Source organism: Mustela putorius, unplaced genomic scaffold, assembly GCF_011764305.1.
Source record: "Mustela putorius furo isolate JIRA1106 unplaced genomic scaffold, ASM1176430v1.1 tig00000929_pilon_pilon_pilon, whole genome shotgun sequence".
NCBI classification, from domain to species: Eukaryota; Metazoa; Chordata; class Mammalia; order Carnivora; family Mustelidae; genus Mustela; species Mustela putorius.
In genome coordinates this window covers 521,502-1,622,026 of record NW_025421520.1, presented here as the reverse complement: position 1 = coordinate 1,622,026, position 1,100,525 = coordinate 521,502, and the positions used below count along the sequence as shown (strand labels likewise).

The 1,100,525-nt window shown below is 56.5% G+C and overlaps 6 protein-coding genes across 14 annotated transcripts; 3 read left to right on the top strand and 3 right to left on the bottom strand.

Moving 5' to 3' along the window:
- The first annotated feature begins 65,949 nt into the window (after window positions 1–65,949).
- Window positions 65,950–176,492, top strand: UBE3C (ubiquitin protein ligase E3C). 6 transcript variants are annotated; one of them, XM_045086276.1, is made up of 25 exons: window positions 65,950–66,339; window positions 77,607–77,657; window positions 78,045–78,151; window positions 89,647–89,700; window positions 92,792–92,866; window positions 93,382–93,528; window positions 93,984–94,099; window positions 94,204–94,361; window positions 98,349–98,502; window positions 99,144–99,364; window positions 99,939–100,093; window positions 103,219–103,406; window positions 109,407–109,493; window positions 114,251–114,408; window positions 114,569–114,801; window positions 123,893–123,997; window positions 124,650–124,737; window positions 125,738–125,835; window positions 126,774–126,906; window positions 132,683–132,930; window positions 151,769–151,981; window positions 159,486–159,674; window positions 159,774–159,840; window positions 167,550–167,680; window positions 174,726–176,228. In XM_045086276.1, the coding sequence occupies exons 3-25, from the start codon at window positions 78,122–78,124 to the stop codon at window positions 174,894–174,896; spliced, it is 3,219 nt and encodes a 1,072-aa protein (XP_044942211.1). In that variant the 5' UTR covers window positions 65,950–66,339; window positions 77,607–77,657; window positions 78,045–78,121; the 3' UTR covers window positions 174,897–176,228. The 6 variants fall into 6 exon arrangements, with proteins under 6 accessions (XP_044942211.1, XP_044942213.1, XP_044942214.1 ...); XM_045086278.1 differs by lacking the exons at window positions 77,607–77,657; window positions 78,045–78,151; window positions 174,726–176,228 and adding an exon at window positions 176,294–176,492; XM_045086279.1 differs by lacking the exons at window positions 77,607–77,657; window positions 78,045–78,151; window positions 174,726–176,228 and adding an exon at window positions 168,088–168,647.
- Window positions 176,493–223,626: 47,134 nt separating this feature from the next.
- On the top strand, window positions 223,627–286,401 carry DNAJB6 (DnaJ heat shock protein family (Hsp40) member B6). Of its 4 annotated transcripts, none has more exons than XM_045086299.1 (10): window positions 223,628–223,770; window positions 246,688–246,779; window positions 248,590–248,699; window positions 251,752–251,808; window positions 252,353–252,463; window positions 262,478–262,606; window positions 264,270–264,411; window positions 264,901–264,971; window positions 278,975–279,302; window positions 285,049–286,401. In XM_045086299.1, exons 2-9 carry the CDS (start codon window positions 246,715–246,717, stop codon window positions 279,295–279,297), a joined length of 1,008 nt encoding a protein of 335 aa, XP_044942234.1. In that variant the 5' UTR covers window positions 223,628–223,770; window positions 246,688–246,714; the 3' UTR covers window positions 279,298–279,302; window positions 285,049–286,401. The 4 variants fall into 4 exon arrangements, with proteins under 4 accessions (XP_044942236.1, XP_044942234.1, XP_044942235.1 ...); XM_045086300.1 differs by having other exon boundaries at window positions 262,475–262,606; window positions 278,975–279,190; XM_045086298.1 differs by having other exon boundaries at window positions 262,475–262,606.
- Window positions 286,402–335,092: 48,691 nt separating this feature from the next.
- PTPRN2 (protein tyrosine phosphatase receptor type N2) lies at window positions 335,093–947,108 on the bottom strand. The gene is made up of 21 exons (XM_045086284.1): window positions 947,058–947,108; window positions 840,089–840,202; window positions 782,902–783,004; window positions 768,424–768,586; window positions 752,729–753,089; window positions 734,441–734,653; window positions 731,978–732,018; window positions 728,776–729,155; window positions 695,495–695,574; window positions 566,731–566,795; window positions 433,825–434,037; window positions 412,672–412,866; window positions 390,039–390,186; window positions 377,156–377,229; window positions 371,257–371,334; window positions 361,443–361,562; window positions 360,356–360,522; window positions 355,085–355,138; window positions 353,335–353,399; window positions 342,571–342,644; window positions 335,093–336,617 (listed from the first exon to the last, which is right to left on the bottom strand). Exons 2-21 carry the CDS (start codon window positions 840,165–840,167, stop codon window positions 336,546–336,548), a joined length of 2,745 nt encoding a protein of 914 aa, XP_044942219.1. The 5' UTR covers window positions 840,168–840,202; window positions 947,058–947,108; the 3' UTR covers window positions 335,093–336,545.
- Window positions 437,745–441,521, bottom strand: LOC123393643 (translation initiation factor IF-2-like). Its single transcript, XM_045086296.1, has 3 exons — window positions 439,377–441,521; window positions 439,138–439,278; window positions 437,745–438,443 (listed from the first exon to the last, which is right to left on the bottom strand). Exon 1 carries the CDS (start codon window positions 441,011–441,013, stop codon window positions 439,736–439,738), a length of 1,278 nt encoding a protein of 425 aa, XP_044942231.1. The 5' UTR covers window positions 441,014–441,521; the 3' UTR covers window positions 437,745–438,443; window positions 439,138–439,278; window positions 439,377–439,735.
- A 1,174-nt stretch (window positions 947,109–948,282) lies between the features above and the next one.
- LOC123393641 (collagen alpha-1(I) chain-like) lies at window positions 948,283–950,227 on the top strand. The gene is made up of 2 exons (XM_045086259.1): window positions 948,283–948,472; window positions 948,612–950,227. The coding sequence occupies exons 1-2, from the start codon at window positions 948,283–948,285 to the stop codon at window positions 950,225–950,227; spliced, it is 1,806 nt and encodes a 601-aa protein (XP_044942194.1).
- Window positions 950,228–1,037,581: 87,354 nt separating this feature from the next.
- Window positions 1,037,582–1,098,060, bottom strand: NCAPG2 (non-SMC condensin II complex subunit G2). The gene is made up of 29 exons (XM_045086312.1): window positions 1,097,962–1,098,060; window positions 1,096,706–1,096,883; window positions 1,096,411–1,096,530; window positions 1,092,758–1,092,946; window positions 1,092,070–1,092,184; window positions 1,090,419–1,090,573; window positions 1,088,295–1,088,429; window positions 1,085,633–1,085,727; window positions 1,084,328–1,084,397; window positions 1,081,478–1,081,564; window positions 1,080,850–1,080,945; window positions 1,079,729–1,079,854; window positions 1,073,195–1,073,374; window positions 1,071,611–1,071,763; window positions 1,067,040–1,067,262; window positions 1,066,716–1,066,813; window positions 1,062,022–1,062,195; window positions 1,059,805–1,059,875; window positions 1,058,655–1,058,808; window positions 1,058,150–1,058,323; window positions 1,056,438–1,056,554; window positions 1,056,212–1,056,352; window positions 1,055,680–1,055,779; window positions 1,050,588–1,050,775; window positions 1,048,998–1,049,138; window positions 1,045,877–1,045,980; window positions 1,044,947–1,045,047; window positions 1,043,763–1,043,862; window positions 1,037,582–1,037,967 (listed from the first exon to the last, which is right to left on the bottom strand). The coding sequence occupies exons 3-29, from the start codon at window positions 1,096,486–1,096,488 to the stop codon at window positions 1,037,916–1,037,918; spliced, it is 3,417 nt and encodes a 1,138-aa protein (XP_044942247.1). The 5' UTR covers window positions 1,096,489–1,096,530; window positions 1,096,706–1,096,883; window positions 1,097,962–1,098,060; the 3' UTR covers window positions 1,037,582–1,037,915.
- Window positions 1,098,061–1,100,525: the final 2,465 nt, after the last annotated feature.

The following is a 1,100,525-nucleotide window of genomic DNA, read 5'->3' as shown; positions in this document are numbered from 1 at the left end:
CCTTCCTGCAAGTGCCGAGCGGGACTGCGGGCGCCGGCACCTCTGCGTACCAGTGTGGGCCCCGCCGTCTGAGCCCAGCTCCGGAGACACGCGGCCCGGCTCTGGCCTCGGCGGCCCCTGGGGCCCGCGGCGTGCGCTCTTCCCGCGTCCCTTCGCCGGCACCTGAGTTCCTGCGCTTCTGCGCCGGGGATCGCGCGTGGCTTGCAGATCCAGCTGCCTGGCTGCATTTCGGCAGCAGCACGAAGACCACACCGGTCGCCAGGCCCTGCTCCTGGGTCTCCAGGGTGCCTGGGAGCAGATTGTGTCCCTGTCGTCACCCCTCTGCAGGTTGAACCTTCTCATCTCTGGGAAGTCCCGTGCTTTTCAGGTGTCGCGTGTATGTGTGTGAGCGAGTTTGCCTTCCACTAGTCCTTGCCTTGAGCCCCTGCCCGGTCCAGGCAGAGAGGGCAGGGTCTGTGAGCCCCGCGGCCTGCAGGACCCAGGTCGCCCATCTGCCAGTGACAGGATCCTTGGTGACAGAGCGCTTATTCTCTGCGGAAGGACACCCATGGGCATGCAAGAGACAGCACCCACCTTGGTTCTGGAGAGCCTGCGAGAGCCGGGAGTCCTCCCGAGGCCGGTCATCCTGACCCTGGTTAGTCCCCAGGCAGGAAAATGCAGCCTCTCTTCTCTCCCTACTTGCAGCTTGGGAACTCGGGCGACAGGGCTTCCCCTGGCTGAGCAAGGTAGTGGAGTGAGAATCAGACTTCACGCCCACCCCTGCCGTCCCCATACACACACTTCAAATATTTACAGTAAAAGCACTTCCAAGGGCTTTTCTGAAGCGGGAAAAATCAACATGCAGGTCGGGGAGTCAGGCAGCCCCCAGTACCAGGCTTTGTCAATAGCTCAGCTAGAACAGCTCTCTGGCTCCCGCAGGGGAAAGAATGCAGGAGGGGGTGTGGGTCCTTGAAGCCAGCTCCCTAAGCAGGTGAGAGGTGAGTAAAGGGTAGGGGCGTGGGAGGGGCAGAGGAGGAAGGAAAAATCTGGGCAGGTAAACTTCAAAATTAACAGATCAGGTTGCTACAGGAGGGATTTTTTTTTTTTTTTTGAAGGTAAGTGTGGGGATCATTTAGTTTCCCTTCAAAAGGCTTTTTGCCTTGGCAAGAGTCGACTGCGGTGATTCTATTGGCAAGAGCTGACATTTTTTCTTTCTTCATTAAAACAGGGTAATTTGGAGACACACAATACTAGCTGGAAATAGAGGGACAGCGATGGGAATAGATATTATATGGCTTTGCAAAAACAGTCGTAATTCGTAAAATAGGAATTACAGCATTTACATGGTATCTGGTCTTTAGATGCGGTCTCTGGGGTGGTGGAAATGAAATCCAGCCTTTAAGCAGAGAGGGGAGAGCCCTTAACTTCCCCGAACACAGCCCCATGCCATGTGCTTTCTAGAATTCTCTTTAATCTTCACTGTGACACTAGGAGAAGGATTTTATCCTCTCCATTTCAGAGAGTAGAGGTGCCAAGAGGTTGAGACTCTTGTCCCCAGCAAGAGTTAAGCCTCCTAGTTGGAAGTGGGACCAAGTCTGACGCTGAGGCCACACAGCTGTCACCTGCTGCCCTCGGTGCTCGGGGGTCCCTGACCCTGTTTCTTTGTGCCACCCATTCGCTCTAGGGAAGGAGGGTTTATGAAGGAGACCTGAGATTCTTGGCCACTTGTTCTGGGCAGGAAGCCCTTCGCCCTTCGAGGCCAGTACCGACATGCTGACTGTCATTCTGCTTCCCCAGGAGAGTCTTGGCCCCCACCTCGGGTAGGGGCTGGCTCTAAGGCTGAAGGCCTTTCTCTACCTCCCCTCCATGTGCTGGCTGGGACTCCTGGGATGGAGGGCAGTGATTTAGGAGGCTGGGAGGAGTGAATGAAACTCCCCAAGACTGATCTTGGAGAGACTGCTGCCCTCTTCTCTGCAAAATATGTGCAGCCAGGGATATTTTAGTTGGGGACAGGGTACAGTATAAACTTTATGTTTACACACGATAAATGCCTCCATTTCTTCAACCAGATCATTGTGTTTTAGAGAATGTGTTTAAATCAGAGTGACTGATTTCACCCCCCTCTTTGTCCCACAGTACCTATTTCTCCTAAACCCCTTAAAATCCGCCAGAGAGGGGAAGGGGCATGCACGTCCCTCCCCTTAAGACCAGCAGAGAGCACTTCCTGGAAGCTGGACTGGACAGGTATGTGGGGATCGCGCAGGGGAAAGTTCACCTGGTTTTACCCCCAAGGCCATACCACCTGTGGGAGCACCCAGGAAGGCATCCAAGAAGCATTAAGCCCTCTGGGGAGGGGGGGTCCAGGTCGCGCCACCCCCAACTGCCATGAGACTGGATGCCAGTACTCTTTTATTTGTATGGATTTCTGTTTCTTTGTTTAGAGAAGTAGGGGTTAGGCCAGATGCAGTCTATGGGGCCAAAGTCTTTAAAATTTTCATAAATTCTGTTGATGTTAAGAAAAAGTTAATACAGATTGAAGGTTTTCAGGGAAGTTGTATGGAAAGAGAGGGGGACAGGGAAAGAGGGAGAGGTCTTGGAAATTTGGGGTCTTTGTGTGGTTTATGAGGTGTGAAGCTGAGCGCTAGGGCTCTTCCTGTCTCCGGCATCTGTATTGATCAAGCCCAGCTGGCTTTGAAGGTTTGGGGCAGACGGGAGCGAGGCTTGCGTCTGCTGGAGGGCCCTCACCCTCCCTCGCGGGAGATCAAAGGTCTGGTCCCAGCAATACTCCCTACCCCAGTCTCCAGGTGACTCCCCTCTCCAGCAGCCCTGGGAGGACTGGGGGAACCCTCGATTTCCTGAGCAAGCATGTTTCCTCAGCTCCCCCCATCTTAGCCCCTTGCCTGCCTGGCATGGCACCTCTTCTCTCTCTTCACAGTCTCCCTTCACGATACTGAGTACGCCTGCAGTCACCCTGCTCTCATGACGTAGAAAGGCGACTCGGTGGTTTATAACGACTGCAAAAGAAAAAGCTGTTTGTAACCCATGTCTATGCCTAACCGGAGTTAGGAACCTAGGAGGTTGGGAATAAAGCCCATATATTCATCCGGAGCCTGGGAGGCGGGCATTGTTCCTTATCAAGCACAGGTCGCTTTCTCCCAGTGCGAGCAGGTAAACCGAACAGCACCTGGCAGGGCACTGGGCACTGGGCGGCGGGAGTTCCTCCGTGGCCCCTGCACTCTCCCCACTTCCCCCAAGTCCAGGGAAATGATCTGAGCCCAGAGCCTCCTGGGGTACCTGGCCAGCTAGGCCTGGGGTCAAACAGGTGTGGGGGGGGGGTTGGTGGGGCTATGGTGGGAGGGAGGGCTAGGGTCACCGGAAGGCAAGCCCGGGGGTCAGGGTAGGGAGGAGGAGGAGGAGGGGCGGATCCGTGCAGGTGGCCCCTCCCCCCACCAGCAGACGAGGTATCAGGTTGTTAGCACTGCCCTTTGATCTGCTGACCTCCTTCCTGACCCGGGGGCGCTCAGCCTGTAAAGGGGTCTGGAAATGGTGGGACCCCGCTGACCGAAGGCTCCAACTAGAGGTGGGCCCTGCCGGAGGCACTGGGTGCCTTTTCTCAAGGCCCTTCCTTGCTGGCCTCGCCCTTTACACCTGAATTTCGCGTCACACCTTTAGAAACGCAGCCACAGACCCCTGGGGCCGACCCTAAGGGAGCTCCCCTCTCAAGTCCCCAAGCTGCGGGTCTGTCCCTGTGAACCAGGCCCAACTCCAGGTGCAAGCGACCAGCCTAAATGGGCCTCAGTGCTGGGGTTGTGCTAAGAGGTCAGGAGGATCCTGCAGGATTTCGGTGCCTAAAAATCCAGCAACCCTAAAAGTCTTCTATTTTTGGATATTTTCTCCGGATACAAAAATATCTGCTTTATGCTCAGACCTTGGGCAGCCTCCCAGCTTCCGTGGACACCGAAGAGAAGGGACAGGTCTTGGTGTGTGTGTGGACAGCGGGGGAGGGGGTGATGCTCAGCCCCTGCCCTCCCTGTGGCACCACATTTTCCTTCTAATCCGGAAATCTGAAAGGGTTTCCAGCTTCTCTGTTGCACAAATTCGAAGGTCCAGGTGACAAAGAGAAACAAACTCCGCCCAAGACCTCGGGGAGAACGGAGCTCGGCCAAGGTCCTGGGAGCCCCTCTAGTCGAGCTGGGGCACTACAGTCTTCAACAGAGATGGAGAACTTTCCCCAAGTAGCTTCTGTTTTTGATAGAGGATTTTAAATTCATTTCAGGTTCACTCTTTCACGGTTGTCAGGAGCGAGGCAGCCAGCGCAAGCCCTGCCGCGCACGGAGTCAGCCTTTCCAGCTCGCTGCAACCTTGGTGACCGCAGGCCCGCTAACGCCTGAGCCGCCCCTCGCGGGCAGTGAGCGCTGGCCTGGGGCCTTCTGGCTTCATTCCCCGCACCTGTCCCGGCAGGCAGAGGTGTGTAGCTCGGAAGACTCGCTTCCTAGAGACTCCCACCGGCCCGGGGACCCTCTCCCCACTGCAAGCGAAGGAGAGGGTCTCCGAGCTCTGCGGGCAGCTCTGCCCCCGTGAGACCAGACCCACACGTTTGGGGGGGTCGTGGGGGGCTGGGCGGTGCCCCCCCAGCCTGGCCCGTCGCCGCCGGCCTGCAGGTAGGGAGGCTGTGGGGGAGAAGCGCAGCTAACAAGACGCTGCTTGCGGTGTTTTAATGCTTTGGTGCGTGAACTTTTTAGTGCCTCCTGACTCCAAATTGCGGCTGGAGAGTCGCGCGGTAATGTCCGAATCCCGGCGGGTAATGGCAGGAAGTCCCTGCTAATTGGTCTCTTTAGCAGTGCTGAGGTGGCAGAAGCTGAGGCTGCAGAGAGAGAGAGAGAGAGAGAGAGAGAGAGGACGGGGATGAATCCCTTCTCGTGCTGTTTCCCAGAGCTGGGGGGGTGTCCCCGGAGTCGGGCAAACGGGGCCTGTGGTCGAGCTCTCCGCGCACCGGCCTGCCCCGACTCTTCCGCAGGTGCACCCTCCAGGCCCGAGGGACGGAACTCAGGCTTGGAGGCTCGGAGGGGACTTGTGGCGGGGTGGGGGTGCAGGGGCGGGGGTGGTTCTGTTTGCAGGAAGCACTTGACTGGCTTGTCCAGGACATGATTCCCGGGCTCCTTCCGTGGGCAGCTCCCCCCACCCGGCCCCAAATCACAGCCCAGGCTGTGGGAGGGAGAGCTCGGGTGGGAGCGCCGTGCGCTGGGCAGAAGGAAGCTGCTGTATCAGGAGCCACTGCCGGCCCTTCCGTTTGAACACGGAACGTTTTACCCAAGAGGAGTCCGAAGCCGAGGTCATCCCCGTAGTAAGTGTGGGTTGGGAAGGCAGCTGTGAAAGGCTAAGGGCTCCTGCTCTGCCGGGATGCCTGCCTGGTCTCACCCAACAGGGATTAGAGCTGCAAACGCGCCCTGACCCCAGTCTCGCAGACGAGCAAACTGAGTCTCTGAGAGCCCGAGGCGCTTTGCTCCAGGGGTCCCCCCACCCCCCGCAAAGGGGCCAGCGGTGACTTCCAGTCCTGCGGTGGGGCGGGAGCTGGAGCCCACTCAGTCACCTTGCGGGTTGTGGTACAATCTCCTCGTGGCGGGATTCGAATCAGGTTTTCCCACTTGGCCTTTGAGCCTGCGGGCTCCGGCCTGTCCAACGCCAGAGCGGCGTGGAGATGGAAGGTCGCGGCGGACGCCTGGATCTGGGGTCCCTTGTTCCTGACACCGCCGGGATGGGGCCGTCTCCGCTCCGTACAGACCCAGGGGTGGGGGCGCAGAAGGACCCGCCGCCTCCTGCCCCTGCCCCGGGCTCGCGCGCTCCCGGCTGCCCGCAAGATAATTTGGCTAATGAACTCGTTAAAGGGCCCCTGGTGACCCGCCCCGGCCTCCCCTCGGCCCATCTGGGAAATTCCGCTGAAAGGCAGAGAGCCTCCTGCGCGGGCCGCCGTCTGTCGCCGCAGGAGGCGCGAACCCGCGGACGCTGGGCCCTTACATTAAGATGATTAGCCGGCGGAACAGGTGGCCGGTCCGGACGCGCGGGCGCATCTGGGCCCGGAGCCGCCGCCGCGCGGGGAGGGGAACGGCCCGCCCCGGGGTGGGAAGGTCAGGCCGCCGCGCCGGCAGCCGGGAGGGCGGGGGGTGGGGAGGGCCCGGGGGTCGGCGGCGGCAGCCGGGAGGGCGAGGGGGGGGCCGGGGGTCGGCGGCGGCAGCGGGCCTCGCGAGTCCGGGGCGCGGTGGGGGGGTCCTGGGCAGAACCGCGGACGCGCACGCGGCCGGCTCGGAGGCTGGGGCGAGTTCGCACATCGGGCCGCGCGCGAGAAGGACTGGGGCCTGGCCGGCGGCGGGCGCACGTGTGCACGCGTGTGAGAGCGCGTGGACGGCTGTTTGGACGCGCGCGTTTTGAGTGTGCGCACGTGCGTGTGGTGGCGGAGGGCAGCGGGACTCCCAGCTCGCGCGGCCCGCGGGGGAAGCGTCCCGGGCTCCCCGCCCTCAGCGCCCTCGTCTCCAGGCGGGGCGGAGGGTGCAGGGGTGCGGGGCGAGGGGCCCGCTGTGCTGCTTCAGAAGAGCGGCGCGATCCCGGCGCGGGGCCAAGCCTATTGCCAAAAACACATATTACACTGCGACATTCTGTAAATGAGATAATGATACATAAACCCGGATGATAGATGTGACATGCCTGGGATGTCTTCTCTAAATTAGCTGCTCGCATCGACTGCTAATAATGGTGAGTTTATGAAAGCAATTTCAGTGCAAAATGCGAGCCGGTCTTCTTACTCTAATCAGCCTGCCTCGGTTAATGCATGAGGGGGTCAGGCTGAGAATTATTGACACGCCCCTGCCCTTAACCTGTTTCCCAATAAAGCTGATTAGTTTTTGTCAATTCATCAGCTAACCACTCCTGCTGGAACTGCATCAAAGCCTTATTTGCTCAGGGGAAATCAACAAGTCACAGATCAGCTCCATTAAGGGGCTGCTGGGCCAGGACTGGCCTGGGGTCCAGGGGTGCCCCACTGACCTCCTGCCCCCTGAGTGGATGACAAGGTGGCCCCCTAAACTCCAGGCTCAGCAGCGCAGATGAATATGGCAAACTGCCGTCCGAAGACTTACTCTTCCTGAGAGGGGAGGCTTGGGCAGCCCAGGGCTTGGGGGCAGTTGTCCAGCACCCTGGCAGTCCTGGTTGGGGCCTGGTCGCCTTCGCAGGCAGCTGGGCTCAGTGGGATATTGCAGGGAGCTGAAACTGTAAGTGGGTGAGGCTGGGGGTCCTCAGAGAGTCTGTCCCAAAGCTGGTGGTCATCGTTCCCCTGGGTCCCCACCAGGCGATGGAAGGGAAGGGGGTGTGGACTTCGGACCGTGCAGGGACAGCATGGGCCTAAATGCTCACAGTGAGCAGGAAGGTGTTATTTGGGCGGGGTCACACCTATACCCAAAGATGACCCTGCCTGGCCTTGCTTAGTGACCTCCACAGGCATGTGGGAGAGGGCACTGGGCTGCCTGAGAGTGCAGCTGGGGAGGGAATCCAGCACGCAGCTTCGTCCTCCTGGCCGCAGATGAGCTGGCTGCTCCAGGGGCCACCGGACCTTTCCCCCAGCTGGACTGGCAGATCTGCCGAAGGTGGGAAGTGACCTCCAGGCGGTGGCCTGTGGGCGGATGGGGGGGGGGGAGAAGAAAACCTGCGCTGTCCCTTTAAGCCCTGGGCCACTGTTGCCTACCGACCCCATCCCCCCCTCAATTTAATTTCATTAAAACAGAGCATGAATATTTCTATTAAACCTAAAATGAAATATGAAGCCATTTAGACTCTGCCTGCACCGATCACCCAGATTTATGACTTTTATTCATCACATCAAGAGCTTGGAAAAATGAATTTTCTTCACCCAGGAAGGAAATAAAACCTCAGGCTTGGTCATTTCCAGAAAGCTGTTAATTTGACCGTGTGGTAATTACTTTCACAATTAACTAAAATACAAATCAACTTGACAAATTGGGCTAGTTTATATATTAATTAGCCTGCTTAAATTTATTCATTATGAAAAGACAATTTAAGGGGACCTGTGGTGTCTGTTTTATTGCAATAAATTATTGTTAGGAAATGGGTCTAATAAAATATCTTAATATTTAAGGATATTGTATACGCGAGGGGGGTGCTTTATTGACAATTTCATTTTCCAATTAGTAATTTTGTTGTAATATATCCGTGAGCCCAGGACTCGCAAGCGGGAAGGCAGGAGTCGCCTGGCCAGGGACAACAGCGAGTGTCTGGGCCTAGCCGTGGGCAGAGGACAGTCGGTGGGCAGAGGAGAGGCAGTTCTGCAGGAAGAGCGCGTGTCGGATCCGGCGCAGGCGCAGGCCCTGGGGCTGCGGCACCCACCTGGGCTCTGAACCGAGGCACCGAACCGGGCGGAGAGGCTGCGCTCGCCCGGGCCGCCTCCTACTGCCAGGGGCCGCGGGGGCTGATTTAATAGAATGTCGATAGAATCATTCGATGCCTTTTAGCTTGTGATCTTTATAAATGTCCCTCTATTAAATTAGAAAATGATTCTCTTCTCGTTTAATTGTATTCTTTCGTTTCTTATTTCCAATTAATTAGTCCTATCGACGTTGCAATATTTTAAGTGACTCGAGTCCGTTTCCAGTTAGAATATATGGGTCAGCACATGCAATTTTATACCCGACAGAACTATATAATGTGGGTTTTAACTACTCGCTTCTCATCTGTCTTAGCTAGGTGGCCCGAATGCGCCCCCTGGCCGCCGTCAGCTCCCTCCGGGGTAGGTGGGGACCCTCCACCACCCCGAGCCCTTCTTTGCAATTCTGTTTTACATCTAGTCGCGGCCGGCAGGGAAGCTGAGGGGCGCGTGGAGCCGCCAGGCCGTCCGCGGGGCGCGCGAGCCCGCGTCCCCCAAGGGTGCCGCTCGCTTGGTGCCGTCGCCCCACGCGCCCCCGAGGGCCCGGCCCCGTGCTGGCCGAGCGAGAGCCGAAGGCCGCTGCACCCGCCTCCCCGGCACCTTCTGGTCCATTCCTGCCCCCGACTTGTTGCCCTACGAGACTTTAAATCAGTTTTCAACAACATGGCCCTCGCCCGCCCAGGCTTCGGCCTCCAGGCCCCCGTGACCTCTGCGAGGGAGCGCTCTGCCCCCCTCCCCGCGGGCCGCCCCTGTGCTTCGGGACCGCGCGGTGGACCTTTCCTCGACGACGTTCGCTCCCCCACAAGCACCCAACGGCCGGCCCGAGAGAGCTCGGCTGCAACGGGGCGGGATCCACCATCCTTCATTCATGGGCAAATTACTAATTCCTCCCAGGGAGATCTACGGGGCTGCTGCTGGGCCGGCGCCCTCCCGCCGTGCCGGGGCGGCCGGCTGCTGGAGGCCCCAGGCCCCCTCCTCGCCCCCTGCCCCTTCCCCGCCCAGTCCCACCACCACGCCAGCCCCCAAACGCCCCCCCCGCCCGACCCCCGCGCAGAGTCACAGGTGGGGCCGCCCACCCGCCCCGCGGAGGACAGAGGGGGGGCGGGGCAGATTCCCGGGCGCGCTCCGGGTCCCCGCGGCCCCTCCTCGGCTGCCTCCCGCTGGGCGTGGGCGCTCGTTTGCCCTGAGGGTCAGTGGCCTGGTGTGCAGGGCGCGTCCTGCGAGGTGGGAGACGGAGGGTGCCAAAAGCCAGGTCTGTAGGACTCCCCGGTGCCGACGCCAGGCGGCGGACAGTGGCACCCCTGCGCGCACCCTGGCCCGCATCTGAGCCCCCTCTCCCGGGGCTCCCCGCCTGGCTCCCGCTCGCCCGCAGGGCGGGTTCCAGAAGCGACCGCCGGGGCCGGGGCCAGACAGTTGCACCCCGGAGCCGGTGTCCAGGAGCCCCTAGTCCCTCTTTCCTCTTCCTTGCAGGGGGACTGAGGGCGGGAACCGATTCTGTGTGTTTCTAACCAGTCGGTCTCTCAGATAGGTCCCCAGCCCTCAGGCTTCGGCGGAGCGGAGACCCCGGAACCCCTTCAAGGCCTGTGTCCTTGAGAAGTGGGAACAGGAGTTGCACCGAGGCGCCCGAAGGTGTGGCGGCCGCTCCCCTCAGCCTGGGCGGAGCTTGGCCTTCCCCGGAGACCACCGACCTGGGCTGGCCTTGGGAGGAGGGGGACACTTAACATTTCCAATCTGGACCTTGGGGACTTGGGCCTGTTCCCTGACTCCCCGCTGGGGCGCCCTCTGTGCCCGCCCGTCCTCAGCGCACCCCCGGCTCTCGGGGCAAGATGGTAGCGGGGAGGGTGCGGGCTCAGGCAGGGGTGCGGTCCAAGCGGAGAGCAGGGTTTTCGAGCAGGTGAAGCCGGCGGGAGGGCCCTGCCCGCGGACGGCTTCCCCAGGCTCCAGAGCGGCTCCAATCCCAGCCTTCCCGGCAGATAACGCTTCTCTCTGGGGGTGCAAAGGGCAGGACACCTCGTTTGATTCACCCCGGAGTCACTGCGGGCTAAAATAAAAATGGGCTCACCCCGCTTTCTGGTTGTGAGGGAGGGTTGTGTACTGATGGGTCAAGGGGGGAGGAGCCCTCCGCAACCTGAGCGCCCCGGAAAATCTGCAGAAATGGGAGGAGGCTCGTGCACGGTGGGGTCGGGGCTGGGCTCGCAGCAACACGACCAGGTTTTCATGTCCGCTGTTCAGTCTGCAGGTGGTCGGAGCAACTGCCTGGATAGGCCAGCCCAGGGCCCCAGGAGGCCTCTCTTTCTGCCCGCCCCCAGCAAACAACCCCCCACCCACCCTGCTGTTAGTGTGGGAGCGGGTGGCGGTGGCTGGGGACACCTGCGGGGACACTTTCCCATCTGTCTCCCTGAGACCGGAAAATGGCTGTTCAGGAGGATCCAAAGCCGCTCAGTGAGCCCCTTGGTGTGGCCAGCTTGACACTGAAGGATAAGACAGTAGCTTGAAATACCCTTTCTGTGCTCAGGGACCTGTTCCTTCTTGGAAGAGAACCTATGAAACAATGAGAAACCCCCATCACATCATGTATAACGTGTGTAAAAAAGAAGACAGGCCCCTGGGGGGCTCAGTCTGTTGAGAGTCTGACTTGATTTCCGCTCAGATCTAATCTCGGGATTGTGAGATGGGCCCTGTGCTGGGCGTGGAGCCTGCCTGGGATTCCCTCTCGCCTTCTCCCTCTGTCTCTCCCCTCCAAACCCCCCTCACAGCCCCTCTCTCTTTAAAAATGAATAAATAATAAATGAAATCACAAACTTCAAAAAAATTTTCTTTTCTTTTTTTCTTTTTAGGATTTTATTTATTTGGCAGAGATCACAAGCAGACAGAGAGGCGGGCAGAGAGAGGGGGAAGCAGGCTCCCCGCTGAGCAGAGAGCCAGATGCAGGGCTGGATCCCAGGACCCTGGGATCATGACCTGAGCCGAAGGCAGAGGCTTAACCCACTGAGCCACCCAGGTGCCCCCCCAAAATTTTATTTTCAATCATAAAGAATTTAAAAAAATTTTTTAAAATATGGTAGAAGCTTAGTGAAAAGGGGACCATTTAAATTGTTGAAAAATCTAGGGGCGCCTGGGTGGCTCAGTGGGTTAAGCCTTTGTCTTTGGCTCAGGTCATGATCTCAGGGTCCTGGGATCGAGCCCCACATCGGGTTTTCTGCTCGGCACAGAGCCTGCTTTCCCCTCTCTCTCTTCCTGCCTCTCTGCCTACTTGTGATCTCTCTTTCTCTCTCTGTCAAATAAATAAATAAAATCTTTTTTTAAAAAAAAAAATAAAAAATAAAAAGCCAAAACAAAACTGTGGAGTTAGGACCAGAAAAAAAAAAACCATAACAAATGGAGGAGGGGTGAAAAGTTTTTAAGATCTTTGGAGTCGTCTCCTCTGACTGGGTCTCAGGATGGACCCGGTGCAGGGCAGAGTGGTTGCGGGCTCTGGACTTTCTGTTCCCCAGTCCGGGCATCTCCCCGGCAGACAGGGCTCTCCAGGCTGCAGGGAGGTTGTCCCGGGATGAGAGGATCCGGCACCCAGGAAGGGACGCAGGCAGGAGCTGGGGAGTCTGGGCTGGAAGGGGGTTGGGTATCCAGCAGCTGGGAAGGGAAAGGGCTGGCATTCCGGCCAAGGTGATCGTGGAACGCTGCCAGGTGTGTGACGAGGAGCCGTAGCACTGGTCTGGTGGGCATTAAAGTACCATGAATCATTGACAAGAAACCAAACAGTGCTGATCTATATAACAATTCGAAACCATATTGCTCCAAGTAAAATCAAATTAGAGCCTTTCCCCAATTAGGTTACGCAAACGCTTACAGAAAGCACAAAGAGTGATGTTCGCGGGGCGCACGCTGGCGGCCCCCACCTTGCAGCTCCCGCAACACAGAAACTCTCAAGCACGCGGCCCAACACCCGGGCTCTGTCAACATTCTACTCTAGATAATAAATATGAGACACAGCACACACTGCTTTTAATTGCATCGATAAACTGGGATTAACCCCCAAGTCAGCCTTCACTATTGCAATTAAATGTCCTCAAATAAATTGTTTCCTCAATAAACAAATGGAAGGGCCGTGTTTGCCCTGAATAATAACAGGTGTAATATTTTACTGCCTAAAGTTAAGTATTAAGTGGAATCGCTTGCTGGCCCTGATTTATTCCCTGAGATCGGAAAGTCATTTTTCATACGTCATGTGCCGCTTCGGTACTGTATAAACAGCTAATAATGCACTAAATCAACCTAGCTCGACCTTGCATTTCACCTGAAGCCATCAGGCCTCAAAAACCTGGTGCTGGGGGTTCTAGAGAGAGTCAGGAGCTAGAAACTCTTCTGGAAAGGCAGCTGAGTCTCTAGCTTCAAGGGCTCAAACGTTAAGAATTCTATGAAAACCTACTGGGTCCTTAAACCGTCCGGGGACACTTTCCAGACATGTGTTGTGTTTGGGTTTTCTGGTTGCAGTAGAAGGAGCTGGAAGGCTTATCCCCGAGAGGAGGCTGATGATGGGGTCTACCTCCTTTATTCCTTTTCCCGGCGAAATTGCACCAGAAATTCTTAAAGCAATTGTTTCTCATTCTTCATGAGTGCTTACCTCAGTTTTGGTGTTGGTGGATGTGAGTAGACCTCCAAAGCCATCGTCTCCATGGGCAACTTTCGGTCTTTCTGCGTCACCCTTGATTGTTAAGGCATAAGGGCAGGGGAAACACAATGCTGTGTTCTGGGAGGTTGGGGGCGGAGAGTGTATTAGTTCTCGAATCACCAGAACCGATTCCATCCTTCTAGAATAAAGGAGAAAAGAATCATATTCTTATTCTGTGACAGTCTGGAGGGTGCAGGCCAGCACTTTCTCGATGGTGAGTCGTGATTTGTTGGAACAGGGACCTATTACAATGTACTCACTACCGCTGACTGTCAGTTTTATTTAGCTGTTTTGAAAGTGCATATTCTTTTCCTCTGGTTTCCAGACAAATAGCTAGTCAGGAGAATTTTTAAGTGAACATTTTGGTGTTCCTTATAAATGTAGACTGATCTGTTTACAGTCTTCCTATAATTTATTTCGTCGGTTGCTTCTTAAACTTTGCAACATGAAAGCTCCCTCCCATTTTACCCTATAAGCCTTACACTTGCATTCTTAACTGTATTAAAAATAACGCATTGCTTTTTTTTTTTTAGTCAAATGCATAACCTCTGGCCCACATGGGAGTGCAGCCCTGAGCTGACTCCAACCGAACCAGGTGTGCTGCAGGCTTCGGTCGAGGCAGTCTCAAGGGGAGAAAATGCAAGATTTCCATCAAGCTTTCCATATTTTGAAATAACCTGAAAGACACCGTCTTCTTCCCCTTCCCCCACGACTACCTTCCTCAGTGCCTGGAGACCTGGAGATTCTCGGCTGGGATTTATTGATTTAGTTAAAGAGCAATTTAGGGCACATTTTATTAATATCGTCTCCATCAGCACTGCTACCCCTCACCCTTCCATTCTCACCACATCATTCTACGTGCCCAGCGAGCCGCACTTGTCTTCAGTTAGTGAATCTTCCACACTCCGGTTATCACCGCGAGGGGCTGGCTTGGGCTCCCACACAGACAAAAAAAATACGCGTGGGAATTATCGGCCCGCCTTAAATATATCAAAATAACCTTCCTTCTCACCGATGCCCTGTAACCAGAGACAAAGCGAGTTTGGTTTTCCAAAACTACCATAAAATATCTTTCGATGATAAAGGGTACCAGGTGAAGATGATAAAATACTCAGCATGCGGGACCTCATTCAGAGCATGAGTAGATCCACAGATAATTGTGAGTTCCTAGGAATACTTGATGGGAAATATATTGATAATACAATTTTCCTTTTGAAAGGGGTTGTAATGACTGCAAATCCGGTTAAATAATTAAATGAATAAGAACCATCTGATTCAAACACAGGCCTCTTAATGATATACAGAGCTAACAATATCCGTCTTGCCAGCTAAAGGGATTTTAAAAGACTGCATGGGGCCATTGACCGTGGGAGCCCCTCGCTGCCTTCTATTAAGGCAACATTCACCTTTATATTAAAATGCATTGAAACGTAGCTTGAAAATATTAGTGAAAAAAACATAAAATAGTTCACAACAATATCCTTATTTTCCTGCTGCGAATGGAAACGTGTTATTTGGTTGTCCACAGAATATAGCTTTTCAGATTTTAAGGAGCCCCATGGCCGATCGGAGGCCAGGACAGTAAGAACACCTAAGCCGTGTCTGTGCGTTTCAGAACAGGCTCTCCCAGGTCGGCGAGGAGCTCAGACCACTTCCATCTGGAATGTCCGGAGCGTGAGTCCGTAGTGACGGGCGTGCGGGATCGCGGCGAAGGAGCCTGGCTCCTCCGGGACGCGGCCCCTCCCTGCGTGTACGTCGTGATGTGACTCTGGAGGGTTACTTGGTCCTTCTCGGCCGTGTTTCCTTACCTTACCTGTCGACTGAGGAGGGTAACGTCCGTGGGTCCTGACGAGAATGGAAGCAGGAGCCTCTGGCCCGCAGTGGGTGCGCAGACACGCGGGGCCTCTCGGTCTCTCTGAGGAAAACTTTTGGGGTATTGGCTGTCAATCATCATGACAGATGCTGGTGGCGGGAATATGTGTCAATATTGGTGCCTGTTATGGACTGAATATTCGTGTCCCCCCAGAATCCATATTTGAAGCCCTAACCCCCGGTGGTGGGATGGGCCTTTAGAGGGGATTAGGGTTCGGTGAGGTCATGGGGGTCCGGTCCTCCTGGTGGCCTGAGCGCTTTCTCTCTGTCACGTGAGAGCGCAGGAAGAAGGCAGAAAGCTCCCCCGGGACGCACTGGGCTGGAACCTGGATCTTGGACTTCCAACCTCCCAAACTGTGAGAAAAACATTTCCAGGACTTAAGCCCCGTGACTTTGTTAGGGCAGCCCACGCTAAGAAGGTGCCCAAAAGCTGAGGCTGCGAACCAAAGGCGGAACTCACCGTGCTTGCGCTGGGGGAGGCTGCGGCGCCTCCGTTCGCTGCTTTAACCCTCACGTTCTCTGGGGTGGACCGTGCTGTCCCATTCTACAGACCGGCAGCCCGCGGCTCAGAGAGATCCAGGAACCTGCCTAAATCCTCCAGCTGGTAAACCGAGTCGCACGCAGAGTCTGACACCCTTCCCTAGGGTCTGGCTAGGTTTGCCGGTCTCCCGCAGTGTCTGTGGCTGGTTGGCAAAGGGAGTGTCAGGCTGCGTTTTGGAGACGCAGATGACCTCAGAGCCCGGGGGCGTCTGGCTCTCGGAGGCTGAGCCTCACCTTCCTTGGCTCTGGCTGCTGTAGGTCCGTGGCTCTAGCCTATCCGGCGGGCCCGGGAGGTAATGCCTAGTCCCCCTCCCGATCTGTCCCTCCTGGGTCCTTCCGAGTGAGGGAGGACTAGTGCCAGCGACGCCTCAGATCCCGGGGGCGGCGCACGGGCGGGAAGCTGCTTTCCAGCCTCTCCAAGCTCAGGCATCTTCTAGGCACAGAAGGTCGCAGAAGCAGTGATGTGGCTCGGAGACAGAGCCGGGGACGTCAGAGCCAGGACGAGACCAGCCCGATGTGGGATTCCGAGCTGACACCCGTGTGGGCAACCCAGTCCTCTGTCTCCTGAGCAGCAGGGGGTCCCGCGGACAAGGTGGGGAGGCAAGAGGGAGAGCAAGGTGCCTGCACCCCAACCCAGCTGCTGGTTGGCGTCTGGGGCTCGGGGTCCGCCCGGCACCGTTCGCCATGCTTGACAACATCGCACCCCACTCGATGCTCACAACAGGAAGTCTGTGTTTCAGAACTGAAAACTGAGGAAAGGAACTTGGCCAAAGGAACAGAGTTTGCAGTGGTGATGCTGGGGTTCAAACCCAGGGCCCTTCCTGCTACCTTCCGAGGAGGGTATTTCGATCTGATCCCAGGTTGGGGACAGGACCGCAGTTGGTATCGAGGGCAGAAACGCCATCGTCCTGGCTGGGTACCAGGGATGTGGGTTACAGGCGAAGCTGCGGCCCATGGGGCCCAAAGGTGTCCCACTGGGTGCTGGGCTTGGGGCAACAGGACCAGTTCCAGGTCCCACAGGCCAAGAGCAGTTTCGAGTGTCCTCTCAATGGGGTCACTCTGGGCACAGGTCTGGCTGGGGCCAAATCGGCCATCTAATGGGCTCACGCCAGGGCTTCGGACCTCCTCTCCACTGGGCTGCTAGGGTTCCCGCCACCCCCCTTCCCTGCCCAGAGAGACGCCCGGTAAGGATGGCTGGTTTCCTCCCTGTTGTCAGCACCCGTGTGCACCCGCGTGATGAGGTTCTGCCAGGGCTGCGGCTGCGGTGAACAGGGCAGGGGGAGGGGCTGGTGAGGTTAGTGGAAGGGCCCGAGGCAAATGGGGTTGTGCCAAGAGCCAGAGCAGACTCAGGTCGGAGCTGGGAGCTCAGGCCAGAGGAGAGGTGGTCCCAGGACCGTGGACCTGAGTATCAGGGTCTCGGTGTCTTCATCTTTAGAGGACCTTCCAAACACGAAGTGCAATTTATTAAAAAATGTTTTGTAAAAAATTAATTTCCCAAGAGGTTCCTGTATATTACTCTAATTGCCTTTCCTTGACTGCCTAATTTTTTAAATAGCAGTTTTATGAAAAAAAAATCCAAATATTTCTAGATGAGAAATGTCTCCGTGGGAATTTAGCTTTCCGTGGGGTTTGTAATCTTTATATCTAGGTTTATATATTACCCTTCTATTGACACTACTTTTTGATTAATATTGTGTATAACATTCCTTAATGCATCAGCAGAATTAATTATGCAGAAACATTCAGGTGCACAGACGCTGTATTGATGAAATGACATTTTATTGACAAAATGACAGTTTAATACTGAGCTTTCCTGAAGCTGTGGATCCGATCGATGGTCTCCCGTCTGCGAGCAGGTCTGTGGGAGGCGCAGGGAGGTAAGTCTGTCCCGCCTCCCCCCACCCGCTCAGCAGCTCAGCAGGGGGTGTGGGGCCTCCAAGGCGGGCGCGGCCGTCGCAGCACACACTGAGGTTGGCGGGTCTTTGCGGGTCCACAGGCTTATTCACCCCAGGGTGCTGATGTGCCTGTCTTTTACCAACGTCCACAGCTCGCGCCCTCCACGGACTCGGGCTCACTCCCCCTGTTCTGTGGGTAGAATTGGGTCCCCACAAGGCACATTTGCGGGAGTCCGAACCTCTGGTGCTGGGCTGTGACGTGTTTGGAGAGACGGACCTTCCAGCGGGCGCAGGGAGACGAGGTCTCTGCGGGGTGGGGTCCTCATGAGAAGGATCCAGACACGGCCGTGAGCACAGGGCCCATGCGGTGAGCAGGTGGGCGTTTGGCCGCCGGGAGTCCAGGCACCGGCCGCAGCCGAGAGGGACACCGGCTGGGACTCCTGGCCCCGTGGCGGGAGCTCGGCCTTCGTCTCAGCCCGCCGGCCTCCAGGACTGTGGGGAGAGACGCGCGCGCTGTGGAGGCCGCTCCGGTGCCGCTGCTTTGCTCTGACCGCCCGTCGAGCCCGGCGTCCCGTTTCCAAACCGTGGTCCTCTCCTCTGTCCTCTCCTCTGTCCAGCTGTTCTCCCGGGGACCGGGGACCCCTGCTCCCGCCGGCCTAGATGGTGGTTAACACGGGCGGTGGGGGGGCTGGGCCCCGCAGCCTGGAAACCCATGCCCACCGAGACCCAGAGCCAAGGTGTGGTGGCCTGTGACCTCGTGAAATCTGAGGCAGATGGCCAGGCTGCGGGGACCAGAGGCCTGCTCATGGGGCCCCCGGCTGCAACCCTAACAAAGCAGCCTCGCGCTGGCAGAGTCCCACTCTGGGTGCTTGGGGCTCCACGGTGCCACTCTTGACTTAATTTAGTTAATCCTCCCCCCATGGCCCCTGGGAGGTGGGCTGGGCCAATTGTCTGACAGGTGCTGGGGCAGAGACAGGCCTTCTGCGGGGGTGGGAGGTGGGGGGGACCGATGGGGGAGGGGAGAAGGGGGAGGGGGGAGGGGGAGGGGTGGGGAAGGGGGAGGAGGGAAGGGGAGGAGGAAGTAACTAGGGCCCCGCCCAAGCCCATCTCGAGCACAGATCAGGTCTTTCCCGGGGACAGCCTTCCCCGGGGTCAGGAGCAGGTCAGCTGCTCGGCCCCAGCCCCTGGACAGCCACCCGGCACCTGGTGTGACAAGCTGGTCTTGAGCCGTCCTCCAGCGGGGGGACTCCGTGTCCTCTCAAGGCACTAACGTAATTGGCAATTTCAGCAGAGAGGTCGAAGAGCGACGGAGGCTCAGCGTCTGGTGGGGCACCATCAGCTCTCCGGTGCCGCGAGCACTGATCAGGCCACATCTGACCGAGGAAGTGGAGATGCAACATGTGGGGGTTGGGGGGTCGGAAAAGAAAAAATGAAAGAAGGTGGGATCGGGAGGGAGACAGACCATAAAAGACTCAATCTCCAAAAACAGACTGAGTGTTGCTGGGGGGAGGGGGGTCGGGAGAGGGGGGTGGGGTTATGGACATCGGGGAGGGTGTGTGCTATGGTGAGTGCTGTGAAGTGTGTAAGCCTGCCGATTCACAGACCTGTACCCCTGGGGATAAAGATACATTATATGTTTATTAAAAATTTTTTAAATCATAAAAAAAAAAAAAGGCCACATCTGCACTCACCACTATCAGTGAGGCCGAGACAGGGCTGTCACTGTGTTCTCTGGCCCGCGGCTGCCTTAGCGGATCACCCCTGCGGCTTCCATGTCTCCGGCTCTTCCCACCAGCCCCTCCCGGGCAGCCGCCCTGGCCAGGCACCTTGAACTGGGTCCCCTGCCCAACCGCTGCGGCCACCCCTGCTGCACCATGTGGGCCTGGTCTCCTGCTGCGGGGCGGCTTCCAAAGGATCGTGGGGCTGCGCGGGGCCCTTCGATCGGGGCTGTTCCCACTGGGGGAGAAATGGCCTCTTGGAGACCATCTTCCTTGTAAGGGACAGTCCCACCATCCAGCTTGTTCCCGCTGCCCTGGCAGATGGCCACAGAGCCTCCTGGAGCCGGCGGCTGCAGGCGACCTCTGGTCTCCTTGAGACGGCCTTGCCGGAGCAGAGGGTTCCGAGTTAGGCCTGCTTGTGTGGTGCCTGCTGGGTTCCGATCAGATGTCTTTGCTCGGAAGCTGCGACTCCCGACCCTGTGCTCTCATGGTCCAGGGAGCAGAGCCTCCGCCTCTCTCTGGGACGCAGCATGAGTCAGCCGGCCCTGCCCCTGCACAAGGGGCCATGGACAGCTACGGAGGACAGCAGCCCAGCGTGGTCACGGCCGAGTCTCAGGTCACGACACCTGGTACCCTGGGCCTCATGGACGCGCAGTCATTTCTGGCCGGTCCTGGGTCTGCTTCAGCACGTGGGCCAGTGTCTGGAGCCCTTGGGAAGGGCCCGTCAGCATCCCGCAGGTGCGCCGTGCAGGATGTCCAGCGGCTCCCAGCAGGCCTCCGGGAGCACACCTGCTTTCCAGAAGCCACGTCAGACCCAGACAGAGCTTGTCACAAGGTCCTTGCCAGCACAGCAGGTAAAAAGGAGCGTCTCAGTGTTCTCTTTCTTTCGTTACCACAGATACTCAACTTTTAAAAACACGTGCGCTATTGGGCTTTTGTATTTTCTCTTGGATCGTGTCCTTTCCCTTCTGCTCAGCAAAGCTTTATCGAGGCACAGCGTAGACACACAGGACCACACATCTTTAAAATACACAACTGGAGGGGTGCCTGGCTAGCTCAGTCCGTGCAGCATTTGGCACTTGACCTCAGGGTCATGAGCTCAAGCCCCGCATCGGACGTAGAGTTTACTTTAAAAACTAATGAAGGCAAAATGTAGCATTTGTTAAATTTTGACTGGGTACACATATGCGGTGGGACACGACTACAGGCTAGGTCACGGACACATCCGTCACCGGCCGAAGTCCCTCCCTCCTCCAGAAGCCCAGTCTTCCGCGGCCTACCGTCCCCACGCAATCACCTGTTCTCTCCCTGTCACCACACATGATGGACTATACGTAGATTAGAGATTACACACACACTGCACGGTATGGGCTCTCTTTTGTCCAGCATAGCTCTTCTGAGAGTGTATCCTGTATCACTAGCTTTCTTTAAAAAAAAAAAAAAAAAAGGTGTAAAACGACATTTTTAGTCATCTCTTTGGCCATCTTTTGCCCCATGAGATGCTCAGCTTTTTCTTATTGATTTATAAAAGCTCTTTCTATACAGAAGACCTTACCACTTAATTATCACATATGCTGCAAATATTTCCCCCAGGTTTTTAATATAAAATTTAATTTTCGTTATTTAGAAGTATGTGTCAGTATTTTAAGAATCATCTCATTTGTCTGTTCACCAGGGACTCCTAACAGTCAAAGAGAAACAGAGCCATGTTCTGGGTCATCTAAGATGGTCTTAGACCTGCTGGGCACCTTCTCAGTGGGCATTTCGTCTAGGGGAGAACACACAGGTGTCTCCGTCTCTGTGATTCGGTGAAGCAGGAAAGCCAACGAGGAGAGAGTGAAGGTTGCAGAGTCACCGAACTCTAACTGGACAGAGAAACTGGAGGAAACGATCTTCCAGTTATTTCTGTTGCAATCTTGTTTCGTCCCAGAATTCCCAGGTTTGCACGTGAAGGACCTGCTCACTTACGTAGTCTGTGAAATGTCTTAGGGTGTCTCCAGCACCTCCCTCACCTGTCCTCTGGCTGTCATTACACTCACCCCTGTCCCCTGGTGCCCGCACCGCTGCATTACCGGGGCTACGTCTGGTCCCTGCCCACGTCCCCCTCCCAGCCCCTGCAACCACCGAGCTGCTTCCTGTCTCTGCGGGCATTTGTGTGTTCTAGAATTTCCCATCAAGGGAATCAGAGAACACGTGATCTCTTGGGACTGACTTCCTACACTTCGTGTTGTGTTTTCAAAGATGATTCGTGTTACAGCAGGCCTTAGTCCTTCATTTCCTTTTATTGCCAAGTAATACTCCGTCGCGTGGAGAGACCACATTTTATTTACTTATTCATCAGTTGATGAACATTGGGTTGTTTCCATCTTTTGGCTCTTAAGAGAAGTGTCGCTTTCAACATTCATGCACACGTTTTTGTGCGGACGTGCCTCTTAATTTCTCTTGGGTGTCTCCATTTCTGGGTTGTCCGGTGAGGCTGCGCCTAGGGTGCCTGACGGTTAAGTTTACCAGTCAGCCGGCCGGGCCCTGGCTCCAGACATGTGGCCAGACATCACTCAGTGAGTCCGTGAGGGTGATTCAGGCTGAGATTAACATTTGAACATGTAGAAGGGGGTCAAGCAGATGGCCCTCCCCGATGTGGGTGGGCTGCGTCTGGGCATTTGGAAGCCGGAACGGAACAAAAAGGCTGAGAAAGAGGGGATTCTCTTGCCCGACTGATGTGGGGGAAACTGGTCTTTTCCCGCCCATGGACCCGGACTGAAGGTCTTCTTGAGTCTCAAGTCTGCGGCTGTCAGACTGGAGCTCACCCCCTCTGATCTCCTGGTTCCGAGGCCTTCAGCTTGGACTAGAACCACTCGGGTTCCCTCCTGGGTCTCCAGCTCGCTCATGGCGCACCTTGGGACACGTTCGTCTCGATGATCCTATGAGCCAGTGCCTTACCATAAACCTCTACGCTGGCCCACACACACCTCCTGCGGCTTCTGCTTCTCTGGAGAATCCTCGTACAGACCCTCGCAATGGGAACTGTGCCCTTGCAGAGAGAAACCAGAGGCCTTGAGAAGGTGGTTGTCCACAAGCCAGGAACAGAGGCCTCGTCGGGACTAAATCTGCTTGGACTGAATCTAGCCTTTCCATTCCCAAGAACTGTGAGAAGCAGCTTTTGTTGTTTAAAGCAGTTGTCGCTGGTGTGGCGGGACGGCGACCACACTGGTGAACGCGACTGGACAAGCCGTCAATGGCTTCGCCGCTCTGCCCACGTCAACATGAGGGGCCTCCCAGCCCCTACAGCATGACAACTACCTATTTATTTATTTATTTATTTTAAGATTTTTATTTATTTGAGGAGTGCCTGGGTGGCTCAGTGGGTTGAGCCTCTGCCTTCGGCTCGGGTCATGATCTCAGGGTCCTGGGATCAGGCCCCACATCAGGCTCCCTGCTCGGCAGGAGCCTGCTTCCCTCTCTCTCTCTGCCTGCCTCTCTGCCTACTTGTGACCTCTGTCTGTCAAATAAATAAATGAAATTAAAAAAAAAGATTTTTATTTATTTGAGAGAGAGAGAAAGAAGCCCAAGCAGGGGGAGCAGGAGAGGGAGAAGTAGGCTCTCCCCTGAGCAGAGAGCCCAATGTGGGGCTCGATCCCAGGACCCCGAGATCATGACCCGAGACGAAGGCAGAGGCTTAACCCACTGAGCCACCCAGGCACCCCCCACCTTTGCTCATGTTTAATGGGCAGTCCGTCTTTTTCTTGTCAAATCATAGGTGTTCTTTACATATTCTACATGAGTTCCTCTCTGGGATCTGATTTGCAGATATGTTCTCCTACTCCGTGGGTTTATTGTCACTCTCGAGGGTGTCCTTGGAGGCACAAAAGTGTTTTGTTCTGATGACCCCAAATCCCAAATTTATGCTTCTTTTGTCACGTGGGCTTTCAGTCTCATGTCTTAGGAGAATTTACCTGACGCAGTTCGTGGCGACTTGCTACTGTGTTTTAGTCTAAGAACTTTTTTAGTTTCCGCTCTTGAACTTGGGTCCATGATGGGTCAATTTTGTGTGTGTTGTGCAAGGGACGCGCCACCCCGTCACCGTTGTGCAGGCGGCTCTCCAGTTACCCCAGGAGCACTTGTTGGAGAGCAAGGAGGAAGGAAGACCGTCGCGTCAGGGTAGGGTACACGTAGTCAGGGAGGTTTGTCAGCCATTTGGGGTCGCAGTGAGCTGTGCAGGTGCAGAAGCGGGGAACAGTGACGCCGGCACCGGCTGTGTGGGTCTCCTGGGGCTGCCGGATCGCCGGGCGGCTGGGAGCAGACGCTCCCACCCACCCCCCAGTCTGGAGCCTAAAGTGCCAAGTCACAGCGTCGTTACTGTACCCCCAGAAGGCTCCAGGGGACGACCCTTGCTCACCCGGACTTCAGGGGTTGGCCCCGGGCCTGGCGACCTGTCGGGGCAGCCACACCCCCCCCCCCCGTCCTGCTGTCCCAGCTCACATTCCCCCTGTTCCTGGAAGGACAGCAGCCCCACTGGATCGGGCCACCCTGTGTCCGCACGATGTCACCTTAGTGAATTTTAGCCACAGCAAGCCTATTTCTCATATAAGGTCACCGTCTGAAGTCCTGGGGGTTAGGACTGGAACCCCCTTTTGTGGGGCACCTTTCAAGTCAGAACACCCTCCATAAGGACTTCTGATCTGCACAAAGCCCAGAACCACACAAGAGAGCACGGAACAGACGCCGGGTCCTCCTGCGGCTCTGTGTGGGACGAGTGGGAAGAGGAGGGACCAGAGGATGAGGAAGAAGGGGCAGAAGCGAGATTCTTCCATGCGGGACAAGTCTGGGAACAGTGGCCAGGAAGCAGAAAGCACGAGGCCCCTCGTGGGGCCTGCAGCAGACGTGACAGGGGCTGCTGATCCTGTCCCCTGGCCTGGGCACGCACGTGCTGCTGTGGGGCGCTGAGCGGGGGGCCAGAGCCCAGACCCTTGCCCCAGACAGCCAGACTGAGGTGTGGCCCCGGGATCACGCCGTGGCTCACCTTTCCCGACAAGACATCCCGAGCCCCCCCTCCCCTTCCGGCCCCTGCCCCCAGTTCTTCTGGGAGAGCCACAGGTCCCCGACAGCCTGAGTGCACGACCCATCCTGAGCTTTGCTGTGAGCTCGGGAAGGCGGCCCACCCGGCTGGCAGGGGATGGGAAGACAGGCGACAGGCAGGCTGTTTCATCTGCCAGGGGGCGGCCGTCCGTGGGCCGATGGGGGACGCCAAGCAGCTCTCACATGTCGATTTCCATGGACAGAATTGAGTCCAGCCGTCGGATGAACGGGTCTGTTTGCCCCCTGCCCCAAGAAAAAGGCAAAGAGCAAGTTCCTGGGTGTTGCTGGACAACTTCCTCCATACCAGGCATCTACAGGAGCATCTCTGACCACCGTTAGGAGCACAGCTGGACGAGCAGACGGAAAGCAGCAGGACTTCTGCTCCCACGTGACAGGCGGAGACGCGCGAACCACCAGAAGGTCACAGGGGCATCATGTCCTGTAGCCCAGCCTCCGGCCTTGGGGTGGGGTCCACAGACGGGTGAAGACCAGGGGCCCGTGGGGGCCGCTTCCATGTCCACACCGCAGGGTCCTTTAGGGGACTGGCCCGCGCGTGCAGTGAGCAGCACGACAATGATGGAGGACATGTGACGTTTGTGTGCGGGCGGCGAAGCCGCCGTGTGGAAGGAAGCGTGTCCGCACTGGCGGAGAGGTGGCGGGTGAACGCCGCGGTGGTGACAGTGTCGGGGCCGTGGGGGGCTCGTCGAACAGACGCGGCTGGAACCTGCCGCGGGAATCCCAAGGCATTAGTCCCGCGCATCGTTGGTGCCAAACGCTCGTAAGTAACAGATCGTTTCAGTGGATATGGGACCACCGGTGCTTACTGCGTTCCCCGTCGGGCTTGCCTGCTGAGGACTGAATCAGTAAGGGCTTCATTATTTCATTTCTTCTCCCCGACGGCGTGTCTGAGGCACCAGCCCGACACTGTTATGGATGGGACGGTCCGGGGGGAGGCCAGGGAGGAGCACGTCGGAGCACTCCCGATTCACAGACAACAGTGCTCGGGTCGGATGCTTCCTGCTTGTGGCTGCGGTTCTCACCACTCAGGGCCTCCAGGCTCCCCAGGCACCGCCCCCCCCGGAGCTGGTGACAGGTGGCTCATTGTCGCCCTCGCAGAGCCCTGTGCCGGAGCCCCTGCCAGCCCCTGGGAGATGGGCCCTGCGGGGGACTTGGGCGCTTTTCAAAATATCCGTGAGAGTCGAAATGGGGTTAAATGATTGGACTGGAGGAAAGGCTCCAAGGGCAGGCCGGCCAGAGTCCTGACCCCTGCCCCGCCTCTGCCCTGTCCCCACACCCCCAACCTCAACCCCACCCGGATCAGGACCTCAGGGGGCCTGAGCCCCGCAGCCTCCCTGTCCACCGCTTCTGGAGGTGCAGGCGGAGGGGAAGGGGAGGGGGAGGGGGCGGGTCGTCCCTTGCTCCGCGGGAGGTCTGGGGGGCTCAGGGCTCCCCGGTCTCTGCCGCTCCGGCCCCTGGGCTCTCTCGGGTGCCTCTAGCGGTCGCCCGCGGGGGTCTCTGCTCCTCCGCCCTGGACGCCTCCCTTGGCTTCAATCCTCTCAAGCGGTTCTGCGCTGTTGGAACCGACCCCCACCCGCCCTGGGCCTCGTGGGCTCCGGCTCCGTGGCGCAGCCCGTGGACTGCGTCTGTCAGCGCACAATGAAAAACATGTGAGCCTAGAAAGGAGAAGGTCACACGGAAAAATACTTACCGAGACCGTTGAACAAGTGCCCGTGAGCACAACAGACGCACCTTTAATTAGCGCGTCCCACGCGGGTGTCACGGAGGCTCCGCGCTCGGACCGGGAGGAGGGAGGGCGTCCTGGCTCCTGAGAGGCTCCAGAAACGGCTGCGCCCCGCGATGTCTGCAGGCGGGGGTAGTGGCGGGGTCTGTGCTTTGATACCTGAGGCTAATGTAACACTGTATGTTACTGTCCTTCAATTTTTAAACAAGAGTCTCTATGCTTTGGGGGCATGTGGGTGGTGCAGTCGGTTAAGCCTCTGACTCTTGATCTCAGTTCAAGTCTCAATCTCAGGGTCTTGAGCTCAAGCCCCACACTGGGCTCCATGCGGGCCGTGGAGCCTCCTTAAAACAAGGATCCGTGCTTTGTACTGTGATAGTGGAAGCTAATTTAACTGCAGTCCCTCGCCATGTGCACACGCGGGGCCCTCTCTGAGGCTGGGTATTCTCAGCGGGCACCCCTGCCCTGGTGCCGGGGCACCCCTGCCCAGGGTGCCGCAGAGCCCCACCCCCTCCACCACCGTCTTTAGGATCCGAAAGCCTCTCTTGAACTTGCAAAGCCCTTCAGGCACAACCTCTTCAGGGGGTGTGGGTAAGTGCAGGTTGGACTCTTGAAGCAGAACTCCACTTTTAATATTTTAGGGAAATTATAGAATAATATATTTCTACGCAGGAGACAGTTTCCTGGCCTCAAACAAACCATTAGTCAGTTGTGGCGCAAAGCAGACTCTCTTCCTAATGGAGTCCTGTGCGCGTGTCTTTGGCCCTGGCAGAGTTCTGAACTGGGTCAGAGACAGACGTTTCCTCAGGGTTGCTCTGGTGCTCAGTCCTTGGGCGGGGGCCGCGGGGCACGGGGGGCCAGGCCTCGACCCCTGAGCTTCGTGGAGAGACCCCCCACGCTCTTGCGCTGGGACCGTGGGTTGGGAATGCTGCTCCACAAGTCAGCTCGGGCAAACTGCTGATGAGACCCCCCCCCCAGAATCAGGGACACCAGCGGTTCGACGAAACTGTCTTTTCTACCCCTTTTAATGAAATTGGTAAAAAGTGAGCGACACGAGCTGTGTACGTGGCCCGCGTGGCGACCGTGTTTCTCACAGACGCGCGTGCTCGCGTCGTCCTCAGGGGCATAGCCCCGGAGCGTGTTCCCTCCCATTCTGAGGGCTCCCGGTTCTGGGGGCTGGGGTCTGCGTTCCAGTCCCCGCGGGGCAGGGCTGCTTCCTCCCGGGGCGGGGAGGAAGGCAGGGCTCTGGGCCTCTCTCCAGCTGCCGCAGACTTGCTGCCGTCGCTGGCCCTCCTGGCCGTGAGATGTCACCCCACCTCCGCCCCCTTCCACAGAGTTCTGTGGGCATCGGTCCCAACGTGCACGACTCCGCTTCTCGTGAGGACACAGCCCCACGGGAGCAGGGCCCACCCTAACACCCCACCTGCTTGATCACATCTGCCAAGGCCTGATTTTTAAAGAAAGTCACATCCTAAGGCCCAGGGCTTAGGGCTCCAACGTGTGACTCTGGAGGACATAATTCAACACAGAACACAGAGTATCTTTTCATAAATTAGAAGCTTCTCAACGCAGCAAGTATGTCTCCAGCTTTCTTTTATCTCAGATCCATGGTAGAATTCAGTAAATACCAGCAGAGCCAAACCCACACAGACCCACGTCCTGCCTCAAAGCCGTGCCCAGGAAGACCAGCCGAGGTCTGGAACAGCAGGAGCCGGCAAAAAAGACTCACCCGCAGAGATTCTTTCCGTCTATGGGTTCAGATCTGGGTGTTTTTCTCTGGCTTAGAAATTCCTCCGACCATGGCGTGGGCTGTGAGCTAGAAACCAGCAGTGGTGAACATGAAGGCGTGCGGGGCAGGGCTGTGACCCGCCGTGCTTGGCCGAGTGACACCTGTCCGCTGCTGTCCAGACCGATTGCCTCGTTCCCGGCATAGCTTCTGGTCCCACACGGAGCATGGCAACACGGGACCAGGAATGTCCTTCCCTGCAGGGCAAACCTGGGGGCAGCCCTTTGTGCGGCACAGAGGGGAAGCTGATCCGAGCGCGGGCCCTGCATCCGGCCCATTACCCATCGCCGTCAGCTCCGGCGCCACGTCCTGTGTGGGCTGCTGGGTGACGAGGAGGCAGAAGGAACTCGCAGAACCTAGAGAACACAGCCTGGGTGCCAAAGGGTGTGTCATGGAGCCCCTGGGCCTCAGTCTCCCCATCTGCTCAAGAAGGGCCTGAGCTCAGAGAACCCACTAGGCCCTTCTGGTCTTCGGGGCTCTTCTGTGACATTCCACGTGCCCATGGCACCACTGTGACCTGACCCACAGCAGCTGCCCTCAGGATGTCAGCCCAGCCTGGGCCTCCTGATGCGTTTGTCTTACCAAGAGGCGGTCTGGTTGCAGGGACTAGACAGCCCTCCCCCTAGCTCGGGGGAGTGGGAGTTCCCGGGCCATCTCACGGACGCCCCAGGCAGAAGCTAACAGAGCCGGGCCGTAGGTCTCCCAGAACTGGACTGTCCGAGACAAGGCTACTCCCTGCTTCGTGGGGACACATGGCCTGCACGTGAACACACACACACAGACACACACTCCTTCGGCGTGCCTCCGCGCTGACTGGTCTGGCTCTACCTGACCTTCTGTCTAAGAACCTGCGGTCCACGGCCGACTTCTAGTCTCTTAATTCAAATTCTCCAGGGAGAGAGGAGAAATGGATCGGCTCAGGCTGCTGTGGGTTGGTTCTCCCTGGGTTAGGTGCTCATCCTTGGTCTCGTCAGGTGTGAAAGGAATTTAGGGGTAAAATTACAAAAGCAGGGGCAAAGTCGGGGCTGGGGCAAACTCTCTAGGAAGGGGCGTGGGAGGGTGACTGAGGCAGGCACTGATGTTCGTGTCTCGAGAAACAGTTATTGACCAGCCCAACAATGGAATCCCCAGGAACGACACAGAGCCCTGCAGTCAGAGCCAGCAGCCCCGTCCTGAGCGCAGGGGCGAGGAAGGGGCCCCCTCCTGCTGGGGGAGCCACAGGAAACCCCGCCCACCTTCCTCCGTGCCCCTGGGCCCAGGCTGGCCCAATAAATGTTCCCGCACATGTTGAGCTTTGAGCTGGCGGAACAGTGATGAAGGGACTGGCCAGCATTCCCAGCTGGCACCCTGGGGGGCCACCGGCAGACCCAGCCAGCCTGTTCCTGCCCCTGACCTCGGCTGGAGCCCTGCGACCGTCCCTCGGCATCTCGCCGTTCTCTGAGCCTCTTCTCAAGCGTTTGATCCATCCCATGAACCGTCAGTGTATTTCCAATAAACTCCTTCTTTTTGGCTCAAATTTACCAAAACTCCTATTTCTTGTAGCCAAGAACCCTGACTAATCCACATTTAGTAGGTGGCTGTTGCATATATGAGCAAATTAATGGTGGCCACGGATTGCAGGAGGACACTGGCTATGGGTTTCAGCCCATTCTTCCTGACTATCTTGGTACCACTGGGGAGGCCAGCTGGGTGTCCTGGGAACCCTGAGATCGGCTTCTCATGCTATTAGAGAATGACCAAGCTCACTCGGGCATTGTCTTTAGTGCCCTACACGGAGCTCTCACCCTCTCCCCACCTCTGGCACAGTCCATGATTAGGCTACGTAGCTTAAATATTTATTGAGTGCCTATCTTATGCCAAGAAGAAACCAGCAGCCCTTGACCCAAGCTGCCACTGAAAACAGGGCTATGAGGTATATCCCCGTAAGGATATTTTTGTATCTGTTTACAAGGACGTTCATAGGAATTCTCGGGCCGGAGGATATGTTCATTTCCGACTGTGAGAGGTGACACCAAACTGTCCCCCGATGAGATCCAATCAGTTTCCCCGACAGAGCGAGCGCGACCGGCCGTGTTTCTCGCCCCCAGACTCTGTCTTTGCCAGTCAACTAAGGGAGAAATTTCCCTTTACCCTGGATCTGGATGTGTTTTTAGCATCGGTGAGGAAGGGGGTCTTTTCCAGCGTGTGCTGGAAGACACTTGTGCTTCTACAGGTTATACAACTTCTTCTGCTTTTCCATCAGCAAAATCAGTGGCGGATGAGCAGCACCTGCTGGGGGGGGGTGAGGTTCTATCGGATGCGGGCAGAACGGGGACTCCAACACTGGTCGTCTGGTCCGGACGAGGGGTGCACAAAACAGAAAAAAAGCAAGAAGTGGGGCGCCTGGGTGGCTCTGCTGGTTGAGCGTCTGACTCTTGGTCTCAGCTCAGGTCATGATCTTGGGATCGTGAGATCAAGCCCTGCGTCGGGGGCTCCGTGCTCAGCTGCGAGTCTGCTTGTCTCTCTCTCTCGGCTCCCCACCTGCTGCCAACCCTGTCTTTCAGATAAATAGATAAAACCTTAAAAAAAAAAAAAAAAAAGAGCTGACTTTACTCTGAAAGAAAAAAGAAAAAAAAGATTTGGGTGTTGTCAAATATTCTCTGTCCCGGTGTGGCGAGCAAGGCTAGGAGGAGCAGGTCCGGTCGCGCGGACGTCCAGGCAACTGAGAACCAGTGGACCCTTTACGAAGAGCCCCCGGTGGTTGGAAGGAAGGCCCTTCTGCCTCACCAGACACTTGCCCCGGGGAATCTGAGCCCCCTGCTTCCCTCGAGGGTTCTCATCTGGGCACAGTGAGAACAATCTCTCCCAGGCATCATCACCAGCCCTTCCAGGCAGTGCCCTCAGAATGCTCCCCGCCTCTGCGGAGCCCCCACGCTCTTCCCACTCCTTTCTGGAGCCTTCTCTCCCTGTTGGAGCTCTGGCTTACCCAGCTGAAGCTTCCGTCGGGGTCCCTGGTGATTCCCTGCGAAACAAAGGATCCCCCCCCCCGCCACGGCTTCTGCTTCCCACCCTAACGTCCAATTCACAGGCAGGTGCTTGGTTTGGGTTGAAATTATGGACAATGTGTCAATGCTATTCATAAGATAATTAAGTTAAATGTATTAAAAACCAAACCACAAAGGTTGCCTGTGAATGACCGAATCCAGATTGGTCCTCTCCAGTGGCGGCACAGGCCAGGGGTCAGTCCTGTCTCCTGTCTCTGCAGACCTGCTTGGGGAAAGAGCAGGAAGGGGTCCTGAATGATCAGGAAAGCCAGCAGAGGGCCGTCCCCTGTGCTGCTGGTCTGTCCCCGGCTCACAGAGGAGCTCTACTTCTGCCCAGGACTGAGAGTCATTTCCCTGTCACCGGGGGCTGCCCGGGGTTTTGGAAGGATTATCCTACCTCCTAGCGGTACCCCCCCTTTATAAGGCGTTTCCCATTTCCATCGATGGTGTTTGTGGGTAACCTGAAGCCTTTGATCCAAGGTTGTTTACCTGCCCGGGACACCAATAACTCTCCTGAACAATGGCAGAGCTCCAGGGACTTATCTGAGACCCAGAGCTAGTTCCAGAACAATCAACTCTAAGTTGTTTAAGAAGGCTGTGTACATTAAAACAGCCATAAATCCCGGTAATGAATCCAGCAGCATGGGGAGAAATTCATTACACATCTGATACATGGGGCTATTACTTCAGCCCTCGGTGCACACACTTCTGAGGGTGGTAAACGTGGGACGGAAGTGCAATGTTAGCACACCGCCCCGTAAACGGAAAACGCTGCGCGCTTCACGGGGCGGAGGGGTAAGAACCCAACCACCCGCCCGACACCTAAGTGCTTTATTATTATAAGATTCCTTGGGGCAACAGTTCAGCGAGGAGAATTTATAAACATATCGCAACCCTTGGAAGGATTTCAGCATAATTTGCTTGGGCTCCTTCAGCGAGATGGAAAGCATCTGTGGTCTCTGCGGAGCAATAAAAGGAGAGAAGTGGCTGTTTGTATGAGCCGATGACTTCACGGCATCTGAAATTCTTCATGCTTTCCAAACGAGCTGGGTCTGCCTTCAAGACTAGGAGCCGTGGCCCGGCCCAAGAACGTCTGGAGAAGGCACAGGGCGCTCCGAGCACGGGCATGCGCCTGCCAGGCAAGGCAAGGTCAGCTGTCTTTCTGAAACCTGTTCATTTGGAAGGGAAAACGCTGATGCACTAGGTCCTCATTTGATTTCCATTTGCAAATGAACAGGAATGATTTCTTCCACTTACCCTTGGTGATTAACCGTTGGCAATCAACACAGCACAAACAAATGAGCCTGCCCCAGTTCTCAACTTCCTAAGTTAGACACTTGAGAAATGGCCCATCTTGGGTTTCTGGGTCAGGAATGAACCAGCATGGGTAACTGTGAGGAGTTAACCTTGGCTTTGGAGGCTGGCCTGACTCTTGCCGGGCGTCTTGCCGAATATCGGTCCTTTGGGGGTTCTTTCAAGTGGGTGACAGCTAGGGGAAGGGACCTCCTACAGAACACGGCCGGCCGGCTGGCTGGCCTTGCTTACCTGGGGGCAAAGGAACAGTGGAGGGGATGTGACCGTCTGCTTCAGGATCAGGACGCCTCTCAGAAGGGTCCTTGCAAAGAGCCCGGTCTCTCCAGCGCTGGGGGAGTTCTGCTTCCCCTCCTCACCCAGAAGCTGCCAGGACAGGTTCCCTCGGGGGTGGACCCAGGGCAGCCCCTCCTCCTGGACGCACCCTCTGAGCTGCCCTTGCTTCTGTCCGATGCAGAAGTTACTCAGGCGGCAGCAGAGAGGTCAGGGATGTGTGTCTGGGAAGGAGAAAGGGTGTCTTCCTCCAGGCCCAGACACCCCATAATGAAGCGGGTTTGACCTTGGGACGCCCACGAGCGGTCTGCAGTCTGGGACAAGCGTCTCATCATCACCAGGCCATCGGGGGCACCGGAGATGCCTGGGGAGGACGTGTTGTCGGTGGGAGAGGCGTAGAGGGAGGGAAGTCACCGCTGATCTTGGGTGAAGAGAGTCGAGGCTCTAGCTGTCCTAAAGGACAGTCTCATCACTGACTTCCCCTCCCTGGCTTTGCTCCTTCCCCTTCAACTGCTCCTGCTCAGACTTGGCCCAAAGCCGTCCCCCCAGCCCACCCTCTGTCCACGGGTCCAATCCGTCACCACGGTCCCCGGAGCCTCCAAATGAGTAGCTCTGCCTCGATTTCTCTCCAGCCACACCCCCTTGTCTCCAGCGTGCCCCCCCCAACTTCTGTGCTCACTTGCGGGGTCTCCTGCATTTATCAGATGCTGCGTTTTCTCGAGGGCCCAGGCCTATGCTCTGCTCTCACTTTAACTGTCTTCCTGTGCAGCTGACCCCATTTCGCGGTTCTAACTCTCGACTCAGTATCTCTACCCTCCACCTCTACGGGCTCCAGACTGAAACACGTGGCTGTCTGTGCACGGCTCCATTTGGGTGGCTGACAGGCCACTCCCACCCGACGTCTCCACGACGGGACTCTCCTCCTCCTTCCCTTAAAGCCCCACCCCTTCTAGTACCCTCCCGGTCACAGTGCCACCGCTTACCAGGGGGGTAAGCCAGGCGCACGGGAGCACTGCGGGGCTCCCTCCACCTCACCAGGACGCCTGGAGGCTTCCACCCAAATCACTCCTGAGTCTGCCTCTCTCCATCCCGCCGCCTCGTCCAAGCCTTCATCGGAGCCCACCTGGGCTGTGGCAACAGCTTGCTACTCTCCGCACTTTCACCTTGGCTTTCTCTAATCCTCTCTCCACGTCGGAGCCAAAAGGACATTTTGAGATATTTGAACCAAGTTCTTCAATAGCTCCTGCTGCGCAGAGAGTCACATCGGAAACCTACACCGCGGCTGGAGAGGTCGTGCGTGACGTGGCCCCTGCTACTTCTGCCTCGCATAGCCACCTTCTTCCTCAAGTTCTTTCTGGAACCAGAGTCAAGGTCCCACACTGCAGAGTGCTGTTCCTTCTTGTAGATCTTCCTACAGTTCACTAGGCTGACCTGAACGCAGGGGTGGCAAGGACAGACAGCGTCCCCTGGGGACAAGAACGACGCAGTGGGAATTCTCCAGAAGGGCTGATGGCCAGGCGGCTGGAGCACCCTGGGAAACTGACCGTGTCACCCAGAGCAGAACGCACCTACAGCGAGGGCCCTCCCGCGGCTTGCCCTGCGTGCCCATGAGACACGAGCTGGCATGTCCACGTGGGCGCAACAACCCCAAACGTGGAATCTGAAACCCACCGACAGTGGGATGGACACTTAGGGGCGGAGGAGTCCTTCGGGGAGGCCCCAGCCGGCGAGGATGACCACAGCGCTCTGCGGACCACAGTGCCCCAATGGACTTCCGTTCAACTTCCTGCCAGAACCAGGGATGCGCGACGTGTCCGCCGAGCCCTTCCTGTCCTCTAGCTGTGGGGAGGCACTGGACTTTGTCCGCTGCACTTTCCTCTTTCCTGGTTTACCTCTTCCCTTTTTCTGGGACTCCTGTTTGTCTGACGTCTGATTTCCAGGTTTACTCTTATTTCCTTCTCCTACTCAACCTCTCGGTCTCTCTGCCCACTTCTCCTGGCGGGTTCTTCTCCACACTGAACTGTTTTGCTGAGCATCCTGTCCCTCCAGGATCAGCGGCCACTTGGTCACTTGGGGGCTGTTCCTGGATTACACTAACGTTCCGGGGGGAGCGTGGGCGGCTCAGCTGGCCAGGCCTCGACTCTTCATTTTGGCTCAGGTCCCGGTCTCAGCGTCGTGGGATCGAGCTCGGCGCCCAGCTGAGCGCTCAGCGCGGAGTCTGCTTGAGATTCTCTCTCTCTCCCCACCCCTCCCACTTGTGTGCTTTAGGTATTTGAGAGAGAAAGAGAAAAGATCCCCCACTGAGCGGGGAGCCCAACACAGGACTCATTCCCAGGACTCTGGGATCTTGACCTGACCTGAAGGCAGACGCATACCTGACGGAGCCACCCAGGCGCCCTAAATAAATCTTTTTTTAAAAAAATAAACATTCTCTTCTATTGTTTCACGAATCCAGGGTCACGCCTTACTTCTCCGGAGGTATTCATGACAGTAATTTGGTTTTCAGTGTCCTCCTGCTCCTTACTATACGTTTACTCTGACAACTTCTCTTCTATTTTTCCTTAGTTTTACCTTTGCCTTTATATTGGGAGCTTTCTTCAAAAGTCCTGTAATATTGGGCTACCGGTTCCCATCTGGGAAGGAGGCAGTCAGGAGCTGTTCCGAGCTCTGTGTATGTCGTGGATTGAGGATGGCCACAGATTCTCTCTTCTCCTCCCATTGAATTATATCCGGAAACTGCCAGCACCAGCTCACAAGCAGCCTTGTGGCTTCTGCCCCGGCTTCTTGAGTCGTTGCACACGGAGGCCGGCCGCCACGCTGCAAGGAAGCTCAAGCAGCCGCGTGGGGAGCCCGAGGTAGGGAAGAACTGAGGCAGGTGGGCTGGACCGCGCTAGCTGACAGCCGTGGGAGTGAGCCGTTCCGGAAGTCACTCCGTTGTGTGAGGGAGAGTGTCTCAGTGGCGTTCTGCCTAAATTGGAGATTTGCAAGGGAAAGCAATGATGCTCTTTTAAGCCACTGTGTTTCAGGGTGGCGCACCACGTGGCGTAAAGAACCGCTGGTGTCCCTCAGGAGGCATTCCACCTGTTGTCATTCCCTTTAGGGAGTCAGGTGGCAAATGGCCTTCGTCAGGGAGCTCCTGGATGGCAATGCACGTAGAAGAGATGCTGTCCACCACCACCTTGCAGCTGTGTGCGTCACCACCTCTACCCTCCATCTCCATAGCTCTCTTCATCCAGGAAAATGGAAACTCTACTCTCCTACTTTGTTTTTTTAACCAGCTCCAGTGGGTTTTTGTTACTTGCAAGCAAGAGTTCTACTAGGACACATGGAACAAGACAGGCTGTGGGCGGGTCTTGGAGAGTTTGGGGGTGCCTATGTGAGCTGCTGTAAGAGGAAGCCCCGCTCGGACGGGGTCACTGCGGGCTCTGCACTGGGCCGTGCTAAAACCGCACTTCTCTTATGATGGGAAGGTTCTCTGTCTTCTGAGCAGCAGGCAACTAGTATAAAACTACGCGTTGAGAAGTCTGACTCGACAGTGGAGAGTAGCACGGATGGAGGAGGAATACTAAAGCAACAAGATGAGTTCATTAATCCAGTAAGTGTCTCTCAGGCTCCGTGTACACCAGTCCCTGTTCATGGCCCTGGAAATGCAGCGAGGGACAGAAGAGTCAAGGTCTCTGCCAGCATGAAATGTATATTCTACTTGGAACAGATACATACCGCGAGAGTCAATGCGGCACAAGACAATTTCAGACAGCAAAAATCGTTATTAAAGGACCCGAATAAGGGGCACCTGGCTGTTCCAGTTGGTGGGGTGTGTGACTCTTGATCTTGGGGCATGAATTCAAGCCCCATGTCGAGGGTAGATTTTACTTAGGAAAAAAAAAAAAAGGAAGCAAATGAGATGACAAGATAAATGGTGCCTGGGGCGGGCGGGGCTCCACTTTAGATGGGCAACCAGCCAAGATCTGCCTTAGGCTGGGGAGAGGGAAGCATTAGGACAGAGTTAATGGGGGGACTCAGATCCGTCCAGCTGAATTCCACAATCTGTCAGGGACACACACTTGCACCTCTGGTGTATACTCCAGGCTTCTGGAGCCTGAACGGAGTCAGGGAACCAAATGGAGGCCAGAGGCTGGGGCCATACGCAAGGCTGGGGCATGAGAAAGTTATACCAGCGTCACTAAAGACATCGGAGTGTCTGAGTTGAGTTAGTTTGCGGTAAAGCTGATTCTTTCCATTTTAAGGGTTTGGTGGGTTTGGAGGTATAAATGGGACAGCTGCGTGGAAATGTCCAGCGGACCCAGAGGACAAGCCTGAACAAGTCAGCTCTAGAAACACCCTCAGCTGCCCTCTCTCCCTGCAGGGCCTCGTCCACGGGCCGCCCAGTGCTGACCAGCCAACCTCCGTCCTCTCGGCGTGAGACCTGCAGAGATGCGCACACACATTTGCTGAATGAGATGAGCCTGAATCTGAGATGTGCGAGCAACAGTGGAGCATTAAGTTGCTGAAATTAGGCGTTGGCAGGATTTTTATCCGTTCTTCCAGACTGGCAGGAAGTGGAGGCCGGGGTGTTACCAGACGCCAGTGTGGCAAGAACTCTTGGCCCCACGACCATGCCAGTACCTGGGGCGTCTGCTGTCCAGGGAAAGGAGCTAGAGCACAGTCCAGATGAAGGGCGGCTGGGGGCCTTAGAGAGGGCACACCGGCCGGGCACTGCTGCCGGAGAGCAGCAGCGCTGAGCAGGTGGCATCCACGCTGGGGGCCGCGCTCCGGCCTCGGGTTATACCGCAGCCCCCTCCGCGCTCCCCAGTGGTTAGCAGCGACCCTGACACGTGGTGCCGGGCAAAGTCTCTGCTGAGTGAGGCGGGCAGGAGGGGCCGGAGGTTGGTCACTTCTCGAGGGTCGCACAGCGGGTCGGCGGAGGCAAAAGGTGGAGAGCACCCCCACCCCACCGCCTTTTAAAAATCGCGTCTTTGTGCTTCAAAACGCGAGGCAGCCCGTTCGGAGCAGCGGGGGACTTGCCGCGCTAGGCTGTCCCCCAGCGAACCCCCTTCGTCCCTCCAACGGACCCCGCCGACGAGATTTCCTGAAGTCGGGCGAACCTTGGTTCAACCCGCTCGCGGGTTCCAAGGGGTCGTTTACATTTACCTAAAAGCCCTTTCCACGGAGCCGGGCCGCAGGCGCGCTGCCAGCGACTCATGACGGCGGCGAAACCATAAAAGGAGCCGCGCGAGCCGAGCTGTCCTCGCGGGCCGGGCGGCCTCTCCGCCAAGGCCTCCTCGGGGGCGCGGCCGCCGGGGGCTCCTTCCTGCTGGCCGGGACCGCGCGGGTCTCCAGGCGTCCACGGGCCCCTGAAGCGCCGGCGCTCCGCTCCCCGGGCCCTGCGCTCTGCGGCGCTGCGGGCCTGCGCGGGCCTGGCCCCGGCCCGGCGTCCCGAGCCCCTGCCGACCCCCGGCCCCGGCGTCCCGAGCCCCTGCCGACCGACCCCCGCCCCCAGCCCCAGCTGCCGCCCCGGAGTCTCTGCGGACGCCCGAGGCTCAGGCTCGAAGGCCACGGGCCGAGCGAAGCGCGCGCACAGCCGCAGCGGGTCCGGGTCCCGCGAACCGCGTTCTCCGCACCTCGGCCCGCGGGCTGAGCTCGTCTTGTTTTCCCAGGTTTTATTCGCTTGTTCGACGGAGGGAGAGCGCGCGCAAGCGGGGGACGGGCAGAGGGAGCCGCGGACCCCGCGGAGCAGGGAGCCCGCGGCCGGGCTGGACCCCAGGACCCGGGATCACGACCTGAGCCGAAGGCAGACGCTGAACCACGGAGCCCCCCAGGCGCCCCGGGAGCTCATCGGAGCTAATCGGTGCAACGGAGACGCCTCGGGGAGCCGCGGCGCTGTGGGGAGAAGGTGGTCTGTCGGCCGTGCCCGGCTCCGTGAGGTCTGGGCGGTGCGGTCGGGAGGGGCAAGCCCGCTGTTCCCCGCAGCGCACACCTCACTGGGCTCTTGCAATTTTACTTTCCGGCTGTTTTTATCGAGAACCTAGTTTTTCCCTGCAGTGGACTTAGGGGTCCCTTTGCCTAATTCTGCTTCGATTCTTGGACGCTGAATGTCTTCCCCGTTGTGGCTCCAGTGTCCCAGCGCGCCGGGGCAGGGCCTGACCCTTCCCACCCCTTTCCTTCTGTTCCTGGGGACGTCCCCAGAGGGAAGCGGCTCTCCTCTGAGGGCCCCAGCCTCTGTCCCATCGCTTTTCTCGTCAGTGTTCTGGACCTCTCATCGCTCCGAAGAAGAGCGGTCGCAGGACAGACAGGATTGATGGTGTCAATCAGTCACAGCCCCTGAGGGGACGTTTCCCGAGCGCACGTCAAGGTCAGGAGCCCAAGAGGTCAGAGTCTTTGACAAGCTTAGGAACAGGGTGACCAGGACAGGAGGGGAGCCTGGTGGCCAAAGAAGGAAGCAAAGATCTTTCCCAAACTTCGAGTGTTTCCGTCCTCACTCCTTTCCCACAGCACCTTCCTCGGACGTGCTCTGCTGCTCTGCCGAGCCTCGAGGTGCCTGTTGGCTCCTTGAGTTCATAGGGAACCTCTTGGCCCTGACCCCTTGCTGTGACTTAGCTGAGGTGCCCAGCCGGCCACAAGGCCTGTTGCACGTACCCCACCCCTCAGAGGGACTGTGATCTCTAACTGACCTTGGATCTGGCCCCGACTCCGGGGACACCACGAGTTTCTCATGGAGGAGCTCTCAATGGACACTGTGAGCCCCTAAGAAAATCCCTTGTTTGTACCCATCGTGGAGGGCTGAACGCTGTGGAGAGCTTCCCTTCCGGGCTCACGGCAACGAGCTGTGGTGAATCCATGCGTACCCGTTACCAGAACGACTTTGTCTCCAGAACGAAGCAGGGAAGCACGAGTCACCAATAAAAAGAGGTCGTTGTTTCCGCCCGCGTCGGTGCAGCCGGTCCGCGGCTCGGCTCGCTGGTGAGACCGCGACATGTTTACGAACTCGAGCTTTGTGAGTGCTTCGTCCTGTCCCGCCACCGCCGGTCCTGTTCACGTGGATGTCGCAGGAAGCGCCATAACCTTTCCATTTAGACATCTTCTGTTATTCACTGTGGAAACCAAAGAGCTTTGCCAGGTTGGAACTGAAACGTCAATTAATTGTCAATTCACCACGTTGAGTAATTGATTAATTGGCACAATGTTCATCTCTAAATCAGCGGTAATAAATTACCTCGTTTTTAATCTTGACCTTCAGAGCGCTAGAACTCTTCAAATTGCCACTGTTCTGCGGGGAAGTGACTGATGGAGCTATGTTCCTCCCATCATTTCTGTTGCTCCTAAAATTTCTACCTAATTGAGAGTCACAGGAGTGCCTGGAAGCCAGCTGAGGCGAGCACGGCCCTCCTCGCGCGGACGCCAGTGTGGACGGGATGAAAAGCGGGTCAGGGCGCTGGCGGCACCGAGGTCCATGGCTCAGGGGAAGGTTTGTTTCGGTTGGGTTTTTGTCTTTCTTTTTGTTTCCTTTCAAACCCGATCACTTGACTATCACTTAGAATTAATTTAATAGGCGGAAGGTCCTGGGGCAGAGTCTTTTTCTCTTTCTTTCACAGACAGGCCGACCCCGGAGCCTGTGGTAACTCTGTTCTCTGCTGTGCTCCTGTCTGGCTCCCTAGTGTTTTGGTTCCACAAACCCCGTTTTCTCCTTGACCGAAGGAATCAATCAGTGCGTTTGGCCTGACCTCAAATGGCTCATGAAGGTTAACATTTTTGTAATGTGGGGAGCTTCTTGAATTTTCTTTCTAAGCCAGGACTCAGATTTTTGTCCAAAGCTGGACGGCTTCTGGGTGAGACCGTGAGGTGGGTGAGCCCGCTCTGGGGCTGCTCTGCTCCGCCGTCCGCCTCCGTTCTCCCTCTCGCCATGCCCTTCTCGGTTCGCTGCCGAGGCCAACAGACACCGCAAGTGTGGACTTGCCCCCTCTCAGGGCTGCTCGAGAATCACCAAATCCTTCGGAAGGAGCCCCAGAGCAGCTCTCTGGGTGCCTGGGAGCCCCACGGGTGGTCCTGGGCCCTCTCCGTGCTCCCGACCGGCAGCCTGCCCCTCACGATGTGCTTGGGGCATCTGTCCATGGGCTGACTTGGGACTGGGACGTGGGCTTCTCCGAGTGACCATCGGCACTGTCAGACCGAGGGGCAGTTGCATCATTGTGAGAATCCTGCCTGGTGTCTACACGGCCGGCTCTCCCTGCCTTGGGCTGGCTGCTGTTCTCCTGTCTTTGGAAAGTCGCCTTAGCCTCCTGATGGCATTCCCATCAGTAAAATGAGGCTAATATTGTTTACTTCATAAGACAGTTTGGAAAATGGGGTAGTATGTGCAGAAAGGGTTAGGAACTCTAGCTTTGATTATATGATTAAGGTGATGGTCTTATGTGTTGGGTGTTTCTGGGAGTTCTGGTGAGATTCGTGGCTTTTCTGGGAAACCCCCAACCATGGGGCCATCAGACCTGGGGGCCTCCTAATGCTGGTCTCTCAGGTCCATCAGGCCCCCTGGTGTGGACTGGACTTGGCCAGGCCCCACACGGAAGGAGATTAACCACCAGGCTGGGCCAGCATGGCTCAAGGGCAGCCTTCCTAGACCCTGGTGAGGAGCAAAAGTGCACCCGTCATGAGGAGGCCAGGCAGGTTAACCAAAGGGGATGGGCCTGGGGTAAAGCCTTGGGGTGGACACTGTGGCCAACGGCAGCATGTATGCCCTGTGCCAACGCATTTTGCCAAAAAAAACCTCTCGGGCGTAATCATCACCTGTGTCAGGGTTTCCCCGAGATGCTCACCCGCGTGAAGTTCGGAGGAAGCAAGGAACACACGACAGAGAGCTGTCACCTGGTGGAGTCGGGGAGACCTGCTTTGACCTCAGCCAACAGTTCCGTGTTGTGGAAAATAACCCCCAAGGGCGGTGTTTCTCACATAAAGGAGATTAGCAGAGCAACGCTCAATGTCACAGATGGACCCTGTGGGGACGAAGACTCTACACAAAAAATTCAGCTTTAAATGACATTTAGGGGACGGTCTGCTGTTTTCGGAGTGACGCTGACACTGGTTCCCACGGTTCTGCGGGAGATGCAGCCGACACGTTCAGAGGTGAGAGGCGTGCTGTGTGCGGTGGACTTGCAAATGGCTTAGTGAAGAAATGTGGGCGCAACCCCCACGTGCACAGTACGCCCGCACCTACGTGTGTACACACACGTGCACAGAGACACACCCCCCCGCACTGCACAGAGGGAGGGAAGTCCATGCGACAGAATGTTAACATCTGGTGAGCCTAGAGGGAGATGTTTCGTACCATGTGTTTAGTTTTCTATCGATCCTAACTTTTTAAAAATAAAATGGGACCTGTTTGGGGAACAGAAGGCAGTAGCCACAGAGAAGGAAAGTGTTCTGGATTTTCATAATTTGTATCAGAGACCTAGAGCTTAGCTCAAATGTCCCTCGGGCCAAGGTTGAGAACTCTTGCTATCCTGCATGACTCTGCAACCCCATTTCCAAGTATTGTGTATTTTAAAAAATATTTGATTTATTTATTTGAGAGAGTGGGATTTGCAGGAAAAGCAGCCCCCCTGCTGAGCAGGGAGCCCGATGCGGGGCTCGATCCCAGGACCCTGAGATCATGACCTGAGCTGGAGGCAGAGGCTTAACCCACTGAGCTACCCAAGAGCCACAAGTATTGTGTATTTTAAGTAAGAACTTAGAGAGACGACCCCCTTAATTCCAGGGCTGTCCCTCGAATCCAGGGTCGCAGGCCTTCAGGAGGGTGTGTTGATGGGGACACGGAGAGGAGAGGGCGGCGAGAGACCACGGGGATCCTGCTGGCCCCTTGGCTCTGCCGCTGTGGCCAGCCGTGAGGATTCAGACTCAAACTTTCTTCCCTGAGCCACAGTATTTTCTGCCTAAATGATACAAATTATTCCTTTAATTCCTTTCCTTTTTTTCTACATAGACAATCAGGGGAAAATCTGTTTTCTTGGAAAGTATTTTCCCCTTGTTCGGGGTATGTATACATACTAATGCCAGGAAATTATGTTGACTAAATTTGCCCTTTTAAGCAGGTGGCTCTGCAGTTTCTAAGAGAATGAATATGTACAAAGGTTCGCCAAGACTTGGTCCTGACTCGGCTCCCTCCCCCACCCTAAATCAACTTCTGCTGATGGTGGAAAATGCCCAGGTCTTGAAGGGCCCGCTGTCGGTGTTGGATGTCTTGTGTCGCAAGTCCTCCTTCCAAACAACAGTACGGAGGGTGCAGGGAGTGTATTGCGGGGGGAGGAGATTGGCCCCCATGAAAGGCAACATCTGCCTACGACAGCCTCGTCCTCCTGGGGAGCCCCCAGCCTGGAGGTCGTGTCTCCCCACCAGAGCCAGCGGGCTGGTTTGGGGGGAAAACTAGGAGACGTCAGTACAGAGCCACAGCCTGCAAACTCGGTCTCCCAGGATGGGGCACCTGGAGGGGGTGACGGGCTCTTACCATCAGGGCACCCTGGCAATATTTACACCCTCATTTGCCAGACTCGCCCTGGGAGCGGAGGACAGATGGTTTGCCCACCTTCGGTGGGTGGAGGTGACCCCACACATAGCTTTGTGCTTTCCCTGCCCCCTCGGCAGGCTGCTTAGCACCCAGACGCATTTCCTGAGAGGGAGGGGGACATGTCAGCTGGAAAGGCTGTGTTCCTTTTTGGCACAGACAGGGCTCTAAGGTCCTGGTGCTATGGTTGGATCACGCCCTCGGAGCCCCCTTCTGCACTGACACCATTGTCCTTGGGTTTGGTTGGGGGTTTCCATAGGGCCCATGAAAAGGACCACAGGAGAAGACAAATCACCCGATTGTTTGAAAGGGAAAGGGCTACAGATCAACCCTGGGTGATCCAGGGGGAGAGGGAGCGAGGGTCAGGTAGCAATGGGGGGGGGCTGGGCACAGGACAGGACAGGAAGCTCCCAACTGGACCCCACGCTCACACCTAAAAATATAAAGCTGTCACTTTTCATTAAGGATGAAGCAAATGAAATCTAGAGGGTGCCAAATAATTAATGACTTTTAATAACCCTAATAAATTTGGATTTCATCAAAAGCGTGTTGCCTACCACTGACGATGACTACAAGACCGGGGAGCTCTGGGGGGGGCCGACACCTGCGTAAAGCAGATGCCGCTGACATCTTTCCCAGGTACATCAATTATAATTAAAGAGTAATGAGAATGCCAGAATGGACTTCTTTAGCACTTTGATATAGAGGCCCTTGCATTTAAAATTAAATCCATTAATTGTAACTACTGTACTTTTGTGATCCCGCAGCTAGTGCACAAACCAACTCACGGCTTTGGCAACCACATGGTCTTTGTTAATTAAGGGCCTTGATTTATTTCACATTGGGAGGGTGCGAGAGGGTGCCCAAAATCACACTGATAAAGGGTCACTAGATCATTTGTCCCAGACAGCTTAGAAACCGATCATGAAATATGTCTCTAGAACCTGGACCAGAAACGATCGGAGGAAGACGCATGGGCGGGCGTTGGGCGGCTCCGAGCTCACGTGGAAAGAAGCGTGGCTTCCTCTCGCCTGCATGGCGACAATTTATTTTAAAATAAAAGATTTTTAATGGCGCTTGGCATTTTTTTCTGAGTCTTCCAGGTGGCAGCCGTTTGGATGCGTCCGTTTTGACTCTGGCCCAGGGAAGGCTGCAGGGAGAGCCCGAGGAACCGCTTCCAACCCGCCAGGGTGGGTTCGTTGGGGGGTGGCGGTGCGGGCAGGGGGACAGAGGGCGCCCAGGGGGGCTGGGTCTGCACCCGGGGTCCTTCCCCGCGACCAGGGGCAGGCCCTCACCGGGCCGAGAGCCAGGGGTCACCTCTGCGCTCGGGGATAGGCCGGCATTTGCCACAAAGGCCGCAGGCCGGGTGGAGCAGGGCAGGGCTGCAGCGGGCCAGGGGCGGGGGGGGGGGGCAGAGGGGAAGGCGCGGAAGAGCCTAGCAGAGCTCCTGGCTGGGGCGCTGTGAGGGTGCTGTCAGGAAAGTTCTGGAAAAGGGAGGGGCTCGTTGGAAGCCGAAATGCACGGAGCGAGTTTGGACACGTGTGGGACAGCCGTGGGCAGAGGCAGCGTGTGGGGACCCCTGACCCTGCTGAGCAGGTGGGGCTCCTGCTGTAGAGACGGAGCGGAGGAGGGACGCCGCCATCCCGCAGCGGGTGGATGACGAGACCCTGAGGGCCACGTCGCCCCTTTGGGCCCCCGCTGCCCCCTCGTTCCCAGCGCCCCCAGTGTAGACCGGACCTTGCTGGGAGACCGGCTGCACCGGGTGGAGGAGGAAGCGTTTCTTGCTTCTTCGCCAGGTCACCAGCTTCGGCCCTGGAAATCCTGAATTCTCTCCCTGGATCCCCTCAAAAACCTTTCTCCTTTTTCAATACGAAGGTCTCCCACGTGTTTTAAATAAAAAATACCCTTCTAGTGGACAGGGGTACCCCCCAGAGAGGGCCACGGCTGAGTCCCGGAACCTGTGAACATCCCACCCTACCAGGCCAAGCGGACCTGAGCGACTGTGCTCGTGTTGAGGATGTTGACGTGGGGAGAGTCCCTGAAATGTCTGGGTGGCGCCAGCGAAGGGTCCTTCCAAGAGGGATGCAGGAGGTCAGGGTCAGAGGAGGAGACATGAGGACAAGCAGAAGTGGTCTGCTGGCCAGGAGGCCACGGGCCGGGGAACGTGGCAACCTCTAGAGGCCGGGGAGGCAGAAGCAGCGAGGTTTTCCCCTAAGCCTCTGGAAGGAGCCAGCCTGCTGATGGCTTCTTTTAGCCCAGGGGGGAGCATGGGCTTCAGAGCCATAGCCAGACCCTTCTGTGTGGTTTTAAGCAGCTAGATTAGTGGTCATTTGTGACAGCCGCCCAGGGAAACTGACCCAACACTTGCGTTTCCATCTCCTGCAACTGGAAACTCAAGTCTCCTTGCTCCGTAAGAGCAAAGCTTAACAGATTCCGGAAGATTTGGCCAGCATCCCTGGAGGGGTGACCTCGCTGCTCAGCTGGGCCCATGCACCTGCAGTCACCACTCCTGTTTGAGGGGTGAGAACTTGGAAGTCGACCCCCCAACCTGTCACCTCTGGCCTGGGTCTCTTCCCCTACCTGGTCACACCCCAGAGCTCCCAGGAAGTCCCTAACCGGCGCTGGTGTATTCAGTTGTTACCCTAAAACTCTGAAATGACAAAAAGCTAGTCTGAGGTTGCCAAATAGGTAATAACCTGATCACTTACTCAAAATAACTGATACATTTTGGCAACATGGATGGGACATGCTTTGCTTTTGGATTTTGACATTCTGTAATTTCAGACCACGACACGTGCTGTTCCTAGGAGCTTTTAAATCAAAAAGAGTTAAAAATTATCTCAATCTTGAGCCTTTTTTCAGCTTATTGCTCTAAGACTCTTAATTCCTCGGGAAGGTAGGTCCTGGGATTTCACAAACTGGGGTGGAGAGCCGTGTCAGGCCGAACGGATGGATGGCGGGTGCCCAGGGGGGCCGTCTGCCCGTGCCCGCGTGACTGGCCGCAAGCCCGGCTCGCTGCGGACAGAACCGCGCCTGTCCCGGACCAGGCTGCGCTGTGCTCGACCGAGAGAACCCGAAGAAATCTCACATATGTGCCCCTTCGTCACAAAACACTGTTCAAACTGTTGTAAGGCGGGTCTGAGCAGTGCCGGCAGCGCGCGAATGGGAACGGAGATGAAAGTTGCTTTCGCAGTGAGAAGAAACGTCCCAGGGAGCCGGGACGTGTTGATGTGTGTCGCGGACGGCAATGCTTAGAGCAAAAAAACTAGGTTTTTATTTGTGAGGTTGTTATTTTGGTTTACGAATCGCTGGTCTGGAATCAGAGAATCCCAACAGGGGCCTTCGGTCCAGCCCCGGGAAAGACCTTGTACCTGGAGATTAGGTTTGTCTCAATTTCACTTCATGTCACAGGCGGAGTATATTTTATAGGTTTTCGTGAAAGGTATGATTTATGCGTTGAGGCTCCTGGAAAAGCTCATGGCCCTTTTTTTTTTTTTTTTTAAAGATTATTTATTTATTTATTTATTTGACAGAGATCACAAGTAGTCAGAGAGACAGGCGGGGGGGGTGGGAAGCAGGCTCCCCACTGAGCAGAGAGCCCGATTCGGGGCTTGATTCCACGACCCTGGGATCACAACCTGAGCCGAAGACAGAGGCTTAACCCACTGAGCCACCCAGGTCCCCTCCCCCGCCTCTTTTTTTTTTTTTTTAAAGATTTTTTATTTAAAGCTCATGGCTTTTAAAAATAATTTCTGAAAACGAATTTCTTTTTAGGGTCACTGACTTCACCCTGTGGCTCAAGAAGACTCAGGCCTTTCCAACAACAGAGCATTAGAAGTTCCGGAACGCTCTTCCTTCAAACCTCATTTCTTTTGAAATCTTAGAAGGAGATACTAACCCCGTAAATGCCCCTTCTGTTCTGCAGCGTCTCTGTGCTCCTGTCCCCAAGCACTTCTCCCAGCATCTCGTGCGCAGTAGGCGAGCCATCCGCGTTGGCTGGTTGAATCTCAGGGAGCCCACAGACGTTTCACGAGGTGGAAAGTGCCAGTCTGTGTGTCCCAGGGCTGTCGCAGGGGTTTTGATCTATGTCTCCGTTGTGGAAAAGAGCCCGTACTCAAGTCAATTACAGATTCACCACCTCTTGTAGTTACCATGTATGTCTAGGGAGGTAGAAGCTTTAATTTTTTTTTACGGTCTTATTTATTTATTTGAGAGACATAGAGAGAGAGGGAGGGAGGGGGAAGCAGACTCCCCACTGAGCAGGAAGACCGATGCGGGGCTCGATTCCAGGACCCTGAGATCATGACCCGAGCCGAAGGCAATCGCTTAACCCGCTGAGCCACGAGGCGCCCCGATAGGAGTTTTAAGGTAAGAGCCACTGGCTTTGCAGCTTTCAGGCATAGGATGGAGTGCTGTTGGCTGAAGGCATTGTGCTGCGTGGCAAGCCTGGGCTGCGCCCATCCCGCAGAGCCGCACACCTCCCCATCCCGCCCGCAGCCCGGCCCCGGCAGACCCGCTCCAGCCCCGCGCCGGGCTGTCCCTCCGTTAAGCTCCACCCACAAGTGAGGTCGCGTGGTACCTGTCCCAAACGGCAGGGTTTCCCCCTTTTGAAGGCTAGATGACCTCCTGTTGGGGGCATCGGGCCCATCCTTCCTCCCCATCCGTCCCTGGAGGGACACTTGGCCTGTCCCCCATTTCGGCGGCTCAGACTAACGAGTGAATGTGGGGAGCAGGTCACTCTTCGAAGTTCTGACTTCAAATCCTCTGGACATGGTCTATCCCCTGATGGGGAATGCCTGCGGCCTGGGGCTTCCACGGCGGCTGTGCCCACTTCCACGCTCGCCACCAGCGCTCCAGGCCCCCTTCTCCACCCGCTCGCCTGCAGTCCCCGTCCCCCTTGTCATTTTGGGGACCGCTGTCTTACCAGGGGCGAGGCAACGTCCTTTGTGGCTTCGGTTTGCTTCTCCCTGCAGACGAGTGACCCTCAGCGCCGCCCGAGTGCCGGTCCCCAGACACCCTCCGTCAGTGTCCACTCAGGTCCCTGGTCTGCTCTGTGACGGGGTCGTCGGTGTCTTGCTCCCGACTGGTGTGTGCTCCGGATGTATTTGGGACACTGACCCTTACCAGATACTCGATTTGCAAATATTTCCTCCGGTCCCATCGGCGGCCTTTTCATTCTGTTGCTGCGTGGATGCGCCTGACGTGGCCCCGCTTGGCTGTTTTTGCCGCGGGTTTGTGGCTCGGCCCCGCCCCGCACCAGGCACCCGCTGGTCAGGATTTCCAAGGACCTCTTGCAAGCGGCTGGCCTGAGGCTTCCTTGTGTCCCCTCTCTCTGTGACATGCTCCTTCCCTCCCTGACAGTAGTCTAAAAAGTTTAAGGACAGGGACACCTGGATGGCTCGGTCAGTTGGGCGTTGGCCTTTGACTCAAGTCATGATCCCGGGGTCCTGGGATCAGCCGCACATCGGGCTCTCAGATCAGCGGGGAGCCTGCTTCTCCCGCCCTCAGCTCCTCCCCCCGCTTGTGCTCTCTCTTTCTCTCTGTCATATAAGGAAATAAAATCTTTAAAAAAAATAAAAAGGTTAAGGACGGACAAGCTCTTCAGCTCAGAATGCGTCAGCCTTGCCCTTGGCCAACCCTGGGCTAGAGCAGGTGACGGGAGGGGAGAAAGATGACGGAGAAGAAGGAGTAACGGGGCGTCCCCCCCGCGTTCCCCCCAGGGAGAGTCAGTGGTGGCAACCTGGCAGTTTGCCCCTCACGGATCCTGAGGGAGAATTCGGAGCCAGGCCTAGGACAGGAGGGGTGCGAAGGGGCGTGTTTGCCGACCGCTGGAAGCAGACAAACTCTGGAGAAGGGACCTCGCCGCGCTTCTCTGGGAGCCCCTCTGCTGTATTACTCTCCAAACGCCCTCCAAATTCCTTGGCTACTTACTTACTTTCTTAAGGAGGTTCCATGCCCAGCACGGTCTTGAACTCACAGCCCTCAGATCAAGACCTGAGCCGAAACCAAGAGTCAGGTACTCAACTGACCGAGCCACCCCGGCGCCCCAGGATTTCCTTCCTTCTTAAGGCTGAATGATATTCCAAAATTCCTTGCCTTTTTCAACCCATAATTTAAAAACTTGCTCGGAGGAGCCTGCTGGCTCAGTCAGTACCGTGTGCAACTCTTGGGCTGGCTGGTCAGTGGGTGCCATGTACACACTCTTGGGCTCTGGGTTGTGAATTTGAGCTACACGTGGGGTGTAGAGATTACTTAAAAATAAAAGCTTTAAAAACAAAAAAACCTTCCTCTCACCTGGAGAGGATAGAGGTATGTTCACCAGTTGTAAACCAAAACTTGTCCCTATGTTACTTCACATCCTCCTGTTGGGGTCAGAGGGGGTCCCCTGGGGCCCTCTTTTTGAAGGCACGACCCTCTAGGGCTGCCCCTGCCATCTTCCAGAACATTCTCCCCAGGCTGGGCTCTGGCCCCACCACGCTCCTTTCGGTCACAACAGGCCACACATGGTTCCTGGGTCGCAGACCCTCTTCTTCCAAACCCCTCCTGGCTCATTCCTGCTGACAGTCAGGTGTCACTCACGCCCCTCCTCAGAAAGGTTTTCCTGACCTTTTGTAAGGCGTTGCCACCACCACCCTCCCCCGCCGTCCCCCCGTTAGCGTCACGGTGTCTGCTCTTGTTTTCCTCTGAGCCTTGGTCAGGCTGTCCCCAGCCTGGGGAGCTCCCGAGAGCCAGCACCTGGTTGGGGTTTTTCCTGTCATTCTAGGCCCTGCGTGGAGACCAGGGCTGGGCGCAGGGGAAGCTCGGAGACGCTTAATCAAACGGGAACACGAGGAGACACAAGAAGTTGGTTCTACCCCAGAAATATTGAATGTCAAAAGACCCCCACGGTATAAAGTTTCAGAATATTAGGGATGAAGATCCTGAACATTCTTGGAGTTGGGGGAGGAACAAAATCGTACAAAGGATTGTTGTACGAAGTGTACAAAGGATTGGAAGTCGGAGCCTCATCGAATCCTCAGAATCATCGAGGGAAATGAGACAATGAGTCGAGTGCTCGACACCCAACCAAATGGTTATTTACGTGTGAGGACAGAAAGACATTCAGAGACACTGAGGGTCCCGCACAATCGTCCTCTCTTGTACTCTGCCCTTCCAAGCTACTGGCTCACTTATCCACCCGAAGGATAAACCAGGCCTGGGGAGATCGCATTTCCAGAGAAACAGCTGTGTCGTCCCAGAGACGGGTGACTGACAGGTGTGGCTCACTGGTGTGACGGATAGGTGTGAGCCACAGAGTGTCTGGTGGGGGTGACCGACAGGTGTGAGTGACGAGGTGGCTGACAGGTGTGGCCAACAGGTATGGCTAACAGATGTGGCTGATAGGTCTGACTGTCAGGTGACCGACAGGTGTGACCGACAGGTGTGAGTGACGGGGGCGGCCGGCAGGTGTGATTGTACACGAAGAGCACTGGAAACATTGGGAGACATTTTATAGGGCTCCTGGAGGTGAACAACTGGAAATTTCAAAGAAAAAGAAGTACATTACAAATTAGTTATGGTGTGCCTGGGTGGCTCATCAGTTAAGCATCTGACTCCTGGTTTCAGCTCAGGTCACGATCTCAGGGTCAAGGGATCGAGCCCTGCCTGGGGCTCTGAGCTCTGTGCAGAGTCTGCTTAAGATTCTCTCTCCTTCTCCCTCTGTCCCTCACACTACTCACAGACACTCTCTCTCTCTCTAATAAAATAAATAAATAAAATCTTTCAAAAAATCCCACGGTTATTGTTTTTTAAAGTCAGCTCTACATCCAACGTGGGGCTTCAACTCATGACTCTGAGATCGAGAGTCAAATGTTCTACCAACTAAGCCAGCCGGGTGCCCCGGAAATTAGACAGATCTTAACTTCCGGGAAAAGATCACTTGAGAAAAGAAGTGCCCTCAGAGTATAGATGTATTGCGCTGTCCAGTACGATAGCCATGAGACACATGTGACTATTTAAATTTTAATTAATTAGATGAAGTACCGTTCAGTCCCACGGCTGCGCCGGCCACGAAAGCTCATAGCCACATACATCTCGTGCCTTCTGCATCAGACGGTTCAGACAAGGAACATTTCCCTCATCGCAGGAAGTTCTTCCGGACAGTGCCGGCCTAGAACATGGGTCAGCAGAGGGAAGGACTTACACAGTCATGGTGACGAAAGCGCTAAGTGCAGACGCACTGTAAAATGGGACATACTGGGGGCGGGCACCTGGGGGGCTCCGTCGGGTAAGCGTCTGCCTTTGGCTCGGGTCATGATCCCAGGCTCCTGGGATGGAGCCCCGGGCCAGCTTCCCAGCTCCATGGGGAGTCTGTTTCTCCCTCCCCTTAGCTCCTCATGCGCGCGCGCTCTCTCTCTCTCTCTCAAACAAATAAATAAGATATTTTTAAAAATTGTGATGAATCCGTCCTGGGAGACGGTGGAAGGCCAGGGGCTACAGTCCTCGTCTCTGACACCGCGTCCGCTAAAGAAACCAACTGTCGAAGCCCGGCAGGTCGAGGGTTGGCTGTTAATGCGTATTACACAGAAGTAGGGAGGGAATAACCAGGATAAGCAGCTGAGAGAACTGGAAGTTGCCACCCCTGAGAATTGACAGCAGGGTAAGTAGAGACCGCATTAAAACTTTTTATGCATACAAAAAGCTGTGCATGTTTGATGCATGTAACTTGATGAGTCTGGAGATGAGCATACACCCAGAAACCATCACCACAATCTATGCCATAAAACTATCCATCATTTCAAAAGCTTTCTCTCACCCCTTATAATAATAATGATCATCTTTTTTTTTTTTTTTTTTTGTGATAAGGACTTAAAAGATCGACTCTGTTCGCGAATTTTTGAGTGTGGAACAGAGAATTGTTTGCTGTAGGCACCGCACTGTGTGCTAGCTCTGTAAGAGCTCCACATCATGGGACTGGAACTTCGCATCAGTTACTCCCCAAGTCCCCCTCCTCCAGACCTTGGCAACCACCATTCCACTCTCTCCTTCTATGAGATGTTTTGTCTCTTTGGTTGGTTTTGTTCGGTGTAAACAGACTTTACTGAAGTCAGTGCTTCTGTAAAGAGACCGAAGACATTGTCGACGTAAGCACGAGGTATAACATTTCACAGCTTCTCAAAGAAATGTCAACAATGACAGCAAACACGTCCGCTGCAGCCGATAATCACGTTTCAGAAGCATTTTCAACCATGTTTAAAGGAACGGTTGTAACATGGTTCTGTCCTTCTGTGGGTCTGGCTGGTTGGGATTCCTCGTAGAAGGGGCATCGGGCGGCGTTTGACCTTCGGGGTCTTATTTCTCTGAGGACCACGTCCTTCTGGTTCATCCATGTCGTCACAAAAGGCAGGATTCCCTTCTTTTGTTTTTTAAGATCAAATAGAGGGGCGTCTGGGGGGCTCAGTGGGTAAAGCGCCTGACTTCAGTTCAGGCCATGAGCTCCGGGTCCTGGAATCGAGTCCTGCTTCAGGCTCCCTGCTGGGCGGGCCCCCCCGTCTCCCTCGCCCTCCTCCCCACTTGTGCTCCCTCTCTGTGTCTCGCTCAAGTAATTAAATAAAATCTTAAAAGAAAGAAAGAAAGCCAGCTAGCTGTCACAGATCACAGGAGCCGAGCCGACGGATGCGGGATCTGGGCAGTCTGAGTGTCTAGAAGAACAGTGATTACAATGGGTTAAGCACATCAACTCTGCCTTCACTGATACTTTGAAAAACCTTTACTGTTACCCAGGTGGTCAAACTTGAGGTGAAGGGCACCGCCCTCCCCAAGACTGCTTTGGGTTCAGACATCAGTTGGAAGTTTGGGGTCCCTGGGGCTACCCTCACTTCTGACCAGCTGGCTTCAAAATCTGGACTACCCTCAGGTTCGATAGTTTAGACTAAATTAGAAAGTCTAGAAAGACTCACAGAACTCCGGAAAGAGCTGTACTTATGATTATAGTTTTATGATTAAAGGATACAAATCAGAACCAGCTAAAGGACAAGACACAGGGCGAGGTCGGGGCATGTCCCAAAGGCTGTTTCCTTGTTCTTAGAGATGCGTGACCCTCCCAGTACCCAAGTGTGACCATACTCAGAGACATGGCCAATTCTTTAATCCCCAGCTCCCCCACACCTGAGGAAGTGGTGGGTCTTCCCTGGGACCTCCCCTCCCCCAAACCACATTAGTATAAACGGTCAGGTGTGGTCCACATGAACTTGCCCGTCACATGGAACCTCGAGGGTTTAGAGCACAGCTCCAAGGGACAGGGACCAAGGCCCTCTGAATTCTCTAGAACACAGGTGGTCCTTTGGAGAATGCTCAGGAGATAATGCGTTATTATCAAGGCCCGTAGGTAAAGGTGAAGAGCCGGTCAAGCATTTATCCCTCTTTTTCCTTTTGTATTGTGTCAGTTTACGAAATATCAATGGGAGGGAATTTTTTTCTTTTTTATTTTTTTTAAAGATTTTATTTTTATTTATTTTTATTTATTTGACAGAGAGAGATGACAAGTAGGCAGAGAGGCAGGCAGAGAGAGAAGGGGAAGCAGGCTTCCTGCTGAGCAGAGAGCCCGATGCGGGGCTCCATCCCAGGACCCTGGGATCATGACCTGAGCCAAAGGCAGACACTTAACCCATTGAGCCACCCAAACCCCCCGGGAGGAAATTTTTCTTAATAAGAGTTTGTCACTAGTGAAGAAAGAGGGAATGGATTGGAATCCAGGAGTTGGCGTCTCTCTGTCTGGCACATCTCGTGGAGCCGGGGACCGGGCATGGACGGTTGGTGATGGCTAACGAGACAACAGGGCAACCAGTGTGACTGGCCTCCTGCCACACAGGACCCTCCCCCAGCACAGGACCTCCCTCCCCCGGAAGCAGTCCTCCAACAATGGCACCAGAAGCTGGCCAGGCCCCCGCATCTCACTGGCTTCCTCCCCACCATGGGGTGCATCTTGTCTAACAGGCACCAAGGACTTGGTGTCTTTGGGGATGAGTTGTTGAAAAAGAAAGAAATAGAGGGGGAATCTAGAGATTAAAATAAATTTTGGAGACATAGGGACGCCTGGGTGGCTCAGTGGGTTAAAGCCTCTGCCTTCGGCTCAGGTCATGATCCCAGGGTCCTGGGATTGAGCCCCATGTCGGGCTCTGCTCAGCGGGGAGCCTGCTTCCTCCTCTCTCTCTGCCTGCCTCTCTGCCTGCTTGTGATCTCTCTCTCTGTCAAATAAAAAAAATCTTTAAAAAAAATTTAAAATTTTGGAGACATAGCAATGAATTGTGACCTATGAACACCATTTGAATCCTGACTCGAAAAAAGTAAAAAATGATGAGACACTCAGGGAATCCAAACACTACCCAGATATCTCCTGCATTAAGTAATTATTTTTCATTTCTTTGGCTTAGAAAAAGAGCAGTCCTTGTCTTTCAACCATGCATCCTGAAATGTATACGGAAGAAACAATGCGATTTTGGGGATTATCCTCAAAATGATTGGGGCTGTGCAGAGGACCCGTGTCCACTGAGGAAGCCCAACCAGTTATGAGCTGAAAACTGTTGAAACTGACTGATCGTTCGTGAGGGTTTAGGATCTTTGGCTCTCTACTCTCGCGTATGTTTAGAATTTTCTCTGGTAAAAAGCTTTAAAAATTTCCATGGTGTTCCCCGGGCAGATGAAGAAATCCACTGCTTCTCATTTCCAGATCAGCTGCTAAGGCCAGGGCTGCAGGGGACCTGAGTACCGGACAGGGGTTCTGCCTGAAGGGAAGGGGTCTCCGGGCCACGGCGGGGGGTCCTGTAAAGAGGACAAAGACTCCAGAGGGCGACAGGTGACGTTGGCCCAGTTCTGGATGTGCTCCACGAAATGTTCTCCCAGTCCTGAAATGTAAGGGAAAAGACTCTCTTTGAAACATGATTGAGATAATTTTAGGATAATAAACAAGGTGTCGTGATATTAATGTAAAGAATGAGAATTGGAAATTACATCCACTTGGGTAATTTTCTTGACTTCTCTGAGTTCAAATTTTTTAATCTGTAAAATGAGAGGGTTGGACAGGGTCCATGGCTATCAATCTTTGTGCAAGTTAATATTGATCTATTTAATATCTGTGTGTCAATCTTTGCACCTCAAAAATACATTAAATATTTTAAAGTAATCACATTTCCTCAGGAAAAATATAATCATAAAGCTACTTACCAAATTTAATCAGGAAGGCGAGCTACAGGTGGGTCACGAAGGCTTGCTTTCCAGCGCGACACGGCGCGCGTGGACGTACCTTCACGGCTCTGCACTCGTTTATGCTTATGCCCTGTTTTTGCGTAGGAATGACTTGTAAAACCCAGATTCCAGGATACAATCGGGCTGTTACTAGAGATTTTTTAATTAAGCTTTGTATCGCACACCAATTGTATAGTTTTTTCAATGACGAAGTCCCAGGGCGTTTGCTCTTAAATAGACGGTGAATCCAGGCACCATTTCCAATTTCAGGAGGGAAACGGCCGAGCTTGTGAAGCCAGTTGCTCCCTCCCCTGGGCCGGCCGTCGTGCATGGTTCTCTGAGAAGCTGTCACGGGGGCAAAGCAGCGAAATCAGCCTTTGTCCTCGGGCGCGCTAGATTTCAGGTTTCCTCGCTGTGGCTGTGATTTTGGCACCGCAAAAAGGAGAGTTTGCCTTGGAAGTTCCGTTTTTATCCGCTCCTGGGTATGTGCCCAATGGAACTGAAAGTAGAGACTCAAACACACTGGGTACCAGTGGTCATCCCCGCGTTATTCACGGTGGCCAGAAGGTAGAACAGTCGCAAGAGCTACAACGGGACGCGGTCCAGCGTCCGCCCGTGGAAGATGGATACACCCCGGCGGACATGCCCGTGCACTGGGAAATGACCAGCCTTGGAAAGAAGGACATTTTGACAGTGCCGCGGCGAGGGTGAAGCTCCACGGGGTGGGCAGAGTGAGGTAGAACAGTCACAAAGGACAAACACGGCACTGTCCCACTCCTGTGAGGTCCTAAGAGCCCTAAGACAGCGAGTGGGGGCGCAGCTGGGGTGGGAGTTAGTGCTTCCCAGGGACGCAGTTTTCGTCTGGGAAGGTGGGAGGTTCTGGCAATGCGTAGCGGTGATGGGTGCGCAACAGTGCCGATGTGCTTAATGAAGCAGAACTGTGCCTTGAAAATGGTTAAAGTGGGGGAGTCTGGCGGGCTCCATCAGACAGGTGGGCAGCTCTGGATCTCTGGGTGGTAAGTTCAAGCCCCACGCTGGGTGTAGAGGTCCTTAAACAGATAAATAATTTTGAAAAACATTTATTTCTTTATTCATTTGACAGACAGAGATCACTAGTAGGCAGAGCAGCCCGCAGAGAGAGATGAGGAAGCAGGCTCCCCACTGAGCAGAGAGCCCGATGCAGGGCTCGATCCCAGGACCCTGAGATCATGACCTGAGCCAAAGGCAGAGGCTTTAACCCACTGAACCACCCAGGTGCCCCAAATAAATATTTTAAATAAAAAAATCAATCAAGCAAGCAAGCAAGCGGTAAGTTTTATGTTGTGGGTAGTTTTACCACTATTAAAAGATTCATGAGTACACAGACAGGTGTCTGTCGTTTGACAGGAGGGGGTGAGGCAAAGTCCTCAAGGAGGGACTGGGAGGATTTCTATGGCCTTTTTCAGACAGCAGTGTGCCACGTTTGCATCAACCTGTTCATAACACAAAGATACAAAGGTTCCCTCAAATTTTGCAGATATTGTGCTGTGACATTCAATAGTTTGTTACTAAGGATTTTCTTGCTTTTAAATTAGATTGGGGCGGCAGGGAGCATGTCTGATAGAGTCCCTCCTTTTGAAGGAGACTCTGGTCAGTCTGTTGCCTGCCCTTTGGAGTGGGTTTGCTCCATGGGGTAAGACCCTGAGATTGAGAATCTTCAGGGGGTGCAGCACGTGGCGGGGCTCCGGACACCTGAAAGGAGACGGCCGAGGAGAGGGAGCGAGAACCCACCGTCCTGGGGCTCGGTGGCCGGCAGCACCCTGCGCCGTGGGACAGGCTTCAAACCGGCTGGAGGAGCCAACGGAGAAGGACAACAGATGCGCGGGGCAACCTGCCGGAGGCCCCACAGGGTCCGAGGGAGCAGGTGGGACCCCACGGCTGGTCCGTTTCTGGGCAAGGTCCCCAGAACCGGGAGATGCCAGGTTTGAAGGCTTCCCAGACATTTTCTCCCCCAGGGTTCTGTGGTTCTCTGGCCTGCGTGAGGCCGGGAGCAGAGAAGCCGGGGGAGGGCTTGCTCACACCACCCTGAGCTCCCTTCCCCACTGCGAGGGGCGCCGAGGAGGGCACAGGTCACACAGTCATTAAGGCACAGTTTTTAATTCTAGACCTAGACAGGGTTTTTGGTTTTTTTTAAGATTTTATTAATTTATTTGACAGAGAGAGAGATCACAAGTAGGTAGAGAGGGGGAAGCAGGCTCCCTGCCAAGCAGAGAGCCTGACGTGAGGCTTGATCCCAGGACCATGAGATCATGACCTGAGCCGAAGGCAGAGGCTTAACCCACTCAGCTGCCCACACGGCCCCAGACCTAGACAGGGTTTTAAGGGGGAAAACTGCCAAAACATGGCCATGGCTCAGTTCATGAGCAAGCAGGACACCAAGGGGATGGAAGTCAGGCGACCAGCCCGAGGTGATTCTGGAAGGCCCTGTCCACTATGGGCTGCTCTCTGATGCCTCTTGTCAAAATAGTCCTTTCCCATCAAATCTCGTTAAAGACTCGGCACAGCTCAATGTGACATCTGCTCCTCAACAGGATCCTGAACCAGGAAGAAAAGGCCAGCTTTCTCTGGAATGTTCCAGCAGGGAACTCAGGTGCACGCCCAGAGCACGAGCAGGCAAAGGCGAGCGGTTGGGGCGTCTGGGGCACACGGTTCTGCTGCCTGGGACTGGGCCTCTCCCGATCATTTCAGATTTTTCACATGATTTTGAAAAGTTAAAATGAATCCAACCCATTCGGGCACTGTGCAGATGTGGAGATCTCCGGGGGGCTTTGTGGGTGGGACAGCCTCGCTCCTTCACCGGCCCGCGGGGACTGGCTGGGAGGGACGGAGCGGAGCGGTCATTTAGAGGCAGTTACGGAGATGACTGTCATACCAGAAAAGTCACGGGTCCTTGTGCGTCCGGCCTGGCTGCGGGCCGAAGCCGGGCACAGCGCAGGCCTCCCGCTCGGCCCCTGGTGGGGAGGGTCCCGTGGGCACCACAGCCCCTTCCCAGTCCCTGGCTTGTCAAACCCAGTGGCAGACACACACAGTACTCCAGCCCACCAACACCTCCATCTGGGAATGTCTGGAACTGACATTCGGTTCTGGAGTTTTCTCAGCAGAACCTGTGCATCAGGGTCTGAGTACAGGAACGGCAGGGCCGGGATCCAGTCTGACTGCTTCTCCTGGTGGCAGACCCACAGTCCTGGCCAGTGAACTCTCACAGATCCAGATTTGTATCAGAGCTGTATTGCTGCCTAACAGATTACCCCAATAGCCAATGGCTTAAAACAATAAACACCTCGTGTCTCAGTTTCCGTGGGTCAGAAATTTGGGAATGGCTTTGCCTGGGGGGGGTCTGCCTCAGGGTCTCTTGGGAGCTTGCAGATAAGATGGTCCTGGGGCTACGGCTTCATCCGAAGGCTCAGCTGGAGCTGGAGGGGCTGCTTCGGAGGCATCGGCCTCTCCTGGGTGCGGGCTGGAGACCTCCCTTCTCTGCCTTCACCATACCTTTTCTCTTCTGCGTCCTGGTGCTTTATGTCTGGGGCCTCCCTGACCCTAGGAGCCCTGCCCACCCAGGGCTCGCCCCTCCTTAGAGACAGTCAACACTGTCTACCTAGGAAAGCATCTTACAAATGCAAAGTAAGCCCTGTGGAGTCCGTGAGCCTGTCATCTGCTCTAGCAGGCCCTCACACTCTGGGCCACTGTCCGTGGGCCCTAACCACCCCAGAGCAAGGCCCGGACAGTTGGGAGCAGCTCCTCTGCCCCAGAGCCCACCTAAGTCACTCAAACCAACCAATCCTAAGCCTACTTACCCTACCTCACCCACTCCTTCTTGCAGAAACCAAAGTAAAAGCTCTTGTCCATCTCGCCACCACACCTCTTGACTTGCCTTCTCTCTTCCCATGGAGCCTGCATGGTGTGACCAGCCCCTTCTCTTGGGATCTAGCATATGGCCTTTCGCTGGGCAATTTTCTCGCCGTCTGTTGGCCTCACCACGCCTGACTGATAAAGCCTATAGACCAGACGCCCAGCTTGGTTCTCCCCATCCCTTGCAAATGCTCCCTGCGTGCTGCTACAGACACTGTGGAAGTCATAGCTGGAGGGTCACCCGCTTAGGTCTTGTTCGAATGACAACTGACTGCTGTGTGGCTGGCCTGGAGAGCTCTAGGCAAGACCTGGATTTTTCTGGATCTTCCTTTAGGCTCACTGCTGCTTAGAGCCTTGGCTCTTAAATGAACACCTTGTATCAGAAGAGATTTACTACTCTAACTATATCTGTATCTCAATTTAATGAAAATGTTAAGGATACTTTGATGGTCTCGCGCCAGTGTAATTTTAAATAAAATGTCTTCATTCTTTGGCAGCGTACGCTGCCCTGACATTTAACTATTGGAAAGTGCTTAAGCGAAGTGCTCTTTACAATATTGTCTTTATAACATCGGCTTGTTTTACAGCATTTTTCCCCCAGAGTAAACATATAATGTTTAGGGAAATATTTGAGGCAAACTTCGTCTATGTCACTAGACATTAAACGCTGGCTGACTGTAGATTATAAAGCAATGTATTTTGGGGGTAAAACACGGGGCTTTGGAGTGACACAGTAACTCTGGACGTGAACCCCAGCCACGCGCAAACCAGGTCTCAGACTTGTCATTAGAGAATCCAAGCCACGGTTTCTGTATTTGTGAGACGTGGGTAATGGTATTTACCTGGTAAGGTTGCGGTGAGAAGCAGATACGGAAAAGAATCCATATGGCATATACTGTAATTCCTGTCAGAAAATGAATGCCCGAAACATAGTAGCTTTCATTTCTCCCTGCTGTGCTGATATGCTGTAGCGTTTAGTTATCTGCAGGCGACTTTGAACAGAAGCGTAAGTGTTTCTCGTTTGGAAGGTGACTACTTTGGCCAGGCCAGGGAGGAGGGGCTCTGCTGGCTGTCCCAGCGGCTCACCGCGGCCAAGGCCAAGTGGAGCCCTTGCCGTCTGGCCTCCTGCTTGTTGACACTCTTAATGGTCTAACCTTTTTAAGTAATTAAAATGACGGTGATGATAATGCATAAAAAGGGGATCAGTAAGACGTTCACAGTGTTTTACTGATGCTTGGTCTTTTGCTTTCGCTTATTGTTAAACTCAAAGTACCCCTGGCCAAGTGCCCTCGGAATGTCCATGTTCAGTACTAACAATGGTCCGCAGAGATGAAGTTTGTTCAGTATGTCCCTGTCAGCAAGACCTCCATCTCAGGAGCCGTCTGCGCCAAGGCCGGCACCTCAGCCAGGGTTGGTGGGGGAGACTTTTGCCCACTTGGCAGGTAAAGTTGAGGAAGTTATCTGACTCATCCAAAGTCACACAGCCAGGAGGGCGTGGCTGGGACCCCCGAGTGCGCGTGGCTAGACCCCTATGTGGGCGGGGCTTGGACCCAAGGCTGCTTCTGAACAATGCTTTGCCTCAAGAAAACATGTTATCCTAGAACCCAGCAATTGCATTACTAGACATTCACCCCAAAGATACACATGCAGTGATCTGAGGGGGCACCTGCACCCCAATATTTATAGCATTAATGTCCACAATAGCCAAACTATGGAAAGAGCCCAGATGTCCATCAGCAGACGAATGGATCAAGAAGATGTGGTTCATATGCACAATGGAATACTATGCAGCCATCAAAAAAGAAATATTGCCATCGGCAGCAACAAGGTTGGAAGGAGAGGGTATTATGCTGAGTGAAATAAGTCAATCTGAGATAGACAATTATTACACGATCTCACTCATGTGTGGAATTTAAGAAACAAAGGATAAGAGGGGAAGAGAGGAAAAAATGAAACAAGGAAAAAATCAAAGAGGAATACAAACCACAAGAGACTCTTAATCATAGGAAAACAGGGTTACTGGAGGGGAGGGGGCTGGGGGTATGGGGTATCTGGGGGATGGGCCTTAAGGAAGGCATGGGACAGAATGAGCCCTGTGTGTTATGTGCAACTGATGAGTCACTGACCTCTGCCTCCGAAACTAATAATACGCTGTGTGTTAGTTAAGTGAATTTAAATTAAAAAAATAAAATTAAAATGTGCCCTGCATAGCAAAAAAAATAAAAGCTAAGCGATTTTCCTTTGAAAGTGGAAAGCGTGCATAGATAATTGCACACATCGTTTAACCTGTCAGTGATAACAGGAAGAAGGTTTTGCTGAAGAACAGCGCGGCCGTCTATACAAGGCGCCTTGAAAGGATGAGGTCTTAAGCCATTCTGCACTGGACGCAGTTCCGTTTTTAGCAGAAATAAATAAATGATTCATAGTCCGTAATCTTAAAGAGCTTTCTGATAAAAAGAAAAAAAGGCAAATGCTGATCAGTGTGAAGCCTAGTTATGAGATCGAGAGCTTTCCATTACGCCCCTCTGGACAGTTATGGGACCTCGCGTCCCACATCCCGGCTTCCTGTACACTGACGTCCCTGCGTTGAAGGTCAGAGTCACGTCCGATGACCAGGACCATGAGCCAGGCCGCTGGGGGAGCAACGTGATGCCCAAAGCACATGGCCCTGGCCCGCAGGCCTCGGAGCCCAGTGCTGACCCCAGGACCCCGAAGCGTGGCACCCCCGAGGGCGGGCGCAGCTGAAGGCGTGCGAGAAAGCAGCTCCCACAGCTCTGCGCCCCCCTCGAGTGAGGCAGCAGAGCTAAAGGATGTTTTGTTTTGACCTTATTGGGTGACTGCAGGTGCCCTGTGGGCTCCGACTGTCCCGGTCGCACAGCAGGTGAGAACATCAGGGAAGGTGTGGACTGTGGGTCTCAGCCAAGGCGAAACCTGGAGGGCTGGGGTGGGGGGCGGGGGGCCAGCCGCCAGAGCCAGGCCTCCACCCCAGCACAGGCACAGAACATGCCTGTAGGGGAGAGACTGTGCTTGTAGGCGTGCAGGGAAGGGTCCTGGGGATCCCACGGCGACCCGCATGGCACCTGCAGCTCCGAATCAGCTGGGTCCAATGGGGTAAGAGTGAGCTTCCCTAATCAACGGGCCACAGGCCTAAGCAATTCTGCTGCAAAGCACAGGGCGGGGGGCCGCGGGGGTGTAAAGCCGCTGTGACAGAGCTCACCCTCGGAGGGCATCAGAGCCACGGACACGGCTCGGAGGGAAGAGAAAGGCGCTTCAGAAATGCTGGTGAGGAGAGAAAGGTGACTCAAGTCAGGCCTGCTGCCGGGGCCTGCCCCGCCGAGAATTGTAATGTGTGCAAGACGCCGGGCCCTGGTGTCTCAAGGACCGGTTTCTGAAGCGGGAGAGCCGGCTCGGGTGAGACCCCAGATTCCCCTGCACGGGGCAGACACAGCGCACAGTCCCTCAGCAGGAACCAAGAACACTTGGCATGATTTCCAGGCACTGGCCCAGAGGAGTCCCGTGTTCGTGAACCTAGACTCTCATCTACCTGGGTCTGGAATGCCCTTGACCCCACTGTGGTCTTGGCATGCTCCCTGGACTTCTGTTCCCCTCAACAGGCTTTCTGCTTCCACCTTCGATCTCTTCCCTGAGCCACGGGCCACTTAGAACGTGTTGTTCAAGCTCCGCCTTTGTTACCTCCCTAAATTTTCCGTCAAGGATCGGTCAAGGACTTCTAATTTCATTCCGCTGCAGGCAGAGAACATATTTGGAATGATTTCCATGGAGGGTTGTCAATGGTGAGCGTGAGCCCACTCTGGAGAATGTCCCACGCGGTCAGCTCTGGGTGGCGGGCACTCCTGGTCAGTTGTGGCCCTTGGATTCCATCTTACAAAGTCACTTAATTTTCGTTCTTTATGTCCCCTGGAACAGCGTGTGTCCAAGGTTAAGGCATCTTATTGCTGCCATTTCATTAATGTTATGGACTGTCCCCACCCCCCAGATTCGTACGTTGCTATCCCCACCCCCTGTGTGACGTGGTCAAGAGGAGGGGCCTTCCGGATGTGATTACATCACAAGAGCGGAGCCTTCATGAGTAGGATTAGTGCCCTGATCCTGGGGCCCCTGAGCCTTCTGCTGCGTGAGGACAGAGGGGGCGCCATCGGTGAACCAGGAAGCCCTTATCACCAGACATCACATTTGCTGGTCTTGATCTTGGACTTCCAGCCCCAGAACCATGAGGAACCTTTCTGTCACTTGTAAGCTACATAGTCTGGGGTGTTCTGTTACAGCAGCCCAAACTCAGATCGTGAAGTGTTTCTGAAAGAAATTTACCCTTAAAATTATAGTACACACAGAAAGTATGTGTAATATATCTCCATTTAAAAGAATAAGCCAGGGACGCCTGGGTGGCTCAATTGGTTGAGCGGCTGCCTTCGGCTCGGGTCATGATCCCAGCGTCCTGGGATCAAGTCCCACATCGGGCTCCTTGCTCAGCAGGGAGCCTGCTTCTCCCTCTGCCTCTGCCTGCCACTCTGTCTGCCTGCTCTCTCTCTCTCTCTGACAAATAAATAAAAAATCTTAAAAAATAAAATTAAATTAAAAAAATAATTAAAAGAATAAACCAGGGGTTCTTGGGTGGCTGGGTTGATGAAGCGTCTGCCTTTGGCTCAGGTTGTGGTCTCGGGGTCCTGGGATCGAGCCCCACATTGGGCTCCCTGCTCAGCGGGGAGTCTGCTTCTCCCTCCCTCTCCCACTCCCCCTGCTTGTGCTCTCTCTGTCAAATAAATAAAAACCTTCAAAAAAAAAAAAGAATTCTATTTTGAGATATAGATTCACAGGAAGTTGTGAAAACGGTGCAGAGATGTCGTGTATGCCCTTTATGTAATTCCCTTCATGTCGTATCTTATGTGATTCTAGTACAACACCCAAACCAAGTTGCGGACATGACGGGGGGCGTGTTCATGGTTCTGTCTCATTTTATCACACGTAAGCACCACTGACCAAGCCCCAGAACCCTTCCACCACCACGAAGACCTCCCTCCTATGGCTCCCAGATGGTCCTACCTGCCCCACCTTCCCCTCCTTAGTCCCTCACAACGACTAACCCAGTCTCTCTATCTAGGCGTTTGTCATTTTGCGATAGAAATGGCATTATCCAGTCTGTCTGCGACCTGTTGGGAGAGACTTTTGCAGTTGGCAGCATCCTGAGGGTACGCGGGGCACTGCTGATTCCCACCTGTGGGGAGGATACACCACAGTGGGGTTGACCACTGACCTTCAAAGGACATTTTGGTTGTTTCCAGATTTGGCCGATAGAACAAAACTGACATGAACAGTTGTGTGTTAATGTTATGTGCACATACATTTTTATTTGCCTGGCGTAATGTCCAGGAATGCAAGTTCTGGGCCATTGGTAAGTGTTCGGTCTCCTGTAGAAAAAGGAATGCCCAAACTCGTTTCCAGAATGGCTGTAACATTCCACATAGGGAAGGCTGAGTTTCTCCACCTCCTGGTTAGCATTTGGTGCTGTCTCTATGTTGCATGTTAGCGGTTCTAATGGCTTTTATGTGATTTTAACCTACCTTTTCCCACTGCCTTTTAGAAATCATCGATTTCACGCGCAAATATTTGCGGGCCCACTGGACAGTACAGCAGGCCCCTAGGCGACCTGCAGCCTGGAGGAGGAAGCGGGACCGGACCCAGAAGCGTCACACTCCACCCGCATTCGGCCCTGGGATCGGCGGCGCCCACGCCGGCGAATCTTTTATCCCCCACTTATCCTTGCAATCCACTGCTGGGTTTCGTAGGGCCACAATGAAAACATCGTGTCTTCCGAAACAAAGAGGTACAGACTGACATTCGGAGATGATGTCTAGGGTTCGCTTCCCAATCCCGGCAGCGTGGTTAAGGGCCGGGCGTGAACGGCACAGAGGCGGGCGCGAGCGGTCACCTCCGAGGTTGGTCACGGGCGGCGGGAGCCCGTTGTACCGCTTCATACCCGGCATTACCGGGCCTCAGAAGTACCCGGAAAGCATCTTTGAAAACCCTTCAGAAGCACCCGGTTTGGGTTTTCTCCCCTAGCCTGGGGGCAGAGCGCGAAGTCCTCGGTGCGCGCCGCGGGCCCCAACCCGGCACAGCGCGGGCGCGGGTGGAGGCTGAGGCCGGAGAACGGGGCGGCCACGCGGGGACGAGTGGAGAACAGAGCCGCGTACCCCGCGCGGCCCCGGCCCGGCGCGCCCGAAGCTGGGCCCCGAGGACGCGCTCGCGGACGCACGCGCCGGCGCCGCCCGACCGACGGGCCCCGAGACGCACGACGCCCCGATTCCGGACGACCCCCGCGGACCGCCGGCCGCAGAGCGGAGCGCAGGGCCCGGCCCGGGGGTCTCCGGCGCACGCGCGGCCGGCCGGGGGCGCAGTGCCGGGCCGGGGCGCTCCGCGGACCTGGGGCGCGGCCGGTCGGTCAGGGCAGAGTCCGCGCGCTGCGGCGAGCGCGGCCCGCGGGCTCCGGCTCGGCCGCGAGTGCGGGACACCGTCCGAGGGCGGGGGCCGCGCGCTCGGGGTCCCACGACGTCCGCGCGGGTCGCGCACGGGGGCCCGGGACCCGACACGGCCGGCCGCCCCCCGCACCGACCGCGGCCAGCCCGCGCCCCGGGCCTGCGCACGCGCGCGTCCAGCTCCGGCGCGCAGGTGCCGGCGCCCCCGCCCCGCCCTGCCGCAGAGCCGGGTCACCGCGGGGCCTTCCCACGCTCCGGCGCGTCGGCGACGGGCGCGCGCACGCTGGAGGGCTCGGGGAGCGCCGCGGCGTCGGCGACGGGCGCGCGCACGCTGGAGGGCTCGGGGAGCGCCGCGGCGTCGATGGCGGGCGCGCGCACGCCGGCCGGGCTCCGGGGAGCGCCGCGGCGTCGATGGCGGGCGCGCGCAGGCTGCGGCCCGCGGGCTGCAGGGCCGGGGCGTCGGCGTCGGCGTCGGGCGCGCGCGCGCAGGCGGGGCCGCGCACGCAGTCCCGGCCGGCGGCCATCTTTCCTCCCGGCGGCTGCTCCCGGTGCAAGTGCGGGGTCCGCGGCCCTGCCGGCGCCCTCGGCCTCGGCCGGAGCAGTGGGGAGGCGTGGATGAGGGGGGAGGTGCGGAGGAGCCGCCCCCGCTGTGTGCCGCCTCCCCCCCCTCCCACTCAGGGCGGGCTGGGGCTCGGGGTCGCCCCCCGGCGCGGCCCGTCCCGCCCGCGGAGACCCCTCCCCCGGGAGCCCGCCCCGCCCGCCCCGCTGCTGTCAGGGTCGGGGGCTCCTCCCAGATGGGATAGGCGGTCACGATGTTCAGCTTCGAAGGGGACTTCAAGACGAGGCCCAAGGTGTCCCTCGGAGGCGCCAGCAGGAAGGTGAGGGCGGCCTGTGCGCGGGCCCGCGGCTCCGGGGGCGGCCGGGCGGGGGCTGCCCTGCGGGCGGGGCCGCTACCCTTCCTGCGGCCGCGGGGGTGCGCGCCGCGCCGGGGGCCGGGGCCGCGGTGGTCCCCGCAAGCGTTTGCGGACGGCGGGGCCGCGGCCGCTCCCCGGGCCGGGGCCGCGCGGCGGGCGGTGTCCGCGGCCGCGCCGCGGGGCCGGACGCGCGTGGGAACCCGGCGCCTCCAGGCCACGCGCCCGGCGCTCCGGACACCGCGGGGTCCCCGGCCGCCGTCCTCCGGGGCTCGATGCTCCGTCCCTCGCGCCGCCGCGGTGCCCCGTGCGCTCGCCCCGACGGCGGCCTGGCTCGCGGCTGCTTCTCCGTCCGCCTGGGATTCGAGGCCGAAAGTAGAGGCGCCCCGCGGGTTCGGAAACGTGCGGCGGGCCTGGTCCGTGGGCGCTTACGGGTCTCCGGCGCGGGGCGCTCCTCTTCGCTCGCTGACCCGCGCGGGTCGTGGGGTGCACGACCGGGTGGGCGCGGAGTCCTCGGCCGATGCTCGGTCCCCGGAGCGGCGTCCTGTTGGCTTCGTGCTGGGCGCTGCGGTGCGCTCCTCGGCCCCGGCGGCGACCCCGGCACGGAGCGGGCAGACCCCCCACCCCGCCCCGGTTGTCGTCGGGCCTTGGGGTGCGCGCGAGCGGTTGGCTGCAGGCGGCCGGCCGGAGAGTGCGACGGAGGTCGGTCGGGCCGCCCGAACCCTGCAGGTGCCCTCGGCGCTCCCCGCAGGTGCAGCGGACAGGTGAGGGCTCACGAGGGCTGCCCATGCGCGCTGCGGGCTGCGGGCCGCTCCTCGCCGCTTCGCCCCGAAACCGGAGCGCTCCGCATGCGCGGCTCGCGTGCTGTCGCCCCGACGGGCGACACCGCTCCGCGCAGCAGCTCTTACCTGTTGATCGGCACCGCGGGGAGATGGCGCGGCTTGGCGTTCAGCCGTGCACAACAGTTTCCTTTCCTTTTCTTTTTTTTGGTTGAAGTTTAGACTAAACAGCTGTATGTGTCTTAGGTCATGTCTCTAGAAGAGCTTGAGGAGGTGACCTTGGTGCACATGACACTGGCGGGGGGAAGGGGGCAGGGAAAAAGGGGTCTTCTTGCTTGGAGTCTAGCTGCGGCTCAGTCCCACCAAGAACCCGGGACCACGGCTGGCATCACAGAACCGTCCCTTCTTGAGCTAAGGGGGCTAGAATTTTGTAACACACCCCCCCCCCCGTATCAGTTGGTCTATGGCTGCAGGCCACCCCTGGGGTGACAGTGGGACTCTGGCACTGCTGGCCCTTGGCTGAGGGCAGTTATCCTGGGAAGGTAGCACTCAAGAGCCAACAGTACTTAACACACAGTGGCTAAGGATGGGTGCACTGGCCTGGAATTGGGGTGAGGAATCAACTGCGGGTTCAGCCGGGAGGATTTTTAGGAATGACTGCACCGTGGTGACCACCGCCCTCCCCCCCAATCAAGTAACACTCCCAGCATTCCATAGGCTCCCTTCTGCTCCCTTCTATTCAATATTCCTTCTCCCCGAGATAGTTGCTGTGTGATCTCTGTTACCGTAACTTAGTTCTGCCTGTTGAACTTCATGTGATGGTCACATACAGTTTGTTTCTGCGTTGGGGGTCCGCATTCTGTCCCAGAGGTGGAGTCCATTCTCCTCGTTATGTCGCATTGTGTGATCTGTTTTTGTGGTGTCTTCTTGAGGGTACACACCCGCCCCTGTGCTGGGTCATACACACACTTCGCTCTAGTGTACGCACCTGCGGTGTCTGAGGGTATCGGTGGCCGCACTTCCTTTCAACATTTCTTATTGTTGGTCCTTAATTTAGGCAATTCTGGTGGGGATGTAGTTTCATCGTGTTACAGATTTAATTTTGTTTCTGGGCAGAAGTGTTGGGCACCTACAAATGCATATTTTTTAAATTTTCTTAAGCTACAATGTGATTCTTTCTCCTTATTTAAAAGGTAAAAGGTTATAACGGTTTTCTTTCACGTATTGAATTGTTTGTAAGATTCCCTTCTTTCTTGAGCTTGGTGGAACACTGAATAGTGCCACCTTTTGAATACATATTTTCTTTTTCCAAATTAAATGACTGTTTTTCGTGTTTATTTGTAAAGGTTCTGTGCAGCATCTGAAACATAATAAGGAAAATTCCATGCCCTCATTATGGTCTTGTTGGACAGTTAAGATTTAAACAATTAGAAGTCAAATAACAGTAGAGAGTAGTTACTATGTTCTGGATTTCTGCTGGGGCTGGTCCAGGAAAGGGTAGAGTTGGTTGGGGCTTAGTCTTAAAAGATGCAGAGTTAGGGTTGGTGGGAAACAAGAAGGCATTCTAGGTGGTGGGAGGGTGTACCTGGAGTCAAGTACATACTGGGTTCCGCTGATTCCAAGTCACACAGTTTCCTTCTGTTAGTATTTCTGTTACCAGGGTACATCTTGGCGGCATGGCATAGTTCGTGGACGGTATTTTCATTTCCTTTCTTGTAGTGCAGAGAAGAATATCTTAGCTGCCATTCGATTACAAGCATAGAAATCCACTGAAAATTGCTTAGTAGGGGAAAGTGTATGGGAAGAATTTGATGGTGTCTCAAAGAATGTGTGGACAGAAACACACCCAGATACCAAGTCGTCAGCACCAAGGTGGTTACTCTTGGTTTTTCTCCTTGGGCTACACTGCCTCCTTCATTCTTGGCTTTCTCCCTTGACCTTACACATGACCTCGGCAGTGTATGATTTCCTAGTTGAGGTGTCCAGCCGAGATTGTCGGATCACAATTCCCTTTCTCAGGAGAGGAAATCCGATCGGTCTGGGTCAGCTTCCCACCCGATGAGCTGAGTCTGGGATGGGGGTTGGAACCTTTGGTACTAAATGAGCAGTCTAGTTGTGTGATTAGTAGGGAGTGGATTCTCCAAGAGGGGCAAGTGGTTGTTGAATGGAATGTCTAGGTTTCTGTGGACATGGGCAGAGATGTGTAGCAGGCTGTTGATTGTACGTGTGTGAACTGAGGGACATCTGAGCTAGGTGTGCAGATGTGGTAGCTACTGTCAGATACGTGATTCAGGATAGAAGTCCGAGGGGAAGGCCTGGAGCCTGGGATGGGGTATGGCTTGTGGGGCATTATAACATCTAATAAGTGAGAAGAATACTTAGGAAAGAATCATACATGGTGTGGAGCTGGGGTGGGGAGGGGGAGGAGACCACAGTGCTAGGTGCTGCAGGAGTGCAGTGAGGAAACACTAACAAGTATGAAGCCCACATGACTTTAGGGGGATAATAGTCCAGGGTCATAGGACTTGTAAGTCAGTTTGCAGTACATCAGGGAGTGAATGGGAAGTCAGAAAGTAGGTAGATCTTTTTTGAAAAGGACTTGAAGAAGGTTACATTCAGGGGCTAATGAAGGTTTTCATTTTGAGGGGAGGGAGGGATAAAGTTGAGCAAGTTACAGGCTGGGGCAGGAGCAGGCAGAGGAGGGAGGAGTTGTGGAGCTCAGAGTGCTGGGGAAGGCCAATGGGAAGAATTAGGTGTGAGCAGAAGACAGAAAGTTTTTGAGATTTACAGGGAAGAAATGCATGTGCTTATAAAAAGTTAATCTTTTTTAGGATTTTATTAATTTATTTGGCAGAGAGAGAGCGCGCGGCGCGAGTGCATGGACACGAGCAGGGGGAGCAGCAGCCAGAGGGAGAAGCAGACACCCCACTGAGCAGAGAGCCCAATGGGGACCTCCACCCCAGGACCCTGGGATCATGACCTGAGCTGAAGGAAGATGCTTAACTGAGAGCCACCCAGGCGTCCCTGGAAAAGCTCATAGATAGGAGAAAGAAAATTAAAATTTCTTGCCCAACTTTGCGTAGACAGTAGAGGAAGAGTGGCAGTAGAAATAATATTTCTTTAAATTTTGTCCAAATAATATTTCTTTAATTTTTTAGAGCTTTATAGAAGAAAGTCAGGCAGACGGTACAGAGTTCCCTTCGTGCCCTCTCCTCCACCTCGCGTTTCCCCAGTTATGAGCATCTTGGTTTAGTGTGGGCCATTTGTCATAATTGATAAACCAGTATTGATACATTAACGTTCACTCTTTGTGGTTGTATTTTCTGTGGTTTTTGGCAAATGTATAATGACATATTATCCACCCTCAGAGTATCATACAGAATAGCTAATTGCCCTAAAAATCCACCCTCCTTTACTTACTCATGCTCCCCCACACTCCCTGCATCCTGTGGTAGGAGTGTTTGGTTGTATAAGGAGATTAGAACTAGGGCGCCTGGTGGCTTGGTTGGTTCCGTGTCCAGCTCTTGGTTTCTGCTCAGGTCGAGATCTCAGCATCCCGTGGGGGAGCCTTCGCTCAGTGCGGAGTCTGCTTCTCTCCCGACCTCTCTCTCTGCCCCTCTGCCCATGTATGTGCCCTCTCTCTCCCAAGTAAATAAATCTTTAAAAACAAAACAAAACCGCAGAACTGCCTTCCAGAGTGGCTGTCCTGTTTTCACCGCCGCCAGCAACGAATGAGAGTTCCTGTTGCTCCACAGCCCCTCCAGCATTTGGTGTCGTCAGTGCTCTGGATTTTGGTCCTTCGAATAGGTGTGTAGGAGGAGCTCGTTTTAATTTGCATTTTCTTGATGACACATGATGTAGAGTGTCTTTTCATAGGCTTATTTGTCATCTGTATGTGTCACCTTTTGCCCATTTTTAACTGGGTTATTTGGGGGTTTTTTAATTATTTTATAATTTTTTAAAATTAATTTTTTTTTAATTACTTATTTATTCATTCATTTGACAGCGATCACAAGCAGGCAGAGAAGCAGGCAGAGAGAGGGAAGCAGAGAGCCGGATGTGGGGCTCGATCCCAGGACCCTGAGATCATGACCCGAGCCAAAGGCAGAGGCTTAACCCACTGAGCCACCCAGGCGCCCCTTAAATTAGTTTTTTTAAAGTGGCCTCCATGCCCAGTGTGGAACCTAATGCAGGGCTTGAACTCACAACCCTGAGATCAAGACCTGAGCTCAGATCAAGTTGGATATTTAACCAACTGAGCCATAAGGCAGCTTTCCTTGTTTTTTATTTTTAAGTTGGCACTTGGTATATGTGTTGTCACGCTACTCTGTGTATATTGCAGTGGAAAATAAAACTCTTGTGGCTCTGTCATTAAGTAAAGTAAACATTTTTCTGAGATCAGATTTATGTTAATTTATTGTCAGGACTGGTATTATTACATCACTGTTTCATTGAGCAGTACCACTTCCGTTCTCTTGAACATAACTGTTGGTAGCCTTCATATATGGGGCCAAAAAACTGTAGTTCCCCATAGCAGGTAAGGTTAGGAATTCTTGATCTGGTTCTTAGGGAGATCAGGCGGAAGAGAAGGGCTGAGACTTTTGTCTAGTTCCCCTTGTACTTGTAATCAGGGCCTGGGGTGAAGCAGGCGAGGCAGCTAGGACCCAGAATTTCTAGGAGGGACTCGCTCAGGTTGGACAACTGCAGGGCTCCGGGCAGCCTCACTTTCGAGGCTGGCCCCGCGGCAGCACTGCAGGCAGCTGCTTACATCTTGTCCCCTAGGTACCTGGCTTGCCTCACCAGTCCCTGCCTGGCTGGGCACACTTCAGCTGCTTTTAAAGCCTAGGGACCTCCTTGCCCACTGAGTCTCTTAGCTAAGGGAGCACATAGGAGGTGTCACAAGAGCACACGGGAGCCACAGAAGAATTTCTTGCAGAAGCAGGAGTAAGTTCTCTCTGGGGACTTTACTTTTATTCTTGTAACTTAGCGAATGCAGACGGAGTTTGGAAGTTGGACATCTTATTCTTTGGCAGTGACCTTTTTTTATGCTACCGTAAGAGTAGCTGCTTCTACTCGTTCCTGCTCTCCTGCCTCAGTCTCTTCACGCTTTCCTTTACTTACACTGTCAACAGGAAGGCAGGAGCGGGAGCTTATTCTGTTGGCTTGTCTCCCTATAGCCCTTGCGTTCCGTGGTAAGCAGGTTAAAGACAGGCCTTATGGGGTAGATCCGCACGACCTACTTGCTGGGGGGTGGGTGGTACCGTTTAGCTTCAGAAATCTCAACAAGGTACATCCCCTCTAATCCAGTAATTCTAATGAATTTAGAAATTCATCCTAAGGATCTAATTTGACAGGTGCATAGGAAAGATGTTGGGAAAAAATGATGACTGTGGTGATATTCACCATATTAAAAACTTAAAACAATGTAAATATCTAACAATAGGAAATTCGTTAAGCAAATGGTCACGTAACAACGTAATGGAACACTGTACAACCATTAACATGGTCGTGATGTTTGCTTATTAATATCTGTACTTTAATGTCCTATTTATTAAAATGATTCATTGTTTATGGAAATAGCAGATTACAAAACAGTGCTGCAGTGAGCATTTAAATGACAGTAACCTAAACAGTCGTGACATTGGGGTGTCTGGCTGGCTCGCTGAGGAGAGCATGTGACTTTGTGTTTGTTTGTTTAATGATTTCTGTTCTTCTGAGAGAGCGTGAGTGGGGTAGAGGCAGACTCCCCACTGAGCAAGGAGCCCGACGTGGGGCTCGATCCCAGGACCCCAGGATCATGACCTGAGCTGAAGGCAGACGCTTCACAGACTGAGCCCCCCAGGCGCCCAGTCACCACGTTGGGTGTAGAGATTACTAAAAATCTTTAAAAACAAAACAAGATAGTCATGATATCTACTTACCACTTTCTGAGTCTCCAGGAAACGAAGGACGTGTTCTCTATTCCAGGGTGACAGTGTCTTGAAGCATTCCCTTCTCGTCACTCAGCTTTGTGGGGCAGGTGTCCGAGAGCAGCCGGGGCGGTGCTGGCCGCTCAGGATCTCGCAGAGGCTCAGGAGCCTAAAGCTGCGGGACTCACAGCGGGACTCACAGCGGGCTCCCTTGTCCACGTACCTGGAAGTCAGTGCTGGGGCGTGGGGGGCCAGTCAGCTTCCCGCCGCCTGCACTCTCCTGAGGGCTGCTCGTGTCCTCATGACATGGCTTGTGAGGTGAGAGGGCGCAGAGAAGGCGGCGCGCCTGTACGGGGCAGTCCTGAAGGTCACGTTCACGTTGGTCCTGTTCTCTTTGCCCATCCAGTCCACACTCAAGGCGAGTGTGGGTCAAGCTGCACGTCTTAACGGGAAGCAGCATCAAAGAATTTGTGGGAATATTCTTTTTAAAAAAATGTATTTTATTTATTGTGAGAGAGAGAGAGTGCGTGCGTGTGCACAGCAGGGGGAGGCGCAGAGGGGGAGGGAGAATCCCAAGCAGACTCCCATTGAGTGCAGAGGCTGACACAGGACTGGATCTCACAACCCTGTGGTCATGACCTCAGCTGAAATCAAGAGTTGGAGCCTCAACTGCCTGAGCCCCCCACGTGCTCCCAAATTTGTGAAAATATTCTAAAGCCACCACAGGAGGGGTATCAGTTTTAGCCAAGTTGTAAATGCTAATCCTAACATGACTTTTGTATGTTATTTTTCTGTCTTAACCTATTAAGATTTCAATATTATGGCTTTCCTTTTCTCCTACTGCATGGAGTCAGTAGTTATTAGCTGTGTAACTGTTACGGAAATAATGAAACAGTTGCAGAGCAAAAGGTGCCGACCAAATAACTTCTCGGTAGACATTTTGATGAAACTTAGTTGACTTGGAGACAACTTTGTAGCTCTGTGCCTTGGAAACTTACACAGATGTCATTTATTTGCAGCCATTTGAATTTACTTAGGTCAATCCGACCACCCTTGGGGAGAAGACGGGATATATAGCAGGGCCAGGGGGAGTGGGTAATTTGGGGATGAGTGTCTTTGGGTTGGCACCGTGACAGCTGTAGGGCAGGCGGCAGACGTGTGGATGTGGAAGAGGTGCGTGAAGAAGGAGACTGTCATGGTGTGGTTTTGGTCGGGGGGAGCATTTGGACTGTCCACTACGGCCATGAGAGGAGGACGCTTGTTTTCCTTTCCTTCTAGTCCTGTCTGTGTCCTGTTTCCAGAACCCCAGGCAAGTGGTATAAGGCTAGTGCCATAGGCTTCTGTGTGCCGGGCTGGCTTTCTTGCTACTGTTGATGTGGGAGTATCGTTGCCGTCGGTGAGACGGACCTGCGCGGAGAGGGGAGTCCGGCCGTGGGGGGCGGGCATCCCCTGCGCCCCGTTCTGCGCGGCTGGATCAGGGTAGGAGAAGAGAAGGCTGGGAGAGGCCTTCGGGGGCAGGTCATAAAGGGTTCCGGGGGCCACACTCAGCACATCCAGGCACTTTGGGGAGCCAGTGAAGGACTCTAAGCAGGGAAGTGAGGTTTTGGGAGACGTGAGTGTGGGGCAGCGCAGGTGGTTGGAAACCAAGGGAGAGGCAGCCAGAGTTTGCAGCAGAGTAGTGAGGGCCCAGAGCAAAGCGGTGGGCTCCGGGTGGAGGGGAGTTCAAGGGCCGTTGAGGAGGCAGAATTGAGGAGCTGTGCCGTGGGAGGGTCACCTTGGGTGTTTCTCTGGGATTACCAGAGTGGGTGGTGACTCCAGGAACCAAGACGATGTTCTTTTCCGGGGGCCCGTGCAACGTGAGGCTGTGCACGCACTGGTCGGGACCTCTGGGTAGAGCCCGGGGACCATCCGTACGTGACTGAAGCCGTGAGACGCACCGGGATCCTCGGGCTGGTGTCCCTCTGAGGAGACTTGTAGTCTCGGAACAGAACTCTGAGAGGGATGCCGGCATTTACAGAAAGAGCAGAAAAGGGGCATGCAGTCAGAAAGCCTGCACGGGGAGCACCTGGGTGGCTCAGTGGGTTAGGCTGCTGCCTTCAGCTCAGGTCATGATCTCAGGGTCCTGGGATCGAGCCCCACATCGGGCTCTCTGCTCAGCGGGGAGCCTACTTCCCCCCTCTCTTTGTCTGCCTCTCTGCCTACTTGTGATCTCTCTGTCAAATAAATTTAAAAAAGAAAGAAAGAAAGAAAGAAAGCCTGCACGGATGTCCCGGTGTGGGTGGCCACGCATCGGACGGCACTCATCCCCGAGGGAATGAGCAGAGGCGGTGTGTGAGTTGGGCTCATGGGAGGACCCCATGCCTTTGTATGGGGCTTGATTCTGAGGCGTGTTTTTGTTTTTGTTTTTTTTTGCTCTAGCCATTCCTCTCTATCTTGTATCTGACTCTGTGTTATCCCAAAGCTGAGTCAAGTCATTCAGTCTGTTTTCTAAAATTAAAATTCTGGGGGCACCTGGGTGGCTCAGATGATTAAAACCTCTGCCTTCGGTTCAGGTCATGGTCCCAGGGTCCTGGGATTGAGCCCTGCTCTCTGCTCTGCGGGGAGTCTGCTTCCCTTCCTCTCTCTGTCAGTCTCTCTGCCTACTTGTGATCTCTGTCTGTCAAATAAATAAATAAATAATATTTTTAAAAAATTAAAAAATAAAATTAAAATTCTGTTCAGTTTTTAAAAATTACTATACATGCTCATTGCATGAACTTTGTATAAAGTATATGTTTATGCTTTTTTTGGATTTTAGGGTTTCTTTATTGTAACATTTTTAGAATCAACAATTGATCATTATTTTTTAGGACAAATTGAAGAAGTTGCATTGCTTGGTCACAGTATGCACTTTGTAAAGGTTTTAGATGCACTTTGTTTTCTAGAAGAAATTGTACTGATGTCTCTTCCGGGGCGGGGTGGTAAGTGCTGCCTGCACATCCTCGCCTTGCTGTCAGGCCCTGAGGACGGGTTTGTCTCCAGGGAGTCCCTTTTCTCCCTTTCCTGGCCGCAGTGACCTCCGCGGTGTCCTCTGTCTTTGTCCTCCCGCGGGGCGTTTGGCTTGTCCTGCCCTCTCATTTCTTCGTGGCTCCTGGAGGCATGTGCACTTCCTGCCACATCTTTCTGAGGGAGAGATCAGAGCCCAGCGGCCCTGGTCTGTCTTCTGCGTTGCTCGGCGGTGTCCTGTGGCCTCCGTGTCTTGCGTCTGCCTCCCGCTTTGCCCACAACCTCCTTCAACTGCAGGGGAAGTTGCGGAACGCGGCCTGCAGTCCCTGAGAAGGGGAGCCCTGAGAAAATCCTACTTCTTTTTGAACTAATTTTCCTTAGGATGAAGCTTTAATGCTCTAATGTTTTGAAGGAACTTGAGTAAACTCCAGTGCGCTGGCAAGCAGCACGATTCATATCACATCTTCACTACAAAATGTGAAATTGCTGAAAGTGCAGAGGAAACCGGAAGAAAGGTTTGTCTCCATAACCAGCTGCGATAGAGTTGCTCATCCTCTCTGGGCTCCTCTGTTTCACATCTTGTAATACGAAAGTCGTAATTCTTGGTAATGAGAAAGTCAGACTGAATTATTACTCCTCTTCCTCACTTTAATAATGTTTCCATTTCCAGTCTCCAGGCTGGGGCCTTTGAAACAATATTCAGTTTTTTTTTAAAAATTGTGAAAAGTGAAATCCATCTAAAGGGCTTACAATGACACCTTCCTCTCACAGAGATTCCGGATTTCCCCACGAGGACCAGTGTCTTCAGTGTCTGCTCAAAACTAGTCTAAACAAATAAACATGCCCCCTCACTTCTTCAGTAAAAGCTAGCGACACACTGTTCTTCTCCTTGGCGTTGTGTCTTAGTGATGGCTCTTTTGGTCATTGTAGTCCTGTTTCCACAGGTGCACGACATTCCCCTACGCGGTCTGTGTCGTGGAACCTCTTTCCCGTTTATGTGAGTGTCTGTCTACGTGTCTGCATGTGTATGTGTAGTTTATTTCCAGGGTTTTGCTATTGAAATGGTGCCATATTTACCATCCAGCTCTTATGTAAGAAAAGAACATCTTTCAGAATTTATTGTAATGGGATTAAGCAATTTCATTTTGCGTTGGATACTTTATTTTAAAGTGAGTTCTTTTCTGATTATAATGTTTATTGTAGAACATTTAAAATATACTGAAATGAAGAAAAACTACCTCTTTGGAACCCACCCTCCGTTTAAAAATAAAACACTGCTACTACATGGGTAAATTTTTTTCTAGTCTTTTTCTATGTATGTTTCGAATTAGGAATCGTATTGCGCATTCGGTTTCATGGACATGATAGTCATCAGTTACTGTGGTTGATGCACCTTTAAATATTCGTTGCATGAAGTGCTCTTATATTTTCATGGAGGTTCTTAGGAAAAACCCACATCATAGATGGTGTATTATTCACAAATAATACTTTTGGTAACATTTAACATTTTAATTAACTCAAAAGGAAGTGTCTTACTTGATGAGTCTTTGTATTGTTTCAGACTGCTCCTGTTTTGTCAGCGCACCAGTGGGAAAATACTGACTCAACACAGGTGTGAGGCTGATTATTCTGTTTACACTGTTAAATGGGGTAAATTGCTAAAGGGAGATAACCCAATAGCAAAACGAAGGAAACTTTGTTGTTTTTAGAAGTTAAGATATTAACAAGCATGCTAATGTTCTTTTTATAAATGGTTAGCCCATCTGAGCATTTGGAGTATGGAAGTCATATCTTATAAACGCACTCTGACTTCAGTGGCTGTAATTTTTTTTTATTCTGATAATTAATGAAATCTGATTTAAACTATTTATGACTTGCACTTTTAAAAGCCTCATTTTGTTACTACAAAATGTGTCTGCATTTGAGAAAAGCATTTTTTCCCATTTAAAAACATCTTTGTTAACGGTATTTTTGAAGTTTGGCCATATTTAATTTTCAGAGAAGATAAGATAAAGTGCCTCAAGCTCAAAGGCCAGATAGAGACGCCTGGTGTCATTTGCTCCTGTTTACATATCGATGAGAAGATGCGGCGTCCCGGCTGTGGAGGTGAGATTAGCCCTGAAAGTAACACGTACGTCTGCAGAGAACAGGCTTGGTTATTCTAAAAGCATCTGATGAGAGTGTTTATGAAACTGGCACATAACTGCCCTCAGAATTCCTAACATATCCAGGCCTGTGGAGTGTAGAACGTGAAATGTTTTCCGTTGTACGTGTAATAAACTGGAACCAAAAACTCGTTAAGAATCAAAATCCGAATGTTCTTTGGCGGGTACTTCGTTGTTCTTCCCCCCAGCACCTCATCTAGAACTCACTCTTGGCCACATTTAGCTCCTTTAAAAACCTTCTCCCATAGCTTCATTTGCTTGTTATTCCAGAAGAGCGAAGCATTCCGCGGGCAGGGGCTGTAACTGGGGCAATCGAAAGTAACGATGCCAAATGATCGCGTCTCCCCCCTTTCACCCCAGCCCTCCCTCTCTGTCCCTGATCCACACAGCCATACTGTGTCCCAGGTTCTGCCCTGTCCTCTCGGCTAGTCTGTGCCCGCGGAGTCGTCAGGGGCCCCTTCTGTCGCACGAGCACCCGGGGGAGCCCATTAGACGGCACTTACCCCCGAGAACGCTTCTGGAGATGGTTGCGGTTCGGTGCAGGTGGAGGCACCGCATTCATTGAAAACGCTGGTGGTCGTCGGCATGATGAACATTTTGTAACCTAGCAGTCGTGTATTTTAATGGCCATTTGCTGTCCGTGTTTTGCAGTACAAATCCTTGCATATGTGCCTTTAATATGTATAGGTTAAATTTCTAGAAGTGCTAGGTCAAAGGCTATGCACATTTTGAATTGTAATAGATTCTAGATTGCTAAGGCAGCTTTCTCAGCGAATGGGAGTAGCTACTGTCCTCTGTAACTCGCAGCATGCTGAGTTTGCCAAACGGGTTAAAAAGCCTATTTCATTACACAAGCTGCATGCTTTCCTCAGATGAGTAAAAATGAAGTTCTTAGGTTTAAAAGATTGTTCTTTTCCTCTGCACTGGGTATAGCTTCTGCTAATTTTTCTATTTGATTGTAGATCTCTTTAAATTATTTTGGAGAGCTTTTACAAACAGCTGGTGTTGCAGTGTTACAAACAGTTGGTATTGCAGTGTTACAAATATTTATTCCCATTTTGTCATCTTATTAGCCTGTGTTATATTGTTCTGTGTAGAAAGTTCTAACTTTGATGTACTCAAATTTATTTATTTATTTTTTTAAGATTTTATTTATTTATTTGACAGAGATCACAAGTAGGCAGAGAGGCGGGGGGAGGGTAGGGGAAGCAGGCTCCCCGCTGAGCAGAGAGCCCGATGCAGGGCTCGATCCCAGGACCCTGAGACCATGACCTGAGCCAGAGGCAGAGGCTTTAACCCACTGAGCCACCCAGGTGCCCCTCAAATTTATTTTTAAATAACTGATGGCAAATAGTAACAAGACTTAAAGAGTGATATTTCTTTCTTAGGGAAAGTCATAGTCCACGTGGGAGTGTTTAATTCTCCTATTGTCTTCACATATTTTTATGGTGCTTTGTACACACGTGCACGCACACACGGATCTTATGTCAGTCAGGGATCTCTTGGTGTGAAGACTAGAGCTACATTGTCATTTACTTAGGTCACACAGCTTTTCCTCTCATATTTGTTGAAGAGTACACTTCCTGTTTACATTTGAAATGCCTCCTTTGTCACGCGCTGCATCTGTGTCCGTGTGAGTCTTCCCCGGGGCCATCAGGCGTTGACTTGTCTGTTCGTGCTTCAGCCCGTTAGTATGGGCCACTGTTCGTCCTAAAGTGTGTGATGATTTAGGTGGCGTGTGAAGGAGCATTTTAGAACTTAGCGGTGTTTGTTTCAGTGTCCAATAGAAACAGATGACTGGGGAGCCGAGCCTGTGATTTCTCTGAAATGCCAGCTCATGGCGAGGTTGGAGTTCAGAAGCTTCGTGGTAAACCCGGCTTGCCGGTGACACGTCCGCGTTCGGTGGCTGCAGTTTGGGAACGCGCGTTCGCGGCGGGGCTGTGTGTGCCGTCGGTGTTGTCAGCGCGCGTTTCTGTGTGCGGACTCTCCTTGGGCTCTGTCGCAGTTTGTTTCTTTTTCTAGCAGCATAATGAAATTTCACTTTTGGAAGTTGATGATTATGGACGACTAGTGTGAGCTACATGTAGGTACGGGTGTAGCAAATCAGGATCACGCCTGTGCCTTATCTTTTCCTGCCTGACTGCTGTGCCTGACGTGCATGCGTTAGAATGTCTTACAACAATTGAAGACGAGTCATTTTTAAAGCCTGAAGGTAAAGATTGTCTTAGAAACTAAGGCACTAAAGATAGTTATGATCTTCATCATGTCTTCATTTATAATAAGGGCCACATTAATAACCTGCTGGAACTAGCTATTTAGTCTTATAAACTTACAGCCTGCATAAGAAACACAAACAAATACGATAAAGATTTTTGAGGGACGCCCAGGTTGCTCATTCAGTTAAGTGTCTGCCTTCGGCGCAGGTCCTGGGATCGAGCCCCATGTTGGGCTCCCTGTTCAGTGGGAGCCTGCTTCCCCTTCCACTGCCCCTGCTTGTGCTCACGCGGGCTTTCTGTCAAATAAGTAAGTAAGATCTTAGGAAAGATTTTTGAACCATGGTTTTTCAGGAACTGGCTGAGAGAGACCCTTTGCCCCATTATGAGCCAGACCTCGCCTGGAACCACCGTGCTCAGGCTTCATTGTGAAACCATAAGGCACCACCCCCAACCCGTTCAACTTTCGGGAATAAACAGGAACAATTTCTAAATAGCCCAGAAGTCAGTACAGAATGTGATGCTGAGTTAAAATGAAAAGTTGAGAACACTTCGTCTGGGATACTGTGCCTCATTGCAAAGGCTAGAGCTGCTAATTGGCAAAATACACAAAAAGTTATGAGTCAGAGTGGTGATCAGTAAGTAACAAAACAAAGAACATAGTTGACGAGATTCCTTTGTCCAGTGAGTTAGCTATGTGTCGGCTCGGGAGCGAGCCAGGCGGGTTGCTGGCCTGCCAGGGAGGACCGGGCAGATGCCGCCTGCCGCTCTGCCGGACGCTCACTGACGTTCTGAAACCAGCACGGCCTTCGCGGTTTGCCAGCCACAAGTGAATAAACACGTCCACGAAGACTTTCTTGTCTAATTCCCAGACGAGAGGAAACCTTTTAAATTCTGTTGATGACTTCATGACACACTAACGCAGACTTCAGGTGTGATGTTGTGAGAAGAGCGGAGTTGGTACGGAACGCCACGTTGGTTGAGTAGGAGGTTTGATCCAGCGTGTTCCAGCCCTGGAAACTGGACCCTTTCCTATCCAGACGGCAGTCTTGTTCGGCTCCGGTGCTGAAGAGCAGTCCCCAGTCCCCAGTAGAATGGCGGTCCATTGGCCTGTGCCGTGTGACTCCTCTGCTTTGGGACAATCTGAGCAGTGACTCTAAGCACCTGCTTCCTCCCGAATTGAGAGCAGAAAGGTCTCAAGTCCCTGTCATCACGTCAAGAGGAATTCGGGTCTTTGTGGCGTAAACCTTTTTTTTACTGGAAGCCATGGGAAGTACACTTTGACTGTGGTGGAAAGAATTGAGAAGAGCTCGAAAAAGTCTTCTGTGGGGCACCTGGGTGGCTCAGTCTTCGGCTCAGGTGGTGGTCCCGGGGTCCTGGAATTGAGTCCCGCGTCGGGCTCTCTGCTCAGCGGGGAGCCTGCTTCCCTCTCTCTCTCTCTCTCCTGCCTCTCTGCCTGCTTGTGATCTCTGTCTGTCAAATAAGTAAATAAAATTTAAAGAAAAAAGAAAAAGTCTTCTGAATGCCATATGTACAAAGTTCAGAGTGATGGCCTCCAGGAGCCTGGCAAGTGGGTAGATGCGAGCCAGACCCCCTTTTAAAGAACCATCAGGAGAATAATACTAAATAAAAGCGCATGTTCAGAAGATTGGGCCCTGGAGGCTTTCTTGAAAGTAAAGTTTGTTGAACCAGAGTCACACTTGGTGTTCTGGTTAGGAATTCTGTCAAATAGCCTTTGCCTGATGAATAATAAACATGTTAGTATTCTCTGTGTTGTCCAATGTCAAAATTAAAAAATAAAATTATAGACCTAGCCTCCTCTTACACTTCACGTGGCACTGGTCTCCTCTGTCGTGATGACAAACCGTTCTTTTGCTTTGAGGGGCCTCGTTTCCGATAGGGCTTTTCATAAATAAATTTGTTAGGTTTTTCTTGTAACTTAGTGTTTATTTTTTAATTTAATTTAAAATGTAACAATGCAGTTTTGTTTTCATTGTGTTTCTTTTCAGGAGTACCTCGTACTTAGGAGAATAACGCTGTAGGGGTGTGTAACGTCCTTGTGCCTGATTGCTGGTCCCCGGCCTGGTGTGTGCAGGGCTCCCCGCTGCCCCCACTGTCTTTCCCTGAGTAGCTGGTAAAGCTCTTGAGGTGGCACGTGGAGGTCGGGTGAATCCTGTTTATTCTCGAGCTCTGCCCACTGGTCTCAGCGCGTGTCCGCACCGTGGCCGCTGCGAGGTGTTCGGCAACTGCTCCCCTCTTTCTGTCTGCATTTACTAACAATTCTGTGAGAAGAGATTTTTCTCCTCTCTCGTGTATACATTTGGTCATTTGTGTAAGTATGGAGACCCAGGTGCGCACTTTACCATATCCATTAACGTCCACTACTGTCGTGGCGTAACCTCACTCCGGTCGTAGGAGAATATCGGAAAAACCCACATCAAGGAGCAGAGTCCAGGATATAGAGGACAAAGGTGGAGGAACTGTTACAGATTGGTGCAGAGTAGGAAGAACTAGTGATGAAATGCAGTGTTCCCACAGGGATCCTGGATGGGACCCTAGAGCAGGCGAAGATTGTTCTATAGAACTTGGCGCACTTGCAGTACAGTCTGTCGTTCGTCGCGACGCCACGCCCTTCTTGATCTCTTGCTCTTGCCGGTTGCGTTCTGGTTGTGGAGGGGGCACTGGGGTCCGAGAGAGAGGCGATGAGGAAACGCACTGTATCCTTTCTCCAACTTTGTCTGAAATTCATTCAAAGTAAAAAGTTTTAAAACTCAGTTTAAAGAGCGATATGAAGCGAAGAACAGCCCAGGGGGTGTGGCTGTGGTGAACCCTGTGAAGGTGGCAGGGCTGCCTCTGAGACGCGGGTGTTGGCCGGGCAGGGGAGGGAGGACTCCAAGCCTGGGAGTCACCCTGCTTGCTCCTCCCTCTGTCCAGGTGCATCAAGATAGTGGTCCTCCGTCGTTCCCACCTTGACCTGCGGTCCTCGGTGCCTTGTTACTGCAGGACACGGACAGGGTGGGGTTGCTTTCCCCGCTTTGCAGTCACATTCAAAGATGTTCTAAGTGCTTTACAGATCTCATCGTGACCCTTCAGTATGTTGCTGAGCCCAATTCCCAGTTCCTCCCGGGAAGAGTGGCTGCGGAGACGGACAGGCCAGCCCCCAACCGCCAGGCTGCTCTTCTTGACACGCTAAACCCACCCCTGGAAAGAAGTCTGAGAAAGATCCTCGAGGCAAAATTCTGCCTGAGCCCGCAGAATAATCCGGAACGTAAGCCGAGCAGACACCAGTGGGGAGCTGGCCTGTCCCATCTCAGCAGCCACTCTTCCCGGGAGAACTGGGAATTGGGCTCAGCAACATATTGAAGGGTCACGATGAGATTTGTAAGAGCACTTAGAACATTTTTGAATTATCTGTCGACTTCCTGAGGGAGTTTAGAACATTGGAATTATTGATTGGATTTAGATTTGTCTGGCCGGTATTCTGATTTTGGTGGCACTAACTGTCCGTGGGAAGATGTAGGTCTTTCTAATGTCTGCCTCAGTAGATAAGTGATTTTACATTCTTGCCTCTTACCGTGACTTTTTTTTTTCAACTTTAAAATCTTTCAAGCTTCAGATTTCCTGGTTGTACCTTTATCCTTTCTAAATTATATCCTTCAATCATACCATGATGCACAATGCTAAGTGTCAGGATTATAAAGACAGACATAGGCCGTGATTCTGAAGGAATTTATAGTTCATTAAAGGAGAAAAAACACAGTTCACTTACCTTTACTCTTTCCTCTCTGCCGGTGCACTGAGGTCAAACGTGTTTTTCTCTTTCAGCAGACACTGGGTTCTGTCTGTAAGCGATGGAGCCTTCGTTAGCACCTAAATGCACCTAAATGCAGACCTGCGGTTTGAACTTGGCTTGTGGGAGGAGCAGGGGGAGGGGGGCACGGGGTGACTTCCTGTGGGGGGTGCGCCCTGCAGGGCTGCTCCTGCCGCCGCCGCCGCCGCCTCCTCCCTGCAAGGAGGCCTCTCCCGCGCACCCCCGCACCCCCGCACCCCCGCACCCCCCGCACCCCGCGCACCCCCGCACCCCGCGCACCCCCGCTCCCCCGCACCCCCCGCTCCCGCGCACCCCCGCACCCCCCGCACCCCCCGCTCCCGCGCACCCCCGCACCCCCCGCACCCCGCGCACCCCCGCACCCCCCGCACCCCCCCGCACCCCCGCACCCCGCCCCCCCGCCCCGCGCACCCCCGCACCCCCCCGCTCCCCGCGCACCCCCGCACCCCCCCCACCCCCCCCCCCCCACCCCACCCCCCCCTCCCGCGCACCCCCGCACCCCCGCACCCCCCGCTCCCGCGCACCCCCGCACCCCCGCACCCCCCCCCCCCCCCCCCCCAGCACCCCCCACCCCCCGCTCCCGCGCACCCCCCCACCCCCGCGCACCCCCGCACCCCCCGCTCCCGCGCACCCCCGCACCCCCCGCACCCCCGCACCCCCCGCACCCCCGCACCCCCGCCACTCACTCGCCGCGTTAACGCACAGAGCTCCAGTTTCGTGTCGTGTCGGTATTCTCGGGGCTGAGGCGGCATCGGGACACGGTGCGGGACAGGCCGGGGGAGCAGACGGCCGTGTTCTGAGCCAGCGTCCCGCGCAGCCTGTCCCGCGCGTTGGTGGTTCTCCCGTCCGCCAGGCTGCCGTGGAGCAGGAAACAGGGCAGTGTGATGGGTTTTGTATTAACGGGGCTGCTGGAAAGAACTGAGCCCTGAGAAGAGACGGTTCTTGGAGCGGATGCTCAGTGCTCTTCAGGAGCCCGTCCGGCGTCTGTCTGTCCCAAAGGCGGCCCTCCGGGAGAGGGCGTGCAGGGAGGCGCCCCCACCCCGTTCTTTTTATTACCTGTTAACTCCTTGGCCCCTTGGACGCTCAGCGGCCCCCACTTGTGAGGTGATTACCATCTCCCTGCTCGCGCGCTCTCTCCTCCCTCTGCTGGGAGATTCTCTCCCTCTGCTGGGAGATTCCCCACCTTGCCCTCCCGCGGAACGGGTCCTTCCAAGTTGCCTTTCACATGCCTTTTCTTCTGGGCCTTCTCCTGGCCGCTGAGGCAGAGTCTGTCTGCTCTCCCCACGCTTGCGCCTGGCGCGGCCTCTGTGCACGGGGCAGAGACCGCGTCTGTCTCCACGCTGGCGGCCAGGGCTGTGTCTGGTGCAAGGTGTGTCCCCAGCAAACAGGCTGCTGCTTTCTCCCACCAGACTGTGAACTCCCTGGGCGGAAATGCCTCACTTACTTTCAAAGTCTCTGGTGCAGGGGCTCCTGGGGGGCTCAGTCGTTCAGCGTCTGCCCTCGGCTCAGGTCATGATCCCAGGGTCTTGGGGTCCAGCTCCCCGTTGGGCTCCTGCTCAGTGGGGAGCCTGCTGCTTTCTCCCACTCCTCCCTCTCTCTCTCTGTCAAAGAAATAAATAAAATCTTACAAAATAAAATCTCTAGTGCCTGGCATGTTACGTGATTCACAGACACCTGTTGACTGGGTACGTGCCCTTCCTGGGTCTCATTTGAATGTCTTTTGAATGGATCGTTCTAGACGGGGAACACAGAGGAGGCTCTGGTTCTGCCCTGGGACTCGGTTGCATGTTTAGGGGCTGCATACTGACCGTTGCCATGGTGTGTGGATGGCGATCCTGTGCACTGCGACGCTTGTCTTTCTGTGCGGGGCTGGCTTTTCCTGGCAGCCTTGTGTCCTGATCTCTCTGATTGCTTAGTTTGCTTTCTGGTTCTCAACACCACCTGCTCCTCGTGCTTTCTTGTCAGATTTTGAAGATCAAAATTTTTTTCTGTGGCCTCCCTCTCCCCTCCTTTGTGGTAATCTTCCAAATTACTCGTGTATAATGAAGGCAAGGACTTTTTTAACTTCTCAAAATGTGAAATAATGTTCTTTCTCAAAGTAGCTAGCATACTGCTTAGTGGGTTAAGCTCTAGGCCCTCTGAGTTCAGATCCTGGATCTGCTACCACTTTCAGACCTCACTTTCCGCATCTGTAAACGGGGAAGATCATCGTGCTTAACCTCATAGGTTCATTTCGAGGAATATGAGAATTACCCGAAGCCAAGGGCGTGGAATATTGCTTAGTGTGTGGACAGAAGCCTTCAGTCCCTGTTAGTGTTCTGTGTGTGGCACACACTCCTCTCCTGTCCTTCTGTGCAAGGACACAGCGGACAGCTCAGTGGCGCTGCTACCTGGTGCTGCTGCTCCTAGAGTCGCCTGTGCGGTGTGCCTGAATTCACGTGGGAGATTGCTTGACCTCTCCCTGACCCTCGTCTTTTGTCGGCAGACTATTAAAGGGGCAGGGGTACTCTTTGAAAGCTCTTATCAGCATTTTCAAAAATACGGTTTTATTACTGAAATCACGTATCGGGGTTGTGTGTGCACGTCCGTTATTTTGGATCGGCTTGCTCTGCTTGTTTTTTTGAAATGAGTTTGTCTTTGAAGTAGGAAGTGTTAGAGCACTTGAGCACAGGTCAGAGAAGTGACCTTTGCCTTCGTATGATGTCCTGTCCGGGGATTCCGACCTGCGGGTGATCAGAAGTTAATAGTCACCCCCACACCCAGCAGTGCCTCTTGTGCTGTCGTGGCTTCTCCCACACCGTGAGCTTCAAACGTAAGAGAGAATTTCTGAGCAGTTCCAGTGTTTGACTATACAGTCCCATCGTGCTCTTCGATAGGGAGTACGTGTTTGGATTTTAAAAGACCACAGCCCGGGTGCTATGCTGCAGGTGCCGAGCGGTGCTTCTCAGCTCTTAGGGCTCCTCCTCCTCCTAGAGGCTTACGACCGCAGCGTCCGACTTCAGGGAGGCGTTCGGTCGTTCCAGACGCGTGTCGACACCTGCGCGTGCCCGATGGGGAAGCGGGTGAAAGCAGCAGTGTGGTCGGGGAAGAGTGGGGCCCTTGAGCCTGTGCGGCCTGTCGTCCAGCGAGGACTAGGAGCTTCTCCGTGTGGGGAGGTCAGCGGAGTGGCTTTTGCCAGCATGGGCCATGTTTTTAAGGTAAAATGTTGGTTTGTTGAATTTTAGACTTTTCCCTTTAAATTCACTTGGCCAACATCTCGAGCATCATTCGTTCAGACGTAGAGGTCATGACTCATCGGTCACCCGTGCCCCTCACAGCGCGTGCCCTCCCTCACGCTGTCACCCCTTACCCATCCCCTCGCTCTGATTTCAGGCTTGCCTGTGTTTTTCCGTAGTTGTGACAGTGCACACTATTTTAAGGAATCTTAGCCTTTTAGCTAGAACCAAATAATGAACATGTATCATATCCGGACAAATGGAGATAGAAGGAAAACCATAGACACAAACGTATCAGTTCTATTCATAAGTCAGGATACTGGCTAGAAATTTTTATCTAGAAGCTTTCTCTTATTCTATCATAACTTCGCACTTTTTACTTTAAATTTTCCATTTGCCCTCCTCCTTTTAATTAAAATTTAAAACAAAATATTTTTCTGAATTTGGTCATAGTAGATAAAATCTTTTTATTTGAAATTCAAAAAGTGGTGGAATTTTCTATAGTGGAAAATACCTGGAGGATTTTTCTTCCTTTCTCTTCTCTTCTCTCTTTTCTTTTCTTTCTTTTTTAAAGTAAGCTCTGTGCCCAACTTGGGACTCAAACTCATGACCCCAAGATCAAGAGTCACATGCTGCATTGACTGAGCCAACTGGGTGCCCCGGATTTACTTCTTTGGCTTTAAATTTTGTCAGTGAGAAACTTTTCATTCTGCGCACTGTTGATTCACATATCAATGTATAATTTTGAATTGGCTTGATTACTTGCCTTCTGACACTATTTTGATACTTTTATTTGTTTTTGTTATGAGATCTGTTTATTGATTTTTCTAAAAAGATTTTATTTATTTAATAACAGACAGAGATCACAAGTAGGCAGAGAGGCAGGCAGAGAGAGAGGAGGAAGAAGGCTCCCTGCTGAGCAGAGAGCCCGATGTGGGGCTGGATCCCAGGACCCTGAGATCATGACCTGGGCTGAAGGCAGAGTCTTTAACCCACTGAGCCACCCAGGTGCCCCTGTTTATTCATTTTTATAATGATTCATATATAATGTCTTGGAGTTTTAATTTTATTTTGGATTACAGTTATAAAAATAAAATGCCCAGGGGAACCTGGGGGGCTCAGTTGTTAAGCGTCTGCCTTCAGCTCAGATCATGATCCCAGGGTCCTGGGGTCGAGCCCCTGCATCAGGCTCCTTGCTTATCAAGAAGCTACTTCTCCCTCTCCCACTTCCCCTGCTGGTGTTCCTCTCTCACTGTGTCTTTCTCTGTCAAATAAATAAAATCTTAAAAAAATATAAAATAAAATAAAATGCCCATACACTATAGACTGGAGCAGTTCTGGGGGAAGGAGGGTTATCTTTAAGTATTTTTATTTTATTTGAAATGTGTGTAAGTTTCCTGTTTATTACTTCGGTTCCTTCTAGGTACCAAGTAATTTTGTTCAAAATTTAGTTTTATGATGAAAACAATTTTTTTTTAAATAACTAGGTTTAGCTTTTGTTTATTTTTTAAAAGATTTTATTTATTTATATGACAGAGAACACAAGCAGGCAGAGTAGTAAGCAGAGGCAGAGGGAGAAGCAGGCTCCCCGCTGAGCAAGGAGCCTGTATGCAGAACTCGACCCCAGGACCCTGGGATCATTACCTGAGTCGAAGGCAGTCGCTTAACCCACTGAGCCACCCAGGCTCCCTGAAAAGAGAATTTTTTAAAATTCAGTAACAATACTGAATTTTTTCATCAGATATTTTATTAAGATAATTGTAGGTCATGTGCAGCTGTTAGAAATAATACAGAATGATCCTGTGTTCACAGTGCCTGATTTCACCCCCTGGGGGGGTTCTGTTTTATAAAACTGTGCTATGATAATCACAACCAGGATATTGGCATGGATATAATACACTGATATTATTCAGATATTCCCAGTTTTACTTGAACTTGTTTGTGTAAAGAAATCAGATTTTGTTCTTAGAAGACTACTGAAATACTAACTTTAATTAGGTCTGTGATCTAGTCGGGGGATGGCATTTAACTTCTTGTGCCTCAGACTTCTCATTAGGTCAGAATGTTTGTATGCTCTTTAGGATCCTTTTTCAGTGAAGACATTCTTTAATCTTTGTTTGAGAGTATATTAGAATTTGAAACTAAAGCCTTTTTTTATCTTTTCCCTTTTTGTGTGTAGGAAGAAAAGGCTTCTCTTTTACATCGTACTCAGGAAGAAAGAAGAAAGAGAGAGGTAAAAACAGTTTTGTAATAGTCTATTTAAATAAGCATTTTCCATAGCATTTAAATAAATCTGTCATAATGGGTATAGATAGATGTATGTTATATGTGACTTAACATGCATATTTTTGTGTATATTAAACTTTGGAAGCATTTCTGGATTGTTTGGATTTATGATAAGTAATTTATTCTGGAACCAGTGTGGAAAGGACAGACTAAGTGGGCAGTTTCCAGAATAGAGGGGAAAGCAGGCTGTTATAAAGTTCTCTTGCCTATTGTAGTGGTTTCTAGAAGATCTAAAAAGACTTAGTATATCATGTTCATGTTTTGCCAGGTAAAAGAAGAAAACTCACTGTTAAGGCCAATATCTTAATTATTTGTGTAGAAGATAAATGGAGCTAGTGACATTTGTTGTTTTTTGTTTGTTTATTACATTCTTTATTTTACATTTCATCTCTCTGGTGACAGTTTCTTAACATTGCTTGTTTTGTTCATTTTAATCGGCAGTTATGGTATATTTTATGGCCTGCTTTTCCAGATTTCTGTTTTGTTTTCTGATCATTCATTTGTTCCTTTAGCAAATATTAATTGAGAGCTTATACATTCCAGGTGCTGTTCTGCTTGCTGGCTGTATGGATAGTGAATGAGATGGATAATGGTCTTGCTGGGTTCTGGAGCATGGATGCAAGTGCTGTGAGGGCAGTGGGACATGGTGATGGTGACCGGGAAGGGTGTTCAGGGAAGGAGACTCTGAGCTGGTTAGAGTTGAGCTGATAACTGAAGGATGAAAAAGAAGCTGGAGGAAGAGCATTCTTGGTGAAGGGAACAGCAAATACGAAGAGTTTTAGATGGGCTCTCTCAGCCTCAGCACTGCCTACTTTTTGGAACAGATTATTCTTTGCTGTGGGGGCTTACCCTGTACATTGAAGGGTGTTCAGCAGCATCTGTGGCCTCTGGTCCAGCCACTGGAGGCCACGGCGCTCCTGCTGTTCTCTCCAGTTGAGATAACCAAAATTACCTTCAGATGTTCCCTGGGTGGTGTAACTGCTGTCAGTTGAAAGTGACTGCTCAACAAGAAATGTTGGCTGATGTCTTTCATCTTTTCTAGGAAATTCTCAGCTGTCATCTCTTGAGTAGTGTTTCTGTTCCATTCTTCCTCTCCTCTTCTTCTTGGACTCAAATTATGTACATATTTGACCTTTGCGTTGTGTCATATATCTCTCCTATGCTCTTCCATATATTTATTGTTTTGATTATTTCTCCTTCAGTTTGGATATTTCCTTCTGACCTAACTTCTAATTTACACATTATCTCTTTACCAGTGTCTAATTGTTACATATATTCTTTGAATTCTGAACTTCAGATTTTTTTTTTTTTTTTACTTCTAGAATTGTCTTTGTTTTATTTCCCAGTTCTCTAGTCTTTTGATTCCATGAACATAATTATAGATTATTAAAGATAATGTTTAAACTCCAGTTTTGGATCACCTCTGGGTTTGTTTCTGTTGTTTGTCCTTCTGATTTTTAGTTCTTGTCTTTTGCCTGGTTATTTTGGTTGAATACTGTGAGTTTATATGGCAAAACAAAAAGCAAAAGAGCTCTCTTTTTGGAAAGTTTTACATTTTCTTTTGGCAGGCAACAGGAAGAAGGACAAATCACCTTTAATTAATACAGGGTTTAGCTGGTTTGCAGCCCTTCTTCAGTCCTTGTCAGGGTCAGTCTGTTTCCAGTACATTTACAATGGAGCCTTTAGGTCCCTGTTCCAACCAGAAGGCTGGGATGCTACCAAGACTTTCTCCTCAGTGAACAACTGAATGAATAAAAATAAATGTTTTGAAAACTCATGGGACCATATAGGTTTTTAATGAAATGCTCTTAGAATCATCGTAATGCAAAGGTTTCCAAACTAGGTTTAGGCTCAGGGGTTCGTTTGCTGTGATCACTTGAAACTTGTGAGCCCTGATCGGTGTTCTGCCATCCTAGGATTGTGTGTGTGCACGTGTGCATTTCAAGCCTGGCAGGTGACACGCCTGGAAGACAGGAAATGGTGTCATGGGGCAGGATGAGTGCTGGCCTTAGTGTTGCACTTGGCTTTGAGTTCTGACTCTCGTACGTGTTCCGGCATCACTTTATTTTTGTGGAGATTTCAGCTTCTGCATTGTAAAACTGGCAGGAGTCGTCATCGAGGATGATTGTGTGGTGTCTCTCTTCGGGCCTGCGCACAGTAGGCTTTCAAACAGTGGGAGCTGCTTTGGTTACAACAATGTGAAGAATAAATTATTTCTGCTAGGTCACTGAACATTTTAAGAGAGTTTTAACCAAAACTGGAGTTTTCTGCTTTTAGATAAGAAAAGTGGCTTTTAAAATTGATGTTTGGGTTGTCGGTATTCTTTTTCTATTTCAAACTATAGCTGTCATTATAAGGCTTAGTGTGCTGGTGGGATTGTGAAATGGTGTAGCCACTTGGAAAACAGTCTGGCTGTTCCTCCCGTGTTATTCTGCTCCTGCACATATGCCCAAGAGAAATGAAAACTTGTGTCCACACAAAACTTTTACGTGAATGCCCACAACAGCATTGTTCGTAGTAGCCCCGAGTGGAAACAGCCCAAATGTCATCAGGCAGCAAATGGATAAGCGAACTGTGAGCCACCCTGTGGCGAAATATCAATTGGCCGTGAAAAGTCGTGCAGTATTGATAAGTGATACAACATGTGTGAACCTTGAAAATACTGTGCCAGGTGAAAAAAGTCAGACACAAAAGGCCACATATTACAGGATTCCATTATGTCCAGAATAGGCATTCCCATACAGACAGAAATTTGATTGGTGGTTGCCGGGGGTTGGGGAGCTAGGGCAGGGGTTGAGGACTGAGTGCTAATCGGTCCAGGGTTTGGAGTGTGTGCTGAAAAGTATTCTAGAATCAGATTGTGGTGACACTTGAATTTTGAATATTTTAAAAATCGGTGAATGGTACGCTTGAAAGACTGAATTTTGTGGTGTGTAAATTCTATAGCTGTTTGGTTGGTTTTTTGTTTTTTTAAGTCTTTGCTAGCTAAATACCATTTCACTAAGACCCCATTATTCCTTCCTCCCTCTGGTACGCAGGAGGAAAGGCGAAGACTGAAGAACGCGGTGATCATACAGTCATTTATACGAGGCTGCAGAGACCGGAGGCAGCAAGTAAGTTTGCTTTTAAGCTGAGGAAGAATTAGGCACACCAGAGCTCATTTTAGATAAGGCCTTGAGCCTTGGAAATGGACTCCACTCTGTGGGTATTTTAGTACACGTGTGTAATGAAAATCAATGTGGATAATAGTGTTTTCCCCAATAATTAATTTTAGTAGTTTATATTTACGTAAAGATTTATAGAGTGGGGAGTTCTGAGGTGATTTTTGTTAAGTAACAATATAGAAACAGGGTGTGGCTAAAGATGGGAGTGTTGAAGGGCCTCTGGGGGCTGAAAGGTCCTCATTCCAGTCCCAGTTTTCTGGGTTTCAGGTCACCTTTTTGCAAGAACTGCACGGCAGTACACCCAGACGAGACCCCCCCGCCCATCCCTCCCTGTCCCTCTCCCCTTCCCCCACCCCTCTCCGCACTGCAGCCCCCACCCCCGGGCACACTTGGGCCGCTGCCCTAACCCTAACCGCTGCGGCTGCACACCTGGCCCACGAGCCCATGCTTTGCCTTGCCCCCAGCACGCCCTCCGGAGAAGCGCCTTCGATCGCTGCGCCAGTGCCTCACAGCCGGGGGGCACTTTCTCCGTCGCCAGTGGGCCCAACCTTACCCTCCTGGTGAGGCAGCTGCTGTTTTTCTACAAGCAGAGCGAAGACTCAAAACGTCTGGTGAGTGCCGGCTCCACGTCACGCAGCCTCGGTCGCGGGCTTCCCAGCATTCTGTTTCTAATGGGGTCGGACGGGCTCCGGTGTGTGTTTGCGAGGCTAGATCACCAGAGATAACCTTGTGCACCTTATGATTAATTATGGTATTTCTCGCGTATTTTTACTACGAATTGCTGATTTTTGCAAACGAGCTGTTTTATTTCAGATTTAGATGAGTTTTAAGTGTACTTTGTTTTAGTAATACATTTAGTGACTTAGCTTTATACTGATGTGTTGTGTTAACGCAGAAAATCTGGGTCGTGTGGTCTACACTACAAAATAAATCCTGATCGAGAAGATTCACGTTTTATCATGTCTCGATTCAGTGTCTGTTCAGCACTTGCAGAAGTTTGGAGTGTTACTGTGCTGTAACGATGGGCTTCGCGCGGACTGAGGTGACTGTGTGTGTTGTGTTTCAGATATGGATGTATCAGAACTTGATCAAACACAGCTCTCTGTTTGTCCAGCAGTTGGACGGGTCCGAGAGACTCACGTGTCTGTTTCAGATAAAGAGGCTGATGAGCCTCGGCTGCAGGTAAACCCCGTCAAGGCATGCGGTGAGCGAGAGTTGCCCGTAGGGCTTTAGGACGACCTCTGCCATCCGGTGCGTGAACATCTCTGTTCTGTTCTGTTTTACAGGTTACTGCAAAGCTGTAGCGATGACAGTTTGAATGTCGCACTTCCGATGAGGATGCTTGAGGTGTTTTCGTCTGAGAATACGTACTTGCCTGTTTTGCAAGACGCTAGCTATGTGGCGTCCGTCATTGAACAGATCTTGCACTACATGATTCAGAATGGTAGGTGGCGGCAGGGCCAGGGCAGGGCCGGCGGGGTGCCCTGTAGAGCTTGCGTGCCTGCTCCGAGCACCAGGAGTGACGGCGACAGGGCCCCACTGACGAGGGGAGCGCCGACACTCGTCCTCCACCCTAAACCTCTGGACGCGCGCTCCGCTCTCTAACACCTCCTGTGACTGAAAGTGAAGCAAGTGGATGCTGGCGTCCAGAAACCTGTGGGGCCGCGCTGACGTGCGCCTGCGGCAGCCGATCCCCCTACAGCGGGGCCAGCATCCGCGTCCCCAGCTGGCAGGGGCAGTGGTGCCGCAGGACCGAGGGACAGGTCAGTCTCAGGAGGAAATTCCGGTCTTCATCTCAGTCCGGCAGAGGAGATGAAGACACCGGGTCTGAGATCTCTTTCTGACTGGGTCACGCTGTGACGCGTTGACGCTCTCCCGGTCATGGCTGCGTTGTATTAAGCCATAATAACCGAGATCCGAAATTCCTCCGAGGACACGGTGGTAACTGAAACAGAGAGGGCTTCTGACACTTTCATGATGAATTAAGCAGTGTGAGACCAACACTTAAAAATCTGACTCCCAGTGGTCTCACAGCTAGGAAGACAAACACTTCAGGGCTTGGACTTGAGAAGGACTAGCATTAAAAAATAGGTACGTTATCGGTCAGAAGACGTGCTGTAGGTGGTTCTGGAAGGTAGGAGTTACTGGTAAAACCGTAAATCAATGTCTTTTTGTTCCCCAGAGCTGATGGACTAATCTAGGCTAAACCTAGCTAATTCAGTCCTCAGTACTGAAACTGTAAAAATCAGATTCGCATACATCTCAATCTTGGCGTTCGGCTTCGGTTTAAAAAAAAAAAAAAGATCAAGTGGTGCCGGGGTGGCTCAGTTGTTAAGCATCTGCCTTCGGCTCAGGTCATGATGCCAGGGTCCTGGGTTCAAGTCCTGCATCGGGCTCCCTGCTCAGTGGGGAGTCTGCTTCTCTGCCCTTCTGGCTGACATGTACATGTGTGTGCGTGTGCTCTCTTTCTCTCTCTCTCCCTCAAATAAATAAAATCTTAAAAGAAAAAGAAAGAAACCTCCTTAGTTTGTTGAAAAATTAGGGAGCCAACTGAAAGTAAATTGAAATTTGTGGGCTTTGATCTTTTAAAAAAAGTGATGGGGGATGCCTGGGTGGCTCAGTTGGTTAAGCAGCTGCCTTCGGCTCAGATCATGATCCTAGCGTCCTGGGATCGAGTCCCACATAGGGCTCCTTGCTTGGCGGGGAGCCTGCTTCCCCTCTGCCTCTGCCTGCCTCTCTGTCTGCCTGTGCTTGCTCTTGCTTCTCGCTCTATGACAAATAAATAAATAAAATCTTTTAGAAAAATAAAAAATAAAAATTTAAAAAGTGATGGTGATTGAAATCATCCCTTGTGTTGGCTGATGCCTGACTGCGTGTATTGATTCAGGCTGAGCAGTCCGTGAGAGTTTTTACTTTTATTGTTTTCTAAAAGTTTAAAGAATATAACTAAGAAATGCATTATTTTGCAGTGCATCTAGAAGTAGAAAGTGTGTCACAATCTTGCGGTGAAACTGCCGCTTCTGGCACCTTCCGTGGGGACATGTGATGCCATTGGGTGATTCCATAGCTCTGTGCAGTACTCAGGGCCCCTCGGGGCAAGTGTGGTCACTGTCCGTCGCATGCTCTGTTACTGTCGATGGTGCTCCCTGTGCTGTGCTTTCCGTCCCTGTGACTTAGTGACGTCACTGGGAGTTTGTTGCTCTGAATTCTGCTCACCGGTTTCTCCCGGCAGTAGGAGTCTGTGACATTTGGCACTGTTTCCTATTCACAGTGTGTGTTGTCCTACGGATGTGCATGCCTTAGGGAGTGCGGCTGGCCTTCAGACTCTAGTCATCCTGTCAAGGGATCTGTTTAGTACATAGATTGGTGTTGGCGTGTTAATGGTATAATATTTTAAAAAATCCTCGATGTACTCCCTATGCTGTCCTTTTTTTGCTTGTTTTGTTTTCTTGTTTTAATCTCCACGACTTAACTTATTTTACGGCTGGAAGTTTGTGCCTCTTGATCCCGCTCGTCTGTCCCGCCCTCTTCCGTCTTCTCGGGCTCCCGGCCAAAGAGCTTTCAAGCTTCCCTGCTGGGTTTCGCTGGAGATGAGAATGCACGAGGTCAGGGTTGGAGTTACAGAGCGGGTGTGAGGACAGAGCACTGAGGAGTCCGTGTTTCGTGGTCAGGACTCCAGGGGAGATCGTGGTGTCTGTCTGCTTGGCTGGGGCCCCCAGCTGTGGGGCAGCCATCAGGTGGATTGGGGTAGAAGCCGGCCTTGTGGTGGTGGCAGGGTTCACCTGAAGCAGGACAAAGGGGACGGAAGTGTATTGTGTCCACTGCAGGGAACAGAGGCTGGGCTGTCTGCCTCCAGGCTGTGCGTGGGGCAGTGTGCAAAGGAGCAAAGTGAGGTGGTCTGGGACATACAGAATTTTCTCCCTTCTTGGTAACTGGGCCTGACTGTAAGCAGCCCACTGGTCCATTAAGGCCTGCAGATACCTCGAGGTGGGTCTCCTGATGGGCCTGACCATGTTCACCCAGGGCTTTGTGCCCTGATCAACTTCCCCTTGCTCAAGCCTGTTGCCTAAAAGTGGCCTCTGCATAAATTTCTGTAGGACTGTTTTCACAAAGTGAAGCAAGTGAATTGTGTATTTCATGTGCGCTACCAGATGTGACAGTAGTGAGAAATGTACCAACGACACCTGGAGATTCCTCTTACCCTTTGTAAAAGGAGGCGGATGTATTTAAAAGACTAGGATTTGGGTCACCGGCGAGGCCAGAGTTGATGCTTACTGCACACCTGCAAGCCCGTCAGACGCTTAGTGAGGTCAGGAAGGGTGTTGCTTCAGCTTGAACTCCCGGTGCCCATACTGTGGTCTCCAAAGCCATCATCTCCTCTAAAAGGCACTGAGGAACTCGCCAGAGCAGGGCTGGCGGTGGCGGGTCCTGGCTTCTGGTCCGCAGATGAGGACAGGCGTTCTGGCGGTGCTCTCCATGAGTGGGAGAGCTCAGGGCCTGCCTGCCAAGCCCACCCTGTTGCCCAAAGACAGGATGGTGTGAGAGTCCATGAAGATTACCGCTATGGCAGATGCTTCCGTGTGCCCATATCCAGGAGCTCAGCGTGCTCAGGAAAACCACAGAGCCGGTTAAATTCTTCCATCACAATACCTGGGCCTTACTGGGATCCTGATTCAAGCAAACCAGTTAAATGAAATTTATTGCAAGCAGAGTTGGAGACTTAAACACTGACTAGATGCAAGGAATTATTAATTTATTTTAGCTGTCATATGGCATTTTTATGAAAAATAAAGTCCTTTGATGACACACTGAAATAATTTTATTTTAGATTTGCTTCCCAGTGAATGGAGGAGTGGGTGATGGGCAGATGGAGCTTATATACCTTTTCAGACCACATACGTATTTAACTTTTTATTAATAAAAATGTTGAAGGGAGAGGTGTTTGGGTGGCTCAGTGGGTTAAGCCTCTGCCTTCGGCTCAGGTCATGATCTCAGGGTCCTGGGATCGAGCCCCACATCGGGCTCTCTGCTCGGCGGGGAGCCTGCTTCCTCCTCTCTCTCTGCCTGCCTCTCTGCCTGCTTGTGATCTGTCTGTCAAATAAATAAATAAAATCTTAAAAAAAAAAACAACAAAAAAAAAGTGGAAGGGAGTCCCGGCTGGCCCAGTGGGTGGAGCGTACAACTCTCCATCTCGGCGTCATGAGTCCGAGTCCCACACTGAGTGCAGAGATTACTTTAAAAAATTAATAAACTTTAAAAATAGGGGCCATTGTCTGTTTAACTAGTAACATTTAATGAAAAAGGAAAGTTGAAGAAGAATTAAATTTGGACCCATGCAGATTTATAAAAAGCATTTTAAAATTGACCCATTTTTTTTTCTCATTATGATTAAGGTGCCAAATTTTAAGTATGTGTTTTTCCTTTCTTTTAGGGTATTATAGATCTCTCTATTTGTTAATTAACAACAAGCTTCCATCAAGTATTGAATATTCTGATTTATCTCGAGTTCCTATAGCAAACATTTTGCTAGAGAATGTTCTGAAACCATTGCACTTTACTTACAACTCCTGTCCAGAAGGTGCAAGGTAAGAATGGGGTAATTGATTTTGTAAGTTCACAGGTTCTGTATCTAACAGTAACTTTTACACAGATGCTATTTTACATAAAGACTTCAAAGTCAGATTTTTACTGTATTAGTGTGACTCGGTTTAAAGAAAAAGTTGACTATTTCTGTTTGGCCTGTACGCTAATATAAATTTATGATTCTGATCATCTGGTTATTTTCTTGTCTTCTAGTAGCTGTTGAAAGATAGGAAAACGGGCGCCTGGGTGGCTCAGTGGGTTAAGCCGCTGCCTTCAGCTCAGGTCATGATCTCAGGCTCCTGGGATCGAGTCCCGCATCGGGCTCTCTGCTCGGCAGGGAGCCTGCTTCCCTCTCTCTCTCTCTGTCTGCCTCTCCGTCTACTTGTGATTTCTCTCTGTCAAATAAATAAATAAAATCTTTTAAATAAATAAATAAATAAATAAATAAATAAATAAGATAGGAAAACATGGCAAAACTTTCCTCAATAGGAAAGGCACAAAATCAGTTAATTTCAAAGCAATTTAGTTGATATTGTATGCTTAGCTTCCATTAATTTTGAAAAGAATATTTTTTGCATGTTAATTGTAATCAGTGATTTTGTAAACAATATGCTTCGATAAAAGCTTCCACTCTTCTTTTCAGACAGCAAGTGTTCAGCGCCTTCACTGAGGAGCTTTTGGCAGCACCTTTCACAGATCAGATTTTCCATTTCATCATTCCAGCCTTAGCGGACACGCACGCTGCTTTCCCGTACGAGCTCTTCCTGAATGCACTGTTGTTACTGGAGAGCAGGTGCTCCAAGACAAGCAGTGGGGCACCGTGGCTCTTCTTCTTTGTCTTAACGGTTGGCGAGCATTACCTGGGTATGAGATACAAGATGTGTTTTGCCTGAACACGCACGTGTGGTACTAGCAGGTGCAAGTCCGGAGACGGGACGCCAGGGGCTGGTGTGCCGTGTCAGGGTGGCCTCTGCAGGGGGAGCGTATTTGCTGAAGGTCTGTGTCCTAGCCGGTGTCCCTGGGGAGAGTTTCTAGGCACGTAGTCCCAATTCAGGGGTGCCTGGCTGGCTCCTATCAGTGGAGCATGTGATTCTTGATCTCAGGTTGTGAGTTTGAGCCCCACCTTGGGTAGACATTACTTTAAGTAAGAAAAAAGGGGGCCTGATTCAGATATGTTACAAGGCCACACAGATTAGAACATTTTTAAAGTTGAATGGGCGAACTGTGAGTGCAGGGTTGTTGTCCCCATTCATGCCAAACTTCCGATGTGTGCGCATTCTAGAATTACAGCATCTTTCTCTGATGTGTTGACACATACATGTGTGCGTGGATTACGGTAATTTTGATAAGAAGTTGTGGTCAGAAATGTCTCTCTGAATATAAGAAAAGTGATACCCAAGTTTTCTAATCCGATATTACGACCGACTGTCTTACAAAGGGACCCTCTCCGAGGAAGGACTGCTGGTGTATTTGAGGGTGCTCCAGACCTTTCTGTCTCAGCTCCCAGTTTCACCTGCCAGCGCGAGCTGTCCGGACTCGGCCAGCGACTCGGAAGATGAGGTTGAAGAGGCAGACAAGCAGCCAAGCGCCCCGGTGAGCTCCTGAGGGCCGGGGCCAGCGAACGGATTACACTTCACCCCACTCCTCATCTGGGGGTCGGACGTTGTGTCCGTCCTTAGTTTCAACTATACAAGTAGCGCCTCAAAGGGTTCTTGTTATAAAGCATTCAGACCGCAGACGAGGTTGCTCCGTGGCCGCTCTGCTCTTCCCGCACGTGCCCCTCTTCGCGACCTGGGGTTGGGCCTCTCTTCCACACCTTCTCCTACCCAAGTGTATGTGGGTCACGTGGTTATGTGGGTTTTCATGCACGGCAGGCCACGCTGTATAGTAATTTAACTGTTACTTGGGAAATTTTCCTCCAAGTGAAATTGTTGGGTTTAAAGGCTAATAACAAGTTCCTAGTTCTCAGGAAGGGCACTTACTGAATAACAAGCATTGTTCTATTTTTAAGAATTTTTTTTATAGCAGCTTTATGGCGATACACTTTACCATAAAATTCGCCCTTGTAAAGTGGTGTCCAGCTGAGTGATCTCTCAGCATACTTCCCTCCCTGCAGCCTCCCCCATGCGGGGAGAGCGTTGTCTGCACAGAGACCCTCGGCAGTCAGCAGCCACACACACCCGCCCCTTCTCCCGGCCTCAAAGGGAGAAAAAGCTAAGTTCTTCCTTACCCGATCTTGTGGACACCAAGTAATGTCTCCTGTTACTTTTCAGCAGTTTTGTAGATGACAGGTGTTATGATGTATTTGAAAACGAATTTTGAGTTTATTGTTGTGTATAATCTCTGCACCCGTTGTCCCATTTCTTACCCAGCATGGTTTGCTATTTTCAAGGGATAAAAAGCTTTGCATTATACACACATAATTTCCGTGATATTATCTGCTGCTTTTTCTCTTAATTACACAATTGAAATGTCTTGAGGTTCAGATATCATGGGTTTAAAAATTTTTTTGTTAGGAAATTTCCCATTGATTAATACTAAGTCCAGTCCCAGGAGGACTACACTCTAGAGGGCTCAGGTTTTCCAGGGGAAGTAAATCTTTAGGATCTTGCAAAGTGAAAGGATGTGTTAGTACTACGCCCTCCAGTACAGATAGCTTTATTAGCAGAGATGGAAAAGGAACGATAAGAAAAACCAGATGAGGCCTTGCCCCTTACAGCCAGAGGGAGGGCTGATCACAAAAGGGCAAAACTGAGGGTTTTTGGTGGAAGCTGGAAGTCTTGCATCTTTCAGAGTTCAGAACTGCACCCAAAAATGGGACTCTTTTGTATCGTTAAAAAACAAGACAAAGTGGGATTCTGTAGATGGAATGTAGATTAAAGTGTTTTTAGCAGACACTTCTGAAATACGGAATAGCTCTCTGGAGAAGCTGTGACATGAAAATGGTTGTACACAGTATGGTTGGTGTCCACGTGGAGATGAGGCGGCCCCCACTGGAGAGATGTTCGGGAGTCCCAGACAGGAGCCGAGTAGGAGACACGGGAACAGAGGGAACACTCGGGCTCGCGGGCTTGTGGCTACACTTCTCTAACATAGGGAAGGGACACCTTATCTCTGTTTATCTTATCTTTCTCTTTCCCTTCCCCCGTGTTCACCTGTTTTGTTTCTTAAATCCCACATAGGAGTGAAGTCACATGCCATAAGACACTCAACTCTAGGAAACGAAACTGAGGGTTGCCGGAGGGGCGGGGGGGGGGGCTGGGGTGACGGGGGAGGAGCATGGAGGGGGGCCCGGGATAGCGTGAGCGATGGCTGTGCTGTAGGACGAGGAGTCACAGACCTGTGCCCCCGAAACCAGTAACACCCTGTGTGTTAACTAAATTCAATTTAAATTAAAAATTTTTCTAAAGCCCGTAAGACTATGGATGCATATGACATAAAACTTCTCTTTCGAAGTTTCTAAGTGTAAGGCTTTGGTGTGTGAGCCGTCTCCTGGGCTGGGCATCCCACAAAGCCGTTGAAGTTTTTTTGACAAACTGCAAAACAAAAGAAGTGCAACTTAATTTTGTTACTTATAGTTGTAGGAAATTTTACTCCACTTTATTTTTCTCCCTTAATATACAAGGGATTTAAGGTCTGTGTTACTACAGGTATGTGACTTGATGCCTTTGCTTCTCTTTTTTTCTCTTCATTATTTCCCCGCAATGTTTGTTACGTCTCTTTTCCTGTCCACATTTGGGTTCAGAACCAGTGACCCAGCTGTAGGCCAGGTACTCAACAGATTTGACTTGAAATCTTTATTTTTTGGTCAGATCTTTTTGTCCATTGCTTATATATTGCCTTTTCTTTCCTATGATCATTATGTAGAATCTAATTTGATTGAATGAGATTTTTCCAGAGTCAGATTTCACTGTTTTTAAACACTTAGGTCTCTGTGTAATTTAAGTATGACACTACAAAAGTAGTACCCGTGCATGTTACTTATGGATTCAAGTTTGGCAGGTAGAATTTATTACTTTCATCTAAAGCAGTGTTTTATTTTGTACATGATTGTCGATGACATAACTCCTATCCATGCAAGTTTCCAGGCAGGGTCGTCAGTAGCACCCAGTGTTGTGCGTGTATTTTCATACTCACGAACACTTGAGTATGCGTGCACATATATGAGAAAAGCATGTGTCTTTGGTGAATTCCCCATATAGATGAATACACAGCAGCTTAGTTCAGGTTTTGCTCAGTGAATCAGATCCTTAGAGAAAGTAAGATATAAAATGTATCTTACTTGATTTTTTAAAAAATATTTAATATTCTATTTTTGCTTAACTGTCGTCTCCCAGATAGCTTCCAATGGAAATTCTGCTAGACGGTAATATATTCTCACACATGTATGCTTAGTACAGTGGTATCTAAAATATGAAATTAATTTTTCCTGAAATGTCAGTACTGAAATATTGTCCTATCAGGAGGCAAACACTGAGTATGTACAGGTCCTGTGTTGTTACGCTGGGTATAATTGGTGCCTAATACAGACGACGACTGTGGGTGGAACTTAGAAAGTTTCCTAGTGCCTTAATGGCTGTGCTCGCTGTGATGTGGGCCACTTTTAGATCAGGCCTGTTTTGTGTTCTCGGGGGAGTGGAGTCCGACCCCTGCGCAGCGTAGCGGGTCCTTGCCGCCCAACCGTCGTGAACTCAGAGCAGCTTGCCCGCTGTGTTTAGGAGGACGGCCGGCTGTCGGTGCCCTACATCACCGAGGAGTGTCTCAAGAAGCTGGACACGAAGCAGCAGACCAGCACCCTGTTGGCCCTGGTGTGGAGGGACTCCGCCAGCGAGGAGGCCTTCACCTTGATGGCGTCCATTGGCCACACGCTCATGGTGCAGCACCGGATGGCGGTGCCCAGAGTCAGGCAAGTGGTGCGGGGCCGCAAGAGCAGCGGTGTGCGCCGCGGCGGCGGCCTGGGCTGCTGCTTCCCCCCGGGGCGCGATGGAGGAGGTTCCCGCGGTGCCGCCGTGCATGGAGAACGACCGCTGGTCTTTCTTTTCTAAACCAGCCGGTCCTGTTCGCCTCCACTTCCCTGGCCTGTCGTGTAGTAAATGAAACGAGCGCGTTTCCCTAGCGGGCCGAGAGCGGGCTGCGGTTGAGGCCTGGCCCCTCTCCGAGTGCGGGACCCAGCCTGCCTCCCGGAGCCCGCGTGTCCCCGGATGTGGCGCTCCCGCGGCGTGCCCGGCGTCGGGCCGCCCTGGGCAGCTGTGCAGCGGGCCCGTGAGGGGACAGGCCCGGGTCAGGATGAGGCCCGTGTGCTGACGTAAGTAAGTGGGACCGCAGCGTTGAACGGTTTTGCTGTCATTGGAGCGCTGGCTCCGTGGTGTCCAGAGAACGTGGCAGGTACCTCACAGCGCACGCTGCAGGGGTCATGGGCTTTGAGGGGGAGCAGGGACGGACGGTCGCAGGCGACCTGCTGAAAGCCTCCGTCTCCCCACACTGGGGCCCGCTCTGCATCCGACCGTTGAGGTCACCCGAAGAGCTCTCTGCTGTTTCTATAAAGTGCCTTCCTGTGGCGTGGAAAGAGCTGGTGTCTTGATTAGGAAAGCAGCCTGCCTGGACGGGCCACACGCTGAGGACACACCACCGGCCGAGCCTGCCTTGGACGCCGCACGCAGCCCGGCGGCCCGCGCTGTCCCTGCGCCCTGGTGTTTGCTGCCCCTGGAGGACGTGAGGCGGCAGGGGACGCGCTCCCTCCGCGGGGACCTGGCTCTCTGTGGGCTGATTGCGGCAGGGCGAGACGTTAGATCTCGGGAGCAGAGCAGCTCGGCCAGGACCGGGCTTTGATGGCGGTGCGGAGTCGGCGCCGCAGGCTGTAACCCCTGCAGCTCAGCGCGTCGCTGCCTGGTCTGGGCTTCACCAGTGAGCGGCTTCCGAAGGGTGTTTAGTGGGGAAAGGAGCTTTATGTGGAGCCTTGGTTTTACGACTACTGCACCTGTTTCCTCTAAGAAACTACTCCAGGAATTTCATTTATGGTTTAAATACATCAGCTTTTAAGTACCTGAATGTTTCCCAGAACTCGTGAAAGCAGGTAGACTTCCTTAACTACGCTCGATTTTCACTGCTTTCAGGTTTTTGGTGTTTTTTTTAAGGTATTTAAAAGATGATTAATAAATTCAGGGCCGATGATGCCCTGTCAGCACCTCTGAGCCCATGCGAGTCCCTCTTTCGTGGTTGGGATCTGCAGTTTTGATTTCTTCTTTCTGTTCTTCTGCTTCTGCTGCTGCTGCTTCTGCGGCTCTTCAGATTTGTGCATTTGCTCTAGCGGTGGGAGGGGCAGAGGGAGAGAATCTTACATGGGCTTTACACCGAGCGCAGGGACCGACTCGACTGGGGACTCAGTCGCAGGACCCTGGGACCATGACCTGAGCCAAAATCTAGAGTCAGACGCTCAACGGACCGAGCCCCCCAGGTGCCCTGCAGTTTTCATTCCTGTCTAACATTCATTGTCAGGATGTATAAAGGAACAGGAAGACCCTTTGTACACTGATGTGGGAAGATTTCCAAGGTACATGTTTACCTGTAAAAAGGAAACTACGGTACAAAGTGGATAATAACTTACTTTTGTGTCAGAATGGTGAGAAAAGTGGGAATGTATGTTTGTATTTGCATAAAACATATTGGACACATACGCAGGAAAGTCATAGAGCTGGTTATTTACATGTCTGTGCTGGGCAAGTCAAGAGTGGAGGAGAATGTGGACTTCTCACTGTACTTTTTTTTAACGATTTTTATTTATTTATTAGAGCGAGAGCACACGTGCGCACATGAGTGAGGGTGCGGGCAGAGGGAGAATTTCACTCCCCGCGGAGCAGGGAGCCTGATGTGGGGCTCAGTCCTAGGACCCCAGGATCATGACCTGAGCTGAAGGCAGACGCTCAACTGACTGGCTACCCAGGCGCCCTTTAGTGTGTGGTCTTTGATAGGTTTTGAGTTTCAGATTATGGGAATTACTTAAATATCAGAAAAGTAATAAATGAATTGCCAGCTCCTTTTATGGGAGAAAATTCATAAATCTTGCCATTGGACTTGGGACTCTGAATAAATATTTAGATATAAAATTTATTTTTTCCTTAAGAAAATATATTCACTATCTTTACTATGAATACTGTGGTTGCATTGTGAGAGGGAACACAAGAAGGCAGTATCCCAGTGTCCAGAGAACTAAACCCAGAGAGATGGGCACTTATGTGGACACGCGGGCAGCCCGCGTGCGGTGCTGAGCATTGACCCTGGCTGACTTGGACTCTGCGCTGGCAGGCGAGGCGTTAGTGTGTCATCAGGCGGCTTTGTGCTGCTGGGAAGTGTTCCGCGTAGAGCTGAGGACTGTGCCCTTCTGTGTGCCCTCCCTTTGGCCACGCCTCATCCTGCCCTGCCTGGGGGGTGGGGGGTGTGGCACCCCCAGGGCATCCCACAAGCCCAGCCCTCTGTGGCCTTCTGCACAGCTGCCCTTCCTCACACCCCCTCCCCTGCTACCTTTGCAGACACTGTTCTCACGGCTTTCCCTTTGCTGTTGCTCTCTTCTCGGTCTGTGTCAGTGCTTCCTCAGCTTTGACTTCCTTTCCCTTTAGTTTCTTCATTTTTTTCCTACTCAGTCGGTTTTCTGGACGACAGGCTCCAGCCACTTTCTGGAGCTCCAGACTCCTGTTAGCAGTTTAATGGGCTGTACCGAGACCCCTACCCGCTCCGTGAGATTGAGTTCAGCACATTCCGACAAAACCTGGGGTTACACTAGGGGAGCCACTAGCAAAACGTGGCTACTTCACTTGAAGTTAATTAAAGTGAAAGTGTAAACCCAGTTCCTTGGCCACGTAGCTCGGCACCTTTCAAGTGCGTGGTGGCCACGTATGGCTGGCCAGTGCCCTGTTAGCTAGCACAGCACAGACCACTCCCAGCGCCACAGAAAGTCTGCTGGACGCACTGGCTGGGGAGCGCGGGCTTGCGGTCACTCCTTCCGTGGTGATGGTGCAGACACAGTCCGTCGCCGGGACGCGTGCGTGTACGTGCTTGCGCTCTGCTTTCCGGGCTGAACGGTCAGAAACGTGACCCGGCTGCTGTCCTCCTCACATACCTGCGAGTGCGTCCCCTTAGCTTTCAGGAGAAGACTCGGGTTCCTCAGTCACTGCCAGGCTGTGTCCCCCTCACTGATCAAGTGTCCGGTCACCTCTGCCCCCGCCACGCTCGCGCTGGCTCTCTGCCTCCCCTGTGCTCCAGGCCGGGCCCCTTGGCCTCTGCTAGACTCTGTCCAAAATGCTTCTTTCCTGGCTCAGTCGTCTGTGAGATTCACACTGAGGTTATCCTGTCAGAGGCCTTCCTGAGTCACACACTGAGATGTCGCCTGTAATTCCACTTCCCGTGGCGTTTTCATTTTATGGCAGGCGCTTCCTGGGAGGGCTGGCTCAGGAGTGGGGCTCACAGCCCCGCGGCCGCTCGGACGTGTTCCTGGTCCTCAGCTCTGCTGTTGCACACTCTTCTAGAACCTCTGAAATGGAATTTTTGAAAGTAATGTTTTGGGCATCACAAAGGTTCCTATTATCTTCATGTGGTTTTCTTGAAAGTACATCCACTCACAAGGCCTCACAGGTCAGCTTTATTGCAACATGTGCTGCATTTCTCTACCAAAAACCGATAGAATGAGCCAGCTTAATTGTTTTATGTTATGAATCACGATTTAGACAGCTGTTTGTCTGGAAGCGCATGGCTGTTGTCCTGTCTTCTGAGCGCGGCCGCGTGCTTTCTTCAGCCCTGGCTCACGGTCCTGTCCGGGATAGCCTGAGGTAGCATGAGTGTGCCCGTGACATTAGTGGGGAAGCACAGATCTGTGTCTTGTTGTATATTGCAGATTATACCACTCCTGTTTTTGTAAACAAGTTTTTATAGTTTCTTCTGAAAGTATTGAAGCTGGATCCCTACAGAGAGAAATTTACTTTTTGCCTATGATTTTATGCTAGCTTTTTTCATCAGTGTTACTTTCAGTCCAATCAATACATTTAATTTGCTTTTGACTCATGTTAGAATTTTCTATAATAGAGACTAAATAAGATCTGTGAGCTTTTAAACATTTCAGTACATCATGATTTTATTATTAAATCTATTTTGAAGTCACATAGATTCTAAACTAATTGATAATCATTATTGTTAGACACATCAAATTAGTAAGTGGTCTTGATTTGGTCAGACTTTGCAGTAGGTGAGTTTTGAAACTTCTGAGAATTTTGTAAACGTTTATGAGTGACAGCTGCTGCGCAGGAGGCACAGGTAGACTTGGAAGCAGCACACGTGTACCTGTACTCATCTGCTTAGGTGTCCTTTTTAACAGTAGCCTTCAGGACTGGCGAGGAAAGCGTCCACATAATGAACGCTGCTTTCCCCGTTCCAGGGACACTGTAGTACGAGGGAAAGTTCAGTTTTCAAGTCTGTTCATTTTTAATTTTATTTTTTTTAAAGATTTAATTTATTGGAGAGAGAGAGCGTGCATGAGAGGGGAGAGGTCAGAGGGAGGAGCAGGCTCCGCGCTGCGCAGGGAGCCCGACGCCGGACTCCGTCCCAGGACCCCGGGATCATGACCAGAGGTGCAGGCAGACGCTGAACCCACTGAGCCCCCTGGTGCCCTAACTCTGCTCATTTTTAGATCAAAGATGTCAAGACAAAGGGCACTGTCTCTGGAACCTGGTTGTGGCTTTGACACCAGAACGCTGAGTGAACAGAGCTGTTTCTGGAGCTTCTCTGGGTTCTCAGTGGGTCTGTGAAGAGATATTGTTTGGCAAGTTGCTGCAAACTGAACTATGTCTTAAATTTTTTTAATAATAAAGGATATTTATATCACAACCCAAGCCAAAAGTTGGGAGCTCAGCCGACTGTGCCACCCAGGCACCCCTAAACATCTACCCTTCATCCACAGAGATTTTTAGTCTTTTTAATCGAATTCATACTATACAGGAGGGTTTTTAAAAACCTTTAGAATCTACTTTTAGGGCGCCTGGGTGGCTCAGTGGGTTAAGCCTCTGCCTTCGGCTCAGGTCATGATCTCAGGGTCCTGGGATCGAGTCCCGCATCGGGCTCTTTGCTCAGCAGGGAGCCTGCTTCCTTCTCTCTCTCTGCCTGCCTCTCAGTGTACTTGTAATTTCTCTCTGTCAAATAAATAAATAAATTCTTAAAAAAAAAAAAAAGAATCTACTTTTAGATCTGAATTCTGTTTGAGATACTAGTTAAGCCTTAAAAAACATGTCTTTCGGACACATGGGTGGCTCAGTGGGTTAAGCTTCTGTCTTCTGCTCAGGTCATGATCCCAGGATCCTGGGATCGAGCCCTGCATCGGGCTCTCTGCTTGGCGGGGAGCCTGCTTCCCCCTCTCCCACTCCCCCTGCTTTTGTTCCCTCTCTCACTGTGTTTCTGTCAAATAAATAAATCTTTAAACACACACACACACACACGTTCTTATGTGTTTGTTTCAAGAATGGTTACTTAAAATTCCTATTTAAAAAGTTTTAAATGTAGAAAAATAATACTATTAGTACCATAAAATGTTGCAACACATTAGTGTAATCTGTACCCAGAGGATGAGCACACTCAGCCTGCGCTTTTCCGCAGCCTATCTCTTCCTCGTGGGGTGGAGCTCACGGCCACGGCTCAGGACTGCCGAGCTCTGGATCAGCGCCTGCGGCCTGCTCGTCTCGTGGGGCCAGAACGTTTCCCATGTGCCCCAGTGGGCAGCCTGGAGCCAGAAGTATGCTCTTTGTGGGCTTAATACAGACATTTTCTGAATCATACACGCTCTTCAGTTTATAGCTTGCTTGAATTTGGAAGAAATATATTGAATGAATATCTACTTATTCTCACTTATTTTTCTCCATTCCCTTTCCAGGCTTCTCTACAGTTTAGCCTTTAATGCCAGGTTTCTGAGACACCTGTGGTTTCTCATCTCTTCCATGACAACACGGATGATCACAGGGTACGTGTCACACGGACTTACAAACTGAGCTTATGTACATGGAAAGTGGCGACCTAAGTAAAAAATATTTTAAGATGGTGTTTTAAAGTACTACTTATTGTATGTAAGAAAAATTCTAGATGGTCTCAATTTCATAAAAAGAAATTAAAGCCCATTTTTATACATGTTTATCCATATACATTAAAAATATGGCTTTATGTGACAGTAAATTTGTTTTTAATGCTGTATTCTTTTTAAAAACATGTGACTTTCAAATGTTTTGATAGTGAAAACACAGAGTTGAAGCAAATTTAACCCATTACAGACATTAAAACATATTAAATGTTTTAGAAGTTGGTTTTTAAAACTTTTTATTTATGTAATTTGACTTTTTTTTTTTAAAGATTTTATTTATTTGACAGAGAGATCACAAGCAGGCAGAGAGGCAGGCAGAGAGAGGGGGGGGGGGAAGCAGGCTCCCCGCTGAGCAGAGAGCCCGATGCGGGACTCGATCCCAGGACCCTGGGATCATGACCCGAGCCGAAGGCAGCAGCTTAACCCACTGAGTCCACCAGGTGCCCTTGTAATTTGACTTTTCTTATATGAATCATTATGTAACTTGAAGTCTGGAATCTTTAATATACATATTTTAATTGAATGTGTACTAAACAGAATTTAATATTCAGACTTGCTTTGTGGTGAGCTGACCTAGCCTAGTGCCTCGCTGACTCTGTCCTCTGTCAGGAGTCCAAGGGAACTCCTCTCTGCTGTAACAGGAAAAGACGAGCGTGACGCTCAGGTCACCAGAGACGGAACTGGCAAAGTGCCGCTGGCTGTGCCAGTAACTGCGGTGGCCTGCTGCCTGTCCCTGAAGGAAGGCACCTGGCAGTGTTGGGGCAAGAGTTGGGAAGGGAGTGTCCTTCAGTGTCTCTCTGCCGCCCCCTCCCCTCTGCCTCTCCGCACTCCGTCCCTCCCTCCCTGTCTTTCCTGACAGGCCGTGGAAGACTTTCTGGGGTAGGAGGGTGGGCTGTCCCACCTGTGAGCTCAGCCGGCTGGGTCTGCGGCATGTGGTGTCAGACCGGGACGTCAGGAAGGACGCCTGCGCCGGACGCTTTGTCTCAGGCTCGCTGCTGTGCGGTGGGAGCCGGGCTTCAGGTCACTGACCTACACAGGCTCGTAATAAAAGGGACTGTCGGTTTATGAATAGCATCGCTTTGAGAGACGTGCCTGGTTTTCTTCATTTAATGTCCTTGCCTCCAAAGTGAGTGATGACGCCACAGCAGCTGCGGGCGCTTGTGAAGGGGAAACAAGAGGCAGAGGCGGCAGGGATTGGAAAGAGGCCTGCAGCGCCTTCATGTCCGGAATGTTCTTTTACAGCCTTCGTTCTCAAGTTACAATGTAAAGGTTTTGTGTATGTTCTGTTAGTTTTTCTGGTGGTTTTCTGACACTTATGACCATGCCAGTCTTGGCCGGTGACAGGTTTGTTTAGTGGAAAAGATCAGGGATCACTGGACAGGAAATGATCGCTGGCCTCGGAGTGCTTCCACGCCGCGGTGCAGCCCCGCCGCGGCTCGGCCTGCTGACGGCCTGTGGATGGCGTCGGTCTCTTGGTGAGGAGCTGGGGCCGCGGAGGGTGAAGGACAAATGAGGTGTTATTGTTACAGTAAACCGTCAGAACCGCTCTATACGCTTGTAAAGTCATGCAGAATCTTTAAAACTCATCATATCTTAAAAACCAATTTGAGAATTTGGGTTTCAGCTTACTGGTTTGATTAAAGTCCCTCAAGAAACTTACAATGGGATATATATTAGGATTGTGTTACTACCATGGGAGTTTCTTGAGTTTACTCTTGGAATATGATTTAAAAATTGAAATGGGGACGCCTGGGTGGCTCAGTTGGTTAAGCTGCTGCCTTCAGAGGGTCCTGATTCCAGGGTCCTGAGATCGAGCCCCACATCAGGCTCCCTGCTCAGCAGATAGCCTGCTTCTCTCTCTCCCCCTCTCCCTGATGCTCGCTTACTTGTGCTGGCTCTCTAGCTCTAATAAACAAAAAAAAATATTAAAAAAAAAGAAACAGGGACACCTGGGTGGCTCAGTGGGTTAAGCCGCTGCCTTCGGCTCAGGTCATGATCTCAGGGTCCTGGGATCGAGCCCCGCATCGGGCTCTCTGCTCAGCAGGGAGCCTGCTTCCCTTCCTCTCTGCCTGCCTCTCTGCCTACTTGTAATCTCTGTCTGTCAAATAAAATAAGTAAAATCTTTAAAAAAAAAAAAAAAAGAAAGAAACAAAAATTGAAATACCTGATTTTTCTGAAATTGGCATTGAGTTAATTTGGAAATCGTTTCCTAACAAGAGTCCCAGTGGGATGTGTAAGTTCCAGCGAGCATAGTGGTCATCACAGGAGCAGGAGAAGATGGGGTTTCCTTGCTAACCTGGCGACGTGCTGGTGGCCTGAGCTGGAAGCCCGGCATCCTGACGACGGGCAGGAGCATGTGGGCTCCTGGCTCGTCTTTGCCATTGGACCTCCCGCCACCAAAGCCCCGCCCGAGCCGGCTTGGGGCCTGCTTGGCTTGGGCTCTGTGCAGACTGTTCTGACTGTGAATTGCCCGTTTCTTGCCCCACCGACACGAGCAGTAAGTTGTGGTTACAGTGGTCACAGTAGACAGACTTCATTCTCGGTAAGAGCATGAGACAGCGACTCGTGTAGAAGAGACTCCCGTGGGAAGGGCTGCGGTGGCCTTCGGGCGGGGGCGCTGTGTCTGGAGGCAGGGGGTTACCTGCGGTCTCAGGGCTGCTCCCATGCCAGCCAACTCTCCAGGCTCTCAATCCGTGGCTTTTCCATTATGGTAAATTATAGACTTTTTATTTGCTCAGAAGTCTTTGAGATTGACCTGTGTTCAGAGGAGTATTTGGGTCAGTATTTACGGCAGAAAGTGTGACCCGCAGGGAATCGAGAAACATGTGCTTCCCTCGTGTCCCTGCTGGAGGAGACCACAGGCACGCGTCCGGCCCTCCTTGCCGGTCACGTGTTCTGTCGTCTAAGAGAAAACGATTCCTTCCTTTTGTTTACCTCATGGGATAAGCTCATGCTGAATAATTGTCCTCGTCGTAGGGACCCGAGTGCGAGAGCGCTGCACACGCCGACGCGTCTGGGCCCAGCTACTGGGTGTGCTCGAGTGCCGGGGTGACCACTGGGGGCTGGCATGTCACTCTTCTGTAACTTGACCTGCACCGTGTCCCCCCGAATAGCATTCGCTTGTCACGGTCCTCTGTTGTCTGTGTGGTTCTGTGAGGGAACCGAGAGGTGCCAACCATTTCTACTAGTATCAGGGGAACGTGACATTAAACTGGTTTTCCTCTGTCCGTCGGCAGTTCATCGTGTGAGGGCCCAGTTCGAGTTGGTGGGGAGTCACTCAGGAGGGGCAGGAGGGCTCCTGCCCGCTCCGGTCTGGTTGGTTCGATGGGAGCCCCCACACCTCTTTTATCCTAACATAAAGACCCTTTTTCTGTCAGCCTGGCTTGGCCATGAGGTAGGACGGTTGTACCTTGTCCCTTTTTATGTGTCTTCCCTGCGTTTTTATTTTGGACAGATTGCTTCCGTCAGCCAGTGCCCAGGGCCGGGCTGCACGTTCAGGGTCAGGACACACAGGAAGTCGGTCAGATGACGGTTCTTCTCTGTGACAGCAGAGTTCAGGCTGCATGTCAGAGCCCCTGTCCTCATGGACCTGTTGGTGGCAGTGCTCTTCTTTGAAGGGCCCCGTGGAGCCCTAAAGCTCCGGGTGGCTCAGGCTAGTGCACCAAAGCCCCACAAGAGTGAAAGGACATTTGCCTGGCCTCACTTCTGCCTTGCTCTCTCACGTAACTCTTGGCAGTCGTGGGCAACCTCTTGGTAATTTGTGGATCCTTACTCCGTCGTATCGCATCTAATACAGGTCCGTGGTTGTGTAGAACTAGATCTCCGCAGTATGAAGATCAAACAGCGATCTTGCCCACGTTTGCTGGCGCGGGACTGATAGGACCTGCTGTAGGGGACCCTGGGGCTTTATAGATTGGAAAGAGCCGGTGAACCTCTGTCACTGAGTGTTCAACAGGACAAGGAACCACATTTCCCCAAGGGGGAGGGGGAACAGGTTCTGCGTGGAGAAGTAAGTTTAATAGCTCAGAGCTCCTGACACATGAGAGAGACGACAGGGCTCTCTGAAGATCGCCTTACTTTCGAGCTGCCCTAGGATGTGCCAGGACTCCTGGGAAACGCGGGAGCGGTAACGAGCTGGTAGGTAAGTGTGGCTAACCGGAACAAAGCCAGTGCGCCGAGGGGGTCTCTGTTCCTGAAGCATTTATCAGGGGCCACACTCAGCAGTTTTCAACGGTCCTAAACGTTAGCCACTGGGTAGGTGTTTCGTGAGAGCAGCACGAGAGCAGATACCTTGTTGGATACGTGAAGCAGGGACGAGGAGGGGTAGTTTGAACCCAGAAAGTAGTGGCGTTACTTGCTGTAACCGTCTGTCTGGGGGCCACTGGCACTCTCAGTAATGGCTTTTGTCTGGTGATCACAGTAGTGGGGGCAGGAGTTGAGAGTGCTGGCTTGGGGTCCTGCTCTCTAGTTTGAGCAGTTTATGAACCAACATTGTTAGAAGGACTTTACCTTCCCTTTAAGTAGTTCAGTTGCTGATAGGAATGTTATTTTCCCTGCTGATTTTTGCCTGGTGTCGTGTCTTAATTCATTCGCAAATTGGAACTAACCTTAAAATCTTTTTTTGTTCTTGCTGCCTTCTCAAGGTCTATGGTGCCGCTGCTGCAGGTGATCTCCAGGGGCGCCCCCATGTCTTTGGACGACTCCAGTCGGATCATACCTCTCTTCTACCTGTTTAGCTCTCTGTTCAGTCACTCGCTAATTTCCATACATGACAACGAATTCTTTGGAGATCCCATAGAAGGTGAGAGTTCAGAAGAATCCGTTTTTTGCTGGCTTCATGGCCTGTCCGTTTTCATAGGTGATAGAAAAGTTTTAAGTCTCTTAAGTCTTTCATTGTATTAAGAAATGAGAAAGAAAGAAAAAAAGTCAAGTATGATAGAACATTGGATTATGTTTTCCAGTTGTAGGTCAAAGACAATCATCAATGATGCCTTTTACTCTGGAAGAGCTGATAATGTTGTCTCGCTGCCTTCGAGATGCCTGCCTAGGGATCATCAAGTTGGCTTATCCAGAAACAAAGCCGGAAGTTCGAGAAGAATATATTACCGCATTTCAGAGTATCGGAGTTACAACCAGTTCTGAAATGCAGCAGTGCATACAGATGGAGCAGAAACGATGGGTTCAGTTATTTAAGGTAAGCTGTACGTGGGGTTTGTGTTTGTGTGTGTGCTTACCGAGGTCAAGTAATGTACAAATGTGTTCTGACGACTCATTTCATAAGAAGTACAGGTTTGTTTTCAGCATAATTTTTAATTTGCAAAACTTTTTAAAATGAAAAGTCATTTTCATTTCACTTTTGCCTTCTTTGAAACCCTTGTTTTTACATTATCACGTGAGTCTTTAAAGTTGCTTTAAGTGTGAGTAACGATGAATCATAAATAAAATTTTTTTTTTAAGATTTTGTTTTTTTTAAATTTATTTGACAGAGAGAGACACAGTGAGAGAGGGAACACAAGCTGGGGGAGTGGGAGAGGGAGAAGCAGGCCTCCTGCGGAGTAGGGAGCCCAACGCGGAGCTCCATCCCAGGACCCAGGGATCGTGACCTGAGCTGAAGGCAGACGCTTAACGACTGAGCCACCCAGGCGCCCCATAAATAAAATTTTTAAATATTTTCATTTTTCACTAAACGATCTCTTACAGATTGTATTTCTTTAATCTTTTCAGAAATTGATTAACAAAGGTAGGGGATAAGGTCATTAATGTAATGCAAGTGGCATATAAATTATTTAAAAATATCTTCATTTTTAACCATGCAGAAAGAGGAGTTATGAGTGGCTGTGGCTGGTGCACTGGCGGGAAGTCCCCACCGCTGAGAATGTAACGGTGCGGTAGAAAAAAGGAAAAGAAAAAGGTGCTTGACTGGCCATGAAATTTCTGCAGCAAACACATCTAGTCAGCTAAAATCGCTCATTAAAGGAGTGGGAGCAGAAGAAGTGCATTTTCCAAATTGAATGCTGGATTTACAGTCCGTTTAATACCCGCGACCCCTAGCACACTAATGTGCAGCTCGAGTCATCAGCTGTCCCTTCAGGTCCTTTATCACTGCTTTTGTCAAGCTATCTATTTAATTGAAAGAAGTTAATTGAATGAAAATGATCAACTAAGCTTGTATTAATATTGCTAATGGAACTTTCTTCTTGGCCATGTTTGGAGAAAGATGTCAAGCTAGACTTTAGGAAAGGCCCATTAATGCTTGCACTTAACCTGATGGGCTAATTAAGGACTGCTTATTCATCCGACGAGTGCACGGTAGTCTCTGTCCGGCCCGTTCTGCCTGATTTTACAACACATTTCACTTAGGAGCGTGAGCATTAGTAGCAGCGAGAGTAACTGATAATGTTTTGATTGCACTGAACACAGTCCTAATGCATCATTGAATTTATAATTTGTGCGGATTGATGTAATATATGTTTGCACAATTTATTTTAATTACCTAGCCCTATATTCCCAAGAAAACTTTAAAGGGCATGTGTTGAACCCTTAATATATCCATTCTTAAAGGTTGACAACTTTGCGACTTTTCTAAGTTAAAAATAAGCTACCTAACCTATTTCAAACTTAGAATTCTTAGGTACACTTGGCTGGATATGTGTATTATGGTAGCATATGTGTTTTTCTTCAAGTATTAAACTCTGGGATCTTTGTTAATAAGGCTTTCCATTATGTAGGATATCAGGTTTTGTGCACAGTGTCAGATAATCTCGTTATTTTATAGCGCCTATCGAGAATTTCATGATTTTCATATGACGGGCTTCTCTTTAGGACCGAGAAACCTCAGGATTGAATAATGCTACAGAATGGGGGCACCCGGGGGGCTCCGTGGGGTAGGCCTCTGCCTTCGGCTCGGGTCATGATCTCAGGGTCCTGGGATCGAGCCCCGCGTCGGGCTCTCTGCTCAGCGGGGAGCCTGCTTCCCGCTCTCTCTCTGCCTGCCTCTCTGCCTACTTGTGATCTCTGTCTGTCAAATAAATAAAATAAAATAAAAATAATACTATAGAAGATACTTTCCCTGGGCCCTGCTTTGTTTTGCTTCAACATTAAAGCAAAAATATTATAGTGAATTTTTTCTTATGCCTCAAAATGACTCATTACCACTTGATTAAGGATTAAAGGTTTTAGGAATTAAGGAAAAGTTCTACTTTTTTGGTAAGGAATTGATTTAGGTTTGAAATTGAGTTGTTACAAAGACTTTCTGAGTTCAGGACAGAGTTGTTTGAAGACAATTTTTTGAACAGAATTTCTGTTCTTTGAGGGGTAAAAAACAAAGTGACACTACCTGCTGGTAAGCTGAGCCCTAAAAATAATGAAAACTCAAGGCATACTCTTTGCGTTGCAGAGAAGGGCTTAGCTGCTACTGGTTTTTCTTTTGAGAAAAAGTTATCTTTAATGGGAGATGAAAAGAATCCCCTCCGTGGCTCCTGTGTCCCCAGACACTATCGTCAGAGCATTACGTAGGCTGAGTCAGTGAACACAGTCACTCCAGGGCTGGGGCAGTTAAGGCTTCCCTTGAACTCCGCTGCTCTGCACCCCGTTCCGAAAAGTACTAGAATAGAATGTTAGATTTTTTTGTGTGTTTTCGTGCCAAATTTGAATTGAAGAATTCAAGGTAGAATCAACCAGAGAAGGTAACAGCATTTTGCCAACGGTTTCCTGCCTTTTGCTGGTTTTGACAGAATTGCAGATGATGAGGCCTGACTCCTTCGACCACCAACATTTTCATTTCTTAGTCTTACGTTGGTCCTTTCAGACTAATTTCTGTGAGAGGCTCTGTTGGCTGGTCACAGAACACAGAATTTTAAGTGGTTAGAGTCATCTTTCTTTGTCGCTGTGAGAATTGAGGTCAGCTGCTGAGCCCTGCAGTGACACTGCTAAAACAGTTTACGCGTTTATCAAATTTATAAACTCCTCTTGACGTGCAGTTTATAGCTGCGGTTCCTTTAGCCCTGTGCGGAGGTGGGAAGTCCTGGTTGCCATGCCTTTGTGTGCAGCTCTGCGCCCGCGGCTCACCCGCGAGGAGGAAGGTGTGTCGGGCAGCCCGGACGAGGTGCCTCACGCCTTCCTCATCCGCGCGCTTCTGTACGGAGGGAGAGGAGTGTGTGTTGTGATTGGTGTTCGCTTTCTCAGGGGCTGATTTCATGTTTCGGTTCCAGAAAGAATTTTTTTTTAAGTGAGAATTAAAACGACAGCCACGCCGTCACATAACCCTCGCCCGCCTCCGATAGTTTTCCCTGTTTGGTGAAACCAGGCTCCGGTGTTCTCAGAGCGCCCTTTCCCACCTTTGGGGGTTTTGTTTTGTTTCTGACTACCAAGTAGGATGGGTACTTTAGGAAATAATTTTGTAGTGCTTTAAACATCCTGGAGAACCCTGTTGTCTTTACAAATACAGCAGTGTTCAGGAGGAGTAACGGAGGGCTTCACAGAACTTGGTTCGCCTTCGCCCTGGGTCATCTCAAGGGAGGCGTCGTGGCCTCTGTGGAAGGGACGCGGCTCTCACCAGTTCCGCGAACTCGCAGGCTTTACCCGCGAACGCGGACCCCGCCCCCCGGGAATCGTGAGTGGCGGTTGGCCTGGCGCTTGCTCTCTCAGCATTTCTACGTGGTGACAAAACCAAGTGTTCGGCTAATCACGCTGAGATAAACGAGATCAGTCCCGTGAGAGGACGGAGAAACGATGCGGGGGTCACTCTAAGCGTTTACTCTAGGAGAGCAGCCGTTCTGGCCTGCGAGACGGTGCTCCCGGAACTGGTCCTCACTGCTCTTTCTTGTACTTTGTCTCTACATAGTCTGTTATGATCTCAGGTTAGTGGAAAATTCTTACAAGACACACGTTTACCGCATTGTACTTCACCACACTCGAGTACCCGCAGATCGTGTGCTGTCTGTATCCTGCACTTTGTATTGAACTTCTTGAAGAATTACCCAAAGGGCACTTGGGTGGCTCAGGTCTCTATCTCAGGGTCCTGGGATCGAGCCCCACATCGGACTCTCTGATCAGCGGGGAGCCTGCTTCCCCCCTCTCTGCCTGCCTCTCTACTTGTAATCTCTCTCTCTCTCTGTCCAATAAGTAAATAAATCCTAAAAAAAAAAAAATTACCCAAGATGTTTGATTTTACTTATCAGATTTTACATAGAAGATTTCAGATAAAAAGAGATTGTTCCTTTATATTAAATATAATTTAGTCTTGCAGTTGGCTTTCGCAATTTGGACTATATGTACTTTTTTTGGGTTACAGTAATTTAACTGAATGTCAAGAATCTCCATTCAGAAATGTCAGACTTTACCCTCCGTGGCCTTCAGCCAGCTAATGTACATACAGTGCTCAGTATGTGTGTGAGGTAGCGTGTAGTCACCAGGATTTCGTGTGACGGTCGCAGCTGGTGCACCCTGAAACATACGTGGTCCTGTGAGACAGGGCCTGTTAATCTGCTGTCTTGCCCTGGGACAGCTGTCGAGGGTGACTTTTAGGAGCATCTCTATGTTTCTAAGCAGTTACCGACTTGATCTTTTTAACATTGGGTTCAGGGAACCTGTTCACGTGTATCACCTATTCTTAATTCAAGTGTAGACAATAGAGTGTGTATAGCAATTTTGTGTGTTTCTGAATGTTTACTTAAATAATTTTTTGAGTTACTGAGCATGTGTATAATCCTTAAGGTTTGATCTGGCACGGGAAAACATGATGTGGGGGACAAGAGTTAAACCCCAAACAAATGTAACGTGCCCTCCTTACAGCTGTTGGGGTCTGCCGAAACTCGATTGAGCCGCACACCGAGTTAGCCCAGCGTTTGCTTATTGATGGCTCTATCTTGCCTCACGTCTGAACCCGCTGGTTCTCGAGTCCGACTGCTCACGTAGCGGGGGCTCCAGGGAGCAGTTACGAACGGTGGACTGGCTTCCCCTCAGATGAACTGAACTGGCTCTTGGGGCCTTTGCTCGGGCCTTCACCAGCAGGAGAGCTCAGTGTGTGGCGCTAAAGAACCACGGGCCTCAGGGCGCCAGGGGTCAGTTTGGGCCGATATGTATAACCTTGGGCCTCAGTTTGCGAAGTTGGGCTTACCCAGGACTTAGGTCCTGTTTAAATCTAAAATTTCTTCAGTTTTGGGCGCCTGGGTGGCTCAGTGGGTTAAGCCGCTGCCTTTCGGCTCAGGTCATGATCTCAGGGTCCTGGGATCGAGTCCCACATCGGGCTCTCTGCTCCGCAGGGAGCCTGCTTCCTCCTCTCTCTCCCTCTCTGCCTCTCTGCCTACTTGTGATCTCTGTCCATCAAATAAATAAACAAAATCTTTAAAAAAAAAAATTTCTTCAGTTTTGGGACAGTCTTCTGTCGTGGGCATATCTGTGCCAGAAAACTGAATAAAATTGACTGGAGACAGATGCGTCAGATCTCAGCACTGGCTGTCTGTTGTCCCAGTTCAAATTCGTGACCCCAGTCTTCCTGACCTTCTACGCTCGCCAGTCTGTTTCCATCATTTTAGTGCTTACCTCCGTACACTTTCCCCCTCGGTACTAAGTGTTTGGGTGGCAGTTGACTGTGTGATCCTGAAAGTGGGTGCGGGGAAAGGGGACATGGTCAAAGGTGTTTTGGCATCACAAATAGAGTCAAATTTTCATGGTTTCTTAAAATTTGTATTTTTCTTATGACTTAGAAGATAATTGGTTTATTTTTTTAGTTTTTAAAGATTTTATTTATTCAACAGAGAGGGAGCGCGCACGCGAGTGTACAAGCAGGGGGAGCAGCAGGCAGAGAGAGGGAGAAGCAGCCTCCCGCGGAGCAGGGACCCGGGGCGGGGCTCGATCCCAGGACCCTGCCATCTCGACCTGAGTGAGCCGAAGGCGGTCACTCAATGACTGAGCCCCCCGGGTGCCCGGAAGAGAACTAGTCTAAATGAAGGAGGAAAGTGCTTCTAGTTGAGTTTAAGACGTGGGATTCGACATTTCTGAAAAGTTTGTTGGGAATTGATCCAGGGTTAGCAAGTTACCATGTGTCCTCCACTCAAGTTTTAATCTCCTATAAATAGCAAGGACTTTTTTTGTTAAAAATATATCCTATGCGGTGTTTTGGATCTATTTACATTTTTTGAAAAAGCGGTATTTGGAGTATGTATATACTGAAAAATTATTTTGTATTTATTGAAAGTTAAAATTTAGTGAGGTATCCTTTATTTCCTCGGGTGACCCTGTCTGGGACTCATTTTCAAGGTTGGTTTGCTGTCAGGTGTAACTTGAGACTTGCTTTGTCGCAGTGACTCTGCGGACGGCGTCCTCGGCGTCCTCGACACACTTCCTGAGGCCCATCACTCTGTGCCTCACACTTCTCCCTGTCCCTCTCTCTCTCTCCTTTTTAAAGAGGGTCACTGATACCAGGGCATTAGTAAGTAACACATGATCCTTCCTTTTTTATGCTTAGAATGTGAGAGTAAGAAGGGAGGTGCCCTATACTGAAACTTTTTAGTGTTAAATTTCACAGTAACTTAAAAGCAGAAAGTAAGTTACAGCATTCATTCCTTCATCGGTAGTTTAATATTTGTGACCTGTGGAGAGTAAATGACCTCAGAACCAGAGGTTGAGAGATGATACCAAGAGACAGATGGAGTTAGGCAGCCCTGGCTCTGCCCCTTGGCAAGCCTTGGAGCAAGTCTCTTACCTTCGGCAAAGCTGAGTGTCCTCTGCTGTGTGGTGGGGAAGGTCATCCATGAGGGTGTCAACATCCAGGGGACAGTGTGCACAAGCTGTAAGTGAACAGGGGCTGCCAAGTCAATTCGCTTGTATATTGGTCAGAAAACATGTCTTTTGCTAACAGTTGTGTATTATGTGTAAATTTCAGCCCAGTATCTGTTCAGTCTGAACATCTTTAAAGATGCTAATATAGGGGCACCTGGGTGGCTCAGTGGGTTAAAGCCTCTGCCTTCGGCTCAGGTCATGATCCCAAGGTCCTGGGATCGAGTCCCACATCAGGCTCTCTGCTCAGCAGGGAGCCTGCTTCCTCCTCTCTCTGCCTGCCTCTCTGCCTACTTGGGATCTCTGTCTGTGAAATGAACAAATAAAATCTTTTAAAAAAAAAAAAAAAGATGCCAATATAGGTGGTTACGAAAATGGAAAGATGGCTGAGATGTTCTTCACACAAGATGGTGGTGCTTCCGTCTCTGCTGTTGGAAGAGCGTGTGCTTACACGGTGTGCTCCGTGGGCTCCGACCTGGCCCCGTCCCAGACAGGACCGCACGTGCAGCGGAACTCACTGACACCCGCTCTGTTCTTTAGGGGAGCGAAACCAAGAGACTTTGGAGATTGAAGTGCATTAGGTCAGTGAGCACACTCTGTCATGACTGTGGCGTTGACCAGACAGAGCCCCATGCTCGGCTGGTACTCTGCCGCAGCTGCAGTTGGAGGCAGTTGTCGTGAGCCCGGAAGCCCCTGGCGAGCACAGCAGTCCGGAGTCTCGGGTGACCACCTGCAGTTCACTAACCTGAGCTCGCTTCTGCCGATTCAGAAAGGATATTACTGTAGTATCGGGACAGGCTTCCAGGTGCCACAGGGTAGATGTCATCACTAACTTGATGAGAAACAGCCCTCCATCCAGAAGTGGTACCCAGACCTTGAGACGTTCATACTGATGTCGTTCCGTCTGCATTGGGCGTTACTGTTTCCTCTGTCCCCAGGCCTCTCGCCCAAGTGCGGGGTCCACATTCTAGTGGTCTGAGGTGTCAGCCAAGGACCCTTTCTCACCCATTGTGTTGGACACGGAATTTTTGGTGTCCTGAATACCAGAGTTCGCGTGTTGTAAAAGAAACATCTGTGTTTCTATCGTATAGGGATGCCGAATTGTGGAATTTTAATGGGAAATCTCTATTAACAATTGAAATTATGCAATCTTGTTTGTCTTGGAAATTTATCGTGTTATCCTTGTTTTAGTCCTTACCCAAGTTCTATTTTATCCTAATTCCGCACCCGGGTTATATTTCACTTGGCTAGAGGCGGTGTGCATAGAGGCCTGGCTGACTTTTTCAGAAAATATTCTCATGGTCTTACTTCAGCTACATAGTAGTAGTTGTGTGATCAAATCCTGTTTGTAAAGGTTTAAGGCTTTGGATTTACAGTTTTACATTGGTTTATCTTGGTTTATTACAACGAACATTTGTATTTAATATGAAATATCAGGTCTTTTTTTATTGTTTGTTTTTAAAGATTTTAATTATTGGGGCGCCTGGGTGGCTCAGTGGGTTAAAGCCGTTGCCTTCCGCTCGGGCCATGATCCTGGGGTCCTGGGATTGAGTCCCACATCGGGCTCTCTGCTCAGCAGGGAGCCTGCTTCCCTCTCTCTCTGCTGCCTCTCTGCCTACTTGTGATCTCTGCCTGTTAAATAAATAAATAAATAAAATCTTTAGATTAAAAAAAAAGATTTTAATTATTTTAAGAGACCAAGCAGGTGCCTGCATGGGGGGAGGGGCAAGGAGAGAGGGAATTTCCAGCAGAGCCCACTGCGGGCTCGATCCCAGGACCCTGAGACTGTGACCTGAGCTGGAATCCAGAGTTGGAGACCCCATCATTGGGTCTTTTTTAAATACGCAGGGCCGTCAGTTCATCACCATTTCTAAATTGGCAATTGGTTTCTGATGCCAGGTCAATGCTCGAATGCCTCCTGGCCCTCCAGGAAGGTATCTGGGACTGTCTCCCTCGGGGGCCTCCTGCGGACCCGGGGAGGGGCCGGTGCTCACTGCAGGGGCATAACGAGCGCCTGAGCCGTGGGGGTGCGGGGATGCTCCATGACAGGGTAGACTGGGTCTGTGTGCAATACCCCGGCCCCAGACACTGACATGAGGGAGGTCCTGGAATTGTTTTCCGTGTTTTGACAGGTGTCAGAGATCCTTCCAGGACACTTCTTCCCCTCAGTGTTCTTGTAGTGTCCTTTCAGGAAAATACGAAATGATCTTGCTGTAGGGCAGACTTCCACGAAATTGCTGCATACTTGGAGATTTCTTGCCTATTTATAGCTCAAACTAGCTAATACAAGTCCAAATTTGTGTTTGAAAACTCCATTACGACCTCCTTTGTAGTCTGCCTTTGACATATTCCCGGTAATTTTCCTCCCTTCGTTAGCACTCACTCCCTGCTTTGTATCCAAAATTCATTCCTGCAGTCGCCAGACGGGGTACGTCTCTACGGCCTGACTGTCCTGCGCTGTCGGCCTGAGCTTGTTCATGTGACTTTGCCGTCTGCTTCCTCTGCAGGTGATCACCAATCTAGTGAAAATGCTGAAGTCCAGAGACACGAGGAGAAATTTCTGCCCTCCAAATCACTGGCTGTCGGAACAAGAAGACATTAAAGCAGATAAGGTTTACTGAAAGATCCTTCTAATATTTTTCTGAAAAAGCTTTTGTCTTTCTGGGGACAAGGATAGATTCTTTTAAATTGTTTCATTTATTACTTACTATGTGACTAAATAGTAACAGTAAACTTTTTTATTATTAATTCTTAGGTCATAGAATCTGTAGCAGTGTCATTGACTTAAAGATTTGTCCTGAGTTCACTGTTAGACCTAATTTTCTCCTTTAACCACAAATTATATTGGAGCCTAGTGGTTCTTTGTTGGGATTGCAAGGGGTTTTGCTTTTATTGGTGTTTTAATTGTCAATGTGTATTTAATAGCCTTTAGAGGAGAAGGGGCATGTCCTTGACTTTCTAAAGGAACAGAAACAAATTTGAATATTACTTAGATCTAGACCTAAAGTAGATTCAGCAGTATAAATATTTTTAGAAATCTAACAAAGGTCATGAACTATTTGAATTTTCATTCTTACTTGTCAGAAAAGGGCATGGTTCTGTTCATTTCAGGGTCTTGGGGACGAGGGCAGGGAGTAGAGGGTCTAGAACAAAGAAGACCGTGAAAGCATTTAAGGAAAGAAAGCAGTGGTTTTACTCCAGTTTCATGCTGGGTGTGCACAAGTCTTTAGCGATGTGGCTAAAGCCAGGTTGCGGGCCCCACAGGTCACCCAGCTCTACGTCCCGGCTTCCCGACACGTGTGGAGGTTCCGGCGGATGGGGAGAATCGGCCCCCTGCAGTCGAGCCTGGACGGTGAGTTCTCTGAGGTCTGGCAGGTTTCTCCTTAGCCCGGGGTCGTGGGCTCTCCTTTACATACTGGGAGATCCTCTCCTTTTGGTGTACTGTTCTGAGATTTCTTTTGAACTGTTTTTAGTGGGGGGAGGGGCAGAGGGGGAGAGAGAGAATCTTAAGCAGGCTCCATGCGGAGCACAGAGCCCGACACGGGGCTCCCACAATCCTGTGTCATGACCTGAACCGAAACCAAGAGTCGGAGATGCCCCTGGTGTTCTATGATTTGGGGTAAATGTCTCCTTGATCCACCATCTGGAAAAGCCTGACTGCTCCGGAAATTATCTCCTGCACCTTTGGAGGTGACCCCTTTGCCCAACCAGAGCGTCTGGCAACCACTGACTTGCTTTTGTCCTGATAGCTTTGCCTTTTCCAGCATGGCTTTAAATGGAACCGTCTGGTGGGTAGCCTTGTGAGTCTGGAAAGGAAAAGTCCAGGCATCCCTCTGAGACAGGCCGGCCTGACTCCAGACCACTGCAATAAAGTGAACGAATCAGACGAAGTTTTTGGTTTTCTAGAGCATGTAAAAGTCAAGTATGCAGGGGCGCCTCGGTGGCTCAGTCCGTTAAGCCTCTGACTCTTGAGCTCAGCTTGGGTCTTGATCTCAGGTCGTGGGTTCAGGCCCTACATTGGGCTCTGTGCCGGGTGTGGAGCCTACTTTAAAAAAGAATGTTAAGTACGTAATAGCACTACGTCTAAAAAAACGCCGTACATACCTTCATTCAGAACACTTTCAGCCAGGAGATGGTGGCTGTCATCTGAGTAGTCAGTGACCGGTAATTACTGATCACAGATCCCATAACAAATAGAAGTATGAAAAAGTGTGAAATACCGCGAGAGTTACCTGAGTGGGACACAGAGACCCGAAGTAAGCAAGTGCTGTCAGCGCGGGCCTTCCGGCAGAGTGCGGCGAAGTGAGGTCACGTGTGTGAGAGCTTGACAGAGGTGTCCCTGTGTGTTGCAGTGGGTTTGGAGTCCCTGCCTCTCTCTGTGTCGGAGGAGCGACAGCTGGCCATCCTGACTGAGCTGCCCTTCGTGGTTCCGTTCGAGGAGCGGGTCAAGGTGCGCACCGCGGTTCCTCCGTCGCTTCAGTGCAAACCAACACCAGCGAGGAAGGCTCGGTGTGGCCTAGTGGCTCGCTGGTCATGTCATCGCTGTTTTTCTCACGAGATTGCAGTCGCTGGTGGTGACGTATAAGAGCGTGGTCTGACCAGATGCCTCTGCGTAGACTTGACAGCTGTAACTAGTTTAAAGGCCTGTCACAGCGTTGTCTTCTTATAATGGGGGGAGAAGGTCCTTTTGTCTAGTAAATTTTGCATTGTTTTTGAAAATGCACTTTTTTTAATAAGATATGCTGTGTACTGTCTGCTGGGTCGTTTTTCACCAGCACAGCCTCACAGAAGAGAGGGGAGCAGGAGTCTGGCGATTTCTGACCAGTGCACCTGTTTTGAGATTTAACATGTTTTGTTTGTTGTATTCATCAACTCTGCAAATTTCTAAAAACTAGTAGAGTACTCTTAAGTATTGGCTTCGGGAGGGTGATTTTAGTCCCGCCCGCTCCGTTTATAGGATGAGCAGGAGTTTCTTTGAAGGCTGCTGGAGCGGCCGGTGGCAGCCCGGCACTGCGTGGCTCCTGCGCCCCCTCTGCTGGCGGTTAGGGACACGGCCGGACCCACAGTAGTCCACAGTTTGTCTCTCCTCTCCCCGCTGGGTTTTTCTGAAGGGTTTGCAGAAGAGAATAGTGAGTATATACTACAGCAGGGGAGTCTTAAATTTTGTTCTAAAAGGGAGGAAAAGAGCCATGTTACAAATACGTAAATACTGCACCTTTCCTGAGAAGGCATAAAGTCTGTATTTGACATCTTGGCTTTTAAAATTTGCTTCAGAATTTATAGAGATAGAAAAGTTAAGATTTATTTAACAGATTTTCCTCTTGTTGCTTATGTTTATAACAAAAAGTCTGTTGCTTACATAACCTGACAGCTTCCCCTGTTTCTCAGATCTTTCAAAGGTTGATTTATGCAGATAAGCAAGAAGTTCAAGGCGATGGTCCATTTCTGGATGGAATTAATGTCACAATAAGAAGAAATTATATTTATGAAGATGCTTATGACAAACTTTCCCCAGAAAATGGTACATATAATTCTGTCTGTGTATCTGTGTGTGGCAGGGGAGGCGAGGGATCATTTTAGAAAAATGATGGCTCAGTCATTAAGCATTTGCCTTGGGCTCAGGTCATGACCCCAGGGTCCTGGGATCGAGCCCATATCACGCTTCCTGCTCAGCGGGGAACCTGCTGCTCCTCTGGCTTGTTCTCTCTCTCTTGCTCTCTCTCTCTCTCTCTGGCAAATAAATGAGTAAAATCTTTTTTAGAAAGAAGAAAAGTGGGGCGCCTGGGTGGCTTAGTTGGTTGGACGACTGCCTTCGGCTCAGGTCGTGATCCCAGAGTCCCGGGATCGAGTCCCGCATTGGGCTCCCAGCTGCATGGGGCGTCTGCTTCTCTCTCTGACCTCCTCGCTCATGCTCTCTCTCACTGTCTCTCTCTCAAGTAAATAAATAAAATCTTTAAAAAAAAAAAATAGAAGAAAAGAGAAAGGTAATCATTAAAGCATTAGTGTCTGTCATCTTGTTCTGTAATGACTTTTTCAGTGAAACGTGCTATGTCGGATTCCGTAGGTGTGTGTTATCCAATAACACTGGCAGTTATCACAACAGGAGCCTTTCAAATACTGATTTTTTTTTTTTTTTAAGCAAGAAACTTCACCCATGAATGTCTGTGTCTAAAATTCAGTTGACAACTTAAAACCGGTGATGGGCAGCCGTCGACATTCTGTACTCCATAGGTAGCCTACTTCTGTGTTGTAATCTCTGAGCCACACTTAACGGAGCAGAAGAAACCGCGCCGCAGACAGACCCCGCTGCGACGGGCGCGTGCGTCGGTGGCAGGAGGCCGTCGCTCAGAGAGGGTGATGCGGGTCGCGTTTAGAGCTCAGCGACATGTTTGACCTCACATGAATATTGGACACCCAGTGTGAAACTTGTAGCATTATCATTTATATATGGATGCTTTTAGCTTCAGAATATGGTGTCCTTGATACTGGGTGAAGTTGGGGCTCCGTCAGTGCAGGGAAGGAACGGTGGATGCGTAGCGGCGTCTGGCGCAGCTGTAGGAGATGATGGGACAGTGTCAGAAGTGAAGGGACAGTTGCTTGTTCTAGGGGAGCAGAACCTCATGTCCTTTTTTCCTTCAAGAGCAAATTGGGTTATGCTGCGGGAATAACAGGGCGAGCCGCAGTCGCTGGCCCCGTCTGTTCCGGGCTAGTGTGCGAGGACTTGACGCTCATGTGCTGTGGGTATGTCGTGCAACCTGTGTGGCAGCCCCAAAGCTGGACCCCACCAGCCCAGTCCTGGTCCCCACTGCAGGGTCCCCACTGCACCAGCGCGCTCTTGCCCAGCAGAGTACGTTTCTGAGTTTTCTGCGTGAACGAGGGGGGAATCTGGCGCTTTGACTTCAAGCCCAGCACACTTTTGAAAACAGACGGGGCCTCCGTCTGTGGGGATCCAGTTCCCGCAGATCAGCTATTGTCGCTGTGCGTTGTGTCTGCCGCTGGCCAGGCTCTGCACGCTGCGGGACCGCGTCCTCGTCCCTTTTCCTCTCAGCCAGCTGCTGCGCAGTCGGTGCCGGCTTTGCGGTGGAACCTGGGGGGACTCCGTCCACAGACAAGACGGTAAACGTGCCATTGGCTCCAGACTGTTGAGGGTGGAACAGGCGTGGTTGATGCCGGAGGGGTTCATAAAGCCGTGGGGCTTCCGAGAGGGGAGGCGGCCCTGCAGGCGAGGGGCAGTGCTGGCTGCGCTGTTCCCGCACGCCGATCCTGCGCACGCTCGGAGCAGGCCACCCCCCAACGCACTGGAGCTGGGGTGAGCCCCCCGGCCAACAGGGGCAGGTGTGTGTTTCAGCGGCTTTAAATTAACTTGAACCCCATTTCACATAGATGATGTTTAAAGACATTACTGTCTGATTATCTATAATAAGCCCCACATTTCCCAATAAATCCTGAAGCGTAAAGTGATTCAGAATTTGGTCACCCCCTAACTGCCCAGATGCACGCTCATAGCTGCACCGAGTTTAAGGCATTTGGAGAAATCTCCTAATCGTACGTTATGATGCTTTCCGTCTCAGCCCGTGTTCTCTAAGTCAGGCCTTAGGAACGTGACTTATTTAAATTATGTGTTAAAATTGGCATTTTGCTAGCTCTGGAGAGTAGGAAAGGTGAACATCGTCTCGGAATTACTTCTGGGAAACCGGGGTGAGCTGCCGAGCCCTGATCGTTTGCACAGAGGCAGTCGCTACGACGGCCCTGCCTACCGTCTTGCCCTCGCAGCACGTCCAGCCTTTATGGGCTCTGACCGTCTCGTGTGCGTGTCTTCTCGGCACGGTCTTCTTCCGCTCTCTCTCTTAAGATTTTATTTTTGTAGTCTCCACACCCAGTGTAGGGCTTGAACTCGCTCCCCCAAGACCGAGCCAGCCGGCTGCCCCTCAGGCCTGTTTTCTGCAGTGTGGGTGTCGGCCCCGAGCACGATGGAGCCGGCTGCGGGAGCTCAGAGACGCGGAGCCATTTCTCTTCTTAGTGGGGAGCCTAGCAGGTGCCGGTGCGCAGCTCCCGGCCCCAGACTGCCGCGCTCCCATCGCCCCCAGTGCCAGCCACGGAGAATGGTCATGGCGGCCCTCCGGACTACGTAGCTCTTGGAATCGTCGCCCATGAGCTTGGACGAGACTCTGCCAGAGCCGGCCCTGAGCCGTTCTCTGGTCGCTTCCCGACAGCCTTGCCTGTATGGGCTCTTGAGTGGGAGCTGGTTTCACTTTGTTACATCGTTTTCCTGAAGAAGAAACTATGATGGTGTCAAATCAAATAACATTTTACTTAGGGGGTTTTCCCTCCCCTTGAAACCTTCATGTATAAGTAGATACTAAATTGTGTTTGGAAACAAGTAGTGGCAAGATATCTCAGGCGAGGTTTGCTTCTGAAAATATCACTGAGCCGTTACATGGCACTCTTCTCAGAAATGCGCTCCAGGGGACACAGAATCTCAGTTCCCGCCAAATCACGGGGGGGACTTCTGTGATTGGCTGCTGCGTCTGCAAAGACGACACACTCCCAGCCCCTTACTGGTGCCACAGGGGGGATGAGTGTGGAGAGCCTGGGCCATAGCTGAGTGTCACCCTGACAACATTTGTACACTTACAGTTTTGACAAGATCTGCCGCTGCCTGCTGGCGGCTTGAGAAACATGACACATGACAACAAAGGCTTCTGTTCCTCCATGAAACTGGGTATTAAGAAGAACATGTGCAGCTGAGAAGTCCCCGACTGCTTTCTGAGTTGCACCTCCAGTCATCCACTTAGCTTTCTTTGGGCATCTTACCTGGGCCATGAGCTTGAACGTATGTTGTCATCCTCCTCATCGGAATTCGTGCGGATAACGTGCTCAGGGAGTCTGGCCGGTCAAAAGCATGTTCTTCATGTAGCCATAGTTAAATTTTAAACATAGAGGAGAATATGGTATAGCATAAAAGCCTGTGCTTTGTAGGCAGTAAACCTGTCTTTAAATTATAGCCCTTTACAGCGTTAGCTGTGTCTTTACATACATAACTCGACCTTCCTTGTACTTGGTTTTCTCACTGCAGAATGAGGATAATTCTTTTTTTTTTTTTCCCTCAAGTTATTGTTTAAATTCTCGTTTGTTAGCGAACAGTGCAGTGCTGGTGTCTGCAGTGGGCTTCAGGGCTTCGTCGCTTCTGGGCGACACCCAGTGCTCCTCCCAACAGAAGCCCTCCGTAATGCCTGCACCCTTTTAGCCCATCCGGGATGGGGATAATTCTTAACCCAGCAGGTTGTTGAAGGACTTGAAGTAATGTGTGTGAAATTCTAACGTCAGTTCTAGCTCGGGTGAGTAGTGGGTGGTCGTTATTCCTTACAAAGGACAAAAGCAGGCCGTCGGCAGATGGCTCCGGTCGGCCTGCCTCCCCTACTCCCGAGCGAGGTGCCGGCGTGAGCGCCGAACTCGCCGGGCACGGCTTCTGCCAGCTCCTTGGAGCATGAAGTCTGTGCTGCCAGGCATGGTGGGGAGATATCCGTCCGGTAAATCGGCGTGGCCCGGTCTGAGCCACGTTCTAGAATAGTCACAGCTGGCTTCCGGGACTTCAGGAGTACTAACACTCGCCCACTGCCGTGTTCAGGCAGACCCGGGGCCAGCTGGTCTGCACCCCTGCCCCTCTGGCCCGCGGCCCGCGCCTCTGCCCCTCCCCGCCTCCTGAGATGCAGAGCGCCCACGGGACGGGAGGTGGGGGGACAGAGATGAGGACGCGAGGGTCACTTTCTGAAACCTGCAGCTTGACTGAGCCTGTCCAGTGCAGACCACCTGCTTGGGACTCTGGCAGAACACCTTCCCTTCCGTTGGCTTGTGGTTGGGGTCTGCGTCCTGAGGCTCTTGTGGCACATTGTAGGCGAGTCCAGCAGTCCTGTCCTCTGGAGGACCTGGCTGGACGTTCTCTTAGACACCAGCCATGATTAAGCAGCTTCACAAATTTGTCTTGTTTTTCTTTGTGACACACTGTAACTGAACAGACTTACACGCTTCTCAGCCCAATGACACTATTCGGTGAAAATGTGGACTCTGGGCTCTGACTCCTGCTCCGCGCACCTCCTTCAGAGACTCTGTACTGTTACCCTTTATTCGTTTGTCTTTTGACTTCCTCGGTAATAATTTCTGTTCCCCTAGTATTTTTCTTTTTCTTTTATTAACATAGGATGTATTATTTGGTTTAGGGGTACAGGTCTATGGTTCATCAGCCTTACACAACAGCCAGCACTCCCCACAACACACACCCTCCCCGGTGTCCATCACCCAGCCCCCCACCTCCCACCCCCTTCACTCCAGCAATGCTCAGTTTGTTTCCTGAGACTAAGAGTCTCCTCTGGTTTGTCTCCTTCTCTGGTTTCGTCTTGTTTCATTTTTCCCTCCCTTCCTATGATCCTCTGTCTTTTTTCTCAAATTCCTCTTATCAGAGAGATCATATAATTGTTTTTCTCTGATTGACTTACTTCGCTTAGCATGATAACCTCCAGTTCCATCCACATCATCGCAAATGGCAAGGTTTCGGGGGGGGGGGGGGGGGGTTGATGACTGCGTAGTATTCCATTGTGTATATATACCGCGTTGTCTTTATGTGTTCGTCTGTCGATGGGCATCTCGGCTCTTCCCGCAGTTTGGCCATAGTGGATGTTGCTGCTGTGAACACGGGGGTGCACGTGCCCCTTCGGATCCCTGCATCTGTGTCTCTGTCCCTCATACTCTTATGTGCTTAATCCCCTCTGCCCTCTCCGCATATTGTAGACTATTTTAGATCGTGTCATAGCCTTTAGACTGTGAGGGATAACTTAATCCCGTCCTGGGCACTCGGTTTCTCCTCATCTGCATGCGTAATACATGAACGTCTTCTCTCTCTCCCATTGTCGGCTTTGGGGGACATACAGGTCCAGCGGGCCCATCATCTGTGTGTGTGTGTTTTAAGATTTTATTTATTTATTTGACAGACAGAGATCACTAGCAGGCAGAGAGGCAGGCAGAGAGAGGGGGGAAGCAGGCTCCCTGCTGAGCAGAGAGCCTGATGTGGGACTTGATCCCAGGACCCTGAGATCATGACCTGAGCCGAAGGCAGAGGCTTTAACCCACTGAGCCACCCAGGTGCCCCTTCATCTGTTTTATTTTGTGTTTGGAGTCCTGCACTAATACATCTTTAACATTGTTGCTCCTTTTCCCAAAACCCCCCATAGTACCGGCTTATTTTATTGCCTTCTTTTAAAATCCTTTCCCCCCCCACCCCCGTTATCCGCTCGTTTTTACAGAGCCTGATTTGAAAAAGCGGATCCGTGTGCACTTACTGAACGCCCATGGCCTGGACGAAGCCGGCATTGACGGTGGCGGTATTTTCAGAGAGTTTCTGAATGAACTGCTCAAGTCAGGCTTTAACCCCAACCAGGGCTTCTTCAAGACCACTAATGAAGGGCTCCTGTACCCCAGCCCGGCCGCTCGGATGCTCGTGGGAGACTCGTTTGCGAGACACTACTACTTCCTGGGCCGGATGCTTGGAAAGGTAAGGGAGCTTTGTGTGCAAACGGACCTTGGACCGCCGGATGCAGAAGCTTTTCCTTTCTGTGTGGTTGCTGCCTGCTTCGTTGAAGGTTTTTGCTCAGGATTACCGACCTTATCCTGGTGAACCCTGAGCAGTGTTCTTTCACATAATAACTCAACGTTTCCTCGTTACACGTTGCACACACAGGAGTCACACGCATAAATCGCTTGTATGGCACAGAAAACCTGGGGAACGTGTAACGTAAAATCCTGTCTGTCGAAGTCTCTGGATATCTGTCTCTTGCCATCAGTGTGCCCCCTGGAAGTACTGTGAGTCTCCCCATCGCTCTTGTGGATAGCGTTCAAGGGGTCCTCTGAAGGCCCTGTGAGCTTGCGGAGTGCTGCACGCGAGGTAGAAGCGCACCGGTGCCGCACGCGGGCCGAGCGTTGTGTGTGCTGTTCGCAGACTCCGGGAGAATGGCCATTAAGGATGAGATGACAGAAGTGCCCTGATAACCAGAATGCTGCACCCCTGCCGACCCACACACACAGTTCTCCCTCTCCTGTAAATGAGGGGAAACGATTTGTGAGCGGTGTAGCCTCGTGGAAGCGAGCCGTTTCCCGGTGAGACAGTGATAAACCCGGGCAGCCTGCTACAGGCCTTCGGGGGGACATACCACCACCACAGACCGGGCAGCTTAGGGGACACAGACATCTGCTTCTCCCAGTTCTGGAGGCTGGAAGGCCATGGTCAGGATGCCCTGCGTCCCATTTGCTGGGGGCCCTTGTCCTGGTTCATCTCCAGGACAGCCTTCTCTCAGGGGTCGCTTTGATGAGGACACCAGTCACGTTCCCGAGGGCTGCACCCTCCTGACCTAATCACCTCCCAAAGGTCCCACCTCCTAATGCTGCCCTGGGGTTAGGACAGTAGCTTGTGAACGTTGTGGGATGCAAACATTCCCCCCCCCGCCCCCCCGTAGCATTGCCTGTGGGTGTGCCTGGTAGGAGCTGCAGGCCTGGATACCCCATCTAAATCAGGCCCAGCCGACTGCTTCCCTGGGCGTCACATGCAATCCAAAGACGGAATTTGGTTTTTTTATTTTCTTTTTCATTGATTACTGACCTTTCTAAGTGGGGTAGTGTTTATATGCAAGGTTGTATTTCCGGGATACTTTGTTTCGTTTTGTTGCAGTCTTTGTACTTACATAGATGCCAGGTGCACGGCTGCTGACCCCAGCAGCACGCGGCTGACAGACATCCCGGTAAAATCAGTAATTGAGACTTGGGTCTGGACTGCTCTAAATGAGGTGGGAAATCATCTAGGCTCTTTCCCTGGGAAATGGAAAGTCGGTTCTCGATTTTTTTTTGAACGAATGATTCATGGCACTCACCGTAACTCTGGTGACAGGGAAAATGTGATGTGTCTGGGGCAGTGGGCAAGGACCCCCGGGGTCAGACGATTGCGCACGAGCAGCCACTCTGGTGGCAGTGACACAGGTTTGCCCCAAACCCACTGTCTGACCCAGAAGCCCACTGTATATCCCGAGAACTGAGGCGAAGGCTGGGGAGAGCGCAGTGCTTGGGCCCCAGGGGGGGCCCGCTGCTGGCCCACCTCACTGGAAGGACGCAGCCCCTTTCTGTCCTCCCCACCAGCCATGCTGGCTCCTTACGGGGCTTCGGCCAGCCGCCAGCTTGAGTTCAGAAGATGCCTTCCTTGTTTGTTTGCATTACGGGGGTCTGTCTCACAGCGTAGAGACAGGGTCACAACATATAATGGGTCTGTAAAGGGTCACAACATATAATAAGATCATTATTACATAAAACGTACATTACCCAAGAATCATTGGTGTGTTGTTACAGATAGATACATGTTTTCCATGGTATTTGGGGGAAGTTCGTTAGCATCTTTGGATAGTCTGGGAATGCATTTTGGTTCCCCTCTTGAAGAGTGGGATAGTGCTGCGCACTCAGTATTTACTGTCCGCAATGTCCGCGTTTTGAGGGACAGATTGGATTATGACACTAGAATTGACATCAGTGGGGCTTCTGCAGGTTGACAGGTATGACTAGAGGTGATGCGCTGGGACGGAGGGCAGCCAGCTGCAGCCTCTGGCCAACTCCACCCACCTCCCACCTCGTTTTAGTAGTTAGAAGGAGATTATTAGAATTCCAGTAGGCGTCATTTACAGCGCACGCTTGCTCTCCCTGCTATGGCAGCTGAACAAGCCCAAAGAAAGCATGTGCTCTTGGGCCATTTCCAGGACGGTTTGCTGACCCTGCTGGAGGGCCAAGCCAACAGACAAATGACAAAGAGCCATGGTGAAATCTTTGGTCTCCATCGGGGGGGTCATGGAAAATCATTGTTTGAGCAAATGACTGAGACTTACTACATTTGTAAGGGGACAGCATGGGGCACATGGGTTTCAGAGGGGGAGACTCAGACTTAAGGGTCTGGGACTGTGCCTGGGTCCTCAGCAGTGCTGGCCTTGCTCATAGCAACGTGATGCTTCGAGGTCAGGGAGGGCTGAAAAGTGACCACGGGACCGGTCCGCAGGGCTTTATGTCCCTGGTGCTTTTTCTTAGCACCACTGTATTGAGATACGATCCACACTCCTGCAGTCGGCCTGCCGGGAGCGCGGGGTTCAGCGGCTGGCTCGGTCCATGGAGCGTGCAGCCCTTGATCTTGGGGCTGTGAGTTCGAGCCCACCGTGGGTGTAGCGATCACTTGAGTGGATGGCGAATGAATGATTTTCAGGTGTGCGATTCAGGAGTCTCCGTGTGTTCAGAGTGGTGCAGCCATCACCGCTGTCAGACTCGGAGCGTTCCTCTCCTGTGTCTGCCAACACTCGTCCTTTCCCTCCCCAGACCGTAGGCCGACGATAACGACCCTTAGTCTCCGCCGTGTCCCGTTCTGGGCGTTACGTGAAATGGCACCTCACATACGTGGCCCATAGGGACTGGCTTCCTTCACCTGGAGTCGTGTTTCTGAGGATCGTCAGAGGCGTAGCCCGTGCGAACGCTTCGCTCCTGGTAGTGCCAAGTCTCGGTCCCTCCTGTGACAGCCACGTCCGATGTCCGCTCGTCAGCTCGTGGGCAGGGGTTGTCCTTGGCGATGTTCGTGGCCACATGGTCTGATGAAATGAGCTTGCTGTGCGGTGAGGAAGAGGGAAATAGTCAAGGGTGTCGGTGGCCTTTTCCGAAGGCTTCACTCTGGAGGGAAGGGGAGCCGGCACAGTGAGGACACGGTCCAGGAACGTGTGGGTGGGTTGGTTTTCAAAGCTGGGGCGGCTCGGTGCAGGTGAGCTGTCGGGGGGAGGAGAGGGGCGAGGAGCGGCCTAGCGGCCAGCCGGACACTGCGCGGGGCCGCGCTCCAGGAGAGCTGTCCGCGGGGCGCGGTGGGACCGGCCGGCACTGGCTCGGGGAAACCCGTTCACTGCGCAGTTCTCCTCGGTTTGGACTGGAGCGGCCGCCTGGGGCTTGAGCAGCTCTGGAGCCGGGAGGGAGGGGTTGGCATCAGCGGTCCCGAGCAGGGAAGGTGGGCCCGGGGGCGGCGGTGCGTGTGGACCGCGTGAGGAGGGACGGTCAGAAGGTGAGCTCTGGCTGCCCCGGAGCCGGCGGAGGTCGCGGCCCTCGGCGCTTGGGCACCCACGGGACCGCGGGCAGTGGCCGTGTGGGGAGGAAGGTCAGAGAAGATGGTGTGTCAGAAGGGAAGAGGTGAACAGTGACCCCCTGCTAGGAGGTCGGGGGGGGGGGGGGCCGGAAGGACACAGTGGCGCCCCCTGCAGGGACGTCCCGCCAGGGGGTAAACGGAGGCCGTGCCGTGCGCAGACTCAGTACCTATGGATGGCGGTTAGGGAGTCTCTTGTTCTTCAGGAAATAAGAAATCAACGTTGCTACATTGTTTCCTATGAGAATTAATCAGAACTGCCCTCATTTTCAGCTGTCGAGTAAGTTCCTCGCAGATATGCAGCTGCATTCCGTTCCCTGACCCTGGGAAACGGACCTGCCACTCTGCACCCTGGAGTCAGCCCATGTGAGAAGGGACTTAAAAACCAGTGCCTGGGGGCGCCTGGGTGGCTCAGTGGGTTGGAGACTCTGTCTTCAGCTCAGGTCATGATCCCAGGGTTCTGGGGTCGAGTCCTGCATCGGGCTCTCTGCTCAGTGGGGAGCCTGCTTCCTCCTCTCTCTCTGCCTGCCTCTCTGCCTACTTGTGATCTCTCTCTCTCTGTCAAATAAATAAATAAAATCTTTAAAAAAAAAAAAAAACAGTGCCTGGGGGCGCCTGGGTGGCTCAGTGGGTTAAAGCCTCTGCCTTCGGCTCAGGTCATGATCTCAGGGTCCTGGGATCGAGCCCCGCATCGGGCTCTCTGCTCAGCAGGGAGCCTGCTTCCTCCTCTCTCTCTGGCTGTCTCTCTGCCTACTTGTGATCTCTGTCTGTCAAGTAAATAGATAAAATCTTAAAAAACAAAAAACAAAAAACAGTGCCTGCAAAGCAGATTATGCTCTTGTGACTTTTTTAAAAAAATAAATGAATATACTGATAGATGCATCACAGCTTTTTTGAAATGATTCACATTCCATAAAATTCAGCCCTTTTTTTATTTTTTATTTTTTTAAAGATTTATTATTTATTTATTTGTCAGAGAGAGAGCGAGCACAGGCAGACAGAGAGGCAGGCAGAGGCAGAGGGAGAAGCGGGGTCCCCAACGATCAAGGAGCCCGATGTGGGACTCGATCCCAGGACGCCAGGATCATGACCCGAGCCGAAGGCAGCCACTTAACCGACTGAGCCACCCAGGCGTCCATCAGCCCTTTTTTAAATGTTATGTTCGTCAGCAGACGGTACATCATTAGATTTCGATGTAGAACTTGAGCCTTTTAGAGTGGGCCGTTCCGTGGTTTCTGACAGGTTCAGGGAGGTGTGCTGCCGTCACCGCCGTGTACTTGGAGAACAGTGGCTGTGTTGTGAACAGGCGTGCTCTTGTTGTGAACAGGTGAGCTCTCGTGCACAAGCAGCCCCCTCCAGGCTGCCCCCACCGGCCCTGGGCTCCCACTCATGTGCTGTCTATGCATCTGTCTGCTCTGGACATTTCACAGAAGTGGGCTCCTGCAACACACGGCCGCTGGTGACTGGTTTCTTCACAGAATGTTTCCAAGGTTCCCGATGCCGTAGCCTGTGTCAGGACTTCTTCCTTCGAGCTGGCTGGTGCTCCGCTGTGTGGGTGGAAGACGTGTGGTTTACGCGCCCATCCGACAGGGGACATGCGAGTGCTCCCGCTTCGGCTGTTGGGAATCGTGCTGCTGTGAGCATTTGTGTCCCGGTCCTCCCTGACTTAGGACGGGGTGACATCCCAATAAAAACCCATCGTAAATTGAGGATATCAGATGTTGAGAATGCATTTCCCATACTTCCCCTCGCCAAGGTCACCACAGAGCGCGGCCCACCTGAAGTGCGCCCAGAGCGCTCCCACGAGCCCACAGGTACGCAGTCAGGAAACACGAAGCCTGTGTGACAGTAGGGTGTCGAGTCGCTCCTGGACTGCACGAACGCTGTCCTGAAAGTGACAGACAGATGGGCGGGCGGTGGGGGCGCACCCAGTTCCCACCCTGCCGACCGTTGACCCTGGTGGTCGCTCGGCTGCTGGGAGCTGCGGCCACCGGCCGGCATCATCAGGGAGGGTCCAACCTCGAAGCGCTAGCCCAGCAAGAGGTCCACGTCCTGAACTCACAGTGTCGCTTTCACATCATTTAAGGTTGAAAAGTCCCGAGAGAAACCATCATGAGCCGGGACCGTCTGTGGAGTGTTTGTGTGCACAGATGTGTGCGTCTCTCTCAGGCGAGAGAACTCTGCGCCACGGACTGGGAGTGCTGAATCGGTGGTTCTGCCAGTCCGCAGCCCACTCTGGGCGTCAGCAGTGTGTGCAGGCTCCGGCTCCTCCACACCATGGCGACACTTAACACTGTCTGCTTAATCTCTTTATTTTACTTACTTGACTTGTTTATTTTTGTGTTTTTATGAGAACCATCCTCGTGGGTGTGAAATCATATCTCATTGTGCTTTTGAGCTCCTGGAGGACTCGCGGTGTCGGGCATCTTTCTGTGGAGAAAGGTCCCCTTGAGTCAGTCCTCCGTGTCTTCAGCGGTGTGTCTTCTGTTAAGTCCTTTACATGTCCTCGTTTCGGGTCCCTTCTCATCCTCATGATGATTTGCAAGTATTTTCTCCCATTCTGTGGGGTGTCTCTTGCTTTCTTGACAGCAGCCTTTCAGCTCCAGAGTGTTTAATTTTAAGGACGTCTTAATGCATTTATTTTTCTTCTGTTGCCTGAGCTTCTGCAGGCTTATCTAAGAAACCTTGGTTGCACGGTTCAACCCAGGGTCCTAAAATTACACCTGTGTGTATCATTCTGAGCCTGGTACTTTTATTTCTTATATTTAGGTCTTTAATCCATTTTGACTTAGTTTTTTTATGGTATGATTTAGGATTTTATTTTTCAGTTTTAGGGGCCAGATAAGCTCCTCTCTTTCCAGTTACGTATCATTTTTCGTTAATTTTTGTAGATGGTGTGAGGTAGGGGTCCCACTTGGTGCTGCGTGTGTGGCTGTCCAGTCGTCACAGCACCATTGGTTGGGGAAGACCAACCCAGTTCCCTTGTCAGGAGTCCGTTGACAATGAATGTAAGGGTTTTTTCTGAACTTTCAGTTCTGTTTCAGTGATCTGTCCAGCCATGTGCCGGCGTGGCACTGTGGTAATTACTGTACCTGTGTCGTCAGTGCTGTGCCTGTGTTCATTAATGACAGATGGTAATGGAGCTCGGGATGGTGGAGGGGACCCAGGAGGTCCTCAGTAGAAAAATCATACCCTTTCTTTTTATCTCTGAGGTCAGCGGTTAACAGCCCAGTCACTGTTCATTTGTTCTGATTCCAAATGTTGCTACTTTAATAATATAGGTTCTCGGTGTTGTCAAGTTTAGAAATGGGCTCTGACTTAACCTCACCATTATGAACATATGTTTCTTTAGTCTCTCCTTATCATCAGAGACAAATTTCAGACATTGACCTGCTGTTAAATTCTTTAACATAACTGTCAAACAGACTATTTTCTACTTTAATTCATTCGAAGGTATAACCTGCCTCTCCCACCTGAAGCCGTGTGCTGGCTTTGGTGTCCGTCTCTGTGAGATACCGTCTCTCTCTGGCAGTGGTCCCCAGGACCCAGCTTCAGCTCCCTCCGGACGATAATATTTTATAACCCATTTAATGAAAATCTTTGAAATGATATACTAGTTCTTTCTATTAAGGTGAGCCTGAGAATCTCCTAAATTAATAGTAATGAAATTAAATTTTAAAATAATAATGGTGAGCCTTTATTTTGCTAGACTAAACTGAGATACTCCCTAAATCTTTTAAGTATTTATTATTTATTTATTTATTTATTTAATCTCTGCCTCCCCCCATGGGGCTGGAACTCATGACCCCGAGATGAGTAGTGGCATGCTGCACTGACTGAGCTGGCCGGCTGCCCCCCAAGTACCCCCTGAATTTAGTGGTTCTCACAGTGTGGTTACGGACAATAGGGGAAGTGATTTTATTTGCATGAGTTAAATCTTACTAAAATTTGCTATTATTTTTTTTTCCAAATGTACAAATTGTCCAATCTTGATTAACACAGAGACGAGATAATTAGATGGTCCTGGTTTGCTGAAGTTTTCTGCCTATTAGTTCTGTAAGTCTGGCGAGGATAAACTTTTTTTCCTGTTTATGGGCACGATGTTCCCAGGTGCAGACGCTGTGAGGAAGCGGTGTCCTTGCGGGGCCTGGAGGTCCAGAGCCGACAGCAGAGCACTCTTACTCCTCTCCTCTGCGTTATGTACCAGGCTCTAGGGAGAATTAGGGACCTACACCTTCCTCCCAGAAGTAAAGTTAGTGTAAATTGTATCTCAGTGATGCTCTTTAAAATAGTGAAGGTTAGGGGCGCCTGGGTGGCTCAGTGGGTTAGGCATCTGCCTTCGGCTTGGGTCGTCTTCTCCGGGTCTTGGGATCGAGTCCGGCATCGGGCTTTCTGCTCAGCAGGGAGCCTGCTTCCACCTCTCTCTCTGCCTGCCTCTCTGCCTACTTGTGATCTCTGTCAGTCAAATAAATAAATAAAATATTTTTTAAAAAATTAATTAATTAATAAAATAGTGGCGGTTAGACAGAACCAGTAACAAAACTCTAGTTCTATGAGGATGGTAGACAATTTAGTTTTACGTATTTAAGATTTTACTTAGATAGTTTACTGTAAATTCCTAAGGGAATACTAGTTCCTAAAACATCTGATTATTATCTGATTACAAATGGTTAAACTTTGTACCAGCATGTTAAAAATTGTCCCTATCTAAGTGAGCCTAACGGTCTTTCCCTAATAGTGTGGTGTCTGCACGTTAAATCCTAGGGGAAGAAAATTGTGTATTGATTGATTATGATATTTATTGGGTCATAATGTATTTAAATTTTCTTTAATGCATATGTTAGTGATTGTTTACTGTGATGAAGTGCACAGAGGTCTGGAAGAGCAATCCTACATGGAAAGAATTACCTCATGTCACTGGTCACTTCTCAATTAGAAGTTCCATTAGCAGATGATTCCTGCTTCTGGTGTGGGTCGTGATTGCGTTTTATCGCCTGTAAATCAGGCTTCAGACAGGGAATAAATAAACAGCTCAAGGATGTGGTAATGTCATCTTGAACTTTTTTTTTTACAGATAGAAGCACCTAGGTCCATTTAAGCCAATTAAGTTCAGGAATTTATTGAAGGAGCTCTTTTATCATATTTGAATTCTATTTGAAAATGGCTTTTCCCCCCCTTGCTTCAGAATATTGATTTAATTGGAGCAGGATGCCTATAAATCAGATTATTTGATAATATCTTGGTCATGTATTTCCAATTTTTAATTAGAAGACCCTGAAACTTCCATGTGGTTTATAATTTCGTGTTTCAGTAGCATACAGTGCACAAGTAAAGTAGCAGAGAGTGTAACAGTGAACAGTTTATCCTGGCATTTTTGAGACATGGGAAAATTTATTCTTGAATATCATTGGAGTCCTTTTGTAAAACGCTCATTGAATTTGCTGAGCCTTTAAAAGTGTAGATTGAAGTGAGTACTGGTGATTTAAGTTCCGCTGGTCTTAAATGGCAAAGCTTCTCTTTTATAATATCTTGTTTTGAACTCTCCGACTCATTAAGGGTCAGTGTAATTGAGCTTCTTCCTCTGATTGTCATCGGACTAAGTGCTCTTGTCTCTAAAGTTAATATATCTTTTCCCCTAGATTTTTTTAAACATAATATTCAGCAAATAGTTGATCATTCTGTGCTTAGCCCAAGCCTTCCAATCAATGTTGAGACTTTTTTACTTTGATGTCAGCAAATTTCACAAACGCGTCTGGAGCTTTCTCTGCATCTCCCCGTTCCCCACAGTGGATGGTTCATTATGAGTTTGCTCTCCTTGACCTTCAGCTTGTTTTGGAAGCAGAAAAACCAAAGACCATCATAACTTAAAAGTGGTCCCTTTGTTGGACTCCTGCCCCTTCTGAGGACCGGGCTGGCCCTCACGGCTGCTGACACCCACGGTTTCCAGTCTGCCCCTTCAGCAGCAAAGGGCTCCCCTCTCTGCACTCTCCCTCCCGTCCGCCAGGGCCATGGCGTTCTGTCTACGTTCATTTTATTTCTTCAAAACTGAATGGGAAGTAAAAACAAGTAAGTTAGATTGTGTGGTAAAAATCACACATATGTTCCAGAATTCAGTTGATTCCACAACCTAAAAGTATTGCTGTAGCTTTAGCCCCCTGAGATACTTAGCAAAATTCTTTCTTCTCCTGAGTCAAGTATAGAGCCCGCTCACTGTTAAGCTGTCCCTTCTCATAAGTTTGTTGCTGATTAAGTGCAGATCAGTATCATTATACTGAGGCCATTTTCCTTTCTCTAAGCCATGCTGAGTCGTCACCGTGAAAATTAGAAACACAGGGCCGCCTGGGGGGCTCAGTTGTTGGGCGTCTGCCTTCAGCTCGGGTCATGATCTCAGGGTCCTGGGATCGAGCCCCGCATCGGGCTCTCTGCTCGGCGGGGAGCCTGCTTCCTCCTCTCTCTCTGCCTGCCTCTCTGCCTACTTGTGATCTCTGTCTGTCAAATAAATAATAAAATCTTAAAAAAAAAAAAAACAAAATTAGAAACCTGGGCCCGCTTTAAAGTCTGCTGCTCATCTCTGGTCTTCATTTGTGCAGCAAGAACAGTAAAAAAACAAAAATAACGTAAAGCCCACGTCAGTCCGGCAGCGGCATCATTGTGGGGGGCACTGACGCAGGAGTGGCGGTAGGTTGAACCCGGGGTGGGCGGTGTTTGCCGGTGAGCTGGGTACAGGGGAGTCGAGGGCACAAGATGTGATCATGGCCGTGAACCTTTAAATCTGGGCCGTGGAGAGGAGGCTGGTCATGAGGACCTGAGGGCAGAAACAAGACGAGGTGTGGTGTTGTGGTTAGCGGTGGGGGCCGCGTACACTGGGCAGGAAGGAGTCCGGGTGTGGGGTGTTTGAAACCAGATCGGGGAGGGACACTCAGGACAGGCCTGAAGACTGGGTGCCTGGGTGGGACAGAGGACGGCAGGGGGCAGAGAGACAGAAAGTCACAGGAGAGCGGACCGGAGGCGGCTACTGGGTCAAAGTCAGGTCGGAGTGTGCAGGAGGCGGCCCTGAGTCAGGATCAAGGGCCGGGGCTGGCGGCCGTGGGAGGGACGCAGGAGCCCAGCCGCTGAGAGTCAAAGCCAGGGACAGGGCGGCGGGCGTCGAGTCCACTTTTCTCCCTCAGCCTCTCCCCGGCGCACCTGCTCTCCCTCTCTCTGGTAAGTAAACAGATATTTATTTATTTTTTAAGATTTTATTTATTTATTTGACACAGAGAGAGTATAGGTGGGGGGAGCAGCAGCAGAGGGAGAAGGAGAAGCAGGCTTCCCGCTGCTTCAATGTGGGGTTCAAGTCAGTCCCAGGACCCTGGGATCATGACCTGAGCCAAGGCAGACGCCTAAACTACAAAGCCACCCGGGTGCCCAACAAATCTTTAAAAAAAAAAAAAAAAGAAGCCTAGCACAGCCCACCCTGCAAACGGTGCTAACCATTGCAGTATTATCGGGAATAATCCTTTTTCTTAGAAACGAAACCAGAAACACAAAAAGAAAAAAATGGGTTGGACTTCATCAGAAACTTTTTGCTCTAAAGAACACCATCCAGAAACTGAAAGTCTTCGCATCCGTGTCTGGTACGAGACTTGGACTGGGGTAGAGAAGGGACTCCAGGATCCAGACAGTCTAAGTTTAGAGTGGGCCAAGAACCCGGATGGACATTTCTCCAGGGAAGGTAAGCGAGTGAGCAGCAAACACGTGAAAACGTGCTCGCCTTCATTAGTCATCAGGAAAACGCACACCTAAACCGCAGCGCAAGACCACCTCGTGCCCACGAGGTCGGAAGGAGGCACCCGGTGCTGGCCAGGACGCGGGGAAGCCGCGCGCACGTCATGCGACCCCACGGGACACGGGCGGGTCGGGCCAGGTCACACCGACCTGCCTTCCGGGCCAGCCTGTGTTCAGGCACAACGTGCTCATGGCGGCTTTCTCTGTGAAAGCCACGCAGAGAAATGGGTCAAATGTCCGTCATCTGCCCGAACGGACTCGGTGCGTCCACACCACTGGCAACAGCGTGGCCGCGGGAAGGAGGGAGTCCTGACGGCCGCGGGGACACCGGAGCAGAATGGGCTCCGGGACGAGCGCGAATCCCAGAGACCGCCGCCGGGCATCCGTCCGTCTGAAATGTCCAGAGAGGGAATCTGTGCGGTGAGAAAGTGGATCGTGATCGTCGCAGGCTGGGAAGGTGCGACAAAGGAGGCCCACGGCGACGGAAGTGTTTCTTCTGCGGGCGATGAAAGTGTGCGGAAGTTGATTGTGCTGATGGTTGTGTAAGAGTGAGAGCCGTTGGGTTTTCACTCTAAAGGAGTGGGTTGTGCAGCGTGTGAGTCCTGTCTCAGGAGAGCTGCTACCAAAAACACAGTGCGATGCCGCGATTTTGCCCGAGCCGGAACGTGTCGGAGGGGTAGCGTGGGCTGGGCTTCTGCGGGTGGTTTCGGCCGGGGGAGCTGTAGCCCCGCTGTGTGTCCCCAGCCTGTAGAAGTTCTCAGCACCCGGCCACTGCGACGTTACTTATCCTGGAGGGACGTCCGTATCCTCGAATTTCAGTCTGTATTTTACTATCCTGTGCGGTAAAAAAATCTTCAAACCTGAGAAAAGTTTCCTTTTCGCTAGTGAAGATGTTCTGCCACGTGGGGTCCTTTAACGGAGCCTCCGTGGTTTCCTCAACTCCTGTTAACTCTTTCAGAGGCAGGGACGGGACGACTGTCCTACATCTCCCAGGTAGTCCCCTCTCGTGGTGGGTTACGTTGGCGAACCTTTTGGTTCCTGGTCTTCCAGAAATGCCTCTGTGGGCAGAGCGGGCGGAGCCAGGAAAGCGGGGAGACACACGCGGCAGGGAAGCCTCGGCGCTCGGCTCCGCCCGCTCACCCCGCGGCGGGGCTCCGTCTCGGGCTGTCCGGCGAGGAAGACAGGATCTGAGAACTGGACCTTCACGCCCCACCCGCCAGGGTCCCCGGTGGGTTTCTGAAAGAGGACGGTTTCGTAAACTAAGGCTGCCGAAGCATCAAGTGCACACCAGCAGTTGGCCTGAGCAAGGGAAGACCTGTCCTCGGGGAAGGCTTTTCTTCCGGCCTGAGTGGCTGGTGTGGCCCGAGGAGCCCCCGCTCAGCGCCCTGTGCTGCTGGTGTGACGGGAGGCACCGGAGGGCCGCTCTCAGAGAAGGGCTCTCGGGCCATGGGCAGGGCCCAGGCGCTCCGCTCAAGGCCACTTGGGAGCCTCTGCAGGGAAGCGGAGGGCCGTGCCAGCACCCTGCCTTGAACCTCAGGGTTTCCGTGATGCCTTTTCTCTGAACACCAGAGCCACTGGCCCCTACTCCAACATTTGCTGAATCGTGAATGGGCAGAGTCACTGTTTCGGGGTTTTTTGTTCTTGGTTGGTTTTGTTTTGTTTCTGTTTCTTTCTTTTTTTTTTTTTTGTAAGATTTTATTTATTTACTTGACAGAGACCACAAGTAGGCAGAGAGGCAGGCAGAGAGAGAGGAGGGAACAGGTTCCCTCTGGAACAGATGAGCCCAATGCAGGGCTCGATCCCAGGATCCTGGGATCATGACCTGAGCTAAAGGTAGAGGCTTAACCCACTGAGCCACCCAGGCGCCCCATGTTTTGTTTCTGTTTTTTAAGATTTCATTTATTTATCTATCTATTAGGGAGAGAGAGGGCAAGACAAGCCCAGGGAGGGGCGCCTGGATGGCTCAGTAGGTTAAGCCTCTGCCTTCGGCTCAAGTCATGATCTCAAGGTCCTGGATCGAGCCCCGAGTTGGGCTTTCTGCTCGGTGGGGAGTCTGCTTCCCCCCTCTCTCTGCCTGCTGCTCTACTTGTGATCTTTCTCTCTGAGTGAAATAAATAAATAAAATCTTTAAAAAAAAAAAAAAAACAATAAGCCCGGGGAGCAGCAGGTGGAGGGAGAAGCAGCTTCCCCACTGAGCAAGGAGCCGATACAGGGCTCCATCGCAGGACCCTGGGATCGCGACCTGAGCCGAAGGCAGATGAATGCTTCAATGACCCACCCAGGTGTCCCAGAGTCCCTATTTCTAGAAGTACTGTAGGATGTCCAAGAGTGTAAGGGAGTGTGGAGCTGGAGGGGCTGCCTTGCCGTCTTAGGTGGTGACAGCGTGCAGGAGAGACATGGGGATAACCGGACCCGGCCCCATAGCGCAGAACTGAGCATTGGGCAGTGCCGCCACTGTGCTGACGAGAGCTGTGAGCAGTGTGGGAAGACCTCTGGGGTAGGATTGTGAAGACCCAGGGGTTTGAATGGAGCGTGACACACATCGTTCTGCACAACCTGAAGTGTCTCGGAAGAGAAGAAATGGGTTTCTGCAAACAAATTCACGGTTGTGGAATCCAAAGGTGGAAAGTAGTCCCTAGCCCATAGTTGTCACTTAATAGATGTCTCTCGAGTGACTGGGTTGCCGCATGTTGTATGTAGACTCGGGCCTTAGGGATGAGGGGTGTTTTCTGCCCTGTGGGGGTTTATGGTCCTGAAAACCACAGCAGTCCCACACGGAGACCGCGTTTCCTGCTCGGTTGTTCTTGTGGAAGAACAGCTGTTACGTAGCGCATCACTACCAGCCTACAACCTTCTTTTATTTGTTTAAACTCCAAGGTTAGCATGATCTGAAGTAATTAAAATTATCATCTTTTGCTCAGTTAGGGTGGCTTTAACACAAGACAACTCATATAGTTTTTAGATTAAGTTATAAATGTTCGCTTTAGAACTACCTGAAGATTGATAGAGACGCATTTGAAAAGCATTATTTTTTTATTGATTCTTAATGTAGTAAATTACTGAAGTTCTTTGGCAGCAAACAGAAGTGGCCTCCCGCGCGGCTCCCACTCACTCTCCAGGCAGTGCCACGGCTTGCATTAACCGCATTGCGACTGCACTCACTTATATTAAAAGGCTTCTACTGTAATTAATCCTTTTTATTTCAAATCATTTTGGCACAATTTCTAGCTATAAACACTCATAAAAGACAGACAGTTGAAAAATACGTTACAGGTTTTTTCCATATACCTATTGCGATTCTTTCCGTGACAAGTCGTGATTGATGAGCTTCTGGAACAGCTGTGGTTCAGCCGGCTGAGAACCAAGGCCAGGGTGAAAAATGCTAAGTGGATTATTTTGCATAAAAAATAGGCAGTTTTGAAATTGTATAATTAACCTGTGTTTAGAAAATACCTTGATTTATGCTTACATTTGTATCTAAGTTGCATACATTATGGAAATTTAATTTATAATCCATTTAGCTGATGCAATCAGAGTTCTTAGTGCTATCATTTATTAGTGCTTGTATATTAAATGCTCTAAAGGTCTAAACCTGCCTTACGTAAAAAATTGCACCTAAGCATTTACATTTTATGAGTCACAGTGGGATTTCTGTTTAAAATTCAGGTAGCTCGGATCTATTTAACGGATTTCCCTGGTTTATTGTTACTGATGCGCAAGTGGCAAACAATGACCGTACGTATCGAGCGTCCCGTGATTTACGCTCCCAGTTTACTTTAACGTCCGCTGCCCGGATGACGCTTCTCTTCAGCACCTGGAATCAATCATGACGGCTGGGACAGAACCTTCTTGGCTTTGAGGCCATCGCTCATTTGGAAATAACGGGATTCCTAAGTGCTGCCGGTTATAGCGGTAGCTGTTCTTAACTCTGAGCAAACTGCGGTTTCTCAAAACAACTCCTTCTTGGCGTTACCAGTGGACAAGTTAAGTGCTGGCCGCCGCCGTGTTGCCCATTCTCTCACTCACAAGTCCTGTTCTGCCGAATTTTCAGAACTAACTGGGTACCCATCCGTCTTCAGATCAGAAATAGAAGCCCAGGGACGTAACAGTTCGGTTTCCCTGGCAGACAGAGAACATCTGAGTCCGAAGGGCCGGGGGGCACCATGAAGTACGTAGTTAACAGTGAACCCGGCATCCTTGGGGCGTTCACCTCGGGGAGAAGGGCTCATCCGCACTGGGTGCCAGTGGAGTTCCGTGGCGAGAGCCAGTGCAGGACCATGTTTAAGGGCTCTTTTCTGGTTCCCTCCCGTCCTGAGACTGGGAGGGACTTGAAAGTGTGGGTCTCACTCAAGGTGAACCTGAGCATTCCCGGGGGCATAGGAGGGTCCGGGAAGCCCCTGCGTGAGGGTCCATTTCTCGGCGTGTTAAGGCTCGGGGGTGTACAGCCTGGTGCCCCCACCGCCTGTTGCCCGTGCGGAAAGGGCACACAGGGACGTGACCTAGCTGAGTCCCCGTCGCCAGGGCAAGGCTCCCAGGCCCAACTCCAAGGGTGGCGCAGGGCTGGTGGCTCGGAGGGCTGGAGCCCCTGCCCCCAGGAGCTGCCAGTCTCCTGTAAGTTCACTGGCACAGCTGCGTCTCCAGAGCCTCATGGCTCAGCTCTCGTGTGTGCGGACAGGGTCAGGCGAACCGCTGAATGACCACCCCAGGGATGACAGTTTGGCTTTGTGGCAGCGTGCTGGGGGCCGCGTTCCTGGCCTGGTGATACTTGGGTCTTTCAGCGGTGACTTAGAGAAGATCTTCGCATACGTCTGCGGCACAGCTCCCTGAGTACTTCCTACAGCGGGGCCCCCGCTGTTCCCCAGATGAGAATGTGTGCCTCAGGCTCTGCCCCCAGCACCCCAGCTACCGCACAGGGGCGGCGAGTCCGCGCACCCTGCCATTCTCCCGTCTCTGCAGAGCACACTTATTCCAGCAGAAAGGGCCGTGGGCTTGGAAATCCAGATTTCCCCTCGACTTCTGTAGAAGAGGGACTCTTGCTTTCTGCTTAGGAGACCTTCCAGATAGGCCAGATGGAGGGGAGACAGCTGGTGTGTGCTGAGCGCGGCACCTGGCCTGGAGCTGGCTTCGGCACGTGGTAGCTTGGGTACATCAGAACTTATTTGACGAGACTCGTCAGGGCTTCCAAGTCCATCCTATGTAGAAGAAAATGATCAGAATGTTTCTGAAAACTTTACAACCCACTTCTGATCCCTTGCTGCATTTTTACAGCTTTAGGCCATAGGCGTATTTACCATGCAAGATGAATCTGCCATCCTGTTGGAAAACCTGCATCCCTTGACCCCCAGCCCGTGGACAGAGAATCTGGAGATGAATGGAGTAATAATCACTGAATTTATCTAGCACCACTGGTCATCCGGGAAATGCAGATTAAAACCATAGTGAGACACCCCCTCATACAAACCAGGATAACTCAACGATATTTTTTTTTTTTAAGATTTTTTCTTTATTGATCTGACAGAGATCACAAGCAGGCAGAGATGCAGGCAGAGAGAGAGGAGGAAGCAGGCTCCCCGCAGAGCAGAGAGCCCAATGCAGGGCTCGATCCCAGGACCCTGGGATCATGACCCGAGCGGAAGGCAGAGGCTTAACCCACTGAGCCCCCCAGGTGCCCCATAACTCAACTTTAAAAAGGCTGACAACACTGATCATCAGCAAGGGTCTGGACCAGCTGGAAGCTTCCTGCATTGCTGGTCATGGTGGGACATGGTTGTGCTTGGAAAACAGCGTGTCCTTTCCAGATGCAGCTGAACACACCGCATGCCTGGCACTCCCCTGGGGTTAGCAGGTCTTCAGTCTCTCCTGAGAGAAGCAGAGCGCAGACCCACAGGAAGCCTTGCACTGATGGTCCAGCAGCTTTCTTTACCCTAGCCCCAGATGGGACGCAACCCCCACGTCCATCAGCAGGCCCAGGGCTGGAGATGCCGCATGGCCTCATGTGAAAGAGTGAACAGCCTTACGTAGTGAGGAGGCAGACAAGGGCTGTCTGATGCCCTTGGAGGGGGTTCTGGGGGTGGGAGTGGCCACAGAAGGGGGTTGACGTGAGGGACAGGAGGGAGCTCTCATGGGGAGTTGGGGGAGGGGAGGTGCTCTGTATCTTCACCCAAGTGGCCGCTGCACGGGCACTACCAGGTAGTTCGTCAGGCTGTACTCTTAGAGGTTGTACATTTTATTTACTCTATGGTATATATGTATGTATGCTTTAACATACACAAATAAAAAGACAGTTATGCACGTGGCCCTTCAGCAGAACAGTGGGCAGTAACTCCGAGTGGAGAAGTCCTCCGTCAGGGCGTCTGGGTTTGACGCCAGTTCCGCCACACGCTCACCCACCGTGGCCGCACAAGGGCCACGGGAGCCCTGTGAGCCCCAGGGCCTGGTCCCTTCGTCTTCGGGCGGGGCGGGGCAGACTGCCACCGTGGGCCGCGTCCGGCCTGCCCCGGTTGTGTGGTCAGGGTGCTGAGAATGATTTTCCTCCTGGGAGCTGAAAAAGTCTGAAGAATAGTATTTCTTGACATTGAGAATTAGGCACGGTCCAGCCCTGGCACAGCTGCCCTCACTCGTGCACACGCTGTCTTCCTTCGTTGCTACAAAGGCTGAGTGGAGGAGCAGCCACCGAGCCGGTCCAGCCTGTGGTCGTGGGTTGAATTGTGACGCCCAAAAAGATGGGGTTCCATCCTAATCCCCCATACCTGTGACCTTGATGTTATTTGCCAGTGAACCTTTCCTGTGAGTCACACCGGGTTAAGAGGGGCTCCCCAGAGCCAGCGACTGGTCTCTGTGAGAGAAGCGGGGAGATGCAGACACGCACCCAGGGAAGACAGCCTCTCGGAAAGGCCGAGTTTCGAGTGACTCAGCTAAAAGCCAGGGGCCATGGGGTACCGTCAGCAGCATCAGACAAGGAGGCCTGCCAAGGGGATGTGCCTGCTGCCGCCCGGAGTTAGACTTCCGGCCCGCGGAGCTCCAAGGTGCTGAGCTGTCGTTCCCAGCCCCCGGCAAGGGGCTTCGCTGAGCAGCCCTCAGAGCCCCCGATGCCTGCGAAGCGTCTGCAGGAACACATGCCCCTCTGTGGCCGCATGGGCGATGTGGCTCTGGAGTGTCCACGGGCGTGCACGCTCTGCGAGGCACCCCGAAGTGCGCTCGGCGTCCACGTTAGCACGTGCGATGCCCTCACATACGCACCAGGTGGCCAGCCTGGCCTCGCGTGCGGAGGGTCTCCGCCAGTGTCTACGCCCGCCATCGCGGGCATGGTGAGGGGCGTGTCTGCGGTCCATCCGGGTTCCGCGCAATCTCGGGGTGGGTGGCTTCTCGGGCAGGCTGAGAGAGGAGCTCCTCCGACGCTGACCGCGCTCCACGCTCTCGTTTGCAGGCGCTGTATGAAAACATGCTGGTGGAACTGCCCTTTGCCGGCTTCTTCCTGTCCAAACTGCTTGGCACCAGCGCGGATGTGGACATCCATCATCTGGCCTCGCTCGACCCCGAAGTGTACAAGAATCTGCTTTTCCTCAAGAGCTACGAAGGCGACGTAGAGGAGCTGGGGCTGAACTTCACCGTGGTCAACAACGACCTGGGGGAGGCGCAGGTGAGGGGCCTGTTGTGATGCGCTGCTGTTCCCGCCGGGCGGCGGGTGTCCTCCCGTGTGGAAGTGCTCCGGAGCCGTCCAGTGCCCGGAGGGCTCGACATGGGGCGTGGGGGGCTGGAGACGCACGGGCCACGGCCCCAGTCCTCTGGGATTCCCTTCCTGGGGCTGCTGCTCGTCTGGCTCTTGGCCCTGGGGACTGGGGGTAGCCGCTTCTCGACAGGAGCCGCAAGGGTCCCTGTGCACCTCTGTTCCTTGCCCATTCTCAGTGGACCTCGGGTGCTCTGACGCCGACCGCTGGCCTGCGTGATCAATCTGGTTGGTCTTACTGTCTTAATCTTTTTTTTTTTTTTTTTTTTTTAAAGATTTTGTCTACCTGTTTGACAGGGAGAGCCACAGCGAGAGAAGGAACACAAGCAGGGGGAGCGGGAGAGGGAGAAGCAGGCTCCCTGCTGAGCAGGGAGCCCAATGCGGGGCTCAGTCCCAGGACCCTGGAATCATGACCTGAGCCAAAGGCAGACACCCAACAACTGAACCACCCATGTGCCCCCTTTTTAAAAAATATTTTATTTATTCATTTGAGAGGAAGAGACAACATGAGCACAGGGAGCAGCAGAGGGAGAGGGAGAAGCACACTCCCGGCCGAGCAGGGAGCCCGACATGGGGCTCGATCCCAGAGCCCTGAGATCGTGACCCGAGCCCAAGGCAGACACTTAACTATTGGAGCCACCCAGGTGCCCATGTCTTTATTCTTCTTAAAAAAACAAAAAACAAACAAAAAAAACCCTACATGTTAGAGATTGAAACTGATTTTTCTAGATGACAGCACTGTCGGGGCCTGATTTGCATTTCACCAAATCTCGCTTCTGAGGACGGCGGGTCGGCTAGCTCTGGGTGCACCGCCCTCCTGAGCTCTCCAGCCAGGATGGTCTCCTCTCCGCAGAGAAGCCGGTGCGCGCGAGCAGGCCCGTCCCACCCCGCGGCGGTGAGCACGACCTGCCGGCTCTGCACACACTCGGCTACCCCAGGTGCGGTGCGGACAGGAACCCTGCGGCCAGGGCCCTTGGTGGCTGCTGTGTTCCCTTGCCCCGGGAGCCCATGCTCGTCCCTCTGGCGGCTGAGCGGCGCTCCGTAGTGCGGGGATCCGGTCTCTCCGTTGACGGACATTTGAGTCATTCCCACGTTTTAGCTGTTAGGCAGAGTGCGCTAGGGACGTTCTCATGCCACGCGCTCACCGTGGAGGGATCACTGACACCCGGGGTCTCCTCACAGCGTGGGGAGATCGGGGCCGTGGGGGGAGGTAGAGATGGGCTAGACTGGCCACCAGGTGGGACTTGCTAAAATGAGCGGTCGGCGGGGGGGCATTCGGCGTACATTTTGTGTACATTAGCGTACGTTCAGATGGTCCCATAATTTGCAAAACCTTTTTTTTTAATTTTTTTATTTTCAGCGTAACAGTATTCATTATTTTTTCACCACACCCAGTGCTCCATGCAATCTGTGCCCTCTTTAATACCCACCACCTGGTTCCCCGACCACCCACCACCCCCCCCCCACGCCACTTCAGACCTCTCAGATTGTTTCTCAGAGTCCATAGTCTCTCATGGTTCACCTCCCCTTCCAGTTTCCCCCAACTCCCTTCTCTCTAACTCCCCGTGTCCTCCATGTTATTCCTTATGCTCCACAAATAAGTGAAACCATGTGATAATTGACTCTCTCTGCTTGACTTATTTCACTCAGCAGAATCTCCTCCAGTCCCGTCCATGTTGCTACAAAAGTTGTTTCTGATGGAGGCATCATACTCCATAGTGTATATGGAGCACATCTTCCTTATCCATTCGTCCGTTGAAGGGCATCTTGGTTCTTTCCACGGTTTGGTGACCGTGGCCATTGCTGCTATGAACATTGGGGTACAGATGGCCCTTCTTTTCACGACATCTGTATCTTTGGGGTAAATACCCAGGAGTGCAATGGCAGGGTCATAGGGAAGATCTATTTTTAATTTCTTAAGGAATCTCCACACTGTTCTCCAAAGAGGCTGCACCAACCTGCATTCCCACCAACAGTGTAAGAGGGTTCCCCTTTCTCCACATCCTCTCCAACACACGCTGTTTCCTGTCTTGTTAATTTGGGCCATTCTAACTGGTGTAAGGTGGTACCTCAATGTGGTTTTAATTTGAATCTCCCTGAGGGCTAATGATGATGAACATTTTTTCATGTGCCTGATAGCCGTTTGTATGTCTTCATTGGAGAAGTGTCTGTTCATATCTTCTGCCCATTGTTTGATATGATTGTCTGTTTTGTGTGTGCTGAGTCTGAGGTGTTCATTATAGATCCTGGATATCAACCTTTTGTCTATACTGTCATTTGCAAATATCTTCTCCCAAAACCTTTTTTTTTTTTTTTTTTAAGATTTTTATTTACTTATTTGACAGAGAGAGATCACAAGCAGGCAGAGAGGCAGGCAGGGAAAGAAGGGGAAGCAGGCTCAGCAGAGAGCCCGATGCGGGACTCGATCCCAGGACCCTGAGGTCATGACCTGAGCCGAAGGCAGCAGCTTAACCCACTGAGGCACCCAGGCGCCCTCCCAAAACCTTTTTTAACGTGTGCAACAAACTGGATTGTTGGAGGACCTTTGAAGTCGTACTTGTTATGTCTCGTTTTACCAGATTTTAAAGTGGCCAATGTACTTCTCTAATTTTTGGTTTTTAGACAAATAGATCTGTTTTGTAGGGAGAAGCAGCTTTTCTGCCATTCTTATGTAGATGAGTAATCTCTGAATCGAGTAGTTCTGTTTTAACTACAGAACACTTGTTACCATTGATCTTTATAAATTTCTTTTGCTGGTTTTTAATTCAGGCTTTCAAAGGTCATCAGCTTTGCAACCTTAAAAGTAACTTCATATCAAAACTGTACTCAAGGGGCGCCTGGGTTAGCTCATGGGTTAAAGCCTCTGCCTTTAGCTTAGGTCGTGATCTCAGGGTCCTGGGATCGAGTCCCGCATCAGGCTCTGTGCTCGGTGGGGAGCCTGCTTCCTCCTCTCTCTCTGCCTGCTTCTCTGCCTGCTTGTGTTCTCTGTCTGTCAAATAAATAAAATCTTCTTAAAAAAAAAAAAAAGGAAAAAGAAGCAGCAGCTAAGCTTAGGGGCATACAAGAGAAGGTGGACGGACGCCAGCAAGTCGCGTTCTCCTGCCGTCGTGGAGAACAGTGGTTAGAGGCCTTGGGCTTTAGAAAGAGCAGGGACATACACGGAAGGAGAACCAGTGTTTGATTCCAAATCCTGGTTTGCAGGATTTCCGTTCCTCAGGGTACAGCAGTCTAAGCACGTGCATTTCAGAGCCGGCGGGAAATGAGGAACAAGGGAACACCCGAGGGCCGCCCACCTGGATGGGTCAGAGGAATGTGTGACTCTTGATCTGGGGGTTGTGGGCTCGAGCCCCAGGTTGGATGTAGAGATTACTTAAAAAAAATAAAATCCTTTAAAAAGAAAAGAAAAAAGAAAACCCCTGAGCCTCCCTTCCCAGGAAGCTGAGATTCGATCCTGGGACTGCCAAACCGTCGCTTGGCCCCGCAGCAGGGACGTCTTCGGGAGCTGGGACAGAAGCATGGTCAGGTTTACGCGTCCTTGTGCTGAACTCTGGGTGTTCTGGGTGTTCTGCCTGCCTTCGTGGCACTTGAGTTTTAGTCTGTTTCTTGGCCTTTAAACAGCTACTTATTTAGTGGGGTCCGGGGAGGCTCAGTCGGTGAAGCGTCCTACTGATTTCGGCTCAGGTCATGATCTCGGGGTCGTGAGATCGAGCCCCACGTCAGGGCTCTGTGCTCGGCAGGGGGCCTGCTTGGGGCTCTCCCTCTTCTCCCTCTGCCCTCCACCCCCCGCACCGTGCATGAGCTCACGCTGTCTCTCAAATAAGTAAAACCTTCAAAAACAACAACAAAAAGCCACCTATTTAAGAAATAGGTGTGGATTAGATCCTAAGTGGAAATAAGGGAAATGACACCACCTTGGCCTCCTGCTCCCGTCTTACTCGGACACCTCTGGGCATCCTGGAGAGCGGACCTTGGCGCCGGGAGAGGAGATGAGAACGGGGAGGACAGAGCCCCGTCCTGGTTACGGCTGCGTCTGTTCCCACCCCTGCCATCCGAGACAGCTGAAGTTCCGCTCTGTGCAGTCAGACTTGTGTGTCGCGGCGTGAGGACACCATGAACACGCCGGGAGCGAGGCCGCCGGTCCCCGTCTCGGTCCGCCCGCTGGCGTGGTTCACCAATGAAGCAAAAGCGCCAGACGGTTCTATAGTGCCATGTCCACGGCCTCTGCTGGCGGGAGTGTTTCCCATTTTCCTTTGAGGATAGACGGTGACAGTGAGACGTCGCCCACATAAGCGTCCGTTAGAGCAGCTCGGGTAGCACTGGAACCGGTTAGAAGCAGAAGTGCGAAGTGACGATGTTTCAGTTGTTCGCAGAAGCTCCTGCTGAAGAAAGAGATTGTGGGTGGCTGCGCAGGGGGTTAATTGCACTGAAGGGTCCAGCAGGGAAACTGAGAAAGTCTCTGGAAAGCAGCTGATCTATGGGGGACACCTTCCATATTTCTGCAACGGCAGATACAGAAACAGTCCTCTGTACGGGTTTAAGTGCATGAAATACCGTGACTTAGAGAGTTCTAACATGCAAATACCCCGTTATGTTGGTAGGTCACGTTAATTTTCCTTTCAGAAATACTAGGGTTTCTCCCCAACTTGCTTTCTTTGGGGAAATCAGTACGGCTGTTAGCCTGCCTAAAAACACATGTGAAATTTTAGACCACGAGTTTGTGCACGTGTCTCTGCTAAGGAAAGGGCTCAGGGTTTAAGGTGGTCCCTCAGTGTCGCTGCGCCCAGAGCATGAACTTGAGGCACGAGACCTCGTTCAGGCCCTGGTTCTGCTGCCGTGCCGCGTGAGCCTGGGCTGGTCACAGCAGCTCGTCTGCCCTTCCAGAGGGCGTGGACGGGGCCCCGAGGATGAAGTGGGCGCACTTGGGTGGGGAGCCCGTGGGGAGCCCGTGTGCCCCCCAGTGCTATCCAGCCGCACTCAGGAGGGGCGGGGAGCGCAGCGCAGGAGAGCTGCTGGTTCATACTGAGAGATGTAAGTACACCTTCACCCTGGAACCCCAGGACCGATCCAACACAGTGTGAGACTTGAGTTGCTGTTCCAGCGTCGCCGAGACAGGAGCGGAGATGACGACACGCTGTCCCCTTGCAGTCCCTGGAAACAGCCTTGCCATCTGATAAGGCAGGGGGTCTGGGGCTTTGGGGGTCCTTTACCTGACAGCTGTCTTTGAATCACTCACTACCCACTCATTTGGTACCCGTTGTTGGTGCACTTGGAGTAAGGGCTGGTAGTTGCAGGAAAGCAGCACTGCAGGCTCGTGGGGCCCAGGTAGTGCACGGACAGCAAGCATGGGATGCATCACGGTCTCCCCGGAGTGGGGAAGTGAGAGGAGGTGTGGATACAGAGCCTTCACTGGGCCTCTGGTTCCAGCCCAGACCACAAGCACCAGCGAGCAGGGGGAGCACCGGGGGAAGAAGCCCACGTGTTGAAGCCTTGTCGTGTCCGTGGCGCAAGGTAGCCAGGCAGCCGTGGGCGAAGATGATTTCAGGAAAGCTCCTCTGCGACGGGGCCTCCATGGGAAGTGGTGCAGAAACTGGCCAAGATGCCGTTGCCCGGGGCAGGCCGTTGCCCGGGGCAGGCCGTTGCCCGGAGCCGGAGGTGCTGTCCTCGTTCAGGCTGAACCGCGAGGAGGACGTGCTCGCGGCTTCCGTGACCCACAGTCTGGGCAGCCCTCTGTGTTCACCCCGAGCTTTGCCACCCACCGGAACGTCGTCTTCACTTGCTGTCTCTGTTCTTAGCACAGGCGGCCTCCTCCAGGTGCGTCTGAGAAGCAGCAAACGTGAAAATGGTGCATTCTTGGGAGTTAGGCTGACACCTCTGCAATGGCTTTTCCGTCCCCTTTGGTTCACACGAGCTCACAAACCACAGACACCGGGTAGACCAAGCAGAAATACCACCGTTTTATTAATGATGAAAGCCATTCCCGGGATGGGTGGGGGTTGCAGGTGTCCCTGTCACAGTGGACGGGGACAGCCAGCGTCTGGGTCCGGCCCTGGCTTCTGCCGTGGGCTTCCTGCTGACACCCCGGCAGTGCCACCCCTGGCACCCGGATCTGTGCCCCCGACACACTGCGTGAGCAAGGCCCAGTGAGGACGGACGGCCGTCCCGGGGGTGGGCCATCTGAGTGACAGCCCGTCATCGCTAAAAGACTGCTGTCCTCTTGAGTCCTGTCTGCTGTACCTGAGGGGCCCTGGCCCCTCAGTCAGTGGAGCCTGCGACACTTCATCTTGGGTTGTCGGGTCGAGTCCCACGTTGGTGTAGAGATAAGTTAAACATAAAATCTTTAAAAATAGTAAAAATAATGAGGGGCCCCAGGGTGGCTCAGTCGTCAAGTGTCTGCCTTTGGCTCAGGTCATGATCTTGGGGTGCTGGGATCGAGCCCCGTATCAGGCTCCCTGCTTGGTGGGGAGTCTGCTTCTCCCTCCACCTGCCTGTATCTGTCTCTTTCTCTGTAAATAAATAAATAAGAATCTTTTATAAAAAGAATGAAAGAATGAAGTACTTCATAGTGATAACTGTATGACAGAGACACAAAGAGAAGAATGTTCTGTTTGTACCACTATGACTTACGATTCCCCTACAACCTTCATTCCTTAGGTTGTATTTTCTCCAGAATGAATCCCTTTTGACATGAGTTCATTTTTCGGTTCGTATCTTTGCCCTTTGTGATTCATAATTTAACTTTTTTTTTTTTTTTAAGATTTTACTTATTTATTTGACGGAGACACAGTGAGAGAGGGAACACAAGCAGGGGGAGCGGGAGAGGGGGAAGCAGGCTCCCTGCAGAGCAGAGAGCCTGATGCGGGGCTCCATCCCAGGACCTGGGACCATGACCTGAGCTGAAGGCAGGTGCTCGACGATGGGGTCAGTCAGGCGCCCTATTTTAATTTTCAGTTATTCATTTTAGAGAAGGAGAACGTGCACCTGTATGTTGGGGGTGGGGGCAGAGGGAGAGGGAGAGTCTCAGGCAGACCCCCACCCCCGCTGAGCACAGAGCCTGATGTGGGGCTCAGGCTCAAGACTCTGAGATCATGACCTGAGCCGAAATCAGGAGTTGGACACCCAACTGACTGAGCCACCCAGGCACCCGATTGCTAATGTTTACGACAGAGGTGCCATCATCACCTGTTGCATTGGTGGCTGACGCTCCGAAAGGCAGACTAAGACGCCCGGCTGTGGAGGGTCCCATCAGCGGGGCGTCCTTGCGCCGACACAGGCTGGCCTGTCACCAGCCGCACGGCCTTTTACTCCGCTGCCCGTGTACAAAGCCGTGCTAGCGGGTTTCTCTGAAGGAAGTGTTTCTTGGTTTCGTTTTGCTCTAGTCGTACTTAGAATTTCCAGACCCTTGTTTTACTCTTTCTAGGTGGTTGAACTGAAATTTGGCGGCAAAGACATCCCTGTGACGAGTGCCAACAGGATTGCGTACATCCACCTCGTGGCCGACTACAGGCTGAACAGGCAGATCCGCCAGCACTGCCTGGCCTTCAGACAGGGCCTGGCCAACGTGGTGAACCTGGAGTGGCTGCGGATGTTCGACCAGCAGGAGATCCAGGTAGGCCGGTCGTGCCCCCCGGGACCTCCGCTGCCACGAAACTCGGAGGAGCCGCCTGGCAGGCTGCCTCACATTTTACGAATCGAACTTGTTTTTCAGGTACTGATTTCTGGTGCACAAGTCCCCATAAGTCTGGACGACCTCAAATCGTTTACAAACTATTCAGGTAAGTTGCCACTGCTGCTTGCTTATTCCTGAAAACGTCACAGATGGTATTTCCAAATGGACTTACCATTTGCTTTCTGTTCGGTGATTCAGTCACACAGTCTGGAGCCCAGCACGAGGGCCCCGTGAAATCCCCAGCTGGCCTGTTCTGCCTCCGCCTGCCCCCCAACAAGTAGCTGCTCTTTGGTTCTGTATATCTTTACACACAACTACAGGATCTCTTCTTACTGTCCTCATTTTTACATATGATTCTGCGTCTTGTGGTTTTCTCTTCCCACCATGTTTTCTTAAGTCTCCACGAATGCGTTGGATCGCTTCTAGTCTTCCGCTTTTTTTTTTTTTTTTTTTTAGATTTTATTTATTTATTTGATAGAGATCACAGCTAGGCGCAGAGGCAGGCAGAGAGAGACAGAGAAGCAGGCTCCCTGCTGAGCAGAGAGCCTGATGCAGGGCTCGATCCCAGGACCCTGAGATCATGACCTGAGCCGAAGGCAGAGGCTTTAACCCACTGAGCCACCCAGGCACCCCACCCCTGAAGCATTTTAAGTAGCAGCACTCCTGGCTGGTTCCGTTGGAAGAACATGTGACTCCTGATCTCGGGTATGGGTTCAAGTCTTCCGCTTTTAAAACAGTGCTTGCTAACGCCCTGCCCAAAACCCAAAACAGAACAAAAAACACTAACAATTAAAAAGAATAACCAAAAAAATTGGACCTCCTTTTTATTAAGTTAAACTTAAAAGTTTCTGCCCTTCAGGAAAATGAAACACCAGAAAGAAGATACATAAATGGCCAGTTAACACATAGAAAGATGCTTAATGACATTAGTCATCAGAGAGAGAGATTGTTCAGAGCCGGACCTGGCGTATCTTTTGGGCATTTGTAAGTTTTTTAAATTAACCACATATACACTTAGGAACGTGAAGAGAGGAAAAAAAAGTCCTTAAAACAATCACTGTAACTTTAGTGGAATTTCAGTCTATTCTAGTTTGTGGCAATACATAATTTATAGTATACATTGTCTTTGTAGCATCAAAAATAAAAATAAGCTCTTTCCAGCAGACAGCCTCTCCTCTGCTGTCCTGTCCGCCCTTAAGGGGTGTTCAGTAAACTTCTGTCTCCTTAAAAATTAATAAATAAAAATATGTGTACATATATACACACACACACACATATATGTATCTCTAAGCTGTTACTCTTCTTACAACTAGTTATTGAGATTAAATAGGTATATATGATTTATTTAACCTTCCACTGTAATAAATAGTTTTTTGTTTATTTATACGTGTACTTTTTTTTTTCTTTTTTTTAAATGAGAGAAGCCCAGAAGTTAAATTGCTTATTAAGGATGTGAAGACTTCAGGGGTAGGATCAGGACGGGTAGGGCTCGCGGAGAGTGCGGCAAGCAGGGTGAGCACCGAGGGGATAGCGAGCCTTCTGGAGCTTGGCTGAGGGTACCTCCAGCCCTTCATTCTTTTTTCTCATCTGTAGGAAACTCCAGATCTTAAACACATATGAAAATCTGTAGTTGTGAGCCGTGGATTCTTTTCTCTTAATTCAACTTTAATTGTAAGTTCCAAGATCCGTTGTTCATGCCCACAGCCCGTGCTCCGTGCGGTACGTGCTCTCCTTGGTACCTCGCACCCCGTGAGCCACTGATTCTTCATGTTATTGTGCACACAGACATTTTAAAGTCTTTTATTTTTTTATTATTTTCTCCCGAATATTTTATTTATTTATTTATTTGTTTGTTTGTTTGTTTACCTGCAAGAGAGTGTGAGAGCACAAGTATGGAAGGAGCAGACAGAGGGGCCAAGCAGACTCTATGCTGAGTACAGAGCCGGATGTGGGGCTTGACGCAGGGCTCGATCCTAGGCCTCCGTGATCATGACCCAGGCTGAAGCCAAGAGTCCGTCACTGAACTGACTGAGCCACCAGGCACCCCTGAAGCATTTTATCTTTTTTTTTTTTTTTTAAGATTTTATTTATTTATTTGACAGAGATCACAAGTAGGCAGGCAGAGCAGAGAGAGGAGGAAGCTGGCTCCCTGCCAAGCAGAGAGCCCAACGTGGGGCTCAATCCTCGGACCCTTGGGATCATGACCCGAGCGGAAGGCAGAGGCTTTAACCCACTGAGCCCCCCAGGCGCCCCACCCCTGAAGCATTTTATGTAGCAGCACTCCTGGCTGGTTCCGTTGGAGGAACATGTGACTCCTGATCTCGGGTATGGGTTCAAGCCCCACCTTGGGAATAGAGATTACTTTTAAAAGACAAAATATAGGGGCACGTGGGTGGCTCAGTGGGTTAAGCCTCTGCCTTCGGCTCAGGTCATGATCCCAGGGTCCTGGGATCGAGCCCCGAATTGGGCTCTCTGCTCTGTGGGGAGCCTGCTTCCTCTCTCTGCCTGCCTCTCTGCCTACTTGTGATCTCTGTCTGTCAAATAAAATGAGTAAAATCTTTAATAAATAAATAAATAACAAAATATAATATTAAAAATGTTTTAGATATCTTAGAAAATGTAGACATATTCTTAAGTAAACGTGACGATACAGTGAGTGCGTGTGAAACCACGTCTCCGTGGCTGGGGTCTGGTAGGACCAAGCAGGAGTTGCACGGTCGCGGGCGTGAGGCCCTTCGCTGCTACGCAGTGTCCACTCCCTGTGCTTACCATCTGGGACACGCTGCATAATTCGATTTTCAAGGCCAGGAGAACTACAGTCATTCCAGTGCTGGGGCACCTGGCGGTGTCCCTCAGCGGAGCATGATGCTCCTGATTTCTCAGGGTCATGAGTTGAGCACCACACTGGCGTGGAGCCTGCTTTAAAACAACTAATAATGAAGGGGCGCCTGGGTGGCTCAGAGGGGTAAGCCACTGCCTTCGGCTCAGGTCATGGTCTCAGAGTCCTAGGATTGAGCCCCACTTCGGGCTCTCTGCTCGGCGGGGAGCCTGCTTCCCCCTCTCTCTGCCTGCCTCTCTGCCTACTTGCGATCTGTCAAATAAATAAATAAAATCTTTTTTAAAAAATTAAAAATCAGAAAAAAATATTAAAGTCACTTCATTTTCATAAAATCATAATAATCATTTATAATTAACAAAATTACAAGTGACTTTTCTTCATTGTTCTTCTCTGTTTTCTAAATATTATGAAATGAGTATTTTTCCCAGAATAGTATTTAAGCCTTAAAAACATACCCTGTGTAGGAGTTCCAGCTGCAGCTGAGTGAGGAGAAGATTTCTCTCCTCAAAGGTCACTATTAGCCTGATACAAAAATAACACAAGAAACTCATAAATTAATATCCCTCAGGAACAAAGATCAAAAATCCTCAGTATATTAGCAGCCTGAATCCGGCAGCTAGGCAGCACCTACCCCACGAATGCACAGTTCATCTAACATCTGAAAACGTGTGCACGTAACGTGCAGTGCTGACAGTGTAGAGAACAGGACCCGCACAGTCGTCTCCGTCGAGGCAGAAGAGAAAGGAAAAAGCGAGTGCAGCTCTGGCACATCCAAGCGTCTCCTACCCATTTGGGGTGAAAACCCTCAGGAAACTAGAACAGGAGGGAACTTTCTCGCCCTGAGAGCGGACACGCACAGCACGTCAGAGCTGCCGGCCCTCTGGGGAAGGTTAAATGCTGCCTGCCTGTGTCAGAGGCACGTGACCGTGGTTTCTAGCTAGTGCAGTGAGGCAGGAGGCAGGAAAGGAAAGAAAAACGTCCAGGTTGGAAAAGAAAAGTGAAAGAAGTAAAACTGGGTGCCGGGGAGGCTCAATTGGCCAGGTATCTCCGACTCCTGGTTCCGGCTCAGGTCATGGCCTCAGGGTCGTAAGTGCAAGCCCCACGGTGGGCTCCGTGCCGGGTGTAGAGCCCACTTAGATTCTCTCTCCCGGGGCGCCTGGGGGGCTCAGTGGGTTAAAGCCTCTGCCTTCGGCTCGGGTCATGGTCCCTGGGTCCTGGGATCAAGCCCCTTATCAGGCTCTCTGCTCCGCTGGGAGCCTGCTTCCCCCTCGCTCTGCCTGCCTCTCTGCCCGCTTGTGATCTCTGTCTGTCAAATAAATAAAATTTAAAAAAAAAAAAAAAGACTCTCTCTCCCCCTCCTCTCCCCGTGCCCCTCCACCCCCAAAAAGGAAGTAAAACCGGCTTTCTTCATAGATAGCTTGACAGAAAAACAAAATGAGAACTAAAAAACCATTTCAGGGCACCTGGGTGGCTCAGTGGGTTAAGCCGCTGCCTTCGGCTCAGGTCATGATCTCAGGGTCCTGAGATCGAGTCCCGCATCGGGATCTCTGCTCAGCAGGGAGCCTGCTTCCTCCTCTCTCTCTGCCTGCCTCTCTGTCTACTGTGAACTCTCTCTGTCAAATAAATAAATAAAATCTTTTAATAAATAAATAAATAAATAAATAATAAAAAACCATTTCAGCACAAATCAGTACCACAAACCAATGTTGGTCTCACACACAATCTGAGAACAGAATTAAGCAGTTTCATTCAGGGTAACGGCAAAAAGAGTACAGTGTAGACACAGCAAAGTGAGTGTATGTGTAGGACCCGTTCGCTGTGGCGCACACACCACCGCGGAGAGGAAGAGGGGACAGCCGGCGTCACGGGTCGGACATTCCGTATCGCCCGATGTTCATCAACAGATTCCGTGCAGCCCTACCAAAATCCCAGCAGGCCTGTCGGTGGAAACACACGGGCTGATTTTTAAGTTCATTTCGAAGCAGAAAGGACCCAAAATAGCTGAGACAGTTTTGCAGAAGAGCAAGTTCCGGGAGTTACGCTGGATTTAAAACTTCTTTGGCCGCAGTGGTCAGGACATTGTGGACTTGGCACCAGGACTGGCACAGTGATCGATGCGCCGTGATCGGCTTCAGAAGCGAATCCGCATGTTCACAGTCCGCTGACCGTTCCCTTGACGGTACGGCAGTCCTGGGACAACAATAACATGGAAAACCGAGAGCTTCAGTTACCTCACGCCACGTGCAGAAATGAGCTCAGCGGGCTGGGAGCCCCATAGGTAACAGCCAAAACTATAAAACCTCTAAAAGAACATAAAGGAGAAAATCTGCATGGCCTTTGGATTGGACGGAGTTTTTGGTTGTACACCAAAAGCAAGAGCCAGAAAAAAGAAATTGAAAGAAAGTTGGACTTCCTCAAAATTAAAGCTTTTGTGCTTCAAAACATACTGTTAAGAAAATGAAAAGGCAAGCCACAGATTGGAAGAAACCATGTTCAGGTGATACGTATAATATATATAAAGAACATTTACAACTTCGTAGGACAAGCAGTTGAATTTAAAACATGGTCCAAAAAAAGTTTCACCTAAGAACATACATGTAAATGGCCAGTAAGCAAATTAGCACAGCAACAGCTGTTCAGCACGAAGTCAGATCGTGATGAGAGAATACTGTGTACCCACTGGAAAGACTGGAATCAGAAAGGTAGGCGAGCGCCAGGTGTTAGTACGTGGAGAAAGTGGAACCCTCCTGACTGCATGTAAGATGATGGCAGCTCTTTGCAAAAGTTGACCATGAGTTAAAAAGTGGCTGTACTCCTACCTCACACCATATACAAAAGTGAACTCCAGATGGGTCAGCAGCCTTAATGTAGGGCCTAGAAGCATAAAGCTCTTAGGAGAAAAGGGGTAAGTCTTTATGATCTTGGATTTGACTTTGGATTCCTAGGTATGATGCAAAAGCATAAGCGAAAAAAGAAATGGAACTTCATCAAAATTACAAACTTTGTACATCAAAAGACATGATCAAGAAAGTAAAAAGGCCAACCTATAAAAGGGGAGAATATTTGGAAATCATATATATGTGTTCAGGATATATAAAGAACTCTTACAACTCAACAAGAAGACAAGCCAAGTCATAAATGGGACAAGGAGGTGAATAGACATTTCTCCAAAGAAGATACCCAAATGTGACCAGTCGTGAGGGAGATGCACATGAGACAGCAGTGGAACAGGTCACCCGTCCATGAAGACGACTCACACAGGCACCACGTAGAGAGTAACAAGTGTGGTCAAGGATGTGGAGAAACTGAAACCCTTGCTGGCTGCTGGCCTGTAAAGTAGCCACTATGGAAAATGGGCTGGTGGCTCCCCAGGAAGCCAAACACAGACTTACCATCGGGCCCAGCAATTCTGCTCTCACGTGTGTACCCGAGGGCATTGGAAGCAGGGACTGAACACGTACTTGGCGCACGGGTGTTCACACAGCATCATTCATAGGGGCCCAGAGAGGACCTCCCGAACGGCCTCCTGCCGATGGACAGAGGAGTGGGTGTGGTCTGTGCGCGGCAGTGGGTGTCACTGAGTCTTCGAAAGAGCGAACTTCTGATATGTCTGGAAACGTCATGCCCAGAGACGTAAGCCAGGCACAAAACAGGACCTATGTGGTGTGACTCAACTTACATGAAAACCTCCCGCTCTTCACTCTTCCTCTGTCTCAAAACCTTTTAAAAAAGAAACTTTAAATGGTGAAATGTATGATTTGAAGAAAGAACCCCATGCAGACTTCTCAGTCCTGTTTTCCCAGCTTTCCCGCAAGGTCACTCTGGCGGGGTCTGGACCTGGTGCCGGTGAAGGCGCCCCATCGCGGCCCTGTTCCCCGACGTGCACCAGCCTCCCTGAGAGCGCATGTGTGGAGGCCCACAGGCCTCGGTGGTCTGCCGGGAACATGGGATTCGTTTGAGAAAGGGGGGGTGTTCCAAGGGGGGTGCGGCTGTGGTTGCCGACGTCTGAGTCTGCTGACGCTGACATAAATAGACAAATATGCGTGCATTTATCGGTACATAAGCGTGTGCACGTATGTCCCCTTCTGTCATTACTTTTTACTGCTGTAACTTTGAACTCGAATGTTTATGTAAAGGCAGAGAATACCTAAGGTCACTCTGTCCCCACTCTCAAGTCATCAGTTTACAGAAAGGGAATCAGTCCAGCCTTTCCTTTGCCAAGAAGCTGTCTTGGGCTGTTTGCACCACCCGCCCGCACTGGAAGCTCAGACCTTTAATGATCTCTGCTTTTCCAGTAAATAGGCTTTAAAATATTATCATATTCATTTTGGTGCCAATTAATGCACTTAAGATATTTTATCGATGTTATTTCTGTAGCCTATTAACAATGGGGGAACAATATATAGCAATTATTTCAGTTTTAGGAAGCACTTAACCAGATGAAGAGTAGTAAGCGGCCGCCGCGCCGAGAGCAGGTGTCCTGCGCGCGGGCTCACTGCTGGCTGGGCGGGGGGCGGTCAAGTGCGGCGAGACGCTTAGATCACACGGGCAGAGTAACCGGGTGTGTCAGAAACAAGTTTTCGGACCCGTGGCTCTCGCGAACGTCCCTGGTTAGAGTCTGCCCCTCAGAGACTGGTTGTTAACACTCGGACCCCTGTGCGGCGTCGCCTGTGCCCGGGCTCACCGTCGCTCTGGCCTTAGGTTTGGGTCCTCAGAGCTGCGCCGTCCCTCCCCTGCTCGTGCATCGTCTCCCCGGAGCAGGAGGAGCAGAGCGGCCAGGCCACCCGGCTGGCCCGGTCACGCGGCCGGGGGGGCGTGTTCAAGCCTGCTTAGAAGCAAGCTGGCTGGGGAGTGGGTGTCGCCTCCGGCCCCGGCAGGTGGGGTGACGCCGCGCCACAGGTGGCCGCTCTGCGTTTCCGGGGGAGCCCCACGCGACAGCCATGTTCGCGCTGACGCGTCTGTTCTCGTCCCCACAGGAGGCTACTCAGCCGACCACCCAGTCATCAGAGTCTTCTGGAGGGTTGTGGAAGGCTTCACGGACGAGGAGAAGCGCAAGCTGCTCAAGTTCGTCACGAGCTGCTCCCGCCCGCCTCTCCTGGGCTTCAAGGTAAGAGGCCCCCGCACCGCTCGGAGCAGGAAGGGCCGCGCGGGTGACCTGACGCGTCCGCCGCCTCGTCTTGGCGGCCCGCGGCGTGCGGCCCAGGCGGTGCCAGGTCTTTCTGTCCCTGGTGGTGCTAAGTGTCCGCGGGATCCTGATGCGCAGGTCACCACGCCTCTTCCTGGCGCGGGTCCCGGGCTGTGGTCACGATGGCCTGGGACTGGGCCGGGGCCCCGGGGCCGGGCTCGCGGGACGTAAAGGACCGTCTCCTCTGTGTTCCTCCTCGCCGAGGAGAGCACAAGCTAAGAGCAGCGAGGTGGGGTGTTCGGGGAGAGGAGAGGGGAGCGGAAGAGCTGGGGAACCTCTGCACCCCCACCGCGCAGAGAAGATCCACAGGTGCCTCTTGACGCTTCCAGAACTTAACTGCGAACAGCTCTTGACGGGGCAGCCGGTGAGCCTGTGCCTCGCCGCGGTATCCCCAGAGGAAGGCAGCCAGACGACAGGGAGCGGCCCTCGTAGCGGGAAGGTGCCCTTGTGGTACAGATGTGCGCTTATCGAAACATCTGTGTGCTCGTGGACTCGTGGGGTTCAGACCGCCGTTGTGCAAGGGGTCAGGGGTGGATTTTTCCCTGGTTGTTCCCTGTTACTTATTTTGTGTTACTTATCAGTTCCAATAATTGATGATTACCTCCTTGGTTCAACTTAATATCTTTAGCAATTAAATTTAGTCAGGGGACAGTTAGTGGTTCCCTTATTCATTGTCAATTAAAATAAAGCAACGTTAATAGTTTAAAATACACAGCGGTGCGTATATATATGATAGGGAAGAGTATCCGTGCAGATAAGCATGGAGTTCTGCTCTGCTGGTTTAACTAACCGAGAGGCATGTACTCCGGAACCTTCGATCAATGAGTTATATGGTAGGAGTTATTCTTTAAATTGTTACTTTGAGGGGCGCCAGGGTGACTCAGTGGGTTAAGCCTCTGCCTTAGGCTCAAGTCATGATCCTCAAGTCCTGGGATCGAGCCCCGCATCGGGCTCTCTGCTCAGTGAGGAGTCAGCTTCTCCCTCTCTCTCTCTGCCTGCCTCTCTGCCTACATGTGATCTCTGTCAAATGAATGAATAAAATCTTTAAAAAAAAATTTTTTTTTAGAAGTCTTAAAAAAAAAAAGAAGTTGACTGTCAGTCGCTCCGTGCGGCACCCAGTGGGACCGCCCGAGCCGGAGCCGTGGAGGGGAGAAACGGGAGGGGCATGCGTGCGGGCAGGGCTTGTGCGACTGACACTGCTGTAGTTTGGAAGCGGTGAGTCATTTTCAGCAAAACCAGAACTAAAGATCATTCCTCTGTCTTGCAAAGTACCAAGGTTGGAAGTAAGCGTGCCCAGCAAGGCTCACGGAAGCCACTTCGTCAATCAGACACAGAAAACGCTTAGAATCCTGCAGTAGATACGGGACATTAATGAGAGAGCCGAACCATTGCAAGGGACGTAGAATAAACTCACCTGTTAAGGGGAGAACCTCCAGACTGGGTTAAAAACCCTGCTGCATACCAGCGGTACACGTCAGCAGGGACTCAGAACGTGAGCGGTGTTTCAGGCTCGCTGTGGAACCGGCCCTAGCTGGGCCAGCTGCGTGGTGCCGAGCACTGGCCCACGGGCCCACACTGGAAAACGGGCCTCTGTGACTCTGAGGAAAACCAGGCAGCAGCCTGGAACACACACGGCTCTGCCGTTCGGTTCCTCATGGCGTGTCATGCGGTCTGGGGATGTGGCCCTGGTGGGGCCTTGAGAGCAGGAAGAGCAGGGGGCGGTGCACCAACCCGTACCAAGGAAAGGGCCCTCTGGGGGCCAGATTTTATCATCTGGTCCTGTAAACAGCCATGAGACAGGCTAAGATTGCAGTAACGGTCGGGTAGTTTTATCAGCAACCTTTTATTATGAGCAACCAGGCTTCTAGAATCTTCCTGCTTCAAAAGGACACCAAACCTAGACCTAAGGAAAGTAAGGACCTCGTTCTGTGAAAGGGGTTTGGAAGGCTCACTCCCATCAGCACTGAGAGGAGGACCCAGAGATTTCTGCCGGCTCCTGACTGATTTCGTCGAGGGCTGGTAAGAATTAGGGGTGTTGCTGGAAGGGGAAGGTTCCAGAGATTTGGGAACTGGAGGAGAATGTATTAAAAGGCCTGAGAGAGTGTTGCAAGTTTAAAGGAAAGGAGAAGTGAGGGGCTTTACATTCGGTTTTTAAATCCCACGTAGAGAGGCAGCTGGGGGGCTCAGTCATTCAGTGTCTGCCTTCGACTCAGGTCATGGTCCCAGGGTCCTGGGATCAAGAGTCCCACATCGGGCTCCTTGCTCTGCAGGAAGCCCGCTTCTCCCTCTGCCTCTGCCTGCCGCTTCCCCTGCTTGCACGCTCTCTCTTTCTCTCTGACAAAGAAATAAATAAAACTTTATAAAAAGAGAAGTCCTGCGTGGAGTCCTAGTGAGCTCTGGTCCCTCTTAGTGACCCCGCACGGTCACGACTGAGCTTCATCGGACCATGAAAAATTCTTTGCGGAGCTATGAGACCGTCTTCCTAGTTTAGATTTTTCCCAAGGATCTAAAATATATTAAATGTAAAATTTAGTTTAGAGTTTTCAGATATCTTTGCATGTGTCCTAAGTCAGACTCCGGAGTGGAAGAAATCACCTTAATATTTGTGCTTTCCAGTTGGCTAGGCAGGCCGGGCACGAGTGTCCTTCAGTCCAAGTGCCATAAGGAGCAAAGGCAAACCTGCATAATTTAAAGTTACAAACTCAGTGCTGCATTATTGGAGAAGAATAGCGTCTGCTAAAGCTAATTAAAGTTTAATATGTTCAGTGAATGTGATTGTTACAGACAAAAAAATCATTAAAGTGCTGTAGAAAATTGTTAAGTTGCCATCGGGCCACGTAACAAATTGATGATTTTTCTCACTCTGAATTAATGCAAATTCCCGTTGTGCTCTCTTCAGTTCTGCACGACACAGTGCCCTTGACTCAGATTTCAATGAAGAACTTCATTTTTTTTTACTTTTAAGACTCCAAGGAGGAAATTCAATTAGCATTATGAAAGAAACGCTGAAATGGGGCATTTAATTCAAAATGTGTCTCGGGCTCCCCCATGTAGCCGGTCACTCCCCTTCCCTTGCCCGCTGACTCTGCCTTCAGAGGTCCTTTTGTATTTCAAAACTGTGATGTTTTCATCTTAGATTATTCAAGCATGTGAGAAAATCAACTGCACCCCCATGTAGTCAGAATGTGAAATAATAAATGTAATTAATGTGCTTTCTGTTTCTCTTTTGGTTCCTGTTCTGACACTTTTATGAGACACTTAAAGTGGCATATAGACTATAATTTTTTAAAAGACAGTGGTTTTAACACAGGCTATGTGCCACATACACTGTTTAAATGAAGCTTTCAGTTTAGCTGAAACGTACCCGGGCTGGTGAGCCGCGTGGAAGTCTGCAGTCAGCGTCGTGTGGGCCGCGCCGTTCCCAGCCGTGCCCGCGCTGTGAGGTCCGTGCTAAATTCAGCCTGCGAACCAAGCAAAACCCGCCCGAAGCCGCCTGGGCTGGCTGGGGCCGGGGTGCAGGTGCCTCCCAGGGCCCGCATCTTTTAAGATTTTATTTATTTGACACAGAGAGAGGTCCCAAGTAGGCAGAGAGGCAGGCAGAGAGAGGGGGAAGCAGATACTTGAAATATTTTTAATAAATTTCGTACTGTCCTCTCCTGCAAAGTTACCACAGTGGACTTCCTGTTTCTTATTAGTTGATTACAACTCTTCTTCCGTACGAGGCTAGGAACCTCGTTGTGCGTGAGTCATGATCTGTGTCTCGGATCTCTGCTGAGGACGCCGTCCTGGGAGGGAGGTCAGGGCTGTGCGTCCAGGCTTCCCGTGCCCGCGCCAGGGTGGCGGATTGCACGAGAAGGTGCCCGCCGCCGTCTGAGTGAGCTTTCGCTCTGGTGTTGGAAGCACGGGTGTCTGGTCACAGCTCTGAGGAGGAAGCCTGTGACAGGTGCACAGGGCACTGACCCCGAGGAGAAACCATCTATTCCAGGTACCAGCCAGGCGCCTATGGGGGGCCGTTTTGCTTTCCTGGGCGCTGTTTCCTGGTGCAGTGAGGTGTGCAGGCTCCGGCAGTGTGTCTGAAATCCCTCAGCACCGGGGCTAAAAGCACACTTGCTCGAACGTTGGCAGAGTCAGGCTTTCGGGACGAAGGCCGTCGCCACGTCATCGGGCTCCTGTTGCAGGCGAGCCCGCGGACTGCACCGAGGCCGGGTGCAGCTAGTGTGCGCGGGAGAGGGTGCGGTTACTGTGGCCGCCGCAGAGCTCCGCGCACGGCCTGCCCAGTCGAGTTACCCACGGGCACACGCGCCTGCACGGGGGTGAGGGGATGTAGCCTGTCCCCTCACCCCTTTTAATTTGTAAAATTAGGAAGTAACCTGACCGTCCGTGGGCCAGTGGGGCCGCGTCACATCTAGTAGGACGCCGCACAGCCGCAGAAAAGCAGGAGGGAAGAGCGCGTGGACAGCGACCGAGGTCCGCGACAGTGTCCGGAGCACGCTGACGTCCTCAGACTTAGAGTGGGGCGGGGGGGGGCCGTTCTCTCCCGGTGCATAGATCTCCGTGGGCCTGTGCGGAAGACCCCAGCGCGGCGCTCAGGGGCCGGTGGCCAGGCTGCGGAGACTTTGTCCGCCAGCGCCCCAGGACAAGCGAGCCACCTGTCTGCCGCCCCCTTCTCTTGCCCCTGGTCCCTGAGTTCACGGAGGGGCTGGGTCGCTCCTCTGTCTGTCCTGTGAACCTGGTCGCTAGAGGGTCTGCAGCCTCCAGACCTGAATTTCTCTCCTGGTGGTAACGTCGCGCGGGTAACATTGTCTGCGCTCCAGCATCGCGGCGGCGGGGGCCGGGCCGGGGCAGGAGTGGGGTGGGCCCGCAGGTGGCAGACGCCACTTGCCGCCGCCCCCACATCCCTTCTGTCCTGCGCCGGTAAAGCAGCCGTTTGCCAACTGCGGCGTCTCCTCACGTCCCAGCTGGCGTCGCCTGTGAAGAAAAGTTTATTTTTTTCTCACTAGTTCGTGGGTCACACCGAGGGCTCCATGCAGAGATGGTCGAATAAGCCGTGATCTTTGTTCACTCGCCGGTTCCCAGGACCGGGGGTGAGCCAGCGCCCGGGGCAGCCCTCCGCTCGGCTCCTGGCCGCCAGCATGCACCCGTGGCTTCAGCATGTCGCGTGCCTCGGCCACTGCAGGTGCCCCCTTCCCTCGGAGCACCCACGTTCGGGGACTGCGGGGTGGCTTTGTGGGCTGGCACGTGGCCACGCTCGTCAGGTGGTTCTCCTGGCTCCGTGGGGAGCCCCGGGTCCTTCCCGTGAGAAGTGGGTCCGCAGAAGCCGAAACCCGCGCATCCGGCTGTTTGTCGTCGCGCGTGGTCGTGATTTCCGGGCTTGGACGCCACGGACAGCACTCGCAAACGGGTGGGTTTTTCCCCCAAGAGAACATCACATCACAAGTTCAGACTGACATTTCCAATTCAGATTTAGACTTCCAAGGTTTTTATTTTCTATTTTACTTTTGGATTTTGTCTTACCAGTGGTAGTTGTGGTTTTCATCTGCCTTTGCTTCATCTCCTAGTGAGTTCTCGGGTCCCATGGTCTGGGGCATCTGCGTAGACGGGCACCAGTTCTACGGAACACCACGTGGCTTCAGAACACCATCACGGGGGTGGGCGGGGGCGCCTGGTGGGCTCCCTGCTCACGCTCGAGCCCTCTCACAAATAAATCAATAAAATCTTTTTTATATAACTTTATTTTTTTTTTTAGATTTTATTGATTTGACAGAGAGAGACCACAAGTAGGCAGAGAGTTGGGGGGAAGCAGGCTCCCTGCCGAGCAGAGAGCCCATCACAGGGCTCAATCCCAGGACCCTGAGATCATGACCTGAGCCAAAGGCAGAGGCTTCAACGCACTGAGCCGCCCAGGCACCCCAATAAAATCTTTTTTTAAAGATGTTTTTATTTATTTGATAGAGAGAGGGAGCACAGAGGGAGAAGCAGGCTCTCCACTGAGCAGGGAGCCCTCCGTGGGGCTCGACGCCAGGACTCTGGGATCATGACCTGAGCTGAAGGCAGACACTGAACGGCTGAGCCCCCCAGGTGCCCCCACTTTCTGGTTTTCTGATAGTAGCCATCCCAGCGGAGGTGAGGTTGTAAACAATACGGACTTTTCAGCCTCCGGTTTCTCTTCTCAGTTCTTCATATCAGAGTTGTTTTTTGGTTTTTTTTTCTTTAATAGATATTATTTATTTATTTGACAGAGACACAGCGAGAGAGGGAACACAAGCAGGGGAGCGGGAGAGGGAGAAGCAGGCTTCCCACTGAGCAGGGAGCCTCGTGCAGGGCTCGGTCCCAGGACCCTGGGATCATGACCTGCGCCAAAGGCAGACACTTAACTGACTGAGCCACCCAGGTGCCCATAAATAAAATCTTTAAAAAAAAAAAAAAGAAACAGAAAACCACTCAGAACAACGCCTCACTGTGAGATTAAGCCACCAGCGTGTAGTTTCCTGGGTTTCATGTTGCTTCAGTGCTTTCCTCCCCATTTGAATGAATTTGTTTTTTTGGTTTGGTTTTTGGTTTTTGTTTTTTCTGTTGGGACATCCATGTGGCTGTGAGTTTGGAGAAGACGTGCTCTGCCACGGCCCCTCCCCGCTGCTCCTTCCCCCAGCGGCTTCTGTCTGCTCTGACACAGGCCAGCAGCCACCGGCGTTCAGGCCTTCTGGAGCGACCGCGGAGGCCCTGCTCGGTGGAGAGGTTCTGTTTCCCACAGGTGCCCTTCTAGCTCTTTCTCCTGCGCGAAGCGCGGTGCCCAGGGCCTGCCGGCCGCAGAGCACAGTCTCGAGCACCGCCAGAAACCAGATGTCTCTCGCGAAAATGCAACCACAGCGTTTTCCTGTTGGGAGCAGGCGGGTTTTGTGTGCTTTTAAAAAGTCCATCCAGGGGCCGCCCATTAAGGCTGCGTCCTGCACGCCTGCTGTCTTTTCAGGAGCTGTACCCCGCGTTCTGCATTCACAACGGAGGCTCCGACCTGGAGCGGCTGCCCACGGCCAGCACCTGCATGAACCTGCTCAAGCTGCCGGAGTTCCACGACGAGTCGCTGCTGCGCAGTAAGCTGCTGTACGCCATCGAGTGCGCTGCTGGCTTCGAGCTGAGCTGAGCGGACGCGGCGCCACCCCCTGAGGAGCGACCAGGGCCCGCACCGCGGGCAGCACCCCCGGCCGCGAGGGCGCTGGGGCCGGACTCCTGCAGCTCTCCTGCCCCCCCGTCCCTCCCTCCCCTCCCCCTCGTTCCAGATGGTCCGTGAAGTCATGGTCACTCACTCAGATGGACACTGCTTTTCCGACAACGTAGACTCACAAGCGTTACGTGCCATGTGGCTACTGCGGTGGCTGTGCCGAAAGGGGCGCCGTGTTAAGACTAGTGGCAACTCAGTGAAATTAACCAAAGAAGAAGCTTTGGCTTTGCTAGTGGACTTGAGCCCTTCCTGAGCTGGGGGCCCGGGGGGCGGCAGCGCGGGTGCTCGTCGGCAGAGATGCCCGGTCTGAGAGCTGGAGGCGCATCCTCTCGGGGCTCCTGCTTCTCGTGTGGCGGAATTGTTTACAGTCCTGATTGTTCAAACTGAAGGCATTTTCTCTCCTGCTGCCTTTTCCCAAAGTGGTTAGGTTTGGAAAATACACAGCAATGATAATATTTTATTTGTGCTTTTTAAGCCATTCCCCTGAACAGGACGAGCATGCTTGTTTCGGTTTACGCTGACCGCATCGTGCCGGTCTGGCTGTTCCTGTGTGGGGGTGTGTGCGGGCGGACGTCGTGCTCCCGCGTCCAGCTCCAAGCGCGGCTGCGGGCTTCCGGGAGAGGGGAGGGGCTCGCCTGTCCCGCAGTGCGTGTGGCCCGGGATCGGCGGCGGCTGGGGGAGAGCAGACACTGGCATCGATCTGAGTCACTTGAACCAAAGTGGCGGGCTGCGGCTTTGCACTGGGCACGGCCTGCTGTGGCGGGACCTCGAGGCCGCCCGCCCTCCGCACCCTGGGGCCGCGCCCGCCCCTCTCCCCGGTCCCTGGGCAGCGCGCCAGGCTTTTGCACCCTCTGCTTCTCGACGGTGCTGCTCCGGAGGAAGACCGGACAGCCCCCGTCGCGTATCCGGGGGGAGGGGTGCTGGTGACTCTCTTCAAAAGGCACTTTATCAGGACCTACCTTGTTGCTGGGTGATGTCGGCCTCTGAGAGCGGGGAGCGCGTCTGAGCACCCACTGGGAGAGCCAGACTGACCCTCGCTGACGCCGGGGGCTTGAGGGCTCTCGCTCTGACCTCCCTCTGCCTCACCTAGCGTTGCCTGTCACTGGGGCTGTGGGCTGTCCTATGGAATTGACCAGAATTAGCAATATGCTTTTAAATGCGGGGAAACTGAATGACACTTTTAAGACAATGACCATATCAAAACAAAATGTATAATTTCATAATTTGAATAATAAATTAAGTGTTTAAATGCTATTTGTAGTCTTGATATACAGAAATAAAATAATGAGGGTTTGTCCTTGGTTTTATCTTTATTTTAGGTTGGTTTACATTGGACGTTCTGGACCTTCTCTGCATAGTGGTTTGTGCATTTTGTTATCCGTATTCTGGAAGCGGACTATCTGGGACCGAAGGGAGCGGCGGTTACACTTACTTGGGTTTTCTCAGCTCTCCTGAGCCTATTTATTTATTTGTATGTTTCAGTGGTTGAATATTTGCATTAAATGTTTTTTTCCCCAAGATTGTGTTGGAGTCCCCCGAGATCATTGTGGTTCGCTACTGGAACGATTGTTTCCCCCGGGCGTGTATGTGACGTCAGGTAACGAGGTGGAAAGACACCCTGTAGCAGCTTCCTGCTGCTCCGGAGGAAGACCGGACAGCCCCCGTCGCGTGTCCGGGGGGGAGGGGTGCTGGTGACTCTCTTCAAAAGGCACTTTATCAGGACCTACCTTGTTGCTGGGTGATGTCGGCCTCTGAGAGCGGGGAGCGCGTCTGAGCACCCACTGGGAGAGCCAGACTGACCCTCGCTGACGCCGGGGGCTTGAGGGCTCTCAGCTCTATGCTGAGACCCCGCCAGGCTGGACAGGAAGCCCGCCACCCCTGCACAGACACGCTGTCCCCCGCTGACCTGGGTGCCCTCCTGGCGCTCACTGGGCTGCCCTTCTTGGGGCCGCTGCTGGCCGGAGGCCCGCCCGGGAGGGACGCCGCCTCCCCACGTGCAGGAAGACTCTTCTGTGCTTTGTTTGCCTCGCCGTGTAGCGTCCTACTCTGTGCTTGCTGCTGGCGGTTTCGTGTGCAAACCAGGGTGCTGAGGTAAAGCGGGGATTAGTCCTGGTGCTTCTCACACCCGCCTACAGGTAGATCCTGGCTGGCCGTCCTCGGTGCCGGTGACAGTTCCATCGGCGACTTGCGGGAACACCTCCGCACAGCCCGGCCGAGCTCCACGGAGCCCGCGGCAGCCACGCGTGCGGTCGCAGGCACACGGTCGGCAGCGATGGGGAACGGAGCCAGGGCCTCGCAGACCCGCCGACGCTCACGGGATTTGGAGCACAGGAAGGGCTCTGGAAGCTTCCCCAACAGGAGTGGGGAGCTTGACAATTTCGTACTGAAGCTGCCTCACACTTTAAAGAGAGAGAAACGGCCAAAGGCATACGGTGATGCAAGTAAAACAGAAAGAACCTAAAGAAGCCGACCGAAGCTGCTCCTTCGCTGATCTCTTGCAGCCGAGACAGAAACTCAGAAACTGAGAACAGTCTGCGCTTTGAAATTCGTCTGTTCTGGCCCAGGAGGCATTCCGAGTGAGTAGCGACCGGTCTGAACTGACAGCCACGTGTTACCTCGCGGGACGCGGCTTCCCCGACACCTCCGTCCCCAGGCGTCCCCAGGCGTCCCCAGGCGTCCCCAGGCGAAGGTGTGTGCCGGCGAGGTCTCTCTTCGTCGTCCAGAGGTGTCTCCTGGCGCTGTGCTGGCCACCGCAGTCGGCAGCCTCAGCGCGTCCTGCGGGAGGCTTTGGAGAGCTGAGAGGACCTGTGGGCTGCAGGGCTGTGGGCCATGCAAAGCTCCCTGCTTCCAGAAGATTCTGAGGGGAGTTCGTAGAGCCTGAGTACTTGGTGCACCCGCTGGTGTGTGAGATGGGGATGGTTAGGTACTTGGGCTTCCCAGCCACGTTGCGCAGGGACGTGCAGTAGAATCTCACCTTAGCCTGGTCTCACGTGGTTTGATGCCACGTCTACCAACAGCAGGTGTGGACGACGGCGTCCGAGCCAGGCCTTGGGAAGCGGGACGCTGCCCTGTCCGGCGCCGTCGCGGTGTCCTCTGCAGAGGCGGGCCGAGGACAGTCACCCATCTGATTCCCTCCCCTCCGCTCCTGCTGAGGGGGACGGCTGCCCGTTTGCCTCTGAGTGCCTCTCGGAAAGGAGCATCCCTCGCTTGTGTTTGGGACGACTCAGCGCGCTGCGTGAGTCAGGGTGTGGCTCCTCCGCGGTCAGCACTTAGTGAGCCGAAGCTCCGTTCACCTTACCTGGGAGCTCCCACCACTGGCCGCCTCGCTGGGCTCTGGGGTCAGCACAGGGGAGCAGACGCACCTGCAGAGGCTCGGGGCCACGTGTGTTTTCTCTCCCTCCAGAGTCAAAGCAGAGGGCAGCTTTCTGGTGACCTTGAGCTTACCATGGAGGTGGGACCATGTGTGCGGTCGAGTGGGGACACGGGGTCTGAGCACATCTTGGGGCTCTGGCGGGCCAACCGCTAGAGCTGCGGGCAAGAGCACACATTCTGATTCTGGGTGAGCCTGCGGCCTGCTGAGCTTTCCAGAAGCTTCTCCTTGGACACGGCGCTCTCTGGAGCAGCTGGGGTGAGGCGGTAAGTGGCTGCCGGACAGACTAGACCCGAGAGCGGAGAGCCAGCCGGAGGGTCCCGCTGCATGGATTGCCCCGTGTTCGTCACGAACATTCATCTCCTGTCTGATGAGCTTCCTCTGGCTGCCGTCACATGCCCCCGTCGGGTGGCGGGAACGGCAGCCTCTGTCCTCTGTGCGGGAGGCCTAGAGACGTTTGATGCCAACCCGGCTCTCACTGGGGAGGATCCTGTTCTCTGCCTCTTCCCCTCCTGGTGGCTGCTGGCATGTCTGTGCCGTGGCCGTTCTCCTGCCCACGTCAAACCTCTGCCTGCACTGCTCAGGTGCCCGACGAGGAGCCGGAGTGACCCACCTCAAGATGCGTGATCCCACCTGCAAAGTCCTCTTTCCCACGTAAGGCTGCCTTCCCAGGCTCTAGGGGTAAGGACGCGGACCTCTGCTGGGGGCCCACCGTGCAGCCCAGCACCTCTGTACTTACCCTCCCAGCAGCAGAGCAGCGCGCTCGACGAGCCCTGTGACTGCGCAGTCGGGAACCGCGGAGCGCCGAGCAGGCCCGTCCTTCACGGTCAGGGAAATGCAGGCTCACCCCAGATCAGGGTCCCCGGCTTGAACGGGGTGGGCCGGGGGGGCTGACCAGTCTGCATTTTTTCAAGTGTCCCAGACAGTCCTTGGGTAGCTGTCAGGAAACAATGACATCACTTTGGAGAGTCTTGAGTTGATAAGTGCTTCAGGGCAGGGCTGCAGAGTGTCCCCACGCCTCCGAGCTGTGTAGATCCGTTTCCTCCGTTCTGGGCAGTACTGAGCCCTCTGCTGCGGAGCAAGGCTGGTTCCCTCCAGCGCAAGTGCTCCACACAGGGTTGCTGGGAGACGGGCCGGGCCGGGCTGGGAGCCCTTGTGGCCCCTTGTGGCTCCCTCCCCCCCACACACGAGCAGGTATATCTGGGGGTCCCAGTCCGGACGCAGACAACAGTTCACACACTGCGTTTGTGTCCAGAGGACTCCCCTGTGCCTCCACTCCCCCCTCGACCCAGACTCCGTGAGCCCAAGACACCTGCCGAACCCCACCTGGGCCCCAGGTCACCTGCCAGCCCTGCTCCTGCCACGGCCGGGCCGACCACTCCTCACCACGTTCTGCCGCCTCCCGTCCTGAGTCCTAGTCTTGGGTTTGCCTGGCTCTGCAGGTGCCTCTCCAAGGTTCCCCCGCTCCTGTCCTCGGTCACCTCCAGTCTGTTTTTACCTCAGTAGCCCAAGGAGACCAGCTCCTCCATCAGAGTCCGAGGCGAAGCCCTGGTGACCGTACCTGGAGCTAGTGACCTGTCTCTTGCTCACTGGGCTCCACTGGCTGCTTTGGCTTCTGCCGCCGGCCTCAGGGCCTTCGCACTCGCTCCCTGTGCCACAGACACTCAGGCGCCCTCACTTTCTTCAGGCACTTCTTTGCTCAGTGTCGTCTTTCCTTACCTCTTACTAAAAACTGCCGCCGCTCCCTGTGCCCCTCGTGGCCCGTCCTCACTTCCTCACAGCGTCCTCGGCCGCGCTAGTTCCGTCTGATGTGGGATGGCCTCCACGCCGTCCTCCGCCCCTCCCCACGAGCGTAAGTGTCACGGGGTAGGAGTTTGTGTCGGCGGCGCTGTTCCGACTCCCGGCATAACGCCGAGCGCACCGCCGGTGGCTCTGTAATCCTTGTGGAATGAAGTCGCTTTGTGAATCAAGAAAAGCTTTGCCAACCCAAGCAGGTTTCAAGTGAACGCGCCTCCGTGAACGTGCAGATGTGGACCCTCGGGCCCCAATGGGAGACCCTTTGCCAACAGCAGTGAGGGGTCGGTTCTCTTTATAGGCTGCCCTGCCCTTTTGGCCCCAGGACAGACCCTAGGCTGCCCTGCCCTTTTGGCCCCAGGACAGACCCTTCTGGGGTGCTGTGCCTTCCGTGGGGCCTCCCCTGCCGAGTGCCCCGCAGGCCGCACGCGCACCCTCTGCTGGTGGCGGGTGCGGCTGTGCGCCCGGGGCCCCTTGGAGTCTGTCCGGGTTTCTCTCCGAGACAGCACCCGCCCGGCCACCATCAGGAGCTAGTGACCTGTCAAGAAGCTTGAACCTCGGGCGCCTGGGTGGCTCAGTGGGTTAAGCCGCTGCCTTCGGCTCAGGTCATGATCTCAGGGTCCTGAGATCGAGGCCCGCATCAGGCTCTCTGCTCAGCGGGGAGCCTGTTTCCTCCTCTCTCTCTGCCTGCCTCTCTGCCTGCTTGTGATCTCTCTCTCTGTCAAATAAATAAATAAAATCTTTAAAAAAAAAAAAAAAAAAAAAAAAAAAAAAAAAGAAGCTTGAACCTCGTCGCAGAACCAGTGGGGCTGTCCTGCTGTGTCTTCTTCACGTGCTGGCCCTAGGACGACAGGACGGAAAGCAAGGCTTTTGCGGAACGTCTTAGATCAAGTTTAAAGTCCCTTCACCTCCGCTGCTCAGAGCACCACCCAATTAGCAGAGGAGCCGCAGTCCCGGGCCTGGGTTTATGCCAAGACGGGGGCACAGTTGAGGAGCCTGGTGTGTGGGTGTTGAGAGATGGAGAAAGCCTAAGTGTCCACCCGCTGATGGGTGAGAAAATCAGCTGGTTTTGACACGACCCCAAAAGCACAGGCGACAGAAGCTCGTCGGTGCATCTTTGTTTCCTTTCGAGTAGACTTTTAGGGCAGTTTAGGTTCTCAGCCAAACTGCCCAGTGCACAGGAAGCGTTAACGGTGTTAAGGGAAGCCGGTCCGGCCGCGACTGACTCCACGTGGGCTCTCGCCCCGACTCCCCTGCCTCCGTGTCTCTGCCCTCGCCAAGCTGCCCGGCCGCCTCGCCTCCGCCTGTCCTGCAGGAGACCAAGTGGCTCCACGCACTGCCCTGCCCCACCGCGCTCAGGACCGGCACATGCGGCGGGGCCTGGGGGAGGCAACTGCGCAGCCAGGACGGAGTCATCCCAGCAGGCGGAGGGTCCCGCAGCCAGCACCGGGGCTGGAGAACCCGCTCCACTCAGGCACGCTGAACTGACCGCCGCCAGGGCCACACTCTCGCCACACTGACCCTCCCTGTCCCCGCACGGGAAGGGCCACTGCCCCGCAGGCCGTGCCCGCTGGGTCTCTCACGGAGCCGAGATCCTCCCCGGCCGGGTCTGCCCCTCGCCTGCGCGCCCGCGCGCGGCTTTCTTGCGTGGCTTGTTAACTTCTTATCCTCGTCCTGTGTCTGTTCTGTCGCTCTGTCTTGTGTGACAGATGAGAAACCCAGTGAACTCTCAGGAAATGTCATTGAGTTTTGCTTTTTTTTTTTTTTTTTAAGATTTTATTTATTTATTTGACAGAGATCACAAGTAGGCAGAGAGAGAGGAGGAAGCAGACTCCCCGCTGAGCAGAGAGCCCGATGCGGGACTCGATCCCAGGAGCCTGAGATCATGACCTGAGCCGAAGGCAGAGGCTTTAACCCACTGAGCCACCCAGGCGCCTTATTTATGTATTTGACAGACAGAAACACAGTGAGAGAGGGAACATGGCAGGGGGAGTCGGAGAGGGTGAGGCAGGCTTCCTGCCAAGCAGAGAGCCTGATGAGGGGGCTTGATCTCAGGACCCTGGGATCAGGACCTGAGCTGAAGGCAGCCACTTGACAACTGAGCCCCCGCCCCCAGCGCCCCTGTCTTTGAGTTCAGAGTCGTGAACCTGCTGTGATGTTGCTGTTCTGCTAAATAAAGCCGGCTGTGGAGACGCGACTCCCCGTGTGCTCGTGGCAGGCCCCAGACAGGCTGAACCACGTCAGAGGAGGACGCCAGAGCCGCCCTGCGCCCCGCCTGGTGACCACCCCGCGACGGGACGTCAGCGGTCAGAGGCTCACCCGACACCCAGTCCACCGTGCCCTCAGTCCTGGGCTTCCGGGGCCAGAGCTGTGAGAAGTTACCGTGCGCGGTGTCCCCACGAGCCCGCGGTGTCTGCCGGGGCACGCAGCACACTGGCGCCGCAGGCTCATCCGGTCTCCGCCACCTTCCCTGCCTGCAGGAAGCCTCTTGCTGGCACCCTGACCTCTGACCTCTGGCCACCAACTGGACTGCCCCTGCCCTTACTCTGGTGCCCGGGACACCCTGGCTCAGGCAGGTCATGGAGCCCTCTGTCCTCCAGCTGTGTCCCCTGGCCACATGGCTGGGCTCCCCAGGAGGGCCGGCCCTAGCCCGCCTCTGTTCTGTGCCGGCGGCCACCACGTCCTGTCCACAGCCCGGTGTCTCACACATGGGTCTTCGGTCCGGACCTCCCTTTGCGCCCCACCTTGCCTTGTGCATACTTGGTGGCCCACTTGGCTATTTCAGGGCTCTTCAAAGTCTGTCTTCCCCAACCCAAATGCAGACAGCCCACCACACTCTCCCTGCCCTCCCTGGGCCCCCCAGGCCAGGCCCCTGCCCCACAGTGAGCACAGCTGGAACCCCACGTGCATGTCTGAGAAGGAAGGAAAACAGATGGGGTAGGATGGACACAAGAAAAAACTGGAGTAAACAGGATGAGGGGGCGCCTGGGGGCTCCGCGGGTTAAAGCCTCTGCCTTCGGCTCAGGTCATGATCCCAGGGTCCTGGGATCGAGCCCTGCATCGGGCTCTCTGTTCAGCGGGGAGCCTGCTTCCTCCTCTCTCTCTGCCTGCCTCTCTGCCTACTTGTGATCTCTGTCTGTCAAATAAATAAATAAAATCTTGAAAAAAAAAAAAAAAAACAGGATGAGAAATTCATCTTTTACATTTTTATGGATCAAAGACCTAAGCATCCTGTTTCATAACAAGAGGTCACCCCGGAGACAAGGCCTCAGGCCTTCGGGTCACTAATCTGTTACTTCCTGGAACACACTGACTGTCTCCTAACCTGTGAGCATCTCGGCTTCCAGGATGCGGCGTTCAGGCTGGGCTCTCCTGGGCTCCTCCCTCCCCTTGAAGTCATGGCCACAACCTCTCCCACCTGGCCAGGGTCCCTGAGACGCCCCCAGGCTCCGGGAGTCACAGGATGGACTCACAGCTCCTGGAGCCAGGCTGGCTACACCGGGAGGGCGCAGGTTAGACCAGTGGAGGGAAGGCACCTGGGTTGGACCTGGGCAGAGAAGCACCAGCCTCCAGGTGCCCCTGGGCTGAACCCCTGTGGCGGGGACGCTCACTGGTGTCCGGGTGTCCAGGGTTTTTACAGGCTCGGTCGCGAAGGCACATGGCACCCCCCTCGCTGAGCTCACGTGCTCACTCCGCAGCCCCCTGGGGACTGGTCCAGCGCAGCCCCGACCCCCAGGCACAAGAGACGGGCACCACTGTACCCAACCGTATTAGCACACGTCATCTGGCCCGACCCAAGTTCCAGGCACAGGACATTCCGGCAGCTGCCAGATTCCTCCAGTCCCCAAGACCTTTGGAACATGTAGGCTGGGACCAGATGGGCCTCACGGGCACCCATGGGCACCCGTACCATCTATGTGGAGTGTGAGCCCTTTAGCTGCGTGGGCGGGACCCGGAGCCTCAGCCAGGGCAGTTGGGGCCTGGGCCGTGGTCTCCACAGCGTCTGCCCGTGTCCGTGCTGGCGTGGGCACTACCGGCCTGACCACGTCCAGGAGGCCCCCGTGACCTCCTGCAGCACCCGACCCCCGTGAAGGAGACGCTCCGCAGCCTGGGCCTGTGGCCACTGTGCTCCCCGCCATCTTCCCACAGCCAGAACCAGCAGGGCTGCGGCAACTATTTGCCACCGACCGCACGCACAGTGACGGCGGCTAAGGGGGGCTCTGTGTGCGCGGGGGGTGTGGAAGGGCAGGGGCTGTGCCGGCCGGAGGACACCTGAGTCTCAACGAGCGGGGGTGGGAGGCACGCACCAGGCGGGCGGGAGCCACTGGCAGGTGGCGCAGAGGCACAGACCAGGCGCCCCGGGGAAGGACAGGGGGGCAGCTGGGCAGGAACAGCGACTCCACAGGAAGTTGGGGAGATGGCTTCTGTGTCCCTTAGAGCGGATCCTGAACGTCGGGGCCAGCAGCTTGCGACGCGCGAGGCAGTCATGAGTCATGCAGGCGTGTGAGGCCGGACTGCAGGCTGCCTTCCAGACGTGAGCTCGTCCCCATCGACGAGGGACCCGCCGTTTGTTAACTCTCTAGCAGAGCAGGGACTTGGGCTCACCCCCATCCGACCGTTGGGGACATGTGGGGGGATGTTTGAGTGGGGACGGGGCACGTCCAAAGGCCCGTGTCGGGAGCCAGGAGAGACCGACATGCTCCATGTCCTTGGTCTGGGGCTGCTCAGGGAGGACCTGGGCCAGGGTCAGGTGACACTGTGGCCGCAGAGTCGGGTCACGTCCACGGGTACCCCTGAGCCCACAGCACAGGGTCATGCCGGTGGCCAGCGAGGCCGACAGCCACAGCCACCTGCGAAAGGGAAGGGGGCCGGGCCCTGCCAGGGACGGAGACACTCAGGGGCCTGGTCGAGCGCGGGCGGGTGGAGGGCCCACCCCAGGTGCTGGGACCCGGCCTGCACCCACTGCGGACCAGAGGGGAGACGCCAGGTGACTTCACGCTCAGAAGGGGCAGAAGCCATCCCTGAGCCCAAGGAGGCATCTGTGTGAAGCCTGTGCTCCTGGGGCCCTGCAAGGGGACTCGGTTCTCGGCCCCCCAGGGACGTCTGGCCGTTCCCAGAGGGTGGCGGTTCTGTGCCGGAGCCGGGCTGGGAGGGACCCACGCCTGGGGCTCAGGTCCAGAGGGACGCGGGCCGTGCGGGGGAAGGAGACCGCGAAGGTGCGTCCGGGGTCCTGAAGGCGGGTCTAGCTGGCCCCGGACACGCAGCAGCGTTGTTCACGCGGGAGCTGGTGGGGAAGGGGCCTCAGGCCGCGTCCTATTCGGGGCTCCCGACCCACCCAGCCGGAGACCCCGGCTTGGGCGGTTGTGCGTCGTTCCAGATGTGGCCGGCAGGGGGCGCTGGGGCCACACGCAAACACGCACACGGGCCGTGGACACCGCATTCACAGACACGTGTGCGTCTGCACACGGCGCACACACGCGCACCCAGAACTCCACCTGGTCCTGGCCAGAACCGGCCCGGGCTCAAAGAGAGGGAGGCCCCTCCCCCGGGAGGTAGCGCAGGACGTCGCGTCAGAACTTCCGGGGCCAGGCTTTCCCGGGAACAGCACACCCTGGGCCCAGCAGAGCCGACCCCCGGGGAGCACACAGGTTTTGCTTCCTTTGAAATCGTCTTCAGAGAGATGGGCTGGGTGTCCTCCCTGTCCCCCCGCATCCTGAGTGCGGCCTCACTGCCCTCCACCTGCCCTCCTGCTCCTGGGCCCAGGTGTCCCAGGGGGCCCTGCAGAGGCTGGGGGCCGATGCCCGTCCTGGTGTGTCCAGCTCAGTCCATGTGTGAGCGCAGGACACATGGGAGAGGGGGTCCTTGGCCCCTGGGCTGGACGATTCCTCTTCTGGTCCAGCCAGAAACTTCGACTTGTGACCCCGGCTGAGTGCAGCCTACGGGACAGGGTGGGGCTGGGCGACAAGCTCACGGCAGGACCCCGCTCCAGTGGGGGTGCCAAGTGAGCGACGCGACGACGGGCCCAGGAGTCCCCTTGCCGTTGTCCCCGATGCTCCTTCCCAGGCCTCTCTGGGGTCCTGGGCTTGGGGGGGGCGGCAGCCAGGGTGAGGCCGTCCATCAGCCACACCTTTGGCCCCACCTGGAGGCAGCCCTGCCCTCTCAGAGGAGGGGGACACGCCTCATGAACAGGGACCCACATTCAGAAGAGAAATACCCCAGTTCATCGTGAGGGTTTGGTGACATGGCCCCATGAAACAGGTCCCGTAGAAGGAAGGCTGTTCCCCCAACGGGCCCAGGAGGAGATCAGTCCCCACAGGGACCTCCAGCCCCTCCCCAGCACAGCGGGGGACACCACGGGTTGGGGGAGTGGCGGCCGACCAGGCAGGGGCACCCTCCCGCTGGGGACCCCCAGAGCCAGGAGAGGTTACAGACCGTCCCCCTCTGTCAGCCCCAGGGAGGGCCATCTGCGCCGGGCTCTGCAGGAGACAGAAAGTGAGAAACTGTCCCGTGCGTGCAGGGTCTCAGCGGAGACTCTCATGTCTCCGGTTTTCTCTCCTATTCGTGGTCATTCGTGGAGACTGTCGTCACGCTGGTCAGAGCCGCTGTCTCCGCCTCCACGGGCCCGCACCTGCTTTCTCTGGGAAGGGCACTGTGACAGCATCGGGCCTGCCGGGTGGTCTAGGATGACATCCCCGTCCCAACACCCTAACCGCATCGCCTCTGCAGACCTGGCTCTGACGCCGTGGGGGCTGCTGTTCGGCTCCACACCCCAGAGGAGTCCCTACAGCGTCTCGATGGTGGTTTTGATTTTTTACTATTTTTTCAGGCTGTCACATGCTCTGGGCCTCAGTTTCCCTGATTATAAAATGACCACATACACCAACTCGCAGGGCCAGGGCCCCTCCCGAGGCAACAGGTGAGGGGCTGGTGGTCCAGGCTCAGGAGCCACCCCGGCAGGGCCCCCACCTCGCTGTTTGGTTCGGCTGCTGTTTTGTGAAATCAGAGCCGTGGTGCGTACTGTATAGAAGGACAAAGGCCGCCCGCGCCCCAATCCCAGCGCCGTCCGCGCGCAGCCGTCGCAAGCTCCCGGGGTCATGCAGACCCCCAGTTAGAAGGTCTTCGGGCTGGCACGTGGGGGCTGCGTGTGCCAGGCTCTTCCGCTGAAACGCGGTGGTCCCTTCTCTGGGCTCCCGCCCGCCCAGCGTCCTGGTGCGACTTGGAAGCCTCGCTTCAAGCCATCTGTTGTCCAGGTGAAGCATCTGGCCCCGGGGACAGTGAACACCTCAGCTTGTGATGTCCTCTCGGACTGTCAAGGACGCAGCAGAAGCTGGGTCCCGTGTCCAGGAGGGCAGGGTGGCCGTGGGAACCCCCGAGCGCTGTGTTCCCCCAGGGTGGGACCCTCAGCTCTAGGATCTTTCAGGGCCAAAGACCACGGCCACGAGGACACAGAACCACGTGCCCTATGTGTCCCCTGTGACCCGCGCGTGCACCCGGAGGGCGGCTCCCGATGCTCTGCTGCGCCTTCCGCCCCGGCCCAGCCCTGAGCTTCCTCCAGGAGCCGCCAGACGCTGCCTGCGGATCTGGGTGGCGAGCAGAGAAAGGGCGGGCTGGTCCCCGTCCAGGGTCAGGGAGCTTTCCAAAGCGAAGGGCGAGCTGATATCTGAAACCTGAGGGCGCCCGCTGTGCCCAGGGGCTGGCGTGCCGGAGAGCTGGAAGGGCAAGGAAGAGCTGCCTCAACACGGGGCTCAGGACTTGGCCCTGAGAGCACTGGGGAGCCTCCAGAGGATTCCGAGGGCGGGCGGGGGTGGGGACCGGGTCTGCACTGCCGGCCCTGGGTCTGCTCAGCGCCGCGGGGGCGGGGGGGGGGGTGGTGGGGAGCCCCGAAACCCATGGACAGCGAGGGGCATGGCCGGGGGGTGCGGCTCAGCCCCGTGGGGGCCGTGTGGATGCGGGGCTCTGGGCCCCGTGGGGGGTGGCGGGTCCGCAGCTCTTGGCCACACTGGGAAACAGGCAGCACGCGCCAGCTGACGGAAGAGCAAGGCCCAGGTCACCCTGGAACTGGGTAGTGACCACACTCGGCAGAGCCACCAAGGTCAGCACAGGGGACAGATCCGCTCCAGCCCGCGGGCAGCTGGCCTAGTCCCCCCCATGCCGGCCAGGACGGCCACCAGGTGGTGCCTCCGCCGCGTGGGTCAGGAAACTGGGAACCAAAACAGCTATTTGCGGCTTGCTGTGCCTGGGCTGGGGGCTGGAGGCAGGCGTCCCAGGCTCACCCCTGGCCAAGAACAGTGTGGCCCAGCCGGTTCTGGGGGGGCGGTCTACTTCAGGCACAGACCCGACAGGCCTTCCAGAACCCACAGGTCCCACAGAGCCTCCCCTGCACCAGGCACTGGGCCCACGGTGCTGTGACCTGCTGCATGCCGCCGCCTCTCTCACTGCCCGGAGGGTCACACGGGGTCCGACCATGTCCCTGGGCACTGCCGGGGGCCCTTCTGAGTGCCACAGCCAGGGAGGGCAAGTGCTCCTGGCGTCCAAGGGATGAAAACCGGGGGTGCTGCGGGCTGACCATGAAGCTGGGACCCCCACCACAGAAGAGCCAGCCCCCAGTGCCCTGGGCAGGAGGACACATGAATGGACGGAGGGGGTCTCACAGCAGCCCAGCTCTCCGCCTCCCTGCCCGACCGCAGCCCGGCCGGAGCTGGCCAGCCCGCCAGCCGGCAGGCTTCAGGTGTCGGCACCCAGCAGTGCGGTGAGCCCTCTGGGGAACGAAGATTAACCGTTGGGCACAGTAAGCCATCTGCTGTCTGTGCCGACTGTTGTGGGACGTGGAGAGGGGACCTGGCGGCAGGGAAGGCCCTTCGCGGTGCAGGTCGAGTGGGGAAGCGCACCCCCACTTTCCGGAAGTCTCTGTTGGGGAGTCAGGGCCTGGGGACCAGCCCCAATGGGAGCTCGCGTCTCCCCCCCACCCTGAGGAGCGGGACGCCCAGTTAGGTGGGACCTTCAGGCCGACGGTAAACTATGGCCATTACCCCAGGCACGCCCAGGCTGTCCACCCGAGTGTCCATGCACAGGCAGCCGAAGCAGGGGGATGCAGCAGAGACAGGGCCTCTGTCCATAGCAGATAAACAGGGCGGGCAGGGCCAGCAGGCAGGACAGCCGACCCCTCCTGGCCCCACAGGGTCATGTGGTGACCTCCAGCTTGTCCCGGGGTCGTGCGGGAGGCCGGGAGACTGGCCCCGTGAGCAGCACCCGCTTCCGTCCGGCCCGGCCAGGCAGCGGGTGGCAGACATCAGCTGAGTCTTGCGAAGACAGCCCGAGCCTGGGGGTCAGAGGTGGAAGGCTGGCACAGGGTCAGCTCTGTCTGCCCCAGGTGGCCCGGGGCCGCTCGTCTGGCGGGGCCCCGGGGGTAAGCCTGGAGCCTTCGCAGGCTCGAGATAAGAAGAAGGTGAGCAGAGCCGTGGAAGGACTCGGGCGCTTGAAGGGAGCACAGGCCTGAGTCACCCACAAACAATACGGGGGGCGCCTGCTGGGCAGGGTGGTGTCTCCTCCCCTGCGTCCACAGCCCCCGAGGAGGGAGGGGTGATCGTGAGGCCAGGCCCCAGCACAGACTCCACCGCCCCTGGGGTCCTCTCAAGCCCAGCACAGCCCCCAGGGCCTCCCCACCTGGGCGGGGCCCCCCTTCAGCAGGTGTAAGCGGGGCGCCGGGGCGGGGGGGCTCGTGCCCCCATACCCAGGTTAGTGTGCGCGCCTTCCTGCCCCCGCTGTGCGCCTGGTACGTCCCCGGGGTCAGGAGCACAGCTTCCGCAGGCCCTTCCAGCCTCCCCGGTGGCCCATTCCCCGCGCCGTGGGGGGCTCAGCGTTGAGCCTCTGCCTTTGGCTCAGGTCACGATCCCAGGGTCCTGGGCTCTCTGCTCGGCGGGGAGCCTGCTTCCCCCTCTCCCACTCCCCCTGCTGTGTTTCCTCTCTCGCTGTGTCTTTCTCTGTCAAATAAATAAATAAAATCTCAAAAAAAGGCAAGAAGCGAGAGAGACCTCTCCTCCCCTGGCGGTCTTTCAACTCACCACGCGGGGTTTGATGTCTTTCAAGCCACTTTTTTTTTCTTTTAAGATTTTTCTTTTTTTTTTTTAAGATTTTATTTATTCATCAGAGACAGAGACGGAGGGAGAGCCCGATGGCAGAGCAGAGAGCCCGATGCGGGACTCGATCCCAGGACTCTGAGATCATGACCTGAGCTGAAGGCAGAGGCTTCACCCCCTGACCATCCAGGCGCCCTAAGATTTTATCTCTAAGTCATCTCTAGTCCACATGGGGCTCGGAGACCGAGAGCCGTGCGCCGTACTGATGGGGCCAGCGACCCCTCCAGCTGCCTTTCTTCGATGGCTCCATCTTCCCAGGCCCCTCCTTATGGAAGAATGGGCTCCTGGGACCCGCAGGTCCCCAGGCGATCGGGCAGAGGCTGCTGGGGGCAGTGGGCAGGGGTGGGCAGGGGTCCCCCGGGGCGGGCCTTTCATCAAGGTGCACAGCCCAAGGGCACAGAGGGGGGCTGCGAGGGGGGGCTGCGAGGGGGGGCTCGCTGTTGTGTGTCAGGGAGAGCCCGCCAGGCCTGGAACCGCCGACTGAGAGCCCAGTCCAGTACCACCCCGGGGGGTGGGGGGGCGTGCTGAGCCACTTCGCTCCCAGGCCCAGAGCCCGAGCCCAGGGCGCCCACGCTTCCCTGCAGGCCTGGACCCCCAGGTGCGGGAAGGCAGGGAGTCGAGTGGAGCGGGGGGTTCCCCGGGCTCAGCTCCGTGAGGCCGGCCCTCCTGGGGCTCGGGCTGCCGAACCAGCCCCCTGACACGCGGAAGCACACAGCCCCCTGTGCGTCGCACACAGTCACAGTGGGAGCTGGGCGGGCACAGTGGCCACGAACACCGCGCGTCCACGCGGACCTCGGGCAGCTGGGTGAGAGTCCCCCTTGGCCGGCCACCTCCGAGGGACGGCGCGGACATGAAGTCGGGGCCTTCACAGACAGGCCAGGCGCAGGCCGCAGGGCTGACCCCGGGCATGCGGCCGCCTGCCGGTGCTCCCAGCCCCTCTGCTGAGCCTCTGGGGGCTGGCCTTGCCGGGATGGGGGCAACACGGGGGGCAGGGGCCGCCCGTGGGGGGACAGCCGGGGGAGCCCCGGGGAAGTGGCCCGGCAAGAGAAGGGTCCACAGCGGTTTACTGTGGTTCCCGCTCAGACCCCCTGAGCCGCCCAGCACGATCTAAAGGAGCGCGTGCTCTGCGGGAGGGCGGGCTCGACCGCCGAGACCACAGAGGCCAGGACAGAAAAGCCCCCCTGAGGGTTACCTTCTAGAACGTCTGTGCCTGGACTGCCATCAGAGGCCCCTGTCCAGGGTGCAGCCCTCATTCTGGGGGACCTACGCTAGCGGGAAGGGACTGGCCGTCCGGGGCTGGGCGGCAGCCTGAGGGTGGGGGTAGGGAGGGGCGGTGGGAGGGGCAGCTTGGGGCGCGAGATTCAAGCTCGTCAGCTCTGGTCCCGGCGGTAGGTCCCTGTGCCTGTTTCCCGTCGGTCAATCTGTAAAAGGGCCCCGAGAGGATCCGGCGGCAGGCCTGTGTGAGAACTCACCGAGGGGTCCCTGCGCACCGGCGCACGGCTGCGGCTCCCAGGCCGTGGCCCCGTTACGGGGATGGACCCAAGGTCCCCTGGCTCCCCGACCCTGCGGGGCTGGTGCCAGGTGGCCTGCGCAGTGGTCCAGAATTCATGTCCCCCCGGGGCCTGGTAGACTGCCGCCTCCTCAGCGGGCCACCTGTCCACCCCACTGTACCTGCTGCCCCCACCGCCCCCCCGTGTCCCCCCCACGTGTCCTCCTGCAGGGCAGGGCAACGTCCACCCAAGCCGCGTGCCAGCGCCTCACGCACGCCAGGCACAGCTGGGGTCCAGAGCAGCGAAGCCGGCAGAGGGGGCAGGAGCACCAGGCCCGGAGGACGCCGGTGGGCCCTCAAGCCCCCGACACGGCCTGGCTTCAGGATCCGGGAAGGAGAAGCCAGAATTCCAGCCGCTGCTCGGGGTCCTGAAATCACACGAGTCTGCCCTTTTCCGTCCCACCGTATTTCTCGTCTTCAGCTGACACTGACGGCCCGTGATGATGAGAGCGAGTCGTTTTTCTGTGACTCGGTCACATGGAAACACCTGGGGCTAGGAAAGGCAAGGTTCATGGGATTTCGGTCGGCTGGGGGGGGGGGTTCTTTATCTTTCTTAAGATCCCGCCGCCGTGTCTCAGACGCGTGATTCATGATCTTGGAAATCCATCAAGTTCCGTTTCATGACGCCGCTGCGTTGCCGTGCCCGGGGGCAGGCGCTCCAGCCCGGCAGGCAGCTTTCAGACCACGGGCTGCTCCGTCCACACCCCGCAGAGACTCCCCCGCAGGGCCCGGGGGTGCGTTGTCCGGGGAGGGGGGACGGGAGGGGGCCTCCAGGGTCTGAGTGGTGTCCTCCCCGGGGTGGGGGAAGCGGCGCGGGCGTCCCGTGCAGGCATCACTCACGGGGCAGCCGACGGCCCTGGCACACATTCCCCTCGTGACGGCCGCTCCCAGGGCGGCTGCCCCATGCCTCTGTCTGTCTAGTTCCCAGAACCGTCCACACCACCCTGTACCGTCCACTTGACAGCAGGACTTCCCAGCCCGCCGAGACCGTGGTGACCAAGTTCTGATTCTTGCAAGAGAATTGTAGTCCTTCTTCCTGTTCTGCCAGTTTCTCCGGCGACTTTTCTCGGGATTCAGAGAAACATCTGTATTTCCCGAAAAACGCTGGGCGGGACCTGCAGGCTCCACCCCCCCCTGGCCGGGCCCAGACGCTCGGCACTGCAGGCCCCGAGAATGGCCGCGTCTGTGTCAGGTGCCGCCCAGACGGACACCAGACGAGCGGTCGCCCGGGGCTCTCCTTCCCAGGACCTTAAATGTCCTGTCCTTGGGACTGACCTTTCTGGGCTTTTTGTTGCCACCTTAGCTCTTAGTTTGGGGACAGGGCTTTGGGTTCGGTTTTTTTTTTTTTTTTTTTTTTTTTAAAGATTTTATTTATTTATTTGACAGAGAGAGATTACAGGTAGGTAGAGAGGCTGGCAGAGAGAGAGAGAGAGAGAGAGAGAAGCAGGCTCCCCGCCGAGCAGAGAGCCCGATGTGGGACTCGATCCCAGGACCCCGAGATCATGACCTGAGCCGAAGGCAGCGGCTTAAACCACTGAGCCACCCAGGCGCCCCTGGGTTCGGTTTTGAATCGCTAGCAGGGAATGCTGCTCCGTCCCCGAGCTCTGAGAGCCTCGCGGTGGTGTAGACGTCACACACACATCATGGGGTGTCTGCAAGCACTTTAATCCACCGGGGCATCCGGTCCAGGCGGCTGGGGGACCGCTGGCCTCGCCAGGAGCGGCCACGGTGCACCTGGGGTCCAGGAGGTACAGGCCGTCCCCAGCACAAGCAGCCAGCAACGGAAGTGCCACTCGGAGGGGACTCGGGTCTGAAGAAGCTGCCAGTTCACCAGGGGACGCCCCCGCCTGCCCTAGGGCCTCAGCTGTCTGGAGGCTGGTTCTGGTCAGGACAGGCAGGGCATCCCTGGCTGGGGGCCACGCTGGGCCTGGCCAAGGCAGGTGTTTCTTGGGGAAATCTGGGACCAACGTGCCAGGCCCCAACCAGACCTGCTCCCTGGGAAGTACCAGCTCCTCCCCTGCCGCGGGGACAGGAAAGCTGTTCTCGGGAGACCTGGCTTCCCACAGACAGTGGGTGTTGCTCTCACCGAGACACGCTCAGACGCTCTGCTCGGTGAACTGCTTTAGGAACCGCCGGCCTCTGCACAGGCCAGGCCCACCCCAGGCAGCCTGTCCTCTGTTCTGCTCCCTCTGGAGCCCTCGGGGCCCACATGGTCTTTCTGGGTTCTGTTGAGGGCCAGTGGTCTGGGTCCACCAGCCATGGCAAAGTGTGAAGCACAGATTTGCCTGCTCTGTACCCTGGAGTCTACATCTTGTTCTAGAGCTTTCTTTAGGCCAGCCCCCACGCCCGTGCTCCTGTTGCCGCCCCTCCCTGCGCATATCTGCACCCCAGGGACACAGAAGGACAAGGCTTCACCCGCAGGGACAAGCCCGACGTGGGCTCCCCAGGTAGTGTCCTGGTTCCTGACGCCAGCGAAGACGGGCTCAGAGACGGGACCCCACTTCCTCCCAGCAGCGGCGGGGGCACGGCGCCCGGAGCGGTCTGCAGCCTCAGCCCCGCCTCCCCCAAGGACAGCACCTGCTCGGCGGGCCACAGCCCTGCAGGAGGACTCCGAGGCTGAGGGCCCAGAGCCATCACGGCTGGCGGTCGCTGCAGTGAGTGAGCCTCGGTCCCCGAGAAGAGGCCGTCGGGAACAGAGGCAGCATCTCTGCTCGCAGGACCTGCAGCGGTTTCAGAGCCGGACGGGATCGCTGCCGACAGGAGGCCCCAGGGGCCGTGGATTCCTGTTAGGCAAACAGCTGAAGGGGGCATTCCGGAGCAAGGTCTGGGGGTCGTTGGTGCTGGTCCGAGTCAGGACAGACCCCTCCCCTGGCGGGCACGGCCCCAAAGAGAAGCAGAGGATGCTGTCCGCGGTCACGGGCCAGAAAGGGATGGACACAGGTCGCGAGGCTCATGGTGGACCGGCCCCTGGGAAGAGCAGTCCCCAGGCCGGAGACCACAGGACAGAGCAGAGGCCTGTCCATCCCCCTCCTCCCCACCCCACCCAAGGCCTCATCACCTCCAGGTGTTTCTTGGGGAAATCTGGGACCGACGTGCCAGGCCCCAACCAGACCTGCTCCCTGGGAAGTACCAGCTCCTCCCCTGCCGCGGGCAAGCCTCCTCCGTGAATGGGTCCCTCTGTCCCAGCTGGAGCGCACAGCCTGCTTATCCATGCTAACCTGGGAATGACTAACAGCCCAGCAGCGGGCAGGGCAGAGGGAGGCCCTCCCGGGATGAGGGTTTTCTTCTGGGGCACTGGGCTGAGACTTCTCAGGAGATGGTACTGGGTGGGGGAGGCAGCTTCCCCTCTGTCCTGGCCAGGACTGGAGTTGCAGAGGTGCTGCCTGTGAGGAGGGGGCTGGGAGCGCTTCCTCTGTGGGGGTGGGGAGGCCGGAGACTGGACTGAGTGAGTCAGGGCAGGAGGGCAAACAGGTTTGCCTGGCCGGCAGCAGGTAGGCACGGGCGGGGTGGGCGTGCTGCACAGCAGAGCCGCCCTTTGAAGCCCAGGGCCTCCCGGAAGGGCTCCTGCCGCCAGCTGCCGCCCTGCTGCGGGCTCCGTGCCTGACCCGGCGCCGTCTGCCATCTGCCGTGCTTGCCAAGGCTCCAGAAGGCCCTAGTGGACGGGCACGTGTGCTCTGGGAAGGGCCCCGCTGGGCTGGGCTCAGCTGGTTCCCCTGGAAAGCCGGCAGCCTGGATGCTGGGTATGGGGGAGGGGTCAGGCATTGGGGGGGGCAGGTCCGGTGTGGCAGCTGGGGGGTGACCCTCTGCCTGGGTGGGGCTCAGGCAAAGGTGCAGGTGGCAGGTTAGAGCCTCTCCCTTGGATCACCTGGGGGAGGGGCCGAGCTCTGACCTGGAGGAGCCTGCGGTTTCAGGGGGACAAAGGTGCAGGGGGAGCCGTGTCTCTGCCTGCGAGCACCCTGCCCCCCGCCAGCAGCAAAGCAATGGACAGAGTCACTGGCTGTCCTATGATTACTCTGAGCCGTGTGCCTACGAGCCCAGGATGGGGCATGTGGGAGGAAGGGCTCTGACCCCGTGCCGAGGGGGGGCGGGGGGCGCTGAAGGAGCGGAGCTGTCCCGGCGGCGCGTGTCCTCCAGGCCGAGCAGAGAGAAGGACCAGGAGTGAGAGCAGGTGCGCAGGACAAGGACGGGACTCTGACGCCCGCTCCAGGACGGACGGGTGAAGCTGGAGGACTCGTCGCTGAGGGACGCCAGCCAGTCCCAAGGGGACAAATGTTGTGTGATCTCCACGAGGGCCCCTCCAGTAGAGGGGTCAGGACTAGTGTTTATGGGGACAGAGTTTCCGTTTGGAACAGGGAAATGTTCTGTGGACAGTGGTACGATACTGTGAGTGTCCTCGGCCCCCGAAATGTCACAGAGGTAGATTTCACATGTTGGGGTTTTTTTAAAGATTTTATGTATTTATTTGACAGACAGAGATCACAAGCAGGCAGAGAGGCAGGCAGAGAGAGAGGAGGAAGCAGGCTCCCCGCTGAGCAGAGAGCCCGATGTGGGGCTCGATCCCAGGACTCTGGGATTGTGACCTGAGCCGAAGGCAGAGGCTTAACCCACTGAGCCACCAGGCGCCCCTAAATTTCACATGTTTACTACAATCCAAACGAACAGAAAAAGAAAAAAATTCCAGAATAAAGCTACAAGCGTCAGTGGGAGGAAGGCCCGTGTCCCAGATCGGGGTTTTCGGAGAGCTCCCTGGAAGTTGGCGCCCGGCTCCACTGTCCACTCTCCGCTACTCCGGGCCTCTTGTCCCGCACGCATGCCCGGGCGTCTGCTCCCGGAGGACAGTGGGCCTCGCTGTGCAGCAGGAGGCCCTCCCACGGGGGCAGGAGAGCTGGCCACCCCTGCCAGGAGGACTTCCAGGAGGCGGTGTGGCCCTCCCGGGCGGCAGCAGTGACTACACACTTGGCACGCCACCCCCCGTGTGGCAGGAAAAATCACAGGGCCGTTCGCACTCTTGTGTCATGTGGGAGACGTTTCCGAACAGACAGCGACTGCCTTCAGGGTGCAGGACCCTCATCATGTTTGGGTGTTGACATGGGGCTGGTGTGACGGTCAGGACTGGCAGCGTCGTTTGTACAAGGTGCGAAAGGCAGTCGTAGCGCGCGTTGAAGTTAATGTGTCTGTGCTGTCACCGTGCGGACCCGCTGGGACAGCTGGACCAGCGTTCACTCTGCGAGCTGAGTGCGCCTGTAGCGTGCGTGTGTGTACGTGTAGGCATGTGCGCACGTGTTTGAATGTCATGATCATGTGCGTAAACAGGTGTGTATGCACGTGTGCGGGCGCTGCCAGTGTGTGCGTGGTGTTCCGCGTGTCTGTGTGCTTGTGTGAGCGTGCGTGTGTGCGTGTGTGGGGGGGTGTGCCGCTATGTGCATGCGTGAGTGTTCTACGGTGCTGCTCATGTTCATTATTTGTGAATGTGTGTTTACGTGTGTGCGCCAGTGTGTGCATGTGTGTGCCAGTGTGTGTGTGAGCAAGTGTGCGTGTGTGCGTGTATATGTGTGTCCGTGTGTGTGCTTGTGTGAGTGTGCGTGCGGGCATGTGTGTCTGTGTGCTTGTGTGAGCGTGCGTGTGTGCGTGTGTGGGGGGTGTGTGCCGCTGTGTGCATGCGTGAGTGTTGTACGGTGCTGCTCATGTTCATTATTTGTGAATGTGTGTTTACGTGTGTGCGCCAGTGTGTGCATGTGTGTGCCAGTGTGTGTGTGAGCAAGTGTGCGTGTGTGCGTGTATATGTGTGTCCGTGTGTGTGCTTGTGCATGCATGTAAGCGTGTTGCTATTGGTACGTGTGCATGTAACCAGTCCCCAGACACGCTGGCCTGGAGGACAGCAGCCCACGGGAGTCACACTGGGGGTGGGACAGAGGCTCAGGGACTTGGAAGCCGTCCCCCTGAGCACTGGGGCCCAGTGCCCTGACTTCCCGCTGTCCCCGCAGAGGGGACGGACCACAGCCCCCAGGCGCTGAGCCCGCAGCAGGGCTGGGTGGGCTGCCTGGGTCCAGGAGACAGAGCCCCGACCTCAGAACCCAGCAGTGGGCCTGCCTGCTCAGCCCCTGGATCGGGAAGACGGCTGTGGCGGTCCACGGGCCGTTCCAGACCAAGTCCCAGGAAGCCCTGAGCTTATATGGGACTCTGGTCCCAGGGTGCCGGTGCCAGGAAGGTGAGTCCGTCCTCCAGGGAGCCCCATGCTTTCCAGCAGCGGGGAGGGAAGGAAGGAGACCTGGCCCGGGGACTTGGCCTGCGGCCCGCCTGCCGCTGTGCTGGCCTCAGGGGCGCCCAGGCCACTGTGGGTGCCCGTCCCCCGCTGGAACCCATGGTTCTGAGTCAGCACCAGCTTGAGCCTTGGTGGGCGCGCTCTCACCGGGGCTGTGAGGGAAGGTGCGCTTCTGCAGCGGGACGGGCGCTGGACGGGTGCCTGCCCCGGCAGGGGTGGTCCTGAGGGTGTGAGTCCCGCTCCAGGAAGTATTGGGGGGCCTTCTGTTAGGGCTCACGTCTGTCGAGCTCCAGGTGCAGACACGGAGAGGGCGCGGAGATGAGTCTCAGACGGCAGCGGTAGGGTCCTTCCGGCCGGCAGCCTGGGCCAGACTCTCCCCCGATTGTGGCTGGTCCGCCCGCTCTCCCTCATCGTCCGCGCACCGCGTGCCCTTCGGCTGCAGTTGGCGGGGTGTCCGCGGTGCCGCTGTGCCAAGCGCCCCGCAGGCAGCACGCCAGGACAGACAGACGCCGAGCACACAGTTCCACAGGCGGCGCTTACTGGCGGCGTGGAAGGCGCCTGGCACATGGTGGGTGGTGTGTGCCGGGTGTGGCCCAGCCGCGGAGCTGATGGGAATTTGGGCTGAACTCTGGGCGGTGGGAAGAGCGTGGAAGGGAGTGGGGGTTGGGGAGGCGGGACACGGGGAGGGCCAAGCGTGTGCAGGGCTGGAAGACGGACCTGCGGACAGCACATGCGTCCCCGGGGCCTGGGGGTGGGGGGCTGCCCTGGTGGGCGAGCAGGGACACCTGCGGTCCTTGGGAACCCCCTGCCAACGGGCAGCCGGGGCATCAGGAGCTGAGGAGCAGATGCCGAGCTGGGGGAGCCCCGCTTCTCCGAGCCAGCCGCCTCGGCACCATCGGGGTGACACCCGGGAGCGGGTGCCCGGCGTCAGCCCCACGGAGCCTTCGGAGGACAGCTGAGCCGGCTCACGCCGCGGAAGAGGCCGCAGAAGCACGAGCTGCGAGCGGCTGGAGCACGCGGAAGGACCCTCACTCCCCTGACCCTCGAAGGCTCCCTCTGCTCCCTGTGGCGTCCCCCGCACCCCACACGGCCCTGCCCGCACTGGGCCCCCAATGGCAGCAGCTGCCCGCCAGGAGTGGTCTTCTCCCTACAGAAGGGGCCCCGGTGAAGCGGGCGGGGACGGCTGGACCCCGGGTCGTGACCCACTCTGCGCCACCCCACGCTGTCCCTCGGGCCCTCGCCTGGCGTCTCCTTCCTGGCCCGGAGCATCTGCGGTTCGCTCATGTCACCCACCGAGGACGTGGCTGACTCCCGGGGAGCCACGGCTAACCTGGCTGAGGGCCGGGTGTCCCCGTCTTCCGTTGGCCAGCTCAGAGCTCCGCACGGATACCAGGCGCTGGGGAAGCCGGGACGCGACGCCCTGTGCTAGCCCGAGTCCCCACGGGCTGCGACTGGCGAGTCCCCGCCCGGGGAAGGGGCACCTCTCCCTGCCGGGGCGTCCCATTAGGTAAGAGGCTCACTGATGGGGGCTACCGGTCGGGAGTCCCCCACTGCGAGTGGCGTGGGTCGTCGGTCGCAGTCGTGCCTTCTGGCCCTGTCCCCGAACGCCCATCTCTGGCAGCCAGGCCGGGACGTAACTACCTGCGAGTCGGGGTGCAGTGAGCGGGCCCCCGTACTCTGACCGCGACGGGTGGTGGCAAACCAGGGCTGACACGCGCGGAGACCATGCGGGAGCCCGGAGGCCTCGGGTCCTGTCCGGCCCCAGCCTAAGGGACCGAGTTAGCCTGCGGGCAGGCAGCACAGGCAGTATCAGCGACGTGACTGTCCCGTAGGTTCCGCAGAATGTGCGAGAGCGACCGCGGATGAAGCCGACAGTGGGGGACGGTCGTGAGCGGCTGGGGAACGGGCTGGGGGCCTGGTGGCCCGTGGGGAGCTAAGGAGGCCGGAGGGTGACCGTGAGGAACGCTGACCAGGAAGGTCAGACCACCGAGCTGCGACCATGACAGGGTAGAGCCCTGGGGTCGTGTGAATTCAGTAGGTTCCGCGGGGAATGTGAGAGGCTGTCACCTGTGTTTGCTGATAGGGCGCGTCTCAGCTCTCCGGGGCCACCCAGACAAAGCCCCTGCGGGGCACTGACAGGGGACAGCTGTCCTCACGGTCCGGAGCCCCAGGGCCCCCGCTCAAGGTGTCCCTCCGGAGGCTGCTGGGGAGACCCGGTCTGAGCCTGTCACCGGCCTGTGGATGCCGCGTCCAGCCGTGGGGAGACCCGGTCTGAGCCTGTCACCGGCCTGTGGATACCGCGTCCAGCCGGGGGCCTCCCATTGCCTCCCTCAGCCCGTGTCTCCCCCTCCAGATGCCCCCATTTACAAGGAAGCCCGGCATGTGGGATGAGACCCAGCCTGACCAGATGACCCTAGTGACTCCCCATCACCTGACCCCCTCTGTGGTCCCTGCTCTGACCCCCAAGGCCAAGACCACAACAGGGGACACAGTTCAGTCCCTACCGCAGGGTCTCAGTGGAAAAGCTGGAGCTTTTGTCCTAGAAGAAATGTGGGGTGACCATCAAGTCCCGGAAAGGGGAAGGGGAAGGAAGTGAGCTTCCCAGCCCGGACCTGACCTCCTCTGGGGAAGGGGTGGGGTCCGGTCCGTCTGGGGCGGGTCTCCCTCAGGGGCCCCTCCACGCCCAGAGAAGAGAGCCGCTTGGCTCTGGAAACCAAACAGACTCCGCGGCAACCCTCGCACGCATGTTTGTCGGGGCTGGGCTCACCCGGCAACGGCGGTCGCCAGACGCACGCGGGGCTGCTCTGACCGCAGGACGGCGCCCGGGCCAGACGGCGGCCCCGCGACCGCTGGAGTCTGACACAAGTTGTTGTGCTCAGGATTTCCTTGAGGCCTTACGCACCTTGTCCTAGTGCGTTCTAGAACAGATTCATGGTCCTTGAGCCATTCTGTACAAGGATGAAAGGTTTCCTGTCTTGGTTTGGTTTTTCCTTTATTTTAAAGAGGGAGTTGGGGAGGGGAGAGGGAGAGAAAGAGAGAACCTTTTTTTTTTTTTAAAGATCTTATTTATCTGAGAGAGAGAAAGAGATCGCAAAATAGAGCACAAGGTGGGGGGCAGGGAGAGGGAGAAGCAGGCTCTTCGATGAGCAGGGGACCAGACACGGACCCGATCCCAGGACCCCGGGATCCTGACCTGAGCCGAAGGCAGAGGCTTTAACCCATTGAGACACCCAGGCGCCTCAGGATACACTTTTTAAAAAGAGCCTCAGAAGTGCACAGAATTCTGGGGTACCTGGTTGGCTCAGTGGGTTAAGCCTCTGCCTTCGGCTCAGGTCATGGTCCTAGGGTTCTGGGATCGAGTCCCGCATCGGGCTCTCTGCTCAGTGGGGAGCCTGCTTCCCCCTCCCCCTCTGCCTGCCCCTCTGCCTCCTTGTGATCTCTGTCTGTCAAATAAATAAATAAAATCGTAAAAAAAAAAAAAAAAAGATGTGCACAGAATTCTGACACTTTATAAAAATGCAAACCCCTTCAATTATGAAGCTTCTAGAAAATATTTGTTGGTCATATGGAATTTGGAGTGGCAAGCAAAGAATTTGGGAGGCAGAGGGTTGGGTCAGTAGGGAACTGATGCCAGTAAGGAGTGGTGTCTCCGTTCTCCCCTTGGTCCCTGAGAACTTGCTGGAAGAGTCCCTGGTAACTACTCGGATGGGGTGGGTGAGGGCCGGGCCGGGGGTGAGGGGCAAGGCTGCCTTCACGCACACTAGTGGGAACGGCCGGCGGAGCACAGCTCTTCTTTTATTTGGTCGTCAGTTCCGGACGCCAGACAGGAGGAAGAGGAATTCAGCCGCCCGGGGCCCCACCTCTCTGCGCCCAGGCCCTGCAGGGAGGCAAGAGCCCTCAGTTCCCTGGCCCTGCCCCTTCTCGTCCTTGAGGCTTCTGCCTGCCTTCTTCCAAATCCACTGGGGAGGGGACCGAAGACTGGGGGGCTGCTGCCTGGCGGGCAGGTGGCCCCTGGGTGGCCCTGACGTCAGAGGGCGGCTAGGTGGAGCCTTCAGAGGACCAGGGCAAGCACTCAGCCCCCAGGATCCCATGCCTCTGGGCCCGGACTGACAGGCGCGCCGGCTGCGGCAAGACCAAAGCCACTTCAGAGAGATCCGCGCGTGTGTCCCCAGGTTCTGCAGAATCTGGAAGCGCCTGGACCTCCTAGTATGACCATCAGTTCAAGGTTCTAAAGAGGCTGAGAATATGGACACTGGGAGGGAACCCCCTCACAGCCGTGGCTGGTCTGGGTCTCATTACCAGCTCTCTCTGAAGATGTCGCCAGTCGCTGCCCTGAGCCACTCTCCATCAGGAACCGCGTGGCTCCTTAACTAAGTTGCTGGATGTAAGTTCTGTTAGGGAAGGAATCGTGATTTTAGAGGCTAGCACCCTCCTCCACCTTTTCGGGATATGGTTTCAGACTGGTATTCGTGCCTCTCAAAATCTGACCCTGGCCCATGAGTTCAAGTTGATCTGGCAGGGGAGGAAGGAGACTTTTCCCTCCACCCTCTTAGGTTCAGTCCTGGGGGTGGGGACTGCAAATTAAACTGACAAAAGAGATTCACAGGTAGGAAGAAAACGATTTTATTTCCGTGTGCGAGGAACACACAAGCCCAGCGGAGTGGGGAGTCACGGCGTGGCGGCGAGCACGTGCGGCTTGTGTGCCGCGTCCCTGGGCGAAGCGAAAGGGACGAGGGCGCCCAGGGGAGAGCAGCCGCCCGGTCTTCAGGAGGGTCACCACGGGACAGCGGCTGCGGTCATGTTTGTCTGGTGGGCACGAGTCAACGCTTCCCTCTCCCTGCAGGGCCATAGAGCTCTGCTGGCAAAGGGTTTGGGATCGCTTTCATTCTCTACTCAGGGAGATCTGCCCGAGGAGGAACTTCTTGTGACCTTATTCCTGAGAGGTCACCACTTGGAGTCAGATAAGGAAAGCTCCAAGGAGGCCCTTTTCTCTACGTCGGTTGAATCTCAGATGTCTTCAGCTTCATCTCTGTTTCTACTAAAGCGGCAGATCGGATCGCTTCAACCTCCATCCCGGTAGCAAACAAACTCCAGGCCTGCGCTGCCTCCTGACTCACTTCCTGAGGGGCTGCCTTGGACCCCAGTCACCCACCCTCCCCCTTCAGAACGCTGAGAGCTCTGGTTCTCAAAGTGAGGTTCCCTGGACCAGCCTCCTTTGGGAAACTTGCCAGAAGTGTAGCCTCAGGCTCCACCCGGACCCACTCTCTCGGAAACTCTGGGCTTTGGGGAGCTGGAAAGGCCTGTTTTTAGGACTCTCCAAGTGATTCTAATCCCCACTGAAGTTTGAGAACCACCAACAAAGTGGGACGCATGCCTGGCACTGGGCAGCGAAGAAAATACTCTCCATTTTCAGAAAGTCCCATCATCCCAAGGAGACAGACAGACAGAAGCTTCACCTGCCAGACTGCAGCGAGCGGGAGGGCGTGGGACGGAGCGGGCTGGCCCGAGCACTGTCTGGTGGGAGTGCGAAGTGCGGGGCGTGTGCGACCACGATGCGACAACGTGTGTTAGGAGGCAAAATGTGTCTGGTTTTCCCCCAACAACTCTATTTCATTTTACTTATTATTTTTTAAAAGATTTTATTTATTTATTTGACAGGCAGAGATCACAAGTAGGCAGAGAGGCAGGCAGAGAGAGAGAGGGGGAAGCAGGCTCCCCGCTGAGCAGAGAGCCCGATGTGGGGCTCGATCCCAGGACCCTGAGATCGTGACCTGAGCCGAAGGCAGAGGCTTTAACCCCCTGAGCCCCCCCAGACGCCCCAACAATTCTATTTGAGAAGTGCGCCCTTAGGAGACAGTAAAACATAATTTTTAAGAGGATATAATCGTAAATAAGATACAACATGAATATGTGTCAAGATTTTCCTTCACACGGGGTGCCTGGGTCGCTCAGTGGGTTAAAGCCTCTGCCTTCAGCTCAGGTCATGATCTCAGGGTCCTGGGATCGAGTCCCACATCGGGCTCTCTGCTCAGCGGGGAGCCTGCTTCCTCCTCTCTCTCTGCCTGCCTCTCTGCCTACTTGTGATCTCTGCCTGTCAAATAAATAAATAAAAAATCTTAAAAAAAAAAAAAGATTTTCCTTCACTCGCTAGTTAAGCTGCCACGGCTGCTTCAGAAGCGTCTGGCGCGGCGCACGCGGGAAGAAGGAATTCTGGAGTGACTTTGCTGGTGAAGGTTTAGCCACAGGACGACAGGCAGCAGAGTCCCACTGGCCACGACTAATCTGCATTTCTGTGGACCGTCCACTGCCTCATCCGCTTTCCACAATTCCAGAGTCCCCGAGGGGCTCCAAGACAACAGGAGGCCTGACGCCTACGATCCGGTGCTCAGCTCAGGACCTTCCTCGGTTCCAGCTGGGAGCTGTGACATCACTGACCTCAAAAGACAGGTGCGGGGCGCCGGGGGCTCCGGCATCAAGCCTCTGCCTTCAGCACAGGTCAGGAGGCCTGGGTCCTGGGATTGAGCCCGGCATCCGGCTCCCTGCTCAGTGGGGCGCCTGCTTCCCTCTCTCTCTCTGCCTGCTTCTCTTCCAGCTTGTGATCTCTCTCTGTCAAATAAATAAATAAATCTTAAAAAAAAAAAAGATTTTATGTACGTATTTACCTGACCGCGAGCGAGTGGGAGTAGTCAGACAGCAGGCACTGGGGACAGGCCCGGGGGCTCTGAGGGTGACCGATTACACACTGCGGAGTTGGTGAGGTAAGGACACGGGGAGGTTTTCAAGATCTTTCCTCTGCTGGAGACGACCTCCAAGATGCCAGAGGCCTGGCTGTGGTCCGGCTGAGGTGCTTTCTGCTTCTAGCACCGCCTCAGCCTTAAGAGAGTTGGGAGCTTCCTTCCGGAAGGCGGGTTATTGATAAGAACGCGATTTTTCAGGCGCTGGGGTGGCTCAGTGGGTTAGGCCTCTGCCTTCAGCCCAAGTGATCCCAGCGTCCTGGGATGGAGCCCCGCATCGGGCTCCCTGCTCATCGGGGAGCCTGCTACTCCCTCTCCCGCTCCCCCTGCTTGTGCTCCCTCTCTCATACTCTGTCAGTTTTTTTTAAAAAAAGAAAAAAAAAAAGAATGCTGTTCTTGTAAGTCACTTAGACATTTGTGAACGGACGACGACTGCTGTCGCGATCTCTGTGTCTACCCCCCGGACGACGACTGCTGTCGCGATCTGTGTCTACCCCCCCGGACGACGACTGCTGTCGCGATCTGTGTCTACCCCCCCGGACGACGACTGCTGTCGCGATCTGTGTCTACCCCCCGGACGACGACTGCTGTCGCGATCTGTGTCTACCCCCCCGGACGACGACTGCTGTCGCGATCTGTGTCTACCCCCCCGGACGACGACTGCTGTCGCGATCTGTGTCTACCCCCCGGACGACGACTGCTGTCGCGATCTGTGTCTACCCCTTGCTTTTCCCTCCCTTGGGTTCCGGGCAGCAGGGGGGCTCCGAGGAATGGCCCACGGATCCCACCTGGGGCGGGAGGGGGGTGCGGGGTGAGGGGGTGCGGGTGCCGCTCCTGCTTTGGCCTCAGCCTGCCTTCTGCCCCGTCATCAACGTCACAACAGCACCGAGTCCGGGGCTCAGGTCGGCCTCAGGGCCACGGCGGCCGTGGCTGGCTCAGCTGTCGTTGCTACTTCGGACTGAGAAACCCCCTTCCGCAGGAACTATCAGGAACCGGGGAAAATCACGGATTTCTACTTACACAGCCTGCAAAGGACACAGCCCACCGGGGCCCACACAGCCGTCTCGCAGGTAGAGGGGAGACAGCGCGGGCTGGGGGTTCTGCTCACTCGGACTGGTTGGTGAGAATATTGGGGTTCAGAGGTGGATGATCAAGAAAGAATTCTTGAACTGTCTTCTGTGCTAACAGGGTGGTGTGAGGGGAAGGAGAGGAGCCTCCCAGGTGCTGGGAAGCAAGGTTTCGAGGACCTTAGGAGAGGGTCCCTTACCGCCCAGTAAAACCCCAGTAAAACCCCAGTCGGGAGCCCCTTCAGATGTGGCCAGCGGCCACGTGCCTGAGGATGCCTGCTAATGTGTATCTTGGGGGCTAGAGAGAAAGTTTCCAAAGAGATATTACATGTTAAAGTGGACTTACAGGGCCCTAGGGCTTGGGCTGAGATTGTCGCCTGCCCTTGGGAAAGTGTCGAAATCCACGCCCCTGGGTTTCTCTGCAGGTCACTCCACCGGTCCGTGGACTTGCCCAAGGGCCGCCTGCAGGAAGGAAATCCAAATTTTCCCTTTTGCTTTTGATGAACTTTTGGAATGTTGGTGAGGTCCGCAGCGGGAGGCCGAGAAAGACGTCTCTAGACGTCTTTGGTCCAAAAAGGTCGTTTTATCAAAGTCTGGGAAGGGGCCTCGGGGGCAGAAAGAGCTGCGCTGGGGGTGTGAGGAGGGGCCGGTCCTGTACTCAGGGTTTGAGGGCGGTGAGGACACAGGAAGGTGTCCCGAAAGGACTTTCATCTGCTAAAGAAGACCCTCAGGGTGCTGCGGTGCGGCCCCTGTCCGGCTGCGGCCGCTCCCAGCCCCCGGGCGCTCCGGGTCCGACAGCCGGGCGCTTCCGGGGGATCTTACGCCCCAAGTGCTCGTCAATGGGCTGCAGGTCAAATGCACATTTGATTCGATCTGCATTTCCTTCTGCCTTTGTCCCGGGGCAGCCCGGGAGGGCGTGAGGAATGTCACACAGATCCCACCTGCGGGGGCAGGGCGGGGGTGGGGGTGGGCGGGGGCGGGTGTCGGCCGTGCCTGGTGCCTCTGGCCTTCCGCTCCCTCGTCCCCTTCGTCCCCACCTCGTGGGTGAGGTTAAAACAAAATTCTGCAGGGGCAACCTGGCTCTTTCTTTAGTTGTGGGGCCGGAAAAAATCCAGACGCCTCAGGAACCAGAGCTTGACTCAGGCACCCGCCGCGCAAAAAGAAGAGCCAGGCGGGCGGGCGGGCTCTGGCGGTAGAGCGGGCGACCCTCGGACCCAGACTGGTGAGGTCACCTTGGGCAAGGGGCCGACTTAAAAAGAAAGGAAGAAAAACAAAGCCCCCAGGCGGGGCTTCCCCTCAAAGGCCACCTCGGCTCCTTGGCCATCTCCTCTGGCCCTCAGCATCCTTGCGAACTCGGGTCGTGGTCCTGTGGTCCTGGGATCCAGCCCGCCGTCCGGCACCCTTCTCGGTGGGAAGCCTGCTTCACCGTCTCCCCCTCCCCCTCGTGTCCCATCTGTCGCTGTCTTTCTTCTCTGTCAAATGAATACATAAAATCTTAAAAAAAAAAAAAAAAAAGAGTGACGCCTGGGTGGCTCTTGGGTTAAGCCTCTACCTTCAGCTCAGGTCATGATCTCAGGGTCCTGGAATCGAGCCCCGCATCGCGCTCTCTGCTCGGCGGGAGCCTGCTTCTCCCTCTCCCTCTGCCTGCCGCTGTGCTCACTTGTGCTCTATCTGTCAGATAAATAAAATCTTTTTAAAAATACTTAAATACTAGTGTAAGGACCTATTTTAGAAACTGTCCCTGCTCCCCTTCCCCCAGGGGATTTACAGGTAACAAAGCCCAGATACAAAGGTGGGTCGGGCCAGGTGGAGACTTGGGTCAGTCAGGGGATGCATACTGTCTCCCTGGTTACCAAGGAGTATGGGCCCCGCCCTTTGGGAGCCTTTTTGGCGCCAATCCCAATCAAGGTGTAACAGGCTGGTTTAAATGTCTACTAGGGTAAATTGTAACTCAACTGGTCACCTAGCATCACTGGAGTTTCCTGTGTGTGTTATAATCTCATTGGCCACCTATGCGTGGCCAGGCCCGACCGCATGGCCTTTGCCCTTAAAAGCTAGTCTGTGAAACAGAGAAGGGTCGCCCTCTCTTGTAGGAGGTGTGGCCCCGAGCGTTCGGTTAGATTCTTGATGCTTGGCGCGAAATAAAGCTTTGCTTGACCTTCGCTTTGTATCAGTCTCGCTCCTTTAATCACGGACCCATTATTGGGGCATAACAATTAGTGTATGAGGTTGAATCCAGTGAAATTTGATGGGTTTTGATGTGTAAAATGGCAAATATATTTGACCAATTCTTACCAACGTTTGACAGTTTTCACCTAATAAAATCACAATTTCGTCCAGTTTATTTTATTTTTTTTAAAGATTTTATTTATTTGTTAGAGATTCTGCCGAGAGAGGGAACACAAGCAGGGGGTGTGGTAGAGGGGAAGCAGGCTTCCCTCTGAGCAGGGAGCCCAAGCTGGGGATGGATCCTAGAGATGAGGGAGCAGGAGACAAAGCAAGACGAAGCAAAAGCTGGCACCTTGCACCCCCTCTTCATCCGCTCCCCTCGGTAATATGTGTGGCATTCCTCAGGCACCTCCGACCCCATAAGAAACAAATAGTTAACTTGCTGAGATCACAATCCTGCAAGACCGGAATCTCCCAACTATCGTGATGTTAATGGCTTGCTAAAAGACAGCGTGGGTCCTCCGGCACCTCCTAGGCCCTCTTTAGCATATGAAAGCTCCGTTGAAGCCTGCTTCCCCACACCTTCCCCCAACCGCGGGGTACTTAACCCGCCATCCCTCACAGCCCTGGGCAGCCGCTCTTCCTGCCCACGGGTCCTGTCCCCGTGCTTTAATAAACCACCATTGTGCACCAAAGATGTCTCAAGAATTCTTTCGTGGTCATCGGCTCCGGACCTCAGCCCACCGAACCTCATCTAGGTTCTAGAACTTCATCACTAGGACCCCTAGGATCATGACCTGAGCAGAAGGCAGATGCTTGACCACTGAGCCCCCCAGTCGTCCCAATTTTGTTCAGTTTAAAAGTCCCTCCTGCGTGAGCATCTTTCTCTGTATCAGACGGTGGGGCTGTGCTCTGTGGCCGTTCATGTCCTGGAGGAGGTCAGGCCAGGGTCCGAGTCTCTGCAGGCCGTCAGGGAGGGAAGTCCCCCTGAGCGAACAACAAACAGATTTCAGAGCAAAAACCAAGTTGTTTTTGTTTTGGATTTTTTTTTTTTTTAAAGATTTTATTTATTATTTGACAGGGAAAGACACAGCGAGAGGGAACACAGCAGGGGGAGTGGGAGAGGGGGAAGCAGGCTTCTGCTGAGCAGGGAGCCCAATGCGGGACTCTGGGATCATGACCCGAGCTGAGGGCAGAGGCTTAACCACCGAGCCCCCCAGGCGCCCCAAAAACCAAATTTTTGGGTGAGTTGCTTCTGCCTCTGCCATTGATACCCACAGGAAACTCTCAGAACCCGCGAGGGCCAGCGCGCCGCCTGTGGGGACTGCGTGGGAGGCTCCGGGCCCACGGTACATCAGTCCTCCCTGAAAAGACTGCAAGCGTCCGGACAAGGTCCCAGGGCTGCCGCCGCAGAACCCACTCCCCGGGCGGCTGGAGCGTCAGGAACAGGACCTCCCGGGCTTCTGGGGCTGGGAGTGCGGGTCCCGGCGACGGCAGGACTGTCCTCCCTCCGAGCCTCCGAGCAGAACCCTCCCTGCGCTCTCCGGACTCCGGTGCGGGCCGGAGATCCCGGGCCTTCCAGGACTGGGGGCTGCGTGCTCCTGCCTCTGCCAACTGTCACCTGGCCGTCACCGGGCCATCTTCCTGAGTCTCTCTTCTTCAAGGACCCCTGCCGTGGGCCTGCGCTCACCGACTCCGGCCCGATGGCATCGTCATCGTAACCCGTTGCGTCTGCAGGGGCTTGTTCTCAAGGTGCTGCGCCGCTGAGGTTCCCCCCACCGCCCCCCGGGACCGTGCAGGAGCTCTTGGTGGCTGTGTCCCTGCTGCCGTCACCTCCCCTGAATCTGTACCAGGAAGCTGCTCTCCTGCTCCATGTGGCGCGGGTCACAGGCTACATGGGCAACCTTGGCCAGGCGAGGCTGGCTCTCCTTGTGACCATGAACGTCACTGATGGTCCTGGGAACCACAGACAGCCCTGCTGTCCCTTTCTCCAACTGCCCCCTTCCTGTCCCCCGTCTCCCCTGCCCCACTGCGTCCCCCATGCCCCCATCCACGGCTGCCCCTGGTCCCAGGGCACCTCCGTGCCACCTAACCACAAGACAGTCTCCTGACCATGCACAGACTTGGCTGAGCTGAATCGGACAGAACAATTCCAAGTCGGACCCAACGCGTCTCTGGGGGCATCTACTGATGCATACATGGCCCTTCAGACCTGCCCTTCCATAAAGTGCTCCCCATATTTTAAAGATTTATTTTAAAGATTTTTAAAATTTATTTGACAGAGAGATCACAAGCAGGCAGAGAGGCAGGCAGAGAGAGAGGGAGAAGCAGGCTCCCCGCTGAGCAGAGAACCCGATGTGGGGCTCGATCCCAGGACCCTGGGATCATGACCCGAGCCGAAGGCAGAGGCTTTAACCCACTGAGCCACCCAGGTGCCCTTAAAGATTTTTTTTTTTTAAGATTTTATTTATTTATTTGAGAGAGAGAGAATGAGAGAAAGAGCACACGAGCAGGGGGAGGGTCAGAGGGAGAAGCAGACTCCGCGCCAAGCAGGGACCCTGATGCGGGACTCAATCCCGGGACTCAAAAAAACAACAAAAAAACCCCAAAGACGTTTTATTTGTCTATTTCTAGGTGATCTCTAGGCCCAACAGGGAGCTCAAACACAGCCGCGAGTCGCAGGCCACGGACTGAGCGGCCCGGCTCCCTCTCCTTTCAACCATCCGCTTCCGCGGGTTCAGCTCCGCAGACGGGGAAGGACTAAGCTGCGGCGCCCCAGAGCCCAGTTGCGGTGGCTGAAGAGAGCTGGCGTGGAGGGCGACGCCCCGACACCCCGTCAGAGACAGTCGGACATCGACAGTGAGACCTGCAGGGTCTCCACTCACTGGGCCACATGCAAAGAGCCTGATGGAAGGCGGGTTTGTGACCTTGGCGCCCTTGTGGAGTTCGGGGTGAGGACAGACTGTGGTGCCATGAACCTGCCCTCTCTGGGCCACGTGCCTGTCCTGGGCACCCGGCGAGGGCTCCTTTGCGGTCGTCTTGGCACCCCCTCCCCACTCTGGGCTCCCTCCAGCCTGGGAGCTACTGCCGCCCCGGGCCTCTCTGCGCTCCTGCCCTTGTCTGCCTTGTAAAGACAGTCCGGACCCTCGTCCTCGTGGCCGCCGGGCTGCAGGCTTCATTATCCCTGGAACCTAGAACTGGAGGGTTTCATTCTATGACCCAAAGGGGAAGTGGTCGCTGGGGGACACGGGCAGTCCCAAACCGATCCACTCTGGAAACAGTTTTGACCCCATCCCTGGGGGCTGAGGTCTCCAGCCCAGTGCCCTGGGCTTCCTAGTGGCCCGAGAGACCCCCGGTCAGGACGCAGGAGCGGCCCACCTGCCGTGGGGTGCCCGGGGGGAGGCGGTTGGGGTTCTGCCCACTGTCGCTGTCCGGAGAGGCCAGCCCCAGCTGCCCACAAAGGCCGCGGCCCACGGCCTTCACGGCCTTGACTGCAGCCCAACTGCTGAATTATTTACACGTCATCCGACTGGCTTTTCTCCTCTAACTTTGCTGTCCTCACCCTGGAGCCCTGCTAACACCACGGACATCTGCCTAGTGGGCCGGGGGCGCTGTGGGGAGATGAGCACGGGGCAGCTGTCGGCGGCCAGAGCCTCGGGCAAACGCGGCGGAGGAGAAGCAAGGCAAGGGACCTGGGGTGTGTCTGGCGGTCGCCGTGGGTGGCTGGGCCCAGTGAGCGCCCCCACGTGGGACCGCGTCCGTCCCCTGCCTGGTCGGGCCACTCTGCGCAGCCGCCCCTGACCCGGGCGGAGCGGCCGCCGCTCAGCCCCTCCGCAAAGCGACAATGAGAATATTACGATTTCACATCTCACGAGGGAGCAGCTTAGTTGCCATGACTTCCTGGCTTTGAAACCATCTTTCCTCGGGAGGAAAATACCAGATGAAGAAAACGAGTTTTCCCTGCGAGCGCGGGTGTCCTGAATCGCAGGTCCTGATTGTTCAACGCTGTCGGCTTTCCCCACGTCCCACGTCTGGTGAACCATCCGTGACCTTCGCAGACAAAGCCTGTTTGGAGTCCGATGACGTTGTAGGTGACGGGGCGGACGGACGTGGGCCTTCCCTAGCTCCTTGCCATTTCCACAAACAGCAGGGCCCGTGCCGATGGCTCACGCTGGTGACTTTCGGCGGGTGACCGTGAGTGCTGGAAGCCTGCAGGCCGGGACGCCAGCATCGCGTGGCGCGTGCTCACGTTGGCCTTCTCGCCGGCAGGCTCTCAGGGCCCGGTGGGCGAAGCCCGGGCAGAGGAGGCCCATCTCTACACATCCTTAAACAACAGAGAGTGACTCGTCTACCTGCTCCTTCCCCGGCCGCACTGGGTCTTGAGTCTGAAAAAATCTTCCAAGAGGGAGAGGAGCGCCGCGGGGTGGGGGGGGGGGCAGGGCCACTTGCTGGGACACACTCCCCTGCGTCCAAGAGCAGGACATCGGAGGATGGAGACGCCATCTGGCCTGGGAGGACGCTACTGGGTCCTGCACGCCCCCGGGGGCTGCGCTGAGGGCCAGTGTGGCTGGGGACCCTGCCGGCCCGGGGCCTGGCCCCTACCCATCACCATGTTGCACAGGCCCATCCCCTTGGGGGCCCTCTAGGCCCCGTGCTGGCTGTCAGTGTCTCTCAGACTGTAAGGAGCCCCCTGCCCCTCTGGCACTCTCGGACCAAACGTGCTCTCAGGCTGTCCAGGACGGTGTTCATCCACATCTCTACCCGCTGAGTCTATAGACGTGCACACACCATGTGTCAGGCTGTGGCCGCCCCGGGGCTCCCAGGGGCCTGAGTGGACTGAAGGAGCGGGAGGCTGGCTGAGGCGCCTCGCACCCCCCCTCCACCCGCTCCCCTCCATAGGTGTAGCGTTCCTCAGGCAGCCCTGACTGCCATAAAACGATAAATAGTTAACTTGCAGAGATCACAGTCCTGCAAGGTAGGAGCCCCCCTTGGTTTGCAAATGTCCTTGAGATTTACAACAAAGAAGTTGCCTTATCAATAGCCCAATTTCCAAAGACACAGAACTCAGTTCCTCAAGCCCTAAACCGTCACCCTCCCCTCCATAAAAAACCGAAGGAGGCGGAGGTAGAAGGAAAAGTAAATCAAGTTAAATTTCTTCTAAACCTAAATCTCATTAACAAGGATGCTTGATAGCAGGAATGTGACATTCCACCAGGAGACTCTCAGTTGTCTTTACTTGATAGTAACCAGGCCTTCAATATCCTGGTAGTGCTTTTTTCGCATGCGTGGGCTCACCGGCCAGTTCTGCTTCTGTAAGACTGCTTTGTCTGCTTTCGCGCGGGTCCCCTGACCCAATCCACGGACGCCAAGTACGCCTGTTCAAACTGTCAATCAATCAGCTCAGCCCCACCCGAAACTCGTTTGTACCCGTCTATAAAAACCCTGCACCGACCCAGCTCCGGACCTCCCGGCGTTCTCGGCAACGAGCCGCGCAGAGGTCCAGGTTCGAACCTGCAATAAACGACCCTTGCTGCTTGGCTTTGACTCACGTCTTGGGTGGTCTTTTTTTTTTTTTTTAAGCTTTTATTTATTTATTTGACAGAGAGAAATCACAAGTAGACAGAGAGGCAGGCAGAGAGAGAGAGAGGGAAGCAGGCTCCCTGCTGAGCAGAGAGCCCGATGCGGGGCTCGATCCCAGGACCCTGGGATCATGACCTGAGCCGAAGGCAGCGGCTTAACCCACTGAGCCACCCAGGCGCCCTCGGGTGGTCTTTTAAGGTGGGGGTAATATTCACTTGGCATTTCAGGACGTGGGGTGTCTCCAGCCAGAGGAGCAGCAAGCCCTGAGCAAGGTTTGGGCGGGCGACAAGGAGGGGGAGATTCCATCAGTGTCCCAAGAGGAAAGGCTCCGGCCGGCCGCTGAGGAGAAGCCCAGGAGGGTTTACGTACGAGTGGCCGGAGGGGCAAGGCAGCTCCGGGAGCAGGCACAGGGCCCACCGCCACAGGTCTAGCCTGAGGGACAGCCCGGAGTGAACACCCTCCAGCGCGCCCCCGCCCTCCGCGGCAGGACCCGGGGGCAATACGTGTCCATTGCGGAAGATGTAGGAAACACCAAACAGCCGACCGGAGGGTCAAAGTCCCACGCCCTGTGCACCCTGCCCACAGAAGCAGGGGTGCTCAATCCTTGACCCCTCCCTAAGCCCCTCTGTTTGAATATGCAGATTGTAGATGCAAAATTGGGTGGGCTGCCTTTTTTCCTCAATAGTCCTGCTAGTGTGGGCTTGAGATGCCCCTGCTGTCCCCTGTCCCTTCCTTTCCTTTTCTTTCCTTTTCCCTGAAGGTCATCTCCACACCCAGTGCGGGGCTTGAACCCATGACCCTGAGATTGAGAGTTGTGGCTCTGTGAACGGAGGCGGCCAGGCACCCCACGTGCTGTGCTGTCATTTCAGCAGGCCCCCTCACAGATGATGGGTCACGGGCAGGGACACACTTGTGCCTTTGCAATCCGGAGTGTCTGCGGGTCACCACCTTCCCACCAAGGGGTCAGACTGGGCCCTCCGCGGCAGAAGTGCCTGATGGCGCCCAGTAGGCCCACTGCACGTCTACAAGCTGCTCTTCTAAACAGTATCACCTGAATCTCACGGCGAGGGAGTACTCAGTCCAGTGCCCTGAGTGCGGGACATCCTACAAACTTAAAACAGTCCACACGGCAAGACGGCACATGTGGGGAGGGCCGTGCTGCTCCCCTGGTCGACGTGTCCGCTGCTCACAGGGAACCGGTGTCTGTCTTCTCACGGTGATGGTGGCGAGGGGGGCTTCCCTTCCTCTTGGGGGCCACGCACAGAAGAATTCAGGGTCGAGCGTCATAGTAGCCACAACCTACTCTCGGACGGTCCCACCAACAACAAACGGGAAGCGAGGGGGAGCATTGGGAAAATGGGGGGCGGGAAGGACTTCTGTGGGTTCATTGGACTCGTTTTTCAACTTTCCTGCAAGTTTGACCACCCAGCCAGGCGTCCCGATTCTCTTCATTTTTGAGGCTGTGTCCTTGTCTGTCGCATGCGGGATCGCACTCGCTTGTCTGCCGTCTGCCCGCGGACGCTTGGGTTGCCTGCAGCCTCGGTTCCTGTGAATGGTGCTGTGTGAACCCGGGCGTGCCCAGAGCTCCGTGGGCGCCTGCTTTCCCTTCTCTGGGTCTACACCCACAAGTGGAATTGCTGGGTCATCTGGTAATTCTATTTTTAATTTTTTGAGGAGTGAGAACACTTTTCCAGCAGCTAACTCTCATTCCCCTTCCTACCCACAGGGCACGGGGTCCAATGGCCCCAGTTTTGCCAACACTCCCTTTCTGGCTTGGTTTTTGCTTTTTTGCTTTTAAGATTTTATTTATTTGACAGAGAGGGAGAGAGAGAGAGCACGCGCAGGAGCAGGCTCCCCGCCGAGCAGGGAGCCCGATGCGGGGCTCGATCCCAGGACCCTGAGATCATGACCTGAGCCGAAGGCAGAGGCCTAACGACTGAGCCACCCAGGTGCTCCTATAACAGTTGTTTGAACAAAATTTTTTAATTTTAATGAAGTCCAAAATACCGATGTTGTCTTTTATGACAAATGCTTTTAGTGTCCCGCACAATCTCTGCCGATGGAAGGCTCATGGATTTTCACTTGTATCTTCTAGTAGTTTTATGGTTTTAAATTCTCATTTGGGTCTCCGAGGTACTCGAGGCTCAGGAGCCCCAGGACGTGTCCATGGCCGTATTTGAGGCTGCTACCTGCTGAGCATGTCCCTGTGGTCACACGCCGTGCACAGGTCAGCCGCTTGGCAAGGTGAGCCAAAGAGTCATTTTATGGATATTTCCGCCACTTAAATTCCTTGAACACACGGTTTGAGGATGTGACGGCCATGGCACTTGTCAGCCACACAGAGATCAGAGAAAAGCAGTCGGAATTCACAAGAACCTGCAGGGAAGGTCAGCCCTGTGCTCTTCCTTTGTTTCTGCGGGGTCGGTGCCTGCTTTCTTTCTCCGTCCATTTTTTGTTTTTGTTTTTTTTTTTTTTAATTTTTTTTAAAGATTTAATTTATTCATTTGACAGACAGAGATCACAAGCAGGCAGAGAGGCAGGCAGAGAGAGAGGAGGAAGCAGGCTCCTCCCCGCTGAGCAGAGAGCCCGATGTGGGGCTCGATCCCAGGACCCTGAGATCATGACCTGAGCCGAAGGCAGAGGCTTTAACCCACTGAGCCACCCAGGCGCCCCTCTCCGTCCGTTTTATGGAAATGTCGAATATATGGGACTGGTTCGTGACGCCATCACTATGACCCATAGTTCGTGTTACCCTGTGTCTCATGACGAGCAGGTGTCTGAGCGGAGCAGAACGCCCTGAGGGGCCCCGTGCGGTCCGGAGCTCCGACAGTCCCAGGCGCAGGGGCGCCGCGGCTGGCCGCCGAGTTTGACCGTGGAGCCGCTCGCTGGGTTTGCCGGAGCTCGTCCTCTGCGCGTGTCACCTACAGCTTTTCAGTTCATTTGATGGGAAGAGTGTGACAGCCTCCGTGACGTGTCGTGAGCAAGTCAGAAGCTTCATAGCGCCCATCAGCTGAAGCCTGGCTGACCCCTTTCCCAGGGCAGACAGACGCGGCTCACTTCTTACCTGAAACAGGAAATGCCCACGAGCGTTGCGGGGGGGGGGGTGTCACAGGGGTTTGGACGACAGCCCTTTCCCTGGGCCTGTTGATTCTACATGTGGATACGTCCTCAGGGCAAGGGGTTCAAGCAGGAAGCACCGGGGGCCCCGTTCCCAGCTTCCCCCACATATACTCTGCCGCCCAGGCTCGAGGCTCCCACCCTGTTCTGCCCCTGTGTACCCTCCCATGACCCGTGACTCTTTTGAAAAATACTAGAGCTATGGAATAGTGAACAACTCATATTTTGCACTTGGGTGCATCGATTATTAACACTTTGCCCCATTTTCTCTCTTTACATATTCGTACATGGGCCTCCCGTCCGAGGCTTCCAGTGAGTGGGCACACGTGTGTTTTTGTAGGACGTGCATGGTCTGTGCTCTTTAAAGCAGACACTTCACAGAAGTCCCAGCACTTCCCCTCCAACACGTGGCACCCAAAGTCAAGGACGCTACCCTTCATTTCTCCAGAACTGTAGCCGGCACATCACCAGTCATGTCTAAGGAACGGCGGAGAAATGCACAGTAAAGGTACTGGGTTCTCCTTTTTAACCCTTTCAACAAAAAGACACATGGAGAACTGCAACAGGGCCCAAGTATGACCCCCCGTGGGCCGCGCCCCGGCCGCCCCACAGACTTTCCGAGCTCACTGGGGTCACACGGCACATTCTGTTCTGAGCTCGGCACTGTGTGCTGGAGCTCCAGTGGTCACATACAGATCTGTCGCGTTAATGTTTTATTTTTAAAATGGTTTTGGAAAAGTTTCAGTAGCTGATATATTCACCAGTTTAACCGTCTAGAATACCGCTCCGGAACAAGTCTCACTTTCATCCTGGGCCCTGTCCTTTCAGGGCCCCCCACCCCCGCACCAGCATTTGGGGTTTGACCTCAGAGCCCCCTAAGCCACTGCAGTTGTGTTTCTTTTCGCACGGAAGGCAGCAGGGCACACGCCCTGGCCACACTTGGGCATTCAGCGGTTGGCAATAGGTCTTGGTGTTACAATCACGTGGTTTCTAGGAACGTCTGTGTGGGAGGGTCTCAGGGGCCCCCGGAGTGTGTGGCCGACTCTGTTTCAAGTGTCTGAGCGAGGATTAAGCTGCTATTTCTTTCTGGTTTGTTTGTTTGTTTGTTTTAAGATATTATTTATTTATCTGACAGACAGAGATCACAAGCAGGCAGAGAGGCAGACAGAGAGAGAGGAGGAAGCAGGCTCCCTGCCGAGCAGAGAGCCCGATGCAGGGCTCGATCCCAGGATCCTGGGATTATGACCTGAACAGAAGGCAGAGGCTTAACCCACTGAGCCACCCAGGCGCCCCCTTCTTTCTGTTTCTTATTTTTTTTTTTTTTTTAAGATTTTATTTTATTTGAGAGAGAGACAGAGGGAGGAAGAGAGAGAGGACAAGCAGGGGAACAGGCAGAGAGAAGCAGACTCCTCACTGAGCAGGGAGCTCGATCCCAGGACCCTGAGATCACAACCTGAGCTGAAGGCAGACGCTTCACCACTGAGTCCCCCAGGTGCCTTCAAGCAGCTGTTTCCGACACAAACTGTGGACAACATGTTTTGAAGGCAGGAAATCTAAAACGTCAATCACTTGTATATGTCAGCTTCTTTGTGGGTGATGAAGTCTTGGGTGGCCTTTGAGTTTTTTTCTTTTTTTAAATATTGTATTTATTTGATGGAGAGAGAGAGACAGTGAGAGAGAGAACACAAGCAGGGGGACTGAGAGAGGGAGAAGCAGGCTTCCCGCAGAGCAGGGAAACCCATGCGGGGCTTGATCCCAGGGCCCTGGGCCGAAGGCAGACACTTCACCACCGAGCCTTGCCGGGCTGGGCCTCTGAGATTTTTGACTGACATGTGTCTCCTTGAGGCTTCCGAGGGGGTGTTTTTGTTAAATATGTATGTGAAATAGTCCCTTCTCGTAGAATACCTCATGTTTTCATGATTCCTTTTATCTGGGGATCTCCAAGAACTACTCCAACGTCCCTGGAGAGGTGTGGGAGCGGCCCCTAGGTGCTGTACAGACAGGGACACCGAGGCTCGTGGCCTGGTTAAAGTCACGGTGTCAGTGATGCTGGCGCGTTCAGGGGACGCTGGGTACAAGGTTGAATTCCGGCGTCACACCAGTGTGGCCAGTACTTAAAAGCAGCTGGTTTTCTGGCCTCTGGGTTAGTCCTCCACTCTTTCCCTGTTCCCCTAAAAACCCAGCTGTCCCAGAGATGGCAGCGCGGGAGCTTCAAGATTGAACGAGTTTCGCAAGCCATTTGTGTTTCCTTTCAGAAGATCGGGGAACTCTCCGGTGCTCAGCGCTCACGCCCCTGCACCGTGTCTTGCGACCCTCCCCAGGCCCCCCCAACCCTGCATTCCCTCCGATCACCCCGGTCTGCCTCCCGTTGCCCGCCCGCTGGCTCCTTCACGGAGTCCCACCTGTCTCCGCCTCTTCTTCCCGCGTTTTGAAGGAACAGCTGTAAATCCCTCCTTCCCAAGGGGAGATCCGTTCCTTCACGCCTGTCCCGAACCTCCCGACCTCCTCCGAGGAGGAACTCCTCTCCCGTTTGCTTTTCTCTGCTGTTCTGCTGTCCCAGCCGCTTTGATTGGAAAGGTGCTGGAGGGCCTTTGCGGCAATGGCCAGACATAAGCAAACAAAACACGACCGAGAAATCCCAACCTTCATCCTCCAGCTACTGGCTTTCTTCCTCAGTCCGTTCCAGGACCAGTGCTGCCGCCCCCGCCTAGGTCCCAGCAAAGCAGCCCTTTGCCAACCTGGGCGAGGACCAGATTCTGCGGGTACCTCGGTCCTTGGCTGCCCGCTGTCATCGGGGAAGCTCGTGAGCGTCTGCACGGAGACCCGTCTCAGAGAAGCCTCTCGCCCGGAGCCGGGTCGCAGGGGTGCGTGAGCACCTGGTTCCGGGGATCCCAAACACACCGGGTTAGCCACGCGCCGTTGACAAGTCCAAAGGTACAGAGACGTGTGGCCGTGAAAGAAGCAAGAAGTTACTGCAGTGAGGCCGGCTCTGGAGGACAGCGGGCTTGGACCTCAAGGACGCCGCAGAATGCTGGACCGACTTCTGGGTTTATTTTGTATTTTATTTTATTTTTTAAAAAAAGATTTCATTTATTTATTTGACAGACAGAGAACACAAGTAGGCAGAGAGGCAGGCAGAGTGGGGGGGCGGGAAGCAGGCTCCCTGCTGAGCATCCCAGGACCCTGAGATCCCGGCCTAGGCCGAAGGCAGAGCCTTTAACCCACTGAGCCCCCCAGGCGCCCCTGACTTCTGGGTTTATATAGGGAAAAGTGGGGCGAAGGAGGGTGGGTCCGTGAAGGCCAGCACTGAAGGTCAAATGGGTCACTGTCTTGGAGTCAGTCCCGCAGGGGAGGGTGGTCCTTACCCTCCAGGACAGAGTTTCTGCTCCCACCGCGGGATGCTTTGTCTTGGGGTCTTCTGCCTGCGCCAAGGGACCACCTGAAAAGAAAAACCCACTGTAAAGTTGGAGGTCAAAATGGAGGCAGCTGAGACCACTTTGACCTACACACACACACACACACGAATATAATTTTATAAAGATGGTTTCACATTATGTGCACCCTCTTAATGTGTCTTGGATGTGTTTGGTGTCGAGAAATAGAGCAGCCCTGGGGTGCCTGGGTGGCTGAGTCAGTTAAGCATCTGCCTTCGGCTCAGGTCATGATCCCAGGGTCCTGGGATTGAGCCCCACATCAGGCAGGGTCCCTGCTCAATGGGGAGCCTGCTTCTCACACTTCCTCTGCCTCTGTTTCTGTACTCTCTCAATCATTCTTTCTTTAAAACAAATAATCTTAAAAAGGAAAAAAGAATGTCATTATCATCTTTATGGCTGGCCTGGTATTTCCTGATAAGGAGGAGCTGGTGGTCTGCAAATCTTGTACCTTTTTTCTCCTTGTTTCCTGTGTTTATTGCCTTTGGGAAATTGCTACAAATGTTCTTGAATCAAACATAAATTTCACAGTGTGATAAAAATTGCCACTGTCATTCTGGACCTTCAGCAGGTGCTCCTGGACTCCGGGATGCACTCGGCAGGATGCGCGTGCAGGGCGTGCTGATGTCTGCCCACGCCTTCCTGTCATGGGCAAATGTTTCTGGGAAGTTTGTACCTTTCCTTGGTTTCTCAAAGAGGCCGTGACACAGAGGAGCCGCTGTTTGCTGTTACTCGCTGCCAGGCTGAGAGGAGTGCATGGGACCAACCCTTCCCACAAGCCTATTATCTCCATTTTACAGATGCGGCCACCAAGTCACAGAAGCTCCCACTTTCCCACCCATCCTGGAACCCCCAGGTGTGTCTGTGCCGGGCCTCCCTTTCCCACCAGATAAGGAGTGAAGTCCTTGCTGTCCACACAAGTAATTATTTCCCGTCCTCGGGGCTGGAAGTCTCTGTACCCGGCAAGCTGACAGGCACACAGTTCCCGAAGCCACCTTCCTTCTCCGCTGGCCCTCCGCCTCCTCATTCTGCCTGAAATGGGCTTCACTCACCCCAGTTTAAATCCTTGCTGCTCTGTTTTGAGTTGATTGTACTCTGGAGTTTCAAGGAGCATCACCATCTGGGATAAAATTAATTTGGGGATAAATCCTCAATCTTTTTTTAAAAAAATATTTATTTGACGGATATCACAAGTAGGCAGAGAGGCAGGCAGAGAGAGAGAGAGGAGAAAGCAGGCTCCCCACGGAGCAGAGAGCCCGATGTGGGGCTCGATCCCAGGACCCTGCAATCATGATCTGAGCCAAAGGCAGAGGTTTTAACGCACTGAGCCACCCAGGCGCCCCTCAATCTTATTTTGAAAGATCCTTCCTGTTGTTTACTTAAAAGAGTTTCTTTTCTTTTTGTTTTAAGAGTCAATTAAATATTGCCATGTCATTTAATGTCACTTAATGTTTATCCCAGTCCACCCAGCATACCGCGTGAATCCCAGTGGGTGGGGGTGGGGGTGTGGGGGATGGGGAGAGCCTTGTTTTGTCCTACTTGGTTTTTCTTTTCTTTTCCTACTTGGTTTTCTGATAATACAGTCTGCTGCACTGACAGGTGATTTAATTTTTTTTTTGGGGGGGGGGAGGGAGGTTGAACAAGTTATTTGTGGGTAGCCTGCCACTTACTATTTAAAATTCATGTTTCTGTCCTGTCTGCATTTCAAGATTAGCTCACACTTGCTGTAGGGACTTATTTCAATGTGAAATGTCACATGATAGGACTGTCAACACTGGAAGGGACCTGAAATTCCATCAGCCGGCTGGTATATACCGTTACAAATGACAGTGGCAAACTGTGGATATACCTGAATGAAATTCTAGTCTCTGCTGAGATTATCTTGGGTTTTATCATGAGGTATCCATACCAAAAGCAAATACTGTCTTATTCCTTCCTTTTGAGCATTTATATGATCTACTAAAAGAAAGAAGAGGGAACTGACTCAGATAAAGACATGTTTTTTTGTTTTCTTTTGCTAATAGGTCACTTACTAAAAACTATGATGTTAATACAGTGAACGTTTAAAAAACACAAGAAAAGAATATACACAATATAAACCTATCTTTTGTTTTTTTAAGTAGTGCCAGGGAGCATGAATTCCTCTTCCAGTTCCTTCTACCTGGGTTAAAGTTCAAATTAACATGAGGTAGATTAGCAGGAAAAAATCAAATATAATAGTTTACACATAGGGCATCCACAGAGGCAGGAAATTCCCGAGACAGACAAGATTTGTATACATCATCCTAAATTAAGAAAAAGGTAAGGGTCTGGGGCTTTGAAGGGAAGGAATGTAATTCACAGGGCAGTAAGAAAAAAGAGCAAATGTTCGCTAATTGGATGTTTGTCCAGCCATAGGATGGGTCACTCACATAAAATTTATCTCTGCTAGTAACCAATGTTCTTGGGAAGACTCCCAATTTAGATTCTTCCATGTAATTAAGGGAGGGGCACAAAATTCTGTTGAGCCCACAAGGTCTCCTTTGCCATCAGCTCAAAATAATCTTCATGCCAGAGTGGCCCACCTTGGGGCAGTCTGTCCCCCAGAATAGGACAAACTAGAGGCAGGGCTACTTAAGCCTTCCCAGGGCCTAGAGTGAAGCTTATTAATCAGATGTTATAAATAAAGAGCGTTGAAAGTTATCTTCTACTAAAGGCTCTCAAGGGCTTAGATCAGTTGGGGGGGGTGGGGGGAAGTTGCCCCTCTACTAATTAAACTGACCTAAAACCAAGTAAGAGGAGGCGAGCAAACAGAAGCCTAACCATGTGTGCACCGCGTGCATACCTAGGGGACATCCGGGAAAACCGACGAGCCCCCGAAACGGTGTAAGACCCCGCCTTGAACACCGTCCTGGAGCGGAAGCCAGAGGAGGCTGGGGTGGGGGGGGAGTCAGCTCCAGGAGGGGGGCTGGGGTGGGGCTGGGGTGGGGGGTCGGTTCCGGGCGGGTGCGGGAGAGGCCCAGCCGGCAGCGGGTCTCGCTCCCCGGAGACGCGGTCAGTCTCTCCCGGCCCCTGCGGGAGACACGCTCGCGCCCGACGGCCCCTCTGCACGGACGCGCCCGCGTACAAAGGGGCCGCTGCGGCTCAGGCCGACACTGGGCCTGCAGGTCCTTAAACGTGACCGCCCACGCTAGCCCGCGTCAGAGAGGCCTGTCCCGGGCGGCCGCGGCGGGCCGGACACCAGGGGGGGCCGACGGCCGCGGGCCCGGCCTCCTCGCCCGCCCTCGCCGCGCGCATCCGCGGACGCCGAGCAACACTCGCGGGAGCTCCTCCCCTGCGGCCCCACCCCCACCCCCAGTCCGGCCTCCGCGAAGCTTCGGGAAGGCGGGCGGGGCGGGGCGCATGCGCGGCGTCAGAGCCGGGCGGAAGTGCTCGTCGCCGCGCCGCCGCCGCGTGACGCACTTCCTGTTTGTTGTCGGAGAAAGGAGAGAAAGGAAAGCGCGAGGAGCCGCCGCCGCCACCGCCGCCCGCACTGCCGTGCCGGAGCCGAGGGGACCCGGGCCGCCGCCCCGCCGCGCCTCCTGCTCGCCGCCGGCTCCCTGTCCTCGGTGAGGGTCGCCCGCGGGCGGGGGTCGGGCGCCGGGCCGGTGTGGGGCCGGGGAGGAGGTTGGGCCGGGGGTCGGGACCTGCGGCCTGCTGTGGGGTCGGGGTTCGGGGCTGGGCCGTCTGGCGGGGGGGTTCGCGGGGGGCCGGAGCCGCGGGGCGGGGCCGGGGTCCCGGGGTCGGGCCGGGGTCCCGGGGTCGGGCCGGGGTCCCGGGGTCGGGCCGGGGTGGGCGTCGGGCGCGGGGCGCGGGCTGCGGCCGCGGGCGGACGTCGGGGGTCGGGGGTGGACGGCGGGCCCGGCGGTCTGGCCGGGCGCAGGGGGGCCCGGGGCGGGCTGGGGTCCGGGTCCCGCGAGTCGGGGGCGGCCTTCGCCCCTGGCCGGCCCCAGCCGGCGGTTGGGCCCGGGCTCGGCGGCGGCGGGGCCGTGCGGCGCGAGCCCCTGTTTGTGCCCGCGAGTCCCGCGTGGACGGGCCCGGAGCCCGGAGCCGGCGGGGAAGCGGCCCCGGAGCCGCGGAGCCGCGCGCCCGGAACTTCGGGGCTCCTCGGAAGTTCGCTGCGGCCGGAGGGCGCCGCGGTGCGCTGGGCTCCCGCAGCTGCTGCCCGAGTAAGGGAAGGGGCCGCGTGTGGGCCCCGCAGGTCCCCGAGCGCGTCGTGGCTGTCGCCTGCTCGCGCGAGCCCGGGGTCCGGCCGCGCGGCAAGGTCACCCCGCGAGGGCCCGGCGCCGCGCTCCTCCGCGCCCTGCCCCGGCCGGCGTCCTGGAAGACGGGGCTCGGGGCGGGGGGGCGTCGGGTCCGACGACGGGCGGGGACCGCGGTCCGGGCTTCTGGCCGTCGGCTTTCGGGCTCGTCGTCGCTTCCGCGAATTGGGCGAAGCGGTCGGTGTGTGTGCGCCCCTCCCGGGCCGCCCCGGCCGCGGTCTCTGGAAACGCCGCCGGACTTGCCGCTCCGGGCTCGGCGCGCTCCGGGGAGCCGCGGAACGTCGCGGTCCTGCCGGTCCGGTGCGGGCGCGAGTCGGCCTGGGGGCGGCCGGCACGGACTCGACCTGTTGCTGTGGGAGGCGGTCCGGTCCGCTGGGGCGTCGGAGCGTCCCTGACACGGGGTCGTCGGTGATTTGGATTTTACTTTCTTGGTTGGACACGGGTGGTTTGAGGGTGTCCCTGGCGGCGGGACCGACGGCTCTGGAGCGCGGGTGGGGACTCGCGCCGAGCGCGCCGCAGGCCGGGTCACGGGCGGGGTCACGCGGCTCGCAGCTCCGTGCGGGCCGCAGTGTCTCTGCCCAGCTTTCGTCGGTGGAAGAATTCCAGTGGCCCCGGTTTCCCTGGTGCTTCCCTGGTGTTTCCCTGGTGTGGGCGCGGCCGTAATCGCGGTTGTCCCAGGTCCCGGAGCGCGCGACCGGCACGGTCCAGAACCAGCTTCGCGGTGGCGGGGTCTGCGCACTCTTCAGTTCTAAAGCCCAGGGAGTCTCGGTAAAGGTTTTCCCGACGGAGCGCGCGCCGGAGAGGAGCAGAAGCAGACCCCTGCGCAGACCGGGCACTCCGTCCCCCGACCGCGGGTTCACGGCCTGAGCACAAGGCAGATGCTTAACCGACTGAGCCCCCCGGTGCCCTCACCCTCAGGGAGTTATTTTAAGTGCAGCGTTTCAGGGTTGCTGTGTAATGCTGACCGTCACCTCGGTGGTGCGCCTGTACCTTCCACCGGTGGGTCCGCCCATCGAAGGTCAGCCGCTCGCTCCCGGTAAGGCTGACGACAACGCCTTTTTCTGAGGTCTCTTGGTGAGGACCAAGGGAGTGGAGGCGGCCTCTCTGGGTAAGGTGATCTTTGAACGGAATAGAGAAAAACTTTTTTTTGTTGAAATCCTGGAAACGAGTCTGATTTAGGGTAGGGGTGGTCTGTGTTGGAAATCTGGGTTGCTTTTTTTTTTTTGCCCAGGACACCCCCCAGTGGTGAAATGGGCGTAATTGCAGGTTTATTGGGGAACTAGGATGGGGACAGTGGCAGAGAATTTACAAACGCTGTCCTTTCTTTTTGATAGGATTTGTGAGAACTTGAAATTCAGGAGGCGGGGAGCCGGCTTCCCCCTCTCTCTGCCTGCCTCTCTGCCTCCTTGTGATCTCTGTCCGTCACATAAACAAACACATAAAGTCTTCAAAAAAATAAATTCAGGGTGGCGCCTGGGTGGCTCAGTGGGTTAAGCCTCTGCATTCAGCTCAGGTCATGATCCCAGGGTCCTGGGATCCAGCCCCGCATCGGGCTCTCTGCTCAGCGGGGAGCCTGCTTCCCCCTCTCTCGGCCTGCCTCTCTGCCTGCTTGTGATCTCTCTCTCTGTTCAATAAATAAATAAAATCTTAAAAATAAAAAAATAAATTGAGGAGGTAGATGAGAAGAACAGCAAGGTTGAAGATAAGCATAGTGACAGGAGTAACAGAAGTGGAAGGGCACGTGGCTGTAATCTCTACCCCCAGCGCGGGCTTGAACTCCCAGCGCCAAGATATGCGTCACATATTGTACCAACTGAGTCAGCCAGGTGCCCTGGAAAGACTATCTAAAACCTAATTAAAGGAAATGAGTTAATGGGTAACTCGGCTTGGAGAACTTTGATGCTTTTCTTATATATCAACTACAGGTTTTTTTCCAAATTTTGACCTTTAATGGTAGTATGCAGAATCACTGTTCACCCTTTTTGTTTTGATATCCTGCCTAAGAAAGTAAGTTTAGAAGATACTTACTATTCTTTGTACTGTTTATTTAAATACTTCACTTTTAAGGTGGGGAAAATTAATTTCTGGCAAAAAAATACAAAGGTAGGAGCTCCTGGCTGGCTCTGTTTGCGGCGTGCGACTCTTGGTTTCGGGGTGTAAGTGGAAGCTCTGGTGGACGTAGAGAGGACTGAAAATCTTGAAATAATTATAAAGGCAGTTAAGTTCCCCAGGGTTGCATTATATGTCAAAGTGGGGAGGAGAGTATTTTATCTACACCTCTAATTCTTTATTTCAAAAGCTATTCCTTATTTGGGCATAGCTGGGTTTTCTCTGAAAACTTTGATCCTTTCTTAACATTTGTGGGGAGTTTCGACCATCCTAAGAAACATAGCTGCCGGGAGTGCTCTGAGGCAGTAGAACTGCGTGGGTTGTGAGTTGGTTGTGAGTTGGTGGGGTTTCTCTTTTTGTGTGTATTTGTTTATAAAAATACTTGAGTTATTTTAGGATTCTTCAGTTCAGTCGCAAGGATCAGTTGTATTTGGAAGGGTGATTTCTTCGGGTGGTGTGGGATTTGTGCCCTTGAAAATTCCTCTTCTCCTTTTCACCAACGCAGGATTCCAGGACCTACCTACTACTATGTGTGTTCTCTGGGAGGGCCTGGAATCCTCACTGCAGTGCTCCCTGTGTGCCTGAGGCGTCGCCCCGGACGCACCGTGCTGAGAAAACCTTGTTTGGATTGGAACCTTCCTGGTTGGTTTTTGTCCTCATGACCCTTCTGTGATTAATAATGGAATCCAGACCTTCGGAATACCCACTTTGAATTCACAAACCAGGACTGGGTACTTGCCGTATTATCTATTTTATTTTAATGAAAGGAAATTAGTCGTGCCTGTAAGTGTCTGATAGTCGATAATTACTGGTTTGGCAATCATTGGTCTCAGATCTTGAGTTCAGGGGAAGTAGCTTCCTTGTTTGTTTCTGGAATCCTTGAGGCACTTGAGGCACATTGGGTAACGACTATGTAAGTAGATGGTTTGTGGGAAGGTTGACGGTTCCCTTCTGTGTGTCTGTCCCCGGCCCCCTCATGAGAATTCTCAGGTAATGAAATGATACGTAGGTAACTTCTCCAGATCTACTTTAGTTTCTTCTTTCTCTCTCTCTCTTCCTTCCCTCCCTTTTTAAAGATTTAAAGAAAATACAAGCTGGGGAAGCAGCAGAGGGCGAGGGAGATGCAGACTCTGAGCAGGGAGCCCAATGTCGGGCTCCATTTCAGGACCCCGAAGGCAGATGCTTAACGGACTGAGCCACCCAGATGCCCCCAGATGTACTGATTTCTCGTTAAATGTCCTGGGTGCTTTCATTTCCATCAAGCAAACGGCATTCCACTAAATTAGCTGATGCTGCAGAAGAATTAAACACTTAACAAAATGGTTTCTTGGGGCACCTGGGTGGCTTAGTTGGTGGCATGTGAATTATTGTTATTATGTTTTTGGACTGTGTGACTCTTCATCTTAGGTTGGTGTAAGTTCAAACTCCATGTTGGGTGTAGAGATGAGTTAAAAATAAAATCTTAAAAATAAAGTTTTCTTTACAGTTATCCCTTTTCTGAGTTAATAGAAGTAACGAGTATATTGATTTGCTGGATTTTTAGGCTAAAGATTGGGAATGTGTTCAATGGTTATATGACCTTTCGCTGGAATTCTGTTAAGGTGACGTCCGCTCCCGGAGCGGCAGCCCGGGTGGGGAGAAGAGAAGGCATTGTGCGAGGAGGCGGCTTTTCTCCTCCCTTTCCCGACGCTCCGTCTTCACAGATTGCGCAGAACAAAGGAGGTTTCTGTGTTTTTTTTCTTTTGCAAGCAGAGCGGGGTTTGTTAGGTGTTAGGTAGAGAGGTCTATGAGAAAGGGCTTGCGGAAAGAGCGTCATTTCTGTCCACTAAGGTTTTGCTGGGTGGGTGGCCAACCTTTGGGCTGTAGAGGAGCACCTCAGAGCGCGGAGTGTCTAAGTCCTGTACCGCACCGGCCCTCGACTCCGGGACGGTCTGTGGATGTCGGAGGGTGATGTACTTGCAGCCGTCCCGCCGGGCCCATGTCGATTCCTAGGCTTCCTTCGCCTTCAGAAACCGTAAAAGCAAGGCTGCGTAGCGGAAGGGGGCCAACTCAGCTGTGCAGAGAACTCGTCCTGCAGCACCTCACGTAGCTCACATCAGGTCACACTGATGTATTTATAGTCAGAGCTGATAGAGAAGTTCCAAGGGTGAGAGCACTCAGAAGCCAAGCTGGGCCTCCTGAATCCCATAAGGTGCTCTCGGTGAAGGGACTGTTAGGAGCGGGTCCGGTCCCATGTGTTTCCTGAGACCAGCCTTCTCACCGCGCCCTCATCTTTGCCTCTCCCGGTAGAGATCATTTCTGTCCGCAGCCTGTTTCTGGGGCAGGGGTCGGGGCAGGTATTTGGTGGAGGGGTAGTAAATTTGTACTAGTTTAGCGGTGTGGATATTTTGTTACATTTAACTTAGATCTTTATTTTGGGGCAGGAGCATCTGTTCCCTTTGTGGCTGGGGCTTTTCTTTTTTTGCAGACTGCTGCTGGCAGCTGGAGAGGAGTATTTGATTCAAGGGTCTGTATTAGAGATTATCCATGTATTTAGAGAAAAATGAGGTGGTTAGGTTGGTCAGAGGAAGTTTTAAAGTGAATAAGGTGAGTTTTTGAAGGTAACCAAGAGGTTTGGGAGCCCCTAGAGTGCCTTTCTGGTACTTTTTCAGTGTTACACAGGAATAGAAATTAGTAAAGGTAGTTTGGGTGGTAAGTCTATGCACTTATTTCTCTCTCTCTCTCTCTTTTTTTTTTTTTTTTTTAAGATTTTATTTGTTTTATTTGACAGAGATCACAAGTAGGCAGAGAGAGAGAGGAGGAAGCAGGCTCCCCACCGAACAAAGAGCCCGATGCGGGGCTCGATCCCAGGACCCTGGGATCATGACCCGAGCCAAAGGCAGAGGTCTTAACCCACTGAGCCACCCAGGCGCCCCACACTTATTTGTCTTGATTGCAAAGGGAATGTCTCAGATACTTAGAAAAAAAGACCAGAGTTACTTTACCCAGAATTCTACCAACAAAAATTCTCTATTAATAAAATTTATAAATGTAAATCATAATGGCCTAATTTGCTTGTAGAGTAATTGTAGGAGATGGTAGCTGACTTTGCTTTGGGAATCCGAGCTTGGTGTTTTGGTATCCAGGTCATGGTACATGGGTTAAAGTAGCAAGCAGCGGTAGGGAAATGATGCTTGAATTACCAGCCTTCACTCTGAGGGAGTATCTTCGGTATTGTGTTTATACCCCAGGTTATTTTTTATAATTGTAACATCTATTTGGAGAAATCGAGAACCTTAAAATTTTTTTTTTTAAATTTTTAAAGATTTTATATATTTATTTGACAGAGAGATCACAAGTAGGCAGAGAGAGAGAGGGAAGCAGGCTCCCCACCGAGCAGAGAGCCTGCTGCAGGGCTCAATCCCAGGACCCTGAGATCATGACCTGAGCCAAAGGCAGAGGCTTGAAACCCCTGAGCCCCCAAGGTGTCCCGAGAAATGGAGAATCTTAATGGACAGGGTTAATCCCTTAGGAGTTAGACAGAAGAGACCCTTAATCCAAGGGTTGTCGGGGAAGGAGAAGGCATTCACACTGGGTGGGCGGCCGGTGTGTTGTAAGGACTAATCGCTTCACTCCAGCAGCCACCTCCTCGCATGAGCCAAAGCTTTAGACCACGGGATTCATCTCTGCGTTGACAGGACTGTTGAAACGCAGTCTGAATGAAGTAGGAGTTCATCTTCGTAGGGAGAAGCTAGCCATGGTGTTTTGGGCACAGTGTAGTGGGTGCAGGCAACTCCTCGAGAAGATGAGATGAGGTGCAGGACAGCGGCCTATCCTGGGTGTACAGGAGCGCTTTCATATTGCGCTAGTTGGGTTAGAATTCATTCTGATAAGTAGACTGGCAGCCTTGGGTTTGTATTCTAGAAGAGTGTGTGTTGGTCACCTGATGTGCTCGTTCACAACACAGATTCACAGGCTGACCCCATATTAGGTGAGGCGGCAACCTTTTGCTCGGGCCTAGGAGTCCTCAGAGAAGCTTTACTCCTTCCCTGAGTGCGCTGGGTGACTCTCCGCGGCCGACTGGCTTTGTGGGTTTCTCTTTGCCCGGGCTCCGCGCACTGGAGGCCCCGTGCTGCCGGTTCAAGGCCTGCCCTGTGCTTCCCCGGACCCCTGCGGTCTGAGTTGGGCTGGGTCTTCCGTGGGTAGGAGCACTCTGGATCCATCGGCCGCTTGTGTGCAGCCCTAGCAGTGGGCAGTGCCAGCTGACGAATAGTTAAAGCTCGGCTTCTAGTGCCCTTTGTGTGATTTGGTTAAAAAAAAAGTCACGAAGTCCCGCACTTAGGTGGGCAACGGACAAGGGACGCAGACCAGTGGTTCGTGGGAGCACGTCGGGCGCTCCTTCTCTTGGTGGGTGCAGAGTCCAGCGGGGACGGGGTTCATTCAGGCCAGCGCTGCTTCGGAGGCTGGGAGAACGCAGGCTGCTGAGCCCGGCTGGATGTACAGTGGTGCCGCCTCGGTGGAAGGCAGACGGGCAGCATCTTCCACGTTTTTGTCGCAGAAAGTCCTGCAAGCACCTTGTGAGATCGTATGCGACACTGGGGGCGCGGAGGGAGGCCCATGCGAGGAGGGCCTGGGTCTGATTTGGGCTCCCGGGGCACCAGCACTGTGGTGTGCCCTGCTGCACCCTGGACAGGGACCAGTTCAGGACCTCAGGTTTCAGTCCTGCCCTTCTGGTGTCTGTGCTAGTGCTTGCCACAGGGCGGACTCCTGTGTCGGCTGTGTCTGGGTGGTCACTTGTCCTAGTGCCTGCCGCCCCAGGGGACCGTCTTCGGGGAACCAGGGAAAGTGCCCTGCCCGCATCTGAGCCGCGGAGCGCTTGCCAGCATGGCTGAGTGTGCCGGCCCACCGGCTGCCGGCGCGGACGCGGACTCCGCTCTCTGACCTCTGTTTCGCATGGGTTTGTTCTCGCGTTTGTGTGTTTTCTGATTCCGGTGATTGAACCCTGAAATACTTTTACTTTTTTGAGATAGAATTGGCATATAACACTGTATGTTTGCGGTGTGCATGTTGGCTTTAGACATCTGTGTGTTGCAGTTTTATACGAGGTTCTTGTCAGTTGCATTAACGTCTGCTGTGCAGCTGACCCTTCATCAAGTCACATTGTCTTCGTGCGTTTTCATGCTTCCCATGTTTTTTTTTTTTTTTAAAGATTTTATTTATTTCACAGAGATCACAAGTAGGCAGAGAGGCAGGCAGAGAGAGGAAGCAGGCTCCCCACAGAGCAGAGAGCCCAATGCGGGGCTCGATCCCAGGACCCTGAGATCGTGACCTGAGCCGAAGGCAGAGGCTTAACCCACTGAGCCACCCAGGCACCCCATTCCCATGTATTTTTTACTTGCTGAATTAAACTTTGGCTGCTAGTATGAAAAGTTTAATTAGATGCTAATCTAAATGACTTTCACTGCCTGGGTTTAGCCTTGTAGGCAGCAGGTGCACTCAGGTCACCTGCAGCGTTGTGTGGTTGATTGGGGAAAAATAGTTTAGTGTGTTTCTGATGTTGGCAGGAGAATTGACCCTCGGGCAGGTAGGTAGTGAGGCCTCCAGAGAGTCTGAAAAAGGTTCTTGTCAGTTGCATTAACATCTGACAAATTGTTAATGTTAGTGATTTTTTTTCCTGCCTTCGTGATTTTTTGCTGCTTTTGTCTTCCACATGTTTTCTGCTTTTTGTAGTTTTTTTTTTTAAGATTTTATTTATTTATTTGACAGAGAGAGATCACAAGTAGGCAGAGGCAGGCAGAGAGAGAGGGAAGTAGGCTCCCTGCTGAGCAGAGAGCCCGATGCGGGCTCGATGCGGGGCTCGATCCCAGGACCCTGAGATCATGACCTGAGCCGAAGGCAGCGGCTTAACCCACTGAGAGCCACCCAGGCGCCCCGTAGTTTTTTTTTTTTTTTTTTTTAAGTATTTTATTTTTATTTATTTCTCAGAGAGGGAGAGTGCGCGCTCGAGAGCAGGCAGAGGCAGAGGGAGAAGCAGGCTCCCCACCGAGGAAGGAGCCCGATGTGGGACTCGATCCCAGGACGCTGGGATCATGACCCGAGCCGGAGGCAGCCGCTTAACTGACTGAGCCACACAGGCCTCCCTGCTTTTTGTAGTTTAATTGAACTTTTTATGTGATTCCATTTTCTTTCCTTTTTACCTTCTTTACTGGTTGCCCTCCAGTCCACAGGGAGTAGTCAGGTGACACATGCTGCATGGGAGTGCAGGTGCCCGAGGACAGCCCCTCCTCATTCTTCCTCCTGCCCAGTGGAGTCCTGTTCATGTCCCCTTCGCCTGAACTCAGGCCTGCACAGGAGTACATTGTTGCTGGTAGTTGGAACCGTTCTCTTTTGGATGACTTAAGAATAAGGGAGAGTTTATTTTCTATCCATTTAACCTTTCTCTGATGCTCCTTATGGTGATCTAGTTTTTGTCCTATTCTTCTGGTCTTTGAAGGACTTTTAGTATTTCTTGCAAGGCAGATCTACTGGCGACAAATTCCCTCAATTCTTAATTGGCCAGAGAAAGTCTTTAATTCACTTTTGAAGGATAATTTTGAAGGCTGCAGGTTGGAAGTTGGTTGGTACCCTCCCCTTCCCTGTAAAAATATTTCATTTCTTTCTTTCTTGCATGGTTGCAGTTCTTACTTAAGTTTCCTTAAAGGTAAGGTGTTTTTTCCCCTTGGCTCCTTTTTTTTTTGTTTTTAAAGATTTTATCTATTTATTGGACAGAGATTGCAAGCAGGCAGAGAGAGGCAGGCAGAGAAGTGGGGAGGGGGGTGGAAAGCAGGCTTCCCGTCGAGCAGAGAGCCTGATGCAGGGCTCAGTCCCAGGACCCTGATACCATGAACCGAGTCTAAGGCAGAGGCTTAACTCACCGAGCCGCCCACGCGCCCCGAAGATTTTTTTTGTCTTTGATTTTCTGAAGTTGGAGCATGATAATGCTGAGGCATAGGTTTTTCAGTGTTTATCCCACAGGGTGTTCCCTGAACCTCTTGATGTGCGGTTTCGTGCCTGATACGCGATTCTCAGTTATTCATGGCTTCAGAGCTGACTGATGCTTTTGAGCACTCTTTCTGCTCCTAACTCCTGCCTGGTCCTGCCTCCTGTCCTGCAGCTTGTTGGCGTGCCATCCGCAGTCTGCTTTTCCCCTTGTCCTGTTGGGAGCTTTCATGGTTCTTCGGGATTCCTCTGCCATGCCCAGTTCATGAATAAGCTCATCAAAGGCATTCTGCGTTTCTGCTGGGGCTTTTGGTCCCAGGCATTTCTTTCTGACTCCTAGAATTTTCACCTCCGCTTGCATTACTCACCTGTTCTAGCACGGTGTCTACGTTTTGCAGTTAAGCTCTTGGCATATTAATTCTACTTTTACCAAGTTCTTGGTTTGGTGAGTGCAGCATTTCCGCTGTTTCTGCCTTGTCCCGATGCTTGCCGAGGCTTGTCAGACTCTGTCTTGCCTTCTAGTGTGCCTTGTAATGTTTTTTTTTTTTTCAAGGTGGATGTGATGGACCAACCAAAAGCAGCTACTGCCCACAGGCCTTCAGTGATGTGGAGGCCAGGTTGGGAGAGGGGAAGGTTTCCACCCTGTGGTCCACGTCACCGGTGTGCTCCCGTTCTCCTCCCTCGGGTGGGCTGGTTGGGGCTGGAGGGGACTGGGGTTGGTTTTTCCCTGCCCCCAGGAAGATTGGGCTCTTGTAAAACAGTTTCCCCTGAGTGCAGACCTGGAGAAGAACCGAATGCTTTGGTATTTTTCTTATTTATTTAAAGACTTATTTGTTTATTTGAGAGACAGCACGAAGAGTGCCAGCGCCGGCACGCACACACAGGGGCGCCTGGGGGGCTCAGTGGGTTAAGTGTCAGTCTTCAGCTCAGACCATCATCCCAGGGTCCTGGAGTCTAGTCCCCTGTTAAGATTCACACTCTGGGGGTGTCTGCTGCTCCCCCTGGTGCACATACTGTCAGGTAAGTAAAAGCTTAAAAGAGCACAGAGGGCGAGACATGGTACTCACTTGTGTTCAGGGACGATGACTTATGTGACATGCTTTCTGAAAGTCCTGACGTGGTGGGTTACCGAGTTTATTGGAGGAGGTGTAGTTCTTTTAGTTAATGGGGATTCGGGTAGTGGGTTTATCAGACAGATGGAGTTAATTTTTTTCCCTTGGCCAAGTACATTTTGTTAGAAATTTCATGGATTAATAAACTGGTTGCCCTAAGAAGCATTTGTTTGTGTCTTTTTTTTTTTTTTAAGTGTTTATTCATTTAAGTAGTCTCTGCCCAACAAGGGGCTCGAACTCAGAACCCCGAGGTAAGTGTCACATGCTCCTTTGACTGAGCCAGGCAGATGCCCCAACAGCATTTGTTCTTAACTGAAAGAAGAGAAAGTGTTGGTTTTCTGTTGCTTCCTTAAAATACAGTTTTAGGTCCTGTTAGTGGGAAGTGAGAGAAGTTGTAGAATATCTGCTAGAAAAGATGATGTAGTGAGAGAGCTCTCGTCCCTTTAACCTTGAACTGATGGCTCTTGGGGTGTTTTAGACTCTCCCCATGCCTTGCAAGCTCTGTTCTCTGCTTTCCAGAGAGGAGGTCAGTAGCCTTTTGTGGCTGTGGGGCCAGGGGACTGAGCTTTTCCATTCTCCTTCACTGTAATGACTTCAGGGTTCATGGCCGCCTGTTGGGACCCGTTCACGCAGTGAGGCAGTGTGGGTTCACATGTGTGCCAGGCGCGGTTTCCCCCTGTCCGAGGCCTGTGGGCACCTGTGCTTTTAGTTTACGTGGTTTATGTGGTCGGCTCTCTGACATAATTCCTGCTTCCTTTTTGGCACTTGGATGCAGGGAGAGAAGCCCTGGTCTCCTGGCAGTGTCTGCGCAGAGGGGAAGGTGCCCTGGGGACACCTGAGAAGAGACAGCACATGGGGGGATGTCTCAGCTCCCCTGAGTGCTCCGATTTTTCTGGTATTGGCTGCCCCTGTAACGGCAGTTGGCCCTGGGAGACCTGATGGGGAATGTAGGACTCTGGCTTGTGTGTTGCTCCTCCTAGGTGATCACAGCCCCTCTCAGATTCCCTCGCAGGTGTCGCTGAGGAGTGAGGATGGGTGGCTGATCCGAGGAGGTGGTAGGTATTGTCCCCCCACGTGGTGTGTTTTTCTTGAGAATAAATGGATGTATTTGATGGCTTTAGGAAAATTGGATTAAAGATTCTAACTAGTTTATCTGTGCTAAGGAAAGAGTCTATATAAAACGGGCATTTTATCTGCACATCTCGTTGAGCAGCAGTTTACTTAAAGTTGTTCTGGAATTGGGTAGTGTTCTTTTTTGTTTTTTTAAAATTTTTATCTATTTGACAGAGATCACAAGTAGACAGGCAGGCAGAGACAGAGAGAGAGAGGGGAAAGCAGGCTCTCCACTGAGCAGAGAGCCCAACGCGGAGCTCGATCTGAACCTGAACCGGAGGCAGAGGCTCCAACCCACTGAGCCACCCAGGCACCCCGAATTGGTAGTTTTCCTTTTCTTCTTCTTCTTCTTTTTTTTTTTTTTTAGATTTCATTTATTCATTTGACAGACTGATAGAACACAAGTAGGCAGGGGAGGGTGAGGGAGAAACAGGATTTCCTCCGAGCAGGGGAGCCTGATGTGGGGCTGGATCCCAGGACTCTGAGACCACGACCTGAGCTGAGGGCAGATGCTTAATGACTGAGCCACCGAGGTGCCCCAGTTTCTGCTGAAAACAGGATTAAAATAAGCTTTTTCATCCACATGATACCGTGTTTGTACTAGTGGTTTAACGTTCAGTTTCGTCATGGCCTGTTCCAGAGAAGGCGCTCCCGGTCTCCTAGCGGCCGCGCGAGTTCAGATCCAGTCGCCGCCACAGCCTCCGGCCCCGAGGAGCGCCGTGGGTTCGCTTCCCGAGTCCGAGTCCGAGCGCGGAGCCGCCGAGGGACCTTCCCGTTTGACAGCTGCGGAAAGCGGGCGTCTGGGGGCGCCGTCGGTGCAGCGTCCGCCTGCAGCCCAGCTCGTGGTCCCCGAGTCCCGCGGTGGAGCCCTGCCTCGGGCTCCCTGCTCGCCGGAGGCTGCTCGCCCTCTCGCGCGGCGCTGCCCTGCCGCGGTCTCGGTCCCAGGTGGACAAAGTCCCAGGTGGTTGTCCTCGGTGCAGCTGGTCCAGCTCGCGGCGGGACGGGTCTAGAATGGCCCTTGGCTTGTGTGTCCCGCAGCCTCCCAGACAGGTTCGGTGCCGCCGTCCTGCCCCGCGAGTAGGTTCTCTTTCTGTCCCTCTCTCCGCTTTGAAGAGTCCATGGGGCACGAGCGGGCACGAGCGGGCACGAGCGGGCCGCCGCCGACGGAGGAGAGGCTCCCCGCCGAGCAGGGAGCGCTACGCGGGCCGGGACCCCGGGACGCTGGGGCCCTGAGCCCAGCCGGAGCGCACGCGGGGCTGACGGAGCCCCCAGGCGCCCCGCTCCTTGCTTCTCGCGGCCCGCGGGCGCTGGCGGTGCGGTCGGTGCGCGTCTCCCTCCCGTCGGCGCGGACCTGCGGGTGCGCATGGGGCTGCGGGTGCGGGTGCGCGCGGGGGAGCCCGCTTCCCGGGCTGCAGCCGGTGGCGGTGCTTCCGCGCCTGCCTCGGCCGTGCGCCCCACGCTCTTGGGGTCCTCGTTCGCGGCCCGTGACTGGCTGCTGGGCCCGGAGCCGGTTCCCGAGGCCGGCGTGCGGCGCGCGCGTTCGCTCGGGGTCGCGTTCGCTCGGGGTCGCGTGGCGGCGGCTGACGGCACCGTGGGGGTCGCGGCGCCCTGGCTGGCGCGGCCGGGCTGCGGGGCGCGTGCGTGGGGCGGCGAGGGAGGCGGCAGCGCCCCTGGAGCCGCGCGGCGCGGAGCTCGGCGTCCGTCGGTGACTCGAGGCGGGAGCGTGTCCCAGCGGCGGTCCGGAGCGCGGTCGCTGCGTCGCGTCGCGGGGCTGCTCCGGGCGGGGACCCCGCGGTGCTCTTGGGACGCGCCGCCTGGGAACGGACGCCGCGGCGGCCGCGCGAAGACCTGCTGGGGATGAAGCCCCGGGACACCGGGGGACGCCCGTGCGCGGGAGACCCCGGCGGGGCCGTGCCGCGGACCCCGGGCCGAGTGAGGACCCCAGCGGCCGCCCCGCCCCGTCCCGTCCCGCCCCCCTGGAGCCGGGTCGGGTCGCGTGGGGGAAGGGCGGGCGGAGCGGAGGCTCCTGCCGCGGGACCTCGGCGAGGCAGAGCGACCCGGTTACTGGGAAGGTCCTGTTCCTCCGCGGGCACCTGCTGCCGCCGCGGCCCGGTTCTTCTCGGAGCGGCCGTCGGCTTCCGGCCTCTCTCCGCGTGCGCCGCGGCTCTGGGGGCCGTCGGGGTCGGGGCCGTCGGGGCCGTCGGGCCGGGGCTGCGCTGCGTGTCGGAGCTCGCGGCCGCCCGGGCCGACCGCACTTGCTCTTCCGGCTTTTTTTGAGCTTCAGACTCCGTGGATTTCCGTCCCGGCCCAGTGCGGGCCTCTGCCGCCCGCCTCGCCCCGCTTCCCGCGGTCGTCCGTGTGGCCGCCGCGGGTCCCGCAGACCGGGGTCAGCCGCGCTGCGGCGGTGCGGACCGCGAACGGGCCCCGCGTCGGCCGAACGGGCCCGTCCCGAGCGCCGCGGGTGGCGCTCAGCTGCTGTTTGTTCTGGGTCACCCCGAGCCGTTCTGGTTCTGCTCTGGTGGGTTTTGGGCCAGGCCTGTAACTTTCCCGGAGTGCTAGGGGGCATGTCCTGAGCCCATCTCAACTGTTCCTGCCCAGGGCTGGCCTTGGTCTCACACCGTGGGATCCCCAGCGGAGCTGACCGTGTCCTTTGTTGCCCGTGGGTCCGCTGTGCGCTCCGGGTCGTGTCTGCTAGGACGGCCTTTGTAGCTGCCCCGGCCGTGACTGTGAGGGAGGAGGATGTGATGCGCTGGGAGGGGTGAGGGTCGTGGGGTTTGAGATCCCTGGCAGACACAGCCGCGGGAACGGTGGGTTCCCATGTGTGTTGGGGGTCGGTAGCAGTGTCGGTGAGGGTGGAAGTTCCCAGGGAGAAGCCTGGAAGCAGAAGCAGAATTTGCTAGAGAAAGATGGTGAGTGCGGTAGGGAGCGGCTGGTGAAATTTGGTCCTGTTCTCTTCGGGAGGGCTGTCACACGGCCAGGCAGCTGTGGCAAGCGGTCATCTGTCTGGTCACATCTGAAGTGCCCAAGAGAGACCTAGAACTGGAGCTTAAATTTGGGAGTCACTGCGGAACAGGTGGTACGGCTTGCGTAATGGGAGTGGATGAGCACACACAAGTGTGGCTTCAGAAGAGGGTTCTGAGCCCTGGCTTCCCGACCCTGTGCTCGCAGGTCTCGTTGGGAGAGCAGACCCGGGGCCGGGGCAGGGGACGGGAAAGGCCCCATGTGCTGAGCGCTTTGGGGAGTCAAACTGCACAGGGTTTTCCTCTTGACCTTTGTGAGCTTCAGGTGGTGGTACTGGTGCTGGGGGGAGTTAGACAGGGTTGGGTGCAGGAGCCCCGGAAGGCCTGTGGGAACGGAGAGCCTCGGCCTTGTGCTGACTTGTGCTGGTGGGGTGGGAGGTAATCCCAGATGACTGGGCTTTTCCAGTTCATTTGCATTTCCTTCACGTGGCAGCCTTCTAGAAAGACTGACCAGTAGCCATCATTCAGGCGGTGTTTGCTCCCCAGGCTCTGTTAATTGATGGTGCTTGTCCTCCCCCCACGCCCTCGGGGCCGTTGCAGATGGTCAGGTAACTAGACATTTACCACCTGGCGTCAAAGCCACCTTTCCACCCACTTCTGCACGACTGCCTCGAGGGTCTTGCCACACTACCATCCTCATCTGCACAAAGGTAGGCACAGCCTCACAAATAAAGAGAAAGCGCTTGGGCTGGAATGCCAGCTTGGGAAGTGGTACCAAGGACGTCTTAGTGGCCTGGGATGCACATTGCTCAGGGGATGGTTCGGCTGCTTCGCAGTGAGAGCCTAGTCCTGAGAGTTCCCTTTTGTTCCACACTGGTGATCATGGCCTGATGTGTCCGGTCACCGCCGGGCGCCCCCGAGACACCCCACAGATGCGTGCCGCAGCGGCTGGCACTCACGAGGGCCATCATCTGGCGTAGTTAATTATCAGCCCTTTGAAGTAGCGTGCCAGGATGCTGACTTTTCTGCTGTTTCTGGCTGCCCTTGCTGTGTTGTGGGTAGTGCTGAGGTTTTCCTGTTGATAAAGCTTGCTAGGCTTCTGTGTCACGAGAATTGGTGACCTCTTCGGTGGCTAGTAATTTTGAGACTGAACTTGGCTGCTGTCACTGGCTGACCAGCGAGGAAGCCTTTTAAGATTGGGTGCTCACTTCTCTATTGTTAACTGATTGCATTGCAAGCAAATACTGTAGTATTGTTAGTATCGTGTGTTGTATGTACGCAAACAGAACTGCCAAACCGGATCGTGAACAACCATTTTCTCGTGGGTGCGTCATCCTTTCCATACTGTGGGAGCTCATGGCTGCCCCAGGACGGGCCACTTCTGCATAAAGATTATAGCAGATTAGAAGCAACCAAAACCCAGCACATGGGGGAAGGGTCCTCTGTGTCCCCCTCAGCTGCCTCCGCTTAGGCTGGGAAGGAGAGCCTGCTCCAGGAAGAGCGTCGTCTGGGGCAGCCTTGTTTCCGCGACTCCCTCTGTCCTCGCTGATGGTCTTCTTCCACTTCCTGTCCTCAGACCCTCCCCTCTCCTGAGCTCCTCAAAGCTTCCCGCTGCCTTTCTGTCGTCAGGATTTTCTGTTCATGCCTATTACAGTGTGTTTTCTCCTGTCGATGTGGACGTGGCTCTGAGTCCCGCTGGAAGGACCGCGGGGCAGGGGGATGTCTTCCTCCCCACCAGCATTCCCTTTCTTACCTGTCTGTCACAGCTAATTGGATTTGGTGTTAAGTCTCAGGAATTCCAAGAAAATAGTCACCATATAGTTTTCTCTTCCTAATTTGTAATTTAAAAAAATTCCGGGGGGTCTGGGGGGCCCAGTTGGTTAAACGACTGCCTTTGGCTCAGGTCGTGATCCTTGAGTCCCGGGATTGAGTTCTGCATCAGGTTCTCTGCTGAGCAGGGAGTCTGCTTTCCCCTCTCATGACTCTCTCAAATAAATAAAATATTCTGGGAATCTCTTTGAGAAGAGTACATATTTTGATTTTTTTTGTTTAAGATTTTATTTATTTGTTTATTTAACAGAAATAGAGAGCACAAGTAGGTAGAGCAGCAGGGGGAGGGAGAAGCAGGCTCTCTGCTGAGCAGGGAGCCTGATGGGGGCTCCATCCTAGGACCCTGGCATCTCGACCTGAGCTGAGGGCAGACGTCGACTGAGCTGCCCAGAAGCCCCTATTTCTATGTCATTAAGTGGCAGGTCTTTTTTTTTTTTTTATTAAGATTTTATTTATTTATTTGATAGACACACAGCGTAAGAGGGGACATAAGCAGGCAGAGTGGGAGAGGGACAAGCAGGCTTCCGGGGGGGCAGGGAGCCTGATGCAGGGCTTGATCCCAGGGTCCTGGGATCATGACCTGAGCCAAGGCAGATGCTTAACGGCTGAGCCACCCAGGTGCCCCTTAGATGGCAAGTCTTACTGAGATCTGTTCGGAGTTTTTAACTTTCCAGCGTCTAGAACTTACATTGCTGTATTTGAGGTTATACTTTCTTTTTTAAATTTCTCCATCAGGTGATCAAATGGATGCATTTCACCTAAATATAACTTGATTTCCTTCAGGAGATCTTCCATCCGAGGGCTTTCTGAAAACGAGGTTTGTTTCCTGTCATTCGGTTCTGGTTTTGTGATACTGTTTTCTGTTTCTATTCCGTTGTTTTCGTAAGCATTCCAGAGCTTAGACGTTTGCAAGTTTTGCTTGGCCAAATTGGCATGTTTGGTAAGAACATGAGTTTTCTCTCTTTCCCTCTTCCCTTCCCTTTCTTCCCCCTTCTCCTTTGTAAGGATTTTACTTTAAAGTCCCAGTATGGGACTCAAACTCACAACCCTGACGACAAGAGTCCCCTGCTCTGCTGACTGAGCCAGCCAGGGGCCCCAGGAGCTGGGATTTTCTGATTGTTAGCTGCAGGGCCCTAGTTTATGTCCGTGACAGGAGGTTCATTTAAATGACGTGACTGTGGATGTATCTTCTATTTTTTTGATGTAAAAAAAAGATTTTATTTATTTGACATTCTGTGAGAGAGGGAACACAAGCTGGGGGGTGGGGAAAGGGAGAAGTGGGCCCCCCGCGGAGCAGGGAGCCTGGTGGGGACTCAGTGCGGGGCTCGATCCCAGGACCCCCGGATCATGACCTGAACTGAAGGCAGATGCTTTCACTGACTGAGCCCCCCAGGCACCTCTTTAGTTTTTCTTTTTTTTTTAAAGATTTTATTTATTTGTCAGAGAGAGAGCGAGCACAGGCAGACAGTGAGGCAGGCAGAGACAGAGGCAGAAGCAGGGTCCCCGCTGAGCAAGGAGCCGGATGTGGGACTCGATCCCAGGACGCTGGGATCATGACCCGAGCCGAAGGCAGCTCTTAACCAACTGAGCCACCCAGGCGTCCCTATTTGTAAGTCTTAATAATTATGTTTTGCGTGATCTGAAGTGCGTCTTGAGAAGCATTTTTCTCTGCGCGGTTCTGCAGCGTCTGCGGCGACGGCTGTCTCCCCTCCTGCCCCGGAACTCGGTACCCGGTTCCCGCTGGTGCCTGCCCCGCAGCTTCTGGCGTCCTGAAGGTGGTGTTTGGCTTGTGATGCTGTTCTCGGTTGGAGGTTCTGAGGCCGTGTCGTTGCCCTTTTCTTCTCTGAAGGAAGACCTGGTTCCCGATCGCGGTTCTGTTCTGTGGCTGTGCCTGGTTCCTGATCGCGGTTCTTGGAAACTTCCCTGGTGTTTGCCTTGAGCCTCTCTCATGTCCTTGGAGTGTTTTTCTATCGCTTGGAAACAGTGGAGTTTTAAAAGAATTGAGTGGAATTACTACGCACAGTGTGTTCCTTAAACTCGTACAGCGCTAGGTTTGGTTGTATGTCATACTGGAAAAACAAAACTGACTTTTAGCATATCTTTAGTCTTCATTTAGTTACAGTTCTTGTGTTTACTGAGGTGTTTGAGTTAAATGTGCTCTTGTCTGGGGAACACTAAGGATTGCGCCTGTTGAGACGGGGTTGACTGGAGACGTTTCTGGATTGCACTGTCCTCCCCGGGTGCCCCGCCTTCCCTTGGCCACATTGTCGTTCCTGGGGGGAGAACATGCTGTAGGTCGGCTTTTCTAGTGGCCGAAGCCTTCACCACCGTGCTGACGGCACGACCCGCCAGGACAGGAGCGTCGCAGCACGGCTGTGCCTCTGGGCAGCGCAGCCCCAGTTCTCCCGGCACCCGGTCCCGTTGCTGTGAGCTCGGGTCTTAACGTTGCAGCTACGACCCACCTTCTCTGGTGTGTGTCCCTCTCTGTGTGCCTTCCATACCCCCGCAGGTGGCCTGTCGGCGTCCCCTCCGTGCCGGCGGGACAGCTCGCGACTCTGCGCGCCCCATACATAACCACAGGACCCTGGGGAACCAAGTACTAGTTGTCCTTTAGAAGGAAGGAAACCGTGGTGGTGGTGACAGCGTGGATGAACCTGGAGGAGTGACATCAGGAAATAAGCCAGACATAAATCCTGCGGGACCTCGTGTGTGGGATCCAAGGGAGTCGAACTCCGTAGACACGGTGCGCGCGTGGAGGGCTGGCCGCAGGGCTGGGGAGGGAAGTGGGAGGGCGTCTGTTGCAGGTGGAGACGTCCAGCTCCGAGTGAGGTCTGGGGACCTGCGGTGCAGCACACTGACCGCCGCTTACACATGTGCCCGATACGTGGAATTTGCTGAGAGAGAGCATGTTCTCGCCTTCGAAAGAAACGGCACGTGTCTCCGGTGATGGAGCTTCCCCTTCGCGGTGGTCGGTTTACAGTGTGGACGTGATCACAGCCTCCTCTTGTACACCCTCAGCGGCTTTGTCGTGCTGCGGTCCAGCCGGGGACAGGAGGAGCTGACCGGGCCGTGGTTCTCTCTGTTCTGGAGCTGAGCCATGTGGCTCTGGGCCCCCATCTCCCTGCTGCTCCCGGCCTCTCCTCCGATTGGGATTGGGCCTCCTGACCCCCTGCGGCGCCTGCACGGTCCTGGACCGCTTCCTGGGTCTCACTTGAGCAGCAGCAGCAGCTCCCTCCAGCTCTGTTTCACCGGTCTTAAATGGCCAGACTGATGACAACCATGTGTGGAACGGGTGGCTGTCGTGGTTATTTTACGAATGCTGACTTAATTAACTGATTTTCTGAGGATGATTAGACAAGATACTTCAACACATTTATTTGAAAGGCAGGGAGAGAGTTGAGAGAGAGCATAAGAGGGGAGAGGGTCAGAGGAAGAAGCAGAAGCAGACCCCCCCCCCCCCCCCACCGAGTGGGGAGCCCCAGGGGACCCGATGCCAGCCTCTGGATCATGACCTGAGCAGGAGGCAGACCCTTCACGGACTGAGCCACCCAGGTGCCCCTGAATGCCTTTTTTATTTTATTTTATTTGTTTATTTTAAAAGATTTTATTTATTTGACAGAGATCACAAGCAGGCAGAGAGAGAGGGAAGCAGGCTCCCCGCTGAGCAGAGAGCCCTATGCGGGGCTTGATGCAGGGCTTGATCCCAGGACCCTGAGATCATGACCGGAGCCGAAGGCAGCGGCTTAACCCACGGAGCCACCCAGGCACCCTGAATGCCTTTTTTAAATGCAAAGTATGATCCCTTTCAAGGTTTTTGTTTCCGATTCTCAGTGGTGGTCTCACTCCCGAGGCTCCTCTTCATGGAGCTTGCCAGCTCCTCTAGAGCGGGGACTGTGTTCCCTGCAGGAACCATGTGACCTGGCTTGGAGGGCCACTCGGGGCTCAGGGACACCTGCATTTGCCTCCCGGCCCCGGCTGGCTTTGGTCGCTGTGGAGTGGGGAGCACTGCAGGACGATGAAGGAAAGGAGACTCCAGTGCAGCGGGGGGCCTCGTCCCTCTCCCCGCAGCGGGCCGGGGAGGGTCTCTCTCCTCCCCTTCCCGTAATTACAGCCCTTCGGGAGCCACAGTGGTGGGGGGCGTCATGGGGGTCTTCAGTGCGGCCAAAAGCAACTCCAGTCCTGATGACACAGGACCCCTTTCACGGCACAGCAGGGCCACCTCTGGGTCCCCTCCCTGCTGGCTCCTGGCACGGGAGCCTCTCTCTGACAGCTCCGCTTCTTCAGACGCGTGGGTTGCACTCGATGTTTCTAGGTATCTCAGGGTGGTGGGTCTGTCATAGACCATCCCCTGGTGGTTTTGGTTTTCTTGTGTTGAGCTTGTGGACTAGTAGCAAGTGGGTTTCTTTTCTTTTCTTTTTCTCTTTCTTAGGGCGCCTGGGTGGCTCAGTGGGTTGAGCAGCTGCCTTTGGCTCGGGTCGTGGTCTCAGGGTCCTGGGATCGAGTCCCGCGTCCGGCTCTCTGCTCGGCAGGGAGCCTGCTTCCCCCTCTCTCTCTGCCTGCCTCTCTGCCTGCTTGTGATCTCTCTCTCTCTGTCAAATAAATAAATAATAAAAAAAAAATCTTAAAAAAAAAAAAAGATTTTACTGATTTATTTGAGAGTAAGAGAATGAGAGAGAGCGTGAGAGGGGAGGGTCAGAAGGAGGAGCAGAGAGCCTGAAGCGGGACTCAGTCCCAGGATGCCATCCTGGGCCTCTGGGACCATTGCCTGAGCAGAAGAATGCTCACCTGACTGTGCCCCCCAGGTGCCCCGAATTCATGTGCTTCTTCTGACCCTTTATTACTACTTTTTAGATTATTTGGGAGAGCATGGATGGGGGAGAGGGGCAGAGGGAGGAGGGCCAAGCGGATTCCTGGCTGAGCAGGAAGTCGGTGTGGGGCTCAGTCCTATGACCCTGAGATCCTGACCTGAGCCAAGACCAAAGCCTGCTGCCCATCTGATCGAGCCGTTGAGGCACCCCCTTCTAAATACGGGGTTTCTGTATATAAATGCTCGGCTGTGGTACGTGTAGATGCTGAGTCATGACGTCCTACTGGATTTTGTCCCCTGTGGGTTGGTCTCCAAACGTTGGCAACAGCTGTGTTTGCGTCTTGTTTGGAGCAGTGGGAAATTGGTAATCGTGGCATTATTAACCTTAGACCTCACTGAGCCTTGGCATGGTGGCCTCGGGAAGACTGTCTCTTGGGTCTGATAGTTGAGTTTCTGGGGACTCGGCGGAAAGCCCAGCTTCAGGTGTGGGCAGATCAGGCTGCCTCGGGCCCTGCTCCCCTGCTGCAGTCCGCCTGCAACGTTGCAGGCTAGGCCTGCTCCTAGGGAGTCTCGTCAGTGGTTGGATGAGGGGAATGTGTTAGATTCTCATAGAGGGAAATGTATCCCTGGTGTGTGGGACCCAAGGCCCTCCTGTTAGAGGTGGCCGAAGCGAACGGAGTCTGACCGTCTTGCCCGTGAAGTGACACGGACCTGGGTGAGGCAGGTCGCCGGCGTGGGCTCTCGGGGCGCTCTGCAGTTGGTGTCACGGCAGGGCCATGATTGTTTCGTGGCTGGATGGGACTTTAAGCCAGAGGGTGAAGGTGCTCTCATAGGTGTCTAATCAGACCTTTCCTGCTGCTTCCCCAGGGACTTGGGGGGGGGTGTGCGTCACTTCCTCACTGTTCTTTGTGTGGTTCGCACGTTGCAGGGACGGTGTGTTCATCCTGGTGGCTGTGCAGTCCTGCCCAATGCCTGGCCCAGGAACGCACTGAGAGGAGGAGGTGGCCAGAGCTCCTTTAGCACTGCCCGTGTTGGAAAACCGGATTGGCGCGCCAGCCCGTCAGCGGGTGGTCGGGTGTCCACCCCGGTCCCCCAGTCCGTCCCCCCACCCCCGGCCTTACTTAGCTCAGGCTGCTTTTCAGAGCTCGTCCTCCCACACAGAGCGGAGTCTTAGGGCACAAGTCTTGGAATCTGTTCCAGACAAGGGCCCAGCCTGACCGGCTGGGGATTAGTGCTCTGGAGAGGTGACCCCTTCCCCACCCCCGCCGCTGTGTTCTTTTTCACAGAGAACCAGACCTTGGCCGTCCTGTCACTGACCATGGATTTCTCATTGCAGGACTCAACTCCAGCAGCCTGTTAAAACATGGTGGATTACTATGAGGTTCTAGGCGTGCAGAGACATGCCTCAGCCGAGGACATTAAAAAGGCGTAAGTAACTGTATTTATTTAATAATAAATCTTTGCTTCGTGCTGGTCCTTGGATATTGTCACCTTTTTTTTTTTTTTAAAGATTTTATTTATTATTTATTTGACAGAGAGAGAAATCACAAGTAGGCGGAGAGTCAGGCAGAGAGAGAGAGAGAGAAGCAGGCTCCCTGCTGAGCAAAGAGCCCGATGCGGGGCTCGATCCCAGGACACTGAGATCATGACCTGAGCCGAAGGCAGTGGCTTAATCCACTGAGCCGCCCAGGCGCCCCTGATATTGTCACTTTTTAATCTATTGAAATCAGGGCCATGGAACAGAACACCTTTTTTTTTTTTTTTTTTTTTTTTTTTTTTTTTTTGAAGATCTTACTTATTCATGAGAGACAGAGGGGGGAGCAGGGTGTCTGACGCGGGGCTCAGTCCCAGGACCCTGGGATCGTGACCTAAGCCAAAGGCAGATGCTTAACGACTGAGCCACTCAGGTGCCCTATTTCATTTTATTTTTTAAGATGTTTATTTGACAACGAGCGTGAGTCCAAGCAGGGAAGCAGACTCCCTGCTGAACAGGGAGCCTGACGTGGGACTCGACCATCCCGGCCGAGGGCAGACGCTTAACAGAACGAGCCACCCAGCCGTCCTAGCTTTTTATTTTTAATGAGCAAAGCGGTGTGGTGGTGCATGTTCCCGGTCCATTTTGTGGACTCTAGGCTTTGCGTGCGCAGCGATCAGGAAAACCTGAGTTGGAGGAGTGACTGTGTGGTGCTCTCCCTCCCGTGTCTTCTGAGAAACCTCCAGTCCGGTCTGGTCTGAGTCACGGCCGTGTGCTTCTTCCCCCACTCCAAGTGATGTGGCCTGCGGGTCGTGGTGCTCATTCTGGTGTGAGTCCGGCTGCGGCCTCCAGGCCCACGGGGAGGGGGGTTGCTTTACGGTCCATGCCGCATGCCTTGAGCCTGGAAGAGCTGAGCGGTCTCTCACAAAACCTGGACAGACAGCACGCACCTGCATCCTCCTGTGGAACCTTGTTGCACAGCAGCAGCTAGTGCAAACGGACACTCTGTCTTGTCCGTGCACTCTCCGTTCTTACTGTGAAGATTCGTGATGCTTTAGGGCTTGTGGTCTGCTTACGGCTTATTGGGGTCCATAGTGGTAGAAAAATAAAGTCTCTTGGTGTTGTAGAGAGTCCAGCGTTAACCAGATTTTAAGAGGGCCAGCCGGAGGTTGTTGATGAAAATGCTGTGGTTAATTTGAGCCACAGCAGCTTTGTGTCCCCTTGTCAGATGTCAGGAGGCCTGCCTTGTTCCGCGGTCTCCTCTGGATTCTGAGGGGCGTCCCTTCCCTGTTCGTGCAGTCCCCACCCCGGAGGTGGCGTTGATGTTGAGCTTAGTCGAAGGGAGCAGTGTGTATGTGTGTGTGTGCGTGCCTGTCACCGGGACTGTTCTGGAGTCTCCAGTGAGACCTGGATGCGGAGCAGGGCTCTCTCTGGATGGCGCCCGGGGCATGAGCGGGGTGGCAGGTGGGCCTGCTCCGAGCTCCTGGCCTCTCTGCTGTGCTCCTGCTGCTGCGTGGTCCACGCACCCTGTGCACATTGGCCCTCGCTTGTGTCCACGGGCCTGTGTGTCGAGCAATTGCTTTGCGCCTGTGAGGTGGATGGGAGAGCCGGTTTCTTTTGCAGTGGGCGAGGGAGGTTCCACTGCGGAAATCGGTATGCATCTCGCGAGTTCGCGCTCCGCATCCATTCCCCAGCCCCGTAAAGTTCCACGGCCGTTGGGTTTCTGCACGTGGGTGTGACCACTGTCCTTTGACTCTCTTCAAGGTACCGGAAACTGGCACTGAAGTGGCATCCAGATAAAAACCCGGAGAATAAAGAAGAGGCAGAGAGAAAATTCAAACAAGTAGCTGAGGCGTACGAGGTGTTATCAGATGGTGAGTTAATCTGCCCAGAGCTCGGACTCTCCCCAGGGCCGGTGGATGTGTCTGGCTGAGGTTTCGGGCCCTGAGAAAAGACATTCCTTCTTTTCCTTGTGAAGCTTTGAGTCCTGTTCCTGGCAGATACTCGACACCGTTACCCGTGAGTGCTGTGAGCACCCTGGCTTCTCGCACGTTCTTTTGTGATGGCTGTTTTAAACAGGATGGCAGCCTGTTCTGAGGACGGACGGGACAGATCAGGGCATAGGAATCCATGTGGGTCACCACGTGGTGGCAGTGGTCATGATCTGATGGTGGTGCGGTGCCCTCTGCCCCACTCACCTCACGTGGCGGGCCTGTTGGTGGCTTCCACTGTGCGCAAGGACTTCCTTTGTTTCTGGGAATGTCTGGCTGAGCTGTAGACTTCCAAAATTTGAGGTGTCTGTTCCCTGCCCCAGCTCCAGAGCGTCGGTGTTGGAAAGCACAGGCTTTTGAGAGTCCCCATCTGTTAGCCTGGTCTCCTTAGTCAGGCGGAAGGTGAGCTTGATGCAGGCCGCAGGTTCGTGGTGGAGAAGAGTGTGAGAGGGACCTGGGCTTGGGGGAGCGGCGTGGAGCTTTGTTAGAAACCGGGAATCTGCTGACGCCGCCTCGCCAGGAAGCTGCACGGAATGAGCTGGCGTGAGTCAGCTCCCAGGTACCCAGGATGGAGGAGTCCTCGCTGGCTGCCGGGCCTGGGCCCTGCCCCAAGTGTGTCCTCATGTGCTCAGGGTTACTAGAGAAAGGCTTTTTTTTTTTCTTTTTTTTAAATGTGCTTGAGAGAAAGATAGTGACAAAAATAGAGAATACACATGGGGAGGAGAGGGAGAATCAGCTGTCCCGCTGAGCATGGAAACGGACGTGGACCTTGATCCCAGAACCTTGGGATCAAGACTGAGCCGAGGGCAGCACTTAAGTGACTGAGCCACCCAGGCGTCCCGTGAAAGGCATTTTTGATTTTGGAGAGAACTCCATGCAACCACGCTCTCCTTACTACTAACAACACGTGAGCATCCCTGTTTTGTCTGTTAATACATCTTTTTTACTTTAAAGGAAGTCCCAGATGTTTTATTTCAGTAGTAACTGTTAGTAGAAAACACGTAAACATTGATAATTGTAATTTTTTTTTTTTTTTTTTTATTTGACAGAGAGAAATCACAAGTAGATGGAGAGGCAGGCAGGGGGGGGGGCAGGCTCTCTGCTGAGCAGAGAGCCCGATGCGGGACTCGATCCCAGGACTCTGAGATCATGACCTGAGCCGAAGGCAGCGGCTTAACCCACTGAGCCACCCAGGCGCCCGATAATTGTAAATTTTCTTTTTTTTTTTTAAAGATTTTATTTATTTATTTGTCAGAGATAGAGCGTGAGCGAAAGCGAGCACAGGCAGACAGAGTGGAAGGCAGAGTCAGAGGGAGAAGCAGGCTCCCCGTGGAGCAAGGAGCCCAATGTGGGACTCGATCCCAGGACGCTGGGATCATGACCTGAGCCGAAGGCAGCTGCTTAACCAACTGAGCCACCCAGGCGTCCCGATAATTGTAATTTTTAAAAAATATAGCATTAAGGTCTTAAAATGAGAAACTTTAGTTTTTTTTTTTTCCCCTAAATTTTATTTGAGAGAAAGCTCAAGAGCAGGGGTGGGGTGAGGGAGAAGCAGGTTCCCCGCCGAGCAGGGCGCCTGCGGCAGGACTCGAGCCCTGGACCCCGAGACTGCAACGTGAGCTGCAGGTGGGGGCTGCGAACCGCTGAGCCCCCGGCGCCCGTGCCAGCGGCTTCCTGGACCGGACCGACAGGCGGCCCCGCGGCCCTCTGCGCCGTCTCTTGCTGTCCGGTCCCTGTTTGTGCCGAACCAGCACTTGCAGGACGTGGGAGAAATCGGGGACTGATCCCAAATTATTTCTCATTTTAGTCACGTGGTTTTACAAAAGCAAAAAATGGAATTCAGACTTGATCTTTGTCAGGAAGGGAACCTTGCCCTTCTCATCAAGATGACAGTGTTGCTCTTCTCTGCCCCTTCTCGGAGGGCCAGCGATGCTCTTGTGGTCTTCTGCAGGCGGCGGCCCGGGGCTTCCCTTCCCAGCGGTGGGTCCCGTTCTTACTAGAGCTCTGGCTGCCAGAAGCTGGCTTTTGGTGGTTTGCTTGTGCGCACGGTTTCCCCGTAACTCCTGTTGTTTTACCTCACAATTTGGTAGAACCTGATGTTTTGGGGTAAACACATGGCATTAAAAGAAGGCGCCTGTCCATCCAGGGCTGCAGTGCTGCTGTTCGTTCTAGAAGGTAAATAGGACAGCAGACCCTCACCAAGGCTTGCTTGGACTGTTGCTCTTCCAAGGGGATGAAGCCTGTGGGGTTAGAGTTGGCTTCTTGTCTGGCTTTTAGTACATCGATTTCTTGCCCCATCGAGGCCCCATCCTGTTTCCACGCCCCAGATCTTATCCCCCCAATTGGACCTGGTAATAAGAAGGCACACGTCTGGAATTGGAGTAGTTTTTATAACGTGCAGTGTGATTTTAATGTATGTGTGAGCTGCACGCTCTGTGCACAGGAGGCTGAAAGAAATACTTCAGTATGTATAACCACATTTTAGATTTTTTTATAACTTTTTTTTAGATTTATTTGTCAGAGAGAGCGGGAGAGCGAGTGCGCTCACGTGTACAGGCAGGTGGGGTGGCGCAGAGCAAGAAAGAGAGAAGCAGGCTCCCCGCTGAGCAAGGAGCCCGATGTGGGGCCCGATCCCAGGACTCCGGGATCATGACCCTAGTCGAAGGCTGTGGCTTAATGACTGAGGCTCCCCCCCCCCTCCCCGCCAGGCATCCCTATAATCACATTTTAAGCTCTCTACTACTAAAAAAAATTTTTTGTTTTTAAGGAGATGTACTTGGATTTTCCTGCTTTCCCTTTTTGAAGTAAGAGAGGTCTGACTCTTGAACTGAAACCTTGAAAATTGCATTGGTTCTTTGGTTTACAATCTGGAAATGCTTTGGTGAATCGAGGGGAAAGGAACTTGGTCTTTAATGACTCTCCTTTTTAATTATAGCCAAAAAACGGGACATCTACGACAGATACGGCAAAGAAGGGTTAAATGGAGGTGGAGGTACGTAAATGTTGATTTTTCTCTTGGTTTTGTACTGAGCAAAGCACTTTGTAGATGCGGAGTCTGGGGGGGGCCCTGCTCTGCCACCCGTGCTCCCAGATCAGTACGTGATACTGGGTCGGGATACCCACAGGGCTTAGAGAACAGATGGTATGCACACCCCTGACAGCCTGTGGTGGTGGCCTCACACGGGTGCTTGTGTTTGATGAGACGACCCGTGACGGCGGGCGTTGACTGAAGGCCGCAGCCTGAGCACAGACCGGGTTGACGAGCACGAGTGAATGTTTCCGCCCTTGTACAGGATGCTTCACCACAGAAGAGAAACTGCCTCCTGGGTGTGGATGGCAGGTGCAGAGACGGTGAGACAGGCTGGTGGCCACGCTGTGCCCTTCCAGAGCGCAAAGCCCACGCTCGCGTGTCCCCACCAGCTGCAGGCCATGAGGCACCCATGGTGTATGAGCCCGATTTACAGGATGTTCTGTGGATAAGGAAGTAGCCGCAAAACCAAGGATTCACAGACTGAAAGCTCTGTTTCATCTTGCAGGAGGGATTCATTTCGACAATCCGTTTGAGTTCGGCTTCACATTCCGTAACCCAGATGACGTCTTCAGGGAATTTTTTGGTGGAAGGGACCCATTTTCATTTGACTTCTTTGGTAAGTTCATTGTTCTGTGGGCATGTCCATGATTCCTTTTCTGTTCATCACCATGGCGCCCCGTGGTTCAGCTTTGTTTACGCAGTGTAGGGGTTCTAAAACCCGTTTGTCTACTCTGGCAGAGGTTTCTGAATGCATGCCTCGTATGTGAAAACAGTAAAGGCGTGAGTGTAGTTGTTTTCTTACATGTCCGGCTCTCATTGACCTCCCTTTTGTCTCTCAGACAGTGGTGAGGATGCAGGTGCTGGGGGGGTGGAGGTGCTGCTGGCTGTTGAGCGCGGAGTTCTACGTGCATTTGCCCCGAGTTGTTCTGGGTAGACACTGGGCCTTGTAAGCAGACTTGTTCAGAGGATATTGGCTCTGTAAACCCGGTCTGTTTTTCTAACTGTGGCGCACTGTGACTGTTGAGGTCACGGTCGGTGAAAAGAAAGGATGTTTCTGGAGCAAGGCAGTGCCGGTCTCGTGGCGGGGAGAGTAGTCTTTGCTCGTTCAACTGCCGTGTCTTCCAGGACGGATTTTCCCGCCACCCTCACTTCCTAGCAGTGATGCCTGATGCCAGGTTCCCGTGTGTGTCTCTGACGCAAGTTGTGGGGGGGCACAGGTGCGCGCCGCCTGTTGAGAGCTCCCTGTAGCGGCTGCCAGAGCGGCCCCGGGGTGCCGGGGAGCTCGGAGGCCGGAGCGCGCCAGGTCCAGCCACAGCCATTTCTGTGTTGGCTCACTGGGGGTCCCCAGTCTGTGCTTCCATCCTTTGTGGCCTGGAGCCTGGCTGGAGAGCCTGAGCACCACCTGCGTCCCTCCACGAGGGAAGCCAGAAGAGAGGTTCAGCTGCACATAACGGGGGAGAAACCAGTGGACCCTTGCCCATCCTGGGCATGAAGAAGAGTAATTCGCCGCCATGTCCGGTAGGTATTGGGGCCTGTGAGATGCTGTGGCCCTGGAGTTTACTTCAGATGAGGGTTCAGAGCTATATATTTTTTTTAAACTGTGGTGTGGCCTGACTTGGGGAGAGTTGCTGACGGAGGGAGGGGGGTACTTGTGGAATAGCCGTGTAGTGGACAAGTGTGGATTAGTGTTCTCACCCACAGGTGTCACAGTGAGGCTCAGTTAGGGGTGAAGAGGAGCGTGGTCTTCGAAGCTTTATCCTGCTGCCGCAGAGCATGGACTGGGAAGGCCCCTGTTAACATGGGAGGTGCATCTGTTTGTTCTTGGTTAATTGGCTTTCATGTACCTAACAGATCTTAACGTAAGAAGACAAAGAATTCATGGTCTTTTCCTGTGCTAAAACTACTTCTGTGTCTCATTACAACCTTTCGCGAACTCGCATGTGTTGTGTTGGCGGGAGCAGCGCAGTGTTGGGGACTCTCCTGGTGGCCAGGCGAGGGTCCTCTGCCCCCAAGGGTTTGGGTTCCTGGCGCACATGGGGTGGGGGAGCAGTGAGCAGGCTCATCCCCGCGCCTCAGGCCAAGCTGACTTATTGCTTCATGGTTTGTTTTGGGAAGGAGTCCTTAGTGGTTGAATTGTAGCCAGATTTTGTTTTCCTTGGGAAAAGAGTCGGGAATGGTTTTCATTGAGCACTTACTCTAGAGAGAAGGAGGGGTAGCGATTGTAATTGGGTGTAGGAGAGGATGTGAAGAGCGTTGTACCCGCTACAAGCTGCTGGAGTCTCCGGGCTTGACATGTTCTAGGTTGTGAGGGGTGTGTGTGTACAGAAATCTTGATGTGCACGTGTAGCTCACGGGCATTGTGGACATGTGCACACTTGGGCAGAAATTTCTTCTTTTGGACTCGGGAGTCCTGTTCAGTCGATAACTAATCCTGCTGTCATTGTAGACTCCGGGCCCTTGGTTTTAGAGGCAGAGCTGCTCAGATTTTAAGACTGGGCGTTTCCTCTGTGTTCCCCATGCCAGGTGCGAGAGTGACACTTCTTCAATCCATTCTTGTAGGTGTTCTAGGGGACTTCCATTTTCAGGCTCTAAGGATTTGCACACAGGACAAGAAGCTGCTGCACGGCTACTACATGTACGAAGTAACGGTTCAGCCTGCTGGGGGTACGTGTAGTCGGGTCTGCACGCGGGGCTGGGGCTGGCCGCCCCGGCCGTGGTTTCGCAGTGGGCCACCAGCGTCGGCGCTGTTTCCCCTCAGCCCTGCTGTGAGGTCCGTTCGTAGCGGTGCAGAACTTCAGTCCTCGCTTTCACCCTTCCTCCCTCCCTCTGCTCTTCTCCTCTGAGATGAGTAGGTCAAAACGGGAGACGCTCTGAACTGTATTTCGTGAGTATCAGAATATAAAATCCCATGTCTGACTCCAATTGAAGATGGACAGAACTTGGAAGAACTCACGAGCGAGCCAGTGGCAAGGACAGAGAAGTGAGGGGCTCTGGGCGACTGTACACAGGGCCGGGCCTCAGAACGCCCCAGGGAGAACTGCTGGGGAGGTAGAGCCCTTGGGCCTGGGGCCTGGCTGATGCCGGTACCCCGATGACCACAGCCGCCCGGAGAGGCAGTTGACCTGGGTTCCCAAACCCGCACAGAGCCCTGGCCTGCAGATTGAGGGTGCGGGTCCTACCTTTGCGGGCAGCTGATCTTGTTGGAATCCGTTCCCACACACAGAATCCGTTCCCAGGCACACCAGAATGAGCTCTCGTCCAAGCGTGCAGTGGAAGGGATTGCGTTCATTTGAGTCCGGGTCACTGTTTGCTTTTACCGGACCCAGTGACTCCGAGTTCGGAGAAGGTCAGAGAACACTAACGTCTTACAGTCATTAGAAGCCCCAGCAGGACTGTCGTTTGTAAGAATGTCTTGGTATCCTGAGTATTTTTATTTACTTCTGTTCTCACGTTAGTAAGAGCCAAGCTTCAACACCTAAAGCTGTTTCCTGAGGGCCCATTCTGTTCAGCCCATTTTCCCTTCATACACGGTCTCAGTCCTGGAAGCCCTGTCTGCGCACCGGCCGTAGCCGCGAAGGGACACGCCTGTCGCGCGGGGCCAGCGGGCTTTTGGAGGGAAGTGGTGTTCCCGCCAGGAGGGCTGTAGCAGACTGTTCTGACCCAGACGTCCGTTTGACGTAGTGAGCCCGTCATTTTGCTCTCCCAGGCTTCGAGGAGGTGGCGAGTGAGGACTTGGAGCCCGGGTCGGAGGACTCGGCCGAAGACGCGGCGAGCGAGGAGGACAGCGAGGTTTTGGATGTGATCTCCAGCGAGGAGCTGGATGTCTGTAGCGAAGATGAGCCCAGCGAAGGCTGTAGCCGGGGCCGGGGCGAGCTGCTCAGTGAGGAGCTGGAGTTTGTGTCCAGCGAGGAGGAGGCGAGTGCGGGGGACGTGGAGGAGCTCAGCGAGGAGTGTGCGGAGCTGCTGAGCGAGGACAGCGGGCCGGAGCCGGAGGGGCTGCCCGCGGGCCCGTGAGCGGAATAAAACGTTTGTGCGTTACGAACCAGTGCCTGAGACCGTCCTTGCTCAGACAGCACAGCGGAGCGGTCCTGGAGGGAGCGGGGAGTGGAGAAGGGCTGGGGCCCCGGGAGGAGAGGCGGGCGCTCCCGCAGGCCCACGCGCACCTTGAGCGAGAAGCCTTGTGCTTCCAGGCCCGCTGGGTGGCCTCGGGCAGCCTCAGTCCCCCAGGCTTGGGGGCCGACAAGAGGAAATGGTGCCTCCTGGTCTTTGGAGGCCAGGAGTGTGGAACCAGGTCCTGGAAGGGAGCAGCTCTTCCAGCCCCCTCAGATGGTCCGTGCATGTCTGCACACTGGCTCCCTTGGCGAGAGTGTCCCTGTCCAGATGTCCCCCTCCTAGGGACGCGGCACTCCTGGATTCAGACCCACCCTACTGAGCTCGTCTTAACCTCATCATCAGCAAAGACCCTGTTTCCTTCTGGAAAAGGTCACACTCAAGGGCTTGGGGCTTTGGGATCCCACACCATTTTGGAGGGCCACAGTCCATCCTGTAAAGTAGCTTTCCCCGGAGAGTTGTCTGTATACTCTAGAAGCAGCCCCTTTTGGAAGGGGAGAGAGGGGGAGGCCTTCGGAGCGAGATGTGCTGGAAGAAGGTAGAGAAGGCAGAGGTGAGAGGCGCGGGTGCCTCCCCACTCCTCAGGGATGAAGTGCCACACTCGTGTGTCCACGCACATGTCCTGGGAAAGAAGGCGAAGCGTAAGACTTGACAGTCCACGTGGACACGTAACGTGTCCGGCTGGTTTCCAGCGTCGTGCTGCCTCTGGCTGCCCCTCTGGCTTCCCCGCTGCTCCTCTTGGGAGGGACTGGCTCTTTGGGTCACATTTTCCTGAAGAACGTGGCCGCACGTCCCTGTGCTGCCTTGGGAGCGCTTGCCCTTGGTGTGGAGCTGGCGTGTGGAAGCAGCTCCTTTTCGTTTGAAGTTAATGCTGGCGAGTGCGGGCGCCTCGGCTCTTCATCCTCGAGCCCGTGCTTGGGAGTGATTCCGAGATGTGCCTGTGGTGCCCTCCAGTCCCCGCCACGTGTGGTCCCCACCGCACGCCCGCGGGGAGAGGAGAGGCTGGCTGCCCGACAGGGTGGTTCTGAGAACTCTCTTCCCGGCCGGGAGAACAGCGGAGCCGACCCACGGCGGGTGTGCAAGCCCGCGGGCGGGGTCTGGCTGCCAGGCCCTCCGTGCGGTCTCACTTTCCAGGGCGGCAGCGCCTGGACGCCTGTCGCTGCTGCGGTGTTCGTGTAGTTTGTAGCCTCGCTTGGGTCCGTTTCCGGACTCTCTTGTAGGGTTGGCTCCCTGTGTCTTCCACGTGGAATTTTGGTCCGTGTAGTTGAAGGAAACACTTCCTGGGAACTTGGAGGACAGGTTCTGTGGCCGCAGCTGTGGGAGAGCGTGGGGCAGTTGAATGGGGGCCGCCGACCCTCTTTCTTCGAAATGCCCCTGCTGCGTAGGAGGTTCTGTCCTGTCCCCGCCCCCACGTTTTTCTTGTGGCCCAGGCGGGAGTTGATACTGTGAGGCCTGCGGGGGGGGGGAGCCGCTGGCACCGCGCACTGTCAGAGTCTCCTGCCCGGTGCCTGGGGTTTGCGCCTCCTGATTCACGGGAGGGCTTCTGGGCAGTGGGCTGGGAGCCGTGGCAGCCGGGGGGACTGAGTTTGGTTCCTGTGCTTGTTTGGTGTGCGTTAAGGGAGGTGATCGACCTGTTTCTCCAAACTTGTTCTGTGTTTATCTGCCAGATACTGAATCTTGGTAAACCTTAAGAACGCGTATGGCTTTGAACACTCTCAAAATGTAAACTTTTTTCCATAAGGCTGTTGGCACGTGTGCGTGCACGTGTGTATCTGTAGTGTGCACTTGTGCTAAATTATTCCACAGCGTTCAGTTAAATGTACTTTTTGTCCTAAGTGTGACCTTGTTACGTGGCTGTTGGTGAGGATCTTGCTGATAAGACTGACCCCCTTCAGGGATTTCCTGTTTTGGGGAGACTAGCAGATCTCTGAGGTACAGAAGGTGTGCTTGGTACACAGCCGGGGCTCCTGTGACCATGTTGGCTCACGGCCCAGACCTGTGCCTGTTTCGGGTCGCCTTGGTATCTCCCCGCTTAAATGTCCTTGTAAAATCAGTGATCGAGCATTCAGGTCTTACTTTCTGAAGTCTGTTACGTTTCTCCATAGAGGAGCAACAGGGCCTGTGTTTCTGTTTCTGACCGTATATCCCTCTCTGAGGAAGTTTCGCTGTAAGGAGTCGGCTCACTCGCTGTGGAGACGGACCGGTTCCGAGTCGGAGAGCTGCGCTCTGGGGTGGAGTCCAGAGGCCCTCAGGCTGGAGGAGCCAGGGTCCAGCTGAGAACCCATCTGGCTGGAGAATTCTTTCACTGGGGGGAGGGTGGCCCTTTGTTCTCTTCAGCCCTTCTGTGGATTGGACGAGGCACACCGGTCCCGGGGAGCCCAACAGGTGCCGTTCCGTCTGCCGACGGCAGCGCTGGTCTCACGCAGAGACGCACCCAGGAGACCAGCGGGCCCAGTGTCGCAGCGCGCCGGCGCCCCTTCCAGTTTCCCCGTGCGCTCCGGACCCGCACTCCTGTCCTCCGGTGACGACTTCATTTCACCATTTTCTTAACAGGACAATGGCTGTGCTGTGCGTGCCCGGAAACGCTCACCTTCCTCCCTCGTGGGGTCCTGAAACACCGTGGAAGCGGCGTGTGTCTGCGGCGCCGCGGTGTGGGGTGGGCAGCCGCTTGCTGGTGCGGCCCAGTGTGCGCTCGGGGCTCCCCGACCCAGCGGGAAGGGCCCTCGCCGAGGGCCTTGTGCAGTCACATGTGGTCGCGGCCGATGACCGGGAGTTCGGGGGCGTCGCTAACACGGGTTTGACGCGGGCTCCGTTTCTGACGGTGGCATCGTGGATGTATCTTCCCACGGTTCCGCATGTTCCGTTTTCTCTCACGCACGTCACCGAGAACGTGCAGTACGGGACACGCGGATCCCCCGGGCGCGCGGTGAGCTTGTCGGCAGCCGGCCACGCGCAGCTCAGCTTCTGATGAACCCGGGCTCTGCTGGTGGTGGGGGTGGCCCCTCGCCCCGCGTCGCTCAGGGTCCGTCCCTCCTGCGCCGGCTCTGGCGGCTGCGGTTCGTGTGCGCGCTGGGTTGGGAGGAGCACTTGGTAGCGTGGTGGGTCGCGTTGTGTTGTCTTGTTACAGCTTTATTTCTAAAACCAAACATATTTACCGTTCTTAAAGCGGATGCATGCTCAAGACTTGGGAAGTACAAATGGGGTAAGGGGGAGCTAGCAGCATTTGTCTTGCTACCAGAGAAGAGTCCGCGGTTCACAGTTGTCCTGTGCTGTGGTTGTGTGTGTTACCTAAGTGTTCTCTTCTGCCTTGTCTAAAGCCTGAACCTAACGGCCATTTAAATATGAACGTTGAAAAAGCTGTTTACCACTTCCACTTTTGGAAAGTCTGGTTATTTTCAGTTTTCAATATATAATCAATGGTTTGAATTCTCTTAGTGCAGTGAAATAGTTTCATCTTTGAGATGAATGATTTCCTTGAAATAGAACTGCTGGGTTGAAAAGTTTTTAAAAATTGATTGTTTGTAGTTTGGGGCTGAAGATTTTGCAAGGTCACGGGACATACTCCTTTACTGCCTTCTGGAAGGGCACAGACTAGTAACGGCCCGTGATAAGCTCCTCGTAAAGGTGTGTCGAGTCTCACAGTGGCGGCTTTTAACAACATAGGCATGAAATTAAAAAAGAACGTGTTTCTTCAAATCACCATGGCTGTTGTAACGAAGACTTTTCATTTTCCGGCTTAAAGTTTTATAACTTGAATATTTGAAATTATGTCAAGTTTGATGAGTAAAACAACTACCTGAATTGTCAAAAAACATTTAGACTGTGTGGTTAAAAAAAAATAATAAAAGATTTTTTTTAAAGAAAATTACCAGAAAATGAACTTAAAATCCACTGGCCTTACTCCTACTTCTTCTTTTTCTTCTTCTTTTTTTTTTTTTTTTTTAAAGATTTTATTTATTCATTTGACAGGTCACAAGCAGGCAGAGAGAGGAAGGGAAGCAGGTTCCCTGCCGAGCAGAGAGCCTGATGCGGGCAGGACTCGATCCCAGGACCCTGAGATCGTGACCTGAGCCGAAGGCAGAGGCTTAACCCACTGAGCCACCCAGGCGTCCCCGAAGTCCATTTCTTAGAGGAGAGTCAGAAATTGCACAGTGTGTTTAAATTGCATTCGTAATGTTTGTTGCTTCACGTGGGTGGTGGAGGTCAGGGTAGCTCTGGCAGAATTGGGTACTGCATTTGGCTGTGGTTTTAATTGAACAGGGTGAGTCTCTGGGGAAATTCACAAAGTGTTAACTACCTTTTTGTCACATTTGTGATGGACTTCGTTCATACTTTGTTACAGTGGGCTGTAATCCCAGCCCCGTTTATGACGAGTACGTAATAAAGGATTTTCCGGAAAACGATTTTGTGGAGGGCAGCATTTACTGTGCAGTGCGGGAGTAGAGTTGCCGCACCGGCAGTCACCCGGTGCCCGCTGTGACTCTACGTGGGTTCCTCGGGGGCCGGTGAGCCACGTCTCCACCCTGGGATTGCACAGAGGCCTTCCTCCTCCTCCGGCACCTTCTCCTTCTGATTTTCGAGGAGGGCCCCAGTAATCAGTCCCTCTGAACGTGTCCTTCAAGGTCACCTTCCTGCTCGTGGCATTAGATAAAGCAGAGCAGACGATTTTCGCTGAGAACCGCTCTGAGAGGCCAAGACTGTGCCTGTGCTCTTTCCTTGGCCCTATTTTGAGCTTCTTGAAGCTGCGCTTCAGCCTTGCCTAGCCCTCTGTTCTCACTTGGGGCGCTCTGTGCATGTCTGCGAGTCAGGGCCGAGTTCACCGCGAAGGTCACGTATATCCGTGCACTTCGGTTGCATGGTGAACTCCATTTCTGCGTGGGGCCGGTGCTCCCTGCGTGGTCACTCTGGCCCGCTCGTCCAGCGGGTCCAGAAAACAGATGCTGGTTCGGTAATTTCTGTGCGGGTGTGGAGCGTGTTCCTGGTTCTCTGGCATGCGTTTTTTTCTTAGTGTTCTTCAGGATTCCTTGTTTGATTTCATGCAGAGCCCCTCAATTTCCCTGAAAAAAAAAAAAAAAACAAAGAACACTGATTAATTCACAGAACCACAGTGCACTTTTAAAAAGTCTCTGTAATTCTTACGTTTTTAATAGGTGCCCATTGATGGATAACCAAGAAAATATCAGGGCTAATCTTATTTTTATTTTCAGGAGCATTTGGTGTGTCTAACAGGAATACTGTGCCCATCTGTGTTTGTAACTTTCTGTTAAAGCAGAGCACATCGTTCATGTCTGCCAATCAACATTTATTCAGATTGGACTTGGACTAATCTTTTATAAATTTTTTTTTGAGATGTCAAGTTTACAGAAAAGTAGATGAAATTCTTAAACCCCGTGGCCCAGAATCAGCAGCTACTAAATTTTGCCTCACTTGCTATGTTCTGTCATGTAAATTAATATTAAAATAATCCATTTTTTGGGGCGCCTGGATGGCTCGGTGGGTTGGTGGCTCTGCCTTCGGCTCGGGTCATGATCCCAGGGTCCTGGGATGGAGCCTCGCATTGGGCTCTCTGCTCAGCAAGCAGGGAGCCTGCTTCCTCCTCTCTCTCTGCCTGCCTCTCTGCCTACTTGTGATCTCTGTCGAATAAATAAAATCTTTAAAAAAAAAAAGTAACATTAAAAAATAAAATAATCCATTTTTGTTATTTTTTAATCACGTTGGGGAAGGTAACCCAGGTCCCATGGAAAACCAGTTCCCCGAGTGCGAAGTTAGTCTTTGCAGTGGCGGCAGCAGGGACAGCGCCGGGTCGGACTCCCAGGCCGCACCGAAACCGCTCCTGAGAGCCCCTGGGCAGCTGGGGTCAGTTACGGGACTGCCATGGGCTTCCATCGTGATGCTGGGCTCCTTGCTCAGCAGCGAGTGTGCTGCCGCCCCTCCCTCTGCCCCTTGCACCACAAATGCTCGCAGGCGCACTCACTCTCAAATAAGTAAAATCTTAAAAGGAAAAACAAACTCCCCTAAGAAACTCTCAACTCTGGGTCACAAACAAGTTCGGGGGATGTTCCGACTGGGACATGGACATGAAGGAGGATGCGTGATGGGCTGAGCCTGGGCGTCCTGTGCAGGTGATGAGTTCTCTGAGCCTTAGCGGTACAGGTGTATGTGCTGACTTGAATTTAAGTAAAATCTTGATGCGAGAAAAAGGAGGAAACCCCGGCTTCTTGTGTGAGTTTGGAGTGCACATGGGTGATGCCGGTTTTCACGTTGGTTCCGTGGAGTGATTATATCAACAGTCTGGTTATTTTTTCCTTAGTACGTTCTAGCTGTGGTTGAATTAAACGAGCAAGTAAAGCTGCTGGTTATTCGATGGACTTGGTGGTTCTGCGGACCAGCTTTGGTCCAGCGTCCTGACGCGTCTCTTCTGATGGAGTCATGTGCTGTGAGGCGTGGCCTGTTTCCCTCCATTGCAGCTCTGCCATGCAAAATAAGTTGAACTAAAACTACCTTTGTTTGTTTCTAGAAGACCCATTCGAGGAATTTTTTGGCAGTCGTAGAGGCCCCCGTGGAAGCAGGAACCGGAGCACAGGGTCATTTTTCTCTGCCTTCAGTGGATTTCCGTCTTTCGGAGGAGGGTTTCCGGCTTTTGATTCAGGTATGAAACCCTTCGATCTGATGTCCGGTCTGTGGCCAGCGTGTGCGCCGTTCAGTTTTGGAAGGAGCGTCTGTCCTGGTTCGCGTAGCCGTGTACGTTTGCGGTGGTTTCCTGTGTACCACATCTGTACCGAGTAACCTGCGTTTTCCTCTCTCCGCTTCCCGAGAGTGTTTTACTTGAAAATCCACTTCTCCTCTTACTACCAAAGGTCAACATTTCATGAAATTCCTGGTTAAAAGAAGTCCCTTGATTTGGGGTAAATAATTGTGAAAAATCCTACATGTAGACAATCTCCCTGAAACCTTTTTTGTCTGAGCTCCTCGGTTGCTGTAAGAACAAGAGTCTTCTGGGAGGGTCCAGGCTGAGGAGACGAGAAGGGGGCTCTGGCCCTGTGCAAGCGTCCTTGGCCACGCAGAGTGCAGCCCGAGGGGGTAACTGCGGCCTTGCCCTACAGCGGCCGGCAGCTCGGTGGCACGCCTGTGACTCTTGAGTGTGAGCCCCATGCTGCATGTGGAGATCCTCGAAAATAATAAAATCTTTTATAAAAAAAGGGCAGCTCATCAACCGGAGTACTGTGCATGTGGCCTGATGTAGTTACATATTTTACCTGAAAAATTAGGATCTTTTCTTTGAAGTTCGTATAGCTCCCCTTAACAGAGGAGCTCTTGTATCTCCGGGTGCTCAGACTTCTGTGTGAATTGCTGCGTGGTAGGCGTTGGCCATGCTTGTTGGGGGCGCCGCCCTGCAGCCTGCCGCTGGGCCTCCTTCCCGTCCCACATGCTGCCAGCACCGCGCAGGCGAACGCGGGTTCAATGGCATATGGACGTTTAGGGCTGCCGCACACCCTTGCCTGCGGGACCACGCAGTGCACTGCCGGTGAGTTTGCTGAGACTCGAGGGAGAGTCCGAGAAAACCCGTTGAATCCGTCAACCAAACGGTGCTTCACTGAAGAAATGTGTGTTTCTGCCACGTGTGGATGCAGACCCTGTAGCAGCCCTGCAGAGTCTCCTGTGCAGGGGGCTGGGGACTTGCCCTGGCGTGAACGTCTTCAAGACGGACAAGTGGAAATAAGCTCCGGAAACACGGTGGTCTGCTTCAGAGATCTGTTTGCTCTTGTGGGACTTGAGGAGGTCAGGGCTTTCTGGCCTCTGCTGTGATTGCCGTGATTGAGAACGTTGTGCACAAGTGAATTATGTGGGTCCGTACTTTCCCAGTAAGTGTTCGCAGCTAAAATTGTGCTCTTTAAACTCAGAGGTTCACCCCTTCGCGGTCACTCTGCGAGGAGAAGGTAAGCAGGTTGGCTGTGGCATCCTGCGCTGGCGAAGCCGCTCTGCTCCTGCGGCCTCCCCAGACCCCTGGCCTCCTGCTCCAGCGTGGTTGTGGTGGTGGCCGGCCGGCTGTCACCAGGGTGAGCCGCCAAAGCGCGCAGCAGAGCGCTGGTGGGGAGAGGGGAGAGGAGACCGCGTGGGAGAAGGGGGGCGCCTGTTGGGCCCCCCCGGCCTCCAGAGTTGCACATGCCTGCCCTCCTGGTCCTCGTGGTTCTGGAAACGCTCTGTGCAGGCAGCGCTCCTTGGTTTGATCCGTTCTCCTGGTTTTCCTGTTACTCACACTTGCCTTGCACCGGAGCTGGACAGGCCGGTCCTGATCTTCCGTTTTCCCGCAGGGTTTACTTCCTTCGCGTCCCCGGGTCACGGGGGCCTCACTTCATTCTCGTCTGCGGCATTTGGCGGTAGTGGGATGGGCAACTTCAAGTCCATATCGACTTCTACAAAAATGGTCAACGGCAGGAAAATCACTACAAAGAGGTAAGGTGCTTATATGTGCCTCTAAAGTGGCACCGCGTGTCTTCGGCGGGCGCTTGGAGCGTGCAGTGCGGTTAACGCTGACACCAGGGGCCTCCTGTGTCTGAGTCCGAGCTTTCCCTCTGCATGGCTGCTTAGTGTTTCTCCAGTGGAGGTGGCCTCTGTGTGGAGCCACGTTCAGAGCGTGTGGCAGCGTAGTGACCGCGCAGCTGGAGAGCACAGTTGGAGGGTGAAAGCCGCAGGCCGTCCGTACTTGCAGAGGGCACGGGCACCTGGGCCATGGGCGGCCGGGCCGTGCTGGGGACGCAGCTCTGTCTGTCGGGCGGAGTGCACTTTAGGGAAGAACCGTCGTCAGTAGGTTGCTCTCCCTGGGTTCTTAGCCTGCAGCAGGAGCGGTTTCCTGTGTGCTGGTGGGAATGCCACCGTTTTAAAATAGGTAACGTTCCATGTATGGAGTCTAAAAAGAGGTCTGCGGTGCATTTTATCTTTCAGAATTGTGGAGAACGGTGAAGAGAGAGTAGAAGTTGAAGAGAACGGCCAGTTAAAGTCCTTAACGATAAATGGTAAGGAGCAGCTGCTGCGCTTGGATAACAAGTAACCGGGCCCGCGCGTGGCCGGAGCGCGAGCGGTACCGGCGCCGCCGAGGACCGGCACGAGCGCTTTTTTGGGAAGATTTCAAACGAACTCCACTTTCAGTATAATGTACCTAGTCTAAAGTATTTATACACAGCTCGCCGGAGCCCTGTTTGTCCTAGACCTTTGAGTTTCTTGTTGGGACCACATAATAGGACCATTGTTTGGGGGTTTCTGTTTTTGGTGGTTTTTTTGTTTTTTTTTTCTGTTTTGTTTTTGGTTCTGTTTCGTTTTGTTTTTATTTTGTTTTCTTGTCTTTAAAATTGTTGTAAATCTCTGTATGCACTTTGCTTTTTTATTAAACGTAACCCAAGGCGGCCGTGACTCTTTCGTACACTAACACCAGCACGGACCTGCATCCCATTGTGTTTGAAACGTGAGCCGCTAGAGTCAGCCTGCTGTGAAGTTAACATTGCCAGGATGAATCTTCCACAAAAATAATTTCAGTTCTTCTCAGTATTTAGTAGTGAGAGATATTAATGCATTAATGGTGATACATTTCTCGTTTAACAATAAATTGAGGATGTTTTTCTAGTTGTGCATGAATGCTGGCAGCCTAGTAAGATTTGACAATTGTTTAAACATGTAACGTTAAGCTTAGGTTAAAGTAAAGCTGGTAAACTGGGTCTTTGTCATTTGCTTTAAAAAAAAAAAAAAATAAATGCAAATGTGTTTGGTGCATTCTTTCCTGAGTGGGGCCTGTAGCCTTCTTGTGTCCGTGTATGATTTTCGTGCCTGGGCCTCCGGTGTCCTTCATGCTCCGCAGTTGTGTTCCTCGCGGCGGACGCAGGTGCGCGTGACCTTTGCTCGTCTTCTCCGTGTTGTCGGGGGTGGGGATTGTCCTCTGTGTCTCCTGTAAGGACGAGCCGTTCCCTGAAGCCTCTCCTGTGGTGACGTTTTTATGGGGAAGGAAGGAACAGCACTGCAGCTTTCTCATTCTTTCCAAGTAGGTTTTAGTTCTCTAGCGTACGCTTCATGCCGACCCCGTAAAGACGTGACGTGCCTGGCAAGGTCATGGGGTGACAGAGACGTGAACGTGGACAAAACCGAAGGTCGTCTTTGTTCTTGGACGTGTCAGAGCTGCCCTGGTCAGCAGTGACGACTGGGATCCCAGCCACAGGGATGTTAACTGGACATGCTTGCGTTTGAACGCCCCCCACTCAGCTTCGTTGGGGTAAGCATAGGGTTTTGCCGGAAAGACAGGAGGACCACGGGGGTAAGTTCCTTCATGACACACAAGGTTCAGTCTGTGTAGGCCCAGTTGGAAGGCATCTGGGAATTGCCCAAATATCCTAGAGTCTTTACAGAATCAAACCTGTGTTTGTTGAAAACAGTATTGTAGAAAATCCCACAGAAAATATTAAAAAAAGGGCAAAATGTAGTGTAAATTCTTACTTTATTTTTTTTAAAGATTTTTGTTTGACAGAGATGAGTACCAGCAAGGGGAAGCAGCAGGCAGAGGGAGGGGGGAAGCAGGGTCTCCTCCCCCCGCCCCCCACTAAACAGGAAGCCCGGCGCAGGACTCGATCCCAGGACCCTGGGAGCATGACCTGAGCTGATGGCGGCTGCTTAATTGACTGAGGCACCCAGGCGTCCCTTAGTGTCAGTTCTTATAGACAGCTGAACTGAGGGAAGCCATGGGAAGTGCCGAAACGTCTGGAGAAGAGAGGCACGGAGGTGTGTCACACCGAGAGGACGCTTGTGAGTTCACAGACTGAAATTGTGACACCAGAGAGCCCATTTTGGTTGGCTGTTAGGGTGGATGGTTTCTCTGTTGGGAGATACTGTAGCCAGTACCTGGAACCGAACAGACGTGGCACTGACAGTTGTCGTTAGAGGTGGGTGGGGTGAGGGGCTCGTGGGGACATCGGGCTCCTGACGAGACGTCCTGGCTAATCTATTAGAGCTTCCTGGGGGGGCGTATCGCACTCCAGCCGTGGCTTCATGTCTGCGGACCTTTGAGGGTGGCCGAGACTGTTGGGTGCACCTCCTGCAGTCAGCTCTCCCCACCATGCATGGCACAGGCAGGAGGTCTCGGACTTGCAGGGCCTTCCTGCCGAGCTGGGCAGTGCTGTTCATCGGCAGTGGGGAGCGCAGCGTTGGTTCTGCACTGGTGGCGCGGAGAGCGAGGTTCATTTTGTGAATCCGGGAGTGGGGTGGGCAACTTCGTGTCACTGAGGACGTGAAGTCGTCTCTTCGAGCCTGGGAAGACGCCCCGCGGCCCTGCGCACGCGGCAGTGGTGCTCACGCGAGGACGTGCCAGAAGACGTGCCCGCCAAGCTTGTAGTGCGGGCTCCATCTGCTGGTCGGTCCCCACGCGCTTTGGTGTTTCTGTAGCTTCAGGGACCTTTGGGAACAGGCCATGGGGCACCTGCACTGACGTACCTGTGCCCCGAGTGCACCGTGTGCACCGCTGGTCCTGCCCGCTTGGTGCTGCGTAGCTCTGTTTCGGGCGGAAGTCTTTACAGTCACGGGCGACGGGACGGCGCAGTCCTGATGCGTGTCGTGCTGCTCTTCTCCCGGTACCTGTGGCGCTCCCTCCGTCGGTCCGATCAAGCTCCGATGGACTTGGCTTCCCCTCGCTGTCCTTCACCGCTCAGAGGATCCAGAGGCGAGTTTGGAAACTCAGTAATTATGACGAGGACAATGACGAGGCTCGTGGCTGCGTGAATGGTCATTTGTCTTTTTCCCCCTTTTGACTTTCCTTGAAGGGCAAATTGTAGAAGTCCGTGCAGTTAGCTTTAGGTTTATTGAAGTTACTAGAATCTGTGTACCTAGTCTGCTGAAGTCTGCCCACCCTCCCCTTAAAAAAAAAAATTCTATCCATGTATTGGAAAGAAAGCACACAGGCAGGAGAGAAGCACACAGAGGGAGAAGTAGGCTCTCCACGGAGCAGGAGCCCAACACAGGGCTCAGTCCCGGGCAGGTGCTGGACTGAGCCACCCGGGCACCCCGGAAGTCTGATCCTTACAGAGTGGCCAAGCTCCAGGGGAGATGAGACAGCATCTTTCCAGTCATTTGTCATTTCTGTTAAGGGTCTCCTAGAGGTTTAAACTTTCTCCTTGGTTACGTGGCTCCTGGCTGTCATGCCCGCTTCAGGGACTGCTGGCCTCCGTTTCTTTCGAAGCAGTACATAGTTACTGAAAGTATTTGTATTTTCGGAGAACCCAGCAGCCTTCAGCATGTTCGGTATGGCCTGGAGGTACTGGCTACCTTCTCTGGTGGTTTTCAGGCAAGAATTTCTTAGTAAATTGAACACTTGATGCTGTGTGGTCAGGAGGGGTTGACCTATATGACCCAGTGGCTTACATTTTATTAAAAAAAAAAATGAGATTCTGATAACCATCTCGTGTGTGTCTCTGGTCAGTAACTTGTGTGTCGGGCAGGTCAACGATGCGAGGCCTTCGGGAAACGTAGACCTTCCTTTTTCTTCACCCCCATCTCCTGTCTGTATGGGCTGTGCAGTGCTTCTGCTTTGATTTTATTTTATTTGTTTATTTGACAGAGATCACAAGCAGGCAGAGAGGCAGGCAGAGAGGAGGAAGCAGGCGCCCTGCCTAGCAGAGACCCCCATGCTGGGCTGATCCCAGGACCCTGGGATCATGACCTGAGCCGAAGGCAGAGGCTTAACCCACTGAGCCCCCCGGGCGCCCCTCTGTTTTGATTTTAGATACATTTCCCAGTGTGGTCATACGGGGACCTTTCTGTTGTTGCTTGGACAGCTGTGAGGATGCCGTGGTTCCTTGAGCTGTAGCGGGCTGCGCTAATTAGACATAGACCTCGGTTGTAAGTATGGTTCACAGTTGGGATGGGGAGAGGCCAGATGCTTTTCCTTTTGGCTAAATTAGTTCCTGCATCTTGACATCGAGAGGGTCGAGGAGGGAAGGTAGAACAGTTCTAACCGTATCAGAAACGTTGGTCATAGTGGGCCCTGATGTGCAGAGACCAGGACTAACTGGGACTTCAGAGTCTCACTCGCTGGGGCAGAGGCGGACGTGGGCACCAAGAGGTCCATGAGCTCGCGGTTTGCCCTTGGGTGGCACATACTTTTTCTTGTCTCTGTGGTCAGGCAATCTCAGACTCCCTGGGTGGATGAATCGTTCATGGGGGAGCCCCCAGGGGACCATTAGTCTATGCCCTCGTGTCTGAGCATTTAGAAAACGGAGGACTCTCTTCCGAGTGCACGCGTCTAGGACTAGAGGCCCTTTGGGTGGCACTGCTGCTGGCATTGGTGCTTGAGGAAGCAGCCCGGCATGGCGGGGGCTGTCCCTCTCTGGCCGCCGTTGTTCGTCTGGGACAGCACCGTTCTGCGCTCCTTCATGCCAAGTAATCTCGAGGTGTGGTGTGGCAGGCTTGGGGCTCCGTCTTGGTTGAACATTTCTCTGCTGTGTGGACCCCTGAGCCGTAAAGGGGCAGTTTCAGAGTCTAGGAAACGGCAGTGTATTCTGTACGGGATTGAGGTGTGTGAGGGAGCAGTGACCTGCCGTCATGCCCCTGCCCCCCCGCCCCCCTTGCTGACCGCCGGGGACAGCATCCCGATGCTGAAAGTGTTCCACACGTGGACAGGAAGACCCCGGACATAGGCCTTTGTGCGTGAGTGGCAGGGAGCCTCGCCGAGGGAGCTCGGAGCTGAGATGCCGCCAAGGTTGGGACGGCTCCTTTGTTCTGCTGCTTGGGGAAGACCATGTTACGGCGGGTGACCCTGTGCCCCACGCGGGCCCTCGCCCCAGAGCTGGTGCGGCGGGGGCAGTGGATCGTAGCGCGTTGGGTGGACACGGTCTTTGCCAGAGGCAGCCCGACGTGCTGCTGGGAAGGGCGGCCCGCGCAGGAGCGTGGCTCCCGGCACCGTCGCTCTGCCCTCCTGCAGGCACGCGGCGACACTGCGGTTGTGGAGTCTGGTGCCTGTGGGGGGCTTGTTTCTCAGGCGTTTCCCCCGTTTTGTTTCTTACGTAATAGAGTCAATGATTGTTTCGGAGTGTACGTATGCCAGCCTTCCTGGTCATAGAGAACTCTTCACGTACGTACCGAGTCATCGGTTGTGTTTCTTTCCCGAACAGTGTTTTCATTTTTAAATTCTTTATTTAAATCCCGTTAGTGAACATATATATTACTGGCTTCAGGGGTAGAGTTTAGGGACTCGAGTCCTATTTAATTAATAGCCAGTTCTCCTCACCTGCCGGGCCCTGCTTTACCACCCGGCTACCCCATCCACCACCCCCTCTGGGCCCGCAGCCCTCAGTGCGTTCCCAGGACTTCAGGTTCTCTTATGTCGGTCGTCTCTGCTTGTCGCACTTCGCCTTCCTTTCTGTGTCCGTCAAACTGGAACAGTGGACGAATTCTCACGCTGTCCCTGGCGGGGTCCGCGCTAAAGCTCTGTCTGCGCTGCGGGCGCCGGCGCCCTGAACACTTCTCTCCGTCACTTCCCAGCCTGTCCCCTAAGAGGACATTAAGCACCAGTGTTTCCCGGCACGGATGGTGTGTGTGCCGTCGTGTTGGGAACACCCGATACCCTGTGCACCACACACTCACGCGCACGGGAGCAGAGGTCCTCGCAGAGTCGGGCCGGCAGAACACGGGTGTTCCGTTGCCTTCTCCCTCAGCTGCCGCCTCGGCGAGCTCGCCCCCTTTGGCCCCGAGCTGGCGTGGGGGGTGTGCCGAGGGCCTCCCGAAGCCAGGCTGCGGGCCGCTCTGCCTGTCCCCGATGGTAGGAATGTGCTGCTGACCCGCCCGCAGCCAGAGCGGATGACCTCCTGCCTGAGCCTGCGGGGTGCCTGGTAGGGTGCCAGGACGCACACCTGCGACCCGGAGCTGGAGGAGGCGAACCTGGGCTCCATGGGTCTCGCCCACCGTCTCCCCTCGTCTTCCCCTGAGCCACGGCCTGCGGACTGTCGGAGGGTCCACACCAGGCGTCCTGTGTGCGCGTCTTCATACCTTGTCCCGAAAGGCGGCTCGGGTTTGACCTTCGGTTTGATAGCTTACATCTTCCTCAGACGAGTTTTCTCTCACACCGCTGTTTAGGTCTTTGTCTCTCTAACTTCCGTGGAGCGTTTCTGCGGACAGCCGCTTTCTCCCAGAGGCCTCCAGTTCCTCGTGTGCGTGCCCGGTAGACGCACAGCTGTTCTGGGACGCCTCTTCTTTTGGCCTTACTTTATGCCGGGTCACCTTGTGTGGGCTGCAGTGGTTGCTGGAAAGGGCACCTTGTTCCCAACCCTGTCTGGGTGCTCCTAAGGGCTTGGAAGCGAACGGCACAGTCTGCTCAGGTGCCCGCCCCTGCCCGATTTCCTTCATTGATTTTCCTTTATTGTCTCACGCGAGTGAGAACGGAAGTTGCATATCGCCGTCTTGTCCAGTGGCTTCAGTGCATTCTTGGTTCACTGTTGCTGTTTCTTTTTAGATGCAGCGGGGAGGGCAGAAGGAGGGAGAGAAGTTTTTTTTTTTTTAAGATTTTTATTAGTGAGAGAGCAGGAGCATGGAGGAGGGGCAGGGGGAGACCAGATTCCCCACCGAGCAGGGAGCCCAGTGTGGGGCTCCATCCCAGGACCCTGAGATCACGACCAGAGCCGAAGGCAGACACTTGATCTTTCCTGAACCACCTAGGCGCCCCTTGGCTTACTCTTTTTTAAATAGTATCAATCTTTTATTTTTTTCAAAGATTTTGTTTTATCCCTCCTGAGCCGGGAGCCCAACGTGGGGCTCGATCCTAGGACCCTGGGATCATGACCTGAGCCGAAGGCTGATGCTTAACGGACTGAGCCACCCAGGCACCCAAGGACAGACTTTTTTTTAAAGAAAGAGTTCCTTGGCCCTTACCTCGCTAGAGCACTCCGTCGACCAGCTGGTGCCTTCCCACTGGCCACACTGGGGTTGGACGTGGAGTCGAAGCGCTCCGCTTCCTGAGCAGCTGGTCTGGGGCTGACTCGGGCAGGGCAGAAGCACCTTCACGTGCTGTGCGCGCTGACAGAGGCTCTAATGTCCATTGTGGTTCTCTGTGTCACCGCGTTTTAACATGAAGATGTCCCCTGGCTTTGTTTATTTAAATTTCCTTTTAAAGAGAGGGTCAGGGCAGTGTTGCTGACGGGTCGTGTTCACCGCTGGCATTGAGGAGACGCAGGCCTGGGTCTCGTCGGGCCCCCTGGCGCAGCCATGGCGCACGGGAGGCACCTCCTGGCGCTGTGCGCCCTTTCCTCGGGCGGGGGTACAGTCCCCGGGTCACCCCCGGTGTGTCTTGCTGAGTAAAACAGCTGTAGCAGTTCCTGGGCACATATCTCCATCTAAAACAGATTTCTGAAAGATTTAACGGATACCAGGATTTCACAGAGGGTGGAGTAACTGAGAAGAGACTGGAGAAATCACATTATGTGAGTATGTGAACCTGCAGAAAGAGAATGTTTATTCTGCTTTATGATGAGCCTGGTCAAGGTTTGTTTCAGTCAGTGCCAGTTATATCACCTGTCCCGTCTCCGGAGGTCCTGCTTCAGAGCGGTGCTTACTGAGGACTGTAGGGCCAGCAAGCAGGCCCAGCAGCACGCTTGGGGCCCAAGGGCTCCTTTCCCAGTTCAGGGGACACCCCCGCCTGCCATGCCCACGCTGGTCCTGTCCTCCCGTGGCTCTGCTGCAGCAGGAATAGGGCTGTATGACCCTGAGACCTCCGGCAGGATCGCTGCAGGGTCCTCGGGGGTGGAGGGCGGCTCGCAGGTGGCCGCTCCTTCCTGCACCGTTCTCTTCCTGGCATGGTCCTCCGTCTTCTACCATTGGGTTGGACGCAGGGGTCGGCAGCGTCCTACGGTAAGGGCTTCAAACGTGACCCCTTGTCCCAGGATGGGCCCAGCTCTGTGGAGGGAGGCCCAGTGATTCTGGATGGATCCAGGAAGGCCAGCCACAGACGAGCGTGTGAAGCCCTAGCTCGCGATCCTCTGCTGTCTTCGGTTTCCGGCTCAGGATCGTCCTCCAGCCAGCCGGTGGCTGCCACAAGGTGCAGGATAATCCCAGCGGAGGGCTTGGTGTTCCCGGTCCTGCTGGCTTCAGTGCTGCTGTGACACATTCTGCCGGGGCTGTGGGGTAAGTGGGATCCAGCCCCGTCCCACCCCTGCCCCTGCCCCCAGCCGCTCCGCAGGGTTTGTCCCAGAAGCTGTGCGTGTGGGGTCTCCCTGGGAGGCCCTTGTGCTTTCGGGAAGCATCTGGCCGTCCCCGCATTTTTCAGGCGTCTGCCCGCTGTGCAGCCTCGAACACCACACGGTCGACGCCACACGGGAGCTTTGAGGTCTTAACAGAGGCCTGTCGAGGACCCACGCCTGCCCGCTAGCCACGGGAGAGGCGCCGTGGGCCAGGCCCGGCTGTGGGGCAGGTGGTCGTGTGGGGCGGCCACACTGAGGAGGTGCGGTGCGGTGCCTTCTGGCGCCTTCCGGCCTTGGCTTCAGCCGAAGTACTGGGGGGAGCCGGCAGCGCCGGGCCTCGGGGTGCAGCTTCCTTGCAGACTGCTCCGTCCTGGCCCCTCGTGTGGGTCACGTGCCCCGCGGCCCAGGTGGCAAACTTTGTGCTCTCCCTGGCCTTCACCCCAGATCTGGGTTCCATGTTCTGCTCCCAGCCCTACAGCCCCTCCCTGCTGGGGCCTGGGCCCTGCTGTGACTTGGTTTCCCTTCAGGTGATTGGCCATGGTGTGCTTTCCGGGTGTCTGATTACTCGGAGAACTAGTCCTTGCCCCCCTAGGGAGCAGGCGCGCTGGTCTGCCTGCCCGGTCCCGCTTGTGTGTCCCGGTGTCCCGTGTCCACCATTTGCTGGCCGGGACGGAGTCCTGGTTGAGACGCGTGCTCGGACCCCCTCGGTTGAGGAGACATCTGAGGCTCTGTGACGCGTCTGTGTCCCTGTTCCTGTCCCAGGCCGGCCCGTGGCCAGTGTGTCCTCCGTCCCAGGCCGGCCCCGGTCTGTGCCGCTCCCTGTGCTGCTTTCCCTCCCTTCTTGCCTCACTAGCTGTTGGTCCTCGGTGCTGCGTCCTGGCCGAGCCTGACGTGGGTGGCACTGACCTCGTGGTGGTGCCGTGTCCGGTCCGCGTGCGTCCCACACTGGTCTCCTGCAGCAGCACAGGCCAGGCCCTGAGGTTTGACTGAATCTTCCGACGGGCCGGGGTGCGTTTTTGGATGATGTTTGTGCCCACTCCCTCTGGGTGGGAGTGCTCCTGGTCTCAGGGAGTGTGGCCCTGCCTTGCCCGTGCCCCTGCCGTGGAAAAGCAGTCACGACCGAGGCCTTTTGGATTGTACTTATTTGGGGAACAGTGATCCTGTTATTTCTGGAGGATTGTTTTCATTTGCATGTCATCAAGCCGGACTGTGTCTGGGCTCTGTTTGGGGAGAAGAGCGAGGTGCCAGAGGGGGCCGGGGCCGGGCCCGGGGCCGGGCCACCGCGGAGCATTCCTGTCATAGCTTCCTGGTGACTTCAGTGCGCTTTGGCTCGGGAGCCTGGCAGAGCACGTCTGTTTTTAAATCTTGTAACTTGGTGCTGGGGGCAGGACCAGTTCAGGCGTCTTTAGTTTTTCAAATGAAAACGGTGTTCGGACTCTCGTCAGCAGCAGGAAGCTTATTCATGCGCACGAAAAGAGGCCGCAGAAATCACAGCGACATAGTCCATTGCGCGTGGGTCACGGAGCTCGGTGCGGCTTATGTTCTCCAGGTACTTGGTGTGTGCGTCGTCCGGTACAAACCAGTCCACGGAACTTGGCTGCCGCGTGCTGCGCGCCACAGGAGGGGAGTTCTGGTACTTCACGGAGGACAGAACATCTGGAGAAACCCATTGAAGCAAAGAAATAAAACGTGGCTTTCCGCAAGTGTGGCTTTGGGTCTGGGGATGACGCACGGAGGATGTTGTCGGGCTGGCTTTTGTTCAGAAAGTCGTCCGTGCCACCGGGGCCCCCGTGCGTTCGCAAGTTGCCCGCGGGTGGGCTTGCCCAGGCGCGTGCTGCCTGCCGCCCCCCGAGCGCCCAGCAGGGAATCAGGCCTGCTCTCCTGTGTCCCTGGGCTTCCGTCGGAACCGAGGCTGGAACAGACGCTCTGAAGGGGGGGGTGGGGGGCGGGCGTGCTCTGGCCCAGGCGTGGTGGCCCAGGCGGGTCGGTGCTTGGGACGGTGAACGGGACTGCCTCGAAGCTCAGCAGAGGTGAAGCCGGGTCTGTCGCTGCAGCACGGACCCTCAGAAGCTCCCTATGCGTTGCTACAACGCATAGGGAGCAGTGGGGGCCTGACCCGCCCCTTCGTAACCAGTCCATTCTGGGACGGGGCACGGGATGTCCTTCTAGACGCTCCTCCCTCTCCGTCCCCCGTCCCCGTGCCTCTGGGTCTGCCGCGGCGAGGGGCACTCAGCCTGGGGGACTTCCCGCCCCTCTGCAGGGACCAGGGCCCCTGCCGGTGCTGTGGGCTCTGCGGCGGGAGGCAGGCACCGGGCGGGGCTCCGAAGGGTCCGGTCCGGGGAGCACCGTCGTTCTTCAGACCAGCACTTGTGTCCCCTTCCTCAGTCTCAAGGTGTCCATGCCCCCGACCGGGAGATGGTGGCCTCCTGGTTTCACAGACCTGTCGGGCCTGTGAGCTTGGTGCGCTCGGAGTGGACCCAGTGAGTGCTTGATCGGGTCCGTGGACTGAGCCCTTGCAGGTGGTTTCGAGCGAGGAGTTGGGGCAAGACCACGATCTAATCTTTGCTTCTCATTCCCTTCCTTTATCTCTTTTCTCGAAGTCATTTTTTCTGGTGTTTGAGACACTGTCCAGTTTTGTGGGAGTTTTGTGGGGTCAGTGACATGATGGTCCTTGCTCCAGACCCGAAGACCTCAGGAGCTCTTGGTGAAGTGATGGGCCTGGGGGAGTCCTCTGTAAGGGTTGACTGGGTGGCCAGGAAGACAGTGACGTGTGGGACAGTAGGTGCTAAGCTGCACGTCTGAGCACTGTCGCTGTGGACCCGACAGCCGAGCTCTCGGCCCTGGCCGCCCACCCCGATCACGCGCTGATGGCCGCTGCAGGGCCCGCGCAGTGGGGCTCGAGGGAAGGAGCCTCGTGGGCGTGAGGCCTGAGCGCAGCGGCACTAGGATTTGCTGGGGAGCACAGGAGATAGACGCCGACCTCTGTCCGGAGCTGGTGGCTGGGCTTGGGCACTTGGGACAGGAACCTCATGCCCGGGTCGCCCCGCGGGACCCCAGCTTCCCGTGCCCTCCTGCAGTCAGTGACGTGCTTGCCTCCTGTGCATGTCCGGATCCAAGAGACGTGGGAGACATGGCTCCTTCCCCCACGTTTGTGGAGGGCCTGGAAGCCTGCAGCGTGCACGTGTTGTCTGTCTCTCCGTATTCCGAGCGTCCCAGACTCGTCCTCGAGCTTAACGTCTTAGAGACTTCGGGATTCTAACCACACAGCAAACCCAGAACGTGACGCGTGCCTGTCTGGGCCTGGGGAGCGCGGTGGGTTTAGCGCAGAGAGGCCTGTGTGCAGGCGGGACGGCCCAGGCCTGGCGCTGCTTCCTCGGACGGTGGCTTGTGCGGCCCTGTGGCGGCCTTCCACCTCGGACGACGAAAGCAAGGCCGGCGGTCTGCGCCCTGATCCGCCACCGCCGCCTCCGTGGGGGGGTCCTGGGCGGCCGTGGCTGCAGGTGCTGTGGAGGCGACAGGGAGGCACCTCTTCTCTGACAGGCGCTGGAGTGGCGGGCAGGGAGCGCCTCGGATCCGAGGACCCCTAGGTGCGGTAAGTAAGCGGGGGTGGGCGTGACGCCTCCCATGTGCCCCGGTGCCCTTGCCACGTCCGGGCCGGCTGCCTACGAGGCCAGGCACTTATGGGGAGGTCTGGACCATGTTCTGAACTTGGGCTGACGTGTTCTTCAGTCCCACGGTTGATCCCAAGGTGTGACACTGGGGGACTGGGAGGGGCGGCCCGTTTTCCTTCTGGGGCCAGCTTCCTTCCCAGGTGGAGAGCAGGCTGAGCAGGGCCCTTGGAACGCTCAGGGCGCAGAGCTGGTCCTGGTGTCTGGGCCACCCTGCCGGCCAGTGCTCTGGTGCCCCGGCCACAGGCCCCTCCCTGTGTGTGGCTGGCAGCGGGGCGCCCGTGGCCACTGAGGTCCTGGCTCCTCGCCCTCACCCCCCGCCACTGCAAATTCAGGCTTTGAAGTCATGTCCCCGGCCAGCAGGGACCCCTGTCACCCACTCCCTGGGGCCTTTGCCATGTATCTGGGAGCCATACTTCTGTTGTACCTGCCCCAAACAACACGATGCCTCGTAGCAGACCACAGACCCCTGAAGCGGTGGGCTCCCCGAGTGCTCCCCCAGCCTCGATCTTGGCTCCGTTCGAGGTCCCTGCTGACTGCCTTCCTGCTGCAGACGCAGGGTGGCCCTTGGCTGAGGCGCCCACCCCAGAGTGACGTGACTGCCAGGTCCGGGCGGCCCTGTCCTCTTAGTCCTCTGACTCAGTCACCAGCTCAGGTTTGAGTCTGAGACTCAGCGGTCAGAGGCCCTCCCCAGAGACGTCTGCCCGGGCCCCTCGCGGGCTGCCGGGCATTCCCTCCCTCCGTGAAGGTCCGCCTGCGTAAACGACCCCAGAGCTGACACATGATCTCGGCTGGCAGGTGGGGCGTGTGGGCAGATGCGGGACAGAACTGGATGGGGGCTCGTGGCCAGGCCTCACTGCGGGGCCGGGGGTCCGAAGGCCAGAACACGGGGAGCGCCTGTGTTGCGTCCAGAGCTGGGGGGATTTTCAGATTCCCGCTGGGAAACCCGCCATGCCAGCTGCGTGTTGCGGGCTGCCCCAAGACTTCCTGTTTCTCTAATAATTTCTCTTCCTGGTGTGGGTTCGCCGCCTCCAGCGCGGCCATGACTGCAGTGGCCGGTGCTCCCGTGTGAGGGCAAAGGTCATACCAGGGCTCGGGGGCCGGAGCTGGAGGCTCCGAAGCTGATCCGGGAGAAGGGCTTCTGCGGGCTCTGGAGGAACGGAGGCGGGCGCGCTCTTTGCAGTGCCGAGCTGGGGCCCTGCTGTGAATGAGCGTGTGCCACCTGGCACGGGAAACGTGCGGACGGCCCGACGCACTGTGTCTTGGGAAGTGGAGCCAGTGCTGCTCTGACAGGCCTAGCGTGCCGAGACCTGTGCGCTTGGAGTTTGCACCAGGAAGACGGTGGCCTTTCCGTGGGGCTCTGGTTCTACGCGTGGGCTGTCTGGCCATCCGGTGATGCTTGCTTCCCTCGTGGTAGATGCCCCCCTCCCTGTATGGGGCAGAGCAACTGCAAGGCTCAGGGAGCGGCCTGGCCTCCCCGGGCTTGTTCCCGGGGATGGAGGCGAGTGACGGCGTCATCTGCATACTCAAAGGACACCTTCCTTTAAGCTGCGCGTCTGGCCATTGAGAGCCTTTAGAGAACGAAATCCGAGATTTCAGTGGTCATTATAGCTTGTTTTCTGATTTTACTTATCGTGTCTAACGTGCGAAACCGCTTTGTTTCTACAAGTAGACACACACCTTTCCAAGCAGTGAGGATGGTCCCACCTCGGACGTGTCTCTGGGGTGACAGACGATCTGTGCAGTCCCGGCCTCGGCTCTCTGCGGGCAGGGAAACAGGCCGTGAGGTCCCACCTCCCGGCCAGCGGACCTCTCCTCCCCTTAGAGGGACAGGTTCTAGAATCCAGGCTGCCCGGCAACGGGACGGGAGGCTGCATCTGGAGCCTTTTCCTAGCAGGGTGCTAACCATTGGGTTGATCTTTGTGGAAAGTCTGGCCCCCGCTGGCTTTTAGTAGGCCGTGTGCTCTCCTGACAACGTGTGCAGTTGCTGGTGTGCCCTGAGCCTGCCCATCCACCCCGCCCCAGCTTAAGGTCAGGCCCGGATAGCCTAGGTGGTGGACTCAGCATCTCTCTTCTGCAGAAGCGTGGGGGCCCCAGGACAGGTGCAGAGAGGAGCCGTGAGCTGATGCCCGCCCCGTCCTGTGCTTGCAGGTGTGGCCGATGAGAACGCGCTCCTGGAGGAGTGCCGGCGCAGAGGCCAGAGCGCGCTGCCCGCCCAGCCCGCCAGCACCAGCGGCCCGTCGTCGAGGTCTCACAGGCCGGCCTCCCTGCCCAAACCCGAGTCTGAGCACGTGCGCGAAGAGGAGGACGAGCCAGGCAGTCAGCGGGCCGCCGGCAGCCCCTGGGACCCCTCCGTGCTCTCTGCAGGTGTGCAAAGGGAAACCAAAGCGGAGCTTCCCCGCGGGGACGCTGCCCCTCCCTCCCGAGACCAGAGAGGACCGAAATCGCTCCTGTGCTGTTGTGTCCTGACCTGAGCGTGGTGAGGCTGGGCGGGGGCGCGCCAGCGGCTGCTCAGAGCACAGCGGTGGGAGGAGGCCCCTTGTGCTCAGCTCCCCTCCTGTGAGACCCCCCAATTAAATCGGGGTGCCCGTCTTCCACGGTGCTGTGGAGTGTGTTGTCTTGGGCAGAGGATGACAGGTGCTGCTTTTACCTTAAATGTCCCTTTTTGTCACTCTGCGCTTAGGCTTGAGCTCGAGCTGCTCACGCATCCTGCGGGCACCCTTCGGCAAATGTCTTGCATTTGCTTCCTCACCCTGTCCTCCCCCTGCGCTTGGTTACAGAGACAGCAGAGCCCCTGGCTGGCCCTCCTGTCACCCCGCCTCCCCGGGGGAAGCTGGAGCGTCTCGGTCCCGCCCTGGACGCGCTGGGCGTTCACGACCTGTGTCCCCAGAGCCCGGCTCTGCCTTCCTCTGGCTTCTCGGCTTGTAATTTCTCATAGAGCCCTAGTGGGGCTTTGAAGTGAGCTCCCATAGAAGGTCCCGGGTTATTTCTGAGAGGACGGCTGTGCTGTGGCTTTGACCTGTGTTCTGAAGTCCTGGGTCAGGGGGTCTGAATTCTTGGTCAGTGTGACGCATTCGTGCCCATCTTTGTTGCCGCCACGGGGGCAGCACGGTGGCCGTCGTGTGCTGTGTGGTAGGGAAGACCTGCGTCCTCGGTCCCCTGTGTTAGGGTGACGTGAGGGTACGTGCGAGGCTCAGTGCGGGCCTCAGCAGAGCACACCGTCGCAGCTGTCCCCTTCCTGCCCCAGAACTTTGTCGGACAGGTGGCGCCTCGCAGCCCCTCCTGGTCCTCCTCAGGGTTTTGTGGAGGACGGAAGGAAGGCGCCACCCGCTTGACTGGGTGTCCTGGGGCTTCGAACCGCAGTGGGAGTGTACACGAACCGCAGTGGGAGTGTACACGGGACACATGTGGCTCCCAGCTCCGCCCGGGGCGGGGCTGACACAAACCGATGGCCCCTAATGGAGACATTAGCCTTTCCCTGTGTAATTGAATGACAACTGGAGGGAGTCGGAAGGGCTGTATGAATTCAGAAAGAGTTCATTCTGCCTTGAACGGGCGTGTGGACATTTTCCCGGGATCGATTGTCAGCTCCTGGGACCGGTAGTCTTTGGGCAGGGGGCAGGCTTGTCTATTCTGTTTGCCTGAACGAGTCACTGTTAAGACGGTGATTTAGGGAGCCCTGTCTGTCTGGTTGGAAGGACGCCATAAGCCTAGCCCCGTTCCCAAGAATAAGGTGTGCAGAGATGGGCCCCCTGGTAGTCTTCCCCGCCACATAGCCAGGCTTCCGCGGCAGGACGGGGGCTGTGCTGTCCCCAGCAGAGCCGGCCCAAGGGGCACCTCCTGAGTTCAGAACGAGGCCCATGCTTCCCGGCGACACTGCTTGTTTGCTCTAGAACCGAGACTTCATCTGCCGAGTGCAGAAGGAATGAGCTTCTTGGAGAGTCCTGGGATCGTAGGGTTTTTTATTCTTCTCCCTGAAATCTAATGGTTTTGTCAATTTGTACCATCAGGCCCCCTCTAAGCACTGATTTAGCCCTGGCACAAGTCTTAGACCCACGAGGCCAGGGATGGACTCCTGTCGTGTCGAGTCCCTTCTCCTGGGCTGTGGAGAGACCTGGTGGCTTGCCTTGTATTCCCAGAGTGTAACCCCTCCCTGGTGGGGTGGCGGTGGCCAGAGCACCTTCCGGGGGCGGGGTGGTTTCTGATGCTGTTGAATCACCATGAGTAATGGGGTCTTGAAAAGATTGTCGGGTTAAGTCACAAGAAATTACAGCCTCGAGCCCCATACAGATTGTACGGTGCGCTCATGCCAGATGCTTAGATTGTCTTCTCAGCTGTCCCCAAAGAAGGGTCCACAGACGGAGAAAAGGACGTGACAAAATCGCAGTCGGGCACGGAGCCGGCCAGGGCTGTGCGGAGTAGTCCGACTGCCCCTCCGCCGGGTTCCTTGCTGCCGGCAGGAGGCTTTGCTTCCCTGCACAGACCTGCAGCTCGGGGTCCCATGTTGCAGATGCGGGTGTCGGCCAGCAGTGAAGGGGTGCTGGGGCCCCTCCTGGGGGCAGACGCCCCGGAGCTCCGCACGAGCCCTGGGCTCGGGACACCTGGACGCCAGCCCCAGGTGGTACAGCCTGTGTGCTCTGGTGTGGCCTAGCGCGTCCCATGGCGGCTTTGTGCCACGTTCCCAAGCCTTGGGTGATTTCTTCTTCAGGGTGAGCACCCAGTCAGGAACTTGTTCCCGGGGCGCCTCGGTGCAGGAACAGCTCCCGGACAGAGGGGCCCGGGGAGCCCGCCGGAGGCCGTGGGGCGTGGGGGGCCTGGCCGCTCTGGGAGGGATGCTGCTGGGCTGGAGGCGCACTCTCGCCTGCCTCTGCTGGGGACGCTGCATTCGTTGCTTCTGGGAGGGGTTCCCACGGGGTGGCAGGCCGAGGGCTGCCGCGCAGCGAGCTGCCATGTCTGCGCAGGGCAGGCCGGGGTGGCGACCACGGTGCAGCGGGGTGGTGGCTGGTGGCGCGGTCTTGCCCAGCTGTCGTGGCTGTCCCTGGGCCGTTGCTCTGCACACCCAGCCTCCTGTCCTGTCCGCCAGCTTCCCTCCGGGGACAGAGGCTTGTCAGCGTTGCATGCTGCGTGTCACCTGGACACGGTCCGAGTCCCGTGTTGAGGAAGGAGTCATGCTTTTCCTGTGTGGACCCCGCTTGGAATGCATGAGCCAGGGACACGGAATTGTTCAGAAGGAAAATTAAAGTTACTCAACATGAAGAAAATTCACGAACAAAAGTCTAGAATTGAGTCCTGAACTTTGTTTTGTTTCCTGCATGGGGGTTGGAGGGAAGCGCATGAGCCAGGCCGCCGGGGGCGGGGCCTTGCCTGGGGCTTGGCTGCCGGGCCTCCCTCCCCAGAGGCTGCGTCGGCTGGGCTTTGAGGTCTGAGGTCGGCGTCTGCAGTGACACTGGTGCATCAGACACGTGGCAGTCTTTTGACATGGTTCCCCAGGTGGGACCCTGGGTGCCGGGTGGCACTCGTGCTGGGCATCCGAGTGGCCATTCTGTGGATTCTGTGGACGGACCAACTGTGCCGGGTGGCGGGAGGGCCCCTTCTCTCGGACTCATTGTCCCCAGACACAGATGCTCGAAGGAACTACCCTAGTGATTCTGCTTTACCGTGGAGCTCGGCGGTACCTGCCTCACCTGTCTGGCCTTGGCGTCGACCTCGAAGTCCCAGGGCCCTGGTGTCCAGGCTCTGCGCTGCGGTCCCATTGTCCTGCAGTTTCAGATCCTTAACATCCGAAGGGTGTCTCTATTCTATGATCACGCTGCCGCTTTGTCCTGGGGACGGGGCTGGTGAAAGCTGCTTTGTGGCTGCCCTGCAGGGTTCAGAGCAGACGGTTTGGGCTTGGCTCGGATGCCGCTTGAGGTTGGGCCACAGGTGCGGGCTTGGAGTGGGGTCGGGGGTCGGGGGTGGGGACCGGGGAGTGGGACCGTAGCTAGTCCCTGTGGAGCCTCTGCCTCGGGCCCTCTCCGAGCCCCAGGCCCTTGGCTCCCAGCACCTGCTGCAGACAGAGGCGGCTCCGGGTGCGCTGGACTGCTTGTTCTCGTCCGCTCTGCGCACTTGCGTCTAGTGACTGGGGAGCCCCGGGCTCCTTGAGGCTCTGCTGGCCACCGTCTTTGAAGGAGTGGTTGCAGGCAGTGCCTGAGCAGGGTCTTATGCCCGTGAGGCCCTGGGCCTGTCCGTAGCCTCGGGCTGGCCAGTGTCCCTCATGGGTCCCAGACGCACGGGACAGGCACCTCCCGGGTGGGACAGGTCCGTGGGGTCACAGGCCCAGAATCTTGTCATCTGTGCTGAAATTCCTTTAGTTGGTTCCACATTATTCTTCTGATAGCGCTCTACAATTAAAAATGCCTTGTGAGGGGCATGTTAATAGGGACTTGGAGCAAGGTGTCGCTGTCCCATGTGGGCCTGTCTGTGCAGTGGTAGCCAGTGCCCACTGGGGGCTGCGGCTGGAACATGGCAGCACCGAGCCCAGCCTTGCCCGGCGTGTGCCCCGGGGCTTCAGGGTCCCTTCTGGGTCAGGTGTTAGGACTTTATGACTGGTGTGGGGGTCGGGGGCCCCAGCTGCCAGCTCCACGGCCCCATCATGTTCCTCCGGGGCCGCCTCCCTCGTCCTGGGTTGTGGAAGTGACAGCCCGGTAGAGCACGCCCAGGCGGCACGGGGCGCGCGGATGGGGACGGACTCCTCGCCTCCCTCCGACGGGCGTCCCGAGCTTCCAGCCTGCGGGGACAGCGCAGCCGGCGTTTCTTCTTCTTGGGTTACTGTCCATGTGGTCGAGTCTGCTGGGGGAGAGGAGGCCTTCCTCCCCTCTGCGAAGTGATGCCTGCAGGGAGTCCGAAGCCAGGGGCCCCGTCCCCCGCTTGGTCGAGCCTCCAGTCACTCGTGAGGCCTCTGAACCCCACTCCCAGTGTGTGCCTTCGGGGCCACGGGCCGTTGGGTGCACCGCTCACGGCTGGCCTGCGAGCCCCCCGGGGGAACGATTCTGTCGGAGGTTTCTCCACAGGAGACCCACCTGGGACTGGACGGGCCACCCTGGTGTCCCCTGTTGCTCCTCCTTTGTGTAATCTCGTCCGCTAACGGACCCACAGACGTGTCCCCGGACTGGCTCTGCCTCCCTGTGTGACGCCTCACGGTGGCTGTTTGGTCCGCTCCCCGGACTCCCCTCTCCCGTGCCCTGCCGCTCTGTCTTCTCCCTCCTGTGGAAAACCCCGAGGCCACGCTCGGCGTGCAGGAGGCAGGCGTCCGGGGGGGGGGGGGCTCTTCGTGCGTTGGCTGTCGGACCCCGTCTCACGGACAGAGGACCCACGTGCCAGGGGTTGCGGTTCTGGGGAAGGACGAGTGTTGTGCCCCGTGGTGTCTGCTGACAGGCCGCGTCTGAGTCCCAGACGGGAGAGGGGGCCCCACAGTGTGGCCATGTCCTTGAAAATCCCGAGAGTGCCTTCAGGGGGTCTTCTGGCAGGTTCAGGGGCCGAGGGCGTTGAGGCCCAGGCCCACGGTGCCGGCCCATTGAAATCTAGCGTTGTTCCCCGAAACCAGCATCAGCCCGTGGGCTGGCTCGTCTGTGCTGTTCTGCCACCGTGTTGTTCAGACCCATCCGCTCGAGGTCTTGAGTCACTTCCGCAGAACCAGAGCTGGGGCTCTCCAGGGGGTGAGGAGGTGAGGGCTCGCCTGTCGCTCTTCCGCCTCCACGTACGTGGAGCCATGGCCTGCAGGAGACCGAAGGTTCTCGTCCTCAGAGGAAGCGAGGGAATGGGTGGCCCAGAGCCGGGGAAAGGAGCCCCGCCCACAGCCGGGCTGCCCCGTGGATGGGACTCCGGCCTGGCCGGGGCTACAGGGAGCCCGTCCCCCAGGCCGTGTCTGCCCGAATTGGTTGGGGCGCGGGGTTTCGCGCGGGTGCGGGGTGGGGTTGGAGGGTAGCAGAGGGGAGCGTGGGCTGCATGCCCGCCCCCTGCGTGGCTGGGACGCTCTTGGAACCGTGTCATAGGGCTCGCTGTGGGGTGGAGCGAGGCAGCCGGGGCTTCTGCTGAGGTCCAGGTGTGGCCTGGACAGAAGCAAGAGACTGGCTTTCCTGTGTGGGTTTTTTTCCCTAAACGCGGGGGAGTGTTTGGAAACATGTCGGCCTCTTAGTGGGGAGGCAGCCGTTGTTCTGCACAGTGTTTCACGAGCCGTGTTTCCTTAGGATCTAAAGAAGGTGGCAAGAGGAAGAAGCAGAAGCAGAGAGAGGAGTCCAAGAAGAAGAAGTCGACCAAAGGCCACCACTAGACGGACTCGCGGCCACACTCGCTGCCCGAGCTGGTGCCCCGGCCGGCTCTGTGTGGTCGCGGCACGCGCTAGCGCCACCTGCTTTGCCTCTGTCCCAAGACCACACCTCCTCAGCTCGGGGACGCGGAGGAGCCGGCAGTGACGGTCGTGGGTGGCGGTGGCCCAAGTGTGGAGCCTGCCCGGACTGCCCTCGCTTCTCCCAGCACTAAATCCGATCGCGTCTTCCCGGAGTGGCTCGGGACCCAGCTCCTTCTTTCCAGCCTTTCAGCCACCAGCTGCCGGGCTACTTAGAGCTCTCGAGGTGTGACAGGCAGAGAACGGAGTGTGTGTTCGTGGAATGGCTTCCTTCCTTCCTGGCCGCAGATTCCTGGGAGCTAGCGCCAGGGAAGGGCAGGGTGGCGGAGCGGTCTGGTGCATCGGGTGCCCGCCACACGGTGCTCTGTCCTTCAGACGGGGGCGGGGGGTGCTAGACCTTCCAGCAGCTCAGCAGCCGGCCTGGCCTGGCCCATATGGGGGCCTTGGGGTGACTCACTTTAGATATAAAGTCATTCCTTCCGTTTACTGTAGTTTTAGTCTCTAGCCTGAACTTAACTTCAGAGACCGTTTAAGTTTTGCTAAAAGCCTTCTTTTTTTTTTTTCTTGGACCCTTAATTCTTAGCATATGCACAGGATCCTACAGAATTTTGTTGGGTAAATGTCATCTCTGGGTCTTAGTTTAAGTGATGCTGGGGAAGGACGGACGAGGTGTTGACACACACACACACACACACACTCACTCTCTCACTCTCTCTCTCTCTCTCACGTGCCGGTACGGACAGGGAGGCTGAACAGAGTGTGTCCGCCTGTAAACATTGATTCCTTTGCAAACATTTTTCCTGGCAAGATTCTGTGCGGTTTCCTGAGCTTCTGTCTTTGCATGATCAGCTGCTGCTTAGCCCTCTGCTCCCGACCAGACCCTGCCCGGCCCTCACCTTCCCTGCAATGCGCCCTGCCCGGGCCGCCCCTCCTCAGCCCGAGGGCGTGTTCACCTCGTGCTTGCGTGGGAGCGGGAGCGAGGGGGCCGGGCACTCGCGTCTGTGGCCGCGTCATGGTTGCGAGGGCCGCCAGCGGGTGCAGCCTTTGAATTTAAGACGACTGTTACAGGCAGGTTGGCTTGCTTTGGCTTTGTGGGGCGGAGGTGTGGACTGGCGGTCACTGCTTATGGGGAAACCTGCCCATGGAGGTGTCCTGTGTTTTCAGTGGTACCTACAGAAATAAAACGTAAACGCACCGCGCTGCTGCTCCGTGACGTCCTTCCTGGTGCCTGCACGGCGCCCCGTTACCAGCCGTTAACGGTGAAGACCGTTCTGGTCTCTCAAGCCTGCAGTCGGGAGCGATCCAGTGCGGGTTGGGGCGAGTGGCCGGGTCCGGGACGACTGTAGGGGGAGGGCTTGTGTGAGGACTGCACTCCCGCTGAGCTGACCTCGGGTGAGCCCGAGGCTGGCTGGCAGGGAGGGGCAGCAGAGGACTTGGGGGACGAGTGCTGTTTTGCCCGTCCGGGCCACAGGCGCGGCGTGACGAGGGCTACGCTGTGAACCACACGATTCTGGGATAAAAAGGCCCACAAAGGACCTAGAGCCTCTCACAAGGGGATGTGTGGCCTGTGGCTGTTCGTAAGGTGCTCGCCCATGGGGATCTGCCGTTGGCACCTGGGGAGGGTGGGAGGCAAGGTTTAGAGCCTCGGTCCGTCACCGTGCTCTGAGGCCAGCCATGTCGGGACATGACATCTGTGGGACGGTGTCTTCGAGCCACACCTGGAACTGACTTCCGTCCAGCTCGGGGGCCCCTGGGCCTCACAGGCCCCGCAGGCGGGCAGCCCTCAGGCCTGGTGCTGGGCAGATGGCTCACTGAGGTCCCGTGGCTTGTACGGAAGAGCCCGTGAGCTCACACCCCTGCTCCAGGTGGGCAGAGGCCTGGGGTCCTGGGGCCAGTTCTCCGCGGACAGCTCTCGTAGGGCTCTGATGGCCTCTTGGAGGGGCTTCCCAGGCGCTCAGCCTCAGACATCGGGGCGGCAGAGAGCAGGACCCCCGCCTCCACCCGCAGTGACCTCACGCTGAGGGGCCCGCTTTTGGGAACAGCTTGTGGGACTGGTTTGGGGGGTGGTGTGCCACGAGGAACTTCCCCTTACACACCTAGGGCCAAGTGCCACACCAGCTCGACCCAGCGTTAGGAGGAGAGGGCGCAGAGCTTGCACGAACAGATGCTTCCACACATGGTTCTGAGACCCTTGTGCATTTGCAGGATATTTTATGACGGCGCCCGGGGGTCCTGCATGGTGGCACCCGGTCCCCAGAGCAGTAGGGCAGTGACGGAGCCAGGAGTGTGACACGGTACAATCTGGGGGGGGGGGCACGGCGTTAATAATCACATGCCCAGGACTCCTGACGTGGCCTCTTCCCGCCGAGCACGACGGAGGCTCAGGTGCAGAACCTTCTGTCTGCTCGCTGCTCCGAGGGTCCCCTGGCCCCCCGCAACCACTGGGCACCTGCTTCCTGTGCCCGGTTCCCGTCTTGCCGGGTGAGAGTGAGGCTGGGCTCAGACGGTCGGTCATGCAAGGAGCTGCCGATGCTGGGTGCTCCTGTAGGCACCACGATGGGCCGTCTGGGCCCTGCAGCAATGCCAGGCTCGTGGCCCCGTCCCGGGTTCCCATGGTTTGGATCTGTTATCTGTGTGTTCCTCCGGCTCCTACCGACCCTGCCCCCTGGGTCCCCCCCAAGTGCCCTCTTCTTGCCTGCATCTGGGGCGCCAGCTGGGCCCCCACCTTCTCTGCTCGTCCTTCCCCGCGTGTGCCCCACGCGATTCTCAGCTGAATGTTAGGGGGCGGCAGCCAGGAGCTGCCTCCCAGCGCTGTGCCTGCCGAAGACGCCCTGCGGGGGCGGCGTGCGGGCTGACCTCGGCGTGGCTGGACGCTAAGGCAGCTGCCCTGCTCTCCTTGTCCCGGGTCCGGGTTTCACCGCAGCTCAACTCGGCACCCTTCGCAGAGGGCCATCCGCTTGACCGTGCCCCGATCACGGCTTCTCCGAGAGAGTCTCGCACCGTCGCTGTCCACCCCACAGTCGGCTCCAGCCTCGTGTCACAAGTCAGGGCATCCTGTCCCAGACACGTTCTGTCCCAGACCCACCGGGGACCGTTCTTCTGGGGGCCCCGAGGCAGCAGTGGGTCCTCTCCCAGACGCCACCCAGACAGCGGCTGTCAGGAGGGACAGGCGGTTTTTCTGGCTCCGGCCCCGCCACCTGGCCCTTGCGTCACCTGCTGCGCCCTCACCCGGCTGTGGACAGGCTAATCGCGGCCTGTCAGCCTTAATTCTTTGCCTTTGTCTCTGGGGTTTTTATAGGTTTCGCTTGATCAACAGCATTCACTCTTAGTGAACAAATGGAGTTCAGTTTTTATGGCATGAAAACTATTGTTTCTTTGACCGACTAGCCATTACATGGTGACCCGGGGTGGCCCCAGTTGACACGGGACAATGAATCTTGCCCGTTGCTGAGAGTGAGTGTGATCGATGGGGTAGCGGTCAGCCGTCTGGGGCTGGGCTTACAGAGAGCCGGGACTTCTTCCTGTCCACGGCCTGGTTTGGGGACATTTCTCCTCAGCCTGATAGAGCCCAGGTTGGGGTGGGGGGTGTCCCTCCGGTCCCCGCCTGCCCCTGGGGGTGCCACCTCCCGTGTTCCCGTTCTTGCCCCTGATCGCAGAGCAGCAGCCTGGGCGGCCCGGAGAGGGTGGCGCTTCTCCTCCTGGGAAGCTGTGTGGTTTCTCAGGGAGGCTTATGGTTAGGGAGCCCCGAGGCTGCCCGGCTTTATCCTGTCCCTTTACAAAGGAGAGCCCAGATTCCAGGAGGTCATGTGCATTTCTCAGCATCCACAGAGCTGGGCCATGTGGGATCTGGCTGTCCTGCTCTCACCGAGTAGACCCCAGACATTGTAGGCTGCATCTCCGTTGTGCTCTCTGTCTGCTTTCTGGGCTGGGATGCTGGAAAGACGATTTTTTCCCGGGTCTGCTCTGTGTCTGCAAAGTGAACTTTGAACACAAAAGCCTGAGGAATGCAGGGGCTCCTCCAATACCCACTTTGCGCGCTCGCTCCCTCCGAGGACAGCACAGTGGTCAAATGCGATCTCTTTCCAGTCCCCTAATGAACTTAGAGATTCTAAGATCTTTCTCGTGTTCCAGCCATTGGAACCCCATCCCAGGACACTGAAACGCACAACTTTTTTTTTTTTTTTAAAGATTTTATTTATTTGACAGACACAGGAACACAAGCAGGGGGAGTGGGAGGAGCAGCAGGCTCCCGCTGCGCAGCGTGCGTGGTGCGGGGCTCCGTCCCAGGATCCTACTACAATCGTGACCTGAGCCGAAGGCAGACACTTCACAGTCTGAGCCCTCCAGGCGCCCCTGAATCTCAGCCTTATCTGTCTGGAGGAATGACAACGCTGGTGATTATGAGAAATGTGTGTATTTAATGGGCTATTCCAGGACTCAGAGTAATTCTGGGTGCTGGTCTGGGCCTGGTGTGCCTGTATGACAGAGGCTCAGCAGAAAGCTCTGGTCTGGGCATGCCCCATTGCACAGGAGGGCACGGTGGGCCCACCTGTGACAACAGAATGTGCCAGGGGAGGGAGGTCAGCTTGGTTTCAGGAATCAGATACATTAAAATCCTTTGGGGAAAACTCAGGAGCTATACAGAGGTAGTCAAAAGGCAGCACAGTCCCCATATTCTCGTTTCCCAGGGTGAGGCAGGCCCAAAGAATTGCAGGCCTGATTTCTGGATGACCAACAAAGGCTGGAAAACCGGGACACCCTTCTCTCTTCCTGGGCCAGCTGTTGCCACCAGATCTTTCCCCCACTGCCGATGATCTCATGGAGGGGGGCCACCAACAGTGTATCAGTCCACCCGTCTGTCCGCCTGTGCATCCGTCCACTCACCCACCCACCCACCTACCTATCCACCCATCCAATTGTCTGTCCATCCATCCGTCCATCCGTCTGTCCATCCTTCTCTGCATCCACCCACCCACCAATGCACCCATTCATCCGTCCACCCATCCACCTGTCTGTCCATCCAACCGTCCATCCATCCACCTACCCACCCATCCATCCATCCATTTATGCACCCGTCCGTCCACCCGTCCATCCATCTGTCCATCCATCCACCTATCCGTCCGTCCATCCATCTATCCACCCACCCATCCATCCGTCCGTCCATCTACCTATCCATCTGTCCGTCCATCCGTCCGTCCATCCATCTACCTGTCTGTCCATCCACCCATCCGTCTACCCATCTGTCCATCCATCCATCCATCCACCTGTCTGTCCATCCAACCGTCCATCCATCCGTCCATCCATCTCCATCCATCCACCTATCCGTCCATCCATCCATCCGTCCGTCCACCCATCCATGCATCCACCCACCCATTTCTCAGCTCACCTGTCCGTCCATCCATCCATACATTCGTCTGTCCATCCACCAATCCAACTGCCCATCCATACACCCACCCATTGTCCATCCATCTAATGCACACTATGTCCAACATGTGTCCAGCACAGCAGAGACATAGTTATATGAGCTGCAGCCCCACCCAGCAGAGGGGACAAGAGGTGAGGTCCACAGGCAGGATAAATCCCCCGCAGCCCTGCTCTTGTTATGCCCCCTGCCATGGGCTCAGACATACGGAGGAATTCAGAGGGGCACATGCTGGTGGGTAGGAGCTTAACAGTTAGGCCTTGGAAGGCAAGAGGGCAGCCAGGCAGGTGTCCGGGCAAGGAGAATGGGCTAAGCCAAGGCATGGGATGCAGGCCGGAGGGAGGGAGGTGAGCCCAGAGGGTGGAGCAGAAGGAGGTGCGGCTGGCGGGGGGTGGGCCAGAGGGACGCAGCCTGCAGCGACAGCTGGACCTTGGACTTGGTGCTGAACGCAGAGCACACGGCATCACCCGAGCCCAGCGTCACCAGCCTGGCCTGGACACAGACGGTTCCAAGGAGAGTACGGGGGCTGCGACCCCCCTGCCTGGCCCCTGGGCCCCGCTGAATGAGCAGTGGGGGCTGGGCCAGTGATGGGCCTGGCCTGACGACTGCGTGCATGCTGAGCAGTGGTCATCTGTCACTCAGCACATGTTCTCTTACCTGATGACTCTCACCCTTGGCTCTGGGAGTCCTGAGTCCTTTCTTCTGTCTGTCATCCCCCCCCCAGACCGTGCCTTAGGGAACAGCCAATGAGGGGCCAGGCCCGAGCCATCAGCCTGTGGCATGGGATAGCCCCTTGCTGATCACCACGGAAGGCAGTCTGTTCTCGCTGCTTTAGGCAAGCCCCGTACTGTCCACCTGGGGTCCCCCCTGAGCAGGCCTGGAATCTTGACGGAGGCAGCCTGAAGGAGGGTCTGCTCTGCAGAGGAGCGCCCCGAGGGCAGAGCGGTCTGAGGGACATTGATCGCTCCCTGGGCAGAGGACCTCGGGGAGCCGAGTACTGTCTCCCCCCCCCCCCCCGTTTGCTGCAGCGACTGAGGCCTCTGTGTCATCTGCAGGAGTTGACGGGGGCCTCAGAAACGTACATTGGGGGACGCCTGGGTGGCTCAGTTGGTTAAGCAGCTGCCTTCGGCTCAGGTCATGATCCCGGTGTCCTGGGATCGAGTCACGCATCGGGCTCCTTGCTCAGCAGGGAGCCTGCTTCTCCCTCTGCCTCTGCCTGCCGTTCTGTCTGCCTGTGCTCGCTCTCTCTCCCTCTCTCTCTCTGACAAATAAATAAAATCTTTAAAAAAAAAAAAAAAAGAAACGTACATTGGCATCCTAACCCAGGACCTGTGACCGCCCCCTGGTGCGGAGACCGGGACTTCACAGGCAGGATCCAGCCAAGGATCCCGAGAGCCTCAGGATTAAGGTGGTCCCGAAGCCATGGACGGGTGTCCTAAGAAGGAGAGGGAAACTTGAGACACAGACACAGGTGGGAGGAGACCACGCGGAGGCTGAGGCTGAGAGTGGGTGACCAGATGCCCTGGGCTCAAGGCTCCAGAAGCGTCAGGAAAGGGGGTCTCCGCGGGGATTGTGGATCTCAGTCCTCTGGGCTCCGGACCTGCTTCGGGGATGGCAGGGCGAGCTTCGGCGCTGGGAGTGCTCCGTGCGTGGCGATCTGGGGGGGCCACCCCCGACGCTGACCCGTCGACCCCTCTGGCCTGCGGAAGCTGCTCTCAGAAATTCGCCTTGGAATGTGGATTCCGTGGCTTCATACTTGAGCATCCCGACTTTCAGACCCCAAGTCGGATATTTTCTGAGACATTTCCGTATTTTGACGTAGGTTAGTGGGAATTTTTCTTTAGCGAACGTCCTCTGGTCGAGCAGCGGCCGTGTAGACGGCCTGTCAGTGTCGGGAAGTGTTTATAAGGTGCAGGATCTCCCGTGGCCACACGAGGGCGCCGCCACAACGGAAACCGGGACCAGGCAGCAGAGCCTCCACCCCGAGCCACACGCCTGCGCGTGCACGCACACATGCTCGCACACACACTCACGCTCACGCGTGCACGCCCACGGGCCCACAGGCACACACGCTCACACACCTGTGCACGCCCACATACACGCTCACGCACATGCACACGGAGACACGTGCACACGTGCATGCGTACATGCTCATACATGCACAGACACGCTCACACACGCGCGCACACATGCTCACGCACGCACATACAGGTGAACACGCAGCAGAGTACGTTATTCTTGGACTTGAATGGTCAAATTAATCAAGACTAAAATGGGTTGGAGGGGAGGGACCTCCCTGGAGTGGTTCCTGTGGACAGTGGGGGTTTTTCTCGGCGCACATTCACCATCTAGTCTCATCACCTTCTCAGTAACGCGTCAAAGGACTCACAAGAACACGATCTGAGGAGATGAAATTAGGTTGTACCAAAAGTTTGGGATTTTTTTGTTCTACACCCACATGCCAAGAATATTTCCACATTTTTCACTCCAGTGACATCTGACAAGTGGTAATTCGTGGTTTCCTGGGCTAATAGAGAAAATCTATCATCAATGTTTCTGGCGCCCACGGAACTCCGCCCCCGCCCCCACTAAGTGGCGGTAGGAGGAGATGTCGAATCTAGCGGGTGTGACCTGGGGCCCGCACTCGCCGGGAGCAGACGGACGAGGCCTCTCATCTTTGTGCTTGACGAGCCCCGTCCTGGAATTGTTTGGCGGCCGTTGGTGTTAAGTGTAGCTGGTCCGTTAGCCCAGACGTCCACCATCAGTGGTTCCCGGGGAGGAGCGGGGGTGTCCCCTCGCTGGGCGCGCAGTGTGCTCCTGTCCTGAGCTTTGTAGCGTCGGACAGGTGACTTCCCGCGTGCCCCGTCCTTCATTTCCTGCCAGATCGTTACTGCAACCAAAGCCCAAACTGCAGCTCATGGAGGAAAGAAAGAGGGACAGACAGGTCCAGAGCCAAGCCGCCCCAGTCCCAGGCCCAGTCCCAGTCACGGGAAAGCCTCCCCCACCCCCATTTCCTGCAGAGGATGCGGTGAGCGCGCTTTGAGGCTGCTGCCGCCTCTTTCACTCGAACAAAAGGTCCTGCCTTAGCTACGATGGTGACTGACCCCCAAGGAAACCCCCCGTTGTCACTGAACCCTCCAGAGGAACACATTCTTCCCATTAGGACTGGTTTCAGCTTTGTTAACTTAAGTGTTTGACCTAAAAACAGTTGGAAGAGCAGGTTGGAATGCGTGAGGCCTGGCGGGGCGCTGACGTGCTGGCCGATGTGCTGGGCGGTGAGCTGGGCGCGGGCAGACTGGCTGGTGTGCACGTGCCCGGCCTGGCCCGACGCTCCGGACGCACAGGCCGCAGTGGTCGCCCTGCACCGGGTCGTCCAGAACTGGGCACCGGAAAATCAGAGCCCGGGCTAGAAAGAAATCCACTTGCCACCCCGTCTCGTCTGTGGGCTCTTGCATCTGCTTTCCTTTCCCGGTTAGCCGTGTTGACGAGAGCCGTGGGGACCAGGTGTCCCAGGGGGATGTCCGCGCCAGTGACATCGGTTGGCCAAACGCACCCGGTGCGAGCATGAGGGCCAGCCGGGGGGCCCGTCTCTAGTCAGGAGGGGAGCAGGAGCCCCCGTGCGCAGCAGCAGGCTGACGGGAATCTCCTGGAATCCAGGCTGGTCAGCGCGACTGTGGCCTGAGGGCGGCTGGCGGTGGTCCCGGCCAGGGCAGAGAGAGTTGGACTAGCTTGGGAGCGCCTCACAGTCCACTCCTTAAGGATGCCACGGATGGTGGACGTGGGCCTTCGCAGGCCAGCGTTTCCTGGATAAGATCCTTGGTTATTACCACCGAGGTGGCAGTTCTGAAATACATACATTTGTTGCCGCTTCTGGGGACGAGATGAACTGAACGTTTGACATTCGGCGTGGATAGTGGTGGACTCCAGCCGCCGCGAGGACCCGCGGGGCAGAGGCCTGGGGCAGGACCACGGAAGCCCAGGCCCGGGGACGGTGAGCACCGGGTCAGTGCCTGTCACTTGCACTTTGAATTTTCGAAGCGGTTCACTGCGAGCTCAGCGTGATTGCGCGGAAGGGTCTGAAGCGGCAGGAATCCCGTGTGGAGTGAGGAGCCGCGTGGTGTGGCCTGGCCTGGGCCGCCGGCGCAGCAACCCCCATGGCGGCCGTCTGTGGACACTCGGGGGAGGACGGCTCCGCATGTTCCAGAAACTGCCCCAAACTGGGACTCTGGCCTCCTGTTCTGCCTTGGAGGTGGTGGTGCAGAACCGGTGTCGTCTCGATGCACTGGTGTGTGCAGTGATGGGCTGCGGTGGCGGAGTGGGGAGCATGTGTGGTCGCCCCCATGTTTGTTCTTGTTTTTTTTTTTTTTTTTTAAAGATTTTATTTATTTATTTGACAGAGAGAAATCACAAGTAGACAGAGAGGCAGGCAGAGAGAGAGAGAGGGAAGCAGGCTCTCTGCTGAGCAAGGAGCCCGATGCAGGACTCGATCCCAGGACCCTGAGATCATGACCTGAGCCGAAGGCAGCGGCTTAACCCACTGAGCCACCCAGGCACCCTGTTTGTTCTTGTTTTTGTGCAAAACCTTTTCTTTTCAGTGTGGAAGGTGGGGCGAGCAGGCCGCGTCTCGAAGGTGACCTGCTAGTTGGGACGCCTCGGGCCACCAGCACAAGCAGGTCTGCGCAGGGCGCCACCGGGCCGGCGGTCAGTCAGACGCGGTCACGTGTGTCGTCTGTGGGTGACCGGGGCCTCGTCGCGGGTGCACCGACGACACGGACATCCAGAAACCGCCCTCCCGATGGGAGAGGAGCGTGTCTGCGCCCGCCTGCCATGTCGTTGGTCCCGTGGACTCCGTGTCGTGGATGCACGCAGGCCGCACAGCGTCTTCTCGTGCTTGGGTGTTGGCCCGGAGCCCGGCAGGCCTTCGGCACAAGGCGGGCTGTTAGGACACGTGGGGCGGACCCCGGCTGTCACGGCACGGAACTCCCACAGCCCGCGGCCGCCGGACATTGCTCCCTCGTGCAGAGGGTGACGTCGTGTCCTCCCAGGACCTCCTGTCCCCGCAGAGGCGAGCGAAGGGGCGTCATGGGGCAGTGCGAGTCCCGGCACACTCGTCCGTGTGCGCTCCAAGTGCTGCACACACACACACACACACACACACACACGCCTCGAGGTGAAGGGCACGTGCTTACCCGGGGATGAGCCGAGCGCGGGTGTCGGGAGGGCCGCTCTGTGTCCCTTGTGAGAGGGCCCGCAGTGTCGCGGCTGCCAGAGACTGCCTGGGGACCCGTCTGGCAAGCAGAGCGATAGTGGCTGTGGCCGGCCCCCGGGAAGCGTGAGGACAGAAGAGTCTGCGTCTGCACAGTTGGCGGTGGTGAGGGTCTAACAGACCCTCTCCCGGGCCCCAGTCGGGGGGCGCTGACCCTCCGGGGCCTCTGCCGTCGGGAGTGGGATTGTTGGGGGCTGTGTCGCGTCCTCCAGAAAGATCGGGTGAAGTCCTAGAACCCGGAGTCTGTGAACACGAGCTGTGAAAAAGCAGGGGTGAGGAAGCCGGGCGGGGGGTCACTGGAGCCGGCCAGCCCCAAATCCCGCGGCTGGTGCGCTTATAAAAAGGCCGCACAACCGTGGAAGCAGAGGCCAGAATGACATGGCCTCAAGGTGGGCATTGGCGGCTCCGCCGGGAGCCGGGAGGTGGGAAGGGCCTCTGCTGCAGCCTCTGAGCGTCGTAGACTGCCGGCCTCCGGGCTGAGGGGGACACTCCTGCCGCTGTTTCCAGGCCCAGTCTGTGGCGCTGGGCTGCGGCGGCCCACGTGGTCTGGCGTGGGGCTGCGACACGGACTCGTGGCCTCTCTCCCTGGAGTCCTGGAGCGACAAGAAAGTGGGGTGATCCCGTGGCAGGTATGGGGCTGGGCTCAGGACGGAAGGTTCAGGGCCCGGAATGAAGGGCTCGGGGCTCAGGGCGCAGGGCCGGCCTCCAGAGGCGCCGTCTCAGCTGGTGCGTCCGTGGGCAGCGTGTCCCTCCCTTTCTTGGCTCTGCTCACTGAGCGGCTTGGGCGGTTTTGTCACAGCTTTTCCTGCACCGCTCACACCCTTGTGAGCGTTTTTCTCTCCTGCTCAGCCCACACCCTGGAGAACGTGCTAGATGGAGGGCAGAGGCAGACGGGAGTGGGGTTGTGCATTCAGACTTGAGGCCACAGCCGACAGGACCAGGGCTGGTGTGGGGCCCGGCCAGGCAGGTGATGGGCTGCCCACGGGGCCTGCGCAGTCCTCACTGGCTCCGGGGCCCCGGTGTCGTCCCGGGGGTGCGTGGCTGGGCGTGGGATGGAACACCGGCCTTCAGAGCTACTCGGACGACTCAGACTTAATTTCGGCCTGAGACGGATTTTCAGAACGACCAGGTGCAGCCGTCAAGAAATGCGAGAACGCGCTTTCTGTGCGTCGTTGAAACGGACTGTCACAGCGTTTGAGTCGAGGTGAAAAGTTGAACTGGATGATTTTCTTCTTTGGTTCTAACTTATATTTTCTTAAAGATTATCTATTTATTTATATAGAGAGAGTGCACCTGGGGTAAGGGGCAGAGGGGGAGGAAAGAGAGAAGCGGACGCCCCCCTGAGCACAGAGCCTAACCCGGGGCTCAATCCCACGCCCTTGAGATCATGACCTCGATCTGGCCGCCACCCGACTGAGCCACGCAGGCGTCCCTTAACATGTTCTTATAGGAAAAGTCATGGAACAATGGACCTTAGGTCACTAGGCAGCTACACAGTGGAAGCGAGGTGGGGAGGTTGGGGGGGCCTTCGTGGGATGGAGCTCTTGGTCCCAGAGAGAAGGTGGCAGGAACCAGGCAAACAGTGGAAGAGCTGGGGCAGGTCAGGGGTGCCCCCTCCCCCCAGCGCCTGGGGTCCTTTCTTCTTGCTGAGACTCAGCAAGACCTCAGTGCTGGCGTCCCTGGGGAGGGCTCGGGTCGGGGGCCACCGCTGGTCGGCTCCGTGACGGGCCCGGCCTATCGTAAAGGCACCGTTGTCCCATTTGGGAATAACTTGAGCTTCAGAGGTTGCGTTCAGTAGGGAGTTCGCCCGTTGAACAGTTCACTCATTCTTCCCCTTTTCTTCGGCTCCCTCTCTGTCTCATGGGGACACTGGGGACTCTGCACGTCCCTGGTGTCTGCTACTGTAGTCTTGGCAAAGGGGGCAACACTGGGCTGAGTCCCCGGGAGTGGCCGCTCCAGTGGCTGTGGCCTCCAGGAGCCATCAAGTCGGGAGAACCATGCGAGGGGCGCCACGGGCCCTGGGTGGCGGTGATCGGCAGGTGGCTGTGCACGCCAGGGCCCGAGGCAGCGGGCCTCAGAGAGGGCCCTGGCTAGAGCCTTCTAAAAACCACCTGTGGACGTATAATACCCAGCCCAGAAAGTCCCCATAGGGAAGCGTGCAGCCAGCACCCAGGCCCGGAGCAGACGTGCAGCCAGGCGCGTGCACCCCTCTGGCGACAGGTGTGTCCGCGTCCCTTCATCGTCTCCGTGGGGCATGCCCGGTGTGATGTCCGTGGTTCACCGGCTGTGAGATCTGCCCCTGCTGCCGGGCCCTGCCGACCATCTCTAGGCACTAAGCTTTCTCTGGCTTCCTGCCTCAGGGGTGCCCCGCCTCACAGGTTCTGCAGGTCCCAGGGCCGGGGGCCGAGTTCTGATCCTCTCGGGCCTGACTGGCTGGGCCGGGGGTGGGGGTGAGGGCCTGGTTCTGATTCTGTGCTTTCTCAGTGGCTTCTCCAGCAGCAGTGGCTTGGACGCCCCTACTTCTTCTTTGGCTGCATCTCTGCCCCCGTAGCCAGGAACCTCCTGTCCAGGCTTTCAAGGCTCCGGGATGTTACCCAATGGGATCAGGTTCTCCCAGACAGTGCGGGAGCGCTTCCCCATCTTGTGGGCTGGCCCCTGCTCCCAGTGGTGACCCCGCCTTTGCTCGGGGTCTAAGCAGGGCCCAGGCAGGGCGAGGGCATCTCCGGGTTGCTGTTTGCCCGCCACGGCGCTTTCCCAGGGCCGGGCTGTGGCAGACATGACCCCCCGCCCCACCCCAGCCCCGGGGTTCCAGGAGGCGGTGCTCAGTGTGGCCTCGAACCCCTCCCCGAAGCCCGATGTCCATCTGGGGGCGGCTGAGCCGGTGGGACGTGGGTGCTGCTGCTTGCAGACGGTGTCAACGTCCCCCACCGCGGCTGCAGCCGCCCGTCCTCCAGCCCTGGTTCCCCAGGACGCGTGGAACCGCCTTGCCCCCAGCGGGGTTTGGGGTGGGATCCGTGCCAACCGATGCTGGGGGGCTGGGAGCGGAGTGCACGAATGGGGCAGCGAGTGCCTGGGGCCCTTCCATGGGCGTCCTTCCTGGCGCGAATCTCTACTTCGTTTTCCCTCCATGGATCCTGGCGTTGGTCCGTCTGGCGGCTCAGGGTGCGAAGCCTTGTCCACCCGGGGTCTGGCTGTCCAACGCACCCTCCCTCCCAGCCCCAGTGGCCTTGCTCGTGGTGACACAGCCCCGCTGGGGCCACCCCCTGTGCTGGGGCCACGAGAGGAGATGGGACGTGTGAACGCGGCCAGACCCCGCTACGGGCCAAGTGGACTCAAGCCGGCCGCACCCCTCACCTGGACCGGTGCAAGTTCATGCTCGGGACTTTGGCGGGCACCTTCTCTTCCCGGGGTGATTGGGGTGACTTGGGGTCACAGCCTCAGACCCAGAGGTCAGTCGGTCTGGGAAGATAAGTAGTGTGCCGTGTGTGTGTGTGTGTGTGTGCGTGTGCATGTGCGCGTGCGTGTGCGTGTGTGTGTGTGTGTGTTAGCGAGAGCCTCGGTCCTGCCATCTGTGGCCTACATGGCAGCGTGGGCGAGCCTGGCTCGGGCCCAGACGGACGTGGCTTTGATCCCTCAGTAAACGGGTGAGGTCCCATGGGCACGTAGAGCATGTCCGTCCCTGTCCCCGCGCCCCCAGGAGCTGGGGTCTCTAAGGGAGCCCCACTGGTCCCCGCCCCGCTGGGCAAAGCGGGCGAGCTGCAGTCAGAAGCTGTTGGAGGCGCCAGAGGTGAGGGCTGGGGGCTTGGGGTTTGGGGAGCTGGCATGAGGGTCCGATTCCTGTGCGGAGAGCCTTCGGGGGAACAGGTGTCCGGGGGACGGGTGCTGCCAGCACTGGGGGGGCCGGTGTAGAGGGACAGGAGAGGCCTGAGAAGTCGGAGCTTCGTTGTCCAGATGACGGGAGGTCATGGGTTGTTCCAGGGCCTGGCGCAGCTCACTGCCGCCCCTTAGAATGCCCTGGAAGCCTCACATCTTTCCTCGCCCCTGCGTGTGGCTGCTCCAAGGAGGCCGCAGGCAGGAGGGACGTCACCGCGCTCTGCAGGCAGCCGGCGTCCAAGTCCGGCTGCAGCGGGCTGTGGGCACGTAGCTCGTCCCACACAGAGAAATCTGGGGGTGTCGTGTTCCTCGTGGCGAGGAGCATGAACAGCGTTCACAGCCCGTGTTCCTCCTTCTGGGGGCACCCTGGGGCCATTCGGAATCTCAGGGGAAGGTGATTGGGGGCTTATTGAGGCCGTCAGAGCCGCAGAGGGGGTTCTGTGGGGAGAGCTGGGGCCTGGAGAGCCGCTTGGGAAAGCGTAGGTGAAGCCGACCTCATGCCCCGGAGAGGGGGTGCCGGACGGAGCTGTGTCCCCCCAACTCCTGTGCTGACGGTGTGGGAGGTAGGCCTCTGGGGGTCACTGAGGTGACTGGGGTCACAGCGTGGGCCTTTCACCCCGGGGTCAGCCTCCTCCTGACCGTGCACAGAGGGCAGGCCACCCTCTTGGAGGCAGGGCCGTGGCCTGGGGGGGCCCTGCCCTACTGGTTGCAGCTTCCAGCCCCCAGACCCAGGCTAGGGCCCTCCGTGGGGCAGTGGGTCACGTGAGCCCCGGGTGTGCGGCTTGAGGCCGAGAGGCGTGTCTGAGCCGGTGGGGCCACGGCCCAGGCTAGGCGGTGGGCGCTGATGGGGGGCTCCTTCCGCCCGTCTCCACCTGAGCCGCGTAAGCGCCGACCCAGGGGAGGGAGGGAGAGCCTGGGGCGTTTTCAGTCATTTAAAATGTTCTTCTCACGAGCTGAGGCTGTTCAGTAATTAACCTTCTCTGGGTGTTTCCTCCGGACGTGGGGGGCAATGCAAGGGCCGAACCGAAGGCAGAACCCCTCCCGCCGCAGCCCTGCGCAGACCCCTCCCGCCGCAGCCCTGCGCAGACCCCTCCGGGAGCCTGGGGGCCCGTCACTGGGAGACTCGCTCTCCAGGGTGGGCTTCTGCCCTCACACAAAGGTCCTGGCTCTGGGGGGGCTGCCCTCACGGAGAAGCAGGGCGACCCTCTGGGGAGAGGCTGTGCCTCCTGGGGACACCTGGCTGGGTCTCCAGCTGCCAGTTCCTCCGGAGAAATCCAGCAGGCGTTCACGGCCCCGCTGAGTCCTCGGTGGCCCCATGGGCCCCGCTGCTGCCCTACGCGGCAGGGGCTGACTGTGGGGGCGCGCCTGTGCCCAGCCTGCGCTGTCCCCCGTCTGGTAAGGGAGCACAGTCTGCCGGCGGGCAGGAAGCCGTGTGTACCCTCCCTGCTGGAGGCCTGGGCCACCAGTGCTGGCTTTGGGACGCAGCTGGGTGGTGTCTAAGCTCCCGCACGTGCCAAGGGGGCTTGGCTGGTGTCCGGTCTGACAGATGAGGAAGCCCAGATCCTGCCTCTCAGAGGGCCTCTCCCTGGAGGTTGAACTCTCCCTCCCTTGCCCTACTGTATCCAGGTACTTGGTGTAATGAATATATACATTTTGTGTTTTTCTGGAAAGGTCTGAACCTTCCAGTTTAATTGGACCTCCTGCCGTGGGGTCAGTCCAGTCCTCAAGTCCCACTGAATTCACCGAGGCTCGGGGATCGGGCCAGAACTCTGCCGCGTGACCTGCTGTGTCTCAGCCCAGCGCAGGGCTTGTGAGGGACGTGGTTCGGGTAAGCGCCAACCCACGGAGGACCCAGTGAAGCCGGGGTGGCTGGGGAGGGAGTGGGGCTCCTGCGGGGCCTTGGGATCTTCTCCCGGTGTTGTGTGTCCGGGCAAGGCGGGTGACTCTTCTCACCTGTGTCCAGGGATGGCAGGGGCCGACCCTGCTCCCGGCACGCCCACCCGGGACACCACTCTTCTCCACTGCCCGGCCTCCTGATGGTGGTCTGTGGGGTCAGAGGTTCCCCTCAGCCCCCAGCTGGGACTTCTTCAGCGGCTCTCATGGGCCACGGGTGACACTGAAACCCACGGCTCCCAGAGGAGGCGGCCTCGTAGGGAGGCGCTCCCCCCCGTGGTCGAGGTCCCCTGCGGGTCCGCTGCCCTCCACCGCAGACGTGCCCCCCGCGCCGCCTGCCCTTGCGGCCGTGAGCTGTGGTCCTTGTGCTGCGAGTGTTGTCTCACCGGGTGTGTGTGGACGGCCTTTCCCCTCCGTCTGGCCACCGGTGCTGCCCTTGCTGGGGATGTGGCGCCGTGGGTGGAGTTTGCTCCTTGGGGCCAGGCCCTCTCTGCCCTGCGTGTTTCAGTGTCAGCACAGGGCAGGAGTCCCCGCGGCCTGCGGGCACACAGGCCTGTGCTGGGTTTTGTGCTGTCCCTAAAGGTGGAAGCAGTCCTGAAGGTGGCCCGGACCAGCTTCTGTGTATCATCCTGTGGCCCCCCCGCCCGTGGGCCTCCGCCTGCCCCGGGCCCACCGCTCTCCCGAAGCTGCCGGCCCTGTTCGTCCGAGTCTGTGCAGGCCGTGTCCTGTGTGTCCCGACGGATGCCCACACGTTGACTGCACAGTGGCTCGCCCCGTCCGTGGTCGCGCTCACGGCACAAGCTGCGGCGCGGCTCACGAGGCCCGGACCTGCCCCGCGGGCAGTGTCCCTCCTGCAGCCCGAGCTCACCGGAACCGTGGGGTCCAGGCAGCTTTGTGTTTGCTTCCAGGGAGGGGGATGGCGGCGGCCGCTGCCCCCGGCTTTTCTTGTCACCTGTCACCCTCCCTTGCTCCGGCGCCTCGAGCTGCCCCCGGAGGAATCGCGGCGCCGGAGAGTGCCCGAGAGCTACTCCAGCGGAGCGTCCGCCATTTGTTCTTTAATCAGAGCCCGTCCGATCTCTGGCTCAGAGTCTGGATCACATCCCTCCGGCGGGCGCCCCTGACCCGTGCCTCATCCTGATTTGTCTGACTTAATTTCTCCACTTCCCTGCCTGATTTCTGGGTCTCGCGTCGCTCCCCGGGGGCTGGGCCCTGTTGTCCGCTGCGCGCTTCCCTGGGGCCGGGGGGCTGCGAGCAAAGGGACTGAAATCCCTCTTGATGGGGCTCCCGAGGCCATTCTTCCTGACCCCTCCTGACCCCCGGGCTCCCGAGGCCCGGTGTTGTGTGTCTGGGCAAGGGGCTCCCGAGGCCATTCTTCTTGACCCCTCCTGACCCCCGGGCCCCTGCCGAGCCCGGGGTTAAGGGTCATTTTCTCAGCTGTCCCTCCTCCAGCTCTGCCCTCCTCCTCAGACAGACAGACAGCGGCATGTGGGCGGTGGGCCCCGCTGTCTGAAGCCACTTCCGGAGTCCTCGGGTCTGTCTTCCGGGCCCGGGGCTCCTGCAGGGCCTGATGGCAGCCAGGCTCCCGCGGAGGAGGGAGGGGTGCGGGGAAGAGTGAGAGTGGGAGGAGGGAGAGGAGGGGGCCGCTCTGGGACAGCACGTCGCGCCCTGGGCCTCGGGAGGAAGCCACGTCAGCGTCTGCATCAGTGGCCCCATGGTCGCACGCGGGAACGGAGCCAGTTAGTGTCGACGGTGTGTGAGGGCCCCGTGGCAGGCGGCCCTCCCGCGAGGGCGAGGCGCTGTGGTCAGACCCCTCCTCCCTCCGGCTCTGGGAGGACGTCCGACCGGCGCCCTGTGCCCAGCCGTTCTCCAGCGGGCTTCTCCGTAGAACGCACACCCCGAGACGGCAGAGCAAGGCCTGTGGGTTTGCACGGCCCGCGAGCCACCTGCCCCCGGGACCAGGCACTCTTCTGCCGCACGCCTTGTACACCGTGTGTGAGGTTCCCAGTTCCTCTGCAAACTTCCATCAGCCTCTGCCTTAGTGCTCATTCTAGAACTTTCTGAAGGAAAGCGAGCATCTTCCCCTTGTTATGGCACTTTCCTTGATAATGCAGATGCTCATTTAAGGAAAACTGGGAAACAGTCGAAAGAAGCTGTGAGCACCACTGGTGACCCCACCAGCCAGAGAGCTTCGTGGTGAACGAACCAGAACGTTCTTCCCGCCCTCCGACCGGCGGGCGTATCGTGTGCGTACAAGCTCAGCACGCACAAACGTGGAGCCCTGCACGGACTGGAGGCGGCCTCCCACTTGGAAGTGCGCACAGCAGACATCTTCCGTCCTCAGCCTCCATGGAGATCCTGCTCCTCGGAGTTCTCCCTGTGGGCTGTGAGCTGCGGGATATGTGGCCTGCGTGTCCCCCCGCAAGCCCGGAGGAAGGACACTCTCTGTGCACGGCAAAGCCAGACGACAGGGGACGGACCCTCATGTGTGCGTGTGTGTAGGAGATCGCACACAGGCATGCGGTGGAGACACGGAAGTCCTTGACGGGCTTCTCTGGCTGGGCTGCCCTGGCTGGATGGATTCCGTGCTTGGTGGGGGTCCCAGAACTGCTGACCGGCGCGGAGTCAGTCACAGGAAGCCCTTGGAAGTGGCTCCTTGGGGACCGGGCTCCGTTCGGGATTGAGGTCCCGCGTGGGCTGGGCAGCAGGTGTGTCTACACCACACCTGCTGTGGTGGGTTCTGAGGCGGGTTCTGGCTGCTCTCTCTCCCGGGTGGAAAGGGCCAGGGTACTTCGGCAGAGAAGGTTCCTGGGCCCGTGGATCACCTTTCCCGGAGGGCCACAGCCTTCCCCTGTCAGCGTGCCCGTCCACACACTTGATCGTGGACTCAGTTTGTCTAAACTCTCTTCACCAGGTGGTGTGCACGGTCGCTGCGTGGAATTGTGTTCCTGCCTGTGTTTCGGGGGTTTTGGTCTTCTTTTAAGGGAACACGTATCGTGATAACAAGAAATGCACAGTTACTTAAGAAAGCAGATATCTTGGGGGGGCGCGTGGGTGGCTCAGTGGGTTAAAGCCTCTGCCTTTGGCTCAGGTCAGGATCCCGGGGTTCCGGGGTTGAGCCCCGCGTCAGGCTCCCTGCTCAGCGGGAGCCTCCTTCTCCCTCTGCCTCTGCCTGCTGCTCCCCTGCCTGTGCTTTCTCTCTCTCTCACTCACTTGCTTTCTCAATATTTAAAATATTTAAATATTTTATTTAAAATATTTTTTAAAAGGCGGGTATCTTTGGGTTCCCACTATAACTTTTTATCAATATGAGTGGAAAAGAAACGCATGAAATGTTGTGACTGTTGTGACCCTGGAGACCAGGGGTGCGTTTGTGGCTATGTCAAGCGGGAGCCAGAGCCGGCGAGGCCCTGACCACACCCTCCCCACCAAGGCCATGTGCTGCTTTGGCCCCAAAGACCGGAGGGGTTATTTATCACAAAGTCAGATCTGCTTTGCGAAACCCTCCCCTTGTGGTGCATGGCGGGGCCCAAAGCCCCATCCTGGCCCGACGGACCCCCCGGAGCTTGTCCCAGGCCCATCGCTGGCCGGCCTGCGGGCCGTGCTGGTGTCTGCGCGTCTCTTCTCCAAGGCATGGTGAGCTTTGTGGGGTCCGTTTGGACTCTGCGGAAATCCAAGCGTGGTTTTAGATCTAAATCATCACGCAGGTGACATTTTCATGTGACTCAAGGGGAAGGCACCCATTTCAATCCAGGAAAAAAACCCCACTTTTCCCGAGATGAGATGAGTTTTCCAGTAGGATTAGAAGACCCAGCAGTCTGAGTCTGCGTGAGGGAATCATCTCTCATGAAATCTGCTTTCCGGGAGGTTCCGAAGCGGAGCCCCACCACCTCTGGGAGGGGGTTTGGGGCGGGAGGCGGACCCGTAGGATATTGCATTTTCCTTCTAGCTCTTGGCAGCTTGCCCAGGCTCTTGCTAATTTAAATTCAGTACAGTTCAAAATAGGGCAATGGATCCCAAAATACAGCTTGGTGTGTCCATGAGGCATGTGGTTATCTTGGCTCTCACGGCCCGTGAGTGAACGGGACACAGAGGGCTTCAGGTGGAGGCCGCTGCCTGCCGCTCATGGGCCCGGAGGCCCGGGGGCCCGGGGCAGACTCATGAGCTCCTCATGCCTTCAGGAGACTGAGGTGGCCGTCGGCGAGCCTGTCCCGGCACCCCGGTGCACGTCGGGGAAGCGCGAGCGTGAGTTGCCCCGTGTGTGGCGAGGAAATCTTCAGCGGGATGGCCCCGCTAAGGGCCCTGGCCACAGCAGACGGGAGGTCATCCCAGTGCTTTTGAGGGAACGCAGAAAAGGGTGCTGCCCGCGTGTTCCCCGAGTGTGATGTGAGGTGCGGGCCGGACAGCCGGACGCGGCCGTGGGCAGGGCTGCGGCGGCTGGCGGCTGGGCCTGTTGGTGGCCGTGCGCTGGCTGGAAGGCCTCCGGCTCCCTGCGGGCCGTGTGGCTTCCGGGTGCAAGTTGAGCTGCTGTGACGCCACGATGAAGCTGGAGTCGGGACGCTTGTCGTGAAGGCGTCTGTCTACAAGACCATGAACCCGGATGTCGAGAGCACGACTCCCTCCCTCTCATCCGTGGGCCGCCCGTGGTCCTGGGGGCACACGGGACTCCCGCCTGTGCGTCCTCTGCGGTGGCAGAGCTGGGGGGAAGGAGGGCATACTTCCCTTGTGTTGCTTCGCACCCCCGATAGAGCGTCCCAAGGGACGGTTCCCGGGGCGTGGGGGGTGGGCACGGGGATGGGGCGCATCTGGGAGGCTCTGGGCAGAGCCCTACAAGCGACCCGAGGCACGCAGAGCGAGGCGCTGGCTTCACTGGCAGTCCCTGGAGGCCAGGAGCTTTGGCTGCGGGGGCCTCCCGGCTGGGAAAACCGACATGCTTCTGCCTCCCGACCTGGGGGAACCCGCCCCGGACTGCGGCTCCTGCCCCACAGACACGGACAACCCCCTCGGCCCGAGCCTGTGGCTCCTGCCTCCCGTCCCGGTGCCCAGCCAGGGAACCGTTCATAACGAGCCCCCGTGCAGATGTGTGGGAGCCCCCCCAGCCGGCGGCGCGGGAGGCAGATGTGTGGGTGCACCCCCCTCCGACCGCCGGTGGAGCGGGAGGGGGCCGGCCCGGATTGGCTGCGCCCGCGTTGCCAGGACTCTGTTGCTAGGATCTGGGCTCTCTGCAGCCCCTGCGGGAACACGTCATGAATTATGGATGGCTGATTTTCTCCAAGAGGCCTGATCTGTAATGCAGATGAGCTCCAAGTTCCCCCTTTTCTTCTGCCTTCTTAAGAAGAAAAAAATCAGAGTTTTAAATCAGAAGCCGGCATTTACGGAGCCCGGGTTGCCGCTACCCGGCTGGGCCCGCTGATGTTAATTCTCATGCAAAGAGGGGCCAGAGGTCAGTGTCTGTTATTTGTTCTGGAAAAGCTTGTAGGATTTTCACTGAACTCAGTGACCCTTTGGGGGCATTCTTGTTTGTGTGGGATCAGAGACAAACCCGGAGAGGAACACTGAGCAGGCATTTTCTGAACCCTGGGCACATTTCCTCCGGCTCGCGGTGCCAGGCTTGGGGGGTGCTCCGTAGGACCCTCTCTCTGCCTCCCCGGCCCCTCCCTCCCCCACCTGCGCCCCCAGGGGCAAAGAACGGCCTGGCCTGAGAACACCGGGGCCTCTGGTCTGCACAGTCCTCTCCGCCAGTGCCCCGCAGCCGGAGGGGACTTCATGCTCCCTGTCTTGGGGTAACCCTGTCACCGGGCCCTCGGGGGCTGAGTCACCTGCTGGCCTGACCCACAGGTGGTGGCCGGGAGGGGTCTGTGCTGCCTCCCCCTTGGCACAGAGGCAGCCCGAGCTCTCCCTCTCTGGCCCTCTCCCCGCAGGAGGGTGCCGGCGGGTCCAAGGGGCCGTCCCACAGCCTCAGCGGAGGACCTGGGCCTGGGACGCGGGAGAACGCCGGCCGCCCAGCCCCCATCTTCCTCAGAGCCCAGAGCAGCGCAGTGACGCTGCCTTCCCGGAGGGCCGAGGCAGAATGGGGCAGTTCGGGATCCTGAAGGCCACTGAGCCGAGCACCGAGCCCGTGTTGTGGAGAAGCCCGAGCCCGGCTTCCCGTTGCTTCCCGCCTCGGCCACGGAGAGGGCGGGGAGAAGGAACTTTCCTTCCAAGAGGCGATGCGTTTATTCCAGAATGATGAAAAAGCAGTTGGGGTGACAGTTACATTTGTTGCCCCAATATGAATGTTTATTGAGCCGTGGCTGGTCGGACCCAGGCATCCCGAAGACTCAGAGAATCGATCAATGGGCCGATCACCCAGAGCCCTTCCAGGCCGCGCGTGGGTGCGGCGCCCTCCGTCCTCTCTTCCTCTTGCGGGAACGCATGGATGTGGTGGTTCCGGACTCTTGGGCGCTAATTTGTTTATGTATTTATTTATTTTAAAGATTTCATTCACTCATGTGAGAGAGAACTTGCACACAAGCAGGGGAGGGAGCAGCCCGCTCCCCACTGCTCGACACGGGGGAGCCCGACACGGGGCTCGGTGCGGGCACTTGTTTTAGTGAGAATGAAGGTGCCCACCTGTTCTGTTCAGGGCCCTGCCCAGAGGCGGTAATTGGTAAGAGCGACTGTCGACTGTCGTGGAATTTAAAGGCAGCCAGAGAGAAAAGCCCAGAGGGCTGGGCTTCCCTGTGTCTGTCCCTTGTGGGTGGTGTAAGACGGGGGTTCGCTGGGGGAGGCAGGCGAACCCCAGGGAGGGGGGATGATGGGGGCGACTCTGTTTCCTACGGCACCTGTCTGCCTCCCCTGCCCTGCAGACCAGGCTCCCAGCAGGCCACCACTCTGGGGCAGGGGCGGGCCTGGGAGTGGGGGCAGTGCAGGGCTGGGGGGGATTTGGGGGCAGTCCTGGGGTTCCCGGGCGACTGCTCTGGCTCAAGGGCTCACGTGTTGGATGTGCGGGGTTGTGTGGGTTCGGAGCATCTAACACAGACGGCCCGTGGGAAAATGATGTTGGAAGAAATCAGCTTCGTGCCTGTAGTTTCTGTTCGTGAGAACGAGGACACAAACGAAGGTCAGGGACAGTTCACCTGGCCTCTGAGTGCGGCTCTTCTGCACCCGGAGGGGTGACCCACCAGCTCAGGGGGTGTGTGTCAGGCAGAGGAGAGCCACGCGGCTTTAGCTCCGGGGGTCAGTTCGCATCCCAATCCCGGTGGTTTCTGTGTGGGCTTGAGCAGATGCCCAGGCCACCTGAACCCCGTCTGCAGACCCCTCGCACCTCTCCTGCTGGGCAGCTTCCTGCAGCGGGAGTCCGCGCCCTTGCTCCCCTGGTTGTGTCCCCTTTGGGAGCAGAATTCCGTTTGGGATCGGGGCCAGGCATACGAGGTGCGTTGTTGGGAGGGGGTGTGTGCGCTGGACAGCTTTCTCCTCAGTCGTCCAGGGCCGACCCACCCCGGGGGTCCCGTCCACATCTCCTAAGCGAGGAGGCAGTTCCCACCTGAGACTATCAGGACGCTGTCTTTAACCGGACTGGAACCAAAGCGACGCTGAAAGAGAAGAAGGTATTCACATGTTTACTGACCTCCCGCAGGAATTATTTTGAATAATTTAACATTTTTTATGTTTTATTCTTTAAAGTTTTTTTAAATATCCTAAACTGTTGAAATGTTTAAAACCAAAGATCCACTGAACGGCCGTACTGCCGTCTCCTCCGGTTCCTTCCTTCCGAAGAGCCCCCAGACTGTTTTCCTGCCTGTGGGGTGGGGACGTTTTGGGACGTCCAGGTAGGGGTTTGGCCTCACAGCCGGGCCCCGTGTCTCCCGTGGCCACACCGGGCGCTCCCCCACCGCGGTCCGGCCCGGCCCACTCCCGGGACCAGCTGGAAGCACCCAGGCGTGCCCAGCCTGTGCCCACCGAGGTGCCATCTCTAGCTATGGCCGCAGCGTGCCGCCCGCTTCTCAGCGGTGCCTCCCAGAGCCCGTGCCTGCCAGAGCCAAGGGAGCCGGCCGCCCTGGCTGTCCCGTGCCCAGCCCCTGGGGGATCCGCCTCCGTCCCCTGCCCCGTGAGGGTGGTGGGGCCGGCGTGTGGGCTGCAGGCAACATGGCAGAGACTTTTCTCCGTGTCGTCTGGTTTGCTAGCCCCGTCTGTCTGTCCGTCTGTCCGTGCATCCATCCATCCATCCATTCAACCATTGTTCCCCAAGCGCTGGCACCTCTGGGTGAATTCAGACAAAGCCCTCCCTCCCCGGTCAGTGGCTGGGAGCACGTGTGTGAGTGAGCCCTGGGCACGATCACAGCCCTCAGCTCGACCGGGAGGGGCTGTGGCTTCTCAGCTGCTGGGCCCAGGGCTGACCACACCTGGATGGCCATGGAGCCCTGGTGTCTGCTGAGGCCCCTCTCCCTGGTGTGTTCCCGTGGGTTCCTGCGTGGCAGTCCCTCTGTGTGTGTCCCTCGGCCCTTTACGCATCTACTGAGCGCTTGCTGTGTACAGGCCGCTGGCTGGTGGTGGGTTCTTGGGGTTCTAGCTTGTGACACAGGACAGGATTGGGAAGCAGCCGGGCAGAGGGGAGGTGGGAGAGCCCCTCTGTGTGCAGACCTCTGTGTGGGTCCGGGGGGCTTTCTGTCACCGCCTCCGAGCTCAGGGCTGTGCTGTGTGTGGGCTCGAGACGGCACCTCGGTTTCCCGACCACCGCCGTCCCCGTGCACACCGGCCATGCCCTTCACGGGGTCACATCAGTTTTGCGGGTGACGGGACACCAGGTAAAGGTGCTCTGGGGACCCATCTGGATGCTCTGAGTCGTGTCCGTTACTTTAATTTCTTAAGGTATTTAAATTTTTTTTATTAAATTAGGCAAAATTAACCTCTGCAGATGTTACCTCTTCTTGATTTGGTGAGCAAGTGTTTCTCAGAGAAAGGCGGAGGCCAGCCGGTCCCATGCAGGCCGATATGACCGTGACCTCCCAGGGCTGGCGTGCGAGTCAGCGCAGCTCTCCCCACTGTGAGCTGCGGGACGGGGGGTGGCCGGGCTCTGCCCCTGTGCCCAGCTCGGACGATGTCGGCCTCTGCCGTCCCGGTGGCCAGGCGGGGCGTCCCTAGAAGGAATGTACTAACTGGGCCGTGGACTCGTGGCCTCATCCAAATGTGGCGCCCGTGCGACCCGGCGGAGCCACGCCGTGTGGTCACAGCCCGAGAGCCCATGTCTGTCTTTCTAAGGCTCCGTGTCTGTGTGTCTCTCCCTACCTAGACACACGGTGCTTGATTTTAACAAAGCTCATTCAGCTCGTGGGCATCAACTTGCAAAGTGCCCCAGCGACCTTGGCTCCAAGTGCTTCTAGTTCTTGGGAGAAGCAGGAAGATTCCGTCTGCTTCTCTCTTGCTCTTGGGGGGGGCACTGCCACTCGGGGGATGGGGGGCAGTGGGGGGCTGTTGGGCAGGAGACCCGGGGCTCCCCGCATCCTCCAGCACATTTAGGGCTGCCGGCCGCCCCCTGGCTCACGCTGGGCCATGCTGGCCGGCGTCCGTGGGCCCCGGCCTGCTCAAGGGCAGCTGGGGCGTGGGCCAGCGCTGGGCCAGGTTGAACGTCAGAGGGTCCCCTGAAGACTCCATCTCGTGGCTTTACCCGCGTGTGTCTGTCCCGTCCTCGCTCACAGCCGTTGTGAACGCTGCGTTGTCTCGTGGGACAGCCCGCCCCCCACTGCCCCGTGTGGCCGACCTGCCGTGTCCCTCTCCCTCCGCCCCTCCTCCTCCTCCCGGATGCAGGGCTCCTTGTGCCGGGACGCGGGAGGTGGCTTTGGGTGCGGGGGTTTCCTGACACACGGAGGGAAGGTTGACGGCCTCACCAGGGGTGTCCCCGAGTCTCCCCGAGGTCTGACGCAGGAGCGGTCAGCATCAGGGAGCCATTTCTGTAGCAGGGCACGGGGACCACCGGTGGCCACAGAAGCAGCTCTGGAGGGAAGAGAACAGGAGCCTGCGGCGGAGGCTCGACGGGCGGCTGCGGAGGCTCGCGGGGGAGGCCAGGTCCTGCTGCGCACCTGGGCCTTCCAGCTGGAGAGCTGGGGGGTTCCCAGGGAGATGCGCACCCACGGCCCAGCCACGCGCCGGGCTTGTCCAGAGCCCAGACGGTCCGCGAGCGTCAGCGTGCGCCGGCCCTCCCCTCCGTCCTGGCGCCGGCAGAGTCCTCGCACGCGGGATCGGACGAACGCGTGGAGAGCCCGTCCACGGGAGTCTGCGGATCCGCGGGGATGAGTCCAAACTCGTATCCTGCACGCCTGGCGCCCTGTTGACGGACCGGAGCCCTCCGGCCTGGGGAGGGTTAGAGGCAAATATCATCGATACCTTCTTACGTATTTACTCCACAAAGTTCTGTTTTCTTCCCTTTATTTCAGCAAAATAGCTAATTACCATTTTAGATTTTTTTTTAAAATTTATTTATTTGACAGGCAGAGATCACAAGTAGGCAGAGAGGCAGGCAGAGAGAGGGGAGGAAGCAGGCTCCCCGCTGAGCAGAGAGCCCGATGTGGGGCTCGATCCCAGGACCCTGAGATCATGACCTGAGCCGAAGGCAGAGGCTTGACCCACTGCGCCCCCCAGGTGCCCTGCTAATTACCATTTTATAACAAAAATTTTCACACACCTTACTCTGTGGACAGTATTGACCAAAAGGATTAAAATATAAAACGTGATTAGAGCTCAGTGTATCAAATGTGAATTAAAAATGTACCTTAAAGTACATGTAAAAATTAAAATACAAGGGTATTTATGTCTTCGAAAAGTTTTTCCTTCTAGATTATTAAAATTATCTGTTAAAATTAAAAGGCTCAATGCACACTAGATGAATAAATACAAGAATTTAAATGAAAATTATCAAAGTATATTTAATGTTTTATTCAGTTTTGAGCACTGCATAATTAGCTGTCCTTAGGTAAAGCTGCGAAGACCCTTCCAGTGCCGCCGGCCGCTGGCTCCACGGGGGCGGGGGGCGCCGTCTCCCCATGGGCTGCACCTGCTCACGGCCACGCTTGACAGGGAGACGGGCCGCTGTCGCCGTGGTCTCGGGGCCGCGCGCGGCTGCCACGGACCCCGCGCTGAGCCGCCGGTACCTGCCGCCGCGGTCTCTGGGAGAAGCGCTGCCCTCGCCGCTGCGTTCCCTGCACTCCCAGGGCCCGTCCTGCCGGCAGGTCGAGCTGCAGCCCCATGAGTTCGTGGGCCAGGCCGTGCGGGACTTCCCCTGGGGCCTGGGGGTGCCGGTCTCGCGAGCGTGGGTTTTGGGGTCGCAGTGCCGGGCCGCCGCTGACAATGTGTGTGTGAGAGACTCAGGCCGTCCGCGTGGGGCTCGGGCAGGGCTCGGGTCCGGAGGGGCACACGGAGCGTCCGAGGCCAGCAGTCCCCTTCTCCAGAACGCAGCCCGGGGACACGTGTGTGCCCGGTGTGTGCGGCTGCTCCCGGCCCCCCGGAGCCAGACCCCACACTCCAGCCCCCCTCCTTCCCGAGCGAAAGGAAGGCCAGCGTGTCTGGAGCAGCGTGAGCGACAGCAGCTGCAACTGCCTGTGACCTCGTGCCCGCGAGGGCGGATGGCAGGAGTCCTGCAGGCCAAGTCCAGCCTCGCCTCTCCCTCCCGGGGCGCAGCCACAACGGTCCCTCCCCCACACTGCTGCCGCCGCAGACGGGAGACCCCGGGAGCCCTGGGAGCCGGTCCTCGGCTGCTGGCCCAGTCAGCGAAGATCCCATCAGTGAACAGCTTCCGGTTTCCGTCTCCTGAAGTCCCCGAAGTCCCACGTCTGGGGCAGAGACACCGCATGATGTCATCCCCGATGTTCCACGCCTCCCTTTGGGACTCGATGGCGGGGTGACCCCATTCAGGTGCTCACTGGGTCACCCGGCTCCTCGCAGGGAGGGCACATGGCGGTGGCGGCCCCAGCAGCTCCCGTGCCCAGACGATGGACGACCTCAGCCCCCCCACCCCTGCAGCCCGAGAATCTCTCCAGGTGTTGCGTGACCCGTACCACTCACTCTTGAATCGACATGACGCAGAGACCCGGTTTACGACGGGAACTCCGTGTAGGAGGCGGCGGCGCGTCTGTCTCCTCCGGTGTATGTCGCATCTGTAAGCAACAAGCGGACGTTGCTGGTTTTCCCGTGTGAGACCTTCTCTCCTGGTCGGCTTCCACCGTGACGCGTCTCTCTCTCTCCTCCTCTTCATTTCTTGCATTAAATTTTGTTTTTTCACGGAGTCACTGACTGCTCTCTCTTTTAAAAGAAACAACTTTGTTCTTTCTTTCTTTAAGATTTCATTTATTTATTTGACAGGCAGAGAGGCAGGCGGGGGCGGGGGAAGCAGGCTCCCCGCTGAGCAGAGAGCCCGATGAGCCCGTGTGGGGCTCCATCCCAGGACCCTGGGACCATGACCTGAGCCCAAAGCAGAGGCTTTAACCCACTGAGCCACCCAGGTGCCCCAGCTTTGTTCTTTTAATGTGTCTGGCTTTGTCCGGACGGCAGCTCCGCAGGAGACCCTCTCCCGATCCGTCCTGACCCGTGCTGGGGATCGGCACCCCCGCCGACCCCTGCGACGCCCCCGCCGACCCCTGCGGCGCCCTTCCCGAGCCTCCCCGGCGCCGCACACCCGCCCCTCCCGCTGATGGAGCAACATCTGACGTTTCCGAGACCGGCTGTGTGGGAGATGAGTATTTTGAGAACCTGCTTGTCTAAAAATACCTGCGTCCTCTTGTCTTTCTTGACGGGTTTTCGCCTGCGAACATGTTTCAGTCGGACGAGACTTTCCCTTCGAGTGCCAGAGGCTGTCCCTGCGTGCTCCGAGCTTCCTGGATGGCACGGGGTGGGGGGGGGGTCCAGGTCGCCTGCGTCCCTGCCCTCGTCCCAAGAGCTGCTGGAGTCTTTGCTCGTGGCGGTGCGAGATTGGCGGTGCTCCCGGGTGCCGCCCACTCGCTCTCGCTCTCCCTGGGACGCGGGTGCGGGACAGCCCTGCCCTCTGTTCTGGAGCGCCCACTTGCTGCGAGACGCCCCAGGCCGAATCCACTTTTCCTACCGTTTTGTCCTGCTGGAGTTCTTCGTCCCCCCGGGGAGATTGCTCAGCTTTTCCTTCCATGCTATTAAAAATTCTGCTTTTATTGTCGTGGGAATTCCTTCTTGTTCTTGGAATACTTTCTTGTTCTTTCTGTTCTGAATCGCATCCTCTGTCCCGCGGCTGCGGTGTTGCTCTTATCTCTCTGAACACCCTCGTTATATTTACTGTGACGCTTTCTGTACGTAAAGAGCTAAACAACTCCTTCCAGAGCTTGGGCATCTTTGGACGTACTTGGATTTTAGGGGTCAGGCTCTCCAAAGCTGGCCCAGGGCGGGGCTGGGGGGATGCCCGGTGGCGTCCGTCCCACTGCGGGGTCTCCGTGTCTGCAGCTCTTCTCCCTGGGTGTGTCGAGGAGCCCGCCAGTCTTGTCTGGTGTGTGAGCTGATGGTCCAGGGGTTCGTAACGCGGTGTGCAGGCTTTTGAGGACGGTCCCCTTTTAGCAAAGCCGTCCCCTGCCCTCGGCTGTTCCTGGCATCCCTGAGCCCAGAGACCCTGGAGCCCTCCCAAGGGCGAGCCTGTCTCCAGCTGGGCAGGAGGGTGGCGTCGTGGTCCTGTGGCCTGGGGGTCCATGGTGGTCCCCGTCTCAGGCTTGTCAGGACCGTCTCAGCGGGGAGAGCTGCCTCGGGGCCACAGCCTCGCTCCTGGGGCCGCCTGTCCTCTTGTCCCAACTGGGTCAGCTCTCCAGGTGCTTCTGGGCCCCTCACCTGTCTGCTAGGCTGGCAGGGGCTCTGGGGACCGCACCGCAGCCAGCCCCTTGCCCTTCTAGAGTTTCTGATCCTGCGGTCCCCCTGTCCTGTCTGGCCACCTCATCTCCACCTCAGAGTCGGCTCCGCGGGACCCAGCCAGGGGTCCATCCTCGTCTCAGAGTCCCAGACGGCCAGTGACGACATCCCGCACTCGCGGCACCGTTACACTACTGTACGCAGCACAGCCCACTACTCCCCATGGACCCCGTTACACGTCTGTGCACAGCACACCCTGTGCTGTACCTGTACCCCAGCACACCCATCACCCCCCACCGCAGCACGGCACCCTGCACGCGCCACTGTAACCTCCTGTGTCTGTGCTGGAACCCGCAGGACAGTCCTCGTGGAGCTCAGTGGGGTTTGGGATGGAACCGAACACCTGTGCCCGATTCACCCTGTTTCCCCAGGATCCACCCCAGGGGATCTTGAGTGCCGTGGGTTTGGAGGCTGTGGGTCCAGGCGCTGAGGGACAGGGGACCTCGGTGGCTTGCAGACCAACGCTCAGGGGAGCTGGACAGTGGCTTCATCTTGGAGACACTGCGCTAGACCAGACTTGTGTGTGAGGGCAACACAGGGGGCATCACGGTGAGGGTGGCACAGTAGGAATGTCGCAATGGGGGTGCAGGTGTCACACGAGGGGTGTCACAGTGGGGGCGTCACCACGGGGCGAGCATCACAGGGAGGACGTCACCGTGCAAGCTGGCATTTCTGCATGTGCCATGTCCCCATAAGCAAGAAGTGACACTTCCCGGGACTTGGCACCAGGTCCAGGCTCCAGAGAGCAGGCTGGAGCCGGAGAGCGGCCACAGGTGAGCCCTGTGGTGACCCACGCCTGCGGACGTGCCCTCGTGCACTGATCAGACCCAGTGCTTGAGACGCTGGGTGTGTGTCGGGGGACCCCGTCTTTCTGTCACATGTGTTCCTGGTGCCAACAGCCCAGTTCCCCCGAACTTCATCTGGTTCCGTAAGGTTAAATGCAACATCTTTTCCGTCCGGGGGCAGACTCTGAAGGCAGGTGCTCCCTCCCCTTCTCCCCGCAGAGCTCTGGCTCCTGCGACTCTGGTGACATCGACTCCGGCGCACACTGTGGAAATGCAGGGGACGAGCCAGATTTGCCCCGTTTAACCCAGGGTCACTTGAAGCCTTCGCAGGCAGGCCCTTGGCCGGACCGTCTCCAGCACAGGTGGGAGCAGGTGGTCCTGGGCAGACTCCGGCATCGCCGCCGTCAGGGGCCGCTTGCTGGGGGCTCCTCTCCGAGGACCCTCGGCCCTCACCTCCATCCACAGGCAGTGACAGTGGCCAGCGCTCCACACAGGCTTGCGGTGGCCTCAGTGAGTTGGGGCTCCAGCATGGACGCCCAGCCTGGGGCCCCCGAGGCAGCACAGAGGAGCCTCCGACCGCGGGGTCGGGGAGGGCCGCCCGGCTCCAGTGCTGCGACAGGCGGACACAGCTGTGCAAAACCACAGGAACTTTTTTTTTTTTAAAGATTATTTATTTATTTATTTGACGGAGAGAAATCACAAGTAGATGGAGAGGCAGGCAGCGAGAGGGGGAGGCAGGCTCCCCGCTGCGCCCCCCAGGCGCCCCTCACAGGAACTTGGGGGTCCCTTTTGCAGACAGTCAATGGGAAAGGGTGTTTGGGATTATGTAGATGTATATAGGTTTGTGGGGTTTTTTCTTTAAGGAGAGAGAAAGCGCACAAGCAGGGAGAAGGGAAGAGGGAAGCAGGCTCCCGTGAGCAGGGAGTCCCAAGTGGGGCTCGATCCCAGGACCCGGGCTCATGGCCTGAGCCGAAGGCAGCCGCCCAACCGGCTGATGTCCCCATTTGTCCCCGGACTCGTGTTTTAACCATGAGTGGAGACAGTTTTCCTAAAGCCCTGGGACCACTGTGCTTTGTAGCAGCAGCAGGAGCCATAGCAGTCCCAGCGGTGGGAGCAGCTGTAGTGCCGGGGCTGGGGGGCTGCGGGGCTGCGGGGCTGGGGGCCGGGGCTGGGGGGCTGCGGGCCGGGGCTGGGGGGCTGCGGGGCTGGGGGCTGGGGGGCTGCGGGGGTGCGGGGCTGAGGGGCCGCGGTCACCCTCAGAACCTCTGGTGGCGGCGTCAGACCCTCTGTGTGTGTGCGTGTGTGTGCGTGTTTGCATGCTCATGGCCGCGGTGTTGGGGAGGGGTACCCAGCGGCACAGGGACGGTCTGATTTTCGGGGCCCCTCCCACGGATGCACTATCTGGGATAGAACAGGAGGGACGCATCTCAGTAATGAACCAAATTGCTGTGCTTGTCCCTAAACCATCGTAACCAGACATAACATCACGGTTCTGCCTGGAGCAGAGCCTTGTCGTGTGTCCTGAGACCAGCTGTCCTTGGCCGAGCCCGCACACACTCTGCTCTCCTTTCTTCTTGGGTGTGATGCGTCTGTGCCCCAAGTCACCCCGAGCACCCCGGGCGGTCTTCCTTGCAGGGCAAGGCTGGTCATGACATTTGTTTATGGGGGGCACGTCCCTGTGCGATTCTTTGAGACAAGATGCTGTTTGTATTTGCAGTAATGGCCTCATTCATTTTCATACCCGCCCGGCTGTGCGTCTAAGGCAGCTGGAGGCGGTCTCTCAGGAGGGGGCACAGACAGGAGCCGGAGGAGCCTCTGGTGGGGGCTGGGAGCTGTGCGCTGACCCCCAGCCCCGGGGGGAGCGGGCTCGCGGCTGATTGCTTCAGGAACCTCCAGACAGGCTCCCAGCCCATTGAAATTCCAGGCATCTCCTCGTACAGTTCCCACCTGTGTCATTGTCAACTGGACCTTATCATCATTTATTATGCAAAATTGAATTTTTTTGAAGCGTGAAGAATGAAGTAATTTCGTATGCAAACAGTTAAAACCCTCCTGTGTATTCTGATTACGTGCATGTTGATAAATTCACTTATGATGAGTGACAGTGTGAGATGTTGGGGTCGGGCGGTCGGTCCGCGGAAGACACCGATGCAAATGATAAACCCAACGCCAGAAGTGTCCCCGGCGCGCCGTGGAGGAAACGTGCGAGATGTCAGTGTCTAGCGGCGTCTGCTAATGACTGAAAATGATTGTGCGCAATGAGCAGAGGTCTTCCTGGTGATTGAAGTGTGATCGCTCTCCGCGCTCACAGATGCCGGGGCTTGGAGGTTCCCAGTGCTCTGTGCCGACAGACACTGATGACCCTCCACCTTCTAAGTGGTGTGGGCCCCGCAGTCCTTCACCGCGCTGAGGGGGGCGGACGCTGGAACCCCTGGGTCCCTTTCCCGCCTGCCCACCGTGTCCCTGGGTGGGAGGCAGAGGCCCAGGCTGGGGGACGAGGTTTGGGTTTGGCCTTCTGGGAGCTCATGGTTCCCAGCCGCTTGCAGGGCCGGACCCCATGGCCCAGCCGCCGTGCCCCCTCACACGGTTGGTGGGGGGTGCATTCTGGATCTGCTCAGGGAGCCCACGGGTCCGAGAGCAAGTGTCGGGGCCAGCATGGATCGTTTTGAATCAAGGGCAGCCCAAGGCCCGGCACAGGCCACTCGGACACAGGGAGGGCTGAGGCTGGGTTCCGGATGAGCGCGGAGTGAGGGTCCACACATCTGGGGTGGAGGAGCCCCCTGTGAGCCGTTTGTTGGGGCATCTAGGCGGTTACTCCTGGCAGGAAATGTGAGAATGAATGGGGCAGCTTCCCTTCCTCAAGGGGAGCAGACAGGCAAGCAAATTAAGGCAATGAAACTGGTGTCTGGGGTGGGGGCTGCTCTGCGCAAAGACCCCTGGGGTAGAGGAGCTCGAGACTGTGCAGCGTTTGGGGTAGGCTGGCCCGGGGGTCCCCCACTCATTCTGACTGTGCAGGTGCAAGTGGACCTGGGAAGTGATGTCCACGGCCCAACCCCGGGTGTGGGAACCCGGTCTTCCCTCCACGATGGGGAGGGACTTACCGTTTCAATCATCCTGCCTGGGACAAGTTCCCGGTGGAAGCCGTGATGACAAAGAAAGGAAATGTCCCTTTTAGTGGTTCTAATGCTCCGTGTTTATAGACTGAAAATCTAATGCAAAAAACCCCAAACCCTAAAAAACTAAACACGAAGTAAATCAATGAAAACAAAGCCAGGAGTACCGGAAACACGCAGGGACAGAAGTCAGTAGGTCAGCGGGACCCTGGGAGGAGACACAAGCCACCAGTTCCCACCCCTGCTTCCCCAGCCAGAGAAGGTGAATTGCATGAAATGCGTCCTAAAGGCGAATTCTTGCAGCCTGTGGGGGTTGAACTTAACCTCCGTATGTGTGGATTAAATTTATTTGGGAACAGGACCTTTGCAGGTGTCCTCGGTCCTACTAGATGAGGTCCTACCGAGGTCCTGCAACTCACGTCCTTGGAAGAGGAAGGATATAGACCCACAGGGGACATTAGGTCACAATGGAGGCATAGGCTGGGGTGACATGCTTACGAGCCGAGGGACACCAGAGACTGGGGGTAAGGTGCGACCCTGCACTAAAGCCTAGGGGGCTCAGCCCTGCTGACACCCGATCTCGGACTTGGGGCTCTGGACAGTGGAGGCGTATTCCGGCACCTGGCCGTGGTACCTGTCACGGCAGCCCTGGGGAACGGGTGCATTGGCCCAGTGGGCCGGTTTGGGTGCCTTCCAACCAGTGAGAAGTTCGCCTCTAACGTTAAGAAATCGCTCTGCTAGGCTCTAACACAGACACGTGGTTCCCGCATGTCACGCGCACGGCTCGGTGGCGGCTGCGAGAGCTCGGTGCACCCTTGTCTCCTGGACGAGAAACTCGAACCCTGCAGCCTTCAGCCCCCGCCTCCTCCCGCTGCCTCGTTCCCCCACAGCCCCGCCACGGCCTGGCCTCGTGAAGGACTGTGGTCTCCTGGTGCTCAGACGTGCTAGGGCAGGCATCTGCTCCCTGATTGTGGCGCCGCCCCTCCGTCCGGACCGCGTCTCGCCCCAGTGATGCTGCCTTTCTGCGCGCGGCCTCCTGCGGGGGTCCTGTGCACCCTGGCGGGGGGGCTCACTGGGCTGGGTCCCAAGCCCATCACTTTGGGCGGTTTTCTTTAAGATGAGAAGCTTGGAAATGTGCTTGCCTTCCACGAGTGGCTTTCCTCTGTCCTCTTGTGCGCACCAGAGCGCCCGGACCCCAGCATTCCAGCGCTGGGGCGCTCCTCGGGGGCGTCCAGTTCCACCTCCTCTTTACGTGATAGGTGTGGCTCCTGGAGAAGCTGACCGCCTCTCCCGGGGTCCCAGGGCAGGGTGGCAGCCAGGGCCTCCTGGCGGGCCAGCTACAGGTTTGCGACTACCTGAGCTCCTGGCGGGCCAAGGTATAGGTTTGCGACTACCCCTGGAATGGCTCCTTTGAAGAGAGTCCTCGGGGTTAGAGGTGGGGCGGTGGGGGGACATGCATTCTCAGAGGAAGATAGTGGCCACCCCCGCCTTCCTCCTGGGACCACGGGCAAGTGCCTTTGCTCACAACCCAGCTCCGAGGTCGGCAGGCAGAGCCGGGGTCCCGAGGAGTCTTGGGTGAAGCGGGACGTGGAAGCTCGTGGCTTGCGTGGACTGAACATGGTCCCGGCAGTCAGAGCTGAATAAATATTTGCTGATTGATTGAACGAGTGAATGGATAATTTTAAGCCTCTGGCTCTCTGCTAATCCAGGACTCCTGGGAAATCAGTCTTTGTGAAGTTGCGATCAAAGTTGCCTCAGATCCTTCTGGAACAGGCAGGACAGAAACAATAGTTTTTAAGACGGTGGATGCCAGTGCCAGGCAGGAGGGACATGGCTTCCCACCCTTGGACACTGGCTGGCCGCCTGCTACGGGCAAGGCTGGGGTATCACCACCAAGACGGCCATCCCTCCACAGACAGTCACGGTGCAGCGGGGGTGGGGAGACATGTGGCTCTGGGCTGGGGGGTTTGAGGAGACGGTGCCCTGGGCGGTGCTGGCCGTCTGAGCGATGGGTACTTGGGTGACACTCTCCGTTTGCACTGGGCTTCCCGTTGTTCCCTCCTGGCTGTTTCACCTGTGGTTGGGGTACCGCACACCCGTCACCCCGTGCCCCGCGCTGGTGGCTCGCCTGCCGGACCCTCTGCTCTTCCGAGCCACAGCTGAGCTCCGTGGGCTTCCGTGCCAGAGCCGGAGAGCGAGTCCCACCACCCAGGGCCTGCTGCCCTTCCGCCGCCTGCGCTGCTGGAGCCCGCGGGGCCACCAACGGTTGGATTCCCCGGGACGCCGCACCGGGGAGCCGGCCTCAGGGGCGCAAACTGTGCGCACGCAGCTCGGGGTCGCCCGGAGAAGCGGCACGAGAGCCGGACAGACGCAGGCATTTCGGCCTTGCTGAGGGGCCGGGCGCCGTCCACCCTCTTCCTCGACGGCGCGTGTGTGACACTTGGGGGCGCGGGGTGAGCGCGGAGGGGAAGACCCGCCCCCGGCCGCGCGCGATCCCGCGGGGACACCCTGGGCCCCCAGCGTGCAGGCGCAAGGCCCAGCCCGGCTGCGGGGGTGGGGGGCGCGGTGTGCCCCCCCTCCCCCCCCCCCCCGGCCCGGCTTCGTGAAGGGGGCGGCCAGCTGGGCCCGCGGCACCTGCGCCCCGGAGCGCCTCACCGCGGGGACCAGCGGGCGCCTCGTCCCGCCCGGCGGCCGCCCCGCCCCTGCCCGCGGGGCCACGTGCGCCCGCCCCGCTGTCGGGCCGCAGGACGGAGTTAGGTGGGCGGCCACGGGGACCCCGGCCCTGATGCCGCCCCGCGCCCCCCGCCCGCGGGGCAGACCCTGAGCGAGTTGGCGACGGCCCGGGCGTGGCCTCGGCTGCAGGTGACCCGCAGAGTCCAGGGCCGCGCCGGGGTCGCAGCGTCCGCCCGGAGGGACCTGATGCGGGAGGCCGGGCGGTCTGGGGTCCGGGGTCCGGTCCGGTCCGGTCCGTCCGCGCTTCTCACGGAAGAGGAAGGTTCAGCCGCGGGCAGGGGTCCATTTCCTGGGGCCGCAGAAGCGTCAGGCCCCCGAGGCGCTGCAGTTTCGATCCCGCACGAAGAGAAGATGCGGCCGTGAGGACGAGGACGAGGACGAGCTTCCCTCCGGAGCACAACACCGCGGCGGGATGAAAACGCGTGGCCGCGCGGAGCCCACGGGGAGGGCACCGGTTCTGAAGGGCGGGGCGCCCGGACTGTGGGGCGGGAGGAGCCGTGAGCCACCCCCCCTCGGGTTGTGGGCTGGGACAGACGCGCTGGGGGAGCCACTCAGCAGCCACCAGAGACTGGCCGGGGGGCCCTGGCCGTGGGGGCCAGGCTTCCACGGGGACACAGCGGAGTCCAGTGGTGGCACCTGCCTTTTCACCTACGTGGCTCCAGGGGCCGAACCTCACTGTTCCGTTCTGTACAGTGGGAGCGAACTGGAAATGTCACCAGATGCTGACCACTCCGTCCTAGATGGACCTCCTTGTGTGTCCGGTGGATGCCACGTGCCTGCTGAGCCCAGGGGCTGTTTCTGGGCTGTTTCTGGGCTGCGAGCCGGGCGGACGGGCGTGGGGAGGCAGGGACAGCTCCGAAGGGCCCTTTGCACCGGCTGGCTGATGCGGGCAGTTTCCCCCTGAGGCGTGGGGCGGAGCTCCCTTCTGCGGGAGCTAGTCCTTGGCTGAGCAGTGGCCCACCCCTCGAGCTGCTGTTTCAGGAGCGGGGTCCAGGCCCCGTGACAAGCCATTACACGATCCATACCATGTGTGCGTCGCTCTGGTCCTCGGGCGTCCCATGATTTCTAGGTGAGACTTTTTTCCCCTTCCCGGATCTCACTAGGGAAGTCGTGTAGCCCCTCTGGGCCCTGATGTTTCCATCTGTGCACACACGTGTGTGTGCACCACGTGTACATGGGTGGACAGTCGTGTGCACGTGCACACGCGTGTGGACGTACGTCTGTGTATATGCGCACCTGGTGCCCGAGGGAGGGCTGGGCATAGATGGCCTCGGAAAGATCTCCCAGACCTAAAATTCTCTGATTTCATCCGTCTTTTTCAATGAACAACCAGTGCCTGCGCCTTCAGCTCCCGGCACTGTTCTAGGAGGGTCTCCGCCCTCTGAGCCCTGCTCGGCCCACCAGGCTTCCGCCGTATCTCACCCCCGCTTCCTCCCCCGACTCACGTCTGCCCAGGTGCCCTGCCCCGCGTACCTCCATCCAGAGCTCTGCCACGGCTGCCCAGGTGTGTCCCGCAGCAGATCGTCACGGGAGGGGTGAGAAGCCAGCGCCCCCGTGCATTTGCTCTGGGTCCGGGAAACCGGGGAAGGGAGGGACAGACAAACGTTCCCACTCGAGGGCGCCTGAGTCCCGCAGCGGAAGGAGTGCGGTGAGCCGCTTCTGCCCTCTCTTGGATCCTGTCTTCCACGCTGCGGTGTTCAGAGATCTGTCTCTGGTGAAGCCGGTGGAAACCGTTCGGTAAAGGCAGCCAGAGGCGATGGGAGGCCCCGGGGCAAGCCTACCCCTCGTGCTTCTTGTCAAGATGCTGCCACAGCCTTCGCGCTGCTCTGGAGGATGGCCGTGCAGCCTGTGCCCGTCCAGGCCGACCTGGGGTAACATCGCGCACTTGTCCTTGTTACGAGCGTCCTCCCGTTGCAACAGTGCCCTACAGCTCCTCACCGCTCCGGGGGCACCAGTCCCAGTTTCGCCAGTGTGCTTCGGGCCCGGCCGGGACTCGGGAGGGGCAGGTGCGCCGGGGGGTTGCCCGTGTGCTCCGAACCGCCGCCCGGCCCCGGTCCCCGGACGCACACTTCTCCGGAGCCTTGAAGGGACGGAGCCTTTTGCAACAATCACGTCCCCTGAGTGACGTGGTCAGGAAACTTGTTGCTTTAGTTAAATGTACATTTTGGGTCATTGCAACTTCTTACATTTATGCTTCGTGGAGTACAAGTTTCCAAAGAACTAAAATGCAGACGGCGCTTACAAGCCAATATCCTTATGAACATGGAGAAAAATCTTCGACAAAATATTCGCAGACCAGGCCCAGCAACACAGTAACGTGGTCGTTCACTGCCATCAAGCGGGCTTCACTCCAGGGATGCCGGGACGGCTCAACAGCCACACGCCATCCAGCGCGGCACCGCCTTAACCAGGGGAAGGGGGAGTCCTGCCGCCGTCTCCGCCGAAGCGGAAGAAAATCTGGTAAGACGCGACGTCCCTTTATGAAGAAAGTCTCAACGAAGCAGGCACAGAGCGAACACACCGCCACTAGCACAGGCCGCATACGACACCCGCACAGGCAGCGCCACCTTCGAGAGGACGGGGCGGAGACCAGGATGCCCAGACTGACCACCAGGGCCCCTGCCTCGCCTGGGGGTTGGCGGGACGCACAATGGCCTCTGGCTTCTAGAGAGACACAGAGCCCTGTCGGCTGCCCCTGGCCTGGCCCTCCGAGCGAGCGTCCCAGCTCCCTAGCTCTCCCTGCCCGGTGGCCCCGGCGGCGGCCGTGCCGGCGTGCTTGCCTGCCTCTGCAAAATGGGCCACTTTCTCTAGAGGCTGGTCAGGATTTTCTGGCAGTTTGGACTGTGCCGAAGCGTGGTTTCCATCATGTGTTTCCTGCTCAGGCTGTGCTGAGCTTCCTCAGACTATAAAATTCTGTCTTTCACTGAATGCGGGACTTGGGTGATTATTGTTTCTTCAGTTATTTTTGCCTTGTTCCTTCTCTCCTCTTTTTTCTGGGACTCCAGACCCACGAGGCTTCGACCGCGCGCTCTGGTCCCGCTGGGTCCCGAGGTTCTCTGTTGGTTTCCTGTTGCTGCAGACGGAATCACCCCAGATGGACCAGACTAGAAAGTAGGAGCCCAAACACCGTCTCTGCAGGGGTCTGTCGGGGGGTGTTTGCACAGGGCCTGGGAGGGGCACGTTGAAGTAGACCCCAGACCCCTCGCTGTCTGTTCCCTGCAGGTGCCTCCTCCTGCTGGGCTCGGAGGGCAGAGGTGGGTCCTCGTGTCCGCGCAGCTGGCCCCCGGCCCCAGGCCCCCAGGCTTTGGGGCTGTGTCCACACTCAGGCTCTGCTGGCCCCCACGCACAGGAGAGCCAACGACACACCGCGGGAAGTCTAATTTAATCCATGCACAAATATGACAAGAATTTTATTTTTTTTTTGCTAATAAAACAGATTACTTATCATATGGCATGGGTTGAAAATTACTCAGTCTAAAAATGTCTGATGAACAAAGGCTTAATTTTAGCAAACGATTCTAAATCAAGCACTTATGAAAGGCAACTTTTGTTCCCAAACCAAAAGGACACCCTCCCTCTTTTGGATAAAAAGAGAACTTGCTCCAGGAGTGATGACGTCGGCGCGGACCACCTCCTCACTGGAAAGTCAACGCTCCTCCCCTTGTCCCCGCCGACAGCCCCTCAGCAAGGCCCGGGCGTCCCGCACCTGCCGGGCTGTAAGGACAAAACTAGGGATGTGTGTGAGACGGAGACAGACACAGCGGGAGACCGAGACCGAGACCGAGTCAGAGAGGGGAGCATCAAATGCTGTAGCTAGACGGGCCAGGAGACGGCTGCTGGGGACGGGCACGTGAGCTTTGCCGCTGCCCCGGAGGCCTGTGCTGGCTGCGGGAGCCTCCAGGTGTCAGGGGTGCCCCTGACTTGGGCCTCCAGCACCAGGTCTGCGGAAATCACCGCGCTCGAAGGCTCAGGCCTGGGACTCCCCACAGGACCCAATGGGCAGGGGCGGCCGTGCCTCACATCCCAGGAGCCCCCACGGCAGGGGCAGAGACAGAGGCCGCGCACGGTGGGCTCAGAGCGCTGTGGAGAGGCAGCGGGGGCAGAGCTCCATTCAGGTGCGGGTTGGAGTGGGGTCGTCACTGTCCTGCCTCGTGAGAAGAGGCCTCCCGGGAGGACTTGGGGTTGGGGCTGAGTGGGGACATCGGGGAGGAGCGGAAGGCCCCGGAGGGCAGCCTGGGAAGGCAGAGCCACCTGGCCTGCGCAGGGGGGAGACAGTCCCCCGGCCGATCCCGCGCGGACGATCTGCCAGGGTTGGGGCCAGTCTGGGGGAAGCAGATGTTCCGTCCCCTCCCAACCCAGGGAGCCACGGGGTGAGCCTGGTCTCTAGTGGTGGGGTTGGGGTCGCCGTGGGTCCAACCAGCCCAGGAGCTCCGGGGGGGATTCCAGTAGGATCTGGCTCCGGGGGTCTCCGTGTGACACCCCCTGCCGCTTGTCTGCTTCCCTCCCCCGAACTCTTCCGCCCGGGGGGTGCAGGGCACCCGAAGGAACAGGGCTGCTGTGAGCTGGCCTTCCTTGCTGAGACAGGCGCGTCGGTTTACGCGGACAGCCCCCTGTGGGCCTGCCCGTGCCCATGAGCCTCCCTGGCAAAGCCGAGGCTGGCTGGGCAGTGGGGAGGAGCCTGTGGCCCCTCGCCCAGGAGGCACAGGCCTGGAGACACGGGGCTCGCGTCCGGGCCCCTGGAACTGGGAAGTGCCCTCTGCTCTGGCCAGTAGGCCGTGGCGGGAGGGACACTCAGGTCTCTGAGCCCGTGGCTTTTCTTCTTTCCTTCAGGAATTCCCTCTGTTGGGGCCAGATGTGTGGGGCACAGACCCTCGAGCTAGTGGCCGGGGGACAGTGAGAGACACAGCAGGGCGGGCCAGCCGCCCCTGACCAGCCCTGGACAGGCGCGCGAGCCCATCTTGGACCTTCCCGTGCTGCCCCGTGGGACCCCAGGGATCCCCAGAGTTGGGTCCGGTCAGGCCGGCGTCGGGAGAACCACCCACGGGGGGCGTGGACAGCGGGCGCTGCTGGGGGCGGGGGCGGGGCGGGGAGGCTCCAGCTCGGGCCTCCCGCTCTTCCCCTTGGGGCGGCCGGGCTGCCTGGGGCTAGTGGACGTGCTTCTCTGGGGCGGCGGCCGCGGTGCGCAAGCCTGCCGCGTGTCCCAGGAACTTGCGTGCGCATACGAGGAAACGAAAATCCCATGTTCGTGCAATTTATTATGAACAAACTCGTAAAAATTTATATCATCTTATTAGTTTTATTTAGGAGCAGATTTTTTCTTTTTCTGTCTGGAATGAGGACTGGTGCCGGTTTGAGAGAAATGCACAAGGGACGCCCGGCTGGCTCAGTTGGTGGAGCGGGCGGCTCTGGATCCGGGGTCGGGAGTTCGAGCCCTACGGTGGGGGTGGAGATGACTTACAAACAAAATCTTAAGAAAAAAAGCTATGTGAAATCCTGCGCGACCGGTGTCCGCTTGCTCAGAGGGAGACAGACCATCCTTGGGTCTCAGTCCCCTTGTGCCCCACGTCAGAGCCCGGGGGCTGCGGGGATGCGGGTGGCCGGGCCCCAGTCAGGCCTGGGACCTTGCTCCTTAGTACTTCCGGCCCGTGGGGAATGCGTGGGACTCGCAGGTTCACTCAGGCCCTGATACCCTTAGTTGGGCTTCCCCTCGCCTGCGGTCTCCGTCCCCACCTCCCTGGGCTCCCCACCCCGCCTTCCCCCTCTGGAAGGAAAGGGCAGGGAAGAGATGACAGTTTTATAGGACCACCCTGGCTGCCGCGTGGGGCGCAGACCCTCGGGGGCCAAGGCAGGAGCAGAGAGAGAAGTCCTCACAGTTGCCCAGGGATGTGGTGGCTTGAATTTGCGCAGGAGCTGTGGGGGGCTGGGGGCCTGGGCTTCAGGGGGGTGGCCACACTAGAGCCAGCAGCATTTTAGTTTGGGACAGAGAGGAAGACCCCACGAGGCTGCGGTGGCATCTGCAGAAGGGTAGAGGGAGGCTCCGTGGAGGCTGGTGGTGGCCTCGGGGAGTCCAAGGCCCTGGGGAGGCAGCTGGCTTCTGGGGGGCAGTTTGCTGTCCGGAGACCTAGCGGAGCCAGGGGAGGGGTCGGGGAGGGGCCGGCTGGCACGGGCTATGGTGGCTCCAGGCCACACCTGTCACCTGTCGGACATCTCCCGTCCGTTCCTCTGGTTTGGAGACTGAGAGGCGGAGCCCGGACCAGGATGTCACATTTGCACAATCGAGAGGCCCCTGGGGGTCCGATGGTCTCTGAGCCCACATTCTTCCTGGCCCGGGCTGGTGCTTCAAAGCGTTATTTCTGTCTTTAATCTTGTTGCAAGACAAGCGCTTTGAAACACTTGACAAAAATGAACAAAATGCAGGGAATCGGGGAAGAAGAATAAGCGGACAGAGTGAAGGGCGCGTGCCGGATCGGCCCCTCCTGCTTGCGCTCTCAGAACCTGTCGTGTGTTTGCCCCGAACTGCTGACCCTCGTTAAAAGCCCAGATTCCCCACTCCCGGATGGAAACCCTGACTCAGTAGGCCTTGAACCCAAACTCCGCTGTGACCTTACAGCTGGACAGGGCCCTGGTGGTCCCAGGCCTGGGCAGGTGCTGAGCGTTGTGCGATCGTCTTCCAGGCACATTCTTGTGCCCATCCAGAGCTGCTTGACTTCATCTTCAGGCCAGGGACCCTCAGTTCCTTCCACCTGAGTCCAGTTGTACATGTTGTGCACTGCACAAGGACCCCTTGCTGAGGGGATGAACTGGGACTGAAATGCAGCTCTGGCCTTGTGGGCCACACGCAGGAGGCTGCTGGGTTCTCAGCTGCTGGTAGCAGAGAGATCCTGGTGTTCTTTTTTTTTTAAGATTTTATTTATTTGACAGAGATCACAAGCAGGCAGAGAGGCAGGCAGAGGGGGAAGCAGGCCCCTTGCTGAGCAGAGAGCCCGATGTGGGGCTCGATCCCAGGACCCTGGGATCATGACCTGAGCTGAAGGCAGAGCCTTGACCCACTGAGCCACCCAGGCGCCCCAGCCCTGGTGTTTGTAGCTGCAGACCTCAGAGGACTCCTCCTGGAGCGGCTGAGGACTTTGAGCACCATGGGCGAGTCAGCCTCAAGCACAGTTAGCGGCCATGTTCTGATTGTCCCAGGCCAGTCAGAGGGAGGGTCCTCCCCCTCCACCCTCCCTGCCTGCTGGCCCCAGGGCCTTGTTCTGGGACGGTTCTGCCCCTGTTCTCCTGCTGCCCTGCTGTGTCCACCTCCCTCCTGCTTCTGCGCTGTCCTCTCCAAGCTCCCCCATCCCCCGTGACCTCAGCCTCTGCCCTGGAGTCTCTCCACTCTTCCGGCGGCCCTGCGGGATGGGCACGCAGCATTGCAGGCACCATATAGCCCTCAGCCCCGGGCATCTCAGACCGGGTCGCTGAACCCCAGGAGCCACAGAGGCTTAGGCTCCCCTTGCCTTCGACTGTGTCGTATTTGATATGAGAATCTGGGAATCATCATAAATCTTGATCTTGGAATCTTGTCTCTCACTCAGTAACCCTGAAATTTTGTTTCTCAGTGATACAGGTTTTTTTTTTTTTAAGAGATTTTAAAAAAATTTACTTATTTGACAGAGATCACAAGTAGGCGGAGAGGCAGGCAGAGAGAGTGGGGGGGGGGGAGCAGGCTCCCTGCTGAGCAGAGAGCCCAACGCTGGGCTCGATCCCAGGACCCTGAGATCATGACCTCAGCCCATGGCAGAGGCTTTAACCCCCTGCGCCCCCCAGGCGCCCCAGCGATACTGTTTTCTGACAATAACCCACATTTGAACCCAGGAGACACACTGTCAAGCAAGGTGTCTGCTGCGGTGCTGAGGGCCCGCGAGGGTGAGTGGGGCACCCGGGCCCCAGATGCCCAGGCCGTGGGAGACCAGAGTGGGGCGGCCCCGAAGCTGCTGGGCACGGGCCGGTGGGGACCAGCCTGGGGGTGATGAGGGCGCGGGCACCGCGTGCAGGGGAGGCCCTGTCCCCCAGCCAGAGCCGTCCCCCGCGCGGCCAGGACGTCCCACCCGAGGCCTCGCGCTGTGTCCTGCAGCCTGAGCGACGGACCGGGAGGTTCGCCGCCTGCAGCGCAGACGCCTCCGCTGGGAGAAGAGCCGTTGGCTCAGGTGCCTCCTTAACACGACCCCCGGGTCTGGGGACACGGTCCGGCCCCGCAGAGGTCCGGCCCCGCAGAGGTCGCAGCCCCCGCGGCCTCTCCCCACAGGCCCCAGCCTCAGCGCGTCCTCCTCTGGGCGGTCGGTCGCTGCGGGTGCCCGGCAGGGGTCCCCCGCCCTGTCCCCACCCTGTGCCCACCCATCGGGCGTCGCAGCGGGCGCCCCAGCAGGCCCCGCCCCCCGCCCCCCGCCCCCCGCCAGCCGGGAGGGCGCTGCAGCGCGGGGCGGTAACTGCGGCGCCTGCTGGGCGGTTGCTCGGGGACTGACTCTGCGGGTTCAAGGGGGACCAGGGACAGCAGCCGAGGGCGCGGGAGGCGCAGCCGCGGCAGGAGACGCGCACGCTCCGCGCAGCCCACGAGCACGCGCGTCCTCGAGAGGGAGAGACCCGGCGCCCAGGAGGACGCGGAGGGCGCGGAGGGCGCGGCGGGCGGGTGGGGTGGGCGGGGCCTGGGGCGCGATGGGCGGGGCAGGTGCGCGCAGGTGCGGGCAGGTGCGGGCAGGTGCGCGGGTGCGGAGGCGCGAGAGAGCGAGGGCAGCCCCGCAGGGCTCCGAGGTCGCGTTCCCACGCCCCGCGCCGTGGCCCGAGCGCGGGCTCCTTCCGCCGTGTCCTCCACCCCCAGATCCCGCCCTCCCGCTCGTGCGGGGTGGACTCCGGGAGCGTCCACGGGGCCGGGGTGTCCACAGATCCGGGGAGCGGCTGCGGGCGTGTCCAGCCGGCTGGGTGGCTGTTCTCCAAACCCGCAGCGGCCCCGGGCGGGGTCCCCTGGAGGGGCCGGGCCTGAGTGTGGCTGCACTTTCCAGCGTGTCCGGCCTGGGGCAGCGGGGCCCACGCCCCCCGGTCACCGCCGGCCCCGGGACGAGTGCTGGGAGCAGGGGGCGCTGCCCGGGTCCAGGAGGACAGCTACCCCCGCCGGCGCCCGCGACCCTCCCCGGCCGCGCCGTGTCCACCGAGCAGCTACGGCCGGTTCCCCCACGCCCTGAACAGAAGCCAACCGGCCGCTGTGTAGGGACAAAGGTGTAATCAGATTCTACCTTTCTACCCAGTAAACACCTTAGAATGAACGCCTGTCCCACTAATGGTGAAGGCTTCCTTAGTGTTCTCCTTGGACTCCTGAAGCTCTCAGCACGGCTCCCGAAACGCTACTGTCCTTCCCCCGAGGGCACGGAGAGCACCTGGACAGAGACAGCTGACAGCACGCGGCCGGCTCTTCCCAAGTCTGAAGGTGATTTTCCAAGACACGCGCAGCCTCCTGCACCCACGGGGCCCCAGCTGGGGGAGACCCTGGGCCCGCCCCTGGTGCAAGGTGGGCCCGGCTCGGGGAGGGGTACCGTGACCTGCCGCCCTCGTCGGACACACTGGAGAAGTGGATGATGGTCCTGCCGCCATGGAGACAGCGGTGAAGACATGGTGCGGACACCGGGCGCGAGGACGCCCACCCCCGGCGGCAGGGCGTGGCGACAAGTGGACTCCGTGTCAGCGGACAGGGCTGTGCCAGCCCCCATGACCACGGGCTTTCAGCAGAGGTTGGAAAACTGCGAGGTCCTGACCAGCCCCGGCCTCCGGTGAGAAGGTGCGGAGTGGGTCTGGCCGGGAAGGATGGGTTGCGGCTGCCGGCGGGAGGCAGGGGTGAGGGCCGTGGTGGAGCCGAGCTGCCGTGCCACAAGTGGGCCAGGCAGGGACCCCAGCCCCCTCGCGCTCCCAGGACTTGAGCGACCAGCAGGTGCGCGTATGAGCACACGCAGGCGTTTTTCCAAGGATCTGTGGTGACCCCAGTTGCAAAACCTGAACACGGACTTAGGGGCTCACTGTGAAGAGAGGCATTGTGTGATTCTCGAGTTCCTGGGGTTACGGAAGTGCAGGGCACAGCTCTTCCGTTTTCTTCCTGTAAGAGCACATCTAACAGTTTTTGTTAAAAAAAAGAACAGTCTCAAGCAACAATTTCCCGCATCCCGGGTGAAGCCCGCGTTGTTGGAAGGAGACAGTTAGAGCCACGGCAGACTGGTCTCTGGGGGCGACTGGGGAAGGGGTGGATGTCCGGCGTCGCTGCGCGTGTCCGATGAATTCAGAGCCTCCTGTAAGGTGGGTGACCGACCCCTCTCCACGTCGGGCTCGCGGCCCCCTGGTGAGGGTCTAGAGGAGCACACGTATTGTCCCCCTGAGCCTCCCAACTGTCCCCGTGTTCCATGCGATCTTGAAGCCCCTCCGGACCAGCAGCGACAGCCCCTCTGTCGGAGTAAACACTTGGTGCACACTGCATGCTGGGTATTGTCGGGGAAGAAAGCCCTCCTGTGGCTGGGAGACGCGCATCCCAGGTCAGTCCAGAAGGAAGTGCCATCCCAGTACCCAGGACCTCCAGCAGGTGTCCGCGCCCACTGGAGTGGGGGCACCTGGGGTCGGAGCGGGTCTGCAGGGCCCCAGGGTGGGGAGTGCCCTGAGCTGTGGGGCGAAGGCTCTGCAGGGGGCCTGGCCCCGGTCCTGCCTCCTCCCAAACGCCGGCTCCACGCTGTCTCAGAACGCCTGGCGCTCGCCTTCTTCCAGGCGGTCCTCAGCCCTGCAGACGGGTCGCGGCGGGTGCCTCAGCGGCTCCCAGCCTGAGGCTGGACCCGAGACCTTAAGCACAGCTTGTCCCGCGAGCGCATGTCGTCCCGGGGTCTAGATAACCGTTCCCTTTGGATTTCCCTCCCCCAAGCTGTGTCGGGGGGCTTGGGGGCCTCAGTCGGTTCCATGTTCCACTCTTGGTTTCTGCTCAGGTCCTGACGTTGGCGCGGCGTCGGGGGAGTCCGTGAGGCTTCTCTTTCTTGCCCTCTGACCCTCCCCCACCCCAATAAATAAATAAATAAATAAATCTTTAAGAAAAAGAAAAGAAGTTGCATTGGGTTCTTTTTCGAATCGGCTTCCTCCCCACCCTGTTCCGACGGAGCGCTTGGTGTGCTCCAACTCCTTGCCTTCTGCATCGTGTCACGTGCGACTCCGAGGTCCCTGCCCTGCCGCGGTCCCTCCCCCCGAGCTTTGCGGTTGTTTATGGGGAGCTAGTCCAGTCCTTTGGGGCGCGTTCCTCTGTGGACGCTGCTGGCCTGCCCGAGTGGTTTTGCCTTCACTGAGGCTCCGCGCCCCGGGGGTCCGCCGGGCTCACGTCACCTTTGAACCTGTTTGTTTGGTTCGGGTTTCCTGTGCCACGTGGGCAGGGTGGGCCGGCCCCCACCTGACGCCTTTCTTCTCCAGCGGGACCGTGGGGCCGGTTGGCCGGTCTCCAGACTCCAGACTCGGGCCGTGGTGGCCCGGTTCCGGGCGGGGATGTGTCGCGGACGGCGTGGGACGGCGTGGATTTTGTGAGCTGGTTGTCAGATACGGTCACTAATAGAACGTGCCCTGTACGAACCGAAGCTTCCTGTTAACACACAGGCGGCCACTTGCTAGTTCCTTTGAGTCCCTGTTCCCACCCAGCAGCTGCGTTCTTCCTGGTCCCGTCCTGGTCCCTCACCACCCGACCCTCCTTGAAGTCACTCCTCGTGGGGGTATTTGCATCCGGGGAATCAGCAGGGGACCGGAGGGCATTACTGATGCCGGCGAACGCGGAAGACAGGCGTGGGGAGCCCTTGGCTCCGTGGCCCGGATGACGAGGAGGATGGGCTGCGGCACGACCGTGGACTGGCCGAGTGGGCGTCCTGGGATGGGCTCAGCGCGTCAGCGTGTGCACGGTCGCGGAGAGCCGGCTCTGGCCACCCTCCAGCACAGCGCCTCCCGGGGCCCCCCGTGCGGGGTCAGAGCCGGGGCTCAGAGCCGGCCCCCAGCCTCGTGCGGCTTGGCGTCCACACTCGCCCACGCGGATGGTGGCTTCCTTCTTGTCCTTTCTGAGCTGGCATGTGCCACGTGTTTCCAGCACATCTTGTCCAGCGTTCCTGTATTCACGGTGGGAGGGCACCTTTCCTTGGGGATAACCGTGGCCCTGGGGCCGGCCGGGGGTGATTCGGACGTGGGCTTATCATGAGGGGCCTCCCTTGTGACGAGCGCAGCGTGTGCGGGACCAGCGACCGCAGTGTCAGTGACTCACGGCACCGCCGCTAAAGCCCGGGCTGGGTTGGACCAGGAGGCCGACTCTGGAGGGGGCTCTGAGAGACAGATGTGACTGGGGTCCACCCCGTGAGGCTGGGCGGGCTGATCTCCCAAGAAGTGCACACCTACGCGTGGGGGACACTGAGGCCCTCAAGCCGACGGGACCTGATTCCATGACCGCTGACGCCACACACCGCCCATGCCGCTGCGGTCCCCGAGGCGGTGTGGGACCAGCCACAGTGCCCCACCCTGTGCTGCCCGTCCTTGTCGGGTGAGACTCCGGAGTGAGCGCGTCCTCTCGGGGCGGCCACTTGGATGTGCGGGGAGGGGCCGTTGGCCAGGAGGGGCGGGACCCTGAGGTCCAGGAAGGAAGGCTCACCGGCCACTGCCCCTGAGCTCACAGCCTGCAGGGGGGCATGGGAAGGGGGTGTGGGACACTGCACGGAGCACGGCCCCGGCTGGTCGCGGAGATCCTGCGACCTGTCCCTGGGATGCTCTAGCCTTGGCCCGCGGCTGACCCTGCTCAGGCAGACCTCTCGGACAGGCTCCACCTGCTCCCCGACCTCTAGGGGCAAAGGCCGGGCGGGGAAAGGTGTTCTGTCCTCCCCAGATAAAGACCGCTCGAATGTGAAATCAAAAGTTTAATCTGACACAACTAAATATATTCATATATCTCACACTGGAGGATTGTTTGAAACATCAGAAGTTAGAAATCACAAGTAGGTATATGCTTCCTATATTCAGATAAATTTGTTTCTATTCATTATTTCGATTCCAGACAGGGAGAGACAACTCTGGCAAACAGTCATGGGTCTATGAGAGCAGATGGCATGAGTGTCGCTTCAAGACGCAGACGGTGTTCTGGCCTCTTCCTCCCCAGCACAGGCCGCGGACGCTGCTGGGCCCCGGGAGGCAGACTCTGCTCAGGGCGGGAAGAATGTGTGGGGTCGGCAGGCGAGGAAGGCTACCGAGGGTGTCCCCGCGCCGAGTCCTATCACGAAAGCTGCAGCCGTCTGTCTGCCTTCTTAGAAGCCAGCATTCCAGCGACACGAGTTCCTCTCTCTCGGGGGGGGGGGGTGGCAAATTCAAATCGCCTCAAGACACTCAGGTCACACCCGTGTCTGACCCAGCCGACCCGGGCGAGGCCCAGAAAATGCTGCGGTTTCCACTCTTCTCCGTGCTGCGGGGACCTCACACCCAGTAAAGCCCGTCCCCCTGCATCTCCTTCTGCGAGCGGGGAGCCCAGGGGCTGCTCTCGACGCCGGCAGGGCCCAGGACATCCCCCGAGAGGGGAGCACAGGTGCCTGCGGGGCCCAGGGGGCTCCCCGGGGACCCCGGAGCTCGCGACCTGCCTGGCCGGCTCCCCCAGTTCCCGTCATCCCCAAGGGAAGAGTGGATTAGCAGGAGCTGCTTTGGCAACGTGCAGATCTGGATTCAAAGTTAAAAATGCGGCTCTAGACGGGTGGGCGATGTGAGGCCTCCCCCGGGGCGGCTGGCCTGGGGCTTGTGTGCCCAGAGATCCTGCCCTTTGGGGGGCAGGGGGTGGAGATGGGCTGTCAACAGTGCGGGGGCGGTGTCGCCTGCACCGGAGCAGAGGGGAGAGGCCGGGACCGTGTTGTCCTCGCTTCCCTGAAGCGGCAGCCGGTGAGGGTAACAGGAGCCGGGCCCTCCCGGCCATCCGCCCCCTCCAGACAAACGCCAAGTGTCCCTCCTGCGCTCGGCGGTCTTCACGCACTCCGCGTGCCGCCGGCTTTCTCTGCGACCTGCCCCCGCCCAGCTGGCCCATCCCTCCAAGCTGCAGCCACGAGCCAGCTCTGTGCGGGGAGACGTGGGTCATTGCTGCGACACTGCTGCGACACTGCGGGGAAGAGTGTGGGGCGGAAGTGACAGCAGATACGGTGACTGTCCCTGGGACCGGATGACCCCACACGTCTCCCCTTAGCATGATCTGGGTGAACACGAATGCACATTGGAGCCGGGGACCGTGCGGACGAGGGAGGGACACTGGAGACGCACAGCGGAGCGGCATCGCGATTCGCAGCAACGGTCACGGGTGTGGGCCGCTCCCAGCCTCGGGGGTCACTGCGGGAGGGCCCGGAGGATGGCGTTCACCTCCTCCGCCACAGCCGTCAGCGCAAACTCAAACTGCTCCTGGAGGGACGAGAAAGGGAGGCGGAGTGAGGGGCCGCGTTCCCTCGACGGCGGCCTTCCGCTCGCTGTTCTGCAGAAAAACGGTCCACGAAAGGAAAGAAAGGCCACCTATGTCCCTCGAAAGGAAGGGACGGACGGTTTGTACGATGAGACCCCGTGTTCATGGCGACTAGGGTTTCTCGCTCATCTTTGGTCACGGAGGGGCCCCCGCCCGGTCCCTTCTGATTGCTCAGGGACGGCAGAGTGCCCAGCCCCTGAGGCCCAGGGCAGACGCAGACCCTGGCCGCTCCGAGCTCCAGACCCCACGCCGGCTGTCGCGGGGCCGGCCACATGGCCTCCCCTGGGAAAGGCAGAGGTCGTGTCCTCGCCGTCATGGCCATCGACCTAGCGTCCGGCCGGCCCCGCCTGCTGCACCTGCCGGGAAGCCCCACCTCACCGCGGCTCGTCCAGCTGCAGACGTGGGTGAGCACACGCCTGCTCCCGGTCACAGGCACACGCGGGGGGGGGCACGCCGTCTCACACGCAGACCTGCCAAGACCAGGAGGCGGCAGCGAGGGCGGTGTCAGGCTGTTCTCTGGGGGGGGCTCGGCAGCCGGAAGCAAGCACCCTTCCCCGCGGCTCACAGGCCACCCCCCCGCATGCGTCACACGACGCGCCCGCCGCCGCACGGGAGACTCGCGGTCATCCCGGAGGTCACAGGGGTAGTAAGTGGCACAGGCGAGGCCTCCGGAGAGCTTCTGGTGAAGGAAAGCCCCGGGGAGGGTCTCAGTGCGCGAGAACTCAAGGGGAGGCGGCCACAGATCCAGAAATCACGGCTAACACTGACCGAATGCCGCTAAGTGGCAGACCGGCAGAACGGTGGGTGCTCCAGCGCTCGCTCTGCGACCGGACTGTCGCCGGGTGTTCTCTTCGCACTGGCGCCGAAGGACTGACCCGTGTGGACCCGCACGGTGACCTTGCTGGTGGGCACGCAGCCTCCTGACGCACATTTGGACGCTGCCGTCACAGGGGTGCCCCGTCGAGTTTGCCGCGGAGCAGCAGTGGCGTCAGGAGGCAGGCCCTGTGCACCCGGCGTCCCTCCTCACGCTCGAAGATCCCGGGGGAGTGGCCTCTGGCCGTCACTGGGGACAGGAAGCTGTCTGCTGTCACTGTCTCTCCGGGTAACAGCCTGTTCAGGGGGACACGTCTTCGGGAGGACGCAGTTTAGGACGCACAAACAGACACCAGACCATTTCTTCCCCAATCGCCAGCTTGAAATGTGCAAAGACGAACGGAGACTCTGGAACACTCACGTCCGGGATCATGTGCCTGCAACGGCTTCGGACACCCTGAAAACCCATCCCGGGACACAGCGTTGATGGGGAAGGCGGCAAGTTCACATTGGGAAGCCTCCGCGGCCGTCAGGAGAACCCGGTCAGGGTAACACGTGCTACAGGGTCCGTGACAAAAGCAGACAGCATATGTGACCCTGTGCCTCGACTGCCCTCATCAGACAGTCCACGTTGGCAGCATTGCAGCACGCGTGACACGTCTACATTCAGATCCTTACTGGGTGGTTCGGGCGGCCCCGGGAGCGGGAGGGCCTGCGGGACATGGTGGGGGCGGCGCAGCCCTGGGTCCCACCACAGGAGTCGCTCTGGGCACACCGGGAGCAGGAGGGGGGCTTCCTGGGACCAGGACCCTTGGCAGAGGCTGTGCGCTGCGCCCGGGGCCAGTCGGCGAGGACACGGGGCTCGTCAGCCACCCTGCACCTTCCTGGAGAAGCAGCCGCGACCCTCTGGTCTCCGGCCACTGGTGTGCACGGAGGGCACACCCGCATCTCAGCGGTGTCACCTCTGCTGAGAGGCCTGCGTCGGCCCCTCCGGAGCCCGGGAGCCGACAAGCTGGGCAGACCCAGCCTGTGACGCCCTTGTGCTGTGGAGACTGCAAGGGTCGGCGGAGGCGTTCGGGGCGGCTGCATGTGCGCGTGCTCATCTGTGGTGCGCATTCATCGTCACACTCGGATTCGTGCTTGCCATCCCTGTGGCTCACACGAGGGCTTGGAGGACACACACCATGGCCCCAGGACCGTCATCATTACTGATTCTGAAGGGGGTCACGGCGGATGCCTCCCGGGGCTGCCCCCTGCATGCAGCGCCCACGGCCCCCCCGCCGGGCAGCGCTTTCCTGCGTCTCCCCCAAGGTGGGGGCGGGGCGGGACGCGCTCTGTGCCCTCGGCTCAGCCGGTCCTCACAGCCCAGCCCTGGCTGCATCCTTGCCGTCTGATGTCAGAGCAGACAAGGGACCGGGTGCGTGCGTGTCTGTGTGCGTGTGTGTGTGTCTGTGTGCGCAGGTGCGCGTGTGCGTGTACACACGAGAGTGTATGTGCTCCTGTGTGTGCCTGTGTACACACGGGTACGAACGTGTGCTCCCTGTACACTGAGTGCACGCAGGTGTGCGTCACCACTGTGCACACGTGTGTATGTGCGCACACTTGCAGGCACGCAATGCTCGAGTGTACAGGTATGCACAAGCGCACACGTGTGCATGTGCACAGCCACGTGTGCGCAGACAGCATGCGTCCACAGGCATGCCGAAGCACGCACACGTGGGCGTCTGTGCACGGTCATGTGCGTGCAAGGCGGTTCACACACACCAGTGCACACATGCGTGCTCACAGGGGTGCCCACGTGTGCGTACGGGCACGTCCACGGTCATACGTGCTCACACACAGGTTCGCACATGCATGTGTGAGGGGGACAGAGACACAGCACCTGAGGGGAACCCTCTCCAGGTTCGCGCAGAGCAGGACGCGGTGGGGAGGCAGGGCTGTCACCCCCGGCCCTGAGCAAGGTCGGGGACGGGCTTGTGGAGCAGATCACGGACTGGGCGAAACCCGAATGCAGGGGCAGGCGGAGGTGTGGGCAGCCCACGTGTACCCCGCGCCCACCCACCCGGGGCCTAGCGACGTCAGTCCTTCCTGGGGACGCCGGGTCAGTCCGCTTTTCTTTTTGAAACTGAACGTCGGAGAGACAGTGTCATCAGAGAGCATTCAGGCCTCAGTGAAGGAGGTGCCACCTTCAGAGATGAGGGCATGGGAGAGGCTCTGTCCACAGCAGGCGTAGACGGGACATCGCCCGCCCCGGGACTGTGCTGTTTCCGCTGCATCCGCGACTGCATCTCCCTTCCTAGGAATGCGGGTCCTAGTGCACTCCTGACAAACGTGCGGTGAGGGGCTCGGGTCTCACGGGCTGTGACCCCGCTGCACAGGACGTGCCCACGGCCGACGCCAGCTCCGTGGCCAGTTCCTGTCCCGGGCTGACACGCGGCCTGCCTCTGGGCCCTGCTGGACTGAGGCTTTGTTTTCGGGTAGAGAAGCGGCTGTCCGGTTTTTTGAACATGAAGATAGAGTTGTGCAGTCAGGCTGTGCGCTGGGGCCGGGTGTCCGGTCACCATCACCGCTGGGGGACACCGGGTGTCCAGCCCTGGTGGCGAGGCGCCCGCCAGCCCCTGTTCCGTGTCTTCGGCTCCCTTGGCATAGTCCGACCACACGCGTTTGCGTGAACCGCCCACAGGCAACCTTCTCTTGGCTTCAACAGAAGAGTATTCACATTACACGACACTATTTTTTCCCACAGAAATTTCCCTTTTGTTAAATTGAACTTGAGGGGAAGCTCCGTCTCACGGAGTAGGGCTGGGCAAAGCTGTCATGAGTTAAGGCGGACGGAAGTCTGGGTGTGCCTATTGTCTTCACCTGAGGTTCCGGGAATCGCACGCACGGCACACTTCGAGACAACTCTTGAACGCCGACCCGAAGGAAGAGGGTCGAGTCCTGACGGGAAGCTACGTGAGGCCGATTCTCTGCTGCCTGTTTCATCGCCCTTTCCCACAAGGCCTGGGGGCCACCTCCTGGGCCTCAGGACCTGGTGCCACGAGGTCCATTCTGGCAAACAGGGCACAGACAAGAGGGCCGATGGGTTTTGGGGTGTACTAGGCACCGTCCCCACGGTTTTGCCCGATCCACTCTGGAGTGTTTTGGGCGTCCTTGATCCGTCTGGGGTGGAGGAAGCCTGCCCGGGAGGTGCCCAGGTGCAGAGCGCAGAGGGGGCCTCGAACTGATGATTTCCTGCAGGTCATCCGTGCGGCATCGAGATTCAGGCGAGAGAGAATCCATTTCTCGTTCCCGGTTATGAAGTGGCCTTGCTCACCAGGCCCCGGTTCTCAGCACCCCCCGCCACCCCCCACCCAGCCTCCTCCATGGCTGCTGGTGGCCTGGTGGGGCCAGACCTTCCAGGGACAGTGCGCCGACCCTCCCGAGCGGGCACTATGAGGCCACCGCCAAGTGGCAAGGGCTCGTGGGACGGACCTTTCCCGGGCACAAACCTGCAGGTACTTGTCACTGCTGATGTGACAGAGCACGGCAACAGAGACCCATGAACCACGCCAAGGCTCTCCCCCAGGACACTGCGCATTACCAAGGAGAGTAGCCTGGTGGACACCCTGAGTCGAGTGGCCAAAGCTCACCTCCTTCTGAGATGGTCCTGCCTGAGGGGCCCAGCTGGAACCCGTCACAGGGCAGACAGACGGAGTCACACCTGCCAGTTCCCTTTGGAGGACCTCTCCGGGCCACCGAGCTGTCCCACTAGGGGAGATGTGGGAGGTGGGGTGATGGAGTGCAGTGAGGGGTCCTGCTCCAGGGGGAGGTCGCCGGGGACACGGAGGAGCTGGACCAGGTCTGCACCCGAGTAAAGGGCTCAGACCGGCGCTGGTCCCTGGACATGGGGTTGCATAAGGTGCTAGCAGTGGGATCCTAGTGAGGGCACAGGAGAAGGATCTGGATTGTTTCTGCAGGGGTTTTGCAGGTCTGGAATAATTTCAAAATCTCAAATTAAAGAAAAGCTCCAGGAAAACAAAGTGTGTCATGACGGATGAAATCCTTTCACTTGAATCAACTGTGACGGTCAGGTCAGGCCGCGCATGGCCCCCAGTGGGACACGGTGAAGGGCAGGGTGCTTGGGGCAGACCCACTCCACACGAGTGCTTTTAACGACTGCGGTCCTCCTGGGCGTCAGGAAGTCCTTCCGCAAGGGCGTCCTTCGGTGCCCGTGGCCTCTGTGCAGGTGCTGGCGGCATCGGGGTTGGGACCACCTCGAGAAGGGCAACATTCTGCATTTCATGACCTCGGGACCATGACGGGACTGACGTGTGGGAGCGTCCATGCCCCTCGGACCCAGATACCTCCGAATGCTAAAGGAACATCACATCGAGCCCACTTCTAGCTCCGCTTAAGCCTACGCCAACCAGGCAGCTTGCGCTCACTCCGGTAGCGAGTGTGGCCGTTTCAGTCGGCAAATCAGGTATGGTGAGGTGCCGGGCGCCTGCGTCCAGCCCGGGGCCGCTCGATGGCCACGCAGCAGCGCTGTGGTTCTGAGGGCCGGAAACGGGGGAGTCTGGCAGGATGTTTGGTGAATCTAGAACATTCCCCTGCAAGGGTGCTGGGGTTATCACTGACCTTTTAAAGATTTATTTTAGGGAATGAGAGAGAGCAGACCGTGGGGACGGGCAGAGGGAGAGGGAGAATCCGGAGCAGAGCCCCACTGAGCGTGGAGCCCGACGGAGCGCGATCCCAGGACCCTGACGTCATGACTTGAGCGGAAACTAGGGGTCAGATGCTCAACTGCCTGGGCCCCCCAGGCGTCCACATCACGGAGCTCTTAGTATAAAAATGTGGTGCTCTCCCCCGTCCCCGAATCTGGTGGGGGAGGGCTCCAAAGCCTGGAGATCCCACCGTGTCTTTACGCTGCAACGCGGGTGGCCACCGGAACCGCGGGCCAGCCTCCGGGGAGGGGCCTCTGAGTCCCACCTGGGACCTGTGTGGGCGACGCTCGGTCCCCTTCTCCTCTCTCCTTGCTCAGAAACACCTGCAGGAAGACCCCCCCCCCGCCCCCCGTCCCCGAGGACTGGCCGACAGTACCTTCGTCTGGACCATGCCTGGTCTCTGGTCCCTCAGGTGCTCTAGGGTCGCGGCGATGTCGATCTCCTTGGCGCCTGCAACGACACACACAGGTGAGCTCAGACCTGGCGCCCGCGCCCGCTGTCCTCACCCGCACAGGCTCCCTTCCGGCCGGGGCCCCGTGACACTCGCTGCTCACGGGCCAGGCGGGCAGCCGCCACGGCCACATTCGTCTGGAAAGACGCGGCGTGCTGGTTTCTGCGGGTTCACGCGGGGGCGCGGGCTGGGGCTCGGCTGCCGGACGCCTGCTTGGTCCTCACCAGAGTCATCGCTGTCAGAGACGGCCTGACGCCCCGTGTGTGTGTGCGCGGCCTTAACAGAATGTTTCAGAAATAGAAGCATATAAGTTTTAATTTCAGTTGTGTAGGTTTTTAAAAAATGTCACGGAATGAGAAATTAGACTAAGAAACCCTTTCCGTCTTACATCGAAAGGTAGAGCTCCCGGTGAGGGTCTCAGACAGTAAGATAAGGTGGAGATGCCCTTGTGTGCGTCCGCGGCAGTTTCCCTGAGAGACCCCTCCCCACAGGCAGTGTCAGGCTCAGGGCAGGGGACCCCGGCTTACAGAAATACCATTTGGGTTTGAAACTTTGACCTTGTCCTTAATTCCACGTGAGTTCTTGTTTCCGTGTGTTAGTAGACAAGGAACGGCGCGGGGTCCACGCCCACAAGCGTCTCACAGTTAAGGTGCTGGGGCGCGTCGGCCACCGTGCAGATGCAAACTATGGGACCGGGAGAGCGCGGTCGCCTCCGAGGCAGAAGGAGCCAGACAAGGCATCATGTTCCAGGTGCCACCTCCGCTCGGCACCAGAGCACAGGGCGTGGGAGCCGCCACCCCACCCCGCACGGGAGACCGAGGCTCGTCCCGGTGAAACAGCCTGTCCCTGGTCACGCGGCCCGTGGCCGTGGTCGTCGTCAGCCCGCACCGGGCAGGGTGCACCAGGTCCTGACGGGCCCCTCTCTCTCTGCACAACCTACATGAGCACGTCGCTCCTCTCGGCACAGAACCAGAACCGCCAACTTGCACGTTTCAAAGGTAGTTTTTCAAGTTCTGGGGCTTATTTGGCCGGAACCCAAGCAGCCCGTGATGTTTCCCAAGCACAGCGGGTTGAGCCGGGCAGAGCGGGGGCGAGGTGGGCGCTGTGGCTGCCGCCCCTGCACCTCGCTCTCCCCGCCGGTCCTGGAGCAGACAGGATGGGGGCACTCAGCACGCCGGGGCCTGCAGCGGAAGTGCTGGCCTTACGGGAACTAGGCTGGCAGTCCTTCCAGACACGGGGCACTGTCCTTGCAGGAACGGGACACCCTGAGTTTCCCCAGGCGTTACATCAGGGCTTTCATAGCATGGAGAAGAAATCCCCCATTGGAACAGCCAGACGGTCCCCCAGGGTGCTCGGCAGCTGGGGTCGCTGAGAAACTCATCCAAGGAAAGGACAGGGGTCGAGTTCTGGACGTGCGTCTCCTCGGGTGTGACGAGGCCACAATAAATTTGTTTTAAGGGAACCCACGACCCTCTGTCCTGTCCTGTGGATCTGTGTGTCTATTTTTGTGCCGGTACCAGGCTGGCTTGGCGATCCCAGCTTTGTAACAAGAGCTCGAAGTCCAGATTGTGATGCCGTTGGCTTTGGTTTTCTTTTTCTTTTCTTCTTTTTTGAAAAATATTTTATTTATTTATTTGACAGAGAGAGAGAGAGAGAGAGCACAAGCAGGGGGAGGGGCAGAGGGAGACGCAGGCTTCCCGTTGAGAAGGGAGCTCGACACGGGCTTGATCCCAGGACCTGAGCCCAAGGCAGACGCTTAACTGACTGAGCCCCCAGGCGCCCCTGGTTTTCTTTTTCAAGGTTGCTTTGGGTGTTTGGAGCCTGTTGTGGTTCTGTACACATTTAAGGATTTGTCTAGTTCTGTGAATGATGCTGGTGGTATTTTGCTAGGGATTACATGAAACGTGTAGACGCTTTGGGTAGTGTAGACATTTTAACGATGTTTGTAAAAAACAGATGACCGCAGCGGCAGGGGGAGGAGAGGGAGAGAGGGAGCGGGACCGCAGGAGACGCCTGAAGACAGAGACCACAGCGGGGCTGCGGCTGGGCAGCGCGGGTGCGGGCAGGAAGGGGCACTTGGGGCGGGGGGTGAGCACTGGGCGTGTGAGTGACGAACCTCTGAATTCTACTCCAGAAACCAACACTGTGTGTTCACGAATCTTCAAGTACGAAAACTAAAGCTCAATGGATCAGAAACAGTGAGTAGAAATAAAGGGAACCGCCGGGTCTGAGAATCTGAAACAAACAGGAGTTTGCCTGCTGCTAAACGGGGAGTCGGACAAGAGAGGAGCCCAGCGGCCGGAGCGGGAGGCCACGGTGTGCGGCGCCCCCCGCGGCGGCCACGGCCTGAGGATCTGCTGCCTCGTCTTCCCAGGGTAGGCCGGGCCCTCGGGGCCCCCGTGCGAGTTACGGGGATAAGCGCCCAGAAACGCTTTAAGACACCGGCCTCAGGGGGTCAAAGGCTCCTCGCACAGGGAGCGAGGGGCAGAGGGATTCGTCCCACACACGCGCGGCGCTGCTCTCCAGTGGGCGAGGGCGGCCGCAAAGGTGCCTGCGGGACTGTGCTCCCCGCGCCTGCCGCCCGGTGCCGGGAGCTCATGGCGCTGCCCTGCCCCAGTCTGAGGCTCATGCTCGGGTGTGGTCTCAGCGGGCACGGAGCGCCAAGGGTCTGACACGGGGCGACACGACGTGGCCACGATTCACAGCCCTGACAGCGCACTAGGCGCTCGCAGCTTCCAGAGAATTCACCTGCTCGGTTCTGGCCACGCTGGCGGCCAGCCGGGCCACGGCGACTTCCTCCCACGACCGCGAGGCCCAGATTCGGGAGCATCAGGTGTCGGGCAGAGCCTGGTGCAACGGAGAGGAGCCCCAGACCTTCCGGAAGGAAAGCCACGGCTTCACGTGGGGTCTGGACTTAGGGAGAACCCTTTCTTTCTAAGGCCGTTCGGGACACACACTTCGAGTCCTTGAAGCTGCTTAACACCTCTTCCAGCAGCTCTTTATTCCGAGGGGCTGCTCTGTATGCTGGGACCGTACGGAGGCCGTCCCTGCTGGAGGCCACGGCCCGGGCTGGGGACACATGTAGCACTCCCTCGTGGGCGGCTGTCCGCAGGTCGAGGGACGATGGCCGCTGTCCCAAGTCGGCAGGATCCTTGGATAAAACCCTACAAGGAACCTCTCTTGTTTTATCACTTGCTGATGTCCCTCTGGACCACTGTCTGGGGAGCAGGAGAGCAGGAGGGAGGGTGATCAGGGGGTCCCTAAACAAGGCGTTTAAGGCACCAGCAGAGCCAGCAAGAACCCCGCTTTTCCTGCAGCCAGTCGGACACGTGAGGAGGTCAAACCGACACTGAAAAACCTCCAGACCAAAATTCGGGGAACTGATGGGTTGACGAAGTGAAGTCTGTTGTGGGGTGCGGGTGGCTAATGTCCCCTTGCTTGGCAGGACTGCGGCAGTAAGTTATTTGCAGGGACACCTGGGTGGCTCAGTCAGTTAATTGTCTTCGGCTTGGGGAGCGATCCTGGGGTCCTGGGATGGAGTCCCACGTGGGGCGCCTGCTTCTCTCTCTGCACCTCCCCTCCGCCCATGCTCGCTCTCTCTCTCTCTCAAATAAAAACCTTAGAAAAGAGAAGTTACTTGCAGTGAGTGCGGAGAGAGACGTCCACGGAACTCAGTCTGTGGTCCGTCGTGTGCGCTGGGGTCACCTGGGAAGGGCGGTGGGAGAAGGCGCTGCCCGGCGCTCAGTGCCCCCGAGGGCAGGGGCCTCACGGAGCAGGACACAGAACCCGCATTTGTAAAGCAGACGTGTGTAGAGCGGGGTGGGGGTGTGTCCCTCCTTGTTCTATGAAGGGATTTATTTAAACGCCCCCGATTCCAGGAAGCTCCCTCCAGTGGAATCCCCTCTTTAAAAATCCCGTTTTGTGACGACACGTGAAACTGGAGGTGGACGGACCCGGTGCGGTGCTCAGTGGGAGAGCCGGTAAGTCGTCAAAGAAGCAGGACGTGCGGGAAGATGCCCGTGGGAAGACCCGACGGGCGTGAGAGACGGGGGAGCTGCCCGGCGTCCCCGTCTGAGAAGCGTCGCCATCCCAACAGCAGAGCGCTCAGGGGACTCGGCTGCCCCGCCCACCCCGAGGTCTTCCCCGTGGCCCCCAGGGTTGGCTCGCGCACACGGGGGCCCACCCAGGGCGGCGCTGCCAACACTCTCCGTCTCTCCTTAAATTTCAGGAACGTTGGCTTCCAAGTTTACGTACCCGCTACATACATTTTTAAGCCTGGAGAGGTTTTTAACCCCTAGATAAAAAGTATTAATCATGAAACAATGAACACCTCAAGAACAGTAGTATGATTAAAATATTAAAACTTTTTTTGGAGCCGGGGCGTCTGGTTGTTTCAGTCGGTCAAGTGTCTGCTTTCGGCTCAGGCCATGACCCAGGGTCCTGGGACGGAGCCCTGCATCAGGCTTCTTACGCAGTGGGGAGTCCGCGTCTCCTGCTCCCGCGCCCCCTGCTTGTGTCCCCTCTCTCGCTGTCTCTGTCACATATCCCCTCTCTCGCTGTCTCTGTCACATAAATAAAACCTTAAAAGAAAAAAAAAGTTCCTTTTACATTGAAAGGATGTTCTTGAAATTTAAGAAAACCAGGGTCTTGATGGGGTGGGCTTCGAGCTTTCCTGGTGTTGGTTCCCGGCCGCCGGCTCGTGCGGACAGTCCGCCCACCGTGGCCAGCAGGCCTCCTGGCAGGTGCGCACCCTCGCACGGCCTCCGTGGTGATGCCCGACACACAAACCCGTTTCGTCGGCTTCTCCCCACAAGGTGTGCACAAGCAGGGCTCCCATGCACTCTCTTCTTCAAGGTAGAAAGACAAGGTGTGTCAAGTGTGCAAGAGGGAAAGCCTTCGGTTTGCACGAGCCGGTGGTCTGGCTTCTGCCGTCAGGAGGCGCCGAGTGGGGGCTGTGCTCTGGCCGGGGAGAGCCACGCCCGCCGCACACGGCCCCAGCTCCGCCTCGGACAAGACCCGGTGGGCTTGGGCACTGTCCCGCAGGTGTGCGCACTGCACATGCGCACACACACACGCACATGCCTGGCGCAGGCTCATGCCCGCGCCCCAATGTCCAGAGCCTTCCGGGCCGCACCTGCAGCAGCCGGGGGTTTCTGCCGGCCTCGGAGATGAGCTGTAATCTTTTGTCTCTGGATCGAAGGGAACAAATTTGCATCCTCTTCCCTTGAAAATCAAGTATACCAGGACCTAAACCCAAAATACTTTCCATTTTTTAAATAAAAAACAAGTTCTGAATCACTTTTCAGGAGAAGCTACGATGCTTCCCAGTCTGTAGGTAAGCCACAAAGTCAGGCAGGAGCCGGCCTGCAGGTGGTGCTCACGGCGGACTGCAGCGTGTGGGGCTGCTGGGCGCCGGCCGCTGGCCACCGGTCCTCCAGCCAGGGTGTCTGCACACCGTGGGGCACCCACGGACGTGAGCATTTGGGCCCGGCGCCCAGGTGTGAGTGAGCTCGCTGGCCGCTGGGTGTGCAAAGGGACGGATGAGGGAGACGCCCGGCCCTCGGGGAGCACGCCACCATGCACGGGTGCGGCTGCCTCTCCCACCACCCGCGCAGCAGGTGCGGTGCGCTCAGGGCAGGAAGGAGATGCAGAGGCTGTGGGGTTGCGGAAGCCGCAGTGTGGTCAGGCCTCCTGCCTACGAGGGGCCACGTAGCCCAGGGAAGGGCCTGACTCATGAACGCGCTCAGGTGTGTCCTGGAGCGCATCCTGGCTGCGGGAAAGGGGCCTGCAGGACAGCTGCCAAGCGCCCGGGAACGCCATGGGCTCCTGGTCGGGGAGTCTGTGGCTTGAAGCAGCTTTGCCCAAATGCCCAGGCGGTGGGGACGCAGAAGCCAGCCGGGCCGGGCTGCACGGGCCGCTCCTGGTCAGAGAAAGAAGGCCTTCAGCGTGACCGGCCCTCCATCCTCTGGTCACCAAAGTGGCACCACGGGCTCCGCTGGCCCCTCCTCCCTCAGTCCTCCGCTCTGCTTCTGACGCGGAAGTCGGAGTCGAGGCCTGGCGGGGCACGGTGCGGAGCACCGCTGTGACTCCAGGCTCTGTTGGTGCCGCCCGTGAAGCACTGGGCCCTCCTCCGTGGATGCCTCCCGGCCTCATGGAAAGGAGGAGCAGATGTCCGGGGAGGCATCGGGAGGAAGCCCAGAGGCTGGGGGCACAGCACGGGACCGTTAACATGTAGCTCCGTGGGTTCTGTCCTGCGGAAGCCCGAGCGACTCCAGGGCCCTCATGAACAAGCCACTAATTCAGGGGGCAGAGACACATCCCTATACCACTGCCCCGGCCAGATGGCACCTTTCTCACTAAAACCTCAGACTCCTACTTGACACAGCCTGTGAACTGTCACTGCAAAGTGACCAAGATGGCTGCGCGTGGGGACTTCCTGTCACCAGGAATGGACGGGGGGGGGGCGGTCTCCACAGGAGCCGGGACATGCCCTCGCTGTGCGGGGAGGAAACGGGCACGAGGTAGGAACTGCGGCGGAGCAGGGCCCGGGCAGGCCTCTGGGGTCCCCATGGAGAGGGTCACGGTGGCAGACGGAGTGGCCTTGGCGGCCCGGCAGTGGGCCGAGCTCTGCTGGGGAGCGCCGCAGCAAAGCCACTGGGCGTGTGGGGCAGGGCCCAGCCATTGGGCCTGCCTGGGGAGCAGGACAGATGGTGACGCTGCTCATGGGGAAGGGGACAAGTGGATGGACAGGCTGGTGGCCCAGGAACCAGCAGAAGGAGGCCAACTCACAGGAGGGACGGCCCAAACACCAGCCAAGTCAGGCGGGTTGACCCAGGTTTCTTGGTGTCTCGGGCTGCGTGTCTGTGGGTCGCCACGGACTCGTCAGACAGGGAGGAGCGCCAGGAGGCCGTGTGAGCAGATCCGACCTGGGAGGTGTGGGAGGGAGAGCTGTTGCTCTGCGGCGGCCTCATGGGGACCCGTGTCCCCCCACTGGCTGGTCTGAGCACCCAGAGCCGTCGCCCGCCCGTGCTGCTCATCGCGGTGGCCCGCTCCACGGGGCAGGGACCGTTTAGGAGGTGAACCTGGGATCGCGGTTCACAAAATTACCCAAACACGTGGTGCTCGTGCTGCGTCCGTGGGGTAAGTGGCCCATCGTGTCCCTGTCTCCGGTAAGCAGCGCCCGCGGTGTGGCCCAGCCGGGGTCCTGGCCCACGGATACGGCTCCGGGACCCTCCCCCGAGTCCAGGCCACAGCCGGCTGTGGGCGCACACGGCTCCCAGTGCTCCCAGCACTGCTGCCCCGTCTGACCCCGTGCGCCCGGCCCTGCTGTGAACCACCGGGCAGCTCGTCGTGGGAATGCGGATCCCGTTGGGCGGGGGAAGGCGTCCACACACCCTGCCTGCTGCGCCCGAGAGGCCCCCAGTGTCCTGACACGTCACCTGGACTGCACGGAGCTGGGGAGGAGGCGTCCGGCTTGGAGGCCGTGCTGACGCCGACTCCCTGTGGAACCGCTGCGGGTGAGCCCGGGGGATGCCAAGTGAGTAAATCCCGTCACAGGAGGACACATGCCGTGTGGTCCCGGGCAAGACGCCCCCGGCTCCGTGAGATTTTGGGACGGTGATCAGGATGGAGGACATGTTCCTTCCTACAGGCGGCCGTCGCCTGAGGGGCACCGTGTGACAGAAAACAGGAAGCAGGCCAGGCCGCTGACACAGAAGGAGGGGCCGGACCCCGTGGGCACAGAGACCTGCGCACGTCCCTGCGGCGTGGTCACTTCTGCGGCCCGTCTGCGCCCCCACAGGCCTGCGGGCACGTGATGTGCACGTGCAGTGCGGTCCCCAGAACCTCCCTCGGCAGACAACAAACCCCAGGGGGCCGCGCAGTATGGCAACCTGGGCCTCCCTGCCCTTTGGAGGGGCTTTCTGGACACGAGTCGCCGTCTGGAGGCCGGGAGGCCGTGCTGCGCCCCCGGGACAGCCCAGTTGGGTACGGCGGGCCAGTGTCCACAGCGGCCCCCCGAAGTGACGTGGCCAGCCAGCAGCCGCCGCCTCGGGGTGACCCTCCACCGGTCCGCCTGGCCGAAGAGACGGCATGGACACACGCACAAGGCGCAACTTAGGGAAACACGTCGGTGGCAAGTGCGTCCCAGCCCTGAGCCCCGCACCCCGAGGAGCCCCGCGCTCCGCGCTCCGGAAAGGCGCCCCGACCAGGCTAGAGACGATGACGAGCGACCAGCACGGTCGGGGCCGCAGAGGAACGTGCGGAGGAACGTGCAGAGGCTTCAACCGCGGTGCAGAGAGCTTTGCTTTCCGGCTGCCCGGTCGTCGGCCTGCTACTGAGCCGGCGGTGGAGAAAGAGCCCCAAGGATGCCTCGTGTGTTCTCCGAGGCCCCGAGTAGGACACGGGCCCTAATCCGTGGGAGCCTGAGTCCGTGGGCGCGGGTGTGGGTGCCCCGCGTGGGCCTGGGGCGTTGGAGGCCGTGGGGGTGCGTCGCGAGGGCTTTTTTTGGTCCTCATGCGATTCATTCCTTCTAAGAAAAGGAAACGGAAAGGTTTCGTGTCCAGCCTCGGGGCCTTTGATCTTCCGCTGACCGCAAGGTCTGCGGCTCCGCCTGCAGCTTCCCAGGCCAGACAAAGGCAGCCCAGGCCGCACCGCCCCAAGAGCCGGGAGCCTAGAACAAAACCCCAGGGGGCCTCCCTGCCCTTTGATCTCTCCTGAGACCCAGTCCTGGGCCCCAGGTCAGAGGATTTCACTCCGCACACACGCACCTCACACCCCAGCAGAGGAGCAGGTGAAGAACAGAAGGGCCCGAAGGCGGCCCTCCTAGGCTGGCCCGTTCTGCGCTGCTGGGCTGCATTGTTGAAGGCTCGAGCGCTGGAGGGGATGCTGCGGGCCATGCCGCGGTGGAGGCCCCGGGGGCGGGTCCATGCCCTGCGGAGACCCTCAGACAGGCCCTCAGACAGGCCGAGCTCGGACAATGAAGTCCGCCCTGCCCCGGCCGGCTCCCGGGGCTGCGACCTTCTTCAGCCGCTGGTGAAGCCGGCCTGCGCCTCTGAAAATCTAGGCCACCTCCCTGACCCACGGCCAAGAGAGCAGGGGCGTCCGTCCACACTCTGTGGGTGAGCTGGGCTCCCATCGGATGCAAACGGGCCCCGTGTTTCCCTTGTCGCCTTGATTCACCCACACGGCGTCCCGTCAAACAGCAACAACCGTGCGCGGCCTTCGGAGGGAACCTGGTTCAGGCGCAGGGAAGTAGCACTTTTGCGACAGGCAGAGAAAGAGGGCGGGCGTAAGGGGGAAAGATCAATTCTCTGGAGAGCTCTGGGCTCCCAGGACTTGCAGATTTGCACATGAAAAGATGTCCTCGGAAGCCAGAGTGCCATGGAGGGTCAGGCAACTTTTAACTAAAGAAGTTAGGGCTGTGTTAGGACCCAAACCGGAAATACGTCATTAAAACCGGCACCAGACTGTCTGTCTGTCTGCTCCGGCTCCTGTCTTCGCATGTCGCCGACACTTCCCTCATTTGGGTGCTTAAAATAAGATCTGATGGTGCAAAGCCTGTTTCCTGCTCTCTGCGGTGGCTGGGCCGGGGGCTGCCGACACGGAGGGCGGGGGTGCCCAGCCCGGATCTGCTGCGGACCCCCCGGGCACCGGTTCTGCGCGTCCGTCACTCAGGTGTGCTGGTCCTTACATGAAGAGCAGGGCTCGCGACCGCGTTCTTGGCCTGGCGTCCGCTTTTCTCCCCCCTCTTCACCAGAAGGAAGTGGGGTAAGGGAAGTGCTTAGCTTGGGCTCGCGGGCATCTGCGGGAACGCGCCAGAAACGATCTCTGTGATCAGCACCTGCTCCTGCTCTGGACAAACATGGAGGACAGTGTCCTGGAAGGCTGGGGCCTGTCGCTGAGAACACACAGGCCTGTGCACGCGTGTGTACAGACCAAGGGGATGTTCTGTTCTCAGGTGAGGGATGGCGGGGTCCCCACCGCGGCGGGCTTCCTTCCAGGTCCCGTGGGACGCGGACGGGCATGATGGGGAGAGCAGCGTTGCCCGAGTCGCCGTGGGAACTCGCCAGGACTCTCCAAGAGCTGGGGCCCCTGTGTGTCCTTCCCCAACGGTGGCTGCGGGGTGTGCTCCCTGGGCTCTGAAGAGACGGCCCCGGCTTCGGTCTGGAGAGCACGTCCCAGCGACCAGAGCAGCTCAGCGTCCACACATCTGGGGGGCCCAGCGGGCAGGGGACCAAGCTCTGCCCTTGCAGAGCCGCTCGCGGCCAGGTGGGCCGCCTGTGCCGCCTGTGCCGGACCCGCGTCTCCTCCTCCCGGGGTCGGCTGCTGCAGCGGTGAAGTGCGCGGACCAGAGTGCCAGGGGCCGCGGGAAAGGCCACGGCAGCCTGCTCGCCCAGGTGTGGCAACGGGGGGCCGGCACAGAGGATGTGGCCGACACTGGCTGGCTCGGCCTCTGCGGGGAGGCTCCCCGGGCCCCAGGCGGCGGCTGCTGCTTACCCACACCCCGTGCGGGGCCGAGCGCCGCCCTGGCCACAGGCACTGGCCCCGAGAAACACCCTGCTCGCGCGCGTGGACGGGCCTCACGTGACTCAGGGAGGGGACCCAGGCCGGGGAGAGGGGCCCCCCAGGTTGCCATGGCAACGCGGTCCCGGCTCAGCCGCCACAAAGCAGCCGCACTGCCCGCCTCACCTTTGGCCATCTTGTTGAGAACCATGTCGATCAGGACGTAGGTGCCGCTCCTGCCCGCGCCGTCGCTGCCAACGGAAGGGGAGACGTGAGAACAGCCCCGGCCACGGGACCCCCACGCCCGCCGAAGCCAGGGCCAGCGTTTCCCTCGGCGTCGGAGTGAGGCTCACGAGGGGAGAGGGAGGCTTGACTTGGAAAGAAAGAGGAAGAAAGTCGGGTGAGGAAGAGTGACGGGATGGGGGGAGGGGGAGGGGGAGGGGGCAGAGAGGAGGAGGGGGGAGAGGGAGGGGCGGAAGGCCGGCGGGAGCTCAGCATCCGAGGCACAGGATGAGCTCGTGCCGCACAGATCTGCTCCTGTCTCCCCTTCTCCCTCTCTGGCCAAAGACGTGGTGGGTTTCGTCGGAATAAACACACGAGTCTGGCCGTGTCCGTGCCGAGGGCGTCTGCACTGGCGGTGAGCAAGGTCACCCCAGCCGTGACTGCAGCGTCCCTGGGAGAGGGCAGCAGCCCTCGGAGGGCAGGGAGGCCTTTTCTGGGGAAGGCGGCTGCTTTGTGAGGCCCGAGTGAGCCCGCCTCTCCCCTCGCCCCAGAGGCCGTGAGTCCCCACCCCCGAAGCAGCTGCTAGATGGGGACTGTCCCATGCGTCCTCTGAGCAGAGGCAGTCGTGCCCACTTCAGGATCAGGAATTACGTGACCACGTTCCCGGGAGAGCTGGCGGGGCCTCGGGGGGCCTTTGTGGGAAGGGCTCACGGGCTCTGGCTTTACCAGACCCTCAGACCCGTGGCTGGAAAAGCTGTGGGGACCCACAGGGTCTGTGCGTATGGGGAGCTCGCTCATCACCCTGTCCCCGCTGCTCCCCAGGTGACACCTAGCTGTCCTGGTTTGGACGGGCCTCCCTCCCTCCCACGGCGGCTCGGACACCCGCACACACCGGCCACTGCGGCCGCCGCGGGGCACTTCTGCCTCCAGCACACGGACACACGCGGGGACACACCACATGCGCTGGCACAGACACATGGAGGCACGCACCTGACACACACTCCCTCCACACACACACACAAACACACACTCACAGGCACACACCCGACAGACACACACACACCTGACAGGCATGCTTAGGCACATACACGTACACTTCTTGACCGCACGGACAGACTGGGTGTCTGATCCTTGGAGAGCTGCTTTCTCTCCCAGCAGAAGGGAACGTGCTGTAAGACACTTCCACAAATCGGAGCACGGTTCTCTGACCCAACGAGGTGGGTGTGAAGCCCGGACGAGAGGGCCCCGTGACACGGAGCTTCTGGTGGGACCTCTGCTTGTCTGTGCGGGTGCAACGGGCTTCAGGAGCCCCTGGATTTTACTCCGTGGCCAGACTCGCATCCTAAGCTGGGTGAGGCCAACCCTGGGCTAACTCCTGACTCTGCCCCTGCTCCTGATGGGCCCCGAGCGTGTCCCAGCCTCTCGGTTCCAAACCTCAGCTGAGTGAGCTGGCGGCTGAGACAAGGCCACGGGTGAAAAACACCATCGCGCGGTGTTTGTGTGCGGGCAGCGTGTGGGCCTGAGAACAAGCGGGCGGCGGCCCCGGCGGGACCGGCCCAGCGGGGCACACGCGGCCGCGCAGCCTGGACCTCCCGTCCGCAGCCTGGTCTCCTGCAGCAGGGCCGTTAGCGGCGCGTGTGAGGCGGCGAGAAGGTAACTGTGGCTCCTTCTCAGGTAGCGAGCCGGGGTAGCGCGCGGGAGCAGTGGTACTTGCCTGCAGTGAACAATTATTGGACAAGAACGGCCCCTGTAGCTCTTGTTTACTTTTCTGAAATAAAAAGAGACAGAAATCATGGTTATGCACTACGACTCCTGTCCGGTTTTGCAGACGAACGCCTAAGCCCCAACCAACAGACCGGGTCTGTGACATCGTTTTGCGACTGTAGCCTCTTTTGACAAAGAGCATCAAAATTACACACATATTTTCAAAGATTTATTTTTCTGTTCAATACCAAGGGATTAAACAGAGCTTTAAAACCAGTTCTGACATCGCCAGACTTACTTCCCTTTCCCAGCAGGCGCCGCAGCCTGTCACCAGCCTGTCCCACGGCCCCGTCGAAGGCCCCAGTCACCTGGGCTGCCTGGTGGTGACGGGAGAACCTAGATTCCTTGCTAAAATGTTTGAGTTCTGCCATTTATGCCCCAAGTTTCTTACACCCTAGACATCATACTGGAACGTAACACGACTACCGTCTCCAGCGTTCACAGGGCCTCTTGGCTCTGTCCGTCGGCGGGAGCGCTACACCGCCGAGAAACTGCAGTGGAGACAAGTCCTTCCTTTGTATGAATGTGTGTGTTTACAAGCAACTCTGCTGTGCAGATTTTACACCACAGTTTAGAAGAATCAACAAGCATAGGTTTTTTGGTCACCCAGCCCTAAATCAAGACGAAGCACCGATTTCAAATGCACTGTATAGCTCCAAGTTTGTCGGAAGTCAGTGAAACATGAAGCAACTCAGCGTGTTTACAGAGTGCATCGGAATGCTCAATAAAATATTTCTGCACGGAGAAAAGTCAGTGGAAAAACGTGTGTGGGGCTGTGTTCTAAAATGCTCCCTATGAGTTTCTACAGTGTATGACATGAAGCAAAATTGAAAACGAATGACAGTGCAGAAAACCAAAATTTTTTTCCTTGCACCAGACGTGGGAAAGCGTCACTGTTCTTTGCAAAGGCTTGCCTGCCCAGCACAGGGTCCGCTGGAAGCTCATGTTCTGTCAGTCGGTGGCCTTGTCCCAAACACCCAGAGCTGAGGGGTTGGGAGGTGGGGGGTGTGTGCAGAAGGAGCTGGCAGCCCGCCCAGGCACCCAGCAGGTGTTTCCAAGTCTGCCCCCAGAGCAGAGCTGGCTGCTCCTCGTTCCTGTACAGGCTGAACAGAGTGAGGTCCACACGGCCCCCGAACAACAAGGGAGGAGCCTGGGTACAACGTGCCCCAAAGACGGGCCACGCCCAAGGACACTGGGGTAGCCCTTGATCAAGGGCTGCCTCCCGTACCGTGTGGAACGTGCAGACCACCCAAAACCATCTTAAAAATGAGAAGACCCAGAAACGTGGAGGAACAAGTACTCAGGGTCCCTGTGGCCACGTCGCTACTTCTGCTGGAGCTTTTTCTCACTTTCGAGGTCATCGCAGTGTGAGGGTTTAGTGGGAAGGCGAGAAGGTATGAGTGAGCTCATTAAAATCAGCGGCGGGCCCGGATGCCCAGAAGGTTCTTGGACCTTTGAGAATCAAACGGATTGGAAAATAAATCTCTTGATTTCTTCTTCCAAAGCCTCCCACTCTTTGAGTCCCCTGGCCAGCTCGGTTGGTGGAGTGTGCGACTCTCGGGGCCAGGAGTTCAAGTCCCAGGTGGGGTGTACAGATTACTTAAAAATTAAGGAAAAAAATCTTTAAACTCCCATTCTTAACTCAGGTTGTAAAGGCAACATGAGCTTTAGGTCTGACGAAATGGACGCCAGACCCTCAGGACGAACCTCAGACGTGAACTACGAGAGGCCGGCTGGCCTCACCCAGGCTGCGCACACGCCCGTGGGCCCGGTGTGGGCCTGCATGTGCGCGCACGGTGCGTACGTGTGCCAATCAAGCAAGCCTGGCTCAGACTCAATTTGGGGAAGGTTCGTTCCTACAGGCCTTTTAGTTTCAAACACGAGGTTTTCCTAGCAATCTCTTGGTCGCTGGAGAACAGTCTGGCCATTTCCTACGTGGCGGTCCAGGCTGGGTTGGCAAGGCTCTCCCCGTTCGCCTGCTCGCACACGGCTCAGTCTCCAGGTTTGGGGCATTTTTTCTCAGGGGGCCGAGCACGGAAGTAGTACGTTAAAAAAAAAAGAAAAAGAAAAAGAAACCACCCCCAGATCCCCTTATTCAGACTGTACCGGTTTCAGAAAACCGTCACCGTAAGGGGCCAGGAGAGCAGCAGCTGGTCAGCCCCGTTTCTGGCAGAGCGCACTGAGGGTAACTGCTCTTAGAGAGGACAGAGCACCCCGGTAAGTGCCCTGCGGTCCCTGCTCTTACGTGACAGAACAGAGCAGCTTCCTCCGGCGGCGGTGACCAGCCGCCTCGACTGGGGCCAGGGAGGGCTCACTGCGGTCTAACTGTCCACGCTGGCCCTGCCCCGACTGAACCTGTTTACAGCCAGAAGCCCAGCGTGCATACGGTGGAGAGTTTTATTTACAAAGAATCAGAAGCTTGTATTGTTACAAGGAGAAACATCACAAATAGAAAAGTAACAGCATCACATAGTCAACAGAAGCGTTCACCTGGTCGACCCCAGACAGAGGCGCGGGGCGTTCGTGCAGATAAGCCATACACAGCTGTCTTGTTTGACTCGATTAGAACAAATCAGCAGTCGGCGAAAGGTTGCAAACGTTCAGAAAAATGGATATTATATGTATTTCAGCAGGAGGACTTCACTGAGAAAGAACGATTAGTAATACAAACCGACCCGTGGGTCCCTGAGTGAGGAGGAACTGTCACGCAACCAACAGCAAGCCAAGGTCAGAGGTCGCTAGAGGCTCAGAAAAGGGGCTTCCCACACTGCCTTGCAGCAGAGTCACAGCCTCCAATGATCACTTTTGTGACTATGCAACTGGGCTCATATTACTAGCTGCAACATCACAAAAATGACACTGGCCACCGCTCACGAGCTGGCAAAGTAAGGGTCTGTCCATTTCTACAGGGTCACGATGTGAGTGCCGTTGCGTACAGCAGGACCGAGGGCTCAGAGACACAGACGCAGAGAGAGAATTTTTAAAAGCAAAGCCCTCACATGTGATGCTGATTATCTCCTGTCTTGAGCAGCTCCTCTTTAAAGTGGAAATGGGCTCCCTCTGGGCTCCCGAAGTAATCACACGTCTCAGCGCCTGATGCACCCTGGCCGGAGCGGGGGAAGGCGGGGCGCGTGGTCGGGGACAGGGGTTGGCGGGGGGACCTGTGCATAAGGTGACCAGTGTCTCTGGAAGCCGATGCCCCTTTCCGATTGCTGACTTTTGGGAGGTTCTTCTACCCAGAAAACCCCAAGGCTTTTGATTTTAATAGACCGGCACATGTCACCGGAACAAAAACCTCCTGGAGCCTCAACTCCTGAGCCTCTGGGGAGAGGGAACTTGGGGCATCCGTGTTTCTCGGGGCAGGTTGTACGCACCGAGGGCTGGTCATGTATTGTTCCGTTCCACAGAGGGATATGGATTTCCACATCCGCCCATAGCATATATGTGCAAACACACTGGGTGAGCATAAAGACAAAGCTGGTCTCTCTTTGTAGCCACGTCCTTTGGCCAGTAATGAACGACTGCTTCCCAAGACGCTATCTCAGGAAATGCGCTCGCTCTAGGTCAGATTCTCAGGCAGCCTGCCTTTAGAAAGAAATGTGCTTTAAGGAGAGTTATCTGCTAGCCAGATCGCAGGGATGGACTGAGGGAACCGTGCAGTCAGGGCTTTGGGGTGCGTTCAGGCCTTTCTGTACCGTGCACGCTCGGTATCTCTGGGCAGGGTCACCAAACGTGTGCCACGGCTGGGACACCACGAGCCCATCTCTCCGGGAGCTCTTTCCCACGCTATTTGATCCAAAGAACTATTCAAATAAAGATTTTGTTTTGCTTTTCAAAGTAGACTAAAGGCAAAAGAAAGAGTATCACGATAAACTTAAGAAGTCTAACACACCAATTCAAGAAACGCAGCGGTCAGCCTGAAACCCCACTGTCTCGCGTGACGTGGCCACGGACTCAAGGATGGGAACCGCTCGGACCCGCATCCCCCTGGGGGGGAACCACGCTGGACCAAGGTGCATTTTATTTCCTAGTCCGTTGTTCTGGATGTCTGCCTGCTTTTGCGAGGAGGGGCGTTTCCCACTGGTTAGGCGTGAGAGGGCTCCGCAGAGCCGGAGCTCGGGCTCCGTGCCGTTCAGCACCTGCCTCGCCGGGCGACTGCCCGTTCTTGACCGCCACAGGCAACAGCTAGTGCCGGCCCCCGTCGCCACCGAGTCCAAGGGACAAGCCCAGCTTCCGTCCTGAAGTCCCCCTTTTTCTGCCTTGCCCATCGCTGCCTGGACGACGGAGTCCAGCATTGATCTCAACTCAGTAAACACCCTCTCGGCCAGACAGCCCCCTGGGCAGCCGGCTGGTGGGGCGTGAGCAAAGACTGGATGTTTCCAGACTGTCGGCTTCCAGACTGCACTAGAACACACAGTTGTGCGCTGATTCCATCCATGCTCTCCCCCAAGGTCTAAGGTCCCCCAGGCCAGATCCGGGCCCACGTCTGTTATGTCTCATTATCCTGTCCGACCAGAGAGTATCCAGACTAAAAACCTGCTTTTCCTCATCAATATCCTGTGAAGCAGGAACTTCGGGACTCCACCACTTGGAGAATCTTATCCGAAACAATGACCACATTTCCATAATTCTAACGTGGCTATGTCCCCCTGTTTTAACTCCTGTAAAACCAGAAAACACCTTGCAGGTTCCGTGCGCCGTCACGGAACCCCTCCCCCACCCTCTGCCTCGTATCGTACAGAAGATACCACCGACCCTGGAACAGCGTGGCTCTGAGCTGTGCCGGTCCGCTCACACCCGAATTTTTTTTTTCAATAAACACAGGACGGCACTGAAAATGTATTTTCTCTTCCTTGTGTTTTCTTTTCTCCGGCGTGCTGTACTGCAGGACCTCAGGGTCCAATACACCTAGCACACCAGGATGTGCGGACTGACTTCTTGTGTCACCGGTAAGGCTTCCAGTCAACAGAGGCTTATTAAGTTTCTGTTAAGTTTCGGGGGAGCCAAAAGTCAAACGTGTATTTTCCACCGTGTCGGGGGCTGGTGCCCCAAGCCCGTGCTGTTCAAGGGTCGACTGCACGTTTATGATCTGTAACTACAGACAGAGCGCGTCGTACAGCCAATGACCCCTTAGACGCAGGAACCCGGGTCGGACCGCGCTCCCTCCTCTCACGCCCGCACTCCAGCCGCGCTACCCTGCTTGCAGGGCTGTTTGTCCTACCTGCGGAAATCCAGGAGGGACCTCGCGGAGGAAGGCACTCCCTGGTCATACCAGCTCAGGAAGTGGAACTGGGTCACGGTGCGCGTCTCGTTGGTTTGCAGGTTCTTCAGGTAGAAGCTCCTGACGAGGAAATCCTCGCACCAGATGTGCTCGGAGACAAGGTTCACCTGGACGGGAGGAAGGGGGACATCGGGAACGTGACGCGTTGTCTGAGCACCGTGGCTACTCGGAGCAGTGACGGGCCAGCACTGTGGGGATGGCCCACAGGTCGGCAGAGGCTGGACGGCCCCTCCTACCGTCTCCGTTTTAACCGGGTTTATGCAAACGCTAACTGTGGGTTTTTAATATTGCCCAGGTGCATTAGCCAAATAGTTATAAAATTATGTTACAATCCAAAGTGATTCTAGCTTTCATCCTTTGTATTTCTAAGCCATCCAAACCTGCAAAAAATCTATGCTTTGGAACAGAAACAACAGCAGGTTCCACTGCACCTTGAATCTCACAGCAGGCGGCTGCTCCCCGAGGCGGAGAGGAGACCGGGGTTCCTGCAGCAGTGGGACTGGGTGCCTCTCGGGGTCAAGGCCATGCTCAGTGGCCTAAAAGCCAGGACTCTGAGCTAGGGCTGGTCCTCACACCCCCACCCCACGGGACCCTGCCTTCTGACTGATGTTTAATGCTGAATGGGCTCATGCGGGTTCGTGCTGAGCTGCTCAAGTTGGCACCATTTATCGTCGATGTGGGCAGAGGGTCCGGCAAGGGAAGGAGCCTCGAATCTGTGCCTCCACAGCCTTGGCTGCCGCAGGAGGCCATGGTGCAGGCAGATTCTTGCTACAACAGTCCAGGAGGGTCTGTTGCTCGGGGCCTGGCTCCAGGGGCCTCCTCGGGGCATAAATGTTTTTTGGTTCCTTCTGTCTGAATTTGGAGCCCTAAAGCTTTACAATTTATGCCAGAGCCCGGGGTGCCATCGCACGGCAGTTTGGAAGGTCTGGGGGTCCATGGACTGCGGGGGCCTGGGGACGCCTGCCTGCCCGCCTTCCTGAGGAGGGGCCCTGCTCCAGCGGGGCGGCTCCGGTCCTCTGGGGTGTACCTCGTAGACGTGGTAGAGGTTGGAGCCTTCGTCGGGCCAGTAGTGGTAGCACTGCCGGACGCCGTTCTCCGAGAGGGGCGTCAGCATGACGATGACCACACAGCCACTCTCCCACACCATCTGCAGACAGAGACAGGCCACGACCACCACATGACTGCCGGGTCCCGCGGGACGCGTGCAATCCCTGTGCTCCGTGACGCGGGCCACGGGGGCTCGCGCACGAGCACTGCCCTCTCCTTGGCCACGCCTCCTCCGTGGCTGGCTTCCCGCCGCTGAGTATGCCCTATAGCTTCCACGCTCCACAAAACATGAAACACCACCAGTGGCTCATTCCACACCGTTTAGAACCTCTTGAGACCCATGCTCAGCCATCTGGCCTCTCGGCTTTGGATCTGTGGAGGGAACCTACCACACGGTACCATCAGGCAGGGTGGCCTCTGACGCTGTCCCCGCGATGCCACGGGGGGCACGTCTGCTCCCGCAGGCGCTGCGGATGGAACCTGTTTTCCGGTCATTGTCATTGTTCTGCATGACTAGAAAAGCGTTTTGCTTTGTGAGGCTGCCGTCCTATGGGAAGCAGACTGCTTACAGAGAGCCGTGGCTGGGGTTTCTTTCACCTCCAGGGAATATGGCCACGCTAGGCCACGAACACAATTCACAGTAGCCACGTTACAAGCCACAGCGGACAGACGGACACACACCCAAATGAGGGGGACAGACACCCGGGTCCTCCGCGGGTCTTCGTCTGCAGCTCCCAGCCCAGTGGCAGTGACCCCGCGTGTGAACACTGCAGCGTCGTCCCGGAGACCGCGGGTTCCGTGGGCCACGCAGAGGCGGCGCTGCGGAGCGCGTCGGCCTGCTGAATTACAGAGCCCAGACGAGTCTGCTTTGCCCGCGGTGGGTTACGGGGACTTCACAGAAATATTCACAAGCAACTGCATTTAGACGTAAATTCAGTATCAAGAGAGCGTGTATTTCTTTTAAATACAGATAGAATGATCCCACGAGAATCCCCTCATTACATAAAAAATCCACATGGCTCAGATAGAAAACGCTTTTCCTCCCTAGTTCACGGCACTAACCCCTTTACGTTATATTTTATAAGGGACGAGTCCACGGTGTTTCCCTTTTTGAGTACTGATTTATATTTCCCCGTGACGGCAACGGTCGGCGCCTTTCCCGCACGGCCCAGCGCCTCATTAACCCTGGAGTTTCATGGAAGCTGCCGGTGTTTATGAAAAAGCCCAGAAATAAATATGAATTTCGCCCAGAGCTACATGGCTTCCTTCTCCTCGGCGCACGGCCCGCCGCGGGGGAGAATTCTGGGCGTGCGTCTCCCTCCCGGCTCTCAGGCGTCGCCGCCCCACTAAATTGGTCCCTCCCGCACAGAACCGTTTACTGTGTCTTTAGAAGGCGGAGAAGCTCATTGAAGCCATTATGAAAATGAGGAGAAACACAGATTTTATGAGTGTCATAAAAATACAATGATCTAGACCGTAAACCAGTCATCGAACATCCGGCTCCTGCCACCCAAGGGTGACGTTAGGAAGCCCCTCGTTTGAGGACGGGTCCTCCCGGCCGGGCAGCCCTGCTCACTGGCCCGCACTGGGCGTCTCCGTTCAGGAGCCCGTCGGCTCTCCGAAGACCTGGCTGGGATGAAATCCAAATGAAACCATTTGAACAAACAATCCCGGAGGCACTCTCGGGGATCATATTGCTTTCTAGGTCGCCGAGCCTGTGGGCAGAAAGAGGACTGAGTAAATCACGCCATCAGGCGGCTCCGTGTGTCCACCGGCTGGCGGCGGGAGTCCGCGCGTGGGCCGCCGGCCCTGTTCTCCCGTCGCACCAGCCGCTGACCTGCACGGCTATTATGGGCTCCGGTGGGATCCAGGACGCCGGAGGGACCAGAAACAGGGACTGGTTTCTCTGCTTCCGCTTCTGCGGCTTCCCCGGGCCTCGGGCGGTACCCGGCTGTGGGGCCCTCTCTGGGGCACCCTCCTCATTCTCTTCCGGGAAGCAGTGGTCTACCCCGAGGATCTCCGTGTGCCGAGTGAGTGAGCTAGATGTGCGGATGCCAGAAATGGTGATTTCTAGCACTTTCCGGTCCAGTATCAGCGCAACACGCCCAGTCACCGCCTAGTCTACTGGGCACCTTCACCAGACACCCAGCAGGTCAGAAGGCTGTGAGGTAACTGAAGTCACCGCCGAGAGCCGGTGAGCACAGCGCCCTGCGGTGCGCCCCAGGGCTCTGCCGTCCTGCCCGCAGCTCCCTCTGTCTGGTGACTTTTCCCAAATGGGAAGCAGCTGCTTCCGTCCTCGGATCCAGATGAGGCCACCAACGTGGATGGAACATGAGCCTTCAGGGCTGAACCCTGAGTATAAACAGGGCTGTGCTCGGAGGAACCAGGTCCCACTTGCTGGAGAGCCTCTGCTCAGATGCTTCGGGACCGCCGCTCAGACCCGGGACGCCTTCGTGGCGCGGCTTCACGCCCCGAGGCGGTGGCATTGGCGACCTCTGGTGTATCTGGTCCCGGCCGCACTCTTCTTCGGCAATGGTGCGCTGCAGGGCTGGGAGCGTTCCCGATGTCCTGTGCCACCACTGGCCGCCAGTCCCTAGGAGCCCGCCCCGGGCTGTGTCTCCGGGATGACGCAGCAGATGAGCGTGCCCGCAGCTCCAGGGGCAAAGACAAGCCTAATTAAAGCAGATGGAAAGAAACCGCAGTGTCTCTTTGTCCAAAGTTTGTCTTGAAAACTAACTATTCAGCAAACCAAACTCTTTGAAAGCCCCACGGAGACCTGGTTAAAGGAAAGCTGACCCATCCGAAATCGCAGGACGCCCAGGTCACGTTCTCCGCCAGGCGCCCGCTCCCTCAAGGCATAAAACTGCTCTCTGTACTTAGATCTCTTGTGATGTGTCTCTACCTTTGTGATCCTTGTTCTGTGCTCATGTCTTTCTCCCACCGGCCCAGCGTCTCGGAGAAGCCCAGAGGCTGGTCTGGGCGCCATTTCCACGCTCCCCAGCAGCCAGGACCATGCCTAGCTCTAGCGGATGCTTGGCTGAAAAGAACACATATGTTTAGAAGAGACCCCTTGAATATTTCTGTAAAAGGAGACAGATAAAATCCTGTCTAAGGCAGGCCTGGAAGGAGTTCTCCCAGGACCTGCTCAACGCCAGAAAGGCTTTTTTTTTCATTTTCTTAGCACGGGAACCATGTGCACGGGAGTTGAAGCCGTGGGCACGTGAGGCGGACAGCTCTTCTCGTGGGCGCTGTAGCCTCCACGGGCCTGACCGTGCAGCTCATTTCTGTGCTGGACTTACTTTTACAGGTTGAGCAGAGATATCTGAAGTCTGGCCAAGAGAAAGTGGACTCACATTTTAGGAGTCCGTTAACAAGGTTTAGTAATGCTTGCGTTTTCCTCCTCACGGGCTCACTGGCGTCCGTTGGCTCTACCATGGTCTGAAACACACCCACAAGGGAAAAACAAGTGTCTGGGACACTTTCTGCAGTCGAGACCCCCGAACGCCACGTCCCTGCACTGCGCCAGGCTTCCTGCGGTCACGGGCTCTGCATCAAGGCACTCTGGGGACAGGCGGGGAGACCTCTGTCGTGTCTTCTGCGCACAGCTCAGAACGCACCCACCCAACCCGCTGTTTGGCCCACGAGACGTCCGCGTGGGCCTCCCTCGGCGATGACGACGTCGTCCACGCTGGCGGCGTGATGTCGGGTGCCGACACCCTGCGCCCAAGCCGGTCACGTGGCCACCGTCCCACAGGCCGTCCACGGCAGTCTCAACCTCTGAAACCCCTCCCACCAGGCGTAAGAAGGCATCTCAGTCAGAAATCCCTGCCGTGTCCCTGGAACGGGGCACACGTTCTCTAGGGAAGACGGCGCGGCTCACTTAGCTGGAGGCTGCTGGGTGCGAACCCTGGTCACGCAGGGCACTCGCTTCCCGGCACGCCCGCTTCATCCAGTCCCGTGCAGTCCCTACGGGCTCTCGTCAGTGTTTGGACGTCTGGGACGCTCCCTGGACCCGAGGGCGCGCCGCCACTTGGAGTCATCCTCTGTCCTTTGGCCTTGCTCACCTCCGTGAGCGACGTCTGTCGTCCGCTTAGATGCGCGTGCCGGCTCGGGCTGCTGCTGTCTTCCTCCCGGAGGAGGAGGGAGAGAAGCAGGTGGAGGTGGGTGAGGAGGGCACGGAGGGAGGGACAGGGAACCAGGAACGCACTTAAAAACGGAACAGCCGGGATGTTTGCAGCTGTGATCTGGAATACCAGCCGAAAAAGGAACTCAGGCGGCCCTGGGGGCGCCTGGGGGGCTCCATCGGCGAAGCGTCTGCCTTCGGCTCAGGTCGTGAGCTCAGGGTCCTGGGATGGAGCCCCGTGTCCGTAGGGCTCTCTGCTCCGCGGGGAGCCGGCTGCTCACTCTCCCTCTGCGTCTTGCTCATGCTATCTTGTTCTCTCTCAAATAAATGAATCTTTTTTTAAAAAGGGGAGAAAGCGCTCAGGGTATCTGTCTCTCGCCGAGGCCCGAAGGCTGCGAGGGTCCGCTGTGCGTTCCGTGCGCAGAGTCACGAGCGCTCGGCAGATCAGGGGTTTCCAGCCCCACGTGGAGGGGACGTGGTGAGCTTGTGTGCAGGGAGTCCGGCGAGATGACCTATTAGCGGTAAAACGTCCTGGCGCGTCCCGGGCGTGGGACTGAAGGGGTTTTCCCAAGAAATTAACTCTCCTCAGTTCCTGTATTTCCTTTAATTTAGCCCAACAATGTGCTTGAAAACCAGCCAGTCCCTACGCTAATGGGGCTCTGGAGCCAATGTCCGCTTCCACAGCTCCGCGCTGCCCCAGAAGCAGGAGACCCGAGGGTGTCGGGGGGAAGACTGATGACAGCACTTCACGAGCGTCACATGGCGACGGGGCTTTGGGGACAAGCTCAGGCTCTCGGGTGGGGCCTCTCAGGACGGCCAGGAGCCCGACGCTCACCTGAGCCCTGGTGTGATGTGGTCCCTTGAGGAAGAGGGACGAGGAGGCTGTGGCGGCCCTGGAGCTGGGGGAGGCTGGGGCTGGCCCTGGGGACCAGGCTGGGGCTTCTCTGGACACTGGCTTGGCTCCTGCGGGCTTGGACGGTGATGCCTCCGACAGGGCCGTGTGCGGCCAGAGTGGACTGCCCAGGCGCCAGCCACCTCCCTCCCTCTGCTGTCCACCAGGCGCGGGCCCGGGGCCGCGAGGGCAGGGCAGGCGCACAGTCTCGGTCCCGGGCCATGTCCGGGCTCTGGGGACCTGCCGTGTGCATGCAGGCTGCTCACCCGGGCTTTGTGTGACTCTTCCTCCCCAGTCCCCTTCTCGCCTCCCCCGCCCGACCTCCCGTGGAGAGTGTTCGGGACAGGGAACGTCTGCCGTCTTGGGCTCCCACGGGACCACGGCAAGAACTGCGATCAATGACGGCCTCTATTGAAACCCAGCCCATCCCTCTTGGGAAAGAGAGCGAGCCCCCGTGAAGGCTTCGTAGCGGAGCACCTTCGGAACGTGGGGACAGGACTCGACGGGAGGGCTTTCTTCTCGGAGACACGTAGCTTACAGCGTCCGTGTCTGCGCCCGCTGCGCACCAGCGGGACCCCCGTCCACGGGGCGGGCCCTCTGCCCTGGGCTGCGGACTCTGCGCCCCATCCCTGCTTGTTGGCCGCCGGTGCCTCCTGAAAGAGCTCCTCTGTCCGGCGGGCCGGGCCGGTGTCCCCTGGGCTGCGCCGCCCTGTGGTGAATGCGGGGGACAGCCGTCCGCATCCGGTGGAGAATGTCGCAGGTCCCGGGGCCGGGGGCTGCCGCTGCCCCGCTCGACCGCTCCCACCTGCAAGTCGTCCCCTCGTATCCGAGCTCGGTGAACGGGGTGGCCTGACTTTCTGTGGCGACGCATCAGCGCGGCCACCGTGGAAAGCACTCGGTTCGGGCAGCTTCCCCTGTAATACGAGAGGAGGGAGGCAGCCGCCTGCTCCTCAGATCAGGCTTCCCTCGGGACTGGGTGGGGAGAGACAGAGTGTGTGCAGGTCCGCCGGGAGCTCCACTGTGGCCGTGGGAAGAGGGGGGCCCGTGGCAGGAATAGCCCCCGGCCAAGTCCCCGGGACGGCCCCTCCTCCCGCTGCCCAGGCTGCCCGCATCCCCGTCCCACAGCGATGTCTCCTCTGGGCGAAAGCTGTCCTCACGCTCCTCCGGAGACGGCGGGCGTGGAGCTCCGCCCACGGGCCCCAGGACGCCTCGGGGGGCCGGAGCTCACTGCCGGCAGCTCTGACCTGCTCTGGGCCTCGAGAGCCAGCGACGCGGCGCCTTTGTCGACAGCAACATGTTAACTGTGCGAACGCCCACCGTCTCCGCGGGGAGGCTGCCTGCCGTGCGCTTCTGCGAGGGGACAGGCCCGGGAGCAGCGCCTCCCCCAGCACGGCGCCGTCTTCCCTGTGAAGTGTGGGCAGCAAGAAGCCCGAGTTCTGGAGACCCGGGTCTGAGTCGTGCCCTGCCTCTCGCTGGCTGTGTGGACTCGGGGAAGTCGTTAGCCCCCGGCACCAGCCTTCTGGTAGAACAGGGACCACGATCTTCTCCCACTGCAGTCGAATAAACCTAGGACGTACCTTCTCCGCCATTCCCACAAGCAGACTTACGCAGCATTAAGAACTCCCGTGGCCACCATCCGTCCCAGAACGTCTGTCTTCCCGAACCCAAACTGTCCCCGTTAAACACCAGCTCCGTCCCGCTCCCCTGGCGCCCCCCCCTCTGCTTCCTGTCTCCCTGGATCGGACTCCCCGCGCCCTCGTACGGGGCCCCCCGGGTCTCAGCTTCCCCCTCGGTCGTCAGGGGCGCTGGCGAAGGTGGCTGCCCGCCCAGGGTCAGGCACGCGGTGAGTCTGCGGCGGGTTTCCCTCTTCCTGCTCCTTCCTTCCTCTCCCTTGGACTCCGGAGGCCCCTGTGCATACGTCTTTCTCTTGAAGGAGCCACGCAGGCCGCACCTCACGGCGGCGGACCCCCCCCCAGCTCCGGACGTGTGTTCCCGCCTCAGCGCTCGAGCCCACGGCCGGCCGGCCTCTCCTCCTTCCCCTCTGCCCGCCCGTCCCCACGTTCCCCTCCCCCCACGGCTCGTCGGCGCCCGAGCTTCCCGGGGCCTGTGGGCTGTCCCAGGCTGCGGGACTGTCCGCTCGCCCCTGCAAGTTCACTGAGCAGTCCTGGGGACTTGCGCGTTCTGGACATCCTGGGCCTGGCTTGGGCCCCCTCGCTGACAACCGCTGCCCCGCTGCCCGGCAGCCTCTCTCTGGATTCCCGCGGTGGCCACGCGTCTGTCTTAGCAGCAAAGTGTTCGGTCTCAGTCAGTGCTCTTCTCTCAGTAATGCGCGGAATAGTGTCCCCCAAAGGTCACGCACACCTGGAACCTGCGGACACGACCTTCTTTGGAAATAAGGCCTCTGCAGGTGCGTTCAAGGCGAGGCACACTGGCCAGAATGGACCCTTAGTCTAATGACCAGCGACCTTGGAAGAGGAGCAGAATTTGAGCCAGAAACACAGATACCCTGTGGGGGCTCACCCCGTGGATGGAGGCAGGGGGAGCGATGTGTCCACGGGCCAGGGCACGCCCCGCCATGCTGGCCACGAGCAGAAGCTGGAGACAGAGACATGAGGAGGTCCCCCCGCAGAGGCTCCGGGTGGAACCGGTCCTGCCCGTGCCTGGTGTCAGGGCTTCTCTGGGCTACTTTGTTCAGTCACGGCAGCCTTGGAGCCGCTGTGCCCTGCCTTCCCCGTGACGTGGTGTCTAGCCCCAGGGTGTCTGGAGTCGAACAGTTTCTTTACGACAGACTTCTCAGCGGCTCCTGCGTGCCGTCGTGTACAATAACCCTGGAGTGTGCGCCGGTCACCCACAGAGCCTTCTTGTCCTGGGACACCTGCTACGTTTGGCGTGTTCTGAGCAGCCTGAATCCGTGGTTCGGATTCTCCCGTTGCTGCATCTAAGACGGCTCCTTCTGTTCCTGAATGTCAGCCCTCCAGGCACTCTGGAGAGCGACCCACGCCCTGCAGACCCGGTGACATGACGAGGGTCGCCCCAACAACCACGTCTGTCTGGAACAAGGGGCAAGAGACACACCATGGTGCTCGCGTCCACAAGCCACACGACCTGGGCAAAGTGGAGGCCTCGTCGTTTTATGATGGCAAAGATGGTTTCCACACACACGCTACCCTCTGGGCGGGACCTGGTCCACGGTAAGTGGCTGTGGATGTGCCGGCTGTTACCGCTGGCAAGTGTCCTTGTGCCTTCCAGAAGACTCGCACGTGGGAAGCAACGGCTGTCCCCTCAGGGTTGTTAGAAGCGGATGGCGGGTCTAGGTTGAGGACTCCGTCCTCCAGCACACAACTTGGAATGTTCTCTGCCCCCCTCCTGAGCATCGGAAGCCGGGGAGGCGGCTGGAGCTGGACGGCAGTGGCGCATCGGGGATGTTCTCCGAGCAGAGCGATGGTCGTGGGCTCCCGTGAACCTCAGCTGAGCCTCTGCCGAAGGTCCCCCGGAGCAGGTGGCCCATGGGTGCCGAGCTCCCCGAGCAGGGAGGCACCCCACGCTGGCCACATGGCCTCTCTGGGTGTGACGTGGGTGAACGTCGGCGTCTCGTGGCTCGGGACCCGCTGGTCCTCCCACGGCCCTAACGCGAGTTTAGCGGCTCCTCGCCGCGGTTACAGGTTTGGACAACAGAACCCTGAGGCTCCGTTGGTTCATTTTCTTCAGCAGTGTGACGGCTGCGAGGCATAGCCCGGGCTGCACGGACACGCTCTGATCTTGGTTCTGCGTGGTGGCCGCAGTGAGCTAGGGTCCCCGGGATCAACAGGCTGAGAAGGCAGGGGGTGCGTCCCGGACCCTCCTTCAAGTTCTCCAGAGCCCCCCGCCCCGGGTCCGTGCCCTGTTGTAGGTGCGGAGGCTGCAGGGGACCGACGGCCTGTTGGGGAGCAGAACGAGAGACTCTGGGGAACAGAAGTGTGGAGCCCGTCAGCCCGGAAGGCCTTTGCTCTTAGAACTGCCACGCTGGACGCCGGCGTCACCAGCGGGGGTCCGAGGTAACCCCGTCTGAGCGCGCGGCCACGCTGCCAGGGGTGGGGCTTGCCGCCCACCCAGCGCTCCGTCTGCTCACCCCTCACCTCTGTCCTGCACGGGCTCGGCTGGGCGGTTGGTTGGATGTCCCCGCGAGGGCTGGGGACAGCGGTGTGCCTGACGCACAGGGGAGTTGGCGTGACCAGACCTCCGTGCAGAGCCCCTTCCCCCTAGCTCTGTGGCCCGGCAGAGGCCGGAGCAGGACGCGGGGAGGGAAGGAGGGGAGGCCCCTTGGCCTCTGGGGCCGGCGCTCATGCTGACTCAGCGGCTGAGCCTCCGTCTGGGCGCCCAGGACTCTGCTGGATGGAACAGACTAGCCGGGCCCTTAAAATGCAGGACACAGAGTCTATGAGGACGAGAAGCTGTAATCTGACACCGCTGTTTACCTCCAGAGGGAGAGAACCATGGACAAGGGACATATTCGGACAGAATGCAGTAATTTAAACACTTATTAATTCCATTTCCTTCTATTTCATGAAACAAAATTTTAAAGTGCTTAGAAAAGTTAGGCTCTTTAAAGCATTCACTCTCTCAAGTCTTGAAAAACAGGAAGATGGAGAACAAACCATCGAAGGACCCACATACATCAGTAGCATTGGGCGAATGCCTCTAGAAACACGCTGACATTTACCGAATCGGGTCCAAGCCATCCCTCGCGGCCCGTCTGTCAAGGTCTCATCGTCAGAGAAGTTCTGACTCCCGCAGACTCACCTGCCAGAAGTCGGCCACGGTGGCAGGCAGCGGTCCCTGGGTGGCGATGTAGGCAGGATTCCTGGGGTCGTGATCCATCTGCAGAGACGAGATTAGGGGAACAAAGATGAGCCGAAAGCCTAGGAAACAACCAGGAAAGAGAACACGCCTCAGGAGGTGAAGGCGGCATGTCCCGGGCCGGACGCCGGCCCTGGGGTCGCAGAGTGAGAAGAGCAGGCCGGGCTTCCTCGCTGTCCCTCCTGATTGCGACAGTGCTTGGACTTCGGCGGAGCCCCGTGGCCCTGGGCGAAGACAGGTGGGGCGCTCACACGGCGCCGTGTGCCGGGATGCCAGGGTTCTAGACCACCCAGCCATGGGCCAGCATGCGTGGCCTCCACCCTGGCCAGGAGCCTCGGCCCCGGCCACCTGCCGTGTGAGCTGCCCGCACGGGTACCCCAGGCCACATGCAGGGGTGTGGCCAAAAAGCACCTGTGGGAGCCGCAGGTGTGGGGCTGGGAGAGGTGAAGCCGGGGGCCAGACCCATGGGACCCCCTTCAGGGTCCCGGAAGAATGAATGGACGCGTGCATCCTGCCTCCCACGAAAAGTTAGCTCCTCTCACACGGACGCTGGTTCCCATTACCCGGAAAGGGGTGCCGGCACCTGGGTCAGACTGGAGGCCTGCGAGAGTGGGGTGCGAGCCCTCCGCCACCGACGAGCCCAGCCTTCCGGCTGCGCATTTCCCATTCCAGTCCTACAGGGCCAGGCACGGGGCTGAAGACAAACAAACAGCAGAATACGCCGTGCTGGGCGTTCTGGCGGGGTGGTCTGTCCAAGCACAGCCTGCTGGTTGCGACAGAGGGCGTCTGGCTTCAAGTACCTTCCTTAGGACATTTAATTCAAAGACGTCTAAGCAGGAGAGCGCAGGAAGAAAGGGACCCAAGGAACAAAGCCTGGAGAAGGAAACTGGGGGGAGCTGCCGTCTGAGGGTCGAACGGACAGCCCCTTCCCTCCCGGGACTTCCTGGCCCCCTGTGCACCCCGGACGGACGGCACATGGGGAGCGGACTGGGCCTCGTGCTGGAGCCTCACCTCGGCCCCCTGTGCACCCCGGACGGACGGCACATGGGGAGCGGACTGGGCCTCGCGCTGGAGCCTCACCTCGGCGCCAGGCGTCCACTCCAGGTCCGCCCCTGATTCTGTCCCATCTGGAGCTAAACTCTCCAGATACCAGGGTTTAAGGAGAGATTCACAGTCCTCTGTGCTTAAAGACCGTAAGAAGACATTTCCCAGTACAATGAAGACAGGAGGCGTTTTCAACCACATGTGGTTGTGTGGCAGCCCACGGGGGTGTCGGCTGTCCACCCCACAGCCGCGGGAAGGCCCGGCCCCACCCTGGGGTTGACACTGCCGCGGAGGCGCCGGCTCAGCATTGGGGCTTCCTCGCAGAGACAACGGCCGTCAGCACACGCGGCGCGGGGCCCAGCTCGGATTGCGCGGCCCCTGGAAGAGCGGAGGTGGGTCAGTCCCACGGAACAACCGTGGGACGCCGGCGGGGGCTGGGCGGGAAAATGCTTTTTCTGCCTCCGGTCTGTGAGTCCCGATTAAGACCGGACCTCGTTTTCAGAACGCGCATTTGTGGGGGCGACAGCCATGTACAAACCCCCTGTCTCTTTCCAGCAAACGATTCTGCGTGAGAAGTCAAACCCCGCCTCCTTTTCAAATGTGGGTTTTTGCCCAAAGCAATTTCGAGAGCACCACATTTAAAAATGGTCAGTGTGTTCAACCTGCACCCGTAGCTGCTTTCAAACTGGGAAATCTGTGATCAACAGTAACAACCCGAGCAGGGCTTCAGGAGGGTCAACAGGCGACCCACTGTGGCTGGCGTCCGTGGTCCGCCGTGGCAGGGTGGCGTGGACAAGGCCCATGGTCTCCCAGTGCCCCGGGCCACGGCCACGCGACTGCCACTTGGGAGACAGCAGACAGGGTAACGATCACAGAGTGGGAATGTGTCACCCACCGTTTAGCAGTAACTCACAGACGATTAGGATTATTTCACGCTGCGCACATTCTGTTGAAGAGAAAATAACTCTGGGCAGAAGTGCTTTGTGTGTGCAGCAAGTATCAGGCAACAGAAGGCCTTCTCACAGTTCTGTGCAATCTTTAACCCAAAAAGAGTAAAGCAGATACTTGACTAAATGAACAGGAGCGTATATTTAAGATTTCCAAGGCAGGAGGTGCTCCCCTGTTCTTGGCAGGGAGCACGTCACTCGTGTGCATGTCTGTTCACACGTATCTGGAAGTCAGCGGCTCTGTCTGGGCCCTGCGGTCAGGGCCGTGAGGCGGGGCAGGGTGGAGAGGAGGCTGCACACATGAGCCCACGGCCCGTCGGCTCTGGGAAGCCACGTGCCTCCCATGCGGACTCCCCTGTGCATGCCGTGGGTGGGTGTTGCCGGTAACCTTGAGGCTACCGGTCAAAGCCTGTGCGCTTCGCACCACGCCCTCAGGTGGCCTTCTCCCCCGTGGATTGTGGGAGACAGAACGGCCCCCCAAATCAGACACGACTTATGCCCAGTGACTGCATAGCAGGTGAGGGCCATGGGGTGCCGGGTCCCAAGTACGACTCACACCACCATGTAGCTCTCACGGACTGTGTTGAATCCACTGCCCATGTGGCTGGCACACAGAGACGTGTGTTCCCTCGAATTTCTAAATGCACAGGCCCCGCAAAGCCGTCCCAGCCAACCGCTCCAGGCTGTGCAATGCCAGTTAGTAAAGGGTGCGAGTGGCTTTCAGAAGCTCTAACCTGCGTTACAGACTCCGCAGCAGTGTCCCCCGTCGTACGAACAAAACAGACTTTTAACCTCAAGCACTGAGTGTGCCAAGACCAGGGACCCACGTCCTGAAGCCTAGAGAGCTCGGGGGAGAAGCTGGCGGGCTGCCTGCTGCTGCGTCCTGCGGGGACAGCCAGCTCCGTCCGGCACAACGCTCGTCTTGACCACAACCCGGGGAGCGGGGCCAGGCCTCTCACCCCGAGCTCTCAGAGCGCAAACGCGCACATATTCCTTATCTGTTCCTATCCGGCTGCCCCTGCATCTGTTTTCTCTAAACTTTAGAGCAGACTTCACAGGCCATTTTCTTCAAAACAAGTGAGTGTGAAGCCAGAGTTTTCAAGTCCATTTTCTAGATACCCAGTCTTTGTAGGGCAATTCGCGGAGAAACGGTCGTTCCCGTGGTTGATGTGAGAGAGGCTGATTTAGGCACTGAAGCTGTTTTCATAGTTTTTTCTTCTGAGTTGGGATTCAAGTAAATTATAAAGTAAAACACACACAGCTGCTTGTGTGTGTTTTCCGAGAACCAGAGAGTCGGCTCCCGTATTTGGCCCGTTTCTATGATACTCACGACACCGCACCGGTCACCCTTTCCGGAGGGGTCCAGGTGCGCCCGTCACGTTAGTTAAATGTGCTCTGAATTAAAACATTCAACAACTTTATCTCCCTCCGTACACAGCGGAAGGAAGAGGAAGTTTATTTTCAAGCGGGGGCAGTTTCAGACCCGTCCCTGGTCACAGCGTGTGGTGTTTCGAGCTCATGGCGCGGCAGGTGTGTTAACGACCCACCTCAGTGCGCATCCTTGGGAAAAGCCGGGCGCCCCCCGCGCCCCCCCGCGCTCCCCCACGCTGGGCGGGAGCACGTAAATCCCGTTTACTTCCAGAACCTGCTCTCAAAGCCACGCCCCCCATGGCTGGCGCGTGGATGACTTCAGTGAGGACGACGGACAAACACGACGGATGTCGTGGCACAGCCAGGGTCGTCCCCGTCCAAGCGCAGCTGGGAAGGTGGTCATCGCTTCCCCCCGGTCATTTCAGAAAGGTGCCCCGGTTCATTCTTACGACCCAAATGCGGAGAAGGAGAGTTGTGGCGTGAAATGAAGGGGAAACATGAAAGATGGCCCAAGTCCCCTCTCTCTCCTGGCCTCGCCTCCCGCCCCGAGCCCCGCCCCGTGGGGTCAGGGTTGGGGGTGTCATCCTGTGTTTCCCACAACGGAGGTGCGGGGTGTGGGAGCAGCTCGGGCCCCATGGGAGCGCCAGGCGTGTCCGAGGAGGACACGGCTTCCGCACAGACACTTCTCTTCAGCTGGAGATCACCGGCGGTGGGACAGTGGGACGTTGGAACCCGTCAAATAGGCGGGGCAGTGGGGGGAGGCTGGACGCGCCCCAACTCTGAACGCTCACCTTTTAGCTTGAAAATAACAGCTCGGCTCTCTTCCCGGCCCAGTCACATGCCTCACGGCCGGGACGAGGAGCCCAGCAGGGGGACACGGTGCTCCAGGCAGATCTGCGCTGCCGGCACTGTGGCCTGCCGCGGGGGACCACGTCCAGGCCCTCACGGCGGCCTCCCAGAAACCCCGCTCTACCCGCAGGAGAGGCTGCACACCCGTGAGGCTTTGACTTGGTTCTGAATCAGCACTGACAGAAACTACTGAGCCCAGCGGGGCATTTTTTGAGAGACTGGCTCAGGATGGGAACCTGGAAGACACGGGTGCGGCCAGTCCTTGTGGTCTCCCTGCACCGGTGGGGACAGCCACTCCTCACCAGCAACCGCGGGAGCTGAGGTCTGGGCTCAGAGGGAGGAGACCGAGCAATGGACCAGCCCTTAACCCGCTTTCTCGCGGTGAGGACGCCACGCTGTGCTCCCGCTGTGCACCGTGACGGCCAGGGGACGGTCTCTGACCCACGGCACCCTGGGCTCCTAGGAGTACGCTTACACGCCGGGCGGGCCGGAGACACACGGAACCAGCAGCTACTAGAAGGTTCTGAAATCACAGGGTGAACGTCCTCAGGGAAAGCCTGCTACTGCCAGAACGCAAGGTTTTGTCAGGATGCCGCAGGGTGTGTCCCCAACCCAGACGCGTCACCGCCTCCCTCAGCCCCCCCAGGTCACCGGCAAGGCCCCCGAGCTGGGACGCTCCTCGCAGTGCTCCCCTGAACGCAATCTGAGGCTTTCCTGAGATGTCCCGACGCCTCCCTGGTGACCAACATCGATGCCACCGTTTATGGGGGGAGGGGCAAGGAGGGACACACCCAACGTCCCCCCGAAATCCCCGCTCACTCCCAGTCCCTGCCATCAGCCGCGCTGCCCAACACTCAGCCGCGGAGGCGCGTGTCACCGGCCTCCCACTTGGATCACTCGGACTTCACCTTGAGAAGCCAGCTGCGCACCGTGCAGGCCTCTGACCCGTCCCCTCCGGCTGCTCCGACCCCCCCTCCCACCGCTCTCCCGGGGGCTCATGCCGGCGTGGGCTGCGCGGGATCCTCTGGGTGCTGTGGGTCACGGGGGTCCCCAGGGGTTCTGTTCGCAGGACGCCTGGCCTGGGAGGCACCACCCCGCGCACAGCTCGCTGCTTGTCCTGGGGGCTGCACCCGGAAACAGCCGCAGGGACCAGCCCGTGCGTCTGCCTTGGTGCCGCCAGCCTTTCCACGAGGGCGGGGCTGGGGGCTGATTGTCTCCGCTGCCCCGGAACACACAGGGAACAAGTGGGTCTGGAAGGGAGAAACGCCCCAGATTTTCCTGAAAGCCGTGGGTTCCCGTCAGAAAATCAGCGGCCGCTCTTGCTGGGCCCCTAAGCCAGGGGGCCCAGGACTGCTCTTGCCTGGGGAGGCCCCGGCCCAGGCCGGCTGGTTGAGAGGACTCACCTGGTTAGGATTAACGGCCAGGTGGAGCCTAGCTGGCTGGCAAATACTAATGACCTGGTTCACCAGTCATTGGTTGAGCCCGGTGCCTGGCTGAGACTACCTGGCTCCCTAGTCACCGGCTGAGGCAGGTCACCCGGTCAAGACAAACCACTAGCTGACTAGTCGCCCGGCTGACACCATGGGGGCTCGCGACTGAAGACGGGTGGGGCCCCCGGGGCAGGTACTCACGATGGGGCTGGCGTTGATGTAGTCCGAGTTGCTGTGGCTGTTCTCGGATTTCAGCAGGATCCTGGAGTGATCGTCTGCAAGCAAAGACAGGAAGTTAGAGGAGCGCACAGGCCGGTGTCCCCAGGGGCCACCTAAGGGGACAGCAGACACCGAATGCCCTTCGAGGGCTGCCAGCTGCCATGCTGCTGTCCCTCCCTGGGGCTCTGCGGAGGCCACGATGGGTCACACCCCCCGCCGCGCCTCCATTCACGCTCCTTCAGCTCGGGCTGGAGCAGCAGGGGTGTGGCGGGGACACTGCGGTTCGTCCGGCAGAACGCGGTCTTCCGGGTTTTTCTTAGAGTCCGACACCGCGGTCAGGGGTTCCGCTGCAGGATTTTCTCTGGGGTCTCCCTTCAGCCGGCAGACGCATGCGGCCGCACACAGCAGACGGGTTTCCACGTGAATACCCAGGAATCAGGCAACTGTCCTCTGTATACAATTTTGTGGTCTGGAAACTGTTCCGCTCTGGAGATGACAGTTTTCTTTTCTTTTCTTTAAAGATTTTATTTATTTGACAGAGAGAGATCACAAGCAGGCAGAGAGGCAGGCAGAGAGAGAGGAGGAAGCAGGCTCCCCGCTGAGCAGAGAGCCCGATGCGGGACTCGATCCCAGGACCCTGGAATCACGACCTGAGCCGAAGGCAGAGGCTTCACCCACTGAGCCACCCAGGCGCCCCCACAGTTTTCTTTTAAAGAAAGAACAGAAGAAATAGAAAATGTGGCTGAAGACGGAAGAGGGGTTGTGCAGGGAAGGCCTCAAGCGCGCGGGCACCTGACGGACGTGGCAACCAGACGCCTCCCGGGATCAGCGCCGCGGGATCGCCACCGCCTAGTGCGTCGGGCCCATGAATTAGTCTTCATCCTGATTCTGGAATAACCACCCGCCTGCGCACAGTGACATCCCTCTTTGCCTATTTCCGGGAACTTCCCGAGCTGCACCCTCAGCGGGACGCGGAGGAGGGGTGGCGGGAAGCAGGGTGGTGCCTGCTGGGACTGTAACAGGCTCAGGGGAGGGACACCCACGACACCCCCTCCTCCTCCCGCCTCCCCCGGATTGCGGCCTCCTTCTCCGTCCTCCACGAGGCGCAGCTGAGAACTGAAGGCCCCAGACCTGGCGGCTCAAGCCTGTTCTCTGGGCTCCAGTCAGTGCCTCCGGGCGCCACACACAGCCCCACCTTCTTCTTCTGAGAAACGAAAGACAAGCTGGCTGGTGCCTTGGAAGCCAGGGACTGTGAGTGTCTGACCTCAGCCCCGCACCCCGCAGAGTGTCCATTCCGGGCCCCCAACCCGGAGAGCCGCTCGGGCAGTCGGCAGGGAAGCCTGCAGACCGTGCCGCGGTTTAGACGTCTTTCATTTCTCTAGAAGGTTTTACTTAAAACATTTTTTTTGTCAACAACTCTGGGGCTTGGAAACTTGGCGAGTCCGCTGGACGGGACGTCATCCCGTCGGTTCTCCTGAGATCCTGACGTTAGCTGTTTTCCAGTAAAGATGAGATAGATGAGGAACGTCGAGAGATGAGGACGGGCGACGCGCTGCGTGACAGGCTGACGTCGGCGTAAGGTCTCTACCCAGAGGTGCTCGGAAGGCGTTTATGACGGCAGCTGCGGGGGCGGCCCCTACGGCGTGAGTAATGATACAAAAACCCCAGGTGCTCAACGCCTCGGGATCCTGCACACACTTACTCTTGAGACAGTGGAAATTGGCCGTGGCAGGAAATTGAAATAAAATTGACCAGAAAATTCGGTCAACTCTGACACCTAAATACGCCGCAAACCCTCCTGTGCAGGCTAAACGCAGGGCGCCGGCCCCGTGTTGCTCCCGCCTCTCCCGCAGCTGAGACCCGCAGCTCGGAAGCTTCCGCTCAGCCCTGCGCGCTCGCGCAGTCACTGAAGGAAGCTGGCTGACGGCTGAGACTCAGGCAAACCGCCCCGAAACCCACTCGCCCCCAAGGACATACGAAGTGTGTGCGGAAGTCGCTGTGTCCAAGGGTTATAGGACACTCACGGCCGGTGCCTCGCCGCACAGATCCAGCCACCGGGACAGAGAAGCTTCAGCGTCCCCCGCCCCGACCCCTTCTGGCCCTGGGATGCCGGCAGCCGTCAGTCACCTTCGAACTCCAGCCCCTCCCCTTCCTCTTCTGTCTCCTTATTTTATTTCGACTCAATTAGCCAACATGTAGAACATCGTTATTTCAGGGCGTAGCGTTCAGTGGTTCACCAGTGGCGCGTAACTCCCACTGCCGGTCACAACGCGTGCCGTCCTTCGCGCCCGACCCCCGCGGCCCTCCCCCACCCTCCTCCCCCCTGAAACCCTGTTTCCCAGAGTCAAGGGTCTCTCATGGCTTGTCTCCGTCTCTGACTTCTTCCCACCTGTTGTCTCTCCGCCCCCCATGATCCTCCGCACTAGTCTTTACGTTCCACGTATGAGCGAAACATGTGATCACTGACTCTCTCTGCTTGACTTACTTCACGCAGCACCATCTCCTCCAGTCCCGTCCATGTCGGTGCGAAAGTTGGGTGTCATCCTTTCTGGTGGCTGAGTAATACTCATTGTGTGTACGGACCACATCTTCGTGATCCATTCGTCCGTTGAAGGGCCTCTTGGTCCTTCCCACAGTTTGGCGACCGTGGCCATTGCTGCTATGAACATTGGGGTACAGATGGCCCTTCTTTTCACGACGTCTGTATCTTTGGGGTAAATACCCAGGAGTGCACCTGCTGGGTCATAGGGAAGCTCTATTTTTAACTTTTTGAGGAACCTCCACACGGTTTTCCAGAGTGGCCGCACTGGTTGGCATCCCCTTGTCCCAACATGAAAGAAGCCTGTGTTTGTGCGAGGCCATTTGGTTCTTTAGGATGACAGGCTGCCATCTTGGTCTGCTGGGTTTCTGGATGAAGTCGCTTTCCTTCCCTCACCACCCTGCCTCTCGGCTTACTGGCCTGTTGCGCGGCCAGCAGACTGAGCCTGGCCCCCGTTACATTACGCCCATGAAGGTTCCGCAAGCCCAGGGGACGCAGGGCGGTGCCTCATGCACACGTCAGGCTAGAGACCGTGCTGTGCTGCTCAGACACGAGCGCAGTTTCTGCAGGACACTCTGGGTCTCCCGCTGCAGCCTACACAGGATTCTGGACTTTTTAAAAAGCGGCACTTTTGGCTGCTTCTAAAGGGTTCCAGAGAGCCTTCTGGGGGCCCTGCTGTGTTGGAAACAGGTTTGTCACAGCCAACCTCTGGCGCCGTTGATCGCAGCAGTGGGATCCCTCCTGATGGTCCGAGAACCTTTTACAAAGATCAGGGCCACGGGTGAAGGGACGGGAGGGGTCTAGGCAGGAAGAACCGCAGCCCCCGATTTCTGGCCTCAGGGGGCACGCTGCGAAGGCCCCAGACATTACCCAGCCGGACAGGTGCAGGCCTGGGGGCCGCTGGGTGCCCTTCACGTCGGGCTGCACCCTCCATGCGGACGGCTGAGGAGACAGGCCGTTTGGCGCGCCCGAGCCCGGCGGAGAGGACGGGCTGCGCTCCGAGCGGCCCCGGGAAGCGCGGTTTCAGCTGTGCTTGCTTCCTCTGGGCCGCGCTTTCCGAGCCGCCTTTGAGTCTGGGACAAGGACCGCGAACGCCTCAGAGTTCCGCTGCCTCCACCACACACCTGACTTTGGCAGCAACACGCTCATTTCAAGGATAACGGTGATCTGGTTTTGTTTTTAATGTGGGGGTGCCAGGTGGCTCATAGGTCGAGCGTCTGCCTTCGGCCCAGGTCATGAGCCCGGGGTCCCGGGATCGAGTCCCATGTCGGGCTCCCAGCTCCTCCCTCCCCTCATACTCTCTTTTTCCCTCACTGACTCTCTCTCAAATAAGTTAATAATAACATCTTTAAAAGTAAGATCAGGCCATCCGAACCTCCCTCTGAAGCAGCCGGAGCTGCCCCGGAAGGGTTGGAGCCCAGCAGAGGGACGCGGCCGTTGCCGGGGGGCTTCGATGGGTTGGGCAAATCTCAACTATCTTGTGGTTTGCTTTTTCCTGCTCGTCTTTTTAAAACGGCTGACGTGGGGGTCAGTGAGCACTAGGACGTCAAGCTGCCATCGAGCGGAGTCTGGCTGCCTCCAGTCTGTGTGGCCCGGCAGGATCGCAGGGTCCCTTGAGGCCACTTGAGCACGCCGGAGGCGCGGGACAGGGCTTGTGAGCAAATGGTCCTCGCCCTTGCCTGTACTCCCCTGACTGAGCACGGCCCGTGGGAACACGCACCCCTGCCCCGGGAGTAGACATGGGGGCCGCAACCGCGGAGCGAGGTCGCTTAGCCACCTGGGGATCTGCCCTTCGACTGAGAAGGCCATGTGTTCTCCGGTTCTCACAGACCCCGCTCGGGAGCCAGGAAATGGGAACTCAGTGTCCTCCTGTCTGTATTAGGCCCGAAGATGGAGCTGTTTTCTCTCATGAGGGCCACAATAGTGAGCTTTGTCAGGGAGGGGAGGAGAAAGACACTTACCAAGAGGAAACTTGGTACCTACACGTGTAGGGCACATTCCTTTGCTCAACTCCTTGCTCAAGCGTCTTCCGCGCTCTCTGCTCAAGAGTAGTTTCTCACACACACACATGCGCACACACACATGCGCGCGCACACACACACACACACATACCCTTTCTTCTTCCGGGAATGCGGTGCCACGGATAGAAGGGGGTCTTTGTCCCCATTTTAGGTTGAACTGATTTTCGTAAATGCCAACAGAAGAAACAAGTTCTAGAAGTTCTTCTTGATTATGAGTGGGACAAAGAGCACATGAAGGCAGCCCAGGACACATCTGGAGGCCTGTGGCCGAGCCGCAAGTGGGCACGCCCCGCTCTCGCCGTCATCAGGGACGTGTCCACGTGAGCTGTTCAAGGACGGCGTGGGGAGGCTTCCTTAACCTGTCCTGCAGCACTAGGGTCCTGTTTCTTTAGGCTCCTGCTTACGTCATTCGTGCCAAGTGAGCTGATCCACGCGGTCGATCACCTTCACAGCATGAGCAGATGTGTTCCTGGACACTGACTGCCTTCAGAGGAGGCACGTGTGGGGTCCTGGTGGACACTGGCACCGCGTGAGGGAAGTCTTCGCCGAGTGCTCTGCCCATGTCCCCGTGGGGCCTCCCACTGGTTCATGACTTTCTCCCCTGCTGGCTGCTGTTCCCTGAACTTCGGCAGTGTGGCTGGCAGAAATGCGGTATGTCCGGTGACCCCCAGTGCCATGTGCTGTGGAGTCGGGGCTGAGTCTTTACAGAGACCCGTTATCCAGGGAAGCTCAGCGGCGTCCACGGCCCCCAGTTTCTCCTCAGATTTCGTGGGTCCGTGGACCGTCTGGCGCACTGGGAACACTGCCTACAGCGCTGTGCTGCTGCCAGCTCCCAGCCGCTGAAGCTGGTCTAGCGATCCCGGCCAGTTCTGCATGGCAATGTCCTTGCTGATTTGGACTTGGCATTGTTGAGCAAAGCTATAAACGTCTGCAGACTGGTTTCGAGACTGAGTAGCTACAAGCTACAAGCTACAGCGTGCTTCTTTGCAGACCCGGGAAGTGGAAGACCACAGTGAGGTCAGGAAACAGAGCTGCTCTCAAGCGTGAGTCCTCCAGAAAGGCTGGTTCAAGCATCTTCCCGTGGCCTTCCCTTCCTCAGTAAGTAAGCGGGCGCTCTGCTCTCGGTAAGCGTGCTGGAAACCCTCAGCTCAAACTCTAAAGGTCTCCAAACCTCCAGAAGAAAGCAACAGGGTTCCGCTCAGCGCCCCTCGGGTCCGCACACGATGCTGCGTCTGGGTGGTCTCTGTGGTGAGACCCCAGTCAGGGCGCCCTCCCGCATCCAGAGCTGGAGAGGGAACGCGGCCCATCCTTCCCCCCTGCCCGTCACCCAGCACAGAGCCTCGTGTCCGGATGCAGCCAGGGGAGGTCTCGGAGCCCCAGGACGGCCTGGTCGGCCTTGTGGCGGCCACATTGCCACTGGTCTCTCAGAAACCAATCCCCATATCGGACGGGCAGCTTGCTCTCCAGGGGAATGACAGTGCAGAGGACGAGGGCCGGTCCATGGCAGGACAGCCGCGCACGGGCCTCGCCCGCCACCGCACAGCCCGGGGACAAGGCACCTGTGTGCGCGGCGTGTGTGCAGAGCACGGCACAAGCAGGAACCGACCCAGGGGTTCCCGGTGTCTGGGGCCTTGCACTGACCACCTGGCCCCTGTGGGGTCAAGTGTTGACCCGACTGATCCTTGTCTGCTGGCGTCCCCACCCCAGGGCGCTCGGGCCCCACGTGGAGTGTCTGGTGTCCTTACACGGAGAGGCCATCACAGAAGGAAGACAATGTGGGAGACGCAGAGCCAAGCCTGGAGCAGGGGCTCCCTGAGAGCCTCCGACGTCGGCCCCGGGGCCGAGAACTGCCGCCTGCTGTCGCTGCTGTGGCCTGTGGTCTGGGGCGCCCCGGGCCGCACACGGGGAGCTGGGTCTCCGTCCTGCTACAGCTTCCGCACAACTGACTGGCCTTCCCCTTGCCAGGCTTGTCGCGTGTTCTCTGACGCACTTTCCCCGTCTCTCGCAGCAAGACCATCAGGAAGGGGTGCTGGCAGCGGGAGAGAATCCGGATTCTCCGAGAGCGCTCGGCAGAAGGATGTGGGGTCGCACCTGGAGCCCGGGCCGAGTGGGGAAGCGGGCGCTGGCCCTGCCGGGACGCGCAAGTGGCCCGCCGCGGCGGGTGGCAGGAGCGCTCTTCCCACGCTGGTGTCGGGGCCCTGGCTGCCGAGCACACTCGCAGGGCGCCACATCCGATGCGGAGGGCAGAGCCGAGGGAGGCAGTGCGGCCGGCATCTCGTGGGAACGGGGCCGCACGCACACCCGTGACGAGAGCGGACGCCACGCGAGCACAGCCACGCCATCCGCACGATTCTGCTGAGTCTTGCAGCCGGCGCCCACGGATGCCCCTCTGCTCGTGTGCGGAACCACGGCACACACGTGGCCAGGATGAGGGGATGCACGGCCGCAGGTGGCGGAGGGCGCGGCTCCCGCAGCCCCGGGGCTGGCAGACACACACATTCGAACAACAGAGCTGGGTTTGTGGGGAGCACAGTCCCACCTGCACCCATGCTGACCGGGGGGGGACTCGGGGGTGGACGGTGGGCCCAAGCCATTGTCTTTGAGGATGGTCCTGACATCTGAAGGGGACCCAGGTGGACAGAGTGTCCCCTGACCATTGGCGACGCCGAGACAACATTATTACCCCCAGGCCTTGCACACTCGGATGCTTCTGGAAAAGTAACAGAAGAGAGCACGGCAGGAAGCTTGCTGATTAACGTATCAGAGCTGGGGAGCAGCTCCCAGACACCCCACAGAACTAGCCCTTTCCACGGGGGGAAGGGGTGTGGCCCTGGGGACGGTGGACCACGAACGGACGTGGGAGCAGCTTCTGGCTTCCTCCGACCCTGCGACTGGGCCCGAGCGGCCAGCACCTCCCCCGGGTCAGAGGGCGCCACGCAGGCGAGGTCAGCGTTCCTGCTGAGGGAAGGCCGTCCGTCAGCGTCTCCTGGACCTTTCCCCGCGCCGATGTGAGCGCTCTCCATGGACACGGGGCCGAGGAGAGGGTGGGAAGCAGCGGGGGGGGAGGGGGGGAAGCGTGGGGCTGGGGACGGGAAGTGCCGCTTCGAATCCTGATTTCCCGAGGTCCCGGGAGCCCACGGCGGAGCGTTACTACTCACCCGCACTGACTTCTAATGAGGAAAGCATCGCTGAACTCACGGCAACCTTGAGGGGAACGTGGCCAGTTCATCCTAGAGTGTCGGTGCCAGAAAGAAAACGCTGGCTGGGGGAGAGAACTGGGTTCGAGATTCTAGAAGGGAGCCCAGCCCCCGAGACGGGATCGCTCGGCGTCCGGGCCCCGAGGGCATGGCTGCAAATATCCCGGGTAACGAAGGGACCGACGCCCAGAGCACAGGACGTGCGGGATTTCGAAGGCCACGTGCGGTCGTCCATCCAAGGAAGGGGTCACGCGAGGGCGCAGACCTCATAGGAGCAGCGCAGGGAAGGCTGACGCCCTCCGTGGGCTGATGGTGGGAAACACAGAGGACGATGACCGACCGCCGTTTCAGCTGCGTTCGCTTAGACCTAAAGAGCTCACCAGGTACAAAGCCTCTGGTGCAGAGGAAGCCATGTTAACAGGCGATCTGGAGAAAAGGTATCCATTACGGCTCTGCCTGGACCATCTCTTTCCAACCCCGGAAGGGCAGAGACGGGGTTGAGGGATGGTCGGCGGAACTGCTCACTCCAGTCCGGTGATCGGGCTCAGGCGTTCACGAGTCTTCCGGAGGCCACAGAAGCACGCCCGCAGCTCACGTTCACGGCGGCCGCTGGAGCTGCGGAGACTGGCGCGGCCATTCTCAGGCCCACGGCGCACTGGCCCTGGGGCTTGGCCGCGAGACCCGAACGGGATGGGGCCAGCGTGGGGGGCAGCAGGTGAGCGCCCCGCGGACCCGTCGGGACGGTCAGACTCCCGGCCGGGCCGTTAGCGACGCCGGAATGGGCACGTGGCCAGTGGGAGAGTGGCTTCATTAGGGACGAGTCACGTCAGAAAACAAAAGGGGCTGTTTTCAGAAGACGCACAGGAGGGAAGCTCCGCCTGATCACGTCGTGGTCACGCACCGCCATCCGCAGGTGCCCGCGGTGCTGGCGATGGACAGAACGAGAGACTCAGCTTCTAGCTGTAGCGACAGGGCTGTAGGAACGTAGGAGAATGGAACATCCTTATTTTTAGGAGGCACAGGCTGAAGTATTTATGTGAATGTCACGATGCCTAAAGCTCACTTTGAAAAAGAGTTCAGTCAAAAAATGGGTAAAGCACGAACATGACGAGGAAAATCGGCACAAGACTTGCCGGGAGCTGGGTGGTGGGTTTGCAGGCCACCGCCCAGTGGTCATTTCTACTTGACTGTTTTAAAGCTTCTCCAATAAAACTTGTGGAGGAAAGCCGTGCCGCCGGTGACGTTTCTTTGCCAGGGCTCTTGGGCATGGGAATCCCTCCTGGTCGGGTCTCCTGCTGGCAGCCTGGGGTCACTTGCTTCCCCTTCTTAACCTCTGGCTCTTCTACGGACAATGGGGGACAGAGGACCGGAGCCTCCCGGGTCCACGTCTGCGGCTTCCAGCCCCGTGTCTACATGCAAGTACTGGGTGAGCACCTTGACGTCCCCGGGAAGGCCTAGCAGGGCTGGACGTGAAGCCCTTGCTCTCCACGGGCCACCGAATGTCCCGGCGCAGACCTGGGTCCGCGTGGGGGGCCTGGGTAAGGCAGAGCCCGTACTGACCCCGTCGGATATATTGTTATAGATGGAGACACATAAATCACGTCTGTCCAACGTGCAAATGGCAGAAAGCTGATGGGAGAGGGGGGAGTGTGGAACCAGAAATTGAGCTCTTGGTGGTGGTGAGCAAGGATCCGCGGACGGAGCGGAGAGCAAAGTGTCTCAGCGGCACCTCGCTGAGGACGGCTGGGGACGGGCGGGGACGGGCAGGGACGGGGTCGGGGGCACGGGCTGGGGACGGGCAGGGACGGGCACATCCGGGTAGCAGAGGAGACGAGCCGGCCTCATGGCTCGTGGTGTGCGTATGGCAAGGTGGCTGTGGACGGGGCAGGGAGGAGCGTACCCCGTCTGGGCAAGGGAGCCGGGGCCTGTCCGGAGAGGGTGGCCTGGGCTGCTGGCAGGCAGCGTCGCGGCCCCAGACCTCACACCCCCGAGGTCAGTCTGTTCACAGCAGCGGCGGGGAGCGCAGGGAGCAGAGGCAGCCGGGCCCCACACAGCCCCTGAGCCTGCGACCTGGCTCGGAGCAAAGGAGGAAGGGAATATAAAATCCGAGCTGCGACTGGTCGAGCCGAGCCGACAGTCACTGCAGCTCCTGACCTGACCGCCCCGGTCCCGGAGGCACAGGGGGCCAAGGACAGCACTCCTAGGGCCGCCTCAGGACATGGCCTTGTTTCCTGAAACGTTGTTTTTGCCTCTACCCGGCTTCCCTTCGAAACAAAATCCAGCCCTCTGCCCCAAGCGGCACGGCTGCCCGGGACGGCGTCTGCCTCACGCGGCCGGAACGTCTGCCGGCGCGTTTTCCTCAGCTCCGGGAGGCGGAAGAGGTGCCTCAGATGGGCCCGGACGCAGAAGGAGCGAAGGCAGGTGGAAGGCTCGGGGGCTGTGCAGGCTGTCCGGGCTCCGGGGGGCCACGGGGTCCAGCCGTGGGAGTCCACAGATGCAGGCCGGCCCGTGCTGGGGCAGGCAGGCCGTCCGCTCCGGCCGCCTGGGTGGAGGAACCGCTGAAGGGCTTCCTTGCGTGGACAGGTGCGGAGGCAGGAGGACAGGAGGCCCCGACTGCGGGGGTCCTGCCCGGGGTATCCAAGGATCCGTCAAACCCAGCAACCAGGGAGCTCGGGGGAAGGGGCAGGGCGGGTCATGGCACAGGAAGTGGGTGCTGGGAAAGCCGGCCCCGGCTCCCTCCCGCCCTGTGGGTGCCAGGAGGGGTGGGTTCTGCGCTGACGGCCCCAGCCCCCGTCCATGGGCCCCGCACTGGCCGGCAGAGGCCGGAGGCACGGGGAGCCGATTCTGTGCCATGGGGAGTGTGCGTGCCGGGCCACAGGAAGCAGGGTTTCCGAAAGAGGAGGCAATTATCTCCGGTACAGTCTGGCAAGACCAAGACGGTCCACGCCCCCCACCCTCTGCTCAGGAAGGGGCGCAGGCTGAGATTCGACAGGAGGACTCCCCGACGAGCGAAGATGGCCAGAGGCATGCAGACAGGGCGGTCACTGCAAACGCGTCTGCACCAACAGTGGGCGGTCCCTGCCCCGACTTCCCAGACTGGCACAGCTGCGCCTTCAGGACCCGGACAGCGAGGAGCCCGGCCAGGCTGCAGGACACCAGCCGCGTCCCCCTGCGCCACGGGAAGAAGCAAGAGGCGCCTGTCACAGGGCAGGTGTCAGGGCCCCAAGGCCTTGGGACAGGACACTCCACTGTCACTAAGGTCCTGTGAGCACAAGGGCCCGTGGGCAGCTGCCGTGGTCTGGGTTTCCACTGTGGGAGGGGCGCTGGAGGAAGAAGAGGCTTGGAGTTTTAGTATTTACCGTTCGGGACCCGTTAGTCCCAGTAAACAAGCAGACCCCGAGGCTGTTCTGGGTAAGCCTGCTGGGCGTCCGTGTGCCCCAACCGCTGTGCGCCCGAGGCTCGGGTGGCAGCCTCCCCCCGTCCCTGGCCAGGTCCTCTTTGAGCCCAGCGGCCTAGCTAGGGCCTCACACCTCCCAGCCTATCAGCGGCCCCTGCACACAGTAGGTGCCTAATAAATATGTTAGTCAGTTGGGGGTTCTTTGTTGCTTACCTTCTAAATATAGAAGCTCCTATTTTTATGTTGCTTTTAAAAATTTTTAAAAAGATTTTATTTACTCATTTACTTGAGAGAGAGCAAGAGAGGAGGAGGGGCAGAGGGAGAGAGAACAGGGAGAGAGGGAACACAAGCAGAGAGAGGAGGAAGCAGCTTCCCACGGAGCCGGGAGCCCGATGCGGGGCTCCATCCTGCGACCCTGAGATCTTGACCTGAGCCGAAGGCAGACGCTTCCCTGGCCGAGCCTCCCAGGGGTGTGTAAAACCTCCTCTTTTTAAAGCCCATCACGGAAAACCCCTCAGACCTCATGGAAATGGAGGGCCTGGTCTGAGCCCCCAGGGAACTGTAGAAAAAATCACTCCCGGAAGGGCCTTCAGATGTCAAGGGTCTGTGGTGCCCCGGTCAGTGTCGAAGGCAGTGCAAGGGGTCAGTTTTTAATACCCTGACCTGTGAGCCCGGTGGGACTTTTGCCATTTACCATCAGCACACGTCCCTCGGCCAGTGCCAGGCCAGGTGAGGGGGACCATCCGGAGCGTGTCGGGGGGGCCGTGCAGGCGGCAGTGCTGGCTTCCGGAGCGCTGGGACACAGCGTGTGGGACGCAGAGTGTGGCTTCGCTGTGTCCTCCACAACGTCAGCTGACCAAGAACATTTTCCTATGTTTGAAGTGTGCTCGGCGGTTCTCGCCTGTGGGTCCTGGGACGGGGCCCGGGTCACTTGCGCACACGTTGGCCGCACACGCGGGCAGCCTGCCCAGAGCGTCTGTTTCTGGCAGCCACTTGGGTCCCAAGCGCACCTCGCACGCCTGTCCTCTCTGCAGAGGGTCCCTACCTTCATCAGGCTGCAAGCCTGGCCTGAAACCTGCCGGAACACGGGAGCTTGCTGCGTTTCTTGGCCAAGTGGCTAAGAAAGGGTCCTGGCAGCCAGGCAGGGGCAGACCAGGCCGGTCTGTTTCCGGCCTCTGCGTGGGCCTGTCTGTCCGTCCGAGTCACACCACGTACAACACGTAATCTAAGACCGTCTCCTACTGGACGCAAGTTGATTAAAGCGCTGGTCTCTCTCTGTGTCCGCTTCCTGGTGCCGATCTGCGCAGAGAGCGGGCTCTCCGTGACGCGGTCTCGGCACGCGGGAGGCTGGTGGGCATCTGCGGACCCTCCCCCACCCCGGGCCCACAGCACCGACTGTCCTCAGGGCTCAGAGCTTTCCAGGATGACAGGAGGATTGCAGTCAGACGAAGGGGAGGCTCCACGAGGCTAAGAAACGAGTCTCCAACCGCACAGCAGCAGGGCAGACGGCAAGTGTTCACTGGGGCCCAGACGCCCTCAAACCAGGACCGTGCCCCAGGACCACAAAAGAATCCATCGACTCTGTCTCCCGGCTGGGGACGGCTCCCCAGCCACGAGCACCCGTAGAAACCCAGGCAAGCAGGGGATGGCGCGGCGGGCCCCGCCCGGCCCGAGTTCCCCTCCCCTGCCCAGAGCAGGGCCCGGTACGTACAGGTCAGCACCGCCGGAGAGCGGTTCTTGGGCACGTTCTCCTCCCTCTGGGCCACGAGCGAGCTGTTGGGCTCGGCCTGGTAGACACAGAGCGCCTCCCACTCCTTCTCCAGCCGGTTCTTGTTCTTCAGGTGGTCCTCCATGTAGGCCTGCAACGGAAAACGGAGACTCAGGGGCGGCCGCGGACGGCCGGTCCTTGGCATGACGTAGGACACAGGGCGCAGCCCACACGTCCCTGCGCGCATGCGTGAGGAAGCGGTTCCCCCAGACCCGGGAACGCACAGGCCCACCGGACGCCCAGGGCACGGCGGGCCCTTTACCTGTTTCGCTGGTTGGTTCCCGGGTGTTCGCGGCGTGTGTGTTGCAGGGCAGAGCCCGGCATCAGGAACAGCGGGCATGGCGTGGCCCCGTCAGCTAGTACCAACCGACGGGCAAAGAGAAGGATGCGCCACAGACCCGATCTGATCAACCGACCCGAAGCGGTGTAGACAGCGTGTCCACACGGTGCCGTTTCCCTTACAGCTGACCTACTCTTCTGAATCAAGTGGGTGTGAGGCACCGAAGACACGGGCTGCTCTGACGTGTGCCCGGCGTTAACCAGCGTGGGGTGGCCACAAAAGACAAAACAAAACCAAAACCCAGAACAACGGCACCGATGTCCTGACCCTCGGCTGCTCAGATCTTAGTCTTTCCGGGCACTTGTCTCTCGGTGGCGATGGCCGGAAGTGGATGAGGAAATGCTTCCGGAACATTCCCTCCCACAAAGACAGCCCTGTCCGAGCATTCTCACCAATGTGTGTAGCTGAGAAACGACCGTGGCTTTAAGGAAAATCATTTCAAAGGACCAAACCCCAGCGGCTTTATTGTGCCCAATAAAGCCCACCCTGGGACGCCGTGTTTGTGGGTCTTTGGTGTCATGTGTGGACACAGGTTGTCAGCTATGTCCACATACAAGATGAGACACATGCACACGAGTCCGGGTCCCTGGTGTAGGCACCCCCATGCCCAGGGAGGGTTGGCCCCGACCCCCTGCCAGCCCCTGCCGTCCTCTAACCGTGGGGAAGCACGCGTGTCCCACCCCCACGCAGGCCAGGACAGGACTGCCCCACGCCTGCCCCCCAGCCAGCCGCACAGGGCTCGGGGGCACCACCTGTTGGACGAGAGCTGACTCGGATTGGTTTGTGTTATTCACTCAACAAACAGCAGCTTATCCACAGCGGTCCACAAACCACGGAAAGCGCCGTAGGAGACAAGGCACCGCCCTCAGGGCCACCTGGCCCAGCGGGAGGGCCAGCAGTGGCTGTGACCAGCATCTGGGTTGTCACTGTCACGCGGGGAATGGACCGACGGCCTTTTGTGCACATGACACCGAGCCACACGAGCCACGCGGTGACCTCCCCGCGACCCTCCGAGGCACGGCCTCCCCAGGACTGGAGCCCGGGGTGCCGTGCCTGCCCACCCCTCCCCGCCAGGGCCCTGCACCGTGACCTCCGCCCAGACAGCCCCTCCGGTTCTTGGCAAGGGCAGGCGGTGGATTTAAGTGCAGTCAAGTGGCCCAATCCAGAAGATGTCAACTGCCTGGTTCTTTCCTTTGGGGACATCTTCCTGGAATCCTGAAGACGGAGTGACCCTGGTAAGGACAGTTTTGCGTGGGATGACATTGACATTCCGTGAGATGTTTACCGGCTGCTATGCGGGGTGAGGGAGCTGGGGAGGGACAGTTCTGGCTGAAGCGGGAGCTCTGTGTTTCTGGGGTCACTGCCCTCAAGACGCCGCCTGCGAAAGGGTGCCGGACGCCCCCTGGATTCCTGCAAACACGGGTGTGTGCAGGTTCACCTCGACGGAAGCGAAACCAAGCCGCGGGCTCGCTGGGATTTCTCAATTCACAGCAAGAAACACCAGCCGGGACTGTAGGACGCACGGCCGGAGGGAGGAGGGGCGGGAAAGAGCAGATGCGGCTGTTTCCCATGGAGGACAAATCGCGTGAAGATGCACTCGATTAGATAACAACTGAGGGCACTTTTTCATTCTCTTGGCGTGTGTGGCTCCGGTAGCCTGTGTCTGTCACGCTCTGGTCCATTTGATCTGTTCTGTAATGTTTTCACGAGACATCATTTATGATACAAAATGAATGTCATTTCCCCATTCATGGTTTTGGAGAATTTCCTCTTTCATGTTTGTAGATAAGATTCTTGCTTTTCTTTTCTTTCTTTTTTGAAGATTTTATTTATTTGTCAGAGAGAGAGAGAGAGACAGAACGTAAGCAGGGGGGAGGCAGGCAGAGAGGGGGAAGCAGGTTCCCCGCTGAGCAGGGAGCCCGATGCGGGGCTCGATCCCAGGACCCTGAGACCATGACCCGAGTCAAAGGCAGAGGCTTAACTGACCAAGCCAGGTGTCCCAAGATTCTTGCTTTTCATCTGTGACACGAGAGTATATTTTCATGGTGTCTGTGGGGAAGCAAGGTCTTCGTCATAAAATAATGTGTTTTAACCAAAACCAAAACCAAACTGGCAGAATCACTTAATTCTGGGAGGTCCTGTCTCAAGGGTGTGAGGCGTGCGGATCAGAACAGGTAGTCACCCTCCTGAGACGCGGTCGCCTCTGGAACAATGGGGCGCGTCAGCACGTGGAGGAGCTCCGCTCGGGCTCTTCCCCCAGAGCGAGCTCAGTGTGTGCGCGCGCGTGCATGCGGCAGCGAGTGTGACGGCGGTGGCAATGGCGGGAGGCTGCAGGGTTTAAACCGCACACGTCTATGACACAGTAGCACGCATAATAAAGAACAAAAAATGAAGGTAAGTGGAACAAAAGCGAAAGCCCCTCATGACTCCGCCGCGCAGAGCTGACTGTCGGGCTCTCCCCGGCACGTGCACAGCCGCTCACGGCTCCCGCGTTACAGGACTTCCTTGTCCAAGACGGAAAGAAGCTGAGATGAAGCGTTCATCTTCTTTTCGGAGAAGCCAAGGCCTAGACTCCTTACACCCTTACCCCAAAGCCCCCGCAGCCACCAGCAGCACTGGAGCTTGGGTCCGCCGCCTGGGACGCGGCTGCTGTGTCTTGGCTCCGGGCTGCGACCTCCTCCCGCACCCCTCCCTTCACGCTCACGTCCCAGTCCACGCACAGAGCGACAGGATCGCCACGCCTGGCCCCGGATACCACCAGTTTCAGAAACCACCAACGCAGCCGAGGCCAGCACTAGCCTTTGTCCAAACTTCGTTTGACCAGTCTGCTCCTTTCTGTCTCCCCAAGACGACTCCCCTGTGTTTCGACCACCCCCACCCCACAGCACCATCATTCTTTACACTTTGTTCGTGCGATTCTTCGGTAGCGGATCTGTCCCGACTCTGAGGTTGGTGCAAACACGATCGTGTCCTTTGGGAGTCTGGGGTGTGTCGGGTTCTCATTTCCTACAAACCCACACTCTTCGTTGGACACTTACTATTTTAAAAGCTCCGTCTTCTGACAATCACCGCTCTCTGCGTCGTGCTCTGGCTTCGGGGCGTCCGGACATTCTGTCCCTCATGAGATCAAGATTGTTGAGAATGGGGCCAACGTCTCATTCACTTGGCACATGCTTTGGGCACACGGTCAATATTTGTTGGATGGGTGCTCACAACATGGAAGTTTCTAGAAGTAATCTGTACTGCGGATAAACAGTTTATATCAACGATGGCATCCAAAAAACTGCCTTGGGATCTTCTGAAGTTGAAAGAAATGCCCTGACAAGTAGCGCACAGACTTTGGAATGTTTCATTATCTATTTCCTCACCTCCTTCCTCCTTTGTGGGTTATGCAGCCCCTCCAACATCCACGCCGAGCGGGTTCTGCCGCTTTCTAATGGTCCCGTGGCCACCTGGATGTAATGGCAGCCTTAGGAACGTGGAGGCACCACAGCAGTTCAGAGAGCTCTTCCCCCAACCCTCCTCCGTGGCCCTCTGAGTCCAGCGGTTGTTTCCCCCAGTTCTCTGTCATTGGGTGAACCCATGTCCTTGGCCAGTGCCTCCCATTCAGGACGTGATACGTGCTGCCATGGATGCCATGAGGGATGTTTCTAGAACCTGTCGTCGCAGAGCTGTGAGCATCTGCTGGTTAGGTACCCGCCTCAGCCACATCACTTTACACAGCTCCTGTTATGGCTCTGGGGTACCTCTGAATTGAAACTCCAAGAGACAGGCCCTGGGGTACACAAAGTACTAGTTAATAGTACTAGAAGCAAAGCAGCCTGAGCTGGTGGGACCCCGCTGTGACGTGCACTCTGGAAATGTAAGAGAGGTGAGGAGTTGGGGCTGAGCCGTAGTCGGTTCCATCTGAGGGGCATCGGCAAGTCAATCTTGACAGCTACTGCTGGTCCTTGAAGAGTGGGAAGCAGGACCCCGAGCTTTGAGAGGGGCTCACTGTGCCCTTAATACTTGGGGTGACAGGGGTTTGGGATGAGTGCTGAGCGGGGAGCTGTCTAAATCGTCTTGAATTCTGATAGGTTTCCTGGGACTAAACTTAATGGGCTTGCTGAAAAGATAATCCCCAGATAAAGGGTTTGTGGGGGAAAAGCCCGCGGTTTCCAGAGCGTGGGTTTTCCGAGTCAGTAACCAGGACACACCGGCTGACACCGGTCTCGGGCTCTGTGGCATCCGTAATTAGGGCAGGTGGAAGATGAGCCAGCACTTCGGAGTCCTCTGCCCAGCGAGAACGACACCAGCTATTGTGAGCCGCACATTATGAGCTATTAACCCAATCAGAGCTTCTCCCATTTAATCTTCCTCGTACGAGTTCCAGATCCCCACCTTGTGTCTCCTTTTCTGGCTCAGACTATTAGAACACTGGTAGGAAGACTAAAGACCCTTTCTGGGTCACAAGGACTATGGGCCACCAGATGACACAGCGTCCGTGTGTCAAACAAACTGACGGGCCTCCACGTTGAATGGGATCATTTTATACAGAATCCCAACCTTTGGGATGAAAAGGTTATTGCTTGGAGACACGTCCACCATTTGTCAAGATAGCTCAAATGTTTTCTGCAGTGAGCTTTCTGATGGAATTGTCAACACCGTGACCTCAAGAGTGATTTCTAGAAACATGGAGCATTTGGGATGCTCTGGCACATGATGGGGTTTTACTAATGATCGCCAGAGCACTGTGTGTCTTTGGGAGCTGATCACAGCTTCTGTCCCCAGGCCTTCAGGAACGCCCCGGGAGCCCCCACTCAGTTGGGACACAGTGGACTGGGGCAGGCGCCGGATGGGGCTTCTTAACAGTGTAGGACACAGCAAGGGCTGGTCCCCACATAGACTCTCTGGTTATCCTCTGCTCTCACTGGCCCTTAATTCACCGCTATGTAAAATGGGGATCAGAACACGGATTTCTCAAGGCGGTTCTGAGGGATGACTGGTCACTCTGTGAAGTCGCTTCGGGAATATGAAATGTGCCCCGCGGAGATGACAGTGATCGCGGCGGGTCTCCGCTTTTCTTTGGAAACAGAGGGACTCTCTTGAGTTGGTATCTGCATTCTGTGACTTTACGGCACGTCCTGGGGACATTGTCCCTGAGATAATGACATACGACACGAGTCTCCAGAAACAGCAGCCACTGGTGCAGCCTGAACACAGAATCCCAGGGCTGCTGTGGGGACACTGCCACGGGGCACGGGCCGTCGCCGCGGGTGCAGCCGCCCCGTCGCCCTGAGTGCAGCGACACCACCGTAACTACCGCTGGAGAGGAAAGAAGCGGCGCACGCAGTCCTGGCTTCCGAGTCCTGGCCTGGTCCCCAGGGACAGCGGCCTCCTCACTCAGCCTCCACCTCCTGCGGATGGAGCCAACTCGGGCTTGGACCGCCGCGCCGGGTTCACAGCCGGCCGACCGTGCCATCGGGGATGGTTCCGGAACTCATCCCTTCCTCTCGCTCCCGTCTGTGGCTCGCTGCCCCGGGAGGGAGGTATTGGTGGCCAGGCTCGAGTCACCGGAAAACGCCAGTAGGAGAGAAGGTGTGAACTCAGCTGCTAATGAGACGTTTTCCAGTGTGGAGAGCAGGTGCTGATGCCCCGTGGCTGTTCGCACTCCGTGCCCCCGGCCCGCGTCCTGCTGGGGGACTGTTTCCCGGGCGTCGTCTTATGTGTAGTGTCAACGTCGGGACCGGTTCCCGGGTCACGAAGGAAATAACGCCACTTAGTAAAATTACTCTGTTTCCCCACACGCGACAGGCGCACGTCCACGCTTCGATGCCAGGTGGCAAGGCTCCGCCCACCTCTGAACGTCGGGTGCCGGGGCGCAGTGTTGTCGGGGGTCGTCTGGGCCCAGCGCAGGGCAGCACGGAGGGACAGCAAAGGTTATTAGTTCTGCGAAACGTGGGGCAGGTTCTGTGTCACTCCAGCATCTCCCACCACCGGCGATGAAGGGGTGCGATGCCGGCCAGTGGGCTCGTCGTCACCCTGGAGAACAGTGGGAGCGGCTCCCTCTCACGGAACGCCGGCGCTCACGGGGAAGGAGGCCCACGGACGAAGAAGTGAAACACCTCCACTCACGTGCCCTCAGCCAGCGTACGCAGAAACCATGGACGTCCGCGCCCGACTGCCCTCGCAGCGTCCGGACACCTGCGCCGTGGGTCCTCACACAGGAAACACGCAGAGAACCACCTGGTGGTGCATCATTCGACAGCAGCGCTGCCGGACACCAGCGCCTGCCCGCCGTGGCCAAGGTGTGCTGAAGCAAGCTGGGCTTCGGGAGACCCGGTTTTCATGGGGGAAGCTTTGTTTCTATTCCTTTCTTTCCTTGGTGCCTGTGAGCACGTTACTTTCCTCTGCGACAATCACACCTCTCGTCCGAGTGAAGAACGCAGCTTGTTTACATTCCCTTCCTCGTGAGAAGACCTTGTCTTGTGCTCTGAGGTCGGGAGCAGTAGACGAACGTCTGTAAAGGCAGGAGTAAGCTGCTTCTGCTGCCGTTTGGGCAAAGGGAGGACCCTTTTCCTCTTTAAAAATTAACGTTGCCACCTATCTTCGCTAATACGTGAAAGGCAAATGCTGATGTTAAATGTTTGATTTCCTGCAGCGAGAGGTCTGGGTTCCAAGCAGAAAGTATGAAAAGATGAACGGAGAAGTTCGGGGGGGTTCGTCGTCCTGACTCGGGGGGCTCACGGCGCCGGCTGCCGGCTCGGCAAGGGGAGAGGCTCTGCCACCCGCACGGAACCACTCCAGGCCCACGGCCACGTCGCTCTGGAGCACCCTGAGCGGGCACGTGAAGATCCCGGAGACTCAGGTGAGATCTGACGCAGTACATTCAAGTCCCCAGAAGTACAGATCTGGTAAAACGATCAGAGCGTAGCCTCGTTATTTCTCAGCTTAGGAAAGACTTGCTGGAAACAGGAAACGTGCGCCCAGATGGTGTTCAGATCGCCGCCCGACTCTACCACAAGGAAGCCGCGGAGTGGGGCCCTGCACGGAGGCCGTCGCCTGCCGGCCCAGCGGGTCCCGACTACGCACCCAAGCCCCGCTCCTCCTCCTACCTGCCGCGGGACTGCTGGTCTCCCTGGGTGGCTCAAACACGCATTCCTCTGGCGGACAGACACACGTTACCCTTAAAAATGGCAAAAAAGCCACAGACCCGGGAAAGGCCAACTCAAACCATGTTCCTGTGTTGTCAAAACGGACTTTACCTGGGGTAAGCAAACACAGTTTGGCCTTCAGCCTCTGGGTCGTGTGTACAAAAAGCCTAAAGATGTATGTGTGAGCAACAGGGGGAAGACGTGGGGATCTAATCCTTCTGATCACGTTTTAAAGATTGCTGCCATGGAAATTCGTTCTGGGAAGGGAACGTTTCCACACATCTTTGCAGTGAGCCTGGTTCATCCTGGTGAGGCTGACCAGCAGGAACGACCAGCGGGTCACTGGCAAGTGTGACCCCTCGTCACTTCCCCCAAACCCTCCCTCCGGGAGCTCTGGAGGCCCAGCGGAATCCCTGCGGAGGGGTGTCAGGGCTGTCTCCGCGTGACTTAGAAACGCACGCTCTCGCGTTATGTCATCGCCAAGCCGATGGCAGTGACAGAAGTGTGAAAGGGTTAAAACGGCGGGGAAGAGTTCAAAGGCTGCCAAGTGGAGAGCCTTTAAGAGAGAGTCCCCAGCTCGCAGGCAGGCGAGGCACGGAGCGGGTGAACACGGCGACACGACCAAGTACAGAGGAACACGCTGGGTTTGAGCCTGTGAACACTGAGTTCTCTGTTTTATTTAAAATCCCTTTTGTAACTGAAAAATAAAACATATGCAAGAACTAGGAAAATAAACAAAACCTCTAAAGAAAACATCATGTTTTTCAAAGAATGTCTGGGAGGCCCCCTGGGCAGGAGTCTCCGAGGCAGGCGCAGAGACGGCGTCCGCGTCCCCCGCGCTTCCGGAGGCTCGGGGAGAACACAGGGGCCTCCTCGCAAAGCGACCACAGAGGGGACTTGAAAGTCATTACATCTTGTTATGAAGAACCAAACTAATTGGGAACGTTATTATAATTTGGGGTCTTGGTACCCTGCGTCTAGAACAAGGTCCAGAATGGCTAGAGATCGTATTGACAAAAGAGAGGCCTTGAACAGCGGCGGACGAGCCTGTGGGTCATTTCCTGGAATCCGTCAATAACTACCCTGGCCACGGGGTGGTCTTCAGGGGGTGCCGCAAGCGCGCAGCAGGCCACTCTGCCGGACTGAGCACACACTCATCGAGAACGTGCGTGACTGCCATTAACCCCACAGACTGGCAGAGGAAGAAAACCACAGCTCGATGAAAACTCCCAATTAAAACCTCGATGGGAATAGGTAACAATGAACACCTTCTGTCCCCAAAAGGTTCTACTTAATATACTTCAAGAAAGCAGCAGATCTGTCCTTACCACCTACTCTTACTAAACAGGAGGAAGGGGGAAGGTCCATCCTGCAACATGACGGGGGTTCTGTGTGCGCGTGGGGGCAGCGGGAGCCACTCGGGCTCTGCAGGGAGGCGGCGGGGTGGCCGCGTGCTGGTGGCGGTCACGCTGCCCCGTGTTTCAGGCCATCACTCCTCGAGGAGCTGGATGGGCTTAAATAAACAATATAATAAGTCTTATTATCTTATACAGCATCTCAGAAATTAAGGTTCTACGAACAGGTTAAAATACAAAGATGAAAGTTAGGAGCGAAGGAAAATAATGAAGAGAATCACTCCGTACCTCCCGTCCACGCACAGGTGCTGATGTCTGAACGTCAGGCAAAGCGCTTCCTTGATGGTGTGAGTGCACGCGGAACGTCTCCTGTAATGGGGGAGCGAGCCCCGAGCTGCATTCCTGGTCTAGACTCCTGCCCGGGACGGCTGGCTTAGTGACTTATTTATTCATTATTCACGTTGTTGTGAGCACGTTGGACGAGACGGGGGTGTGTGTGTGTGCACGTGTGTGTGTATGTGGTCCGGGGACCCGCAGAGACTCAGTCCGTGTGCGGCTGGTTTCTTCAGGCAGGGGACAGGCCGCAGATGGATACACGAACACGGTTACAATGGCGACTTCACAGAGCGGTAAGAACGCGCGGCAGAGATTAGGCGAGGGGTGGGTGCGGGAGGCAGGGGCTCGGACCCCAGGAGGGGAGGCCCCTCTGATGAGCAGATTTCTGAGGGTCTCCTGCCGGGTGGGAAGGTCTCCTTGTCTCCGAAATGAGGGGTATCATAGGGAGACAGAGCAGCCAGAGTGAGAGCCCGGGGTGGGGACGGGTCTGGCGTAGTCTAGCCACAGAGAGAAGGCCAGCGCGGCAGGAGAGAAGGGAGCGAGGCGGGGTGGCCGCCTGTGTCCCGACCCCAGGGGAGCCTGCCGGCCGCCGGCCTCAGGGGAACCTGTGCCCCGACCCCAGGGGAGCCCGCCGGCCGCCGGGGAGCCTGAGGTCTGCAGTGAGAGCGGCGGGAACCCGCTGGGGTGTTTTAAACAAAGGAGGCACATAATGGGAAAGATGCTTTTAAAAGGTCACGCTCACCCCAGGTGGAGACCGAGCGCACAAGAGGGACTGTCTGCACACGAGGCGCGGGGGCTGACATCTGGGGACAACGGCGGCGGCGGAGGGCACGGAGGAAGGGGCGGAGGCGTCCTGTATTCCGGGAGCCGAGTGCTGAGGTTCACTCACGGGCAAGCAGGGGACCCGAGTCCGACAGAGACCGCGCGTCTGCTTCCCCCGCTGCTCCGTCCGCCGCTCCTCGGCTTCCGGGACCTGCACCTTGTATGATGTCCTGCAGCCAGGCCATGCCTTCACCGGATGCCCAGCCGCGGCAGGGCAAGGTCCCGCCGAGCTGGTCGGAGAAACAGGGTCACAGCCTTCATCTACCCCAAGTCAAACGTCGGGGTAAAGTCCGACACGTTCCGTCCGCATTCCTGGCATGTCCAGCACCCTGCATGCTTCCCCAGCGTGGATGAATGTGCGGATGGCCGCTGCCCTACACGGTTGTCAACGTCACCACGTGTGTCCGAAGAGCCGCAGAGAATCAACAGCTCGGCTCCTGGTTCAAACGTACAATCCTACAGCCACACAGCCCCAAGCGCCTGATGCACGCAGACGCGCGGACGGCAGTTCCCCAGGTGGACTCAGGTGTGCGAGTGTGGCCGGGCCCGGGGCCGGGGAGGGCAGGGGCCGCGCGCTGGGCAGGGGAGACGCGGTGCTGGCTCCTGCCGACCCGCGGCCCCCGCCGGGACGCCCCCGCCGCGTCCCCAGAGCTGCTTCCACGTGACACTGAACGATTCCATGAGAGGTCCGTGGATAGGAGCAGAATGAGGGATCCGTGCATTAAAGTGTATTTTTTTTAAAATCTTTTAAAGACTGAAACCAAGAAGGGAGAACATGAGACTTCTGAGGGCATGGAAAGAGAACCCCTTTGCTCCCCGGAACACCCCCTGCCTGTGCTCTTTGGGCACCACGCGGGGGGCAGCCCAGAGTTTCCGAGGAACTGCCACAGAGCCCCACGTCCCACGAGTCCGCCGTCCGTGCGTGGCTCTAGCGTGGCCTGAAGCCCAGAACACACGTGGAGTTGCCACAGGCCCTAAAAGGGAACCTGCCCTCCCACGCCACGCTTCCTGGGCTTCTAGAAACCCAAACACAGCCTTCCCCTGTTGGTGGCAACACCAGGCGCTCACCCGATGGTGCTATAAATTTAGTATTTTAGTCCACGTCCTCAACTCAGTCGGGAAAAGCAGGACAAAAAAATAAATGTGAGCCACATTTTAGGTGCTCCCAACAGGCCAATTATTTTACCCCTTCAGTCTCTCCACTACCAGCAGGAAGGCTGGCACAGCCTCGGCCGTCAACAAATATTTGCTGTAGGACTCCCCTCCCGAGACTGCGGGACGTGTCCGTGTCGCCAACCCGGGGCGCCGGTGGTCGGAAGCAGGGCCCGTGTGGGGGACACCTGCGTCCACGGCAAGAGTCTCGGCAGTGTCACCGATGAAATCTTCCTGGACAGATGGATCCCAGTGCTCCGTCTAACGGTTTTCTTTGAACAATATTTACCATTTACGATCTCAACTCACAGGAGCATTCAGAAGTGAGGAAAGGCAGATTTCTAGACTATTAAGCAGATTTCCATTGCTTTTAACATATTCTCATATGTTTTAAGTTTTTCAGCTCTGGCTCCTTCCTCTGGCTGGCTGACGGACCCTCTCACCTTTGCTGGGATATTTGGGAATATTGCATAATCTGTTCCCTGAATGCACGAGCAGCTCTGGGCCCTATAAAATATTCATTCACTTTTAAAAATATTTGCACCCCGCCGTCAATGGGGACAAATGCACCCGGGGTCGCAGAAAGCAGCTGTTTTAACGGCACGTGCTTTCTTCAAACCTTTCTTTCCACTAAAACATTTTCTTCGAAATTATTTTCATAAGAAAGATTAACAGTTTCAACATTAGCGGCTAATCCTCTTTCATTTAAAACTCTGCTGATAAAATTCTTTGCTTGTCATTCAAATAGTAAGTAATAATTACAGATTTGAGGCTTCCATCTCTGGCTGCATTAACGGTAAATTGCATGCAAGTTTGAAGCGTAAGTCCGCTTTGATACATCTCAAAATGCAATTTCCACAGCCTCCCTGGGCTATGCACAATTAATTATACAGTTAATAAGGGAACTATGTTAATGAAAGGAACATTATTCATCCAGACCACCTGCCTTTACCAAATATCTTTTGTGCGCTTCTCTTCTTTTCGTGACGTTGCTGTGCAGACAATAACGACAGCCAGCACCGGGCCCCGCAAGCCCTCCACTGACGGCGTCGCGATTTTAAACACCCATCTGCCGTTGGCAGCTCCCTCAGTCCTCACACGTCTAAAGAAAAAGTAGTTCGGCTTTATGATATTTCTGCTGATTTCTGCTTTTTAAGAGTTTAAAACGTCTGCCCACGGCATGTTGAACTCTTGAGACAACTCTTTCTTAAGCAAGAGCACTCTTGCGACGGCGTCCGGCTTCTACCGACGACGGGCCGGGAGTCAGGGGACTCCGCAGAGACGCCGGGACCCGACGGTCCCCTTCTCTCCTCCCCCATGCCAAGTCTCTGTGTGTCACATTAAGTAAATCACTCCATCTGGAAGATCGAAGTTTGACTACGGTTTTGCGCAGACACTGATGTTAACTTTTACAAAGGAAGTTCACGTTTCTCGGACTCTGATGTAGAAAGAAATCAGAACACTTTAACTGGAGAAGAAAGCCGCCCGACAAAGCCACATTTCTACTTATTTCTAAGATTACTTCAGTGATGTGAAAGAATGTGTTTGCAAAGTTTTACAACAAGTCCCTGTTGATATAAATTAATATGCTCTTTATTAAATGAGAACATGAGAATTTGATTTCAGCTGTAACCATGTCCCTTCGACATACAAAAAATACCTAAAGACGCAAGTTATGTAGAGACTCCATTCATGTACAAAATCCAGCAGGAAACCAACGCTGGGTTCCAAAGAGTTGACAGGAAACACAAAGACAGGGACACAAGAGGAAACATGTCACGAAAATGCAGTCCTAGGACAACCAAACCCTGAAAAGGCCTCTGTTAACAAATTCTCGTAGAAAAACAGGGTCTCCAAAACCAGGGGAACCCACTGCCATCTCTGGACCTGGGGGTACCTGATCGCCACTGCTGCGTCTACGCGGCAGTGCGGGCACCTGGTCGCCGCTGCTACATCTACCCGATGGCTGCTACTCAGCGAGAGGAGGTGAGATCGAGGAATCAGATCACCCATCCACTCTGTCTACACTGGCGTCCGTGACTCAGGCGGCACTGGTTCCTAGAGCTCTTCAGAAGCAGGTTTTGAAGAGCGGTGTCTCCATGCGGTGGGCCAGCAGATTCACGCACTGAATGGCTGTCCACCTACCGTCCCCAAGTGGAGCGTCAGCTACAAAATTCACGTGGCCTCAGTGGTGTGACACGAGCACGGCAACAGCGGTCTGAGGACAGAGCCCTGGAGCGAGGGGGAGGGGCTGGTTGCCCCGCCACCCCCAGGTGGCAGGTCCTCCCTGGGCAGCACTGGGCACCCCACACTGATGACGACGTCCTTGCTGTGACCTCCTGAGGGAGCGCTCAGGGAGAACAGAAAGTTGCAGTGAGGCAGTGAGGTGACGTCGGCTTGCCACACAGACACAGAACTTCCCTCCCAGGCGTGGACGGGCAATGCTGGCTCCTGCCACAGCGCGTTGTCGGGACACGCTTGCAGGAATTCTGAGAGCGCTCCTTGGGTCCAGAGCGTTTTCTGGAGCTTTGCTGTCCTAGAACCAACAGGCTACGTGCTGCGGGCAATAAACAGGAATGGGGACCAGCCCACGGCGCAGATGCCAGCAGCTCACAGAAGACCCCGCATTTGTTTTCCCCTGGAAGAGGCCCGAGTGTCCCTGACTTTCCCACAGCGTCCTGGCGGCAGCAGGACAGCTGACACACAGTGTGGAGCACGGAACAGCAGCAATCAGTCGGCCACCACAGCTGGGAGCTGATGGGCTTCAGTCTTCCGTCGATGTCTTTGAAACAAGGAGCTCAAAGTAGCAAAGAGAGGTGAGTTGATCTATCAGAAAATATCTTCACTTTTAGGCTGAGAAGTTAGAGGTAAGACTATCAAATATATTTTTAATCTTCCAGCTCAGCTGCCGATCCGACAGTGGACGGCCCGCATCCCACGCCCATGAGTTCTTGGGTTTGATGCGTGAAGTGAGAATGCGCTGTCAGACATCGCACCACCCGCTCTCCTGGCCCCGTTAGTGCAGCCATGGAGCCTGGAGCCACCCCTGCCCACAGCTGTCTTTATTGTCACCGCAACAAGGTACCATCTGGAACACCTCCAGGGCCACCATCCGTTGGCATCAAGGGTTCAAGACTCTGGGCAGTGCACACCCACGGACGGCTTAGTTTGGATGCACGGGTGTGGGAACACTTCCGGAAGCACGTAACCCCTTTGCCTGCAGATGGTGGGGGAAGCGTGGGAACCAGTCCGAATGAGGCCACCGTCAGGCTTTCTTTGACAAGAGCTTGCCATCATGTCTTCCTCATAATGCAGAACATGAAGTTGGCTCTCAGATGCTACCGTCAAGGCGGTGTGAAATCAAACGGGGCTGCGCGTTTTCCCTGTGTTCCCTACGTTTAACCTGCTTTAAGTCTCATGTTCCCAGAGGCATGAGGAGTGAGGTGTCCCAAGGAGCCTTCCCCGTGAGCACGTAGAAGTGCTGCATAAACGGCACAGTCAGCTCCCCATAAGATGAAGGGACGTCCTCGGAGATCCAGAATGAGGTGGTGAATGGACTGGTTAGCTCATGACCTGCAGGCCCTCAAGCCCTTGCGAGACGGCGGGGCGTGTAGTTTCCAGCCCCTCAGACCCAGGGTGTCTTGCTCTTGCTGTCCAAGAGGGGTCTTGGGGAAACCCTGCCAGGTGGAAGGTGAGGAGGTCAGTCACTCACAACTGACGTGGGACGGTCTGTGCTCTCTGCTCTTGGGGAAGCATCCGTCGTCCCAGGACCCTGGGAGGAACTCATTCCCAGGGAAAGGGCTTGCTCACGCCACAAGAAAGCATGTCTCTTTCCACATGGATCCAGAATGGGAAGGCTTTGGACCACAGGCCTCAACGAGACGGAGGCTCACATTAGACAGTACGTGGGCAGCCTGTAAATCTCCAGATGAGGAACTGATACAAAGATGGTCCTGGTTTAATGGGAACCTAGACTGTGCGGCAAAGTGACCCAGGACCTCTCTCGAGTTAAACACCCTCCAAGTTCTGAAAGCTGGACGTGATGGAACACAGCAGACAGCAAACTCGCCCCCTAAACAACTCAGCAAACACATCAAGATCAGGATCAGCTTCAGAAGAACCTGGATGACAGAAGCATTAGACAGAAACCATCAAATCCTGGTGACAAATCCAATGACTGAAGATACTGCAGTGGGGACTGAAGAGGCGAGAACAGTATGGCAGGCAGATTCAAGAACGAATAAAGACATCAACCACAAATGAAGAAGACGCCCCTTGGAGTTACCCGTGCGATGGGTGGTCACATATCGATTAGACGCTGCGGAAGAGAAACAGGCAAACTGGACAGCACACCCGAGGGAGTGCCCTGGAACGGGGGTGGAGGGGTGACAAGAGACCTGTGAAGACACGTGGAAGAGACGTGAGGGCCATGGGAGCACTACGACGGATGCTTCCCCAAGAGCAGAGAGCACAGACCGTCCCACGTCAGTTGTGAGTGACTGTCCTTCCTGGGGACCCATGCACAGCAGGGATTCTCCGAGGGCGGAGTACAGTAAAGCTGGGGCCAAAGGAAAAAAAAGTAGGTCTGCACCCAGAGCGGGCGCAGGAAGAATCTGGGACGACAGAGGTGCAGGGTTCAGGAAGAATGTGGGGAGACCCACAAAGGCAGCCACGGGGCTGGTCACAAACAATCTTCTCAACAGCTACAGCATCAAAGACAGCAGGACTTTTGAAGGAACGAAGGAATGTCAGTGAGACTTTGCCCGTTGGCAGATCTGTGATGCCAGCGTGAGGAGTGAGAAAGAACATTCCTGGCCCATTTGTCATGGTCGCTCTCACCTCCTAGCCAATGAACACAAGTGGAGTGAACCAGTGAATGTCACTTCTCCTGTTTTCAGGAAACCACAGCAGTCATGTCAGGACCAAGCCCAGGCCCGCATGCGGGGTTCCCTCTGGCTGGGATGTGGTCCAGGTTTACACACGGACTCCCTGTTTCGTCCGCCACAGACTCCAGCCCCGGGCCCAGACTCGGGGCTCCGAGGAGCCGTGCCGGTGCCCACTCCGTCCGCCGCCCACCCCAAACAGCGGCTCCTCCCTGGCTAACACTGCGCCTGGTACCCCTCAGGGCCGACTCCCCTCCTCAGTCTCCCCGCCACCCCACATTTCCACGACGGACGTCTTCCAGCAACAGAGCACGATCTGGCAGTTGGCCGTATTCAGTGCTTCCTAGACGTTCGCCCCTCTTCACTGCAGAGAGATTGTAAACACCAATCATGTGCTTCACGTGGGCTCAGACAATCTCCGTCCGACCCTGTGATGTCCACGAGCCGCACATAACGCTAAGGACACGAGATGAGTGAACTTAATGGACGCTTGTCTGCGCGCGGGTTATTTGTGGAACCACAGGCTTGGGGCCATGCCCCAAACTCCTTCTTAGAGAGCGTTCATCTTCCACGGTAACTTGGGCATGCACAGTCCGTCGCTCCACCGGGCGTGGACTGACGCTCTGCCGGCCCCTCCTCGCACTGCCTGCCGACCTCGGAGGTCTGGGGGCGCTGAATAGGCCAGAGGGACGCGCAGCCCTTCTTGGCTCACCCTGTCAGGTGGGTGTGAGGCCGCTGGGCCCGCAGGAAGTGCTTCCCGTTCACGTGGATGCGAGGGAACGCACTCCAGGCCCGGTTTGGGGCATCGGTTTCGATTTCTTCCCCTCATAAATGTTAACGTGTAGACCTACTAACTGCCGAGCTTAGTGTTTGATACTTGATTTAGTTCGACAGATGCACCTGGGCCCCTGACTTGACTCACTCTGCTTTCCCCAGTTTACTCACTACGAGAAGATCTAACTGGCGGGGGACACGTGCTAGTATCACCCTAGCATTCCGAACAGTAAAGCAGATTTTTAAAAATAGCACAGCAAATCACACCTCCCCACCAAAAATATAGTAAATCCGTGCCCCCCCCCCAAAGACTGAACAACAGCAGCGACACTCTTTGCCTTGTGTCAAAACCAAGCTAATGAGCGTCGCCAACTTCCCAGCTGTGTAAGGAGCCTCGGGCGGCCTGCAGAGCTGCCTTCTCCCGGAGGGGCAGCGGCGGGCCGGAGGCTCGGCTCAGAAAGGGAAACCAGAGCCGTGCCTGGAAGGAGGAGCCGTGACTGGTTTGGCAGCCTCTCCTTCTGGTCCTGGCACAGCTCTCGGGAGGCAGAGCCCGGCACGCGCACGTTCTTGATGGTTGAGCCCCTGCAGAGCACGGGGGACACGACGGTGACGGGAAAGACTGGGGCCTGTCACCTGCTTCAAGCTGCAGAAGACACAGGGTAGTTCAAGCAGCAGCACGTGTCTGGGCTCGTTGTGGCGCCCGCCTCCTCCTAGCACAGAAGCCCGTCCCCCAGGCCTTAGGGCGTGACCGTACTTGCAGAAGGTGCCTCAAGGCGGTAGTGAAGGTGAAGTGAGGTGCCCCCAGGATGGCCCAGGCCTGATGTGACGGGTGTCCTGGTAAGGGGGGGGGACATCAGGACACGGACACACAGAGAGGGACGAGCGTGGGTGGACATGGGGAGAAGACGGCCATCCACACGCCGCGACAGCGGCTCTCGGCAGAACCGGCCCTGCCCACACCTGGATCCTAGATCCCCAGCCTCCAGGAGGTCAGGAACTACATCTCTGCCCTGTCCGCCCCCAGAACGGGTCCTCCGAGGCCCAAAGACCCCACAGCAGCCAGCCACCCGTGCCTTTCAGGGGCACTCTTCTCACTGATGTCACCGGACAAGTTATTTTTGGAAACTGAAATGGCGCACCTTGCCCGGCTGACAGCACTGGGCCCGTTCCCGCGCACAGGAGACGCGCATCCTAAGGCGCAGAGCCTGCCTGCCTTCCGACTTGCTGGTGCCGACCTCGGTCCCAGGGTGACCTTGCAGAGGGCTCTTCGCTGTTGCTCTTACTGAAACTCTGACCAAGTCAGCTGCCAGCAGAGTCTCTCTCACGGGGGGTCATATTGGCCACACAGAGGAGAGACAAGAGTAACCTGGTTTCGAGGGCAGTACACTCCCGTGGGCATCCACGGCTCGCGCTATGCAAACCTGCAGACCGCGTCCTCAGTGGGCTTCGGAGGCCGGCAGCCCTGCAGGCCTTGAGGGACACTTCTGAGGCCATTCTTGCAAGGACCAATAAATAGTTCCCAAATGCAGGAAACGTTCCCCAATCTCATGCACAGTGAGAGAAATGCAGATTAAAACTGCCTTATAATAGCAGCCTTTTCTACATCCCAGAGCAAAAACGAAGGGTGGCCAGTACCCAGGGCGGCAGGGTAGGGGACACAGGCACCCTTCTCTACAGAGCTGGTGGGACTGTCCGCGAGTCACGTGTTTTGACAGGAAGTTTGCTGATGCGTCTCCAAATAAACAAGAGGCCTCTTCCATGACCTACGGTCTTCTAGGAATGCAGCCTGCAGTGCTTCTCACCGTGCTGTTTGTTTGAAGTGCAAAATTTGAAAACTGCCTGAATCACCCTCAGCAGTATAAAATAAATAAGTTATTGTACGTGGGATAACAGGAGATCATGGGTCCGCGAAGACGAGCAGAGTCGGCCGCGAGTGCCCCGTGGAGCCGTCTCTCAGATGCCGGGACATGTGCAGGACGGTGTTCGGTGCTGAGTGGCTGTTACTTATTTGTCACAAAAGGTCTCCAGCTGGCTTTGGGGAAGGGGCCTGTCCCTCACCATGAGGATGGCTTCCAGGGTGCTGTGGGCACTCGCTCTGGCCTAGAGAGCAGGGCCAGGGAAGGGGCACCGCAGAAGCACGTCCTTTTAGAAAGACTACAATGTACTGGTTTTAAGGATGAAGGTGCCCAAGGCCGGCCAGCATCCACATGGGCCCCACTCCGCCACCCAGTCCAGCACCCGAGCATCTCCAGCCGGCCTTCCTAGGTGAGCAGTGACTTGCGCCATCGACAACACGAAGGAGTGTGAAGCCGCAGAGGCCGGTCAGACAGGAATGGCCAGAGGAGCTACCACTCAAGGTGTAAATGTTGGCCATCAAGGCTCCGGAACAAATGTGGGGCACGCAGGATGGGGTTACTGGTGGCAAGGTGGGCGCGGAGGAGCTCTGCCAGCCCCTGGGCCATCCCCACGGTGGACACGATGTTCTGCGCCCCTCGTAGGCTTTCTGCAGCCCTCGGTCGCCAAACCTCCTGCGGCAGCTGGTTCTCCCGTTCTTGATGACGCGAGGCCTTTCGTCCTTCCTGATGTTGGGAGATTCACTTCCACGTAACAGCACTCGGTCCTGTGGTCTCCATCTGTGACACGGGCACGCATCACTTGCCCCTGCATGGCTTCCGGGCAGCGGCCGTTATGCAAGCGGCCTCTTGTCTCCGAGGGTAACGGGGGTGCAAGCCTCACAGTCCTTGCCTTTGATGGGGCTCAGCGCTGTTTCCTCAGCCAGCTTCCCTCTCCCTTACTCCACAACGCAGAAAGCATGAAGCCGGCTGTGCCCCGGCACCCCGGCTTCTCGTCAGGGGAGAAGGGAGGGTCCGTACTGCGGACACGGCGGACGCGCCCTCGCGGCTGTTCACGGCTCGTCCGTGTGCCGCGCTTGCACACCGGCCTCGGGGCAGGCTCCTGGCCCTCGATGACTCTCAGGGCGGGGACCGGCTCTCGGCATCTACAGACCAGCCAGGCTCCACTTCTGAGGACAGACGGGCTATGGGACAGACGTCTTAAAAACGACACGCAAAGGGGGTTCTTGATCTTGTCCCTCACGTACTCAAGGTGGGACGGTTGTAAAGGCTTCGTAAGGCCGGCTTCCCGGGGCCGGGTTCTCCGGGGCTCTGCCCTCAGCCCCGACTCAGTGCTCCACGCTCCCTTGCAGACAGTTCTTCAGAGACCTGCCAGGGGCCTCCTGCCTCACGGCCCCATTCCCAGCTGTCCCTGCCTCCTGCAAACGCACGGCGTCCCCCTCCACTGGACCCTGCGCCCCCCATGGCCCCAAGACTACGTCCAGACCAGATCCACTGCCGCCCCCTCCACTCGCCGAAGGCTGGGGTCCATGAACCTGGCCTGCCGGGACCCCATTCTCGAGCAACCTCTGGTGCCCCAGCAGGGCGGCTCCAAGGCCCCGGGCCTGCACAGGAAACCAGCTCCCGAGAGGGACCAGAGAATTCCTTCGCCATTCCCTGCCCCAGCCCCTCCTCTCCCGTCTCAACCCCGTGGAGTCTCCAGGCCTCGATCAACGCATGCTCCCTGACTCACTTCTCGGCGGGTCACCCACCCACCCCGGACCCCTTGGCCAGGGGTGTTAGTCCTTCCCGTCGGGCACATGGGGCTCAGCTTCTACGCCATGACAGCTGCCCAGGGATGAGCAGGTAGTGCCCTCAGTGCTGTCATCACGGAGTAGTGGCTGCGACCCGTCTCCCGACCCGTCAGCCCTTGACCTCCGTGCTTCCATGCAGAGCCCGCGGCCAGCAGTCTCCTCTCTGAGGGTCCTTTTGCTCGCTGGATGGAGTGTTAAACCCCAGAATTCTATTCCTGCGGCGTCCGGGCAGGAGGTCACTGCACCTTGCCCAGGCAGCCTGGATTCTACAGCAGGAAGTGACCAGACCCGAGACGCTGGGGTGTGAGGGCCCCTTCCCTAAGGGAGCCTGGCCCTAGGTCAACCCGCTTCCCCGGGAGCCCCGTCCCCAGGTCCGCTCCTCTCAGGGTCAGCCCCACCGCTGGGTCGGCGGCTGCTGACAGGGCTCTGGCCCGAGGGGTCCACATTTGGCGCTTTAACTTCCCAGGCCACTGTTTGCTCCAAACACGCTCTCCGTCCTCGGCCAGAGACGGCGTTCCCATCTCGCACGCCGGCCCCGGGGTTTAGCGACGAGTATGGTTCCCGGGAAAGTCGGCCCACTCCCTCCCAACTCCGTGGGGTGCCGCCTGCTCCCACCCTGTCGTCCAGAGGTGAACAGCCGTGGGTTCCGTCGCACCGTGAGTTGCAAGGTCACATCTGCGGGACACCCGTGGAGCAGCCGGTGCCGGGGATCGGTCGGGCCCCGGCGGAATTCACCGGACGGTCTCCGAGTCTGTGGCGTGTAGTTCCGGGAGATCACAACGTAGCTGTCGGACAAACACGAACGTTTCCTCGGGGAGGGTCGGGCGAGTGGTCACCCGGCCGTCATCTTCCCTTGGCCACGCCATGCGGGCCGACCGTGCGCGGACCGTGTCCCCCGACAGGCTGGGGCTGCTAGAGCAGAGGTGGGGGCAGGGCGAGACGGAGGCCCCTGGCGGCGGCGGCGCGGGAACGCGGGACGGGGCCGGCGGATGTGGCGAGATGGTGCGAGCTCGGAACAGGGAAGGGGCCTCAGCAGACAGCCACGCTGCGGCTCCTCGACTTCCAGGGCCGGGGAAGCCCGAGTCTGCTGTGAAGCCCCAGTTCGCAGTGGCCGCGTTCTAACTGGACCCGGCCGCCGGGGCTGTGGTCCAAGGTCGCCAGCATATGTCGTTGGTACAGAAACATATAAGGAAACTTACCACAAATAATACATGTTTAAAGACCACAAACATGATGTTCAGGGCCCGTCTGGATGCTTGGGACGCACTGGACCGCAAAGACGGTCTGCCTGGTCCGGAGTGTTGCCACCGCATCACGGGCCATGAGACGGCTGTGCTGCTGTCCCTGAATGTTTGGTCTCTGGGAGGGGTGTTACGGCCAACGGCCTGCTGCGGCAGCTCTGCAGGCACGAGACGGGGGCACGAGAGGCCTGAGGGTCCGGGAGCGTGCTGTTCTGCCTCAGGAGAGTCGGTAAAGCCAGCAGAATTGTGAATGTCTCTCTAGGTGACGGTCAGACATCAAGCCCCCTTCGCGGGCAGCATCTGCCTCTCCATGCGTGGTCCTCTGAGGGTTTGGGCAGGGACAGGACAGGGAGCCAGACGGGCAGGAGGAATATGGACAGCACGGCCCCCACACAAGGGCTCTGGCCCCCCACTGCGCCCGGCCACTGTTAAGTAGCAGCAGCAAGTGAGGGACGGTTGTCTCCCCAAACCCCGCCTGGCGAGCCACGAGGGGAGGGCTCCACGATCGTCTCTTGGTCGGAGGCTCAGCGACAGCAGTGCATACAGTAGGCGCTCACGGATGTGCATTCCTCCACTGAGAACAGCGCCCAGGGCCGAATCCCACGCATGATCTGGCCTGTGTGTGTGTGCCCACACTCACTGCACTTAAAGCGGGGGACGGAGTTGGGGGTGCCCTGACACCCTGGGCTTTTAACCAACCTCCCGGCTGCCTGACCGGCTAACCGCGGTGGCCAGCGCACTGTATGTAGGCTCGGTGTATGGCAGGAAGCAGGGGACGTGTATGTGGCAGGAGCGGCACCGTGAGCTCCCCATCCCTGCCCTGCGCCTTCTCCCCCTGCCCCAGACCACATGGTCTGAACGGCGATTCCAGACGGCGAGGGCCGCGAGCCTTACCAGGACCATGTGGCCGGTGGAGATGTCCATGTTGGACTGCACGGGCTCCTCAGACCAGGACGACGTGCTGCTCCGTGCGGACGGGCTGGGCATCGGCCCGTCGCTGAACTGCGAGGAGACGCTGTTGACGCGGGACGCATGCGGGGCCTCTGGGCGCTCTGACGTGCGCACGGCCATGCGCTGCCGACACAGCTCCTAGGAGACAGCGACGGTGGGTTAGGGGTGCCCTCATGGCCCGCGGTCTCACCCCCAGCCCTGCCCGACCCGAGAGCCCACAGGCAGACGGGGGTCTGCCCTGTGGCCATGCATGTGCGCACGGATGCACACACATACAGATATCCCACACATAGAAGGACACACGACACACAGATACACGCGCAGATATCACACAGGTGCACCCGGCCACACACAGAGATGCACACGTGTGTATACACACATACGCAATACACACAGATCTCCCACACCTATATGGATCTCGAACACACACAGACACACACCGATACCCATGTACACAGACACACACACGTACAGGCAGACAAGGGGACACTGGGCCTGCTGTGGTGATGGGGTATCTTGGAAGGACAGAGGAAGGCGGGGGATGGACATCGGGGAGGGTGAGTGCTGTGAAGTGTGTAAACCTGATGATTCACAGACCTGTGCCCCTGGGGCTAATAATATATTATATGTTAATAAAAATAATTTAAAAAAAACACATGTAAAAAGGAAAGTTTGTGGTTTAATGGAAGAGGTTTGCTTCTCTGCCCAGACCTGCAAAGACCAAGTCTCCAAATTAAAAGGAGAACCTGGGTATGACGGCTGAAGAGAGCTGCTGTCAGGTCCCCACGGGGTCCCAGGTGACCCCAGGCAGGGCGGGGTCTGAACACACAGCTGGGGACGGCTCTCAGAAGCAGGGGACTCTGGGGGGGGCGCACACACTAGCTCCTGGCTGTCACCAGGGAGCCGGCCAGGACCCCCCCCCGACATCTCACTAGCAAAATACCTGCATCTTGTCAGATGAATCCCCGCCTTTTGCCCCCGAAACGACCACGGTAACCTGAGCCACCGAACTAAAATGATATCAAGAGAAACTCTGTAAGAGAATCTGAGCCGAGAGAGGAGTTAAAAATGCACTCACGGGGCACGGTGCTGGACAGCCGCACGGCTCCGGGGTGCTTCTCCCTTCCCCGTGGTGGCGCCCGGTGGGGGGTCGCACCCTGCTGCCCCCACGAGCTCAATGTGCCCCAGGGCCTGGCTAAAGCCCCCAGAACCCCTACACTTGTTCCTTATCCCTCACACGGGCTTCATGCCCTTGCCGTTCAAGACCTTCCCGTGGCCACAGCCACCACAGCGAAGAGAGCCCCCGCCTGCCCAGCGCAGCTCCCCTGGGAGGCACGGCTTGGGCGCCCGGAGCCACATGGTGCGTGCCACCCGGCACAGGTACGCGGAGGGACCCCTCCGCCCGCCAAGCAGTGGGTCTTACGGAGCAGGGCTGTGGGCACCCCAAAGGGACGGGTGACCTTCACACCAAGGGCCGCCGTGCCCCGGAACGGAAGAGCCAGGAAGGAAAGCGCACTTCCCCTGGCCCCTCCGCCCTCAGGGTTTGCCGGCTCATGCCTGGTGTTCACACGATGAGTTTGTTTAAAAAACCAAGCCAGGTTCCCTCAGAACCTTAAAAACAAACAACACACACACAAACCAAGCAACCCAGACACAGTGGGCCACTCCAACAGGAAGGTGGTACCAGGACCACATCTTCGCCCCGGCTGCTCGCGGGATGTTACTTGATTTTGCAGAAATCATACCAATGGCGTTTCTTCGGTAAATGCTATGGTTTCACCTGTCCAGCTGCAAGATTCACCAGCTCCACCCGAAGCACAAACACGACCCAGGGTCGGCCCAGGGGTTCAGATGTGCCCTTCCGGAAGGAGTGCCCTTGGTGAGGAAGGTTCGGGAGGGCTGAGATTTGGTCACTGAGAAGCCAACGTCACACCAGGTAGGGTCACACCAGCTAGGTGACCACCCTGCAACCATGCGGGGAGACGGAGGAGGCCCAGCCCCCGATTCCTGTTCCTCCCTCACGCGAGGTCTCGGAGCCCCAGTGTTTCCACTTGAAAAATGGAGGCGCCGGCCTCGTTGCCAGAGGACGCCGTGTGGTGCCCGCTGCAGAGAAAGTCTTCGGACATCCATCAGTAGATGTTAGCCCCAAAAATCAAAACAATTCTCTAAGCTGAAACAAACGCTCAGGGGCTCGGCAAGTTCCAAGGTATTTCTGAAGAAAGTGCAGAATTTTGGAGCTCAAGAGGCAGCAGGTCGTCCCCACAGGCCTGCCGGTCTGACCGGTGACTTTGGGCACTGGGCGTCCCACACGGTCCCATGGGGCTGCGACCGCGGGCCGAGCACTCCGCAGTATTACTCAGGGCTGGCGCTCTTTGCAGGTCTTTAAAGAACAAAATTCTTAAAAGCAGAAGGAAGCTTCCGAGCAGAAACGGTCTCCAGCCTGCTTGCAATGGCAGTGCAGCCCTCCTGCCCCCACTGGACACCCTGTTTGGAGAGCGGCCCCCTAAAGTGTGGCAGTCGCCCTGGTGTGGCCCAGAGGGGAGAGCTGGAGCATTCCCGCACCGAGGAGGCCTCTTCCGTCATGTCCTTACGTGCAGGTAAAGCGGGGGTCACCTGCTCGGGCCGTCTTGCCGTCGGACGGACTGCTGTCCTGTTCCTGCATGATGAACGCAGGAGCCGCTGAGACAGGGAGTGTCGAGGTAATGACGGGCTCCTGACCAGAGGGCTGGGGTGGAAGTGGGTTCTTGGGTTTGAGGTCGCTGTGCCCTGGAGGCCTGTGAGCCCCCCGACCCCACGTGGGTGGCCGCCGGCAGCTGTGCCCCCTGGCCTTCCCAGCCGGCATGCTGTGCTGGGCTTTCCAAGGGCCGGGAGGGGCCGGACGGAGGGAGACGTGCACAGCTCTGCTGTCCCAACAGAGACTCACCCGGGGCTCAGGAGACCGATGCCGGAACAGCTCTGCCTTTGACCCTGCTCCCTGGCTTCCAGGTAGTCAGTCCCCTGACTGGGGCACCTGAGTGACAATGCCTAACTCCGATTCCGGTCCTGGCTTCAGCACCTACGGCTGTGTGACCTCGGGCAAACCCCCAGCCTGTCTGAGTCCCGGGTTCCTCCTCCGTGCAAGCAAGCCCGTGGTTCTGGGGGACTAAGTACCATCACGTGCTCACCTTCAGCACGGCCTGGCCTGTGATCAGCGACGATTAACTTACTCAGCTCCCGCTGTGCGCGCATACCTTTCCCAGGTGCCAGCCAGGTCCGCGGAGTAGGACCAGCAGGCCCTGAGCTCCCCGCACGTGTGGCCCAGCCCAGAGCGCCCATGAGGTCTGTCAGGTGTTTTAGGGAAGGGGGCTGGTGGGCGGGGGCTTCCGGGATGAGGCCCCACAGGTCCGCCAGGGTCGTCCGGAGAGGCTAAAGCTTGCAGGTGGACGGCGTTAGCGGCAGGAGCGATGGAGAAGATGGCCCTTGTCGGTGCACGTTTCAAACTGTGCGGCGCCTGGTACCATCACTCTCCGGCTGCTGTCGGCTCTCCAGGGAGCACGCGGAGAAGAGCGAGCGGGTCTGTCTGTCTGTTCGGCCGTGCGGCCAGTGGTGTGGCTTTCTGCACAGCCGAGGCCCCAAGGGAAGCTGAGGTGCACAGCCCGCCCGGTCCCACAGGCTTCCCACGTGTCTGAAGAGAATTCCACCCGCTGTTTGGGTCTCCTGGCAGCCCGGCCCTTGCCGCGGCGCGAGCTCTGGCGACAGAGGTTCCTACAGGACCAGCCGCCATCTCCGCTCCTGTGAGGCTGGGGTCTGAGCTCTGCCCGGCGAAGGAGGAGCAGCCCTCCTCTGACCATGGGCGCACCGAGTGCCTTCTGTCCTCCGAATCCGAGGCGAGGCGAGGAGCAGCGGCCCGTCCCTGGGTTCCAGGGCTGCTGCAGGGCCTCATCACCACCACCTGCGCGCGGGGAGAGCGTGCGCTGCGAGTGCCTGCCCCGCTCCGCGGACTGCTGGGGGCAAGCCCCGGCCTCTGGGGTGTCCCTCCGGGCTGACACAACAAGGCCATGCCCGTCCATCTGGGACAAAGCCAGAGGCTCCTCGCGGAAACGTCCGCCGGGAGGGGACACATGCCAGGCCCGCTGCCTCTGGGGGACCCTGGTGGTGGAGACAGCACCCGCCCCTCTGCCCGCTGCCCTCTCTGAGGGAATCACCAGAGGCCCCTTAGTTACTGCTTTTGGTTGATTACAGTTTGTAAAGGAACAGTAGAAATTCTGTATTCTGACCAGTCTCTGTACTATTACATTAAAAAATTAAAGTTTCCTGAAGATAATCGAATTTCTTTTTAAAAGACAAAATGCAGACCGGAGCCTGACTCAGTTGAGTCAGGTCAGGGTCAAGGTCAGGGTCAGAGTCAGGCACAGGCTCAGGGTCAAGAGCAGGGTCAGGGTCAGGGTCAGAGCCAGGCACAGGCGCAGGGTCAAGGGCAGGGCCAGGCTCTCGGTCAGGCTCAGGCACAGGGTCTGGTTCAGGCTCAGGATCAGGTGCTGGGCCAGGTGTAAGTCAGGGTCTGGTGCAGGGTCAGGGTCAGGCCAGGGTCAGGCACAGGCTCAGGTGCAGGGTTGAGTCTGGTGCAGGGTCAGGGTCAGGTCGGGGTCAGGCATAGGGTCCTGCACTGTGCAAATGCGATTCTCTCAGCAGAGCTGCCTGGGGAGAGGGAGAGGTTCTGCCCTCCCTTCAGACCAGAGAGTTCCACTGGCCTGTAGGCAACGCCACACTCTTCCCGTCAAAGTCTCATCGGCACCTGGAGAGGCAGCTGCAGGTCACACAGAGACACGTGGAGGGGTGACCTCTCGGACCCACAGGCTGTGATGGGGCAGCGATGGGTTGGGCATAAACATTATTTAAAATGTAATTTGAAGTTTGCAGCATTTGTTTCCGTTACCCAGAAATGCCATCGGGCCCCAGCGCTCCCCGCTCTCCCTGCCCCGCATTTACCGTCAGGCTTGCGGGGGGCCCGTGTAGGACAGAGCAGAGACTCGGTCGGCCGCGACAAGCGCCGCGTCACCAAGCGACAGTCTGACATACAGGGCCATGGCCATCCACAGGGCGGTTTCACTTGAGCAAGAGAGGACGGGCACCGCTCAACAGAGAACGCAGACAAGCTCCGGAAGAAACCTGGAGGCTGGCCCAGGGCCACCCGAGTGCCTCTGATTTGTCATCCCGGCAGCAAGCACAACGGGGATCCCCAACACCCGTGAGGCAGGTCCCTGCGCTTGGGCTATGGATGCCGTGAAAGGAGAGGCAGGCCCATCGTGGGTGTTCGCCCCCAGGGCGGGAACCGGGAAGATCACGACAGCCCTCGCCCTCCAGGCCAGCGCTCCGCGGGGACCCCGGCACGGCCTGTGCGGGGCACACCGTGTGCTGAGCACCGCAGACTTTTCCCAAATGTACTTCCCTTGGCTGGAAAAGGAAGTGCCGAGCCTCCCAGCCCCTCGTGAAACACCAACAATCTTCCCACGTTTAAAACCCAGACTAAATCCACTTCAGTTTTTAAATCATGGTCAGGGTAGCACCACGTTAATGAAAATGGCATTCGGCTTGACCGCTTCGAGTTTATAAGACAATTACCATCTTCGTGTCGTGACTCATGGGATTCAACCACCGAGAAGCAGTTAATTATGAAGGAGGAGAAAGACAGGTCTCGTCAAACGGCTCCGAGTCACAGACCCACGCGTGGGGTCAGCCAGCAAGTCACGCGACCCCCTTCAGACGGCTCCCAGTCGGCCGCCCTGGGCCCAGTCATGCTGCTGCAAGGTGCCGAGCACCCGAGAGCCACACCTACTCGGGACCGTGTCCCACGCGCACCTGCTGCGGGACAGAGAGCTCACGACGGGCTCACGACTCACCTCCCCTGGGAGCTTCACCAAATCGCTTTTCTTTGCTCATCAAATGAGGAAGAAAACGCCAGTGCGGGCGTGAATGAGAGAATGGTTTTCCAGAGAGCGAAAGGGTCAGTCACTTATTTTGGGAATGTGCTGCTCCATAGTTCCAGGCTATCCAGCTCTGGAGATGGGTTCCAGGTCTTTCTGGGGGGTCCACCCATCTGCGCATCTCTGCTCTGTCCCCTCTTGCTGTGCCCCCACCTGCCACGGTGCAAAAAAAGTTCTTGAGAAAACAGATGCAGGCGCGCCTGGGTGGCTTAGCGGGTTAAAGCCTCAGGTCATGATCTCAGGGTCCTGGGATCGAGCCCCACATCGGGCTCTCTGCTCAGCGGGGAGCCTGCTTCCCCACCCTCTGCCGGCCTCTGCCTACTTGTGATCTCTGTTTGTCAAATAAATAAAATCTTAAAAAAAAGAAAAGAAAATATTGTCCCTGCCATGTAATAAGTGGTAAGTCACTCTTATTTAAAAAGAAGAAGAAAACAGATGCAGACCATTTCACGTTCCCGAGGAGACCGTGTGTGCACAATGAGAAGGTGACGCAGTTTCGTGGGAGACCTTCCCACAGCAGCCATCCACGGTCAGATCACTAGCGTTTTAGGGAAAATCCTGCAGCGGAAAGAGAAATCCATTGGAGATGGAGAACGCAGGCAGGAGACAGCCCCCAGGCTGTGTAGAGACCCACGTGCAGACGTGACCAGGACGGAGGCAGGTGACAGCAAGGCTGCGGGCCTGGCCCGGGGAGTCGGGATCCCGCTCCGCTCCTTGCCAGCTGCATGACATGGGATGAGAGGCTCGACCCATCCCGGGTCTCCATTTCCTGACCGCGCAGAGCTGGCGAGGCAGGTTCTAGAAGCGGCTGCTGCTGAGGCCCCCAGCACCACCCTGGCCTGTCCCTGCTGCCGGGCTTCGGGCTCCCTCAGGCCCGGGCACGGGGGCGGGCAGGGCGGTTCCACGGCCGGCGGACGGAGTCAGGACACCAGGCCAGGCCCCAGCGCTGGGATGCCGGCCCTGCCGGACCACAGCAGCACCGGCCACATGGAAGCCAGGGTGGCGCTGGACCGCTGTCTTCAGAAGGGGCCTCTCCCCGCCCTTCCCGCAGCAACCAGAGAACGGGATTTCTACACAGGAAAACAACAGTGTTTTCAGGCCCCGACATTTAAGGGTTTGATCACAAAGTAGACGCAAAGTAGACCCGTGAAGCTTGGGTCACACGATCTGAGATGCCCGAGGGGGCCTTTGTTTGTCAGGAAAGGCGGAAGCACGAGTGCCTGCACCCAGGTGTCCTCAGCTCTCCAAGGAAACTCAAAGCCTCAGCCCCTGCGTGGCGCGGGGCTGTCTCCAGTGTGTCCAGAGCCCCCCACATGCGGGCCCCCCTGGCCCCCTTCCCCAGCCCCCGGGCGGGACCCTTCTGAGCAGGGTCAGTCCAGAGAGCCCCACGTTCTCAGGATGCAGGCCCGCTGCCGCCTCCCGACCCCACAGCCCCCACCGCCCGAGAGGCCGCCGGCCCTCTGCTACTGGAAGCCGAGGCCCTGGGGTGTCTCCGCAGAGCCCCGGAGGGTCCCATACTTCTTTGTAACACAATTTGCAGAAAATAAGCTGAATAGGATTCTGGGGGCAGAAATCCCTCCACACACATAATAATGCAAATGTCTCACTTCTCCAATCTTTATCTGATGGGGGAAAATTGCAGAGAGTGGGAATCGCTCTGATAGAAAAGACCTGTCATTCCCAAATTCTGCCAAAAGAAAGACCAAGACGACAAAGGCTTAAGAAAAACCGCTTTGTACCTTTCAAGGAACAATCGGAACAAAGCAGCTCGCTGCCCAAGTGTGTCCACAAAGGGCGGCTGGAGTTTTAGGGCTGTTTGGAGAGCGTGATTTGCGGTAACAGGGCAGAACTGAAGAGGAGGGCACAAAGCCGCCGGGCGGGGGGACGGCTCGTTAGGGTAGGCTGCGAGGGAGGACAGCCAATTACTTTCCAGGCCGCAGAAAGCACTGAGCGGGCTGAAAAGGAGCCGGCCCTCTCCGGGGAGGGACCCCGCTCGGCTCACGGGGCACGGCGCGATCCCACAGATAGAGCGAACAATGGAGCACAAAGCCCCCGGAGGGCGGCCCCCGGGACGGCTGGCGGGCGACGCGCCTGGCGCCCGGGCCGCAGGGAGGTCCTTCTCGCAGGGCCCCCAACGCAGAAGCAAGCCCAGGGGGACCCGGGAGGGCACCCGGAGATCCTAACGGAGACCCTCTGCCCGCGGCCGGGAAGACAGGCGGTTTATGTACTTTTTTATTTTGCTCATTTTTTTTTTTCTCTAAATCAAACCTGTGTGACTTTTGTGATAAGGAACACCAAAATGAGGGGTGTTCAGGATGGATGAAATCTCTCACTCAGTAGGATTAAGACTAAGTGAAGTGTTCAGAACACGTGTGGGGACAAGGACAGGGAACACATCCCAGGCTGTCAGCCTGGCTCCACTGTCCCGTTAAAAGAAAAGGCGCATCAAGAAAGGATGGCGTGTCTGCTCCCCTCTCCCGTCCACAGTGGGGTTCCCAGGCAGGCTCCCCGGGGACCTGAGCGGGCCTGCGAGGGACTGCTGCACGTGGCGGGCCGGGGAGGCGGGGGCGCGGAGACAGGTTTACGGGGACGCAGCTTGCGTAAAGTCTCTTACCGTAAATAGCCCATCTGAGGACGACCACTGTGGGAAGAAAACGAGCTCTGAGCTCGGTGAGTGCTAGAAGGACTCTCCCCAACATCACAGGACACGGGGGATGCCGGGGAGCACTAGAGGACCCCAGGGGGACACGGGGGGACACTGGGATGCACGGGGGACACTGAGGGCGACACCGAGGGATATGCTCAGGGGCACCAAGCAGACACATAGGGGACACGGGGGAGCCACTGAGGCACCACTGGGGGACCTTGGGGGGACACTGTGGTGACACTGGGGGACATGGGGAGACACGGGGGATATGGGGACACCAGGGAGCACTGGGAGACACTGGGGGACATGGGGCACTGGCAGGCAGAAGAGGGACCCTGTGGAGTACTGGGGTGACAGTGGGGGGCAGAGGGGGACACGGGGAGGACACTGGGGGGACACGAGCAAGACACCAGAGGACACCAGGGAAGACACAGGCAGACAGAGGGGGACACTGGGCGGCACTGGAGGACACATGGGGACACCAAGGGACACTTGGGGGACAATAGGAGGACACCAGAGGGCACTGGGTGACACTGCAGGGCATGGGCGGACACTAGGGGGACACAGGGGGACCTGGGGACATTAGGGACCACTAGGGGACACTGGGGGACACTGGAGACATGTGGGAGACACTGTGGGGACACAGGGCCATGGCCAGTCTGGGAGACAAACAGGATCCTCCCACGGGGGTCAGAGCCATAGCAGGCACCCTGGGCGGCTCATCCCTTGTCTGGGTCAGAGCCGCACCTGCTCCCTGGATGGAGGGCCCAGTTCACAGCTATGCTACGTGACCAGCCTTCTGACGTGTGGCCACCGCTGCCCATCTCGGGACACCCCCTCCCCACCTCCACCAGACTTCTCAGTGATTTGGACCGTGGGACAACACAGCACACCATGCCACACGGAAGGGACGTTTCTCCGGGGCAAATCCCAACCCAAGCTCCAGAACCCGGGCAGGATGGCTGCTTGCTTGGCCATTCCCTGGGCGCTGGCGGCGTCCCCCACCATCGCCACCCTCATAACCGCTGGGGCGGCACACCATGTCCTCTGGTCCAGGGTGCAGCTGGGTTACGTAAGTGCTGGGTTCCACAGCAGTCGTCACCTGACCAAAACAGCTCCATGATAAACACCGTTTGCCAAGAAATATTGAGTAATTTTACCCCATTTTGCACGATGTTTTCTCAAAATAAAATTCAAAAACACATTTTAACTTATAGAAGTGAAAATGCTTTTCCGGAGTCTTTGAATCTAGAAGGGTCTTCGAGTCGCCCCCGGAAAGAATGAAATGAACTGCTGGCCCTCTCCCTGCCCCGCATGCTGGCGCGACCCCACAGCGGGCGCTACGGCACGGCCATCCGGTGCCGTCCTCCCGTCATCAGGACAAGAACTACGTCTCGCCTCCCGAACTCGAGGACAGAGGCCATTTCCTTCTCCCTGGGGACTGTCTAGCCTCAGGAGGCAGCTCGAGACCGTTGTCGAGTCCGGAGGCTTCCTGCCGTCTCGGGACCCCCGCAGGTGGCACACGCCCCCCGGGGCGGCTCTGAAGGCCATGAGTGAGTACGCGCGACTCTGTCCGCACGCGTGTGATGTGCCTGAAACCCGCTCTTCTTTGCGGCTGCCTCTCCTTTAAGACCAAAGGTGCCCTCGTCTTCTGCTCCGCTCCCGACACAAATCCAACTCGTCAGAGGAGGGAAAGCACATCGTGTCAGTAAGCGTCCTTCTCCGACAGCCCGCACTCGGCGTGGGCTTCCGGAACCACGGCCCACACGGGACCCCGGAGTGGGCTGTGCTGTGGACGAGGCCCCTCGGATGGACACGCAGCCGTTGGGGCCCCAAGCCGCCGGGCCGGTCCGCATCTGCGCGGCAGGTCTGACGACAGACACCAACCCCAGGCGTGCGGGGTCCTGCAGCCGTCACCCTCCCGCCGTGGTCGCAAGCGATCCTGAGAAGTCCCCGATGCCTTCCGAGTTCGAGGCTCCAGCCCCGTGGACTCCGCCTCTGTGAGTGCAGCCGGCCTAGGGCGGCCCCCCACACACGGTTCAAACTCGGACGAGTCAAAGTCACCGAGTCCGTCAAAAATAAACTTCAGAGCAACCCGGGCCTGACACGGGCTGAGCGGGAGGGGGTGTTCTGTAGGAAACTTCTGTCCTGGTCCTAACTTCCCTCTCGCTCAAAAGGTAATGCCTTCCGATTGTTTGTCATCACGGCGCCATCACGTCGGGGCAGCACGCGAGCCGGCCGGCAGCGGGGACGGTCTGGGGCGCGGTGTACACCCTCCCCTCACCAGCGCCGCTCACGCCCGTGTCTTAGTGTCGTGCACCCATCGAGCACCAGAAGGTCCCCTGCCCCGGGGCCGCGCGTTTATCAAGCAGATCGGGCGTTTCGGGGACCCAGGGTGGGCCTCACGTTCACGGAAGGACACGGCAGGGAAGGGACCAGGCCTGTCTCAGTGCGCCGCGGCAGGGAAGGAAGCCCAGCGAGATGGCGAGTGATGGAGACCACGGACGCGCAGGGCCGCGTCAGGGCAAACCGAGCGTCCAGATGCAAGGGTGCTGGTGTGGGCGGCAGCTCAGGCCCCCCGGGCTCGGCGGGAAGGCTCGGCGAGGCTGTGGGGTCCGCGCAGGCTGACAGATGGGAATGATCTGCAAGGGTGAAGCCGAGTGGGGGCGAGCGGTCTGCACAAAGGTTCAGCGGCAGACTAGCACAGGGGACATCCCCAGCGCTGCGAGGGGCCGGGCGGGGCACAGATGCATTCAGGTCCTTCCACTCTGCGGCGGCACCTAATTAAGCCAGAGGGCAGGGCCTGGGGGTGGGGACAGGCCAGGCCCCCTCGCAGCTGCCTCTCTGCGTGGGGGCTGCACGTGGTCCACCGGATGATTCCCTCTGAAGCTGCCCCGCACGGCGACCCAGCGGCCCGAGGCCACAAGAGTGCTCCGAGGAGCCCCGGTGCAGTGGCTTTCCTCTGCCGGGAAAGGGTGAAGGGCTCTGGCCTCGAGGCCCCGTCAGAGTATCTGAGAGTCTGTCGTGTCCAGGAAGGGCACGGTGTTGACCTTCGGAGGAAGTCTGCGCTTCCAATGGCCTCAGTCCAGCCAGGGTGCCGTCCTGTGACTCGGGCCAGCGCCGTGGGAAGTGAGACGTTGGGAGGGTTCGAGGCGCGGGGGCCTGGGGTGCTGCCGGGCTCGCTGGGTTTCCCGGCCTGGAGTCGATCGGAGCCCTGCAGACTCAAGGCGTGCCCAGGAAGCCCCACGCACGCAGGGGCAGGGAGGCCGCCGTGCGGGGTCAGGAGACCGGCAGCTCCGTGCGGCCAAGGACAGTCGGAGGTTTGGTCCCGGTCTCCCCTCGTGTTTCAGTTTCAGAGTGTGGGGCCACCAGACTCAGGATTTTCATTCTCCGTGAATGTGGCAGAGGACGGGCACGCCAGGGCGGAGGACCCAGTCCCCAAACACAGAACTGCACGGAACGTCCCTTCTGAGCGAGCACTGGGTTTTACGAACAAGCCCGTACTGCGCGTCCCCCACTCCCGGTCTCCGCTCGGGGTCACGAGAGGTGCGCTTCCAGGAACACGTGTTGCCTCCCTGGTTACTCTTCTGCTCTGTTGTCTTCACAAGAAACGAAAGTGATAAAACGCTCCTTCATGGAACAAATCCAGACTTTTTTGAAGTTTCATTGGAGAATTGAAGCCTAGCCGCACGTGGGTGCTGATTTCCTTGCCATTAGCAATCCTAATGCTTATCACCCAAACTCCTCAGCTGACCTACGACGAACGCCAGAGTCCACCCCAGCTTAGAGCTGTACGTCGCGATCGCGTTCTCCAAACACCCTGTGGGATGTGGGATTAGCATCTCAAGGCATTGGGCCTTACTGGCTCACGGAAGCATCTCTGAATCTTCCCTTTCCCGTTTTCCAAATAACCATACGCAGAGACACACACAAACGTAGACCCAGACACGTAATTCTGCTGCTTGCTTTATTTTTAAACTTCGGGTTTAAGAATCCTTAAACTTTCCTTAAGGAAGGCAGCCGGCCCAGCAGCGCCTCGTCTGGGCATGTCTGGAGTCCTGGGCCTGACTGCCTGGCGTCCTCGCGCATGTGATGTGTGGAGCTGGTCTGGCGGCCCCTGAGCGCGGGCACGCGCGTGCCTGGGGCCCGGGCCCTCTTCTGCGGGAATGGGGGGGTCCTGTTCGACCAGCGCAGCTTTGGCAGGGGCACATGTGGCGCGGAAAGGGAGGAAGCAGACGCCTGCCTCGGTAGCCCCATGTGCCGGGTCGACCCTGGTGATCACCAGGGTGGCCGGTGTCGCGGCCCGAGTACCCTCACATCCTGGCTATTTATTTGAACATCCGGAGTGAATCTTTTTCACAAGTCACCTTCCTAACTGGAGACTGTGAACATCTTGTACTTGCTAATAGAGAAATGACCTACCAAGTTTCCATCCTTAATTATCAGCAATCCTCCCAAAGCAGAGAACCCCACTGGAGATGGAAATATTTTGAGGAACAGGGTTTAGGGATGACTAATTAGATGGAGAAGAGAAACCCAATCAGGTCGCTTCTCTAACCCAAGAGGAAAAGTCCTTTCTGTTCCCTGCCTAAGACGCGACTGCGACACTCAACAGACCACATCATGTCCTGAGTGCGTCTCTTGCTCACCTACTCCAGGAAGCCCTCCTGGGTCACCCCAAGCTCTCTGTGGACCACCACGGCCCTGTTTGTCTCAAGCACCGTCTCCACACTGGTGTACACTGGTCCTACGGGGAAGCTGCGAGTGAACGAACGGTCTTTGCCATCCTTATTGTTACAGAAAACGTGATTCTTTCATTAGAAGAAATCAGCTTTCTGGAAAGCTGCCCACTGGCCACTTCTGAGCTGCAGGGCGACTCTCCACGGACACGGGATCCGCACACGGCACCAGGGTGGAGGAGGGAGTGGGGACCTCGGGCCTTGGACGGGAGTGACGCTGACATGCAGTCTGTCCCCGGACAGGACAGACGGCCGAACCAGTGGGACTTGTGCCTCCGGGGCAGGGGGCCTCCTGGCCAAGTGGCTCTTCCTCTCATGACCTTGAACGCTCCCCCTTCGACACTTGGACCCTGTCACGCCCGAGTCCCTGGGGCCCGAGCGTGCACTTGCTCCTTGCGAAGCCCTCCCGGCTCGCAAACACACGTCCTCTGCGGCTCTGAGGTTCAGGCTACTGCTCCCCGCCCTGACCCCTTGTCTCCTGCCTATCTTCCTCTGTGCCGTTCAGCTCAGGCCGTGCTCCCTAAGGCCCCCCGAGGGCTCGAGTCGGACTGGAGGGTCCCCCTGGGCTCCGGCACCCCGGGCGCACCTGCCAGGCCCTGCTCAGCGCGGACATGCACGAGGCCGACCCCGAGGCAGACCCCGGGCCTTGCTGAGTGTGTCATCCCCACGTGTGGCGAGCCTGACCTCACAGGGTCCCCCCGGCCTCTCCCCCGGCACGTGCAGGCTGTGTTCCCCGACGGGGAGCGGGGGAAGCCGGTGCGGAAGCCTGTCCGAGCTGGAAGCCTGAGCTCTGGGCCTGCCGCACGTCGGTATATCGTGGTGCAATGACCCTGCACCCGGTCCCGGCCCCCGCGCCTGAGGGGACCCCCCGAGGGCCTTTCCTCCTCCTGCCATTTTGGTCTAACGCCTGCCAAGTCCATTCTGCATGTTTCCCTTCACGCCATAAGCCTCTCCCACCAGCACCCCTCATTCAGAGTAGCTCGACAGCCCCTCTGAGACTCGGGGGGCAGCCTGTCTCCGGGCACACAGCCGTGGGATGACTCCCCTGCACTAAGTCCCCAAGGCCGGTGTGTGGGGCGCGAGGTGGGCCCCAGTTTCATCCGCGTCCCCCTCCCTCCGGGGACGATGTGAGGGGCGGCTTTGTTGCTCTCTGGCAGCACCCACAGAAGCCCGGCGCTCCCTCCACACCTGCACCCACCCTAGTGGTCCTCCCGAGGAGGTGCTGAACTTTCCAGAAGTCTGGATGTCCCTGGACTTACGTGCTTCCTGTACAGGTGGTCCGTCTCGAGTTCTGGTTTACAAGACGTGCCCCTCTCTGAATCGGGGCCTGTGGGGGGGAGCAGCCGTGCCAGCGACACACCGGACTGCGGCGAGCAGGGGAGCAGCAAGAACCAAGCAGTTCTGACGACTCGAGGCCCACCAGCGCCCACGATCGCCACAAATGACGGTCGCACATGGGATTTAGAACTGAGATGCATTTACACTTCCGTGACCTTTTCTGACCTTCAGCAGCCCCGTGAAGGGCACACAGTTCCTTCCATCCCGTTGTGTGGCGGGCACAGGGAGGCACGAGGCCCAGACGGGAGGGAGGTATCACAGTCTCCTTGTCCCCCGAGTGTCAGTGTTGGGAAAGAAATGTTGAAACTGAGAAGCGCACCATGAGTGGGAAGAGCCGGAGGACAGGCGTGCCCGCGGCTCCCCCGCCGCTGCCCTCAGCACAGGGGAGCTGCCGGGGGAGGAATGACCTAGTCCCCAGCAGGAGCTCTTGGCTCGGGGGCCCTGTCTGTGCCCGGGAGTCGGCCCCTGCCTCCAGTGTGCACACGGAGGATGTCCCCGCCTGTCCTCTCCTGCTCCGCGGGCCTGTCCTCGTGGGGGCTCTCACCCCCGTGAGAGGACCCCCGGGCCTGTCCGTCGTGAGCCCGTCGAGGCGCCCTCCCTCAGCGGCCTCACGTGTGGTCTTGTGTTGCTTACTGAGGCTTCCTGTGGTTTCATGCAAACTCCTTGTGTTCAAGAAGTCAGAAACGGAGCATAGAAGTGAATCTGACCAACCCCGATGCCGCCACAGCACCTTACACCGCAAAGAGAAAGGCAGAGGGGCTCCACCAGGTCTGGGGCTCCAAGGAGGTCCCCTGTCCTGTGTGTGGGTGCTCTGGGCCCTCTGGCTTCCTCTGTGCGTCGGGAAGAGCGCACTGGAGGGGCCTAAATGCCGTTAAGTCGCCCTAACTCAGCTCTGCGCCCGCTCTGGGACTGGGACAAGTCAGGCTGACCTGATGCTCACTTTCCCCACGTGGCCGCATGGGGTAAGCTGGGGTCCAGTGTGGCTTGCAGAGTGCCCCTGGGGCCCTGGCGGGCACCGGAGGGGGGCTGGCCTGGGAGCGGAAGACGGGACCCAGAGAGCCTCCTGCGTGTGCAGGGCCCTCCCTTGGCCTCTGCCGCCTGAACACACCTGGACTGAAACAGAATCTCCCACTTGCGCGAACCACCCCCGAGGCGGGCCCTTCCGCGGCAGCCCCGCCAGGACATGCACCGTCCCCTCGGGGGTGCCTCCTCTCCTGTTGGCCCTCATGGACGACGGGACCCCCTCGGCGGCAAGTGGCCTGACACAGGAGAGGTGAAGCTGGCACCCTCTCCCTCCCGTCTTTCCTTAACAAACACTTATTCCAGTGAACTCCAGACCCACCGAATGTCCGACAGAAACCCAGCAACAGAGACACACAGACAAGACCCAGCCTCCCGGCGCCGGGACCCCTCGCACCAGCCCCTCCAAGCTTTTGTCTTCCCCGTAGCTCAGTGAGCGCTCGGCTATTTCTAATTAAGCCTAATCTGATTATTATCGTTTGATCAGGGGAGATGGCTTGCTATATTGGGACAACGACATGTCTCAGTTTTGTGTTTAGATATGTTTTTGGCAATCTTTCCAGCCTTCCGCCTCCTCTCCATTTATTTCCAAATCTTAGGAGCTATTTTGGAGGAGCTGTGTTGCACAGAAACTGGAGAGTGGGCACACAGCCACGGCAGCGGGAACCTGCAGGCTGGAAAATGTAAGATTTATGAGAAAAACACACTACAGATTCACACTTCACAGGACGGCACTCAGACCCAGGGTGGAAAGGAATCCGGAAGATTCAGCGGAGCTCGCGGCCCTAACATCGATCCCTGGAACCTGCAGGCACACGCCCACACACACAGGTTCTCGGAATGCGCGGGGCGGACGCGTTCCTCGCGGCAGGACGAAGTCTGCAAGCTCGCCTCCGGGTCTCAGGCAGCTGCGCGGAGAAGCATTGACTTAATTCACAGCGAGGCCTGGGCCTTCTTCTGGGGTCGTGGAGCTCAGGACCCCAGGACAAGGCCGCCCCTCGACCGGATGAGACATCAGCTCAGTGTCGAAAGGCTTCAGGTGCCAGCTGCGACTTCCTGAAAGGCAAAATTAGCAAAATCCCCATTCTCAGGCTTGACTGGGTTGGGAGAAAAACCCAAGTTCTTCAGGAATGCTCGAGGGAGGTTTTCCTTCTATGAAGCAGGGTAGATTTCACTTGCTGGGGCGTCACACCAAAGTTACTTTGACCTGAAACTTTAGGTGTAAAGCCAAGAAAGCCCGTTGTCTCTGACTGATACCTAGCTGTCGGAAACAGGCTATTCTAGGAGCTCGAGGTGGGGTCAGGGAAACCTCAGGAGACCCCGTTTTCCACCTAGAACGGAAAACGCTTCTCTAACGAGTGTACCAGTTACAAAAGATCAAACTGCCTTCGAGAAAGAGGGTCCCTGAACTTGAGGCCCCGGAGAACAAGCTCGCGACAGACGCCCTCCTCTGCGAGGGGCGGGGTCCCCCGTGGCCCGATGGGGAGAAGCTGGGCCATAGCTGCCGGCCGGAGTGGAGGGAGCCCCACGGAGAGCAGCCACCTGGCATCTAACGTGGGGTCCCTCGCTGATCATGGCCGTGTGTGGGATGCCCACCGCGCCCAGGGGCGTGCTCCCCTCGGGGTCTGGTTCCCTCAGGGAGTGTGCGGGCGTGGGGAAATAACCCATCGCAAGAGGCTTCTGGAAATTCTGTGGAGTCTGTGCCCTCGTGTAGGTTCGGGGGAGTGGCACAGCGAGCACCGGACTCCTGCTCCACGGTGACCAATGCCGCAGGGAAAGGACACACGCAGAGACTCGCAGAGAGAGGTCGGGATTGTTCCGACCACCTAATCACGGCCCTCCGCAGAGCCCTCTGCAGGGCTCCCGAGCCAGGAGACGCCTGTCCTGCGCTGGGCCCGGCAGCTCCCTCCTTGTACACCAACCGCACACGCCAGCGGCAAGCAGACCGACGTGGGCGCACGCACGCATGTGACATAGATGCTGTGCGCTGACGTGCCAATTTCGGGGGAGAAAAGAGAGTAAAAGTAAAGAAACTATCTTTTTAGGTGACGAAGTACCAATTTAACCCAAATACGTTATGTTTTATAGATTAAGAAGAAAAAAAAATGACGTTCAGTAACACCGGGGACGAGTTTGGAGGCCATTAAAAAAAATGGCCTTTCCAGATGGATTTCAATTATTCTCCTAGTTAACATCCCCTGTTCTTCCAAGTTTGAAGAAATTAACCTTGATGGATTATCTCGTAAGACTGATCTCTTGGTTAAGTGCGAACGTGTAAGAGTCTATCGGGAAATATTTGATTTTCCAACAGGTAAAGCAAACCAAAATATCTCACACACACACACACACACAAACTAAGCTTTAAGACGCCGACTCTGTCTACGAAATAGTTCTGTCCCGAGGAAGAAGAGAAAAGGTTTCAACGTGTTTGTGTTGGGACCGAATACTGCAGACTACTCACTGTTTTGAAACAATTGTAAGACAAGCCCACAGATGATTCTAGAACACTCCACAAACGCACTGTAGCTTCCCCAAAGCTGCAGACCGTGAATTATGAGCACACGGGGGCTCTGCACTGGCCGCCAGGGCCTGGGAGGGCAGATACTGGAAGGGGTGTGTTGTCGGGGCCGACGCGGGCCAGGGCTCACACATGGCTGCTGCTGCGGGGGTCTGCCCTGCGCAACGAGGCCACTGCCCTGCAGTTTACCTGCACACAGACGGACCGTCTCTTTTGGCTCTCTGGGAAGAAGAGCTCCCACTCCAGAGGCCCCCGTCTCTCCTGTGCAGCACCAGCCCTGAGCTCCCCGTCCTTCCTGTGGACCCAAAGCCTCCGTCTGAGAACAGTTAGTTCCTCCATAAAGGGCAAGATCACATTCTGACGTCAGTAAAACTTATTACCTTGCCGCCCACCACTCCTCATCCCAGGCAGCTACTTCTAACCTCCGTGCACAACAACCTTCGTCTCTTTTGGAGAGTTTATACAAATGATGGTGTATGAACTGAGGGACGGTGTAAAATCGCTCTGTTTTCCTCGTCACCCGGTGCTGGGAATTGGAGCAGGTTCAGCCAAACGTCACTTGTATCAGAGGATCAGCGAATTGCAGAAGTTCAACGGTTTAAAAAAAGTATAGCATCCAGGCAACTTTTCCTGAAACGGTTTTTATGTTTGCAAAACTCGGAACAACTTCTCAGACAGACTTGAAGCTGGAAGGGGGGTCTCAGGTGTCGCTCCGGAAAAGCCAAGTTCAGTGTGGTTGCGGCTGGAAATTCACACCTGCTTCGTTTACAAACGTAAACATCCGCTATCTGTAGCGCAGGGACAAGAGCCCTTCATGCATGACTCAGCGGAACCCAGAGGTGACAGTGCCAAAATCCCAACCCCGCTGGCTGGCATCTTCCGGCCAGGAGACTGCCCGCTGTGGGTCAGATGTCTGCATTTAATCAGAGCAGCTCCCTGAAAGGTATTTCATGGTGATTTCAGAACTAAGCCCATCAGAAATAATAATTTCATTTCATTTCCAAGTTTTCCTAGATCATATTTTCTAAAGAGAAGTTTTTTCCTGTGCCTTTCCTCCCCTTCTTATTAATCTGGATTGAAGGAAAGCACACATTTCATTTATTGTCTGGATTACAGATTCTTATTAAACAAACCAGAGCTCATTATAAAATCAATATCAACTTAACCACCATGCCCCCAGGAGGAACAGCAAAAAGGTCACTCCAAGAAATTCAAACAATTTTCCTGCTGGAAGGGCATGATTTTAATTACAGATACTATTAATTAGAGCTGTCACTGGGAAGGTTTTTTTCTGTTAATTATCACAAACTCAGTTCTAAGTGTGCAATTTCCACCTGCATTTTTGCCAAACTGAGTCATTTGTGCAAGTCCAACCTTCCCATTCTATCAATATTTTATATTTGAATTTCAAAGTGTATCAAAGGATGCCATGCTTTCTAAAAACCCAGCCCTGTGTGATCTCCGTCTCCGGCACACAGAACAGAACTGGTGTGATAATTTATTTATGTCCTGGCACAGATGTGGCCCAGCAGCCCACACCGATGGTCTCGCTCAATAGAATTTCTGGATAAATTCTTACTAGTTTATGTGACATTTTTTTTCAGGGCTTCTTCTTCAAACGTGATTTTTCTCTTGCTTTGAAGCACAGCCGTGCGCTGGGGCTGAAGCACCACCACCCACACGTTTGAAGGTGCCATTTCTTTATAAGAGAAGATCACACTGACCAGCCTGTGGCCTCCTCCAAAATCCAGTGCTTTTCTCTCTTGGGCGACAATACCAAGAATTTTCTAATTGCGGGAGAAAGCGATCTCTTGGTCCCTCTTAAACACGGTGATTTTATAAATTCATCCCAGCTCCTCCTGTGGGCCAGTGTCAGGGTGGCCCACAGAGCAAACGCAGCGAGCTCCGCGTGCTCCTGGGAGGCACCTTGCAGGGCAGTGTGGAGGGAGGGGCAGTTCCAGAAAAAGCTTGAGACCTCCTCCCCATGTAACTGTGATGGCGGACTCTTCAACTTACGTATTATTGTAAAATACGATGCATTGTTTACAAGACAGACCTATCACCATCATCATCATGTGAGTAGAGGAAGCGAGGAATCTCCTCCAAGGGGAGAAAATGTTTCAGAAATACATATTGATTGGATTTCTAAAGCAATGATGAAGTATTCTACCTTCCCAAAGGGGAGGACACTGAGAGTTGTGCCCTGACCTGCCTCCGTGGTGGGCTGGCGTTGCTGTCAGACCCGGGGCTCAGTGTCACCCCAGGACGTCACTAAGGCGGAAGCAGGTGCTACAGAGCGTCCAGAAACCTTTTCCTGTCCTGCCTTCCTCCCATGCTCAGTGGCTGCGGACTGCGTCCAGGTGTGCTCCGGCACCCGGCAGCCACCGCTGCTCTCACCGAGACGCCCTGGGCTCACTTTGCACTTATCAGCGTTAGATTACACTTTATCCAGGGACTGGCAGGGGGTAGCGATAGATCGGGGCAAAGGATCTTTTCATAGGAGACCCGGAGGAAGTCGATGATTTAAGAGACATCTTCAAACGTCTATGCAACCCATTTATCTTGCAACTTTGGCATTTTTCATGAACAGTGGCCAAACTAAGAAAGATAACAGATAATACATAATTCATGTTTCATATTTTTTCCACATTTCTAATGAGCAACCTGCTATCACTCTAACAGACCAGCTGAGAACAGGGTAAGATTAATACACGGCAACAAAACTGTGGTTCCGAGGCATTTCTGTGAATTCTGATGGACAGTTTCAAACCGTTTTCCCCAAAGAACCGGAGCCATGACTACACAGAGCGCTGGGACCAGGGAGGGGCCGCAGGCCGTGCACTGATGAACGGAACCCATCTGAACCCCTACCTGGTAGGCGGCGGTGGCATCCGGGCCAGGGTGCTCCCCGAGCCCCGAGAGCTTCTCCTGCAGCCGGGAGTGGGAGGCGTGGCGCAGGCAGTAGATGACCGCAGAGGCCAGGAGGACTCCAACCATGGCGACGACAGAGACCAGGGTCAGCACGATGAACGGGGTCGAGTCCTCTTGCTCAGCTCCGTGTGGCAGAACCCTGAGTTTGCTTTTCTGCAGAACAGGAGAGAAGGAGCCCTGTGAGCCGAACAGACTATGACCTCCTAGAAACTACCCTTCCGCCCTGCAAACTCAGGCTCAGCCCAGAGCTGTGCTGGCATTAACGCAGCCACAGGAGGGCCATCCAAACAGCAGCCCTCAAACCATGGAGAAGGCATCTCTAACTAGCGTGCCACAGACGGCAACATTTTCAAAAGGAAACTTGGAGGCCTTACTTGGTTTCCTGAAGGCCACCATCTTTCCAACCACAAAGACATAGTCTTGGCAGCTGATTGGATTAAGTAAAAGTGCACGTCCCTTCTTCTGAACAGGCGTGAGGAAAATACCCCAGTGTGTCCCGAGCTTGCCCCACAAATGTTTTGGGGCACAGGGAGGTCAGAGAACTCTACAGCACACAGCCGGAGCCGGGGCAGGTCCGCAGCCTGGGAGACCGCAGGAGGGTGGCCTGCGCAGAAACCTTTCCCCGGGCCGGCACCCGCCCGACCCCTCTGCCCGCGCGTCCGCGGGACACAGCCCAGCGCCCGCGCACCTCCGCGCGTTTCCCTGGAAGGATCTGCAGGTCCACGAGGGCCCCCTCCGCGGTGCGGAGTGTCAGGGAGACACACCGTCAGATTCTCATTGTTCTGGGGGCGGGTGAGGGGATCCTTTGGGTGCACTTCGCTGGTCTCCGCGGGCAAAAGGCGCGCGGTGCTCGCCCTCAGCTTCGGCCGCAGGTGCGTGAGCCGCAGGCACCAGCGCCCGGGAAGACGGGCCCGTGCGGCTCCGGCCGCGACGCCCCCCGCCCCTGCTGGGGAGTGAACGGAGACGCGCGCCCCCGCCTCGCCCCGGTTGCTACAAGAGGAGAACAATTAGCAAACTCCTTTCCACCACCTAATTTCGCGTGGTAACAAAATGGATTTTTTCCCCATGAATGCCTGGCCGGCCTATTCATTATGTCTCTCCTATTAGCAATTTTCTGCTCCGTACCCAGACTCCCACCTCCTCGTCCCCCGTCTCCGAGTGTACACAGGGCCTCATGTCAGGCCGAGCCATTTTTATCTTGTAATCATAAAGGCCACCAAAGCAATTATCGCCGGTCTTGACTGGAAAAGCTGGTCATTAATTAGCCTCCTTTTGCCTTCGGTGCCGCGGATTAGCTGGTGCCGGGGCTGAGTTGATGGAAACGCGGGTTAAATGAGAAAAGACGCTGGATTTTCTTGCCTGGATGCGCGGCTCCGAGGACCACGACGAGGCCGGCCAGCGGCGGGAGGCCCGCGGAGGGCGGGGGGGAGGGCCGGGGCCGGGGCGAGGGGAGGGCCGGGGCGGGTGGGACCGCGCGGGGAGGGATCCGGCAGGGCGGAGGCGGGAGAGGCAGGGCCCCGGGTGGGGGCGGCGGCGGGGGCGCGGGAGGGGCGCGCGGGACTGCCCAAGGCCTGTGTGGCCGGTCCCGCGGCCGCCCCCGGCGCCGACCCCTCCCCTGCCCCGTCCGGCTCGGCCCCCTCCGCGCCCGCACGGCCGCCGCGGGAAGGTGAAAGCTGGCGGAGCCGCGGACCACCCCGCCGCGCCGCCCGCGTTCCCGCCGCACGCCTGCCGGAGCGGCGTGAATAAGCCGCCGGGACCCCACCCGGCGCAGCGAGGCCCGGCAGGGCGGGAGGGAGCGCGGCCGCCCCGGCTCCCCGGCCCCGCGCGCTGCGCTGCTTCTCGCTCCTCGGGCCGCGGCGAGCCCCAGGGCGCCTGCGAGGCTCGAGGCCCGGGGTCTCCGCCGCCGCCAGGGGTCTGCGTCCCGCGGCCGAATCGACACCTGGGTGGGGGGCGTTTCCAGGAGGACGGTTCGCCCTGCCCGCGCCCCCCGCGGGACAGCCTCGCCTGGGCAAACCTTGCCGGGACAACAAAGGAGGCGGCGCGGCCGAGGGAGGGGCGTCGGCTGTCCCCCTGCCCGGGCCGGGTCCTCCTGGCCGTCACTACGCGTCCCCCCACCCCGCCCCGGGACAGGCCACGGGAGGTGCCCGCGTCCCCGCTTAGGCCAAGCGCCAGCGCCGGGGATCCCGCCCAGGCGTCGGGAGGACCCCTCGCGCCCACGTGGTAGACGGGGCCCGGGAACAGGGACTTCCCGAACCTTCCCTCCCGCCCGGCGACGTGAGCGCACACGCGTGCGGTGGCCGGCCTGGCTCGCAGAGGACGCACAGCGCGCCCCGACAGTCGGCCGCACGCGCGCCAGGGACCAAGGCCGGGGCTGAGGGTGCCGGGCAGTCGGGCACAAGGGGTCCCGCTGAGCAGGGTGGCCGCCGGCGCACCGTGTAAGGGACACAGAGGTGGCCCGGTTGTCACCTGATTCCAGGCCGGAGGCCAGGAGACAGGTGGCAATGACCACACTCAACCTGGCCCAGGTCTGGGGCGAAGGAGAGACTCCAGGCTGAACACTCAGGAGGGAGCCGCACCGAAGCTCTTCCCAGGCCGTGTCGCGGCCAGCCGGGACACCGACGGTCACCGGGACCCACGATGCGGGGGCAAGCGCGGGTGGAGAAACAGGGCTTAACCGCCGCCCCCTTGGCGGAGCTAACTCACAGGTCAAAGAAGAATGTCGAGAGTGACCGCCCCAGACCTTGGGTCCCTCCTCCCCGATCCGCTCTCCCTCCTCCCAGCTGCCCAGCGCCTCCGTGCCCAGGGAGGACCCCCTGCCCGCTGAGTCCCATCTTCTACGGTGTCCTCTAGTCCCAGGCCAGGAGGAAGGCCCCCAGGTTAGCCTCCGGCAGCATACCCGAAAGGAGGCCCTTCGTGCAGCCAGGGGAAGGGTCCGTGGCTGAGGACGGCGGGTGGGAGAGCCGGGACAGCGGGGGGGCTCGCAGGTCGCAGGCGGGAACGTGGGCGCGAGGGTTTGTAGGGGGGAGGGCGCCGCACCGGCGGGGAATCAGGGGGTCTGAGCCAGAAGGCGTTTGTGGGGCAGACAGACCCGCCTGGCTTGTGACGTTGGCCCCGCAGGATCCTGGGCCGGCCCAGGGCTGCTGGGCTGAGACCGGAAAGGTTACTCTTCCTGGCCCACTCCCGCTGCTCCCCCGTGTCCGACCCTGCGCTGAAAGGAGGGGTCCAGCACGAGGAAGAACTGTTGCTGGTTGCTAGTCAGGTGTTAGAATCCCGGAAGAAACGAAAATTCATAGAAAATACTCAAAAAAAAAAAAGTAAAGAAAGTGAACTCCCCTCGTTGGCATAGCGATCGATTTAAAATAACATTATGCTTCTTTCCTTTCGTTTTTGTGGAATGAAGAAAACAAAACTTCTAAGCCCCGTTAACAACCAGCTTTAAGAGAAAAGAATGAGCCCGATTGATATCCGCTGGAGAGGGCGTCTGCGCTGCCACATGCTCCAGGTGCGACCTGGGTGGGGGGGCCTCAACCCCCTCCACTTCTGGTCCCTGCACCCCAAGGCTGAGCAACTGGAACTACATGTGCTTTCCCCAAATTTCGTCCTGGGGCTGGGCCCTGCAGAGAGCCCTCGACTAATTAGAGGCATCCTGTCAGTCTTGACTTGGAATTGAAAGAAAATAATGCTGAAATATTTATGACTTTGACATTTACAGTCGGGCGTCTTGTAAAAGCGGAACTGTACGGTGGCAGAGAGGTCACCCAGGCACGCTGGTAGCTGTGCACCCCAGGAGGTAGGAGACACACACACAAGCACTTAATGCCAAGTTCCAGACGCAGGAAAAGTACAGTTTTCAAAAATAATCAGGAATCATTAAGTCAACTTTATATCAGGTTAGATGATCCTGACAGTACCCTGCGGCACAACATTGCATGCTACTTCCACTCAACCACTGCCACCTGCAACTCCTTGAATTTAGGATGTAAAATACTGCGGAAGCGGTGACTTAAGATAAATGTGACCACAGAGACAATTTGCGGAGTTGCTCTTAGGAATTAGAAACTACAGACGTTGTCCTGACCTATTTAAAGTATTTTGATCTGTGCTCATAAGTGACGGTGCATGGGGCTTTCTTTACATTGTCTTCTGAGCCATTTATGGCAAAATATCTTCAAAACTTTTTTTCTTTAGCTGTCCATGTGGTAAGCTTAAAAGAAAAGAGAGAGAGAGAAAAGAGAACATTTTATGCCCGGACTTGGTTTTGAGAACTAAGGCGGCCACACAAACACAAAACTTCATGGTAACAAATATTTGGGGACCAGTAGCAACAGTGTGCGTTTTCCAAGCCTGTGAACCGTTAACAGCAGCACCCCAGGCCCAAGCCACTGACTTCAATTTGAAAACACACTTGCCTCCAAAACTTATGGTCCCAGGCATTTCATTTCATTACTGGGAAACTTCTCATCTGTGCATGTTTTCATCTGTTTCCTTCCAAGGACTTGGTTTTGCAAACCGAGCTTCACCCTGTGCCCCTTGACCTGGGACTGCCCCCATCCCTTTGCCTGTAAAATTTAGAATTCGATTTTAGAAGCTATTAATGAGTTGCTTTAATGAATCTGTCTTTGCTTTCCCAGATGAAAAATTTTAGAATTATTTGAAAATTTTGTGCTCGATTTACTAAAATGGACTTACTAAAATGTGGTAACTATGTAAAGCCTCTCAAAATTGTTCATAGTTTTCAGGCTATGGGAATGACCAAACTTAAAAATATGGGGGGGAGGGCAGTGTCTTAAAATATTTTAAAAGTATTTTTTTAAAGCTGTTAACTGAACTATTTTTAATTTGGAATTTGCCACAGAATTCTCATAAATGAGAGAAGTCAGGCGGAAATAATCATGTATTAATTCTCTGCATTACAAAATCTTTTCAGAAGCTATTATCAGAGCAAGAGGCATTTCGGTCTGAATCCAGGGTGGAAGAAATCCTTTGTGCAAGTGAAAGCCATTGTTCGTAGCACAGATGAAATTGTACTTGCAAATCTGCCATTCAAGTAGCCAAAAAAAAAAAAAAAAAAAAAAAGAAAAAGAAAAAGAAAAAAAAAAGCCTATATAGGCTAGAGAAAAGAATGTCCAAGAAATAATTATTCTTAAATGAAAATAAGTGGGGATATCCTGTTTGAAAATAAGCCACTTGTTTATTTTTTTCTGGCATAGACACAGAAATAAATATGCGAAAGATAATAAATTATCTATTTACCAGCTTTAAGTGCTCCTAGAACATCCGTTTTGGGGAACTCCTCTGCTTTAAGATGTCGTGGAAGATTTACGGCATTTACGTTTAAAGGGAGAAGGCTACCCCGTGTGAACTGATTTTTGGCAGAGCTGGGTCCATCGCAAACTGTCTCGGGGAGAACAGAGGCCGGGCAGCTGAGAGCAGACCGGGCAGGACCGGCCCCCCAGAGAAATCCTGCCACAGCCTCCGTTCAGAGTCTCCACCTGCGTCCTCACTGCAGACGGACTCACACTCGGCCAACACACTTGATGCGCCCGCTCCCGACCGTGTTTTCTGCGTGCAAATCGGTCCCCGAGGCCTGCTCTGACGCGCGCACTCCCGCGCCTCCTGGTCAGGTCAGGTGTTTTCCGGGACGCCGAGGTCTGGAAGAAGGAGCTCTCCCCGCCAGAGCCAAACCCTCTCCAGGACCGGAGCCCCCCCGCCCTCCTCCTCCTCCGCCGAGGCGGAGAGGCTCCATCCTGCGCTCGCCCGGCTCGCGGTCAGGACCCCGCCGTGGCGCTCGCTCCTTGGGGCGCAGGTCTGTTTCGGGGCTCCCGCCTGGCTGGACCGGCCGCGGGCTTTCTCACCTCCCCGGCCGGGTCCCCGGCTCCCTCGCTTGCAGAGCCCGCGGGTGTCCGAGAGGTCGGGCCGGAGCGCGGGACAGGCCGCAGCGCCCGGGGCAAGGGCTCCTGGGGCCCCCAGTACTCACAGCACTGAGCGGTTTCCAAGAGGTCCCGGCCCCCTTCCCCGAGGGGACAATGCCATGGCCCAGCCTCCCCGCAGCAAAGCGCGTGGTCCGCGGGCACCGGCTGAGGTCCCCAACGACGCCCGCCTCCATCCACCCGGGACCGCAAGGCTGCCCGCGCACGTCTCTGCGGTGCTCCCCCCGCCACGGCCACCCCCTTCTCGGGAGCCAAATGGGTGTGCTTGGCTGGGTGGGGGGCGTTTCCTCTCGGGTTGATAAAAAGGAGCGAGCTTCCCTCCCCCTCCCGCACACAAACCCTAACCTCCCCGCACTTTCCCTCGCCTCTAAATTCGGGGAGCGCGGACTGGGCAGAGACCACGTGGACACGCTGCGCCCGAGACCCCAGGCGGAGAGGCTCCGGCGGCCGAACAGGGACCGCGGTCTGCGGATTCGGCTGGGGACCGGGAACGCAGAGCGGGAGCGCGCGCAGGGGCAGGGGGCCGGCGGCAAGGCCGGAGCTGCGGGGCCAGCCCGCGGGGACCTGCGCGGGGACGGTGCTCGCTGCCCTCGAGGAGGCTGAGACGCCGCGCTGCGTTTCGAGGCCTTGGCGACTGTGACGGAGAAGCCCCCAACCGTCCAGCGTGCAGCGCGGCCAGGCCAGCGCACTGGGGACACAAAAGGGCGGGAGACTCTTTCCGGCCCCCAAGCCAATTCTGCGGTGGTCTCAACCCCTCCTTTTGGGGTCCGCCTGACCGCCTCGAGTGGGACTTCTCTAGAGCCTGGAAGGAGGCCACGGTTCGGAGCCGCACAGGTAGCGAAGGCAGGCAGGAAACCAAGTCCCTCCTTCCGAAGTTTCTCTCCGCGAGCGCGCGGCCGCCTCGCCTGGGGGGGGGGGCAGAGAAAGCGCAGGTTCCGTCTGGGGGAGGGGAGACGGCCGCTCCGAGGCGCTTCTCCAACGGGCCGGGGCGGGGGGTGCTCGAAAGATCCTGCGATCTCACCCGCGGCCCCACCTGCCCCTCGCTGGCTCCTCCCCGCGCATCCATCCCCAGCCCCTTTCCCGAAACACCCCGAAGGCGAAGGCGCGCTCCCGGACCGAGAGAAGGCAGTCAAGAGCGCCCCAAAATGGGCAGGAGGAAAACATCCCCGCGCTGGCTCCCCTCCATTCTGGCTGCTCATCCGCAGCTTCCGCTCCTTTCCCCACACCCCTGCCCATCAGCGTGCGCCCCACCCCCCCACGCCCCTCTCTCTCCACGGTCTGAACTGCCCGGGTGCCTGCGGAAAGTCCAAGAGCGAGGGCCCCAGCCCAGCCCTGCTGGTGTCCAGGGGGCCCCGGGGGGTGGTGGGACATCTGCCACCCCTCTCAATCACCACCAGCCGGGTCACCCTGGGATGTCCAACCCAAACCCACTGGGGGGGATGACCTCAGACCTCTCCCGCCAGCCAGAGGCTTTGACAGGTGTCCTGCTTCGAGTCTGAGTCGGCCCCTGCACTGGGCTTTCCGACGTCCAGGTTGCCCCTCCAAGCCCCCACGCGCACCCTCCCCCCTCCCCAAGCTCTGGTTCCGCGCCCTGCCACCTACCCGCCCGGCGGTGCCCTCGGTGGATCCCTCCTGCTTCCTCCCTCCCCCACCCCAGTCCCTCTCCTTTCTCCTGCAACCGTACCGGTGCCCGCGCCCCGGCCCCGAGCTCCCGGTTACCTGCGGAGGGGCCGGTGCCCAGCGCCCAAGCCGGAGAGGGGGGTGGCGTGCGCCGGGCCGAACAGCTTCGGGGCGCGGCGGCCGCGGGTAGCCGCGGCGCCATCACCACCGCTCGTCGTTTGCCTGCGCCTGAGCCACAGACGAGCGGGTCCATCCCGCTTCTGACCACAAACTTCTCGGGAGGCCGGCGTAGACAAAGGTGCCGTGCGCTGTGGCTCCAGCGGCGGCTGCGGCACCGGCTCGGAGCCCGCGGGCGCCGGCAGCTCTGCGCGGTCGCTCCGCCGGGCTGGGAGCGCGCCGCTCTGGCCCGGCCCCCGAGGCGAGGCGCTCGGGGCCGGGGCGCGGCGAGGACGGGCGCGGGGCCGACGCGGGACAGTCCCCGCAGGGCCACCGGCCGCGCGCGCAGCTCCATCCAGCGCGGCCGCCGCGCCCCGCCTTATATCCGGCCCGGCGCGCACCCGGCCGGCGGCGGCGCGGCTCGCGGCCCAGCCACCGGTTGCTATAGCGATGTCCCCCCCCCCCACATGTTGCTGACAGCAATTGGCTAAGGGGCCGCGGCTCTCCGAACACCCTCTCCCGCCCGAGACTATGAATGGACATCGGCTCTGTCAGTCATGGGTCCAGCGCCCGGGCCCTCGCAGCTCTTTCTCCACAGCCGCCTCCCTTCCACCGCCGAGTGCGCTTCCAATCCGGCAAGTTCAGGGGAGCGCCCAGCGGAGAGCGCCGCGGCAGGGACGGCGACCCGCGTGGCCTTACTGCGACCTCTGCTATGGGAAGGGTGGGGGTGTGTCAAAACTCTGCAAGAGGAAAATTTATGGCAAATTGTTCTTTTGAGTTAGTTTTCCCACTTTTGCGATGGGGGGGGGGGCTTTTGCTCCCATCGGAGCAGACCAGTTACGCTGGCACAACAAGCCAGTAAATGCCTCGCTGACCCCCTTTGATTCTCGAGCGTTTGGTCTCCAGCTCGCGTACAAAGCGCATTGCCCGGCGCGGGAAGGACTGAGAACCCAGGCACCACTTCACCCAGGCGAGCTGCAGGTCTCCAGACCTGAAGCTGGCCTGAGGCGGCAGTGACACCGTGGAGTCCATCTGCCTTCTTGCCTCCCCCGGTCAAAGGCTCGGCCGGGACCACCGCCTCGGAGGCAAATGGAGCGTAGGGGGTAGGGGCGTCGCAGGGCTGCACTCCAGTGGCCGGCTCTCCCGGAGCTCCCTGACCCTGCTGGAGTCTGGGGCGCGACCAGGCCTGCTGGGCCCTGTGATTGGCCTCCCGCAGCCTCTCGGCCCTTCTCCTCATCCCGCACGTTTTTCTCTCGGAGCCCTGCCCCCCCCCTCAGCTACAGGTTGGGGCACCCGGTGCACTCCGCCCCAGGCGAGCAGCAGAGAACCGGGAGCTGAAACCCAACATCTGTGCGTACAATGCGACCTCCGAGGCCCACAGCTGCAGAGACAAGAGGAAGAAAGAAAGGAGCGGGGAGACCTTGTCACATGCAGATGACGGTCTGCGCGGGGCTCTTTAGTTTCTCCTTTTCTGGAAACCCCGGCGCCCTCCTCCCAGACCCCTCTCCCACTGCCTCACCATTGTTCCTGCGCTCGGGACAGCTGGAGACGGCGGCGCAAGCGGAGCAGGGCGGCCCCTTCTAACCCGAGGCCCCTCCCACCCCACAGCCGGCGCCCCCACTCCGGCCCCTCCAGGGCAAACCGCACCCCCCACCCCCAGTCCCCGCCGGCCTGCCCGGGAGGAGCTTGCACCGCGGCCCCTCTCCACGCCTCCGCTCAGGCGCTGCCCCCAAGACCTGCCCGGCCCTCACTCTTCTCTGGGGAGCCGCCTGGGCCGGGGCTCAGGGGAAGGGGTCGTCCACAGACGTGAGCCGAGCGCCTGCTTGCCTCTAAAAGTGTTCTAAGGACTCGCTCCAATGACCAAGGCCTACCCCGAATTCTGCTTTGATTCGGTATTTGCAGTAGCCAGGAGCCCCAGAGCAAAGAGGTGACGCCTCCATCAACCGCTCCCGCAGGCCCAGGTGGCGGAGCTCCGCGCGGGCCAGGGCGTGGGACCTTCAAGAAGCGCCGGGGGACAAGGAGGTCCGGCGGAGGCCCAAGGGGGAGACTTGGGCTTCTCTCCAGTTACCCGCCCCGCCGTGTACCCCGAGCCTCCATACACCCAGTGTCGGGAGGCGGTAAATCACCCGGCGGGGCCTGCCAACTGCTCCCCGCCCAGCCAACCGAGGGGGCCCGGCGGTTGGCCCTTCCCTCCGCCTGCCCCGCTGGGCATGGGCTAGTCCAGGCCTAGAGCCCTGAGCGCCGCGCCTTGGTTCACTCTCTGCGGGTCCTCCTCGGGCAAAGACCTGAGCGGTGGGGGTCCTGTCCCTCCTCGCTGTCCCCCTCGGGGCGTGGGCCCACCCGGGAGCCCCGGCCTCCGCCTCCTGCTCCAGCCTCTGGGGCGACCCCTGGCCCGGCGCGGGGAGGGAAAGAGGAGCGGAGGGTCGCAGGCTGGGGCCGAGGCGGCGGCGGGAGGGGCCCGGAAGCTCCGGCGGGGCGAGAGGGGAGGTCGGCGGAGAGGGAGCGCCGGCGGGGAAGGGAGGCCTGGAGGAGGGGACCTGTCGCCCTCAGCCTCTCTGGTAACCGGCCTCTCCATGGCAACGGCTTGCGCGCGCACGCCTGTGTGTGTGTGTGTGTGTGCGCGCGCGCGCGCGTGTGCAGAGTTCCTGCGCCTCCCCAGTCCTGGGTGGGGGTCTCAGAAGGGGGGGCGGACGGCAGGGAAGGCCCCTCCGGGACAGACGCCGGCCTCCAAGGTGCCGGGGTCGCCGCGCGGGGCACCGGGCGGGGCGCGGGGTGGCGGGGAAGCTCTCAGGCCCGGCGCTTGGCGGAGCGGCTCCGGGGCGCTCGGCCTTCGTCGCCGGGGCCGGCCCGCGGCGGGCTCCGGGCCCCGGGACCTCGGCAGAGTGACGCTGACGACGCGCCTACCGGAGACTCAGAGCGCGGCGGGGAGGACTCGCGCCGGGAGACCGTGGCGGCTGCGCCCGCGTCCTAGGCCCGCAGGAGCCCGGGCAGCCGCCGGGACCCGCGCGCAGGCTGGGGGAGCGCCCGGCCGGGCTCGCTGGGGCGGGAGGGGAACCCGCGCCGGCTCCCGGTCCGCCGCCAGGCGCACGGAGGCTCCGGGAACCCGCCGCTGGCCCGGCCACGCGCGCCGCAGGCCGGGCGGGCCCCGAGGACGCGGCCGCCGCCACCCCCCACGCCGGCCGCCCCGGGCGGACACGCCCCCTCGCCTTCCTCCCCGCCAGCGCCGGGAGCCACGAGCCCGAGTGGGGGGTCCCGGGGCGTCCAGCCCCTCGGTCGCCGAGGTGGCCGGCGCCCCAGGCGGCCGCCCCGGCTCTGCTGTGGCGAGGGCAGGTGCCCGGCTGCGTCCCGCAGGGGCCCTAGGGGGGCCGGAGTGTGGGCGACCCCAGGGCAAGCTGGAGCCGGGCCGGGGCGCAGCTCCAAGCCAGCCAGGCTGTCGCTTACACACATGACATGACATGGTCAGTAAGTACAGATGCATTTATTTTCCGTGGCTACTTGCTCCCTTGTCCCCGAGGCTGCACTTCCAACATCGAAGCACCACAGTCCCGATTTAATCTGAATGTAATGACCCACCTGTCTCTCGGAAGCACGAGGGGCCCGGGTACGACCCCAGCCCCTCCGGCCACTCGGTAGCTGGTTAGATGGGCCTGGAGCCCCGGACGCGGGGGCCGAGCGGGGCCGCGGGTTTCCTCCCGGACGCCTGGCCGCGCGCACACAGGGCAGGGCGCTCTTTCGGGGTCCGGCTCCGCCGCCCCTCCCCCCGCCGCCCCTCCCCCAGGGTTCGCCGACTTCGAGCTCGGCTGTTTAACCCGCCGGCGGAGCTGACGGCCCAGGAGCTCGGGGCCAGAGAGAGAGAGAGAGAGTGAGTGTGTGAGTGTGAGTGTGTGTGAGTGTGAGTGTGTGTGAGTGTGAGTGTGAGGAGCTGGTCCTTTTAGTCTAGTGTTTCAGAAACTGATCAATTAACCCACCAGATTTTCATTCCCTTTTCCTTATTTTAAAATCCTTTCTTATTTCCAGGACAGGCAGGAAAAATGTATCTTTTAATTCCTGAAAATGCTTTGGGAAAGTGTCTTTTCAGTAATGTGAGACTAGAGTCAGCGAGTATGATGTTAGGTGTTTTTGTTTTTGTTTTTGTTTTTGTTTGGTCATGAGAGCTTAGATCTCATTTAATAATAAATTTCAATTTTTGGTTTCAGGGACATTTACAGAGAAAACTTAAACGTGATGAAGGATGTTTTTGAGAGTCACATTCATGGCAGTCATTTATACATGAAAAATGAGCACCTTATTCAGACAGAAGTTAGGGTTGTTTGGCTGATGAATAAAAAATATGGGATATGTAAAATTCTCCAAGATCTACCAAATATCTACACAATATAAATACTTTGAAATGATTTGTGATTCTGCAAAGACTTCTTTAAAAGATCAGTTCACATTTGTTATGTGTAAAATGTAATGTTCTGTGATAAAAAAAAAAAAACACCTCATTTTCAATTTAGGACACCAAGCTATTGAACTATTGCATATCACATATTGAAGTGATTAGGATAAATTTCCAATGTATGAAATTATCAAAGAAAATGTATTTTTAAACAAAATAGAGAAAGACTGTCATGGGAAACAGGATTATTATAAAGTAAAACAATACCTAGTTCAGGAATTTAAAAAAATATGGATAGAAAATGATAAAAAAAAAATACACCTTCTGGGATACCTGTTTAATTTCAGAAAATCTAAACCAATTTTGTTTTGAAAATAAAACAATAATTTGTAATAATGGTATTTGTAATAATGGTATACAAACTATATTTAAAATACTTATGATTTGTAAATCCATTTATAAAAGTGACTTTAAATTATAAAAATGGTACTAGGTCTCTTTGAATATTATCATTATGTGCATATGGTATTTTCATACATAGTAGAATGTTGACATAAATTTCAAAAATATCAATGAGTGAATTTTGAAAAGCAAGATGTTTTGATTGGTCAACTGCCTTGTGAAACATAGTGATTGGCCTTGCGGTAATTTAAAAAAGAAGATACTTGCATAGGTAAGATTCCAGATTGAAATTAATTGTCAGTAAACAGCTATTTTCAAGGGCCATATCTGTAAAGCTTTAGACACTACTGATAAGTCCTTATTTGTCATGAAAGAAGACACATGCTCTGGGGAGAGAAACCCTGGGTGCGACCGTGTGACCCCTCCCCCCCACGCTAGAGGCCAGGACAAGCGAATTCGGCAACTGGGAGAGTCTTTTAGAGAAGGTTTTGTTACCAGCTTGAAGAAATTCCTATAAAGTTGTTGCCCTCACTTTAAAATTGAGAGGCACTGAGAAATAGTAAAATTATTGGTTCAAATATTTTACCTTCTTTCAAGAAAAAAATGTGAATTCATGTACTCTAAACAGAAAAATACAGTCTTTTTGGGGGGGTTGAAAAATAATTACCAAATTAATCAGCTTTTGTTATCAGTTCTCATGCTGGCTCACATTGACTTAGAAGCTTCAAAATCCAAAAATAGGAATACTTTTACGAAATAGAGTTGGTACCCTCTCCAGTGGCCTGATAGGAAACTATTTTATGAAGAACAAAAAAATGTATTTTAGTCAAAGAAATTTGTTCCTGAAGGGCTGGTTAACAAATACGTAGGGAGTTTCAGATTTCCTCTTCCCAACTTTGAGATGACAGCCCCATAAGAAGAAGAACCCCCCCCCCCCAGACTTAAGGAGGTTCTCCTCGAGGGATCTGGCAGCCCGGCTGCTCCCAGGGACAGGTATTTGCAGACAGACAGCCTCCCGGCAGGTTAATCTGGTGTTTATCCTCCAGGTTCTAGAATCTAGAAAGTGTATCACTTTCAGTCTACTTCCTTGGAAAGATCGAACCTCGGTTCTTTGGACAACACCACCATAAAACACAGGTTTACCGGTCGGCGCTCGCGGACTTGGTCTATGCACAGGATGTTCGTGATGAGAGTTTATTCTTCACAAAATTCAGCTAAAATTCCTTAGAGTGCATGTTTGTAGGAAAGACTCATTTTGTGAACAAGAACCTAACCTGTTTGCCATCATCTCTGATGACAGAAACAAAATGCTGTTGTGGAGAATACCCAGCTTTACTCTGTTTTTCAGCCAAAAACTGTTCCATAAATTCTGTCAGTTGCATGCTACTGGTCCATATAATTGGAAACCATTTTTCCTTGAATTACTTTGGAATTAAAAGTAGAACAACAGTTCAAGCAATGTTTACTGCACATTTATATCATCCAGCTTTGCGCCGTTTGCATATACTTTGAAGAAAAACTCCGAGGTCTGTTTTTCTGTGTGGAGTTGGGCTCGGGTTAAATGACGGAGCAGCCCAGCCTGACAGCACTTGCCTTGGTGTCTGGAGTCTCTAGAAGAGGGTCACTGTAGAGGGTCGGTGTTTCCTGATTTCGTATTACAACTATGTGTGCATGCGTTTAGCTCTCACGGGGACACGAGGGCTAGAAGCAGCTGGTTGCTTTTCCTTCTTGACATAACGTGGACCAATCCCCGAAGGTTCAAGGTTGGCCCATCAGGCTCCAAAAAACTCGGTAAGGGAACTTCGGAATTCCATATGAATTTAGCCCCGGCTACAAAATAGCCAACTGAATGAAAACTAGTCCTGTCCTCTCTATAGATGCATGGCACTGCAGCTAGTGTGGTCCGGAATTAGCAGGTAATCTTCAGTCTGACTTTAAATTTCTTATAAACCTATCTGATCCGTGTATCCTGCTGTCTTTCAATTCAAACACTTTAGAAGCTTACTCTATGCTCACTCCAGCCTTCTTCCATCGTATCTAAAATTCCCAGTTAGACGTATCTGGAATCCGCCCAAACGAAACTGGAAATCTAGTCTTACATTTTCTAATGATGTTTTACTTCTCGCCCCTCCAAACTCTGTTACTTAACCTGATCACTCCATTTCATCATTCTTATCTCCGATGGCTCTTGAGTATTTTTATTTCTTCTCAGAGAGCGAGCGAGCGGCACGCACGCCGGCGGGGGACGGGGAGAGGAGGAGCGAGGGGGGGATCTCCAGCAGACCCCCCGCTGACACAGAGCCCGACACGGGGCTCGATGGCCCGACTCCGAGATCAGGACCTGAGCAGAAATTGAGAGTCGGACACTCAACAGCCTGAGACACCCAGGCGCCCCTCTTGAGAATTAAAAAAAATAAAATAAAATAAGGCTTTAAAGAAAGATCACTTCCTACCAGTAAGAATATTTCCTGAGAGGCCATTTCGCAGGAGTGATGGCCCACATGCGGCAAGCCACGACGGCCTGGCGGGAAGAAGGGGGCAGCCTCTCCAGGAGGCTGGCGGGCGCGACACTTCCTGTGGTCTCGCCGTGAGCAGACGATCCCCGGTACCCTTCGTCTCGGCCTTCTCAGACCTGAATGTCCCCTCCTTTGTGGCCGCGCTGGAACCTGAATGTCCCCTCCTTTGTGGCCGTGCTGGAACCTTCCTTGCCCTTCGCCCCCACTGGTCAGTTCCTGTTGCTCTGGGGCCACGACCGGTCTGCCCGTACTCATGGTCCCCCCGTCCATGCTGGCTTGCCTGGGGGCCATCCTGGTCTCCTCGGAGTCCCCATCCCGATCCACTGGACCGAGCGCCTTGCTCTCACTACCAACCCCACCAAGCCTTCCTCAGGTCACCCGGAGGCGGGCTCCCCTTTCTCCCGCCAGCGCCGCACCCGAGCCCGCTTCTAGAGCACCCCTGCTCCTCGGCGTCCTACCCTGGGAGCCCCGGCCGGCCGGCCGCTGTGGGGCCACCCTCGGCTCTCATGCAGGGAAAGCCGAGCCCTTGGGCTTCCTGGCTCAGAGTCTTTCCCTCACCCGAAACCAAACACCTCATCCCTTGCCTTCAGAGTATTTGAATGTTCCAGGCTTGTCGTCCTCTCCCACATGTGCACACGCACCTTGACCCCGGCGCACGCACCACCTGCACACAAGTGAGCCGTTCCCTCTCTCATGCACAGACCCCACCGTGGCATTCTCCCCCAATGCACGTGTACCATGTCCTGTGGCCCCCGCGTCGTCCCACGGCACCTGCCGTTGACCTGCATGTGAGCACGACCTCGCACACGAGCCACGTCACGCTCAGGCACACACGCCGTCTCACACGTGAGCACAGACCATCACGCACACACACACTGTCAACACAGAATGTCCACACACAGCACACACAGCACATACCTTTGTGCCCATCAGCTCACACACACCTCTCAGGCACATGGGACACACATGTGCGAACTTTTGCACGTGTGGAGACGAGAACGAGTTTCCTGACTGTGGCTGCTGTGCCGTGGGCTCCATTTGCCACGTTTCTGTGCCCGGTCCAGAGAAACTCGCACGGACACCTCACGGCTCGTGCACACTCATTCCCGGCTTTGCAGACGACAGAACCAGGCTGAGCCCCAGGCCAGTGGGTGCCGGGACCTTGACAGCCACACACACACAGTCTGGAAGAGAATCGGTTTCTGCCTCGGCCTTGCGGGAGCACCAGGGAAGCCGTGAGCAGCTCCGGGACAGGCTGTGACCTTGCGTCCTGTTGAGACCCTCCAAGCGTCCCCCCAAAATAGCAGCAGCTCTTCTTACTCGGGTAACAACTTAGTAATAATAATTGTGTTGGCAAAAAGACACCTGGCTTTTATTCTCTGTATCGGTTCTACACGTATGTGGTTTTAAGAACCGATCTCTGTCGAATGAATGCAACTGTAGGTACCACCCAGGAAACACACTTGTGCTGTCCACTCCACGTCACCAACGCCTCGTGCCCCTGCCCTGCCGAGCCAGCCTGTGGAGTGGCCACTGCTGGAGCCCCATCTCTGGGAGCGGGTGCTGGTCCACGAGATGAGGACGGGGTGTCCAGAGGAAATCCGAGGAGCCCTTACACCTCGAGCTGCTATTCTGTTTTTATTTTTATTTTTTTAAAGATTTTATTACTTGTCAGAGAGAGACAGCACAAGCGGAGGGGCACCAGGCAGAGGGAGACGCAGGCTCCCCGCTGAGCACGGAGCCCGATGCGGGACTCGCTCCCAGGACCCAAGATCATGACCTGAGCCGGAGGCAGACGCTTCTCCGACGGAGCCCCCAGGCACCTCTCGAGCTGTTATTTTGTAATAAGATGGTCCTGAGGGACGGCTGGTGATGGAACTTTGTGCTTTAAACGAAAATTAAGGAAAAGAATATAACAGCTTTTACATTCCGAATCTATCACAGAAAGTCTGGAAAATGGGGGAACCCCAAATAGTCCTAAGTTCGGCTTGTGGCAGGGCGACTGGGCTCATCTGGAGGTGCGGGTCGCAGCGGATGGGCGGTAGGTGGGCCTGAGCGGGCTGGACCGGGCAGTGGGTCCCGCGGACGGAAGACGCCCGGTGACAGAGGTCCCTCCCAGGATTCCGTCCCAGAGCTCTCCCGGCGGGAAGCCGGCCTCGTGCTGTCTGTTACCGACTATCCTTGCCTTGTGTGCTCCGGCGTTCTTCCCACGGAAGCGCACGGGAATTCTGTTTCCAGACAAACCCTGACGCTGTCCTTTAACACACACAGTTCCATAATCAACATACGAGGGAAAAGGTTTTCCCCGTTACAGGGAGCACGCATGCACACATTCCTGTTGAGGATCGGAGTCCGCCGGTCTCGAGGAGGGTCCGACCCCTGCTCGGCGGGGGCTGGGGGGGGCCCTGCGGGGGGCTCTCTTCACCTGCGGGTCCAGCACCTCCTCGGGGGACGGGGCGCCTGCCCAGCGAGAAGGACAAGCCACACGCAGACCTCCCGGGAGAGCGCAGGACCCTGTGGGACCTGGCGTCTGGCGCTGGGGACACTTGGAGATTTCTGCGGCTACGGGGCCCACTCTGTCCCTGCTGCGCTTCCCAGAGCAGAGTCGTGTTGGTTTGGAATTGAGACACGCGACTCCTGGAGTACAGCCCCCACGCCCCACCCCTGCGCCAGCGGTGGAGGAACAGCGCTCCCGCCGGGGAAGCCCCTGCAGCGACCGCGGTGAGTCGGGAGTCTCTCCCCGCGTGTGCAGCGGGGACACAGCGCCAGCACGCTGTGAGGGCTCACACCGCCGGCCTCCCCATCGGGCGTGTGTCCGACCAGGCGCGGGGGAACCAGACAGCTCTCGTGCCTCCTCACGTCCAGACGTGGGGCCTCCGCGTCTTCAGCGTGGCGCCCCGAGCTGCCCGGCGTTCCCAGGGACCCTGCCTCGCCTCCGCTGACACAGGGCCGATCAGCCTTATGGACTCATGGGGGGCCGTGCTCACCCGACGGCGATGGGCTGCGGCGATTAGAAACAGCTGTGCCCAACCGTGTGACAGCAGCCGTGCTCGGTCTCGCGCACAGCACCCCCAGCCACGCACGACGCCTCCTCGAACAGCATCAGAGGGAGACCCTCTGCCTCCCGAAACGAGCGTCGAGAGATCTGACGCCTTTGATTTTTATCCTCAAAAGAAAACCCTGTGGTTACCCAGTTTCAGCAAATGTCACCCAAAAGGTGGTGGGACCACCTACACTCCCTAAGAAACCACGAGGGAAGTGGCGGGTCACCAACAGCCGGGCTCCTGGAGACGAGGCCACGGGAGACGGGCTCCCCCTGAGAACCGGTCCTCCCCGCACGCTCCCACCGCAGATGTGGTTCCTTGTGGGGAAAGGCGTGTCTCCCCGTCACCCGACGCTCCTCTTCTTTGCTCTTCGGAGCGGGCTAGGGAGGGGCCCGGCCTTCCTCCACCCACCACGGAGACCAGCCCAGAGCTCCCATGGTGCAGGCAGCGGTCACCAACCACAAGGACAGAGCCGCGGCCCTGGCAGATGGTGGGCAGATGACAGAGCCCTCCCGGGCCGGCTTTCGGCCGAGCTGGGAGCTGGGAGTCCCTGAGACGGGGAGGCTCATCACCTTCAGTTCCCCCCTTGAGTGGCCACAGCCCGGGCGGGCCCCACATGCGCTCGGGGTGGTGTGAAACCGCACACGTGCCCCAAGGGAGCGCTCTGCCTGCACACGTCTTACAGCCATTCGGTCTCTGCGTTTAACGGAACCAGGAAGGTGGCTCGTGACTGTAATTCTCTCTGTGGGACTTCCCAGCGCATAAACCGAAGAATGCAATATAATCACCCACAGACACCCTTTCTTTATCCTGCGTATCAGGCAGAAGACGGGCCACGGTCGACACTTAGGAACACACCGGGTAGGGCTCAATGCAAGTACCCCAGGAGCTCGAAACATTCTCGCACTCAGTTTGCTCTGCCGGCATCCGGCGCTCCTGCCTCGTCTGACAGAGACTGTCCCCTGCCGGCGACACCCTTCCCGGGCAGGGGGAGTCCACCTGGGCCCAGAGGCCGCCATCCTGTCCCTCCCCAGCAGGTGCGAGACTGTCAGAGCAACTGTGGCCCCCACTCCCCTGGTGGGCGGCGCCATGTGCCCCGGGGACACGCAGTCTGGCGCTGCTCCGGCTGCTTCCAGCTACACGTGACCGTCCCGCGGCCTCGGCTTGCAGGAGGCGGCGAGCTCGGCCTTCCGGTGAGTGGGACACCGCCGCGTACACCTTCCGTGCAGAACACGGGAGCGCTGTCCGCAAGGAGCCGCTTACTTCTGTTTCCCAGAAAACCGCAAACAAGGCTTCGGCCTCTGACCCTCATTCCGCACCCCCCGCCCCCACCCAAAGTAAGGAAAGCCTGGGCCCCGCGAGGAAGCGTGCAGACTGGGAAGGGGCCCGCAGTGGATGCCATGGCTAGATCCGTCAGCCGTCCCGGAGCTGCAGGGACACGGAGCTTCAAGCGGGTTCCTCCCTGCCGGCAGCCACGTGCGCCAGGAGCCCAGGGTTTAACACACCTGCTCCGAGAGCCCGGGGCCCCCATGCTGCTCGGATTCACCCTGATGTGCAGGGACTTTGTGCGTCCCCCAGGGCAGGACACCGCCGCCTCTCAGTGGCCTGGGATGTTCTGAAAAGCTAGACTTCAGGGACGGACCTGGAAGCCCAGTGCGGCAGGTCACCGCAAACGGGCCCCCCGATGTCCCACTGGGCGCCCCAGCTTCAGCACCGCCACCCACGTGTGGGAGGGAGCGGCGTTCCCAGGCCCTGAGCCTGTGTCCGAGCGGTCCCTTACTCGCCCTCCGCTGGGAGCCGGCTCTGGGGGCCGGGACGAGGAGGCCGTGGCCTGCCAAAGACCTCTGCCTCCCCAAAGGCTCCGCTGGCGGCCAGGGCCGGCCTGCACCACTGCCGGGTCCCAGACCTTGGCACAGACGTACGGCAGTCTCCCGAGGCCACAGGGTGGGGGCCTGAGTCCTGGCGGAGACCTCGGGGAGGAGTCCAGTCAGGCTGCTGGAGGAACCCGTAAGCCCACGCCCAAGCCCACGGGGAAGCGAAGATCCTGGAGGAAAGAAGATGCCCTTCGGCCTGTCTCCGGGGACGCGGCCAGTGTTCTGTGGGCGAACTGCCAAACGGCCTCCGGCCTCACTCCCGGATTGACCGGATTAAACTCCCTCTTACCAGCACTTCTCTGAGACTAGTCAGCGCTGGTAACCACATCCCCCGAAACAGGAAGCCAAGAGTACTTTTATTCTATTTGACTCGATCGTCAGCTGTTTGTTGACATTTTGTCCACGATCTCTCTCGTGGGTAAGAGAAATGTCCAGTTGTCTGCAACAATGTAACGCTGTTTTCAGCAACAGAGTTCACACTTCCCACCCCTCCTCCTGCTTCCACTTTGCACGTGAATTACAGGTATGTGGGGGCGGGGGGGGGGCTAGGTGTGCCGTACAGAGACCTAGAGGGGTTGGGACCCAAACCCGGGCCATCTGACGCCACGTTTCCTGAGGCCACCTATCCAGAGCTGGGGCTCGACGCAGGTGGGAGTGTCGGGTCCTTCCTCCGCTACGTGGGGGCAACGCAGGGGTTCCTGTGCACGTGGCGCGTGTGAGCGTGTGAGTGTGTGTGGCAGTCAGCCTGTGCCCCCTCCCTGGGGCATTTGCGGCTGGAGGGGAGGTGCTGCTGGTGTCCGGGGGGGAGGGTGCTGCTTACACCCCACAGGGCCCAGGGTGTCCCCACGGACACCCGCTCAGCCCCCGGAGCGCTGCCGTCAAGGCAGAGTGCGGGGGATCAGGAAACTGGGACCTGGGGGCCGTGTGCGGCCAGGGCTGCGGGGCCGTCCTGCCCACAGAGCTTCAGGTCTCCAGGCCTCTGTTCCCTCCCACGGCCTCATGGGCTGCTGGATCTCACCTTTTCGGAAGCGCACCATCATCTGTCTACACCCCCGTCTGTGCACTCTCCGCGGCACCCCAGTCCCTTGGCAGACCCCGTCCAGCGAGGCACTTGGGTTATTCCTGGAAAGCCCCAAACACTAGAGAGCAGGTATTTATGGCCCTGAAATAAGGCTTTTTTATTTGGGCTCCTTGCGATCCTGCCCGCTGGAGCCAGCAGGAGGCCGTTCCCTTTGCCAGGACGGGCTGCTTGATGCCGTGAGACCACTAATCCCACCCCTACCTCCTCTGTCTCCCCTCGGGCCCACATTGCCCTGGGCAGGCCCTCTCGTCTGTTCCTCCGGCTTTGGGCTGCCATGGGATGGCAAAGCCTAGAGCTGCGGGCAATCCCACGGGGGCCAGGTCGCCCGAGTCCCCGGCCGCGACCTCCGTCGGCTGCACGCCACAGGCCTGGCAGATGGCACGCTCAGGACGCCCCAGGGCACAGTTCTCTCCTACTTTTACCATTTTATCCTCACTTTGGTTCACCTAACTCTTTTAAGAGAGGCCTTAAATCCTTCCTGGCCAGAGCAGGGTGGAGATCAGGTCCGTGAGTGCCCAGCTCCCGAGGCCCAGCCGGCCCCAGAGGTGCGGCCGCAGAACGAGGCAGGGCGCACGGGGGCCTGCCCGCCGGGTACCCCCGCTGCTCCCCACGTACGCCAGGAGGGGAGGTGGCCTGTGGGCGCTCAGAACTTCCTGTTTTGTTTCAAGTAAAAGTCAGGCCTCTGGGTTATTTACGTAAAATTTCTCAACTTTGGAAACACCGAGCTGCTTTGAGCAGGGATCAGAGTGCGCACGCTGGGGTGGGTCCCCAGAACCGTCCTGACCCTTTGTGACCGCGTGCCTGGGCCTGCTCTCCTGGTGACCCCGAGGTGCGGGCACCGGCCAGACTCAGACGTGGTCTCACCGGCCTGCGGCACCACGGCCCTCCTGGCCTTCCGGGGGTGACTGCCCTTCACGAAGGAGGCAGTGGCGGCCTCCTACGTCTTAGAGGAAAGAACTGAGAAGATCAAACTCCACATTTTTGGGGTGTGTAAGTCCAAGAAGGCATCAAAGCATTCCTCTGACCTTGCTCCTGGCGCCCGGACGGTGGCCGTCCCCAGGGGAGCCAGCAACCTCCTGTCTTTATTTCTGAGTCTTTCATAAAGGCTATTACAAGGCTATGAAATGTAAATGTGGAGAGTGATATGTTGAGAAACCTGTGTTCATGATGGATTTTGACTGAGATGCTCTGGACTCGGGGTGGCCATCTTCACGAGCAGGACAGTGCTGTCCGTCATGCACACTCGAATCGCATTCCCTCCTGGCCCCAGGCTGGCCGGGGATAGGCCCGCCAGCCACGCGGCCCCCCGTCCCACAGGGTTGGGCTGTGACACAGGCGGCTCTGGGAGCTGAGCCGGCAGTCCTGAGAGACACGTGTCCCTTGCCTGGGGACTAGAAGAAGGACAGCCGGCGAGGCTTAGAAATAGAAAGACTCATGAATTTAGAAATTGTGGCACATAATTGCTATTGAGTACAACTTCAAACTATTTTCTTCCTCGGAAAATCAATATCCTACAACCTCGAGAAAACCAGCGTCAGCCCTGAGAGGAGCGCCCACAGACAAACGGCGAGCGCGCCCTGGGAGCCAGTTTCCCATGGAAACACATCACCAAGCCCGGCGCGTTTCTCCTCAAAATATTCTGTCCAGCTTTCCAGTGATACTCTCTGGTGTCTTCTGTGTCACCTTCATCCCGAATGAATGAAGTTTCATTTTGCTTAAGATGATCTTTCTCAAAAGAGCCTCACATGCAGGGAAGTGGGGAGAGACACACGTGGGAAAAGCCAGGGTGGCGGCCAGTGACACGGGCTACGCGGAACGTGGGAGCCGTGCGGGGTCCCACAGAAGGGTCCTGGTGGGGGGGGGGGGTCCCCTGGAAACCCCAGGTAGCCCAGCCACGGGAGGCATAAGGCCCTGGGGAGGGGGAGAGAGATGGGGGGGGCGGGTCTGGGGGGAACCAGGGGTGAGGCTGCCGCAGGCCCCCTCCCCACCCCCCTGCAGGGCCCTGTGCACTCTCAGCTCTGCGGGCCATGGGTTTGACCCTAACTCGTGACCTTTCTGCGGACATCCCAGGGCACGAGTCTGGAAAGGATCTGCTGGCCTGACCACCCTGAACCCCGGCCGCTCTGGGACCAGGCTGCTGGGCGACCCCTGCAGATGCGCCAGAGCCAGGGCTGCCCAGGAGAAGGGGGCCTCTGCAGACCGGGGGCCCAAGTGCTTGGGAACGTTTCTCCTTGACGGTGCCAAGGGGACCGGACGCAGGCCTCCCGTCTCAGCTGCGGCGTGATCATGTCCTGGCGGGAAACGAGCGGGGACACTCCAGGAAGGCCAGGGACCCCGGGGTGCTGAAATCAGGAGTGGAAACTCAGCGGCGCCCAGAGAGCGGTCTTCATGCGCTCGGGGGTTAAACAATCAGATTTTCTTTTCTTTTCTTATCTTGTTTTTTTCTTTCTTTCCAACCTAAACCAATCTGAGATGCAAACTTCCCCCAAACCTGGGAATGAAAAACAAAACCCCAGGAGCCTGCGTGGACTAAACAGACAGCCCTGTGGCCTCCGGCCTTGGCAAAGGCTGCTCCGGGTGGGGGCGGGGGTGTGTGTGTGTGGCAGCTGGGGGGAGAGAGGTCTCCTGCTGGGGACACACGGACCCACAACCCCTGCACAGAAACACCCAGAAATCAGAGCTGTGGTCCAGAGCGCCATCAGCATGGAGACATGTAGACAGATGAACACACCCGTGTCTGCGTCTGTAAAAACACTCCGGTCGTTTGACGCCTGCCACATGCTGGCACCACCGGAGGGCTCGGGGGCAGGAAGAGAGCCTGCTCCTGGCTCTGAGCCGGTGTGCGGGCAGTCTCCGTGGCCGTGGGGGTTGGCTGTCCTGGGCTTGGCCTGAATGTGGGCATGGAGACCCCCAGCAGCCCGGGCCACAGTCGACCATCACAGGCTCCCAGGGGCGCGTGGGCTCAGAGGACCCACTGGCTGGCTCCAGGCCCAGGTGACGCGGGACCGTGGGGTCAAGCTCAGACCTGCGTGTGGGGCCAGCGCCTTCCCTGGATGGTGGGAAGGCCTCTGGCCACGGCTGCTCGAGGCCTGGGGTCTCTTTCCTGAGAAGGGCCGGGCAAGCATCACTGAGCTTGAACGTGTCCACGTGCTTCCCGCTGCACCCCGCACCCCCTCACCCCTGCCACAGACCCTTCTGGAGCGCAGGGCAGGTATTCATCACCACTGTGGTGGCCAGACTTTTCACTACAGAAGACGATTAATCGCTCGCTGCCACTGCGTGACTTAAGGGTGTTAATATGAAGCCGTTTGTCACTGTTCCTCCAAGAGACTGTGGGGCGCATGCCGTCACTTCATTTCTGTCCACGCCGGTGGCCACAGGCTGTTCCCCCTGCCCGGCAGGGCCGCGCTGCCCAGACTTCTCTGTGGGCAACTTCGCCTTTGTCACTGCTTACCAAGTCCCTGTGTAATCTCTCCCAGGCCCTACGCAGAGCGAGGGGGAGCAGCAAAGAACAAATCTGCCGTGAATGTGGGATTTGGGGAGGGCGATAGAATCAGACGAATCTGAATGAGCCTGGCAAATAAATAGAGTTTTTCAACGATCAGCTAATTCTACTGATAATCACTTATAGAGACCATTTTAGAAACAACTCATTTTCTCTGCTTTCACGTACGCTCCGTAAAACAAGAGGTTAACAAAAGCATTCTTTGCACGCTCACTTTCTCAGAACGCACGGACCAGCGAGAAGCTAAAAGGTTGTTCAAGGTGGCCCCACAGGTGCGTGCGGAACACACGGAGCGGTTTCTCCCACAGCTCCCGGAGTCGGCCTCGACGGCCCCCGGATTCTTCTCAACTACCGTCTGGTGACAGCGGCAAGCTGTCTGGCCGCTTTGAGTCTGGCCAGTGGTCTCTGACGGGCCTGTCCGACGCACGGCTCCCGCGTCCTCCAGTGGGAAGGCCTGTGTCCAGTCGCCACCTTCCTGTCCCGGCGTCCGCCCCGTGGGGTGCGGCTCTGGGCCTCGTGGCCCTGTAGCTCCTCCCCGCAGCTCCACAGAGGGGACCCCCCAGTCACACCCATCTGGGTGCCTCACTCTTGCCTGACGGCTCACGTCCCCTGAAGGCCCGTCGGGTACACGTTTCCCCAGGAAACCGTCCTCAGTGTCTTGCCTTCTGGAAGTTGCCACCTGCTTCCCTCATTCCTCAGTCTGACTGGATGGAGCGGCACCTCGCCGGCGCCCCCCAGAAGGGAGCCCATCAACTCATGCATCTTACCAATTCCTTATTGATGAGGCGTGAGGCGCTGTGCCAGCCCTGTGGGGCCCGGAAAGATGCAACACGGGCGTCCACCCAGGGAGGCGGGCGTGGGGCTGTCACGGTCAGCGACCCCGACGGACGGGAAGTTGTAGGAGATGCTCTGAGCAGCCACATTCCTTAGGAACTTTGAGCAAAGAGTTACCCCTCGTCTCAGAGGACAGACAGTCCTTCATACAACAATCTCTTTCCAGCCTCGTGGTGCTGCCGGGGCCACCCCTGGACAGTCCCGGGGGCGAGCAGGCCAGGCTCCCGTGTGCGTCCTTGTGCCGTCCTCGGTCCAGTGCTGGGCGCTCCCTCCCTGTCCGTTCGGAGATCGAGCGGAGATGCAGAATACACTTGTGAACATCTCTCCGCCGACAAAAGCAGACACACCCCGAGTTGCTGTTACAGGGCGAGATGCACCTCCTCCAAGCGAAGATGCAGGTTGAAGGTCCAAGTCCTGTGTGATGCCCTGAGTTCGTGTCCCCCCAAGGTTCATGGATGGACACCCTCACCCCCAGGGTGGCGATGCGGGGAGGTGGGTCCTTCGGGGACTGATGAGGTCAGGAGGTGGAGCTCGTGCAGGGAACCAGTCTCCTTCTAAGAGAGACACGTGCCACCGGCTGGGAACACAGCCGGAAGTGTGAACTCTGAACCAGAAAGTGGGCTCTCACCAGACGCCACATCTCTTGGTGCCTTGGGCTTGGACTTCCAGCCTCCGGAACTGTGAGAAGTAAATGTTTGTCGTTGAAGCCCCCAGCCTGTGCCCAAACAGACTGAGACTCCCCAGCCCCTTAGGATGTGACCTCATCTGGAGTAAGGTTGCTGCCGATGTAACCAGTGAAGATCGGGTCACAGGACAGGCTCCTGATCCGGAGGACGTGACGCATGTCCTCACAAGAGCACAGCCCTGTGAAGACAGAGGGGGCCGGGGGGCCCCGCGAGGACCGGGCCGGGAGCGCAGGGCTGCAGCTACCAGCCAAGGAGCGCCAGGGACGGCCGCCCACCCACAGCCGGGACACACACAGGGAGGGTCCTTCCCCACAGACACAGGAAAGGAGTGGGTCTGTCTTCCCCAAGGAGACACGAAAAGGGGCTTGACGTCACCCATCGTCTCAGGGAAACGCCAACCGGAACCACACGGAGATGCCGCCTCACTCCCGTCAGAATGGCTGTCCTCAAAAGCACAGGAGACAGCAGGCGTTGGCGAGGATGTGCCAAAAGGGGACCCCTCGGGCACTGCCGGTGGGAGGGCGACCTGGAGCCGCCACTCTGGAGAGCCGTGCGGAGACCCCTCCGAACGGCCAAGATAGAGCTGCCGCGCTACCAGGCCATCCCGCCCCTGGGCGGTTGCCCACAGGAGCGGAAACGGGAATCGGGAAGACAGACCTGCACCCCGTCCTTCGCTGCCTACTCTCAACAGCGAGGACGCAGAGACAACCAGTGTCCACCGACGGTGAGTGGACAGGAGGGCGGGCTGTGTGCCAGTCCAGAGGGCTATCACTCAGCCATCAAGAGGAAGGAAACCTTGCCATCTGCAGTGACACGGACCTCGAGAGCGTTACGCTCAGTGAAGTAAGTTGGAGAGAAAGACCAACACTGTGGGATCTCTCTTGTATGTGGAATCTAAAAGAAGTCGTACTCAGAGAAGCGGTAGAATGGCGGTTGCCGGGGGCTGGCGGGAGAGGTTGGGACTGGGGAGATGTCGGTCAGAGGGCATGAAAGTCCTTGTTGAGCAAGTGCCGGGAGTCACGTACACCGGTGACGGCCGTTCACAGTACGCCATTAAGACTCCGAAGTCGCTAAGAGGGCAAATCTTAGATGATCTTGACGCAAAAGCAAAAAACCGCAAAGGATCATCTAGAACTTGAAGGAGAGCATGGCCTTGCTGAGCCCCTGACTTCAGACTTCCAGCGTGCGGACCGTGAGAGACTGTGTGCGCACGTGTGTGTGTATGGACATGTTTGTGTTTGTGTTTGTGTGAACATATGTTTGCACATGTACATTTGTGTGTGCACACATGCGTGTGTTTGCGAATGCGTGTGTGAACACGTCTCTGTGTGTGCCACACGCATGCGCGCGTGTGTGTGTGCGTGTCTGTCTTTACCCGCCGGGTCGGCAGTGGCGGCCGCGGCAGCCCCAGGAGCCTGGAGCAGGCACAGGGCAGCTCAGGACGCGCCCACCCGTGAAGTGATTTCGCGACGTGCGCGCTCGCCGTCGACAGAGAATCCGGAGGAAGAGTCAGCGGGAGTTCACGCACGGCTCGGTGCCAGGAGTCCTAACTGAAAATGAGAGGCTGAGGGAAGCGTGCCCCCTGCCAAGAAATTTCTCTGGTTTGAAAAGCTCACGGGAGAAAAGTGAAGAAAGAATCCTCAAAAAAAAAAAAGGAAATATTCTGTTTTTTAGAACACTGACTCAGTTTTGGCCAAGAAAAGTGAACTAGAGCCACGATTCTGCCGGCAGAGCTCCGTGTGGGTTGCAGCGGGCTTTGAAAATGGTGAGCACGCTGGGTGGGGGGACGCCTGCACCCTGGCTGCCTGCGGCTCCGCCCCGCGCGGGCCAGCCCCTCCCGGCCCTCCTGTGGCCCGGCCGGAGACGCACGCGTCTGCAAGGAAGCAGGGGCTCTGGCTTGAACGCTCTCCGCCACGGCTGGGCACGCTCCTGTGGCTGCACCGCGTCGGCTTCTCATGCCTTAGCTGGGCCCGCGGACGCGGGGGTTCCACTCAGGGTCCCCCACCCCTGGGCTGCCACCCTGACAGGCTCCGGGCCTGAAGCAGGAGCTTTGGAGGCAGGTCTTCAGAGACCCCCGCGGCTGGCACTGCAGGCCACCCCCACGCTCTCCGCGCCCAGAGCGAGGAGCTACCACGGGACGCTGGCGTGAGCTCTGTTGCCCCCAGAGAAGCTGCCCGCAGTCTTGACCACATTCTGCCCACGTCCCAGGCTCACGTGGCGGCTGCTTCCCAAGGGCCAAGTTCGGCAAGGTAGCCTCTGTGTTTCCCTGCGCCAGGGACCCTTCCCCGAAGCCTCGCGGCCTGATGCTGTCACGTGGAGACAGAGCTGTCCTACTACATCCCAGGGCAGCAGCTGTCCTGGCCCTGGACGGAAACGTAGATCCCGGGGCACGGGAGAGCCGTGGCCAGGACTGTGCTCCGGATTCTGAAGCCGCGTGGCCCTCCCCCACCAGCAGCCTGTCCGGACATGGTCCCGCGTGGCCCTTGCTGCGTGGCCTCGCCGCCCGCCCGCCGTCTTGCCTACGTACGGCACCGGTGCACCCAAGTCCTCGCGGCCCGGAACCCCACATGCCCTTGAGCACGCACTGCGGCCCCACGGGACCGGCCACCGGCTCCTGGAGCAGGTCCCATGCCCTTCAAGTCCCTTTGTGGGGACAAAACTAAGGACACCAGAAAATGGTGGGAGTTCTCTCCTTTTGTAGTAGAAATTAGATGACGGAGAAGCGGGAAAGCCAACCCTGTCACCCACCGTCCCCGCAGAGCTGAGACATGGACTTCGGGTCTCGCTGGGGACATGCCTGCGCCTGGAGCGGTGGGCAGGCCGGTGTGCGGCCCGTGGCTGGGAGGCATTTCTCAAGCGTCTCAGGTAGAGGCCCCGAGAGAGAGCCCTGTCTGCTCCAGGAGGGAGCCCCAGCGGGGGTGTGGGGAGCAGGGTGCACACGTGACCAAGACTGTGACCGTGAGGCTGCTGCTCTCCCCGGGCTCATGCTCAGGGGTTGGCCGGGGAGTAGCTAGGAAACCTGCCACCACAGTCCCCTCACCCCAGGCCTGCCGCCTGGCGCCCCAGGCCGCCCCTTCCTGTTCCCGCAGCACACACGCCCACCTGCTTCTGGAAGCGCAGACGGGGCTGAGGGGCAGAGGGGCAGAGCACAGCCATCCACGGAGGCCGCAGGCTCGGGGAAGCAGGGATCCACCCGGCCTTCCTCACCTGACCTTTGTGGCTTCCCTCTGGACACCTCCTTCCCATCTGTGGGCCAGGAACGCAGCCCTCTGAGGGCAGGGGGGTGCCCCCACGAGGAGGGCCCGCCTGGAGCCCGCTGGGACTTGGAGAATGGTACGGACGCTGTGGCACCAAGAAGGGGAAGGGGACGAGCCGGGGGGGGAGGGCACTGCTGCGGTGCAGGTCTCTGAGCGTCGAGAGCCAACGTGAGCAGGAGGAGGACCGGCCAGGCCCCACGGGACAAGACGGGGTCTCTGGGGTGGGTGGGTGCGGGCGCTAAGCCATGAGGCAGGACGGCAGGTCGGGAAACGTGTGTGTCCGCGTCAGCCGCACGCGCCTGCGTGCCCAAGGGAGGGGAGCGTGGGGTCGCCCGTGTCCGGCAGGGAGCGGCCCCGGCTGTGCAAGGCGGCCGGCGCAGGGGAAGACGTGGAGGAGCCGGAGTCTGAGCCGCGCGGATGGGACAGCGAGGCTTGTGCTCACGGGACAGGGGTGCGGCGGGAGCTGTGACGGGCCGCGGGGAGGGAGCGCCCCTCTGGGACCCGCCCGGCGGGGGGCAGATGCCCTTTTCGGGCTTGACAGGCCCTGGCCGGCTGCTGGGTAGACAGCCCCGAGTCACGGCTCTGCTCCACACGCGAACCTTTCCTGCGCCTACAACACGCTTCCCAGACACGCTTCCACCGGCTGCACACACGGTGCGCCTCGAGGGTCTCCGGAAACCGAGCTTTCTCTGATTCAGACGGCCACCCCGCTCCGGTTAACGAGGGGAGATTTGCTGGAAGTTCAAAGTTGGACCGAGGGTCGTGCGGAAACGCTCTGTAGAGAAGGGCTCCCTCAGTCAAGCGGGAAAGCGGGCTTCGGGGACGCGGGGCTGTGCCAGGACACGGGGGTCCCAGCGAGCAGACAGCGGCTCCCCGCTCCGTCCCGGTCCTCGGGCTCCCTGTGTGTCGCGGGCCACGCGCCTCCCCCGGTGCCCCCCCCTGAGCTTGTGGCGCTGTCGCCCTGACCCAGCCACTCACGGGGCGGCGCTGCTCCCCAAACAGCCCTAGGAGGTCCTGACCTTTGCCCTCCTTCCGACGTCCAGCGGTCACACAGCCGGCAGCTTTCTGTCCCCAGACAGCTTTTCCGGCCTCCATTCCTGCTGCCACGAGCTCGGGCCTCCGTGTCTCCTGGCTTGAGCGCCGGGCTGCCTGCTCCCCGGTCCCCCAGGCCTGGATGGTTCATGTCGGTGCTAAGGTTATGCACGACGGGCTCTCGACTTCCAGCTCCTACGCTCAGGGTTACGGGGCGACATCCGCTCCCGTAAGCAGCACGGACCCCATGCAGGGCACGGGAAAACGGCAGCACCCGGAGAGCCGGGCGACCGCTAGCGGAAACCAGTGCCCACAACTGAGGAGGCGAGGGCGAGGGGATCCCACGGCTTCTAATTCACGCAGGACTTAGATTACCTGTGACCAAAATGTGTGTATTCGCAGAGGCTTGCTTCGAGGAGCCGCTAAAACTTCTCATTTTATCTTATAACGCATAGTTAAAACACAATTACAAAAATAAACAATTTCCTATTTGAAAAAGTATTTTCAGGCCTCAGGTCACCAAAGTATCTTTTGTCTATTATTGGAGCCGTAACGCCCGAGTTTCAGTTTACATTATAGTGCGCGTGCAGCCCCCAAACAGGACACATTATTGAGTTTCCTTTTCATGAATTATGCTTCCCCCATATTCCTCATTTGAAACAAATTAGAAAGGACTCATCACGTGTTCAATGGGGCAAAGTCAATATGTGGTTTTATAGATTATCAATATTTTACAGATCTTAGAAAACGAATTTACAGCTTTAAAAAATACACAGTCTGAAGTAAAACTTTTACTTAAAAATTACTTGTTTTTTCCCTATACTACACACAAAAAAACTGACTCTGAAAGAAACCGTTGAGGGGGAGAACGGTCTTCTCTACACACGGTGCTGGGAGAGCCGGAGGTCCGCGTGAGTCAGAGCGAAGCTGGACCCTATCTCACACCAGAGACAAAACTCAACTCAAAAAAAATCAAATACCTAAACGTGGAGGAAAACCTATAAAAATCTTTGACGAAAACACAGGCAGGGAAAATCTTTATAACATTGGATCTGGTCATGATTTCTTGAATATGGCACCAAAACTATAGAAAGTGAAAGAAAAAAATAGACAGATTGGATGTCATTGAACGTAGAAGCTTCTCTGCATCGAAGGACGCCATGGTGAGCGGCAGAGCCGGTGACATTGGTTATGAGTCACACCCTGCGGTGGGGTTAGCATCGAGAACACGGGAGGAACTCCTACCCCAGACAACCCTGCTCGGGAACAGGCAGAGGACGAAACAGATGCTTCTCAAGGAAGACGGCAGGAGGCGCAGAAGATGCCCCAGCGGGGACGGTCGTTAGGGAGTGCAGGTCACCAAGAGACACCGCTCACCCGAGGGGCACGGCTTCTCTGAATGAAAACAGAAAACAACACGCTTTGGGGTGGTGCGCGGAGGGACTGGGCATCTCCGGGGCAGAAGCGAGAGGAGCCACCCCTGTGGGGATCCTTCCGAAAATTCAGCGGGGAACGACCGTGTCCAGCATGTCCGCCTCTCAGTGCACACTGAAAATGTCTGAGAACAGGTAAGTGGACAGGGACTAGGACGCCCGCGCTCACAGCCGCGGCGCTCAGACCGGCCGGATGCAGAAGCGACGTGTGGCGAAGACGTACGACAGTGTCCTTAGGCCTCGCAAAGGACCACGGCCTGGCTGAACCCCGAGGACACCGTGCTCCGTGGAAGCAGCCCGTCACGGAAGGACAAATGCCGCGTGAGCCCAGCATCGGGGGTCCCCGGAGCCGTCAGATCCACAGGGACAGCGAGCAGACGGTGTGCCCGGGATCCGGGGAGAGGGACTCAGCGGGGAAGGACGAGGAGCTCTGGAGACGGAGGCGGTGACGGCCACGCGAGGACGCGGAGGCGGTGACGGCCACGCGAGGACGCGGATGTGCGTCGTGCCCTGAACCTGACACTGAGAAACGGCCGCAGCGGGAGAATTTAGGTCGTGCGCAACTTTACCGCAATAAAGGTAAAAAAGAAAAGAGAGAATACTGAGAAAACACCCAGTACGGGGCTTCCCGGGGTTAGGCACCTCCGAGAGGGCGTTTGAGGTGGGAAAGCAGACGGCGAGGACCGACGGCGCCGGCAGGGCTCAGGGAGGCCCCGCTGAGCCAGCCCGCGCCCCACCCTCCCGCCAGCACCCGGGTGGGATCCGCAAGGCCCGTGGGACGCAGCCTGTGTCCCTGCTGTGTCCGGCTCCCAGCACGCCATCCCTCCTCCTCCCGCGGCCGGCACTGCCCCGGGGATCCCGCGGGCCCTCGCCCCACCCGGCTGGCCCCATGGACGGGATGGAGCCTCAGGCAGGCCCTTCAGGGAGGGGGGCTGTGTCCGGTGAGTGGGCCCTCTGCCCCGCACCCCTGCACCGAGGCCCGTGTGGGATCAGCTCATGTGTCCCCCAAGAGTCTCCCTCACAAGGCCAAGGTCGTCCAGAGGTGCCAGACCAAGCGGCCAGCTGATGAGCTGTAGACCCTCCCGTCTGTGGCGAGAGACGCTCAGAGAACCTTGCGGAAAAGAGACAAGCTTTGCCGCCTTCTGCAGCTGTGACATGGGCCTCAGGAGGCTTCTGCTGGCCTGTGCGGGTCGGGGGTTGGGAGGAGGAAGGTGGCGCTCCCTACTATGGCGTCACGTGGTATCTTTGGTCAGGAGACAGAACAGCTTTAAAGTTCAAGGCTAATTCAAATTGGATTTTAGAAACACAAAGTCTTAAAACATCTGTACCCAAACTAGGGATTACACTCTTATCTTATCCTCAGAAAAGCTTGTGAAAAAGTAGGGAAGAAAAAGGAGCTCACATTTTACACTGGGCCCTCAAAACTTGCCGTCTGCGGGCTCCCTCGGCTGGCCGCCTGTTATCCGAAGGTAAAAGTCTTAGACTATTGAAAAGAGGATTTGCATAAATTGCTTTCACCTGCTTCTTACAGGAGGTTAATGAAATCAGGACAAACAGGAATGAATCCCCAGCCCAGTGCAGACCTCAAGGCCCCAGAACAAACTTTGGGGAGCCCCCAGCCCCGCTCGGAGAGGGCCTTCAGACACGGTCCAGGGAGCCGGCGGTTCTACACGACTCTCCCCGCAGGCTCGGCCTGGCCCGACGCCATGCACAGCTGCGACCCTGTCAGTCCCCAGAGAGGCGGCCCCAGAGTGCAGAGCACGGGTTCGGGGTGTCTACGCGGCCCTTTGAACCCAGGTAAAAACCTACAAGGCGGGAACAGACGGAGCAGCACGGGAACGGTGAGAAGGCCGGCCTCACCCTGATGCACGCATCTTCTTGAGCCAGAAACTTCACTAAATACAACACACCTGTGAATTTCCACCTGTTTAAAGGAGGAAGAAATTTCAGGCACTGATCTAGGTTGAGTGTGTTCAGGAGGGAGACAGGAGCCCCACACACTCATTTCTGGAGTGAGGGCACCAGCCCAAGGTGGGGGGGACCGGCCCCCACCTTTAACCTGTGTGCCTTGAAGTCCTGGAAAGCTTCGCTTTGAGGCAAGGTTCCTGCCACTAGAACTGTGAGACCCCTGCCAGAGCTGGAAGGGTTGATTCGGAAAACCCAAGTGTGGAAGAGACTCGCCCCTCCGTGACCTAGGTCAGTCCCCCGAGGGAAGGGCCCTCTGCGGCCACGGGAGCCCCCAGGCCAGGAAGACCTCGTCTCTCCCTCCCTCCCGGTCTCTGTTTTGGGAGAAAACAAACCGCGTGTGTTAACTGTCGGGTACACTTCTGTCTTGCAAAGACATCGAGGCCACCAGGGGACGTGTCGACCTTCCCGAGGGCCGAGATTTGAAGAAATTACTTTTCGTCCCAGGCACACAGGTCATCACCCGCAGGGCAAGTCTGGCTGCTGTGGGTTCTAGGTTGACGACGTCTGTGCGGACCCCGTGGTGACCTGTGTGCCCACCCCGGAATGCGCAGACCCCACGGTGTGGGGTGTGCCGAGCCCGTGGGCTCCGTGCTCTGCAGGGGAGTCCCTGTGACCTGTGACAAGCGCCTGGGAAGCCTCCCGTTTGGGAGACTGGGGATGGGGAGCCGGACGTGGTCGAGGTTCATGAGTGTGGGTCCAGGGCACAGCGTGCCCCCGATCCCCTTCCTGGGGTCTGAGGGCCCAGAGCACCCCTAGAACCACAGGCTGCTCTCCTGCCTTCTGTAGTGACACTCTTCCCAAGGACTAGGAAATCCCTCACCCTCTGGGACGTGCTGCAGGCCGCCTCTCCTAGTGGGCCATGGGGTTGCCCAAAGCGGAATGAGGTCCAGGAGGACCCACAGGGGTGCTTGGAAACAGGGCTCTCACCTGTCTGGGGGCCGGGGTTGGCCGTCTGAGTCCTGCTTCGAGGCCGAGCCCTGGGCATGGCTGCACTGCTAGGGGGGCTGATCTCTGCACTTGCTGTCCGCCAGCCGGTACTCCTCCTGGAGCCTGTCTCCCCCAGGGCTTCCCCAAGACCTCCCACCTACCCGGAGCCCCTCCTTCCTCACAGCGACCTCGTCCCGGCTCCCCAACCCCACTTCGCTTCCGGCCAAGACGGTGGGCTCCATCCTGCACCCCCATGGCTCCCTCTGAGCTCTGCACTCCCGTGGGCAGCCCCCTCCCCACATGTCTGGATTTCCAGACCCTCTGCCCCGGCCTTCGACTCACCACATACAAAGGCGTTGGCTTAACACAAAATGAAGTGAGCACGTCCAAGCCCCGTGACCCATCGGTCTCGCCCCGGCAAGCCCTGGAAGCCATCCAACGGCAGAGGACCCGAGCTCAGAAGCCCAGCTGTCCTTCTAGGAGCACCATGCGAGGTGCCCGCGGACTGGGAACCGTTCCCGAGACTAGCTCCCTTGGGAAGGATCTGGGTCCTGTCCACGGGGCTCCGGGCTGCACGCGACAACCAGGAGGCCCGGCCGGTCAGCCGCGTTGTTCGGCCCACGCTGGCCTCCTGTTTGGCTCCTCACGTTGGACGCAGAGCTGGGGCTCTCAGCGGGCACGGCGTGCCTCTCCCGCACCCACCCCTCCCCTTCCCGCTGCGCCAAGCTCTCCCCCGCGGGGCCGAAGCTCGCTGTCGGGGTGAGACGGGCTCGCCGTCGCGCTCCCCCCGCTGCGTCCTCCTCCGGCAGCCGCGGTGCTCCAGGCCGGTTAGTGCCGCAGCCCACTGGCCTCCCCGAGTGCGCCTCCTTCGTCTTGAGCTCGTTCCCAAGATGTTCCCCAAGATGCGAGTCTGTCTGTGTTACTTTTGAGCAGAACCTCCCTGGGGGACACGTCTGAACTCCCCGATGTGGCTGTGACGTCCACGACCCCGCCTGAGTGTTCTCTGGCCGGGTCCCTGGCCAGCTTGTCTCAGTCGGGCCGCCTCCAAATTCACGCTCCCCTCAAAGTGGGCTCCGGCGGGGCCCGTCCCCTGCGTGCGCTGATGGTGGACGGCTCTGTGCTGGGGTCGTCCTGGGGCAGCGCGTGCCTACAGAGCTCCGGCCAGCGACTCGTCCGCCGCTCTGAGCCCTGGACCCCCACCCGCAGGGCGGCTCCTCCTCGAAGTCTGCCCGGGTCCGGTCCCCCACGGCCGCTCCCTGCCATTTCCAGACCTCGGGAGAGCGCTCGTCCCGCAGGCCTGCCCCAACGGGCGGCGGCGAGTCGGCAGCGTGAGCTCGGCAGCCGCCGGCACCGGGTCCGCACACAACGTGTGCTCCATGAGACTTGGCCGAAGGAACGAGAAAGTTAATTAACGGGGTCTCCTCGGGGACAGGGACTCTAGGTCACTCTTCTCTGTATCTCTGGCGTTTAGCACAGTCGTGGACAGAGAATGCTCCGTGAGTGTTTGTTTTTTCCAGGAAGAGACAACTTAATCTTTAAAATCAGTTTCTAACCTGCTTTAGCAACTTGCCTACTTTACGAAGACTAGTGTCGCTTCCGAGTAACGGCAGCTGTTGGGTCTGTGGCGGAGACGGGGAGGGAGACAAAGGCACCATTTCAACATCTTCTCGTCCCAGACACGTACAAATATTTTAACAACATCCCAGTGACTAAACGGTGACTCAGCCAACACTCCCCGGATGCACACTTTTCTATTCTTAACTCTGCTCCTGTCTTACTAACATGTCACAGGCTGTAGTTACACTGGAAACAGCCATTTTCACTTGGCGTTAAAACCAGACCATGACGCTGTTGTGACCTAGAACTGTGTGGGCCGCCGGCGACCACGGGGGAAGGCAGAGCACAGGGCCAGGAGGTCAGCCGGCCACAGGCAAACCCCGGGGAGGACGCGGTTTGACTCTGAGCTGCGTCCCTCCCTGACCAGCGGTTCCCGCACCGATGTTGGCATGGGAACCAGCCACGTGGCTATCTAGGAGACACACACATTTCGGGCCACCAAACAAGCCATGCATGGGCCCATGAAAGAGTCATCTCTCCAAGGAAGCTTCCGTCCTGGTACCGACAGTGCCCTGGACGGATGTGCTGACTTAGTGCCTTGGGGGTGTCTACCTTGGCACACTGTGGGGACTGGGCCATGCCTGACACCACGGCCTCCACTGATGCTGACCCCACCTCCAACACCACATGTATGTGTCACTTTAAGACAGCTTTGGTGGACACAGGCCTGCCTCTTACCCACATCAAACCACCTCCTGCTGGCCACTGCTCCCCGTGGCCCCAGCACTGCCAGTCCGTGAACACTCATAGCCAAATCAGCTGTGGGGGCCAGAAGGACAAGTTGAGCCACCATGGCCGCATTTGGCTAGAAATGCATCAAACTTGCCATTGGCCTGGCGAGTCAACTGGGTCAACACAGTTCCTGGCCGCGGCCACCTCCGTGGGCTGCCCCGTCACTAGCTCAGAGTCACTGGCCCAGCGTGAAGATGCCGTCCTGGCAATCCGCGTGCCGTCTGGGTGCTCTGGTCGCGGCAGCAGCCCAAGGCAAGCACAGGCAAACCAGCTGGGTTTGCAAAGGTTTTGCATCTGCCCCTCAGAAATGATTAGGGTAAAAGACAAAGTGAGCTTCTTAACAGGAGCAGACGGCGTGGAAATAAAGAAGAGCCTATTTTAAAAAATATTTTTGAAAAGCATGATGAGATCAAACGGCATCGAAACGCTTGAGATGATGGAACGGGATTCGGCTCCTGGGCCGGTTCTCACGGCTCCGGGTGAGCGGCGTGGGCTGCGTGCGTGGCTCTGGACGTCTTCCCACGGGTCCTCTGTTCACGTGTGGTCTGGAAGCCTCTGCCACTGAGCCCCCGACAGACACGGGGGCCACACGGACTCTGGGGAGACGTCTGCACCCGGGACCGTGTCAATAATGACCCAATAAGCATCAGCAAGTCTCGTGACAAGACGGTTTTGAGCTCATCCAGGCTTCAGAGCAGGATGTGGGCCGATGGCCCCAAGGACAGTGAGAGCTGCTGGTCCCCACAAGTCCCCGTCTGGAATCCTGCAGCCGGCGCGGCACGTCCGGGAGGCCAGGCTACGTCCCGTGGTCCCAGCACGACTGTCGAGAGCCTCGCTGCCCTGTCACCAGGATCTCTGGCTGGGGGGTGAGTCCCACGACCCTGGCAGGCAGGCGCCGCCCTTCCCTGTCCTAGCCCGGCCCCCGTGGCTGCCGCTCACCAGGGGAAGGCTTCCTCCCGTGCTCGCCCGGCCTTGCGGTTTTAGAAGAGGTGATGCAGACTGACCTGTGTCCCCCAAATCCTTTCGCGGAAGCTCTAAGCCTTAAGGTGACAGTATTTAGAAATGACCCTTTAAGGAGAGAATTAAGGGTCAGTGAGGTCACTGGGTGGGCCTCAGTGTGACAGGGGCATGTGCTTGTAAGAGGAGGGGCCGCCGGGGACGCTGGCACAGGGGAACGACCACAGGAGGGCACGGGGAGAGGGTGGCCGTCCGCAGGAAGAACCACGCCAGCCGCACCCTTGTCTGGACTCTGAGGAAACAGGGGTCTGTGGTTTTGATCTGTGGCTGCCCCAGGGGACTGCGAGTCAGGGTGTCGGTCTTCTGCATTTGGGGACCTGTGTGCAGCATCAAGGGGCGCACAGCGATTTGTCCTTGGGGCTGTCAGAGGCTCGGTTCCCGAAGCTGCCCGCCCCCGTTCCTCGTGCAGCTGTGCCGGTCGTCTGCGCTTGCGAAGGTCTCCGCGATTCTGGAGGCAAGAGCACGAGAGGATATGATTTCGCCGGTGGCATCCTGGACACACACGGGCTCCGGAGCCGAGGGGTAGCGGCTTCCCTCCACGAACGAGAGCTCCTCTCTGCTCCGGGGAGGCAGGGCTGGCATTTCTAAAGGGGGGAGCGTGCTGGCGGCAGCGGCTGCTGGCCTTGTGGAGGCCACAGACATGCTCCCGGGCAGCCGGCCCCTTGGCGAGCTGCCACGCCAGGCACCCGTGACAAACACGGGCAACCTCCTGCTTCCCACGGCAGGGATCCCACACAACTGCTGTAGTTGTTAATCTGACCGTCTTTCATGCGGCCTCAGGACCCACGTTGAGTCCGGCCTGAAGCTATCTTTGTGCACTTTCCCCTTCGCTTGCTGGCCCGACGAAACTCGCAATCCTGCCCCGTGGAAGTGCGAGCCAGGCGAGTCCCCCCGATCTCACCAGGCGTGGGGGGCTGGGCCTGCACGAGGGAGGGCGCTGTGGGCATCAGCTGCATCTCAGGGCTGTGCCTAGCATCAGGCCTGGCGGGGCTCCGGGGCCGGGAGGCCAGCGGCGCTTCGCTCCTTGGAAGCAAAGATACCACCGGCAGGCGCCTCCGTGCTGATTCCGCGGCCCCACTGAAAGCAGGCCGGAGAGGAGCCTGTTCTGTCCTGTAGCAGGGCTTGGGCGGGGCAGAAACAGGGCATTCCCATTCGTCTCTTGGTGCATTTCGAGTTTCCCGTGTCCTGGCTGGAGGACCGGCCGCGATGTCCAGGGCAGAGATGCATTCCGAGTCCCACTCGGGCTCCTCGGGGTGCCTGCGGCAGCAAACTGCTGAGCACCAAGAACACCATGTACTGACGATGTACTGACGGACAAATAACACCCCGGCTCCGGGCAGAGCCGTCTGAGGCCGGTGACAGGGGCTCTGAGAGGCTGGGACACCTGTGGCTCAGGGCCCAGCGAGGCCAGCCGCCTCAGGGGACGTAGCTCACGTGATGACGGAGGAGGCTTCTCACCCCGGGGCTTGGGCCTCCGTTGGGACCCTGCGCACATGTGCTGTCTGGGGGAGCCGGCTGCTGGAGGCCTGGGCCCGGCCTGTGCGTCTGACGCCCCTAAGGGCCTCACTGTTCTTCGGGTTGCACCATAAAAGCTTTCACTTTTCAACAACCCAAGCCCTCCTAGTACTGCATCACATTAAAAAAATCTATTTATTGATTGTTTATTGCATCAGTTAGCACGAGGCTGTCACAGCCAGCAAACCAGGAACCCGCGGGAACAGCACACACTCTGCATGGACCGCTCGCGACCCGGCGCGGGTCCTCATCGCGTCGGGCTTCTGGAGTTTCTAGCGTCAGAAACGAGCCACGGGCGCCGGTGAGCAGGGCGTGGCAGGTGCGGCAGGAAGCTGGCCGGCAGAGCCACGGAAGGGCCACAGGCCGGTGGGGGCTGCGGAGCACTGTGGGATTTTGTGGATGTCACAGGCAGTTGGCCGCTGGGGCAGCGGACGCCGCACCCCACAGGAGCCCAGCTCAAGCTCAGGGACCCACGCTTTGCTGTTTTAAACGAAATAATGTGGCGTTCGGTGTTTTAGGCATCAACGTCAGCCCTGGGGGTCGTCGTCTGGACTTGTGTTCTGTGGTTTTGTGCATGTCGTTGTCAGTTCCAGGAAGGGGCGTGGGACCAGATCCTCCAGAGGTTCACAAGTCAAAACTCGAGGGTTCGGCGGCCGCCCGGCCCCGCCGGAAGGCCGCGGCGAGGAGGTGGCGGGAGGCGTCAGGAGCAGGGGGGCCGAGGGAAGGGAAGGCTCCGCCCCAGCCGGAACGCGCGGCTCCACTTCGCACTGGCTCGTGCTTCGCAGGTCTGTCCTAATCAGATCGTCTGTCCGTCCAACCAGGTCTCTGTGCCCCGGGACGTGTTCTACCGTAAAGCGTTTCAGGGGTGAGAACGAGAGCCTGGCCCAGGCCACACAGGGGACCATGGCTCTCGGGGCTCGCGGCGGTCTCGGGTCCCGCGTCTCCACCTTGCCTGGGTAACAGCAGCTCCAGGCGGACGCCTGACACAGCAGCTGGGGGCCCTGCCCGGGCAGCCCAGGGACGTTTACAGGATGTGCACTGTTTGCGCCAGCGGCACAGCCTGTGCCAGGGCTCCTCACCTCTGACACTGGCTTCCAGAGCCCCACACGCCCCCGGAGAGGGCTGGGTTGTGAGCCCTGTGTACCTAGGACGGCAGGCCGCCCTGCTACCTCCTGCGTTCCACCCCGTTCTCTCCTGAGGGGTGGAGACAGGGTCTCTGGTGGCAGAGCTGAAACACCAGCAGGAAACCGAGGGTGGCCTTTGGGGGTGCGGGGACAGTAACCCTCCCCAAGTTCTGGAAATGCAGTGGACACAGGAACCCCTCAGCCCAGACGAGCCCAGGGGCTGACTTGACGCCCTGAGCCCTGGGGCGCTGATCTCTTTCTTCCCAAGTGCTGACCCCACAAGGTTACTGGATCAAACACTGAGGACTGAAGACGCTCGTTTCAGTCTCTGTGCAAACACACCCCCAGTGCCGCCATATTGGTTTTTGTGGGAAAACCAAAAATGGTTGCACTTTGGGTATCGAGAGCAGAGAACTGGAGGACGCCTCACAGAGTGACGATTCCAAGGTCTGAGCCCTCGCGCACGTGCACACGCAGTCTCTACCTACGCATCGGATGTGGCCCCCAGCAGCAGGGTGGGTACCCACTGGTGGAGCCCCCACCAGAGAAAACCCTTCTCCCACGGACGGCGGCCTCGTTCAGGAAGGAGGAGCCGGCAGGCTTCCGGGCTGAGCTGCGGCGGCTCGGGTCTGCCCTGGTGCTTCCGACGCTGCACCCCCGGGGACCCGGCTCACGCTCAGGCCCCCACGCCTTGTTCTTTTCAATGAGAATCTGGTATGTGGTGTCTGAAGCCCCAGAGTCGCCATCATGAGTCGTGCAGGAAGGTCAGCTCTCTGGGCTTCCACGTCGGTGGATACGCCGGCTGCCACACGTCGCACATTTGAAAGTTTTTGTAACTGATTTTTTATATTTACACTTGCTTAAACACGTATTTTCCGTCTGCCTTTTTTACTGATTAGGCGGACCGGCCTCCCTGAACCCGCATGACTCCGATCACTTCAGCGGAGCCACACTGCACACACACGCGCTTTTAAAAAATTGTGACCGACTTTAACTCCTTTCCTTGCAAGTAGACAGTCATGACTTACACTATTTCATTTAACGTTTTCTGAGACAAGAGGTTCTTACGGTGAGCAAGACACAAACCTGCCGGTCGCCATTCGTGATGTAGCGACAGACCGGCCGCTGGACCATCCTTCCTCTGGGACTCCAGAAGGTTCCCTCCTTGTCCACTGCTGGGGAGCTCCTTGGCCCCACAGAGCCAGCACTGGGGGCCCGAAGGTCCCAGGCAAATGCGGATGGCCTGGGGTGCTGTGTGCTGGGCAAGGGGCTGTCTCTGGGGAACGGACCTCCCACCATCCTGGGGCATCGGCAAGGGGTCTCTATTCTATTTTCGGGATCTGCCTTTTTTCTGCTTAAAGGAGGTACATACGTTCTGGTTGATGAATTAGGTTCTTGGCGAGGATCTAGCAAGGACGCTGGAGGGCGCCGATGGGTCTCCCTGCACCTGCCGAAGCGGAGATGATGTGGCCTTGCCACGTCGTGTGTCTCTCCAGAGACACTGAGGCAGCTCAGGGACAAGCGAGGCACCTGTCCCACCTGCCTGTCCCATGAAAGACCCTGACGGCCCTTGGGAGAGCCAATATTTGATACTGTCTGGTAATTTCTATGTTTTCTGTTTTTGTGCAAAGTTCTGAATTTCACACATCTTCACTGAGCAGCTACTATGTGTTGAGCGGGCCTGTGCCAGCAAGTCCGAAGGGGGAGACAGAGCCCAGGCCACTGAGCCCAAGGCAGCCCACTGGGGAGGACACACGGAAGGTGCCGGGCAGAGGACGGGGCAGCACCCGGCCGACGGAGGGCGCAGAAGCATTCCGAGACACTGAGCTAAGTCAAAGGGTTTGACACTCCAGTAATGGACGATACCGGAACTCCCACCTAAACGTAGGGGGCTTGAGACCCAAAGCACAGACCCCCAGCCCTACCTGCCTACCATGTACTCCATTCTGGGGGAGCCAGAGACTCCATTCTAGAAATAATGAATGGCTCCTCTGTCAACATGCCCAGAATCCTATTTTCATATTAAAAAAATGGAAGTTAATTTCTTATTTAAGACACAAGTAGACTTTTAATATTGTAGCCGCCCATAGTCTCCATTTAAGACACGAGATTGGGTCTGTTTCTCAGAAGTCACACAAGTCTGCTTCTTCCGCATTTACACGCGCACCTCTCGGGGGACGGGGGCACAGACCCGCGGCAGGAAGCGCGTCTGCCGGGTTCATGCCGTGTCAGGCCGAGGGCTCTTCCCGTGTCCTCGTCACTCGGCTAAGCGCCGGCAAGACAAACGGAACAGAGACATGGAACAGCTCACAGGCTGACAGGCGGCCGGGGTCTCTGCCTGGGGCCCAAGTGTGTTGCCCACCCCGCTCCGGCCCCCCGAGCTTTCAGAGACGTCCTTTTGGTGTGAGTGTGGTGTGAGCCCACTGGGGCCTTTCTCGTGGGGCCTCCGGGTCCATCCCTGAGCATGACCATCCTGGGGGGCTCTGAGAGCCAGACAGGACAGCACCCTAGGGACACAGCCGCAGCACCTCGCAGAGGAAGACGTGGGGGCACAGGGGTGTGCAGGCTCCCAGGGGTGGAGCAGATCCCGTGCAGAGCCAGAATGCGCGGCTTCCAGCCCCCGACCCTCCTGCTTATGTCCCTTCACACCGCAGGTTGTCTCAGTCCACGCACCTGCTTCGTGGGGCATCCCCCCGCCCGTGACTCAAGCAGCCCTGGGCCCTGGCCGCCCGCTCTGCACACGTGTGTGGGGTGGACAGCCCTCGTAGAGCGACGGGCAGCAGGAAGGAGGGCCGGCAGCCAGGCAGAGGCCCTCAGACCGCCGTACCTACCGCACGCCTTCTCGTCGGACCTGACCCGCCCAGTACCGGGGCCCGGGACAGGGAGCGTGTGTGTGGGAGTGGCCGGGGGCTCCGACCGCACCCACGGGCTTCATGGGGCGCCCTTCATCCTGAGTTCCCAGGGTCAGTGTCGTGCTCGGGGGAGGCCCCTGGGGGAGGGACACGCATCCTCTGCTCCTTTCCGCAGTCACCACCAGCTCTGCGCACGGCGGCACACGTCCGCCTTCCCCAACGCGCGGCGGGCCTCGGCCAGGAGACGCCGCGGGACCGCACAGGGAGCCGGCAGCCACTGGACCCCACGCAGAACCAGCCGGCCCCCGACCTCCTCAGCACCAGGTTAGCAGACCAGGCTAGCAGCCCGCAGGGACCCTCTCTCTGCCTGCCCTGTATACAGCCTTCCCGGACGGCCCCGCCCGGGCTCCTCCGTCGCAGCTCGTGTCGTCTCGGCCCAAGCAGCCACCCGGGACGTCTCTGAGGTGCCTGGGACCCTGGCGTCCCACGGTGGGTGGCCCCAGTGTTTTCAGTCAGACGCCAAGTGCCCCGGGTCCTGCCAAGCACAGAGCTCCAGGACAAGGAGAAGGGCTTCTGACGCCAAAGCCACAGGTTTCTCCCAACTTGTAGATGGGGCCTCTAGGGTCACGAGGAGGGAAGTGAGTGACCCTGCTTCGGGAGGCCAGCTCCCAAGTCTGAACGAATGACCCCTGCACATGGAGGAGGTCCCTTGGCTCCCTCACGGCTGGTCCCCACCAGGCACAGCAAGGGGGCAGGGCAGAGGGGCGGCTGCTGGGGGCCCTGGACCCTTACCTCCCCCGTCCGCTGGAGAACTCTCCATTTAATCTGATGTAATGATTTTATTTGTCAGAGAGACGGAGCACACAAGCAGAGGGGAGGAGCAGGGGGGGAAGCAGGCTCCCAGCTGAGCAGAGCACCCAACGCGGGCTCCATCCCAGGACCGCGGGATCATCACCTGAGCTGGAGGCAGAGGCTTAACCCCCTGAGCCACCCAGGCGCCCCTGTTTCCATTTCTTTTGAAAACAGATTTTGGCAGCAAAAATTGTTCCGTGTCCAGCTCCTTCTGGTCTGTCCCCTCCCCTCAGCCCTGAGGCCCGGTATCCAGCAGGCTGCCCAGAGGCCGCCTGATGCGCACCAGGGTGGCGATGTCCTCAGTTGAGAATCAGCCGGACCCTGGGCTCTGGAGGTCTCAGACGACGGGACCAGCCGGGATCTGACTCGCAGGGATGCCACGCGCTGGGAACACAGAAAGTGGCCGCTGCCTGGGCCTGCGGAGCCTGGGGGCTGGGCACAAGGCCACCTCTTGTCCTGCTGCACAGGACGGGGCCCACCGTCGGCAGCGGAATGTTCGGGGCCACGTCTTACGTCTGGATGGAACGGGTTACTTGACCCGAGGCTCCCTGAAGCCATCACTCCCCGGCAAGCTCCCACCCCCGGCAGCGCGCCCCCGCCTGTGTCTGGGCCGCCGGCTTCGCTGATTACGCGGCGTGGAGAGGAGCCGGAGTTCCAGACGCCCATTAATGGGCTTGGGGGCTTCCGTGCAGCCGCGGTCCTGGGGAATTGATTTCTCTCTTGGCTACAAATTGCAGATGGAGACATCGTGACATGCAGAGGGAAGCCCGGGGACAGGGGCGCAGGGGTGACATCCAGCGTAAAGAGACGGTGAAGCCCCATCTGCGTGTGCTGGTCGAGGAGAGGTGGGCTGCCCCCGGGAGAGTGGGCGGAGGGGAAAATCCACACAGGGAGCCCCCCGAGGTCACCGCAGCGGAGGCTCTGAGGAAGGCGCCGTGCATTTAAATTAAACGTCAGATACAATTTAGCACGGAGGCCTCACGGGGCCGTCCTCCGCAGTGGCTCCCCGCTGCACCCCTGCACGCCCGCCACCCGGCCCGGCTCGGCAGGAGAGCTCTGCGTCCACCGCCCAGGAGGGCGTCTGCGGAGGTGAGAACCCGGTGCCGTGCCGAGCCCCTGTAGCAGCGGCCGACCAGGAAGCCCGCCCTCGCTCGGAGCGGGTGCAGCACAGCAGCCTCCGGCCCTTTGTCTCCAACATCCGTGAACGGAGGGGGACGCTCTGTGGGACGCTCTTCCCGCGTGCTTCTGGGAGGAGGGGGGCTGCGGGCGCAGGCGCACGGGTCCGAGGCGGCGGTGCGGGGATGCGTGCGGCTCAGAGTCCTGCTGGGACACCTAGCCTCGCGGGTTTCCCTTCCCGTTGTGAAGCCTTCTGACAAGTCCAGCTCCCAGGCTCCGGGAGGCTTGTCCACAGACTCACACCCTCCATCCGCGCCCCCACCCCTGCCCAGCCCTCGACCAGGGACCTTCCGCAGCCACGGCCTGCTTCCAGGGCAGACACACCCCAGCACGGGGCTGGTGTCACGGCGCGGGGGGCACGGTGGAGGCTCCCCTGAACCCAGCTCTGGGGCCTACTTGGGGAGCACAGGGCAGCGTGGTCCTTCGAGGCCCAGAGGTCCCCTCGGGGCCCCCGGGCTTCCCTGTCTGCTTTCCCGCCCGCCCCCCACGTTCAGTTCCCAGCGGTTCAGACCGGCCCCCCCACAAGACAGCCCCCCTCAGCCGTGCTCCTGCCTTCTGACCCGCCCGACTTCCGGCTCCAGTTCTGCGATGCTTTAGGATGAAAGTTCATGAAGGCCGCGAGCTGCCGGCCCGGGAACCGTGGTCACCAGAGGCCGTTCTGTCTGCAGGACTGAGGGTAGCCAGACGGGGCCGGGTCATCACCCAGACGCCCCAGGAGCTCGACTGGGCTCCCGCGTCCTCAGCTCCTGGCACGGGCGCACAGCGGAGGGGTGACAACGCACTCAGTCCCCTGGTGGCTTCCCCGGGCCAGCCGCAGCGGGGACAGATAGGAGGGGTGGACTCTGTGGCCCTCTGGGGCAGGGCCGGCCGCCACCTCAGGGACGCCCCTTCCAGGCCTGCACAGACATGCATTGCCCGCAGAGCTCGAGCCTGTCACGTGGAGGGCATGGCTGACCCTCCAGAAAGGAAGGAGTGAGCGCTAAGTGGCCCCGCACAGACAGAAAATGCCTCGAGCAGGCCGGGACAGTGACGCACAAATACAAGCCACTAACCGCAGAGCAGTTTATTTTTCTGGCAGGAGGTTCCCCTGGTGCCGGCGGTATATGGCTCTAGACAAAAGCCCGGTGCAGACAGGACCGAGCAACTGCCCCTTCGCCGGCACCAGGGCCGTTCCAGGCCTCACGGCCCTGAGCCTGCTGCTCCCCCGCGAAACCTCGTCTCCGCCCTCGGACGACAGCCCCGCACGCGGGCCTCCTCGGCCTTCTGGCTCGCTGCTCCCGCCCCCCACATTCCCTGTCCTCCAGGGCATCTCCGGCCTCGTGTGGTCCCCCCGCTCTCTGCTCAGTCACTGCTGACATCTGTGACGCGCTGTCGCCGGTCACCACTCCCGTCAGGAGGCCAGCACGTCTCTGTCGAGAACACTGTGCCTCTCGTCCGCACTGGCCACGCTCGCGGCCCCGCTGCCCACCCGCCCTCCGGCCAACGCCTCGACCGTGTCCTTGGAAAGCCTTGGCCGCTCCAGCCCCACGTCTGCTGCGCCCCTCAATGGCAGAGTGACGGGAGGGGTCCGGAGAATTGGGCCACACAGCAAGGATCCCCTGTGCGTGAGGACAGGGTCGGCGACAGTCCTGCTCCCCAGATGGGAGTTCAAGGAACACCGGTCCCAGGAGGTTGGCCAGTCCCGGACATGAGGCTTCCGGGCCTCCTCCGGGACCCAAAACTGCTTCATGAGGTGCACACGGCGTGACTCTGAGCCAAGATGAAAGCCGGGTTAGCCGCGGGAGTCGCAGACAGCCAGGGTCTGCGAAGGACCCCGCGCGGACCCACAGCCTAGAACCACTGAGTCTCACCGTGAAGTGATTCTTCTCAGAAAACACAAACACTGAAATGGGAGGGGACACGCGCTGGCAAGACAGTGACGGGGAGCCGGGACGTCCCTGCTGAGGAGGAAACTAGAGAAGCCGGATCGGGAAGCGCTGACCTCGGTCGGTTCTGTTATTCTCCGGCTGCGGGGTGCTGGGCCGGCGGAGTGCGTCCTGGAGACCCTCTGGGAGGCCTGTGGAACCTCGGGGCACACGCCCCGCGGCCACTTCCTGGGTGGGCCCTGAAAACGCTGAAGCCTGCCCGCCCGACCGGCAGGAGAGCGGGTGCGTCCTCACTCGTGGGCAGCCCCCCCGGCCCGCGGCGGAGCCCACGGGTCTGCCGTCTACGGGCAGGACTTGTGCGACCACACAAGACGAGTGCGAAGCAAAGATCCACACGTACAAAACGGGCCGCGAGGGAGTGGGAAGGAAGATACGTCTGCGGACGGAACAGTTCTGTGCGTGTTTCTAGAGCGGAATTCTCCGGAACAGTGGTATTACCACAAGGCGCTTCCACAGTGAGACTCTGGAAGCCATCGGTAAATCGGGGCCAGGGTCCCTGTGCTGTCCTGTTCCGAGCGGGAAGCGGTCACCGTGATCTCCTACTATCGCCACCGCAAGGTGGGCACACAGCAGCGGGGGGTCAGCGGACAGATGGACAGACGGCATCCGCACACCGACCCACAGGCCTGACCTTTGCAGGAGGCACGGCGAGGCTTGGCCGGTGCAGGGAAGCAAAACATGCAAGAAGATCACCCTCTCGCTGATGGACGAGACGCCGTGAGTGAGACTCGCTTCCCCCCGTTGTTCTAGAGCCAACGCCGGGGGACTGAGGGGGCAGGTCAACAACCCAGCGGGAGGAGGGGGTCTCCCCGTGGACACAGCTGGGCTTTGTGGACGGGTCAATGGAAGAAATCCATCGCGGTTCAGAGGTCAGGGACGTGGGGCAAGGGTCCAGCAGACAGGCGGGCCAAGACTCCTGGCAGGAAATGGGGGACATCCGGCAGAGGAGACGGAGACCCAGAGGGCACCGCGGGTGTGAGCGAGACTGACAAGGCCTCCAGGAGGGACCCTCAGCTAAAGCACCCTCCAGCTAAATCACCCACAGCTAAAGCAGCCTTCCGATGGGACAGCGCCTCCCCCCCAGGGGCCTCAGGGCACAGCAGGTGCGGAGGGAGGGATCCCACAGCCGATGCAAAGGCTGTCGGTGTCCCCAGGTGACCCACGGCACCAGGAAGGGCCAGGCCGGTGCGGGCAAGGCTGAGCTCTGGACCAGTCCCGGGCTACCCTGTAAACGGGGGACGGACGGGCAGGAGTCAGGCGCAAAGCACGTAGAGCAGCTGACGGTTAGGAGACATGGTGGCCTCGGGGCATGCGACTCCGCGTCCGTGAGCCAGGAAGAAGCCACGGAGGTGGACGGTCTCACTCCCATGCGTCAGACTGTTTTCTAAATAAAGGTTTTTCTAAGAACCGCACCCACCACTACTATAATAAACACATCTAGGCCTACAAAACAGGGTTCCCCCAGCGAGCTGGGCACTGCCTGACCCCCAGGACCCAGGAGGTGCGAGCCCAGCAGGCTCCTGTCCGGGGAGCCCCAGGTAGGGCTGAGGCATGGCCTCCCCTCGGGCCCTGGAACTCAGCAGGGGCCCCGGGGGCAGGACGCCCTCGAGGGAGGAGAGCGACTGCTCTGAGATGGGGCCGATGGGGCTGGAACACAGTCCCTGAGCGGGTCCGCAGGCCGCACACAGCTCCAGGCCAAGACCCTGCTGAACGTTGACAGGAGCGGAGCAGGAACCCAGAGAGTAACACAGCCAGCGGTTTGCGTCTGTCTGCTGCTTTCTGTCCGTCTGAGAGCCTTTGTCTACATGGGCTCTGCGTTCACGCAGCCTGAGCAGAGCCCCCCAGACCGCCCCCACCCCACAGGTCAGGCGCAGGGTGGGCGGGAGGGTCTGCCCAGGGGCACACACCGGTCCAGCAAGCTGAGCACGGTCCACGCGGCCCAGAACCACTCTTCCTCTGTGCTCCTGGGTCTGGGGCCCACCTGGGACAGTGTACACATCTGAGGGGGCAGCGGAGGCAGCCTGGCCGGCAGCCCTCATCTGGGAGGGCCAGAGTGCCCAGGTGTCCCCGCCGGTGGGCCCAGCTCTCTGGGTCCCCCAGCACGGCCCCTACCCCCGAGTCCTGGGCAGATGTCTGGGGCTCTGCCTCTGTGCACCCCACGTCATCGGGTCCGGCAAAGGAAGACACGGGCCAGGCCCGTTCCAGCTTCGTGTCCAGCGTTCTGTCCTCTGTCTTCTGGCCGCCTGCCCTGCTGACCTGCAGCGACGTGGGACCCACCACCGGACGCACAGACAACAGCTTCTCGGCTCCCCGCAGCCCAGAGGACCTTTCAAGTTCCCAGGACCGCAAATCCCCATGGAAACCACGGTGTCCTCTTGCGTCCAGCGGTCTGGCTGCCCGAGGGGACCCCCACTGCTACCGGGACTCAGCCCCGAACGTGGCCCCGGGCCCCTGCCAGCAGCATGTCACTTGGACATCGGGTCCCTGTAGGGTTCAGGGAATGACGTCCTTCTTCTGTCTTCATACTCGGAACTTCCTTTATACGAGTCACTTCGGCTCATTTGACACCTCGGGGAAAAGACAAGCATCTGTGTTCCTCTTTCTCCTTCGGTCTGAAAAACCAGGTGGCACCAAGCCTCCAGACCAACTTGGGGCTCCCTCATGCCCCCTCCTGCGGCCGGGGTGCAGCCTTGTGGGTGCGGTTTGACCTAAACCGTGTGCTCTCTGCTCGGTCCTGACAGCCCCTGCGAGAGGAGCCGCGGCCGCGCTGCCCCGTGGCCTCGCTGTCCCCTGCGGCCCTGTGGGTCCCTGTGTCCGTGGCGGTACGTTGTTGTTCTACATTGATTTCCTAGAGAAAACTGTCAAAAGATTGAATTTAGCACGAGTACGAGGACACATATTTCTTTAATTAAAGGGAGCGAGTCAGACCTCAACCTGGCCCTGTCTCAGCCTGCCTTCGAGCAGCATCCAGCATCCAGAACCCCTGCCTGGCCGTGTGCAGACGGGCCCGTGGGAGGAGCTGCCGTCCTTGGGGTCTCAGGTCACCCGGACGCCGGTTCCTTCGCCCCGACTCACAGCGATGGCTGAAACCATGCGTGGCGAGTGTCTGCCGTCTGAATGGAAACTCGGAAGTCTGGGCAAAACCTGAACTTGGCTCTCGGGGAGCCCAAATCTGGATCTTCCGATGGCTGGTCTTCACGTGCGTATTTGACATCAAACGGCCAACAGGAAGGTCTGCTTGCTCTTCACTTCTCCTGCACGTAAAGATGCACGACTACATATGATTTGGCCAGATTATTTATAAATATTTGTAAGTTAAAAGCTGTTTCAGCAAAGCCCAAAGCCACTAAGAGCGGCCACATGGCATCCCCCACACCACACTGGTCATCCTGGTGCAGAGGGGCTCCCGTCCCAAGGTCCTGGGGCCTCAGCCCCTCGGGAGCCAGTGCCCTAACCATGGAGGCCGAGGGGTTCACTCCGTGGGGCCTGAGGAGCTTTCTTCAACTGACTTGTTCTCGTCTTGCAGTTTGACTTCTCTCTTAGTTCTTGGCCGAGTCCCACATGCTGGGGGCCTGGCTCCCACCCTGGGGCCCCTGGCTCCTGCCCCAGATGGGACTGACCCTCCCCGGGGGGCCTGCTCTTCGCAGATGGTCTCCTGGTCTCCTGCCGCGTCCGCAGCTCCCGCAGGAGGAGGACAGGTCACTTCCGACTGCTGTCCCGAGAGCCAGACCTCCAAACGGTGAGCGGCTCCCCATCGCCTCCTTCAGAGAGCAGCAGCGACGATGCAGCTCCCGGGGGGGGGGTGCTGGAGGTGGGGACGGCGCAGCTCCCCGTGGGGGTGGGGCCGGGCCGGCTCTTCCATCTCAATGCCGCGCTTCATCGGCCCGTGATGTCTGCGCTCAGATCCGCACATGCTGGGCTCGAGACTCAGAGGCTTAAAAAAACGGTCTAACGTGTGTGTCGAGATGGGCACCTGGGCAGCCACTTTGGGCAGCCAAAGGTGATGGTCACGGTGTCCTGTAGAATGTCCTTCGATCCCAGGGAGCCTCCGTCCTGATCCACACCCCTCAGGGCCTGTGCACAGCGGCCAGGCAGCCCCGTGTGAGTGACGTGCGTCGAGGTCCCAAAAGCTTCACTCTCTAGGAGACCAGAGGGCAGTCCCTGCCCAGACAGTCTCCACCGGCCTCGTTGGGCAGGCATTAGGGGCTGTGCACTGGTGGACTGGGGAAGCACGAGTCCGGCCTCCAGAAACCATGGTGGCCATGGGGACACCTGCCACCTTCTGTTCTAGGAGCCCCTATACTGTCCACCCGACTCCCATGCCCGCCCCGCAGATAGTGCTCAGCCCCACTTGCCCGGCATTGTCTACTGATGCGGGGCAGAGGGGGTCTTTCTGGGCCTGTCCCCCACGTGGAGCACGGCCGTGAGGACGTTACTCACGCTTTTAGAGAGAGACAACACTGGCGTGCCTCTGTGTCCCCGGGGGCCGTACGTTCCACTCAACACGTGTGACCCTGAACCGCCCGAGTACTCAGCGTGAGCGACACCACGAGTCTGCCCTTGAGCCGACCAGCGTCTGGCCAGGGGTGGACTCGGATGAAGCTGTGAAGGAGAAAAACAACTATGGCTCCTCCTGCCCTGTGCTCTCCGGGCCCCTCAGCGCTCTCCTGGCCTCACCCTGCTGCCCTTTCAGTCAGCGGTCAGTCCCCCCGGGCCGCCTGGGCTACGGGCCATTTAGGAAGGCATCTGGAACTTGGGGAAACTGTTCAGAGCCAACGCGGTGGCCTGCAAAGGAGGGTCCGCCCCGGAGCGGGCGTGTGAAGCATCTGTGTGGAAGCGGCCCCTCGCCCGCCCGGGGTGTGACGCTGCGGAGCCCACGGCCTCACCCTGTTCTGTGTGGCGCTCTGTGGCCCGAGGGGGCGCGCCTTTGCCATTCCCGCCGCCCTCCTGTTTTCCGACGAGAGAGCACGTGCTGTGTACTGAGCTAGGCGGGTCGCAGCTGAACGGGCCCAGCACCGGAGGGGAGACAGCGGCTGCTGGGCCCCGCGACTGTGGCCGTGGTCGGGTCCTAGTGCGCGCCACGGGCCGCCCCAGAGCACAGCTCCTCAGCAGGTTGGGAGGGGGCTCATGCCCTCAGGTGCCAAGGCTCCTCCTGAAATTTCAGCTCCGCCCCGGGCTGGGACAGTGGCCCCCATCACCCACCCAGGAGGTCGGTGCGGCGACCGCCCAAGACGGCTCTCTGCCCGCAGATTAAAACGGGCTTGAAGTCCTCGCGGGCTTCCTTGGTGGCTTCTCCTTCACTGGGGACTAACGCTGCACGTGGGCGGTGGGGGCTGGGGCACGTTCTCGTTCCTCCCACCCGGAGCCAGACACAGGAGTGGGCCGAGGGCAGGAGGGCAGCGGCCTTTCCTGAGGGCGCTGCCACGGAGCCACGCAGCCCCGACCCTGCCGGCCTCCCTGTGAGGCTGCGGGCGTGGGGGCACCTGCTGCGGGACCTGGAAGGCCACGGTGGGCGTGGCCCCGACATTCTCGGGCCCCCTCGGGCCCCCGGCCGTGCTTACGGAGGGAGGGCTACCCGTGGCACAGCCCCGCGGCTCAGAAAAACCACGACACCCACTTAACCTAACCCGTGACCTTGCCCCCCGCTCCCTCACGCTCTGCTGACCTTCGTGTCCCCAGGCACAGCGTGAATTTAGCTGCGACCATGAGACACGAAGGAGCAGACACCCGCCAGGAAGACAGTAACTGAGAAACGAAAACGGGAAACAGCTGTCGGCGAGGATGTGGGGAAACCAGACCCCCGAGCAGCCGGCGGCAGAGCAAGCCGGGGCAGCCGGTCGGCACGACAGCCCGGAGGAGCCTCGGAAACGCAGCCGAGAGTCACTCTGCGACCCAGGAGTTCCGCGTCGGGGGATCGAGCCCAAGGAGCGGAAGGCAGGGACTCAGGCAGGCGTGTGCGCGCCCGGAATACGGCCCGGGCCCAGCACAGTGCCACCGAGTCCCCCGCGGAGCCCTGATGCCTGCGACAGGTGGCAGGTGGCTGAGCCTCGAGGTTATGGAAGTGAGAGGAGCCGGCGACGGGGCGGCAGGTGCTGTGTGTGTCCACGTCGACGAGGGTGGGGAGGCTGAGCCGGGGGAGGGGGGTCAGCGTCTTCAGCTGGGAGCGATGGAACATTCTGGAGACAACAGCAGTGGCAGCACCACCATGTGGACACACCCGATGCGGCTGAGCTGTGGCCTCAGAAACGGTTGACATCACTGTGGTTTACCTAGCACCATGGTTAGAATTTACCACGATAAAGAAGGAACAGGAGACGCCGTTGGCCAACGAGGCGGAGGGGCTGGGAGCTCGGGTGTCGGTGCCCCAGGGGAGGGCTCTCCCCAGGTTAAGAGCCCCCGAGGCTGCCCCAGGGCATCCGGTCAGACCCGCTGGGAGGGGCTGACATCAGCAGTCCACACGCTCGCCACAGAGCCCACGTGCAGAAGCGTTCGTAGCAAAGCAAGGCGGCTGCCACTCAGCAAGCTTTTCCTCACTGTGATCCACAAACGGGGGGTTGTGTCGACCCCCTCCCTGCGAGGGGTTTGCGGAATCCAGCTGTGTGAGCGTCGCGTCTTCCCTGACCTGACCCCTCCCCGCACCCCAGCCAGGCCCCAGCCACGGGAATGGGAGGCCACGGCCCCTCGGGGAGATACGGCTCTCACGTCCCCACATCTCGGGACCGCAAGAGTGTGGAGGGGAGGGTCCCCGGCCCCGCGTCCGGGCTCAGGCATCTCGCGCCCTGGAGGTCGCCAGCGGGGGGTCTGGCCTCGACACCGTAGGAACGCGGGCACCCAGGAGCATCTGTCCTGGAGCGACTCTCAGGAAGGGCTCAGGTGGCCCGATCTCACGGAGGGGTGAGGCAGGTCCTGGGAGGCTCCCCGGCTGCTGGTGAGCCGCTGGGTGAGGATGAGTTGTTCTGGACCCGGGACGGGCAGTGGCGGATGGAGGACGTCCCAGCACCCTCGAAAAGCCCCCAGTGGGGCCAAGAAGGAGAGAGGCCACTCATCATGGGTCGTGGGCTCCAGACAGGGGTGGCCACTTGTAACCCATACATTAGCCACCAGCGGTCTGCGGGCACGTGCACAGCACACACGCAGGGGGACAAAGCCCCAGGTCTTCCAGGAACTTCCACTGCAGGAAGACCTGCCATCACCTACAGAGCATCTGTCTGTTCCCCAAATGCCTGCTGCGAAGTGGGACGGAGCACGGGCACAGCGCCCCCCCACCCCACCCCACGAGATCCCTCGGATTCGGCTGAGACGCGGTTCTGGGAGGTCAGGAAGCCGAGCCCACAGAAGCTCCGTGACTCGTGACATTCTGCCTCTGACCCTCCCCGTCCCCCAGCCTCCCCCCAGCTTTCGCAGGCGTGCCACCGGGGAGCCCCGGCGGCCGACGTGACACACGGAGCAGGCCCTTGCTCATGGGCTCGCGGGGGCCCTGTACCGGGAGCCGTTTCTGCGTTTCCCCACGCTGGAAGGAGCCCCATGCGCGGGGTGGCCCTGTCTGCCCCCTGGCGGGTAGCACCTGTCTCCCCGGAACCCAGCAATACTGGAAGGGGACACCGGGCGCTGGCTCTCCAGCTTTCCCCTTGGTAAGTGGCCAGGGCTTGGCGCAGCGCGCTTGAATCCAGCAGAAGAGGGGCCCCACCCAGCAACAAGGCCTCGCTCACGTGCGGAGAGAGGGCGCACGGCTCTGCCCCACGCGGCTCCGGCAACACCACGGCAACTCCGTGCGCCGGGGACAGTGCCACAGTCACACAGGACGGGAGCGCCGACGTGAGCAGGACGGGCTTCCGCTGTCTCCACCGCCTTCTTTGTGAGCCCGAGGCTGGCCGTCCACACGGCTTCCTTGCCGCGGCGCACACGCTTCACGCCGCTGCTCGAGCACTTCTGCCCGTCACGACGGAGACGTCAACAGCAGCAGCTCACGGGAGGTGCGTGACAAATCGTGGTCGGTGCCGTCTCCCTGCCTAGGAAGACCGGGGCCCCCGCATGGGTGACTGAGCCGGGCTCTGCCAGCTCCTCAGAGTCAGGACAAGCGTCCCTTCCACGATCACACGTCAGCGCTCTGCTCGGCTCTGCGTGGTGCAAACCAGGTCTGGGCCGGCGAGGCCACCAAGCAGCTCATCACCCTGGCACACTCCCTTTCCATTCAGGAGGACGGTGGGGCAGGGGCGGGGTGGTGACACGGCCCTGCCGGGAGCAGGGGTGACCCCACGCCCAAGCAGCAGCTTCCAGCGAGGTGTCCGTTGCTGGTGGACGTTCTGTAGGTGGGAATGGACTTCCCGAGGGAGCTCGGCGTTCAGGACTGGAAGACGGGGGAGTGATGTGCCCGCCGTCCCTGCTGGGAGCCACGCATGTCACTACGGCGGCCGTCCTGCCCTCGTAAAACAGGAGCACGACGGGAAAAGCCGACAGGGCCTCAAAGTGCGGCGATGCACGTGCCTTCATTTAACAAGACCAGTGACCGAAGATGTCACCCTTTGGGCTACCGTCTACACTTAAAACAAATTTTATTTAAGTTTCCTTCGTCCACAGACGCTGTGTTAGGATCTGGTGTGGACGTCGTGACTCAGCCCGTCCCTGCTCCCCGGGTGCTCGACACTGGTCCCCCGCTTCGTCCCATGTGGTCCCCGGCAGCGCGCTCCGTAGCTGGGGACTCTCCCTCTGTCTCGTGTCCCCCTTGCCCATTGTTTTGTTCCTTAAACTCCATGTGAGGAGCTCACGCGTGTCCTCCGACGTACTCCGCTGAGCGTAATCCCCCCCAACCGCGCTGTTGGGAACGGCGAGGCCTCGTCTCCGCGCGGCCGGGCACTCTTCCTCGGGCGTCCACGCCGCTGTCCCCTCTCACGCGCCTGGGCTGCGTCTGTGTCTCAGCGGCCGCGAGGTGTCGAGGTAAACGGGGAGCGCCTGCGTGTCCGCGGGCTACTGCCCCCATCGGTGACTCCAACGACCTCTCGGAGTCGCTGGAACTTCCTGCTGGCCCCGGGGGACGTGAAGAGGAGAGCCTGGCACACTCATCCCACAGTAAATCAATCCTCATCTGCTCCTCCGAGCAGCTCGTTTGCGTCGACTTGTGTCTCTCGGTGCGTCCACTCGAGCCCGGCCCCGTGGGCAGACCGCACACGCCTCGTCTTCATCAGGAGCCCCCGAGTGGCCCCAGCACAGCGACAGCGCCGTTCTGGCCTGGACACCCGCTGTTCCCGGCCCCGTGGTGTGCGCGCCTGGCGGTGTCGCCGTGCTCGTCTTCCCGGGTGTGGCGACACACACCAACGGTGCTCCCTCAGGCTCAGGGGTCCCGAGGTGGCCAACGTCACGGAGGACAGCCCCCCCATCCCGGCCCCAGCTGCGTCTCTGTTTCTGTCAAGGGAAAAGCCACTAAAACACCTGAAACCACCACCCCACAAGAAAAGTCACCTGGAATGTTAAGTACCGATTTCCGTAGCCATTTAAAAACAGTTACATCATGAGTACTTTATAGTTTTCTGAGTATAGATTCTGTGTCTCTTTGGTTAGGTTTATTCCTAGGTATCTTATGGTTTTGGATGCAATTGTAAATGGGATTGACTCCTTAATATCTCTTTCTTCTGTCTTGCTGTTGGTGTAGAGAAATGCAACTGATTTCTGTGCATTGATTTTATATCCTGACACTTTACTGAATTCCTGTATAAGAATGGATCAAGAAGAGGTGGTATATATACACAATGGAATACTATGCAGCCATCAAAAGAAATGAAATCTTGCCATTTGCAACAACATGGATGGAACTAGAGCGTATCATGCTTAGTGAAATACGTCAAGCAGAGAAAGACAACTATCATATGATCTCCCTGATATGAGGAAGTGGTGATGCAACATGGAGGCTTAAGTGGGAGAAGAAGAATAAATGAAATAAGACGGGATTGGGAGGGAGACAAACCATAAGTGACTCTTGATCTCACAAAACAAACTGAGGGTTGCCGGGGGGAGGGGGTTTGGGAGAAGGGGGTGGGATTATGGACATTGGGGAGGGTATGTGATTTGGTGAGTGCTGTGAAGTGTGTAAACCTGGTGATTCACAGACCTGTACCCCTGGGGATAAAAGTATATGTTTATAAAAAATAAAAAATTAAAGTCTAAAAAAAAAAAATAAAAAAATAAAAACAGTTACATCCGTCTGCTCGTGCGCATGCTCCTGCGGGGTCCGTCTGCCTCCGCAGCGGTCCCTTCTCTGGGAAACGACAGAAGTGGCTGGAGACGCTTCCCGGCACCCACAGTCTGAAGCCACCTACCAAGGGGTCACGGAACACGCCAGGGCTCCTGGAGGGGATCCCTCAGCTGCCGGACGCGCACGGCCCCGAGTCAGGCGTCTCCCGGCATCTCTGCCCCATCCGTCAACCAACAATTACTGTCAGCTCCGCGTGGGCCGCGGGGCGGGAGGTCACGTGTGCCAGGCAGCACACCAGAAACGGCCGTAATGTTGGCATAATTTTTCACGACCGTCTTCATTAACCACAGCTCGCGGGAGGGTTTGCCTGTGCCCCGTCATCGTCATGACAACGCCTCGAAAGCTCGCCTGCCCAGTGTCCACCGAGAGGAGCGGCTGAATGTCCTCATTATTCTGCCTCCCGCCTGCCCTGCCTGTGCCAAGAGGGAGACGCCGTGCACGGGCCGGTGATCTATCCCCCGCGATTCCCCTTGACAGCCGCTACGACGTCTGGGCGAAGGCACTGGTCTGATTTCACAGTTTAATTACTGCTAATCTGGAGGGGGGCTGTGCTAATGAGCCGTCAGCAATAGAGAACCAGCCGCGCCGCTCGCCCGCCGGGTCCCCAGAGACCTGCTGCTGGCACGGCCCCACCCCCCACAGCTCCGTCCTGGCTCCAGGAGGAGCTTCGTGTTGACCCCTGGGGTGACGGACGACGAAGCAGCGGCGGAGACGGGAAGGCTGCAGAGTCACGATGTCGAGTGAACGCGGAGTGCAGGCTCCCGTGACCCCACGAGGAGCCACGAAGGACACACAGGACACTGCCAGCAGATGCGGGACAGAAGCACGCCTACACACGCACTCAGCCCCCCGGGTATAGACACATAGACACACCCACGGCCGGACTCTGCCCGGCTGGGGACCTCGTCCGGCCGTCTGGGTCCTGGGCGCCGAGGCCACCCTGGCTCATCAAGCTGCCTCTCTCTCTGGCCGCACGGACACCCCCAGCGGGGCTCCCTCCGTCCGCCCTTCTCGCCCGGGACAAGCTGGGGGGCTTGTCGGCACATTCCGGGTTGTGTCGGTCCCACTGCTATTGTAGGATGAAGACCCCCAACTCCCAACACGGCCCAGGAAGACCACACTTGGGCCTACAAAGACTCCCGGGGCCCAGCACTCGCCGTGTTCCATGATTTCCGGGCAGAGCTTCGAGGGCCTCCACCATCGCCTGGGCCTTCTCTTCTGGAACGCAGCCTCGCAGCCTCACACCAGCTCCCTGTCACGTGGTCTCAGCGTCCTCTCGTCCAGCCTCAGTCCGGGACGCTCAGTCCCGAAGACCATCCTTCCCGGCAGACGCTGCACCCGGACCAGGCCGGTCGTCCCCAGGGCCTGGCGTGGCGGCGCCTGTAGTTGTTTCTGGAGTGAGTAAACACCAGGCAGGCTCCTGTCACGGCCTTCCTGAAATGTCCTTGTCAGAAAACACGGAGGGTGCGGCGTGGGCCTGATGTCCCCAGCTCCTCCTACAGCGGACGCCAGCAGTCGGGATGCTGACCGACTTGTCCGTTTATCTGTGAACCAAGATTTCTTTAGATCTCTTCTCATGCTAAAACACCACCTTCAAGAATACAAATAATAAAAGGGAAAAGCAGATAAATAAAAAATCAGGTCTGGGGGAAAGATTGATAAAAATACGAAAGAAAAAGTCCAGGGGGCCGTGTGGGCAGCAAGCCCGTCCCATCGAGCTGCCGAAACCGAGCCCAGTGTCGTCTGAGCTTCCGGAGAAAGCGGGAAGCCGTCCCGTGCGAGTCACGGGCTCTGTGAGACGGACGGCGTCAGGCAGCTGCGATCCGACCGTGCATGTCCCCAGCGAGCCCCACGACAAGGGCAGAGGCAGGCTCCGTGGGGCTGGAGTCGGGGACCTGCGGTGGCCGTGGGAGCGGGTCTGACCGGGGGTGGGGGCGGGGCGCGGCGGCCTGACCCACGCGGACACTCCCCGCACCAGGGGACCCACGAGGGGCACCCGGCGAACGTGGCAGAGCTCGTGGTTATTTCGGGGAAAGGGTCTTTCAGCCCCACACAATATGGGATTTGCCTGTGGAACCCCGACACCCTTGATTCTCCGTCCGATCCGGCGAGCGGAATTCCAGAAACGTGCCGGAGCCGTGCTTGGCTTCCAAGTAGGAGAGAGAGCGGGAGGCTTCCGGGGCTTCAACGTATCCGTCCCAGGATGCGTAATGTCAGCACAACGCACCACTGCGGCTTCGTGATGATGCTAATTACGTATTCCTCACAGCAACACGGAGAGAAACCAGATTTTCAATTAAGCGTGTTCCGTGCTGAAGGTCTTAGCGGCTTTCCTCTCGCTCTCCTGAGGGCGCCGAGCGGCTCCGCCGCGGCCGGGCTCCACTTCCGAGGAACGGGGGAGCCGCCGACGCGTGAAGCTGATTTCTTCTCATTTTCTTTCTGGTACCGCGAACCCGAAGGCGGGACTCTGCTCTGGGAGACGCCTTCGTCACAGAGTTGCAAAGCCCTGGGTCAGGGGTGCTTCGGGTAGCGGGGCAGAGGGAGAGGGGTTTCTCGGGAACCCGTCCTCCTGGCCTTCCAGCACGTCGGCCCAGAGCCACCCCGCCGATCGGACGTGCATGAGGAGAGCCCCGGGCCCAGCTGCGACGCGTCGCCGGGGGAAGGCAGAGGCGTCTCATCCCGACGTGCCTGCTTGAGCCGGACCTCTGTCCTCCCTGAGCGGCCTCCGGTCACCCCGGCACTGTGCCAGCAAGTTCTGGGCCTCAAGAGGCCCTGGGGTGGACCTTGGACACCTGCTGCAGGACACTCCCACTGCCCCAGGAGAGAGCCCAGCCCAGAGCTGGCCCCACTGGCCAGCCGTGTAGATGGGCCATCCTGCTGGTGAGCCCCCGGCCCCGGCTCCACGGTCCCTGTGAAAATGTCCCATCTGTGAGCAACACAGTGACGACATCAGCTCCGAGCTCCGGGACGACCTGCGATGCGCCTTATGGGACGCTGGCCTCGAGCTCCCCCGGCTCCTCCTCCACACTAACACCCACCGTCCCGCGGCAGGGCCAGCCCTCCTGGGGCATCTCAGCTCCGCGCAGCAGCACCCACGAGTCCCACGTCCAAGTGCGGGATGGGGGCCTTACAGATGAGCAAGACGTGGGCCTCGAAGAGCTCACAGCTGAGTGGGGAAGACACAGCATAAGGTCCCGTAGTGCTAATATAAGACAGGGCAGAGACAGAGAGACAGAGAGAGAGACAGAGACAGAGATACAGGGAGAGACAGAGACAGGGAGACAGAAAAAGAGACAAAGAGAAAGAGACAGACAGAGAAAGAGGGGCACCTGGGTAGCTCAGTGGGTTAAAGCCTCTGCCTTCAGCTCAGGTCATGATCTCAGGGTCCTGGGATCGAGCCCCGCATCGGGCTCTCTGCTCTGTGGGGAGCCTGCTTCCTCCTCTCTCTCTGTCTGCTTCTCTGCCTACTTGTGATCTCTGTCAAATAAATAAATAAAACCTTTAAAAAAAAATAAAGAGAAAGAGGTAGAGAGAGAGACAGAGATATAGAGACAGAGACAGAGAGAGACAGAGAAAGAGATAGAGGCAGAGAGACACAGACACTTAGAGAGACAGAGATAGACAGAGACAGAGGGAGACAGAGACAGAGAAACAGAGACAGAGAGACAGAGGGAGACAGAGATAAAGAGACCGAGAGAGAGAGAGAGACAGAGACCGAGAGAGACAGTGAGAATAGAAGTCCCTCTGAGGAGACTCGGGAAAACGTACTGACTCGGAGAAGAGTCGGGTCTCGAGAACAGTGAGGAAGGGGCTGCCCCTGCCCCTCCCCGGGGGAACCACCGAGGAACCTACCCGAGGCCCAGGGTTGCAGAGGCCACGGTCCGGCCGCCCCTGTCCCCGGGAGGGCTCTCGACTGGCCCCGGGCTCTTGGCACCTGCACCGTCAGACATGCTGAGCAAAGGTGCCTTCAATGCGAGTGACTGCTTCTCCTTCAGAAAGTTAGAGCCACTCGGCGAAGAAACCCCGCCAAGCAGCAGCAGGCAGGACAACACGCGTGACTTGTAAACGGCGTGGGCGGCTCCCTGCTAGTTCCCTCTGCGCACACCCACGCCGCCCTCCGGCTCCCAGGGCGCTTCCCTGAGCACAAGGAAGGTGCCGCCGCTGCGTGACCTCGGTGTGAGGCTCTTCAGCGTGCATGTCCGGCTCCGGCCGGCCGCCTCCTGCCGGGGGAGGGAAGCGACGGCGGGGTGTGGCCCCACGGCCCCGGACACGCTCAGGGAGCGCCTCAGACGGGCGAGGACAGCGGTGTGGGGCCACCTGCGGTCTCCTTCCGGGGTTCCGGGAGCTGTTCCAGCGAGAATGTCACACGGCGTCCCCTGTGCGGAGCTCCTGCTCCACGGCTCCGCCCCTGCGTCGCAGGGGCGCCCCGACCCCGGACCCGATGCGGTTGGGGTCCTGCTGGAAGGCTCAGGTCCCGAGACGACGCAGGGAGGAACCCACGACGGAAGCTCGTCTGGGACGAAGAGGAGGCCTTGCCGTCCCGCCTCGTCTCCGGGGAGGAATCCGGGCCCGACGGGCCAGCCGCGGGCAGCCAGCAGCGCCGGCCTTCCCGACACGGACCGTGGAGGCGGGACGGGTCCCCGCGCCCGCTCTACCGCAGCCGCTCCCTCTGCTTCCCCTCCCTCCTCTCTTCTAGCGTTTTCTCCTCAATGTTTTCCGCTCTTGCCAGATGCGGTCCAAGCCACAGGAGGGGCGGGCGCCCCCGGAAGAGGGAGTCACGCCCCCAAACTGGCGAGTCCAGCGCCGCAGCAGGAGACCAGCAGACCCCGCCAGGCCCGTCGCACAAGCAGCGCACCGCGTCGGAGCTGCAGGCAGCGTCCGCACCCCGCGCCGGGCTCTCTCCCAGGGTCCCCCGTCGTCCCGTGTGGACGCAGCTCCGCTCACCAATGGGCCACGGTCTTGGATAACTGACGCAGGTGCGACGCCGACCACCAGGTCTCGGAGCACAAACGAACGCTCATTGGCCGCTGTTCCCTCGGCCTCGCTAATTGCGCGGCGCGTCGTAGAGACGCAGCAGATGTGCGGAATCAACGGTCCACCGGGAAGTCAGCTCTTCCGACCGTGGCCAGGGAAAAGGTTTCACTCGATAATATTGATACAGTTGGCTTTTACGGCATTAAGTTACCTTTAGCAGAATCTTTACGGCGCAGGACAAAATGCCTCAATTCAGATCAAACAAATAAAATAAGCTCAGACAAGAGCCACCGCGGGAAGGAAAAGCCACAGAACGGAAGCTCCAGGGCAGCAGAGCAGCGAGTCCCAGGTGACGGGGACCGGCGGACCCGGGCCTCCGCCAGTCTGTCTGGCGCAGATGACGAGCTAACACTCCCGCTCGGCACGAGGGCGTCGCGGTCCCTGCTGAAAGGAGCGACTCCACGTTTCTGCCCCCGCGGCCAGCGCGGCTCGTCTGTGGACCGACATCTACAAACACAACATGAGGGCCGCGACCCAGTCTCCCCGCAGGTGCCCCAACTCCTGCTTCCTGGTGGGAATGGACTCGGACAGCGTGCCGTCAGCCTGTCAGCCGTCCCAGGCCGTCCCTCCCTGGGGTCTCGGGTCCTCCGGCTGAAACCACTTAGAAGCAAACCTTCCTTTTCTTGGTGGCCGGGAGGCAGGCCTCAAATGTGAAACTGTGGACCCCGCCCGGCCAGGACGTGCGTCGAGTGTGAGAGCCAGCGCCGCACGGGGAGTAGAGCTGATGTTCGTAAGGGACAGGCGAGCCCTCAAGCCTGGCTTCCGTCGGGTGCGGCCGGACACAAAGCACACGTGCCCGGCACACGTGCTCACAGAGGCGGGTTTCTCGTCGGCCCAGACGGAGAAGGACCGGATTTGCGGGGGGCCCGCTCTCCGCCCCACTCACCGGGCCCACGTGTGCATCCCGCTGGGGCAGAGGGTCCCACGCGAAGCGGCCCCGCCCAGCCGGGTCTGCTTTGCTCCCATCAGGCCTAGGAGGCGGCGGCAACAGACTGTCGCGTGAGCTTGCTTTCTCCCACAACCCACGCTTTGCTTCTTAGCTCTACTCCAGGAGTCCCAGAAGCTGAGAGACAAACCCCAGCTCGGCAGGAAGGACGTGGGCCCGGGGCGCGGTGGGGCGGGGCTGAGGGGCGGGATCAGATGCCGGTTCCGGAAACTTGCCTCAGACAGATGCCCCAGGAGAACAGCGGTGATGCTGGGTTTCAGGTGAGGGGCAGGTCTGTTGAAATTCATATTAGTTAAAATGATCGCTGTGTGTCTAGAAGTGGCCTTCCAGGACCGGTCTGTGCTCGGTGGATGGGGTCACTGTCCCATGCGGAGGGGCTGACTGGCGGACAGCCACGAGCCTCTCCGGGTGCCTGCGGCCGCTGACTTCTGACCGCGCCACAGCGCGCATGGAGAGGCGGTGGGAGAGCCTGCATGTTCTGTCCGGCTACCTTACTTCTCGTGCGTGGGGCCCCTGTCCCCTGGGGACCTTCCTCGGGCAGACCTTGTCTTCCTCACACCCACCAGTCCCCCCACCAGCACTTAAAGCAGCACGAGGAGCACGAGTCCGCCCCCAAGATGAACTTCTCGGGAAGGGCTGTCGTCCCCAGGCCCCACCCGCGAGGCGCTGAGGCAGCCCGTGGACAGATGTGGCTCCAGATGGGCCCCTGAGGGGTCCAGTCGGAGGGACAACCGGGGGCAGGCTGTCCCAGTGGGGGCCCGGGGTGCGGCAGCTGCGAGCGCAGACACCATGCCCGTACCCCAAGGCCCAAGACTGCGAGATGTGCCGAGCCCCCCGTGCCCCACGCCTCATCATGCCGTGGACTCCTGCAGGCCGTGACAGCCACAGTGACGGTGTCTCGGGTCAGGATGTGCCACAGAAACCCACAGGGATGGGGCCGAGCATGGACTGAGCTGTGACCGTGCTGAATCTTACCCGAACCTGAAGCCCCAGAAAGTCCACCCTGTGTCCTGAGAAGCCGCCCCTGGTGACGTGGGGACCCTGGGACGTCAGAGACGCGGCCGGCCTGCGGCCTCCAAACTCCCACCACGGCCCCACCCGCCATCACGACTGAGGAGAACGCCTCTGCTTATTGCAGTGTCCGTCTCTGGCCTCTCTGAACAGCAGGAGAAGCCCTGCCTCGCCCCATGGACGGTGCACTTACCGAACGGAGGCCCCTGACCACGTGGGAGCGGCCTCCGTGTGCTGACACAGACCCACAGGGTCCCCAGTGTCTGGGGCCACATGCCGGGTCCCAGCGCAGGGAGGAAGTGCATGGGCTGGGCAGGCCCCGTGCAGAGGACGGCTCGGGGTGTCCGAGCAAGCCTGCCAGGCCTGTCTCGGCTGCAGAGAGAGAACGCGGCCAGTGGATGTCGACAAACCTCCCGGCTGTGGGCTCGGGTTGCAAAGTGGCCCGACCAGTAATGGGGTCGGGATAGTTTTGAGAGTCCATCAAATCGAGAGGCAACTGTTTTGTCAGAGGACACGCTCATCTCTGACTCCAAACCAGTCAGCCGGGCTGGTGCAGAGACGTCAGCAGACGGCGGGGCTCGGGGAGGGGTGCCTGGAAGGGGCAGACCGCGTAAATGCCATCTGACCTGGGGGGCGGCCTGGGGGATGGGAGACGGCCTTGACCTTGGCTGGTCGGGACGAGGATAGCACTGAAGGGCCCTCCTGTGTGTGTGTGAGTGTGCGTGTGTGTTCATAGGCAGAGGGTAGGGTCACCACACGTGTGTACGCACCCACGTTGCCCACGGAACACAACCTTCGTGTGTGGCTCCAGAGCCTGCCGGCCCCTCCAGCGTCCAGCGCACTCTCCAGGGCAGGTGGTCCCAGTCGGGTGTGCACACATTTCGGTGGTGGGGGGCTTGGGGAGCTCTGTCCCCACAGACAGGCTTGCTGGGGTGCCGGGGGTCGTGGGGCAGCCGAGGGAACACACTGTGGGGTCGACAGCTGAGCCCATGCTGTGGCACCTGTTTGTGTTCCTGACGGCACCCCGTGCCCCCGGCTGCGAGCGCGCACCGGGGCTTGGCATGGACAGACATGTCCGCATCTGCCGGAACGGACGGCACGGTCTTGGCCACCTGATCTCTTCATGTTTCCACCTCCCTGTTACAACCAAGCTGCCGTAATAGCTCTCCTAGAACGTGCTCGCTGCATGGAATAAACCCGTATGTGTGTAGAAGCTTGACACGGCGCCAGCAAGTGTTGCACAAACATCAGAGAAGTGGTGGGAACAGTGGCAGGAACGAGAGGTCTGTTGTGCGAAGTTAACAGCTGCTCCGCGTGCTGCCTCGTTTGGAGTTCTGTGTCCGCAGAAGCGCCCCTGAAGCCCCGACCTGCTGGGTGCCCATTCGCACCTGTGAGCTGCCCCTCGCAGTTCCCTGCGCCTCACTCTGTCCCTGGGCTCCCTTGCACATCCTAGCCCCTTGCACACAGCTGGCGTGGAAGCTTCCCGGGACCAGAGCAGCCCTTGCACACCTGCATGCTGGACGACATACTGAGGGGCGGTCTGAACCCCGCCGACCGAGGAGCCACTCTGGAACACGGGGACGCGCGGGCAAGGGCCAGCCTGGCAGCGGGAAGGTTCAGAGACTCAGTCCTGGAGATGCTGGCCACGGGGAGGTCACTGAGTCTGACCCAGGGTGGGGGGTGGGGACAGGCATCTAGTGCCACTGACTCGTCAGGCCTGGCTTCTGTCCCTTGGCTGTGAGTCCAGGCCTCGGGGCTGGTGAGGTGACAAAACACAGCCTCCAGGCCTGGCAGACACCCCAGCCTGGCAGGTGGGAGTGGGCACCATGGAGGGGGCACTGCGTGTCCCCCACGGCCTCGGGCTTTCACTCTGCACCCCACTCTGCTCCCCCTGGACACGGGTTTCCAAACAACACGCCTGTCAAGCAGCCTTTCCGAGCACGTCAGAGTCCAACATTATCTACTGAAGTCCTGTAGCGGCATGGTCTCCGCTTCCAGAGGTCCCATGTCCAGCCCTGGCGCAGCCCGTCCTGCTGCCGTTGGGGTAGTGCTGTTGCTGGACGTCTGCTGTGTCGCAGCCTGTGTGAACACGGCTGCTCCTTCCTCCCCCACCTTCCAGTTTTCACAGAGTCCGCAATCATGGCCTTAACCTTGGGATTTGATTTGGATTCTGCTGGCTCTGTCCGGGGGCCCCTTGGGGCACGGAGCCAGCGGGAGGGGTTCTGTGAGCCCCAGCGGCTCTGCACTCTCCATCTCCGCCTCTTCTGTCTCCCGTGGGCCTGCGGAGGGCTCGGGATGCGTCCGGCGGACACCTCGTTCCCCGCTCGTGGGCACAGCAGGCCTGGGGGAGCGCGTTATCATCCGCCGGGCGAACGCCTCCCGCCTCCCGCCTCCCGCCACTCGGGTCCCAGCTGCCGCACTTCCTGGACCTGTTTGCTGACTCCTCCCCTGTGTTGGCCCAGGTAGGTCTTACTGAAGTCAACATGCGTTTGAAAAGCTGCCAAATGCCTAACTTGGTATAAAGTTTGAGGACGGTGAAGTTTACCAGTGAGAATTACTTATGGTGCCTCTGGGCTCAGTCCCCGGGCCGACAAGGGCCGTGTGTCCCCGGTCAGGCACGGGGTGGTTGTCATGTCAGGAACAGAGATGGGGACTGTCCCGGCCCCCCAGGAACGGGCACGTCCTGACTCCTGGGAGCCATGAAAGAGGCCTTATGCGAGGGCCACGGCCCACTGTTTCCAGCACAAAATTGGCCCCCACACTTCAAGATATTTGGAAATATGCACTCAGGCAGCAGAAGCACCTTTAGAATAGAAATGACTGCGCCCCAAATCCCCAAGGTCCTGGGACCTAAGCCCAACCGCTAGTCCTCACGCTGCACACACAGGAGCTGCTGAGCAGCACCGAATGTGAGTCCCACACCGTCTCTGCTCACCGGGATCCGCTCGACCGGGGCCGGCACAGGCGGCCGATGGGCTTCTCTACTGACCAAGCACGCGGAGCCTGCCATGGGGACAGCCCGCCATGGGGACAGCCCACCACCAGGACATACAGGACATCCCACCATGGGGCCAGCCCGCCACAGGGACATCCTGCCACGGGGCCAGCCCGCCACAGGGTTGCTTGCTGGGTTAAGAGCCAAGTGCTGAGCCTGAATCAGCAGGGGTTGGGGCCACTGCTCGGAATCGGCCTCCTCTGTGCGGCGGGTGTGGGAACCCACCTTGGCACTATTTACAACCCCTGTGCCGGTGGCGCCCCCAGGGCTGGGCCTCGCTCAGGAACGACAGGGCATGCACACAGGGAGCGAAGGCGGCACATCCTGTCCGTGGTTCTTGCCTTGAGAGGAGTCACAGAGGGCGTCGGCGTGGGACGCCGGAGGATCTGGTGCCGAAGGGGATGGAGTCGGGGGCGTGTCCAACGTGCCCTTCTCCGCACTGATTTCCTGGTTAGTCTAGCCTCCTTGGCCAACGGCGGGCTATTCCTCAGCATCGCAGCTGAGAGGGACCCCAGCACGCACTCAGAGTGGGCAGGTGCAGGGGGACCCCACAGAGGAAGCCAGCAGACCGCAGCCAGGATCCGGAGGAGGAGACAGAAACAAGGCTCCTCCCCTGGCCGTCTTCCCCGCACGAGGAGCCCCCACCCCGCCAGCTCCTGGGTCCAGGGCCCCACACCAGCCTCCTCTTGGGGAAACGATTTACTCACACTCCTGTGGCTGCAGTTGTCACAGGGCAGGGGAGAGGAGGGTCGGGGTTCACGCTCAGGCCTGGGGTAGGAGCTCTGCGTCTCCCAGCCCCAGGGGTACCCCCCCCCCACTCCTCCAGGGCTCAGCGAGTGCAGGTGGCAGCTCCTCGTTCGCTGGAGGGTCCCTGAGTTAGGGGAGGCTGGGGACACAGTTGTGGAGTTCCCTGGGCTCCCGGCAGGGACCTGGAGGACGGCACCCGGACGCCCTCTTCCCTGTCATGCCTCGGTCTCATATCCAAGCCTCTCTTGGGAAGAAAGCTACAGTAACCCTTTCAGCATCAGGCCTGGACCCAGGCCTCCAGCTCTGGGGGCACCGTGCAGTGGTGCTCACTCGCAAGCATCCGAACGACTTGGGGGTGCTTGCCGTGGGTCCCCAAGGAACTGCTCATGGAGACGGTGCCCGCTGCAGAGTCTCCCCCTCAGAGGGCTGCTCAGTGGATACACACTCCCGTGCAGATGCACACTTGGATACACGCTGCTGGCGTACATACAACACAGGTACACACGCCCGTGCACACACAGAGGTACACATGCTGTACCTGTACACACATAGGTGCACACAGGTACAGCAGTGCACACGCGCACACACTCCCCTCCCACACCCCCACATCTGCGCATGTGCGTGCACACACACACACACACACACACACGAACTGGGGCCCTTCTCCCATGTGTGACTTGTGAAAACTGTGGATCCGCGTACTGGGGGGAACCTGGCAGCTTAGCAGAAACCAGGAGATCGGCGACTTCTAGGTAATGCCTGCATCGGACGGGGAGCAAGTTCACCATCCTCTGTCATCCCCCTCGGTGACACCATGAAGCCAGGAGGTCCCGGGACTGACCTCCTGTCAGTTATTTAAAAATAGTGGAATGGAACTGGCCCGGCCAGGTCTTGCAGACATCTCTGGAAGCTGAGCTGTGGAGGACGGGCTTCCCCGGAGCAGGCCTGGGGCCGCCAGGACCCTCGGCTCCGCTGGCGGGGGTAGAGGGGTTACCGGAAGGAGCTCGAGGACAAGGAGACACAACTTGTATGTCCCTGAGCCTGGGACGCTGACCTTGCCCCAAGGAGGCTGGACCAGGGCCTTTCTGTATTTCAGACCCTTCCTGTCCTCCAGACCGTGAGGGCATGGATGGCAGGACGCCGTTTGGAACGAAATACTGAACTCAAAACACGGAAGCCGACAAGATAAGTTAAGTCAGGAACCAAGGTTCGAGGAGGTTAGCTGCCCGCACTGATGGTGGGTACAGCCTGGCTTCATGGACTGAGGCTCAGGGGCCCTGGCTGTCCCAGTGGACAGCAAGGAGACGCACCATCCCGCCTCACGCTGGACGGCAAGGACCACGCAAACCCTCCACCATCAGGCCCCACATGGAGCACAAGTGCAGCGGGCCCTCCTCCGTCTGCCAGCACCCGTGCTTATGCTGCACACCAGTCACAATGACCCAACTGCCCCCTTCGGTCTTCCCACGGCCACTGGAAGGAGACTCCCTGAGCACGCGCATGACTATACCACGTCTACCTTCCACCGACAGTTTTAGGAGCTTGAGCAAAAGTCCAAATTCCCGAGTGGACTTGGACGGCCCCTCCTCTCCTCCTGCTCCCTGCTCCACCTCCAACCCAAGGAGGCTCCCGGCCCCCTGCCTCTGCCTGTGTCCACCTGCCAGCTCAGGCACAGCTCCCTCGAAGGCCTGCCCTGACCACCCCTGCTCCAGGCCCCCTGTTTAGACCATGCTACACCAGATCCTGTCTCTACAGCAAGCTGTGAGCTCTGGAGGGGGGGTGCAGCAGCAGTCGGAGCCTGTGCCATTCGGAGCCCTGGGTGCAGGCGATGGAGGTGTGCACTGTGTGTAAGTGTGCGCTGCTGCCCGCCCCGGGGCCATCCTCCCGCTGTGCAGGGGAAACTGCAGGGGTAAGGAAGGCCGACCCCAGCTGCTCCACCACATCCTGGAGAGAAACTACGGTGGGCCTGGATCTTGCAAATGGCTTTCTTCAGGGAACACTGTAGCCCCACACTCTGGTGCTGCACGAACCCCAGGGGTACGTGCTGTCTAACCTCTGGTGCTAGGTCGGCGCTAGGGGGGGTTCTTCCATCTGTGCCCCATGGCCTGTTCTTCCGGCCGGATTGTTAGAGACGGGATAGGTGTGGCAGCCCTTCCCCAGGAGGGGCCAAGAGCCTGGGGGCAGGATGGTGTCTGTTGAGCAGACAGGCTCCCGGGCCCATCTCGCTGCGGCTGGGAGCCAGACACCCCTGGCAGTAAGGCCACCGGGACTGACACCCTTCTGCTCAAGAGCTCACTGATGCTGCAGCATCGTTCCTGGGCAGCAGCGCTGTGTCCCCAGCAAGGAAGGTGACTGACGCTGAAAGGCTGCACATTTTATGTGCAGACATGGCTAATACCCAGACACATGGTAAGCCCCAGCTGATATATTGCCACCAATGTATTTCTGAGATGAGATTAACCCTGAGATCAGTGAACCTAGGGTAGAGTAGGCTGCCTTCCACACTGTGGGTTCGCCTCATCAGATCAAGTGAAGGCCTGAAGGAAGAACAGACTGACTCGTCCGAAGAAGAGGGGGCTCTGTCTCCAGGCAGCCTTTGGACCCAAGCTGCAGTGCACACTCTTTCGGGGGCTGTCCAGTCTGCTGGCCCGCTCCCCAGACTTCAGACTTGCCGCTCCCGCAGCTGCAGGAGCCAGTGCTTTACAGTGAACCCCCTTCCCGGGATAGGTGACTATGTCCACAGAAAGTGGCATCAGGCTTTGCCAAAACACAGAAGAAGTCATTTGTAAATGGGAAAATTAATCACACTTCTGGGTCAAAAGACTTCCAGTTGTGAAAAGCCAGCCCATTATACAGAAACTTTAAAAAAAATGTATTTTATTGATTCATTTGACACACACACACACACACAGAGAGAGAGAGAGAGCGAGAGAGCAAATACAGCAGGGGGAGCAGCAGGCAGAGGGAGAAGCAGACTCCCCACCGGGCAGATAGCCCGATGCAGGACTCCAGCCCAGGACCCCAGGATCATGACCTGAGCTGAAGGCAGATGCTTGATGACTGAGCGCTCCCAGGTGCCCCTAAAATACATTTCTAGCAAGAATCCTAGGGAGTGAATGTGTGACCTGATAATTTATTTCTGAATATCATTTGGGTCCAGGTCCTGGAAAGAATGAGCATTTATGATTGGCCAAGAAATTGGAGGAAAACAGAAGGAGGAATCCTCTGCAGAGACTAAAATATATGGTGAGGTATGAAGCTGGCATCATCGGGACGTGAGAATACACACGCAGATCCGTGGAGTAGAACAGACGGTCCAGAAACAGGCCTGAGTGCACAAAGGGCTTTAGTGACAAAGGTGGCATTTTGCACCGATGAGTAAAGAGTGAACTACCTGATAAATAAAGCTGGGAAAGTGAAAATAGTGTGATCCCTAGCACAGATCACATAAGACAAGCAGATCAAAACCTAAATGCAAAAAATAGTGAGCTATGAAATGATTAGAAGAAAATACAAAACACTTGCTTATCTTGGGACTAGATTATCACAACACCTAAGCAGTTTTTTTAAAAAACCAGGAGTCTTGAAACATTAATATATCTGATGTATGAAGGACTCCTACACATCAGTGGGGAAAAAGAAAGGAAAAATGAGCACAGACTATGGTTCGATAAGTCACAGGAGAAGACAGGAGGACAGAAGTGAGTATATAAAGAGATGTGTAACTTTGTAATAATTAAAAAATAAAAATGAAGCAATATTTTGCCTGTCACCTTGGCAAAGTAAAGAAGCCCAAGGGCCTCTTTTTCTCACAAAGCGCTATCACGCGTATAAATCGGTACTGCTGGAGGGTGACCTGGCAATAAGAATGCACAGTCTGAGCAAAAGCCCCACTCCTTTTCCTCTAATTCACGAAGTTTACGGTGGGAGCGCACACCTGCGCAGGGATAGCAGCAGCCGGCCTGCAGCCGCCAACAGATCAGCCCCGCGCCCCCTGAGAATGCCCAAAGGTCTGGTGTCCGGGGCGGGGAGCGCTGTCCAAGGTCCTGATCAGAGACGCCGCACCTAGTCAGGGAGAGCTGTCCAAGGTTCTGATCGGAGGGACGGGGGACACACCCCCACCCATTCAGGGAGAGCTGTCCAAGGTTCTGATCGGAGGAGACGCCCCTATTCTATTGCTTCTTATGAACTGTCTGAAGCAAATCATGGAACAGCCCACTGCCGATTTCCGTTTGAAACCAAAATAACATCCAACAAGAAATAACATTCCAATCCCACGCATGTCACACGTGAGCCTTTTATGCTTGGAATTGGTGTGGGGAGCCCAGACTCCCAGGCGGGTGTGGGGCTGAGGCGGCGTCAGTAGGGAGCACTGTCTTGTCTGAGTGTGGCCGTGCTGAGTGCGATGCTGTCTTCTCTTCCTGTTTGTGCTTTTCTAGAGTTTTTGAGCGAAAAGCACACTTGCTTGCCTAGTCTGGGGAAGGGAGATGCTGACCCCCAAGGAGTGGTGTGGGTGTGGGTCCTGAGGGACGGGGAGGCCAGTGCCTGGCCGTGGCACCCAGTGTGTGAGCTTGCCTCATGCTGCTCTATGAGGCACGCTTGGCTTTGTCCACCGAAGCCGGTCTCCGTGGGGACCCAGGGTTCCCACAGCTCAGGACTACTCTCCAAACACCTACCCCCAGCTCACATGGGCAAAATAAAGTCAGCCACTCAGGCTTTATTTATTTTGCTAGAATTGTCCTTTTAACCAAGAGCTTCCTCTTGGCCTTTATATTAATTTGGTAACAGAAAGAGTTTTAGGTATAACCTTGCTCAGAACTTGAACAACTCTTGCTTTTGTCACGCAGAAGACACAAGGACTATTCCAGGCATTTTCTATGGTTGGGCATCCTTCTCTGGAATCTGCTTTTTTAAAGGAGGCCTGGCATCCAAGGGTCCCTCCACCAGAGGTCCCTCCCTCTGGCCTTGAGGCCTCTTCCTCCCTCCCCCCTCCCCTGCAATGGAGTGGCTCTGGGAAAAGGCTCCTCACCTGTTTTCTGGAGGGCCTGGAGCATGGCACTGAGACCCCAGAGGGCCACCAGCTGAGAAGGGACTCAGAGGTACCCTGCATGGGACCAGATCTAGGGTATGGCCCCCCGTGACCTTTACCTACCCAGGGATCAGTGATGTCCCCCTTCCTCTGGACTGTATGGAGGTGGAGATGCACTGGGGTGAGGGGCCAGGGTGCTGCTGCCTCTGGACCAGGAGCAGACTACCCTCTCTGGGGGTCCAGCCCCACCCTCACTGCTAGCTCAGGCAGGACCTTGGGGACCCTAAGTTCCTACCAAGTGGTGTTTCAATGGGTGGATAAGCATGCTGTCCCGGCAGCCACGCTGCAGGGAGACCTCTTTGTCCCACATTGGGGGTGCAGTGTCCCCCGAGGCCCCATGGCCCCCTTGGCAAAGTGCTCTCTACCAGCACAGAGGGTACGACTGCCCACCAAGGAGAGCCACAGGGTCCTGGGGACAGAGGAACTAGTGCTTTGCAGAGACAGCACATGCTTGGCACTTCTTATGCATGGACTTTCCATTTTCAAGCAGGGCTGGTGATCTACAAAAGAAATCAATGAATGCTCAGTTCTAACTCCAAGCTCCCATGGGGCAGGTCAGTTTCTTGGCTGCACTCACACAGCCATGGATGCACTTTCAAAACCCATCTCTTTCCCAAAGCTGAGGCTAGGAACCTCAGTTTAGGATTAATCAACAGTGATGAGATAAATATTCTATATATCTTGTAGGGTTTCCCTCCAAGTCAGTGGACCCTTTCTGTGGTGTGCTGGCTGGGGTGAAGTGCTGTGTGTGTCCGGCTCTCTGCGGGGCAGGGCGCTGGGTCAGCAGCTAGCTCTAAGTCTTTGGGATTTGGAAACAGCAAACACACTGTTTTCACTGAAAGTGAATGTCGCCAGTGAATAACAACTTCCAGGTTTTCTAGAAAGTTCAGTTAATACTTTAGGTGAGATTGTGGACACTTACTTCATGTCAAGGATGAAGGTGGTGCTGTTATTTTGGGGGGGGCTCAGCAGGCAACCCAGCAAACACCTGTGTTTCTGGAGGGGGGATTCACTCGAGATCATTCAAATGTGTGGGAATCAGAGTCACGGACATTTGGGGGCCGGATAGGGTCTGAAAGTCAGCCCAGCCACGGCTGCACTGCAGGCCACTCTCTCGGGAGCACCCCTCCCAGCAGATCAGACGACAGACCCCAGTCTCTTTTGGAGGAAGAAGGATGGCTTCTGTGGGGTCTTCAGGATCCTCAGTGCAGCCCTGAGCCCCACAGAGACACCAGCGCTGGGGGTCTGTGTCCTGGTGCTGGCCCGTGTGGGACAGCACTCTTCTTCCCACACCAAGGCAATGGTGCCTGCTCCCCTTTGGTGACATGTGTGTGCACACAGAGCCTGAACCTGCCAGTGGTGCAGCTTCTGAGAAAGCACCTGCCCTGTGAGTAGTGGCCTCCCCGTATTGGGGAACAACCTGTCATTTGTTCCAGAGCCATGTGCTGGGGCCAGAGGTACAAATGAGGCACAGTAACTTCTCATTTGTGCCCTGCACTGAGCTCTGGAGGCCAGTGTTCCACGGACAACTCAGTCCCCCAGGCCCCTGAGGACCACAGGCCAGGTGGTGGCCGGATGCGGGGGGGTGAACCATGTTGGCTCAGGCCCTGGTGCCATCACTCTGGGCTGCTCCAGCTGCAGCGACTCCCCCAGTCTCTCTGGGCCTCGGTTTCCCTCTGAAAATGGGGTTGGCAACACCCACTGGAGGACAACTGCACCACTGGTGAAGGCTCCGACCCTCTTCCCTTTGTGGGGGATCAGGAGCAGAGCCCCCACATCGGAGCCTCAGGCTCTCCTGACACACAGGATGCAGGCAGGGCGATGGAGCCACAAGCCTGTGGCACTGCTGGGGGGACAGGGGCGAGTCTGCTGGGGTCTAGAACATTCCTAATCACAGGAGCTCAGCCCTCCCTGCTCATGAGTCCCTCCTCCTCTGCCCACTCCTGCCCCAGCTGCTCCTACACGGGGTCCAGGCTGCTCTGCCCAGCAGCCTCCTGGGTGGCCCTGTGGACAAAGTACAGCCATGTGGCTGTGGGCTCTCTCCGCCCGAGAAGTCCGCTGGGCCCTGTCCCGTTCTCTGAGGAGTCACTTCTTCAGCGACGTGTGAAACTGGGTTCTCCCTCTCTGCACGAAAGGCGGCCATCGCGGGCCAGGGCCAGGGCCCCAGCTGTCTCTCTGCTCTGTGCAGTTCGGGCCTCATGTCTTTGTGACTTATAGGAACACACAGTAAAAGCATAAAAGGGAAAACCAATGCCCGATGTGTTTTTTGTTCTTTACCATGTCATGTACTCTGAAGCAGCCTGAGAAGCCTGCAGACACTCTGCCTGGAAATGCAGGGGCTCGGTTGTGGCACCTGCGCCTGCCTCCCCAGCAAGGGTCACGTTACCTTTCTTTCTCTGTGACCTTTTCCAGGGGGAAACCTCCCTGAAATACTGTCACAAACACTCCCCCCCCCCACTGCATCTTCCTGCAGAAGAGGTCCTGGCTAACATGTCTGTCCATGCCGGCATGTCTGTCCACACTAGTGTGTCTGTCCATGCTGGCATGTCTGTCCACACCAGTGTGTCTGTCCATGCCAGCGTGTCTGTCTGGTCCGAGCTGTGGGGCCCGAGGCCTGCGTCTGGGCTCACGCAGCCAGCCTAGCATCCGGGCCAGAGCAGTGAGGCTGCCACCTCTGGGGCCAGGCTGGCCCGTCCCTACCCTCTCCAGGTGGGTCTCACCACAGCCCAGGGACAGCTGTTGCTCTGAACTCTTCATCTCTCCCGGAGCTCCTGTCGCTGCCCTCGGCCCCAATCCAGGTTCCCTCGAACGAGTTCCTCTGGCCAGTCATGGAAGGTGACCTCACATTTATTCAGGGAACCTGGTTCCACGTGATTTTCAAGATACTAGGAATGACAAAGCAACACCTCCCTTCTAGGATCTGGATTTCCACCGCGGGTCTTTCAGGGGAAATGCCACTGGGGACCTTCCACGGGAGCTCCTATGCCGGGCAAGGAGGAGAGATGGGAAGGAGGCTGTGGCCTCTCCAGCCCTGGCCCGTGGACGCAGCACCCAGCTCGCCCATCCGTGGCCTCTCCAGCCCTGGCCCGTGGACGCAGCACCCAGCTCGCCCATCCGTGGCCTCTCCAGCCCTGGCCCGTGGACGCAGCACCCAGCTCGCCCATCCGTGGCCTCTCCAGCCCTGGCCCGTGGACGCAGCACCTAGCTTGCCCATCCATGGGAACCTGTGTCCCTCACACCTCGTAAGGAGGAGCCGATGCACACACAAGCCTCATCCAGGCTGGTGCCCGGGACAGGGAGGCCGACCTTCCTATCCCGCCACCTTCCCAGTCTCCCAAGACCCATGAGCCAGAGTGGGACTTACACGTGCCCCTCCCCTACAATGCCTGACACAGAGATTTCAAGGGCTGTCTGCTAGGTGAGAGGGGCACATGAGGGCACTCCGGGCCGCAGAGAAAGAGGGAAAGGGAAAGGGGTCCCGTCTGGATCCCAGGATAGTGCCGGCGAAGGAGCGCCCGAGGCCCCGCAGGACTGCCGGGAGTTCCTCCCTTCTCACTGCTGGCCTCCCGCGTGGCTGGAAGAGGTGTCAGCTCCGCTGCCCTGTGGGGTTTCCTTCCATGCAGGCTCTACACGGGGACGCCTGGCCAGTCTGCCTCTGCTCACGTCCACCCCAGCTGCTGCCCGGAGGCTGGCTGCCTGTGCCACATGGTGCAGGGCTCTGCTCGGGGCCCCCAGGCCTGCCTCTGTGTCTCCACCACCTGGAAGCCAGTGGGTAAACCAGAGTGGCCGCTTCACTGTGTGTTGAGTAGGAATCAGGGACAAAACTGAATCCACGTCACACTCTGGGACAGACGGACCTCATCCAGGGACTGGGAGGCTGTCACGGGCACCCAAACGACGTAGGGAGGTTTCTGCAACATCTGATACTGCATACCGAATCCTGTTCGTGCATTTTCCTATAAGAGACTACAGCCTTCGTCTACGCAAGGGCTCTATGGCCTCTCTTCTCCCAAATTAAGGCTCAGAACCATTCGATTCTGAACTCAGTGTCTGCTGCCCCAAGCCCCAGGGCTCTGCTTCTGGAGGCACAAGTTGCTGGAGACCAATCACAGTTTTTCCTTAGGTGGAAGCAGCCATCCTAGATCTCCTCCAGGGCCTCCTGCCACAGCTGGGAGCTGGTCCCCAGTCTTGACTTGCTCTCTCCTTCTGACCAGCATGCACATGGGCAGACAGCCAGTATCAGGCTCCCCGATCCCTAAGGAATCGGTGAGGCTTCCGGATGGGGGGATCTGGTGATCTGCTGGGGAGAATGGCTCAGATAGGCCTGACCTGCCTCAGGTGGTGACCAGGTTGAGGGGCTAGAGCTATCACCACCTCCCAGTCACAGGTAAGAGGCCCGTGGAGTTGTTTCTGTGATCTCAGTGAGACATGACTCCAGTGAGACTCAGGGTGACTCACCTGCCCAGGGCAAAGGGCAAAGGGCCTGTGGCTCTCAGTGGAGTCCCTGATGACTTCATAAAGCTAAGAGGCAGAGCTGCAGGTGAAGGCCAGCCTCTTGGTGAAGGTCTCTTGCCTCTTTGCCTTCTGGAAACCTCCGGCGTTGTGTAGAGGAGTCCCCGGCAGCATGATGGCTTTGAAGGGAACAGAGCAGCTGCACCCTGGAGGGGCTGCCACGGGGAGTCAACCTGGGGACAGGGCCGAGGGCAGACTGCCGTGGGGGGGACAGACCCAGGAGGAGCCACACCACCATGTGCCCCTACCTGGCCCAGTGGCAGAAAAGTGCATGACCCAGTGAAAAAGCAGAGAAATGCAGACATTCCAGGCCTGGGAATAAAGTTTTCGGCAAAACCCAAGGGGACTGGCAAATACCATCAATTTTCTATCTAAACGACATCAACATCCCTGTCAGATTCAGGACGGAGCCTGGGTCATGAGGCTATCTTCTGTACGCAAGTGCGGTGGCTCTCCCCTTCCCCATGGACTTTGCTATCAACGCGCTCTCTGAGCACGCTCCTCCCTTCCTCGCTGGCGGCTCACGCACCGCACCCACGGAAACATCACTCGTAGAGCAACAGCCGGGACACACGTATGCCTGTGACACAGGGCCCTGCTCCCCCAGCAGGGAGCACGGGGTCCCACGGGGAGTCAGCTGTGTGGTTCATCACACACCAGAGGGGAAGTCACCGCCCTTGGCCCTGGGAAAGCACAGAAGACTCAGAGATACTCTTGCTCTCAAAAGTATATGCGCGAGCACACATTTCTCCAGAGAACGCCCAGATGGTCAACGGACACGTGGAAACGGGCTCGACATACTTGGCATCAGGGAAATACAAATCAAAACCACAGTGAGATCCCACCTCACACTGGTCAGAATGGCTAAAATTAACAAGTCAGGAAATGACAGATGCTGGCGAGGATGTGGAGAAAGGGGAACCTCCTACACTGTTGGCGGGAATGCAAGCTGGTGCAGCCACTCTGGAAAACAGCATGGAGGTTCCTCAAAAAGCTGAAAATAGAGCTGCCCTACGACCCAGAAATTGCAGTACTGGCTATTTACCCAAAGAAAATGAAAATACTGGGCGCCTGGGTGGCTCAGTGGGTTAAGCCTCTGCCTTCGGCTCAGGTCATGATCTCAGGGTCCTGGAATTGAGTCCCGCATCGGGCTCTCTGCTCAGCGGGGAGCCTGCTTCCCTCTCTCTCTGCCTGCCTCTCTGTCTACTTGTGATCTCTGTCTGTCAAATAAATAAATAAAATCTTAAAAAAAAAAAAGAAAATGAAAATACTAATTCAAAAAAAATACACGCTCTCCTATGTCTAAAGCAGCGTTATCAACAGTAGCCACAGTATGGAAGCAGCTCCAGTGTCCGTCAACAGATGGGTGGAGAAAGAAGATATGGGAGAGACACACACGCACACACACATGCACACACACGCACACACGCGTGCACACATCATGGAATACTACGCAGCCATCAAGAATGAAATCTTGCCATTGGCAACCTGGATGGATCTAGAGAGTAATATGCTAAACGAAATAAGCCAGAGAAGAACAGACGCCACGTGCTCTCCCTCGTATGTGGACTTTGAGACAAAACTTTGAATAAAAAATGGAGAAACAAAAGAGGCAAAACCAGACTCTGACCTCGAGCGGATACGCAGGTGGTCGCCTAAGGGGCGGGCGTGAGAGAAGGGGACACGGCGGGACGGGGATGAAGGGCCCTTGCTGTGGCGGCACAAGCCGGCTGCAGAAGGGCTGATCGCAGGTCACACCCCGAAACCAGTGAACCCCGTGTGCAGGGGGAAGCAACGAGACTGAAACGATCCCGCGGAGCAGGAAGTGATCGGGGTATGCTCTGACTACGGCCCCGATAAATAACACAGGTCAGCGACAGGACGCAGCCTGCGAGGGGCCCGTACGGGGCTGCTGCCTGGCCGGCGGCTCGGGCTGTAAGCAGCATCACATCCTACCTTCAGCCCTGCCCATGGCTGGACCATTGCGGATTCATAACAACAAAACAAGAAAAAGCCCACAAAGAATGTCCCATTCTCCGGGTTCTGTGTGATATGCAGGATCAGGGAACTCTTTGATTAAATTAAACGCGTGACACCGAGGGAGCCAATGCGCAGAACCTAAAATCAGCCCCAGAGCACATCTCCCTGCAGACGCGGTCACGAAGCAGAAGCTCCTCGGTCTCGGGGCCGGCGCGGTAGTCGCGCGGGACCAGTGCGGGCCTTCAGATGACGGGGTGCGGCTGGGGAAACAGTTCTGGTAAGTTATCAGTGGGTCATCTCGGTCCCGAGACCCTGCGCCTGCCGGACGGGGGCCCCGGACTTGTCCGCAGGTGCGGTGTCCTGCCTGCTCGCCGCGCTCTGGCCTCTGGGACCCGTGATCCTGGGCGAGGACTGGAGCTGAGTCGTGCCATTCCCCTGGGCGAGCGTCGCGTCCGCAGGCCGTTCTTTGCTCCGCAGGGCGCCCGCGTGGCTGTGCAGAAGCCTCTCCGCTGGCCGCGGGTCACTGCTCGCCCGCGGTGTCACCTAGCTTGGGCTGCCACGTGTCACATCCCAGCAATCCTCTTCCGTGTTTTGCTTCTAGGAGTTTTAGTTTCAGGTCTTATTTCTAGATTCTGACCGACTTCGGGTTGGTTTTCATGCAGGGTGTAAGACAAGGTCCAGTTTCGTTCCTCTGCACGGGGCTGTCCAGTTTCCCACTGTTAACGGAGGACACCACCCTTCCCCACCGAGCCCTCCCGGCTCCCTTAGAGAAGAGGAGCTGACCGTCCACGCGTGCATTCTTTCCCGGCTCCCTGTTGGGTCCCATCGGTCCGCGCGCCTGCAGTTACCCAAGCGCCGTGTTGTTTCACGTGCTGTAGCTTTGCTCCATGTTCTGAAACCAGGAGGTGTTGTGTGAGGAACTAGGATTCTGGCCAGGTTGCTCGGGACAGAAAAACATGTCAACTTTTCCTTTTGGTGTAATTTCTTTCTTGCCAACTCACATTTTCCTTAGACAGTAAAATAACATTTCCTAAAGCCCCTTGAGAGAAACTGCTGAAATCGTTGGTGTAAGCGCGGGCAGAGTGCGTAGCGAGGGCGTCCTGACACAAGGTCGCACTGACGGAGACGGGGGACGGCGCAGACTGGGATCTGCTGGGACACAGGCGTGAGCCTTCTCCATGTGGACACTGGCCTGGACGGATGGTGCTTCCATCTCACAGCTTGGCAGTGTGCCCAAGAACACCGAACATCCCAATTCACAAAACCATTTCACAAAGCTGGACATGGCCCCTGGAGAGAATCCTGAGTTCCTAGCTAAGGAGCCCTCTATGCGGCCATGCTGTAGTGGGTGAGTGCTCAGGGGCCCACATGCCTGTGCGCGTGCACACACACACACACACACACCTGCCCTCACGCTCCTCTTACCCCATCAGGGGCCCGAGGGCGATGGTAGAGACCAACAGCCCACAGTCGGTCAGAACGTGGAGACTTTCTGACTCCTTACAGTGGTGTGCTTTGCAGACAGGTCTGATGTTGCATTTCTCCTGCCCCTGCCCACAGTCTCACCCCCAACACCCAGGTCTGCGCCTGCCCGGAGGTGAGGACTCATTATTCTCCCCAAAGGTGAGGCCTGGCTGATCCCCCCGAGAGATGTTACTGTGAGTCACGCTCCCCGAGGTCACGTTGGCTTCCACCATCCTGGGCTCTCACAGAGACCAGAGGCTCCTTCAGGCAAAAGTGTCCCAGCAAGGAGCGGGTTTGAAGTGCCAGCCACCTAGACCCCTTGCTCCAGCTCTTGGAAACAGCCACAAAAGCCACACGGAACAGCCCACAGCCAAACCAATGCTCTCAGATACGGTTTCCACTAAAACCAAAAAATTGCAAATTCCAGTAAGAAAAAAACATCTTTCTTTCTCTAGTGACAGAATGATGAATCCCTCCCCTCCAGTGATTTCCATAGTGTGCCTCTGGAAGGTCTTTTGTAGACCTTGTTGTTTCTTTAAGAAGAAAAGGAAAAAAAAAATAACGAGAACTCAAGGTGGAAGAAAAGGAGACGGATGTGAGCTCGTCAGGAATGGAAGGTAGCTGACCCTGCAGAAGCTTAGTTCAAAGCACATTTTTCTCACAAATTGGGCCCGAGTAAAATTCAGGAAAATGGGAAAGGTAGAAATAAGGTTTTAAAACACACGAAGAATTTAAATTCAATGAGGAGGAATTGGACGCACAGGACACGCAGCACATGACCCTTGGCATGTCGGTGCACTACAAGTCGCCCGGTGCCAGTGGACGGTCTCCTGGCCTTGTTCAGTCTCCAGGTGCATGGGAGCAGGATTTGGTTAGCACGCCAGCAAGACACAGCTCTGGATCAGCCCCACAGTGTGACCACAGGGAAAGGACCGCATTTGGCAGAGCAGGCAGAAGAACTCAACGGGGAAAGACAGAGCCAAGTGAGAGACCCAGGGCTGTCCCACTCCGGGTGACGGCACACAGAGGATCTGGGGGGCCTGGCTTTGTTCAAGAGGTGGGGAGGGCCCGGTGCACCTGGTGTGCTCCGCCCAGATCGGCCATTCTGTGAGGACACAGGGGCTCCCTGGGGTTTTGAGGGCTCAGCTGTAACGGAGTGTGTCCCCACACAGACCGGCTCTGGGGCCCGGCCCAGGCAGACAGTGAGGCCCGTGTGCCTTGCGCCCATTCCTGATGCCGACTCAGTGCCCAGGAAGACCTGCTCAAGTCCCCACCGGAGGAGCAGCAGAAAACCCTATGCACGTCGGCAAGCAGAATATGGGATGCTATCGTCCGTGCACGTGTGTGCTCACACCGGCTGTGCCTCCGCGTGTGCACAGACGTGTGTGTAACCACACTCGTGCGTGCGTGCAAGGAAAGTTGTCGGCATGTCCATGCACGCGCATGTGTGCATGTGCATGCGTACAGATGTGTGCACGTGTGTGTAAGTGTACACACATGTGCGTGCATGTAAAAACACCCACTTTTGACACTGAAAGTCTTCTGTCCAGGGAGCCTGCTCGGCCCCAGTCCGGCCGTGATGCCTGGTGCCTGCGAGTCCCAGTTGCAGGACCTCAAGTGGTCCCAGCAGACGCGCCAGCAGCCGGACGCCTGCCCTCTGACAGACGCAGGGCCCTGGCTGCTGGGGCTCTCCCTGCGGAGACTGCCCAGCCCCGTCCCTCCTGTGGCCTCCCTGCCCCGGCGGCTGCCCCGGGGGCCTGCCTGCAGGTAGCTGTGTCTCCGAAGCCTCTCGGACTCTGTTTTCATACATCTCAAGGTGCTTTAGTATTGAAATAATTTGCCCCAAGTTTCCATGTCAAATCGAGGTTTCCATCCTCTGTGGTTCTTCAGCAGGTCAGCCCCGGGCTGGGCCCCAAGTCCCCAGGGCTGCAGAGTGGCCGCCCAGGCATCGTGTGGGGAGGCATTCGGTGAGAAACGCTCATTCCCGCCGACTTCACGGAGCCCCGCTGCAAACCAGCACTTCACGGGCTCAGAAACGGCCTTGACCACAGAGGAAAACAATGGGTGATCTTGGCTTCCGGCCAGCAGTCTGTCAGGACAGTGTCCGAGGGCAGGTCGTGGCACAGAACCCCATCACGGGGCCTGGGTGCCCCTTCCGATCCCCATTTCTCCCCTCGTGGGAGGTCAAGTCTGGATTCAGTCCCCACGTAAGGCACCGACCACCCCGCCGGGGCCTGGGGCTGCTGGGTGCACAGTCGCCGGCTTCTCTCTGGCCACCGGAGCGCTCACCGCCGCCCGAAGTGCCCGGGGCCGCGGGCCCTGTCGGTGGGTGGGAGGCCCTGAGGCCCGTCCACGGCAGCGGCCTGTACCGGGGAAGCTGCCTCCCCCTCTCCTCCTTTCCCAGACAAGCTCAAGTGTGCGGCGCTGGGCTTGGGGGGATGGGCTTGGGGAGCACTGAGGGCGGCGGAAGCTGAGGGGACAGGGGCGTCTCTCAGGCGCCGTGCTCGTCCCTAATGGGCCACTGCGGTCAGTCCTGCTAAATCACGACCACGACTCTCATTTTCTAAAATACTGACAAATTACAGCCCCTCTGTTAGGGAAGGTTAACAGACGTGCCCCGAGTCACGCAGCTTCGAAGCGGGGACTTAACGCTTGCACCGACTCAAACGGGGTTCGCGAGCCCGGGCTCACTGCAGGCCTCGAACGCGTGGTCCTTGCCCTCACGGCCTCGCTGCTGCAGCGGAGGGAACCCCGGGTGGCCTCAGGGGCTGCTGGCCGAGGGGACAGTGTGAACACACGCTGAAACACCCACCCCAGGGAGTGAGTCAGGTTTCTGGGGGAGCTACGGGCAGAACTCTGTCGCCCAAATTCCTCTGTCAAAGCCCTGAGTCCCGGCACCTCAGGGTGTGACCTTGTTTGGAGACGGGGCCTTAACAGGTGATCAGGGTAAAGCGAGGTCAGCAGGTCGCCAGGATCTCACACGGAGAACAGGTCAGAGCACACGTGCGCGGCTGGACGGGAGAGGGCGGTTCACACGCCAGGGACAGAGGCCTCCTTATGACCCCGTGTCCCAGACACCATCTGGGACAGTCGCGGTCCCTGCCCCACCCAGCATTCTCGGCGGTTCAGAAACGCTCCAAACGTCCTGGTTTCCGCTGCTGGGCTAACTGGCCGTGCCGTCTGCCCACCTCAGTGCTCTCCATCCACAGAGGGGGTCCAGCCGGCAGGGTTTGGAGGAGCCTGGAAAGGCAGGGAGCCCAGAAAGTGCTGTGCCAGCCCCGGGGAGCTGGCGTGACTGACGGCCGGGCTCTGGGCCTACCGCGGTAGCAGGAAGATCAGACCCGCTGCCCCAGCGTTCAGGACCCTGTGAGCACAGACTGGCGCTCGCAGGTTCTCTGCTCACCAGCAAATCACAGACCACGTTCCTGGCCCATCAGGAGCCCGGAGACTCACCCCTGACCCAAGGTGGTGAGTCATCAGCAAAGGCGTTCGCGTGCCCTCCCTGCCTGGCATCACAGTCCAGCAGCAAACCCCAGGACTCCAGGTCTCAGACCCCCTCCTGCGCCCCCCGGACAATGGGCCTCCTCCCCTTGGTCTGCTACCCTGGCCCCTAGCGAGCTGCTCCCAGTGCACCGGCGGGACCGTCCCTCGGCCCCATGTCCTCTCGGGTGTTGACCCACACCCCGAGCTAACGCGTCCAAGCCTTAGCTCCTGCCCAACGGTCCTCCGTCTCCCTTAACTTTCTTGGAAGGTCCCCTGAGGTCCCCCTGTCCTCCGCAGCTCTAACAGTGGCCTGTCCTCAGCCTCTGCACAGCTTTTGCTGGACACTACCGGATCAAGCAGAAAGCAGGGCTCCTGGAGGCCCAGCAGGAACACGTAGCCAGCCTCTCGTCCTGAGTGGCAGAGGCCGTGTCCCCAGGGCCTGCTTTTCTACCTCCCCAAGCCTGCGGATATTTTCAACACTGGCCTGAGGGCTACAGTGTCCCTCAGAACCCACAGGGGCCGAGGGAGCCCTTGGGCGGGCAGCACCTGGCCAGGCCGGACCCACGCGGAGTTCAGGTGCTCCAGAAAGGATTCTGGGGGCGTCCCGAGTCGGGGGCAAGACGCCTCCATCCAGCCAGCCCGCCCTGGGTGCCCAGGCCCACAGGATGCGGACTCATGCCGTGGTTTTAGGCCCACAGCGTGTTCCCTCGCTGCTCGGCCCACGGCGTGAATTCCCTCCCCTCGCTTCTCGGCTCCTCGCTGAACCTTCCCGCTATTTCCACCGCAGACAGACGGGGCCTCCGTTAGCTTGAGCGTCAGCCCCCAAGCCAGGCATCTCACGGAGTGGAGAAAGGCCCCTGGGACCCTCCCCTCGGCTCCTGGGAGAGGGCAGCACTGCACTCCGCACTGGGTCATGTCACCCGGCAAGGACAGCCCCGCCAAGGGCAGGATGGCCAGCGAGACCAGAGTCTGAGTTCCAGAGACTCCGCGAGCCTCCGTGAGGAAGAAGGGTGCCCTCCACGCGCCCCGCGCACGGCGCTCATGGGAGGCTGATGGACGCTCTTTGGAGCTTTCCTTACTGTGAGGACAGAGCGCTTGCCCGAGCCAGCGGGGGCCGACGCGTTGGCTGGGAGGCTCGAGCAGAGGGTGGACGAAGGCTCGTGGGCCGCTCCGCTTCTCTCTCTGCTCGAGCGTCTCCACACGGGAACCAGCGGGGAGACCCGTCCCAGGTTGCTCATGGCAAGGAGGCTTAATTTAATCCGTCTGCCCTCCGCCGGGAAGGAAGCAGGGGTCCGTGGAAACAGACGGAGCTCGAGGAAAAGGAAGCCAGGTTTTCACTGTCGCGCCGTCTGTGGTTGAAGTTTCCCCGTGGAACCAACGCTGCGGAGACCCGGTCCTCCCCCGGATCTAGCCGGCCTCATCGTGCTCGGAAGTCACACGTTCCCGCCCCCTCCCCCTCCCGCGGGCAGTGCCAGGGGGGCCCCCGCCTCTGAACGGACTGTAACCCTAAAGGGGGCCAGGCCGGTGGCGGAGGGCCCTGACGGGAAGGGGCAGCAGCGTCCACGGGGCACAGCCACATGCCTGTGGTTATGTGTCCATCTGAAGCCGGGACGCAGGTGCCCCTCGGGCACCGCTGTAGCGTGAGTCATCTCGGAGCAGGCGGTGACCGTGCGGGCTGCTGAGAAGGGGACCTCGGGGCCTGTCTGCCACACTGGCCTCAGCGCCAGGAGGGGGCAGGGCATGAGACCGAGGAGGGAGACGGCGCGGTCCCTCTGAGGACGGACGCAGACTGTGCTCAGGCCCACGTAACAGCGTGCTGGGCAGTCGTGAATAGAAAGCCCTTCGGCAGCCGGGGAAATTTGAGCAATGTATCAGATCTTAACGCTCAGTGTACAAAATCTGGTGATCCCACGTTTATAGATGAGAAAAATTCAATTGCGTAGCAAAACGATGAAGGGAAAATGCCCCAGGACACAAGGCCACCCCACGGCCAGGCCAAACACAGAGACCTGCACAGCGTAGCTGCTCCCGAGATGCGCCTCTACCGCGGGCCGCACCCCTGCCGCAGGTACAGGGCAGACCCAGGGCCGTGGAGTGCCACACCCCAGGGACCAGGGTTAGGGAGGAGCAGCCCTCCCGCCTCGCCCTTGTCTTCAGCGGGTCCATGAGCCCCGAACACGCATGTCCCCGCCACGGTCTCGGCGGACGTGCCACGGACTCGGGCCTGCGGGCGGCGCCAGCGAGTCCTGCCCGTCCCGCGTCTCAGCCAGGGGCGACGCTCCCGCCTTCCTTCCCCCCAAGAAAGGAAAACAAATCTCCAGTTGTTGAAGCCACTATTACTTTGGATTTTCTGTCACACTCAGTCACACTAATCCTGACTGAATCACGTCTGTCTGCCAGGAAACGGATTATCCTCTCGAATACGTCGAAATGCCAAGTCCGCTTCCAAACCGCCCCTGTGAGCGGAAGGCTGCCCTGTCCAGAGTGGGAGGCGACAGCCCGGCCCCTCGCCGCCCGGGGCTCAGTTCGCTGCGGGGGCGGACGCTGGCAGGCAGCTCGGGGCTCTCTGCGACGGGGGCCAAGCCGCGGCCCCTCTGGGCTTCGTAGGGGGCTTCGTGGGCAAGGAGCCGGGCTCCCCTTCCTGCTTCCCCTCTCCGCCGCCCTGTCTCGCTCCAGGCGCCGTCTTGGGGAGTCAGCGTCCCCCGACCCCCGCGCCTCCACCCTGCTCGTGCTCCCTCGCTCTCAGGTAAACCCGTAAAATCCTTCCGGAGCCGACAGGATCGCTCCCGTCGGGTAGGGCTGGAGCGTCCCGCGGTTGTCTGGGCTCGCCGTCTCCTCACGGTCCTCCCACAGCCCCTCGCACGCTCTTCCGGCGGACTCCCAGGGGGACGCCACGGACGCGTGGGGCAGACACAGACCTACACACGCCGGGCCTCGGGGCTGCCTGGTGGCAAAGCCGGGCCGGTGCCCCTCGGCGCCAAGAACGGGCCCAGATCTGGGCCGTGGCAGGGTTTTGCGCCCCTCTCCGTGGAGAGCCACAGCCCCGGGACTTAGCCTGTCCTGCGGATGCTCCCGGATCACAGGTGGCAACGGGGGCGTCACGGGAGGACGACGGCCGGGGCTCCTTTCCCAGGGGCCCTCCCTGGCGTTCCGGAAAGTGCGACCTGGGGGCCCGCGGGCCCTGCCCTCCCCGGCCCGCCCCCCGCACCCCTGTTTGGGGCTGCAGATTTCTCACTGGTTTTTCAGGGTGGGCGGCCTCTCTGGACAGGCGTTTTTGTTCTCTTTTCTGAAAAAGCTTAAAGAAATGCCTCATGGGTGGGCAGACAGACCCCAACCCCAGCTGCCAGCGAGGTTCCTCTGGGGTCCACTGCTGGCTTGAGACCCGTGTATACAGTGTGAAAGGAAGAGCCTCATCCAGGACTCGCAGGCGAGGCCGGACAGCCCCAGAGCAGCCGATCACGCTCACAGCAAAGCCAGTGGCCGGAGGGAGCCGCTTTGGACGGGGGGTGAGGTGTCCCCATGCCTCAGTTCACCCCACTGTGGAACGTGGCTCCACCAAACGTACAGAGATCCCTGGAGAGGCTGAGACTGGGCACCTGGGGTGTCGGCCTGCAAGCTCCGTCCCATGCGTGGCCTGGACACATCCTTCCCTGTAGACGAGCGCAGCTCCAGGGCCAGAAATGCTGCGTCCCAGAACCCCGGCGCCACGGGGAACCTCGCCCTCATTCAGCCAGAGGGGCAGAGGAACGAGGAGGGAGCTTTTCCAGAACACCCTACGGGGGCCGGAAGACGCCAGGGAAGAACCCGCAGACCAGGGAGCGCGGACTCGGCTCCCAGCAGCTCCGCACAAGCAGAGGGACGCCTGCGGCCGAGCTCCTGTGGGCGGGGCTCCGAGCTCCCGGCGCTGGAATCCCGCTGCCGCCGTGCCCCCGCCGTGCCCCCACCGTGCCCGCCCCCGGCATTCACCATCCCTCCCTGCACGCAGCTCTGCTGTCTCTGAAACGCGGAGCAGGAGTGGCCTGGGGTGGGGGGCGAGTGTGCAGTGAGACGGCCCACAGGACACGCAGCAGTGCACACACAGCTCGGAGCTCCACGGGACTGACACCGTTGTTTGCCGTCCCGGTGCCGGGGCCTGGCTGCACCCCACGGGGCCCGCGCAGAAATACGCAGTCTGTGACCCGGCTGCCGGAGTCAATGGCCCGAGCCTGAGTGTGGGGTTAGGGTCTACGCCGCGGAAAGTGGCTCACAACAGAGCGGCCCACTGGCCCTGCACACACCCGCCCTTGCTGGAGAGGTGTGGCCAGTTGCACAGCAGGTCTGGTCCCCTCGGACTCCCTTTGGAGGCCCCCGTCCTGGGCGGGGCTGGCCAGGCCACACTGTCGGGGCTCTGAGGACTGGGGTCTCACTGGGTCTCTCCTGGTCCAAGCTGAGAAGTTCTGTTCTGGGACTTTGTCCAGTGCTGCAGGGCCGCAGCCACACGTGTGTGTGGACGAGCGTTCTGGAATCTACCCGAGCTGCCCACCTGCCCTCTGGACGTCCTAATCCCGTTCACAACCATGAAGGGACCTGTCCTCCCCCTCCTTGTGGGGCAAAGGTGCCTCGCGGGGAGAGTCACCGCCCCGGCCACAGTGTCTCCTCCAGCGACAGCACCTGGCCTGTCTGAAATCCAGGTGTGTTTTCACTGGGCTTTACATACAAAAGCTCTTTAAAACTAATAATCAAGGACTTTATACAGGGTCTTACTAGGCACAAGTCCTTTATTTTCCTTAAACCAAACCCGAAAACACAGTCAAGCCTAATCATTGCACATGGACTTTTCTGGAAAGGCAACGGACAGAAGGCCCGAGGGAAGGACAGTGAAGGTGTGGGCAGGAGCACGGAGGCCCTGGGAGGTCCCAGAGGAGGCCCTCGGGCTGGGAGTCCCTCCAGCAGGCTAGGAGGGCCCAGCACGCTGGCTCTGTGCCTGTCAGCCCCGTGCCTTCCACTGCCTCACCGCTTCATACTACTCCCGAGTCTGTGGGAGCCCCAGGGCCCTGCAGGCCGGTGCACGGGTCATTCCCACAGCAGAAGGAGAAGACCCACCGGGAAATGAAAGTGTAAACACAGCACGCTGCTCACCCTCTGCGTTACACAAGCCCTGCGTCCTTGGGTCATCTTTCCCATGTTCCGATACGGGGTAGGATCTGAAGTTCTGCTCGGAAAGAAGACTCGGCACCTGCTCTCCCAGCGTCTTGCATGAGGAGCAGGGCTCTGGGTGCTCCTGTGTGTGCGGCAGGCTCAGGGCTGACGGGACAGGAGGACGCCAGCTCCAGCAAGTTTCTCGCCAAAGGAACGCAGATCTCCTCTGCTTCTGTGGCATGAGAACCGCCCAGGGTGAAGATCCGTGATGGCCACGGACGCACCCTCCCCTGGGTGCCCCGGGGCACATGCACAGCCTCCAAGAAGGGGGCATGACGTCACAGCCTCGTTGGGAGGCCTCCTGTGGGACAGTGTGCGTGGAATCCTGGGGTGAGAGCCCCCAGAGGGCGAGGGGGGCACTGCCGCAGGTGCATAGGGTGCCACCGAGGCTGGTGGAGCACAGCTCGAAACCAGGACCCCCACGAGCGTCCCCCGCGGAATCTTCATTGCAGAGATGCAGAGGCCAAGGTCAGGACCAGCTGCCTGCCCCACAGGATCTCAGCCAGTTTCTGGAGCCGCAAAGTGGACCCGTGGCCGGGACTAGGGGGAAGCAGTCGGCAGGCGGAGAGAGCTCCACGGGCACAGGGGGCCTGCCGGTCTCTCCTGGCAACTGGGCTGCACAGCGCATACCCCACAGCCCATCTGTACCTGCCTCCCTCCAGCTGGCTCTCCTGCCCTCCTCACAGGAACCCCTCACTCCGGGTGGGTCACTCATGCAGGCCACGTGGGGACAGAGCGGAGTCCAGGCCGGAGGAGCTCAGGCTCGTGGGGGCTCAGGCCAGCCGTGGTGAGGGCGGCACCCCACGGCCGGGCGCCTGGTGAGCACGGACACACGCTCTGCGCAAGTTTCCTGACCCACAGTCGTCTCGGGTGGACTGAGGCTTCCTAGAACTGTTCCCGGATAGCGTTCCGCTTTTAGCGCGTCTGCGCCCCAGACGGTGTCTCTGCCAGATGGAGTGCCGATGGGGGCGCGGGTGGGCACTTCCTGCCGGCCACAAGCTCCCGGCCTGCCCGCCACTGCAGGCGTCCATGTGGTTGGCACTGGGGTGGCACAGAGCCAGCGTGTCGGAGGAGCTCCCGGAGACTCTGACGGAGGTCCCGCTTGTTGCCGACATGAGGAACTCAATCGAAGATCCACTTACGAGAAAGTAAAGGCCAGGCAGACATCAACCAAAGGCCAGCTTCCGATCTCCTGCGGACAGGCCGGCTTCCGATCTCCTGTGGACAGGCTGGCTTCCGATCTCCTGCAGACAGGCGTCAAGTTACAGGAGCCTGTCCAGGTCACAGCTACGACCTCCCCGCGTGGGCTGGAACGCGGCCTCGGAAGGAAGGGAAGTGGACTGGCAGGTCCCAGTCTCGTCGGTGGGCCCCGTTACGAGGGATGATCCCTGGAGTATGTTGCTTGAAGTCACGAATTCAGTAAAAAGATGATGTCACTATGTCTTCAAGCGACGTCTCTTGATGCGTTCCAGTTTTTATTACTTTCTAAGGGAAACTGATCACATCCTCGTCTTGAAACTAAACACGATTTTAATTTCAAATGTGTTCCGAGTGCTTCCTGCATGCTGCGTGTGCCGGCGCCGGCATTAGACGCGACCAGGCACGGCACACTCATGAGCCCAAGTTTAATTTAAAACATGTAATACATTTTTAACGAGGACGACTAAATTTGTTTCCCTAGAAAAGTATTTTAAAGCGTCTGTAATAAAGTGTGTTCTCCAAGGAGCCACTTAGCATCGCAGTCCCCGCCCAGCACTGGTCCTGGCCGCGGCTCCCGGTCACCAGACTGCTGGTTCACCAAGCTGCTTGGGGAGCGGATGTCTTTGGAAATGACATGCATAGGCTTCCCCCATCAAACAGGTCATGATCTGGGGAAAAGGCCACACGCATGACCGGATGAGTTCACAGATCTGGGCTCAGTGTTGTCACTGGGGCAGGTTAAGAGACGCGCCAGGGGAGCTCTGTTTCCAGAGGTTCCAACAAGAGGAACCAGGAAGGTGGGAAGCTTTTCGTACGGAGGACCCACAGAAACTAAATGCAGGAAGTGGCCCGAATCGGTCAGCGACAGCGTCCGACGACACCGTGAAGGGTGTCGCCCACACTTCCCTGCAGCTCTCTCTGCCAGCTCCCTCTGCGCTGACCCCAGCCTTGCACAGGCTCAGAGGGCTGCGCCAGATGGGGCCCCCAGGCCGCAGAGCCACCACCTCTCCCCGCCACTCTCCCGGGCACCCTGATCCCCCAGTTTCTCCAGAGACACGGCATCCCGATGCCCCCAGCAGCACCCTCCCCGGGAGCAATGCCCTCCTGGTTTTCAGTGCCCTGGATGCCACGGAAGCTGGCTTCTCAGTACCCGCACCTCAGGGGCCTGTGCAGGTGGGAACCAGGGGCTCCCCACCCCACTTCCCTCCTAGGCTGCCCTCCCCACTCTCCCCTCCCCAGCTGCTGGAGCAGGTGCATGGGGAACGGGAACGGGTCCGCAGGATGGTCTCACGGTCACAAAGCCCCACAGACCATTCATTAATGACCCAGGAAAGAAGCTGTCTTTGTAGAGGAGTAAGGCAGTGCCCACGACCTTCACCAACGATACTTAGCCTCGTCCAAACTGGGAAGAACGACACTGCCTCCCTCCTGACATGACAGTGGGAAGCCTGCGACAGACCCCACCTGTCGGCCAAAATCTTTCCTCTGAAACTAATCACCCGGGGAACAGACAAACCCGGATGAAGCCCCAGCACTGCAGGACAGCTGGCCCCGTGTCGCCGCACGCTGCGGAACGAGGGGGCCGAAAATAAAGCCAAATGAAAAGATAGGACGAGGACTCGAGGATAAAGAGAAGCAGGAGACAGGACACCAAATGCTTGACTGGAACCTGGACAGAAGTGAAAAGCCAGCCCCAAGCAGCATTACGAGAATGTGGGTGCCCGGCGCAAACTGTCGGTCACACGGTGCACTGCACAAGTGCTGTACTTGGAGGGGTGACGTGGACCCTAGAAGACACACTTGTGAGTAAGCCCATGGCAGAGTTTTAGAAGGTCGGGAACAGACTTCAAACATTGCATCCAGACAGACAGACGGGTGACGCGCTTGAGGACGTGGAGTAGAAAGCAAACAGTTGGTGAATCCAGATGAAGAATTTGGATGTTTATTCTACTGACTTTCATCTGGTTCCAAAGTGTGGAATTTGCACACCCCTCTGTGACGGCTCTACGTCTGGGCTTTCTACAAGGTTAGAACCCCTTCTCTCTGGGCTTGGCTGGGATTTCTTCCCTGCATCTAGCTGGTGGGGGCTGATGTGCCCAGGGAAGAGCCAGAGAACTTGGGAGGGGTGGGCAGCTCGGGTGCCCCCCTCAATCCTCCCCCGGTGGCACTGGGTGGGGCGGAGAAGGAACAGTAGCTGTGACCAGGGGGCCAGGGAGGGCCCACGCTGTCTCTGACAGTCTGCACCCGGTCAGAGCGGAAGCCATCAACCCTGTCCTCGAGCCGCCGGCACCGGGTTCCCCAGCAGGTCCTCCCGCCCTGCGGAGAGCAGTGACCAGGGAAAGCACCCGGCAGCCCCTGGGGGATGGCAGACGTCCGTGGAGCCCCGGGCCTGTGATGGACCCTGCCGTGGTGGAACCGAAGCCCGTCCCACCACACGCAGGGAAGCGTCTGCGGAGCTGAAATCAAGTGGGAAGTCCAGTAGGACAGGAAGGTTGGACCCGGCGGAGTCCTCCGACAGTGGGCCGGGGGGTGTCCCGACCCCACAGGGCTGGGCTTGTCGACAGGACGGATCCTGTCTGCAAGTGCATGAGTCGGGGACGGCTGTGGCCCGGGGCCCGGCAGGACTGTCGGTGGGGCTGTGTGCGCCCACGGTGTCTGCGGCCTCTAACCCCCACGGACAGGTACTGCTCCCACGACCGCGGGGTTCGTTCTTCTCCGGTGGACCCAGACAGCTCCAAGGGGCGGGGAGGGAAGAGCGAGCCTGCCACGGAGCCTGGCTGGCCGTGGGCTTGGCAGCCGCACCACGGCGTGCCCACGTTAGCGCTGTAATTGGCGTCAGGCCCGGCGCTGTGACTCCTGTTCTGTCTCATGAGCAGGAGGATTACTTCAGACCGATCAGAGGCGACCGCGTTTTGCAAATTACCTTGGGCTGCGACTGTTTCGCACTTTGCTGAGTGGGCTCTGCCGATGCAGGAACGCTAATCCGTGTGGGTCTGTTAAGGACAGCTGCCTTTTTGTAAATGGGAGACGGAATACTTTGTTTTCATTTTAAATATAAATTTGAGGAGCAGGCGGACGGCAAGAAAGTTCACTAGTTCAGCTGAGCAGACAGATACACCCACAACGGCGGTTTTATCCTGACTGATGAACGCATCCAAGCTGCCCTAAACCCAGATGTCCTGGGATCCCATAAAAATCGCCGTGAAAAAAAGAATAATGGGGGGAGGAGGGAGAAATGTGATCTGCCCCAGTTTTCAGAAGCCTGTGTCTCCTGCCTACACTGGCCTGGAGACTGAGCAGGGAACAGTTCTGCAACTCTCTTCCCTCCAGCACCAGGGCCCGGCTGGGTTGGGGGCCCAGGCCGATGGTGGAGGGAGAAAAGTAACCGGCCCTGCCCCAGCAGGAATCACGGACAACTAGTCAGGAAAGCCTTCTTTGCGCCCAAGTTCTTCTAAGGGACGAGAAGCGACACGTACCTGAGGAGGGCAGGGATGCCGTCCTTGGGTCGCAGGCATTAATGGGCCATGAGCCCGGGGAACAGCGCTGTGGCCTCTTGCATTTGGGGTCCAGTGTCTCCTAAGTGTTCTCGTGTCCCCGTCTTTAACAATTTTTAACGAATATTTAACAAATATTTAACGAATGTTAAACGAATACTCTTGGGATTTCCTCCAGATATAAGTTTATATTTTGGTTTTCTTCTTACGTGGAAATTTTAAGACCAACAAGTCAGTAGCCTCCTGGAAACTGTGCGAGCCTCTGACCAGTGCAGAGAGGGGGCAGACCAGCAGCACAGCCCCGTGCTGACTGTGTCTGTGGAGCGCCTTGTACTTCCCAACTGTCTGGAGGTGTCTGTGGGACACAGAGCTGACACCGCCCCTGCACCTGCTCCTCGGCCGGTTCCACCGAGGTCCTTCGAACCTTTTCTGCGACCCCGGCTCCCCCCCGTCCATCTGCCCATCCCCCGGCAGAGACAAGGGAGCGCCGCGCAGCCGCCTCCCACCAGAAGTCAGAGTAGCAGCAGACGGAAAGGCACGTGAGTGACCCGTCTCAGCGGAGGGGAGGGACGGGGGTTGGCGACAGACAAGACTGGAACAGGGCTCATAGGCTGGCAGGATCAGCACGAACCTTGAAAACCACCTCAGGAGGAAGGAGCCACGCAGAACACAAGCCAGGCCTGTCCCTGACCCAAGCGTTCTGTAAATAAGGTGCCCCCATGTCCCCCAAGGCTGCTGAAGGAGCACCAGGTGCACACAGGTGTGTGCCTGCCGGGTCCATGCAGCTCTCGTGGCTGCCCGCCGTCTGGTGCACAGACAGCCTGCTGCGGAGCCTGGGGCCACACGCCCTGGCGGAGGGTGGCCTGTTCCCAGTGCGGAGGAAGGTCTCCTCCTCACCGCGTTCTCATCCGGGCTCCGAGTGCCCCACGGGAGGCGGCAGGAGCTTTCAACCCACTCTTCCCGCATCTGTGCACGCGCCGCAACCCCCAAGGCATTGGGTGGAGGGCTGAGGGCGGAGGGCAGCCCACCTGTGCCCCGGCTGTGGCCACGCAGCTGTGCTGGGCCCCAGGGTCTCCCACGCCGAGCGCTTCAGAGCGGCGGACAGCCCCAAGCGGGCCGGAGGCTTCGCAGGTGTCGAGCGGAACCACAGGGCATAACGAGTGACAACGCGGGGCCCGCCACAGACCACAACCCTGCACGGCCAGAGAGGGGAGGGGAGGGGAGGGTTGGGGGACGGTGGTGGTTTGGATCCTGACCGGCACACACTTGTCGGGACTCTTCATTTGGTGGATTTTATCATGAGTAAATGACACCTCAGCAAAATGGATTAAAACCCACTTGGGAATGCGGGCATTTTCCTGGGAGCTACGAAGAGTAAGCTGCCCGCCCCAGGCTCCCTCCAGGCGCCCCCAGGCCCCGAGCACAGCCTGTCTGGGGAAAGAACGCAGCCAGCAAGCAAGCAGACTGCGGGGCACATAACTCTTCCTTCTGTCAGAAGAGACTAGTCTCTGTTTGAGAATGAGCCCAAGCACAGAGAGGACCCGGCAACATGGGAACCCAGAGAGAATGTTCTAGAACAGGAAGGGGCCCCATGCCCAGAGCCTCTGTGAGAGCGCCTTCCAAACAGGACGGGGCCAGAAGACAGGCGACATGAGAACAGGCATCACATGGGGACAGCCGTGGGGACGTAGGCACAGAGAGGTCACACAGAGACTGCGGACAGGCCGACAGGGGCAAAGAAACGAAAACGACAGGCGTGGAGTTCACATTCACATCAGGGACAGCCGGCTGCGGCATGGCCCGGCGTGCGCTTGCGAAGCTTCCAGAGCAACGAGAGCACGCACAAGGAGTGAAGGCCGGCAGCAGAGGTGTCCATGGATGCAGGGACACGCTTCCTAAGAGAGACGGGCGTCCGGGGAGAGAACCAACGGCGGCGGCAACTCTAGCAAACGCCTACTTGAAGACGTTCCACATCTGAGAAAACCTGGGCACGAACATCCAAAGGTTCTACACAACCAATCCGGCATGCTCTCTGCACCGTGAGCTTGTCTAGGAGAAATCCGTGATGGGCCAGGGCAGCACGGTGGACCGGCGGGAGCTGGGTCCCTTGACAAACGACTCACGCTGACCCCTCACTTCACCATGGGTGATGGTGACAACGGAAATGACGCTGGTGAGTGAAAAGAGTAAGGGGAACTATTAAAAACAGAAAATGAAAAAAGGAACTATTTCTCTGCTCAAGGATGAGCGAGGACCCTCCAGACACGGGAGCCATTGGTGAAGTCCAGGAGGAGACGGCAGACACGCGGCCAGCCCAGCTCACCCTCTGCAGCTCCCAAGGGCATAAGAGCGAGCCGGAAAGCAACCAGCATGAGGAAGACGGACAGCAGAGGCGCAGGAGCAGAGCGCTCCTGGGAGCAGGACAAGACGTGACCCAGCACAACTGGTATGTCTAAGTTTACGCAAAATCGAAACCACAGATTCAAGCAACGACAAGATGCCACGATTTGCCTTGAAGATGGCAGAAACCTTGGCAAAGCTCTGGCCCCCCGTGCTGCTGAGGGCGTGCTGGCAGGCGTGCAAGGTACGGGCAGGGGCGCCCGTGGTCAGGGAAAATGCGCAAGCAACTGGACCCTCAGAACCCAGAGACTTAGAGGGGCCAGCGCGCTCCGGCACGGTGCTGGTGCTTGCGTTTCTAGAAGCGGCTCTTTCATAACAAGCCTCACGGATCACATCTAGGTACACGGGTTTCAACGGCGGCAAGATTTGTAACAGTGTGAGTTGTAACAAATTTGTAACAAATCACAACAGTGATTTGTAACAGGAGACCCCCGACCGTGATCATTGCACGGAGGACTCTACGCTCCCCGCTCCCCCAACAGGACCTTAAACTCCTGGACACGCCAAACGTGCTAGGTGAAGAGCCAGACGGAACTCTCTGTGGGGTGTGCGTTTTGATATATATTTTATAAATACATTAGTATTTCTATACATACACATTATTCTGTAAGAAATACCAGGTAGCAAGTAAATCCGGGCGGCAGAATTATAGGTGTTTTACTTTTTAAAATTTTATTATTCTGCATTTTCTAACTTTTCTACACAAGTATCCAATATAGCAAAAGAAGTGTTTTAACAAAAACACGCACTTCAGACTCCAGAAACGCAGACGGCTGCCTGTGGTCGGTGCGATGACCTGTGCTGGCTGGACACGACCGTTCTGTTTCCAGAGACTTTCCAGTCGTGCCTCCAAATCTGCGTCTGCATGGTCAACCCTCATCTCTCACCCTCCCAGTCCCCTGCCTGCGCCCCCAGGTCCTCATCCCCCCTCCCTCTCCTGTCAGATGTGCTATGGACTAGGCTGACGGATGGCTAAGCAGTCACTGGTGCCCCTCGGGAGAGCTGGGCCTGAGCGATGCAGTGGGGGCCTTGGAGCCCAGGGCCAGGGAGCCAGTTGGACGAGGGCCGTCAGCTTCGCCTCCGCACAAAGCCCACGCCAGGTGCCTCGGTCACCCCCACGGCCCCCAGATGATGCTGCATCCTGGTCTCTCTGCCTGTGCCTGAGCTGGCCCCAGAGCTTGTGCCACCACCAGCACAGACAGCCGGGGAGCAGGCTGCACCCTCCCCTTGGAGAGCAACCTTCCGCAGCAGCACAGGGACGTGTCTGTGTCCCCGGCTGCCTCGGGCTCTGACACGGGGGCTGGTCCTGCACGCTGTATACTCCCTCCCCTGCCTAACACAGAACACGTGTGTGTCGGCCACATCTCTTCCCTGAAATGTGCCTCCTCCGCCATGACGTCTGCTCACGCCCTCTCCTCCGTGCAGCAGCCACTGAAACTATAACGTCTTCGTGAAGTTGCCTCTGCTGACTACACCCTCTCGGGAAGCCACTGACGGGAGGATCAGCACCTAGTTGTTCTCTATTTAATTTGAGCGTGGCCGTGGGAGCGCGTGGACAAGTGTCCACATGTTGATCAGCGTTGGGCCGACTCTGGCCATAGATCGTGCAGTGTCTTTGCCATGAACTCACTTCAGTCCAGACAATAGTGGGCATGTGTCTGTCCAACCAGGTAGCAGGGAGGGACTGCCCTCAGGTCGTCAGAGGACAGGTCTGAGCGTGAGGGCTGTTCCAGCCAAAGCAGCAACACTGTTCCAGGCAGACACGAGGTGCAAGCCTCACCAGCAGCTCTGGGCCAGCAAAAGAGCAGTGGCCCCTGGCAAGTCCATGAGATGGGGTTGTGGGCTCAGACCACTCCTCACAATTAGAATTGGTCCCTTTCCTGATGCGTGAGGGCTCCAGGTCGGCCTGCTCTGTCCCTCGGGGAAGGTGACAGCAGGCCGGATGTTGTGGGCGGCCAGACCCAGCCTGGTTCCCCCGGGGAGCTGCCGCCACGCCCACATCCGCAACGGGTGCCACCGCCACCCCCCAGGGCCCCTTTGCTCTGTCTTTCTGCCCCGCCGAGCGAGCAGGCCGCCCGCATCCCTGTGTGCTCCGAGCAGTGCGGGGGAGCCGTCTAGCCGCGGGCTGCTTCGGGTCCAGCACCGTCCTCCCGCAGGAACGCTCTGTGCATCACCAGCGCCCAGAGAGCAGGCCGGGACTTTGACATCCACTGAGATGAGACAGGAGGAGGGTCTGGAACAGGAGACAAGAACAGGTCCTTCGCGCTCGGCGACCGCCTGGGACGCGAGCCGCAGAAACCGCCATGTGCAGGCCGAGCCCCCCCACCGATGGACCCCACGGCCGCGCGACAGGGCTGCCCTCTTTCCTGCGGGTGGTGGTGGTTTTTTCTCTAAACTTAAAATTTTGTACTTGGGCTTCGGCCGAAACTCAGGTGAAGGGCTCCACCCCCCAATGACAAAGCTCTCCTAAAACTATCCTCAGTTTGCAGCCTTTACCAGTGCACGCGTATCTGTGGCCCAGGAGCTGCTCTAGGAATGGTAACGACTGTGGGGCCGCAGGTGGGGGGGCTCCCCGGAGGCCCTGGACCGGGCCCCTAGCTTGGGGGCGTCCCTGCTCGTCTATTATTCAGCAGCCTGTGGACGAGGAACGACGCGGGTTTTCACAGGAGAAAGGAAGTGGGGTTCGACACGGAAGCGGGAGCAAATGAAGCTCCAGAAAACGTTTTCCCCACAGTTGGTGAGAAAACTGGCAGCTGTGAGGGTGCCGGGCTGCTCCCCTGCCGGTTACGGGCACACCTTCAGCAGCGCCCGGGACGCGCCGGGTAGACACTTCCTGCCCCCACCGTCCTCACAAGGCAGTGCTTTAAGGATCAACCTCAGAACTGGAACTTTCTCTCTCTCCAGCCGCATCCAATTAAGTGTCTCAGACCTCCCAGCGCTTAGCCCTTCGGGGCGGCCTGGCTGTCGGAGAGCTGGGAACACACGTACATGTTAAATCAACGTGAAGGTCTCCAGCCCACACCCGATGTTACAAACGGCATTATTCACCGGCCCCTTTGTGCACAGAGCCGAGGCTCGATGCTGTGACGATGCTGCGCCTTCTCCCGCCCGGCCCGTTTACAGAGTCATTTCAGTGCGAAGCAAGCAGGGGTCTTGTCCACCTGGCCGTCTGCTCGGTACAGACCCATTTGCTCTTATTTTTCCTGGGGGAAGAGAAGGGAGTTTGGAGTGTGAAGGGACAGCCGGGGGCAGCCGTCATTCCGTGAGCCATGGCGGGAGGCTGGCCATTTTACTTCCTGCCCCGGCCCGCGGCGACGCAGGGATAGGGCCCCACGGGGTCTCGGCCCCGCTGTCCGTGGCGCGCAGAGCCTCCCTCTGCCTGCAGGTGCGGCGGGCACTGATGGCATGGGGAGAGGGACACCTGCGGGCTCACGCTCCTGCCCGGGAAGAGGCCAGGTGTGAGGAGATGACAGGCAGAGGGGGTGCCTACGTCTTCCTCAGGGAAGGCGATGTGACATCTGCACCCAAGCCCACAGACGTGGGATCACTGCATCTGGTCAGCACCCTTCCCTAAACTCACGCTCTGAGAACGTCGTCAAGACGGTGAAAAAGATTTTTCCCTGTAAAATTAAATGTCACTCTTGATAGCATAATATCTGAAACATCACCTTCCTGGGTCCACACCAACCCTTTACACAGAAAATTAAACTCTCTGTTTATTGAGTGGATAATGTAGCCTTCCGATGTGTGAGGACCCCTGCTAGGTGAGAAATTAAAAAGCTGCACTATAAACCCTAATGGTATGTATGAAATACAAAAAGAAGGTAACTTAATTGGTAATCAGAAGAAATCATAAAACTAATCATGCAATTAATGTCTTCAAAAGCAAGCGTCTGAGGTGTGTATAATTACAAGAGAACAGTGCGGTGGTGGCGGGGCATCATGACTTCCCCGTCCCGCGGGGGCTGGTGCGGGTCTGCAGGCTGCGCTCCGACTCCCGCACCCGCCTCCTTGCTTTGCGTCCTCACCTTCCTCCCCCCGGGAGTCCGACGGGCTGGGGCTGCCCCGAACACGGAGGGCTCCCCCTGGCCTCGGGGAGGGCAAGGCCGGGAGCGGCCGTGGGGCGCAGGTGTTGGGGAGAAGCAGTGAGTGCGCACAGACATGACCCCTTTGGGGGTTTTCCCCCAAATGCAGCACAACAAGCCAATAAACAAGTGCTTTGTTTTGTGGGCATAGTCTGAGAAATGGAGCCTGTACTTGGACATGACCGACCGTGGGCGGGGGCTAACGGGAGGTTCATTTGTTGATGAAGAGGGCGATGGGACGGTCGCCGCCTTCTTCCCAGAGAGCCGCTGTAACAGGTCCCCGCGGACGCCATCCCCACGGCTTCCCAGCTGGCCATGTGGTGAGCGGTCCCCAGAGAGGGTCAAGGGGCGGAGACTCTGGGCCTCCCGTGTGCAGGAGAGGCTGGAGTAAGGTCTGCTGGCCGGGGAGCGGAGGCCACGCAGAGGGACACTCCACAGGAGCCTGGGGCGCCCGAGGGCAGCCTGCGACCACACGGGGGGGTGGGGGGCTCCCTCGCGGGGCTCGGCACCCCAGCAGGAGGTGCAGCAGAGACCCCAGAGTGGAGGACCGTGGGTTTGAGGCTGAGGCCCGGAGGCTGGGGTGCTGGGAGGGCAGGGACGGGCCAGCATGAGCCCGGCCAGCAGGGGCCTGGGATCCCAAAGCAGTTCTTACGAGAGGGAATTCCTTCCCCAGTGTGAGCACCGGCAGGTGAGGAAGGCAGGCCTGGTCGCAGGAGGCTCCGCACCCTGGAGGTCAGTCCTGCTCCTCTTCCCAGCACTGCGCCCACCATTGTGCGGGGGTGAGCAGTGGTGCTGGCCGGGCCCACGCATCCTCGGGGAGCTCCGGTTACCCCCAGATCCTGGCAGTGAAGATGGCGCATGTTTCCACGAGGCTTTAGCTACTCTGTTCCTGCAGTTTGTTCTTCCTCTGTGGGTTCTCACTGTGGTCTGACTGGTGGTCCCACGGGCAGCCTGGACACTTGACTTTCTGGTCCACCCAACGGTCCATGGCCTGCCCCAGACAGACAGACAAGCAGGGACAAGGGACGCAAGGGCATGCTGTCCTGACCCTGCAGGGCCTTGTGAGGAGAGGCGAGGAGCCCCAAGAGACGGAACAGAACCCCCAGACAGAGCCTCCGTGTCCACAGAAACTTGCGGGGGGGGGGGGGACCTTGGGCCAGTGGGAGAGGAAGGACCACTCAACTCGGGGTCCACATGCGACCGCAGAAAATCAGATTAGACTGTGGTTGCTCAAAATACTAGAAAATCAATACTTGAAAATTTACAGAGTAAAGCCCAGATGTGAAAACAGAGTCGCGAATGTGTCCGAGGAAACAGAGCGACTCGGCCAAGTGTCCCTCGGAACCGAGGCACAGAAACCAGAGTGCAGGCGGGTACAGCGTATCCGGGTTAAAGGTGCCTCTTCGGTGTCTCAGAAACACTTCGAAATCGGCGTGGGGGACGTTCTGGCCGCCTCTGTGACCTGTGTCCGCTGTCCCCTTGTCCTTGGGTGACGACGGGAGGACACTCAGAGGGGAGCTGCCGCGGGTGCGGACGACAGAGAGGAGGCAGGGGCCGTGGGCCGTGGGAGGGCTGGGCCTTCCGTCTGTGTCCTGGAAAGGCAGGGAGCGGAGTGAGACCATCTTCACTCGCCTGCCCCACAACAGCCCGGCTCTGCCTCGGAGGGGCACTGGGCCACTGGCTGGGGACGGGGCTCAATGCGGGCAGCCTCCGCCGACACGTGCTCTGAGGACGCCGACTGTCCCATCAGCAAGCGGGAGACGCCCCTCGCAGGGACACGAGAGCGAGGTGAGCTCCTCCCATGTGGCGGCAAGAACAGGCATCCCAGCCGGCCGGTCAGTGAGCCGCGCGGACAGCGGCCTCGGTCCCCCGCCGCCGTGATCCACACCGTGTCATGCATGTGCTCACAGGGTGCTCCCTTCACGGCACTGGACGCATGTCCGGCCCTTGTGCATGGGACCCGTGGCCGCCCGTCACAGGGAGAAAGTCGGGCCCCAGAGCCAGGAGAGCCCCAGAGCGGGTCGCAGCCCTCAGGCCCCCATGCAGAAAGCTGTGAACTTTCTCTCTGGAGTGTCACCCTGCTGCATCCTGGGGGCACCCCCTGTGCCCTGCCTCTACCTGCGTCCACAGCACAGAGGCCAGAGGCAGGCATGATGCCCCTGGGGCACCAAGCCCCAGGGCAGACCCTAACCGGGCTGTGGTTCTTTGAGGAGAGGTCAGCGGATGGGCTGAGCGCCAGCGTGGCTGGTTTACAGAACTCTGTGTGGCGAAGCCCAACTTTGTGTCCTTGGATGGACAGTGGTCTTGGGGTGATGGGTGACTCTCTGGGTCCTTTCACGGGGCAAAGCCTCGTTCCCAGCAGGCTGACTGAAGCAGGGCGTGGGTGAGGTTGGGAGAGCACAGGAGGCCGCCCACCCCGTGCCAGACCCAGAGCCACTCGGAGCTCCTGCTCAAGGTCACAGAGCTAAGTGGTCCAGAAGGCCAGACCTGCACCCCAAGCCCAGTGGCTGCTGGATGGCTCCACGGCTGTGGGAGTCCGTCACCCGTCTCTGGGTGAGCCTGGGGTCTGGCGCCGGCAGGAAGCACAGTCCAGGTGGCCTCCGCAGCTCTGAGAACGCCGGCTCCCGGCTTCTCTCACTGAAAACAGACCTGGAGGGGCGCCTCGTTCTTCTTCCGCCCGCCACGCTTCACTCCTATTTTCCAGCCTTCGGCCACGGACGTCTCCAACGGCCTGCAGAGTCCTAGCCCCCGGCCCACCCTGCAGACACGGGCCGCAGGTGCCGCTCAGCGGGCGCACCCGCACTGCCCCGCCGGCACAGCGGCACTCCTTTCCCCCGGGTGTGCGCCCTGGGCCGGGAGGAAGATCAGGTTCTGTCACCAGGGAGCAAGGGACACGGCAGAGACGGGACAGCGTGGGGGCTGGTGGGGCTTCCCGGTGAGGCCCCTGGGCGGCCAGGCTTCCCCGCACTGTCCTGCAGATCAAGACTGAACTTCCTGCTTCAGCTCACAGGACCTTCTGTTCAGATGCTCGTGGCTTCAATAAGTTGCTGGATCGAATGTGCTTTCAAGTGTGGAAAGGGGGAGGGAATATTCCTAAAGACGGTGCGTTCTCTCTGCAAGCTGTATCTCTGGGAGTTCGGGGAGACGCCGAGGGGCCCCAGGCCACGTTCCACACGGGCCTCGTCCAGCGAAGGGTCTTGTCCTGCACGGAGGCGTGATGGGCGAGCAGCATGAGGGTGTCCTCACCTGTGCTCTGCGGGGATGCGGTCATCGTGCCGCATCTGGAACGTGCCCTGCCCAAGCCACTGGATGGATTTCCTTCCATTGCTTCCACGGGACTCCACGGCGGGGGCCATGAGGAGACCCTGGCCCCCAGTTTCTGGAGGGACAACACAGTCTGGATGCCATGGGATGGCAGGGGTGCGGGGACCCGGTGGGGCAGGTCAAGCCCAGGGCTCAGGGGGCCTTCCCCCCGCAGCAGGTGGCCGCCCCCATGGGCTGACGGGGATCCAAGTGTGCCCACCTGGCGTACGGGAGCCCCATGCACAAAGCAGCCCCCTCTGGAGTGTGTCTTCTGGGTCAGGGTTTTCTTCGCTTTCCTTGGTTTGCCCCAGTAAGGGGTTCCTGTAGGGCCAGGGGCGGGCCTGCAAAGCAGGGGACAGCGATGCTGGCCCCCAGCAGGCTCCTCCCCTTGCCCGGCCCAGGCTCCCGCAGGCCCCACACAGCAGCAGGCCTCTCCCTTCCCTTTCGCCTAATGAATGTCGGTGGTGATCACCAGCCCCTGGAAAGGGCTCCAAAGGGAGGCTTTTCATCATTCTCTTAATGAGGCCATTTTGGGGCCCCTCCACGGGGTGATAGCTAATCTTCAGAAGCACATGCATTATTTAAATAATACAAAGAACATCAGCTGAGAGTCTAAATTATCCCTAACTTCTCAAAATCATCATAGCACGTATCCGAAAATTCACACAAACGCCGCTCATGAATAAAACCTGTGCGGAGAGAAAGCCCCGGAAACCTCACCTTATGGGCATCCCCCCCCCCCGGATTCAGCGACGGAGGGCAGTCCTCCTGTCCCGGCCGCGGATTTGCTGGAGCCAAGTGGCCCTCACTGTCCGTAGGGGAAGGCGAATCCCGGCTGGGTCACAAGCCATGACCCGGTCCTGCTGGCAGGGGCGGCCGGCTGCTGCGTGGCGCCGTCTGGTGCTGGGGGTGCAGGCGGCCGGTCGGTTCGTGGGGCGCCTCCGGCAGGTGCCTTCACATTAGCTTTCCTCCACGTGGCTGCAACCAGACACACCCGGCAAGCGGCCAGGCCGTGTGGTGCAGAGACCGTCCCCGGAGGGGCCGTGTTCTCTCCCGTAGCCTCGGCGGCACCCGGCTCCCACGGGCACAAGCAGTAGGACACCTGCGGCTCAGAGCTTCTCGCCTTCGGCACAGAGCCCCAGCGCCCCGTGCTCGGAACGGAGCCAGATGCTTCCTCCTCGTGCAGCCGGTGCACAGCCGCCTCCCTCTGGACCCCCCGAAAGACCCGCAGGAACTTGTGACCAGAGCTACACGTCGGATGTGATGCACGATGGCTTGTAAACAAACAGAGCCGTCTGTGTTGAATTTTTGGTCTGAAAACCGTACCTTAACGTTTCCAGATTTTAGACACACCTTTGCTTAGAGTGCTGCCTATAATTGTGTCTAAATTTTTGAAATATGCTAAAAATATCTCACAGCAAACAGACCTACTTACTTACATAGAAGTTATTTTAAGACAATCCTCAAGCGTTAGCAAGTTCTTCATCCGATTACTTAGGGTTTCAGCCCAAAGCATCAACTTATTTTCAGAAAGCGACTCTACGTCTCTGCAACCCTACGTCGCAGGGCGACGCGGCCCTCACTTCAGAGCAGGATGACGCCCGCTGCGGTGAGGGGCTCCGGGCACGAGCCTCGGACAACAGGGCCCCAGAGGGAGGTCTGGAAATTTTAATCTTTATTTTCTGGGGTGCCCGGGGGGCTCAGTGGGTTGAACCTCTGCCTTCAGCTCAGGTTGTGGTCTTGGGGTCCTGGGATCAAGTCCCGCATCGGGCTCTCTGCTCAGTAGGAGGCTTGCTTCCTCCTCTCTCTGCTGCCTCTCTGCCTACTTGTGGTCTCCCTGTCACATAAATAAATAAAATCTTAAAAGAAATTTCTGAACTCAGCCTTCTTTCCCACCAATTACTCTTAAATTAAATGTTTAAATAACTTTATCTTAAAAAACATTTCTATCCAGGTGGGGTTCGGGGGTTCCCTATTACCGTGAAAACCGCTAGTGACACAGGTGACAGTTGATGCCTGAAGATCCACCACTGATCGCGTGAGGCTCGGGCAGTGGACGCTGATCGCCCGGTTTGCAAGGGGGACGCTCCCCTGGCGTCTTTTCCTCTCACTACTTGGACTGAAGCTGTTTCTCATCACTGCGAGGGGAGGGCTGGGCTCAGAGCCCACGGCAGGCAACGGCAGAGAATGGGGCGCGGGCCCCCGCCACTGCAGACGGCTGCCCCCGCTGACCCGTGAGCACGGACACTGGAAGCCGCCAGCAGCTCCCGGCCGGTCTGAGGGCGGGTGCGCGTGCAGAGGATAAGGGAGGCGAGACTCGGCTCCTGCCCACCCAGTGCCGAGGCGGCACCCGAGGAAGACGGCTTTCTGCCCCAGAGGGGAACGGGTGGCCTCCCCGCCCGACTGCCGGCGCCCTGCAGAGAGGCCGCCTGCTGACAAGGAGCCCTCTCCGGACAGAAGCCGGTCACTATGCGGCCAAGGGGCTGGGCTGGGACCCTGGAAAGGAGAATTTGCTGTTTGGCCTCCTCTCCGTCCCCAAACATCTCAGGACACAGTCGTCTGTGCGTGTGACCTTTGTTTAAACGCTGGGATGGGGGATCCTCCGAGGCCACACCCCAGTCCCTTCCTGACCGGGTAGGGGTGGCGTCTGTCACAGCCGAGTTGGCCCCGGGGCGAGTCTCTACAGTAACAGGCCTGGACGGTCGGACGGAAGGAAGAGTGCCGGGCCGAGCTCCGCATGGGAGCTCCTGCCGTGCCAGCTGGGGTCCTCGGCCACAGGAACGCCTGCCTCGTTTGTTAGGGGCTGAGCCACGTCCCCCAACACCTGGGCTGGAGCCCCAACCCCAAGGACAAGCAGTGACCTTGTGTGGAGAGGTAAGCAGGCGACAGTGAGTTCACCAAGGTGACCCTCATGTCACGAGTCTCGTGTCCTTGTAAGAGGAGGAGGCCAGGACACCGGCACGCACAGGGGGAATGACCACACGGGGACACGGGGAGAAGATGCCGCCCACAGCCCAGGGAGCGAGGCCTCGGGAGGAACTAACCCTGTGACACCTCGCTCTGGGACGCCCTGCCCCCAGACTTTAGTACAAGCAGCAAAGTCAGGGTCTTTAAGACCCGCTGCCACCGCAGAGACTGGACGCACAGAGGGCAGCGCGCGGGCCTCCGAAGGAAGAAGCCAGGTGGCCGACGCGGGCATCTGGGCTAGACTTGGTGGGAAGGGGGCCCGAGAGCCACACAGTACAGGCGTGCCCACGGGCTCTGGCAAAGCTGCCGGGGGTGTTGGCCGGCCTGCAGTGGGCACCATGGGCTGCGCGCCTCGGAGGCAGCTGTGCCAGAGCTACGTGTCTCATGGATGGCCGTGGCAATGCCACCCACTCCCGCAGGGTGCAAAGGGGCGTCACTGTGCCGTCGCCCGCCAATGCTGAGCTGAGGGGACCCCATGGCGCTGGGACCATGGTCGTGCCCAGGGAGGGGCCAGAGGGACGGAAAGTGGAGGTCTGTCGCTGCCTCCTCCGGCTGTCTAGTGGGACATTTGAGACAAAAAAGGACCGTAGTTCTCGAGAAGCAGCAGTGATATAAAGAGGAACAAGAAGAAAATCCCAGCCCTCAGATCAGGAGGAATCATCTCCCTGGTCTGCTCTGAAACGCTTTCTACCTGTCCCTTTTGAGCACTTGCCAATACTCACGGATTTATTGATAATGCATCTGCCTGCCACCGCACACATTGTTCGGGTTGTAGAACATCCAGGAAATAAGCCTTCCAGGAGGAGAACAAGACGGATCGAGCTGCGTTTCAACACGTAATGACGTGATGGTGCGGAAGACGGCTGCTCCGCGCACACGTCAACTGTCGCCATTTTCACGAGAGTCGTACGGTCACCTGCTCCGTGCTTCTTGCTGGGACTGGTCTGCTAGTTTGTCCTCGAGGCGCGGCGGTCTGCGTCCCCGGAAGCCGGCTGCGGCGGCCGTGGGGGCTGCGGAGCATCTCGGAAGCCCGTGAGGCTCACCCGTTCGTGTGTCCTGAGCTGTGGTGTCTGTCTGTCCCCTCTTGGCCGGCCGAGCGAAAGGGTCTCCCCTCGCCCCATGCCCAGTGAGTGTCTCTCGAAAGGACTGGAACTTCTGACATTCTCACTGTAATCTGTACTAATCACATTGAACATATGATCTGCGAAGGTGCTGAGCCTGAAAACCCCAGGTCATTCAGAAACGTAACTATGAACAATTCAGTAGGGGGCACAGCCCTCCCCTGAAACCACATCACACAGCCAGGCCAGCAGCTCCGAACGGCCCTGACTCGGGACGTGCATTTTGCTTGGTCGGGTCTCCAGAGAACAGCCCTTCCTCAAAGGTCCACAGCCCGGGACGTGGTCTCCGTGGCCCATTAACTCGAAAATGCTCCGGATAACCCGCCAACCTCTGTGTGACACACGCGTGTCTGCTTCCTCTGATTTTAGTAAACTATTATAAAGCTTATTTAACATTGAAAGTTCTTGTTTATAAGTCATAAAAATTAAAATACATGAAGTGTACAGACTTAAAATCACGTAGAGAAGGGGTTTCACGCGGGACGCGCCCCTGTGCCTCAGCCCAGAGCTCTCCCAGCCTCTCTTCCGTGACACACGTCACCCCCCCGATGCTTCTGCCTTTACAATACGGACTCTGCGCACAGAGTGCTGCTGTTACTGGAGTCATTCACTCCTTTTTCAAGCATTTATTCATTCATGACATGAAAGTACGCGGAGGGACGCACCGGGCAGAAACGAGCGCAGGCGACCTCGGTCGTGCCCTTCCCGTGGTTGCTGAGCAGAACCACGCACGGCGTCCTGGGTGACGGCCCCTGCCGGAGGCTCGCACGTCACGTCCTGTGATCCCCACGAACGCTGTGATTGATTATCATTAGTCCGTTTCGCGGGCGCACCTACGACCGAGCCCGATTCAACCCTGGTCCGGACTATTCCAGCAAACCCTGCCAACTCCAGACCCCACCCCGCTCCACCCTCCATCATGCTGGGAAGGCAACTCTTGAACTCCCCAGCGGCTTTCTAGAACCTTCCAACAAAGTCCAAGTCCTCGCACAGTGAGCAGGGGTCTGCGTTCCCCGATTCTACCCCACCCAGTCCGAGTCCTCGCGCGGCCAGCAGGGCCCCGGACCCCCGCCCAGTCTGCGACCGCACCCCTCACCCCACTTGCTCCGTCCTGCCCCGCTGCAGCCTCGCTGAGCCGCCTCTCCGGGCTCCCATCCATGGAGACATCACGGGGCTTTACATTGCTCCTCCGAGGAAATGGCAAGTGAACCGCAACACCGAAACAGTTTATAAGCAGAGGAAGGTCTGGAACACCTGTGCATCCACACGGTCATTCAGCAAACCTCCCCAACTGCTGGTCTGAGACTCGCTCCCTCACGTTGTGCGCAGTATCTCCCACACACTTTCTGAGTATTTGCGGACAGGCGGGTGGTCTGTTTCCAAGCTGCGCGTCCTTCCGCTTGCTCCACGCCAGCGAGGAAGGAGGTCTGAACATCTCGCCGAGCAGCCGCCTTTGAAGAAGGCACGGCGTGCTCGTCCATCCCTGGTGGGGCGAGAGTAGGCCGCGGCAGGAGGCTGTACGCAGGCGGGCCGCACACGGCGGGGCTGCACCCAGCGGGTCGCACAGTCCGGTTGTACCGCTGGGCTCGAGGGGCCCAGGGCCGTGGGCCACGGCCGCCCCTCAGGACGACACCGACGTGGCCCCGGAGCGAAGTCCCAGCCCTCAGCCTTCCTTCTCTGTCGGAGGTCAGGGCTATTTTGTAAAAGGATCCCACGTCAGGTACCATCTAAGTCTCAAGTCTTGGAGAGCCACAACACTGCATTTTTTAAAAAAATGGAAGAGTTCCTATCTTTGGACATAGTAATGAGTTTTTATCTTTGTTTTCCTATAGAGACATTTCAAGGCTGGGTTCTCGGTATCTAATTGTGTGCTGTGTGATGCCTTTCTGGCTTGGAATTAGATATCGCTCTATGCAAATCTCATTTCGGTGCCGTAATGATGCTTTTTAATATCTAATCTTCTGCTTTAATATCTCGCTCACTAACCGCGTGGAGGTAATTAGGTGGCGGAAGGAGGCAAGCAGTTACATAAACACACACGCCGTGAACAAGGTGCAAGCCGGCTGCACCCACGCCGGTCCTCGCCGGGCGGCTGCGGCAGTCATCTGCCCGCGCCAGCGGGTCCACTCCGTCAGCAATGGGCGGGCTGGGCTCGCTTTCATTTTTACTTTTTCAGGGAACTGACCAGGCGGTACAGCCACAGTTGTCGAAAAGAAGTTAACGAGAAGCTGGAGACCGATCCACGACCACGGCTCATTCGAGGGAGCCACGGGCAGAGAAAGTGGGAGCGACGGCTTCCGCCCGAAGCGGGCGGCCGCAGGTTCTGACGCGGGAGGAGCTCGGAGCTCAGGGACCTCAGGGCCGGTCTCCCCACACCGAGGAGAGGCTAGTGCCCGCACGGTGGGGCCCCGAGGCGTCCTGCCGAGTCCTCACGCCTTCCCAACAAGTGAGCCTGGTAACAGCACAGAACCCTCGGGCCTAGAAGAGCTCTGCGGAACGGGGGCTCTGGAGAACACGGGTGGGCGCGGCGGGCACGGCTCCGGACAGTCTTGTCCCGCGTCGTCTGGGCAGGTCGTGATTCCCGCCGGTCCGACCCGTGTCTGACGTCCCAGCCAACAGGTGAGGCCGAGCTCAGCTGGACCCGGTTGGAGCCCCACAGAACTTTATACTAAGAAGTAGTTCTTCAAAAGGAAAACAAATAGTTTAAAACTCTGATAGTTTAAACACGGTTCTTGCCGACCTGTGGCCTCACCTCCCCCCCAGGCCTCCTTCCTCCGCAGCTGGACAGGGCTCTTGAGGCCCCCGGCACTGAGGCACACTTCGGCTTCTACGAAGAAACGTATTTTGGGTCCAGCACAGTCTGGGGGAACCGGCCCCACCGCCCAGAGGCTTGTCAAGTGAAGACTGAGTGAGGCTTGACTGTAACGCGCAGGCGTGTCAGAATGGCCCAGTGAACCCTGGAGGGGACCTGTCGCTCCTTCCAACCTCCCTGCTCTTCTGGTGGGTAAGACGGTTGTCGGCCACACCAGCTCCCACATGGGCTCAGAGCCCGCTGGACCGCCCCATGGAGCCTCACCCCTGTCCCCGAGCCCATGATCACCAGCCTGGCCTGCCGGATCCGGCAGTGACGTGGGAGACGGGACAGGACAGGAGCTCAGAGCGCAGGGTGTCCTCCCCCGCCGCACGGGCTGTGCGCCTCTGGGCTGCCTCCCGCTGGGCCGCGCGCCAGCTGGACAACAGGACCGCAGACCTCGTGCCTCTACCTTCCCCGTTCCCTGCACTGACGCCCCAGAGCAGGTGCTAACTGCCTGCTGCTCTGTTCCTCTTCCTCTTGTCTGAGCACGGCTCCAGGGTCGGCAGCGTCACGACCGGAGGGCACTCGCCAGCTGCAGGCGTGCTTCTGAGCCAAGAGCCCCTCCCTCCCTCACCTGCTGCCGCTGTGCCCGAGCTGTGCTCGTAGACCGCAGGTCAGAGAACAGCCGCTACACTCTGCACACACATGCGCTCCCTGCCTGCCTCGCATGTACACAGGACACACGTGCAGACCCGGTGCACAGCTGATAAGCACACACCACACACACACACACACAAGCACAAGCACAAGCACACACCGCACCCCCACGTAGTCACACACATGCACACAACACACCTGTGCGTATACACAAACATACCAGCACACAGAGCATGCTTGCACAGACACACAGACGTACACACGTGACCTGCTCTCCTCGCGTACCTTCCCCGTCTCGAGCAGCCGCACGTTCATAAAGGTTCCTCTCGCCCTGTGGCCACACCACGAGGTGAGCGAGTCAGGATCCGCACCGAGTCGGGATCAGCTCCTCACATCCCTGTGCCCGGGGACACACTTTCAGGCCCGCTCAGAACACATGGGCACAACCGGAGGGTCCTCGTGGGCAAAAATACAGAAAAGCCATGACTTGCATTCACATCGAGACGTGATCCTGGGGTAAGAAGAAAGCACCTGACTCACGTAAGTCAACATGAATGATCTCAAGAGCATGACGCAGACGGAAAGGCGGAGCCCGTGCGCTAGCTCCCGGGCAGGAGTCTCGTCCCGGCAGCCTCTCTCTTTACGCTCAGGGGCTGGTCTGGTGCGGGAGGGCCGCTGGAGGCCCCGAGGGGGCAGCAGATGCATGGCTGGGGGCCAGGTCCTACGGGCACACACTACAAAGTCTGCAGAAGCAGGCCGAGGGACGCAGGGGTCACTAACGGGAATAACAGCCCTTTCCGAGTTAACTAGGGTCTCTGGGGTGACCATCAGAGGTTCAGGAATGGTGGGGCACATGCCCAGTACCCTGAGCTTCGGAAGGCAACAGACGCTCCACGCCTTGTCAATCGCCGCCCAAAATGGCCAAACCAGGCAAGGTTTGCTTACTGAGGTACGTAGTGATCCAGACCCCAGTGATCTGAGTGCATCCAAGCAGAAACAGCTCCTCTCCAGATGCCATCAGATGAGGGCTCTGGGACCGGATCTCTGACCCATTCATGGCCAAGTGATGGGGGATTGTGGGACAAGCCAGTTCCTCTGACCTGTGACTTCTCCAGGACATCTTGGGTGATGGGTGTGCTGAGAGAGAAGTTCCTTTTCAGGGTTACAGCCCACCTGTTTGTTTCCATGATGTGATATTTCCCTGACGGAATCCCGTCTTTGCAGGACAAAGCATCAAGGCTCCAGACTCCATGGGGTCCTCGGCTCTAGGGAAGCCCCTTCCCTCAGAGTAGAGCCACACTGAAAGGAATCAGTCCCATGAATTTCAGACCTGCACTCATCCTGTATCTATATTCTCTCTGCTGTAATTTAAGAACTGGCTGAATTCTTTTAAGAAGAAGAAAAATATGGCACATAGAAAAAGATTTCATTTCAAGACCAAGGTCAGCTCCGGATAAAGAACTCTGAGTCACCCAGATGAACAGCTTCTTCATTCACCTCGTCCACCCAACCACGCATCATCCGTTCGTCTAGCCGTCCACTCACCGTCCACCCACGTCATCCTTCCCTCCGACAGCCCATCCACTATCCAGCATCCACTCATCCATCAGCCGTCACCATCCGTCCATCCAGCCATCACCCACCAACCCATCCATCCATCCATCCGTCCACCTGTCTGTCCATCCATCCATCCACCTGTCCATCCATCCATCCTTCCATCTATCCATCCATCATCTATCAGACATCACCCATCCATGCATCCAACAAAAACTGGTGGAGATTGTTGTGAAGCACACATTGTGGGTTGGTGGACATGCAAAGACATATGAGACAAGTAGAGTTTCTTATTCACAGAGCATAAATTCTGGTGAATATTCTACCCAGAGGTGTTCAGGATCATCTGCCCAATTTTTACACCTCAGACATGAAGAAGCAGACTAGCAGGAGTCAACAACCAGCTCAAAGTGACTAGGGAGTTACTGGTGAAGCCAGGTCTTCCAAAACTTGTCCACATTCTTGCCACCACAGCAGCCATTTTTAGATCAGACTCCATGTAGGAGTCATAAAAGCCTCCAAAATAGAGCTTACAGGCTTTCCCACGTCCCCTAAGCACCCTATCATACATAATTCAAAATGTCAGTATTTAGTTTTAAAATTAGTGTAAAGGGGCTCCTGGGTGGCTCAGTGGGTTAAGCCTCTGCCTTCAGCTCAGGTCATGATCTCAGGGTCCTGGGATCGAGTCCCGCATCGGGCTCGCTGCTCAGCGGGGAGCCTGCTTCCTCCTCTCTTTCTCTGCCTGCCTCTCTGCCTGCTTGTGATCTCTCTCTCTCTGTCAAAGAAATAAATAAAATCTTTAAAAAAATTTTTAAAAATTAGTATAAAAAAGTCAAATGTCTGGTTTTCCTCTTGATGCCAAGATGGTTTTGTATTGAAATAGTCAGTTGTTCTACACATGTTTCCCGCAGCTTCACGTTGCTGGGGCCCCAAGTGTGTGCCTAGTTCCTGCTGTACCTCCTTGACGCACAGGAGATCTGAGAAGGGCCTCGGAGCCTCTGCTGGAGCAGGTCCCCCGTCTCTTCCTTTGTCTCTTCTACATATAGAGTCTTGAGAACTAGTTCATCTGGTAGAATTCTGGGGCCATACTTACGTAACAGACATACGTAACAAAGAAAATACGAACTTTACATTCTCCCTCAGGAGACAAACACATTGTAAACCTAGACAACAGCTTCAAGCGTTGGATAAACTCAGAAGAATGCCAGCGGAGAAAATGGGGTGAGCCGGCCAAGGCCCCAGGCTGAGGCCCCCCGGGAGGCTGTGCGGACCACCTGCACTCACCCGCACGCCCTCCTCCCTCCCCCGAGTGGTGCTCCGTGCCCTCAGGAGAGCCCGGGGCGGCGGCGGACGGCAGCCCCGGAGTCCGTCACCTCCTCTTGGAACGCTTTGCCAACCTGGGAGGCCCTGCAGGTGGGTGGGCCATTGTGCTCAGCTGAGCCTGCCCACTGGGGACAGGTCATCATGGGCCCTGAGAATGTCCCGTACCTGGGGGCTCCTTCAGAGCACATGGGGGGCTGATCTCTCAATGCCACACGGTACCCCTGCCTCCACACAGACGTCCCTGGCCACAAGCGCTCTTGGGAGGAAGCCCAGCTTCCCAGCCCCCAAAGTCACCTCTGAATGAGGCACCCGTTCCCCCTGTCTCACCAGTCAAGACCCAGATGTTTCAAGCAGGGGTTCTCAAGTGGGGCCCCCAAGGCACAGCCATGGGGAACTTCTGGAAGAGCACATGCTTAGCCTTTTCCTCAGTCGTCCCAAATCAGAGCCCCCGTGGAACAAAGAGTAAGAGGTCTTCCTCCGGTAGACGGATCACCCAGGAGGGGACAGGGCAGCCACACTCACCAAATGTCCATCAGGATCCAGGATCCTGCCTGATCCACTTGTGGGGTCAGGAGGGTCCATGTACCCATGCCCAGCCTCCTGGCCCAGGCTCTCCTCTGTGTGCGCCCAGGCCCTCGGCTCCCTGGGGGAAGCATCTGATGACTCACCTCCAGCACAGAGTCCCCCGTCTGCCTCCCCTGACGGGGCTGGCGCTGCTTCAGGGTAGCTGCCTGCCTGTCATGTCCCCAGGGCCCAATTCCAGCGATGGTTCTGGAGGCTGAACCACATGGCAATGCCAAGGCTTCGCCATTTCTGACCTAAAAACGTAAGTTCCTTGTATTTCTACCTAATGGCAAGTGTCGAACAAGGGCTTGTTGAATGAACTCATATGTACCACAAAGGAAACACAGACCAACCAACCCTGATGCATTAGGGGCTTACTCTGCACAGGGAAATACCCTCCTATTTTGCTCATTTCACCTTAAAATCCCAAGGCTTGATCCAGTGGAGACAAGGGAGCACCACCTCGGGCTTTTGCAGGCTCTACCTCCAGTAAGGGGGCCTGGAGAAAACAGGCTCCTTTGCAGAGCTCCCTCGGGCGTGGCATCTTCTGGACGTATGAAGACCCTGGTTCTGGACGTCAGGGGAGAGCTCAGCTCTCTGCATGACGTCAGTGGAGAGATCCATCAGGTGCCTGTGCGAGAGGAGCACCGAGCGGACAGGGATAGGGCTGTCAGAAGTGCTGAGCCGGGGGCGGCTGGAACGGTGACAAGTCCATCACAGGTTTCTTTTTCCTCTCGGTCTTGGCTACCCTGGGCACCCCCCCACTCCATAAAATGGATCCTCAGCTCCTGAGTCCCTTTCTAGAGGCACCGGAGGAGGGCAATGGGGGACTAAAGCATTCGCTCCTTGAAACCATCCCTCGCCTTCAGACCACGTCCCCATCTGACAGCTGGCAGGTGGGTGAGGGCCGCGTCCACAGGTTCAGGCCGCACTGGCCCCTTGGAAGGCACTGGAGCGGCCCCCAGCGGTCTCCTGGCTACCTCGCTCCTCCCTGGTCTTCAGCAAGACTCATGACTCCCACTGCCACGAACACGCTACCTGCCTTCACCCTGGATGCAAAGTCCCAAGTACCTTTCCACCACATGTGGGCTTTAGGTCAGCAGACAACGTCCTGCACTTGACTTTCTCCTCAGTCTGACCACCACCTTCTGCTTTCTGGGCACCGCCGTGTTCTCTACCCCTGCCAGGCACACTCCTAGCACCCACTCCTCTCTCCGCTTCTGCGCGCCTGGCCCTCAACCCAGTGTCCTTCCTGCAGCGACAGTCACAGTTCTTCTTCCAGGAGACCCCGTCTTCGCCTGGAAGCTTCCTGACTCACCACAGACGCATCTGGGGTCTGGGAGGCAGCGAGAAGGTGGAGCAGGCGGAGGTGTCGGAGCTGGCCAGCAGCCGCTGGGTACACTTGCAGAAGTTAATACACTCTCATGAAATGCACACACGCACACACTCTCACATGCTTGAGGCTCGTGCACACACGCTCACACACTCACGTGCACACACGCTCACATGGGCTCACAGGCACACGTGCACATGCTCATATACTAACGCTCGTGCACACTCATTCACACACACGTGCTCACAGGCTCATGCACATATACTCACAGTCAGGTACACACTCATGCACATGTACTCAAGGCTCACATAACACACTCCAGCACACGTGCCCACATGTTTTCACACACATGCACATAGGCTTGTGCGCACACGCCCACACACTCATACTCAGGCATGCATGCCCACATGCTTTCACATACATGCACACAGGCTTGTGCACACACGCTCACACATGCACACTGGATCACATGCACACACACACACACACAGATGAGTAGAAGAAACCTGCAGGAAACCCTCCTGCCAAGAGCGGGGTCCCTGCAAAGTGAGGGTCTGGGAGAGAGGGAGCTTGCTGATTGCTTGTTCCTTGGGGGGCCGGTGACGGGCTGTCCCAGGAGCCCCTGGGGAATCTCTAGTTCCTAAAATGAGAGAAAACCAGAGAATTTGTAGGCTACATGGGCCAGAGAGAGCTGCTGCTCCTTCCTTTCGGTTTCGAGCATTTGGAGCAGAACATGGGAAGATCTGTGTCAGCAGTTTCGGATAACCTTGTTCGAGGCTGGACACCATCCTTCTGGTGGGGGTGATGGGAACCTGAAGTCGAGAGCGGCAGCCAGGAGTTCTGGAACATGGGTCCTCCCCAACAGGCTTTCCCAGAGATGGTTTGCCTGCTCCTTCTGTCTCTGCACGTCCTTCCCATGGTGCCCTGTCAGTCCTGCCAACGTGCGGACGTCCAGCCGGCTAATGCGGGACCCCCAATGTGGGGCAGGAGGACATACGTGTGGCCCTCATGGTCACGATGCCCCAGCCACCTCAGCCATCCCAGGGTGGTCAAGGGAGGCCCACCAAGAAGGGATGGTGCCACTCCCAGAGCTTTCTGGAATGGCCTGGTGGCTGTGTGGCCGGGTCCAAACCATGGCAAACGGAAGTGAGTTCTTCTGGCTCTCTCTCTGGGGAAGCACCGATGACGTTCCACCTAACAGACCGAGTCCTGACCACTAACAGCCACAGTGCAGCGGAGGACTGGCCTTCACGCCCACCTGTGCTCCATGTTCCTTAGAGGGACAAAGGCATGGGGGGGGCCCCAGACTCAACTCCGTGCAGCAGTGCCACAGGCACACCTGCCTTCTCCTTCCTTTGGAGAGAATCACTACCGTCCACGCCCACCCACGCTCGCCCTGCCTCCGGGTCCTGCTGCTTCCGTAGCCTCACGCGGATGGGCCAGACTGCGTGGACCAGTGCCCACGTGAGTGCTGGAGACGGTCCCGTGGGAAACCCCTCATGCGAGCCCTGTCCGCCGTGGCTTCCAAGCGTGCTGTGTGGAGCCCACGGTGAGCGCAGCACTGGCACTGGAAATCAGCTCTCAGCACCGAGGACACGGAATTCACATGCGGCATCGTGAGTGTGTCTAAAACCCAACAGCTTTTTCCTGTGGCTGATCATCCCCTTCCTTGAAGAAGCAGACTTGGTATTCGTACACGGCAGAAAGTCCCAGTTCTTTAATGTAACTATTTATTTATTTAAATCCCCCCCACTGGACCACGGCCTCTGGAGAGTCCACTCTGGTCGCTGCTACGAGGCCCCACCCATCCCGCTCCCTCCCGCTGCTTCCCAGGCCTGGGCCTCAGCCTCCTGCTCGGGACAAGCTGTGCCCGCAGCCCAGTGCAGCTGGAAGTCGGGCTGCGGGTGGCGCATTAAGTGCCGCAGAGACACGGACCCTGAGGTGTTTACGGCCCTCATGAGCAGGTGTTTGCTGCCGGGGGAGGTGGATAAGGATGTCACAGGATCTGCGGGTGACCAGCACCCTCACCCTGACCTCACGGGGACGTTCCCTCACACTCATACGGTGCTGGAACCCTAACCGACAAGGACGGCCTGACTCACGACAGGAGTTCCTGTCCAAGCCCGACACTGAAAACCACCGCTCTCCGTCCGTGAAGACGCAGAGACTCTCCAGCGACAGGCTGTGGGAAAAGCAGCTTTAAGGAGGTGGTGACGGTCAATGCAATGGGGCCGAGGGTGTGGGTAGCTGCTGAGATGTCCCTTCTGGGGCTAGACTGTCCCTCCAGGAGCGGTTGAACGAACCAGGAATCTGAGCGGAGCAGAGCAGAGAAAGAGGAGGCAGAATTTGCTCTCTGCCGGCCCTGGGATGTGCATCTTCTCCCGGCCGGTCACCCGCTTCTGGGTGCGACTTCGCGCCCCCAGGCCTGCAGTGTGCAGACGGCGGCTGCTGGGACTTGCTGGAATCCGGAACCGGCGGGCCAGCTCGCCACACACCTCCCCATCCCCTCGGTCTCTGCCCATGCACACATGCCCGTCCTGCTTCTCTGAGGATGAACGAATCCTTCTGTGACTGACACGGGACAGCACATTCCAGCACAGGATCCGGCGGCTGGAGACAAGGGTGCATCTCACACGCGGTGAGGGCGCGGCTGGCACCGGGCGGGTCAGCGTGAGGAGAGGCTGTGGGTGAGCACACGGGGGGTCCCTAAGGAGCAGGCTCTCCTGCTGCCCACATTCTGGGTCCTAGGGCGCAGGAGCGTCTTGGGAAGAGAGTCTGGCCCAGTACCCGAGGCGCAGCATCTATACAGGTAAGTGTGGAGCCTACTCTAGGGACCCTGGAGGACGATAGCAGCCAGCAGAGAACACACCGAACCAGACTCCTAGGAGGAATGATTGTTCCTGACAAAGCCTCGTGAATTCCCTATGCACGTAGGAAGCAATACGGACAAGCCCAGAGTGTGCGCCCTCTCCCCACCCCAACACTCACGGAGGAACGAAAGGTCTCCAGACCCCACAGCAAACCTGAGGTCTTGGCGGGGCAGGAGAAGGTAGGGCAGGAGGGAAATGAGACACAGCTCTTGTGAGGGCTAGACCTCGATGGGAGGGGCGCACACACACGCCGATCAACACGCGTGGAAGGAAAGTCTCCTGAGTCCTTCCTGGCCTTCCTGCCCCGGCACGGAAGGAGCCGTGCAGATCTCTACCCAGAAAGCCCTATCCTGAGAAGCCACATTTCCTATGTGCTCTCCGAGATCAACAGACCGTCCCGATCAGGTCCACTTGAGCGAGAGGGTAGGAGTGAAAGGGAAAGACGTGCCAGCGCCATCGTAGTAAAACACACGTATATACGATGTATGTAACATATACATTGATGCGAGCATTCTGCTCTCTAGCGTAACCACAGCGATCTAAGAAGATCCTGTCTGTGGAAGTAGGACACATTGTGATACACAGTGAAGACACGTGACGATCGCGCGGGCATGCTGAATGGCTAGATTCGGCCCTTTGCTAGGGAGGAAACAGTGCATCTTGTTCTTGCTCTCTAGGAATTTCCGTGGGCGCAGGGCCTGGAGCCTAAGGGAGCCCCCTGAGTGCTGGGGCTTTCCTAGTGGCCCAAAACACAGACATGGTCAAGACAGGGCGCTGTGATGGGGCCAGAAACGACATCTCTTGATGGGATCCACGCGCACCGTGTTTCCTAATGAATGCCTGTTTAATTCAATGTTTTCAAATGCTTGTTGATGTGTAGGGAAAGAGGAGCCTTGAGGAACGTATCAGGAACGCGCAGGCACACAGCCCAACATCCTGCAGCTACTATCTTTTCTTTTTAAAATCATACATTTTTCATTAAGCTTCACGCAGAGTGTCTTCTGATTTATGGTAATTGTCAACAAAAGCAAAAACACAGATGATTTTAACCCTGTCGTAGCTAGGAGTTAACTGGCATGAAATTACGTTATGTTTTTCTTAAAAAAGAGAGGGAGGGTCCAGAACACTCCATCTCGTTAAACACCCAGGACCCTGAGTGAAGCGAGACGCTGGCCTCCAGCGCCGGTGGTGGTGGTGGCCCGCATTGGCCAGTCAGAGCAGCACCCGACCCCGTGGGCACCCCGCCCCGTGATCCCGCGTGCTCACGGCCTGGATGACTCTAGCGAGACTCATTTCCATATCAAACCCAATTTAGATGAAACGTCTTGGTTGAAAAAAAAAAGCCAGCGCATCAATAGCCCCTTGATTAGATTTTCATCTCCTGAGCAGACAAATATGAATATTTATTACCATGAATGCAGACTTTCCTCTTTCCGTGGCTCTGATCTTGAATATTATCCACTGCTAATTTTTATGAAAATTTGGGCAACATAATGTTTTCACGTAAACTGACAGTTCTTGAGATAATCCCGTTATTGTCTGGTTGAAAACGACAGCTTCCGCTTATTCATGTGTTAACGAGGGATTAAATATTGTTTTTCATCCTCATAATCTAAGATGGACTGGAAATTAAAAATTGAACATTGTATATTAGCAGGGCTTTGAGGACCAGAATTTGTTTGCATTCACTTAGAGAAGATCTGTAAATTAGCAGTTTCACAATCAGTCCCTTTTATGTTGCTGCCGAAGGGAGCGTCATAAAACATCACTGACATTTCTAGAATAAATTCATCACTCTACCTGCTGCACACCGAAAGGACAAGGCTTCCGACGGTAAATAAGCCACAAAGAAACAGATGGCCTTTTGCCAAAGAAATAAAATTATAACACGGTTTACATTGTTTCGATGTCAAGGGACCCCCACACTAGGAGGGCGTGTCTTCCCCTCACAGGGGTCGAGGGCACTGCCACAAGGTGTCCTGGCTGGTCAGTCACACGCGGCCAAGCCTCCCCCACTGACCGGGACAGCGGGGTCTTCCCACCGTCACTGTGCAGACTTAATTTGCTTGGAACACGCGGTCATCTCTAGTTGCTGTGGCCGGGACGGCAGATCAAACCCGAACTCTCTCCTCAGCTTCCTAAGGATGCTCGCTCTTCTCGCCGTGTCCGCCTTGGCTTGGGACAATGTTTCACCTTTAAGCCTGGGACAATGTTTCACCTTTAATGGCTCAGTGGTCTCCTCTCTGAGCACTTTTGTTTCTTAGATGTTAGCTTGTCTAAACATGGTCTTCTGGGGCTAACATGCCAAGGAGCCCACAGTTGAAGCAGACACCAACAAGACACATTAGACCATGGGTCCGTGTTAGGGGCAGATGAAGGCGTTTATATTTTTAGGGCAGCCTTAGGTCCAAGTGCTTGTCAAAGGAGGAAAGTTACTTCCTAAGAAACATGTTTCTGCTTCACGCTCTCGTTAAGAAAAACAGAGCTATAATTCCATATAAGGGTTTGTGCGTGCAGAAGCCTCATCAGCCTGGGAGCCAGGTCTCTCGTTGCAGAGAAATGAGAGGTGAATTCGGGGCGTGCGGATGGACGAAGGCTGGCCGGGGTCCTGCTGCCCAGGGCCCTCTACGTCCCCCTCCTCCTGAGCAGCTTGGTGCTCTAGACGGGGAGGGCCGTGTGAGCACCGGGTCTCCTGAGGGCTCCCCAGCACGTGATGAGAACGCGGGTCATCCTCCCTCGGGCCGGGGCCGGGGCCTGTGTCCACATGTCCAGCATCCAGGGCGCTGCGGGGTCCTATGGGAGCAGCTCCGGCCCCCGTTACTCGCCCACGGTTCGTGCACGCAGGCCCTGCCCGGTGCCCCCACAGAGGGGTTCCAGGCTGGGGTGGAAGAAGGTCCGGCTGGCAACACAGACACACCCGGAGGAACCCGAAGCCCGGTTCTACCTGCCAATCCTCGTCCGCACTTCCGGGGTCTACCCAGGGGCTTGCCCCGGTCCCTAGGAGGGGCAGCATGCTCAGAATTGGAAAATCGGGGGCTTGCACTTGTAGCTCGTGGACTTTGCAGGTGAAACATTTATACACGCACTCAACCGACCTTCCAGGCAAAAAGCGTTTCACGGCATAAAGTACGGCGAGCGTTCTTGTGCCTTGGGGTGAAACGAAGGGGACTAACTTTTGAGAATCTTGGATGAGCAGCCCAGGGAATGGGACCTGTCAGCTCCCCAGCCAGCCCCGGCCATGGGGCCCACCGGCAGTCACCGTCCTTGGATGCGGGTTCCTGCTCTTGCTGCAGACACAGGCACCGTATTCAGGGAAACGGCAGCAGGACGGACGCCTCTTCACTACAGGACAGACAGGCACACGTGTTGATACACAGGAAACTTCAGGACACGTCTACCTCTGCCGGACTTGACAACCATTGTGTCGACCGCCTGCTTTCACAGAAGTAATTTAAATTTAGTATTGGACTCTATTTTGTGTTATATTGATTACTAATTATTTCATGCGATGAAAAGAGCCTTTAAGAAAAACACCAAGGCCTGGATGAAGCCCAGAGGAGGTGTTCCAGTCAGTTGTCATGGAGATGAAGCCAGGCCGAGCGGGACAGAAGCCGTGTAGACAGTCCTCTGCGATCTCAGGGACATCGGACACCGTGCACGCAACACGATTACGGACTCCGTCCTTCCCACAGGGGTTTCAGCGCCGCGGGAGAGGCCGTCTGGTGGCCCGTGGAGAAGGGAGCGGCTGGGGCGTCTACCCTCAGCCAGGCTTCACGATTCAATTCGTTTCAACGCATGTTTATTGAGTTTCTGCCGTAGGCCAGGCCTCGTGCAGAGTTCTGGAGACTCCGGGGACGACTGAGACACACGTGGAGCTCCTGCTGAGTGCACGGTTATGGGCACAAACACGAAGTCAGGTCGCTCCAGTCCGCTCTGACGGATGCCACGCGGAGAGACAGGCAGGAGGGGGCGGTGTGCCTCTCACCCAGGCTGCCTCGGGGACGGGGAGTCTGCCGCCTGCGCGGCTTCTCCACCCACCGGCCTCGGGACCCCCGACGGGGAAACAGCTTGCTAAAACCCAAGCTCTCGAATGCAGTGGGGAGGGGAGATGACCAGCTGTCTCCCCCAAATGGCACGCTGGCGTCCCACCCCCCAGCACGTGGGAGAGGGACCTATGGGGACACGGAGTCATTACAGAGGGGTGTCCAATATGAGGGGTGTCCGCGGGAAGGGGACGTCGGGATGTGAACGCGGACGTGCAGGGGGAGCAGCAGGTGCAGGTGGGGCCGGTGGTCCACGGGCCGCGGACGGAGCCTGGACAGGACCCGCTCTCACCCCCGCGGGGGCAGCCAAAGCCGCAGCGGCACTTCAGGCCCCAGAGCCGCGAGCCTGGCTTCCTGCGTCCAGGCCCCCCGTTCGTGGCACAGCCTCCCCAGCCCCGAACGCACGGCTCTCCTTCCACGTCCGACCGAGACCCGGGCAGAAGCAGGGGCTGGCGCCCCGCCACGGTGGGGCCTCGGCCTGGTCTGTCTGTGGGGACCCGAAGCCGTGAAACCCTCCTGCGGGGGAGGCGGGGACACGTGGCAGGAACCACGAGGTCTCTTTCACCAGAAGGCAGAACCCAGCACCCCCTGGTTTCGGGCTGGTGTGGGGCCACGTGGGAGAGGGGCTGCCTGGCTGGGACCTGACACCGCCCTGGCCTGCGACCTCTCTCCGTTCGGTCGTCTGTGAGTCACGGGGCCGGAGGCCAGGGCGGCTGTGCCGCGAGGAGCTGGTCGGGGTCTGGACTGGTGGACTCCCTCCGGCCTTCCTCACGCTCAGCAATTCCCGCCCTCACCCGCTGAGCCTGAGCAAGGGTTTCTGAACTAGGACCTTCTGAGAGCTCTCAGGACTATGTCCAGAGTTTCATTTTTAAATGAAAATTAACTTCCGAGGCTATAATAATGGGTTCCTTAGAGGATGGTACAGGACAATCTTACGCTTTGTTGAGACGGACCCCCGTGTCTTACGGGGACGCTGTCCAGTCCCGGCCCAGACGGCAGCCCGCAAGGAGACCCAGGCCAAGCCGGCTTCCTCGGAGACGGAGACGCAGCTGAGGTAGCCGAGAAGGTGGGGGAGGGGAAGGGCTGGCGGGGGAGGGGCTGTGGGGGTGTGGAAGGGGAGGCGTGGGGGAGAGCGGGGAGGGGTGCGGGAAGGGAGGGCGGGGCCTGGCAGAGGTGTGGGCCGCAGCCACAGGCAGACGCTACTTATTTCATTTTACGTGACTGTTTACTCTGGTATTGAATAAAAATTGAATCTGTCACTATAGCAACTGCCACTTCGCTCGGCGCCGCTCTCGCCGCTAAATCACAGAAAGTATTGAAAAGACATTCCTGGCGACGCGACGTGATACTTTACACAGCGTTCCAGAAGGGAAGGATGTTGTTCTATAATAAACTCCTATTTTTCGATATGTCAAGTGCCATGAGTTATATCGAACGCACTTCTGTGTGATTTTCTTCACTTTCGAGGAAGACGAGCACCGCGTGAGCAGTGGCAGCGAGGGCTCCGCGTGGGGCCACGGAAGCTGCAGTGGCCCATCCACTGAGCCTCAGATCTGCTGGTCGCGGGGGCCCCTCGGCCGAGGACAGAGCAGATTTGGGCAGGTCCTGCCCGTGTTCTTGCGCGACTTCACGCAGAGCTTCCAGCTCAAACACAAACTTGGAACGTTCACGAGCAAACAGGCTTTCCTAGGACCAATGCACTTTTTGCCTCTAGGAGGAAAAAGTTCCATTTCCTCTGTGCAGAAATGCAGATTGGAATGACCCCGGTGGCCTGTGCACCCAAGGACAGCTGTGGGGGGCCCAGGTCTGTCCAGCGTCCCCCCAAGCCCCAGTGGATGCTCAGCCATGGCTCTGGTCATCGGATGGGCACTGGACAGGGACGCCTCGCATCCCCTGGGACCACGCTAGCGCGTGTTGGGGGCCTGTGCGTGCTTCTGGAGAGAGGCTGCAAAGTTGGCCCTGGGCTCCCAGGAGGCCCGTGACGGTCGGTGTCCCTGTGGCAGCCCAAGGGTGGGCAGAGAGGAGCCTGGGGGAGCCACGGGAGGCCACGCCAGCTGAGGAATATCGTAGACCCTTGAAAACACAAGACCAGCATCTCAGTCTCCACCCGAGACACCCCTGAGAGCCCGTCTCCTGCCACGCGGCCCGCTGCCCTCCGCAGCTCCTGCTCCGACGGCACCGGCCCCAGCGACCCCCGCCGCACCCACGGCTTCCCTGTTCTGTCCTTCTGAGCCCCTGCGGATCCACAACGATTTCAAAGTAAACAAACACCTACTGAGGAAACTTCTGGAAAAGGAGAGAACTCGCTTGGAATCCTGCCAGCCCCGCCCACCAACGGACCCAAGTACACGTGCGCAGGGTCCCCGCACGTGAGGAGAATTTAAGGAAATCATCAAATTCCATTCGATTATTCCAATGTGATTAGTTTCCTTCCTATGGCTTCATACTTCATTCGGTTTTGACCTTTTGCAGAGGTCCTTGGAAGGAGAGCCCCGGGTCTGTGACTGCCCAGCAGGGAGTCTGCCGTTCAAGCCGCAGGCGCCTGCTGTGTACACGTCACGATGCCTTCTATGGGTGAGTGTGAGTCTTAGCACGTTGGTCCTCTGTCACCACAGCTGACGGCACCCCCAGACCAGTCAGACGCCGCCTGTGACTCGCCCCTCCCCACGCTGCACGAGGCTGATGGTGGCTGAGGGGCCCTCTGTGGAGCCCGAGTTCACGGGGTTCCCAGCCACCCGCCAGCCGAGGCACGGCCACACTCCTGTGAGCCAAAAGTCCCGTCCACCATCCTGTGAGTCTTCAGCAGGCATGACGAAGGCAGGTCCCTGTGCCACCGAGGACGTGACAGCTTCCCCTCACCCTGACCCCGTGGAGCTTCTCCCCCACCTCTGACGTGGGGATGTTCAGCCACGTGGTCTCTCCACTCTGTGGGTGAAGGTCCCGCCCTGTCAAGTGACCTCCTGGGACCAGCCAGACCCCTAAACAGGGCTTCTGAGCACGTGCCTCCCAGAGGTCCCCGGAACGACTGGATGCGGCGTCTGTCCACAGACAGGCAACAGCGCAGTGAGACCTCAAGCATCTGTCCTGCCACATGGTACCGACTGCCACGCAGAGAATGTCCACGACATCTAGGGTAGGAGTCCAACTGCCCATTCACAGACATTTTAGGAACTTTTGGGACCAACCTGGCCTTGGCCACAGAACTCTTTCTTTGCACGAAATTGTGCCCAGGAGCCTGAGAAGCGACCTAAACACCGGAGGCACAGAGAGTGGGGTCCCCTCGCCGCCCTCACTCAAGCAAGATGCTTACGCCCCAGGTCCCTCGGAAGCCGCACACGAAAACAGCACCTGCGGGGCTGAGCTGGTTCAGTATCTGACTCTTGATTTCAGCTCAGGCTGTGTTCTCGGGGTGCTGAGATGGAGCCCCGCGTCAGGCTCTGCGCTCCGACCGGCGTCTGCTCGAGGGCTCTCTCCCTCTGCTCCTCCCCACCCCACTCCGCTCCTTCTCTCGCTCTCAATTAAAATGAAATAACATAACTTAAAAGAGGAAAAGCATGTCTAACATCACACCGTGCTGAGGATGGGGCTCAAGGCACCCCCCCCATATGGTGTCGGGACACAAGTGTTTCCCGCTGAAGGAGGCAGAGAAGCGCAGGAAGTTCTCTCTGACGACCCGACCCCGCCCTCCCTGAGGCAGGTCACAAGCCCCTCACGAGACAGGCCCCCTGGACGCAGGGAAGGGAGAGCCCGTAGCTCCGAGACGGAGTAACGAACGCGGAGCAGAGTCCCGCAGTCTGCCCACGGGCTGCCCTTACCGCGCGCTCCTGAAGCACCCGTGCTCCCCGTGACGGTGCAGTGCGCTTCGAATCCAGCATAAAATACTGGGGTCTAACGGTTTCTTTGGGTTTTCATTTCCTTACGCTCCACGTCAGGTGCAACCTGTACATCTGTGTGCTGTTCTCCTGCTCGTCTGTCTTTGTCAGTGTAACCGTCGGACCCCGCCGCGGACCCTTGGGGAAAACGTCCCCTCCCTGCACTAGATGGAAAGATTTCTTTTTTTGGTATCTGGACGAACGGCCACCCCTCTTCTCTAGATGACAGGGGCTTGTGACCCCCCCAGGGCGGCCCCTCTGTGGCAGACCCTGGGCACTCAGTCCAAAGCAAGACCACGTTGCGGTGAAGCGTGGGCCTCCCACGTGCCCTCGCCTGGTTCCTGAGCCTCAGGAATGAGGCCGAGCCGCGCAGGCCACCTCTGCTCCCACTGAGATGCTGGGCGGGTTAACCCCCAGCTGCACGTCCGGCGCACATCGAGAGGTCACACAGTCCTTGTCACAGACGCACTTTGGGGAGCCGGACTCACGAGTCTGCCATCTGGTGACCATCACCCGCATCGCCTACCTTCTAAGTACCTGAGTTTGTCTTGTTATAATTTTTTGGAAAAAATACGACTTTATTAATTTGAAGAAAGTGCGAACAATTTCAAAATGTCACAAATCAGATCCTGAAATAGGTCAAAACGCCCCAAGTCTCTTAGGAACGTGTGCGCCTACTTTAAGCTGTTCATTTCCTTTACGTCTTGTTTTGAGATGTTTCCATGCGGCTTAAAGGGTTTTAGCTCCGCCGTCTGTCGCCCATGCACGCGTCCCCAGTGCCTGGGAGAGAGATGGCCGAGCTTCTAGCAACCAGCCTCCGCCGCGTACCAGGGTCGGGAAGCCGCGATGGGGCTCACAGTGAACGCTGTGAGACGGGAACCATCAGATCAGGCCGAACCCCGCACGAGGGGTGAACGTCAGAGAAACAGATGCCGTCAGCTTTTAGAAAGTACCTGCACTTGCCCCTTTGTTCCCATTTTCACTTCCCGAGACCAGCCCCCGATCGACTAGCACCGTGCCTCCATCAGGGGCAGCTTCTGGACGCAGATGGGTTTGGGAGAAGTCTGGGGGGACATGGGGGTCCCGGGCTAGAGAACCCACCGGATGGACCTCAGCCAACTTCAACGTGAGGGAGCACCACCGTGTGGGTCTCTAGGCCCCCGGAGCAGCAAGGAAACCCCAGGACTGCTGACAAGAGAGAGGGGCGCCCGGGGTGCAGTGGGTGGGCCCCCATGGCCAGGTTCCCATTGGGGACCCAAGGGCAACACCTCAGGCGGGCAGAGAAAAGGAGGCAGCGCTGTGGCGGAGGGCTCACAGGCCCAGCCCCCGAACCCGTGACCCCCTCCCCACCCCCTGGGTCACCAGAGCTCCCCCGCCGGGGCAGATCCCCACTCATGAGTGAGAAGGACGGACATCCAGAACAATCGGAGGGCGATCCCTTCACAAACGGCCCAAGTGCGAGCCAAATTCCTGTGTGTTGGCCCAATCCAGCATGTAGATGGCGTGGCGCCGAAAGGGACACGGTTTCTGTCAGTAAGACGGGGAGCCGGGGGCAGCGACCGGCCGGCAGGGAAGTCAGGCGTCCTGCTCACTTTGCACAGACCTCCCAGTGCACAGACGTGGGCGAGCAGGGCAGTGAACGCATCGCTCTGGAGATCTAAATTCGGGGTCACCATCCTATGAAGAAGGACAAAGCCAGGGTCTGGACGATCCCTCGCGAGGCAGTACAGGGTGAATGAGAAGACTGTGCCCAGGGGGGGCAGCTGGAGACCCGGGGTCACAGGAGGGCCCTCCGTGCCACCAGGATTCCACAAACCAGGCTGGGCCGGCCAGAGGACAAGGAGCCTCAGTGCAGAAAGGGGCTCTGGCTGCAGCAGCCACGGGTCAGATGGCACCGGCGCAGAGCCTCTGCGTCCTGATGGGGTTGACGGGAGCGCGGTGAGGTGCCAGGGCAGGAAACGCGCATGGAGGTCGGTGGGTTTGGCGGCAAAGGGCTCTGGGGTCGGAGGTCCTATCTGGTGTCGGCAACCCGGGAAACACGCAGTGTATTTGCTGGCAGTAACGAGCCAGAGGGCAAGGGCCAGGACGCAGCGAGGGCTGGACGGCGCCCTCCACGCCGGGAAGTCCCACCGGCTCCCTCCGGCTGCGGTTCAGGCGCAGGAGGGCGCAGGGCTCTGCCCCGGGCTGTGCGCGTCAGGACCACAGACTGAGGGCGGTGGGTGGAAGTTGAGAGGATTATTTGGAAGGATGTGTCCTGGGCGGGTCCAGGCACGCGAGCGTCCTTGGACGTGACCGTCTGGAGGTGCTGTGTGCTCGTCTGTGGTCTGCGGTGGTGAGTTTGCGGTCCGTCAGCAAGCAGGGGCAGGAAAGCCCGGGAGACACGCCTGCGACCCAGAACCGGGGTGGGGGGTGTGCGCGGAAGCAGACAGACATTTGCACTAAAGCATGAGGTTCCTGACAACACGCGCGTGCCCCCGTGTGTAGACGGACGGGACGGCGGAATGAACGGAAGAGGCGGTGGTTCTGCTAGAGGCTCACAGAGGCGGGGGTGAGCACACAGTAGCTCAAGAGAGATGCGGACCTCAAGGTGGGCGAGCTCAAAAGCCCCAGAGCAGGGAGGGCAGGGGGCTGGGACAGAGAGGGGACGAGGGGACGGGAGCGTGAGGCGCTCCAGACCCAGGAGAGAAGTCGTCACGCGGGACGGAGCTGGTTTGCTCCCCTCAGACAAAGCCCAGCGGAGGTGACGGCAGGCTTTGTCTTCAGAGGGGACGGTGAGCCTCGCCTCTCAGGGGACCCCGGCTTCCAAGGAAAGGGGAGTTCCACGAGGCAGGTTTGCCTGTCCCGGGCCCAGCTGTGAGCGGTCCTTCCACAGAGCCTGGTGCACAGGAGGGGCCAGTGCGGATCTGCAGGATGACGCGTGGTGCGGTGAACGGAGCGGGGCGGGAGCCGCTCCTGTAGCACATGGACCCCGGCCACGGCACAGCACCACAGCACCACACAACACCACACCACACAGCACCACACCACACAACACCACACCACACAGCGCCAAGACCAAAGGGAAGGACGGGTCATCTCCAGATTCCAAAACCAACAGAGACATGAGGACGTGACGTGAGGGAGTTGCTGCGGCTGCTCTCAGAGTCCGCGTCCTCACACAGCCCGGGTGTGGGGCAGGTGCGGCGTGGCTCCTGTGTCCACACGAGGGCCACGTGCACCGCTGGTGGGGGGCGCAGAACTCGGGATAGCGGCTCGTCGGGGAGCGGACATCCGGATGGCGCCCCAGACGGCTGTGAGGGCCACCAGTGGGCCCACGTCCCTCCACCTTCCAGGCGACCCAGCGAGGTGGAGACTGTGGGCACCTGGTCTGGCAACAGAGGGGAGACCTCGGAAGGAGACCTACAGGGAGGGGAGGACATCTCCTGCCGGGGCTGAAGCAGCACCACGAGGACGGACAGGAGGACACACGGGAAGACCAGGCCCTCGGTGCCCTCACAGACAGGCAAGTCACGGAGGCGGAGCCACCAGACGGGCGGGCAGCCCAGGGGAGGTGGTGACCAACAACCGACGGAGTGGGGTTTGGCCAAGAGCCTGGGGGAGGGGGAGGGGGTGAGGACCCTCGGAGCCAGAGCAGCCCCTCCTCCACAGCTACAGCGCTGGCTTCACTGACGACCGTGTTTGCTCTCACGCTGTCCAGCAGCCCGCCGGTAGGCTCAGTCCATGCCTGTCCCCTCTCTCCAGAAACTGCTGGAGGCCGTGCTTCCCTCAGGAAGAGGCGCTCTGGGATCTCCGTGGGCCGACCCCACAGCAGAGCCTCCCTGGCCCGCACGGCCATCCCCCCTCCCCCGGGCAGCACAACCAGCCTCCACGAAGCCCACGGACCCTCGTGGGGAGAGGACTCATAGCCCCGGAGCTTTCTCGGCTGGCCACAGTGCCGACGCTCTCCCTGGTCACCTCCTGGGGAAGGCTGTGGTGGGAAAGGAACGGGGGCTTCACGCCTTCACTGTCCCTGAGACAGGCAGCACATCCAGAACCTTCCATCACGATCCCAACCCTCTATCCCTTCCTGCCACCGGCCACTGTTCCCTCCCCAGGCTTCGGCGGCCTCTGGCCACCCCCGCTCACTCCCCCGTCCGCGGCAGGGCCGAGAGGGGGACGTCCTCACCGGACGCACGGTCTGTGCTCCTGGCCACGGCCTGCAGGCAGGGAGAGGGTCTCGGTCCCGGCGAGCCTTTGCGGCAGGTTTCGTCCAGTGCCCCCTGCCCTCTGCCTACCGGTCCCTGGAACACGAGAGCACGACGTGGGCCGCTTCCCCTCGAGGCTGCTCCTGCCCGCCAGCCGCGCGAGCAGCGAAGGAGCCCGTGTGCGGGAACAGGCAGTCACGAGAGCGCCGAGCCCTAACCACTAGACCGGCAGGGAGGCCGGACCAGGCAGTTAGACACGCTCTTCCTTCATGACCCAGACCGCCGGGCCGCCGGGGGTGTCCCCGAGACAGCGGCTTGGCCCTGAGGGGCTCTGCAGGGGGCGTCCCTCTGGGGGTGAGAAGGACTCACGAGAAAGCTGTCCCGCACCAGCTAATCATCCAGAACGGCGAGGGCCGTGACACTGAAACTCGACCACGGCGCGGGGTGTCGGGGTCTGCGTGGCCTCAAGTGGCCACGTACCCCCGCCACGCGGAGTCACGTGCACTGCTCTGCCTGCGGTTTGCAAAACTGCCCCAAGACGGGCCACGCAAGCACCGGGGGCGACCACCAGCTTTAGTGGCACATGGAGGGCCTGGTCACATGCCTCTCTCAACACCGACACGCCACGGGCGGGCACCACCGCCGCCTCACGAGATCGCGGCACAGAGCGTCCCCACATGCTTGGCGCGCCAACCCAAATGGCATCCTGAGACGCCCCAAGGACAGAGCGCTCCGGGGGGGCTCGTGTCACACACTCAGCAGTTACGTCACCTCTGGGGAGGGAAGCTCGTGTCCCGAACCAGGACGGCCGTTCTCAGCGACACGCCGGACTCCGACTGCAGAGGCAGTGCACACTGGCATCGCGTCCCGTGGCCCGTCCGCGGGCCTGCCCTGCCCCCGCCAGCCACGCACGCCTCAGAGGCAGCCCCCCGGGTACTCACCGACCCGCTCCCGGCCCGCACGATCTTCAGTCCAGATGCTCGTTCCAGCTCGTCCTTGCCGTCAGCTGTGGGGAAGAGAAGCACAGGGTCAGCGCGCCCTTCTCCAGACTCCCTTGGCCTCCTCCACCGAGAGACGCCCCGTCGAGTCGAGTCAGCGCGCGGCCGGCCTGGTTCCGCGCCGGGCCGTGAGCAGCCTGTGGCTGGGCCCCGAGTGCCAGCCCGCGCTGTCCACCAGGGGCGCCGCACGGGCCCGGCCTTCCCGCGGCCTTCGGCTTCCTCTATGACAGTCACGCCGGGAGCCCGACACAACTGTCACGATAACCACCCGAGACGTCTCCGCAGACGTAGGGTCATTTTCGAGTGCTCTGCTGGTCACCTGGTGCTCCTCGCTGGGAAACACGTTCCACTAACTGGCGTCCCGAGCTCACGAGGGGGACCGTGGAGGGCGCGACTGGCCGTTTGCACAGCCCCCAGCTGGGCTGGCGGCTGTCCCCGTCCTGCCCTCCCTGTTCCTGACCTACGATGACACAGACGGGCGGAGGACGAGCCGCCCCGCCACACAAGGAGACACGAGCTCTGGAAACAATCAGCGGATGGAAGTGAACACTCCGGAGTTCCGATGCCGGCACCGCAAGCCCCCGGCCCCAACCTTTTCAGGAAGACCTTGCGTCACAAAGCAACTGGTCTGGGCTTACAAATCTATAGAAATGGTCTTTTGGTCAGAGCCCATGTCATTTTGGAAATGAAAAACCAGGAGAAACAGACTTGACCGCAGAGCCGGAGCGTGGAGAGTGCCCGGCCACCGCGGCTAACGCCAACGAGAACAAGAGATCGATCACTTCCCCTTGTCGCGTCCGCCCCGTTAACCTGGTGACGGGGCTCTCTCGGGTGCAGGGGTGGGGTGAGATGCTATTACGCCCACCTGCCCCTCCTGGGGGCCGTCCGTCGTCCCGTCGGAAGTTTCCCCTAAGACAAACGCACGTTCCTTTTACAGGCAGGTGGTTATCCCCACACTGGGAGGCGGAGGCCCGCAGAGCCCCATCTGGTTCTGAGTCTGACGGGGCCGTGCGGGAGCAGGGGGAGGGCAGTGAGAGGCGGTGGCCCAAACAGAAACACCGACTGGAGGAGGACAGTCTTCAAGGGACAGAATACAACATGATCGATTCCAATGTCCTTCTGCAAACAGAGGAAACATCTTCCCGAATGGCGAGCTACTTTTGGGGGCGTAATAGCGAACTCTCGGATGGGCTGAGGGACAGGAAGCACACGAAGGCAGAATTTAGAAGGTTCTCCGTTTACTGCCCCCGAGCGAGGACAGACACTCCAGACAGCCCCGCCACGCGGCGCAGGCAGCGCAGTCCCAGAGTCTGCAAACCTCCCGTGGGGGCGGGGGGTGGGCAGCCCGGGCTCTCCTGCCGCCCAGCAGTGAGGAGGTTGCTGGGACCCTCCTTAAGGAAACCGTCCCGGTTTGTGCCAGTAGAGCGTCCTGCACGAGGCAGATGGCCAGGGATGGACCCGTGGGCCCGTGTCCCCCGCACGAGCCAGAGGCCGAATGCTGGCGTTTGCCCAAACGCCTGCTCACTCCCCGGTGTGCAGGGGAAGGCTGGACCCTCCCACAGAGCATACAAGCTCTCCCTTGTGTCTCCGGGGGACACAAGCAGCTGAGCTGACCCGTCCTACAGGCCCAGGTGCCTCGGAGCCCCAGGCCCTCGGGCAGGCCCTTTCCCCGCGCCGGAAACACCCTGCTGACCCAGCTCGCGGAAAGCAGTGTTGGCGTCGAGGCACGGAGCCCTTCCCGGGGCCGCCCGCCGGCGTCCTGCTCGTCTTCCGGCAGCGCTGTGTGGGCTCACCACCCGCCCAGGAACCATCACGCTGTGTGGACTGACACGGCTTCCGCTGGTTTCGGGGCAAACACGAGCGAGGTGTTGGTGACCAGGTCAGGGTCTGGCTCCCGCGTCGGTGCCACCGTGTCCACAAACCCGGACTGAGCCTCATTTGCTCTGCGAGCCACGCGACGCCCGTCCGCTCCGCACGACGTCCGCCCTCTGCCGCTTCCCTCGGGTCCTCCGCGCTGCCCACGGTGCCTCCTAGTGTGACTCGACGTCCCTCAGCGGCAGGGAAAACCGCTGTTTCCTGGTCTCTCGACCTTCCAATCAGAAAACGCACAGGTGGACCCGGAAGTCCGCATTTCCTAGGAACCTGCTCCCGTCCCCTCCCCAGCTCGTTCTCAGGATCAGCCAGATTGAAGGTCGTCGAGGAGAGGGTTCGCGTCCGTCTGTCCGTCCTCCCCGGGCTCTCCACGTGCGGCGGGGCGGCATGCCAGGTGCAGCGGGGCAGCCCTGGTGAGCGGACACACTGTTGGGGACCTCCCACGAGGCAGGATGCGGCCCCGCGTGCCCCAGGTCCACCGAGAGGGGCTCTGGATGTGCCCGCGATGCTCCTGGTGTGGCCCAGCGGGATCACGGCGACAGGGGGACCCTGGGAACGTCTGGGAGGTCCCTGAGCGTGCCGCACCGGCCGTGTACTCGTGACGTACCAGAGAGGCAAGTGTCCCGCCGCTGTCCCCTCAGGACGTCATGTCTGTCCGGTGTTAATTCACTCGCGACGTCCGGCCGACCCTCCGCTCCCCGGCTCCTTCAGCCAGAGGCAGGCTGTCGGCCGCCCCGGACGCAGGCCTCCGACCGTCTTCCTCGCGCATGGCTGTGCACACACACAGCGAGGACGGACGGAGGCACAGCCCCGTGGCTGGACCCATGCTGCAAAGCGGTATCGACCCTCGCGACCTGCTCCCCCCGCCCTCGTTCAAGAAGACGGGCTCCGCCCCCACATTTCCTCGTTTTCCGTGAGAGCGGCCGGCATCTTGCTGACGCCACCCCTGCTCCAGGGTCCCCCTCAATGCCACCGTGGCCACGGTGCTTCAGAGCGAGCCTGGAGCCGTGTGTCCTGCCCGTGAGAACTCGCCGGAGACCTGCGGCAGTGCTGCGTCCCAGAAACCCTACCTGCGGCTCTTCGAGGAGCCTCATGGGGGGCTTCCTGCCCCGTCCGCAGCCCCTGTGGCAGCTGAGGGCCGTGGCGCCTGTGGCCTGTGCTCTTCTGTCCTTTCTCAGGCTTGGGGTCACATCCTCTCTGTTTTGTTGTCGTTACTGGTGGAGACGATGGAGAACCCGAGCCCCGCGTCGCCCACGCGAGTCCGCCGACGGCCCTTCCGTGCTTTGTTTTGCTCACGTGGGCCCGGCGTGAGGGCAGAGCCAGTCTTCGGGACCCTGCCCCTTCCTGCACGCCACCCTGGGGCGCGCGTGCTCCCAGGATCTGCTCCAGGGGCCCGGACACTTCCTTTCTGAATCCCCTCCTCGGGGCAAACGGCACCAGGAAGATCCCCGGCCTCGCCCGGCCCTCCATATGGCTGCCCCCAGGCCCGCGGGCCGTCTGTCCGGCCGCCACACCGTTCACGCCACACCGCTGTCTGCGTGGAGGCCACCTCCTGGGAATGCCGCGCTGACGCTGCCATGTTTTCCAGGCTTTGGGTAAAAGACATTTTAAAGAAAAAGAAAAGCTTTTCTCCTGCCAGGCTCTCTGTTGAATGTCGGCTGTGGGCTATTTCGACGGCCCAGTGCGGACGTGGAGCTGGCGGGGCTGGGAGGCAGAGACCCTGGGAGAAGCCGCTTTAATAACACCGAGAACGGTGTATAAAGCCCATTTTTATCTTCATTGGAGACAAAAAGGGTTTCCAAACACAAAAAAGAAGTCCTTTAAAATTAAATTCACTAGATGCAGATATGCAAATGACCTGGAGAAGCAGAACCCTACGATGTTCTCAAAATTCTACAATAGCCTATTTAATTAGTGTTTTCATTTATCAGAATAATTCCTGGCACTGGACAATTTATGCAGGATTCCCTGTAATTAAGCACGAGGCTTCCGTGGGGGTGAATCTGCCTCTCCCTCTGGCCCTGTCACTTTAACTGGAAGGGTGTGCACAATCCCTTCTGTGATCTCAGTGGGGGCCTGACAGCGAGTGGCCGAGCTCCAGCAGGAACACAGGGAGGGAACGCGGAGGGGGCAGGTGACGCGGGTGGGGACACCGCCCCCCGTTTGGGAAGCCCCGCGCCCTGTGGGAGGAGCCCGGCTGCTGGCAGAGCTGGAACCACTATTCCTGAGGCTCAGATCTGCACCTTACCCACACTCTGCTGCACGGTTACACCCAGGGGGGGCGTCCGTGAGAGGGAGAGAAGCCTCCAGGTCATTCGGGGACCTCAGAGTGGGCCTGCTGGGCCCCTTCACCTGGGGTCAGCCCCCCAAAGCAGCACAGCTATGCAGTCGCTGTGCACTTTGCTTTGGGGTGACTCTTTACTTGGAACCTGCCCGGCTGGAGCCCATGCCAGGGAGAGAGGGGAGCGGGTCTGTCCCGTGCAGCAGGTGCCATGGCCCCTGGTCCTGCTGCCCTGTCCATGCCCTCCTTTCCTTGGTGGGGGCAGAGAAGTGTTACGGGGTCAGGAGCCCCTGAGCCCCCCAATCCCGCCCTAGAAATAACACTGCGCCCAGACTGCTGAGGGCAGGGCTTCCTCTCTGGCAGGAATTAGAAAGAAATGGGAACTGTCCCTGCTTGTTCACACTTTCCTCACACAGGCCTTTTCTAAGAAGCAGCCAGAGGCCGGGGCAGCAGCCGTGGGCCTAACCCCTCTCCTGCTGCAGGGTGCCACCGAGTGCCCATTTCCATAAGCCACTCTCCACACGGTAACAGGTATTTGGGGAGACAGGAGGCCTCTGCTCACGGGTTTGGGAAACACAGAGCTAAACACAGCCAAACACACATACACACACCTGCGGGCCTTCTCAGAGCCTTTAACATGCTGTGTGCCTGGTGGCGTCTGGCACTGGGGGTGTCGCCGACAGACTGGGGACAGCGCAGACCATGGGGAGGGGCTGGTTGGTGAGGATATCCCTGCGGGGGCACTCACGTGTCCCCCTTACCCCTAGGAGCACAAGACTCTCAGAGCGACGGAGCTGCGGCCTCCCATGACGGGCCGGGAGCCCCGGCCCGAGGCTGACAGGTGGTCCGAGGAACCCCGTCAATATGGGGAGGAGGGCCATGGCCCCCACAGGTAGCCACATGCAAGCCGGTCACCGTCACCGTGGTAGGGGGAAGGGGCCTGAGCGTACGGCCGGGGGCCATGGAGCCGGGGGAGGCTGTGGAGGGAGGAACAGGCACAGGCCCTGCAGGGCTCCGTGGGTGGACGCCAGGCCCTGGTCTTACAGCTGCAAACCTTCTCGTGGGTGTGAGGGGACCTTCCTCGAGAGCCCTTCCTGCTCACCAGGCTCTGCAAACAGGCCGTGTCCTGACACTGGGCCTTGAAGGGAGTCTTCGGGCTAATCACGTGTCCGTGGCTCATCGGGCGTCCTGCGTCACTCCGACGGAGCAGCAGCGGGAGGCCGGGCCTCGCCCCCGCAAGAATGTCCTCGCGCGCTCAGATCCACTCCAGACAGCAAGCCCCATCCTCGAGAAGGGGGTCCTTCTCCTGCACAAACGAGACGCCCTGGCTGGGGCACCGGGCTTGCTGCCGTGTCCACGGAACCTGCGCGAGTCGCGCCGCACGGCGTCTCCCGAAGCCAGAGGGAGTTAATCTTCACGACGACGACGACGACTGGATTACGTTTTCAAAACACAGAATTACAAACTCCTCCTTCCGAATATTTCTGATTTGAAGCTTCGGTATCTATGACTACATTTGTCATCTACCTTTGATTGTCCATTTTGGGTGCTGCTAAAGAAAATTGCCCTTTTTGAAGATACATACATAATTTTAATGTTTGGTTTCTTATGTGCTTTGTATTTTTCATAAAAACACACTCTCATTTTATACTCTGTGTGCTTACACTTGGATCATTTCCGTCTAAACGCACAGACTTTATGAAATCTTATTAAACAATATAATTAGCAATTTTCTAAAAAAGGGGAAGCAAAGACATTTGTAAACAAATGTGCGATAATCAAGAATCACATGTTGTTATCACTCACCAAACTCTGCCAGTGCAAGAAACCCCAAACATGCATGACGGAATTCTGTGCAGCCGACTTGTATTACCTGGCTGGCTTTCAGAAGTACAAGTATAGCTCTATGCATATGTAAACAAACTTTTTTCATTATGAATATATGTATTCAAAGTACGAAGATCAGATTTTTTAATGGCTCGTTAACTTGAGGCAGATATTTAAATACTAGAACCCTGGCCTAGGGCCTCCGTGTGGCGGTTTGGGGCCCTCCAGCAACCGTCCCTCGACGGCCAGCACAGAAAACTCGCGGTGCCCAGAGGGGAGGCAGGTCTCTCCTCTGCAAAGCCCTACCTCGGGGTCCCAACAACACAGGGTTCATGTGGCAGGTGCAAAGCTTTCCCAACCTGACCCCAGGCAACTGTGGCTCCTTCTGTCCTTGAACACCCTGGGGTACAAGCCTGCTTTAGGCCTTTGAAGAGCTGCTTGCTCCGGGGGCCCAGGCCCCGCAGGACTCACCACCCTCATGGGTGGGTTTTGGTCCGTCCAGTGAGAGCAGCGGCCCCGCCTGGACGGCCCACTTAGCCCTTCTTCCCGCCTTGCCCACTAGGATGTGAGCCGTGGCAGGATAGCCCCAGTGCCCAGGACAGCAGCGGGCACACAGGACACCGGGGATGACTTGCCAACGGTCACGTGACTGCTGACCTGAATCAGCGAGGGCCGTCCCTGGTGGGGGTGGTGCTCCGTGACCGTGGCCGAACGTCACCGCTGTATTGTTGGCACTGGCCTCGCTAGTTTTGGAACCAAAGCGTCAGTCCAAGAAGGGCCCCGGGATGCCCTCCTGGAGATCTGACGGGCAGGACCTGCCGTCCCGTGCTGGCTCAGGCCCGAGTCCAGAGGTGGACGTCCCTGTGCGCCACTCGACCGCCACCCTCCCGTCTTCCTCGCGGCCACACAGAACTGGGCTGTTGGCGTCAGAGCAAATGAGCGCCTAACCGTCCAGCGCTCCTGGACGCTGGTGGGTGTGGACACTCGCTTTGACCCTCCCGACGGCCCGGCAGGTAGCACAGGAGTCTGGAATGGCCATAACGTGAAACACGGGAAGATGCTTGGATGCTACCTGTTTCGAATCAAGTCGTCTGAACGTAATGTGTTGCCACAATATTTGGATATTTATTTTTGCTAACCGTCAGGCAGAGCTAAAATGACCGTGGAACAGAACTACTGTCCTGGCAATTACCTACGACAGAGAAACCACTTAAGGCTTAATTCTAAGGGGAAAAACAGAAGGGGGGTGTGCACTGCCTGTCCTGTCCTTGGCTGGAAATGGGCCCTATCTCGGCCTCCCTGGTGTCCAGAGGCGCTGGGCAAAGGGAGCTGGGAGTCGCCTGTTCCAGGAAGAGGAAAGGGGCAGCCAGGGTCTGTGTCACTGTGCCCAAGGCCGATGCCCGACCCCCGACAGCCCTGCCCCTGAGCCAACTCTTCCACTACGCCCCCTTCCGTGTGAACACGGCCCACCACAGACAGTGGGAGCGACGCAGCAATGCTCGTTTCCACACAAACAGCCCGAGCCTTGCTCAGACGTGTTTCCACAGAGAAAGGAGACGCACATTCGCTTGCGCATGCGCAGCAGACATCGTGTCGCTGAACACGCCACCGGACCAGGCCATGGATATCGCGGCCGCCCCTTGATGACCTCCTGATAGCTGGAAATGTTACTTGTTGATTTGTAATTCAAAAATATCAATGTTTTCTATTTATGTTTCATTAAATATTAGAGATCAATGAATGTTTATAAAACACACGTTGGTTCGTAGGCACAATGACAGCCAAGGCTGTGACACCGACACCCTGGGGGAGAGCCAGAGCCTGGGAGCCCAGCGCAGCCTTCGTGCCCCGACCAGCTTGCCCATCAGACCTCCCTCCCTGGAATTCTGGGTTTGGAGCTTCCTTTTCTAGAGGCTTTTCCACACGTGTCTGATGCTCACTTTTGCTGGGTTTGAATGCCACCGGGGGGGTAACAACACGTAGGTTCTCCCCGACCGGCTTTGGTTGCTAACTCGGTCCCGGGTCCCGGGAGGTTCCGCGTGGCAGTGTGGTCTGTGTGATCTCCGTGCTACGGGGCCGCACTGCAAGCGTCTGGAACATCTTCTATGTCCCCTGAAGCATCTGATCCAACGGACAACCCTGTGGTTCCTTCCTCATTTCACACCAGCTCCCACCTGGGGCCACCGGGAGCATTCTCGCCCACGTGTCCAGCACACGACAGACTTTTCTCGGTGGAGTGGCTGGAACGCAGACGTCCCACGGTGACGGCATCCATTCCCACTCCTTTGCTCAGGCTGTAATGGTCTGCGTGGCTCCAGACACCCTCCATGTGCCAGACTTACGCCAGCAGCCTGGGGGTCAGCGCCTGCCTCCCGGTGCTTTCCTTTGACCTCTGGTCAGTGTCTTCCTGGGTGTCACACACCATTCATGCTTCCTCCCACGTAAAATTCGTGTTTGTGCTTTTTGCCCATTTTTCTGTTGGATTAATTGACTTTTCCTTATTGCTTTGCAGGATTTCTTGAAATATCCCACATGGTAATACTTTGTCAATTGCGTGGGTTCTCACCAGTTTATCTCGGTTTGTGGTTTGGCTTTATAAATTTCCCAGTAGTTTCTTTGAAGGTTTTATTTATTTATTTGAGAGAAAGAGGGAGCATGAGCTGGGGAAGGGACAGAGGCAGAGGGAGAAGCAGGCTCCCTGCTAAGCAGGGAGCCCCATGTGGGGCTCAACCCTAGGACCCTGGGATCCCAACTGGAGCCGAGGGCAGACGCCCAACGGACTGAGCCACCCGGGCACCCCATAAATATCCTAGTTCTGATACACTCTGATTTATCACTTTCTTTAAGGTGTGCACTGTGGGTACCTTATTCAAAAACTCCTCTGTCCCGAGATCGTAAAGTTGTCATTCTCCACGTTCTTCTAAAAGATCAACGTTTTGCTTTCCCACGTCCGTCCAGGAACGGACTTTGTGCGAGAGGAAAGGTTTTTCCCTGATTGAACACCCAGTCTTCCCAGGATAATTTGCTGAAAAGGTCACCCTTCCCTCTGATTTGCAAGGCCAACCCCATCAGATCCTCAGGAAGGTGGATACCCCCCGGGTCCTGCGTCCCTGTCCCCAGGTGCCCACTGCCCGCTGTCCCCCGGCCTCTGCAACCTCCCAGGGAGGCCGACCCTCACTCCTTCCGCGGGCGCCTGGCCACTCTCGCTCTGCACACCTCCTAGCAAGGACATTAGAATCAGCTCATCAAGTTGCCAAATCAATATAAAAAATTTTTTTTTAAAAACCCAAATCTGCCCTAAAGATACAAATGTAGTGATCCAAAGGGACACATGCACCCGAATGTTTATAGCAGCAATGTCCACAATAGCCAAACTATGGAAAGAACCTAGATGTCCATCAACAGATGAATGGATCAAGAAGATGTGGTATATATACACAATGGAATACTATGCAGCCATCAAAAGAAATGAAATCTTGCCATTTGCGACAACATGGATGGAACTAGAGCGTATCATGCTTAGCGAAATAAGTCAAGCAGAGAAAGACAACTATCATATGCTCTCCCTGATATGAGGAAGTGGTGATGCAACATGGAGGCTTAAGTGGGTAGAAGAATAAATGAAACAAGATGGGATTGGGAGGAAGACAAACCATAAGTGACTCTTAATCTCACAAAACAAACTGAGGGTTGCCGGGGGGAGGGGGTTTGGGAGAAGGGGGTGGGATTATGGACATTGGGGAGGGTATGTGATTTGGTGAGTGCTGTGAAGTGTGTAAACCTGGTGATTCACAGACCTGTACCCCTGGGGATAAAAATATATGTTTATAAAAATTAAAAATTAAAAAAAAAAAAAAAAAATAAAAAAATTAAATAAATAAATAAAAAGGGGAAAAAAAAAAATAAATAAAAACCCAAATCTGCTGAGATTTTTGTGAAAATTTTGTTGAATCTGTGGGTTTGGGAGAGTCATCATCCTTCTCAGCCAGGACCCACGACCACAGCTGTCCACCTGCCCACATGTCCCACCCGTCCCCGAGCTGACCCGACCCAGGAGCCGTGACCATCTATCTGTCCACCTGCTGGGGGCCACCACAGCAAGGACGTTTCTGTCTCCATCTCTCTGCCATTCCAAAGTTGGGGTTTTCTTTTCCTTGTAATGCTCCATATAGACTGAAGGCACCGAACCCTTTCCAGCCCCAAATGTCCCCAGCAGAGCAGAGGGTCTGGAATACATTTTCTCCTTGGAAACTGGAAGGTCGATTTGTCCAACCCCACGCCTCGGGTCCCCAAGAAAGCTCCCTTAGCCCTTGTGTTCCAGCTGTAGCAGAATAAATAAGTGAGACTTTCCTCTGTCGGTCTCTTGCAAAGTCTCCCGGGAACAGGCAGGGCTTCTGTGAAAATGCAGCTTAGCCACATGGTAATAATAATGACAGGCTGGTAAAAGCTAATGTCAGCTTCAATTTCCAAGTCATTTTTCACATTATTTTAATTAGATATTGTTTCAATCTCACTTACATTAATTTAATATCTGATATCAACATTTCAGTTTTCAATTTGTTCAAATGACTTTTTCCAGTCTGCCTGTTGCCGTCAGTAATTTAAAATACAATGTTTATCTTCAGCAATGTTCAGTGCGTGGGTCCTGGTGAACTTCTATGTTCAATAAAAATGACGGGGATGGGAAGGACCATGGGAAGGACCACGGTATTTGCAAACATGGAAATTTTTCTCCTTCTCATTTATCTCCAGACATTAAAGTAAGCAGGTGGAGCTGAGGCTAGGTGCTCATCGTCAGAAGATTTTCCGCCAATTTCACTGTGTAATTGGCTTTCCCAATGCAAATCTCAGTGAAATCTGATGAAGGTTTTATTATTATTATTATTATTATTATTATTATTAAAAAAAGTAGCAGGATAAATAGCCACATCCCCTCATTAACATGTTTTCTGACACTCTTCAGGCACAACGTCTGGAACCTGCCCCCCAAAGAGTCTTGTTTGCAAATGCGCTGTGGTAGTGTCAGGTTCTGAGTTTCATTAGACCTCTCCCCAGACCTGTGAGCACAGACTCTGGTAAAGACACCCTTTGATCATGGCACACACAAGGCTGACCTCGACCTCCACATTACAGAGAGTGGAGGAGGCAGATACCCTCAGGTGCCATCTAAGATGAGAGAATTCCTTTCCTCCTGAAGTTCGCAGTTAGAACACACGGATCCAAACTACACTTGCAACGTCTGTAGGGCTTACAAGAGAAAGTACACGTTCCATGATCTACACGGCTGAAGACAGACACCACAAGAAACAGAAAGGACACACAGAATGTGCAGAGCAGGAAACAAGATGATGAATTAAAAACGTGTAGTTATGACAATAAATGTAAACAGGTTAAATTTTACTCCCAGGACAAAGTCTCTCACTTAAGTCAAAAGTATTATCTATAAGAAACACATCTAAAACAAATCAGGTCAGAGATATTACAGATTTAAGGAGTAGGGAAAATATGATAAACATAAGCAGAAATAAAAGAAGTGCCATGATGTTAACATTAAGACAATATAGTATTATAAAGTTATTTTTAAGTGAAATAAGTAAGGTAATTGGAAAATTAATGTTTAAAATAATCCAGAAGTAAGATACAGTGTGTGTGCCAAGAAATAAAACAAAATGCTGAAATTAGTAAAGAAGAACCAACGTGCCTCCCATGGTCTGAGAGACAGAAAACCCCATGGCAGTCAATGCGCAAGGCTGCCCTCATTCTGAGGACGGTGACCAGCACGTTCACTGCCTTACATGAAGTGCCCCAGAAGACACGTGCACGAGTGAGGAAGATTGAGCTTACTTCAGGGCAGAAGTACCTTCCCTGAAGTCACACAACTAATAAGTGGCAGACGGACTTGACCCTGGTCTCCCCAGCCCATGTGGGAGACACACAAACACAGCTCAGTTGCAACTGGTCAGACTCCATGGTGAAGAAACTAGAATGCAACAATCAGGTGTTGGGCCTCAGAGGAGACCTTCGCGAGTTCCAAACGGTCAAACTTATGTAAGTGATCTAATAAAATTAAAAATTAGTAACTGCAGAAGATAAACATCCAATCAGTTGAATGAAAATACATTCTTCAATGACTCTTAGGTTAAAGAAAAAATCAAAACTATGATTTCAAAGTACTCGCAGATGATAATATGAAAGCTTCAATCTGAACTGTGGGAGGAAACCGAAGCTGGCAGCATGGTAGGTGTGGGTCGCAAAGCTCACGGTTACTGAAGAAACGAGGGGACAAAACTCGGAGTTCAAATTAAGGTGCCAGGACTCGAGGGAAGGAACAGAAATAAGGAGTAAAAATATCATTAATAAACTATAAAAGACTAGGATTGGTGAATAAATCCAAGAATAGTATTTTAGACAAAAAACACATGAACTCTTACTAGAAGTCAAATACAGAGAAAAATATGACACCTCCAACCCTAAAGTGACCAAAAATTAATAATGAAAAAGAAAACACAACCAAAGGATGGTGAAAACTTTAGAGTTACAAGCTAATAATATTACTTATGTATAAATGTCCAGAACTCTTGAGGAATTCGACTATAAGCCAAGAAAACACAAATCACCAATCAGCGAAGACTGAAGAAAGAGTCTGAGTAGATAACTATGAAGAAAAAGGAAAAACAGTCAAGTCTCCTTCAGGAAAAGCAAGAGTCTGACCGTGACGGTGCCGAGTTCATCCAGAACTCGGAGGGGTCTGTGACCGCGTGGGCACATGCAGGCCCCTGGACGAGGGAACAAGCTACAGGGTGTGAAAGGTCCATGCCAGGAGCGCTCGTGACCATGGTGGACTGAGGGCGGTTCGGGATCCTGCCCATTTCCTCTGTCCTTTCAATATTCAGGAGCCAAAAGGTTTGGAACTTCCAAAGCCTCTCGAGCAAAATACCCATTTCATTGCGCCATCTAGTTTGAGTCAGTCACACGAATAGCTCAGACGGAGAGGCCGAGACGAGTCCTGGCGGGAGGACAATCTTCCAGAGGGCGGTCCTGCAGCGACTAGATGTCCTCACACAGAGAACAAAGCGGGACGCGGACTGCACAGTTTCCACAAGAACGCATCCATGGGTGAACCCACAAGTGGCATGCGATGCTCTGAGACTGGGTGGGGGGATGTTTGAAAGTGGGATCCGTAAAAGAAAATCTTGACAAGTGGGATTTTGCAGCAGTTAAGAACTGCTCTGTGCAGAAGACATGGTCAAGCAAACGAGCAGCGGGGGCGGGGGGGTGTTTGCAGAGGACACAGCAAGACAAAGGACTTGCATGTACACAAAACACAAATCATACAAAATGTGCAAGTAAAAATGGGCTCCTGATCTGAACAGATGCGTCACCAACGAAGGCACACAGCGGGCCCGCTCGGCGGCACGCATCATCAGCAAAACGCAAATGTAAGGAGACAGCACTACTGGCATGAGAAGAGCGGCGGTGGCTCTGAGCTGCCGTCCGTGCATCTTACTGTGGCAGCCTGCCCGCAGCCAGGGTCAGGGCGCTTCGGTAAGACCGAGTTCCTGCTCTGCTTTGCCTGGACCTTTTCCAAGTAAGCACTCGGAGCTGAGCCCACAGAGGAGTGACCCCCGCAGCCACCTTGCGGATGGGAAGTGCTCGCCAGCCTGCGCGCGGTCTCCTGGCACTGGCGAGCGAGGTGGTAGGCCGCCCGCCCTCCCACACCGCACCCCCGTCCTGGATCTGTGCATAGTAAGAGCTCTGCTGACTGAGCTCCCTTGGGGTGGGGGTACTGACATGGCATCTTCAATCAAAATGACCCCATGGGTTCATGTCCCAAAGTTGAGGCTCAGATGCTGAAGGAACCAGCTGCCTCCCCCATGCTGGCGGCCGGTGCCCTCCCGCAGCAGCTCAGAACCTGCCCATTCTTGGGTCAGTACGCCGGCTGCGGCCCCCCAGCACAAGCGCACGCCTGTCGGAATGGTCCAAACCCAGCGCAATTGCTGCTGAGGACATGGAGAAGCAGGGGCGGTCTCACGTCGCTGCTGGGGACGGAGCCAGACTGGAGCTCTGACAGACCCAGACACGCTTGTGTGCCGGTCCCAGCAGCCGCATCCTTGGTGTTTGCGCACAGGAGCTGAGAACAGACACGCTCACAGGTGCCTGCACGGGGTGCCCCGAGCAGCTGCGTTACTATTACCGCGTTACGTTCGTCACCGTCCGTCATCACTGCTTGACGGCGCGTTCCGAGATTCGCTGTTTGCGTATAACACCCAGAGCTCCGTGCAGTCCGTGCCCTCCTGAGTACCCACCACCGGGCCGGCCCATCCCCCACCCCCTCCCTCTGAAACCCCCAGTTTGTTCCCCGGGTCCACAGTCTCTCATGGTTCATCCCCCCCTCTTCAGATTTCCTCCACCTCACGTTTCTGCTCCTTCTGACGTCGTCCGTGCTGTTCCTTACGATCCGCGAGTAGGTCAAACCACGTGATCACCGACTCTCTCCACTTGACTACGTCACTCAGCATCGTCCCCTCCAGTCCCGTCCGTGTCCATGCGAACGGAGGGTGTCCGTCCTTGGTGACGGCCGCGCGCTGCTCCGTTGTGCATATGGTTTATTCGCAATTGTCAGAACTTGGAAGCAGCCGAGACTCCTTCAGGAGACGGAGGAGCAAACTGTGCTTCATCCGGACGATCGGACGTTATTCGGGGTGAAAAGAAAGCGAGTGCCGGAGCCGTCCAGAGACGGAGGAACCTTCCGGCACCTTCCTAAGTGAAGACATCATGCTGTGGGATTCCAGCTCATACCCTGGAAAGGGCTGGACTATGGAGACCGGAACAATCAGGGTCCCCCAAGGTCGGGGGAGGGCGGGGTGGACAGGAGAGCTTTGAGGACCTGCAGGGCAGACCACTGTAATGGTGGACGCAGGTCTCGAAGCAGCTCTTACAACCCACAGAACAACACGGAGACCGACCTTCACACTGACCACGGACTTTTGTCAGTAATTACGTGTCACCATTGGCTCACAAGTGCAACAAATGTCCCACAGCCACGAAACAACCACCCCTGGGGGCTGTAGGCCGGCGCGAGGACTCCCTACTTTCTACTTGATGTTTCTGCAAACCCAAAGCTACTCTAAAAATAAAGCCTACTTAAATAATAGGCAAACCTGTTCCTATTTAAAAAACAAAAATCAAGGGTTAAGATTCAGTTGTTCCTGTCTGAGGTTCAGAGGCCTCTGGGCAGATGCCCAGAGGCCCGGCGAGCTTCAGGGAAAGGGGACCCTACGGCACAAAGATTACTACTGCGGAGGAACGGTCAGTGGGAATTAGAAGAGCCATGATTGTTTCCCCACTCAGCCGACTGGTGTTCTGGGTTTTGGTTTTTAAAAACCAGGAGACCAGGCAGAGGAGGAGTGAGCCACCGAAGGGCACGACTCGGCTACCCTCTCTGCTGCCCACGGGGCCCACACCTCAACCCCGAGGCGCAGCGAGGAGGAAAGCAGAGGTCTGCCCGCAGGCGTGCGCTCTGAGAGCCCAGTGGGGGGTTGGACCCTGACCCCGCGGCATGGGGCTACCCAGGAAGTACAGACGGGAACCCCACACGGAGGCCTGGGTCCCTGCCGAGCAGCGGTCTAGGCAAGACTGCCGAGGACAAAGCCGCAAGCGCGAGTTTGCTCTGACCACTGTCCAGCGTGCGCTTTCTCTGCCGGGGGAGCGGGAGCCGCGTTTGTGCCGAGATTACATTCTTCCCCTTCCATGCGAGGCGAGGCTCTCCGCGGCCTGTCAGGAGGGGCTGCGTCACGTCCTTGGCAGTGCGCTGAAGTCACACGAGTTGGGAAAACGTCTTCAGGGCGTCAGGACTGCTTCACTGAGTCACAGACTACACAGCTAAGCCACGTGGTGGTCCGCTTACAAAACTATTCACTGCTCCAGAGCAAAACGAACGTGTGCTTCCGAACGAAGGCAGCATCCCACACTTGCTCTGGGAGCAGCTGTCCCCGTGGCTGCCTCCCCCGGCATTTAACAAGCCCCCCCCTTCCAATAAAGACCCCAGCGACTGTTTACTTAGGCGAACGCATTTATTAGTGACCAGGGTCTAATGTGAAATTTAGCCTAAACTGTGTGTGTGTTTCCATGCAGGTCTACAAATATACCATTCTGGGCTTTTCGTGTGACCCTAATGCTGTCAAGGGCCCAGGGGTAGAGCAGCTCCCCCGGGGACGGCGTCTCACGCAGAGGAGCCCCACCAGGTGAGTCCTGGGAATCCACTTGCAAGCCGGCGCAGGTGCAGCAGGAGGCGCGGGCCACTAGTTCCGCTGCTGCCCAGACCGGGTGTGTCTGGATAGGACAAGGCTGCATTTCAGGGACCCTCCGAACCTGGGGCTGGACCTCCCCGGGCCACAGGACATCCACGCAGAGCCAAGATCCTTCGCGACAGGTGGAGTGTGGGACACCTGAGCACACTTGATGGGAAAAAAGGCAGAGAACGTTATCCACATCCTCCTGCCTGCGCTAGCCGGTCCCAGACGGGCCAGAAACTATCCTCTGAAGGTCCTGCACATTTTGGAGGCAAAGTCAACGGGCATCCGACTTCCAAGGCCTCACAGCCCATCCCTTCACCCAGCAGATAAGCAGCCAGGAACACGGAGCAAACGGGCCCGACGGACAGATCTGCTGGTCCACACCAACCAGCGAGAGGGGATCCCAAAGGCTACTGTGAACCTCCTGGAACCCACACATCCCAGGATATCTGCAGAGGCCCCAGGCTTGGGCCAGTAGCAGAGCTGGACCCCAGGCAGCTGCCTGCTTACGCCATGGAGGCTCCCAATCCGGAGCTCACAGAGAAGATGACGCCTGGGCCTATTCCGGGGACGCCAGGCAGGAGGCCATCTGTCCCAGCGGGCTCGAGCAGGAACTCGCCACTCCCCGGCTCACTGTCCAGCTCGCCCACTCTGCGTGATTAACATGTATCATTCCATTTTTAGGCGGCAAAGCCTTGCAGCCAGAGTCCCAAAAGGCAGATGCAAGAGTTAATGTAGAGCGAAGGCAGCTGTGGTGAGCCCCTTGCCTCAGTAGCTTAAATCTCCTCCAGAATCCAGAATCCTGCAGAGCCCGCATGCCCACATGTGCTGTGCCTACACTGTTGGAGCAGCCCACGACGGGTCCCGGTCAGCCGGGCTCCACGCTCTCCCGCGGCTGATCTGCCCCAGGTCCCTGTCGCTGGAGGCAAGCCCTGCCTGGCTGGGGGAGGTGAGCAGAAACCAGGAGGTGCCTTGTGGTTGGGAGAGGGGTGTCTCTCCAACTGCCAAGGACACAGGAATGGCCTGGGACCTTGTGAAAACGCAGATTCTGACCCCGGGGGCTGGGGCGCTGAGGTCCTGTGTTTCTGGCACCTTCCCTGGGAGAAGCCAGCGCTGCTGGCCAGCACCAGAGAGCTGTCGGAGAGAAGCCGGCCGCTGCTGGCACGGCCTGGAACAGCTGGGAAAACGGGACGATGCTGAGGAAAGGGAACGGGGAGGAGCAGGCAGGCGCTGGCAGCGTTCTGCACCAGGGGTGTCCACAGAGCTCTTTCTCGGCTTGGTTCCTCAGCCTCTTCTCCCAGAGCGAGAGTCCCACTTTCCTGCAAACTGTTTTGGGGTTTTGTCCTGATCTCCGGGACGCGCACTGGCCCTGGGCGCCCTGGTACGGACGGCTTCGAGCTCGCGAGGATGTGCTGGCACTGATGAACGGGTCTGATTTACATCATCTGTGCGTCTGTGTACTTACAGGGACTTACGGTCCCTCTGTCCACCGACTCTCTGCTACCGCAGCCCCAGCTGAGGAGGAGAAACCCACCTTGATCGATCACGTGTGCCAGGGACCTCGGAAGAGCATGAAAACACGGAAACCATGGGAGACAGTGATGCCTCGATACAAACACTGAAAGCAGGAAGGGGTTTGAGAAATCACCCGATTTGATCCCCCTTCCCCTATTACGGGCCTGGCTCCGGTCACGGGGTCTCTTGAGGAGCTGCCTTGGGGCAGGTCTGCTGGGGTCATGTGCCCTCAACACCACTGAACACCCGCACCTGACTTCAAGGGCTCTTCTCCCGCTTCTCACCCCTGGAAAGGATGTTCTCTGCCGGCGGCCCTGGAGCTCGTGCGTCCTGTCTGCCGGTGGGTGAGGGACAGCCGTCTCCACTTGTGTCTGGAACTCTGGTTCTGGGAGTCCCACCACCACAGTGCTTCTCAAGCGGAGCCCCAGAGGCAGAACACAAGCGGCACCGACCGTCTGAGAGCAGAGGCCTGGCTGCACGGCCTGGGCGAGCGTGGTGGGCGGGAAGCAGCAGCCTGACTCGGATGGTCTCAGACTGCTCTCTTGGTGGTCGTCTGGCTCGGGGTTCGCGGGGCTTCCTCTTCCCCGCCGGGGGCGAGCTGCCTATAGGTTCCTCTCTCTCTGGTCCCCGAGATCCTGTGATGTGCACGTGAGTCCATTCAACTCTCGTTGGCTCACTTAGGCTCTCTTCATTTCCTGATAATTTTCTTGGATCCTCAGGCTGGACAGTGTCAGTCTGACGTCCAGTTTGCTAATCCTTTCCTTGGCCGTCAAGTCCAAGCCATGAACTTTCCACCTGACACGTGCGTTTCTTTCCTGAGCCCTCCCTGTGGTCTTCTGTGTGTCTGGTTTTCTGCTCAGGTCCCCGTGTGCCCAATCACATGGTCACATTTTCCTCCGACGTTCTCAGGCGTACTCACAGCAGTCGTGTTAAAGTCCAGGGTCTGTGTCTAACGGCCACTTCCTTTTCTTTCTCTTTTTTTTTAATCCGGATCACATTTTCCCGTTCCTTCACACATTTTGGGTTTTTCTGTTCATTTGTTTTTTGCAGGGTGGACACTTTGATTGGAACATCATAGGAATGTAGTTACGTCTTACTAATTACTTTCTAAATCAGGATCAACTGGGGGCTATTAGGGTCTATATCCATTAGTACCGGGACGCACCGTTAGAGTTGCTCAGTTACCCTTACAATGTGCGCCGACACGGCCGTAACGTGGGTTTATAACCCACAAGGAGCCTGTTTCTAAGTAAGTGCCAATGAACAAGACCAAGTGAATGTGGAGGTAATCTCCAGAGCCAAAGCCCCTACATCTCCCACAGAGAAGCTTCTCGTCACCGAGGGGCTTTACCATAGCCCCGACAACCCTCCTGCGTGCGGGTCCACGGGCAGAGGAAAGCTCTTCCGCCTCAGGTCACTTAAAAACATGCTGAGAGTCCCTGGGCTTAGCTCCGTCTTGTTGAGGACCCAGCACGCGAGACTATGGGCTCTGTGGGCATCACCGCCATCCACGCGACTGCCGGAACTGGAACCTGTTGGCCACATGCTGTCCCAGCTCCGCACACCCAGTCATCGGCAGAGACTCCTGAGGGTCCCTCCAACAGCTCCCTGGTCACCCATCCTGGCCTCTCCTAACCCTAACCCTGGTCATCTGTGGGGTCTTTCAGCCCCGGTGCAGTGTCCTTGAGGGCACAGGTACGCCTGATCTCACCCAAGGTGGCGTCCCCAGCTCTCAGACGGACACAGCCTGTGACAGTTGCTGCCGTCCCCCGCAGACAGGAGCGAAAGGCCTAGCTGCCGAGCGAGGGCCACTGCGCCCCTCCTCTAGTCAAACCTTGGTTCTGACCCAGCTGTCAGGAACCGGCGCAGACAGGACGCCGGGCTCGTACCGTGAGCCCCCAGGCGTCAGGCCAGCGTCCCATTTCCAGGAGTGCGGATGCTGCAGTTTCACCACACTTCGGAGGAACCCTGCCCCGTTCTCACGGATGGGACAGGAGCTCCCTCAGTGTAGGGTTAAGGGCCACACGAGACCATTTCAAACAGGTGTTCAGGTCATAGGGTCCGATGGTCTTTACCACATTTGGGTGAGATCCAAGTGCATGCTAGCTTCTGGGTCACCCGCCAGTGGCTGAGGAACACAGTGTCCTCAGAAATGGTGTGGAACTACAGGCAAGCCCACAGCTTTGGCCGGAGCGCCGGCTCCAGGGCCCGGGGGCTCAGAGCCCCACGGCGCATGCTCCGGCAGAGTAAGGCTCCGCTGTCCCCCATCATGCGGTGACTCGGGAACGCCCCTGCTGTCAACCGTGCGATCGCTAGGAAGCGTGCAGCAGTTGCGACGCTGACGGGGACCCCACTCTCTCAGGGGTCCTCACAGGCCCAGTGGACACAGAATCACCGCGAGAGAAGGCCCCGGCTTCGCCCATGGCTGGCCTCAGGCTGGCTGGTCAGCCGGGTGGCGTGTGTCCTGAGGCACGGGCCCTCAGAACAGCATCTCTGGGGAACTGCCCATCTGGGCTGGGTTGGGATAGGGGACCGGGGACCGCAAATCCAGCAGCGCCCACGAATGGAGACACTGAGCGACATGGCACCATGTCCACGAGGATCCTGCATTCCCACGAGAGGCCGCTGTGGTTTCCCAGCCCCTGACCCCAGCAGCTACAAGGTCAACAGAGTGTACTCCCCTGTCCCCGCTCAGCTCAGCATCTCAACCCCAAACTCACTGCTCCTCCCCAAGCAGTGTTGCCTGTTCTGACAGGGGACCCGTCCCCCAGCCTCAGAAAGAAGCGGGAGAGAATAAGCCACTGTCTCCCGCCTCCAGTGGCCGGGTGTCCCCTGGGCTTCCTCTCGGACACCCAGGACCCTACACTCCCTTTCTCTTTGCACTGGAGTTACGGGGTAACTGCAACCCTAACGTGGCCCTCAGTGTCCATCCCGCACCCCCAAAGTCAGAGCCGCCTACGGGGGCCACCAGCGTCTCTGTGCCCCCTGTGCATGTGGCCCACAAGGTTTGCCACGCACCAGGCCAGTGACGGGCAGTGGGACCCCCGGGGTGGGGCATGCTCGCGTTCTGCGGCCTCACAAACCCCCACACTCTTGAAAGAGTTGTGAAGCCAAAGAACTTTTGTTTCTAGAAAACATTTGTGTCACTAAGTTGAAGAGAAACAGAAACATCTGAGTCTCCCAAGGCGGTTGGTGTCGCGACTCCTCATCAGGTCATCGGAGAACTAGACGCTCCAGGCTTCCTTCCCCAGCATGTCACCCCCCGAGAGGCCCCTCGGCACGGCCTCATCTGCTCTCCCACCCATGATTCGGGGGGGTGACCGTGGGGGCGTCTCCCAGACGTCCCCTGGACCCTGTGGTCCCTGAGACCAGCAGTAGCACCCGGAGACCGGGGCCCTGAGCCCCCAGGTGCCGTTGGCTGAGGGACCAAGCTCACGGGTGGCAGCAGGTGGCGGTGTCTTGCTGTCCGTCAGCATCGGGAGGTCGCCCACTGGCACGGAGGGGTCCCCGTTAGTGGACCCGGGGTCTGGGGGGGCTGTGCAGACGGCCCTGCTGGCAGCACAGCTTCCTGGCTGTTACACCCACTTTGCACACTCAGGTGAGAACCATAGGCCGCGGCCAGAGGGGCTGTGCGGGGGCTCTGGAGGAGGCGGCCCCATTGGGCAGGCCCAGCAGGGAAGGGGGAAGCTCTGCCGGGATTTCATGCTAAGATCAAACCAGCAGAGCACGTCACAGGGAAGAGTGATGAGAAAGGACAAAAAGACTCCTTTGCTCCCTGAGGGCCCAGCCGGTTCTGCCCGTGCATCCAGATGCTGCATCTCTGGGCCCCAGAGCCTCTGTGAGCCATGGCAGCGCCAGGCCCACCCTTGGGACCCTAGATGGGTGGTGGGTGTGATGGTGGGAGGCGGCCGCAGAGGCCAGCAGCACCCACGGAGCAGCACAGGACACACAGGCAGAGCCTTGCTACATTCCAGAAGGTTCTGCGTCCGTTTCAGGTATGCATCCCAGCCTGACTGCCAGCCCAGGGCCCGCACGGCGGATCTGCCCGGAGTAAGGCTCCCAGTCGGCTTCCTCTGGTTGCCACAGACCTCGGAGCTCCCCATGCCCCACCCTGGCCTCTGGCCTCGGGCGGGCCAAGAGCTGGGGTGCTGGTCTCCGTGGGGACAGAAACAACTGCAGGTGCCCCTGGCTTCCCCCGTCACTCATGTTCTAGGATCCTCGCTGCCCGAACATCTGGGCTCCGCTGGAGCTCTCCTGGCTCCACAACCGACCTGCTGCTCTCGGAGGCTCCTGTCAAGAAGAAGAATCACTGAGACGCCGACTCCTGTCAAATCAGAGGAGCCACAGGCCGCCGGGAGCCACCGGGAGAGCAACCAGCCGGAACTGGCTTCCGGGAGCCTCCGCAGCAGCTCCCACCACGGGGGCCAGGCGGGGGCTGCTGAAGAGCAGTGTCTGTCCGCAGGAGCGAAAAGCAGGCCGGGAGAGGGGGCCGCAGACTCCCCGCTGCGGAGCGTCCCGCTCTGGGCAGCCCCGCGCCCAGGTCCTGAGCCGCGCTGTCCGTGGGCACCGGTGACCCGGGTGAAGCACGCGGTCTGCTTGCAGGCGCCCGCCGTGCCCCTTCCCGCCCCCCGCGCCAGCTCTACGCTCTGCCTCCTGCTCCCGGGTCGACGAGCCAGGGACCCAGAGCAGGCCATGGAGCCCCCAGGGCAGAGGGAAAACCCTCCCTCCCAGTGAGAGGACAGAAGATAGCAGGAAAGGCGGAAGTCAGCCGCTTCTCGAGTCACACGGTGAAGGGGCAGCTACTCCCAACCTCCAGAACTCACTCGGGGGATGTGGAAAAATCAACTTTTCTGTTCTCGTAAAGTAACCAAAGCAGTCGGCTGAAGTCTCTCCAGCTGGCTTGGGCCTCATGGGACATTTTACAGCTTGTTCTCCCAGGAAGACACTCAGAAAAAAAAAAAAAAAAGTAAGATCCAGGGAGACCTTAGGGAAAAAGCGTTCTTCTATCAGCAGGGAAAATACTGCTTATGTGCGGCGTGAAGCCACAAAGACTAAGAGCACTTCAAGTTATGTTTCCACACCATTTCACACGTGCCTATTTTTGTCCCCAGGCAAGGATTCTGACATATCTGTGTACAAATGAGACCCTTCTAATTATTAACACATAAGCCAGATGCCAAAGCCCACAGACAGCAACCAAGGGTTTGCAACCTTGAGAATCAGGCACAAGGCCCCAGATGCAACTGCCCCAGGCCATTTGCACGGGGGCCTCCTGGCCTAAGGGCTGCTGGGGAAAGATGACCTCGTAAGCCACGGGCGTGGGGATGTCACCAATAGAGGATTCAACACAGAGGAACGGAGGCAGACGCTGCTTTAGTTGGAGCCCCACACGAAATGAGGATATGGCCACAAGGGTTTGCTCCCAGGAACACCCTGGCTGGGGCTGGGGGCCATGAGGCCAGGAAGCGATGCTGATGAGGGTGCCTGAGTGAGCACCCGGCAGGCAATGAGGCCATCCTGATGCACACCCACGGGGCTGCAGAACCTGCCTCAGGCTGTTCTGCATTCTTGAGGGCTGCTGTGAGGAAGCTAACGTCTGAGTAGCCCTGGCCACCCTTGTGCACAGGCCAGATGTCCTCGCTGGGCCAGAGAGAAGCCAGGATCTGCCCAGGAGAGGTGCAGATGGGCCAGGTGGGCTGGGGGTGTGGGCAGGGCTGAGGGGTCTGTTAGGGAGCTCTTCCCAGATGGGCTGAAAGGCTCCATCAACTCAACAGCACCTCGGACATGGTGGAATGGGTGGCTCCAAGGACCTGTCCCCCCAGTGAAGTCACAATTTAGGTGACAACAGTGGACAGAATCAACTCTTCAGAATACTGGGGTCTCGTGGAAAGAGCATACAGTGACCAAGGGAATGGTCCAAGAAGGAAGCGAGCGTCACATTTCAGTAGAAAGTGTTGCCACATTTTGCTTTCCACCCATCATCCCCCTCCCCCTCCACAGCTCAGCAGTGGCCCTGAGGACAGTTGTGTGCACTCGCTGGTGCTGGGGGTGACACTCACGGGCTCTCAAGGAAAGTGGTTGTGTGTTTGTGTCGGGTGCTTTTGCGAGGGGCCAGTGCAGACAGTGAGCTTTGTTTTGCATCCTTGGGGTGGGACTGGCTTTCCGGGAGGCGTCTGTTGAAAGCACTGCTCTACCTGGAGCCGGAGACAGTGGAAGACCCAGCATCAGAGAGGCCCAGACGCTGGGGAAGGAGGAGGCTGAGAAGAGGATTTGGGGAAGATAAAGGTTCTGAAGGGCTGCTTCACACCCCAGGGACTTTGGAGTGTGACACACATGGCCAGGTCCCATATGCCCTCAGTGAAGAGCTGGGAGGACCCTAGGCTTGTACGTCAGGCCAACCTTTGAGCTCCGAACAACAGGAAGTGAAGGTGAGGGCTGGTGTTGAAGGAGTGAGGAGCCCAGAGCCAGTCATCAGAGGCTGCGAGAGTCCTTGCCCCCTCCTGGCTCCAAGCACTTAAGGAAACCTCTTTTGGGTTACTGGCTGACCACAGAAAGGATGGCCAATAAAGCCTCAGATCTGATGACAGACATACACACGCATATCCAAAGAGTTCAACTACGTCACATAGGATAAATTCAAAGAGATCCACGCTGAATAATTATAACCAAACTGTCAGAAGCCAAAGACTAAAGACTCCTGAAGGCATCAGGAGACAAGTGGCTTGACACCTACAGGGGCCCAACCAGATCAACGGCCACTTCCTCACCAGAAGCTGCGTGGCCAGAAGTGGTGGGAGGGCATACTTCGTGTGCTGGAACAAAGAACCTCACCCAAGAATTCTGTGTTTGGCAAAACCAGCCTCCAAAAATGAGGGTAAAGTTAAGACACTCCAGGATAAACAAAAATGGAAAGGACTTGTCGCTAGCGGACTTGCTCTACAGGACAAACTCCAGGGAGTCATGCCAGCTGAAGCAAAATCATGGAGTCTACAGCTCGGCCGAGGACAGAAGCACAGAGCTCCAGGGAGAATGATGGCCAAGGGGTAGGGAGAGCGGTGGAGTGTGTGTTTGGTTCAGGCTCCACGGTCTGAAAGACAAATGCAGGACACAACAACTATGAACCCAAGTTAAGGTGGGCAACTGGGGTGTCTGGGTGGCTGGGTCAGATTTCTGACTCTCGGTGTGGGCTCAAGCTGTGATCTCAGAGTCATGGGATCGAGGCCCACATTGGGCTCCCTGCTCAGTGCAGAGCGTGCTGGAGATTCTTCCTCTCCCTCCTCCTCACCCTGCACTCTTCCACACTCTCTCTCAAATAAATAAGTTTTTGGGTTTTTTGTTTTTTTTTTAAAGGGCACACAGCTTAGAAAGAGGTGATGCATGACAATAACAACATAAAGTTGGGGACAGAGCTGTGTAGGATCACAAGTTCTACAGGCTCTGAAGCTACACTGGTATTAATTCCAACTATGTCGTTACAATCATGGGTTGCCAATTCGAAATCCTGTGATATCCACTACGAAGATAACTTTAGCAAGTACAGAGAGGGGAATGATGAGCAGACAGAGGACAAGTGTGACACAGACAGACTCCAGTGGCATGGAGGAAGTAGCCTCCTCGCCTGAAATTTGGAAAGGATTCAGCTCACCAATTGGCAGAAGACGTTTTAAGTACAATCTAACTGCATGTTGCTGCTAAGGCCCACTTTTTAAATTTTTAACTTAATTTTTAGTGAACATACAGTACAATATTGGTGTCAGGAGTAGAATTCAGTGATTCCTCACTTACATAGGACACCCAGTGCTCGTCCTAACAGGGGCCCTGCTGGACCCCCATCCCCATGTAGCCCATTTCCACCCCTCCCCCCAGCAACCCTCAGTGTGTTCTTTGATGTTAAGAGTCTCTTATGGCATGTTTCCCTCTCTCTTTTTCCCCTTCCTGCTTCCTCTATGTTCATCTGTTTCGTTTCTTAAAGTCCACATATGAGTGAGATCATATGGTATTTGTCTTTCTCTGACTGGCTTCTTTCACTTAATTTAGCACCCTCTCGCTCCAACCATGTTGTTGCAAATGGCAAGATTTCATTTTTGACGACCAAGTAATATGTATGTAATATGTATACACCACATCTTTCTCTGTTCATCAGTCGATGGACATTTGGGCTCTCTCCATAGTTTGGCTATTGTTCACAATGATGCTATAACCAACAGGGAGCATGTATCCCTTTGAATCTATATTTTTATATCCTTTGGATAAATACCCAGCAGTGTGATTGCTGGGTCACAGGGCAGCTCTATTTTCAACTTTCTGAGGAACCTCCATGTTGTTTCCCAGAGTGGCTGCACCAGCTTGCATTCCCGCCAACAGTGTAGGAGGGTTCCCCTTTCTCTGCATCCTTGCCAACACCTGTCATTTCCTGACTTGTTAATTGTAGCCATTCTGACTGGTGTGAGGTGGTATCTCATTGTGGTTTCGAGTTGTATTTCCCTGATACCGAGTGATGTGGGGGCACTTTCTCATGTCTGCTGGCCATCTGGGTGTGTCTTTGGAAAAGTCTATTCATGTATTCTGTCATTCCTTAACCGTATTATTTGGTTTTGGGGTGTTGAGTTTGATAAGTTCTTTACATATTTTGGATACTAGCCCTTTATCAGATGTCATTTGAAAATATCTTCTTCCATTCCATAGATTGCCTTTAGTTTTGTTGACTGCTTCCTTGACTGTGCAGAAGCTTTTTACCTTGTTGAAGTCCTAGTAGTTCATTTTTGCTTTGTTTCCATTGCCTCTGGCAACATATCTAGGAAGAAGGAGCTATGACTGAAGTCAAAGAGGTGGTTGCCTGTGTTTTCCTCTAGGATTTTGATGGATTCTTGTCTCTCATTTAGGTCTTTCATCTATTTTGAGTTTATTTCTGTGTATGGTATAAGAAAGTGGTCCAATCTCCTTCTGCAAGCGGCTATCCAATTTTCCCAACACCATTTGTTGGAGAGACTATCTTTTTTTTATTGGATATTCTTTCTTTCTTTGTTGAAGATTAGTTGGCCATAGAATTGAAGGTCCATTTCTGGGTCCTCTATTCTGTTCTATTGATCTATGTCTGCTCTTGTACCAGTACCATACTTTTTGATAACTAAAGCTTTGTAATATAGCTAGAAATCCAGAATGATGATGCCTCCAGTTTTTTCTTTTTCAGAATTGTTTTGGCTATTTGGGGTATCTTGTGGTTCCACACAAATTTTAGGATTGTTTATTCTTGCTCTGTGAAAAATGCTGGTGGTATTTTGATAGTGGTTGCTTTGGGTCATATAGACATTTTAACAATATTTGTTCTTCCAAACCATGAGCATGGAATGCTTTTCTTTGTGTCCTCTTCAATTTCTTTCATAAGCATTCTATAATTCTCAGGGTACAGATCTTTTACCTCTTTGGTTAGGTTTATTCCCAGGTGTCTTATCGTTTTTTGGTGGAATTGCAAATGGGCTCAATTCTTAGATTTCTTTTTCTGCCACTTTTTTGTCAGTGTATAAGACTGCAATAGATTTCTGTACACTGATTTTATATCCTGTGAATTTTCAGAATTCATGTGTCAGTTCCAGCAATTTTTTGGTGGAGACTTTCAGATTTTCTTTTCTTTTTTTAAAATTTAATTTTATTTTTCCAGTGTTCCAAGATTCATTAATTATGTACCACACCCAGTGCTCCATGCAATACATACCCTCCTTAATACCCACCACCGGGCTCACCCATCCCCCGACCAAAACCTTCAGTTTGTTTCTCAGAGTCCACAGTCTCTCATGGTTGTCTCTCCCTCTGATTTCCCTTCACTTTGCCTTTTCTTCTCCTAATGTTCTCTGTGTTATTCCTTAAGCTCCACAAGTAAGTGAAACCATATGATAGTTGACTCTCTCTGCTTGACCTATTTCACTCAGCATAATCTCCTCCAGTCCCATCCATGTTGATACAAAAGTTGGGTACTCATCCTTTCTGATGGAGGCATAATACTCTGTAGTGTATATGAACCACATCTTCTTTACCCATTCATCTGTTGAAAGACATCTCGGCTCCTTCCACAATTTGGTGACTGTGGCCATAGCTGCTATGAACATTGGGGTACATACGACCCTTCTGTTCACTGCATCTGTATCTCTGGGGTAAAAACCCAGTAGTGCAATTGCAACAGCAATCATACAATAAAGGAAATAAAAGGTATCAAACTGGCAAAGAAGAGCTCAAACTTTCTCTCTTTGCAGATGACATGGTACTTTATACGGAAAACCCAAGAGATTCCACCCCAAACTACTAGAAGTCACACAGCAATTCAGTAATGTGGCAGGATACAAAATCAATGTACAGAAACCAGTTGCTTTCTTACACACTAACAATGAAAATACAGAAAGGGAAACCAGAGGATCAATTCCATTTACTGTAGCACCAAGAACCATAATACACCTTGGAATAACCCTAACCGAAGAGGTAAAGGATCTGTACTTGAGGAACTACCGAACACTCATGAAAGAAACTGAAGAAGGCACAAAAAGATAGAAAAGCATTCCATGCTCACGAATCAGGTTTTCTACATAGAGTACATAGTACATCATCTTGTCTGCAAACAGTGGAAGTTCAACTTTTTCCTTGCCAATATAGATGCCTTTTATTTCTTGTTTTTGTGTTCTTATTGCTGAGGCGAGGACTTCCAGTATCATGTTCAATAGTAATGATGAGAGTGGACGTCCCTGTCTTGCTCCTGATCTCCGAGGGGAAAGGCTCTCAGCTTTTTCCCATTGAGGATGATATTAACTGTGGGTCTTTTGTATATGGCCTTTATGATGTTGAGGTATGTTCCCTCTGTCTACTTTGTGAAGGATTTTCATTAGGAAGGCTGCTGTGTCTTACCAAATGTGTTTTCTGCATCTACCGACAGGATCATATGGTTCTACGCTTTCCTTTATTAATGTGGTGGGTCACACTGAATGACTTGTAGATGTTGAACACCCCCCCTGCAGCCGAGGTATAAATCCCACTTGATTGTGGTGAGTAATTCTTTTCATGTACTGTTGAATTTGATTTGTGAGTATTTTATTGAGAATTTTTGCATCCATGTTCATTAGGGATATTGGCCTATAATTCTTTTTAGTGGAGGCTTTGATTTTGGAGCCAAGGTCATGCTAGATTTGCAGAAGGAGTTTAGAAATTTTCCTTCCATTTCTATTTTTTTGGAACAGTTTGAGAATAGGTATTAATTCTTCTTTCAGTGTCTGTTAGAAATCCCCTGGGAAGTCATCTGGCTCTGGACTTTTGTTTGTTGGGAGATTTTTGATTACCGATTCAATCTCATTGCTGATTATGGGTATGTTCAAATTTTCTATTTCTTCCTGTTTCAGTTTTGGTAGTTTGTATGTTTCTAGGAATTTGTCCATTTCTTCCAGGTTTCCCAGTTTGTTGGCATATATTTTTCATAGCATGAGGATTATAATTGATTATATTTCTGGGCTGTTGGTTGTGATCTCTCCTCTCTCTTTAATGATTTTATTTATTTGGGTCCTTTCTCTTTACCTTTTGATGTGTCTGCTGAGGGTTTTTATCAATTTTATTAATTCTGTTGAAGACCAGTTCTTAGTTTTAATAATCCACTCTATTTTGTTTGTTTCTAGAGTGTTTATTTCTACTCCAATCTTTATTATTTCCCTTCTTCTACTGGCTTTAGGCTTTATTTGCTGTTCCTTTTCTAGCTCCTTTAGGTGTGAGGTTAGATTGTGTGTTTGAGACTTTTCTTGCTTCTTGAGGTAGGCCTGTATTGCAATATACCTCCCATCCCCTCTCCGCCTGTTTCCCTGTACCAGCTCACCCACGAGGTGTGGTTCTGCCAGTCACGGCATGGAGAGAGAGGCATAATCATGATAACTTCTGGAATGCCCATTTTCATGCTCTATCTAACGAGTTTGTGAGCCCTGCTGGCTTTGGTTGACTGTGCCATGCTCAGAGGGCCAAGCACAGGGCTAAGCCTCTCAAGCTCTCAGCAATGAGTGAAGGAACAGACGGAGCTGGGCAGCCTACCCTCACACCATTCTCTCCGTGACGTGGGATATTCTGAATTTCTCCTGCTGTGCTGACCGATCTTTGGTAGTAAACAGGACTGTAAAAGATCAAGTATTTGGAAAACACCCGGAAGACAGGCAGGCCTTCCTTCTCATAAACACTCCCACGCACGTTCACGCAAGGAGGCACATGGAAGGGAAGGGCTGGTGTGCTTTTCTGGAAACTAGAAAAATCGTGCACTTTTCCTACAAATTATGTTCATTCAATAAGACTGCCTTCACTCAGAGTCAGTACAGCAGCTTTACTGGAAGCCACAGAGAGGTTGTGAAGGAGATGATATTCAGAACACTCAGGTTTTCTTCCAAAAATATTGCCTTACAAATATCCAAGATTCATTCACAGACTTTTAAGTCTTAATATTATAATAAAATATAAGAAAATGATTGGCCTGGTCACTGTAGAAACAAAGCACCCAAAGAAAATAGAATATTTGACATATTTGATAGGTTTTCCGAACAAGATTTGCTGACCATTTTATTTTCCGGATTTACTGACCACTGTCCATGTGCCGGGGACAGTTTGAGGCTCTGGGGTTTCAGTAGTGAACAAAATAGACAAATTATTTTCTCACAGAGATGACATTTTAGCAAGGAAGGAAGACTTACTAAGTAAAAATTGGTGATGAACATAAAGGAGACTATCAGAGTGGGAAATGGAGTAGGGAGAGCTGCTGCCCTCCTGGGCAGGGTGGCCAGGGGCGCCCTTGCTGAGACGATGAGGCATGAGCCACCTGGACATCAGGGGAGGACCCTACCAGGTGCATATAAGGATGACATCTGGGCTATGTTTCCAGATCGAGGGGACCCGTGTGGCCGGACAGGCTGTGGGGGATCTGAGAAGTGTGGCCACATCACTGGGCTTTGATCATGGTAAGGAACGTGGCTTGGACTCTGTCCTGGGAAACTTTGGCTGATGGTGAAGCCACATCCCCAGGCTGCCCATCGGCTGTGATGGTCACTGTGTGGGTCTCTGTGTGTCATAGTGACCGACAAATCATTCTGGACTTCTTCAGGCCACAGACGAGGACGTGGACAGGTCCATCCTGGACGGTGTCTAATCCAGCTCTGGCTGAGGACATGGTTTTGCAGGGTCTCCTGGAGCGGGCCTGCATTCCCATCGGTGCTCTGTGGTGTGTCTGAGAGCAGACATGGGACGCTCGGTCATGGGGCCAGCGGGACCCACCCCAGCTCCACCACTCAAGGGTCAGCAGCTGGTCGAGCTCCAGGGCACACAGGATGGAGAGACAGAAGGAGAGAGGGACACTGACCCAGGGAGCAAAGAGACAGGTGGGGAGAGACAGACTGAGTCAGGGAGGGGAGGCTGAGGCACAGACATAGTCTTGTCCTGAGCAGAGGGCTGAGTCACGTCACCTCACAAGTCAGATGGAGGCCCCCGGGGCGCGGCGGGGGACCTGACGCTCCTCATCTGTCTGCTGCCACGGCCTGAGAGAGCAGCCCGGCCTGCCCGCCTGGCATTAAGCACAGCCGTGTGAAGAAAGCCGTGTACGAAACACCTCAAGGCCTGGACTCCCTGGCATCAGTGAAGTCACACCCTGGCTGGGCTGAGAAGTCCTGAGACCACCGGGGAAGCCCCCATTTCTGGGAGGACATGACACCAAGAGCTCAAGGAAGAAGTGCGCATCATATCGGATGTGCTGTGTGTGCTTTTCAGAGGATCTTGGACTCAAAACTCAAGATCATGGTGCAATTACAGGACCACTGGAGCCTACATGAGGAGCTCTGGTCCCAGGGGTGCCCTCACTTCAGGTACAAACACAGGGGGGAGAGCTAGCTTTTGGGGCCGGGGGTCTGGGGTCCATCTGGCAGCCTGTCGGTGTGTCTGTGTCCACCGTCGGGACTCCTGGGGCACAGGGACACACACGCCTCCTGCCAAGTCTCAGTCCCTCTTCCCCGGAGACGGGAGCATCGGGGTCCTGCAGAGGGACACACGGAGGGGCTGTCTAGGTTTGATAGGAACCAAACGCATATCTACACACCGGCACACAGGGCAGAGAAAGGCCTTCAGTGTGGAAACTGCCAGAGCGAGGAAAGGAAGCTGGTAACCCTTCTCCTCCGTGGCCTCGCCCTGTTTTAGAGAGGAAGCCCTGGGGGCTGGAGAGGCTCAAGGTTTTGGTGTAGCTGCAGCGTGCCACATGTGTCCATGGCACACACAGGTGGGATGGACGGGTGGGGAGGAAGGGTCTGGAAAGACGGCTCCCCGTCTGAGCAGCACCGGCCTGGGGCGGGCTTTCAGCGGGCGTTCTGAGGGCACTGGGGGGCCCCGTGTCCTGGGAGGGGGCGGGAGAGAGGCAGAGGGGGCCCGAGGACACACTGCACTGAAGTGAATTTCCAGGGCTTCTGGAAAATCAGAGTTTTCTTAAAACACCATCAACGAAGGGCTGACTTCCACGCACCACGGACAGAACGCAGCAGGAAGGGAACACAGAGACAACTATGCCACAGCATAGGCCGTGCTGCGGACTGGAAGCAGCGTGAACCCAGCAGAAGAAATCCCGGTCACCGGCTGCCTGAACAGGACCCTTCCCTGAGGTCACCAACATACATAGTCACGGTCACGGTCACGGTGAGTGGAGGCTGGCCAACCACGTGAATGAACCCACACGTCCCGAAACTCAGCTGCCTGATCCGGGGCCGGGTCAGCCTCCCACAGGGTGGGGGACAACGTCCTATAACAAGGTGGGCTCAGGCCCACCTGTGCTTGCTGGGGGTGCCCGGGCAGGCAAGCCAGCCAGGAAGGCTGCCCCACTCTCCTCGGCCTCGACCAGACAGCGCACTCCTGAGCCGTGACACCTGCCGGCGGCCCTCAGCTGTGTGCATCAGGAAGGGCGGCAGCCAGGCCCGGGGGGACCTCCCCGGAGTAGCAGAGTGCGGGCTCATGCGGGGCCCACCCCCAAGCCCCCATGTCCCCACCCTCCGTGCTCTCCGCCGGCAGCGTCCCGGCCCCTCCCATCCAAGGACAACTCTGGGGACCACGGCTGTCAGTCGTGGCAAGGCTTCCAGGAGGCATTGGTGTTCTAAGCCTTTCATCTGCTGCCGAGGGGCACACGGTTTTGTTCTCTGCTCAAAGGATTTCTGGGAGTTCCAAGAAAACAAGGAGACATTTTGATTCGTGGTTTGGGGGACCTTCCAGTCTCTCTTAAAGTCACCAAGTCCTGTGGGTCCTGCACTAGGACAGGAGGAGGTCGGGGTTCTCTGCACGTGGAGTGTGGACGGGGATCTCCTTCCGGTGCTGGGCTGGAGTGTGCCGCCGAGAGGCTCCCGCAGTCCCCGTGCCTGCCCCCATCCCCGAGCCTTCGCGACCCCCAACCCCTGTCCCGTCACCGTCCCCGCCTCTGCCCATCAGCAAGACTGCCGATCCTTGTTTATTGTTTCGTTTGAAGACGCCGCTGTCCACCCCTTCCGCCGAGATGCCGACCTGGTCTTTCTGGTATAGAACCTGGCACCTGGCCGTGCCAAACCCTGTGGGAGGCCCGCGGCCCGCGGCTCCCCAGCCCCGGCTGTGTGCGTGGCGGCTTCGGGGAAACACAGCTCGCCAGACTGTTCCCCAGCAGTCAGTCTCGGGCAACCCCGGGGGCTGCGGTGGCCTGGCTGTGAGACACAGTGCTGGGATACATACATCTGACCGGCCAGGGCCAGGGCCAGCTCTCTGGGCCCTCTGCAGCCCCGCAGGGGCGATGTGGGCCACCCTCCTCGGAGCCCATGGTCCCTCCGAGCCCTTCAACACAAAGCAGTGTTGTTCACGTCTGCCGCCCGCTGGCCCGGACGCTCCCAGCCCTCAGCCCCCTGAAGTCCGTGACCCTGGGACCAAGGACGCTCCCAGATGCCTCCCCACCACAGCTGGCCTTCCAGGCTCCAGGAGCCTGGGGTTACCAAGATGGCCTGGGGAGTCAGACCCCTGCAAAACCCCACCTGCCTTCAGCTTCCTCACCGAATTTAAATTGGAAAGAAAGTTTTAAACAATCAAGCTAGAACCAGTCCTTGTTCTGTAGTGTCTGGATTACAAAGCTTTTACATTTTAGTGAAAAGAGTAAGTATTTAGTGCTATGCCATGTGTAAGTCCCACTGCATCACCGGTGTTGGCTTGTGGCCTTCCCCCGCAAGGTGAGGCCCGGTGGGGAAGGGGTCCCACCGTCCCTGCCCATGACCTCCAGATCCAGGGTCTCCGGCCCCACGCATTCCTGCGGGAGCGCGCCTGCATGCCGGACCGGCCCGGGCTCCATGGCGGGCCCTCTCTCTGCGCGCTCACGCTCACGTCCGGTCACGGAGGCAGGGTGGAGCCTCCCTCTGCGACTTCCCACTTCTCTGAGATTCCTGTCTGCTTGGGTCATTCATTTAAAATATTTTTTTAAGGTTTTATTATTTTGACGGGGACAGTGAGTGTGAGCGAGAGCGGGGGGGTGGGGGCAGAGGCGGAGGGAGAAGCGGCTCCCCGTGGAGCAGGGAGCCCGATGCGGGGCTCGATCCCAGGACCCGGGGGTCAGGACCTGATCTGAAGGCAGACGCTTAACAGCTGAGCCCCCCAGATGCCTCACGTTCCTGTTGTTGGTGATTTTGTTTCTGGTCAGACGACTGCCGCTGGTGCGCAGCCTTCCCGTCGGTGGAGCTGCCGTTCCCCTAGAACCGCTTTACAGAAGGCAAACCGGGCCTGCTTCCGCTCAGAACTGTTTTCCAGACTGGGGTCCAGAAAAGACGGAGACGATGTGGCGACCGTGCGGCCTGGGAATCCGGAGGGAGACACGTCCGAGCACCCACAACACGTCCGGGGCAGTAACTGTCCGCCAATGCCTCCGAGGCAGCCCCTCTGTGCCCGTCACCATTTCCTGCCGATGGGGGGGGGGTCCTCATTCATCACCAATAAAATAAAATATAAAAAGGAAACCACCCGCTCTCCGTCTCTGCGCTTCTCTGCCCGTTCTCCATGAGGAGGTTACCCGGAGGCCCGAGCTGCACTGACCCGCTTGCCCAGCGTGGCTGTGCCTCGTGCCGTGGCCGCCATCTGAGCCCGGGGGAGGGTGCGTGTGGGTCACAGAAGGGCCGGACAACAGAGGACCTTCCTGTGGTCCCATTCCCCAGGCCAACCAGCCCCATGTTCCAAACTCTAACCCAGGGACGAAACTCACAGTTCGGGAGGGTAGTCTGTTGCCTGAAACCACTCCCACAAACCCTTTTCACGAAAACGTTCAGGAAGCAGGAACTTCACTCCTTGCAAAGAATCACTCTGGTACGAAGAGGAAACGGCACCATTAAGTGCGACCGAGGTTCTGCGAAATCAGTGCCCAGAAGTCCCGGTTCCAGCCCAGGGTCAGCGTGCCTTCCCCCCGCGCTGAGCCGGGGAGCCTTCACCGCGGGGCCAACTGTCCCGACGAGGCCCCATGCGGCGCCCCGGAACGCGGACTCTGGTATGGTTTGACGACCGTCTTGTGACCTACTTCTCTTGCCAGACAGCAAGCACACACTTCAACACCATCTCTCCCGGGATTAAGGCAGAAACCCCCTATCGTTTGATGACTCTTGCTCAGTTGAAGAGCGAACTCCCAGGGCCCCGAGTCTCACATGGGACACTTGAGGCGCCATCGTGACCCGTGGCTGAGCTCGGTCCATCCCACGTGAGGGGGGCCAGACTCCAGGTTCGCCGGCTGCGCTCTCCTGTCTGGCCATCTCTCCCGTCTCTGCTCTCGCCTGATTCTCTCCGCTTCACAGGCTCGTCCTCCTGTCCCAGCTGGACCCACAGTTCTTTGCGAGGTGCCGGACGGACCCCGGCCACATCCTCATAACCAGTTCGCTGACGAGTCCCGGCTGGCTCGTGTCCCCGACGCTGCTTTCCCCCGAGGATCTGCGGGGCTCATGATGCTCCTCCAGATGCCCCGTGTGACATTCTCCAGAGTGAGTCTCGCCGTGTGATTTGCTGCCATGTTTCTTCAAAGCTCGAGAGCCGGAGGGCACTTGCCTGTGAGCCTCCTTCTCCGACAGCCTTGGCTCGCCTGGCACGGAGGCTGGGGGCATGCCGTGATACAAAACCCGAAGTCCGGGTAGGGTATCAGGGCCGGCTGCACGTGGCGCCCACAAAAGCCCATCCATGAAGCCTCCTCAGGGAAGTCTGCCACCCAGTCCCTACTCCGCACCCACAGCAGATCCGGGGCAGGCACTCGGGGGTTGACGGCCTGGCACGCAGACGTGGAGAGACTGACCATGCGCCGGAAGCAGGAGGGACCTGGAGGGTGTGTGCCAGAGACGAGCGGAGACGGAGAGATTGAGAGAGCGGGGGAGGGGGAGGTGCCGAGACCAGCCCTGAAACCAACCGCGGGCAAGAAGCTGCGATTTCCCGCTCGTGATCAAGGATCCCAAAGCCCGGTCCCCGCCTGCTCTGCAAACACTCATTTTCTTTCTGGGTTGAGTCGCTGTGTCCTCTGGGCCAGCGGTGCAGTCAGATCCGACGTGAGGCGTGTGAGCGGGCTCTGCAGCCTGCGTGGTGGCGGGTGTGACCTGCCCCTGCTGGTGCCCCGTCCCGCACGTGATGGCGAGGAGGACCGGGCAGTGCGACGGGGTCCCCTCGACTGCTCTGACCACAGGGAATCTGAGAGGGCGTGTGCTGGCAGGAGCGCGGGCCGTGCACATCCACAGAACCCCACGCGGGAGCCTCACTGATGGCCTGGTCGCCCACGGATGGCCTGCCCGGCTCTGTGCGTCTGGGCTCCACTGTGGGTCTTTCTACCTGCCAGGTTTATGACCCGGGGTCCCCATCTGACTCTGGCGGTCACCTCTGCTCCGTAAACTCTTTAAGACGCCCCTTGTCTCCACGGGCAGCACAGACCCAAGGTGGAAGCAGAACAAAGAATCACGTCCTACCCACCTGACCCGGCCTTTCTCCTGCGACGCTGCTCTGTTTGAAGGCCCCTGGGGGCCCCTGGTCTTTTGGGGGCAATGGACCTTTCTGTCTGCACAGCTCTGGCCAGGACTGTCCCTCACCACCCGAGACGGTCCTTGTGGGTCTCTCTACCTCTGGGACTGCTCTGCCTGTCAGCTCAGTTCTGTTTTCTGGGCCACATGCAGTCTTCAAAAGGGAGCCCCCAGCCTCCAGCCTCCTGGGCCCACCAGCACGGTGTGCCGTCAGGAACCACAGCGCAGCCGGGGACCCGGGGTAGCTGGAGGCAGCTGTGTTCAGAAGTGGGGTCAGCCCGGCAGGAGGTGCTGTGAGGGGGAAGGTAGGAGAGAGGCTTGCAAGGGGCCGTGACATCACCGAGGGCAGCAGACGAAGGCACTGCGGGAGAGGTCCGGAGCAGAGATCACAGGGTAGGGGTCCTTCTGCCTCCGACCCCCGGACGCATGCACCCTTTGAAGACACAGCGTGTGTGACTGTTTCATCTAGAAAATGCTCTTAAGACAGTTCGAAGAGTTACTATTTTTTCAGTGCCATATTAGTGGAAGTTCCAGCAATGGCGGACAGGTAGATAGATCTTAAATTGTCATTTTATTCTTAGTTGCCTAAAGGACCTGTAGATGGGGGTGGAGACTGACGTCAACAGGAAGCAACAAAGAGCCCCGAGGACAGGGACCCCTCAGTCCTTCCCGGGACCCCCAGCAGGTGTGTGACCGTCCGGGGGGACACGGTGGAGCAAAGGCCGTGGGGAGCGTGTGTGCGTGTGGGGGGGGTTCAGGGAGTGTGTGTGTGCGTGTGTGTGCGCGCGTGTGTGCATGTGTGTGCGCGCGCGCGTGCGTGTGCATGTGTGGGTGTGTGCATGTGTGCGTGTGGGGGGGTTCAGGGAAATACTGAAGTCCTTGCTGGCATCTTTGGAACCAAGTCGGATGATGTGTTTAAAGATCCCATCTGTTTTCAGTCATTATCTTGATTTATTTCTGCAAAACTACCGTTTAAAATAAAGTAAAAGAATAATACATCCCCGTATCAGATTTAAAATATAAGAACTGGAATGTCCACCAGGAAGGACGGGTACCCAGCATTACTTGGACATGGACGGAGCTGGAGGGTCACGCTGAGAGAAGGCAGCCGCAGAGAGGGAGTGAACGGTCACGCGGCCTCACTCCCTCGTGGGACGGAGGGCATCGTGCAGAGGACGACAGGGAGGGGAAGCCGAATGGGAAGAAATCATTGATGGAGACAATCGTGAGGCTCTTGACTCCAGGAAACAAAGCGAGGGCGGCTGGAGGGAGCCGGGTGGGGGCTGGGGTCGCGGGGGGACAGCACGGAGGGGCCCGTGCCGTGGTGGGCGCTGGCGTCGTGCAGAGCTGACGCAATCTCGGAGCGCTACGTCTGGAACTAAGGATAGACTACATGTTGGCTAATGGAATTTAAATCAAAGAATACTCGAACACAGTAAAATGAAATATAAAACTTGGGGCATTTCGGGCCCTCTCCTTGGCCTTACCAAGCCCTGCTTCTCGGTTCGCCTTCATGCTCCGCTGCGGGAGGAGATGGCACGCAGCAGGGTCACTGGAAGTACGTCTTTTTTCTCAGCGAAAAGACCCTGCCCCGCCGTGGTCGATTCCAGAAATACTGACTTACCGCTGCCTCCCTCGCGCTGAAGAGCCGCAGACATGTGAACCCGCTCTTTCGTGCGGCTCGGGAGGAGCTGGTGTGACTTGGTAAACTCCAGAATTTTCTCTCCAGGAACATTGCTTCACTGCTGACAGAACAACCTCTTTTTGTCAAAAATGTCCTAAATCTACGCCAGATCATATACGGTTTGGTAGCAGAAAGCAGCTCTAAGGACAAGAGCTGGAGACGGAGTGCTTTGTTTTTCCGGAGTGTTCCTGCAGCCGGGCACCCAGCACGAGGCGCAAGGCAGGCTGCGTCTTTCCGGCGGGAGCTTGTCCACCTCCAGCCAGCGGACGCCGAGGCACTACCAGCACGTTTATGCCAATTCGGCCTCTAAAGGCAAAGCTTGGGAAAGCACCACGGGCCCACCTCGGGTCCCTGGAGAAAAGCAACGCTCTGTCCCGCGCCCACCTCTGCTTCCGCACCGCACACAGCAGGGCTGTGCTTGCCTCCGAAGACTCGGCCTCGAGATCCCAGCGCTGCTTCGGAGAACCCCAGTCACTTCTGTGTGACGTGGAAAGCAAGTCAAGGGACAGGAAGATCAGTGCCTCAGCTACAGGTAGGGGCCGGCCGGAGGCTCGCACACGCGGACTCCCAAACAGCAAACACCAGGGTAAACACCGGCACGAGTTTTAGCCTCAGGGTCAAGGAAAACCCAGGAGACCATAAAAGAAACATGCAAATTTTGACAAACGTGTTCTCTGATCGTGACGTTGGCCGTTCAGTCACCCTGGGCCACTTGTGAGCCTCTGACACCAGTTCATGCCTTCTGGGTTCCTACGACCTGTTTCCCTTCCTACGGGCCGACAGGACGCTCTCCAGACCGCTGTGCGATGGGGGAAATGGAGGGCGGCGGGGTGTGGGGCTCGGAGCACTTCGGAGGTTCTGGGCTCAGGGCACTGGCGTCAGGAGGAGTCGGATCAGAAGGTGCAGACCCGTGTTCACTGACGCGTGGGTCTAGCAGGAGACGGACGACATGTCATAGATGGGCTGGACCAGCTCCTGTCCGCACCTGCGTTCATGGGGCAAGTCAGTACGGAGTCTCCCGAGAGGCTTCTACCTCAGCTGGTGTTGTCGGGCTCTGGGGCCGTGAGGGGCTGGGCTCCGGCTGGAGACACACGGGCTCTCCTCGGACACCGAAAAAACAAGGCACCGAAGCACAAGGAACAAGGGTGTAAGAGGGTTTTCCAGCAGCTCCTCGGGAGCCCAGCCGTGTGCTGTCCACCTGCTTCTGGTCACTCACCCCCACATGCGTGTAACACACCCAAGCAGTGAGAGGGGCCGAGCTCTGAGCGAGTGCTGGGAAGGCATCTGGGTGCAGATGTGGTGCCCCTCCTCCCCCGGTGCCCGTCCGGTTGGCAGCCACGAGGATTAAAGGGTGACTGCCCAGGGTCAGGGGTCATTGTTGCAGTATTTAAGAAGAATCTTACTTTCTGAGAACATACATTTCTACATACAGAGCCTGATTTATTTTGGCTCCTGAGCCTGTGAGTTGGAATTAATTTGGGTGACTAATTCATGTCAGGAATTCACAAAATGAATGTCTCAGTTGCCACAAAGCAAAGGGATAATTTAAAATGCACGTGGCTGGAACACCTGATTGACCCCACTGTGAAGACCTGCATTCGAGCTTGTTCCGTTTCCACATAGCGGTCTCCTGGAGGAGACGGGGTGAAGAGCAGCAGGGAATGTCCTGCCTGATGCAAGCGCGACAGAAGCAAACAGCCCCTCAGAGAATACAAGTGTGTTTGGAACCGTCATCGTGGAGAGTGAGAAGCTGGGCAGTTACTAAGTCGCGAGGGGGGCTCGCGCTTTTGAGCCCATTGAACACTCGTGCAGGAGACCAGAACGATGCAAGGGAAACTTAGATCCCACCAAGTCCTTTGATGCGCGCTGCCCAGCATCTGCCGTGTCCCCAAACCAATTCTCACACACCCTCCACGGCGTAACCATGCATCTTAACCACGTGCTCACGAAATGCTTACATTTGACCTCTGGGACTTGAACATCAATCCACATGGATGAATCCCATAAACTAAAGACTGACAGTGAGTAGATAAAAGGTTTAAAGGGAAGTAGAGTTATGGATGAAAAACAAATCAGACTACAGTGAAACCATCTCTAGACGGAAATATTTATAATGTACACAGATAAACAATGAAAAATAATCAGACTGATGAGGTAATACTTGAACATAGTCATAGTTGAGCCTTCAGAGGCGTGGAGAGAAGTACTCCGTGTTACGGGAGAACACCGTGGACCAGCGCGTGCCGACGAGCTGCAGAGCCGAGATGAAATGCACAAACTCCTGGAAACACAAGCCTACCCAGGTCCAATCACGAAGAGACAGGAAATCTGGACAGACTGAGAACTGGCAAGGAGATAGAACCAGTCATCAGAAACTTATAAACAAACAAACAAAAGCCCTGAATCAGATGGCTGCATAGGTGAATTCTACAAGTATTTAAAGCAGAATTAATATCAATCCTTCCCAAACTCTTCCAGAAAATGGAAGAGGAACACTTTCTAACTCATTGCATGAGGCCAACAGTCTTGATGCCAAAGCCAGATAAAGATACTACAAGAAAGGAAAGCTATATATCCGTAATCTTTATGAATACTGATGTGAAATCCCTCAACGAAATACCAGCAAGCAGGATTCAGCAGTTTATTAAAAGAACTATACGTTATGGCCAAGAGCGATTTCTTCTTGGCATTCAAGGGTGGCCAACATATTAAAATTGACCAACGGACTACATCACTTTGACAAAATGAAAAGAGCAAAAAAACTCAATATAATCATTTCAATTAATGCATAAAATGCATTCAACAAATTCAACACCTTTTATGACTTAAAAAACTCAACAAGCTAGGAAGAGAGGGAGACTACCACATAGTAAAGGTCACCGATGATAAAGGTCACATAGCAAAACCCACAGCAGACATTATACTTCACAGGGGAACACTGAGAACTTCCCTCCGAGGTCAGGAAAAAGATACGAATGCCTGTGTGTGCCACTTCTCTCCGACATTATATCACAAGTACTTACCAGAGCAAATAAGTAAGAAAGATAGGAAAAGTCATCTAAGTTGGAAAGGAAGAAGTAAAATTATCTGTTTGTGGATGACATGATCTTCTATCTAAAAAACCCCATAAACTCCACAAAAAGACTATTAAAACCAGTGAATGAACTCAGCCAGTTTGTAGTATACAAAATTAACACACAAAATGAATTGTTTCTGTACACGAACAACGAACAATTTGAAAAGGAAATTAAGAGAACTTCGCTTACAATAGCATCCAAAGAAGAAAATATTTAAGCAAATAAACGTAGACAAAGAAGTGAACTGCTCGAACACTGAAAACTACAACCTTGCTGAAAGAATTAAAGACGTCCAAACCCACAGAAAGACGCTCCCTTTCATGGCTTGGGACACTCAACAGTGTTAGATGTCGATGCCGCCCAAGCGGCCGACAGATTCGGCGCACTCGCTAGCAAACCCCCGATGACGTCTGCGGTTCCCTCACTTTTCGCAGTGCCCCACTGAGGGAAAATCCATCCTAAACTTCACATAAAATTTCAAAGGATCCTGAAAAGCCAAAACAATCTTGGAAAACACAAAATCAAAATCATACTTACTGATTTCAAAACGTACTACAAAGTAACATCCATCAAAGCAGAGCGGTTTTGGCATAAAGACAGACAAACAGAACAATGACTACAACAGGGCTCGGAAATAAACCCTCACATCGCTGTGGACTGACTTTTGACCACTCAGTGGGGACAGGACATCTTCTGAGCAGCTGGTGCTGGGATCACTGGACGTCCGCCAATGGAAGAACAGATGTGGGCCTGTATCTTACACCACATGAAAAATAAGACCCCTGCCTCCGGGGAGGAAGGCCCAGGCCAACCCCAGTGCGGCCAAGACAGCGGGGTTTACAGCTGACGGCAGGGGCAGGAGGAAATGTGCGGCAAATCGGGGAGAAGCGGCACGGGGGCCGGGGTTCTGGCTAAGCCGGCCGGGTGGGGGAATCTCGGGCATGGAGGGTTCCACACAGAGCGGTCGCTAGCCTGCACCCCACGCACTCTCCTCTGCCGGGTTTACGGACGGCGGCCCACAGCGAGGCCCGGTCGGCCCACGCGCAAACAGACCTGGGGAATCCGGGCCCCGAGGAATGACCGAATCCACAGGCGCCCCTTGTGACGCACCCTCTTGCCTTACTCCTGACAAACAGGCCCCCAGTGTCCTGTGGGCATGGACACTCTGTGCCGGGGGTCCAGACCCGTCAGCCTGCCCCAGGGGACACCCGACGCGCAGCAGGGTTTTGTTAAATGTTTAAATAAAGGAAGGAGAAAGGAGAAGATCATTTGCTTTAAAAAAAAATCACAACGTCTCCTATTTTCCTCGGTACTTCAGGGAGAAACAACACGCTTTAAAATTCGTTTGTGGATCAGCATAAACCACCAAAAATATCGGTGGGTTTCCCAGTTGTGACTGAGCATCGTGGTGTATGTGGGACGAGATCTGAATTTAAACCTACGCATTTGGTAAGTCAGTCAGAGAACGTCAGTGGGACGCGACGATCTCACTCAGACGTGGAATGTGAGAAGGAAACAAACGAACCAAGAGAAAAGGAGACGCAAACCAGAAAACAGACTCTTCCGTGAGGACACACGGCGGGTCCCCCGAGGGGAGGGGCCGGAGGCGGGGAGACCCGGTGGTGTGGGGACCGGCGAGTCCCTGTGCGCTGACGCTGACGCCCCGCGGTACTGAGTATTAATTGTTCTAATTAGGCACGCGCAGGGAAGCCGTTCCCTCCAGTTCCCAGCTCCGAGGCGTTGACCTCCACGCAGCAAAGCTCGGGTGCAGCGTCGCGGCTGAATTTGTAAGCTCCGTCAGCAGCCGGTTTATTTTCAACGCCCAGTTCTGTCCTCTGTGGTCAGAGGGCAGACTGACGAAATCCTGAGGCCCAGGTGGGTAGACTGGCCGGTGAGGGCCCCGTCTGGTACGTGCGTGATTCCATGGGTGTCGAGACTAAGCTCCCTGGACGGATGTCCGCGTGTCTGGGGTCCGGCGCCGCCGGCCCGCACGGGGCTCAGGAAGCGTGTGTCGGCGGAGTGAAGCGAGAGTCCCCCGGGAAGGGTCTCGGCGCCGACCTCTGGGGCAGGGAAGGCTCCTGACGCCTGCTCTCGGACGCACGTCGTGGGGAAAGTTCAGAGTGAAGCAGCGGGACCGACGGCCGCCACAGCCCAGCAGCGCGGACAGGGTGAACCCTGCAGGCCTCGCGTTGGGCGAACTCGCCTGGATCCAGGCTGGGCCCCGCACGCTGTGTGGACTGTGGACTCACACGGACCGAGTCCCACCCTCGGCCCCGTGTCCCACGGTCGGAACAATCTTGGGCAAATGGGTGTTGGGCCCCTGAACGGTGGGAGCAGAGCTGTTAGCTCGGTGACTCCGACCCGTGCATGTTGTCCCTTCTACGGCTGCCCGCCATCGGGCGTGGTGGGACGGCCCCAGGACCAAGGAAGTGAGGACCAACCGCATGGCACCGTGCGGAGCTCAGGGCGCGCCAAGAACTCCCCGCCTCGCCGTCTGCGGCCTCGCGCCGCTGTCCCCGCGGCGGGGTCCAGGGGCCGCGCACAGGACAGGCGCGGACGGTTCTGTCATCTGGGAACGTGAGCTGCAGAGTGTGAGGACCGGCGGCAGACACAGGCGCTGCAGCGATCTGCGGATCTCCTCAGCGAGAGCGAAGTGACAAACCGATTCAGTTTTATTATTTCTCCTTCTGCAGAGAACGTGCTGTGGTTAAGGCTCAGCTCTCAGAGAGGATTACACGGGACCGGCACTGCAGACATCGGCCCGGGTGTGAAGAGCCCGTTAGCTTGGATTTAATTACTTGTGTTCTCTGCGCCCCACAGGAAGGAAGGACACCACCATCGCCCCTGCCGACACCCATGCAGTCTTGGCTGAAAACAGCGCCAGCGTGGGGCAGAAATCCTGTGACCGTGCCCTCACTCCCAGGACCCCCCGACAGCTCACGGCCGCTCAGAACTACCTTCACGTACACCAGCACACGGTCCCCATCTCCGATGCCAGGTCAGTGTTACTTCTAGTCACTAAGAGGCTCCGGTTACCTTCCCAGTGTGACAGCAGGAACAGCTGCACTGATGCGGCGTATTGTCCACATTAAGTCCTACCTGCATGTCACGTGCCCTGGTTAAGTTCAAATAATGTATTTTCTCAGATAAAGAGGATTCCTGGTAGGTCTTATTCCTGACCTGTAAAGGCTGTTGAGGGATGATCTGTGGCCCACTGTCTCCCGTGGGACTCAACCGTGTCCACCCCGCACACTGTGGGGGACTCCGGGGGCTCCTGGTACCCGCGCTCCACCTCCCAGGTCCTCTGTGTGTGCACAGAGCTGGGCCTCCTGCCTGGAGTCTGAGTCATTAGTCAGGGGGTGAGGCCTGGACCTCGGCATTACGAAGTCCCCCCAGATAGTCCCTAAGTGCAGCGAGAGACAGCACTTCTGGGTTGGGGGTTATTAAGACACGAAGATGGTTTCTGGCCCCAGCACTCGGTGGCTCTGCCATCAGAGCAAACACAAAGGTGGCTTGAATTAGTCAAGACAGAAAAATTGAGGACAATTTGAGCTTGAGAGGAATTAATCAATTTGCATCTAAACGGATTGAACTTGAAGCTTTCCACTCTAATGGCCAGTTAAGTGAGTGGACGGGTCCATTCTGGAGCCCTGCGCAGACTGTGGGCACCGGCAGCCGTGGAGGATGTCCCACAGCGCCAGCGTCCAGGGCCGACTGCCTCCTGCACACGTGGTAGCTGTCAGCCCCAGCCCAAGGCTGACCTGCAGCCACACAGGTCCCTAGCCTCCGCCTCATCCTCGAGGAGCTCCTGGGGCAAGTCCCCGCTAGCAGTTGTGGCCAGCACAGGTGCCCGGCCCCTTCTTGCCAGAAGCCCAGCCGCACTGGGGCCGTGAGCCTTGCTCTGCTCATCTTCTCCTCTGCCGGCAGCTCACGTGCAGCGCGGCTTCCAAAGAGGAGAGCTTGGAGAGTGGACACAAGCATCAGCCAGCGCCGTCCTGGGCAACCCGTCTGTGGGGGGCACGTCTGCACTTACTGGGAAACGTCACCCGCAGAGAACCACCCATGGAAGGGATCTTAGCAAGGGTGAGAGCATGGATTTGTGCAGGGGAGGCGGGAAAGTGCTGGTCCTCTGCGAGTCCCTGCTCCATGCTAAACACTCACTTTTCCTCACATGGGAGACGGGGGTCCCCACCTTTCATCAACTCCAAGGCACACAGCTTTTCAGGTCTTAGCGTCCCCGGAACAACAATGCAAGGCTGCGTACGGCGATTGCAGCAAAATGCCTTTCTTGATGGTAAATGGAGCAGCGGTCAGTCTCGGCGCTGATCGTGGCTTGGCCAGGCAGACTGGCCCCTGACAAGCACTTCACAGCGGCGGCCGTTAGGAACTCAGCGCGCGACAGTGTCTGTGGCTTCCTCGCGCTCACAGTGACGCGCCCAAAGTGGCGGTGCTGGGACTCGCGCCAGCGCTGACAGAAGGTCCTGGGGACTTCCGCACACGCTCAGCCCCCAGCCCCGGCTACCCGGCGGCCAGGCACAGTCAGAAGTCCCGGCCTCTCCATCGGCTCCTTCCCAGATTCCCGACATCTCTGCTCACACCCACGCAGCATCCCAGTGCCCAAAGACTACGCTGCCTTTTTCCAACTTTCTGAAGATCCTGTTGCCTTAAACACCGAACCCCCCGCCCCTGCCCCTTCCCAGGACACCTGGTGGCTCCATCGGTGAAGCATCAGACTCCGGTTTCCACTCAGGTCAGGATCTCAGGGTCCTGGATCGAGCCCCACGTCGTGCTCCGCCGGGTGTGGAGCCTCCTTACGGTTCTCCCTCTGCGCCTCCACACCCCGTTCACGCTCTCTTTCTCACTCAAAGCACACAACAGCAGCAACAAGAGCCCCTAGTCTCCAAAACGTTAAAAAGTGTGCTTCCCAAGCCATCCGCTAACTGTGAATGCTCCCAGAACCACGGACGCCTCCCGTGTGCCCAGCGCTTTGGTGGACCCTGGCAGCCAGGCTGCACCGAGCCACGAGGGAGGACATCAGCCCTGCAGCTTCGCACACGCGGGGGCCAGAGACGGGGCTCTGTTCACACATGGGTCGCGGGAAGGCGGCCGTGCCCACGCCAGCCGCACCGTCGACCTGCCGCGCTCCGCAGTCTCGCCTCGCGGTCCGAGACACCCTCAGGAATTACTCTGGGGGGAGCTCCTCCTGCCACAGCCCTTATCCGGGGCTCACTGCCATCCCGGGGAGGAGAAGCTCCTCCCTGTCCCCCTCCCCCCACCGTCCTCCTCAGCATCACTGTGTAAAAGGACGGAGTTCTAAAAGGACGGGTTTGAATGGCTGGTGGCCTGCCACGGCCACCGTCAGAGATCACCGCAGACCCGCTGGTCCAGCATCCGCAGCCCCGGCTCCCCTCCGTGGGCCCCAGCCCCCGCAGACCCCACTCCCCGCAGGCGGAGGCTGGGCCAGTCCCTCCTGGCCCCCGAAAGCCCGCTCTCGGCCTCTGCATCTCCGAGGGTGTCAGCAAAGCCGAGGGGCCAGCCAGCCTGCACGCCCTCCGACCCCATGCCGCAGGCTAGAGGGTGTTCTGAGCTTTTGAAGGGGACTTCCTGATGCCACTTTACTGCCACACGCAGAGAAGGTGGAGAAGGAAAAGCAGAGGGAGAGGAAAACCTCAGCGGGACCTCATGACCTGGCCATGTGGGAACCAATTTCCTAACCCGGGAGCTCGGATGAGCAGGAGGGGGGGCTCCACGCTCCGAACTCTGCGGGGTCACCCTGTGGAGATGGGCTCTTTCCGTGGCCCACGGAAGCAGCTGGAGAAAAAGCAAGAGAGCTCTCTGCCCACGAGTCACAATAGATTGCCTTTTCAGTCGGTGTGTGCTAAGCTTCCGGTCCAGGCCCCGTTGCGAGTCCGCAGTGCCCGAGAAGCTCCCCGTAAAAACACCCTTCCGCCACCATGTCAGAATCCCCGCCTTTCCCTCTGGGTCCGTCCACTGCAATGAGCTGCAGTCGGAAAGGTCTGGACGGCAGGCGGGAGAGCTGACCGGCCAGCATGGGGCTCTCTGCGCTCACCAGGCCCTCGGAGGAGGCCCCCAGGGACCAGGCAGTAACCATGGCAACGTGGAAGCAGGACCAGACCGGAGAGCCGGTGAGCGCACGGGGGAATCGCGGGTGTGGAGGGGAGGGAGGGCCGACCTGGGGCTCTGGTCGTCGATGGAAATGGGCACCTGGGGTGCAGGCCAGCTCGGCCACATCTGGCAGGGAGGTAACCCAACAGACAGGTCCGTACCGGTCTGGAGCTCGCGGCTGGGGGGCGGTCGGGAGGGACGGACCTGGAGAGTCTTCACGGATGCGAGGAGAGCCCTGAGCTCCCTGGGGAGACAGGAAAAGGCTCTGGGGGATGCCCTTGGGGCTGGAAGGAAGCGGACCGGAGGAGGAACCCACAGCAGGGCCACAAGGCCGGCAGGAGCTCCCACCCCATCCCCAGAGGTGCAGGCGCCAGGAGGTGAACTGCAGGACGGGGCAGGCCAGACCAGGACGGCACAGGAATGACGCGAATCAACTTTCCACGCAGCGAAGGCCTGCCCAGCTCAGTTCCTTAGAGAACATGGGGGCCAGGCTGTGGAAATCACAGTTTGAGGGCAGTTTCAAGGTACCACGCCCCCTCCCACAGCAAAGTCCACACACGGGGGAAGACGGGGCCAGGAGACCCGAAGGGCTCAACTCCCACCCAAGAAAGGCGTGAGGCCGCTCAGACGTCTGCGCAGCCCCGAGTCAGGGCCACGGAGGCTGACGGTCTCCTGCGGCGTCATCTGGCCCACGGGGCCAGAAACCCACCGGAAGGGAACGTCTGCAGGCCCACCATGCCCGCGGCGAGCTTTCTCTCCACTGACGGGTTTCCAGAGTCTGTTCAGGAAGGTGTCACCAGGCCAGCAGTGCGACAGCACGAGGCGCTGCTTCCTCGGGGACCGTGGCAGATGGCGCGGTATTGGCGGGGCCGGCTGCGAAGGGGCCACGTGTGGCTTAAGCACCCCTGCACCCGCACTGGCGCTTCGGCCACAAGCAAAGGAGGGGCGCAGCACCCAGCTGCCCCCACAGCCCTTGAGCGCCCACGGCTCTTCCTGGTCACACCCGTCCCCACGCTGCAGACACACGCCAAGTCAACCTGCCCCAGTGTGTCCATGTGCACACGGCCCACGGCTCTCAACCACCCGGCCAGCTCCTCACTCGCGGTAGGAGCTGAAGTTCATGGCCCCCTGAAGCCCTGTGACACGGTCCTACCCCAGCTCTGGGCCCGCCCAAGCCCCTGGGCACATCCAGTCCAGCGTTAAGGAGCCCCGATGCTCATCCAGCTTCCCGGCCGGTGCTTCCTTGACTGGCTCTTCAAGGGAAAGGACCATCTCAGTTCATCTGGGCATCTCACCCCCAAATACGTGATTCAAGGCTTCGCACAAGATACAGACTCGTATTTGGACTATTTTTGGGAAGGAATAAGTGAAGTCTTGAAGCATTAATCCCTCAAAAAAAAAGATTGAAAAATATTTTTTAACCCATCACGGACCCAATTATTTGAAAACCTCTGGATGAAAAGCAGGTGGGAAAGGGAACGTCCGTCGGCGAGTCTCGGGGCCGCCGCACTCCAGGCCGCCACAACCGTCACGCACAGACACCAACGTCTGCGCTGTCTTCAAGCTCTTGTAATGAGCGAAGATCTCGGAGTCTTCAGCGTCACTTGGAAGTAATGGCCTAATCATTATTAATTCCTTTGGTATTTCCTACGATAACATTAATCACAGCAAACTCATTTGATGTAAATGGAAAATCACGCGTTCTGCAACTTTCTGCATTAATTAGCTGGAGTGCCACGTCAGAGCGTCACTGTGTCTGACGATTAAGTACATTTCTTGCACACTTTGATTAAGACACAAATCCCAAGCCAATAAAGAAAAAAGGTGGGAAAGAAAAAAACAACACTTTATTGGAATGCAGTAATGAAAGCCTCGGGGAAGAGGCGGCCCTCGCTGCCGGGGCTCTGCGAGCTGCCGCTTGTAGCTGCAGAGGAAAGGCGCTCCCCGGGGAGGATGTAAACTGAAAATACCTCCTTCTGTACTTTAACTTATTAGCTGCGTGTGTACAAAAGCAATTTTAAAATGTGTTTTAAACACTGCCACGAATGAAGGACTAATCCGCAGAGACACCGCTCAGTCTACACGAATTAGAAACACAAAGGCAGAGATTTCCATGCAAACTTCTATCAAGGAATAGAAAACACCTTTTTTTACCACTTAAGGTAAATGCTCCATTTCCAGAGGGTAAATTGCCTGCTGCCTAAATCCGTGGCGTAATTCCCTCCCGATGACTGACATTTGGGTATCGAGGGGGAAGAAAGGGGAGCCTACGCGAGACGGTTCCGCTCGCCGTGCGACAGGCGTTCGTTGGAACCGGTCCTCCAGCAAGCGGCACGCCGGAGTTGTGACAAAAATCCTGTCAAAAGTCACGTCAATCACGCTATTTTTTCCTCTGCGGGTTCAAATGCGCATCTTTCCAGGGATGACGGACACGTGCGGAGACACCTGGGATGCAGCGGGTAACGCTCCCATCTCAGAGGCCGAGGCCGGTGCGCACCGGCGACGCGTTCCGTGGCTGACTGACAAGTGCCCGGACAAGAGGACGCTGACTCGGCCCCAACAACGGAAGATGGCTGTGGTCCCTCTGGGGAGAAACACCGGATTTCACAGCTGTGAGCAGAGCAGCTGTGTCAGGGGCAGAATGTCACGGCGCACGGGGCCCCCACGCCCCCAGAGCCCCAGACTCCCAGACCCACAGACCCCAGGCCTCCAGGCCCAGTGCCGCGGGACCTGGGGGAGGGCGCCCACACCCAACGGGGCATAGACGGGGGAGCAGGTCCGGAGAGGACAGCCCTGTTTTAAAGGATAAATGTAGAGAACCACGAAACCTTCCGCGTGTGAAGTAACAGTATTTGAGGGAGGAAGAGTGCGGGAGTCACAGTGTCATGGCGGGAGTCACAGTGTCATGGCGGGAGTCACAGTGTCATGGTGGGAGTCACAGTGTCATGGGGACACAATGTGAAACCCGGACGCGTCTCCAGACTCGCTCCATCATTTTCCTAATCAGAGGGGAGTCGATTTTCAACATTTATGCACCCAATCCTCTAGAATGACTCCACAAAACAATCAGAGAAGACGTGCACGGGGCCACGCGAGCTGGTCCACGTCGGAGACTCCGCAGCGGTGGGGTGTGGTGTGTCCTGGGAGGGGTGGCGGTGAGCAGCAGCGACGAGGGGCCGCGACTCGGGGTGCTCACCTCGGACGCCAAAAGCCCAGCTCTCGGGCTCTGGGCAAGGTGCACATTGGTAAGAGGACATCGAGTGTCATTGCCAGATTTAAGGAATCTGTATGGAGCTTGTTTTCTTGATGCCGTTGTAAAATAACAAAGGAGAAAACCAAAGATAAAGTAATCCCTTTTGGGAAGACAGTGGGGTTGGGCTGTTGCGATCCTGCTAGAGGCAGCTTTTGGAGGGTTCATGTGGACGTCCGTGGGACGACCGCGGATGGACAGTGCGGTGAGACGTCCCTGACCAGCACGCTTCGCCCTGGCAGGTGGCTCCGCGGGCTGACACGGAGCCCAGACCAGGAGCCCAGACCAGGGTTCTGATCGAGAAGGCGGTCCCATGAGGCCTCCTCGACTCCCAGAGAACAGCCCCGCGTTCAGACGGCAGGTCTCGGATCTGCTTGCAATTCGCTCAGACAGTCTGGAGAAGTAAGCACTCCGACGGCCCGGCCAGCCGACCGTGGGTCTGAAGCATCTGTGCCGAGAGGACAGAGGGCAGCGGGGACAGTGGAGCCCTAATGAGCAGAGAGAAGCGCAGGGGCTCGCGGTCAGCAAGCGGCTTGACCCTGCCCTGCGAGAGGGACGTCCCTGCGCTCGGCCCTCAGAGCCTCGGCTTAGTTGAGGGAGATCTCGAAGCTGGGTGGGGCACGGCCCGGGGTGGGGGGTGAGATCGGGCCGCTGGGGGCCAGGCTGGGAGCAGCGGTGCCGGCAGGTGGACGATGGAGGTCCGGGCGGGCCAGGCCTCGGCCGCTGGAGGACGGGAGAGCGCCGGCAAGAGCCGAGACTAGGAGTGTCCGGGAGGCCGGTGCGCTGGCCCCAGCCCAGCCCAGCAGTGCAGTCGCCACTTGTCCCTTTGTTCCCCTGTGGGCGTTCAACCCCGCGGAGCGGTAGGCCCCTGGGGAGGGCTCCTCGCTGAGGCAGGACAGACGGACGGACCCGCGGAAAAAGCCCAGGTGCACAGAACCGTGGTCTGAAAGCTTCCTGAAGCTGCACCCTCCCGGCGGGGCTGGAGACGAGCCGGAGCAGAGCTGCTCCTACGGAGAACCAGCGCTCGGGCGTCGCCCCCCCAGCCTTCTCCCACTCGACCTGCCGGTGCCCTTCGGTCCGGCCCCCCTCCCGTCCTCCGGACTCACCCCCCGCCCTCGGTCCCTGACCCTGGCATCTGCCCCCGAGGTCTGCCCGGCCTCCCTTTCTTCCTACAGCGCTGTCCACACACAGTTCGCAGGCATCGGGCCCTCCGCCGACTCCCTTCCAGGCTCAGATGAGGCTCGACGGCCGACGGGCGGGGAGGGAGGAGGAAACCCTGGCCGAGCCGGGCGCTGGTCCTGATCCTCACGGCCCCCCGGGCATGGGGTCCTTACAGGTCGGAGCTTCCTCGCCCGTGGCCTCGCTGGTCTGAGGCAGAGCCCCAGCAGGGTGCCCGGGGGACGGCGGTCACACCGACCCTCCGTCGGGGACCGGCTCTGCTTCAGCCGCTGGAGCGGCGCACACACTGAGCTCGGAGCCCAATGCCTCCCTGACTGAGGGGCCCCTGCCTGCCCACCACGGCTGTCCATCCACGAGCTGCCTGGCCTGCCCCAGGCCTCTCCTGTGAGCCCTGCCTCCCCGCACATGGGCCATTTCTTGTCCCCACAGAGGCCGTGCTGCTATCTCTGTCCTTCTCTCCTTCCTGCTGGAGCGTCCGTCCTCAGCATCAGCTGACCGACTGCAGCCCCGTGGCCTCCCCAGTGGCCACATTTCCTGCAGGGCCCAGCACACAGTCTCTGTCCGTCCATCCAGGTCTGCCTCCTGCGCCGTCCAGGGCGCACTGACCTCGCCCCTCCCAGACCGCGGGGGCCCCAGGCCACCGGGCTTCTCCGAGGCTCTCATGCACTTAGCAGGTCTGTGCTGAGCCGTGTCTCCTTAGAGCAGACAGTTGAGGATAAAATGTTCAAGATGTAGTTGATATTAAAACTAAGTACTATTTTGCTTTTAATTACATCTAAGCCTATTTTGTCTTGTTTAGATTAAACTGTGAGCAGGGGGGTGCATCTTACAGCCATTAGAGCAGGGAAAGATCTTTGTTAAATCCCCAGAATTATCAAAGCCAGGTTCAGGAAAAGCTCCTGGAAACAAATCAGAGGTCTTTAACGAAGGTAACATACATTGTGAATTGTTACAGATTTCACCAGGTTTCAAAGGCATGTGCCATTATGCACAGAGCAACAACACAGTAGTGTCCATCAAAACCCATTGGTAGATACGGAAGACAGAGTAGATGTGGCGACATGACCCACATGAAGAGCCCGTGCCCCTCACGAATCCACGGACTGATTCCCAAACTGCTCAGCGTTTAAGCCCGTCCGCAGACCTGGGAGAGCTGGTGGTCTTCAGGCCCTGGACCCGGGGGCCCCGGGGATGAGTGCCTGTCCTCACAGAGCTTGCTAGAGCACCTCGTCTGTAGCAATACTGACCCCAAGCAAGCAGACCAGTAAGTTGAACAGGATAATTTCACATCGTGACGGGGCTCTGAATTGTGTACATGGTAGGGGTGTAGGGCTGGAGGTTGTGTGGGGTCTGGAAGCTAGGAAAGGCCTGCTGAGGGGGGGCTCTGCAGGGTCTAAGCCCAGGGTGGGCATGAGCTGAGGGCCTGGTCCCCGAGCAGATGCAGGGGTGAGGTCAAGGGAAGTGCAGGATTCATCGTGGTGCAGGGTTGGGGCTTTACCTCAGGGCGGGAAGTGGTAAAGATTTAGCAGGGACATCCGCAAGCCCTGATTATGATCTGGGGCTCCCTGTGGCACCAAGGCCTGATGTGAACAACCTATGATGTTAAATTCCAAACAAGTTTTACAAAAGTAAAGGTCAGTGGTGGGTCGGGTGGACCCACGACTACCACCGACCAGGCCGAGAAGGGCCACCGGGATGTGCTTGGGTGGAGCGGGCGGCTCCGGGGGGGCTGCCGGTGGCGCTGGGCCTGATGGTTTCCCTCCCCACAGCTCCTACCGCTCGGGGGGCGGGCGCTCCTGGAGTTCTCCGGAATCAAACCGATACAAAAACTTGTACTCATCACATTCTTTCTTGACTTTCCTCTTCAAGAACCAAATCTCTCTTCACAGACAACAAATAGAGAAATATTTTGACTTCGCCGACTTCCCAAGCAAAGAAGCACCATGGACCCACTAAGCAAACTGCTCGCGGGAACTTGAGTCTCCTCATCTTGGGACGTTTTGAGCACTACCTTGTGCTGTTTCGGGCAAGATGGACCACTTGCTCCTGCCTGAAGATACCACGTTTGTGAAAATAATAGAAAGGGCCTCAGTTTGGCATCTTTAACAAACTCCTCTGAGCCACACAACCGGGGAACTGTAGAAGCCAGAGCTAAGCTTCTGCAGGATGGAAGCGATCACACCTTACACATCTTCAGGGATTGATGCTTTATCGAACAGGAGAGTCCTTCAGCCTCCCCCAGGGAGCCTCAGGGACGGGCTTTTTGTGTCTTTCTTCACAACAGGCCCTTCTGTCCTTTCCTTCCATCTCTCCCTCAGGGCGTGAGGCAAGTCCGTCCTGACTTCTTGAAGCCTCGTTCAGGAGCTGCCCTGAAGGACCAATGGCTGCCTCATCTCCTGTAGCACGGCCGTCAGACAGAACACCAGGCATACCCATTCTGCGCGGTGACACACTCTGGTCTCCACGACCGCTCCGTAAGGCCGGACACCTTGCCCCTGTCACACAGAGTGGGGTCCGACAGTCAGAGCAGCACTCTGGCTGGCCTACGTTCGTGCACCCAGCTACTCGTACGGTCGGAACACAGACCAAGCTCGCTTCAGGCCACTCCCTCCTGAGCCCCGCAGGACACCTACCTGCAGGGTCAGTACGTGTTTCTCCCAGTAGTGGGAATTCCTACCGGGAACTTCCTAGTAGACACACAAGTTAACTATAAGGTACAGTTTAGAAAATATTCCCTTCACTTCCATGGTTTTCTCTGGAAAATTTACCACTGAGAACTTTAAACATCTGAAAAAACCACTCTGTATAGCTGAGGTTGCAGCAGCAAAAACAACAGATTAGCAACGACGTGACGATGATGATGATGATGGTGATGGTGATGATGGTGATGATGGTGATGATGGTGATAATGGTCATGTGGATGATGGTGATGATGGTGTTGGTGGTGATGGTGATGATGATGATTTTGGTGATGACAGTGATAACGATAGTGGTATTGATGGTGATAATGGTGTTGGTGGAGGTGGTGATGGTGGTGATGGTGATGGTGGTGATTTTGATGATGACAGTGATAATGATGACAATATTAGCAGCAACACTGTTATGCTGAATGTTCATTATGTACTAGTCATTACTCCAAGTTCTTACATCACCCTTAACTCATCAAAAATCCTATGAAAGGGGAGCTCTCAAACCTGCATTTCACAGCTGAGGAATCTGATGTGACTTGTCTGGAGTTACTATGTTACTGTGTAAAAAAGCCGGCATCTTAACCCAGACTGCTGACCACAGAGTAATCATACCTTTTCAGTTCCCTTTTCATTGGTGTGTGGGGTGGTATCATGATGTCGACAAAATGCTTACAACTGCTCCCATCAAGAGGTGAAGTCAAATTCTCCTCCTGGAGTGTGGGCTGGACTTAAGGACTCATGTGCAATGAATAGAATAAAATGGAAAAGACAAGGTCATAAAAGGTCTTAGGGCTTCCTACCAACCTCCTTCTCTCTTAGATCACTTGTTGGGGGGGCGGCCAGCTGTCCTGTCATGGAGCCCCCTTTGGAGAGGCTTCCATGGTGAAGAACTGAGCCTTCAGCCAGCAGATGTGTGAGGCACCCCCTTGGAAGTGGCTCCTTCTTCCCAGACTTCAGATGAGATGTCAGCCTCTGCTTGCAGCTTGACTCTAAGCTGAGGAGCTGCTCTGAGCTAGGACCATCCAGCTGAGCAGCTCCTGGATTTCTGGCCCACAGAAATGCTGTGGGACAACAAATGCACCAGTTTCAAGCTGACAAAATTGGGGTAACTTGTATAGTATTAGATAACTCGTGTGGGATGTTTTCTTAATGGAGGAAAACAGCTTTCAGGGAGCTCTGTGAAGATCACCACTGGGTACTTCTTCGTCTGTGTGATATAATCTCAATTTCATTTAAGTTCAGTGACCACCGCACTTTGATAACCTGGTAAAAATTCAGCAGTGGTGGAAATGGTGAGAGCATCCTCACGTCACTGAGATTTTTCTGCAAAGGTGAAACACTGTGGGATTCATTTATGCAAGTTGTGACTCTTAAACCAATGGGTTCGGCTGGACATTGACAGTTATCCAGTATCTCTGCCTCTGAGTAGGAAAGTTCTTCAACAATCTGTTCTCTTTATGCTAACTTCTAGGGAGGAATGGTCTTCAGATATGTTAGAAATGCTGTCAAATTTTCTTAAAGTCCAAACGAGATAACCCTGGATCTTTGTGGAGGGGAGAGAGACCTGTAGGATGGAGCAGCTCCTTCACACCACAAAAGGATACTGGCACCGTGTCTCCAGTGACGTGGGACGGGTGACAGTCCCCCTGTGCCGACGGGGATGCCAGTGTGCCGTCAGCCAACGTCCACACTTCCACAGAGCCCTTCTGCATCCTCTGCACCAGGCCCTCCCTTGTTTGGTTAAAGTTGGACGGAATTGCATGAAGTGTCGGTTCTAAGTTTATACAAATAATGCAGGAACCCCCACCCCCACCACCACAACGCGGCTAGTCTGAGAGGCAGAACGAGGTGCTGGGGTCAAAGTATCAAAGAATCAGGCTGGGGCAGCTCTGGCTCCAAGCACCCACACCCCAGCGAGGCACGGAGGCCCCACCATGCCTTCCTGTAGTGTTGTGTTCGGACACTGAGAGTTCGGATCGGCATTCCTTACACCAAAGCTTAGAGGATAAATAGGGTCTTCCTCCAAGAGTGATCTCAAAGCTTCAAAGAACGTGCGTGTCTCTGATCTTCATACAGAAGAGGAAAAGGCAGGACAGTGGCATCAAGGGAAACTCCCTGAGAGGAATGTCTGGAGGGTGGGGAAACCTCCTGACGGTGCCAAGAGCTCCATTCCAGCACAGATGAAGCTCATGGGAATATAACCAAATAATAAAATGTATTTTTTATTTACTTATTTTTTAAGTAAACTCCAAGCAAAGTGCAGAGCCCAAGGTGTGGTTCCAACTCATGACTCTGAGATCAAGACCTCAGATGCTCAACAGACTGAGCGACCCAGGTGCCCTCTTAAAATTTTTAAAAGTATTCATCTATTTATTTATTTATCTATTTATTTCTTTATTTTTAAACAGGCTCCCTGCCCAGCGCAGAGCCCAGCTCCAGACTTGAACTCACAACCCTGAGATCTTGACCTGAGCCGAAATCAAGAGTCGGATGTTGAGCCAACTGAGCTGCCCAGACACCCAAAGACCATACATTTTAAAAACTTACCAAAAATGTGACTCCAGCCATAGATGAAATAAGAGATTTTTTAAAACCAGTGATTTCTTTCCTGTTTTAAATGCAGTTTTCCCTTTACTTAACCAAAGAGCTGTTCCATTTCCTTGTGTGGTTTTTTTTTTTTTTTTTAAATAATGCAGTTTCCCAACTTAGAAGCAAAGTCGGTGAAGAAATGACGTCACGATTCGCCGCAGCGGAACCCTGTCAGCTCCTCCCTTGTCAGATCTGCAGCCACCACAAAGCGAGACTTGCTCTACAGCCGTCTTTGGGGTCGCGAGGGATCCGCCTCCGTGTTAGCTCACCCACGCTCAGGATGGCTCGAGCTGCGGTTTGAAGGCCTCGAGTTCACGTAACCGCAGCTCCTCACCAAATGAAGCAGTTTGGGATCTTGGAAAACAGTGGTTCTCCACGGGGTGCCCCTAGACCAGGTGTCACCCGGGAGCCGTCGGAAATACAAACTATGGGGCCCCCACCAGGACCCACGGAGCACTAACAGAAAGGGAGTACAGTCCCAATTTTAACAAACCCTCCAGAAGTTTCTGACGCAGCTCAAGCTCGGAACCACTCTGCTAAAGGACGTGCTCGCTCTCCCGTTCCGTTACCTTCAAACAGCAATGGGCCTCTGGCCGCTCCTGTCTGTACAGCCCCTGGCGTGAGCCTCTGTCCCAGGACTGCAGGCTTGGGGACAGCCAGCCTGGACACATAGGGAAGGTGTTCATGTGTGTGTGTTTGTGTGTGTGTGTGAGTTCACGCACGTACCCACCCACTTGTGTGCCTTGAGACAGACCACGAGCGGGTCACTGTACCGACTACTGTCCCGGTGATTACCGGCTGGTGCCTGACCGTCTGCGTGGTCCAGACAGCAGCTGGCCAGGACGATGTCCACGAGCCCAGCACGTGCAGGCTCGGCCTCGTGTGCAAACCGCGCAGATATGTGCCGCACAGACGGGTTTCTGGTGTTGTCTCTGTTCACAGCACAAGGTGCCCCTCCCAGCTTGACGTGGAGGCACTAGTGACCTGCCAAGTTCTTGCTCCTGCCTCATGCGCGGCCCCAGGAGATTAGAAATCAGCTGCGTCTATGCACGTGTGGGCCCAAGTACAAGAAAACGAAGGCACCGTGAGGTCATCCGTGCAGAGGACCACGGGCACCGTGTCTTTACCGCACACCGTCCCTCCTCGCCACTCACAAGGCCGTGTCCACCCGGCGATGAGCTTGTCAGCAGAGCAGCCAGGCCCCAGAGCCCTCCTTCCGCAAGGCCACCCTCCACCCCATCAGCTCCACCCAGACCCGGGCGCTGGACTCCCCGTCACCCCCGAGGGACCGGCGCTGGGATGACGGGCTTTTCAGGAGCACGTCGTTGCGGGTTCTGACCCCCCAGCCGGCTCCCGCGCATCTGACGTCCGCCTCAGCAGTGGTCCCGGGGCCCCTGGAAGTGCCCCACCAGCTCAGTGTTCCTGCGGGCGCATCTCCAGCCACAGTCCCGTGCTCTCCCTCATGATCTCCTAATGGTGCAGGGAAGCGGGTGCGAGGGTCGCCAGGCGCACATGTGGGGCTCGGGCACGGCACCTCAGCCGGCCCCAGTCCCCTGCTTGGCGGCCTGGACCTCTCTCTGCTGAGACACAGTCTCACGCCCCTTGTGCCCAGCACCTCCGACCCCCTTCCGGGCTGCAGCCCCTCCTGAGCCCGGCTCCTTGGCGGGACGTCCACACGCCTCTTCCCTTTGCCAAGTCCTGCCCACCCGACCAGGCCCCCACAAGGCCCCTTAGCTCCAGGAGCCGCCACCGAAAACCTCTCCTGCAGGAATCCTCTCTACAATGACGAGGCTCAGCTGGTGCCCCAGAAACTCGTACGAAGTTGGTATGTTTGGGGCCCCACTGCCTTCCATAGCACACACTTCCACACGTTCTGCATAAGAAGCACCTGAAGGAAACAACATCACTTAATCACAACCAGTCGCTTTCCGGGCGGTGGAGCAGAAGCTGCCCCAGCAGAGGCCGGTCGGGGTCTAACCGGAGAGGCCAGCACACGCCACCGGCATCTTGCAAGTCCTAACGAGGCCGCCCGCGGGCACCCACGCTCCCGGGGAGGACGTGATTCTGAGCACGTGGGATGCTTCCGCAGACCAGACAGTAATACGGCCCAAGGTGACCTCATCACCAGCATTTGTTCTAGTTGTCATTAGACGTGTCACACCGTGTCACTCAGAATGGGCAGGAAATCAGAGTTCCTGACGCGTAGCAGCCGCGGTCAGACGAGGAGCGCCATCCTGCTAGCGGAGCCCTGGGTCGGGCAGCAACACGCATCCGGTCGCCTCAGGCCCATCACTGTGGCCTCTGAGGCCCCTGCCTGCCCGGCTCTGTAACGTCTCCTTCTCCGTGCCATGCAGCAAGTGGGGGTCCCACACGCCGACCCCCGAGACGCGCGCGTAGGCCGCGGAGTCCCGAGCGCGAGGAAACGCGGCCCCAGCCAGCCCCCCACGGCCTCGCGCCGACCCCGCCAGGAAGCCCCTGAGCCAGGCCCCTTCTCGCGGCTTGTGGCTCGCGGCCCGGCGCCAGGGAGAATTCAAACCGGCCGCCCCTCGTGGAGGGGACGCAGGCACGGCCGGTCCTAGGGCCCGGGTCCCGCGTGCAGGCCGCTCCGCAGAGAGGGCCGGGAAGGGGGCCGCGAGGGCAGCCCGCACGCTCTACCGTTCAGTCTGTCAGAAGTGCCACGACGGGGCTGGCGAGCTGTGGCCACTCGCGAGTGCTGGGGCCAGGAGCCGCGAGGCCCAGGCTGTGGGCACGTGGGGACTGAGGCCCACGTGGCGGTCCCAGAGCAGGAATGACAGACAGGCCTGGAACCCTGGAGAGGCCCTTCCATGTTCCCTCCCCGGCCAGCACGCAGCTCTTCTGCCCCGGACCATCCTTCCCCGGAGCTGCCGCCACCCAGACCTTGTTCTTGCCGGTCACAGCCCCGGCTGCGCTGGGCACACGGGGACAGGATGCTGACCTCGGGGCCGCCGTGGGCCTCCCTGCCCTGCTGCCTACGAGCGCTCCTGCCGGCCTCCAGCTTGCCCCCATCCCGGCTCAAAGTGCGCATTCGACAGTCCTTGGAGGGTTCAGTGTCTCTCTCCAGAGAGGCTCCCGGCTCCCGAGGGCAGGAAGGGCCCTACTCGCTCGCCAGCGTTGCCGTCTTGCACAGCGGCCGGCAGTTTGGACCATACACGTGGGCACACACAGCCTCTAACTCGGGTCAGGCAGTCAGATAAAGGCCACAGACGCCCCAGCCGTCCATGGAGACTCTGCAATGACCCACGGGAACGTGGTGTCCGGGGCGCCGTGTCTCACTTAGACGCCCGTGTGCTCGGTGCCCCGCCTGCCCTCTGTGGCGGCGGGCATGTGGGGAACCTGACCGCGGTGTTCACCCCGCAACACAGAATGTCTGGAGACGTCTCCCTCTACCGTCTCCGCAGCCGCAGAGACCCTGCCAAGCACACCGAGACCAAGCGCGTCCCCCCCGGGAGGGTACAGGCCCCTGCCCCCACCCGGCAGCCGGGCCCGGGTGAGCTACCCCCCGGGGCAGACGACAGCGGACCTCCGACAGCGGCTGTGAGCACGTCCCCCCAGGACGACGGGGACGGCCTGCGTGTTGCTCCTGGACGGACGCCAGACAGGTGCCCCGAGGCAGACACCAGGAAAGCACTAACTCGGGCACCTCTTGTGGCCATGATCGGTGACAACAGCGTGTTGGACGGCGGCAAAAGGTACTGAGGACACAGTCCGCGGCCCCCAGGGCACAAGAGGGTGTGTGTCAGGAGGGTAACGTGGGGACAAGGTAGACAAGAAACCGACTTGATTTGGGCCCGAGACCGTCACCGTCCAAAACTCCTGAGTTGTACACATGCTAAGTTTTCCCCAAAAAAGTTATTTACAAAAAGTGGTTTGACTTCCTGGGCCCCAAAACGGGCACAGGAAGACAGCACCCTGCCCGCGTCTCCTCTGTGTGCCCACGCTGCGTGCAGCACTCCTTCGGGCCACGTCTGGTTCCTGGATTTGTGTCTGAAGCCACGGAGGGAAGCCAGGGCCTCCCTCCCCACAGCCTACAAATATTTCCTTCGTTACCCGTCAACACACACATGCCCCAAACTGGAATTCTGGCCAGAGTGATGGCGGTGCTTCCTGCTAACACACTGAACCCCCCAAAGCTGGATGCGGCTGTCAGCAGGACAAATATAGCTCACTTTTTGGAAGTGGTTTTAATAAGGGTGGCTTGGCGAGCCAGAGGCACAGGCGGTTAGAGGGGCTGTGATCCACGGCAGGTGCCTGGTCCCAGACTCTGTCCCCATAAGGGTCTTTGGCTGCTGTCCCCCAGCAAACCCTGCCGGCCCGAGGGGAGCAGGACACCGTGACCAGGGGCTCGGCTTGGCCGGTGCGCTGCGTGGGTGCGCTGTCTGGGGGGCGGGTCGCAGAGGGAGCTGGAGAGGGGTTGGTGGGGGGCACCCCCTGGGGCTGGCAGGGAGCAGGTCACCCAGCCATTCCCGCCCTTCCTCGGTTCCTAGATTTGGGGAAGTCGAGGCTGGTAAGTCCGGGAGGGCAGTGGGTGGGGAAGGGGCCCGAGGTGATCTCAGCTCACCCCTGCAGCGCTGCGGCACCCGAGCTCCTGCTGGCAGAGCTGGTCCGGAATCCCCCCCCCGCCCCCGCCTCATTCCTCCCAAGCTCAGAGAGACAACTTTCCCGGCTGTCAAATGCAGACCTACTTTGTGTCCCTTCTTTGACAGTGAAAACCACTTTCTTAGAGAAAATGAGAGCTAATCTCTATCTCTCAGTGAACCGCGTCCTCCTGCCCTCGGTGAAGAGAGGTTCTCCGTGACGAGCAGGCTGTTAGCCGTCGCATTAACGGGCACCAGAGAGAAAGCGGGCGACGCACGGACAGATAACGGCACGCTGCCGCGGCGGGAGGAGGGAGCGCTCCCGTAAGCCACGGTGGCGCGGGCCCACGGCCACGGGCGGCACGGTGTCCAGTGAAGTGGAGCTGCTGACCGGCTGGGCCACAGACACCGGCCCCACGGGGCCTCGGAAGGTGCTCGTCGGGGCCACACGGCAGCTCTGTGGCCCGCGCCCTCCGGCCCTCGGGAGCTGGGCTGACCCTCCTCCTCATGGCAGAGACACTCGTGCAAGGACAGCGATCGGAGAGCATCACGTCCACCCTCCCCCGCACACCTTCTGCATGGGGGACGCAGATGGACAGGAGGCGGGGCAGTGCATGCAGGCGGGGAGAGGGGTGCGGCGGGCCGAGAGAGGGGGCGGCGTCACGGTTCCCTCCTCCCAGCCGTGGGGAAACGGAGCTGCTGCCGAACGGAGCCTCGTCTGTTCTCTGGTATCTCCCCGGAGGGTCCGAGCCGCCCACAAGGCTCCGTGGACTCGGGCAGCAGGACTCTGCAGAGCCACCCGCCCTGGAGGGCGCGTACACCCAGCCCAGCCCCATCTGAATGTTTCCTCAGGAACATTCCCCGCCAAACTGCTGTCTTCCAAGGAGGGAACTTGTGACTAGCTGTGCTGTCTCAACGCGTGATTAAGGACCCAGCGTTCTGCGCCCCCATGTACCGCCCCCAGGACGGGGCGGCCGCGGCGTCTCACCGGGGCAAAGCACGAGAGTGTGTTTCCACCGTCCAGCGGAGTGTCCCACCCAGACTGTCCTGAAGCCGAGGGACGAGGAAGAAGAAAACAAGGGAGTCCCCAAGCCTGGGGGCCCCGGGGCAAGGGCATCCGCCTCTGGGAGGTTCCCGGTCTCTTCAGGTAGCTCAGGGGTTCATTTCCACGAACACCTCAACTTAGGAACGAACACGAAATAAAAAGATCCTTCCCCTTCCTCGTTTCGGAAGCATCCTCTGTGCCAGCCACGTGGCCCCCTTCCCAGGGGAGGGACCGCACAGGAGGGCTCCTTGGGGGCAGGTAGGCAGGTGCACCCTTGCGACCCCCTCCCCGCTCCAGGCGCCTGGGTCCCGGGCCACCCTCCCGCTCATCCTGCATTCTCGGCCCTCAGGACGCTCACAACGGGCGGCGGCTTCACTGGGCCAGGCTCAGCCGCTTCCATCTCCCGAGAGCTCAGACCGCTGTCCGTCTGCACGAGGGGCTGCTCACGAGACTTTCCATCACACAGAACAGATCCAGTTTTCTGTGAAGAGCGGGTCTCCACATCGGTGTACCTGTCCACATGCAGATGAAGCTCGAGGGTGCAGAGGAAATAGTTCTTTCTTCCAGGAGGGAGGACTTGATGAAATCAGAAAGGTCGTGTCTCAGCAGATACCAGCGTCCCCGGAGAGGAGTCTGGCCAGCCCAGCCGTGCGTGGGTCGGAGCCGACAGGCCATGGTGGGCGTCCCTGGCCGTCCCTGTCACAGAAGTAGTTTCCATGACGTGCCGGGGCAGGACGAGGGAGCTTTGAAGAGAAGCCCGGTAGGAAACCTGGGGAGGCTCCCTGGACATGTGCAGGCAAGACCCCACTGAACCACCTGCCAGACCCGGGAACCCCAAGGCCCCCAGCCGCGAGGAAGGCTGCAGGGGCTCCTGCGGCCGAGGGGAGACAGCAGGACTGCACTGCGCAGCTGTGAACAGGAAGGGTTTCCACCGAGGAGAGACCCCCAGCGCCCACGGCCAGCAAGCCAGGCCCCCATCCTGGCCACCTTGCCGGGACTCCACGGGGAGCACACGCCACAAGCTCCAGGGGCACTGACGAGGTCTCACCGCCCCCAGGTCACGCGCGTGCTACCTGGTACGCAGGACACGCAGCCTTAATAATTCATCGCCGGGCTCGCAATATTACTGAACAGTGTGCTGGATATTTCTTTGAGACCAGCAGAACAGACCTAATATATCAATGTTGTTTTCAGCCTCTTTAAATATTTCCGACACAGCAATACTCTGCTATGGGCCACCAGTGATCTTTCCTTCTGGAGGGAAAAATAATTACACAGCTTAAGGGCAGACGCCCGCCCTGCGCTGGCTGAGCTCCCTTATTGGTGCGATTACAACCAACCGTGGTTTCCTTTTCAATTTATTCCAATGAGCAGCACAGTGAAGCTTCCTAATGTTTCCAGCCTTAAAATTGACAAAACAGCAACACACTGACGGAGAGCCGGCATGGCTTCCCTGGAGGGCAGCGTCAGCCGTCAGAGCCTCGGGGACGTCCCGAGAGCGCACGTGGGCCTGCCCTGCCTCCGAGACGCGTCTGGACCAACGGCTCCACTCCGCCCGACGCCCTTCCGACCCCTCAAGACCCGCCCGTCACCCAGGCAGTGGTCTCAGTAGTCCGGCCACATCTGGGAGGTAAAAAGTGCCCATCTCGATGCCATGCGCACTTCTAAACACACCCTGACAGTTGGAGCCCTGGTCCCAAATCCCCCAGGGCCGCATCTCCAGAGTTTCCGGATCAGAGCTCCCACGGGCTTCCCGACCCCCAGAAAGCCTATGCCCATGGCTCACAGGGGCTTCTCAGCCTGTGAAGGCCGCAGCGGCCCGTGGGCTCCAGGCTCGGGTCTCCCCGCTGGGCCCACGGTGACACTGTCTGACACAAGGACAGACTGGACACGCTCACACCCGACAAGCCAGATAATCCACCCAACAAAACCCCCTTTCTCTGGTGTGTAGTGACATTCAGGCAAAACTACCTCCACAAAGTACAGACGATCCTTTGCAAGTATGGCCAGGAATAACGTATGGTGGGACCCGAGAGTGCTGTGACAAGGGTCCCCTCACGGTATGGCCGACTTCTGTCCACGGAGACGTGGTTTTCTCCTTCGCCGGTGCTCCTTCTCTCCCAGGGCCACGCTACGAGAAGCCACATAGCCCAGCCAGCCAGCAGCACCCACCAGCCGGGCCCCACGCTGGGCCCGTGCCCAAGCTCCCAAGCGCCCTGTGGGGAGGCCAGGATGACGCGATTGGCTCACACAGCACAGGGACGACCTCCTTTCCGGGCCTGGCCCTGTGCTCCTGGCCCAGGATCAGCCCCTTGCTCCTCTGCCTCTGGGAGCTGGGCAGCGCGGGCCCAGGTGTGTCCCGGATCCCATCTGGGCTCCTGTGGGTCCTCAGCCTCCCTCTGGAAAGGACCCTACTCGCTGCTTTGTGCTGGTCCTGGGAAAACCATGACGAGAGACCCTCGAGGTCCGGTCACGCCTCTGTTCTTCCCTCCCAGAGCACCGAGACCCCCACCCCTTGCCGGCCCTCATCCCCACACGTGCCTCTGCCACAGGAAGGTGAGGCCAAGTCAGTTCAGACCGTGTGGGAAAGGCCCTCTGCGAAGCGTCCAGCTAGAGACAGAGGTCACCTCTCCCAGCGGGACACGTGCACTCCCTGTGTGCAAACCCGAGGGGTGATGTGCTTTGTTTTCATTATGAGGATTAGTGGGGCACCCTGGAGGTCATCTGCTCCTGAGCCCCCCATCCATCCGTCTGTCCTTCTGAGAGCCTGTGCTGTCTATCCTATGCCTGCAGACAGTGAACCCCAAGAAATGAACCTGGGGCAGACAGGAAACACCTACTCAGATGGCCAACCTGAGGGTCCCAGTCAGGGTCAGCAGGAGGAAGCCAAACTGCCGCTTTGTGGGGGATCATGAGGGCTTGTGGGGGCTCCAGGTTGGGAAGGGGGAGGACGTGAGGTCCTCGACAAGAACCCGACGAGACGAGGCCTGCTGGGATTTCACTGCCCGGGAGGCTTCTCGGGCCTTCACGGCGAGCGTTCCTTCCGCGCTGACGGTACACCCCGGGTTTTCTGCCCGCTTCCTGTCTCCCAGCCCTGACAACGCTGAACCGCACGTGCATCATTGCCTGACTTCCTCCACGGCAGGGCTTTGTGTCTGGGACGCAGCCACACGCCCCATCACTGTGTCACTGAGAGCTGTCCGTGGGGCCTCCTGGGGTGACACGACGTCTCCCCATCGGCGCTGGCCCGGCCCGCGTGGCCGTCTCTCCACATGTGGCCACGAAGCGCTGGGAACGTGGCCCGTCTGGTGGAAGGCCCACATGTTTACTTCAGGTGGCCCCCGTCCGGTCGGTCAGGTTCAGTTCGAAGCGATGACATGTTTAAAGAGAAGATGGAAGAGGATCGGGAAAGCGTTCGAGCGTCAGTGTCCCGGTGGCCCCGTGACGTCTGGCTGTGTCCACTAAACCACTCGTGTTCCTGCGAAGACCCTGTCGGGGCTCTCAGGGCCACAGTCCACCCTGGCCTCCAAGCTCCTCCTGGTGAGGGTGGGCACTGGCCGGAGGGCTGCTGCCCCCGACGGGACTGCTCATCACACGGCCGCCGACGGCCAGACCGTCACCTGAGGCCACGCGGACCCCATGCCCCGCGGGAACAGCCTTGGGGTCCCCCCACAGGTGCAGCCTCCAGAGCTGCAGTGTCTTTGGCGAGTAGCCATGGGGTGAACGGGACCACCGGCACATCGGGACACTCCACCGGGACCTCAGAGAACCTTCCTTCCACTTTGAGCGAAACCATCCAAACACAGGGACTTGGGTGTTGAGGGAGAAGACGAAGGCTTGGAGAGTCGTTCTGAGACACAACATTACTGCCATTCCCCGCGTCCAGACAGTGAGCCGCAGGGCTGGGCGGCGGCAGCGCCCACGGCCAGCGCTAGCTCAGCCGGCTCGTTAGCACAGGGCGGGCCGCGTCTCCTCGCTGACTTCCTGTCACGGGGACCCTGGTCTACAGGCCGGGCGGCGCCCATCAGCCTGGGGCGCGAGTCCTGGGACAAGGCCCGCTCGGCCAGCACCCTTGGACTGACCTCCCATCACAGAGGCAGCACTGACCTTGTCCCCGGGTTACTCACTGGAGCAGCGGCTGCCTCGAATGGCGACCTGGGGAAGGACAGGAGATGCAGGCAGTGCCTGGGGGAAGCGTGAGGAGTCGCGTGACTGGTCCTCGCCTTGAAGAGCTTGCCTCGTGGTGGTGGCGAGGGGACACGGTGGGCACGAACCCGCCCAGGGCAATCACTTGGTCACCCTGTGTCCTGAGCTCCTAGCGCAGGGGCTGGTGCCCACGGAGCCCAGTGACCCGGGGCTGGCGGCAAACGTGCGAACAGGTGAATCACCACGTGAGTCACCCAAATCCGGAGGAGGCAGTAGCCCCAGAGGCTCCTCGCCCAGTCCGCCTCCTCGGAGCTTAGGGCCAAGCTAGTGAGTGAAGACTGAGTCGCAAAGGACAAGCCCACAGGGCAGGTGAGAGCCCGGTGCTTGCTCGGGGAGGGGTCTCTGGGACACGAGGGCTGGGCGGGGCCGCGCCGAGGACGCCCGGGGCACAGGAGGACAAAGAGGGAAGCCGGACAGGCGGCCAGAGAAGCCCAAGAGGGACAGGGCCCCTCAAAGGCCTCCGCCAGTCCACGGAGCCCCAGAGTCAGAAGGGTCCTTGCAGACAGTCCCAAACCAGGCTGAGGACCCAGGCCTTTGCCACCCTCCCCGAGGAGGTGCTCAGCCGTGAGCCCTTGGTCCGCCCCCCCGGTCCTGGGGCAGCCGGGGAAGGGTGCGGGTCCCGCCGTGGCCAGGGCGTCGGGTGGCCCATGGCTGCACTCCCTTCGGGGGGCTTTACCAGCCCACGCAGGCCCTCTCGGGGGGCAGAACGCAGCTGAGGAGGAGCCACACAGGGAAGGGCGGCCGGGGGGGTGTAGGCCGTGCTGTGGGCTGGACTGTGTCCTCTCTCAAGTCTAGGTTGAAGCCCTCACTTCCAGGGGGCAGTGCTTGGAGGTAGGGTCTCGGGAGAGGTCATGAGGTGCAGTGAGGTCACGAGGGTGGGCCCTGATCCAGGGTGACTGGTGTCCTGAGAAGAAGAGGAGGGACAGGCAGAGGCACGACCTCGTGAGGACACGGGGAGAGCAGCCCCGGGGGGACCTGGCCCTGCCCACGCCTGGATCCGGGCCTCCTGGCCTCCAGGATGTGAGGAGCAGACGTCTGTGGTTAAGCAGCCCCGTCCGGGGGACCCTGTCAGCAGTCCCGGAGACAAAGGCAGGGAGGAAGGAGGCTCCCCGCGGTCTGAGCCACACTTGAGGGCAGGTGGGGGAGCCGCGAGTCCTCTGTGCTCATCAGCCTCCCCTGCCCCCGCAGGACTTCTAAGGTCATCAATAAAGGGAATAAAACTTCTCCACACTCGCTTTTTTTGTAAGAGTAGCTTGCTTGTCTGATTGCTTCGAGAGCATCTACTAATTTCCTCACTCTTGCCGACTTAATCAGCTACCGCCATTTGCAATTCTACAAACTGCAAAATCGTTCGCTGCTGTCACATCCTCACGGAGACTCGTCAGCGCCTCGTAGGACGGGCTGGTGCCTCGTCTCCCCCAGCTCCGGGAGATCTACATGCCGCGGAGCCAGCTAGGTCTGCAGGGAAAGGCTCTTCAGCCTCTCGCCGGAAGTGCCTTGTGACTTGGATCCGTGGGAAAGAAGAAATTGTTTTGTTAATGCTTCCGGTGTCCAATTTGGGGGTGAAGAATGGATTTTATCACTGAAAAAGGAGCCTGTTACTAATGGCTCTGCCAGAGAAGCCTGCAGGGGTTTGGGCTTGCAGGCCTGCTCCGGGTGTCTCCGGGGGAGGTGGGTGGAAAGGTCCATCCGCCCCGACCAGCCGTGGGACAGAGTCCTCACGTCACGAGGGCCACACGGAGGATAGCACATAATGGAACCCAGGTTTCTGTCCTTCCGTGAGCTGCCCTCGCCTCCGCGGCCGGTGGCTGTTTCTCTTAGCGGCAGGTGCAAAGTTAGTCAACATCTGTATGTCTGTAGAGACCTGCATGCATTTCCTTGCTCAGAACAGCACCCCATTAACACAGGGAAAGGTAATTAAAAACATCGACCACGTTTTCACCGAGTTTGCTGCCCCTTCATGTTATATTTCGCGTAGACAACAGAAACGGGCAAATCTTATCACTTGGCTGACAGTTTAATTTCCAAAATCACACGATGCTACAAGCTCATGGGCGAGATGCGCATCCCCTTGCATTCTGCTCTCCCCAAATTTGTTTTCATCATCAGAAAACTCGTGACGATGTCTGATTCCCAGAGACTTCATAAACCATGTCCTTCAAGCCAGTGAGTGTAAATTTCCCCGTGACCCCGAGTTCATGTGCAGAGACGGTCTGAGAAGTGCTCGCCTCCACTCCCCCAAACTTCCCCCTGAGACGCTTCCTCCCTTTCTTCCTGCAGCACAGGGGAGGCACGTGACGGCTGGGCCGGAGCCCCTGGGAGCGCAGGACGTGCCCTGGGCGCACGGACCGCCTCCAGTGACACACAGAGCCAGAGCAGACACAAGAGCGTGTGCGATTTCCCTTCCCCCCCACGAGCCACCGAATTTCCGACGGGAGGAAACGCGTCTGGTGTCCAGGCCGCCAAGAGGTGCGGGAACCGGAGGCTGCCGGACTGGTTCTTAAGGTCAGTGCAGCTTATGGAAATGAACATAGAAAGGTTACTATTGTTGTCTTTTGTTGGTTTCTTCTGAAAAACGCAGAGAAGAGAAAGGTCACTAAGCAGTGTGCCTAAGCTAGTTTGGAATTCACTAATCCAACACTGACTAAAATAAAAAAGACGGGGGCTCATAAAACCCACGTTAGACGCAGAAAATGAGATTAGAAGTGGCGTTCTGCTTTTCAAGCTGCCTTTGGAGAGCTCAAAGATATGGGGGCAGGGAGCAAGGAAGAAACGGAAGCTCCCGGAGCATGGCCACTGGGCCAACCTGGAAACACTGACCGACGGGAAGGAGCCGCTTGGGGGGTGGCAGCGGCGACCAGGCTGTCCTCACGCGCGGGATGCGTGCGCTGAGCCGCGTAAGGTCAGTGTTTGGCGCACGTGGTCCAGCACGCTGTGGGTGCAGGCGTGTGTCGTGAGAACCCGCCCAGCGCCAAGCTGGCCCTACAGTTGGGCCCTCGTCTCCGCCTACAAAGACATGAATGAACCCCTTCGGGACTGAGACCGTCTCCTGTGGGGCTCGAATCTGAACTTCCTTGAAACACTCGACGGAAGGCAGGGTCGTGATGGTGGCGCAGGGGCAGCAGCCCAGGCAGACGTTCTCGGGCATCCTGCTCCTGGTCCTCTCCGAGGGCGGACGGTAGTTGCTCACCGCTCGGAGCTCCCACAGCCCCTCTCTGCGCCTCGGCTGAGACGCCGTCCTGTGGCACCACGCCCACCTTCCGCCGGCACCTCCGAGCCCCGCCACCAGCTGGGCGCGCCTCACCGTCTGCGGGACGCCCAGAAGAAAACGAACCAACGTTATGGTTTATGTGAGGCGACCATTTCCAGAAACCCCATCCTGCAGGTCACTTAGGCAGGATGAATGGAAATCACAAGGAATGTGTCACTTTTCACAAACTGCTCCAAGAAAAGCACAAATCTCTGTCCTCCCGTGCTTGGTGTGGCCTGAGCACTGACCCCGTGGCCGTCAGACTGGCTGGCTCCCTCCAGCACCCAGAACGCAGCCCTGACCTCCAGACACCGCTTCCTCCGGCTGTCATGGCCTCGCGGCCTCCCCAACACCCGCCGTCGGACGCACCTGCTTCCCTCCCCGCTCCCTCTCTAGACGCTCCTTCCTGGTCGTGTGTCCGCGGACTCTCTCTCCGGGAAGTCACGGCTCTGGAGCGGAGCGGAGGGTGGCGGGAGCTGGTCCCCACCGTCCGGTCTCCTCGGCAAGAGGAGGAAGGCTGGACGCGTGTCCTCGGGCCCAGGGAGGCTCTGGGGCAGAAATGTCGCCTGACTGTGTTTCGCCCTGGGGTTACTGCCCACCCAAGAGGAAACACTGAAGTCCTAAGTCCCAAAGACACGTGCCTGGGAGCCCTCGAACCATCACGCGATTCTGAGATTTTACGCTCAGGTGAACGTCCAAGGAAAACCTGCGGCACGCAGACGGCTCCCCGCCTGGGCCGCTCCCGTGCCGACATCGGGGATGCGCACCAGCAGCTCGGGCCCCAGGAGAAGAGGCCCGTGGACTGGGGTGCTTACACGGCACACTCCTCTCCGTTCCGGGCCGTTTCTCCTGAGGCCGGCCTCCTGGGCGTGGAGATGGAGGACCTCTCGCTGCATCTTCACTTGGTCCCTGGTGTCTCTGTGACCAAATTTCCTCTTCTTAGGAGGAGGACACGAGTCAGCCTGGTTTGGGGCCACCCACGTGAGCTCACTTTAACCTGGTCCCCCCTTCAAAGGTTCCATCTCTGCATATATCCACTCCTGAGCTCCCGGGAGTTAGAACTTGGACACAGGAATTCAGGGACACACAATTCAGCCCGTCACAGGATGAATCCACTGGGAGTCGAATGACCTGTGCTGACCCTGGATGCTGGGGTGGGGCAGGTCCTGGGGGAGGGGAGGCTGGGGAATGAGGCCAGAGAAGGACGAAGGGCACAGCAGGGCAGGAGATGTCCTGGCTGCGTCTCCTCTCCAGCTGCCCCTGTGCCCACGCCTGCCCCCGAGGCCACACCGAGGCTAGAGGACCCGAGGAGGACAGCCTCACAGCCGGGAATGAGCAGGATGACAGGCGGCTTGGACACCCGTGTGGTGCTTCCGGAAGTCCGAGAACACACACGATGACTGGAATCTGCTCCTATCCCCGATCAAGGAAGGCCTCCCACATCTGGTGGAGGAACAGATCCCAGCGTCAGACACAGCGAGGCCTGGGAGGGGCGCTGGGGACAAGAGCTGCTCCGTGTGCGGTCGTGCGGGTGAGTGGGCGGAGCCTCACACACGCGTGAGGCTCGGGTGTATCTAGGAAGTGAACACAGCAGCGAGTCTAGGTGACGCCGACCATAACTTTTGCCGACCGCACTCTGGGACGCTCTGGACGGCTCCGGTTTCTCTCTGAAGGCAGCGCGGGAAGCCCGACCTCGGAGGCCTCGTCCCGTTGGGTGCATGTGCCGTCGCCCCCGAAGACACACCCGGCTCCCAGGGCTCCGCGTGTCCGGGTCACCCCGGTGTGTGGAGTTCGTTTTGTCTTCCACGAATTTTTATGTATTTTACAAAATGCACATAACAACAAAGGAAATCATTTTAAAAGAAGGAAAACAACCCGCCTCTTTCCACACAGCAGCGGTCTGTGTCCCCCTGAGCCGCGAGAGCTTCAGAGCCAGAGCCCCTCTCTCAATTGTCTTCGCACACAGCCCGGCACGTGGCCGGCAGCTCACAAAGTCTGGAGTCCAGACGACGCTCCTGCGGACTTTCTCCGTGTTCTCTTCCCCGCCCTGCGGCCCTCCCTGTATGCTGACTTTTCGGGTTAGCACATGTGCTAGTGAATAAATGTGAGCAGTACACGTTTGTGATGTTCCTGGAGGATCACACAGGCTGACACTTCCAACCTTCTTCCAAAGCTGGGCACGTGGACTGTCTCCCTGGGGTCTGTAGACCTGCCCGTGCCGTCCACGGGGCTCTTGTGCCAGCCCGCCCCAGGCAGCCCGCGGAGGCAGGGGGCCCATGGCCTTCTCTCCCAGCGCCCAGTGAACCTACCAGAGGGACTCACATACCGTGTGGCCCTGGAGACACTAGAACCATTCCCTCCAGGCTGGACCGTAAAACACCTTCATTAATTACTGATTTTGCGTCAACCTAACCTAGAGGAGAGCATCTCAGGGGCGCAGGGCACATGGTCTGCCCTCTGAACGGCCACCACACACCCGAGTCAGGGCCCGGTCAGGCCCCATCCTCCGGGACAATGACATGCTGTTACCCACGGGAAGGTCACGATTTATTTCAAATGCAGACACGGTCAGTTCAACATGATATGCGATGCTGGCACGTGGACTTGAAGTCACGGCACATTAAAAATATCGAAAATAAAAAAGTGTCCAAGGGTGAGGCCATGATCACGAATGGTCAGCAATGCGCACCCCCACCCCCCGGCCTTAGATGAGCCGTCTTCCCACATTGCCCTGAAAGCCAGGAGACTATTAACTTCTGGCAGGAAGCCCTTTTGCTCAGGACCCCAGCGCTCCCCGAGGCACAGCCCCCAGCGCTCCCCGAGGCACGGCCCCCAGCGCTCCCCGAGGCACAGCCCCCAGCGCTCCCCGAGGCACAGCCCCCATGCTCCCCGGAGTCCTATCTGTCCCCATCCAGCGTCTGCCCAGGGACGGCCCTCACTATGCTGACGAAGAGGCCCAGAGAGCTCCCATCAAACCGCACATGAAGACCACGGGGGGCGGCGCCCGGCGTTGGGTCAGAGGAACAAGCTCGGCACCCTCCGACGCATCCGCGACTCTCACGTTCTTTACTTACGGGCTCCACTTCCAGAACGTGCCAGGCCCTGGTCTGTCCTTGCCTTCTGCCCCAGCTGGTCCTGCCGAGGGGACACCCTCTCCCTTCTGGGCCACCCCACGAACTCCTGCCTGTCCTCTGAGATGTTCAATGCCCGTGGGCTCCAGGCCCTCCCCTGCCCCTCCACGTCCCACAACCCGTTCCTCTATGAGGCACCTCCTGTTTGCCCCTTCGTCTCTGAGCCCAGTGGCCGCTGGGAGGTCCCGGCGTGTACCTCATGCCTTGTGCCTCGTGCACGTGGTATCCCCGGCAGGCCACACGGTGAAGATTCCGCAGGGCGTGAGAAGGAAGCCCGCCTTCCCCGCGAGACCAGGGGATGGTGTCACGGCCCCACCCGGCAGCTCAGCCCCAACCCTGTGTTCAGGGGAGCCCCGCCCGGGTCCGCAAACACAACAACACTCTGCAGTCTAATTAATGGCACCGCGTGTTTCCCCATCAGCTGCACGCATAACACCTTTTCTGTCCTCAAACAAGTAGGAGTCCCAAGGCCAGCAGTTCGCAGGGCCGAGCCTGCACGGACGAGCCCTCGAGTCCATGACGCTACGTCCCGCCGGTCCAGGAGCTGATCGATCCCATGTCACAGCGACCGTCATGCATCACTTAAACTGTGAGCATCACAGACAGTGAAAATCCAAGCTTTAGGGACATTGTGCCTCTTTTATTTAGCATCAGTTAGGTAAAACTCATTCCAAATCAATGTATTTCTAGGATATCGTAACACACCTACGCAGGTGCCCATCTGAGAGGTTTATACACTTTAAACTGAAGTCTGTTTTCAAAAAGTATCGCTTAATCGCTTATTTCTCTGCTGCCTTAAGTGTGGTAGAAAGAACGCGAGGATATTCCTCATTTCAGATATTGGTGAGGTGCTCTTTGGTCCACGTTGAAGGCCTAGATGCTGCTCAGAAAGGGCTGTCACCCCGTTCCCGTGGCCCCAGCTGGCTGTGGAAGGGAAAGGGTGTCCCCACTTTAAAAACACTTCGCTGCTTTGAGTACAAATCACTTCTAGACACAGAGAATTGAAGAGGTGCACCAATTTACAAACACCGACAAGTTCATGGCGTGTGACGGTCATGGCCTTCTGGGAAATGACCAAACAGTGATCGCTATGGTGTCCCTGTGGTGTCTTCCCCAAACAAAATCCCAGTGCGCGTCATCACTCAGAAACAATGTGCCTCTGATGTAAACAATTTTCCACGTGGGCCTCTGCTTCTCCATGATGCACAGGAAGGCGGGTTCCTCAAAGAATCTGGCCACAGTCTCTAGGAGACGTCTCTTCTGCACCGTCTCTGCTCTGCAACCCTTTATTGTGAATAGTTCTTAAAATCCCAGTGTCCTAAGTCAAAGCTGTTCCCTCCTCAGCGCCACTCGTCTGGAGCACCCAACCAACCAGAAGAGGGAGCACGTGTTTAAAAGAAACTCGGAACCATCCTATTGTTAGCGAAGCCAGAGGAACCGCGCTCAGCAACGGAAAAGTGCACAAATTCGGTAAGAGCAGAAGGGCGCCTGGGTTCGTGAGGAGACGCAGCAAAGGCAGCAACGAAAGGGCGCGGCGCCGCGGCAAAACGGAGGCCGGAGCCACCCTTCACGGCCTGTCTGCTTGGTCGCTTATGGGCCTCACCTTCAGAGAGAGGACAGTGCCACTGGCCAGTGTGGGGCCAGTAGCGGGCACGGGCCACTGTCCTCCAGCATCTACCCGGGGATTTCTCACAGAGAAGTTCCACGGAGCCTTCAGAGAAAATGAAGGGGTGTGCAGGAATCACGGTGTTTCCCCAGGTTTACTGTGATGAGGGTCACGGTGTTTCCCCAGGTTTACTGTGATGAGGGTCACGGTGTTTCCCCAGGTTTACTGTGATGAGGATGTGCAGGAAAAGGAACCTTGCACGCGGTTGGTGGAAATGTAAATTGATACACCAGGATGGGAAATGGCACGGAGGCAATCCCACTTCCGGGTATGTACCCGAAGGAGACAAAATCGGTCGCTCAAGGGGGTGTCTGGTCCTCATGTTCCCTGCAACACAGGTCATGGCAGGCGACGTGGGAAACGGGCTAAGTGCCTGTCTGTGAACCGACAGATAATGAAAATGTGCCCTTTGTACACACAGAGTATTACTTAACCATAAAAAAGGAAATCCTGGGGCACCTGGGTGGCTCAGGGGGTTAAAGCCTCTGCCTTTGGCTCAGGTCATGGTCTCGGGGTCCTGGGATCGAGCCCCGTGTCAGGCTCTCTGCTCAGCAGGGAGCCTGCTTCCTCCTCTCTCTCTCTCTGCCTGCCTCTCTGCCTGCTTGTGATCTCTCTCTGTCAAATAAATAAATGAAATATTAAGGAAAAAAAAAAGGAAATCCTCCCATTAACTCGGTGACTATAATGTTGTTAAGTGAAATGACTTACCAAGGACTTCAGACGAAATCTGGGACAAAGAATAAAAGCTTTTTATGGCTTGTGGATGAATTCAAGATTATAATGAAAGTCAGTCCTATGTCCGTCTCACATAAGGTCGCCTCTTGCATAATTACTGGACAACTGTTGTAGAACCTTCCGCGGTAGATGGTAGGTACACGGGAGCAGGGCCCACGGCTCACTGACTCACGTACTGTTCACAGAGCTTCACACGCACTTTCCGCCGAGCAGACGTTGGATGATTCTGCTAAGCAGGTGACGAACAACTGAGAGGACCCACGAGTCAGGAAACACGGTCACAGGACACGCGGCGAGGCGGCAGGAAGAGATTTCCCTCCACACGCAGACCAACCACGTGAGGCTGATTTTGCAGCCATGCGACAGGCGACAGGTGGCCGACTCCAGCAAGCTTGCCGGATGGAGGCAACACTGTTTCCAGTTCTGAAAAGCTACAGTGTTTCCCAGTCCATAGTAGAAGATTTTAAAGAGATGGGTAACACTCGTAGGGGGATGAATTACCAAGATTCATAAAAGTAGAGGAAGTTTTCTCAAGTGTCTCAAGTATAGTGACCTTGGAGTGGGGCCAGCGGGCTCCTGTCCCCATGCGCGGTGCGGGCCCAGCTAGCTCCCTCCCTGGCCGCCAGCCACAGCAGAGGCCAAAGTCTCGACAGGGTGCACAGCAGATTCATCCCGCTCCTGTGAACGTGGGAAGCCGGGTCTTCGTAAAGGCCCCCTTCCTGGTGGGCAGACGGCCATCTTCTCATCGCCCCCTCACATGGGGGACAGTGAAGGGCCTTGCGTCTCCTCCTGTTTCGTTGGGACACTAATCCAGACTCCTAAGGGCCCCGTCTCCTAGTACCATCACATCGGGAGTTAGGATTTCAATACTGGGGATTCAGCAGCAAGCACTGGATCCAAGCAGTCAGAGATCTAGAACAGTCTGTGTGCCCAGCTTCCCTCCCAGAGACCGTGCCGGGCGTACCGACGTCTGTCCTCGCACACAGGATGCAGAAGGGGCCACATGCCTGCAGGAATTGGAAGCCCCCTCTGGGGTGCTCACGGCTCAGTCCCCGATCAAGGGCACGATGCTCGGGAAGGAGCGCGGGGTCTGCCGTCCCCCCGGAGAAGCTCCCTACCAGACAGCAGCGAGCCTGTGGCGAACACGGAGCCAGGAAGCGGAACAATGAGTACTAGCCCTCATACCTAGGGCCCGTTTTCTGCAGCTCCTCGAGGCTCTCACCCGCTCAACAGCTCCTTGAAGGAAGACCCTGGTTCCCCGACTGCTCCTTCCGAGTCCCAGCCCCACGCCCTCCCTCCGCAGCCCCTCACCCCGTTGGCACAAGAGGCGAGTCGCCGCCATCCTCCGTCCCTCCAGCGGCGGCCGCGGGCCACCCCCGCATCAACCACCACGGCCTCTGCTTCCAGCTTCTCCTTGGTGCCCGAACCAGGATTGGAGGTGTCAAAAGACTCCTTTAATTCAAGACTGACTTCCACGCCCTGGTTTACAGGACACAAACTCGGAGCCCCCCCGCCCCCGTCACTTGTTTCCATTTTCGCTTCCCTCTGATCTGGCAAATCCCACAGAGAAAAGTAGGTTTTCACCAAGGGAGGTTTGCCCAGAGCGGGGGGAACCGGGCCCACAGGCCCAAGGAGCCCGAGCAGGAAGCGGGGTTTCTCCGGGCGCCGCAGTCCCGTCCTGGGCTGGGCTAACTGCTTCGCCGTCTGCGCGCCTGCCGCGTGCTTTGTTCATCTTGTTTGTGACCTAAACTCCGAAATGGACACGTTTCCAGCCTGTTGATAACATGAGCCCAAGGTACCTTCAGATGGTTTGTGGCACAGGGCGGGCTCCTGATGGGAGCAGGGGCTCGGGCCTGAGCAGGAGGGCTGGAGGAGGGGCAGGGCACGCCCTTGAGCAGCCGGGCCCAGAAGCACCTGTTCACTCTCGAGTCGGGCGTCTGTGCGCTCCATATTGAGACGGAGTATGATCAGGCTCCATGTCACACTCTGTTTTGCTCTTACCTGCTGAGGGCAGGCACAGACACACACCTGCTTCCTGGCCCTACCTCCTCCCTCGCTCCCCTCGGACACATCTGGAATCTGACTTCAGAGACCGCAGGGCCATCTTCTCTTGACTTACCAGTGGTTCATTCTCTTAATTTTTAACTAAAAAGATCTGTTCTTTTTTTTTTTTTTGCCAATAGCAGACAACTTGTGAGGTGTTTTGTGTGTGTGTGTGTGGCACTTAAGCAAACGTCTATTTATAGGAGCTCAAAACAAACCACAAAGATGTCTGTCTATTACATGTGTCTGACAGTCCCCGTCACAGTAAACATGAAGGTAGAAATATCTGTTCAGCAGAAGCTGGGAATTAAGACAAAAACGTGCTGAGCCCAGGATCGAGGAGGAGGAAAGGGTGTGGAGGGAGAGACTGCAGGCCGGGGCGAGGCAGAAAGAGAAAAACCGTCTTTGCCTAATGAAACCTCCCTGGCCCCACAGGACAAGCTCCATCTCCGTGCTCCCAGGCTCTGGACGGCTGCTGGACGGAGCTGCGCGGACTCAGCCTTTCTGGACGCTGAGCCTCCCCGGGCACCGTGCACAGACTGCAGCCAGTCCCCTTCACTCTAGGAATCACAACCACTTCCAAGACTTTTTCATCCAAGCCAACAACCAGCAGGTCCAAGATCAGTGATTTTTCTCAAAGAGAGGAAAGAGGCTTCTCTGTAAGGCCCTGACGCGGCTCTGAGTGTTTGCGGGAGTGAGGATGGGGAGGAGGAGGCTGGGCGGGAAGGCACGGAGTGGGGGGAGGGGCGATGACGTTTCCGCACGGAGAAGGGGCAGACCCCCCACGTCCCCAGCACAGATTTGTGTGTGACCTCACGGCACTGCTCCCCTGGGGTCCCGTGTGGGGAATGCGTCCATACGCCCGGCGGCGGCAGGGGGCAGAGAAGCAAAACCGGGGGCTGGGGACCCGCAGGGAGCTCCGGGGGGGCTGTCACTCGGCCCCCACCCAGGGCAGAAGGATGCCTGCCGCCCATTTCCTCTCTGAAGGTCATCAGGGACAAATCCCAGTGAACACACACACACCCTCATCAGATTAGCAGACAAAATGGTTTCCGTGGCAACGCCTGGACAGAGCGTCGCCTGCATTCGGCATTAATTTAAGATATTTTCCTCAGCCGACTTGGAGTCGGTCCTGTGAAACACAAGTGCTCCGAGGCTTCCCCATCCACAGCGGCGTCCTTTGAAATTCTACCCCGTGTGTGTCAGAGCTGAGCCAATTAACAGGGAGAGAATTGGGTGGATTGCAGAGAAGCTGGCAAGACTGTGTTTACCAATTAGTTTTTTTATGATGCAAATGCTGCGCAGCAGGCACCGGGATAAAAGCTGGCTACGCGGACTATGAAACTGTTAATTGCATTTTGGGAGACGCAGCTACAAGGTGAGACTAATCATACAGACTATGACCGGGTGTCACCACCCACGGCGCTCTGCCCGGCACTTCCACGACTCCGTATTCAACAGCCCCACGCGTCTTTGTGGGAAAGGAAAACAGCATTTGGCAAAACCTTCCGTTTTCAAGGGAAATAAGTATGTCTATATGGGAAGCAACATAAAGGACCATTTTCTCTTGAATCAGATCAGTAATGTTCACAAACACTATGTTAAAGGGCAGGACGGTGCTTCTTGAAATGCATTCGTAGCTTTAAAATTAATGAGGAATGCATTCGCGAATGAACACAGGCACGTTCTGACAAGCGTAGCTCGTTGGAGAAGGAAAGGGTCGTGCTGGTCGCGGACGGCTGATCTTCCCAAGGAGGAATGTCAAACAAAGAGGCCCTTCTCTAGTCAGGGGAGGCACGTTCTCCGGGTCCAGCCGACTCAGCGCCCCGGTGACTACGTTGGGGATGGGCAAGGGCTCTGTGGAGTGGGGGGGGACTGGCTCCGGGCACCCAGGGGCTCGTCTCATCACTGCGCTGGGAGAGAGACCCGGGCTGCCCGCGAACGCCGTCGTGAAGGCGCCCGGGTCTGAGCCAGCAGAAGGAGTTCTGGGAGGGGTGTGATCACATCGGGGGTTAGGTCTGCTTTTAAAAATGCCCCGTAACAGTTTGCGGGTTTTTTTTTTTTTTCTCATTTCTGTATTAGCTGCTCCAGTTCTGTGTAAGCTCATGTTAAACCACATGAACACTAATCACGAGACCAGCCCGCAGGGGCATGAAGGGCTGGCCCCAGGCAGTGGCCTGTCCCTCAGCCAGGCAGGTGTCCTCGAGGGATCCCAACTGGGGGTTCTGAGGTGATGGGTGTGCGGTAGACTAGGTTCTGGGGGTCTCCTCACAGCTGTGCACGTCACAGGACTGCGCACAGGACCGCGTCACACGTGCATCTGTCCATCAGGTCTCAGTAAGTCTGTCTTCCGCCTGGCACTCCAGGATCACCGGCTGCTTGAGACACCTGTCTCACTGGGGCCACGTCTGTGGGGCAGAGCCTGGTGTGTGTGGCTCTCTGGTGGCTTCTGTGCCTGAGGGTCACTGCGCTGCCTGACCCTCCCAACAGTTGAGCCAAGGCACCAGGGGGGGACATGTGTCCTTCACACCTGCCCCAGCCATTCCCATGCCCCTTCTTCTTCTTCTAGAATTAGTGGGCCTGGTTGGGGGATGTGCCCGCCGCCGGGGTCTGCTCTGGGCACACAGTCCGCCATCAGGGGGATGGTGTGGACCCCATGACCTCTCATGGCATCGTGACTTCTCAGGTTCCTGACAAGGTTCCCAAACCCTGCCCAGCCAGTGTCCTTGGGATTATGGCAGAGAGAGATTCTGGACGGGGACCAGGGATGGAGACAGGTGTGGGTGATAGTACTCTCTCCAAGTCTAGGGCGGCCTCCAAAGAGCTCCAGACAGTCACCGCAGGCGCTGAGGACTGCTGGAGCGTAGACCTACTCTGCGCAGGACAGTCGCCCGCCTTCTTGCTTCCCAACCCCGCTCCCCACTGCACCTTGCGGCGGAGGCAGGAGCGGGTCTCGCCTCCTCTCTTCCCTCCGCGGGACCCAGCTTCCCTCGGAAGGCTTCCTCCACTGACATCTGGGGACTCCGCTCCTCTCTCTCATGGTAATTAAATTCACTCTGCAACCCTAAAGTAATTCTCTGTCCTTGGGATTGCCACACTTAGAATTCTTGGCGGTGGCTGTCCCCACCAGAGTCACCCCTTTGCCAAGGCGGATGCGCTCAGCTCATTTACACTTTTCTGGCAAATACATCCTCCAGCTTCTCACTATTCCTTGGCTTCTCTAAATTTCCTCCAATTTCTGGACACCCTTTGGCTTCTCAGGTTTTAAATGCCTGTATTTACTTTGTCAGGACGCAGCAGGTGTTGGATGGGCCTGGCCAGAATCCACAGCACCGTCATCGTCACAGAAAACAAGCCTGAACAGATGCCTTCGGGGGAAACAGCATGTGATGGGGAGAGAAACCGCCATCGCTGCCAGTGGACAGAACGCTTCCTAACCCGGGACTGGACAGTGAGAAACTCAACTAATGAAGGTGCTCAACACCAAGGGCAGACATTAGAAGATGGACACACGCACAAGGACAGGGGGACATATACTCCACACGGAGAGAGTGAGATTCCCCACCCCCACGCCAAAGCCTACAGTGTTGGGCCTCCGGATGCTTTAAGTCAATGCACACTCGATTCTGAACATCTGATGTGTAATGGTAGGTTCTGTACTGAGCTAGATCCCTGGTCCCTGGAAGTCAGCAGAAGTCCCATATTTGTGCTTGCCAGGGTGCTAATTTTTCATGTGGATTTCAGAGGGATTGGGGTTAGCCTCTGCTACTCGGCGTGGCCACTACAGCACAAAAACAGGCAGAGGCAAAAGATGCATGAGGGATGGACTATGTTCCAATCGAGGCTGTAAGACAGAGCAGCATTTCCAGATAAATCACAATTTCATATGAGTAACAAATAATTTTTTAAGGTAAGTAATTCTGTGCATAACTAGCTATTTATCTGAACTGAAATTCAGTTTAATTGGTGTCCTGTGTTTTTATTTGCTAAGTCTGGTGTTTCGGGCTGAATTGTGTCCCCACCCAACCCAAAATTCCTATGCTGAAGCCCTAAGTCCCAGCGCACCAGGCCTCAACTATACTTGGACACGGGTCTCCAGGGCGAGGAAGGGGAGGGCGGGGGAGGGCGGCCCCCACCCAGTCCGGCTGCCGTGCTCAGCAGAAGACGAGGTATGGACACACGCGAAGACACAAGGTCTTTGGCCACAGAGGGAAGACCCCGCGAGAGCACAGAGAAGTGCATACCAGGGGAAGAACCCTCACGAGAGGCCCAGCCTGCCAACACCTTGACTTTGGACCTGCGGCCCCCGGACTGGAGAAGAATGGATTCTTCCCGTGGAGGTGCCCGGTCTGGCATCTGTTACGGCAGCGCTGGAAACCAATCCGTCTTGTAACCCTATTTCCAGTAAAACTTCATTTGCAGAAACAGGTGGCTACTTCGTGGGACAGCATCTGCCAACCTCTGTTTTGGAGACAGTTGTGAGACTCAAGTGAGGGGGTCTCGCGCGGCCCCTAGGGAGGCAGACTGAAGCACGGAGGAGGCCGCCCCGGGCTGTGGGCCTAGAACGCACACCCGCGTCGCTCCAGTCGCTCAGGGCAGACTGAGGGACTCCCAGGGGGCCAGTCTTGGTTTTCACTGGTCCGGGGGCTGCAGATGCGTGGCACGGTGGTGGAGCTCGTCACCAGCCCACACGGTGTGACCGCGCAGGCCTTCCTTCACCTCAGGCTCACCCTGTGGTGGGACGACACGCTCCCCGGGGCTCTGAACCCTTGAAGCCCCACGGCACGCCCCCTGCACAGAAGGCTGAGGCCAGCCTCCGCCGGGCCTGGTGTGAACCCGACAGCCTCGGTCCTCAGCTCTGTCGTCCCCGAGGGGCTATGGTGAGTGGAGACCCGTCAAGCCCATCAGCGCGTGTCTCCAAGGATTGGCGCCTGCGCGTCTGGTCCCAGGCGGCACCTGGCTCTGGCAGCACGGGGACAGTGACGACTGTGACAGACTTACTGGGCACTGCGACGGGCACTGCTCAGGATACGATCCCAAACAGGAAGAAAGAGATGACCCGTGGCCTTAGCCCTGAGGGGTGGGCTGAAGGTTGGCCCCCAAAGCATGCTGCTGTCCTAACCCTCAAGGCTAAGGTCAGGAGGCAAGGCCTTGTGGTGACTTGATTGTGCGAGGCGGCTATCATCAGGGGGCCAGTGCCTTATGACAGACCCGGGGCGCTCCCAGCTGCCAAACCGCTGTGTCCGTGACCCCCGCCGGACCCGGCTGCACCCTGATCTCCACTGCAAGCCTCCAGAACACGAGGAGCAAAGGCCCACCGTGCACACGCCACCGTCTGGTCTGGTCCCAGTGGCTGGGCAGCGGGAGAGAGAGCCTCCACGCCGGAGAGCCGCGTTCCCAGCCCAGCCTGGGCAGTGCCAGGCAGCGCAGAGAGCTGTTCACAGGAGCCACAGCCAGAGCCCCGAGCACCCGACTCCATGAACCCTGAGTGTCGCCCGCTAACCGGGACCCACCCTCTTCACTGTTCTCCACTATGCTCACCCCTAATAAGGGATGGGAAAGCTTAGAGCCGCTGTGGCTGGGGACGTGTGTGTTTTTTGGAATTTTGTTTTTATTTTTGTGGTGATTAACATTTCTTTACAATTTTTTAAAAACTTCTGTACTTTGACCTAACTCATGTAAAACCTTTCCAACGCACAGACTCTGTCTACCCCTCAACCCCCCGCGCTGGGGAGAGCAGAGCCACTCTTCCGTAAGGTCCAGCCCACTGGCCTGGGGTTTGCCCCAGTGGTCGGAGCGTTTCCAAGGCTAAAGGAGTGAGCGCTGAGTTTCTCTCCCTGTGATCAGAGGGTATGCGCGTCCTTAACATGAGCCTGTCTTGGAGTTAGTAAGAAGCTTGGCTTCCCGATTTCACGACGCACGTGCGCACACACGCACGCTCACGCACAGCAAGGTGCTGGGGTTTTGTATCTGGCAGGAGCAACCCCCAGCTCGAAAGAGAAGGGCTGATTGCTCAGCCCCAGCGGGTTTGCCTGCTCCTTGCGGTCAAAGGGCTGTTTTCATCCTCTGCCAAATGCCCAAGTGACCCCCCGCCAAACCGGGTGGTGATGGACTCGAGACCTCCTGCTGCCATGCAGCGTTCACACACTCCGGCCCACGGAGCCTAGATGGGGAGCTCTGACATCGCCGGCTGGTCTGGCAAACCACAAGTCAGCTCATCCAGAAGCGGATCAGTGGGAAGGACAGCCGGCGGCTCTGACAGTCCCCGCAGCGGAAGCACCTGCTCGCCGCCCCGCGGTTTGAGGACTTCTAGTGAGACGCGCGCATGTTCTTCTTAGCTGCCAAGAGAGGGCCAGCGGCACTCGAAGAGTGTGTCTTGACGTGACCTGGACGGAGCCTTTGAGCGGCACAGACAGCCCACGTGGCTGGCAGCCTTCCTCTCTCCACCGTGCACCGGCGTCTCCATGCGGCCAGGACAGACGCGCCATCTCGGGCCCTGGCATGGCAGGAGAACCGGGACATGGTTCCTGGCCTCAGGGAGCTCCACAGAGGCTAAGGCAAATGTGACAGATGGCTAATGGGAGACCATGCGGGGGAGGGGCCCCTTGCTGGCGTCCCAGGCTGAGAAGGTCCCGAGGGACTGAAGGGTCAGCGCCTTGACGGTCCTCTGAGTGTCTAGTGGCTTTCCACCATGTCCTTCAACAAACGTTACACACAGTAGGTTCTCAATAACCAACAGGGTCTCCCAAAAGACAGAGTAGGAGCAGAGCAAGAAACAAGGCGTGGGTGGGGTCTGGGCACCACGGGCTGCTGCTCGCGTAGCCGGCGGCGGCTGAGTGGCTTGGTAGCTACGTGTCCGCCTCCCACAGTTAGGGGAACAGGGTCTGCCGTGACTGTGCCCCACAGGTGCAGGCGAGCGTCTGCCGTGCCAGCAGAAGGAAAGACATGTCCAGCCCGGCACAGCTCGGCATCCCACAGGCCCGGCGCTTCCGCAGCCCAGAAGAGGACCCATCACCCCGGAGAGGCAGAGCTGCCGGCCAGCACACCCTGAGGGATGACAGCCAGTGGGCCGAGGTGCAGCACAGCCCTGCACGGGGACACAGCAGTGTCCTTTCAGGAATAACTACAGAATCCATGTCCTTGCTATTGATGTATCCCCAAATACTAACTTGTGAGTAAGACGTCAGGGATCATAAACTCCCGTGTCACCAGCTTTGAGGGGAAGCGGCCGGTCTGATGAGCGCGCTCTGAAGATGGGTCTGTGACCCATGAAGACAGGAAGCACCCTGAGAAGGGGCAGTTACAGGAAGGGGTGCGGCGGGACGGTGTCACGCACGGCCCCCGACTAAAGGTGAAACCTCGTCCGCATCTCAGCACTGACCTGAATTCCTTCCGTCGCTCTCTTGCTGCACGCTCACAAACACAGGCGACCTGACGTCCACAGTTCTTACATGCGAGTGAGCGAGAACAAAGCGACCAGGAAAGAGTCAACCAAGAAGCTCTTCGTGGTAGCAGGCGTGCAGATGGCGGACACGAGCCCGGCCGGGGAGTGACCACAGAAAGTCGCGCAGAGGGCCACCACCTCTGCTGATAAACCTGCCTCCCTCGGGCTCTGCCCCAACGCTCGCAGCCCTGGAACGCACGGCCGACTCGGACGCGCACTGCGCTGGGTGGGACATACCTCCGGTCCCCCTGCGTGGATGCAGTCCTGGGTCGACAGCAGGGGTGTTTTCCACCCAGACGGGCTGGTCCTCTGTGGGGCCCGTGTGAGGGGCGGGGCACGTGGTAGGCAGTTCTGGGCCCCCACCCAGCCCCCGCGTCCAGGAGCATGGGCCAAGTTGCGCTGTGCGACAAACAACGCCTGCACGGAACTCGGTCCTTACCCAGTCCCAGCGGGCCTGGAAGCCGGCCACTTTCACCCACAAATGCTCCCCCGTCCAACTGTCCACAGCTCCGGAGCAGGGCCGGCCCAGGCTCACAGCTATGCCCCCTGGGGTCCCTGGAGCCCCGCTGGGGCTCCCCCAACAGCTCTCCTCCTCCAACTCCGTGCTTTCCCGTCACCCCGAAGACAGGGTTTTGGAAACAGAACGCTCATGGAGTTCCCTGCAAAGAACTTACTGGTCACTCCAGTCGCTCACAGGGTCAGGCCCCACCTTCCGGGACCCGGGCAGGAACCCGGCACGGCCGGACTCGCCGGCACACGTGGGCTCTCTGCTGGCATCCCAGTCCCCAGTGCCTGGAGAAGCCTGGGCTCCCACCGGTCCAGCACCCTCTCAGCTGTGAGCCCCTCCTGAGTGCCCTCTGTATCTCCTTCCAGAAAGGCAGTCCCCCTGCCCCCCAGGACCTCTGCTGCCGCTGTGTCAGCGAGTCCGCGTGTCTTCCTTCTCTGCAACCTACCGCGTTTCTCTGCCTGGTTCCCACCCTGTGACAGAGGTCACCCTGTGGCCTGCCGCAGTCATCGGGCCTTGAGCACTGAGCTTGCAGGGCCCACACATGGGTGCTGGTGCTTTCAGGAGGGGCGACGTGGGTGACAGCAGACCACCGTGCCTGGGTGCGCGGGGATTTCTCCCGCCACCCCTCCCTCAGCCAGACGCACCCAGGTCCAAGGTCCTGGAACAGCCCCACCAAGGTGAAGGAGCCAGGCCACAGGTGACCACGGAGCTGGTGGGCGGGGCAGCCAGTTACTGGGGGCCGGCCACTGCCCGGTGGCTCCCCCGGGACCACAAGACGCTCCCAGAACTGCTCCCAGGCCAGTCCAGAGACCCACACCCTCATGGGCAGGAGAGGAGGCTTGCAGAAGTAGAAGGACCCGCAGGTGCCGGCTCATCGGCTGGTCCCACGGAAAACGACAGGCAGGAGCTCGGTAATGACCTCCCGGGGCACTGTTTCAACAAATAAAACAGGGAAGGCCAGGTGTTCATTACACCGTGAGAGGAGCAGGAAGGAGCAGAGGCAGAAAGTCTGGCTGCCTGGCTCTGTCCCACTTCGGCCCCAGGGCAATGACATCGGGGGTTCCCAGGACTCGACGGGAGCTGCCGCTCCTGGTCAGACTCTGGGTGTCAGAGATGAGGAAACGAGGTCAGAAGCGTGAGCGAGAAAGTTGTGATCCGGACACATAGAACTCTCACCGCCACTTGAACCGCGGCACGGCCTATGATCGTGCATGTGGCCTCCGCTTCGGTTAACCCCACGTTTTCACAGTGGTCCTGGTGCTTCCCTGAAACTTCTTAGATGTGTTAGCCAACCACACCTTTAAAAAAATACCGGTTTGAAGCCAAGCCTGTGGGGTGCATTTCTTCAATAAAACAAATAATGTTGTTCCTGTGAACAATAGGAACATCATAAGTGATCACAGCCCACAGTCCAAGAGCCCGAATTTCATTCTCACAGAGAAAATAAATCCCATACCAAGATAACCACCTGGGGTGTCCTAATTACCCTGAGTCCTAACCGCCTGGGATGTCCTAACCACCAAGGATGTCCTCACCACCCGGGATGTTCTAACCACTTGGGATGTCCTAACCCCCTTAGGGATGTCCTAACCCCCTATGAATGTCCTAACCACCAGGGATGTCCTAACCATTCAGAGTGTCCTAACCACCAGGTTATATCTCAACAAGCTAGGACATCCGAATCAACCAAGGATAACTTAACCACACACGGATGTCCTAACCACTAAAGATGAACTAACCGCTAGGGTTGTCCTAACAGCCTAGGGATGTCCTAACTCCTAGGGATGTCTGGCACATATGTAACTTGTCAAAACAGTCCAACATGACAGCACCCGTGAAGCCAAGAGGAGGTGGGTGTGGCCGTGATCAGGACGAAAACCTCTCATGGTGTTGTGTTTTCACTCAGACACAAGAGATCTGCAGCATTTCTGAGTGGTTATATTCAAAGCAGCATTAAAAAGCTCTAACTGTCCTACAGTCATAAGATTCTGGGCTTCACTTCTATTTGGAAAGTGTAAACAAGGAACATATCCAATTTGAGCTTCTAGCAGAGAACACTTTGAGAAATAATTAGTGTGTCACAAAAATACGGCTGAATGAAGGAGTCCATGTGAACTAGAGATCCCTCCTTGCGCCCCGGGTTCGAGATCCATCCCACCAGCCCACGGGACCAAGTGCTCACCCCTCCCTGTGTTAGAGTCCCCAGGGTACCGGCTGCTCTCCCCACCCAGCTGTCTTCGCTCCTGGTCAGATTAAAACTCTCTCAATGCTTCTCTGGCTAAAAAGCCCATGAAAACATGTCATTACTTGATTTTCCCTGAAATCGGTGGGATCAGGCTGTGTTGCACACTATTGTGAAGGAGAAGATCTTGAAAAACCCACGTGAATAGAATCAGGTGGAAAACTTGTTCGAGAGAGAGAGAAGGAGGAAAAGGAAGAAGACTTCAGAAGCTGAAAGCTTAGAAGTGAAGGAGAGGGACCTTCAAGGTGAAGCAGCTCCAGGACCCCCCGAGCCCCTTCCTGTCCCAGATGCTGGGAGAAGCCGGTCAGACGAGAAAGGGGGAAACAGGCGAGGACGCGGGGGACACGGGAAACTGCACAGCCCAACAGCAAAAAGAGACCGTGAGGGATAGGGTGAAAGTTAAAAACAAGAAAAAGAGGAGTGAGTTAGAGTGACTGATGTTTATTAGGGGAAGAAAAGACGCGTTTTGGAAGGAAAAAATAGCTTCAAACATTTGCTGCTTTAGGAGGAAAGCCCCAAACCTGTGACACACTGACCGATGGCCTGTCCCTCCCCCAGAACTGGGTGTCCTGCCCAAGGAACATCGTCTGTGGTGGCGGGGGGCCAGCCCTGCACGGAGCGAGGGGCAGTGGGCAGCCACAGACCCCAGCTTAGAGTGACCACCTCAAGGAGGATCCCAGCCCAAGAAGGCGCATGAACACGGAGCGGAGGAAGAAGGCCACGCCCTTCCATTTGGTGACTGAGGCCTCCGAAAGGCCTGAGGGCCGCAGGCCAGCCGACACGGCAAAGCTCATCTGTGGAAAACCAGTCCACCTGGAGAACACAGCTACCTTGACATCCAGGCCGGAACACTGGGCCGTTAAGTCTAGTCGTTGGCCTGTCCTCAGCCCTTAAAAGAACATCAGAAGCGCTCCGGCGAGGGGTGGAGAAGCCGGACTGCACGTGCCCGGCCTCCCCTCCCAGCCCCACACCACTTCTCAGCAGGGAAACCTCTGCTGCCTACTGTCCTTCTCTGCGCCAGTCATGGGGTTCGCCTCCTGAAGACGGTTCCTATGGGACCCCGAAGCAAACATGCATGTTCTCAACACCAGCACTCCAAGCTCTGAAGGCCACGTGGCGACACGGGAAGATACTGGATCTTTGTCCCTCTTACCAGACACGGAGCTCCCGAAACCCTCAGATTCCCTGAGTGTAGGGGTGACAAGGGCATCTCAGTTCTAATAAGGTGACCTTGGGGACCCCTGCATGGCTTTAGGATACAGCTGGTCACCAGGAAGACCAAACCCTGATCAGAAGCCTTGAACGTCCAGTCGCAACCCCCACAGCTCCAGGGCTGGGGTGGGACTGGGGAGAGAAAGAGACGGAATCAGTTACCAACAGCCCATGAGGCACTGAATCGCGCCAGCAGAACAAAACCTCCATAAAGACCCCAGAGGGGGGCCTTTGGGTGGCTGAGTCAGTGGAGTCTCCGGCTCTTGGTTTCAGCTCAGGCCATGATCTCAGGGTCGTGAGATCAAATCCTGCAGCAGGCCCAGTGCTCAGTGTGGAGTCTGGGGGAGGCTCTCTGCCCCTCCTGTTCACGCTTGCTTCTCTCTCTAACCCCAGAACGGCAGTTCAGAGAGCTGCCAGGTCGGCGAGCGTGGGGGGGGGTGCCAGGAGGCTGGTGACCTGGAGAGAGCACAGGAGCCCTGAGGGCACCCCCATCCCTGGCTCTGTGTGTCTCCTCCAACTGGGGTTCCTGAGGTGCAGCCTCTGTAGTAAGCAGGTCATCTTGTAAGGAAACCGTGACCCAGAGCCTGGAGCTGCTCCGGCACGTCGCTGGCCCTGAGAAGAGGGTCCCGAGAATGCCGAATCACAGCCAGCTGGGCGAAGGGGGGAGCACAGACCGTGGCTGGCATCTGAGGTGGGGGACGGTCCTGTGGGATGGAGCCCCTCACCCACGGGGTCTGCGTGAACCCCAGGTAGTGAGGGTCAGAAGTGAACCGGGGTCCTTTGGACGTGGACAAAATGCTGCCAGGCCGGTCTGGTCTGAAGAGGGGACTGCACGTGGGCTGCCGTCTGGGAACAGGTGCCCTTCTCTGCAGCCGCCCTCGCGAGCAGATGAGGCCCGGAGAGCGAGCAGAGATCCCAGGGGGCTGGAGCCCTGGTGCCCTGCGTCCGTCCAGCCGTTAGAAATGCCCGGGCCAGGCAGTCCTCCTCCCACTCCCCACAAAGGTGAAAGTATCTGAGCAAAATCGGGGGAATGTATGTATGTCAACCCGCATTAACATACCGATTTCAAGTACTGTCAGACCCGCAGAGCTACGAACAAGGATGAAACAGCGTCTCAGACGGGAAGAAACATTTTCCCGAACAGAAGCAATGGCCAGCTGGGGTTCCCGTTGGAAGAAAGATCACGAAAAGCCCATGACGGTTAGCTCAGAGACGGAACTTCCACGGTGAAATTTTACCTTCCGATGGAGGCCAGCAACTTTTTAAAGGCAGAGCAATATGGAAACGAATCCCCCCAGAGAGGTAGGTCACAGAAATGGGACAGACCAGCACTCCTGAGCCTTCTGTAACCGCCAAGCTGAAGCCGTCCACTCGGGGTCTAACGGTGTCCCTCCAAGAAGGCACGCGGCTCTTGCCGGTGTGACCATTTGGAAACAGGATCCTTGCAGGGGGGATCCAGGAGAAACGAGGTCATTGGGGTGGGTCTAATCTGATGCGAGTGGTGTCCATGTAAAGGCGGAGAACAGGGGCCCACGGGGGAGATGGCCGAGGGGACGTGGCTCCCAAGAACCCAAGTGGTGGCAGCACCGAGAGGTGCAGGAGGCCTCCTCGCCTGGGCCCCCCTGACACCCTCACCCAGCACCCATGGGCTCTGCAAGCACGACATGAGGCCCCCGTGCTCTGGGGCCCCTGAGCCGCCCAGCCCAGATCGAAGCCATCAGGAGCCGCAGCGCTAGGGGCCCGCAACGAGCCCCCCGGGGCGTCCCCATGACCTCCCGCGTCCTCCCGCTGGAAGCCTTTCTCCCCCCGTGCTCATGAGCTGGGAGGTGGACGAGGCGGAGGCATGTTCATGCTCACGTTCAGGGGCACGCGGCCCGAGCCGAGCCCCGCGGACCACGCTGATGCAACGGGCCGCATGGAGGCCGTGGAGTCACCGCCGCTCGGGCACGGGGACGCGGCTGTCTTTCACAAATGGAAGTTTCCATTTCCCAAAATGGAAAGACACTCACAGAACCGAGTGTCTATTCTAGAAGACTCTACCCGGTGACAGACCCCCTTGGTCCTGTAGAGGTCGGTGCGCGGGGAGTAAACGTGGTGCCGGCATCCCGGCACCTCCTTGTCCCCACATGGGACCCGCGGGGTCTCCTTCATTCTCAAGCGAGGGCAGCTCTCGCCAAGCGGCCGAGCCCAAGCAGGGAAGCCGCGGCAAAGGCCTGGATAAGACGGTTGATTGCGTCACCGCCACCGCCCGGGGACAGAGCCCCGTCCGGGCACCAGGGAGCCCCTTGGCCGCTGCTTATCCTTGAACTGGACCAACAGAAGCGTGACGCATCCAGAACTGGGAAATTCACGCTTTTTCTGACTTGAGAAAAAGTAAATAAATGAAGGCAGGCAAGGACATTTTCTGTGAACTGCATCTCACGTGAAGCCCCAAAGGGAATTCTAACCCTCAGTGCGCGTTACTATGTTACTATTCGTTTGTCTCAAAAAAAAGGAAAGGCAAAGGTCCGGCGCCACTAAATAAAGTGACAAATAAAGCCGGAAGCGGCTGAAGTCACTCAGGAGGGACATGGACAGAAGTCAGGGGTCACACAGACGGAGGGGACGGAAGTCGGGGGTCGCGCAGGAGGGAAGGGACAGCCATCCGCAGGTGAGGTGCTCCTGCTGTGGTATTTAGGATGTATTGATCACCGCCGCAGTCAAACTACACGAGAGAGAGCTTTGCGGCCGGACGCTCCGAAGGCCCAGGAACCTCCAAGGCTGTCCGCGTCCTTCGTTTCTCGCTCCTGACTCAGGACGGCGCCCCGAGCTTCTGGGCATCACTCTCAAGGGACCTTTGGCTGTTTCAGCGGGAGGACGCGCAGGAAGATCTCCTGTTTCTGGAGAAACAGGCCGTGCGGAGCCTTCCCGCCCACCCCCAGATCCAGACCCCATGCAGAAGGGACCTTTCTGCTCCCGCCAGGCTCTGGAACAGCTCCCCATCGCAGCTCCGGCCGAGCGAGGGGCACTGGTGCCCCGTCAGTCTCCTGTCTCCACTGGGGAGCATGAGCATGACTCTGTCTGGAAGAAAAGGAGGGGCTCTCTCTGAAGAAAGCCACGCGTCCCTCCAGGACCACTTCAGTGATGGCCCCATCACCCATCCTTCCTGGAGGATGTGTCCCCCGTCCTTCCCAGAGGAGGCATCCCCTATCCTTCCTGGAGAAGGTGCTGCTCTCAGCTGTGCTCTTGTAGCTCAGGGCAGAACAGTGGGGGGGTGACCCCCCAGGAAGCACAGCCTCCTTTGGCTCAGGGGACCTAGAGGGACCCCAGGACACAGCATGGCAGATGTCACCCACAGCTCCTGGTGCTGCTCCTTCTGTGCGGTCACAGCACACAACTACACCCCCCGTTCACGGGAAAGTGGCTCTCGCTGGACATGGCCCAGGCTCAGGCAGGAAATCCCATGTCGCGCACACACGGAGTGATGAGACCACGTAACGGGCAGGTTGTCTGTGCTCCCGAGGAGGAAACACTGGGCAAGTGGGCAAACTTCTGTAATCGACTCATTCACACACTTACTCATTTACACACTCATTCGCATTCATAATCAAATGCAGCTCTATGACTCAGCTGACCAAAAGTATACGATGCTGTGTCTTTTGAACATGGCCCCGTACGTGCCAAGGGCTAAAATTCTTCACCAAAACATTTCTTCTGAGACTGTCATGTGGACGTTGGGCCAGCTTCCCGGACCATGGAGCAGCAGGGCCGGCCACGTCCCTCAGACAGGGTAAGTTCATGGCTCTGCATTTCCCTCAACAGCCTTGGGTCTCCAGGGCCGGGGGTCACCCCAAATTTAATTTGAGGAGCCATAGCTATTTCCATAAAAAAAAGCAGTGACAGAGTTGCCAGTTCCATTATCGGGGGGACGCGGCAGCATCGAGCAAATTGGGGCAGCAAACCAGCGCGTGCATGCACGGTCCGTCTACGCCATCAGCCGCCCCGAACGTCCCTGCCTGTGCAGGTGCGCGTCTCCATGGAAACAGAGTCCGGGGCGGGTGCGCGTCTCCCACAAAAACGGAGTCTGGGGGAGGCAAAGCCGTGTCAGGTGAATGGTGCAGAGTCTACAGTGAGCAGTTCCTCAGCTGAAAACAGGACTCACTGGCTTCGGGCACTGCCTTCAGGCAGCCCACAGCCCCTGGCAGCCCACACAGGGGCCTGGAGACCTGCGTTTCCCTCTGGGGACGGAGGAAGAAGCGAGACAGGAAAGGCCGGAAAATGCCAGCCAGGGGGACGGCCGGAACAACAAGCAGTCGGGTTCTCTTGTGCGGTTTGCAACCTGTCCTGTCCTGTCCCAGCCGCGGGGAGGGGCCGCTCAAACCCCAGATATGCCTGCCTGTGTGTGAGCAGAGTCCGTGCTCCTCCTGGTGGGCCCCTGGCCTCAGGCCCTAAGCCTCACGGTCACTGTTCCTGACGTGGCTCAGGGTGGGAACTGCCACACCAGAGGGACAACCATGGGATGGAGGCCACGTGGTGGCAGCCCAACCTCTGGGGAGGGGGCTGGACACTGCTTTCACCCCGTGGCCATGGCTTCCTCAATCACAGGAACATACTGGAACCCCAGTAAAGCCTCCGGACGTCAGGTTCAGGGGAGCCTCCTTGGTGGGCAGGACCCCGCAAACCCACTCAGGTCAACACGCTGGGAAAACGGTACGTCTGGGATCCACAGGGAGAGAACAAAGGAGTGTCAGGCCAAGACCCACCCAGGGACCTCCTATGTGTCTTCTTTCAGCTGGTCCTGGTTTGTACCCTTTTGTGTGGTAACAAAACTGTGATCATAGACCGTGCTTTTCTGAGTTCTGAGTCAGTCCAGCGAATTATCAGACCTGAAGGGGGACACGGGAACCCCACATTTCTATAGTCTGTCAGGGAGTTTGGGTGGCCCAGGGAACCCCATGCTTGCAGCTGATGTCTGGTGAGGGTGGTCTTGGGGGCTGGTGCCCTCACCTGTGCCTCGCCCCAGGCAGCTAGGGCCAGACTGCCCACCCCCAGCGTGTGGTGTCTGGGGCACAGAGTAACTGAGAGGACCCCCAGGTCAAGAGGCAGGGCCCAGGGACTAGGGGGTAGGGTAGCTGCTTGGATTCCTCACCCCAGTCCTCCACGCCCCCAAACGATGACAAGCTGAACAGAGTCTGGGGTCACAGCAGAGGCCTGGGCACTAGAGGCTGGCTTGGCCACACGAGACTGGTCAGTACTCAGCTGCATGGATGCTCATCTCTCTGGGAACTGGTTTACATAGTGACATGTGGTCCAAATCCTACACGAAACGCTTCTCTGTGGTCTGTGTTAAATAAAATGCCACAATGGAAAGCTGCAGTCAATTTGGTGACTCTTCTTAAAACTAATCACCATTTCTTTTGGACTGACTCAGAGCACACGGCCTAACATGTCTGAGCTCAGGAGAACCAAAAGCTGGAGATCAGACTTGAAAATCTGACACGTGTTGCTGTCTTTGTAAGCATCCACGTGGCAAAGGCACACACTCTGAAATACTCTGGTGCTGTAACAAACAGGCCTCTGAACTATACAACTATAGCGTCAGGAGGGACTCCAAATTGGAGCAAACAGAGAAAACAACACGGATGTCAAATGCATAAACACACCAAATATAATGCCACAGAGATGCTGACACACAACTAAACTGGAAAGGGAGGGAGGGAAGTCCCCCCACACCCAAAGCAGAGGAACGCAAGGCTAGGGGGACAGGTGTGCGCAGAGACAGGCTGGGGAGCAGGCGGTGTCTGCCCCAGGCTGAGCGCCTCTGTGCCCAGAGCTGACGTCTGCTCAGAGGCAAACTCCCAACCATGGCCTCAAGAGGAAAGCGGGTCAGGTCAGAAGAATCTGTCCCTCCCTACCATCTCTGCTTCAGGCTCTGGGTTGAATCAAGTGTCTCCCATGAGAAAGAGAAAGCTAGAGTCTGCAACGGCCAGGAGTGTCACACCCTAACGTGATAATACATACTTAACACTCCAGCTGGACTCACTCTGAAACCATAGTAAAGAACAGTCCCGATAAGGAGGTTTCTTGGGACTTCTACCTGATTCCCATAAGAAAAAGATAAAATTTTTTTTCAGTTAAAAATTATAAACAACATAAGAAACAACCCAAAATGAAGTTTTAGTGAAATTCAAAAGATAAACAAACAAGAATTAACACCATAAGAAATCGAGATGATGTAGTATCCTGAAAAATACTGTAACACCAAAAAGTAATGAAATCAGAAATGATAAAGAACATGGACAAACACACACATAAAAGCTTGTTATTTGGAAAGATGAGTAAAACAGGGAAACAGCTACCGAGATGCTCATGCATGGAAACAGGTAGAAATAAGAAACATCAGGAACCAAGAAGGGACATAACAGCAAATACGGTAAGGATCGATAGACTGAGAATGCCAGGAGCAACACAACGGTAACTGGGAACAGAAATGAAATGCGTAATTTTTAGGAGAAAAACACCAAAAATGCCAAAATTGCATTGAAAGGAAGAAAATTGACTATACTCATAGCTGTGAAACAGGATGCCATTACTCATAGCCTGGTGCCAAGGAGGACCCCAGGGCCAGTGGGCACAGTGTCAGACAGCCTCAGAGCAACGTCCCCTCCCTGCCTCGGGCAGGTGTCTCCCAAAGGGAAAAAAACTTCATGACCAAAAAGGGTCTGTCCCAAAAAGGCAAAAATCTGCATCAGAAAGTCTGTATGTTATTCACTTTATCAAGAGTTTAAAGGAAGTGGGGGGGTACCCGGGTGGCTCAGTTGGTTACACATTTGCCTTCAGCTCAGGTCAGGGTCCCAAGGTCCTAGGATTGAGCCCCACGTCAGACTCCTTGCTCAGCGGGGAGCCTGCTTCTCCCTTCCCTCTGCTGTTCCCCCTGCTTGGGCTACTCTCTCTTTCTCTGTCAAATAAATAAAACCTTTTCTTTTTTTTTAGAAACAGAGAGATTAAAGGGAGGAAAACCCAAATTACATTTCAGAGATTCAAGAATAAGCATTTCATCCATTCAAAAAAAAAATTTTTTTTTTAAATTTTAAGAAACAGGGAATATAATTTCCTTAATCCAGTAATGGTTATCTACCCAAGTCTTTCAGCAAAGATCATCCTTTTTCAGGATGGATTACTGGAAAATCTTCTCTTCAAGTCTGACACAAACACTGACACCTGCTCTCACTCCTTCTACTTAACAGGATATAGAGAATCCTAGGTAACTTTAAAAAAAAAATGATACACAGGATTTGAAGGGAAGAAAACAATTTGAAGCTGGGGATACATTTTCCTACATATAGAATCTACCATCAAGCAAGTAAAAGTAACACGAAGTTTCCTCAAAGATGCAAGACACAAGGTCAGAGCAGAAAACCAAGTGTCTCTACATCAGCAACTGATCATAAATTAATAATTGTACCTTTTTCTTTTTTAAAATATTAAGCTGTTAAACTGTGTGTTACCTTTCTACCTTTATGGAGATATGACTGGAATGGAACACTTTGTAAACTTAAGACACACGTAGTGAGGACTGGATACAATGTACACTTGAGATGCGGCCACACTAAGATGGTGAACAAATCCACCCCCTCTCCTGGTCACTGTTCTGTGCTGGAAGAACATGTCATATCTACTCCCTTTGCAACTTCCAAGCACACAACACAGCATTATTAACTATTAACATAGTCTCCACGCTGGATATTAGATCCCCAGAACTTACTCATTTTGTAATTGCAAGTTTGTATCCTTTGACCTACATCTCTCCATTCCCAACCTCCCCCTACCCACCCCTGGCAACCACAATTTTCCTGTTTTATGAGGTTGGTTTTTTCGATTCTGCATATTAGTGAGATCATATAGCATTTGTCTTTCTCTACCTGGTTTATTTAACTTAGCATAATGCCTTCAAACTTCATGTATGTTGTGGCCAATGGCAGAGTTCCCTTTTTATGGCTGAGCAATATTCCATTGCACACGCGCACGTGTGTGTGTGTGCGTGCACGCCAAATTTTCTTTATCCATTCATCCATCAATAGTCTGTTTCCACATATTGGCTATTGTAAATAACACTTCACTGAACGCAGTGGACCTATCTCTTCAACATAGTGATTTTATTTTTCTTTTGAGTTTTTTAAAAAATAAATACCCAGAAGTGAAATTGCTGGATCCCAAGGTAGCTCTATTTTTAAAATCTTGAAGAGCATTCATATTGCTTTCTATAATTGCTATACCATCATAATATTAAACATTTGTAAATGACTAGAAATTAATTTAAAAATAATCCACTCACGTTACAGAACTTCAAAAAACTTTACAAAATATTTTAAGAACTTAATAGGAAAACTAATACGAGAAAGGAATAACTCAATAAATTATAATAATAAAAACCTAAATCCACCATGTTACATGGATATGAAGACCCAAGATTGGATATGTGCCAATTCTGTCCAAACTAAGCTATGTGATAAACAGAACTCTGATTGAAAAATCTGATCAGTCCTTCTCGGGCACTTGATAAGCACAATCTTGGAAAGATGAACGAATACAACCAACAGCACACCTCAGAAGCCAGGAAGATAGTATCTGCACGCAGGACTGGGGTATGCAACATATATGATGTCACAGAACAGATGTGATGTCATCGGTCAGAGGAAGAGAGGATATTTAAACCACCTAGTAAAAGGTACTAGGACGGTTGACTAAGGGGACAGAGATAAAATTCTATCTAGCAGGATGCGGAGAAAGGGGAACCCTCCTCCACTGTTGGTGGGAATGCAAGCTGGTGCAGCCACTCTGGAAAACAGTATGGAGGTTCCCCAAAAAGTTGAAAATAGAGCTGCCCTATGACCCAGCATTTGCACAACTGGGTATTTACCCTAAAGATACACATGTAGTGATCCGAAGGGGCACGTGCACCCGAATGTTTATAGCAGGAATGTCCACAGTAGCCAAACTGTGGAAAGAACCTAGATGTCCATCAACAGATGAATGGATAAAGAAGATGTGGTATATATACACAATGGAATACTATGCAGCCATCAAAAGAAATGAAATCTTGGCATTTGCGATGACGTGGATGGAACTAGAGCGTATCATGCTTAGCGAAATAAGTCAATCAGAGAAAGACAACTATCATATGCTCTCCCTGATATGAGGAAGTGGAGAGCCAACATGCAGGGTTTAGGGGGTAGGAAAAGAATAAGTGAAACAAGATGGGATTGGGAGGGAGACAAACCATAAGAAACTCTTAAATCTCTACAAAACAATCTGAGGGTTGCTGGGGGGAGGGGGTTGGGAGAGGGGGGTGGGGTTATGGACATTGGGGAGGGTATGTGCTGTGGTGAGTGCTGTGAAGTGTGTAAACCTAGTGATTCACAGACCTGTACCCCTGGGGCTAATAATACATAATATGTTAATAAAAAATTAAAAATTAAAAAAATTCTATCAACAACAGCAAAACATTCCAGATGGATTAAAGTCTAAAATTCTGGAAGAGGATACCAGCAATTATTTTTGTGACATCACTATAAAGAAAGACACCACAACAGAGATCCAAAAAGCCCAAACTATAAAGCAAGTATTGATCAATTTGATAAGCCTGACTTCTAGAAGATTCTGTGCAAAAGATACCATATAGAAAGATAAAAGATAAGCAGTATCATTATGTTTGTAGCATATAGAATTTACTGACAAAGGATTGGTACTCAATATAATACTACATATTAAGTAATAAAATCTTACAACATATGTAATACAAAGTGTTTACCTATAATATATAGTGTATATTAATATATAATATTTGTAACACCTCAAAAATACAAATATCATGTTTTATCATTCATAACCTTATAAATGCTAGGATGGTTGACTAAGGGCCCATTCTAGCCCCTCCCTCCCACCCATATCTCTCAGGGAGAAATAGGGCTGCTAGGTGCGTGTGAAGGTCATGGCCTCAGGCACTGGCCACTCAGGCTATGAGACGCGATCATAGGACTAGAACTTCCCGTCTCTCCACCCCTCACCCCGACAGTGTCTGTCTGAGGAATTAGAGCTACGAGAACTGCACAGCTCAGACCTAGGGAAACCTAAAGAAAATGGAGGGAACAAAACAAAGTCCCTAGAGGAAATTCTGGCCTCTGCCACCTAGAGCCACGGCACACAGTCAACAGAGCCCATTCATGGCCAGATAAACATAAACCCCACACCAAAGGCCCATTTGCTTATTCCTTTTGTCTGGTAGGTCATGGCTGGCTTTAAACAAAAACTACAAGGCAAGATAAAAGGCAAAACCACAAAGACAGTGTGAAGAGACAGAGCCAGCATCAGAATCAGACTCTGACACCGTAGAGAGTTTGGAATCATCAGACCAAAAATTTAAATATCCATGATTAATGGGCTAAGAGCTCCATCAGAAAAAGTGGGCAATGTGTAGTAACAGTGAGTCATGCAAGCAGAGAAATGGAAAATCTGAGAAAATGCTAGAAATAAAAAACATGTAATAGAAACGGTGAATACCTTTGATGCGCTCACGGGTAAACCTACGCGGGGCCAATGGAAGAGCCAGCGAGCTTGAAGATATGTCAACAGAAACCCCTAAAACGGCCTCACAAAGAGAAGAAAAATGACAAGATGGGACAGAATATCCATGAACTGTGGGACACATTACAAGAGGTTCACTGCTTGTGTAACGGGACAACCAGAAGAACAAGAAAGAAAGGAACAGAAGAAAGATTTCAAATAATAATGGCTTAGAAACTTCAAAACTAATGACAGATCGTAAACCGCAGATTCAGGAAGCTCAGAGAGCACCTATCATTACTAATCGACCCCATCCACGCTTTGGCATATTATATTCAAACTGCAGAGAATCAAAGACAAAGAGAAAATCTTGAATAAGCCAAAGAAAAAACACCTAACCTGCCAAGAAGCAAAGGTGACTTACACTGGCTTTGTTCAGAAACCACGCAAGCAAGAATAGAATGAAATTAAATACCTAAGATGTTACAAAACACACACTGACCCAGCAGTCCTGTATCTAGTGAAATTATTCTTTGAAAATAAAGGAGAAATTCTTTTACAGATAACAAAAATTGAGGGATTCTATCAACAGTTGGTCTGCCTTGAAAGAAATGTTAACAGAAACCTTTCAGTGAGAAGAAAAATAATGTAGGTGAGAATCAGATGTATGTACAGAGCTATGCAAATATCTAAGGCTTTGGGAAGAGCAGTGCAAAGGCCCTGGGGCAGGGGAGAAAGTCTGCTGGGACTGTTGCAGGAACAGGAGGAAAGCCGAAGCACTTGAAAAAGACACATTCACTATTAGAGGAAGTTAAAAGTAAGAATAAGAATACATTGTATAAAAACTTAATTTTCCCCAAATAGTTCTTAAGACCACTGACATAAAGAAATAATTGAAAACTACAAATACTCAATATTTTTCCTCTTGGGAAACCTACAGCCAAAGAAACACGTGAACACTTACTTAGGTCCAGAAAAAAGGAACTAAGTTTATGTGGGTTTGGTTCTTGTAGGTCCGTGTCAGTCTCTGCTAACGGCGACCCGTCATGCGGCTCTTTCCTGTACCTCTTCGCCTCTTGCAAAGTCTATGTTTGAAAAGACAGACTCCCTTCACGCCACGTCTAGCTCCTTATTAATGCTTGTACTTGGCAAAGCACGTACTAATCTCGTGGTTCTGAGTTCTCTGGGTACAGGTGTTACCTGTATTAGGCCTTCAAGCAGCTCAATGTCAACAGAGAGACGTCCCGTATTAAGAGAGGTTGTAATTAAAGACGCCAAGAGATTCTGGAGGACACGCGCTTTCACCTGTGAGCCGTGCTGGGACATTTCTCCATCCGGTAGCAGGACACACCAGGGAGTACACGCCCCAAAGCACCTAAATCCCGTGTAGACCTCGCATCCGGATGAATGAATGAGTGAATTTCCAAACTTACAGCACAGAGAAGCCAGGGGCCAGAAACATCGAGGCTGGGGAACAGACCAGATGCCTCGTGGTTAGCTCGGGGAGCGCAGCACACGGACGATGCAGGGCGGTTCCGGTTAAGGACGCGGTCGGCCAGAAGTCCCAGCGGAGCAGAGCAGCAGGCCCCTAAGAGCCGTGCGAGCGCGGGGAAAGCAGAGGCGTGACTCTGCCCGCACTCTCCGAGCAGCCTCGGAGCTCAGGCCCTTCCACTCGCAGGAAGGACAAATCAGGAAAGAAATGAAAGACCCACGTGCCGTGACTAACACTGAACGTGGCGGACACAGCATCTCCGTCTGCACCCATTACTCTCCGCGTCTTCATCACGTCCCTTCACGGTTGCACGTGCGCGGCTCACTTGTCCTCGTCGGGGTTCCTCGCTCCTCAGTGAAAACCGTGGAGAAGAAGGTCCGAGCACACGGCCGCGCCCGACACCACGCAGCTGGTCGGGAACCCCGTCAGGGCCTCGCTGACGCCTCAGGTTGTGGCAGGGACGCCCGTGCCCCGCGCACCGGGAAGAAAGCGCGGGCGTGCGCCTCTGGGGCCCTCGCAGGCTGGAAACCAGACGCTAAGGAAGCGCCTGGGAGCATCCGATGTTACGCCGCGTGGCCCTGCTGGAGGGAAAGCTCGCGGCGCCCTCATGGGCGAACCCCACACACGCACACACACTCGTGACATTTCTGGAAGGTGTGGGAATCGTCCGGCCATTCTGCAGCCGTGGAGGAAAGCGGACGACAGCAGGGATGTTCCCTTCAAGGCCCCGGCAGGGCGAGGCCGGCGAGAGCACACACGGCGCGAGGGAAAGCGCTCCTCAGATCGACGGGAAGAAACGCAAGGACTCCACACCCCATGCGGACAGGACTGTCGCCTCTACTCTCCGTGCTGATTCCGTGTCCAGCCCTGTGGGACCCGCTGGGCTGGCGACGGACACCAGCAGGACTTCACTCCTGTTGCCTGACGGGAAAGGGACGCTGAGTTTTTCAACAAAAACGCTCACAGGCAAAACCGTGTCCCCACACAGACGCCCCACGCGAGCAGTCAGGTGTCGGCAGCGGAAGGCGCCCCGGGGAGAGGGTCTGCCCCTCCTCGAAGGTCAGCCGCGAGGAAACCCATTTCTGAGCAGGGCAGGGTGGCCAGGAAACGAAACGTGACGTTTACAGACCCGCTCACGAAGCTCTGTCCTGAATCCCGGGCGCCAGAGCAAGCCCGCCCTCCTGCAGCTGCGGACAAGTCCGAACGGCCCCGGGGCGGACTCAGCAGGAGCAAGAACATGGTCGCAGTGCCACGGGCAGTGACGCACCGGTCAGCGAAGCCTGAGCTCACGTCTTATAGTTCATCATGGCACCACATCCGCCCAAGTGACCCCGTCAGCCCCAGCATCAGGAAGCTGAGGCCGACCCGACCTGACCGCACGGTTTCCTGAGTCTGCCCTGCGCCCAGCAGCCTGCGGCCGACTGGAAGGGGACGGACGGGCAGCGAATGCGGGACGCAGGGGGACGGGGGCTGGGAACGGGACAACGGGAGGGACAGAGGGGCGGGAGGCTTGGACAGAGCGGGGCCTGCTTCTCAGCTACTCTGCCCCCGTCGGACTCCTGCTCCTTCTCTCCCTTCAGACTCTCTGCCTCCGCAGAGGTTAACAAAAGGCAGCATTCCGACGCACACGTCCTTCGTGTGCCTACTAAACACGGACTACTCTGGGGCCCATTCTCAATTACTCGCACCCCCAAAGAAAGAGCCCCTGTGAGGGGATCAGACAGGGCAGCTGCGGCAGGAGGAGCAAAGACATGGCTCAGAGCCGTGGGCAGAGCCGGGGCTCCGGACCCCAAGTCCCGGTGACACTGCCGGCACACCAAATCCAGCCGCGAGCCCGTGTGCCGGGGACAGCAGCAGGGGAGGAGGTCGTGACACCGGGACGGCAGCCACCACTGAGACGACCATACGAGTCCCCAGCAGGGGCGTCGGGGCGGCTTGGATGAGACGTGCTCTCTGGCACACGAGCCCCAAGACGTTCAGCCTAACCACGAGGCAGCACCGAGGGGTGTACCTCAGGGATGACAGCTCCCCAGAAGGGCGCCTAGAAGCCACTCTGAGACGGTTCAGAGCCAGAATGACCGTGAGCAGCGAACCGTGGCCACGAGCGCGTGGAGCGGGACACAGCAATTGCCTGGACAGAGCTGGGATTCGGACTGCTCGCCGCTCTTATGTTTCTGTAAATAACTTCCTGTACTTTTAAGTACAAAACTAGGTTCTACCCATCAAACGGGCGCTGAGCTCACCCCTGTGTGTGTGTGTGTGTGTCCCACTCTGACCGGGGGCTTACGCCTCAAATCCCAAGGGCCACGCACAGAGGAGACCTGGGGCTGCTTCGGCTGGAAGAGGCCAGGCTTCGGGGGAACGTCCGCCACGTGCAGTGTCGCTACGATGGTGTCTGGCAGAGACAGTTGTGAGAAAGGAAAGTTTAGCTCGTCCCTATGCCAGGAGGCTCCAAAAGGCCGGAGAATGAAATGCTTTTTATCATAAAAATGAGAACTGGAAAGATGTTTACACTCGTGAGGTTTGCAGCCCTTCACTCCCCGTGTGAAGCCCGTGGCTCCCAGGGCAAGGCTGTTGGCAGCATCCCAGCTCCGCGGGCAGCTGGCCAGCGCTGCGTTCCTGGGATCGCAGCGGTGAGAAGACACACGGAGCAGGGCACACGACCGAAGGGAAGCTGGGGGAGGCGCAGGCGGCTTGCGGGCCCGGCCGGTGCTCCCTAGGCTCCGCTGAGGGGAAGACACTTCAGAGATGACGCGGTGAAATCTTCCGTCGCATCGTTGGGAGCCCGAGCACTCAGGAGAGCAAAGGGCTCACGAGCAGCTGCCGGCTGGCCAGTGACCACCCCCCCCCCCCCCCCGGAGGAAGTGCTGGGTCCTGGAGCCCTGGCACTGCCTGTCCCGGCGCGCTGCCCTTGGAGACCTCGTGCTGGTCCGTGACGTCCTCCTGCGGCACATTCTCCCAGCAGAGTGTTGCAGCCGACACTCCAGGGTGGAGGGCATGCAGGGGCTGCCGGAGCAACCTCGTTGGCACGGAGGGAAGATGTGTGGAGACGCGCCTGGTCTCCTACAGCATGTCTCCTGGACCCCCATCTCGGGACGGGGGATCGCCCTTCTCCTGGACCCCCATCTCCTGGACCCTCATTTCGGGACGGGGGATCGCCCTTCTCCTGGACCCCCATCTCCTGGACCCCCATCTCAGGACGGGGGATCGCCCTTCTCCTGGACCCCCATCTCCTGGACCCCCATCTCGGGACGGGGGATCGCCCTTCTTAGCCGCCATCCCTCAGACACCTCCTCCTCCCTCCCGGGCTGTGCCCCAGCTCCGTGCCAGCCCCACACGCTTGCCAAGAGGTCCGTCTAAATCCATCACGTGCTTCTTTTTAATTTAACCTTAATCCTTCCAGATCAGAGCGGAGGGGCGGGAGGCAGACCAGTGACAAGGAAGGGAGCTGCCGACGTCCTGGGGAGGCCGGCTCTCGCCCTGCTGCCTGGAGCCTCCGGGTGCGCTACCGTCCCACGAGAAGGCACCTGCTCCCCAGTGTCAGCTGGGTGCCCGCCCCACACAGAGTGTACCTCACACACGTGGGCACCCTCTCCAGGGGACACAGAGGGACGCCATCCCTGAGACACGGCTTAGCTGCGGCACAGTTCCGGCCGTGGGAGTCAGACCCGAGCAGGCAAGCACACGCCGCAGCTACTGACAAGATGAGCCAAGGCCGGTGGTTCGTTTCCTTTCCCTCCCACAGGTGGGCTTTGATCAAGGAAGAAAAGGAGGGACACACACAGGGAAGGGCTGGCAGGGCCCCATCTATGGGCACAGTGGTGTGGGCACCGTGACAGAACTACAGACCCAACAGCGTGTAGCTGGTGCCAAGGACTGGACAGACAGACCGATGGCCAAGGCGCAGCAGTGGGGTGACCTGGAGTTTCCTGACCCAAGTGGCACTTCGGAAAGTCAGGCTGCGGCGGTGCACAGAGACCTGGCATTGGGACACATGTGGAGCAGACACTCGTCGGGTATGAAGCGGGGTGGCGGGACGGGGCAGTAACAGGGACCGAAAGGACGGGCAGACGTGGACGGCGGCCGGAGCAGCACACGGGCCGAGAGGACGGCGGCCGGAGCAGCACACGGGCCGAGAGGACGGCGGCCGGAGCAGCACACAGACCTCTCTCACGAGGACGTTTTCCTCCTAAAAACACACGTGTAAAAACTAATAATCCCATAGGCGTGCGGGTCCCTGAATGTGGGCATGTACACACACATACACACCTGCACGCACACACACACACGCACACACATGCGCACACGGTTAGACTCCATTCTTTGATTTTTTTTTTGGACGCATAGCGGAATGCTGGGGACGCCATGCCTGTCCAACCCATAACGTGTGAGCGCTGCGGCTGTGGACCCTTGCGGGGTCTTCTGTTGCGGCCGCACAGACCTGCAGGAGAACAGCCCCTCCCTCTGCACGTCCCCAGGTCTCTCCTGCCTGTCCTGGTTTCCTCAGACCCACGTTCTCGTAGTGGCAGGGCAGCGTGCCAGGGCTCTGCAGCCTCGAACGTTCATTCGTAGGCACAGGAGTCACAGGGGAGTGACGAGACCAGCACCCTTGCCTCCGCCCTCTGAGGCTGGGTCCCTGGATGGAAACCTCTGTGCTTCGCTCTGCACGGGACTGGGCAGTCGCTCCTCCATTTCTGGGGAACCGCGTGAATGAGGTCTTTGCTTGTGCAGATAGGGCAGCTGACGTGTCCAAGCTGGTGTCGCACGGCAGGCGCCGTGCCTGGGGGCCACCGTTCCTACCATTCCCGGGGAGGAAGGGTGCGCAGAGAGGAGTAGACGGTCACCGGCTCAGGTCTCGGAAGGCAAAGCCCCACGGACCCCGTCGGCCGTCCAGACCTGCTGCTGCATCGCACCATCCCCTTCAGCAGCCTTTTGTCCCACTGCCTCCCGGCGACATCACTCCGCGCCTCCAGAGAACGGAGCTGCTCTGCCCGCCCCCTGCCCTCCGCCAAGCCCCTCCATCCGCGGCCGCTGGCCCTGACGACCCCGGGCACTGTGGTGGGGGATCCCTGCCCTCGCTGCCTACTCTGGGTGGGTCCTGCTCCCGGGCTGCCTTCCCCTGCCCTGCCTCCTACTCCCTCCTCTAGACTCCGCAGGCCCGAAGCCAGGACTCGCTCCCGTGGACCCTCTGCAGACTCCGAAGCTCCCCAGGGAGCTCGGCCAACTTCGTGGTTCCCACACCAAGCTGGAGGCTGACCCTTGGCTCGTCTCAAAGAATGCCGCCTGGTAGACGCCGGCTACTCAGTAATCATGGCTTGGCTACCGTTGTGCCGGCAGGGCTTAAAGAGGGGGTGCCCGGGCTCACGTCCCCCATCGTTAACCATCTCCTCTTGTCAGCCCTAAAATAAAGAAAGAGCCGAGCGGTCGGCACCCCGACTTGTAAAACGAGCGCGTTTCGCAAAGATGTGCCCAAGCCAAAGCACTCCTTCCGCGGCCTCAGACAGGTTCCACATAAAACTCTGTTGACAGAATCACGTTGAAAAGAGTACAACCGTTCGATAGATGCAGACTTTCGTGGGCTGCTTTAACAGCAACGAGTGTTTGATTTCTCCATTCTCTTAGGACCAAAAACACCGTAATTCACAGGATACGCCATTTACTGAGTCAGGGTCGTGAGCACTTGGGGACACTGTTTCCGTTACCGACTCCTGAGCTCAGCATCCTGCAGCCTAACCAGCAGCAGCAAGTTGATGGCGACTGTGACCTCAGGGCTCAACCCGGCTGCCTCCAGGAAGTCCTCCAGTAATTCACAGAGAACCCAGAGGGTGCCAGCAACAATCCTGACTCCTCCCTCCTGAGGGCTCTGAGAGCCACGTGCCACAGGCTCTCTGTGCGGTCCCCAGCCTTCTGCAGGTACAGGTGGCACTGCCATGCCAGGGGGCTGTCCTAGGATGGGACCCTCCCCCTGAGGGCTGAGCTGGGGCGGATCCACCACCCTCCCCCACCCCTGCCTTGAAGATCCTTTTCCCCGGCTCCCCACAGGCCTGTGTCCTGAGGAGGAAAATCTATCCATCCCTGCCCCGTCACGTTCACACAGGAGGACACCGGAGACACGGAGCCTGCGGCCAGCCCTGTCCCCATGCAGCTGCACCGGACCGGCCACTCACGCCCACGGCCTCACGCGGAGTGGCCGCTGGACTTCCAAAGTCCGTCCCTAGCCACAAGAGCACAAGAAGACTCTGCCCGTGCCACGCACAGAGCACGAATGAGCAAACACGTGATGAGAAGGGCTGAAGGCCCCTAAGACGCTGGTGGGGCCGCGGGGGCCACAGACCCAGACGAGCTCGCGCTTTGCCTCCCTTTGCTGGTTTCTGACCCCAGGCCATGAAGGTGAGGTGTGCCAACCAGAGAACCAGGGCAGCCGCCATGTGCATTGAGGGTGTGGGGGAGGGCAGGGAGTCCCCAGACTCCGGCCCTGCACCAGCCTACCTGGAGGCTGAGCCCGGTGGAGATCCTGGAGCCCCGGCATCTGTGCCCATGGGAGAGCACACAGGAGGGGCGCCGGACTGCCCGGTCTGAGTTCTACCCCCACAGAGGCCCTAGGCTGCGGCTGACTCGGGGCCGGCCGGAAGGAAGCGCCACCTCGCGCCGCACACACACACACTCACACCCACAAGCACTCACATAGCAGCTCGCACAGGTCACTGGGGCTCACTCACTCCCACACTCTGCAGGCTCACACACGCTTGCACACTCACACACGCCTCCACACTTGCATACGCCTCTACTTACCTCCACACGTCCACGCTGTGTTCACACGCACACGCCTGCACTCACACTGCACAGCTACACACTCGCGCACACACCAGGCTCACATGTGGACGCACATGCTTGTACACTCAGGTGTGTTCACACACGTGCCTCTGCACACACACGCACACGCATCCACACCCTCAAACACGTCCACGCTCACACTCACGTGTGCTCACACGTGCACACTCACACACTCATCATGGATCTACCGCTTTCTCTGGTGTGTGGAGTCCCGAGAGCTCTCGAGGGTCGGCCCAGAGAGGAAGACAGGCCCGTGGCAGCAGCCACGCACATGCGGCGCGCAGCTAGAAGAGCTCCGTGGCGCGCGGGCCGTCGCGTCTGCCCCACCGCGTACCTGGCCCCTTTGTCCTCTGGCATTTCGGTGGTGCGTCACGCTGGTCACAGTGTGCCTCAGCTGGTAGTAAGTGCACTTCATTTCTCTCCAAATGTGCTTTTTATTCAGTTCACAGATGAATCCAATTAGCATATCATTGTGACTGATTAAATATGCCTCATGTAAATTTACATGTCAAAACACGCCGAACTTAAACAGACCGACCGGGCTGCCAGGCGTCCGCACGCAGCTTCGCAGGCCAGGCCGGCTCGGAACGGAAGCGATCGCGTCTGAAACTGCGAGGATCACCAGGCAGACACGGAGGCCGGGAAGGAGCTGGTGTACCTCCTGCGTCGGGGGGTGGGGGGGGCACAGACGTTCGCCTCTTTGTCTCCGATGAAGCTCCTGACGGGAGACTCCCCGTCCGCGCCGGGGCTGTCCCATCCGATGAGCTCATCAGGGGACGGAAATTCGGCCTCTGATCCGGGAAGGGTCCCTGGGCACTAAAGCCGAGACTGTTTCAAAGAGATCTTAGCAGGATTGAGTTGACACGGGAATTACTTCCACTGGAGGAAATTTCTTTGTTAAACACGTGCTAATGTTTATTATGCATAACATTTTCTTATCGTAAGTGATCTCGTTTGATGTCGTTCGTTTGTTCCTTGGCTTCTGGCATTCTTTTCAGAACGGAGCAAAACCCCAAGGATGAAAATGAGATCGTGAGCGTTGACGGAAAGCCTTCCCTGAAGTCCTCTAAAAGCAACGACCCCGGGTTTTGTGGTTGATTTGGGGGACAGTTTTCTAAATAACAAATTTGGTGACGTTTGGTTCAGAAATTCACGGCCAGAAATGCTTCCTGGGGGCAGCCTTGGGTCTTTGTCATCCCAGGGGTGGGCACTGTCCCTTCTCAGCCACACGTGGGGGCCTTCTGGGGGAGCCTGTCGCAGCAGCACAGTTGGCCAGCCACGCTGCCCTCTCGAGCCACCATGTCCCCGTGGGGCCATGTGTACCCAGGCTGCTGCCAGCAAGGACACAGGGTGTGGGCCGAGAGGGCCTGAGATGCACCTGTGTCCACCTGACTCACACCCCTGCCCCCTTGTGCCATCTGGCCCCACTCACGCCTGCCTCTGAGCACCCCCGGAGCGCCTCACCCATCACACACACAGCTCTGTCTTTTTGCCATCGCCGACTCGGGAGCAGGTTACTCTTTCAACCATGAACAAGGCCAGTGGAAGTGATTTCCATAAACTGACTCAGAAAGGGGTTTGTAGCTGGGGAGGGGTGTGGTGGCTTGTGGGGCATCTCAGAGAGCACGAGGTACGAGACAGGGACGGGCTTCACACCAGTGACGGTTTGGAAAAGCTCGTGGCGGGGGCAGATGCCCCATGAGGAACCGTCTGAATGGTGCCCCGGGGCTCAGAGCGGCTGCCGCGGCTCCATCTGGGGCTCCGCTGGACGAGTTCGGGAGACGGGGAGGCCCTGCCTCTCCTCGCGGTGCGGCATCGGTGCAGAAGCTTGGCTGTGGGATGTGTGCGGAGAGTGCGGGACGGGGCGGGCTCGGGGCCGCCGCACACGGGAGCTCTATGCGGGACGAGCAGGACATGGCAGGAAACAAACTCTCTTAGTGTGTCTTGTCGTAAGTCATTCAAGACACTCGGATTATGTGGTAAGAGAAAAGCGCTTAAACGTAACAGCGAGTTCCAGAAAGCTGAGTGTAAGCTTCCGGTCGTGTGAGTAGTGTTTCGGCTGAGGAAGATCTGGGGACACCGCAGAGCCGGCGTGGAAGCCGGCGCGCCCCCCTTCGGAATCCGGCTGCTGGGGACACGTGACATGGAGGTGGCCACGGGGGATGACATGGCGCTGCCCTCAGGCACCCCCTGGACCTTTCCTGGGCATGTGACAGGGTGGGCCTGGCTCCTACAAACGAAGCCAGCATGGACCCGTACCCCGAGGGTCGGACTCGGTACGCCAAGAGGGCCTGGGGTCACCTCCGCGGGGGTCGGGGACGTTGTGAGGGAGGAGGAAACCCCACCGGACCTGCATTCGCGGGGGGGGAGGGGCGGTCCAGGGCAAACACATGTCTCTCCCACGATGCAGCATTCGTCCAGCAAATGCTTCCGATGCCTTCTGCGGCCTCTGAGCAGGCCCGGCCATGGGGTGGCCCCACACCTCCTGGACCGTCGGGTGTGTCCGCGGGCGGCACGGGGCTCCACACCGTCTGCCCCAGACCAGGCTCTGCGGCGGACACCACGGCCCCATCCCGTCCCACCCATGGGTCCGTCGCTGCTTCCTTGTCTTCATGTGGACGGAGCCAGCCGCTCCTCCCCGACTTTGCCCTCACCGTGCTCCCCCCACCCCATCACTGTCCCTCCTGCCTGCGCCCAGGCTCCGAGCCCCACAGCCCAGCGCTCATTCTCCCTGGTTTCTCCACCCCGTCCGCCCTCTGGCTGCCCACGGAGGATGGGCACCGCCAGCCAAGCTTTCCAACAGCCCCCAGTCCCGCACTCTGGCCTGCCTGCCTCGGCGGCAACGCCCTCCCACACCGCACGGCTTTGCTCCCTCCACCTGCTCATCACCGCCCCGAAGGCAGTCACGGCCCCAGACCCCGGGAGGTCTCCTTAACAGACGCTCTGCAAGACACGGCACACCCCACCAACCACCACTTCTGTGTGTGACGGCGCGATGCCCGTCCCACGGCCAGTTAGAGGACCTCAGCTGCGCCCAGGGGTCCTGGGAAGCATGTGCTCTGCCCGCCCACCATCCAGCCACTGCTTTGTAAGCCACTCTTATGTTCCTTTTCAACAGAACCAAGTTTTTGCCATGTGCCCAGGGCTGGGTCGCCTTTAAACCCTTCTAAGGGTCTCTGGGGTCAGCTAGGGGACATTTCCAACTAACCCTTTACTGGCCGAATCTCAGGTCAGTTCTCACACAACTACCTCCTCATGGGGAAGGTTCTGCCTCATGGGCCTCCTGTGCGCCTGACTCTGCGGTGACCCTGCTAACCCGCTTGGACTCTGCCGGCTGTATTTTTAATCTGCAGGGGCTTCCAGTGTGCCCGACTGTGACCGAACCAAGAGTTCAGCGGACGGCTGTCACTTCATTAACACGCCTGGATCATCACGGAGCTTCCCCTCTAATTATTCACTGCTCAGTGTTTGCTCAAGTGAAGAGAAGGACACTTGCCTGACGTGCACAGAGCCAGGGACAGGAGAGTCTTCTGGGAAAGATGCTGGGGTCACAGGCCTCTGCTAAGTGCCAGCCCAACAGTCAGGGGGGCACACGTACCTGACACGGAGTATCCTTATAGTTTGTAAACCTCACAAGCAAAGACGAGCCACAGATGGACGCAGTGGCCACGACGGGACGGCTGCCTCCCCGGGGACCCACTCCGTGCCCACCATCTTGAGGCTGGCTCTGGCCAGGGTCCACCTGCTCCCGTTGGTGCCTGTGGGCACAGGAATTGCCGCCACTACCCCCCGTTTGCCACTCCAGCTCCTAACTCAGGTGAAGAACAAGAAACGGTCACGGACCCACCCGCCGTGTCCGTCCCCCAGGCTACAGTACAGGTGCCCGGTGCCCGCACGCCTCCCTCTGGGCACAGCCTTCGTGCTGTCAAGGGTGTGTTCCCACACCCGCCGCTGGGTCCCGGGCCTGTCCTGCTCCCCTCTGCTCCTTACACGTGTGTGCATGGACATCCCCGAGACCCCGAGCCCAGAAGGGCAGGGCGGCAGGTGGCAGGTTGCCTGCAGCTCATACAAAGTCTGTTCCGACGTGGGGGCCCAGTCAACATCTGCTGAGGGGGCGGACAGGGCCTGGGGTGGGGCAGGGTGGCCGAGGCTGGGGTGACCGCAGTAGCCGGTTTCCGCGTCGCACGGCCACCGGGCCTGGCACTGAGCCCCCGACGCCTCATTTACTCTCTACTCCCGCGTCCCGGGGCCGGCCTCTCACTCACGCTGCGGCCCAGAGTGCCTGTCGCTTGCCCAAGACCACACAGCAGCATGGACCAGGCCAGGCCTGCGGTGGCGTCACGGTTCCTACACCTGGGCTGTCCTGCTGTCCGTGCCGGAACTGGAGCACGAGGAAGACAGAGGTGAGTGGGAGGGTTTCCCTGCCCCGCACGGTGCCGGCGGCCAGGCTCCAGGCTCGACGCAGCGCAGCCAGAGCCAGCGGATCTCCTCTTCCCCACTCTCTGGGGTTCCGGGAACGGTGGTGGGGAAAACAGAGGCCAGACAAGAAAGGCAGCTGCCAAGGGCAGTCGTCGTGGCGGAGCAGAGGGGACCCGAGGCAGGGGTGGGGCCCGGGGCTCGTCCCGGCCATGCTGCCTGTGAACGGACACTCGGCCCGCCCTGCTCGATACCCCTGACCGGGCAGCTCGGGAAGACTTCTGTCCACACAGCATCCCTGCCAAGCGAGCACACGTGTGAGCGCTCCCTGTGACCGACGGCAGGAAACCCCGACGCCGAGCTCAGCTGACACGGGAGCAGCGCCGGGCAGGGCAGATGGACGTCTCTCTGGCGGCCCACGGAGGGGCTGTGGTCCCACTCCTTGTGGGCAGGACATGCCCCGAGGTCCCATGGGCCCCACTGGCCTCGTCCACAACTAAGCAACAAGCCTTTCTCGGCAGAAAGTTTCAGTCTCACAGACCTACAGGGCGGCATGTCAGGGTTTTCTCCATAACCAACCAGGAGCCGGTTACAGGGATGAGACCACAGCCCACTGCGCCGGACAGCTCCGCGTCCCCGCTTCAGGCTGACCGGGCTCATCCCGGAGCCGGTGCTGCTGCGGACGGTCTCCGTGAGCACACAGCCCACGCGGCTCCGGACACACACACTCCCGCCACGCTCCCTCGGGAGCTCGGGGGGGACCTTCCTGCCACGGCTAGCTCCTGCCATCTGCCCACCAGCCTTCCCCCTTCTCTGCCCCCCCGTGATGCGGCTTAGCCCATGGGTCTCTGTCCTCACGGGGCGGCTCCCTCTCCATGACCAGGCCCCAACCCGACCCCCACGACCCACCTCGATGTGACGACATCTACAGGGTCCTTCTCTCCAAGTAGGGTTGCGTCTCTGGGCCTGGGGTTGGGACCTGGACGTGGCTCGGGGACAGCATTCCACCCACGACGGGCGGTAACCCCAGTCGTCACTCCCATGAGCCCAGCTGCCGGACACGGCCCGAGCATCGTTGTCACATCCGTGTGAGTGGCGTGGGGAGAAGCCGTGTCAGCCTCGTGGTGGAGCAACGCCGGGACCTGAGCTCCGGCCTCCTGCTTCCAAACTGCACCGCCTCATGGCCTCTGTGGCCTGACGTTCCTGACGTCACTGGGGGACAAAGCCCACGTCCGGGCGCCATGAGCTGCCACGGGCTCACTTTTGGGCCGGGACAGGCCACTGTGCCCGCTCCTCAGTCAGGCCCGACTACAGCCACATCGCAAAGTGAAAGGACAGAACCAGCCCCCCGGCTCCGCTTAGAGATGTGCACCTGCCTCTGCCGCGGTGCACGCACAGGCGACTGACGCTGAGAAACAAGGGGCACCTGGGTCACCACGGGACGAAGCCAAGGGCGGCTCTCCACACGCTCACCGTGGCCACCGCGTGTCCTGTGGGAGTGGGCTGCCACGCATGAGCCTCTGCAGAAGCGGCCCACGGAGCTCATCTTTTCCAGGCCGAAGCCGCTTCAAGGGGAGGGCAGACCGTGCCACAGCTGCCACGCAACAGTGCCACAGCTGCCACGCAACAGTGGGAGCTCAGAGGCCCCCGTCCGCGGGGTTTCCAGAGAACGTTTTGGCTGCGGACCCAGAGGAGGCCATGGAGGGGAGGTTTCCATGGTCGGAGCCACTGCATGTGGTTAGAAGAGCGGTGCATGGCATTATGGCCAAGGGCTCCTTCCTCACCAGCACCGTGACCTCCAGCCACGACCTGGGGCCGCTCGGTGCAGCGTGGAAGGACCCGGCAGTGGGTCCGAAAGAGGCAGTTCTCCCACTGAAACACTGACGTTACTGTCACCTGAGCCACTCTGAGTGCAGCTAACAGCGCAGACCTGTCTGCTCCCGGGAAGCGTCCAACTGCTGGACCACAGCAAGTGCCAAAGAGCCAGGGATGTGGCCCTTCGTGCAGCAGCCACGAACTCAGAAACACCAGAACACCGTCAGTGCTTCAGCGAGAAAGCCAGAGTCCATGGAGCCTGAGCGCCTGGTCCAGCTGCGGAAATTCAGGCCCTGAACCAGCTTCCAGCACCAGAGCAGCCCTGGAGCAATGGCACAGCGACCTCACCCTTCCAGGGAGGGGTGCGGACCTGACCTTGTGCATGGGGAAAGTGGGGTTCCCGAAAGACACTCTAGGAGAACCAGAATAGGGATCAGAGTTGCCGCCTGACTCAGCCTGGGCCGCAGCCACCGGCTCCTTGGGGCTGGGATGCAGCATGACGCGCAGACGGAGGCTGCTGCCTCCTCAGGCACCGTCAGGACCTGTCAGGGCTGGGGGCACCCGGGCTGCTCCCAGGGTCAGCACAACGTCCCTCAGCACCTAGTTAGCTAACGGCCGATCTGCATCCTCAGACGCGCAGCACACACCTGCGCGCACACACACCCAGCACACGCACACACACACCCAGCACACACACACACACACACACACACAGGACTGACCACATACATGCTACATGTGCTTACCTGTCCACACAAGACACAGTAAACACATCGCAGACACATCTGTGCACACACGGGACGTACACTCATGCACAAGCACACATCAAACAGGCCGGCACACCTGTCCCGGCACCACACACATGTGCACAAACACCTGCACACCTGCACACTCAGCTCCGCTGCTCAGGCTAAGACCCCGCAGGCCCTCTGGGGCGGGTTAGGTACAAATCAAAAACACACTCCACCTGCCGCCCTCCGCAAACGAGTGCCCCATCTGTGCGGATTCCCTGCGGACCACTGTTCACCGCAGCCGACGTGCTGCACCCGCAGCTCTGGGCGCACACGCCGGGCCCTCGGGAGCAGCTCCCGTATCTCAGCCCCTGTGCTCTGCATTCCCGGGGCCACCAACGGGCAGTGTCTCCGGGGACGGTGGCATTGCAAATGTGTGTGCACGCCGGCCACAGGCAGGCTCCTGCCTCCAAGCAGAGCGTGAGCCCCCTCACAGCACAGGAAGGCAGAACATGGGGGTCAGTTCTGCACAGTCCAGTGGAAAACAGACGCATGAGGAAAGTTCAGTTTAACCTGGCTCACCTCACACCCAATCTGAAGACACATGAGAGCTCGGAGCCCGGGCACCTGAGCCCGGGCCATCCCAGTGACCAGACAAGGCTCCCGGAAGAAAGCTGAGAAGCTGAGGCCACGGGCCGGGGGCAGTGGTGGGACCACAGGCAATGGGCTCCGCCTCATTCTGCCCCGGACTCACGGGGACAAGCAGTGGGTGCTCCCGACCAAGCTCCACCACGCAACTTGCACCCAATGGGCCGGTGTGGGCCCAGCACCTGCCAGTGGTCCGGGTCCTCATCCCTCCCAGGCCCCCTCCCCAACCACAGGGCAAGAGGCCCAGCAGACCTGGAAGGACAGGAGCGGGGGCTTCCGCCTTAACGTGGGCTTGTGTGTGCCTGTCCGGGCCTAGTGCTCCAGGAGAGGGAGGAGACAGCACCTTCCGGAGGACCAGGGAGCAGGAAGGCACCGACCCATGGTGACTGGTACTGCCAGGACTGTCCCAGGATGAACGCCCACCATGCTTCTCTCTGTAAAGCATCTGAGAGAGAGCCGCCCACACAGAGAGCACCGTCTACACAGAGAGAGCCGTCCACACAGAGAGCTCGCTGTCTACACAGAGAGAGCCGTCCACACAGAGAGCACCGTCCACACAGAGGGAGCCGTCCACACAGACAGCACCATCTACACAGAGAGACGCTGCATTTGAGGGCGCCAATGGCTCCATCTTTCTAGGAACAACCCTTGCTCTTTTTCAGGGTCCTGTCTTCTTCTCCACAACCTGGAATTCTTGATTTCAGCCACTTCTGGAAGTTCATCTGTGAGGGCCATTGGGACATTTGCTGCTGGTAGGGGTTGGAAGAGAAAGGCCCGCGCTCCGATGACCAGCCGGACCACTGGCTCAATCACACTGTCCCCAGCCGGTGCCGGAAGGGAACTTCCGTCCACTCTCTGTACACGTCACATGAATGTGTCACAGACCCACCCGGTTATCTGGCATCCCTGGGAACACAGGGTCACAGAGTGGAGACGGGGGCACAGAGCAGCTCACGTAGGAACTCACACGTGACACAGAGACTTCGCTTCACGCAGAGCAGGGGCTAGAGAAGAAAGCATGGGAAGGGAAGGGGAGCTGGGGCAGGATACAACATGGTGTGACGGATGACAGGGTCCATGCAACAGGCATAGGACAGGGTGCGACAGAGGACACGGTACCACCGGAGACATCCTCCTGGGGGAGAGATGCTCCTGAGGGGCCCACAGTGCAGAGACGAGCCTCCTGGCAGCCTGGGTGAAAAGGAATGCACGGCAGGTAGGCCATTCCTACCCTCTAGTGGCTGAGTCCATGGTTCCACAGGGCACCAGCCTCTATCCTGCTTCCAGCCCCAAGAGCCAGGATGGGGCCTTCTGGATGGAAGACCAGGAGAATCGCCCTCATCAGCCGCAGGCGTGTTTTCCCACAAGCGTTTCTCCATCACAGAACCAAGGATGGAAGGTCATGGTGGAGCCCGCCAGGTCTACAGAGGGCCCGCCTGCAGGAATGACGACGCAAACCAGCCCTGGGGTCGCAGGCCTCCAGCGCCCACAGCGCTTGGGTGCAAGGTACGTGTATGCTCAGCACAGCAGGGGCCCGGAGGCTGCGGGCCGTGGGGCCAGTGAGGTCAGAGAGACAGGCAGGGCTGTGCCAGGCTGGAGGGAGCGCGGTGGCAGCCACACAGCCCGACAGCCGGGTCATGGGTATACGGGAGTTCGTGTTTTCAAGGCAGGGAGATGTAAGTGGCACCATTCACCAAACGGAAGCTGGAAATTCTTTTACTCATTCAGTTTTTAGAATAAAGTCAAACATCCATGAGGGCCTTCAAAAAAAATTACACATTCTAGATTTAATTACAGATAAAAGAAATGCGACTTCTATTAAAAAACGGTAAGTGGCATATTTAGAATGGAAACCACCCTGGAGCACGAGAATGTTCCTGTCCCTCTCGGCACTCTTTCAGAATAAGAAAGTCACATGGGCCTTTGGTTCTTGAACAGGTTCCTTACAAGAGAGACGAGGGGGCACGCGCAGCCGGGCTGGTAGGGTAACCCATCTGGGACGGAGCCCGCTCACTCTCTAACCCCAGGCAGGCCCCGATTTCCCCCACAGGGCTGTAACGTTCTGCGTTCAAAGCCCCTTCTGACATCAACTCGTGCTTCCATTTATCTTCTCCAAGGACCGCCGGGCAGAGCCATCCGTCTGTCCGCAAGCAGGCGGCGGTCGGGAGGGTCCGCTGCAGACGGACTCTGCCGCAGAGGGCCGCGCTCCGGGACCGCGGGCTGTGGGTCTACCCCGCATGCGGCCGAGTCTCTGGCTCCGGGGTGCAGAGACGTCCCCGACGCAGGGCCGGCGTCCCACTGGGGCTCACCGAGCACCTGCACACGGTGCTTCTGCCCCCGCAGGCACCTCTGAACAGCTCCCGACCCTTCAGTGAGCAGCAGGCCAGTGGTCAGTGGGCATTGTGGGACGTCCACAAAACGCGGTGACAACACCAAGAATGATTCTCCCTCACAAAGATGTCAAAGTTAGGGTTACTCCTGGGAACAGTTTCCCTGAGCTGTCCCAGCCTCACGTGACCGGCCCTCCTGGAGGTCCTGCCCCGTCCGGGCGTAGCTCCAGGACCCAGCAGACCCCTGGGGCAGTCCGGCGACCACAGGCCCACCGCCCTGAAATGGAGAGTTTTGGGGCCCCGAGGCTGGCGGGCAAGCAGCAGAGACCGAGCTGACTTCCAGCCCGTTCTCGGTCTCCACGCCCTCGAGTGTTACGGGGTGAGCGGTCATCGTGCCAGACCAGAATCGCAAATTTGAGGGCGTCAGGCCACCTTCCCTCTGTCCTGGAGCTCCTCTCCCCACAGCCCACAGAGAAGCGGGTGGCTGCCGGTGCGGTGCCAGGGTCAGAAGTCTGGGCGGTGTTACGGGGGCATGAAGGGTCAGGATGAACTTTTATCTCCACAGATGAAAATGCCATCACTTGCTCTTCAGTGAAGACCTCCATTCAGGGAGTCACGAAACCGGGGAAACGTGCAAATGCACGTTTTTCTTCTCTTGACGTCACTGCTCCCATCAACCCCAAATACGGATGGTGTTCCGTGCCGTGGGCAGAGCCAGGCTGGGCGGCAAGTCTGACGACGTGTGAGACGTGGGTCTGTCTCCGGGGGTGTCTGTGCACGGCGGTGGGGATGGCAGACGTTAACCCCGCCTGGCGGGAGGGCCCGAGCTCTGCTGGGCCCCGCTCCAGAGCATGCAGAACTAGTAGGTAACAAGCTGGGACCCTACGAACCCCTGTCCTAGAACTGGAGTCTGCAAATGTTCTCTGGGAAAAGCCACAGCCGAGAGCTGAGGCAACCACAGAGGAGATGACGTGGCTGAGGGCCAGGAGGCTGGGGGGCCGAGGGCCGCAGCTGGCCACCCATGAAAAGGGGTGAGGCAGGGCGTGGCTCATGGGGCAGGGACAGGCCAGCACTGGGCAAGGGCTGGAGCCCCGAAGAGCCACGAGCATCAGCGCCGTAAGCTGTCCCCAGACGAGGGAGGATGGTCAGGGCTTAGGTGTGAGGGCAGGACGGGGCAGGCAGCTGGTGTGCAGGGGTGTGGGCAGGGGTGATGCCGGCAGGGCTTTGCTGGACAGAAGGCCTCTGCGCAGCAAGTGGCCCTGGGCTCTGGCTCCCCTGCCTTCCCCTGCAATGCTGGGGTCCAAGAGAGCAGGAAGGCGGCGGTCCTGGTGGGGCGGGGGCACACGGGCTGCTCCGGTGCTGTCCATGTGGGCCCGCCCCTCGGCCCAGGTCCCCGCAGCCATCAGAAGCCCAGCACAGGGCGTCTCTGCTGCCCCTCTCTGGCCCAGAGAAGGGAAACCCCACCCCCGCAGGGAAGCGTCTGCTGGTGGCGACGGCCGGGCCCAGGAGGAAAGGGTCCAAAAGTCAAGAAACTCGGGATGTGGGGACTCTTGACGGTGAAGGCTCAGCTCCGGTCACCACCGCCCAACCGGGTGGAGCCCAGCTTCATCCTAGACGGTCTCCTCCAGCATGCGTCAGCTGGGCGGGACGCGGGTTCCCTGGTGACATCAGCGTGGCTGTGAGGTCGGAGGGGGCGTCCCGACCCGCCGCTCCGGGCCCAGGAGGGGTCGTAGCAACGCACCTGCTTAGGACGGGCTCCTGTGCTTTCCTGCTTCTCTCCGGGGCTTCGGACGGCAGCGCCGACCCAGCGCAAACCGCGTTACGTGCAGCCGGCATCGCCGTACAGACGTGTCCGCGCATGGGCGGCGCCGGCGCCGAGGTGGGCCTCTCTCCCACGCTGCCCTTCTGCTATGTGAACGCCGCGAGCCGCTGCTGACCGTCGGCTGCCCAGGCTTCCTTCCTTCTCCCCGCCCTCACGTAGACGTCCAGGGAGCCACGGTGGCCCACGCGTCCCCCACCCGTGGCGGGAAGAGCTGCGGTTGCATGTTCTGGCGCACCACCGGGGCGTCTGACCCGGTCAGCACGCTGCCGCCTTCTTTACACCGTATGCCGTGGACGTCCCACGCCACGAGATACCGCTGTTAGCCCCTGGCCTAAAGGACAACGCCCGTGGATGACGCTGTGTCACCACCTGCGGGCACAACGTCTCGGCCTCTATGCGTCCAGCCACACAAAGACAACAGCAACTAACAAGCCCTTCAGCTTGAATCGCGTCTCCCACCGAATCTGTCCGAACTCGTTTGCTGCTGCCGCAACCTCGCCGTGTAATTGCTGGCCCCGTACCTGACCACGAAGGAGCCCAGGGCTTGCCAAGACCCAACGACCGCCCAAAGTCTCGGAGCAGGAGAGAACAGGGACAGGGACCCAGGCTCAGGACCCACGTCCCCGTCCCTCATGGTCCTCCCTCCCAGCCGCCACGTCACAGGAGAGCGGCCGGAGCTGAGGGCCCCGGAACGGGCTCTCCCCGGCTCACACCTGACGGTCCCCTACAGCCAAACACCCACGCGGACGCACCAGGCTGAGGTAAGGAAGCCGCACCGCCCTCGGCTCCACCGGAGACCTCCACCATGGAGGGGTCCCACGTCCCCCAGCTGAGCCCTTTCTGTCCCCATGGCTGACCTGCTGATGGCCCACAACCTCCGTGCCCGTCACAGCAGGTGGGCAAGGTGCCCTGCCACACGTCACCATGTCTTCCTGGGGGGAGGTGTCCCAGGGCCCGTGTGGGTGCCAGCCTTGCTGCATCGACTCCCGGGTTCGTTTTCAAGCAAGAGCCCTCAGAGGCGAGCGTCCCAGGCAGGAAGACGAGGTGGCTGATGAACGGGAACACGCCCCACGGGCACGGAGCCAGCCTCTGCGGGGGTGCTGGCCGGCACCATCGGTCGGGGACACATCTCGGGCAGAAGAACTTCTCGCCCAAGCGCCAAAGAGACTCAGGCTGGTCCCAAATATCAGGGCCTGTTCCCCCCGCCCCAGGCAGCTCTGGGCTCTCACACCTTCCGGACCCTCTGCACTTCCAGCAAGAGGTCCTCTCCCGAGTCTGAGTCCCGGCATCTGTAGGAGCTGCCGGGGGCCGGCCGGTGACAGTTTGCCAGCCCGAGCACCCTGCATGGCAGGCACGTGCCGATGGGTTCTGCAGCTGGAAGGGCCCGTGTGCCACACGCCCGCCGTGCAGGAAACACACCTACCACGGAGCCTCCTGAAGCAAACTCAGGGGCAATCCATGGGCTGAGTGCCCCTGTGTGCTGGTGGGGACGGCCACCTGCACCAAGAGGCCCTCCTGTGGTGGGCCCCACCGGGAGTCACTGAGGGACAGGCACTGAGGGCTGCGCAGGGAGAGACTGGACCCGGAGGGGCCACGAGGAGGCCATACACCCAGCTGCTGCGAAGCCTCGATGCGGGCACGCCGGGGACTTGTGGGGAATCGGGCGCAGGCGTGCTGGGGCCAGGCGTGGACGGGCAGCCCACCCTGAACTAGAGCCACCTCTGCTCCGCTGTCCCCTGTTGCCATGGGGACTGCGGTTTGGGAGCTTCTGACGCGCTGGAGATGGCCTGCTGGAGGCCCAGGCCTGCGCAGTGGCTGATGGAGCTGAGCTGGGACGCTTGTGCCTGGACGGCAGGTCCCACGAGCCGCTCCCTGCACGCAGGCAGGGGAACACCCAGACCCCTGCCCGTCTCCTCACCTGGGAGCCTGTCTTGAACAATGTCCTTACAAGCCTCCGGTAGCCCCATGGCCACATTTTCCAAACAAGACACCTCCTGTGTAGGCACGAGCTAACAGTCTCATGCGAAGACGTGAGAAACTCACACGGCCAGAAGAGAGACACCACCCGAGCTGTCACGCCGCCCTGTCTGCAACCTGAGCTTCCAGCAGGGGCATGCCTGAACAGACAGCGACCAGCCCCCAGCAGCCCCGAGCTGCACGTCACATTCCAGGGGTACCTTGACCCACACAAATCACCTCCCCAACCCCTGAAGCAGCTTCCAGGTGCTCGGGCCGCCCCCTTTCCTGTTTCCCTCGCCCTGCACCCTGTCTCCTGCCGGTGGAGCCTATTAAAGCTGTGGGCCGAGGGCGGACCCAGGCACCTGTGCCCCCTCACACCACTCAGACCCGCACGGCCGTCTCCGAGGCGGCGACCTCCCTTCCCTAGCCGGTCCGGCCGGCTCCGTGGCCGACACACGGTGCAGTGTGTCCGGTCATGCCATGCTGGTCGCTTCTCCACTCACTTGAAGTAAAGGCCCACCGACACGGGCTCCCCCAGATGCTGATCTGGATGAGGATTTTCTTTGGGGAAACACAAAGAGCTGTGGGCAGTGAGGGACACGGTGGGACATCGGTCGTCAAGAGAGGGCTGTGCTCGGAGAGCTGACCGGCCGCACACAGCTCACATGAGGCAGACTCGCAATCAACTGCTCGTGTGCGGGCAGTCGCGACCATCTGCGATGACACACGTCGGTCACGTCCTGGGAGCGGCTGCTGGGCTCCAACACCCACGGTGGGAAAGCAGCGTCCGCAGCCGAGGGCCGTGCCGGAAGCCGTCAGCAGTCAGAGCCGCTGAAGCCGGTGCCGCCCCCGTCTCACGGACACGGACCTGGAAGGTAAGGCTCTCCAAGTCCCCACAGCCTGGTGGCGACCGAGCGCACCTGGGCCAGGGCACTGTGCCTCAGGACCCCACTCCCGGCGACAGGCAGCTTCTCTGGCCCCGTGTCCAGCCCACCTGGAGGGGTCTGTGTCCCGTCGTAGAGATGGGAGAAAGCACTGATTCCACCACAGCGTTCCTCACGAGACGCCGGTGCGCACGTACAGCCCGCGTGCTGATGAAACTAGACGACTTCCACCTGCCGTGCGAAGGCCAAGGCCGGACTGGGCACCGTGGTCAGCAGCTCGGTCAGCAGCAGAGCGAGACGGACAGCTCGAGACCCGTGGCCTGCATGGCACAGCCGACCCTCCAGCCTCAGAAATCCCCCACCAGATACATCTTGCCCGCGGCAGGAGCAGACGGGAGGACCACCTGGCAGGCTGGTGGTCGAGGCCCTTCCAGTGGGTGCGGAAGGGGTGGGGCTCTGGTTCCCTTCCAGCCCCCGACAGAAGCTGCCGAGCCCCTGGAAGCCTGAGGAACAGTGGCTCGCGGGACCCCTGGGTCCCGGGGAGCACAGAGTGACGGACGCTGTCAACGGCAGGAGGGAGGCTGCACGCCCCGCTTAGCGCGGACGGCAGGACGACGGGCAGAAGCGAAGGTCACCACCGCCACAGTGCGGAGAGGAGCGTGTGCCCAAACCTCCCGGCACGAAGTTCCTGACGTCTCCACAATGCAGAATGTCCCCCAAAGGCAGTGTGTGCCGGCCGGCAGCAGACTTGTTTACTTCAGTTGCTGGAACCGTGTCTTTGTACCCCCCGGCATCATCCCGCCGCTGGGCTGCTGGGGCAGCTCCGGACGACACCTCCCAACCCACCCTGGCTTTCTGCCCGGCAGGAGCGAGGACAGCGGCCCTGACCGGACAGAGCTCCTCTTGTCCCCAGAGTGAGAAACGCACGTTACAGCCAAGCGTGTCAGAGCTGATTCTGCTCTAGAGACAGAGCCTGCCTCTGCTAACCACACTGATGCCTCGAAGGGGATGATTTCGTGGTCTCTGGTCTGCACAGGACGAAGGTTTCTCAGGATGTTCAAAGGGTCCGAGGCCTCTTTCTACCCTTTGCTTTTGAAGTGTCATCTCAGTCCCGTCAGACAAGCTCAGCTCTCCCGTCGCAAGCCATCACGGGCGCAGGACACCGAGTGGTGGGACTGGAGGACAAGCCGCAGCGACCGTCCTGAGCTCCACTTCACGCTGAACCCACTGTCTCCGGCCTCCGACCTCCGACCGGCCACCCTGGCCCGCGCGGGACACCCGTATCCTCCGTTCTTGCTTCCATGCCTTTGTCTCCTGCCCGGGGCAGCTTCCCCGCGGGCCTTGTTCTGGTGTTCCACAGGCCTGGTGGAGGCTGAGGCAGCCACCTCGCCCTCCCGTGCCATCCACTGCCCGCACGCTCCCTACTGACCTCTTGGGCAGGCCCTTGCCCATCCACTGGGGCCCTACAGGCTGGCCACGCCTGGTGACCCCTCCACCTGGCACTGTCCAAAGCCACTGGGCCAACAGCAGAACCAGCACCCGGGCCACACACCGGACCCTCAGCAAGGCTGGTGTGCAGGCGGCGGCCAGCTCGGCTGGAAATGACCGCCGAGCCTGTGCCCGCCCTCCTGCCGTGGGTGGGTCAGTGCGCCCCCGCCCCGCCGGGAGCACCCAGCTCTGCCCCCTCACCGCACAGCCCACTGGCTGCTCTGGCCGGAGCCTCCCCATCTGGGTGGTGAGAGCTCCAAGAGCGACACCGGCCTGCGTCTGACGCTCTGACTCTACATTTCAGGGAAGTGTGCGGGACATCGTGACTCTGCAACTCTATTCATTTCTCACAGGTGCCTCGTTCCCCCACACACGAACACAAACTTCCTACCAAGTGGGCCCTTTCTAACATATCCAGGGCACCCTGCTTATTTTTCCCCCAAAAAGGACAACTTCTTTCCACACGGGGTCCACCAGGCTGTCTCACCCTGAGTCAGAAAGCAGTGTCCACAGGCAGGTTCTGGGCCACATGTGGCCGTGACACACACACACACACAGCCCCCTGGACGCTTGCTGGCTCCAGAGGCGTGTCCCCCAGCGGGCGGCCCAAGGTGGACGGACACGGTGGGAGTGTGCCACTCGTGCCGCAGCGGGGTCTCCCCTCCCCCTGCCCAGACCGGGAGGCCTCCAGGGTTCAGATTCCTGTCGTAGGCGTGGCTGTGGGGACCCCAGGAAGGCGAGCGGATTCCCTCAGCCAGAGGAAGGCCAAGCCTGAGAGCTCCGTGCAGACACCGAAGACACAATCCCACACGCAAAGCCTGATTTGGGACTGATTTTGGATTCCAGCACGCAGCCCGTGCCCACCCTCTGTCCCCAGGACCCTCTGTCCCTGGGGACTCTGCCTCGGCCTTTCTGCCGGCCGGCTCTCCTGTGACCAACCTCCCCTCCCCTTCCAGCCTACCTAAGACCCTCCCAAGGCCAGCCACTCTGTACAGACTTATCTGGAGAGGGACCCGCAGGGTTATGTCTCTGAAAGACCGGCTAGGCTCCGCAGGCAGGCGGCTGTCCCCCGGTGCCGACGTCAGCCCACGGCCTGCGCAGTGCCGAGCCCGGCAGAGAACCTGAGGAAGCCGGAAGCACTGACGTTCATGCGAGAGCGGCAGCTCGGACGGCTGGACCGCGTGTGTGTCCCGGACGGGCTCGTCTCATAGAGCCCGGCTGGACTCAGTTATGCTTCCCGAAATGAACACGGCTGCCCGCTTGACGCAGACTCCAGGAGGCCGGGCAGCATGCCCTGTCGCGGGGGCTCTGGGGTCAAACGTCATGTGTACGGAGCACAGCTGTGCCGACCTCTCTCTGCAGTCTGCGTTCCAACCCCCGAAACCCGCCCTCGAGGCCTCGGGGTCCAGGGATGAGCCCCGCATGGGCATCCAGGACGGCGTCTAGAAGGGACAGCCTCGCTCTCCTGCGTGCAGACCCTGCGTAAACCACAAGCAGGAAGCAACACAGCAGAGAGGACACGCGCCAACTCCTACAGACGCTGGACAGGTAAAGGAGTACTGAGCCAGGCTGCAGCCACAGGACTCGGGGAAAGTCAGCACGTCCTTGAATAAGGAGATGTTTGAAATGGCACGAGCTGCCTCCCCAGCAAGATGACAGGAAGAATGGTGCCCAAAGGGCAAGCCTTAGAGGTTCTGTTTGGACAAGAGTGAGCGGGCTGACCCGAAGGCCAGAGGGAGACCGCCGCCAATACGGCCAGCCAGCAGCGACACGGTCAGCGAGCGAGTCGAGCCGCCACCCGGCAGAAGCCGGGCCCCGAAAACCCAGCGCTCGGGCACCAGGAGAGGGTGGTCCACGCGGGAACAGGTGATCTCGGGGGCAGGGCCACATACAAGGGCACACCCCGCAGTGAGTTGCGGGAGCCCAGGGTTTGGGGTTTGGTGTGGGGGCAGCTGCACAGGGGACGGCAAGCGTGCTTTCTAAAAGATGACGCTGCTGTATGCTCTCCGAAAGGAGAAATGCAAAAATGGACTAGAAACATGCTACTCAAGAATATACCAAGGAATACCAAGGAAGTGAAGTAGGAAGAACTTCTCCGTCCTGCCCGATTCGATCAGAGGCCGCGGCCAGCAGGATGGACAGGAACCAGACGTCCGGCCGTGGCACCCTGCCGCGTGTGCAGGTAGGACTGTGAGCCCGGGCAGGGAACGCTCACCAGTAACACATCCCGCCAGCGGCTTCTCCACACCCGGGGACACAAAAGCTCCTACTTGTCATGCCCGCTCACTTCCCACATTCACTGGTGCCTTGTGTCCACGCGAGGTCGTGCATTCAGAAGGACGTCAAGGAAAGAATCACGGGACATGAGGAAGTGGCTCCAAAAGAGGAGAAGGGGCGGCACGCAGCCATCTCGACGGGCACACCGGACGTCTGGTTAGAACCAACGCGGTGTTCACGGCAAGCCTGGTCGTGAGGTTTTGTACCATGTGCGTGAGGTCAGCGAGCAAAGCCCTTTGAAGCCCATCAGTGGGCTGTGTCCCCTTCACTAGTCAGGAACCCACGAGGGCCTCAAACGTGCCAGCAGGCCCCGAGGGAGCGCACCGCAGTGACGGGGTCTGCAGGAAGTGACCCGAGCAGGTGCCCGGCACCCACGGCACCCCCACCCTTGAGCAGGGCCTCCTGGATCGGACCACTCGGTAGCTTGCGACAAGGCCTCCATGTCGCCGGGAAACAGGAAACCACAAAGAGTTCCTTTCCCTGAACACGCTCGGTGACTTCATGTCCCTCCTGGCCCCAGCGCCCTCGCAGCCCCGTACGCGGAGCGGGGCAGCGTGCGACCGCTGAACCCTAATAGTCACGAAGTTATTTTTCGTCCTCTTTTTCCTGCACAGCCTCAAGTGCATCCAGAATAGCCTGAAACGACTCACAACATAGAAGAACTAATTTTCTGGAACTGTGCCCGTGTGTCGCCGTTGGCACCCTCGGCTCGTACCGCTCTGAGCTCGCAAGGCTGTTGTGCCGCAAAGCCAGGTCTCCAGAAGGTGGGGGCCGGGACACCCAAACGTCCACCTGTCGGCGGCCCCCCCTTGGCATACGGAACTTTGGTAACAACACAAACACGTTAAAATGCCCAAGAAGCTGGATTTGGGGTGATGGACCTCGTTTTCCCGAGGGAGCAAGGAAAGAAGCGAAGGTCTCTCTGTTTCACTGACTCACGGTCGGTGAGTGTGCGCTGTGGACTGTCCCCGAGACGCAGCTGCCCTCCGTCGCAGCAGACCCCACCTGGAAAATGTTCCTTCCCAGCCCTGGGATGAATGGCCACTTGGAGAACAGCTGGGACGGCTCCGCCTGGAAGACGCTGTACCTGACTGGGGCTGGAATACGGCCGATTGCCCCTTGTGCAGAGCAGCTGGATGGGAGAATGGGCGCGGCAGGGGAGGAGGGCGGTCCGGGCCACCGACACCGTCCTGTCCTGTTTCCAGAGGAGAGCGCGGTGACCGAGTCTGTAGGCCCTGCTGGGGCCTCCGGGCTGGGGGACACACGGCCCAGCTTTGCCCAGTTACACCAGGCACTCTGGCCTCACCGTAACACAAGGCACTGGCATGAAGCCTGGGACTCTCCTCAGAGCAGGAACCGGTCAGCTTGCTGGAGGTACGATGTTGTAAGGGATTCACCCGCAGCCAAAATTACTGGCTCTGGAGTCCGCACTTCCAGGAAGAGTTACTATCGGCACCAAGATACCCCACGGGTAACACTTAGCAACAACGAAAATGGCAGACCAGAGGCTCATCCCACGGGCTGAGCACGGGAGCCACGCCCCAGCCCGGGCAAACCGCGCTGGCAGGGAGAGGCTCCAGGTCTCCAGCCAGGCCAGGAGGAGTCCCCGGGGCTCTAGAAGCAGAGCTGTGACCATCCCTGTTTCTGTTCAACGCTCCCTCTGGCACCATCTTGGCCTCTGACAGACAGAAGCACACACTGCCCAGGACGCCGGGGACGCCAGGAGCGACAGGTGGTCATTTTGTCCACTCAGGGGCCGGGGGCTGCCGCAGGCCCGAGACCCTTGCTCGCCAGGCACGAGCCTCTGTCTCCGAGGGAGCCGTGTGGTCCCCGTCCTCCGCCGGCAGCGGGCGGGCCTCATGACGACCACGAGGCCCCAGCCGTGCCTGCCGCCCCGGCCGCCCATCTGCCCATTAGATGGTGGGGTGCCGGGGAGACTGTGCGTTTCCTCCACCCGGTGTGCATGTCCACGCGGGGCTGTGTCGACACGGCCTTACCTGTAGCCTGCGCCACGTCTGCCGCCGTCAGGTTCCGGACACTGGCGCTCACTCTGAAGGTCACGGCTGGTCCCAGAACACTGGAAGAGACGAGAGAGAGCTCAGAACCGCCCCAGCATCCCGCGTGGCTTCTCTGTGGCCACACGGAAAACACCCACACGCTCAGAACGCGCGTGAGGCCGCTACCACGGTGGGGGTGACCTCCGGCCCACGGCGGACTCTGCCCCTCAGTCGGTCATCCCACCGTCCTGCTGTGCTCTCGGAGCCGAGCCGCAGTGCGTGTGACACGTCCAACCGACCCCAACCCACCAACAAGGACGAGCAGAGGTTCTCGCAAAGGGAACGGTCACGGTGACGGAGTTTAGCACTGGGCTCCGATGGGAGCACCAGGAATCAGAGGCAGAAAGAGCAGAGACGGTATTTCAAAACCTCTTGACAAGACCCGCTTAAAAACTTACCAAAGTCACTAAGAACGATTTAGTATAAAAATAACTAGCGGGGAATTGCCAGACAGGAATGATTAAAATCTTCAAAGCTTTTTAAATACTATGTTAAGTATAAGTTTGAAAAAATACGTCCCGTCTGAAATCGTTTCATTCAGGAAGAGGAGCAGGCGAGGACAGGGCTGGTCCTCCAGCTGCCTGGGCTCCGGCTCCAGTTGCCGGGACTCCCCGAGGGAAGTGCGACCCTCCATCGGCTTCTCCCTCTCGCGAAGAAGGTGCACAGCCCGGAGCTGGCACCCAGAGGGCACAGAAGGCCATGCAGCTCGCAGGGAAGGCTGTGTCCTCGCCCCCCGCACAGACGCCGCTGTGCCTCTCGGGTCCCAGAGGTACTGGGTGCCGCCGGTCGGACAGATGCCCTTCCCGTCGGTCACTGCGGGCTCCCGCCGCTGTCTGCAGCAGGCACTGCGTCCCACAGTCCTTCGGCCCAGGACCCTTTCACTATGCATGGATTCAACGCCCGGAGCAGAACCACCGTGCGTCACCTGCTGGACTCCTGTGTGGCCGGGACACCGCCTAGCCAGTGCACCTGCTACATTCCAGCGCCAAGGAAGCTCGGGACACCAGGGCCGTCCACAGTCTTCCCAGGGACAGCCACCCGCCCAGTCTCTATCAAGCTGCCTACCTGCCCTACAGGATGCCAGCTGCCCGCGGTCCTGACCCGGCCCCAACCCAAGCGCCAGTCTCCCACCCAGTCTCCCACCGTCTCAGCACTCGCCAGAGCCATTCGTAAAGACGCCGAGAGTGAGAAAGGTGCCGGGAGCGGTACGTAAGCCCAGGGCGAGCAAAGAGCCAGGCCATGGTCAGCAGGAGCCACGTGGAGACGGAGGGGCCCCCGACACCTGGTAGAACCCAGCCGGGGCGAACTGCCCTGCCTCTCCCCACATCCCCGCTCCTGCTCCCGCCTTCCCCCCGTCGTCCACGCAGAGCCGAGCTGAGGCTCCCGGATGCCCTGTGATCTCCGCCGGGCCTGCTCTGGGCCTTGTGACCTCTCGGGCCCTCAGATAGGATCCAGGGTCCCCACTCTGGTTGGGGGCTCCCGGAGCGCTGGCTCACCTCCCCGTGGGCTGGCTGTTGCATGAGGCCCTGCTGGGTTGGATCCTTGGCCGCTGCGGGGCCCCACCATCGTTGTTGGATGTTTCCTGCGGAAGCCTCAGCACCACCTCGGACCCAAGGACACCTCCTCCAGGCAGTCCCTGGCCCTGCGCCCACAGCTCTGTGCAGCAGCCACACATGGCCCAGGGGCTTCCTGTTCCATTTCTTTGTACAAAAAATGTCCACACGGCCCTAAAGTCCTGCTGAAACTCCCTGAAAATGCCACCACGTTCATCCTCTGTCTGGGTTCCCACTGCCTGTGGCCGGAGCCACGTCCAGGCCTGACATGTCCCCAGGGGTGCCCTCCAGGCCTGCCCACTCCCTCCTGCCCACCAAGGCTAAGGGACCCACGTGGCTCTGCAGGCCTGTGTGTGATGCCGCCGGCCCGCCGGCCCCCCTTCCGCTCCTGCTGGAGGCTCTGTCCCCAGAACGATGGCTGTCCCCACCTCACACAGGTTGGTTTTCCTGCTGCCCGTCCCCCCGGCTCTACTGCCTCTCAGGGTCCCTCTTGGGCTGACCCCACCACTTGCGCTCTGACCACAGTGGACCCTCCCCCAAGCGGACCGTGGGCAGGGCCAGGAGCGCACGGCACTCAGCATGCTGATGTTCCCGCAGGATGTCCGCGGCTTCCCGAGGGCAGCTGGCTCGGGGAGGGCGTGTAGGCTGTTGGCCAGCGCCGCACACACGCGGCAGGCGGCAGAGTCACGGCTGGGACAGAGTCGTGACACAGCATGTCGCTGTCCTCTACGCCGAGAGGAGGTCCTCGTTAACACAACAGGCTTCACCTGCCGTCGGAGGGGCACTAGGACTTTGGGTCTCTGTGTGGTTTTGTAACGTTTCTCTAAACATCCAAGAACTCACAGGCAGATGGCACTGCCCTCAGGTGCCCGGCGTTTTCTCTAAGGACGCTGCAGGCCTTCCTGGTTTTTGCTCACCGGGTCATGGAGAAGACCATAGCTCATCTGCCGCCGTGCCCCGTGGAGACAGTGAGAGATGCTGTGTGACCCGGCCCGGCCAACAGGGGACACATCTGACCTGGGAACGCGCTGGTGACCCAGCCCGGCCAGCAGGGGACATGCCGGACCTGGGACCACGCCCGTGACCTGGCCCAGCCAGCAGGGACACATCGGACCTGAGGCCACGCCTGGGACACAGGAAGCACTCCTGAGTGCCAGCTTCGCCATCACGGAGACTGTACAAGGCACGGAGGACAGTGCTGCCCCGTCCTGGCCCAGGCACCCAGCCCGTCACCTCTTGGGCTCACAAGAGTCTCGTGAAGGAAGGAAAACCAACCCACAGAGCAGAGTCAGAGAGGATCAGCCACCCGAGCCAGTGCCACGACAGGGACTCGGACCTGCTCTTCCCCGACGCCTGTCCTAACGTGCGACACGGACATCCGCACACAGGCCTCGCAGCGGCGACCCTATGTGTCGTCCCCTCGGCTAACCCTTCAGCCTTGCCGGACTCCGTTCACGGCTGACGGTAGGGAGACCTGTGCTGGCCGAGGCTCTGACTTCCATCCCCGCCGCAGCTGTGGTGTGAAGCCAATGCCCAGGGGCTCTGGGCAGCGTCCTGGGACACGAGGAAGGGAAGGTCAGGCAGGCGGGCAGAGGCGCAGGGTGTCCTGCTGGCCCTGGGCGCCTGGCTACACACCGGGACCACACAGAAGCCCCCTGAGCTCCCACCAGGGGCGTCTAAAACCAGAAGCTCCTCCACCGAGCACAGCTGGGTCCCGGGGGGCTGCGGTGTGCCCTGGGCCTCCACTCGGAATACGCCAGGCCCCCAGCCGCACCAGGATTTCTTGGACAAACGTTTGCGCGGGCAGCAGGTCGCCCGGAGCCAAAGTACCACCCAAAGGAACCCGCAGGAACCCCTCCAAGTGCCAGTCCCTCGGGGATGCCAGAACCCGTCTCCCCTTCCTGCTTGGTCACCCTCAGAACTCACGCCAGCCTCTCGCGGTTACTTGCACTAACAGTAGTGCTTCCGGCCCGGGGCTGTTTGCCAGTCGTGGGTGGACACGAATGACTTCATCTAAGCCCTGGGGGCTCTGGCCATCGGAGGGTTCCTCCCTTCCAGGGACGCGTGGGCTGGTGGCCAGGGGAACCAGAGGCTGAGGAGGCTGACGGGCTGCTGTGTCGGGAAGTGTTAGCAGTGCTAGATACGAGGGTACATTGAGCGCCGCACTGGGACGTGCCCGGGCTGCTCCCCTCACTCTGCGGGGCCTCCTCCAGCACGGGGGAGGCCGTCTGGGCAGAATGTGCCCTCTCGGTCCGCAGCCGGCAGACCACTAGGAGTTTGCAGACGAAGCTCCCTGCTGGGCACTGCGGCTACCGCTGTCCATGCGCATCGCTTGGCTCTCAGCCCCACACAGCAACACAGAGCAAACTGTCCCGTCTCTCCGGCTGTGGACAGGGATCAGCTCCTTCGCAGATCTGTGCAGGAATGACTTGCTGGCCGGTGGCTGAAGGAAGGCCTTGCCACCCTGCCCTTCGAACAAACCCATCACTGCGGTGGGCAGACAGACCAACAGACAGACTCCCTTCCAGACACATGTTTCGTGCAGAGCGACAAGGTGAGGTCGATAGTTCTGGCTGTACCTGCTTCACCGCTGCGGGCAGGCACGAGGGCGTCGAGGTGTCTGGACCCACGTCTCCCGCTGGGAGGCCCTTGGCACGCTCCTCTCTGGGCTTTCAGGCTTCCCGTATCCCGCGGGCGGGCAGCTGCGGGGCAGGTGCTGCCTCCCTGACACGCCAGGGGAGGGATTCTGGGAGCAGCGGCCACCTGAAGCCGGCCTAGTGTCTGGCCCCGGGCCACCCCGTGGCACAGGCCCGCACACAGCAGACGCTCAAGTAACAATCAAAGCCTGAGATCCACGACGGCAGAGCAAAGAGACTGGCCGGAGCCCAGAATGGACGCAGCCTTGCAGTGAGTCGGGGAGGGGCTTCGGGGAACAGGTACCAAATGCCGCCGCTGCCACCTCAAGGACTGAGTCCGGTTCCCTGGGGAAGGAGTTCTGTGGCGTTTTCAGTGCGAGCTCCTAGAGCGTGCTGGGGAGGATGAACTCTGCGGGCACCTGGGTGGCTCTGTCAGTTGGGCGTCTACTTCCCGCTCGGACCGTGATCCCCAGGGTCGTGGAATCAGGTCCCGCATCGGGCTCTCTGCTCTGTGGGGCGCCTGCTTCTCCCTCTAGCACCCCCTTGCCAGCGGTCTCTTTCTGATAAATAAAATCTTAAAAAAGAAACAGAAAAAGGATGAACTCCGAAGCAAACGGCCGCCTCCCAGAACCTTGCCGTCAGCAGCAGCAGCCACTTGGCGACAGCGTGGGCCCCGGGCCCCTCCAGCAGGACAGACCCAGTGGGTGCGGTGTCCAGCGGAGAGCCTGGAGCCAGCAGGAGCAGCGACCCCTGCACCCGCCTGCGAGCACCCAAGCACACGCCGCTCCCAGACGGCCTCGGAAGGACGTGCAGGTCCACGCCATGATGAGCTGCTGTGGCTCCCGTGCTCCCGGCCTGGCTCAGCCCAGCTTCCTTGCGGGTCCCCTAAGGGAACGCCCCAGACCTTCGCTCCCTGCTGGCTTCTGTCCGTGACACGTCAGTGCCACAGACACGCTTGTGCCTCTTCTGTGCTGGGGCTCCCTGCAGGGCTGTGGACCATCGTGCTGTCCCGCGTCCTCCGTTGGGAAGGGGTGCTCTAGACCCTTCCCTGGGGTCTGTCAGGGCTCAGTCGGGACTGCGTTCCCGTGTGGACAGCGGGACGGGGAGGAGGCCAGATGACCCTCCTGAGACTGTCTCATCTCACTTACCAGCGTCTCAGTCTTACCTCGGGGCGAAGTCTTCCCCCAGGCCCTGGGCATATCGGGGAGCCCTGCGGGCCCACAGCCGTCACAGAAAGCCTGTGTGCAAGGCTGGCCCTGGGCCCAGCTGGGACTTCGGCCATGGGCGGGGGGATGCCCGCCGTCCACCCCCAGCCAGCGGCGCTCCCTGCGCCTTAACAGCTCAGGCCACGCAGGACGCAAACGGGTGACGGGGGGTGTGCCTGGAGCCGCTACCGTCTTCCTCCTGGACCATGTGGCCTGGGCTGTCCTGACCGTCCCGTGCGCTCTGCGTCTTCCAATGCGTGGGGAGAACCGTCCTAGGCATGAGGCTGGCGCAGAAAAGGGGTTTCTGTGTTCATCAGAAAGTAAAAGCGAGGACAGAAGCCTGCAGCCCTGCAAAGTCTGAGACGCAGACGCAACATCTACCATCCGGGGCGGCGGGAGAAGCCTTTCTCTGTCCTGTGCAAGTCACTCATGAATAAATAACGGGAGTTTCTGGTGCGGAGCCCAACATTCCAACTTCATCGATACAAAGACTAGTGTTTAGATTAGGAAAAAATCACTGGAACGGACACAGAGGAGCCTCGCGTTACAAGGGAACACCCGTGTTTCACCACGAGACAGAAAAATTCTATTCTTTGGCTTTCAGGTTCTCATCCAGATTCCACCAGTAATCGTTGGAAACACGCTACGGTACATTTTTGCTATTTGCCGACTGACGTAAGGTCAATGCTCCTGTGGACTCGGGGACGCTGGACGCGGGCTCCCGGGGGAGCGCAGGCCTGGGCTCTGCCAGCCTCCGCTCACATCTTCACTTCTTGCACGTGGGAACACCAGACTCTACCTGTGCGTGGGGGCCGTTTCCAACAGCGAAAGCCCAAAGACGCGGAGAACGTAGCCAGAAACAGTGACAAGCACGTGCTGACGTGTGGGCCGAGAGAAGAACGCAGCTGGAGTGTTGCTCAGGCTCAGCTGGGAACACGAGCGTGAGATACACTGTTCTTCTCCCTCTGCATCGGTCTTCAAGCGATCGCAGAGGTGCCCGACTCATTTCTGGCTTGCAAATGAACTTGCAAATACAGTGAGAGTCTACTGTGTTTCCTAGAGTCTGTGGGACGCATGTTCACACACATCGATGACCTTACTGCTTTTGTCACGTTCTCGAACCTAAAACCGTCGGGAGAGCCTGGCCCGGAGTGGAAGGGGCTTGTGCTGCGCGCGCCCGTCCTTCCCAGCTGTGTGCTTTCAGCGCACGACGCTCCTGCGCCTGCGAAGTGGGGATGATGATGGCGATCGGGGAAGGGGTGGGTGTCCTCTACACGGACCCCATCGGCTTCTGCCCCATCCATCCAGAGCGGCCTGATGCCCCTCCGGTCTCTGCCGTGAGGTCCACACTCCCAGGACTCCGTGGGCACCCATGGCTTCTGCATGCCACACTGCCTCGTCACGGAGGCGCTGTCCTCGGTCTGCAACAACGTGGTGGATACAAGGGGCAAGACCGGCGGCTTCTGTCCTGCCTGCACGGCTCTAGGATGGCGAGCTCACGATCGCCTACGCAGGGGTCGTCCCGGGAAGACCCGGCCAGAGCCCCACAGCCTGCCTGCTGCGAGACGCTCTGCTCTGAGAGGCCCGATGTCACGTGACTCAATGTTCCTGGAGGACCACAGCGTTCCTGGCAGCCCAGTCCACCTGCGGTGGAAGAAAGGCCACTAGGTGGAATCCACCGGCCCAGAGGCAAACCCTTCCTACTCCAGCAGAGACTGTCCCCAGGGTCTCAGCCGGGGAAAGCCCCGTGGGCACACCCGTCCCACGAGAAATGCTCCAGGGGCCCCTCCTGGACACCGTCTTAGGAGAATGAAGCCACACACCATCATTGGGGGTCGATTCCCTATTGGGCCAGAAATAATACAAAAAGAGGCTACCCTGAGACCTTGCAGCAAACCGTATGTGTGCCCACAGATGGACGGGGTGTCTCAGCACCACTGTTCCAGCCGGGTCGTCTCCGTTTTAAAGACAAGTCCAAGCGGTCCTGGGCCCCGTAAAATGTTTCTACTTGGCAATTACTATTAGTTCCATCTGATTCTAGGTGATGTCGGTGTATTTATAAAGTAACAAGCGCGTATGTGCTCATGACATATGTGATAATCACTCACTCTACTGACGATTCCTCGTTCCTTTTCAGTCCCAGGACAGGCTAACAGAGAACAAAGGGAACTTCTCGCATTTATGCCGACATCTTGCTGGTTTGCTGGACTCTCCCCACCCATCACCTGCAGCTGGCGGAACGCAGCCCCACGGTCCCTAACCTGCTGGGGACGAGATGTCTGCCCACGTCCCTTGAGAAAGTCGTTCCGCCTCCGTGACATCGGGGAGGGACAGACGAGGCGGTGACACTGTCACGTGACTCAAGGCGACCTTCTGCTCGGTAACTGCCCTCGCCTGGCTCTCTAATTCCACCCGTTACAAGACAGGGAACTCTGCCCGCTCAGCCCGGCCCCGCGGGAAGGATGAGGAAGGAAGAGACTCCGTCATTAGATCCTGTCTCTCTTATCATCTAGCACCGGGCCCAAAGCACAGAACAGGAAAAGTCCAGTCAACGGACCACGCCGCTTGGCCAACATGATCTGGGTGGCGTCTCTCCTGCTTCCTAAGAGATCACACAAGACACAGGAGTGCGTCTATGGGGTCAGCCTGGACAGCCCGCAGAGAAAACAGCAGACACGACTGTGATTCTCTGTATAAACCCCGGCCAAGCAGCCCGTTGTCCTTAAACAGATACAAGCCTCAGGGACTAGATCTCTCGACTCTGGGGGATAATAAGATCACAAAGTGGGGACCTGGGTGGCTCAGTCGTTGTGTGTCTGCCTTCGGCTCAGGTCAGGATCCCAGAGTCCTGGATCGAGTCCCGCGTCGGGCTCCCTGCTCTCTGGGGAGCCTGCTTCCCCCTCGCCCTAGGCTCCCCTGCCCCGGCTTGTGCTCTCCTGCTCTCTCTGTCGCTGTCTCTCTCTCTCTAATAAAATCTTTTTTTTTTTAAAAAAAGCAAGCATATTTGGCAGCAACAGACAGCTGTAAAGTTAGTGTTGGGGCTTTTACAACTAACACAGACGTGAACACTGCACTTTCAAATGACTCACGCTCCCGAGAGTTGTTTAGAAAGTTAAAATAAAATACTTCTGATAGAATATTTAATCAAATGTTTTCTACTAGCACGGGCTTGTCTGGGCTTAATGTGGTGACCTGCGCTCTGTCTCTTTGATCCTGGATCGGGGTAAAACCCGCACCACGGAAGGACAGAGTGGAGGATGGGGGACACAGAGACGATGCGTCACAGACAATGGACGACATACAGGTGACGGGGGTCGTACAGAAAGAGCCTGTGTCAATGCAAACACTAAGACTTTTTCTCAAAATCCTAACTACGGGGGCACCTGGGTGGCTCAGTGGGTTAAGCCTCTGCCTTCGGCTCAGGTCATGATCTCAGGGTCCTGGGATCGAGCCCCGCATCGGGCTCTCTGCTCAGCGGGAAACCTGCTTCCTCCTCTCTCTCTGCCTGCCTCTCTGCCTACTTGTGATCTCTGTCAGATAAATAAAGAAAAAATCTTTAAAAAAAAAATGAAAATCCTAACTACGGCTTAAGCATCTTTCTACATTAACTTTTCTCACCTATGGGCTATGCATTTGGTGAACTGCTCGTTCTGTACTTTACTCATTATTAATTTAAAAAAAACTAAAATGCTAATAATGGGCCCAAAGTTGCCCAACAAAATCCGCTGTTCTGGAGACTTGCTGTGTCTGAACACGCTGAGGCCAGGTGAGAGCAAGACTTTTTTCTTCGCTTTTGAAGCTGACCGCCCAGCTGGCCCCTGGCTGAGGCACTGGACAGACACCCGCGTGCCCCGGCCGGCCCCAGGAGCGCAGACGCAGACGGCGAGCTAGCGCAGAGCTGAACGCCACAGCTGCTCCTCTGGCAGTGCCTGCCTTCCACAGATGGATAGGAGAGACCCGCGGAGTTTTAAGGACCAGCCCCAGAGGTCCAGCTTTGATAAGGAGGCCGCGACTGGAAAAGGGACCCCGGGGCGTTCCAGGACAGCATGCAGAGCGCCACCGACAAGCAGGCCACCCGCAGGCTGCTTCCATCGGCGTCCCCGCCCGGCCACGGGGCCCGGACCACATGTGCATGCCGTCTTTCCCGAGAATGGCGACCCCCGCCCCCCGTTTCTGAGGACCCCCGGCTCCCTGCTGGCCGTCTTCCTAAGCTGCCCCTCACCCTGGGACACGTGCAGTTCGGTAATGGACTCAGCCAAGCCGCCACGAGAACGCCGCAGGGAAGCGAGTCTAGTCCGGGTGCTACAGAAGCACCTCTGCGTGCCCCATCCCGTCTGTGTCAAATCACCAAATCCTAGAACTCCGTGAAACAGCAAAATCACACACACACGCCTTCCTAAGGCTTACTTTCCATTACTACGTTTTCTGCAAACGTATATTCCTGCCTCCCAAGCGTCAGGCCGCAACGTTCCACAATACATGATCGGAGGCGGCCGAGGAGAAGGACCGAGAGGAGGCGTCGCTTCACTTCTGGGTGAGAACACAGAGGCTTGCCGAGCTGGTGAGGTAGCAGAAGCCTTCACCGAGACACAACATAGACGATGCGCCTCTTTTTTTTTCTTTTTAAGATTTTATTTATTTATCTGACAGAGAAACACAGCGAGAGAGGGAACACAAGTGGAGCAGAGAGAGAGACAGAGATGCAGGCTCCCCGTGGAGCAGAGAGCCCGATGCGGGGCTCGATCCCAGGACCCTGAGATCATGACCTGAGCCAAAGGCAGAGGATTAACCCAGTGAGCCACCCAGGTGCCCCGATGCTCTCTCTTCGTAAAGGGCTGGGCAACTACTCTACTGTACGGATTGTCTCTTTCTTGCGGTTACCACGTGGCCATGTGCCGTTCAGGAATTCCTCTCTCGTTAGGGGATGCCTTCCTCCTCTTCCATGGAGCATTTGGAAGAAAACCGGTGATTCCGTATTTATGTCTTGACTTTGCACGTTTAAAGCATCTGCTAGTGAAGAGCTCCCGTGACAACTTACTGTTTTCCATTTGGAACCAAGAGATGATGTGTTTGGTCACAGGAGGCCTGTGCCCCACCAGCAGGGGTGCCCGGGGTGCAGACGGGGCCATGGGGACCACCGTAGGGACCAGAGCTGCCCGGAGGGACCACCGGAGGCGCATCCGCCGTTGCAGCCGGCCTCCCACAGGGCTGAAGGTCTCCGGAACGCAACAAACAGTGGAATGACTGAGTTGCTGGTGACAAACAGAGAAACAAAGCAGCCCCTGGAATTCTGGACGAAGGCTCCATTCTGAAGCCTCAGAGAACCAGGCCGACGGCTTTTCAGTGCCTGGAGTGCTGACAGGAGCCTCCCGGCTGAGTTTCCCGCCGGTTGCGCTCCAGCCTGGCCCTTAGTCTCCTGACGCAAAGGCTCACTCCGTTTGGTTTCTCTGGACATCACAGCACCGCGTGTCATAGCCCACAACGAGCCACCACGACACATGGGGGCTGGTTTCCACGGCACCCTCTGTTGTGGCCACGTTATTCGTCCCCTGCCCTTCCTTACGGATTGTAGTGCCCACGTGCGAGGGGGGACGTCCTCCCTCCGGGGCTCCCAGCTTTCTCGTAGGGACGGCTCCTGGGTGAGGTGTCCCGGCTTGTCTACACCACAGTCCCGCGGACGTGAGCACGCGCAGCCTCTGACGCAGAGAGTGTCTGGAGAGTGAAATGAGCCTTGCTCGGCTCTCCCGGGAGGATGAGGATGGCGCTGAGCAGAGACCAGCGGTCTTCACGGGCGAGAAATACAACGTGTACTTCCCCACCCATGCAGTTTTAGTTCAGTGTAAGTGTAACTTCATTCACGTGTTTAGGTATTTCTTACTTTACATAACATTTTAGTATTTTCATAGCATATCACGTAGGGACCCCACGGAGGGCTGAGTAGTTGCACACTTAGCACCGGGCGCCTGCAAGGTCTCTGGCACTGGTACCGGACGCCCACCGGAGCGTGCACAGGTGAGGCGAGGCGCGCTTCAGCAGTCTGCCCGACGTTGAGGGTCTCGAAAAGGCACCACAAACCCAAGCCATGTGGATCGATTCGCTCACTCCCTCACCCACCCCGCCATTGAGCACACACCAGGCTCTGGCCACATGCCTGACACCGTCCTAGGCACTAAGACACATCACGGGGAAAGAAGCCTGAGCTCTGCCGCCAAGGAGGGCGTTGTCTCCTGGGAGAGAGGAAGGCGCTGCTCTTCCCGATCAAAGAATCAGTACAGGAACCAGACTCTCCAACGAAGCCCTAAATACAGAGGCATCCAGTCCAACACGCAGTCCTACAGTCTCCCCAACGCCCGGCACTCACAGGGTCCATGCAAGCCTGGGCAGAGGAACCGAGTGCATCACTCTTGACTGTGAACTGACCTGTGGTTCGGTGCTAGAGCAGATTAGCGACAACAGAAGTAACAGCCTCGCGGTACAGGCTGGCCGGGCTGGATGCAGACACGGTGCACAGGCAACGGAGCTTCACGGAGAGCCCCTCAGCCTTGGGGCCAGTTACGCAATGTGTGGGGCCTCCTCAGAGCAGGATCCCGCGGCACAGCCCACAGCACTCCCGACCACCCACATTTTACAGGTGGGGAGACTGAAGCCGAGAAAGGCTGTATTTTCACTCTGCCCATAAGCTCTGACGCCATTTCTCAGTAGGGAGGGGCCAAGCCGGTACTTGAAGGATGAATCTCTTCACCCACCACACAGGGACTTGCCCGAATGAGAAAGGGCCGTCTGCCACCCACGCAGAAATGCCCCTCGCTAGCACACCCCCAGCGTGCCCCCTGCGGGCTCCTCGTCCGTCTGAATGCAGGGCTGGGGCCGTCGTCACATGGCGATGTCTCCCTGAAGGCACCGTTCACTGTATCCAGCCACCCCGGGAGAGCCGGCAACCTGGCAGCTGTACCCAGGCCCCGGGAGGACGGGGCCCCTTCCTGCTCCGTCCTTCAGGGAGGCATCCTGGGCCCAGGTGCAGCAACGGGACGGCATCCGCCTGTGAACCCCAGAGCTCGTGGGCCGAGGACACCCAGGCTGGGGTACAGTCACCATCTCCCGGGCCCTCACAGGCTCCGGGTCTCACTGTGGAGGGCTCCTGGCTGAGTCATGCCGTATGTCCCCAGCACAGTGTCTGTCACCACTGATCTGCAACCTCCTGGCACGTTCCCCAGATCATCCACAGCTTGTCATGACCAGGTTCCGACCCTGTGTCCCTCTTCAACCTCCTCTTTCCTGTCCTCGTGAATCAGAGAGACAGGACAGGAGCCACATAACCACAGTTCCGCCCTAGGAAACAGAAACTCCCATGAACTCTTCCACTGTGAAGGGAGGGGCGGGGGTGGGCGGGGGTGTGGGGCGTGGGAAGGGGGCCGACATGGGCGTCCCGTCCCTGGGACTCAAGCACTGTCTGGGCTGGGCACCACCACCCCGGGCCCCGGCACGAAAACCCTAAAGGGATGTGTCTGGGCTGCGAGTTCCCACCACCGCACCTTCAGCACCCGTTTCGAAAATCAAGAACGCTGTGTTTTCATCAATTCCGTGAATCACACAGATGGGAAACTAAACTGCCTCTTGCATCAGGAGAAGGCGGCGAGATTGATCACAGAACGAGGCTGTCCTCCCGCGGCGTCCTCGGGGCTGAGCGAAAGCCTCCACCGCAGCCCTCGGGAGCAGCGTGGACACCGGCCCCCACCGGACCACGGTCCCCGCAGCACCGCGCCCCTGATGGCCCCGGAGGGAGCTGCCTGCACCTCCGTCAGTGCTGCTGTGAACAGCCGTGATTAGATTACAAAGCCCTCACCAGGCTGCGGTGTGTCTGCTGCCGTAATTCATCAGCATGCTAATGCTGTTTTAATGGTCTCTAATGATGTAATAAGAAATAATGGAATTTACTCGACAGCTACATAACCATTAACAAAACATATTAAGTACAAAATTTCTGGCAGCTCCGGCCTGTGCGGCCGCCTCCCTCCTCTCTTCCAACAGTGCGCAACCCTGAGAACGTGCTCCTAGGTGCCAGGAGCTGCTCCCCAGCCGCCCCCTGCTGCGGCCCCCACTGCCCATGTCTGTCAGTCCGGCGCGTGCCTGAGCTCAGCATCATGCTGGGCCCTGGGAGCGACAGCGAGTGCACCCGTGTACACCACAGCACACGCAGCACACGCTCCGGCACACGTGCAGTAACCAAGGACCCCAACGTGTGGGGCCGACACTAACTGTGGCACCGGGAGGACCAGCCTTAGACTGGAAGCAGGAGCCATACTCAGAGTAGGGGAGACTGGGGACACCTCCGGCCGGGCACCGCAGCCAGGAGGACCCTCTGGAGTGCTGGGCCCCAAGGAGTGCTACGGGAGGACCAGCCTCTCGCCGGCTTCAAGACACGGTGGCGGTGTCACGTTTGGCTCCACGGGACATTGGAAGCCCCCAGTTTTCTGACCAGGGAAGAAACTGTGGCAAAAGACATTCACAAAAGCTTTGGTATGGCCACAGCTCAGCCAGAAAGTGCTCCCTGGAAACCCCTGTGCCCCAGTTACCTTCAGATACTACAGGCTCCCCTCCCGCTGGACACCTCCCACCAGATGTCCCCCACTGGACACCCCCTTCACTGGACACCCCTCCCCCACCAGATGTCCCCCAACTGGACACCCTCCCCAGAAGAGGACCCTCCCCAGACCAAAAGCCCCTGCAGTCCTGAGATCCCCACCCCCAGCCCGCACCAGAAGCCCCTCAGTCCCAAAGCTTGTCACGCCTCACGCTGGCCTCTGGCCCTCCTGCCGGGGCCCTGAGACTCTGTTAGGGGCCTGTGAGCCTGGTTGAGGCTGTGGAGAAAGGGAGGTGCCAGGAGGGCAGCACAGGAAGGGCACGGCAGAGGACCAGCCAGACATGCGTGTTGACCTTGGACACTCAGCTCACGTTCTCTCTGGGCAACACCTTCCTTCGGCAGGAAGGACACACTCTCGCTGCTAGAAAAGCTGTGGCCAGGTGCTCGGCGGTCGCCTGCCATGTGGACGGCTCAGTCCCACTGCGTTCGGCAGGCTGGTCTGCGGGGCCTGCCCCGGGGGGGGGGCTTCCGGCCTGGCCCAAGCACGGCTCCCCTCCTCGGTGGCGGGCTCCGGGTCACAGCCATGTGAGCCACCTCCGGCCGGAAGGCGCCACGGCTGCTGCTGACGCTCCCAGCCCCCGAGCTCCCACCTGTCCTGAGGACGGCCCTCTTCCCAGACCGCGCGCTCTCGGCAGCCGGGGCCCAGCCCGTGAGGCGCACACACCTCCACTCCCGACCAGCAAGCACGGGCGGGGGCCCCAGTCTCCCCCCGGGCGGGGACCTCTGCCTTCTGCCTGGTGCGCGCTCACCAGAGCTCAACGGGAAATCATGAACACGCAATAAACTTAGGCCGCAGTGGGGCCAGGCCCAGTTTCACCTCGAAGCCGGTCCGTGGGGTTTCTCTGTTGTCTGATGCTCTCGATAAGGGGCCTGAGCTGTGGTGACGTTCTCCAAAGACTCAGTCCACCCCGGCCACACCTGGAGCACCTCCCGGAAATGCAAAGTCTTATTACTTCCAGTCACTCCGGGATGCTCTCGCCTCTAGTGAAGGAAGGGGGACTCGTTCAGCCACTGTCCCCGCAGTGATGTGTCCGCGGCACGAGCCGCTGAGTCTCAGGGGCCAGATCCAGCGTCTCCTGCTTGTGGGCGGAGGGGTGAGGACCGCCTCGCCGTGGCTGCGGGGCGGGGGGGTCACGTTGGTGCAGGCCCTGGGCTGGGTGCCTGACATGAGCGTGGCAGGGGCCTTGGGGTCACCAGTGAGGGAAGCGCTGACTTCTCACGGACCTGCGCCGTCCCCGGGCTCGCACTCGTCTGCGGCAGGTGGGGCCCCGGCACCAGAAGGTTCTGGAGTGCACAGGGCTGAGCGCCGCAGCCGCAGCGGGCCCCGTCCTTCCAGGAGATCAGAATTCTTACAATTCCACCCCGTTTCATCCGCACGTCCACACCGCCCCAAGCGCACCCGGATTTCTTCCGTTCCCTCCTGAATGGTTTCTCTGATCTAATTAACGAGAACCCCAGGCACACAGTTCTGTTCCTCGCAGACCAATTTATGACATGGAACCTGATGTGAGCAGAGACGCCAACCCCGAGACCCCGCACCGGCACTCACGCGATCTCCGCGAAGACACTCATCGGCACCTCCAGGAGACGCGCGACGCTCTCCATCAGCTCCTTCCCCTTCTCTGGACTCAGGGGGCTGTTGAGGAGAGTGGGGGTGGGGGCAGCGTTACCAAATGGAACTCATCAACACTTGAGAAGCCGCGCGTCCCCCCGCGCCCCCCCACGGCGCCTGTGGCATTCCTGTCACATAGTGACCAGGCTCCCGGGGCAGCGGGGATCAGGTGCTTCTTCGGGCATGATGAATCACCTGAATTTCCCAGCAATGAGACAAACAATACGGTGCAAATGGAATTGTTAGAAGCGTAATGGGCCCGTGAGGCAGCGACGGCTCGGCTCAGCCTTCAATAAAAAACAGAATAAGGAGGTGGGCGGGGAGGGCCGCGGGGGGTGGAGATGGGGACGGAGGGGAAGCAGATGCTGACTATCGAGCTTCAGGATGGGCGTCGAATGCACAAAGGGAAAGGGTTTTTAAATGGGTTTGTTTCTAAAATGAGTGCCGTGCGGGTGAGAGAGGTGAGCGGGACACGTCAGAAGGTCAGCGCGGAGCCCAGATCTGCAGCGACCCCCTGGGAGGGCCGCGGTGCTCAGGAGCGACGAGCCCGAGGCCCGCGGGGGGGACGGCCCCACAGTCTCTGTGCAGACCCGAGTTCCAGGGACAAGTCTCAAGTCGCCGCACACGGCTGTGTACACCATACCTCCCTTTTCGGGGAACATTCCGGTTTGTCGTCATAGACAACCTGGCGCGGCCGCCACCGTCCTCCCAGTGGGCCTCCCGCTCTCGGCTGGCGTGCGAGGGGACGAGCTCGGTGCAGCCGCAAACCGGGCCTCCCTGGGCCTGCGCGCCAGCCGTACCCGGGCAGCAAAGCCACATGTGGCTGTGGATTTAACCGGGTCGCCCAAGCGCCACGTGTTTAAGACTCAGAATGTGAGCTCATGGGCAGAGAGGCCTCTGTGGACCATCATGCTACGATGAGATCATGAGGGAGATGAGATCCTAACCCAGTGTCGCGGAGTCCTCAGAGGAGGACACGCACGGCGTGAGTTGGGAAGGGTCCAGGGTCACTGCGGCTCCAAGAACCACTGGGGTACAGGGTGCGAGGAGCCGACCAGGCGGGGCCTGTGGGCTTGGGAGAAGGGACGGGTGTGTGATGGCCCCAGGAGGTGCTCCGGGAGCCTACGAGACAGAGACGCCACGGGAAGGAAAAGTCGGGACTTCTCCTGTGGACACACCCTAACGGACGGAGCCCGCCAGAGCACCTGAGCTGGGAGGAGCTGGGGGGCGGCCGCAGGGGACGGCCGCAGTAGGAGTCCCTGGGACAGAGCCCTCAAGGAGGAGCCGAGGGCCCTTGGGGGCCCCAGGAAGAGACGGAGACATGGGCTGGGGTCGGGAGCTGCTGGCCTGCCCTGCCACCCTCCCGGGTGGGGAGGGACACTCCCCACAGTGGGACGGACACTCCCGTCCTCCAAGGAGAGGCTGGTAATGAGCCCCAGCACCAAGCCACCCCCACCGCCTTCTCTCAATGGGGACAGGACCGGACTTCTGCCTGGGGACGCTGGTTTCTGCAGGAGGCTATTTACCTGCAGCCCGACCTGCTCCCCACACCCCATGGGCTTGTTCTAGATCTCCTGCCAACCCGCGGGGTGCTGTTCTGCCCTAAGTGAGAAAGGAGAGACCCGATGCAGGTCTGTGATCAGAGCCTCTGCCCCTCCATCCGCTTCCCAGGAAAGAGCAGGATCCCCAGGGTCAGGACCCTTCCAAGAAGGACAGACAAGTCCTCCAAGCCTCCTAACACAGGGGCTTTCCACATCACATTGGAACATGAGAGGATACTTTCAGGTGAGCGTGGGCACGTGGTGTGGAAGTATACCCTTTGACCATGTCTTCTGACCCAACTTAGAAACCCTCTGGCCATCATGCAGAGTTCACACTCATGGGCCCAGGAGGTCAGACACCGACAGGGGAAGGGGTCCACCCGGAACATTTGTGTCTTCATCATTTCTCCCTGCCTGTCCACTCAGAACTGCAGGCTGCAGCCCGCCCTTCCTCGGCTGGCCCAGAGCCCCAAGGAAGCCTACATGCAAACAAAGTCTGTGGGGACCTTGAGCCACACTGGGGAGAGGCCACGGTGGGGTGTGCAGACTCAGGAACAGGAGGGCAGTGATGCCAGAAAGGTGTGTTCCTGACACGTCAGATCTGGAGAGAGAACCAGAGCCGCAGCAAGCCCTGGTCTGTGACGTGGGCCCCAGCCTCACGGCAGTGCTTGGAGGCTGCTGGCGAGGCCCTCGTGGCACAGCTCTGGTGCCCCTGCTCACCGTGACTCCCGGAGGGCCAATGCTCCAGGAGCCAGGCTCCCCTAGACCCAGTGCAGGGCGGGTGGACCACCAGCGTCTGCAGAAGCGAATGATGAGCTGTGATGAGGCCTACAGCGTACCAGAGCCGCCCTGACGTACGGAGCCCACATACCCTGGGCCAGACCCCAGCCTCCTTGGGCCAGCGGAGCCCGTCGCCTGTGCCCACCGACCGCCACGGCACCCACTCGGTGCCTCCCTACCGACCTCCCAGGCCAGGCCGATGAATGCGGCCCCGTGAGGCCCCGACGTGGGAGCCCGGCCGCCCCCGCCAGCGCCAACAGCATCCAGGCGGCAGGCTCCCGGCGCGTGGGGTCTGGGCTGCATTCCCGGCACGACACCTCCCTGCGCTTGGACACGAGTCAGTGTGATGCAGGGTTGGCGGCACAAATGTGCGAAAACACAGGAAAATTTCAAAACGTCAAACGCTGGAAATCACTGGAATGTACATTACCGAAGGAGCCCCACCTGGCTGACAAGAGACGCCGTGTAAATCAAGGGAGTGGGTACAAAAGCCTCGAAACCTAACCGGCTCTCCAGCCCCGACTCTGTGCGACCACCAGCCTGAGTCCCGCCGTCGGCAGCACCTCTCCGGCCGGGGCTGCCGGGGCACCTGCTCCAGGCTCCTCCCCAAGCCCTCAAGAACACGCTGTCTTCACCCCCTCTCAAGGGAGGGGCCAGCTGTGCGCCGTTCACTGGCTTCTCAAGGCCGTCTTCCGTGTGAGTTCATGATCAAGAAACACTCTCTTGCCCTTGAACCAGGAGGACCTGCTGCCTTTCTTTCCCGCCCATTCCCACCGCCTATTCCCCAAGAAGGGGCCTATTTCGCACCCAGGCTGCAGCCTGCTGTGGGCGCCGGGGAGGGCAGGGGCCCGAGAGGCAGCGTCAAGGGAAGGCCCACAGGTGCTGCCTTGGTGAGCGCCCGAGAGCGAACAGGGCCTGAGGTGCTGCATTTGGGGTGCCACCCCCCAGTCACCAACAGAGATGCGTGAGGCCGTGCTCGGGTCACTCACGGGAGCCGGGGGGACCCCACAGCGAGAGCCCAGAGCCGGAGTGGCTCAGCCCACGCAGACGACGAGCGGGTACACCCGGTCTCTCCAAGGTGGGACCAAGGAAGCCACCTCCTCCCCGTCGGAGGACTCGTGGGGTGAATATGACTCACAGAGCCACAGACGCAGACCAGAAGAACCCCAGGGAGCGGGACAGAGCGTGCACGTCTAACCCACCAGACAGTAGCCCCCCCGGAGGGGAAGCCAAGAGCCACTGGGCTGCTTTCCCGTGAGGAGAGGAGCCGGCAGCGTCCACCCGGGGCTGAGCAAGCAAACACGCCTGATGGAGCAGCTCAAGGGGCCGCCCGGAGAGAGCCTGTCCTTGCGTGGGGGTCCCAGGGCACTGGGCAGACACTCTGGAAATGCACTTGGGTCCTGACCCCGGCAACAGGTGACTGCCTGCACTCCACTTACCCCGTTCCCACCCCGGCCTTGAACGTCTCCGTGTGACCCCAGAGCGTCCCTGCAAATCCTCGGGACGGAAGTGAAGCAAGACCCCTTTCCACATCTGAGCACGGTCAGACCACCAGGCCTCAACCCTGCACCCCACTCCCTCCGAAATTAGATCAGGTGATAGGAGTGCACGCGTGTGGCCGGGAGAGGGGCTTCATTTCAAGGGCAGCTGCAGCCCCGCAGCCCAGAGTGCAGTGACGGTTGAATCCAGGAAAATGGGCCACCAGGTGACAGCACTTGGAGAGGAGGAGACAGGAAGCTCGGTCTGAAGCACCTGCCGTGACAGTGGCGCCCGTGGCCCCGCCAGCTCGCCGTCCTGCTCCCTCGTGACATGCCGCCCACGTGAGGGTCGGCAGGCCAGGCTGGATGGTCGGAGCCTGTCGTCACTCAGGACCTGCTTGGCCTGCAAATGTGTCTGTGTCCTGCGAGGACGCTGCCAGTGGGAGACGCGCAGGGACCTCCTGCGACCGTGGGGCCACGACACTGACGGCCTGCTTCCCAAGCCTGTGCTCCGGAAGAGACTCGGGAGCCGGAGTCCTGGAGGTGCCCGCACGTGGCCTGGGAGAGGAGGCTCCGGGGACACCGAGGGCTGCCCGGGTCTGCACACGCACCACCCACTCCGGCGTGCACACACCCGCGTGTGCTCGGGGGAAGAGAGCAGGCACACATTCCCGCGCGGACAAGCACTGAGAGGAGCACAGGCCCAGGAACCCGTGATGGCTGTGGCGGTGACATGTGCTCCTGGACCGACACTATGGGGCCCTGCCTACGCCGTGACGCGCCCTCCTCCCAGGGACCCTCGGCTCCAGCCGGCCCAGCCACCCCCGTTCTACACCCCACAACCATGATGCCAGGAAGCACTTCCTCCCGTCGTGCGGACCACAGGCCGGGCCTCACCCATTCTCACCAGCTGGCCCGTGAGGCTCCCTCCTTTTCCTAAAACTCCCTGTGCTTTGAGGCAGAAGCCCTCAGGCCACCCCCTGTTACGGAAGGTCTCTTAACTACTTCACAGGTTTTAACCCAATTCCAGGCTCCACGGCAGACTCAGCGACGGCGCAAACACGTCTTCCCCTTGGTACCTGCAGAGCCCACTGCCCCGCGCTGAACATAAACCAGCTTCCCAACCATGTCTGCTTCCAGATTCCAAGATCCTGTGCTTGAGCCTGTTTTAGACCAAAGGGTGACCTCGGGGCTTTCTCGTTAGTCCCAGCCCCACCTGAGCCTCTGGAGTGTCGACTGACCCTGCATTCGTTCAGCCTGTAACGCGCACCATTAACACTTGTATCCGTAATGACATTATTTATAACGGCCTTAAGATAACGATGGAATCCCCAGAATATGTGTGTGACCCCGCCTGCCCTCGCAAGGAGAGCCCTGACCACACCAGCCGCCTGGCGAGCCCCCCAGCCCGTCCCGCGGCCACCACAGCTGGCTGTCCGGGCGGCAGCGTGGAGCGGAGGTGCCTCCCGACAGCAGCAGGTCCGGTCAGCAGTCAGACTGGTAAGACGGTACCGATCGTGCTCAAAATGAGCGCGCAGCCATTTCTATCTCATTTCTACAACACATGGCCATCATCTGTCATTTCATGGTCTGAACTTCCTCAGAGAGCCGTTGGAGTTAATCTCAAAAATCAATGGACGGATATGGCACATGCAATTGCATCTGTGGGGCTGTGACAGCTGTCCCCTTGATTGCCTGCACGCCTGGTGCTGCCGTGGCGGGAGGGACACAAGTGTGCCTGTGGCTCGGTCCCACTGCCTGCCTCGACACCTAGTGGCCAAGAGGCTTCGCCAAAGCTCTGGGCCACCTGCTCTCACGCGTTTTCACGCTGAGCCTCGGCAAAATGTGACTCCGTCTGTGGAACCGCTGTGAAGTCAGGGGCCCCTCGGGACCCACTGGAGAAAGTCCAAAGCACTCACACACTCGCTCGGCGGGAAGCTCACAGGACGAGCGACCGTACCCGCTTTCCACAACGTGCAGCTTTCCAAGGCTGCACACAGCCATGCGGGCTTTCACGGTGCCGTGAAGTCCTCATGGGAATGACAGAGATGAAAAGGTAGAAAACCGGTTGTTAGCTGGTGACGGAGCTGTGGAGAGCCACCCCGACCAGGGAGGAGTGGCAATAAGCCACGCGTGAGAAATGCTAGGGGCCGCGGAAGCCCTTGAAGTTCCCCCTTGCTCCCTCAGCTCGCCAGGAGCTGAGCCCACACACGACGGCCTCACGGAATGCTCACCACGAACCTGGGAGCAAGGTACTGTCGCGAACCTCATTTTAAAGGACTGGAAACTGAGATTAGAGAAAATATTCAAGCCCCAGGACAAGCCTTCAGTAAGTCCCAAAACCTAAACATTCCTCGTCTGTGAGAGTGTAACGCAGGCTTCCAGACTGTGGGGCAGACCTGGGTCGCGGCTGTGTCCTGCCCTGGGTTTTACCCCAACTAAGCGGAGGCATGTCTGCGCCCACCACCCCTCCAGGGCTCCTGTCGCTTCCTCAGGGGCCTACGTGGTCCTGCCGACCAGACACCCACGACTAGGACACCAGGTTCAAGAGCTGACCATTTGTGATTCTTCGGTTTCATTTTCTGATTTTGGATATTTTGTTATTCATTCAGAAATTCACCAAAGGTCAGGCACTCAGTGATTTACGGATTGCAAAACAGTATCCGTCAAATCTAATACATACTTTTTTGATGAGATATTTCAAACCAATGAATAAAATGAGGTTCTCACGGGATTCCTCAATCATGCTAGCTGTCCCCATATACTGTTTTTTAACAAATAATGACACTTATTCTATTTAAATAATCTTATGAACGAGTCATACTTTCGTTAACCCCAGGGACTCTCCCCAATGCAGAGAAAAGACATTTCTGATGAGGGGAAAGACAGAGGAGCTGCCACGATTCAAATCCCAACTTTGATTCAGAGTCACCTTTCTCTCCTGCATGGAAATACAACCCAGTTTTCTGCAGAACGGGAGAGTGAGCTCATGGTACTTTGTGCAACCAAACTGATTCTTCCACCTGCCGAGGCCACAGGCTTCTGGAGCCCATGCAAACTCATCTGGAGTTCCCAGCAACCCTGAATTACACTGGCTACTAAAGCTGTTGACAGCCACCAACTTTTCACAGGTAAGAAATCAATGGGTGAAAAACTGCTATATGCCAACAACCCCAAGGTGAGACTATACTTCACACTGGAAGTGTATTTATTTCTCTAAATTTTGGAAAAAATATTTGCCAACAGCTTAATACAAATCTAAGTACACAATGTCTTAGCGTTAGTTTTACGGAAAGTGTATTGACATCAAAAAGATAAAAGAAGGAAGACAATACAAAAATGTAAAGCATTCGTACACATTCAAAGTTATCAGCTTGAAACAGGCTGTTCCAAACATATGGTAACATATGGGACCCCACGTAAGCCTAACGGTAACCACCAAGCAAAAACCTAAAATGCATACACAAAAGTGAAAGAGAAAGGAAGGTAGGTGCACCACGATGGAAAATCATCACATCACAGAGGAACGAAAGGGAAAGGAGCAAAGGAATTGCCAAACGGCCAGAAAATGATTTACTAAATGGGAAAATGCAGCCCATACTTACCAGTAACTACTTTAAATATAAATGGACTAAAATCTCCAATCACAAGGCACAGGTGGCTGAATGGACAGGACAAAACCCCAACAAAGCCCAGCTCCATGAAGCCTACCAGAGACTCACTTCAGCACTGAGGACACCAACAGACTTGAAATGAAGTGATGGAGAGAGTCCATAAAAAGGGAAACCAGAGGAGAGCAGAGTAGAAACCTTACGTTAGGCAAAGTAGACTTTAAGCCAAAGATTGTTAATGAGAGAAAAAAATTATTATACAATAATGAAGAAGTCAGTTCATCAAGAAGGTACATTTGTAGCTGTTTATGCATCCAACGTCGCAGCCCCTGAATACATAAACAAGTGTCTGAGGGGACGAGAGGCAGGACGGTAATAGCAGGGACCGGGAGGACCCAACAGGGACGTGAAGGACTTCCCACCCAGCAGCAGCAGGACATAGGTTTTTCTCAAGTGCACGTGGAACATTCTCCAGGATGGACCACATGACAGGCCACATGCAAGTCTTAACCAATATAAGAAGTTTGAGGTCATATCATGCATCTTTTCTGATCACAATGGTATGAAACCAGAAATCAATTACGAGAAGAAAACTGGAACATTCACAGATATATGGAGATTAAATGATATACTCCTGAACAACCAGTGGGTCAAAGAAGAAATAAAAAATACCTGAGACAAGTGAAACTGGCAACGTAACACACCAAAGTGTGTGGGATGCAGAGCAGAGCTCTAAGAGGAAGACTCACGGTGATGGCTGCCCACAGCGAGGAGAGGAAAGACCTTGAATGACCAGTCTGACTTTACAGCTCAAGAAACTAGAAAAAGAGGCATAAATGAAGGCCAAAGTCAGCAGAAGGAAGGAAATAATAAAGATCAGAACAGAAACAGATGAAACAGAGACTGAAATAGAAGACAATAGAAAAGATAAATGAAGCTAAGAACTGGTGTTTTTTGGTTTGTTTTTTTGAAAACATGAATAAAATAAATAAACCTTTGGCTAGGCTTACCAAGGAAAAGAAGAACTCAAATAAATAAAATCGGAAATGAAGTATTTCTGATGCCGCAGAACTACAACATTTCATAAAAACAGCCACGAACAATTACACGCTGTCAAACCAACTACCGAGAAGGAAGAGTAAGTTCCTGGAAACACCCACCCACCGAGCTTGAACTGTGAAGAACGGCAAAGTCGGAAGACGCGGACAAGCAGAGAGCCGGGGCCAGTGAACAGACGCCTCCCAGGAAAGAAAGCCCAGGAGCAGAGGGCTCCGCAGATGAGTCCTACCAACCACCCTAAGAAGAATCAGTACCAACCCTTCTCAAACTCTTCCAAGACACGGAAGCGGAGGGAACACTTCCCAGCTCCTCTTACAAGGCCGGCGTCGTCCTGACGCCAGTCAGACGGGGATGCCGTAAGACAAGAAAGCTACAGGACAATTTCCCTGATGAAACACAGACGCAAAATCCATAAATAAAATACGAGCCAAACAAATTCAACGTGACATTAAGAGGATCACACACCACAATCAAGTGGGATTTATCCCAACGCTGCAAGGCCGGTTCCGCATCCGTGGATCGATCCGTGCGCCGCGCCGCATTCACACGGCGCACGATAAGAACCTTGATCACCCCAGCAGAGGCAGGAAAAGCACATGATGAAGCTCAACATCCACTCATGATAAAAAGTCCACAGAGTACGCAGAGTGGGAACGGCAGGGCAGCCCACTGGAACTTGTCGGAAGGCCCATGGGTAGAACAGTCCGGAACTGTAGTGACTGTCCAGGCCAGTTCATAGCCCAGATGACATTCTGCAGGTCAGCCTCACAGGGCAGAGACAGCAAGGGGGTAAGAGAGCTGAGGAAATGCCTCAGTGACCGGCACACCTGCTGACCGGTGTCCGTCCCGTCACTGTACACACCTTCCATCAGCCCTCCTCCACTCCGCAGCAGAGAGATCTCAGAGAGTGGGACCCCGGCCACACCACTTGTGCCGGCTTGTCCCCTAATGGTGTCCCATGTCTGCTAGGGACAAGGACCCCGATGCTTGCTGGGCCCTGAGGCCTCACCAGCCTCTCCCACGCTGACTGCCCCCAGGCTCCCCCGGCCTTATTTCAGCTCCTCAAATGTCCGTGCTCCTCCTGAGCAAGGCCCCGCGCAAACGCGGTTCTCTTTGGAACGTGATTTCCCTTCCACCCACCAGCCCACTCAGAGCTCGAAGTAACGGCCGCAAAGTTGATCTGAAGCTTACAAGGGACGTCTGCATCACCAGAATCCAGGAGGCTGTGCTGGAATTCAGTAGCCTGTGGCCAGCTCTTCTAGTAAGACCTTTTTTTCCATGTCACCGTCCCCAGTATTCCACAGCTGCGCTGTCAGGGCACCACCTTCCCCCATTCTTCCCTTTCCTTCTGCCTTCACTCGTCATCCACAGTTGACTTCTGTGCTGACAGTCTAGCAAGGCTCTTCTTCTCACACGTTTCTCCTTTGTTCTTCCTCCTCCCTGGCATGTAGCAGTGATATTTAAACGGCTTAACTCAGACAGATTTAATTGGAGATCGACTTACAAAGCAGATGACACTCTTCAAAAATCAGTTGCCATGGGCAGGCTCTGGAGGTCCCTGGAGAGCTCTGCTCTGGACTTTTCTCCCGAAGAAGAAAAGCAAAGCTTCCCAACAACTACAGAAGTCCGACACCAAACCGGGCTGGCAGCCACGACGACGGAGATGTATGGACGTGAGGGACACAGAAGGTGAGGAAGCAGACACGTGGGCACAGACGGAGACGGAGAGCGCACGGCAGAAACCAACAGACAGGCGTGAAGGCTGAGCGCGGATCAGGGCAGACACAGGTGCAGACGTGGAGACACGTGCGCATGTCGTGTAGACAGATGTGCGTGGTGAGCGAGCACGTAGCGGGTGAGGTGCACATGCGGGTGCACCAGTGCCGACCCAGCGGTGACACGGCACAGACATGTGAACACTGCTACGACCGACGCAGGCAGACACAGACCCCGGCAGACGAGCAAATGCACCGCAGAGGCACAGGCAGACACGTCGAGGCCGGTGTAGACGCACGGATGCTTATGGAGACAGAGCCTGCACAGACATGGTAGACCGTGTACATGGAGAGGCACGTGTGCATGGGGAGATGCAGGCGTAGACACAGACGTAGAGACGGGCACGGATGGTGACCCCTGGCTGCCCTCAGAGGTCGCTGTGGCCTGCCGAGTCCCACCACTGTCAGAACCTTCTGGGACCCTTGTGCATCTCAGGCGTCCAGGCTGAGCCGCAGAAGCGACCTGCACGGCAAGCGCGCATGGGGCAGGCGGTGTTAGAAGCCCAGGCGCCGGCCTCGGTCCGATGCACGGGGCTGTTCAACATCTCCGTTTCCTCCCTGCCTGGTCCCCACCAACTTCACCCTCGTCACAACAGAGAGCATCAGATGCAGGCAAGGGGCTCACCACCGTCCGGGACCACAGAAGAGCCCCTCCCTGGCATCATCTCTCCCGGCATCTGCCGACTGGCTGGACATGGCCACGCCGGCTCGTCAAGGAGGCCCCGGAAGGACGGCAGGACCACACCCCCGCTCTACCACGGTGTCTTCCACGCTGTCCACCACCAGAGTCAGAGATCAGACAAGATGACTCCCAGCCAGTAACAGACATCACAATCCAACCCCTCACTCGAAACCCAACCGAGGAGACAGAAGGGGGCCTGCGGAGTCAGGCATCGAAGGCCGGCAGCCAGCGCTGGGTGTGCCTTGCGTGGGTCCCGAGACGACATCTGCGAACGCAGCCCTGGTGTGCGATGGCGGAGCTGATGCAGGCTCGGCTCCTGGTGCCGCTCGGGTGCTGTGAGAAAGGAGGAACCTTGCATTTCACAACACGGTCCCGAGACAGCGCGGCTTCCGAAAGCAGCAGGAGAGGTGGGAGCAGGTGGGGGGGGGCAAGGCCGGGCCTGGCCACTACCTTGTACCTGCTGCAAACCAGCCGCTGCCTCGCGGAGAAGATGAGACAGAACAACCAGGGAAGCCCGTTGGACCAGGAACCTGGGGATAAGCCGGCTGTGAGCCCAAGGCCTCGGGGACATGGGGGGCAGGTCCCAGGACAGGGGCCTGGGAGCCAGAAGGACTTCATACCGGTGCTTCCTTCTGGGGGCGACGGTGCCCCCGACACCGATGTGGGAGGAGCCGTGTTGTCAGAACTTCTGAAAACTGCCTGGGAACAACGTTCACTTCAAGCATATCCAGTTTCTTAGAATTTACCAAAAGCCGCTTCATGGCGCTCCTTCAACTCGCTGATGTCGTGACGGTCCCAGAACCCGTCTCCCTTGCTCTCAGGTCCTGGACGTCCTCTGGCAGCCCTGGAAGTGGGGGGCCCAGGACCCGAGCAGGCCTCCCGTGAGGAGCGTCCATTGCGTGCGGGAGGGGGTGTGACCCTGCGACCTCAGTGGTTTCCCGGAGGCCAGAGAGAAGGCTTAGGAAGGAGGGGCAGGGCTGCACTTTCGAGGGGCCCTGACGCAGCCTGGGGCAGCGGGGGCTCCCCACAGACGGGGAGGAGGAGGAGTTGCCAGTGCGTGTGGGGCAGCACTCCTGAGTGGGATGAACACTCCCGAGGCCGTGACAGCCCCGCGCGTGTGGCAGGAGCCGGAAGGAGCAGGCGGGGCAGGGCACCAGCCTGCGGGGGCAGGGAGAGGGCGAGTCTGCAGAGCCCACAGCTGGGGCCTCCACCCCAAGGACAATGAAACCGCCAGGTCTGCAGAGAAGAGTGAGGTGGCGGAGGAGTCTGCTGGGGTTCTGCATGCGTAACAGACCGGGGAAGAGCGGAGGGGTGCAGGGCCTCCGGCGAGAGAGGTCCCAGCAGCTACCCGCACCGTCGACTGCCACGAGCAGGACGGGGGCAGCCGTGAGGACTGGCCAGGTCGGGAGGGCTCCCAGCTGGAGGAGGTGGGGAAGGTGGTCTGGTCTGGTACGCCCCCGGGCATGAGCCCTGGAGGAGGAAGCGGGGTCCTGGGGCCCCCGGAGACGGCAAAGCCGCCGGCAGAGCTCCAGGCCTCCTTCCCATACCCAAGGTGATGGGCGGCGGGGAGGCGGCCCCGGAGGGCAGGCAGGGCGGCGTCGTGGAGGACCAGACGCCTGGGAGTGCCCTGGGAGAACGGAGTGGCCTCAGGCCACCGCTGCAGCCGCTGGACGGGGAAGGTGGAGTAGCACCGGGCAGAGCTCCGGGAGGGAGGGCGGGTGGCCAGGAGCTGCCGAGTCTGGGAGGATGGAATTTTGTGGCTCCCAGGAGGAGGCAGTGAGCGCGGAGTCAGGAGGGGACGTTTACAGGAAAAGCCTCGTTCGGGTCATGATGCTCTGAGAGTCTGAGCTCACGGGCTCGGAGACCCACTCGGTTAACGCTGTTTGCGCTCCCTCCGGCCGGAGCAGGGCCTGCGGCTCGGGGAGTCTGGCCGCGCGCCGAGCCGCGTGTCCCTCGTCTGCAAACAATGCGCACGTGAAACTGACCGTGCGCGACTTCCACGGGGACCACGCGGGGCGGGTCGGGATCTTCCTTCTTGGGGGGCCACAGGGCAGGGCCTAGCCAGTACAAGCCGAGGTCCCAGGCAGGGGCGCCCGCAGACCGGCCGGAGCTTGGCGGCGGCTGGGGCCACGGTTCACCATTCCCGTCACGGACAAGCCCCACAGCTCCCAGCTCTGTGGGCAGGACTTCAGATTTGGAAATACGTGGTTTTCCTTCGTCTTCTGGGCCACATGAGCAGTTGTGACTCTTTCCTCACTGGCTGTGGCCCCACACCTGACTCTCAGACGACAAAGAACCCGCACACCGCACGGTGTCTCTTGACCCAAACGGAGGAGATGAGTGGTGACGTCGCAGCGACTTGTTGCATTCAGGAAGACCCCCAGAAGACCGCAGCTGCGCTTTCTGACAGGAAGTTCGACCACGTCATCCCAGACATGGTCTGAGAGTCGGCCAGAGTCAACCTGCAGACGCCACGACCACAGACCGCGAGCCCGCTGCGATTCCTTTGCTCCCACAAGGAAGGGAAAACCGGCAATGACTCGGGCCCCGCTCCGGCCCCGCTCCGGCCCCGCGTCCCGTCCGTCTTCCTGGCGACCAGCATGGGCCCCGTGGCCCCGGCGCAGCTCTGAGGGGCTCTGCGGGCAGCCAGGGGTCTGTGTGCAGGTGGGGGAGGACGACGGGACTGTCCCTGTGGCTCAGCGGTGACGCTTCCCTCCCAGCACGCTGACCTCCGGGGAACAGCATGTCACTCCTGAGCACGTGGGTTTGTACGTTTTCAAGTTCGTGATGGGAAAAGCAGTCTCCTCGCCCCGGCGGCTCTGAAAGCACCTGGTTCTCGCTTCGGAGACTGACTGGGAGAGACGAGTGTGACAGAAGGGACAATCGTCTGTCCACGCGTGAGGCTTCCCTTTGCTCACGCGCGACCCCCGGGAGCCGGAGCAGCTTCAGAAGACGGACAGCAGAAACTTCTTCCAGACTTGGATTCCCTAAACCCTAACGGCTCGCCAGTGAGGAGACGGTAGGACCACGCCTGCCGTGCGGGACCCTCCCCTTGGCAGCCGTCGGGCTGAGTCCGCATGAGGGCTGTGCCTGGGAGCGGCAGCCACGCTGAGCTGCCCGTGACTCAGGCCGTGAGAGAGGAGACACATCGGTCAGCAGAGACCCGTCTGTGACATCACTGGTGGGCATGTCCCAGGCAAGAGCTTTACGGGAAGAAAACACTGGAGAAAACTCAGGGCCAACCTTTCCGTCTGAGAACACAGAGGCCGCGGGAGGCCCACTCTCTTTGCCGCATGTCCCCCCGGCCCCGGCGAGGTCTCGGTGCCCCAGCCCTGGAAGCTTCTCCCTTGACTCCCATTCCCGGTTTCCACGGCTCCGTTCACAGCTCCCGGGCCGTCACCCCCACCTGCTCTGTCGCAGGGCCACTCTTCCGCTGCCCTTGGGGGAGCCGCCTGAGAGGGGAGTGAGCCACCCTGCTGCCGCTGGTGTGCAGCACCCTGCCCCCGACAGCCCGGGCCGCGGCCACCTTTGCCCCTCTAGGGCCGAGAACACAGGGCACCAAAGCTTTGGCACAGAAGCTGGCCTTCCAGGGCCTCCGTGTGGGATGGTGGGGCTCTCAACGGCCTACGCACAAGCTGCCCACGGCCCGTGGGGACAGTGGCCTCCCCGTCTCCCACGTCGGCCTGGTAGCCGCTCTTCTGCCCCTTCTCATCATGCACACGTCCTTCCCCAGGAAGACACCCCAAACGCAACAGCGTCCGTTGGAGGCGCCTGGAGAGCCCCGGCTCTTCCGCATTTCTTCGTCAGACGTAAGATGCAGTTTCTCCTTTGCCAAAATGCAAACGGCTCCCTTGGATTCAAATTCCCCTTCCTGGGCTGTCTCTCCTGAACCCAAAACACTTCTAAAATCACCCTTGGGGGACAGGGACGGCCGTCCTGACCTGCTGCCGGCCTCGGAGGGTCCATACGGGGTTGAAAGCGGGAGAGCGTAAATGGAGCCCGAGGCAGCGCCCCGTCGGTCAGCACGAGGCAGATGCGTGCGAAGCTGAGCCCCACGGGGAGGATGTGTGTCAGTGAGCAGACCACACAGGGCACAGGTCCCACTGCTTCCCCTTCTTAGGGGACAAGCAGGGACCCAGATGGTTTTTTTTAAAGAATGGCACCAAATTCTTGCCAATAGCTGATCTGCTAAGGCTGAAGCTGAGATCTGGTGAAGACTTGCCCTAGAGAATCCCAAGTTCCCGCAGAATCTGACAGCAGGCTCTCTAAGAGGAAGGAGGCCTCGTCTCGTGGCGACAAAGATAAGAATTCCCGACACGAGGCCCTATCATCTGTATCGTGTAAAATTCATCCAGTTCAGGCAGCAGAAGGAAAGGGGAATGAGCCACAGTAATGATTTTTTTCCTCCGACCCATGCTTGTTGCAGATATTCGAGTCCCAAAGCTCTGGCCCCGGAGAACACTACAGGAAAATAAACTCTGAAGGCGAAGAGAAGTCCGACCCCAACAGGAGCCTCACTTTCTCCCGGGAAGTCAGCAGAAATGCCCGATAGGACAGGCCTCTCCCACAACCTTGTCATTCCCCTTCAAGAGTCACCCCAATGCGGATGATGTCCCATGGACTGTCCTGCTCTAAAGGCGCCATGCCCTATTGTTCATGGTGATGCAAAGCTGCTACTTGGAAGAGCCTTTCAAACAATGGGAACCCCTTTCCCGGCCCTGTTGTGGAGCACCCACCCCCTGCCTCATGCTGTTGCCGAGACCCCGGACCCCAGAAGGAAGAGCGACAGTGGACCCTCCCCGCACATGCACACATGGGCACACACAAACACGTGTGTGCACACACACATGCACACGAGCACACGTGTGCAGACATGTGCACACATGCAAACAGAGAGCACGCTTACATGATTCACACAGACACACGAAAACATGTATGCACATGCATACACAGGTGCACAGAAGCACCACACAGATGCATGCAGTGTGCATACGCGGATACACAGTGCACACACGTGTACATGCATGTATACACATGTGCCACACACAGATGCATGCACACAACACATACGGACACGGGCGCACACAGAGGCACACGTGTGCATGCATGACGCAGCCGTATTTCCTAAGGCAGTGAAAATCCACACACAGGCTTTCGACAACTCGGAGGAGGAGCGCTATGGGAACAGCCGCGTCCGCAGCAGCGGAGTCTGCGTCCCGCCTTCGCCCCGAGGGTGCAGAACTGTGCCCTCCGCACCTGTGTTGTCACACCCCCGTTTGCACTGCTCTGTAGGGCACGACTCTGAAGACACTCACCCGGGGGGTCCCCAACCTCAGAACCGGAGCCTGACGGCACCGGTGGGTCTGGGAGCTCCGCACCTGGGCAAAGGCCCGACACGGGAGGACGCGGCTCAGTGAGAAGCACTTGAGCAGACGGAGTCGGTGTTTCCGTGCGAGCTTGAAGCATCAGCACTGACACTTCTCTAAAGGCACGAGGGAAAACACCACCAACAGTGCGAGACTCTTACGCTCAAGCGGGCTCCAATGGCGGTCAGCGCGTGGGCTCAGAACACGACGCCGCCTGTCCCGCCGTGGTGCCGGCTGCTGCCGGCTGCGGTGACGTGCCGTCTGCACCAGCGACAACGGCCCGCTGGCCGAGCATGAGCCCGGGGGCTGCGCAGGAAGAAGGCGAGCGCGCCCGGCGTGAGAAACGGCACAGCCCCTCCCACACGGCGTGTCGTCAGCAAAGCCAGGCAGCTTCTGACCTACCTGAGGGACCGCCCAGACGGGGAGCACGAGCATGCCGGCGACGGCGGAACCTGGTGTGGGCCTGTCCACACAGCTGCACACACTCGCACACACGCTCGCACCTCTGCACACGCACACGCCGGCGCACACGCAATCCGCACACATGCACTCACACATGCACATCTGCACACACCTGTGGCTGCACACATGCCCATGCACACACGTATCCACACCTGTGCGCGCACATGCACATCCGCACGCGCACGTGCACTTGCACACCTGCACACGTGCACACACACATGCGGATGGCTGGCTGTGCTCTCCCCGCTGAAACCCTGCTTACAGACCATGAGGAAAGAACATATCTACAGCCTCGTGTCCAAAGCCAGAGTCACTAGGCTGAGCACCTGAGCTTGGAGCCGACCCCATCACCAGCTGGGCACACACTGTGGGAACGAGGCCCCGTGACTCGTGCAGATCAGAGCGAGAAGAGCGTCCTGTTACCATGAACATGTCTCCCTCTGAAGGATGACTCGGGTCCCAATACCTTAAATGGCTGGAGTCTCAGCCAGCAGGGAGGCAACCCCGGGCAGACCCCAGCCCCCCATGCCCCGGGGCTGCTGCGTCCATGGGCCCCACGGGCTGCACCGCAGGTATGAGGCTGGAACCAAGAGCCAGGAGGGGCTCTGTTCTGTGGAGAATCCCCCTGAAGCTCGGGCTCCTTGGTCACAGGTCACAGCACCGTGTGACGGACGAGGAGGCTCCCAGCTGCCCTCCTGCCCCCGTGACACCAGGAAGCCCACCTCCTCCTGTGCCTCTGAGTAAAGATGGGCAAGAATGAACGTGCTCCCCTCCACCCATGCGCTGGGCGCCAGGAGGAAAAACCAGAGCCTCTACTCACTCGTTCCCGGTCACAATGTAGCCTTCTTCCTCCTGCGAAGGCCGGGCCGCCAGCCACAGGCTCTCACTGGGGCGTCCCCGGGCTCTGGCTTCAAGGCCGGCATCTTCCTGCGAGGGCCCCGGCACCCAGGCCTGGAGCTCGCCAGAGCCACGCCCCTGGGGCTGTGCGGGACGCGGCCTGTCCAGCCAGTCCTTGGAGTAGGTCTGACTCCTGACGTCCTCCACCCCCGCACTCTCCTCCTCCCACGTCAGGGGCACCTTGGGGGTCTCCGATTTCTTCATCTCCGTTTTGAAGGGCTCCATGAGAACGGGGGCGGCAGGAAAGAGTTGGGGCCTAGGATGCTGGAGATGGTCCCCAAGTCTGAGGCCCAGATGACTGACCTGGTGGAAAGAAGGCTCCGTGAGATGACATTCAGGAGAACCAGCAGGTAGGACCAGGCGGGGAAGGAGTGGCGCCCTCCTGGCCACGTTCAGGATCCCGTCTAGATGGGACACGTTCAGACCGGGGAGGACAAGGGCCTCACCCACCAGCCTCACGCAGCCACACACCTGTCCGTCGGTCTCTCTCTCACATACAGACACCGTCCTAAAGAGCCCGATTTTACAGCATCAGTGTGCGTGTTTGGGGTCTTTTTAAAAAGAGCCAACATCGGGGGCACCGGGGGTGCTCCGTCCGCTGGGAGCCTGACTCTTGATTTCAGCTCAGGTCACGGTCTCCGGGTGGTGAGACGAGCGTCGTGTCAGGTTCTGTGCTCGGGGAGTCAGCGGGAGACGCTCTCTCAGTCCCCCTGCCGCTCGCGTGTGCGCGCTCTCTCCGATAAATAAATAACATCTTTAAAACGAACAAAACAAAAACAAAACCTCCACAACCGCGCGTGGGTTTCTGAGCCCCCCTGCTCTGGAGCAGTCGGCGCCTGGCGATGGCCGTGCTGCTGCATTGACTGATCCCTGTCCCGGACCCTGACCCACGTGGACTCCCGGGTCCTCGCGATGCCAGTGCAGGGGTGTCGCGTGCCCCACTTTCACAGGGAAGAGGAGACGTCAGGCGCAAGCCTCATCGGGACATGCCCCGCAGCCTCAAAGCTCCTGGGGGACCCTGGGTCCTCAGCGCCGAGGCGTGCTCATCCTGACCCCATTTCCTGAGCAAGAGCCACTTAAGTGCCGTCCCGACAGACAGATGTCATCTGACACCCTCAGCCCTGAGTATGCGCCCGGCGCTGTGCTCAGTCTCCGTGCACGCTGTCCCTCATCACCACCTCAACCCGGGAGCGCGGCCCTAGTTTCATCTCCGGTCGGTGGACTCTGGGGTTTACAGAGGTTAATCACGTGCCCGACGCCCGCAAGGCGGGGATTGGCTGGTCCAGAATTTGAGTGTCGCTCCCGCTGGCGTCGGAGATGCCGCCACTGGGCCACACAGCCTTCTGGGACCCCAGTCCGGCTTCCCACAGAAGCCGGTGGTCCCTCCTGGCGCTTCTGCTGGCGCCCAAGAAGGGAGGGCACACCCCAGGGCACCTCCTGGCGGGCAAGGGATTTCCTGCTTCCTGTGAAATCACCGTGAAAGCTCCAGCGTTGTACCAGACAGGACAAAAAGTGGGTTTCCTTCACATGTATGAAACTCAAGCTTTTCAGGAAACTAAGCAAGAATTATAAAGGAAAATACTTATTCCAATGTTGACTAGAAATTGTATAGAAGTTTTCCTTTGTGTTCTGAAATAGCTACAGAAAATAGTATTTTGTTAAAAAACATCTGCTCAAGTTTGGATCCTGAATGGTGACAGTACACAGCATTTCAGTGACCATGGAGGGCTTGGAGCCCTGTCCCCCAGCTTTCAAAAGAAAAAGAATGGTGTTCTCAGCTGGACTACGCTCCGTGAGAGGAGGAAACAGAAGATGCTCCGAGTGAGAGCTCAGAGAACACAACACTCAGATGCCTGTTGGGAAAAAAACTGCTTGAGGGGCGCTGGGGGGGCTCAGGCCTTGGGCGTCTGCCTTCCACTCAGATCATGATCCTGTGGTCCTAAGATCAAGTCCTGCGCTTCCCCCTCTCCATCTGTGCTCTCTCTCTCTCTCTCTCAAATAAATCATAAAAAAGAAAATAAAAAATTGCTTGAAGATGTACCCCCAGTAACAGAGAAATGAATCAAAATTCGACTTGATCAGGAAGGAAAGGTAAGAGCCTGCGAACACTGGGGTCTTGAGAAGACCCACGGGGGCTGAGGTGTGCACGGTCCGGACCCCGCAGCCCAGCTCTGGCTGCACTCGTCCCCCTGTCCACGCCCCTCCACTGACAAGATGCATTCTTAGAGCCACGACTCCCCGCACCCCGCCAACCGCGTTTCTGACGGACATTTAAGAGAACTGCGGACGTTTTCTTTTGCTACTTGCTAACAGGCATTGAACCAAAAGCCACGAAAATAAAATGGAAACAGAAGTACTAACCAAAATGATTTTTTCCACTCTACAGAAAAGGGTTCCGTAGAACCACCTAAAGCCATTGTCATGGTTTCCACACTGATTTTCTGCGTCCGTAACACCTGCACTAATGAGCGAAGGTTCTTCAGCCGGAAAGGCCGGCAAACCACCGTGAGGGCCACCACCCGTGACTGAGCCCTTCTCAGACGGCCCTTCCCACCCGCGCGGTCGAGAGACCCTCCAGCCACGACCCGCGCATTCTGCGAACCACCCGGCCCACAGTTCACAATGGAACACGGGCGCTGGGGCCAGCGCAACTGAGGGACGGCATTTTGATCTGCTTCGGCTTAACGAGCTTCAATGTAAAGGACACCGGGCCAGCGGCTCCCGTATCGGGCGGGCAGGGCTGAGGTCCAGGGCCTGTGGGGGTCCGCGCTGAATGAAGCCCGGGAACCACACGTGGGATGACCGCAAGGATCCAGTCCGTAGCCCCAGGTAGGAAAATTCTAAGGAATATTCATTCCTTAGTTTGTATTAGCCGTATTTTCCAGATTTCTATGATGGGAAAATGTTACTGTATGATCTGAAAGTAGGCATTAGTATGTACCAAAATATCCACAATTTTTTATGCCCTCTTTATACTTTCTCCCAATTTTGGGATTAGCAGACTTTTAACAAACAGAACAACAAAACTTTGTGTCTTGTCTGCGTTCTCAAACCATGACCAGAAAGACGCCCAGCGCAGCTCTAGAGCTAAGGTGAACCGAACAGGTAGAGACGCCTCACCGTACCTCCTCGTCAGCTCCACCTCCGCCGTCCGGCCCGCGGTCATCTGTGGAAGACACAAGCATCATCAGAACCCTCGTCCGGACCCCGTCAGACACGGAGCGTCCGTCACAGGAGGTCAGGCAGGATGACATCAGCCCGGTTTCGCCTAGAAGGTGACCCTTTCCTGTTCGGAGGATGGTGTCGGTGTTCCGTAAGCTCCGTGGAACGTGGAAGGGTTAGCTAAGAGACGGGCATGAATTCGGTCATGAACTGTGTCCCCAGCCCCAGGGATCTGTGTGTCATCCTCAGAGTCTAGCACAGCAAGAAGATCCCACAGTGCCAGAAGCAGTTACCAGCGACAGAAAAGCAGAGGAAGGCGTCTACGCCGACCACCTCACAGTAAGCTGTCCCCAGAGCTCATGACTTTCCTAAACATCCTACCAAAAGCCCCAAACTCGTGAACTCACGAAGCCTGGTGCCCAGGCCTCTTCCAGACCCCCGCCCCCCCGCCGAGAGGCACCCACTGCTTATTCAAAACCGCCTAACACAGAACCCTGTCCCGCGGAGCACCGGTTCCCTCGGCTCTGGGCGCCCTGATGCCAGCTTCCGAGCCAGCCTGGGTCCCAGCCCACAGAAGATGAGACACCATCTCCTTATGCGTGTTTCTGGCACATGTGTTTTGTGTGTCGGCTGTGTCCAAGGCATGGAATCAGAGGCTTCCGTGTGGTTCCAGTGACCCTGAGAAGCACATACGGGTACGTCCAGTCACCAGGGGAGCTGCTGTGTGTGTGTGTCTGTGTGTGACCGCGTGTGTCTGTATGTGTGTGTGTGTCTGTGTGTATCTGTGTATGTCTGTCTCCGTGTCCATATGTGTGACTATGTGTATATGTGTGTGTCTGTGTGTCCGTGTGTGTGCCCGTGTCTGTGTGTGTGTGTCTGTGTCCATGTGTGTGTCTGTGTGTGTATGTCTGTGTGTCTGTATGTGTGTGCGTATGTGTGTGTGTGTCTGTGTGTGTCCGTATGTGTGTCTACATGTATCTGTGTGTCTGTATTCTGTGTGTGTCTGTGTCTGTGTATGCCTGTATGTGTGTCTGTGTGTGTGTGTCCGTGTGTGTCTGTATGTCTATGTGTGTCTCTATGTGTCTGTTTCTGTGTGTGTGGCTGTATGTGTCCGTGTGTGTCCGTATGTGTGTCCATATGTGTGTCTGTGTGTCCATGTGTATCTGTATGTCTGTGTGTGTCTCTATGTGTCTGTTTCTGTGTGTGTGTCTGTATGTGTCTGTGTGTGTCCGTATGTGTGTCCATATGTGTGTCTGTGTCTCTATGTGTCTGTTTCTGTGTGTGTCCATGTGTGTCTGTATGTCTGTGTGTGTCTGTCCGTGTGTATGTGTGTCTGTCTGTATGTGTCTGTGTCCGTGTGTGTGTCTGCATGTGTGTGTGTAGCTGTGTGTATCCGTGTATGTGTCTGTCTGTCTGTGTGTGTGTCTGTGTCCATGTGTGCGTCTGTGTGTGTGTGTCAGTGTGTGTCTGTCTGTGTCCCTGTGTGTGTGCTGTATGTCTGTGTGTCTGTATGTGTGTGTATGTGTGTGTGTCTGTGCATGTGTCCGTATGTGTGTCTGTGTGTATATGTGTGTGTGTTTCTGTGTGTGTGTATGTGTGTGTCCGTATGTGTGTCTACATGTTTCTGTGTGTGTCTGTGTCTGTATATGCCTGTATGTGTGTCTGTGTGTGTGTGTCCGTGTGTGTCTGTATGTCTATGTGTGTCTCTATGTGTCTGTTTCTGTGTGTGTGTCTGTATGTGTCCGTATGTGTGTCCATATGTGTGTCTGTGTGTCCATGTGTGTCTGTATGTCTGTGTGTGTGTCTCTATGTGTCTGTTTCTGTGTGTGTCCATGTGTGTCTGTATGTCTGTGTGTGTCTGTCCGTGTGTATGTGTGTCTGTCTGTATGTGTCTGTGTCCGTGTGTGTGTCTGCATGTGTGTGTGTATCTGTGTGTATCCATGTATGTGTCTGTCTGTATGTGTCTGTCTGTGTGTGTCTGTTTCCGTGTGTGTGTCTGTATGTGTGTCTGTGTGCATGCACACACACACACACTGGAGAGTCGGGGGGAGCTCTCGGCTCTCCCTGGAGCAGCCTGGGAGGGCGGATGTGAGCCTCAAGCAGGATGAAGCCTTTTCACTGTGTTATTCAAATATTTGACTCTATTCACGGGCAGAATCCAAACAAAAACACTTTCTATCACTCCTGGTTTTTTCTAACTCCGAGCCTCAGCACTGAGAGCAATTTGCCTTTCCACACAATTGCTTGGCTAGGCTGAGGCTGCTCAGAAAGCTTTCAGAGGCAAAGTTCAAACAGATAAAACCCGTTCCTCCAAGTCGGCGTCTCCCCCGCAGAGGCAGGCTGACCAGCCTGGCGAGCTGGGCCTCTGCAGCCTCGTCGCGCCACAAACCCGCAGGCGTCCGTGGCCCCGGGGCGGGGAGGCTCACCTGCCCCACTGTCCCCGGCCTGCTCGCGGACGCTGGCCTCTCTCGGCTTTCCCGCAGCTCCTTTCTCGGCTCCTCGCAGCTCCCCGTCGGCACCTGCTCCCTGCACGGCGGCAGCAACCATGTGGGCCATCTCGCTGAGCTCCAGGGGGCTCAGGCCCTCCGCCGGCGCCGGCTGCCTTCCCAGGTCCTTCAAGAGGCTCCGGATGAGTGTTTCTGGGGGACACACACAAAGGCAAGCACAGATGACGCAAGGAGAGGCAGTCACCACCAGAACGAGGTGGCAGTGACCCAACGGGGCAGCGCGGGCCCCTGCAAGCTCAGTGGAGACCTGGGATTGAACAGGAGCAGCGGAAGTTCGGTGCGTGGGGAGCACAGCACTCACGATTTACAAAGTCACAGGTCGAGCCGCAGATTGGGCAACGGAGAGCAACGGGTTAGTGAATTTCCAGATACGTAACAGAAACTATTATCCTCTCAATGACAGGTAAAAGGGGGCGCCTGGTGTCCTGACTGGTGAGGCGTCTGCCTTCGGCTCAGGTCATGATCTCAGGGTCCTGGGACCGAGCCCCGCATCAGGCTCCCTGCTCGGCAGGGTCTGCTCCCTCTGCTGCTCCTCTGCTCGTACCTTCTTGCTCTGTCTCTCAAATAAATAAATGAAATTTTTATTTTAAAATTAAAAAAAGAATTGAGAAAGACTGAGTGGAAATGGGGCAACCTGCAGCACCACCTCAGGCACAAGAGACTCCAAGTGGAAGCGAGGAGGAGAGGGACCAAAACACTAACCGGGAAAAACCTCCAGCAATTCCCCCAGACTGCATTAACTTCGAAAGCCAAGGCACCAAACAGACCCCAAGAGTGGACACAGAGCCACACAGTGGCACCTCTTGAGAAGAGAAGGTGAGGCCCCTCGCCACAGCCACGGGCAAGGACACGCGTGAGGCATGACGTGGCGGGATGCAGCCGTGGCGGACCTCAGGCAGAAGAGGACCTGAGTGACACCACGTGCCTGGTGACAATGAGGTTTTTGACTCAACTGGTAATTGTAGATTTGATCACACACATCCAATGACGTATCTGAAGAGTTAAAAGAAAAACCTTTCATTCAGACGTCTATGTCCAGTGGAAAGACCCTCCAGGCCGGAGGGTGAGGGAGAGACGTGTCGGGTCACCCGAGGAGCTAAGCCCACCGGCCGCCAACAGACTGCAGACACATACCCCCGAGTGACGGCGGCGGGAAACTGCAGGCCCATGGGAGCGCCGAAAAGCTCCCGAGGGGCAACTCTGTGGGTGTCCCGGGACGAAGGTCCTGGTCCTCCTCTTAACAGCACTACGGGGCCATGACCGCGGACGGGGGATGTAAGCGCGTTAACGGACGTCGGGGTCAACCGCGCAGCACCCCAGGGTCACCAGAACGGGTTGCTGCTATGTTTTACGTGCATTTTCCTGGAGCTGTGCTGACCCCTGTGAGCACACTTGCTGCCGTGTCCCTGCCCAGGGTGAGGGGCGCTGCTGGCGTGGTTGTCACGGGTGCCACACGTCCGCTCTCGCTCGTCTGGGCGCTCGGCATCCAGTGCCTGATGGCAAGGTCTCCCTCAGCAACAGCACCGTCCAATGGAGTCCTGCCTCTGACCTGGGGAGCCCTGACTGCTGCTTCTTGAGTATCCAGTGGTGATGCGTCCAGTTCCCAAGTGCAGGTTTAGGCATGACGGTCATTGTCGTGGCTTTGCTCCCCGAGGTCGCAGGCACAGGGAGAGTTCACTCTCTCCATGGCCTCATGGAGGCCGTGCTCTGAACTGAGTGGGCTGTGGGCTCTTTTCTGCTTCTTGTAAATTAAGAAATTGAGGCTTTTCAGGTTTTTTAATGCATCCACCTTTGAGAGCTCCTGCCCGCCAACAGACACGAGAAGTTCTCAGCACCCACGGCTCAGCAGGCCCAGCCGGCAGGTGCTTCGCGCTGGCGCCTGTCCAGAGAGAGCGGGTCACGGCTGCTCCGTGCAATGAGCAAGGAGCCGGCAGGAGAAGGCAGACCACCCCAGCCCGGCTGCACAGCGGCCCCACCAAACCCGCCACTCGCCTGAGGTGCTGACATCCAGGCCACCTAGCCGTGGCTGTGAAGTCTGAGCTGCGTGCAGAAGCTCCCAGAACGCTGTGCCAGCCCCCGCCGCCCCCCGGGTTCCACCTTGGAGTCGTGCCAATGGAGGAGACTGCCTCGCCCGGTCCCAGCCAGCTTGTCCATGACAAAGGAATGATAGGAGGGTCTCGAGCCCCAGACCACCGGCTTTCCCAGATGAGCAGGTCGAGCCTACCATGGGAGAAAACGTACAGTCGCGCTCACCTCCAACCAGCCTCGCTTTTCCAGGGGACTCCTGCCCCATGGCCCTAAGGAAGCGACTGTTTCCGAACGTCCCGTGTGGCGCCCCACGTTCCCCCCCAGTCTCCTTCTTGCCAGGCAAGCGTCACCGCCATCATTTTGGTTTTGCTCTTCAAAGACATTTTCTGTCCATGTCCACTCCAGACTTCCCTGGGCACCTCGGATCCCTTCTGGGTCGACGGGGCGACGGTCTCCACGGTCATTGTTTCTGAGATGGGGCTGCAGGCGCGGTTGGCCCCGCAGTCAGAAGGGGGGCCTGAAATTGGGAGAGCACTAAGCGCGTCATGCACGCTGTCCACCCTGGCAGTCGGCGACCAGACTAACTGCTCCCACAGCAGGGGCGGGGCCCTGTGAGGCCCACACAGAAGCAGGGCGGCACGAACACAGGCCAGGACATCTCTGCACCTCCCCGGCCTCAGCTCCGGCATCAGCCACAGGTTCCTCATGCTCTGATGTCTGCGGCCTCGTTGACCCGACTAACAGAAACCGCCCGCGGTCAAAGGGAAGGCAGACAGAAGGCGTCCTGCTCCCCTGCGTCCCAGAGCCTCGCACAGTCCCAGATGGTCAGCGACTGAATGCTTGATTCAGAAGTAACTTCCTGCACTGATTTCACTTCCCCATAAACAAAACATACCTAAGAATGCAGAAAGGCTTGCCGGACGCAGAAGGGACAGGAGGCTGGAGATCGGCGCGATCCCACACAAAGAGCAGCAGACGCGGGCGGACGTAAGGCGCGTGCTGTTCCACGGGGAAGACCGAGCTGCGCCCGGGATGGAAGGTGCACGCGCGGCCCGGCCCTCGCGGCTGTCCTGAACAAACGTACCGTCGCCGCAGCTTTCAGAATGGGCAGGGGCTCTCCCCAGCCACAGCTGGTCAGCAGGCAGCACGCGAGCACGACGTTCCGGGTTGGATTCCTGCCGGTGCCTCCCCTCCAGGCACCTCTTCTCTTTGGCCCGAATCTCAGCAAGTCTCACGTCACCACCCCTTCCCACGGCCCGCCCGCCGGCCACAGAGCTCTCACTTGGCGCTGGAAACAGACCCCATGGGCGTGGGGGCGTTGGGTTCAGAGCGGCCGCTGTACCCAGAAGATGCACAGGAAACGTGCAGAGGCAGAGCCTCCCGCCTGGCGATAAAGCAGGGCTCACCTGCCCTTGCAGCAGCATACGCGGAGCGAGTGCTCCGAACTTTCTCAAAGGAGAAGGTCTGCAGGGACCCACACTCACCAAACCCGCCCCAGCAACCTTCCCTCACCACAGTGACCATGAGGACCAATCCCAACAGAAATGGTGTCACTCACACCCACTCACTCACGGCACACAGACCTGACCCTTCGGGGGACACAGGGACAGAAGGACACGGGGAACACGTGGGAGGGTTCTGTGGGACCGAGGGGCACAGCGGCCGGCCCAGAAGGGAGGAGACAGCGAGCAGAGACTTCGCCGGCTGAGGCAGATGGAGGACGGGGCCCGGCCGTGTCTGCTCTCTGTGCGCACCCGTTAGCCCAGGAGCTGCCTGGCGTCAGCCACGAACCCCACGGCTGTGGGCAGTGGCTTCTCATCCACTTTCTCAGGCCACATAATTCTAGAATCCAGAGAGGTTTCTCCTTTCCTGGCTATAACTGTGGCTGAGACTTTTGTTTCCAAAGACACATTTAAAATTCTCATCAGTCACTATGTCACTTGAGCTGTGAGGCCAAATTCCCATGAAGGAATATGGACTTCTCCCCAGTGGGGCGTGCGCTGCTGTCACGAAGGAGAAAGCGCACTACGGCGCCTCCCAGATGCGCTTCAGGAAGCTGAGAGCCGACGGGGCTGCAGGCACACAGCTGGGCCACAGGGGTATGGACGCGTCTCCCTGCCAGTATTCCCTGCGTGTGGCCTTGGGCAAGTCATTTAATCTCCCCGGTGCTCAATCCCTCCTGTGTTATGGGGACAAGGGAGACAGGCATGTGCATCACTTATCCAGTGGCGGGCGCACACGAAGGGCTTAACAACTGTATCTATTGTCACGAGGGTGAGGTGATGGTCACGAATCATTTACCCTCCCTTGTTTTTTTTCCCTTACAATCCCCCATAGATACACGGGCTTACATTTCCATGGTGAGCTCTGGCTACGGTTCCGCATAATCTGTAAGCGAAGAGTAGAGAACACGCCGCCTGCCCATCAGCACGCTTGGTGGTTCAAGGTGACTACTGCCTCCCAGTTTGCTCAACATTTGCTTTCTGAGATGGTTCCTTGACAAAGTATTAAGGCTCATTTTAAAAAACGTTAACCTCAGTCACTAAAGGCTGACCTCGGACGCCACCCACCCACCTACCCACCCACTATCCATCCATCCACCCCTCCCCCCACTACCCGTCAATCATCCAAGCTTCCACCCACCCATCCATCCGTCCACTCTCCCATTCACCCGTCCATCTGGTCGCTTCACTAGCTGCTACAAGGATACAGAATTGACGGCATGGGGGCTGCAGAGCTACAACAGGACTGATACAAACATATCAAAATGTTTTAGAAGCCAGAGACCACTGGATAGTATATTAAGCAAACTCAACATCTGGGACAGACCAACCATAGAGACCCTGCAAGAGCATCAAATGACAGCATGACTCAAGAAGCCACTTCATTTTCTTCCAGAAACAGGCAAGTATTTGAGCTGACATGCTTTTCAAACTGTCACTTATTACCCTATCTTAGGCAGATGTTTTCCTGCAATTCAACCAGCCTCCAAAATTTGAATCTACTTGCAAATAAATGATACTCCTACCATTAAAAAAAATCTACTTGTAAATTACTCCCTACATTCTACCCTCAGAAATCAACAATTACATTGACAAACTTAGATCTGACAAATGTCACTTATAAAACTTTTAAAATATAAAAATATAAAGCTTGACTTTTGCTAAAGATGATCTACAAATTCTCCTTGTTTATAATGTCTAATGAAGGCGACCCGATTAATTTACGGCCTTACTGATTTTTTTAGAAAGATAAACCCAAATTATGTCTTTCAAAAAATCTTACCATGTAATTCTGGGTTCTGAATTACCCTGAGCAAAAATTTTTCATTAAAAATTTCAAGAATATATTTCAAATAGAAAAATCAATAAAATACATCTCATGTCTTTCATGTCTAGCAGTATAAATAAACACACCCACTTCAGTGTCCTGCATCACTCCAACGATGGCACAGAACGTGGAAAAAGGCACCTAAAAGTCGAAGTCCTGCTACAGCTGGCCAAGGCCCGTCACAGCACGGTGCTGCACCCTAAATGCATGGTCCTTTTGGGGGGTCACGATGCCCCCAGACATTCACCCAGGCAGAGAGTGTATTGAGACATTTATGAGAAACGTTTAACGAGTGTTGAATCAAAAATGTATTTCCGGTGGACGCAAACTTCACCAGAAAAATCTCTGGACAGAAACGCTGCATTCCTAAGCACCTGGGCTCACCAAGGCTTTGCACCCAGGCCCGTCTTGCAGAGTGGAGGCGTCCATCCTAACGGGCTTCACAAGCTGGAGTCCCTGCCCCACACCACTCAGTGGGCAGAGGATGTCACTTACTCCCCTGTGACATTCATCGTAAGTTAAGCCCTTGAGTCAAGGCTGACTGCCTACCCCACCAGAAAGTTTCCTCTTGGAGCCCCAGGCTCCAGCCTCCCACTGTCTCCAGATATAGGACTGCAGCCCGATGGGATTATTTTGCTGGAACAGCCATGCAAAGGGGCCACAAGAACTATCACGGTGGTTATTCAGGTCCTGGTTCGCAGCAAATTGGCCTCGGATGAAGCTATGGGGCAGGCTAGATTCTCATGTACGGCATGTTTGTATCCCTCACTCCCTTGTGCTGTCCTCTGTGTAGGAGTCCGGGGTTTAGTCCCGTCCCCCTATGTCCAAATGCCCCCTCCCTTTGGTCCCCACATTACTCCTGCCCCCCAGGTTGCTCTTCAGGCAGCCTCTCTGTGCTGTTCACAGTATGGGAGACTTATTCCAGGTCTCATTAAGGTGACTGACGATCAGTGAGTGATTCATGCCTCCCAGAGGCCCTTGAACTTGAACAGAAGTGTTCAGGAGACGCCCCCTTGCCTCCCGCCCACCTCCCGCCATTCTTTCCTTGCTTCCCTGCACACTTTCTAGGCATAGTTACTTTCCAGGTGCAGCACTAATGCCGTTAACAAAGCCCTGGCTTTCAGGAAGCATTCATCCGTATCGGAAGAGAAAGAAAATAAGCGACTGAAAACACATAGAATGTCTGGTGCTGATAGGGCGACAGATAAACAATCCAGGGTATGGAAGATGGGGGAGGTGGGAACCCAATAATTCCCACTTGAAGGGTTTACTATGATAACAAAATAGTGTGCAGATGTTCGACCATATTTCTAATAATCAATACAGTGAGAGCAAAATTGTGCCCCTCTTCCAATAATCTGTTCCAACATTTAAGAACTCAGATAAATTCTTACTGTTACCATATATCTTTTTTCTTCAGCTTCCTTCAGTCTGTTCTCATTATCTGGAGAAGAATAGGAGCAGATCACCACATGATAAAACTCAAGTCCTTTAAGAAAAAGATCAGGAGAGACTTCCCTTGGGTCTCTTAAAATGCCTCTAATGAGAAATACCTTCACAACAGAATGATAAAATATGATTCCTAGAATTATCTCCTTTCATCCAAAAAAGAAACTTTTCAGGTTTCATTAGTAAAAAAATAACTAAAAAAAAAAAATTATTATTCTCACCCCCACAACAACAAACCTTCAGCACGCAATGGCAGATTCAAAGTGACTGCCCCACTGACAATGAAAACAATTAACACATGTCAGAAATCATCTTCCATGCCACCACCGTAAACCACACCGAGTTATCTCAAAGGCACCCACTGTCAATCATGTGAAGATGAACATGAATCAAGAGATCCTTTTTAAAAAGCCCAGCTAGCCCTGGTGGGTTGAAGAGGGACCACAGCTCAGAGCACAATCAAATACCACGTGCATCAAAGTGGAACATTCTTTTGTTCCATCAACAGCACCATATAATTCTGAGACCCGGGCAGCTTATAATGACATTTTAAGCAGCTTTCAGTGCTCTAAGTGGACTCTAGCAGAGCAATTACACAAATGTCAGGACGTCAAATATGTAAGGCCTGGAGTAGGAGATCAACTCGCAAGCATGACTGCTGCAAATGACCGACCAAAATTATATGTCTTACTAGGGTCCCCCAGACAAAACATTCTAAGCTTTAGAGGACAAGCAGTGTTGTACGGATGACCTCACTACGAAACCGCCTTAACAAGGAAGATGTGGTTCACGCGTAAAGCTCGTGTTCTTGAATGTCTTCATCACCGTGAGTGTATGAAAGTACACAATTTAGTCATGTCAAAATACACATCATCACCATCATCACTATCATCATCACCTCAACACCATCATCATGACCACAACCATCATCACCATCACCATCATTGCCATCACACGTCACATCACCAGCACCATCGTCACAATCACCATCATCACCATCACCATCATCACCATCACACGTCACATCACCAGCACCATCATCACAATCACCATCATCACCATCACCATCACCAGCATCACCAGCACCATCGTCACAATCACCATCACCACCATCACCACCACCACCATCATCATCATCACCACCACCACTATCATCACAATCACCATCATCATTGTCATCACATCATCTTCACCCAGTCTCTCTAGTACATGTAACACTGAGACAAAGAACAACAACAAAAAAGTCAAGTTAGGTTTGGCATTAATTCTGTCACTTCAGTTGGTGGCAGGGTCGACAAACTGCTTTCTAAAGGATGTTTCATTGAAATTCCCATTAATATGAATCCTCACACTCATAATGTTAACTGACCAACTTGTGGCAAGGGGAGGTGGCCTGGGCATGTGCTTGAGGGCAAATACCAGCCTAGGACATAAAACTTTCCAGGAATGGCCAAGAGTATTAACTGAATTTTTTTCTACATCAGCCAAATAGGCTAAACCAGTGGAGCATTTGGATCCCAGTCATAGAAATCCTCTCTGAATGGCAAGAGCTTTTGAACTCCCTCTTAGCAGCCAAGTTCTATCTGGTGGAGGACCAGGTGTGCATGGTTAATACTTAGCTGCAGCTAAGAGCTCACGTGCAAACCAATCACTGCCCACAGAGCCCTGGGGACTCAAGATCCCAGCTCCATGGTGTGGGGGCCACCGACATCCTCACATCTCACAGGGAAAGGAGCCTCTGACCCTTCAGCTCTTTCCCAAGACCCCACTCTATGTCTTTGGAAGACACAAATTACCAGATTCAGTGGTCTCCATTAACCCAGAGTTTTGGGGTTGGAAATGTGGCAGGCAGGAAGATGACACTGTATGTGAGGGTGGCAGGCGGCAAAGAGAGTGCACTTGTTCTGTGTTCTTCCAGGAGACCTTCCTGGTGGAAAGTGACAGGAATGATGGTCGCAGTAAGTTATCTTCAGGTGCCCTACCCACCCATCCATCTAAAAGAGACAGATTTCAACTCATTACTACTCTCTATATAAAGAACTTTCTAGAAAACACATGAAGCTTCTTGTGGAATGGACTTCCCAGGGAAGCAATGAGGTCACAGGTACTTAAGGGAAGGCTGAAAGTTCATCTGCCCAAGATGCCGATAAACATACTTGTCATGTGGGGGCAGAGTGGAAGACTCTGCAGGTTCCTTTGAAAGCTGATCAGTGACTTTTTGCTGGTGCAGAAGCCAAGGACAGCCATCTCTAAGGCAAGGAGGAAGGCATGGGACTGGGGCAATGCAGAGTCAGGATCCTGGTCACATATAGCTGCTCTCTCCGCACAGCTGAGCAACCCACTCAGGTGTGTCCACTTCAAGGATGCTGGACAGGTGGGGTGAGATCAGAAGGCAAGACAAGAGGAGCCATCTTCCCGCTGTGTGAAGTCACAGACTGATACCCAGAGATTCCCGTGGCCGGCTCCTGCCTCTCCTCCACCTTGGGAAAGAGCAGACTACTTGCTGACCTCACAGTATGTGATGAGCTACAATACAAGGTTTTAGGCATTTTACATCAAATGTGACACTAAATTTCACTGAAAGAAGAGGTACTTTGATAACATGGCTGCCTTCTTCCTTGTGTTCTAGAAGGTGCTCATAAAACCCAGGGAAGGGCATAAAGTCAGGATGAAGAATTTATCGACAGCTCCTCATGGGGCCAGCTCTGAGAGGGAGCCTCTTTACTCCAGTGACTACGTGGTCGATTTGGTCCTGTTTGTCTGTTTAACCGAAGGGTTTAGAGCAACACTGGCCTTCACTCAAACGTGAATGGATTATTTTCAAAAACAAAAAAAGCAGTAAGTGCTTCCTTTCAAGTGAATATGACCCCCAAATGTGGGCATATATTCTCCAGGATGACAGAAGCATCTGAATCTGGTTTTTCAATATTAAAATCTACCACTGTGACAATGAAAAGTCCTGGTTTGGTGCCCTCCTGAGATTGGGGTTGCAGGGTATACTCTTGGCTCCATATGAATTTCCAGGCTGGGACTCCCACCACAATATAAATAGGAAAGTAAACAACACAGTTGGCAAAGGCAGGACTTCATAATCACGGGAAGTTCAAACAGGAAGAGGCCCCAAACACACTTATCACGACACTCTTATCTTGATTGAGGAAAGAGAGTAAGAAAGGCTCTCGACAAGCTGGTGCTCAGCAGGTGTTCTATAAATGAGTGAATTCATGAGTAAACTTGCTAAGGGTCACACAGAAAATGGCTCAGCTAGTAAAGAAAGTGCCTAGACTCCCACCCCAGGAAACATTCCGTATCAGTACAACAGAATCCATTTTCGTACAGGGTGGGGGGACGGGTGTGTGGAGAACACTCATCACCTCGGCCATTCAACCTATAAAATAGCAAGATATCTGAATAGGAAAAACAACAAGTTGTGGTGGGGAAGCTGGCATATGGAATATCTAGGCCAAAAGTTAGCAGAGCAATAATATGAATTAAGTTCTCCTACTTCCTAGTCCAGACTCCACAAGGTATGAAATCAAAATGATAAAAAAGGAGTTCCAATACACTGGTTAGAGGTTTTGTTTCCTGCCTGGTTTGGTCTTGAGTGTTATCAGTGAGCAAGAATTAGACTGGAAGCTTCTACCGGTGGACACACTGCAGGTTATTTGCCATTAGTTCTGGGTAACCGTTTAGAAAACTGTGCATGAGGGACCATCCCCTCAGGTGCTTCCATATGATTTACTTGTCATCACTGAGACTTGATTTTAAAGAATGACTTTAGCCAAAATATTTACAATATCTATATGAAGAAAAGTATAAAACTCTAACAATAGAAATCAAAGAACTAAATAAATGGAAAGATAGTCCATGTTCATGGATAGGAAAACTCAGTATTGTTAAGACATCAGTCCTTCCCAACTTGAGATCTATAACTGAACACAATCCCAATCAAAATCCCAGCAAGTTATTCTGTGGATATTGACAAGCTGATTCTAAAGTTTATATGGAGAAGAAAAAGACGCAGAAGAGCCAACCCAGTATTGAAGGAGAAGAGAAAGTTTGGAGGACAGACACTACTCAATTTCAAGAATTACTATAAAGCTACAGAAATCAAGACAGTATGGTACCGGTAAACGGACAGACATATAGATCTGGACCCACCATAAGAATAGTCGACTGACCTTTTGCAAAGGTGGAAAAGCAATAGAACAGAGCAAAGACAGTCTTTTCAGCAAATGTTGGAACAACAGGACATCCACATGCAAAAAAGTAAATCTAGACACAGACCTTCATGCTTCACAAAAATTAACTCAAAGTGTATCACAAGCCTGACTGTATAACACAAACATCAAACTCCTAATTGCAGCAACCACACTCTTCTGCATTTACCCAAAGGAGCTGAAGACATATGTCCACACAAACCCTTGAATGTGGATGTTTATATTCTAGCAGCTTAATTCATAACTGCCAAAACTCAGAGGCAACCAAGATGTCCTTCAGCAGGTGAATGGATAGATTAAACTCTTGTACATGCAGGTGTGGAACATTATTCAGTGCAAAAAAGAAATGAGCTGTCAAGCCATGAAAAGACATGGAAGCACCTTAAATGCATACGGCTAAGTGAAAGAGACCAGTATGAAAATACACACTGTGCGATTCCAACTCTAAGACATTCTGGAAAAGGCAAAACCATGGAGATCGGTGGTTGGAGGGTCTGGGGGTAGGGATGAACGGGGGAGCATGAAGGACTTTCAGAGCAGTGAAGTTATTTTGTGCAATCCTATCATGATAGACACACAGTCCGTGTATGTCTGTGTAAACCCACAGAACGTAAAACACCAAGAATGAACCCCAACTAAACCCTGAATTGTGGTGATAATGATGTGCCAAGGCCGGCTCTTCAGCCGGAACGAGCGTGACACGTCGGTGGGGATGCTGTTTACAGGGGAGGCATTGCACGCGTGAGGGCAGAAAGTATCCGGGAAATCTCTACACATCTTAATTTTCCTATGACTTTAAAACCATTCTAAAAGTTAGTTTATTTAAAAAAAAAAAAAAAAAGGAGAAAGAGTGACTTTAGGTGTGGTTAAAGCTCTGTGGCCACTGAGCCTGGGGAAAACTACGGTCAAGGTTCTACGGTCTGGAAAGATTCATGCATGAGGATGTCAGTCACGGTCGTCTGGGAAGAGCAACACTGAGCGAGCAGTGGAGACTGAACCGGCGCGCGGACGACCCGCGACCGGCGACCCGCACAGCTGGGGACAGGGCAGACCGCCGCCCGCGGGCTGTTTCTAGCACAGGTGCTGTGCATATGTCTTCTCTCACTTACGGTGTTCTTTAACCACATTTCCTTTATCCTGCTGCAAAATGGAAAAACTTGATTGTAAAGATAAGTATGTGATGCACACAGAACATACAGAGTACGTGAGCTGTTTATGCTGGCAGTAAGGCTTCTGGGCGACAGAAAGCTCTTAGCAGCAGTGAAGCTTTGGGGAGTCAAAAGTTATGTAAGGATTTTCAGCCCCTCGGAGGGCTGGCACCCAAGTGTCCACACTGATCTACTGCACAGGCAGAGAACTGACTCGAGTGTGTAACGGTCCGCACAGATACAGATGATCACGCCCCCACAAAAATGTAACGGAAATGCATTGAATGACGCGGCAAAGGGCTAACAACATGCGCCACGAGACAAGCTCCAGGCTCATTAACTGGACGATGGGGCAGTGGCGAGAAGGACACTGGGTCTTCCAGCAAGGACGCAGGTGCAGAGGCACGGACACAGAGGGACCCCCAGACTCCCCGAAGCTCAACGGGAAAGCGCCAGCATCTTTGCACCCCGGGTCCATCTGTGAGAACAGGATGTCTGGGTGTGTGGATCACTGGTTGTGGCCGGGAGATCTGAAGGACACACGGACGCGAGGCCGCTCACATCCACACGCGCAGCCGTCACCGATGGAGTAGTGCTGGCCTTTCCCTTGGCACACGCTGACTATTCAGATCTTTCTGAAACATGCATTTCATAGCTGGATAATGCAAAAGTTAGCTTAGACATTTAAATATATCATAGCAGCAGCATCCACACTAGCTGAAACGTCTGTCCTCAGACGGAAAAACTGTGGTGTTATCTGTGCGAAAGCGTTTCACTCAGCCCTGAAAACAGAGGCAAGGCTCACGCCCGCTACAGCACAGAGGAACCTGGCGACATGACGCCGAGCGAGAAACGGTGGTCACAGAGAACACGTGCTGTGTGGTTCCACTCCTGAGAGGTCCCTGGAGCCGTCCATCCCACAGAAACAGAAAAGAGAGGCTGCAGGCCGCGGCGGGGGAGGGACACAGGGACTCGTGTGTCATGGGGACAGAGTCGCAGTCTGGGGTGAGGAAAACGTCCTGGGGTCAGAGGGTGGTGACAGTGTACAACAATGTCAATTAAAGCCGCTGAACCATGCTCTTCAAGTGCTGAAGGTGGTCAGTTTTGGGTCATGCGTATCTTACCACAACTTCTAAAAATTTAAATGTAAAAAAGCAGACCTGGAACTCTATTACGCAGAACGCCAGCGCTCCCAGGACTTGCCCGCGGTCGGGTCTCCGGCGAGAGGAAGCACGAGGCCTGGCGAGTGCACTGAAGGACAAGCAGCGCTACAGCGTCAGAGGCCTGGTGGGCCGAGGCCTCCAGGGCCGAGAGGGCGCGCACGTGCGTCGCTCAGGACGGAAGCCCGACCTGACTTAGGTCTTCTTTCTCCGCACCTAACGTTCGAGCTCTGCAGTGACCATTGCTTTTCCCATAACTGATAAAAAGCAAACAATCGTCCACGGACCGATTCCCACAGCACACAGACCAAGCCAGAAAGTACAGAGCGACCGCTGCCAGAGGAGGTCCTGCGTGGGCAGCCAGCAGCCACGGTCCCTGAGCCGGAGAGCTGGACGGCAACGCTTGAACTTCCCGCCAACGGGCTGCCGAGCGCAGGCCTCCCCGCGAGCCGCCCTCACACACGGCCTCAGAGCGCACTGCAGGGAGTTGCTGTCGATCAGTGAGCACGGAAGAAGAGGGGCTCTTTGCGATGACCAGTTTTCGCCAAATGCACGCCTGCCGGACCTGTTAGGTCGACTTCCTCACAAGTCTCAGTTGTGCGTGAAACCGGAACACGGCGTCCACTTCGCACTTGCCCGTGCTGCACAAGGGCAGCCCCCGCGCTGAGTCACACAGGAGGCCCGGGTGCTCTGCAGGACCCCAGGGTCCCCCTTCCCGGCAGCAGCGCACCGGGCCCACGAGATCCCTGGGGTCCAGGCTGCACCACCCTGAAAACTTCGGGCACCTCCCCTGGGCTTGGGTCCTGTGGCCTTCATGATGAGCCTGGTTTATGCGGACCACGGCCCAGAGACTCCGTGCTCACGGCGCGCTGCACCTGCCTCACAGGCCGGCGGGGCGAGGCCAATGCCACGGGCAGCTCTCCGGCAGGGCTGGAAATGGCCCACCTGGTGTCGGCGGTTAACAAGCTCTAATTGAACCCCAGGAGTGCAGAGTCTAAAAGTTATTTTCAGGAAGCCCCGGCCTGCAAATTTAGAGGAAAGTTGGTCTTCTGTCATTCTTTTTTTTTTTTTTAAAGATTTTATTTATTTATTTGACAGAGAGAGATCACAAGTAGGCAGAGAGGCAGGCAGAGAGAGAGGAGGAGGAAGCAGGCTCCCTGCTGAGCAGAGAGCCCGATGCGGGGCTCGATCCCAGGACCCTGAGATCATGACCTGAGCCGAAGGCAGCGGCTTAACCCACTGAGCCACCCAGGCGTCCGTCTCATTCTTTTTTATTAAAATGTAAAAAGAGAAATCTTTACCCGTTCTACTCTGCCTGACACCCCTGCCCCCCAGTGACCTTGGCTGCTCTGTGCCCTTGAGACTGGGCACGCACTTCTGCACACAATGAAGAGAGAAAGCGACACTTTGCAGCTGAGAGACTGTCAAGTCTTCCGAGTCCAGGAGCCACCAGAGGAACGAAGTAAGTTCCCTCCCATCTACACGTCATACATGTGCCTCCAGGAGCCCCCACTCTGTCTTCAGCCCTGACGCTACGGTGACCCAAAAACTGTCTCAGTGACCCGACTGTGGGGCTGACCCGACTCTGTCCTTGGTGACCTGACTGTGGGGTGACCCGACTCTGTCTCACTGACCTGACTGTGGGGTGACCAGTCTCTGTCTTACTGACCTGTGGGGTGACCCGACTCTGTTCTCAGTGACCTGACCTGTGGGGTGACCTGACTCTGTCTCGCTGACCTGACTGTGGGGTGACCCGACTCTGCCTCACTGACCTGACTGTGGGGTGACCCGGCTCTGTTCTCAGTGACCTGACCTGTGGGGTGACCTGACTCTGTCTCGCTGACCTGACTGTGGGGTGACCCGACTCTGTCCTCACTGACCTGACTGTGGGGTGACCCGACTCTGTTCTCACTGACCTGACTGTGGGGTGACCCGACTCTGTTCTCACTGACCTGACTGTGGGGTGACCCGACTGTCTCGCTGACCTGACTGTGGGGTGACCCGACTCTGTCTCGCTGACCTGACTGTGGGGTGACCCGACTGTCTCGCTGACCTGACTGTGGGGTGACCCGACTCTGTCCTCACTGACCTGACTGTGGGGTGACCCGACTCTGTCTCGCTGACCTGACTGTGGGGTGACCCGACTGTCTCGCTGACCTGACTGTGGGGTGACCCGACTCTGTCCTCACTGACCTGACTGTGGGGTGACCCGACTCTGTCCTCACTGACCTGACTGTGGGGTGACCCGGCTCTGTCTCGCTGACCTGACTGTGGGGTGACCCGACTCTGTCCTCACTGACCTGACTGTGGGGTGACCCGGCTCTGTCTCGCTGACCTGACTGTGGGGTGACCCGGCTCTGTCTCGCTGACCTGACTGTGGGGTGACCCGACTCTGTCCTCACTGACCTGACTGTGGGGTGACCCGACTCTGTCTCGCTGACCTGACTGTGGGGTGACCCGGCTCTGTCTCGCTGACCTGACTGTGGGGTGACCCGACTGTCTCGCTGACCTGACTGTGGGGTGACCCGACTCTGTCTCGCTGACCTGACTGTGGGGTGACCCGGCTCTGTCTCGCTGACCTGACTGTGGGGTGACCCGACTGTCTCGGTGACGGAACCCTCCTTTCTGAGCATGAGCCGCACAGTCCAGTCTTAATCCAGGTCCTATAGCTCCAGGTTTACAGAAAGTACGAAGCAAAGGAACAAGTTACATGTTATCTTCGGGACACAATCAGCAAAAACCATGACAAGTGAATTCGTTTTCTAAAATGCTCTGAGAAACGGAAGAAGAAGGGAAAGCGCTGTGCGAGTTTACACAGAGCCGCCCCTTTAAGGGCTCTTCTTTGATCCTGCTTAAAGGAAAAGCAACCGTAAGGAAAGTCTGCGACCACTAGGAGAGGTGCACGCTGATCCGACCGCCGTGTCGAGACATCACATTAATCCTCCCACGGGTGAGCCCCCCTCTCCGAGGACGGGAGGAGCAGGTGCAGGAAGCAGCGGGAGACCCGGAGCCGCCTTCCGCCGAAGCCCGTGACGCAGCGCACAAAGGTCCCCTACGGCACTTGGTCTGTTGTGTGGCTGACGTCTCACGGGCTTCTTTTTAAGCGTTCCGTGCAGCTGGGAAGCCGGCGTGTGTGAGAACCACCGACATGGCAGTTAGCCCAGGAGAAAACGCCAGACAGTGCACGGCTGATAAGGGTCGTTGGGGACGGAAGAGCTTCTTCCAAGAGGACGTTCCCGGGCATCTGCACCTTGGGGTGTCGGGACGAAGGGCCGGTCCCCGGGGAGAGCGAGGCGGGAAGCCCTTCCGAGCGGGAACGGACCCCCGAGTGTGTCAGGTTCTGCGAACAACGCTGGCTCTCGGATGGCTGTCAAGGCCCTCCGGTACGGGCTTCCTATGACCAGTGACTAGGGCAGAAGCCGTTGACAGATGTTGACCGGCGGGATTTTTGAAGTTGGGGGAGATGAGAACAGCGGCAGGGCAGCCGTGTTACAGAGCGGGGACACCGGCCACGGCGTGACCGGAGCTCACGCTGTGGGCGCTCAGGGCCACGGAGAGGGGCCGGCGGAGCGAGCAGAGGCCCTGCCCCGGGGCTGGATGGCGGGCGCGGCCGTCCGCGGTGCGTTTCCTGCCCCGGTGTGGGGGACACGGAGCCACGGGAGACGGGGAGCGGAAGGGCGATGGGAAAGTGCCAGCAGCAGCAAAGGCCTCCGACGGAGTCTGCAATTACGGGCCGGCAAGAGGGTCTGAGAGCCGTGCGGTCCGAAGGGGGAGAGGCGGCCCCCAGACGAGGGCGCGGCGCGGCTGCCGCGGTAGCGCCCGTGGGGAGGGCCGCCGCACAATGCTGTATTTACAGGCAAACAGTCCGTGGGCACGAACACAGTCTGCTCTCTCCCAGCCCTGCCTCCGCGCCAGGACGGAGAAGAAAGCACCGGGCCTCCCGCTAATTAGGACGTCTCTTCCTTCCATTTAGAAGCAGCCGTGATGGCTTCGTGGGCCGAGAGAGGGAGAACAGAGACCTACTTAGCTGAAAAGCAGCAGCACCGGGGAAAGAAGAATGTCAGAGCAAATCCAATTAAGGCGTCACTCACAGAAAGACGGTGATGTTAATGTGATTCCTGCTCCGTTTTTGTACAAACCCGCTGTCTGCTCAATTTTATTATTTGTATATCTTCAAAGAAGAAGTCACATTTTATCAGTCTCCCTTGATATTCGATGTCTTAGAAGACAGACACCCCAGAGCCCCCTGCACCCAGCAGAGGAGGGGCCGTCCGTACCCCGTCTCCCTGGGGTGGCCTCAGCAGGGCCGCGACCCGCGGGAGACCCCGGAGGAGCGGTGTGAGAGCCGGTCACTTTGAGGCACACAGGCACCTCTCGGCACTGTGTGACGTTAGTGTCACTGGGATTTGGGGGAGAGGCCAACCACCGTAACTCCACGAGGTGGCCCCAGGTTTGGAGTGCTGAGGGGTGACATACACTGAAAGCAAAAGACTTCATGTTCCATTTTCCAAATGTTCTGTGGCCAGCACGGTTTGGGGCCAGATCTGCTAACGTCCCCAGCCTGGTTCAGCACCTTCATCAGTGACATAACATGACAGACGCTGTGGACAGGGCCCACACACCCTCAGCTCTCACCACCCCCAGAAGAGCCCTTTGCTGCGGGGCCGGACGATGACCTGCTTCTCTCCCACAGCGGCGGGGGCCAGGAGGGTGTTGGAGGCCGTTCCTCATGCCGCACCGTGCAGCCTTGACCTGGGGCAGCGCTACCGGCCACCAATCACTCAGGATGGGCAGAGTACAAGGGGTTGGCCCCGGGCAGGAGCCAGAAAGAAGCAACAAGACCCCAGGGGACTGTCGGGGGTGCTGACTTACCATCGCCCAAGGCTGGGGGGTCCTCGGGGTCTCCTGGAGGCAGAGACCATTTCCGGAGGGCTGCTGGGGCCGAGAGGACCCGCGCTGTTTTCCAAGGTCCGCGCAGCCGGTGTCGAGGCCCTGGGTCGTCCTCCCTGTGGAGTGCAGGGGGCTTCCGAGCCACAGCAGTGACCAGCGCGGCGACCGGGCTCTGCCTTTCGGCACCGCCATCCACCTTGGGGCTGAGCTCGTCAGGCTGCAGCCGGCCGCGGGTCCCCAAAGGGCGGCTCCCGGGGTGCTCGGCCCAGGGCCCAGGAGCATAGGTCAGAGCCGCCGTCTGCGCAGTGAAGGTCAACACGCCGTCGGCGCGGGGGTCCTCACCCTGCAGGGGCCGGGAGCAAACACAGCAGGTGAGCGTCCACGTCAGCCCCTCGGAAGAGCACCGGCTCCCAGCGCTCAAGGACCGCAGCGCCCGCCAAATCCCACAGGCGCCCAGATTTCCCGGCACCGACAGACCACACTTGGTCCGCGGGCGCCCCGCGCTCAAGCTGCCGCTTTCCGGATGGGAGTCGCACAGCCCGAACACCCAGCCCGCGGTTCCCGCACGTCCAGAGCCACGTGAACGTCCCCACGGTCCTTCCTTCCAGCACGCCGGGTCCCCCCCACAACAAAGCTCCCACTCAGCCCACCCCCTGCCCTCGCCGCCGCAGGTCCACTCCCCTCTCTGCGGAGTTGCCCTTCTGGGACGGGTCCCATCGGGGACTCGTTGAGCACACGGCCTTGTGCCTCCTGCCCAGAGCGCCCTGTGCTCGAGGAGCTCGGCCACGGACCCCCAGGGCTGCCTCCCTCCCGCCGCCAAACACCTCGCCCTGACGAGCGCCCACACTGGGTTCGTCGATCGGTGGACCTCGTGGGGCCGTTACGCCGTGAGGAACAGTCGTGGGCAAGTTTCTTGGGGCCGCGTTTCCAGTTCCCTCGGGCGCCGTCCAGGACAGCTCCAGGTGTGGGGACCCGCGCTCGGGACTTGCTGTCCGACGCGGCCGCACTGCTCACGCGCCCCCCGCTGGGGAGAGGACCCCGATTCTCTTCCTCCTCTTCGCCGGCTGTTTCCCTCCAGCCACCGGGCCTGCGGCCGCTCGCTGAGGCCACAACATGCACTTCCCTGCAGGTCAACGACGCGGAGAACCGTCTCTCCGCTCCGTCACCCGCACTGGAGCTTATCGGCGCGCGAGAACGCTCTGCGGCCTCCGCACTCCGGCCAGCAGAAGCCCCTCCCGCCCCGTCTCACGGTCACTTCACTGCGGCTCCTCTACCGACCGCGGAGACCCCCCCCCCTCCTACTCTAACGGCAACATTCTGCCACAGCAGAGCTGCCGGGGTCACTCTTCTAACCCTTCTAGGTCGCACCAGGTCCCTGAGCCCCCTCCCGCGGGTCCTCTGCACTCTCTGGGTCCACGTTCCCAGGAGCATGAGCTCTCACCAGACCGTTCTGCCTCTGGTCAAGTCAAGGCCCAGCTGTCCTCCACCCGGAACAGTTACAAAAAGGCTGAGAAGTTCAATGTTCTACTCCTGACTGTGGAACCATCAAACTTCCACGGAAATTTCCAACATGGAGGTGCCCAGAAAACTTCAGCTGTCCTGGAGGCTCGTTCAGAGCTGCCTTCATGGTATGGAACGGGCGCGTGGACCGTAGATTCTTCAAATCTTGCCCATCATGTTTTCTAAATGCATCTCGCTTGGGGCACGGGGTCAGTGTTGACTCAGTGAGGAGCAGACCTTGGGATCTAGGTAAGATGTGAGCGTCCCTGAACGGAAGACGACTGGCTCAGACTCCCAAGCTTGGAGGGTGCAGCCTTCCAGGATAGACTTTGGTGTGGCGAGTTAGACGTGAGAAAACTGGGGCTAGTATGGGTTCTAGTTATTGTTCTCACACATGAACTTGGGCAGATCTGTTGGCGTTTTGAGACTCAATTTTCTGTCAAAGGAGGACACGGGACATTGTCTCTACGATTGCCTTTATTTCTAAAATGGTGTCATTTTAGCTGTCATCACGCTTGTGTCACGCTGTCCAAGTACTAGCTGAAATCAACGGCTTCTCCTTTAGAAAAAAGTAAGATTCATTAGACACAGGGGCAGAGAAATACAAAGCTACCGGCAAAGAGCCCCCAGTGGTTTCCCACAAACTGGGCCAAAGGGTCAAGGTTAAGCTCAGCCTGAACTCCGGCTCGGAAAGACCATCCCCGAACACCCGGTCAGGTCCCAGTGCAGAGGCGGCAGCGAGCGTCCCCGTGCCTCAGCCACATGCCCGGCAGCATCTCTCCTCTCGTGGCTACGAATTCAGCCTAACAGAGCTTCTCCTCAACGGGCTTTAGTTGCGGCTGAACTGGAGAGCTCCGGGACAAACCCAGCTGAACACACGTGCAGGACATCCCCGCTGAATGTCACCTGCATGAGGACGGCGATCAACGGTCTCTTTGGGGTCTGTTTCTCCTGTGAACCAAATCAAGGTGAAGGGGGAAAAATAGCATTTCAGCAGGCAAATGGAGAAATAATAGAAAACATCGTTTTTGACAAGTCACACCAGGTCCTCTGTAAATGACGGCCGGCACGATGGGGCCTCTGGGGAGCTCACTGGGGAAAAGGGCCAGCCAGCGACTCAGAGCCAGGCCGCTGGAGACCAGCGACACGCGGATCTAGCGGCGGCTTCCTGTTCGTGGTGCCGCGACAAGGCTGGATTCTGGGGCAAGGCTGCCTGGGTCTGAATCCCAACTCCGACCTCACAGTCCCCATGAGCGTCGCACTGAGGAGGTGTGTAGCCTCTAAGCCGTCCACTGGGAACGGTGAGCAGGCTGGCACGGGCGCTCCTGGCTGGGGCTCCCGCCGCTCCCACGGCGGTCACTCACTTGGCCTTCTTGGACACTCCCTGTCCTCGACGCGGTGGGACGTCCCCAGACGAACTGCGCAGAAGCCACTCCCCACTATGAAGGTTTTAAGCCTGAATTCAACAAACCAATGACGTCAGGTTCCCTAAAATAACGCTGAACGACTGCTGGGACCGACCTGGGCAACCACGGTTAACACCTGAGAGTACCCAAACTGGCCAATTCCCCGCACATGGCATGGCCACGCCTGGCACGCTCATTCTCTGCACCGTTCGTCAGAGGACTCTGGCTGGCACATCCTTGACACGGTAGTTTGTACAGCACGTCTGGGAACAGCCCCCAAAGGTTGCTGAACTTGACGCTGAGGTCCTTTCCCACGAGGCGGCCACATGCGAAGGAGTGGACCCCACCAGCCCCCACCGTCCACGCTGTTGAACAAAGCAGCGGAAGACGGCTCTGTGGGAGGCGGGCCTGATCCCGCCAGCGCAGCTCCGGGGCACCTGAAGGACGTCGAGCTTCCCTCTTCATGGCCTTCAAAATTAGGAAAATGCCTCCTTTTTCCTTAACAAGGGTAAGGCCAGGAGAGAATGAAAAAATTGGTTCCAAGACACAGCACACAGCTCAGAGGAGGTGTTGGATAAACGGGGGGCATGATCACCACCTCTGTGACCATGACCCGCGCTGACCGCCCCCCAGCAGCAGCACCAGCCACCACCAGCAGCTTCCTCACCACCGCGAGTGCCGCAGCACCATCATGCGTGCTGGAGGCGGGTGTGCCGCACTCTGGCCGACGTTCTGTGGGAAGACGGTCTCCGACACGAGGCTGCGGCACAGCGCCGGTGAAACCAGGAGTTAGCTCATGGCCCCCGGGACTCTTCATGAAAGTGTTTACACGGACAGTGTTCAGTGACTGATGTGGAGGGAAGGGACCGTCAGCTCACTGCCGGCAGCCGGCTGACACCCTCCTAGAGCCGCAGCCTGTCCGCCCGACCGCGAGTCTGGCGAGGACTCCCCCCTTCCCGCCGGCCTCACCCCGACCCGGGGCCCGGAGCTGAAGTCAGGTTTCCTTCCTTTCGTGAGAATCCGCCCACTCCAGTCCCAGGTGCGGTTAGGACATCAGGCTGCCGGGAGGGCCCCGCGAGCACTGAGTGGTGACACCTAGGTCTACACATGGGCCACCAAAGCTCTTCAGGTGTCCTGTGATGCCAGGGACCCAAAACAAATTAGGAGACTCACACCAGGCCATCTTTTGAACACAGAACATCTTCTCCTGTTCGCCTCATGGCCTGAAGGCAACCTGGACAAGCACGTCGCTCCAGACACGCGGGCTGTCGGAGACGCTGCACAGCAGTCACACAGTCCACGGGCCTCCTGACGAGTGGCCCCGTGGTGCCGCTGGACGTGGCAAGACTGGGCTCCCCGTACGGGGCCTCGGGAAGCCTCCACCTGCAAGTCACTAATGTGCAGCAGGGGTGTCTCTGCTGTGCCTTTCTGAGTTCAGGACACAGAGGAGGACTCCGGCGCGTTGTGAACTCTCCCCCCCCTTCCTGCACTCCCTCCCGTGCAGAGAGAAGGCCACCCTGCCGACGGTGGTCAGGCCCGGCGAGCCAGCCCTCCTGTGCACAGGGAACACACCGGAAGGGTCGGAAGGGCCGTTCCTACGACAGCACTGCTGCCAGGACAAAAGACACATCCGCCTTTAGGGGAGCCTCACACTGGGCTGCCTTTCTCTGCAGCAGAGGCAGCTTTCGGTTAGAAAAATGAGTCTCCAAACACTTTTTACAGAGTTCACAAAATCTACGTGGTTGAAGAAATGTTAAGTTCGAAACTCGGCATCAACGAATTTTTCAGAAAGCTGACCGTAATGCGCGCTGTGGATTTTACAGGACGGATGTCCACACGATGCTGCCTTGCGGTGGCTGGGAATGGATCCAGGGAGCGAAGCCAGCAGCCCCGGCTCCTCCTCTCTACACACCCACATGGCCCGCCCTCCTGCCGCTTCTGCTTCATCGGCTGTCCGGCTCCGCAGCTCGTCCTTCCCGGCACCGGCACCCACAGCCTCAGACTCAGCAGGGAACCGGTTCAACGGAACCACCGCCGCAGAGTCTGCCTTCCGCCCACCTGGGATCAGCACGAAGCTCGGAGCTGCAGGCCAGCGACCACGACACCCACCTCAGATGGGAACTGCTTTCTGAGTGCTGGTGACAGGCTCTTCTTTGGGTTTCTGTGTTTGATTCTTTCTGACCCTTTCAACAACCCCACGGTGTAGACACAACTGCGGCGTCCACCAGCAAGTGAGGACCAGGCCCTGCGCGTCTGGCCTCAGGCTGCGTTGCAGAAGGAAGCAGGCTCGCCCTGCGGTCTGTCTGGAGGAGAGTGGCACAGTTCGGAGGCAGAAACTTGCTGACCTCATTTTTGGCTTAAAAAATAAACATGAAGACACTGGACAAGAACTCAGGGTTCTGACTCAGCTGGTGGCGGAGTCCCCGGTCCGAAAGCGGACACCTCACTCCACCTACTCAGCCTCTGTCCCTCTCCGTAGACCACTGACGGTCTCGGGGAACTTCTCGTCCTTGTAGAGCATGAAGCCACAGAAAGGACAAGGCTGTGGCTTTCTCTCTCCCTGTCCGATCGGCTCGGAGGAGTCCAAAAGGGAGAAGTGTCCAACTGTCGAGGAATCCCCACGGAGCTGCTCACACGTGAGACGTTAGATCAGAAACAGAGGCTGTCGTCTGCCCGCACAGATCCAACACGAGACGCGATGTGATGAGCTCTGGGTGTTACACTGAACATTACATTAAAAACCAACGATGTGTGATCCCTTGGCTAATTGAATTTAAATTAAAAAACAAAAAACAAGAAATAAAGACTTCTCACAAAGCTTCTCTGTGGCTTCCTGTGTGTTTGTTCCCCACTCTCTCCCCCCAGCAAGTCATCTGTCGGAGAGCAGGGCCGGCCGCCTTGCTCTGCAGCCGCAGGACCGGGGCGCAGCGGGAGGAAGGCGGAAACATGAGCCAGGAGGAGAAGGGGCAGGGCTTGGGAGAGATGCTGCATGTGAGACCCCACCATGTGAGGTCACACACTGCCCCCAGCCCCCACGACTGTCACACCTCAGACCCTCCACCTGCGGGGGAAGCAGATGAACAGGTAAATGTTTGCCCACAGGGCTCTGTTCCGAGCCGACTGGAACCTTGGGCTTTCTGGAAGGGGGTGGCCTGCCTCTGCAGGGGGGACTTGGCCGACCAGGGAATGGGGGACGTACTTGGAGTAACGACGACTAATCCCTTCTTACATATCAGACACAACCCGAGAACAGATCTACCGCGAGACCCCAGCTTCCCCTGCAGGTCAGTAGAAGTAACAGCCTGAGAAAGCAGATCTAAGTCAATGACCGTCACGGCTGTGGCTCAGACACCACATCGTGGCCCTGGTCTCACAGACGCACCTGGGCACACCCTCCTCCCAGCGGCGCCGCTAAGTAGGGGCCAGAAAGAACCCTGAGCCCCCAGACTGGATTCCCTAAGGCAGCACCTTTTCAGAAGTGGAGGACGCCCGGCTGGTTTCCAGCCTGCGGCTGTGAGGAGACGGCCGCCACGGCCACCCAGTGAGGTCTTCTTGTGGACGCACGGTGCCGTCTCGAGCGTGTCAGCAGACAGATGAAGGGTCGACGACAAGGAGCCGCCAGCCCCACGGCTGTACATTTAGGTCCCACCAAGTCCTTGGCCCCTCCGCAGCGAGTCGGCACCACAGCCACCTCATTTCTGTTCTGGCCAATCTGGTGGACGGGAAGTACTGGTCCCTTGCGGAGCTACGCTGCATCTCCCCGGTGAATCATGATGTTCGGCACCTCTAAGGCCCCAATTGGTTGTTTATAGCTCTTTTCCTTATAAAGCGCCTGTTCAAACCGCTCACACGTTTTGTGTCGGCTCACTCAGCTGTCTTTCCTGTTCGTCGTTATTAAGGTGTACTTGACACACAACAAAGAGCACACCCTTGTTCTGACACAACCGCGCACCTATGAGCCGCATCGCTGGAGTTAAAGCAGCGGATGGAACTCTCACCCCGAAAGTGTGCTTGTCTGTCCTCCTCAACGCTCCCGTGCCACAGCTTCCCACTCCCACACCCTCAGGCAAGCACTCATTTCCCTCCGCCACTCATGCACAGCTTTGTATTGTCTCATACTTTGTGTAAGTAAAACCCTATCGGCACGCACTGTCCATCCGTCCATCAGCATGATGACTTGGAAAGGCATCAAGATACGGCGCGCGTCAAGAAGCCATTGCTCTGTCGCCGAGCAGCAGCCCCTTGTCTCGTCAATTGTTGACAGGCGTGGAGTTTTTCTGGTTTGGTGGGAATGACGACAGCTGCCAGGAACATTCGTGGACAGTCTTCGCGCGGACTGAGGTCTGCAGGGTCGCAGACAGGAGCGTGCCAGCTGGATCACCGGTGGGCGTGTTCCCACCCGCAGCGGGGACAGGTCGTTCCCCACCGCTTTGCCAACACGTGGGCAGTCTCTGAAGTTTCAGCCGCGCTCGTAGGCTCAAGACGGCAGCCCCTGCCTATGCGTTTTATTTCCCCGACGAGCCACACAGACCATCGCACCTGACTATTTGCTACCATTTGCTTTCTTCGGTGAAGTGTCTTCAGACCCTGTGCTCCATTCTTTACTCACTCATCTTTTTCTGTTTTAATGAGTTTTGAGAGCTCTTTATACAACATAGAGAAAAGTACTTTCTCAGGTGTATTATTTGCAAATTTTGTTTCCCAGCCTGTGACTTGTCTTTTCATTCTCTTATCAGGACCTTTCACAGAACTAGCCTACGCGTTCTCCTCTCCTGGACTTCACTGGCTGTCACATTTGTACGTCAGTCTGGGGAACCTCAACACCTAAGACATGTGACACGTGATCGTATCTCCACTAATTTGCACTTTCTCTAGTCACTCTCATGGTTTTTCTTTTAATTCTCAGTGTAGAAAGCATTACACATTCTGTTATCTTTTTCTTGTTTCATAGTCTTGATGCTACTGTAAATGACTTCTTCTGTTTGCAGTTAGTGTATAGAAATATAACTGATTTCTGCACATTTACTTGGCATTCTGTGGCAGTACCATGCTCACTTATTAGTTTTAGTAGTGTTTTTTTGTAGATTCCACCGAATTTTCCACAAAGCTGGTCATGTAATCTGGATGTCATTTATTTCTCCTCTTGCTTTACTGCACTGACTAAACGCTCCAGCGCAGCAGAGGCACGAGCAACCCTCCTACTCTAATTCCAGATTTCAAGCAGAAAACATTCAGTCTTCATTCAGTTCTATGCTAGTTGTGGATTTCTATCCTGAATTGCTGATGACTTTTGTCAACTGCTTTTTCTTACATCTTCTACGACTATAGTATAGTTTTTCATTTTCTTGTTAATGTGGTGAATTATACTCAATTATTTTAAAATATAGACAATTTCTCTGTATCATCACATATTATCCTTTTTTACATAATTGTATTTGATCTGCTAAAATTTATTTACAATTTTTGCTTCTATATTCTGAGGGATAATGATCTGAAGTTTTCTTTTCCTATATTATTTTAATCATCTGATATTTATTGGCTTATTTTATGGCCCAGGGCATGATCTATATTGGGAGATACTCTGTGTACACTTAAAAATAATGTGCATTCAGCAGTTTTTATGGATATTACCATTCTATTAATATCCATTAGATTAAGATTCTGATGGTATTATTCAAATCTTCTATATTCTTAATGATATTTTATCTATTTGTGTAAGAAGTTCTTGAGAAAGGAGAGTTAAAATATCTAAAAATGACTGTGGACTTGTTTCTCTTAGTATTCTCATAGTTTTTGTTTATGTATTTGAAGTGCTGACATTAGGTTCATAAAACAGATCCGCGTCCTGTAACGAAGTGGTCATTGGGTGGTTCTTACACGCAAGTGTCTCGCAGCGCCGTGGCCTGACGTGCCCCTCAGCAACAACAGAGCCGCAGCGGCTCTATCCACAGTTTCCTTTGTGCATATTTTCCACACTTCCACTTTCAACTGACATAGGTCTTTCTAATTTCATGTGATTTGGCTTTAGTAGAATATAGTTAATTGTTCTCTGCTTTTATTAAACTTGAACATCCCTGCTTTTCAGGTGGAGGGCTCAGCCCATCTGTATGACACAGTCACCCACACAGGAGGACTGACATCTGCTTTCTTGATGCCTGTTTTACACTCAGCCCACGAGGTCTTTATTCCTCCCTGACCTCCTGCTTTCTTTCCTTCACATGGATAAATAATGCGTTTTCAGCATTTCATTTTATCCCTGAATTGACTTTTAGTTATACCTATTTTTGCTGACCTATTAAGATGGATCCTGTGTAAGTTAAAATGTTTATATTTAATTTATTACAGTGCACTTTCATGTAATATTACAAAACATCAAAATCACTCTTGTGCTCCTGTTGCCAGTTACTCTTCTTCCACATAAGCTATAACCCCCACAATACCCTGTGTAAAAAAAGGTTTTATTCACACATTTGAGAGAGTGCGTGTGCGCCAGAGCACACACAAGCAGCCAGGAGCAGCAGAGGGAGAGGGACAAGCACACTCCCCGCCAGCAGGGAGCCCGACGCCGGACTCCAGCCCAGGACCCCGGGGTCACAACCTGCGTGTGCCAAAGGCAGATGCTTAAATGACTGAGCCACCCACACGCCCCAAACCCCAAAATACATTTTTATTTTTTTCTTTTAAATATGCAATAGTCTTCATCAAAATCTTAGACCTCCTAAGTGTATGTATCTTTTATATTTACTTGCAAATTTACCACTCCCAGTCATTTTCATTCTGGTTTTTAGATATGGGTTTCTCTATGGCGTCATTTTTCTTTAAGCCAAAGCACTTCGTTTATGATTTCTGTAGCGGGGGGTCTTCCAGACACGGATTTTTCCCTGTTTCTTCTACAGTTTTGAATAACACATAATTCTAAATTGAGGGGCTTTTTTTCTTTTCTCTCAGTACTCTATGTCCTGCAGTCTTCTAGTCTCCTAATGAGAAGTAAGACTCCTTCTCACAATTATTCCCCAAGACACGATGTCTTTCTTCTCCTCAGTACACCTCTAAGATTTTCTCTTTGTCTTGGGTTTTCCTTGGTTTGATTACGACATGCCTAGATTTTGTTTTCTATTTATCCTCCTTGTGGTTCATTAAGCTTCTTGCATCTATGTGTTGATGTCTTTTATCAATTCTGGGCAAACCCCAGGCATTGTTTCTTCAAATGCGTCTTCTACCCCATCTCTTTCTCACATTCCCTTCTGGGATGACATTTACACGTATGTTGGAGCATCTGATAGTGCCTCATGTATCCCGGACGTTTTGTTCATTTTTTGTACTTCTTTTATGTTCTTTAGGCTTCATTTTTTTAATCATTCCTATTGACCTGACTTGAAATTCAGACTCTTTCCTCTGCTGAGTCTGGTCTGTTACCAAACTCATCAAATGATGCTTTATTTCTGATCTTACCGCTTTCAATTCTAGTATTTCCGTTTGGTGTTCCTTTATTGTCTCTGTCTCTTGGCTGCAGCTTTCTATTCGCTCGTGTGTGTCTCACCTGTCCCACCCGACCCTTGAATGGATTTCCTGCTTAACGTGTCCCTTCCTCATCGCGACGCCGCCGGAGGCACAGCTGGGCATCCTTATTCTTCTACTACCTCTTTCCTCTCGACCATGAGTCACCTCTTCTTGTGCGTCACGTGTCTCCCGGTTCTTGATGGTGAACTAGGTTTTGCATGAAGAACAGTAGAGATGGAAGTAATATTTATGCCTGGGACATGGCAAGTCCTTCTCTGTCAGTCTGCTATTGTGAGCTCTGCGGGAAATGGGCTTTGGTTTTGTTGCAGACTCAGAGTCAGTAACTCCCGCTACAGGGATATTGAGGGTGGGATCAAGTCTTTTCTTCAGCAGTGCTAGGATCGAAGCCCTGGTGTGACCCTGAGGATGGCTTCATGCTCTGCAGACAGCTGCCACTCCTCAGAGCCCGGGAGCTGTCTCTGATTTACAGCCAGGACCAGTGTGTGGCCCCACTTCTCTGCTCCCCACAGGGTAGAACTTCTCCCACCGCTCTGCCTTGTCCCAGGCCTCCGGAGGGCTGCTGAGGAGTGCTCAGAGGGTCGGGCGCCCCCGCCTCCCCCCATGGCATACTGCCTTCTCACACACTTGGTGCTCTGTGCCGCTGCGGCCGGGGCCCCTGTCCCCACAGCAGCCCCCATGCACTGTCCACGGTTCCTTAAGGTTGGGGCCGCGCTCTTCCCTTCCTCCTACAGCTGGCTCCTCTCCTGCTGCCGCAGCCCGTGTGAAAGGAGTGGGGCCTCTTCTCCCCTAGAATGACCTCATTCGTTTTTGGAATTCTATCCATTTGAGTTTCTTTGTATCATCAGCAATCCAAGGGCTTTCTAAAAGCTAGGACTGGTAGCTCACCTGGCCTGTCCATACTGTTCGGATGGGACTGGGGTGGTCTCCCAACATTCTGCACTTGAGTCCACCTGCTGATCTCCTGCTGCTCCCAGCACCCACCCCGCAGAGCCCTCACGGGCCCACTCGCCGTCTGGTTCACAGGCCTCCTTTATTTGGAGCCTTCCCCACAGAGCCGCTCTATCCCTGACTGTGTGCGCACGTCTTCCCCCCGGGGAGTACTTGTGAGGTCCCAGAGCAGGACTAGGGTTTCTCCGTCTCACCCGGCACATAGCGCAGCCTGTAAAACATGAGAATGCTCGTGCCGAGACAATGTTTCCAAAATAAATCAGTTAGTTCGCAGCATTTCCGAGTGATGAATTTGGGTTTTAAAGTTCCCAACAGTGTACTGTAAGTTGAAAATGACTGTGTCCTCCGTAGGGACGACAAGGACACTCAGCCAGTGCTGCCGAGGTAAGCACAAGCAGAGCTGCCTCCAGCCCCGACAATGCACGGCATGTGAGGACAGCAGTGCCCTCTGACCCCCTCGGGCTTTGGTTAGGACATAATTCGTATTAAAGCCTTGGAAGGTAATAACTTCACAATGTTTCTCTGACCCTATGCTAGAGTTAGATTTTTGAAGATACATAGAAAAAGATTATTTATAAAATAATTCACTGGAAATTGGTTGCACCTTGAAAGATCATGGATGTATAAAGCTTAAATTTCCAATGTAGACTTTCATCACTCGAGGGGCCGGAGATGAGAAAACCCTGCTCCCAGCCCTGCCCGGCTGTACTTCTGTGGCAAAGAAGTATGCTGGGCGGCTTTGGTAACGTCTGGTCATGGACTTCTGCTCTGTCCAGTCTTTGTTCATCAGAGAGATGACACTGGACAGAGAAAATAAGTTCTAGGTTTTCATGCATTTTTTAACACTGAAAAGCATCCGTCTCAACACAGAAGAAAACGCCTAAGCCAGAAGCACCACCACGTGCTCACTTGCTCTCCTCCGCGTGCTCATCTTCTGAATAACCCTCGTGACGTGGCGCTAAAACGGCCATGTGGCAGGATGACCGCAGAGTCCATGACTGCACGGGGACATCTGTGAGGAAAAGTGCCCTGACAGACTGCGGTGGATGGCCCTCCCGCCGGATGTTTAAGGACTACAGAAGCCAACCCTGGCCGTGTCGATGGACGGCTTGGGCGGTGAGACCAGCACCGGCCCCGCTCTCTCTCTGCTGACACGGAGTGCAGGCAGGGACGGACGCCCCCTCTCCCTGTGCCTCCAGTGGCCGCAGCGTGGAGTCAGAGGCAGCGGCCCCACCTCTCAGACACAGGCTCTCGAAGGAATTGGGGCCCATGAAAGACACCAGTCCCACCTTCTTCTGGAACGAGAAGGCCACCCTGAGAGCAATCCAGGAGGGTTTCCGGACGGTCAGTGGCAGAATCGCGGTGCACAGGAGCCAGGGCTGCAAAAACACGGCAGCAAATCCTACTGGCTGGCGTGAGGAAGCTACACAGTCACGCACCCCAGCACCACTGCAGGCCTCACTGGACCCATGGAGGCTGGTCCGGCAGAGTCATTCACCACTCGGGAGGTCATACCCGGGGACCAACCCAAGAGCCCCCAGGAGCTGTCCCATGGTGTGGCCACCGTCCCTCCCAGCACTCCCGGCCCTGGAGTCCCCGGGGTTCCCCTTCATGAGGCCCCACCATCGTTCGCGGCTGATTTCTGACCCCAATACTGTGCTGTCGGATTCCTCGGAGCAGGGCACGGACAACACGGCGATACGGCGGAGAACGCGGGGACCTTCCCTGCGCCCTCCGCATCCAGGGCGCAGACTCTGTGTAAACTTGAATCTCCCGTTTTAGTGCGAGGCTAAGTGCGTGATGACCACGCTGAAGGGGAAACACGTGCGGCTTCAGAACGAAGGCTGGGGCTCCCCGCCCAGCGGGGATAGCTGAGGAGGCTTCGCAAGCAGCCTGTGGGATGGAGGCGAGCTGCGGCCCTGGAGCCCGCCATCTCCCTTCAGTTTGTGCAGCCCACAGAGAAGACTCCAGACTTAGGGGTGAGCCACTCCACCGAGAAATTTCAGCTGGTTCCTTCCCTCGGGCATCTTCTGGGTCTTCCAAGTCTGCAGAACTTTTAGCGACTCTCTTGCCCCTCCCTCCTCCACAACCATCGCTGGGTCCATCACGCAGCGTCACGAGGCAGTCTCCCCTACAGACGCCCCAAAACCCACAGCCAAAGCCAAAGCTGCGCATGAAGCGTTGTGTGATAAGGACACACGAGCAGACAAAGGAGGCAGACGACACGACGCGGTTAGGCTTGCGTGCGCGTCAGTCGCCCGTCTTCAGGACTGCGAGAGGTGCTGGCGTTCTGGTGTGCTGGGCGGCAGGCACAGCCGTGGGACCGGATGGAACCCACGTCGGATGGAACCGTCGGATGGAACCCACGTCGTCCAGCACAGCCGCGTCCTCGGTCCTGCTCAGGAGACGGGGACACCAGCAAGGACCAGCAGCTGGTTTCCAGACTCCTGACCTACTCTCGCTGCGTTTCTGAAGACTGTTCGTGACGAGGAGTAATGACGACTGTTAAGTGAGGCCTTCCCCGAAAGCTGGACGTGCACCGCCTTCCCGCAGCCTCACAATGGCCATAGGGCCATTATGCGCACCTTCCTGGCCAGCGCCCGGGCCGAAGAAGCTGAGCATCTGCCCCAGGCCACACAGCACTGAGGGGATGGGTTCTGAACCCGCTCCAGGGTGTCCAGCATCGCGCCCAGCACCTCTGCCCACTGCCAGCTCCCCCCGCAGCCTCCGCGCCAATCCCGTCTCCGGCCCCGCGGGGCCCGCCGAGCGTCTGGCTCGTAGGAAGTGCTCAGTCAGAATCAGCGAGTGATTAAAACATCTTCACACGGAGAAACTAGTGTGAAGCGGACCCAGCTCCACCCGGGCAGGGTCCGCACTGAGAAGCTGGCCAAGGGTCCAGGCCAGAGCGGGCTTGGGCGGAGCGCAGCGTGTGGTGTGGGACCTCCTGGCGTGCCCAGACTCCCTCCCGCCAGGCTGTCCTGTGAGGCCAGAAGGAAGAGCTGCGCCATCAGGTGGACACCACGAGCCAGGCAGACACATTCCATGACCCAGGGCGGACACGTGCTTGTGGGGAACTCCCCGGCCCCGCTAACCTCACCACCCCTTCCGCACAGGGTCGCAGCACCCGGGAACATGCCTGGCTCTGCACCTCCTCAGAGGTCAGGCCTGGGTGAAGGCCACTCCGAGAACCCCCAGCAGCGAGCCCTCCAAAGGAGCGTGGGGGACGCAACCAGACCCCCAGCCCAGAGCAGGCTTCAAGGTCCTCAGCGGCTTCTCGACAGGAAAATAATCCAAAAAGGTACCTGCGTTGCTTCCCCTACATCTTCCGGAGCCACGGCCATCCTCCGACGAAGCCCCAGCAGAGCTCCAGGGATGAGGACCTCTGTCAGCCATGCCTCTGTCGTGGAGGGAAACTTACGGCCAATCCCAGGGGACACGACTAAGAAAGACGCGTGTCCCCCGCCGCCAAGTAGCCAACACGCCCACGGTCACCCTGGACTTCAACGCTTCGTCCAAACGCCATTCTTGGGATGGTGAGGGCCGCGGCTCTGACGGTCACTAGGCCTGCTCCTTTTAGGGGAGTCGAAACCTGGCAACTCCCGTTTAACAAGCAGCCGTTCTCTTCCGTCTCAGAGGCTAACGGAGATTTGTAGTTGTTTCTCTACAACGTTCTCTTGAACAACCTGTGATCGCTGCACGGCCCTGGCGGCGCTGGTGTAAATGACCTCCTCCCCAGACACGGCGCATGTGGGATGCCTGCCCGGGCAGGTGCACCCGGCACAGACAGGCTTCCTGAGAGGCGGGACTAGCAACAGGACCCCAGCACGTCCCAGCCCACCGGGATTGCCGGCCACCCTGTGTCCACCAAATTCCAGCCAAATTCGGGGTCCCCTCGTGCTCCTTCCCAGCGTGTGCCCACTGCTGTCCTGGGTCCCGGGGGTGAGGATGGGCCCTTCCACACGCTCTCTGCTGCCTCCAGATGTCACATCTGTGTTTGATGCTGAGCTTTCTAGGGCTCCCGTCCAGGGAAGACGCCCCAAAGACCCTCACCCCTAAGCGACCCCGACCACTGAGTGGCTCAGCGCAGACGGTGGGTGGACCGCCACTGCTGGACTCGTGAGCACGCGTGTGCGACTGTAATAGGGTCCAGGGCCATTTTCTGCATGTGCCCCGACCCGCACGGTACAGGAGAGAAACCAGTGAACACCCAGGACTTGAGGTCGGGCCTGGTGTGCACACAGAGAAAACAGCCCGTGGCAGGTAGGAGACGTGCCCGGCCACAGGACGAGTGATGGCGGTCACCTGAGCTGCTGGTCTATCCAGCCTGGTCACGGGATGAGCGTTTGGAGCTGCAGCCTGTGACAGGGCCTCTAGGTATGGCAAGTAGCGCTGGACAGCCCTGGCCAGGGCACCGGCCTCCTGCAGACTGGACCTCCGCTCCTTCTCTGCACTCCGCTCCAAGCTCCTGAAAAGCCAAGAGAACCATGAGCCAGTCACACGTTTGTCCACATGGCTTAGCTGTCCAGGCATCTGCTTCACACGAGACGAACGCACACGGGACAGCCTCGGTGCCAAGCGAGGACACGGGCCTCGTGGCCAGACGGTGAGGTCCTGCCCCCAGCACACGTCAGCCACGGGCTTGAGTCTCGCATGCGCCCCCCGGAGCCTGGTGCTCTGACGCACCCTGGAGCCAAGGTGGGGACTTGACAAGTGACCCGGAGAGGGTCAGGCTTGGAGTGTGCTCGCAGCCTGGCCGCTCTGAGCCCCAGGGACGGGAGACCAGCGACAGACACACCTCCTGCAAGTCCGCCAGCACCTGAGAAGCAGAACGCGACCTATGCAGCGGCCCGGGGGCCGGGGGTCTACGCAAAAGGGGGTCTGAGGTCTAGGGACGCGGACTGGCTGGGGCAGGGGTCGGGGACAGCAGAGGAGACAAAAGCGAAACAAAGAGCTGAGAGCAGGTGTGAGGTCTGAGCGAGGGCGGGCCCGCCCTGAACCTCGCGGCCGGGGCACAGATGGAGGCTGCAGAACTGAGCCGGGCAGGGGCACGTCTCCCGGTCACAGAGGCCCAGTGCCCAGGAGGCAGAAGAAAACCAGGCCCTCCCGCATCCCTCCACATCCCAAAACCTCTAGACACTGCACACGCACAGCTGCCCAGAGGCAGCAGAACAAGGAAGCAGAAAGAGTCCCGCGGGAGGTTTACAGCGACCCTGAGATGCTACTCCCGACCCTCACGGTTTGTGAATGCGCTGGGTTCCTGGGCACGGGGGCCGCGGGGGAAGGAGGTCCACACTCAGCCGAACCGAAGGCAGGGAGATGACCCCACGTCCCCCCGGGGCCCAGCGTGATCACAGGTCCTTAAAAGAGGGCGAGGAGGTGGAAGGTGGTGTCAGAGCGATGTCGCGGAGGAAGACAACAGCCCGAGGGCGGCTGGGCCACCAGACAGAGAACGCAGAAGGGGGACACACACCCAGCCTGGCCCGAGAGAAGGGCCCCGCCGTGCCCGGGCTTCAGCTCACTGGGACCCCGGCAGAGCATCTGACCCACAGAGCCGCGGACGCTGCTGAGTCTGTGCGGGGTCACAGCGGGAGACGAAGGCGGGGCTAGATGTTTCCGGTTGTGGAACTGTCGCCACCAAAAAGCCACGTGTGCACACGGGCCATGCTGGGCAGACGGGCAGAGGCTGGGTGACACGCGGGATGCCTGCTGTTTGCTTTTCAAATGGTGGCGAGATGGACGTGACTCTGAAGCCACATGTTTGGCCCTAACTAGGGACACAGACGGGGCAGCTGGTGGCCTGCCACCTGCCGACGGGCAGGGCCCCGGTCCGAACAGGTGCCAGGGCACGGACATGGGAACTCACACTGCCCCTCAGCGGCCTCCTGTCCTATCAGTTCCCCTCCCCCATGGCCCTGACTGGGAAGAGCTGACCTCTGGGGCCACCCCTCTCGCAGCCCAGACGCAGTGGCCAGAGCATCCCTGTCCACGAACACTTCTGCTGTGTGCATGTCACCTGTCCCCAAGGGCCAAAATGCATCCTAAATGGGGCAGGAAACCACACAGGTAGATGCTCTGTGCAGAGAGCCTCTGTCACACACTCTGACCTCGGGTCCCCAAGAAGGGCAGCCTGACAGCGAATTCCTGGTCCTGACACCCGTGCAATCCGGAGCGGCCGGCAGCTCCCCAGACCATCTCCTCCCAAGTTCTTCGCCCCGTCTCGTTTCTCTCCTTCACTGTGCTGCCCACGGCTGGCCCTGCTATGCCCACTGACCAGCCATCTCGGCAGGTGACAACGCCGCTCTGGCCGCAGACCACAGGCTTTGCCGCTGTCCCGTCTTTTCTCAGCCGCGCGTCCATGCGCTCCCTCCGGCCGACCCAGAACTACGCCCCCACCCATCCACGTCTCCCCCGCACCACGGCTTGTCTGGGGCGCATGCGGTCAGGCCCGAGCAGCCGCGGTGGCAGGAGCCTGAGCCTCTGCCTGTCGCCTCTGCTGCTCGGAACCACGGGGGCCTCTGGGGAAGGACCCCAGGCCCCATCACTCTCGGGCAACAGCTCCAGTCACGTCCCACTTCCCTGACCGTTCGGTCACCTCGTGCTCAGGGACGCTTCCCCAGCATCCGGCCAGGGGTAGGCCCCCGTCACGGCTCACTAGAGCGCCCCGGAACGCGGGCCCCCAGCGCTCGCTCCGACCAGAAACCGCCTTCTTGACCACGCGCATCTGTTGCCGGCTCTCCTCTCGGGGGCACGTAAGCCGCCCCCGGGAAGGGCTCACGCTCCTCTCCGTTCCTCTGCCCTGCGCCAGCCCCGGGACGCCCAGCCGCCGCTGAAGGCAGACGTGTGGGCTGAGAGAGTGAACTCACACACCCACGACATCCCGAGTTAATGCAGGTTCTGAGTGTCACTTCACATGTGATGTGAAACGCTAGTGTTTGGGGCTGTTACCCATGAAAGGGAGTTCAGGGTCCGAAACTGATCATTGTGGTGTGGTGGGGGATCAAATTATGGCCTAATTTGAAAGAAAAATGTCTTATTTCCCTTTTTTTTTTTTAAAGGAAAATGAGTTTTTAAGTTATATAAAACATGATTCTCCCCGTCTCTGTCTGGCCTCTGTGACAGCCACAAATACTGCTTGTGCAGAGAGAACGGGACGTGTGTTCCTACAGCGACTCTGTCTAACCTCGGACGGTGCTCTCCGGAGTGGGTGATCATCACTGCGGCGGCTGATTTCTGAATAATAAATAATTGTAGCGATTATAGCTCTGACATTTACATAGCAATATATGTAAGTGGTTTTTTTCGCATACTAAATGCATTTGACCTTCATGTAAGTAAATACTCAGTTTCAAAATTTTTATTTTTTTAATTATCTGCCAGAAGTGCCCTTGACGTTGAACAAAAATACCCCAGGCTGTTAGAAACATGGCACGGCTCACCCGATGTCAGAATGCGGTCTAGGAAAACGGCGCACACAGGGGTCGGGGGCGCATCTGCTGTTTTCATCTCTTCCCGTCCTTTCTCACCTGACCTTTGCATTTGGAGGGATTTTGTTTTTAAGCAATCATTCGATTTTCACTTTTACTTATAAGTATACCAACTATGATAAAGTCTCATGAGAATTCTAGAAGTAGGGTGTTTTGATGTGCTGACAGGAAGGCTCTCGGTACCCCAAGCAGAGCGGGAAGCCTTAAAAAAAGCCATAAATGCAGGAAGAGTGGGGACATGGAGTTTCCCCACTCACAGTCCCATGTGTGTGTCTACATAAGTGTCTGCTTGTCTGTGTGTGCGTGTCCACATGTGTATGCGTGTTTCTGGGTATGTCTGTGCGTGTGTGTCTGCATTTGTGTTTGGTCTGTGTACATGTCTTATACTCTGAGTTAGGTTGTGGTACTGCAAATAAAATGCCCAATTTGCTAATAACCATTTCCACTTTTAGGGCCCAGGAAACAGTACATCCTGTTCTTCCTACAAGCATGGTAGTTTGTGGCTTACACGGGGGTCTCTAGCGTGGTTCTGACCCCTTCAGGACATTCCTGAGGGTTAGGTGGGTCTGTAACTCATCACAGATTTCCCAATTACAGTAATGGGACCAGGATCCCAACTAGCTTCCGCACGTAGGAAGTCTGATTTCAGAAACGGATCACTACTGTTAGGTGTGGTGTTTGAACATGTTTCATAAAAGCTGGGACTTACAGAAAATCTTCTTCTTGTGTTTGTTCATCTCATGGATAAAGCTGCCCGGCTTTTCAGGCTGTACAGAATCGGACCCCACACGTGAGCCAATGGCAAGGGCTTCACGGTTCCTTGATATCAAACCGCGGCTAGAGTTTCTGGGACCATCACTGAATGGATAGAACCCCGTGCTGTGTGGGGTTGGGGTGTATCTTCACTGAGGTCGGTTTAGGACTCTGGTAGTCTGTCTTTTCTCAGGACTAATTGCTAAGCTCATAAAAGTGCCTCTGAACTGTCGTTCCTTTCCCAGCGGGTGTATGAAGGGTCTGTTTGCGACGCTGTAAGGTGTCGGGGGACGGGCGCGGCTCTCACTTCACGGGGCGGTCCTGGACCAGGTAACTTGCAAATGGGCTTTCACCTGTAGTTCTGCTTAAACTAGGTCAAAACCTGGTAAGTACGTATTTTCCACCTCAAAAACACTAAAACTGTTTTACGTGTCAGACTTCACTGCTCCCTCTTCCAGTTGCGTGACTGATCTTCTGGCTCCACACAACACGAGAGGCCTCAGTTTGCTAAAGAAAACAACCCAGACGAGGAAGACCATCTTTAGAGAGCGCACAGTGAACCGGGTCTCACTCCTCTCCCAGGAACAGGAACCACCCTGGACAACAGTTGACTCTTCACACACACCCTTCAAAGACACCCGATGCGATGCTCCCGGGCACAGTCCCCTGTGAACTGGCGGGAGCCCCCGACGCACTGCTGGCCTCCTGCTCTCAGAGCCTCGGCAAACGGCAGGCTTCGGCTTTCAGGGACCCCTTCCGCTTCCCTCTGTTCCTCACATTTGGGATCTGTGATTAGTCACTAGCTGGGCCACCCTGCTGCTTTCACACACGGTGCTCACTCCGGTCAGGAGAAGAGTGGGGCCGGGCATCCCGCACAATCCTAACCTCATCCGGGCCAGTAATTTCTGTACAGGCCAACTGTCCTGCGTGAAGCACGCCAAGTGTATCTCTGGCCAGGTGTGGGATAGCACGAGTCCATCAAGAACAGGATGCTCTAGAGACCAGTATGCAGAATGCATTCCCTGTGGACTGACGGAGCCAAGGAACGGTTCTCGGCTGGTGTGGCTGCCCATGTAATAACTCAAAGCAACAGCAGGTCATTCATTCCGTCCTTCCTTCACTGACTCCACAATGTCGACCTCGTGAAAGGCATGTGCTGGGTGCTGGCGTTCTCCGGGCCAGAGCAGCACCTGGACCAGCACCGGGGCACAGAAGGCAGAAGCGTCAAAACGTCAGACAGTCACATTCCAGGGGCCAGAGACACCCGGGCCTCACTGAGTGACCTGGGCCTGCTCAGGAAAGCTGTGTAGACATGACTCAGGAAAGCTGTGTAGACATGGCTCAGGAAAGCGGCACAGAAAATAGAGAGAGTCCAAGAAGTAAATTGTAAAGAATGACCAGATTCATTAGGCAAAAAATTAAGAGAGAAAATGGGAATGGCAGTACTAATTTTAGAAAAATGGAATCCAAGACAAAAAGCATTAAGGCAACCAAGGCACCCTCCAGAGCTGACCATGGATAAAGCCGAAACCAAGGACGATGTGGCCCAGCAAAACTTACATGCTCCATGTCTGAGCCTTCAAGGGTTTGAGGCAAAATATATTCACAACAAAAGGAAAATTTACAGAAACAGTTTCTGTCTGAGAAATTTCAGTAAGTCAAAATGTACTATTATAAAAAATGAATAAATAAAAAGGTGAACAAAATGTTCAAGCTTTATCTAAAAAACAACAGGTCCAAGGTGCTGGGTGGCTCAGTCCGTGAAGTGTCTGCCTTCAGCTCAGGTCATGATCTCAGGGACCTGGGACCGAGTCCTGCATCGGACTCCCTGCTCAGCAGGGTGCCTGAATCTGCCTCTGCCCCTCCCCCCTCCTCCTGCATGCTCTGTGTTTCTCTCTCAAATAAATACGTGAAATCTTTAAAGAAACAATTGGTCTAAAAAAACTAAAAAACAACAGGTATAAGGATAGTAGAAGTAAGAAGTCCAAAGATAATTAATTTAAAAAATCATGGTAAAAGTAGGGGACACAAACTGATGGTCGCTGGAGGGAAGCTGGGTGGGGGATGGGGAAACTGGGTGATGGGCATGAGCGAGGGCACGTGAGGAATGAGCCCTGGGGGTTGTGTGCAACTCATGAATCACTAAATTCCACTTAAAGCTTAAAAATAAAAGTGAGTAGTGCCTCACTTAAAAATAAATACAGACATTGGAAATGACAAAGGTGGAGAGAGGCAAGATAACGGAGGAGTAGCGGACTGAGATGACATCAGGTCTCAGGAGGTCAGCGAGTTATCAAACCGCTCAAAACACCTACAAACTCAGGAGGGGATCGGGGAGAAGAGCAGCAACTCTGGGAACCGAAAATCAACCACTTTCTGAAACAGCTCTACGGAGAGCACAAAAACCCCCCAGAGCTAACCCGAGCAGATTGCTTAGCCCGACCCCGATGGAGTTCCACCTCTGACAAAGACATCTGAAAATCACCACAGGAGACTCCTCCCCCAGAAGATCATCAAGAACATCCAGCCAAGACCAAGTCACCGATCAAAGAGAACTGCAGAACTCCAGAGCCAAGGGAAAACAATGCGTGGAATTCATGGCTTTCTCCCTATGATCCTTTAATTTTGCAAAGTTAAATTAAATTTTTTAATTTTATTTTCTTTTATTCTAATTTTTTTAACTTGTCCTCTTTCCTCTTTTAACGTTTAACTAGTTTATCTTAACAATGCCTTTCTAAAAAAAATCTTTTTAAACAATCATTATTACAGTCATATTCTATCCTTCATTGTATTTAACCTTATTTTTTTGTATTCATATAGGGGTTTTTTTTTTCTAAAATTTTTTAGGATAGAATTTCTTCTAATAGATCAAAATATACCCTAAATCTAGCACAGAGCTTTGATCTGGTATCCAGCCTGAGCACATTCTCTCCTCTTTTTTTTTTTTTTTATTCTTTCTTTTTCCAACCAACTTATCAATTTATTTTTTGGAATTTTTCTTAATTTTCATTTTTGCAGTCATATTCAATCCCTTTCTTGTGTTTACCCTTATTTTTCTAGATATATATTTTTCTTTCTTTAAAATTTTGGGAGGTAGTTTCTTCTAAGAAACTAAAATACACCCAAAGAGTCTTTGCACCATTTTAGTATTTTATTGTTGTTCATATGTTCTTATCTGGATAAGATGGCAAGGCGGAAAAACTCACCACACACACACACACACAAAAAGAACAAGAGGCAGTACCAATGGCCAGGGATCTAATCAATACAGACTTTGGTAATATGTCAGATCTAGAGTTTAGAATGATGATTCTCAAGGTGCTAGCTGGGCTTGAAAAAGGCATGGGAGATATTGAAGAAACATTGTCTGGAGAAATAAAATTCCTTCCTGGAGAAATAAAAGAACTAAAATCTAACCAAGCTGAAATCAAAAAAGGTATAAATGAGGTACAATCAAGAATGGAGGCTCTTACTGCTAGGATAAATGAGACAGAAGAGAGAATCAGTGATATAGAAGTCCAAATGATGGAGAATAAAGAAGCTGAGCAAAAGACAAACAACTACTGGGCCATGAGGGGAGAATTGAGAGATAAGTGAAACCATAAGACTAAACAATACTGAAATAATTTGGATTTCAGAAGAAGAAGAAAGAGAGAAAGAGGCAGAAGGTATATTGAAGCAAATTATAATAGAGAATTTCCTTAGTATGGCAAAGGGAACAAGTGTCAAAATCCAGGAGGCACAGAGAACCCCCCCTTAAAATCAATAAAAATAGGTCCACACCCTGTCATCTAATAGTAAAACTTACCAGTCTTAGTGACAGACAAAATCCTGAAAGCAGTTCAGGGCAGTTAGTCTGTAACATACAATGGTAGAAATATTAGACTGGCAGCAGACCTATCCACAGAGACCTGGCAGGCCAGAAAGAACTGGCATGACATATTCAGAGCACTAAATGAAAAAAATATGCAGCCAAGAATACTATATCCAGATACGCTATCACTGAAAATTCAAGGAGAGATGAAAAGCTTCCAGGACAAACAAAAATTAAAAGAATTTGCAAACACCAAACCAGCTCTACAGGAAATATTGAAAGGGGTCCTCTAAGCAAAGAGAGAGCCTGAAAGTACTAGACCAGAAAGGAACAGAGACAATATACAGTAATAGTCACCTTACAGGCAATACAATGGCACTAAATTCATATCTTTCAATAGTTACCCTGAATGTAAATGGGCTAAATGCCCCAATCAAAAGACACAGGGTATCAGAATGGATAAAAAAAAAAAAAAAAACAAAAAACCTATCCATATGCTGTCTACAAGAAGCTCATTTTAGACCTAAAGACACCTCCAGATTTAAAATGACTGGGTGGAAAACAATTTACCACGCTAATGGACATCAGAAGAAAGCAGGGGTGGCAATCCTTATATCAGACAAATTAGATTTTAAGCCAAAGACTATAATAAGAGATGAGGAAGGACTCAAGGGTCAAGACTCAAAGGGTCTGTCCAACAAGATCTAACAATTTTAAGTATCTATGCCCCTAACATGTGAGCAGCCAACTATATAAACCAATTAATAACAAAATCAAGAAACACATCGACAATAATATAATAATAGTAGGGGACTTTAACCCTCCCCTCACTGAAATGGACAGATCATCCAAGCAAAAATCAACAAGAAAATAAAGGCCTTAAATGACACACTGGACCAGATGGACATCACAGATACATTTAGAACATTCCATCCCAAAGCAGCAGAATACACATTCTTCTCTAGTGCCCATGGAACATTCTCCAGAATAGATCACATCCTGGGTCACAAAGCAGGTCTCAACCAGTACCAAAAGATTGGGATCATTCCCTGAATATTTTCAGACCACAATGCTCTGAAGCTAAAACTCAATCACAAGAGGAAAGTTGGAAAGAACTCAAATACATGGAGGCTAAATAGCATCCTACTAAAGAATGAATGGGTCAACCAGGAAATTAAAGAAAAATTGAAAAAATTCATGGAAACAAATTAAAAGGAAAAAACAATGGTTCAAAATCTGTGGAACGCAGCAAAGTCGGTCCTGGGAGGAAAGTATATAGCCATACAAACCTTTCTCAAGAAACAAGAAAGGTCTCAAGTACACAACCTAACCCTACACCTAAAGGAGCTGGAGAAAGAACAGCAATAAAGCCTAAACCCAGCAGGAGAAGAGAAGTCATAAAGATCAGAGCAGAAATCAATGAAATAGAAACCAAAAGAACAGTAGAACAAATCAACAAAACCAGGAGCAGGTTCTTTGAAAGAAGTAATAAGATTGATAAACCCCTGGCCAGACTTATCAAAAAGAAAAGAGAAAGGACCCAAATAAATAAAATAATGAGCAAAAGAGGAGAGATCATGACCAACACCAAAGAAATACAAACACTTATAAGAACATATTATGAGCAACTATACGCCAGCCAATTTGACAATCTGGAAGAAATGGATGCATTCCTAGAGACACATAAACTACCAAAACTGAACCAGAAAGAAATAGAAAACATGAACAGACCCATAACCAATATGGAGATTGAAGCAGTCCTCAGAAATCTTCCAAAAAACAAGAGCTCAGGACCAGATGGCTTCCCAGGGGAATTCTACTAAACATTTAAAGAATTAACCCCTATTCTCCTGAAACTGTTCCAAAAAATAGAAATGGAAAGAAAACTTCCAAACTCATTTTATGAAGCCACCATTACCTTGATCCCAAAACCTGGGCTGCAAGGTTGGTTCAACATCTGCAAATCAATCAATGTGACACATTAATAAAAGAAAGAACAAGAACCATATGATACTCTCAATAGATGCTGAAAAAGCATTTGACAAAGTACAGCATCCTTTCTTAATCAAAACTCTTCAAATTGCAGGGATAGTGGGTACACACCTCAATATCATCAAAGCCATCTATGAAAAACCCACCACAAATATCATTCTCAATGGAGAAAAACTAGAGCTTTTCCACTGGGATCAGGAAGACAGCAGGGCTGTCCACCATCAGCACTGCTATTCAACATAGTACTAGAAGTCCTAGCCTCAGCAATCAGAAAACAAAAGTAAATTAAAGGCATCCAAATTTGCAAAGAAGTCAAACTCTCACTCTTCGCAGATGATATGATACTTTATGTGGAAAACCCAAAGACTCCACTCCAAATCTGCTAGAACTTGTACAGGAATTCAGTAAAGTGTCAGGATATAAAATCAATGCACAGAAATCAGTAACATTTCTATACACCAACAACAAGACAGAAGAAAGAGAAATTAAGGAGTCAATCCCATTTATAATTGCACCTACAACCATAAGATACCCAGGAATAAACCTAACCAAAGAGGCAAAGAATCTATACTCAGAAAACTAAAAAGTACTCATGAAGGAAATTGAGGAAGACACAAAGAAATGGAAAATTGTCCCATGCTCTTGGATTGGAAGAACAAATATCATGAAAATGTCTATGCTACCTAAAGCAATCTACACATTTAATGCAATTCCTATCAAAATACCATGAATTTTTTCAAAGAAATGGAACAAATAATCCTAAAATTTATATGGAAGCAGAAATTGCCAGGGGGAGGTTGAAAAACAAAAGCCAAAGTTAGTGCCATCACAATTCCAGACTTCAACCTCTACTACAAAGCTGTAATCATCAAGACAGTATGGTACTGGCAGAAAAACAGACACACAGATCAATAGAACAGAATAGAGAGCCCAGAAATGCACCCTCAACTCCACGGTCAACTGATCTTCAACAAAGCAGGAAAGAATGTTCAATGGAAAAAAGACAGTCTCTTCAACAAATGGTGTTGGGAACATGGGACAGCCACATGCAGAAGAACAAAACTGGAACGTTTCCTTATACCACACACAAGAATAGACTCAAAATGGGTGAAAGACCTCTGTGTGAGACAGGAATCCATCAGAATCCTTGAGGAGAACACAGGCAGCAACCTCTTTGACCTCGGCCGCAGCAACTTCTTCCTATAAGCATCACCAAAGGCAAGGGAAGCAAGGGCAAAAATGAACTATTGGGACTTCATTGACATCAAAAGCTTTTGCACAGCAAAGGAAACAGTTAACAAAACCAAATGACAACCAACAGAATGGGAGAAGATATTCGCAAATGACATATAAGATGAAGGGCTAGTATCCAAAATCTATAAAGAACTTAGTAAACTCAACACCCAAACAACAAATAATCCAATCAAGAAATGGGCAGAAGACATGGACAGACATTTCTCAGAGAAGACATCCAGATGGCCAACAGACACATGAAAAAGTGCTCCATATCACTCGGCATCAGGGAAATACAAATCAAAACCACAATGAGATATCACCTCACACCAGTCAGAATGGCTAAAATCAACAAGTCAGGAAATGACAGTTGCTGGTGAGGATGTGGAGAAAGGGGAACCCTCCTATACTGTGGTGGGAATGCAAGCTGGTGCAGCCACTCTGGAAAACAGCATGGAATTTCCTCAAAAAGCTGAAAATAGAGCTACCCTATGACTCAGCAATCACACTACTGGGTATTTACCCTAAAGATACAAACGTAGTGATCCGAAGGGGCACGTGCACCCGAATGTTTATGGCAGCAATGTCCACAATAGCCAAACTATGGAAAGAACCTAGATGTCCATCAACAGATGAATGGATACAGAAGATGTGGTATATATACACAATGGAATACTATGCAGCCATCAAAAGAAATGAAATCTTGCCATTTGCGACAACATGGATGGAACTAGAGCGTATCATGCTTAGCGAAATAAGTCAAGCAGAGAAAGACAACTATCATATGATCTCTCTGATACGAGGAAGTTGAGAGGCAAAGTAGGGGTTCTGGGGGGCAGGAAAGGAATAAATCAAACAAGATGGGATCAGGAGGGAAACAAAACATAAGAGACTCCTAATCTCACAAAACAAACTGAGGGTTGCCGGGGGAAGGGGTGTAGGGAGAGGGTGTTGGGTTATGGACATTGGGGAGGGTATTGCTATGGTGAGTGCTGTGAAATGTGTAAACCTGGCGATTCACAGACCTGTACCCCTGGGGATAATAATACATTATATGTTAATAAAAATAAATTTTTTTAAAAAGCAAAAAAAATTAATAAAAAAGAATAATAAAAAAGACAAAGGTGATAAACATATGTACATTGAATGGTTTTTTAAATTATAATACAATTCTAAATGTCATACCAAGACAATAAATTTGGAGATCCCTATGAAAAGGACGATCGTCCTCTGCAAAAATAAATGCCTCCATTTCACGCAGTAAAAACGTTTTGCCAACAGCCTTGGAACCAATGAGAGTGTTAGGAGACATGTCTCAAAGGAGGAGTATAGAAGATACGTACACCAGGAAACAGATAATTTCAGTGCTAAAGGTTTTGCAGAAATTTTGTGAAAAGAGGGAAAACCACTATCTGTACCATGATGACAGTGTAACCGTGACCAGAGCCGCAGGGAGGGACAAGCCAGGAAGACAGCAAGGCCAAGTGCCCCTGTCCTGGCTGCCAAGATGGTCCATCAGGCAGAGTGCCAACAGGAAACACCCGAAATCTGGAGGTCTGAGTATGGGACAGGACACCATTGACAGAGGCACACAGGACTGAGAGGAGCGACAGGGGTAACCGTGGAGAGCCACCAGAGCAACAGGACGGAGCAGAGAGGGGGTTGTGGGATCAGACCCTCTGCCCAGGTCCCACTGCCAACATAACCCCTCCGCCCTGCCCTCTAAGGTGGGGTGAATCCCACTGGACAACGCCAGCCTCAGCCTGAAGCTGAGCTACCCTACGACCTACTCATGAGTAGGGACCTACTCATGCAGCTGAGCAACACCCGTCCCTCAGGGGCAGAGCCAGGAGCAGGATGCACAGGATTCTGGGGATACCCCAGCAAGTCTTCCCCAAACGGGCTCTGCTTTCAGAGCTCGGATGGCTGGTTTACTTAGGCTCAACCCTGTCAAAGACATGAATTAGAATTCCAGCCTAGAGACGGCTATGAGAACTGTCTCCGTCAGCAACTGTCTTCCATGCTACAGACCGGGAAAACCTCTCTACAAGACGGGATAAATGAAAATTTACTTGCCTTAAATATAAAGGCTCTAAACTGAAATAAAACAGAAAAATACAAAAAAAACTTTTCACGTGAACAAAGATCATGCATAAGAAATTCATATCTAAAATATGAAGAAAATTCCAATCTAAAATAGAAATATTTTTAAACTTTTAATCTCACTTATTTAAAAAACAGCAAAGATAAGGTATCATTTTTCATAATAAAACTGGCAACTTTTAGAAATGACAGTATTGATGCTGGTGAGAAGGTAGTGGTCTGGGGGTCTGTTCAACGGCCTGCCCTCGCCTGCAAAGGCTGGTCCTGGGGGCCACCACGCTCCGGTGTCCCCGCCGGGCCACACGAGGAGCCGTTCTGTGCCCACCCCGGCTCACGGGCAGTGACGATACATCTTCCTCAGTCGGAGGGAGCCACGGGCAGCCCGGAAACGCCCGGGGGGAAAGACCAGTACCAGGAGCGCGCAATCGTGCGAGCCAAAGCGGAAATGCGAGGCGGCCGGACTCTGGTCTGGGTCGTCGCTCCTCACAGTCTCGCACTCGCGCGCGGCTAGCACGGACGTCCTCGGCCGCAGGAGGCCCCGGACCGAGACAGGCCGGGCGTGTGGAGCGGCAGCGCGTCTCGGGCCCCCTGAAAACTTGGTGCGGACACTGTGCTCTCAGTGTGTCCACATCCCTCGGGTGGGGTCACTCGCTGGCCCTGCACTTGGCAATGAGCCTCTCGGTGGCTTAGCTGCTTCCCTCGGTGGAGGAACACCAGCTTCAGGGAGATACTCGCGTTTTCGTGTTACTGAGGTTTTTCTAGCCCAAGTTTCAGAACAGTCTCTCTCGGGGGGAAACCAGACCTTCCGAACTTCCCGAAGCCTTTGCCGAAGGCCCTTTCCACAGTCTGCGACCTTGAAGAATCTAGCACCATGGCTGAGGTGCCACACGACCCTGGGGCTCCCCGTGGTCTGTCTTCGGACTACGTTTTTACCTTCCTGCATCTCCATTCCCTTCCCTCCAAGGCCAGGACAGGCAGCAGGGACCCCTCAGAGGGCGCAGTGGGATGAAATGAGGTGTCGCAGCTCAGTACAGGTTGCTATGTACTGGCAACAGGAAAACCGCCATAACTGAACTCTGATTTTTGCACTAAAGTGAACATAAATTCTTACTGGGAAATGAGAAGTCTTGACTTTTCTGCTTCCGGCCAAGGCTCTGAAGAGGCAGGGCTGCCCAGTGCTCTTGGGAAAGGGAGGGGAAGGCGGCGGGGATGAGGACCGCACCCGGCTCGAGGGTCCCGCCAGTGTGTCTTGTGCACCTGGGCCAGGCCCGGGGAGGGGGCAGCACCGCCCGCCCCTCCTGCACTGTCCCACCCCCCGGACCATCTACGCCACAAGGACAACAGGTCCAGACAGACACCGCTCGATGGGTCCGGGCTGCGGCCAGAGAGCCGTCTGCTTACCTGGCTGTGTCGGAGGCATCCAGATGTCGCGGGTAGGCGTGGGGCAGGTCCGAGAGCTCCTGGGCCATCACACGCTGGGTGTAGCCGTCCTGCCACGTGAAGCCTGGGGGAGGTCGAGAGCTGCATTATCAACCCAGAAACTGAGCTAAAGCCCGTGTTTCTGTCTCAGGATACACTGCGGCCATTTCAAAGTCTGCCCTCAACGCCGTCAGCCACCCACGTCTCCACCACGGCGGTGTTACTAAGGTTTCTCTTTACACAAGTCGCCGTCTTCCGAGAAAACAAGACCAAAACTAGGAGGGGCAATTTGCCAGATGAGAAGCACGAGGCGCGGGGTGCCGTGGCCGGACGCTAGGAGCTGTCGCCTGGGGCACGTTTCACTCGGAAGAGGGAGGTGTCCCCGTGAGGGATGCAGACGTTCTCGCAGAAAGGCTCTGGTCACCTGACCCACGTGTGTGCTCATTCCCCCACCGCTGGGCCCCAGCCTGCCTGCACCCCACCACGTCTCGGGAATCCACGCTAGCCCCAGCCTGCCGGAGAGCCACACAGTTGTAATGAAATAAGGGTATTGTTACTGTGAAGGCAATTATCACAGGGCTTAATGTGCTGTATCTGGGAGCCAATTACATTATATTTATCCTCAAATGTTATGACAAAGAGCTTTATAACAAGAGCGAAGTAGTTATGAAGGCAAAATCCATGCGATTATGCATTAATTACATGCACTGCAGATCACATGATAATTATGCTCAGAATTACCAAATAACTCCCAAGAATAATTATTATGCAATTTGTACATTTTAGATCTTATGGTAACACTTTAGCACTTAGAACTACCCCATGCAATTATCCATAATTATCTAATCACTAAATATCATGTAATTACAGAGATATATTTTTATGCTCTGTTCAAAAACACATTACCAAAATCTTCAAATCAGGACGGCTCCGTGCCTGTTTGTGTGCGTGTGTGCGTGTGGGAGAGGGGTCCAGAACTTGCTGCGGGAACCACATGTTCTGGGGAATTTAAAGAAGAGCTCAGCTGATATAAGCTGTCCTCGTGAACACATGTGAATTCTTTCTTCAAATGCAAATCTAACTTTTTTTTTCACACTTACAAATGGCAAAATTCAAACAGTTGGAACATTTCTAAAACTCGAAAGGCACTACCCCAAAGGGAAGCTGACTGGAAAACTCACCAAACAGGCTGGCCTCCCGCGGCAATTTGTTCTAGCTGCTCTGCTTGAACATAACATCTAGAGAACGGGTCGCGGCAGGGAGGCGCGCCCCACGGTCACTACGGTCACTGTTACCCTCACTTAGGATCAACTGTACTCGTAATCAGCACAAATCTTCCATTTGCCAAAAGCAACTAAAAAACCCACCCATATGAAGTGTGTGCTCGTGTGAGTGTCAACCTCTGGTTGAAGACCCAGGAGTCTTTTCAGCCAAAAGCACAGTCGCAGTGTTAGCCTAATACCTAGCTCTGCGGATTTTGGAAATAAGCACAGTTTAAACGCGCCATTCCAGAAGGCCGGGGGGGGGGGGCGCGTCTTAATACCTATAAGGAAACAGAAAAATCAAGAGCACAAAAGGAAGTTCCTAGTAAAAAGAGCTTTCATCTATAAAATTTAAAATAATAAGACATCAATGGTATTTTTTCCCTAAAGAGCAGAAAAGTCTGAGCTTTGTCGATTCTGGGGTCTGTGAAGACACAGTCACAACAGTTGGCCAACTGACAAAGGTGCCATATACAGGCCATCTGGGAGGGGCCCTGAGCCCTTAGACCGGCTTCGAAGGTTTCCTGGGAATAGGAAGAAACTGGGCTCTTGGATATAGAAACCAAAGCAATGCATACACTTGGGGTCAGATGTCCTCTCTGAATGCCTCTCGGAGGCCTCCCGGAGAAGCTAAGCCCCGGGAAGAGAAGACGTGCTTCCAGGAAGATGGAGAAGAGGTGCTCTCCCCTGCCCTTCCCACCAGGCACAAGGAAACCCTGGAGATGATGTGCACGGGAGGCTGTGAAGGGAGGGCAGGGCACAGGCTGCTGTACTCCCAGGGAATCAGAGGAGTCACACATGCGGGGTTCCCGGGGCTGTCCTCTGGCCTGTGCACCTCACACTGGAACGGAGGCAGGGACCTGGGAGCACCAAGGGCAGGTGAAACCCTGAGGTCACCTGTCCCCAGCCAGAGGTCCTGGAAAGGACTGACTCAGCACATTTCAGGCAGTAACAGCTTTCCTCCCGTCAAATGCCACCAAAAACAGCAGAGCCCACCCATGCCCATGCTAACAAAGACCAAGGGGGACCCTGCATCCTCTCTTATGAAGCCAGAATGAGGCCCCTGACCTCCCCTGACCCTGCGAGGGTCAGCGGAGCAGTCAAGTAGGGAGTGGGTGGCACACCCACCCCCCATGTCAGACCCCACATGGAGAACACATGGGGAGTTCAAACTCCCCCATCCACTCTACCCAGCATTTGGCCAAGACCCCTTCCCTCAGATGTCAGCAGAAATCTAGTGGGGAACCTGGATTTCCACCTCCATGTTAGTAAGAGAGACACCCCCGTACACACATTTCCCCACCACTCGGCCGCCAGCCTACCTGTTCACCACCACATCTCGAGAATTTGTTCTAACTCCAGTCTGCCAGAGTGGCTGATATAGTGTCCGAAAAAGCTGTGAACCACAAGGCTTAAATGAGATCCAGAGTCACAGAATAGAAAGCTAAAATGTTAAGGTTTCAACAGAAAATCAGTTGTCACACCAGAACTGGGACGATCTCGGTCCACAGCCATGAACACCAAGACTGGACGATGCCAGCATTGCCTGCCAAGGGTTGTACGGCTGCCTGAATAAAAATGTTTCAGTGAACGGCTATGAGTATACTTGAAAGAAATGAAAAACTAGAAGGCTTAGCAAAGGAGTAGGAAGTCTCAGCAAATAAATAGAGAAAGAGCGAAATGTAAATACTACAAATGAAAAAGACCGTAACCAAAATAAGCAGCTCAAGTAGCCACACTAAATGGGAGGATGAGGGATGGAAAAACTCATAAACCAGGAAAAAAACAGAAATCACCCAATTCCAACATCAGAGAGAAAACAGTCTGGGGGGGGTGGGGGAAAGCATGGACAGAGCCTCAGGGAGTGTGGGACTATGATAAAAGATCTAACACCCATATCATCAGAAGGGGAGACGAGGAAGGCAGGGCTGAAAGGGCATTTGGAAACATGACGGCTGAAAACTCAACTTTGGCAAGAGACAGAATCCTAAAGATTCACAAAGCTGAGCACCTGCACAGGGTAAACCCAATCTCCTCCAAGACTCACACTTAAACTTCTTAAAACTAAATGCAAAGAAAAAATCTTGACAGCAGTCAGAGAAAAATGACACCTTACCTATGAGGGAATCACAACCCAATGACAAAGGATTTTCCAACAGAAACCAAGGAAATCACAGAACATTTTTCAAGTGCTGGAAGAAAGGAACCATCCTGAATCAGCCCTGAATCCTGAATATCTACCAATCCAGATACTCATCAAAAATAACCTTCAAGGGGACTCCTAGGGGGCTCAGTCAGTTAAGCATCTGCCTTTGGCTCAGGTCATGATCCCAGGGTCCTGGGATCGAGTCCCACATCGGGTTCTTTGCTCAGCGAGAAGCCTGTTTCTCCCTCTGCCTGCCACTCCCCTTGCTTGTGCATTCCCCCTGACAAATACAGAAATAAAAATCTTTAATAAAAAAAATCCTTCAAGAATGACGGGGAAATTAGGACATTTTCAAAAACAGAAAAATGAGACTACTGCTTACAGCAAACGTGCCCTAAAACAATTGCTAAACAAATTTATTTAAACAGAAGGCAAAGACGGAAGAAGGAACTTTGAAAGATCAGGAAGGAGAAAAGAATGTGGAAAGTAAAGGTGACTAGTTTTCCTTCTCTGGACTCTTGTCAATTATGTTTGACTGTTGAGGCAGACATGACAACACTGTCTGTTGTACTTCTAAATGTGTGTAGAGGAAACATTCAAGATAATTACAATAAAGAGAGGGGAAGAGCCATAAAGGGAGGTAAGTTGTCTACATCCTACTCTAACTGGTAAAATAGCGACCACATTAATTTTATGTAGCCAATTAATTTTATGTAGCTAAGATTAACCTAATGTAATGTGATATCTTGACCAACCACTAAAAAAGACTATAAAGAGATACACTCAAAACCCTATAAGACAAATTAATAGGGATTTCTAAAAAATTGTTTACATAACCCTAAAGGAATACAGAAAAAAGAAAAGAGAGGGGGAAAAAAGATCAGAAAATAAATAGTAAAATGGTAAAATTAATATATCAATAATTACATTAAATGTAAAAGGGCCAAATATCTCAGTGAAAAGACACTAAGTGGATTAAAAGAGCATGATCCAACTATACGTTGCTTATACGAGACTCAGTTCAAATATAATGCTTCAGAAAGAGATTATCATGCAAGCATCAAAGGAAGTAGCGGTGGTTACAGCAATAACAGATAAATTACTCATTAAAACAAACAAAATTACCAGGGACAGAGAGATACTGTATAATGATAAAAGAGCAAATCCCCAAGAAGACCTAGGAATCCTAAATATATATGCACCAAACAACAGAGCTGCAAATACGTGAAGCACAAACTGGCAGAACTGAAAGGAGACACAAACAAACCCACCATTATAGTCGGAGACTTCAACATCACTTTTTTAGCAACTGAACAAATAAAGAGAAAATCAGCAAAGCTGGGGAAGAAAACGGTCATCCATCAGCAGTTCTAATCAGCATTTATAGAACACTCCTCCCAAGAAGAGCAGAGCACACACTGTTCTCAAGCACCCACAAACATGGACTGAGATGACAGCCTGGACAAAGAAACAAATCACACTAAAATTAAAAGAATCAGAATCATCTGAAGTGAATTCTTCAGTCACAATGGAGTCAAACTAGAAACTAATAATGCATCTATAGTAAGAAAACCTCTAAACACTTAGAAATTAAACAAGCTTCTCAATAATCCATGGGTCAAAGGAAATCCAAGGGAAAAATACTGAATGAAAAGGAAAATGCAACAAGAAAATTTTGTGAGACACAGTTAAAGCTGCGCTAAGAGTGAAAGTTTTTGCACTAAATGTTCACATTTTTTTATTAAGTCTCAAATCAATCATGTAAATGTACATATCAAGAATCTAGAAAAAGGAGAGCAAAATACACTCAAAAGAAAGTGGAAGGAAAGCAATAATAAAGACTGGAAATCGGTATCACTGAAATCAGAAAAAGAAAAACAGAAGTCAGTGAAAACAAAAGCTAGTTCCCCAAAAAGATCAGCAAAATTGACGAACTTCTAGGACTGACACAGGAAAAAAGAAAACAGTCACGAATTACCAGTATCGGCAGCAAAACAGATGATATCAGTACAGACCCTGCAAGACCTCATAAGAGAAAAAACAGGTCTACATGCATAAACGTGGCAACTTCCATGAATTGGACCAAGTCCCCAAAAAACAGAAACTACCACATCTCACCCAATATAAAATAGATCATTCCACGGCCCTATCACTATTAAGGAAACTGAATTCATAATTTAATACCTTCCCAAAAAGAAATGCACAGATCCAGATGATGTCACTGGAGAATTTTACCAAATATTTAAGGAAGAATTAGCATGAATTGTAGGCAATCCCTTCCAGAATATGGAAGAGGAAATATTCCCAATTAATTTTATGCAGCTAAGATTAACCTAATTAATACCAAAAACAAAGACCAAAGAGAGAGAAACCTATAGGACAATATCGCTCATGAATATAGACATAAAAATTCTTAAGAAAAGATATCAGTACATAATAGCCAGCCATACGTAAAAACAATCATGGGTTTATTCCAGATAAGCAAAGCTGGTTCAAAATTCCAAAATAAATCAATGTTATCCAACACAGTAATAAGCTAGAAAAAAATCACATGATCTTATCAATACAGAAAAAGTATTTGAAAACGTTCAGCACCCATTCATGATGAAAACATCTGAGAAGAATGGGACTTGAGGGGAAATTCATCAGCTTGATAGCGAACATCCATGAAACACTTGACATCGTAGCTAATGGTGAGAAACTGGCTTTCCATTTACCATCTGGAAAAGGCAAGGATGCTGCCCCTTCGCCACTCTGGTACAGCAGAGCTCGGAGCTCTGTCTGGTGCAATAGGACACGATGAAGGGGAAAAGGCAAGCAGATCAGAAAGGAAGAAACAAAATTCTCTATTTCCAGGTGAGGTGATCTCTACGTGGAAAACCCTGATGAATCTTCAACATGCTTCTAGAATTAATAAGTTGTTTTTCTATAAGCCAGCTATGAACACACTGACACTGAAATTAAAATGAAAGACTATCTACAGCCCCTCAAGACATTAGATGCTCAGGTGCAAATGTGACATGCGCCAGGCCTGCGTGCTGAAAACCACACAGTGTGGATGAGAGAAATCCAAGTCCGAAAGAACGACGGCCGTGCCACGTTCTCGTGTCAGAGGTCTGAACGCCACAGTGAAGACGGGTGTACGGGTCCCACACAATCCTGTCCGAATCCCGGCAAGATGCTGTGCAGATACAGACAAGCGTTCACACGGTAGAGCCACAGGAGCTGGAACGACTGGGGAAGAGGAAGAAAGCGGGAGACACCAGGCTACGAATTCCGAGTCTGAGGACGTGAGCACCGTAATCAAGACCGCGTAGTATCTGCAGAGCAAACAGGTCAATAAAACAGAAAAGACCCCAGAAATAGACCCATACAAATGTGCCCGGTGGGTTTTGACAAAGGTGCAGAAGCAGCTTAATGCCTAAAAACCTGCCTTTCACCAAACGTACAGGAGGTACTGGACAGCCAGAAGCACAACCAGAGCCTTCACCGTCCATCTCGTGATCTACACGCAGAAGCAACCAAGTAGATCGTGGATCTAAATGTAAAATGCAAAACAACAAACATTTTGGAAACAAAAACAAAAGACAATCTATGGGACCTAGGGCTACGCAAAACATCTTGGACTCAGCACCAAACACCCCGCAGAGGGATGGCCGCCTGGACCTCGCCGACACTCTCAGGGAAGACAAGGAAAGGCCACGCAGCCAAGAAGGGACCAGTGCCTGGAAGTGGAACTCTCAAACGTAAAGATTAAAAACGTCCAGTTAGAGAAAGGCTCAAAGACAGAGGGACATTCCCTCAAACAGGGTGTACAGATGACAAACAAGCTCATGGAAGGTTGTCCAGCGTGGACAGCCGTCAGGGAAACGCAAGTCGAAACCCGCAGGGAGACGCCGCACCACCCCCCAGGAGCGCTAAGCGAGAAACGCCACAACCCCGAGTTCCGGCAAGCGCGTGAGCATCTGGCTCACTTCTGCATTTGCAGGCGACTGAAACGACACAGCCATTCTGGAAGACCGGGGCAGTTTCCTAAAAACTAAACAAACACGCTTCATACAGACCAACACCTGACCGTTCACCATTTATCCCAGAGAAATGTTCACAGAAACACTTGCACACAAATGTTAGAAGCAAGGCCAGAGGTCCTTCTGGGGGCACCTGTCCAACAGACTACGGCCCAGCCCCCTGTGCAGGGGTCCTTGGCAGCAAGACCGAGGGCTGAGCTACCGATGCCGCCACAACCCGGGTGGATCCCCAGAACACTGCGCTGAGTGAGAAGAGCCAGTCCAAAGAGGTCCCATGCCGCGCGACTTCCCTCATACATCACCTACTCTGCTGTTCTCAGTCAGGCACGGGACATCTGAGAACGGACACGACCCGTAACCGTTACCAGTCACAGGCTAGTGCTGACCCGGATGGGCACATAGTCAGCTAAGATCCAAGTCAGGGTGTGATGACTACATTATAAAGTTATAAGCAAACGGTTACAGGAATAGAGAAGGTAAGAGGTTCATTTGGGGTGGAGAACTAGGAAAAGCTTCGAAGGGAAAAGTCTCTGAACCAGGGCAGGAAGGACAGCTAGGAGTCTAACAGAGGGCAGGAGAGAGTGAGAAAGACCTGAAGGTGGTGCAGTCACGTGCTGCCCCCCAAGGCCAGTGCACGGCCCGGGAAGGCTTGTGAGTCATGAAGGGGCAGGAGAGGAGTCAGGGGACAGCGCGCGGTCCCAGGACCCCCTGGATCCCAGCTCAGAAGGGCTGGTGTTTTGCATTCACTGTGGAGCCATAAAAGCTTTCAACATAAACATCCAACTGTGTCTTGCAAATATGACAAAAATAACAAGATGAACATAACAAAAATTATAAAATTAACAATATCTACCTACCGAGCCTTAACCATGGGCCAGACCAGGTGCTGTTCTCAGTGCTTCCTGTTTCAATCCTCCTGCTCTGTGATCATGAACGGAGAGCAGCCGACTGAAGGCGACAGGTGTACACACAGCCCACCCGGGGGAATCGAGGCCACAGTGCAGACGCTGGTAATGGGACGGCTCACGAGTTTTCAGAAGCGGGGCCGGAAGCAGGATTATCAGGAATTCCCGGGGGGTCGTGGTGCAGGGGTCATGGTCAAGGTTGGCAGCCAGGTATACTGGCCGGCCCGCTGGAAACAGGCGATCCCAAAGGAGGGGGGCGCAGGGAGCACACCAGCCTGGGGGGCAGGGCCCGTGTTTTCCCACAGGATGAGTCTGGGGATGGGGGCAACCGACACAGAGAAGGCGGCTGGTGCACAGATGGGGCTGGGCGCGGAGCCGGAACACAGCAGGTGGAGGAGGAGATGGTAGAAGACGCCGCAGACCCTACTTCCCAGCAATGAGTCAGCCAACAACAAACCAAGTCCAAAACAAGGAAGTTCAAGATACAAGGAGAAAGCAAGACAGCCGCCTACGGTCCCTGGGCCCCGCTGTGTCCAGAGAAGGCACGCAGCTGGCGGGGAGACAAAATAGCACTCACCCCCGCCGTATGCTCGCACTCCACAGGCGGCCTGTCCCACCTTTTCCTCTCCCGCTGTGCCACTCCACTTCTGATGACGTCCCGTGACACCCTCGGACTCTCGTGGCCAAACATACTCCCGCCAGTGGCCGGCCTGTTTGGAGGGACCGTGCCAGGCCGAGGAGCAGAGGAGCAGAGCGGGCGGACGCCGCCTCTGGAAGGGTTTTTGTAGCTCTGCTCTGTTCTGCTAAGAACTTCCAGGAGGCGTCCCCTGCCCTGAGCAAGTGCCAGAAAGCCGGCCCCAGCGGCAGCCGCCCCAAGTATCCCTCCCACTGCGTGTGGCATGTAGAGACACGGGAGTCTGGGAGAGCAGCCCGCAGGGAATGGGATGGAGAGGGGAGAATCCGCCCAAGGAAAGAGGCATGGACGTTCCTCTGTCGGTTTGGGAGAAGGATCCCGAGGGCTCTGCCAGGGGAGGAAAGCCGTGCAGGGTGGAGACAGCCAAGAGGAGACTGTCCCCAGGCATGAGGGAGAGGAGTTGTTTCAAACTGGGTAACATCCAGAGAGAAATCAGAGTGCCCGGAATCAGAGATGAAACCAGCTGGCGTTTTATTTCATGCGGACACAGCCGTGGGGTCCGTCAGCAGAGCGTGAGCGGCCAGGTTGAAGGATGAGATGGGGCAGATGCAGGCCTAACCTGTTTGCAGGGTCCAGGGAAGACACGACTTAAAATCACAGAGCGACACCGGTAAGCCAGTGCCTTCTCTCACCTCCGGCAAGGAGGGACCCGGTGAGCAGCACCAAGGAGGACCCCAGGTAGAAAGAGAACGTCTTCGCAACAGGTCGGTGTGAGGTGGGGACCGGGGCGGTCAGCAGGCTGCCCCTCCCGAGCAGGAAGGCGGCCGTGCGGTCCAGCCCGTGAGCCTGGCGTGAGACCAGGGAGCGCCAGTGCCAGGCTGGGTCAGAGGCGGGTCTACTCGGGTGTTCACAGCCTGAGGCACCTCACTAGGAGGTAGGAAGTCTGTCTGAAAGTCACACAGGAACCTCTACATCCAAGACTTTCAACGACGGTGTCACTGTCCAGGACGGTTCTCTCTGTCTCTCCGGGAAACCTTCTCAGAGACGGTCTGCAAACCGTGCAAGCAATCAGTCCAGTTTGCACATTTCCCCAGGGATTTTCCGGCTGAAAGCAGTGTGACCGTCAACTTAATTTGCTGACTTGGTCGTGACCAACTTTGGTCCCACTTGGCACCGAGTAACTTTACGTCCCCACAGACCTGCCGGCCAAGGACCCCGGCACCGGCAGCGCTCGGACGCCCGCTCGCGGGGAGAAGAGCCCGAGGAAGGACTGTGAGTGTTCTCCGCAGGAAGAGGCCTCTTTCCGGGGCAAATTCTTCGGAAAGTGAAGTATTTTACAAGGATACATTTCACATGCTGGTGTGTTTGTTTAACGTGTCCGGGGAGGGGCCGCCTGCGGGCTAAGCACGTTGGGCGCCTGCCTTCAGCTCAGGTCACGCTGTCCTGGGATCGAGCCTCGCTCAGGTCCCTGCTCGGCAGGGGCTCTGCGTGTCCCTCTCGCTCTGCCCTCCCCCCACTTGTGATAGCTCACTAATAAATAAAATCTTTTTAAAAATTAATTAATCGATGGATTCCATGTCCAGTGTGCCCATGCTGCTCTAAGGTGCACTTGGCAGAAAGCAAGACCACAACAGCTGCGGCCACACCCGGAGTGCGCCGACTCGGCCACAGACGGGAGGACGCCACCGACCCGCCCAACGCGCGACTTGCCGATTACAGACGCTTCACCCTGCGCCAGCCTGACCGTTAATGGAGCGCAAAGGGAGCCCATTCGTCACTGCAGAGGGGACGCCACTGGAACACTTCCGCCGGCCGCCGCTTGGCTTAAGATGCAGAGAGAACACCAACAACGCAGAACGTGGTGCTGCCTTCCGGCCGCGGAGCAGATGCCGACCACGTCCCAGCCGGTGCTGGCGCAGAAGCTTCACTAACAAGGGAAAACCGGGCCAGAGCACAGAGCCTCTGACCCCAGCTCCGTCTTGTGCGCGAGTGTCCTGCACGCACATGTGCGAGGGAGACTCTACGCTTGCCACGCACCACGTTCTGCTGCGAGGGATGTGGCCACCCCCGGGGTGTACAAACACAGAACTCTGTATGATCGGGATTCGCTGAACATTTGGGAAAAAAGCAATAAAGTGGGAGTCGGGAACATGCCTGCTGTTCCGCGACCCGACCTGTGAAGACGTGAGGGAGGAAGATGCGTTCCTGCTCCCGCTAAGGGCACAGGACGCCCTGCTTCCCGCAGATGGGGCCACGGTAAGTACGAATTCACAATTAAGTAAGCAAACGCTGGTCTGCGGTACGTGCTGTGAGGAAAGCAAACCTGTGATGGCGAAGAGAGACGGGCAGCAGCAGACGGGAGTGCGGCGGACAGGAGAGCGCGGTGGACGGGCGAAACGTGGCGGCCAGGTAAATGCAGCGGACAGGGGAGTGCGGCGGACAGGACTCATGAAGAAGAGCAGGAAAGGCTGGACGTGTGCAGGGGAGAGAGCAGCCCGGGCAGGGCTTCGAGGCGGAAGGGAGCCGGGCCAGGCACTCAAGCAGAGGGGTGCCGGGGGCAGGCCTAGTGCATGGGAAGGGGTTGACCTTTCAGGCTGGAAATGTGGGTCCTGTGGCAACACTCCGGGACCCATGGAGGGGAGGGAGGTCAGCAGGGGTGGCCGGAGGAGACAGTGAGAGACGTGGCTGCTACCAGGGGTGGGCTGGGAGAAGCTGGACCCCACAGTCAGGGGACCAGTGGTGAGCGTGAGGAGGGAGACCCAGCGGCAGCCAGAGCCCGGGCAGCTGCCAGGGTTGGGGCTGAGCAGCAGAGGGTCTGGTGATCCCAGGCCCAGGAGCGGAGAGACGGGCAGGGGCCTCGGGCATCTTCTAGGCGAGGCGGCATGCGGCCGCAGTAAGAAGGTCGCGGCCCCTGGAGCCCGCACGCCCCGACCACCCACCCGGCATGCTTTCTGTCTGCCCCAGGCCCTGTCCCTCTTGGCCTGACCCACTCAGTTTCTGCGCCCTAGGAAGGCCTGCTGGCCGGAACCTGTTTTATTTTACAGCCCAGGTCTTCGTCAGCACCCCAAGACCTCTTCTTTCAGCTCCTAACTGAGAACCTGCCAGGACTCCACTGCGAGGTGGAAGCAAGGGAGGCTGAGCCCGCGGTCTAGTGACAGGCGTGGGCTCAGCCGGCCTGGCGTGTCCCGAAAGAGGACATGCAGGTCTTAGTAAGGAAGGTCGTCTGAGGAGCGACAGAATCCAGGAGCCAGGGCCACGGCTGCAGGACAAAGTCAGGGGCCAGATGGGACACCAGAAGCAGCACCTTCTGCTGACGGGTCTCTCGGGAAGGAGAGGCGGCAGGAGGTGCGCATGAGCTCAGAGACCCTGGGCGGCTTCGAGGGAGCAGGGACGGGTGCCAGGCTGACGTCCCAGGCTGGGCTAGCCCTCGAGGCCTCGGTCGGCCTGGGTGGGCTCCGCTTACGCACGCCGAGCCACCGTCCGCGCTGACACAGTGTCACAGGACTCAGGACCTTCTCCAGGCTCTGTCACAAAGCGAGGGTCCTCCTGCGTTGTGGCCTGATGGAAAAACGCACAGCCCAGTCCCCCTGGACTTGCCAGATGCCTGACCAGAGAAGCGTGGGCGAGTCTGCTGTCCTGGAAGGACACAGGGCGACCTGTTCTCCCAACTCTCGGGAGCTGGGGGACTCTTCCCTCCTCTCAGTGCCCGGGGCTGTACTTCAGGCCAGAAGCCGGGAGCCCCTCACAGAGCAGCACCCCGGCCCTCACACCTGCGCCACACATGGCTGACGCCTCCCTTCGCCGTCAGGACGGGTCGGAGGGCGTGCAATGGGCCTTCTGCCCCGAGCTCAGCCCCGGGTCCACACCGGGGCATGACCGTCTTTCAGGGGCTGCTGCCGTCGCCTGCTGCACACTCGCTCCGTCTCCCAGCGCCATCTCCGGAGCTCGAGGCACGTCGACGGTGTCCGCATCATTTCACGCGCTTCTGCTAGTGATGGCGCAGCCCTGCCTGAGCTGTCCGTGCAGTCAGAGTCACGTATCTAGATGCTGCCGCCCCGTGCTGCGGCCACGGGGGCTGCGGGCCTCGAGGCGGCGGGGACAGGCCCTGAGTGGTGTGGGCAGAGTCGGGGGCCCCGGGGCCGCTGAGGCCGCCACAGTCCCCGGCGCCCCGAGAAGGAAGCACGGCGATCGCTCCTGGTTCAAGGCGAGAGAGAAACTACCCGCTGCAAACACAGGGCCCGACAGGAGCCACAGACCTCTGGCGGCCAGAACAGCGTCATCCTGTTGTAAGAAGGCCGTGTCCGTCTCCAGCGGAGGCCGGCCTCTCCTAGCCGCAGGCCACGGTCAGATGCTGCAGAACATAAGAGACGGGGGAAAGCACACAACACCAGTGGATCGGTCCTTTAACGAGGATAAGGAGAGAAAGCGGGAAAAGGAAAGGGGTTCAATGTGACTAAACAGACTCCAAGCAGAGGCACAGGGCCACCACGTGGGAACAGCGGCCGCCACCGAGGGCAGGCACCCGTCTCCTCCGACTCTGCACCCTGGGTCCTTGCTCTGCCAGCGCCCACCCAGCCAGGGGCACAGCCGTCCGACGGCAAAGGAGAAAGAGCCCATAATTCCGGACATTTCTCCTTACTCTCCGACGCTCGTCATCGGGAGAGCGGAGGGCAGGCTGAGGCGTGCGTCCCGGCAGAGGCCTGGCCGGACCCCAGGAAGCACGTTGGGACCCAAGCACACCATGCTGCTGGCAGGGCACAGCCTCAGAGCAGGCGCCCTTCGTGCCCAGAGACCCCAGGGGACCCAGGCCTCCAGGCTGAGCACCGGCAAGCGCCCCGGGACAGCATTCAAAGCTTCCCCAACTGTGACCTTGTCTAAATCCTTCCAAGGCCGGGTCTACCCCCCAGAACCAGCTTTAGTCATAATTCCCCGTAATGGATTTGTTGATACACTTTACCTTTATTTTTTTTAAGTTTTTTTTTTTCATTCATTTGACAGAGATCACAAGTCGGCAGAGAGGTAGGCAGAGAGAGAGAGGAGGAAGCAGGCTCCCTGCTGAGCAGAGAGCCCGATGTGGGGCTCGATCCCAGGACCCTGAGATCATGACCTGAGCCGAAGGCAGAGGCTTTAACCCACTGAGCCACCCAGGCGCCCCAAACTTTACCTTTAAATTAAAATGTTCCACTTCCCCTGATACAGACTTCCGAGTATAAATCATCCCGCCCGCACTCAGCCGTAACGAACTTGCCTCCTGACGTGCGGACTCCCTCTGGCTTTGGTCCGCCTCCGTCTCTCACATCCTACCCCAATCTTGCAACTGACTTTAAATTAACCTCCCACAGCCTGTGGCTCTTCTGATGACACGTCACCCTGCCGAGCTCCTCCCCTAAAGCTTACTGAGTCAGGAAATAACGGGGGACATTTTTTTAAAGTCAAGGGAATAATGCATATGGCTTCAGGGTTCCTAAAAGCGCACATTGAGCTGAGAAAGGGGAGGCCGCAGAGCTCTAGCCATGCTGAAACCTCACGTGTCTCAGCCCAGGTTTGGCACCAGAGGCCTCCACACGGCATCCACGTTCTCGCGAAGAGAGCTGCTTTTGCTGCTGTTTGTTTGCAAATCTTCATTGAATCTGATTTGACCAAGATCGCATCCTCATGGCTCCTGACCAGCCTAGGGGATCCCCCGGCCTGTAACCATGCAGCCGGTGAAGGGCAGGGCTGCCCACAGAGCCTCTGCCCAGATGCCCTGCCTACCTCTCCTGGCCTCGCTCCATATCTGTTTCACACACAGATTTCCAGCTGCTGCGCAGAGCCCCGGCCTCTGTCCACCAGTGCACAGACTGACCCCCCTCAGCCCAGGGTCCCTCCGGCTCGATCACAGACCCAGACATCGGGAATGGAGAGTCGGCAGGTGACAGTCTCATTGACACGCTCAGCGCAATGGCCAGGAGCAAGGGAGAAATGCAGAGTTCAACTCCTTCTAGGAAACGAAACACGCTGGCCCAGGAGGCCGGTGATGGACGTTCTGGACGTTCTGGTTGCAAACCACAGACAGCTCTAACCGGACCCGGCCTCTAATTAGAACTGAGCACATCAGCCAAGGTCTGGGCTTTCAGATCTGATTCGAAGCAGCAAAGATAGTCTTCTCCTTCTCGAAATTACAGCATGAAGGGCAAATGTTCTCACTGCTCACCTGAGCCCATCTCAACGTGCTTTCTGGCTCATCTCTGTAAAAAGGGTTCCCTTACAGGTCCAAAACCTGCACAGTCTGGTTTAAAGCCACAGTAGTGAGAGAACAAAGAATTATAGGCATTTCCCTGGCTTCGAGAGAAGAAAAGCTCAGTACAGAGATCGTTTCCCGTGTTTCAGGGTCATTCTGCAGGCCCAGGACACCACCCCGGCCATACCCCGCTGTGGAGGCCTTGGGGTCTCTGCTGAGGAGCCCCAGGAGGGCCGTGTGGAGAGTACAAACACCCCACAGGCCGGTCCCCTCACTTGGTTCTCCACGAGAAGCACTTCTGAGTACTGAGCACCCCCATGCAGCCCGTCATACTAAGCAGTACTGAGTCAGAAGTACCTCCCAGGACACTGTCCTGCCTTAGCACAGAGCACTGGTGAGTACTGAGTACTCACTCCCAAGCTTGGTTAAATGGGACTGAACCGCACTCATCTGACCAGGAACCCGGGTTCTGCTGGGTCTTCCCGACTGGACACCAGAGGCCGCTTCCTCACGCTGTCCGAGGGCACGTGAGTCACAGCAGAGACATCGGGGTCTCCTGACCTAGAACATAACCTCCTCAGAAAGACGGGGCCTAACCCACCTGCTCAGCCAACGGGGCTGTCAGACTCCTGACCGGCCAATCTGGGCGGACACGAATGGAACTCTGCCCGCCCGGACTCAGACCACAAGAGCCGTCCCGCACACGCTCTGCCGTGTGCTGGCTGCTGAGGACCGACAAGACGGAACAGGAGCCCAGGGGTGTGGCGTCACGCACAGTGGGTCCCCAGCGCTCTGTCCTTCTCGTCCCCCACTGGGCAGCACGACAGCCCTCCGCATGGCACCCGCCCAGATCCCCACCGTCTCAGACCGTGAGAAGCCTCGGCTCTGCGTCACAGATCCCCCATTTCGCCAGGCATCACTCGGGGCATGACTGGCAGCAGTCAGATTCTCCGACAGGCCCTGTCCACCTGCAGCAGTGACCACTGCACAACGTCACCCTCCAGGAAAGACACAAAATGGCGCGGCACCAAAACTCATTAAAAATGGGCACTCCAGGCTAGCCTGCCTTTGCCGGTTGACTGACTGATTTATTAGACTTATTTAAAATACACATTTCTCTAAGCTCCTGGTGATGTGCACCAAAATACACACACTTCACATACGTTAAAGTCAGCCCTTAAAGGAAGGGGCTGAGGCACTGTTGTCGTGAGAATGCCACTGTGAAGCTGGGGGGGTCCCCTGGTGCCCCAGACACACGGCAGGCGGCATGCTGTGTCCCCAGACCCACAGGCTAAATGCCAGCTAGGGGGAGGGTCGGGAGGTGGGGCCTTGCAGAGTGACGACGTACAGTTGAGGCCATGAGGACGGAGCCCTGCAGTGGCAGAGGTGCCCTTACAAGAAAAGCTGGGGACAGAGCCCTCTCTCTCTCCTGAGCACACAGCTGTGTCACGGGGGCCCTGACCAGACACCAAGGCTGCGGACCGTTACGCACACACACAGCCTCCCCCGTGTGAGAAGTAAATCGGTGGTATTTTGTCACACACCCCAAGAGGACTGAGATAGATAGCTTCAAGATTTGGAGCCGCGATGCTGCCGTTACCACGCGGTGTGACAGGGTCCAGGACTCCACCTACACATGTGGAAGACACCTAAGGCTGTTTCCAACTCGGACCCTCAAAGAAAACGGCATCTCCTTTGGGAGGGACCAGTAGGGGTCACTGGGTTTCAGAAGCTGAATTTGAATGCGTGACCACGTCCCAGGTCACCTTGGGTCACCGTGTTCACCAGACTTTTCAAAGTACAACCCACATTCTGAAGCATTTGCTTTTTTCCTTTGATCTTTTGAAGGACTTACATGGAAAGTGGCAACCGAAATTCCATGTGTTGTTAGTAATTCAGCCCCACAGAGCTAACAGGCATGGCAACCCCGTGGGCCGGTGGGTCCTAATAAAATGGCAGGAAACCACAGATCTAACACGGCTGTTCCAAAAGGCATATGCTTCCAGGGACTGCGGGGGTCACCTCCGAGAAGGAACAAGAGGACTGAGTGTCAGGGCCATGCCCGAGCCAGGAAGGCCCGCGGCACGGCTTAAGGAAGGTCGGGCAACGGTGCCCGGTGTGCGAGGACAGGGCGAGGGCATCTCCCTGCAGTCACCAGTGCGGACACCACACCGCGCCCCTGCCTCAGTGTGCAGGGAGCACATGACCGACGAAGAGAAACACCCGCAGTGCAACACCGGAACACGCAGGCGGCTCCGAGGCAAATGCTGGCCTTTGGGGCTGAGTCGGGAAGAAGCACAAGTGGGCTGGTCCGGAGGGAGGTGTCCCCGCATGTCTGGGGAGGGCTCTGAGGCAGGAGGAGACGGTAGAGAACAGCGCTCTGGACCCCTGGAAGCCTCTCTAGGGAAATGCAAGGGAAGCCCAAAGGCGAAAGGCAGAAGACTGGCCCACGGCCCAGGACACACGCGTCCCAACGGCCCAGGACACGCGCATCCCAACCGCGCACGATGCCCGGCACCGACAGCTCACACACGTCTGAACACCTCACTCCCCTTGGACATCGCTCTCAGCAGTTCACGTGGGTGGACACGGGCTGCGCAGACGGGAAAACCAAGGCGCACACCCACTAAGCACCTTGCTCAAAGGCGCACAGCCGGGACTGGCAGAACTCTCGTGTCGCCCAACAGGTCGGCTCTGACGTTTGTGTTCTTAACGACACTTGCTGGAGACGCCCAGCCCAGCCCCAGAGGTCAGGGTAAAGGCGAGAGAGAGAGTTCTACCACCACAATTACCAGTATCAGGGAAATAATAACATTTTACTTAATAAACTGACAACACATTATTCCAAAGGGTAAGGAATTAGAGATTCCATTGCAAGGGGAGAAAAGGGTCGATGCCTTAACATGCTTTTAAGATAAAATCCTGAACCAAGAGCCCAATTCCAGTGCCTGCGAAGCCAACAGGCACAGAGGAGCGCAGGGCAGGACGCACACTTCCACCCGGACAGAGGCACTCGGTTTGCACGTAAAAGTGGGCTTGACTACACGTCCCCCAACACGTGCACCCACCTTCTGTGGTCTCAGGACTCGAGCCGTCTTGCTAAGGAAGAACAAAGGTTGAAGACACAGTTCACTTTCCTAGCTCTCTGAGAAAAGAGCAGGGCCACGGGCTCCCTGACAGCTGGGAGCCGACACGCACGTGCCTCAGAGACGGAAGTCACCGAGCAGCGGTGAGGACGGGCCGGACTGGGGACGCCACCCGCTTGTGGAGGAGCACAGGCTCTGGAAGCTTCCCCAGAACAGCTCTCCACTAGCACGCTGCTTTTCAATGAATCCAAAGCAATGAATTCAAAGCAATGAATTCAGCAATGAATCCAAAATCTTACAACACTATGTGAGATAAAATGAACAAAATAAGACAAAACACACGCATGCTCACACACGTACGTGCACACCACCGCCTGTGACTTGGGGCGGCTGGCCAGCCTCCAGTTTGTGACTTCTCCACACCCCAAAATGGGAAGAGGGCTTTCTTTGGCCGGTTTGGCTGTGGTTTAGGACCAGAGCTGTCCCTCCTCGGGGTTGGAAGGGGCCACAGCACAGCCAGTCGCGGGCCCTCTGGGATGCCCTGACCAAGCAGCGGGTCAGCGGCTAATCACCTCTCCCAGCCATAGAGACTGGGGTGCCTGGCCCTGCCTGTGCCTTGATGCAGAGGTGTGGCCACCTGCGTGGCCAGCTGTGGCTCTACGTCCCCTTGGACAGCGCGAGCATTTTCCTTGTGATTACAGTGTTTCATGACTCCCTTAATGGCTGCGAGGCCGTTGGAACGGACATCGCGTAATGGTGCATTGTCCAAGAAAAAATGTACTTTTATAAATCATATCCAGTGCGCACGTCAGGAGTAAGTGTAAGGAATGTGTGTGTGCACGCATATGCGTGTGTCACACACACACACCTGGGTGGGTCAGTCTTGGCCCATCTCCTTTTTCAGAATTTTTTTTTTAAGATTTTATTTATTTATTTGACAGAGACAGAGGGATCACAGGTGGCCGCACCTCTGCATCAAGGCACAGGCAGGGCCAGGCACCCCAGTCTCTATGGCTGGGAGAGGTGAAAGTGGGCGTGCTCGGACTTCCATTTCTCCGTATTTTCTAATGAACATTTAGTATTTGTCTTTATTTCCCAGAGCCGAGATCACGATGCGGGCGCCCGAACCAGACGGTGCAGGGCTCTGAGCGAGCGGCAAGAGGGGACCGGCCTTCCCCGCCCCTCGCAGTGTGCTCTCAGCCTAGAGTCAAGTCCGTTTTCCCTGTACACACACGCAGCTCCCACAGGCACACACACAGCTCACACATGCACTCATACAGCTCACATACGCACACACACATGCAGCTCCACACGCACACACACAGCTCAAACACATGCAGCTCACACACGCACACACACATACACACGCACATGCAGCTCACACACGCACACACACATGCAGCTCACACACATAGTTCACACGCACACATACAGCTCACACATGCACACACACAGCTCACACACGCGCACATACAGCTCACATACACACACATGCACACACACAGCTCACACACATGCAGCTCACTCACGCACACACACACAGCTCACACATGCACACACAGACGCAGCTTACACACGCACACACAGCTCACACACACACACACATGCAGCTCCCACATGCACACACACAGCTCACACATGCACACACGCAGCTCACACACGCACACACACAGCTCGCACACACGCAGCTCACACATGCACACAACAGCTCACACATGCACACATACGCAGAGTTCACACATGCACACACACACACAACACATGCATCTGCACAGAATGAGAAAACCAAAGAAAGAATCTTACGGAAAAAATAATCTTTAACAGGAAAGTTCAGAAGCGCCTGGGTGGTTCAGAGGGTTAAGTCTGCCTTCGGCTCGGGTCATGATCCCAGGGTTCTGGGATCGAGCCCCGCATCGGGCTCTCTGCTCAGCGGGGAGCCTGCTTCCCCCTCTCTCTCTGCCTGCCTCTCTGCCTACTTGTGATCCCTCTGTCTCTGTCAAATAAATAAATAAAATCTTAAAAAAAAAATTCTGAAAAAGGAGATCCTCAGGGTGCGTCAGGTGAGCGACAGACTCTGGGTGTCAGTGCAGGTCATGGTCTCGGGGTCTTGAGGTCGAACCCCAGTCGGGCTCCCTGCCCAGTGCAGAGTCCGCAGGAGATGCTCTGTCTCCCTCTCTCTCAGCCCCTCACCTCGTTCACTCTAAAATGAAAGGAAAAAAAAAAAAAGAAAACCTCCAGAAAAGAGGAGACACTGAGAAAAAGCGTTCAAAGAAGGTGGAGTAACTTGGAAAGTGGCGCTGCGGAAGCCGCAGACCTAGTGGCCGGAGAGCAACGCCGTGCCCCACACGGTCTCCCACGCCCGCGCAGTCCCCACGCATCCCTCGGCGGCCACGAGGAGCCTCGCCTCACGACAGCATCACTGCCGATGACCCCACACTTGGGAAGGAGAGGTGTGACCTTTACCCCGCCCCCGGGACAGGGAGGGACGGCCGTCCTCGGGCTGCTCCCGGAGAGCCAGCTTTTCCATCGCAGCGACACTTCCGGGACACGTGGGCTCCAGACAGCAGAGAGGCCTAAGGACAGGTGCTGTGGATGACCAAGTTCCAGGGGGACGTCAGGTGGGACAGGGCCTGCCGTGACACGCGCGGACAGATGGGAGCTGCTCAACGCGAGGTTCCGCCGACAGAAGGACAGCAACAGTGGGTCTCACTCGAGCAGATTCGGGGAGATGGGGGCGCAGGTCTGACTTCCCACGCCTGTCTGTGCGAGCCCCGGCCAGCCTCGCTCAAGGCCCAGCTCGTGAAGAAGGGGTCACCCGGGGCTGGGCGGGCAGCCTCTAGAGCAGACCCCGCTGGGACCTCGGAGAAGGGACACCTTCTCCCTCACAGGGACACGTGGATCACTTCCCGTGAGTTTTCCCCCATCAAAAAGCCACAGCAGAGCTGACTTGTTGGCAACGAAGATGAACTTGTCTCACGCCACAGCCGCGGGGGTCCGAGCCAGAGCTGGGCTGCGGGCAGCAGAGGGAATGCATGGAGCCGGCTGTCGGGTTCTCCGTCTGGAAAGCCCAGCTCGTGTCTGTGCCCCTGTGTCGTGGCTCCGCTCACCAGGGGCAGACCCTACGGTCAGGACGCCCTTTCCTTCCTGTCTCTTCGCCACCTTCCCTGCCGACCTCCTCACCATCTCTGGCAAGGGCGGCCTCCCGCCAGCAGGCAACTCTCGGACCTTCCAGCCTCACGACTAAGTCGTCAGATTAAGACGCACGTCAGACCCACGCCCACTCCCTTCTCAGGCGTCACCGGGGGCTGCCGTCGTGACCCCGCGTGGGTCAGCGGTGTTTCTTCTCAGACTGAAGTGTTTCTAGGTCAGACGCCAGTGCTCAGGATCTCCACGGAAAGACGACACGGTAGGGCAGGTCCATGCTGATGCCTCCACCGTCCTCATGGGTCACCCACAGGCGACCGAACTCGCCCCTCGACAAACGACCTGCCCTCTTGGGACAGAGTCTAACACACACTGACCGAGGGAAGGACTGGCAGCCTTCACTCAGTAGCTTCACCAGCAGACAGGACAGGAAGGCACCCACGCTCCCCATCACTCTCATAACATGCCCCGAGTGAGGCCACTGGTCATTCACAGATCATCGTCCATGCCTGATGTCACGGAGCAATCCAGAAAACCACAGCAAGAGAGCTCACGGGAGCCACACGTGGGCAGCACGGTGTGTCCAGTGGCTCAGGGGCTCACAGAACAGGAACTTGAAAACCCTCCCCAGGGTCTAGCTTCGCTTTCCAGTGGGAGACGCTAGGAGGCAGGAAATCGAGGCATCTTGTTGGCGGCGCCGGGGACAACGCCCCAGCAGCAAGAGCCGGGGTGCAGAGCCCTGTGTGTGTGTCGTGGGCCAGCAGCAAGCGCCATTTCAGATCCAAAGAGGGTCACTTGAACTCTGTGACCAGCACCCGTGACCCCACGAAGCCGGCTCTTGCTGCCGGAGCCACCGCCGAGAAGACCCGCAGCAGCGGCAGCAACCCGCACCCAGGAGGCTGTACTTCCCGGGGGGCACTGGGCTCCTTGATCCCGAGAATCAGGGGTTCACTCTGCTCCCACGATCTCGGGTCCAAACTGATGCCAGAGGGTTGTCCCACGGCCGCCTGCCAGCTCAACCTGGGAACACGATGGAGAGACACAAGCAAAAGAGCCGGCACAGCCAGGCCCTGAGACAGGCGTCCTCACGCCCCGGCCACAGGAACGCCCACAACACGGGGATTCTACGTTGTTACTGACTCCAGCCACGAGAAACAGCCCTGGAAATCTCATCCCACAGGGCTCAGCTCTGTCGCCAGGACCCAGGGGACAAATGCGTCCTGTGTGGTGCAGGGCGGGCCACACGCGTCAGACCTCAGCAGAACCCAGGAGATACTGCCAAAACCCTACCTGGGAGGTACCCAGGTACTTCCCGGCACACAGGTGAGCTGGGCTGCTAACCAGCCCCCACAGATCAGCCTCAGTCCCCTCGTGGGGACTCGCCCCGCTCACCAGAGAAGCCTGCCTCAGGCCGGGGAGTCAGTGTTCAGAGCAGCCAGTGCCCTCCCCTGCCTGCTGGCACCGTCCTCACCTTCGGCAGCATCACGGCAGTCCCTGGGCTGCTGGTAACCCGGGACACAGCCCTCCCTGAGGTCACCTCTAGTGAAAGCCCCTTCCACTGGCAGCTGCTTCTGACTTCTCGTTGAGGACAGCCACAGTCTCGACAGCCCGTCCAAGACCACAGCCACAGACGCTGCTGTCCCCGGAGGCCCTGACACGTGTGTCTGAAGCCTGTTCCCCACCCCCCTGGGGACTGTGCACACAGACACCATGGGCCGCGCGGAAAGCCCGGTTTACAAGAGGGTAAAACGGGGCGGGGGATCCCGAAGGCATCTGCTTTCTGGACAGGACTGTAAGTCACCTGCTTCGCCTTCCGATAGGCTGGATGGACACGTGACACCCTCCCTCGATGCATGAGGACAGGCAGTGGCCTCTCTTCCCGGGAGGCACCATCTTACCAACCCAAACCTCTAGGTCCTGAGAAGCAGACACATATGCCGGCCCTGCTTCTAGGAAGGAACGCTCCTGATCGATGCAGGACCTGGAACTAAAACAATTTTCCTGGAATATAGTTTCCAAATGCAAAAGAACAGCTTGAAGCAGCTTCTGGGCACAGACTGTTTCACAGTGAGCACTGCTGGGGCCCCGAGTAGGGACCAGCGCCTCAAGAAGGGTTCCACCAAGGTCACAGGGTGATGCCAACTACCCCGTAACACCGGCCCTTTAAATGTTCCCCAAAACACGGATTCTCTCTCAGGGAGAAGTCTTGGGTTTCATTGTATAAACCATCAGCCTTAGGAAGAGCCCACCTGGCCTGGGATTCCACACCAGAGAGAAGCCCATGTCTGCCAGAGAGAGGGCGCGGCCCTGCTTCCAACAATGCCTCGCGGACCTCATGCCCGGTGACCGACCCCCGCCATGAGGGCTAACACACCACAGTTCACTCTTCGTCACTGTTGGGTGAGCCAGCAGCTAAGTGGTTCTGTCCGTCCCTTGGGTCTCCCCTCATGTGGCCTCGGCCAGCGGATGGCTCACCGGAGCTGAAGGGTCCATGGTGACCTCCTTCCCAAGTTCAGAGGCTCATGCTGCCTTTCACCTGGGGAGCTTGTGAAACCATGTAAAAGCATAAAGTTGGCCATTTCCATGTCTTCTTGGAAGTGTCTGTTCATGACTTCTGCCCCTTTCTTGATTGGATTATTTGGTTTTCAGGTGTTGAGTTTGATAAATTCTTTATAGATTTTGGATACTAGCTCTTTATCTTATATGTCATTTGCAAATATCTTCTCCCAATCTGTCGGTTGTTTTTTGGTTTTGTTGACTGTTTCCTTTGCTGTGCAGAAGCTTTTGATCTTGATGAAATCCCAATAGTTCATTTTCGCCCTTGCTTCCCTTGCCTTTGGCGTTGTTCCTAGGAAGATGTTGCTGCGGCTGAGGTCGAAGAGGTTGCTGCCTGTGTTCTTCTCAAGGATTCTGACGGATTCCTGCCTCACGTTGAGGTCCTTCATCCATTTTGAGTCTATTTTCGTGTGTGGTGTGAGGAAATGGTTGTTTCATTCTTCTGCATGTGGCTGTCCCATGTTTCCAGCATCATTTGTTGAAGGGACTGTCTTTTTTCCACTGGACATTCTTTCCTGCTTTGTCGAAGATTCGCTGACCATGGACTTAAGGGTCCATATCTGGGCTCTCTATTCTGTTCCACTGATCTCGTGTCCATTTTTGTGCCAGTGCCATGCTGTCTTGATGACTATGGCTTTATAATACAGCTTGAAGTTAGGCACTGTGATGTCCTCAGCCCTGGCAATTCGGGGTCTTTTCTGGTTCCATACAAATTTTAGGATTCTTAGTTCTTATTCCATGAAAATTGTCCGTGGTGTTTCGATGGGGATGACACTGAGAGCGCAGCATAGCCATTATGACGATATTTATTTTTCCGATCCACGAGCAAGGAGTGTTTTTCCATTTCTTTGTGTTTTCCTCAATTTCTTTCATGAGTGTTCTGTAGTTCCTCGAGTACAGATCCTTTACCCCTCTGGTTAGGCTTATTGCTAGGTATTTTAAGGTTTTTGGAGCTATTGTAAATGGAACTGATTCCCTAATTTCTCTCTCCATAGTAACACGGTTAGTGCGTAAGAAAGCTACTGATTTCTGGGCATTGATTTTGTATCCTGCCACGTCGCTGAAGTGCTGTGTGAGCTCTAAAAACCTGGCAGCGACGTCCACAATCGCCCAACTGTGGGGGGAGCCGAGATGCCCTTCAACAGACGAAGGGATCACGAAGATGTGGTCCTACATACAGTGCAGTAGCGCGGCCGTCAGGAAGGACGGACACCCACCTTCGGCATCGACACGGACGGGCCTGGAGAGGGCTATGCTGAGTGACGTCAGTCAGACAGAGAAGGACGCCATCGTGCAGTCTCGCTCCCACGTGGACCGTAAGGAGCAGCACGAAGGATCACAGGGACAGGGCGGGGAATCGGGGGGACAAACCATGAGAGACTCTGGACTCTGGGAACCAAACAGGGTTTCAGAGGGGGGGGCGGGGTAACAGGGCGACGGGCACGAGGGAGGAACGGGAGGTGATGAGCACTGGGAGCTACACAGCCACGAATCACTGAACACTACGTCAAAAACTAATGGTGTACCATACGCTGGCCACCCGAACGTAAGCAGTCAGTCAGTCAGTGAGAGGATAAAATAAAATAAGTAAAATAAAAAGCTTCCCAAAAAAAGGCATAAAGTTGAAGAAAAATCAAAATGGCCGCACGAGTGCTTCAGCCAATCTCTATTTTGAAGTCGTTTCTCCGGGTCCCGCGCAGCTCCCTCCTCCCTCAGGCTTCCACCGCAGGAGCCCGGCCCCGCCCAGGCTGATGGCAAGGACACGACTCTTGTCCAAAACAGCCAGATCCCGGTCCTCACCCTAACCCAGCCGCTGCACGCGGGCTCGCACTCTGCTGTGGGCGAGCGCCCGCGGCACCTCCTTTGCCCGGTGAAGCAATGGGGCTCTTCCCTCCTCGTCCCAGAACCGGTGTCTGCGCTGTCTGGGCTCTGCAGCTTGCACGTGTGTTGCTGAGACACCCTGGCTGCTCCCACGGAGCTCCTGCCCTGCACCGGCTCCACAGGCTCCTCCAGGGGCAGGAGGCAAAGGAGGCCGGACCAGAGCCCAGACAGCGTCACTCCTGCCCGTGCCACGCGCCGAAGTCAGCCGCAGCCCAGACAGCGTCACTCCTGCCCGTGCCACGCGCCGAAGTCAGCCGCAGCCCAGACAGCGTCACTCCTGCCCGTGCCACGCGCCGAAGTCAGCCGCAGCCCAGACAGCGTCACTCCTGCCCGTGCCACGCGCCGAAGTCAGCCGCAGCCCAGACAGCGTCACTCCTGCCCGTGCCACGCGCCGAAGTCAGCCGCAGCCCAGACAGCGTCACTCCTGCCCGTGCCACGCGCCGAAGTCAGCCGCAGCCCAGCTCGGGTTCACGGGGGACGGGGACTCTGTGTCTGTGGGACGCAGGACAGAACCACGCTGCAAAGGAAGACCGGCGGTGCGGAGACAAGTAAACACGGCCCTCCCTGCCGCCCAGCAGCCAGAAGACTGGATGCAAACCGCCTCTCCGTTCCCGTAACGCGCCACGGTTTTGCAGGAGACTCTTTAGAAGTAATGTAAGCAAAGGTTTAATGAAGAATCACGCCCTAGAACTGGCCTTCCTGCTGCTTTGGGGAACCTGGAGACGGTCATGCAAGTGCCTCAGTGAGTCCGCAAGATGGGGACAGTGGCCCCACTGCCCTCCTCGACTGTGGGCTAAGCCAGCTCACACGGCCACTGGCCAAGTCCCAGAGCAGAAAGGTCACCCACCGACCCACGGAACCGTGGGTTCGATGCACAGCCAGGGCTCAGAGCCATGGGTGTGAGGTCTGCTGTGTGACGGCAGCACGCTCCACGGCAAGGCCCTCCCTCTGATGATGGCCGATGGTTCGCTACCCCAGTGCCGCGCTCGGTCCGGCTTCCCGAGGTCGCTGAGCATCCCTGTCCCTGCCTCCCCCCGCGCGGCTTCAGTAAAGACCGCACACGGCAGCCCTGCAGGGTCACGGCAGGAGCGCGGGTCTGCAGAAGCCTGCGCTCAGTCCCCTGCTCGGGGCGAGGACAGCCTCCCATCACCAGAGCGTGGCTGGGCTCTGGTCTGGGAGCTCGCCTCACCTCAGAGCACCTCGGCGTCCTCCTGTCTTATGAGATGCCCTAGGACTCTCTCAATAAGACTGAAATAACTGGCCCACAACCCAGCGGTCTTGCCTCGGTCGCAACCTTGGCTTTGCTGGCCACGTGGGAGAAAGGAAATGTCCAACAGAAAGGAGCACCGGCTTCCGGAAGCCCGCGGCACAGCACCTGCTGCCACAAATGAGTGTCTCCACCACACGGTACCCTCGAGGACAGCCTTGCTGAGCTCCGGGGATCCGCATGGCCTGTGCTGGGATGTGCGGGGCGCATCCACCCCAGCCCTAACCCTACCCTGTCACACTGCCATGACAGCTTCTGCTCTGCCGCACCCGGCGGCCCAGGGTCTCCGACAAATCTGTTCTCCGTGACATCAGAGGCTACACATCACTCCCTGCACACGGCCGTCGGCAGCCAAAGGACCAGTTCTCGCAACATGGCTGCCTACGTCCCCGCGTGTGCTGGTGCCTCTCCCACACCCACACTGCAGGCAAGGACCCGCCGGGCTTTTGTTTCTGAAACAGGTGGGGAAGCGCTTCTTGCTGGTGTCACTGCCCCAAGATGCCCCCCGTGGACCTGGGGACCGCGGGGCAAAAGCCATCACCAGGCGTCACCCGGAGCCTCTGGGAGGCCGCAAGCCTCACCCGCGAGCACCCGTCTCCGCGGACAGCCTGCCGCCTCGACCCACAGGCCTCCTGGTGCGTGTGGCTCTCAGAGGTGGCGCAACGGAAAGCGGGGTGACCAACCTCGTGAAGCTCTAGGAGCCCAGATGGAGGACGGCCATCTGCCGCTCCTAGGACCCCCATAACCTCCACGAGGAGCATGCCATTTTCCTGCAACCCAAAGGAGAACCTGAAGGGAGACGCCAGCCTTCCGGCCACATTTCAACGGAAGGACTGGTAACCACGACCCCCCGGGTCACAGCCAGCAACCAGCAATCTCCCGTCCGCCTGCATGTCGGCATGTGGGCCGATCCTCCCCTTCCCGTCGGCCCGGAAACGCTCGGGTCACAGCCTGACGCCGACGTCCCGCGTGTCCCCGCCTCCCTCGCGTCCTGCGCACCCTTTGCCGTCACAGCCGCCTCCAGCCTCAGGGTCCCGCTCCGCACAGCCATCCCCGACCCGTGCCCTCCCCGGGACCGCGGTCCCTGCCACAGAAACAGGCGCACCAGAACCGCACGCCCCCGCCGCCCCGTGCTGCCCTCCTGCTCCGGCCCAGGAAGCGCTGCCTGCGGAGACCGTGGCACGTGAGCCGCGCCCTCTCCACCCACGCCGGGACGTCTCTCCCACCTCCCTCCTTCTCCGGGGGAAAACTGTCCCCACATGGACAGCTCACCGCCACTCGTCCCGTGTCACGGGGTCCAATCGTCCTTCCTTACTTGGGTCAAAACCCCAAGCAGCCATAGGAACAGGCTGCTCTCCCTTTCTGGCATACAAACCCATGTGTATCCACGCACATATGCACACACGTGCACACACATACACGTGAACACGCGTGCTCATCCCTCCGTCTTTCAGCCTCTCCTGGGAAGCTGCATGTGCTCCGGGTCAGGGTCTGAGCCTCGTCTCCTGATCCGACAGCGCTTAACCCCCTGGCCGTGCTCCACCCCCACTGTGTCCCACTGGAGGTCGAACACCTCGGCCCATTGGGAGACACGTCGGCAGAGACAGCATGAAGCACCACGGCCACAGCTCTTGGCGAGAGACAGGAGCAGGACATGACTAGAGCTCAGCGGCATCCAGGACACAGCGTGTACGCAGTGTGGGCAGGGGGAGAGGCGCACTCCTGCTGGTCGTGTGCAGACAGGGAGCTGGGAGACGGGTGCAGACAGGTGCCACAAGAGAGGAAGCAGGGGTCACACTTCCAGGGAGCTCGCTATGCCTTCTGCTGTCCACTGCGTCGTGGCCCCTGACAACTGGCCACCAGACAGCCGCCATCCAGGGTACTTTCTGCAGGGACACCGATGGGCCCATGGCGACCACCCGCTTGGGCACGGAAGGCGGGGAAGGAGGCGGCGCGGAGCGGGTCAACGTGGGGTGAACCACTGCGACGTGGTGAGCAGGACACGGCGGGGTCGGGAGGCCCCCGGAAGACCTCCACGCAGCAGCGCCACTCACACGTCACTCTGAAAGGCCCTCCCACATGCCTCTTGCCTCCAACGCAGGACACTTGCCACAGTCACAAACTCGGTCGGGCAGGTGCAGCCTCCCAGAGCCGCGTGCGGAGCCCAGGATTGCCCGAGGCGGACGCGGAGGGCGAGGGCACCCGTGGACATGCCACCGAGGCAGGTGGGGTTGATGCGGGGAGAAGGGCCATCTGCTCAGACGTGGCCTGGGACCTCGTGCCCTGGCTCGGCTCCCGCAGCCCCCACCTCCCCACCCCCACCCTTGCCACAGGACCGGTGTGAAGGTCGTGAGGCCCCACCGGAGGCCAGAGGGAGAACCAAAGCCACAGCTAACATCTGTCTCAGGCTGACCTCACCAAGGGCGAGACAGGAGCCCTTATGTCTACGACCTTGAAAACCGCGCCTCGGGGCACACCTTGCACTTGGAAAAGGCCCTGATGGGGTCTGTAAGAGGAGGAGCAACCCCTTCCTGTGGCCCCCACGTCCCCCCGGCTGGGACGAGGGTGACGAACACCCTCCACATCCACAGGGAGGAGACGCAACCGAGCGTGTGAGCGCACCTGTACACGTGTGTGCACACCTGTTTTATGCGTGCATGTGCGTGCGTACATGTGTGTGTCCATGCCATATGCCTGTGGTCCTGTGTGAGCCTCTGTGTGCATCTGTGCATGTTGTCTGCATGTGTGTGTGCACGACTGTGTGAGAGTGCAGGTGAGCGTTCACGTGTCACACACGTGTGTGTTCACACTGCATGAGCGTGGGCATGTGTGTGTCTTTGTGTGTGCTTGTGTGCGAGTGTGTGTTTGTGGGTGTGCGAGTGTGTGCATGCCTGTGTCTTGTGTCTTCGTGTTTGCGTGTGTACAAGTGTGCACGGGCACACGTGTGTAGGAGACTGTACCCCACACACGAGACTGAGAACGTCTACGTGTCTAACCGACAAAGGCCCTCTCTTCTGCCCACGGGACTTCTGGAGGCACCAAGCACCTCAGTCACCAGGCGTTCAAGCACCGCAATGCCGAGCGAATCCCCAGCAGGGAGGGCTCGTGGCGAGGCGCTGCCGTGAGCTGCCTTCCCGCGGTGGCTGCCGGCTTGGCGCGAGTTCCCTACCAGTTCCTGCAAGACGGCCTTCTCGGTACCCGGCTCAAATTCTATTAAATAATTCCATGGGGAAATGAGCTCTTACATACGACACTTTGCTTTATCACTAATCTGTCTGTAACGCGGAGCCGTGTGAGCATTCATAAATCACAGTTGGTGGGAGCCATGCATCTGGCAGGTACGACTTTTCCTGAAAACCTGGAAAAACAGTGTGTTGGAATAAAGCCCAGAAGGACTATGAAACTGAAGAGCGTTCGCCCACAGTCTCCAAAAACAACGGGCGTAGCGTTCTCTCTCACAGACATTCAAGCACATACAATAAGGTTAAAGTCCTTGCACACCTAACACACACTCACGAACAAATACATATTGGCTGGGCCACGGGAGCTTTGTGGGTTCGAGCACAGAGAGATCTATGTCCCCACCTGCCTGGGGACCGCGTCCGCGGGAAAGCCCGGTGCGGCCACTCAGCCCCTCCCAGAACGGGGCACTGGCCCACAGGGCTTATCATCCTGAGCACGGTAAAAAGACGAGTCTGGAAAACCTACAACACTAAGCCAGTCCCAAAAGCCAATCAGCAGCGCTGGCAGGCCACCGGAAGGCCACGGACACCCCCTACTGCCGCCATGAGAGACCAAGAGACAGCAGAGCCGGAGGGCAGCAGAGGGAACACGACAGGAAGACCGCAGCCCAGGGTCAGCTCCGTGCCCCAGAGCCCCTATTGTGGGAGCACCAGGACCATCAGTGGCTCTGAGAAGCTGCCATTCTAAAGGGAACCTGGCTGCCCAACCTGAGTGGACAGCAGCCCGACTTGGACTGCTGACATCTGTCAGGTGCTGACCCCAACGGCCCAGAAGACACAGCGGCAGTGGGAAGGCTATGCCCAAGGCACACCACAGGCCAGCAGGATGGCGGGGGGGCGAGTGGGAGAGGCAGGGTTAGTGAGCGAGCAGAGAGCGGGTCCACAGGCAGAGGAGGCCTCCCGGGAGGGCACCGAGGACAGGGATCGTGAAATTGAGACAAGATTGCCTGGAAGAGAATCCCAGTGTGTGAGATTGTGGGGGTTCCTCCTTCCTCAAAGCATCCTGTGTGGTTGCTGGCGGGAAGCCTGTCCAAATTCTAGCAGCACTGAGCTGAGACTGATGAGGGTGCAGAGAAGGTTTGGGATGAGGGTCCCCGAGACACAGGGTCACCGAGACATGAGATCACCGAGGCACAGGATCACTGAGACACGAGATCACCGAGGCACAGGGGCACCGAGGCACGGGGGCACCGAGGCACGGGGGCACCGAGACACGAGATCACCAAGGCACAGGGTCACCGAGGCACAGGGTCACCAAGGCATGGGGTCACTGAGGTCTGGGAGGCATGCACACACACAAACCACAGATGCACACGCGTGACACACTCATGCACCCATGCAAATGTACTGTTACACACACGGACACGCAGATCCACGAGTCTATTCACACAGAAACGCACATGTGCACAGCGCTGCCCTCTGCCCACCCTCCTGCTCCCCTGTGGCTGAGGGAAGGGCTGTCCGGCGGCCGCCGGTGCGTCCTCTGGGTGGGGAGGCAGGCCGTCCGGCGAGACGGTGTGGGTCTCCTGCACCTCTGAGCTGAACGACCGTGGCCCTGGGCTCTCAGAGCTGTGGTCATGAAGGACCCTGCTCTCCAGCAGAACAGCTTCTGAGTAAACCATGCGGCCCAGGCTTGCGGGTCCCACTCCTTCCGTCAAGCTCTCCTCTGCGGCTGTCTGTGCCTCCCCCAGCCTCCAGCGGAGAGCAGGGCCCTGGGCCACGGCCAGGCTCTGCTCCCAAGGGCTCCAGTCCCCCGGCAGCTAGGAGGCAAAGACTCGTGCCCCGTGGGGTCCCGACTCGGGTCTGTGGGTGGCCCTGGGTCCCTGTCCCCGTCCTAGGCCCGGACTTCAGGAAGCAGAGCGGGGCTTCACTGAGTGTTTGTCGCTGAGGTGCCCTGGGGTCCCAAAGAGCATGAGGCGAGAACAGCCTCTCCTGCCCAGGTTCAAAGACGTGTGGAAACTGACCGGAAAGCCAAAGGACGGCCGGTCCGGACCAGTGAGTCACCAGCCTCTCTGCCTTCACACGCTCTGCTGACCAGGGCTGGACCTCCCCAGTAACTGCCGTCCCTCCAAGGCAGTCAGGCCTCCGCCTGACCCCTCTTACATGTGGACACCTCATTTCACCCTCTGGCAAGGGCCGTTCAGAAGGAGGCCACGGGGTTCGGGTGTAAGTCTCCCGCTTCTGGAGCTTGTGGGCATCACAGCCCCAGAATCAGCAGCTGAGCCCCGGATAACAAGCTGTTGAGAGTGGGCAGGACCTCCTAAGTGGGTCGCGCTGCAGTGAAGCCCGCTGATTCGGGAGAGGAGACGGGACACCAGAGCTAAAGACGTCTCTGTGGCTGCTCACGTCCACGTCTCACGGGGAGGGGTGGCACAGGGCGTCACCAGGCACACCCCACACACAGTGTGTCGCGAGGACTTCCCAATGTGGCTCTGAGACGTTCCTCCAAGCCCGGCGCCCCCATAACCCCATGAGCTCCTCAGGCCATGGGGGCCGGCGCCACCGGTCCCACGGAGTCCTGTCTGTGCCGGCAGAGCTGGGCCCCCTCCCCTCTGCTCCCTCGGCCAGACCACCTTCCGCACGGCATCTGGTTTGGGCCAGGGCATCCTCTCGCCGGGGTGGGCTTCTTCCCCCGTGGTGGGCGGAGGGGACCCCAGAGCTCTCGTCACCCCCTCACACGTGCTCCTGAAGCAGGCGGCCTGGCAGTCGGAGGTCACGCGGAGGCACACGTTTTCCATGAAAGCCAAACCCGGCGCCGTGTGGTCCACAGACACCGCTGGAAAGGAAGGAAGGAAGGGACTGGCGGGAAGAGGGCCGCGCACACATCTCGGAAAGTCTCCGGCAGGGGCGACCCACTCCTTCAGGGACAGAAGCCCACGCCACAGAACCAGAACTGGAGTCTGCCCTATGGGGCCTGTTCGCCCGGTTTCGCTCCCCAGGGGCAGATTCAGGGGACAGAGTGATGGGCGGGGACCCCGCCCGCGGGCTGAACACACAGCACGCAGCCTGCCCGCCCTTTGAGGACGCCCCCCCCCCCCCGAGCCCAGGCCAGGCCCTCGAGTGCGTTCCTTCAGTGTTCATGGCCGGTTCGGTGGGGACCCGACGATACCGCACGTCTGCCCCACTCTCGCGCTTTCTGAAGCACTTCAGCCCATCCTTCCTGGGACCTCAAGCTGCTTCCCCAGGACCCACCCAAGACCCCACAGTAGACAGCAGCAGGCAGGCGTGTTTCCCTGCTCCTTGCTCCTCGGTGGGTCTCTGAGGACGGGGAGCGGGCCCTCTTGCTGTTAAACTTGCTGTGAGTGCACACGGGGCTCAAATTCAGAGCCCTGGCAGGGCCCGGGGAGGATGCGGGGACACGGGCCAGGGTACCCTCCGAGCACTGGTGTCCCTCAGGCTGCCAGCCAGAGCCAGGCTCAGAGCCAAGCGCTGCTGGCTTCAACCCTAACGGGCGTCTGACGGCACCACCTTCCACGGTGGCAGAAACCCAGAAGGCTTGGCCGTCTCCTTGGGCTTCTCCAAAGGACCCGAGCCTCTGCCATGAAAGCTCCAACCACCAGCGAGAAAGGACAGACGTCTCCTGAGAGCCCCGGCGTGTCTGGGAAGAGGAAAATCAAGGGCTCAGTGAGCCGCTGGAGGGCGAAGCTTCTCCAGATGCTGCGTGTGCTTTCCGAGCCTGAGTGAGACAGGTTCCCTTGCTGCCGGTCGCCTCTCTTTGCAGGGACCCGGGAAACGGTCCTGGTGGGAAGATGGCGGAGAGCTCGCCCTCCTGCTGCAAGGTGCGGACGGTGAGACGCGTCCCGGGACCAGGCAGCAGTGTCCTGCGCAGGTGCAAGGTGGGCCCGGCCAAGCCTGTGGCCCCAGCCAGAGCGCGCACAGCTCGGTGCTCCCACGGGAGACACACGGCGGTGCTGGCCTCTGGGAGCAGGCAGGCGGCTCGCCACCCTGGGGCTCCCGACCCCTGAAGAGAGGCCGAGTCAGAGGGCCGGGCAGAGTGTGCGGTTCGGACAGCCGGGCCAGGCGGCACAGTGCCCTCAGCACAGACCCAGGGTCCTGAGTGGAACAAGGGTGTGAGACGCCCTCAGGGGGACTGAGCCGTCCACGCCCCTTCCTGTTAGCTCTGCCCGACATGGGGGGGTGCTGATGCCGACTGCCCAGATGAAGGCCCCGGCCCCGCGGACACGGCCCGCCCGCTCCTCCCCGGCCCCGTGGACACGGCCCATCCACTCTTCTCTACAGTGGCTCCGAGAGCCGGGTCCTCTGGGGGAGCCCCGGCAGCACTTAGCCTCAGACACCAAAATGAGTTAAAAAATAAAGAAAGAAAATAAGCAGCTAGATGAAACTCTTCCTTTAAACGGGGCCTTTCTTGGTATCCAGGAACACCCCACACTGAATTCGTCTTTGGCTTTACAGGACGCTCTGGAAGTCAGAGACCACATGGTGAAACGGGCTTCCCACACTGCAGCCCTTTCCAAGCGGCAAGGAGTTGCCATGAGGACATGGAGGTCCTGGGCCCTCTGGTCCATGGAGCAGCCACGGCTCCATGTGTGGGAGTCACAGGGCACGACCAAGAGGCCAGGGCGGCTCCCCGGGGTCACCAGGGCCAGTCAGCTCTCCCGGGGCCTGGACACCGTGGCAACAGACCCAGAGGCCTGTGCAGCAGGCCCACTGCCTCTCCAGCATCCCCCACACCTCTGAGGGGAGCGGCGCAAGCCAGACCCCGGGGCGGGAGCAGGAGGTGAGCTGGGGGAAGAGCCAGAACATTCCGTCGGATCAACGGCCAGCCTGGAGGAGGCAGGGCCCAGGGCTGGCCCGTCCCGAGGACTCTGGAGAGTCGCCCTCGCAAGGTGGCATCTGGCCGCGCCTAACCCGACCCCGGGAAGGAGAGGCTTGGAAGGAGGGGCCCAGCCGGCGGGGCCTCGGTGCGGGGGCGGCCCCACAGGTCAGTTTCCCTCGGACGGCGGGGAGGCTCCGGTACTCGAGGACTGAGTTCAGTCGGTTTAAGGACCGACCGCTTCCAGATGGAACTCAAATACGCCAAATGGGAAAAACCACCGACAGGCCAGCCGGTGGGAGGAGCGGCGACGCTACCACAGTGTCTGTTAACGCGGGAGCTGACAAGGCACAAGGCACACGCAGGGCGGCCGCGGAATCCCCGCTGAGCACCAAGGCCTCTGCCCGGACGCCGGCTCCCCTGCACCCCGGACACGCTGCTGCTCCCCCTTCTCTTTGCTGCCCAAGGCAGAGGGGGCAGCACGGAGCCACATGCCGGGATCCCGCTGGGGTCCCCACCCCGGAGCTGTGGGGCTTCTGGGCGGAGCATGCGTGGGAGCCGCACCCCTGGGGCCCCTCCTGCGGAGGGCGGCCGAGCCGGTGAGCCATGGGCCGTGGCCGTGGGACTGCACCTCGGGGCTCGACTGGAGGTCCCTGACGACCGTCTCTGGACGAGGTCTGAGCCCTGGGCTCCACATCTCTCCTGCTTTTGGAACGGGAGGAGATCCACCTTAGAATCCTCTTCTCAAGAGCTTGGGGCACACCCGCCCCCCCGGGCTCAGGTCCAGGGACAGACCACGGGCCACAGACCAACCAGCCTCCACAGCTGTCCTCCTTGGGCCACCTTACTGCAAGGACCTGGAGCATTTCTTTACACGATGGGCTGTGCCTACGATGCTAGAAACAGTGCCTCCTGCCCCCACACCAGCCCCCGCCCCAGCTCTGCCCCGGGAGCCTCGAGGAAGCCAGCCAGCAGCCCCCACTGGCCAGTCCTGTGCACATCACCAGGCGCTCTGTGACACAGGTCTTACGCTCGCCCACTGGCGGCCTCTGGGGACGCACAGGCCACGGTCCGTGTCACCTTCACTGTGCCGCACTCTTGACTCGGGAGCAGGTAGGGGTCGGCAGCAGGGGTCTGGGAGCAGGCCATGGGTCAGCAGCCACGGCCCTGGTGGGACAGTTGCGTAGGGAGGCTTCGGGGCTCAGCCATGCAAGCCGGCCCGAGTGCATGGGGCCGCCCCTGCAGACACATGGGGCTGAGCAGAGTCCCGGCGACCCCACTTCGGACGGCGTTGCCAGGCCTGAAACGCGCCGCTCTTCCCAAGTGCATTCTGTGCCTCTCCAGGATGTCCTCAAGGAAGGTCACGGTGGCAGCCTCCCAGCATTCAGCCGTGGAATCGGGGAGCGCTCAGGGCATCGTCACCATCCCCGACCATCCGCGCCCCCACACCCACTGTGCTTCTCTGGGCACAATGCCCTGAAGGCCCGTTCCCGGGGACACAGGCGATGAGAGGAGCCGCCAAGAGCAGCGGGCCCTCACGGAGCAGGCAGGCCGGCCAGTCCTCAGGCCCCACACCCGGCAGGGGCAGGAAGGGCCCTGCAGGCTGGACAAGGCGAATCTTCGCCCCGATCCCCCTTGCGGCCAGGGAAGAGCGGGAGGCTGCCGTCCTCCACCTGGACCTTAATGGTGGCGCCCGCCCCCGCTGTTTTCCATGAGAAAACTCACGGTGACACTGTGAGTGGCGGAGGGGCCGGGGGGAGCACAGACACAGCCCCCTCTGGGCGCTCACGGGGCGCCGGGCAGCATCACGTGCGGACCTGACTCGTGCTTCTCTGTAACTAACCGGACGCTTCCTCACGCCCATCGGCCAGACGCACGTCCCCTCCGAATGCCTGTCCTCTGTCCGTCCCTGTTAGGCGTCCGCCTCTTCCTCCTGAGCTGGGAACACCCATGTCCTTTATGGGACGTGTGCATGGCCACACGTCCCCCAGCCTGTGACTTGTCTCTCTCTCTCTCTCAGCGGCATCTTTGGATGAACACGAGCTGTGGCTTTAACGTAACCCAAGTGTCAGCACACTCCTCTACGATGGCCCTGCTAGCACGGCGCCCAGCACGACGGTGCTCTGTGAGGAGAACGCTGTGGAACGGAATGGGAGCAGTGGATGCCGGAAGGAGAGAACGTTCTGTGGGAGAATGCCACGCAGCGGCGGCATGGCGGAGCAGCCGTGCCGGCGAGAAACCCGCGCCCGCTTTCTCGGGACTTCAGAGAAGAAGGAAGTCAGTCTGGACACCGGCCCCCTGGGTGGTGCGTTCGAGGCTCTCAGCTTGGAAGAGATGAAGCACTATTTGAAGAGACACACAGTGAACTTGAAGATCTCAAGCAGGAAAGCTCAGAGAACAGGAGGTTTGGAGAGCGGACCTGGGCCTCCCAGAGACAAGGCTGTGGCCCTTCCTCTGCTCTAACGTGAGACAGAAGCCAGGAGCAGCAGTGCCAAGGCCTGCGGGCCTGCGTGTGCTCTGATGGGCCCGTCAGCCCGGCTGGTCCGGCCCCAGACAGAGACCGGTGGTCTCAGAGCAGCCCACTCCGGGAGAATGAGTGCAGGGTAAGGCGCTGAACTCCCAGGACACAGAGAGGGCGAGCCGGAGCCAACGCAGAAGACGCCGGCCAGCGCCTGGGAGAGGGTCTTGCAAGGACCTGTGATGGGAAGCCGCCGGCAGCCGGCCCTGTGCGCTGCAGGGGCAGACCCCGCAGGCTGGAGGCAGAGAGCCCAGAGCGAGAGGCGGAGGAGAGCGCCACCCCCGGACTCCCCGGAGCCGGCGGTCACAGCTGCACCCTGTGGGGACATGGGTGCTCCAGACCGAGGCGCACCCACACTCGGCGGGCTGAACGCTGGAGGAAACCGAGTCAGGTGAGGGCAATGACGCTGGAAGTTTGGGCCATAATTGGCTGAAAAAGGGCTAACGTGTCCAGGCCACCCAGCATCCTGGAGAGCTCCCGGGGGACGGACGTCGTGGAGAGAGAGAAGTTCAGCTTCACAGACGACAGCCGGCAGGTGGTCCTCTGTGCTGTGAGTGGAGCAGAGTCTGCTCTGAGCCAGCAGTGCCCAGGCCTGGGAACAAGCACTGGGAGCTGCAGACCACGCTTCTGGCCTCAGCCTGGTCCTCCGCATCCAGCACGGCTGGCCCCCAGCAACCGGCAGCCGCGGTCGGCACCGACAGAGTCGGGCAGTGACGAGAACAGACGCAGCCTGAAAAGCCTGGAAGGATGTGGCCCCACACCTGAGCGGCCACGGTTCCTCCACGTCCCTTGGCGGCCATCTCGGCGGGCGGGCGGCGGGGGGGGGGCAGGGGACCCTGTGGCACGGCCAAGCTGGAGGCCTGGCCCCTCTGCAGACACACAAGCTTCCCTAGACTGTGGGAACTCACCGACAGACCAACAAGTCCATTCTGATGACGCGCCCCACGAGGCATCGGAAGTTCTCCACGGGTCACGACCCTGACATCCACCGAGTGGACTGTCACAGCCCAAGCGCAGAATGTTCTTTCCAAACGCTCTCGCGGGTTCCCGTCTGACGGGCTCTGCTCAGCCCCACCTGTGGCTTCCAGACGCAGGCCAGGAGGGGAAAGAGAACCTTTGACACAGCCTCGGCCCCAGAAGCCCCTCACTGTCCCCAGACAGACTGCGGTGGAAGGTCTGACCCAATACCAACTCCTGCCACGGCTGCCCCTCCTCACCCTTCAGAGGTGTCCCTGATGCCGACTCGAGCTCTGGGGATGGGTCTCTCCACGTCCGCCTTCTCATGTGCCTGAAGCACGACACTGCGACCTCCGGCAGCTGTGCTGCGGTTCCCACGTGACACCCGGCGTGGTCCACCCGGTTTTCTACAGCCGGTCCTTGGGAATGGACTATCCGAGCGACTCCACCATTTGCTGGGTCCTGGCGGAGCATAAAGGAACCCGAGGTAAGCGGGGTGGGGGGCTGGAGGAGCTCGGAGAGAGGTGGCGTCAGGGCTGAGGTGCCACTCCGGCCGGGCGGGCATGTCGTCAGGACAGCCAGAGCCCTGAGGATGTCACTGCCGCGGGAATGAGCCTGCCCGGGTCTCTGGGGCCGCTTCTCTGGCCCCGGCCATCTTCACACAAGGGCAAACTCCACGTTTTGCAAACCCTATGGCATCAAGGTTGGGAAGAACGGCCGGTCCATGCTCAGTGGCCTGGGTCACTGTGCAATTCTTCACTGACTGATTTCGTAAGTGACTTTGGTCACAAGTAGAGAAATGCCTCGAGTCAGAATCATGGATTTTCGGCTTTGCTTACCAAAGACACTGAACAGAGTTGCTCAGAAAACCCGTGATTTGTGCCTTCTAAGGTCCCGATGTGGTTCCCCACTCCCACTGGGTTCCTTCTCACTCTCCACCAGCGTGTGGTCCCACCGCCGGGACGCCACAGGCCCATGTGCAGCGGACACGGTAACACCACCAGCGCAACCCGAGTCTAGACTTGAGCCAACATGACAAACTGTAAAAATCTCCGAGTGCAGGATGGAGGGGTCCGTGGTTCCGAGAGCCCTTGACAGAGAATCCCACTTTCGTGGGGTTTTCTTCATGGTATAAAAATGGGACTTCGGCCCACGGTGCCTGGGGAGGGACACATGGATGAGGAGCCAGCCAGAGGGACAGCAGGAGGGCCGGCGGGGCGGACGGCAGGGGCAGGAACTGTGAGGGACCCCGCAGCCCACGCCCCACCAGCATCACGTACCGATCCCCCGGCCCCACCCCGTCGGGAAGCACCCCCAGGAGAAGCCCCGCAGGTTCAGACGGGGAAGCAACTGGAGAGGATGCCTCTTCCCGACCCACCTCTGCTGCCTGCTCCTCACCCCCTGCCTGCTGCCCTGCCTCCTGGGGCTGCGGGCGGAGCCAGGCACAGCGCAGGTCAGGTCGCAGGTCGTCTCTTCTCCGCCCCTCACCCGGGGAGCAAGCTGGACAGCCCCTTCACCGGCTCAGCGCAGCCGACCACTCCCTCGGCTCCACTGACGATGTGGCCGGAGCCCTGCGGTCTGTCTTAGCGGTGAGCTGTGTTTCAGTGTCTTTATGAACTTCCGTCATCCTGTTCGTACGGGATCGACAAATCATCCCAAACACTCCTTAACTCCTTAAGTCATATTATAACCATTTTAAGGAACAAATTACATGCTGTTTTAGAATTAATTCATAAATTTTGGCATTCACAAAAGTTGTACCTCCCCAAGAATGCCAGGCTTCTGTTCCAGTCATCCTGCCGCAGCCACACGTCTGGTTCAGCATCGGCCTCCCCAAGACTGTGGAGGCTGTGGGGGCCCTACAGCGACCAAGTCACCCCAGCACTTCCGCGGGCTAACACAGCAGAGCTTTACGTCTCCGCCATGCCCGTCCGTCTGCGTCAGGGGACTCCCACGACGCCTCTGTCCCCGCGGTGCCAGCTCAGCTCCCCCAGCTTCCTGCGCACCTCCCACAGCCAGCCAAGGCAAGGGCTTCCCGTGCTCCAGGCCACAGGTCAGACCAACAGACACCCTGTGATCAGGAGGTCCCGTTCCCTCAGCCCGCTGTCAGCGCTGGCCCGTTGCAAGAAGCTGGGGACAGGAGTCGGGCACACCGTGGCAGTGAGTAAACGTGACCTAGGAAAATGAGAGATCCAACGGCCCGCGTGGCCTTCGTGGAGCTGCTCACGGAATCGTGAGCTCTTCCAAGGTTCACTCACCTCTTCTTTCTTCTTTTTCACATTTGGAGCACAGAGGGGTCCGCGACCTTCAAGCTTTACCTCTGCGTTCTCTGGTTAAATCTGAAGAAGGGGACCCACTGCCCTTGGCTTCCGTCCCGTCCTCCTACCGATTCTGCCCGAAGAGCTGCCGGCAGGTACAACTGCTGTATCCGCTCAGAAAGACCAGATCAACATACGCTGAAAAGGTCAGAGCTCGCCAGAGCCCCCGGGCTGCCATGCAGAACTGCCCTTAACACACAACCCGGGAAAGGGCGCCGGCACCTCGGCTTCTCCGTGAGGGGAGCACCCGCTTGCTGGTGTCACCGCCCACACGGTGCTGCTCTATAAACCCAGGCCCAGCTTCCCTGTGCCCTCGTGGCCTCACCAGCACTGCCCGGAGCCGGAGAAGTCAACCAAGCAAGGGCTCCTGGCATCAGACTAGTGAGCAGAAGGAAGCATAAAGCGTCACGCTGTCCTGTCTCTGGTCGTTGCAGGGGCCCAGAAAGACACAAACAGACCCAAAGAAGCGTGCATTCCAGAGCCCCAGGCCTTGTTTGGAGGCTCAGGGCAGAAGGGCAACCTCCGGAAGGCAGTCCCCCCTTCTTCCCATCATCTACTGAGCACATATCACCACTCGGACATGGTGCCGGGCCCTGCAGCTTGTGGAGGAACTGTCCCGACTTCGGTTTCATGGTTCCCTGAGATCCGACTCCAGGCAGTTCCTCTGGCCCTCGGCTGAGCCTGGACCGGGCACGGACATGCCACAAATGCTGGTTTATCCGTTTTCCTCCGTCTGTCTGTATATCACAGCGCTACATTCATTTGTTTAAAATTCTCACGTGTTGGGGATTACGTTCTTAGTGTTGTAGGAGGAAGCATGACCAAATGTTTGCCTGGAACAGGATCCTGGGTCCCCGCAGGAGCCCAGGCGACAGGGTCAGCGACACCAAAGCAGCTGTGGGCCTGAGCCTCGGAGAGCCCAGGCCGAGGGGCAAGGCGGGACCCTCGGATCAGGCAACAGAAGGACGATGGAGCAAGATGCCCTGAGATCCACGGGACACCAACCGCCAGGGGCCCAGACTCCGCCCACACTGGCCTGCACCACTGGGAGGGCAGGGCTCAGACCCCGTCCACAAAGACAAGGGGGCTGCCGAATCGGCCCCCCAAGAAAGCCAGAAACATGTGTAACCACGGCCAGCCCTTCGTCTCTGCGTCACAGACACCTCTGGGTCTGCTGGGATCCGCGGTTGCCACAGAAAACACCCACGGAAAGGCAGGGACCACTCGAGTTCTGCGACTACCCAGGCTCCAGGAGGAAGTCATGCATAGTCAAAATGACTAATTTGCAAGGGGAATAAAGCACATTCCCAGATATACCAAGTCATTTCATTTCTGAAGAATTTAGTCAGAATATTTATTTGCTACTTGACAAAAGAGATGACAGATTTCATCAGGGGTGAGATCCCTCCTCCATAGACAAAGACCGGCTCCAGGCTGCTTTTCACATGCAAATCTGCCGTGATTAGGTTAACTCCTCAGAGCCTCCAGAGTCCCCCTCCGTCTTGCCACCCGCACACCTCCCCCGGGGAGGGGCTTCGGAAAGCTCAGGAAGGAAGTCACCGAGGAGAATCAGATCTCCCCACAGCACCGCTGTCTAGCCGCTGTCCACCCCTCCCACGGCCGCTCCAGGCCCGGCCGCCAGCGGGGGCCACCTGCCACCTCGGCCAGCCTACTGCGACCCAGCGACCCAGCGCAGGGGCACGGCCGGACGCCCTTCCTGGACGCCGGCCTCTCACAAGACCAGCTCCTGCATGTGACTCAGAGCGAGCCCAGGGATCTCTGCGGGGAAGGCCAGCGCCGCCCGCCCCTCGGCTGAATCCCAGCTCTGTGGGGTCAGCCTGGATCAGCTCCTCTTTCTCCCTGCATTCTCTTTTGCTCCCCCGATACCCCACCTCGCAAATTTTACTGAACAAAGTGCCCAGGAAAAGCACCGAGAGTGGATCAGAGGCACCCCTTGAATAAGGGCGTCACCCAGAAAATGCACTAAATTAGGGTTTAATTGCTAGAAATTACTTTCAATTACTAAAAATTACGACAAATTACTTGTTGAATAGACACATTCTTTCACCACCATTAATAATTTAAAATTGCTAATTGCATGTAATTGTGAGTAATTTTGGTTCTTTGGTGAGAGGCAAGGTGCTGCTTTGCCAGGGCTGGTCCCAGGCCTCAGCCATGCCCTGTGCACAGCCTCCAGGCTAGACCACCCAGGAGAGGAGACAGCCCTGGGCTCGGCAGGTGGGGGACAGCCTCACGCTGCCCTGAGAGACAGGACCTTCCATGCAGAAGAGGGCACAGGGCGCAGGTCCATCTGCTGCTAGAGAGGAGTAAATCTGGGTTTTCACCTTGCCGCCAGCCTCCCTCCCTTTAACCCTAGCACCGCCTTCGGGTCTCGTCTTCCTGCCACTGTACCTGCTGCCACCTCGGCCACATCCAGTGGGTGCCGATGGCCTGTCCCCCGGGCACCTCCCTCTTCCCTCTCCATCCAGGGCTTTCTGCCTTCCCTCGGCTTCCTCGAAGGCACAGCTCCCTCTTATGCCTCCCTGACTGACGGGCCCCAGGAGACCCTGCCCGAGGCCCGCGTCCCTTCCATGCTGGCCGCAACTGCACAGCCATTCCAGGACCTGTCCTCCGTAGTGCCGTGGCCCCTCTGGCCACAGGGAAGCTTCCAGAGTCCCCCACAAGGCCACATCCAGAGCTGCAGGGACCTGCTGCATGAAATGTTTTGGTCTGGGAGTTGAGATGCCCTTGGCCACAGAGTCTTTCCGCGAGACCAGGGACCGCGTGGAGCACTGGCACTGGGGGCCTCCCCCTGCCTGATGCCCAGCTCGACCCTTCAGGGTCCCCACAAGTGAGTATCAAAGCCCAGCTCCATGCAGACCCGTCTGCTGGCTCCCTCCTCCTCGTGGACGCACACATGACCCAGGAAGACACTCTCCGGTCCCAAACCGAAACCCCCTACAGGCACTGGGGGACGGGGAAGGTGCATCTCTGCACGCGGTGATCTGATCTGTTCACTTTAAAGACAAAGTGTCAAGGAGGAAAAGTGTCCCACTCCTCACCTCGGGGCCCCACTGGGCTCCTGGGACCTCAGCTGTGCAGGGAGAGCCCGGAGCAGTGAGAAGCCAGAGCTCTCACACCTCACAGTGACCATGTCCTGGGTCGAGAGACACAGCTGGGCTGGACTTGCATTCTGTCCTCCAGGAGCACCCGGAATCTGCAGGCCGTGCACCCGCTATCTGAGGGGGTCTGGGATCTGCAGGCCGTGCACCCGCTATCTGAGGGGGTCTGGGATCTGCAGGCCGTGCACCCGCTATCTGAGGGGGTCTGGGATCTGCAGGCCGTGCACCCGCTATCTGAGGGGGTCTGGGATCTGCAGGCCGTGCACCCGCTATCTGAGGGGGTCTGGGATCTGCAGGCCGTGCACCCGCTATCTGAGGGGGTCTGGGATCTGCAGGCCGTGCACCCGCTATCTGAGGGGGTCTGGGATCTGCAGGCCGTGCACCCGCTATCTGAGGGGGTCGTTCTGGCAAATATCACCCAGGACACCAGCAAGAGGAGTGCGGGGGAGAGCGTGACAGGAATGTGATATGGGCTGTCCCGGGTCCCACCTCAACAGAGCAGGCCCATGGACGGGTCAAACCACTGCCCTGTGGTCACCTGTCGTGATGGAGATGGCCAGCACGGAAGCCAGAGGCACCCTGGCAAACAGCCCTGTCCCCATGCAGTATTCCAACAGCCCCAACTGTCCCAATGTCCTGTCTCTGAAGCCGAATTGGAAAAAAAGAAAAAAATGTTCCCTCCTCCATCCTCTTCTCAAAGTCTTGACCTTCTTGGCACCCATACGTCCTCTCCTCACTGGCCTGTGGGGAAAGGACCGTCCACAGCTACCACGCATCCCGTTCAGGCCCTAACAAGGGGCACGCACGTCCCAGGAGCACCGTGACTGTGCCCTGCGGAGCGGGCTGGAAAGAAGTGCTGTCACCTCCCCTCCCCTCCAGTCTCTGACCTGCAGCACAGAGCAGGCCTGGGACAGGTTCCCACGGAGGGAGAATCCCCCGCGTGAGGGGAACAGGTTTCGCTCTTGTGCTTTCCGTAAAGGCTCAGCACACTGAAAGGAAGTCAGCGTCTTATCCTGGCTGTTCCCAGGAGAGAGACGCGCGCCGGACTCAGAAGCCTCTCCCCAGTGGTGCTGCCTTGGGAGGGAACTGCCCTCTGACCTCCCCAGCTGACAATTCCAGCAGGACACGGGAGTGTCCTTCCAGAACGCCATTTCTCACAAATAAACCTGGAAACTGAATGCAGGAACCACTTGCCTCCTACAGGGTGATCTCTCTTGAAGAGAGGCTGTGAAGGTCAAGTCACAGCCCCGGAAAATAACCAGTGTGACCAATAACCCCTGTCACCCACTTCCCGAGCCACACGGCCAGGCCAACAGGACCTTGCCGAGCACACCCGTTGTGCAAACCTGCGTGTAACCTGGCTGCTCCCCGGCCGTTCCTGACAGCCAGACGTGTGCAAGGCTCTGCTGTCCGGTCCCTTCTCTGCTGAACATGCACGTGCCGTTCCACAGCCGGACACCACAGACCCTTAACCCTAACCGCACGGATTCGTTTCCGGCGCAGGGACCCAGCCCGCAGCTGAGCGCCCCGCACGCAGATGCCCAAGCTCAGGGAGGCCGTGTGACCCCACGGTTTGCCGAGGGACAGCTGAAGAGCACCGCTGTCCCTGCCCCACGTGGAGTAGGGACGGGACCCCACGGGCCCTCCCCGTGCTGACAAGCGGTTGGGCACGAGACAGGAAGGAGAGGGCAAGAGGGAGCGGCAGCCCCAGCTTCTGCCCTCCACCTAGAAATTCAAGATAATCTCGTCGCCCCGAACACCCAGTCTTTGCACACAAACCATCTCCACGTGTGTAACTGGCCCTCCCTGGGGGATGTTTTTTGAAACTCGGTCTCTGAAGGCCTTTCACTACGGTATCGAGATAAAGGGAGAAAGAGCAGGTTTTCGGCGAGAACAAAGAGCACGGGAAGAGAAGCAGGGGATGAGGGGCACGGGCGGCGGCGGAGGGGAGCCGGGCCTTGGCTTTCTGCACCCGCTCGACTCCCCGAGCCGGGTCGTTCCCTGCACAAGAGAAGAATCACAAACCTCTTCCTTCCCGAGGACCATCTCATCAAACCTCAGACGTCCCCAGACGCTGAGCAACGGAAGACGTGTTCTTTGCAGAGAGGTTTAACTCCCGAGTTCAAAGCAGAGAACTAGAATTCTCCCGGGGGCGAGAGGGGAAGCGGGCAGACCACAAGCCGGGATTAGCCGCCGTCCCGGCCGCCCCACGGGGAGTCCCTGCCCGACCCCCGAGGGCTGCCCTGCGCCCGGCACACGCAAGTGGAAGGACACGTGCTCCTCCGGTCTTGCGTAGACATGTGTCTGCTTCGGAAGCACACGGACCGCTAGTGGTTCACGCGCCTGAGCACGGGCGTCCGGGCGGAAGACTGGAGAACATGCCTGAGGCTCTTCCCCTGAGAACGGAGCCACCGGGATCCTGGTGGTGGGGCAGAGCCACATGCACCAGAAACAGCGCCCCAACTCCCACAGCCCTCCCAGCAACCACGAAAGCTTGATTTTCAGTTCTCCTGATTGGACAGAGGAAGGAGCAGATCCAGACTGGGGAGGGGGCCCGGGGAGTGAAGGGCCTCACGGAGCCCTGACCTGGCAGGGCTGGCCCTTCATTCCACCACATGCCCATGAAGAACACGGACACCAAAATGACCTGCATCCGGCAGCGTGTCCGTCGGGGGCCATGTCCCCAGATGAGGCCCCGACAACGGTGGTTCTCCATAAAAGCTTTGAATCAGTGACATATAAAACCAGATAAACCCTACTTCTCTTGGGACTCTAAAGGTCTCAGGCGGCCCTGATCCCTGTTAGGAGGAGAACGGGACACGGGCGCTCCCAGGTCAAAACCCAGCCCCCGTCACCCAGATTCTGTGGCCTCGTGCAAACGCCCCTCTTGTAAGAAACCTGTCTAGGGTGACGGTTTCCTCTGTGGATGAGGCTAAGGGGGGGGGGCTGCGTTCTAAGAAGTAGCTCTGGCCTTTGATTAGGGAGGCGTCAGGATTCTTCCCTGAGAAGCTGTGAGTAAGGTCTGGTTGAGCCTGTGGCTAGGGTCCTCGCCATTAACAAACCAACCGCCCTCAGGACAGGCTCCATCATTGTTCAGAGCGTGAAACAGAAGAAATCAGACATCCCCCCAAGAAAGCTTTAGGATCCATTTTCTGATATTTCTAAACTAATCCGCACCCACCATCCTAAGCACATAATCCTAAAACCAGAGGAATCTTTTTCTAATGTCTTGGGAAAAGTGACTTGCTTGCCTAAAGTAAGAGGAAAAAGGTACATTTTGTGTTTGAAATCCGGGGTGAAGCAGAATCTTTGAGTTTACAACACGGGGCTTTTGAGAGAGCACAAAAGAGTTATTATGGAGCCATGGGGCAGAGAACAAATCTCAGGGAATAGAGACAAAAGCTTTGGGCAGTGTAGGATGACGACGTCCCAAGGCCCGCTGGCCGTGTGGCTAAAGCTGAGATAAACGCTTACGTGGGAAGAGATTCTGGTGTCGAGATGACACAAGTGGCCAGCTCAGGAACCAGAACAGAGGACTGGCAGCTTCCTGGACACAACACTGAGCAGGAGGCATGGGCAGGGGGACAGCAGGAGGGCCCTTGCGCGTGGCCAGGAGCAATGTTCCAGAAGTCCTGAAAAATCCCAGAAAATAGGAGCTCTTCACCCCAAAGACGTGTATTTCCTAGCTACTGTGCCCCTCAGAGGCGACGGCGAGCTCCAGCCCGCAGGGAGACGGGTTCTCTCAGAACCGAGCTCTTAGAGAGACAGGCACGAACTCAGCAGTTTCTGGTACCACAGCCCTGAAGGGCTGAGGAAAAATTAAGCTTTAAGAATCGATCGTATGGGGACTCCTGGGTGGCTCAGTTGGTTAAGCGGCTGCCTTCGGCTCAGGTCATGATCCCAGCGTCCTGGGATCGAGTCCCACATCGGGCTCCTTGCTCGGTGGGGAGCCTGCTTCTCCCTCTGACTCTGCCTGCCACTCTGTCTGCCTGTGCTCGCTCTCTCTCTGACAAATAAATTAAAAAATCTTAAAAAAAAAAAAAAAAAAAAAAAAGAATCGATCGTATGTTCTCCGCTAACCGCAGGACTGTTGTGTCTTCCTCGAAGACTGACCAACAGTCAGCAGCAGCCGCTCACGCTTCGTCTTTCCCCATGTGTCCTGCTGTCGACCGTCTGGAAACCAGCTCCGAACCGTGCCGGGAACCGCGTGTTCAAAGGGAGCCCGAAGGACGCCTCAGGGGGCAGCGTGGCCCCTGCAGGTGAGGACGGCGCCAGGCCAGCGGCTAGACACGGCAGCGCCCTTGGCCGGGCAGCCTGCAGCCCACAGCCCCGCGGACGCTCTTCCTACCCCTTCTGAGGAAATGCTGGTCGCGGGAGAGGTTTTCACTTAATCCGGACTCGTTTCGCGTCGACGCCAGAACCATCCAGGGAGGCAGGGGCTCGAGCGCCAGGCGGTGTTGCAGGCAAACACGGACTTGCAAGAAAGTGTGGTTCCGGAAAGTTCTTACCAAAGAGGAGACGATGGTCAACGCTGAGCCACACGGGCGTTGCAGAGTCGGGCGGCCGTGTAAACGCAGCAGCCACGCCAGCGCGGGAGGCAACCGGCGCCCCAGGACCGTGCGTTTGCAGGGCTGAGGAGGGCGGTGACTCACCCGCTCGGGGGCTGCTTCCCTGTCCAGGGCAGCGTCTCCGGGGCCAGTGTGTGGACAGCGGGGACTCCCCGCTGGGACGTCACGCCTGCCCCCGCATGCACAAAGCCGATCTCTGGAAACGCAGGTACATGACTCGTTACGTGAGGAGGCTCATCCGCGTGGCCCGCACCGTCCGGAGTCCCCTGTGTGCGCCACACGCCCCACGGTCACCCTTCCGCGCTCCTCCCAGCGCAGCGGCCCACGCGCTCACCTGCCCGCGGGCCTCCTTCCCCGCCACACGGCCACACCTCCGGCCGTGGTCAGCAGCGGGCCTGCGCGACGGGCCTCCCCGGGACCGGCCTCCTGCTCCGTCACGGTCTTTGTTCGTCTCTACCCGCGTGTCCGCCCCTCGCTCCTCCGTGAGTCCCGCTGGGCCATCAGCCCTCCCGCCATTCCCAGGCCTGGACGTGCTCCGCACACGGGAACGAACCCGCCCCATCCACACCGCGCTCGGCCACGCTGTGTGGAGACGCAAACGGTGGCCTCGGGGACGCTCCTGCCGCGTCTCTCCCCGCCTCGGCCCAGAGGACACAGTGTCCTCACGCCGCGCCCGCGCCCCCCACGCGGACTGTGCGGGCTCCCCCACGGCCGCGGTGCTGCTGTCCCGTCGCCCCCTCCCGGCCTCAGAGCCCACGCGCGCGCCGGGACCTCGCCGTGTTTGCTCCACACCCGCAAGAGGCAGACGCGCTGGCCCGCGCCGCCCGTCAGCTGGCCCTGGTGACGCAAATGCCGCCTGCGTCCTGCCCGACACACGCGGACGTCATTCCCGCTGGTTTCCAAGGCCGCAGAGGCGGCGACGGCTGCTACCGACGGAGCTTGGACGCCCGGAGCCCAGAGAAGCCGGAGGATGGACCTGGAAGTCAGAGCTGCGACGTTCGACGTTCACTTAATTACGTTTGTCGCCAAAACAGCTTCAAGAATGGCTGCATCCGCTGTGTCTGAGAATGTCCAGCTCGCCCTAGGTTCTAGCCAGTACGTGCGATTGTCAGAGTCTCGGTTTTGCCATTTATCATTAACGAAGTAATCTCTTACGGTATTAACTTCCACTTTCCTGACTTGATTTCTGCTGATCTACGAGTTCTCTCTCCGTTCTGGGCCTTGTGCCCCCGCAGCCACCTGGTCCCACGGGCCCCTCACAGCCTCTCCACACCCCCAACATTGCTCACTCTCAGAGCCCGCTCCACTGGCTCCCACCACATGCGAGTGTCCGACGCACCGTCATGAAATCCCTGCAAAGACGAGTCTCCACTCTGAGTCTCCGCGCTCTGCACGCCCACGCCCCCGTCTCCCCACCCCCAGCGTGCGTCTGCCTGCACCTCGGGGCTGGGCCGCAGCGGGGCCTCAGAAAGAAGGAATGACTCCAGCTTCCCAGCACAGCGCGGGATCGCGGACAAGAGAGGGCAGCTTAGTGGGCGGAGGCTGAATGTGAGCAGAGAGACCGAAGCGGCAGGAAAAGGGAGAAGGCCGAAGCTCAGCCCAACCTGCTATACCAAGCGACTCCGTGTAGAACGTGCCAGAACGTGCTAGAATGTACTAGAATGTGCCCAGAGTGTGTCAGAATGTGCCCAGAACGTGCCAGAATGTGCCAGAATGTGCCCAGAACGCTCAGCCAGCAGCTGGCCCCTCTCCGGGCCATTGTGCCTGGAGACTACCCTGGCGGTCCCCGTATTCCAGACTATTAGATGATTTCTATTCCTTCTCTTTTAAGGAATTATAAAACTGTGTTAGATTTTTTCTTTAATTTTCCTTTTTCCCTTTTGGTTTTGACATATAGCTCAATCCTGGAGATTCTTGCCAGGAAACAAATCCATAGTTGTTTTCATGACAGCAAATTACGTGCCAACGAGTGACATTTAAATGCTGAATTTTAATGGCTTGTCAGAAGAAGTGAAATGTATTTTTAAAACATTTAATCCATGAGCGAACAATGAGAAGACTTCTTCTTGTAGGACACAAGAGTGGTGAACAGAACGGAACATGTTTTCTCCTTGATGTATATATTTACATCAAAAGAGAAAATTGCACAATTAAACCCCATTTTCCTTTCCTTCTTCATGAGGAAGGCTCCCCAACGGCCGTGAAGCAGCCGACAGTGAGGCCCGCAGCCGCACAGCCAGACGGCGGTGTTCACGGATACGCACGTGACCCACTCCACTCCCAGTGTGCCTACCGAGCTGGGATGATTTTAAGGAATTCGGAACAAGCTCCCTTCCCAAAATCCATCTCCTATCAGGACAACCAAGTCCAGGAAACAGCAGGGTTAGGGGCTGCTTCCTTAGGGTAAGACACAAACTCCCCAACCCTCCAGGGTGTTCTTCAGTACTGAGCTTTTCGTGACCAGAGGGAAAAACCTAACACACCCAAACAAAACTCGAGAAATAGGATAGATAGCACCGATTGGACAAAAATCAGAGGAAGAGCTGCGGATTACACGGCGCTGTTGGAGACAAGCGTTAGATGAGGGACTCCCAAGGGATGCAGGCCCATGCGTGAGTGCGCGTGTTGTGCATGTGTGCACACGTATGTGGCCAAGTGTGCACATACTGGTGTTCTGTGTGGTGTGTGTGCACACAGATGTGTGGGTCTGTGTGTGCCCACGTGTGTGTACACGGAGGTTGTGCATGGGGGTGTGCGTGTGTTGATGGGAGTAGACGTGAGTGGCAGTCACACGCATCCACCCTAAGGCTTGCTGCAGGACAAACACGGGGCGAGGCGGTCCAGAATCAAAATCACCCACCTTCAGATTTCTACCCAGACTCTCCCCACGCACGGGCGCGGGCCAGCCGCGGGAGCCCTCGGACACACTTACGGGGAGGAGGGCAGGGACACCGCAGAGGGCCAAAGAGGACCAGCCCCTCTAGGCCTGGGTTGTCTCCCACGCTTACTGAAGACACAGACGCCAGGCCCTGCTCCACGGCCCTTGTCAGAGCCACGGGGGTGGCCATGGGTCTGCATTTTCCAAGCTGCAGGCGGGGTTCTCCCAGTCTGAGGAAACCTGTGGCCCCAGGAAGGAGAGGTAACGCGTCAGGAGGCAGATGGCAGTGGGAATGCAGGCCAAGGGCAGAGTCCAGCTAGAAGGCTGAGCTGTGCAGCCACGGCACGTGTGTCCCATCGTCTGGGGTGCACAGAGCCCTTCAGCCAAAGCCGGCAGGTGCCTGGGGACTCAGCAAGGGGCAGCTCTGCACACCGTTTGGCTACGGGGACTTCCCAGCTCCAAGAGCACCAGAAACACAGGAGCGGCAAAAGCAAATCTCAAGGTTTAGAAGCCAGCGGGAAGATCCGATGGTCTGCGAGGTGCACCTCAGTCCAGAGAACGGGCCATCTCTGCCTCTCGGGGCTGCTGCCCTTGTCCTTCCAGAGTCCGGCCACAGCCGGGATGGGGCCCAGATGGAGCCAGGAACGCCTGGGCACACGGCCCAGAAGGGGACTCAGCACGGGGCAACATCAAAGTCAAAAATAGTCATTGTTTTGCCACCTGGAAACTCTTCCTCTGTTTCTCTCTCCCCCAGATCCCCTGAAAGAAAGACCAGGACTCGGTGTAAGGGGTGGGGCGGGGGTGGCAGGCCCCTGCGAGAGTCCGTCTGCAGGGCTGAGGGCAAGCACGGCCACAGTCCCTGCCCTGTCCCGCTCCGAGCAGGGCCCAGCCCCTCGAGAGGAGCCAGACGGATGCCCACACTTCACGTTCTGGAGCCAGAAGATCACTTCCCAGAGAAGAAGCACGCGACTGTGTAATGCCCGCAGGCCTGGCCCCAAGAACTGGACCCTTGCACGGACCGTGGGATGTCTGGAGGCGAGTCCACCCCTAAGCCCGGTGGCCCATGCATCCCCAGCACACTGACGGGTGGAGGCGGGAAGCAGAGACGCCCCAGCCTCGGCTGCCTGGAGGCCGAGCAGCGGGGAACTGGCCGGCACGAGCCATCGAGAGGGCCTGAGGGAAAGTCCAAAAATCATTTGCAGAAACCTTCAGAACAGTGTTGTTCAGAAAAGCACAATTCTCCCCAGGAAGTTTCTTGTCAAACTAGACGATAAAACCCACTTCCTACCACCTCCAGCCTTCCTGGGGCGTGACTTCCGAGCCACTAACAGAAAGAAAGAAATGCAATTTGCCGTCACAAGTGCTAATTCGTCACTGTGACGTGCCATCGGTGACGAAGCAGCAAACAGCCAACAGCAGCAAAAGCAACCACCATCTCCGAGACAGAACCCCACACGCGCCAGACATCTCCCACCTTCTGTGGGACGTGCCGGGGGGCTCCCAAGAGACCCGTGCGGTCTGCATCAGGACCAGAGAGAGGGAGTCAACTTAGAACTGGGGAAAGGGCGGGCTGAAGTTCTAGGGCAAGTCAGATGTCACTGGCGGGGCCGGGGGAGAAATAGAGTCTCAAAGATGGTAGTGACCCCTTCCCCTCCACACCCATCTCCGGAAGACGGTTTGGAGGTTTCTTACGAAAGTAAAGCTGCTCTTATCATCTGAACCACAAGTGTGCTCTTTGTGTTTACCCACAGGAGCTAAAAACAGGAGCAGTCACTGAGATGTTGGCCGCAGCTTTGCTCGTAACTGCCAGATCTCGGGAGCAAGCAAGACGCCGTCCAGCCGGCGAACGTGGACGCGGAGGGTGGCCCCAGACCTGGAAGAGTGTTCGGTCCTAAAAAGAAATGCGCTTGAAGCCACGGACAGGGCGGTACGCGGAGGGTCTTGACGGCCTCAGGGAGAGCAGCCGCCGTCCGCTGCCGGACCCCGTTACGACGCTCGGGGAGAGCAGGACCACGGACGGTGAGAAGACCGGGCCGGAGGCCTGCGGGAGGGGTGAGGGGAGGCTCCGGGGCCTGTCAGGGCAGTGGAACTCCTCCGTGTGACCCTTTCGTGAGGGACCCATGTCCATGTGGGTCTGTGCAGACACGCAGGGTTAGAAACAAAAGCGGACGTTGACATAAGCGACAGACCCCACTCAAGGGTACGGCGGCAGCACCAACTCACTGACGGAACCACCGTGTCAGCGGGAGGGTCAGTGACGGGGCCATCTCTGCAGAGACGGGGAGTGACGGAGTAGACTCTGACGCCACACAGCCGCTCGGCCTTTCTGCGAATCTGAAACTGCTCTAAGAAACAAAACCTATTAATTAAAAACCTTATTGGCCTTACGTAGGACCCTCTCCACCAAGTGCCGTCTGTGTGTCCCACACCCAGTGAGCACACCAGAGCCACCATCTAGCCTGCGTGTGACTGAGCTGCGCCGCCCACCAGGTCCCAAGCTCCGCGGGGTCCTTCATGCGTTGCCTAAAAGGGAGGAGACACCGAACCCCTACATTTCACAACCTTCCTTGCTGAAGAGACTAACCCCGTCTGAAAAGCATGTACGGCCACCAGGCGGTTGCCCTCCGTGGCCCCGCGGACCCCCTAGGACCACCCCCGCTTTGCCACCTCTCACTGCATCTTGAGCTGCTTCTGGACTCAAGTCCCAGCAGGCCCCGGGGTGGGGAGACACAGAAAGAGAGAGTGCAACGCCCTCGAGGAGCAGCAGGACCCGGCCAGAAACTTGGGGAACACGCACAGGAACCCTTGTTAAGGAGACGAGGTCAAGCCGGAATGAAAGGAAATGACCAAGGCTGGACACAGATGCGGCCACGGAGCACCGATGCTCCCAGCCACGCCTTACATCGAAGGGCTGGGAAGAGCATGGACGGTGCCACCAGCGGTTGACATAACCTGGTTCCCGAAGAGGGCGTCTCCACGAAATGAGGTGGACACGCCAGAACTTCTCGCTCTGTCACAGAGACAAGCATCCAAAGGTTTAGGGGACGGGGACACAGGAGCGGGTCAAAATGTGAGACCTGCTAATGACCTCAGGGGGGTCCAGACGACACGTGTTTCCCCTCGACTGTGAGACGTGAGCTCACCAGAGTGCCCCAGGATTCCAAAGGAGCTCGGCGGGGAAGCCCCCGGCAGGTCCGAAACCACAGAGGGAGCACAGCCGCCAGCCTGCTCGCCAAGTACAGCGGAGAGGCCGGCGTCTGGGGCAGCAGCGGCCAAGACGTGGCACTTCACGTCTTGGCACCTGGTGGGTGTGGTTACCAGGAAGCAGAAACCAGAAGCTTCTGGCCACGGAGAACATGGTTAGTGATTAGATGCCCAGAGCGCCCCTCCCACAGGGCTGCACGGAAAGCCTCCCAGAGTCTCAGGGACCCGCGTACGCAGGGAAGTTTGAGATCTACCGAATTGAGGACTGGCTTGAATCACCAAAACAGAGTTACAGCTCGGCAAACCATCCCCAGACTCGGCCGTTCCTGCCTCACGCAGCAGAGCCCCAGGAACAAAAGCAGAGGGTGGCAGCAGGTGCCCTGCAGGCCACAGAAGCCAGAAATTTACGCACTTACTCTCTCTTCTGGCCGTCCGCACGCAGACCTGCGGTCTCTGCTAGGCCGACTGTGTGCCAGGGAACAAGGAATGAGGACTCCTCCAGGGCTTATCAAACACGGACTACGACGGACCCCAGTACCGGGGCACCCGGAGCCTCACTGTGCCCCGCCCGTCAGAAGGGGACCCGCTGTGCTCATCCTGTTGGACCCAAAGAGCAGGACGTCGTGCCCAGCCACATGTATGAGTAGGACGTTTGCACACCAAGGGCGGTCAGTGGCGGCCACGGATGCCGGCTGCAGACTCCCAAAGGCCCCAATGGGCAAGCAGACCCTCGGGATCTTGGAGCAAACACGTGACATCCTCTGCAGGTAACGACTCTCCTTTTAAGAAACTGCTCTGGGCCATGAATCCTTAGTGAAAAACGCAGCCCCCAACCCTGGTCCTGCGAGGTACCCGTGGCGTGGCTGCTGTGAGCCAGATGCCGGAGGGCCACGGGCATGTGGCAGAGCACACGTCGCTGCCCCTCTGCCCACTCACTGCCTCTGTGGCAGCTGCCCTGCTCCCCGGGGCCCCGCCCAGCCTCCCCTGCCTCTGGGGACTGTGCGTTCAGCTCCCTGGTGAGGGGCCACCTTCTGCAGGACACCTCATCACCAAGGTCAAGGCCACAGGAACAGTCACGGACTCCTGTCCAACCCTGTCCTTGACCTCTTACCTCACAGCCACAGTCCCTCCCCACGGCCCACGTGCAGACCCAGGCCCCAGACTGAGAGCAGCAGCCTGGCCGAGACGCTCTGTCATCTCCCCCAGCTGTGCGCGGCCGAGCCCCTGCAACGGACTGTGTACGTGGTCCCCCCGCTTCCCTGACTGAACCCTGGCACGGCTGGAGTCCCAGGGAGAAAGGGTGCCACCGCAAGTGACTGCAAGTGAATGAGTGAATTAATTCTGTCTTTCAAAACATTTTATTTGAGAGAGACAGAGAAAGACAGAGATGGAACACAGGCGGGGTGTGGGTGCAGAGGAGAAGCAGGCTTCCCACTGAGCAGGAAGCCCGATGCGGGGCTCGACCCCAGGACCCCAGGACCACGACCTGAGCTGAAGCCAACTGAGCCCCCAGATGCCCCTGAATCAGCCCAACCCCTTCCTGTAGAGCTTCCCGGTGTCCCGCGCAGCAGTGCACACTATGAGCGTTCCGAAGGAGGAACAGAGCGAGAAGCGTTTCCCAAACTGACGGGGCCACAGACGCTCCTTACGGAACCACGGAGAAGCCCTGTAGGATCTGATGGAGAAAGAATGTCGGGGCTCTCCTGGCCCCTCCCTCCCGGGCTGGGCCCCCAGCGGGGCCACTCAGGTGTTGACCCCGAGGCCTGCAGGTTCACTCCAGGAACATCACCCCGACCCTCCCCGACACCAGGGCACCGTGTGTGCGGATCGGCCTCAGTCCAGGCTCCAAGCACAGGAAGCAGCCCCCCCACCCCGGCAGGACGAACCAGATGAACACTCGGGAAGCTTCCCCTCCATTTAAAAAGTAGACACACACGATGAATCCCATATATGTCTAAATACCATATGTCTAAATTATGGTAATTTTTAGTTATCATCTCAGCAACCGTGTGAAGTAAACAGGTTACAACCGACTCCTGTGGCCAAACCATGGGACAGGAACTTGCACAATGACAGTATCTGGAGGCCAGCTGATGGCCTGGAGGCTGACCGGCCACTGGGCTACATGTGCTCAGGCCCCACAGCCGCCTGGGGCCCGCCGGCCACGCCGCACCCTGCCGGACTCCCTGAAGCCCGGACGTGGCTGTGCTCCTGCACACACAGCAGCAATCCACGGCCACGTCCAATGCACGAAGGAGACTCCCGCCAGGACCTTCCAGAAGCCAGCCCGCCTGCGCCCAGCCTGCTCCTCTCTCTGGCAAGCCTGGCAAACGCCGTCCTGTGCTACGTCCTCACGACCTGCGAGGCCCCAGCACTCCGTGCCTCACGGCCCCCACAAGTGTGCCCAGGCCCAGGACACGGTGGGGCCCGCGCCCGCCTACCTGTCCGAGACAGCCTACCTGTCCGCGACAGCTTCTGCAAGGTGGCCGTCAGGTGCTGCAGAGCTCCTGGCGACACCTCGTAGCGGTGTGTGTCCATCGCTGGAACCTTCTGGCACCTTCCAAACACTCCGTCTGCAGAAGAGGGGACAGGGAAGAGAGAGAATGGGACGTTCATTTTCAGGGAGAAGGTATTAGACCCACCCTCGCGAGACACTCTAACTACGCCGCACGCGGAGGCTTTGGAACGCGGCTGTAGAAAGTCATCACAACGCTCTCAGAATTCAGAGCAGTTGGAAAGTCACGGTTTATTTAAACTAAAGAGCATCACGGAAAACACAGCTGCAGAGGTCTGGAGAAGCGCCGTGAAGGCAGAGTCGTTCGCACTTTCTACTCCGCCCCGCGCTCCTTCCTCCCCTCTCCAGCTCTCACTTCTCCTGATTCCTGCCGCAGGCCTTCACCTCTGACGCGAAGCTTTGCTTCTGACAGTCCCGTGACCAAAAAATCAATATCGTTCAGGGCCAGTTTTCCAGATGAGAAACAGAACACCCAGGAAATATAAATACTAATTTGCAGAAGCCATGAGGACAGTGGCCGCGTCTGCCGCAGGGGTGCCGTGTGGGGGGACCGGGCAGCCCCGGGGACGGCGACGCGGCCAGTTTCGAGGGGAGCTTTCTGCAGCGTGGCCGAGGAGAGGGGTTCCCGGAGCGGGGGACAGTGGCGGGCGCCCGTCGTCCAGCTCTGTTGCCCGTTCGTCTAAAATGACGGGCTCTGCTCATGTTTTCAACCACACCTTCTAATTAATTTAGGCCCCAATTAGTCTTTATCTGGCAAACTGTTCACTTTGAAATAAGCTTCCTGTAGGGGGTTCAAACACCCAAATTACTGTCTTTTGTGCACACAAAAGACTAATTCAAGGGCCAGCGCGTCGTCCCCGGGGCGGCCATCTGCAGTTTCAGGCCCGGATCGGGGGAGACGCTTCTTCATTGTCCACGACGGTCTCACCGCACGAAGTGTCGCTGAAGAAAGCCATTCAAATGCAACAAGTTTAATTAGCAGAAACACATTTGCCCGATGCCAGGCTAACTCAGTAATTACTGGTCTGATACTACATATGGGCTTAAGACGGACGGTGCTGTGTGATCAGCAGAAAATCATCTTAAGTGTCGAAAGCACACCGTGAATTTGTATGGGCCTCTGCAAAGCTCCCAGAACCCGGGTAGGCGACCTGCACAGCTGCTCAGTGCTGCAGACAATGGCCATGGGGAGAAGTCAAGCCCTCTGCAGGCCACCTCCACCACACTGGTCCAGAGGGATTCCCGGCGGCAGTGCTCCTGGAGGGAGGGGCCCGTCCCCCTGCCGCCAGGAGACAGGCAATCTGCTCCACAAACACGGACAGTAAGCGTCCCTGGTCTTTTTATTTTGTGCAAAGAACTCCGTGCCTGTGCACGGGGTGTTTTGTGGCAGGGGCGGGGGGAGGGGCCAAGAGAAAAACCGAGAACTCTTTAGAGTGTCCTAGAACGTCCACTCCTCACAAATGGCGTATCTCGAAAGCAAACTCTCACCACGCAGGGACTAGAAGGAGCATTAAGTCGGTCCGACCCCACATTTTACGGACGAGCTTCGAGACCAAGGCCACAGGAGGAGAAGCCAGGTTCCCGACTCCCGCTGGAGCCCTCACCAGAGAACAGCCGACGTACGTCGCAACACCCCGAGTGAGCTCTTCCCTCCTGAAGCGCAGTGGCGTCCCTCTTCTAATCTGGTTTATGGGGCACACTGTCGTGAATACACTCTCGGAAAAATATTTATGGCATTTTCTTGAAATCCCTCTCTTACACATGCATTTAAAACACACATATACAACATAATACTTGTGCTTTTAAAATTAGTTTTAGCTGATAACTTGGTTTTAATGATTTGAAAGTCGAGACTAAACTACCCTGATTCTCTCCGCCCCCAGACTACCGTCTTGCCGATGAGGTGCCACATACTTTCCCCAGCTCTTTTAACCTTTATTTTTAAATAAACTTTTTAATTAATTTCTTAGAGAGAGAGAGTGCGTGCGTGCGTGAGCACAGGGAGGGCAGGGGGACAGGGAGCCTGACGTGGACCTCGAACTCATGACCCCGAGATCACAACCTGAGCCGGTAGCAGGAGTCGGACGCTCCACCGATGGAGCCCCCCGGTGCCCAAATCAATTTTTTTCTTTTTTAAAGCAGTTTTAGATTCACAGCAAAACTGGAGGGAGGGTGCGGAGCTTACCCTCCCACATGCAGACCCGCCCCACGGCCCGCAGACCCGCAGGGGGCACCTTTGCCACAAGTGTCAAGCCCACGCCAGTACATCGGGTCGCCCGAAGTCCGCAGCCGCTCGGGGCCGGGCCTGTGTCCGCCCGCAGGGTGACGTGCAGAGCAGCTTCCCTGTCCTGAAAACCCTCTGTGCTCCCCCATCCATCCGAGTACCCCACCCTGCGACCACCGACCCCTCTCCGTTCTCCACAGCTGTGTCTTCTCCAGAAAGTCCTGGAACTCTCTGGGTCCACTTTTACACACAGATTCTTTACAGGAGAGGACTGTGCAGACGCACGTGTGTAGGCGCGCCTGTGTGCACCGTTTTCACAAATGCATGTGTTTGTGTCCACGTGTCTGGTGTGTGCACACGTGTCTCTACATAAGTGCAGCATGTTTGTGCTGTGCACAGGTGACGTGCATGTCTGCATGTGTGTGGACACGCACTGACAGCCCCGACCACTGTTTAACCACCAAACTCATGCGAGAACCCAAGGGTACCACTCTTCCAACGTGGAGCATCCGTCCAGGAAACACGCGGCACCAGCACCGCAGAAGCCCGACTTCCGGACTCCTGCTGCATGTCAGCTGCTCGAGCTTTCTCTGTGTGTCTCTGGAGGACGGTGTGTGCGCTCACAGCTCACTGCTCACTACTTCCCGTCCCACACCCGCTGTGTGTCTGACTCCATCCCTGCCCCCAGGGCTCTGCCTTGCACCCCAACCTCAGGAAAGGCATGGCCCTGCCCTTAGGTCCCGCCAGCTGGACAGATGGAAGAGCCACAGGACACACATCTGGGCCACAGGAGGACACGTTCACTGACCACGCAGCGCTGTGATGCGGGCCGCAGAGGGACATCCCACAGACGGCGGGAAGGAGGAGCACCGGCCTCGGCCCACAAATGCATCAGGAAAGTGGCATCCACTAGGGCTCCGACACGTACGAACGGGGCTGCCTACACAGGGCTAGAAGCACATCCAGGCAGGGGAGCGGGCTCTGCGGAGGGCAGGAAGCACCCCATCCCCAGAGCTCGGGGGCCTAGGGACTGAGTGCCAGGACGTGAAGCATGCCAGGCAAAACCCAAGGGTGTAGGGGGTGTCAGCCTTCTTCCCAGGGACCGCGAGGCCCTTACCAGCTGTTCTGCATCCGGCCAGGAGCCACGAGCTGAAAGGGCTCCGTGTCCAGGGGAGGATGGTCCGGAAGGACGGCCACCCTGGAAACGAGAGCAGAACGGGTCTGCGGCCTTTCCAGAGGGGAACCCCTGGACGCCCCCGCTGCCCAGTGCCAGGAGCCCCTCAGGAGTCCCCTGGCACACAGAGGTTCTGGGGTTGGAGGGCATATTCAGAGAGATGGCCCAGAGAACGTGTGGCTTTCCGAGGCAGTGACGCAGCCGCCTTGCCGCCGGCTGGGAGGGGAGGAAAGGATGACCCAAGGGCCCCGGGGGGGACCGCGCCCTCCTCGGGGAGGTCGCCTCGCAGGCATCCACGGGCAGCGACCCCAGCGACCCCAGCGTCACGGCACAGACCGTACGTTCCCAAGTGTGCTGACCTCGGTGGAATTCTTAGGCTGTCCCCAAATCCCGAATTTCTGGATCGGTACTGCAGAAGCAGAGCAGACGACCGGGCCCCCATGGCTCCTGGAAACCAGAGAGCACACGGCTTTAAACACAGAAAACGGAGGGATGTTTGTGGTCCTGAGAAAGACGATCTCCACCGGGCAATCACCACTAGCCGGCAGCTGGTTTCTTCCATTAGAAAGAGAAGCCTGGATAATTTTTTTGCTGGATTTCCAGAAGAACGTGAGAAAGAGCCTGTTTATTGTCTGTGTGTTGGCTGTAACCAGCGATCCCTGAAGCGTTACTCCCGCGGGCAGAAGTCATTTTGACTCATAAACGTCACTGTCCCCTCATGACTGCTGGAGGCCAGCAGCAATGCCCTCCTCCTGGACCCCTTCTCCCTGGCTCTGTGGGGCCGTGCGTGGCCCCAGGCTGCGCGGCATACACGTGAGCGCACACGCACACGCACGTGCACACGCCTCTCCACGTCCTCTGGCACAGACACCGTCCTCTCACCTCAGGGCCCCGCGGGCTCCTGGACGGCAGGTGTCGGCTCCGCCTCTTAGACCCCCACGTCGACACCCACTCGGCACCCACCGTGGCTCAGTAAATACTTGTGACTCACCGGCATTTTTCCATTTGCCTGAAGAAAAGCTGTGATGCCCACAGAAACTTCTAACACCGTTAGCTAGCATCACACGGTTTGGAAGTCTTCGACTCCCAGCAAACGACCTCGCTGAAGGCCCAGGGATCGCCGAGACCAAACCCATGGGGCTCGTGGCAGGGCCGGCGAAGGAGGGGCACGCACCCCTGCACTCTCTGAGCACACACCGTGCCGCCTCTTCCTTCCTCGGGGCTCGGGCACTGGCCCTCCTCTGCAGAGCCGCTCTCGGCCTCACACGTGCAGGAAGAGGCCCGAGTGGACCCCTGCTCTGGGAAAGGGACTCTGTGCTCGGAGACACCAGCCTTCCCTCGTGGGATGCTGTTGTTTCGGGGACTGCTGAGTGCCAGGCCTCCCGGGGGACGGCCCGAACCAGCGGGTCAGACTACCAGGCAGCCACGGGCCTTAAGAGGTTGGTTTAAGTCTCTCCAGGAGAAACCATTTCTGTTCAGTCTACCTCATGCAACTCGCCTCAGACCTGCATTAAAGGACATCTTTTGGGGGGTGGGGACGGCCTGGGTGGCCCAGTTGTTTCCAAAAAAAAGAAAGGAAAAGCCTATGGAGGCAAATTGTTCACCTACTGAGCAACACCCTGCAGTGTCATCAGCATCTCTCCCAAAAAGACCACCCAGGGGAGGGACCCCCAGACCCCGGGGCCAGGACCGACCACCTTCTACCTTCCAGCGCCCTCTCTGCGGGTCACGGGGCAGCCGTCATCACACGATGCATCTTTGTTGTGCGGCTCGGGTGATATTTTTTTCAAGGAATTAACCACGTTCTTTGCACCCATTTTACTTCTCTCTCCTTCTTTTTCTAATGTCTTTGCTTTTTTTTTTTTTTAAGATTTTATTTATGTATTTGACAGACAACAAGAGAGCTCAAGCAGGGGCACAGCAGAGGGAGGGAGAAGCAGCTCCCACCGAGCAGGGAGCCCAAAGCTGGGCTCGACCCAGGGACCCTGGGATCACAACCCGAGCCAAAGGCAGACGCTTAACTCACTGAGCCTGTTGGTTTCTATTTCTCATACATTTCTTCAGTGTTTCTTCAGGAAGAAATAATGAGACCAGGTAATTCACAAACACAATGTAATCACACTACTTAGGTGTTCGGGGCGGGATGATTAGTTTAGGGCACATTTAGAAATGACTGCAGCGTAGGTACCTGTTCTAGAACGTGCAGAAGTAGTTTATCGTGTAAGTAACAAGCACGTGTAAACGTATTAACTTGCTCTCTGGAAACCTTCGGAACGATGACTGGATTTTGGAATAAGAAGGGACAGGCAGAAAAGGTGTCACGATCATAAAGTCTTTGCAAACGAGGGTGAACCAGGGATGGTTTTCAAGTAATTACGGGGCAAGGGCGCCGGGGTGGCTTCCGGCTCCTGGTCTCCGCTCGGGTCTTACCTCAGGATCCTGCGGTCAAGCCCCCTGTTGGGCTCCACGCTGGGTGTGCAGCTGCCGGAAAGAACTGAGACTGGGGGGAGAGAAACGGAACCCCCGTCTCCCGTCCGCAGAATTCCTTGCAGAAGTAAAGACAAGACCTCTCGCGAGGCCTAATGCAGGGACTGGCCTTGCTTCGCAGAAACAAAGGCCTGCGTCGTGCATGAAGGTTCTCAAAATCCTGCATCCCGTAGACACCAGATGCAGTCATTCCCCTGGGGAAGCGGCCAGCCACCCCGTGGGACAAAAGGAACAGCGTCCGTCGGAAACAGCTCCGGGAGCGCACGGGGCAGCCCGGGAAGTAAGAAGGGGTCTGCCCACGGGGCCTCTGGGGACATCCCAGGAATCTAACTCCGGGCTCAGAAACAGCACACGGGCTGAGAGAAAGGAATCACTTGACCCCGTGGCTGCACCTGTGGTCTGAGCTCGCGTCAGCCGCCCTCCAGGAAGCACTCGCGGCCCCACCCCGTCCACATTCAGCTTGGAACCTCGGCGGCCGCGAGGCTGGAGGGCAACAGCGACCCCTCGTGGCCGCCTCCCTGCATCACTGGATCCTCCTCGGGGACAGGCGGCCAGGGCTCCCGGGAAGCCGGGCGGGCCAGACACAGCACCGACCAGCCGGGTGGCCCCATGCGCTGGCTGGACCCTAGCTGAGAGATGCTGGTGGTTCTCCCTGCGAGGCAGGCAGAGTACAGGACACGCACACGTGCATGGGTGCACACAAGCTCATACGTGTGTACACACACGTGCACACACCCACAGAGGCTCACGTGCTTGCACACTCACAAGGTGCACACACTCCTATTCCCATCTATGTACACGCATGCAGGGTTCGCCACCAGGCCGAGGGACCCCCTCATCTGCAGACAGACACCCGAGCCCAACCTGCAGGCCAGCTTCAGGCCAGCTGGAAGACCCGTCACCAGTGTCCTGCTGTTCCCCCGTCCTTCTCCCCTCTCCGGGGGGAAGCTGCCTTCCCCACTGTGCTGCCCAAGGCACCCACAAGGCCTCGCACACTATGGCCACCTAGGAGAGACCCACTTCAGGAGACCCCGGGGCACCTCTGTGCAGAGCGTGGCCAGGGGCCGGCACAGATGTAAGCTGTCCAGACGCGGCAAGTTTGCTTCGGTCCTCGGGCTCAGGAGTCAATGATGTCCTGCCGCCCCTTGTGTGATACTGGGGATCGACGTCTCCCATCCCCCAAGGGGCACGAGGAGGTCTGGGAAGGTAAATGTGGCTCCTAAGCCCCAGGCCAGGCGTCAGGCTGGAGAGTGGGCGTCAGGTGCTACCGTGCAGGGCAAAGGCGCAGGCGGCAGGAAGTCCGTCCTTGCTCACGGAGGGCTCACACTCTGGCCACTTCTCTAAGTCTCCTCCACACACTGACTCTAAGCCATGTCCCACTCCCACGAAGCTGTTAGCAGGGAGAGCCCCTTCCCGTTTACACCACCTGGAAACCGAGGCACAGAGAGGGTCAGGGGCTTGCCCAAGGTCTCCAACTCACCACCGTGCGTGGAGATGCCCGGGACCCCTGCCCAGGACCTTCCAGAACCGTCCACTTCAGCCCTGGCCACGATCACCCTGAGCATCAGCCTTCCTTTCCGAACACGTGTCCCCACGTTTGACACAGAAAACGTGGCCATCCTCGTCAAGCCACAGCAAGGGGATGTCTTGTTCCGAAACCAATTCCACAATCCCCTTGGCCTCGTGTCTGTCCACTCCCAGAACAAGAGCCGACGTGTTTACATACAGCTACCCCGCGCCCACACCATTCCGACACTGTGGGCTCAGTCGAGCCTGGCACCATTCTCGGGGGTCCGAAGGGTCACGGTCTCCTCTCCCCATTGGGAACACTAGGGCCCAGAGAGGCTGAGGGACTGGCTAAGGGCACACATAGGAGGCAGGCTGGCGCACACTCATTATTGCTAACACGACGTCTCTCTGGTGCTGCTGCGACAGCCGGCTCCTGGCCAGGGTGGGAAGCAAGACCGGATACCTCGTCATCTTGATCGCCGAAGCCCACATCAGGAAAAGGTAAACCACGGACGACGTGAGGAGGAGAAGGACCAGCACGTGGCTGTCTTGAGCCAACTGATACCAGCAACAGTTTTGAGTGGACTTCTGCACGCGACAAGTCACCCGTGACCAGGTGGGCCAGGGCCCTTCCCAAGATCATCCCACCCCTGCAGTGGGCCCGAGGTTGGCGCCCACGTGCCCCCCAGAGCTCCTTCTGGCACCTGGAGCCCACACGCACGACGGGGCTGGGTGTGAGCAGGAGACCCCGAGCTGCTGTGGCAGCTGTGAGCCCCCTGATGAAACGGTGACCCACAGCCCACACGGGGGCCGGCCCTGCAGAAGTCAGGCCGGGCCTGCTTGCTCAGACAGCTGGGCCAACCCATGCACGGCCTGGACACGCCCAGCTGCGCTCCAGGCTGAGAACAGGCGAGGGATGGGCACTCTGCGTGCTCCGCTGCCTTCAGCTTTCCCAGTGAGATCCCCTCCGGACGGCGGCCACGCGTCACAAACCTAACCCTAACCCTAACCCCTCAGTGAGAACCAAGAGCTATGAGGGACCCCAGAGTTTAAGAAACGAACCATCTAGGCCAAATACCCAGATAGACGTGACTTTCCTTTAAAAAGCAAACACGGGGCGCCTGGGTGGCCCCATCGGCTGACCATCCGACTCCTGGTTTCGGGTCGGGTCATGATCTCGTGGGTTACGGGCTCCTGCTCAGCGGAGAGTCAGTGGGACCCTCTCCCTCTGCCCCTCCCCCAACTCGCACACATGTGTGTTTTCCCTCCAAAATACATGAATGAATCTTAAAAAAATAAAAGTAAAAACAACATTAAAGAACCGGCGTCTCTTGTGCACTGTCGTGGGAAAGGACAGCAGCTCCTAACAGAAGAAACCCAGAACGACCACACGAACTGGCGGCTCCGCCACCGAGTTCACGCTCAGAAGTAAGAGCAGGGACTGAGTTCCTCCCACCACAGCACGATTCAGAGCCGCCAAGAGCTGGAGACAACCCAAATGTCCCACCAACAGACGAAAGAAAAATCAAACGTGGTCCGTCCACAAAAGGGGGTGTTGTTCCTCGGGCTGCGAGAGGAGGAAATCCTGGCACCTGCTCCCCGTGAGCGTGGAGCGTGTCGCGCCGGGTGAGACAGGCCGGCCCAAGAGGAGGGTTGCTGTGTGAGCGCGGCCACGAGGGGCCTGGAGGAGTGAGACTCACAGACGGAGAGTGGAGAGACCTGGGGAGGGGGAGGGGGTTCGTGTTCAATGAGGACCGAGTGTCAGCTTTGTGGGGGGAAGGGGGTCTGCCGAGGAAGGGGGGTGACGGCTACACGCGGTGGGAATGACCTTAGCGACGCAGAATCGTGCCTTTAAAAAGGGGTAACGTCGTAAATTTAAGTTACAAGTATTTCCGCACAATTTAAAAATTTAACAAAAAGCCAATCAGAATAAAAGAGTAGAACAAAGCAGCCCCCTCTTGGAGAGGATGGAGCATGTGCTTAATAGACGTCACTGTGTCCGCCGCCAGGGCCACCCCCGCTGGGAGCGGGCGAGGAGACGTGTGCAGTCCAGGACCAGCCACGGCAGCTGTGGGCCCAGCCACAAGCGGGGCCGGCCGACAGGTTTTCACGGACACACGTGCACTTCCAGTCGCCAGGATGAGCTCACACTTTGATCAGCTCAGACCGGCGAGCACACATTTGGCGCCTACCTTGTCCAGAAGCGAGGTCCAGCCTTTTGAGTTCAGAAACACCAGCCCCTCGCATCTGATGAGACACGTGTGAGCCTCGAGATGACACCAGGACCTGCGTGCCTGGAAGCCAAGGTCCAGAGACGGGCCTGGTTTGCTGGGGAAAGTCAGGGCCGATCAGGGAGGGCTTTCTGGAAGAGGCGAGGCCAGAGGGCTGGAGGACTGCCGCCCCCGGGGGTGGTGGACAGGCCTTGATCTCCTGACTGCTCCTCCGCACGGCGTGGGAGACGCCTCCCGCCGGGACGGGGCTGGCATCTGGCAGCCACAAGACCGTCCGAACGCCTCAAGTCCCCGAGAGCCTGGGGGTGCCGCTTGGCTACAGGGACTGGGAACTCAGCAGGGGAGCCATGGCCCCAGTCACGGTGAGGGAAGGCCGCTTCCTGTGCACCCCGTGGCAAGGCCCTCCCTCGTCAAAATGGTCACCCGTCACGTTGTCAAAGAGCCGACGCTTTGCATCTGGGCTCTGAGCACGAATGCCACACGTGCAACCCGAGGCGAGAAGCTCCTCAGAGAGCTGGTGGCAAGGTCACGCCGGGGCCAGAAGCGCATCCACACGTGGGAAACCGGACCGGCGTGGCTCCAGGACAAGCCGAGGTAAAGACCGGAGAGGTCCGGGGGGACCGGCCCCCGGAGCGGGGCGGAGGCTGCGGCGTCTCCCTCCTCCCGCAGCTTCAGGGCCGCGACGCGCACGGAGCAGACGCCGGCGGCATCGGGAAGGCCGGAGAGTGTGAAACGCCAGCGACCCGGCCTCCTCTGACGAGACGCCCCAGGCCCGCTCCGTGCCAGGGTCTGGCCGGGCTCGTCCCCCGCGCGCCCTCTCCGTTCGCCGTCTCGGGGCAGCCGGACGCCGGCCGCGAGGCGCCCACGGGACACGCCGTCTCCCAGGCCGGGGGGCTCAGCTCTCGGGCCTCGGACGGGCTGTGCCTCACCCGCTCCCGTCCGCTGCCGAAAGTCACGGGAAAGCGCCGGACCCTGTCCACCAAGGAGCCGGTGTCCTGGGCCTCCCTGCCGGTGCCCGAACGGTGCGGCTCCCGGGACGGCCCGGACGCAGGGAGGCCGACGGCAGACGCGGACTTCCCTCAGCTCCACGGTGCGCCTACCTGCGGCCTCTTCCCGGCCACGAGGCCGCCGGCGCCTGTCGCCGGTGCGAACGGCGGGACATGGGCCTGCAAACCGCTCCGAGAACCACCAGGCCACCGGGGAACCAGCCTCCAGAGCGACGTGGATCTCGGGGAGGGGTGCGCACGACCCCACCACGTCCGTTTCCGGCGCTTCCCAGTCAGGCCCGGGAGGCCCGCGGACGGCCCCGGCGGAAGGCCCCGTGCGGGGAAGAGCAGGTGCGTGGCTCCCCCCGGGGCTGCTCCCCCGCACCCGTGTGGCAGAGCGCGTCTCCCGGGACCCCACCGCCGGCGTCGCGGCGCGGACTTCCGGAGCGGCCGGCGTCGCGGCGCGGACTTCCGGAGCGGCCGGCGTCGCGGCGCGGACTTCCGGAGCGGCCGGCGTCGCGGCGCGGACTTCCGGAGCCGCCGGCGTCGCGGCGCGGACTTCCGGAGCGGCCGGCGTCGCGGCGCGGACTTCCGGAGCGGCCGGCGTCGCGGCGCGGACTTCCGGAGCGGCCGGCGTCGCGGCGCGGACTTCCGGAGCCGGCCGGCGTCGCGGCGCGGACTTCCGGAGCGGCCGGCGTCGCGGCGCGGACTTCCGGAGCGGCCGGCGTCGCGGCGCGGACTTCCGGAGCGGCCGGCGTCGCGGCGCGGACTTCCGGAGCGGCCGGCGTCGCGGCGCGGACTTCCGGAGCCGCCGGCGTCGCGGCGCGGACTTCCGGAGCGGCCGGCGTCGCGGCGCGGACTTCCGGAGCGGCCGGCGTCGCGGCGCGGACTTCCGGAGCCGCCGGCGTCGCGGCGCGGACTTCCGGAGCGGCCGGCGTCGCGGCGCGGACTTCCGGAGCCGCCGGCGCAGCCCCGGAGCCTTCTGCTCCCGCAGGTGATTACGGAAAACCGGGGCGGGATGAGGTCTACGCCACGCCGCCGTCCGCACCTCGGCCTGTTCCCGTCTCGCTGACCTCTGACCCCTGCAGGGCCGGAAGGTCTGGAATAGAAAGTTCTGGGCCTCAGAACGCTCCAGGGAGGGGTGGCGGCGGGACGGGGCTGGTAGCGCCGAGCACAACGTCGATCCGATCCGCAGAAAGGACGCCCGTGCGGCCTTGTGAGGCTCGGCCCTCCTGCGAAGAGAACCCGCCCCGGAACGTCGGCGGCAGGAAGGAGCGCGCAGGCCCACGGCCCGGAACAGCCGCCGACCTGCGCCACCAGCGCGGCTCTGCCGCCGCCTGCTCGGCTCCTAAACGGACCGACCCTCCCGGCTCTCATCCCACAGCCCCCGAGGGCAGGTCAACCTCTTGCTGCGCGACTTTAGAGAAAAGCAGGGGTCTGCTGAGAGCTGACGAGAACGGAGGTGCGTATTTTAGTCAGGCCCTTGCGCCTTAGGGACAAGAAAACGGAGGACCTGAGGGACGGGGGCTGCCAGGGGTCACCCCGGTCCCTCCACCCCCCAAGACTCCGCCAGCCGCCCCCTCCTCGCCCTGGCCCTGCTCAGACACGTGAGCAGCCGCAGTGTTCCTTCGGCAGGAAATGTAAGGTCAGAGTCGGAAGATGACACGCTGGGCCGTGCAGACGGTCTTGAAGACACGGTGACGCCCTGCCCGTGTGGGGTACGAGCTGAACCACAGGTTCTACCTAGAGGACATGCTTGCGCACCCACTAGCCCCGCTGTCCCCGGGGGCCCTCTGAGCACCGTGAGTAACAGCAGGGCCACTGAGGCGGGCCGGCCTTGTCACCCGTCTGCTGGGCCCCCTCCAGCGAACTGCTTTTCTCCCTGGCCCCAGGTCCCTGCAAGGCAGCAGTCGAATGAGAGCTTTCCTAAGATCCTTTCTTCTAGCTCAAATGCTCTCTCTGTAGAAAACACGCCGGGCACAAGCAGGACGGGCCAGATCCAGAGCAACGGCCAGTGTTCACCTCATGCCAGGCAAGGCCCCGCTGCCTACACGGTGCCTGTCCGTCCCCTCGTGCCCGCGCAGAGCCAAGCAGAGGCAGCTGCTGTGCTCCCCAGGGCCGGCGGTCAGCACCGTGCTGCAGCCACAGCGCAGACCGTCTGGGCCCGTCGCTCCGCAGCTCACTCCCACAGCCCCGAGTGCCTTCCGGAGCCTGGACCGAGCCTCTCTGATCTTCGGGGGTTGGCGTTGTTTTGTTTGCTTATGTCTGAAAAGAACAGACGGGAATGATCTGAACACCTCGTCCAGCTGGTAGGGAGACGCACTCCCCAAGCTGCGGGGCCGTGAGGAGTTTCATCGACACGAATGGGTGTTTACTGAGAGCCGGACTTGGGGAAAGACAGACAAAGCAAACCCCAAACCACCGAGGTGAACCCCGTTTGCAGGCCTTTGCTGCCAGCGGGCAGTGTTCCCACTTGGGTGACTCTGCCGTGGCAACAAGAGCCCGTTCTGGTTTCCTGCCCGGGATCCAAGCTGGATGGACACAGTAGCTCGGCTCCCACGACATCAGCCATGTTCTTCTCCTGGAGGCGACTGGGGGGGGGGGGGGACCCGGCCACCACCGTGAATGAGCTGAGTGAGCTCCTTGCTCCATTCAGGGGAGGGATGGCCGGCCCTGACCTCCAGGTGCTAGCCACACCCGAGCGTCCCCAGGAGGTCCAGGCTCACCCGGGCAGGGCCCTGGCTGGGGCGGGAGACCCCCCACCCCCACCCCACCGAGGCTGGCCCAAGGGTGCTCGGCGGCCCTCACTGTCGAGAGCTCAGATCCCACCCAAATCTCCAGGGCTGTCGTGTTCCTGTGGCCTGCTGTGGGTCCAAAGATAAGCCGCGGGGAAGGGAAAAGGCGGTTTATCTGCGGCAGCTAATCTCCCCATCAGCAGCCTCTGCTCCAGCCCGTTGCCGAGTAACCGAGGCCGCTCCTCTTATCAGCCCGGAACGGTCCACAGACTATTCAGACGAGAACAGAAAGGCCTGGCAGTGAGAGCCGTACGCAGCTCCGACGAAAATGGCACATTATGTGGGATGAGGAAAAAGGGAATGTGTTAGCCCTCGTCTTATCTGGGCGGTGACAGTTACTCAAACCCCCGTCCATCACGCGCCTCTGCACCCATTCTTACTCCGGCAACTGGAGAGCTGCTGCCCACGTCCCGCCGCGGGGGGCGGGGTGGGGGGACGAGAGGCGGGCGGGAGAGAGAGCCGGGGCACCTGCTCATCAGCCCGCCTGCCGGTGCGGGCCCCGTCCTCCCCCTTCTTCTCTGCCCCTGCCCCTGCCCCAGCCCCTCCACCCCCACAAGCTTGAGGGGCTCCTCGGAATGAAGGCCCCACCTTCTGAATTATCCAAACCTGCGACCCCAGCCCAGGGCGGACACGGCGGAGTCCACAGCAGGCTGGGCACACCCAGAGCCTGGAGGCTCCGTGACCTGCAGGGCCTGCTCCCAGCATGAGCCTCTGAAGAATGTCCCCAACCGCTCGTCAACAAACCCAACACCCTCCCGCCCCCTCATGCCCAGCTCTGCTCTCAAGCTGGCAGGAAGGGAAGCCCCAGGGCCTGAGAGGGCTGGTGAAGTGCAAGAAGCAGCTCAGGTCCTGGGGGAAAGTAGAGGTGCCTCTTCCCTCAACACGGCCGAGGCGGCCACCAGCCTGCCCACCGGAGCAGCCCCTGGCCTGAGCCCCGCATCAGAGACCTGCCGCCGGGCCCACAGGGAGCCTAGTCTTCTGCCAGTGCTGGTCAGAGGGCGGGGATGCACGCGCGGGCCACCCCCGTCCCCCCCAAACCCATCGTGGCCTGAGAGCCACGTGCTCTCAGGGGTCAGCAGCCGCCACACATGCTTGGAACGGCCTCTGTGACCCAGAGACCCCTGTGTGCCTGCCAGCACCAAGGAAACACAGCCCACTGAGTCCAGGAGACGCGGGAGCACTCCCCTGACCACTAACATGCGGGGCCTGGAGCTCCCCCATCTCCTCGGCGCCGCGTGAACCCCCCGGGGGCAGAGAGGGCAGCGGGTGTGTGGAAGACCCCACCACACCCCTGAACCTCCTCCACGTCCCCACCAGCTCCATGGCCAGCACTTCTGCGGGCCTGTCCTTCCCCGGGATGCCATCTAGGCAGCCCTGCTCTCCTTCCCCTGTCGCAAGGTTATTTGTTGGGAAAATGGAAATTGCAGAGAGATCGTCCAGAGATGGGAAGTTAGAAGTTTTAGTATTCAAAACAGTAACTTATTTAATAGGAAAGTCCATTCTGTACAAAGTACATTTCTGCATTTAAAATAAATTTTAACTACGAGGGAAAGATACCGCTCTCTGGCATCTACATGGTTTTCAGCTGCCCCTGGGATGACCACCACACCCGGGGCCCCGAGCCATCCCTCTCAGTCTGTGCCGGCCGGGAACGCGGTGGGCTCTGCACGGCCCTCTCACAAGACTCACTCTCCGGTCACCGGACCTCAGCATCACCTGCTCTCCCTGCGCCCAGTGAGCCCTGCGTCCTGGAATCATCCAGCTGTCCTCCCCCGTAGGGAAGGGTGGGTCCCACGCACCACAATGACTGGCCAGTGGAAATGACTGAACAGGAACTCACCAAATCAAAAGCAGGAGTGGGAAGAAATGCTTACAACCCATGCTCACCACCGCGGCGTTCACAGCGGCCCGGAAACAAGCAAGCGGCCGTCAGCGGCCGGATGCAGAAGCGACGTGTGGCGAAGACGTACGACAGTGTCCTTTGGCCTCGCAAAGGAGGGCAGTCCTGCCCCGGCCACGGCCTGGCTGAACCCCGAGGACACCGTGCTCCGTGGAAGCAGCCCGTCACGGAAGGACAAATGCCGCGTGAGCCCAGCATCGGGGGTCCCCGGAGCCGTCAGATCCACAGGGACAGCGAGCAGACGGTGTGCCCGGGATCCGGGGAGAGGGACTCAGCGGGGAAGGACGAGACGGAGACGGAGGCGGTGACGGCCACGCGAGGACACAGAGGCGGTGACGGCCACGCGAGGACGCGGATGTGCGTCGTGCCCTGAACCATGCGCTCAGAAGTGGTTAGGGGGTAAACTGCACTATGTACACTTGATCGGAATTCTTTAAAATGACAAAGAAATTAGTGAATGAATAGGAAACTGAAAGGAAGAGACGTGTTCCCCACTTCAGGGGGCGTGAGGGGAAGGTTCTCTCTGCGCTGCAGAACCCCAACAAGCCAAAGGGACCCAAGCACAGGTTGAAATACGTTATCGATTCCCAAAACGTCATTAGAAACAAGCATGCCTGTTCGAAGAGCTCTTCACTTCACTTTGAAAGCATCTTGGCTTCCAATCCGGACAGATCAGCGCTTGGGGGGATATGAGTGAATAATGGGCCACGAGAACAACCCAATTTGGTTTCCTGCTGGCAAAGAAATCTTCGGCCTAACAAGCCGGACGCAGAGGACGCCTTCCGCCCCTGTCAGACGCGCCAGATGAACTCTGACAAAGGGGCCGGCTGGGCCACGGGAACCTTCTCCAGATCACCGTCAAGGACAGTCCTAGTCCTCACACGGCCTTCAAGGGTGTCCATCGAAAGGTCCAATTCAGCAACCCTCTCAGGTTGTTTTCTCAAAGACTACGAAAAATAATAATTCCTGTAAATCAACACGGATCGCCCTTAATTACCACTCCGCCGTCACGGCTGTGTGAAAACCAGCCACGGCCAAGTGCTGACACACATTAACGAGCAATGACGCACACACAGCATCGTAAATGGAAGGATAATGAAAGCAATTTATTTGAAAATTAAAATATGATTAAGAATGACGGCCCGTGGAGGAGCCCAGATGTCTAAGGAAAGTGCCTGATGCGCCACCAGCTCTCGTGAACCAAAGGAGCCTGGAGGAATTGTTTTCCCTTCTCTGACAGTCTTTAACATAAAGTGACTTCGCTAACGGATGGGTACATCCTCTCAGAAGCAGGGCCTCCGAGGGCTGCCCCGTGCATGGGGAGGCTTGCCAACATAGCCCTCCCCAAGCGTCCCTGTCCCGGGGGCCATGAACTACAGCTGGCAATGTGGGTGCCAAGTGTCCGCTCATCGCCAGGATGCCAGGGAGGCCTCCAGTAGGATTCTCCCAGGTCTGGGGTCTAATTTCAGACTCTGGGACCAAAGCAGCCACACGGAGGAGCAGCTTCTCACAAGACAGGTCCAATCTGGAGCTCGCCTTTTGTTCATGCAGACACAGGCCCCCCACCTCGACCCCTCCCAAGGACGGTCGGAGCAGGCTGCCCTCCGGGCGGGTCCAGAAGCAGATGTGGAGGGCATGGCACCAAGAACCTGGACCCGGTGTCCCCACAAGCCCCAAAGATGACCCACAAGGGCCTTCAGGAGGTGGCTCCCTCAGATGGGGGAGGTCGCTCTGTGTTTGCTGCCGGAGTCCAGTCATCCTCGAGCCATGGGACAGGCTCAGGCCCTCCTGGGCCTCTCTAGCCGGCACTGTCCCGTGCTCACCGTGTAACAACACAGAACACGTCCCTGCGCCTGTGCCAAGCCCACCCGACCTCCTCCCAGTGATCCCAGCTCTGTCCGCACGTCACGGCTGGACGCTCGGGCTCCTCCTCCCCTCTCACCAGGATTCGGTTCCCCTCCCTCCTCGCTGTGTAGGGGCCCCCCTTCGTCTGCAACACCACCAAGCTCCGGATCAAAGCATGGTCCAGCTGCAGACAGGAGAGGGCTGAACGCCACAGCCCAGCACGAGCAGCCTCTCCTGGGCCCCACTGTGGCCTGGAGCTCTAGGGACCTGCCAGTGACACCCAGATGCCCAGGCCGCTGAGAGCCACCCAGCCCTTCCTAAACGCCAGTGTGTTCCACGGAACTGGAAAACAGACGGGGCAAGGGCCCCTGCCGCAGACGCTCCTGGTGTGACGCTGCTCCGTACGCACTTGGAGAAAAGGCCTCGGCGTCTGCACACGGGGAGCGACGCTCTGACTCTGTCTGTCGCTACAGAGCTGCCAACCAGAGCAACGCGGCATTTTGCACCTCAGACGACGATCTGGGCAGCTGCTGTGTAGTGAGCACGACAGGCTCGTCCACTTTAAAACCGAACAGTTACTGTGGGAAGGTGTGCCGATGAGACACACCCTTCTGAAAGCCACGTCCACATCATTGCCAGAAAGTTTTACAACATTCAAACCTTTCTTGAAGGCGCTTCGAGTTCGCAGAGCGTCCTACCTGGTTGAACTTAGGGGATTTACGTGCTCAGAGTCTGGGGAGCCAGTGACTCACGTATCGGGGCAGTGTGAGGCGGTAACGGCAGGGTTCAGTGTTAACCGTCCCCGAAGGACGCATACAGCCGAGGGGAAAGCTCCCTGTCGTCCTGCGGTCATCACATCGAGCTACAATAACAGGCTGAGGTTTGTGGTTTGAACAAATTATTCTAAACTTCTTAAATAATGTTTCAAAGTACATTGCTATCACATCCAAATAATAATATAAAGACAGATATTTAGTGTCTGGGTTTGTAGAAAGTATCCAGTTGTTTAAGAAAAATCGCTTTTAAATCTGCAGGAAAATCATGCCCACTTGCAAGTGTGAGGCGATGTTTTCGCCCTGTGCTCCGGGTTGCAGGCATGCTGCAGCGTGGACGGGGCCGGGGAGTGCGCTGTTCGGAAGGCTGGTGGAGAGGAGAGGCGGGTCTCGTCACACTCGGGGGCCGCCCGGCTTGATGCTGCATTAGAAGAGCTGTGGACTGTCCCTTCTCTCCGCTACCACAGTGCTGTGAGAACACGTCCTACGCACAGCGAGGGCCCCAAGAGCTGGTACCCCTTGAGCACAAGCTCTCAGGCGCGTGTCCTGCTGGAGGACGGCGGCGGCACCACCAGCACATTCAGAAAGCCCCCAAGCACGGCTGGGGTGCTGCCTGGGAGGGAGCACCTGCTCCGCCCAGCAGTAGCCAGACACACTCCCCTTCCCACGTCCCTGCCGCCGTCCTGTGGTCAGATGTCCTCCTCCTTCCGAACGGATGTGTGTGAGCTGATAACTCATTCTGATTTGCACTGGCTACGGATTTGCGATGGCTACTAATGAAGGTGAGCATCTCTTTATGTAGTGGTTACTCATTTCAGTTTTACTGTCATGATATAAGATTTGAGACTTAAGGTTAATTATTCCAACCTGTGAGAGCAGAGTATCGTCCCGTTATTTCTGTCTTCTTTCTTCAGCGTCCCGCAGTTCTCAGAACGCGGGGCTTTCACTTCCTCACTGACGCTCATTCCTGGGTGTTTTGTTATTCTTGGTACAATCATAAATGCGACTGTTTTCTTAATTCCTCTTTCTGATAGCTCACTATCATGTGTAGAAACACAACCGATTTCTCTGCCTTAATTTCGTATCCTGCAACTTTACTGAATTCACATACTCATTCTAATAGTTGTTTTTCCTTTCTCTGGTGGGGCGTATACAGAATCACACCGTCTGCAAAGACTGATGGTTTTACTTCTCCTTTTCCAATGTGGAAGCCTTGGATTTCTTCTTCTTTCCTAATTGCTGTGGCTGGGCCTTCCCACGCCGTGTCGAATAACAGTGGCAAGAGTGGGCATCCCTGTCTTGTCTCCGATCTTACAGGGAAGCCACAGGCTTTCCATCGAGTTTGATGTTAGCTGTGGATGGTCATATGTGGACTCTGTTATATTTAAATATGCTCCTTTAAACCCTCTTTGTTAAGAGTTTTTAATCATTAATGGATATTGAATTTTGTCCATGCTTTTTCTGTGTCTGTTGAGATGATCAAAGGATTTTTACCCTTCATTTTACCAGCGTGGCACATCATCTTGATGGGCGTTGAGCCATGCCTGCATTCTTGCAATAAATCCCACTGATTGTGTAAGAGATTTATTGTTGAGTTCAGTTTGGTGATATTTTGTTCAGGATTTTTACCTCTGATGTTCATCGGAGATATTGGCCTGTGCTTCTCAATTTTCGTGTTACCTTTGTCTACTTTCATAATTAGAGCAATGCTGGCCTCAAACAATGAGTTTGGAAGTCTTCCTTCCCCTTCAGCTTTTCAGAAAAATTTGAGACGAGAAGGTACTAACATTTCTTTAAACATTTGACAGAATTCACTCTGGTCCTGGACTTTTATTTTGCGGAGTTTTTAAATCAATGCTTCAATGTCATTACTTACAATCAGTCCATTCAGATTTTCTATTTCTTCACAGTTCACTCTTAGAAGGTTGCGTGTTTCTAGAAATTTATCCATTCTTCCGGGTTGTGGTAAATCAATTTTTAAATATTGCCCAATATCTGAGAATAGAAGTGAAGCGGCAGAGACTCACGTGTGAGTCCGATGAAGAAGCTCATATTAAAGCCGGTAGAGGTTCCACTAAACATCAAACTTCACACCGAAAGCCGGTGCGTAAGGCTCACCGTGCAGAATTCTCTGCTCCGGCATCCAGTCACACAAGCTTTGCTGTGTGACATACGCGGGCCGCCTCCAACACCCGCAGTCTGTGTTTTCCACACACACAGGCCACACGACGTGGGTAGATGTAGTGGCACACACCGTGGCCACGAGCTCCTGTCTGAAGATTCACGGGTCCCAGCTGAGGTTCGGGACAGGAATCGCGGAGCCCGTGCTTCTCTGCACGAATCAGACAGTAACAGGAGCCCAGGGGGATCTCCTCCCAGGAGCCCCTTCCTCCGTCCTGTGACACCGCCTACACACTGCAGGTCTGAGGTCAGGTAGCAGCAAAGAGAAGGCACTGGAGAGCATGTCTGTGCAGAACAGCAACTGGTGGCACCGTGAGACACGTAGCCAGAAGGAGAAGTGTCCCGCTGCCGGGACCATCACTGGGAATGTGTCAGAGCGCCACGAGGCCAACCAGCTACAAGCAGACAGTCAGCACGCCTGAAACGTGAGACGTCTTAAGCTCCTTCTAACCGAAAGAGCCCGACTTCCCGTTTCTCTCCTCCCCTCCTTCCCTGTCTCTGACGTCAGGAACCGCGGTTGCTCTACTCCCTGGCATCCGGGGCTCCGATCGGGGTTCTGATCAGCCAACGGCAGGAGCTCTCCCGCTCTGGCAGCTGCGGCCAGCCTCGGCGGAGCGCCTGTGGCCAGCAGCCGTCACAGGCGGCACGTGCGGACCATGTCCTTGACGAACGAAGCACAGGTGGGAGCGCATGTGGCCTTGCCCAGTGCACATCACACGCGCCCTCACTGCCGGGGGAGGCGACAAGACTCACGCGAGACGTGGCCACGTGGCAGCAACGAGGAGACCCACGGTGACCCTGCAGCGAGTGCTCGCTCGTCTCTCCGCACACGGCGCCAGGGCAGCGTCTCCACTGCCCGCCACACGCGGTGTGATGGACGGGAGGCCACGCCACCCCGGAGGGTTTCTTCTGCCACGTTTGGGGGGACTGCTCTCAAGGACACTTTCCCTTTAGAATCAGTCATCGTTTGTAGCCACGGCTCATGCAGCTGCACCTCTCAGCCGCTGGTCGCCCTTCCGCAGACCCCGTTCCCAGGGGCTTTGCAAGTGGGAGTAAACCTGCACAGTGACCAGAAGTGTCACAGGAGAGTGAAGAGTGGAAGCGGCCCGAGTGATGTCTGGTGGGGGTCTCTCCAGCCGGGAGCACAGCGCTGCTGGGACGTTGTCTTCCTCCACTCAGGGCAGGAAAGGGCAGCTCCGAAAGCTTCAGGGAAAAGGGACTGTCCTGGTGGGCCACCACAAGAGGCCAGCTCGCTGGGCGTCAGGGAGACGAGCTCCTGCCAGGAGCAGGGAACCGAGATCCAACTTCTCTTATGGAAGGCGGCTCTGGCGCTCCGGGGCTGACACCGCAGGCAAATCCCCGCCTGCACATGCCGGCAGCTGAGCTGGGCATACACAGGGGGCGAGGACGCGAGAAGCGGGTCAGGGCTCCGGGTCAGGGCTCCGGTCCAGGCCCAGGCGTGGCTGCGCAGGCAGCCACCGGCGAGCCCCAGACACTCAGAAAACGATGGCTGCACTGATGACGCTCCCCGCGCATCCGCGGGGCTGGGCCTGGACAGGGGCTCCAAGGCCAGAAGCGGAGGCCGCCGGGGCCTTCAGGGGCACCCAGCAGCAACACTGTCGACAACGAGAGGCTGACGGGTTAGGACCTCAAACTTGCGGTCTGCACGCTTGCTTGTCAGCTCGTTCTGCGGAGGCCTCGGCAGGCAGCCCCAGCGCCCACCATGGCATCACAGCTGCCCCGCGTGAGGACGGGGGAACGCGGTTTGCGTGACCACAGCACCACAGAGTCGGAGGGGAGTCTACGAAGGATTCGTCCAGAGAGTGGAAAACAGCCTCATCAGCACGTTCATGGGGATCGGAACAGGTTCCCTTCCACGCAGGAGCCCTCTGGATACTCGGGTACCCACCGGAAATGCAGCTTCCCACAGCTGGAATCCATCGGGAAAAGGCTCAGTTCCATGAACAACTTCTCCAGAACGATTAAAATTTCAACCACAGCATTAGCACAAGCCAAACGGCCACCTGGCTGAACCTTGACGCAGGAACGTCTTCTCGTCGTCCGAAGCTGAAGGCCTTAGTCGGACTTTCCCTCCTACGGGTGCCCCGGGGAACAGACACGAAGACGGCGCACCGAGGGGCAAACAGGACTGCCAGATTTCGGCGGGCGCGGGCGTGGGAAAACCCACAGTCAGGATTGCTCCTTGTCTGGGGAACACAATGTATCCGTCATCGTAACGGGACACGCTTCCAGTGGGGATGTTGATTCAAGAGGCCGGGGCGTCACTGACCTCCCTGATACCCGGTCTCTGAGACCGTCTCAGTCTCTGGCGGAGACAGACCGTGGGCCCTCAACTGCCACGGCAGCTTCCCCAGGCGGCACCCACTGACGAGCGGACTTTAAATGAGCAGATCTTGATTTTTACTAGAAACATCACAGCTCTTGTTTTGTCTCAAACCCTCTTGAGAAAAACGTGTTATTCCTGCCAGTATTATGCCTTGGGCTGATAAATTATCATGTAATTATTGTCACGTTGGCAAAATTCTGTCCAAGGCAGAGGTCAGGCGGTAGGCACCACCTGGAAAGGCTCCTGACTCCCCCTTCCTCGCTCAGGACCCGAGAGGGATGGCAACCCTGGGAGCCGGGAAGCCTGTCCCGCGAGCTAAGCCCAGAGAAGCAGCGAGGCACAGCTTCCCCAGGAGGAGGAAGACAGGGTTCAGCCTCCCCCAGAGGCCGCACGACCCAAACTGAGTGGCTGGGGTTGTTCCCGGTGCTTGGTCCCTCAGTCCTCTCTGTTGTTCCTGGAGAAACAATAATCTCAGGACAAGAACTCTGTGTACAAAGGATGAAGAGACAGGAACCAATCTGGGAGACTTGCCGACTATTTAGATGCAGGAACAGCTGAATTATGACACAACGTGTCCAAAAATAACCCCTTCAAGTGCTCAGTCAATGGTCAGGTGGTGGGAGCTGCCCCAAGTCCCTGAGCATGATGGTGTCTGAGTACCTTTCTGTTGGCTCAGGACACCCATGGCCAGTACAGGCAGCCCCGCTGAAATCAAAGCAAGAGCTGGACCAAGACCACAGACAGGCGGGCAGTCAGGGCCCAGCATTTGACAAAGGCAGAGCCTCCAAGAGTCAGACCCAGTGGCATCTTAAAGCAAGTATTTTCACGCAGGAGAAACTTCTGCTGATGTGAACCAAAGGCGGCTTTGTCTGTAAGAGACTATTAACACAGCCATTTATAAAGCTAATGTGGAAGCAAATGTGGCTTCCATCGTGAGGCATGTGCACTGCAGAACTGCATTATGGAAACAGAATCCCGAAATTGATGACTTGACCTCGGGGCCCAGCCTATTCTAGATGAAGATGACTTCTGAAATGAAATTTTTGCTATAATTTGCTCTTGCTTTTGCTAAAAGGTTGAAGGCATTTCTATTCCAACTGAGTATGAATAACATTAATTTCACAGCATTACCCGCCATATTCTTAAATACATTTATCTTCAGCAAGTAAAGTTATATTGATTTAAAGAAAAATATATTTCTTTTTAGTAAACTAGTTGACCCGAAGGCTGCGAGACTGTTTCTGCAACAACCACATATTCACTGAGAGTTCCTTAATCTCTTCAGAGTAAAAAATACACCAGCCACCCCCTCATCGAACAAAGTCTCTCTCTTATGGCCCAGATACTTGGTTGTTTTTTGGTTTGGAGATTGTTATTTCCTCCTGAATTAATGTGATTCCTCCATCTTGGAAACAGAGAAGCAGACTGTGTAGCCAACTTCCAGCAAAGGAGAGCAGCAGAAGAAACAGGATTCGGACACAGTCACGTCCCAGACCAGACACCCGAGGAGCAGACTCGGCTGGCCCTGCCTACTAGGTACAGGCCAGGTCCCGCAGAATCCAGAGCATGGGGAGGAACATACCCACCGTTCTGGGGCTCACCGCTCAAGCAAGCTGACCTTCTGTCTTGCCCCGGGTGGCATGCAGTCATCAGGAGCAAGCGAGGAAGAACAAGAACGTGGTGCAGAGCTGGACACTGAGCAAACCGGCAGTACACAGCCGGCTACCCCGGAGAGAGGGAGGTCAACACCCACATTCGCGCACACGGCCACGCCCGCCGCTCATCCTTCCATCTCGGAGCTGGCCCCGTCCCTGTCCCTGCCTCACAGAGGGGAAAATGGAGGCTGAACCTGAGCTATTCACTCAAGGCCCCAGGTGTCTGGGTTTCAAAGGCTGATCTACCTGATTCCCAAGCTCCTTGGCTGACAAAAGGGGCCACACCCGCAACAGACCATTGGGAATGGAAATGACTACCACAGCGTGATCCCACTGCTACCAGCCAGAGCGGCGAAAACTACGAAGACAGACGAGCTTGCCAGTGGGGAGGAGCAGCTGACCTACACGCATTCCTGACAAAAGCAGAGAGCTCCCGCCCCGGGGAATGGTCTGCCGTTCCTAACACAGACATATACACCTGCTCAGTGACCCAGCAATTCCGCTCCTAGATATCTGCCCGGGAGAAATGAAACGTGTCCACAAAGAGAACGGTGTGAGAACCTTCAGAGGAACTTTACCCACAAGAGCCAAACGGAAAAAAAGAAAATGTCCAACAGGAAAATGGGTTCCTAAATCACAATGCAGTGCCACTCAGCCGTGAACAGGCCAGGGCGGCACACTGCGGCACAGCTCCCTGGGCTGGAAATGTGCACACAGAAGAAGCGACCTGCAGGATGTGGTAGCAGTGGTAGCAGTGGCACAACTAAGTGTGCGGCAGAACAGATCAGAGGAGCCGTTGCCTGGTTGTGGTGCTGACAGGAAAGAGGGACAAGGAATCGTCCAGATGATGTAAGTGTTCTGTGGCTTCATAGTTGAGGGGACAATGTGGTGCGTGTATTTGCAAAGATTCACAGGACTATCTGCCTGAAGGTGGTAGGATTCTACTATGTGAAAATTTTAACTGGAAAAATGTAAACAACAAATAATAAACTACAGGGTAGGGAGAAGAGTCTGCCCTTCCAGCTTAAAAACGAGGGTGCCAACAGCCAGTGCCTGGCAGCACCCAGACGCACAAGAACGGCAGGACAGGAAACCTCAGTGGCGTGGACGGACCAGGCTCCCAGCAGAGCCCCGCTGCTGCATAAGAACTCGCCCTCCAGGCTGAAGCGGGTGAGTACGATGAGATCCCTCCGGCAGTGAGGCTATGCGACAGTCAAGGCACACAGGTCAGAAAAGCAGCAGACACCCAGAGAGGCACCAGGGGTTGCGACATGGGACTCCCTTGTCCTCCTGACCCACGAGACCCACACCAGCTTCCACGATGCCCCTGCGGTGGCACCTCAGGACCCCCTTGCTCCCGGCAGGCGCCCTCGGGGGCCAGCATTCCAGCGGGGGGCTTGCTCCTGGGACGGACTCTGCTGGTTTGTCCCTTCACTCAACTCGTACGGAGCATCTGGGAGGCAGGCAGGTGAGTGTGGGCCCCGTCTCCACACTCACGGCAGACATTCCAGCAGAAGGTGGGCAGCAGCCAGGCACAAACCGGCGGGAAGTCAGACCCAACAGTATCAGGGATCAGACACAATCTCTTGTGTTCCTAAATCCCACAGACATCAAATCCACTAAAAACTACAATTTTCCCTCAGAAAAGTATCATGAATCCGACAACAATTAGGGTCATCCGTGTTAAAAACAGGCACGTGTTCTCAAATGCAACATAGGGAAATAGTGAAATTTAAAATGCCTTGGCCTTCACCAAAGAAGGGACGGGGAAGACCGATAAGCCCCAGAAAGGACGGTCAGTGCCATTACTCGCAAGAAAGCCAGCACCGCCACGGGACACTGCTAGGACCGCCAGCGTGGCGCAGAAAGCTCAGTACGGTGTGCGGGGTTACGGCAGTCGGTATTCTCCCCCGGACTGCTGGGGACACCGAATGGCAGAGCTGCGCTGGGACACGCCGAAGCCGGCTTTCTCTCCACGTGACAGCAACAGCACCCTGAGCGGTTTACCCAGGAGAAACAGCAGCTTTGTGCACTGCAGCCTCTGAGAGAAGCTGATGTTTCAAAAGGGAAAGCCGGTCTAGACTCAAAGCCACTGCGACATGGGGACGGAGTCACGAGAAATGGCCCGGAGAGAAAAATGGCTTCCAACACGGGTTTCAGTAACAAAATTAACATATTCACAGCAGGGTCACCAGGGAACATGGATCGTGTGGGGACAGATGCTGACTTTGAGGGACGCCAACTCTGCCCCTCACAAGATGCCCTACGGAGCCCCCAGAGGAGGAACAGTGGGCTGAGCCCGATCTCTGGCCCCTGGGAGGGAATGTTTGTAGACAGTGGGACACGGCCTCACGCCTCCAGAGTCCCCACTAAGAGCAGGCGTGAGGGGCACACAGAGGAGGGCAAGGGCTCGGGACTGTCCCCCAGGGTTGATAGCGCCCCACTATGATCACAGACACCCGTGGGTGAAAACCAGCTCCCCTGCTCCCAGGAGTCAGAGCCCTGGGCAAGCCTCCTCACCGGACCCAATGTTAATAGCAAGTTGATGGGACCCCAGAGAGCCACAGAGTCTCTGCAAATGCTGGTTTTCTGCACCCAGTCCACTCTCTTCCTGTCTCCCCAGGAGATCACGACGGAAGAGAAGAAATGCTTACACCTTCTTTTCTACCTAGAGAACAACTTTTTTCTCTCTCGTTCTGTCCTCTTACAGTACGGTAACCAATGGTGCATGCTCCGGTGAATGTCCTCACGTGTATCGGTGTTCACCAAGACGCACTAGGTGGAGCCGTGACATGCCTGTGACCAGATCAGGCCACTCTGGAGGACACACGCACTGACCCAACATCCAGCTGAAAGACAGACCTAACGTCAAATTCTTACTAAACAGCTCTGAAGAACTACCGTGGTAACTCATCCAAAAGAAGAGATCACAGGCAAAGTGCCAGAAGGATTAAGGTATTTCTTTTCTGTTAGTGGATCTTGTTTTTTTTAAAGATTTTATTTATTCATTTGACAGCGAGAAATCACAAGTAGATGGAGAGGCAGGCAGAGAGAGAGAGAGAGGGAACCAGGCTCCCTGCTGAGCAGAGAGCCCGATGCGGGACTCGATCCCAGGACCCTGAGATCATGACCTGAGCCGAAGGCAGCGGCTTAACCCACTGAGCCACCCAGGCGCCCCTCTGTTAGTGGATCTTTTTGATTTGATCTGCGGAGCCAGAATTTGCTTCAGGACATGGCAATGACGTAAATAGTATCGCTGCCATCGGCCCAGAAAGGACCATGTACTTGAAATTCTGAAGACGGGCCCCTGGGGTGGCCCGTTTGAGGCACAGCTCTTGGCAGCACACCCTCGTTTCTTATTAATTACACGGCATCGAAAGCTAAACATCCTTGGGGAATCCCGGAAATGATTTTTGAAAGCGAAGCAGCCAGTGTCAAAAATTCAGTTTGAAGTTCAAGAGTCAAGGCAACGCTCTACATGGTGTCGTCAATACAGAAGGGACAGGAAGAACTGTAGACGGTGAATGAAGAAAGGCATCGCTGATCCACGCCAGGAGCACAAGAATTTACGAAGTCACCAACGTGGACCGGGCGGGCGGTAGCAGCATGGCGCTCTCTCGAGGAAAACCTTCTTTCCTGTCCCGCGGGAGCCCCTACGAGACGCCCACACACCAACATGCAGTGGTCAGGAGTATTTCTCAGTCCTGACGTGCAGGACTTCCTGTCATCCAGAAGTCTGAGTGCACCGAGGGCGTCCTCTCCGCCCAAACCCTTGGTCTGAAATGTCCCCAGTATGCATCATCACTTCTGTTGAGAACTCTGGCCCCAAACATTTTCTGAATAAGGAACACTTTAAATTAAGAACATAAGCGGTTTTACAGATAAGAGATCACAGCAAACGCTAAATTCTGCTGGAACCACTCCAAGGACCCCCTTCTCTATCGCCGACGGTGCACACCACCTATACCAGGCTAGGCGCACCTGCCGCCATGCCTTCTGCCGTATGCAGCCGACGCTGCTTGATGTGTGTATCTGCGGACATCACCCACAGAGCCGCATTTGAAAGTCACCGTGGAGGACAAAGTTCTGGCCAAGAGTCTGCACTGTCCCAAACGCTCGGAGCGGAGGAAGATGCAGCTACGAGGGACCACTAGAGACCAGCCCTCACAGGTCTCTCCGCGCCATGAGACAAACAGCAGTGGGAGCAAGAACCCAAGTCGCTGGGACCACGGGCCGTAACTTCCATTAGTTCAGGACCACAGAAGTGATGATCCCCAGGCCAAGGGGTTTTCCTACCAAGAGGAGTCAAAGCTGGCGTGTTCCCTACAGTGAAGGGAGAGGGTCTCCTGACCAGGATGTCCACAACACAAAGCAAAGCACAGAACAAAAGCCGCACGGAAAGCACAGCTTGAGTGGACGCAGAGCACTGGGAGCAAAGCCCACTTCGGAGGAAAGAGCCAGCCAGAGGCCTATTTGTGGGACACAATGAACCTTCCTTTTACCAAAAATCACAAGCTCTATACTCACAAGGAAGGCCCGTCTGTATGTTTGAAGAACTTTAACCTACCACCAACGATTGTATTTAAGTCTTGAATCTGCCTTCATTGTAAAAGCAACCAAAGTGCGGACCCTGGTGGACAAATGCCCAGAAGGCACATTCAGGAGTCCGAGCCCGGCCCAGCACGGCGGATGGTCGCAACCTCAGCACCGGTGGGTCTGGCTTCTCGAACGTATCACCTCCACGTCTTTAACATCGTGGGGTTCACTGGAGCGGCCCCACTCCGGACTCATGTTCTCGAATGGGGATTTCTCAATTCGGGGTTTTCTGTTCCTGCTCCCGTAATGCCTCCAAAATGCTGAATGGTGATGATTAGACCATATGTTCTCTTCTGACGTCACAAGAGAAACCTGAACTTTCTGCACGTAGGCCAACGCTGTCCGAGTCCCACAATAACAAAAAGTCGCTTTAATATAAAGTCCTGGGAGCAGCTCCAGGGACCAGGCTTTGCCCCATTGGCTAAAGCAAAGCATCACAGAGAAGTTGTTTTAATTGCACCCATGAAAATTTACTCTGATGAAATTTCAGCTTTCCAGAGATTTGTAAAAACACTAAAATAAACACAAAACCATCAAAACAGAGTCAACTTCTATTTTTATTTCCATGGCAACGCCTCTTTGTGCGGCAACCACAGACCACGGCTGGCGGGTAATCCGAGGGAAAATCCTACTCTGCCTAGCCAAGCACAGAACACCCTCGCCAGCAAAACACCGGAGTCGCTCCTGTCAAGATAACAGTAACAGTCGGTGATGAGAAGGCCAAATCATTCCTTCTTTAATTTCTAGTTTCAGAAAATGTCCTTTTCCAGCTAACAGTGGCCCAAAGTGACGAACCCTACCATACTGGTTAGTGGTGGGGTCTAGAGGCACCCCCACTCCTGAGGCCTCAGAGACCTCGGACCATCGGACCCGAGAGAACTCCGTCCCCCACTTCATCGGCACACACGTAGGACGGGACGGACCAAATGAAAGCACCACCTGAAGGGAATAGAAACTTGAGGCCATTCTCCTAAAAACTGAGATCTCCCATTTCTTACCAAAGTCTTCTCCCCAAATTAAGTGTGCTTCCAAGTATCCATAAAACGGATTTCCTCCTCCAAATGTGATGGACAAATTTCCATCTCTCCCTTTGGTGTGCACCTGCTGGGCTGAGGATGGGGGCAGAGGGGTGGCTGGTCCTCCTCCCCAGAGCTCCGTCAGGACATGGTGACCCCCCAGTTTTGTAGGGGCGGCCCTGCATTCCTCTCATCCTTCTCCTCTGAGAGACCCACGGCCGACCGATGCTCCAGAAGGCATTGGCTCCCGAGAACCTGCTCAGGGAGGTCTTAGGAGAAGCAATCCCGCCCTGGCCCTTGATTTAAACAACCCCTCAAGCCCCCAGCTGACCTCGAAGAGAAACAACCGCACCCCCAAATGCAAACTCACAACCTGAAGATGGTCACGGGGAGGGGAGAGACGAGCGCCAGCCCTGCTCTGGTCCTGCCTCTCCGTGCCGACCGCCACGTCCACAGCCACAGCTCCTGTCTGGGACAAAGACTGTCCCACGAGCAACTGCTTACCGTTGTGTTTCCTTGTTCCTCCTGTTTCTAGAGTGGGAGTACTTCAGGGTAATTAGATGAGACTTGGGGGACCCGAAGCACCCCTCGCACGTGACTCGGAGCCCTCTCAGCTGATCCTACTTCCACAGTTGGTGGTGCCTCGTTACAGTTGTACGAGTGTTTCCCTTCCTCTGGCAACACCTATTACTGACTTCTCACCAACGCCCTGCTGAAGGGTTCTCCGGGACCGCCGGCCGCCCCCGCCCTGCCCTTCTTGCTGGCAGTTGGCGCAGACCCATGGCAGACCGGCTGTGAGCCGGGAACGTGTTTTCCCGCTTGTCTGGAGTACTCCCCAAACCGAGGAAAGGGGATGAGAAGTGCTCCTACAAGTAAAGAACGTGCCCTTGAGAGCGGCCAGCCGTACCCAGACTCCGTGTGCGTCGCGAGGACACGGCCGCCTTCTCCTCTGCCCTCACCCCTCCGCCTCCGGCCGCCGCCGCAGCTGGGGCTCGCCCCGCCGCACACGCTGCCAGCAGCCGCGCGAGCCCCAGTCCAGAAGGACCGAGACCTCACAGGCGTCATGAGGGCGCATCTCGCAGGGGTCGACCAGGAGGAGGCCCAGAGCCCACCCGCCTTCCGGGGGCCGTTACTGGACTTAATAAATCCTTTCTCTGCGGAAGCCTCTCTGCCATCCGCTTTCCCTCCAGGGAACGCAGTGTCTCGCCGCTGCTCCTCAGGTCTCGTGAGCAAAGCCCCTTCTCCAGGGCTCAGGGAAACGTCGCTAAAGCACCTTCACCCGGCCAAACCCCCTTCGGCTGTGCGCCCGTGAGTCCGGAAGACTCAGCGGGTGTGGGCCACCCCGTGCTCTCCCGCCAGCCGCCCCCTCCCTCTCCTCCAAAGCAGCGCCAGGGCTCCGGGTGAACAGGGCGCTCCGTTCTGAGGCCGTTCCCTGGCCTGCCTCCTCGACCTTACCCAGCCCGGAAACTGCTGTCACTCGTACACTCGGATATTCCAATCAGAGGCTTTAAAGTGGGGCGCCCGGGAAGGCCTTGGGGTCAGAGTTCACAGGCTCAGTCCCGCAAGCCCACCCCCAACTTCAGACACCGGTCCCAAGGCCCACGGCCCCCACACGTCTGACAACCAGCTCTAGCTCAGGGGTTCCCACCACATCTTCCGGTTCCGCGATGTGCCGGAGCAGCTCCTGGGAGCCCGGGACACGGTTTCCTTACACGATGACCTGTTTACTACAGAGGCTGCACCTCAGGAACCCCAGAGGGAGGAGACGCACAGAGCCAGGGAAGGGGGTGCCCTCAGAACTCCTGTGCTCTCTCCAGGTGCACCAGCCTCCCGGCACCCCGTGAGCTTGCACCTGAAAGCTCTCTGAACCCCCTGTTCAGGGGTTCCTGAAGGGTTTTCAGAGGCTCCACTGACAACCGCCTGAATGAGTCAGTCATGAGCTACTGGTAATTGATTCAACCTCCGGGCCCCCGCCTTCCTGCAGGCCAGGGTGGTGCTCGGAGCCCCTGTCCTCTAACCATCCCTGGTCGCTCTGGGGACAGCCCCATCCTGAAGCCATCTGACCCCCCCAGGCCATCGCACTGGCATGCAAGAGACACCGAACCCTCAGAGATCCCCAGGATCCCAGGAGCTGGAACAAAGACCGAAGGCACAAGCCCCGGGACGACATCCGGATCACTGCTTGTTCGTTCTGGGGTTTTCAACAAATGCCTCGTGACGTGTGTCCACACGGGTGAGCGTTGTGGGAGGCGCACTGAGAACCGGGCACCATCTGTTTGGTTTTGCCGTGAACCTAAACCTGCTCGAAACACTGAAGTCTGTTCCTCAAAAAGAAAGACCAAATCTCTTTCTTCTGATGGCGCTGCACACGGGTCCCGTTAACCGTGTCTCACCCTGTGCCCTTGGCACTGAGCCCATCGTGATGGATCTGAAGGAACGGGCTCCCCGCACGGGTGACTGTCGCCGGCAAGGAGTGGACTTGAACCCAACACGGGGAAGAAACAGTGATGAGGTCAGCTTCCCCTCCGTGGGCCGGCAGCCCGAGGGACACGACGCTTTCAGAGAGGAGACGCGGGGACGCGGGGTGACTGAAGGGCAGGCGGGGACAGGGACCTCCCGCCGACAGCCAAGGCTTTCCCGCCCGAGTAGGCCCTGAACAAGTCACAGGCAGCACACCCGTGTTTTGTAGCGTCATGCTCAGAGTTGACCCACGTGCCGGAGAACACAGAGCCGAGGGCTCCGTATTTGCTGACCCGGTGAAGTCAAGCGCACCCGGCCCCGAGCCGGCCCCGAGTGCGCCCGTCTGCGACCGAGGCCTGAAGCGGCTCAGCAGAGGCGAGACGGTCCGTGGCTCCTGTTCGCGGCGGTGTCCCAGCTGCTGCTCTGGTCTTTGAACCACGGCAAACGCCAACCCACAGGTCCCCTCCACGGTACGGGGCCCACGTGAACCACCCCAGATCACTCTGAGTCATGAGAACACCCAGCCCTTTTCTACAGCACATTAAAAATAACCGTCTCTGGGAGAGCGACAAATAAACGCGCGATAGGGAGAAGGCGGTCACTCGTCCGCTCTGGCTCCGGCTCCCAGGGCCGGGCATCTGCGTCTCCGCCGCGGCGGAGGACACGTCCATGACTTGCGTGCGGCCCGTGGTCTGGATGCACCAGGCCTCAGAGTTCCCAGATGGAGAGAGGCTGGGCTCGGGGAGAACCAGGCCTTCCCACGTTCCCTCCCGCCACCTCTTCTTAGTTCTCACGGGGGGTAGGGGCACTGGAGGGAACGCACTTAGGAACCAGCGATCTTCGGCGAACTGGGATTCCTGCAGTTACATCCGCAACGGGAGGAGGGACTGGGTGTGTCTGGGATGCCCACAAGGGGCCCCTCCTGAGGGCCCGGCGTTTCTCCCGCAGAGGCAGGCCTCCTGCCTCTCCCACTGGAAGGCCTCTGGGAAAGGCGTGCCCGATCCCTGTGTGAGGGGCCGGAAGCCCGCGGGACCGAGACTCGGCAAGGCCACTCGGCTTTCAGCCACCTTCCTTCAGCCCTGCTGCTCCTGGTCCCAGCCGGGCCTCCCTCCCACCGACCGGCCGGCGGCCAAGGCCTGTGAGTGTGCTCTGCCCGCCCCCCCCCCCGGCAGCCCCGCTCGGGCAGAGCCTGCAGGTCAGCTCTGTGGCCCCCAAGCGTCCTCAGCCCCGAGCCGCTGGAAACGTCTCCGAGAAGGTGTTCCCAGGTAGTGAGCCGGGGAGGAGCCGGGTCCCGCCGACTTACCTGGTGGAAGCAGACGAGCTTTCCAAGTCGACACGAAGGAAACTGACCTCTCAGGGGTGGGGGGGACCACGTGGAGGGGACAGTGGGATGGGAGGAGCCCCTCACCACAGCCTTGTGATTTGACTTAAATCACCCGAAACTGGGAGCCGGCGCTCCACGGCACTCCAGGCCCCACAGCAGCCCTCGTCCAAGAGGAGTGGCCCCTGCAGGTCCCAGAGGACACCCCCAGGTCTCGGCGCATCGCTGCTTCCACAGGCCAGGTGACCTGCCCTTCTCCCCAGGGACAGCCCACACACACGAGAGCGGACGGGCCCCCGGCCTCGCCTATCCGCCTCACCCCCGCCCCTGCCCGACACCGGCCCTGTTACAGACGTTCTCCCCAGATGTGACACCAGGACCACATGCGAGGCGCGTGTGGTAATGTCCCAGCCAAAGGAGGGGGAGAAAGGAAAGGCAGCTGGAAAACTGCCGGCGCGATGCACGGTCCCCTCACCCGTCTGTGCCATCGGCCTGCCCCCTCCCTTCGAGGAACACCCAGCGGGTGCGTTCGAACCTCTTCTAACTACGGACGAGCTGTTCCCTCCTCTTGTGAGTTTCCACGCAGCTGTCGCACTCCCGAACTCAGACGGGAAAGTGCCAACTATAAGGCAAAAGACGCAGAAACAATACTTATTCCAAGTGTCCCAATCCGTCGGCTGCTACCCTAACTTCTGGCCGCGGAGAACAGCTCCTGGCAGGCCCCTCCGCCCCGTCCCTCCCGCGGCCGCACTTCCGGTTTCTGGAGAAACGCTCGCTCTTCTGGCTGATCCTCAAACTCGTGCTTCAGCCAGGCCTGAAATCCGGGTCTGGAAAGCCCTCCTGGCTCTGATCTCTAGGCCGGCCTCGCTCTCCTGGGCCCCTGACTGTGGGGGCCCCGCGGGAAGGTGGTCTGGCTCTGGGAAGGGAGCCCCACGGACACCCCCCTCCAGCTCTTCCTCGAGCTTAAAATCACTGTAATGGGGATACACAGCCGATCCCGCCGAAGGACAAGGGACCTTCTGACACTTCCCACTGGGACACACACTGCGGAGGCCAATGCCGCTCCGAGCCGGGCCCCAGGAATGGGCTGGGGGCAGGAGCGGACTCAGGCGCCAGGCCCAGGGCAGGGCTCCCGCCCTTCACAGCCCCGCGGGACGGGCAGGGGAGAAAGACGCCCGCCGCTCAGGCGTCGCGGAGGCTAACGGGGACCACCAGGGCCGGGGCAGGGCTGGGGAGGCCTCACAGGAGCAAGGCCACACCAGGCTGGCAGGCGGCCAGGGACCACACCCTAGAAGGGGAGGCTGTGCGGACCAGGCTGACCTTTGACTAAGGGGCTGGGGTACCCCACGGGGAGGGAAGGGGGAGGCAGACCCTGGAGGGGTCACGGGGGGGGCCATCTGGGGGCCACAAGCTCCTCAGGGCCCATCCCAGCACCACGGAGGGCTGGGGAAGGGGAAGCGGAAGGAGGACCTACGCTCCACAAAACAAGGCCAGCCTCACCCTGGAATCCGCGGCTGAAGAAAACGGCAAAGCCAACTCGCCGGGCGGCACGTCAGCCCGCGGGACGGGAGGGAAGCGCGGCGCCGCCACGTGTTGGGCACCGCGCGGGGAGGGTCAGCTGCACCGACACCACTCCTGCTGCTGCTGCCAGGTCAGGGACACACACCCGGTAGAGTCCCAGGAAGCACCCGTGTGGGGACGAGAACGGCCCCAGCACCCACCCGGCAGCCGAGGCGCACCCGTCCTGCGGCCGATGGGACTCCGCTCAGTCGGACCCCATCACGGGAGACGCCACGGAAACACAGACTGATACACTCTGGAAACTGCCACGAAGGGAGCTGAGCCCGAGAACCCGCCGGTGCTTCCCTTACCAGCCTCCGTCCCACGGGCTTCCCGAGTCCCTCCTCCAGCCCAGGGACCCTGCGAAAGGGACCTCTGCCCCGCCTCCTCTCCACGCTCCCAAGCCTCCTCAGACGCCCCGGGACCCGTCTCTCTCTCCACCCTGCCCCACCAGCCAGTGCGACCCCCTGCGCGGAATTTAGAGAGTGGCTTTTTTCCATTAAGGCAGAAAGAGTGATTGGGATCTGGGCACAGATCTGGACACTCTTTCTGTGACTTCCCAGGTGTGTGGCCTCGGGCTAAACACTCGATCTGTCTCTACCTTCCGTCCTCCCTCTGTAATGGCACAGAAACCCTGCCCCGCCAGGCACCAGGCAGGAGAAAGTCACCTAGAGCCACCGAACCATGCTACTTCTGTCTGCCCACCCCCACCGGGCCCCTGGGAAGGACAGGCGATGGTGTCCCTAAGAGGAGCCCTGGTTATGCCCCCTGGTTTGGACGGAGGAGCAGAGACCGCTCAGAAACCCCCCACAGCTCTCAGCGCCTCCCTCACCCCGAGGCTCCTTCCGCCCCCAATCCGGAGTCTGAAACTCCCGCAGACATCCCAGAGCCCAGAGGCTGTGGCCATCAGCTGAGGAAGGCCCAGGGCACCCGCTGTCCTCTCCCCCACGCACTCCCAGAAAGCTTGGCCCAGCATCTCCAGCAGAACCGCCCAGGGCTGCCCAGGGGAGCCACCCTCCTCTACAGTGAGGCAGAAGTGGGTCCCAGCAGAACAGGGGACACGGGTCACAAAATCCGGGGCACTGAGGTACGTCCCTGAGGCCCCAACACCCCAGCTCCTGGTATGGGTGCCTGCAAAGAGTTAGACGCAGGCTGTGCTTTTCTCACTCTGGTGGATCAGGACCTTGGAACTAAAATTCAAGTGTAATTTTCATCAGATACAGTTTCTTGTGTCTTGAAGCAACAAACATCATGGCTTGCTGGGTGATTCCTCCAAACCCTATGACTGCCACAACGGTGTTCATAATACCCAGTCACTCGGAGCTTGTGAAGCCGGAATCGTGGCCTGACAGCCGTGCGGAGACGGGACGCTGTGGCCCCTCGTGGCAGGACACCGTTTCCTGGCATCTCCCGCCGCGTGAGGCAGTGTGGGCTCAGCTCACAGTGCCCCCCCCGCTGAACCCCAGTTCAAACCAGGGGTTCCGACAGGTCTGGGAGTGCTCTTCCCCATCCATCTCCCTCTGAAGCCCTTCCCCACCGTCAGCCCCTCCAGGGGCTCCTGGACCTGGCCGCCTGCTGGGTTCCCAGCCTACCGGGCACAAGCTCCAGTTTAGTCTGGGAACACAAGACCCCCAAGTCCAGAGAAGAGGGAGAGGGTTTCTGAGGGAGGAAGCATTTCAGAGGGGACCTGAAGACGAGGCCCATTGTTCCAGACAGAACCGAACCCTGCGCGCAGGGTGGCACCAGGTGTGACGGTCACCCCCACCCCGAGGCAGGTGAGAGAGGCCGTGCCGGGCTCTCCCCCAGGTGGGTGAGCGACCCTGGGCTCTCCACCCCACGGCAGCCACCGTGCCGGGCCTCCCCCCACACACGGCCGAGGCCCCCCACGTGCCCCCCAACCACAGCGCAGGGAGGAACACGACCCAGGCCGAGCAGGGGGAAGAAAGCAACTTTTCCTACGGGGAATGCAGAGTAAGCGTCCAAGCTTCTAACTCCCCAGAAAGGGCAGCCCAGCCTGCAGAGGACACACAGGCACTGCGGTGGGCAGGCTGCGGGCAGCTCTCGCTGAGACCTCCTGAAGCCGCAGCATCCAGCACAGGCCTGCACAGCAGCCCGTGCGGCAGGCCCGCTGACCGACCGTGCTGAGCGCGGCACGCAGGCCGCCCGCCCCGAGCGGCCAGACCTGCTCGTGGACGGACGCTTCCTAAGTCACGCCCTTCTTCCAAGGCAGGATCTGGTGCTGCCCTAACCCATCACCCAGGCCGCTGCTCCGGGTTTGCCAGCCACCCCCACCAGGCCCACGGCGCCTCCTCTTTGCCGCCATGAAGCATCCCTCCTGCCCGCCTCAGCCAGCACAGGAGCTCCTGTCCCCTTCTATTTCTACCCCGCGGTCCCACAGCTCAGGTAGAATTAGTTCTCCCCACCACTCTGGGAGGCACGACTGGCCGGAGGTCGCAATACCAGAGAGTTGCCACAAGATGGCACCATGGAGAGGCCTTTGCCCCAAACCCCAGGTTTGGGCCCACTCCCACGGGTCCCCTCTCCCTGGGAGCGGGGAGGGACAAAGGGTGTGGGACCACAGGGCCCAGCCACAGGGCTACAGGCCGAAAAGAACGCAGCTCCTCTCTTGCCCTCCACGGGGGGCGGGGTGGGAGTGATGAGCGGGAGGGAAGGTGCCCATCCCTGGCCCTCCCAGACCCGCAGAGACCCTCTGCTGAAGGCCCTGGGAGGGGACAGTCTCAAGCTACCCAGGTGGTTCCTGCAAGTCCAAGGTGAGCCCCATGGCAGGCAACTCCCTCCCAGATCCCCGTCACGCTCAGGCTGGCTGTGACCTCCACACACGGGACCAAAGGGCCCCCAAGTTCTCAGTCAGAATAGGAGGCTGAGTGATGAGCCTAGACAGCCTGGGGACAGCCCGGGAGCACCGCTCCAGGGACAGCTCTGTCCTGCTTCAGGACTTGTGGCAAGTCACCAGGGCCCACAGGGCTGAGGGCCCGTCCTGCAGGAAAGACTCTGGTCCCCACCGCGCTGGTTCTCCCACCGTCAGTGGCGAAGGCACTTTGAGCATTTTCAGAAAAGCAGCTTAACAAAGAACAAAAGTGTGTTGAGATAAGGTTACAGTATATATTTTCTTTCAAAACTGCAAAATGGTCGGCGCGCCTGGGGGACTCAGTGGGTGAAGCCTCTGCCCTCGGCTCAGGTCATGATCTCAGGGTCCTGGGATTGAGCCCCGCATCGGGTTTTCTGCTCGGCGGGGAGCCTGCTTCCCCCCCCGTCTCTGCCTGCCTCCCTGCCTGCTTGTGATCTCTGTCAAATAAATGAATAAAATCTTTTAATCTCTGTGTACCGAATCTCATTGGCCACCTGTGTAGAGCCCCACTAAACTACCTGAGGCCGGGAAGGGTCGCCTCTTTGCAAGAGACGGCCCTGGTGACCAGTCAGTCTGATTCTCGCTTGGCACGAAATAAAGCTGTGGCTCCATTCTTCTGCATGTGGGGAGTTGTCAGATTTCATTTGTTGAAAAGTCTGCCCTTTCCCCTATTGAATGTTCTCGGCACCCTTGTCCAAAATTATTTCACCATACATGTGAAGGTGTACTTTGGGGCTCCCTACTCTGTTCCATTGGTCTCTGTGATACGTCTATCTTTATGCCAATATTACAACTGTCTCGATTAATGCAAACGTTTGAAATCAGCAAGCAGGAGTCCTCAAGTCTCAGTCCTCTTCTTTAGGACTGTTTAGTTACTCAGAGTACCTTGAGATTTCATATGAATTTTAGGCTAAATTTTTCTATATCTGCAAAAAATATCATTGGGATTGATAGGAATTAGACTGAATCTGTAGATCACTTTGGGTAACCGGCATTCTAATACTGTCTCCGATTCAGGAATGTGGGTACGCGGGCGCTCATTCAAGTCTCCTTTGATTTCGCGCAGCGATGTTTTGTAGTTTCCATTGCACGAGTCTTCACCTCCTTGACTAAGCTGATTCCTAAGTATTCCTTCTTTCCGATGCTATTGTAAATGGGATTGCTTTTTAAACTTCCTTTTCAGATTGTTCATTGCTTATGTATAGAAATGAAACTAAATTTTGTATGTTTTTTATATCCAACTACTTTGTTGAACTCATTTATTAGATCTAACAGCCTTTTATTGTGTGAGAGAGGGATCTGCTACAGATAAGATCATATCCTCTGCAAACCAGATAATTTAACTTCTTTTTCAATTTGGACGCATTTTATTTCCCTTTTTGCTTAACTGCTCTAGTGCGACAGCAGACAGAAGTGATAGAAATGGGCATCCCTGCCTTGCTCCTGATCTTAAAGGAAAATCTTTCAGCTTTTCACCATTGAGTACCATGTTTGCTGTGGACTTTTCCACTTACATTATTGTGTAGAGGCAGATGACTCTTGAAAAACATGGGGGCTGGGGCACCAACCCCACAGCTGAAAATCTAAGAACTACTGACTCAGCCAAAAACTTCACTAATGGCCTATTGTTGACCCAAAACCTTACTAATAACATCAACAGTCAATCAACACACAGCTTGTATATTTCACCCTGTATTTTTAAAATGAAGTAAGCTAGAGAAAAGAAAGTGTCATTAAGAAAATCACAAGGAAGAGAACTACATTAACAGTATTATACTGTACTTGTCCAAATACCTGCATATATGTGGACCCAGGCAGCTCAAACCTGTGTTGTTCAAGAGTCAGCTGTATTCTGTTGAGTGTTTTTATCATGAAATGGTGTTGAATCTTGTCAAATGCTTTTTCTGCATCAATTGAGATGACCTTGTGATTTTTTCCCCATCATTCTGTTGATGAGCTACGACACACTGCTCCAGTTTCCTATGTTGAACCACCCTTGCCTTCCAGGAGTAGATCCCAGTACATGCTGTAGAACTCAGTTTGCCAGCATTGTGTCGAGCATTTTTGCATCAGGGTTCATAAGGGGTACTGGTTTATAGCGTTCTTTCCCTGTAGTAGGTTTGGCTCTGGTATTAGGATTATGACGGCCTCACAGAATAAGTTAGGAAGTATTCCCTCCTCTTCAATTTTTTGGGGGAAAGTTTGAGAAGGACTAGCATTAGTGTTTTTTTAAATTCTTGGCAGACTTACCACTGAAGTTGTCAGGTTGAGGGCTTTTCTTTAGTGGGGGATTTTTACTGATTCAAACTCCTTAGTACTTAAAAGTCTATTCAGATTTTCTATTTCTTTGAAATTTAACCATGGTATGTTTTGTGTTTATAGGAATTTGTCCATTTCATCTAGGTTACCCAGTATCTTGGCATGTAGTTCTTCATATTATTGTCTTGATTTTTTTCACTTCTGAAGAATCAGAAACTCATCTTCATTTCTGACTCTGGTAATTTGAGTCTTCTCTCTTTCCTTGGTCTATCTGGCAAGAGGTCTGTCAATTTTGATGATCTTTTTAAACAACAAACTTTTGGTTTCACTGATCTTCTCTATTGTTTTTCTATTCTGTTTCACTTACCTCTGCTCAAATCTTTGCAATTTCCTTTTTTTCTGCTAGCTTTAAGTTTAGTTTGCTGTCTTTTATCTAGTTCCCTAAGTTATAAAGTTAGCTTGTTGATTTGAGATTTTTCCCTTTTTTTAATGTTGCAATTTATAGCTACAAATTTCCCCTTTACACTACTTTCACTGTGTACCATAAGTTTTAGTAAGTTGCGGTTTTGTTTTCATTCATCTCTAAGTATTTTCTGATTTCCCTTGTGATTTGTTCTTTGGTCTATTGGTTGTTTAAAATGTATTGTTTAATTCCCACAATATTGTGAATTTTCCTGATTTTGCTATTGATTGGCTTCATTGGAGAAGCTACTCTGTCTAATCCCTACCTTTTAAAATCTATTGAGACTTAACTCGTGGTCAAACATATGGCCTATCCTGGAAAACGTCCCAGGTACACTTAAGAAGAATGTGTGTGCTGCTGTTAAGTGTTCAGTGAATGTCTGTTAGAGCTAGTTGGTTTACAATGGGTTTAAGTCCCCTGTTTCCTTACTTAACCTTCTGTGTGGTTGTTCTAGCCATTATTTTGAGTGCAGTATTCAAGTCTCCAACAATTATTGTTGAATCGTTTCTCCCTTCAATTCTGTCAGGCTTTGCTTCATGTATTTTGATGGTCTGTCATGAGGTGCATGCTTATAATTGCTGTATCTTCTTGTTTTATTGAACCTTTTATGAATATACAATGTTCTTCCTTGTCTCTTGTAAATTTTTTATTTAGAGGCTATTTTTCTGAAACTAACATAGGCACCTTTACTCTCTTTCGTTTACTACATGCATGGAATATCACTTTGCACCTTTTCTCTTTCAACCTGTTTGTATCTTTGGATTCAAGGGAGTCTCTTGCAAACATCATATAGTCGGAACATGTGTTTTATCCATTCTGCTATTCTCTGCCTTTCGACTGGAGAGTTTAATACATTCACTTTTAAAGCGATTGCCGATGAGGAGGAACATCCTTCTGTCATTGTGCTATTTGTCTCCTATATGACCTATAGCTTTTTTTCCATTTCTCACATTCCTGTCTTCTTTTCAACTTAGTTGATTTTTTATAGTGAAAAACTTAAATTTCTCCATTTCCTTTTGTGCATATTGTATAGCTTTTTTTGTGGTACCATGGAGATTACTTTTAACATCCTAAAATTACAGCATTCTAATTAAATTTATAGTAGTTTAGTATCAGCAGCATATAAAAACTCCGCTCCTTTATAGCTCTGTTCCCACCCCTTTCAGTTGCTGATGTCACAAAATTAAATCTTTATACATTACATGCTCCAAAAAATAAATTAATATTTTTAAATGCATTAGTTGCCTAAATTAAGTAGAAAAGAAGATTTGGAGTTACAAACCAAAGTTATAGTAATACCAATGACTGCTTTTTACTAATACTAGCTTTTACACTAGTAACTGGGGTTTTTGCTTTAAAGGTATTAGTCTCCTATATAAAGTAGAAAACAAAAAGTATGGTTATAAACCATTGTTACAAGAATACTAGCTTTTACATTGCCCATGTGTTACCTTTTCTGAGATCTTTACTTCTCCATACAGCTTTGGGTTACTGTCTAGTGTCTTCTGTCTACTCTCATTTTACCTTGTAGGGTTCCCTTTAGCACAGCTACAGGTTATGAACCCCTCAGCCTTTGTTTATCTGGGAATGTCCTGATCTCTCCCTCACTTTTGAAGAACAATTTTGCAGATGGAATTCTTGGTTGACAGTTGTTTTCATTCAGTACTTTGAATACAGGGACCCAGGATCTTCTGGCCCCTAAAGTTTCTGATGAGAAATCTGCTAATGTTCTTACTGGGGATCCCTTGCATGCAACAATTTGCATCTTTCTTGCTGCTTTCAAGATTCACTCTTTGGGTTTGGCTTATGAAAGTTAGATTATAGTGTTTCTTGACGTGTATTCTTTAGGTTCATCTTACTTAGGACTTTATTGGCCTTCTTTTATATTTATTTTTGTGTCTTTCATCAAATTTAGGGAGTGTTAAGCCATTATTTATTTCTTCAGATATTTTCTTTGCCCCTTTCTGTCTTCTACTGAGATTCCCACAATGCGTATTTTGGTCTGCTTAATGGTGTCCTACACATCCCTTGGCCTCTGTTCACTCTTTCTCAAGTGCTTTCCCTTCTGTTCCTCAGATTCAATAATTTCCATTGCCCTATCTTCAGGCTCACTGATTTGTTCTTTTGACTGCTCAGATCTGCCTTTGAATCCCTATAGTAAAACTATTTGTTGCAGTTATTGTACTTTTCAGCTCCAGAATTTCTTTTTAAGTTTTCTCTTTATTGAAAGTTTCACTTTGTTCACACATCATTTTCCTGACTTTTTTCCTCATCTTCCTTTAATTCTTTAAGCATTTTAAAGAAAGTTGCTTTAAATTCTTTAGCTAACAGATCTACCACTGGGTCTTTTTCAAGGATTCTTTCTATTGACTTATCTTCTTATTTTCCTTTGAATGGCCGATACTCTCCTGTTTCTTTGTATGTCTTGTGATTTTTGTTGTTGTTGTACACTGGACATATGAATCTAATAATGTGGTAATTCTAAAAATCATATTCTCCTTTCCCCTAATTTCCTGGGTCTTGTAAATTTTTTTGGTTATAGTTTTTGGTTTTTTTAACTGTGGTAGACTGTCTCTGCACCAAGGATCACCCTGAGGTATAATATATTTTCCTCATATAACTAGTTGTTTTTGAATTTTCTAGTCTTTAATACCTGTCTCCCAAAAGGTGAAAGGTGACAAACGAAGGGAGTAAAGGTAGGGTACTGACCCTTTAAATCCCATGGAAGTCACTTAAGCCAGAGGGGGAGGTGCAACATCAATGGCCACCCACCCATTTGTCTGTATGATTGTAATCAGAAAAAGCAATCAGGCATTAGAACTCATAGCCCCAGGATTTGAAAGACGGGGCCGTTTTTATCCACGCTGGCCTGCACAAGCCATACGCAAATATTTCCAGAACATAGTCTGGAAAGTCCCTGGATGTCCCTGCCTGCCAGGGACTGAAGGCAGGAGACAGGTAGCTGCTCCAGGGCTAAATTGAAATTTAGCTGAAATTGACCAAGATTAATCCCAATTTACTCTCCAAGCCTTCCCCTGGAAGTTCTAGCCTTCAACAGACTCCAGAGCTCTGAAATAGTCACTCAGACGGATTATGACCAGTGTAACTACTGTCGAGGTGGGAGAGTTTCCTCATGCTTCCTGCTCTGTCATCTTCCTAGAATCCTCCTGTTTTTGTTTTTTTTTTAATAAAACTTATCCCCTCAACTGAAACTTAGACTCCTCCAAGGATTCTCAGACTTGAGTTACTACTCAATAGCACTAGACAATTTTTGCATTTGTGGACAGACATAAGTGATCCCTAGTCACTCTTGCAAATAACTATAATCTCCCTTGATTTGGCCTGAACTACCACTCCCTCTGCAGGGCTACGGGGGCCAACAGAGAATACCAACAGGCCTGAACTTCCCAGGTACTGCCATCTCTGCAACGACACTTTGCAAGTAGGACTGTTGGAAAATTAGTTGGAATTTTCACATCTTGTAGTTACAGTTACAGTACAGGGTCTTCCCTGAAATAGTAATTATCCTTCACAACAGAACTGAAATAGGGCCCTCAGGTGCCTGTCTGCCATTAGTGCCATTTCCTAGGACACATCTTCCTACCCCATGGCCGAATTCAGGTTGGCTGAAAACTGTGCAAAACAAAAGATACAATTCCTTTCTAAGGCTCCATGCACAGTGGATTGATGGCCCGACTCCAGCCCGACGGTCAGCCCGCAGTGTGGCTGCTTGTGTCCCAGACTTTGCACGGGGCAGACATGTTAGAGTCTCCATCCTCCCTCCTGTGCATTCCAGGTTATGATCGAGAGAGTGATTCAAGTGCAGGCCGTTTATCCACCTCCAAACTCCCTTCCCGTCTGACATCTCTACAGCCAGGGCGGACAGGCAGAAAACCAGACGCTCCTCCTGCAACCCAGTTACCTTGCTCTGGTCTCCGTCCCATTGGGCGCCCCGGGAGGCTACCACAGCAGGTGCCTTTTTCATTTCAATCCACCTTGACCCTCCAAGTGCATTCAGCATGTGCAGCACAAGTGCCAAGGTGCCATCTGAAGCAGAATGGTAACTGCAGGGAAAGGGGGACTCACCCTTTCCGCCCCACATCTCTGCCAACAAGCAGACGTGCACACATGTGGACGTTACCCAGAGGTTACACGCATCACGCATGGGCCGCTGGAGAGATGAAATACAGGACATGTCCACATTCCATTTGTAAAAGTGTATGCAAGGGGAAAGGTTCCTTTCCATCCAGTAACCGTGTGTCACTAGTACCTTCTCTTGATGGCTGCAGAGTCTAGGTGAATTTCAGGGTTTGCAGTAATTGAAGAGAAGACAGAACTGGGAGTCCCGTACCAAATAAAAAACGAACTTGAGAGTTTTCTCGAGACCTAACATGTAAGTGGATTATCCATGGTTCTCCCCTCTGGGTCCCAGAACAGGGGCTTCAGTCGTCACCAGCCAGATGTGAGGGTGTGTTAAGATCAAGTGGTTGCTGCCTCTTTCTGGTGACAGAACAGAGCTTGTGACTTGAAAGAAAAGGCAGACTTCCCCATTCCTACCTTTCCAAGGCTCGCATGGACTCCTATTCAGTGTCGAAGGGTGCCAGGGAGACTCCAGGCCTGGCCCAGCCGGCTCATCTGCAACTTCTCTTTCCTTCCAGAGCACAGGACTCCGCGTGTGTCTGCTTTAAAATGCTCTCAGAGATCAGCTCCCACTACAACAGGGCGGCTGCGGCAACCTGGTCAGGACAGTATTCTGCTCCCCAGAGAACTTCACTGGTTTTTCCTGTTCCTGTCCCTTAAGGGTAAGGGCAGAGCCTTCCAGAAACACTTTTCCCCACTCAAACGGAAAGCTGAGCTTTTCTGGGGCAGGGCAGGAAGGCAAAGAGCGAGCGCCTGAGGAAAGGTGTGAGTTGGAGGTCAGAGATCCAAAGGCAGCTGGGGGAGAAGCCAGAAGGTACACGGACCTCCCAGAAGAGACCAGGAGCTGGATCTTAGCTCAGGAGATGGGGCCTGTGTTCGTCTGCTGGGTGCCACAGCAAGTGCCAGGTGCGAGGGCTGAGGACCCCACACATCCACTTCTCAAGGGGTCGGCAGGGCTGCTTTCTGGTGAGGCCCCGCTCCTTGTACAGTCACCCGTCTCCACGGGTATCCTCGCGTCACTACCCACCGTGTCTGCCTGGGTCCAAACTTCCCCTTCCAGAAGGGTGTCAGTCAGATTTGGGTTAGGGTCCACCTATTGACCTCACTGCAACCAGCAACATTTGCACCGACCCTATTTCCAGATAAGGTCATGTTCTGAGGTACCGGGGATTAAGATTTTAATATGTAAACTTTGGGGGAGACACAACTTAGCCCACAATAGCGCATGACTCAGAAAAGGTGAAGAGCAAAGTTCCTTACTACACATTTGTTCCGTCCACACCACTCCCGATATCACGCATCTCCGTCAAATATGCGGGGCCCTCAAGATTTCCTGCTACCCTGTCCCCCCACAGGTTTGCCATGTCCCAGAATGCTCTACGTGAGCCCGTCCAAGGCAGCCAGCATGTGCCTTCTGCCTGCTTCTGTTCAGAAACCTCTCCCTGCTCAGCACCTTTCCCATTAAAGCCTGTGACGCCTTCTTGATGTGCATGTGGGAGGCAAAGCGGGGCCAAATGCACATCCAGGCGCGCAACAGGGACAGACCTGCCACAGCAAAGCTTCACGCGTCAGAACCTTGGACAGGGCCTCCCAAGCAAAGCAAATGACGCAGCCTTCACTGCTAAAGACACAAATTACACCAAAACGCCTGTGGGGGAATTTCCTTTTGTGTACAAATTTTAAGAACAGTAGTTTTAGGATAGGACCAAGAACAGTACTACTCCTTCCTGGCTTTCCTTCCTGGACAGCCACGTGCAGAGTGATTCCATTCTCCCGGGCAGCAGTTTTGAGTACCTGTGGCCAGAGGACGCCCCTGTTAAACCCAGACTCCTGAGAGTGAGAATTTTTTCGCCACGGAGAGATGCACTTAGAAGGGTGAACTGGGGCGAGAACAGTGGTGATGTGAGTGGCTCGGGAGTCACACCCAGGGAAGCCGCAGGACCGACAGGGCTTTCGCGTTCCCCAGAGCTCCGCGGGTCTGACTCCCAGACAAGGCACTTTGGGAAAAACCGACGACAACTGAACGGGAGCACGGGCACATCCGCCTCGCCTCTTACATCAAATAAAAATTCAACCAATCAGTGTAATACAGTTTGAAAGGCAGGTGAAAAGTCACAAGTTCTCTGGGACTTCACGTGTGTGAATGCTCGTGCATCCACCCAAAAAGAGAAAAGCTGACGAGACACACGTGAAAACGGGAACGCAACACTCGGGTGGAGCGCCCACCGTGACTAACCCTTGCAGATGCTGTGAGTCCTCTAAATCCTCCACAACAGACAGACACCGCCATGACGGTAAGAAAAATTAGTTTTACGAAAGCCACTTAATTAGAGTATACTTCCCCCAAAGATTTTGAATGTGGATTCTCTCGCTACAGCGTGATGTCCCGATGCCAGGGCAAGAAGAGCAGCAGACATGTGACAACACGAGAGAGAAAACAGGAGTCGACACGAGGCGGCGCCAGACAAATCAGCGAAGCAGGTTCCCGACGAGGAGTGCGGTGACCAGAGGCACCGGCAGGAGTCGCCATGCAGAGGAAACTCAGCCCATTACCGTGACGACCGTCCAACAGCAGGCCTGAGGACAGGTCACAACCCATCACCTCGTTTCACGAGGAAGAGGCCCCCTCCTGCCCCTGCAGGGATGCGGCGTGCCTTGGCCAGTTGTCTCTGGAACGGGACATGGGCCTGAGGTGTGGACGCAGACATCTCCAAGCCCACACAAGGATAGGCCCTCCCAGGGGACCCCAGCAAGGACACCTGCTTGTCTGTGTTCCCTGACTCGCGCTTCCGTGTGGGCCTTCGACAGCCCGCTGCTGCGCAGACACATCCACAGAGGCCGGTCTCAAGCAAGCCGTCGGCACCGCACTCCCACCCCCAGGAAGCTGTGCTGGGGCCTTTCTCTGCCCAGAAGAGGGCACGGTGGACCCTCTCAGCTGGGGGCACATGCATCCCACATCCCCTTCCCCGCGAGGCAGATGTGGGAGCTCAGGCTAGACGTGGCCTCAGAGCCCGCTCCAAATCCTTCCCTTACACTGCGAGCTGGGCTTGGCCTGGAGGACGAGGTCTCCTTATTAAGGACACCTGAAAAGCTCTACAGAACCGGCCTCTGAAGGACACGGCTTCTCCCACATTCTGACTCCCTGATACCCAAATGGAGCTGTGAGCCTACCCCTAACTGGCAGGAGAAACAACAGGTTTTCAAGAATTTTTCCAACAAACGGTGTTGTATCGACACAACCCTCCCTGTGGCAAAACAGGGTTTATCTGGTTTACAGTAGCCGCTAGCTTCTGAAAGTACTCAGAATGTATTTTTCTAACCTCAACCAAATTCGTGTTCTTCACGATCTTCAAAAAAAAGCCAGACCCACCTGACTGCAGAGGCTCTGCTCAGGAAACCCGGAACCTTCCCAACTGTGAGGCAGAAACGCTGTGCAAGGCGCAGAAATGATGGGACACCACCCACCCCGTCACATGGGACCCGAGCCCCGTTTTTCACGTGAAGGAAGGCCTGCACATAGCTGGGGCACCCCTGAGCGACCACTACCTCCAGCGGCGACCCCAACGGCAGCTCCGTGACGCCCCGGCTGTGTGACCGCTCTGGTGACCTTGTGGACACGGGTTCCCTCTCCCAGGGCTGCGCTGTCCACACACCTTTAAAAGGTCGCTGCTGAACCAACAGCGTCTGCTTGCTAAGCTCAGGCCCCGCACGCGCGCCTCCTGCTCTCAAACCTCGTTCCTCCCGTCGCTGCTTGCTTTTCCGGCTGGCGGTCTTCACCCGGTACCGAATAGCCTGGACAACAAAGCTTCAGAAGCACACAGACAAGTGACTTTACGCAAACCGTGTGGCTTCCTCAGCTGTCCAGTGAAGAAAATGCCGCAGGCACAGAATGGACAGCACGGGTCCTGGCCCGCAGTTAGTACTCAGCTGCCGGCCGCACAGCTCGTACTTTCCCCAGCAGGGACACTCCCGCCGCAGAGTAAGGGGCCCCGGAAGGAGGAGTGGCAGGAAACCTCCCTGGCCGCCCGCCCCGGAACTCAGACATTAGGCAAGCTCAGCCCTGGGGTCCTGGGCCCACCGTAAGGCCAAAGAACCCCGAGAGCCCCGGCACAGTGCCACCATGACCCTGACCTGGAAGCCTGTGCTCATGGTTCCAAAACCTTGACCCTGAAACGTCATGTTGCTGAGTAGGATGGAGAATGAATTCGCAACACATTTATTTGCAAACAAACCTTCAAGAGCGTGAAAGCAAGATGCCTCCCACAAGGGTTACCACCAGCGGCCTGGAAGGACAAGTGTGCAGGCCCCGTTAGGCTCTTCCCTATTTCCAAAGTCCAACAGGAAAGGGACATGCGCAGACAGAATGACAAAGGCACCAACATGGTGCAATTTTATTCATTAAGTCACACTGACATCTGGTGGTCTTTGTGTCAGAGAGGAAATGCCTCCTGGTTCTGTAATCAGAACATGCCTTCACAGTTTCTTTGGGATTGAAACCAAACACCACCAGAGGCAGCAGAAAATATTAATAAAATAATTAAAAAATTAATAAGAATACATTTAAGCATATTTTTAATTTTAGTAAACCAAAAGAATAAAGCATGATTCTCTTCTTCCTAGGCCAAAGCTTGTTAAAGCAGCTTATGTTGCAGTGGGCATTCCACAGCAGAACGTTTCAAATGGAATTTTAGGAAGAAGAAGATCTGTCCCCAAGGGCACGAGCCCACGGGCCTCTCTCCTGGGAAAACTGTTCGCTCGAATCCCACAGGAAGCTCTCATACTCCTTCGGAGTGAAACCGGAGAGAGTAGGTATTCGTTACTTATTTCTGCAAAATGATGTTTATTACTAAGTACGTCGCGTGAAAACCGCTGCCGCCACCAGCCAGAGTCAGGCAGGTTCTTCCGCAGCCGCTGCTGCTGCCATCTCCACGCTGACGGAAGTGCCAGGAGAGAACAGAGGTGCAAGCTGCTAAGACCGGGCTGCACACGGGAATTTAGGAGGCATCACAAAGTAACCCTCTCAAGGTCAAGAAAGCCCCTGGAGGTCTGGAGAGCAGCAAACATCTGGCTGGCTTTTTCCCTCACCTGCCCAAGGACGGGGGTGTGGCCAGTGGCCAGCCCAGGGCTCCTGCAAACCCAGAGCTCTGAACGAAGAGGGGCCCTTGCAGATGTGCAGACCCTCCCAACATTTCCCGCAGGATCTGAGAAATATTTTAAGAAATGAAGTGAGGAGCTGAGAAAAATGTGTTGACGTCGCCTGTCAAAAAATCCAGTTTTAAGAAGAAAGAAAGCTGTTGCCTCTCTGAGTGGATGCCATGCACTTGCTCTCCAACGTTTCCTGAAAACCGCAGAGGATAGGGAGCCTGCCCACGTGGCGTCACCCACTCCAGACGCTCATCTGAGCAGTGCTCTGACTCGGTCCAGGGTCTGAATTTCGCCCAGGACTTCCTCCAGTGGCAGCAAACATGAACCTGAGTGCATTGGCTGATGACCACCAGGGTCTTTGAACACCTTCCCTCTCTGGCACCATGTAAGAAAAACACGGTCACTTCTGAGCACCTCTGCCGACGGCCGCTCGCCCTCAGGCACGTGCTGGGCAGGCACTCCCACCAAGTCCACCATCCTCTTCTGTCGTCCTCTCCGCACCATCAGAGCATCAACCTCCCCAGATAATGAGAACGTGTATGCTGTCCCCTGGGGTGGGAGGGGCAGGAGGAGGAGACCCAGAGGCCAGGACACCAGACGGCATCAGCCTCCTGCCAGGGAACTGTACACAGACAAGTCTCTCTACTGCCACAGAATGAGAGTGGTAGAGAAGATGTGGACCCCAGTACCGGCTACGGATCCCCCAGGCTACAGACCCCTCCGGCTACGGCTCTAGGATCCCTCCGGCTACGGCTCTAGGGCTCTGGGGAGCACGGTGGCCAACAAATGGCAGAGCCTCCCAGAGCGTCCCAAACAGGCCAAAGGCTTTGAGCAAGACCAACCTCTCCAAGCATCGTTTCCTCACACCTGAAGTGAGAACAAGACCAGTGGCTGGCTCTGTAGTCCTTTGGGAATAGGGTTCTGCAATGGGTTGAACAGTGTCCCCACAAGATTTATGTCCAATCAGAACCTCAGAATGTGACCTTACATGTAAACAGGGTGTTTGCAGGGGTTATTAGTCAAGCATCCTGAGACAAAATCATCCTGGGTTTAGGGCAGGTCCAAAATGCAAGGACTGGTGTCCTTCTAAGAAGAGACACACAGAGCACAGAAGAGAAGGCATATGACCACCCAAGGCCATTAGGTCCCCATGTGACGGTGTGGGACAAACGTCCCATGAAGACACGGAACTCACCCTGTGAGAGGCCACTTCCATGGCATTCTGCCTCAGCAACTTGACAGCCTGGGCTGTCCTAAAACAAACGGGACTCCTTTCTCTTTGGGCAGTTTCCTCCGCACTGCTGCAGGCTGCCCCAGGACCCCATTGTTCTCCGTTATCTCCCCAGCATCCAGCATGATCTTCTTGTAGAGCAAACAGTAATTTGCGGATTTGGGGGTAAGCCAGCAAACGAACTCAGCATGTACACCGCGATAACAACTTGACTCTATTCTCGTGTCCCACATTTCTTTGAGCTTTTTCTGTTGGTGGTGGGGGGTGTTTTTTCCTATACCTGCATGAGGATGTATGAAGGCCCAAGGTTTTTACCCTGAAATTCCAGGGTAAGCCTGAAATCAGAGCCCTGCTTCTCTTGGCTACGGGTCTCTCGTGGCTCCTTCCTCCACATGAGCTCTTCCCAGCGAGGTTTCCATGTCTTTCTAGGCCCCGCTTGTCATCACTCTCCCCAGCAGCACGGAAAGAAGAAGAAGGCACACCTGCCCCAATCGGCTCAGGGGGTCAGGGCCACCCTCGAGCAGCCTGCCAGGCCTGGGGTCAGACCTCACCAGTGAGGCACCAGTCCTGGGCTCCTGCAGAAACCACTTCGAACTGGCCAAGTCATCGCTCAAAGTCTGGGTTTACAGGTCCCCCTTCTTCCTGTCTCATCCAGAGCTGGGTGGAGGCAGTTCAGGAACTTGCTCCCCAGACCCCTCACCGTCCACGCCCAGCTCCGGGTGTCTCTGGGACCAGGCTGAGGGCCTGGAACCACAAGGCCAGTGGCAGGGCAGCTTCCTGCTGGATCTGCGCCCGTGAGATGTCTCGGAAGCTCACCTGAGCTGTGAGGAAGGACCAACAGCCACGGCGGTTCGCAGCCACTGGGTCTGCAAAGGCAGCTACAAATACGAGGGCTCACACTTGTCATCTCAGGGACCTACGCGATGTCCTGCCTTAGCAGCTGCTAGGAACCTCACGTTTGTAATCAACTCTAATTAGCATCTGAAAACAGCTATTTTCAGGCCAAGAGACCAGCACTCATTAGTGTATTGTCTGTTAATAAAATGTCCTATCCAGTACCAGGAAGCTCGTTATTTTTAAAAATACAGAGTCTGCTTATTGCGCAAGGCTGGCGGATGCTGGGTGTTCTCCTCTAGAGGACCATAGCACCGTAAGATCACAGAGAAGATGTGGCGGTCACTCCACACCTTAGAGACGTGCTCTGCCCGCCGCAGGCAGATCTCCGGACTGCCGAGAGCGCGGGGACCAGGGAAAGCTCCCAGATGTCCCCAGCGGCGTGGCAGCTTCAACCCAATGCACTCACTGTTCTCACCGGGGCAGCAAGGCTGCCTGGAGACCCACCACCACCCTCAATACTACTCCAGGCAAAGGGCCAGCTGTGCCTGAGGAAAGCCCCTTCTGATTCCCAACAGGCGATCACCTGCCCACCGACGCCCACGTGCCAGGAACAAGGGCTGCTGTCAGAGATCAACACGGATGTACTCTCCCTGCTGAAAGCACTCTGTACTTCACATTGGGAAACTCAGCCAACCGTCAATCCTCTACAGTCAAGGGGATCGGAAAACCACCTCCCAGGCCTATGCTGCCCACCTCAGGAGCCCAAGGCAAGAAGCTACCCCAGAGGTCAGGAGCGCTCTGGAGCCAGGGCTCCCTTGCAAGTTGGGTTCTCTTCTAGAGGTCAGGGCCACCCCAAAGTTCCAGCCTCATGCACAGAAGTCAGGACCCCCTTGGAGTTCCAGCTGTCCCCCCACCCAGGTCAGGGCCTACCCAACCCCCATCCCACAGAGGACAGATTCCCCTGCAGCCCTGGAGGTCAGCGCAGAGACCCTGGGCGGCCCCCAGCCAGGTAAGCACCCTGTTCTGTCTGGGTATAGAGTCTGTGTAACCCAGGTAAGGCAGTCTGCGGCCCCCACGCCCCGACGGTGCTGTGCACATGACATGGGCTCCCGTGTGTGTGGACCTGGGGGAGCCCCAGTCAGCAACCCCGCCCAGGCCTTTCCCTCAAAGGCTAGTCCTTCTCCACTGTCCATAGAGCACACCCTTGTTTCCTTATTCCGGCCTAACAGAGCAAGAGCTGCTTAAAGACCTAGTAGGTAAGCTACAGCAAGAGACCAAGTCTGGACTCAGGTTTGGCTTGGGATTGAAACAGTCCTCGTACCTTGTCTGTAATAAGCTGCAGGGGTGTGAGACAAAGGAAGAGGAGCCAAGGGCTAGGAGCCGGGGAGTCTCTGCACAGCTCACCTCGCGTCTGAACGAAGTCCACACCCACACGGAGCAAAACACCTTCCAGCAAACACTGTGCAGGTGCGCCCCGTTCGCTGCCTCCTCTTCCCGCGGCCCGCTGCGGACCGGAAGCTAACAGAGGGGTAACACCCCACCCCGCGCGTTTTCCAACCTGCCCGCCTAGAGCCCAGCCAAGGCAAGAGCCACGGCTGGACGGCTCCCTGCTCACCTCAGCAACAAGCTGCCGGGTTCTCTCCCGGAGAAGCACTGCCGGGGGACCTCCGTGGGTCAGAGAGGCGCTCCTAGCCCGCTAATGGTCCCTGAGTCCCAAGTGACGGGGTGGCCTGAGCACCTGGAGTTCACCTGCGCGGCGCGGCCCGTGCACTAGGCCCGTGAGGCCCTGCTGCTCCTGACTCAGCCTCCCCTTCCCGGCCGGGCTGCTCCCCGCGGTGCAGTCAGGGTCCCCCGACCACCACCACCACCCAGGTGCGAGCAGGGGTGCGAGCCGCGGTTCCCGCACACCTGACAGGGCGTGGAGGGCCACGGTGCTCTCACGCGACGGGGAAGCGGGGACACGTCCTCCACAGACCCAAGCGAGGCCGAACGGAACAACTCCCTGCCAGCCCCCGGGCAGGGAGTGGATCTGCCGCACGGCAGAAGCCCCAAGCGGGACACCAGGCAGCTGACCCGGAGGGCTCTGCGGGGGGGGACATTCGGGAGTGAACAGGCTGACAGGTCGAGCCCAGGATGCTCCGGGACGGAGCAGGGCGTGAACAATTTCACCACAGAGAGAAGAAAGAGCCTTAAAACAGAATCTCATCACGTCCTCCTGCACCGAATTTCACTACGGTAACTGCGTCCGTGAGCGAGGCAACGGCAAAGAAGCGAGGCGTCCTCGGGCTCAGCGGGAAGCAACCCATGGGACGGCCGCCGGCTCCCTCGGACCCGCAACGCCATCACCCGAGACCCCAGTACCAGCTCGCTCGTCCTACCAGCTCGTCCGCACCGCACCGCTCTCACGCTGTCCACAGCAGCGCCGCTCGGCCTTCAGGGCTCCCGCTAACACCCGAAGGGCCGTGGAAAGCAGGATGCGCGGAGAAGGAGGGGCGTCCCCCGAAGCAGCTCTCCAGGGCGCTCTCCAGCCTTCCACAGCCGTCCCACTGCGGGGTGACCACCAGTGTCGGAGCAGCCCGTTCGCAGCCCCCAGCGTTTGAGGTACAAGAAAGCGACCGTCTCAGCCAGCCTGGAGACGGGCACTGAAACGAGCGGGACTGTTTACTGGAGCCGAGCAGTTCGGTTCGCTTTCCGGACAGACCGTGTGGCCTAAACTGCACCTCCCCAAATCCACTTTTCTCTCTAATGACCACTCGCGCCGCTCACAGCTGCTTGGTAAGTAGCTGGGAACCCAATGAACGAGGTCTCCAGCAGATCACCCCAAGAAACCCGCCCGCTGTGGCCGGGCTAAGGCCAGAGGCTTTGCCACAGGGTCTGAGGATCACCCTGGCCCCGCCCTCTGGCCCCTCAAGCCGGGCTGCGCTCGGAAGTCCCAGAGACCCTGAAGATGCCGACGCCCGGGTCCCAGCCCTCCACAGCTGCTCGTGTGACTGGTCTGGGGCCGCCTCGGCGTCGGCTTTGTAAGAATCTCCCCGAGCGACTCTACAAGTGGTAAAGACAGAGGACACCACAGCCGTTCTGCCAACACAAACCTGCACACCAGTTCCCACCGACCTCCTCCCCCGCCCTCCGGTGACTCACCAGCACCCCTCACAGGAGGAGACCCCGCATCAGAGACCCTCAACCAGGCTCCTTCCCTGATCAATGAGAAAGGTCTAAAGGGAAATTACACTAATTCGGGTGATTCAGCCTAGACTTAGCAAGTCACCAAGACTTCAGAGCAGTTTATGAAATGGCGTGTACAAGGAGCTTCAAGGAGAGAACGTGACCCACAGGGCAGGCGGTCACCACCACGATGCTGCAGCCTTGCGTGCGGGAGCTCCCCGCACCTGCGGAACTCTGGGTCCCGGCCCCGGCGCCAGCGTCCCCGTCATCTCCGTCTCTGACGCCGCTGGTGGCGACCACGGAGTCCCAGCTTTCTTCTCTCCCATGTTGACTTCGCCAGGGGTTTCCGGAACAGTAAGTCCTACACGTGAACGTCTCCCCGACCTGACCGCTGACCTCCGAGACGGTCTACACGCGTACACAGCTTGGCAGCACTCAGCCAGACTTGGGACCACGTCTGGGATGGGAGAGCAGGAGGCTTCACTCGGCCGCTTGTCGTGCCGGGCCCCGGCACCCAACAGTGGGGTCCGCACTTCAGTCTTCACGGTACAGCGGCCATGGAGACCGCCTACAGGACAGAGTTCACTGCCAGGTCCTCTGTGAACACATCACCGCGCCTGCACCAGCCATGTGACACACCTGCCACTGCAGGTCTTCCAAAGGTCGTCGGGGACAGGCCACGGTGTGGGCGTCCTGCTGCTCACACACAGACAGCAAGCCACCTCAGGGGCCGGCTCCTTGTCTTTGGGGGACAGACCACAGGAATGGACACTCGGAAAGAGGGAACTGACCAAGGAAGGGGAACGTGAAGAAAAGGAGTGAGAGCCGGCGGTGCAGGACGTGGGATTTGAATCCGATGCCGACGGGACTGCAGAGGAGGCAGCTGCTGCTGGATGTGGACACAGCCTTGTCTGGGAGCCTCCAGATGTGCCGCCGCAGGAACGAAGGACGGCAGCTCCTCGGCACGGATGGGGCTGTGGCTTTGGGGAAAGGAGGCAGGGACAGAGGCGGAGCCAGCCGGAGACACTCGAGGGCCCCTCGGACATAGCGCAGAGCCCTGAATAGGCAGGGGTAATCTCTGGAGGCTGATCCAAACTTAGAAAGGTGCGTGGCGGTTTATCACGTCCCAGGAAGGACGTTGTCTTCAGATCTTTAAGTTAGAATGCAAGAAAGCGAGTGCAGTTCAAACCGGATTTGGGACACGTTCACTCTCCGTGTTTTTGAGGCTGCAAGTTACACGGTCCTAGCCCAATGTTAATGTGTTTCACTGCCCTATACGTGGATAACCAGCAGTGAGAGAGTCTATGTTTTTACAGAAAAATGCAAATGTCACAGAGTCACTGTAATTTCCCCCACAGGCCAGCAGCAGCCACTGTGCCCAGTGTCAGCGTGCTGGTCCTTGTTAAGGTCCCACATCTCCGTGCAGAGTGGGGAGGGCCGGAACTGGTCTTGGGAGTGCCTCTGCTCCTCTGGCCATCCCGTGCAGCATTCTGTGTGAACATGCATCTAGGCACACCCACAGCATGGCTGCACTTTGAGGGAAAGACGGTCCGAAGTAAAAGCATGTGGCTTGGGCAGTGTGGTTCCTGTGACCGACCGACAGTATCTATGTGAGCCTCCGCTGCTCGGACAGACTACTGGGAGGTCAGCGCAGTAGTGAAGCCCATTTCAGGAAATGGCTGTTTTGCAAACATTACGCACACTGTAACAAGCCCACATCCCTTCTCTGCCTTAATTACGCATCACAGATGCAGGAAGTCTGTATCAAGGGCACTGGGGAGCCCTTAGGGCTCAGAAAAAATGCACAGTTTCACAGAAACATTGTTAAAGTGGAAAGTCAAATGAGCGTCAGCTCTTTCTTTCCCTCGTTACTCCTGAAGAATTGATACTGATTCGCACAGACCTTCGTCTTCCACTTCGTGCCAGGAGGACAGTCAGCATCGTGGCCAACCAGAATTAGAATGATGTATGTGCCTCGAGCGCTCCAAGTAAACAGCACAATTAACAAGCCTACTATCACTTTACTTTGCCAGTAATCACCAACAAGAGATTTCTAAGACTGCAAATAATGTTTTGAAGTCTTTGGAAGCTTAGCATTTCATTATTTTACCATCTACAATCTAGAAGCAAGGGGTGTCTCTGTTTCAAAGCCTACTCCCAAAAGAGAAAACCTTTACAAGCAGTGCAGACAGACAGAAAATCGACCTCAGGTACAGACTTTTCCTACCTGTTATTTACTCACAGACGTTCACTGGAAGCCTAGTACGTTGTTAATTGTTATGCTCTCAAGCACATGATTTCATCCAAAAGCTCTCCACAAAGAAGGGCACTAGACCACAATGAAGGGGACAATCCAACAAGAAGATACAACAATTATAAATATTTATGCAGCCAACAGGGAGCCCTCCAATGTATAAACAGTTAATAACAGATACAAAGGGAGCAACCCGTAGTAATACAAGAGCAGAGAAGTCTAATGCCTCACTTAGATAAATGGAACGATCATCCAAACAGAAAATCGACAAGGAGACAGTACCTTTGAATGGCACACTGGACCAGATGGACTTAACACAGACGTTCAGAACATTCCATCCAAAAACACAGAACACACATTCTTTCCAAGTGCACATGGACCCTAGAACAGACTGCATATTAGGCCACAAAGCAAGTGTCAACAAATCCAAAAAGACCAAAGTCCTACCATGCATCTTTTCTGACCAGACCACCATGAAAGTGAGATCAACCACAAGACAAAATCTGGAAAGACCACAAGTCCGTGGGGGTTAAATAATACCTACTAAGCGGTGAATGGGCCAACCAAGAAATCAAGTAGAAAACGAAGATATACATGGAGACAAATGAAAACACAACGGTCCCAAATCTCTGCGATGCAGCCCAGGCCGTTCTAAGCAGAAAGTGTAGAGCAGCGCCGGCCCACCTCAAGAAGCAAGAAAAATTTCAAGTAAACAACCTAACTTTACACCTGAAGGAGCTAGAAAAAAAAAAAAAAAAGCCCAAAACAAAAACAAAAAACCCAACAGAAGGAAGAAAATAATAAAGAGCAGAGCAGAATAAATGGAATGGAAACCAAAAAACCAGTAGGACAGATCAATGAACGCAGGAGCTGGTTCTCTGAAAGATCAGGAAATCGATGAAGCTCCAGCCAGACTCAAAACAACAACAACAAACCAAACGAAAGCAATGGCGAGGAGAGAGAGATGAAGGACTCAAATAAACAAACTCACAGATGGAAAAGGAGAAATCATGACCAGCACAACCACAGAAATGCAAATAACTAACAAGTATGAAAAATTAGACGCCAACAAATCGCACAACCTAGAAAAAATAGATAAATTCCCAGAAACACAACCTACCAACCCTGAAGCAGGAAGAAACAAAAAAAATTTGACAGACTGATAACCAACAGTGAAATCGAATCAGTAATGGAAACACTCCCCACGAACAAACGTCCCAGACCAGATGGCTTCACGGGCAAATTCTACCAAACACTTAAAGAAAAGGTAATACCTATTCTCCTCAAACTAGTCCAAAAATCACAAGAGGAAGGAAAACTTCCAAATTCATTCTATGAGACCAGCATGATCCTGACACTGAAACCAGATTAAGACACCAAAAAAATGAAAACCACAGGCCACGATCTCTGACAAACATAGGTGCAAAGATATTCAACAAAATAGAAGCAAACCAAATCCAACTATGAACTTTTTAAAATCTTTCACCATGATCAAGTGGGCTTTATTTCCAGCATGCAAGGTGGGGCAATCAAATTAGTCCGCGTGACACGTCATAATAAGAGAAAGGATGAGAACCATATGATCGTTTAAATAAATGCAGAAAAACATTTGACAAGGCACAAAAACCATTCATGATAAAAGCTTTCAACAAAATAGGTCTAGAGGGAACATACCTCAACATAATAAAGGTCATCTATGAAAAACCCACAGTGAACATTCATACTTAGTGGGGAAAACTGAGAGCTTTTCCCCTAAAGTCAGGAACAAGAAAGGGACATCCACATTCATCACTCTTACTCAACACAGGACTGAAAGTCCTGGCCACAGCAATCAGACAACAGAAAGAATTAAGAGGCACCCAGATTGATAATGAAGAAGTAAAACTCTCACTATTTGCAGATGACATGATACTATACCTAGAAAACCCTAAAGATTCCACCAAAAGTCCACTACAACGGATAAATCAATTCAGTAAGGTTGAAAGATACAAAATCAATGTACAGAAATCTCTTACATTTCTATACACTAATAATGTAACAGAAAGAGAAATTAAGAAAACAATCCCATCTACAATTGCATCAAATATAATAAAAATATCCAGAAATAAACTTGAACAAGGAGGCAAAGACCTGCACCCTGAAAACCAGAGACCACGGACGAGAGAAACTGAAGATGACACGGATGGAAAGACATCCCATGTTCATGGGTTGGAAGAACAAATGTTAATGTGTCTCAACCACCCAGAACAGTCTACAGATGTCATGCAACCACCATCAAACCCCGACATCATTCTCACAGAACTGGAACAAACCTAAGATGTGTGGGGACCACAAGACACTGTGCGTAGCTAAAGCAATCTTGAAAAAATAAAACCAACCTGGAGGTATTACAGGTACGGACACTGCAGAGCCATGGTCACCAAGACAGCATGGTTCTGGCACAAACAGACACAGATCAGTGGAACAGAGTAGAGAGCCCAGGAACAAACCCACAATCACACGGTCAATTAGTCTTCGACAAAGGAGGCAAGAAATAAATGGGAAAAAGACCATCTCTTCAAAAACGGTGCTGGGAAAACTGGACAGCTACGTGCAGGAGAATGACGCTGGCCCACGTCCTCTCGCCCTGCACGAGAATAAACTCAAAATGGATTCCAGACCTGAACGTGAGGCCTGAAACCATGAACGTCCTAGAAGAGAGACCAGCACTGACTTCTCGGACATCGGCTGGAGCAACGTTTTCCTAGACAGGTCTCCTGCGGCGAGGGAGACAAAAGCAAAAATGAACTTCTGGGACATCATCAAGGAACAAAGCTTCCGCGCCGTGGAGGTGACAGTCCGCAGAACCAAAAACGACCTACAGAATTAGAGGAAATATTTGTAAATGACGTGTCTGATAAAGGGTTAATATCCAAAATACACAAAATCTGATACAGCTTGGGGTACCCGGGTGGCTCAGTGAGTTAGGCAACTGCCTTCGGCTTAGGTCGTGATCCCAGGGTCCTGGATCAAGCCCTGCTTTGGGCCCTCTGCCCAGCAGGGAGCCTGCTTCTCCCTCTCCTCCTGCCACTCCCCGATTGTGCTCTCTCTCTCTGTCAAAATAGATAAATAAAATCTTTTTTAAAAAATCCGACACAACTGGGGCGCCTGGGTGGCTCTGTGGCCTAAAGCCTCTGCCTTCGGCTCAGGTCACAATCCCAGAGTCCTGGGATCGAGTCCCGCATCGGGCTCTCTGCTCAGCAGGGAGCCTGCTTCCTCCTCTCTCTCTGCCTGCCTCTCTGCCTGCTTGTGATCTCTGTCTGTCAAATAAATAAATAAAATCTTTAAAAAAAAAATAAGTAAATGAAATCTTTAAAAAAAAAAAAATCCAATACAACTCAACACCCAAAAAAACAAAAAATCCAATTTTAAAATGGGGAGAAGGGAGTTGAGGGAAATTGGAAGGGGAGGTGAACCATGAGAGACTATGGACTCTGGAAAACAATCTGAGGGGTCTGAAGAGGCTGGGGGTGGGAGGTTGGGGTACCAGGTGGTGTGTATTATGGAGGGCACGTATGGCATGGAGCACTGGGTGTGGTGCAAAAACAATGAATTCTGTTACACTGAAAAGAAATAAAAAATTTTGTTTTAAATAAAAATAAATAAATAAAAATGTGCAAAAGACATGAACAGACATTTCTCTAAAGAATAAGACATCCGATGGCCAAGAGACACATGAAAAGACCTTCAGCATCGCATCATCAGCGAAACGCGGATCAAAACCACAACCAGGCACCACCTCACACCCGTGGGAACGGCTAAAATCGACCCACAGGAATAGCAGGTGTTGGGACGACGAGGGAGAAAGGCTCCCTCGCGCGCTGTTGGCGGGACGAGCTGGCGGACGCCGTGGACAACAGCGTGGGGGGTCTCGGGAAGGGAAACGTCGAGCTGCTCTAAGAGCCAGTGACGCGCCACGGCCTGCTGCCCCGGAACGCGGCGGAAGCGGGATCCGAAGGACGCCCCGCCCCACCATGCTCAGATGATGGCAGCGGCTCAAGTGCCCGTCGGGAGAGGACAGATAGAGACCATGGGGGTCGCACGCACCGTGGGACGTTACTCAGCCATGGAAAGGATGAAGTCTTGCCATTTGCAGCCACAGGGATGGAGCTGGAGAGTGCTGCGCTGAGCGAGGCCAGTCGGAGAGACAAAGCCTGGTGAGCTCACTCGTATGCGGCATTTAAGAAATGAAACAAAGGCACAAAGGGAAAAGAGAGGGACAAACCAGAAATGGACCTTACCTACGGAGCACAGGGACGGTGACCGGAGGGTGGGGCGGGGGGACGGGGACGGGACCAACGCGGACCCTTACGCGGAGGAGAGCACAGAGTCATGCAGAGCCGCTGAGTCACCACATCCCACCGCAGAAGCTCGGACGACACTGTGCTGACTGTACTGGAATCAACATTTAAAAACTTTATGGAAAAAGTCTCCAAAGGGAAGTAGGGTTGTGCCGTATCATGATCGGTTTCTGTCCGATGCGCGGACGAGCACTTCGGTGAGTGAGCCAGGACGGAGAGACAGTCTCTCTCCCCAACGGCCACTGTTTGTCTTTCTTCCCAAAGCCAAAAGTACCTGGCCCGGGGCACGGGGCGGGGGGGGGGGGCGGTCAGTAAAGAGAAGCTCGGGACAGACCTCTGGCAGGGAGATCACCCTCCTGTCATGGGTCCCACCCGCCACACGTGCCCTTTGGCCTGCACAGCTTGGTCTCCTGGGGGCTCGGTTTGTCTTTTGAGGATGGGGGCGTCCGGGCTGCTTCGCGCAGAGGGTGGGCGTGTGCTCCTCCCTCTTCACCGAATGCAGACGAGATCAGCCGATCTGCAGAGCTGTCTCGTGCTTTCAACTCAAGAAACGTTTCCGAGAAGGGAAGGCTTCTCGAATATTACGGCTAATTAGTTTACACACGGAGGCGTGATTTCTGAGTTCTTTTCCCTTCCCAGAGACAGGGGCTAACGTGAATCACGAAAACAGTACCATCATTCTCAGCCACATGGGCTTCCAGAAGAATCCCCCCAGCTGCCCACTCCCGTCTCCCTGCACCTGCAGTCCGTGTGTGAAACGTGTCCCACAGGGTGTCTGCGGACGGTGCGAGGCAGCCTCAGCCCAACTCTTTGTAGAGAGATGTGTCCACGGTCCCAGCACGGCCGCGTCACAGATGCATCATGCCCCAAGGGGCCACAGTCCTCAGGAATAAAGCACCTGAGGTTCCAAGAGAAAATTTCTCAGCGGAGAAATGCCACCGGTTATCTTCTTGACCTTTCCAAAGCCTGTGCAGCTTTCAGAAAGCAACCACATGCCCCATTCTGCCAAGGTCCCTCTCTGACAAAATTCGGCAAATTCCAGTTCATTTCTGGAGTGACAACTGTCCTACAGCCTCAACCCTGTGGGGCTCACATTCTGATCCAGGCTCGGGATAAAAATAAGCCCGTTATACACATTTATCAGGTGCACTGCAATTAGTAATACAGTAGTGTATACCCCGCGTACTGTAATTTAGTCTCGGTCTTCAGATAAATCCTCCAACTGAACCACAATTAAAAGGAAGAATTTTACCTGGGACCCAGTACTGAGACCACCCCCAGGAAGAAATATTAATAGAAGATTCATTTTGCTTCTTAGAGTCTTCTGATTTGTTTTAGGTTGGGGTAAGGGCAGAGTTACTGAATCCAAAGTGGAATATAACTTTTAATTCTTTATGCAGAATGCACCGACAAAATGTTATCCAATGTTTCTGACATATTTTCCTTTTTGTAGTTTCTCCAAGTGAGATATGTCAAGAAGCAGCCTTCCTGTGACGTGCCCAAACAGAGATGGAAAGAAAGAAATGAACAGATGGCTGGGATTAAGTCTGAACAGAGATAAGTAATGGCTTTGAGGACAGCTGGGTAATGTACTCTTTGCTCAGAAACATGTTTGATCTGAAACACAAAAACAATCTTATGGTTTCCATGAAAGTGGGGAAAAAAAAAAAAGATGAAGCTGAATAGTGCAGCCAATTGCTGGGTTTTTCTCTCCAGTACGTTCTGTGCTGCCCTGAGAGCCGTATGTCCTGTTGGATGCAAGCAGGGTGGAACCGAAATCTAAAGGCTCCCGCAGAAGCAGGGATCAAACACCCCCTGCCACGTGCTCGTCAGTAGCGGTGCAGAAAACAGGCATCTCTACCCTCCGTGAGGTCTGGAGCACAGCCGGGAAGCCGTCTTCACCATCGCGGTCAGGTCTTCCTTCACCACCAGGGCGAGAAGGGCCTGCGGCACAGGTGCTGAGACTGGAGACCGGTGAGCACCGAGAGGCCAGTCGGGGGGCCCCCTGGAAACCAAGACTCAGCACCGGAACACCCCAGCAAAATCCACCATTCTAAGGGGACCTACCAAAAACGTGCCATTAAAACATGCCATCCTGCTGCAATTCATCAATTTCACCAGCCTGCGGAACCCCGCCTCAGAGATCGCCAGCGCTGTGCTCACCGGCCCGCAAGGAAATTCCGCTGCACCCGAGAGCGACCCCCAGCACCGCAGACTCAGGTGGGCTTCCCATCTGCAAAGCCGACACCCACACGGCGGGGAGGGAGACACGGGCTGCTCTGGATTGGGAGAACCGGAACATGCCCACGGGGGGGCATCAGCAAAGCCCCTCGAGGGCGGCTCCAGAACACCGTCCAAGGTCTCAAATTACCAATCCAGGCCTGACGGGAGCTGGAAGATTCTCCTTTCAGATGCAAACCCAGACTCCTGCGTGTCTCCCGTGTCTCCCGGAGAGCCAAATAAAGGGAGGAAATGAGAAACAAGACAAGGAAGAGACCTGCTCCTCCACCTGAAGCAGCAAACGCCGCTTGAAACCCCGTGGCCTGCTGCACCGAGCGCGGCCTGAGGGGAGAAGCACAGGCTTCCTGGGGACCGCCTGGCAGACCCCGTCCCAGTGACTCGGCCGAGCCCGGCCAGCCTGACCACGCTCGGGGTGGTGTATCTGGAGGTCACCTGCACGGGAGGGGCCAGAAGACCCGACTAACAGGCCCTGTGCGCTCCAGGCTGCTCTCCGTAGACAAAGTGACAAGGGGGGATGGTGCCGGCGGGGCACAGGCCAGCTTCCTGGACGGGAACTCCAGTCCCACACAACGGGGCCTCGTTCTCTGCGAGGTCGCCCAAAGCAAGAACACCTGAGGAGAGCGGCTGTGTGGAAGCTTACCTCAACCACCATCACTGTTTTTTCCTTTTTCTGTCTCAGGGTTAGAATTGAATGATTCCATTCAGTGACTGCATACAACACCCAGTGCTTGCAGGGGCACCCAGGGGGGCTCAGTCGGTCAGGCATCTGCCTTCAGCTCAGGTCATGATCCCAGGGTTCTGGGATCGAGTCCCCTGTGGGGCTCCCTGCTCAGCCAAGAAACCCGCTTCTCCCTCTGCCTCTGCTATTTCCCTGCTTGTGTTCCCTCTCTCACTCTTTCTGTCAAATAAATAAAATCTTAAAAAAAATAAAGCCCCCCAGTGCTCAGCACATCACATGCCCCCTTCATGCCCATCACCCAGTTACCCTACCCACCCCCATCCCCTCCGGCAGCCCTCAGATGGGGCCCTGCAGGTAGGCGTCTCACGCGTCTGCCTCTCTGATTTTCTTCTGTTGGGCCCATTACCAAAGGAACGAGGCTGAGACAAAGTGCAAGTTATGCAAAGCCTTACTCTATGCGAAGCATTAGAAGTCAGACTGACCGGCCAGGGCCGCCTCCGAAGAGAGCGACCATCCCTTGGTCCTACAGGCTAGTTTTAGAGGGCACAACCGCAGACCTCTACATACGTGGCGTGGCTGACTGGATGTTTCCACCTGTCTGGCCTTGTTTTAGGTGTGTGTTTTATTAACGGTTACCTGGAACCGATATTAGTAACTGTTGAGGCGTTTATTAAACAAAATGGCCTTCTTTTAGGTGTGTGTTTTAGCAACAGTTACCTGGAATAGATATCAGTAACTGCTAAGGCATTTATTCAATAACAAAATGTCTACCTAGGCAACATGGAGTCACTATGGCTAAGTAGGCTCAGGTAGGCCCTAGGGGTTCTACAGGTTTTAATGTGGAATTGGCCCCAACACTTCTTTTTTTTTTTTTTTTTAAGATTTTATTTATTTATTTGAGAGACAGAGCACAAGTCGGGGGAAGGGGCAGGGGGAGAGGGAGAAGTGACTCCCCCTGAGCAGAGAGCCCGATGCGGGCTCCATCCCAGGACCCTGAGACCATGACCTGAGCTAAAGGCAGAGGCTCAACTAACTGAGCCACCCAGGCGCCCCTTCCTCTCGAATCTTCTCTGATTTTTATTCTCTCCCTTCCCCTGTGATCCTCTGTCTTGTTTCTGGACTTCCACAGGTGAGGAAAGTCACAGGGTAATGTCTTTCTCTGATTTACTTCACTTTTTAAGATAACAAAGGAGCGGGCTGTGCAGGGAGTCAGCGGGAGGAGCAACAGGAGACCCGCTGGGGAGGAGGGGGAGAACGCGCGAAACCACATCTCCCGGGCGCCAGCTGTGCGCGCGGGGCCTCGGCAGCACCTGGAGCAGGTGACACTGGGGGCCACACCTGCCCGAGGGCTGCAGGGGTGTGTGAGCTGAGAGTCCTCTGGAACGCAAGCGGCGGGGGGTGAAGTCCGTGAGGCTCTCCCTGGATCCTCCCGGAGGCGACCTCCGCTGTGCGACAGCGAGTCCCAGACGGTCTCTTCCCAAGCGCTCAGCTCGGCCCGGACACTCCTCCGGGAGGCGATCCTGGCGGTGAGTCTGGCTCCCTCCTGCGCCAGGAGGCGATCCGGGAGCAGAGACGTGACAGCCCTGCTAGGCCCGGAGAACCGAGACGGCACCAGAACTCCGTCACACACGCAGCTAGGACGGGCTGCGTGTCTGTGCTCAATAGTTTTATTTGACTCAATCTTCACACTCCCCTCTGAAGCAGTAACTGCTTATTTGCACTTTACAGATGAAGAAAACGAAACTGGAGGGCATAGAGAGCACGCGAAAAGTCTGGGAGCTTCGACATGGCATGCCTGCCCCGGGAAGCACCTGCCAGGCCCACTCCAGTCTGACCGTGGCGGCCCAGGGTCTCCCACCCCAAAGCCGCCGAGTGATTTTCACAGGAGGACGCAGGGCCCAGGAGCACCTCATGCAGCGTGTCCCCATGTGGAAAGAGGCCCGGGCAGCGGGCTGAGTGGTCTCGCTGGTCTGGTCACTGGGCAGTCCATTCTCCGCTTGACCTCATTAAGCTGCCACCTGAGCGGAAGCAACACACAGATAAAACAAGAAGCCACACTGATTCCTGCTGAGCTATAATAGAATTCACTCAAGAAGCAAAGAAGGACCTGATTTTCAGAAACTCTGCCCAGCAACACTTTCCCACTGCGAAAGTCTGTAATAAGAGCACACGGGCTTTGACTGCCCAAGGGCACCTTGCTCCGTGCAATGGCAGAGAGATGGGCCCTAACTGCTGGAGACAAAGACGGGAACTACAGACCTGACCCTCCCAGGTTCTCCTCAGTGAGTCTGAGGCACATACAGCTGGAGGGGTCCCCAGCTGGTCCTGCTTGGTCAGTCACATAAGCGGGCTTGGCGAAGCGGTCACACCTGGCTATTTAGATGAACACTGACATAGGCATGTAGCTGTGACGCTGTCTTGTAAGTGTGACTGCCAGCCACCTCCACCGACTTGAAGGGCGTGACCTCCATCATGTGGGACGCCATCCCATGAGTGGAAGGTCTGGAGAGCAGAGGCTGGGTGTCTGGAAGAAGTCGGCCCCATGACCACAGCACAGACTCCTGCCTGAGTTCGCAGACGCAGACGTGCCCTGCAGACTTTAGACTCACGCCCCTACAGTCACATGAGCCAATTCCTTAAAATAAACTTCTCCACAGACACACAGAAGCGCCTGGACTCTGACTGTTTCTGGAAACCCTGACCGACACGGTGGTAGAGAGACAGATGCAGAGATCCGTTGTTACGACAGAGTGCCACAGGAGACCCACGCTGACCTAGAGGGCCATCAAGCACACCGGGGGGCACAGAGGGGGGGCACCGAGCTCCATCGGCACGGATCTGGGACAGCGGATCCGACAGCCCCACTCGGGCGCACTGGCTGGCCGAACCAGGTGGCCAAGCAGATGTGTCGGGACGGTGCGGACCCACACGGAGGCAGCAGTGGGGCCTGAGCTGGACCCTGTTAGAAGGAAGCTAGCTGGGCTGGACAAGACAAGAGCTTCCCGTCCTGCATGGGCTGCTGGGGAAGCGGGGACTGCGGACAAAGGAGAGACCGGGGAGGGCCTATGGGCTGCAGCTGAGACCAGAATTACACACTGAGAAAGTCCTGTCTGATTTGCCAGCAGAAAAGGGGCTAAAATCCAACTCCTCAGCTGACGGCTGAGCTGATGCCTCAGTATCTAAACTGCCTACTTCAGATACATTCTGCTCGGTTTCCAAGTTTCAGGGGCTCTTCCAATCAGGGGTTCCTCCAATCACGGCATAAACAGGGGGTTGAGGACCCAAAACCCCACGGGGACCTGTGAGCAGGAGCCCCGTGGGAACCTGGCTCCCACAGGACAGACATGCAAACTTAACATTTTACTTCAGGCAAAAATTTAAAGTAATTTTTCAAGTAGGGAAGCATGAGGCACTGAACATATCCCGGGACGGTGTGATTCAGAGCCCGGAAGAGCGCGTCTGCTCTCCACACGCAGGAAGAGCGCAACGGGGAGACCCTCCGAGAGGCCCTTCCCGAGAGGCCCTTCCCGAGAGGCCCTTCCCGAGAGTCCCGAAGGCTGTTCCCCAAGGGCGTCTGGACCCGCGGCCAACAGAGAAGGAAGCGACGCTCCCAACCGCCAACTGGAGGAACTGCCTTGACATTCAGGCTGCTTTCCTTCTTTCCTTTCCTGCTTGGGATCCTGTGACTTCCGTAACTTAGCTCCCTTTCTCGCTTAACGTCATTTCGTGAGAGTCCCCTTCGGTCCTTAGGAAACTACAGAGACTGCTTCATAAACCCAGACCGAACACTGCACCAGATGTTCTGCAGCTGGAACTTAAACAGAACTTTTAAAATGACCCAAAAGTCCTTATAATGGTGCACAGCATCCAGCCCTGTTCGCGGCTTGCCAGGGTGGGGCTCTTCCGGTCAGGAACCCAGGTGGACCGTGGCAGGTCTGGAGAGCCTGGAAGCCCGAACCCACAGGGAAGGGAGCCATGGCTCCGTGACAACTTCCATTCCTGATTTCGTGGGGGATTCAGTCGGTCTGTGTCAGCATTTCACTCACTTCTCTCAGCATCTTTTCGGATAAAAACAACCGTCTTCCGTAGCAGTGGGAGTTCACAGCCATCAAAGGACCACAGTGAGACGGGAACGTTATGCGCTTGCGGCCCAAACCCTTGCTCTGCCGCCTAGAGCCAGCACGTGTGCCGCAGGAAAGAGCGAGGGGGCGGAGAACCCCAGCCCCATCCGGGGAACCATTCTGGGTGACAGGACTGTGTGGCCGCAAAGCCTGGACTTCCCCAAGGCTCCAACCCCAGGTTCTGGCTCCTTCTGTTATTAACGCACTGTCCTGTCATACACTTGGTGCCACTGAAGAATCCGCTTTCTGATGCTCTTCAGGGGGTAACATGGGTCATGAGAAGGACACGTCAGTGACCGGCCATCCCTGTGCCCTGGGCAGTGACTGCCCTGAGGACAGGCTTTCCAATGGCAAGACACCCTGGAACACGGTTTCGTCTCTCAACAGGACAGGCTGCTCAATGTCTCCAGAAAGAACGGATTTCTATGAGACCCAGCGGCTCATTCTAGCAGATCCACGAAGACGGCCGGGCACCAGAAGCCTCAGGGGAGGCCAGTGAGCGCAGTCCTGCGTTAGGGCTGTTCCTGCCACTGTCCGGGTGCTGCTCAGGGGTCAAGGGCTGACGCGAGCCAGCACTCACCTGCTCTCCTGGCTTCGGGCCTCAGGCTCCCCCTCGCTATTGAGCTCCACAATGAGCTTCACCTCCTGTCGCTGTCCATCAGCTCCGGCCCTCGGTCCTGACCCTCCACTTCCACAGACTTCGGAGGCACCTCGGCTCCCACTGGTCTCCCCCACTCCCGCCTGCAGCCCTGTCCTGGCTACCTCTTCCCAGGCTGCGCAGGGCTCAGCTGTGCGCAGGCTGCCGTTCCAAACAGCAGAGTCCTGTCTTAGTGGAAAATGCTCCAGTCAGAACTGAAAGCCTGCAAATGTCCAGAATGATGGAAGTAGGCTGGTTTTCTGATTTTTCACTAAATGCACAGGCTTTCCACTTAGATGCAGTTTGAATTTAAACAGACGCAGGAGCAGATTCCCGTAATACGGTGTGGACGTGAACAAATGGGGTCTGAAATGTCAAGCCCAGATCGCCGAAGAAAAGCAGTCATCAGAGGGAAACGAGCCGGGGGTGGAACAGGAAGGACCTGCAGAGGCCAAAAGCGTAAGGACGCTCCCCAGACCGAGACAACCCTTAAGACAACACGAGGTAACAAAGCTTTCTTGCACAACGTGGGATCTGTTTAAACTAAAATGCTTTGTAAGGAGTCCGGCAGACAAGAGAATCACACTGAGTGGGAACCGCAGAAGGAACACAGCAAAGGCTGCCCCCTGGCCCTTGCTACCGAGCAGAGGGATCTGTACCACCCGGGGCCTCGATGGTGTGAGTCTGTTTAACGTGCGCTTAAGTGAGAACGAGAACCACCTCACAAGAACACTCGTGACGTGTCCGTCCCTGCAGGGCTCCACACGGGCTCGGCTGCCTCAGGACGGCTCCGCACCCGCTGTGTCTGGGAAGTCACCTGCTGGCCCCCTCTCACGGGTCCCCTGCCTTCCCGCCCACCAGAGGAGGAAAAGGGATCTTTGCCCAGAAGTCTCTAAGTCCTACGAATCACTCTGAGCGGATTGGCATGGGTCACATGACCTCTCCTGACCCAGCTGTTGAGGTCAGGGCCTTCGAGTGCTCTCCCTGACTCGACCGAGATGCGTTCTCCAGATCCTCCAGACGGCGTGTGACATTCACGCGACGGGAAGAAGAGTCCGCTCCAGGTAGATGGTCAGTGTGCATCCTGTAGACTAAAAGCCGTGACGTGTAGACGTGCCTGCACGGGGCCCAACCCATGACGCGGGACAGGGCGCAGAAAGCGTACTTGGGTTCGGCCAACGAGCATCTACACGGATCCAGCTACGCAAGCCACTGCAGACGGGAGCAGGGGTGCACGGCACATGCTGAGTTGGCCCTGGGTGCCAGATCCGGCTCAGGCCCCGTCCCTGACCGGAGGGAGAAGACCCCTTCAAGCTCACGGTCTCCCTCTGCAAAGGTTCTCCGGGAGACTGGTGATGGAAATGTTTGTTATGGCCCCTGCCATCTGCTTAAAGAATTACAAAAGTTACCACGGCTAGAGAAACATTTTCGCGGACATTTTGGTAAAATACGACATGCCTTCTGCACACGTGAGAGGGATCCAGCCTGAAGAATTCTCAGAGTGCACACACCCACCGAAACACAGACCCCAACCCAGAAGCACGCCCGCCCCGCGCGGCCCCCCGCGCCCCCAGGGACCGCAGCGGCACTGCTCCCCGATTCCCACAACTTCCCAGAAACACAGTCGCACTCTGTGTGCACTTTCCCACCTGCCTCCTTTCTCAGTGTCGTGTTTGCGAAATTCACCAGCACCGGTCTGCGTGACACTGCTGGCGTTTTGTCATTTCTCCGTAGGACTCCGTCGTATGAACACGTTCACGTGCACGTGCCTCTGTACACGCGCGACAGACACGGTAGACAGTGCTGCAGTCTGGGGCCGTCAGGGGTGAAGCTGCCGGGAGCATTCGTGCACACACCCTTTGTACACCTCAGCATGCCTTTCTGTTCGGAACACACACCTAGGAGCGAAACTGCTGAATCGCACAGTAAGAACTGTATGTATTCCTAAGTTTGCCATCACATCTGAGTTTACGGCAGAATCGTTCACGATATTGCTTTATTGTCTTGTTAACATCTACAGGGTCTATAGTGATGTCCACGCTTCATCCGTGGTATTAGTAAGGGGTCCTTCTCTTTTTTATTAATCAATCTTGTCGTGAATTTATATTTAAAAAAATCTTTTTAAGGAGCCAGTGATGGGCTTTGTTCATTCTCTGCTGTACATTTGTTTTCTGCTACATTATTCTTTGTTCTTTATTATTTTCTTCAAGTTCCATTTCCTATCTTTTTCTAAATTCTTGCAGTAGATATGCAGATTATTTTCAATTTCTCTTCTTCTCTGACAAAGCACTAAAAATCATTATTTTCTTCCAACCATAGCTTTAGCTGCATCTCACAAAGTTTATGGTATTGTATTTTGTGAGAGGGATCCAGCCTGAAGAATTCTCAGAGTGCACACACCCACCGAAACACAGACCCCAATCCAGAAGCACGCCCCACCACACAGGGCTCGATCTCACAACCCCGAGATCAGGACCTGAGCCAAGATCAAGGTGCTCAGCCTACACAGGCATGCAGGCGTCCCCCACCAACTTCTTTTCAACACTGTCGCTGGTGTATTGGGGTTTCCAACTACCATCTTATCATTTCTCTCCCTTAGCCTTCTTCCTTACTATTTTTATTACCTCCTTGTTGCTTCTCCCTTGCTAGCTGTTCTCTCTGCGGCTGTCCTAGAACTCCTAACAGGGTCCCTGACTCATCACAGCATTAGCCTGGTCACTGCACCCAGCGTGGTGCTGGAACTGAAGGACGCATGTGCCCCCACGCACACAGGACTCGGGTGAGCTCACCACCTGCTTGCCCCTCTCACTGCTCTCCATGTCCTCCTGCGTCTCCCGCTCCTAGGACGAGCTCTTTTCCTTTGTCAGAAGGACTCCCCTGGATATTTCAGTGAGGGTCTCCTCTTGCTGGACTCTCTCGAGTTTTGTCTCGGCATGTCTTTATTTCATCTTTACATTTGAAAAGTAATTCAGTGAGCCTTATATTTCTGGGTTGACGGGTATTTTCTCTGGTTACTTTCCTGGTTTTCTCTTCAACTACAGTTTTTACTGATTTTACTATGATACTCAGAGGCATGGGTTGATTTGAATTCATTCTATAATGTTGAACCGTATGAAACTGCCAATATGCAGCTACAAAATGGCTACTTAGCAGATCTTTTAATATCCAAGGTTTGGTAAACTTTCTTCAGTTTTAAAAAGAAATCTCAGATGTTATCTCCTCAAATACTGCCTCTGTACAGTCTTCTCTCCTGTTCCAGGACTCACCGACGGGATGGCATGTCCCACATTCATATACTATTTTCAAGAGTTTTTAATCAGCTTTGTGCTGTTATTCTTTTTCTAAGTTTTTATTTATTCATTTGAATAATCTCTCCACCAATGTGGGGCTCAGACTCAAGCCTGAGATCACGAGCCATGTGCTCCTCTGACTGAGACAGCCAGGCTTCCTGCTCTGCTGTTCTGCCTGCTCATTTCCTATTGACCTACTTCCACTTCACTCATCTGCTCTTCTGCCGTGTCTACTCTTCCAAAGTCACTAAGTCTTTAAATTCGGTGCTAGTATTTTCATCTGATTATTTTATTCATAGAATCCATTTCCCTGGGGACACCTGGATGACTCAGTGGGTTAAGTGACTGTTGATTTCAGCTCAGGTCATGACCTCAGGGTTGTGAGATCAAGCCCCACCTTGGGCTCTGCACTGGGCATGGAACCTGCTTAAGATTCCCTCTCACCCTCTCCCGCTGCCCCTCCACTCTACCCCCCCCCCAAACACGTGCTCACTCGCTTGCTCTGTCTCTAAAAATTTTTAAAATAAGAATACATTTCCCTCATAAAATAATCTAGTCATCTATTTGCTTTGACATAGCAATCACAGTTATCTTAAAATTTAAGTATGGTAAGTACAATAATTATAAGCATTTTTCATTATCTGTCTTTGTGTCTTGGTCTTGGCCACTCAGCCTCAACAACTGAATGCCAGACATCAGCTAGGAAACTACAGAGGCCCTGGGTGCCTGATCGTCTTACCTTCCTCACAGCTCGGCAGCGAGTAGGGCCAGGTCACTTAATCCAATCAAGGCCTAACCCTCACCATTGTTGTAAGGACAATTCTACCTCTGGTTTATCCACACACTTTGGAGAGTAACTCGTCAGGTCTCTCAGTGAACACCTGGGCTCTGACCCTTTTTTCTGAGAAAGTCTGGAGTTCCAGTTCTGTCTCTTTCGCATCATGAAACCAAAAATTCTTCTTTCCTTTCTGTATCCTTCAGATTAGCCTTTAGCTGTGCAACCCAAGAATCGGGCAAATGCCTCAGGGGAGAACCACAGGCGTGGGACCCTCCTCCTGTGCCTACGTCTCTTCAGGATCTGGAGGACTGTACATTTGTGCGGGATGACAAAGAGCACCGCTGCTTTCTCTGTCTTTTCCTTGCCTTTCTCCGGCAACTCCTCCCCAGTTTCTCGGCCTCTTATTCCAAGAACTGCAAATGCCCAGAAGGAAAGAGCAGCTTGCAGATGCCAGCTCTCCACTGCCCCATCTCTGTTGGATCTGGGCCACTCCCGGTTGCGTTAGCAGCTGCCCAATGCCTTCAAATATACGTCTCGTGTCTTCTATCCAGGTTTTCTAGTTGTTCTTTGCAGGAAATCTGCTCTGCTGCAAACTAGGCCATCATAGCCAAGAGAGAGGAAGTCTGTAGTTCAATCCTGATGACCATAAATGTTCTTGGAAATTGCCAAATATGAATCACACTGTGTGAAAACACCCTTTAAAAGCTGGTTAGGCTGGATGTTCAGCTGCAACACACAGGGCTCAGCAGAATTTCTACTGCCAGCAACTCTGTAGGAGGAACTCTGACCACAGGTCAGCAAACTACAGCCCTCAGACCCACACCTGCCCTCGGTCTCTTCTTACAGGGCCTTTTCAAAGGGTTGAAGAAGGGGGAAAGAGGAGGAAAAAGAGACACTGACCTCATGTGGCCTTCAAAGTAAAAAATATTTATCACCTGCCCCTTTACAGGAAAATTCGCCCACCCTCATTCTAGGCCATCTCTCATTCTTTTAAATATCAATTCTTGGTGTGTATTGATACAGATACTAAATATTAAATATCTGTTAAATAAATATAGAGAGTATAGAATATAGAAATAATTTTATATTAATCGCAAGATGTGTTTTGAAAGACTAACCACAGAACTATCCAATATGCAAAGCCCTCTGGGCTTATCTGAAGTGGTATATCTTACAACCCTCCCAGGGAGGCTAGATCTTTTGGAGCCCATTTTGCAAAGTGGAAATACTGAGTCTTGGGAGGGACAAGGATTGATCATGGGAAAGGCAGTTTCAGATTCTGTGGTTCCTACACATAATGCACTAAATCACTTAGGAAAGAGCTTTATTTCCATGAACTCACACGGATCCTACTGGGTCCTGCAGCTTCCTGCCCTCACTCAAACACATCTCAATTCTGCGCTGACCTTCTCCCCAGACTCCGTTGTAAGAACAAAGAACGTGTATTAAACCCACCAAGACAGCTTGGGTGGCCACAGCCCACAAAGTTGGAGAACCGTACCAGGAAACTGTCTTCTTGTAGGTGAAGACACCACCTCAAACACAAGTTCCAAGGGCTTGACAGTCAGGCACCAAGCACCTCCAGGTCCTGCTCCCAAGAGCGAGATGCTTTCCACAAAGGCCCCAAATTGGAGACCTTGGTGTCTGTGAAGGGTCACAGACTTGACACAAGTATATGAGGGTCGAGCCCAGCACCAGCACGTACTCAGCACTGACAGTGATGGTCAGAAGACCATTCTCTGACCATCTGACATAGTTAAAAACCTGAAAGTGATGGTTTCCCCAAGCATAAGTGAAGACCCTAGTCATATGCCACTTAAAGGGGCGGAAACAGAACACTGAAGCCCACAGTGTTCTCCACGCTTCCTTTCCACACACGAATACACAGGACTTAGAAAAGACTGTCATTAAGGGCTAGGATCTGTATAATGGAAAAACCCTGAAACCTTGGTTTTCATCATTAGGGGACTGGCTCAGTACAGAACTGTATTTCCTTATGATGTGCCCTGTCAGTGCCCACCCGTGGAACACTACTCAGCAAAACATGGCAAAGGGGTCTGCACTTTTACAAGTGATGAGAAGAATCTGGAGAGTTCTAGGATTCCATTTTTGTTCCCAGATAAGCATCTGGAAGGGTATTCACTCAAATGTCCTTCAAAACGATTATTTTGGGGTTTTAGGAGAAAGTGGGTGATTTTGATCTTATTCTTTATACACTTCTGTACTGCCCAGATAGTCCCATTCAGCATGTTCCTTTCTTTATTGGGTACAATGCTTTACTTACAAGAGACCTGCACATGGAAAAGGCATGGAAGGAAACAAATCTGTGTTTCCTTTTTTATCTGAAAGTAAAATAATACATTCCCATTGTTGAAAAAATTAAAACAGATTTCATCTACTTCCATTGTTCTCACCTTAGGGGAGACAAGAAGAGGACCGTGTCTGAAGACAGACTTCCCACACTGGTCGGTTAAAAGAAATTTCTAAAAATACAAAGTGTCCCCAGGCACCTGGGGGCTCAGTCAGTCAATCATCTAACTCTTGATCTCAGCTCTGGTCTTGATCTCAGAGTCATGAGTTCAAGCCCCATACTGGGCTCCACACTGGGCATGGAGCCTGCTTTAAAAAAAAAAAGAAGAAAGAAAAAACACAAAGTATCAAAGGGATTGGCCCAGAAATCTATAACGTAAGTACTAAAGCAGGACAGAGCCCTTTGAGGATGGCGAGAGAGTTGTTCCGTTCAACCCTCCTCAACAAGCATCTAACAAACCACTGTCTCCCACTGGACGATGCAGATCACTGGGTGAGCGGGTCCCTGCCAGCACGGACATGTAGGTATGGGTGCAGCACGAGTGCCCCGTCTCCAGCACCACATCTGCACTGATGGCAGCAAAGCGAAATCACCACACGGGGCGCACATGGCTTCACCGTCACCTTGTCTTGCCTGCGTTACTCATAAATCCAGGGACGGGTTTGTAGCAAACGGACCAACTGCATTTCTTGGGAAAGGAGCAAATGAACTGAGGGAGAATTAAAGAGATTTTTCCCACAAATCTTTAGGATCTGTGGACTTGCCCCTGCCCACGGGTCAACCCCCCTGTGGGAGCCTGTAAAAATTCATCATGTACCTGAGCTGCCAGGAGGTCCCTGGAGGAAAGCAGGTGTCAAGTGTGGCAGGGCCATGCTCTGGCAAGTCCTTCGTCCCTGGGCAGCAGTAGCCACTGGCCCGCACCTGGGCAAGCTGTCCTCTCCCCGCAGCCCCCCTGCCAGGTGCCTTCCTAACAGTAAAACTCAGCAGGAAGGACGCCACTCGTCCCAAATCACTCTGGGACTGCAGCACAACATCCTGCGGGTGTGAGGCCCCACGGGTCACCACCCACCACGGGTCACCGCCCAGGTGACTGGGCAGAGGGCAGCCTGGGCGGCGGACGGGGAGGTGGAGGCCACAATCGCCCCTGGGTGGGGGCGTCCCAGAGCACCTCACCACATTACTCTTAGAGTGCCCCACTCTGCACATAGACCCCGCTCCCACCGGCATGGTCACCGCCAGCCAAGAGTGGGGTCTGCCGGGAACGGCAGGGCCACCACCCTTCTCCCACGGGCTCCGGACCCTGGGATGGGGATGGACCCAGCGGCAGCCTCTGTCCACTCTGCCCTGGCCTTGCAGGACAAGCCAGCTGCCGGTGGGGGTAGAAGCGCGCGGACACTTGGTCACTGACCTCCCTGCCCCCAGCCCGGACGGTACTTCACCGACTAGACCAGGCCCTTCCTGCAGGGGACAGGCACCCACCCGATGCCTACATCTGCCTTTCCTCTGAAACCTGACCCGACACCCATCGGCAAGCCCAGCGCCCTTGAACCCGGTCTTCTGAGTGCTGGTGGCCGCCCTCCCGCCCCAGGGAGGGTACAAGCCTCTGAGGCAGGTGTGATTTCCAGGCCAAGACCCTGCCCGGTAAGAACTGCTGAGGTAAGAATACCAGTGTCTGTCCGGATCCAGGCAAAACCTAAAATGGAAAGACGAACAACCTCACATGACAATCAGGGTGCCTGCCAACGGAACGTCTCAGAAGGTCCCTGCTTCTGGGTCTTTTCTGCGGGACCAGACAAAGGGACGAAGGTATGATCTGACCTGCCTCCCAGCTCCTCACCTACAGCCCTCTCCTCGGAGCGACCCCCCTGCGTGACCCTCCCGTCCCCCCCAGGTGACCCATCCCCCTCAGGTGACCCTCCACCCCGCAGGACCCACCCCTCCCCCCAGTGATCATTCCCCCCTGGTGACCCTTTCTCTCTTCAGTCCCCTTCCCTGGTCTGGTGCCCAGAAGCAGGTCTGAGCTCATGCTAACCCGAGCTTCCCAGGTGCTGCGGAGCATCAAGGGAGATGCCCCGAGAGAAGGCAACCACTGGCCTCTGCGCTCCGGCTAAGATCTCAGTCTCACAGCAGCCCACACCGTCCAGTCGGGCTGGTTTCCCTCCGTGTTCCACCATCTGCCTGCATGTCAAGGTGCCATGAACTAGAGGAAAAACAAAACCAATTTCTGTGCCTTTTCTTTCCCCGACTAACCACCGCAGGGCAACAAAGGCGTGCACGCGTTTTCGCCAGGTCACTGGGGTGGGGCATGTTTCCAGTAAGAGACCACCCAGCCCCGCTGTGCGGTGCATGTGCTAAGCTCACACACTCACTTCCCAGGAATCTTCCAGATGAGTGGTGAGCTTCTGGCTGGGCTCAGTGTGCACGACAGGACTAGATGCCAACTCGTGATACACTCAATTAGCTCACAACGAACGTGTGATGCCAAAATCGAGTTGGGTGGAAAAGGCGCCCCTGTGAAGTTGCTGGAGTGGCCAGAAGGGAACAGCACCGCCATCTGACTCCGCCCTCCCCGTCGCCCACCCCGGGAACAGCACCGTGGCGTGACCTCCCGCCCTCGCCCGCACCAGAACAGAGGCGTGAGGAGCTGCGGCACTCTGACGGCAGCCGCAGAACAGCCCCGCATCCTGGGTCTGGGTTCCTGAAAGAACAGAGCTCCGGAGAAAATGGCACCCAGCACGTCCCAGCACCCAGGGTACAGGAAACAAACCGCCTTCATACTCTGCCCCGTCCCTGGGCTTACACACGTCCCTGCGGGAACAGAGGGCCACGAGACACAGGGCTGGTCCCCATGAGCAGAGAGACACACGCGCGGGCTCTGCCTGAGTCCACGCAGCGAGAGGAACCTGAACCAGCTCGCTCTCCGCCTACAGGATCAGGGCATCCACACTCCCGCTTGCTCGGCCGGCTCTAACTCAGCCCTGTGCGTGCTGCGGGGACGCGGACCAGTGATGACGGAGACCCCCCGCAGGCTGGCAGGCTGAGCGATTCGGAACCTGCAGCGCCTCCAGGACACTATTAGCGAGACCCGCTCTCTCCGGTGGTCCTGTGAGTCTGTGATCAGGGGACACGTGGGTGGCTCCATCAGGTAAGCATCTGTTGATCTCAGCTCAGTCGTGATCTTAGGGCCATGAGTTCAAGCCCTGCATTAGGCTCCGTGCCTCAGTAAATAAACAAACTATTCATTTTGTGATTTTTCCCAGCAAAGAGAAATACTAAAACCTCCTTTGGTTCCCAAATTACTAGGTTTTCAAGGTTGTATTACAGTTGGTATTAAAGTGAAGACGGCCGAGCTCGGCCAGCCTGAAACCCTGTGTCGGTGGAGACAGACGGAAGTGACGGCAGCGCAGGGAAAGTACTCGCTGTGACTGCCACACGCGTCCCTCCCGCGTACGCTCCAGACATGCGACCAGCAAGGCCCGGCTTCTAGTAGCCTTCCGGCGCGGGCAGCCGTATCCGCCGCCCTCTCTCCCCTCATCCACACCCACCGACCATCCTCACTCGGCTCGCTTTGAAAGGCTACAAGTCGGACTGGTGAAGGCCCTGGTCCCGCAGCAGGGAGGGCCCTGCGTGAGAAAGAGCGCGCCCCGCGGGCCGGTCCGCGTCATGTCCCGGCCACGGCTTAGCCCTCTAGCACCCAGGGGACCCACAGGTCTTACTGCAGCAGTGACCAAAACGTCGTGACCAAATGTGGGTCCTCCCATGCCCTGGTCTCCAGCTTTAGAATTCTCTACAACGAAAACTCAGGTGCGTGTGACTCAGAGGACGGCTGGAGGTGAGAGAGGCGACCGCAGGAGTGAAACGTGTTGAAAAGTCAGCTGGGGACAGCTGCTCCCGGTGGTGGGCACAGCGGTCACTCTGGCTGTGAGGACCTCCCTGGCCGCCGGCCCGGGCCTGGGTCACTGCCCGGACTCCAGAGCACACAGCTGGCCTCCGGCCACGGCCCAAGCACTGCAGACGGTGGGGGAGGAGGCAGGAGACAGACGGGTGCCGTGCTTCTTCTCTGCTCCTTTCCAGGGCTGCGGTGACAGAGAGAGGCCAGCCCACAGCTTACATTAAAATTCAAGCGCCTACGAAACGCCGGGGCCCCAGGAGCGCAGCAGCCACGTGCCACGTCAGCGAACCGGCGGCGGTCCTCTCGCGTCCCCGAAGGCTGCGGAGAGGCGGGAAGGAAGCGAGAGGCTGGTTCCGGAGAACCCACGTTCTCAGTCGTGCCGCGTCCGACCCGCAGAAGAAAATACGGCTCCCGTGTGAACTCACGACGAAATCACAAGCTTATCTTTGAATTTTATTTTTCCCCCTTAAAAGGGAAACAAGTATAAACTATTTCCTAGTTGTAAAAATATTCATTATGGTCTGCTGAACATGCAGGAAATAATTCGCTCATTCAATGAATCATTTCATTTGCTTAAGGTAAGGAGAAGCGACCCCTCGAGGTCACTGCAGAGCTCCGGGAGCAGACGGAGGCGCTCAGCAGCGCCGAACACCGAGACGAACCCGGAAAGCAGACACCTGACGGGAGCTTCCTCCCTCCCGGGACGCAGGGGCTGCGGTCCGGAGCAGGAACGTGCAGGCACCCCGAGCACGCACTCCGGTCTGTGTCTGTCTTGTCACACTCGTGGAGCACTTCCTGGGAAAGGACACTTGCTAAGAGAAACGCCACGAGCAAGCTCGGCTGGGGGTCCAGAACGCTTCCTGTCCGGGCTCAGTCGCAGCAGCGCGCCTAAGGGTGCTGCGGAACTGTCCCGCCAAGCAGACCCTGCCTCGCCGTGGAGAAACGTCCCCTCCACTCCCTCACCCCCGTACTACAGGAAGGCAAAACACAACACCGTACCCATGAGATACGTGCTGGGAAGGCTGCACGTCATTTAAACATTCGAAATTACATGGTCTTAACATGGATTGTAGATGTCTAAAATCTACATCTAAAATCATCTGAAAGATGACTCCTTTTCCCACTGAAAAAATGGCAAAAAAAAGAAAAAAAAAGAATTCATGATGAAATACAAATTTTTCTCCTATGCCACTCACCCGATCTATAGACCGCCGCCCGCTGGTGCTTGGCGTCCTGCAGAAGATCGACAAGGCCACAAGCGCTGGTCACACGCGGGGGCTCACCTTGCTGCTTCGTGCTTCTTGGTCATTCCACCACCGACCAGATTTCTCACGCTCCCGGTTCGCAGCAACATCCAAACTTTGTAAACTCTTGAGTTTTTGCCAGTTGAGTAGCTGATCTACCATATTTCATGTGGCTTTAATTTCATTTCTCCGATTTAATAATTAGGGAGAACCCGGTCTTGTATATTTCTCAATCATCAGGATTTTCTCCTTAGACTATCCTGTGAAACCATTATGCCAAGTTTTCTGGTTTGTCTCTGTCTTTTCTACTGGTTTGTTCGGATTCTTTATATATTTTGAGTATGAGCGTTCTGTTGGTAATAAGTGTTAAAAATGTCTTCTCCTGGGGCATCAGGGTGGCTCAGTGGGTTAAGGTCCAACTCTTGATTTCAGCTCAGGTCATGATCTCAGGGTCGTGAGATCGAGCCCCAGTAGGGCTCCATGCTGAGGGAGGCACCTGCTTCAGATTCTCTCCCTCCCCCTCTGCCCCACCCCCGCTCTGTCTCTCTTTCTCTCTAAAACAATTAGTTGATTAATTTTTAAAATGTCTTCTCCCATTCTGTACCCTGTTGTCGAACTCTCTTTTTAATGTCTCTTTAATTAAGAGATGTTCTTGATTTTAACGTACTTGAAATTATCTATCCTTTCCTTTCTGGTCAGTGCTTTTTTAATGTCCTATTTCAAAATCTTTATCATTGCATTTGCATCGAAAAATCTTTATTGTTTTGCCTTTTGCACTTAAGAGTATAGGACTTGACTTTTCTAGAAGAAATCGGGTCCAATTTCATATTTTTCTGATATGAATCCCAGCTGTTCTGCATCTCCATTTTTCATTCAAAATATCTTGAGGTCTTTCTGAATCAGCACATACACAGTTCCACCTTTGGGTTGAACCATCATCTGAAGGATATTTAAGATACTCATGGTTCTCCTATTAGAATGTTCCAGAGAACCATTTTACGTTGGATTCTTCACACACACGCACTTTCATCATTAATTTCACAGGAGTGGGCTGGCGAATTAAAAGTATGTGTATTTTAAATTTTCATGGATAATGGGTTTTCTGCCTTGCTTAAAAGATTTATTCCTTCTCAAAATTATTAAAAATCCCCCCGGGTTCTCTTCTAGTACTTATAAAATCCCATTATACTTTAAATCTTGGAACCATCTGGATTTTATTTCGGGGTAAGAAGTTTGGGAGGGACTCAGCTCTGTATTTTCCAAATGTCTGGCCAGTTGTCCCCAAATCATTACTGAATAATACATCATTTCCCCCACTGATTTAAAATGTCATCATTATCATATACTAAATACCCATATGCATTCAGGTCTATTTCTAGACTTTCTATTCTCTTCCTTCAATCTGTCTGCCTATCTGCAACCACAACCACTCAGGTCTGAATACCCCAGCATCACAAAGCCCAGCACAGTGGGACGGACAGTCCACACCCAACAAACAACTTCGCTGTTTCATCACTTCCTGTTCAGCCTCATATGTACCTCTCAACATGAACTTTAAAACTAGTTTGCTTAATTCCAACAGAATTTTTTTAATGTTTTATTATAATTGCTTAAACATAAAAATAATTCAGAGAGGACTGACATGATACAATATTAACCCTTCTGACCCAGAAACACCATCTTGCCGATTATCCAGCTGTCCCTGTGCTTCTCAGAGGAGATTCTGGAATTGTTCATGAGTCTACCTCCTCCATGTGGCTCTTCACCCCTTCTCCAGGGACGCAGACTTGCTACCACTTACTTCACCTTCTTTTTAAAGATAGTTTCTCTGGGTATAGTATTTTATGTTGACAGTTACTTTCTTTCAGTTCTTGAAAGACATCATTCCATTATCTTCTGGCTGCCCCTACCCATCGAAGTCAGGACTCAACTGCAGGAAGAATCACCCCCAAACCCCATGATGTCCAGCAGCCACGCCATGAACCAAAGAGGTCCCTGCTGTCAGGCCAGCAGCTCTGTTATTCCCTCCTCACCAGACGGGCGCAGGCGAGCCAGCTGGTGAGCCCAGAACAAGAGAGTGAGCAAGGAACGGCATCGTCGCACAAGGCTACTTGACAATAGGCGTGCGTACAGGTGAAGAGGAAGGTGTGGGAAGTAATGCAATCTCCCACGCAGTCTTCTCAAGTAGGCAGTTATGTGCCACTTCTGATTTCAGGTCTTATTTTTAAATTTTCATTTTCCACAATTTTTCTGTAACATTCCCGTGTGTGTGTGTGTGTGTGTTCTTCTTAGGGTCCATAATGCTTGAATTTTTGCTTTATGTTTCTCACACATCTTAGAAATCAATTAGCCTTCAAACTTGCTTCTCCCCAGTCTCTGTCTCCTCCCCTGCGAACCTCAGTCCACAGAAGGTCACGATGTCCATTTGTCCTCCTCCTTACAATGTCTGTATGTCTCTCTCTGTATTTTTCCATCCTTTCCTCTCACAGGATGTGGTCTTCTGGCCTACTTCACATTCCCTCCCCTCTGTCCGATCTGCTACTAAACCCACGGGCTGCACTCCTAGATCCAGGTGGTACCTTTCTCAGGACTAGAATTTCCATGTGGTTCTTTTCTATGTATTATGCTCCTTCGAAATCCCCCACTTACCAGCTGTTGTTCTGAACATATTAATCACCATTATTTCAGAGCCAAAGCCTGATGACTTCAATACCTGAATCACTGCACATCTGTCTCCGTCCACCTGTGCCTTCTTGGTCCTGTCACTTAACAGACACGGCAATTTTGACCACATGCTGATACTGCGTGTGAAAAATGGAAGAGGCTCAAGCTGAGACCTCACCCCATAAAGAGTTTTTCTTCAACTTCTGGCAGTCAGCAGTGCAGGGCAGATTACCTGAGCCCGCTGTGGCCAGGCTGGACATGGGGTTATTCTTACCCATCCTTTCTCCTGCTATAGCTAGTCCCAGCCTTCCAGAGGCCCTGACTAAAAGCCTAGGCTGTCCCCCAGAGTTTTCACTCCTTGAAAGGCCCTGAATGACCACTCTGAAACCCCAACAGCTACTTTCTCTCTCCCCTTCCCCCTGCTGGCAGTGATGACTGATCGGCAAGTGCAATGATGCTGGGTCCCCTGAACTGGTTCCCCTTTCTGCAGCCTTGGCTCTCTGTCCCTCTGGTATATCCCACAGGTAACTTTCTGCTGTTTACCCAGTTTTTCTATAAGCTTTCGGGTAAAACTGGTCTGTTGCAAGCTGGTCACCACACTCAGAAGCAGAGAGCCCTCGGCAGAGTTAGAGAGGGTTCCCATACAGGACCTTCACTTTCTTCAGATTGCTTCTGGAGGATTGAAGCATCCCCCATTGCATTTTCTGTGGTTGCTGGTACACAGGAAAGCTCTTCATCTCTACAGTAAATGTGTAACCAGTCACCCCACCAAATACTGTTAAATACGGCCATCCTCTGGCCTGCAGACCAGGGCAGCCCACTCCAGAGGCCACCCTGTGGCACCCCGCCACCCTCGCTTACCCCAGCAACGCACAGCAGGCACGGTACTTATTTCTTACTTCTTATTTACACCTGGACGACTGTTCGCTCAGAAAGTTCTCAGTGAGTAGCAAATGAGCAGGGGAAATGAATGAATCGAACATCAGAGATGACAATTCTCTTTATCTTTAGCCACAGGAGAAGAATGGCGATGTCCGATCATCCTAACGAATGCATGAACAGACCCCATACAGTTGATGCATTAAAAACCAAAAAGCAGGGGCGCCTGGGTGGCTCAGTGGGTTAAGCCGCTGCCTTCAGCTCAGGTCATGATCTCAGGGTCCTGGGTTCAAGCCCTGCATTGGGCTCTCTGCTCAGCAGGGAGCCTGCTTCCCTCTCTCTCTCTCTGCCTGCCTCTCCATCTACTTGTGATTTCTCTCTGTCAAATAAATAAATAAAATCTTTAAAAAAAAAAAAAAAAGCATAGCTGCTCTGTGCATGGATAGATTACATGAGGCCGTCCCACACGGTGACTCACCCTTCCACTATTTCATCGTGTCACCCTAACCTAGCCCTGTCTGCAGAGGGCAAGGAGTCCCACTCCCTCTAGGAGCTGCTGTGTGCAGAGCCCACTTTGGGAAAACACAGAAGACGCCTTGTTAACCTCCATGCCCTTCTAGGTCCCCCTCCCTGCCACCCCAAGCAGCTGCTTGGAAAGATCCACAACATTCTGGAAAAACAAAACACACTCCACTATGGCTAGGCCAACCAGCACCGTGGCATGCACAGCAAATTTTAAGTTTATACTGTGAAAATTCTCCTACACACACACAAAGTAGAGGGGACTATTCCCGCATCCCCTGACCAAGTGCACTAATCCTCCTCCTGCCCCTACCCTGCTTCCGGGCGGAGTCAGACTACATTAAAGAGAAGCTTACACACCGTATTGTACGTAACCCTAACAGATGAGGGCTCTTTTTAAGATTTTATTTATTTGACAGAGACAGACAGCAAGAGAGAGAATACAAGCAGGGGGAGAGGAAGAGGGAGAGGGAGAAGCAGGTCTCCATGCAGAGCAGGGGCCCTGATGTGGAGCTCGAAATCCAGGACGCTGGGATCATGACCTGAGCCAAACGCAGACACTTAACTGACTGAGCCACCCAGGCACTCCAGATGAGGACTTTTATTTATTTTTTTTTAAAGATTTTATTTACTTATTTGACAGAGAGAGATCACAAGCAGGCAGAGAGAGAGAGAGAGAGGGAAGGAAGCAGGCTCCCCGCTGAGCAGAGAGCCCGATGCGGGACTCGATCCCAGGACCCTGAGATCATGACCTGAGCCGAAGGCAGCGGCTTAACCCACTGAGCCACCCAGGTGCCCAGATGAGGACTTTTAAAGGATAAAATCTCAAACCTACTATCACATCCAGCAAAATAAACAATTCCTTACACGTAAATTTCTATTACCCAATGACTGTTAAATTTTCCCAAACTTGGGGCGCCTGGGTGGCTCAGATGGTTAAGCATCTGCCTTCAGCTTGGATCACGATCTCGGGTCCTGGGATCGAGCCCCGTGTCCAGCTCCCTGCACAGCAGGGAGTCTGCTTCTCCCTCGCCCTCTGCCTCTCCCCCTGTTTGTGCTCTCACTGTCTCTCTCTCTCAAATGAGTAAATAAAATCTTTTTTAAAAAATTTCCCCAACTGACTTTTTAAAATGTCATCTTGGGGCAGCTGGTTGACTTAGCGAGTAAAGGGTCCAACTCTGGATTTCGGCTCAGGTCGCGATCTCAAGGCCGTGCGACGGTGGCCCAGCCTCAGGGTCTGCACCCGGCAGCGAGTCCGCTTGGGTTCTCTCACCCTCTGCGCTCCCTGCTTCACCTGCACGAGCACACTCTCTCTATGTATATATAAATTAATAAAATCTTTTTAAAAGTTAAAAAAACTATGAAAGATTAAAAGAATAAAAGGTCATCTTGTGGTTGAACTATCCGACTCAAGAACCAAACACGGGCGGTACATTCTGTATTCTGGAGGACTCGGTAACAGTCATCGTATCCGTGCGAGCCAGAGGAAGCGTAGCCGGTTGGTGAGGAGTTTTCTGAGTCCTTCCTCAGAATCTTTACCTCGTAAAGCCCTCCTTACCTGACCGCAGAAAGTCTAGGCTCTGTCATTTCTTCCTAATTCTGCTTCCCACATCTGTCTGGCACAGCAGCTCTGCAATCACCAGCGAGAGGAAGCCCTGTCATGTAGCCCCGCCGCGTGATCCTGCCGGACCCCTCCTCCGGGAGAGCCCCCCCCACATCAGCCCAGACAAATGTCGCTGGCCCTAAAAACAAAGATGGCCCACACGCAGTAGGGCCGCTGGCATGTCCGGACAGACAGCCACTCCGGGGCTTCCCGGAAAGCATGAGGAAGACATGATCACAGTTTAAATCCTGGGGAGGATATTACTCACATCCCGACTTCTCTCAGCAAGGTCAAAGCTGCCCATCTATGGCTAAATTTCTCCCCTTCGGAAATATTCCAATTCTCCTCCAGGTCTGTGTGGACGGATTTTACATCTTGCCTTTAGTTGTAGAAATCGGGAGTTCAAAGAAGTGGCTGGCAAGGGGTGAACGGGCTCTGAGGGAAGGCTGACCCTCTCCCAGGCACTTGCGTTTAGCTCTAAACACGGAAGGAAGCAAACCTTGGTGCCCACCCTTCCAGCAAAGCCTCCGGAGGTCTGTCCATCTGCGCACTCCCAGCCCCGGGGCCATAGAGCAAGGCCATCACCCGGCGACACCAGGGCCTCTGCCTGGCTGCCCAGGGCAGGACACCCTGCACATGTGAGGTGATGAGGGCCCTGGAGACCACACTTTCCAACATCTCCAACTTCCAGGGCGAACACTGGACAAGGGGCGATGGCTTGCCTGGGTGCCCGTGGGCACACAGCACACAGGAGGGAACCCGGAGCCCCGCAGCCCTGGGAGCCTGGTTCTGAGCTGGCCCCACCCGCCTGGTCCACACAATCCCACGAAGACCACGGACGGCTCTTTCTCTTGCTCCCACTGTCCACACACATGGGACCCACAGAAACCCTATGGCTGGGGACCCCACGGCCCCTGCGGTAAATGGAGACCAGCTGCCCGGCGGCTGTCCCTGCCGTGGTCCTGGGTCTCCCACCACTGCTCCTTCATAGAAAACCCAGAGGCAACTGAACTCCAGGGGCCTGGGGCCTCCCCTAACAAACCAGGTCAGACTCATCCCAGGTCACCAATCCAAGCCCTTCCCCTCACAGAAGAGCATGAGAAGATGTCCTCACACCCACCCGTCTACACACGAGAGCTCGCCAGGACGGACAGGAGCCGTGCGGTCCGAGGGCGCTGGCCCTGGAAGGTCCCTGGAACGTCAAGGCACCGCTCCAGCTCCCTCCCGAGTGGTGCCGCTTCGGGACCCCCGCTCCGGTCCCGAAGGTTGGTCATGGATACAGAGCTCAGCAGCGCCTGCGGCACTCCTGAGGGCAGAGGACCTCAGAGCCCGTCAGAGAGAGGGCAGGCTCCCCGGGGAGGCCAGCAGAGAGGGGAGAGCAAGCCCACTGCCCCCCACAGTGCCAGTCAGGAGGACACTCCCTGGGAGGCCACACACGGACTTCCCCGCAGCCAGACACACTGCCGAGCAACAGCAGTATTTCGCACAAGAAGTGTACCCCGGGTCGTGCAGCGTCACTTGCGGTCAGAAGATCACCTTGTAAAAATGCATAGAGGAAACCACAAATTTCCAAATTCCCAGTTTTTGGTAACTTTTTTCCTGGTAATATGAACGATAAAATCTTATGGCATAAAATTGGAATACACTGAGAAGCATGAACAAAAAATCATTATAGACGCATTTTCTTTTGATGTTTTTCTCTGCATAATTACTTAATTCTAGACAGAGCTGAGCTCACGCTGTAGCCCCCGTCCCCTCCCCCCGGCCTTTCCTAGCAGACATGGCATTGCACTGGGAACTCCTCCTGGGCCGCTAAAAGTTCCTCAGGACCATCCTTGGAGGCTGCCGGCACCACGCGGGTGTGACCGATCTCTTTTCCTCCTGGTCACGTAAGTGGTTTCAGGTTTTCCACATTCTGAGGAAAGCTGTTACACGTCTTCACACATTAGCACCCGTCTCCACATTTGAATGGATTACTCCAATCTGAGTCACTGAGTCTAAAAAGTAGTAGCATATTTAGGACTTTCAAGAAAACCACCAACTCTCTCCGTAGCGGCATGAGCCGTCTGGCTACTACAATACCGTGCATCGGAGTGAAAATCTTTCAAACCTGGTAGAACAGCTCCAGCGTTCCAAGGTGCGTTTCTGCTCAGGGACATCATTCATCTGTGCTTCCCTGCTTGCCTCGTTCACACCCCTTGCTCCTCCCCTTTCCACAGAGCAGGCCCTGACCAGGACCACCTTCCCCCAGGCCTAAACCACACACACCCCCTGCCCGTATTCCTCTACACACGAAGCAAACTGTTAGGCTGTTTTTGAAGGTACTTGGATGAGCTTCTTTTTCGCCTGTCACAAGTGATGCAGACCTGCACGCAGGGCAGCCAGTGCTCTTGACCAGAACCTGTCCCGAGACCTCGCAACAGGCACTGCCAGACCATGCCCCTCACTCCACACGCAGACAGCTAGAAGTCCAAGAGGCCACGTGCCATCACCATCTTCGTCATCACCGTCATCAGCATCATCACCGTCATCATGGCCATCAACAGTGTCACCATCATCATGGCCATCATCGTCATCACCATCACTGTCACCATCATGGCCATCATTCATCTTCACTGTCGTCATTGTCACCGTCATCACCACTGTCACCATCAGCCACTACCATCATCACCATCACCAACACCATCCTTATCATCATCAACAACAACCCTGTCACCGTCGTGGCCGTCACCATTGTCACCACTGTCACCAGCAGCAGCAGAGTTACTATGCCATTGATTAAATATCACCTGCATGCTAGGTTCTTTGTTCGACCGCTAACGTTCATCAACCCTTAACCTTCAGATAAAGAGTATCATTCTCCATTTTCGATCTAAGGAAGCTGAAGTTCTGAGAGGCCAAATAATTTGCGTAGAACAACACAGCCCCTCAGAAAGGCTGTAGAAGAGCCCAGATTACAGACAGGTACAGACCCTGACTCCAGCACCAATCAGTACTGTGATTACGGGCCTCCTCCCCTGTCGTGGGGTGACACTAAGAGCCCACCTTAAAAACCTTTTATGAGGAGAAATGGTGGCCTCTCTCCAGCCCTCACAATGTCCTCCTCTTCCCCGAGCCTGTCTTGACTCTCACGGACGCCGTTTCCAGCCGCCCCGTCCTTACTCTGTATCGCTTCTTGGCCTTCGCTCATGTAGCTTCCCTCCCTCCAGCTCACGTACAAGTCCTTCGTGCGCTGCTTCTCTCTCTGTCAGAGGGACCCCCACTGTAGGCCTCTTGTCACAACAGTCTGACCTTCCCTCCACTGAGCGTCCAGGGTCCGGCACATTGTCCGCAGTACCCCACTTTGCTTTTAGATGAAGAAGACACGACTGCACCCTGCAGACAAGCAAACACAGACTGGGTGCTTGGGAGCCCCAGCAGGCTCCGTTCTCAGGGTTGTTTCACTCGCTCCCACGGCACACGCTCATCACCACGTCCCTGACAAGTCTCTGTCCCAGACACCCTGAACATACGTGTCCAACCGCCTCCAGAACATGCTCAGGAGCTGGCTACATGCCAGGCAGGTACCAGACTCGGGCTGATCTCCGACACCGGAGTGTACAGCATAGCGAGCCCTGGGTCACGTGTGCTCGGCCGCGCAGCCTGGAAATGCGCAGTCGGACCCTCTCCCTTGCAGCGCAGCGGTCTTCCCGTCCGTGGTGCGTCCAGACAGTGATGGAAAAGACGCTCACACGGCAATCCCAGAGCTCATCTCCTCATGTCACCTGGCATATGTTTAAGTCACCGGCCTCCAGAACTTAGGGAATGCTGCCGGCAAGAACCCTGTCAGCCCCAGATCGGGACTTCCAGTTGTGCTGTATGAGATCATGTTGTGACCAAGTGTTCGCACCCTTGCTTTCCCCACGAGCCTCCTCTCCTTCTAGCTGACCAAGCAGCGGGCATCGAGCAGCCGGTCCAAGATGCAACTGGAATTTTATGGCAAATCGGCACAGACGAGACCTCCGGTGAGTCGTCAAACACCAAGCAGGCATCAGCAGCAATCACGAGCTTTCTCAGTCTTCCTGGGTCTCGGGCTAATATCCTTAATGACTAAAATCAGAATACGATCACTCAAATGGACCAGGCTATTCGTTTACCTGAGACAGTTCCGCACTGTCATCGGCAGGTTGTTGAACAGTGAGGTAGTCATCGGCACTGATTTGTGTGCCCACCGAGAGCTACTGTTTACGCTAATGACATTCCTGCTAACAACCCGCAGAAATAATGAGGAGACTGAACTCTCCCTCCATATCTTTGGCTTCATTGCACAAAGCACAGCTGGCATTTCAGTGCAGAGATCACGGAAATTTTAGGGCTGGAAGGGTTCTTAAAGATCATGTGGCCCAGTGCTTCTCAAGTCCAACTGCGTAACGGAGTCACTTCAGGGAGCTTACAAAAATCAGGAAGGAAGAAAACAAAGCAAGATGACGCCAGGGCCCCACTCCCCAGAGAGCCTGGGTCAAGGCCGCCAGGCAATGTCTGAGCACCAGCACCGTCTGAGAGCTCCCAGGTGTTTCTAATGGCCGACCGAGCTCGACAGCCACCCACACAGCCAAACCACTCACCTCGCAGGCCAGAGATTGGCACCTTCAGTGGAGAAGCGGCTTGAACAGAGAAGGCCGAGCAAAAGGGCTGGCGTCCCAGGCTGGCCCCAGCTTCCTGACTCCCGGTCCAATACGTCTATACCAGAGATCCTGAGCACGGTGTACACACAAAGGTACACATACACACATGTGCGTTCACACGCACGCAGGCACGCACGCGACTACAATGAATCGCTGGCATCAGGTTTTCAGATTAAGAAAATTAAAACACTACCCCACAATATACCCACTCAAAAGTGTATAAAGTCTGGGTCTCATGTTTTGTGTTTCTTTTCGGAGAATAAAGAGATAAAATACACACTGCTAATACATGTTTGTTTGTGATAAGGAGGAGCCCAGCAGTGCTCTGACACGGGCGGGGGGGCAACCCATGAGCCCCCAGTGCGGACTCTCCTGGGCCAGAAGGAAACACGTGACTCAGTGGGTTGAGTCCGAAGACTGGCCTGAGCCCATCGGACGACGTCGATGACTCGGGCGCTGCACATGCGAGAAGGCAAGAGGCCCGCCCCCACCCATCACTCGTGGTGGTCCCAGGGGTCTTAGTAAGGCCGGAGGGAATTTCTCTTCCCTGAAACAAATAAGAAAAACAGAATCCTAGCTGGGTCGTCAGTGTAGCCAAAGTACATTTGTTCGTGCCACACAGCAAGTGAGAGAGAAACCTAGCCAAAGGAAAACACAGGGAATGGTGATTTTTCCAACAGCGTAATGGGATCTGACTTACTGGAAAATAATCAAGTAGAGCTGGAACAGTTCTAATTTGGACATAGGTTAAAGTCAAATACGGTTACAGTATTTAACTCAACCACTGGGAAAACAAAGCGAATGCATTCTGTTTCGTCCGAATACGAAGTCTGACCAAGGGGACCAGACCACTTAGAAAGACGACTACGTGTTTCTCTCGTGGCTTACGAGATAATCTACTTTTTACGTATGTACTTTTATTTCTTGCATTTCTGCATCCTTCCAGACTCCCAGGTACTGAAGGAAACTTTCCAGATGGGTCCCCGAGACAAACCCCACTGTCCACTGCACGAGGGAGTCACCAAGGTCCCCCAACGCCCACATGGGGTGCTCCTAGCAGCCTTCCTTACAACAACCACACCCTGGGGGCACCCTCAACCCAGCCCGTTCCTGCACCGAGTCCACAGGAGGAGACAAAGCAGCACAAGCAGCGGGAGACAAAGGCAAGAGAAGCCCGCGGGAAAGGGTGACGCTGGTCACTGAGACAGAGAGCCGACTCCATCCTGCCCTGGCCGCACCCCGGCCCTGCCGCGCACACGGAGACACACGACCGTGAGTGTGCGTCCTGGGGAATACAAGGAAGGAGGTGAGATGCGTCTCGGTGGGGCAGCAGAGAAGGCGTGAGTCACAGGAGGCGAGGGACCATCCGCTCCTTCCCCAGGTAAGTACCGCCCCACCCCCGGGGACTTCTTCAGGGTGGAACACCACCGGCCGCAGGACCGACCCGGCACCAGAGCATCCCCATCCCCCATCCTTGCTCGTCTCTGCTGGAATGAACCCCGAAGGACTTGAACCCCCACTTGTCTTCAGTTCTGAGAAGACCAGTGCTCGTCGGGACCATGGCTTTCAGGGATCCCTCTCTGAACGCCTCCATTCGTCTCGTGCTAGCTCTAATCTCCTCACCACGCCCCACTGCTCCAGCACTGAACGCGTGGCCCTAGCACGACCAGACTGCCCGCCAGGTGCGCAGCGGTCTGTCCCGACGAGCTGCTCGCGCTGCGAGCCCCTCAGACCACAGCGCTTCCCACCTCGCTCTCTCCTCTTCTTTCCGGAGATCAGCTTTATTCTAAGCAAAAATCTGAGAGTTTGTCTGTTTCCCAAAACAAAGGCAAGAACAGGAAAGCAAACTGTCCCGTCACATCTCACAGGGCAACTTAGAAAGGAGCCCAGAACAGCTCTTCCCCACATCGACAGACACTGCTGAAGGCCTGACGGTGGGGCGGGCCTTGTCCTCGCCGGTGCAGGAGGCCTGCGCCGCCCCGAGCCCCCGTCGCTCCCCAGCCCCCGCCACAAAGCCCCCGGTTCTGCCAGCCATGCGAACGCAACAGGGTCTCCCACTCTCCAGTCTCTGAGATTCCTTCCCATCCTGAGAACAAAACCCCACTAACAACACAGATTCCAGATCAAATGAAGGAACGGGCAGGAGACCCTCAAGTGTTTTCCTTTCTTTATTTCTTAACGTAAAAGAAACCAAGAAGCTCCCTAAACTGGCGGGTACCTTGGCCACGGGACTTCTCCCAGGCGTAGGGATGCCCGAGACGCCTGCCTCATTTCCAGGCAAACACACTCGCTACAAGCGAGCCTGCAGAGGCTACGGGGTGACACGGTCCCGCAGAGGCGTCTGGATGCGGTGAAGACTTCACAAGAGCCTCAAGGCGAACCTAGAACGTGCGCGGAGGAGTTAGGTGACCGTGAGCCACCGTGACCCCAGGCAGCTTTGAGACACAAAGGGTGAGTCCGTCAGAGAAGTGGGCCGGGTCCCCCGTGGGCCCTAGGGGTACTCTGTCCCCGCGTTCTGGATTTAACATTGAAGAGCCCGAGTTTGCCATCTGTTCAGTGAGAACAAAAGTACCTCAGGGAGGAAACGAATGGCTCAGGGACATTGCAGAAATCTAAGGAGAGGACATACGTGAGACCCGCCGCGACAGAGAAGCCGCGCGGACGCGCTCTGACCGCTCACCACCCGGCCCGGCGCAGGAGGGGCCCTGGGGTGCGCGCGGCACAACAGCTCCCCCGCCGGAGCCCGCAGCGAGCACCGCGGCTTCCGAAACCACCCGAACCGTGCCAGTGAGCCCCGCAGCGGTGAGAACCTCCTGCGCGAGCGTCACTGAGGCCGCGGGCCACCCGCCCTTCCAGATGCTGCCACGGACCCCCGCAGGGTAAGCCGCACCTCCCGAGGGCCGCACGCAGCCTCCCGGCGCCCTCTGAGCACCTGCCGTGGGCTCCGCCACTGCAATGAGGCCTCACAGTCTCCCTCTCGGCAAAACGTAAGTTTTGTTTGTTTATGTTTTTTAATTTAATTTTATTTACTTATTTGACAGAGAGAGATCACAAGTAGGTAGAGAGGCAGAGAGAGAGGAGGAAGCAGGCTCCCTGCAGAGCAGAGAGCCCGATGCGGGACTCGATCCCCGGACCCTGAGATCATGACGTGAGACGAAGGCAGAGGCTTTAAACCACTGAGCCACCCAGGCGCCCCTGTTTAAGATTTTATTTATTCATTTATTTATTTATTTGTCAGAGAGAGAGAGAGCATGTGCGAGCAGAGGGGAGGCAGGCAGAGTCTGAGAGGGAAGCAGGCTCCCTGCTGAGAAGGGAGCCCGACGCGGGGCTCCATCCCAGGACCCTGAGATATGACCTGAGCCAAAGGCAGACACTCAACCCACTGAGCCACCCAGGCACCCCAAAGTTTTTTTTAAGTGTGATATTTAGGACCGAAGTTCATATAAAATTTTGCTTTAATGATAGTCTTTGTGCTATTCAAAGCAGCAAAGCCCCTGACAGATACTGTCCCTCCAGCCTCTTGGCTTGAGCTAAAAATATCAACAGCTTTTTTTTTTTTTTTAAGATGTATTTATTTGAGAGAGAGAAAAAGACAGAAGCAGGAGCGGGAGGGGAGAGAGAGAGAATCTCAAGCAGACTCCCCTGAACACGGAGCTCAACCCCACGACCCCGAGACCCTGACCTGAGCCAAAACCAAGAGTCGGACACTCACTGGCTGAGCCCCAGGCACCCCAGCAGCTTCCGACCCCCAGTGCCTGCTTCTGTCTCCTCCAGTGCTTCCCAGAAAACTTAACCGGGATTTAACAGATTCTCCTACTGCAGCGGCGGTTCTAGACTCGGAGTCCTAGAAAGGGAGAAAGAACAGCTATGAAAATATGCCAAAACAAACTACTCCTGCTACCAACCAAGTCCACTCTCCGAATAAACTGTCCCCGGAACAAGCGGCTTCGTGTGCAAGCGTCCCCACAGCTGGCATGGCAGCCTGGACCTGGGCCGGCCCACAGGAGAGCCCACGGGGGCCCACAGTCCCACACAGAGGCACGCGCCCCTGTCACCTCTGCTCCCTGGCGGGCCGCTGCCGACTGGGAAAAGGCTGGACTCTGGGGCCCGCCCCCACTCGTCACCATGGCAGCTGGACTCTGGGGAAAGAGGAAAAGGAAGCTCAAAAACTGCACGGTGCCTTCCCCAGACACGGGTTCCCATGCAGAGCACAGCCGTCCACCCAGAAAACCTGGGGCAGCTTGAAAGGTGCTGATGAAACTGCCATCTCGGCTTTGAGCGCCCCTCTAACAGCTGACGGCGACCGTGTGGGAAAGAATCAGCTGTTCCTTCGAACGCCAATTTTACAAATCAGGTTGGCCTGCCAGTATCGTAAAAACAGTCTGAAGCATTTGGAAGAAAAAGGAAAAATTTGCAATGCAAAAATTACTGCACCCTAATCCTAGCCACCGACAATTCTTGTCTCTGACATGCTCAAGTCAGCTCGGTTGTCTCACCGGAACACTGGACGGTCCCGTACGACGGCGCAGCTCCCTCCTTCCGGGCTGGTGGTGTTCTTAGACACTGAGATCAGACCATGAAACACCAAAGTGACGTCAGCACAGACTAATCAGCCACGACTTGGGCCAGAAGGGCCACCCAGAAGTGTGGGAAGTGTGGGTGCGGGCAGTGGGCCCCACTCCACAGTCACCGTCCACATAGCACCGACGGAGCCACCCGCTGACAGCGGAACACTCGTCAGGCAAACCCTGGGCCAGCTGGAAGGGTCCGTGCATGGAACCTGCTCATTCACTGGAAAGCAGATCAAACCGTCAGAGCAGCGCTGGGAAGGCCGTGGCCCCGTCACCGCAGCGCTGGGTTCGCGTCCCCTCGAGAAGCGCTCCCAGTGGCTCTGGGTTGGGACATGCTGCAGAAAACATGTTTACAGATGAGTCTCTTCTACTGGACGACTGTCCCAACCCAACTTCAAACCTGGACACTTGGGAGTTAATTCGACGAGTGAGAACATCACTCGAGAAACTGGAGATAAAAGGAAAAACCAGTATTTCAAGAATGTCTTAACAAATGCACATGTCCACTGTCCTCCAGGTCAGCCACGCAGCTGGGAATTGGGGTGATTCCACTTCCTCTGTTGGGGGGAGGGGGGCTGGGCCTTCACAAGGCAGGGGCCGAAGGCAAACCCCCCGGGCAGGATGACCCCTGAGGATGGCTATGACCTCTGAGGACGGCCGGGAAAGCAGGCTGCCCGGGCTCCGGGGAAACAAGCCACTTGGCTGAAGGAAGTGTCCTGTCCGAGCACAGTCCTGGAGAGAGGCTAGGGGAGGCCAAGGCCCCCGGGGGGACGCTCTGACTGCACCCTGTGGACAGCAGCGTCCTCAGGGATCCCAGCCCGGCAGTGACAAGGGCCCCACAGAACCACAGCGGGCCACTTCTGCACCCTGGGAAACGGGGCCAAGGAGCCTGTCCACGGGTCAGGTGACATTCCAAGTGTGCCCTGCAGGGCCTGCTGAGTGGCTCCAGCAGCATGAACCATGATACGGTCTAGGTGAGGGTCAGGAGGCATCTGATGGGGAAGAGGTCTGGGGATCAGAGTCCTTGGAACCGTCACGTGCAGAAATGCAGCCCCCCAGCACTCGTCTCCTTAACTTGAGGGACGGTTCCAGGCGGCGCACCGGGGCTCCGGAGCTCACCGTGCACCGGGGTCTGCGTTACTCTGTGGATCAGGAATGACAGATACTCACTTTACGTCCCCATCGATGATTATCTTAGCTACAAAGACAGCCCCATGCGACCCCCGTAAGTCAGGACTGCATCAGGGGTGCGGTAAGTGGGTGTGCGTGCCGTGTTTGTGCAGGCCCACGAGTGTGCACATGGGCACACACGGAGTGCAATCGATTTTAACTCAAGTCACAAATGCAAAGGCTCAAAACGGCATCTTTCCTGTTAATAAGCCAAATTAAACTTTGCTTCATGCTGTTTCACTCGGTAATTAACTTCCATTCCTTTTAAGTTTGATTAATTGGAATTTGGGAGGGCAACAAGCCTCCTAGCCCTGCCAGGTGGTACAGTCCCACATCCCTGGGCTCTGGGCCTGCGTGCAAGATGCCCGCCACCCCTCTGTGGGGTCGAGGGGCGTGATCCTGCCCACAGGGCAGCCCAGACAATACCCACTGCTGAGTCAAAGGGCACGAGACCAGTGAGTGCGCTGGTTGCTGGTCTTTTTCAGGAGGAATCGCCTGGCACAGTGTAGGGCACTGGGCATGGACACAGGTCTGGCAGCCACGCAGCCACCACTTCCTGGGGGGGGCAGTGGGAGGGACACGGAGGAAGTTCTTTGCCTTCGACACTGCATGTCGCCCGCGTTCAATTTTCGTAAGACGAGGCCCATCCACTACTGTACGATTTATTTTCGAAGCAACACGTGGCAAACCTAGAAGAGAAGAGCAAGGGATGCCCCCCGGGACCGACACATCTTTTTACTAAGATGCTGCCGCCGTCCTCTATTATCCAACGACCTCCCAAGCGGCTCGAGGAACGGACAGGGTCTGTCTCTCACACCCGGTGCTGCCCTCAGGGGTGCGCGGGCTGCGCTCACACGCGCTATCCGAGCGCGACGAACGCTGCGCACACACGTGACAGCGAGAAAGACGATGCGCTCGAGTGGAAGCGTCAGCATGAGCTACAGGGTTACGTGCGGGGTAACACCTTGTGTCACTTACTCTTTATTTCCAGATTTTCTACGCTATATAAAGGCAAATAAAACTTTTTATTTTAAAAATCCATTTAACAGATGTGACTACACGCAGTGAGAACTCATACACTATCGCTTAGAGCCAAACTACACCTTCTTGTTCCTTTCTCGATCTCTAACAACCTCCTTCATTCTGTCAGCCTCTGTTGGTGGTTTCTGCACATCAGGTGACATTCCAGCCCCCAGAATACAAAGATATTCCCCAAACTCAGGAGCCCGTGAGGGGTGGGCAAGCACCCGGGAGCACAGGCTGCCTTCTGAGAAGAGAGGAGATTCTAACCCAACCAGGAGGACTTCTGACAGAGGAGACTTGGGTGCCACCAGTGTAACGTTCATGGAATGGTATGTGTCACCACAAAATGACAAAGGACACATCATCATTTCTAGGAAGTTTTGTTTTTAAATGAACTTCACAACACGACCTCCTTCCCAAGCCCCCACGAGTGCGTTATTCAACCCGGCAGGCATGTCTCTGGAGAACTGGAGCACTAGAAAGTTCTGGAAACCTCTCACCACTATGAGAGAGAATTCTGCTCTACACTTGACGGACAATACGGGTGTGGTGGCTCCTAAAACGTTTGGTCCTAATTTTCTACTCTCCAAACAGCCTTTCAGCTTCAAACCAACACACAGAAGTATCTGAGTTGTTTTTTTTTAATGTGCCAAATTCTCTATTAAAGCAAATAAAACAAAAACAAATAAAAATAAAACAAAAGTCTTTGCAATCTCAGTAATGTGTCCTTTCTATACATTTCTCAAAATCTAGACAGATCCAACAGCTCTGGCTCTGTGAGCTGCGGAGAAGGGCCCAAATGTCCCCACAAACAAGCCCGGAAAGTACATGAGGAGGAGAGGGCAGAGTCGGTGTCACCGCCCGTCGGACCCCGCACAGAGCCCAGACCTGCAGCACCTTGACCCCCAGAAACCAGGGCTCCATGGGACCACAGTGGCTGCCCAGAAACTGCTTTGCACAAAGACTGGCCTTTGGGTCACACACCAGATGAAAACCCTCCAGGAAAAACACAGGAGCTTGCCCAGGCGGCCCTGCCCCCCCTTCTGCCTCCACTCCTCGCGGCTCGCCGGACGCGCAGAGCAGACCCCGCTCGGGAGCAGGCCGTGGGAAGGCTGCCAGGAGCCACCGGCTGACCCCGCAAGGTTACGACACGTCCTCTCTGTCTCTTCACAGGCTGCTCCCACGCCCCGCACATGACCACACCGTCGTGACACTTCTCGGGCGTCCCCCGCCCCCGATCCCCCACACTGCAACCGTCAGAAGCCACGCTCTCGCCCGTCCGGCAGTCCGGTCTCGAGATGTCGGGAGGGCCCCCCCGCTGGTTACAGAAATGCTCTTCTGAGAAAAGCAGTCAAGTCCAAGTCCTGCCAGGTCACCCCCGGCCCCGACCCACAGGCGGGGAGTGCGAGTGAGGGTTCACAACGCAGCCGTGTGCCAGTCCTTGGCAGAAGACAGAGAGTGAGAGAGGCCAGGCGGCCAGGGGACGAGGCAGGTGACCGGCAGGAGACACACGAGGGTAGGAAGCGAATGTAGGAGGCAGGGTGGAGGGGGGATGGGCGGAGGGGATGGGCGGAGGGGGATGGGCGGAGGGGGATGGGCGGAGGGGGTGCGCACCGATTCCACCAAGGGTCCCGCTTCCACCAGCGACGCTCTCACGCGTTCAGGGCACTTTCCTGAAGAGAATGCGCGGCCCTGACAGAGGGAAAGGCCCAGGGAACCGCAGGGAGGGGCTCCTGGTCAGTTGTCACCTCCGTCTCACGACGCGCAGTCGGTTGTCACCTCCAGGTCAGGACGCAGACTGTCGGGGAATCAGGAAGTGCTTCCCACGTGCACATTACTACGAGCAGAAGGAAGGCATACTTCAGGATTTCTCGAAAATCTTCGATCCGGAAGGGAAGTTACAACGTGGCGCTGAGGAGCGCTGAGAGCCCGTGCGTGTTCTTGGTGGAGCAGGCAAGGCCGGGGCAGAAATCAAGGAGAAGTTTGCAGACCGTCGTTGCCAGCACCGCGGATGCCGGTGGGAGCCGCGGCGTCGGGAGCTGCTGGGAGACGGCCAACTGAAACCCGCGAGCCAGCGCGGCAGTGTAACAGGAAGACGGGCACAAAGAAGGGACGGCAAAGGCCACCGCGCTAACCTGTCAACAGAGACTCTCGGGGTAGCACCTTTGATTTCCCTGCTGTTTTCCACGTCTCCAAGCTTCTACTGTGAGCACACGGCCGTAAAGATGAGGCGTCGGAAGAGGTACCGAAGCCAGAAAGGAGGAGGAGGAGGACCCAAGCCCAGGAGAGGCACACAAGTGTGCGGTGAGCCTCAGGAGAGCCCCTGCGGACCGTGCCTGTCCAGACCGGAGCCCAGCAGCCAGCGTGAGCCCACGGGGGCTGAGAAGCGCAAGTTCACATCCTCTGTGTGGAGAAGGGACGCAGATATCCAGAGACGGTGAAACGGCGCGGAGCCGCTCTGCCCATCTGCTCTCCTGACAGCTGGCTCAAGGCTAAGCCACGCCGTGAGGAAAGCACAGTGACTGGCCGACACGGGACTTTTCTGCAGGTCTGCAGGTCCACTGCAAGGGACCGGGACTTCCCCTGGGACTTGGTGAGAGGAAGCGCTTGGGACAGCACAGCTCGTGGCAAAAGCAACAGCTAGCCGGGGAGGGGCCACACTACTGGTCACTCCCCAGAGAAGGCCACGGAGCGAGGCCTCCCCCCGCCCCGGGGCCCAGACACCCCATCTTCCCTCTGTCTCTTCTCCACGGAAGGGGCAGATCATCATTCAGACATGAGCACAGAAATAAGGAACCATGATTCCTTAAAGAAATTACTGCTCTGACCCTAGGCACATGGACTCCCAGGACACTTAAAAAGAACCAGCACAGGTTACAAATGCCCCACCATCTGGATACACACTAAATCCACACCACTTTCCTCCCAAGACTCAGGAGTTGGTCAAGGAAACAACTGCTTCCCAGCGGTCCAGTGCAACATAGATCACTGAAAACGTGCGAGCTGCCCCAAAAGTGAAGGACTGTAGAGTAGTCAAATCCTAAATCTCTTACTAATTTCTTGAAGCCTCAAGATTAGTCTCAATTGCATTCCCCTACCAAAGCATGCTCAGGGCGGGCCTTCCACGGACAAGTACTGGCTGAGAGACCGGATAAAAGAAAAAGCGAATGGCCACTCGTCATCATTTCCACAGCGTCCAGAGGTCTTCGCAGGAGACACTGCCATAGCCTTGAACGTTAGGGCTGGCATGCAATTTCACGCTAGCTCCCAAAAGCTTGCTTCAGGAACTGCCCAAGGGAACGACGTCATTGGTGAAGATCAAACCCACAGATTCGGCCTCTACAACTTGCTGATGAAATGATGCTGCCTCAGGGCGCCTGGGTGGCTGACTCGTTCGTTAAGCGTCTGCCTTTGGCTCAGGTCATGGTCCCAGGGTCCGGTGACAGATTCCCACATCGGGCTCCCTGCTCAGTGGGAAGCCTGCTTCTCCCTCTACCACTCCCTCTGCTTGTGTTCCCTCTCTCGCTGTGTCTCTGTCAAATAAATAAATAAAATCTTTTTTAAAAAGATAAAACAAAATGAAGATGTTGCCTCAACATCTTTATCCAGAATTTATGACACCATGAACTTGTGGTTTACCAAGACAAAACTACTATGAACTCTGCGTCCCTGGCGTCCAGAAATCAGGACAGAACCAGACCATCACCGATCCCACAACTGCTTCACTCCCTGAACAGCACAGTCCAAACAGCAGCACCTTCCAAACAAGAACTGAAAATGGTCACCATAAAGCTGATTTGTAAAGTCTGTTCTGTGGGAACCCACTGCTAAGCTCCCTGAAATGAGCCTTAGCTGGTCCCAAACACCAAGCCTGGCTTCCTGGAGAAGCAGAGCCCACCTCCCGGGGGCCAGAGGGGCCCGGGCCTGTCCAGACCCTGCAGAGGCCAGAGAGGCCTGGGCCTGTCCAGACCCCGCAGGCTTCCTCAGGCTCTCCAGGTGGCCACAACTCATACGGCTGAGGTTTCACTGCTACTCCTTGATCTCTTTCCAGACCAACTCTACTTTTTCATGGTCCCCCAGGCGTCAAATTACAGCTGCGTATCATTCTATTTTTTCAGAGCGATCCAACAGAGGAGCTCTATCAAATTTCCCGCAGCGCGCAGGGTACCCCAGCAGATCGCGACCTGCCGTTGACAAGACCCACCGTGATCACTGAACACGAAAATGAAAGTAAAAAACTGCTCAGAGCACGGCCAACAAAAACAGTGATTTGGCCGGCTCCCACCTCGAGAAGGCTTCGGAAGGACCAGAAGGAAGAAGGGGGAGAGGAGGGACGTGCCTTCGTGTCTGTGCGCTCAGAGCCTGTGCCAACCGAGGGCCAGCAGCTCCCCAGAAAGGGCCAACGCAAGAATGAGGCAGCAGGACGTGGCTTCAGACCTGACCCCAGCTGGCCCTCCGTCCAGGTGCAGCCCTGGCCGCACCCCCCACCCCACAGCTCGGACCCCAGGGCTCATCCTCATGGACCAATGCTGTTTCCTGGAGGGCAAGGCCGTCCAGGAGGGACAGGGTTTTGCCCCTCCCCCAGCTCAGCCTCTAGTCCCTGCCTTCATGGCCCCCTCAAGCGTCCATCCCTGGACTTCTGGGGCCACACTGTGCACAGGTTCTTGTATAGCTCCCCGCTCAACACTACCCCACCCGGCAGACCACCTTCTAGGCACCAGCTATCTGCCTGACCACCCCTCTGAGACACTGAAGACATTTCCACCACAAAGCTTCCATCGGAATCCAGAACAGGGGTCTCCTGGCTCCTCAGGGCCACCCCTGGGGGTGCTGAGAGCATGGCTGGAGTCCTGGCTGGTACGGAGCAGCTCCTGGGTCAGCAGGCCTAAACGCGGTTGGTCTGCCTTTCCAAGTTCAGCAAACTCCGAAATGTCTTTACTAGGTAAGTGTTACTACCAGAGTAACACAGGACTCCTTTAATAAACAGATCTTTGATCACACGTTACCCCCCATCTATTCCCTCTCCACACTGCCCAGTTCCCCCCAAAACACAAGCAGTGCTTGTCACATTCTCCCTCCTGGTCACCCGCTGGCCGTGGGAGTGGGGTCATATACACAGGCTTTCCCAGAAACTAGGATCAGATGAGAACCACTGCTCTGCAACTTACTTTTCCTACTTACCATACAAGGGACATTTTCCTGGTCAGGAAACATGTGAGTCATTGTCCGTCCCTGCGTAACCGCCATACCACGGATACGCCGTCATTTCTGGAGCCGTTCCCCTGTCCGCGGATTGACAGGTGTTACAGGTTTTGCCAATAAAAATACTGCTGCAGACCTTTGTTTTTATATATGTGAGTCCCCAAAACCAATCAAATCACCAGTGTACTGGTCCTTTAACAGACAATGTCAGATTACGTTCCCAAAGACTGTGACCGGCTCACACGCTTGCCCGCAGAGCAGGTCTATGCCCGCCTCCCTGAGCTCCCGCCAGCACCGGATGTGTTGTTACTCTTCAATTTTTGGCAATCTTCTGAGCATGGTTTATGTTTACATTTCCCTGGTTCGCAGTAAGGACAAACGTGTTTTCATATAACACGGGGACCATTTATTTACGTCTTTGCGCCGTGTCCTAGTCAGTGCCGTTCTGACCTGGCACAGCAGCTCTCCGCACAGCAGAAGCAGCTCTGGCCCACCATGTTGCTACGGGTCCTCCCAGTCGGGGTGTCGTCTCTCTTTTCAAGTGTGACATTAAATCAGACAGCGTTCCTGACGTGCATGTGGCGTCTGAGGCATCCCCAGGTGTACCGTTCTTCGGCACTGAGCGCGCGCACCACCAGCGCCATCGTCCCCAGAACCTGCTATCTTCCCAAGCTGAAACTCTGTCCTGCTAGACATGAACTCCGTCCCCCGCCCCAGCCCCCGTGCCCACCGGTCTCTACGAATCTGATGGCTCCTGGGACTTCAGAGGTCAAATCCCAGAGCATACGCCCCGCCCCCTTTTCTTTACGATTTTTCTTTATTGGAGAGAGAGGCAGAGAGAGCAAGCATGGGAGGCAGGAAGACGGCGCAGGCTCCCCGCCGGGCACAGAGCCCCACACCGGGCTGGATCTCACGATCGAGATCACGGCCCGAGTCGAATCCAGGAGTCGGACGCTGAATGGCACCTCTGAGCACCTGCCGTTTCGTGACAGTTTAACCTCCCTGAGCACGATGCCCTCCAGGTTCACGCATGGCGCGGCGGGTGTTGGAAATCCCTCCCTGCCGAGGCTGGCGGTACCCCACGGTCCATGTGTGCGCCTTCCTGCGACTCACCTGTCAGTGCAGGTTCGTGTCGTGTCTCCCTCCTGGCTGTCGTGCACGACGCTGCTGTGGACACAGGTGCCGAGAGCAGCCTGGGTCCCAGCTTCCCAGGCCTCGGGCGCTGTTTCGAGGATGCTGATGACATGCTAATTCGGTGTTTTGCGGACCCGCCCCCTCCTTTCCTAGGGGGCTGTGCGGCCTTACGCTCCCCCCAACTCCGGGCGAGGGGTCAGATCCCGCCACATCCTCACCAGCACTTCCTGTTTTCGGTTTTCGTTTTTTACAGTAGCCGTCCTGACACATGTGAGCTGGCAAATATGTTTATCTTTTGACTTTCTTTATGAAGTATCTTGTTTCACGGAAACATTTTAATTTTAACTATGATTTAAAAGTTCTGTTGGGCAGTTTGAGAACACGGAGAAGGTTAAGAGGCTTGCACATTTCCGTCTGTACCCCAAGCAAAGGAAGGGGAGTGGAAGGGGAAGAAAAGGAACCTGTGTGTGACCACAGAGTGTGCTGGACTCCACATGGCGGCTCGCCCTGTGCGTCCCTGCGAAGCTGCTGGGCCACACCTCCCTGCCCAGCCAGCTGTCAGGCTGAAAGACATCAGGGTGAGCCAGACCCACAAGGCACACTGTCCTGGTCACTCTCTGTCTGCTACTCACAGGACAGGATTTTGTGAGACTGGATGGTGCCGCTTTGCTGCTTCCTAGACCTTAACTGTATGGAAAATACGAAATATTGTGTCTCCAGACGTCAAAGCCTGCACACGTATATTCACATTTAAATGACTTTCATGGGGGCACCTGGGTGGCTCAGTGGGTTAAAGCCTCTGCCTTCGGCTCAGGTCATGATCCCAGGGTCCTGGGATCGAGCCCCACATCGGGCTCTCTGCTCGGCAGGGAGCCTGCTTCCCTCTCTCTCTGCCTGCCTCTCTGCCTGCTTGTGATCTCTCTCTGTCAAATAAATAAATAAAATCTTTTAAAATAAATAAATAAATAAATAAATAACTTTCTTGTTCCAAAGAACTATTCTGTCGTACAGAACGCTGATGCGACTGCGTGTGCCGGAGAGGCAAGCTGAGGCCGGGGAAGGAAACCTCCAGAGTGGCCCGGACTTCAGGCCTGGTTTCATCAAGGACAAAGAAGAGGGAAGGACGCTGGTTGTTACTGTGCTGATTAGACACACACGTTTCCTCTCTAACCCTACTTCACTGCGGGCAGGGGGCATGATTTTAAAACAGGATTATTTTTTAAAAGCCGCCTCCCGATAGAAGCTACACAAGGTACAGTCACAAGTGGCCTGGGGGGGGGGGGGGAGGCCGAGGGTCAGGCCTGCGTGTGTGGAGGAGCCAGCAGACATCCCGGGCTGGGAGGGCAGCCTGAGCTCCACATCCTCCCCGCAAGGGCGTCCTAACAGACTGTCCCTCCGGCCCCAGTCAGGGTTTCCTCAGGCTGCACACAATGCTTTCCCCAAACCCCTGCCACGGCCAAAATAAGACAGATGAGCACCCACAAAACCGAGCGACCCAGAGCTGTGGCAGTTTGTCTCCAGGGCACATGAGCCACCAGGGACACAGGCACCACTGTTCCCAGCCCCGAAGCCCCCGGTCCGGGACACGGGGCCGCTGTCTCGGCAGGACGCACCAAGCACCTGGATTCTGACTGTCTGAGCCCCGTGGTGGCCGCGCTGCCCCCACAAGGGCCAGCGGAGCCGCAGCAACCTCGGGCAGAAGGCGCCTCTCCCTCCCCAACAGCCTCTGTAGAAGGAGCCCCTCCACACACACCCCTGCTGGCGCCGGGCACTGGGGGAGCGACATGCCCGTGTCAGCATCGCCCCTAACTCTGCCCACGGACCTGGGGAAACAGGCGGGTCCCTGCCCCGCAGTCCGGTCTTCCGGAGCGACCCGCGCCCCCCGCAGACCCAGTGCCCCACGTGAGGCCTTTCCTTCAGAAGCCACGCCGGGCGAGCCCCCCACGCTGGCACTGCGCCCTCCCTCTGCCCTCCTCACCGGAGGGCCACTACCAGGGGCCACAGCTGCCCCCGACCGGCTGCCCTCAAACAGGATGCCGGGTCTCTGCTGAGATGCATCCCTCAGAAGCCGGGCAGCTGCGCCCGCCCCGTCCGGCCCTGCCCGGTGGGGCTTCTCCCTGCACCCTCGGCACTGGCGGCCCCCACTGGACACTCCTTGGCCCCACGAGAGAAGACCTGGCAGGCCGAAGGACAAACGGTCGCCCGCCGAAGGAGCAAGAGCCCGCGGAGGGGGGTGGAAGGTCCCACCGGGGTCAGGGCCGCGTGTCCAGCCCCGGGGTCAGAGAGCTGCCGTGAGTGCCTGTCCGTCCCGGGGTACGACGAGACAGAAACACGGACCAAAGCCGTGCATATGAACGACGTGTCCCGCCTGTGCCCAGTGTCCACTGAGTTCTCACTCCCGCCCTGGGGGGTTTCCTCCCCTCGGCCCTCTGCAGGGTGCTGGAGAGAGTGAGGCGCACCCAGCACATGGCGTCGGCCCCGGCAAGCCCAGCCCCGCTGCGGGGTCGGCCGCGCCGCACACTTACCGTTGACGCAGGTCTCAGACGGTCTGCAGAGGCCATCCTCGAACAGGCAGCCTGCGGAGGAAGACAAGAGAGAAAAAAGGACTCAGTGCTACGAAGCACGGGGCAGCTCTCCGCGGCCGCGGCACCTGCGGACTCCTGGGTGTCCCAGAAACGAGGCAGCCGCCCCCCCCAACAGGCTCATGCGACGCGGCATCTTCGAGAGCAGCTGAACCTGCGAGCCTGGCTCGAGTCAGTGAGAGGACGGACGTGTGTGTGGACTGGCTCCCCATCGGGAGGACCCTCGAGTACGCCCCGTCCCTTCCGGCAGCAGGGCAGGGCTGCCTGCCCAAGGACACCCTCCAGAGCAGCGGAGGGAGCGTGGGGGTGAGCCATCCCCGTGGGCACCTCCCTAGCCCCACGGGGCTCTGTCAGCACCACCACTAACCCAGGACCTCTGGGTCCTTCCGTCACACATCGTGCCTAACACCCACGCCGCGAGCCCCAGAGTGGACAGACAGCCCGCACGTGCGGCCAGGAGCACGGGAAGAAGGCGCAGGGAAGCAGATCTCGTCCTCCAGAAGAGACACAGACCGGATGTGAAGTGGTGTGACCCCAGACGCAGTTACCCTCCACAGAGGAGCAGCGGGAGGTCAGAGAAGGTGGACAAAGGACACGGAGAGAGACGTCCACCTCCCACAGGGTGAGCCAGTCAGCGGACGGCACTGCGAGGGAGGGGGAGATGGAGACCCAGGTGACGGCTCCCCGCCAGGCTCCCTGATGCTACGGGCAGCCCGCCCCCCACAGAGGAAGGCCAGCGGCCACCAAAGCCTGATGTACTAACACAGGAGCCCGCCGGCCACACGGAGAGCATGTTCCTGTCCTGTTCCCAACGGACAAACGCCTGTCCGTCCACCAAGACCCCACTCGAAAGTCGCCCACGGGACCCCGAGATGGCAGGCTGGGACTGCTCAGGCGCCCACGGCCGGACTCGCCACATGTGCCGTGCTTGTCCCCTTCAGGGCACAACCTGACAGGACAGTCGGGATCGGGAACCACACGCGCCCACCGCCATCCCGCGTCTCCCCTCCGTGGCCCGGTGCCGCGCCAGCGGGGGCTCGGGAGCAGCAGGGAGCAGGGGCAGCTCCGAGGGCGCTCGGACGGGCTCGGACGGGCTCGCAGGGGGCTCGGACGGGCTCGGACCGGCTCACCAGGAAGGAATCCTCCCCAGCGCCCCGTCAAGGCCCCGATGACCAGGCGCACTAGGGACCGCGCTGAACGGTGGAGCGGGAAGCGTCCCCGACGCGGACGTGGCCGGAGGAAGACAGAACACGACGGACCCGCAGAGGCTACGGGGGTCGTCGCGCACCCCGGGCAGCAGAGCCGGCCGGCGTCACGCCAGTCCCTGGGACACGTCGGCGCGGCCTGCCCTACGGCAGGTGCGGGTCGGGCCGGGACGGGTCCACGCCCCCCAGGAGAGGCCCTAAAGGCAGGCCCAGGGCGCGAACCTGGGGAGCGGCTCCCGTGGACCGCCCGGGCCTCAAAGGGTCTCCGTCCCCGGAGCGGCGCCCCCGGCAGACTCGGGCGACGGCTCGGTCCGGCCGGAGCACCCGCGCGCGGCTCCCCGCAGCGGCCGGCCCCGGCCCGCGCCCCCGGCCCCGGCCCGCGCCCCCGGCCCCGCTCCCAGAGCCGCGCGCTCGCCTCCTTCGCCCCCAGCCCCGAGGCAGGCGCGCGGGGCGGAAGCGCAGCGCCGGCCGCAGGAAACCCGCAGGAAACCCGCAGGAAACCCGCAGAAGCCCTGCGGGCGCGGCCGGGGGCGGGACCGCAACGCGCTCGGTCGCCAGAAGCAGGGACCCGGGAAAGGCCAGGATGGGCCTGAGCGCTCCGGGGACCCGGCCGGCCCTCAGGGCTCCGCTGCGGCCGCCCGGGAGGCCTGTCCGGTGGGAGACCAGACGCGGACGGCCGGCGCCGCGCGAGGAGCCCGAGCCCCGGCCTCCGCCCGTGCGTGTCCAGGGCGCGGGGACACCGCGGACGACGGCTGCCCCGGGGACCGGGCCGGGCAGCCCCACAGCGGCGCCCGGACCACAGAGGCGCCCGGACCACAGCGGCGGGACACGCGGAGCGACACGTGCGGCGCGGCGGGGCCTCAGCCCGACCCCGGGGCGGCCGCCCGCGCTCGGCCGACCCGACGAATGCGTGCTGCTCGCTCCGGAGCGGGGGACGCCGCTCGCGACCCCGCGTCACGGACACAACGAGACGCGCGCGCGAGACTCGGCCCGGCCCGGCCCGGGCTCCGCGCCCCCCGCCGGCGCCGGAGTCGGCCCCTCCCCCCGCGGTCTCACGCCCCTCCCCCCTCGGCCTCCAGACCCGCCGCCCCCGCCGCCGCGCGGTGGCCTCCACAGAGCGAGCCCGTGAGGCGGCCCATCGGGGGCCCCGAGCTCGCAGCCGCGAAGCCTCCGTTCGGACGGCGCGATCCACCCTGGCCGGGAAGACCGGGGCCGCGCCTGCACGTGCTCACCCTGCGCCTGACTGAGCGCCCGGAGGGCGGCTGCGGGGCGGGAGCGCGGGGCTCCGCACAGCCACACGCGTGCCGCGGGCCTCAGAGCGCACGCGCCCTCCGACGGCCGCGCGCACTCGGACGGCCGCGCGCGCACTCCGACGGCCGCGCGCTCACCCCGACGGCCGCGCGCACTCCGACGGCCGCGCGCTCACTCCGACGGCCACACGCGCGCACTCGGACGGCCACGCGCGCGCAGACACGCGTCCCCTCCCTCCCCGCGTTCTCAGAATTCGACGGAGCCGGCGTCACCGTCTGGACGCGTCGCTCCTCTCGCCCCACCCGACGCGAACGAGGACCCGCAGTCCCGCAGGAGCCCGACCAGCTCCCGCCGCCACCGCTCCCAGCCACTCAGCAAGCGTCGGGGTTCTGCGGTGGAAACGGGCGGCGCGCGCGGGACCCCTGCCCCCTGCCGACCGGAACCGGCCCCGCCACAGCCCCCCCACCCCCGGGGTGTCCCCGAGGCTGCGCCGCTGCGCAGAGGGGAGAGTGGCCTGAACGTCAAGGGCCGCAGCCCAGCAACCGCCGGCACCGCTGTCCCCCCACCGCAGGGGACTCCTCGCCCCCCGGGGTCGGCTCCCGGCCGCAGCGTCCGCAGAAGCAGCGAGACGGTCCCAGAGGTTCCGAGACGGAATAGCGGGAGAGAAGGACGGAAGCAAAGTGAATTCTCTCCCGTAATCAAACGGGTTCCCTCCAGGCCGGCCTCGGGAGCAGGAGCAGGGACTGTCCTTCCTGTCCAGCCAGTGGGCGATTCTCAGAACCCACGGACTCTCCGGAAATGGTCTTAAAATTGAGAGCGAAAACGCTACTAACCCCAAAGCAGCTCAGTTTGCAGCCAGAAACCACGATGACGGGTCCGACTTGCTCTTGGATTCTACCCAGACGCACGTGTATCAGGAGTGGGTTATCTTTCCCAAAGGCAATTCCGCACAAGTAACAGCGCCCTCCATCGTCCCCTCTTCTCACTGGGCACCCCCAAAAGTAAACGACAGCACAGCCTAACGACCCCCCACAGCCTGCTCCCAGTTTGCAGAAGAGGAAACCTGTGAGGAGGCTAGGGAGGTGCCCACAGCTTGACCCAAAGCCGGTCCGTCTCTCCCCCGACACACACCTTCTGCACCACCGCAAGCTGCCGCAGGAAGAAGGGCGTTGTGTGTCCACACAGGAGTTCACCCGGGCAGACAGAGGCCGCATGGCCGGGCCAGCACAAGGACTTTACATGGTGGAGCTCCGTGTCCAGACACTCGGCCTGCAGCTCTCGGCCCTTCCACCCACCTCTGCCCACAGCTCGCTCTCCTCTGGGGGCCTGGAACAGACCCAGCGACTGCACAGGCACACACGCCTGGAGGGAAGGAGAGCCCCCACCCCTGCACACTGCTACCTGAGCTGAAACCAAGAGGCAGATGCTTAACGGACCTCACCGGCCAGGTGCCCTCCCACCGCTACTCCCTTCACCACAAAACTCCCGCTGAGACAGTACCACTGGGCCCTGGCTGAGACAGTACCACTGGGCCCTGGCCTGCCTGTGGCTCTGTTCCTGGCCTCCACGCCCTTCCTCAGCTCCCAGGGGCCTCACAGAGCAGCCCCCACCCCAGCAGGAAGAGACGGGGGCCATGCAGAGCTGGCAGCTGGCGATGCCTGGACTCGGGTGGCTTCAGCCATAAGCACGCACTAAAGGCCTGGGCCGAGCATTTCTGCCCCAAGGCCCATCCCGCCGACAGCGACCAGGAGCAGACCCCAGGACAGCCGACCCAAGGCACATCTCGGAGCAGACAGTGGAGAAAACGAAACCAACAATGGCAAACAGGCCCAGGAGGGGCAGGAAGGCCCCGCTGGCTGCACCACAGGGGACCCAGAGCAGGCAGACATCATTTTCTTGTTAGTTTTTCATTTGGGTCTTGATTTGATAAAATCTTTGTTCTCCGCTAACCCAGACCACTTCTCTTCTCCTGGGAGCTGACTCTTGGATCAGACATCTGAACAGCAACAGCCTGGAAGCTTCAGGAGGGCGCACGTGTGCAGGGCTTTACTCTGAAGGCCCGTGGTGGAGCCCAGTCATGAGTATCGGGAACAAGCAGTGAGCGGACCAGACTGCTCAGCATAGCACAACCCCCCGCACAGGTGCAGACCTACAGGCCCTGGGGGGCCGTCCGCGGCGGGTCCACACAGCTGGCAGGTGCCCGGCCAGCAAGGACAGCTCCTGGTTTGCAGGGCTCCCCAGTAACAGCGCAGGCCTGCAGCTGGGCACAAACCCCGGTCAGCTCCATGTAACTACTCCCAGGTGAACCTCCGCAGTTTCCGCACACCTTCACGTGCCTGTCCTTCCTCTGCCAGGACGTCCCGGCTCCTCTAAGAGTCCCTGCGGCACAGGAGGCACTCAGTACACCGGGTACGTACTGTGCGAGGAATCCCTTCTCTGCTTGTCGGGATAAGAAGCTGAGGAAGAACTCTCCGAGGCCCCAGCTCCCAAATGTGAGGTCCACACCGCAGCAATCACATTCTCGCGGTTCAGCTACTCCTTTCACTGGAAAAGTGACATCAAAACAGTGAACGGCTACAAGATATCGGTCATCAACATGTTCACCCTCATTCTGTGAAGCCTCGCCTCCCGTGGGGCAAAACGCCCTGCGAGTATGCAGGGAGGCCCCGTGCCCTGACCGGACTGGAACCTGGTGGACCTGGCCCACATGCTAAGCAGCAGCAGAAGCCCTCCTGCGAGTAGGCAGAGGTCTAGGGGCGGCCGCCGGGTGCATGTTCTTCCTCCTGCAATGCGACCTCCAGGGTCTCTGGGTCAGACCTGCCACCGCGACCTCCGGGGTCTCCAGTTCAGGAGGGCAGCCCCTCCAGTGCCAGAGGAGCAGCTGCTGGGCTCGTCTCTGCCGGGGCAGGGAGAACACATGGCCCTGTGAACTGATGGCTACCTCACCCCTGCCCCTGCCAGCTATAGGAGCAGAAGGAAGTTCTAAATGAGGCACTAGACCCATGTGACAGAGGCCTGTAAGCCCCAGGTGACCTGAGCTGGCATGTGACGGAGGGAACCAGACTATCAGCCGGGGCTGGGCAAAGTCCAAGAAAGCTGTCACCCGGACACGTGCACCCGGGCTGTCTCCTGCCATCTCGACCAAGCGCGCATCCACCTTGAGGCCCGCTGGCCAGTGACAGCCCACACTTGCCGTGACCAGCTAATCACTGGGGCCAGCAGCAAGCGAGGCACCAGGAGTAACGTCCGTCCCCAGACTCCCCACCCACACCCCAGCGGGCAGAGCCACAACCAGAGTCACGTGAGCGCGAAGCGGGTCAGGAAGGACACTCCAGTCCTCACAGCTGCCTCTGCAGGGGCTTCCTGCCCCAATGCCACCCTGCTGCGAGGGACCTACATGGGCTGCGTAGATCAGAGAACATATAGCAGCCGGCTGGCTGGCTCGGGCAGCGGGGCACACGACTCGGTCTCACACACTCGGGCCCCGCATTAGGCTTGGGGTTCACTTAGAAAATACGCACACACACAGCAAAGTTAGATAATAGGAGCCTTCCTTCCCCGCCGTGCCCTGCTGACTTCCACGGGAGCCTTCCCGGGACAACCTAGACACCCCTGCCCACATCCAGGCCGACGGCACATGCTCTGCTGTCCGTGGTACTGACTGGCTCTGTCCCCGCTTGTCCACGCTTTAGACAGAGCCCCTGTGCCTCAGCCCACAGGCCCCAGGTCCAGCTCCCGCATCGGATCCCGACAGCCAATGGCGAGTTTTTATCAACATAGCTCCAATGCCAGAGTTTACCAAACAGTGACGGCCAGCAAAGCCGCTGACCAGGCTCCCCTAGTGTACAGCACAAAGGGCTATAAAAACCTGAGGTTTGGGAATTACATTAAATTATTTCCTTCCAGGCACTGCATTAGCAAAGAAACAGAAGGTGTGAGCTTTGAAGAGATATTTTTTAAAAAGTCACCTTCATTTTCTCTTGCTACAACAAAAGAACTTTATTTAAAAAAAAATTTTTACAGACACGGGTGCTAGAAAAGGCTCTTTAGTTAACTGTACAGAAATGAAAAGAATGAATAAACAACACCAGCATCAAAGACCTCCGAACAGTGACACACTGACAAAACAAGGCCCTCCAAACTGAAGCCGAATCTGAAAGCCCTGCTCTTCCCTGTCCGAGGATCCCCCTCCCGCTGCCTGGCTCTTCCCGGACGAGGATGGCGGACCAGTGCTGCATCTTAGCGTCCATCCAGAGTGCGGACGTGGCGGCCTGGCTCCGCCTCCTGGAGGGTGCACAGCCTTGCCCAAGCCCCGCTTTGGCTCCGTCCTCTCCTCCGCGAGTGGGGTCAGCTCCCCACACTCAGCAGTTGTGGGGATGAACTGCCCGGCGGGGCCAAGATCCCGGGTTAAAACTGTGATCCTGATTTCCCAGACAAAAGGGCAAAAGAGAGGAGGAAGAGAAGAAGAGAGGGCGGAGAGAGGGCACCAGAAGGGCACGGAGAGCATCTGGAGGTTTGTGCTTTCCCAGCAGGAGGGCTCCTACCCATCATGTTCATCCAGTGGGACAGAAACCCCACCCGCAGCAGTGACCCCTGCTCTCGCAGGGCGGAAACCGCAATGCAGGACCCCAGTCATCTGCAAGAGGAAGAAGACAGCCCTGGGAGCACAGGGGTGGCTGAGCCCCGGCTGTCAAGACTGGTGTGCGCTACTCAGGGCACGAGGGCCGCATGGCAGCCGCCCAGGAGCGACCAAGAGCCGAGCACGCAGCAAACGCTCCTCAGTCTGTTGGCTCCAGGCTCCGCCGTGGCTGGGTCTCCTTAATTTCTCCTTCTGCTGTTCAATTATCAGCGTCTAGAAAAGCTACCAACCGATCTCGTTTCTGAAGACTTACTGAATTCACTTATGAGTTCTAGTGGTTTCTCAGAGGAATCTTTGGTTTTCTATTCATAGTATCATGTCATCTGCAAATGCTGGAAGTTTTACTCCTTCCTCACCGATCCAGGTGCCTTTTGTGTCTTCCTGATGTCTGATGGCTGAGGCCAGGGGCTCCAGTCCTGTGTTGAATAAAAGTGGGGAGAGTGGACCTCCTCGTCTTGTTCCTGACTGTAGGGGGAACGTTCTCCGTTTTCCCTACTGAGGCTGACGTTGGCTCTGGGTTCGTCATGGATGGCCTGTGTGATGCTGAGGTGTGTTCCCTCTGGACCTGCTTCATTAAGGGATTTTACCAAGAATAGATGTTGTACTTTGTCCAGTGCATTTTTTATACTGATTTTACATTTACATTTACATTTTAGATGATCATATGATTTTGATCCTTTTTCCTACTGACGGGAAGTATCATGTTGACTGTTTGGCAAGCATTAGAACCTCCCCTGCAACCCAGAACCAGACCCCACCGGGTCGTGATGAATGATGCTATTACTGTACTGCTAGATCGGGTTTGCTAATATTTTATTGAGAATTTTTGCATTTATGTTTGTCAGACATACTGGCCTATAGTTTGCTTTTTTGTGGTGTTTTCATCTGGTTTTGGTATTAGGGTAATGCTGGCTTCATAAAATGATTCTGGAAGTTTTCCTTCCTCTTGTAGTTTTGGAATCATTTAGGAAGAACAGGTATTACCTCTTCTTTAATTGTTCAACAGAATTCGCCTGTGAGGCCATCTGGTCTTGGACTTTTATTTTGGAGGAGTTTTTAATTACTGATTCAATTTCATTGATGGTAATTGGTCTGTCCAAATTTTTTATGTCTCCTGCTTCAGTTTTGGTAGATTATATGATTCTGGGGATCTACCCATTTCCTCCGGGTTGTGCAGTTTGTTGGTGTGTCGTTCTTCCAATATTCTCCTACAAGCCTCTGTGCCTCTGCGATATCTGTCGCTACTCCTCTCTCATTTCTGATTCTGAGTCCTCGCTCATTTATTTACTTACCTGAGTCTGGCTAGAGGTCTATCAATTTTCAGAGAACCAGCTCCTGGTTTCGTTGATCTGTTCTATTGGTTTTTGGTCTCTATTCCATTTATTTCTCCTCTACTCTTTGTTCTTTCCCTCCCTCTGCTGGTCTTGGGCTTGGGCTGGGTCAGACCTGGCATTTGCCAGAGATGCAGTAGCACCGAACTGTGGCACTTCCCCGTGTGGTCCCTGAGAAGAGTCAGACCAGCTGCCTGCCCCAGCCCAGCCCTGAGGGCGCAGTCAGACCCATGCGTGTGGTCGTCCGAGGGGGGCAGGACTCACTCCCGAGCAGTGCTGGCCCCCAGTGGGGCTGCCCACATGCTACCAGTGGGATGAGAGTGTCCTGACCACTGTGGATGAGAGTGTCCTGCAGGGGCAGGCCCGCGGGAGAGAGCAGGGGCAGGCCATGGGGTACAGTGAGGTCTGCACCTGTCCGCTGTGGGGAGGACATCTGCCGCCACCTGAGAAAACCCCGGCCCCGGCCAGGACGGAGGGGGCACTCTGAGAGCAGCACGTGGGAGTGGGGCTTACCGACCGGCAGCCCGCTGAGTGGAGAGCGTTGTGCTGTACTGGTTCCAGCTGGTGTCCGTGTCATCCGGGCTGGGGGCTGGGGAAGGGAACCAGCCCTTTGGTTCTTGGAGAAGTCTCCCAAAGACCCCCACCCCTCCACACATGCTCTGAGACTGGAGAGTCAATCTCCCTCCCGCAGGCCCGGGGGTCGCGCAAACTGTCGCTTCTGTGTCGCATCTCAGCGGGGCTGTTTGTGGGGGTCTTAGGGACGGGAACTCTGCTTCCTCTAGCCCTGCTCCCCCAGCGTGGAGCCTGCTCGCTTTCAAAGTTCCAGGTGTGGACTGTCCAGCCTGATTTTCAAAGCCAAATGTTGCGGGGATTTGTCCTTCTCGTGTGGGCGCCCATGCCTGGAGGGCCTGGTGCCGAGCGCCTGCTCTCCCTCTCGGCGCCCACAGGGTTTCTCCCTTCCACACACAGCCCAGGGTCCGGCTGGCTCCCACCTCAACGCCGTCCTTCCTACCCTCTTCAGTGGGGCCTCTTCTCTGGGGAAAGCGGAAGTCTGTTCTGCCAGTCATTTTCTGGGTTGGTTACACTGCGTGGGTGTTATTTAGTCATATGTGGGGACAAGGTGAGGTGAGCCTAGGGCCCTCCGACTCCATCACCTTCCCTGGAAGTCCCGCATAAGAATTTTGTCAGAGAATAAGAAAGACTGGTGTTAGGAAAAATCTGAGGTGATTCAAACATACCCTTTTTTGTAGTCTTTAACTTGTTACCTTTCAGTGCCATGTGCTCCTGCATTCACTATATATACACTGTGGATGACGATTAAATGACAGAACCAAGGAAAGGGATTTAAAATTGTGTCATAGTAAAAGTCACCTCAGCAATTAGCGACCCAACTGGCAATAATATCCCGTAGGACACACGCCCTAGTGCGTTGACAAGTATGGTCCAGAAACGGGGGGACATCAGACACGTTTGGAAAAAATGTGAGTTGAAATTTAACAGGATTTTCCTCTGCAGGACTTCTCAGAACTTCAATGCTGCAAAAGGTCGTTCTCTCTTCTAAGAAAGGGGAGCCCTCCTGCACTGTTGGTGGGAATGCAAGCTGGTGCAGCCCCTCTGCAAAACAGCATGGAGGTTCCTCAAAAAGCTGAAACTAGAGCTGCCCTATGACCCAGAAATCGCACTACTGGGTATTTATCCTAAAGATACAAATGTAGTGATCCAAAGGGGCACGTGCACCCGAATGTTCATAGCAGCAATGTCCACAGTAGCCAAACTATGGAAAGAACCTAGATGTCCATCCACAGATGAATGGATAAAGAAGATGCGGTTCATATGTACACAATGGAATACTATGCAGCCATCAAAAGAAATGAAATCTTGCCATTTGCGACAACATGGATGGAACTAGAGGGTATCATGTTGAGCAAAATAAGTCATTCAGAGAAAGACAACTATCATATGATCTCCCTGATATGAGGAAGGTGAGAAGACAGAAGAGCATAGAGGAAGGGAGGGAAAAATGAAACCAGATGAACCCAGCGAGGGAGACAAACCACAGGAGACTCTTAGTCTCAGGAAACAAACTGAGGGTTGCTGGGGGGGACTGTGGGGGAGCAGGGATGGGGTGGCTGGGGAACGGACACTGGGGAGGGCATGTGCTGTGGCCAGTGCTGTGAAATGTGTAAGACTGATGAATCACAGACCTGTACCCTTGAAACAAATAATACATTGTACGTTAATTAAAAATAATAAATAAATAAAAGAAGGTCCTACAGGTGATGTCTGCCAAAGTACTTGCAAAGCAACCCTTCACCACCCGGTACCCAGTGGGACAGAGGAAACTAGACCACAGAATGACAATAAAGAGGTAGAAATCATCCTGCCTCAGGGATTCTCGGACTCGAGCACCAGAGGACTTGTTAACGCGGCTGCTGGGCCCACTCCTGGTTTATGACTTAGTAGACGCAGGGTAAGGCCTGACACTCTTCAATGCTAACAAGTTTCTGGGAATGCTGGACCCCATTCCCAGCACTGCTAGTTAGAAGTAAAACGTTGGTATCCCTGCTGCTAACCCCAAACAACCCAAGGTCAAGGTTTTGTTCTTTCAAGTCTCCCACATCCCAGGTCTAGGAGGCAGGAGTCCTGGAAGAGATCAGATTTGCTTCAAACTATGGGGTTCCCCTCTACCTCCAGCAGGAGCACACCAGCCCCTCTTGGTCTGTGGGACACGGCACAGCTGCGAGCTCTGGACAGATGCCCAAGGAGAAGGTTCCATGGCTGAAGAAGCTACACCTGCCCCCCAAAGGGACCCCATCTGTGGTCAGCCACCCACCAGTGGACGCACCGGCGCAGCCAGAAACATCACTCATGACCAAGGAGGCAACTCGTGTTGGGGCAGCTCTGAATATTCTGAGGTTTTAGTCCACTGAGCAGAAGTTTGTCTCCTAGAAGCTCCCGTCACAGACCCTTACGGTACTTGGCATTTCACAGAGCAAAGCTTCTCCCTCTTGAAGTGAGGCAACAAACTGCCCCACAAAGCGATGAGCCCACGTGATCGCTCGGTGAACGCCTGCTCCTGCGCCGTCCCCGCCTCCCGCAGGACAGACTCTCGAACGTTCAGACTTGCTCTTTGCCTCAATGCCGCAGCTCTTTCCCACGATACGGTTTCAGACCCTCTGCCCGTCTGAGCTCCCTGCTCTCAACACCACCAGGCTCTTGCGGATCCGCACTTAGATGGGAGGCACATGGCAGAATTAAACGGGGGTGGGGGGCACGGCCACCTGCGTGACAGACATTCTTCTCCCTTGTCTGGACTCTCCCTCCTACCACGGGAGCCGGAGTCCATCGGGCTGCCCGGAGGTCAGCGAGAGGACTCAAGTCCAGCCGATTCTGGTGCGCAAACCATGGCCTTACGTCCTTGTAAATGAAGAGTTCCAGGAACACAGCCCACCCACCTGCGTACATCTCGTGTACGGCGGCTTCTGTCCTGCCACCGCAGAGCGGAGGAGCCTGAAGAACGCGGTCTATTTATAGAAAAACGCAGCTGCCCGGCTTGATAGGAGGAGAGCAGTTGCTCACAGGCACAAGAGGGGGTTAGAAACTGGGCTTGGAGAAATGGGCAGGATCTAAAATAAGATCCCACCAGAAAAGGGCCACCACCACCACAGCCCCAGGACACAGCTGCCTTCCGTGGCTCGGCAGCCGCCAGGTCCAGCACCATCTACCACCATGCTCCTGAGTCTGTCCTCGCGACTCTGGCTCAGAGTGTCAGTGGAGCGTGAGACCGGCCTCGGCCACAGCACGGGGCTCCAGGGGCAGCCACGCACCCCAAACCTGCGCTTCACCCCTGAAGAGTGCTGAGCCTCTCCAGGGCCCCATCACACCACGGGCTCTGACTTCACAGGAGAACACAAGCTGTTTCTTCTCAGATCACAGCGGAGCCTCCTCCCACAGCCCGGACCGTCCTGGACCACTGCATCGCCAGCCGCCCGACCCCAAGATCTGGACTCTGCCTCGTTCTCTTGCAGGCACACATTCCTCTTGACCCACTTCTAGCCTACATGTTTCTGGAGTCCCAGCTGTGCCGCCCGTGCAGATTCAACAACCAGCTCTTCCCGTCTGCATCTGAGTCGCGGCTACCTCCCGGCAGGGTGCTGGAGAGCAGCAAGGCTGGCTGAGAGCGGCGTGAAGAGGGAGAAAAGGAAGTCTGGAGAGGAGGGGGGTGCAGGACAGAGCTCGCTGCCCCCACCACGTCCGCCTTGTCCTAACCGGAAGCGTCCCTTCCCTGCATTCCTCTGAAGAGGAGCGAGCAGGGCACTGGGGTGATAAGAAAACAGACATGACGGCACCGAACCCCCAAACCCACCCTGAAGCGCTGGCAGAGCTCTCGCTCAGAAACAGAAGGTGCGCGAGGCCAGTCACGTGCCGGTGGACAAAGCACGCGTTCTCTGCACCGGTTTACTTGGAGCAAGACTATGGTTGGGAATTTCTCACATCATAAATGCCTAGAAAATTAAGAAAATGCAGAAAATCACAAGAAGAAAATAATACTCGTTACCTCTTCATCCAAAGCTAACTTCCCTATTTTTTTTACTTTTTTTTTTAAATTTTTTATTTTTTATAAACATATATTTTTATCCCCAGGGGTACAGGTCTGTGAATCACCAGGTTTACACACTTCACAGCACTCACCATAGCACATACCCTCCCCAATGTCCATAAACCCACCCCCCTTTCCCTCCCCCCTCCCCCCAGCAACCCTCAGTTTGTTTTGTGACATTAAGAGTCACTTATGGTTTGTCTCCCTCCCAATCCCATCTTGTTTCATTTATTCTTCTCCTACCCCCTTAACCACCCCCCCATGTTGCATCTCCACTTCCTCATATCAGGGAGATCATATGATAGTTGTCTTTCTCTGCTTGACTTATTTCGCTAAGCATGATACGCTCTAGTTCCATCCATGTTGTCGCAAATGGCAAGATTTCATTTCTTTTGATGGCTGCATAGTATTCCATTATGTATATATACCACATCTTCTTGATCCATTCATCTGTTGATGGACATCTAGGTTCTTTCCACAGTTTGGCTATCATGGACATTGCTGCTATAAACAGTCGGGTGCACGTGCCCCTTTGGATCACGTTTGTATCTTTAGGGTAAATACCCAGTAGTGCAATTGCTGGGTCATAGGGCAGTTCTATTTTCAACATTTTGAGGAACCTCCATGCTGTTTTCCAGAGTGGCTGCACCAGCTTGCATTCCCACCAACAGTGTAGGAGGGCTCCCCTTTCTCCGCATCCTCGCCAGCATCTGTCATTTCCTGACTTGTTGATTTTAGCCATTCTGACTGGTGTGAGGTGATATCTCATTGTGGTTTTGATTTGTATTTCTCTGATGCCGAGTGATTTGGAGCACTTTTTCTTGTGTCTGTTGGCCATCTGGATGTCTTCTTTGCAGAAATGTCTGTTCATGTCCTCTGCCCATTTCTTGATTGGATTATTTGTTCTTTGGGTGTTGAGTTTGCTAAGTTCTTTATAGATTCTGGACACCAGTCCTTTATCTGATATGTCGTTTGCAAATATCTTCTCCCATTCTGTCAGTTGTCTTTTGATTTTGTTAACTGTTTCCTTTGCTGTGCAAAAGCTTTTGATCTTGATGAAATCCCAATAGTTCATTTTTGCCCTTGCTTCCCTTGCTTTGGCGATGTTCCTAGGAAGATGTTGCTGCGGCTGAGGTCGAAGAGGTTGCTGCCTGTGTTCTCCTCAAGGATTTTGATGGATTCCTTTCGCACATTGAGGTCCTTCATCCATTTTGAGTCTATTTTTGTGTGTGGTGTAAGGAAATGTTCCTATTTCATTTTTCTGCATGTGGCTGTCCAATTTTCCCAGCACCATTTATTGAAGAGGCTGTCTTTTTTCCATTGGACATTCTTTCCTGCTTTGTCGAAGATTAGTTGACCATAGAGTTGAGGGTCTATTTCTGGGCTTTCTATTCTGTTCCATTGATCTATGTGTCTGTTTTTGTGCCAATACCATGCTGTCTTGATGATGACAGCTTTGTAATAGAGCTTGAAGTCCGGAATTGTGATGCCACCAACTTTGGCTTTCTTTTTCAATATTCCTTTGGCTATTTGAGGTCTTTTCTGGTTCCATATAAATTTTAGGATTATTTGTTTCATTTCTTTGAAAAAGATGGATGGTACTTTGATAGGAATTGCATTAAATGTGTAGATTGCTTTAGGTAGCATAGACATTTTCACAATATTTATTCTTCCAATCCAGGAGCATGGAACATTTTTCCATTTCTTTGTGTCTTCCTCAATTTCTTTCATGAGTACTTTATAGTTTTCTGAGTATAGATTCTGTGCCTCTTTGGTTAGGTTTATTCCTAGGTATCTTATGGTTTGGGGTACAATTGTAAATGGGATTGACTCCATAATTTCTCTTTCTTCTGTCTTGTTGGTGTAGAGAAATGCAACTGATTTCTGTGCATTGATTTTATATCCTGACTCTTTACTGAATTCCTGTACAAGTTCTAGCAGTTTTGGAGTGGAGTCTTTTGGGTTTTCCACAAATAGTATCATATCATCTGCGAAGAGTGATAATTTGACTTCTTCTTTGCCGATTTGGATGCCTTTGATTTCCTTTTGTTGTCTGATTGCTGAGGCTAGGACTTCTAGTACTATGTTGAATAGCAGTGGTGATAATGGACATCCCTGCCGTGTTCCTGACCTTAGCGGAAAAGCTTTCAGTTGTTCTCCATTGAGAATGATATTTGTGGTGGGTTTTTCATAGATGGCTTTGATGATATTGAGGTATGTGCCCTCTATCCCTACACTTTGAAGAGTTTTAATCAGGAAGGGATGCTGTACTTTGTCAAATGCTTTTTCAGCATCTATTGAGAGTATCATATGATTCTTGTTCTTTCTTTTATTGATGTGTTGTATCACATTGACTGATTTGCGGATGTTGAACCAACCTTGCAGCCCTGGAATAAATCCCACTTGGTCGTGGTGAATAATCCTTTTAATGTACTGTTGAATCCTATTGGCTAGTATTTTGGTGAGAATTTTCGCATCTGTATTCATCAAGGATATTGGTCTATAGCTCTCTTTTTTGATGGGATCCTTGTCTGGTTTGGGGATCAAGGTGATGCTGGCCTCATAAAATGAGTTTGGAAGTTTTCCTTCCATTTCTATTTTTTGGAACAGTTTCAGGAAAATAGGAATTAGTTCTTCTTTAAATGTTTGGTAGAATTCCCCCGGGAAGCCGTCTGGCCCTGGGCTTTTGTTTGTTTGGAGATTTTTAATGACTGTTTCAATCTCCTTACTGGTTATGGTCTGTTCAGGCTTTCTATTTCTTCCTGGTTCAGTTGTGGTAGTTTGTATGTCTCTAGGAATGCATCCTTTTCTTCCAGATTGTCAAATTTGTTGGCGTAGAGTTGCTCATAGTATGTTCTTATAATAGTTTGTATTTCTTTGGTGTTAGTTGTGATCTCTCCTCTTTCATTCATGATTTTATTTATTTGGGTCCTTTCTCTTTTCTTTTTGATAAGTCTGGCCAGGGGCTTATCAATCTTATTAATTCTTTCAAAGAACCAGCTCCTAGTTTCGTTGATTTACTCTATTGTTTTTTTGGTTTCTATTTCATTGATTTCTGCTCTGATCTTTATGATTTCTCTTCTCCTGCTGGGCTTAGGGTTTCTTTCTTGTTCTTTCTCCAGCTCTTTTAGGTGTAGGGTTAGGTTGTGTACCTGAGACCTTTCTTGTTTCTTGAGAAAGGCTGTCCCGCTATATATTTTCCTCTCAGGACTGCCTCTCAGTCACTTCCCTGTATTGTAAACAATTCCAGACTTGTCATTTCTCACCATCGTAAATTTCAATCACTACAAAATAATTAATTTTACAAACATCCATCGATATTTAACCGATTCCCTCTTGAAGTAACCTTACATGGTTTCCAATCTTTCCCCTTTACAAATCATGCTACAATCAGCGATCCTGGGTGTCGGGCCTCAGAGAGATCTCCGGTTCTGTCCCAGGATAAATCCTTACAAAGTGAGCTCCAGGGGCACCAGGCCGGCTCCATGGGTAGAACACGTGACTCTTGACCTCAGGGTTGTGGGTTCAAGCCGCACACTGGGTGTAGAGGTTACTTAAAAATAAAATCTAAAAAAAAAAAAAAGACTCCAGATTTTTTCAGGTGTTCTGTGTTAAGATTTTAGGAAAGTGTTTACAAATTGCCTCTCACCAACATGCATGTGCCTTGGAACCTCAGCTTCTGGGTCTGTGAAAGGGTTAAATATCGCCCGTCCTTATGTCATAGGGATGCTGGGAGAACCCAGAGACATAGCAGGGGTTGAAACATCTTACAAAAGGAGGCATGCAGGAGGACTGTTAGTCCCACGTCCCTCTGGGACACTGCCCTCCTGTTCTGTCCCTCCTCCATCATGGGGGCATGAATCTGAAACATCAGCAGTCAAAAAATGTAAATAATAGAAAATAAGCTCAAAAGGCAGTCCGGGCAGAATGAAAGCACGTTCTAGGGTCTTAACCCAACTTAACGCACATCCTGAACTGCCGAGACAGGTTGAAGGCTTGGCCCTGTGCACTCTGCAGAATTCTCTCTGCTGACTGGTTCCTAACGTTCTCTGGCTAACGTTGATGCCTGTCAATCTGCAGGGGACACTGCGGGGATGTCCCAGTCGTCCTGCTTGCTTCAGAGGCGGTGCTGGTCTCATGAGGCCACAACAACCATCAGGAGGTAAAGCCCAGAAGAGCAGACGTGCACTCTCCACCTGAGAGCACGTCTTCCTGCACCCGCCTCTGCTTGGACCATGTCGCTGCCAAGCTGGGCAGTGAGATGGGGAAGAGCCAGAGAACAGACTGGAAAGGGAGGGAGAAGCAGGAACAGCAGGGGGTGCCCCCGGCGACCCCGAAACCCTCCCCAGCCTCCGGGCATCAGTGATTTCACCTGTAAATGTGGACAAACTACAGCAGGGTCCGGGGGCATCGGGGACATAACGGTGGAGCCGAAAGACACTGGCACACACCGGCACCCAAGAAGCAGCAGCTCCAACTGTCCCATGTGTCCTATGCTGCCTCGGGTGCAACAGGTGCATCCCCACTCGCGGGGACGAGGGGCCAGGCAGGGCCTGCAGACGGCCAGCAGGGTTAGAGATGGGCTGTTAGGAGATGTCCCTCAAAAGACACATGGATAGAGACGATGTGGTTCATATACACAACAGGATGACACGCAGCCATCAGAAAGGGTGAACACCCACCGTTTACACTGACACGGATGGGGCTGGAGGGGTTTATGCCGAGTGAAAGAAGTTGGGCAGAGCAAGACAGTTACACGGTTTCACTCCGTCAGAAACGGAGCAGATGATCCTAGGGGAAGGGAACACTAAAAGGGAAGAAATCAGAGCGGGAGTCGAACCACTAATAGGGTTGCGGGGGGCTGAGGTCACTGGGGACGGCCATGGAGGAGGACACCTGCTGTGATGGGCACTGGGTGCTACGCAGAGCGGATACGTGACTGAGCACTACATCTGGAACTAACGATACTCTATAAGCTGGAGAATTTAAGTTTAAAAAAAAAGAAATAAAGGAACTATGAGGTCAACACCGACCAGAAGAAAGTCACGGCCGTTGGGTCCCTGACCCAGCTCCGTGCCCTTTCGCGGCGGTTACTGGGTCCGACGGCAGCACTCCGTCCCGCGTGCTGCCTCCCCCCCACTCTGGAACTCTGTGGAAGCCAGACACCCTGCAAGAGCTCACCCTGTACGTGACAAGCGGGACAGGACGCCCCGAGGATGGCAGTGAGGACAATGGCCGCAGCAGGCGCTGAGAAGGACCTGCTTCGTGACCAGCTTCCAGGCACACCTCCTGACACCCCTCGCACAGCCCACAGGCCCCACTAGCTGACCTGCTTTGGCACCACAACGGGGTGGACTGGGGTAATGCCAAGTCTGGGTCCAGGCCACAGAAGGCCTGCGCACTCTCAGAAGGCCCTCTTCCCACCATCACCACGGGAAGGATGCCTGCTCCGGCCTGCGGGTGCCGGGACGGAGAGGGTGACACGTGGGCAGACCCCCGAGGCAGACACAAAACAGCTGAGACCCCAAAGAAATAATGAAGGGCTATGCGTTAAGTCTCGGGGGCTCCGTACGGCTCACTGACCGACGCGGGGACTCCCACTCTCACGGGCGGGCAGAGCAGAAAACGCTAGTGTATCCGGCTGAGGGACGCCACGAAGTGACCTGGAAGGAGGAGGCATGGGGAGGCAGCGAGAAGGTGGGGACCAGCCCCGGAGAGGGACGGGCGCTCCAGCGAGACCCCACACGGCAGACGGCACTCTGTGGGAAGCGGTTGGGCATGTGGGGGGCTCAGGACCCTCCTGGCGACACCCACAATGGGCAGAAGCAGGAAGCCGGGGCCGCAGCACCTTTCCCAAGCTCTGGAGGGAGGGAAAGCGCCTCCTCGCCGTCCGGGAAGACTCGGCTGGTGCGCGGCGGGGCCGCGGGGCCGTGGGAAGGAGGTGCAGAGGAGAGGCTGGTCTGAGCCCCGAGGAAGGAGGAAGACGTTGGGGGTCAAGGTGACGATGGGGTTCTGACTCAGCAACAGGACGACGCAGGAGGAGGAGGAGGAGGCGGTGAGGGCCTGGCTCCGTTCGCTGGGGGGTGAAGGACCAGGTCACTGAGGAGGCGACGCCAAGGACACGGGGAAAACGTGAGCCCCAGGAGAGGTGGGAGAGGCCAGAACGGGGGCTGGGGTGGGCGTGGGTGAAGGGGGAGGGGGAGCAGGGAGCCAGGGGCCGGGAGAGCGAGTGACGGTCAGCCAGGCGGTCCCAAGCACCTCCCACCACAGAAGCCGCAAGCAAAGGGCCAGAGACGGCCTTTCCTCCCGGGAGCTCGCCCAGGGCTGGTTACCGGGATCCGGGGGAAAGCCTGCAGCCGTCACGACCTTCCTGTCCGAGTGGCTCGATCCTGGGATGCGGGCGCACGGACTCCTCCTCCAGGCGCAGAAACAGGACTGAGCCACGCGTGCGTCCCGACTCTCCCATGGGAGCTTGCACAACCCCTGGAGGCACAACCACAAGGCCGGGAGTCGGTTCTGCGAGTCACCTCAGGCTCGGGTGGAACGTCACATCCAAGCCCGTTTCCCCTTTCTATTGACCAGAGTTCAAACCCCGAGGCAGGGCCAGCGTCCGGTGCAGCCGCAGGGGGCAGGAACACGCCCGCACGCCCGCGGGAATGTCCACACTCTGACACACTTACCTCCCCCTTTCCAGCCTCCACAGGTCCGTTCACGTCTGTATCATGGGTCGTGCGGGCAACACCCTCCGGGAAGAGGGGACACTCCAGCCTGTACCCAGCAGGCGGCAAAGACACTGTGATGAGCCCCTTCCTCGGTCTGGGGGTGGCAGGCTGGCCTGAGGCCCCAGGGCCCCAGCCAGCAGAGACCCGAAGGTGGCACACCAGCTGAGGCGTCCACAGGCTTGCCCGGGAGAAACCCAGGTGACGTGCCACGCTCTTGGCTCCACGCCTGGGGGTGCTCCGGGCAATTACATGCACCTTAAATTGGACTTCCACTCGCAAGCATTTACTCACGGTCCTTCACAGACAAACACGATGAAACACGGTATGTCATTTCCCAGAAGTCCCCACGGAGAGAAAACTTAGATTAGCAACAACCTACTGGCAATATCTTGATTTCCCAAATTTCAAGAACATGCTGGTAAACTTGCCTTGTTTTGTGCGCGCTAGGGGACACATCTCTGGGCCTGGTTCTCTGAGGGAACACCTGATGTATTATCAGTTTTCGAACTCTGCCTTTTTAGCTTTTCCTCGAGGGTTTCCTGCAGCCCGATGACAAAGAAGGATGCCTGGGGTGCTCTGAGGGAATTTTGTTTCACTTCCTCCGCCCACGGCAGGCGCTCCGCAGAGTGTGCGCGCGTGTAAGCTGATACGTTCTCAAACTCACCCCGTAAAAGCCTTATTCACCCGAAGCGCCTTCTCTCCTCTCTCTTTCTCTCCGATTCTCACAAATTCGGGAAAAGGCTGTATTATTTTTTGCAAAATTCCATTAAAAATGGTTCTTCCTGTCCTTGCTGTCCATTCGAACTCACACTGGCCCACCAGTTTTCTTCTTGTTCTTCTTGTTTTGTTCTGAGATGGTCAAATATCTCGCAGGCACCAGAAATTCTACCACTTGATGACACATACCAGAACCCCGGAATGAACGAGAAAGAAACCCGGTCTCTAAAGCAGGAAGGAGAAGGGGCAGAAGGAGCAGATCAGATGTGGGAAGAAAGCACAGTCAGGACACGAGCACACGCTGACGGAACGGGCCAGGATTCTTTCCAGAGACCATTCCCCCGTGAGCGAGGAGACACGGGACGCACCTGTGAGCAGATCTGTGGAGACAACGAGAAGAACCAAGACACGGCGACGGCCTCACAGCGCCCCCCAGCACGAGCCTTCCCGTCCCGTGCGTGAGGCCGCACGGGGTCTGCAAAGACTCTCCCCTGAGCGGCGCGACTGCAGTCAGGTTAGCAGTACGTCACCTTGATGTGATGTGATGAGAAGGGTAGTTACGTTTGCGGTCTTCCCCCCTAAAGCCCCAAACCCGGTCTAGTCATGAGAAAAGAATCAGACAAATGCAAATTGTGGGACGTTCTGCAAAGTCCCTGACCAGCGCTCTTCAAACTATAAGGTTACGAAAAACAAGGAAAATCTGAGAAGTGTCAGGATGAAGACGACCCTAAGGAACATGACGGAACACAGCGTCCTACTCGGGCTCCCAGGGCAGGAACAGACACTATGTCAGAACCAAGGAAATGTGGATGAAACACAGAATTTAACTCATGGTATGTATCAATATTGCTTCGTTAATTATAACAAATAAATGGTGCCAACGTAAGATCTTAATAAGCAGGGAAACGGGGTGTGGGGTATTCAGGAATCCCACACAGTCTTCACTGTTCTTTTTTGTAAATCTTGAACTGTTCTTAGGTCTCATGGGTCTCGTGGTGGGGCGCCTGGGGGGCTCAGTGGGTTAAAGCCTCTGCCTTCGGCTCAGGTCATGATCCTGGGGTCTGGGATCGAGTCCTGCTTCCGGCTCTCTGCTCAGCGGGGAGCCTGCTTCCCCCTCTCTCTCTGCCTGCCTCTCTGCCCACTTGTGGTCTCTCTCTGTCAAATAAATAAATAAAATCTTTAGAAAAAAAACAAAAAGAAGAAAGAAAGGTGTGATGGAGGGAGGTGTGGGGATGGGCCGGACGGGTGGTGGTGTTCAGGAGGGCGCTGTTGGGACGAGGACTGGCATCCTACGAAAGTGCTGAATCAACAAACCCCACTCCTGAAACGAATACCACATTGTATGTGAACTACCTAGAATTTAGATAAATTTGAAACAAACAAACAAAAAGCTGCTAAAGAAATAAACGATTGTGTATATAGTGTGGACACGGCAGAATTTGTGACCCTCTCCCAAGTGCGTGTTCTACAAACACGGGGTCAAAGCCAGCACCTGCCGGCGGCCGTCTAGGGCCCTGGGGCTACAGGGGCGCGTCACTCTCGTCGCTTGTCCGGGGTCGGACTTTCCCCCAACAAGTTCCCGGACCTGAAACACCAAGAGCTCCACGTCCCCGTTCCTGGGTTTGCGCCGGTCCCGGCAAGGAGCTTCCGGAGCCCGCGCGACCCCGAGCCCGGAGTTCGGGGCGGCCCCGGGCTCTGCCGCGGGCCCAGCACGCCGCCATCGGCTGGTCCCCGCGCGGCCCTGCAGAGCCCAGCCCAGCCCCGCCCCGCAGAGCCCAGCCCCGCCCCGCGTGGCCCCGCCCCGCCCCGCAGAGCCGCCCCCGCCCAGTGGGACCGGCCGTGGCTCCGCGCACTCGCGCGCCCCTCGCGGCGGACGACGGAAACGACCTGGAACCGCGGGACAAAAGCCCGGACCTGCCCCCGCGGTTCCCCTGAACCGAAATACAAGTTTCCGGAGACTCTCGAGCTGGCAAAGACTCGCCGCCCTAAAAACTGACCTTCGAAACGCACTTGTTAAACGATTTTATCTTTGTCGTGTACCGGACAGATCCCAAGTGGGGGCGGCTCCCCGCGGCGCAGAGAGCCCGACGCGGGGCTCGATCCCGCGCCCTGAGGCCAGACCAGAGCCGAAGGCAGAGGCTTCCCCCCCGGAGCCCCCAGGCGGCCCCAAAACTTACTCTTCCTTGAGAATGAGGAGAAAGGAAGGAGGAGCAGAGATGACCGCTCCGGTCGGCCGCTCCGCAGAAACCGCCCCTCCCCCGCCTGCGCTGCTCCCGCGCCTGTGGTCTGGGGACCCCGACCTGCTCAGAGGGCCCAGCGCGCTGGACCGCGCCAGATCGTACTGGATCGCGCCGAACCGCACTGGATCGTGCCAGACCGCGCCAGATTGTACTGGATCGCGCCAGACCGCGCCACATCATAGTGTATCCCACCGGACCATACGGGACAGCACCAGATCGTACTGGATCGCGCCAGACCGCGCAGGACCACACTGGATCGTGCCAGACTGCGCCAGACCGCACCAGATTGTACTGGATCGCGCCAGTCCGCGCCACATCATAGTGTATCGCACGGGACCATGCCGGACAGCACCAGATCGTACTGGATCGCACCAGATCGTACTGGATCGCGCAGGACCGCACTGGATCGTGCCAGACTGCGCCAGACCGCACCAGATTGTACTGGACCTCACCGGACCGCGCCGCATCATACTGTATCGCACTGGACCGCGCTGGACAGCACCAGATCGTACTGGATCGCGCCCAACCACACTGGATCGCGCCGGATCCTGCCAGACCGCGCCGGACTGCACCAGATCGTACTGGATCGCGCAGGACCGCACTGGATCACGCCAGACCGTGCCAGACCGCACCAGATTGTACTGGATCGCGCCGGACTGCGCCGCATCATAGTGTATCGCACTGGACCTCGCCGGACTGCATCAGATCATACTGGATCGCGCCCGACCGCACTGGATCGCGCCGGACCGCGCGGACCCCAGCATCTGCCGCAGCGGCTTGCGCCCCCACGAGGACACAGGAGCGCAGAGCTGCCCAGGAACCGTGGAAACCGCAGAGCGTCCCGGAGGCGTGAGTGGGCGCGGGCAGAAAGCGACTCCGACTTCACAGGGAAGCATTAGCCCCGCCGGGGTATCGGGGCTCCCCGGGGACCGCCCGACGCCGGAAGAACCACTTCGCACGCGACTCCGCAGCTGTCGGCGCCCCCACCGCCCGCACGCCGGCCCCGGCTGTCGTCCATCCTCCGCTGGCCTGACCACTCGGCGCCACCTCTGACGCCTCCGCTCGCCCCCACTCAGTCCTCAACCCCTTTCCTCCCGCCTTTGTTCATGCGCACGCGCCGGCACCGACCCGACTGTCCTGGGGATTCTCTCCTGCTCGCCCGTCCTCTCTCTCCCCCACCGCCCTCATCTCTGATGACCCCTACACGCATTTCTAGCTGGATCAAGAGTCCGGCCGGTCGGAACGAGCGCGTCCCCAGCGGTCCACGCCTGCCCACGGCCACAGCTCTGCCCCCATCCGCGGCTCCTCGGAAAGCCTGTCTTCGGTCTCACGTCCACCCCTACGCTCATGCCTGCACGGCCTCCTAACCAGTCCTGGGCTGTAACCTGTCCCCTTCCCTGCCAGCTGTTCTCTCTGGGGCCACAAAAACGTTCTCCAACACGAAATGAACAGCCTCCCGTGCAGAGAGCCCTCAGGAGCCCTACCAGGCCCTTCTGGAAACGCCACAGGGCCCTTCCATTTGACGCCGATGCCACCACCCACTCCCACCTTCTTCCCTAGCCTGCCCTGCTCTCCAGCGGGCACAGCTGCCTACCCCCAGCTTGGGCTCACAGAATTCCCAGGCTCGGCAGCACTCTCCGCCCCACTGGACCCCAGTCCTGGGTGCAAAATGTCCCCAACCCTCTCCTAGCTCCCAAACGCAGCCACTCCCGTGTCCATACCACCGACTCTCCCACCTGCTCCTGCCCACGCAGGCATCACACCGCACTGGGACGATGGGGTGAGGCGGCTCCCCCGTCGGTTCAGAAGACTCCCAAGGACCAGGAGGCCCCCAGCACGGGGCATGGCACACAGCAAGGGCCAGGAGAAAGTATGTGGTGTGGGAACAGACGTGTGAACGAGAGGGTGATGGGTGGAGGCCACACACGTGCCCTCCAGAAGGGCCTGGCCAGCAGCCCTCGGGCCTGTGTTTAAGATTTCCAGTGAAAGGGACACTTCCTCTTGGTGGTAGCTGGTTCGAAGTTTAAAGGCTCTCATTCCTGGGACGCTTGCCCTCCTTGATCTTGGGGCGTCTTGTAGTTCTGTTGTCAGAAACAACAGCTCTTCCCTCTGAGCCCCAGTGGTCTCTGAGCTTGTGAATGCGCCTCTCTCTCCACTGTCTGGCTCCCCCTCCTGGGACCCGCACTCACTATTCCCTGCCAGGTTCTCCCAGAGGAACGGCTTCTGTACTTCCCAGCACCTCACTGTCCTCGGTGACCCCCATAAAAGCAGGTCCCTGAACTGGCCATCTCCCCCGAAGGTGGCCTGCACAGCACCAACAAGGACAAGCCCACCAGCAGCGTGACCTGCACAAGACGGTCCGTAGACGTCGCCCAACAGGACCCGACCACCCCGGCCGGCACCTCCAGTTTGAGCCGATACACACACACTCACCCAGCTTTTCGGGTAACATCGATTAATTCTACCTGCCTATCTCCTAGATTTGTGCTGCGCAGTCTCCACAGTCAGAGAAAACAGAGCAGGCGGCAACACCTGCTTCGCAGAACACAGCCGCACACAGCAGAGTCCAGACGACAACTCTCCACTTAACTGCCTCCAACCACCAAGTCCCAGCTCCTCCTTTTTCTGGGTATCTCTTCAACGCTCCTTGCTCTCTGCCTCTCCACCACCGTCTCCCGTCTCCTCGTAGCTCTGATTCCCGACTCCACTCACTGCCCACTCAGCGGCCGGGATCATCTTTATAAAATGCAGAAGTCGGGGTGCCTGCGGGGCTCAGTTAATTAAGCCTCTGCCTTCAGCTCAGGTCATGATCTCAGAGTCCTGGAATCGAAAATCGAGTCCCACGTTAAGCTCTCTGCCCAGCGGGGAGCCTGCTTCTCCCTCTCTCTCTGCACCTCCCCCGCCCCCGTTCATGCGTCAATAAATAATCCTTAAATAAATAAATAAAATGTAAACAGGATTGTCTCTTCTCAAGCTGGATACCGTCAGTGGATTCTGGTCGCCCCGAGGAGAGAGTCAGGAGCTGGCCTCATGGACGGTGACTCCAGACCCAGGTGGACAAGCCCGGGGCCGGCTCCCAGCGTGGCTTTCGCTCACCACTGCACTGTGCCATGCACTGTCTTTGTGTTATGAGGGTGACTTTGAGGGTCTTAGATGGACCAGTTCCTCAACTGGTCTGCATGATTCTGAAACTTAGTTCTAAAAGCATTCAAGAATCCAGTGACCACACAGTGTCCCCAAAGGAGAAGAGGGGGCTCCTTCCCCAAGGCTACTGATGTGTTTCCCCGTAAACGTGAGGACCTCCTCCTGGTCCCAGCTGCCACGTGTGAAAGTCACTTGCCTGAGGAGAAGACACCTTCAGGCCTCCTCTTGCCAGTTCCGTGCAAGGCCAGTGTAGTAGTGACCCTCAGACTAAACCACCTGCCGTTGCCCTGTCTTCCAACTCTGCTTCCCATTAGACTGCATCCAGCTCTGCGCCAGCTTCCTGGCCCCTCCGCCGGACGCACGAGCCCCCCGCCGGCATCCCGGCCCCTCAGCGGGACGCATAAGCCCCAGGCAGGATGTGTGCTTGGGAAGGCACTGGAACAGACTGGGCTGCCCCCAGCCCCACAGGGACACTTCTTCTTACAAAACAACGCAGCCAAGAAGGGAACACATTTCCAGCTGTGTGGCTGACCTTTCCCCTGTCCCGCCACGGGGACACGATGTACAGAGGTCAAAGGACTCCAGCTCCTTAAGGAAAGTGCAGTCTGGGCATTAGACAAGACCCAGCCAGCCCTTCACGGAACGGGGTGAGATAGAGGGCAGCCAGGGAGAAGTGTGGGTCAAATCATCATGAAATATCTTTAAAGAACCTAACAATCTACTCCTTCACAAAACATATTGTTTGTGTCAGATCAGGTGGACTTTTTCTCCATCTGTGTTACTGGTGCAGTTTGAAATAGTTGGTGCTCATGCTCCCGGCGGGCGACTGCGAAGCCATCTCTCCCCGACATCTGCAGCAGCTCCTGACCTGCAGCCAGAGGCTCCCGCAGGCAGAAGTCGCTGGCACCGGCCGAAGGGACAGGGCCCTGCCCGGAGCAGCAGTTCTAGCCCTGACTTCCCACCGCCCCAAACCGAGAACAGCCCCTTGTCGATCTGGGTGACGGAGACAACACTGAGAGCAGCATTGATGGTTTGTTTTTTGTGGTTTTTTTTGTTTTGTTTTTCTTTCTGAAAAGCTATAGCTCCTTATTTTAAAAAATGTGTAACTGGGGCGCCTGGATGGCGCAGTGGGTTAAGTGACTGCCTTCGGCTCAGGTCATGATCCTGGGGTCCTGGGATCGAGCCCCACATCGGGGGTCACTGCTCAGCGGGGAGCCTGTTTCTCCTGCTGACCCCTCCCCTCTCATGCTCTCTCTTGCTCTCTCTCTCAAATAAATAAAATCATTTTAAAAAACTAAAAATGTGTGACCAACAGAAACAAAAAGACAAAGAAGCAGAGCATGGCCCACTGTCAGAAACTCCCGGTCCCTTCCTCAGCCACCGACCAGCCAGGCCCTGCCGGGCTCTCCTGTCTCCCCGCCGGGGGAGGCGGTGTGAGAAGGCTGCGGAGCCACGGACGAGACTCTCCCTGGACAAGTGGAGCCAGAAGCTGCCACACAGTCCACGGTGACATCAAAGACTGCACCGAGCTTGACAGAGAGGGAGCACCCGACCACACTGCTCTCGTCCCTCCCGGAACGGACGTCCGGTGCCCCATCCGGGACCCGATCCCACGGTCTCGCTCTGTGGGCACCACTGGGAGGCACAGATGGGGGGTGGGGGGTGGCCGGTGCCCCCAGACTCTCGGCTCTGACCCCGGCGGTTCCTTACAACTACATGAACCGAATGAGTCACTGCCCACCTGCAAACGGTACGGAACTCCTGACGGCACAGCCAGTTACAAAACTCCACGGGTTTCTGACTCTCTCGACCCCAGACGAAACCTGCCCTGAACCGACGTGTGTCCTCCACAGCCCAGCATGTGGGAGTCTCCATGTGAGCGAAGTATCAGCATCAGGCTAAGATTCTCTGGGGCAGAGCACGACCCCCCCACCGGCTCCACACCTTCCAACCCGAGGCTGCCGGTTCTGTCCTCCTGCGGACGGCCAGAGATGCCGGGGCTGCCCACACGAGCTGGGCCTCAAGTCCAGGTGCAGGCTCCAGCGACACGCGAGCCGCGCACGGAGTTCTTGCCACGCGCGCCACGGGCGCCCCTCTGCGAGGGCAACCACAGGCTTCTCTCTCTCGGTGGTGCTGAGTCCTGTTGGACTCCACCACGCTGACCTCAGGAGAAACAGATCAACATTTTCCCCTGTTTCCTTCAAAGAGGGAATACAAAAATCTGCCTCATTTGTTCCTACAGCAGGTTTCTGCTGCGCATCTGCCCTGACCCAAGCACTGTACTAGGGTACTGGGGAAGAAGGCAGGCAAGGCCCTCACTCTGGAAAGCACAGATTCTTGGGAATTAACTAAATCCACTGTGGTTGTGACCAAAACAAAAACATGCCTGATGCCATGACCACTATACTAACAATAAATAATGTCCAACTGTCTTGCCCAAAAGGTCCTGAGAACACACCTGGACCAATTCTGTGGTTGGGTGACTTGCCCAAGACCCCACAGTTGGGGGCTAAGGCAGATATAGAATCAGGCCTCCTGCTTCTAGCCAGCCAACTCACTTCTACTAAACAGTTTTCCTCTCCACTTCTGAATCTAACACTGAAACCTATTTGTACCCAGCAAAATACCAAAGCAATAACATCCCCAAATCAATCTGCAGACAATTGTCAAGAAGACCGTGATGGGCAACAGCTTAGAAAAGACGGTCCGCAGCAGAGTCCCCTGCTGTCTGGGAGGGCGTGCACGCCCCGCTGCATCTGGATGGAGCTTTCTCCGCTAGTCCCCGTCACCAAGAGCACGTTGATGAGCTGGGCCGAGCCAGGGGTAATACAGTCGTGGACGTGAGCTGTGTGGACTGAGCGGTGCCTGGGAGGGACAGGCCCTGGCAAATTGGCCTGGGGCTCGGGTCCAACAGAGCCCCCAGCAGGTTAGCTCTGTCTGCAGAATCCAGTGTCCCTCCCGGTTTACCATGCGCATGTGCACGCTCCTCGTCTGTGACACGCACGTCACTCAAGACCTTCCTCGCAAAGACAGCAGGGGGTAGGGAGAGTAAGAGAGCGGAGATGCTGCTGAGTGGGAGTGAATGGCAGGCTCCCCTCGAATGTGCTGGGTTTGAGATGATCATGAAAACCACCAGTATCCAAGGACTTCGATGAGAGGACAGGACGACACTCAGATTTGGGACTTTCCAGCATCTGAGAAGCTGAAGGATGAGGCCTCAGGAGAGCGAGACAAGAATGAAGGGTCAACGTGTGCATCGAGGGAGCCAGGAGGCGGCACTGCAGGTGAGATCAAACGAGAAAAGACCAGGCAACTCCAAGAGCTGCCGAGTGGGGTGTCCAGAGTTAGAAGCAGGAGGTGGGAGCAGGGGGTGGCAGCAGAGGGCCAGGGACGCGGCCGCAGGGAGACTAAGAGGCTGGCCACAGAGACGTAGCCACAGTCTTTCAATGCGAATGTCCATGGAGAGGCGAGAACTCAAACCACATCCCTGCGGAGTAAGAGGAAAGTTGGGGTGTCACAGGCTGAACTGTGTTTCCTAAAATTCACAGGTTGATGTCCCAACCCCCTATGGCTCAGAGCATGACCTGATGTGGAAACTGGGTCACTCCAGAGGTAATCTGTTAGGGTGAATGGGGTCACTAGGGGTCACCACCCCAGTGAGACTGTGTTCTTACACAAGGGAAATTTGGACACACACACGGAGAATGCCACGTGGAAAGGAAGGCGGAGACTTGGTGTGACATGTCTACGAGCCAAGGACCGGCGAGATCAGCGCGAGCACCAGAAGGTAGGTGAGAGCCTGGAGAGACCCCTCCGAGGCTCCGAGGGAGAGAGCTGGCCAACACCTTGACCCCGGACCTCCAGCCTCCAGGCTAGGAGGCGACACAGTTCAAACCACTCAGTCTGAGGGGCTCTGTTGCTCCAGCCTTGGAAACCGACACAAGGTCACAGGGAGAGAGCTTTCCAGCAAGTTCCACCACCAAGAAGGAGAGCAGCGGCCACAGGGGACTGAGGACCGGCCCCCAGCTGGGAAGAGAGAGGCAGGGTGCGGGCCACGAGGGAGGAGCCAGAGAAGGTGAGAGGCTGAGCAAGCTGGAAACAGACATTTGCAGGACTGAGGCAAGGACCCAGCTGCCTTGCAAAGGAAGCCCGATGCCGGTCACCTGGTCTCCTAAAGGACAGCCCTCTCTGGACCGTGGCTCGCAATGAGCAAGGACTTTAAAGTAAAATGTCAGAATGTCCAGCACAGCCCAAAACCGCAAACCCAAGAGTCCCCGCCAAGGAGGCGGCCAGCCCAGGGACACAGTGGCAGCAGGAATCAGCACCAGGGACAAGAGACTCAGTCCTGCAGGACGCATTCAAGGAGCCCAGTGCCGGGCCGACTCCCAGCCTGCTGGCCCTGCCGGCCCCTCTCAGACACAGAGACTAAACTCCCTCGAGGCCAAGCTCACCTTCCTCTTGCCCCACCGCCATCTGCAGGTCTCTGCGGAGACGGGAACGGTGTCCTCCTGCCGCTCCTCCGCAGCGTCCTCACACGGCTGTCTGCGGCCAGGAAGCAACACGTTCTAGTCTCCTTCCCCCCGAGAGGAGCCTTAGCTGTAAGTTCTTGGGGATGTGAACATTAATAGATGCTATGCTTAATTACTATTTAGTATAATTAAATGTATTCTGGGGAATTAAAGATCTTCTTACGCACAGTGAGTACTGATTAGCCCAGAGCACCCCACTCGGGAGGCAGACTGGCCTTCCTCTCCTTCCGAGTCCTACACAGACACCTCTGCTGGTCACTCCCTCCCAAACCCAGAGCTCCAGCCTCCAGCCATCCCCACTGTCCAACAGCCAGGGGCCAGGCTCACAGAAGGCCTCCTGGAGACGGCGTGGGCTACATCACCCAAACCCACCATCCCAGTGCCCAGAGTATGAAGCTGTAGGACCCACATCTCTGCGGCTTGAAAGCCGAGGCTCCTCAGGGCCCGGCCAACAAACTCCCCTCCTTACATGGCTGCCCGTGGACCCCAGGCTCCGCTCAAGCCTCCCGCTCGCATCAGGCTTCCCCAAAGGCCCCTTGTGGAAATAACCGCCCCTGAGCTCCTGAGGAGACCACAGCTTCTTGGAACGTGTGAGTTCCCGACAGAGAGACACGCCGTGACTTCCGTAGCCGAAGTCTGCAGGGGGCTGCTGTCTGGCACGCCTGGGCCGGCCCCAGGAGGAAGCAGACCAGCGTGTGAACAAGGTATGTGATGACCGCCGGACTGAGAAGGAGAGCACCGCGGCTGGCATCAGCACCCAGAGCTGCTAGCACAGGGACAGGAGGACACATGCTCCTGAGACAGACTCGACCACCCAGATCCCCATCGTTCCCCTCCTCAGGGGAAAAGGAGAAAGATCCAGAGTCCTGTGGTTCCTTTGAATGGCAACGTTCCTTCTTAACAGCTCAGGTCTGATGGTGGCTGTGCAGTGACCTAGCGGCCAAGTCCCCTTAGAACGTACGTGTCCGAGCACACGTGGGAGAGCGTTCGCTGGGGGGCAGGAAAAGCACGGAGAACAGCCAGCTTGTGTGCACGCGGCTATTCACAGCAAGCAGCGCGACCTCCTCCACCAACGCAACTGGACCCGCAAGTCAAAGAAGCTGTAGCTGCTCGACGGCTCCAATGCTCCAAGATTTTAAACGATGAAACAATAAGAAACTTTTTAGTTGCAAATGGAACTCATTTCTCTCTTCTTTGCCCAAAGAATGGCAGTGAACAGTCAGCCCTCCGTGTCACAGCGGCTCTCACACCGATAAGCGTGTGAGCGGATCAACGGGCAAAACACTGATTTTAGCTTGTGCCAAAAGCCTACCAACCAACCAACAAACACCAAAAACAAGACTGTTTGAAACGAAAAACCCTAAGCAGTTCTGTGGCCAGTGAAGCTCAGGTCTGCACGGAATTTAACGTCCCCAGCCACAGCCGGCCCGGTGGCTCTCCAGAAGCTTGCGGGTGGCAGAGAACCACACGCTGCCCTCACACGGGGAGCTCGGGGGAGTAGCCACGGGGCCACACACCGTGACTTCGCTCTGTCCGGCGGCCGTCTCGGTACACCCTGGGGAGTGCTCCTCCGGACGTCGGTCCTACCGAGTCACCCCCGACTCTCACCAGTGTCACCACGCCCGCTGGCGGCAGCTGCCCCGGAGCAGTAATGAGGACAGGAGAGAGCCCTCACACCCCGACCCGAGTCTGGGAGCCACGTTCAAAGCCGGGAGCCAGGCCCGGCCCTCACACTCACAGAGGGATGGAGTACGAGGTCGGTAAACCCTGCCAAGGCAGTGGGCTGCTGCGGGTGAGCGGAAACCTACGTGTCACCAACTCCCTCCCGGAGAGCAGTGGGGAAAACCGGTCCTGGCGTGAGGCGCACCGCCCTCGGAGAATTCAAGAAAATGCAAAGCCAATGAGCCGTTAACATATCATCTTAGGAAAAGTAGCTAAAGAAATTTGTATCACATGAAACCAACCATCAACACCAGCCTCCACCCCACCACAGAGCCGCCCCACCGGCCTCAGACCAGAAAAGGTGACGCTTCCGCAGGAGCATGTCTTAGCTCGTTTGCATACGATCATGCACCGACTCACACATGTGTTGGCAACTAATGCCGGAGGCAAACGGCGCCATCCGCCCCTCCTCTTCCAGAATCATCTAGAAGCTCGAACTCACCCTCACAAACCCATGGGCCTGAGAAGCCCACGTGCCAGGTTGTTATTCTCTTACAGGAGCAGGAAAGACAAGCCAAAGAGCCCGGGTGCCTCCACAGATCCCAGAAACATGCTTACTCCGGTCTTAGAGCCCATTTACACGGCATTAAAAGCTACAACGTAGTTCCTCCCCACACTAGAACCCCACGTTTGGGAGAGCTCCTAGAAGACGTGCAGGGCCCGAGGGATGCCTCCTGAGGTGCCCCCGTCCCGGCCCCCTGAGCGGCCGCGCGGACGGCACGGGGCTCGCAGGGACACGCGCGACGAGGAGCACAGCAGCCAGCTGACCCGGGAGCCCCGCTGCTCCCCCACAAGACTCGCTCCAGGCTCCATGAGGCCCCCTGATGAGAATCTCTGCAGAGATTCTCAGGATATGGACACTGAGGACCCCCGCCAGAAACACAAGCAACAGGGGAACGCTAGCCCTCCGCCTACATCCTAGCTCTAAGGAGCCCCGGCTGTGTGGAACCTGGGTGAACTCTCCGGTCCAGCTGACAGCCTGGCGGATGGACAGGCCGCCCAGGGATGCCTCAAGAGGTCCTGCCCATCCCTCAGGTGTCCAGTGCCTGGCGTGGGGTCACACTGCCCGCCGACTGGGCGCCAGAACTCACCACTGGGCTTTTGAAGGGCAGCCTTGCTCAGCCTGCTCAGCCTTGCCCAGCCTTGCCCAGCCTTTCCTAAATCAGGAAAAATACTTCACGCATGAATAATGTCAAAGAGCAGCTCCACACCAGGTAAGAGGAACAAGTAAAATTAGATTTAGCTCGGGGCGCCTGGGTGGCTCAGTGGGTTGGGGCCTCTGCCTTTAGCTCAGGTCATGATCCCAGGGTCCTGGGATCGAGCCCCGCATCGGGCTCTCTGCTCAGCAGGGAGCCTGCTTCCCCCTCTCTCTCTCTCTGCCTGCCTCTCTGCCTACTTGTGATCTCTGTCTGTCAAATAAATAAATAAAATATTAAAAAAAAAAAATTAGATTTAGCTCACACCCAAAAGGTCAGGACCTTTTCTTGAAGATTGACTTATTTGAGAGTGAAAGAGAGGGCCCGCCCGAGAGGGAGAAGCGACTCCCCACCGAGCAGGGAGCCTGACGGGGACTCGATCCTGAGACGCAGGACCATGACCCGAGCCAAGGCAGACGCCCCGATGAGGATGTTCTGAAACATCTACACACCCAGCCCCCAGACGAGTTTTGTGGTGGTGGTTGTTGATGTAAGATCCCAAATTAAACTGACCTCGTCGATTACAACTATAATCTTAAAATTAACCGTCATCATCATCATCATCTTGACAACATGAAAATGTAAATCCAAATGTCTGAATGAAATACAGGAGTTCGGACTGGAGACGTTGACTGGAATCACGTCAGTGTCGTTTTCAAGAAAATGAGCAAAGAAGAGAAAAAGTGAATGAGTGAGTCTGCGTGGCCGCGTCTGTGCTGCCCCAGGGGCACGGGAAACCACCAGGCAGTCGCCTTGTGACGGACCTCCAGGTCCACGGTCAGTCTCTCTGGAACTAGAGAGAGACAAGCGCGCACTGAGGCCATCAGGAACGCAGGCGGGGACAGACGGTGCTGTGGACAGCATGTCATGTCCTCCCAAAAGTCCTCTGCTGACCCGGCACCCACGTTCCAGGTCACGGTCCCAGAAGGTGGGGCACCTGGGAGGGGGCTGGACCAAGAGGGGGGAAGCCCACGATGGAATCAGTGCCCTTGTAAAAGCACGAGACCAGAGCCCACCCCCCTCTCTGCCCAGTGAGCACACCGGGCCCTGCGGCAGCTTCTACAAGTCGGGAAGACACTCACCAGACACCCAGTCCGTGGCCACCTTGATCCTGGACCTCACAGTGCCCAGAATGGTGAGAAATGAATGTTTGCTGTTTAAGCCTCCAAGTCTGCGGTATTGTTGCTACAAAGACCAAACGTACTAAGACAGAGGCTCCGTGAAGTTAAGACCATTTGGAAGGTGTTGAGTAGAGGGACCACTTACAAGGCGGTGTGGAGGGTGTTAGGAACCACACAGACCACAGGGGCTTCCAGGCTGGTGGTAAACGGGCTTTTCTGGGGCCCTCGAAGATGGAGGAATGAGCACAGCACGAGACCCCACGGGGGCACTGAGCTGGAGCCGGAGGACAGCGTCTGCCGGGGATGTCGCCACTGGGAGGGAGCCAGAGGAAGAAGCCTCCGGCCTCCTTCCTCCCCTCGTGCCTGCTGGGCTCCCACGGCCAGCAGACCCGGCCACAGACCACAAGCCAGCGGCCACAGGACACAGAGAAGTGCTGCAAGCGTGAGCAGAGCAAGGCAGGACGGACGGTGCCCTGGGGGACAGATGGAGGACATGAGGCCACGTCCCACCTACCAACGAAGCAGCCAGCGACTCTGGGCTCTTCTGCCAGACTGTTTGTCGCATAGAAATCTGAATTATTGGACTGTATGACTGTCTCACTGGTCTCCCTGCTGGAACCGTCAGCTTGTTTCTTATTTAGCTGATGCGTGACTGTCTCTTCGATCTTACTTACAAATGCTCCTTTCCTTGTAGCACCTGTGAGTCTCACCTTGACCTCGCACACTTCGTGGCTTCAAGTTCTAGCAGCAGAATAGCTTTCTCACAATGCTGAAAAAGTCGTTTTAGAGCTAGCAAGAGAAAATAGTGGCTTTGCTCCAGGTTTATTTCTCCCAGCTTTGGAAGCAAATCTCTGGCTTCCCAGGCTGAAGGAGTGAAACCCCCGGCGACTCCACGGCTCCTGCCGCAGGGAGCAAGCGGACTTGGACCGAGGCTGCGCACGACAGTCCGGGCCGCGCCAGAACCACTAGCAGGTTTCCAGGGAGCTCGTGGGAGCTGCTTCCTTTCCACGCCTCACAAAGCACACACCTGGGGCTGGGAAGAACATCTCGTTCTGAAACTTTTCAAGACTCTTCTTTTGTTTACCAAGGAAGTGATGAGCACAGTCACAAACATTTATTTTCCTCAGCTTCCCTCGCAGCCGCTGCTGTGCGCAGGCCGCTCTGCGGAAACCCATTCATGGCCCAGCTCAGACCCGTGCCTGATTGTCTCCTGCGCTCGCGTCGCTAACCCGGGTGCAACCGCGAGGTCCCGGAGAAGAACAATGCTCCGTGTTTCATGATTCCGATACTCTCCCGGTGTCCAGCGTAACCCACTGTATCTGCTTCGGTTAGCAGACGGGATCGACCCACGTGCGGCGGCGTCATGGGCTCCGCGGTGCAGACATGCCTCACCGCTCCCCAAGCACGGAGGACAGAGGCCGGCGTCCTTCCTCCGCAACAGGCCGCACCTAGCCGGCTGCTGTCCTGCACCCTTCCCGACATGCCTGTGTCCGCTGCATGGTCCAGAAAGGAGGCTGCAGAGAGGAAAGGTACCAGCTGGGCCTGCTAACGTTTACTGAATGCTGACCTTGTGCTGAGCCCTGCGCTCGGAGCTCAATAGCTTCGCTCATAAACAAAACAACGATCACATGAACTCGGCATCTTACTCCCATTTTACCGATGAGCAAACAGATTTGAAGCAACTCAGCCAACTCACACCACTGGTCGGCCCAGTGGCCCGACCCCTGATGTCTTACTCCCAAGCCAGGGTCTGGTCACCTGCTGGAGGGGAAGGAACCTCGGGCCTGCAGGTCAGTGTCCTCAGACTCAGCTTGGGGATGATCACTGCTTCTCTCTCAAAGTTCTCGACACAACTAAACTACAGATTCAAAAATGTTCCAAGGAGAACGAGGCTCTACGCGTCCGCTGTGATCTCCCACAGTTAGAGACGGCGAGAACCACACTGGTCGTGAACAACGGGTGCACTTCCCACAAACCATTTCTCCAAATTTCACCTAAAAATATGACTATGGATTCAAATGAGCCAGAGAATCTTTTAAGATTTACATTCAAATGCACAAGGTGTGGATTTACTATTTATCTTAGGCACATTTTAAGTACCTTTCACTGCAAGTAATAATAGTATCTGTTATGTGCATTTAACGAACATAGATTCACCCTGCAGATCGCCAGGGCTGGCGCCTTTTAAACAACCTTGGGGTTGACCCTTCAAAAGGAAGCACTTCATTCCCACAGATAAGGAATGGGGAGCAGCTGGAGCACGGAGCCCGGCCAGGCACCCGATCCGGTCCCCCCACGGTCTCCCCACGGCCTCCACCCCACCTTGAGCCCTACAGCCTGTGCCCCGACCGCGGTCCACCTCCAAGTAGAGGCAAGAAGGCATCTCCGGGCGCACCCTCCACGGAGGGTGAGGGCGGCAGACGGACAGCTCGCGGGGAGCACAGCGCCGTCTCTGCGCGGGAGAATCCCCACGTGTCTGCTCAGAGCTCACCTCTGTCTGCCTCCTCGGCCCCAGACACCTGGGACTCTCACTGCTGAGCCCTCGTCAGCTTGGAGAGCATCCAGACCGCAGTCTGCGGCTGGGACCATGCCCAGGCACAGCCGTGGCTCCGCGGCCACCGGCCCCCCTCTCAGCCTGGTGACCCTCAGGGGCCAGGGCTGCACCTTCTCCTCCAGCCCCTGCCCGGTGCCCACCCCCGCCTCTCCTCCTCCGGAACCACCTCCCCTGCCCAGGGCTGCCCCCTGCCTCTCTGTGCAGCGTCTCCGCTCTCCCCCTGCGGAGGGCCTCCTGCCCCCCAACCACTGGCCTCCCCTTTCAACTGAAGACAGGCTGGGCAGGGCTTAGGCTCACGGCTGCTTCCAGGCAAGCTCGGCTCCCCAGCTGCTGGGTCGCCGCGCAGGTTACAAGCTGGGCCTCGGGGGCAGCACTGAACCCCCCCCCCCAGCACCCTCCGTCATCCACGGGGAGCAGTGAGGCAGGACTTCTGAGAAGAGCGTTCCTCCTCCCCACGCCCCGCCATGCACACCCTCGGCGGGGGGCCGGGAAGCAGGGCGCTGGCGGCGCTGGGGGCCGTGACCACCCCTCACCAGGACCGAAGCAGCCCACGAACCCTGGGACTTCAGGGCGGACTTCAGGGCGGGGACACGGCCACTCCTGCCTCCTGGTGGACACGGGGCACTCACACACCCACCACCGCTGACACCTTGTCCCCCCTCAACACCGCAGGAGCTTTCCCTGCAGTCGGGAAGAACTGAACACGTGTTCTGTGCTTCCCTCTAGGGTCACGGCCTCAGTTCTGGGCACCTGACATCTGGTGACAATACGCACCCTGACCCAGTATTACCGCCCAGTCCCGAAGTACTTCCCACGAATGACCTTATGTAACCCTCACGACCCCTGCAAGACAGAAACCTCGCTGTGTGGTGAGGCTGCCAAGGCCATGGGCGGGGAAGGGTCTGTGTGCGGCTGCACAGCCGGCAGCGGGCTGGGGTCCCCGCGCAGGTCTAAGAGCGGACCTGCGGCCACAGAACACCTCAGGGAAGAGACCCTCACAGCACGTGGCACTCGGGTCCTTCACAAATCAGCTTCCCGGCCTCTCCTTCCGAAGACAAAGAGTAACTTTCGGGTCAAGCACGCCCCAGGGACACTATTTGGCTTCTTCTCGCCCCGTGCTCTCCGGCTGGCGTGGGGCCTGTGCGGCCTCTGCTACTCGGAGAACTCCAGGTCGCGGCGGGACCCTCTGGGGCCAACCTGCCCAGAAGCCCCACAGACATGCCTCGTCGTCTAGTACCAAATCCCAAACGGCAGCGAACTGAGTCACCGCCGGACAGCGGCCAGTCCCACGACAGCACAGCAGCCCCGGGGCCAGCGTGGCCTCTCTCCAGGACCGCTCAGGCCGGGGCGCTGGGCGCTTCCAGGGACGGGCGCTGGGCCCCCAGGCGAGGTGAACGGGAAACCTGCTTCGGCTCCCAGGAGTGAGTCTCCGACTCCGGGGCCATCCGGTGGCCACTCGTCAGCTCTCGACGATTCTGGCTGTAATTCTACCACGTCGCCAACCGTAGTTGATTCTTTCAAGGCTTAGCTAAGTGAGCTGAAGAGAATCAAAGTACTCGCCGGAGCTCGCCGCCGCTGGGACCCCAAGGAGGCCGCAGTGCACATCCCAGGAGAGCGCTCGAGGGCGGCCGGGCCTCCAGCTTCGGGGAACTCCCCGACCGCCAAGCCGCACTCCTGTGCCGGACGCCACACACGGGGCCCGACACCGCCCAGGGCCGCCGGTTGCCACGAAGCAAACAGTCCGGCCCACCCCGGCTCACGGACACGCTCTGGTCCCAGAGTCCGCCTGGAGGCCACCGCCCCGCGCGCTGAAGACTGACATCCACACGTACTGCAGATAAGGCTCCGAGAAAGGAGACCAAAACACAAAAAGATGTCGCTCTGGCTTTACTTACATTCTTCGAAATTAAACAATACATTTTCTAGATTTTTCCTCATTTCCCAAAGCAGCACCCGTTGTATTTCTTATCAATGTCTCGCTTTGATCCGGGGACGTCACAGAGCTCCACACACACCAGCTGGGCACGTGGTCTTACGGCTCTGCCGTGTGTCACCGTGGCTGAGGGTGAACCGAAGCCCAGGCAGGGACATGCCGGCGGCTGCTCTCCTCTGGCTGACCAGGAAGGCTGCTCACCCCGCTGCGCCCCGGTGCCGTGCTCGGCCCGACGACCTCTGGCCGGGGGATAGCCTGCTACCTTGTTTCTCTTCTTCTAATAATTTTGTTCTCGAATGGTCAAGTGTTAACAATGAAAAACTTCAAAATTGAGTTTTATATAATTTAATACATGCTGGTATCAAATCTGTGCTTTTCGGTTCTATTCATGAGAAGGGCTCCTGTTCCATTTATCAAGGTTTTGTTGTGGGATTCCTGGAGTCTCTCAGAAAGAAGAGCCAGACCATTGTTGAAAGTTAAAACTTAGGGACGCCTGGGTGGCTCAGTGGGTTAAGTGACTGCCTGCGGCTCGGGTCATGGTCCCAGGGTCCTGGGATCGAGCCCCACTTCGGGGTCCCTGCTCAGGGGGAGTCTCTTCTCCCTCTGCCGCTGCTCCCCCCGCTTGTGCTCCTTCTCTCTGTGTCAAGCAGATAAATAAAATCTTAAAAAATAATATTAACAGGGAGGGAGGGAGACGTGTGGAGGAAGAGAAGGGAGGAGAGGAAGAAAGAGAAAGAAAAAGGAAATCAAAGCTTCTCGATCCCTGAGGTCTGCAGGGCACTGCCCAGGGGAGACCCGCAGTGGGTAGGGGGTCCTCCCCTCCAGGCCCGTCCCCCAACAAGGAGCCCTGTGGGCTGGAGGAAACACCATGAAGCCACATTTTCAAACGGCTCATTTGGAGGAAGAAGATGTTCTTCTGCTTCCTGTGGAACTGAAGAAACAGAACAAAGGACCAGCGGGAAGGAAGGCAAAGATCAAACAAGACGAAATCAGAGGAGACAACCCACGAGAGACTCTCAACCACAGGAAACAAGCTGAGGGTTCCTGAAAGGGAGGGAGCTGGGGGCTGGGGTCACGGGGGGCTGGGGTCACGGGGGGACGGGCATGGAGGAGGCACGTGACTGATGAGCCCTGGGTGTTGCGTACAAGGATGAGTCACTGGCCTCTACCTCGGAAAGCAATAATACATCACATGCTAATTAATTGAATTTAAATTTTTTTTTAAAGCGGTCTGTTCAATCCATGCACTTTTCAAACAAGGAAAGGGAGAGACCCAGAGTCTAGCTCTAGTCTACCTTCTAGCTGAGGCCCCCGACCGACGCTTCCTCGGTGACCGTGCTCACCAGGCACAAGCCTCCCACCCCACGTCCGTGAGGCCGTTGGGGAAAGCGGGTGAAGGAATCGGACGGCCAGAGCGAGGGGAAGGCTGTCCTCAGCTCAGCATCCCCCACCCCGCCGCCGCTCAAACGCACATCACCAGTGGGACAACAAAACACCCTCCAGAAGGTCCGGCACGCGACAAACGGTACAATTTTTTTGTTTGCTTTTTCCCTGTTTATGGTCTTTGAAAACACCCTGAGATGTAATGAGAAAATGAGACATGCGGGTGTAAACACGAGCTTACATCAAGGGCTGCGCTGTCCGAACCACATTTTATCTGTGCACGAGGCCCGAGAGCACAGGCCGTGAGCGCCAGGAAGTATTGAATACAAATACTCGGAGCCCTGCTCACAGGCCGCACCAAGCCCCACGCAGGGTGCCCAGTGCACGTTAGAGGGAGGGACAAAGCCTTCGTGTGTTGGCTCTGTAGGTGACCTCGGCGAGTTCATCAGAGGAAAGCACTGAGATACCCCCCAGAGGAAGACTTTGATGTCCTTCACCCAATCCTTAACTTGAAGAGCCAGCTTTACTGCCTACCTAATAACTTACCCATCCTTCGCCAAAAGCACAATCAAGTGTGCAACTGTCCCAGGCAGGGCTGACTTACCTGGACCCTCCCCGACAGCCTCCGAATGTCCCTAAAAGAGGAGCGCAGTCCTCCACGCACACATGGTGTCCATCGCTGCACACCAGAACCCATGAGTACCCAACTCGGTGCGCGCCTTTCCCAGAGGAACTCCGAGTTCCCAGACTCCGCGGAAGGGCCTGGGGCTCAGGCACACGGTCTTCCTCAGGCGGAAATGCAGGCAAGGGTAAACCGGAGGGTCTGCCATGAACCCGGAGTGTACAGAGCGAGCTGCACAGATTTCACCGTGGAGCTCCCCACTCCCCCAGAACCTGCCCAGAATAGGAAGCCCGGAGGAGGGCCGCCCTACTGCCGCCGCCGCAGCCCATCCGGACGCGCAGAGTCCCCCTTGCCTCCCGTGAAGCCTGCTTTGCCCCTGGTCAGAAAGCCCACCTCCACAAACGCTGGGCCGCTGCCAGACGCCACTGGAGCCAGGAGCCGCTCATTCTCCGGTCAGCTCTGCTGGGCAGTGATGGGTCCGCACTTCGAGCTTTTACTTAATCTTTTTAAATTTGTCTTACCACCATCCTTTTAAAGAATTAAACAGGGGACAACGGGGTGGCTCTGTGGGTTAAGCATCTGCCTTCGGCTCAGGTCAGGATCTCAGGGTCCTGGGATCGAGCCCTGCACCGAGCTCCCTGCTCAGCGAGGGGCCTGCTTCTCTCTCTCCCTCTGCCCCTCCCCGTACTTGTGTGTGCAAGCTTTCTCTGTCAAATAAATAAACAAATTTTTTTAAAAATAAAGAATTAAACAGGGATAGTTTAACCTCCCAAATCTCAGTACTTAACTCCCTGTCCAGCTGAGTAACACCACAGGACAGTTAGACAAGTAAAAACGTAAAAAAACATGAAGTCGGCCGGCTTTCTGGGGAACCGCCGTCTTGCTTCCATCTGGTTTCCATCACATCACACGCACACCACCAAGAGGACCCTTCCAGGGGCATGACAAGCAGGTGACACGTGTGGTTCCCCCATCCAAGCTCACGCCCCCACCACTGAGTCAACACTCAGCTGGAGCTGGTGCTGGTCCAAGGAGGAGGCACAGCCACTGGCTAATTCTAGGTCCACTTTTGACCCAACACTTCATCTACTCCCCAATAATTTGTCGGAACACGTGTAAACTCCAGTAGGATTTCTCATCCCCTACAAAACCGTTCGTTCAAGTAAAACGTCACGGGGTCATTTCTTTCTCTTCTCTACACCCTTCCCAGGACGGACAGGGTGACTCTTCCATCCCAGACCGGCACCTGTGGGGTCGTCCAAAATACCGTCCGTGGACCTGCTTACTGACCCTCGGTGCCAGGGAACGCAGAGCTGCGGCTCCGGGAGGCCCTGAGTGGGGGAGGAGAGGCCCACGAGGGAAGAGCCACCAGCGAACCCTCTGCTGCTCGGGAGCCACTGGGGCACTGGCATCTGGTTACGCTCCTTTTTCCTTTCAGACTGTCCGATGTCACAGGACGTAACTGAGCGGGAACTTCCTGCAGGGGCTCCAGACCAGACTTGGTGAGAAGCCCACAGACGCCCAAGCCAGGTGAGCTGGGACCCGCCGGGCAAAGGAGCAGGACTTTGAGGCTGGGCCTTGCCGTCCACGCCCGCACTGTGGGGAACATTCACCCTTCTGGTGCCGTGTAGGGCTCAGTTCTGACCTGAGGCCGAGTCAGCGAATTCTTCCCACCATCTCAAAGGTTATTCCCGTGTCCAGGGGCGGGGACTTTGCCCAAACAGCGGTGCATGTCCAGTGCCTTCGCAACGCTTCCTCGGATCAGCCCGCACAAACCACGCGGTATGCTGAGGTGGGGCTTTTGTTTTTTGCTTCGGCTGCCAGGAAGATCAGACATCAAGACGCACCGTGTCACCACCGTCAGGAGAGCGTTTCCGCTGTCACTGAAGCGTCCACACTCCAGGCCTTGGCCAGAACGTGCAACCGTGAGCCGCCAGCAGCCGAGCTCCGGACGACCGGCCTGCTGACAGCGGTCCTTTGGGTCACGGACTAGGTCCCGTCTGCAGCCTGCCCTCCGTTACTTCTCTACTCTTCCCTGCCTGACAGGCCCCGCAGTCCCTCTCCTTCCAAGTAAACGGAGACTCGTAAAGTTACCTTAAAAGGGGGCATGTGAACCACAGCCTCCAGGAGGGATTCCAGGTCCTACCCTAACACCCCGCAGACCTCAAGGGCGCGACACCCAGAGCCGCTCACCGCCAGCCTGGGAGAATCCCTCTAACCGTGGACGGCAACAGGGCTGGAGACTGACACCCGACCTGCCTCGTGCTCTTCGGCTTTCAGCTGGCAAAGAAGCACACGGACAAGGAAGGACCTGGACACTGGCTGTGACCCTCCGGGAGAAAGAAAGAAGGGGTCACGGTCATCTAATTCACCCTCTGCGGTGAAAGGTATGGAGGACTGGCTTCAGTTCGGCGCAGAGTGAGACTTCTGGCTTTCTGAGATTTCCACCTGCCCAGAGATGGGAGGTCCCTGTAGCATGAACTTGGTCTCTGACCCTGTAATAAACCATTGCCAGCAACACATAAATGCCCGGCAGGTGACTCCAGCTGCCTCCCACGTGCCACTCTCTGCAAGCAGCGATCACTGGACAGACCCAGCCTCCGCCCCCTGAGTAATAATAAATGCATTATCACCAAGGGACTTAGAAGGCCAACAAGAGAGGAAAGCGACTGCTGGGATACTGACCCTGGATAGAAACCCCAGCCATTGGCCCTACCCGGAGGCCCAGCTGCCCTCTATGCCAGCCACCAGCAGGCAGGAGGGCTCACATCTGTCTTCTAAGGTTGGGGTCACCATCATGACACAAGGACACAACCAGACCCAGGGCGGTGTCTGCAGTGGGTTACTGGCTGGGCAGGAAGGTAGACCAGGTGTCTCCAGTGCCCTCACCTCACAGGTGACAGAATCCAGAGCAAGCGTGGGAGGGCACGCAGCTAAGCAGCCCCCAGAAATTCATGTTGCTACCCTCGTGCTTGCCTTTCCCATCTGCAGACCCCACAGTCGCCGTCCCCAAAGGTTTCTTCCTTTTATACACCACACGCTGGCATGGGAGTCAATCCCATGATACTTAGTTCTGTGCAGAGAAGTCAACTTCCTTTCTATTGCTTGATTAATTATTGTTTACTCTTCTCGGAGATCAGCACCCCTTAGAATCACTCCTGCAATCTTCTAGTAGGCCAGGCAGACAGCTGGTTCGTGTTGGGGATACAAAGACCCTTTAATGACGTGTACTCCCAGGAAAGTTGAGTTCACGGCTGTGCGCCAACACTCACCGTGTGGCTTCTGAAGCCGCCTCCGTGCGTCACCCGGCTTCACCCGCAGCATTCTGTAGACATTTTGTAAGGACTATACAAGACTCAGCAAAATCCCCTGGAAAAGCCAAGACTCCTAGACGTGACCTTGCCCACCCAAAACATACCCCCACCCACCGACAGCACCGGGTACCCAGGAGAGGGAGACAGGCCCAGCAAGGAGGTGGCAGGAACCCAGATGCCCCCAGGCGGAGGCCTCTCTAACTCCCAGACCAAGAGGAGGTGGTCGCTGCCCTGGCCACCACCTAGGAGGCAACAGGAGTGAAGGGGCGGAACCAGGACGAGAAGCGGAGAGACTGTACAGGGCACGACAAAACTCCGCCAACACCAGCACCTGAGGTCTAGACTAAGAGCATCTTCCAGGAAAAGCCTTGCAGGACCCTCTGTCCTGATCCTCCTCAAGGCAGCAAAGCCTCCTTCCCTCAGAGAAGGACCAGCCCCCTCTGCCATCGAGCCACCTCTGATGCAGGTGCACCAGGAAGCTGGTGCCCAGGACAGAGGCCTGGGACGGAGTCTGAGGGACCTGTACGTTCTCTTCGTCCCTCGCAAGGACAGGCAGGCGCGAGCAGGGCCTGGGACACCGCGGCAGAGAAGGGAGCACTGGGTAAACACTGTTCTCATGAATGATTCAGGCTTTTTTTAATGAAAGACAGAACCTTATTTCTGGAACCAAAGCTGACATGAACCTCCCACAGTGAGTCACAGCGGGGAGATTTCTCCCACCACAGTTTGGCAGCAATTGAACTCCCTGACGTCAACTGGAGACCTGTCCCATTCAGCCCGAGAGGGCAGCCCGATCCGGTGCCCAGCTGGCACAGAGCCAAGGAGGGTGCTGTGCCAACCTGTGTCTGCTTTAGTGTCACCTCCGTGTCCTCAGCATCCAGCAACAGCAGCCGGCACCGATCCCGGACGCCCTGCCCGGCCCCGCCCTGCTGAGGGGCCTATGGCGTGGGTGTTCTCGTCCCTCCATAAAAATTTATTTCTGGGGCGCCTGGGGGGCTCAGTGGGTTAAGCCTCTGCCTTCGGCTCAGGTCATGATCTCAGGGTCCCGGGGTCGAGCCCCCAGGGAGCCTGCTTCTCCCTCCACCTCCACTCCCCTAGCTCGTGCGCACTCTCTCTCCCTCGTGCACACTCTCTGTCAAACACACAAAACCTTTAGAAAAATCTATTCTTAAGTCACGTGTGCACTAGGAAGGCAGAAACACAAACGGAACGCTTGCCCCTCCTCCTCCAGGAGATTTCTCTCTGTGGATCCAGTTCCTCTGTAAATAATGCAAGGGCAGTAGATTCACCAAAGGCCAACAGATCTGTAAGACTCCGAGGGAAGGAAACTCAGGCACAAAACATGGGCCTGGTCTCCGCGAAACGACAGCACTGAACCAAATCTAAGACCAACAAGGACCAGGCCACTGGAAATGGGGCCTAGACAGCCACTTCCAGCTCTGGTCCCCACCGTCAAGCCCCCGACCCAGGGCGCCAGCTGTGCAGGCCAGAAGTTCTGCTACTACGCCTCCAAACCGCCTCGGAGCTCCCGTCCATCACAGCGTCTGATGAGAGCACGCGCATAAGGCTGTGAGGAGAAGTGAGCAGGACGGGGTGCTGGGGAGACAGCCCGTTGAGCTTCTCACTCTTGGTTCTGGCTCAGGCTGTGATCTCAGGGCCCTGATCTCAGGGTTGTGAGATCGAGCCCCATGTCGGGCCCCATGCTCAGCGGAATCTGCTTGAGATTCCCGGCTGCTTGTGCGCAAGCGCCCACGCTCCCTCTAATAAGTTTTGAAAATAAATCCATAAATACAGCTCCTGCTCGTGCCCCTCAGCCCCAGGAGGCTGAGTCATCACACTCCTTTCTCCTGCCACTCCGCACCACAGACCCCCAGAGGCCCCCCGGACCCCCAGCCCCGCTGCTGAGGCTGCACGGGCGGCGGGAGGTGCGAGTGGGATCGGCGCGGACGTGGGCCCTGGCAGACCCGGACTGAGTCCCCGCTGTGCTGGTGTGTTCCCGCATCTGTGAAAATGAGTTTATTGGAAAAATAAAAAAGAAAATGCCTGTGGAGTTTTTAAGATTGCAATGAGTCACCATCATTGTGTGGATTTTAAAGTATTTCTACAACTTGCCCTTAACTAAGTAGCTGTGTTGGTTGGACTCTGTGCTTGTTTTAAGAGATTTAACCCTTTGGGGGGCCCTGGATGGCACAGCCAGGTAAGCACCTGACGCTTGGTCCAACTCAGGTCCCGGCAAGTTTGGGGTCATGAGATCGAGTCCTGCGTCAGCACAGGACAGATTTCAGAGTCTCTCCCTCTCCTACTCGCGTGCACACACACTCTCTCTCTCAAGTAAATAAATAGATCTTTGAGAGAGAGAGAGATTTAATCCTTTCTCTTAATTCTAACCTGATGTCACGGGGGCTGATTCAAGCCCGAACTGAGCACCTAACACTCTGCGGTCCTTCCCTCTCGGGTCCAGAGGGAAGGCCTCCCTGCCCAACGGAGAAGGCTGCGACTTCCCTCCACTGCCTGCCCTCACTCCGGGAGCTCCGGCACGCCAGCTCCACGGAGAAGGCTGAGAGCCAGCGGGTTCTAGGATCACCTCCCACTCCCAGGCCTTCCTCTGGGGCCCCCTGTGTCCCCAAGGCCCTCGGTGCTGCAGCCAGCCAGACCCCAGCGTGCCGAGGACTCCAAGTGGGCGCCGCTCCTGCTGGGAGCTCCTGATGGACACCAGACACAGCATCTCTGAATATGGGCTGTTTCTGAGCCTGAAGGGAAGCCTGCCCCTTACTTTAGCAAACAGCCCCTCTACCAGGGAAATAAAATCCCAGGTAATCCACGATCATGCTTGCAGAGTAAGAAAAGTCAGACTCAGCCAGAGAGCCCTGCCCGCCCCCACACTGAGCCCTCAGGACACAGAAATCAGAATCCGCCTCAATAAAACTTGAACTCAATAAAAGTTGAATAAAGTAAAAGAGAACTTGGGGGGGGGGCGCTTGATAGAAGTCAATGGAATAACTCTTCACTCCAGAGCAACTGAAACCAGAGACAACAGGAAAGCCTGGTGAGCAGAGGCCACCCCCCGAATCTGGGAGGGGTGACTTTAGGACAGACGAGACGCGGAGCAATAAAATCCAGCAGGGGCAGGGAAACCAGGCTTCTTGAGGGGAGGGGCTGCCTCTGCTGCTCTTGCCGTCCGAACGCCCAGCGAGCCCGGAGCGCAGGACTGGGTCCACAGACATGAGTCGTTCAAAGATAATTCCAGTTTTCCTTTCCTTGTTTTTATTCTCTCCCAAAGAACTTAGGATGGGGCGAAACCGAGTCCTTCCCTGGAAAGCAGAACCCTTTGGCCCTACTTCTCCCTCCGCACGTTCTCTTCTGGCTCTGTGGGAAGCGACTCGGTCCGAGAGCCCCAGAGACCACCACACCCTGTGGACCGGTGCGAGCGTTCCGGGAGCCCGCAAGCTGTCCCATCAGGCAAATCACGTCAAAGAAGACAACAGGGCTGGGCAGCTTTTCCCACGCGTTCCACGGATGAGAACCTCATCAGTTTGTCCTCTTGCTGAGGGACTAATCGCCCACCTCACCCCCACCCCACCGCCACCCCAGCCTCACGACCGTCACCTGGCCAACCCCTCTGAACTAACTCCCACGGGACGGCCACCCTCAGCCGGCGCTGACGCCGCATTTCTGACTCCGGGCTGGCATGTGCGATCCCCTGAACCGAGACACGCCACCCAGCCCGGCACCTCACCTGCAGACGCTGAAGCCCAAGGGCACAGCCTTCCAGCCGCAGCCTTTGCTCGGGGGACTTCCCTAGAGCGCGTCTGAGCAGCAAACCGCCATCCACGTCAGGGACCAAAAATAAGTCGGTGGGTCTGACCAAGGGTCTGACCAAGCAGAGCTGCCCAAAAAAGCCTTGGCGGCCGGGGCAGCCCTGTCCACGTCCTGCAGACAGGAGCAGGCCCCTCTCCTCCCCCGGGCGGGTCCAGAGCGGTTCTCCACCCTCTGACACATCGGGACCCGACGAGAAAAAAGCAATTCTGGAAACCTACGACGGGGTCTCAGAGAAGCAAAGACACCAGGCCCAGAAGGATGAGGACGCCCGTCCCACACTGCTCGCCCGCCTTCTGACAAGCCGGCGTCTCCCGCCAGTCGTCACCCTGTCTTCGCGTGGGGAAGCTCGTGCTGAGATCAGCCAACCGATGGGAGCAGCCCAGGGTAGCTCCCCCCGGGCCCCGACGCCACCCAGCAGGGCGGAGGTCCCTGAGGGCCGAGGGTCCGGCTCCCCCAGAACCATTCATGAGAGCAGCTCTAGTTCTGAGAGAAGATTTTTCTCTCACGGTGTCTTTGTCCTCCACTAACCCATTCACAAAGAAATGTTATACATTCTACATTAAAAACTAGTTTTTAGAGGCGCCTGGGTGGCATAGTCGGCTAAGCATCTGCTTAGGTCCTGACCCCGGGGGCCTGGGATCGAGCCCCACGTCGGGCTTCCTGTGCGGCGGGGAGCCTGCTTCCCCTCTGCCTGCCGCTCTGCCTCGTGCGCGTGCACTCTCTCTAATACATAGATAATAAACTCTTTTTGAAAAACTAATTTTTATTGTTCTCATTACACAGTGTTTTCTTAAAATAATGAGTGGGAGCCCCTGGCTGGCCCCGTTGGTAAAGCACTGCAGCTCTTAATTTCAGGGTCACGAGTTCGAACCCTACGCTGGGGGTAGAGTTTACTTAAAATAAATAAAGAATTTGAATAAGTAAAAAAAGTAAGAAATAAAAAGAAAAAAAACACACCCCCAAGTCCCGCTCTGTACAGATACATCTAACACCATGACTGTATATAATTTTTTTAGCCCAGAATTGGGTCAGAAGTATTTTTCTGAGGCCTGATGTGTTCCCTCTCCAGAATTACATAATCCCACCACTCAGGCCGTGCCACGGCCACCGAGGACCCCACGGTGTAGGTATTCCCACTTATGTACCGACTCTTCCTGAACATTCGTTTCCAGTGAAAAGGAGGACCGTTCTAGCATACGAAGGGAAGCAAACCACTGCACAGCGCATAGCACGGAAAGGAAAGTCTTGTGGGCTTCGCGCCTACTGGAAATCCTCTTAGGAATATGGCCCAGCAGGGAACTAGGGGAATGCTGGCCCCTCGCGACACGCCCCGTCAGACCCGCGCCACCAAGACCTCCCTCAGCACCCGCAGCAGGGTCTGGTCAGCCACACCCCTGTGCCCTCCTTCCGCTTGGGAACGCCGACAGAGAGTCTGGACGGGCTGGCTAACCCCAGCTCGGAGGCTGGGTCCCCAGAGCGCCACAGGCCTGGAAGTAAAGACGGAGATACGTCATAAAACTAAAGTCTCCTTCTGCTTTCTTTCCACTTACATGTTTTGATTTTTTATTGTGTTAAAGAGCAAAAAACGTAAAACTTTCCATCTTAGCCATTTTTAAGTGTAGAGCTCGTTCGGCCGTGACCACGCCACGCACGTTGCTGTGTGACACACCTCCCGCAGTTTTCATCCTGCAGACAGGAAACTCGGCCCCATTAAACACCAACGCCCCATCCCCCGCGCTTACCTCCCGGTGCCCACCCTCTACTGTGTCTCTATGAATCCGACAATTCCGGCGACCTCATAATAAGTAGAATCATCTCATATTTATCCTTCTGGAGCTGGTTTACCTCGCTTAGTACAATGTCCTCAGCCTGCTTCCCCCTCTCTCTCTGCCTGCCTCTCTTCCTACTTGGGATCTCTCTCTCCCTCTCTCTGTCAAATAAATAAATAAAATATTTAAAAAAAAAAAAGAATGTCCTCAAGATTCATCGATGTTACAGCAAACGTGAGAACCCCCTCCCCTTTTACAGCGGGCGATACTCCGCGCGTGCAGGGAATTATCAGTCCCTGCACCGCGGATGTGTGGCTGCATCGCGCCTCAGCCGTGTGAACGAGGCTGCCGTGAGTACGGGCACTGGACACTCTGCCTTCAGCTCCTCAGGGCACAGACCCAGGAGTGGGTACACATGGACTTTTCCACGGTGCAGTGTCTGATGATGTGTGAGACACTCAGAGTAACAAGTAAATGTTGTGACCTAGCCGGGGACACAATAAAGGTGGTTTTTTCCCCCTAATTAATTGTTAGATGAAAGTGGAACTGAACCATCAGACAGTGGAGCTCAGCTCAACAGACGAGCGTGGCCGGCCCTGCTCGCAGCGTGCTAGGGAAGGGGCATTTCATCCGAGCCTCCGAGAGTCCTCTGATGCAGGCATCGCCGGCCCCCGGCCCGGCTTTCATGCGAGGACACCGACCCCGTGCAGCAGAGAGGACAGAGCTCTTCCTGGGAACCCACCAGTCACCCTGTGAGAACGGAATTGACGGGCACGAACCGCGTCAACCCTGAAGGCAGAGCTAAAACTATCCGGCTCGCCAAAGCATGACCGAACGCGGCACCGACGTCCCTAACATTTGCCTTCCAAGGGGCAAACAACCACCACAGTAAGTCGGCTTGCGTTACAGGAGAAATCTTGCCGCCTGTGCTCTCTCAGCTGTGACCAGGCTTTGATTGATTAACTCCTCCACGTCAAGAAGGCTCACCGACGGGGCACACAGTAGGCATTCCAGAAAGAGAAGCTCTGTTTTCCGCTGGGTCTGGAAGTCTGGAGGCCTGGGTTCTAATTTTAAATTCCCCCACCCTTGCAAACTTGGTAAGCCAATAAATCTCAAAATCCAGAAAGATTGGAGGATGCGGCGTGTAATAATTCCTGTAGTTCCTTGAAGTTGGAGTATCTGAACAGTTCTCAAAGTTACAAACCCGGCCATTCTGATTAACATTTCAGGGTATCTTCCAAATACAAACCCACAGCACCTATTGCCATAGAAAAGCAAAGGCCTCACATCTAAGACAGAAAGACCCGCCTGGGAATCTGGTCCCTGGCAGCCGGGGAGCCTTCTTCTGTAACACAGGAAACATGTTTCTGCAGGACTGTGGACAGCCTCCAAAACCCATACGATCAACTTTTTAAAGAAAAGCCCCAGAGGTCTTACACACACACCAGCAGGTTTTAGTGTTATTTCATTTTTCCTCTTAAAGCTGAAACTTCTTCCTGATTCCCAAATAGCAACGGTTTAATTGCTTTGTTTCTCAGTTCTGACCCGGACTCAGACCTCACTTTCTAAGTGTGTCCCCAGAAACGCCAGCCTTGAGGGTCCAAACAAAAATCAGAAGCTGCATTTTAACATGCTGCCCCCAACTCAATCCCTCTCCGCTTGAGAATCGCTGCGCAAGACAAAGCACTCTCAGAGGCGGACAGACGCACCTGAAATCAGGGGTGTCCCTCCCGCCGCGGCTCAGCTGAACCCCATGCGCGGGGGAGCATGGCCACACGAGAGGAGCCTGAAGGGAGCTCACAGACCAAACACCGTTTGGATACGTCCCCACAGGGGCAAGGCCTGGACCTCGGCTCTCCCTCTCCCTGGTGCCAGGTGGATAACCAAACAGGTCGAAGGACATGTGTCCTCAGAGACTCCGTAACCCCAGTACGAACGCGTCTTCCGAGCTGGGGAGATGGGCGCAGAGCCCTCAATCCACCGTCCCTTTGCTTGAGAAGCGACCGTGAAACCAGCAGTGACCACAGCAGCAGACGAGATGCAAGTGGGTGCGGCGACACCCAGGGCCAGTCCGCACTTCGACCCCCTCTGTGCCCCACGAATAAAGTCAGCGACACGTTAGAGCTCCTGATTAATAGTCCATTCGGCCCTTAGAAGCAGCACCGCGGACCCTCAGGCAGACGCCTGGCACACTTGCTCTGGAGGCAGAAGATGTGTCGAGTCATAGACCACGAGACCATGCCACGGGCCTTGATAGTTCACGACGTGCGTCTTCTGTCATACCGGCGACCCCACGGGGCCCGCGGAGCTGGAAGGCTCGCAGCAGCCACTCGGGATCAGGGACGGGTGAGCACTGCCTGGAGTCCGAGCCGAGACTGAATGGCTCCGGTTTAAAACCCCAAATGCGATGGAAGTGGATTAACTCATCATCAAGTGAGAGACATCAGCAGCCTTCTTCGCACTGAGTACGGGTCCTCCACAAAGACACTCCCTGATCCTTCCCGGCACCCGCCGCCGGCAGAGGCTGGAAGCTCCGTCTTGCCCACATCAAGAGCAGGGAAAAGAGGGGTCCTCCTGGCTGCAGAGCAACGGCCCACCCCGGCCAGACCCGCGAGCACAGAGAGCCCATGTGGCCCTGCGTGGGCAGGAAGGCGCCCCCCAGCTGGAAGGGACCCGGCCTCCAGGGCAAGGCCTGTCACCAGAGCGGGACTGCGAACTCGCGCGAAAGCCCCGGAGGGGAGGGAGGACCCTGCCTCGAAAGGCTTCGCGGCCAAAGCAGAAATCTCTGTGACTGACCATCGAGCGCTGACTAACCCACCAACGGCCTTTCCTGATGCCAGACAGAGGAAAGGCCAAAACGGAACGGACACGAGTGGGGTCGGGAAGAGCCGAAACACAACGCGACGTCCGACCGCACGGCAGTTCACAAACCGACCGGGATGCTCCATGACCTGAGGTCCGGTTGAGGCTGTGCCAACCCCAGCCGGCGTGAGCCGAGAGAACACGAGGGCCGCAGAGCCCCGGGAACCCAGCCTGACTCCAGCAAGCGCTTCCCCAGGCAGAGCTAACGACACAGCATCCGGCAGCTCGCGGCAGCTCGACTAAGAACCCCAGGGACGCTCCTGATCCCGACATCTGGGCATCCCTGTGGGCTCAGGCCACACCTCCGCGAGGCCCGAGGTCTGGGCCAGGTGAGCGCTGTGGTGCCGGAGGCGACAGGGCTCCAGCGGCCCAATCCCCCCCCCCTTCGTCTGACCCCCTCACTAACTGAAGAGGGAGAGCTCGGGCCGCGAGGCCAGCGCCTGAGCGTGTCTGAGATGCGCGCCACAGGGGCTCCTCCGTCACAGGCCCCGTGAGGGCTCAAGGGGGCAAAGCGAGCAAAGGGCCCACGCGAGTTCCGGGCACAGAGCAGGCTCTGGACGGGGGCCCCGTCGCCGCAAGTGTGACCGAGCACATCTCTGCGAGTTCTGCAGGAGGAGCACGACCCGCCTCCCCAGCCTCGTTCGGAACGACACGGCTCCTCGCTGACGACCGCAGCGGCAGCGCTGGCGTCCCGGCACCGGCACAGGCACGCAGGCCGCAGGACAGACTCCGGGAAGTGGACCTGCCGGTCGGACGGCGGAGCGCGCGGCGACGAGAGCCATCAGTCACCCGTTGGGGGCTGAGGGGACTCCACGGCCACCAGGAGGACACGAGAGTGAGGCCGCCCCACGCCCTCGCCCTCCACCCCTGTGCTCTGTGAGGCCTGGAGGCCACCCATGAACACCCAGGGAGCCAGGGGGTGGGGGCCGCCCGTCTCCCATCCCCGCCGATCCCAGCAGTCCCCGAGTGCCCCCGGGAGCACCTGCTCGACTCCGTCTCTCACCGAGCCCCCAGCTGTCTGGGCCCGTCCTGCTGGAGCTCCAGCCGCGTCTGTTCACAGGGCAGGCGGGCGACGGACATGAAGGCCTAGAGGGGAGCCTGGCTCCACCACAAGGAGTTTCAGGCCTAGGAAAGGCTCCGGCAGGAACCAGTCAGTAGCGTGGAGGCGGGGGAAGGCCTTGCTAGGGCGAAGAGAGGCGTGTGCCCACCAAGGACGAGGCCGCGGCACACACACACCGCAGGTGGCCGTTTGTGGACGGGCTTGTCCTGAGCGGGGCCCGCCGTGAGCCACCACGGGGACCGCCGCCCGCCCGCCTGCCCGCAGCCGCCCGCCTGCAGGTCACACACAGCTCCGAGAATGCCAAGGTGGCTTGGAACACTGAGTTGTGGGGAGAGGGGCTCGGACAGCATGAACGAGCGAGAGGTTTCTCCTTTATAAAACCGTGAGGTCCCCACGCCCGGAGAGAGCCCGGTGCGTCTGAGTCTGAGCACCGGATCCAGCTGCATTTGCGGCAGAGCCACAGGACACGCCGCAGGACACAGGACAACCGCTGCGGCTCCTGCCGCCGCCTGTCAGGACGGAGCTCGGCAAGCAGCCTTCAATAAGCCCCACGCGGCGGGAGTGTTGCCGACGGCCAAGACCCATCCCGAGGGGCCGCCCCGCCCCGACGGCACAGGCCACTGGGCCCCACCTGTTCCCATACTCGGCGGCCACGATGGCACAAGTGCGGCTTTCCTTGGAATCCCAGGGTGGTGAGGACGCCCCAGTGGACACCAAACTGGCCTGCAGGAAACGCTGCCTCCGGAGACATGGGAGCCCACTGGGAGCAGACATGCAGGTACTGAGGACCCGGACACCCCCGTCACGTCACTCCTCACATAATGAACCAAACGCTCTGACTCCAGCCCCATGACAGCGGTCCCCCTCACACGGGAGGAGGCTGTGGCAGGAAGCTCCTGAGGGGCTTCCCACGTCACCAGACTCCGGACGCTCAGTGACCACAGCTCCGTCCTCTCCAGCCAGCCCCTTCGTCTCAGCCACTGCCCCCCACACCCTTAGAAAACCTCTCCCTGGATCCTGACGGGTTTGGATGACCCCGGGGATCAGCAACTTGCTCTGTCCGCGAGCATCAGAAGCCCCTTTCAGCTCCGGAGCACGGAGAGCTGCGGCCGGAGGGTCACTGCGGACCCCTTTCCAGGCCAGCAGCACGACTCCCAGCCCTGCTCTCCCTGCACGCGAGCGAGCTCGGACAGTGACCCCAAGGGACCTGATGGCCCATGTCCCGGGTGAGGCAGCCCGGACTGCGGACAGACGCCCCGGGCGAGGCAGCCCGGACTGCGGACAGCAGGCTCCTGTCTGAGCTGCCTCACTCCCTTCCTTTCAGCGTCTCCAACAAAGAAGATTTTCATCGTCTTCATCATTTCATCCGGGGGAAGGGGCGGGAATAGCCCTGCAGGGGGTGTCACACCTCCTCCATTCCGCTGCCCCGGATTGCACAGGTTGCCTGACGATCCTGTCACCACGGCAGGTCCCATGGCAAATGGTAAAACCACGGAAATGATAAAAAATTGAAGGAAGCTAAATGGCTCTCATCCAACTGAGTGCAGGAAATGTATCTTGCAGAGAGCGTCCCCGGATATTTATGGTGTTTATTCCAGTCTTTTCTAGGCCAGAAATTTCCCGAGCTCACGACAGGCCGTCCTGTCACCATGACAAACAGGCTGTGCCTGCGATCGCAGTCTGCACCCTCCACACAGAATACATTAGACGTTACGCAGGCAGCATTATTCTCGGAAGGCTTTTCATTATGGCGCTGGAAAATGTCAAGGCTGAGACTCAGCGGGCTCTCCCCAGACCCGCAGGCTCCCTCATTACCTGACAAACGCACACGTTCCTGCCGTGTGACGAGTGAGCTGGCCCCCCCTCGAAGGAGCAACCCAACATCTAAGTTCATCAACCCATGGAAAATGCCAGAGGAAGGAGGCCTCAGACACGGCCATAGCCCTCCAGGACAGGGCAAGAGGTGGGGTGCTGTGACCAGGACACGGGCAAGAGGCAGGACATCATGCCGAAAGCAGTGAAATGGGGGGAACAGGGCAGTGTCAGGTGCTCTCGGGGGAGACAGACTCTGGACAGTGTCCTGGCCCAGGGCTCAGGCACCGTGCCCTACCCCAGAGATGCAGGACAGAGGGGCAGCTCATCCTGGAGGAAGAAATGACCAGCCCGCTGCTAGCAACGTCCATTCCCGCTACTAAGGCATGCACGGAAAAAGGAGACGCTCATTTATTAACAGCTAGTATTTATAACCCGCACACTTACCAGTATATTTAGTTCCGCCTCCTTATTTCGTAGGTGGGGGAGAGGAGGTGCACAGACAGCAGATGACCTGGTCATTCACAATATGATGACCTTTATTTACTCCCAGGGAAGGCGGAAACATTGAATGATTCCATCTGGGGCTGCTGATTTGGGAGAAAAACCAACTTTTAACTGCATTTTCTTCTTCCAGCACACCGAGGAGACGCGCAGGGAAACAAGTTCTTCAAACACTGGTGTCGGTCACACACCTGGTTTATATTGCACAAAACTGTGGTATTTACCACAAATACTCTAGACATGTTCCTGGAGGGGGGGTCAGCACCCGTCACACGTCACAGAAACACGAGGACTATACTTAAAACTGACGTGTAACGTGTGGGTTTTGGAGAGAGAGCACGCGCCAGCACGTACACAGGGCACAAGGGGTGGGAGACGGAGAAAAAGATCTTTTGTTTAAGATTTTTTTTAAGATTTTATTTACTTATTTGACAGAGATCACAAGTAGGCAGAGAGGCAGGCAGAGAGAGGAAGGGAAGCAGGTCTCTGCGGAGCAGAGAGCCCGATGCGGGACTCAATCCCAGGACCCTGAGATCATGACCTGAGCCGAAGGCAGAGGCTTAACCCACTGAGTCACCCAGGCGCCACCTCCACCTTTTTTTTTTTTTTTTAAGATTTTACTTATTTATGAGAAAAAAGAGAGAGAGAGAGACCATGAACCAAGGGAGCGGCAGGGGGAGCAGCAGACTCCCCACTGAGGGAGCCCACTGTAGGACTTGATCTCGGGACCCTGGGATTATGACATGAGCCAAACGCAGATGCTGAACTGACTGAGCTACCCAGGCCTCCCCTGCATGATATATGAAAAGCTGCTAAGACAGTAAATCCTAAAAGTTCTCAACAAGAGAAAAAACATTCATTTTTCTTCTTCCTTTTTTTGTATCTGACAAGATTACCAATGTTAACTAAACAGCACTTCACAATGTTTTTAAGTCGTTACGCTCTACAAGAGCTTTGCTTATCCAGTACTATATGTTAACTGCATCTCAATAAAACCGAGAGAAAAAAAATATTCCATAAAGTAATGGTTTCTATTTTTTTTTTATTTCATAGACAAGTAACCATGTTTGTTTGATTGTTTTTAATCTCAGGGGAACCTCCAGAAAGTTGCCAAATCTTTAGGTTTCCAACTTAAAATACTTAAAAAAAAAAACACCACTACCACCTGCTATCAGCAGTCACTGATGGGGGCTCCTGGCCGGCTCAGTCGCTAGAGCGCGCAACTCCTGACCTCGGGGCTGTGTTCAAGCCCTCCACTGGGTATAGAAATTACTGAAAATTAAAGTCTTTAAAAAAGAAAAACAAAACAATCACAAACTAATAAATAAGTAAAATCCCAGAATTTTAGGAAGTATCTGAAAGTGGGTAAATCGGAACTTCTGGGAAGGTGGCCGCCCTGCAGCATCAGGGCCACCACGCCTGCCCCCGTCTCCCCGGACGACCAAGTTTGGGCCTCCAGGCAGCTCTGTGCCAACAGCCCACACGGCCACACAGGCCAAAGGGGCTACACTGACCTCCGGGGCCCAAATCCGGCTTTCCAAGGGAGTGTGCCTTGAACACCCAGAGCCAGAGCACCGCTGAGTGTCCCACAAGGAAATCAAGCCTCCACGACACGCGGGGCGACTGCAGACACACTGTGCTCTGCTCCCTGCGCTCGAGGACCTGATGCGACGTTCCTCACGGCGAGCTGGGTCAGAGCCAGACACAGCCTGGGGGCTCGGACTGTGCGCGCCCACCGAACCCCGCTTCCCACAAAGACGCCGCCTGGCTGCTCACGGCAGAAAGGAGAAATGCAGTCCGTCACCGTGTCCCAGAGACAGAGGAGCAGTCAAGGCTCACGCAGTGCAAAGCCATCTGTCACCCTCCCTGCGGGACGCGCACACTCAGCACACACAGCGGACAGGGCTCCTCACCTTTTCCAAAGCCTCTCAGGGCACCACTGTCCTCGCTCACCAACAGCAGAGCTACCCTATGCCACTGTCGGAACCGCCACCGTGGACCCTGCGTTCCTCCCTCGTTCTGCTGAGCATCTAGAGACGCGAGCAGCAGGACACATGGTCAGTCCAACTTCCAACCCCTATCCTGCCGCTTCATGCCTCGGCCTTGTGAGAAAATGCTGAGCAAGGAAGGTTCTGGAAGTCAGGGAAGGTTTGGGAAGGCAGAGAATGTTCTGGAAGACAAAAATGTTCTGGAGGGCAGGGAGATGCTAGAAGACTGAAATTTTTCTGGAGGCACAGAAAGTGCTGGAGGGAGGAAACACGGCAGGGAAGGTTCTGGAAGGCAGCAACTGCGTCTTGTTCATGTTTGCATATCCAGTGTCCAGCACAGTGCCCGGTACATAGGAGGGACTCAATCCACGCTACTGACCAGAGGTTTCCCTGCCTGCCTGACGTTATAGGTCAGTGGGAAACCAGCACTCATTATTCACAGTGAAAATGAAGAACCGGCAAAGGATAAGTGTCTGAATTTCCCTCCCGATGTCATTTTTGTTTGGTCCTGACATCAATGGGGGGGGGGCTGCGAAGCTTCCTCAAACTCGAATGATGCCACCTTCTTCCAGAGAAGACCGAATCCTGCTTCTGTCTGGTGGCTTAAGATCCAAAGACCCTGACAGCCTTGTCTAAGCAGAAACTGAGATGATTCATGGCTGGGTCTCTATTCCCACGGGAGAGCTGTCCTGTCTCTGCTGAAGCACTTCTCCCAGCGTGCAGCCCACTGGGTCCCCACTCGCTGGAAAGCACACCAGGGTCCCTGGCAGCCCCTCCCCAGAACCGGCGGACACTCTTGGGTCTCAAACCCCCACCTCTTCACTCTGGTCCTTCTTGTACTTCCTGCTTTTGTCCAGGCTCTCTTGTGTTCTCAGGGGGTTAATCCAACGACTCGGTCCCCCACTCCTGGACACAAACATTTATCCGGGATCTTTGGCACTGATATGGCTTTAGAACTTGTCCTTCAGCAAAGCTGAAGCTGATACCGAAATGGCAGTTTCTAAGTGAAAGTGAGAGCATGGTGTGTGTTCTTCCGCTCCCTGGCCGTGGCTGCTTCAGGAAGCTCTCAAATATGAATTGTTGTATTTTCTGAATGATGTACATTTTATTCCAACCGAGTAAGTAAATCTCACCCCAACACTGTCTGGGCTGAAGAACTCTCATTAGCTCATTTGCAAACATTCTCAGATGAGGAATCTGAACTTTAAAGGTTGTTCTAGAGGTTAGACTGACACTCCATGAACAGTGGCAGGAAAACCTGAGGATTATGGCGCAGAAATGCACTTCCTGCCGTCACCTTACTGCTATAAAACCACACAGTAGGAACGAACACTGTCCCTGGTACAGATACCCCCACTGCTCCCCAACATTCCTTTGTGCTTTATTAACGTTTCACACTGACAACCAGAGAAATGGGCTAGGGGGTGAGACAGGGAATCTGTGCTCTAGAAATACAGAAAACATCTTTCAGGAGCCTGAGTGGCTAGTGGGTGAAGCACCTGACTTCAGCTCAGGTCCTGATCTCTGGGCCCCAGGATGGAGCCCATGTCAGGGCTCCATGCTCAGCGGGGAGCCAGCCTGTCCCTCTCTCTCCTCCTCCCACTCATGCACTCACTCTCAAATAAATAAGTAACATCTTTTTTAAAAAAGAAAGAAAATAAATCAGCTTTTACTTCTCATGAAGGCAGATCCAGTTAAGACATTTTCAGGATGAGACTCTGTTACTTGTGATTACAGTCAATTTTCAGATTCACTTTCGAAAACAGTCTAGCCCTAAAGCAAACAGAAGGGACTGGAGGAATAAGCGGCCGTCCCCGACTCTAGGAAGGGCTCGCCACACTCTCATGTCCATTCCTCCCTTGAAGACTTTCGGACCGAGACACTGCCCGCCCCACAGCCCTCCTCAGGTTCCCTGTCGGGGTCCTTCTGGGAGGCCGTGCAACCTCGACGTCGTAGATCTGAAGCTCCTCACCTAATATTTATACACTGCTGCAACCAGACCAGGGAAACTCTTCCAGCTCTGTAAGTCTGTAACTCTTTTATTTATTCAGCAAAAATCACTGAGTGTGTATGCTGGAACACGCCCCCATGTCCATTCACGATGAAGCCTATCTGACACACGGGCTGATTCTGCAGCCTCAGGAGGCCCTGGCCAACCGCCCACTGGGTTCTGGGGGAGGAAGCATGGATGACCCTCCCACGGTTCTCTCGACGCCCTGCAGCTCACCGGGAAAGCACTGCGCCTGGTGATGTGACTTGTGGACCAGAAGACCCGCTCTAACCAACATAGCACGAGCCAGAGACTTGAAGGGATTCTTGCAAAGGAATCATGTTTGTTAACAACCACAAAAACACAGAAAATGGGGGTGAGTACTTACACTTCTCTTAGTGGGAACTGTCCTTTGGACACATTCTGAGGTCAAAGGCACAGCAATTTAACCAGACCCAACAAGAAAGTGGCTAAAAAGACCATAACTCATCCTTTAGACTCATCCAAATATGGGTTTACATATATTATCATCAAAAGTGGACACTGTTCTAACTGCGTCTTGTGACCTGAGATAGTAGACAACCAGCTTAAAGACATTAAAATCAAAGATACTGAAAAATTAAGCATCTGAGGGGGCGCCTGGGGGCTCAGCGGGTTAAGTCTCTGCCTTCGGCTCAGGTCATGATCTCAGGGTCCTGGGATCGGGTCCCGCATCGGGCTCCCTGCTCAGCGGGGAGCCTGCTTCCTCCTCTCTCTCTCTCTCTCTGCCTGCCTTTCTGCCTGCTTGTGATCTCTGTCTGTCAAATAAATAAATTTTTTAAAAATCTTTAAAAAAAAAATTAAGCATCTGAAACATTATCAATAGTAATTTTGGTGAGTATGGGGAAGTTTTTTTAATTTTGTCATACTCTCTTTTTAAGATATTTTTAAAGATTTTATTTATTTATTTGACAAAGAGAGATCACAAGCAGGCAGAGAGGCAGGCAGAAAGAGAGGAGGAAGCAGGCTCCCTGCCGAGCAGAGAGCCCAATGCGGGGCTCGATCCCAGGACCCCGAGATCATGACCTGAGCCGAAGGCAGAGGCTTAACCCACTGAGCTACCCAGGCCCCCAAGATGTATTCATTTGAGAGAGAGAGAGAGAGGGTGTGCACGAGCAGGGGAGGGCAGAGGGAGAGGACCCTCATGTGGATTCCACGCAGAGCAGGAAAGAGATGCTTAACGGACTAAGCCGCCCAGACACCCCTATGGAGGAGTTTTCATACCTGAAACTGTGTCTTAATGACTAATCAATAATCACTTCAATGATTATTAATCCCTCATTCTTTTAAATTTGTTTTTTAACTTGACTTATAACAAGCATTAGCTCAACACAGCACACGCATAACTTGTAAACAAGTGTGTGTGGGAACACAGACGGGTTGGAGGGCATCCCTGGGGAGAGGCGGCGGCGAGGAGCGAGGAGCGTGGGCCTGGGGGACGGGTGTGAAGTGGGGGGCGTGGGCCTCCTCCGGGGCATCTGGGGAGGTTTCCAACAGGAGAACGACAGGGTCAGATCTTCCTGGGGGTCACTGCCTGAACTGGAGAAGGGCTTGGAGGAGGCAAGACGTGTTCTACAGTTGGTCCTGCCACATTTTAGCCAAGCTCTCGCTGGGCCACACAGGAGCGTGGGGCCAGCAGCCGCGGCCCATCTGCCTTCACATCCGGCCTTCGCGTGTGGCGTGGCCGCCGTCAGCTCTGTGGGCTGGGGGCATCTCAGCAGTCTCCCTGCGTCCGCGCTGGAGGGCCCAGAACATACCTCCCACCCCTGCTGGGTGAACCAGAAGACCGTGGAGACCACAGCGGGAGCCACTGGGTTCCAGGAAGGGCCCGACCCCCCGCTTCTCCAGGCCGCAGGTTCCAACAACTGTCTGTCCCACGAGACTGCGTTCTTCCTTCCGCTGCTCGTGTATCCCACACAGCAAAGCGGCATCTTTCGATATTCCAGAGGAAACACTACATGAGGAACACGGTAACAATAAATCCAGACCTGGTAGAATCTTTCAAAACAAGGTTTTGATTTTAGTTAGTACCCATTTAATTACAATCTTCGTGAGACGTGTTATTTTATGTAAGACCACCTCTAACAGTCTGGAACATTCTTTTTTCCATAGTGCTTGACTTTAAATTTACCCTGGATATCCGGTGTTTTCCAGAATACCTATGAAAAACATTTAATCATTAAACAAATGCTATATATTCTTTAACAGCATTTAGACCAAAAATATCAACTTTTTAGCATCACTAATAGACTTTATCATTAATGAACTGATATGATCCTAAAGTGGGTTTAAAATCTATATTTCAATCCCTCGAAACCTTTGAAAAATAAGAACAGGCGTATCTATATAAATATCCAAATTTTCAGCTTGATTGCACATTTTTATCTTCTCAGAATAGCACTAAATCAGCTGCTCTTTCAGAGCTACATCTTACTTCCCCAAGAGACAAAATACACGCGACCAAGCAAAACCTCGTTTCGTCGCTAACATGTGGTCTTTCTGTCCCTCAGGAACTGCTCATGCTTTTCTTTTTGTTCTTTCTTTTTTTTTTTTTTTTAAGATTTATTTATTCATTTATTTGACAGACAGAGATCACAAGTAGGCAGAGAGGCAGGCAGAGAGAGAGGAGGAAGCAGGCTCCCGGCTGAGCAGAGAGCCTGACGTGGGGCTGGATCCCAGGACCCGGAGACCATGACCTGACCCGAAGGCAGAGGTATAACCTGCTGAGCCCCCAGGTGCCCCAATGCTTTTCTCTAGTCATTCCTCATCCCCAGACTGTTCTGACGTTGCCTTGGCCGGACACTGGCCTTCCTTGTGTGAGTTTCACAAGGTGGTTTCAGCGACCAGCGCCGCAGTTTCCACCTGTCAGGCTGCCTGACCCGCACGGACGCGCCCATCCTCTGGGACAGCAGTAAATTAAAACCAAGGCTCACTGTATGTGAGGAAGAAGCGATTATCAGAAATTGTCATGGGGGGGGGGGGTGCCTGGATGGCTCCAAGGGTTATGCCTCTGATTTTTGCTCGGGTCATGGTCTCAGGGTCCTGGGATTGAGCCCCGCATCGGGCTCTCTGCTCAGCGGGGAGCCTGCTTCCCCCTCTCTCTCTGCCTGCCTCTCTGCCTGCTTGTGATCTCTGTCAAATAAATAAAATCTTTAAAAAAATTTTTTTAAATAAATGAATAAAATGATTTCTTGGCGTGCCTGGGCGGCACAGTCGGGGGAGGCCTGACTCGGTCAGGGCCGAGGTCATGATCTCGGGCTCATGGGAGCGAGTCAGGCCCTTCACTCCGGCAGATCAGCTGAGGCTCTTGCTCTGCCTCTGCTCCTCCCGCTCATGCGCCTGCAATCTCTCTCTTTCTCTCTCTCTAAAATACATAAATCTTTAAAAAAAAAATGAAAAGGTTTCTTTATTCAACCGTCAAAATGCTTAGGCTCCCAGCAATTAAAAATTCATGCGCGTTTTCTCTGGGTCTGGAACGCCCACACCTAACGCGGCCTCTCGAAGCACCTGCCTCTCGCCGCAGACGAAACGGAAGCGAACCCCACGGCCTGGTGCGGCCGCTCCCAAGGAGACCGGCCCGGCGACCGTGTGGAGCAACCGGCGGGCGGGGCACCGCCTGGGCACAGCACCATGGCGCCCGAGCACGCGGCCTGGCTCCGGCCGGAAGAGGCCCTTCGCCCAGACCTGGCTCGGCAAGAAATGACCGTCGGCCCAGTCTCACGTCTGACGTCGGAGTCTCTGTCCCAGCCAGACGCGGCCACAGGGCCTTAGTGCAGGCGCATTCGAGGCCGCAGGAGCAGGAAGAGATACTGACGGCCACGGGGGCTCAGAACGGGGCCCTCCTTGCCGGGCAAGCCCCACGCGTGCCCCCCACGGCGCAAGGGCTTCAAGTGGGGACCCCTCGCCCCCACGCGCCACCCCACACGGCACCCACCAGCACCTCTGTCCACCTCACCCCACGGGCATCTCCGCGAGGTTTTCTCGGGGGAGTCAGGTGCTATGGACGCGGCCGCACACGACGGTAGTTCACCACCAGGGACCAAACACAAGGGCACCCTCCCTGACGCACGGGCATAGAAGCCGACTGTCACGACAGACACAGGGTCGGGCCAAGGTGGAAGGCGCAAGGGGCTCAGCTCCTACCCCTCCCGCCACCCCACAAACAGTCGGGGCACCTGCAGAACCCAGGGAGCCCCACGGCCTCCGGAAGAGCAAAGGGAGAACCTGTCCCGTCTTCTCTGAGGGACAGCTACTGGGGAGAGAGAGGACACCGCGAGGCTGACAACACGACGGGGCCCAGGCCCGGAGCCACTGCCCCTCCATAAGGAACCTGACCCAGCCCCCTGCAGGGCACACGACCTGACACACCCGAACCGCCAGGCTGCCCATCTCTCCCTGCCAGGCCCCCAGGCCAGATGGACGCCGGGCCCACAAGAAGCCCCCGTCCAGCTGCAACTCAGACGCAGGCCACAGAGCGCGAGACCAGGCTTTGGCAGAGCGCACGAGTGGCCCACACACAAGCCGAAAGGGACAAGCTGTGGTGACTGCTGGACACTAACAAGGCAGGGTCTAGAGCTCAGGGCCCCCCCTCCAGAGGGGGACTTGGTCTGTCAGGCCCACACACCCTGAGCCCCAGATCAGAAAGTCTCAGCTCAGTGTCCTCCGAGAGATGTGCTCACAGAGCCAGGCCTCCTGACCACCCCCCACCCCGACGCTCCTGGTGGCCACTGCAGTCTTTGCTGAAAGAGCACGGTGGCACCACACATGCATGTCCTCACACCCAAAGTCCTCGGGGAAGCGGCACACAACGTGGAGGACTCAGGGGTTGGAGACTCGCTCAGCCCTCACTGTGGTGTGCTGTCCCCGCATGAGGCTGTGGAAGGCAGGCGGGCAGGGCTCCGTGGGACTCTCGGTGCAGCCCCCACTCTGTGGGACCCTCGCTGCTCTTACAAGAGTCTGTGCGTCCTCCGGGCTCCAGCACTGGACAGCTGTCATGTCTCTGTGACAAGAGAGGACAGCAGACACCTAAGAACAACGCAGCCAAGACTTGTCAAATGTACTAAAAAGGGTTCTGATTTTTGCATTCATCAAACATTATATAATATTTTAAAAGAAAATGTTTAGTGTACCCGAAAAGAGTATGTATTTTTCTTATACTTTCCACTCAAACATGTAAGAAATGTATATAACTATTACTTAAGCCCAATTTCTCTTATTCAAGGGCTTTAAACTCTTTGAAGGGCTGATGTGAAATAAACTCAGACGATGCTCAACACCACTAGTCATTCTCGCTAAGACATAATTCGGTTTCCATCCTAACTGTGTGTAACTATATTTTTAAATACGTTTATCAAAAAACGTAAGTGACGTTACTATTTAAAATGCAACGGTGGGACACCCGAGGGCTCAGTCGGTTAAGCGTCCCACTCTCGACGTCTGCGCGGGGGGTGTGAGATCGAGCCCCGCGTCCAGGGCGGGGGGGGGCTCCAGATTTTCTCCCTGTCCCTCCGCCTCTCCCCGCCCCTCGCCCCATGCGCAAGCACACACAGGCTCTCTCTAAAATAAATAAATAAATCTTTTTTGAAAGATAAAACGCACTGGTGATGCTTTCACACTCTCAGTAGTCAGTCAGCTGAGACCCGGACTCACCAAGGAACTGGTATTTTCGACAATAACAAGCTGTCTGGCCACCAAACTCCAACATTAACTGGAATAAAATGGAGTTTCCAGGAACAGTGACATCTCGGACGGCCGGTACCAAGGACTCTCCGCCACCTCATATAATCCTCTCAAAAACAAGAAGAATTTGGTACTTCGCTCGAGGTATGAGTCCAGAGAAATGACAAGTGAAGTCCTGTCGCTTCCTCTGACTTTCCCCCCTGACTTCTAATGTAAGTGCGACCGCGAAGATCACCAGATGGGGACGGCCGGCCATGTCTCTGCGTGTCAACGTGCGACACCAAACGCTGCATTTGTCATTTGACTTGTGCTCTGGACCCACACCCTGCCATTCCCCACCACGCTGTCAGAAATCACTTGGAGTATTCGTGGCTTTTCGTGTATTATCTCGTGGAATCAAGGACCAGAACACGCTGGGGAAGCAGGCTGAGAACCTGGGGAGACGGTCACGGGGACGGACCCCCACCCCTTGGGACGGAAGCCGCCATTCCCCACGCGGGCTGACCATCACAGCGGTGCTGCTCGCACAACACTGACATGGGACGGAAGACGAGGGACCAGGACCGAGACCTTATTTCAGGCAAAAGCAGAGAAAGAGATTCAAGAGGTCCTGAGTGATATTTTGGTAAAAGCAGATGTGCCTTTGTAGGACAGGACATGCCTTGAGGTGAGAAGGCGGGCAGACAGGTGGTGGCCCAAGCTGCTTCCTCACTCCGTTTCCCGTGCCCAGCCCCACGGAGAAGGGAGCTCTCGCTAGTATGCCTCGCCTGCTGCCATTAAAACACCAGCGATTTCAGAGGACGTGCAAATCACCTGATTGGCTTCGAGCCCCACCACAGGTTAATTACTGCTTTAACCTGAATTAAAGCCACGGGCCCAAATGGAAAAAGCATCCGCCTCCCATGGCCCGTGTGATTGGCTGCTCTGTCCGTTTACAAATTGACCATATTTCACTGCTGGAATCAGAACTTGCACCATTAATATAAAGTCCTTTTCCTGGGATGCCTGGGGCCTCAGTCAGTTAAGGGTCAAGTCATGATCTTAGGGTCCAGAATCAAGCCCAAGGTCAGGCTCCCTGCTCAGCAGGACATCTGATTCTCCCTCTCCCTCTGTCCCTCTGCTTGTTCATGCTCTATCTCTCTCTCTCAAATAAATAAATAAAACCTTTAAATTAATTAACTCATTAATTAAAGTCCTTTTCCCTTTGGAAGCCAGGTCAGCTTTTCTCCTGAAAATTCCTTCCACCAAACAAACCATTCCCAAATATCTTTTGTACTTTATGTAGGACATTGCATCAGAGCCCAAAATGGGCCTTCAGAACACACAGCGACACAGAACGGCCCTGTCATGGGAGGGAACGTTTCATTGTCTCCCCTACCAGATGCCTCGGAAAACAACGGGAGAGTAAAAGAGCCATCCCTTTGCTCGTTCGCCGTTCTAAACATCAACTCTAGATGGGATCTCCTCTGAAGACCTTCTTAGGAGAATAACCCTCCTTGGTCCTCCCTTGCTCTGGAGCAGTGTTCCCGGCACGGCCGCCACGAGAGCTAGTCCTCGAGGTCTGCAGCACCGCATTCAAAGAGGCTGGGGTAAGCACTGGGCATTCTGGACCGTGGTTAGGGGCACAGTAAGCCGTGAGCCCTACAGTGTCACTTGCATTCCTGCCATGAGGAAAGGCTCAAGGTGTCCAAAAACACGTTATCCATTTCCATACATGAAGATTCACTCAGGGAGACTAACCAGATCATTGACTCTGACACACAGAACAAAACCCGGGGCAGAAAACCAACACTCCCCGCACCCCCAGACCAAAGGGCATTTTCCAATTCTGTCCCAAACAGGCCCTTCAAGCCTAGTGGTTCGGAAGCTCCTTAGGAAAGACAATCAGACAAGTGAAAATCCCCTCTGTCCCCGTCAAAATAAGAGGCAGACACCCCTGTTCTGGGTGTCTGCCCAGCAGATCCCTTCTGCTGGGACCTACATCCTAAGGAGCCACCCCCGGGGCCTCATCCTGGGGTCGCCCGCTGGAAAGAAAATGAAACGTGAAGGTCAGAGAACTAGGACCCAATCCCAGCACCAAGCATCTTACCGTACTCTTCCTAAGCCCTCTAAGCCTCAGTCTTTCCGTCTGTGAGATGGGAGGTACAAAGGCTTGCCTACCAAGGAGTCGGCGATTTCCAGGGAGTACATGTAACTGCACGGAGAGGGTTCCAGAGGTTGCCAGGGGCTCAAAGTAGGCTGTCGGTACAAAGGGGGAGCACAGGGCAGTGTTGGGGGGAAGGAACTGTTCTACGAGCTGTCATCAGAACCCAAACCTAGACTGATACATCAAAACAAAAACTCCATTTCACTGTATAATCGTTTTTCATTAAATTAGAAAAGAGAAAGCACCCCGATCTGTTTTATAAACATTCCCCTCCTGCCCGTTCAACTGCCCACGTGGAAACCAATAGTAGTCCCATGTAGAGAGGGAGTAATCTTGCATTTTCTGAACCATAATCATAGGACCGAGCGAACAGATGAAAATGAAAGAAACAAAATGCCCAGTTAACAGGCGCCCCCGCACTGGACAGCCAGCAGCAAGTGAACGTCACGAGACCCGGACCAGCTTCCTTATTTCTTCACACCACACACACACAGACCACTGGACAGACAGACTGACCCTGACGTTTCACACACCTGCGCCTCGTCCACAGCTCAGGGCCTCACACCTACAGGGGAGTCACCTGCTTACCAGCTGCAGAAGCCAAGAACAAACAAAAAAGTCATTTAACATGTGAACAGGAGTGTTTCCATGAGAACCGCACCCCTTTTCACTTCCTGCCCAAATATTTAAATAGTGCTTGTGGCAGACGTGTTGGAGAGAGCGAGAATTAAAAGAAAAAACTCCCTTCTTCCTTCGACAAACTGTTTCCAGCCGGCAGAAAAGTGCACGGATTGTTTCTGCTTCTTCATTTTCCGTCCTCCTACCAACCAAGATCAAAACGAAGTCCAGCCGGACCCACATTCATGAAGGTCAGTTTCGAGTAATGTAGAAACAGCTGCCGGGTGCTTTTCTGCGGAGCCGAGAGTTATCTGCCGCGAATTCAGCTGTTTGCTTTCTCAGGAAATGGAACATCTTGTCAGTAGAGATAAGACAGGCTCTTGGTTCACTGAGCCTCCCTGGGCCTGCGTCTACGGGAACACATCTGGATTCAAATTCTTTCTGCCCATTTCTTAAGGTTTTTTGTTTTGTTTTGTTTTCTGCCTCTTCACACATAAAGACTCTTAGAGCAGCAGTAGTCACACATAGCCAGGCATATCTCAAATACATGCCACCCAAAGCCAAAGGCTTATTTTTTTTTTAAAGATTTTATTTATTTATTTGACAGAGAGAGATCACAAGCAGACAGAGAGGCAGGCAGAGAGAGAGGAGGAAGCAGGCTCCCGGCCGAGCAGAGAGCCCGATGCGGGACTCGATCCCAGGACCCCGAGATCATGACCTGAGCCGAAGGCAGAGCCTTCAGAGGCCCACTGAGCCACCCAGGCACCCGGCCAAAGGCTTATTTTTCATGTGAGTCACATTGAGTTACGTTTAGCTACAAACACCATTTCATAGGGAATTTTTAAGTTCTAAGGTAAGTCTCCAAGAGATCGTGGTGACAGAACCCTTTCTGACGACAGCATGTATGAGGACGGCTCAGCTAACGCCAGGCCTCTGTCAAGCTTCTCCTCTTCGCCCATGTTCCCCACTTTCCAAAATAAAAAGGGTGAGTAACCGCATTCACAAACTGGGTAACATCGCCTGCCTAGGGCGGGAGGCCAAGAACGACACCAGCTCAGAGCGCAGCCGTTATCATCACGGAAAAGGGAAAATAACTGCTCTAGAGCTCTCCAGAACGTCACCCCGGGTGAGCCCCTGGCCCCACGTCCCCACCTCACTGCGGATGTCCCACTCTGCTCTCGCCTTCTGCGTGGAAAGCCAGGGACTCTGCACGTCTGCGCACTTCAGGGCCCACAGAAATGCCTGCACGCGGGCCACGATGGGACCCAGCATGCCACGGAGCAAAGCAGAAAGCCGAGTCCGGAAAACGGAGCACGCCTCCCACACCGACGAGTGGGCGCTACCGAGGACGATCTTGGTCACCAGGTACAAAACCAGATCGGTCTTCAAAAAGAAGAGCTGCGAGACGCAGAGATGCACGGCGAAGCTTAGCCCCGAGAGGAAGCCGTCTCAAAACCTTTTACTCCGCACACGCTCCTTCCGAGTCTGACACACATCTCCTGTGTCCAGAGACGGCGGCATCACAGTTGCACCCAACGCATCCGGCTCCGCGGGTGAGCCCGCCGCCCGTCCCCGCCCTTGCACAGAAGCCCACGGCCTTCCACGCGCCCCGTCCTTCCGCACGGGGCCATCGGCAGCGGACGCTGGGGGAGCCGGGGCGGAGGGAGGAGACTGGCAAAGCCTCAGCCGGAAGAAAGGACGGAGCAGGCTTTGTGCAGTCGGGGAGAGGCAGGCTGCTCACCACCGCACGCCCCACAGAACCAAGAGCTATGGACAGAAGAGCGAAGAAGGATGTGTGCTTTCGTGGCGGGAAGGATGCTTTGACTAAAAAATAAACAATCAGGCTACTGAGGTGACAAAGCAGCCGGCTCCTGCCCCAGCTGCTCTCTCCTCAGCTCCGAGCGGGCTCCCTGGTGAATGAAGAGTATGCGCAGGCGAAGCAGAAGACGGGACAAGGGAGAAGGAGAGACACTCACCCATCTCAAAGCTAGAGGCAGAGGCTAGCTTTGACTCTGGATTCTCCAAGGAACATTTTCATGAGAGGCTGACCGTGTGCTTTGGAAAATGAGATTTTCATCTCTTTAGCAAGAGAAGGTCCTTTTATAGGAATGCTCTTAAATGTGGGGGCTGTTCGAGCAGGTTCCCAAGCTGGCTTCTCTATAACTAAAAAATGGCATAAGACAAACATCTTTCACTCACAGCAGACCTTGGTGGCACCCCCTGAACAAAAGGAGGTCCTGAAATCACAGAGAAAAGCAGAGGGAGGAACCCAAAGATGGAGCCATATGGAAGAGAACCAAACTGCTCAGCTACCTGGGACAAGGCTGCCTGATGCACTAACGGTACTTTGACTAGAAGCAAAGCTGAATCGTCTCATGGATGGGGGTGCCATAATTCCCACCGTGTTCAGCTCTGATAACAGTGTCAAAGATAATGAAAAACTATGTACCATAAAACAGCTTTTTGCACCAAAAAGACACGACACGAAGGTGGAGCGGGGCATGAAGCTCAAGTGACCGATGGGGAGGGTGCGGGTGAAGAAAGGGAAAGGTGAGACACCCACTGCCACGGGGATCCCGCCCATAGCTGCTGTGGAAATATGGCAGCAGCACAGAACGTGGCTCGGAACAAGGAGCATACGTGCAGATCCCAGTACCTTTGTTGACCCTGGTTTTCATTAACAAATCCTTCACTGTCTCAATCTGAAGAGAACTGTGACTCAGGCCAAGGCAACCTGTACAGAAAGACCTGGTCTTGGGTCTTAACTGGGAAAAGGAGACTCCTCATTCTACCCGACAATTTTATGATGCTAGCAAGGAGCAAAACCTCAGATTTCCTTGAGCTGTGTGTGACCTTTAGGTGCCAACCTGAATTATACAAATAAAAAGAGAACAAGTGGCAAGGCTGGGCCACAACTAAGGTCTCCAGGGGATCTTCGCTGTGCGTTGCATCGTTATTTGGAACACGGTACTTGGTGTGACCATGACCAAGCAAGATCCGGACAGCAGAGAAAGAGAAACACGGTAGCATATACCTTTCAGAGGTGACTGTGGTTCTCCCCGAGCTTTCTGAAGACCACGGATATGAATTTTGAGAACCTGGCAGCAGCATTCTTGGTGAGGACGCTGGGGACAGAAGGCTGAGTGGACAAGATGGAGGGACCTCACAGGTAGACAAAGCCACACGCTACTCCAAAATGAGAAGACCACACTTACATTGCGTTGTCTGTATACACTGCCACGCAATTTCCAATCACGTGGGGAATGGCGCAGCTTAACCCTCCCAACCGAGTCCTTGAGACAGTGTGAATGATGTCTGGACCCCCAGTGTCCCACATAAAGATGGTACCCAGGAGACTCCACGGAGGCACACAGGAAGCAGAGGAGAAATATGCACCTTAACCCTAACCCTAGCCAAAATACCACTGCTGTGTCGGGTAGCGAGTCCTACCTCTCCAGTTCGGGGCGTTCCTCCGCTCGCGCCCTGCTGCCTGTCCGGGGTTACAGCGGGCGCTGGAACTGGGAATTCGAGCGGGGAAAGAGTAGCCAAGGACCAACGTCCCACCTCATCCTAGAACTGCCCTCCCTAGAGCCCCGCCAGCGGCGCCGGGTCTCCCTGACCTGGGGGGTCGCCTCGGGCCGACGAGCGAGCGGCCCTCACTGAGGCGTCGAGGCCAGACGCACAGTCGCTCTCGGCGGTCCGGGGAGGCCCCAGAGACCCCACAGGGACCCCGGCCCGGCCCGCGCCGAGCAAGGCTCCCCTGACCAGGACGACCTATGCGTGGCCCTCAGCCCCGGAGTGGGGGGGGGCGCACCCCTCCCCCAGCGGGCCTCTCACCAGCTGTCCCCCAACCCGGCCGCGCTGCCCACCAGGCCGCAGGCACATGCGAGGAAGGAATTCGGGGCGACGGGTCCGCACGACGCCGCTGGCCTCGCGGTCTCTTTGTTCGGGACCACGGAGCCCAGGGGCAGCCGGGCCGGGAGGCGGCCGGGGGCCACGCGCCGCCCCTCTCCTCGACCCGGGCCGCCCGCGGCCCTCACTTTCCACCGCGGTCAGCACCGTTCTCACGCGTCTGCCCCGCAATTCCGGCCTCCGAGCCGAGCGCCGCAGAACGCCCGCGACCCGCCGGGCCGCTCGGGGGCGGGTTCGGCTCGGCCCCGCGTCCCTCCGCCTCAGTCGCCGAAGGAAAATGTCCGTCTGCGGGCGAGGCCGGGGGAGGCGGAGGCCACGGCGGGCCACGCGGGCAGGAGTCCGCGGCGCGGCGCGGGGGGGGGCCACGGCCGCCGCTTCCCCCGTCGCCGCCGACCGGGTCCAGCGCCCCCGGGACCCTGCCCCGCGGCCACACGCACGCGCGGGGCGCGCCCTCCCCAGGCCGCCGGGGCCGACGCGGGCGGAAGTCTTCGCGGGGAGGGGCGCCCAGGAGGAAACTGAGGCCGGGCGCGGCGGCGAGGTCGCGGCGGCGCCCCGGGCAGGGCAGAGACCCCGCGAAGCCCCCCGCGGCCCCAGCGAGCGCCGCCCACCGCGCCCCGACCCCCGCCCCCTCGCGCACCGGGCGCCCCACCCCCCCCCCGCGCGCCCAGGAACCTCCTCCCCGCCCCCGCCCCTCCTCTTCCTCCTCCCCCAGTGAGAAGCCCCCTCCCCCCGCCGAGGGAGCCCCCCGTTCCCTCCCCCGCTAAGAAGCCCCCACCCCGCCCCTCACTCACTAGAGAGCCTCCTCCCCCACCCCTTCCTTCGCCGAGAAGCCCCCTCCCCCCGCCCCTTGCTGGCCGAGCAGCCCCCCTCCCCCGCCTCCTCAACCGCCAGGCAGGCCCCCTCCCCAGACACCCCCCACTCGCCGACAGGACCCTTTCCCCGGAACCCCCCGCGAGAAGCCCCTTCCCCGAGCCCCCGCCGACAAGCCCCCTCCCCCCGGCCCCGCGACTCGCCGAGCAGCCCCCCACCCTCGCCCCCCCCTCAGGGCGCCTCCTCCCCCACTCCCAGACCCCCTCCCCTCGCCGAGACGCCCCTTCCCCGCCTTCGCAGCTCACCCCCGACGCCCGCGCCCCCTCCCCCTCCCCCCCCCACCCCCACTCACCGAGAAGCCCCGGAAGCGGCCGGGCGCGGGGCGCGGGCGCGGCGCGCGGCGGCAGCAGCAGCAGCAGCAGCAGGAGCGCGGGCAGCGGCCCCATGTCGGCGGGCGGGCGGGCGGCGCTCAGGGCCTGGCGGGCGGCGGGGGCGGCGGGACCGACTCGCGAGCGCCGCTCCTCCCCGCGCAGCCCGCGCCGCCGCCGCTTCAGCACCGGACAGCGCCGCCGGCCCCGCCCCCGTCAGGACCCGCCCCGCCCGGGCCCCGCCCCGCCCCGCCGCCGAGCGCCCGCCGGCCCCGCCCACGGCGCCCCGCCCACGGCTCGGCCCGCCCCGCCCGCGGCCGCGCAGGCTCCCCCCGCCCGCCCCCCGCGCGCCCTGCTCCCTCCACCTCCACCCCTGCGGGACGCGCGGCGGCGATGGGAAGGCCCAGCCCTTCTCGGCTCGGCCCGTGGGCAGGTGCGGGGCCTGGACGTGGGGCTGCGGCGCGGGGCCAGACGCCGCTTCTCGGGCGACCGGAGGGCTGTCGCGCGCCGCGGTCCGTGCGTGGCCCACGGAAAAGCGGCCCGGAGCGGGGTCCGGGGGTGTGGGGTCCCCGACCTCAGGAGGAGGCGGTGGGCCTCGGGCCAGGGGATCCGTCCCTCCGAGCTCGGGGCTCCGCTCGGCGAGATCAGGGTCCACGGCAGGGCCGCGGTCCCGGGGGTCCCTCCCTGGCATGGGGTCCCTCCCTGGCACGTCCCGGGGTCCTTGAGGGGCGCTGGCGACTTTGCGGACCTCCCGGGGAGACCCCTGCTTCCCAGAGACCCGGCAGGGCCTCAGGGGTCCTGGGGGCGGCGCGCTGGAGGCCTCAGAGGGGCCGTGCGCGAAGAGAGAACGTGAGTGCTCGGTGCTGAGTGCGGAGAGGTGCGGTGTCCGCTGTGAGCTGTGAGTGACCTGGGGGGGGGGGGTGGCTGCACTGTGCCCGCGCCTTGGCGGCCCGATCGCCTCCGTCATCACCGTCCGCCCGGGTGCCCCAGTCCCCGCCTGCTTCCTTCAGCACCGGGCAGTGGCCTGGACCCCGCTCCCCGCCCATATGGGTCCCGTGGCCTAGGTCAGCGCTCCTTCCTGCGGCGCCACCTTGGAGGCCTCTCTCTGCTGCCCTCATCAGCCGGCCTTCCCGTGTCCTCGCCCGCCTTGCCGGTCACCATCCCCGTAAGGCTGGCCCGTGCGGACTTCGGGTGCACAGGTGAGGGGGTTACGGCTCAACCCAGCCCATCCACAGCTGGGACTAATATGGGCCCTGAGGCCTCAGCGTCCATCTCCTTGCTGGCGCCTGTCCTCCCCGCCGGTCCCTCCCTCGCCGTCCTGCTCGATGTTCTCTGTCCCTGTGCCCAGGAAAGCAGTTCCTCCTTCTCGGTCTCTGTCTGATGTCGCTCAAAGGCCCAGGGCCCTGTCCAGCAACCATCGTCCTCCTGCTCCAGGTTTGCCCACAAGTCTGTGTTTTGCAACCTGCGATCCCACAGAGCAGGAGTGCCAACCTGTTGGGGACAACGATGCTGAGCGGGCTTTTCAGTGGACTGGGGTGGCTTTGCTCTCGGTGTATGCTGAGCACTTAGGACGTCAGGTCTCTGGGCTAGCACAGTGCCCCCGCCTCAGAGCAAACGAGCCTCCTCCAGTAGAATCCACCAGTGAGTTCACCAGTGAGAGACTCACCGACGCTCCGGGGAAGGCTAGAGGACACTCGTCCCTCAGCTCCGTCACAGCACCTGCTAAGCCCAGGGTGCATGCAGGACATACCTCGAACCTGGGCTCCCAGGTGTGAGCGGTCTACCTGTGGAAGTGCAGGCCTGACACTCCCAGAGCGAGACTGCTCCCGGGCTGGGCTCCCAGCGGGGTGGCCGCTGCACCAGGAAGAGAAAGCTGGAGATAAATCAAGGAAACAGGATCTAGACGGGCGAGAAGGTAAAGCTTGTTCATGACAGGCCCACAAGGTGGCCCAGAAGCGGGAGGGCATCACAGGTAACTGGTCAGGGACGTCCCTGTGCGATGCCCAAGGACCTGTCACCAGACGTCTAACTCCATTTCTGTGTTGTAGATGAGGGTCACTGCACTCTGGCCGCCGAGGGAGCTGGCTGCCTGAGGACAGGATGTGGAGGTCACTGGGACACTCCCTGTGGGCAAGGTCCCTCAGGAAGGACCTGCAGGAGTTTTGAACCCTTCCTGACCGGCATCCCGGAGGACTGTTTCGTTTTGGGTTATGAGACAGGGATCCCAGGAAGGGCATGGGTTGTTCTTGTTCTGTGGCTCCTGGGTCTGGGCCTGCTTCACCCCAAGGGCTCTAGCCTCAGGGCCCTGGCAGAGTCACAGGGAAACTGGAGGTAAAATGCCCCAAGAAAGGGGAAGTGGAAAACTGCCCTGAGAAAAGGGAAACGGAAATCCCCGTACCAGCAATACTGAGGGACCTGGGTGGCTTAGTTTAGTGTCTGACTTCTGATCTGGGCTCAGCTCATGACCTCGGGGCCACAAGATCCAGCCCCAAGGGGGGCTCCATGCTCAGCGGAGAGACCCTCCAGAGTCTCTCTCCCCATCCCTCCCCCAAGGCACACACCCAAGCTCTCCTTATAAAACACATAAATTTTTTTTAAAAAATTTTAAAAAGAAGAAATACTGGGAAGTACAAACCCCACAAAGATGCGGACGGTATCACCACACTGGACTCTGCTGCACCGCGAGATCTCGGCTCTGCTGCGATGGCGGGAGCCGCTAGAGGCAGAGAAGACGGACACACGGGACGGACGGAGGAAGGCAGCAAAGTATGGTTTAGCAAGAGCAGGGCCGGGTTCCAGGGCTCAGTGTGAGGTAACTCAGCTTTCTGATGTCTAAGAAGGCTGTGCATGGCTCTTTCTGGAGGTCGGGCCAGGCAGAGAGGAATCCCCAGGGCATGACCCAGACGCACCAGGAGACATGCACGTGTGTGTCCTTGTGTTTGGGCGTATTGCCTGTGTGTGGACACGTGCACTTGTGTATGCTGTGTGTGCATGAGCCTGTGTGTGGGGCGAGGGTAGGTCTGGAGGCTGTACACGGCACCTGTATGCACCCGTCTGCCACGGGTACAGCATCTAACATTCCAACATGTGCTTCTCTGAGTCCTTTAGACGGTGGGTGTCCCTCTGTGGCTTTGCTATGAAATCACGTAAGTTGTTGTCACACTTCTCAATGGCATGCGTCCCTCACGTGCTAAGGTGGGCTCTGTACACGAAGCAGTCTTACAGTTCATGTAAGAACATGTTTGCCTTCATAGGTCAAGCTCATCCAAGGAGACTTTCAAGGTCAGACGCAGCTCTCCATCCTCGTCTTTCTCCAAGAACTTCCCATGAGTCTGAGGTGAGTGGGGTGGAAGTCCCACGGAGGACACAGGGCTCGGTTCCGACGCAGCGCGTGTCAGCTGCATGGCCTTGAATGTCACCGAGCAGTGACAGATCAAACTATCGACCCACCTGATAGTTCCGACGCACTGGCCCGTGCTCTGGGAAATATCAGAGTTGACGTGGCAGAAGAGCCGTGACGCCTGTTGGGACGGGAAGTACCCCGGTGAGGGGGCCTGCTGTGGGGGAGTAGGGGATGGCGAGCACCAGAGGACGTGGCTCGGTCACCAGTCCGCAGGGCTCGCAGCTCCCTTGCCTGGTCTGGCCCCGTCCTTCAGGGGACGCCAGGTGTTCCGTGGGCCAGGCCGGGCATGCCCACCGGTGCCCACGCGATGAGGGATCGCGTTCTCAGGGAGGAGAGATTTGCGGCGAGATTCAGGGTGAGCACAGACAGCTTTTGCACATTCTGTGTGAACAAAGGCACATGGATATGTGGTCACGAGCGTCCTCCAATTACTAGACAAACAGTGTGGCCCTCGCTGAGCGGCACCCTACTGTGGTGGGCTGTGATGGAATTACTGACTCAAACGTCAGACCTGCCAGGTCGGCCACTTTCAACGGCTCGTTGTCGCCATTTAAACACAGCTCGCTGCCCGGGGGTCTACTCAGGTGGGAGTCATCCGCTGGTCCGCTTGCCCCCGAGGGGGAGAGCAGCTGCCTGGCCCCCGAGAGGAGGCTCTGTGGGCCGGCAGTGAACCCTGGCTGCCCCCACTGCTGCCGATGAGGCACCCGCAGCCTTCAGTCACCGAGAGGCCACCTGCCCCTGCTGAGGTCTTGTTCCAAGGACACCTGCGTCCTCTCACGTCCGCAGCACAGCTCTCTGGCCCCAAACAGGGACAGTCCCAGCAGGAAGAGGGAGGCTACAGCCCCCATATTGCTCCTAGACCCCCAAACTCGGAAGAATTAGGCTGAGCCTGTTGGACGCTGTGTTATTGGCCTTTTGCCAGTCAGCAGAGACCAAAGGGTCAGGAGGTACAGCTGACCCTGCATATGGGGGGAGCTGGTGGTGTCCGCAGGCTTCCCTGTGGCCGGCAGCTCTCCCATCTGCCATCGTGACCTCCCAGCAAACACGTGTCCGTCAAGATGTGCACCAGCGTATCCTCGGCTTGTACAAGGCCAGGCTGCTCTGTCCTGGGCTGTGAGTCATCAGAGTGCCATAGGCCGGATGTGTTCAGAGCTGGCCTCTGGGGACTGCGTGTTGGTTCCTGAAGCCCTGGGTCACCCCTGGCCTGCATCTGTCTTCCTTGGCTCTGCAGGCTCCTGGCCTCCTGTGCATCCCTGGGCTTTGCCGGGTTTGCTGCATGGCTCTCCGGTGCTCTGCTCACAGGCTTGCAACTGTGGCCTCAGGTTCTTTATTACTCAGAAGCAGTCACGAGTGTTAGTAACGAGAGAAACGTCCAACTTTATAAAGCTCTGGCAAGGACAGGGGCCGATGGGGTCACCCCCACTGTACAGGACCAAGCTGAGGTGATGTGAACCATCTTCCCAAGATCCTACAGCCAGGTCAAGCAGCACGATCAGAGTTAAAAGCCATGAATCTCGTGTAGTCCAACACCCCACCTCAGCCCTGCCTGGTTCACCATCTGACGGTTTGCTGAGAAAGCTCTGGAAGCCAGTCCTTGTGATAGCATCTGGGCCTCTCCAGAGCAGGGCTCAGCCTGCCCCACAGGACACGGACTGGGTGCTGTGTGGGGTGGTGCCGCCGGAGACATCACAAGGGGCCCCCATGTTTAAGTCAGTGTTGTTTCTTCCACTTCGAGTCAGAAGGAAAAACATGCCTTTAGCCAACTTGACCGAAAGTTAAGCTTTGTCGAAAGTCACATTCTCCCCACAGGCTGGCTCATCAGTCCATTTCTGGAAGACGTCCCTAGCCTATGGTGCTTTCCCAGAGTGTTCTAGATGGACAAGTGACACAAGGACCTGGCTGGAAAAAAAGTCTCCTAGTAAAGCAGCAGAAGATGAAGCCAGCCTTGGACACCGCCTCACCTTCTCCCACCACCAGCTTTCCCCAGGCTACCAGCCAGCATTCAGGCCCCTGGACCCACAGGGACCACTGTGGCAAAGAGAAAGTCTAACCTGCCCAGAACCAAGTCCTTCAGACCAGGGCCACAGACAGCCTGGGCGTCCTGTCAGTTCTCTGGCCAGCTCCGCTCCAGGCCGGGGTGGAAGCCAAGCGTCTGCAACCCGGTATGTCTTAAATGTGCCCACTTGAGTGTCCTCGGGCCACTTTCAATTAGAGTGACTCTGAGTGGTGCCATTTGGATTTCAGAACTCGGGTTCCCACAAAGCAAGATTCCACTGGTTCACTTGCAACGAGAGAGCCGCCTCATTTACACTGTGTGTTTCAGCCTGAAGACGACAGAAGACCCTACACGCCCCAACTAATGAATCTGCAGTCTCTGACGGGGATGAGGTAAGACCGCATGGACTGATGGGTTAGTCCCAAATCAGAATTCAAATGAGGTTCACTGGCAGAGCCAAACCGACACAGCCTTCCATCAGATTCGGACTCTAGTTCCCAACAGGTAACATCTGAAGACCATGTAGCTGTGGGGAGGAGGTAGACAGGAAATCCCAGTGACCGCCATGCCCTCACGCAACACTTGAAGACGTTAACAATGCCCTCCCGGGCACCGCCGTAGTGGCCTCACCCTGTGTAAATCTCAGGGGGTTAGCCTCATTTCCAGCTACAGACTCTGCAGCGCCCAGGAGGGTTGTCAAGAATCGTACTCTGAAAGAAGAAAGGGGACATATTTCCGAAGCGTTTCATGTCTGATACCTCACTGATGTGAGATGAGCGGCATCGGCCAGATTATAGAGGTAAAGTGAGGCTCAGAGAGCTTCATAACTTGCCCAAACCTCACAAATAATAAAAGGCTAATCCAAAATGTAAAGCCAGATTTAATCTCAAAGCCATATCAGAATGGCCCAAAGGGTGTCTCACGGAAATCCAGAACTGAGATGCTACCATGTGGAAACTTGTCAAAAGGGCACAACAAGCTAGTAAAAGGCTGCTGCCGGCCAAATTCAGCAGACTTACAGGAATGCACTGTTGCTAATGATACCAAGAATGTGTTAATAACCTTCAGGAGCTGCCAGGGCACCAACTCATTCTTCTAAAAATTGGAAAATAAAGAAACCGAAGCATTTGGCCTGATTTCTCTGCATGAATAATGTTTCAGAGTAGCTAAATGATTTTTGGAGTAAAATTCTTCTTTTCAGAAAAACAAGGTGACCAGTACAAAGGAATGACATATTTAGAAAATCACCATTTTGCAACTCCCAGTGAAATAATGGATGAAGATAACAATAACCAAATGTTGGTAACTAAAAGCGGGGCAGGACAGGATGGGTCTAACAGATACATTCAGAGCATTCCAGCCTCAAACACAGAACACACATTCTTTCCAAGTGCACATGGACCCCATCCAGAACAGACCGCATATTAGGCCACAAAATAAGTGTCAACAAATCCAAAAAGACCAAAGTCCTACCACGCATCTTTTCTGACCAGACCACCATGAAAGTGAGATCAACCACAAGACAAAATCTGGAAAGACCACAAGTCCGTGGAGGTTAAATAATACCTACTAAGCGGTGAATGGGCCAACCAAGAAATCAAGTAGAAAACGAAGATCTACATGGAGACAAATGAAAACACAACGGTCCCAAATCTCCGCGATGCAGCCCAGGCCGTTCTAAGCAGAAAGTGTAGAGCAGCGCCGGCCCACCTCAAGAAGCAAGAAAAATTTCAAGTAAACAACCTAACTTTACACCTGAAGGAGCTACAGAAAGAATCAATGAAAACCAAAACCAGCAGAAGGGAAGAAATAATGAAGATGACTGCAGAAATAAACAAAATACAAAACTACAAAACAATAGAACACATCAGTGAAACCAAGAGCTGGTCCTTTGAAAAGATGAAGAAAATTAATAAACCCCTAGCCAGACTCAAAACAGAAAGAGAGAGAATTTAAGTAAACAAAATCACAAACGGAAAAGGAGAAATAACAACCAACACCGCAGAGAAACCAACCACTGTTAAGATTATCGAGAAAATTACACACTGACATACTGAACAACCTAGGAGAAATGGATAAATCCCTAGAAACACAACCTACCAAAATTGAAGCAGGAAGAAATAAAAATTGGGACAGACAGGATTACCAGCAATGAAATTCAATCAGCATAAAATTCCCAACAAGTACAGGCCCAAGACCTGATGGCTTCATGGGCAAATTCTATCAGACATTTGTTTTTATTTTTTCAGATGTTTTATTTATTCCTCGTCCGAGAGAGACAGAGCACAAGCAGAGGGAGAAGCAGACTTGCCGCGTAGTGGAATCCTAACATGGGGTCAATCAAGGGCCCCAAGGTCATGACCCAAGCAGAAGTCAGACGCCCAACTGACTGAGCCACCCAGGTGCCCCAGAATTCTACCCAACATTGAAAGAATTGATATCTGTTCTTCTCAGACTATTCCAAAAATTATAAGAGGAATGGAAACTTTAAAAATTCATTCTATGAGATGAGCATTATCCTGTAACAAAACCCGATAAAGACACCACAGAGAGAGTTATAGGCCAGTATCTCTGAGGAATATAGATGCAAAAATCTTCAACAAAATACTAGCCAACCAAATCCAGCAATGTTAAAAAAAAAAAAAAATCATTCACCAAAATCAACTGGAGTTCACTCTCCAGATACAAGGAAGATTCGATGCTCGTTAATCAATCTGTGGAAACACCACAGCAGCAAGAGAAAGGACAAAAGTCACGTGATCATTTTTTAAAAAAGATTGTATTTAGAGAGAAAGAGAAAGAGAGAAATAGAAAGCACATGAGCAGGGGGTGGCAGGCAGAGGGAGACCCAAGCTCCCTGCTGAGCAGGGCGCCCGACGCAGAACTCGATCCCTGGACCCCGGGATCATGACCTGAACCGAAGGCAGACACTCAATCGACTGAGCCCCCCAAGTGTCCCCATATGATCATTAAAATAGATGCAGAACAAACATTTGACAAAGTACAACATCTATTCCTGGTAAAATCCCTTAATGGAGCAGGTCCAGAGGGAACACACCTCAGCTTCACACAGGCCATCCATGACGAACCCAGAGCCAACGTCAGCCTCGGTGGGGAAACCGGAGAATGATCCCCCTATGGTCAGGAACAAGACGAGGAGGTCCGCTCTCCCCACTTTTATTCAACACAGGACTGGAGCCCCTGGCCACAGCCATCACACAACAAAAAGAAATAAAAGGCATCCAAATTAGTAAGGAATAAGTAAAACTTTCACTATTTGCAGAGGACATGATACTATACTAGAAAATCCTAGATAGGGGCGTCTGGGGGGCTCAGTCATTAAGCATCTGTCTCCAGCTCAGGTCATGATGCCGGGGTCCTGGGATCGAGTCCCTCACCCCCCGAGCAGGAAGCCTGCTTCTCCCCCTGCCTGCCACCCTCCCTGTTGGCGCACTCTCTCTCCCTGACAAATAAATAAATAAAATCTTTAAAGAAAAAAGAAAGAAAGAAAGAAATACCAAGAAAACCTACTAGGACTGATAAGTGAATTCTGAAAGTCACAAGATACAAAATCAACACACGGCAATCTGTTGCGTTTCCAACCACTAATAATACAACAGAAGAAAGATCGATTTAAACGCAATCCCATGTACAATTGCATCAAAAATAACAGAAATGTCCAGGAATACACTGGAACAAGGAGGCAAAGACCTGAAAACCAGAGACCACGGACGAGAGAGACTGAAGATGACACGGATGGAAAGACATCCCATGGTCGTGGGTTGGAAGAACAAATGTTAATGTGTCTCAACCACCCAGAAGAGTCTCCAGATGTCATGCAACCACCATCAAACCCCACATCATTCTCACAGAACGGGAACGATCCTAAGATGTGTGGGGACCACAAGACCCCGTGCGCAGCTAACGCAATCTTGAAAAAGAAGAGACTGAAGGGAGGGCCATAATTCCGACTCCACGTTGTCACCCAGTGTGGGGGGCGCCTGGGGGGCTCCGCGGTCAAGCCTCTGCCTTTGGCTCAGGTCATGATCCCAGGGTCCTGGGATCGAGTTCTGCATGGAGCCCCGCATCGGGCTCTCCGCTCGGTGGGGAGCCTGCTGCCCCCTCTCTCTGCCTGCCTCTCTGCCTGCTTGTGATCTCTGTCAAATAAACAAGTAGAATCTTCAAAAAAAAAAATGCAAAGCTGTAGTGATAAAAACAATATGGTACTGGCACAAAAACAGACACACAGATCAAAGGAACAGAATTGGAAAGCCGGAAATACACCCCCAATTACACAATTAGTCTTCGACAAAGGAGGCAAGAAATAAATGGGAAAAAGACCGTCTCTTCAAAAACGGTGCTGGGAAAACTGGACAGCTACGTGCAGGAGAATGACGCTGGCCCACGTCCTCTCGCCCTGCACGAGAATAAACTCAAAATGGATTCCAGACCTGAACGTGAGGCCTGAAACCATGAACGTCCTAGAAGAGAGACCAGCACTGACTTCTGACATTGGTCCTAGCACCATTTTTCTAGAAATAGAAATATTTAGAAATCTAGAAATATTTCTAGAAATATCTCCTGAGGCGAGAGAAACAAAAGAAAAATGAACCACTGGGGCTTCATCAAGTGCTTCTGCAGAGTGCAGCCAGCAGTCCACAGAACTAAAGGGCAACCCTCAGAATTAGCAAGATATTTGTAAATGACGTGTCTGATAAAGGGCTATGTCCAGGGCCCCCACGGGCTCAGCCGGCTACACGTCTGCCTTCGGCTCAGGTCACCATCCCAGGGCCCCAGGACCGAGCCCCACGTCGGGCTCCCTGCTCGGTGGGCGTCTGCTTGAAGACTCTCCCTCTGCCCCTCCCCCCATTTGTGCACATGCTCTCTAATAAATAAATAAGTCTTTGTAAAAAATGGGCAGAACGTAGGAACAGACATATCTCCAAGGGAGACATCCGATGGCCAAGAGACACATGAAAAGACCTTCAGCATCGCATCATCAGCGAAACGCGGATCAAAACCACAACCAGGCACCACCTCACACCCGTGGGAACGGCTAAAATCGACCCACAGGAACAGCAGGTGTTGGGACGACGAGGGAGAAAGGCTCCCTCGCGCGCTGTTGGCGGGACGAGCTGGCGGACGCCGTGGACAACAGCGTGGGGGGTCTCGGGAAGGGAAACGTCGAGCTGCTCTAAGAGCCAGTGACGCGCCACGGCCTGCTGCCCCGGAACGCGGCGGAAGCTGGATCCGAAGGACGCCCCCCCCCACCGTGCTCAGATGATGGCAGCGGCTCAAGTGCCCGTCGGGAGAGGACGGATAGAGACCATGGGGTCGCACGCACCGTGGGACGTTACTCAGCCATACATAGAACGGAGCACACGGATGGTGACTGAAGTGTGGGGCAGGGGGATGCGTGACACAGCGGCCGGAGACTAAAACGGACTCGGTCAAGGACACAACTGTTGAGTCACTCACTGGGTCGCACCGGAAACCGCTGTACCGACAGGATGCCAACTACTCTGGAGTCAAAGTAAAAAACTTCAACCCATGGGGCAGGACATCATCCACACGGCAGAAGAGTTTTCCAGGGCCAAACCCTGGAGGAACCGGCCTTGACATCAGCCACAGGAGAGACAGCCTTTTTGGACGCCCGGGGTCTCCGGGAGACATCAGCGTGTCGTCGGAGCACGAGGTAAGAGCAAGACCAAGGATTGTTCTCAGCCGCGGTCAGATGCCCGGGGGAGAGAAGACGGTCTTGTGTCCCGCCTCCCCCAAGGCAGCACCTCTCAGGGCCAGAGAGTCCTACTGGGTCCCTCACTTCTCCTGCAGGGTCGGGGCAGAGAGAGCGTGAGCCTCCAGCGTCCGCGGGGGTGCGGAATGCATTTCCCTCTCGCCGCCATAGAAGACTGCAGATAGCCGCATGGCCTGGGGCAGGTGGGGACCCCGCACATGGCCCACAGGTGTCCCCCACACACTCCCCAACCCCGCGACCAGCTCCCTGTGCGCGCCTCGCAGGAGGGAGTGAGCTTCTGGCCAGGACCGCGGGACCAGGAGGAACCGCACACACCGGAGGGTTCCACACTCTCCCAGAGAAAGCGAAAGGCGCTTGGCCTCGCTCGGCCACACCGCGCTCCAGTGCCTTCTCCAGAGAGCGCCTGCGCGGCAGCCACATGCATGGAGACGGTCTGCGGAAGCCGGACATCCTCGCAGGCCTTGGGGTTCCCAGGTGATCCCTGGGAAGCTAGAGCCAAACTAGACAAACCAAACTGACCACATTCTGACTTGCTTTATTTAAGCAAAATACCTCTAAGTCTAGCAAAAAAAGGTGACTTGGAACTTCACCATGATGTCAAAGCCTCTCCCCCAGGCCCAGGGCATCAGCAGACTCTCCAAGCCTGGAGCTTTGGGCGCTCTGAACTCTCCCTCCTCCTTCGCACAGCTGTGGCTGTCACCGGTGCTGGGCCGGGGACCGCAGGGCAGTGGTGGTGGGCTGATTGATGCACACCCTTGACAAGCCAGGATGTCACTCTGGCCTGCCCCCGCGGGCCCCCCAACACACCCCTTGCCATTCCCCTGGGACTGAGTGTCCCCCCGTGGTGTTAGCCTCAGCGGCGGGAGCTACGGGGTACCCCCAGCTGTGGAATGAGGTGCCGACATGTGGGAGCGCAGAGCGGGTCTGAGCGCCCCCGCGGGGTGTTCACACCAGCAACACGGACACGCCATGGGGCGCACTGGGAAGACGGACACCACCACCACCGGAGCATGAACCGCAGGGACACGCAGACACGGGAGGTGTCCGACGTAGACGAGCATCTCATGAAGCTCGAGAGCCGGCCACACCCCCGGGGCGACGGCCATCGGAGTCGAGGCTGCTTCTCGGGGGTGAGGGCAGGAGGGAGCTTTCCGGGGTGCTGGGAATGTCCTCGTCTCGACTGGCGCACGGTTATGTGCTTGAACATACTTTTTACAACTCATCAAACTGTAAATTTACGACAGGTGAGGTTTACGTGTAAGTTTTCAGTTTTTTAAAAAGTAATGGCAATTTCTGAAGGCCAGAGATCTGTACTCGGGTCAAAGGTTTGAATGACGCCAGCTGGTGGCCCTCATCACACGACTTTCGCCCCAGCACAGCCTGCGTGGGAAGGCAGAAGCATCTTGGAATCTCGGAGAACGTCCTCGTGACCCCAGCAAAAACACGAGAGGACGCCAGGCCCGGGCTTGAACTCGGCAACTCCCGCTGCATACGACAGCACGTGGCCAGCCAGGGAAGCAGGCAAGCGCGACCCCAACGTGGGAGGGCCCTGTGTGTGCGCGCCAAGCTCTGTGGGCACAGGGGAGCTAGCACAGCCCCACCACTAAGGAAGAACCGTCCTCGAGAACTCTCCAGATGGATAGGTGCACATTCTTACCATTTCCTGGATACACCTAAAAGCTGCCAATTCTGCGAAACCCCAATCGAAAGGTTTTCCAACAGCAGAGCAAACTGCTTTGCCGTTGGCCTTGAGCCAAGCAGCAGGTTTCCGTGCAGACGGGCCGTGTGCCGCCACAGAGAACGGCAGCGGAGCTCCTGGGTTCGTAGCACCACAGGCACTCGAGCCCCTACTTTCCTCTGCAGGAAGAGATCTCGGCTTGCTGCGGGCCCTCAGAAATGAGCACGTGGTCATCCCAGCAGGAGACCTCGCCAGACTTTCAGGAGAGTGTGGAATGGGCGGCAAGACGGGGTGTCACAGAGCCCCCGCCCCCGAGTGGTGGTCCCAGGCCGCCTCCCCTCACGCTCCTTTCCGGCCTCTGTCGTGTGCATTTTACCTTCCTCATTCCGTCACCTGCTACTGGACACAGGTTATGCTATTTAACGACATGAGTGCCCCTGGGCCTGCGGATCACCAACGGCATCTAGGCAGGCCTAGCGGAGGACCAGAAACTCCCTCCAGGAGGGTCTGCCCACTGGAAATGGCAGTTCGGGTGCAAGACGCCTCCCCGTGTTGGCCAGGAGACCCTCCTACCGAACAGAAACAGCAAGAACACGGAGCACCAGGATGGACATGGGATCCTTTGGGGATGAGCTGCCCAACATCTGAATTTCCTCCCCGTGTGGGAGCTTTGGTGGGAGATGAGGTCAGTGAGAGTTGCCTGTGGCGGCTTTGACAGTCCCAGCGGCCGGCGGTGCACGGTCTCACGGGCCCGCATCCAGGTCTTGTGGGGCCGCGCTGCCTCTGAGGCCCCGGTGGGAGGCTCCATGTGCCTTTGCCAGCTTCTGGGGCTGCCTGCCGCTCTTGGCTTGTGGCCACATCCCTCTAGTCGCCACCGCTGTGGTCACTGTGCCGTCTGTGCATGGGATGAGTCGCCCAGGCTCCCCCACGGGGACCTCCAGGAGGTCAGGGCCTGCTGGGTAAACCAGGATAGCCTCCCCCAACTCAAGACTCTAAACTTCATCACATCTGCGAAGTCTACTTTGCCATGTAAGGGAACACTGACAGGTTGTGGACTGTAACAGATAATTTTGGGAGCCCTTACCCAGACCCCACCACAGGGCCGCTCAGGGAGCGTGACCCCACGTGCTGTGCTTATCCCAGAAGCGCACTTTACTTTCGTAAGACGGTCTACCCTAGAAACTCACCAACAACGGTCTTCCCGCAAGACAGAGGAGATGTACCTGAATGGGAGCTATTACTCCTGACAACTCTTCTTCTGACAAGGAAAGCCAGACCTACCACCTCCTGCGTGTAAGCTCATACGGAGGTGGTCAGCGTGGGCTATTGTGCCAGTAAGTGGGTTTGGTGCACGACCATCAACCCACAGCCAGACGAGACCAGACACCGTCTGCCAGATTCAGGATGGGGCCAAACTGGGAACTAGAAGAAACTCCTCATGCTGTGGGTCCCGTCCAAGCAGGGGGAGGGCTGGCAGAGGGGAGAGGGGAGAGTTATGGAGGCTCTTTCTGGCAGCCGTCACACAGGGGGTCAGCACGCCCTGGGGTCTCTGATACCCGGTGGGGGCGACCGTGGAGCTGGGGTACAGACTGTCTTAGCTGAGCATGGAGAGGTCACGGTGCCAGAGCCATTCTACTGTGCTGATCTATCAGCCTGACTCACGTCTGCCCTTGGTACACGCTTTCCCATCCATCTGTGCGCGAGCCAGAGCCCTTGTGAGACTGGTCACCGTGAGCATCCGGAACACTCGGGCTGCTGACTCACATTTGTTCTGTTCGCTGTCACCAGTGGGAGGAGCTGCTTATGCCATGAGTGCCGGAGGCTGAGCAGATGTCCCCGAGGGGCACAGGACCCCCTGCTGGAGGCTGGTGCCAGGAATCTAGAGAAATGTGGATCAGGAAATTTCCCCTTCCTGGAAAAAAAACACCAAGAAATGGCTGCCATATAAGACAGCTCTGCTGAAATTAACCCTCCAGAAATGTCCTTTATTTTAGAGAAAGTGGGGTTCAGTCACGAGTTAGCTATGAAAGAGCCAGCATGCCCATGAGAACGTGGGCCTGAGCGGGACGGCCACGGAGCCGTCAGGAAGCGTGTGCTCCCGGACACTTTCTTGAACACATCCTCCATGTCCAGGACAGAGTCCAGCGTAAGGCTTGAACTCGCAGCCCTGAGATCGAGATCTAAGCTGAGATCAAGGTTCGTACGCTCGACCGACCGAGCCTCCGAGCGCCGTGCCGTGGACACCTGTGCCAGCGAGCTCAGCCCAGTGCTCTGCTCGGGAGCACAGGGAACGAGGCCTTTACCCGCTGACACCCAGCACGACCCACTGTCCAGGTCTGGGCCACGCGCACAGTCACCAGCTCTTTTTCAAAGGACAGAGACCCGAGAGTTAGACATCAGTGGTCCTAAGAGTGGCATCACTATATTTTACGTAGAATAATGTCAAAACCAGCGAGGCGCTACAGCTCCACCTTCCTAGTTTGCGCTCTCCCGTTCTGAGGGCACCTCGAGAAACCGCTCTCACCTTAGGGACGGCAGGCAGTGGAAACGTGGGGTCAGGGCAGTTTTTAGAGGACAGTCACCTTTCCTCGTACATCTGCAGTCAGCAAAGGCCTGACTACTCTGCCGAGAGCCAGTCCCACAACGAGGGACCATAATAAGGGCCACTGGGTGGTGCGGCACAGGCCTCACGGAGTGGGAGCGAGCCCCCGCCCCGAGGCTCGTTTTCATGCCACCAAGCTAGTCCTGGGTGTCTGACGGGTGAGGGGGCTCACCGACCGTCTGGTCAGGTCCGTTGTTTGCTGCCTCACTCCCGGAGGCTGCTTCGCTCCCGGGCTGTGGTGCGTAGCCCTCCCGTTGTGTGTAAATGGGCGGCACGGGCCTTTCTGTTGGTGGCTAAAACGTGGCACCGCCACTTCCTGTTCCCTCTTGCTGCCTGGCCTCTGCTGCCAGACGCCCCTCCGTGCATTTAATACTAAAACTAACACCAGCAAGGACAAACAAAGAAAGGAAAAATTACATTTGCCAACACGGAATACATCTTGGCGAAGATGTCTAAAAGGTCCCGTTCATGGGGCGCCTGGGTGGCTCAGTGGGTTGGGCCGCTGCCTTCGGCTCGGGTCATGATCTCGGAGTCCTGGAGTCGAGTCCCGCGTCGGGCTCAATGCTCAGCAGAGAGCCTGCTTTCCTCTCTCTCTCTGCCTGCCTCTCCGTCTACTTGTGATTTCTCTCTGTCAAATAAAAAAAAAAAAAAAGGTCCCGTTCAAGGGCGCCTGGGTGGCTCAGTGGGTTAAGCAGCTGCCTTCAGCTCGGGTCATGATCTCAGGGTCCTGGGATCGAGTCCCGCATCGGGCTCTCTGCTCAGCAGGGAGCCTGCTTCCCTCTCTCTCTCTCGCTGCCTGCCTCTCTGCCTACTTGTGATTTCTCTCTGTCAAATAAATAAATAAATAAATCTTTAAAAATAAATAAATAAATAAAAATAAAAGGTCCCGTTCAAAATTAGCTAAAATAACAACCCCCACCTCCCATTTCGAAGCTATCTCAGAAACACTTTACCCTAACTGCCCCTGTGGTAAGCAGTCCATTTCTGTACCTTCTTAGAGAAACAGTGAAATTGGTGTTTCTTTACCGCTTTGCTGGGTCAGAGGTCAGAATGAGCGTGTCCCATCGGTCACAAGCGGCCGCTCTGCCACGACGCAGGGCCTGAGGCTGACAGGGACACACGGACCTGGTCACCTACAGCAGACAGGCTGGGGTCTTGGGCGACACGGCGAGGAAGCCCAGGGCTGGCGCTCCACGGGCACCAGGTCAGCTCTCAGAAAGAAAAGATGAAATCGCAGATGCCTTCCGGCTGAAGGACTCAGCTCTGCCACTCATACTAGAGCCACCAGACCCAACCGGACACCCAGTCAAGCAGCAGCAGGACCAGGAGAGGAGGCCACCCCAGGACCCCGTATGCGGCCCCTCCCTGGGCTTTAGCACCTTCCACTCGGCAGAATTCAACCCTTCTCTCTCGAGGGGAAGACTCACACAAACATGTCGGCAGCGCTTTTATTACTCAGAGTTTAAGCAACACTTTTATACATATACGTACATATATATAAATTCCTTTTTAAAACAACCACGTTTGCTAGAAAAGTGTCTTTTTTTCCTTTGCACCACTGATACCCAGAGTCCTTTACAGTAAATATAGTATTTATGCAGGCATCAGGCAAAAGCTTAAGAACCTTTGAGTTTCCTACTTGTAACTCCCCAAACAAATCCCACCCCTGTGACACCAGTTATTAACATTAAAAACCCTAGGAAAACACACATTCATTTCACTTTCACTGAGTCCTTTTCCTGTCTTGTGACCGAAGATGCCGGCTTAGTCATGAATTCAGAAGTGCTCCCAGAGTCCTCGATGACGATTCATAGAGAAACCTGAAACGTGAAGAAAGATGATTAAAACAGAAATCAGTGACCAAACACCCAGATGCCCATTTTCACAAAATGACCCTAGGCCTGCTGTGCAGCTGAACACACACTCGGAACGCTGACGTCATCAGTAACCCCCCCCACCGCTGGGCGACGGCGCTTGCACCGGCCAGTCGTCCCGCCCCCGCGGCCAGCAGCGCTTCGCGGAGGCCCCAGCGCGCTCCCCACACAGGCAGAACGGCAGGCCAGGTCTCCTACGGGTGCGACCGTATTTGCTCAGAAGGACTCTCATTTGTCAGCATCTGAACCAGGACTCGGACACAGGTCAGACTCACAAACATGACAAGTACGTTTTACAATCCTGGGCTTCATTTCTCTCCACAAAAACCCAAGATAAATGAAAACTATTTACCCCAAGACACACTGTTACAATGACACTTACTTCAGTGACTTCCGGACTCACCTCGCCTCCCTCCGTCCCCCTCAACGCACCTGTCCCAGGACAGCCTTGCTCCTCCCTGCCCCACGGAGCCAGGTTCGGGCTGAGCTGCTCCAGACGTGCCCCCAAAACCTGCGAGGAGCCGTCCCGGGGCCGTCCTCACACACGCATCTACAAGCGTGCGCTCCCTTCCTGTCCCCGCCTGCACCCCAGCACTGCCCCCGAGGGCTGCGGGCCCCAGACTCAAACACCAGTCTCCATCCCAGCGAGGACCAGCGAGTGTCGGGCCGTGTCCCGCTCTTCGTGGAGACTCACGCCGCGCAGTCTCTAACAGCCCGTCTCGCATCAGGACAAACGGGCATGGAAGTAAACTCTCTACCAGCCTCATTAAAAGAGACAAGATGACAGGAACAAGGGGAAGTTCTTCCCAATACATTCTATTCTACTCGGCGTCCCCAAACCACGTCTGCCCATGGCCGGCCTCGAGGGAGCCCTGGCGTGCTCCGCAGGCTCTCTTCCGCACTTCCCTTCCACGCGCGCTCCCAGACCCGGCGCGCAGCTCGGCCGGACTCTCCACGTTTCAGGGGCTCAGTTTCCACATGAGACAAAGTGGCCACTGCTGGGCCAGGACAGAGCCAGGAAGATCTGGAGATTTTTTTCTTTACCCCTGGAATTCCATAATTTTATCCACAAACTTACTTAGGTGTGATTTCTTTGCAATTAATTCCATTCAGAATTTAGTGAAAGAAACAAAAGAAAGAATCTTTAGAATTCCGTATTTCTGGGGCGCCTGGGTGGCTCAGTGGGTTAAGCCACTGCCTTTGGCTCAGGTCATGATCTCAGGATCCTGGGATCGAGCCCCGCATCGGGCTCTCTGCTCATGGGGGAGCCTGCTTCCTTCTCTCTCTCCGCCTGCCTCTCTGCCTGTTTGTGATCTCTCTCTGTCAAATAAATAAATAAAACCTTAAAAAAAAAAAAAAAAAGAATTGTGCATTTCTTCAGTTCTGAGAAGTTTTCTCCTCTTATGTGTCAGGCGACTGCTTCTCCTGGGCCCATTTCCCATCTGTCCGTACCCGGCGAGCCCTCGTCACATAGGCTCTGAGGTCCTCCCCCAACATGACCTCTCAGACCACCTGGAACCTGACTCTCAAGACTGACATCTCTCCAGTGCATCACGGACATTTTAATTTAGAGTTTCTCATTCTACATCACCTTTTTGGGGCATAACTGATTTTTCTTTGAAGACACTTATTACTGATTATCTGACTGGCCCACCACTGTTACTCGAGCAACAGCTGTTCTGCTCTAACTGCCGGGCTCCCGACGTGTATGGCTCTTGTGTCTGTGCCCGACGGGCCCTTCAGACAGAGGTGGGACGGTGAGTGGCGGAAGGCACAGGCCTGTCGGGGCCACCATCACAGCAGCGAGCCGGAAGAGATGGTCCAGGCCGCAGCCCGATGACCTCTCTGGGCCAGGGTTCTTGAGTGTGGCTTGGTTTGAACCAAGTGAGGCGCTCACCCACCGGAGCTCTCAAAGCCTGTAAATCATGGTCAGAAGCTGAGTGTTCATCCCGTCCACCATCAGGGCCCAAGCCTCCAGCAGGCTGTGCCCACGTGCTGAAGACCGTGCGACGTGCCCACAGCCACGGGAGGGGCAGACAAAATCAATTTTCTGGGGAAAACATTAATAAGATAAACAATGCCTGTTTTTATTTACATCTAGTTTTAATTCATCTACACCAAGGTCCACTGGCATTGATGATGATAGAAGCAAGCTTCCAAGTGAGCTACAAAAATCATCCAGTCCCAAAATCATTTTAAAAAGACGACTAAAATTTCATGCAGCAGAATAAAATGGTATTATTCGTCCATGCTTGATAACCAAAGAGAGGTGATTCTGTCAGGGAGAAGTCCTTTCCTTCAAGGTCTAAAAGCAAGGTTAGTGCTGGGGGCATCGAAGTTGTCTACACGTAGGCATAATTAGTATCGGCAAGTACCCTGCTTATGATTAGAATCCACTTACTCAGTGGGAACAATTCATGATATAACCTCAACTATAAGAAATATTTATACTGCTAAAATTTCTCGTTATGAATTTATTGCTATTTTCATACTATTTATAAAAGTAACAAATATAACATACTTGGCATTTCAATGCACTAGGGTGCCGGCAAATGTATGCCGTTCCTCCTGGGAAAACAGCTTCGATCTACAGTCCCAGGGAGGCGAGGAAAAGAGCGGTGAGAAGCATTCTTATTTCGCACCAACAGACCAGCTAACAGAATACTAACACTGCTGGACAGAAAAGTAGTGTATTCGCTAAGAAAACATTCGCTTCTGAATTAATGCCCCACTGCCCAAATGTTAACTGGATTAAAAGGTTCCCAGAGGCTTAAAGATATTAACTTGCTTTAATGCCTCTACCCCAATGTCAAATCGGTATTATTTTCTAATTTAGTCTTAAATCTCGTCTACTTTCCATTAGGCTGATTTTGTTTTAGACGCCGGTTTTCTACAATGTGTTTCTTGCACATTTAGGGAGCGTGAGTTTCATGATCCAGTCCTAGGTCCTAAGATGTTTCCTCCTTAAATGAAAGAACTCTGTGCCGTCCGTGTATCAGCTATTAATAGCACACGGAGCCCGAAACGGGGCTTGATCCCACAACCCTGAGACTGTGACCTGAGCCAAAATCAAGAGTCGAACGCTTAACCTACGTCTACACCCAGGGGCCCCTGGTTTTGAACTCCTAAGGCCTTTTTTCCCTCTCAATATAACTAACACAATTCAAGTACTCACCTTAAAACTCTGTGCAAATGGGAATAAAAGAAATTTCTAAGAAGGAGCCAACGTCCTGTTCCCTTACAACTCCACATTAGTACATGCGTGCCATTCTATGCCTCCAAAACTTATCCTTGCAAATGTTATTTCTAAGAACAAAGAAATCCCGTTAAAACGCTTGAACTTCTGGGGCACCTGGCTGGCTCCGTCCGACTCCTGACGGCAGCTCGGGTCATGGTCTCAGGGTCACGGGATCAAGCCCCACCTTGGGCTCCCGGCTGGGCATGGAGTCTGCTCAGGATTTTCCATCTGCCTCTGCCCCTCCCCCAGCTCAGCCTCTCTAAGCAAACAAACAAATAAATAAACAAAATATTTTTTAAAATGCCTGGACTTGTGAGGTTGTCACATCTTGTGAAATGACATATTATTTGTACAGGTGGTAACTCTGATGTGCCTGGTGGAAATAAGTACACTGCCATGTGCCTTCTGAACTGCAAACACTATTTCCTCCAACTCAGACGATCACCGCCCTCTTCCCCACAAGCATCTAGATGTGAACGAGCTCATACAGCGCAAGAGTCTGCCGGGTTTCTCCGTCACACGCACAGCTGCAAAACCAGCTTCATTAAAGTCGCCTGGTAAACGCTCCACCGTTCCTAGGCTGAAGTGTGTAACCGAGTGCACTCCCTTTGCTCACAGCCGCGGTCACACAAACCCCTACCTACTCCAGCACCCGAGTCGATGCCCTGGTCCGTGGGGGCTCTCCCCTCCCGGTTCTGATCGCTGCAGAGACCTCAGACTTTGTGGGGCAGGTTCCCACCAGCCTTCTCTGGGAGCCGCCGACAGTAAAAGCAGCGCCTCAAGCCACAGTCCCCACCAAGCCGGGGCGGCTGTCCAGCCGGCAGCTCCCTGACCAGAACAGCACGCGGAAGCTCACAGGATTGGCGGGGGGGCTCCAGCAGCTCCCCCCGCACCTCCCCTGCCCCCTGGACACTGGATAGCCAGCAATGCTGTCAGAAGGCCTCAGGACTGCTCTGTCTACAGAGCGGTCTCAGCCCTGGGGCGCACATTCTCCCGAGGGGCAGGGCTGTTCCTCGCATCTGCCTGGAGGCTCTCCTGGAGTCCGCTGTAACCCTCACAGGCCGACACTCGTTACCCCAGCGCCCGGACGAGAACTTTCTGACACTGTGATTTTCCTGTCCTGGTGACTGCATGGTTTCTGCCTCCTAACCGGAATGCCACGCACACCCAGGAAACACCTGCTGAAGGAGGTCAGAACAGTTGTCTTAATATCGACACGTGGACTTACAAGAGACAAAGAGAGACCCTTTGTACAAATAAAAGGGTCAACTCACCCAGAAGATACAGGAACCCTAAATTCAAACGCACCTGATACCAAGGCCACAAAAGATGCAGCCAGACCCTCTTATCAGAAATGCACGCACCCAGCAGGCAGAGGAACATTAAGAACACAGCTGGACCCAACAGCACCATCCATTGGCTGCCCGCAATTGCTAACAGTGCACGAGATGTCTACCATGAGCGGCTGGGTTTCTTCCAGGTTTCTTCCTGGGTTTGACACTCAAAACCAGTGTAACCCATCACACCAACAGGCTGGACGAGAAACAGCGTATGATCACATCAGTGGATGAGGGAAAGTCTTCGACTGAATCCAACATCCACTCATGATAAAAGTCTCGGCAAACGAGGAATAGAAGGGGCTCCTTCAACTGCCCGCGACCCTCCACAAGACACAGGCAGCTCACGTTAATGGTGAGAAACTAGAATTTTCCCACTAAGATCAGGAGTAAGGCAAGGATGTCAGCACAGCACCGCAAGTCCCGGCTAAAGCAGTGAGAAAGGGGAAAAAAAGGTAAACAGGACGAAAGAGAACAGTCTTTGTTCATAAATTAGCAACTTGGGGTTTGCAGGGCCTTTTTGCAAAGGAGAAAGTAGCGACTTTCCCAGGCGCACACGAAACCGCCACTAGTTCCGAGCTCTGCAACACTCGGCCTTCCGAAGTTCACAAAACAGCAAGAGAAACAGGTTTTGCTCTTGACTGAGAATCAAACAGCGGACAGTCTGCAGGAAGGGGCACGGCGTGTGACACGCAAAACCTAACCACAAAGGCACTCGGTTGGAGCCCAGCAAATGCCCTCCTCAGAGCCGTCCCAGTGGGGGCGACCGGCCGCCAGGAAGCCAGACACGACCGCTGTTTCTTCCGAGGTTTGGAGGAACCTCTCCCATCCTCGTTGTGGACGCCTGGGGACCGGGCAAGTATGTCTTAGAAATTTGAAGCCTCTGATTTCAAAAACAGCAAACCACTCAGAACAACCTGCCTAGTCTTAAAACTATATAAATAAGTTTTTACGCCTTTACTTTTCTGGTGTAGAAGTTACCAGATGACAATCTTGTTTTTGTTTCTGAAGACAAATTAGGGAGTAAATTAAACATATGCTCGAGGCGTTTTCCACCAGAGACGTCTCTGTGCTCACCACCGGGCTGCGTGTGGCGGCGGTGGGAACGGGCTCTAACGGGCACCTGCGGAGCAGCGAAGCCCAAGCAGAGCACGTCCAGCGCTTACCTCTCCGTGCTGTCCTCGTCCAGGGTGATCTCCATGAACGTCTTCAGTTTTCTGTGAACGCTGGCCGCGACTTCCTTTACTTTTGAGCTCCTGTGTTTGCCTGCGCGGAGTGAGTGAAGAAGAGGAAAGATTTCACCACGACTGCGGCGCTCAAGCAAGCATACTCTGCTCCCAGCACGGGTTCAGGTTCAGGAAGGCCGAGCCTCCTCACCCTGCCGGTCAACCTACCCACTGACCCGTGCCGCCGTAACCGGGCCCTGACCGGGTGGGACAAGATCAAGCAGACGTTTTCGGAAGCACCTCATGAGCCCGAAGGGACGGCTCTGGACACGGTCCCAGCTGAGTCTGTGTCAGAGACTCGCTCCTCAGCTGTCCCTCCGTCACAAGTGACAACGGCCACGTCTCGGCGGCATCGCCACACGGCACAAGCTGAGGTCCCTGCTAAGTGCCAGGAGCTCATCAGCTCCCGACCTCTCACCCTGACCCCTCGTTCTCCACACCTCCGCTCAGGGACAATCCCTTAGACAAGTCTTTTCCGATGTCCGCCCTAACACCAGTCACAAAGTGTTACCCTAAACCTGCAGACACGCCACGCGTCAGGGCATACGGGCACACTCTTGGTCTATAATACATCACATCTTAGAAAACAATTTCAACACTTGTGAAATTGAGTTAAAAACATAGAAACTTAACAGTAATATGCAGGGACATGACTGCATTTTATACCGAGGTGAGCATTTTATAGATCTCTCCAACTATTTTTCCAGTACTATTTCAACTGGCTGGAATATTCAAAACACACAAGTATAAGCTTAAGTAGAAAAGCAGATAATATTAAGTATTAAAACAAAAAACATACCACCATTAGCAAAAATAAATTCAGATCTTTAAGCACAAGTAACACATGACAAATCAATAGAAATTCAGTTCTGAAGCCCAGAGAGGGACACGTAACGGGTCCAGTGGGGGTAGGCGACAGGTGGACAGGACTGGTTTCCGGGCCAGTGCAGGGTCCGCAGGACAGAAGAAGCCCAGCAGATGGCGTGCGCTCAGAGAACGGGACAGCGGCTGTGAGAACTGGGGGAGCCACAGCGTGGAACGGGGTCCCCGAACATCCCGCAACAGTTCTGCATGAGATCACACCCAGCAATGTCCCAGACCGTAGAAGAGAAAGTTTAACCAACCTTTATTAATAACCAAAATAATATGCGTAACAGCTGTGAGACACACAATGCCTTCAATATCATCAGATGTAACACACGCCTTTAGTTCATCTAAAAATGACCTGCAAGAAACAGTAACCAACATCTGGCATTATTCTACAGAGCATGTCCTGAGACTTTACAGAAAGACTAAGTAACCAAGATCACCCACCACCGTGAATTCTAGCTTTCGGGTAACGGGAAGCAGATTAAATTCTTCTCACTTTCACTGTAAGCACGTACTAACGTCATACTAACTAACTAATAATCACATACGAACGTCAGTGAGGTATTAGCACCAGACGCCGCTCTAGAAGGACAGGGACATTCTGGTAATTGAGAACAGCTACTCTGCATACCCACAATGCACACAAAAAAGGTTTCATATCACTGAAAGATAACTCAGGCTGCCAAATATGATGGTTTTAACGCCTTCATCAACTGTGTCTGCTACCGAGGCTCCTCAGGTTATCAGACAACTGAGAAACCTCTCCCTCTCTCCTCTCTCAGTCCTCTTGTGCCACAACAAACCCTGGGCTTCAGCCAAGGACAAGGGACAGCAGCGTGCCCCAAAAAACCACACTGGCATTGAACCCAGGAGGTGTTGGGAGAAGACTTCGTGAAAAGTGTGCCACCACACAGTGACATTTTAAGTGTTTCCCTCTAGCTCGATTTTAGTTATAACCAGGGATGTATCTGACAGAAAGTCAGGATTTCTCTTTGTAGAAGTATAATGCAAAATTTTAAAATAATGCAACTATTTTTAATTGCTAATGAGAGCAAATTCTGTGAAACATTTTTCTCATGGAAAAAAAAAGCACTTTTGAGAAATTTTGAGAGCTGAACACAGCAGCATCTACTGTGAGCTTCCAGACACAAGGAGAAGGTCAGGAGAGTCAAGAGAACAGTTACCTGGTCACATCCGGAGACTTCATTATTATTCCTACTAAACACCTTGAAAACGGTGGGAGATCTGCAAGAACCTCGGGGGGAGTGAGCTCCTCTGTATTAGACACCTAAAAAGAAGTTCCAAATCAGTATTTCCTAAGTGGAGACTGAGATGGGGCTAATGACTTGTTTTATACTACTGCGGGTTTTCAACCACAAACTCAAAAGAATAGTTCCTATTAGCTGCTGAAATGTCTACGATTATGATTATTATTGAAGACAGAAGTAAAAAGATACACACACTCAACAAACCTTTGTCAGATCGCCTTTACCACGGTAGCACTTTCTGAAAACAGCGTGTTTTTATGCCCATCCAGCCAGCTGTTCCTGGTCATCTAGGACTGGGCTTTCTCAATCTCAGGAGGACCAACGTCCGGGACGGAGTAACTCCTTGCCGTGGGCCATCCTCGGCACTGCGGGGTGGCTAGCAGCACCCTTGGCCTCCACCCAGCGGATCCCAGGAGCGCCCCCTCCCCAGCACTGCCAGCGTCCTCTGGAGAGCCACCCACAGTGCAGTAACATTGGTCTGCACTCACGTAAGGAGCTCTGCCTGGATTTACGCCCTCATCACTGACCTTGCAGTGCTACAGTCAGCCATTCGAGGCAAATGGCTCCTTGGAAAGTCTAAACCCAGAACCCTGCTCTGGAAGGGGCGGGGCCTGGGGGGCGGGGCAGGTTATCACTTTCTGTCCTGATCTCGTGGCCCATCTCCTCCCCGCCCCAACCCACCTTCATACACCCCACACTGCCTCGCCTACTTCTCGGCCGTCAGGGGACCCGACCGCACAGTACTTCCAGACGGCCTTTCCACATGCCCTCTGGAGGATTCATAACACTAAGGTGGATGTTCAAGTCCAGTCATCATTATGTCTGAAATAGCGCTGTTTCTCATTAAAGTGCTTTACCTCTTGAATGTTGTGAATGCATTTCTGCTACAGACAAATGATTATGGACTGGTTAAAATAATAATGTATCTTGGGGCGCCTGGGTGGCTCAGTCAGTTAAGGGTCTGACTCTTGGCTTCGGCTCGGGTGCTGACCTCACGGTCGTCAATGCGGCCCCACGTCAGCTCTGAGCTCAGGAGGAGACGGTTTCAGATTCTCTCTCTCCCTCCCCCCTGCTTATTCTCTCTCTCTCAAATGAATAAAAAATCTTTTAAAAAATGCATCTTGAGATTTTCAGCATATGTGGCAATGAAGATACAGAGCAGCACGGAGTAGGGGAATGCGAATCAGAAGAGTGTGTTTGAAGGCTCTTCGGATGCACAGGCACATGGTGATTTCTTAGGGAGACTGATGAGCTAAATACACACACTAAAGTCTCCAGAGAAACCACTAAATGATCACACAGGGGACAATATGAAGTCAATGGAGAAGATAAAATGCAACAGTACAAACACCTGATTCGTCCAGAAATGGCAGGAGAAGAAAAATAGGGGGACTATTAGAAAACAAACATCAAAATGGTCAAATTAAACCCAAACATATCAACGATTTCATTAAAATCCAATAGGTTAAATACCCTGGGTAAAAGGCAGAGACTCTAAGACTAGACTCTCCCCCACCAAAAAAGGCCTGCCCACGTGGTGATTATAAAAAACACTTTGAACACCTAGAAAAACATGTTGAAAGTAAAAGCCATCTCTTGGACGATCGAACAGCCAATGCTGCAGAAAGACACAGCAGTCCTGAGTGCACGACCTAACAACAGAAGTTGCACACATGCAAACCAACGGAGAGACACAAGCCCACCATGGCGCTCAACTCTCATTAATGGAACAAGCAGACAAATCAGTAAGGAGACAGAAGAGAGGTCAGCAAACGTGTTGTATAAAGTAGTAAAATATATCAACTCTGTGGGCAAAACAGCCTCTGTGAGGTCGACTCAACTCTGCAGCCGCAGAGAGCGTGTGAACGATCAGTGTGCCTATGCCCAACAGAAGTTCCTTCACAAAAACAGACCGTGAGTCTGGTTTGCCACACAGGCCGCTAACTGATCTAGTTATAGTTGTTAGCTACAAAGCTCACTGGAGTAAATTCTAGGTCTTATTCTATGTACAATCTAGTTGCTAGTTTCCTAACCCAAGCTTAAGCTTTAAGGAGGGCCTTAAATTCTGTTAGTGTTTTAGGAGTTTAGTTGGCTGTGTCTGTACTGCTGGTCTTACAGTACAGAATCTATATGACGCAATGCCACTGACTGTCAGACTCCACATTTTCGTCCCAAGAGAACCAATCAGCATCTTTCTATCCTCTGAGTCACAGCTCCTGACTGTATCCTCCCTCCGTGTCTCAAGGACCTCACTGCAGAAATAGCTTTCTGTTCAGACCTGAATCACCACCCTGGTTATGTCCATCCTTAACCAGGGAGGCGAACTGTAAAAACTGTGCACTGGGGCACCTGGGTGGCTCAGTGGGTTAAAGCCTCTGCCTTCGGCTCAGGTCATGATCTCAGGGCCCTGGGATCGAGCCCCGCATCGGGCTCTCTGCTCAGCGGGAAGCCTGCTTCTCTGCCCACCCGCCTCTCTGCCTACTTGTGACCTCTGTCAAATAAATAAATTAAAACATTAAAAAAAAAAAAAAAAAACTATGCATGTCCTTTACAGAGTAGGAGTGAATACGCTGTTTAAACTGTATCCGAAGGTCAAATTCTTTATGCTTAGACCCACAAGAGAAACATGAGGCCTGCGGCTCCAGCAAGGCCGTCAGACGCCAATATCCCCAGGTGCACAGCCTGCCGCACCTGCACCCTGTTTCCCGCTGACCACAGCTGCTTTCGCCTCGTCAGAAGAGGAAAAATATCAACTCATGCAGATATCTACGATGCAAGAAGGAAAAAAAAGTTCACGATGGAAGGACTTGCTGGGCCTTAATCAAAACGACAACACCCGTAACGAAATCTGCCAGTGGTCAGGACTCAAGTCACAGCCACCTACGTCTCTGAGGGGCAGTGGCTGGAGAAGCAGATACCTACTAAACTGAGTCCTTAAAAAAATACTTGGGAAAACATGACAACGAAATACTACTGGAGAAGAGCGAGTTGGACAGTCAAAAGCAGACACAGTGGTTTTGGGAGGGCCAAACTTCACCTTCCGTAGCTGGTGGCCGATCTCCACCACAGACGCAGCGATGACCGTGGAGAGCACGCCGCGGTGCACGGGCGTGTCCAGGTGCCAAGACTGAACCGTCATCAGCAGTTCGTGGAGAGAACTCTGGATGGAATACAGAAGCTACAAGAAAACAGTCATTTTTTAGTGGTTATAAAAAGTCACGTTACGGGAGAAGTATTCCTGCTGTCCTCCCCAGGGTATCAGGAATCCCAGTCTTATCTGCGCCCGACCCTTCCCTTCCCACTGCTGACTCCAGTCTCTCAGGCACCACAGCTACAAAAGGACAGACAGGACCGAAGTCCACTGGAACTACTTTCACGACAGTCTCGATACTATAAATATAGAAAAGACAAAGAAATACCACTGATAGTAAAAGACCAAGAGGCCGTGAGTTTTGAAAGAATTCACACAGGGGCGCCTGGGTGGCTCAGTGGGTTAAAGTCTCTGCCTTCAGCTCAGGTCATGATCTCAGGGTTCTGGGATCCAGCCCCAAGTTTGGCTCTCTGCTCGGCAGGGAGCCTGCTTCCTCCCTCTCGCTCTGGCTGCTTCTCTGCCTACTTGTGATCTCTGTCAAATAAATAAATAAAATCTTTAAAAAAAGAAAAATGAAAGAAAGAAAGAAGTCACACAGCCAATGTTAAAAGACTTGGTGAGAAAATAGAAGATTCTGGCACAAACTGAATTATACAAACAGATCACACACTGGAACCAACTCATCAAAAGCAGAAACATTTCAGATGAACTCTGAGATGAACGAGTGAGCTAGGGAAAGCACAGCCAACAGCCTTCGATTGCCTTCTATCAACTAAGAACAGGGAAAAAAACGAGTCTTCAGTGTTTCATAAACATCTCCCACTTTAGCATTTTTTAAAGCTTTATTTAAAAAAAACAGCTAACTTGCATTTTTTAAACCACTACCTAGAAAAAAAAAGAGCGGCCCCCCTCTGATGACAGTATGATTCTCGGAGCGAAGCCCGTGCGGCCCACGGGTTCTTCGCACACCAACTGGCTACTCCAAGTCCTACTTCACAAGAGCTTTTGCCAACGGGGGAACCACAGCGCCTCCAGCTCTGTGACTCTCACTCCTAGCCGGGGGGGGGGGGGGGGGACGCTGACATGTGCCAAGAGGGTAGCCTTGGGTGGAAATTATTACTTCCCCTTATCATCTAGAAATAATCAGAACCCACACTCTCAGAAGTGTGCTCCCGGTGGAAAGTCCGACACAACAACCGGGCACCACCGTCAGATACGAGCTCCCGGTCCTGGCGGGCGGAAGGCTCCGCTGCAGCCGGCTGACCCGGGCTGCTTAGAACCCGCTCCAAGGCTAAGTGTGAAGGGTGGGCTCTCGGCCCGCCGCCCCTGCTGCAGACAGCACCACCTCTCTGCCCGCCCATGCCCTGAGGGTCAGTGAGCAGGGCGTCAAGGACGGCACCTAACTGTCCCCCGCACGGAAGTACACCCCACCCAAGGGCACAAGCGAGCACAAGCTGAGCCTGCATGTGAGGTGACGCCGCCCCCAAGCGCCCCTGTCTGCGGCCCCCACAGCCCGTCCCGGAAAGGTGCGAGTACCCGCAGGCCTTCTTCTGGCTGTTTCCTGAAGCTCCGGGCCATACATTCCAGCAGTTTCTGAAATACTTTCTGGACCATATCAAACAGCGTTGCAACCTCTTCGTCGGAGTCTGGTCTCTGCATCAAGGAACTTCCCGTTATCTCTTTCAGAATGCCCAGAAGTAATGACACGTAAAAGAAGCCCTTCACTAGAAAGAATATTAGAAAAAAGTTATCCAACCACAAAATTTAGCTGAAATTATTACATTTTTCACACAACACATGTATATTATGGTAACTGGAAAGAAATTGTTACTGGCAAGCCAATTCCAGGTTGATGAGATTAACCTAAATTTTAACACACGTAAGTTTTAAAATAAATAAGATTTAAAAACTTGCTCTTTTTAAATGTAACACAAGGAGCTTCAACAGTAACAGTGTATTTAACTTGGTCACTGAGAACTGGGCTCACTACACACACCATGAATATGCCGATCAGAGAACGTGTATCATTTTCTCATGTGATGGCAACATTAGCACCAGCTCTACTGTCACAAGTCCGAGAAGGATGGCCCCAAAGCTTTCGAAATGTGATTTACAAATGTCACAGGCCAACTCTGCTCAATTTCCAACATTTTATAGTTTGCCACCGTCTTTCTCTTCCGATTCACTCCCTTTACAGTGTTGCATCAATTTGGTGAAGTGCTGGGGCGCTTGAGGGGCTCGGATGGTTGAGCATCTGCCTTCAGCTCAGGTCATGATTTCCAGGTCCTGAGATCCAGCCTCACGTTGGGCTCCTGGCTCTGCAAGGAGTCCGCTTCTCCCTCTGCCTGCCTCTCCCCCTGCTCATGCTCTGTGTATCTTTCTGTCTCAAATGAATAAAATCTTTTAAAAAACAATAATAATAATTTGGTAAAGCATTTTCTACATGTGAGCCTAATCCTACAGTTTATTCTAGAGAGCTTGAATTTTCATTGCAGTTTTTATCCTATCTGGATTTTAAGTTGAGTTGTAAGAATAGACCTGGGGAGGGGTGAGTATGTGCGGGGCACCTGGGTGGCTCAGTCGGGTAGCATCCGACTTTTAATTTAGGCTCAGGTCATAACCTCCGTGTCGTGAGATCCAGGCCCACGTCAGGCTCCGTGCTGAGGGTGTGAAGCCTGCTTGGGATTCCCTCTCCTTTCTCCCCACCCCCTCCCCCCTGCTCACACACTCTCTCCCTCAAATAAATACATAACTCTTAAAACAAATCAAAAACAAACCAAAACCCCAGAGCCAGGGGTCTCACCCCCTGGGAAGCTTCTCGAGCATCCTGTTTCTCACTTCTCTCTGGACCTCACGACGCCTGACACTCCCTGTCTGGCCTCTCTGAGGTCCGTGTGCGTGAGCACCTCCCCGTTTACACCACGTGCTCTCCCGGGGCAGGAGGCACGCTGCACGACTCTTTCTTGTTTACATAACGAGTATATGCTACATAAACATGCAAACTACATACTACATACATAAACACGTATATAAACTACATAAACTGTGCACCTGTATTTTTAAAACTTGTCATGTGGGAAAGCACGGAAATAACGTTTCTCATTATCAGACTATTATCCAGGTGACAAAGAGGTATAACCTCTTTGACTTTACCTAGGAATCATGACTTCCCACAGGACATGGACCTGGGCATAGCCCGCAAGGAACCTCCATTTAGAAAACAAATTACTAAGATACAGTAAGCTCAGCTTGAGACAGATATAAGACGCGAAGCCCAAACCCAAATTTGCCTGCCAGCGTAAGCAGAATCACTGGTCATGTGCCAGCTGCGCTTACCCCTCAAGAGGCCTGTGGCACTACCAGAACCAACAGTTTCTAAAATCACTGCAAACATAAAAGAAACTTTCAACAAATGAGTCTCTTTTATTTACAAGGCACAGGGACACAGGCTCTCACACATGCGAGTCACGTCCTTGGAACGGACGGTAAAGAAAGCCAGGCTCTGAGACAAAGTACGGACAGCGGAGGGGAGGCCGATGTTCTGAAGAGCAAAGACCCAGCAAATGAGAGAGCTGCCCTTTTTCATCCATCCTCAAGGTCACAGGGGCATGGGGGAATCACACATTTAAATGGGATCTTTAATTCTGACAAAACCCAGAAAAGCTATAAAAACTAATTCAAAGCTATTTCATTATATTCAAGCAGTATGTGTCTTATAACCAAATACATAGACAGTGGTTAAGTAAAATACAACACATTATTAAAGAGAAGTCAGAATTCATAGCTCCACAGAACAGATGACCCTGACTTTGGAAGTTCTTGCTTCTCTAGAGGGAACTGGTCCAAAGCGACTGCTGGGAGTGACGTCAGTCTGCCACTGAAGGCACTGTCGAAGAAGCAGACGCACGCTACCCCACCCCACGCAGCAGACACAGCATGGTGGTCCGTGGACCCTGTCCTCTGGCTCTGACTCAGCCTGGCATGTGTTCCTCCCTGGAAGTCCCTCTGGCCCAGCTCTCCCAGGCCCTATGCCTCTGGCCCATCCACCTTCCAAATAAGACAAACCCCTAGGCTTAAAAGTACTCATTCTTTATCTTTTTTTTTTTTTTTAAAGATTTTATTTATTTATTTGACAGAGAGATCACAAGTCGGCAGAGAGGCAGGCAGAGAGAGGGGGAAGCAGGCTCCCCGCTGAGCAGAGAGCCCGATGCAGGGCTTGATCCCAGGACCCTGACATCATGACCCGAGCTGAAGGCAGAGGCCTAACCTGAGCCACCCAGGCACCCCTGTACTCACACTTTCTTTACTAGAAATGTTAACCCGCTTTTCTAAATGACTTCTTGGAGGATCACCATCTCCTTAGGGGTCCAGCACACAGCACTATCTTAACCACCTGCCCCAGACTATCTTTTCCCACAGGCCCTGTTACTTTTTAGCCCCGGATTTTGCAGAACACATGGTCTTTTTTTTTTTTTACATACGGCATTATAGCTGAAACACCTGCAATTGTGTGAGCTTAGATTTTTATATTTGGGGTTTTTTTTTAAGTAATTTAAAAATATATATTTTATTTATTTATTTGACAGACATAGATCACAAGCAGGCAGAGAGACAGGAAGAGAGGGGGAAGCAGGCTCCCCACTAAGCAGAGAGCCCGATGTGGAGCTCGATCCCAGGACCCTGAAATCATGACCTGAGCTAAAGGCAGAGGCTTTAACCCACTGAGCCCCACAGGTGCCCCTACATTTGGGTTACGTGTGGGGACTCGGCTCTACTCACGGAGACCTCCTGTAGCATGTGCACCTCAGCATGGAGAAAGCCATATTATAACATTAGTAACATAAATGTGATTGCGTTTATTTTATTTTATTATTTTTTTAAGATTGTATTTATTTATTTGACAGAGAGATCACAAGTAGGCAGAGAGGCAGGCAGAGAGAGAGACAGGGGGAAGCAGGCTTCCCGCTGAGCAGAGAGCCCGACGCGGGACTCGATCCCAGGACCCCAAGATCATGACCTGAGCCGAAGGCAGGGCTTAACCCACTGAGCCACCCAGGCGCCCTGATTGCGTTTATAATTAGAAAGTTTTATTAGCACTCTTTCAAGTAGAGCAGAAAGCCCTGTGAACAAAAGACTCTGGGTATATCTTGCTAACTTGCTAAGTACAATCCTATTTGTGACAGGATTACAAAATATGGCCACAGTTGATTCTCCCCTGTGAGCCTCTAATTGTTGGAATATATAAATGCAAAGATCATTTCAGTTTTGTTCAGGTAAAGTCAGCAGCTTAAGGCCTTATTTTTGGAGAACAGATACCTCCGTGTCATGAAACTAGGGACATCAGAGATCTAAAATTCCAGTTAACTCCTTGGAAACGTAAATTTCATACTCACTGTAGAGTCGGTTCTTAGGAGAAAAAATTCCTAAATGATAAATGAAGTTTTAAAAAATGCAAGTCATTTTTCCCTGTTTCAATAATTAAACTTAAGTTAAAAATGTTTTCACTCCAGAAAGTAAAAGTGATAAACGATTTAACAAAGAAAAACCAGATTCTGAAATAAATAGTATTTATTCGAGTCAACATTCAGTCGTTACTGTGGGTATTTAAAACAACTCCTACACAACCTAACGGATAGCACAAGTTACTTTCAAGAAGCACACACTGGAAAGGCAGAGCAGGGTGGCTGGCCCTGAGCCCTGAACTCTGACCCCACGGGCAGATCAGAGTCGGCCTGCGCGACAATGTTCAGTGCCACCAGGGACCAACGGCAAACTGAACTAGGGACTCCCTGACTCTATGTCCAAATCTTAACATTGAATCTACAAATGATAAAGTCATTTTCAATGTCTTCCGGCAGATATATAGGCTTAAAGAAATTTAAATACTGAATTTTCAAGTTTCTGATATAGTTTGGGGAAACAACCAGATGTAGCGTCAGGACACACAGCAGGAGCAGTTCAGAAACAGTTCTGCACCCAGTGGGTGGTGGGCAAGGGGGAGGGAGTCACAGGCCAGCAGCACCTGCCAGGAGAGGCAACAGAGAAAGCCTGGATCACTTCTCCACTTCTCACGCCGTCACGGCTGTGAGAATCTGGCCCTGGGTCCCGTGGTCAGGCCGCTCCAGGTAATCGCACAGCCCAGCTCTCCCCCAGACCACCTGGAAGGAGGCTGAGCTCGCGCTCACTCACTAAACACACTTAACACAGTACCCAGTACGCAGCAAGCACATACCCCACGGTTTTGGTTACTGCGGGTTCCACTGTCACCCTGTCCTCGGGGTAAAAGCACCTTCCCAGCAGTCCTGAGGAGAGTTTAAACAACCCTCCTTATACTTCCCATGTGGTGAGCAGACAGGCCCGGGGCTGCCACGGCACGAGTCCACCACACGGCAAAGTCACCTGACAACCAGGCAAACCACTGGGAGAATCCGTGAAAGAAACTGTGGGCTCAGGCGCGTCGGACACCAGAACCACCTCTGAACTGCCCAGCTGCGTCAGCCCCTAAATCCCTGTTTCGGAGTGAGCCAGTTTGTGTTACGTATCTGCCACCTGAATGCAAGAGTCCCAATCAGCAACGTGGTTTGACCATCCATTGCTCTAAACGAGTCCTTTAATAGAGGCAGGGTACCTGTTTGCATGATTCGGAGACTCCACTGTAGAAGCTGTATCTGAAACTTATCATCGCCAAGGCCAACCATCACGACATCCTTACAGACTGTCAGGTAGGTCTGCAAGAGACACAGACACGCTGGTGTGACTTACCAAGAAACTGAGAGCCACAAAAGGGGAATAAATCCAGTCTGGTAAAGCTTCTAACATCTGGCTGGACTACTAGTTAGCTCCCACAGCAAGTATTTATAAAGCTGTTTTACAAGGGAATTATCATAAAGCTACATTGGTTCTCATTTTTATTTCCATAAGAAATATGGAAACCCATTTTATGTCACTCCACAAACATTAATGAAAACCTATTACATGCAAGCTGTAGAACTCCGTGAGAATTAGGTGGTGTATGTGCTGGGAAAGGACAGACTCTGGATGTTGAACGGATACCACACCGCAGAAGAGCGACACCACGTCCAAAGTCACAGCTTTGAAACAGAGAATGTGGAAGCACACACTTGGGTAAGAGAAGGGTTCCATGTTGTAGGGCTTCTGACCTGGATGATCTGCTGATAAACGACCCTGTGAAGCTTGAGATATTCTTCTTCTTGATCTTGGATAAAAGACAGAACTTTGTTTTCTAACCAAAACCCAGTGTCTTCCAAAATGGACAGGTAAACCTTCCCTTCTGAGCAGAACTGTCCAACAAGAAGACGACAAATCAGTAACGGGACCGGCTTTGCCAAGGGGCTCCACGTCATCGTGCAGCAGGGCCAGACTCACCTGGTGCTGCAGGTGAATGCTGAGCCGGCAGTGCAGGCTGAAGGCCCGCAGGGCCACCGCTTCACTGAAGTTGGGATGTTTCCCACCTGGCAACTGTAAAATGGATTCCAGGTCCGCCTGCAAAGTACAAAAGTCTGTGGTCGTGTTCCAGCTTCTCAGTCACCACCCACGTGTGGCCGCCGCACCGTGAGCACAAGCTGTAGCGGCTGCGCACAGCGGCCGCTGGAAGGTCACGCTGGGACGGCGGAGGGGCTTTAGTGACACCACAAAACGTCCGAGAAACGTAGTTCTCCCCTGCTCTCCCCCAGAGATGCTCCGTTCTACGCTATTCATGTAATTTACTATTTTTAGTTTTTAATTTAAATTTAATTTTAATTTTAATTTTAATTCTAGTTAGCTAACATACAGCATAATATTTGTTCAGGAGCAGATCCTCCCTTCTAAGGGACAAGATAAAAACTCCCCAAGGGGCGCCTGGGGGGCTCAGTGGGTTAAGCCGCTGCCTTCGGCTCAGGTCATGATCTCAGGGTCCTGGGATCGAGCCCCACATCGGGCTCTCTGCTCAGCGGGGAGCTGCTATCCCCTCTCTCTGCCTGTCTCTCTGCCTACGTGTGATCTCTGTCTGTCAAATAAATAAATAAAATCTTTCAAAAACAAAAACAAAAACGAAAAAACTCCCCACAGTTACTGCTCAAGGAACTATCAGGATTAAGAACGCAAGCATTTACCCCTGGAGCAAACTGTGACCTGCTCCGAGCCAGGGGGCTAGGAGCACAGACGGTCCCAGGAAAGAGCAAGGCAGGCAGGTCCACCCAATAACAATGCTCTCACACCCAGGCAGGGCCAGAGCCCCAGCCTGCCCATAGCTCCCTAACCCCATACCCTAAAAGGAGTCCCTTTGTGCTGGGAAACGGCTGGGAGCCTGTGTCTGGCTGTCACATGGAGAGGAGGAGGTCCCATCAGCATTAGTCAGTGGGGCTATCGTCTGCGCCCCTCCTCGGGAAGTTGGAAGGGGAATGCACCCGCCCATCTTTCCCAGAGCCCACAGGTAGCCCTACGTGGGACAGCAGCACAACCAGTGCCCCATGTTAGTCCAGGGGCAAAATCCCAGCACCTCCTATCCAGGCCTGGCCGCCAGGCGTGGCCCACTTCCTCCCCTGGACAGCCGGCGCCTCCTTCTCCTCCGTCAGACCTTCCCCTCCCCTTCCCGACCTGACCCAGCTGCGAAGCGCTGGCAGCTCTGGCCCTGGCGTGACCCACCCCAGCGACGGTCAGAGAGGCAGTCTCTGAGGGCTGGCCCTAGAGATAGCCAGAGAGCCAGGAAAGAAAAAGGAAATGCCGAATTCACAGGAAACACCCTCCAAAGATTCCTAAAAATGCCTGCCAAGGACTGTGAGGGGAAGCTAGTGTTCCCTTCTCCACGCGAGAGAAGCGTGGGGAGAAGTCATCCTACACACGGGTGGGTGCGCTCTGAGGAGGGCTGCTCACGGGCCTGGAAGCCGCAACCGGCGCCCCTCTCGCCCTGCCAGTGAGTCACCTGCGTGTCCTGTCCTGGTCTGCAAACAGGAAGTGACTTAGTTGGCTCTAAACTCCTTTCCAGCGGGAAAAACTCTATACTCCAAGTATGAAAAACTTAAATCTTACTTTGTCTCTCGCACACGTTACTTACACGGACTCACTTGTGTGGTGTCCGTGTCTCTCTACAAAGTTACCTTGCACAGTTCGAGCGCTCTCAGAAGGTGGTTGAGCTTCTTCTGGGGAGCAGAGAGCAGGCACTGTCGGTTCTTCGGGTGCGTCAGCAAATACTCTAGGTAAACCAGGGCCAGCTCCGGTTTTACCGGGCGTGTGTCATGGATTTGCACTTTCCGTTTAGATGCTGAGTTACTCTGAAAGAACAGAGCCATAAACTGACGATTAAAACACATGCTCTGGGCGCCCAGGTGGCTCAGTCATTGAGCGTCTGCCTTCGGCTCAGGTCGTGATCCCGGTGTCCCAGGATCGAGCCCCGCATCAGGGGTTGGGTGGGGGGGGGGTCCCTGCTCAGTGGGGAGCCTGCTTCTCCCTCTGCCCTTCACCCCACTTACTCTCTCTTGGTCTTGCAAATGAATAAATAAAATCTTAAAAAAACAACAACAACATGTTCTCAGGAAAGCATACGATCTCTAACACACATATATCATCATTCAGCAATTTTAAAGAAACATGACAGAAATGCACCTTGCTCTGGGCCTGTTCCTCTGGCAGCCAGTCACAGATGAGTTCCAGAATGTGTCCCACGTGTCCCCAGGAGCAGAGACAGTCCAGCAAAGTACTATAGCGCTTGTCCGCTTCTCCTTCCTCTTGGTTTCTTAATGTGGAAATCACACCACAACTGAAAATGTCAAATACATAAATGAGATCTATCATTTCAGTAACAGCTTCCCATTCCTCAAAAAGTTGAAAAAAAAATAAGGAAGCTAAACACTGAGGGTACATAAGGCCCTCTTATCGTAGGAACTCTTGGACACTCTCCGCCGCAGGAACACAGTCCCCGCGATGACCGCACAGGGTAAGTTCCAACCCAAAACGGTAAGTCTGCCCGCGGCCTGAGAACACGGAAGTCACGGCAGCCTGACGCGAGTTACTAAGTTACCAAGGACACGCCAGGTCCGTAAACCCCCTGCTTTTCTGTTCTCTGTCATCTCCATCGGACTCTAGAGCAAAGATGCCTCACTTTTTGGAAATAATTTTTGCTTAACCTCAAAACATTTTTTTTCATAAATATGAATTAAAAATGAGTCTTTTTTACTGAGATAATAACCAACACTCTAGAACAACACCATGCAGTGAAAAATACAACATGAGCACAAAAACAAGCTACTTAGGTCATTTAAAATTTTCTAGTAGTTACCTTTAAAAAAGGAAAGAAAAATAGGTACAATTAATTTCAATATTGTGTCTTATCCAACCCATTGTCCCCAAAGCGTTGTCTGCAGGCAGAACAGCAGAAAACCACCAGCTCCTCACGCCTCTCCCTCCACGCCGGGCTCGCGCCTGCTCTGCACCCTCCGAGGGCACCCTGCACCTCAGCACGCCTCAGCCCAGGAGGCCCCGTGCCAGGCACACGCAGGCAGCATGCTTCTGAAGTCCCTTCATGCTGGCCTTAACACCCCAGATTTTAAAGGGACAAATTTTAGCTCACGTAGGCTCTTCCTATATTCCTTAGCAACTCCGGCGCCCACTGGGAACCGCATCCTGCTCGTCCCCGCCACCACTGTGACCTTAAAGCAGAAGCGTGACAGTCTGCCGAATGTCCCGTTAATAAGTGAGCACAACGACGGCAGGGTTCCCACTCACCACCCCTCCGAGAGAGAGAGAGAGGAGATACCTGAATGTGGGCACAGCAGAGGCTGGCATAAAGGACATGAGCATGAACAAAGGGACCTTGCAGCGGTCATCCTGAAAGCACAAAAAGAGGGAAAAAAGAGTATTTAAACGCAATGACATTTTGAAAGGCTGTCCACACAACTTCCTAATAACCCATCTTCAGAGCTGCTCAGTGGGAACTAGAGCACTCCTTTCAGTGTTCAGTTGAACCTACTGCTAAGCCTTATGTTTGAGAAGCAGTTTCAAAGTTTTAAATGACATTTTACCACTTTGTGCGATGTATTAATTGATGCAAATATTTATTAAGCCCCTACTGTGTATGAATTGCACAGCTAGATCCTGAGGGTGCACCAGTATGCAGAGTGGACAAGAAATTCTTGGCTTTCAAGGCACTGACTTCTATTTTACAAACAATACTGAGGGGAGCCTGGGGGACTCAGTGGTCCCAGGGTCCTGGAATCGAGTCCCACATCGGGCTCCTTACTGAGCAGGGAACCTGCATCTCTCTCTCCCTCTGTCTGCCACTCCCCCTGCTTGTGTGCTCGCTCTCTCTGACAAATAAATAAATTAAATATTTTTAAAAAAAATTTTTTAAATACTCATTAAAGGAGAAAAAAGTTAACTGTACACTTGGTATCCTAAATAAATGTCAAGAGAATGAAATAGAGAAAACCTTTTCCATAAAATAATAAGAAAATCTTTGGGAAGACAATACAGTTTATGGAAAATGTACAGGCTTAGAAGCCACCAAGCCAAATCTTGGTCCAACCAGACTCCAGTCTTACCAGCTGGGCCAGCAGAGAGCAAGGAGGCAGGACAGAGGTCCGTTTCCTCCTCTGCAAGAGGGGAGGGCACCGTTGGAAGGACCGCGTGAGGCACACGACAGCACCCCATCCACGGTGGCACTGAAGGAGCCAGAGCCACACCACAACACAAACGGCAGACCAGGCTCCACCAAAAACACTTAGTAGAAAATATCCTTGGTTGACTGGAAGAGTAAGAGATGGTGGACCCTAAGAGAAAAAATTAACAATTTCCCCCAAACCATACATGAGACAGAACCAGGGACAACACTGAAATCTGATCTGTACTTTCTCTGCATTCAGTCGGCGTGGGCCCATCCCTCCCCCAACTCCCAACACAAAAATTGTGCTCTTACTGTTTCAAAAGTAGACTGATAATTACCACGAATTCCGCCCTGTCTGGATTACAGACCGTTCATTCATTTACAGAGAAGACCACAATGTTCTCGGAGCAACTGAGTACAGAGCAGCTCTCTTGCCAGAATCGTTTGAAATTAACTGAATTAATTAACTGCCTTCCTTGGGTCCCCGGACACCTGCAGGCCGCGCTGCTCATCTCTCTTCTCACCCAGTATTCCGTGGGCTTCTGTGTTGTTGTCTGAGAATTCTGAGATAACGCTGGCTTCTCAGTCCAGTGCAACTATTTGAGCTTTGCACTGTACTAACGACTTTGGCAAGTCAGATCATTTACCTCCCTGAACAGGTGCGTTTCAGGAACACAGTGAAGCTCAGAGACTTGACAGTCACAGAAATGGGGCTCAAACAGCTAAGGGATCGAGGTCATACAAGCGGTTTTGGAAGAGCCCAGAAGTAAAATTCATTGAGAAGGACGGTTCACGAAACCTATGACCAATCTGTACTCAAACCACACTTTCTCTGTAGTTGGGAGTACATTTTCATCTCTAGCTCAGTCTTATTTCTACTTGCTTTGGAAAAATGAACTTCCCTCCAAAGTAAAAAGTCAAGAAACAGGTTTCCGTCACCCAGTTAGAAGCTCCATGCATGGTTCTGCCCGCAGACACACCGCACACCCCTCAGAAACCCACGTGCGTGCGGTGCGCCATCAAATGCCTCAGAGCGTCCACAAAACCCAGCCGCTGTGGTATCGTGTTTGCCCACTCTTCCTTCTCAATTTCCAGCTGATCAAACTAAATTCTCAAATGGTGTCACAGACCACTGAAGACAGGAAAACCGAGCACTTACCCACACATTTCCCTGAGTGCTGGGGATATGAGGGGGAAGACATGGTCTCCACCCTCTGGAAAGGCTGGAGGCTACCCGCCCTGCCAGGTGAGCACTGGCTTAGCATCCCCCCTTCCAGAGGACCAAGCAGGTCCTGCTGGTGAGCGTGTGGGGCACCTCGGCTAATTTTGCACAAAAGCAATCTTACGCGGCGTGCGATGGTGGCGTCTCACCGTGAAGACTTTCAGGTACTCAGGGAGCACGGAAGCGAACTTGTTCATGGTGTAGACTCTGGCCTCCTGATTCTTCTCCATACTTCTGTGAATACTCTTCCAGAGAATCACGACGATCTCTAACAAACCCGCCATGGATGCGACGTCACTTACAGACAGTGTTTTATCCAGAACCTAAGATATGAATAATCTGATTGTGAATCAAGCCATAACAAGTACTGTAACAACTCTAACTTTAAAAGTGCATTTCAGAATTCCGAACCTGCAGCAGAAACGTAAAGCGCATCAAGTCTACTTTCATTTCATGAGAATGATTTGATCTTCTATTTGAAAATCTCTAGTAGAGATTTAAAAGCCCACTCCAGAAATAAATGCTAAATGAACCCTATATCCTTTCAATCAACACTTTATATGAATTAAAAACCGTCTAAAAATCAAAATGTATAAACTATTGTCTTTAGGGACACAATATGCAAGTAAAGAGCATATTTCTACTATATCTTCTGAATTGCTGTAAGATGTCACTTTTTTTAATTAATTATTTTTATTAACATATAATGTATTATTAGTCCCAGGGGTACAGGTCTGTGAATCATCAGACTTACACACCTCCCAGCACTCACCATAGCGCATACCCTCCCCAGTGTCCATAATCCAGCCACCCTGTCCCTCCCCCGACACCTCCCAGCAACTCTCAGTCTGTTTCATGAGATTAAGAGTTTCATGTTCGTCTCCCTGCCGGTCCCATCTTGTTTCATTTTTCCCTTCCCTACCCCCACAACCCCGCACTCTGCCTCTCAAATTCCTCATGTCAGGGAGATCGTATGATAATTCTTTCACTGATAGACTTCTTTCGCTCAGAGTAATACCCTCTAGTTCCATCCATATCATAGCAAATGGCAAGATTTTAGGGAGTTCTCTTTGATGGCTGTGTAGTATTTATATATATATATATATATATATATATGGAGAAGATGTGGTATGTGTATATATACACGTGTATATACATACACATACCACATCTTCTTTATCCATCCATCCGTTGATGGACATCCTGTTTCTTTCCATAGTTTGGCTACTGTGGACATCGCTGCTAGAAACATTCGGGTGCACATGCCCCTTCTGTTCACTACATGTGTATCTTTAGGGTAAATACCCAGTAGTGTGACTGCTGGGTCATAGGGTAGCTCTATTTTCCACTTTTTGAGGAACCTCCTGCTGTTTTCCAGAGCACTGCACCAGCTCGCATTCCCACCAACAGTGCAGGAGGCTCCCCTTTCTCCGCGTCCTCGCCAGGCAAGATGTCACTTCGTGCCATAAACTTTGATGTGAACACACTGGGGGTGAGGAGGGAGGGATTTCCCGAGATGTGATCGCTACTGAAACTCAGTACAAACTCGGCCCATCACCACCCCAGGCTGTCTTCTAGCCTCTCCACCTGGAGGCCTGGTGAGGGCTGATGATGACCGACTCCCACTCAATCACTGGCTTCCTCAGTTTGCTCTAAAATAACACATCGTTACATCTTCTGAGCTTCTGGCCGTGAGCAATATTCGCTGCTGCGTTCTGAGGGCTCCAGCGAAGCCACAAACGCACTCGGGCAAGTCTTCTGCACAGAACACAACCAGCTCACACACATGCTGATGGGAGCCTGCTAGCCAACCCTACGACAGGACAGGACCAAAGACCGTCTGAGCCTGCAAAGAGCCACTACAGACAATTTCCTAAAAATCGACCACGTTAAAATGCAAAAGAAGATTCATTTCGGGCACCGGTACTGTTATGCTATCTACTCAAACACAATGGAAAAAGATAGTTTAAAAGAAAACAAACTTGGGGCTCCCAAATGGCTGTCAGTAAAGCATGTGAGTAGTGATCTCGGGGTTGTGAGTCCAAACCCCACATTGGCTGCAGTTTACCTAAATAAATAAACTTTAAAAAAAAATAGAAGAAATTTAAGGAATACACAGAAAAAAGCAAAGGTACTTTATACATAAAGCTAGATTTTACTTTTCCTTTTAAGATTTTATTTATTTATTTGACAGAGACAGATCACAAGTAGGCAGAGAGGCAGGCAGAGAGAGAGGGGAAGCAGGCTCCCTGCTGAGCAGAGAGCCCGATGCGGGGCTCGATCCCAGGACCCTGAGATCATGACCTGAGCCGAAGGCAGAAGTAAGCCAAAGGCTTACCCCACTGAGCCACCCAGGCGCCCCAAAGCTAGATTTTTCATTATGCACTTAATATTCTGAACGAGCTATGGACAAATTTAAAAAGAATTAAAACTACTAAAGGCTTAGAAACTACTGAAAGAACAATATAAGTAACAGATTGATGAAATTCCATTCTGCAATTAACTTCACTTTCTCCCATTCCAATGTTTAGCACAGTAGCCTTATCATGAAAGTCTCATGAAAAAGCCACCACTACTTCCTTACAAAAATGTGCTAAGTTTCTAAGCTGGAAGCCAACTTTTTATTTTAGCAGAGAACATCTTTGATGTTTAGTAGTTAGCAATTAGAAAAAGTAAAAGAACAACTTTAAAAATTTTGCTTTTAGAGAATTGGAGAATGTCCACATGACAAAGTGTATTTCTTATCCAGCATAAACTATAACGGACCTACATATTTCTAAACTCTTGTGTTTTCAAATGGTACAGAAACTGACCCAAAGTGTTATACGATGCAAGCATTCCCAATAACACCTAAGTTTTTAATAATGGGGTGGAGGGTTCCTTCAAAATTTACAAAATGTAACAGCCTCTCAATGAGTACATCACAAACTACGTCTCTGCTCTTCTACAAAACTGATCTCACCGTCACTCTGAGCTCACAGTGGTGACCCTGAGAGAAGCGGTGCTCGCTCCCGTGTTTCACTCCCACCGTCTCCCACACCGAGACTGGACACTCCAGAACCATGGAGTGAGGCCACCATGCCGGCCTCTCCATCGGAGGTTTCTGACGATATAGGGCAATGCAGTCACCGTCCTGAAATTCTCTGCCCGTACAATCTGCATACTGAGGGGAAAACCCTGAAGAGATGAACTTAAATTCCACCCAAAATAAAAGGAGAACCAACTCCAAATGCCCTGGGTGGAAGGCTCTCCAAATCTAGGCTGAGGTCTGTGAGTGGCGGTAACTACTAGCCGAGGCCCACGGTCAGGATGAAGCCCAGTCCCTCTCTCTCTCTCTCTCTCTGCTCCTTAATTTCACACCTGTGTCGCTGACTGGGCTAGAGACGAGCACTTGTTTTAACAGGGTCTAGGCTGGTGGAGTGGTGGCCTTCCAGCTGTGAGCCCACGGGCACAAGTGTCCCTGGGATGTGTGCAGGAGTCATGAGGCCAGCGTGAGACATGTGAGCCAACCAGGTGGTCTCTCCTAGAAGAAGCCTGTGTCAGAGGCGGCGGACGCAGGCTGGGACTGAGGCAGGGTCAGGCTGATGAAAGACCTCACCTTGGGGCCTACATGCAGGACTAGGTCTCAGCAAAAGGACAGACTGTCTCTTGCAACTTCTTTGAAAGGCTGGTTACCTAATCTATTTGTGTACTACAAAACTACTCCCAAGTTTTAGTTTAGATGTACATGAGAGTGAGAGCTTGTTTAAAAACTTAAGATACTGCTTATAAATAATGTGTCTGAGTCTTCAATTTCTTGTAAGTGGTCACTCTGGATTCTGAAGAAATACCAGCTGACCAGTCCCTTTAACTCCTTTTTAAAAAATTTTTCAATTTTTTTTAAAAGATTTATCTATTTGAGAGGGAGTGTATGTGCAAGCACACACACGGGCAGAGGAAGGGGCAGTGGGAGAGGGAGAGAGAGAATCTCAAACAGACCTCCCAGCTGAGAGCAGGGCAGACTCACGTTCCGTCCCATGACCAAGGTCATCACCTGACCCAGAATCAGAAGTCGGAGGCTCAACCACACTGAGCCACCAGGGGCCCCAATTTAATTACCTTTTAAGAGACAATTCTAGGGGCATTTGGGTGGCTCAGTTGGGTAAGTGCCTTTCGCTCAGGTCACGATCCTGGGATCCTGGGATCCAGCCCCACATCAGGCTCCATACTCTCTAGGGAGTCTGCTTCTCCCTGCTTCTGCCTCTCCCTACACTCCCCCTGCCTCTCCTCCTGCTTGTGCTCTCTCTGACAGCGCAGGAGAGAAGGAAGGAAGAAGGAAGTACGGAGGCGGGAGGGAGAAAAGCCGATTCTCAGTACCCTCATTCCCAGAAATTCAACCCCAGATGTTTCTAGTGGAATCTCACAGCACTGGCTATGAGTAAATCCTTAACACTAACACCCATTAATTACAAAGTATGGTAGCATCCAGAATCCAATCCAGGTGTACGCTCCACCCAGGCCGAACTGAAATATACAGAGAAGCCTAAGGCCGAGAAAATTTGGGACAGGGTGCTACCAGCAATAAATTTTCCTCTGTATTAAATCCTACCCAAACTCCACAATGAACTACAAAGAATATAGAGCAATTCTTTCAAAAACATTATTTATGATCCCCTACAATAATCCACTGACTTATCTATCAATACTGAAGAAATAAACGGGAAATCAAAATATTACCAATGTAACAGTCTACGGAAATGCCCGTGCTCTGCCCCTCTCTAGCCACGGGGCACGGGGGCCTTTCTTCCTTGAGGTAACATGGCCGCAGGCGCAGCTCAGCCAGGCCAAGCCTGACCACACTCACGTTCTCCTTCTCCCGCTCCTCGTGGCCCTCGTGGCCCTCGCGCACAGCCCTCCGGATGCAGGCATTTAAGCAATGGCGAATCACATGAATCAGCTTTGCTAAAACGTTAAAACAAATCGGTAATTAATATACATGTTTCTTCAACAGAAATATTTAATAGTAAAATCAGAATCCCAAACAATTAGAAGTATTATTTTAAAGGAAATCATTAAGAAATGCACTAAAAGCGTGAAGCTTATTAATACGAGCCACGTGGAGGCCACGCGACATTAATTACGCGCTGGGGAGGCGACTGTGCTGTGCTGAGCCGCAGGCGTCCCGCACCTATGTTGGCGCACGCGGTGTGCTCGTGGGCGTGCTGGTAGAACTTCCTGGCGGCCGCGTGGTTCATCTGCAGCAGCGCGACACAGCGCTCACACCACACCTCCTCGGGCTGGTTCACGGGCAGGAAAGAGTTGAAGAGGAGGCTCACCAGGCGCCGAGACACAGGCCGGGAATCTGATTCCAGACGAACCAAAATGTGCTCCATGGGGCATATTTTCCAAAACTGTGTACGGCACACACACAGGAAATAGTCAACTGCCTCTATAATCTTGCAAATACTTTAAGCAAAATTTCCTGAGAAAAATCAAAAAGGAACTAATCTTTATACTCAAGAAAACTCATTTTAAATGACTGTACCAGAAACCGTGACTCTTCCGTAGAGAAGTTAGAATAAATCCATATTTTAAAAAGCACTGACATAAGGAAACAAAGTATAACACTATTGGGAGGGTTAATTACAACTAATTAGTATCATGCTTGGTGTAAACTCTCAAATGATAACTATGATTACCAGTCTCATAATTCAAAAACTTCCTAAAACACCATAACTTTTGGTGCATTAATGTGAAAAGTCAAGAGAAAAATTGACAACAGTTTTGACACAGAAAGCTAACGCAGATACACCATTCCCTATGTCAGAGACACAGAGACATCACTCCTGAACCCTGGGGGCACCTGACCTGGCCCAAGGCCCAGAGCAGGCAGCCCCCTCGGGCGCATCGCTGCCTCCCCTCCCCGGGGCCAGCTTGCCTGGACGACCACGCCGGCCTCCTCCTGCCCACCTTACAGCTGCTGTGCGACCACAGCTGTCCCAGAGCCCCTCTTCTCAAGAGCCTCAAAGTGGTCTACCACCTGCAGAAGAGCAGCTGCAGGCTTCCAAGCAAGATGTTCCAGACCAGAGAAACGTGGTAGCAGAAAGAAAACCGATTCCAGTGGTGAAGTGTTCCAATCCTGTCCTCGGCCCTTCGCTGGCGATCCTGTGCAAACACCGACCCGCGGCAGTCCCCTCTGCACAATGCGGGAAATACCGCAGACGTGCATTCTCCTCAAGGACCTGGCTCTAACAGTCTGTCCCCTTTCCAGTATTGTCTACGGCACGTTTGCCATCAGCACTTAAGTATTTTCGAGTCTCTCCAACTCATAAAACAAAAGCCTCCCCCACAAAACTCTCCTCGTCGTCGTCTCCTCGAAGCTCACCTTCCCTCCTGCCCCGAGGCCTGTCTCTGCCCCCACCTCCACCTCCTCAGCCACCTACAGCCCCACCTACCGCGCGGCAAGGCTTCCACTCCCAATGAAATTGCTCACGCCAAGGTCATAATGACCTTCTACTGAAAATCCCGGAGAACACGTTCACACCTCCCCTTGCAGGAAATCCCTGAGCATCTGACAGGGCGGGGACACTTCCACTTAGATACCTCTTAGTATTTCAGAAAAAGTGACCAGAGCAAAGACACCCAACACTTGTACTCCCAGTGGTACTGGGGAGGCAAAGGCACCCCCGTGCTGCCAGCCGTGAGTCAGGCAGACAGGACGGAACGGAGGCCTGCTCTCAGCTCTTGCCCCACCAGAGGCGGGAGGCTTCAGAGGAGAGAGCCCACGGCCAGCTAAGTACAAAACTAAGCGAGCTGGCAGGCAGGCGACGGGAGACTTCTACTCAAGGGTGAGAGGCGGCACTTGCAAGGTTCAGGAGGGCAGTGCTGAGAGTGATCCACCGGCAGATCGAGCGCCGTCCCTCGCCCCTCACCTCCCCTGCTCCCTTCCCGCCCGCGTGTCAGCTGATGGGCGACTGGTTGTGTGGCTGTTGATGTGAGTGCCCTAAGGTGTAACCCTGAACACCACACCTGTGGCTGACAACAAAGCCAGCAAAAAACACTTGCCAAGGGGCGCCTGGGTGGCTCAGTGGGTTAAGCCTCTGCCTTCGGCTCGGGTCTTGATCTCATGGTCCTGGGATCGAGCCCCGCATGGGCTCTCTGCTCGGCAGGGAGCCTGCTTCCTCCCTTTCTCTCTGCCTGCCTCTCTGCCTACTGTGATGTCTGTCTGTCAAATAAATAAAATCTTTAGAAAAAAAAAAAAAAAAAACACTTGCCAAAACACTCAAGCACACCTAGCTTTGCAGTGAGATTTCACAACCCCTGCAAAAGCAGATTCAACCCAAGACCAAAAGGGCCAATGAATGGGCTCGCCATTCACCTGCTGCGCGGGGCTGCCTGCAACATCACGGAAAGATGGGTGACAACGGTGTGCAGCCATGCGCTGACACAGAACAGAAGCAGACGGCTCCAGAGTGCTGAGCCCCTCTGGCCGACAGCGCCCTCGACAGGAGCATCACACCGTCTCCACGCGAGGACTCGGGTCAGTTCTGCCGTTAGTAAATGCCAACTTCAGAACATGCACAGCCAAAGAAGGAAACATCCCAGCGAAAAGGGAAAGCCTCCACTTGAGAACTCTGGGAAGCAAGTCTCTTCAAGACTCGAGACCTCAGAGCTCCAACCTGGCTGCAGGAGAGAACCAAGAAACATCCCAGGTCCCAGCACAACAGCCCCAGTCACAGAGCCAGCCTGAGAGGCTCTCCACGGTCTGTCCCCAGTCATAGTAAAATGGCCGACTCCTGAGCCTTCATGGAGACTACACCATCTCGAATGCGAACTAGCCATCGGCACTATTACCAAATGCCAAGGTTCCGGGTTGATTCTTACAACTAACATTTGGTGCACATCTTCCTTTCCAGAAACTCCCCGTATTAGCTTGTTTTTCTTTGATTCACTTTTCTTAAATAATGCAGAACAATTCTGATTGGCGCAGATTTCTGTTATTTGTTTCAATTACCCAAGGTTTTACTTTACCCAAACATATCACCAGCAGGTTGGTTTCTCCGACAGATAAAACCAGAGCAAATCGGTAGCTGGTCTTTGGCTCCAATGTTGTGTGTGCGTCACTAACACAAACATGAGCGGCGTCTGACGGCGCAGCAGGGGACCCAGTCATTCCGACACCGTGGACGATGAGCCACTCCCACTTCCAGTTAGCTGCCTCTAGACCCTTCCGAGATCTCACAGCTGAATCACTCTCGGCCTGGCTTTTGAACAGGCAAGACTGAAGATGAAAGAAGCACCCCAGTACAACGTCATGCTTTCTTTCTTGCTACTCTCCTACAACCCAAACTTCCCGGTCAAAGAACTTCTGTCCTCGTCTTACCTGGTCTCCCCCAACTGTCTTGAGTAGACCCATAAGTAAAGAGAAAACGCTCCTCTCTGTTCCTTGTCAGTCATCACAACAGTCTTCTGCAAACAAACCTGCACTGCAAACAACACACTAAGCCAAAAGTCCCGTCTCAGATTCAGAACTACTCAGTTTTAATAAGCTGTTAATAGCAAATGGGAAAAAAATTGCAGTGGGCTTGTTTGTTAAAATGGACACGCTGATTCTAAAATACATGAGGAGACACAGAAGACCTAGGGCAGCCCAACAGCGCTGCTGGGGCACGCGTGCTCCGGGACCTCATGGAGGCCTGCAGCAGCGCAGCCCAGGGCCTGAGGACCCGCAAACACGTGGAAGGGCCACAGCGAAACCCAGAGACAGACCGCACGCGGTCCAACGACTTCCAACAAAGTGACCACGGATGGGCACTTGGGTGTGACTTGGGGCATGTGTGCTGTGGAGGTCATGTAAAATAGTTTTTAGTTTTTAATAAAAACTCACAGTTCAAAATTCATAAAAACCATAAAAAAACAAAAAATATATATCCTGTCCCCCATTCTCCATCCCCCTCACCTCAGGCAACTGTTCCTAATTTCTCATTTCCTTCTAGGAATATTTTACACCATCAGAGCACATACATATGCATGTAGTGGTGGCCCACTATACACACATCTATACCTGCTTTTACTCTTATCCCCGTGGAATTTCCGTGTGAGCTAATTCCTTTTCACGGCCACACAGCATTCTTCCATTGCATGAACAGACCACAGGTCTGTGTGGCCAACCCTACATTAATGGACATGTCAGGTAGCTCCCACATTCTATGCTGGAACAAACCAGCCTTTTAAAGTAAATTTCAGAAAAATACCGCATGGAAGAAGAAAAGACAGAGTGTTATCAAGTGAAGTTAAAAACCTTCTAACTAACGTTTTTTGCCAAAAACTGATAGGATTCAAGCTAAAAGAGTAGACCTCACTTCAAAAGTTTACACCATGTTAAAATGTCCATCACAACACAATTATCTCCTTGCTTTCTTCTGTAAAAGGTAAAGGATGTTCTCCCAGCAATATTTAAGTAGTTACTGAGTGCCAAGTATATTTGAATAAAATATAAAATATAAAAGTATATTTGAATAAAAGCTTTCACGGACATGATAAAAATATAATTTAAGGTGGGGGCTGCTTACATTGTCTTTCAAAAAGAAAACACACATTGATGAGATTTCCAGAAACTTCAATGAAAATCACAAAGTAAAATTTTATGATATAATAAATTGGCAGAAGAGACCAGACAACGACTAGTTTAAGTGTGATTACTAAGACTCTTGAATTAAAATTACTTTGTCTTCAGTGATAAAGTCCTGCCTGTCCTACCTTAGCAGCCCGCACGGCCTTGACTTTCAGCAGCATGTCAACAAACGCCACTCTCACTTTCTCGGAGTTGTCGTGCAGACTGTATTTCAGCGCCGGCAGAAGCTGCTCTAATAACGGGTGGCTTAATTTGTTATCCAAAATTATCGGCAGACACTACCAAAAAGGAGAAATATAAACAATTCAAATTTAGAACATAAACAATAAAAAGTTAAAATAATTCCGTTTCATCCTTATTAGTGAACTATTAGTGAAACAAATATACCTACAGAAAGTAACACTTTTCTTTTTTTTTTTTTAAAGATTTTGTTTATTTATCTGACAGACAGAGATCACAAGTAGGCAGAGAGGCAGGCAGAGAGAGAGAGGGGGAAGCAGGCTCCCCGCTGAGCAGAGAGCCCGATGTGGGGCTCGATCCCAGGACACGGAGACCATGACCCGAGCCGAAGGCAGCGGCTCAATCCACTGAGTCACCCAGGCACCCCAGAAAGTAACACTTTTCTAAAAGGTTCACATAGTTTTAAAGAATTAGTAAAGTTTCAACACTGATAATCAGTTTACCCATTGTTCTGTCCAAACAAAATTAAAGCAGTTACAAAATAACCCTGCAATGCTTTCGCTTAGCCACATGTTACGGGAGTTTCAGAGATGAAAGACAGAACAACTACTGGTGGAGAGGGCTCCAAAGCCAATTTGTGTCGGATCCAACAATCCTTTCACATTTTTTTGGTGGCCCATGAATTCTCTTATTTCTTGACTCCATCCTGCATGAAAGTCAGAGGGCACAGAGCCTCCCTTATCGTGGGGACACAGCCACATGCACCTCAGACAGGTGGTCGCGTGACCGGCCTGTGCTCAGACCAGTCACCAACTGGAAGATCTGATACACTCCACCTTTGCTTTCCACTTATTAGGAAAAAGGATTTTTTAAAGAGACTTCTTTTTTATAGGAATTACAGTGGACACACAATGTGACACTCATTTCAGATGCACAGCACGGTGGCTCGACAATTCTGCACGTCATGCTGTGTTCATGACGGTGTCGTCACCACCTACCACCACACAACATTACTATGATATTATCATTAAATAGGACAAGACCTTATACTTTAACCATCATACTGAATTATTTATAGACAAGCTGATACAGTTTCGAAGTAATCAACAGTGGGAGACAATAGACTGGCTAAAGACGAAGCCAGACCAGATGTGTCCCTGATAAGCGCTGACACCAGATGATGGGACAAAGGACAGTCCCGTAGGTTCTTGTTAAAAGAACATATGGTATACCAAAACAGTCAATTTTAGTGTATAACTTAAAAATTTTAAGTACTACACACAACAAAACACTGTGCACTACCCACCCAGGCCATACACCAAAAGCCGGTATTTTTCAAGTAGGCCTTTTTCGTAGCCCACACTTTCAATTTGGTTTTTACAAAACTGTTACTTTGGATGTACAACAAAAATGTCCATAGTAGCATACCTATAGAGTAGAATCATGGGTAATTTAAAAATCGTTCTTTCTCTGTATTTTCTAATTATTCTAGGATAAATAAATACTGCCTATGTAATTTTAAATACTACCTTAAAGACGGAACAGCGCACGTCAGCTGAGCTCGTGTCAAACGCCAGTTCCCCAGTTACTTTCTTGAGGAGATCAAGAAGAATGGTTGGAGGCATCATTTCCCAGTATTTGGAAGTTATTTTACAGACACCAAGGATCCCTGTAGAACGGACCATTGGATAAGGATCTTCTAACAGGCTCTGTAAGTTGGAGGGGGAAAAGACTTAAAAATCTTAAATCAGCTCCTTTATATCAGTATTTGCTCTGCACATTAGTACTCTATGCGTTTACAATGTAGCAGACATTTCAAGTCACAGAAACACGGGTCCTAGTCAGACTCACATATCTCTTATTTACCATCTCTATAGCTGAGCACTTCAAGAGGAGAATCCAGACATGTGTGGAATCTTACCTGTCAATTCCATCTACAGGACTTTGCCAACAGCAGAGTCTCAAATACCATCCCCACATTCAGTGAGGTATAGACAACGATCCTACAGACACAGCCTATGTAAACCACTTTCTTGAATTTCTAAAAATGCTGTAATGCACTAAGCCCAGAATAAGGTAAATCCACTTAATGAATTAAACCAGGAAATGGTGACCAGTGGTTGTTAACAATACAAAAAGATGGGAGCTTTGGGGGTTCAGTGGGTTAGGGCTCTGCCTTCAGCTCGGGTCGTGATCTCAAGGTTCTGGGATCGAGCCCCACATCAGCTCTCTAGTCGGCGGGGAGCCCGCTTCCCTTCCTCTCTCAGCCTACCTCTCTGCCTACTTGTGATCTCTCCCTCTCTCTGTCAAATAAATAAATAAAATCTTTTTTAAATTATTTAAAAAAAAAAAAGAAGGGGGGGCACCTGGGTAGCTTGATCGATTAAGTGTCTGTTTCTTATTTCAGCTCAGGTCATGATCGTAGGGTTGTGAGATCGAGCCCATGTCAGGCTCTACACTGGGTGCAGAGCCGGCTTAAGATCCTCTCTGCCCACCCTCCCCTACGGGCCTCCCCTCCTCCCCCCTTCCACCCTCTTTAAAAATACAAGAAACAAGATACTATAGATCTCGGGGCGCCTGGGGGGCTCAGTGGGCTAAAGCCTCTGCCTTCGGCTCAGGTCGTGGTCCCGGGGTCCTGGGATCGAGCCCCGTGTCAGGCTCTCTGCTCAGCGGGGAGCCTGCCTCCCCCTCTCTACCTGCCTCTCTGCCCACTTGTGATCTCTGTCTGTCAAATAAATAAAATATTAAAAAAAAAAAAAGAAAGCGTATATCTCGGATGGAAGTACACAACAGCTCCATGAAGAATCTGACACAACAAAATCCCCACAAAAATAACTGATCAACTCTAAGCTACTGACATTCAGGAAAGACAAAAGGCAGAAGAAAATCATACCACCAGCACAGGGATATGTTCCCGAATGCGGGGCGACTGGGGGGGCTCAGTCAGGTGAGCCTCTGCCTTTGGCTCAGGTCATGATCCTGGAGTCCTGGGCTCGCGTCCCGCATCGGGCTCCCAGATCAGCGAGGAGCTGCTTCTCCCTCAGCCTCCCTGGCCCCTGCTCTCTCTCTCACATTCATGCTCTCTCTTAAGTAGATAAATATTTTTTTTAAATGCAAGAAACAAAATAATAATTTGGCTTCTTGAACAAAAAAAATAGTAAGGCAAAGAGAGAGAGACATTGAGGCTACTGGACTTATCGGTACTGGGTCTTATTAATATACTGGCTGATCACCTGCACGGTTCTTACTTAGACACAGACTCAAAACAGGGAGAAGTGTCATTGAAGTATCACTCAAAAGCAATGACACAGGGATGCCTGGCTGGCTCAGTCAGGGGACCGTGTGACTCTTGATCTCAGGGCCATGAGTTCAAACCCCATGTGGTGTAGAATTTACTTAAAATAAGAATTAAAATTTTTTGTGTGTTTAAAAAAAATAAGCATCCAATATTTGACAGCATTCAGGAATTATTTTTCATCTTTCTTTAGTTGTAATGATGGTACGATTATGCTTTTTTTTTTTTAAAGATTTTATTTATTTATTTGACAGAAATCACAAGTAGGCAGAGGCAGGCAGAGAAAGAGAGGGGGAAGCAGGCTCCCCGCTGAGCAGAGAGCCCAATGCGAGGCTCGATCCCAGGACCCTGAGATCATGACCTGAGCCGAAGGCAGCGGCTCAACCCACTGAGCCACCCAGGTGCCCCCGATTGTGCTTTCTTAAAAAGCCCCATGTTTTAGCGACTCCTATGAAACATTTAAGAGTTAAAATGATGACACCTCAGATCTGCTTTGAAATCAGAAGAAATAGGTAAAGCTCGGGTCAGTAAACACGGACACTGAGACAGTCAGTACTGAACCTGCATGCGGGTACACAGGCATTCAGTACACTAGACTCTCTGTGATCATGTACAGACTTTTCTATTACAAAAGTTTAAAAGCACAAATAATTCGTACTCTGTAATGAGGGGAAATAAAGTCTTCACGTTAGGATAAGCACTTACTTCATCTCCCCAAAATCTGACCAAAATGACAAGGTTGTAGAAATAGCAACACTGGAAATGAGGGATTGTTTTTTAGTATTTTATTCATTTATAGGGCACCTGGGTGGCTCAGTGGGTTAAAGCCTCTGCCTTCGGCTCAGGTCATGATCTCAGGGTCCTGGGATCAAGCCCCGCGTCAGGCTCTCTGCTCAGCGGGGAGCCTGCTTCCTCCTCTCTCTCTGCCTGCCTCTCAGTCTACTTGTGGTCTCTGTCTGTTAAATAAATAAATAGTATCTTTAAAATATATATATTTTATTCATTTATTGAAGAGGGAGAGGGAGAGGGAGAGTGCGAGGCGGACTCCCCGCTGAGCAGAGCCTGACACGGGGCTCAATCCCAGGACCGAGATCATGCTCGCGACGAAGACAGAGGCTCAACCCACTGACCCACCCAGACGCCCCTACAATGAGGGATTTCTACAGGAAGGAAGGTAAAAACAGATTTCATGGAAGGAAGAGCAGAAACGGTTGTGACCCAGACATTCCTACGCTCTTCCAGAGCTCAGACTTGCCCAAACCTGGTGTCATAAACACAGACAGTGCAAAGGCTCCTGAGAGCTCCCTGCATCGGCCCCCACCGTAAACCACCTGCCAGGGAAGAGCTCGCAAAAAAGGCCTGAGGGGAACAGAGGAGCTTAGAAAAGCCAGCAATAACTCAAACAGCTCCACAGAGGAAAGAAGAAAGGAGAGAAAGCCACCAGGAGGGGAGTCCCCTCCCTATCTGGTCACCTTGGGGTCACTGGCTTGCCTGTCCCTCAGCCACAGAACCCGAGGGGAACCCCATCTGCTGAGAAGCCCTGTCCCCCTATGCAGAACCACAAGCCACTTACCAGTCCTAACATGGTCTATTCCTTAGACTCTAACAAAGACTCAGCATCTCTTTTAGGTGTTTTCTCTAAGAAGAATTTTCCACTCCTATGCACATTTTATTTTTCACAGTAAAACATTAATAGGTCCTGCCTCTTAAACTAATTAACATGTAGATATTACACATTTGCTAAAATTACATCAGGCTTCGTAGCACAGAAACATTTTTACTCGTACAATACTTTTACCAAGTGATGTCCTGATAGTAAGATTTCCACCATTTACAATACCAGTGATTTTTAATAGAATAAAAAGAAATATAGTCACACTATTCATTAGCCAATATTCTAGTATCCAAACTGCCAAGCATTTGACAGTATCTACATCTCGGAGAGACCAGCAGCTCCCTCCACACCTTTCGTCTGCCACATCAGTATCAGACTCCCCTCCAGAACTTCATTCTGGTTTCTAGTACAAGAGACACAGGATTCACCAAATGTTCCTAATATTCTGTTACATAATCGCATCACCTTACATATTTTTAATGTTCCTATGGACAGTAATAACCACTGTCATTTTTTGTACACAGTATTTTTTATTTTAATTCCAGTGTAGTTAACATAGTGTTGCATTTACTTCAGGTATACAATATAGTGATTCAACAATTCTACATATTACTCAGTAATTATTTTTTTTCTTTTTAAGATTTTATGTATTTGACAGAGAGAGACACAGTGAGAGAGGAACACAAGCAGGGGGAGCGGAAGAGGGACAAGCAGCCCCCGTGGAACAGGAAGCCTGATGTGGGGCTCGATCCCAGGGTCCTGGGATCATGACCTGACCTGAGCCAAAGGTAGACACTCAACCCACTGAGCCACCCAGGTGCCCAATTAGTCAGTACTTACGAAGACAAGTGCATTCATAACCCCCTCTGCCTGTAACCACTGTCATCTTAATGTTAGGGACTGAGCTAAATGTTTTATATTTAACTTTTCATTGAGACCTTATCACAATCCAACAGAATATTATTTCCAGGTTTAAAGAAGAAACTGAGGGCGCCTGGGTGGCTCAGTGGGTTAAGCCGCTGCCTTCAGCTCAGGTCATGATCTCAGGGTCCTGAGATCGAGTCCCGCATCGGGGTCTTTGCTCAGCAGGGAGCCTGCTTCCTCCTCTCTCTCTCTGCCTGCCTCTCTGCCTACTTGTGATTTCTCTCTGTCAAATAAATAAATAAAATCTTTAAAAAAAAAAAAAAGATAAAGAAGAAACTGTGGGGATGCCTGGGTGGCTCAGCAGGTCAAGCGTCTGCCTTCGGCTCAGGTCATGATCTCAGGGTCCTGGGATCGAGCCCCGTGTCAGGCTCTCTGCTTAGCGGGAAGCCTGCTTCTCCCTCTCTCTCTCTCTGCCCATCTGCCTACTTGTAAGCTCTGTCAAGTAAATAAATAAAATCTTTAAAAAATAAAAAAAATTTAAAAATGAAGAAACGGTGAGGAGCGGCTACGAAACAAGATGTGCGACCCCATGCTCTCACAGTCACTCTGTGTGCTGCTGCCCAGCACAAGGGCTCAGGAGCCCTGGCCGGACGCCCACAGAGGACTGCTCATGTGCTCCACTCGGGCAGGAGGGCCTCCGCACACATCCTGGGAGTCTGAGAAACGGCAGGTGCAATGTAGGACCCGCATGCCGGCTGGACAGGCGGCACACACTCCGTCACCACACCCCAGGCAGACACTTAGACCTTTGAAAATGTCAGTGTCTTGGATTTGGACACCTGGGTTAAAAAGCAAACGCTGGGGCACTTGGGTGGCTCAGTCGGTGAAGTGTCGGACTTTGGATCAGGTTGTAATCTAGGGGTCCTGGGATCAAACCCCAAGTCAGGCTCCCTGCTCAGCAAGGGGGTCTGCTTCTCCTTCTCCCTCTGCCCCTCCCCCAGCTCAGGCTCTCTCTCTCTCTCTCTCAAATAAATAAATAAAATCTTCATTTAAAAAAAAGAGAGAAAAAGAAAAAAGAGGAAACATTTTTCATCGTTTTTTGGCTCAAAACTATCAAAATCTAGCCCCACAAAATTAATGATTCTCAAGGGGAATTCTAAGTAAATATGCATGTGACTAAGGCACTTACAGCAAAACACGAATGGCTGTCATTCTAGGTGCACGTGCATCTATAGGCAGGTGTGTGGGTATGTAGGTGCGCTGTGCACACCTGTGTGCACACATGTATGTACCTGCGAAGGGCTCAGTCTACACACACTAGTTACACTATTATTTCAACTTGCTGCGTGCGTGAGATTTTTCATTCAACAAACAAACAAACAAACAGGGGCACCGGGGTGGCTCAGTCCGTAAAGTGTCTGACTTTGGCTTGGGTCGTGATCTCGGGGTCCTGGAGCCGAGCCCCACACTGGGCTCCGCACTCAGCAGGGAGTCTGCTTCCCTGCACTCTCTCTCTAAAAAAAAAAAAAAAAATCCTGAAACTTAAAACAAACAAACAAACAAAAGGAAGTGCTGTTAGGAATGTCATGGATAACCAACTCTATCATGGCATTTTTGTTATCACTTCCTAAAATTTTATTCTACTAATTACAACAATAAATAGTATATTTTAGCTTGTGTTAGGAAGCCCCGAAAATGTAAGGGAACGTAGAAAACAAGCAGAGGCTAGCACTTTCCAGCCGGGGGAACCCCACAGCACCCTTGGGAGCAACTGCGGCACCCAAACGTTCTCAAGTCTCATTTGACAAGTCACTGCGACAGGCGCTCGCAGGCTCGCCTGAAGACACCACAGTGTGTCTATCCGCACTGCTCCACGGGCAACACCTACATGATCGAAGTGCAGAGAGAGACCCAGAAAAGTGAGTGACTTGCCCAAAGTTACACAACTATCAAGAAGTGGAATCAAATCTGCATGGGACCTACTGTAACCACAGGTCACACTGCCGACCTGTGCTGGGGAGATAAGAATACGCATAAACATTTAAAACCATATAGAGTAATAAATAACGAGATGTTCCACAGGTGACAAAGAGAAAGAGAATAAAACACTCTTGGGTCCACGCGGTCACCGGAGGCACCGGCGGGGCGTGGATTTCTGTGAAGAATGTCACGATCTAGAAAGCCTGCCGTCTGACGGCAGCACACAGGGTAGTTACAGGGGAGGCCAGCACCCACCTCAGGCCCAGAGGGAGGGGACATCACAGGGGACCAGCCACATGCAATACATACATAGAGCTCTTCAAACTGTTTCTGAATTTCACTGTCCATTTCGACAGCACTGAAACTTGGATCTCTAACAGGAAATGCTTCAATGAACAACAGGGCAGCATTCGCCCGGACTTCAGAGTTTCGGGCCTAGAATAAGGAAAGAGTGTTTCAGGGTCGAAGGAGCAAACATTCAGAAGCTTCCAGACAGATTTTCTAAATAATGCTTCTAAAGTATCTCAATACAGACTTCCAAATTAAAGACAACCACAGTCTTTTAACTGACCAACGTAGACCTTCCATGAACTAAACCAAACTCTTGGCTCAGTAATGACAGATATTCCAAGACCCAGGGGCACCCGAGTGGCTCAGCTGGTTAGCATGTGACCCTTGATCTCAGCTCAGGTCTGGATCTCGGGGTCTTTAGTTCAAGCCCCACTGGGCTCCATACACGGAGCCTACTTAAAAACGAGAGAGAGTGAGTACAAACCATGTGTTTTGGGGGCACCTGCAGGGCACAGTTGGTTAAGCTTCCAACTCTTGCTTTCCGCTGAGGTCATGATCTCATGGGTCACGAGAATGAGCCCACACTGGGCTCCCCAGTCAGTGGGGTGTCCACTTGAGATTCTCTCCCCTGACTTTTCCCCCATATATTCTCCCTCTAAAACAAATAAATCTTAAAAAAAAAAAGACCCAATTCCTCGCCTCAAAGTCCACCTTCTGTCACTAAGAAACGGTGACTCTCTCTCTCCCAACACTAGATTTACCACGGTGAAAGTCACTCATGTTCACTCCGGCACTCCCTGGAAGGTTGTCATCCTGTGTCAGTCGTCAGCAGGAGGTCCCGAGGGCCAGGACGGCCCACCTCAACTACGCAGACCCCCAGCGTTTCCACTGGCTTGCGTGGCATGACAGACCCCCTGCCCACTGTTTAGGCTGTGGAGTCAGCCGAAACCAATTCAGAGTCCCAGTCTAACAGGCCTAAAAATGTTTTTAATAAAAGAAAAAGACATTTATCCCCAAATTTCACAACGCCCCCAGCTTCCAGTCTTATTTACAATGCCTTATCACAATCCTGAATTAGAGCACAAAAATCCAAAACCCAGTTAGCGTGCTCTCAACAGACGGATGTCGAATAGCTGTACCTTTAGTCCTCTCCAGAGGATGGGTTTGTACAACCTGTAAAGCATCTCTTCCACTCCCTGACGAACTTTCTTTTGATGATGAAAATAACTCAGCACCTAAGAGCAAAGAGAAGAAAAGAAAGGTAATGTAGTTTGGGGGCATCTGGGGGGCTCAGTGGGTTAAAGCCTCTGCCTTCGGCTTAGGTCATGATCTCAGAGTCCTGGGATGGAGCCCCACATCGGACTCTCTGCTCAGCAGGGAGCCTGCTTCCTCCTCTCTCTCTGCCTGCCTCTCTGCCTGCATGTGATCTCTGTCAAATAAATAAATAAAATCTTAAAAAAAATAAATAAAAATAAAATAATTTCAATATTCTGTTTTGAAAAACTGGTAGTGGCAGTTAGTAATGATTCTGGACATTTTTATGTCAAAGAATTTAAAGATTATTTGAAGTTCTGACTTTCTTAACAACACACTTCTAGTTAAAACTGCCAGCCGCCAAATACCAAGATTCTAAGAAAGCCCTTTCAAGCTGATGCCTGTGAGGGGCTAAATTAATTTTTTAAATTAACATACACAATAATCTAAAAACAGAGAAGATGAGACGTTATCTGAAAAACGCAAGACTGGTGGGGCAAGGGCTGTGCTCACCTCGCGCACTCGGGAGTGCACCGGAGAGCGGCGCGGAAGGTGGACGCCGTGGTGCATGAAGTCCTGGATGCAGTCGTTCTCGATGGTCTGCAAGGGCAAGCACAGCGTGAGCTCCGACAGAGGACAGGACGGGCGGCGCCGCCGCTGGAGTCGGCCCTGCTCATCCTCTGTTCCAGGAGGAAAGCACCAGAATCCGCTGCTCAGAGCTCTCCTGCTTTAAATCTACCCCTCTTAGAACCCCTTTACGTTTGATACTCCTTTAGCTTCCTCTATCTTTGATGAAACATCAAGTCTGTGCTAGAGAGCAGGCAAGCTTCCCCCTACCCCTTGAGGCTTGTTCAAGCCAGATGCTCAAGGACTCAGCGTGGCCTGAGGGCCTCTCCTGGAAGCCATGCTGACCTAGAAGACCTCAGAGACTGGATCTGTCCAAGAGCCTCCCCAGGGCTGATGCTGAACTACATTTAAGGTGGAGGCCAGGACTCCAAGTGACTGAAACAAGCTCTTTCAGGGCCACCCTGGGGAGGGGCAGGGCTGGGGGGTGGATGTGGGTGGCTCTTCGGTTAGACCACAACACCTACATCCTTCCAGAGCTGGGCAAGGAGGTAGAGCCAACCGCTGGGAGCAGCCCAGTGGACCTTCCGGCCTGTTACCCTACACTCTGCCCCACTCCCGGGGTCCCATGGCTTTAGGGACGGACACAAGGAAAGCCTACTACTACGACCAGCCGCCTTCATCATCTCTGAAATACTCCCTTCACCCGAAGATAATAATAACCTTAGAATCACCACACACAGGGAACCACGCTGACTCGTGACGAAGCGGGGTGTGCGGCACGACCTCTTGAGTGTTTGTGCCACAGAAGTCGAACCTTTAGAGTTACCTCCCAGAATACGGACGTTCTACAGGACAACAGACCCAGTTACTTCAACATACCCATGAATGGCACAAGTTTTAAAAACAGAACACGAGGGGGGAGGAATGCTCTGAGAGAGTTAAATGACATAACAAGCAAACGCCATAGGAGACTTATGGGATCCTGATGCCAAAAAAAAAACAAAAAAAAACAAAAAAAGACACCTTTGAAACAAAGCAGAGAAATTTAAATATTTTCAAAAATACCCAGAAATTGTTAATTTTGTTAAGTATGTTAATGGCATTATATAACCAAACTCCTTAGAGACGCAGACTGAAGTACACAGATATGCAATTTCATATTCGGTACAGACTCCAACAGTTGTTTTTAACGACTAACACCCATTATTTTTAAATATTGAGCTTTATTCATTTCTAGTGATTTCTACACCCTAAGTGGGGCTCAAAGCAGACATCAAAAGTTGTACACACCACCGACAGAGCCAGCCAGGCACCCCTACAAATATCTATTTTTAAAACCACTATTGGAAGGCGCCTGGCTGGCTCAGTGGGTTAAAGTCTCTGCCTTTGGCTCAGGTCATGATCCCAGGGTCCTGGGATCGAGCCACACATCGGGCTCTCTGCTCAGCGGGGAGCCTGCTTCCTCCTCTCTCTCTCTCTGCCTGCCTCTCTGCCTACTTGTGATCTCTGTCTGTCAAATAAATACATAAAATCTTAAAATAAATAAATAAATAAAGCCTCTATTGGAGAAAAGGGGGACAAATGTTCTTCCCATAAACAAGTATCGTGCAGCAATAAAACAGTGAAGAAACGTACAGCAATGTCCTGGTTTTGCCCTTTCCTCGACAATATTTCACACTGCAAAATGATCGTAGATACTGTCAGTAGGGATACGAGCGATCAGTTTTCTCTCTAGAAGTGGAAGTCAGTGATAAACCAAGCTGGAGCTGCACAGGAGCAGAGTGGACGGAAGGGAGCTCCAGACAGCAGGCAAGCCCTCTCCCACCTGCCAGGTCAGCACCTGCTCCCTGAAGAGCGAAGACTCCTTTTTGACTTAGAGTAAAAATTTTACTCTTGGAAAGAAAATATGTTTGAGAATTTAGTATGAGAAAAACATAAAGGATATTAGACAAAAAAACTTTCTTCTGATATTTTTCCGAAAAGGCCTAAGTCTTACTGTAACTGTGAATTACACAGCCACATCTTCCTAAGGCAGACATTACAGGCCGTTCAACATTAGCCATATTCAAGAGGAATGTCTTTACAGTCTCAAAAACAATGTAACTAAAACGTAACGGGTAGTCTGAGGTCCCAGAGCAAGGCAGCTCAACAGAAACAGAATCCTAACCGCAATCGCAATTTTAAGTTTTCTAGTAGCAACATTAAGAAAAATAAGAAATAGGTAAAATTACTTTAGTAATACATCGTGTTCAGCCCAATATAGCCAAAGCATTATCATTTCAACATGCAAGCAGTATTCTAAAAACACATTCATAGATATTTTACATTCTTCTCTCTACTGTATCTTCATAACCTGGTGTGTTTCTCATACAGCACATTTCAGCGCACACTGGACACATTCCCAGGGCATGGCCGGACAGCACAGGTCTAATAAAGCTACCCAAATGACAAGGGACATCTCAAGGAGTATGACTGGGTCCGTGACTGAGCGTGAAAATACATGGGAATGACAGTGAAATCTCAGTCCCATGAAGTCTCATTATCTGGCTTTATTTTCAGAAAAAGCATCAACAGATTTTTTAAATTTTTTTAAAGTTTTCTTTTTTCCTTTAAGTAATCCCTGTACCCACCAGGGGGCCCAAACAACCCTGAGATCAAGAGTCGCACACTCTTTCCACTGAGCCAGCCGGGCGCCCCTTCAACACAGATTTTAAATGACTATCCATGATGACTTACTTAGTAACTAGAATACAACAAAAATAAATATTAACATTTAATAAAATGAAAAGAAAATACCTCCAATATTTTCCCTGAGGCCTTTTTCCAAGCTCTGAAATAAACTTCTGCGATGTGTACCATCAAAGATCTATGGGGGGAGAAAAGTCAATGCAAGTTCAAACCATTAGACTTTTTTTTCAAGTTTATATATTTTTAGTAATCTCTGCACCCAAGATGGGACTCAGACTCATGATCCCAAGATCAGGAGGGCACACTCTTCCAACTGAGCCAGCTGGGGACCCCAAGTGATCATACTCTCAGTGTATGTCAGTCCAGGCTCCCTCCTTCCCCAAAGAAGGAGAAATGCCATTACAGACTCGCTGTCTGCCAAGTACCCACAGAGACAGGTTATCTACCTGTAGCAGGAAGGAGAAAAAGGAAGGAATTTTGAGAAGGGAAACTGAAATATCAAACAGTCTTCTCCCTTCTCAGTCAAGGTTTCCCCAGAACTTTAATATTTTCTGTGAAATTCTGAGAACATAATGAGAGCCAGATTCTTCAGTTAAAAAAACATGTTTAATCTTATAAATACAATTTTGACTTGGGAGTCCATTTTTTACTTCCCAGATGATTGATTCCCTAAAATACCAGAGTTGATTTTTCAATCAGTTTAGAAATCAACTGTTTCAACCCAAATACTCTGCCCGTGAGGAAAGGGGAGGAAGCGCTCCAGCGAACAGGGCGGCTGTGCCGCGGGGACTAGGAACCGCGCTCGGGGCTGCAGGGCTCTGCACGGACGCACAGCGGAGCCCGCCTCCGGACAGAGAAACTCCGCCACCAAGCGCACCTCCAGAGCAGAGGGCTCCGCTGCACCTGATAAGCAGCACTCACTGGGCGCGGGGGCTTCCCAAGGCCGGGAGCTCAGTCCGAGAGTGCATCCCTGGACTTCTGCCCTGTGGGACTCTTCCCACCACCCCACAGCGCTCCGTCCACAGGGAACTGGAAAGTGTACGTTATAGTCACACAGTATCGGAAGTGCTGGTGACGTGGAATTTACAGCAACCGAGGCTAAGGTTTGACTGGTGAGTAATTTGACTATTTAAAGAATGATCACAAATTAACAATCTCAATTTCAGTGTCATTACTGAGAAAGAATGATTTCCGAAAGCAGGGAAAAACACTCTCCAGCGACTAAACAGTACATGATAAATACACAGTAAAAACAACAGCACACAATAAACAGTACATAACAAATAATATAATCTTAAGAGAGAATTTTTAAAGCTTCCAACAGATTAATATAATTTTGAAAAGTCAGGTCAAATAGAATATTTCATAATCAAGTTAAGACACCACAAAATATTAACTGCCTTTAATACTTACTTTTGTAATCCCTGTAACTGGTTTTTAATGGTCTCATGGATCATTTTAATAAAATTTATATTCCAATTGAAGAGAGAACTAAGAAATCTTCTTCCCTATAAATTAAAAAAAAAAAAAGATATGTTGAAATTGCAACCAAATAAAAAGTTCCTGATAACTAAAAAACAAACAATTCTTTGGATGTTCAGTAACACGAAAGTCTGTTATTCCCAGTGAAGGAAGCATACATAATTGTAACCCGGGACGGCCTTCTGGGCCTTGGAGTGGCAGAGCGGGGCAGCAGGGCATCGGCCAGAAGACCCTCCCCGTGGAGGCCCAGCAGCAGACACCCCTGATCTCCTACCATGCTCAACCGCAGGGATACACAGACGTGTACCATGCCGCCCAGCAGCTCAATTAAACAGTCCACAAACATTTCATTCCAGCTCTATCTACATAACCTAAAATCAAAGAATGCTTAAAACTTAGCATTTTGGGGTGGAACGGAACCAAACATCCCTTGATTTCATCTTTCATAGATGAGAAAACAGGATTTGTGAAGAGACTCTGCGTCTGCCACACTAGAATGTTCAAATAAACAAACTCCCCATGTTAGTCCTCACGCGCGCCAGCAGATGACACATGACCCTAAGAAGCAGTACTACCTGCTGACACTCGAAACAGCACATAAAACACGTCCACCACGCAGTCCCTCACCAGCACCACCATCATCTCCTCCCTGCTCACCCGTCCAGCACTACTGTCTCTGCGATCCACAGGAATGCAACACACTCTGGTACAGACAGCAGGGCACCAGGCTGGCAAGAGGCAAGTTCAAAACGAGTATTTATTGCAAGTAACTTGCCGTTACAGCACAAGGTGTTTGTCCTTTGCCAGAATAACAGGAAACTGCACTAACGAAAGTAAGGACTCATTAGGAAACTGAGTTTAAATACCATAAATTCAAAAGACACCAATCCAAAAAAAACGGGGGGATGTTAACACAGACATACATTTACAACTTTACAACGACTAGCACTTACACGGTGATGTGCAGGTCACCGTGCCCTATGGACAAGTCACTATAAACACAGCTGACTTGTCTGAATTCCCTTTGGCTACTTTTCTCTCCTTACACTCAACCACAGTCCTGGAGACGCCGAGGGCACAGGCCTCAGGTGCAGCCTCTTTCCCCACAACGATGATGCAGTGAGAGCGTCCCACGTGCCCGGTCCCTGCCAGGCACTGTTGCCCAACATTCTACACACGTCACTTCGCGCGCGCCTCGGGAGTCCTAAGAAAGATGCACTGTGGTTCCTATCTTACAGAAGAAAACATGAGGTTCAACGTAGTCTGATCAAAGCTACCACCCAGTAAGTGAACAAACAGAGATCTAAAAACAGCCCTTCTGGCCTGGGAGCTGAAGGCTTTGGTCACCATGGTCAGGACCCATATGCGGCCCTTTACGCTAGCTGGTTGGAGATGGTGCATGGGAGTGGGCAAAGCATGACCACGTCTTCGCCCCTGACCAGCCACAGGACCCTGAACAAACTTCATTTATGCGCCTCCAAACCAGTCCTCCTCCTCCTCCTCGGAGAAGTCTTTCCCCATCTACTTTGGGGAAGAGTGACGACTGCCCCCTCTGGCCTCATGTGGATCTGTGACGCCACGAGCAATCAGAAAGAAAGGCTCTTTCTGTAATACAAACAATGACTGTCTCTGCATCCCTAGCATGGGAATACAGTCCGTGCTCAGTAAAGGACTGCGTAAGAATCCCACGAGAACAATTCAGATGTGCCCAAGAGAACTATGCAAGCTACTCTGTATTTTGTTTTCTAAAAACCACATTAATAGAAGTAAAACAGATTAAGTTAACTTTAATAATATATTTATGTAAAACAACATATCTAAAATATTATCATTGAAATATGTATTAAGTATATAAAAATTGTTAGTGAACATTCTACATGCTCTTTTCACAGTGAGTTTTGAATCCATGTATTTAGCTGAAGGCCACAACTCGACTGGCCGTAGTCCATGTGCTCCGTAGCTACATGTGGGAATGACCACCCAAAATGGGACAGTGCAGCAGTACCCAGAAGCTTCTCTCTGGATTGACTAGATCGCAGGAAAAGAAGTCAAGAATACTGCGTGATGATGGTTCTGAGTAAATGCCACTTAGCCTCAAATTAGGGCAGAGGGTCAGGTCTGATCTACTAGGAAATGCTTTCTCAACCTTATTCTTAATTATTCTTATTTTTCCTTTCATTGAAGAAATGATTTTTTTTTTTAATTTTGTTAGTGAACATACAGCGTACCGCTGGTTTCTGGAGCAGAGTGCCGTGATCCGTCACTTACCTGGACACCCCGTGCTCATTACATCACATGCCCTCCTTAACGTCACGCCCCAGGTAGCCCACCCCCCACCCAATCGTTCTCCAAGCGCAATCACAGGTGCCCCGGATTCACAGCCACCTCTTACCGTCTGATCTAATGATGAAATACGTTTGCAAATTCACTATTTGTAAAATGTGTCAATACCGCTACGTGGCAAAAATGTGCAATAAATGTAACAACTCTTGACAGCGGTGTGCGCGCAGCACAAGAGTGACCATAGTAACTCAGAAAAAACATCCATTAAAAAGCAGCAGACAAAAATACCAAAACAGAAAAACCTAGTTACCTCTTCTTTCTTGATGTATCTCATACTTATGAAACACTCAAGCAGCATATCTTTAATGTCTTTACTTTCCTCTAAGTCATAATCAAAGCAATACAAAGCCTGGTGAATACGCCAGAGCCGACATATGTCTGCGCCCTGGAAACGACACAAAAAGGAAAGATGTTAGTTTTTTTAATAAATGATTAAGGTCACATTTCAAATTTACGATCAGAATGTTTTATATAGTAAATAATTAAACTCTGGATCATTCCTCAAAAAGGAAGAAACCACGGCAAAGGCACACAGAAGCACCCACAGGCACCACGGTCTGGTTTCCACATGTGGAGCCCAAGCCTGCACCGCCCAGTGCGGCAGCCACCAGCCCGTCCGGCTACAGAGCACGGAAGCGTGACCCGTGCATGAGGAACTCCGCGCTCAGTAGTCTTCGCTAGAAGTGAAACTTAAATACCCCATGCTGCAAGGGGTGCCTGTACACCGAAGGCACGGGTATAAAACACTAGAGACACTGAATAAAGTCTGGATTTAAAAACGAAACAAAAAGGCAGAGAACATGGATTTGTTTTAAACAGAGTTTAAAAAGATGAACAAACAATGGCTTCAGGATAAACCCTGACAATCCCAGGGCGAGTGAGGAAGTAGCAGTCTCTTCCGTCATCAAAGCACCGGTCCCTTGGCGGCCACGGTGAGGCAGACCCAGACGGTGGGCACGTGCTGAAGGCCAAGCCTGCTAGAAAGCTCTGGCAATGTGTATCAGGAGCTCCAAATGCGCACCAAGCTCAAACCCACTGGTCTAGGAAGTTCATTGCTAGGAATCCGTCATAAGGAAGTAAGAGTGTGAGGGGAGAAGACAGAGAAATTCCTAACCATCCCTAAATGGGGAGCGGTCTCCTTAGGACGTGGGATTACGGAGAGCTTCTACCTTCCTCATTTTCCCTTCTCTCCATTTGCCCGATTTTCTAAGATGAACCTAAGTATCTGTTGTTCTCTTGATCAGAGGATCAAACTGTTCTTTTTTTGGAATTCTTTTTTTCTTTTTAAAGATTTTATTTGTTTATTTGACAGAGAGAAGGAACACAAGCAGGGGGGCTCGGAGAGGGAAAGACGGCCTCCCGCTGAGCAGGGAGCCCGATGCGGGGCTCCATCCCAGGACACTGGGATCACGACCTGAGCCGAAGGCAGGCACTTAATGACTGAGGCCCCCAGGCGCCCCCTTTTTCTGAAATGCTTAACTAGACACCAAAGATGAAAGGCTGAGCCACGGACCAAGTTAAATCCAATCCTCAAATCTGCTCTCCAAAACTTCATCAGGCCTAGACTGCCGTCTGACACAACCGCACCTCCTGCAGGGACAGCCCCCGCATGTGGGCCTGAGGCCTTCCCCCCACTCCGGCCCCTTTTCCCTGGACCGCGCATGTCCACTCCCGTGCAGCCCAGGTGGGGTCTGCCTCTCAGAGGACCACACTAACCCAGGCAGCGACTCCCACTCACCCGCCCCGTGAGCCCATCCCTTCTTCACCACTAATACCCACTTTTGCTAACAGTGGCAATGTATCCCTTTAAAAACCGCATCTGCAGCAAAAAGATGCAGCCATGCGACCCGGTTCTGGATGACAGATACACATGGAGAACGTCTGAGGCCTGGCACCTGCTGCCTGCCTGGAACTCCACGCAAGGGAAGGGGGAGCCGCTCCTTGTACCAGGAAATGACAAGACAGAGGACAAGGACCACACAGTCCGGAGGACAGAGGAGAAAACCCGCATCAACTGCAGTGTGGACAGGATGCTAGGGGGCTCAGTGGGTTAAGTGTCTGCCTTCGGCTCAGGTCATGATCCCAGGGTCCTGGGATGTGGTCCCGCATCGGGCTCCCTGCTCGGCGGGGCGTCTGTTTCTCTGTCTGCCCTCCTGTATCCCTCTCTCTGACAAATAAATGAAATCTTAAAAAAAAAATTAAAAGACCGCAATGTGGAGCCAGCACCCGCTGTCCACCCCTCAACATCTTGGGTTCAAAAGACCCTAACTGGGGAAGCGGCTGCAGTTAGGCCACTTACGAGCGAACGTAATTCCTAACTGCGTGCACAGGCGCACTATCAGAGGAAGGGACGTATTTTAAAGAGGACACATACTGTTTTAGTCTCCAGACTCTTCCGTAAGAGCATGATGAAAGCAGTCTTCCCCATATCTTCCTTGGCAGGCAGGCCTTTCTCCCACCATAGGACACATAAATCCTGAATGGAGCTCTGCAGCTTTCTTTCAGATTCAGGTAATGCATATAAAATACCTAAAACAGAGCACAGTAATTGTCCCGCTAGTAAAGTAAACCAATATTAGTTGAAATTTAATGGTGTAAAGTACTACAACTCATACAGGTTTGCTAAGCAAAAACATCAGTTTATGTTTAACTTGCCAGAAATTTATATACATTATTTATAGAATATAAACGATGTACCTTAAAAAGAAAACCATTAACTATTGTTATAAAAGCAGACCCAACAGAAGACAGAATTTTAGGACTGGAAGACTCAGAGGGCTCACACTGCCCCAACCCCTCACTCAGGAGAGGCCGGGATTCAGACTAGCCCGCTGTAAGTACACCCACGGTACCACGGACCCCCACCGGCCCGGTGCGGGCGGCACTAATGCCCTGCAGCTGTCCTTCCCAGGCTGGCCTCACGTCCCGGCTCACCGGGACAAACAGTAAAAGCAGTAATTGCAATGAGTACAAAAACTACAGTGCTTTTATTAACAGAAAAGCTCAAGAAATGAAATGAAAATACTGGTAATATGCTCCTAACTGTTGCGCACAGACTTCCGTCGCCATTACATGCCGGTGAAGTTCCCGAGCCGATGGCGAGAAGGAACGACGGAGGCTGGCGCTGATCACCTCACAGAGCAGTGTCTGCAGATGGTGAGAACCAACTGCAGAGACGTTCACAAAGCACCGGAACTACTGACATACTTCTGCATAAGACACAATTTCTTAATAGGACTTTGTATTTCAATACAAGAATTCTGAATAAAACAGATACATAAATCGAAGTGGCACCAAGAATGAAAAGTCTGACGGAAGAGTTCGTCACACGGAGCTAATTAATTCATAGGGTGAAGGTGAGGACACTTAGATGATTTTTCTTAAAACTCATTAAAACTTCTTTTGCATCTTTTTTACCTATAAAATCGTTTTATGAAAACATTTTATAATCAGAGATGCTCACTAATTCATAGCGTTCCTCCTCAATTAATAACTACAGTTTCACAGTTTAGTTAAAACCTGAAAAGCACGGTGAGATAAATTTTAATAGTAAAGCTCCCCTAAGAGTCAATAATTATTCCTCAGGTCACGTTCATAACACATTGCAAGAAAAAAAATGCAATGTCACAAATGCTTGGTTGAGCTGAACCTTTCTGGCAGTAATCACCAGTTGAGGAGTTCATGGTCAGACCACGTTCCCTTAATAAGCTCTTACCACTTAAGAGCTACAGGGTCCTGCAGGTCAAATAAGACATTCTGGAAAATCTGAAAACAACGAGCAGTCCTTATCCAGAAATGCACAATTTTCAGCACCTGAAACAGTTCTACATGGCTTAAATTAAATGAGCTCATCAGGACTGTTCTTAAAAGACTACTTCTTTGCTCCTTTTCTAGGTGAAGTAAAAGAGCTTATATGCACAGTCATGCCTTACTACCTCCACTTCCATGTGAACGACCGTTTCCTTGGACAGAGAATCGCTAGATGCCCACTTCTGAACTCGTCACGCCATCAGAACTGAACTCACCATTCAACATAACCGCACATTCCAGTAAGTCTTCATAGTCCTCACTCTCATTTATTACAGGTACAGAAGCAAGAACCACAGCTGTAACTGCATGAATTATTTCTATGTGTTTTTTCTACAAATGAAAAAAAAAAAATCAAAGTTCAAGTGATTTAAGATCAACTTAAAATACAATTTTTAAAAGAAATCTGAATGTTACTAAATTTATAAAAATGAAGCCACACTTCTAGCTTATTCTAAAAAGTGAATTAAAGGGCGCCTGGGTGGCTCAGTGGGTTAAGCCACTGCCTTGGGCTCAGGTCATGATCTCAGGGTCCTGGGATCGAGCCCCGCATCGGGCTCTCTGCTCAGCAGGGAGTCTGCTTCCTCCTCCTCTCTCTCTCTGCCTACTTGTGATCTCTCTCTGTCAAATAAATAAATAAAATCTTTAAAAAAAAATAAAATAAAATAAAAAAATAAAAAGTGAATTAAAATTTGAATACAGGTCATTTGTGCACAAAGAACAGCAACACTGAACAGAAGACTAATAATGGCAGGATTGGGAAAAGTAAAACTCAAATAAAGAGATTTCTAATATTCTTAACTTCCAACTTTAAGTTTCTTCTTAACTTGAAATTCAATTCTACACATTAACTAATTTTTAACAGAGAAAAGGTAACAAGTTTCACATCTGAAGCACGACTCCTACCATTTTTGAATCATGCTCTGTTTCCATATCGTCTTCACCCTGGACTTCCACCGTCTGCCACCCAGCCACCGGGCTTTCTAACAACACATCCGTTAACAAATTCTTGAGCCTCTGCCATAGCTCTTCTTTCTGTTTCCTTGATAATTCATCTAGTAATTCGTTTAGGCTGAAAAGGTCAGAAGCATCTTTCTGCAAAGTAAATAGCAATTGTTATATTTTAGATACAAAAATTTATTCTATCCCTTTTTTAATGGCATCAAAAGTCTAAGTGCTAAGTTAATTATCATCTAAAGAGCCGAGCTGTAGTTTTGAAATACTTTTCCTACAGGGAAAAGTACAGGAATTACAAGACAGAAAGCAGATGCCAGGACGCCTGCGTGGCTATATTGGTTACATGTCTGCCTTCGGCTCAGGTCGTGATCCCGGGGCCCTGAGCTCCAACCCACACTGGGCTCCCTACTCAGCGGGGAGTCTGTTTCTCCCTCGGGCCCCTCTGCCAGCTTGTGTGCTCTCTCTCAAATAAATAAATTTTAAAAGTAAGATTAAGATAAAATAATAAAACAGAGAGTAGCAGTTCCCTCCTCTACCGAATCAGCAATAGTAACCTGGTCTTTGGAGTTTAAAATTTCACCTGCTTAAAAAGACCTTCTCTACAATCAGTCTGTCCAGACGTCTACCAACTCCAGGCCTGTCATGAGGGCACGAAAGTGTGCTGGAGCTACACAACCGGCACAGTCTAGCTCCAGCCCCCAACACAGCAAAGCCAACTGAGTATTTGCAGCTTCTGATCTCCTGCCCAAAGTGGGCCCCCAACACCCACCTCTCACTCGTCGTACCTAGACATCATTCTCTCCCATTAGCCAACGAGACTACATCAGACCCACTCAACTATCCTACAACCCCTGACCCAAGCATTTCCTCTCACTCTGAGCAGGTGACCTCACTTACTCTGACACAGCAAACGGAAACCCTCGAAAGGGTAGAGGGTCCATTACAAAGGGAACAACGGCAGCTAATGTGAACACAAAACAGTCTCATGACCCAATGAGTAAAGTAAGAACCAGCTAAACTATACTGACAGTAAGTAAAAAAATAACAGACAGCATCGCCATGCTACAGAACACCGACGAGTAAACACGGAAGGAACGTGTGGTTAGAAAATCACAATTTCAGAGCCATTATAGTAAGAATTGATTCGGGCAAGAATCATTAGTCGACCGGGCACCTGGGTGGCTCAGTGGGTTAAGCCTCTGCCTTCGGCTCAGGTCATGATCCCACGGTTCTGGGATCGAGCCCCGCATCGGGCTCTCTGCTCAGAAGGGAGCCTGCTTCCTCCCCTCTCTCTGCCTACTTGTGATCTCTGTGTCTCTGTCAAATAAATAAAATCTTTTAAAAAAAAAAATGTCATGTTTACTACAGTATTTATGAACTCCTTAGTGAGTTACCTTGTATAAAACTACTTCTTATTAGGTCACCATCTTTTTTTAATGTGTCACTGGTGAGGTCTTTGAGTGTCATGCCCTTAACCTCTTGTCACATAATCCTGGTTTTCACTGCTGTTCTGCAGAGTATATTGATTTTTGGCAATTTCCGGCATTGTGTATGCTGCCTTATAGCAGAACTGACTGTACGTAGGCAGGTCCACTTAGTAGGCCTTAAACTGACTCCATTATCTGGCTGACCACGTAAAACTGCCATTATTCGACTACCCAAACCTACAAAATGTCATTTCATATCTTTCAACTCAAAGAAAACAAGTGCTGCACAATTCTACATCTTCTCGTTTTCATGTTAATTGAGAGCTACACGGTGATTGAGATACTAAATTACGAAGTGTTAATAAGGCTTGGCACTCGTGAACTAAAACGAATGCCCAAGAATATGAGGACGAGCTCAGCATCCTCCCCAGACATCCGTTGCCGAGCAACCGTCGGAGGCTCTGGAGCACGTGACCCGGGAAGTCGGGGGCAAGCACCTCACAGGGCGCTCTGTCACCACAGCAGCAGTGTCATCTTGCAAGGACTGTGCTAACCAAACGCCGCTGCTTTGGCCTTCTGAATTTAAATTAATATCACCTCCGCTTCACCATCATCAGTTCAGCCTGTGGTACTGACGCCGCGACACCAGTGTGCAACGGCAAGCTTACAGACTGCAAACTACGTGTGCGTCGCACATCTAATACAATGCGAATCAGCAACACCCCTAAAACAGGCGTCAGGTAGCATCTAGACAGTCCGCTCCGACAGACGCTCCTGCGACGGGCTGATGTGTGTTCATGCCGGTCATTTTCAAGTTTACAGAGAACCACTTTACAATGCAAGATTTTACTAGAAGCTCATTTCCTCTTAAAAAGAAAAATGACTTCATAAATGTTTCTAGCAACAAATTTCCTATTAGGATACCCTCTACCTCTTAATTACTACTATTTAATTTCCAGTGCATGAGCAGAACAAGCGAGGTGTCCGACTCCTGCCCCAAAGTCACAGTGCTTTCGAGCTGGCTCCTTAGAGTCAGGGCTCCTCAGAGTTCTGCCCTAGGCTTCACTTCTCTTCCTGCACTATAGCCGATCCCGGGCGTTCCCATGACTGGAGCTTCCCAGTGCCCCTGAGGACACCCAAATCTGTCTCTCCCCAGGCCTCTTTCCCGGGCCTCAGATACAGCTATCCACACACCCAGCGGACAATGTTGTTTGTGCACGTCTCCTGGCAGTCATCTAGAACACCCCACACTGAGCCTGCCTTGCCCCCATGTCCATGATCTCACTGAAAGGCACCACAACTCAGACCCTGGAACCTGCCTCCGCCCTGTGCCCGGCCTGCGTCCAGTCAACAGCACCACCACCTCACAACCGGGCAGCTCACAAAAGCACCCACATCTCCCAGGCCCAACCACTCATGCGGCCACCGTCACGCAGGGCACGGCCCGCTCACGCCTCTCTGGGTTCTCGAGTTGCCCTCTTCAGTGTGTGCACGTACAGCCTCCACGGCTCTCGGCAGTAGGTCTCAGCTCACTCAAGTGGCAGGAAGGACTCACGTCATCTGAATCTCAGCCCCTGCCTCTTTCTGACCCGGCATTTCTACACCCTAACCCCACCGCATGTCCTCATGTTCAAGCAGCATCTGCCTTCTCCGGTCTTCAAAGCCATCCCCTCTACTCGGAGAGGTCCTTCCGTACACCCATGTCTGACTGGCTGACGGGTCTCCTCTCTGTATCACAGCCTGCACACCCTTGCCATGGGGACATGGGGACGGGACACAGTCCACGGCTGGATTTGGGCCCCTCCCATACCCTAGCTTAGCCTTTTTACTCCGGTGGATTTTCACACCTGCACCTACCACAGGTACTCGGGGAACGACCCAAGGACCAAGAGCGCATGTCCTCCTCACTAGGCAACGCACAAACAAGGGGTCGGGAACTCCCGAAGTAACTAGAAGCACACAGCGTGACATCACTTTGCACTCTAACATTCCCGTAAAGGGAAGCAGGAAATACAATTTGTGAATCGTTGCCCATAAGCAGGTGTATTTGAGAACAGGTTTTTTGGTTTTTTTTTTAATAAACGTTGGTCTGGAAGATTCACGCAGATAAGTATATTCCGTTTGCGGAAGTAATTAACGGTCAAACCGTAACCAAGCGCTGAATATAAAACTTACATCAAGTTGAACAAACTGCAAAAATTCTCCAACCAGCTCCTTGGACACGGCTTGCACGAAGGTCTCCCGTTTCTCCATGGCAGAGGAAGGTGGTTTTCATACGGCATTTATCCTGTGACCCTAGCAGAAAACACAGTCTTCCTCCAACTTGAATTTGCAAATATACCTTCTCCTACAAGATGTCGTTCGGAACTAACACCCCGCGCTGCAGCCCGCAAACGACCAGCCGCAGACACTGCCGGACTCGCCGAGAGCCACCGCGAGCACATCCGCGGAGAGCGCGCACCGTCTTTACCAGGTCCGACCCGACGTGCACGGCCTTAGGACCAGCTGTGCTGCGGTCGGCGGTGGACGGAGAACGCCGACGGCGGCGCACCTGCAGGCCGGTCCGCGCCCGCGCCGAGTCGTCCACGGAAGCCGGGTCCAGCGCGGCGCGCCAGGGTCTCGGCGGCGCTCGGAGGGCGCAGGGAGCGCTGAAAGAGAAAAGCCCACAGAGGCGGAGAGGCTGATCGCGGCGGTGCCTCCCGCAGGCCGCCCTTCCCCGCGGCCGCTCCGCTCTCCCCACGGTCCCGGGGGCCTCGCCGGCGCTTCAGCGCTCGGGCCACCCGGGAGCTCGTTAGCGGGCGCAGGTGCGGGGGCGCCGCCGCGGCTCCGACCCAGCCCCGCGGGAGCCGGAGCTCGGGGACCGCGCAAACCCCCGCCGCGCCCGGGCCTCCCGCTCGGCGCCCGGGGCCGGCGGGGCGGAGCCGTCCAGCCCCCGACGGAGGCACGGCCGGAGGGCGGAGCGCGGACCCGCGCGGACCCCCGCGCCGTCCCCGTAGGGAGCGCAGCGGAACGTCCCCGGCCCGGCGGGAACTCACGGCCCAGGGCTCTGCGGAGCTGCGGGCGCACGACCCCCGGCCGGCCGCGCGCAGGGAGGGGACGCCGCGAGCGCGACGACCGGATCCGCCCGCGCTCCGCGCCCGGAGCCCTCGGCACCCCGCGCCTCCCACGCGCGTCCGGGAACTCGCCCCCGGCCGCCCGCGCCCCGCCCCGCCCGCGGACTCCGCCCGAGCGCGGCCTCCCCGCGCGCCACCCGGGCCCCCGCCGCTCGGCCTCGCGCCCCGGCCTGGCCCCGCGGCCCGTCTGCGACTCCGGGCGCCCGGCCCTCGGCGTCCCGCCCGACGCGGGGCTCCGGCTGCGGCGTCGTGTCAGCTCGCGGGGCCGGGCCGCGGGGCCACGGGGCCGCGAGCGCTGGCGGGGACGCCCGGCGCGGGGCAGCTCCTGCGGACGGGGCGGCCGCGCCCCCGGGGCCGCGTTCTCGGGACGCCGAGCGCCGCGAGGGGCAGCGCCGGGCCGCGGGTCGGGGCGGCGGGTCGGGCGCCGGGGGCCGCGGACGGGGGGCGCCCCTCACGGTCGGGCCGCGGGGCCGCGGACTCGGCTCAGGCCCCGGGGCGGCTCCGAGCCTCCGGCGTCGCTGCGGGACCGCGTCGCCCCCCGCCCGGCCCCCGCCGCGCCCCGCCCGCCGCCCCCGGCCGGAGCCGCCCCGCCGCCCCGCACCGCGGCGCTCACCTCGTCCCGCAAGCCCGCGGCTTCCCGCGCTCGCAGCAGATTCAAACCCGCCCGCGCGCGCGACGCGCCGCGCTCCGCCGCCAGGGCGTCATCACGCGCCGCTCTCGCGAGAGCCCAGCGCGCTGGGCGGGGTCCGCCGGAGAAGGCGCTCCACGCCCCGCCCCGCGCCCCGCCCCGCGCCTCCGCCGCGCTCTGAGCCCCGGCCCCGCCCCGCGAGCCGCGCCCCGCCCCCCGGCTCCGCCGGCCACGCCCCTCCCACGCCCCGCAGAGCCGCCGTGCGGTGGTGCGGGGCTTCCGGCGGCCGGCGCGGGGGCGACGCGGGTGTCGCTGCCGAGACGGGCTCGCGGGGCGTCGTGGGCTCGTGGTGGGCGTCGTCGCCGCCGGGACGCGCGGGCCCGTCGGGCGGGGCTGGACCTGCGCGGTGCTGCGGTCGCGCCTGCCCTCGAGGTCGGCGCTCGCGGGAGCGAAGGCAGACACGCGCCCTGCGGACCCCCGCGCCGACGGCCGGTCCCTGCGGAAGGACGCAGCGGCCGCCTCCGGAGCGGGGGCCCCTGGGGAGGCGCGGGGGTCCCGGGCGTCCCGGAGGTCCACGCCCCTCCTTGCCCCGTAGCCGACGCGGGTCCGGTCCGCTGCCGGCCCGCAGCTGCCCCGGGGGTCGGCGCCGCGCGCAGTCGCCGCCCTGTCCGCCCTCCTGTCCACCGCCCGCCGGACCCAAGACGCTTCCCTCCCGCGTGCCCCAGTGTCCACTCCCGCAGCCCGATCGGCCCTGGGCGCGGACCCGGAGCCCGCCGTCCGTTCGGTTCACGTAGTCTGTGTCCCCCGACAACCGCACTGACGTTCCTGCGGTCGCTGCCCAAAGCGCAAGTTGGAAACCCCCGAGTTTCACTGAGGTTTTGTACCGGTCACTTGCAGTCATTCGCTGTCGCAGCCCCTCGGAAGTTTACCGAACCCTCTGTCCAGAGGCACCGATTACTATTAATTACTGTACATTGTTCACTCTCATTTTAGGCACTTTTGTCTATGCCATTTTTTAATAAAAATAAAAGTTTGGGGGAGCTCGATGGCTTGGCAGTGAAGCGTTAGCCTCTGGCTCGGGTCAGGATCTCTGAGTCCCGGGACGGAGCTACGGCCGGCCGGGGGAGCCGGCTCCCAGCTCAGCGAGGACCCGCTCTCCCTCCCTCCCTGGCTTGTGCTCTTTCTCTCTCTCTCTCCAATAAATAAATTAAATATTTTTTTTTAATGAAAAAATAGTAAAAGCGTTTATCTCTGGATTTGCATGCTTTTCCCACACCTTGGGGTGCTGCAGGTTCTACTCCGTGAATACATGGCAAGCGTCTTCCAGACGATCCAAACGTAAGTCAGGCCTCGCGGCCAAACCAGGCGGCCGAGCCAGGATGCGTGGTCCGAGCGTCTGGAGGAGTGTGTAGTAGCAGCTCTCCTGAGATCTGGGCCCGCGGCCCCTCAGAACAAAAGCCCCGTCCGTGCTCCTCCTTCCCCGCTGCGGGAGTCAGGCTCCGGAAAGGCTGTGGCAGAGGAGTCCCGCGGGAACCAGCGCACCAGGCTGTGGGCCCGTCTCACCACCCGCTGGCTTTCTTCATGCGGGGGTTGGGGAGCCCCAGAAACCCGCATCCCCGTCCGGGCAGCGCGCCTGGGCCCTGTTCATGCGGGCAGCATACGCGGCTCATCTCTGTGCTCCAGACCCCACCAGGCTCTGCCACATCCCTCATTCTTCCCTTCTCCCAGGGCCCCTGCTCTCTGGAAACCCTCCCACTGTGCTCAGGTCGCGGCAGCCACCCCTGCTGTCCACACAACAGTGAGGACACGGCCCCTGCAGCCACAGCCCGTCCTGCGTGACGGTCCAGAGTGGACTCTGCTCTCCTGATGGCTCCCACGCCAGCTGGAAGTCACTTGGAGGCAGAGCGTCGCCGCCATCCTGACCCAGTGCCGTTAGGCAGAAACCCCACGTGAGCCACACGGACCTCTAGTTTCCACGCTAGAAAGAATAAACATAGTGAAGCGAATTTTAATCATGTGCTTTTTTAAACCCAGTAAATCAAAAACATTATCATTGCAGCAAGCAAGGTAAAATTATAGCCTGTGGGGGCAGGGCACGGATGTGTTAGGAAGTAGTGGCTACAAGAGGCAGGCCGAGGGGGCTCCGTGACAGCTTGGGACAATTCCATGGACCCACCTCCCTGGGGCCCCAGCATCTCTGCCCACTGCTGCCACTGCGTGACAGGACCCCATTTGGCTTCCATCGCTCTGGACTCCTTCCTGAGAGCTGTGACCCCATCCCGGGCCCTCTCCCAGCTCTGGGCACGGCCGCGGCTACCCGCCCACACTTCCGGAGCAGAAACCCAGCTGCCTCTCCCATCCTCCAAACACTTATCCTGTCCTCACTCTGTCCCCGTTACCATTCTGCGCCTCCTGACAAAACAGAGTGGGTTCTGGACCCGCACTGTCTGGGCATTGGGCTCTGCCACTTGCCAGCCATCTGTGTGACATGGGACAGGCCAGGCAGTGACTGCATCTCAGCTTCCTCATCCCGGCCCCGCGGGCAGAAC

Bases quoted from the DNA above. Each gene is read 5' to 3' on its own strand.
- LOC123393641 (XM_045086259.1), top strand. From the start codon at position 948,283: ATGACCAGGCGCACTAGGGACCGCGCTGAACGGTGGAGCGGGAAGCGT. The intron at 948,473-948,611 runs GTGCGGGTCGGG...CGCCCCCGGCAG, and splicing joins CGCGGCCTGCCCTACGGCAG to ACTCGGGCGACGGCTCGGTC.
- UBE3C (XM_045086275.1), top strand. From the start codon at position 66,274: ATGTTCAGCTTCGAAGGGGACTTCAAGACGAGGCCCAAGGTGTCCCTC. The intron at 100,094-103,218 runs GTGAGCTCCTGA...CGCTGTGTTTAG, and splicing joins ACAAGCAGCCAAGCGCCCCG to GAGGACGGCCGGCTGTCGGT. The intron at 103,407-109,406 runs GCAAGTGGTGCG...TTCCCTTTCCAG, and splicing joins ATGGCGGTGCCCAGAGTCAG to GCTTCTCTACAGTTTAGCCT.
- DNAJB6 (XM_045086298.1), top strand. From the start codon at position 246,715: ATGGTGGATTACTATGAGGTTCTAGGCGTGCAGAGACATGCCTCAGCC. The intron at 248,700-251,751 runs GTGAGTTAATCT...TTTTAATTATAG, and splicing joins GTACGAGGTGTTATCAGATG to CCAAAAAACGGGACATCTAC. The intron at 252,464-262,474 runs GTAAGTTCATTG...GTTTGTTTCTAG, and splicing joins ATTTTCATTTGACTTCTTTG to AAGACCCATTCGAGGAATTT.
- LOC123393643 (XM_045086296.1), bottom strand. From the start codon at position 441,013: ATGAGCAGCCAGAATGGAGGGGAGCCAGCGCGGGGATGTTTTCCTCCT.
- PTPRN2 (XM_045086284.1), bottom strand. From the start codon at position 840,167: ATGGACACACACCGCTACGAGGTGTCGCCAGGAGCTCTGCAGCACCTG. The intron at 434,038-566,730 runs GTGAGTACCCGG...CCTGTTCTGCAG, and splicing joins TGCGGGCCGGGAGCGGGTCG to AAAAGCAAACTCAGGGTTCT. The intron at 355,139-360,355 runs GTAGGACAAACA...TTTTTATTTCAG, and splicing joins TCCCTCCTGGATTTCCGCAG to AAAAGTAAACAAGAGCTACA.
- NCAPG2 (XM_045086312.1), bottom strand. From the start codon at position 1,096,488: ATGGAGAAACGGGAGACCTTCGTGCAAGCCGTGTCCAAGGAGCTGGTT. The intron at 1,090,574-1,092,069 runs GTGAGTTCAGTT...GCTCTGTTTTAG, and splicing joins ATGTGCGGTTATGTTGAATG to GTATTTTATATGCATTACCT. The intron at 1,071,764-1,073,194 runs GTAGTATTTAAA...CCTTTTTGGTAG, and splicing joins TGCGCTGTTCCGTCTTTAAG to TGTCTGCCGATAATTTTGGA.